This window comes from Puma concolor, chromosome B3 (genome assembly GCF_028749965.1).
Source record: "Puma concolor isolate L17-30 chromosome B3, mPumCon1.1.hap2, whole genome shotgun sequence".
Lineage (NCBI taxonomy): Eukaryota > Metazoa > Chordata > Mammalia > Carnivora > Felidae > Puma > Puma concolor.
In genome coordinates, this window is record NC_141672.1 from 34,106,927 (window position 1) to 35,139,303 (window position 1,032,377).

Consider the following 1,032,377-nt stretch of genomic DNA (forward strand, 5'->3'; position numbering starts at 1 on the left):
AGGTGTAGGAACCACCTGACAGGGAATGGTCCTGCAGCAAGAATGTGCATGGTCTATTCCAGGCACAGCAAGATCAGTCTGCTAGGTAAAACACTAAGCCCACTCTCTAAACATGGAGAGAACTGGCTCTTCTTGGTGGCTCACAAGGTTAATTCATCTTGCTGAGGAGGTCAAGGTCACAGGCACGGGATATATTTGTTTCCTAACAAAAGTCATTTTGCAAAAACAGAAGAGTAGGTCACAAGAGAGTATATTAATTATCACAACTCTGCCCTTCATCCTCATCTGGAGCCCAATACCGCTGCTGTTTGCACTTAGACAAATCACACTATTTGAGTTTCAATTTTCCTTTCTGCAAAGTAGGGGATAACATTTAATAACACCCACTCCAAGAGATTGGGTTAATATATTGTATAAAGCATTTTGTAAACTGTGACGTGCTGTAGCAATTGTTTGTTGTTGTTATTTTTATACCATAACAGCAACTCAGGGTCTATGCCCAACTGAGGTTGGGTCTGTAAAGCCATTTTCATAGGCAAAGATAACTTCTTAGTTCTATTTCCTGGGTTGCAAAAGTATTTTTACTTAGGTATTACAGTAATCTTTCCATTTGGGGGTGGGAAAAGATTTCTTGAGGCTCTCACCATCCCCTCTGAACTTTGGCTGGATCTGTTAGACCATTTCCCAAACCTGAGTTAATCCTACGATCCCCACCCTTACCCCCTCACCACTTTGGCTTCGGTCTCCTAGCTTTGTGGAGACTTGTGTGTCTGTGCCTATGGTCTCTATCACTAAATCCCACGGTGTGACCGCGACTGGGCTCTCAGTGTTGCCAAACCATTTTCATCCTTCGGTTAAGCCCTTGTTTGCTTCCTGCGGTGAGAGTTTAGAATCCTAGTCCCCAACCCCACGGCCCCTCCCCTCACTCTGGGCAGATGGCCGGCCTGCAGCTGCAGGATGAGGTTCAAGTTCAATAACACGGGCTCCTCCCTGCCTGGGCATTCCTTACCAGACCTCAGTCTCCCCTTTACTCCACCCATCTTCTCTAGATCCAGAGCCAACACCATCTTCCTGTAGAGGGGATGATTTCTTCTTGTGCTGATGGCTCTATCACAGTTTCTATAGAAATAATTAGAACTTAGGAACAAGGAAGCTGATTGCTATATTATTTACTATAAAAACTGAGAAGCAACTCTTTGTCCAACAAATGGGGATTGATTAAACTGATAATGGGTACAGCCATGAGATGGCAAGGAAAACTGTAAACGGTATGTCTCAATTTTGCTAAAAGCCAAATAAAACTGGCAACAATAAACACAAATTACACGTGCATATGGAAAAAAAAAAGACTGGAGGGAAATATACAAAAATATAAACAATGATTATCTTCAGGCAATGAAATTATGAGTGATTTTTACTTTTAGTATTTTACTATATTCTGAAATGTCTACTGTAAGCACGCAGTATTTTTATAATTAGAACGGAAAGCAAAAATATTATTAACACCTCTCTGTAAAAGCTGTGGGTGATTTAGTTCTTTTCCCTTTAAATGGAGACTTTCCCGGGTGGGGTCTGGTTGACAGCTGTACAGTAACTCTCGTTACATGTAAGGCCTAGAAGAAAACCATAACCAATTAACATTACAGCGGGAGCTGAGGCATGCAGAATGGAAATGCCTCAATGGAAATGTGTTATTACTAATTTTTTTCCCCATTGTTGGACAGGTGTTTAGAGGAATGTGTTAAATTATCTTCAGATAATTTATTTTTTAAATGCTATGGTTATTCCGTTTTTCTGCCTCTGTTGTCATGGGAACCTTTGATATGGGGAAGGATTCAGTGTGGATATTTCATTGTAAGTCTGTTTAATCTATTTACCTGAGGCCCTACTGTGTGCCGTCACTGGTGATACAAGGGGTGATCTGCAAGTGCCTTACACCAGGGGCTTTGGAAACATTTGGGGGTGATTAGGATCATCCAGATGATTGGAGGAAAGTGCTACTGATTTAGTGGGTGAGGGCCAGGATTGCTAAACATTCTACACTATCTGGGACAGTTGTACGTAACCAAGAATGGACCTTCGTCTCATGCCACCACCCTGGGGGAGAAACACTGAACTGAAAAGTTGAGGCAGGCAATGCCTGGAAGGGCCAGAGAGAAAGGAGGGCATGGCTGATTCTCAGCCTTGTCATGCTAGTATTCAGGGTGACCAGATCTCCCAGGTTTTCCAGTGGAGCCAGAAATGTAGATGATGATGTAAAATCTCCCGATTTTTAAAAAACACTGCATGGGCCAAACAAAACACATCTGTGGGCCAGATTTGGTCCTCTGGTTGCCAATTTGCAACCATGTCTTAGGGGGAAAGACACAGTCCCTGTCTTCGTGAGAGTATAAGGGAGCCTGTAGAAGATCAAGTTCAAGTTCTAGAATGGACCAACCTAGGTTCAAATCACAGCTCTGTCATTCACTGCATAGACGATGATTTCAGGCAAGTGAACATCCTCTGAACCTTACTGTCTTCCATGAAATGGAACTAATGGGAACACTCACTGGTTTGTTACGAAGATGAATCCAGGTGGGAGAAGTCCCCAGTAACCTACACATTCGCTTAATAAAGTAGAGCCATTATCATTGTTAAGGCCATCACAGTCTAGTATAAGAACTTACTGTGTACGCTACACTGTGCTAGGTGCTGAGGGCTTATAAATAAGTGTGAGAGAAAGCCCTTGACCTGGACGTGTTTTCCTTCTGGGAAAAGAGATAAACCTGGGACATAAATATTGTTAAGCGCATCTGGTATATGAATGTGGCTCACATCAGACCATTACAGGAGACCAGAGGCAGGTACGTCTTATGAAGGTGGTGGCGGCTGGGGGCGTTGGAGTCCACCCAGAATGAGAGGGAGGGGAGAAGTGGCCTAGGCAAAAGACAGATTATAGAATCATAGTAAGAACTGAGTGCTTACCACATGCCCAGTACTCTCTAAGCACTCTGCCAGGTGGTAAGTGTGCTCCTTTGGCCTCATACGTATGAGGGATAAGGCATGTGCCTGGGAAGGTCCCCCGGAGCCAGGGCATGGGGGTGCTGACTACCGGGCCAGAGCCTGGCAGAGTATTTAATTTGTTGGCAGGGGAGCAGAAGCAGAGAAGTGACAGGCAGGACCAGTAATCTGGGGTGGAGCACAGGATGGCATGGAAGTGGAGGTGAGATAGCAGACTTGTGCCGAGGCCACGCGTGGGGGACTTCTCCCACCTGGATTCATCTTCGTAACAAACCAGTGAGTGTTCCCATTAGTTCCATTTCATGGAGGACAGTAAGGTTCAGAGGATGTTCACTTGCCTGAAATCATCGTCTATGTAGTGAATGACAGAGCTGTGATTTGAACCCAGGGGATGGGTGGGGAGCCCTGTGAAGGTTTCTTTACCAGGTCTGGCGGGTGGTGGGGGATGCTGTCAAAAATGATTGCCTGGGAGATAACGGGAATTTTATAAAGACAATTTTAAACTCCGGTCTTGAGCCACCTCCATGCTCTCCTGCCTCTCTTTCCTCACCCTCCACCAGCTTGTCAGTGTTCTCTACTGGCCAGTCCTCATGGTTATAAATACTTTCTCCTTAACTATTTTTGAAAATTTTGGAAGCAACTCCTTCCCTCACCAATGTGCTGTTATTTTCAAATCTCCCCAGAAAGCCTGTACCGACCCCCACCCTCCCACCCTTGCCTCTCTAGAAAACAGATCACTGCTGGGGTTGATGGATTGGGTACAGCAAAGCTTTCAGACTTCTGACCCACCAGGGATGGCTGATATAAAATCCCATGCTGCATGTGAAGGAAGAGTGTGTTTAGTAAATTCTGTAGAACAGTTGTTTTTTTTTTTTTCTTTTTTTTTTTTCAGGGGGGAATTGTGAATCCACTAAAAAACAAACGGTTTCCAAGTACTCCAACCATTTGCATTTCAACAGGCAAAATGGTGTTTAAACTCAAGGCCCATCTTTTTTTCAAAGTAGACCAAGCCATACCTCTCTAGGGAAGACTATTTTAGCTGTGATTCTGATTTGTTCTATAGGATGGAGAGCAGTAAGATCATTTTGTTGGGGATGTTTGATGCCTGAGCTTCTTTAAACCATAACCAAAATCAGTCCAAAACGGTGCAGTTTGGCTACAAGGCATTTTTAGCACAAACAGCTTGCACCAGTAAAGAACTATGACACAACAGAGCGGACCAGTGTTTTCATAGACTGACTTATAGAGGCAAGTTTCCTGTCTCTGGAGGTGACCAAACATCATGCGATAGCACTAGGATTGTGCCATGGTGTCCCCCCAGGAATCAGTAACAAAGAAATACCTAGCAGACTTTTTTCTTTCTTTCTTCTAGAGCCTTCTATACAAGTATATCCAGCGCCTGGCCTAAGCACCAGATGTGAGCTAACAATCCTGTGGTTACCTGGCCCTGTGATTTGGCACAAATCACTTCTCATCAGGTTAGACTCAAAGAAATCTGAGCAGGCTCCTGGGTTCAAACATTCTATGACTTATAGACAGAGACACAAAAACCAAGACCTTTCCAAGTCCAACTCAGAGCCTTGGAATTAGGATTGTCCTGCTGAGGAGTGCGAACAGACAGCTGGAAGCATATCTAGTGGCTTTTGCAGAACCTGACATGGCCCTGGGCTCAAGACTCTCAGCTCCCACTGATTCGTGGTGCTGGAAATTGTCAGCCTCAAGTCTCGCCCTAGGGATTTGAATCTCCAACCCAGTTCAGGGGTCCTGTAATCAAATGCAAATTATGCCTTTAAGCCCCGAAGGGATGGGAGGAGGGATTAGCTGACAACCCTGGGAGCTGCTGCCTAAGGCCCTTGGGAGTGACAGCCCCCCACAGGGGGAGGTCAGGAGGGAAAGAACGGAAAAGGGAGAGAGCTCAGGAGGGGTCAGGGGCCTCTGGCAGCCCCCACTTCATCCTCAGTGTGCCCCCGAACACACGGCCCTGGGTGGGGGTCTAATCTCCAGGCAGCCCGCCCTCGGCATTGTCTTGCCAGGGTCAGGACCCCCACCCCATGAGTCACTGGCCTCACTCTGGCCCCTCAGCCTCCATGCTCTCAGTGCTAACCCGCAATTCTCCAGGCCAAGGGCCCAGATACATCCGATCTATCCTACTCCTCTCTAGGCTCAGAGAAATCGGGACTGAACACAAAGAGGGGGGGGGGCGCCCTGATGGGGCCACAGCTTGGTGAAGAGGGGTGCACAGAGAGTGGCAGAGCCAGCTTGGAACCAGCTCTCCAAGAGTAAACCAAATTGCTCTCCTCCCTGACCCACAACGCTTTCCAATCAGGGAGTCTAAAATTACCATATTTACAGCATCTGCAGCCAAGCCGAGCACTAAACAAGATGAATAGCTGTGACGCACGATCTGAGTGGAAGTATGCAGCAGGGCTGGGCTGGGCTGGGTTGGGCAGCAGGGTGCGTGCCCCAGAGGGGAGAACAGGCGGTCCCTGGCTGGGGGACAGGATTCACCCAGCACCAAACCCAAAAGAAGGTGGGAGATAGAGCGATTGACAGAGAGACAGAGAGAATTTGAGGACATGATGCTGACTTTACAAATCTCCTTTTCCTCCTTCTGCCTCTCAAAGACAGGATCGCTGGGGTCTTGCTTACAGTGGGACAGCCATGTCTGTGAGTCCTCTTCCCAAGCAGCCTTTTCCAGGGAATCTGTGGTCAACCCACATAGATTAAATGACTCCATTCATAGAGAAGGCCCAAGAACCTGGGCCATGCAGCTCTGGTAGAGACCAAGGTGGGAACGGTGGGAACATGTTCTGTGTAGTGGTGTTCCAACACTCTGCACCAGCCTGGCCTGTTCTTTCCCTGGAAGGGAAAATGCCCAGGAAAAGAGAGTGACTCATGACCTGCAGACGCTCTCTCCAGACCCAAATACAACAGAGACCTGGGAAGACATGGGAAGACAACAGAGACCTGGGAAGACTTTCAGATCAGTGTGGATTCTCCTGCATCAGAGACTCACCGCAGATCCCCTGGAATGCTGGGACTCTGAGTGACAGGATTGCTAGACCCCTACATTCTTCCCTTTAGCTAGAGCATATCCTCTTTGGTCTGTTTTGTGTCCTGGGCTTCTCTTTACATTCTCATTTCATTTCTGCAACATTTTCAGAGCCTAAAATAAGTGTGGAAATCACTGGTTTGTGCTAGAGGGCAGGAAGTAGAAGGTAGTAGTACATAGGTGGCATGAAAAAAGGGAAAATGAGGTGTCTGTAGAAACAGTTTTGGATGTGTCAGGGAATGCTAAGAAAAAGAGGTTAGGATTGAGGGAAGGTTAAGATCAGCACTAACATGTGAACCAGCTCCCAGAGGAAAGCCTCTTCCTTGAGAAATCTGGAACCAGCTGCCATTTGCAATAACCCTGCTGGAACCTGAACCCAGACCCACAGTGGGGGCCATTTGTTAAGCAACTGCCTAGTCCTTATGAGCCATTTTTGGTAGGAGGTGATAAGAGGAAGGGTTTGCCAGTGTTTGAGTTGTGGCTGCCCACTCAAAAAATGTTTCCAAGCTGATAACATTCTCAAATAGGCACACCACTCAGCACATGACTAAATCTGGCCCCACCCCCAGGGTCTCTTAGATGGTGAAAATCCTGGTAAACTGCACAGATGTGTTTCTGTTCTCAGTGGCCCAGAATTTCTAAGAGCTTCCCTTTACCACTGACATGGTAAGGAAGGGGCAATATTAGTCACCCAGGATGGCAGCTCCCATTTTCATTGCTCTGACCTAGATGGGGCTGGTCTTTCTCAACAGTGGCCAGAAGTCCCCCTCTCTTCTCCTCCTACTTCTTGGACCTCCCCTTCTGTCTTTCCCATGGCTTCTTTTTCATATTCTCCCATTAAATTGTGTTTCCTCCAGGTTTGGACTTCTGTTGTCTCTTCGAACTCTGTTCTCCTTGAGTGACCTTACTCTTTGCTGACTTCATTTATTACCAAAAACCTGTGACCTCAGCCCCAGCCATCTCCTGAATTGCTCACATATATTTCTGACTGCAACATCTCCAGTTGGACATTCTACAGTTGTCTCAAATCGCACATGTCCAAAACTGATCTCATTATCTACGCCCTCCTGCTTCCCATGACAAGCCCCTCCTCGGGTTCCTCCCCTATCCTTTCTCTCTCAATGGTATCACCAGCCACTCAGACATCCCAATGGAAACCTTAGAGGCCCCTCTGACCCTTCCCTCTCCCTCATCCAGGTCTGTCAGTGTTAACTCTGATGAGTCCTTTAAATCTTTCCCCCTTCCATCTATGCCATCAGTGCCCCAGATTAGGTTCCCAGCATCTCTTTGTCACTACAATCCTTACAGGATCACCTGGCCTCAGATGCCCTCCACTCTACAAATAGGAGACAATCCTCTGAATACAGATCTGATTTGGTAAATATTTCTGATATTTGGTAAATTGTGCCCAGGACCGGGCATACAACGGTAAGTATGACCAGTAGGATCTCTGTCCTCATGGGACACATGTCCCAGTTGGGGAGCCAGACAGGAAACAAGCAGAAACCAGACAAGTGAATAAAATACTTCTAAATTGTAGTAAGTGCTATGAGACAAACAAATCAGGGCCTGAGGTTGGAAATAATGGGGTGGGGTGGAAATCTGTGCCACCACCCACACAAAGACCTTCAAAGGCTCCTCATTGCGTACAGAACAAGGTTCAGACTCAGCGTGGCACGCAAGGCCCTTGCCAATCTGGCCCAATCTGTTTTTCAGCTCCACTTTTATTCCCCCTCCCCTCTAACCCATGCCTCGTGTCCTATTCATCTTTGAATTCCCAGCCCCTTGTTCCTGGCAGATAATAAGCAGGTAATAAATGGGGAATCAATGTGTGGAAGAATGAGTGATGGACAGAGTTCCCTTCATAGTCATGCCCTCTCCCCTTTCTCACGTCCGCTCTTTGGTGAAGCTGCTTTACAAGGGTTCCTTCCCCTGAGTCTCCATCGTGTTTCTCAGCCTATTTCTGCCCCAGGTACCTAGACTACTTGATGGTCTCTCCGGGTAGACTGTTAAGGCAAGAGGGCAAGGACAATCTTGTTCCATTCTGAAAAAAAGGCCTGGCACACAGCAGATGCCTGAAACATGCCAGGTGAGTTGATATGAAGAACATGAAGAAAAGGGAAGTGACTGGTGTCCTTCTTAGACTGTTTTCTGCTAAAATAACTCCAGTGGCCAAAATAGTTGGGTGGAAAGAAGTAGTATGAAGATATCATTGCCAAGTGGACAGCCAAAGGTACACACTTCCTCTTGCTCAAGGAACAGCCTCAAAGAGCCCAACTTTGTCACTATGCCTTTGCTTTGAAAATATTTTTGCACAATCAAAGCAGGGAACAATGAAGCAAATGCATGCCCATGGCACTCAGAAGATCTGCCTGTATCCATGAGAACAGAAACTCCCCTGATTGAGAGTTGGTTCTAGGGCTCAGCTTATCCTTTCACAGGATCTGTTAAGAACTAGCTCCATTTCTATCTTAGCAACCTAGGGTACTTGCTTCTTTCCAAGGACCTTAAATGAAACCTAACTTCTCTGCTGTTCCCACATCCTGTTCTTGGAACTCCTTAAACATTATTCCCTAAGGCCAGAATAATTGAACATAGGGGTCTGTTGGTCTTTGGCAAATACATTTGGCAGGATAGGGAGAAAGTGGACAGGGAACCAACCATAAAAATTTTCAATAAAAAAATCTAAATAAAGGTAAGAATAAAAATGAGAGGTAGATTTTGTGAATTATTTTAGGCTTAGTGCCTGCTCTCAGAAAGGTACTGGGCATGTGCCAATCTGCCTGGCTTTCTCAAATCACCGTTGATTCGTTTGAATTTCACACATGGTCACCTTGTCCTCCTTTCTTTTTTTTTTTTTTTTTCAATCTCTCCAGAAAGCACCTCACTCCTGACCTGAGCATTTCATTAGTCCTATCTCCTTAGAGACCATTTCAGATTTTTCTTCACAGCCTTATTTTATTCACTCTGGCTCAATGTCACCAACCCAACTGTCCTCAGCCAAGCCTCCAAAGGAAATATGATCCACTTGCTGCGTCAGATCATTTGGAAATAGATACGATTGGCTTGGAGTCATTCCATGCAGGGCTGTAAAATTGCTCTCTCTCCCTCTAAGTGGGTTGGGTCAAGCCCAAACTGAGGCAAGAAGTTTCCAAGGAATACAGAGCAGAGGACTATAGTAAGTGGTGGTGATTCAGTCAGTGGTCCTCTTGCTTCTGAGTCAGTATTAACCTTCCACTAGTGGCAAGTATGTACAGACTACCTTCACAGTCAAACAAAATAGTAAGGTCTTTACACTGGGGTTCGTGAAACACTTTACAAGAGCAGCAGAATTGCAAGCTTGGTGTGAATCTCTTCATTCAAGCCAAGTTATAGTCTAAATTTTTGTGTTTCCAAGATAAATGAAGGTAGTTAAATTGATTGTGAGATTTATGTATCTTGTGCAAAGTTGGCAAGACGTCTATATTTTTATTGGGCCAACTCTACAAACTACCATTGAAATTCTCACATACAATGTCCCAAGTTCTCTTTGGGATTTCAGATGGGATCAGTTTCTTCTTTGAACTAATTTTGCACGGTGCTATTTTGTTGTAACTACTTAAGGAGCTGCCTGGTATAATGAAAGAGTCTAGGTTGGAATCAGAACACCAGGGTCAAAGTCCCAGCTATATCATTCTTTGGGTAAGTTATTTAACATGCCCCAGTTTCCTCATCTACAAAATGGGAATTATGCCACTTGTTTTGTAAACCATAAAACAACATATAAATACACGGAGGTTTTGGCCTTACCAGTGGCTGTGTGGTTGAAAATATAGTGATCCTCCAGATTCTATTGAAGCTGTGGGCAAAAACAATGTGATAAGAACATGAACGTGGGTGGTCAGGTGAGCAGGACACTGATTGCCCTGATAGAAAGCCTAGTTTTAATGCAAGCCAAATCCTTTAATCTCATTAATTAGGATTTTTATATAATCTTTTACTTAAGATAAGACATAGAAGTAAGCCATTCAATCTTGTATCCAATGGAAGAATTTTTCTCCATTTTTCCACCAAGAATATCATGATAATTCTTGATAATCAATAATATGCCTTTACTGGTGGTTTCTAGGTCTCAGACTTCTAGCTTCTAGGGAATAGGAATAAGTCTTTGACTTGCAAGGGATTTAGTCCTTTGAGGGAGATGTGCTTTTAAAACAGACAATCATGGGGAAAAAAGCTACAAGTAGGACAAGCTTTTGAGGGCAGGGGTTGGTAAACTACAGCTCTAGGGCCAAATGCAGTCCACCACCTATTTTTATAAAGACAGTTTTGTTGGAACACAGCCACATTCGTTTCCATATGTATTGTCTATGGCTACTTTTGTACTACAATAGCAAAATTGAGTAGCTGTGACAGAAACAGTATGGCCTGCAAAACTTAAAGTATTTTCTATCTGGCCTTTTATAGAAAAAATTTGCTGACCTCTGGTCTAAGGGTATCAGGTCTTTTAAAGATTTAACTTGGGTCCTCAAAGTTGAGGAGGAGTTAGCCAAGCAGAGAACAGGAGAAAGGCATTTGGTTGGCTATAAAAGTAAGTACAAAGGAATGGAGTTATGAAAGTATATTTCATGTTTAAGAAGCAAGGAAAGTCTCAATAGTACATGACAGAGAACAATGGGAGATGAGGCTGGGAAGATGGACTGAGGTTAGACCGAGAAAGGCCCTTTCCATCAATGCTATTGTGTTTGAAATTAATCCTGTAGACTTTTGGTTTCCAAATGGGATGCACACCCCAGAGTTACACAAGACAATCCATTAGGATTCAGGCAGAAATTATCAGAATTTTAACTTTATTTTTATCTAAGAAATAAGAAATTCGGCTTTATAACATTTAATATATACGTTGACATTCCATCCATGGCTATGGCTACTGGTCACGGATGGTTCATGAGATAAAGCATCCTATGGTAAGATTAGGCTTTGCACAGTACAGAGAGCTCAACAGTGGTGTCCTCAGTCCTCATTCTTCTCCAGGCTTTTAACAAAATATAAGCCACTACAGTTTATATGTTATGATTTATGGATATTATCTAGTTCATCCTAATATATGCAAAATGGACAAGGGGACTAAAAATATTCCTGCAAAGAAACAACAGATCAAAGATAGTATAAGCATAGGTAAATAATAAGAGTAGCATTTATACTTCCCTTCGAACGAGTTGTCTTCAGTCATATTCTAGCTGAAAAGAATGACCAAATGTTCAGATGCAACAAGAAAGAGAGCCAACCTCAATTAGAAAATTCCAAGAGAACTATCAGACGTATGGATTTACATCCTCTATCACTTATGATAAACTTTGCCTGACACATTGATCACGTTTTGTGGTACTGGCTAATGACAGTACAATGAAGCCATCATGATTAGCAAGATATTTTAGGCTATTGCTTATTTCAACTTTATTTCAGCCTTCTAAAATTTAATTGTGTGCATGTTTTATAATACATGATGTATTAGTAAAGAAATACATGTGTATAATGTAAAAATAAATATACATTGGGTGTACATATTCAAGATTCATTTAATTTTAGAGGGTTCAATCAAAAAAGTGTGGGGACTATTTCTGTAGACAATAGAGAACCAATGGAGGTCTCAGTAAAGGAAGAGTCAGGATTTGGTATGTTTTCGAAAAAGATGCTACAGGCTGCCAAGAGGAAAACAGATTGGAAAAGAAAAGACATGTTGGAGAGTGGCCACTTCAAATCATTTTTAAGTGCCTGAAGATCTCAGACAAAATGTATAAATACTAAGAGCTTTTATTACAAATTCCACTCTTCCAGCTCTCTCTTTCTGAAATGAATGGTGTTAGGTCCAAGCAAGGCCGCAAAGGTTTGCGCTGACAATATAGCCTTGTGATGAGCAAAGTTAGTTGGATGACATAAAAGCACAAGAATAGGTTCCAGAGATGCGAAAACATACCCTACAAACACTGCATGCCACTCGGACTCCACTTTCCCCTCTGACCTACATGGGTTTCCAAGGCAAAGGATTCTTCAAGCATGAGGGTCGTAGCCACTGTTTCAGCCAGAGAGGCCATTCCCAGTGTTGACAGGCATGATTAATTGATTCTGACGGGAAGATATGTTCTATCAAGGCTGTGCATATAGGATGTGGCTTCTGGGAAGGACTATGGCATTTCTCCTGGGAAAGGGGCCAGGTAGGCCATTAACCTATCACAGCCAGTCCCCCTTAGCCATTTATTCCTTGGTACAAAGAACCTAGTTGCCAGATTTGAAGAACTGAACTCAGGTCCTTTCAAAGTCTGCAAGAAAAGAAGAGGCTACACTAAATTGGGAAGGGTGAGGGTCTGTGGGAGGAGGTGGCCTGGGCAGTCCTTGAGAAGGAGCCGGCAAAGGTCTCAAACCTAAACCTAAAAGCCCTGAAAAAAAAAAACCAAAGGGAGTTTCCTTCTCTGCGCTCCAAGAAGAAGGGCAGGCCCTCTGCCTTTCTGTCTTTTCTCTTTAAAGTGCTGGGCAGGAGGGAGCAGGGGGCAGGGATAAGAGTAAAAACAAAATGAAAGTGACAACAAGCACTTTTTATGGACAAAGATGGACTTAGGAAGAAAAAACGCACGCTCTGGCTTTCGCAGCTCTGCACCATCTGGCCATACTCCTCACGTGGATTCTTCATTTCAGTAACGTCTGTCTGTTTCCTCCTCTCAAACACACCGTCCAGTTCCACTCTTTGCTCTGGTTGAAACTGTATTCAAACTTGGAGCCCTTGCAAGCTTCCATTGGCTTCATCAATCTTCCCTCACCGCTCCAAAATGCAAACTCCAAATCTCTCTTTCGTCTTCTGGTTAGCCAGTTTTGCCTTCAGTTAGGGCCCCCTTGTGCATTTCTCTAATCGTTCTGGGTCTCCCCAGCTGACTTTCTTGCAGGGGGATGTGTCCTTATGTATTTCCACAGCACCTAGATCTTGAGCTTCAAAATGAGTGCTAGGAACTCAGAATTCTTTGTCTATGTTTGACCTGAGCAGATTGTTTTAATTCACTAGGTCTTGTATTTAAAACAAAACAAAAGAAGGAACAAGATGGGATTCACTCATGACCTGGAAGCACTTGGAAGGGGCTGGGAACAGATAGATCTGTCCGGTGGATTCTCTCCGTCCTTGTTAGTTTGAGACAGCTGCTGGGGACAGATGCCAGCACAGACATGCTCCTAGGAAGACACATCCTGCCAGGATTACAGGGCCTAAAGGAAACACGGACACAGAACACAAGCCTAACACCCTTTCTTACTGCATCCATAGAAAACAGCAAACCCGGGAGGCTTAGCCAACAGCAGCCTGGAGGATGTGGGGCCTTGGTGAAGGCCATAGTTTAGCATCCTTTCACCCAGATGAGGGAAAAAGTCCCTTCTTTTCTCACCCCTTCCCCAAAATTAAAACAATGAAAATCAGTTCTCATTATCCCAATAATTAAGTCCCATTCAGCCAGCTGACAGCAGCCAAAGAATGATTTTTCTGTGCTGCGCTGTGTGGCTGCCCTCCATGGCCCCATTCATGGGCCACTGTGTGCATTTAATCACCCTGAGCGGGCTGAGCTAATGAAATGCTGGGGCCTTGCCCTGCCCTGACCCCGCTGCTATTTCTATCTGAGCTCAGCACGTCCTTTGCTTGACAGTTGCAACCGAACAAGCAGATTTTTCTCTCCCATCTATGGAGTGTAAAGAGCCTATTTTGGCAGCCTGTGGGGCTGGGGACCCCGCTGGAAAACCAGTGAATGCCCCTGGAGGTTAACTTGCAAAGCTGTTTTCCAGACTGAGAGGCGGGGTGGAGGAGAGGCAGCGTGCTGGAGACCCGAAGGCACCCAGGCCTGTGGCCCTGGTGCACGGGACAGGAAGGGCAGGGGCCCTTCTGGGGCAGAAAGGGAAGACGAACCTGGAAAAAGTAAGGGGCCACGAAATGGGGCAAGCTGATTTATCCAACGCAAACCTGAACAAAAGCTCTTTGTCAGTTATCAGAAATCTCCCTCCCTCGCCAGGGTCCAAGTGAGAAAATCCATTCCGTTTGGTTTCCAGTTCGCAGGGCTTGCTGAAAGGGGGATCCCTGCCGAGAGATTGCTCTCTTAACATTCCTAGCTGTTGTTTTAACGATTCCCTAAGATTCAGAAGTCAGGGAATAAGATGCCAAAATTATATGCATTTATCCATACAGAAGTTTAGGGAATTACACTTAGCTCATGAAAAAGTAAAACCGTTCTCTCTGAGGGAAGTTGGAGAGAAGAGGCCAAAAATGCATTAAATGTGTCAGCATGGTGGCTTTCCGTAGAAAAGACATATCTAATGAAGGACTTAAATCAGAGGTGACAAACTCAAATGCCCCCAGGGGCCAGAGAGGTCACCAGGCTGATGGAAGGGAGGTAGGTGGGAACTGTAGCAAATGCCAAGAGCTCTGCCCCATCTAGAGCAGGCAGTTGCTACACAGGCTCCGGCCCCTTTCTGCCATATAGGTAGGCGGGCCTGGAATGACATGATTTTCTGTGTTTTGTTCAAAAGAGAAACCTTAAATCTCTATTCTTATATGAAATCTCCCAAATGTTAATGTTGGAAACTAATTCAAGATGTAAAAAAAAAAAAAAAAAAAAAAGTCCCAAAACACAGCATTTCTAGCCAAACAAAATATGTTGGCATACTATAAGCCCACTACTCATATTTGCAGGGCCTGGGGCAAGGGTACAAATGGAGGCCACGTATCAGATGTCTAAATATTGAAAAGGTATAAATCAAGCTCACTAACTGTGAAAGAAAATATGCTCTGTCTGCCTACAGAGAAAAAATATGCTTTCCTAAGGCCCTGGTAGCCAGGTGTGAATTCAGAATTCTGGGACCCTGTGGATATCCTCACAGAAATTGGGCAACATGGGAGAGCTGGCTTTTGGCTCCCAGTCCTTCTTTCCCACCCCCATCTCCATCCTGCATTACTAGGGTCTTGGACACTCATGTGGACACTCCAGCCCATAAGCCCAAGCTCTGGCTATCCCCTTACACCCCAAATGGCTGCCCCTTGGCTGCCACTCTGGCTTAGCGGTGCCTCTATCAAAGGCATAGTCTGCCCTTGGGATGGCAGACCCAAATGAGCTTGGGGAGATGTGACAGTGAACTCCAGAGTTCTGGGATTCAGGGTGTGGTCTAGGAGGAGGAGGAACATCTGAGCGGTCACATCTCTCTGGCCAGAGTAAGGCCCTTTAAAGAGTGGGGTCTAAGGCCCCAAGTGAAGTACTGGCATCCATTTTCTTTCTTTATTTTTTTTTAACATTTATTTATTTATTTTGAGAGAGAGAGAGTGTGTGTGTGAAGGGGTGGGGGCAGGCAGAGAGAGGGAGAAGAGAGAGAGAATCCCAACCAGGCTCCGCACCATAAGTGATGAACCCAATGTGGGGCTTGAACTTACGAAACTGTGAGATCATGACCTGACCTAAAATCAAGAGTTGGAGGTTTAACTGACTGAGCCACCCAGGCACCCCTGGCATCAATCCTAGATCCCTGACTTAAATAATTATATGCCCAGAAGTGAAGACATCCTGATTCTTGGCCTGATTTTATGATTAACTAGCTATGTGACCTTGAGTAGATCATAATCTTTTGATGAATCAGTTTCTACGTGAATCAAATGGGGACAAAATAACTCTTGCAACCAACTCACTTGGGAAATAAAATGAGATTATTCAGTGAAAATACAAGTGATAATTAAATAGAATTTTTTTTTACAGATTAAGAAAATAGTAGCTGCAATAGACACAAATTTTATCAAACAGAACATATCTGAAAGGTCTCACTCAAACGATCTCATTAAAAACATATTTTATGCCAATATGTGGGCTAAGTCTAGAAGAACTGAAATGATAGTACTTTTCATTGAGAGTCTTCTCTCTTTTCCAACAATCCCTCAAGATGGGTGTCCCATCATGCTGATCTTAAAGGATATTGCAGAGATAAACAAAACAAAAACGAAATAGATTTGCAGTGATTTATGACTCCTTTCCAAAAACATAGCAACCCCATTTAATCCATATTAGAGCAAGATCTCTCTTTAGGGACACATGTGCTGTTATTGTGATAGCCATTATCATAGGGGCAGAGAGAGAAGGAGACACAGAATCTGAAGCAGGCTCCAGGCTCTGAGCTGTCAGCACAGAGCCCAATGAGGGGCTCAAACTGGCAAACCGTGAGACAGTGACCTGAGCCAAAGTTGGACACCTAAATGACTGAGCCACCCAAGTGCCCGTGGGTCCCAGTTTTTAATGAAAGAAAACCAATGGGGAAAGTGGCAAAATAAAAAAAGGAAGAAAATATTAAAAATTTCCATTACAATTTAAATCAATAAGAATTCAAGAATTTTATTTTTAATGATAAGAAAAAAGAACTTCAAACCACAGAGGGAGACAAGTTGTACACAAGGCAACTTGGTATACCAGGAAATATTCATGTGACAGTAAATTAAAGAGTTCCTTCCAAATAAATATTGTTTGATACTGATAATAATGTTTAAGCATGCCTGGTTTGCTTTTAAAAGATACCTTTCTCTTCAGACCAAGTCAAGACGGACTCTGAAAATACAGCAGAGAGTAGCTAAGGTTATGTGTCTTCCTAAACATCCATGGAAGAGCTAGGAATTGTGAGCATTTGTTGTGTTAGAATGCCTCACACCCATTTCCTCTTATTAACACCACCCTGTTTTCCTTTTGGGAGATAATCTCTTCCCCTTAGGACGGGTCTGTGGACAGAGCTGGATAGGAGGTTTGTGACCCAAGTTAGGCCAATCAGATGTTCCCCCATGGAATGTGGGTTTTGAGCAGAGGGACAAAGAGAACGGAAACATCAGGAAAGTCATAGCATCCAACTTGAGTATCTTGACCAGACTTTTGGAACCCTTACTGAGGTTCTTACTTCGTAGCTTCTGGAGCTTGATTGCTTCTTGCCCATTTCTGAGACTGGTTCCCCAGTCTGTCCTGAATCCTATAGGCTCCCTATATCCTTCTTCTACACCCTCTTTTGTTTATGTAAGCCAGAGGTGCTTCCATTTCATGCAGCTAAAGAACTTTAATGGATAAAATAGCACCAATGCACTGTGGGTACTAACCTTCAGTCTGATTTACCAAGTGCTTATGGAGACTTTCCATGTGCCCTGACCCCAGGGAGCATATGTCTCACTGTGGGATATGATGCAGGGGCCCTAATGCAGAAACAGTGGCACTATCCCGAGCTTCTTCTATCCAGTTACCCAGCTACACATACTCATTTTCTTTCTTGGTTTCCCTGAAGTGTTGGAATGTTCATTTCGTTTTTTACTTTATAGTGTGCGCTGTTCATAAAATGGCCAGCAGAATCTCAGCACTTCAAAGGGTGCTTCCAGAATGAGTAGGTAGCTGGAATCAGTATGACAGTGAGTCAGCCTGGTGATCCTCAGGCCTGCAGTAAGATCGATGTGTCAATATCACATGCTCAGAGATTAGGTTCCAATGTGCCTGACTGTCCTTGAAAAAAGTTCGTGGAAAAGGCTGAGGGTTTGCCAGGGGAAACTAAAAATAACAAATAAGGGAGATACACAGTGGGTAAAGATATGGAGGAAAGAACTGGAAACTGAGAGCAGAAAGTGACTGGTTCACAGTGACAGATGACCAAGAGTATGTGACATTAGGGGCAGCAAATGCCCTATACTAGTTTTGAGACTAGCTTTTGAAATCAGTAATAATAGTTATCATTTAATATTTAACCTCATTGCTCTTTGGTCATTTACCATCACCTGGGTTCTTAGCTTGACATTGCTCTGTGTGTTCACCAACCATAAGGAGATGGGGTAATCTGGAGGTTCAGTATATAGGGGCTCCAGAGCCAACCTACAACTCGAGTGCGTTTGAACTTCAAGTCTATCACTTGCTAGTTCCATGGCCTAAGGCGAATTATTTAGCTTCTCTGTGCTTCAATGGTGCTATCTATAAAATGGGGTGGTAATAATAATACATATAAAACACTTAGCAGCATCCTGGCACATTAGTGTTCAGTAAATATTAGCTACTGTTATTTATTCAACAATGGGGCATCTGGGTGGCTCAGTCAGTTAAGCCTCCAGCTTCAGCTCAGGTCATGATCTCGAGTTTCTTTCGTTTCAGCCCCACATACATCTCTGTGCTGACAGCTCCAAGTCAGGAGCCTGCTTCAGATTCTGTCTCTCTCTCTGCCCCTCCCCTGCTTGTGCTCACTCTCTCTTTCTCTCAAAAATAAATAATAAACTTAAAAAAAACCCCACATATATTTACTGAGCATCTAGGATTTCCAGGCACTTTTCTAGTCCTTGAGATATATCTGTGAACAAAATAGACAAAGATGCCTACCCTCATGGAGTTTACATGCTAGTGGGGGAGGAGGTGGGGAAGAGACAATAAACAATGCCGGTGCTGTTATTAATATCTGACCCAATTATTATTATCTGACTCAATATCCACCGTCTCCCCCAAACTTTCTGGAACTCCTTTAAATCCTTATCCTCTTCTTTAAACATTCTGTTCATCTTGGTGCCTTCACTGAAACCTGGTTGGCCCTAATATGTGATTTTCACCATTGCACTCAAAAGTGGGGTCTGCTTTTTTTTCTCACTGTCCACATATCCCAGAGGCTGACAACGGGGAAGTTGGCTTCCTTGCTTCCCATTGCTACTTCTATGCCTTTTCTCCTCATTATCCTATAAAACCCACAGGTCTTGGGGTACTCATTTCTTCAGACCGTATAACCTATCTCCATTTTTTTTTTTCTGTCATCAATAACCTCTCCATTGCTCATTTATTTATTTAGCACTGGAGAACCTGGTTCACCCTCCTCCCATTCAGCCCTGTTTCTGTCATCATCCTTGGTGACTTTAACATGGTTTCTGAGTTCCTTGACCTCCTCACTTCCAATGATCTGTTGTTTCACCTTCCTCAGATACTTTTACATGGTCATAGCCTAGACCTTGCCATCACCCCTTTCAAGTCTAGATTTTAATTGTCATATGATCCAACCACCAGTTTTATCTTTCCAGCCAACTTTCTCTAGTGTGCCTCCTCCTATCAAGTAAGCTCACCTGCATGTTTATTTTTGTTTTGTTTTGTTTTGCTCTGTTTTGTTCTATCTAGGCCAAACTTGCCTAGTACAACCCCAAGCTGGTCAAACCCAACTATTGGCTTAGGCCGTAATAGCTCGGAGGCAATTGAAGATGAATGGAGAAAATAATACCTCGAGTTGAATGATCACATTTTAAATCCATGACTACTGCCGTTCTCAAATGAGTACTCAATATTGTCCAGAAGTCCTGCATTATTTCTCTAGCAAGTTCATTTCACAAGATCACTATTTGTGTGTCTTCTCCCCCTCAAACCTCTAACCATCACCCCCTTTCAGCTGATGATATCAAATCACATCTCACTGAGAAACAGAAATAATCAGACCGAAACGCTCTCATTTCCCCATCACGACAGCTGCAAAAGTACTGGTGTAGTATCTGTTTTCACTCCCATCACAACAGAAGTGTCCCTCTTCCTATTAAAGCCAAGCCCCTCTACTTGTGTTTTGGATTCCACCTTCTCTGTATGTCTCAGGGACTTTGTTTCTGAGGTCAGCCCCATCCCTCTTCTGCACAATCAGCTTCTTCTACTCTACTGAATCACTCTATCAGCATCAGCAACAAAATGCCCAGCTAGCTTTCATCTTTCAAAATCCTCTCTTGAGGGGTGCCCGGGTGACTTAGCCGGCTATGTGTCTGACTCTTGATTTCGGCTCAGGTCATGATCTCATTGTTTGTGAGTTGAGCCCCATGTCAGGCTCTGCCCTGACAGAGTGGAGTGTGCTTGGGATTCTCTCTCTCCCTCTCTCTCTGTCCCTCCCCTGCTCTCTCTCTCTCTCTCTCTCTCTTTCAAAATAAATAAACTTAAAAAAAAATCCTCCCTTGATACCACATTCTCCTCCAGCTACCTTCCTATTCTCTGTCTCCCTTCGAATTGGTTTTATGTAGTATATAGGGAATGCTGTTGACCATTTTAAAAAATAGATTATTTTTTAGAGCAGTTTTAGGTTCACAGCAAAATTGATCCGAAGGTGCAGACAGACTCCCCCGCCTCCACACATGCACAGCCTCTCCCATTATCAACATCCCCCACCCGTGCTGTTCATTGTTACAACTTAGGAGCCCACATCCACCCATTACCCAAGTCCATAGTTTGCTCTTGGTGTTGTGCATTCTATGGGTTTGGACAAATGTATAACAACATATATGCATCATTATAGTATCATACAGAATAGTTTCACTGCTTTAAAAATCCTGTGCTCTGCCTATTCATCTTTCTTTTCCCTCATCCTCTGGCAATTTCTATATTGATGTTATATTCAGCAAACTCTCTGAACTCCCTTTTTTTTTCTAACCATTTTCCTACAGTATGGATTTTCTTTAAACAATCTTACTGTCTTTAAAGGAAGATGGCTTGTCTTTTCTCTTTCCAATTCTTTAATTTTACTGTCTTTCCTCATTGCACTGATGGGCTGATAATAGGTATTATCATATCCTTCCCCCCCCCCGATTTTAATAAGAATACAGCTAACGTTTTACCTTTGAGTGTAATGTTTACAAAGATATTTGTTATTGTATACATTCCTTATGAAATGAAAGAAGTTCACTCCTATTCTTAGTTTGCTGAGTTTATATAATGAAGAACTTTGGATTCTATCAAATGACTTTTCTGCATCTATAAGAGAATCATAAACCTTTACTATTTTAATCTGTTATAAGTGGTATATTATATTAGCATCATCTGATGTTGGGTCATCCTTGCATTTCTTAGATAAATTCCTCCAGAAGGTTTTTTTTTTTTTTTTTTTAAATACATGCATACACCCATCATCATCTCTGGTAATATTTTATTTAGGAATTTTTCATCTATGTTTGTAACAACTAGTCTATCATTGTATAGTCTTGGATTTTATATCAAGTTTATACCAGCCTCATAAATTGAGTAGTTTTCCTTCTTTTTCTACACTCAAAACCAGTTTGTATAACACAGAGGTTAGCTGTTCCTTGATGGGTTGGTAAAACATTCCTGTAAGATCACCTAGGCCCAACATCATTTGAATGGAAGATTTTGGATAGTGATTCAGTTCCTTCATGGGCTATTGGTTGATTTAAAGTTTCCGATTAATCATCCTTGATTCAATTTTGAAAAATTATCAATTTCATCCATTGACATTAAGTTATTCATAGAGTTGTTCATAAAGTTGTTCATCCTAGTTTATGATTTTCTTCATCCCAACTTTATCTGTAGTTATGAGTCATTGTCTCTTTTTTTCTTAATATTACTACCTACTGGGTTTTTTTTTTTTTTTTTTTTTGTTTCTTGAGCAGTCTTTTTTTTTTAACATTTATTTATTTTGGGGAGAGTGCAAGTGGGGGAGGGGCAGACAGAGTGGACAGAGGCTGAAGCAGGCTTTGCACTGACAACCTGACAGCAGCCAGCCCCACGTGGGACTTGAACTCACAAACCATGAGATGACCTGAGCTGAAGTCAGAGGGTCAACTGACTGAGCCACCCAGGTGCCCCTCTTGAGCAGTCTTGAAGAAATTTTTGTATTTTACCAGTCAGTTCAATAATAACTTCTGGATTTGTTGATTACAAGTTTTGTTATTGTTGTTTCTTTGTTTGTTGTCCATGAAGTTCTGATCTTTATTATTCTGTTATCTGCTTTTTTTGGACTTAATCTGTTATTTTTCTTGGTTGTAGATTTAAACACATAACTCCTCATATTCACTTAATTTTATTTAATTAAAAAATTATTTATTTATTTACTTAATGCTTACCTATTTATTTATTTAATGTTTACTTATTTTTGAGAGAGAGAGTGAGCGAGCGAGCAAGAGACAGCCCAAGAAGGGGAGGGGCAGAGAGAGACACACACAGAATCTGAAGCAGGCTCCAGGCTCTGAGCTGTCAGCACAGAACCCACAGATCTCATCAACTGTGAGATCAAGACCTGAGTGGAAGTGGGACACAACCCACTGAGCCACCCAGGCGCGTCCACCTAATTTTCTTTAATGAATTTTAAGATTGTGAGTTTCTCTCTTAAGTACTTTGGCTGTGTCTTCAAGCTTTGATATATAGCTACATTTTTTTTCTTTTTTAAATACAAATTACTTATGAGATTAGTTTTTCTTATTTAGTTTCACTGTGGCCAGAGAATATGTCTTTATGGTATCAATTCTTAAAAATTCATTGAGACCCCTTTTGTGGCCTGTAATGTCAATTTATGTAAATGTTCAATGTGTTCTTAGGAAAGAATATGTGTCCTTTATTGTTGAATTTTGAGTAAAGTGTATAATAGTTTGTGGTTGGGGCGCCTGGGTGGCGCAGTCGGTTAAGCGTCTGACTTCAGCCAGGTCACGATCTCGCGGTCTGTGAGTTCGAGCCCCGCATCGGGCTCTGGGCTGATGGCTCAGAGCCTGGAGCCTGTTTCCGATTCTGTGTCTCCCTCTCTCTCTGCCCCTCGCCCGTTCATGCTCTGTCTCTCTCTGTCCCAAAAATAAATAAACGTTGAAAAAAAAAATTAAAAAAAAAAATAGTTTGTGGTTATATCTTTTAAGTTCTTAATAAGTGCCTTTGTAAAAATGAGTTTAAGTCTGCTACCATAATTGTACATTTGTATTTCTCTCAGTTTTTATTTTTATATATTTCAAGGTTTCAAGATTGTGTTTTTAGAGGCATACAGATTCATGATTGTTATGTCTTCTTGATGGAGGGTTCCTTTATAATAATGTTTTTCTCTTTATCCGTATTAATATATATTGCTCTAAATTCTATTTGACTGCTATTTATACTCTGACACCACCTTTCTTTGGGTATTTCCTAGTATTGCTTTTGCCATCTCTTTATTCCTAAAGTTCTGTGTGGATTGGCCTAGGTATGTGCTTTGAAAATAGCCAAAGCAGGATACTTTAAAAAATTCTAATCTGATAATCTCTGGTTTTTAGTAGGTACATTTAATCCACTTATTGTAGTTACTGTTATTTTTTACTTACTTCTTCCATTTTACTTAGGCTTTTCTATTTATCTTCTTTGCTTCTTCATTTCTTTATTTTTTCTTGCCTACTATTAGATTGATAAGGTGTTCTATGTTCTATATTTTTCTCTTTGTTGATTTGGAAGCTACAGATTGAAGTTCTTTTCAGCTCATGATCACCCTAAAGTTTTATCATACACATTTAATTGTGAATATTTCAAGGAATAAAGATTTTTAATATCTTATCCTCTTGACCAGGAAGGAGTGTTAGCACATTTTAACTATCTAATTAACACTCCCTCTCCCATCAGATTGTCCCAATATTTTGACTTAAACTTTATTTTAAACTCCAGATTTAGTTATTTTTATAATCAGTTGAAGTGCAGTTTAATCAATTTATTTCTATGCCCACTATAGTTTCATGATTCAGATAGTTTACTCAGTTTTTTTTTCCCCTGTTATAATACATCCTTTAATGGTACTTTTAGTGAAGATCCAAGACTGACAAACTTCATTCCTTTTTATTTCTAAAAATTCTTTTATTTGTAACTCTTTTAAGGCTAGTTCAACTAAATATAAAACTTTAGATTAACAGTTCTTTTTTTTTCCTCCTCAGATCTTTGAAGATACCCCACCACTGTCTTCTGGAATATCTTGTTGCTACTGAGATGTCTATTATCAATGCAAACGTTATTTCTTTTTTTTTTTTTTTATTTTTTTTATTTAAAAAAAATTTTTTTTTTCAACGTTTATTTATTTTTGGGACAGAGAGAGACAGAGCATGAACGGGCGAGGGGCAGAGAGAAGGAGACACAGAATCGGAAACAGGCTCCAGGCTCTGAGCCATCAGCCCAGAGCCCGACGCGGGGCCGAAACTCACGGACCATGAGATCGTGACCTGGTTGAAGTCGGACGCTTAACCGACTGCACCACCCAGGCGCCCCGCAAACGTTATTTCTGTATAAGTAACCTCTCTTTCCTTTCTGATAATTTCCAATATTGTCTTTTTTTTATCCTTGAAGTTCTATAGTTTCACTACAAAGTTTTAAATGTGGATTTACTTTTATTTATCCTACTCAGTATTCAAAGTGCTTTTTTCAATTAAAATCTTTCCAACTGTGGATTCTTTACTATTCCCTCAATGCTTTCTTGCAGAACTCCTAATAGACATAAATTGGAACTTTTCGATCTGCCTTCCACTCTCTTAACTTTGACTCTGGGCTGCATTTTGAGTGACTTCTTCCATACTCCCTTCCCATTCACTGATCCCTCTTCAACTATGTCTTTTTTTTTTTTTTTTTTAATTTTTTTTTTCAACATTTATTTATTTTTGGGACAGAGAGAGACAGAGCATGAACGGGGGAGGGGCAGAGAGAGAGGGAGACACAGAATCGGAAACAGGCTCCAGGCTCTGAGCCATCAGCCCAGAGCCTGACGCGGGGCTCGAACTCACGGACCGCGAGATCGTGACCTGGCTGAAGTTGGACGCTTAACCGACTGCGTCACCCAGGCGCCCCCAACTATGTCTTATCTAGAGTTTATCCTATCTACAGATTTTACCTTTCTAATTGGTTCTTTTTCATGTTTACCAATTCTTATTTCATTTATGCCTGCTTTATTTTACAATTTCCTTTTAAAAATAGGTGTTATTCCTCTTTATTTAAATACACTTAGAGTCTTTGCCAGATGATTCTTTTAATTTCTTTTGTACAAACTAACATCTAACAAATGTTAATTTTGTTTTTCTTAGTGTTGGCTATCTTTGTTTGGATGCTAATTGGAGTGTGTATATGTGTGGGTGTCTTGTCTTTTCTCTTTTCTTTTCTTTCTCCTTATCGATCATGCATAACCATGGAATTAGTGATATCTCCCGGAGTAGGTGAAACATCCTGGTTTCTGTTGCTGGGCTCTGACTACTTCCTCCTGCCTCCAAAGGCCTATAGTTTCATAGAAGCAGTCCCATGTAGTGTCATTAGTGTCTTTTTTTTCAACATGCTTTCCCTAGTAAGAAAGTTCCATCTCAGTGTTTTAGTTCCAGCAGTGAGCCTCACTCTAGTCAGCTACCATGCTTAGAGCAATTTAGTCCCTGTTACTCCATGGGACCCTCTTGTCCAGCTTTTGGATTTGGAACTCAGATAACTGTAGTTTGAGCCATGTTCACTGTTTCAACATTAATCCACCTAGAAAAAGGAAATCAACTGCATTTCCTGAAGCACAATAGAGGTGGGACTTATTTAGAGTTGGACAGACCAGAGTGTCAACCAGAGGCTCATCACTTACTAGCTGGGAGGTTGAGGGAAATTTATCTAACTTTCTTGAGCCACAGTTTTCCCATTAGCCAATTAGAAATGATACAATCTATGTCACAAGATTGATGGAATAAAGTTTAAAACAGCATCTGGCACCCAGTAGCTGCTCACAGCACATATTAGAATGCTTATTAAATAATCATTTTAAAAGGTAAATATTTTGTTTCAACCAAATCCATATTTGCAGTCAGAATTTTTTTTCTCATTAAATATGGGACCTTGACTCATCATGCTCTTCATCCCTCCTTCTTGGAACTTACTGGTCAAGATGTTTAGCAATATGAATTTTAACAGACTGATAATGGGTTCTTACAAGAGAATAGGTAAAGTTTCATTTGTTTTTTGTACTTTATGATTTATATCCAACTCTCAAAGTATTCTTAAGATAGTTTACAAGAAAAGACATGTGTACAATAAATTGGATGAATAAGAGAAAGAAATTTAAACCATGGATGAGGAAGAGAAAATAATTATGCCAAAAACCTGAGCTAACCATTACTGTAATTGAGCATTAAATTTGTTCAAGGCTTCTTGGCAGCTAAAGGCAAGAAAGAGGAAATGTGATGGGTGACATGATTCTCAATGGCTAAAGTTTTTCTCTTAAGTAGTTTAGCAAGGCTATGGTGGGGTAGAAACCATTTGGTGGTTAAACTCCATTGGGGCCACATAATGTGGAAGAAGGTATTCTTTACAGTGGATGGTAGAGTCTATCCCCAGCTCTTTAGCAACAGATTGGACAACTCTGGCTTTGGATGGCTTAGTGCAAATCTGACTAGAGCCAGGAAACTGAGATTGATGAGTTTTTAAAAGTAAAATTTCAGATAATAAAAAATACAAATCATAGTGATAACAATGGTGCTTGGCCAGGACAGTGGTGAGAGTTTTCAGATGGTCATCAGGAAAATGTGGAGGTGACCATTGTGATTTTCAATGCCCAGATCATGGGACCTGGGGATGTTGTCATCTTTTGCATTGCAGCTATCTACCAGGGTCTGAATCAGTTTTCTATTGCTGCTGTAACAAATTACCACCAATGTAGTGGCTTAAGGCAATACAAATTTATGAGAGTATTAGCAGGCAAGGAGCAGAGAAAGAGAGGGACAGAGGATCCAGAACTGGCTCCACACTGACAGCAGCAAGCCTGATGTGGGGCTCAAACTCATGAACCACAAGATCATGACCTGATCCGAAGTCAGACGCTCAGCTGACTGAGCCACCCAGATGCCCCTGTATCCAGAATATTTTTAAGTCATGTGTTCCAGATTTGTTAGGCACACTTAATATAAAATCAGCCTGACATGTGGGCATACTTAACCTATCTATCTACCAGGGAAGTTAAGTGTAGTACTTGTAATGTACTTATATTTCTTGGTCTTGAAACACCTCCTTCAGGAATGTACAGGAGTCAGGCCTGTAATTCCAACACTCTAGTGAGCCACACACTGAGGGAATCTATACACTATCTGTATCCATACACTTTTAGTCTGTCCAGCCTGAAAAAGTTGGATTTTTAAATTTTAAGCATCTTGTTATGTAGATTTCAAACTTTTCGGTGCTTCTGAACCACTCTGGGATCATGACAGTGGCTTTCTCTGTTGGTCCGTTATAAGTAGTGCTGATTCTGTGTGTGTTCTTGGGCAGCTTATGTGGCCACTCCTTATCCCAGTTACCTCATATGCAACCTGGAGGGCTGGAGTCAGGTGTAAATGAGGGAACCATGCAAAGCCTTTAGAGCATTGCATGGAACTTGGTAAAGCTGTGATACATTTGTGTCTTATAATTATTAAAAGATAATAACACATGAACCTGTTCTCTTACAGTCACAGAACTGGCCATTTTGTTGTCTCCAGACATTGATATTCACCCCATCTTGAGGGCAGCAGACACATTGCTAAGCAAAGTGTCCTTCTGCTTTGCTCTATAGGAATAATATTCCCATAAAGGCTGTTGCTTATAGTTAAGGCGAGACATCAAGGCCCACTATCAAGGCAGTGGAGACAGGCAGACAGAGCTGAGAGTACTTATCCCATGGCCAAGAGAAATGCTCCTCTTCTCAGCTTGGGGGAAGGGCATGAAGAATCTGGCAGAGTGAATTCTCCTGGGGCTCTTTGGTGCCACATTTTACTCTCATCTAAACTCAAAAGGGAGCCTCCTAGGTTCGTGTCATGTTGTCCTAATAGTCAACCCAGGCATATTAATTCAAAAGGCCACATAAACAATCCTTGTCGTGAACGGGTCTCCGCCAAGACAATTCTACCCTGGCGTCACACCTCCATACCACAGCTCTACTTCCATCCCTGTACTTTATGGCACAATGCCGAATGTCGCAAAACCGTCCTTGGGTTCTGTAAAGAAGCATGAGCCCTAAGGCTTCCACCCCACCCTGGGGCTGCTTGCTGACCTCTGACCTCTTGCTTGGTATTCTGCTTTCCACTCTCACAGCAGTGGTTAACCAGCCTGCCTCCAAATGGCCAGATGCCACCACTAAGCCCAGAAGAGTTTCAGGGCTGGAGAAGCTTAACTCCAAGTGGCACACAGGCCACATAAATTCCTCAAATATGCACCCCAAAAAAAGGGTCCCTGGGGATTCAGTTTATCTTACCAAGTTTCAGCTGAGGGAAAAACATTCTAATGGCATGTAAGGAAAGCTGTCAGAGAACTGTTTTGCTCAACATCAAATGCATTCCAGGCCTTATCTAATCAGGGAGTCTTCTTCACAGCTGATGCAGAGGCTGTTCCTGAGCCAGGAGAGAGGCCTTGATTTTAAGTACAAAATGATGGTTCTTTTGGCATAGGCAAAATTGGTCGGCAGCTGGAGGTTTGGAGTGACCCCTGACCCTCTCCCACAGTTCCTCCTGAGTCCTGCTGCACAAAACTAAGCCATGCTCAAATCCCAGGCTCTAATTGGCTCTGGTTTGTTTTGCTTTTCTATTCTATCCAGAGCTTCAAAAGGCGTTTCCATAATTGTTTGAGGCATGAAAAAGGCAGGTTTCAGCTTTCCTAACTGGAATTGGAGGTAATTACTGTCTTGCACACACGAGCCGGTACATGCTTCAAATCAGATGGCTCTGAGTTGTTTTATAAAGTGTAGCTGGGCCTCTGAGCCAGGAGAGGAAGGATTATGGAACCTTCCAAAGGCTTTGTTCCAAAGAAAGAAAAACTCGGACATCTCAGGGAGGCATCCATATTCTTCTGTGATTACTTTAAGCTCTGCCCAAGAGGTTTGGCCTGAAAAGATTGTGTCTTCCACCTCATCTTTTATAGGATAAGGAGGCATTTTTTTGGTCCTCTCTTTCAAGAGACAGAACATGACACCCCACATAACTCTCATCTTGTTTGTAATCAGCAACTGTGGGCTTGCCCTGGGCAACCTCAGACTAGGGCAAACGGAGTCAGGCAGTTAAGAGTCACCTCAGAGCACCAGATCAGGCATTTACTTCTGTATTCTGAGAAGAATAAACACAAACATGGGCAGTCTCCAGTTTATAGCCCACTCCACCATCCTGAGTGTGGACTGGGAAGCAAGACGCTCTTTTAAATCTCAGCCTACTAGCTGTGTATCCATAGTCAGCTGATTCACATTACTATCCTCCATGGCCTCACCTACAGAACAAGAATAGTGACTGGTCCAACTCATAGGGTTGCTGTGACATCCAAATGAGGTCAACCTGTGTCAAATGCTTAGTATAGCATCTGCACATAGTGAATGCCCAATAATAGCATGGTCATGAGGGCCAAGGGTCCACTCTGAAAATGGTGGAGGTTTTCAAGACTCTGGAGACTCAGAAGTAGAGGAAGAAAAGCTGGGGATTATAGAAGGAAGGTGGAGGAGGAGCAGAGTGACAGTCCCTACCTCAAAGTGTCTTCCCTCCCAAGGGCATCACCTTAAGCATATTAGGTAGCCCGAAATTCCACAGATTAGAGATTTAGTTCTGCCTTTTTTCAATAATATATCTCAGTGAGAAATAGCTGGTTAAACTGCATTCACACATCAGCGTAAACTGGCTTATTTGCTTTCTTTCTAATACCTACACACTCAGCAGCTTGGGGGTTAAGGAGGTTGGGGCCAAGGAAGGAAGAAATAGTAATAATTTAGCATCATGAGGCACTGCCTGGGACAAGACCAATCCAAATCCTGAAAGCTCCAGTTCACTTCATTCACTGGCCCACAAAGAGCCTGCCTGGCACATGGGAAAAGAGGAGGTGGGGGTCAGATGTGTGTGGGGGGCCCTGAATTGCCTTTCTGGTTTTTGTACTTGCATATGGACAGTCCCCAAACACACTCTTCCAATGGTTTCCAGGACTGTCTCCTCTCTGGGAGCTCCTCCTCCTCTGCCAGAGACAGAGCTCGCATATGGCAGCCCAGGGTGCAGGGCTCAGACCTTGGTTCTCCTTTCACTCATCACCCCTAAATGATCTCATCCAGGCCCTCTCATAAGAGCTTGAGTCTGCCTCTGTGTTGCTCACTCCCAAACCAACTTCTCTCTTAATATGGATATTTAGTTGCCTCTCGACATCTCCCTTTCAAGTGTCCCAAACTCCCAACAACCCCTTACCCCCATCCTACGCCACCAGAAATGATAAAAACAAACACACAAAAAACCCATCAATAAGGTCTCCATATAAATGTTCTCATTGCAGATGATCTTTCAACACTGTTGACCTTCCTCTTTGTACCATGTACTTCCCTTTCTCAGCACTTAAGACAATGTACAATCACATATTTATTTTTTATAATTATTTGTATAATATCTGTCTCCCAGTAGACTATAAACTTCATGAAGACAAGATGAGGTCTATCTGCCTCCTGTTCTTCACCTAGCCCAGTGTGTGACACAGAGTCAGTCCCCACTATACATTTGCTGAATGAATGAATGATTTCAAAGCAGACATGGGTCCTCTGATAAGAAAGAGAGTTTCTAGATACAAAAAAGGCTATGAAACCTGGCAAAAAATACTTGAGATCACATCTTGTTTTCCCAGAGTGGGGCTCTTTTCTGCTTCCCCCTCCCATTTGACAAAGTCTTATGTTTAATAAAAGCCCTGAATAGTTACAGCAAGCATACAGGACTGGATCATGAACTTGATGAACTGCCGCAAGCCTAAATGTCTGATATGGGGAATACCTACATTATGTTCACAAACATGGCCGGCTTTCAATTATCCATTCCAGTGGATAATCTAATAGCCAATAATCTAATAGTTTATAATTCAATAGCTTATAATTTTAAAAGTTTTACATGTGGCTTTTGTGAATTTGCATCAATATATAAGGAGATCTGATGGTTTAGGAATTCAAAATATTTTGGGCTCAGGTGTCTAATGTCACTATCGCCAGTTGCCTATTAAGGACTTCCTTGGCTCCAACCTCATGTGGAAAAAATACTGCATTGTGTTTGGGAGGAAAGCACATTAGGGTTTTTTGTTTGTTTGTTTGTTTAATTTGTTTGTTTGTTTTTTTTGTCATAAGAATTGGGGTCCAAACTCCAGCTCTGCCACTTACCAGCTCTGTTTTCATGTTACCTGGCCTGGTCTTTGTTTTCTCATCAATACCTACCTCCCAGGACTATGATAAAAATTTTTAGGAAGAATTAATGTGAACCACTTGTTCAGGTAAATGCAAAACAAATCAAAAGTAGGGTTGGGCCTCTACAAACTTTCTGTTTCACAGCTGAGGAAAGAAAGATTTCTCTTTTTTCTTTCTGCCTTAAAGGACTTTCTTTTCCAGGCTCAGTAGGATAAAGTAAACAGGGTCCTTGCTTTACAAATCACATTTGATTGTGAAAGCTTCTGCTAATGCCTGTACAAATCTGAAAGAAAAATGCTGTCTTGAGCAATCTAATATGAAAAACTGACCATGGGTCCTCCCTAGGCTCCACCAACCCTATCAACAATACAAATGACGGTGCATATGTCTGGGTCTTTGCCCATGTCATCTCGGGTCCAAGTCTCAGGGTTTGAAAGTAGAAATATCCTAAGATCCAAGGCAGAACCAATTGTCTGTTGGGGGTGGGGGCTAGAACCCCAGAGTTCCCACCTCCTTTTCCTGTCATGAAGTTTATATCTCCAGGGAAAACAGCTGTCCGTTCTCAGGCCAACTGGGACTGAAGCCAGCTGTTGCTTCCAGATGCCAAGAGCCAGATGTACACCCACTTTTCCCTCCCACTCCTTACGCCTAAAGTCTTAAACTTTACTGAATTTATTAATAACCTTCACAACTTGCTAAAAATGCATTTCCTCAGGATCCCCCTCCAAAGAATCTGATCCAGTTAGTTCAGGTTGGCCAAGAAATCTACATCTTCAACAACAACACTTCCACCCCCATCTTCTCTTTTCCCTAGGAAATTCCAATATAGTTGATCTGAAAATCGTACTTTGAGCAACAGTCTCTATAGTAGAGGCACTGACATGCTGGTAAAAGCTTAACAACCAGTTTTGGGGAAGAGAAAGCCTGGTTTGTAGTTTGCTGATTTCTGTGATATAAATATTCCCACCATGGTCAGTTCAAGCTACCAACATGACATCATGATTTCGAAGTTGGGAAAAGGAACATGCAATCAATCCTCACAAGCTCAGAGGATCTGGCTCTGGCCCACCACTGAGTAGAAGCCTCTGGATGCCTTCAAATGGTATTTCCTGGGCTTTGGCACAGAAGGGCCACTGTTCAGCCCATGATGTCACATCCCTGAGTATTTTTTTCCCCTAAATCCTTAGCTCTTTGAATGGTTTGTTTTGGTGACTGGTTCCCAGAGACCTCTAGGGGTTCCAAACCAGAAAGAGAGGAAAGAGAGAAAGAGTTCCAGGAAAGAAAATGCAATTAGTGTGGGATGTTGGCCTCAGCCATACTGTCAACCTTGTTCGACCCAGCTTTCAGCAGGGAGGAGCTTTGCAAACACCTGCTTCTGCCTTCATTTGATAAGCTTTCTGGTCAACTCACATAAACCTGATCCTGCTGACTTGGAGAATGATGAAAAGGCTGAGTCTTGGGGACCTGAGGGGATGAAAGGGGATGGGAGAGGACCATGGGGTGGTCATATGACCTGGGGTCGCTCAGCGGCTTATGGCTTCCCCTTTGTCTCCCTGCTCTGGCCCCATGTTGGAAGGTTTTGGTGATTTCCTCCCGCCCCCGACCAGGCCAACAGATGTGGAAAGGTCTCCAGTTCCCAGGGCTCCGGACACAACTGCCTGTTGTTTCCCACTAACAGACGGGGTCTGTGATCACAGACAGAACAGCTATACAATCACTCACCAAAGAGCTGAGCCTGGTCAGGTGTGGGGTTCAAACCTACTCAGATTTTTCTGCAGCAAAAAAGAAATGTGTAAGCAAAACTGAATGAGTGTGAAAAATAACCATTCCTCTTTCTGTGTTCTCTAAGTGTGCTTTGTGGGGATGCTGAGGGCTCCAGGAGAGGCATTGTCTTTAGCTACTTCCACAGCGGTAAAATTCTTGTGGATGCCACGATCATTTGAAGATATGCTGCCTTTGGGGCCTGCTGCTTATCTCGTGGATGTGAGTTAGACCTCTGCCCACTTTAAGCTTGAAGCTTGAAGGACCCTGTTCCCCCGAAAAGGATGTCTTCTGCAGTCCACTGAGCTTTCACTGCTTATCGGGTGAAAAGGAAGGGGCGCAGGTGTTAACCTCCTCATGCACCTTAATTTTTCAATGCAGACAGTCTGAGAAATTTCTCAGTGAAATTTCTCAGTGCCAAGTTTCCTACCGCCATCCATACACCTTTGACAAGTGGGGCAAACAGAAGCATGAAAACACACTAACCTCCCTTAAATAAACAAATAGTCTCATATCAAGCCCATCCACAAGAATAAGCTGATGTCTAGTGATATATTTTCTCGCTTATGACACAACGGTGGCCATTACAATTTGACACAAAGACCTGGCGCACGTACGTCTTAGCATGTAGCTCATTCACCTATAAATGCCGCAAGGGATCGAATGGCAGGCACCCTTTTCGCTAAAGAAATGGTTCTCAGGAGTAAGATCTGTGGACCTCTGTGGTCCCTGAGACCCTGAGACCCTATGAGGGTGTCTGCAAGGTCAAAATTATTTTTATTTTAATACCAAGATGTCATTTGCCTTCTTCACTGTGTTGGCATCTGGGTAAAATTGCTGGCACCAGATACCGTACTGGCCGTCGTGATACTCTACATTGCCCAAATGTCACAGGACAAAACGAGCAAACAAACGAAAATAAAAGAGAGAAAGAAACCAGTTTTGACCTAAGATGTCTGAGATGAAGCAGTAAAAATTATTAATTTTATGAACTCTTGACCAAAGTGCACATCTTTTTACTATTCTGTGTGGCAAACGGGAAGGTAAGCGTCCTGAAGCGCAGAGCTTGTTTGGAGGAAAGGCACATGTGAGAGGAGGGAGTGAGGACCGGCACTAGCCCTTCCACGAAACACCGTGTTTGCTCAAGAGGACCAAATAACCATGGCTATTCAGACTTGGTTCTTGGACGGACACTTTCTCCCAAACGAACAGAGTTTGTCACTTCAAGAAAGATTATTGACAGCATTTGTGGCCAAAGGAAAAGCTTTCAAGCAAAAGTCAGAATTTTTGACAACTTGTATTTGCCCCAGTGAGCTGAACACCCTCCCAATACTTAAGGAAGTTTCTGCTAAGACAAAGTGCTATTATTAGCAAATGTGAATTTTTAGTTTTCATCATGAAATAGATCCAATTCTGAAGATCTGCATAACTTAGTAAAGTAATATTTTCCAAATGACCCACGCATAGGATTATAAAATCATGCATGGGCAAAAGATCCACGCAAAGTGCAAGGCAGACCAAATGGTTTTTAATATAATTGAGCACATAAAGTTCATTGATATAGTTTCTTTTTAAAAATGTTTTAAAATGTTTATTATTTATTTTTTGAGACAGAGAGAGAGAAAGACAGAGTTCGAATGTGGGAGGGCAGAGAGAGAGGGAGACACAGAATCCGAAGCAGGCTCTAGGCTCCAACCTGTCAGCACAGAGCCCGTCGAGGGGCTCGAACTCACAAACCATGAGATCATGACCTGAGCCAAAGTCAGATGCTTCACCAACTGAGCGACCCAGGTGCCCCCATTGATATAGTTTCTGATGCTATACTGCAACTAACAAAAACTACCATTTGTTGAGTTTTGGTAGAGTGTCAAAGAAGAATACAGGCTACCCCCACTATCCAAAAGTAGAGTGTTCCTATGAAATCTTTTGCAGGCTAAAAAGGTGTAAAGAGGCAATTACCTTTAATGTCCATGGAAACATTTTCGAGCGTTCTCAGACCCCAAAATCCTTCTCTTAGGCTTTTCTCATACCTTAGGACACATCTTGCTAATGAAGGCACCTCAGAGACACAGTTCAAAGCTACGGCAGCTTGATGCTAAGTAGTTCCCAGGGAACTAGTTCCCAGAGTGGTGCCCTTCTCATTGGTTGGGGTGCATGCTGCCTCGGTAAGTTCTCCCTGCAAAGCAAATGTTGAGTGAACAGTATTTTCACTTTTTGCCTTTTCTCAAAAAAGTGAAAATCCTCTTAGGATTTCTTTTGATTAATGAAAACAGGCACTAATGTAGGTCTTTCATAGAAGCAAAATGGTGTATCTCAGACTTTTGAAAAGCATGGATACCCGTAACCACAATTATCTGAAAAAAGCTATTAAAATAGTCGTCCCTTTTCCAGCTACATATCTGTGTGAGGCTGGGTTTCCTTCATATACTTCAATCAAAACAACATTATCACAGCTGATTGAATGCAGAAGTAGATCTGAGCATCCAGCTGTCTTCCATTAAGCTAGACATTAAAGAGATTTGCAAAAAATGTAAAATACTGTCACTCTTCTCACTGTTTTGTTCTGTTTTGTTTTGGAAAACACAATTATTTTTACAATAACATTATGTTATTTTTGACTTTTTAACAAATAAGAAAATTTACGAATTTTAATGAAGTAATAAATATGACTTAATAATAAATATGACTACAGTATTCATAAATGAATACTATATGGATTAACAAATAAATATTAAATAGTCTTCTGTTTTAATTTTTAATATGGTAGATGATTTAATTATCTGTTACTGCACAGCAAGATACTCCAGAACCAAATGGCTTAAAACAACAATCATCATTTGTTAGCCCTCATGGTTGCTGTGGATCAGGAATCAGAAGTGCCTTGACTGAAATTCTGGCTCAGAGGTTTCTTATGACATTATAGTCATCTGAAAGTTTGACTGGGGCTGGAGGATCTGCTTTCAAAGTGGCTCACTCACAAGCCTGGCCAGTTGTTACTGACTGTTAAGAGGGAACCTCAGTTCCTTTTCATGTAGGTCTTTCCCAGGGTACTCAAAACGTGGCGACTGGCTTTCTTCAGGGCAAACAACAGAAGAGACCAGGTAGAAACCTGGAGTCCCTCTTATGATCTAGCTTCTTAAGTCATACACTCTCACTTCTGCCATTTTCTATCGGTCTCATAGCCCAAGCCTGATTCGCTATGGAGGAGAATACACGCGGCATAATTGCTAGAAGATAAGGATCATTGGGTCTATCATTTGGGGGCCTTCAACAGATTTAGAGTATTAAGGAGTCCTTAAGAACAAAACATTTGAGAGCTGCTAGCCTAAGGGAATTGATCTACATCTTAAAAAGGTCTTTACCTCTTCTCCTCCTCCTTTGTCTTTTTCTTCTTGCTTTTTATTTATTTATTTATTTTTGGTCTTGTGGCTTATAGTTAAACCATCACTTAGGCAGTTTCTTGCTCCACAAGCTTCAGAATAGTTCCTTCTAGCTCTGTCTTCTGAACTTCAACTTACTGAGGACTCCCTTATGAGTTTAATACTTCCTGTAACCCTGGCTTATTGGGTCTTTTGCCTGGCAATGCTTGGGGGGTCACTTTAGCTCTATTCATTCTCAGATCAGGCTCCCTGAACAGCCATTGTCTCCAAGAGGGGGTCAACGGCAGGCAAACCTGGGTCACTATGGGCAGAGACAAGCAGCTCTGAGCCAAGGGCCAGAGGGCAGTGGAGAGAGCTGTGAGCTAAACAGACCAGAGCCCCTGCTCTCTCATTCACTGTTCCGGAGTTTTCTGTAAAACCCCAGTTGCATTTACTCTCCCGGGTCTCAGACACACCTCCCTAGGAGCAGAGGTTCTGATGGCTTGTACAGACCTTCTACTAGCTATTTTGTAGAAGACAGTAAAGAAAATAACTCGCTGTGTGCAATTTTATTTAAAAGAGTGCAAGAATGTTCTTGAGCTTCTCAGTCCTTTTTTTCCCCGTAGCCTTTCTTATCATCGGAAATGAAAGAAAACAGCCAGAGGAGATAGGATCTCAGGTCGAGAAATCCTAGCAGGTAATTTTGGAGTTGAAAACAAATCTCCCTTGAAATGAATTAAGCAGGTGAAGGGGATTCCAGCTCCTACTCTTAAACCACACCTTATCCTGGCCTGGCAAATGACTTCCTTCCAGCCCCAGGCAAATCCCAACTTCCACCCACTAAATGCCTGCAGTTAATAAACGTTCAACAACAAAACCCCAAAGTGGAAAAAGGAGGACTGATTGGAAGCCAAGATACCAGAAAGACTGTTTGAGAACCTTCCCTGTGAGCTGCATCCACGAAGAAATATTTAGGCAAGGAAGCAAGGCCTGGGCAGGGGGACCCAAGACATAAGCTAGGTAAATATCTGACTTGATTTAAAATGACTATTTTTCTTGATCAGACTTGCCCACTTGTTTTCATTGGAACTTTGTACCACGACCCACATTCAAACCCTTCAAGATGGCTAAAATCTCCAGAATCTATTACTGAGCCACGATGTAAGTCATGCCTCCTGCTAAGTATGCCAGGACTAGAAATCCCAAACTCAGGTCTAGATAAGTCTTCTGAGGGTTGGTGAGGAGGTTCTCATAGATCCAGGGAGAACTGAGAAAAATAAAGTTATGCTCTGAGGAATTCACTCAGCATTACTTATTATTCCCATTTTACAGACGAGAAAATGGAGGCTTGGAGAAGTTGAGTGCCTGGCCCCATAGCTAGGCAGCAGCAGAGCCAGGACAGAGATTCATATGATAAATCATAATGGCTATCATTTTCTGAGCACATTTCATGAGACAGGCAAAGCATCTTGTGCTTTGTGCATGTTAACTTTTTAATTTCTCATGGATTGTTTCCTTTTTAAAGGAGTAAAACTGTCCAATAGCACTTCCTGCCATGTTGGAAATGCTCTATACTTGCACTCTCCAGTACCATGATAGTCACTGGCCCCCATGTGGCTATTGAGCACCTGAAGTGTGCCAAGTGGGACTGAGGAACTGAATTTTTTATTTTATTTTATTTTAGTTGATTTAGAATTTAAACAGCCACACATGGCTAGTGGCTACTGCATTGGACAATGCAGTTCTAGGAGGTTCAGTAGCTTTTCAAAAAGCTTTTGAAAGCTTGTTAAGTGGTAAGGCAAGAGTTACATCCCAGGCTGAGTGAACCCAAAGCCTATGCCTTTCCCTTCTCCCCTCTGCTCTCCAGTGAGGTAGCCTGCATTTTGCAAAATGAAAGGACCTGAGAAGGAAACTGACAAGAGAGTCAGCCAAAAATACATCCAGACCACCTAAAGGCCAGGTCTGTATTTGAGTTTGATTTTTCTGAGTATGTCTAGAGGCCCCAACAAGAGTCCAAATACCCCAGTCAGAAGCTTGAGTCCCTGCACCAGCACCTTCCCAGAGCTTACCAATAGTGGCCCAGTTGATTGAAGGTTCTATGACTCACAGGTCCCAAACCTGCTATTTAAACATCAGCATTTCCTTTTTTTGGGCTTAAGACTAATTGGTATAGAGGTAGTGAGCTCCCAGGCCTAGCCCCACCCTGTTGAAACATGTAGCCCTCAAAGGTTTCCACTTCAGGCACCACCCGTGAGGTACAGCTACCATCTGCCACATGTCTGAGTGCAAACATTTAACCCATGCTGGGCCATCATGCTTTCCTCAGCTTCTTGACAGCCTTCCAGTGTGCATCTCTGCCACATCACTCCCCTGCCCCAAGGCCTCCAAAGACACCCCATGATGCTCGGAACAAAAGCCAAAGTCTTCCTTCCCTGAGCTGCCCCCCTCTCCCCAATTTCTCTTTCTATTCCATGTCATCCCCATCATTCACTCTGCTCTGGTCCCTGATCTTCTAGCTGTTCTCCAACACATCAAACTTGTCCCTGTCCCAGGCCTTTGCACTTAGGGTTCCTTCTACCTGAAATGCTCTTTGCCGGGATCAAATATGGCTTACTCTTTCTTCATTCAACCTCTTCCCTAATGTCACCTTTCCAGAAAAGTCTTCCTGACTCCACTGTGTGTAAAATAGTGCACCCCTCACCCCTATCTCTCTACCCTGCGTTACTTTTTTTCAAGGCTCTTATCACCGGTTGATATATGTAGATGTATACATATATGTATACATATGCATATATATATTTGTTGTTGGTGGTGGATGGTTAGTTTGCTGCTTATTGTCTGTCACCCCCACTAAGATGTAAACAGGGTAAGGAGGGACATTGTCTTTTTTTACTCTGTATCTCCAGTGTCTAGAATAGAGTCTGGCACATAGGTGCTTATTGAATATTTGTTGAATGAATGAATGCATGCATGACTTCTTACTGTGAGTGCAAGGAGGTGGGGAGGGGTGGGGAGGCTCAGGCTTGGCTCACTCTACACAGATCAGTGCTTCCATGACTTGGATACTGAACCATGAGAAACAAAGAGATTTGTTGGTTTAATTTCTTTTGCCCTGGGAAAATTAAAGATCACAGATAATCCAAAACTCAGTGCCAAGTTCTCTATTTATAATCGAGGAATTATTCACACAGAGGTAAACAAGAGCAAAGGACTGACAAGTGAACTGGAGGAGGAGAATGATGGGAAACAGACTGAGGGACCCGTACATCTGCATGCCTTCAACAGGCCTGGGTTCTCACCAGCACTCACTCAACCTTGGATCCAGAGAACCCTTGATGTTTTCCAGTCCCAGAATCCTCTGGGACAGGCTGCCCAGATGGCTGTTGGGAGTGAGCTGGCGATCTTAAGCAGAGGCAGCCTAGGTAAGTCCCATCTCTATGTGACAATGATATCATTTGGCCATCTGAAAGGTATACTCAGGACAACAGGTGTTTCTTTAGTATGCCCAGGCTCAACATTTTCCTAAAACCTGGATTGGGGTGGGGGGGGGGGGGGGTGGGGCGGGATTTCCTTTCCTTCTTTAATGTATTTCACAGAATTGTATCTCTTTCATTTCATCTCTAAAAACTTCAAAGAAACAAAATTAGCAGTGTCTGGAAGTGTCTGACACATAAGAGGTAATCAGTAAGTACTGAATGAGTGAATGAAAACGTTAAGGCAAAGTGGAATGTAGCCTGGTGAAGAGTGGTGTAGTTGAGCAAACCCGGATTGCTGGAAACCATAGGCTGGACCCTGTACTCCAGCTCTAAGGCCTCGGTTTCCCTGTCTGTAACACTGGCCTGGGGGAACTGGACTTGAATTGCCCTCCCAGTTCTGACACTCTCTAAACCTCTGAAAAACTGCATTACAGCTTTATTGTGGATTAGGTCTAACTGGTGTCCTACTGAGAGCAAGGCCTGCTGCTCTGGAGACCATCCATTGTTTTTAAGCACCAGAGGTTATTTAATAGCAACTCTCCCAAAATATTTTTCATGTCCTTCATGAAAGAAGGTTCTGGAAGGTAGCCATCATCAAAATAGGAAATAAAGCCAGGCTGGCGTTCCACTGATCAGATAACACAGACTCAAAGTTCCTGTCACCCCATATGGTGATTCTGGGAGCTTGACCAGATTTCAGAAGTTTTATTCAGAGCAGTAAGAAATCATCTTTGTGGCTTGCGGGATTTAGTACCTATTTCCCTCCTTTCTGCAGCTCAGGGCCCTGGGTGCCAAGATAGTCTCCAGAGACTCTTCTCCCCTCAGGGCCTCAGTCTAGAGTCTGAGGAGAGCTCCCCCCATTGACACCATCAGGACCTCCAGCACTGGCTTAAGTGGCTTCCCTGTCCACTGCAGCATTTGATTTCAAGCTACATGTAAGTTTGCCATTTCCTTCTACTCTTAGAAGTGTCCTAAAGCACCAGTCCGGTGGAATTCAGACTCCTTCACTAGCTTTCTGACTCTGTTCACTGCCTTGATGCACCAGGAGGATAAGGAACACCCGATCGAGTCTGAGAGAAGAGACCTGACTGGCTTCAGCTGGGGCATCTCCCCAAGCCTCAGTTTCCTCAGATGTGGGGTCAGAACTGGATGCTGGCTGGTTGCCTGGTCTCTTCCAGCCTCGTGATATGCCCCACCTCCAATTCCCCCAGGCCCAGAGGCAGAGCTGGCCCGTCCCATGAGGGAGTCATAGCTTGTATGTTATGTAACTTCCATAAAGGCAGGGGCTCTTCTTTTTCTTTTCTTTTTAATGTTTTTAGGTACTCTAGGAAGAGAGAAACATTTTTATGATCCCAGTAACCAAACAACATAATGAAAATCATGGCAACCATCAGCCTAATAAAACCCATGGCAAAAGCCTCCACATTCTCAAACAAGACCCTGGGAATTCAAAGCTCTCTGAAGCCGTAAGTGGCCAGGGCCTTGCTGAAGGCCTTGGGACGCAGGCTGATGGTTGATGAAAGGATTTTAACGCGCCACTGAAATTCTCTTTTCCAAAATAACCACTTTGAAACCTGTTAATTACAGACACACAACCAGCCCCAGCCCCCCAACAGGACCTGGGGCTTTCACCAGGGAGAGCCCAGCTCCAAGGCTGGCTGCTTCCATGACGCTACACATGCTTTGTATTGGGTGAATTAGCTTCAGGAAGAGAATCCAAATTAATTAAAACCACATGGCCACTCCCCTCACCCCCAGCCTCCTACCCCACCTCCCTCCCCTGGAGACAGAGTCCAGTTCAGTCTAATTTGGTCCAGTGTTTTTGTTTCCTAAAATCTGTCTTGGGCTCTGGGCCATTAATAGGTTGCAGCTGATTTTAATCTACATGAATCAGAGACCTTGCTTCTTTGGTTTTAAGGAGATTACAAATTGTGTGTCCCACAAACTGGATGGAGGGGAAAGGCCCTGGGGAGGGCGGGGGAAGGGGACAGATCCTGGAAGTCACAAAAACTCTGCTCTCCATTAAGTGGGTGGGTTTGCACGAGCCTGTGATCTCTCAGAGCTGGAGGAGGGGAGTGAAGTAAGAGGTGAGGGCTTTGTGGCTGTGACCCCATGGTGGGAACACAGAATCTGGGCCTGTGTAAACAGAATTAGAATCAAGGATCTGGATGAGCACAGAGGTCTCTACTCACCTATCGACAACACACCAATTTCCCAAGTTTATCCTGAGCACCTATCCCGAGCTAGAATAGGGGTTGGGAAACCATGGCCCATGGGCCAAATTTTGTAAATAAAAGTTTTATTGCAACTCAGTCATGTCCATTCGTTTATATATGGTCTATGACTGCTTTAGTAGTTGTGACAGAGACCCTATGGCCCACAAAGCTGACAATATATACTCTGTGTCCCTTGCTGCAAAAGTTTGATGACCCCTTTGCTGGAGAAGTACTGGGGAGGTGTACTGTCATGACAACAAAGGACAGACTTAGGATCTGTTCCCACATCCCACATCCCACATTTGAGGTCTAGTTCCTTCTAAACATAGCTCTTCAGGAAAGTGGCTCTATGTCATTTAAACAATGGCCGTAAAGAACAATACCAACAATCATGCCACTCAGTTAAGTGTCCAAAGTATTTGTCCTGACAATTCTGTACTTCCATTTCACAGGTGAAAAAACAGAGTCATTGAGAGAAAGCAACTCACTGAAGGTCACGTGGGAAACAGCACAGATAGGAAGAACCAGGCCTCCGAGTCACAGAAAGATCTTCCATTCATCAGATGATGGTAATGAAGGGAGCTGGGGGGCTTTAATATAACACCACTCCTTATATATGTTGTACTGGTCATTTTATAAAGTTTTTTCATGTATGGCTCTACAAATGATCCATTGAGAGGCTCAGAGAACTACAATTTCATATTTTAGATTAAAGGAATGTAGCATTGAGTATCAGTGGATGGGGAGGAGACTCAGGCCAGACCCCTTGAAAAGCACCTTTATCTAAAGCCCAATGGCTAGTGAGTGTTGGGGTACTCAGTGCAGGCCTTCTGGGCCCTAGATGACCCTCATTCAATAAGGACCCCAGGCTGCCCGCCACTCACCAGTGTGCCTAGAAGACAGCCCTCAGGGTCATCCAGGCTAGCAGGGGAAGACACAAGGAAGGGGTGGATTATGATCCTATTACAGGCACAGTGATGGAGGGGTATGAGGGGTTCCTGGGGAGGACAGAGGAGAGGAACCCCACCCTTCCCTGAAAGCAAACCCCTCTGTAAGGAAACCTGAGTGAAGAGCTCCTGATGCAAATGCTGCTGTCTGGAAATGCAATCAGGCCCCCTTCCAAGGCTGTTAGGGGGGCAAGTAATTGCTGGGGTTATTGCGGGGACAGGCAGGGAAACCTGAAAAATCAGCATCCCCCCCAGGGACTAGTCTTGGCAGGCAAACGGATGACACCCAGAAAGCTGCTGCCTTGGAGCAGGAGGGGCAAGTGCAGATCTCTTCCCACAGGAGCCTGTTTCCTTCAGGGCCAGGCCCGGCTCCAGGTGGAGGCACTTCCAGCCAAGAAAGGACATCTCCTAGGCTGCGACCACAGTTGCCTGAAACACTCTGGAAGGGGGCTGTGTTGGGCCTTAAATGGAATCACAGATCAACAGAGTGCTACACTAGCTTGCATAGAGTGTTAACTCTATGTAAAGTTCCCCAGCCGAGAGGTCCTATGAAGGATAATGCTCTGTACCTTACTGTCTCCATCTCCACTGCTGTCTCAAGGCCTTTTTCCTTGGCAAGCTTCTCCCTGAACTTTAGGCATGGCTTCAAAAGAGATTCAGAACTCACTGAGGAGTCATGGGTCCCAATCTCTAGAGTCCTGCTATTGTTCGGAGGTTTCTTAGTGATGAGATATTGTGAATTGCCTGAAGGTGATGAAGGATGCCAACAGAGCAGGGATGGAGTAAAAAGCAAACTCTATCACCGTAAACAACTGAAGTCCTGCATTGGACCAGGGAAAAGCCTGGGAAATGACCCCATTAGCATCTTTGGGTCCCCCCACCATAGGAGCTCTGTGCTCAGAAACAGCCTCAAGCAGGGCTTAGACCTTGGCCTGAGAGAGGACAAGGTATGGCTCCTCTGGCTTCTGCCTCCCAATAAGGCTCCCTAACATAACCCCTGATTGGCACTCTTTGCTTCCACCAGCAAAGAGTGGGTGTGATCTTCGAAGCTCTGTTTTGTCTAGACTTGGTTTCCTGATAGGATCGGGCTTTCTGCCTTACAGAACCCCAAACCCAGATTTTAACACTCCTTCCTTGAGTCTAGACTGGAGCAAGAGCGGAGAGAGGCTCATGACTCTCACACGGGTGCATCAGAGTCCCACGTGTGTTCAGGACACTTGATCCAACAAAGTCCTGCTCTGTGCTGAAGAGCAATGTTGGCTCTGTTGACCCTGATAATGGCTTCATGGCCCTTGATTAGAATAGAATGCACCATGGTTAATTAGCAGACCCTGAGCATTTATTATGAGCTGAGTGTCACATGGATGAATATACTGGCAAGATAACTCTGAGCAGGTCGCATGCCAAGGAGTTTGTTTGTAGAATGCGGTTTCTCCCCATATTGAGGTGTTCAAAAATGTCTGCTCATATGCTTGCCATGGTGGTGTTGGGTCAAACTGTCCAACTTCACTGTGGATGCCAGCCTGAGGACCCCATATGATCTGGGGCCCTCAAACAAAGAACAGAGTGCTTAAGTCAAGCTTTACCCTTCTGTGCCATCAAACCAAAGCAAGTCAGAGGAAAGCACAGTGAAAAAACTCATAAACACTTCCTGGGGCCAGGCTCACAAACTAAAGCTCAGAGTGGAACAAGCCAGACAAGTTTAAAAACACATAAACACACAAGAATGTCCAGCTGCTATTGGATGAGCAGACTGGGCGCTAAAATGGCTTCAGAGCAATGAAGGACAGAATTTTAAAATTAGATCTCTACCTTCTCTCTCTCTCCAAAGCATATAAGGGTGGGAATTATGGATTGATATTGAAAATTGGTTTCATTGGTCCTTCAAAAGACACAGGGCAGTGACCGCCCCCCTTCCACTCTGCTTCCCCACCCTCTTGAAACACACTGTCCCTCAATTCACCTCTGATACCTGGAGTTTTTTGTTCTAAATCGTATTTTGTGTCCTGTATAAACAAGGCCTGGTAACTAGTACAGGAAATAAACTTCACAAGCACTGAATGTGTACCAACCTGTGGTATGGGGAGTTGCCAGATATTCTTCTAACTGAGAATTTTTACAGACTCTCGAAACTTTCTTTCAGCTTCCCCTTTGCACACTTGAATGCATGCACACATGCCATGCATATGTATACACCCAAACACAAAATTTCCCCTGTTTCCCCCAACGCACATGAGCAGAGGTCTGTGCTCATACACAGACACTCTCCCAATCTGAAAACTTTCCCTTAGTTCCCCACTAGCCCCCTCTATAAATTTGAGCATCTAGGTGTGTGGGTGCTCCCTGAAACCCTCTGACACACACATAACTTTTTGCCCCCTCAGCCTACCCCAGCACACAGGAACTCAGAGCCATATTTATAGTCTGAAATGTGCACATGTGCATGTGCATACACACACACACACACACACACACACACACACACACACACATTCCAATTGTCTCAGTCATAGCCATGACAGGCCCGGGTCTGCTTGCCATTGTTTCTCTTGTGTCTCTGACGGGGTGTTCATAAAAGAGAGTTCTGCCATCCCTTTTGTAGCATTTACCCCAAGTCTGCGTGTTCGGAAGGCAGCTTTTACAGGTATGTGTGGACAGCAGAGTGAAAAGCAGGGACAAAGGCATCCCTTCCAGGCTCCTGCCTGAGTCTCACATGCTAATGAGCACTGTTCTAGAATGCTTGGGGCATTTCTTTATTTTTTGCTCTGAAACCAGGCTAAGAAGATAGAGGCTCAGTTGAAGAATTTCCAGAAGTCCTCTCTCAGGGTTCTGCTTTGCCACCTCTTATTGGCCCAAGGTACCTGAGGGCAAGCCATGTGGTCCAAAGGCCTGGGTGGGAGGCACGAGCCTAATGAACAAGAATTCAGGGATGAAAATAGGCCCAAGTGACCACTACCCCACTGGGAACTTTGACACACAAGAAGAGCTGGTATGTAGGGGGTTTCCCTTCCCTCCCTGGACAGTGGTAAATGGCACATTACATGAGGAAAAGGGACACTTTTTGCATTGGCAATAGGACTGGCTAAAGTGCAACTTCATCTTTTATGTCCAAGAGTCAGATGGACTTAATGCATCTAACAAACTAACCAACCTGAGGCGCTTCCTCGGTGGGTCTGGACAGAGGGAATGGCTTCCCTTGCACCATTTACACACCACAATTTACTCATGGTAGGCCCATGCAGGGCTGTGACAGAGTTCTCACTGCTCCCCTGGACACTAGCAAGTGGCAAGCTAGAGGTACATGTATTTTGTCCTCAGCCACTGCCTGTAAACTCCACCCCACTGTATTCCCCAGCAGAGTCCTTTTTTCAAATAAAATCTTACCAGAAAGGCCAGTGTGCAAAAGTTATAAAAGCAGAGATGCTCTGGTTGCAAGGGGAGGGGATGAGTTAGTTGTGTGTTGGAGGGTGGGGTGGGGGTGGTCCCATCTGCTCAGGCTCCATCCTGATCCTTCCCCCAGCTCTATTTCAGGGACTCTCTGAGGGGATCCTTGGACCCCAGTTTGAACACCATTACCATAACGCAGGCCCTTTCTTATAATAATTGTTGAACTTTAGTACCCAAGAATACACATAATGACAAAGAGCTGCTAGACATTGACAACTCTTTCAAATTAGGTTTTTACATACTATTGATTTGGGATGCAGCCCATATTTGGCATGGTGCACAGAGTTACACGTTCCTGAAACTCCATGCCCCTGCCCATAGGTCTACAGCCCAGAAATTGAGAATCACTGCACAGAGGTTAGAAGAGGAACAGGAAGTAAGATTGGGGTCCCAGATGGAGTCATACTATGAAAGGGCTTCAGGGTCTAGTGAAGAAATTTGTTTAGCGGTGGTGAGCCATTAAAAAGCCATGTGCAATTATTATTATTATATTATTAAAGCCAAGAAATGAGATGGCCCAGGCCTCTGTGACTGTTAGCACCCATTGACGAACACAATGAACACGTGCCTAAATTGAAGAATGAGCATGTGGGTGAACAAAGGGGGAATCTATACTGTATGCAGGCCAAAGTGAGCTCTAATTCCTCAGCTCTGCCCCCCTTATTCCTAGACCGTTGAGCCACTCAAACCTCCCCAAAAAACTTGGTTTTATTTGCTGAGTCAGGAAACAGCTGGAGGTAGCATCCGACACAGGTTTGAAGAATGCGGCCATGTTCTGTTTGCCTCGGGGAGAAGTGCTAAAGCTTTCGGTACCCAAATCCATCCATGCCTAAAATGAGGGGTACTGTTAACATGCATGTGCCTACCAACTTCAGAAAGGGCCATGGGGACAAAGATGTAATTAGAGCCTGTGAATGCTTTGTGCTTCCTGGATGAAAGACAACACTCTGAAGTTTTATAATCTACCTACTCTGCTTTTTTATTGTTCCAGTTCCCTTCTGTTTTTCCTTTTGGGGGTCTGTGTAAACTTTATTAGGTATTAATTTCACAAAAGACCTCCTTGCACCTCAGAGCAGGATTTTATTTGGTGCCTCAGAGAATTTCTTTCCATAACCCGGACCCTCAAAAGGATTCCTCTCAGTCAGGTCGAAAGAGGCCAGCGAGTGTTCGGCTGCTCAGTTCCATTCAACCTAACGAAGAGTTGCCTGAGCCTCTGCTCAGGCAGGCCTGGGAAGAGCAGGGAAAGGTTATGAACTCTGGAGCCAGGCCACCTGAGGACTGAGTTCCAGCCTGGCAGTTCCATGTGCCCTTCGGAAAGCCTTGGTTAATTCTTCGAATCTCTGTTTTGTCACCTGTAAAATGGAGATGATCCCATCTATCGCTCGGGGCAAAGTAATACAAAGATATAAATCTCACAGTGAGTAGTGGGTGGCCGGTCAGCCATTCCTGGCTGCCCACCCCCCTCTTTAGGATCTGGCCTCTCGAGGAGGGGGAGAGGAAATGCCTCTCCCCTCATTTCTGTTTTTCTCCTCCCTGAGGCCCTCTGTCTAGTCCTTGCTCACCCATATCTTGGAAAGAATGCCAGCTGGTTAAACCAGCAGTTCTGGAACTTTCTCATCTCGGTTTCCCCCAGTGCTCCTGGGCAACCCATTTCCTCCATACATTCCCTCTCTACATAAATACCTCTCAGGCCTCCACATTAGTATCCCCCTCCACCCTCCCTTCAAATCCTTTCCCAGGAAGGAGAAGAAAAGAACTTTCCCATCCTTTTGAGAAGGAGAGCACAGTGGAAATGGCTTTGCTTTGTTGCAGCCTCTTCGTGGGCTCCATGAAGTGCCCGTCCACAGAAGGTGAGCTCCAGGCAGGAGGGAAGGGGCACGAGGCCAGCAGGGTGGGCTGAGGCTGTCCAGTCCAGGCAGGACCAACACCGCATTCAAGGCAGAGCCTTTTCATCAATTCCCTCATGCCCCGGGTCCAGGGTGGAAGATGACACTAGAATGTTCCCTGGCAGATAGCACTGTCCAGTCTGAGAGAAGTGCACTAAGGGCATCCCCACAGGACCCTGTTGTGCCCTGAATGAGGCTTCTTGTTGTTTCTCAGGTTGCCAGGGAGGAGAGTGGATGTTAGGAGACCCTGAATAGCACCGAGAGGCCAACACACTTCAAATTAAGCTTCCGATGCTTATGAGGGGCCGGGCGTCCCACAAATCCCTCTGTGCACAGAGCTTTGAGGCAGCCTGTTCAGTCTGTTTGTTCTTTCAGAAGTGCGCCTGGGAAGCCAGGAGTTATTGTTTCCCCAAAAGGTAGGCGCTCATCAGGTGGGTGGTCTTAGCATTTTCCATGTGCTTTGATTCCCTCCCTCTTCTTTTCAGGACCACTGAGGGGGTTATTTCCCCTGTCCCAGCAGCTCTGGGGGGGTTGGCTACAGTGCATCTGTGCCGGGTTTTCCCACAGGCCCCCCGAAAGGGCCGCCCGGTTGCCTTCAGAAAGCCTTGGGCGGCCCGTGGGGGGAGCAGGGCTGCAGCTGCGGGCCCCTCCCTCTGCAGCAGGCTTTGATCAGTTTTTGTGGGGGCTGGGTGCAGCCTGACCTCCCACCTCCAGCGCCTCTCAGGTGGAAAGTTCTGTTCAGCCTGTCTGTGGCTTCAAAGGCTCTCCCTCCTTCAGGCTGGGACGAGACTGATAATGGTTCTCATTTTGTTGTCGTGTGATCTCCCAGCAGCCCCCATCTTTCAATTGACAGGCTTCTGCTTGTTTGCTTGGGCTGCTTCGGCCGAACTCAAACCACCTTTCTGGTTGAGGAAGCACATTGACATCCTCCCCCATTGAGGTGCCTTTGATGGCTCAGACGTGGCCTCCAGCCCAGACAAAGGTGACCAGGCACCTGGTGAATCAGACTCAGGGCGTCATTGGGGAGAAGCAAAGGGCTCCCCGAGCCTGCAGTCTTCGGGAGGAACCCTCAGCTCCACCCTTCCCGCCTCAAGGAAGCTGGTGCTTTCTGCTCCAGTTCCCTGCAGGAATCCAGCCTTGGGGGCTGAGGTGCGTACCACCTGTGCCCAAGCCCAGACTTGGCTCCGGGTAGGAAAGGCTATGAGTCCTGAAGATACCACCTTCCCAAGAACCTGAGCTATTCGCTGTCTTGAGCCATAGGCACCAGGCCAGCCAGATTCGGGAATTCCTTTTCTGGCCTGTGATTTCCAACGGCTGTGGCCTAATGGCCTCAGTTCTCAGCCCAAGGGGTAAACAACAGCTGAGCAGCCACTCCAGGGCCCACTTCCAGCGCCCTCCCCACACTGCCGCTGACCCTGAGCCAGGGCCTCCCGGCCCCCTGCCCAGGGCGAAAGGACAAGGCCAGGGTAACCCAGGTGGCTGTCAGCAAGTATGGACAGGATTGCTGCCTCACCAGAGGTCCAGGGGGCCTCGGAGTGGCTGGCTGAGCCTCACATGCGGCTGGGGTTAGGCTGCAATTTGCCCTTCGGTTTCCTCATATTTAAAACGAGGGTGGCCAAGGGCAACAGGAGCGGTCAGGAGAGCATCCTTCTTCCCCAGCCTGATAGCACAGTGCTCTTCCTTCCTTTTGATCATACTCAAAACAACTGCTGCAATAGAACAATGAGCCCTGGAGGAGGCCGGAGGGGATTTATTATGCTGTTGTCCTGTGGCACAGCCTCTCCTGACTTTATCTTGCGCAGAGGTCTGCGTGGGAGGAAATCTGGCAGGCCCTCGGGTCGCCTCCCTGCTCCTGCACTCACTCCGACTCAGAATGCTGGAAGGACAGGGAAGCTGCCCCATTAGCCACACCCCAGCCTAAGCGGCTGCAAGAAGGAGGTCAATTCAGATCTCTCCCAAACTCTGTGACTCTGTGAAAGGCACAGGGACTCCAGGTGTAGGGCCTGCCTGAGACCATCCTGACGAAGAGAGGGCCCCAGTGTCAGTCCGCCCAGGACAGGGCTTTATCAGAACCTTTCTCTCCAGCCAGCTTCCTCCCTTCTCCTGGCTGGGGAAGAGAGTTATACCTGATGGATTCTGTTTGTGGACTGTCCAGGTTCTCACATGGGAGAGACCACTTGATTAGGGGTTTCATCTCTTCCCCCCACCCCCCCCCCCCCCCACAGCATGGCTGAGGGGGGAGGAAGGCTCAGAGCCGTGGGGCCAAGAGGATCTTGATCAGTATCAATTATGTCTAGATTTTCCTGGACTGTGGATGTTTTGCCATCCAGCTGCTGTTGGCAGGGTCTAACCAGATCCTCGCCCAAACTGTAGTGTCATTGGTGCTAATATTTAGAAAATAAACAGACCTTTCTCATCAGCCAGCAGGGCACTATGGGATGCTGTGGGGGTGCTGCATCAACTGTCTTTGTGAGGCTTGAATCTTCTGTAATGCTATGGATTCAGCACAGGTCTGGTGCCACCATCATTCCCCGAATGGCCTTGAACAGGCTATGTCACCTCTCAGAGCCTCGGTTTATGCATCTGTAAGATGGGGATGAGAATACTACCCTCGTAGAATTGTTCTGAGGACCAAATGAGATAATGTATGTAAATTACGTACCATGTGTTAAATGTTCTATAGAATGTGGTCATTACTATTACCGCCATTTTGAACTTGTGTGAGGGTCTGACCCAACCTCTTCCAATCCTGAGTAGCACCCTCAAGTAAGTTATGGGTCCTCCTCTCAGCCATGAAAAGCAAACACAGGAGGAAACACAGGAGGAAACTTACCTGTAACACAAAGTTGACAAAATTTGCCTCGGATATGAGCAGCAAATCCAGGCACTGAACTTGGTTTTCTAGATTCTCTCTCTCCCTTGTCATATCGTCTTTCTATACAACCCCATTGTATTAGTTTCCTAAGGTGGCTGCAACAAACTGTCACAAATGTGGTGTCTTAAAACAACAGAAATTTATGCCACCTCAGTTCTGGAAGCCAGAAGCCCAAATCAAGATGTCGGCAGGGCCATGATCCCCCTGAAGTCTTTTGAGGAGAACACGTCCCTGCTTCTTCCTGCTTCTGGAGGCTCCAGGCATTCCTTGACTTGGGGCTGCGTAACTCCAGACTCTGCCTCTGTGCTCAAACGGCCTCCTCTTTTTCACGTGTCTCTCCTTTGCATGTGTCTTATAAGGATACTTGTCACTGGATTAGAGGCCACCTGGGTAACCCAGAGGATCTTATCTCAAGATCCTTAACTTAATTACATCTGCAAAGACCCTATTCCAAAGAAGGTTGCATTCACAGGTTCCAGGGGTTAGGATGTGGACATATCTTCTGGGGAGCCACCATTTAGCCCACTACATCCATTTGCCCTACAAAATGTCCTGTTGGATTATGATTAAAAAGTCAAGACAAAAGCTCTCACTTGTGGCTGGTGAGGACAATCACTCATTTCCATGTTGACATCACTGGTTCTCCACTTGTCCCCAAGAAAGGGGCATGGTCCATTTTCAAGAGATAATCTGGTTGTTCATTCTCTTATTTATTGGAAGAATGTGAAGACAACCTCCTCTTACCCTGTGAAAAACTGAGATGTCCTTGTGTTCAATGGCAGGGCTCAAATCAGAATTACATCTCAAGGCTTCCTATTCTCAGCCAGATACATTGGTATTTCAAAGCCCCTTGTGCCCCCAAAGGCTTATGAGTGAGCTGCAAAGACCTACTTCCAAATGGTGTGTTGATCCTCCTTCCTGCCAAGCCCACTGGAAGCATTAATTCTCCCAGTGCTCACGCCCTTCCCCTTCTCTTCTCCTTGTTATCCTCCCAAAGCTTCACATTCACAGAAAATGACCAGGAGACCCTACTCTCTTTTCTTAAAAGCCTTCTCTGGTCGTGCTCCCTTCTCAGGGCCATGCTCCCACTCCCCGAGCACCCCCTTCTCGACTTCCTCTTTTAGCCCATGTTCAGCCATAAAGATCCATGGTTAACAGAAAGGACATTGTCCTAGGGATTCGTAGGCCTCTCTCTCGGGGAAGGCCTTCCTTCCAAATTGCTGATGCTTTCAGCCACCAGACTGTGAGGGAAGAAAGCCCTAACTCAGTGGGGTTCTGTTGATGATCTTGTCTTTCTCCTGCACAGTTACGATGAATAACTTTGCTTTTGCAGCTTTCTCTTTAAAGGTGTTCCTCCCATTTCTGGCTCCCAGATGGTAATGGGTGGCATGTGTCAAGTTCAACTTTCACAAAAATGGGAGCTCTAAACACTGGATCACGTACTAAGAGAATCCCACATGGTTACTGAAATCTGGCTAAAGGTGGACAGTCAGTATGACCCTAAGGCTTGAGAACAGGGTAGTTGTGAAAACTAACTGGAAGGAAGTGAAGAGATGATAGACAGTAAATAGCCCGTTCCTTGCTTAGCTAAGGATAGCATGGCAAGGAGACAGGTAAAGTCCACTGTTTCTCTCAACATCCCTCAACTTGTCTACTGAGGGCTCCACCTTCTCCTTTACCCCTGTGCAAAATTTCTATCTCCACTTATAGAGTATGTGTGCACACAACACAGCCATTGAGCTCTTGAGGCTACTTTAGAATGTAACTCCCATAAGGATAAACTCTTACCTGTGCTTGTACATAGCTGGTGGGAATGTAAAATGATTTAGCTACTGAGGAAAACAGTATGGTAAGTCCTAAAGAGTTAAACCTAGATTTACTCTATGATCCAGCAATTCTACCCCTATGTATATACCCGAAAGAACAGAAAACAGTTACTCAAATAAATACATGTACACACAAGTTCATAGCAACACTATTCACAGTAGCCAAAAGGTGCAAACAGCCCAAATAGCCACCGTTGGTGATTGGATAAGCAAAATGCAATATATTCGTACAACAGAATAGTACTCAGCCAGTGAAAGGGTGAAGTACTGAACTGTGCTACACTATGGGCGAACCACGTAAATACACTAGTGAAAGAAGCCAGACTCAAAAGGTCACATACTGTATGATTTTACTTACGTGAAATATCCAGAATAGGTAAATCCATAGAGGCAGAGCACAGACTGGTAGTTTCTAAGAGCTGAGGGGAGGGGGGATTGGGGAGTATTGACTAATGGGTATAGGGTTTCCTTTAGGGGTGGTAAAAATGTTAGATATCAGTGGTGGTTGCACAATACCGTGAATGTACTCATTGCCTCTGAATTATTTACTTTTTTTTTTAATCACATTTAAAAAAATTTTTTATGTTTATTTTTTTTTGAGAGAGAGAGAGCAAGCCAGGGAGGGGCAGAGAGAGAATCCCAAGCAGGCTCTATGTTGTCAGCCCAGAGCCCAGCGTGGGGCTCAAACTCACCAACTGTGAAATCATGACCTGAGTTGAAACCAAGAGTCAGACGCTTAACTGACTGAGCTACCCAGGCTCCCATGCATTGTTTACTTCAATATGTTTTATGTTATGTGAATTTCACCTTGATAAAAATTACACATGTAAAAACAAACAAACAAACAAACAAACATAAAAGAAAATTTGACCTTTGTGCTGCATGCACACAACCCAGCCCTTGGCCTCGCTCTCACTTCTCATGTCCTTCCTGGGCAGACTTGGGTGCCCATTCTCAGTGCCAGGGCACCAAATGGGCTTACGGTGCAGATTACTGTCAAGCTTGCTCTTGATCCCACTTCTGAGGCACATCCTCTAAAATTCCATGACTAAAGCTGAGTCTACACAGCAACAACCAAATGTTTTAGCAGAGAACAATGGGTGTGGGTGAGAACACCTTAATAGCCAGACTGTTGTTTCCCAATATTTTGTTTCTGTGGCGGTAAAGTGGATTTTCTAAGCAAGATTAATAGGTTTGTACATTTTCCTGTCTTTAAGGATTTCTACAGGCTGCAAGAAGACAAAGAACACAAGTGACAAGACACCTAGAAAAAGATGTTCAAGACCTACATGAAGCCCACCCAGGGTTCTCTTTGAAACTATTGTTTGTTGAAGTTATGGGGAATAAAGTTTACACTCCCATTATATTTGTTCCAACTTCATTTGAGGAATGTGAAGAAGAGACCTTTCAGTGTTGTGCTTCCAGAAGAGAGAAGATTTGGAGCTTAGAGGAGGAAAATGCCCCTATAAAAGGCACTGGGGCCATGGGGACTTCCCCATTTAACTTGGAAAGAAAGTTGGAAGTCTGATAGCTGAGTTGTCATTCATTTGGGCACCCACTCATTCACTCACTCAACTGGCAACTCCATTGCCAGTAGGCAATGGGCCAGGTCACTGGCTGGAGGAGCCACAGGGGACCAGTGTTTGTCCCTATAGCATCTGCAGCCCCGTGTGGAAGTGGGGTGGGCACACTGCAGGCGTCATGGCAATAGTGCAAGTGCTCAGATGAGGGCTGAGGGCCGTGGAGCTCCAGGAATCAGTGCCTCAGGCGATAGGAAGAGCCCCCCAGGTTAGTGACATCTGAGCCCAGAGTGGAAGGAAGAGTGAGACAGGGGACTAGCATCGCAGGCCAGTAAAGCACAGCAGCCACATTGGGCTAAAGGCATGAAAAAGGAGTGGTGTATCTGGGGAATGTGGCACGTGATTATCACAAAGAGGGCTGCACACATACCCCTGGAACATGTAGGAAAGGCTTGGAGTGACTGAGAGGTTGTTGCTGGAGAGGTGGGGTAGAGGAGGGTTCAGGGAGGACCCCCGAGGCTTTAACGTCATTGGTAACATTTCTCTCTCTCTCTCTCAAATTAATCTTTTTTTAAATTTTAGAGAGGGAGCAGAGAGGGGCAGAGGAAGAGGGGAGAGAGAGAGAGAGAGAGAGAGAGAGAGAGAGAGAATTAAGTAGGCTCCACGCTGAGCTCCGAGACTAAATTGGGTCTTGATCTCACAACGCTAGGATCATGACCTGAGCTGAAATCAAGAGTCAGATGTGCTCAACCAACTGAGCCACCCAGGCACCTCTGCATTGGTAACATCTCATTTCTTAAGCTGGGTGCTGGTGCAAGGGTGCTCTTTATGCCTTTTGTACGTGTGGAATTTTCCTAATGACTTTTCAATCTCTGTGGGAAAGCTCATGGTGCGTGGAGGCTGAGGAGCTTCTTAGCTTCCTTCCCATTGTCATGGCTTGTAAGTTGCTTTTTTTTTTATTCCCTTTGCCAAGGTCTCAGAGGCAACACCTCTACAGAAAAAGCAGGACAGAGAGCTTGACTCTCCCAGCCCTTGGGCGTGTGGTTACTGGAACCGAATGCTTCCCAACCAGGGAGGTGTGAGGAAAGAGGAATGAGTCTAAGCCCCATTTTGTGTCCTCAGGGACAGCTTACATGCCCCCTGATGGACACTGCCCCAAGTTCTTTTTCAAGTGAATTTCCCTTCAGCTACACTGTTTGCTTTTCCTGCCAGAGCATCCTGCCCCCTCCAGTGCAGCCCTGAGGAGACCCAGCCCCTGCCTTCCTGGTGTGCAGAGCTTAAAACAAGAGCCCTCTGCCCATCGGACATCCTTACCATTTCCAGCTATTGAGTGTAATCAGGTGTGCCAGGATCTGATTTCAAAGCCCAAATCCAAGGGGCTCAGAGGAATCCTTTCTCCCTGTTGCTCCAGTGGGAGACAAAGGGGATTGAACAAACAGGATATGCTGAGAGCTGCATGGACACAGCCCCGGCAAGACAGGCAGGCGGGCGGGCCGTAGGAACAGGCAGCCCGTGAGCTGGGGCGTTGGCATGTGTGGTTAATCATGCCCAAGAGAAATAAGAAGCAGGACAAAAAGAACAGACACAGCCATCTATCTGACTGCCTTTCTGGATGATGGTTCCTTATAGATAGTCACACTCTTGCAGGGTCTGGAGAGTTATAGAATCCCTACTCTACTAGAAGGTCCTGACTCTGGCCATTTACCTTGCAGTTTTTCTAGAAATTGTGGGGCAGGAGAGAAGTAGAACTCAGGGATCTACAAGCAAGTCAGGACTGATGTGGGGTGCAGTTGAGAGAAGACACCCTGGCTGCAGCCCAATGTTTGGGTCCTGGTGATTCTATTTGTTTCTGTCCCTGTTTCTATCTCTTTTATCCCAGACTCTAATTGCTGGGCTTGGGAACTTCCATCAAGTAAACTCTCTCAATCATTAACTTGAAAAAGAGTCCAAAGTCATTCCAGAGAACAGAACCCTCCTTACGAGGATATTTCCTCCTCTCCTTCCTGCCCAGTTTTATATGGAAGAAATCAGAGATTAAAATAATATTTAGCAAGACCAGATTTGAAAGCAAACATAGGTCATTGAAGGCAACAAGAGTAGGAAGCAATGTGCACTGGAACCGGAGAAGCCCTGGGGATGGGCACACCCCCTCATCAGTGGCAGAACTTAATGGTATCTGCTCCCAGTTCACCATCTTTGCGAGATACTGTCACTGGTGCTTCCAATTAGAGGTACTTGGAATATTGCCTACAGGCACTTCTGGTTCTTACAGGCACCTCACATTCTGTGAATGAGGCAGGAAGCACAAATGTCCTCCAGTACACAGGGAAGTCCCACACAACTGGAGAACGATGCCAGCCTTTTACTAATAGAGCATTGGTGGAATTGGTCATTTCAGATATTCAACTCAACCTTGAGCTTCTCCGACCCAGAGTCTTTGAACATAAAACCTACGGAAAGAGGATCTGAGAGGGAGTAGCAGATTCTAAAGGACACTGTTGGTTCTAGATGAAATAAAAAGCACCTGGAAAATGAAAACCTGCATGACATCTATAGTTAATCATTGTCTCCACAGGCAACTCTGAAACGAACTCAAAAGCTTCCAAGAGAGATTTTAATCTGGCATTACACATCAGATTTATGGAGATGCTTTCTCCTGGGGCTAAAGTTCTGGGTGCTGGAGACTCAGAGGCTGCTTCTCAGATAAAATAGTTCTGGGGATATACAAAGTTGCTTTGCCCCTATATGGTATAAGTAGCTGGCATGCTAAGAATGGCTAAGAAAGAAAATCAGAGCTAAGAGTGGATATGTGGAAGGCTCAATGAACATGCTGGTTATAAATGATTTCTGTTTATGTAATGAGACAACATGATTAGAGCTTTTCCTTAGTTAAGTGACCAGAGTGGAAACTGAGTGGGGGTCCTTGGGGGGAATTCTAGCTACATTAAATGAACTAACTAGGGCCAGTTTGGGAAGGGGCAGGGGGACACCAGAAGACACCATCCAGATGTCTCTTAAAGGGAGAGAGTTGATGAATCCATCATTCTACTCATAAGCAAATGACCTTCACAAAGAATTTGAATTCTAGGGAGATTGTAAGCAGAAAATTGCAATGTCTTTCAGAACTCCATTTGTAATTCAAGATGAACCACTGTTAACTCTGAGGTTACCCAGCCAGGGAGGGTGGGAAAGGCAGGCCCATTAATCAAAAGGTGGCAGGAGACCCCTCCAGGTGAGCTAACTGAAAGAAGGGAGGAGATGTGCCCAGGTGGAGGAGAGAAAGCCACAAAGAAAACAAATGCCCCTTCCCTCATTTTCTGGTGTGGCCAGGAGACAGATCTGCTTGAGGGAAGCAGATGGTCTAACCCGAATTCCCTCTCAGAACCAGAGTGATTGGAGCTTGTCTGAGTAGAACTGAAATCCTTGCTCTGACATGCACTAGTCTAATGCACATGTCTAATGTTTTATGACATTAAACAAGCTAGTTAAACCTGAAATTTGGTCCCTCACTTATAAGATGGTGTTAATGGTACCTGCCTCAGAGGGTTGTTGAGGAAATAACTGATCATTTATGGATCATCCTTATTTGTGCCAGGCCTGGGATCAGAGGCTGGAGAGACAAGGGTGAAAGGGCAGACAGTTTCAGGAGATGGCTTATGGAGTGAACTGAGTACAGACACTGCCTAACATATAGTAGCTGCTCAACAAAGTCCTTACAAATTATTTCCAGCCCCGGGGTGCCTGGGTGGCTCAGTCAGTTAAGTGTCTGATTCTTGATTTTGACTCAGGTCATGATCTCATGGTTTGTGGGATGGAGCCCCACGTCAGACTCGGTGCTGACAGGGCACACAGCCTGCTTGGGATTTTCCCTCTCCTCTCTCTGCCCCCCACCCCCTTTCAAAATAAATAAATAACTAAACATTAAATTTTTTTTTCCAGCCTAAAATTACTAGTCATGCTGTGCAGAATGAAGAGAGGGTAGATGGGCAAGGCTTTGCTGAGTGGTGATGGTGCAGCTGAGACCTGAGTAACAGCAAGGATCCAGTCCTGGGGTCTGTACCCTGCCCCCTACCAACAGGGCACCTGCTGTGCACAAAGAGTTTGAGCCTGACATTACACCGCACTTTCTAGCTTCAAAAGTGACTCTACGTATTAGAACAAATGTCAGCAGTTTTCAAATTTGTTCATTGGAGCAAGAGCTATTCCATGGAGAGCCTGCAGGGATGTGAGGAGAGATTTTGAGCTCATATTCTCTTCAACTAGAGTAGTCCTTCTTTAGTTGGTTTTATATCCTGGACCTCTAAGAAAGATCCAACCTATTTATTGAGTGTCCTTAATGTGCTTGACACTACTCTGGTGCCTGGGGCATTCGGTGAACAAATCAAAGATGCCTGGCCTCCAGAGCTCATCTTGTAGCAGAGAAGACACACCGTGAATGGTAAAAAAAAAAAAAAAAAGAGTTATTTATTATGTTGCATGGTGATGAGTGCTTTGGGAAAGGAAAAGTGGAACAGGATGGGGGTAAGGAGAGTAGGCTGCAATTTACACAGATTAGGTCTCATGGACAGGTGACATTTTGGCAAAAAGTTAGAGAGGTAAGGGAGGTATGCCAATATCCGGGAAAGGAGATGAGGACATCAGCTATGGGACTGTCTGGGGAATATGATTCTCTCAAAGAGTTCAAAGTCCAAAGTCAGTGAGGTAAAGAGTGCTTGGTGACAGGAGGAATAACATGGAGAATGGGGTGGCCATAGCAGGTGAGCAGGGGAAGTAACAAGAGATAACATGGCAGGTGCTGGTGGGCACACTGAGCTCTAAGGGACAGGGGATAGACTTTGCTTTCAGTCCGAGTGAAAAGGGAGTCACTTCAGAGTTTTGAATGGAGGAATAGCATGATCTAATTTAGGTCTTATAACTGGAGAATGGGTCATTGCATTAACCCAAGATCAGACCCCTGGTGAAGGTTGGAAAACCATCCACATGCATCACATGGTCATCCCCATGGCCCCCTGGGGTGAAAACTGGGCAGATTACTTCTATGCCCATTTTACACATTGGGAAATTATGACTCAGGGAGGTCACTGGGGTTCTTTGAGGGCACACACTAGAATGTGGTGGGCTGGGGAATGAAGACCTACAGCCTCCCATGACTTGGTCTCTGATGGGTTGCTGGACATCAGGGGCTGGCTGTCCACTCCACAGTGTCCAGCTGAGTTCCTTGTGTCCTTGAGAACTGTTTTAGTGCAGACAAAAGACCACCTGGGTTTATTTGGTTTTTCAAAATTAGTATTTTATTTATTTTTTTTTTTTATTTATTTTTTTTTTTAATTTTTTTTTTTTTTCAACATTTATTTATTTTTGGACAGAGAGAGACAGAGCATGAACGGGGGAGGGGCAGAGAGAGAGGGAGACACAGAATCGGAAACAGGCTCCAGGCTCCGAGCCATCAGCCCAGAGCCTGACGCGGGGCTCGAACTCCCGGACCGCGAGATCGTGACCTGGCTGAAGTCGGACGCTTAACCGACTGCGCCACCCAGGCGCCCCAGTATTTTATTTATTAAAGTTACACATTTAAAAAGCTCAGTTGTCCCTTAGGCCCTAAAGTTCACCTTACAAATTTTATTCTACTCTGTTTATAAATCATGGATTCTCAAGAAAAGCTTGTAATGTCCTCACATTTCAAAAGCTCCTTCCTTGCCCTATGCCTTAACAATGAACCCAATACATTCTACTTGGTACATCCCACATCATGTATTCCACAGTAAATCATGCCAGAAAGGAAGACAGAGCACTGCTGGGGGGCTGGGGTGCAGGAGGAACTGGGCCAGACATGACTAGACCCCAGGCCTGCAGGGTGGGGCAGACTTCCTGCCAGGCACCCTGTTGCTGGGCAGGACACTAGCGCAGAAGATTCAAGAGGCACCTGGATGAAGGAAGAAAAGGAAATGCTTTCTCTTCTTCCGTTCCCTGTCTCCTTTTTTACCTTTCCTCTGGAGAAAACTTTGTGAAGGCAAAGTTGCAGGTTGATGAGCAGAGGCTCAAGGGACAGATTTGCAGCATAGACCCTCCAAGCCCATCTCCCCTTCCCTCCACTATCCACCCCCCAAGTCCACCACCCACCCACCCCCACCCCTGTCCCCCGCCCCAGTGTATCTCTGCTTTTCTAACTCCTCTGCCCTCCCTTTGCTTCTCAGGACTCCAGTCTTTCCCTATCACTCTCCCTCCCGCTGTCTTCCTCCTCTCCCCTCCCTTCTTTGGGCCTTGGGAGCTCTCTGCCCTCCCCCATCCTAACGCGTCCTTCCAAACCCACACTCTTTGTTGCTGAATTCAAGGTTCTCAATACAATAAAGCTTTGATGATTGGCCCCGATTGAGAAGGAATGTCAGCTTAAATTAATGAAGGGTCTGAATAATAGAATTTTAAAGCAAAGTTTAGTTGCTTTCACATAGTAAGACATCCTTTCCAGGGAGAAAACTGTGCATTCAAATGCAGTAAAAGCTAATGCTGAGCAATGGGGCAATATGTCTTAGATTCTTTTAAATGCTTTAACAGAAAGGGCCGTCTATAATTGGCATATACTTTCTTTGTATCTGAGTGTTTTTGCTCCTAAAACCTTTCATTTTTAGCGACCAACATTTATTTTTATCACTGAGATTTTACCGGGTTTCTCACCGATCTACCAGTTTCAACTCCTGAATTCTTTATGACAGGAGACATTTCCACATGGAAACTCTCTAAAATTTTTTGCTTTTCAATTTCGTGAGCAATACATGAACACATTCTTGTTTACAAAAAAAAATAAAACCTTAGAAATAATAATAATAAATGAAAGTCTTATAAATAATAAAAGGATTTGTGTCCCAGTTTACATCACTTTAAGGCGGTAACAGTGTGTGATCTATAAGAAATTATCCTGCACAAAAATCCCTTTTCAGGGGTCCTATCCAAAAGGGAACCATCTATATCTAACTGGGTCTTGCTTTCTTGCAACAATATGGCATCCATCCCTGAGGCGGGGAAAGCCCTGAGCTCTCCCATTTGGTACCACTATGCCTCATTCCATTCCCTTTCGGTACTGCCACATCCCACCCCTGAAAGGAACACTCACCAAGATGAAACGAACACAGCAAATGTTAACAATGATTGAATCTAGATAAGGGTACTTGAGTGTTTATTATGCTATTTTCTCTGCTTTTATGAATGTTTAAAAATTCACAATAAAAAAAAAAAAAGAAAGAAAAACTCACCAAATGCTAAGAATAGCAAAATAGCCAAATAATCCTTGGAAGAAAAAAAAAAAAAAAGGACTGGTTCTAGTTAATGCTATCCTCTTCTTTATAGGGATCCCAGCCTGGCATTGAGCAAGACTGAGCCTCACTTATAGGTACAGTTACAAAAGAAGTACATGGTGAATTTCTTAGCAACGTGCACACGTTTGTAAGCCCATCATACATATTCTCTTTTCCCCTGGGGGATAGGTTGTCCCCATTTTACAAATGAGGAAACCAAAAGGTTTGGTGTCACTACCTAATAATGCTGGCTCAGTTTCTGTTTTCTTACGAGGCAGCAGGAATTGTTCTAGGCACCTATATGTATTAACTAATTTTATTGTTATGACAACTCGGAGTTACGTGTGTAACTTGCTCAAGATTGTAAAGCTAGTAAGAAGTGGGCTGAAATTTGAACCCAAGCAGTGTACTCATGAGCCCGAGCTCTTAAATACCTACATCCTCATGTGATGACATTACAGATGTCTTTCCAGTAGTCCGAGAGTGGAAATCTGGCAGCCTCCAGGGTTCACTCAGACTGCAAATGTGCCGATTTGGCCCACACAGCATTTTACAATTTTTGAATTAATTGCCATAATTTAAAGATTTATTTAAAGAAAGACTTCATCTGAAAATCCAGATTTCTTGTTCCCTTGAAAAATCAGGCATGCTGGCAACTTTAGGCTGGCATCCCACGAGGTAATACTTGGCTGGATGGAACTGAGTATATACTGCCCCTTTAGGTAGGGCACACTCTTTCCAGTTTGTCACATTCCCCACTACTCCCTGTTATTGCACCTGGCCTCTTTTTGCAGCTCTGTTACCTGTCTAACATGAGCATTTGAGTTTGTAACCACTGCGCTGTAAAAATCTACAACCCCAAGGAAGTAGAATGCAATGTCCACCCTGGTGGCATCAACATACTACCTAAGTCATATATTCACCCATCTGTCTATCCACCCAGCCATCTCTTAATGTTTCCAAATGTCCATCTTTTGGCTCTGCCTGTCTTAGACACCCTCCCTACCTAGCTTAGCCATTCTCAAACTCACTGTACAGAGTCACATCTGCCATTTCTTGGTCAATATCTACTCTTCTCCCACTCAGAAGGGCAGCGTCAGAGGATGGGAGATGATCTGCTGAGGAAAAGTTATGGCGGCTGTAATGGACTGAACTGTGTCCAACCCCCCACCCCATACCACCAAATTCGTATGTTCAAGTCCTAACTCCCAATATGAATGTGCCTGGAGATGGGCCTTTAAAGGGAGGTAATTAGGGTTAAATGAGGTCATAAGAACAGAATCCTAATCCAAGAAAGCTGGTGTCATAAGAAGAGGAAGAGACACTAGGAGTGCACACATATGAAGGACCACGTGAAGACAAAGTGAGAAAGGGCCTCTGCAAATCCAAGAGAGAGAGGTCTCAGGAGAAACCAAACTGACTGTCACCTTGATCTTAGACTTCCAGTCTCCAGAACTATGAGAAAATACATTTCTGTTCTTTAAACTATTCTGTGGTATTCTGTGATGGCAGCCTTAGGAGACAAATACAGCAGGAAACTATTTTTCACGTGTCCTCCGCTTACCCTTCCACCTACCAAGCCCCCATCTTTTTTTCCCCCTACATAATTACCTGACACCCAAAGCCATTTGGGTTAGTTACTAAGAGAAGTTGTCAGCAATCCCAGTTAAGAAGGTCTATTATTCCTCCACTGGTGTAAACACAACCATCAGAATGGGCTGGGAGCATGGGGAAAGTGCTGGGAAGATGCCACTAAAGAATTCTGTCAGTGAGATGCAGTCAGGACATTTCACTAAATCTCATGTACCTGAAATAGGGAGATATTGCCTGAAGTGCAAGCATAAGGAGACTCTGGAGCGGTGATGTAGACATGGAAAGTACTAGTAAAACCTAAAGTGGCTTAAGGAACATTGAGAGCTAGTTGGCTGGTTTTAGCAAGCTGGTTTTTTTTCTGGACAGTCTGAGTCCAGTTTAAACAGTGATGGTCAGAACAATTACTGTAAAATTGGCTTCATCTTAAGCCTTCCTATGGGTTTCCTCCAGGTGTTCTAGTTAGAGAGACTTCTGTTATTAACACAAAGATAGGTGGTTGCTGATTAACCCCAGAAGGGCCCAGAGGACTGGGAGAAAGCCAAACTGGCTTATGCTCCACATTTGCATCAGCTTTCAAGCTGTTGGACTGGTAATGACTGTGCAGTTGGACGGTGGTATTGGAGAGAGAGGCTGGACAAACCCCAGATGGGTTTTCAGATCCCAGGGGACAGACAATGGCAATAGATTTCAACCTCAGATTCTAAATGGAATGAACAGAGATCTGGAAGTAATCCAGAGGAACTGGCTCTAGAATCCGACAGCAGCAGGTTTAGAAACATCATCAGAACTACCTTCCTCACCAGCATAGGCTCCTAGAAACACTGCAATTTTAGTCAGTAGATAAGAATTTGAACAAGGTTTGATGAATGATTTGATCCAAACTGGCATACCCAGAGCTCAGTAAAGGGCAGGGAAATACAGGGTTGTTTAGACTTGCCTCTAATTCACTTCTAGCCTCACTTCCACTGAAAAGAATACAGAGATACTGAAATTTGAATGTAGATGTTTGGGGTTGGCCTTTTAACCCTCTGATGAAGCATAAAGGCAATGGTCTCTAAGGAATAAAAGGCATAATTCAATTTTCCTCCTAGTCCTGTCCTTGATGTGTGAATTCAGACAAAGCATAATTGCTCTGACTCACTTAAACCAGGGCAACACCACACAAGACCAAGCCTCTAAAAATATCACGTAGGTTTGTGAAAAATGCCACCACTGAAGAGCTTTGGAGATCTTGGGAGAACACAATCGGCAAAGACCTTATCTACACAGACTCCACCCCTTGTGTTCTAAAACTTAGTTTGAAAGTAAATTGCTTGGGACTTGAGATTCAAGAATCTGGGACCAGGGCTCCATGAAGCCTGAGGGCGGGGGCCTAGGGAAATGCACGCGTCTGGGATGGGAACTAAGGATGCTTGCAGGGGTCAGAAAAAAGCTCTTCAAGATTAGCACGGCTAGACTGTCTTCCTGCTCTGCTCCATCGGGGTCCCTCCATGGAAGTTTCTCATGTTTCTACTGATGTTTGATTTTGGGAAAAGGGAAATTGTTCCAAAGATCAGAAGAAAGTTACTTTGGTTCCACGATGGGAACAGGTTTTTCTTTAGCTAAGTAAGAAAGGGTTTTATTTTCATTCCTCCTTCCACACCTTCCACAGTCTTCCATATATTCTCAAATACATTTTAAGAGATCTTTCTTCCCACTCACTAGTCCTACACCTCTGTGATTGGGCACTTCAACAGGCTGAGAAGCTGGATACTGGATCAGGTGTTGGGGGATGAGAAGCAATGGGGGCTTAGGCTGTGACTGGAGATTAGGTCTACAGTGATGAAACCAGGGACCGGGGGGCAGGGTGGGGGGAAGGAAGAAGCGAGAGAGAATGAGTATCCTTGCAGCACTCCTGTTAAGGGCTCAACAAGCACACTAGGGCCCATCCAGTCCTCGCCCCCTCACAGATCCTCTAAAGGAAGCTGCCATGCCCCCACCTTCTGCTATTAGGTAGCTATATTTATAGCTCTTCCCTCAGCCCACAGCTGACTGGCTGGCTAACAACCAATGATGTTATCTGGGACAGAACAGTAAGGCAAGCCTGAGCCAATGAGATTGTCTCTTAGGAATTTCAACTAGAAATACCAAGGTAAAAAGCCAATGGGAACTGAAGTTGAAAGGCTGAGGTATATATGGGGGAGCTTAAGAGCCCAGGATGAGCCACATGCAAGTTGAAGTCTTTCCTAAGCAGAACTACAGTCTGTAGAGTATGTCTGCTGAGAGAGGGTACCTCAGGCAGAAATACAGAGGGAAGCAGAGACTCTGAGCTAATAAGTCGCCAGGGCTGCTTCTGCTCCTAAAGGCTTTCCAATCCCAGGCCATCTATACCCTTAAAAATACCTTTTCCTTTTTAACTGAGGTAACTGAGACTCTTCGCAATGAAGAGAGCCCAACTATAACAGTTTGTATGAGTTCCATGTAGGTAAGCTGAAACTGAATTACCTGAAGACTTTTGCTTTGGGGAGAATGAGTAGTCTGGTTCCCTTAGCAAACATGGCTACTGCCATTCCTTATTTGGAAGCATCTTGTGTACTTGAGATGAGGTTTTAGGCAGGCAGGAAATAGTATGTCCTAAATTCTCCCTTTGTTCTTATGATGTCGGGGTAGGCCAAGACTATGTTTGAATCCTGAAGAAAGGAGGTCTTGCCATCTACAAAAAGTGGGCTTGTCTGGGAAAGTTAAGTCCTTGTAAAGTTACTAAGATCCAAGCCTACAAATCTCTTAGAAGGAAGCTTTAAAACCATGACTTTTTACCTACTTAAAAGGAGCAAAGAGGTGTCCAGCCATGTTGGTTCACTAGTGAGATCTCGTGAATCATTTCTCATCTCCAATTTCAGGGCTTAGGAGGGCTAAACTGGAAGGAAAGCTGAGAGCAGCCCTTGTCAATATGAAACCCCATCTATTATGTCCACAGCCTGTTGGAAATGTCCCCCGGCAAGGCTGCCATCAGCACTTGACTGAAAACACATGGAAACAGCCCACTCAGAGCAGGAATTCATTATTGGAAGAATAATAAGGGAAAGTTTTTTTTTTTCTTCTCCTCTCTCTCTCTCTCTCTGCTGGGAGAGCTGCTTTCTGGAAAAGTCACAGGGCTTAGAGGGAATTTGAATCATGTCTGGTAATAAGAGGAGGAATGGAAGAGAAAGGGCACATTTCCAGAAGGTTCTTTCATATGAAGCATGATGGTTCTGGGCAACTCAAAATTAGTTGTTCCATCTTAGATGTATTACTGAAATCAGGCCATGACTCTCTTTAACCCCTTAGCCTTTCCTGGAGTTATTAGTGTCTGATAGCTCCATGGGGAAAGTACCTAGAGTTAACTGGTTTTCTGTGGCTACACCTCTTTCAAAAGGGTTGCCTGTAGACAAAAATGCCTGTAGACTAGAAAACTATTTGGTTTTCTTTCCTCAACACTAACCCATAAGTCTTCAATATGTGCTGGGTGATCTAAAGGAAAGGTATATACAAGGCATGAGTGTGAAAGAAGGAGATAAGTGCCAGCTCGCTGGCTATAGCATTATGTGGCAGGCATTATAAGTGTTCACTAATATCTAGTCCTCCTTCTCTTCCAAATACAGAGGAGTTCTGTACTTCCCACCTTCTTGCAGCTGGGCTTGGATGCATGACTGCTTGGCCATGAGAGCAGAAGTGATGGGTGCCATTTCTTGGGGGAAACACTTAATTGCTAGGGCACAACCCTTCTCTCTCTTCCCCTACTGTGGCAATTGTGGAAGTACATGTTGACACTGAGATGGGATACTGAGTCATCACATGGAGGACAGCGTCCTGGGAGAGTCTCTCAGACATGCAGACTTTAAGTCACTAAGATTTCGGGGTGTTGTTTGTTTAGGCAGCAAAACCAAGTCTGTCCTGATTTATGCCCACTATTTACTGGTCTACTCCCTTCCCAGATCTGTTTGGAGCTCTGGAGAACCTGTGCTCCTTCTGAACACTGTCCTCACCAAAATTCAGAGAGGTAGGCAATGTACTTTCTCTCACACTTAGGATATTCTTTTGGGGAATGTGATGGGATCCTTCCCTCCATTTGAGCAAAAGAGGCCTCTGTTGAATTCTGTAATAGAACAAAGAAAGTCTTTTCATAGCCAAAGGACAAAAGTGATGGCGACAATATTGAAACCAAAGGAAAAATGAAAAATTTCAGAAAAAATTTCAGAAAAAAATGACACTCTCAAGTGGCTCTAAGACCACACTTTTAAGGTCTGAATCTGATCTTTTGTACTTCCTCTTGCCTTCATTCCCCTTTTACCCATTACCTAATCCTCATTCCCCATCTCCAGAATTCTCATTTGGCAATCCAGGTTTTGCCAGATAATCTTTTAAATCCTATCCCTGAGTGGCAACTTTGCTCACAACATATAACATAGAAGCCCTATGCGTAGAGTTCAGAACTTCTGGGCTAATCCAGAAATGTTCACTCTGTGGGCTGATAGGGACCATTTCACTGGGACTGCTGCCCATTAACAGAGTACCTAGGAGGCTAGCACAATTATGGGAACAAAGTTGACCTTTGACATATAAATGCATATGTACACACACACATAGAAAAGAAATCAGTGAGTAGGTTCAATACAAGTTACCTCACTAGCACTCATGGGAGGTACCAGGTTTGGCAGCTTCTCAGCTCATGAATACCACCTGTGTCTTCTTTCTTGCAAACATTTCCTGGGGCAACTTTCCTGAGCCTGTCTCCTAATCTTTCATCATGGTCGAAAGAAAAGGAGGTAGCTATGGAGCCTCTACTAAACTCTCAGCACCGCTGCCCAGGCTTTCTGCAGTCACTCCTCCTGGTGGAAGATCAAACCACTATTATTGCTCCTGGTGATTCTTTTATTTGGAAAATATTCATGGAGTTCTTACTATGTGCATAGTATTGTGCTGAGTATTTTAGTGAATTGAGGATGACTGGAAGAAGCCGTAACACACATGAACAGAAATACTAGACAGGTGAGGGGTGAGAGAGGAAGAAGCAGGACCAAGTGGGTTCAAATCCACATTCCATCACTTTTTAGCAAGAGACTGAACTTTTCTTGCCTCATTGCTCATCTGCACAGGAGGAATGATGCAAAGTCCTACTTTGTGAGACTGTTAGGATTAGGTAAGCTTTTGCATGTATAGTGTGTGTCAGACCTGCAGCAACACTTAATAAATATTGGCACAATGCAAAAATGGCACATAGGTCTGTCCTGGCAATGTGGTTTGCGGTGAAAAGCTCTGTTGGAACTTGGACCAGGAGAGTGTGGGGATTGATTTGTCAGTCACTGGGTGTAGAGCCCTGTCTTAGGGATTCCTGGTGTCGAAAAAATAGGCTCAAGGAGGAAGACGTTTATTCCTTGACATTTGGAATTGGGAGGTGTCTGCCTTGTACCTTTCTCAGACACTTTTGAGTGCCCTGTTTTAATGTGTGAACTATCCAGCTTTTCTTTCTTGGCGGGCAATAAAAGTGCAAAGAAACCAAATTAATAGTTACAGAGAATAAAATATCTTTCCCAACTTCTCAAATAGTCCTTTGATGTTTGAAATTAGCCAATTCACATAATAGGAACTCACAGGAAATGTACATTTAATCAGCTGCAAAAACTCAGCTTGCTTTTCACAAATGTTCTATTGAAGACCACAAGTTCTCAAAATGCATCTCACTCAAAGGGAGACAAATGACCACAGTCTGGAAAATCTGCCTCCATGACCTCTTCCAGGTCTACCCAAATCCTTATTGCCTTCCTATGCCCAGCACATTGTTTGCTCTCCAGGAACACCTTCCCTGACTCACTCCAGCTGGATCAAACGTTCCCACTCTTGCCCTTGTAGCATGTGGCTTGGATATACATCTATCATGTCATTTCATTTTATTCTGTTTTATAGTATATGAGTTAGTAGGATATGAGTCTTTTCCATACCTTACAATATAGTTCTCGAGGACGAGACACACATCCTGCTCTTGTGAGCTTCACCCTAGCACTTGGTATGTACTCAACAAATACTAAGTTGTTCAAAGACAGTCATTCAGTTATCCTTCACTGATCTCTACCTACTTGGTGCACAGCATTCTGGTGGGCACTGACAGGAAACATGAGATAGGATGACTTGACTGTAGACTCCAAAGCATTTAAAAACCTCTGGAGGGGGAGCAGGTACAAAATGATTCTATAGAGGACAGCTTGGGGGGTCACTAACAACTTGGGTAAGAGAGGTCCCTATGCTGGGGCACGTGGGTGGCTCAGTCAGTTAAGTGTCTGACTTCGGCTGAGGTCATGAGTTAGTGGTTCGTGAGTTCGAGCCCCGTGTTGGGCTCTGTGCTGACAGCTCAGAGCCTGGAGACTGCTTCAGATTCTGTGTCTCCCTCTCTCTCTGTCCCTCCCTGGCTCATGCTGTCTCTTTCTCTCTCTCTCTCTCAAAAATAAATAAACAATAATAAAAAGAGAGAGAGAGAGAGAGAGAGAGAGAGAGAGAGAGATACCCATGCCAAAGGCGGGAAGATTTGATGCCTGTCTTTGAAGGAGTCGTAGCCTCAAGGCCTTGTACTGAACCTAGCCTTGAAGCTTTGGTTGGAAACTTCATGACAGTAGGAGGGCTTAGGCTGGGTGTTCTGCTGGAAACAACTAAATTATCCTATGGGTCACCAATTGGTTTATTTGCTAATTGACTGGCCCAGCTTTGGGCTTTAAATCCAAAGAACTCATTTCATCCTTTATTAAATACTGCATGAATCTCACTCTTTGTTCTGCAAGGCTATACACAATATACTAGTGAAACGTGAATTTACACCACAATGGTTGTGCCACTAATGACCTTCCAAATGCCACTAATACCATACATGTTCCGCTTCTCAGTTGGATCCGAACCTGTCAGTGAATTCTGAGCCCATTGACCTCCCTCTGACACAAGAGCAGACCCCCACCCCCATGCCCGCCCCCAGCCTCCCCATCTTTCCATGATTTCACTTCTGAATCAGTTACTCTTTGGAGACCCCAATTCCTTTACACCCACTCTTTTTACATGGTGGACAATACTTTATTCGGAAATGTTCCCTCCTGTAATTACAAATCCTGTTAGTCATCCTCCTCCTCTCCCCAGGGGGATTGTGGGCTTTAATTAATTAACGTGGCTAAACCGCTTTGAGGTGCCTGGTTGAAAGGTGCTATATAAGTGCAAATTATTATTATTACGGCTGTTGACATCCCATGGCGCAAAGCCTTCAGCCCTATGCATCTAGAGACCTGAACAAAGGCTTCTTCATCCTCACCTTCCCTGCTAGGTCTGAGATGGCTGGCTCAAGGGTATGGGGGCAAATCTGTTACCGTATCAACATCAATCAACTAATTAATCCCCATTATGCTGGCTTCCTGTCCTTCTTCCAAGCAGCACCATCCTGTTTCATTTCACAAATCGTGCCCCCATCAGCTCTAGACAAAGGTCATAGTGTCCCTTATGGCCTCTGTTGGCCTATAGGAGAAAAAAAAAAAAAAAAAAAGAGAGAGGGAGAGAAAGTCAGTTTGAAAAAAACAAAACAAAACAAAACTGTGTTGTCATGAAATGCGCTAACTTCTCACTAGTAGTCTAAACAAAACTTTCCTTCCAGCTGTATTCCTCTTACATACATACCTGTCTATTACCTAGAGAGCCAACAGCCTCACAAACCAGGGATACCCAGAAACACAGCATCGGTGTGGGGTAAGGTCCCGCAGCCCTGGCTTGACTGCTGATGGCTACAGACAAAAGCCCTCTCTGGGCTGGGTGGAAAGAGGTCATCCAGAGAAGTGGGAGCCCCTCTTCAGCTTCTTCCACTCACTCTCAAGTTTCCCCTGAGAAAGCCAGTTGCCATCAGTAGCCAGGAAGCCCTCACAAAGACAGGGGACCATGATTTAGATGTTTTGTGCTGCACCTAGCAAACCTCAGCCCTTAACAAATGCCCAGTGCTTCCACTGTGATGGTAGCCATTGAAAGCAGCCCTGTGGGGGAGATGTGGCCTCTCGAAGGGACGCTGCTGACCAAAATGCTCCTTACAAGGTTGTGCCTCAGACCCTTTGTTAGCGTGGACGTGGGTGCGCCTCAGGGGGTCATGTCTTCATCTGCCTCCATTTATCCTCCCTATTGAAGGGCTCCTTCAGGACATCGGTCAGTCTCTGTGGGAAGTGATTTGGAGGGCAACAAAAGAACTTGGGCCCTTTGGGGGGCCTTCAGAATTCAGTAAACATCTGGACACGGAAGGCCACGTTCTCAAGCAGTCTAGCTGGGGAGATGTCAAAAGAGAGAAAAAGCTGTGTGTGCAAGGCAAGCTCTTAGTTCTGTGGTGACATTTGTTGTAGAAAAATACAGCCGCCCCAGTAGGTAGATGGGAAGATTTTTCAAAAGCTCCTCTATTTGTCAGTTTTTGTGAGTGCAATGTACTGTTTGTCAGTTCTTGTGGCATGTGTGAGGAAGTAGAAGTTTCGCATGGCTGGGGAGCGGCATGTGATGGATGTTCCGATTCTGTATGGGCGATGAATAACCCACGATTGCACAAGCCTGTCCTGGGAGTTGTTGTTAAGCATTTCTGTTCTCCTTGAGGTTTGTAAAGTACTTTCTAGTCAAGGTGACTTGTTAGATTCTCATCATGAGCACATTTTAATTGACCAAAAAATGAAGTACTGAAGCTAAGGGAGTTACATTTCATCACATGGTGAAATTCAGGATCTGAACTCTTGACTCTCAACATTCCCTTTATTATTGAATCAATCCATTTAGAGCACATTAGTCAGCATGATTCAACATTAGTCACATGGCACTAATCAGCATTCCCCAGGGTCCCCAGATCTATCCTCAAACAGCAAAAGAAACTGGCCTCTATTAAAAGACAATGGAAAGCCATTTTCATCAGTATTCACAGGATGATGTCCAGTTCAACTCTCAGGAACCCTACTCTCCTACCCTCAGGAACCTTCCTCAGTCATCCTATTTGAAATGATTCTATCTCCTTTTTTTTTTTTTAATGTCTATGTTTTTTTTTTTGAGAGAGAGATAGTGCAAGTAGGGGCAGGGCAGAGAGAGAGGAGGACAGGGGATCTGAAGCAGGCTCTGTGCTGACATCAGAGAGTCCTATGTGGGGCTTGAACTCACAAACCGTGAGATTATGACCTGAGCCCAAGTTGGATGCTTAACTGACTGAGCCATGCAGCAGGCACCCCAATTCTATTTCTTTTAAACATATCACATTGTTAGAACCTCGATAATAGGTGCCACAGTTTGCCTTTGATTAAACTTACTTTGTTTTTGAGCTAACTAGATTTTGAGCTACTAAAAGAGAGGGAGCATTTTCCCCCTAGTCTTAATCCTCTGAGCACCATGGTTTACAAACAATAGATACCTCAACAAATACCTGCTGAACTGAACTCACTAAAATGGAGCTTAAGTCATATTCCAGAAAGAACACCAAGTCCTTTTGGAAGAAGTTTTCAAAGAAAATCAACAACCTGAATTGATTTAACATCTTTTGGTATTATTACCTGGGCATTTTCACAAATGCAAATTGTTAGCTATGCAAAGATAGCCAAATAGCTTCCAGGTTCTAAAAGAGGAGTGTGGATCCAGGCTAACTATAGTCCAGGCCTTGAAATAAAGTTTTTTAATATAACCTTATTCCAACTGACATTTTGTTCCATGTTTTAAAAAATGTGGAGACAGGAAAAAACATTTTTGGGGAAAAAATGTGTTTAGTCTATGACTTTGGACCCAAATTCATACCCTGCTTTGTGCTATAAGCACAAGTAGCTCTTGTTCAAGTATCTTTCTTGCAGAGTGCATACTAGCACATACTAAAGTTTCTGCTTGAGAGAGATTTTGTTTTGGGTGGAGGACCAAAATTTTTGGTGCTGATCCTTGGTGGCATTACTAATTGTGATACCCTACTTCTCTGTTCTAGACTCTACCAAAGAGGGTACTATTAGTATTTTTAATATATAACATTTACAATACAATATTTATGCTGCATTTCAACATTATGCTACAAGCCCAGCTCTAGGGTCTGTACTATTGTACCCTGTGGTCTAATCTCTGCAACTGGGCTCCTCTGAAAAGGATGTGTCACTGAATATTCATCTCCCCTTCTCTCTCAAGGTAAAAGAACTCCCAAAATTTAGCTAGGCACATGGTCCGCAGATAAACAACTATAATTTTCCAGTCTTTCTTCTCATATATTTACAGATTGGCCAACATGATATAAGCAGGAATAATGTGTGTAACTTCTGGTTAATATCCTTAAAAGAAGGAGGATACCCTTTCCTTTCATCATCATTTTCTACCTCATACAAATTCTGCTACCTGGTTGGAGGTAATGATGCTGAGCCATTGTAGACCATGACAACCATGAAGGCAACATCCTAGGTGTGATGGGGCAACAAGCTAAGAGCCTGGGTCCCTGCACAAATACATGGAATGAGCTGCTATACTAGTTCTGGACTGTTTTCCTCTGCAATGCTATGTGAGAAAGCAGTAAACCTCTACTTTTGATTTATATTAAGTGGACACTGTTAATTTGTATTATGATTCCACCCAGCCAAACTTATAACCCAACTCAGGAACTTTCTTGAGGGATTGCTTACAATACAGTGACTGATCCATCTTAGCTTAGGATTTCAAGATTCAAGGTTCAGGACAGGAGTGGAATATTCCAACAGAGGCTCATGAAGCCTGAAAGATAAGTTGCCAGAAGGGCTGCCATGATGGAAGATGAGAGGCTCCACCCCATTTCTGATTTTATAAAATCTTAGGAGCTCTGAGTACTTGTGAAGGGCTACAAACCCAATTCTGAGGTAGTGAACCCTACTTTGCCTTTCTGGAACTCAGTCTGCTGTCCTGAAAATAAGGGCAGTGGATGAGACTAAAATCTCTCATTCTTGAAAGCGTATATTATAGTTATAGCTTTGGGAGGAATTAAAGTAATTTTTGTCAACTAATCATCTAAGTATATGCATAAAGCACATATGTTGTGCAGAAGATACCTCTAGAGACTATGGAAAGATAATACCCCAATGGCAGAGATAAAAGAGGTATCCACAGAGAATACATGAGAAGACTGCCCATGCAAACATGACAACCAACTTATAATTACACACAGCTGTGTAGCAATTGGTTCGCTACCTCCAGAGGAAGTTTAAATTGGTAAATGTCCTTGGAAAGCAACTTGGGAATATATAGTAAAGATTAAAGTGTGCATACCCTCTGACCAGTCGTTTCACTTTTTATGTATACCTAGAGAAACCCTCACACCAGCACACAAAGAAGCACATGTAACCGAATTCACTTAGTTAACAAATAATTGAGATTTCCATCAATAGGGGAATGGATAATGTGGCATATTCAGACAATGAATACGGATACCTCATTAAAGTAAAAGAACATGATCCATGTGTATCAATGTGGAAAAATTGTAAAAACAAGACATTAAGTGACAAAAGCAAATTGTGGAATGATGTGTCCAGTAAACCATTTATGCAGACTTGGAATGCACTCAAGACAAATCATCGTATCATATTTGGATTCACATACATGTAGAAAAGTTCTTCAGAACAAGGGAAAGGATATGTATCAAACCCTGGAGAGTTTCTACTTCTGTGAAAGAGTGTGAGGGAGGGATAGGAACAAGGGGTTTTTAATTTTGTCAAGTTTTATCCCTATAATTAAAAAAAAAACTGGAACAAATATGACAAAATTTTAACATTTGCTAAGTCTGGGTGTTAAAGTCATGGGTTTTATTATTTTCTGTCCTGTTCCATATTTAAAATATTTTATTTTGGAAATATTTTCCAAAAAAATATTTTTTTGGAAAATAAAATCTCTCTTTGAAGCTAATAGCCAGAGTTAAAAAAGTAAACAAAGCAGAGGGTTGGTGGGAGAAGTTGCCATGGAAGCAGGGAATGTGAAGTAAATGTTGAAAAAGAGGAGAGAACTGGCAGAGGGTCATGCTTCCTCATTTTCCCCGGGGACGTTCCTCCCTGAGAGGCAAGTGGGAGTCATGAAGGACAATGCCTTGGCCTGCACAAGCTTTTTGAGGCTGCAGTGGCACCTGGCAGCCCAGAGACAATGTGACAGACCTGCTCTGCCCTCTTCTCTGTGACCTCTGAGAGAGAAGTTCACTCTCTCTGCTCCATTGAATCCCAGGGCTCTCTGCCCAGGCTCCCACAAGAATGCCAGGCTGTGCCAGGTGTGTGGGTTCTATTTACCAAGCAGACACCTCCATACCTGGATGGAAATAGATTGAGAATCTTCTGGGTCACTTTGAGTCCACTAGGCAGAAAACATTTAGATGTGTTACTAATTCAAACTGAAATCTGATGAATGTAGATGGTGGTATTTGGGGGAAAAGAATTTTTTAATAAATCACCCAGTTGGCCCAGGGTCTAAGAAAATGGGGTGGAAGAATCCAACCCAATTTTGTGACAAGGGAACAAATAGGGGAGATTAATGCCTCTCCCAATAAGCTTCAAAAGGCGATCAAACAAACATTCTTGATTTTACAAGAAAGATGAGGTACATAGCTATCCAGCCCTTAAGAAAAATCATTGTTTCATTGTTTTCTGATTTCTTCTGAGTCCCTAAGTAGGTGGTTGGAAAAACAGGAAACTAGCTTCATTTGCAGAATTGTCTCTGGACCCATCTCAGGGTGCCCTGGGCTCCCCTAAGATTCCTTAGCCCCATCCCAAGGTTTATGCTGCTCATTCAGAACTAAACTAGCAGAAGATAGCACCAGAATCCAAATTCAACCTGTCATACCTCATTTTAATTTTTTAAAAAACAACATAAAAACCACAATTCTGCCCTACTGAGAAACTAAGGCATTATTTTCTGTCCCTAACAACTTGGCACTTGATTTTCAAATGCTCGCTAGATTCCTGAGGAAATGGAGAGAGTAGGGCAAAGGAAGAGTGAATAAGGAGCCCCTCTTCATTCTCCCAGGCCAGCCCGGCTTCCTTACTAAGTCGGCAGGCCTCCACTGCCCTGAGCCTCACAAAGGCCAAGGAGGCTCTGGGAGAGACCAGCCTTGGGTTTTTCCTAGGCCTCCCACAGCATCAGCAACACAGTCTGGCTGTTTTCAATTACAGGATCTTAATCTTTAGTCCTGGCCTGACACAGAGGCCCAGGGGTCCCAGCTGTGATCTGCAGGGCACAACATTTGGGGCTTGTTGGGGAAACAAAGAACATGACCAGAGCAGAATATGGGTCAGGTTGGAGTTCACTGCAAATGCCCCTTTCCCTTCAGCAGCCAGGCGGTTCTGTGGGTCCACTCCATTAAGGCTGATTTCCAAAGCCAGCTCCTGCTTTCCTTTCTCCATTAGGCCCTGGCACCCTTAGCCTTACTCTGAGCCAGCCAAAACTCTAAGCTCTTCCCCCCAGTGGGTGCTGGGCATTTCATGTTGAACTCAGGGCAAGAGGAGAAAAGCATTAATGGGAGTCACCCCCACACCCTCCACCTTTCCCACTTAAGTTGCACAAAAGGGCTGACTCTCCCTCTGCTGGGACCTGCCCCTCTCAGAGTCTGAACCATCAGGAAGCTGGTGGCTGCGAGCTCCCTCTCCTTTGAAGCCAACTATTTCCAGGGTCTTGAGCCCAACCATGAGGCCAGGATCTCCACAAGTGCAGGACAGACAAAGAAGATGCAAACAGCTCAGTATTACCATGGTAATGGCCTGAGCCAGGCAGCCTCCTGAAGATGCTGGGAGGGTGGGTTTTCTTTTACTTTTTCTTTTCTTTCTTTTTTTTTCTTTTTCTTTTCTTTCTTTCTTTTTTTCTTTTTGCAAAAGGAGAATAGTTCCGCTTTGTATTTTACTACAACAATAGCACAGACTGGCTCCTTCAAGTATTTCAAAAAGCAGCCTGAGAAATCTCTAACCAGGCCCCTCAGTCTCTCCAGCCTGCCGATTTATTGTTCCTCCCATCCCAGGGAACAAAAAGGCAGGAAGGGTATAAGGCCCCCAGTTGCCGGCTGTTCTTAGCATCCTAATCCTTGGGAACTGGTAAGGGGAATGGCCTGTGGAGCCAGTAAATCGAATTCTGGCCTCACCTTTTATTCCCTCCCTCTGCTCATGCACACAGGAGCTCTCCAGGTATTATAAAACCTCCTGGTTAGCAGGCTGGTAGGAATCTTGGACTTGCTAATGGGTTAAAAGGCAGTGAGGGATCATTCCCACATTCACTGACAGCCCCCTCCACCTGAAAAAGGGCAGCCTGTATGGACTGTTCCTTCCCACCACTCCAGGCTGCCTCTGTATAACAAATACTGAACGTCCAGCCCCAAGTGCCTTTTTTAGTTGGTACCATAGGAGCTGCCCTCACTCTTCCAGCCTTTCCCCCTCTCCGTCTCTGTGTCTCTCAGACATGGATTGTATTGCCCCTCAAATCCCCTGCACTAGGTACCAACCAACCTCCATGCCAACCTGGGGCTAGCATGCCAGAGCAACCTCTCACACGAGGAAAGCTTCTCGACCTTGGCTGCAGGTATCTTTCCAAGGTTACCACCCAGGAATCAAAAGTTGCTTTGCCTTAAACCTGGGGAATTATGGAGGTGCCTTTTTTTTTTTTTTTTTTTAGTTCAGTCATCTGGTAAGAGTAGGGGGAAAAATAAGCTTTCATGTTCTGGTGTATGGAGATCTCAAGGTACAACTCTACTGAGCTAAGGGATGATAGGTACACCATCACCGAGGAGAATCAGATAAGCTGAAGGGTTAAGGCCTGTGGAGATCACCCAGGCCGATGACTACAGTCCAAGGAAGAAAAATATTTTGCACTGCAACCTCCATACACAAACTCATTATGCACACACACAGTCACCCAAGAAATATGCCATGAAACAATGCAATATGTGTGATATAATCTGTGATTTTTAAAATTCTCCTCTATTTCATTTTTAAAAATTCTGGTTGTGACTCATTAATTTCATTTCACGACCCACCAATGGGTTGCAACACAGTTTGCAAAGTGCTGAATCAAGGTCAACATTGTCATTTTTAAGCGGACAAAACTGGGGTGCCAGAGATTTTCTCAAGATTACACCAGAGATAGAACAGAAATCCAAGGGGGTCTCTCCACTAGAGGAGGGATCTGCATTCTTTTCTCAGGACCAGAGCTCTTTCTTGTGTTCCCAAAGCCTTGGGAGCACATAGCTATTGGGGAGGGAGACCCCAGAGGTCTGTATTCAGTGGCATTACTGCTAAGGGCAGAAGGGTTCTGCTGCCTCAGAAAAGCTCAGAGAGGGAGACATAGCTGGGGCAGGGGATGGAGAAAAATCTTTAAAAGCAACCAGTGGAGGCACTGAAGTCTCCCAGACATTTGTATTTATTGGTTGGGGTTCCTACATCATCGTACTCTTCCCTTAATTTTTCTCTCTCTGGGACACATAGCTATAGGTCAGCCTCCTTTCTCCTTTGTTTTCCAACTTTTTCTAATAGTCTTTTTTTGCCAATTTTCAACCTCTACCAATTCATTTCTAGCCTCTCTCTGAACAACTTTCTATTTCCTGTCAAAATCATGATCTTAGCAATGAGGCTCAGAAGCAACTCTGTGAATCTTGTTCTCACAAATATTATCCTAAAAATTATCCAAATTAGGTCAGGCTTAGAGATGCTGTTTACCAAACTGCCCAGTGATCAAGATATAGGCACGATATCAAGGCTCTGAATACAAGCCATCTGGGCAACACTGCCTCTTTTCCTCCTGACATTGCCTTGTAATCTTCCATAGAACGTCTTAAAATCTTCATTTAAATTTGCTATTTAGTTGATTTCTAATCTTTTAAGAAAGCCTCTAAAAACGAAGAGCCAAAAGCCACACTGTGTACTGGGTAAATAAGAGTTCAGCTTTCTGATTGCTTATTAGTTATACACCCTTAGAGAGTACGTAACAAAGGGGCCTGCTGTTTGCTTTGCTTAATCTGGTCTTAAAATCTCTGCTTCTTTGTCAGAAAACAATATTTGCAATTGTAAAAAAAATATTTACCAAGGAACTTGGATACCATAAGTCAAAGGCTAAGAGCCAAAGGTCAATAGTTCTTACCCCAAATTTCCCTGGACCCGAGTCCCTGCTGTGGAGCTCAGCTGCACCAAACAAACAAGCTGCTTTCCGGGTCCATTAAGAAGCGGACGTTTTAGAAGGGGAAGGAAAGGGGAGGCTGCAGCCTGCTCCTTGGTCCAAAAGCATGAGCCCTCCAGCCCGCCCCACAAAATTCCTGCTAGATCTTTGCTATGCAATGTGTCTCCATGGGAATATTCTAAGGACTCACCCTGTTTCATCAACCTGGGGAAAGTACTCGACTTACAAAATCCTAAAGGGTGGATATTCCTCCTACAGACAGCAATGACAGTATGTTCCACTGGGCTTTGGCATAGATGTTCACCTATGCATTCTGTGGACCTGCCTCCTGCCTGGCAGTGGGGGGCAGATGTGTGTCCTCAGTCTTCGGTGGAGACCGTTCTCAATCTACAAAGCAGCTTTGGACAACTGGCCCTGTGGGCTAAGTTCAACAGTGTTTGAGTTTGCCTCTCATGTTCATTATTTTCTGGACAGACCTGCAATCACCAGAAGACCCAGCGTCTGGGAACCACCACTGTACATCAGTGAGCTCCAGGCTGTGGCCTTGGGGCGCTCCATTGTGAGCCAGAACTCAGCTCCTTCTAAGTCCTAGGCCCGGGTCACATGGTACAGGTCAGCAAGGCCTGGTCCCCAGTCGGGACTTGAGTAAAGGGAACAGAAATGGAGTAACCAGAAAGGGGCCGAGAAAGTAGTGGCCAAGGAGCCATGACAAAGTGTCTCCCAGGCTGCCAGACCAGACGGTTTTTCAGTTTGGTAAGCAAGAGGGCTCTGAGGCAATGCTGGGTCCTCCACACTCTCATCAGAGGCTTATTGTCTGGTTCCTCACTCCACAGGGTCTGCAAAGAGCACCAGCTTTTGGCAGTTCCTAGATTAGTGCTTTAACTCTCATTCTTTGCCTCACTCTATTAGGAAATTCTCTAGTTTTCCCTCAGCCTCACCTCCACCTTCTGTTATGTTCTTGCCACAATTATCAATCTCTTTTGATCTCATCAGGATAAATATCATTGGTGAATTCATCTTGGCCTTTGATTCTGCCCTGAAGCAGCTTCTATCAGGAGCATGGCAGTAATTATCACCAGTGGTAGGCAGCAGTGAGCATAATCAGCTTAAAGAAACGGCTTAATCAAGGATCTTACCTTGAAGAACCAGGCCTTCCTTCTGGATGGTATAAGCAAATGAGGTGAAGGGAGCCAGAGGGGACTTGGCAATGAGAATCTGCACATAAAGCATATTTTCCCAGAGTTAGTCAAAGGGGTATCATATCAGAGATGAACCTCTGTTCACTCCCCTTCCCACTTTGAGACAAAGCGGTAACATGTGACTACAAGCCATAAAGTTTATTTAAAAAAATTATTTTAGAACCAAATCAGTGTTATTCCTTCAATGAGCTGATCACTTTGGAAGGCTGTACATTTATCCCAACTATTCTGCCCCTGAATGCCATATTCTTGACCAGTTCCTTTAGAAATGTTTCCTTATTTTATGCCTCATGCTTTAACAGCTACCTTTTTGCCCAAAGATAAACCTAGACTGATTCTCTAATCTTATTCATAAATTTAGCTATTTTTCTAAAAAGAAATTCAAAGCTACCCTTAAAAGATAAAGATTTACTATCATTATAAATATTCACAATAACTTGGTAAAAGCAAAGCCATGATAATTTGCTTTATTGGCCCCAGCTCTTTACCAATTCTGTATTCATGCCATTTGCCCTGTAACTACATTTCCTCTTGCTTAAGGTGTAGGTATTTCCCTGGACTGAGGATTTGCCCATATGACTTGCTTTGGCTAACAGGTTTTTTGCCTAGGCTTCGAGAAGCCTCACATATCTCCCCTTGCTCTCTTATGCTTCTGCTACTGTGAGAGAAAAATACGTCCAAGCTAACCGGCTATCTCAGAAGGAGGTTGAGAGACACCTGGTGCAGTGCTGGCCAGCCACACCCAGTCCACATTGCTGACCCCCAAGAGAACCACATACACATTAGTTAAGTGCTTATTACTCTATGCCTCTGAGATTTTGGTGGTGTTGTCATGAAGCATCACTGCAGCAAGAGTTGAATGATATACCAGCCAACACAAAATATCAACAAATATTTTGAGCAATGGCTTTCTCCTAACAAAATACCTACTTTAAAAGGGATAGTCATGGGGTGCCTGTGTGGCTCAGTGAGTCAAGTGTCTCAGATCATGATCTCGGCTCAGGTCATGATCTCATCATTTGTGGGATCGAGCTCTATGTCAGGCCCTGTGCTGACATGTAGAGCCTCCTTGGGATTCTGTCTCCCTCTCTCTTGGCCCCCTCCCCTGCTTGCACACTCTTTCTCTCTCAAAATAAATAAATAAAGTTAAAAAAAATAAAAATAATAAAAAATAAAAGGGATAGTCATTTGGTCATTAAAAAAGTATTATCATTAACACCTATTCTCATACTTCATAGGGTTCCACTGAACTTCTATGACATTTCTCTTGAAGGAAGATGAAGACCAGTTTCCTGCTTTACAAATTAACATCATCAAAGATAGGGATAGTGTGACACAGAGCCACTTAGGTAATCAGGGAGGCAAGAGAGAAGGAAGAAGTAATTTCAAATCACCAAAAGGCTTAAATGTAATATCTCAATTTATCTCAATACAGCAAACATTTACTGATTGTCAACTCTGGTGGTATAATGTGGTGGAAAGATCATAGGTTGTAGTCATAGAGTTTGAATCTAGGCTCTTCCCCTAATCAGCATGGTGCCTATTATAAGACCTCCAATTTTCCCCTAATAGCCACCCCCTCTTCTTCTGTTTAGTTAACAACTCCCCAGGTTTCAACACTTCTCTGCCACTTTTGCAACTGGGGGGTGACCATGTGATCAAGCTTTGACTAACAGTCTGTGAGTACAAGTGACAGGTAACACTTCCAATGTTTTGAAAACTAATGTTTTCATTAAATCATTGTGTGCTCTCCACTTTCCCTTTCCCTGTTCCCAAGGGCAGGAACTGGCTTCAACTACATGGAGGTGGACATCCTGGGAGATGATGAAGCAACTTGGGAGCAGGAAGCTGAGTGACCTCACAAAGCATCAGTGCTTCCCACCTGGGATCACCTGTCCATCTCAGGACAGAGCCACTTGTCTGAACCACTGAGTTTCCAAATGTCTTTGTTACTATGGTGTTTGTAGCCTGAATTCTAACCAATACCGTGGTTCTGCAACACCTAACCTTTTTGATTCTCAGTTTCCTCACATGTAAAATGGGGATAATAACACCCACCTAAGTGGGATTATTGTGAAGATCAAATTAAGTATATTAAAATTCCTGTCACTGAGCCAAACTAAGAAAAACATTTCCAATCAACCTGTCCCATATGCTTCCCAAGTACTCCTTACTTTTCACTCATCAAAAATCAAAATACTTTACTTTTTTTTTTAAATGTTTATTCATTTTTGAGAGACAAGGAGAGACAGAGCATGAGAGGGAAGGGGCAGAGAGATAGGGAGACACAGAATCTGAAGCAGGCTCTAGGCTCTGAGCTGTCAGCACAGAGCCCGACGCGGAGCTCAAACTCACGAACTGCAAGATCATGACCTGAGCCGAAGTTGGACGCTCAACCGACTGAGCCACCCAGACACTCCTAAAATACTTTACTTTTACCAGAAGGATTCAACTCAAGTTAAATCTCAGTAATTTACTACTGCTTTATTACTGCTCTAGAGTTATGTAAATAAATTTGCTCATCATTCTTAGACCCAATGAGTAGGTCGTATAGGTGGGCATTAGCATCTTCATGTCAACACACCTCACCTGAAAATTAGGTGGAACCTTTCTGACAGAGTTAGTTTAGGGATGGTTCAATGTGAAGTTTATGGATGCCCAATGGCAGGAGAAGGGCATGACAGAAAAGAAGATAGTACTTCTCAAACTTCAATGTACGTATGAGTCACCTACAGGTTTTGTTGACATGCAATTTCTCATTCAGTAGGGCCTGATAATCTGCATTTCTAGCAAGCTCCTAGGAGATGCTGATGCTGTGGTCCATAGACCGCATTTTGAACAGCTGGGTTCCAGGAAATTAGCCCGACTGAAGAATCTAAGATGAAGAAGCAAGAGACAGGAGTCCTGGAGCCAATTAGAAAGCTATTGTGATAATTCAGGGCTGAGATGACAAGGCCCTCAACCACAGTTGTGTCAGAAAGAATGGGAAAAAAAGGAAATGGAGAGAAGAAATATAAATCCTTTAGATCAAAGAGCAATAGAAATAAATTAAACATATCCCAAACCTCAGATCTTTCTTGTCTGCATAATTGCACATGAAACCAAAAGGGTATAAATAAATAGTAATCAATAAAGTATCATACTATATTTTTGAAAATCATATTAACCATTTTTACTTTATAGACTAAAAATCTGACACTAAGGGAAAAAAAATAAGATATTCCAATGCAGCACAACAAACAGGATCTAAAGCTATGGGTCAGTGGGTCAGTGGTGTCACCTCCATCATTTGAACACTTCCACTCCTAGGGAGCACATGCCCACTGTGAATAAGCCAAGAGACATTCGCCTGGAGGGACCTCACACCTGGAAAGACCTCCCTTCCAGGGAATCATGGACTTTGGACAGGTCATTGATAAACGCCCTGTCCTTCCTGAGCAGGGTTTAAAATCGGTCATCAAAAGGGTGATTTGTATGCAGTTAGAAAGAGGAAGCGATCAGTTGTGTCAGATGAATCGCACTTCCTTTTTTTTGGAAAGAACTTCCAGATTGATAGATCTGAGGGCTACCACCAACATGAAATATCTGATTTTCTGCAAAAAAATGTAACAAATTCTCAATATCCTTCTGGGATAGAGTAAAGACAAGTTGGGCTGGATGCCAATACCATTAAGTGGGTTTGTAAGTGACACGAAGATCAATAGCAACCTCTAGTAGAATGCATTGGATTCTAGCCTTGGTCTTGTCCATGTTCAGCATTCTCACTGACCTGGACAAGGACACTGATGTCCTCAACCCCATCCATACAACAAATATGGGATCCACCATGGAACAGAACTGCCCCAAATTGCCACCCCAATGGAGTTTATATTCTAAAGGACGAAAAAGATAATAAATAAAATGAGTAGAATATATGGTATATTAAATGATTATGCATGCAATGGAGGGAAAAAAGGCAGAGAAAGAGTATAGGAAGTGTATTGGAACTGAGGAGAGGGTCAATTTTAAATAGAGTATTAAGAGAAGACCTTACTAAAAAGGTGACATTTGGACTTGTGGATCATGTAATTAAACCTATTGATGGGATGCTGAGTGTGGTAACAGAAGACAAAAAATGCAAAGAGTCGTTATATTGGATTAGACAATCATAATAACAAAACAAATCTCAGTTTGACTAGAAGGTTGGGACAAATCCTACAAATCTTTCAGAATGAAATTTTATTAAAATGTATGTAAGGCCCTGTCCTTGAATACAACGGACCAACTACTGGTTACAGAATGGCTTACAGAATAGCATTCAGAAAATGGATTAGGAGTGTTAGTTAACTATAGTTCAATACAAGTTGGTTGTGAAATGTGGTTCACAAAAATCTAGCATGGTCTCAGGTTGTATTAGTAGAGACACAGTATCTGGAACAAGAGAAGTGATGGTCTTCTTCTCATTCAACAAATCATACTGGGTGCGATGTGTTTGGATTGGAGCCTAAATTCCAAAAGAGAAACTGACAAACAGAAGAACAACTGGAAGTGAAGGGTGAAGTGGGGTGAAGGTGTGTTTGCTTTTAATAGTTTTCTTTCTTCTTTTCCTTCCTTTCATTCTTCCTTTTTTCTTTTCTTTCTTTCCCTCTCTCTTCCTTCCTTCCTCCATACTTCTCTCCCTCTCTTCTTCCCTCCCTCCTTTCTTTCTTTCTTTTTCTTTCTTTCTTTCTTTCTTTCTTTCTTTCTTTCTTTCTTTCTTTCTTTCTTTCTTTCTTTCTTTCTTTCTTTCTTTCAATATGAGTTTTCTGATCTGAAGATTCTTTAGTGTTACATATTAGAGAGGAGAAGAGTAAATTCATTTTCTAGCCCAACAGATTTCAGGAAAAAAGTGATGCTTGCCATGTATCTTTGTGAATACATAGAGAGTCTTCCCTTTTTAAGACTTGAGTGAATACCCCACGTTCTTGTGCCTTTCTACCTTTCAAACTAGAAATTATCCTTTTCTAATGCAAACAAACCTCCCTAGTAGATGATTTGGGCTATTTTGTTTCAGATGTTCAGTCACCTCCTACATTTGGTGTGTTCTAATCGTTGTCTGACTTGTGCTGTTGTCAAATGTCATTCTACCTTCTGCAATACATCATGACCTGCAGGGAGGGCCTGGCTGCTTAATAAAATTCCAAGATGCTAGATGAACATTTTTTTTAAATCATACTTAACCTTGCATGCAATGTGTGAGGTTGGCTTTGGAATCCTCTGAGGGTTCACAGATATGTAGGTGGGCAAGAATGAGTGCAGACACTTTGGCTCAGAAAGCCAAAGTGTCTTAGGCCAAAGCCTAAGGCCACACAGGGCAGGTGTGTGGTGTTGTGAGCTGTTATCCCACCTGCAAATAGCTAGGTTGTTGTTGTTGTTTTTTTTTTTTAATGTTTCCTTTATATCAGACTAGCTTGACTTAATACTCTAATGAATATACTTTTTCCTCTCTTCACCTATTCTTGCAAGGAAAGTGATCATCAATATATTAAAATTCTTTTGAAGAACATTTAAGGTATAGATGTGTTGGGTTCCAAATCCCACTACTATCTGGACATAATTTCCATTACTTGTACCCCCTACCCACTATCCACGTACTTATCCACATACTTATTCAATCCACAAATACTATCCAAGTACTTATTCAAGTACTACAAATAGTATCCAAGTACTATCCATGTACTCATTCAATCCACAAATATTTACTGGGCACTTTCCTTTGTGCTAGGCACTGTTCTGGATGCAGGGGAGATAGCAGGGGATGAGACAGACAAGGTCCTTGCTTTCATGGAGCTGACATTCTGGTGGCAGAAGACAGACAATACAGGGAGGTCTTTAGGCCTTTGGGTTTTTTTTCCCATTGACATTCTACTATGCGTTTCTTTTTCCTGGGCACTCACTCATTCATTCATTCAATCCATTCATCAACAAACATTTATTGAATACCTACTGTGGACCAGGCAGATGAATCTGCACTGTGTGAATTCGCACTTTTTAAAGGACTGCTATCTATTTCTACCTCAATTTATTTCTTATGTGTATGTCCTGAATTTTCGATGGGATTGCAAAGATCAGAGCACTTTCTTTGATCCCACATCCATCCCTTTTATAGGGCCCAACCCAGTGCTTTGCACAAAGTGGGCTCTGAAAATGACCAGTGAGTATTTTCCTCACTGTTCTTCACTTTATCCCTATTTTTCACACTTTATGTGTGAAGTTTTCTCCCAATTTACAAGTGAACACACAGAGGCCTAGGTATTCTAAATAAAATGTGGAAAGAGAAGTCAGCCTTTGGGGCTCACTGGCCTCCCCTTACAGACCCTATTCTCCTTCTTTTGTGTCCCCTCAGGTGCCTATTTGGCTTTGAGCAAATACATTGTCAGCTGATTCTCTTTAGCTTTAAAGTGGCAGCTGATTTAAACCTTCTAGGGTTACCCTTTCTGGTGTTTGCATTTTAAATATAAGACTCTCAAAGGAGATTAATGGATCTAAAATAGTGGAAAGTCCTACAGGATCAGGATGGGTGAGGGAGCCTTCCGGGGTTCCCACAGTGATGACGATAATGATGAAGGAGAAAACAACAACACTTTGAGGTAGGTGGCTTATAAGTGCTGAAGTCGGGATTCCAGCCCAAGCCAGATGGTTCTATAGTCTGTTTTTGAACCACCATGATGGTAGCCCCCAATGTGTCATGCACAGATGAATCTACTTTTCTGGGATAATACATCAAATGAGGCAAGATGTATAACAGACAATAAGGGCATTTTTTTTCTGCAGCCTGGATATTGCACAAGTCAAGACAAAGAAGGGAGTTGGATAAGACATCCATGCAAGCTGCCTTGGAGGTTGGAAGTTCACAAGCATCCACACTGGCAGTCTTGTTTCTGCCCTTCATTTCTGAATGTCCAAATCTTACCTACTCCTTGAATCCCATACAACTGCCACCTCTCCCAGAAAGCCCATGCCATTGCTCCAGCCTGAGGTAATCTTTCTCTAATCCCCTCACACTCCATCTATACCTCTCTAATGGTGCCTACTGCTTTCTCCACTGTTTCACAGTGAATGTTACCTGGACCTACTACCACGTATTTGAAGGTAGAGACCATCATTGCTGCTTCTCCTAGTCCCACCAACCTCCAGTATGGTGCCAAATACATAACAGAAGGTGAATTATAAAACCAAAAAAATGAAGCAGTGAATAAATGCACAAATTGTTGACCATCAGAAGCCCTGACTCATACCCACTTTGAAGACTTAGCTGGCACCCCTCCCCAAAGTTGGGAGACTTAGAAGATGCCATAGAAAAGAGCAGCTTGCCCAGTCAATCACTGCCAAGATTCTCAGCTTGGGCAGGTCCAAAGTCAAGTCTTTGGTTTCAGCTTGCTATAGCATCACATGTTTTTCCTGGCCTGATCCCACTTCTAAGAGGCTCAGAAAGTGGAAAAGGAGCCATAGAACAGAAAGTGCTGGCCATAGGAACCTCAGGCCTTCTCCAGTATGGTGACACCTTCTAGGGATAGTGCCTGTGTCATTCTAAAGTGTAGGTGTGACCCTCATCTGGAGCAACCCAGACCAGGCCTTCTCCTCCATGGGTGGTCAGAAAAGCCAGTGTGGAGCAGACACACAAAGATGTCAGGAACCTTGGGTATAGGCCTTCCTGGAGGCTGCTTTTATAGAGTTCTGGTCCTGGCAGTTTACCTGAGTTTCTGCAATACAGCCTCAAATTTAGGAAAAAGTGAGTTTTGCCTTTATGGCCCAGGAAAGGAGACATGAATAAGCAGCCATGTGCTGAGGGTAATCTGGCACCAATTCTTCCACTTTTTCTTCTCTAATTCTTGTGCCAGGAAGGCTTCCCTTAACACTGCTAATGAATCCTTCCTCTCTTCTATTTCCTTCTCCTTCGCAATCACTACCCCAAATCTCACATTGGTTGGGGGCGAAAGGCAGAGTAAAACCAGCTGGCAGAGGAAAAGAATAAGCAGAAGAATTTCTTTTTGTAAGGGGCAGGTGGTAAACCTGGCTTTCTTTCTATCTCTGCTCTCTGCTACAAAATTTAGAGTCCAAAGACAATGTAACATGTTCAGCCAAGAAAACTGGGGTGGGAAGCAATTGAGACAGCTGAGAAATGTGACTTCATATCCATCCACAATTATTTAATTAACCCTGCTTCAGCCTCCTCTGTGATCGACAAATTATGTGGTGGTTGATGAATTCGGCAGTGATGTCCTTGTTGAATACATCTAATACTTTCATCTGCATGCAGAGGTCCTTCTGAGAAGCAAGGGAGGAAACCTACTGACTCTGAAATGTCCTTCAACAGGGACCCTATTTTCTCACTTCAACTGGATGTCTAGGCTAATAAAACCCATTGCTAAGCTAAACAAACCTTTCCTCTAGCTGTACCAAGTGTCTGTGACAGAAATTCTTCATGCCAGGGATTTTCCTCCTTGTCCAAGACTTAGAAAAAGGTTGTTTTCTCAGCTGCTTTGAAGCCCAGGAAGACAGCCAGGGAGGCAAACAAGGCAGTCAGTCTTGCATCAGATAATTCAACAGGCTTTTGATAACCTCAAGTCTTCTGTCTCTTCCCCAGGTTGAGCTGAATTCTCCAAGCCTAGGGACAGAAAGCCGGAAACGCTCCAGACAGGAAGATCTCTGTGGCTGGAAAGAGGCCACAGGACCTGGGGGGGTGGGCAGGGGGGCTTGAAGTGTACCCAGTGATCCTCAAAGGAATTCCCTAGTCATTGTGTTAAGAGAGCTGGAGGGAAAGGTGGCAGAGGTCCAGCTCCCAGTCCTTATCTGGATCGTATACTGATTGGAATCTGCTTCATCACTTGGAAAATCACTCTCTGTGAAACACTGAAGTGTCAGTACCGACAGCTTTGCAAGATTATGAGAGGAGAGTGGAGAATGAATTTAATGGCATCTAAACTGCCTTCTCCAAATAGGGGAGTAAGATCTGCAGAAGTCATAAAGTACTGGAAAATGACAGGGTGGAAAAATGAACCATATTTGAGCAGGCATGAACTTATTAATTTATCTACATGTGGTCTACTTTACAACTTTCCCTACAGAAATTAGGGGCAGAAATTAAGTTGATTTGAATTCCAAATGAAATATAATTCTAGACTCAGAAGATTCTTTTACAAAGTTTGGTCCTGAGGTTACAAGACCTTATTCCCCCATAGAGTATCACTATACTCTTTTATAACATCTCTCTGGTGATTATTTAAAAATGTTTATCTATAATATACCGGGTTCCCAAAGCATATAAACTAAAAGAGCTAGCTCCCTAAAGAAAACGTTAAGTTCCTCAGACCAATAAGATATTAACTTTGTAAATTATGATAGTAATAGTTCAGGGTCAGAGTGGCATTTTGAGTTTATTTTTTCCCCAACATTTTATTATGAAAATTCTCAAACATACAGCAAAGTTGAAAGAATTTTTTAGTGGGTACCCATAAACTTATCAAGTAGATTATACCTTAGCATTTTATTATACTTGTTTTTAGCATATATCTACCCATCCATCAACCCATGTTATATTCTGTTGTCGTTGCATTTCAAAGTCAATTGCAAACATCAGTGCACTTTCCCCTAAATACTTTAGCATGCTTATAGTTATCTATAAGCTTAGTATTTGTCCATATATTTTTAAAACCATGTTCGGGTTTTTTTTTTCAGTGAATTTTACATGAAGTTTGAAAGGGTTAGTGATTTTCCCCAAATTATACTAACAACAGAGAGAATTTAGTGACTACACATATATAGATAGCCTATAAATGTATATAGTCAAAGAATATGGGTCATTCTTTCTATATTAAATGTCAATTTTACTGAAGTATTACTTCTATGCAATAAAATTCTTTTTTAATATAGGCAGTTAAGCTATAAATTTCCCTTTAAGCACTGATTTAGCTGCATCATATAAGTTTTGGTGTGTTGTAGTTTTGTTTCTGCTTTCTCAAAGTATTTTCTAATTTTCCTTGTTATCTTTTCTTTGATTTATTGCTTATTTAGGAGTGAGTGTGTGTTCAACTTGCACACATTTGAGAATTTCCCAAATTTTCTTCTATTATTGACTACTAATTTTATTCTATGTGACTAGAGATGTTTACATGATTTCCTTCTTCATTTATTGAGACTCATTTTGTGGTTTAACATATGGTCTGTTCAGGAGAATGTTCCATGTACGCTTGAGAAAAATGTGTATCTGCTATTGTCAAGTGGAATGTGCTACAAATGCTTATCAGATTGGTTTATAGTGTTGCTCAGGTCTTCTATTTCCTTGCTGACCTTCTGCCTAGTTGTTCTATTATTGAAAGTGGGTATTAAATCTCCAAGTATTATTATTGATTTGTCTATTACTCCCCTTCAATTTTCAGCTTTTGCTTCATGTATTTTGGGGTTCATTTGTTGGGTGCATATAAGTTTATTCTTCTTATGTCTTCCTGATGGACTCACCTTTTTATTCTTTTAATCTTTTTTGTTTCTAGTAATAATTTTTGTCTTAAAGTCTGTTTTGTCTGATATTAGTAACCAGCTCTCATTTGGTCACTGTAAAGGGGTTACTGAACCCAATTGCAGTGTGTGTGTATGTGGAGGCTTTCCCACACCACAATGTTATTCTTGGATACCAACAGGGCATCCAAGAATTCAACTTAACTCTGACACTATCTACTTGGAGCTAGAATCAGATTCTATAGGCAAAGTGCTTAGTCCCACAAGACTGCCTCCACTTCAGATGCCAGTAACAAGCTCATGTTGTTACCTGTGCTTCTGACAAACTGGCCACATTTTGGAGGTTCCAATGGCCCTCTCCACCTCAGGATGCCAATCACAAGACCAGGTTGCTACCTGTACTTCTGACTGACTGGCTATAAGTCAGAGATTCCCATGCCCCCTCCTTGGGTTCCATTAATTTGCTAGGAAGGCTCGCAGAAAAACCCACTTACTGATTACAAAGTATATTAAAGAATAGTAATCAACATCCAAATGAAGAGATGTATAGGGTAAGTTCCTGAACAATGGAGCTTCTGTCCTTATGGAGCTTGGGGCTCAGGATGGTGGCATGTGGAAGCATTCAGGATCCCCAACGTGGGCCTATCCAAACCGCCTCCTTTTGGATTTTGTGGAGGCTTCATTAACTCATTACCCATTAATGATCCACTTAAACTTTAGTCCCTTTCCCTTCCCTGGAAATCAGGGTGTGAAATTAAAAGTTCAAACCCCTTATTTATGGTTGGTTTTCCTGGTAACCAGATCACATCCTTAGGTGCTTTGCAAAAATCACCTTCATTGCCATAAATCCATTCATTTGTGGTGGAAAGGGCTTGTCATGAATAATAAAACAACCATTTCACAATGCTCTGAAGCATTTTCAGGAACTGAAAACAAAAGACTAAATATTATAACAAAAGATGCTCTGTTGCTCTTATTGCTCCGAAATCTAAAAGTTTTGGAATCTGTGAGCTAGGAACTGTAGAAAATATGTTTGGGTCATCTAAATCACAATATTGCTATTTGCATGGTATGTATTTGTCCATTCTTTTACTTTCAACCAATTGTGTCTTTGACTCTAAAGTGTATCTCTTGTAGACAGGATTTGGTTGGATCATATTATATTTTTGTTTGTTTGTTTGTTTGTTTGTTTTACCTATTCTGCCAATCTCTGCTTTTGATTGGAGTATTTAGTTCATTTACTTTTAATATAATTATTGACTAGGTAGGATATGTCTGCCATTTTGCTATTTGTTTTTCTGTGTATCTTACAGTTTTTTTTCCTATATTTTTCCATTACTGACTTCTTTATGTTAGATATTTTTCTAGAATACCATTTTAATTCTCTTATTTCTCTTACTACATATTTTTGAGCTATTTTCTTATAGGTTTCCCTGGGAATTGTTATTAAAATTTTAAATTTAAAAAAATTATTTCAGATCAACACTTTAATTTCCATTAATTATAAAAATTTTGCTCCAATATGGCTCCATTATCCTATTTTCCTTTGTACTACTGTTATATAAATTACATCTTTATACATTTCAGGTCCATCAACAGTTTTATATTTATTGCTTTATGCAGTTGTTTTTTAAATCAGATAGGGGAAGAAAAAAAATTATCAAAAAAATACATTCATCCTGTCTTTTGTATTTACCTATGTATTTATCTTTACCAATTCTCTTTGTTTTCACATGTGGATTTGACTTACCTTCTAGTGTCTTTTCACTTTAGCCTGAAGAACTCCTTTTAGTATTTCTTATAGGTCAGGTATATTAGTGACAAAATCTCAGATTTTCTATTTCTCAGAATGTCTTAATTTATCCTTCATTCTTGAAAGATAGTTTTGCTATATATACAATCCTTGGTTGACAGTCTTTGTTTCAGCAATTTGAATATGTCATTCCACTGTCTTCTGGCCTCTATGGTTTCTGATGAGATGTCAGCCAACTATTTTTATTGAGGATCCTTTGTACATGAAATCACCTAGTGACTAATAACTAAATAGCTAATGATCGAAAATATTCCCTAAATGCCTTGAGCCAGTAAGTCTCCCTACCTTTGCCAAGGGTCTCTGTGTGTGTTGGGGCATGCCTTCAGCACTCCAGCAAGTAGTTTAAAACTCTGTCTTAACCTTTATTTCCTACTTACACAGAGCCTTAAGGTCAGCCAGAAGTGAGAGCTTAGGGTCTTCTTAGGTCCTTCCTGGGCATGAGCAAAGCCCTGTGCATGTGTATAGACTTCTAGGTTCCCTGGTATATGTGGGACATTTACAAAGGTCCCTGAGGACATCTCATCCCCCAGTTATTTTCTTTACAATTTTTTTTTTTGGAGGGGGTCAGCCTCTTGTTATCCCTACTTGGTAATGGGGCAGTCATAATGGTAAGTAATTGCCACTGACTGTTTTCAACAAATTCCCTGTTGAGTAGGGCTGTTCACATAGACCAAGCTCGAGGCAGGGCAAAAGAGACAAGCCCTGAGAATAGAGTTTTCAGTGAGCTGCCAAACAGGTCACATGTTGACAATTCTCTTGGATCGGGCTTTTGGGGAGCTCGAAACCTGTTCTGCTTCCTCCAGCGGCTGCTAGGCTGCTGGTTTACAATGTTACTGTAATTGAAAGATGGTTGGCTTTCAAGATTACTGCAGAGCTGGGGAGGAGGAGGATGGGATTAGGGAAAGTTAAAATGCCACAAATGTTGCTGTTCTTACCAAGATTCTTCTGCTTTTCTTGAGTAAACACTCTTCAAATTGTTGCAAGCCTGTCGTTAATTTCCAGAGTTCTGAAAGGTTGATTTTTGGCAGTTTTTGTCAATGTTCCTCTTGCTTTGTGGAAGCACTGACTTTCTGAGGGCCATACTCTACCATTGTCTACATCGAGTCTCCCAAGCCAAATTCTGATTCAATACACATCTTTATTATCTCCCCCATTCAACCCTGCCACCTTCTTTTTCTGTTTTAAATCTGTTTGTGGTTTTAGATGATTGTTCTTATTTTGTTTTTAATGAACTTAATGCTTACACATAATTTGAAATAGCAAATAATATCACTTGGTATTATCTCCCATCCTTTTAACTGAAGGTATGTTGGCTAGCATAAAGTTTTTAATTTCCAGGATCTCTTTCTTGTCTTCTATTTCTAATTCAGCACATCCTATTCTTGTCCTTATATCATCTTTAATTCTCTGAGATTATTCTTTTTTCTAAATTTTGCATTAGCTCTAACTCCTCATGGCTCTTTTTTTCTGTTTGTTTTATTTCCTCTTTGATGTGGGAGGCATCTTCCAAAGTCTGGTGATCCTTGTCTGTTCAGTCATATTTAAATTATATAACACAAAATATATTTTATTCTAAAAATAAAATTAGAAATACTATGTATATGGACAACATTTGTAAACTGGTGGGGTTCACTGGAAAGTGACCAATGTCAAAACACAGAGATAACTTCTTAGAGGTGGATTGGTATTTACAGAAATGAGTTCTCCAATCTCTTGTCTAGTTTCCACGTTCTAAGAGCAGGGCAGAGAAAGATCACCATTTGGCAGGTGTAATCCCTTGTTTTAGCCACAGGATTCCCCGTATCTTCTGCTTTGTTTGGAGTCCTAAGCCTAAAATTTTTCTAATTCATTGTCTCCAAAGCTAATTAAAAAAATTTTTTTTAATGTTTATTTTTGAGAGAGAGAGAGAGAGAGAGAGAGAGAGAGAGAGAGCTAGCAGGGGAGGGGCAGAGAGAGAGGGAGACACAGAATCTGAAACAGGCTCCAGGCTCTGAGCTGTCAACACAGAGCCCAACGCAGGGCTCGAACTCACAAACCGTGAGACCATGACCTGAGCTGAAGTCAGTCACCTAACGGACTGAGCCACCCAGGTGCCCCTCCAAAGCTAATTTTTGCCTTCAGTCTGGGCTGTAGATTTATCAGCTGGCTGTCCAGCGTGACAAAGGGGGTCCAAATATTTCATATACAATTTTCAACAAATCTGTTGTCATCTCCTCTACCTTCTGTGATATCTAGTGCTTCTGAGTCCTGAGAAAACCTGTGCTCTACTGTTACACTACATTGAAGGCACTTTGATTTGCAGTTTCCTCTGTCATGCCCTGTCAATCTTCTATCACTTCCTGTCTTCTAATACTTGGTTGAAATCTGCCGATGTCTCAAAGTGATTCGCAATGTCTTAGCCCTTTTGGATTAATATTTTATTATTATTATTAAACTGAAACCATTTCAGATGGGTCATGAGAAAGAGTGGAGATAAACATAAGCAATTGAACCTCCACATTAAAGAGGAGGCATCTTTTCCAGCTTTAGTTCTATCTCCAATCAGGTAGTGATTTGGTGTCATTATCATAACAATAGCTTTGAGGGTCAGCTACACACACACACACACACACACACACACACACACACACCATACACATAAGTATTATATAAACCAAAAAGCTCCTTTCAAGGGTGCTCAATATAATTTGTGACTATCCTCCAATTATTCTTATAGGGGGCTAAAAAAATATGGCCAAGTATGATCATCATTACAAAATGTAAAATGCTTTCAATTTAGTCAATCATGGCTTCACATCGTGGCTGTATGATTTTGGGCACCCCAACTTCTCCAAGCCTCGCTTTCCACATCTCTAAAGGAGCACAATAATACCACCCTCATGGGTTTATTGCAGAGATTAATGAGATGAAGGAAATTAATGAAAAATGTGGTACTTCATAGGTACCTAAGAAATGTTAGCTTTTTTCCACTATGGTGGAGGAGGGGGTGAAAAATATGCAGGAAAGTCAGTGACTTCCCCTGTTCTGAACGATAGATAGTCAGTTCAGTGATCTATTTGCCTTTGCCGCTCATGTGAGAATGTCTCTGTGTGTAAGGCTAATGTAAAATTTCACATCCTGCTCATTAAGGCTTCAAATGAGATTTCTTACCATTACTGAAACTGTTAATGTTACCATTAGTATTACCATTGGGTTTTGCTAAAGGAAGAAGTAAGAACTGTTTGTATCACTAGCAAGTTCACGGACATCAAATACCATATTTAAACTTTATTTTTAACTTAAAAAAAATGGAAAGTTAGGGGAGTCTGGGTGGGTCAGTCAGTTAAGCGTTGGACTTCGGCTCAGGTCGTGATATCCCAGTTTGTGAGTTCCTGAGTCCCGGCTGACAGCTCAGACAGAGCCTGGAGCCTGCTTCAGATTCTGTGCCTCCCCCTCTCTCTCTGCCTCACTCTCTCAAGAGTAAATAAACATTAAAAAAAATCAAAAGTTAATGGAAGTGTCATGTCACTCATACTTAGGTAGCAATGAGCTGGTTTCATTGTTATCTGGATTCGGACGTTTCAATCTAGCTCCTACTGAAGCAACTAAATACTCTTAAAAAAAAATTTTTTTTTTAATGTTTAAATTTTGAGACAGAGAGAGACAGAGTGCGAGTGGGGGAGGGCAGTGAGAGAGAGGGAGACACAGAATCTGAAGCAGGCTCCAAGCTCTGAGCTGTCAGCACAGACCCGATGCAGAGCTTGAACTCATAACCGTGAGATTATGAGTTGGACACTTAACTGCCTGAGCCACTCACCCTGTGCCCCCAACCAAATAGTCTTATAGGCAATTTCAAGTGACAAAGACCTGTTGCCTTTCTGTACACTAAATCAGAAGTATAAAAATGACCAGGAAAAAAAAAATGCACAAGAAGCCTGCCCTGATCTAAATGCTAAGCTCTCTGAACATGCAGCAAGGCAGGCCTGACTTCCCAGCCCCGTCCACAGGACCGTAGGAAGCAGAGCTGGATCTTCCTGTCCAGGCCCGCTCAGAAATACAGCCAAGGTAAGGCAGCTCTGGCCTGCAAAGGTCACAGAAGCAAGACTGTGGCTGTGTGATTATTATGGTAAAAAGATGCCAGGAACTGCGAGGGTGTGTCGAATTCTGAAGCACACATCCCTGTTACATCATGCTTGGGCCACACGGGATTTTCTCTCGTCTCACAGGAATTGATTCGAGGAAGGCAACATGTTTCTATGTAAAGAGGCCGAACTCTGGGCTTGACATATCCAAAAACAGCTGGTCAAGTGGGACTGGTTTGTGTAATGTACCACATCCCTGGCTCTGCTCTGATGGGTGGAGAGACTATTGCTAGTGGGAAATCAACACACTCTTTCTTCAGAGCACGGTCAAATTAATTCCCTCTGTTACTGCAGCATTCTTACTATTTCCCTAAAGCCCTCCTCCAGTGAAAAAAAGGGCAGGGGACAAGGAGGAAACACAAGACAGGATTGCCAATGAGTTTAAGAGTGTAACAGAGAGACAGTGGAATATCATTCCCATCCTTTCCTTTAGGGCTTTGACTAAATCTAGTTTGAACTGGTTCTTGCAACGAGCTCATTAAGATGGAAGAGAGCTGGAACTTTATTCACTAACTCTCTTTGGTGTTGTCAGGGCAGAACTGGGGAACAGTCAGTTTAGTCTTTGCATTTTCATTATTTTTACTGTGACTGTGTCTAAATTTTACACTATCTATAAATAGAGTGACTCAGTTTTTGAGTATTGTTGAAGAATTAAGGTATCTTTAGCTCACAGAAATAGGCTCATAGACTGAAATAATTCAAAAAATAGGGATTTGCAGGAGAAGAACTTGAGAAAGAGCTTGGTAAGAAGGGCTTGATAGAAACCAGATTGTTTGTAAGTTAGAGTTTAAAAACTGCCCTATTTCTTTGGGAACCCACCAGGTTTCCATTTGGGGCTTACTTCAAACATCAGAACTCGTGGTGGGCTTGGAGTTATAACAGTGATAAGAGTTAACAATTATTAATTAAGCTCTTGCTATGTGCCGGGCACTGTTGTAAGACATGCAATTCTCATACTAACCTTATGAGGTAAATACTACTATTATGCCCATTTAACCAATGAGAAAACTGAGGTATAGGTCAAGCATTAATTTGATTAATATAGGGGAGTGTCTGGCTGCCCATACCTAGAACTTTTATGTATAGAAGCCCAAGAACAAGGGAGCCACCAGGCAGCCATATATGGGGCCTGATTAGAGGGTGACAGAAGGTCCCTAGTCAAAATCTTCCTCCCTTCATTGACTTGTTAGGATCTGAAATTCTTTTTTTTTCTTCTTAGTTTCTTTCTTTCTTTCTTTTAGTTTTTTTTTTAACTTTATTTATTTATTTATTTATTTATTTTTTTTTAAATTTTTTTTTTCAACGTTTATTTATTTTTGGGACAGAGAGAGACAGAGCATGAACGGGGGAGGGGCAGAGAGAGAGGGAGACACAGAATCGGAAACAGGCTCCAGGCTCCGAGCCATCAGCCCAGAGCCCGACGCGGGGCTCGAACTCACGGACCGCGAGATCGTGACCTGGCTGAAGTCGGACGCTTAACCGACTGCGCCACCCAGGCGCCCCTAACTTTATTTATTTTTGAGAGAGAGACAGAGAAAGTGAGCAGGGGAGGGGCAGAGAGAGAGAGAGAGAGAGAGAGAGAGAGAGGGAGAATGTCAAGCAGGCTCCATGCTGTCAGCACAGATCCCAATGCAGAGCTCAAACTCACAAACCATGAGATCATGACCTGAGCAGAAACCAAGAGTCAGACACTTAATCAACTGAGCCACCCAGGCACCCCAAGTTCCTTTATTTCTTTTGAAAGAGCCAGAGAGAGTGCAAGTGGGAGAAGGACAGAGAAAGAGGGAGAATCTCAAGCAGGTTCCACGCTGTCAGCACAGAGCCCATGTGGGGCTCCAACTCAGAAAAGTGAGAGATCATGACCTGAGCCAAAATCAAGAGTTAGACGCTTAACCGAATGAGCCACCCAAGTGCCCCTCAGGTCTGAAATTCTTAATAGAACCATATACTTGGACTAAATTGTATCTCCAGAAAGCCTCCCCAGTTAATGCACAAATGTACTATCAGGCAGACCACATTCTCTAGAATGAGTCAGAAGATAATCTTACCTCAAAGGCCAGACCTTGAAGCTGGGAATACAGAAGAATATTTACCTGGAAAGAGGTCAGAAAGCTGTCCAACATAAGATGTTCACTGGGGTGGGAAGTCTGGACAAGGCCCTTTGTAGGGTCCAGTATGGTCTGACACTGAGCCCCCAAAGGAAGGAGGTGGGGGGGGGGCTTGTTAAAGTCTTCCCTTTTTTTGTCACCATACTAAGGATTAGTCCTGCTCAGAATTTTTAGGGGCCTTTTAAAGTATCATAATCCCACTAGCGCTTTTTATTCTTAATGTTGACCTTACTGCACTATGGGACCATTTGCCAGTTCCACTAAACAACTGACTTTCTCTTTCTTTACCCCTGCCCACACTATGAATATAGTTTTATTTTTTCCGATTATATAAATAACACATGTTCCCTATAAATAATTCAAGCAATATAGAGTTATGTGGAATAAAGCAAACCAGCCCCTTCCCAGTAATTCTGGGTGAGGGAAACTCTTTATGTCGGGAACTACAGAGCGGAGTGTGGGGGTCTAAGCTCTCTTCCTCCTCCAGGGCCCTTTAGAGGTGGGACAGAAGGCAAGTTCAGAAGATCTGGCCTTAAAAAGTCCTGAATTCTGGTCCCATGCCTTCCAACGTCAGCTTCAATCTGTCACCCCTGTGCTCCTGTCCTCCCACCAGGCAGGGAACTGCTTTCTGGAATGACACACAGCAACCTTGGCTTGGCCCAATTAGGAGACACAACAATGTGAAAAGCCTCTCCTTTGTTCCCTCAGGGTACCCATCTTAAATAACAGCCCTCTATTTTTCCCCCTCCTTCCCAAGGATTTAATCATGTTTTAGAAGTAAACTAGAGCTCTGCCTAATGATTACAGGACAAAAGCTTTTTTCACAGAGACAAGAGCCCACACACTGAAGAGTTTTCTTAGCGCTCAGGGCAGAGTTCTAACACAGCAAAGAAGAACCAATTAGAGGTAACCACTCTAATGACACTGCAGATTCCTGAACACACTGGCAGGCAGATCCATCCTTAGGAGGAAGCCAGCCAAGACTCTACAAAAACTGGAAGAAAGGTGGCAAAAGAGAATGAAAGCAAAAAACGGAAACAAAAGCCAGGTTCAGCAACACAAGAGCCAGGAGACCTCAGTCCTCTGGTGCACAGCTACAGAATCTCAGACTCAGAAGTCCCATGATGAGAGAGTGTGATCTCAGGGATGGCTTGGGGGATGGGCCTGAAGGAATCTCACTGTTCTGAGCTTAGATTATTTGGTGAGACCCGAGAGGTTTTCTGGGCCATCTTCCCCTTTAAAATCAGGATCAAGAGAGAAGACCAATTAAGGTGGGCCCTAATAAAAGACATTTTAAAACAACATATATTTAAAGATCCATTAAGTCCAGACCAGTACAGAACAACTTTTATGGAGTATTTGTACAATGTTTACTATGCTCTTTGGGATTCCCAGGTAGAAGGGGTTAGACGAGGTTAAAATGAAGCAAAGCATGCCTACAATAATAATGGACTTAAATCAATTATTTCTGAAGTGAAGCTGCAGATTGCTATTTTTTTAGTTTAGATCAGTTATTTGTTTCTTTAAATAATTAAAAACAAAAATACATAAAGTATGTGGAGTTTAAGAAACATAGTATTTCATTCGTTTTAGTGTCATCATCCTCTTGACTGCATTTCTGTTATATCCACACCATAGAATACTATGCTGCTAGGAAAAAAAAGATCAGTAACTATACTTACATGGCAAGATTATCCATGAGGTAAGGATGGTTTAGAAAGCAGATTAGAGAACATTAGGTATTGTGAGCACACACATATTTTCATATGCATAGAGACAGTCTAGAAGATTATACACCTCTGGAAGATTTTCCCTCCTCCTCTGTATTACTCTATATTGCTTGGTTATTTTTCCACAAATATGTATTACTTGTATGTTTCCTGTTTCAGAATTAAAAAACAACATACAGGTAGGAAACATACAGGTAGGATCAATCAAGTTAAAGAGAGGGTGAATGTTGTGTCACACTCAGGAGCAATCGAGCCAGGATATGCAATTCACTGTCGCCAAAAGCTTTCTGTTGAGCAGGCACAGACTTTAGCTGAATGCCACTGAAAGCAGATCATGCCAGAATGAAAATACAGGACCTAAAAAGGGCAGACACACTGTGTAATTACATAAAGCCAGTGTATTTACAATAAGTATAAGCAATGGTTACTTAGAGCTGAATGAATTATTTAATGTTATACTAATTCAACAAATATTTACTGAGAACCTCCTATGTCCCAGGTACTGAGTTAGACAGTAGGGAAAACAAAGATGTATATGATGAGGGCCCTGCTCCTAAGAAACTAAATGGACAGCTTTGAAGTAACCCAGAAGGCCTCAGGAATCCAGAAGAGGACATATGCTGAAAAATACTTGCTTCCCAGCTCCTTGCTTTAGGGTGAACAACGGCCCAAGGCTTTTGTGGTTTAAATGCCTGTGCTTCTAGCTTTCCCAGATCAGTGGTATCCTGGTAGAGTATATAGCTCATATAGCTCCATAATCTTAAACTGAATTTTCTCTCTCCATCAGACAAGCAAGACTCCTGTATATAACCCAAAAGTCCTACCACATTCATAACCTCCTGAAATCCATGCTTAGCTCCCTAGTGTCTATTTTTCAAACGCTTTTGTGGCTCCTTCCCAACCTGGGCCAACTCACTGCTCCAGTCTCTCCTCTCCCCTCTCCCTCCTGATCATTCAACCTGATTCTGCTGATTAAAACATGGCAGGCACACCTTAACATTTTAGGGACTGTTCTCTCTTCCCTGAATGAACTCTGTTAAAGCCCACCTCAAATGTCAACTCCTCTATGTAAAGTCACCCCTCTCTTTGCCTCCATTATGAGGCCTTGATTATCAAATGACTCCAGGCTTACTCAACCCATTCCAGTTGTTAAAATACTGAAATACTGCCATACCATTTGCCAAATAGCTGCTGTTCCTAAGGTCCCCAAGGGCCCCCTTGCTTCGCCAGTGTAGGACCCTCCTACAGCATCCAGAAACTAAGGCTTTAACTGCTTGGCACAGGGGGAGGGGGTAGTTCCAGAACCCACTTCCCCCAAACCTGGCATCTGTTCTGCCTAGTTCCTTCCTACGTAGAACTAGTTGTGAAATGTTTTTACTATCTTCCTGCCCATCACACTACATTATGGTCAGTGGTTCCTAGGCCTGCCGGTCCAGCTAGATTTTGAAAACTATGTTTTATTCTCCTTTGCTTTTTCCAGAGCCTAGTCCAGTACATGGTACATGTTCAGTAAATGCCAGCTTGCTAAATGACCACACTTCCAAAATTATTACTAATGTCATCTTAGTTACTTATTTGATGCCACTTTTGAACTGGAAAGAATATTTTATAGCCCATCATTAATGATTAAGTGAGACTAAACCAGAAAAGGTTGTACTTTTGCCATGGAAGAAATGACATCAAGGACTTTCATAAAGCTTAATATGTGGCAAATAAGACACAGCTAACTAAAACCCAAAAATGATTTTTTAATTGCTTTTAAGTCACTTTTTATCTGAAACTTTTCAAAGAGCCTTATAAACCAGTAAAGCTGTTTAATACAAGTTTCATGCTTTTTTTCTCTCTACAGTAGTGGAGGTGAATAATGAAAAGGCCATAAGAAAATGAAGGAGGAAAAGAGCAAACATAAAGGGAGGAAGAGAAAAAGCCAAGGATGGAATCACTGAGAAAGGAGGAAGATGAACCTGAATAATCATAACTGGTCTTGGGGTACCTGGGTGGCTCAGTCATTTGAGCATCCAACTCTTGATTTCAGCTCAGGTCATGATTTTGAGGTTCATGATATCGAACCCAGTGTTGGGCTCCTCACTTACAGCACAGAGCCTGCTTGGGATTCTCTCTCCCTACCTCTTTCTCTGCCCCTCCCCTGCTCATATGCACGTGTTTTCCCTCTCTCTCTCAAAATAAATAAACATTAAAAAACTTAATCATAACTGGTCTCTACCTAATAGGAGGATATAAACACCAATTTAATAATAAAGTTTCTCATCATTAAAATTTTCTGGCTTCACATTTGTACATAACTATGAGCATCCAATGTGTATGCTATTCGGTGCTCTTTCTGTTGTAAGGCACAGCAATGCAACTGAGACTAAACAAAAAAGGAAACTTACTGGCTTACGTAATTGGAATGTTCAGGGGTAATTGACCTGAGGCACAGTTGGATCCAGGGCCTCAAATGATGACTTCAGAACTTACCCTTCTTCCCCATGGAACATTTTCTCAATCTCTTGGTTTTGTTTCCCTCTGGGTTGACTTCACTGACATTCTCAAGTGTGTTCCCTTTGTACAGTATCCAAAATGGCCACCAGGAGCTCCAGGCTTATATTCTACCAATTTAGCAACTCCATCTGTTCCAGCAAAGTCCTGGGTTTACTCTAATCGACTTAGCTTGAGTTAACTGATTACTGCAAACCAATCTCCATAGAAATGGTATGTGATTCTTCCTTTGGTCAGACCTCTAGACAGTGAGTACAATCAGTCCTATCTAGATAATCCAGGCTTAAAATTGAAGAGGTGCATTTTCTTATAAGAAAATCAGGGTGCAGGTATTAAAAGAAGGGGTAAGAGATCAAGGGCAAACAAAAATACCAGATGTCTACCATGACCTTTATGAAGCTAAACAATCTAGCGGTTAAAAGTCACTTTAGAGTTGAACAGACCTGAGTTTGACTTCTTTTTCTATCATTTATTAAGTGTTTTAAGCTTCAGAACATTTTTTAACTTCTCTGAGCCTATTTTCCTATCTGTAAGATCAGGGTAATCATGCCCACTTCATGGTGTTATTGTAAAAACCCACCTCCAAGTATATTGTAAAGAAAATCTTTGTGTAGCTCTCTTCATGTGCTGGTCACAAAAAATGGCAGCTGTTAATGTTACTACCAGCATTCCCTGGGGCAGTTGTAGAAAGAGCAAAGGCTCTTTCCTACAGAAATAGGTAGAAAAGAGGGTGCATAGCCATAGCCTAGATGCAAACCATGGTGCTGAGTCTTGTCTCAGGCTCTCTGGAGTCCATTGGCTTGATCTTGATGGCTTGATCCCCACCTCCAATTTCTTACCCCCCCCCCCCCCCGCCTCCAATTTCTTATATTCTTCTCAACCCAATACCACATGGCTTTCTCTCTACTGTGCAAATTTAGTAGGATGGGTGATCACTTGTTGACCAAATTTATCACTTTCTTTATACCTATTCATGACTTTGGAAAAGTCTTAATTATAGATTTTCCAATATAAGAATAATATGACTTGAAAATGGCCAAAACCTAGTTACAATTTAAGGTGAGTCCACAATTAAGAATGCTAAGTATACTAAAGCCAGTAATTTTATGATCTGTGGCCCAGTGATACAGACGGAGGAAGTAAGGATTCAGGAAAGCCAGTTGATTTTAAGATATATCTGCAGAGGTATACCTTAACCTTGTGAATAATAATTAGGAACAACAACAACTAACAATTACTTAACCTCTTTGTGCCTTAGTTCCCTCACCTGTAAAATGGGAATAATAGTAGCTGCCTTACAGAAGTGTGATAATTAAATGGATAATTGCATATATAATGGTAAATGTTTAAGCACTTGATAGATGTGCTTAGAGCCGTGTGAAGCTCAGAACCTTATGAAGCTGGGAAGACAAGTCAGCAGTCTCTTTCCCTGACTTGTCCCTTTGTTGTAAGCCTGTGGGCCAGCTCTGTAGCCTACAAGCAGAGTGTGAATGTGGGAGGACATCCTGTAGTTCTAGTTTGCTGTTGGCTTTAGGCTCCATAATGAGGGTCTCTGCCTACCTCTGGACCTCATAAACACAGACTTGAGAGGAAAAATTTGCCAAAGTTCAATTGCATATCAAAGAAAACCACAGAGCCAGAGAGAGCTCCCTGAGGACCCACACAGCCGCTTTGTCTACTGCCAAGCCATGGCCCCAATGCATGGATACGCCTGTAAGCCAAGAGCCAAAGCCACAAAGTTCCACCAGTTCATTTAGCCTTGGCATTTCAACGTACTGAGGGATCTGTTATTTGGGTTGTTGTCTCATTGTTAAGGGGTAAAAACAGAAACATCCCCGTCATCGGAAAACTGGTTTACTAAATTCACCACCACTACCCCAACCCCACCCCAAACCCTACCGTGAGAATAGTTCCACTGCCTTATGTGACGAAATGGAGCAAATGCCAGCTTTTCCCCACTGGTGAACCCTGATCTCCCTGTGGTGATTCTTTCCCACGGGCTGACTTGGATGGGCCAGTTTCTGATCTTAGGGTAGGTGCAACCCTGTAGCCAATGCCACCAATGCTCAATATGGGCATGGGGTCTATCCATCTCAATCCCTGCCTCTCTAAAATGAAACACTCTTGATAGTTTAATTTCTATTCCAATAGCTTTTCAAATCTTCCCTAACATTTCCCTCCACTAAAATGTACAAACAAAAAGATTCATAACTCCTTCCACGCCTGGAATTTGCTTGTTTCTTCAAACAATGCCCCAAAATGCAGTGACTATAACTTTTCTCCTTGGCTGCTATGATGCTTTGACTTCCAAAACATGTCTCCAGATGGAAAGCTACATAGAGGACTTATACAGGAGAATTCTGAAGTCACAAATAGTAGCTTGTCTTTGGAGACGTTTCTTTCCTTTAGGTTGACAAATACATGTTGGGCATCTGCTCTCTGCTGGGATTTTTAGGAGTGAGTCAGCCCTGCCTTCTAATTCAGCTGAACACCTAACATAGAGGGAAATGGCAGCAGGTAATTGCACTTACAATCCTGTACAAAGGAAACCCAGAGAGCCACTTTTTCATGGTGGTTGAGAAGAATGTAAAAAAAAAAAAAAAAAAAAAATGATATCATCAAGGCCAGGCCACGCAGAAAAAGTAGGGTTTCTTCAAGTGAAGGATATTCCAGGCAGGTATAGCATGAACAAAGGAAGTCAGGCTGGAAGGTTCTAGGCATTACCACACAGTACAAAATCTTACTGGAAACATCTCAATGATAAGTAAATACTAAATTATGAGTAAAGAAAAGGTACTTAGCACTAGGAATACTTATCTGTGCATTCTATTTGAATGTTCAAAATTCATCTTTTACTAGAAGAGCTTTTATTATTTGAAGGACACAGCTTTTTTTTTTTTTTTAAATAACTTTGCATTTTTGGAAAATGTGGTCCTTGAGAAAAGACTTATGTAAGGCGGGCAAAGGTCAGTGTCTTAAATTCTGCAGTGGCCAGGATGGAGGCAGACTTCAGAATTCCCATTTTCTGAATTACCATCAGACCACCCCATCATCTAATCAAACTAGCCCCATGTCTTAGTTTTGAACATTTGAAGATGGAAAGAAACGTGACAGAGCAAAATCTCAGATTCCTTGGCTTTCTCATTCCTTGCAAAATCTACACAAGGCTCACATATCACTCTCCTCTCATTTGGTCAGCATCTGAATTTGTTTGGTTGTCGTGTGAGTGATGAAAACGTAAAAGCTATGTTGATATGTACAGCATGTGGACAACCACTCCCAGGTTCTCTCTGCCCTGAGAATGCCAGAGGTACATGTACACATTCTTATACACCCAAACAGACTCTCGGTCCACTTGTGCTCCACTCAACATCACTAGACACTCGTTTAAAAAATGCAGCATACTGTGCACCGACTTGATGGGAAGCCACAGGCTGAGTTCTCAGACACTGGCCAAGAAGAGATGGGATCCAACCCATCCCCAGACCACAGGAAAAATACTTTCAACCGCAGAGCTGGCTGCAAAATATTCTTTTTGTAGGAAACAAAATGTTTCCAGCCCTAGGAGTTTTTTTCTTTTTTTTGGTCCTTTCACTGTTATTGAATAGGAAAAGCAAATGCTTAAGCAAGAGGCCAAGTAAACATCTAAGGAAACCAAAACCAGCCTCCTCTGCTGGGAGAGTGGAACATAGGGTGAATGAGCGGCATGCCGGACAAGCCCTGGGCCTTTAGAAGCTTTGGGGCAAAGGAACCCAGGCGATTCTTCACATGTTTATGACCTCAGTTTAATCCCACTCCACTACAGCTCCACTTATTAACTAAATAGTCTTGGACAAGTTACTTCACTTTTCCAAGCCTCAGTTCCTTAAGTGTCAAGTATGAATGATAGTATGGATATCATAGGTTACAGAATAAATGAAACACATGTAGAAGTTAAACAATGCCCAGCACATAGTAGGCTTTCAAGAGATAGGATTTGGTGGGGCACCTAGGTGGCTCAGTCGGTTAAGTCTCTCTCTGACTTTGGCTCAGGTCATGATCTCACAGCTCGAGCTGTTAGCTCAGACCCTGGAGCCTGCTTCAGATTCTGCATCTCCCTCTCTCTCTGCCCCTCCCTCAAGCATGCTCACTTGCTCTCTCTCTCTCAAAATAAATAAACATTAAAAACTTTTTTTTTAAAAAAAAGGAATAGTATTTGGTAAGGTAGGTTCAGTAACTCTTACAGGTCACTGTTTATTTATTTTGAGAGAGAGAGAGAGATAGAGTGCAAGTGGGGGAGGGGCAGAGAGAAAGGGAGACAGAGAATCCCAAGCAGGTTCTGAGCCATCAGCACAGAACCCGACTCAGGGCTCAAACTCACAAAACTGTGAGATCATGACCCGAGCTGAAATCAAGAGCTGGAGACTCAACTGACTGAGCCACCCAGGTACCCTCAAACTATTTTCATGGATTGTTAGAACTCAAGAATTCTAGCTCCCACATTTTATAAATAAGGAAACAGTCCTAGAGAGATGAAAAGGTGTAACCAAATTAGCCAGTAGTAGGCCCAGAGCTAAGACCCAGACTGCAAACTAAATGCAGACGGCAAGCAGAGTTAAGGCAACCCACATCACAGAGTACACATATGTTGTTGGTTGGCAGTGGATCTCAGACTCTAGTGTTGCCCAAGAATCACCTGGAAAATGTGTAAAGATGCAGATTCCTAGGTCTACCCCTGGCACTACCAATTTAGTCTGGGAAGGCCAAGGAATCTGAGTTTTTAACAAGCTCTGCAGGAGAATTCCAAGAGGTATTCCTCTGTCCTCTGGTCAGAAAGCATTACAGGAGGAAGTCATTGGCCAAATAAATACCTGAGCCAAGTGCTAGGGTTGCATCCTATAGTTAGCACAAACAAATGATGTGGCAAGCCCTACCATAAACAGTGAAGAATATTTTCATTGTACAAAATAGTAAATGAAGTATAACATGACGTTGTTTCTTCTTCTGGATCATTAACTATTTTGTAGAAGAGACACCTACAACTCATAGTTGTTTGCCTAAGATCACATATCTAATTAGAGACAAAGTTAGAACTTAATTCTAAAATATCATTATCTTTTTTCACAGTGGAGAATCTCTTCTTTCTAGCTACTTGGAGGTGAATACTGTAGGCTTATGTATGTATGATATGTATGTTATATGCCAGAATCCATGAGTTAATTTTAATCTCTGACATGATAAAAAAATCATCTTAGCTTTTTGAGGTGTTCAGATGAACAAGTCCTCTCATATTATTTCTGGGGCTATAATTTATTCCATCGGCTCCCTTGTAGGCTAATGGAAGAAACTTAGTTAGGAGGAAGAGTAACAATGCCATACAATGCTGGACATTTCAGAAACACCAGAAACTATTCACACTGGTGCACACCACCTGCTCCCCTTTCATTACATTCCTACTCTTCTACATAAAACATGTATCTGACCCCAAGGTATATGAAGTTTTGTGCATCATCAGATAACCACATAAGTGTCCTTGTTACTGGTTCCTGTGCTAAAAAAAATTGGGGTGACTTCCTAGACACAGCCCAAATAAATCAATATGTGATTAGATTCGGAGTCATTCTCCAAAGGATGGAGTTTCTGTTGTTCCCTGGAGTGATGGAGCATGTAAGAGTCTCTTAGCAATTTCTGGGGTTTTGCCCCCAAAGACTAGAAATGATGGTTACTTTTTTTACTTCTTGGTTCAATACTGAAGGATCTGACAAGGTACACAAGTACAGCCCCTTCACTTCTACTTTTCTCTGATGAATGCTTTAAGACAACAATTATCTTCATTTCTCAAGAGACCCTTCCGAAAGTTGTTATGAAATGCGGTCAATATAGCAAAGTGAAGCCACGGCCTGTTTGAAGAAAATCAGTAATGTACTCTGCAGTTGGATAATGCCTATTGTCTCAGAATCTCAGAATGCTCAAACTGGAACATTACTTAATTGGTAATAGTGGCCTTAGAAAAGATTTATTATGATTTAGACCAATCTTACAACTATTGTTGGCCAAAGAATTCTCCTCATAGAATCTGAGGTGAATTGGAATTGGAATCCAAATACACAGCTAACCATTGAGCATCCTTGCCCTCCTGGAGAGAATTCTGGCCTTTGGAGCTACTCCTCTGCTCCATGTCATCATTGCATTCAGAAGTTGCCAAATTCTCTGCTACCATGTGAACTCATTAAAGGATGGGAGTCTGCCATACTTTCAACAAGGGAGGCCCAGGGTCTTGATGTGTATGTACAGACCCCGGAACATTTCAACACACCTCTTATAGAGGAGATTCTGTTGATTTCAAACCCCCCCCCCCTTCCAAGCATATTTCCAGCCATTAAAATGTTTCCTGAGCTTAGATACAAGTGGAAAGTTTTGGAAAATCCCACAGGAAGGAGACTGGGCCAAGAGAGCTCCTTTTCTCATGCCATTCAGGAAGCACTGAACAAAATGTTTGCCCTCCAAGACAACTCGGCCCAGGAACCCGACTCTCGGGGCTGGAGAATCATGGTAGGCAGAAGAGCTCTTTGGGGAACAGGAGCAATAGAAAGTATTTGGGTTCTTATATTAACCATGTGCCAACCACAGAGCTTACATAGAGTGTACCAAAGTCCATCAGACAAACAGGACTCATCCCATGTAGTTTAAGAGAGAGAATTTAATGTTGGAAACTAGTTACAAATGTGTTGGAAGAGCCGAAAGGAAAACAGGGGCAGTGAGGCAACCCAGACACTAGCAGCAGTAGGAAGCCACCACCATCTTTAGAGCTGGAGGAGCAAGGGAAGAGGTGCTGTTACTAGAGCTCAGAGAATGAAGCTGCCCAACTCCAGCTCTTTGTGGAGCTGGAACCACACAAAGATAACTAGTGTTACTGCCTGAGACACCGCTGGAAGCAGAGAGAGGGAGGCAGAAATACATGGCTTCTCCCATACTTCTGCCCTCTACCCTCTCTCCAGGGCCCCAAACTAAGCAAAATCAATAGAAAGGGAGCCTGGGAAATACAGATTGCAGGATCAGTTCCCTGTGGTACCAAGCAGAGCAGGGGAAAGGCAGGGAGGGGATCTGAGCAAAGAAGCAATTGACTGGCATGGCCCACTAAGGAATAGATTCCTGATTCCCAATTTGTAAATGGGGATTTTTTTAGAAAACCTTGAAGCGTAAACTGGTGGTCCTCCAAATTAGTTAGTGGTTCCACATGCTTGGACTTTAAATTTTCCAGAATTCACTGGAGACGAAGACACAGTTATCCATAGGGCCTTCTCCTCTCTGAGCTCAGGGGCTTCATGCAAATAGTTTATACCTTTCTCTTTCCCCTGCAGGTGTTTCCAAACTTCATTTTTCACACATTCTGATGACCATTGTCTTTTTGTAGAAGTCAGGTTCTAAAAGAAGGAAATAGTGCTGAGGGTGGAGAAGAGAATGATGGGCTGGAAGCAATGGTGGGGGCGTGTATAGGGAAGGAGAAAATTTTGACTCAAGATTCTGCACAATTATAAGAAATCTCTTCTGATCTCCAAGCTAATCGCTGATAGCACTCATCGAGGTCTAGGAGGAAGAGTGGAAGCAGCCACACTATCACATAAAGCAAGGCCAGCTCTTCTCTCCCTCCCAGGCCTGCTCATTCTCCTGCACTAGCCCATTCAGTGGGTGATAACCTCATCTACTCACATCAGAAACAACCCCACCTTCCAGATCCTCTCTCTCTGTGCTTAAGTGCTACTGACCCTGTCTCCTGACCATCTCATATCTCTTCCTTCTTCTCCATCTCAGTGGCCACTGCTTTGGTTCAGGTCCTCATTTCCTTGCATCCTATTTCAAACCCATATGGTAAACTTCTGCCTGAGAGAGCATTGTAACACACAGACCTGATGTCATAGCTCGGCTGAGAGTCTCTCAATGGGACTTCTGAGAGCCTTCAGGGTCAAGTCTAATTTCTCCTACCTTTCTTTGCTTTGCCTTTATATACAGACTCCATTTCTCCACACCTACCCATTGTACAGACACTCATAACCCTCCTCAGTAGCACTAAAGAAGGACCATTTACAGTTCCCACCCCAAAGCCTTTGTTCATATTGTTTTATCAGCCTCCTTACCCATCTTCTGGTAAATACTGATACACTGTCCAAGTGTTACTTCAAACATTATAATCTCCTCTGAATCCTTCCCTGATCAGGCTTTCCCTGCTAAGAATGCTGACCATCCTAACTAATAGTGATGCCCACACTATACTCTGTCACAATTCCCTCAAAACCTTCCTGTATGTATTTATATGTCTTTCTCTCTCAAATATGTATTCTCCTTCTGCTATGGTTCTTCAAAGCAGGAAACTGGGCTTTGTCCTCATATTCCCAGAATTTGGCACACCTATCTACCCAGAAAAGATTTGAAGGTAGAAAAAGAGGAGGGAAGGATGGAAGGAAAAGGGAGTGGCCAATACAAAGAAAACTTAATGCTCTAGTCTAGATGAAAATACAAGAGTTAAAAGAGGATCTATGTCTATGGTTAGAGCATACACAAAGGACTATTACTATAATTACAGTTCTTAGAAGATTTATTGCTAAAGATTTTAAGCTGTAACATATACCATCTCTTAATTGAGGAAAAATATTAGATTTTTTGAAGATGAAAAAAGTGACCAAGACTTCACAGATGCTGTAGCAGTCACTTAGCCAACTTATTTCAGTGGGTTTTCTTTGAAAATACTTGGCCTTTGGACAAAATTACACAACATGTAATGAGACCCCCTATGCACGGGGGTCCCAGAGACAACAAAAGATTTTGGTAGAAATGCCTGCTGTTTAATTTAAACTGAGATTAGTGGTGGTTCCTGAGCCAGACTGGCCTTCTCAAGCCAACAGGATCAAATGCTAATAGATTCTGAGCAAAGCCAATCACAGGGATCTTGGAGCAAAGTCTAAATGAGAAAAGGGAAGAGGGAGGTATAAAAAGGTAAGGCTAGTGCCAGGATGGGGTCATAAGTAGGAAATGGAGATCAGTCACAAAGAAGAGCCTAATACTCCAGTGCATGGTCAGTATAGCAGAGTATGTCTGGAGAGAATACTCTATAAATAGCTACAAATAAGGGAGAGCAGCTTGATATATGGAGGCTATTGAAAGGTTAGATGCTTACAACCCTGTTAGAGAACATAGAACTGCCAGAGTTTCCCATTCCAAGGGACACTGACTGAATCTTCATTAGGGTGCTGGGATAATACTCTCAAAGAAGAACACAAAACTTTGAAAAAAATTTAAAGGTAAACCATGAAATTGATTACTACGTGGGGAAAGGGACTTTGCAAGGAGAGAATAAAGGTATAAATATCATTTATATGTCATTCTGCATCATCCATGAGGAAGAGATATCTCTACAGGGTGCACCATGGTACCTCCAGGGCCCTGCAGGTTCTCACTCGAGGAGACCAGGAATGGGTAGGCACAGGTCTGTCCCCACTGTGGGCAAGACTCCACAGAGACCTTTTCTTTCTGCTTTGATAATAAATATCAGACATTGAAGCCAAACCCAGAACATGGAAAAGATGCTGGCTGGAAAGGCCAGAACTTGGAACTTGAGAGAGGAAGGACCAATATTTCCCCTGACTAAATGGGAAGATTCAGAGGACCATGTCCCATGTAGCTCATTCTTCCTCAGGGGTGTTCTGTTGTCACACAGAACAACGTTGTTACAGGAAATAACTGACGATTACTTAACAGAGATAGAAAAAGCTCTCTCAAGGCAATGACTCATTGCACTCTTTGAGAGAAGCATTCCACCTAGTGCAACCACTGAAGGTGGCCACACCACAGTGGTTAAATGGAGAAAATTTCTGCAAGTAATTCCAAGCAGCAGGCATTAATAACCTTACTTTAACGTGGGACTCAGTATATGGTAAGAGTTAAGAACCCAGGAATGCAGGGGAGGGAGTGTATGTATGTTCATAGGGGATAGGGGATCCTTAGAAGTCATGTGATTCAGAGCAATTTTTTTGAAGTTTATAAACTTCAATGTACTCATCTATGAAGGATGCCTAGAAATATATGGCTCATAGGGTAGTTGTGAGGCTTGAACAAGAAAATGCCCAGAATGCACTTAGCAGAGTAGTCGGCACAAAGGAAACTCTCAGTAAATGGTTAGGTAGACAGAGCAGAGAAATGAGAAATCCAGGGCTATAGGGGCTTTGGGTGATATGTTCTTAATCCTTCCCAGATATACCAGGTGCCTCTGTTCTAACTTTTTAAGGTTGATAACAATGAACCTCGTTCTAGAGGTTTGACATTCAGAGAATTCTGTTACTTAGAGTCACGGATCATAATCCCAGCTCAATCTCTCCTTGCCAATTCTGAGTTAAGGATTCAGCAAGTAGGCGGTGGGGTACAGCCACTGTAGCTTGGCTCTCTAAAGGTGTTCTCAAAATCATAGTCCCTTTGGTAACAATAAAACAAGGGTCCAAGACTCAAGCACACATGCTCTTTGTCCTAGATGCCAGAATTCTTAAGCTCTGCCAAGTCAAGAAGGGAAACTTTCAGAAAGATACCTCTGTGGAAAATGTCTGCTTCAAACATTTGAACTCAAAGGCAGTTGCCAGGGGCCATTGATTTAAAAATCCATGGAAGGTTATGGGGTGGGAGGCAGGGAGAAAGTGTGGAGGGAAGAGCAACAGGGCAAGAGGAAGGTTGAGGGAAGGAAAGACTGAATACGTCAGTCAATTCTATGGTAACTGAAAATTCCAAATTATTTACAGCAGCAGAAATTAGGAAAGCTCAATCATTTATATGGCAGTTGACAACCAATCATGCATTAGATAATGTTTAACATATCATAAAATGTTATGATAACATAATCAGACTTACCAAAATTCAAACAATTCTAGAGGTATATTTGATTTGTTTTTCCTCACACCTCCATCGTGTAAATCCTTTGTCTGCTTCCCATCCCCCTACACCTAATTTTGTAAGCCATTACAATTTTGGAAGGATCTGAAGCCCCACCGCACCTACTGCCCCAATCAGGTTGAAACACAAACCAGCATTGTACCATGTTATGACCCTCTTAGCCACAGCGGACCCTGGGGAGAAGCAGAGACCACAGGCCCGGGCAGTGCACCGCTTGAGCGAGCATACTCCCCTGGCAACAGCAACCACATGACGAATTCTCCAAGCTGGATCTGCTTCAGCCACATGTGTGACAAGCTGTGCTATTCAAATCACACACACAGACAGGGCAAGGAGCAGTTCTGAATCACAGTCACATGCCAGGAGGATTTCTCAGCCAAATAATGGCAAGAGCAAGAGGAAAGAAAGCAAGAAGCAGCTCATCATCGCCTTCCTAATGTCCCTGGCCCCAGGGTGGGAGGTGCTGTTCTAGTATGTAATTCAGTAAGCTTTGGAGGTAAGCTAAATGACATTCTAGATCCAGTCATCCTTGGGGAAAAATTGGCGAGGAAGATAATAAGGACCATTCATTGCAAGCCAGAAGAATCATCACTAAGGCAAGGCCTCACTTTCCAGCACTTCATTTGATTCCTAAATTAAAAAAAAGAAAAAGTGCCTACATCTCAGAGGACATGGTATAGCAAAAAGACTTAGGCCTGGAAGTTAAACAGACTTGGTTTCAAATCTTGATACTACCACTGAATACAAGTTATTTATCCTCTTTGCTCAGTTTCTCTATTTGTAAAAAGGAGACTATACCATCTATGTTAAAGGCTTGTTGGGTCAGCGCAAATAATGCATGTAAAAAGATCAAACATGATGCCTGCAACCATCAGTAAGCAATAAAGACTAACCCCCTTCCCTTCTGAGACAATGAAAAGGGCTTTACATTAGTGTTGCCTGGAGCACTGGGTCTGAGCAAGGATGCTCTTCACTACCAAACTGCGGGACCCTGAGATGGCAGGAAACAGGTCTCCACATGGCTGCCTCCTTCCCTCTGTTCCACTTTGACTTTTGTAAAATAAAGATGAAAAGGTTAAAAAATATGATAATCACAAAGCTTCTCTCATGCCAAGAAGACCAGGCAAACAAAAGACCAGAAAACTCCAAGCTTCCCAAGCCATCATATGCCTTTAGCCGATGAGATAGGCAACATGAAGCTCAAGACTAAGGGTGACCCTCCATGAGCACAAGTGACCATTTGTGGGAGAGGGGCAGAGAAGACAGCCTTGTTTGCAGGATGTTGTCTATAGTCATTCAGCTGGGAAGTCCACACTCACTGTGAAGTCCAACTCAGAAAAAGTCAAGTATTCACATGTCTGGACCAAAGAGCTTAAAATGCTGACTTTCATCTGGTAATTCATCGCAATGTGGGGTGGGATGATGCCATATATATATATATATATATATATATATATATATATATATATATATAATTTTTTTTTTTTTTTGCAGAATTCTGTAGGACCTCTTTATAAGCCACTGAAAGTTTTAGAGGATATAAATACCACTTTGCCTGCAAACCCAGTCATTTGATTGGGCTAGGGGACATTTTTGCCCAAAGTTTTCCTATTAAAAGTCAGCACAGTAAAGTGAAAATAGCAACAGATTAGGAATTAGGAGAATTTAATTCCAGTTCCATTTCTGCCACTTATTACTTGTGTAACCCTGAATAAATCACTTAACCTCAAATTGCTTACCCCCATCTGTAAAATGAAATGGCCAGAATACAGTGTGGTTCTGAGGACCACCCTTGTGAGAATCACCGGAAGTGCTTGCTCTTGCTGAAGGGTCACTGGGGCAGGGCCTAGGAAGCATCATTAACAAACACCTGTGATTCTTAAGCTTGCTGTAGTTGAACATCACTGGATAAGATCATCTCTAGGAGGCAATCTCAGATGGAACATTGTTGTATCCTAAATGCCTTTGTTCTAAGTGAAAGCACTGGTTCATTTGTAAATCAGTTCATAGTTTATGTAGCTCTTAAATTCTTCTCTCCCCTTTGCTTTTCCTAACCAAAGATGTTGCCCCATTTTCTTCTCAGTCATAGCTAACCAAAGCCAAAATACAACATCCTGTCCAACCTTCATTCTCAAATGAGCCAAATGCATTTCAGTGTCCTTGACTCCCAGGTCACTGCCTTGTCCAAGAGATCTCATAGCTATTTCCTATGTTGTTTCCCAACTGAAAACACTTCTCTTCCCTAGCCGACAACAAGGTCTTCAGTTTGGTTCCAAAGCCCTGTGTCTCTTTCACTTCCTGCAACAGCTGAGATTTCTCTGGAAATCTCTCATTCACATATTTGCCCTGGTTTACTTACTTAGGGAGTTAGAGCTGGAAGGGTCACTGCATAAGGGGATTTGGTACCAGACAGTGTGTAAAAATAAAACTAGTCAGAGCTAGAGGAGAATGACAGAGGTGATAAAATACTGGTAAGATGAGTGGCTCAGTAAAGGGAAAGACGCCTAAACACTCTGCGAGTGGATCAGTCACTCAGCCCCTGATGGTCAGAGATGGTGATCCTCAAAGAGAAGGACATGTGGTAATTCCTCCATGAAAGCAAATATATTTGATTTACAGTACTATTCTTTATTCATAGATAATGTCTTTTCTATTTTTTTGGTGTGCAAGTAGCTTTTCCTTTTTGAAATGATGATAACACTTAATTTTGTAACTCCACTTGCTAAAAAATGACATTAAAAACCCCATGATGGTCTCCCTCCTTGTTTTGTTTTGATTTTGATTTTAATTTTTCTTGACTCCATGTGGCTCAAAATCTCCTAGGAAAAACTGACTTTGCCCCTCAGCAAAGGTACATTGTCTATCATGGCCAAGGGAAACCCCCATCAGAAACATGGCAGCAACTGTATTAATGAATTTTTAACTGTCAATTTCCAATGGAACCCCTTCAAGGGAAAGTTTTATCTACTTGAGCCCATTCAGAGGTAGTGTTATTTTTGAGTACGTTGAGTTTTTCCAGAGGGAGTCCAATGAAGTTTGGTTTCTTTTGTAGGTGGTGGGAGAGGCATTGATATTCCTATCTTAAATGTGGAGACAGAACCAGGAAGTGTCCCCTTGGGTGTCTATGTTGTCCTTTCTCAGATGGAGCTTGTCTTTATGCTCTGAGTCTTAGCTCACTGCATTCATTTGCTGTTACTGCATAATTTCAGGTAGGATTTCCTCAGATTTTAATATATTTGCCCGGTGACCTGAAAAAAAAGAGTCCTTTTAAAAGTCACCATTTTGGGTTCTGCTTTTGTATATTTTCCCAATCTGTTCAATACCTGTTAGAGCACTTCTGATGGAAGAGTGTGGGCAGGGGTTAGATTTCACACTTGAGCAGCTCTGAAAAGGGATGTAACATTTATACCCAAGGCAATGTACCTGGCTGGGATTCTATGTTCCTTTTGCTATTTCTGCAGACATTTATGCTTAAAAAGAAATTTCTCCCATCCTTGCAGCCAAACCTCTCCTCTGGTTGGATACACACACACACACACACACACACACACACACACACACACACACGTCTCCTGCCCTCCATGTCCTCCTTGCCTAAAAACAGCAGACAGGCTGAGATAGAAATAGAACAAACACAATGACCTGGAACCATTTTACAAAGAGAAATGAATAACCATTTCACTCATTTTTGAGTGAGGGCAACTAAGCCTGAGTTCCTCTGGAGGAATCTGCAAGTAGTGAGACATAAAACTGATTCCATGAGGTAAAACAGCCTCTTCAATGTCTTTCTTTGGGTGAATATGATTGTATGCGTGACATTCTTGCCCCAAACCTACACTTCAGCTTATCTGGGAGAAAAGATTTCTCATCTCTTTAGTTAGTCAGCGCTCCAATAAGCCTATCCAAGCACAGATAGCAGAACTCATGACTTGTGGAAGATGGCAACAAAGATTTCTTATCCTTTCCCTCAGCCAAAGACCCCTTGCTGCCTGTTCCCTTAAAGCAGCTGTGGAGCCCCTCTCCCTCACTCAGTCTGGGTCCGTGTTTAGGGCTCTGGTTTGCTTACACAGTGGAATATTCCAACTAGGATTTCAAAGGAAGCCTGGCTACCACTCTCCCAGAGCCCCCAGCAGGCTGGTTCCACAAAAAGATATTCCTATATTCAGTCTTTGTACAGCACTTCTTTATAAGTATCTGCTATAATCGTCAAGGTCTAATGCCAACCTTTTTAACTGACAATCACTGGCACTTTAAGGGAACTATTAAGCTGCGTAATTCAATTCTTATGGGGAAGAGTGATTCCAAATAAGCTATATGGCTTTCTTCCTTAAGACCGGGTTCATGCATAGATAGGAGTTTCTCTCTCTTTCTGATTTTCAAAATAAATGTATTGAATGTATAAGTGTCAAGCATTGTTCTGCCTCTGAGGGTACACAAATAAGATTCAGTCACAGTGCTCAAGGGGTTGGCAATCTGGGTTTCACTCACGCAAGAACAGAGACAAGTACTAAGTGCATCTGTGGGCAAAACTGAGGGAAAGGGGGCTGATTAAGTCTGGGTGTCAGGAAGTCTTCACAGTGATGGTGTTTGAGTCTTTTAAAACACAAAATGGATACTGAGAGAAGAATTATATCACCAGGAAGGGGACACTAAATACTTCCAAAATGCAAAACAACCTGGGACCTTGAGGAAAACCTAAGGATTCCAGTAGGGATCAGGAGCCTGAGTAGTATTATTGGTCTTGTCAACAATTTACTGGGTACTTTAGGCTCTTCCCCCAAGTGTTCTTCTTTATTTTTTTTTTAAGTTTACTTATTTTGAGAGAGAGAAAGCATGAGCAGAGGAAGGGCAGAGAGAGAGAGAGAGAGAGAGAGAGAGAGAGAGAGAGAGAATCCCAAGCAGGCTCCACACTGTCAGTATAGAGGGCTCCAACTCATGAAACCATGAGATCATGACCTGAGGGGAAACTGAGAGTCGGACATTTAACTGACTGAGCCATCCAGGTGCCCCTTCCTCAAGTGTTCTTTAACTTCCAGGTGACTGCTATATAAAGGATGAAAATATTATTATAAAATCCTTTTAAATAAGCCTCCTATATGAATAAGTCACCTCTTCCCCGTTCGTTGAAATGAGAGAGTCATAATATTTCATCAAGAGGATGTGAGGCTGTAGTTGGGATTAATTTACTTCATTACTTCTTCCAGGGCACTGAAAAATTTGTATAATCCCCATATGTGGTTTGTAGGAATGGACTTCATGAAGATTTGATGAGAAATAGTATGAATATTTCATCAAATTTTTCATCTTCTTTTCAAGTATTAGCACCCTTACTTCAGCTTTTCCAGCCCCTCATGGCAGCCCGTATGGTCACTGCAAGTGCCTCCTGAAGGAAGGTCTCAGCCCATCCGTTGTGCATGCTGTGGCCTCAACAACCCCCACAGAACCTTCTCTGCAGTGGGGTCTGCCCTCTCCTCCAAGCTCACTGAACTCATCATGCCCTGCGGCATGTACCATTCACACGGTCACCTCTTTCCCCAGTAGACTGTGAACAACTTCAGGGCATCAACTTACTCCTATTTTGAATCTCTGGCATCTTACATGGTGACTAGTGAATGAGGTGTCAAGTGAATGAGGGCACAGACCCTCTGCTCTTGTGACAGGGCCAAACCCAACCTGTGCCTTCTGAATGTGTGATTTGCCTTCTTTTGCTGTTCCTCTTTACCCCAAATCTTCCCTTTCTTTTCTCTGTAACAGACATTTATCTATTTAAGGCACCGGTTTTCAGCCTTGGCTGCACAGTAGAATCCACTTGAGAGAGCTTTACAAATAAATAGTTGTGCCCAGCCTCATCGGCACAGATTTTGATTTAATTGGTCAGGGTGGGGTTCTGGTGTTGGTATTTTGTAAATGCTCCTGTGATGAGTCTAAAGTGCAGCCAGGCTTGAGAAATACTGATTTAAAGTGATACTCAAGCCCCACCACCTTCTAAAAAGACTAATGTGCCTCTGATGAGTTTACCTTGCTCTGGATTCAAAGCAGGTACCATTTTCACCACTTATTAGGTAACAAATCAAACACTGCCTTGTGACAGTACTTCGATATTAGTTTGTTCTTGAACTCCTGCACTTCGTTTTGATTGTTTATGAGTGTGCACACATGTATCAGCTCTCATACGAGACCAGAAGGACCTTGAAGGCAGGAACTGTGTCTTCTCCTTCTTTGCATCCCCATGCCATGTACATGGTGGACCAGAAACATATTTTTGATTATTAAAAAAAAACCAAAACAACTCAAAATACTAAAAGAGAAAAAAAACCTAGTAGAAGCCACTTTAATTCTACTTTAAAAATATGTCTTTGGAAAGAATAAAAATGTTGCAAAAAGGGTGGGGCAGGATTGAAGCAGACTCGAAAAAGAATAAATAAAAGTCAAATGGAAAAAAAACTAAATTAGTCCAAAAGAAAATGTTTCCCAGTTTCTTAAGAGGGTTTTTGCAAACACTGAAGCAGAATAAACAAGAGAATTAACTCGGCTTGTGCCCTGATAAGGAGATTTCTTTTTTGGTTATATAATTTTACAAAGTTTCCAGGGTGTAAAGAAAATAATCAGCCAGGGAGGACTCCTTCCCTTGGACTTTACAATTCAGCTCTTGGTTTAATCGGCTCGAAGAGCTGCTCAGTTTGACCTGACCTCCTTCCAGCCCTGTGATCTCAGACTAAGCCTCACATTCAAGAGCCCTGGTGTAGAGCTCAATGTCATAGAAATGGGATAAAACATAATCCTCATTCCGTGTCCTTGATCCCTTGGTGTAGTGGCCTCTGTGCATTGGTGGGGGTTGGGAGAGCTATGCCTGGTATCTTCTCCTAGTGGTTGGTGTTCCATAGATCTGCCAACGCTAGAATGATCTAAGCATGTTCCCCTACTAAGTAGTGTTTTAAGGAAGTACTATTTGGAACAATTGCCTTAAAGACTAGTTTAAGCCACTGTTTTGTGCACAGATCCCAGAAAAGGTTTATCTTCATATGGCTTCTCTACTTTGTCATGAAGTAAGACTACAGGAAAGGCTCAGTGTCTCATAATGCACACCTTCTACTAATGCAATATAAGTTCATCAGAGAGAGAGATGTTTTCTATATCAAATTTTATCCTAGTTATTAGGCCACAAATTGAAGGACTGGTCCCCAAAGGCATGCACATTTCTAGAGATTGATTAAGTATAAGTTCTCTTGCCTGGGTTGGCCATTTTAATGCTGGTCATATTTTACTTTGCTACAGCATTTTATTATATTTTACTGTTTTATGTACATATTTTACTAATTTGTGTGTGAAAACATCATTCAAAAGCATTTAACTCTGCTCTTGATTGATTAGCAATGAAAGTAACATGTTGTTCTTTGTAGATTAAGATAACACCACTGACTCATTTGATAGGATATGAGTTGATAGACTGTCACTGATCCATCCATGCTGTGCTCCTCGTTCTTGTGACTAGTAGCTTGTATTTGACCTCAAGAGCCAAGAACCGAGGGCCACCAAAACCCTGCAGTTACTAAAGAGACATAAAATAATAGCATTTGTCCTACCAGCCACTTCCTGTTGACATTAAAAACATGGAAATGACTGGTTAATTTATTAAAACAAAAGGAAAAGAAAAATATGGATCTAGCTTCTTTATTTACTAATAAATGCTAGCTAGAATTGGTAAAAACAGGATCTGGGAGCCTGGAATCCATGATTCCACATACAATAGACTACATCACAAAATCAATGTATGCCATCTAAAACCTAAAAGAGAGATAAACTACACATTGTCAAGGAGAGGAGTTAAAGATCCATGAAAATGAATGGATTTAACACTGATTCACAAGGACTTTTGCTTCCTCAAATAAGAATGCAGGTAGTAGTGCTTGACAATCTTTAATGATATCCCTGATAGCTGCAAACGGGGTCTATTTAACATAATTTATAACATAGGGTACAAACCAAAGGTCATTAGGTTCCACAGGAACATCCTTGGATATGTTCCACTGAAAAGAGAAGTAATGGATTCAGAACCCAGGATACTTGAATCATCGGGGAAAAGGTATCACTGAGGTAATGAGCACGCCAGGGCCTGAAAACTTAAGAATGTTTCCCTAAATGAAAACAAGCAGCTCCATCTTCTCAGAACATGGCTGACTCAATCATCAAGCTGGAATGTTATTTACACAGTCCCAAGCAAACCAAGAAGAATCCTCTGGTCTGTAACCGAGGGCACTTGGAAAGTTAGGTCTGGAACAGGCAAAGGCTCAGGTCTGTTTCTGATGATTCCTGACTCCTTGAAAGACAGCCAATTTACCTAATGCAGGTAAAGGGCAACAACTCCCTGCCACCTCCCCCAGAAAGGACGACCAGCGTGATATTTCATGTCTCTTTAGTTAATAACTTGGGTTGTAATATAATCAGCAAGATGGGCAAATCTGGGTTCTGAATTTTGCCCCATCCAGCAAATCATAACAATCACCCTGTCTTCTTCCTCCTCCTGCTTGTGGGAGAGGTCATGCTAGAACCTGGTCTACACAATAGAGTAAAGCTGCTGTTAGACACTGGGAAAAATAAGTTCCCTAATTATGAAATATTTGAGCAAAGGGGTCAGACTGTGGTGTCACTTCCTTCAGAGTAAAAGAGAAGATTAAGAACCGAGTAGAAAGTAACCTTTCTGGATGGAAGGTGGGGAAATCTTACTTGAGGCCAGGATAGAAACCCTACATAGGGAGCTCTGAGAGAGCTATCATCCTTTTGGGGGTCTCTCTAGCATCCTTCAGTACTGGAACCTACTGGTTTAGGAGTTAATGCACAAACAACCAGGGTCTGGGGAATGGTTTAATCATGTGGCAGAATCTGTCTGGCCTACAGTTTTCAAACATACTAACCTCAAGAAAAAGCACCATCACTATTTAATTTGTACACAAATTATCTAGTCCTCAACAAACACCAGCTAAGTAAAATGATCATTCACCTTTTAGAGATGGAGAGTTTGAGACCCCTAGAGGGGTGGACCTTGGTCACTTACAAGCCACTGGCAAATATCAGGAGGCATGTTAACTCAATGGGCCCTGTTTTTAGACATGGTTTCCTGTGAGTGGCTTCTTTCCCACTTCATTGTAACTGCTATCTTTACCTACCCCTCACAGTGTTGGCCCAGGACAGACAACGTGGCCAGTGCTTTCAGAAGATGAACACTCATATTGCTAAGTACATCTTGTTGTCTGACCTTGACAGTCAGAATACATTGCCAAAGCACTCACCTGTCTTCTCTCTGAACCAAGGTACTGGAAAATCAGCCGGGTGTTCACACTGTGACTCCAGGTGTTTCCTAGGGCAGCCGTCACACAGCTGGATCCAGAAGGGCCTGAAATGAAACAGGGCAAAGCCATGACTATGAATGCCCTTTCTTGTAATGGTGTTTCACATAAACAAAAGTCCAGTCATTGCTCATTGCTTAGAGACGACTGGGGGGCTCAGTTCATTACCACAAAAGTTGACAAATTAGAGAAGGAGAGGGGTTAAGGGACATGAGACTAAAAATAAAAACCAGCATGAATTTCCTTCAGCCTCAGTGAAAGCGACCACCACTGGGCTAAAAGATAACAGAGTTATATATCAGTAAGAGATTGCATGCAAGGCAGCTTGGAGCCATTGCTAGTAATAAATCGAGCCACTCAACATCCACAGTAAAAAGGCATAATGCTACTACATAGAATAAGAGCCAGTTATGAAATAGTCTTAGTTTAACAGAGTTGTAAGACTTTTTTAGCTTGACAAGAGTCTTAACTCAATTTTCCTAATCAATGTAGAAATGGTGGAATATATGTATAAAATTCCTTTGCCCTTCCAACCCCTGCACACACACACACCCAGAAGAGAACTCTGGAAGATCTAACCATTTCATGTCTCATCTGTTTTAGACATCCTTATCCCCAGAGAAACATTTTTTCACCTTCTAAGACTTTCCTATAAAGGAGAGGAGCTGAAGTATTCATCTGAGTTTCTAGTCTACTCCAGGTTGAGCTTCAGCTACCTTACATCTCCAGAGCTTTGTGGATCTCTCTTGATGTCACCAGAAACTATTCCTGCTCTCCTCCTCTTGTTCCTCCTTAGAGGCAGGCTCATGAGTCCCACCACTTAGAAGCCAGGCCCCCATCATATCTGGCACATCTTGAGGTCTCCTCTGAATTCCTGTGCCCACTTTGGCCCTGGGCCATGGGAGGAATCTTAGCCCTAGGGGGGCAAAGTGAGACATTCAGTTTGCCTTATATCCACAAGATGCCATATCTTTTAAATGAGGAGACTAAGAACAAAGAGGCTGAAGTCCACTGAATTAGCTAAATCCACACGAAGTCTTGACCTTCTCATTCATTGCCTGCTTATTGTATCATTTGATTTTCACCTCTCAGTCTGGAGTAGGAATTGGTCTTCTTTTCTGGACCAGTCATCTTTCAGGGTGGTTTTATCAACTTTGCATGGCCTAACACTCCTGAGCCCAAATATTATGGCAGATGAAGGTGGGTCTGTGGTTCTAGGCTGGAGGTGATTTTGTTGGCAATATCTAAGTGGAAGAGCTACTGGCATCTAGAGGGCAGAGGCTGGCGATGTTGCCAAACACCCTGTAAGACAGAGGACAGGCCCCCATAACAGAGAGTTATCCATCCCCAAACATAATAGTGCTGAGATTGAAAGCCCCTGGGTTAGATAACACCAACCATACATTTTCTCTGGTTCAAGCAGGCACAGGAATGAATTAGATAGAAATCAACGACTGGGACCTCAACAAGCCTGGGAGTTTCAGAATGAAGAATTTAGCATAGGAAAGAACAAAGTTCAGGGTGACCTTGCTTCATTATGCACATAATTTAAAACATATACAAATTTACTTGGAAAACACACGATCTAGACTGTGCTCATGTGATCACATCACTCCCTTACCTAAACTCCAGCAGCAGCCCGCTGTACTGAGGAGAAATACTAACTCCTGAACAATGCATCCAGGGCACTTTGTCATCTGCGTCTGTGTCTCTCTCTGGCCCCATTTCTCTAAGCATTCTCACTGGGTGGTCTCCTGTAACCTCCTGACTTCTCTGTCCCCATTATCCTTGACCTCTTGTCAGCAGTTGATAAAGCTTCCCCCTCCTTTGGCATACTGCTTCTACTGGACCAAGTGGAGTATTCTTTTCCTTCTCTGCTACTCTTCTCTCTCTCTTCCTAGTTGTGGGTGGACCTCAGGGGATGGGCCATGACAAATTTTTCTCCTACCACCTAAGTGCCTTCAGTGGCTAGGAAGGTAATGTCTATTAATAAAGAGGCCAGGTGTTTGCATCTTAAAATACAGGAATTCTTTACTACCACAAAGTGATACACTCTCTCTTCCATTCTTCTTGAAATACACAATCCTCTCGTGTTTCATTTTCCCCAGTTTGACAGAGGCGTATTAACAGAGAAATACTTTCTCTTATAAGAAAACCAACCCTGCAAAGGCAATAGCAACTGATTGTTCTTTTCTTTTTTGCATTTTTGTAAAACAGCTTTTTTGAGATAATTCACACATCATGCAATCCACCCAAAGTGTACAGTTCAATGATTTTTACTATATTCGCAGTTGTTCAAGCATCACTACAACCCACTTTAGAACACTTCATTGCCTCAAAAAGAAACCCCATACCCCTTAACTATATAAGCCTCAAGCCCCTGTTTGCTGTCCCTCAGCCCTAGGTGACCATTACTCTGCTTTGTGCTTAATATTAAGTATCAGGAGATGATGGGGAGTAGAGGAGACTGTGGTGAATGAGACAATCCATCCATGACCTCAAGGCTGCAGACCCTGTCTCGCTCTAGCTATTATTATCATGTGACAATATGAGTTCATAGTCAGCCACATCTTTTGACTTTTAAAAGAGAAGCCAGAAGTCCATGTTTTAAGTATAATCTACAGATTTTAAAATGTTAGTTTAATTAAAAAAATTTTTAAACATACAAATGAACATAATTATGAGCCATATAGGACTCATTCCCACCAAGCTTGCAATGTCTGCTCCATATGGATGTCCTCACTGTTGACAAGGATGTGACCCCAATGTGATGATTTTGTAGCCTTTGTCTCAATCTGTGACCGGCTTCAGCACCTGTCCTCCATTTTTAACAAGAACTACAAGCCTGACATAATGAATAGCAGCACTATTAATTCAGCATCTTCAAATCAAGCTCACTTTTTCCATTATAACTTATTCTTCCCTCTTTCTTTGGCCTTCTAGTTAATCTGGTTCAGAACCTCAGTTCCATTTTTAAATTTCTCCTTCTCCCATGCTTCTCAGTTCCAATAAATTGTGATGTCCTATTGATTTAGCTGTAAAATCTCACCTATATCCATTCCCTATCCTCCATTCCTCCTACTCCAACCTTAGATCAGGTCCACATTAGCTCTCACCTGAGGGTGGCTCCTAGAGCTTTCTAACTGATGTCCATACTGCTGTCAGTTCCTCAAAGCCCATCCTCTCTTCTGCCTGATTAACCTCCCCAAGTCACATCTAAGCACACTTCCCTGCTGCTTCTCAGCATGCTCAAAAACTTTCAATGGCTCCCAAGTGCCTCCAAAGAGTTCTACATTCCCCAGATTGGCATTCAAAGCTCTTCCAGCCTGTGCCTGATCTGTCTTTCCACACCACTTCCCTCCATTCCACTTCAAAGAGACTTTGTTCCAATTCAATCACTTCTTCCCCACATCCCCTCCACACCTGAAATGCCTCTGAGTCCACATGTTGTCTTTGATACTACTTCCTGCGTGCCACTTCCTTGGTCATCACAGACGTAACGTCTTCCTCCTCTAAACTCCTGTAATACTTTATTTCACTCTCTCACGCTATGCCATCTCTTTCTATCCTGTGGTATATTACTTGTGGTGTGCTTCTCTTATCACTCCTAATACATACTTTAAGAGGCCCAAATCCATGTCTGATTCATGCTAGCATGCCTGAATCACTTAACTTATGCCTCATTCTGTGTCACTGACACATGGAAGATAATAAATACTGATTCAATAGTCAATAAGTTATTCCTACCAAACTTGGAACCATGTTACTATATATTCAGTTTAGCAGCAGATTTACATTCTTAATTTTATCTTGCTTAAGCTAAACTTAATGGCATTTTTGCATTTTTCAAGCAAATTGTAGAAGCTTGTTGCGTACGTGCCTGCTAAGTGATAGGATGAAGTAAGGCTGAACTTCCAAGTTTGCCACGAGAAAGCTACATGTGAAAAATTAGGAGTTGTTAATTAGTTAAGCACTCAAAAAAAATTTTTTTTCAGCAATAAAATGATCGGCACTTCCCAGGTTCTGGAAGATGTTTTCAGGGGTCAGAGCCACATTTGGCCAGTGGTGACTATTTAAAGAATGCCATGGGGGCACCTGGGTGGCTCAGTTAAGCATCCGACTTCAGCTCAGGTCATGATCTCGCGGTCCGTGAGTTCGAGCTCCGCACTGGGCTCTGTGCTGACAGCTCAAGCCTGGAGCCTGCTTTGGATTCTGTGCCTCCCTCTCTCTCTCCATTCCTCCCCTGCTCATGCTCTGTCTCTATCTGTCTCTCAAAAATAAATAAATGTTAAAAACATAAAATAAAGAATGCCATGCCCCGAAGCTAATGAAAACAGTATAAGAAAGTATCGATATACTTTCCATACACTGGCTGCTTTCTGGACAGGTAAGCTCAAGTCCCAACTAAAGGCAACAAGTGCAAATGACCACGGAAAAGTTCCTAATGGAAACCCTGACTGAGTGGCTTGAAAAGATCTAAAAGATTCAGGAGTGCGTACAAACATTACGCCACCACAAGAGCAATCACAGAAGGCCTTGAAAGTTAATAATAAGAAAAGACAATATTTTTAAAGTACTATAAGGGAGCACTAGGTGAGCCCTATATGTGAGGAGAGCTTACATCTTGTTTGAGCTTCATATCTTAGTTACATCTCTCTTGATCCCACAACCACCTATGAGGTAAGTAATATCATCACCCCTATTGACCAACGAAGGCTGTGAGAGATTAAGTAATGCTCCCAAGGTCACGTGGTTGGTTAATGACAGAGCTGGGGCACAAACCAGGCAGACTATCTTCACTGCTACCCTAATCGGCCTTCTCCAGGATTATGTCAATTAGCCTGCAACTCTGCCAGCCCGGTGGGCCTTGGGAAGGGCTTGGAGAGCCTGAAGGCCCATCTCTAGGAAGACACTGATGGAGGCGTAGTGTGAGCATTCCATCACTCATCTGACTCTGTGTGTCACTCAGACTCCACAATCAGCTTCCTCTGTTCTGATGTTCAGTGATAACCCAGGGCAAGGGGTTTCCAGAAAGATCATGCATGCCCTGGCTTGGCAAGTTATTTGACCTCCATCAACTGGCCCAGCACCTGATTCATGTAAATCAGGTAGTCTGAAACTGACCCTTTCTGGTTGGAGGCTTAAAAATCTGGTCGGCGTTGTAAAGTTATTTCACTTAATAGGACCTCAAATATGGGAAAACGACTGAAGGGTGGTTACAGGTGCTAGGATTATTTGAGACAGAAGTGGGAGAAAAGGAGGTGGGACACTGTCAGTTACTATAAATTTGTAACTTTATTTTCATCTAGAAAATTCAGTGGCCTCATGTCTTTGGACTTTCAAACATTTCTATGAGAGGGCTGGCATAAATAATCATTAATGCTGTTTATGGGAAATTAAAGGTAGAAGGCATCTGCTTACTGGCCTTTCAAAAAAGGTGATTTCCTGCCCAATGACCTAATTGGTCAGGAAATAGATAAGTGAATCTTTTCTATGCTCACTTTAAGCGGAAGTTCTAAAAATTAGGGCGCTCTTTCCCTCTCTCCTTTTTGATGACTCTGACATTTAGACCTGCCAAGGCAGTATGATTTCATTGTACTGGAATTTGGTTGGTTTCAATACAAATAGAAAACTCAAATAAGTGAACTAGGTTTTGAAAATATTTTCATTATTGGGGATTTTTTCAGCATCACAGGATTGAGCTTGTAGAAGTATTCGAGTAAGCTACATGGAGAAAATCTGTTTACAGTGAAGTCAGGTCTCTCTAAAACAGACTGTGGGAACATTTGTTATCCACTCTCTGAGACTCTTTTAGGTAAGTCAAAGCATGTTTTCTTTCTCTGTGACTGCCTACCCATCTGCAAAATGTGAATAATAATTCCTGCCTCCAGGCAACCAAAGGTTCTTGGTGACTCTTAGATGAAGATATTTGATATGTATAAATGACAGGAACAATGATGATCAAACCCTGATGATGAAATTCTAGGGAGAAAGAAAGCTTAATTATCATCTTATACATTTTTTAATTTTTCTAATAATGAGGCAAGCTAGGAAAGCTCAGGAATGAAATGGTTAAAACGGCAGGACTTGGATTCTGGAATATCCTTCATGAACACTATCTTTTGGATCCAGTTCCCCACTCCTTTGGAGGGGGAGTTGGTTATGAAGATACATTTCTCACAAGGCCAGGGGCTGTCTCTGTTCTGCACACAGGGCATAGTCCTTGTGCAATCAGCCTGGAGGAGGATAATCAGGTTGCTATGTAGCCTTGATTTCCAAAAAGGTAATGGGCCTCTGGTACCAACCGGTGTCAGTATGTAGAAGAGGCCTGTTGGGGGCCTTCAATGAGGAAGCTCCTTCTCTGAAAACATTTCAATTTATGACTCCTGTGCTAAGCATTTCTGGGAGGTCAACTGAATCTCCAGTACATATCATAAAAGTGTCTGTCCTGTAGCAAAAGGATCAACTTTAAAAGAATAGACTTTTCCATGTTAAAAATATTACAAGTATAAACAAAGCACTGATTCCAGAACAGGGGGAAGGAAAAATTCAGGGCGTAAGAGGGCTGGATATTCTGAACATTGGTCCCTCCTGTCCCTTTAGATAAAAGGCAACTTATTGAGACTAGAAAGAGGAGGAAAGAAAGAAAGAAAGAAAGAAAGAAAGAAAGAAAGAAAGAAAGAAAGAAAGAGAAAGGAAGAAAGAAAGAAAGAAAGAAAGAAAGAAAGAAAGAAAGAAAGAGAAACAAACAAACATAAATCTTTTCAGAACTGAAATGAGTTCAGGAAAGAGATGGCATGTTAGCATCGGAATTAACAGTCTCTTTCTTATCTTTGTCCTCACATCCTAAAGCATGTTCTGTATAATGCATGACAACATATGGTCAGCTGCTGGCTACAAGGCAGGACCCTGGAGTTCTATTTCTGAATTAGCTGTGGGCTTTTAATGAGACCAGGTGGGAGCAGGAGAGTGATGTAACAAAGAACATCAGGGTAGACCTTGGTAATGAGCAGTCACTTCAACTCTCTGAGCCTCAGTTTTCTCACCCATAACAAGGGGTTGTTGGAAATTATCTCAAAAGTTCCTGCCTATACTAAGAACTTTGAATCTATGGCATTTTGATGACAAGAAATTAGTTCCTCATTCTGGACTTCACTTTTTCCAGAAAGTTTGAAAATGTTCTACTCCATGGGCTATCTTTGAATGGCTGTACCCTACCTAGTACCTATTTAAGCCTGAAGAGAGTTTTACAGACATGTGGTCCTTTTTCTAAGAGTAGATTTCCCTCCAGACTAGGGGTTTTCTTAGTCTATCTTACCTTCTAAAACCTTATGATGGGTAAACATGTGATGGCCAGTGGCCAAGTCCCAGCAAACACGACTTTATAATAACAAAGCTTAAAGATGGGAGTCTGAGTGAGAGAGTAGGGATTAAAAGGGGATTATCATCCATTAAATTCAGTTTCTCCTGTTTAAAACCAAGCCCATGGAAGTTGCTGAACTACAGCATATATTTTTCTGTTGGGTCATTCATTTGAACTGGGGAAGTGACTGAGAATCTTGGTTAGCCCCAATAGAAAGATGAAGTAGGGAAATATTTAGATCTGCTTTTTCCTAAATTTCTCAGAGTAGCCTAAGTTACCTCTGTTGGTGGATCATCAGCTCCTGTTTTATTTGATGCAGAAAGCCATAATTTCAGCAAGCAATGTTGAAGAGGATGAATGGGGTATAAAAGGGAAGAAGACTGCCTAGGATAGGCTATTTCTGAAATAAGGATTCAAGATGACCTACGAGCTCCAGGAGGCCACAGTGCAAAGGTATCATATAAAAGAGATTGGGACAGGCTCAGACATCTATCCTCCAGCAAAATTAATTTCCTTGGGGGTTTGTGGTTCATTAACTGAACCTGTGAACCAGCTGTATTTAGTGTGCACTCTACTTCCTCAGGTCTTTAAAATTGACAATGGTCTGTAGGTCAAGTTCCAACGGAAGTGATATTTCTGACCTAACTCTATAAATAGAGCACTGGAAAAAACCCATCAGCTGCAAATGGCCCAGGGAACACACGCTATCTATTAAGTAAGTAACCGCAGTATCTGTGCTGCCATTTTAGATGAGAAAAAAATATCTTTTGTTATTTATAATCTTCTGAGCTTTGAGATTCTCAAAATACTTTAAAGCTATTAGTCTTCTTTCAGATTTACAAATAAAGGATCTGAGGCATAAAACCACACAATAACTGCCTCAATATCATCTGTGCACTGAGGAAGGCATTTGGCGTGGTATAAAATAAGGCTGCTTCACTTCAGTAAAGCAGAATATGTCATCTCCGATGTCCCTTGGCTAGATGTGAATGCAGTCCAGAGTCTTTACTTGCACAATACACTTAGGATCCACTTTCTGATAAAACTCGTTAGTAAGGAAGGTTAGAAATGTGAAGAAGACCAGAAAAGGTGGGGCAATCAGAACCTTTGGAATGCAAGGGTTAGGGATGGGTTAATCCTCCATTGCAGAAGGAAGAAACAGAGTTAGCTAATCACCAGGATAAAGACTGGTATGCACTAGCACAAACCACTCAAACAACTCCATTGGCTTTGTGTGGGGAGAACAAACTTGGAGTTTCCCAGAGTCTTAGTATGGTTATGTAAGTTATCATCCAAACAGGACACTTCTGAAAGTGAAATGGGGACATTTTAATAACTATATGGGGATAACAAAGTCAGGACTGTTCTGGGCAAACCAGGATGCGTGTAGGAAATCTCTAGAACAGGCTGAGGGTACTCACCCTTCAAGAAAATGGTCAGTCTAGAACTCATCTAATTTACCAACCAAAAGTTCTATAGGGATATTGCACAGGATTTTTCTGCTATGTTTGCGGTGGCAATCATGAAAGTCCTCAAAGACAGCTATGACAACAATAACAGGCACGAGAAGAACAGAACGAGGGTGTCTGCATAGAAAGAATTAATCTCCTCTGACCCAGCTCAGGTTCCAACATACCCCAGGAGGCCATGCCCCTGAACCCTTTCTCCAATATAGCTTTCTTCCTGCTACCTCCTATTTAAGTGTATGTGTTGGGGGCGGAGGGAATCCTGAATGGGGACCTGTAGCTAGGTCTCCTGACCCTTTGAAAAGAACTCTTTATTTTTTTTTATTAATTTTTTAAAAAATATTTATTTCTTTTTTGAGAGACAGACAGAGAGAGTGACAGAGCATGAGCAGGGGAGGGACAGAGAAAGACACAGAATCTGAAGCAAGCTCCAGGCTCCGAGCTGTCAGCACAGAGCCCAACGTGGGGCTTGAACCCATAAACCATGAGATCATAACCTGAGCTGAAGTCGGATGCTTAACCAACTGAGCCACGCAGGCACCCCTGAAAAGAACTCTTTAATTAAAAATAAACTCATTCACTAAAGAAAAATTCATACTATTCTTAAGTGAATACTAGCAAATAAAACAAAGAAAGCAAAAACCCAGCCATACATGAAAATCTGAGGCATTTTCTTTCTGAATTTAGGCTTAACTGAACATCCACCAGGAAGATGCTTAGGTGAAATGGGTTTTCTTCCATAGCAATGTTCTCTAGATGCTTACTGTAGATAAGAGAATTCTTCAAATCATGTGAATCAGCCATCTTAGTAGGACCTTTGCTTTTCTATTCATCATAGAATCTGAGCCAGCAGGAAGGTGCCAGAGCTGGATTCTAGTAAGTCTTGGTATCATGCATGGTCATTCATTTTTTCACTGTTTGATATTTTTTTCAGGTCACTTTTTTTTCTGGCTGCAACAGAACTATAGTCACTTATTCTGATTTCAAATTATTTATAGTACTGGCTGCTGGGAGGGGGTAGGGAATTACCCTCAGAGGTATGCATTCAGCCAACTGCCTTTGGAGAAATCTAGGAAGGGCAAAAAGTGTCATATCCTTTATCAGTCACTCTTCCTGGGGAGATTAAACTATGGTGAAGTAATATATGGTCACTTTACAAATCCAGGGAACTAGTCTGGACTACGAGTAAGCCAGGTGACAACGTACCTGACTGAAGAGCGAAGGGGACACACTAATAGTCATGGGGTTTGCCTTTGGGAAATCAGCTCACAAGGCAAACCCAGGACCAGGAGATAGGGTCCTTTCCCAAGGCCTTAACTGATACAGAATTGGGCCCAGGTAAGTCTGCTGTTGCTCAGGCTGGCACTGTATCACTGGCTTTTTGCAATCAATAAGGACAAAGGGAAAAAGAAATGCTGTTGTTTATCAGAAAATAGGTTCTTGAAGAAAAATATTTCTGTGAAAACATCAGTGGCTTAAAAAATCATTAACACAAAAAGACATTTCAACTTAACGTCTAATCCTGGACTGGATCTTGGATCAGAAAAAAAAAATGCCATAAAGGCCATAATTGGGACACCTCACAAAGTCTGACTATGACTGGTATATTAGATAATAGTATTATATTAGTGCTAATTTCCTGGGTGAGATCATTGTAGTGTGGTTATGTAAGAGAAGCTCTTCTTCTTCCGAGATAAATGCTGTAGTATTTGGAGATGAAGGGTCATGATATCTACAGTTATTCTCAAAGGGTTTTGCAAAGCTAACAACAATAAATTCGTATCATAAGAAATAAATTACTAATAATAATATGAGAAAGATTTAAAAAACCAGGCAAAATGTTAGAAGTCTAGGTGAAGCATCTATGGGAGTTTATTGTACTTTCCTTGGAACTTTTCTGTAGGTTTGAACTCTTACACTTAAAAAAAAATACAACTGGGTGCCTGGGTGGTTCAGTCAGTTAAGCGTCTGACTTCGGCTCAGGTTATGATCTTGCGGTTCACAAGTTCACACTTGATCTTAGCCAAAAGGCTGAGAAGTGATTGCAGTTCACGAGTTCAAGCCACACGTCGGGCTCTGTGCTGGTGGCTCAGAGTGTGGGACCTGCTTGGGATTCTGTGTCTCCCTCTCTCTTTCTACCCCCCCACCAACTCATATTTGGTTTCTCTCTCTCAAAAATAAATAAAACATTAAAAACTTAAAAAAAATACAACTGTTTGGGGTATCTGGGTGGCTTAGTCGGTTAAGCATCCAACTTTAGCTCAGGTCATGATCTTGCGGTCTGTGGGTTCGAGCCCCCTGTCAGGCTCTATGCTGACAGCTCAGAGCCTGGAGCCTGCTTTGGAGTCTCCTTCTCTTTCTGCCCCTCCCCTGCTTACACTCTATTTCTCTCTCTCTCTCTCTCTCTCTCTCTCTCTCTCTCAAAAATAAATAAACATTAATTTTTTTAAATAAATAAATAAATAAATAAATAAATAAATAAAATACAACTGTGAAAACGTAGGTTGGCCTACCCTAAGAGTTAGTTGACTTGGGTCACTGATATAAAATCAGGACATACGGAGCGCCTGGGTGGCGCAGTCGGTTAAGCGTCCGACTTCAGCCAGGTCACGATCTCGCGGTCCGTGAGTTCGAGCCCCGCGTCAGGCTCTGGGCTGATGGCTCGGAGCCTGGAGCCTGTTTCCGATTCTGTGTCTCCCTCTCTCTCTGCCCGTCCCCCGTTCAAGCTCTGTCTCTCTCTGTCCCAAAAATAAATAAAAAACGTTGAAAAAAAATTAAAAAAAAAAAATCAGGACATAGGACTGGATTTCTGGAGAAACTTTAGGGCATTGTTCCATATGCACGTTTATACATCAGAATAACCTAAACCAGGTAAACCACTTTTTAAAATGTAGAAGCCCTGTCCCCATCCCAAACCTAAGGAAACAGAATTTCTGAGTGGTGATTCCCAAGAGTCTGCATTTTCAAAAGTCTCTCCCAGATGATCTTATTTATGTTAAAGTTTGAAAAAATCACGTATCAGGCATTTGCTATTTTGCTTGCAATGATATAGGCTTCTCAGACCCCACGGACATTCCATGTACTGTTACAGATGCATTTGCATTAAAAAAAATCCCCACCTCATATCTTGTCATGTAGCCCTACATCCTTTTCATCAACGGAAGACACCGGTCTGGTGAATGCCCTTTGGCCCAGTTTTTAAGACTCCTATCTGCTGACTTTATTCCCCACCCTACTTCCCAAGGGGGAATGGAGAAGAGATGTAAACTGTTTAGAAATGCCATAACTCATCTGGTTGGAGTTGTTGTCAGGGGAGCAACCCAAAACCCTAACTCAGAAAGTGGAGGAGGGGCAGCTGACGGGCCCGTGGCATGAAACAGGACGGGGCTAGTGATGGGGCCCAGGTCCCCACTCAGGCAGGGCCCCTCCTTAAAGTCCCCTGTCAGGCTCCTTGACCTGCATTTCTTCCAGACACCAAACACAGCTCAGCTTTCAGAGTTTGAGCTTCCCTTTGTTTCTTCAGTGAGAACAGGAGCAGAGTGCAAGCAAGTGAGGGAGTGAGAGAACCAAGTGGGGCAGGAGCTAGGAGCCCTGAGGTGCTCTGAAAACTCTAGAGTACATTAATGCATCTGACAAATTCAACTTCAGGTACATTAATACGCTGCTTCCCTCGATCCCACAACTTCAGTAGAATCACCATTCTCCTTTCATAGACTAAGAAGTGATTTTACTGAAACCCACCTAGTCTGAGGCAGAGCTGGAGCCCGAGCCCAGGCATGCTAGGACTTTCTGCTGACCAGCTGCCTCCCTTTCGGCATTAGAGAGAGCACATTGCTGTGGAGAATGCTTTTAATTATCACCTTGCCTGGAGTGCGAAGATTTATTGTTATGCTTTCTTCCCGCCCCATCTCAAGCACCCCTTTGGGAAGTAGCATGATCATGATAGGAATCAGTATATTTTCATGCATGGGAGGGAATGGAATGGCGTCACACATGTTTGTTGCCCCTGAAGGCTGTGAGAAGGGGGTGGGAGGTAAGAAACAGAATGGTGAGTAGTTTGATGAGGCAATCCCTGGGTCTTCAGCACCCTGAGTTTTAGACAAGAACCTAAAGGGACTTTCGGTGTCTTTTCCCACAATGGTAAATTCAGCTGGGCTGTCAGGTTCCTTTAGTTCAGCTCGTGTTTCCTTGACATCTGGAGTTGGGCTTCCTGTGTCAAGGCTAGGAGAAACTGCTGCACTTCTCCCTTTCTGGGGTGTGCACACAGACACACGCCCTCCTCCATGCCAGTCATGCCAAACATAAGGCTCACAACAAATTGGGGCCATGAAGAGGGGGAAATTCCGTTTTTGACTGGAATCCACAGTGGCCTCTGGATCACAAGCTGCAAGGTCCCCACCATGTGTGGATTGCCGAGGTGTGGGGGAATTTTAGGCAATGGAGACGACATTGCTTTAACTGCCTCAAGTATTCCCTCACAAGACTGCCCCAATCCCTGGCAGTCCAGTCAAGTATTTTTAGGCAAGAGCCTCATAGCAGGAGAGGGAACTGATGAACAAAATGTGCTGATGCTATTTTAATTGGGGGGAACTGGTTTTGGTGGCAGCAGGCGGTCAGCACACATCTGTGAAATCTGAGTTCTTAAGCAAAGCAATTTCCTTTTCCCTTGAAGGCCACTGTTTATCTAGAAAGTGGACAGAACTATGGGTTTGCTGAAAATGACCAGATTCAACAAGGTGATCAAGACCACCAACTTGGTATAACGTGTCCCATATCTCAGACATCGCTTGTTATGAGACGTTACAGTAAAGAATTATAAGGTAACATTTTGGAATAATTAGTATGTTCCAGACATGAGGCTCAATTACCATACACACATTATCTCTATGAGGGAGATGTCATTACCATCCCAATTTTCTAAGGAAGGAAGCTGAGCTGCAGAGAGAGTAAGTGCCCAAGGTCACCCTGCAAGTGGCAGAGCAAGGATTTGAACCCAGCAGCTTGACCAGTCACTTGTTTCAGTGTTTCTTTCGGCCATTTAGAAAGTATTTAAAGAATAACCATTCACCTCCCTCTCTGGAGGAGAAAACTCACCCCATTTTCCAGATATCCCACTCATTTTCCTTTCCTCATTAAGTTGTAATATTCAATTTCTTATCCAGAGTCATCTGTGCCTGTCTAGAAAAGCATAAATTAATAATGTTCTCTCCCTATTGTTGGGAAACTTTGTCATATGATAGGTTTCTAGAAATCGATACCAAAGAAAAACAAATCTCCAGGTTCTGTAGATTTCCAACTGAAAATATGTAAAATAACTTTAGTTGCCAAAATCATGATTGGCTTTCCTTCCATGACTATAATCTCCACATCTGGTTCACCTTCTTTGCCAGAAGGACATGATTATACATCTTTTTTATATCTTAGGATGTTTCTGTATTTTATGACATTTCTAAGTAGAATTGCTGTGTTAATCATCATCGCAATCCCATTGATAATTACATTATGTCTTTTATCAATGTTAACTCTGCAATGAAAAATAAAGCAGAAGGTAAATGTGATAGAATCAGAAAAGCCCCACAGGAAGCCAATTAGCCCATTTTCTCATCTGTAATATGGTTGTGGGATGGAAAGGGGTCAATAATCACAGTTAACATTTTCAGAAACAGTTTCCAGTGCTTTACATGATAAAATCTTTGAGTCATCCCAATAACATAAGCTGGATCCTATTATTGCCCTTATTTTACAGATGACAAAAATTTACCCACATTTGTGTAGCTAGTAAGTGGTGGGCAGAGGATTCAAACACTGATAGTCAGGCTCTTGAGCCTGTGTTCCAGGCTTGCCCATGACTCTGACGAGCAGCTAGGGCTGGGAGTCCTTGCTCTCCCTGACTTCTCACATCAGCAGCTGAGTATGACCCCAGTGGTGGATTATTATGGCATCCTTAGCCAAGGATGGCCCATAATGTTTCCATGACATTACCATAGACTCATTGTGTTTATGAAACAGAGTGAGAGTACACACAGAAAAGTCACACAGTAAGCATTTTTTTAGTAGGAGATTTTATCATCCTTGTTCTTAGGGAAAGTGACATGCCTAAGGTCACATACTTAGTCACGGGTCAGTACTGGTACAAACGCCCCTCCTCGGACACTCCTTGAACTTCAGGATCTATTGCCTCACTTAGAGGACACCATGGCCTCCCCGCCTGATCACTCTTCTCCAACCTCATACAGCTCAGTGCAAGACCAAGGGGATCACGTACCCACTTTCTAGCAGCCCCAGCTCTAAATGAAAAACAGCACAACAGCAACAGTATAGTAGCAACAGCAAAATAATAATAAACTGCATGGCAGAAAGACCTTTCGGGTGCAACAATTTCCTTAAACCGATCATCTAGGGAAGGAAAGGGAGGATTCCTTCTTTTAAGACGCAAGTGCTGGCCAGCAGGAACCTAAAATGCATTATTATTCTGCATTTTCTTTTTGCACGACTGAAAAGTTTTTCTATCCTCCCCCTCCCATCCTTACCAAAAGAATACCCCCAAGACAATCACAAACTTTAAAAGTAGCAAACCCTCCCTTCAGAAAAATTTAAAAATAAAAACTCAAAAACCCCACAGTGGTTGCAAAACAGCTTTGTGTGGAAGAAGGGCAAGTTTTCTCTTAAGAGAGGCTAATTTCATAGGGTTGGGAAAGAGAGAGATGAGGGGGAATGGGAGGGAGCACAGAAGAAGAGGAGGCGGGAGAGGAGGGGATAAAGGAGGAAGAATCGCTGGCTTTAAAAAGCAACATTGTCCAGAGAGGTGAAAGGGAACAGATGGCCGTGGAGAATGTGGCCCTCAAAGCCCAGAAGAAAGGGGCGATGCTGACAGATCTTGCTGTTTCCCATTGACGCCTGAATGTTCTAGTGTGGGGAGCCGAGGCCAGTGCAGGGGACAGACCTCTGTTCCCAGCGGCTCACTGGGGCACTGGCGCTGAGGCTCACTGAGAAAAAGAGCAGGGGAGGGGAGTGGGGAGGGCAAGCAGCTGTGGCCACAGAGGGAGGGACAGTGGGGGGCGTGCGGGCTTCCACAGCCTTCTCTTCTGGCCTGCCTGGGAAGGTCAGCCCAGCGCCGGTCTGTGCCCTGGCAGAGGTGAAGGAAAGGGCAGCAGCTGGGGCCCAAAGACTCGGTGTCCTTCCCCAAAAACACACTGGGGGAGGCATGTCTGGGACAAAATAGATACCTTGAGAGAGGGAAATGAAGAAAATATTCCAAATGCTTTTGGAGGATTGAGACATTCAAACTACAATAAACAAGAAACTTGGGTCTTTGAAGGAGGTCAGAGAATCCTGCCAAGTAAATCCCGTATTATTTCATGGAGTCTCAGGGCAGAGAAGGGATTTGGAGAGGAAACACAAAAGTGAGTCGGTGGCTGACCCGGGAAGGAAGGAATCCAGGAGTTGGTTTAGAGGTCTGAGTCAGCCCCCAAAGAGGTACAGGGTTCACAGTGGGGCTGTGCAGGACACAGCAGGATGACAGGAGGGGCAGAGGGGGCTCCAGTGTCCAGGGTGTGCTCACGTGTATACACGTGTGTGTGTGTGGGACCGGCATCTGGAGGGACTGCTTATGTACCCGTCGCTTGTAGTTGCACCACTGGAAGATGTTACTGGAAACTCACAAGTCACCGCAGAGTGACACTAGTGCAGGCACTTCTAGCCTCCTGGGAAGGGAAAGCCTGACAGGCAGCCCCTGCAGACGGAGGCCTGGAGAATGGGTGAAGCGTGGCGGCGGGGGAGGGAGAAGGGTTTGCGAAGCAACCATCACAAAGAGGCCCATAAACTTCAGGGGACAAAGATGCAATTGGTATAAGTTCTAAGTTCCTTAATATAACTTTGATCAGGAAAATTATTGTTCCAAACGACCTCTTGACCTCTCCCTACACCCTCCAGAATATGATGATAAAATTTAGCCCCTGCTCCTGCCCACTAAGGAGGGAGACACATTCTTCCTGGCCCATTGTCCAGTCGGCCCACAGAGAGCTGCCCGACCTCAAAACGCTTCTCTGGTTTTGATTTTCTTCTATCTGTTTCCCCGACCCTGAAAATGAAAGAGACCTGAATTCGGGGCTGAGGGTCTTCAAACAGTGAAGTATGAGTGTGGAGAAACAGATCCTTCATCAGAATGATCATTTGGAAATTTTCCCAACATGTCTCAGGTCCCCATAAACATCTTTCATCAAACCTTTGGTGGCGGAGGGGAAATTAAAAGGTGGCTCTAATTAGATACAGTGACCTGCCCAGTTCACTTTTACTTGGGCTAGATCTCTATTTTCATGAGCAAGAGGACGCCACAATGGCCATCAAGCCCTGCGTTTTGCACTGTACGTTCAACTGAGTTCCTGAGAAAATTCCCACGGAGCAGAGTAGTAAAAAAAAGATCAACCCCATGATGAAGACCTTGCCTTTTATTTCTCTGCTTCATCCAAATTGCTCCCCAGGCACTTTTAGATTTAGAAGCTCCACTAATCAACCTTATAAACAGCAGTCCAGCCACTGCATAGAAATTACTTTGTATAGCTTCTAAATGAAATTACCCCGGGGGATAGAAGATGCCCAGGGCTTTAACAATCACAACATAACACAGCCTCAGTATGAGAATAGAAGACAAGTACACTTTGACATCCCAATTGAAACTCCAGGCTGAATCCGACATAGAAGAATGTAATTACCTTTCCTAGTCTGACGGTACGCTAAAGAAATTGGAGAAGTGGAATACCTATTAGGTCCCCACTAATCCTCCTCCTAAATTCAAAGCAAGGCTAGTCCCTGGAATTCATTTCTGAGTATTCTTACTCTCCACTATTGTTAAACAGCTCAATTGATAAGTGCTTGCAGCTAATAATGCTTTCTACTGAACTCACCCTCCTCTTTCCCAGAGGCTCAAAGCACTTTACAAATATCACCTCATTATTCTTTATAACACTCAAGTGAGCCTGATAGGTGGAAAGGTTCATTATCTTCTCTTTACCAATAGGGGAAATAGACAAAGGAAGAAGTGACTCGTTTAAGCCAACAAAGCAGAGGCAGAACTGGAACGAAAACTCAAGCCGTCCTCCTGACTCCGAATGTGCACATGTCCTATGTCAGCTGGTAAAGATATTCTGCTGACAGGGCAAGACTTTCTAGCTGTGGGCTGTGTTGGAATCAACAGGTTTGCAGAACTGGGGCACTGGCTGGAGGAGAAAGGGCAGAAGTTGAGATGGAGAAGCCCCTCTTGAACAGTCTTAACTAGTTTGGGCAAGTCACTTCACCTCTGATCTCAATGTCCTCCTTAGGAGAACGAGGGGTTTTGATTAGAGGAACTTGAAGGTCCTTTTCAGTTCTTAGATAACTAGTAAAGTGAGGGTTTCAAAAGAGGGGTTCTAGTTTTCACCAGCCCCTTGTGATGTCGGGGCTTCATTCGTCTTGTAAGCCTGAAATACGGTCCTTGTCTCTTCACATAGTGCTCTCTGTAATCCATTGTTCACACAAATGAGAGTGGGGATCGAATCAGTTGGTGCAAGGTGGGAAATGGAAAAGGTAGTCCTGGGGGATCAAAGCCAAGGGCTAAAGAGAGATGGAGACAGGCAGGGTGCAGTACCAAGACTGGAAGGGGTGTAAAAAGAATCCCAAACATTTTGAACTGTGCCTGGGGCCTACCTAGGGGCACTCCCTACATTCCAGGGGACCTATGACAAGTCCTCCAAAGCTAAGAAGGCCCCAAAATGAGGGAGGTTTGCTTTGCTTTTTCTAAATACAAGATTCACTTGACAACCCCCAAACCCATGTGAACAATGCCCCAATGTACCGTCTTGGTAGTTTTCCATTTAAACACAATTTCATTTTAATGAAAAACACCAATGTGCCTTCAAGTTAATTAAAACTGGATTTCACAAGTGGCTTCATGGTTCATAATCTGTGTTGTTTGAGGCAGATATGCCTGAGCCTTTAGAAGACCTGCAGTATTTTATCTCTCTGATCTTTTATACTTTTTTTCCTAAGTGATGCTTTGATACTCTTCATTTGCCCCAAAGAAAGTTGGACAGAGATGACATTTAGTAAAACCAACATTTGTTTGCAGGAGAAGCAGCCCCCGCAACCAGAATAATGACCCTGGAAAGAGTTTGGGTGACGAGCCGATTATAGTGACTGGGTAGAAAGGACTGACTGAGCCGCCGCCAGAAAGAAACACATTTTTGTAATATCTCAGTTGTTTCTATTGGCTGGGCCTCCCTTGCATTCACCATGGGAACTGAGTCAACACATTTTCTTGCTTTTTTTTCAGTGATTGCAATGTGTTCTCCCTGCCCCACCCTCCCCCCATATACAGGGAAAAAGAAGTAAGGAACAGGTATCTCCTGAGAAGCAAAAGCTTGATGATTCCCCAAAATGGGTATAGTTCTATTGATCCCCACGTCCTGCTGTAGAAGTGACTAGCTGCAAGCTCTATTCCATCTGCTGTCTCTGAGGACCTCAGCTTGACCTTGTGGAACCTTCTTTCTGGGAAGTTAAGGAATTTCCAGGATTAGCTCAAGTCCTGAGGCTGCCAACTGTGACAATCTACAAAGCTCTCTTAGGTAATGATTCAGACCCCACTTCTGCTCAAGGCCAAGATAGTCCCCAAAGAGTTGGAAATATTCTCATTGCCTGGACTCAGATTATAAGGGGAGTTGACCTCGGAAGAATTTCAGAAGGGCAAGCTCTGCATTTGCACATACTGAAGACTCAGCAACTGATATACCTATGACCACAGAAATGTAATTGAACTTGAAAAGTGAAGATTAAGAGGTTGTCAGAAACAAGTTTTAAAAAGAATACCATAGAAAGGGAAGGAAGCGGGAAAGGAAGGAGGAAGGAAGGAAAGAGGGAAGGAAAGAGGGAAGGAAAGGAAAGGAAGGAAAGAAGGAAGGAAGGAAAGAGGTTTCTAATGCCAATCAGGTAAAATGCCAAATTTCTCGGGGCGCCTGGGTGGCGCAGTCGGTTAAGTGCCCGACTCCAGCCAGGTCACGATCTCGCAGCCCGTGAGTTCGAGCCCCGCGTCAGGCTCTGGGCTGATGGCTCAGAGCCTGGAGCCTGTTTCCGATTCTGTGTCTCCCTCTCTCTCTGCCCCTCCCCCGTTCATGCTCTGTCTCTCTCTGTCCCAAAAATAAATAAACGTTGAAAAAAAAATTAAAAAAAAAAAAAGCCAAATTTCTCTCACAATCTCAAGATGAGGAGAGAGGAAAGATGAATCAATAGTCTTCTGTGGGGTGACCCAGAGAAGAGTAAGGCTTTACATGTTACCAGAGATTGCACTAGTTTAATGGAATCTAGATATCCCTAATTGCTCCTTAGACACTGTTTTCCTTATACATCATAAAGAGTAAGTACAGACATCTGACTACGTGATGGAATATCAAAGTAAGCTTCCAACTCCATTCTGTGACCTCCTTAAGCCTCAGTTTCCCCATCTGAAAAATTAGCGAGTAGGAGCAGAGGTCTCTAATGCCTCTCCCATCTCCAAGACACCCTACTGCTATTGTATCTCTGCATACACTGGCTCCAGCCAATGTATGTATAGCCAATGTATGTACTAGTACAGCCATAGTACATTTTCTCTTTTAAGCTTCATCCAGTGGTGGTCCCAGGGTGTCCCTGACAATGTCTGAAGAGTGTCAGGTCAAGAATTTTTTACTGGCCAACAGGGATATTTATTTGTCTTCACTCCTGCAGGGGAAAGTTAATGTCAGAATACTAGTGTTCCAGCAGACCTCACTCAGGAAAACCCACTGGCATATGCCAATAGATACAATCCAAAATAAGAAGGATAAAACCCAAGTGGGAAGATTTAGTGTGGAAACCAAAACTACAACAGGCTAAGCTCTTAGTGTTAACATCTAGGAAATAAATGGGTAGCTTTTAAAATAAATGACTGGAACCTCAAGGCATCGATGTTTCCACTACTCAAGCTTTGCAGTCTAGTTGTGACCCTGTTCAACAACTATATCCATGACAATGGATTTCCACAATGTCAGTTGAGGAAATTTTACGAACAGTCAGCAACTCAAAGGAACTTTTCATTTAAGGACTCCAAAATGTTATATAAGTATTACTTCTTATGATCTCAAACAGATGTGGTGATGAGACTCTCCATTTGAGAAATAAGGAACATATTACAAACTTATCTCAAGTTAAAGAATAAGCTAGGACTTGAACAGAGACTCCAACAAGGCATTCAGAAAATTATCCATGTTCCTAATGTGTTACATATTATCAGAATACCTGGGTTTAAAACAGTAGAGAGAAATTCAAAAGATTCATTAAGAAACCAGAAGCCCAGGGGCGCCAGGGTGGCTCAGTCAGTTAAGTGTCCAACTTGGGCTCAGGTTCATGGGTTCAAGCCCCACATTGGGCTCTGTGCTGACAGCTCCGAGCCTAGAGCCTGCTTTGGATTCTGTGTCTCCCTCTCTCTCTGCCCCTTTCCTGCTCACACTCTGTCTCTGTTCGTCACTCAAAGATAAATAAACAATGGGGCCCCTGGGTGGCTCAGTCGGTTGAGCATCCGACTTCAGCTCAGGTCATGATCTCACGGTTCATGAGTTTGAACCCTGCCTGCTTCGGATTCTGCATCTTCCTCCCTCTCTGCCCCTTCCCTGCTCATGCTCTGTCTCTATATAGTCAATAATAAATAAATGTTAAAAAAATAAACAAATAAACATAAAAAAAAACCGAGAAGCCCAACTCTATCTTGAGTATCTCAGTGGTCAACCTGGCAACTTGGTGGTCCACTTGCTTATTACCTTTATTCAGAAGTCTCCTGGAAACCCACTCAGGATGGACCAAATCTAGAGATATCAAATGACTAATGTAGATGCTAATGTATGTTCTTGTTTTTTTTTTTTAATTTTTTTTTAACGTTTATTTATTTTTGAGACAGAGAGAGACAGAGCATGAATGGGGGAGGGGCAGAGAGAGAGGGAGACACAGAATCGGAAGCAGGCTCCAGGCTCTGAGCCATCAGCCCAGAGCCCGACGCGGGACCGTGAGATCGTGACCTGAGCTGAAGTCGGACGCTTAACCGACTGCGCCACCCAGGTGCCCCCTGTTTTTTTTTAAATAAATTTCCACTTTAAAAAAAATTTGTTTTTCTTTAAAGATTTCATTCTTAAGAAATCTGCACACCCAACGTGGGGCTCAAACTTACAACCCCGAGATCAAGAGTCGCATACTCTACTGACTGAGCCAGCCAGGTGCCTCTGTTTTATTTTATTTTTTAAAGATTTTATTTGTAAGTAATCTGCACACTCAACATGGGACTCGAACTTACAACACTGAGATCAAGAGTCACACACTCCACCAACTGAACCAGCCAGGTGCTCCAAGTTTCTACTTTTTAAGTTATATTCAGGTATATGTTTTTGCCAGAGGCTTCCTTACACATATTGTCAGGAAGTCAAAAGAAACAACTATTTTTTGGGTGGGGAGAAATATCTCAAATTGTACTTTTCATTTGTACAATTGTTTCCCCTTTTGTGTGGTGGTGATCACAAGGAGGAAACGACAAGATCTCCATAGCTCCATCCCTGAGAAAGGGGTTCTGGAACCTGGCTCCACAAAAGCAGGACAAGAAACACAAATTTACGTCATTGAAAGGTTCTGACTCATTACGGTCAGCACCCTTCACCGCTCCCTTGACAACACTGAATTAATGGGGACTCTGAAAACCCACGTTCCCATCTTGCTTAGGCTTTCAGTCTGAGGGTTGATCAGCCGGGATCAGATGCAGACACACTGGGTGGTGCACTTCCTGAACTGAGCTTACATTCGCTAAAAAAAACTAAAAATGCTCAGTCCTCTAGAAGAAATGCTCTGGGAAGGCTGAGAATGTTTATCTCCGGTGCCTAATCAAGACCTGGCATAGGGTGCCTGGATGGCTCAGTCAGCTAAGCATCAGACTCTTGATTTCGGCTCAGGTCACTATCTCTTGCAATTCCTGAGTTTGAAACCTGCATCGGGCTCTGTGCTGACACTATGGAGTCTGCTTGGGACTCTCTCTTTCTCTGCTCCTCCCCTGCTTGCGCGCGCGCGCGCGCGCGCGCGCGCGCGCGCACACACACACACACACACACACACACACACACACACAGTCTCTCTCTCTCTCTCTCTCTCACAAAATAACTAACTAACTAACTAACTAACTAACTAACTAACTAACTAACTACCCTGGCATAGAATAGTATATAAATCCATTTTCAAAAAGAAGATGCTGTTACAGCTCAAGCAGGAGTCACCATGAATGGTAAAGGGAAGGAAAAAGGACAGAGTAAGATGACACATACTTGATTGGTGGTACAGGTTTCTCCTGCCATCTGAAAGTAGACTGTTCCTATGAAATGGTTTATAAACTGAAATGACCTGAAGTGAAGAAGCAAATACCATTAATTTAAGTGGAAAGAGTTCTGAGCATTCCCAGACCCCCCAGAATAACCTCTCTTGGGCTTTTTCTGATTCCCGAGGACACATCTTGCTAATGGATACCAAAAAGAAATCACGATAAGGCACAGATGCTCACAGCCACAGTTCAAAGCTCTGGTGACTTGATGCTGAGACGTTGCGTGCAGTTCCCGGGGAAGGAGCTGGGGGGCGCCACGCTCACTGTTTGGGGTGTGCTGCCTCTGAGGGCTCGCTGCAGAAGCAACACTGAATCAACCTTATTTTCACTTTTTGCCTTTTTTCATAAAAACGAAAATCCTTTGGATTTCTCTCGGGTAGTGAGAACAGGTATTGATGTAGGTACGTCTTTCACAAAAGCAAGGTGGCATAAAACAAACTTTGGGAAAGTGGGGGATACCCATAGATCTCTGATCGCCCTTTCAGTAATCCTCAAGCAAGCAACGTCAGGCTAACTAAGGCACGGAGAGGTTTGTGTTGTTCTAGATATTTGGTAAAACCATTCAGAACAGCACTGTCCAATGGAAATATAGCCCACAAATGCAATTTAAAATTTTTTAGTAGCCACATGAAAAAAAATTAAAAAGGTGAAATAAATATTAATTATATATTGCATTTAGCACAACATATCTGACACATTGTCACTCAACATGTAATCAATATGAAAATTAGGATGCTTCACATTATTTTTATTGATACTGTCTTTATAGCCCCTGTGTGTTTTACACCTACAGCACATTTCAAGTGTTTAACAGCCACATGTATCTAGTGGCTACTGTATCAACAGTGCAGATCTAGGACATCCATTTGGCGGAAATTCTTTCAGAAAAGATGAACAGGGTGTGTGTGTGTGTGTGTGTGTAAGAAAGCTTGGCGGGGAGGGGGGGAACAAAGAGACTAACTTGATGTATTTAATACTAGTCTCATCTATCCCTGAAGTCAGCTTCATCCCACTCCTTAGTTCCTATAGATACACCAGTATCCTTATGATAATTTCCACTTTTGCTGACACTACTTTGAGTACGGTTTCCGTCACCTGCAAGAAAAAGAGTCCTAACTAACAGAGATAAATATAGAGAAAACATGTCCTGTAGGTGCATCCTGCTTTAGGGGCACAATGCCTGTTAAATAGTTGACACTAAATCAGCATTATTGAATTTATAAATCAAGAAATAAAGTTATTAACAGAAATTCTATTCTGAAGGTTTTTCTGTCACTGGCTAGAGGCTGCACAATAAATTTGTACATCACTTTTGAGAACCAATGAACCAAAGTCTAGTTCCAACTTGAAATATTCCAGGTGCATTTTGGCAGTAAATTCTGAATCAAAACAGGAGTTTAATAAGGTGCAGGCGCTACAAGTTACCTGGATACTATCCATCCAAGACTTCTGCAATGTAAAAGAAATGAAAATAACAGCCTTTCTATCAGCCAACATACATCCTGCTTCATCTCAGGGTTTGTCTTCCTGACAACACATTTCCGTGTGTCTTCAGTTAAACAAGGAACTGGAGTTTGAAGAGAATGGGTCAGTGGTTTAACTTTGCTCAGAAAAAAGCGGCAAGCAACCCTCCCTGATACTGTGGCCCAAATGGTTTTATCACTGAAATGCCATAAATAAGTTTGGTATTTCAGTATTGCTTTTCATTCTACTCTGTTAGGTCCAGACCTGCATGATAGAGGTGAATGAACATACAAGTTTCATCTCGATTCTGATTTTCCCACGTCACAAACCAGTCTTTGGGCATCCTAAGTTTTATATGCTTTCCCCGTTCCTAGAATATCAATGCAGGCAACTTAGTGCCAGTAAGATAGAAAGGCAAGACTAAATGAGAGGCAGAAACAATCGCCTTGTCACTGCTCCATGAGAAACCCCTCCTGAGACAGGCAAGAGAGAGAATTCTGTAAAGAGGAGTTCTGGATCAGCTTTCAAAACCACAATGGTAAAGACACATGCCATCCAGGGAGACTGGAGGAGTTAGGAAGGGTCAGTGGGTCCTGGGCAGTATCGAGGCAGAGATAGTCAGAAAGGACCAAAAAGAGCAAGCTCTCCGTCATCTCCTGCTGATAAAATCCCTGGACAAATTCCACATGAATTGATTGTGGGAGGAAATTTGCAGAATTAGCTGTGACTCCTGCCATCCAGAAAGGTAAGATATTTAGTGGGTGCCTTACAGCAAGGAGAGGAATGGGAAGTGGTATGTTATTGCTACATCTGTATGAGTCACAGGCTTGTAAATGCTTTATATCCTGCATAGATTATTCAACGTTTAAGTTGGGAACTTAACCCAATTGTCTATGGAGCTGTTCTTGATTTGCTCTGGTTGCAAGGGTTAAGCAGGTCACAGAATACTTAACCTCTAATATTTGAATTTTCTGCTCATCATAATTATGAGTGGGAGAGACGCTTAACAGATGGAGTCCCCAGCAGGAAAGCAGGATGCCTGGGTTCTGCCACTAGCTTGTGTGTGGCCTTATGTAAGTCCCTGCTTTTATCTCAAAATTTCTATTTGTACAAAGGGGGCAACAATAACTTCCAAAGGAGAAGTTGGCCTAAATGTTGATGAGATCACATCTAAAGAACCTGAAAACTTTGGAAATAGTGCTGAGGAAATAGAGCAGATGGAGCGATTAAGGGACCACCTTAAGTGACCACAGTAAGTGGCTAAAAGCAGACTCTGGAGCCAAGCTCTGGGTTTCAATTCTGGCTTTGTAACTTACTGGCTGTTTGCCTTTGAATACACTGCTTAACCTCTCAGTGCCTCAGTTTCCTCATCTATAAATCAGGGCTAGTAATAGTACCTACATCATATGAACTCAAGTGAGCTCAAACATGTTAACTGCTTAGAGTGGTGGCTGGCATATACGTACATACATATAAGCAAATTTTGCTATTAATAAGTGCAGCATAATTTCCTTTTATAGCTGGAAAAGATTTCACAAAACATCTAGTCCTTCTCAGAAAACACCCTTTCACAGGTGAGAAAATCAAGGGCCAGAGAGGTCAAAATAAGTCCACAAAAATGATTTCCATATTTTAGCCAGCTCGTCAGCAGAGACAGTGACATTCCTGAACAAGTACTCCCAGAAAGTACCGTAAGTGTCATTGTTGGATACTCTTAATGCTACACTAGGACCAGTAGTAAGACATGTCCTCCTGGGGGAGACAGTCCTGGGGGACAAATTAGGCCTCGTTTTCTTAACTGCCCAATGGGTTCTTCTGAGAGACACAGAAAGCACAGAGGAGCGTTTGGTTGGTTGTACAGTGACCTCCAACTTCCAAGATAGTCAGTCTGTGAAACTGCCTATTGCCTGGAGGGGGTGGTAGGAGGGGAGGGGGTGCTAGGGACGAAAGGCCAAAACCTATCACATTGACTAGAAGAGTCTTTGGAAGAGTGAGCTAAGTCTGGAGGCTTACATTTCTGTTGTGGGGGCTGGGAAGCCTCAGCTCCGTGTGATGTAACTGGGAAGGGTGGCAGACCTGGCACGCTGCCTGATGTAGAGTGGCCGTGGCCCAGCTGACAGGAGAGTCAGGCTGAGCCGTCCTACTGTTCCCTTGAGATCTGGATCAAGCCCATAGCCAGGGGAAGTGGGGATTAACACAATGTGGCGTCCGAGCTAATGAGTTAGCAAAACAGAGACAGATGGCAATTGTAGTAACTTAACTCGCCCGTCTCTGTTTGCAGTGCACTCCCACAAGCTTCTCCTCTGTCTTCATGCTGTCTAACCCTGCCCAGTCCTCTCCATCCATCCCAGAAGGCCAAGGTAACAGGGAAATCATCCCACATGAAGAGGGGCTGTATGCTACTTTCTAGACACAACTGACACTCACAATCGGGGTGTAGTAGTGATGAGATCTTTCAGACAGCTTTGGAGAGATACCGACCCCTGGTTCCAAAGGAAATGCAAAGTTACTTTTATTGAGTTCTCGTTATTTTATGCTTATGATATAATTCTTCAGAACAATTGCTTAAAAGGTAAACAGTTGCATATAAGAATGCTAAAAAGGGGTATGACTTGCAACCTAAGGACGAAAATAAGGAGAGAACTTTTATTCTGACCCCAAAACAAGTTTCCTTTAGTCAGATCAATAGACTGGGGAACAGTTTCCTTCATAGGTGTTTACAGCATGTGATAAGTGATGTTAATGCACACTTAGACCAGACATGCCCACCTTGCCATGTTGGGAGACAAACAACTGCTTTACATGTTATATAGCAACCTGTTCCTCTTTTAAGGTCCCTCCACTTCTTTCACAGTGGTTATTGTTTGCAGGTGTCACTAGGGTGCCAGTGGCTTGGAGACTCCCTTGGTATGAAGACTACCTGAGGGGCACCTGGGTGGCTCAGTTGGTTAAGAGTCCAACTGCAGCTCAGGTCATGACCTCACAGTTCGTGAGTTGGAGCCCCGCATAGGGCTTTGTGCGGACAGCTCAGAGACTGGAGCCTGCCTTAGATTCTGTGTCTCCCTCTCTCTCTGTTCCTCCCCTGCTCGCACTCTGTCTCTCTCTCAAAAATAATAAATAAACATTAAAAAAAAAAAAAAAAAAGAAAAAGACCACCCGGGACAGAATCATACTGGACAATCCTGCCTCCTAACTTTGAGAATTGGTTCATTTTTTATACTAACATCTTTAATAATAAAATTCCACCATGTAAAAAACAGAAGACTTTCAGGAAGAAAAATAAGTTTAAAAAATCCTTGATTTTATAGGGGTACCTGGGTGGCTCAGTTGGTTAAGCGTTCAACTTTGGCTCAGGTCATGATTTCACAGCTTGTGGGTTCGAGTCCTGCATCAGGCTCTGTGCTGACAGCTCAGAGCCTGGAGCCTGCTTCAGATTCTGTGTCTCCGTCTCTTTCTGCCCCATCCCCATTCACACTCTGTTTCTCTCTCTCTCTCTCAAAAATAAATAAACATTTAAAAAAATCCTTGGGGTGCCTGGGTGGCAGTCAGTTAAGTGTGCGACTTCAGCTCAGGTCATGATCTCAACTTCCCGTGGGTTCGAGCCCCGCATTGGGCTCTGTGTTGACAGCATGGAGTCTGGAGCCTGCCTCAGAGTCTGTCTCTGTCTCTCTGCCCCTTCCCTGCTCTCTCTCTCTCTCTCTCTCTCTCTCTGTTGCAAATATAAAATATAACAAATTTTAAAAAATCCTTGATTTATGCATTTTGGTAAAATTTTTTCCTCCCTATTCTTAGTTACTTCATTCAATAAGGTAATAAGACACTTAAAAAAAAAAAAAAGCTAAATTTCATTGACAGAAATGAGTTTTACTTTTGCAAAATGAAAAGCTAACTCATGAGAAGAAATTTAAGTGGTCAATGAATAGACTATATACCTAAATAGGGATATTGCAAAAGAAGCTTGTAAGCAGAAAGTACTCCTACCCACAATCCCAAACTTCCCACCCAGTGACCCTCTCAGGGGCTACCTCCCCACCTCTGCCATCTTAGAACGGACCTTAGGACTTAACAGAGAGTACAAGTGATCATTTGTAAGAATCTGCAGCTTACCAGCTGGTAGGGTCAACTTTAGATGAAACGATGTCTGGGGAAATACTGATATTCTATCCCCAATCATATGCCTGATAATAAGGGCAGCAAAATATACTGGTGGAGACCTTAAACAGTGGGTGCAGAGAGTAACATTCTGAGGAAACTAACTATGACCTTCTTGGAAGTAGAATTTCACTGTGGAACACACTTTCCAAACCTAAGGGTCAGCTGTCTTCCATGGGAAGTAACGAGGCACAACCTCCTTGTTAAAAGAGGAGAATATCCTGAAGAAGTGAAACTGATAAATGATCAGCATCTAGTTCAGTTACATTTACTCTGTGTATATCTGTATTATACACCACAGGGTTTTTTCGGCCTAGGCACTGTTGACATTTTGGGTTGGATAAGTCTCGATTGTGGGAATTGTCTTGTGCATCGTAGGATGTTTAGCAGTATCCCTGGGTGGACCCATTAGGATTTCCTTCCAGTTGTGACAGCCAAAATGACTTCAGAAGTTGCCAGATGTCCCCTGGGGGGCAATATCATCCTGGGTTGAGAACAACTGGTATACTAGTCCACATGGTTAGACTAAAAATTCTGAAAAAGCATGAATGAGAATGTTATAGTCTTATGGTTGATACTTTGAAAAGTTAAATAATTAGCTCAGAAAATGTATTTTTATCTTGTTTAATAAGACTCCAACTCACAAGTATCCAGAGAGATTAAAATGCTGAAGGTGAATTACTACCAAATGACAAGAGGCATTGGTTGCCTCCAGTGACAGGAAATTTAAGAGCAAATTAAAAATCAATTGATTTTTTCCAGTTGTGGTTTCTTATCTAAAAAGAGGAATCAGAGAAAACTAAAAGAATAAATAAATATAAAGAAGGCCATCTGGTATCAGAAAATACAGTGGTGTGAGTCTAGAGACCAACAGAGCTGGGCCCAGTTGGGCCAAAAAAGAAGCCATGTGACACTGTGCTAATGATTTAACAAGAGGGTTGTTTTTTTTCACTTGTCTCCAGGAGTCCTTTCAGCTTTTAACATGCTACCTTCATATCCCAGGAAGCTATCAGCATACTGTCACTAGAATATGTTGTTGAAGTGTGTGTGTGTGCATGTTTTTTTTTTTAACGTTTATTTATTTTTGAGACAGAGAGAGACAGAGCATGAACAGGGGAGGGGCAGAGAGAGAGGGAGACACAGAATCTGAAACAGTCTCCAAGCTGTCAGCACAGAGCCCGACGCAGGACTCGAACTCACGAACTGTGAGATCATGACCTGAGCTGAAGTCGGACGCTTCACCGACTGAGCCACCCAGGCGCCCCATGCGTGTTTTAATTAAAGTATGGTTGACGTACAACACTACAGTAGTTTCAGGTGTACAGCATGGTGATTCAACTGCTCTACACCAACTCTACACATTATGGTCTGCTCACAAGTGTGGCTACCATCTGTCACCATGAAATACTATTACAATACCATTGATAATACCATGTTCCCTATGCTGTACCTTTCATCTCTCTGACCTATTCAGTCCATGACTGGAAGCTCATACTCCCAATCCCCTTCACCCATTTTGCCCATCTGCCAACCTCTCCCCTCTGGTAACTCTCAGTTTGTTCTCTGTACTTATAGGTGTGTTTCTGCTTTTTTTGTTCATTTGTTTGGTTTTGTGGTTTAGATTTCACATATAAGTGAAATCATATGATAATTCTCTTTCTCTGTCTGACTTATTTCACTTAGCATAACACCCTTTAGGTCCATCCATGATGTCACACATGACAAGACCTTATTCTTTTTTTTTTAATGTTTATTTATTTTTGAGAGAGAGAGAGAGAGAGAGAGAGAGAAGACGAGAGGTGGGGGCAGAGAGAGAAGGAGACACAGAATCTGAAAGAGGCTCCATGCTCTGAGCTGTCAGCACAGAGCCCAACATGGGGCTTGAACTCACAGACTGCGAGATCATGACCTGAGCCGAAGTCAGGCACTCAACTGACTGAGCCACCCAGGTGCCCCAGATCTCATTCTTTTTTATGGCCAAATAATATTCCATTGTAAACATATACTGCATCCTCTTTATCCCTTCATCTATTAATGGATTGTTAGGTTGCTTCCATATCTCGGCTATTGTAAATAATGCTGCAATAAACATAGGGGTGCATGTATCGTCTTGAATTAGTGTTTTCATTTTCTTTGGATAAATGCCCAGAAATGGAATTAATGGATTGTATGGTATTTATATTTTTAATTTTTTGAGGAACTCTAGTGGTTTTTAGAGTAACCAGGATATTTTTGCACGGGTCCAATCAGTGAGACGGCTGGTCCAAGTTAAAGTGAGATAAGGGAATATAACCTCAAAATCTTAATTTCACTAGCATTTGGTGAGTAAGTCAATTATACTGAGTAGAACTTAATACTCTTTAAGTATTCTCTGTGGGAAGGTTCTGTGCTTTCATCCAGAATTAGCAGGTGCCTGACGTAGTGTCCTCTGCAATAGCTATTCTTTCAGTGAATGGATGAAGAATGGTTTTAGAACCTAATTAGAGGAAAATTCTACTATATGGCTCTTAAACAGAAATTTATCAGATCAATGTAGGGGAATTAGGAAAGAAATCAGTCTTGCTTTCGAGTGAGGCTCACATTAGTAAAATTCTTCTAAGAAAAGGGTAAAAATCTATTTCCCAAAGATGACTACCTGGTAAAGTGGAAGGACTGGAATTCTGGTGATCCTGATTCCAACTAGCTAACTAGCTGTGCAATTCTGAAAAGTCACTTGCTGTCAGTGCCACTTGGTTTCTTCATCTAAAGTAAGAGATCGATGCTAGCAGCTAAATCTGGCAACTGATGGGATGAAGAAAAGAGAATATATAGGGAAATTGGGAAAAGTGAGGATTTCAGAATAAACAAAACAATGATTTCATCGTTTAGATTCTGCTCCTTTAGTTTAGAAGCCTATCAATAAGTGCCAATTAAACTCCCCCTAGTGATCAGCTCTAACTTAAAGTGATGGAAATGCTCAGCTCATTTATTTGACAAGACTGAAGCCACTACTCTTTCAACCTGAAGGTTGCCTTACGTGGGTTTACACAAAGCACGGCCTTGATGGAGGGAGAATTAGAACAGTTTTCTTCCTGCAATTTAAGTATTGTAACCCAGAGCTGAGAAGCCTCAGATGGCAACAAAAGATCTGGGATAACATTTTCACTGAAGTGACCCTGGAGTGGGAGGGGGTGCCAGCCTGACTCCTGACTGAGTTATGGCACAGACACAGCTCAGAGACATGGCTTTTCTCTGTTGGTTTTTCAACGGCTGACTCTCACTGAGACTGTAAAAGCCAATGATCCTTGCTCCATACCCCACCCCATCTCTCCATGGGGAATTATAATATGATTAAATACTCTTAATTACACACACACACTGACATCCTGAGGAAACTGATGAAAACTACCTGGCAGAAAGCATAGGTGTATGTTAACTCCAACCATCTGGGTTCTGCGGGGCACTAACCACAATCCCTGGCTTTTGCTCCCCAAGTGAGATGTCATTCTGAGACCATGTGTGTGGTCAGTTAATCATGTGTGTTTCAGTTTGGCTGAGTGAATGTGCGCTGCAATTTCACTTTGGTCCCCTCACATTCTCAGCTTTTCGAGATGACTGAAAACCCCTGTCAGAGAGGAATAATTGAGAGGGAAGGTAGCTTCCTCGTTGGCCAAGTGGAGCCAGACAATGCTCCATGGTTTCCAGAGGCTGCTTAGAAGCCCACTTTAAGCAAAGAATGTCTCCAGAACCCTGGGGCTTTGAGAAAAGAGGCAATTTAAGAGAATGACAGCAAAATAAAAGCCTGGAATTTCAGGAAGTGGTTCCAGGGACAACGAGTGTATAAAAATGAAGTGGAATCACTTTTTCCAGGCAATCCACTTTCGTAGACAATGCAATCATACGACAATAACTAGCATTTATGAGTATGTGAGTACACACTATATGTTTATAGATACCACAGCAGTGACCAAGAGCGGAAAGGGGTGAGTGGATCCCTTTGTGACCAGCAGCCTCTCTCTTCACTGGTATAACTTCACCACACCCGTGGGAGCCCAGCTCACCAGCCCAGCAAGAGTGGTCTTGATTAAAAATGTGATGTCCCTGGTCACTAATAGTTCTCTTGGGACATAAAGGAAAAGTAGCCAAACCACACTATGGGAGAAGCAGGCAAAACATCTCTTCCCTTCCCATTTAGACATATCCTCACCACAGAAACGGTCCTCCCACCAGCTCTTCTGCCCTCCATTCTAACCTTCCGGCTTGGTTACATTTATCTGCCTTTCCACTTATGTTTCACACACCTTCCGCATTTCTCTCCTCTCCCTATGGTGATGGTGAGTATTTCAGTTACCTCCGGGCAGACCAAGTGACACCATCTCCCATTTCTGAGGCCTAGGAAATGGATCAGAGACAGGATGGTAAATAAAGCCAGAAAGGGGATTTTCTCTGCTGGCCTCCCTGTTCTCCCTTAAAGTACTTAGCAGGTTTGGAGCAAATCCTGTTGACTTCAAGCTTGAAAAAATGTTGGCAAAAATGTGTGCAGCAAAAACTATCTCTGATGTATAAATTTTTATCAGAAGAAAAATTTTTTTTTAGATTTATTCATTCAGTCACTCTCATCCAATAAATATTTATTGAGTAACTTCTGTGTACCAGGAACTGAGCTGGGTGAGACTGGCTTTAGGTCTTTTGGTAAACAATGGCATGTGACTGCTGTCAGGCTGAGCAAGCCTGGCAATGTCAGTCTGTCCTTGAGTGAGAAGCTCCACTTATGATTTCCTAGAACAAATAACAGTGGAACAACACAAGATGGCAAGTAGCTACCCAATATATATTTGTTGCGTTATTGGATGAAGACGCATTGTTGGAAAGAACACATAAACCGAGTCAGGAGACACAAGGCACCCCTCTGAGTCTGAGTGTCCTCATCTGTGAAATGGGCATCAAGCTACCTGCTTCACTGATCCCACAAGACCACAGTGAGAATCACAAGAGATAATGGATATGAAAGTGGAATGCAGACATACACTACTGTGGTGACTCCTCAGTCTTGAGGTTACTGACAAGAGTAGCTCAGCCCTTAATTTCAACCAACACAGAAGAAGCCTTTGTAGAGGAAGGTGGGTTCAATGAGATCAGTCACCAGTAAATTAAACCATCCTGGTCTTAAAGCAGAAGATAAGTAGCTATTGGCAGAAATGTGCTCTGTATAAATTCATACATAGTGATTGAAAACAGGGAATATTTCCATTATGGAAACAAAAGAAGTCCATACGCTAACAGACGTCAACATATTGGGGTGGTCCCAAACGAATTAGGGTCAAGCAGGATGAGGATAAGAAAGTTAAAGTGAATATTTTGTCCCATCTTTATATCCAGTTTATGAGCATATGGCAACACTCCAGTGTTTCTCAAACTAGAGTGATATATGGACTCCTCTGGAAGGGGAAAAATTATTTGAGACATCCAAAACACATTTAAAAACCTCCAGGAGAACTTAGCACCTAGGCAACCTTAGACCAGGTTTCAGAATCAACTTAAGAAACTTAAGATTCACTTTTTGAAAATGTCTTTTAATCGGTAAGTACTGTCTTTATGGTATCTTTCAAGTAAAAACATAAAGAATGTAAAATCCCATAGAATATGCAGACCCCAAATACCCACAGCCCCTACTTTGAGAAATATTGACTTTTGTCTCACCCTCTCTTTTTATGGATGAAGGAACTCAGGGCCTCTGAAGACAAAGTGACTCTCCTAAGCCACTCGTACGGCTATTAGCAAAAGCGAGCTATAAGCCCAGGTCGTCTGATTTCTACAGCAGAGCTCTTTCCATCTTTAGACAAGGCCTCCTCTGTTTGTGGCAGAGCTCACCCTATCTGCTCCAGACAGATACTGGTATTGTGTTAGCCCGGAGACAGGGAAGCAGATGGAGGTGAAGGTTTGAAGGGGAGGTGATGTGGGTGTGGCCAATGTAGGACATCACTGCAGCTGGGTGAGACAGTTTGTAAGAGAGGTATTTCCACGGCTGGATTCTTTTGCTCACCATTAAAACAAAGAAACTCTGGGTGGAAAACACAAGCAGTTTTAATAGTGGTAGAATTTCTGCCTAACAAGTTCGGGCAAAAAAATAGGAAGAATATCGTCTCAAGCTAAAAACCGGAGAGGAACTGCAGAAGGTATGAGGTTATAATTCAGGGTGGCCAATTTAATCAGCTCATATTCATTAAACACCCACATACACATGATGCTTTACAACAAACCCCTTTCCTCACTCTGAAGCATCCACAGGCCTGTTTTAAACGGGCCACCCTGTACATGTTGGGAATCTGGCCAAGGTGTTAAGGCAACTGCTTCCCTTCCTAAGAAAAATAGGGTAGATTTTTAGACAACCACAAGTAAAGGTTACAGCCTCTAGTTTTGCATCCTATCTGAAAGCTGGGAAAGACTTGGGGTATCTGTTTTCCAGGAATCTGTTTTTAGAACTCGATAATATATTAAACCCTCCCATTTTAGACCAGTAATATCTATACTATCTACCTTCTCAGACTTTACCCTGCAATTTCCCTGGATGCCTTCTCTCTCCTAATTGGAGCTGGACTCTTATGCTTTATTAATGTTGCCACATAATGACTCTTATGAAGCGTTATGGCCCTTGGGTTATGTCTAATCAGCCAATCAATGATTTTGGTCACTTCTGGCCTTTGGATAATGAACTCATTGAAACTACAGAAGGCATGTTCTTACCTCTGCCTATTTAAACTGCCAAGAATATCTTCAGCTTTACTGATTTATCAAGCAACTCTTGATTACAATCTGATGAGAGGGCTGACTGGGCCTGCTCCCTTGACATTCCTCTGGAGTTGGGCCTAGCAAGCTCCCGGTATCAGGTGGTCTCTGAACGCCAAGTAGCGATACGGCACAAGTCACCCCAGTTGGGCCCCTGCCCAACTGTATTGGCAAGTGCTGTGACTTTTCCAAGGTATCTCTGATACTTCCAAAGATTGTGAGCCACACAGGAGGGTACCAGATCATTAGGAGAGAATAAAAATTTGCCCTGACATCAGATCATTCTCTGATCAATTTCTCATCCCTACGTGACCATAGCCACTAGAAGTCCCCAGGGAGCTCAGGACCAGACTCAAGACCTTCTAATTACAGCTTATAACACAAAGCACACAGAGGGTGGGTATTCAAGTAACCATTGCTGAGTGATTGGCTGTTTTTGTTTATTTGTTTTTAATATGAGTTAGTTTCAACAGGTGGTTTAGGAAAGTGAAATGGGTTCAAGAAATAGTAGATACAAAAGGAGGGACAAGATAGCTTGTTTTCAGTGGCTCTGCATGTCTTCAAAGAGGCAAACAGGAAAAAATAGGTATCTTTCAAGGCAGTTAGGCAAACAGCCATAGAACTATATCATCATAAGGCCACCTCAATAACACCATCACTTTTTATAAAATCCTTACATGGCCCTTTGGCCTTTGCCTTGGGTATGGATGGAATAAACAGCAGGTGACTTATTTGGCACGTCCCTCTAGTTCATGAGTAGGTTTGGGGCCCCTGGATCCCTAGGAATCCTCTGGCTTAAGAAAAAGAACATTGTCAATATTCTGAAAGCCCCTTGTATAATCCCTCCCCGCTGGCATTATCTTTTCTCCCAACAAGTGTTAACCTTCGTTCTAAACTTGGTGATTTTCATTCAAGCTATTGTCAACAGTTCAAAAATCACATCAAATTTACACAGGATAGGGCTTTCCAAGCTAATACAAGGGATATTTTTTAAAACATTTTTTCACTGGAATTAAATCAACTGATTCATTAATTCATTCAGCAAATGTTTCTCAAGTACCCACCGTGTGTCAAGCAAAGACTTAGTCACTGGAGAGATAGTCGTGTAGAAGGCATGCTCTGAACAAGATGGGTGTGGTCCCTGTCCTCACAGAGTTCACAGCCCAGACAAGCGAACAGTTACACAAATCCATTAGTTGTAATTGTGCAAAGAGCTCTGTGGGTAAGCTCAAGGGTACTCTGTGAGGTATATCTGGAGTGGTCACCAGGTAGGGGAAGGCGTCCCTGAGAGAGCACCATAGGTGGAGATCAGAGGCAGAAGATCCAGCAATAGTGACACTAGGTGTCAACAAGAACACTGAATACTTACTGAACCATTACAGTGTGTTTACTAGGCCCAAACCTTCAAAATGTGGGCCCGTAAAGAGAAATACAGTAAACAGTGAAGGGTTTGGAAGCCACTGCTCCAGAGTGACCCACTAGCCACAGAAGTGGGATGGGAGAAAGAGCGTGTTAGGAAAATTCAACTTTACCACCACATACAAGAAGATTAAAGAAAACCCTTCTCACCACGGCTCCTGAAGTGCCGTTTCCTGAGATCAAGCAGCAGAGTGGTCCCAGGTCTAAGTAGGGTGGTGCCGTTTCGGTCGTGGAAGCAGTTCCTTCTCCACTAACCTTTACAAACCATGACTGTGTCAGTTTTTCCAGGCAGGAGAAATGGGTGGAAAGCCAGGCCGCATCTTAATAGGGCCCGGGTGAGCTAATGGCTGTGATTATTTCATTGTCTCGGATTCACGCCAGCCCAGGCTCATCAGATACAGGCACAATCCAGGAGAAACATGACCTCACTTTCGACATGGGACTGTGCACTCAGATGCCAATAGGAATTTAGCGATCCCTCAGTGCAGGTAAAACTGAGCTCTTTACGGTTCCAGCTAATGAGAAGCATACCAAAGTTACCTAAAACAGTAAAGCTAATATTGACATTAACATACTAGATACTGTTAGGGTAGGGGAGGCCAGGAAAAACTTCTGAGACCATCTGTGTTAAGTGTGTCACATCCATAATAAGGTGCGTATTTAAGATAAATTGCCATCCCTTTAAATGATTAAGTACCAGATTTATAGAAAGCTATAACCCCACCGGGACTGCAGGGTTGTTAAGTAGTTAGGGCAATAAAGGTGAGAATCTCAAGACTTCAGTTGTGTCACAAATTGTCCACTGACTTGCAAAAGTCTTTGCCAAAGTAACTTTTGTGCCTCGGTTTTCCCAAAAATATAAAAGCAATTCCATTGCTGAGATTGCACAGCTGTGAGAAGAGCAGGGGTTCTGAAATCAGAAACATACATGCTTTCACCAATTCATTTCCAGAACCTTCTCACTGCATCATGCCAACAGCCATTAGAATACTCTAGGAAGCACAGCACAAGGCTCGGTGCATTTTAATTGCAGCTTACAGCATGTTCAATCCTTATCCATGCATTAAATTTTTCTTGGGCACCTACTATGTGCCACAGTCAGATGTTCTACCAGACATTAGGGATAATAGTGATTAAAAACAGACTCTCTCCCTGCTCCAATAGAGCTTAGATTTGCTAAGGGAAGCACTGGGATTGACTCTTAACTCCTTTGCGAGCTGTGACACTGGGCAACTCAATTTCTCTGTTAAGTTTCATTTTCTCACGTGTAAAATGAGGACAACATAACATGTCTGGTATGTGAGTGTGACTAAGATTATATCTGACATATATAAGGTGTCCAATAAATGTTGGTTCTTTCCTTCCTTTCTCCAAAACACAAAGAAGATAGTAATATTTATAGGTTCAATAAATGATGTTTTGCAAATACAAATAACCAAGCCATTATTATCACTGTCTATATGATGGGCAATGTGGTGTAGTGGAAAGCTCTCTGGGTTTGGAAACAGAGAGACCAGAGTTAAATTCTTCACTCTCCCACTCACTGGGTATGTGGCTTTGAATAGGCTATTTAAACCTTTCTGGGCCTCTAACCTCATCTGTGAAACGGCAATGAGAAAGCAGTTCTGAGGATTGAATAAGATGATAAATACAACGTACCTAGGGTAATCAATAAGCAGTGGCAAGTAACTAGGTGATTTGTCAGTAATGAGGAAACATATACACAGAACTCATCCCAAAGAAACTGGTTTGATTTAAATACTATTAAATAATAGTACTAAATAGTTCTTTTTGTACATACTTTTTTTTCATTTACTTTATTTATTAAGAGACATAAAAATACATATCAAAAGAAAGTATCATTGCCCTAAGAATGGTGTACATCACAGCAGCATCCCTGGGGAGAAAGAGTGAAAAGGGCCATGAAAATGTAATGTCACCACCTTAAAGAGGGAAGAAAGGTCTGTTTGGTTCTCATGTTGTCATTCTTTCAGGGCTACAGAAGTAAAAGAGATATCTCCTTTAATTTCACTATTTCTTCTTAATCATCCACAAGCCCAGCTTTTTTACTTTCTAGTTATCAGAACACCAAGCAAGGATCTTTGAATATTAGGATTCCAATTAACCCCTGTGTACAGATAGCATTTAAACAGAATTCAAATATCTTCCAGGGAGCATAATAAATACCATCTGGGAAGTCCTCTAGTCAATATACTCTTTCCCTAAGCACCTACTGTTGGGTCTGTAGTACATGCAGATATGAGACTCGAGAGTTCTTTCACAAATATGAAAGAGGCATAACATCAATGTAGAGTGAGGATTTACTTAGTTTGTTAGGTAAACATCTCTAAGCAACTTAGTGAGGGACAGAATGAGTTGGGTCAGCCCCGGACAGCTGGAGAATATGCCTCAAGCCTCATGACTTTAGCCAAGTGGGGCATCTTGGATGGAGGCAAGGGCTCTGATGATAGCCTCCCCCTCCACTGAGAGTCCTCAGAGGAGGTTCATTTGACATAGCCACCAATATTTTATCCCTTTTTATATAGCCCACTTCCCCTAGCTCACAGAGTTGGCAGCCACCTAGGGGTCCTATTTCTTCTGAACTCTCTCTCTCTGTTGAATAAATTACCAAGTCTAGATTTGGGATCTATTTTCTCATGAAATCACGAAGGAATCAAAGGCAATGGTGGCAAAGTAAAAAGATTGTCTGACTATTCCATCAAATATTCTCCAGTTTCCAACATTTCCTTTTCCTTTCTTCACTTTCCACTGACCATCTCATGTCTTATTTCACTGAGAAAAGTGAGACCATCAGAAGAAAACGACCTCAACCTCACATCACCAAGTCTATTAACCTGCTTGCATTTATACTCATGTAGTCTTCCTTCTTTTCCGCTCCAATGGATAAGCAGTCATGCTTCAACCTAAGGCCAGTCCATCCACTTGGACTTGGAACCCATCCCTTCCTATATCCTTCAGGTCTTTGTAGTAGTGGTAACCTTTTTTCTCTCCAGCATTATCACATTTTCCCCTTCGACTAATTATGTTCATCACTACAAAAATATAAAATAAAAACACCTTTGACTTCTCCAGCTACCTCTCCATTTCCCTGTTTCTACTCATAGTAAAACACCTTTAAAAAGATGTCCATGCCCTCTGTTTTCACTTCCTCACCTCTGATTCTTTCTTCAGCCTACTCCAGTCATGCTCATATCCCCAACACTTCACTAGCACCACTCTTTCAAGGTCATCATTGACTATATCCTGCCAGATCCAAGGCTCAACTCTCAGTCCTCACCTTATTTGACCTCTCAGTAGCATTAGGTCTGGCTCCTTTCTTTTCTTTCTTTTTTTTTTTAATGTTTATTTATTTTTGAAGCAGAGACAGAGACAGAGCGTGAAAAGGGGAGGGGCAGAGAGAGAGGGAAACACAGAATCTGAAACAGGCTCCAGGCTCTGAGCTGTCAGCACAGAGCCCAACGCGGGGCTCGAACCCACGAACTGTGAGATCATGACCTGAGCCAAAGTCAGACACTTAACCGACTGAACTACCCCGGCGCCCCTGGCTCCTTTCTTTTTGAAAGACTTGCTTCATTTGGCTTCCAGAAAAATCATAGGCTCATGATTTCCTCCCACTTCACCATCTCTTCCTTCCCAGTCTCCTTAAAGATTTCCCCTCTTTTCTGCTTCTAAGTGTTGCTGTACCCTCAAGAACTGTCCCTAGCCCTTTCCCCAGCTTCAGTTCAGTCCACTCCCCTGGGCTCCAGACTCATATAGTCTGCCTACATCTCTACTTGCATGTTTAACAGACATTTCAAATTCAGTTTTTCTAAGATAGAAATCTCTCCCCACTCTCTTCCATCCATTCTGCTCTTCTCCTCAATGTGGCTAGGTTTTTGGGTTTTTTGTTTGTTTGTTTTTTGTTTTTTCCTAAATAGCTCCATGGAACTTCATAGAAAAAAAAAATACAACTATTCCCAGAGTCATCTAGGTTCCGAAATCTAGAGACAATTCTTGATTTTTAAAAAATATTTACACCTTATATTCAATCTATATGTAGGTCTTCTAAGCAGTTTCTTCAAAATTGATCAGAATCTAAAGCACTTCTCACCCCTGCCACCACAGTCTAAGCCACCATCATCTCTCAACTGGATTAGTGTTGTATTTCCTGACTGGTCCCCTGCTTCCACTCTGGTCCCTGTATAGTCTATATTCCCATACAGCAAGATGAATGATCTTTCTAAAATGTATATCATGTCATGTCCATCCTTTAAAACTTTGAAGCAGCTTAAAACTTTACATCAAGCTTAGAATAAAGTCTAAACTCCTTCCTTTGCTTCACATTCCGTAGCCCATGCTTACCACCTAGCTCCATCCAACTCACCAACTTCCTCAGGTTGTTCTGAGTATAAAACTAGATATAAAAAGGAACTTAAAAATTATTAGGTGCCATAAGCAAATGATGTTGCCATGGTTATTATTGGATTGGTTGCCCTGTGGTAAAGAGCTTAAATATGTCTTCTAAACATAAACTCTAATTCCTGCCAATAGCTGTATATTATTACAAGTGGGTTGTGTAACAGGCAAATCCTTTCTTCCTCATTAATAGGTTCAGACATTACCCTCTTGCTATATATTTAACTTTGTCTTTTTCCCCTTCTGGATGTGGGATGTCCCTTGCAGGAAACAGCAGCTGTGTCATTAACCCTGGATATGGTCCAAGGCCATTTCCATATCCTGTGGGAGAAGCATCCCCTCAAAGTTTGTTTTTGCAGCACAAAGTAGAAGAAAGATCATTTTTAAAAATATACATTGTATACAGCAGTTTTTGTCCAGAAGTGACTTCTGTATGACCCAGAGAGATGACTAGGTCTCCAATTTTGCAACTTGTACCGAGCTAGTCATTACAATTATAATTACTCCATCCATTACCTGGATAAAATAGGCTCTGGAATGGACTCTCGCAGTCAGAAATAATGTATAATGACTTGGGAGGGAAAATGAAGGATGTGCCACCCATTTTAAAGAACAGGAGTTCTGAGGTTCCTGGGTGGCTCAGTTGGTTAAGCGTCCAACTTCAACTCAGGTCATGGTCTCATGGATCATGGGTTCGAGCCCCACATTGGGCTCTGTGCTGACAGCTCAGAGCCTTGAGCCTGCTTTGGATTCTCTGTCTCCCTCTCTCTCTGCTCCTCCCCCTGCTCATGTTCCCCCCACCTCAAAATAAGCATTAAAATTTTTTTAAAAAAGAAAGAAAGAACAGGAGTTTAAAGGGTAAAGTCATTGCCTGAGTTCCCCAAAGCTCCAAAGCCAAGCAGCTAACACTTTTTCCTTGAAAAGGGTAGCATGCCAGTTTCACATCTTACCCAAGAAGGAACAGCGGTATGACCAGAAGAGACCCTTAGAAAATATAGTAGTACTTTGTGGATCACCAATACTACTTCCTGAGTTCTGACTTTCTTGGGGAGGTTTTCCATAATTCAACTCAGGGGCCTCAATCTGTGCAAGAGCTCGTGTGCTGAAGCGTAACATGCTGAATCTGATACAATGCCAAGAAAATCCTGATGGTGGTTTTCTAAATGAGTTTCTAAATTTCACAAATAGCCAAAACCATTGGCACTACGCTATTTGCCTTAAGTGACTTTTATTTTTAGACGAAAAGTCAACAAACACACCAACAATCTGGGGATTCAAGCAATGAGCCCAATGGGTGATATCAATATGGAGCCATGTCTCAGGTCCCAAGAGGGATGAATCACCGGCCTCCTCAGGACAAGTCAGGGCCGACTGCAGGGAGGAGAGCTGGGTACTGGCTAAACTGTACAGCCAAGGGATGCAGGAGGCTGTTGCTTTTTGTGGTTACCATCTCCTTGCACATAGAGGGGAAAAAAATACAATAAAACTAAAAAAAGAAAAGAACAGATTCCAGCAGCTACCCTGAAAATGAGCCACAAAATCACAACGTGATTCTGCAGTCCCACTTCAGATGTTTGTAATCTATTTCATTTAGCCTCCTCCTTAAGGTTTTCCCTTCTAATTCGTAGACTGCAAATCTCTCTTATAAATTCACTGCTCTTTTTTCTTTCTTTACTTAGCGGCAGAATGCTCCCTACTTTGGGAAAGAGGCATGGCCTTCTTGTCTTAGGACTTCAAATGATTTATCTCACTCACCAGTTTGGGGGTGAAGCAAGGTAGCAGTCTTGATGACAGATACGCAGCACACGTACCACCACCCCGTCACCACAGAGCCCAGGGGAGCTGCTGCCAGGCAGTTACAATTCAGCAGGCCCAGGGGCCACTACAGATCACTTGGAGTTGAATAGAAGGTGGAACGTATTTGCCACTTCTGGCGAGAGGCACCCAGGTATTGCAGGAAGAAGGCAGAGGAGGAGAAGGAGGAGAATGAAACATATCTTCTTTATAGGGAGAAAACATGATCAGTGACAAAACCAAAACAAATACGAGAGAACTCAAATGTCTGTCTTTTCTCTTGTAGGTGGACATAAGCCTGAATACTTAGCTATGATGGGCAAGGGTTTGCATGACAGGGAGGACATGGGCTTTGCCTTGTGCTGGCTGCACTAGAATTCTGAGGAATTGATTTAACTTCTCTGAGGCTGTTTACTCACTTGTGACTATGCAGGTAAAACAGCGGCCTTGAAGGTTTCTATAAACATTGTAAGAAAAAAAATGAAAATAAATACTTGGGTCACGATGAAAGTTAGCTCCTTTTCTGATATAGCTTTCTGGTGGTCTAGTTCTTAGAAGCAACTCTACCCAGCTTTAGTAATGTTTCCTTAGTCAAAAAATAGCACCTTTATATTGATTTGGCAATTAATAAATAGCAAAATCTTACAAACTCTTTTTGGTATCAAGATAGATCTACAACCATTAAGATAGGAATCAATTCTAGAATGTTCCCCTATGAGCTCTTCTTTTCTATGTGGTTGCCAGAGGTCTTGGAATGTTCATACCCTTAAAGATACATTTCAAAACCATGTATTTTTCAGAAATTTTCCTTTGTTTCCCCTTTTCTACTCACGTTGTGAGCCCAAGTTGCCTCCACCACGAAAAATCCCACTTCCTCAGGACCCAACAGAAACACCTGTTGATCCCTCTCCTCCAAGAGAAGATGACAGTTTTAGCCTGCATCTTTTTACCTGGGCCAAACTGATCACAAACTTAGTCTTTGTGAATAACCTTTTTCAATCCTGAATCCTCTGCCTGGAATACTCTTCTCTGTTTTTCTGCCTTGTAGATTCACCTCTTGTCACCTCCATTAGCCTCCTTTCTACCTCCATGTTCCTAAGAACTGATGGCTCCTTTCTCATGCATTCCTTCAATCCTTATGAGCCTGTATTTCAAATACCTGTTCATGGGTCTTACTCTATGCTTTTCTTTATTCTCAAGTCCGGTATTATAATAGGTATTAAATAAATATTGAGTAAACAAATTAATGAATAAACTAATTCGTAAAATTTCCCAGCTTTTCATCTGGCCCCTTACAACTGAGTAACATGCATATACATCTGTGGTGAGTCTTGGGGTCCTCCCCAACAACTGTAGGGAATAGGAAGGTGGTGAGCTTCCCAGTTTGTCGATACATCTAATCTAGTCTAGATAATAAAATCATGACTAAGGAAATGAATATCAAGTGATTTGAAAAATATTATTGGCACCATCGTTTGGCTCCAACAATACATCCCACGAGTGGTTTTCTTAAGTGGACATTTTGTAAAGGCTTCTAGGTTGCTCATCACACCGGACCATACACAATTACAAGGATTCCATAGCAGTCTACAGTCCATTCCTGCGTTTTATGAAAAGCCCTTCAAAATGCTCTGGAAAAAAATCAGTTTTTAGGTCCGCAAGCTCCTGAGAGTGAAATGTTACAGTTGGAAGCTGCCTGAAGCTCATTTATACACTGAAGTTATTAATCCCCTTCTTATATGTTTGATATAAGCCCTAGGGCACTTGAGTGATCCAATTACCCAATTCAGAGAATTGCCCTTTTCTTTCAACCAAGTTCAGAGCCCTGAAATTTTGTTCCACCAATGACTTTTTGTTTCAGTCAAAGAAGGTCACAGAAGAGGCCAATATCTGCCAAGGCCAACAGGGGTTTCATTTACATGCCCACTAATGCGAGCAACATAAGAACCTCTTGAGAACATTCAACTAGGGTGTGGGACAACAGCCTGTTATTTACTCACTAGCTCCCAAGGCTACCACAGGCAGTTGCTTGCTATTCAACATTTTTGGTTACCATTTTGGACTTAATCAAGCTCATCTTCCATGCCTCTGCAAGATGCAGTGGAATTTGCCAGTAGGCAGGAAACCCTTAGGGAGACCTTCAGATGAGCCCTGAGGGAAGGCTGCTTAACCAGGCTCAATCTGCATTTCCTTAGAGTAGAACATTTCCAAAGATGGCCCGTCCATGACTATAGATCAGCAGTTTTCTTTTGCCATTCGTCACCTGTCACAGACCTATATTAATGATTTTTATTTGTTTATTGTTGTTGTTTTCTTTACACTAAATATTAAAACATGGGTCAGTCGACTTTAGCTAAGATTGGAACACTTCCATCATGGCCACAGAGAAGATGGTCTGGCCAATGTCCTATCACTGTCAGAGACACAGGCTATCTGTTGGAATTGGCTGTGGTGTGTTTGTTATTGGAAGCTAATGAACAGTTGAGAATAAGCATTTAAGAGATGGTCCAGAGAAAAAAGACAATATGTCAATCCATTACCAAAACTTCCAGGACTCCCACCTTAGAATTTGTGAACAATTAAAATGACACTAAGGTTGTTAGGAGAAAAGTTAATCTTAGGAATGTTTATTCAATTCAAGGATAACTAGTTATCAAAACAATATGTTTCTTCAATTTACCAAACAGTGATACCAGTCTTTGAACTGTTCTGTGTTTGCAATAGAGCAATCAACAGAAACATCTGGAAAACTCTCCTTCCTGCCTGAATATTTCACAAATGTATTAAAATTATCACTGGAAAAAAGTCAGGAAATGAAAAAGGGAAGGGAAAAAATATTATCTTCTTCCCAGTGATCCAATCATAAAGCCAATGGTTTTTGCATCTGATAGGTCAAAGAGGTGCAAAATTTCATAAACAGTTGGATATGACTTATAAAAAGCAAGGGAAGAAAAGATGGCTTACAAACAGAATTTAGACAGCCATACAGTTTCTGATACATACTGCTCAGATAAGAGAATATCTTGTTTTTGTTTTTGTTTTTGGAACAAGAGGAAAGAATTCATACATCACACTTATAAGCTAATGATCTGGTGGATGAAAGGCCCTGGGTTTTAATCTCAAGCCTTGAAATGCATTACGTGGTTTGGGAAAGGCTTATCACTCTGTCACCTAACCTCAGTTTCTCCAGATGAAATATCTACATTGTATGATACAGCGTGATTCACCAAATAGAAAGCCTTTGTAAAGAATAATGCCTGCCCATACAAGCACTGAGGTCACCCTCCCTTCAGCAGCCCGAAGACCTAAAATCCTGGACAGCCTAAGACAAATAGGCCAGTTCTGTGCTTTCCAGCAGTGCCGTCAGGGTGTACGTAGACATAATCTCACATCTCTCCTCGTCAAACAGCGAAATTGGGCACAGAACCTGACTCTCTTTATTCCATATTTCGTACACAGGCCTTCTCCTTTCCTCATAGTCCTCTGAAGCTCTGGCATTAAAGCCCGTGGTCTGTTCTGAGGCAACCCACAATGTACTCTTTCCTCCCACCTCACTTTCACTTGGCTGTGAATTTCAGCCCTGGATATCCAGTCTCAAGCACGTTCTTTGGGCCTAGGATAGGATGAGAAATGTGCCGGACTTCTAAATCCCTGGAGCGCTCACGCCACAGCTGAGGGAAGTCAGATGCCAGCATGGAGACACAGGCATCTCTCTGCCCCAACACCTGCCAATTCCTGCCTAAAACTATCCAAAGAACGCTGGGGTCTAGGGAGCGTGAGTGGGAAAAGGGTAACTGGCAGAAGGGAAAACATGATCCTGGTCTCAAAACAGCAATAAAAATAAAATTAAACCCTCCCCCACACACATAAGATTCTTTATGTCTTCAATTGAAGTTGCCTGAGCACTTCACACTGGAACTACGCGCAAAAGGATTTTCTGCAAAAACAAACCACACACACAACAGACCTTACTGCTCCCTTGAAGGGGCTTATTTAAGGCAAAACAAGGCCTCCCATCATTCCTGGGAGAGATCATTGTCCCCCTTGTTGCCACAGCGCCCTGTGAGGCTGTGGGAAACAAATGACCTCAGAGGCACTGCAGTGTGTGTCACTGCAGAAGAAAAGAGAAGCGAGGGGGCCGGGGGAGGGAGGGGGGGCCGCTGGTGAGCGGAGCCCTCCATGGTGCGGCTGTCCTCCAATGGTCTCCCTCCAGGCACAGCAGGAATGAGGCTTGCAGGCCCCAGGAGTCTCCATCCAGCCAGTGACGGGATTAAGCTCCCATTCCCCAGAAGCAAAGCGTCTTTCGGGATGTCCTGCTGCTCGTCCTGATCAATCTGGCCTCTAATTGGCCTCCCTCACAAAGTGCCCGATGACTGCTAGTGTCTCACTTTGTTTAATGGGTGTCTTGAGTCAAGACAGGACTCTTTGGAGGCCCGTGCGGAGTGAGTGGTGGCAGAGGGAGGGGAGAGGAGGGAGCAATGCGGGGGAGTGGGCTAGCTGGGGAGGGGGCAAGGGACAAACAAACGGGAGCAGTCCAGAGAGAGGGCAGATGGGAGGAGAAAGAGCCGGGAGCACGGGATGGTGACGCAGAGCTGGAACAAACACCCAGCGGACATTTACTCTGCCATTTACTCGGCACGTTTACTGTGCCGGCTCTGGGGAAGGAAGCCCACTGTATCCTTGCTCTCACTCAGGGCATGTGCATAAAAAAAGCAGGCAGCCCTGGCACAGTGGGCCTTTCCACAGCAGATCTCACCCTAACACATCATCGATTTTACCTCTTCTTCGAGGATCTCTGTCAGTGGATGTGATTTCCATCTTACAGGCATGCAGAAGCATGACAGTGAAGGGTACGCACTGAGTCTTCCTCAGGTAGCACCTCTACCTTCTACACCCACAGAGACAACACCCACCACCACCACCACCCGTCTCCCTTTCCAGTGCTCCCTGGTAGGTTACAAGGATACTCGAAACATTGAGGTACAGCATCACATTTGACATTCAGGGAGGACACTGGCTCTGGCCCTCTGCTCCTAACCCTCCCACTTGAACCACAGGGCCATGTTAACCACAAGGTGATGGGCCGAGAGCGGGTGCAGGTGAGCAGAGCACAGCATGCTGGAGTGGGGAGGCGGGCCCGATTCAGAGCCTGCACACCTGAAGGTGCTCCATCTTCACGTAGAGATGTAGAAAATGCAGAGACGCAGAAAGAATTAAAATATTATATGTATTATATGCTGAGGTGCCTGGGAGGCTCAGTTGGTTAAGCATCCGACTTCAGCTCAGGTCATGATCTCACGGTTTGTGGGTTCGAGCCCCGTGTTGGGCTCTTCACTGACAGCTCAAAGCCTGGAGCCTGCTTCGGGTTCTGCATCTCCCTCTCTCTCTGCCCCTCCCCTGCTCACACTCTGTATGTCTCTCTCTCTCAAAAAATAAACATTAAAAAAATAAATAAAATAAAATAAAAATTATATATTAACACATATACACATATAACTGCACCATGAAGTTTACATACGAAATTTCTTGTATATATGCATGCATTTCCTATGCAAATACGTAGAGTATGGCTGTATACATTTCTTTTTACTGACTATTTAATCACCTATGTTCATTCACCAAATATTTACTTGGTGCACAGTACCATTTTTTTTAAAGTTTATTCATCTATTTTGAGAGAGACAGAGACAGCGCGAGTTGGGGAGAGGTAGAGGCAGAGAGAGAATTCTAAGCAGGCACCATACTGCCAGCTCAGAGCCCAACATGGGGCTTGAACTCATGAAACCATGAGATCATGGTTTCCATGAGTGGAAACCAAGAGTCGTATGCTTAACCAACTGAGCCAGCCAGGCAACCCCACAGTACCCATTTTTGAAAAAGAACTGCAAATATTGTGTTCATCTCTAGGATTTGTTTTGGCCTTTATAAAGAGGGAGGCATGCATGGTGTTTTGCAGTCTCAAGGGGAACAAGAGTGGTAAGTTAGCTGAATACGAGAAACAATTTTGTGCCGAAAACCTTTCCTTACCAAACAGCCTCAGCTGTGGTAATACGGGTTGTTGCAGCAGGCTGGCAACTGGGAAATACTGGTTTGGAAGAACTGGGTTTGATGCACAGAGGTCCTGCCCATGTTGAGCTGCTTCCCAGGAATGCCGGCTTCCCTGGGTTGCCCTCCCTCCTCTCGGTGGTGTCTGGGACTGTACAAGGACACAGCAACAGGGCCTTTCACAGACACACTCGAGTCCCGGGAAAATAAAAATTAGAGATAAGAATGAGAAGGATTTGGTGTATTCCTTTACTATTAGGCTTCCAGTAGGCCTTGGGCTTACTATGTTTCAGTGTGGGGATGATTTATGAAAGAGTACAGGCCAGGACCAGAAACTGGACCCCAAGCTCCCCAAATTAACCTCCCTGTTGTCTCCACCTCCCTACCTGTGAGACGAGGCTGGGGTGGTACCCACATCATCAGATTGTTGTGAGAATTATAATTATGTTATGAGAATATGAGTCAATACATGAACAATCCTTATCACAGTGCTTGCCATATAGTAATTAAATATTAGCTGTACTAATTTTAATATTAATGAATGTATTTCCCCTAGTCTCACCCTCTTTTAGGAATTTTAGTATCCCATTCAAGGATTAATAAAAATAATGACAAGAGCTAATATTTACCTTTTTGGGAATTTACTACATACCAGGCACTAGTGGTCATTTTTATGTATTATACGTATTTAATTCTTACAACAATTCCATGAGGGAAGTTTGCAGGCTTCTCCTTCAGGCCTCTGACAGAGGTGCTCTATTAGCTTGACCCATATGATAGGACTGATCTTCAACTGTTCTGGATCTATAAAAACAGTGACTTCATTTAATTTAGCCTAATTATCTTTGGGGTGCCTAAATGAGATCAGGGAAATAAGGGCTAGTTCAAGGAAAAGTAGGTATGTGAGACAAGGAGGCTATACTTTGTTCCATCCCCAGCCCTAGAGCTAAAACATGATGAGAGGGTATGATTCTTAGACAGAAAACAGGAGACAGGATGATATCAGGAATAGAAGAAGAAAAACTAAGGGCCTAGGGAACCCAGTTAAAGGACCAGGTGTAAAAGCCATGGCCTTGACATTCCCAGAAAGATTTCCCCAGGCTCAGAAAACAATCTCTGGACCTTTCATTCATCAACAGATATTTACTGAGCATCTAATAAGAGGCCATGAGATAGAGTGGAAATGAGTAAGATCTGGATTCCAACTTTGGTCCAGTCATTTGTCAACTAGAGGATGATCTTGGCAGAGTTTCTTAACTCCTAAGCCTCAATTTCCTCATCTATAAACTGGAGATGATACCATCTATGATGTAGGGTAATTGGGAGGATTAGGGATGATACATGTGAGAAACACATGGGGCAGTGTCTAGCATGTGGCGCATGCCCAAAACGTATCACTATTATTCCCATCACTACTGCTGCTATTAATACCAATACCACTGCTGCCACCAGTGACACAGGCTTTGTGTTAGACATTCCAGGTTGCTCCCTGCTTTCAAGGATGTCAGCCATGGAAGGAAGGCTCAGTGCATTTAGGGCAGCCTTATAAGACAGAAGACTCCCCCCGGCCACCCCACCCCTAGCCAAGGGTGGAGAGGAAGCATTCCAGGAAAGGCGAAGTAGAGAAGCCCAAAAGGCCACTCTGCGGCCCTGCTGCCCTGCGGCCCTGCGAGCTGGGAAGCAGCAGAGTTGAGGAGTGGGTTTGGGGGAGGAGTGAAGAACAGTAAGACAAGGCCTGGAAGGGTGGCTGGGCCACTGGATGGAGGAGAAGGAGGAAAAGCATTTTCTCCTCCACCTTCATCAAGAGTTGAAGAACACGTAGGCTAGACAAGTTTTAGGAGGTTCTTCTTTTAACTGCCAGAGAATTTGGGGAGGGGGGATTGTTTGAGTGTTTGTTGTTCGAGACGGAGGAGTCCAGGCCAGGCTGACCAGGGTTCTCCTACAGCCTGCAAACACAGAGAAAGGTCAAAAGTAAACAAGTAAAAAGTATCCAGAGAGTTGTGTTTTTTTCCCTCCTTTTTCCTTCTCCCAGTCTCTGAAAGGACTGGTCTCTAAAGTCTATTTCAAACAAAAAGAACAGACAGTTCCAGCTTCTAAATACTGGCAGAGATGAACAACCACTCTTTTTAGAGAAATAAAAAACACACCACCCACCACCCACAACTTTCAGCAACATTTTTGCCAGCAGCATTCAAAATGATTCCTTTGAGTTAGCCAAGAGGAGCCCTCAAAAGGTGAAAAAACGCACAGATATGCATGGCTTCCGAGGGAGGTAATTGCTGGGCCCTGCTGAAAGGCGGCTGCCCGCCGCTGCCCAGCCCCCATGTGTTTTCAGGCAGCAGCTGTTGTGTTTACCACTCACCACCTTGAAGCCAGGAGAGAGGGGGCTTCGTTTTCATTCACCCCCAGTGATTGCCATTCTCCTCCCCCACCCCACCCCCAGCTCCCTCGGAGCCCTTTCCCAAAACAACAAAACATGCTGCCTTCCCATGAGCTAAAGGAATCCAATCACCCAGAAAGGGAGACTTTATGAGCTTTCTGGGGACTCTGGGCGGATGGAAGGGATTAAAGCGAGGTGTGCTTTATGTCTTTTCTAGTTTACTCTCCCACTGCCCCACGGGGTAACCGGTTCCCCACTCTCGGACAGATCTGCTTGTTCCTGTTGGTGGGTTCTGTTTTTCTTTTCTACCCCTATGGTCTTTCGTGGGTTGGAGAGAGGATGCAGTAAAACTTCATTTCAGATGCATCATAAAACTCAAGAGAGGCTGGCCTATGCAGCTTCAGGCAGGTGGGGTACTCTTGGCTGCTGCAGCGGTTCCTCTACCGAGAGCTTTCCAAGAATGCTAGGGCCGCAGCAGAGGGGCACAGCCCAGGGACACCTTCTCCAGAATTGGTGTCTATCCCTCTTTTGTGAAGGATTCTCAAATGTCATGGTATAGTAAATCATAGAATATTCTTAAAATAGCTTTCTAATGGCTTTACAAAATTTCTTTACCATAGGCTTTCATATCATGCAATCTAACTGAAGAATAATTTATGGTCCAGATCCTGCATCCCACGGACCAACCAGACCATGATACTCCCCGAGCTTTCAAACTGCACTAAACAAGTAAGTCACAATAGGCAAAATACAAACAGGCAATATACATACAAAAGATGCTCAACCTCTCTAGCAATCAAAGGAAAACAAATGCAATCAACTATAAGATATCATTTTCATATAAGAGGTTCACAAAGATTGAAAACACATGTAACCCCCAGGGTAGGCATGCAAATTGATACCTTCCTGACAGGTAGTTTGGCAATACATATAGAAACAGAAACATGCATATGACCCATCAATATCACCTCAGGAATGTATCCTAAGGAGACAGACATGTTTGGAAATCTGCATGTAAAAAGATACTCATTACAATGTTTTTTTATGATAGTAAAGACAGAAAAAACCCCAAATAACCAACAATTGGGAAATACACAGCTGTTTAATGGAAAATCATAGGTGGCCACTCTAATTGATAAGGGTATTCTTTATATGAACACTCAGCTGACTTTGGAGATTAGTAAGAATTGTTCTAACATTTTCTTTATGTAGTACAAAGAGGCAAACAAAAAAAGCTGTGTTTCCAAAAAACAGGCAAAATAAGAAGTGGGATGTAAAAACATATTTGCACTGGTATCACCAAAACAGGAGTGCGTCTCCGCTTTTCCAGAGCAGGGTCCATTCAGTGGCTGCCTGCACCCTTCCAGTGATGAGAGAGTCCTCTTCGCCGTGCATCACAGGCCCCCCCCCCCCCCCCCCCCCGCAACAGATGGAGAGCTCACACCCTTCACCGGAATTTTTCCCAAATGCTGAAAGCTATTCAGCTACTACTCTCATACTGGGATCACGTTCTCCTTATACAGAAAAGGAAACTGGGTCACTCTGAGACCAAGAGGCTTACGCAAAGGCATTTCAGACCTCAGAGCCTGAAATGGGGCTTTGAATTCAAAATTCAGTCCTGAGTTCACCACTGAGTGAGGTTAGCCTGCAGCTTCCCAAGGATTGATACACAACATTCCCCACCAGACAGCATAAGGTCTGGGGCTGTTAAGCTTCTGAGTACCCAGGAGCAACAACTTCATTTTTCTAGTTTAAACCATTATTAGAATATGCAAAAGACCTAATAATAGGCACACTACCCACATGGTACCAAAATAGTAGTGACTATGGCTCCTTTTTCTAAGTTCTTCACTACAAGTAATCTCTTTGTTAAGAAAACATTACCATTATAGTCAACGCTTCTAAGTAGTTTTTTTGTTTCATGGACGTGGTGATGAGAAAGGATCATATATTTGTTAGTTTGTATAACATCACAGGTGGTTCTCATACTGTGTACACATGATTTGAGTACATCCCTTAGAGACCTGTGGGCTTGGGTTACCCCACATGGTTATGCCAGTGGGGTGGCCCGAGGTTCCCAGAAACCTATTATTAGAAACACAGTTATGTGGACACAGGGAAAGTCTTCCTGAACCATTCTCCCAAAGTGGCAACTTCTCACACAAATTTTCAGTGAAATGTTGACAGTTCTGCACTCTGCTCCCCTTGCTGCCACAACCAGACAACAGTGGCCCAGGGCCATGGCCTTCAACACACCATTCTTTGTTCTGTTATAACCTGGCTCCACCTCTGCTTCCAAATTTTTATCCTCTGCTGTTGGCCCTATGGCTGCCTGGAAACCCACCCTTCTCTTCCCTGCTCTTTGATCTCATCTTGCCCAAGTGCCAAGGAAGCCCCTGAGGTTCACGTGATTGCACTAGAATGGGATCCTTCCAATCTTTTGTGACTCCACCACTACCATCAATGTATCACTTTATCTTTCTCCCTGGTAAGGGAGACCATAATTGATCTCCTATATTTGTAAAGAAAGGAGGTGCTCCTGGCAATTATGCCAAGACACTAGCCATAAACCAGGGCAGGCCTCAGAAATTGGGATATGTGTTCATCCTAGGCCTCAAGAAAACAATTCAAAATAAGGAGAGGCTAGGGAAGAGGCCAGAGGGAATTCTGCTCTCCACCTGCTTTCTGATATTGCTAGTAATAAAAAACCTTAGAAACTTCCAAAGAGTTGTGTGTGCTTGCTTTAGGAACTAGAAAGATGAGAAAAGTTTTATGACAATAATTTGTAGGCTAAGCATGGGGAAAGACACAGCGCCATCTCCACCCTCCCCTTTATATCTCTCCTCCTGACCCCATCAGATTCCTACCTGCTGACAGTACAAGCAAGGCACACAGAAGCAGGACAATTCTTGGAGTCCTCAGAAAGGATACAAAGGGGTGAATGGGTTCAAATGCAGATCTAGAACCTAGAAGAGTCTTCGAGAGCTTGCACTGGTAGGGGTTCTCAGAAACCCCTGGAACTCCCTCTCTGAAGCCAGCAGGCCCCTCCCAATGACAACAAGGTAGGCAATCCTGTCTCTCATGTCTGGTGAGGGGGATGGGCGGAGAATGGAGAAGGGTTCCCAGGCCCACGCCCAAGGCAGCAGTGAGGGGAAGCTGTGCTGGTAACCCAATGTATTATTGAACATAATGTCTCTTAGAAAGGGCCCTGATCAGTTGGGGTCAATCAGGGACTCTGGTGGCATCAGCCTAGGAACCTACGTGCTTCTTTGGGGAACAGTGTTTTATAATCCAAATGACCATCTTCAGTGTGAACTCTTAGAGCCCACCCACCTGTAAGTTATAAGGTTTTAGGAGAGGTGTTTCCATGTGGACAAGGGAATGATCTGATCACTTCCCAAGTATTTGTTAGCTTTCAAAATATGTCCATATGAGGCATGAGAAATAGCTGTGGGACAAATAATTTGCTTTGGCGTCCTCACAACAATAATGAATAGTTACAGAAATACAGCATCATACTGCTCTCTTCTTATTCTATGTTCTTTCCTCACCCAGTCTCATCCACTGACTTATTCTATCACTCATTCGTTCACCTGACATTTATTCATCCACACTCATGGTTGGATTACCATCTACAGGGAGATAACTCTCAAATGTGTATCTCCAGCCAACCCCTATATCTTCCTGGTATATCTTTTTAGTGTCAAAATCACTGTGTCCAATGCCATGCTCATAATCAGCCCTCAAATTCATTCCCTTCACTTCATCCCCACCACCATTACCCCAGTGCATACAACCAGAATATATGCCACCTGGAAGATCTCATCTGCCTCCCAGTGGGACTTCCTGCCCCTCTCTCTATGCCTCTAATTCTTTACATTGCAGAGTGACCTTTCCAAAAAGCAAATCTTATCACTTCAACCCACTCCTTGCTTGAAACAAGTCAATGGCTTCCCTTTGCTCCTAGAATAAGGACAAATTCCCCACCCTGGTGTGCTCCCTGACTCTCCAGGCAGCCTCACCTAAGACAGCACATAGCCTCACCCTCATGGTGTCTTAGACAGGTGGTGTGCACTCTGACCTGTTTTCATGCAATGCTCTGTAACCAATGCCTACTCGCCCTTCTCGCTGCAGGATATCTCCCTGAAAACTATGTAGAATTCTCCTGTAATGTTCTCTCTTAGCCAATGCACACTGTCGTTTGAGGTAAGGATCACAACTGTCACCTGTCGTGTACATTGGGCTGTCTCCTCCTTTAGACTGTCAGCTTCGTATGGGCAGTGGCCGTGTCTATTTGGTTTACCACAGGCGATCATTAAATAATTATTGAATAAAGAAAAGAGGGAAGGAAGCAAGCAGGGGGAGGGTGGATTTCAATGCTCCTTGAACACAATTCTGAACTTTTCTACTTTGGGAATTTCATTTATGCTATTATCACAGTCTAGCAGATTCTTCTTCCTCCTGTTGGTCAAATCCCTAATTCTCACTCAAAGCCTAGTTTAAATGTCACTGTTCAGTTCCTTCCCTTCATTTCTGGCATTCTTTGAGTCTGGACTTGATTAGGGTGATTTATATACACAGTCACCTTTTGAGATGGTCCATGTTTTCTTTGTCTAAATCAGGGTTAGACAATCCCACCTCCACCCTCTCCCACCACCACCACCAACTTCTGGGCTTAAGACAGTGCCTTCCTTCCACAGGTTTACTGGAAAGAACTGAATTCAGCTAAGGCTGAATGAGGCTGTTAATAAGCTTTGAGCCATGGAGGGAAGATTTCTTTTCTAAAACTGGGAGGTGCCACAGTGTACAGGCACACCACTGCCCAGTGCCATCCTACTTAAGACTTTCTTGAAATTATGCGGGCAGTTCTACTAGATTTTTTTTTAAATAAGTCGAATGGGTGCAATTTCAATCTTCTAGTATCCCACTCTCTAAAATGGAGGATCATAATAAGCCAAATTCTTAAATGTCAGCAGTAGAGTAAGTGTGTTTAGCAGGTTTGATGAATGGAGGCAGAGGGAGTTAGATACCCTGGGGCAACCATCACCTCCCCTTCACTCCATCAGGGAAACTGTCTATCTTCACTTAATTCTATTTACTTAACATGAGCCTAAAGAAAACTTGTTTTACTCTACCCATCTGTCTCATGGTTGCCACAATATAATTTTCAAATGAAATTTCTAAATGCAGACCACACACGCTATTTCAGTGGACCTAACCCTGATTTATGCTAAGACTGGGGGAAGGGAGACACTCTGAAGAAAGATGCTTCGCCAGCAGTTCTGACTGCCAGCCGTTGCTTGCTCCGCTATAGCAGCATGCAGATGTCGTTTAGTGTCTCAGTTACTTCTGGATTTGGCCCATCCAAGAGTTCTATCATCTACGCTGTCCCAAGTAGGCATGAGAATCAAATCTGTGATTCCTAAGACAACCATGGTGATAGAAAATAAATTAAAAGGCCCTTGCTTGCTCAGCCTTCATCTGAAAACATCAGAATGCAATTTGTTGGACAGATTCTATAATCTGCAGATGAAGGCAGTTATAGGGCTCAAGTTTATCCAGCGTTAACAAGCCCTAATAGTCTAGTTCAGCTCAGACATAACAAACGGAAATGGCTTTAAATTATCCTTCCCTAGAGACATGATTTCATAAGAGAACAAACTCTATATGCGCACAGAGAGATTTCCAATGTAAACATGTGGTGGAAGCTAAAAGCTGCAGCAGGGTTTCAAGCCTGGATATGCCAATGGGAGGGTATTTGATTTCAAAGACACCGATTTCCTCCCAGTGCAATAGCATGCATGCTCTTTTTTTTTTTTTTTTTTTTTTTTTGCTGACTACACTTTGAACTGCAGAATACACACAAGCTTGCATATATGTGTAATTTTATAGTTTTCTTTCTAGCTAGGATATTAATAGATTTTAGCCTTTTCCATGCATAAGTATAGCTGGGATACAGATGCTTAGGGATAGAGTTCCTCATGGAAAACACAAGGCTCACTCATCACCTGGGCTGTCTGAAATGTAGACTGGCCTCTGAGGCTTTGGGAAATGCAAGGTGAGCAACTGGGCACTACTTGCATGTTCAAGCAAGACATCCACCCAGCCCCCTCTGAATATGAAAAAGTGAGGAAAGGAGAATTCCCTTGCACTCTACAGAGGGCAGAACACCCTAGCTTGTTCCCTTCAGGCTAGTCAGGTCTAAAAAGCCCAAGACCAAGATTTTGTAGTGACAATCATCCAATGTCCTGCCTGTGGGCCAAACGAAGCCTGTCTCCTGTTTTTGAAATGGCCCATGAGCTAAGAAGTTTTCACAGTTTTAAATAATAGTTGGGGGGAAAAAGAGACCAAAAAAAAATTGTGACATGAAAATTATATGAAATTCAACTTTCATGTTCATAAAGTTTTATTGGACACAGCCATGCTTATTTGTTCTTCTGTTGTCTATGGCTGCTTTCACACTACAATGGCAGACGAGCTGCAGCCAATACCACATGACCTGCAATGTGAAACCTAAAATATTTATTATCTGGCCCTTTACAGAAAGGTTTGTCGATCCCAGATCTAATCCATGAAACAAAGGCAAGATTAATCTTCATTTTTCTTGGTCTGTTTTTAAAAAAACCTCTGCTTTATGCCTAGGAACTCACAAATTAGTTAAATATTCTTTGTGTTTATATGAGAATCCACTTATCCAAAGTTGAAAGCCTTTGTACAGTTTTCCCCAAACCACTAAGTCATGTGTGAATCATTTAGACCTGAGATCACAAAGTCAAATGGATTTAAGAGCCAGGCAGAAACCACAAGTAAGAAATCTTAATTCTTATTAAAAATTTCCTGAATTCGAAAATGTTGTATGACTGTGATCCAGTGGGCACTGAGCTGCAATCCCGGATTTAGACCATGAGCATAGCTTGGACTCTTCATTTTTCAGCCATTATAAACTGTAAGAAAATGGTGCTTTGCAGACTATTTCATACTTTTCATGTAATTAAAAAAATAAAAGCAGTCTACATTTGTCATCAGAACCTATCATCTAAGGCATATTTGTTCCAGTGACATTAATAACTATGGACTGTAAACTCTCCAAGGAATGTCCTTTTCTCTGCTCTTCTGCAGCATGGGCCATGCAATAGTCACTTAGTAAATACTTGCTGACTCTGTCAACAATTATTGCTTTTTAACATCTCTCTTGCCCTGTTGGTTTTCAAAGCCTGGATGGAATATTGAGCTAATTCAGTGATTTTGTCTCTTCCCCGGGGAGATGAATAGTTAAACTACTCCAGAAAGATGAGGCTCTCTAAAGCTTTAAAATCCTCTCTCAATACACACAGATATCCTCTGCTTGGGCTCCCATGCAATCCTTCTGTGTGGGTGTTTATAAGATAAAGACCAATAGTGACCAACAGCCCTCTCAACTCTACAAGGAACAGAGGCTGCTAACATCAGCAGCTGAAATTACTATAAAGCAGAGCCTGCTCCTGTTCACAAGTCTGCGTCTTAAAGCTGCATCTTTGCAATGCAAGGCTCCCTAACCATTGTATGGGAGTAGTTAATTTTGTATCCTCAAAGTTGTAGGAAACAAGGCAATACTGCTAACAAAAATTCCCACACTGCTATTCGCTCACACATGTAAACATGTATTTAGTCAAGAAACATCTATGGGATGTTGCTCAAGGGTCAGGCAAAATGTTATGTGTCAGAGACAACCGAAGAGGCATGATTTGGACTTAGTGCCCGGGACCTTTCGGTCTACTGGAGGCAAGAATAGTGTCATCAACAATTCATGGAAAAAAAGAAATGTGTTCAGGACAACAAGGCACAGAAGTAGACACAAAGAAGAGACAGCTTGATTCTTCCTAAGGGTGAGCTGTCAAAAAGGCTTCAGAGATGAGATGCACTTTGGTTGAGTCTTGAAAGCAGAGTCAGTTTTGGGGGCAAGGGGAGGCTGGAACAGGCAAATTATAGGCAGAAGAGCAGCAATGGAACCCAAAAATGCGAAGTAGCCTGGCCCCTAAGAGGTACTCTGAGTACTTCACAATAGCTCCAGTGTATGTGTTTTGTGGGGGGGGGGGGGGGGGTGGTAGAGAAATGAGGCCAAGAGAAAAACCATTCAGAGAGATGCCTGGAGAACTCGGCAGCTGCCAGACCCTTGAGGTCCCTGTATGTATGCTAAGGAGTTTGGACTAACTCCTAGAGGCAGTAAAAAGACACAGAGGGATTTCAAACACAACAGTAACACAATCATGCTGTTGCACTGGAAAGAACACTTTGGCCACAGTACAGAATAGGGAATGAAAACTACAAAGCTGGGGGGCTGGATTGGTCCAGGCAAGAGCAACTTCAAGGCGTGAACTTAGACACTGGATGTATGGCAGGATATGAGAGGTACTGAGGAGGGAAATCTTGATCATGGAATAGATGTTGGGGCAGAAGAGGCAGCAGAGAGGAAAGGAAATCTACGTTGATTCCTAGGATTGGGGTTTGGTAATGGGGTAACCAATGAAGCTGTTTACCATAAGAAGGGATAGAGGATGAGGAATCAGATATTTTTTTTGCTTAAAAACAACAATAAAAGGAATCAGTTACTTCCTGATTATAATCTAGGCTAAGAAACCATATCAAATGAAGTTGTGCTTCAGGGTGTCTTGAAAAATTCTTTTTCTGTCTTTGTGGCTTTTGAATGTCATGGATTAGATTACCATGTTGAACATGAAGCCATCTTAAATCTCTTTTGGAAAAAGATGGAATATAAATAAATAATATATAAAATCCCAAGAGATTTAGTTTTTATATCCATTCTCTGCACATATTCAAAGACAAACAATAGGATCTTTCTAAACATTTTTATGAAGATTGAGGGGAACATTAAATTCTATACCTTTCCCACCTGGATTCTGAACCCATCGAAAGAAATAGAGGAAGTAGAGGATGTGGCTTCGGGGCATAGCAACAGTAGGCTTCTCCCAAACTATATTGGGCAGTGGTCCAATCTAGGCCCTCTGTGGCTGGTAGAACACAATACCTGAATGTGAAAAGTTCTTTCCTTACCCCAGACTTACCAGTCAGATGCACCATTCCACATTCCCTGAGAAGGAATGAGGAGGAGGCAGAAAAGCCAAGAGTTGCTCAGGGAAAACCCTTCCTCATGGAGAATAAGGACTTTCCCTCTAATGTTCTTGTCTAGTGAACTTTTACAAATTATTCTTTTCCTACTGTAAGCAGTGCATATGATAGAATCCAATTCCATTCAATAAGCATCAACTGGCTTCTGTGTCCCAGGCAGCAGACTAGGCACTGGAGATAGAGATAAAAGACAAAGTTCTGCCTTCAAATGCTCACACCCTATTTCAGGAAGCTAGATCTGTAGAAGGAGGATAACCAAGTGACACAGCAGAGAGGTAAGCAAAATGTTTGAAAGCAAAGAGGAAGTAACAATTAGTTGTATTTCTGGGGACTAGAGAGAATATTTAAAAACACTTTGAATTTTTTTTCTTACACTATTTGAAGCTGTCATTTCTTTTCCATTAGTGAAGGTTTGGGGTTGTTTGTTTGTTTGTTTGTTTGTTTTTGCCAAGGATGTGAAAGTACCTGGCATGCACTTGTGTAATGTATGGGTGGACAGCTGTTCTTTCTACCAACACAACACCCCATCCCTCTTTTCTGGTAACGAAAGCCTTCCCTTCCTTTGGAGAACTGCCCCAGCCCCATCTTTGGCACTCTTGTCTTTCTGCCACAGGGGTAGGCAAGTAATCCAGTGGGTCAGTTGGAAAGGACCCCATGTCTTTTGAGACCCTAAGTGATGAGGGCCAGGGAAGCCCCTTTGTCACCATGTGACAAAACCTGCTGAGATTAAAATCAACAGGAGGAAAGCAGAGCAGAGACATGGAAATAGCACTAGAAACAATGATACATTGTTGGAAGCCCAGTTACAGCCACCCCTTAGACTTCTCAATTACCTTAGTCAATAAATTCCCCTGGATCTGTTACCTGCACTGAAGACCCCAGATAATATAATATTTATCATGAGCTTACAAACTACTTGAAAACATTACTTTTAGATTGCTTATATTGTACCTTTGACCTAAAACATTCAATTTGAGACTTCCATAAAACTATGAAGACGTTTCCTGCTTTAATGCTCTAAGATATGTCCTAGGAATTGACAAATTAGTCTATAAATGATAGGGTCATTTATTGAAGCTACTCTGATACAGTATCATTTATCAAATAACACTTCTAGTCTTTACTTTTCCAATGATATCATAGCTCAACCTTCACTAATACATGTTTCTATGATTAATTTTAATCCATCATGCTGGGGTTTTGTTTGTTGTTGTTGTTGTTGTTGTTGTTGTTGTTGTTTTGCATTACAGCTTACCGAAATATAGTCACCGTGGTTCTTGTTGCCCTTTAAAGAGACAAAATTCATTTTCAATTCTACTTTAGTCATTAAGAGTGTGCTTTACATTAACATTCTCTCTGCCCAGTTCATCTTACTAGCATCTGTAAGATTAAGACACCACCCATAAGTGGAAATTGTTGTTTTTCCACCTTCCCTGAAGGTGAAAATACCAGCAAATTTAGAATTTTAAATTGCAGGAATGACTGGCCCTCTAACTGTTTACGAAGTGGTAAAATAAAGACAGTGAACCCTATTTTCCTTTTCTTACCCTATAAAAATGAAATGGGACAAGTTAGAACACGTAGAGACCTCTGAACACCAAAAGTGGCAGTGTTACCCACTGCTTTTGTATTTTACTTCCCCTACCAAATTCTGATCTCTTAGAGAGTCAAGTATCATGGATGTCTTTGGCTAGGCCAGATATGCAAGATGGTGGCAAGGTGATATAGAGAACAAAGAATAAAAGCTTATCTACTTTCCTTGGTAACTCATTCTAATGTTTCAAACCACCTGAAAGTTATTTCTAATAAATACTTCTACGTAAACACTATTGGGAAAATACCATTAAATACTAACCTTGTGCCAGCCACTGTTATATTTCTCCTAAAGCATTTCCTCTTTTTTTAACCCTTATGTAGACAAAGATAAAGCAGAAGACTTTTTTGTAAAAATCATTATAAAGTCACATCTCAGCATTGTCTGTGATAAACCACCTCAATTCCTTTAAACATTCTTTATATTGACAATTAAAATTACATGCATCTTAGATTATGTGTAATTCAGCTGCTATCTTACTCTACCACTTTTCAAGTTTTACTACTTGGGAGAAGCAGATTTGCCAAGGCTCTAATTTTCTCAACATTTAAACTTATGTATATTTATAAGAGGGAGAACTAGACACAGAGTACAGTATATTTGGTGTTTGGCTTAGTGGCAAGGTTAAATCATCCTAATATATGTAAATTGTTGCTTCTTGCTTTCCTTAAATGTGAAAATTTAGGGAATGAGGCTAAAATCAGAAATAAAGTTATTTGGTATAGATGTCAGGGTAGGATAGAGAATGAGACTATAGCAAGTATAGAGAAATACTTTGAGACATTTGAACATCCTCCAATCTGAACTCACTCACACATGGGTGGGCCCTTGGCAGCCATGTTTGAACAATGCTATCTGATTGGTGTAAGGGCAGACAGACGCATCACCTATGCTAAGCCAACCAGATTTTCTTGCAGAAGAAGAAGATTGAGAGACGCCAGTCAGCCTGGACTGGCCAACTGAACTGAGGGTCCATGAACTTGGGTACTGAGAAGGTACCATGTTTGGCCAAGTGCTCACTAAGCAGTAAAAATGATCAGTAGAGAAAGTAGATATATGGAGAGAGGCAGAAGTCTGAGTCCACAAGGTTCTGAAAGGAGATAGGCAGACAGAGGGATATATATGTGGAGAATGGGGACTGGCTGCCTGAGTCCTGGTCAGTGCTCCATTTCCAAGCTTGGGTCTCTTATGAAGTCCAGATGGATTTCATGCCCTTTGGTTTTACAAGATTCTCTTGCTTCTTTATGGTAAATTTCTCTCTTTTGTTATGACAATTTGAGTGGGTTTCAATCATTTACAAACAAAAGATTTCCAACTTAGGTAATAAAACAGTGCTTCTCAATTGTGGGTGAGCATCAGAATGCCTCCTGAGGTTTTCAAAAGCACAAACCCCTGTCCTGCCTTGAGGGATTCTGACTCAGCAGGATTGGGACAAAACCTAGGCAGGTTAAATTTTTAAAAACTCAACCTGAGATCTATGGCTCAAGGAATGACAACTATGGAATAACTGCAGAAAGCTAGGCATCAAAAGAAAAAGGACATGATGAGCCAAGATAACAATGGCATAAAGGGAAGAAATAACCATAGGATGTAAGAGTACATACCACTTCCACAAAGCTGAATACCGTAAATCACTAATCTTAGCATTTGCTACCACACTGAACAAACTGTGGTCAATTTCAGTAATCTGTCATGAAAAAGCCTTAAATTTCCAAGGGTTCAAAGTATTTCAGGTTTGATTTACATATCAATAAACTATCCACTGCAACTTTAAATCTGAATCATTTCGGTACCTGAAAGCAACAAATCTTAAAAACAAAAAAAACAAAAAACAAACACCCTTTAGCTGTACAATTATAGGTTTGCAATGGGCTAGGCTAGGCACAAATGAAAATAAGATGTGGGTGTGTACAAGAGAGGCAATTAAGTGGGAATTTGGTATAGAAATTCTTTCCTGAACAGGAAGAAATTGAGTCCAAAAGTTGATTGTATTCATCTGACAGCAAGATTAACACCTAAATTATGGAATAAATTAGTAAGTAAAACTGCAAGTGAAATCACCCTCTTATTACTTTGACAAAGGCATTTATCTCAGGTTTAGACAGTAGATCTTTTCTAGGGTAGATGAAAAAGTTTAATGTAATATTTATAAAAAAATTTTTTTCAACAACCATGAAAAGGAAATTTATAATATTCTACTGTATAGAAATCCATCTTTTAGAACTACCTTATTTGGGTAGAAGGTACTGGGAACAAATAAAGATATGGTTACCTCTCTTGCAAACCCTGGGAATGAATTCTCTACCAGTGGGTGGGTTGATGTCTGAAAGTCACATCAGGATTAATACACAGCAGCAGAAGTTTCAATAAATTGATACAGGGAAAGAGAATCTAATTTATGAGTTAGAAACCTCCTCCATATAATAGATATAAATTTGGCATCAAGTAGAACTTTGTCATCATCTTTCGGGGCACTTCTATCAGAATGACTACAGGAGTTCGGGGGTATTTCCTACTTGAAAAACTTAAAGAACTTGCTAGAAGTTGATTGATGTCATGATATCCATTGACATCATGGTAACAATCTGGGTATTGGACAGTAAGACCCCTGACTGGAAGAGTTGCCTACTATGGTCAACTTCATTGCTTAGAGCCCTAAGTGTAGCCCCATGTGTCCCAAGAGGGAAAAATAAATGTTGGATGAAATATAATGAAAGGAAACTATAACCACCATCACACATTTACAGCAGCATTCTGGACAAATAAATAATCTTACTTTTTAAAATTCTGCTTTCTTAACTGCAAAACTGAGACTTATTCAAGTCAAATACAAAGGAAGATACTAATGACAGCTTTGAGAGATAGGTATGTGGTTTACGGCAAAAGATGGCAGAACCATAATTAAATATTCAGTTTCCTCAATAGTCTGTTCTACAAACCATGTAATAATAATAGCTAACATTTGTTGAACACATATACCAGACTCCATAAGCACTATGTAAGCATAGTACGTTATTAACTCTTTTAACTCTCATTATGGCCCCTGAAATAGGTTATCTTATCTTGTTTTTTAATTTTTTTAATGTCTATTCATTTTTTGAGAGAGAGACACACAGCACGTGAGCAGGGGAGGGGCAGAGAGAGAGGGAGACACAGAAGCAGGCTCCAGGCTCTGAGCTGTCAGCACAGCTCACAAACTCACAAACCAGGAGATCATGACCTGAGCCGAAGTCGGACGCTTAACCAACTGAGCCACCCAGGTGCCCCAAATAGATTATATTATTATTCTCACATTTAGAGTGGCACAGAGAGGTTAATATCAGCCAAGGTAAAATAGCTGGAAGTGGAAGAGCCAGGATACACACCAGGAAAGTGTGACTTCTGATAAACCGCTTAACCTCAATATCATACTGCTTCACAGAATGCAGTGACCACACAGACTTCTCACTTCCCTCCTACTCTCTCAAAGTATTACAGGTCCTCATGGCCATTTCCATACTACAAGCCTGTGGTCAGTGCCTGGTTGTCCACAGTGAAGGCTCTGTAGAATTTTCATTAATTCCCGTAAGTCAATGCTTTTGTTACTGGAAAATCAGCAGTCACACATTCTGGTCCCTACTCTAGTTAGCAGGTGAATTTAAGCAAGCCTCTCAAGGCCCCGGTTTCCTCATTTAAATAAAATAATTCTATTAGATGAAGGCATTGAGGCCTGATGAGGCCTCAGGCAATTGAGATGAATTGCCTGAGGCAATTTTCCTGCTCTCTGAAACGCTAGGGAAAAAAGGGAAGGATTCCAGGCCTCTTCTATAATTCCCTGCATTGTTGGGTCTTATCGACACCACCTTCCCTGAGCTTGTAACCAGCTCCAGGCAGGTAAACGAGTGGTAGTGAAACCTGCTGGTATCATAAAGGAAAGCCCATGTGCTTTGGGACTGGAAAGATGCAAATCAGAAAGTGACCGCAGGACTAAAGTATGCTGACTGTACCAGTCAGAGGCATGGATGACCATCTTCTTTTTTAACTTAGGAAAAAATGTTAAATACAGAGAAAACTATATCAAACCCTATTTCTACATTTTCTTCAGTTTTGTTTACCTTTTGTCTTGTACGTTAAAAAATATATCCAGTTGAAATACCACAAACGCATTCCCTTCTCCTGGTGACAACCATTGTCAAGAATCTGGTATTCATCCTTCTAAGTCTTTTTTAAATTTTTTTTTTTTTCAACGTTTATTTATTTTTGGGACAGAGAGAGACAGAGCCTGAACGGGGGAGGGGCAGAGAGAGAGGGAGACACAGAATCGGAAACAGGCTCCAGGCTCTGAGCCATCAGCCCAGAGCCCGACGCGGGGCTTGAACTCACAGACCACGAGATCGTGACCTGGCTGAAGTCGGACGCTTAACCGACTGCGCCACCCAGGCGCCCCAAGTCTTTTTTAATAAATTTAAATATGAGATTTTTTTTGTACATAATCTTATCTTTGAAGCATAGAGTACCTCTAAGGCACGCAGCTAGAACTGTGTTTACTGGATTGCAATGTTTGTGTATTTTTATGTCTAACTAGATGCTACCAGATTATTTTTCAAAGTGACTATACCAATGTACTCTTTCATTAGCGAGATGAGTTCTTGTTTCCTCACATGTTTACTGACATTTAGGAGTTTTTAATTTGGTTTTGGTTTTGGTTTCGGTTTTGGTATGTATTTGTTCATCTTGGTCAAATTGATGGGTAAGAGAGGTATCTCATTTTGTATTAATATTTCCTTAATGACTTGTAAAGTTGAAGACTCAAGTTTCTTCTAAAAACTAACAGTTCATAGCCTTTGCCCAATTTTCTATTGGGTTGTCATTTTCTTATTTATTCATAAAATATGAATATGCCTAACTTCTTGAGACTAGAGGGTCAGAGGTTACAGACTAGTTTGGGAGACCCTGGTTGGCCCTGATTGGGTCAAGGGGCTACCTAATTGGCTGGCAGGCTTGTAACAGAGCCTATATTCAACAGTAGAAAGAGTAAGGCCATTCTTACTCACTCACTGGGTGGGCAGGTTGTGGACAGGGCTCTTGAGTTCTTTTTCATTTGCCCAGCCACTTTGTCCTCGCCACTCTGCTACCCTATATGTCTATGACCTAGTCATTTGGAAGGAGGCATGCACCCCAGTCTTTCATGGGATTATCTCTCATGGGATGAAGCTCTCTTGAGCTTTCTAAAGAAAGTTTTCACATAGATAAGATGAATTGAAAATGTTTCTTCTCAGCTTACAAAGCATTTAAGAAAAGAGCAGATGAAACTAACTGTGGTGGAATAGGAAAAAGGTATTTAGCTGCATTTCTCTGCACCTGAGTTTTTTCTTCCAAGAAATGGGGGGAAATAATTGTTTTCTTTGCCCTGGGGCTAACTACAGACACTCTTTTTACATCTGCTGTATTCAACAGTTGTTCGGAATACAACAGACTAAAATCTTCTCTTTCTGTGAGGTGAGAGAATATGTGGCATGAGCTTTCTCCCCAAAAGAACTTGGGTCTTTTAACTTGGAGGCCACGAGGCTGCTCCATGGCACTGTCCCTAACTTTCTCAGTGGAGAAGAGCCATGCACCCTACGGAGGTTTAGAAAGAAAACAATACTATGAAAGGAAGCTTAGTCTCTTTAGGTTTTCATGAAATAATGATCTCGTGTCAAGCCCTGACCGTTAAAATGAATTGTATTTTGATTAATGACCTTTATTCTGTTAAAATAATAAATGACCAAAGTGTGTGTTTATATATGCAGAGATGTATATTATACATATGTGTGTGTGTGTGTATCTCCTTTGTGTCTGTGTGTGTATACCAGGAGTGAAAGAGCCAGCTGTTCTAGCCATTTATGTTTGGGGGATGGGTGGGTAATACAGTAAGTTCTGTTGAAAGGAAATTATGGGAGAGAATCTGATACCCTGAAACTTTCAACGAGACAGAGGTCGGAGGGCAAGTGTGGAAATAAACTTAGAAACTACCTTCTTGTGTCTAAATCAGTTTTTACAAAGTAAACATATAACGTGCACTCTTTTTGGAGGCTAGATTCTTGTTGTTTAGAGGTTTGCTTTGTTTGCTTATTTGGTATTGTTTCTCAAGTTGATTTTTCTTGCACAATTCAATTGGGACAGGAGTTTCAGTGGGGTATTGCCAAGGTCCCTTTGTATCAAAATCACTATCTTCAGCAAACTCTTCTCCTAATACTTTCAACAACTGGTTTGCAGACCTGCTATTCTTCCCTTTTCCCAGTCACTCCCTGTATCTTGAAAAGGACAGCTCTAGAAATTATCCTTTGAATTTATTTAGGATAACTGATCGAGAAGTCAGCCAACCTCAGCTTATTAGCAGATTCACTTAAAGGTCGGAAAGCCTCCTGGGTAAATTACTTGTAAGTGACCATGTGGGCTCCATGAAGGGGAAACGACTGCTGGCGTGTAATGTATGGAAACTGCAGCATCTAAGCAATGTGGCCAAGGAAATTGCAGAACCCAATTGTGGAGCTAATTAGTAGATGTGGGGATGCATGAAAACTACAGCCAGAGGAGCTCATGCTTGTACAAAGCAGCCTGTGTCACCACATAGTAGAACTTGATATAATGGCCCAAGTAATATAGAAGAAAGTAGAGCAACATGTGGTCTTTAATTTTTTTTAAACCTTAACTTTTAAACCAGTCTGGATCCATCAAAGCAGTAATAATGCCAAAGCTATTGTTCTTTAGAATAGCTTTTCCATGTATAAAACTAGAATTGTTTCCCTAAGTAAAATCCATTTTCCTGAGTCTTGGTTTGAAGTCTCTGGATCCCAAATTAGTCTGGTCAAATTAGAGTAGGCAATAAGCCAGATACTTACCAGAGTCAACATTAAATGCTCTTGACTCAATGGAACCCATAAACTTAATTCTACCTCTCCAAAAATACTGACACGAATGCCAGTATTCGTGCAGTTTATTAACTATCACATTATTTGTCTCATTTATATAGTTAATGCAGAAACTAACTATGATTTTCTGCCTAACAGTAGCAAACGAAGGAGCAGAAAATAGAAGTCCTAGGTTTTATCATTACTTTACTAATACATTTTTTGTTTCTCTGATGCTGTGGTCCGTACACAATATTTGCTTCTTCACAGGCACATTATGAGTGTTGGAAGTAACTTCTGGGCAGAACCATACCTAAACCAAACCAGTTAGTGTTTGTTCATCTTACAGCTTAAAATATGTAGCAGGTGGTTTCAAAATTCTTTTGATAAGCAAATCCACAATCTAATAAACAGAATCTTAGTGAAGAGGAATCTTAAAGGTCACCTAGCCCAACCCTCACCCAGTACAAGAATCCTGTGTGTTTGAAAAAAAAAAAAAGAAGAAGAAAGAAAGAAAAGAAAATCCTTCTTTTGCTCAAATGAAATGTCTAGGGCAATTTTTTCTCAATATACTCAGTGGAGGAGGAAAACATCTGCCACCTTTTTCTTTATAAGAACTCTTCCTCTACTTAAATACCATTTATTTTCTCCCTTCAATCTTCTTTTCTTTAGGTTAAATAGCCCACTTTCATCGTTCTTCAGAGATCTGATTTTCCTTGCTTTTAATCATTTGAATTGCTTTCCACATCCTCTCCAAGAACAGAAGCCCAAGCTGGGCATAATGGCTGAATGAGAGCTTTGCTACTAATGTCTCATTAATGCTAAATATGATGATTCAGTTTTTCATGCCAGGCTCCTGTTACCATAGCCTATGTTAGATTTTAAAGTGTGCTTGAAACACACACACACACACACACACACACACACACACACACACACACACACACTTCTTTGACCTCTTTATGTTATCAAAAAATATTTTAAACATTAATTTGTTTAAAATTGAAAAATCCTCAAATCATTTAGAATGTTTTCCCCCGCAAAGGTAAAACCCAGACGGCACAGGGTTTTAACATATTTAATCACAGATGTCACACATAGCTGGTAATACACCTTGTTACCAGTCCCAAGTCTCCTGGAATTCCCAAATTCCGTATGTGTGGTGTGTCAGCATGCTTTCTAGAACCAAAGACAAGGAAAAATACTCTGTAGTTCTCTATGATTTGTGGCTCAAGCTGACCATAGTATCTTTGCAGTAGTTTGTGGCCTCCATGGGGCTGCAGGTTCCAGAGAGAGGGTTGGATTCTCAGATGTGTAGATACTTTACTCAAGAGTCCAGGTTATAAGTGACAGAGTGCCAGTTCAAGTTGGTGAAATAAAAGTAGGACCTATTAAGAGGGCACATTACCAAGGTGGCTGGACCCAAGTGTTCAAATGATGATGGTATCTATCACATTACAGTTCAGCTCTACTTTCAGTGTGTTGGCAATCTTATGCAGGCTCCCCCCAAGTAGTGACAACAGGCTTACATTCTACCAGTTTAGTGACCCTAGCAAACAGAGGGGGTTCCTCTTTCCTGGTAGTTCCAGCCAAACTCTTGAGGTGGATTCTCACGTCCTTAGCTTGGTTCATATATTTATTCCTACACCAATCACTGAAACTCTGCTTGGTCTGATTCAGGTTCAGAGCCAACCTCTAGAGCTAGACAGGGGGAAACATAGCAGTCCTCTACTCCTAGGCCCTCAGTGTCTCCTCACAGCTTTCAGGGAGTCCACAAATGGCATGGCCTATACACACAGTATGGGATCAATAAAGGCTTAACAAATGAATCCACTCACTAGCAGCCCAACCCATCATCAGCACAAGACCTCAAACACTTAAGGACAACAGAAGCATTGCCTAGCAATGTACAAAAGAAAAAGTTGCTGGGTTGGGATGGGGGTGGGGAGTAAAGGGAAATGGTCTGAGAAGATACAGTCCTTTCTGTATAATTTCAGAAAGGACAACCCAAGAATTAGAGAAATCTCTCCCATGGATCTAAGAAGCAGCATATACTTAAAGCCTATAATGAGAATTCCCTTCATATTTCCTAGATCCCCAATTCAGTGAAGTTCTGATCAACATTTTGCAGCGACATTAGGGCAGCTCAGTAAACTAGGATGACCACAGATATAAGGCTTGATTAAGATATATGAGGTGGGGGGCGCCTGGGTGGCTCAGTCGGTTATGTGACCGACTTGGTTTCTATTCAGGTCATGATCTTATGGTTCGTAAGTTTGAGCCCCATGTCAGGCTCTGCATTGACAGTGTGGAGCTTGTTTGGGATTATCTGTCTCCCCCTCCTTCTGCCTCTCCCCTGCTCTCTCTCTCTCTCTCTCTCAAAATAAAAAAATAAACATTAAAAAAAAGTCCATACACTGTATGTTAGCTAACTTGAGAATAAAAAAAAAGGGGGGGGGTGGAGGCACTTAGGGTGAAATTGTCCTTTTGACCATTAAAACAAACAAACAAACAAACAAACTTAAAAGAAAAAAAAAAGGAGTCTGTTTCCTGGTTTACCTCTCTTTAAAAAAAAAAAAAGATATATATGAGGTGTATGGAAGAGAGGAGGGGACAAAGGGCTCCATAGAGAAGTGGGACACTTCTCTGGGGAACTGGGCAGAGGTAGGATAGCTATTCTAGGGAATTACCTACCTTTTGAAAATGATTTAAGGCGTTTTGTGCTGAATATCACAGTAAGATGAATGCACATTTTGAATAACGAGAAGAGCCTGCACTGTGACTTCCAGACACTGTGATGAAAGAGGCCATAATCGTGTTTCCTATGGCGTGGTGATTAACTTTTCAATTCCAGTTTATTTGGCCTTTCTGTAGTCACCGATCTTCCTTGGCAATTATGACTCGATATTTAATTTATGACTATTTTGTACTGTGTTTTAATCATACCTCCTCAAAGATTAATATCCACTCATAGTGGTTAGAACTTGAAAGAATTAGAACCTGTTTACCTTTGGTTCCTTGTTGAGTCTTAAGTTAATTATAAAAATATTTGTAAGTAATAAAAATAGCCTTGTTGGGTAATATGGGCCTTGGTATGAAAAGCTAAAGGGAACCAGGAAGTTTCACTGGGTTCCCAAAGGAGTCTTTGGCTAAGAACGGTCTGGGAAGCACCATGCTAGAAGTCTCCAAATGTAATACACTCTTGGCCTAAGCACAGAAGGAGAAAGCAGTGAAGAGGAAAAGAGGAAGGGAAGTGAAACAACTCTCTTTGTAAAAAGAAGACTATCTGAAGAATAGCATTTTTATTCTCTGTGCACTCTGGAAGAAAACAGGCTAATTTATACACAACTCTCCTCCCACAACCCCCATCCCCCATGGGCTAAACTAATAAGACACCAAGAAAAATAACTGAGATCATCAAATTGATGGTGTAGTAACTACAGCAGAAATATATCATAACCTATTAAAAACTTAGCTTGCCAAAACAGATAAAATTGAAATACACACCCTCACCTCTACCATCAAACATGAAACCATGTTTGTTGGGTAAATGCGGGTCACTCCAGATTTACTCTCCATCCTTCTCCACCCTGCTGTCTGCTTTGGAACCTGACCTGCATGGACCACATCAACAGGGTTTCCTGGGTTTGGCCACTGGGGAGTGCCAGCGGGGGGCTGGAGGGGGTACAGTGGCCTTGGGCTGTGGGTGCCCTGTGCCTCTTGGTGGAAGGTCTCAGATCCTGCCTATCAATCCTCCCTGTTTTCAGAGCCTAGCCCATCCTCATGCCCTTTCAGTCTTGGGGTACTAATGGAGCCAATGATTATTAGCCCCAGAATACTGCACAAGTCCTTGTGGTCCCCCGCACCCCATCCACTCCACTACAAGTACTCCCTTTATTATTCAGGTCTTCTGAATGATGCTAATTAAAGTGCCATCTCTTTCCTGATGGAATCCTGGCTGATACAATATGTAATGTACTCAGTTGAAGAAAAAGTTGTAGAAAAAGTTCTAATGAGTAACCTGTATCTCCTTTTATTTCTAGTCCTAATATTTACTATTATTTTTATTAGAGTTGAATACAGGCCAAGCCTAGGCATAAGGAGGTTTATGACCAGAAAAGCCTTCCGTCCTGTACTCATGATCTAGACATAGATACAGAACGGGCTGGAACGAGGGTTGCTTGGCTTTCATCACATTGACACAAACCTGCTGCTTCCTCCCCACTGTCCTCAAAAATCCTGATCTCATTCTGATAACCTGGCACCCTTTCTTTCTCTTGGGTAGTGGTCAGGCAAAGAGCACTGTGGTGATAGTGTCCAGGACAGGACTAATACACAGTAAGTATAATTGGGGAGCTAAACCTTACTTATTAATGAGTAATAAAATTACTCAATTAGTGATTAATAAAAGATGACAAGAAATTGCTTTAACCCTGAGCACCTCAACAGCAGGAGCCGTGTCTTAGTCACGTTTCTGGTCGCAGAGCTAACACAGCACCTGGCACATGTAGGGGCCCATGAAAACAAGGGATGAGACAGAGTGTTGAATTCTGAGGGGCAGTGGGATGGGAAGTGGTGTGGGTGGTCACACTTGTGTATCCGGGGTGTACATTTCTACCACGCACACAGCTCCTCTCAGCCACCCTAACATAATATCATCAATGGCTCCCTCAGTGGTGCTTAACCTATTGTGGGCAATGGATGTCCCCCTTTGAGAATCTGACACACCCAACAGACATAGGTCAAAGACAAAAAGTAAAATGAATAAATAAATAAGATAAAAATACATAAATACAAAATACTCTTAGTAAAGATGCTCTACATAGTCCTGAAGCAGATATATTCCTTTTGTAGGAAAAGGGCAAGACACAAGGTACTCCATGAGGAATCCGAGATACGTTTTTCACAAGACTTGACAAGACTGTAACCCAGAGCAACTTTCTTTACCCAGACTCCAACTTCTGATAATGCATATCTATAATTGGTGGTGACGACAGCTGTCCCTATGGGCCCCGGTGCTGTGCAAAGTGTTGCACACATCTTAACTCATTGGGCCTCACAGCACGTTTATTATGTGGTTGCTACTATTATCCTCATCTTAAAGATGAAGAAGTTGAGACACAGGGAGGTTTAGGCAGATCAAAGCCATAAAAGTGGTTAGTGAGGACGCCAGGATTAGAACCCAGGTAGTCCCACCAAATGCTTGAACATTTGCTCATGTCTGCTATTGCTCCCTAATGAGATGATACCTGCTCCCAGCTACATCACCTCCTAACTAACCGCAACTAATGGGATGTTATTAGTACATGTTTGTTGAGCATCTACTGAAGGGTAACTTACTGCACCAGTTGCTGTGGGGGAGGAGTGATGTGTGTAACAGTTTCACCTGGAGAAGGCGGAAATGCTAGGCAAGGGGGCAGGTTTAACATCCTCTTTACATTAATAATGCGGTATGGCACAGGGGCTAACTGGGACAGGGCATAAGCACAAGTGAGGTGAAGCACCGAGTAGACAGGTCGAAAGCAGCGTAAAAGGTGATATAAACTTTAAGGGAAAAGGAAACGTGGACAATTTGAAAAAATTATTGGTAGGAATGACAATGTGAAACTGGTAAAAAAGAGTCACACCCTAGAAGGAGAGAGTATGTCCAACATTAATCTATAACATGAGGGCACCTGGGTGGTTCAGTCCTTAACTATCTGACTTCAGCTCAGGTCATGATCTCACAGTTTGTGAGTTCAAGTCCCACATTGGGTGAGCTCATGCCCTGCTTTGGGTAAAACGTGAGTCCCCAGTGAGCCCTGCTTCTCACTCTCTCTCCCTCTCTTTCTCTCTCTCTGCCCCTCATGGGATTCTCCCTCTTTCTGTCTGCCCCTTGCTCACTTGCACCCTCTCTCTCTCTCTCAAAAAATCTATAGCATGAAACACAGAAGTCTGTATCTTAAATATATTATTTACACGATACACAAGGAAAAAAGTTTAAAGAGTCTTTTACATCATTAGGAGATACCACTTCCAAGCAGGAAAGTGCAGAAGGGAGCGTGTGCAAAGTGAGCCCAGGGTCAGCTTGGGAATGTGGGAGACCAGCACCTCCAAAACGGACAGTCCTGGTTCTGGGGCTTGCTGTGTGCTAGGCTCTGTGCCAAGCACTAGAGATGAACAGAGTAGGATACCTACCCTGAAGAAGCACATAATATATTGGGAAAGACAAACTGCTTTGCAATTTACTACAAAAACTCTGTGATGCCCCTGATAACAGGGGATGAACAGAGAGTCTGGAAGATGAGGCCTGAAAATTTCATCAAGAGTATTCCCTGCCCAGATATGTAGATTGGGAGCAGATAGTTTATTCCATCTACCTGGGTTCAGAGGGTCCATTCTACCACTCTCTGAGTAGACTTTAGAACATAAAACGAGATTATTTGAGACCCACCAAAATGGCACTGTAAGTAAACTACATACAATTTGCTGATATGTTGGGCACTTATAAAATGAGTTCTCCTATGCACAATAGTGGGTGTGGTTTTATTTATGATCCTCTAGGAGGTTGGTAAACTCTTCTGGCCACTGGTGATTGCAGGTGCCTGTGCTAGCTCCTTCTCTCAGCTTCTTTTCCTACCGCTCCTGACTGTCTCTGCAGGTTCTGAGGCCTCGCTATGGCAAGTCCCGGTCAGCACAGTCTAAACTCCTGCATGTTCTCCCAGTATCTGAATGTCATGGTTGAAGAGGTCAAGCTCGGACTCTTAGAAAAACGTCTCTTCTCCTGCTTCCTCTCTCTGAGTGCATGGCATTTGTGCATCACTTCCTCTGATGCAGGGCTAGCTTTCTCCAGGGATTTTTGCTTTTCTTCTCTCTCGCAGGCCTCCCAGTACTCTAAGGAACGCCACCCTTGGCTGCCAAGGCCTCAGACTCCAGGCCCAGTGAGGTCACAAGTCGGGGCTTAGCCCAGTATCTGGCACATAATAACACTCAGTAAAGGGTTGCTGCAGAATGAAGACACAAATGAATGAGTGTCCACCTCTTCGGGCCTCTAGGGGACCCTGCCCTTGGCTGCACAGGCAGTAACGCTCAGCCATCACAGACTGACTGACTGACTGACTGACTGACTGGCCAACCCCTCAGAAAGTGCCAGTCTCACTGAACATTTCACCCTCCCGTCTGCTCCCACTCCCAGATCCTATGGTATCCCTGGGTATTCCAGTCTTTGGGTCAGGAAGGCTGACTCATCTTGTCCCTGGGCTCTCCTTGGAGGAAGAACAGCCTCTGGGCAGAGCGATGCTAGGAACACTAACCCTGAGACACAAGAGATGGTCTTCCTCTCTGTGTTCTTACTTCCCCTTCTGAAATCCACACAGTCAAGGTTACTGGTCAAGGTTACTAAAACCATATATCTCCAAACATCAAACACTACCCATGAGCGGGGGAAAAAAACACTTAGTAAAGACAGTAATTCACTATCTTTGCCAACTGTATCTCTAACATGTGAGAGTGACATGGGCACGTGGGTTTGTGTAAATAGATTAATAAAAGTTATGTGTGCACATACATACCACTGTGCGGGAGGGGCAGAATTTACTTTTCAAAACAGTTTTTCCCACATAATTTTATTTATCCACCCATCAAAAATTGCCTAGGATATGAATAACAGCACACCCCTGCCTCATTTTAAAGAGTGCCACTAATGGATATGCCAGTTGCTCTGTCTTGCTTCACCCTGTGCCCCTTTCTGTGGTGCTCCTCTGCTTTTTCCGACTCTGTGTTTAGTCTTTTACTCACCAGGCCTGCAAAGTTGGAACATTTTCAGGGGCAGCCCTTTGTATAATAAAAAGTATATTTTAACTGTCCCTTTTTAACCCTTCCTCAAGGTGCTAGTTAAAAGAGTTCTTGGGGACGCCTGGGTGGCTAAGTCAGTTAAGCGTCCAGCTCTTGATTTTGGCTCAGGTCACGATCTCACTGTTCGTGGGTTTGAGCCCTGTGTCAGGCTATGTACTGACAGCATGGAGCCTGCTTGGGGTTCTCTCTCTCCCTCTCTCTCTGCCCCTCCCCTGCTCATGCTCTCTCTCTCTCTTTCAAAATAAATAAAAAATAAACATTAAAAAAAATAAAAATTTAATAAAAGTGTTCCTGGTAATTGTGCAAAGCTGATGGCTTCAGCCTTCTGCCTGCAGCCTTCTACCTCCTTTCAGCCACATTGGAATCCCAACACAGGACTAACCCCCCCAACCCACACACACCCTAAATTTCACAGTGGCTTTGTGTGCCCAGGCCTGTACTAGCGGTTGCCATCAACCTAACACAAAGCAGAGAGACATTGGGCTTTCAAAAGAACACATACATGAGGCCTAGAGACAAGATTCTATTAGGGTCCGCTTTGCTCTAGGCCAACAATTTCCCAGTTTGCAAAAGCTCAAGTGACCCAATCAAAACACATTGATAGAGTTTCAGTTATGCATAAGACATGAAGAATAATACACAACTGTCATAAATGTGCCCCTCACCCTCCAAAAGAAGCTTATGACTGAGGAGAGAAAAAAGGCTTTGCACCTAAGTGGATACCCAGTAACACTTGGGCCATACACACTGACAGCCAATATGAGGTGAAGGTAGCAAGGTGAGGTGAAGGTAGCAAGGGCAAGTGTATGCAGGGGAGGGGAGGAGAGGGAAAGGAAATCTGAATGAGTTGGAATGGGAAATAAACAGTCTGGCCAAAACACAGGTGAGAAGAAGCGTACTAAGACCAGACTGTCAAAGTCCTTGAGTGAAACTATGGAATGTGCTATCATGCAGTCCTTGTAAACTGCCACTTGGATTTATTCTGGAACTTTAAGGTGTCATACAGAAGTTGAATATAGTTATTTAAGCATGGATTAAAAGAAGGACATTATGATTTTTTTTGCTTCATTATATTTACTTATTTAATATAATGTTTACTATATGCTAAGGACTATTCTAAGTGATTTATAAATTTTAACTCATTGAATCCTCAAAGCAATGCTATAAAGTCAGAATGATTATTCTGCCCTTTTCACAGATGGAGAAACACAAATACAGAGTTTAAGTGATGTGTTCAAGGTCTACACCTGTGCTGCCTCTCTTGCTCCCAAGAAAGAACAGATTATGGACCAAATGCTTCTGTTTGCTGAGGTTCTCAGAGGCAATGAAATACCAAGGGCAGAGACTAATCAATAATGTCTTCCCAGGGTCTCTTCTGAGATCTTCTAAGACTATCACTTACTGAATTGTTCCTGAAAGTCCTGTTGGCACCAGCATTTATATCACCCAAAAGGAGGGAGATAAAAAATTTACAAGTTTACCAAGTATATGTATTGACTAAGTTAGACAAGAAGTGGGGAGAGGGATTCCAAAAGGGCAGAGGAATGTGACAAGGGGGTTGTGGCTGGGGCTATCATCCTCTCGGAGAAGAGAACAAGATTATTTTTCTTGACGTGTAGGGCTGAGGAAGATTCTAACATTATGCCCCCACCTCCACCGTTTTCCTAGTTTACCATTTTTTAATTTTAAATTTCCTTTTAGAACTAGAATGACTTGATTTTCAAAACTTTGAGGAGTGGGTGGTGAAAGGAAACAAGAATTAGGAGAAACATAGCATGATGGGGACGTGGAGCCAGATGAAGAGAGAGCAGAGGACAAGAAAGGAGAAGACCTATTATACAATGACAGGGGGAAGGAAGAGAAGAGGCGTGTTGGAAGTCAGAAAAGAGAGGGTGGGATAACATTTCACCAGAGGCAGTGTTCTGGTGTGACCCTATGAAAGAAATTCTTCCAGACCCTTGGGTCCAACACACACAATTTGAGAAATGCCATTGGGATGTTTGGTAGACCACACCCATGGAGATATTTTACACTGAACAACTGTGGCCACAGCAGATGATGGGAAGGGAATGGCTAACTTCATGAACTTTCACAGCTGGAACAAGTAAAACTTTTTACTTGATGAGCACAAAACGCTGACAAATCATTTTGTATAAGGAGTGGACCAGCAGGAGCAAGTGTTGGTTCAAAAGGAAAATGGTGACAGGTAGTATATTTTTGCTACTACTTTACCAAGAGGAAACTCGGGAGGGGTGGATCTGGTGGGGAAAAAGGGTCTCTGCCTTTGTCACAACAGTTGGCTGGGTGCTACAGCAGCACTGCAGAATTTAGACAGATGACCATTTTGGAGCAATCATGTGATTCCTATGTAAGCTCATCTTGGAGCTGTTAGCTATTTCCAGTCTAATGCTTGAAAGTCTCTTCAGGCTCTTTAAAGATATTAAAATGATGACACATTTTTAAATGTTGTAATAAAGTTCATGGGCTTTTTTCCCCCCATTGGTTTAATCATTTTCATATAAAATAGGAAACATCCAGAGTTAACATCTCCCTGTGCCCAAATTTCTGTTGTCTATTGCAATGCTGCATGACACACATGAACAAAGATTACTTAGGGCCAATTTCAGATGGAAAGTTCTCTATCAGTTCCAGCTCATAAGGAATAAGCAGAGAAAGGGATGACCAAAACCAAGTCAAACTGGGGGGTTGGGAGGGAGTGGAAGAGTGGGGATCGAAGGGTATCACATGTGGTAGCACAGAGATGTAGCAAAGGAGTCAGAGAGAATTGAATGCCAACCCCAAGCCCTTTCCATGGCTCTGTGAACTGTAGCATGTTACCTAATCTCTTTGGGCCTTCATTTCTTCATTTGTAACAGTACCTGTCTCATAGGGTTGTTAGGCAACATGAACTCCTATAGGTAATGAAGGCAAAGCAGTGTATGTATTAGGCACTCAGTAAATGATGGCTATTCTTATTCTCGGACACATGCCAAGTCAGAGCCCACTTCACTAGGCCAGATAGTAATTTTAGAGAAGCAAGAATTCAAGAGGGTCCAAAGCTACCCTGAGGAGGTCAAGTATTTCACATTTAAAAGGGAGCCCCAGTTCTGACCTAATCATCTGAATTAGAGCCAGAACAAAGAAGTCATCCAGGTGGTTTACAAAGTATGCCTTTGAACTACAGTAGAGCTAGGAGGGTCACTCCCAACAGAAAGGGATCCTTAGGGCTAGCCACACATAGACAAAGAAATGGGAAAAGACCCCCTTCACCTTTGTCTGACTGATCTGATTCTATTTTCAGTTTTATCTCATAGATTGTTCTGTTTGGGTTCAAAACTGATAGTGACCTTCAATCATCCTAAAAACTCCCAGGCTTCTTGGTTAGTCTTTTTTATTATAGAAGTAAGTTAGAGTCGTCGGGCAGCCTTTTTTATTTAGAAGTAAGTTAGGGTCCCCAGATTTGGTAACTAAAACTACAGGATGCCCAGTTAAATTTAAATTTCTGATAAATAATGAATCTTTTTTTAGTGTAAATTGGTCCCAGTACAATATGCACAATATACTTATACTAAAAAATTATTTGTTGTTTATTCAAAATGCAAATTTAACTGACCATCCTACATTTTATCTGGCAACCTTCATCAGCGGCCAAGAAGCTACCCTTTCTAACCTGCAGAGTAGCAAAGCAAAGTCATCTCCCATTCGTAATTAGTACTGCACTGGAAAATACCAGAAAAGAAAAAAAAGTCCCACAGTTTATAGGGCTTTTTACTTCTCAGCAAATACAGTATTACATTTATAGTATATATATGTATAATATATAATACAGCATATATATATATATATATATATATATATATATATATATATATATAAAATATCATTTCCCCACTCAGGGATTTTTTTTTTAAATATCTCAGTCTAGAGCAAAACAATAACAATGGGAGGGGACTTCCCCTCTGATGGCATGTAAGCAATTGTTGGTAGACAGACGTTTGAGACATGACGCTTGTAAGAACACTGACCTCTTGCTTTTTAAGCTTGTCTAGCAAGGCCAATAAGATTACGTGATGTCCTTCCAAAAATCTCTCCTCTTTATTCTTTATGAAAAAAAAATACACGTACAGAAATTATATTTCCCCAAATGAAGCAGCTTTTGTGGCAGGTTCAATGCCACAAACTACTATGAAATTAACCTTTGGGGCCTAAAGGGCAAAGCCCAGCAGTGCTGGCCATTGTCTCTAGCCACAGCTGCAGACTGGCTATTCACAGTGACCTCAGAGAGAGAGAGGTTGGCCATGTTGTGAACAAGGCCACACAGTAGGTGGACCGCCCATGCAAACAAACAAATGCAAAACTCCCTCTTCCTTGGTTATATCAAAACCAAGTGAGTTCTTTCCTTCCTGATTGAACGCCAACAATATTCCTTACTTTCCAAAATATCCCCAAACAACCCCAGGTTCAAGGTCCTTAGCAACCTAAATTTAGAGATAGGTTTACCCTGTGGAGTCCTGGGAATTTTAAGCAAATGGTACCACTCTTTTTCTTCTCAAACCTCCAATCCACTTCCTGAGTCTACTCAGGTACAGCAATTACCCCTTCAAAGGTTAGCAGCCAATGTTTCAAGGAGTTGTTTTTTTAATCATCTTGAAAGTATTATATTAAACTTCTGAGCCAGGGTACAACAGGCCTTTGGCCAGGTTGACCTGGTCAAATAAATGAAACTGTTTCCAGCTCAACAACCTGGCACAAAAAATGTGCTGGTCAAGGAAGTACTTTTTAAGTCATAGGGAACCAGTAGTGAAAATCCATTGGTGCTTTGATGGCGGCCCAGTGGGTGGTGGCTTCATGGTGAATCATAAAAGAAGAAACTGAAGAAGGAAACTAATCATATCATCTTGGCATAACGTGCACATAAGGGACAGAGTGAAATGAACTGCTTCTCTGGGAAGCCTTCCTTGATACCGTCAAGGGAAGTCAGAGTTTGTGATTCACTTGATCTCCCGGTTTTGACATAGACACACAGAAATAGTTTATACCATGTGACATGTGTATCAATCCATCTTGGATTACTCACTGTTCTCAGAACACATCCCAAGCTTTCCCGTCCCTGAGCCTTTCTTTGCTCACATCTTTCTTCTGAACCACTTCCCAAAGGTTGGCCTTGACTGCTGAAATCCTGCCTATTTGTCAAAGTTCAGCTTTTGAGCTTTTTGAGCTTTGGAAGTAGACTGGGGGCTACTTCTTCTAAAAAGACTCCTTGAAATGGGTCTCTCTTTTGCTTCCAAAGTCCTGGTGTATTTTTCTTTTTCTTCTTGTATGCAGTTACTACATATAATTGGAAGTAACGAAGACTAGATACCCCCACCAATTTCAAAAGCCCGTTGCAGGCAGGGACCAGATCTCATAGAATCTCGTTCAAATGGAGCAAAGGACAGGTACTCAATCTGTGTCAGCAGGATTGACGCAATTATTAACCATGTCTTTGATTTCTTAGTAACATCTAGAGACAGAAAATCTTTGCTTTGATGACCTTTCTTATACTACACAGTACTTCTATCACAGAACTTATGACATCATATTGAAACTATCATATTACCTGGGAGCCACTGGACTCTAAACTCTCAAGGCAGGGCCCTTGTTTCACTCATCTGTGTGTCTGCAGTGCCTAATATAATATCTGAAAATGAGAGGCCATGTAAATAAATCTTTGATGAGATGTTCAAAGCGGGCTATAAGCTCTTTGAGGGAAGGATCCACACATTCCCATCTTCTGCACCTTCTCTTTATAATCAAGAAGGACTCATTGATGTTGATATAAGGTAGGTTCTAGAGCAAACAGTTTCTCTGTTCATTCAAATAAGTCATACTATTCGATGAGCAAAAATATGGAAAATCTTCCTAAATACAAATGCTATTCTCAAGTCTTCATGTACTTTGAGAAACTCAAGACTTCATTGTTTCAAAGGACTTGTTGGGTGGCCCTCTTCCCTAGCCAAAGAGAGCCTCAAAAATTTATTTTGCACTTGAGCATGACCTGCATTCCAATTATGATTATTTTGTATTTTCAAACTAAGTCCAGCTAAAGTTGTAAAAACTGGAATATGGTGATGGTGATCTAGCTCTCTAAATTGACTAAAAATCATCAACTGAATTCACAGTAAGTGGATGTATATTATGTAAATCACACCCCAACACATCTGTAAAAAAATTAACTTCAATGACTCAACAACAGGGAAAACATCTTATTTTTCATTTTGCCCTCCAGGGTCTACCCTACTAACAGCGTGGCTGTTCTTTGTTAGCCAGGAGGTGCATCCACACTGGCCGAAGTGGCCAGTCAGGTCACCAAATGTAAACAGCTCTGCAGAGGTCACCACAAAGGCGCTGTTGTTCTATCTCATAGCCGAGAAGGAAAGGAGAGTCGCCATGGAATATCTACTCTCTCTTGCATCCCTAATTAGAAACATGTGGAAGAGGGCCCACCCACGGGTCAAATCAGCTAGAAAGGCCTCCTTTTCTTCTGCCTAATGTTGCATGTTGGCTGAAGTCAGACCTCTCCAAGGGCCTGCCATAGGAATGGTTTCAAATTATAGACGTATCTACAAAGGCCACCATCAAAGCACCAATGGATTTTCACTAGTGGCTCCCCATGATCTGAAAAACACTTTCTTGACCAGCACATAATTAGTGCCAGGTTGGTACATATGACATATGGTAATTTGTCCAGTCCAACCTGACCATGGGCTTGTTGCATCCTGGCCCGAATCATACACCGCTCAGACCCCCATGGGTAGGTGAAATGCAGAACTCACAAAACACACAAGCTCTAGGCAGCACCTTGGCAATAAAGATCAAACAAATGTCTGCATTCTTTCTTGTAAGGCATTTATATTTTGGTTCTTTTCATTTTACAATTGCACCAGTATCTAAGCTGTCTCAGTGAGATAGAAAGAAAGTGAATGAGAAATTATATAAACTCTATTCATTAATGCCCTAAAGAAAATGTCCTATTAGTTGAAGATGTTATTTATTGTAGTGTTCTCCAAAGAGCAATGCTGCTGTTCTCATTCAGAAAAGTCCCAGTAAATATTCACTTTTCTTCAAACTCCAGGAGACAGTGACTTGTTTTAGTAGGAGAAAATTGATATAAAGTCTGTATAAATAAAACCAAAGTTTTACTTTGGGTCTAAAGAGCTATAAAAGCAGACAGACCAAATTATTTAAACACACTAAAATGGTCTTTAAAACACACACACACACACACACACACACACACACACACACACACACACACACGGGGCGCCTGGGTAGCTCAGTCGGTTGAGCGACTGACTTCGGCTCAGGTCATGATCTCATGGTTTGTGGGTTCGAGCCCCGTGTCGGGCTCTGTGCTGACAGCTCAGAGCCTGGAGCTTGCTTCAGATTCTGTGTCTCCCTCTCTCTCTGAACCACCCCCCCCCGCCACACACACACACTCTGTCTCTCTCTCCTTCAAAAATAAACATTAAAACACACACACACACACACACACACACACACACACACACACACACGAAGCAATGCTTGTAGAGACTGTGGTGCTGGCCCAACTTGGGGCCTTTTGCAAAGATCAGATAGTCTAAGAGGCTCGCTTTGATCTGACCAAAGATGGGTATTTAATCTCCTATGTGGAAGATAGCTATAGTTTTTAGATTAATTACCTGACCACAGATCTGCTGCCAAGCTGCTCCAAGTTTCTCTTCCTAATGTGAAATAAAATGGCCATGTACTTTACACCACGTGGTAGAGCCAGCTTGTGTCATAGAATATGCATTTCTTCTGCACTCATTTACCAAGACATAAAAGGTCAGCGCATCATTCACGTGCATTGAGAGCAATGATCGGTCTATACTCCATTGTCTCTTCTGAGTTTTGCCAGACAGAGGACAATTCATGGGAAGAAAGTGTGAAAACCAGAGACAGTTAATTTTGCATATCAAGAGTTATCTTCTTGGTTGAGATGCACACCTAAAATGAGACAAAGATTAAAAGGCCTTCTGGGGCAACACAAAGTGTCTTTAGCTGGTGTTCTACAGAAAACCAAGTGGGTCTGGCAGCTGGATGGTGGTGCTAATAGGTGGGGAAAGGGAGCCATATTTAGAACCTATGGTTCCAGTTACAATGGTTGTGTGCTCTACAGGAAAGCGATCACCATCGCCTGTCATAGAGACCAAAAGATCAAAACTGGGACACACTGGCTGATCCTGAATGAATTTTCAACCCTTCCTGTGTCTCTGCTGCCTCAACCATTAAAACATAAATAAATATACCCACCCACTTTGGTGTGAAGTGAGGTTGCATCACCTTTTTGGCTCCATAATCAAGACATGTCTTGTTAATATTACACTGCTCTGTAGAATCAAGCATGTGGAAGCTTTGGGCTTCCAATATATGAATGAATGCCAGTAACCATGTGGTCAGCAGCCAAATGTGAAATCAGATTCTCTGAAAAGAGGCAAGCATTTTAGGTCTGCCTTTCAAGAAGCTGCAGCCACACCCAACTACTAAGGTCTAAACGGAAGTGACTTAACACCATTTGGCCGCATTTTCTTTGGCTGGCCAGTGCCTCTATGACCACCTCCAAGAGAGGTCTGAACAGGGCGAGGGGTCTGAAGGAGTACACAGGGGTCAGAGGGCTGGGGTGGGGATAAGAGAGGACACAGTGGAGTAGCAGTAAATGGGGCAGTGAAATGTCCTTTGAGCAAATGTTTCTTTTTTTCTAGGCTGAATGATTACAGGGAACTTGCTGTCAGCACTCTTGGACTAATCTTTCCAGACACTTCTCTGAAGAGTGAATGACTCCGATCAAACCCTCCCCAAATCAGCAGTTGAGGATGTGGAGGAGGAATTTTAGAAGCTTGTGATTCACTCCTCTGGCACACAGCACTTGTTAGCCCCTAAGCTTAAGCTGCCTGGCATGGAGAGGCTACAGTAATCAGAGACCACAAGGGTCTTTATGCTTCTTGCTCCCTGACTTCAAAATAGCCAACAGAAAAAGGAGGAAGCCAGTAGCTATGAATCCTGGTCCTAAACAGTCCTAGCTATTGTCACATGTATGCCTTCTATCAGCAAAACCATTTACATCACTCCAGACCTATCCCCACCTGACAATCTCCTTGACTGTCACTCAACCTATGATGGTTCTAGGGGAATTGTAGGCCAAAAGTGAAGGATTCCTTTGTTCCCATCTCTATGATAGGACGACATGTGGTCCTGAGTGCCAAGGTACTAAGATAAGAGGGGTGCTCAAAATGCCCAGATGGCTGGAGAATAAAAACCCGGAGAACAGAGCCAAGTTTGCACAGCAGACAAGGGCCACTGTGGCCAGGGCTGGAAGCACAGTGCTTGTCGTCCACAGGCAGCAGCGGAACTAAAGGGAAGCAATCCCCCAACTCAGCTGGTGGGAGTTGGGCAACTTCCCAGCTGGAAGGAACTCTCAAACACATCCCTGTAAGCTACCCACGAAAGACAGAGATGCTGTTAAAAACAACAAACAAAAGGAGCCGCTAATCAAGAGGAACTTCAGACTTAAGAATGGGATTCAGTCATCCTTCCAGAAAGATGCATGTCTGGACCAAGGCCCAAGAGCATGACATTCAGCTGCTGTACCCCTCTTTGGGGCCCAAGTTTGGAGGCACTGAAAGAAGAAGACACTCACAAAGGAGGCAGATGGGAAAGCCCCATACACATGCAGTGTGGTTCCCATACAGAAGATTAGAATTCACCAGGTATAAGCAATCACAATTGTAATAGGCTGCTTAGAGCTGAAGTCATGTTTTGAATAAGAAACCAGCAAAGACCTCAAAACTTCTATCATTCCCTTTCCCTCTAAACTTTGAAACAGAGCCGTTTGGCGACTGATACACACCACCGGAAATCAGCAACACTGAGTTGGAACCACCCCAGGTTCTGACTCCTCAAGACACCCCAAGCAAGGACTTTTTTCTGTGGTTAGCAAAACAAAGGTATTTTGCATAGATAACCCAAATGGCTTAATCCTTCTCTTCCAAGCTTAATATTTATAACTAGGCTGATTTGTTAATAATGGCCCCTGCCTCCATTTCTTTCCTAATATTTTCACTACTATCCAAATTCTTCTTAGCAATATTTTATCTTCCACTGATTCTTCAGATAGAAAAGCTCTGACATTGCCAAGTGAATCAAACAGAGTAAGACAGTGAAAGAAACCGTAAAAGCTTGAGGATTCTGCTGGCAAAATCTTTACATCATGGAAAGAACTGGAAGGAATGGATAGCCACGCTGTTAGTAGGGTAGACCCAAGAGGGCAAAATGAAAAAGATAAGATGTTTTCCCTGTTGTTGAGTCATCGACGTTAATTTTTTTTTATAGACGTACTGGGGTATAACTTACATAATATAAATTCACTCACTGTAAGTATCTGACTCAATGATTTTTAGTCCACTGAGAGAGCTATTGAGCTTTGAGAACTATTGAAGTGGTTTCTAGGGTTGAGCTGTTTCTTCCTTTTTTTTTTTTTTTTTTTTCCTGAAAGTCCAACTCCTTAGTTCAGGAGAAAAAGAGGTGTACCTGTTAACCCAGCCACTGTCAGATGACAACAGGTTTAAGACTGAAGGGTCTGCATTGTCTCTGAAAACTTAACTTTCCCATCAACTTTGCCTTGATGGCTGGATGGGACAAAGGTAAAGCAAGAGTCTTCATTAGACTTTAGTTTGCAATGTGTTTTAAACTGGAAGACAGCAGAAAAGCAGAATGATGGATTGGTTCTACATTCTGCTTTAAACTTGCGGGGCTACCAAGCAACTTAGAAGCTCCAGGGAACTGCATTCTGCCCTTCCCACTCATTTCGGTAGTGCCAGTACCGACTAAGTGACTCAGTCTTCCTGATCAGAAGGAGCTGCTCTGTGTATACCTTACCCTTGGGTACAACACCGTTCACCAGCGCTTGTGTTTTTTTAAACACATTTCTCCTCTATGGGGCTACTGTCTATATGGAGTGGGGCTTTTGTGGATGAACAGCACTCAGTTAACCCCACAAATGGACAAAATAATATTTGATTGACACAACACAAGTTAAAATAACAGCTGAGTTTCAATGGGTTGCTTTGCTGAATTCTGATATGTTTGGGGCCAATATCTATTTCCTTCTTTTTTCATCCTACCCTTGCACCCCTGTCCCCATGACATCAGCGACTATGTGTAGAGTCTTCTAAACAGCCCTGGTGCTATTTTAAGTATGGTTACAGAGGGGGGTAAGATGATCTTGAGCTCTGAGATAGCATGAGGATTGCAATAGGAACAGGATACCCTTTGAAAAGAGAATGCAAGCTCTTCATCAGAGCAAAAATTCAGGATGTCCTAGGTCACTGTTGGTGGCATTGTCATTTATTACTGGCTACAGAACACAGTGGCCAGATTTCCTGGAAATAAAAAAGGCTTTTTTTCCTGAATTTTCTCTGGACGTAAACAATTATCTATTTGCAAGAGATGAGGGGGAAAAGGCATACACATGTATCAGAACTTTGAGCCTTTAAAAACAGTCATTAGGGCGCCTGGGTGGCTCAGTCGGTTGAGCATCTGACTCTTGATTTCGGCTCAGGTCACAATCTCACAGTTCATGAGACTGAGCCTCTTGTAGGGCTCCCGCACTGATAGCACAGAGCTTGCTTGGGATTCTCTCTTTCCCTCTCTTTCTGCCCCTCCCTCACTCATGCTCTCTTGCTCTTTCTCTCTCAAAATAAATAAACTTTATAAATAAATAAACAAACAAACAAACAAATAAATAGGGGCACCTGGGTGGCTCAGTCAGTTGGGCATCCAACTTCAACTCAGGTCATGATCTCGTGGTCCATGAGTTCGAGCCCCGCATTGGGCTCTGTGCTGACAGCTCGAAGCCTGGAGTCTGCTTCAGATTCTGTGTCTCCCTCTCTCTCTCTGCCCCTCCCCTGCTCATGCTCTGTCTCTCTCTCTCTCTCTCTCTCTCTCTCTCTCTCAAAAATAAACAAACATTTTAAAAATGAAAAAAATAATAATTAATTAAATTAAACAGTCATTGTCTGCTTCCCAAATGTCCTACTTAAGTCTCATTTTTTTGGTAATTATTTCCTCTTCAGACAAAGCTGCCTAGGGGTAGTCTGTTAAAATTGGTTTTGTTGACCTTGTCATGTCTTTCCTTTTCTACTAGATTATGTCTTGGGCTGCAGTTAACAAAGTGGACATGTCACCACACTCCCCGCTGCGTTCCTCCACACACAGAAGCCTTCTGGAGGGAATGAGTGTCATGCATACCAAGATGAGGTGTACAGGGCTGGACAAATGGGAGATGAGGAGGCACAAGGGACTGGAAGAAATGTACCACTAGTGGGGTACATCTCCAATACAGTGATGATAGACAGGAGCTCCCAGCTGGGGGAACAACATGGCCCAAACTTTCTCCACAGAAGAGGCTGCACCATGACTGCAATGTCTTGGAAAAGTCTGTGAGAGGAAAGTGAAATGGCTCACAAAGGTGTTAGATGGGAAAAGGCAAAAGAAAAGGCTGAACCTGGTTCACAGAAGCAAGGCTGCTTACCACTTTACAGTTTCTTTTGTTCTAGCCAAAGTAGCTTTCCTTAGAGAGGAAAGCCATCATCTACTTGCTCATTTAAATTTTTTTTTTTTCAACGTTTATTTATTTTTGGGACAGAGAGAGACAGAGCATGAACGGGGGAGGGGCAGAGAGAGAGGGAGACACAGAATCGGAAACAGGCTCCAGGCTCTGAGCCATCAGCCCAGAGCCTGACGCGGGGCTCGAACTCACGCACCGCGAGATCGTGACCTGGCTGAAGTCGGACGCTTAACCGACTGCGCCACCCAGGCGCCCCTCTACTTGCTCATTTAAAAGACTGCCCTCTTCCCCCTCACATTCAGCCCGACTGGGCTTACCTCAAGCACTCAGACCTGTAATAGTTCTGACAATAGCGTGGAGTTGTCCAATATGTTGTGTTCTGATGTTTTATGTAATTTACAGGCTTTGTGACTTCATAAAAAGCACAAGCACAGAGGATGAAAATGTAAAACATGTAAAAATTCATCAGGTGATAAGAGGAAATCATTTTTGGATGCCCGAGGGGAAAACAGCCCACAATGTTATGATGTAATCCTTTCCATCCTAGAGTGATCAGGATGTCTGATCTTCCTTGTGCCCAACTGAAGATGCCAGAGGAAGAAGACATTTACACAGGACAGATGTGGGCAACCTCATGAGGTTCACAAATCTCCCCAGCGCCTCTGTGAGGCAACCAGCTGATTCAAAACTAATTAAGTTTTAAAGCCTTGAATTCTAGAAAACAGGAATATAAATGAGAGATGTCCATGCCTGACAATGGTGTCAAACTAACACAAAATATAGCAGAATAAAATAACACCTGACAGGAGCACCTGAGTAGCTCAGTCGGCTGAGTGTCTGACTCTTGGTTTCGGGTCATGGTTCATGGGATCAAGCCCCGTGTCAGCCTCTGCATTGACAGCACAGAGCCTGCTTGGGATTCTCTCTCTCTCTCTCTCTCTCTCTCTCTCTCTCTGCCCCTCTTCGGCTCGTGCTCTTTCTCTCTCTCTCAAAACAAACAAACAAATAAATAAAATAAATAAAATAACACCTTACCAAAAAAAATAATATTAATCCAATTATGTTTCCCATGATAGCCAGTCCAGTTGATTTCATACAATATCCTGGCATGTCTAAGAATATTCCTTATATAATGTCATCACATTCTATTCAATTTCCCTGAGCATCACATCTAGAATAACCATTTCCCATGATTATTCCTTTCTTTGGTTAGAGCAACTGTTTAGTGCCCAACACCAGAGGCTCTGTGTCAGTTCCCTCACAAAAACTTGGGCAGGGATCCTGACTCTACCACAAGTTGCAACATTTTACATTGCATTCTTTAGGGAGATTTAATAAAAGTCATTACAATCTTTATTATTATTATTGTTAGGAAAATACTGTGGAAGATTCTAAGTGCAGACATAGAAATCCACGCCCCTAGCATGGAGTGCCCTGCAGTGCTATTCTCCAGGTACCTTCCTCTACCCTCTGATTTTCATCTCCAAATACAATGAAAGCTAAATCTAGCAGGCACTATTTGGCTCCTGGAAGATGCAGTGTTGTTTAGTGTCTGGCTTGCTTGGTCTTTGCCTTTTACCTCTTTCTACCTCTCTGTGATTCTCCTTTCTCCTGACTAAAAAACAATGGCTCTTTCCCCTTGGGCCTGCTATTTTCTAATGCATGGCCCTCTGCATCATGAAGCCGGTGATGAGTGATGACCTCACTGTGCTCATTTCTCTGCCAGGCCAGTGCCACTGAGTCGGCTTCTACTTTAATAACTGGAAAGTGGGCAGCAGAAACCCACATGTGATGAGGCTGCTCTGTCTCAAACGCTCCCCATCAGACAGATGAAACAGAGCTGTCTTTCTTGGTGGAGAACACGAGCTATCTTTTATGTCCTCTTAGTTAATGAAGGGTCTTGCTGTAAGAATAGCTTTCCCAGTCCATTAGCAAGATAATTCTCTAAAGAATCTGTGAACACTTCCAAGAACTAAATATGGAACACCAATCTTCAAGTGGCAGGAACGAAATAAAATCGAACGATGCAGCATCAGAGATATGTTCAGAGGCCTGGGAGGGAGATAACTGGGGTTATGATACAACAGCAAGGATTTTTCCCTCTGTTTTATAAGCACCCTCTCAGGATTGTCTATGAGCTGAGATCAATAGCAGCTTTTCCAATAGAAAGTGCATTTGGTTTCAATTCACTTTCATAACAACAGAGACTAATGCTTAGCAAGATGGAGAACATTAAACCCTATTGTTCAGGCTGAGGAATGACTGGCTTGGGTGGCAGGAAGCAGAACAGCCTCTTCTCTGGACAAGAAAATGCCTGTGGGTAACAAACCTCATTCCCAAACAGTCTTCTTCTTCTTCTTTAATGACAGTGAAAGAAAATCAAAGAATCATCTCAAATCATAGAAGTGGAAGGGATCTCAAAAAAAAAAAAAAAAAATCATCATCTAGAGGAGGACTTAGCCTCCTCTAGAATGTTTTTGTTTCTCAAATAATTATATAAACCCCAAGGCATTGTGATTTAATAAGGTCTAAGGGTCTAGCAAAGTATTTTATAAATTATTTTCCTAAGCCCCTTGTGGAGCCTTTTATTATCTTAAATAACGAGAAAATGAATGGGATTCTTTAAGATTTGCAGCTTTAAGATTTTAGAGGTTGTGAAGTGGAAAAGGTGGGAATTGGATCCAAGTTGTATTCTTTTGGCAAAAGAAAAGACCCACGCCATTGGTTCATGTCTCACATGACCAGCAACTCATTCTCTATCACTGTAATTATTCAAAAATATCCCGCAAGTTACATTCCCTTTTCTCTCACTGATGGAAAGAAAGGCATATTGGATAAGCTAATACAATGGAAGAATGCTGACGTACAAAATGTCCTAATGAAGGGTTCTTCAGGAAAAACAAAAACAAAAACAAAAACAAAAACAAAAACACCCCAAAAAACCAACCACCCAAATGGGGAATTATGTAATTTTATCCTTGTATTATTCAGAAAATGGCAAGGGGAAAAATGCCATCCACTGTGTGTTCCTTGAGAACTTCCAATCAAGGGCTCTAGCCATTTAAAAACATGTTTCCTGGCCTCAGACTGGCTATAAATAAATTTAATAAGGATGAAAAAAAAATCATCGCATCATTTACAGTTCTCTCTCAACTCCAGCTGACAAAAATCCACTCCAGATGTTTGTTTTGCAAGAACAACAGCAAGAGGGTGAACTTCAATCGTGAGGATGAAAGTCCCAGAAGAAGGGGGTGTGTTTGAAGAGAAAGGGACAGCCAGGTTGGCAGAGAGGGTGTGGACAAACCTGGTTTGATACTGATTTAACAGAAACACGGTAATTAATTTATTTTGTGTGTAAGAAATCCAGTTTATTAGCCTTTCCCCTGTCTCATCACCCCTTTCAAAGCCACAGGGGCTTGGCTGGTGAAGCCTGAAATGGTTGTTTCATAACCTTTGCTTTTAAATTAAACAAATGACCTCAGATTTTGGAGCAGTTGTTGACTCAGGGGAAAGTATGCCATTAAAAGTGTGCCAGAAACAGATTTAATTGGTACAAGTCCCAAAAAGTGCTCGAAAGAGAACAGGCTTCCCGCATATAGATTTCAGGGAAATTACTCAAAGGCCGCACAGCTTTGTCAGAATTTGAGATGTGAAACAAGGCAGCTGTAAGACTCCATATCAAAAGGGTAAATTCAATTCAGGAGATATTAATCTGATTACCTAAGCAAGGCCGCGAATCGGATATGCTCCATTGTGCGCTCTTGTTCAACCTGGACAGCTGGAGGAGCCAATAGCTTCCTTTTCCCTGACATATAATTAAGTTTTAAGAGATGATCGAGTTACGGATACAAAGTTTTAAGAAATATTTCATTCAGGAGTGGTATTTACAGTGCTAGCCTGTTGCAAGAGACATTGTTCACTTTATTTCCTTGAGCCACACTGGAGAGTGTGTGGATCAGGGCCTAGGGGCTTGGTGTTTGTGTTTCAGGCTACAATAAACGCCCTCTGTGCACCTGCCTGGAGGAAAAACCAGTCCAGCCGCCTCCCAAGACAAAAGGCCCCTGTATTAAGTGCTGAAAACCCAGACGTGAACTGACCCTGTCAAATTCCAGCTAGAAAAAAAAATCAATATTTTTTTCCAACCCCAAAGAAGTTGTCATGTAGGTTTTTGGCTTTCCTTTCTCATCCTCATGGAGTCTGAACAACAGTGATCTGTCAGCAGAAGTCACTTTCTTTCTCACGAGTCTCCTCACCTTTCTAGATTCCTTTCCTGATGGCGCAATCCATTGCCTGGCATACTGTAAGCTGTCCTCCAGTGATCAACATATACTCCCACTCTTTCTCCACCAGGCCCTTCCCCTGGAACTTCACCTCTAAGGATGTATGTCTTTCCAAAGAGATAGCGTTACTAACTTACATGTTTTCAAAGATTTCACAAACACCTGCTCATCACCAATTGCATATACACTTAGAACTGCAGGAGTGTTTATCAGTAGGGCAGAATATCAAGATGACACTGAGCCATGCCCATCGTGGTTCCCAATGCTAGTTGGGCAAAGACCTTAGTGGGTCATGCATACTAATTGCAGAGGACTCCTCCAGAGAGCTGTTCGGCTTGGACTCGTTCTAGAATTAGTCATGCTAGTCTCGGCTGATCTGTGCACTCTCATGAAGAAAAGGGATTTCTCATGAACTTGGGAACCCAACTACATGAGGTTTCATTTGTGAAATTTCACTGGTGGCATGGGTACCTTTACCCCCATACACAGATGAATAAACTAAGAAGTGCAAGGTGGTTCCCTCAACTTGAGAATGCAACTTGGTTACAAAACCAGAAAAGGATCCATTAATTGCAATCTCCTACTTCTCTAAGCCAGCCCTGAATAGAGGACAAAATTAATGAAATCATGATTTTGATAATTATTGAAAACTGCCATACATGGTAAGGCTTTGGCTGCAAACCGTTTTTGAATATATTTGCTGATGAACAGCTAAACCCCCTTTAAGGGTTAACAGCTTTCTCAAGGTTGCCTCAACAGCATCTCCAAACTCTGACCCTGAGGGACAGGAAAACCAGATGATCAGCACAGGAAAGCCAGGTTCCCTAACATGACTATTCCAGCAGGATGTGCTTAATTGTTTGTGTCTGGAGTGAGCATAGGAACCAAGTGCAGTTTATCTGATGTGGTGCTCATGAAACAGCTGGCCAAAAAAAACAGTCACCCACCACAGGTGCTAAGCTGCACAGAGCTACCTTGGCCATCCGGGCCAGTTCTCAGTGAAACATGGGGCTGATTTACAGCCTGTAGTTTTATGAGTGATGGAGGCTGTCTGTTGGCTGATATAGGGCCCTGCATACCTTGTGACTCAGGACAGAATGGTCAGGGAGTCCATCTTCATGGTGTCCTAATACCCTAAGATGGTGGCCCAAGACACCCAAAGGTCCTGATGGTCTCTCCTCTCCATGAGTGCCCCACACATCTACAATCTGCCTCTCACATCCTGGTACCTCACCAAGTGCTATGCTCAGTGTGATTTTCACTGTGTGTGGACCTCTTTGCTGGGCTTTCCTATCTTTTCCTGTCCTAGCCATTGTAGCACAATACATACAACCTGTTTAGATGTAAGGTTTGGCTCCATTACTGTATGCAGGAATTCTAGGATTCCAAGATAAGGCTGACAAAAATTAGAATTAACCTTTATGTTCTAGAGGGTAGAGGCCAACCCTGATCTTATTCTTGTTATCCCCTGAACACCTAGCAAGTTTTTATATTATAGATGCTTCATATGTGAATGAATGAACAACTGAAAGAATGGAGCCAATGCTCAAGTTTTAGGTTGATTCTCATTCTTTTGGGGACAGTAAGGAGCTTTGCAATGAAAAGGAGGGGATACATTTGAACTGTCCCCATGACATCAGTGGCAGGCATATAGATGATAACTCATTGCGATGTGGGAAGAAAATGTTTGAATCTATTTCATTTTTTAAAACCTCTATTTCTGGTGTGTTTTATATAATAGTATAGTAGTTCTACATTTTAGAGATAGCAGTTTTACATATTTTGGGGTCGTGTGCCTAAAAACCATGAGTTGTGGACTCAAAAAAAAATGTGAAGATTGCTGTTCTACATAACCAATATAATAGTGATAGTGACAAAGAGATGTGCTAAAATGCTCATAGAGGGTTTGGTCCAGCCTGGGGTTTGCTTTGTTCATCTTTATTTTTTTTTTTTAATTTTTTTTGTTTTTTTTTTTTAATATAATTTATTGTCAAATTGGTTTCCATACTACACCCAGTGCTCATCCCAACAAATGCCCTCCTCAATGCCCATCACCCACTTTCCCCTCTCCCCCAGCCCCCATCAACCCTCAGTCCATTCTGCTTTGTTCATCTTTAAAGGAGAAACAGAGAAGTTTGTCTGAAACTTGAAAAAGAAGTATCAATTTGCCCCTCAAAGAAGGAAACTTCACAAAGGCATCACCTAATGCAATATGTGGCCGAGGGAACAGAGGCCCAGAGAAGTTAAGTGACTTGCTCAAAATAACACAGGTGGTTTGTGGCAGAGCTGGTTGCTGAACACAGGTCTCCTAATTTGAAATGCAGTGCCTTATCTACTGTTAAAAACACCTCTGCTCTAAGGTCTGTCTGTAAACAGATTTCAGGGAGCCTACAAAGAAGTGGCCACAATTATCATATCACTTAGCATGGGACACTCAACTCTGACAATGGCAGGCAGAAATACATGATCATACACTCAGCAGGGTAGTTGTATTAGCATCTTGTAGAACTGAGTATAATATACTGGTCAAGAGAACAGACTCTGGAGCCAGACTCTTGGGTTTGAATCCATGCTAATCACTAGTTAGCTAACCATCAGCAGCTTATGTAAATGCTCCAAGCTTCAGTGTCTTTGTTGCTAAAATGGAGGCAATAATGGAACCCCACAAATTGGCTGAGATTTCTCATGCTTAGTTTGGTACATATTAAACACTCAATATTATTATCACTAGCAAAAAGAGCAGAAAACATTGATTAATTCCCACAGTGCCATTTAAATAATTTACTATTTTCTCTTACCACCTAACAAAGAATTACAGATAAGCCATTTCTTTTTTTTTTTTTTTTTTCAACGTTTATTTATTTTTGGGACAGAGAGAGACAGAGCATGAACGGGCGAGGGGCAGACAGAGAGGGAGACACAGAATCGGAAACAGGCTCCAGGCTCTGAGCCATCAGCCCAGAGCCCGACGCGGGGCTCGAACTCACGGACCGCAACATTGTGACCTGGCTGAAGTCGGACGCTTAACCGACTGTGCCACCCAGGCGCCCCCAGATAAGCCATTTCTAATTATAAAATGCCTCGATAAATGGAAGACTCACCTGATGCTACTCAGAAGCCTGATGCACCAAAGAAATCTCTCCCAGGTTGATGAGGTGAGAAATCAAAACCAGATCTGGCCACCCAGACTTTAGAATGGTTAAAGTTAATTGCAAAGTTTCCATTCCCACCCAAAAGTGATTCCCCTCAAAGAGATCAAAATCCAAGCTCTCTAGTTTCATCCCCATTCCCTGTAACCTGTACATTGCTCCCTGAGAAATCTCTTTGAACCACAAAATAATCCTGCCTCTTCCTTGTTTCAATGGCTCCCCATCACCCTCAGGAAAGAATGCAAAGTGACTAGTGTGATGGGTAACACTTTTCACAACCTGGCCACTGCCAATCGCGACAGACAGACCTCATGCCACTCTCTTCTGTGCCAGTCACAGCACCCCTCCCATAGGTCCCCTATGGCACCTGCCTCTAGTCCATTACATGGGCTTTTCTCTAGGCCAGGAGCCCCCTTCCCAACCTCTTTCTCCTCTTGGGAACTGCTACTGATCCTTCAAGATCCATCTCAAGTGTCTCCTCACTGGAAAGCTCTCCCAGAGAGCTTCCATCCCCAAACCAGGACTCATGCATGCTTTCCACAGTGATATCCTACACCTACAGCCATCATAGCACACTTCACTTACTCATCCATCACACTTGCCCCCTCCTGACTATGAGCTTTGTAAAGAGCTTTTGTCTCTGTAAAGAGCTCTTTAGCCCTTAGCATCTGCCTAGCACAGGACCTAGTAGACAGTAGGTCCCTAATAAACATCCTTTTTGTATATCAGACTAAACTACTTCAGTCCACTCTGATGTCAATGTGGGAGAGTTCCCCTTCAAAAACAGAGTTATTAAGCTCCCATTCTTTCCCTTCTGACACTTTCCCTGCATTGCCTAATGTTATTTATCACACATATTCAGTGCAGGTACATAAAGTTGAACACACTTTAGAGGAATTTTAAAGCATATATGTATGTCCAGTGAGAAAAATCACAATAGCAGTTTCATGCTTCTTTAAGGTAAGTACACATCTAAAGCTTCAGCTAATTCTTTGATTGCCCCTACTTTGCAGCCGTAGGTGCCTCATTGATTCATCAAATATTTATTGAGGAACTACTATTACCAGGCACTATCGTAGGCTGTGATGATCCAGTAGCGAACAAAAGAGGCAAAGATTCCCACCTTCAAGGAGTTTACCTTCTAAAAAAGATTTTTTAACATTTACTATTGAGAGACAGAGAGAGACAGAGCATGAGCATGGGAGGGGCAGAGAGAGGAGGAGACACAGAATCTGAAGCAGGCTCCAGGCTCTGAGCTGTCAGCACAGAGATTGATGCGGGGCTCAAACTCACAAACTGCGAGATCATGACCTGAGCCGAAGTCCAATGCTTAACTGACTGAGCCACCCAAGGGTCCCAAAGAGTTTACCTTCTAATGACCACAAGACAAGATTTTTTTCTTTTTCTTTTTTCTGATTACCTGAGTTTTGTATCATCTTGTGAAAGTACAAGCTATTTTCCTTGGTTGCAGTTTGATCCCTGAAAGGTCAAGGTGGGTCTTTCTGGTTGGGCCTTGGATCTACCCCTTAAGCTCCATCAACCACTTATTCACTGAGGTTTGTTTCCTGGGCTCTACTTTTAAATATTTCAATTATTCTATCTCGGGGGGGCATGTTCTTTTGTCACTTAGAAGCACTTAAGTTATTTTGCTTCTAGCCTCATTCATCTATATATTGTATTTAAAAACAAAACGAAATTTGTCCCCTTAATCCCTAGCCCGCTGGGCTATCATCCATCCTCTATGGCTGAAAGTAATACTTCCAAAAAAAACTTAGATTCTCTTAGATGTTTGTGTGGGTCTATTAGTTTAGAAAACATGGTTAAGAAAATCAACATCACAATCTAGAAAGACCTCACTGTCTTCCATTGAAACACAGAATCCCCTCCCTAGCACATGCACACATACACACACGCACACATCTGCATTTAACCCATCAAACTCAGACCGTCTCCTGAAGGTAGGGAGTAATTTTGTTCCAGCATATCATAAATTGTGGAAAGGACTGAACTTACAGAATTCTCCAGTACACATATTTCAGTTATCTAGCTGCCGTCTTGGCTTCTCTGGTTTATCTTGTCTTAAGCAGTGGTAAATGATGGCTGACCATGGGCTATAGCTTGTGCTAAGTGCTGGTCACATGTCCCTGAATAGGAGGTGACTTAAATATAAGTAAGCTTAGGCCTCACGTCTCACTGGATTATAATTATTTAGAATAGGTAGTAGATTCCAGATAAATAGAAGAGATCTATCGCATCCCTGAAGAGAAACTCTAGGGTTGACTGTAGATATAAAAAAAATTTAAGAGGAATCAGATGGTTATTTGAGACTGGAAAAAAATGTTTTTAAATGTTGTTGTTGTTGTTTTTTAAACAATGTATTGGCTCAAAAGCACAGACTAGCAATAGGTAAGTAATAGCAATGAGTTGATAAAGAAGAAGGAGAAGATGCTGAGAATGGATGTGACTGATGGGATTGACAGAGGTACACACACCTGTTTTTAGAAGCAAACTTATAATGATATCTGCTCAGTCAGACAAAGTTCTTTAACTAGTCTCCTTGGGAGCTCAGATGGAGACACATTCATCTTGGTATTCTTGGTGCCTAACACAGATAAGAAACTCACTGAATAAAGAATTGTTCTCAAAGTATGGTCCCTAGACCAGCAGTATCAACAACGCATGAGAATCTGTTAGAAATGCAAATTATCTGGCCCCTCTCCTGACTGAATGAAGCCCTGGGAGTGGGGGCCCAGCAATGTATACATTAATACCCACCCCACCCTCACCCCTGGTGATTCTAATGCATGCTGAAGTTTGAGAACCACTGGAATAGAGGTTCTGGTATGGAAACACAACCACTCTATATCCTTGACTAAAGAACAGCACTACTCTATCTGGAAAGATCGTCCATCTTCTTTGATTGAGCATGTGGCTTTGGAAGGGATGCACATGGAACTGTAAGGGAGGAAAGAGAAACATTCTCAGCCACTCAAATAAGCCTCATCAATCATGTTGATCGAGGAAATGACGTGTTGCCAATGGATTATCTTCACATTCTTCTCACAGGGGCTTTGGGAAAAGTCACAAACTCCCTAATGTGGCATGCCAGATGTCCACGATCCACACTGCCTACTTCTCAAGTCTCATCCCTTGCATTTCTCCTACATCCACCCCCCTCCCCCATACTCCCAGTCATAAGGAATTATTTCACCTCTTCACATGACCATGCTCTTCCCATCATATCTTTGGTAATGATATGCCCTCTATCTAGAATGTCATTTTTCCATCTCTGTATTCTCAGCACTAAGTATAGTTGCTGGTACACAATGGATGCTCCACTTCCCTAGATATTCAATGAGTTCATTGTCTCCCTACTTCCAATCTCCCTATCCCTAACCATCCTACACATCTCATCCAGATAACCTTGAGAGTGCATAGTTATGATCATTTTAGCATAAAATCTAAATTCAGTCTGGCATTCAAAGTCTGGCCCCAACCCATTTCTAGATTTATTACAAATGACCACCACAGGCAAATGAGGCTCCTTTGCCCTCTTCCCAGCATATCCTGCATTTTCTTACAACACAGATCCCAGATTTACTGAGTACTCTCCAGGAACTACAGAATACAGGAGTGATCAAGACAAAGTCCTGCCCTTGAGGCGATTATATGAAAGCAAAGGAGGCAGGCAGTAAACCCATAGGTTAATTTATAATATGAGGTCAGGTAGTGATAAGGACAATGAAGAAAATTAAAGCAGGCTTGGAAGAAAGAAGAAGATGGGATGGGGCTAGGGGCTCCATCTTAGATAGAGAGGTGAAGAAAAACTTCTCTGAGAAGAGGACCCTTGAGCAACACTGAATGTAGTGAAAAAGGAGGCCAAGGAGGGGATATGGACAAGTGCTCCAGTCGGTGGGAATAGCAAATGCAAAAGCGCAGAGGCAGAAACACTTTGGTGAATGTGAGAAACAAGAGTGTGGGCTATGAGGCTAGAATGGATAGGGGGGAGAGTAACAGGAGATACGGGCAGGACATGGCCCATTTTGAACTTAATGCCTTAGTTCATAGCATTTCCTGATCTTTACTCGTCTTTGCCTGTTGAAATCCTTTCTATCCCTCAAGTGCTATCTCCTATATTTTCCTCCCTGGACCCTTCAGATTCCCCTCTGCTGAAAGAGATGTGTTCTTCTTCCTAAATCCTGGAAGCTTTGGTGCACACCGTCTTGTCTGAAAGCACCACACACATTCTACCTAATAATGTTCTCCTTTAGAACTATTCTCAAACTACACTGTAAATATCTTGTGGGCAAGGACCATATCTTGCTCATTTCTGAATTTCCTATAACATTAACATAGTGCATATAGCAGGGGCTCTACAACTCACAAAATCATCAGGTTGGAAGGCACTTGAAAGTCTCTTCATTGAGCCAAAAAAGTTGTTTTTGGAGGGGCCATAGCTCTAAAACTATGCTAATATATGCAGGAATTCAGCTATTGCATAGGAAATGTCAGTATGACCAAATGAAATGCAGCTTAATCCAACCAGTATTTATTGAGTGGCTTATCTGAAAAATGGAGAAAAGCAAAGCCCTCAGAGAGAACTGAACCTAGGTCAGAGATCAGCTGGACCATCCTTGGGCTAGACCACCTTGCTAGACCCTGTTATAATCCTCCCCACATCCTAGCAAAGATCACAAATGCATTCTGGGTTTTTCATGCCACATTACGATGCAAACTAAGTTATCCTCTGGGCACCACTCCTAGAAACCAGCCATTCTTCCCTTCTTTATGATCTCTGACCTAGAGGCTTCTCATATTTGGTATAGAATTCTCTTTGATGATGGTAAACACAAATCTGACCTCAGAAAATCCTTCCAATTTGAACCCCTCTGGGATCACACCCCCCCAACTCCCCAGCATCTCATTCTTGGGCTTTTGGCCCCATCATCTCTGTAGTTGAAGCAATTGACAAGACTGGCTTTGGTGTTCTTGTCCCTTCTGCCTTCATGACACTGAGATGGTAACAGGAACATGTGCAGATCTGGGAAATTAGCCAGTAAATCCTAAGTAGTGAAGAAGTCTGTGGATAAGAGTAAAATATTTTCAAAATATCTAGCTCAGCCTTCCCATGAACCACCTCAAAGACCGTCCCCCAAGAAAGCTCTCTGACGTTCATCTAATTTGATCGTAACGTACCTCATGCTTCCAATGTGTCTCTCTTTGGCAAACTATTGCTAGCAAAACAGAGCTCCTGACCAAGAAGCACTTCCTGGTGACTCACTTCAGTGTTCCCTTCCTCCTACTGATCCCTCTTCCTTGGTCCTGTCACTCCCTGGTCTCCCTGCTGCACATCTTTAACAAGCTCCTGTCCCTTTTGAGATTTACAGCTGGTCAGACCTTTGCATGCTGTGTCCATCCTCTCTCAACTCTAGCTGCCCCTACCTCACATAATAATAAGTAGGCTTTCTTTAGCTAAACACCACAGGGTTTTAGTGCTTTTAATCTTTTTCTATAAATTAGGCCTTTCGTGGCATCTGAACAGCTGTTGGAAGTAATATACATTCAGCTAAGTGCCATGGATACCAGGGAGGATGGGACATGGGTAGGTGTGGTGTGTCCCTTGTGAATGGAAGTATGTGAGGTTGTATGTGTTGATATATGTCCTGTGGCTTGGGGATAAAAGGTCAAAAGGTCACTAGGACCCTTAACCATTTTTATCCAAAACGCACTCCTAAGAGGCAACAGTATCCAAATCCAGGCTTTCATGGGAGGGGCTCTAACTTCTGTTCCTGGCACCAGCACCACCACCACTTGCTTATTGTGTGGCCTTTGAGTAATTCCCTTCTCTCCTTCATGCTTCAGTTGCTTGAGGTGGTTTAAGTGATTCATCATTTTAGGACATTTTAAAATGCTACATAGATATGTTAATGTTAACAATGCTGATCACAGTTGTTAATGTTAACCTCATAGGCACACGGTGACACTTTACGTTTTCAAAGCAATAATTACAGCCAACCTGCACCATACCCCTGAGAAGTGGATTTTTAAGGCTGCTCCACTCAGACTCATTTGTACATGGTCCTACCCCAACCAGTGCACATTCTTAGTCTGGGATTGGGCTGTGGAGGGCCTTGGAGCTAAAGTATGGAGAGAGTTCTGCTAACTTGACCAACCAACCCCAAAGTCTGTGGTTAATGGATTACAAATTTGGGTAATGCTGGACAATAAATTACAACTATAATAATAAAGCTGAAAGTACACACAATTTAAGCAGAAACACCAGTGTTTTTTATCGGAAATGAAAGAAACCATTGATCATAGCAACTGTCTGAGATTAGCAGGGAGCCACATTTTCAAACATCCTGCAGTAAATCCAGAGCAGATCCAGCTGGAAAGCAAGAGTGGAAATAAAACTTGAAAATTCATACCATGCTTTGAAGTTTGCTTCTTTCACAACCATAAGTCCCTGATTCGCCCCAACCATTCTGAGCTGCTCTTGCTTGTTGAATTTATTTTAAAAGAGACACAAGCCATGCACTTGCATATAATCTTTCAAAGGGACTCCAGCTTTTTGCAGGGATGGTTGCTTGAGGAGTATGAATCCCAAAATACTTTCTCTTGCACATGAAATCAGCCATCAATTCAACTGGAATAGAAAGGCTTCCAATACTAAAACTAGAAACCACTCTTGGTTGTAGTAAGTACCACTTTTTCTCTTAAGTTCTTTCCTTTACCCATCCATGCACTTTTAATTTTTAGTTTTCGAGTGCTATTATCTGTCAAAAACTATTAATGCTGATAAGAGGATACTAACATGCCAGACGCTGGAAATGCCAGGATGGCAGCCTAATCATGTCTTCCTTTCCATGAAGCTGTCTGGGACTCCTGAAATGGGCTGTGTCACCACACTGAAGTTACTGCTATCCCATTAAGTCCTCAGAGGAGAGAAAGCCAATGGTGCAGGTTGAACAGAGCTTCAATCTTGCACAGGAGCCACTGTCACCATACGTCAACCTCACCTACCAACTGTGCTTGTGTGGCAGGAGCCCAGTCCTTCTGCCCAAATCCCAGATGACTTTAGAATAGCGCATGGAGTCTTGGGCCAGCTGGACGGTTAGATCCTTTCTCTGCTGATCAGTATGGGGAAAAGGGATATTCCCTATGACTGAGATCCAGTCACTCTTATTATTTTCGATGACCACCAGGAAGAATTGGCAAGGGCATCTAAGAAACATGTCCTTGGCCACAGAACAGTCACAATAACCTAGTCAATAACCAGTCACTCGACTTCGTAATAATCTAGTTGCCTGAGTTTCTGTCAACAAAACAAAAAACTAAAATGGAAAATACTTTGATTCACAGAGCCTGGTTGAGAACAATGTAGATTATAAAACCAGAAATCTGGATTTCCACCCTTAGGTTCATAGGGCGGTGATTTTTGGTCAATTTGCATAAGTCTTGAAGGTTCCATTCTCCCCACAGAATGAAATAATGCTTGTGAAAGGCAGGCTGAAAATTGACAAGCACACTGTACCTATGAGAAGTTATTCTAAAAAAATAGGGAAAATTCAATTTGTCCTCTCTTTCCTTCTCCAGGCACAATGCTATGGGGCAGGAGCAATGCAGAGAAAGTCCTTGACCTCTGGGGTCCACTTCTCTCTTCTTGGGCTCTCCCACCTGGGAACTGGATAATTCAAGAGTGGAAGAAACCCCAATGAAGGGAATCATACCATGGACCCAAGCAGTGAACATGGTTCCATCAACATGATCCAAGCAACAAGCCAGCCACAAACTTAGTAAGGGGGGGGAAAAAAGCTAGCAACACAAAAACAAAGAACTCTCAACTTTACAAACACTGGGAGGGCAACAGCTGGTCAGCTGAGATTAAAGGAGCGTGAGAGAGCACCTCCCCATCTCCTGACTTCTCCTCCCCCATAGAGGTCCTTGCAGCCAGTCAGGGCTTGCTTTTACAGCTCTGTGAAGATGACCTTGTTCCAGCTAAGATAGGGGCTCTTTTGATCTCAGCAGGGGGATGCTCTGGGCCTGCAGCTGGCAGATATTAATAGTACAGGATCCGCTGGGGTGGAAGAGATCTCTCAGTTGGGCCAGGTCACTTATATTCATTCCCTGCTCTGCATCAGAGCAGAAGGGACTTCATTTCCCTGAATTGGCCCCTGCTGGGTATTTCCCTTAGGTCAACTCAGATCATTTTATCGCTGGCTGCTCTTGGCCGCTTGTTCTCACCCTACAACCGTTTTCAAGGGAGCACTGTTTAAGCCGTGCCCTCTGCTCTGCAGCTGAAATCTATTACAGGGCAGGGTGGACCCTGAGCTCACCCCATTGGTGTGTTTCTCACTCTCACAAGTTTGCACACACATCTTCTTGTGTATAGGTCTGTGTGGGGGAGAGGCAGAGAGGGCAAGAGACAGACAAGACAGGAATTGTTTAGAGTCAGGAGAGAGCAATGTGGGGAGAGGAGGCTCTTACAAGTATGCCAAAGTATCAATGCTAAGATTCCTGAAGATCCTTTCTATTATGCTTAATCTAGGAAAATACAAGGCCATTCTTCCCACACCATAAATCAGAATTTTAAAACCCCATCAACAAGTGAATACTCCTGATCTTCAGACCCACATCATGATCTCACAACGGTAGAGCTAGAAAAGACTTCAGCAATGTTGTATTTATCCAGCCTGTCCTTTAATAGAAAAAAACCCAAGTTATCAAAAGACCTGCCCAAGATCACAGAGCTAATAACACAATGTCAAAGCTGATACACGGCATGCTGGAGACAACAAAATAATTTATACCTATTAATCATAGTGGCATTAACAACCATTGCAATGTATTTGAATAGGTAGGTATAAATGTTCTAGGAAAATGTTCTAGGAAAATTGTCCATTTTAGTTTACTGGTAAGGAACTTCATTATAGACTTCAGGAAAAAATATTTCTATAGCCTCTTTACCTGCTCAGCTATACAAAGGAAAGCTCTAGAAAAATCAATTATTTCCATTGCCCCTAGGATTTCGTAATTTTAAAAAGTTGTCAAAGGATGAGCGGGTAAGTCTCCCCTTGCCCTGAACACACCTTTACCATTTTCTGGAAGCAGTTACACCGGAGCCCCAAAACAATTTCCGTTGTATCTGTTTTGTTCCTCTTCTTCTTTTTTTTTTTTTTTTTAATTTTTTTTTTCAACGTTTATTTATTTTTGGGACAGAGAGAGACAGAGCATGAACGGGGGAGGGGCAGAGAGAGAGGGAGACACAGAATCGGAAACAGGCTCCAGGCTCTGAACCATCAGCCCAGAGCCCGACGCGGGGCTCGAACTCACGGACCGCGAGATCGTGACCTGGCTGAAGTCGGACGCTTAACCGACTGCGCCACCCAGGCGCCCCATCCTCTTCTTTGCTTAAGATAAGAAAGCCAAGACAAAGCAAAGTACTATTACTTATTGTTTTTTTTAAGTTTATTTCTTTTGAGAGAGAGAAAGAGAGAGAGAGAGAATCCCAAGCCTACTCTGCACCATCAGTATGGAGCCTGAAATGGGGCTCAAACTCATGAACTGTGAGATCACAACCTGAGCCAAAATCAAGAGTCCAACACTTAACTGACAGAGCCACCTAGCCCCGCCACCCCACCCCCCACTGCTGGTTTTTAAATAAGGAAACAAAAATTTTTTTTTCTCCTCAAGGCTGACTAAATGAGTGTGTGTGTGTGTGTGTGTGTGTGTGTGTGTGTGTGTGTGTGTGAAATAAATCACAATTTTTAATCAGGTGCTTTGTGTGAGTCTCATGGTTACTGTTTACAAAGTATTTACTTTGGTATCCATTCAGCATTTATTTACTGCCTACTATAAGCCTAGAACTTTTCTAGTCACTTAGGCACAACCATAGATGCAAAAAGAATACAAGATAGCCGGTGCCCTTAAAAAAATCTTCCAATCTAGGGGCACCTGGGTGGTTCAATCAGTTGAGCATCAGACTTCAGCTCAGGTCATGAGATCACAGTTAGTGGGTTTGAGCCCCGTGTCGGGCTCTGTGCTGACAGCTCGGAGCCTGGAACCTGCTTCGGATTCTCTATCTCCTTCTCTCTCTGCCCCTCCCCTGCTCTGTGCTGGGTCTCTCTCTCTCTCTCTCTCTCTCTCTCAAAACTAAACATTAAAAAAAAGTCTTTTTTTTTTTTAATCTTCCAATCTAGTCAGGAAAACATGAAAAGTTAAATTAGTTTTCCTAGACCTTTTCTTTAGAAAGCAGAACAGGTAGAAGGGTCACAGAGGAGGAAGAAGGAGTGAGACCAGTGCAGACTGGAACAAACAAGGGGATTTTGTGAAAGTGGTGGCCTTTAAATAAATCTTGAAGGGGTCAGGGAATTTGGGAAGAAAGGAAGCAGTAGAAGTGAAAAAGGGAAATGCTATTCTAGATGGAACATGCTGTCTCTGCAGTGGCATGGAGACAGGAGTGGGGAGTGGTGGGCAGAAAGTCAACATGGTTGGCATAGGAGTTCACCCAGGACACTGGCAAGAACCAAGGGGAACAGGAAGAAAAGGGCAGACTGTGAGGGGTAAGGAAGCATTAACTGTCTCTAGTGGTATTTTGGAAACTGATCCACACAAAAGAGAAGAAAAGCAAAAAAATCCTGATTTTTAGCATGTGCTGATTCCCATGGTGTAAATCCTTCCACCCTGGCTGATTTCAAGCTAACAAACCACAAATTCCTGAATATTTTAAAAGTGACTTCTTGATTTAAGCCCATTCTCAGGAAATGAGCTAAAACAACTCCAAGATTTCTGAGTAGGAAAGTGACACAGTAAAAGGAAGCCAGATTCGGAGAGTTTAATTTGGTGGTGGCAGAATGGAAATGGCAGTGAGGCTAGAGTTGGGAGGCCGTTTTGGGATCTATAAAAATAATCTAACTGTGAGTTTAATAAGTCAGCTGATCACAATACAAATTACAAAGAAGAGGTGACTGGCTGGCTCAGTCAGTAGAGCATGCAACTCTTGATCTCAGGGTCATGAGTTCAAGCCCCACACTGGGCATGGAGCCTACTTAAAAAAAATGTATACTATCCATAAACATTTTTTAAAAAATTTACAAAGAACAGGGGACAGAGGAAAAAATATTATCTGGAAAGAAGAGCCAAGAAGACTGGATGACAGGAGTGCAGGGAGGGAAAAAGAGTAAACGATTCGGGTTTTCGGTCCAGGTGATGGGGGAGAGATGAAACATCACTGAATGTGGAAATAGGGGATGCAGGGCATTTTACAACTTTAAAAAATAAGTAATTAGGGTTTTTTTTTTAAATGTTTATTTATTTATTTTGAGAGAGAGAGAGAGTGTGTGTGTGTGAGTGGAGGGAGGGAGAGAGAGAGAGTAAGACAGAGAATCCCAAGCAGGCTCCTCACAGACGAGCCCCACTCGGAGCTTGATCTCATGAACCATGATATCATGACCTGAGCCGAGATCAAGAGTCAGACGCTTAACTGACTGAGCCACCCAGCTGCCCCCAAGTAATTAGTTTTCACTCTGAAAAACACCGAGAAGCAAGGGCTGTGGTCCTTCCAATTCTTGAGATGGTAAACTGCGGCCAATCCATGCAAGACCACCTGGCAGTCAGGAGCCTCACCAGGCCTGCAAGTCCCATCTGCTCCCTCATGAAGACTTCGCAGAAAATGGAAGAGCAAAGGGATCTGTCACAGCTAATGCACATTTATCCAGCCCACAACCAGCAGAGCTCCGAAATGTCACATAAGAACTTTCAATAAAACTAGAAACCACCCACTGGCTCAGTGGTGTAATTCCCCTTGCTACGTAAACCATAGCCAGCCTGACCTTTGCTAGCATGGGAGGGTGGAGAAAAGTTTGCAGATTTACCGACGTGGAGAGTTTTTCTTAATCTTTATGTAAAGCTGGTTGGGAATGCCCCATCTCTAGCACATGATGCCGGTATACACTTTCAGCCAGTCCCAAAGCACCCAGCACCAGCAAAAGGCTACATTGCCATGGGACCACCAGGAAAGCCAACCTGTGAGCATCAATCTCAAGAACCAAGCCACTCAGCAGTTTGCCAGCCCTCGTACTAAGGACCCAAAGCAACCTACGGAGCTGTGACAAGGCTCAAGGTAGAGGTGATGGATGTCTATGAGGGTGCTTCACTCAGATGAAAAGGGGAGCTCGCCTCTGGAGACAGGGCAAGAGACTCTCCAAATAGAAGGGATTGGATGCCAGGAAAGTTGGCTAAGCTAAACCTCCAGGCTCTGGCTGGGTTCACTGGTCAGGGCCTGTTAGCCCAATCTCCCCGCGCAACATGGGGCAGAGAGGAGAGGCCGTGGGACTGTACGTCAGTGTCAGATTTCAGCCCCTCTAGGACAGATCCCTTACCTTCAGACAGGGACAAATCATCAGCTGGAGACACCAGGTCTGCCTGGGAAGCTAGGGCTCCACTTAGATGCGTTGTAATTTGATTCGTCAAGATAACCTGTGAACAGACAGGGAGAAGGTGGGGGAAGAGAGAAGAAAGAGAGCAAATTAATTATTAGAGCTCTCAAAAGACAGACTGGTTCAGGGGAGGACTGATAAGCACACAGGTAGGAAAACCCCAGCTCCGACTTTCATCAGTTTTATCTTTAGGCCAGAATATCTAGCAAAACCTATAGGTCACTGAAAACACAGAAAACGGGAAACACGCTTCTTTTAGAGCTTAAACCACCAATCAGTTCTTTCTCAATGCTGAGTAAATTGGGACTGAGAGGTGCTGTCATATTAGCTAAGTAACAGAAGTCTACCCAGAGAGAATTAAGATGCATAGGAACACATTTTGTCAAACTTCAATTTTTAGGATTATATCCACAACCCAAGACATTGCTAGTGCTAAATAAAAGCGGTAATTTAAAATTTGAATGCCTACAGCGTCTTCCTTATTAACTCAAGGTCAGAGTTTTAGTTCCAAATTTGTGAAACTGTAATAAGATTCATCTGTAAAGGAACAACACTGTTCTTCTAAATTCGTTGAACGCCAACAAAAAACTTCCAATCTCACTATGTATTTAAAACACAAATTAATATAATCCTACCTATGCAAAATAAGGCTCATGACATTTCAAATCCATATGATCCACTGCCACACAGTGGCACTTGATTCAGCCAAGAAACCATTCTTTTCCTGAAAAATCTTCACTTATAAAGTTTACTATATTGTTTAGAACCCTGAAGGAAGAATACACTACAGATTCTCTCCTGGAACATTACAACATGACTCACGCCACAATCATTTCTCAAGATTTTGTTCCCATGATGCATAAACACTGTGAGCATCTTGGTCACTCAGAGGAAACCTCCCTTCTGAAAAGGGTACTAGGCATTTAGTATCTGGAATAAGCATCTCGTTGGACTGTCTTGGTCTGTCCCGAGGGTCAGCTATGATTTTGCTGCCACCCTAATTTGAACAGAAATGGAAACTGTCTCTATTCTTTATTGTCCAGCTTCTCAGCCACACCTCTGTCACTGTCTCTTGAAGGAACCAGGGCCACATTATAAATCCTATACCAATGGCAGTTTAATTGAGGGCTGAGAGGTGGAGCATGATGGCAAGGTCAGGCAAAGAAACGAAGTACTCTATTAGCAAAGATGACCTTTCCAAGGTCTTTGTTGTGTCAGCTAGGCTTGTGGGTCTCTAGCTATGCTGTAGTGATGATCAGACAGTGCAGCCTTCTGCTGAGTATTTGCTAACCTTGCCTTCATATTCTTCTGTATTGCCTCTTTTCATCTGGACTGGTGAGAATCACATACTATATGCCTTCAATTACAATGGCTTTATACAGTCAAATCACAGCCTGCTCTTTCAAGAACAAATGTTCATTTTTAGGAGTATGAATAAAAATGAAGTCCATTTCTCTCTTTATAATATAAGGCATATGCTCTGGAGTTTAATAAAACTGGGTTCAAATTCTGACTCTGACACTGTGCATCTTGGGAAAGTTACTTAAACTTTTGAGCTTCATTTATTCATAGGTAAAAATCACACCTATCTTATAGAATTTTTACCAGAATTAAGTGAGATAATCAATGTGAGGTACCTAACATAATGTCTGGCACATAGTAAATATTCAATAAATGGAAGCCATATATTGTTACCATATATAGGTTAATAAGTTAGTAAATGCCACGTGCTTCAGACGACTGGATCTAATGTGAGAACACTGAATTACAATTTTTCTACATTAGGATATACTTCAGTACTTGATCATTTCTACCAATCCTTAGTCCTTCTTAAGTTTTATTCAACTGCTAAGAATTTATGTTAAAATACCAGTAAGAAAAATAACAGTTATTTAAAGGCAGGTCAATAAGATACTGAAAATACCATGTGTTTTATTTACCAATAAGCAAAACACTGTTATCTGTCTGCCCTAGTTTTTTAAAATGTGAAGCTTCTGAGAGATCAAAATAGGTAAGCTCTACTTTTTTAGAGGATTCTTCTATAAGATGGCTTGGTGAAAATGAAATAACTCTAATGATATGGCAATAGTAATATGAAAAAATATATATATTGAATACTTACCTTCCAAGGCAGGTTACCATATACACAGGAGAAAATAAAGAGGTAAAGGCACCATATGTCTTCTCTAGAAACTTGTAAGTTAAAAGACAAGCCATTTACCAAAATATTCAGTTCGTTTTTCCCCTCAATTTCATTACCATTCCACTATAATGGAAACTTGTCCTGAGATGATGGTTTTGTTATACCCAACTATTAAGTTCTATTCTGCGGAACCAAAAACCAAACTGCAGACGTCCCTCAGAAGGCACTCACTCCAATTTACACTCCCAATGGAAGACTAGATGGAAGAGAAAACATTTCACTCTCCAATGGCAAGAGAATCAGCTCCTAGGGGGTTTTGCTAATAATCCTCTTTTTTTTTTTTTTTTAATTGTGCATCAGAAAGCGAAATCACTGAAAGGATACATAGCAACCAAACTCAGGGGTTTGCTAATCACACCATCTTACTAAATTGTTGTGGTTTTCTAAACCCGTGTTCAGTAAAATGATAGAATGGAAACATTTTCAAATAGCATCAATTACAAATAATCACGATTTGGGCAGAAGCCTATAGACATGCTGTCCTCTGAGGCAATCTGGAGACTTGAAAACTACACTCTTAAAATAACTTATAAAATACTACTACAGTTTATAAACAGAGTCTTAACACTATCTGGTTTCTGAAAATTTGTTCTGACACTTCAGAAGGGCTTTCCTGCTGCTTTGCTCCATTGGAAAGCTTGGGGCTTCTGATGCTTGGTACTATATTTGTGTGGCTGCAGTTTGCACAGTAGTAGGGTTAGCACTTGAGAGTCAGACCGGAGTTCAGACCCTGGGTTCTACCACTTACTAGCCGTATGACATTGGACAAGTCTCATAACCTCTCTGGTATGATAATTCTGAACTCACAGGGTTTCATTACACTGGATAATGCATATAAGGTCCCCAGCATTAGTGCCTGACCAAAGGTAAATGGTTAAATGTTAGTCCTCATGATTGTCTTTAGTTATCTTTTAATAACTGGTACCTTCCTTTTTATTTATATTTTTAATGTTTTATTTCATCCTTACACCCTCCTCACACCCCCTGCTCCTGGTCCAGAATACATTCTACCTTAGGGGCCACTGTGTGTCTAGTCTGATCCACCTGACAGTGAACTATTAGAAGTATTTCTGCTGGGGACTCCAGGAGTCGCCATTTAGTATATTCTAGCCCATGGTGAGTACTGGAAAATGGGGGACAGAAGAGAAAATAAGACAGCCCTGGAAAAATCAGGGTGAAGAACTGTCAGATCCAAAGGCCAAAAGAAGCTCCTTTTATTTGACTCTCGGAAGGTGACGAAAAATGGATTTATGGTCAGTTGGGGATAGAATAGCAGAAGAAAGGCTCATTTTCAACAAAACAGTAACTCAGTATTTACAAGTCAGATTCTTTTAAAGAGCTAAGTATATGGCACATGCCCTCATTCAACTTTCTGTGGGGGCAGGTGAGAGGCAAAATTTGTAATCCCCACTTTCTACAAGGTGAACTAGAGTCACCTGCCTGAGATCAATAGCATAGGTAAGAGGGGTGTGCAGGCCTCCTGCCACTCTCCCTCCTAAGGCAGCAGCATGCAGAGGAGAGGAGAGAGAACGCTCAGCTCAGACCCGAGGACAGGTGACTTCTTCAGACCTTAGGTTCCTTTGTTCATTATTTTTAGTGTCCAGAAATTACAAGATTATCAGTCCTACACTGTAACAAGCCCAATCTTGTGACAAGAGTCCTTTTGGATTCGAATGCTATGAAATAACCCTAAGTGAAGTAGGTAAATAACTTCAGCTTCTACCAAAGTGTCAAGCATTTGAGGTGATCTGAGCGGAATTCTGCCTCTCTTCTTCATGATTTTCAGTGGCCCCAGATGCATGTGGCTGTCATTTCTGAGGCCCACAGAAGGCCTGGAATCTAAAGCTCTTCATGAAACCCAGGTCTGTGTGCAGGAGTTTAAGGGGGAGACTGGTCTGGAGGAATCATGAGGCACCTCTGGGGCATTTCTATGCCCATAAAAACACCCACTTCTTCCTCCCACCCACTCTCTGGCAGAAACCTGCTACAATCTAACACAGAGATTCAGACAAGTTTCAAAATCACTTTAATTGGGCCTGTGGGGCTAGGTGCAGTGATTGTCCTGATATTCCTGTTTCTCTAGGCAAACAGGCAGTGCACCAGATACCCTGGCCAGCCAGAGAAAGGGCATCATCCAAGCAACAGACAGAGGCCGTGGGCTGGCTGTGCTCACAAACTGCCTACCTGTCGCCAAACCTAGCACTCTCAAAATGACAGAGCTCTGCTTTTCAGAGGTTCTGAAGGCATGGTTTAAGTTTTTCTTCTGTTTGCATTGAAAATGGTCTATCTGCCCAAGGTACACTTTCTTAAACTGTTATTTTTGGTATCTAAAATGATCCTAATTGCCAGATAGGACAGTGCTCGAGCCTTTCTACCTAAACTATAGGTCTTGGATAAGTCAGAAAAATTCTGGGTTTTAATCCTGGCTCTGTTTAAGGGTCGCTGAATGTCCTGCTTTTAAGAAGACAGAGGCCGGAATTTTCCTGTGAGAAATTGTTAAGGTTCATTGAGTCCTTTCATCACCAAGGCTTGAGAGAAAGGCCCCTGGAGTGGTTTTCACCAAACTCTCCTCTTGCTTCCCAACCATGACAGTGTCTGCCCCAACCCATCTGCTGCCTAGAAGCAGGGAGTGAGAGGGAAATGGGGTGGGGGTAGGAAAGTGGGGGAGGACAGGAGGGGTGGTGGGGAGCTCTGGGTGCAGTGCAGGGACAGGGTAAGCGCCCACAAGGGCACGCCTAGAGGCCCACACTCACAGACTCATGCTTCTTCCCTGACAGCTCCCCATCCCAACTCCTTCCTGTCGCTTCCAGCATTGAAAAGAGATACCCGTATTTGTTGTGAGGAAAAGTCAGACCAAATACCGTTGGAGTTTGAGCATCACAGATCTGGTTTTACTATTCCCTGGCTTAATTTTGCCAAGCTCTGGGAAATTAGCAATCATTCCACTATGAAAAAATAATCATTTTTTTCTTTAGCTTCAGCCCAGAAAATAAATATCAACTGTCAGTTCTAGAATAAAGAACTGATAAGGTTTTAGTATTCCAGCCTGCTTGAAGGTCTGCATGACAACTGTTTTCTGGGAAAATCTGAAAGGCTGTGGGGGATTTTCCTTTCAAAATATTTGTGGCAAAAGGACCAAACTTCAATTTGACTTGAAGAAAACACTGTTGTGGGAGTCAGGCAGCCTGCCTTTTATTTCTGGCTGTGTCACTAGTCTGCTGTGCAATTCTGGAAAATGCTCCTAACCTCTCTATACCTAAAAAGAGTTGGGTCCATAATAGATGTCAAGAAAAAAATGTATAATGAATAGCTTTAAATGTAGCAGGCTGCTATGAAAAATGTCATACATTTCTTAAATTTATTTTTTTAAGTTTTATTTATTTATTTATTTTGGGGGGGGGAGAGAGAGAGAACACACATGAGTAAGGGAGGAGCAGAGAGAGAGGGAGAGAAAGAGAATACCAGGTAGGCTCTGTGCCATCAGCACAGAGACCTACAAGCTCAAATTCATGAACCGCAAGATCGTGACCTGAACCGAAATCCAGAGTCAGACGCTTAACCAACTGAGCCATCCGGTGCCCCCAAAATGTTATACATTTCAATTTGCGTTAGGATGAGTGTTATACTTAAAATTCCACCTTATCATTGTTTCTCATCATCTACCCTTAAGAAATCTGTTTTACACAGAACCAATTGGCAGTGGCTGAGGAAGAGAGGAGGAAAAAAAAAAATGAGGGACATAACTTCAAATAATTTTGCATTTATGGTGAGAATACTTTCAAATCTCGATAAAAATTCAAACCTCTTACTATGGACTTGGAGGAAAATCTGTTGTAGGTTTCACTGTGGAATTCACAGGCGATGCTCAAGAAACACTGTTTAGTAGGAGAGTCCCTGATGAAGATATTGGCTCAGTATGAGGCCACATAGATGAAGAGAAATGAATCTCCACAGCTTTGCACAAACACACACTCAATCATACAGAGATTGATAATAATACTGTTTCTGTCTCATGTTAGCCATCGTCTAGACCACTGAGTTCAGAGGAAACGCACTGAAGTAAAACTGTGCCTGCCATTTGGTCAAAATAAACATCCAAGAAAACTGTAGCACTGTAGGGTGGCTTTCTCTTTGGCCTACTTCTCCAGGGGTACACATGTGAGGGGATGCAGTGGAAACTGAGCTGGTGGCTACTGTGTAGGCGTGAAAAGCTATGGTTCCACTGTCAACATGCTGTTCCACTGGCTCTGATGGGGCTGAGGTTAACACATGCTGGTTCCGGGTCTCAAATGGGGTGACAGTTGTAATGAGGCCACAAACAGCAGCCTGGTGTGCTGTTTCCACCTGCAGCCCAACCTTGGCGACATCCTGTCAGTGATCTCAGGGTTGTTGCAGGAAATAACATGCACCATTGGTGAACTGCGACAGTGTGTGGCAGTTCTAAAGGTGCACTCGCCAACTGTATGCAATTTTGCCATTAGCATGGGACCAAATAGGCCTCTGGCCAGCTGGGGTTTGGAAATGGACAAGACCAATTGCTGGATGACTCTGAGGTTCACAGATGTGGAAGAAACCTTCCTACCAGCCTTCACTGCACCATGTATTTCTTGTGGCCAAGTCGCTTTTGCGTGGTTTGTTTGGTTGTCCTCGCCCACTCCATTACTGCCCACTGAGCACCACAGAAAGGCAGGGGAGGTGAATTTCCAACAGCCCCCTGAGTTTCTGCTGACCTTTTTAGGTGTTTTTGTTACTTGATGGTGCTTTCTATTCACGTGTACGCCTGGGCTCTGGGGATTCCCCTCTTTTTATTTGCAAGGAGGGTTAGAAAGACACAGCTTCATGATCAGTCCATCACAGGCGGCTGCTATTGACTGATTTCCCCTCCTGAGACTCATTTGAGATCAAGAAAATAGTTGTGTTGAGTCACTTGCTCCCAGGGGTCTGAAAATACAGCTCTTGGGGGAGTCCAGTCTGATAAACACCAACTCTGCTATACTCCAGCCCCAGCCATTCTTATAGTGGCTTAAGTAGGGAGGAGCTGAAGCCCAGAGGGGCCACTGACTTCCACTCCACCTCTGAGAAGCCTCCAAAGGAGGATGAGCCAACACTAATCTGACTTCTGTATTTCTAGGCCACTAAGGCAAATGGCATTCCAAGAGCTCTCCAAACTCAGTAACTGGGTGCATTGCATTCAGGTATTGGAGATGTATTCTATCTCCAAAGTGAATCTGTAGCATAAAATGAGAGCAAAGGTCATTCACAACCTGTTCAAAAGGAGGTCAAAACATCTGCCTAGGAACAAATATCCAAGATAGCAGCCTCATCAGATACGCCTTTGAACAAAAACTATTTGATATCCTCATAGAAGGGATATTGTGTAAGGCGTGTTTTTTATAAGGGGGGCAGGGAGTTGGGAGCTGAAGCTATCCGTTTGTGTCCATACTTAAATAAATGACATCAACATACACAAACAATAATAACCTACAATTAAACAGAGTCAACATAAGAGAGACAGAAGAAGAATGGCCAGAACAAATACATTAAAATGGCTAAATATTTACATAATGAATGAGGACGGGCCTCCCTCCATGGCAATGCCCTTGGAGTGGAGATCTTTGATCACAGTCACTAACAAGCCAGCTCCCAATCATGTGCTACAGGCCCATAAAATGATGTCCTGGCCAAGGGCAAATCATACTCAAGGCACAAGCCCCAATGCCAGATGACAAATAGCCTTTTAGAATCTCCAGTGTGTACCCTGGTGGCTTGGGAATGGCCCCCCAGAGTGCTGTCCTAAGAGGAAGTGTGAGGTTTTGTCAGGCCTCTGAGTTGCTAGAGGGGATGGTGAGGGACATGAGCTGCTAAATATAACTGCAGAGAAGTGCTATCCTATAATTTTTTCCTTCCTCATTTTGCGTTGCCTATCTTGATGTTCACTTCTCATCTAATGTCATTAACAAGAATAATGACAGCATTTCATGTGTGTGTGATGCTTTATTTCTCTTAGATTTTTAAAAAACTGTTTATTTGGAGAGAGAGAGAGAGAGAGAGAGAGAGAGAGCAGAGGAGGGGCAGAGAGAGAGAGAGAGAGAGAGAGAGAGAATCTCAAGCAGGCTCCACACTGCCAGTGAACAGCCCAATGTGGGGTGTGAACTCAGGAACCGCAAGATCATGACCTGAGCTGAAATCAAGAGTGTGACGCTTAACCTACTGAGCCATGCTGGCACCCCTGATGCTTTATATTTTTCAGAGGATGTTCACAGAATGGTCTCAGTTGATCCTCACTACCTCATGAGGGAAGCTGGGCAGTAACTGAAGCTGCTGTTGTATGTTAGGAGGGTGGGCTCTTGAACCAGACCTCCTGGGGCCTCTGTCTCAACTCCACCACCACCCAGCTGTATCATTTCAGGTAGATAACTTCATCTCTCTGTGCCTCACTTTCTTCAACGGTGTAATGAGAGGACAATTGTACCTGTTGTGAGAATAAATGAGTTAGCACAGAAAGCACTTAAGACAGTGCCTAATACCTAGCAGGTGCCTAACAACTATTAGCTTTTTACTTATTATATCTACCCACGCCAGTTTTTCCAGTGGGAACACTGAGGTTTATGACATCCTCACTCTATCTCTCTGTTTCTCGTGGTTCACTCACTCCAGCTCTCATCCCCATGCCAAGTGCCCCAGGCTGAAATGTCCTTCTTCACTCTTCTTCACGCTTCCATCTTTGCAGAGCCAGTTCAAATCCCACCTCTTCCATGAAGTCTTTCCCAACCATGCTCTCTGCAACTAACTGATCTCTCAGTTCCTAATGCTCCCATTTTAGAATCGGTACCAAGTAATTCGGTACAAGGATTTTTTTCTCTATGTCACATGTTATTCTTACCTCTCTACCTACAGTGTAAATGCTCTGAGATTTCACGTGTTTTTGCCTTCCTGTCCCCATTCTAAAAGCGGGAAGGGAGAAGGGAGGAAACTAATGTCTACTTCCTGTGGATACAACCCTGTACCAAGTGCTTTACATACATTAGCTCATTTCATCCTCACACCTCAATGAGGCAAACATTATTATCATAATTTTGAAGACGAGGAAACTGAGGTTCAGAGACATTGAGCAATTTTCTGAGACTACGTAGCTAGCACACAGAAGAGCCAGATTCACACTAGGTCTGTCTGGACCTCTAGTGCATGCTGGTTCTTCCACACAAAATGTTCTTGACAGGAAAATTCACAGCCTCATGGACATTTGTTGATCCATTTCTTCAGTGCATGGCATTTGCTGGTATCAGACTGACCAAGTGCCATGTTATTTAATGCAAAATCACATTAAAGGAAAACTGTACCAAATGTTTAAGAGTAAGACAAACTTTCAGCAGCCAGCTGTTAGAATGCCGTTTGGTAGAGCTGGAAACACTGAGTCTTCAGTCCAGGGAGGAACCATGCTCCAGCAGGTATGGCAAAAGAAAAGACACAGGCTCCTGGATTCTATTTCTGTCTTGGCCATGAACCTTCTGCTAATATTTTCACTTCTGCTAAAATGTGATGACAAGAGTTTCAGAAGAAAGGTTGCCACATGAGAGCAGAACGAGAACAGGCAGCTAGCTGGTTAAATGAGGTAGAGCCACAAACAACACTGGGATCTGGGCAAGGAGCTCACAGCTGGGACAAATTCCATTCGGGCAGTTATCTTTTCAGCTCCGCTTCAACTCACAGAGAACAGCACTGGGTATGCTGCAATCCTTAAATATTAATGATAATGGTATCTGTGTTTTTAAATACCCTAAAAGGGCTATCTTTAGTTTACTTAGGATCCATGCGACCACTCAAAAAGTGTGTTCTTGCTTTCCAACTTGCAGTGTTTGCATTTCTTTGCAGACTGGCTACACCACACGATGGTGAATCAATTGCTTCTTCACATGGTTGGTAATTGATTCACAAAAGGTATTAGTGCTGGTGCACTGTGGTGGAGGCCCTGGTCTTACGGTGAAGACCCAGCAGGGATGGAGGTAGTTGGGGCAGAGGTTTATTCTTGGTTCTTGACATCATCCAGCCAAGAGGCCAGGCCTGGAAGGACTGGTGACCCGGGTAGGTTTGCAGCCATGCCTGCAGTCATTTAAGGGGCATCACCATGATCCCCTTTGAAAAAAAGGAACGTGGGACCTGTGGGTGGTGGCTTTCCATTTCTGCATATCTGAAGTCCCACTGAATTCAGAATCCTGGAGCTGTGGACAAGTCTTGTGGAAGACTTCTTGATCCCATCCAGGCCTGGAAAGGGATAGCCACTGCAAAACGAATGCCCAGCTGCTTTGGAACAGGAGAACAAGGAAGCTCTTCTCTGTCTGGTTATTTACAGCACAGCCTTCCTGCTCATGGACTCCTCCTGCCCTCCCCAGGACCACACTGAAATGACTAAATCTGCCTGTTACTCCAGTGAATCCAGTCAAATAAATAAGTCAATTCTCTTTAAGTTTGTGGTCTCAACTCCTTGTTGGTTTATTGCAAAATTAAAGGGCACACAGAGTAGAACCATCAATCAGTAACCAGCAGAGGAATAAGCTCTTTGTGGAATGTACTGAGAAGCAGGAAAGAAGAAGAAAAAAAAAATGAAAGGAAACCTCATGAAATGGTCATTTGTTAGGAGAACAGAGAGGGAAAAAAAATCCACATTTCACATGCAGCATCATTTAGGAAAAGTCTTATTAAAGGTTTCCTATCTCACCAGGGGACCAAGCATAGGAACGCAAACAAAAATCCCTCAAAATGATCTGCCATTTATTAGTGCTGGTTTCTTGTGGGCTTTGCTGTATTCCATGGCACAGCCAGAGATCATGGGGCTAAGGGGCTGCAACAGTGACTCAGCAGGCTCAGAACCAGGGCAAGGAGGTGAGATACCACTATTGTTAGTTTAGAAACAAACATAACTGTCTCCCTCTGCCCTTCATCCCAACCTGACGGTCCCTTAGCACCCTAAGATTAAAGTACCTATGTAGTACCATGCCTTATTTGGAACTTTTAATAAATGTGATTTGATCAAGTTAAAATCTGTAGAGCCAAATGTAGCCCAAGGGAAGAAAACTAATACTTACTGAGTACCCAGCGGGTGCCAAACAGTATGCCCAATGCCTTATTTACATAGCCTCCTTTCATCCTTATTGCAACCTTAGGCAGTAGGTGACATTATTCTTCTACTTTCGGGATAAAGTTATTCTGTAACTTGCATAGCTTGCAGCTAGCAGCCACATCTATGTGATTCCAAAATCACTTCTTTCAACCAGACACACCACGTTCAAGCACAGCATCTGGAAAACTACTGTGGTATTCTAAATGCTGCTGGAAGAAATGAAGTAGGTAGTAGTGGAGACAGCGTCATGGTAACTCACCAGTCCTATAGAGTCTGCCTTGCACATTTTCTACCTCAAATAACTTCCTTCTCTGGACATCTGATATTCTTGACCATTTCACAAGAGACAAAAGCAAGGTGCCAAGAGGTGGAGGGAACTGCTCACACTAGTAAGCAGAAGAGCCATTAGACCACAACATGGCTCCGATTCTCACCCATAGCAAGATGTAGCTTTTGAAATAACTTGGTAATAGGGAAGCATTCCCTATGTTGCTTCAGAAAAATGAAGGGGCTATATACACACACATATACAAATACAAAATCTCATCTGAACCTCCTTATCATCTAGTGGAAAGGTAGGTATTACACCTCTTTCCACATCAGAGAGGAAAAGTGAGTAGCCTAAAGTTTACTATGGCACATAAATGGACCCAAACTCAGGTCTACTGACTCCAGATCCCATGCTCTTTATAGTCTTAGATCCTGAAGGAGAGTGCACCTCCCACAGGGAGGCAGACTGATGGTAAAGGAATAACTTCCATGAGAAAGCTGGGTCTCAATGTCTTTCTGAATCAAGGAGAAGACGCTTGCGAAGCTGTGATGCCCAAAACAGTGGGATCTTGGTTTTATTTCCTCTCTCTACAGAGGTAACTATCAGTAGTGTTAGAATCTCTATGCTCTCCCTGAAGGTGGTCCTCTGTCACTAATGTGAAGCTATTCAAGTGCTGGTTGTGTTTATTAGAAGTTAAGTAGAAGTCCCCATTTATTATTTCAGCCAAGTAGTTCCTAAGAGAGGACAGTGGAAGCAAGAAGTGAGAAAAAGCTGTATCTGGGACTGGTAGGTTTGGGCAAGACTGCAAGGGATTAAAGAGTAAAGTGTATATTTATGGCTTCCCTCCCCAACCCTCACCATCTTCTTTCTAATGAGCACCCCCATGAGTTTTGTACACTCATCCTTCCCAACACAGCTATAGAGTGGAATCCCTCCTGGACCTCTTTTCCCCAGCCAGCACCATGATGAAGGGCTGTGAGAGCCCAAGACTCCATCCCTGTACCATCCACTGCTACTCATAAATCCACACAGTCTTTTCTCCCCTTCCTTCTTTCTAATGAGCTAGATCTTAAATTGTCTTACCTGACTTTTGCTACAGATCTTCAGACTACCAGGGAGGGCACCCGGTAACATAGCAACTACTCTAAAGCAGTGACTCTGGAGTGATTGAGATGGGTGTTGAATCTAGTCTTCTGACTCCAAATTCCAGGTTAATTCCTCTACGCATTTTTTTCCTCCCTCTTCTGAAATAGAATATCTGGCCCTACATCTGACTGACAGAGTCCCCTGTAGATATTTGAAGCATAACTGAAATAGAAGCTGGATATCTGACAAAATAAAATACTCAAGTCATTTTATTCAATTTTTACAATTTAAAATGCTGATAAAATATTTATTACATACTAGTCATGGTCAAAACAAAACAAAGACAAGACTGATATTTTTCTGTTAAAAGGGAGAAGCAACATGAGTATGGAAACAAACTATAATGAAAGGGAGCAAACAATCCTTGTCATAGGATGAAAAGAGGGAGCCACTGGAGTCTAGAAGATGGGAAGAGATGGCTTCTCACTGGGGGACCCAGGGAAAGTGTCATTTGATCTGGGCCTTGAAAGAAGGGTGCAATTTAGTCATTGAAAGTTATGTGGAAGGTTTTTATAAATGGCAGAAGAGGCCCCGATATTATGAGAATTTGAACTACAGAGTATTTTAGAGGAGGACTTAAATTCTGGAATACTGGAAGGCACTACAAAGGTAACCAACCTGTATCAATAACAGACCAGGCATTTACACCAGGAATTCATTTTAATCCAAACAGGTCTTTAAAAAGCAAGGAAAAATGCTCCCCAGCCAAGAGACACTAGGGCCTTGCAAGAAGGAGATGGAAGGTGCCTCCATAGTTCCATCCTGCCACTGAATTTGGCTCCTACAGGGCAGGTCCTTGCAGGAAAAAAAAAAAAAAAAAAAATAAATAAATAAATAAATAAATAAATAAATAAATAATAATAATGTCAATTGAGAGAATCGTGAGTGTGTGCATGCATGTATGTATGTTTCAAATTGTATTTAGAAGCTAAATTCTGCTAAAATGCATCAAAGGGCACCAGTCCCGATACAGAGGAAAGGAAAAGCCCTAATTCATATGCAGCAGGGTTTAGGGAAAATCTTTATGAAAGACTTCTTAGCAATTAGGGGAGTGAAAACTAAAACACAGCAGCAACCAAAAAGTCCTCAAATGACTGTGTGTTCTATGTCCATTCTGGTAGCTTCCCTCCAATTCTTTCACAGGCAAAGAAGACCCCTTTAGACTGCACAGTTTTCCCACCCTGGAGAAAGAAGGCATTAGAAACTAAAGCAGAATTTTCTAATTTGTTCCACTTCTTAAAAAAATTTTTTTCTCTGCCAGTTACTTTTCAACATGACTGACAAGAAAGCTTTCCACTTTTCTGTTTCTGTTTTCTAAGCCAAAAGCAAAGCTCAACTAGAGGTTCACATAAAAACATTAATCAATATAACACACCAGCATATTACTTTCATGTAAATTCAGTCAGCTATTTGGTAGTACTTAGAGTTAAACTGGAGTCAAACTAGGTAATCAGCACTTACTGGCTCAGAACTGAATTGCACAATGAAAGGACAGAATATGTACCCCATAAAATGATGGATCTGGGTAATGAGCATCAATGGATTAGGTGAAAAGTTGACAAGGAACTTGGCAACAGAATGATCAGATGCCATCATCTGAACCCACTAATCAATTTAATCACCATTAAAGGTGGTACAACAGACATTGTCTTGTGACATGATAAAATAGGAAGTAAACAGCACCACCTATAGAATATTTTTACTTAAAAAATCTAAGCCCTAATCCAATAACCACTCATTTATAGGATACAGAAGAACAATTTAAACAACACTATGAGGAAACCATCTACCAAATCTAGAATGTGTAGCACTCTACATCCAATTTCTCCAACAAATCAATGTCACAAACAAAAGAGGGGTAGAGGGGGTGCTATTATAGAACAAAAGAATATTAGGGAATATAACAACCAAGTATAATTTGTGAGCTTTATTTAGGTCCTTATTCAAATTAACCAACTGTAAAAGGACATCTTTGAGACAATCAGGGAAATTTGAATAGAGGCTAGGTATTGGATGATATCAATCACTTGTTAATTTTGTTAGGTGTGGTGAAGGTACGGCAGTTAAGGTTTCAAATGCCCTTATTAATTTAAAGATGGAGAATAGGCGGAGAAGTATGTCCCAAAGGGAAATTAAAAAATAGAAGGAAGGAAGAAAGGAAAGGTGGGGGGGGGGGGGGATGAAGGAAGGAGAAAGAAAGGAGGTAACATAATCATGGTACATTTTGTAGCTCTCCATGAATACTTACATTGGCACAACATAAACGTTAAATATGGTTTTAACTAAATATTAAGATAAGACCACACTGGAAAGAAGCGAAAAGTGAAACTGAAAGGGAGGATGGGGATTCAATGGTCATCTTTCATAGAATCATCTTCAATAAAAACATCAAGAAATAGCAATTCAAGCACATCATTTAGAAATAGGGAGGTAGGGGTGCCTGGGTGGCTCAGTCAGTTAAGCACCTGACTTTGGCTCAGGTCATGATCTCCCAGCTCATGGGTTTGAGCCCTGCGTCAGACTCTGTGCTGACAGCTTGGAGCCTGCTTCAGATTCTGCGTCTCCCTTTCTCTCTGCCCCTTCCCTGCTCACACGCTGTCTCTTTCTCTCTCAAAAGTAAAATAAAACATTAAAAAAAAAAGAAAGAAATGGGGAGGTAACTAGCAGAATCAACAACTCAGCAATTTGAAAATGGCTGCTCCCAGAGAGTAGGAATCAAAGGGTTCGAGAAGCAGATTTGGGGCAGGGAAATGCTGTTTTTTGGTTTAAGTATCATTAGATTATATAACAATATACATGCCTTACTTTGATGAAAAATAAAATTTACATTAAGAAAACGCACCAGAAACATGTGAGGAGGAAGTTAGCCAAAAAACTAATATATATAAAGGATACCCAGAGAGGCAAATGATGGCTGTGTGGATTCAAAACCTGACTAGGTCTGTCAGGGGGCCCTGTGTGACTCAGGTGAGCACATGAACCACCTGGCAGGTAGATCTGGGCCACGGAGATAGAGGCAGCAGGCTAATGGACACCCACCGTCAACATCCAAATCACGTAGCTCCCATATTATTGACTCCATACTTACCCAAGTAACCTCCCGATAATTTGCTTCCACATGTAACTTGCTTTGAAAGGGAAATGTGCTAGTTAGACCAGCGTGCCTACCCAGTGCACAGAACAGCTTTCTCATTGTCAAATTAACAATTTATAGCTCAGTCTGCTCTGGGAGCTTTGGGACCATGAACAGGGGCAGGTCCACCTGAATGTGATAAGCTCTGGGCTGAAATTTGGCTCAGGCCAGATCACCAGTTAAAATTCACCTTGTGAGACCTTCCTGACTGGGTGGCAGCTCCCTCCCAAGGGGCTGCCCTGACCTCAGGGTCTTCCCCACGCTGCTCTGAGCACCTCACAACAACCCTGTTGATCCCTATCATCTCCCTCCTTGCACGAACTGAGAGGCACTGCATTTGATCACCTCTTTAAGACACAGTGGACACCTGGTGGCTCTTTTCAAGCAAAGATATTCTTCACCACATGCTTTCGAGACCCCAACAGAAGCTGGAGTTCCTGAGCTTTCAAAATATAGAAAGTGTTCATAAACTTAAAATATTACAGTACCGGATTATTTTATTTTTTTAGTAAATGACATAATAATAAACATCACTGAGTACTTTTAAAGTACTCTTTACATGTAATAGCTCATTCAATCCTCACAAAACCCTGTAGTGTAGGACCATTCCTTTTTTTATTTGTCTGTCTATCTACCTACCTACCTACCTACCTACCTACCTACCTACCTATTTACAAAGGTGGAGAATAAGGTACAGTGAAGTTGAGTAACTTGGCCAGGGCACAACAAGACAGAACATGGATTCATACCTGGGCCATACAGTTAGAAGGTCTGATTGAGGTGAAATGTCTTGCTGAGACTCACACAGCAAATGAGCAGAAGGGGGAAGAAGCATCTCTCACAGAAGGAAGTGGAAGCCAATGGAAACCCTGAGATATCACAATCTCCCCAAACCACAGCTTCTAGAGCCAACTTCATTAGTTCTGAACAAGCTGACTAAACACCCAAGTTACATAAAGTCCTCCTAATGATCACCTGGTGGGACAGAGCCCCTGTGGCAACTCAGTCCTCCAAAATTCAAAAATAACCCCTGAAATCATAACAGAACTGTCTTATTTTGGAACAAAGGAAGGAGTATGGCACATAAACATTGTTCATCATTCCATTTTCAAGGTGAAACAAATATCTCACAGAGATAACAGGTATTTGCTTTACCTCCCCTGGAGAAGAGAGAATTCGAGAAAAACGGTGACATTAATTTAGGAGGTTCCCAAAGTCCTAATATTGTTCTTTTTTCAAACATACCATTTATTAAGCAGTTACTCTGTATGAGCAATGAGTCTAACTTCAAAATTATCATCACTGTTCCCAGAAGAGTCCAAATTAATTGACCCCTTACTACGAGCTGGTTCGTCTGCTAAGCCCTACTTGTGGATTACCTCTCTTTAATTCTGACCACTGTCCTATTTTTCAGGGCATAGTATTATACCCATTTTACAGGCAAAGAAAGTGAGTTTACAGAGTTCACAAACACAGCAAAAGGTCATGGAAGAACCAGAACTTGAAGCTAAAGCCCAGACCCCAGATTTACTGGAATGCAAAGTCTTGCCTCTTGGTCACCATGCTATGCTATCTCTTTTGATAGCATACAACACACCAGCAAGATCAGTGCTATAATCCCTATTTTACAGATGAGAAAACTGAGGCTCAGAGAGGTTAATTCACTTTCTTAAAAAAATTTTAATGTTTATTTTTGAGAGAGAGAGAAAGACAGAGTGTAAGTGGGGGAGGGGTAGAGAAAGAGGGAAACAGAATCTGAAGTAGGCTCCAGGCTCTGAGCTGTCAGCACAGAGCCTGACACGGGGCTTCAACTCACAAACCATGAGATCATGACCTGAGCTGAAGTCCAATCCTCAACTGACTGAGCCAACCAGGTGCCCCGAGGTTAATTCACTTTCTAAAGACATACAGCTGCTAAGTGGCAAAGCTGAGATTTAAATCCAGGATCATTTGACTCCAAAGCCCAAGTTTTTTATCACCACACTATATTAGTTCTCCTGTCACTGGGATGTTGGCTCATTTATTCAAGGAATATTTACCAAAGGTTTAATTATGCACCAGGCACTGTTCTAGGCACTTAGGCATACAATGCAAATAAAAGAGCAAGAAATCCTCGCCCTGTGGAGTCTGTATTCTACCAGGGGAAGGCAATGAATACAAAATGTGGTAAGTTACATGGTATGTCAAAAGTGATCATTTCTACAGGAAACAGAGTAAAGGGATTTGGTATAATGTGTGGGAACAGGTTGCCATTTTAAAATTTTTTTTTTTTTCAACGTTTATTTATTTTTGGGACAGAGAGAAACAGAGCATGAATGGGGGAGGGGGCAGAGAGAGAGGGAGACACAGAATCGGAAACAGGCTCCAGGCTCTGAGCCATCAGCCCAGAGCCTGACGCGGGGCTCGAACTCACAGACCGCGAGATCGTGACCTGGCTGAAGTCGGACGCTTAACCGACTGCGCCACCCAGGCGCCCCACAGGTTGCCATTTTAAACAGAGTGGGCAAGAGAGGCGTCATGGAAAAGGAGAAATAGGAATATAGACTTGAAACTGAGGACAGCAGGCATGTGGCTATCAGTCAGTCTGTATCTCCTCATCAGAAATCTTGAAAGAGAAATCCTCTAACCTTTTAATATTCTATCTCATGTGGAAATACCAAGAAAGCAGAAAAGTTAAAAAGCCAAGGGCCTTTGCTTTGCTCTTTAATTTGCCAAAAATGTATACTGCAAGGTGATAAGAAAATATGCACATAGCTCATCCACCAATACAGATGGAAATGGTAGATGGAATGGTGCCTGTGCCCAGGCAAGGGTGGGGGAAGTGCTGAATATTTTATTTACCAAGAATTAGCTCCCAAGATACACGGTCTTTCCCAGCAGTCAAGCTCTCAGTCTACAGATGTTAGCATTATACAACTATTCCCATAAAACTGCTCTGCGTGACAACCAAAGACTGGCTGAACCCCTGTAACCCAAATGTGATATCTCCAGAAAAACCAACAAGGCAAGCTATGTTGCACTTTCCATGAGTACACAAGGCCTAGGCCATCCTGCTCATTATACTGCGAGGGTCATCCAGGAGTTCAGCCTCTGACTGTGGGAAGTTACAGAGATAATCTCTCAAAATCCAAATAAAAATAGAATTCCTTTCTCAGGAAAATCCTGAGAACTCATCTTTCTAGTCCAGACTTTCTGATAAGAAATGGCTAAAGCTACGCACTTGATTTTGGTACTCGGCCTCCTCCATAAATGGTCCCTGGGTGAACCATCTTCCTCTTTCTCTTCACAAGCACATTTCTCTGGCCATATCTGAAGGCTCAGCAATATATAGAGCTTACATGGCTTCTCTCATATTGAGCTAGATTGCAGGGTGCCTCACAGGGTAAAGGAACTGAGGAAGCCATTCAGTAATGGAAGGCTGAAAGGGTTGAAAGGTATTAGCAGAGTGAATGTTAGAAAAGCATTACAGATTATTTGAAATTTCTCTGATTTACTTACTGACCAACAGGAAGAGAGAGTGGTTCTATAACAGCTGTTTCAAACTGGCAGTTATGTGAGACCGGAAGCTTTGGATCAATTGATGCAAAAAAAAAAAACCTTCCATGCTGTTCTGCCATCTTGGCCCCTCCCTCAGCTCTGGATCAAGTGAACAGGTAAAAGACAGGGCTCTGACCCAAGGCCTGTGGTCCAGCATTAGGTCACCCTGCTTTTCATGATGCAGGTTCTGCAAAATAAATGAGAGAGAAACAGAGACAGAGAGAAGGAAAAGCTGAGAGAGGTAAATAATGTCAGATTCCATCCCTCACCGAGTCCACATGTTATGTTTATTGAGCAGCCACTGGGTGACAGGCACTGCTCTAAGTTCCGGAATAACAAAGAACAGGACAAATAAAGCCTGTGTGTGCACTGTGGAGTGAGTGTACACGCTACTCAGAGTCCAATGCTATACAAGGAAACCAGGAGATGAGCCAGCCAATTTCAGATTATGATGAGTAACATGAGGAAATAAAATATTGTGTGTGGGGTTACTGATAGGATGGTCAGGGAAGTCTTGTCTGAGAGAGGACATCTGGGCTGAGATCTGAGCAACAACTCTAGGGTAACACAGAGTTCAGGGCACACACTGAGGCAGAAGAGTCTAGTTTTAAGGTCCTGAGGGAGAAACAAGCTTTAAGAACCCAAAGAAGACCAGGCTGGCTGGAGGTTAGTGAGTGAGGAGAGGGGTCAGAGAGGTGGGCCAGGCTGAGTCAGGCAGCATCTTGGAGGCCCAGCACAAAGGCTTTGGGTTTGGTTCTAAGCATGGTGGGAGACCCCTGGTGATCCTCAAGTAGGAGACTAACGTGGTCTGGTTTGTTTTAAAATCTGCTTATTCTGAGGAATTAAAACTCCAACATTTAGTCCCCCTTGTGAAGGTAAAGATTTTGTGTTCTGTGAAACACTTAAAATATTCATGAGAGTTAGGAGCACTCGGGTGGCTCAGTGGGTTGAGCAGTTGAGCATGTGACTTCGGCTCAGGTCATGATCCCATAGCTCGTAGGTTCAAGCCCCACATCGGGCTCTGTATTGGCAGCTCAGAATCTAGAGCCTACTCCAGATTCTGTCTCCATCTCTCTCTCTCTCTGCCCCTCCCCTGCTAGCAGACTCTCTCTCTCATATAAATTTTAAAAACATTCATGAGAGTTCAGTCTGTCTTGGCAAAAGAAGGGTGGAGAAAACAGAGGGAGGGAGAGGGGGAAGGTCAGACAGAGAGAAAGGGGCAGAGAGAGAAACAGGAAGGAAGGAAGGGAGAGAAAAAGAAAGAGAGGAAGAAAGGGAGGGAATATCTACTAAGGCTCTACTTCACCAGACTGCTAAGAGTTGGAAGCAATGTAGACACTAAAACACAAGGCCCCAGAAACACTGCTCAGTAGAAGGCTACCCATGAAAGGTCTAGACTGGAGCCAGGGAGTGTGCTCACAGCTCCATTTTCTAGGGGACCAGAGGGTGAGACCCAAGGGAAGAAGGTATCTGATGACACCGCTCCAGCTGAATCTTAACAATAGCGACAGTACTGAAGAAGAGTATTTCTGAGTGGAAATACTCTGAAATAGAATTCCAGTTCATCCAAAGCAGGATGTGGGCCCACTGCATCCATCAGCAAGTACTTATTACATCTCTACTGAATGCAGAGTAGGAACAGAAAAGAGGACAAAGTGAATACTGTGTAAATTACAGATGCAGTGTGTCTTTGAGGATTTGAGAGTCTCATAGGGAAGCTAGGAGAGAGGAGGAAAATTCTCTGTAGTGGTAGACAGAGCTGTCTTTACACATATGTAGATATTTAGAGGTAGAGCTCAAACCCAGGTCTTTGGATTCCTCATTCATCACCGTCTTAGGCAAACGAACTCACAAAGCCAACAGTTTATGATTCTAATTCTGATTCTAATGTCTGATGGGATCAGACATTCCGCCTGCTATTACCCCCAAGAAGACAAAGGTCATCCGTAAACAGCCACTTGGCTGAATCCACTTCAGCAAATTCAATCTCTTCCAACCCACCATCAGTTTCGCTTCCCTATGGGGAAGCTCCAAAATGTACATGGGAGGAAGTGAGAGTGACCAGCTGGTGATCATTTGTGTTTTTTGAAAATGTGCAATTTACACATGACATGTATGCATACACAGAGACAAATGGCAGCTTGGGATGTGTGTATGTGCACGCGCACATTGGCATATATATATATGAACTCTAACAGTTCATCTAAGAAAAATACACACAACCTGAATGTGTCAGGCATGTCTATAGAGTATCTAAAGTGGTATCTCCCAGAGAGGGAAGATAAAATTGGCCTGGTTTTTCTGACTAGCAGGGAATGCAATTCTCTTCTTGCTGCCCAGAGAAAAATGTTAGCTTGATCAGAGGACTTGTTTTATACATTAGTCTCTGCTCTCCACTCAAAACAATTTTCAATAAACATGGCATTTAGTTCACTGGTTTAAAGCAACAGTGATTTATAACAGTAGTTGATAGACCGCATGGAAGCCTCTGGCATATTACGTGACATCTGAAAAGTTTGTTTTTATCTGTGTAAAATGGGAACCATAAAGCTGACGTAGCTCAGAGTCAAGGCGGTAGGAGCTTGAGCGTGGAATAAATTGTTTGATTTGTTATGATAAAGCACTGTGTAAGCTGCAGCCACTGTGAACACTTTTATTATATTATATTCATACCCAAAGTGATATATATGATTAATCTGATGTTAACTCAGCTATATCAGCTGGAGAAACAGGAGTCTGACTTTTGGGTCCATACGTCAACTATTTCAAAGATAACTTCCTTTATAACCATGGGGGGACTCTCCTTCAAGGTCTGTCGAGGGCACCAAGGAAGTGCTGGCATGAAACTGCTCTGTGAAATGGCTCCTATCTCGGTGTGCCTTCCTTTTGATTAACATTAATATTTGCCAAACAATCCATCAAATTCTAAACACCTAATGTTCATCTATTATCTCTTTGGATTTTTATAGGAACCTTCTGAGGTGTATAGAAAAGTTGTTATCATCCTCATTAATATTATAAAACCAAAGCCCAGAGAAAATGCTAAAACTGCACTTTCTACGGGCACCTGTCTGGCTAGGTCAGTTAAGCGTCCAACTTCTCAGATCATGATCTCATCGTTAGTGGGATCGAGCCCCGCCTCAGGCTCTGTGCTGACAGTGTGGAGCCTGCTTCGGATTCTCTGTCTCCCTCTTTCTCTGCCCCTTCCCCACTTGCACTGTCTCTCTCTCAAAAGTAAATTTTTTTAAAATTAAAAAAATAAAATTGCACTTTCTAAAGGTATAAGGTTTCTAATCCTAAATTTTGATGATGTCCAACTATCATTATTTCTGTTAATAAGTAAATTAAAATTACACTTTAGCAAAACTACAGCAAATCAGAAAGCAAATCAGTGTTTTCCTGGAGCTAGAGGAGGGGAGGGATTGACTGCAAGGGAACATTCAGGAACTTTTTGGGGTGATGAAAATAGGGTTATTAGTACACACATTTGCCAAAACTCCTCAAACTATATACTTTATGTAAATTTAAAAATTGTAATTTTGATGTTAATGGAACCTCCCGATTTTGCTTTACATAAGAGAAATTATTGATTTTCATGACTCTCCTTCTACTGCCTTTGTACAGAAGACTAATCATTTCACTGAAATCTTTTAGTGGCAAACACGTCCTCTTTGTCGTCATCTCTTTGATGTTGAATGCAATGACCTTAAATTATGTTTCTAGGGTTGCATAAGGGAATTTTTTTCTTATGATACCATACGTATTTCCCTTACCTTGGTTGCCTAAATTGAGGTATGTTTTTAATATTTGTGCTTGTCACAGTGTTTCTATTATTAGGGTTATTCTGGGGATCAGAATCAGCTGGATCCTTCACATTCATAGCTCAAAACCAAAAGAGCAAATATTTCCAAAGAGGAAAAAAGAGTAATGTCCTTCCTGAAAGCCCAGTATTCTACCCCTTTTTCAAATGTCCTCTTACCTAGCAGAAGAGTATACCAGGTCCATGGAGGCAATGGAGTAGACCCACAAGTCTACTTTTCAGGTTAAGAGCACCTGGTGAGAACTTAAGGCTTCATTCTCCTACTATGGAGCTGATACAGAATCCAGATTCTGTTTTCCTAGAAGATGGGTCCTCTCTCTCTATGACTCTACATATTACATAGAACTATATAAATAAATGGTTTGCTGAAGTTTTTGATAGAATAATAACATTTACATATTTTCACAGCACTTGACACAGTGCCTTCACATTCATTAGTGCCCTTGACGCAACAATCTTGTGAGGTTGGCACTGTTAATTCTATTTCATAGATGTATCAAAATCACCATGAATATATGCAACTTGTCAAAAGACACTCGCCTTTTAGGTGGTAGAAATAAGAACCTTGTCTCATACCCTATCCTTTCCTCATTCATACCACACTGCCTCTAACAACTCCATGTAGATCAAAATGCCATCCTCCTTCCAGAGGTGGATGTATCTAAAGCCTATTTCCAATAATGCAAACACTATTGCTAGACAAGGACTTCCTTACAAGTAGGGAAAGAAAGAACAAACATGTTGAGATCATCCATCTACCACCTATAAGCCCAATACACATACTTTATCCAATTTGGTGGCCCTACATCTTACTAACTACATTTCCAACTATATTTAAAATTCATATTTTGTTGATAATATTCATCCCTCAAAACACTAGCCATCTACTCCCTCATCTATGAGATCTTTCAGAGCAAACTGTTTTCTTCCTCTGTGCTACTTGATTCATACCAATACAATAGCACTTGCTATCTTATATAGCAAAGCGAATTATTTTCATACCAGTATGTCCCACTGATCTGGGAGCACCTTATAAACAAGGCCCATGTGGGGCAGTGACTGGCTTGGTCGGTGGAACCTATGACTCTTGATCTTGGGGTTGTGAGTTCAAGCCTCATGTTGGGTGTAGAGCTTACTTTAAAAAATAAATACAATGTTTCTTTAAGAACTAAACAAAAAACAAGGTCCATGTGTCATTCACCTTTGTGCCATTGGCACAGCACCTGATACATAGCAGATCCCAAGGAAATTATTGCTAAAAACTCACTATGGAACCTAAGAAGTATGTGTGACATTCTTAGCCATAAATAAGTGATAAATCTTAAGAGACCAAACTTTACTATGGTCTAATCACTGTCCCAAAGACATAGTAATTCTGCTATTAAAATCCTACCTCCAAATCTAGTTTAAGAATTGTATTTTGGGATGCCTAGGTGGCTTGGTTGGTTAAGCATCTGACTTCGGCTCAGGTTATGATATCACAATTGGTGAGTTAGAGCCTCACATCAGGCTTTGTGCTGACAGCTCAGAGCTTGGAGCCTGCTTTAGATTCTGTGTCTCCCTCCCTTCTCTCTCTGTCCCTCTCCCACCTGATTCTGTCTCTCTCTGTCTCTCAAAAATAAAGAAACATTAAAAAAAAGTTTTTAAAGGGGTGCCTGGGTGGCTCAGTTGGTTAAATGTCCTACTTCATCTCAGGTCATGAACTCACGGTTCATGAGTTCAAACCCTGCGTCAGGCTCTGTGCTGACAGCTCAGATCCTGGAGCCTAATTTGGATTCTGTGTCCCCCTCTCTTCTCTTTGCCCCTCCCCTACTCACACTCTGTCTCTGTCTCTCTCTCTCTCTCAAAAATAAGTAAACATTAAAATTTTTTTTAATTAAAAAAAGAATTGTGTTTTAGCCACTGATGAAAATTATTACAGATCTCTAGGTCATTAAGCGTCCATGCACTCCAGATATCAGGGTAATAGGAGGTCCTATCAGTTAAGTGAACTGGATACAGGATAGGATGCTGAAATCCAAGACTATCCCACTCATTTGGCCAGTATTCCAAATCCACTGGGCCTAGATTATCCCATTTATTTCACACCAAACCTTGTGGTAAGCATTATATGCCATTGCAGAAGTACAGTTCAGAGAGATAAAGTTCTTCAGACACTATATCCCATGTTATTCCTACTACTGTGCAGCCTCTCTCTATACATATACCTTCAACTTGAGTTTAGTAATATCCAGACAAGGCAGATGAGAAGGTTAAAGGTTGAAGGAGGTTAAAACAATGCAAATCCCTCTCTCTCTCTCACTTCCTGCCATCCATGTTCCTTGGATCCCGGAAGCTTCTGACATCCTATTCAGTACTCTTCAATCCCCCTAAACTAGTCTAACCTCTTTTCTGATTGAACTAATTCCCAGCCTCAACCTCTTGTGTTGTAACTATGTCAGGACTCTGTAAAAGTTCCAAAAACTAACTTGTGTAGTTTTCCCTTTCTTCTCTTTCTTAGCCTCTTAAAAGGTAAATACCCTGTAAGATGCCTCCTGCACCTCTATGGTTAAGTTCTCTGATACTCCACACTATCTCTTACTGATTCATCTAAAATCTTCTCACAAATCCCTGGCCATCCAAAATACTGCTATCTACTCAGAAAACTTTCTCTTCTTTTCCACTCTGGTAAATTCCACCACTAAGCTTATAAACCCCGGATAATATGGCAGAAGTCTGGTTCCATCCTTGCCTGGAAATCATCCTCAGTCACAGAATTCCTAGAAAACTAAGAGCTTTTAAGGCATTCAGATTTCCCTTAAGATATTCCCAAATGGACTCTGCATGTTGACCAATATGGCAACCCCACCTCTGATTACCAGAAGACAGCTAGTCTAAATTGTCCTACTAATTTAAGAGCCATATCTTGGATGGACACAATCCTCACCCCAACTCTAAGCAACATACCCTAAGCTCTACCTGTTGTTTTCAGTGAATTCTGATGCAGTGGCAAGAAAGGTCATGAATTGGAAGGTATGTTTGCTGAGCCATCATCTCAAAGGCTTGACAAAATGGGACAAGTGCCTACCCCTGTGTTTTGGAGGACTTGGCTGTTCCCAGAAGAGAAGTGTAGGTCAATTAGAAGACAAGCACCCAAAACATGAAATTTACGTGTGAAATAAATTTGCTGCTGACTTCTCTTTGCACATTGCTTTTTGGCAACCCTTTTACCTACTATATACGTTGTTTATGATTTTTGTGTTCTGGTTTCTGATGATCAAGGCTGCCATTAATGCTCATTTAAACCAGATGTTTTCCACAAGAAAATGTCAGATGAGGGGAAGGGCTAGGCCTGTTATGAAAGAACGTAGGTCTTACAACTTTCCTCCTCCAGAAGACTTTGCAGATTTGACTCAGGTTTCCGAATTGAAAGCCTGACATACTGTTTTGCTTACAGTAAAATGTAGTTTTGTGTGTTCAAATAAGAACTAGTGTCAAAAGAAAAAAAAAGCACTGTGAAATACATTAATCTTTACTGTATACGTAACCAATATTAAATAAATCTACAAAGTAAAATTAGATTAAGTATTCATAATGAATGTTGTTATAAAATAAGATTGAAGTTCAAACACCTTACTTAAATTTTGGCTGGAAATATGTCATTAACATAACTGGACTGTCTGCCCTGTGAGTCCCCATTCTGCCCCAACCCTTCTACATGGCTATTTGCATCTTAGCTTCCTTCCCACTTAGGTATTTCCTGGCTTCTGTGAAACCCGAAATTCTGCTTTGTGTGTAAGCTGGTTAGATTTGGGTTTTTATCACTTGCAACAAGGAATCTTGACTTAAATGTCGTATTTATGCATTAGAATGTTTTGTGCTCAAACTCTTGGTAGGGCAGTTTGTTTGATAAGCAATCTGCAAACACTGGGGAGAGTGCTTGAAGATATCCTGTTACCTTCAACCCTCCCAACACACCAACGAGGTAGGTACCACCTCCTGGATGCAGATGAGAAAATCAAGGTTCAGAGACTAGCTTAAAAACGAATGGCTAGGACAGCACCGAGGCCAGGCGGAGGACACTCCAAATTCCATCAGCCTTCTCATGGAGCTCGGTGAGGGAGCAGGTAAAACTCACACAGCAGCAGTCTGTGAATACAAATTCAACTGCACTTAATAAAAAGCCTAACTGGTGTGCGCAGATAGGTTGTTCACATTTCTTCCTTATGAGATCTAAAAGTTTTCTGCATTTGATTAAACAGATTCTGTCTTGGGAGTGGGGCTGGGGTGGGAAAGGGGGCAGGGAGGGCAGCCAGGGAGGGGGCTGCCAGGTGCACACGAGTTTGACCTTTACTCTGCTCCACCCCCAGTGTCTCAGGTTCCCCCCCACGCCGCCCCATCTAATACCACAGCCACAGAATAAAAGGCAGAATTTGCTCCTAAAATTGCAGACCCTAGATCCTCATGCCTCCCTGGCTCTTCTTTCCTGCACCATTGCTTCTCCCTCCTACTCAGTCTACACTGTCACAAACACACACACACACACACACACACACACACACACACACACACACACACGCACGCATGCAGCATTCACAGGGAACAATGCACAAGTAAGCATTATCACAAGGTGAAGGGATTCTAGGGAAAAGAGGTACTATCCACCCAGCAGGGGTTACTCCCCTTGGCCAGGATGGCTGGAGCCCTGCACTCACTGGAGGAAAACTTCTCATGGGCAGAACTATCCATCAGCCCCCTTCCCTGCCTGGTCTGGGAATCCCCAGCCTCAGATTGCCTCATTCCTCTCTCTTTTCTGTGGAATATCACAAGTTTCTTTGGCTTCATCCCTTTCCCACACATAAAGCCCATTACCAACCCTATACCTGTTTCTGGTGTTGAAGGTATGACTCCCAGGGATGCCCACTCCTATGCTCTGGTATAACCAGCAATTTAAAAATATTTAACACAGAGGGTCACATTTTACATCAGGATTGCATTCTAAAGCTGGCCTGTTAGGCAAAATTTACATATTCAAAATCACCCTGGAAAATCCCTTAAGCCTCCCAGTAAAAAATGTATGGTTTTGTAGTTACAACACTGCACAGTAATATGTGTATACGGTAATATGCATAGCATATAATTAAAATTAGAAGCGCAAGAGGCAATTCTGCAGTATCTTTAATTATAAACAAGAAAGAGCACGCGTAGCTGAACTCGAATAAATTAAATGGGGCGCGGATGCTACTCCTCGGTGTCTTTTCCCCAACCCCCACGGGCTCTCGCACACATCTAAATAGGCTTAAGGGCTCTATTTACATGAAAAGACAGACAGCTCCGAGAACCTCTGAGGCCTTCTCTTAAGATACACAATCACCACAAAAGGAAAAGGGAGAGCATTCTTTCACACAGATCTCTTTTCCTGTTTTTGCCTTGTGGTGGGAACAAAAGATTTCTGAAAGAGAAAGCCCATAAGAACTGCAGGCAATCACTTCTACACTATGCTGTGAAAGATGCCCAGGTTCAGGCTTCCTTGAGCTGCAACAGCCCTGAGATGCAAGTCTGCCCCATGGATTGACTTAAGGCCTCTGAAGGATGAGGAAATCAGTGCTAAGGAACCATGCAGAACTGAATTAGAAAGGCGCATCCTGGCCGAAGTCTGGGGTAAAATGAAGATTTCATTAGGCTTAATGGAAGATTAATAATTTTTGCAAATGTGCTTGCCATTTTTTAAGAACTCATTCTCCAAGTATATCTTTTTTTTAAGTTTATTTATTTATTTTGAGAGAGAGAGAATGGGGAGGGAGGGAAGAAGGGACAGAGAGAGAGAGAGAGAGAGAGAGAGAGAGAGAGAGAGAGAAAATATCCCTGGCTAAAGTCTGGGGTAAAACAAAAGTTTCGTTAGGCACTTAAGGATTAATGGAAGATTAATAATTTTTGCAAAAGTGCTTGCTGTTTTTTAAGAAAGCATTCTCCAAGTATATCTTTTTTTTTTAAGTTTATTTATTTATTTTGAGAGAGAAAGAATGGGGGAGGGACAGAGAGAGAGAGAGAGAGAGAGGAAAGAGAGAGAGTCCCAAGCAGGCTCCCTGCTGTCAGTGCAGAGCCCCATGCAGGACTCGAACCCATGAACCTGAGATAGTGACCGGAGCTGAAACCAAGAGTTGGCTGTTTAACTGACTGAGCCCAGGTGCCCCCAAGTATGTCTTCAAATACAATATCAGGGATTGTTTATGTTAGCAGTTGAATGTTCTTGTGAATGTAAGGAAAAAAGTTTCTGTCACTACCCCACTATCCTTCCCTCCTCCCAGCTTCACCACCTCCCCACTACACACACACACACACACACACACACACACACACACACACACAATTTCAGTCATGCTGGCCACCTTTCAGTTGGAGAATTCTCCAAGGTGGCTTCCTATCCCAGGTCCTCAGCACCACCTATTTCCATCTATCTCAAATGTTCTCCTTGCTTCTCCCCCTGACTGGATCCTTCTCATTCTTTAAGTCTTAGCTCAAACCATCTCCTCAGGGAGGCCTTCTCTAACCAACCATTTCCTAGTCTCTCCACCATTACCCACCCATCTCCCTGTTATCACCTGCCTTGGTTTTAATTCCCTTGTCACATTTATCACCATCTAAAAATACCACAAATGTTTGGTTTTTTGCTTCTTGTCTGATTCCCTCCACTAGAATGTGAGCTCCTTGAAGACAGGACCTCTGTTTTGTTCACCACTCTCTCCTCAATGTCTAGTATGCAACTGGCTCAGAGGTAGGTGCCCAATAAATATCTGATAAGAGACTAGATAATAGGCTAAATAGTCATAAAGCTGTGGGCCATATAGCCTTAGCCCTCCTGCTTGAATCACAGCATCACGACCAAGGCACCACGCCTAACTGGTGCCTGCTACCTTAAGCACTAGGTAGAGGTCAGGAAGGAAAATGAAGCTTTAAGACATCAACTTGCAAGCCTCAAGTTATAGAGAGCCAAGAATTATCACAGAATTGATTGGTTTGACATTTCTAAATATACCATTTTCCCTTTCTGACTACTGAAAAGAGGAGACAGATATCAGAGACGCAGAACTATATCAGCCATCAGGAATAACAGGTACATCACCATCTAAGATCTCCAACAGAACCAGCTCCCCATGCCATTAATGAAAACCTAAGCTCCTTCTATCTGCCCCAGCCAGACTCAGTAAGAACACAGGGTTCTAATCTTGGGTATTACGGGGGGGAAGCAAGCATGGTTATGGCATAACCATTAGACCCACGGTGCTTTCTTACTTCGCTAAAAAAATACACCCTCCTTCTTCTCGGGTACCTATTGAAATTCAATTCAACAGAACTTTACTAAGTGTATCGTAGATCAGACACTACACAAAGTGCTACAGAGGACACTGAGATGAGGAAGAATCAGCGGGCTCAGCACCAATGACTTAACTGGGGGAGGCATAACACAAAACATATAAATACACAAGGCTAACAGAAGTACCAGAAGAGGCCCAGAGGGTGCTCACTTCAGGAATCACTTATGACTATAATGAATAATCTACTCAGAACCTAATATACAGAAGGCTGATAGATGCAATAATAAATTTATGTGTCCCTATAATCTGAGCTATGAAAGACACTGGAACAGCCAGAGAATCAAGGCTACAGTAGCATGATAGTAACATGCCATGATGAACAGGGGAACAAACAAATATTTCCCCAAGTACCTTCCAATGTGTCAGGTATCATCCTTGTTACCTCCACAAGGATTATTTAATTTTTATAATAACCATGTAAGGTAGAAATTCTTTTTTTGTCCTTGTGTTTACACATAAGAAACGCAGAGCTCAGAAAGCTGTGATAAAGGACATGAAGGGGACATATCAGGATCAGACCCAACCTTGACACTCAGTATCCAGTCCCCTTTTCATTTCCCTACAACCATTTCCTTCATCAAGATATCACATAACCCATCTGTGTGAGACAGAAAACCACACATCAAATGAATTTTCCAAATCCAGCTTTTTTGCTGATAACTACATAAACTTCCAAATTAGAAACAAACAACAACAACAAAAAAGAAGGCAATTTCTACTCCAGACAGCATAGAAATAATGATACTAATTTTGAGCTATATCATTTGTTTTTTCAGAAAAATTTTTGGTACAGAAAAATTTTTGGTACAAATATCCACTGGAAAATATCTAATTGGAAACAAAAAAAGACTAAAATAAATGTAATCACTGGCCGCTTACCAAAATTTTCTAGGATGACTAAGAGAATTTATTTTATAAAATGTGTTGCCAGCTTCTTCTTTGAATTGACCTGAGAGCTAATGTAAAAAACAAATACATTGGTGCCCTGTGCGTGTATCCACCACAGACCTGTGCTAATCCCTGGGTCTGCTATCCATCGTACTTGGAATCATATGAAAATATGGCCATTTATAACCATATTGTCAGATTACAATTGGAGTTGCATTCTTAACTTTGTCTGATTCTTCAGTCCCTAAAATAAGGCAAGTGCCTTCTTGCTAAATCACATGTGCTGAGCCTAGCAAAGGCCTTTTAAGCATTCTATTTGTGCTCTGAGTTTTTACATCATCCTCCTTTTCTTTGCATTTTGTTTAGTTTTTTGTTTTTTGTTTTTTGTTTTTTTTTCAAATGAGAAAAAGAGCAGATAGGCCTCATGGAATAAAGGTTGAGTGGGGAAAGACCAACATGCTGAAGGCACTGTATTTCCACAACTTCCTGAAATCCCCACGCTTCCACTAACTGTGTTTTCCAACATTTAAAAATTCATTCATATGCGTCTAAAAATTAACATTTAGATTTCCTTAAGAAAATCAAGAATTTTGGGAGGGCATCATAATCATACAATTTCTAGGAGTGGCAGATATAAAAGAGAAGGAAAAATCCCAAACTTTGAAAGAATGACTTGTCTTCATTGATTACAGCTCAAGAGGATGCCTGTTTAGCACTCCCTCCCCTTTCTTTGAAAAGAGACTCTCCTGTGATTCAATTCATGTCATTCAACCAATATTTATAATGCACCTTCTATGTGACAGGCTCTGTTTTAGGGGTTGAGATTATAGCAGTCAAAACACAGTCCCTGCCCTCGTGGAGCTTCTATCATAGCAGGGCACACTGTGTTGGTGTGTTGGCTGGAGGAATGACAAGTAGTCAAGTACAGCTATAATCAAGAGAGAAATCCTACGAGAAAGATGGGAGATCACGTAAAATCCTGGAGGCCATGGTGAGGATTTTGGATTGTATTCTGAGAAAGATGAGAAGCCACTAGAGGGCTTTCAGCAGAGGAGTGATAGGACATGATTAATATTTTAGAAAGACCACACTTGCTGCTATACAAGGAATAGATTTAAGAGGACAAAAGTAGAAACAGGAAAGCCAAGCTATTATAATTGTTTCAATTACAAATGATGGTGACTTGGGTTAGAGTGGTGGAGGGGGTGAGGCTATAGTTTAGAAATTGACATTTCAATCCAATGGATACAAAAATGGTGATTCGAATGGTACACACATCCCAATGTTTATAGCAGCACTATCAACAAGAGCCAAATTATGGAAAGAGCCCAAATGTACATCGACTGATGAAAAGATAATATTATATACATAATATGAAATCTTGCCATTTGCAACAACATGGTTGGAACTAAAGTGTATTATGCTAAGTGAAATAAGTCAGAGAAAAATATACAATTTTACTCATATGTGGAATTTAAGAAATAAAATGAATGGAGGGGAAGAGAAGGAAAAATAAATTAAGAAAAACAGAGAGGGAGGTGAACCATAAGAGACTCCTAAATACAGACAACAAACTGAAGGTTGCCAGAGGGGAGGTGGGTGGGGGGATGGACTAAATGGGTGATGGTCATTAAGGAGGGCACTTGTTATATGTAAGTGATGAAATCACTAAATTCTACTCCTGAATCCAATACTACACTATCTGTTAACTAACTTGAATTTAGATTAAAAATAATAATAAAAAAAATTTTTTAATAAAGAAATTGCCATTTCATTGGTCTGATTTCCTCTAGTTTAGGTTTTATATTTTTTTCTACCTCTAATGGGAACCTCTTACCTCTGAGTGACTCAGAGTCTAAACATGGGTCTAAGTATCTGTACTTTATTAAAAACAAATCTAAAATGCCTGAATAAGTAACAATAATGTTTCATGTTTCTATACTAGACACTTTGATCTTGGCCTGCCACAAGCATGTCTCCTTAGGGAGACCACTTATCTATAGTCCCTTCTACCAGTGTTGGTTCAAGGCCCAACTTCCCTCTCTCTCACATTCTTTGATATAGACAAATAAAATTTTCTGTAAATGTTTCTGAAAATACAGCATCAAGAGGCATCCTTCTTCCCTCCCACCATTGCTGTTGCTGCTTCCATGCCCCACTATGGAAAATTCTAGAGCGTCTATTGTCAGTGGCTTTGGGTAGTCTTTTTTCAGACCATGGTTACCCATTCCTAGTCAAAGTTGACTAGACCAGTGTTAAGCAACCGAGTCAAGGGCAAGAAGTGAGGGGAAAATTTGACAGTGGGTGGGGTCCAGGAGAAACTGCTCAGACTCTAATGGAGACATGTCAGTGAATGAGGCTCCCTTGTTCCTGCTGCTAAAGTCAACATTCCGGTATGAACCTCCCTGATGCTCCACCTATCATGGCTTCTGTTCTTGACTTTCCAGGAGACTCTTCCTCCTTTGCAGTCAGTAAACCTTCTTTTCATTTGAGCTAGTTTCAGTGGGTCTTTATTCCTCACAACCACAAAAGTCTAATTCAAACAGTATCTGTGTGTGAAAGACAAAACAATACTCTCCAGTAAGTAAACTGTCTCATGGGGATGGTCATGAACTGCCCTCAAACAGGCAACCTGTGGGAAAGCCTTGAGTTGGAATACGGTGGGAAAGGTACATTCACTGTTTGACATCACACAAACACACACACATACACAATCTAACAGGACGGTCTACATTGTGGATGACTTAGTTTTATAAAATAAATTATATTTTGAAGGGACTATAGAAATCATCATTGGTAATAAACACACATATACCCACACATTATTTTATTAGTCAGTGAACCAAAAGACTAAATTTTATTAAGATGTAAAGTCCATGGGAACTTTCCAGGGTCACAGTAATTTTATTACTGACTAAAGAAATATGCTTCTGGAGTAAGAAAAAAACAAAGAACCAAACCAACAACTGGTTTCAAATCTTACTAACCATGTGTTATCCCACAACTCCTATTTCTGAATCTCAGACACCTCATCGTTAAAACGTAGGTAGTAATAACTTTTTGGGTTTTACAAATATTTATATGAAACAAACTACTAAATATTTAGCATCATGTCTTGCACATGTAAGTATTCAAAATGCATCCTTTAGTTTGAATGTCTTTACTTTCCTTATAATTAATACATCTATCCATTAATCAAAAGCATTAACTATCTACTGTGCAATTCTCCACCATTTTGTGTTTGTATTTTTTTACAGACTGATTATAAACCTCCAGACTCCCAGTGAGGACTCTTGATGCATATTAAGTGTTCACCTTATAAATCAAGAGATTATTTAATTGCTCTTTGATATTCTGCTTTTCCAGGTGACAGAGAAGACATGACTTTTTAAAAACATATGTACCCCCAAAATAATGCATATATTCTTAGAGAAGAACAAATCTTTCTTTCTCCCAAAGTTAAACTGCATTACATTTGTTGGTAATTCTTGATTACTAAATATTTCTTTGGAGAGATAATATCTGTTCTTTTTTTACTATCGATTACCTTTTTTTTAAACCTTTATTCATTTTTGAGAGACAGAGCATGAGAAGGGGAGGAGCACAGAGAGAGAAGGAGACACAGGATCTAAAGCAGGCTCCCGTCTCTGAGCTGTCAGCACAGAGCCCGACCAGGGCTCTAACTCAGGAACTATAAGATCATGACCTGAGCTGAAGTCAAATGCTTAACCGACTGAGCAACCCAGGCACCCCATTATTTATTACTTTTTTAAAGGAGGTTTTTTTTCTTTTCTCTTCTTCACTTTTTGATCCCATTACCCCACCCACCTCTGGCAACCACCAAACTGTTGTTCTCTGGATCTACGAGTTTGTTGATGTGTTACTGCTGTTGTTGTTTAATTCCATATATAAGAGAGATCATATGGTATTTGTCTTTCTCTGTCTGGCTTATTTAACTTAGCATAATACCCTCAAGGTCCATTCATGTTGTTGTAATTAGCAAGATTTCATGTGTTTTTATGTATACATATATACATATAATGGAATATTACTGATATATATTTATTATGCATATAATACAGTATAATGTAATATTATATATACATTATAGTTACACATAATGTAATATATATACATTATATATTACAGTATATATATAATATACATATATATAATATACATATATACATATAATATATATACTATATATATATATATATATATATATATATATATATATAAAATAATATACCTCATCTTTATTTATCCATCGATGGACACTTGGGTTATTTCCATGTCTTAGCTATTGTAAATAATGCTGCAGTGAACATGGTGTTACAGGTGTCTCTTCAAAATCACGATTTCATTTCTTTGGACAAATGTCCAGAAGTAGAATTGCTGGATCATGTGATGGTTCTATTTTTAATTTTTTGAGGAGCCTCCAAACTGTTTTCTATAGTGGCTGCAGCAATTTACTCTCTTAAAAACATGGGGTATGGAAGAAATAAAAAACACAGACTATTTTCACAGTGCTTGACAATTAAGTTAGGAGACCAAAAATCATTACAGAAAACATATTAAGCTCTTTATATATGTATGTGTATATATATATATATACACACACACACATACATACATACATAAAATTTAGGGTTTATAATATCTATAACAGAAATATTTCAAAAAATTTACCAATCCCATAACCTTAACAATCAACTGTTAACATTTATCCATGTTCCCTTCTCATCTTGATTCAAATATACACATTTTTATGATTTTGTATTCTGCTTGTATAGCTTACTACTCTACAAAAATTCTTATCAATGCATAGTCTTCAAAAGTTATCACTTAATTTTGTTTTATTTTTTTAATGTTTTTTAAATTTATTTTTTGAAGGAGAGAGAGAGACAGAGCATGAGTAGGGGAGGAACAGAGAGAGAGCGAGACACAGAATTCGAAGCACCTCCAGGCTCTATGCTCTCAGCACAGAGCCGATGTGGGGCTCGAACCCACAAACCGTGAGATCATGACCTGAGCCGAAGTCAGATGCTCGACTGACTGAGCCACCCAGGCGCCCCCATCACTTAATTTTAAATTGTTATCAATAAATGCATAGTGTATTCAGTGTGTATATTATAGTCAAACCTAGTCACTTTGCCATTGTTAGACACTGAAGGCATTTTTCCCTTTGTAATTAACACTACAATTAATTTGATTAGTGCATTGATCATTTTATAATTTCTTTCAGATTTTACTTTCCCCTGAATCCTATATCCCAAGCAATGAAATGTTATGTATAAACTTTGTCCTGAGAAATATCAATTACTTACAATCTCTGTAATATGTAGCTTACGTGAGGAAAACCAGAATTTACATTGATAACTTTAGTATTTATTGTAATCTATTAGATTGCTTCCCACGCTAAAGTTTATCTTTCTGTACCAACTGTTAGATCTGTGGAAGTGTAGTGGCAAGAGGGATTGGTGAAAGATTAAGACAATAGGAAAGGCTCATGAAGGAGGTGGGATTTAACCCATGCCTTGGAAATACAGTAGGGTGATGAACTGACCACAGAGAAAAGGGACACTACAGATAAGGAAAAGAGCTTGGGAGAAATATCAATGTATAATGACTGAGCAGTGTGCTTCACAGGGCTATTTCCCTGGAAGCGGTAGAGGTATCTGGGGAACAGCTACAACAAGCCTGACTCAGAGGAGAAGAAACAGATCATGCGAGGACCTGAAAGGCAGACGTAAAAAACTGAGATGTCTTCAAGTGAAGTAAATCCAGAGTCACAGTCATCAAATCAGATGAAACATTTCATGGACCGTTCGAAAATGTGACTTCAGATACCCAAATCTATCTGGCAGAATGTAGAGAGACCCCTTACTCCTCCCCACAGAGAACACTTAGCAGACATCAGATGTTGAAGGGCATGACAGAAATGGCCAGGGAAATGGCCACCAACATTGGCCAGGACAGTTTACAAAGATGGTGTGACTTCAGTTATAAGGGCTACAATTCCACGTACCAGCCCACAAATTCAATGCCCAAATAGGGTAAATCTGTAGCCATTTGTCAAATTCAGTGTATCACATGACCAAATCTAGTCAGAGATAGGGTGCAGCACATATTTTTTTGGTTGACCACAGTATAATGTCCTGGATCCAGATGAACTTTCTTTGCACAGTATTTATTATTCTAATAAACCAAATGGAATGTTTAGAGATGACTGGAGCAATCTGATTGGCAAACTTACAGGCATTAATTCTTCCAAGGTGACTGGTGCATAAAAAGTGAAACTATAGCACTCATGTAAACAATCCACCTGCCTCATTTCCCTCCCCCAGGCACCTCTAATTTTCAGCTTATGTTAGCTGTAAGACGAGCTAATGTTTTTAGTGTAGAAAAAATGGCATTATCCCAGACCTAGAACTTACTTTAAGAAAAAGAAGACAGATTCTATAGCAGATTCTATACAGATTGTATCAGTAGGTATCCATGACCAATGACTAAGATGAACTGCTATTACATTTCAGCAGATAGGTGAAACCACAGCATGAGCATTTCAGAAACTAAAGCCTAACTTATTCAGGCATCAGAAGTTCCACTTTCGGTGAAAAAACCTGTGATAACTTTTGCCCATAAATATGTATACTTTGGAACCAATTCCAAAGAAATGACTGCAACTCAATAAGACAGTCTAATTGTCTAATTCTTTTAAAACAGGTCCTTCCATGTGGGTACTGTGAAAATTAAGAGTGAATGGTTGTCTTATGAGGCAAGCAGTTTATAAAAGGAGCTGGGTAAGTCAGATATGGAAGCAGGCCTTGAAACAATGGGGCCAGGCCGAGGTACACATGCTCTTTCCTGGGGCCAGACAAGTAACAAGGTAGGTGCCCTCTAAGGTCAATTCTTAATTACCTCCAGGTAATTACCTTACATTTATCTTTGACAGATCTTGCTTTCAACTTTTGGTTGATATTATTAACCCTTTTTATCAATCCTTTTGTTTACCCCTGGTCCTAAATTCATTCTTAGACCCCAAAGAGGAAACATTGTTTGAAAATAGCTGAAACACAAACTCCTTGATATATTAATGTTTTCAGAGAGTGTACAGCAAGAAAAGGAGAGGGGTCCCTGGGTGGCTCACTGGGTTAAGTGCCCGACCTTGGCTCAGGTCATGATCTCACAGTTGGTGGGTTTGAGCCCCGCAAAGAGCTCTGAGCTGTAAGCTCAGCATGCTTCAGATTCTGTGTCTCCCTCTCTCTCTGCCCCTCCCCTGTTCATGCTCTCTCGCTCTCTTTCTCAAAAATAAATAAACATTAGGGGTGCCTGGGTGGCTCAGTCGGTTAAGCGGCTGACTTTGGCACAGGTCATGATCTCGCGGTCCGTGAGTTCGAGCCCCACGTCAGGCTCTGTGCTGACAGCTCAGAGCCTGGAGCCTGTTTCAGATTCTGTGTCTCCCTCTCTCTATCCCTCCCCCGTTCATGCTTTGTCTCTCTCTGTCTCAAAAATAAATAAACGTTAAAAAAATTTTTTTAAATAATAAATAAACATTAAAAAAAAAAAGAAAAGGAGAAAAAGCAAAGTGAAAGAGGAAGAGGATGAGAGAGAAACGAACAAGACAGTAGGAAGAAAGAGAGGTACTAAGTGAAAGTGGGGGGGGGGGGAGTAGGAAAGGGGAAGGAGAAAGAAGAGAATAAGCAGTTCTATTTAGGATGATAAAGAGAACTCTTCCAGACATGAAAGGATGAAGGCAAGAGAGAGGGATATGCTGGACTGTTTTCAGCCCTTCCCAAATCACCTCTTGATCACTCAGTACCTAATGAGTATTTATAAAGCCCAATGGGATACCTTGCATTCAAATAGAGAAAGGCTCTTCATACTGTTTATGCCATGAATCCCTTTGGTGGACTGATGAAGCCTGTGGACCTCTTCTCAAAAAGTGTGTTTCTAAGTGCATAAAATACATAGGACTACAAAGAAAATCAGTTTTATAGAAACCCAGTTTTGAAAATAATTTTTGAATATGTAAAATGTTAGTAAATACACTTCTTAATCCATTACACAGCAAAATCCAATAGTGGGTCTAATACGAATACTATAATGTCAAAGTAGTGATAAGCATAAAAATATTTCAAAAGATCTCAAACAACTAAAATGTAATATTAAATATCTGTAGTTTAAAATCATGGGTACTGCTAATACTACCATAGTTTGTTGTCTACATTTAAAACCCAAGGAAATGGTCAATTTCAGTTACAAAGGTTAGTGAAAATGGAGATATAATTGTTTTCTTATCTAAGTTCATGGATATCCTGAATTCAGAAGTGGGAAGAGCAAGTTCATTGAGCCTAGGATAAGAGTCGCTTATCCTATTCTTTCTTTTATCCTAATCTTTCTTGTTTTGTGAACCTTTTAATCTCAGACAACATGAGATTCCACAAAATTATGCAGACCAAAGTTGCTGGAGAAACCAAGAGCTCTGAAGAAATGTAACTGAAGAAACAACTGAGATGAAATGGCACTAATTATAAAGACTTCTTAGAAAAGGTGAGTCCTTTCCAAATTCCTAAAGAGGTGCTAACATATTGGTGACACTGACTAACTGAAAAAATTTAATCTGAGCCCCACCTCATACCACACATCAAGGTGAGAGCCAGAAAAATTAGGATGAAGTATAATTAAAACTACTTAAAACACTAGGAGGAGATCTGGGTATTTTACTTCTTCTTTGTTTTTAGTGATTGTTGAGACAGAGTAGGATTTAGTACAGTATTGAGGCTTAACAAATGTACCAGTAAAACACAGGGCAATAAAAGAAGTGAGGAAGAGTGTGGGTTCACCAACCAGACTGCTTGGGTTTATGCCACTTCTATTTATATGACTCTCTCTGCCTTAATTTCCTTATCAGTGAAACAGAGATAACATTACCTACCTCACAGATACGTTATAAACTGTAAATATATATAAATTTACATCGATAAGAGTTGACATGGTAGCTAAGTTCCCAAAAATGTGTCTATTATTATTATTATTACTACTACTACCTCTTTTAAAATCCTTTTAAGCCTAAACAAAAGAAACTATAAAGGAAAATACTAACATATTTGATTATATAAAAATTTAAGATTTGTATATATCAATGTTTCCATAAACAAAATTAAAAGACAAAGGAAAACTAAGGAAAATAATTGAAACAAATAAGAGAGACAAAAGGTTAATAGTCTCACTATATGAAGAGTTCTTATAAATCAATATAAAAACACACATTAACATTCCAGTAGGAAAATGAACAAAGGACATAAACAGACAACTCACAGCAGACAAAACATAACATGTAGACAAGTTGTTCAAAAAAAGATTTAAGGATGTGAGAAAATACCTAAAGTAAAATGTTAAATAGAAAAATATAGGACCAAAACTAAATACGGTGTATTAGTTTTGTAAATACTTGCACAAATACGTTGAAAAAAGCATGGAAGGAAACTCATGAGAATGTTAAAGATATCTCTAGTTACAGAATTATGAGTAAGTGATTTTTATTTTCTTCTTCATATTTTTCTACCTTTGTGAATGGAGAATTTGACCAAATTTACAATGAGGAATGTTCCTTTTCAATTAAAAAAAAAAAAAGAACATAACACGCAGCACTGCTTGAAATAGTGAAAGATTAGGCATCATCAAACTGCCCATCAATAACAAATGGGTTAAAAATACACATAATATGTATGTATGTATTCAATATGACTTCATAGGAAGCTGTTAAAAAAGAATACAGTATCGGGGGCGCCTGGGTGGCGCAGTCGGTTGAGCGTCCGACTTCAGCCAGGTCACGATCTCGCACTCTGTGAGTTCGAGCCCCGCGTCGGGCTCTGGGCTGATGGCTCAGAGCCTGGAGCCTGTTTCAGATTCTGTGTCTCCCTCTCTCTCTGCCCCTCCCCCGTTCATGCTCTGTCTCTCTCTGTCCCAAAAATAAATAAACGTTGAAAAAAAAAATTAAAAAAAAAAAAAAAAGAATACAGTATATTTCTTTCTGCAATGTTTTTACATAAAAAGAAACAACTTGCAAAACAGTTTATTTAAGCATGACCCAATTAACAATACTGTGTCTATTTGTCCATTATTCGGCAAAAATATGTGTGTGTGCAACACACGTACATGCATGCACGCAGGGAAGAATGGGTAGTGAAGGAGAAGTAGGAAAATAGATTAGGGCCTGGGGGAGTGTATTGAATTTCCAGAATCTAAGACAGGACCATATTCACATGTAAATTCAAAAATACATTCCAAGGTAGATTTATATTATTTTTAGATGGCTCCTATTTCTCCATCCCTGCATTCAATTTCTCAAGACCTACATTTGAGACCTGTATTTCCTACAAAGACGATTTCCAGGAAAACCAGAACCTAATCATGCTCTAAGCTCAAAATGTCCACAGCTGAAATACAATTAAATGTGTGTGTGCGTGCGTGTGTGTGTGTGTGTGTGTGTGTGTGTGTGTGTGTGTTTAAATTGTTTTGCTATTTTTAAGTTTTAGCTGCCTGGCTATAGGTATACTCAATTCCTTCAGGCTGTAGGATTAAAAGAGGAATTTGAGCTCTTTCTCTTTTGTAGAAGCTGCAAAAGACCCTTTAGAATTAAGGGACTCAAAAATGAAAGGCTATTGGCTGTGAAAGACACTCCTTTTAAATTCTCAATAAAAATCAGTTCCTTCCTGTGCCTCACAGGTTACAAAGCCTTCCCCAAATGGCAGACAGGTCAATCTTTATGTGCATGGCTGAGTGAGAACTGTGTTCAGGCATAACAGACACTGGTGTTTTCAATAGTGAGAAAGAACAGTGTTATTTAAAGATGTTATGCTAACACATTTATGTAAAAATTCTTTCAGATGTTATGGGAAACACACCAGTGTCTGTTATGACTGAACCAGGGCTGTGGGATCGAGCCTCCCATCAGGCTCTGTGCTACGTGTGGAGACTGCTTGAGATTCTCTCTCTCTCTCTCTCTCTCTCTCTCTCTCTCTCTCTCTCTCTCTCTCTTTCCCTCTCCCTCTTCTCTCTCTCTCTTCCTCTGCCCCTCTCCCCTGCTCACACACACTCTCCCTCTAAAAAATAATTTAAAAAAAGTGATCCTCAAATCTTTAAAAAGAAAAAAAAAAGAAAACCACAACAGCATTTCACATTTTCATAAGGGTTGAGCTGGAAAGGACAGCACTAAAGTCTGAAAACAATCATCATGGCAATGAGCAAAGATGCTGGGCCCAGCAGACACCGAGGCCACTTCAGGTGGCTTGTGCACACAGAGGAATAGATGGGATGTTTGTAGAACACTTCAGAGAACAGAAGCCCATCATGGGAAAGTCTCTTTTCTTAAAATTATTTCCTTTATTCTGTTCTCCTAAACATGAGAGTCAAGTGACTACTCCTCCACATTCCTTCAAAAAGTTTCCACAGGCTTCAAGCTATTTACCGGCATTTAAAAGAGAAAAGGATTGGGACCTCTTCCCTTCTGTGGCTACACTCCCCTCTAAAAAAACAACACATGCCTGGCTCTTTCACCTTATGCTTTTAAGAAGGAATTTTAATGGGATGGCGCTCCTCGAGGTGCACACACTTAGTGGGGGAGGAGCACAATAGTAAATTATAGAGAGTCTGAACCCACTGGCCACGGCCAGTGACGTTAAGTCCATAAACAAAATCTGTCTGAAAGAAAAAAAAAATTCCTCCTTGAAAGGTGCAAGAGAAGAAGATGAATCACTTCTTTTTCTTTGGGTCTGTCATACAAGAGCCAAGGACTTGTCAGTGACTCCAAACAGCAGGACCTTAACAACTGGTCAAAGACGAAGTTGTTTTGTCCAGCATCTCTTTTCTCTGGAAGCATTTTCCTCCCAATTAATGTAAGTTATGAGGCTGCACTGGAGAGCTCAATAAACTGCGACTCGGGAACACTAGCTGGCTCTTTAACGCTGAAAACCATAGTAAACGGGTGTCTATAGCTTGTGTCCATGAGGGTGCAGGAACCAGAACTTTTGGTCACACTGTGCTCACAACTCTGCCACTGCACTGCGGCTGAGCATCCAGTTTACCTCTGTCATCCTGTTTTGCCAACATTCTCTCCTCTCCTAGGGATGCCCACTATCCCTCACCTCTACTCTCCTATTTTCTTAGAGTTAGACCCCAGCCCCTCAGGTCTCTGGTTTTGAGATGTCATTTAGATGTAGGTATAAGGCCCTCAGTGAATTAATGCTGATTATCCTAAGGCTATGTGCAGGTCTGGGTAACACCTAAAGAGCCTAGTCTCAGAGAATGTTGCCCATTTTGGATGTTTTTTCCCCCTACAGATAAAAATAATAAAACCACTACCACCGTGTTGTTCATTTTGGAAATACAAACCCAGAGAATGCTGCAATATATGAAAAGTATCTATTTAAAGAAGTTGTTTAAATTTGAGTTCCCTTAAAAGTAAACTACACAGCTCTATACCTTGAAAACTATAATGAGAAAATTAAGCTTCTTGACTCAGAAACAAATATAGAAGCAAGCCGTGACTCATTTTTGCCATTGTTCTATTCCAGAAACTTAAAAGCATGGCCTGCATAGTGAAGATCCACATAAAAATGCACAGACACATTTGCTGTGGTCCTAAGAGCAGAAGATACCAATTAATTGGAGGGTGTGAAAATAAAGACAGAACAAATGGTGGGGGGGGGGGGGGCGGTGGCAGTGAGGAGGAAGGAGTGACAAACAACAGCAAAAATATCATAAGTAATTCAGAATGGATGCTAAACACAAAAGTGGGAACAAAGCCAGGCTATAGTTCAGAGACTGCATCTAGGGTATTTTGTGCAACACATTGATTCACTAAAGCACCAAAGCAGCTATTAGAGGAAACAATAAAGAGGTCCCCTCCCCCTGGAAATTTGAACCCTGCTCTGGAATTTTTATGACATTTCATTCTTAACAAACAAGAAAGTCTCACAATCTTCTAGCTTCAAAGCATCACTATGGTGGTGGCCTGTGATTGATATGCTTGGTCTGATTTATAGGTGTTGTTTCAGGTATTCTCAAGAGTCATACAGTTTATTCTTTATGAAAGAGTAGCAGCCTTGGCAGGCAAACTAATAAACAAAGCCCCCCCTCCCCCAATCAACAGGCTAATCCTGATCCCCGGACACTCACCTGCATCACCTCAGCAAGCCCTTCAAGTCACCAGTGCCTTCTCTGCAAAAGTAGGGTAATCCCAGCACCCCCAACTACAAACTAAAGCTACCCTGAGATTCCCAGTTGGAAAGTAGCAGAGAGTGTGGGATGAGTACGTCTGTAAAACTACAGTCCAGTTAGTCTTTGTTTTATGCGACAAGCGGGTCCTGAAAAGTCAAGGTTTAAATACTTATTTTTTTCATGTTTGTAAATGGAACCATTTACAATTCACATCAGGAACTTGCTATTTAATGAAACCCAATTGTGGTTCCAGTTGTAAAGTACAGAATGCTTCCATAATTAAAATAAAATCCTTATGATCAATTTTATACATTCAGACTTGATTTCACTGGAGTTCCTTTATGTAGTGTCTACTTGGTGTTATCATGAGTTGTACGTATGTAGTTTTGTTTTAATGCTACTCTTTTCTTTTTCAGCAAAAACTCAAGGAAGTATTTCTGTGCCCCAAGTTCCTGTGCTTCCCAACACGGCAGGACAAAACTGGTGCCTCAGCTTGATGTAGCCTTGTGCTCCCTGTGGCATGTGAAGTGCCCAGGGTAACAGACCCTCGGAGTGTGCTGAGACACCAGCGCATGGTTAGAAAACAAAAACTGGGGGCAGTGTTCCCCAGACCATGCAGCCCTATTTCCACAGGAGAAAAGAGCCGAACCACCATCAGGCTGTTCTCTAAAAACGAAAACCTGCTTTGTACACCTGAGTTGGTGAAGGCAGCATCTTCAAGCTGACCCAGCCGGGCCACTGCTGCCCCTCAGCCAGAGCGACGGACACCACTCAGGGCAAGGGCTCAGGCGCCTCTCCCCCAGACCCTCGATGAGCCACTGGCACACAGGGCTGGAGTGCCAGCGCCACTGGGTGCATCCACCCCAATCTGCCATTTCAAAGCAGCTGCCTGCAGGCCCTGTCTGCCCTCTGCTACATGAATGCAATGGGGCAGAAAAATTTAAAATGCTGGGGAGCTGGGGGAAAAAAGAAAGAAAGAGGGAAACCTTAAAGGCAGTATCTTGGAAGCATATGTTTTAGAATCACTGCAGCCAGTTCCCTGTCAAGAAAATATTGGCCAGGTTGTCTGGTCAGATCTCATGCGGCCACAGATGGTTTATGCCTCACTATTCAGGTCCCAGCACCTAGAGTAGCAAGAAACAAAAGATACCCTACTTTCTGGTGTAGTCATTCTGCCACCTAGTGTTGTACGCGAAACAAGCAAATGACCGCTTGTGTTAAAAGTGGCGGTGGGGGGGTGGGATTAAGAACATTGCTAATTGCATTTTTTTTCCTTTTTAAAAAAGAACCTCCTTCATTTATGCTGGCACCCTGAGGAGGCATCACCAACAATTACAATAGTCCTTTTCTCGTTTGAATGGAAAGCCAGAAAGCATTAGGTCTGCAGTTAGGATGTGAGGGAGAAAGGGGTAGAACCTCAAAAACCCATTTTAAGGATTTTTAAAAGACCTACTCCTCCATGCAAGGAGGAATATAAGGTAAGGCAAATACTTCCATGAAGGTAAATACCATGGGTACAATAATACAAACCAGGAAGTGAAATCACCTAGGACTGGGCGTGGACAGTGTAGCCACTTACACTTTCTGCCCTGAAGAAGAGAGGAAAAAAAAGAGAAAACAAGGATTTCTATATAAGGTTGTTACCCTTCTATAGCGAAGGTCTAAGGAGGTAATGAAATTAGTTGTAGCCTGGAGAGAAAGCCTGGGTTTGAGTCCCCAGTCGGTAGCTTCCCAGCTAGGCTGTGTACGTGGCTCAGTGTCTCTGAGCTGTGATCTGGTTTACTAGAAAACAGCACCTAGGTCTGTTCTTCCAACTTTCACAAAACTGTCCTAGAGGGTCGCTTAGATAATGTGTGTGAAGGCATTCTGTCAACTATAAAGTACCATGAGGACCATCTCCTCACACTATTATTCCCTTCTCTGGTTTATGGCTCTCACTGATGTGTATGTGGCCCCCTGTGTAAAGGGCTTGTGCAACCAGCTTGTCTTAGAGTGCTAGTGTTCATTCTCAAATAAAGTGCTTTTATGGTTAAAAGAAAATGTTCAAATATTCACGCAACATGAAAAGATCCCCCTGCTAGACTAGTGAAGGTTAGCATTGCAGTCTAAAATCAGGTTACTCCAAGTGTTTCTCCTTAAAATTGTGTTCCCTTGAGAATGATAAGGTTATCTTGATTAGCTGTTTCTACTAAGGTTGATATATTCCTCCAAGTTCTTAAAGTTACAGAGAACCTGAACTGAACTTTCCTTCTCATGGGCATAGCCCACAGGGTGATGATAAACCAGGCATCAGGAAACTGGAGTTTTTTGTTTCTGTTCCCATATGAACCAAGTCGGGTAACTGCAGGCAAGTCACTTAACTGCTCTCAATTTCAGTTTCCAAATGTGCAAAAAGTAAGGGGTAAACTAACCTCTCCTTCCAGTTCTATATTGAAAAGTTGTTCTTCCACTTTTGATAGTGAAATTCAAAGAAAATTCAAAGCTCGAGGTAGACTAGCTATACCATAATTCTTCAGAAAAGTCCTAAAAGTTTATATAAATTTCCAGTCACAGGAGGAAAGGACAGCCTCAAGAGAGATGGCCGTCGCAGTAGTGGTGTTTTTGTGTCCTCTATCAGAGAATCTCTTAAAACTCCTCAGAAACCACCGTGGGCTAAAACAAACAGGCTGCAGGAAAGTGCTTACCCAGCCACCTACCTAGGCTTTCAAAATTCCAAAGAAAGATTTTGCTTCCATTTAGCCCTGAAAACACTTTTTGCTCTTTTTAGTAATATTTCTAACAATGCCAAGAAAAGAGTTGTATTTATCCAGATTTACTCCCTCCCCACAAATGTCAACATTACTTGGGAGTACAGCGCAAATAGTCTGGAGTTTTCATGATGTGAACGTCAGACCAAAGTCACACTGCAGAGGGATCAAACTTGGAACATGATTGCCAATAAAAGATACCACTCAGCCCTAGAAAAAGCCAGCCATTGAGTTCTCTTTCAGAAATCACAACCACACTGGGTTTACAAGCTCTTCTTGCCATATGGAAGCCGCCTTATTTTAAATGTCCCAGATTCGCTCTCCCTTAGGGTGATGGCGGTGCCTAGCCTTGTAAAAAATGCTCAGCTCATTCACCCGGCTGCTATGTTTGTATACATCATGGCACATTTGGGCCAGGAAGATTTAGTCCCTTCCCTTCCCCCCATCTACTGGAACTCCCCCCACCCATATCAAAAGGATTTTTTCAGGCCTTGCCAATAATCTGCTGGAGGCCATGGAAACAAACTTAATCAGGGTTCTCATCAATCTTTCTCTGCTGGCCAAACAGAGCCAGCAGGCTAAATGGAAAGGTGGGGCCGGATTCTTTCTTCTCCCTTAGGACACACTTCCGTCCGTGGAGTTAGGCCCACTGTGGGTTCCTGGGAGCTAACACTTTTCTGAGGAAAGTTCTGGGATTTCACATTTGCCCCAAACCAAATACACATGAAACTTTAAGTCTAAATTCCATACAGCCTTTTAAAAGGAGGGGCCTTGCCTCTCCTTGGCTTACAAAAACCCTGAAGGCTTGTTGTAGCTCATCCATTTTGGCAGTTTTCCAGGACAGCTGACAAACTAAAGTAAGCACGCTGCACTCCCCTCCTCTACTATCCATACCACCTTCCCCCGTTCCCTGAAAACCCACACTCCTCTCTTGCACACATGCACCCAACAAGTCAGGTGCACTCTCAAAATAATGTGTAGGTGAACACCACCTCTGCCTCACTGCTTAGAGTTTAATAGTGATCTTGAACGTCCCTGGTTTGAGATCACAAATGTAAGCCATCATTGGTTTAAATCAGACTGTGGGATTAATATCCTGCTCAGTATGTGAGAGCAGGAATTCACCTTCTGGGGATAGGTGCCTGAGGTCAAAAAACCTTCTTGGAGACAGGCCTACCTCCCAAATGCCTCTGTGTTTCTGTCCTTTTTGATAAAGCAACAGGAAAAGATATACAGGATAACTTTTGTTGTGCAATTTGAAACAAATATTTGAGGCAGGCCACCCCATGCTTGGGAACCCCTGCTGGAAAGCTGATTTGGGGGAAGGACGTAAGCCTCATCACACACTAGCAAATCCCACCAATGCCATACAATCTGAATGATGGGCTCCAAGGAGGCAACAGCCACGTACTAGTGACACATTATGAATCTGATCAACCGTAGCTGGAAGTCTACTTGACTCAAACTTAGCAGCAGGGCTAGTTCCCCAAATCAGAGGAGGGAGACAGGCATCCAGTTTGTAAAGCCTTCCAGAAAGAACCACTCTCTTAGAAGTATTAAATTCATAGCCACCCCAGTTTGCTGGACCTCAGCCTGACTGGGGGTCCTCTAAATCACAATATAAGTGGAATTAAGACCCCTAGGATCAGGACAAGGCCTGACTGGCCTAGAGAGGCTGGAGGAGACAGTGAAGATGCAAGACATAGTTTTGTCTAGGTGTTTTCACCTTGGTATCAGTCAACACATCTCAACTCTTTTGTGTCAGGATATTCTCTGACACCTCCTTCGAAGGGAAAGATCATAAGCCTTTCATACCACCCTCATTCAACTACCCAAATGTTAGGAGATTATTTTCTTTATGAAGTATGCTGATTAATTGCCAAGGCAACACCTGTGCATCCCACCCCCCCCCCCCTTTTTTTTTTTTGCTATGGGAAGCATTCTAGGAAATTCATGTACAAGACTGTCCAGAGATCACCCACCCATTGGCTTGGAATGCAGTGTGACCAAAGGCATTTCCAGAGAGCTCACAGGGCACAATGGCCATGCATGGGTGGATTTGCTGGATGGATTAGACAAACCAACCGCAACCTCTCCATCTTTTGTTTCGATTCCTTCCAGTAGATTGGCCTTGTTACCAATACTGATGCCAAGACTAGCAATTTCTTGCAACAAAGAATTGTTGTTAACCCCTACCCCCTGCTTCATTCACCCTAATTATTCTCCAACAATACAATGGCTTCAAAAAGCCTCCAACTGTCCAGCCAACACTATGGGCCAGAGGAATCACTGAACACAAGCAGCCTATCAATAAAAGACAATACTGAAGCAGCTTCTGTCTGGGTATTTGCCCCATCTTCCCTGAGACAATGGGAGAGAGAGCTCAGGGAATAAAAAGGAAGTCCTACCCTACAGATCTTTTGTTTGTCTGCCAATACCGTATCTGTTCCAAGTTCTTGGGCATATCTTTTACCACTCCCAAATACAGGAAAAAGCCTCAATTTCCTAGGAAATGCAGCTTCTATGTTTTTGATGAATTCTTATTATAGCCAAATCAGACTTCAGTGAGGATTCTGGTTAAGATTTTTTTTTCCCCTTCAGGTCAAGTCCATCTTATATAGCAGAGATTTATGGGCCATTGAGATAATTCATAGCGAGCAGTAACAACATAAATAGTTCGTTCCATAACATTTCAGATGACAGCACAGAGCCCACCAACATATCAGCATTTTTGTCTTGTTTTTTTTGCTTTTTGAAACAAATAACATGGGTGGACAGAGTAGATGAATACATAAATAATGGACTGGAAGCAGGCCAATGTGAAAGGAAACCTGTTTAAGAAATTGAAATTGATATAATAATTCTGGAGGTTTCCAAACAGGGAGAAAATTAAGTCAGCAGAAAATTAAATGAGAGGAAGCTTCTGTTGATTACAAATCAACACATAATTAGATTGTGATGCACCCATGGTGATGAAATGCCAGTAGAAATAAAAGGTCAGTTGTTTCCAATAGTCTATGCTGTCAGTCCCATGTTTAAGGAGAACAGACCAACACAATGAGCCAGAATCTCAAAGATATCCCAGAAGAAAGGGGATTCATTATAGTCTATGTGAGTCATCAAGTGGTGTATGTCCACATGTAAATGGAACATGGGACCTGGAATGTGTATAGTATGTCAATTACTATAGAGCAATTGAAGCAATAAAAACCAAGTCTCCAAACCATGCCCACAGTAAAACTATAAATAAGTTAACAAAGGGAAACTGAATTCCCCAAGGAAGGAAAAGCCTGGATCCAAAAAAAAAAAATCAGCAAGCTCTAGACCTCAGAAAATACAAATAACACCAACTATGACAACTTATAGTTATGTTACTCATTAATTTTTACATGCCAATGACCTAACCAAAAAGATAAACTATTAAAAATATGAAATCATATGCAGAAGGTTGCTTTCAGACTAAAAAATTGTATAAGTAAATTTACAACAGAAAAAAATTGAACAATACTTTATACAAGAAAAAAAAGAAACTTCTATTTACTGGAACTTGTAAAGGCTAAAAACAAGTAATCATCTTGAGGCACCTGGGTGGCTCAGTCAGTTAAGTGTCCAATTCTTGATCTCGGCTCAGGTCATGATCTCATGGTTCGTGAGATCGAGTCCTGTGCTGGGGTCCAGACTGACAACACAGAGCCTGCTTGGGATTCTCTCTCTCCCTTTCTCTATGCCCCTCCCTGTTCTTGCTCTCTTTCTCTTGCTCTCTCTCCCTCTCTCTCAAAATAAATAAATAAACCAACATTTTTTCTTAAATGCAATCACCTTGAAGATATGTCACTAGGCATGATAATTCTAGGTAAGTTTTTGGTGCATTTCCAAAAATTATAATACCAGATCTTATGGCTACAAAAAAAAAAAAGCTGAAAGAAATGTCATTGATTATCATATGTGAATCAAAGCAATGATTGTTAAAGGTAACAAATTTGCTTTAAAATTTCTGGTATCTAGTCCCAGATTTTAGATATAAATTAATTCTGAAGACCACATCTTAAAAACAGTGATAATGATGCTTAACGTACATACAACTTATGGTGTCATTAACTGGCAGAAATTAAAGTGCACTGCCCAAAGGCCCCTTCAAGGAAAGACTTGCCATACAGCCATGGGGCCAATGTCAGCAGACAGCCTCAATATCAGCTCCTTTACTGCCAGCCTCAGTTTTAGAGGACCACCTTGCCCAAGGTCATACCCTTGTAGGAGTAGATCACATCCTTTAACTGAGAGGCACAGTGGGGGAGGGCGTGGGTATAAAGGCCACAGCAAGTTCTAGAGTAAACCTGATTTTAAACTATAATGCTAGCTTTTTATTAGTCTAGTGGGTGGGGGGGAGTACTTTATTTTTAGGCACTATAGAACTTGCCACAGGATTGGCTGAAACTCTGTTGGATCTGTATCACAGCTTAGTTCCTCCTTCTGGCTCAATCCTGCTCCTTTCCCTTCCTTTCACAAGTGTTGATCCCTGCAACATCTTGCACCCAAAGTCTACCCCATATCCTCTTTTTGCAGAACGCAACCTGAAACAGTTATCTGCTCCAAACTTCATTCATTCACTCAACATATGACTAATATTTATTAAACACCTATTATGTGCCAGGCCCTGTTCTCAATACTGGGAATTCAGTGCTGAGTAAATCCCTGCCACCGCTGGGCTTCAATTCCAGCAGGGAAAACAGACAGTACATGTACAAGCAAGTATATGTGCTCAATTCACACAGTGATAAATCGCCAGAAAAAAATAAAACAGGGCAATCAGGGTAGAGAGTGTATGGGAGAGGTGGGAAAGAAGAGTGCTACTTTAGCTGGGAAGTTCAGGGAAATCTCTAGAAGATGACTTTCTAGTCAAGGTGACGAGACATGCCAGCTGTGAAGATCAGGGTTGAGAACATTCCAGGTAAGAATGGACTACTGCAATGCCAGGGTCCTGAGGCAGGAATGAGTCTGGCATGCTGAAGGGACAGTGGGAAGGCCAGGTGACTGAAGTACGGTGTTCCAAGATGAAGTCAGAGAAGATGTAGACCAGCTCGCATATCTTCACTACTGGACACCCCATAACTCAAAAGCCAGAACTATATCTTATTTATCTGGTTAAGAGCACAAATTTGTGGGGCAGACAACCTGGGTTCAAATCCTGGCTCTCCCACTGACTAGAGCTGGGCGAACGTGAACAAGTTACTGACTTCTCTGACCTATTGCTTACATGACAATACACTGACAATATCTTCCTCATAAGGTTGTCGTGAGTATTCAGTAAGAAATTGTGAAACTTACTTAGCATGGTGTCTAGCACCTAGAAAGCCCTCAGTAAATAGTAGCTATAATTCTTATTTTTAATGCCAGCAATTAGCACCGTTTCTAACATTTAGGAGGTACTCAGAAAGTGTGTGTTGATGAATGGTGACAAAGAGAGCTTTATTATTTATCTGTTCAATATTCATTAAACACTGACATGTAAGAAAAAGTAGATTTCCCGTTTTCATGGGGCTTACAGTCTAGAAGGGGAAATGAGGTGTGTTATTATCTTCATTTTCCAGGAGACAAGTACCATCTAGCACACTATCCAGGAGTTCAGAGACTGGAGGTCACTTCTGTTCTCTAAGCTAGTGATGGGCGATGTGATTTTTGATGAGCAAATATGAGAAAAGAAAGTCACCCAGGGCAAACGGGATGGACTAAGCCAAGTGTAATGTGTAGAAGGCAAATTCATCTTTAGGGAATGATGACTAGGCCAGGCCAGCTGGAGGATGGGCGTTTATGCTGGGGAGTAGTGAGAGGCAGGTTTGGAAGAGTATGGCAGACTGGCCTGGAAGGACCTCAGAGCCAAGGCACAGGAGGTAGGACCCGAGGAGCTTCAGAGGCAAGGCACGGCCAGGCTGAGACAAACTGATCTGTTAGCTGTGCAGGGTAGACCCAAGCAGGGGGAATCGGGAGATGGGACTGACACTACCAGGTCATTTAATCCTGATAATAGCCCAACGAGTGTTCTTCAGTAGGGAAACTGAGGCAGTGTGTGCCCAAGATTCACACAGTGCAGAAGTGATGGGGGTGGAATATGAATTCTGAACCCAGAATTCATGAAGAGAGAGACAAGATGGGGTAGGGGAACCATGTGACAGTCTTTGACCAGTGAGGAAATACACATGGGCTTGGCTGCCTCAGGTCGGGTGGGAAGGAGGTGGGCAGAAACAAATTTTTAAAAAATAAGAGACTCAAAAGAATTTAAATTTACATAGAACCTATATTTATTAGACTTAGTCAAAATGGTGAAACTGAATATTTTCTTTATGACATTATGATTGACAATTTTAAAAGAGCAAAAATATGTTTTTGTCATAACAAAGGAAGAATAAAAAGAGAGAGAAAGAAACGAAGAGAGGAAAAGAAAGTCCATGCTGGGTCCCAACACCAAATAGCAGCTTACAAGAGGCAAGAACATGCCGTTTGGGTTTGTCAATGTACTTGAGCCCCATTTATTTATTTATTTTCCCCCCAAGTTTATTTATTTATTTTTTTCAATATATGTAATTTATTGTCAAATTGGTTTCCATACAACATCCAGTGCTCATCCCAAAAGGTGCCCTCCTCAATACCCATCACCCACCCTTCCCTCCCTCCCACCCCCCATCAACCCTCAGTTTGTTCTCAGTTTTTAAGAGTCTCTTATGCTTTACTTGAGCCCCATTTAAAGGGAAAGACACAAAGATGTCATAGAAAGGGCCCTGGTGGATCTCTGAGGTTAAAACCATGATCCCATATGAACAGCTACAGGTTAACAGAACACATGATAAACGTGCAAAGATGGCAAGCTCACTGGAATCGCTTTTCTTAGCAGACATGGTACCTAGGAATTAGGTTTCATTTTAGTTTAACATGTAAAGTGACCAACACAGTGCCTGAGACAAAGCAAATGCTAGTTCCTTTGCTTTTCCTTCTCAGCTTCTTACCATCCTATCCAACACAAAGGTAAGATCAATAAGCTTTCTCTGATAGTTTCAGTTAGAAAAACATAAAACAGTTCTAGGAATCTACAGAAAGAAAAACATCAAGGCAAGTGTTCATGGGGTAAAGTCCTTGAGTTCTGGCATTACCTATGAGTGAGTTGGGATAACTATGAGAATACAGTCTGTTTCCTTGAGAAGTAAATGAACACAGGGATGTGAGAAAATATTAGGCCACATGAAAACAAGAGGCCTTTTGTACTCTGGACACTTTGTCTTTATTCTATTAGTGACTCACCATAAAGAGCAAGTTCCCGTGCCAGTTGAAACCTCTAATTTCTTCTGTATTTAGAGAAATAATCATCCTTTATGACCATTTTACCTTCTAGCAGTTGATGAGTAAAGCACTTGCAATGAGGTATTAGGTAAGCATATGTATTGATCATACATATGTATTGATTATACATATGTTGTAGAAAAAGGACACTAGACCCTCACATGAGTTTGAAGTCATAGTGGCCTGAGAGAAAAAGGCTTATCCTGCTAGTGCACACCATCTTCTTTTTCTCTCCATTCTCCCTGAGCAGACAGTCACCAGAAGGTCCTGTTTATTGTCTGTCCATCCTTAAGTGGTTGTGTAAGAAGTGTGGAGTTGAAGCTGTTAAAGGTTTCCAGATCCTGGGGTGAAAGGTGCTGTTTTAAGTCATCCCACTCATTACAGACAGAATAGGCATGGGCTGTGGCTCTAAATATATACAACAAGGCCTGTTCTGAGATGAAGGAAACTAAAGATCCGAGGCAGTCTTTATTATCGCAGATATAACACCCAGGGTATGAAGGGTGCCCTATAAAAACCACTGCTGCTGATAAAGAGGGGCTGGGGGTTCCTGCACAATTTCAGTGTCACACTTAGCCAAAAGGTCTTTCTGCTCCAGATGCCTCCATGGATGCTCTCATGGTCAGACTGTGGCCTGGCAGACTGCGTAAAAATAAGAAGTATAGCGGGCCAGAACAATGTGGCGAATGTAGCTTTTGCACATGCAACCTGAGACCTTCTGTTTTTTTTTTTTATTCAGATATTGAATTATACTTGGGGAGGCCAAAATTTCTCAACTACAAACCTTGTCAGTAAAGTATATTTAAGGGGAACATGGAACTGAACATTTGAAATGAGATCGTTGAAATATCTGAGGATTATATCAGATTCTGCTGAACAAAGGGGCCACAGGGGATTCTTCTGTCTGGTGATGATATCAAAGAAATCTCCAGAAGGGCACCTGGGTGGCTCAGTCAGTTAACCATCTGACTTTGGCTCAGGTCATGATCTCGCGGTTCATGAGTTCGAGTCCTACATCAGTCTCTGTGCTGACAGCTCAGAGCCTGGAGCCTACTTCAGATTCTGTGTCTCCCTCTCTCTCTCCCCTCCCTCACTCATGCTCTGTCTCTCTGTCTGTCTGTCTCTCTCTAAAAAATAAAAATAAACATTAAAAAAAGAAAAGAGATCTCCAGAGTCTCAGACCTGAATCAGTTCTCCTGGGTGGGGCTGCCGGGATAGGTAGGCAGAAATGAGAAAGAGTGGAAGAAGACAGAGAGCAGTGGACAAAAGAAGAGAGTAGTGAGATGAAGAAAATATATCAACATTGGATATGAGAGTGGGGTCCTGGAGCTCAGTGAAAGAAAAAGGAAAAAAAGGACTATGGAGAACTACGGTTTTTTGGGCAGAAGTAGAACCTAAGTCTGGAGCAGGACAACTGCCTCGTTCCTTGGAGGTCAGTGTCTTGGTCTGCCCGGACTGCTGTCACAAAGTACAGTTAACTGGGTAGCTTATGAACAATAGAAATGTATTTCTCACAGTTCTGGATGCTGGGAAGTCCAAGACCAGGGTTCTAGCATGGGTGAGTTCTGATTCTTTTCCAGGCTTCAGACTGCCTTCTTCTCATTGTAACCTCACATGGCAGAGAGAGCCACAGAGCTCCCTGGGGGCTCCTTTATAAGGGCACTAATCCCATTCATGAGGGCTCCATAGACCACAGCCCAGGGTATACTGCATCACTTGATGTGGTCTGACTATAAGAGTTGAGACCAGGGGCGCCTGGGTGGCTCAATCGGTTAAGCATCCGACTCTTGGTTTCGGCTCAGGTCATGATCTCATGATTTCGTGAGTTCAAGACCCACATCGGGCTCTGTGCTGGCAGCACAGAGCCTGTTTGGGATTCTCTCTCTCTCTCCCTTTCTCTCTGCCCCTCCCCTACTCAGGCTGTCTCTGTCTCTCTCAAAATAAATAAATAAACTTAAAAAAAAAAAGAGTTGAAACCAAGCTGAAAGTTCCAGTGATAAGTAAGGTTAGCATAATCTATCAGCAACATTTCCTTCTAAAAAGTAAAGAATTTTATTTTATTAAACACACACACACATACACTTAAATCAAATCCACAATGAAATGTAATTCACAACAACTATCACAGCTACAACACTGACAATAAAAAGTGCTGGTGAGGATGTGGAAAAACTGGAACCCTCATACATTGATGATGGAAATGTTAAAATGGTACAGCCACTTTGGAAAGCAATTTGGCCGTTCCTCAAAATGCTAAAAGATAGAGTTAACATAAGACCCAACATTGCCACTTTTCCCAAGGGAAATGAAAACATATGTCTTTGCAAAAACTTGAATAAAAATGTTGATAGCAGCATATTTATAATAAATAAAAAGTAGAAACAACCCAGCTCCATCGATAGAGAAATTGTATCAGTCTTTGCCTAGGGGTAGGGTAGAGGGTGGGGGTGGGGGAAAAGGAAATAACTGCTAATGGGTACTGGATTTCTTTTTGGGGTGAAAATTTTTAAAAATGCAATAGTGGCAATAGTTTCACAACTTTGAATAAATAAAAAAATAATGAATTTTACACTTCACCTGGGTGACTTTTACGGTATACAAATTATTATCTCAATTATATCTCAATGAAGACAGTAAATTTTAAAAACATCATCCTAATTTTTAAGAGTTCTAAATAATTTTGCTAGTAGAGCCTACAAAGAAAAGTCTACAGAGGCAAGACATGAAACATAAGCGAGGTGGGTCAAGTGTAAGAAAAGTAGGGAGTGGTGAGGGCTTTGGCAAATGGGGAGGCATGCCCACTCTAAAGGGCAACATAGCCCAATGTTGTAGGTCTTCCGATTTTCAGAAATCAAAAACCTGGATTTTTATATAAGTCTCCATTTTTTAATACTGACACTGAATTCATATATTATTTTTTCTAACATTTATTAATTTTTGATAGAGACAGAGTGCAAGTGGGGGGAGATAGAGAGGAAGACACAGAATCCGAAGCAGGCTCGAGGCTCTGAGCTGTCAGCACAGAGCCTGACACAGGGCCTGAACCCATGAACCGTGAGATCATGTCCTGAGCCGAAGTTGGACGCTTAACCAACTGAGCCACCCACGTGCCCCTGAATTCATATTTTGTTAAAGACATCATCGAGACATCAAAGTAAAATATGTCTGTGGGCCAGTGGATGCCATGATTGCCAGCTTGTGACCTTGAATCAATACATGCACCTTTTCTTTGCCGTTAGTAAAGTTGATCACATTCAAGGAGCTCAGAGGCCTTCATATTCTAACAACTTGGAAAATCTAACCAGTTGACAAATATTTATCATCAGCCTCTTAGGTGTAAGGCACTAGAAGTTAGGGGCAATGCGAAACAAGAGAAAAAGTCATGGTAAGTCAATTATCATTGCAAATGGGAAGTATGGCACTTGGGAGGGAGGTGGATCCAGCAGCCTGCATTAAGACAGTGATACATATGGCATCACAACCGGGCTCCTAAGTTCCAGCACACTGCTGGGCCCCCTCTTATGATACTTAAGACGGGCTGTGGACTATCTGAATTCACTTATTTTGCATTGCTGCAGTGAACAGCAGGAGGAAATAGGCCCATAGTTCCTAAATGTGCTTATGAGCTTCAGTTCAAGATGCAACTCATTCTTCCCGAGTCAAGAGGGAACAGACACTTGACTCCAGGTGCTCTGCAGGCTGGAAGAGATTTAAATCCCTGAGTTGGCTCAAAAACAGAAATACTTTTTTCAATAATTCTCTTCTGAAGAAATTACCCAGAACAGGGAGTTTTTGCAGCAGATACATCACTGCTCACATAATTGAAATAGCAGGTGAATAAAGTGGGGAGGGGACAGCTGATTTGACGAAGGGTCATACAGGTGTCCTTGAAAAAGAACAAGTACTGTAGAACCAATTTGTGTGCTTTCTCAGAGACTTCAGGAACAGGCTGTTACAATTAGTTAAGGGGCTGCATACAAATGACACTCCTTTTGTGTAGACGCCTGCAAATCTCCAGAGGGCCCGCAGTTGTTTGGAATCCAGGTCAGCCAGGGAAAGCGGAGTGGGAACATGTGTTTCTGGGTCCCTAAGAACAATTCTCCAACCCCTCCCCAAAACAGCACATACAGAGAACAGCCTACAGGGGGTCGGTATCCTGCTAGCCTTTGACTGAGTCTGCCAACCTCATTAAAAAAGTTATTAGTCATGTGTAAAAAATAACAGAAACCAAAGTGTGTCTTGCAATAGGAACAACAAACCTGGTTGTGAAACACCCAATTAGTGATTCCTAAAACTCTGTACACAGCATGAATAGGTTCCTGACCCACAATCTGAACAGAATATACTCTCTACTGGCCCCCTTTCTCTTCTGCTTCATTGACCTAATCAGCTTTCCACACTTCAGGTGCCTTTCAGCTGTTCTCTTTCTTGACCCATGCTATGATAGCCCAATGGACCTCTCTATGTCAAGGTCTCATCTCATTAGCACCTGAATTTCAACTCTACATGTCACAAAGTGACCTCATCACTCCCCAAGGCTGCTTTACCTCCAAATTTCTCAATGAAAGTGACATGATCCATCCAGAGACGTCAAATCCCTTGCCTGGGTCATCATCTAAACCTCAAGCCCTGTATCTAACCAGTCATTCATTACAGTCTGCCCTTTTGACTTTTGAGATGCATCTCAATTCCATCCCCTTACTTTTGCTCCTCCAACTCCCACTGCCCCTTCTAGACTATGCAACAGCTTTCTAGCCAGTCCCTTGCTTACCCTCTTCTCCCACTCCACACTGCTATCAGAATTTCCTTCCTGAAAACATAATCAAATCAAGTGACTCTTTCTTTAAAGCCTCCACTAGCCCCTCCAGGGCTTATAGGATACGCCTTGGTATGCTATACAAGGTGCATCACAAGCATACCCTAACTTGCCCTGTTTCATCTTTTTTTTTTTTTTGGCCACAGCCCCATCTTTAAAAAAATGCCTTATTCTATCCTAAACATGCTATGCTCTTCATAGCTCTTTGCATTTACACACGCTGTTCCCTCAGTTGAGGATATTCCTCTCCCCTTTGTCCATCTGGACAATTTCTATATATTCTTGAAGCTCTCAAGTGTTTCCTTTGTATAAATATTTGTTGCTTCCTCTGTGCTTTCCCAAGTATTTTGCTCATACCAATCACAAAGCACTAACACAATGTATAACTTCACGTCAGGGTGATGTCTCAGTGACCAGAACACTTGGGTACTTAATACATGTCTGTGAATTGAACAAATAAACCAGGAAATTAAAACACTACAAAAGCAAGAGAAGTGGACTTTCCAATATAATTTAAAAATATAATCGTGAATTTAAAAATAAACATTTCAGGGTGAATGGGTGGCTCAGTTGGTTACGTATCTGACTTCGGCTCAGGTCACAGTCTCACCATTGGTGAGTTGGAGCCCAGTGTCAGGCTCTGTGCTGACAGCTCAGAGCCTGGAGCCCACTTCAGATTCCATCTCCTTCTCTCTCTGCCCCTCTCCTGCTCACACTCTGTGTGTGTGTCTCTCTCTCTAAAATAAACAAACATTAAAATTTTTTTAATAAAAATAAAATAAATGAAATAAACATTTCTTCTAAAATAAATTTCATGATGAGGAATATTAGCCAGGTGAAATAATGTAATCAATATATATGGTCTTGGCTTAGACAACAAGAACTGACCTTTCAGTCCTGTGACTATAGTCTCTTAAGGAAAACAATTAGTAAAGTACCTGACAAATAATAAGCACTACATGTTTGCTGTTATTAATATTAGGGGGTTCTGATCTGACCCATAGTTCATCTAAGTAAATATAAAAATAAGCTGCCATAATGGAATTTTCCTGGCTGAGTGGCCCACGATACTTAACCTTACATTAAGAACTACAATACCCACACATACCCAGGTTTACCAGCATACATGAAACCATCCTGCTTCAAACACATGATTAAGCCAATGGCCTTCGGCCTTAGCCCACATACTAGCATCTGAGGACAGTTAAATGTTTTGCTTAAATGTTCTGGCAATATCTTCTAGGTTTTTCTATAGACTAACAAGCCAATTTATCTGACCTCCTTGATCTACACAGCCCATCCAGTACCTACAGCTATGTTCTAGAGGCCTGAATGAGTCAGAAGAAAAAAATGATTAATCAACTTGGAGAGATTTGAAAGCTGGAAGAGAGCCATCCTGTGAGTAAAACTTCAGAACTATGGGATCACAGCCATTGGAAAGTTAGGGGATTTCCATGGTTGAAAACATGTGGCCAGCGTGCTGGAGTCCTCTGACCTTGCAATAAAGACAAAACAATCTGGGCTGGGTGATTTACCTCTGACAATATCCTATGTCTGCTGCCTTTGGCTTTTCACTCTGACTTGACAAAACCAAGTTATTCCCCCTTGGTGTTATGACTTTGGAACTGGCTCAGAAAATTCCCTCTGCTTTTTTCCTCCCAATGGATATCATTCTCCGTCTTTGGCTTCACTTTTATGTATAGTGAGGCTTAAATTAGAAGTGCATATAAAGCACCTAGCACAGTTCTTGGCAAACAGCAGGTAGGTCTGCTCTTTTTTAGGCCAGGTTGATCCGCCAACACTCAAAGTATATAGTACCATCTTGCTTTCCTTTTTTGACGATTGTTAAACTGGTAGTACCATTTAAAATCTGCTCAAGATTTGTACCACTTACCACTGTTCTTCATTTCATCTATTAGAATTCTTCCATTTCCTTTTATCAATGACTTGATCTTTGAAATTAGCTTTTTTAAAAATACTACTCTAATATTGTCTGGCTTTTACTTTTCCAAAGTATTATAGACACTGCATCTGAGGAGTATAATTGCATATTCCCTGTTTCATGTTTAACATGTAATGTTGTATTAATGCAAGGACAGCTTCTGAAATTTCTGATTGATTTGTTTCCACCAGCATATCTCCATTTCCATCTTTTTGCTCTTTCACATATGTACACAGCACTCTTTCTCCTTTCTTTCACTTAAACATATGAATCACTTGGATTTTATTACCATTTATTGCCATCTCTTTCCTGGTTCTGCTTTCTGTTATATCACTGCATCCATAATACATTCTTTGTGTCTGCTGTCAATAATGTGTCAGCAGGAAATACTAATGCCTAATTGTTTACTGGTCTCCAGTCCTAGTTTCTCTCTTTAATATAATCTATTTTCCTTATGCAACTTCTTAGGATCTTGTCCATTAACTTAGTACAGAAATAAATTCAGGGAAAGGTTTTCTGCTTAACTCTCTTCCTTGCCAGAAAAAAAATCCAAGTATCTCTCCATTGAGCAAACTGGTTGCTCGAATGCTGTCACACATCTCATATATACATACAAAACATATCTATGTAAACTTTCACCAGCAGGATTCTTACCCATTGATTCATGGATCACAGGGCACTTGTTGAGCAATGAGAGCTGCTGGTTTGCACAGCACTGGCCTGGAGACAAGACCCTTGGGGATTGTGCCTTTTGGGCCACAGGTCAATAAAAACACCTTGGAGATTAACAGTGAAGAGATAAAAACTTGGGAGTAGGGCACTAGGATGTTGATTTGGATGAGGAGAAAAAAAAGGAATTTCAGGAAAAGGAACAGAAGTTATGGACTACAAGACCAAATAAGGAAAAGAAAGGGAGAGATGAAATAGGGTTAGAGACAAGAAGATTTAGAGAGAAAACACAAGATTAGAGTAGAGTAGAGCGGTTCAGGAAAAGAAAGAAATCAGGAACAGAAGCAAAGAGACAAGAAAAAGGTGGCGGCAGCTGGTCGTCCACTTGAGAAAGAAAGCATGAAGGAATATATTTAGGAATAAGTAAATACAGATGAGAAAACATTCCAACTCAATGTGTCATCCTTATTTTAAAATCCCCTTTGTTATTATAATCTACTACCCACAATATGGCTTCTTGTTATAAATCCCTTGGCCTATAGAAGCAGAAATATCTGTCTTGCTGATTTGTTTGAAGTCAGTCACTCTCATCAAAGCCAAGGGGTAGGCTTATAACCCAAGCCAGCCAATCAGACACTCTCCTGGGGATCTGAATAATTAGCTAAACAATAAAGATCAGAAAATGTCTGGAGTGGATTCATCCCAGAAGTGGTACTATGATGTGACTGTCTATTAGTTTCTGTTTCTTGTATTTCTAGAGCTGTCCTAGTTGAAATTTGTTTGCTTTACGTTTCCTTCAATTCTATGACCTACTCCATATCTACTCAAACATTGCTGTTTTTTTTCCTTTAAGTTAGCCAGAGTTAGTTTCTGTTGCTTGTAATCAAAAAGTCTCAGTAAATACAATCCACATTATGCTGAATCAAAAAGTCACCTGTGTAAGACTGTCCCACAATTCAATGCCTTTTGTAAAAACCTCTCAACTGGATACAGGCCCATTCTTTATGCCTTCTTAGCCCTGGTATCCAGTTGAAAAAGCTTAACCTATTCTGAAGAGCAGGGGTAGAATGCAGTGCTGCGCTAGAAATGATATGTGTTGTTTCAACCTAGTCAAAGTTGAAATTTTAGTGCAAGATGAGGATGTGGTCTGGCCTGTGATGGCACCAGAAAGCGGTCACAACCATTCTATCAAATCCTAAGCCATTAATCTATCGGTGAGGCAATCTAAAGAGCTGGTTGGGACACACAGATACAACTGATCTACAACACAGATCTGATCCTGGCCCTGAATTAAAGGAAAGGCATATTGCAAGCCCTGCACTGGAACTGGGATACTTGCCCTATTGGTTACAGTTTTCAGGGTCAGTCTCTCTGTCTGGAGACGGGGTGACTGACCAACTACACAGGAAACACTGTTCAGCATATGCCAATGGCCTTGCCGGAAGATAGCTGAGCCTAGGACTAGAGACTGGGGCCTAGTTACTCCCAACAATCCGGAGAGGGCTCTACTCTGAAATGAACTGTGAGCAGATTAACCCAGATTTTATTGTAGATACCTATTCCATGGGGTCACTTCTTTCTCATCCCACAGCATAGGAGACCTTGAAAATGACAATTCCTGTCACTGTGGAGATGAGTAAGCCAGAGGCATCTTATACAATGCTACTTCTTACCTACACTGAGAAATATCCAGAAGTCTCAAATATTATTTCATCACCTTGGTTCTTATCATATACCATTCTAAAGTGCAATGTATTGCACATCTTATCCATAAAGCCCCTCCCAGAAAGTTTTAGAAGAATGCCTAACGGCCAAGAATCCCATAGGTAAGCCAAGAATACAACAATTAGGCCAATAGTGACTAGCTTCTCCAGCTCCTGGCCATTAAAACATGTTAGCTTGGCCAGCATGATAACCATAAGTCAATATAAAAGATTTAAATATAACAACTCAATGTAAGAAAGAATAATTACTTCTCAGCTGTCCATAGATGTTTGTGTACACTTTCGATTTATAAATTTTCAAAAATATAAAGCTATGTCTCCATCAACTTAGCCCATCAGCAAAAGATGATATTAGCTGTGGCAGGGATAGTACCCTTTTGGGCTTAGAAGCAAGTAGTCTTTTGGAACCTATCTGTAAGTTTAGAATTTCTGTAGTATTTTTAGAATACATTAAGGCTTCCCAAATTTGTAAGTTTCTAGGGTTCGGATAAGTCACTGAGCTAATCATACTTTATGCCCACATTCATAGTCTATAGAAAGCTACAAAAGTTGACACCTGGAAGGGAACTTAGCAATCACTTAGATTAAATTCCATCATCTTGCAAAGGTCAAACTGCATGTGAGGGCCAATCAAGAAATAGTTACTTGATATAAGTCACACAGCAGCCAGACTAAATCTAGAGCACAGATTATCTGACTCATCTCCAGACCTTATTTTATTATATCAAGTGCTTTGAAAGAAAGCTACTTAAATCTCATTGATTCATTCCATTACACACAAATTTATGAAACATGTCTGATATGCTAGGAGCTGCTACAGGGAGACACAAAATGATAAACAGAAATAATTTCCTTTAAAAAAAAAATCAAAGAGAGTTGGTTTCTAAAAATAACACCTCTCAGTGCTTTAATGCATTTTCACACTGTGGCAAAGGCAAGAGAATTGAGACAAAACAGGAAGTAAAGTTGTACATTCCTAGTAAGAAAAATGGTTCAATATCAGTTAAGCAGTAGGTTAATTGTTTTGCCAGCAATAAGGAACATTTCTAGATAAGGCCTAGAAACCATTCCCAGTAAAGTCAAGAAGCCATTACGACCTAACCTATTCCTAGCCCAGAGGTAAGACCTCTAGTCTTACCACAGATGGTAAAAAGGGAGCTAAGGTAAAAAAAAAAAAAAAAAAAAGATCACAGGCATTGGACTTTCGAACTAGAGAGACCTGGATTTAAATTTTGATTCTGCCATTTCCTAGCTCACGACCTTGGACAAGTTACTTTCCCTCCCTTGGTCTCCACTTTTTGCATCTCTAAAATGGGATGAGACCATTTCCTTTACATGGTTATTATAAAAATTAGATATAATACATGCAAATCATTTAGCTCAGCTGACACAGAGGAGGCTCCTAATACATATCTACCATTACTGTCACCAATAATAATTAATGGCATAATCATACAACCTGAACAATTCTATAGGAACAGAACTAAATACATAATTCCCAGCAGACATGTTACAAAGCCTTTACCTAAAGGTGTCTACCATACTTAAAAGAAAGTTTTTCCAAATAAACATTAGAGATTTGAACTTAGGTTGGTCAGACTATAGAATCTGAACACATAAGCAATCTGTTTACCATCCCCAAACAAATACACCCTAGTAGACTAACCTTCAGGAAGAAAAGCACAGGTTAAATGACAGGACCTACGAGGTGTCTGGTCTCCTCAGAACTAGGTTGAAGAGACCATTGCTAAGGAGATGAGAGTAGTGTTGCTGTCTGGGAAATGAAAAGTGCTAAAACTAATTGAGTGGTAACACTTACTGCTTTCTTGGTAATAATCATAGTCTCACTGGAATTGTTTCACTTAATCCTTACAACACCTTCTGAGGTAGATATCGGTATTTTTATCTCCATTTCACAGAAGTTTTAAATAACTTATCTGAGGTCAACAGTTGGTGATTGGCAGAGTAGGGATTCAAATCCATGGAGACTAAAAGATTGTCTACAGACTTGGGCCCCAGGGCAGGGAGGGGGTACAGTCCTGGGGCTCCAGAATCTGGTCTTAGGAGTTGGGAAAGTTCCACTTATGTCTCAGTCACATTGGGGTCCATATCAGAGGTCTGGGAGGAGAGAGAAAAAGGAGAAGGGGCTGTCTGGAGAAAGGAAGGAAAAATTTATGAAGCCTTGGAGGACATACACCCTTTCCTCTTGTTACTCTGCCTCTGACCACAGACTTGGGACAAGAGAGGCATTATTACACCATTAAAGGTATCTACATGCCTGGAAAAATCCAAAAGGCTCTTTCACTATCTGAAACACTTTTTCTTTGAATTAAAAATCCTTGAAGACTCCAACAAAGTTCCTTTTTTAAAAGTTTATTTATTTGTTTTGAGAGAGAGAGAGAAAGCGTGTGCACAAGTAGAAGAGGGGCAAGGAGAGAAGGAGAGGAAGAATCCCAAGCAGGCTCCATGCTGTCAGTGCAGAGCCTGATGTGGGGCTCCATCTCATGTGAGATCATGACCTGAGCCAAAATCAAGAGTTGGACATTTAACCAACTGAGCCACCCAGGCACTCCCAAAGTTCCACTTTTTTGAGAAGCACCCAGCACAGTGCCATATTAATAGGGCACAATAAACATTTCTGCAAAGAAGAAAAGGGAAGTGAAGGTTAAAAAAAAAACGTAGTAAAGAATCTCAAATACTATATCAGAACATGATTATCAAAGGCCCAGGTCAGTGAAAGAGTACTGACCTGGCAGTCAAAAGATTTAGGGTCTACCCAGCTCTGAGAGCAGCTGTATAAACTGGTAAGTCACTTAGTTTCTCTGGCCTTCTGTGCGATCATCTGTAAAATGGGTTGGATAGGATGATCTAGAAATGAGATAATTTGTAAAGGGGTTTTGCTCAATGGCTGGCCCAGAGAAGGCTCTTAACCTATGTTTACTAAATGTGATGTTTCCCATCTTTTAAACTCCATTCTAAGTCATTTAGCTGGGTTCCCTCATTTTACAGATGAGAAAACTCAAGCACAGAGGAGTTAAGTGATAAACACAAAATCACCCAATTAATTACCACACACCCAAGACAACAATGAAGCTCCCTGAATTCTCAGCCTGGTGCTCTTTCTTCTATCACTTCCTGACTTGACTGGTCTACTTGCTTCTCTCCTGCGGCCCATAAGGAGCTCTTAAAAATAAAAACACCACATGACTGATGGGATTCTGGGAAGCCATCAAATCAATGCCATTGTCATCGAGCAAGACTCATCTCAAAACACCCACAGAGAATAGAGTATATAGTTTTTAATCCTCAGAGATGGAAATTCTATATTGCTCAGTAGTCTACTCTAGTTTTGCTTGCTACTAGATACTTCCTTATGTCCCAAATCCTTCAAGCTATAGTTTAAGCCTCTTGTGTTGTCCTCAGGTGAGATGGAAAACACTATGTTCTGCTAAGGATCTTCATGTATGCAAAGATTGCTATTAAATTGTCTTTTATCCTCCCTTCCTCCCAAGCTGACTAATCCCAGTTTCTCTAAATTCCCTCCTAGTTCTTCATTCCCAATGCTTTAATCACCTTTGTGGCTAAACTCTCAGCCACCTCTCAACTCAACCCCTCCCTGTTGATTACAAGTCACAGAACCAAGCATGATTTCCAACTACGGTCCTGAATGTTGACCAGTGAATGAATTGTGTCACGGTTCCTATGGGATGGTTACCTCAGTTAGCATTCCATGACCATGCTTTGGTTTGTAAAACTATAGGCCACCCAATTTAGGCTGGAAGTAGATGTTTTGCAGCTTTTCTGCAGCAAACTTAAATGTGAACTGGCTATCTCCTACCTCCTGGCATATTTCTAACTACTAACTTTAATGAGGAGTTATTAATAAGGGAGAACGAACTGCAATAAGAACCCAGGTAAAACGTAAGAAAAATAAATTAGCTGAAAAGGAATCCTAAAATGTGTATTAAATATGAACACAGGTAGGGTTAGGTTTTGTGCATCCTTCTTCCTGCATTTGTATAGGTAAGTCAGTGGTATCTAGAAGCAATGAATTGCCAAAGCACAATTTAGTTACCGTGTATCATCACTATATTGTTTTCTATTTCTTTGTACAGTCCTTCTAAATGTACAATATTTTAGGAAAAAAATTTTTTTTCTAAATTGCACAACAGTGTGTCTAAATTTTTTTTCTTTAACAAATGTACCTTTCTCCTGTGTTTTCTGCATATGCTATTAAGGCTTTTAAAACTATCGCTTTTTAAAACGTTTTTATTGTTTACATAAAAAACCAAGATTGTGATAGTATAAAATTAGCAATCTCCTGAGCCATATATTAACATCAACTTAATGAATATGCATTAAGTGTATGCACCTTCTATGCATACACTACGTACCCAGAAGACAGGACAGAATATGAAAAAAGCATAGTATGAACCTGAAAGACTTTTCACAGTAGGTGACATTTAAGTTGGACATTGAAGAAGGAGTAGGATTTTGGCAGACACTCAAGCTGAAGGAACATATACCAGGCAGAAGCAGTGTTGAGCCAAGAAAGGCAGAACAGCATCAATTACACAGCTAATGAGACATTGGCCTAGAGAGTGATTGGGAAAGAACAAAACTGGATTCTGGAGAGATGCTATTTTTGCAATAGTTTTTCCAACTAAAAGCTGTCCTTGAGAAGTCATCTAAGTACTGTTAACAGAGTCACGCCATTTCAGTACAATCTCAGGATAAGAAAATAACTAATTAACACAACAGGCTTCGTGCAGGATGGAGACTGCATCAAAGGAGGCACTTAAAAGGCCAAGCAATCCAGGGAAACAGAGTCATTTGCTTTTTATGGTTTAAATCATTTCACCCACTACAGTTCCACAAGTTTTTTTCATTCCACACAAGGACAGTTTGGTCCCACTTGGCAAACATGGGACTTCTTTGCCTGTGCATGTGTGTTTCTCAGCAAGAAGAAGAACAACAACAAAAAATGTGTCCAAGGTTGATTAGTAATTTTTCACTGTGGCTTTGAATCACGTATGGTGTCAACACAGCTACAGAAATTGGGTTTGTCAGCTAAGCCTCCTTCCCTGCCAGCCAAGCAGCAGAGCATGAAACATAAACCATAAAGAAACAATGGCAGGACTTGGGGGCTATTCATTATTGTTCTCCAAATACATCCTAGTGACAGAATGGAAAATGGTCAACTGGGAGTCCAAACTATATTCTCATCAAGGCCAGAATAATTTCTTAGGGTAGAGTTTTTTCTCTTTTTCCATTATTATTATTATTAATTATCATTATTATTATTTTTAGTTTTTGAAAATTTGTTAACAAAGGAGAAGGAAAATGGTTGAGCAATGTCTGCGAATGGTTTGGCAGCATGGAGTATGTGGCTTAACTGGCCAGAAGGAATTTTGAGTTATCATGGCAGAATTCTCAATCCACATGCCCAGAACAATGACATATGCCTGCAGGCCTGCATAACCTAAGACTCTCACCCATCAAATGAGGGAGTTGGGGAACTGGACAGGAGGTGGTGAACTTGAAGGATTAGTGTGAACACTACACGTATGTACTCACACACATACACATTTGTGAGTGTGTGTCCTTTCAATAAAAAATGAAAAGCTATAGAAAAAAATGCCTATTCATTAGACATTCATTGAAAACATGGGTATCTTGGAGTACCTGGGTGGCTCAGTCAGTTAAGCATCTGACTCAGGTCATGATCTCATGGCTTGTGAGATCGAGGCCTACATCAGGCTCTGCACTGACAGCATGGAGCCTGCTTGGGATTCTCTCCCTCTCCCTCTTTCTTTGCTCCTCCCCAGCTCACATGCGTACTCTCTCTCTCAAAATAAATAAATAAACTTTAAAAACATTAAAACAAAAACAAAAACATAAAACATGGGTATCTTGGATCAGGCCTTGGGCTAGGCAAGGATAATCAGCAATGAGAAAGGAACTCCATCTTGGAGGGGATCCTGAACCAGAAGGAAAAAAAGGAATGTAAACATCCTTGGTTGGATGTGAGTGGGAAGGTCCCAAATTGTGATGTAGGCAACTACGTAGATAATTTTTCCCACTGACCAAGAGAGGAAAAATGCGAGTGATGGTAATTTTGGAAAGAAAGGCTAACAGTTCAGATTTGGGCATTGGAGCTGCTGTCAGCAACACAACATGTAGTGAGTAAGACATCTGCAGCAAACACTTGGACACATGGGCCTGGAGCTTCAGAGAGAAATCTGGGCCGGCGGCAGAGATGTGAGACTGGTCAGGGTAAGACTGGATTCCACAGACATAAATAGGAGATCACCCAGGGAGAATGGACAGTGAGAAAAGAACCGAGGATGGTTCTAGAATGCTGTGATAGACAGCAATTCAGCAAACACCTCTTGGATAGCCACTCTGTGGAGTCATTTTATGAGGTAGTTCCAGGCATAGTGAGGTGCAAAGAATGGAGTTCTAGCCTTCACAGATATGACAACTCATATGGGTATTTGAGAAAGACAAACATTTCTTTCTTGATATCAGTGGTACTTTCTCTAAACTTAGCCCCCAAATTTACTAAAATGACATAGAAAATATTGTTTTATATTTTCTATGCCTTCTCAGTACGTTTTCCTAAGTTTTTGATTTTGTTCTTAAAATTTAGGATTATTGATTTTCATTTTTGTCTCTGCTATTAGAATACTAAGCTCCTTGAGGTCAAGGGCCACTATAATATCAAGACTCTACATGAGAATAATACCTATCACTTACTGAGCACATAACATATGCCAGGCATTCTTTCTAAGTGCTTTACAAAAGTTATTCCATTTAAACACCATGAAAACCCTACAAGGTTGGTATTACTCCTCCATTTCACAGATGCAACAGTCAGGGTACAACTGCTGGCAGATGGCACAGCCAAGCCACAGACTCAAATTTGTCTTGTGATCATAGGGGTAAATCAAGCTCTTTTAAATGATTCTGTGTGTCTGCTCCTCATGAAGACAGAACAAATGATCACCATCAGTGACAGGAAGGAGGTTTTGTAATAACTGAGGATCTGCCATCAAACACCCTTGCCCACCCCCACCCGGGACCACTGTAGGAAGCCAGCTAGCATGCTTTGACAAGTATTGTTCTCTAAGACTATTAGTGAATGTCCAAACTTGGGAGGAATGAAACCCTGATGAATGAAAGGGGGTTGTCATATTCATCACATAATGAAACATATCTATTCAAAAAAATGGAACAAGTCATGTTCTAGGCAGATTTGCAAGCTGGCTTTGGATCTTTTCTTCCATGTATAACTAATACTGCATTAGGCAGTACAAGTGGGGACTCAACAGGATCTTAATAAACTAAAAAATCAAAAATTAAAAAGTTAAATGAGGTTCAAAAACTCAAATTTGACAGAATGTCCCTGAAGGAGGAACAGAATGGATTATTTGGCCCTAATGTACTAAGTTTAACAAGCAAGCAAGAATAAACAAAATATGGTCGTCCATACAATGGAATATTATTCAGCCATAAAAAGGAATGAAGTCCCGACTTATGCTACAACATGAATGAATCTTGAAAACATTAAAAGGAAAAAAGCCAGACTCAAAAGAAACATGTACTGCCTGATTCCATTTACATGAAGTGTCCAGAATTTGCAAATCAATAGACACAGGAAATAGATCAGTGGTTGCCAGAAATTGGGAGGGGAGAGTGATTGTTAACAGGCACCAAGTTTCCTTTCTGGGGCAATGAAAACATTCTAAAATTAGATCATAGCAATGGTTATACACCTAGTGAATATACTAAAAAAAAACCCCACCAAATTGTGCACTTTAAATGGGTTTATGAATCACAGCTCAATTAAAAATTACAAGTTAAAAAAATCAAGCAAGACAATGAGATTCATAAGAAAAAGTACTTAGGAATCACAAAACAATCTTCTTTTTATTAAAGAATTAGTCAGACCCTATGGACGACAGCCTCAAGCTCTGGGATACAGATGGCTTCTAGGAGAGGCGCAAAGCTGATTAGACTTGGAAAATAAGACATATAGAATACTAAAGAGATAGCAATGATTCTATCTAAAAACCCAAAGTCAGAGGGGGTGATTTAATCAGTTTCTTCAAGTATACAAGGATTCTTAAGCAAAGAATAGCAACCAGCTCCTTTCCATCCCTTGTGAAGATAGAGCAGAAAGAAGAGGGCCCAAAAGATAATACAAAGGATTTAAGACAGACACAAAAAAAGTATATCTTTACAGTCAGACAGAGTTTAACTAAGGGCAAGGTTACTAAAGGAGGCCGTGGGCTCTCCACCACCTCTGAAGATCTACAAAAAAAGGGCAGAGGCTTTGGGACTTTTGAGAATGTTTTCAAAGCCCCATTTGTGAATGTGTCACCACGCTCCTCTAGAGGACACCCTTTCTATCATAAGGTAACTGAGTGGGATAAAGGGAAAGACATCCTGTGGACCAGATGAAGTCTAATCGGGTTTAGGTTAGAGCAAATTTCTTTAGAATAATTCCAGTTTCCTACAATTCTCCTTCATAAAGCATTCTCATGGGTAAAAAAAAAAACAAAAACAAAAACAAAAAAACAAATTCTTCTGCTCCCAAATGAACTTAGAAGATTTGATACAGAAGATTCGGGGGCTCTGTCAAAACAACACTCCCATGCTAGGTGCTTTAGCTACTCAGAAGTTCCTTTTCTCCTTACTAATCTTTTCAGAATTTTGTAGTTTTTCTCTAATTCTGAAAGTATCTCTGCTGTCGGCCTCGCATCCACCTACCTAGTCTGTCAGAACGTAGGGATTTCCCACCGCCCTGTCACCAGACTTTGCGCTTTATTGAACCACGAGTGCTCCCCTGCCACTGGCCACAACAACATCTACATTCGACTGCGTAATCCCCCCGTGTCTAGCAGTGCCAAGTGGGAATACCATACCTTGATTCTATCCATACACCCTACTGTCTAACACATTGTATCTTTACGCTGAAAATTCTACAAATCCAAGCTTTTAGCTATGCCTATTTTTTCAATATAGAAATATGAATTTTCTGATTTAAATAGGGACATTTTTCACAGTTCTGATGTGTTTGTCCTCTCTAAACAAAGACCAGTATACTGATGTCACAATTATACATTTGAAATTTCTGCCTCTTAATTAAATAGACATAAGTCAATGTCAATGCCATACCACCAGCACTCTTGTCCATAAAAAAATTAAGTCATCACTTACAAACTGGCATGCTTTCTAACGAGCACATATTTGTCGGGTGCCCATCCTCAGAGTGTCACAAATATTACCGGCAGCCACATAAACTGCTATGAAATGCACTGCCAACTGCCAAGAATACTTAACAAAAAATAGACATCTTACCTTACCGAAGCCAGAATCAAAGAGCAGAAATGAATCAGGCAAAATTACAATCTTTTTCCTAACCCCTCGTACTAATTTGGAAGCGAGACGGTGGTGGAGGAACAACATCAAATACCCTTTACAAGTCAGAACAGAACAGGTCTTAAAATTGTTTTTGGCTCCACTGCCCCTGGGTCAGCTCCTGAAACAGAAGTCAAGCTGTGACTTATAGGCTTATATTAATTTTCCTTATGCTGCTTAATTTTAGTAGCATAGTTTCCACATACTCTAATTTCTTGTTTTTGGTGTTGTATGACATGTCTTGTAAATAGTGTGAAGTTGGTTTAACTATACAACATTAAAGTTATATCCCCATTAGGTCTATAATCTAAAGACCTGCTACTTCTAGATAAGGAACAGTTCTGACCTCTGGGAACTACTGAGAATTATGGAGAAATCCAACAAGGCCCTCTTACTTGCTTGAGACTAACCTTAAACAAGAGGGCCCTGCTAATTTATACAAAGTTGTCCTTTCAAAATTAGGTAGACAAACACTTCATATTCCAGACCCTGAGTCTTCCATGACTTCCACAGTTTTAGAAAAATATTCTTCTACATGAGTGTCCCACTCTCTGCACCACATTGTTCAGGTCCCACTCCTCCCCAAAGACTATGAAAATGAGGTTGATGTATTTGGCTTGGCCCATACTGCATAGTCCCACCAAGTAAAAAATCTTGTGACTATCAGGGTAGGGCAAGGATTGTATATGTTCAATGTTTGGAGCAGATCTTAGTAGCACGCTTCAGACGAGGTGTCCATCTACTAACACAGCAGTCCTTGTACTCTGAGTGGACTAAGGTTCCAACTGCCAGTCAGCCCAATGGAAGAACCTACTTCCCCTGTCCTACACACCCTCGTCATAGAACACTGACTGAATGAGAAAGCAGTTATGTTCTTGATCAAGGGACCTTTGCAAAGGATCTTAATCAACCACCAATGACACATCTTTATATTGTGCAGGATTAAGCTCTCTGATATCTCCATATTACTGACAGCGTGAGATTCAAAGCTAGGAATGAGGGATGAAGAACGATCTGAAAGCAGCAACTAGGAAAAGGATGACACCCACCCAGCATCCCAGCCTAGTGGCAGGAGATGGTAGAAAACAAAACTGCCACCACCATGGGGACAATATGCTCAGGAGAGAGACATATTTCTGTTGGAGTTAGAACATGAAAGGAATGTTCCAAGACGAGGTTGGGAATATAGAAGATTCTGCTGATGCTGCATTCTGAATTCTAGGGGACACGGGACTTGGGAAGGAGTGGCAAAGAGGTAGAAGAGAAAAATCAGAGTTTGGGAGATAAAGGGTTTCCTATGAGCTGGGTTTCTTGTGGTGACATCTAAATAGTGGTCAAGAATATGGAGATCAGAGCTTTATTATTGGAGGCAGATATTGGGGATGAGGCTGAGAGTGGGGTCAGAGAGGGATGACTGTCTGGCCCCCTTTTGACCCTGTTGGTGGAGGAGAGGAAGGCCAGGGAAATGGGATCTTATCCCTCTCTTAATCCCTGATGATGGAGGAGGTAATCCAAACAACAGAGGAATATCATACATTAAATTTCTATGAAATTCTAGATTTAATTTTATAACAACAAATAAAAAGGTGAAGGAACAGCCAGAATAATGGAACTTAGATGGGATTCTTTACGCTTCAACAGCTTTATCTGGGAAAACTTTTAGGGAAAGTTAGGGATATTTCATGGCTTCTGGGAAACTGAAATAGGAATGTTTGACTTGATGCCCTCTTAAACATTTACAAGGCACTAAAGTGGAGTTTACATTGGGAAAGTTATAAAATCTTGAGATTCAGTTTCCTTATCTGTCAAGTGGTTCAAAGTGGGATAATACCTAATAATACCTACCTCCTAAGGCTTTCACGAAGATTAATGCTGTAATTAATGATGTAAATGCATACACACCACCTACTATATACTACAGGCCCAGTAAACATATTTTTTTTAAATTGGAGTATAGTTGACACATAATGTTACATTGGTTTCAGGTGTACCCAAAGCAATCAACAGATTCAATGCAATCCCTAACAAAATACTAACAGCATTTTTCATAAAAACTAGAAAAAATAACACTAAAATTTGTATGGCACCACAAAAGATACTGAATAGCCAAAGCAATCTTGAGAAAGAAGAACAAAGCTGGAAGTATCACAATTCCAGATTTCAAGATATACTACAAAGCCATAGTCATCAAAACAGTATGGCACTGGCACAAAAATAGACACAGAGATCAACAGAACAGGATAGAGAGCCCAGAAACAAATCCACAATTATATGGTCAATTAATCTATTGCAAAGGAAGCAAGATTATACAATGGGGAAAACAATCATTTCAATAAATGGTGCTGGGAAAACTGACCAGCTATATGTAAAAGAATGAAGCCAGACTACCTTTAAACACCATACACAAAAATAAACTCAAAATGAATTAAAGACCTAAATGTGAGACCTGAAACCACAGAAGTCCTTAGAAGAGAGCAAAGGCAGTAATTGCTCTGACATCAGCCATAGCAACATTTTTCTAGATATGTCTCCTAACGTAAGGGAAACAAAAGCAAAAATAAACTATTGGATTATATCAAAATAAACGCTTTTGCACAGCAACGGAAACCAACAACAAAATAAAAAGACAACCTACTGAATGGGAGAAGATATTTGCAAATGATAAATCCAATAAGGGGTTAATATCCAAAATACATAAAGAACGTATATAACCCAATACCAAAAAACAAACAATCTGATTAAAAAATAGGCAGAGGACCTGAATAGACATTTTTGCAAAGAAGATATACAAATGGCCAACAGACATATGAAAAGATGTTCAACATCACTAAATGTCAGGGAAATGCAATCAAAACCACAATGAAATTTCACTTTACACCTGTTAGAATGGCTAAAAAACCCAATCAACATTAAATTACCCTTTCCATTTGTTCTTTATAACAAACCCATGAGTCAAATGTTATTTCCATTTTAAAATGCAGACACAGATTTTTAGTGAGATTCAGTAACTTATTTAAGCTACCTCCTTTAGGAAGAGGCTGAGCTGGGATTTTTAACTCTGCTTGGACTGATGCCAAAGGTTGGTCTGAGCTCTTTCTGCTGAACCTCATTGCCTCTCCTGTTTGTTTTTCTGCTACAGTTAATACCGGAACTTACTTCCCAAAAACGGACTAAGAAACATACTGCCTCTATAAATTCCAAGCACAGTAAAATAGGCGTACCTGGCACAGGCTCGCATGTGAATCACTATCAGCCAAGAACCACCTGCATTAACTAATAGCAGTGGTGGTGAAGAATAAACAGAATATGAAGAGAACATTAGGCACTTAAAAATCTCACAATCGCCTAGGATTCTTTAAGGTTCTGAGTGAGTTCCTCTGGGTTATAAGGGTATGGTTTGGCTCTGTTTTCATTTGTTTCCTCTTTATGTACTGAAAAGAACCAATTGTTAATGAAAACCAGTGAAACAGCTGCAGTGTACAGTAGAAAATGTGCTAAACAGTCTAAAGACACAGATTCTGACCCTGTCTAGGCCACTGGGCAGCCAGATGGCCCTGGCAGGTTCATAACCTCGCTGGTAGTAATAATGTATTGATGGAGAACATGGATTTCAAAATCAAAAAGTTCTGGCTTTGATTCTGGTTCTTCTACTTCTACTTCTACACTACTGTGTGACCTTGGTCAAGTTATGCTCTTGAGCCACAGCTTCCCCATCCCCAAATGAAGAAATTAACACCTAACTCCAGAACTATTATTACAAGGATTAAATAAACTATTGTAGATAGTTGGCACAGATTTGGTGTTCAAAAACCATCTGTTATAATTGTTACCACCACCACTCTCTGAGTTTCGTATTCTTGGTTTCTCACAATATTACCTGTCTACTCTGTTCTATCTTCCAAACAGGATTACTTGAGATGATTATTGTGTGTAAAATAGGATTTTGTAAAATTTAAAACACCACAGAAGAATAAAGAGTTATTATGAGAATAACTCAGAAAAGAGTTGAATGCACTATCGCTGCCATTTGAGGTGACAGGAATGATTAATCTTGAAATTTGGGGAAAATGATAACCCAGTCCTAAAGGTCCTAAATATCTAGCTGAGGAAAACAAAATGTCCTTCAGGTTCTCAGAACTCCCAAGTTCTTTTTTTCCATAACATAATTGGAACCCCTAAGGGTCCATTTAATTCACAGTATAAACGTAAAACAACAACAACAACAAAGTTGAAATAAAGGAAAAGATGGTTTCACAGATTGCCCACAAAACTGGGAAATTGTTTACTACAGCACAATGCAATAAAGAGGCTTACAAATTGAGTCCTGGGGGAAGAACACAAGCTATATTTGTTGCATGTGGATATCAGAGGCCAGAAGTTGGCTTCTTCTATTCTGTGAAGTGCCTTGTGCATAAATTTGTAGACTGTCATTCCCTTTAACTCAAAACACTGGTGAACAAACAGCTGGAGCAAAGCCACCTCCAGAATATGACCAGCCATAATTCTCAGAACACTGACCATCTCTCGTTGCTCAAACTCAGGCCTTAAATCATTGACTTGCTTAACTCAGAGTTGTTGTTCATCAATGCAAGTCTTCACTGATCTCAGAGAATCCTAGGGAGGGGGACTTTGTAAGTCATCTGGACTCCCCAGAGCCCTCAATGCTAGAAGAGTCTTTTTCACACAATTCCCTACAGAGGCAGGGCATTTCAGAGACAAGAGTGCCCCACTGGCTTGGTTGCCCCCACTGGAGTTACAGTTGACAAGTACCAGGGCTAACACAATTCCCCTGCCCTAAGGCTTCCATGAGGGGCCTCCTGCTACAGAACATTCTAGTCATGGGGCGCCTGGGTGGCTCAGTCAATTAAGTGTCCAACTTCAGCTCAGGCCATGATCTCACAGTTCATGAGTTCAAACCCCATGTCAGGCTCTGTGCTGACAGCTCAGAGCCTGGAGCCTGTTTGGGATTCTCTCTGTCCCTCCCCCTCCCCTGCTCACATTCTGTCTCTCTCTGTCTCTCAAAAATAAATAAATGTGAAGGAGGAGGAGGAGGAGGAGGAGGAGGAGGAGGAGGAGGAGAGCATTCTGGCCCTTTTTGCAGTCCTCACCAAGAATTCCAAGAAGAACTTCTGTGCAGACATGAATTAGGCTCCATTCTCTCTCACTCAGAGTACAGAACTCATTGCTGTTTTCTTGAAGCAAGTGCATGACAATATTGGCCCATGTTGTATTTCCCATCAACAAACATCCCTAAAACTTTCCCCCATTACTTGATATCAAACCGAACTCCCACCTGCCTTTTTTGGACTTAATGTAGTATTTTCTTAGCCTAAGTGTAGGACTTTACATTGACCTCTGTAAAATTCTGACTCACGGGCTCTGGTAGCATAGTATAGTGGTTAAGAACATGGGCTCCAGGGGCGCCTGGGTGGCTCAGTCGGTTGAGTGCCTGACTTCGGCTCAGGTCATGATCTTGCAGTCTGTGAGTTCGAGCCCCGAGTCAGGGTCTGTGCTGACAGCTCAGAGCCTGGAGCCTGCTTCGGATTCTGTGTCTCCCTCTCTCTCTGCCCCTCCCCCACTCATGCGCGCTCTCTCTCTCTCTCTCTCTCTCTCTCTCTCTCTGTCAAAAATAAACATTAAAAAAATTAAAAAAAAAAAAAAAGAACATGGGCTCCAGTGTTAAACAACTGGTTTCTGTCCCAGCTATGCCTCTTATTGACTGTAGGACTTGGGCAAGTAACTTAACATCTCTGTGCCTCCATATATCTACCTATCAAATAGAATATTAATAGTATAGACCTCAGAGGGTCATAGGAGGAGTCAACGAGGGAATCTACACAATACATTTGGCATTCTACCCGAACACAGTAAGCCTTCAATAAGTGTTATCTGTGGTTGTTATTAGCAAACCCATCCCATCAAACTACACATATCTTTTTTAAATCTTGTGTCTCTTATTAGATGTGTTAGCCATCTCTTCCAACTTTGAGTGACCTATATGTAACACAGTCATATCTTCAGTGCTTTCATCAAAATTTTTGAGTAAACTGGACTGGACAGAACAGCATCAGCAAACGGACTCCTGAGTCTGTCCAGATGGACATCAATCCATCAATCAGCTCAAAACCATTTGGTTACATTTGTTAAACCAGTATGAAATTAAGTATGAATCTACTTAATTAATCACAACTAGACAACAAGAATAAAAATCACTGCCAGATTCCTCCCAGAAATAAAAATCTACTCTATGACACTCTATAACCAATCAGATGAACTGTGGAAGGATAAAAGGATTTAGAAATAGGAATGTTTTACTTTTTCTTTTTCTTTTTTTAGCTCATATTGGCTCTCAGTAATGATCACAAGGTGTCATTTGCCTTGGTGGTGGTGGTGATGATGGTAGCAGCTATGTGTAAGGCACTGAGTCAAGCACTTTACATGGATTATCTAATTTAATCCTTAAAACAACCCTTTAAGATTGGTGTTGTGATCATCCCTCTCCTTTTTACAAAGAAGGAAACAGGCTTAGGTCATACAGTTTGAAAAGGGCAGACCTAGCATTCAAACCCACATCGATTAATTTCTGGAGCCCAAACTTCTATCCAAGTGTTATATTACTTCCCTTTTGTACAAATGCCACCTAATGGCTATATGAACTATACAGCTAGGTTACAGTTCCAGCCTTGAAGACCCCAAACCTTGACACTGTCAGTATCCCAGAGTTGACTAGACATAGTCATGTTGCCTCACCCTGACAAAACTCACAATGAAGTGGTGTAGCAAACCAGAATGTCAATTTATTGATTGACAACAGTAATGTATCTCTCACACAGACCCTAACGGTCATTGTCTGACCACAGCATTTCCCTCTTCAGACAGTTCTATTTACAGAGGCAAATTGTAGTCACAAGGTGTCAGAAGGAGAAGTTTCTGTAGGACTGAAATGTAAAAATTGAATCTCTTGCAAAGGAGGACTTATATGTTGAACTGAAACTTTGAAGGTTGCTGACAATCCCATTCCTGAGGATAGTTACCGGGAGCCTGGGGCACAGTGTTCACTTTTAGGTGTTCCCATTCAGACACATTTGTGCTTCACTTATGTTTACGCCAGTCTTTGGCTTAGAGATAATCACTGTCTTTAGGTGACTGTCCACAACTCTGCTCTGATCCATTCTCTGATGGCTATATATATTAATTTACTTCCCAACCAAGTTCTAGAATAACCCCATATCTTAGTCTATCCTCTATATTATACTTAGCTCTTCCCTAAGGCCTTTGACTCACTTAAGACAGCTAGGAGCTCTCCTACTATCTTTTCTATTTTTCTTTTAAACCTCTTAAAAATATATCTACCATATTCAGTTTGGTGAACATAGTACAAAAATAGGATTAGATACATTTCTGTTAACATTTTTTATCTTCACCAAACACTGGTTTCAATGGGGAAAGGGGGTAGAGGGTGGGTAATGTGGTCAGAGAGATGAAAAAGACAAAGGATTAACTTATTCTTCATATAGTTCTGCATTATTTTATGATAAAATACGTGTGTCACTTTTATGGCTAAAAATTCTAATAAAGTTGAAAAAAAATAAAAGTTACCTAGTCCAATAATATAAATCCTCTCTACAGTATACCTTCACTGGTTGTCCCGTTTACTCTTAAACACCTCTAGAAATGGAAACTCGGGCTCTGGAGGCAGTTCATTACATTTCTTAACAACTCTTTTAGAATAATCTTCGTATTATTAAGTCAAAGTTTGTTTCTGTGTACCTCCTACCCATGGCCTTAATTCTACCCCTTGGAACTCCCCCCTCAGACATTTAGAGAGTAAATGCAGCATAAACCTACTACTTGGCTTTTCTTCTAGGCTAAATATTTTCTAGGGTTTTTGAGAAGGATGCTGAAAGATGACAGAAATATATGCTATGCATCTTTTCAAGATTATGATTCCTGAGACTGAGCTAGAACACCTTGGCTCCTTATGAGTCTGCTTTGGAAGGGCTCACCACTTTGTTACAGCTCTCACTTATAGAAGGAAGCAGGTAGCCAGACACTAATAAGGGTGCCAAACTACAGTACATGGAAAGTGGGGCTCTGGGCATGGGGAGTCAGGCTCTTGACCTAGAAGTGGAAGTAGCCCTATACACAAACAAATCAGAGCCACTAGGCAATGGGCGGGGAGGGCAGGGGCACAGGTCCTAGAGAATGTTCTGGGCTGGGCCACTTGTTGATTTTAGACATTCCTACCTAGGAAATGCACCATGAGCAATGCTCTTATTCTGACCACAGTGCATTAGTCAGATAAACAGACTTCTGAGAGAAAAAATCAAGGAAGACAATGCAAATGTTTAAGTGTGGGAATGTCATGGACACCGAACCAAAGCTTGAGAAAGTGAAAGTGACTGGAAATGAAGTGAAACGGTTTTGCTGGTCAAGGATGGAATGTGAAAGAGAACCAAAGATCTTAAATGGAGCACACTTCTCATGACCCCTCACTTTGCTCAGTGACTCAGACTGGGAGTTTCTGCAACACATACAAAATTCTGCTTGGTAAAGTGACCTCCCGACTCTTTTCTGACAACCTTATCATGACTATCTGGGGAATAACTCACTCCGCGTCATTGTGATAATGATCACAAGCACATTTCCCTGCTCTTGCTGGGCGCTACAGAGATTATGAAGCACTTTTCCAAGTATTTTCTCATTTGACCCTCACACAAAGTCCGTGAGGCTGAGACTGCTGTCTGTCTGTTACAGGTAAGGCAACTGCTTTAAGTTCAAGGAGTTTTTCTTTTTCCATGATACCACAGCAGTGGGGTCTGCAACTCCTTCCCTGAAGGCAACCAAAACACACACAATGATCCCTCTCCCACCCTTAATTAGCCTGGAGCCTAGTCATCCAGACAAGCCCAGCTTCGATTTGTGCACACTTACACCACACCACGCCGCTTTATCAGCTCTAACATCTTGAGAATAAAACACACATGCACAAGAATGTTTTCAAGGTGGGCCTACATATCTGGCCCTGCTATATTTGAATAGTGCCACGGAAATACTGACTGCCTTAATGGGCTTCCCGCATGGCATGTAAAACCTGGTTCCATCGTTACCTGGTCTCAATTTTTCCAACTACAGAACTATTCTAAAGATATTCCTAGAGTGTGTTTCACTCAGATTAACACAGCCTGGTGAAATTTCAGTGCCAAATAAGGGAAAAGATCATGTGCTACGTTCCCTGGAGGTCTATTACAGCCTGGCAAGCAGCTTCCTGCAATACCCATTTAAAAAGATTAGCAGGAGGAAGAAAACCAAGGTTACAATCAAAGAATTATCACTAAAAGTTCTCAGTATAATTCCTTTCTTTGAAGCCTAAACACAGTGTCTTCTCACGTGACGGTAGCCAAGGTATGCGAATCGAAGGGGCAGTGGATCCCTGAGAGTACAGAATATTTTAAAAATCATCTTCTCAAAAGTAGATGTAAAGGGGACTTTTTTTTTACATTTTCCAGGCCTAAATATTCTTCTTCCTTGTCCTCGCTTCAGCTCTTTCAAATGTTGCCGAAAACCGAAGTAAATAAGACAACAAAGAAAATCTTAAAATTCTCTTGGAAAAACCTCATCTTTTTGAAGGGAATATTAGTAGGAGGGACAACTTGTTCTAAGGAAGAATCAGGGAATCTGTGAAAACACAAGGCCCTGGGAGCCAGAGAGGTCACCCAGCAAAGGCCACAGCAGGGATGGTCAGCAATGGTGGCTATGCACACTGTCACTGCCCTGAACCTAGGAGGGAGGGCAGTGGTCCTCAATGCTCTTGCTATTCCTAGCATGGCATCTGTCTCACACAGAGTTCTGTAAATATTTGCTGACTGAAATGAGATGAAATGGAAACAGCCTCCCAAACGTCCCTAAGTGTGCGTTAGACACTAGCATACTAGAGTAGAATTATTCATTACTGGCAGAAAGGAGAAAGAAATACGATTTTGAATCTAATGTCTTTAAGTCTTGCCATGTGAAGGATGAGAAAAATCCTGATGCATCAGAGTCTCCAAACTGGATCACCTATCATGACAAAGGAAAGGGCTTCCATAATGTGCTACAGCCTGCAGCATATGTTCAACCACTCAACAAAACGTCCTCTCAGGACGAGCCTCTCCCAGATCTCCACAGATCCCATTCAACTCAGAAAAGACTTTACTTTCAGGTCACCCACGGGATTTGCTTGTGGCTGCTGGTTACCCAACTGCCGCTTAACATGGTACAGCTCTCTGATGGCACTGCCTGTCATCACACAGATTTGGCACACACAGTCTAGAGTGTAACGTATCGACCCAAAGAGGTTTTGCTCTTGAGAAGAGATGCTATAATGTATGATACCCAGCTGCAGACCTGGGTGGAGGGTCAGTTGGCCTGAGTTCAAGCTCTAGTATTTTCTAGCTGTGGGAAGATGGACACATTATTTCACCTGTCTGAGCCTTGGTATTTTCATCTGGAATGTGAGAGGCTTAAAGTGGTTCACTTTGAAGATCCTTTCTAGCTTCTAGCACTTCTAACACTCCATGACCCTGGGAAGAAAAGCAACTAAAGTTAAACCCTTTGTTGCTTACATGCTGCACAGGAAACAGGTTGATGCATCCACAGGTCACAGAGACATGGATCCTATTAGCAAAAGCTCGGCCTGTTCTGTGGCTGCAAGGAATGAGAAGAATATTTTGGCTTTTGGAGTGGGCAAAGATTTGGTTTGGACTTCTCTCTAAAAAGACAGCATGTCTCAGCACTTACAAATGATGCCAGTAGCCACAGGCTGGGTCACTGCTTTAAGTGAGGGAGGCCCAGCATACACAACACAAATTCCTTAATTACCATTACTATAACCTTTACCACACCTTGTTTTTCTTGGGGGCTCTCCTGGTCAGGTAATCTGAGTTAGATTCAACCCAATTTATAAAATTTGAAACTTTTCCCACTGTAGGTAAGATTACATGCTATTTTAAGAAATCTCTTGGGGGATGAGGAAATATGTTGTTTTTCTTTTAAATATTATACTGTATATCGATTCCAAATGCTAACCGAGCTTTTAAAGAAAAACATGAGTTCCCTAAAAATAGCCTGTCTACAATGCCTCTTAGATTTGGGCACTTTATACACAAAGCATAACTTGGCTTAGCATGTAATGAGAAACAAAATAATATTTGGTGAACATATCTAAAAAGTTTTAAAAAAAACACCTAAATATAAGTGTCAAATATTAATTAACGGGCGCTGCATTGCTACTTCAAAGTTGTACTCTCCAAAACTCACAAGTGAGCCCCTACATCCAGTTTTTAAAATATCTGGTAACCAAATGTCAAATCCAAAGGCCTACTCTGGGTCTACAGTTTTCTCTGACTACCTGCAGTATTTGCTAAAAACCTTTCTAGTCTTGACCTTCATGACTCTACATAGTACTGGCTCTCCTCCTACTTTTTTGATTTCATTCTCTACATCTCCTTCCTGAGCTATTCTTATTTGTCTCCTCTGTGTCCTACGATAACTTCTTCATGTATCTCAAAATTCAGTGGCCATACTATCTCCTTTCTCTGTTAGCTTATTGCTCTTATAGTCTTGCCTTTGGATTTGGCAAACTCTAGTTGTGTTCACCTCTAACTCTGTGTGAATAACACCCTAACCTGAATCATTAAATTTGACCATCTTTGTGAGTTTCAATTTTCTATCTCCCCTACTGCATGCTACATCTTTTACTATTTTGCTTATCATTATTCCAAATGTGGAAGCTATATAAAACTGGGTTGAGCAAGAAAGAACCCTGTGGGAATGGACTGAAACTGGAGGTTATCAGAGTGATTTCACAATTTCTAAAATATGTATGTGCGTATGTGTATACATATGTACACATAAACATTTGTTTGTTTCTTTGTTTATTTGTTTCCCAGCTCTGTCAGTTGAAAAGGCCAAGAAGCACAGAGCACACCTCCTCCCAGAACTTGGTCCCTGCTACCATTTCCGCTAAGAAAGAAGTGGGGATTCTTGGAGAAATGGGTGATTTAAGGACTGGGGAAGGATAGGCACAAGATGAACCTGGGAAGTGCTGAAGAAAAGAAAAAAGAAAAGAAAGAGAAGAGAAGGCAAGAAAAGAGAGTAAAGAAAAAAAGAAAAGGAAAAAAAGCAAGGCAAGAAAAAAGAAGAAAAGAGAAGAGAAGAGAAGAGAAGAGAAGAGAAGAGAAGAAAAGAAAAGAAAAGAAAGGAAAGGAAAGGAAAGGAAAGGAAAGGAAAGGAAAGGAAAGGAAAAGAAAAAATAGGGTCACTTGGGTGGCTCAGTTGGTTAAGCACTGACTTCAGCTCACGACATGATCTCCCGGTTCATGAGTTCAAGCCCTGCATCAGGCTCTGTGCTGACAGTTTAGAGCCTGGAGCCCGTTTCAGTCTGTGCCACCACCACCCCCCACCCCCGCTCCTTCCCCATTCGTGATCTGTCTCTCTCTTTCTCTCTCTTAAAAATAAAATAAACATTAAAAAAAATGTTTTAGAAAAGAGAAAAATAATGGGGGGGGGGGGGGGTGGATATGACACCAGAACACATTGACTAAATCTGGGACAATTTGAGCATCAAAATAATTCAGTACAATATTAACCACTAAAAAGAATAGGAATTCAGCAGTTCAAAACTGGTAAGGGATGGATGGATGGATGGATGGATGAGGAAAAAAGAGAGCTCTCTTGCTTATAGGAAAATGTTTGGTGATAACCGGTAAATGCAGAAGGAATGCTAGAGTTGGAAACTTTTGCAGCTATCTTCTGCAGCTTGGATTATACAAGAACTACCAAGGAATACTAAATCTGAGTGGATGATGAAAATCAAGAGATTTACTTCTCAGTGAATGCTTAGTGCTTACAAGGGAAAAAGAGTAGATAACATATAGAGAGTAAATAATATATATTTTTCCTATATAGAGGAAAAATTAGATTATATCCTGACCTAGTGATCAAAATTTACATCACCAATGAAGGGCAGATGGATATTACATTATACTTCCAGGTAACCTGAGAAGGGGAAAACATCACCTGGCTGACAAGGTGAATCTAATTATAAGGAAACATCAGACAAATTCAAAAAAAGCATGTAATAGAGGAAACTGTGATCTTCAATAATGTCAGTCATAAAAAATAAAGGCTGTGAATACGTTCCAGATTAAAGGAGACTAAAGAGGGGTGCCTGGGTGGCTCAGTCAGTTAAGCCTCTGACTTCGGCTCAGGTCATGATCTCACAGTTGGTGATTTCGAGCCCCGCATAGGGTTCTGTGCTGACAGCTCAGAGCCTGGAGTCTGCTTCGGATTCTGTGTCTCACTCGCTCTCTGCTTTTCCCCAACTCATGCTCTGTCTCTCTCTGTCTCTCAAAAATAAATTAAAATGTTAAAAAATAAAAAAAATAAAAATAAAGGAGACTAAAGAGACATGACAACTAATTGCAATACCTAATCTAGACAGGATCCTACGCTAAAGGAGGAAAAAATGTCATCAAGGACACCACTGCATCACCAGGTCAATTGACAAAACTGGAATATGAATGATAGATTAGATGGAAGTATTTAATCAAATTTACTGAAGGGGATAACTCTCTAAAGGTTATAAGAGAATATCCTGTTTCTTGGAAATAAAAAAATGAAGTATTCAGGAGGAAAAGGATTAAGATGAATGTAATTTACCCTCAAAAAAATCAGAAAACTGTTATGTATATGTATATGCATATGTAGTTATTTAGTGGGTAGGTAGGTAGGTAGACAGAATAAATTATGAAGCAAATGTAAAATATTAGCAACAGATGATTTTAGTAAATTCATCGCCAAGGGTAGCTACCATCTGTCCTGTGACATCACTATGACAGTATCATTGACCGTATTCTTTAGGCTATGTCTTTTGAGTGTGTTATTTAAAAAAAATTTTTTTTATGTTTATTTATTTTTGAGAGCTAGAGAGACAGAGCATTAGCAGGGGAGGGGCACAGGGCCCGACGCAGGACTCAAACTCATGGACCTCGAGATCATAACCTGAGCCAAAGTCGGCTGCTTAACCGACTGAGCCACCCGGGTGCCCTTTGAATGTGCTATTTTTATTCTTGTAACTTTTCTATACTTCCAAATAAAAAAAAAAAACCCAGAAAACAAAAAACAGCAAACAAAAACTAAACCTGGATTGAAGCAATTTATCCCAGCTTCCAAGCAAGCTGTCTCTACCTCCTATTGATTTTATTCTTCCAGGCAAGCGAGAAATATTACACTTGTCCCCAGGACTCTCCCCTCTCTCACTTTTCAGAGTCATTCCACAATATATTGTCTATTCACCCTTCATAATGTTTCACACCTTGCCTTTCTTTTGAATGCCTACAAACACCACACTATTTCAAATGTCTATCGTTTTACAATAAACTATTGCTATGACCTGTAGATTCATCTCTCCAATATGAGGCTCTCTCTGCCCTAAAACATCTTACATTTATTTACACATTTGTCTTGCAACAGTATTATTTTCATCCTGTCACTTTTCTTCTCTGATTTTCACATTGGACTCTGCATTGCCTAAAATAAATGAATAAGTCAATCAACAAATAAGTGCCTAACTTCTTACCCTCATGTAAAAAAAAAAATTTAATTGCAAAATAGCGCATTCTCATGACAGAAGAAAGTTGAAAATATCAGCACTTAAAGAAGAAAATCGATATAACTCATGCTCTCAAAAACTATATATAACCACTGCTAACAGCTTGTCCTTTGTCCTCCCTGATTTTTTTTCTCATAATAAATATATTTTACAAAATTGGTATTATACTGTACATTCTATTTTATAACCTATATTTTTCACTCCTCCCCATACCATGAGTATTTCCCCACTTGAATAAAGATTTTTATACAACACGATTTTTAATAGCTAGAGAGCATTCCACTGTATACATGTAATCTAACTTAATCAGTTCACAGAGTTTGAGGGTCTTTTCTGTCAATTTTTCATTCAAAAACATTTGTACATACATAGTTTTACTCATCTCTTAATGATTTCCTTAGAATAAATGGTAGTTTTTCATGAATAGACACTTCTCTAAAGAAGGCATTGGATGGCCAACAGGCACATGAAAAGATGCTCAACGTTGCTCCTCATCAGGGAAATACAAATCAAAACCACACTCAGATATCACCTCACGCCAGTCAGAGTGGCCAAAATGAACAAATCAGGAGACTATAGATGCTGGAGAGGATGTGGAGAAACGGGAACCCTCTTGCACTGTTGGTGGGAACGCAAATTGGTGCAGCCACTCTGGAAAACAGTGTGGAGGTTCCTCAGAAAATTAAAAATAGACCCACCCTATGACCCAGCAATAGCACTGCTAGGAATTTACCTAAGGGATACAGGAGTACTGATGCATAGGGGCACTTGTACCCCAATGTTTATAGCAGCACTCTCAACAATAGGCAAATTATGGAAAGAGCCGAAATGTCCATCAACTGATGAATGGATAAAGAAATTGTGGTTTATATACACAATGGAGTACTACGTGGCAATGAGAAAGAATGAAATAATATGGCCCTTTGTAGCAACGTGGATGGAACTGGAGAGTGTGATGCTAAGTGAAATAAGCCATACAGAGAAAGACAGATACCATATGTTTTCACTCTTATGTGGATCCTGAGAAACTTAACAGAAACCCATGGGGGAGGGGAAGGAAAAAAAAAAAAAGAGGTTAGAGTGGGAGAGAGCCAAAGCATAAGAGACTGTTAAAAACTGAGAACAAACTGAGGGTTGATGGGGGGTGGGAGGGAGGGGAGGGTGGGTGATGGGTATTGAGGAGGGCACCTTTTGGGATGAGCACTGGGTGTTGTATGGAAACCAATTTGACAATAAATTTCATATATTAAAAAAAAAAGAATAAATGGCAGTTTTTAAAAATCTTAAACTGAATCCCATCTTCTACAAATCAATCTTCTATTATTTAATGTATACAAAACACACCATGACTTTTTCACTCCTGTGCTTTTATTGCCTTTCTCATGTTGCCTTCATGCCTCCTCTATGTCAATCCAAACCAGAAGCAGGCAACATATCTTAAATGTCTTTGTATCACAAGTCCTCAAAAAATGGTCTTTGAGTGATTAGCATCTTCTGCGTTCTTCCAGGCCTCACCCAAGTCTCCCTCCTTTCATATAGACTTCCCTATAAACCTCTACAGGCCACAGTTATCCCTCCTTTCTGCTTACCACTGACATAAGAGACTGAAATATTTTCTCTCATTGACAAGGAGGTGAAAAGTACCTATGTGTCCTCCACTTGGCAGGCGGGAGAAACATGACATGGAAAGGTGACTTACTCGCTGATGTTCTGGTTCTGAGTCTCTGAGTAGGTGTTAGAGCCTGTGCCCAAAGAGAAGCCACAAGAAGTGTGTTCCCTGGGAAATTTTTTGTGATACTCGACTTGTCTCTGTTAGGCCCTCTATGTCTGATGTAAGCGCATTTGACCAGGTTAGCTTAACGCTAAAACCAGATGGTTTTAAAATTAATTACATGCCTAAGTACTTCAGGTTAATGAATTCTCTTTCCAAAAATATCAGTAAGATTCAGGTAGATATGTTTATCAAGAGCAATGCTAAAACACCTAACTTAGAAGGGGATTTACAGAGCTGCTTTAATAAATAGATGCAAATAATTTATATTTATAAGCTCGATAAGTAATATATGAAAGTGCTTGAGAAGATTTTTCAATATGAGACTTCCTAATATGCTTGCACTGAGGAATCAGAATTGCAATGGAGCTCCAGTATTTCAGCAAAGCAGTCAGGACTACTTTGGACTTTGGGGGAGAAATCTTACTACCACAGCCTCTGGGGGATCCAGCTGCTGCCTCAATACATTTATGGAGAAAAAGCACTATTTTATTTTACCGAGTTCCTCTAAGTCAAATTTTAAGCATGAATTAACTAAGTCATGGGCAAAGCCATCACTGAAGCTACCTCTGAGGTTCATGAAAGGAAGGGTCTCTGTGGATTAAGTTAGAAAACACATTTGCAGAAGTTCATTCCTCAGCAATTTTTGCTCTATTTGGGAATTTTCTGTAGTAGAGTTTTCTGCCCATTTTTTACAATTTTAATGCAAAATTTTAATGAGAAGCACTTTAGATAAAAGCAATGACATGGCACTGTGCACTGCCCTTTCCAAGATGGACAAGTTCCATCTTGTCAAAGGGCATTTCGAAGGGGCAGCTAATATCGCTGTAGTAATCCCCAAATCAAAGCCTCCTTGAGGATGGCCTATGTTCTCAGGCTCCCTCATGCCGGACACTGAGATTGGTTTCAGGGACAAGGAAGGTGCCACAAAAGAAATGATTAAAAACAACTAGAGGACGATTACTCCTTTGTGACTCCTGCTTGAGAGCCTGAAATCTGAGCAGAATTCATCTCAGTTTCTCTAATGAATTCCTCTGCTGCTGTCATGCGGTTAATTCTCCACATTTTCTACTACTCTGATTATTAAAAAAAGAAGTAAAAAGGAAAAGGAGCCAGCCAATATAAACATCAAAGGGTACTCCCACTTCTGTGGCCTTCAGATATTTTCCAGAGCTGGATTGTGGGGACAAAAGAGATTGGGGAGGGGGTGGGGGGAGGGGGAGGCTTGATTTCTGTTTCCTCTGGGAGACACTGGGAAAATCTGCCCCACAAGGCTACAGTGCAAGTAGGTGGCATGTTTCGTATCACTAGGCAGCAAGGGTTTTCTCAGTGGAGCTAGATGTTCCCTTGGCTTAGCCAGAGAGCCCCCAGCTATTACTGAATGGCGGCATGTGGAGGATGAGAGCTGGGCCCTCCCTCCAGACAGTCTAGCTGCAGACACCCTCCACGGGGCCTCAGACCAAAACACTGAAGGGAGCTGGGGGACGAAGTGGAGGAGGGAGGCGGGAGGCAACTTGAGAAATTTAAAACCAGCATAACTTTTCATTTCCTGAACTTAAAGCAAATAACTGTTTGTGGTATTCACTGGAGTTTGAGTTTTTTTTCTTTTGCCAAGCCTGTAGACTCCACAAAACATCGGTCTGAAGTTAACAAGAGGAGACTGAATGGGAATAAATGTAAAAACCTATTACATGGATATAAGAAAGTTCGGGATGGGAGAGTGACCAGGCTGAACAAGAGTTCATGTGAAAAAGATCTAGGGGTTTTAGTTGACTCTGAACAGGATATGAGCCCAACAGTGAGACTTGGCTGCTGAAAAATCCAATGCAATTAATTTAAGGCCAGATTAGCAGAAGTATGGTGCTCAGAATAAGGGGGGAAAATAGCCCCCTATGCTCCACAATGGTCCAGACACAGTTGGAGTCCTGCCTCCATTCTTGGTGCCAAGTTTTAAAGAATACACAGAAAAACTGGAGCGTGTCAAGAGTGTCGCGGGAAGAAAAAGGGGGTGGAAAGCATGTCACATGAGGAATAACTGGAGAAACTAGGATTGCTTCAACTGGGAAAAAAGAACTTCTTGGGTGGGTTAACTATCTGCAAATAGCTGGGGAGTCATTCTGTGGGAGACAGAGCAAACTTCTCTCTGTATCTCCAAAGTGCAGACAAATGGGCAGAAAAATAACCCAAATTAAAAAAAAATTTTTCTAACAATTCAAATTGCTCCAAAATGGAATCGGCTGTTCTGTGTAATAGTTCCTTTTCCAGCATTGGAAGAGTTCAAAGTCTAAACCTGCCAGGGATGTTATGAGTATTCCAGCATTAAGTGGGAGGCTGGGCTCAATGGCTCCTTAGATTCTGAACCTGAGAACTACACAATGAAACAGCAATAACATTAAAAATGAAAGGCACCTACCTAGCATTTGCTTACCTCCTTCTCTATATGTAAGTGGGAAATGTACTCAATCATTCAACAATACCACTATGTTCTTTCAGTTTGTATTAAGAGTAAACAAGGAAAGTCTTCCTTCCTTCCAAAACAAAGGAAGCATTGTTTGTAGGAAATCCAGCATTCTAACACCCTTTCTACTATATTTATTAACCTGTTATGCTTTTTAGATATCTTTTTTTTTAAGTTTATTTATTTATTTTGAGAGAGGGAGAGGGAGAGAGAGAGAGAGAGAGAGAGAGAGAGAGAGGGAGAGAGAGAGTCCTAAGCAGACTCCGTGCTATCTGCAGGGACCCCAAGGTGTGGCTCAATCTCATGTACTGTGAGATCATGACCTGAACCAAAATCAAGAGTTGGATACTTAACAGAGCCACCCAAGCGCCCCTAGACATCAGATCTTCAGAAACACTACATGCCAAAAAAGTTGAACTTGTTTTTCAAGCACAGAGCTTGACACAAAGTAGGTGCTCAAAGAGATTTGCTAACTGTGCTAGGATTGTGCTAGATGCTGTGAATACAGCAAAAACAAAACAGACCTGGTCTTACCTATCTTGGAACTTACAATCTAGTGGGAGCCATCAGTCTTCAACAAAAAGTCATAAAAAGAAACACATAAATATAAAATTATAATAAATACAAAGAATAAAAGTAAAGAGAAGAATGAGGGGTTCTAAGGGAAATCTAACTTTGTTAAGGGAGTAATCTTTACAGAGTCAAGAAGGAAAATGGGAGTTGGCCAGGTGAAAGCTGGAGAAAGGAAGACTAGTCCATGGAGAAGAAAGAATCTGTCTACAGGTGTTGAGAGGTGGAATAAAGTGAAGTGGAAACAGAGGTAGGACCACGCAGGACCTCGCAGGCCAAGCTATCATTCCCAGATTTAATCCTAAATGCAACTGGAAGCCAAAGAAAGATTTTAAGCAGGGAAATGATAGAAACCATCCCTCTGACAGCTGCACTGAAAAAGACTGGAACAAACAACAAGCGCTGGCAGGGACGTGGAGAAAAAGGAACTCTCATGCACTGTCAATGGGAATGCAAACCGGTGCAGCCCCTGTGGAAAACAGTATGGAAGTACCTTAAAAATTAAAAATAGAACTACCACATACAAATCCAGTAATTCCACTACTGGATATTTACCCAAAGAATATAAAAACACTAATTTGCAAAGGTATATACACCCTATGTTTATTGCAGCATTATTTATAATAGCTAAGATATGGAAGCAACTCAAGTGTTCATCAATAGATGAATAGATAAAGAAGATGGGGTATGTATGTGTATATATATATATATATACACACACACACACACACACACACACACACATACATACACACACCCACACACACACATACACACACACACATACATACACACCCAGTGGAATATTACTCATAAAAAAAAAAAGAATGACACCTTGCCTTTTGCAACAACATGGGTACATCCAGAGGGTATAATGCTAAGTGAAACAACTCAGTGCAAGAAAGACAAATACCATATGATCTCACTCATATGTGGAATTTAAGAAACAAAACAAAGAAAACAGAGAGACAAACAAAAAAACAAACTCTCAGCTGTAGAGAATAAACTGGCGGTTGCCAGAGGGGAGGCTGGGGGGAGGGGAGGATGGAGGAAATAGGTGAAGGGGATTAAGAGTACACTAATCATGAGCACTGAGTAAGGTATAGTATTGTTGAATCGCTACATTGTACACCTAAAACTAATATAATACAGTATGCTAATTATATTGGAATGAATGGAAGGAGGGAAGGAAGGAAGGAAGGAAGGAAGGAAGGAAGGAAGGAAGGAAGGAAGGAAGGAAAGGAAGGAAAGGATTGGAACAGTGTATTTCAGTGCAGTAGTGTGTCACAAAATAAATTTAGTTGATCATGCCGAGGATGAAAAAATTAGAGTTTTTAAAAATACCAAACTGCATCCTACAGAGTAAAGGTAGGTATTACTTCATGAACCTTTTGTTTCAGATTTACTTAGAGATACATGTATGTATGTATACTGGGGGTATCATGAATGTATTTTTATTGTGAGTCACAGTGAAAAAAGTTTGAAAGCCACTAATTAGAGGGAATCAGGAGTGAAAACTGGGAGACCGGTTAAGAGGTGAATGGAATAATCAGGATGATAAATGTGTTGAGAAGTGGATGGATCCAACACATAACCTGGAGACGGACATTTGAAAGGACCTGATGAATGTTTGTATTTCGAGGTTTCTGGCACCTTTACTAGAAAAATGAATGGATGTATGAACAAATGAGAAAATGATGATGGCACAGTAAATCTAGCTAAAATTGTAATTTTCTTCATATTTAACTATAAAACATAATCTAGCTTATTTAAAACAGTAAAAACTGCTTCTCCCTCCTTGGTTTCTTCAGTGCTCACAAGAGCTTTTTAGATACGGTCCATATCTTCTTCAACCAGAGAGTCCCAGGCACAGTCACAGCAACTGCCATGTAGTACGTGCTCAGGAATTACGTGTTCAATGGGTTAATGAGTGGAGTAAAATAAAAGTGAAAAAGTAGTTAGTCTTAACAAGAACATGACATGTCCTAGATTTCTTACAGTCAAGGAAGAGCAAATCAACTTGGGATAGATTTGCATTATAAAGCTCCACTTATTAATTAAAAGTCTCAGCTAGTTAAGTGACTGACTCTTGATTTCGGCTCAGGTCATGATCTCGCGGTTTGTGAGATGGAGCTCGGTGTGGGGCTCTGCGCTGACAGCATGGAGCCTGCTTGGGATTCTCTTTCTACCTGCTTCTTCTCTCTGCCCCTCCCCCACGTGCACATGCTCTCTCTCTCTCTCTCTCTCTTTCTCTCAAAATAATAGTTCCTGGCCTTCCAGTTTGTTGGCAGCCCTGTGGCACTTTGGTGACACTCTCCCTAACATCATTCTTTGTTGACCCTGGTATATATGAGCCTTCTTCTATTAAACTTCCACTCCCTCAGGGGCAGACACTGTGTCTTCTACTTTTACTGTACTGTCCATGATGCTTAGCAGTCCTGAGCACACTAGACCTTAATATTTCTTGACTGGACTGCCAGTAAGAATAACATGGAGATTTGCTGATTTAGAGGCTGTTGAACTAGACTCTGCTCCCTTCGTCAAGCTGTGTTGGTCTTGCATGCAAGTTTTATCTCCAGCCGTCTCCGTCTTCCATTACAAAATAGCAACTGCCTCTTTCCAAAATGAAAAACATTTTCCATTGTAAATTATACTTGCAGCTGTGATGTTGAAATGTTCCTCAAGCAAAGATTTTTATCTGTGCTGCAAAGGGGAAAGTGTAGCTCATAAGCTTAATTCTTTAAACAAATCCAGTAACTCTGTTCCTTTGGTCCCAGACAGGCCTCTTAGCTTGTTTGTTTGTTTTCATGTCCCATGCTGTTCACTGCACCCCCCTCCCCCTGCCCCACCCGAGGTTCCTGGTAATAAATTATTCACTGCGTGTGATCACACTAAGACAGACTATCACTGGTGTGATGCGTATGATCTCTACTATCTCTTACAGCCAACACGCCATCCCACACAAAAAGAACACTGAAAGGGTAGGTGTAAGCAGAGAGGAGGCCCAGGGTTAAGAACTTTGAAGGAGGCCTGAACAAACACATTCAGTCAGAAATGCACTTGGTCAAACAGACTAGAGGCAGAGATCACCTTTTATTCTGGCCAACTATCTCTCTTGAGTTCTGGGTATCAGAAAAATGCAAATGATGGGTTACATCACCCATGTGTCACTGAAAACTTGAGGTATTCATTTGGCAGACAGTATTGACTATTTTAAAGAGCACATTTTGAGTTTTACCAAGTGTTTTGCTATCAGTCTCTTAGCTGTTGTCTCGCATCAGTTCTGAGAACACTAAATAGCCCCATTTCCAGATATTGCTGAGAAAACAGCAAATGCATGCAACTTTGCACCGGCCGATCATCTGGATGCTGCTTACAGATATGCTCCTAGTTCTCAAAGTTTGCCTCTCATAAAGGAGGGAAATGTACCAAAATCAATTAAAACATAAGGTAGAGTGAACCAAGTGCTCCAATTATAGGTCAAAGAGAGCAGTACAAGGGAGCAGCCTTCAAGTCCAACTGGAAAGCAGGGGCAAAATTCAATGATGGCAGAAGCGTCTGAGCCTTGCCTTGAGAGATGCCAAGCGTTGCAGGAAATGAGAGAAGAACACCAAGCTGAGGTAAGAGCATAGTTCAAGCCACACAGATGTGTAAAAGCATGCTGTATTCAGGGAGCCACATGAAATCTAAATGGTTGGAGCAAAAGACTCGCCAAGAGATCATCAAATGAAGAGTAAAAGTTCACCTGAGTGAAATCCACGAAAAAGCTATCAGTAAAAAGGAAATGCAATTTGAAAGTCTGGAAACATTTTTGAGTGCCTCAAAGAAAAGCAGCTGTCCCAGTTTTAGTGTTACAAACCCAGGGCAGGATGAAACTGACGAATCAACAAATCTGAACACATAACTTATTACTATATTCTTAGGTTTAAAAAAATCCATTTGGGGGCGCCTGGGTGGCGCAGTCGGTTAGGCGTCCGACTTCAGCCAGGTCACGATCTCGCGGTCCGTGAGTTCGAGCCCCGCGTCAGGCTCTGGGCTGATGGCTCAGAGCCTGGAGCCTGTTTCCGATTCTGTGTCTCCCTCTCTCTCTGCCCCTCCCCTGTTCATGCTCTGTCTCTCTCTGTTCCAAAAATAGATAAACGTTGAAAAAAAAAAATTAAAAAAAATAAAAATAAAATAAAAATAAAAAAATCCATTTGTATAAGCAATCTATTCCAAAATTAGTTCATAAAATGATTCTATCCAAATTCCTGGATCTGACTCCCCCTTCCAACAAGGGTAAATCACAAGATGTATTCTCACAAAATAAGGTAAGGATATAAATAAAAGCAAACAAAAAGAGAGAAAGACAGAGACTGACGTTTAAAGTCGCATCCATCAGGTTGGTGGAGGGCAGGAAAAAGAGCTCTCTGGTGACATCTAGGCTGTTTACATTACCAATAGTGGAAACATATGGTTAAAAACAGACACTCTGAATTCTGGATAGCAAAATCTGTTTTCAGAGAGACAATATATAACATTTGGTGGCTGACATTTAAGAACTAATCATGTTTGGGGCCAACTGAAAGAAATTGTCTGGAGAGCACTGGCCTACTGTTTCTGTTGTCATTAGCTGAAACATAAAGATTACAATTTGATCATTTCAATTTGGAATAGAAATATCTGTTTTCAGAGAGGTCAATATATAATATTCAATAACTTTTGCAAGTCAACACGAAGTCCTCTTCTTTTCACAATGAAAGGGGGAGAGCATCCAAAAGGAAGACCTCATGAAAGGCTCCTTTCAAACAGTGGCCCTTGCTGTGTCCTCTTGATTAAGGGCTCATAAATAAAAGGACACAACAGCTGCAACTTATGATTAACCATGGTATAGTATTTCAAATAGTGAATAACATTATAGTTATTGCAACTAACAAAACTCCTTACATTGGTTCAACACATGACCTTGGTTTTGTCTGGCCTGTAGGTGACCTGAATTGAAGAGAGATGTCTGGGTTGAAATTTAACTCGGTGTCTGAAAAGCTATGTCACATGGCTGGAAAGTCAGTAATGTTGCAGTTTTGGGAACCCTTGCTCCTCTCAATGCAATTGGATGGTATAAAGATAAATCTGAGAAGAGCAGTGAAAAATAAACCTAATTGGTCAGTCTAGGGCAGCTCTTGAATAATGTCCAAACATTTGCAAACCCTCTGAGTAAACCACTCAGGTTATTCTTAAACAACTAAGGTAACTTTACTGCCTGCCATGGGCAAGGGCCCTTTAGATTAACATGGTAAACAATTCTCGAGTGATTAATGACATACACTATTTCTCTGCCCTCTACTGAGGGCAGAACTCTCTTAAGGAGAGCAGGAAAAGGCTTTACCTCTTGATTTATAGGCTCAGACCAAAGCAATCTGAGTTTTCTCTGAGTATGGGAAGCTATTCCTGAGGAAGATATGGGCTCTCAAAAGAGAGACCACTGAAGACAAGGAAGAAAGGATCTTCCATTATCCCTTTGCTCCGTTAACTATCCTCTGAGAAGCTGCCAGTGTCCCTCCAGTCTTAGTTAATTAGATGGGTTCAGGACCTAATTCTAAAAACTACTTTCCCCATGACCATAATAGATGAAAACCAAAGGAAGAGCCTGACTTTTCTCACTTCAATTGGTAAGTAATCATATCACTTAATACCCAGTTTCTTACGATAGAACCTCCCATACCTTTTATTGGGTTGTCCTATTAACTGGCCTGATCAGGTAATGGTTTCAAGCTGTTACACAAAAACTCAAGTTTCCATAAAGCAGATCCATGACCAAAGCACATATGATTAATTTTTCTCTGTTTGTCGCTAGTCCATATCTTAACACAATGTAAGATGTAAGCAATCACATTTCTAGTCCCAACTCTGCCAACAAACCACTCAATTCCTCCAAAAATGAACAATAACATTTAACATAAATACATTCTTTGTGAATTTACAATAACAATTTGAAAAAGGATATTGTTTCTTTAAAAGCCCTGCAGTGATACAGCATTAACTATAAGTATTTAGACAATTAATATTGGGAACTAGGAAGATACATGTTTCCCAGGAAAAAGGAGTTTCCTTAGATCTTCCATTTCATTATTACTAATGAAACGTATAACATTAACCACACAAAGAACTGAAAATTCATTAGTCACTATTTAAATCAATGGGATGAATTGCTAGCTTCTAGAGAGATTTTGATTACGATCTTGAACAGTACTGAGCACAGAATAAATCCTAAATGGGTACTCATTAACTTGAGCCAATGAACCACAGAGAATAAAAAATAATTTCTTAAGAACAGAGAGCAGAGATAAAATTTTAATCTGAACTTGTCATCCTTGTATCCCCAGAGTATGGAGTGCCTTGTACATAATTGGCATCAACAATGACTGATTATGTGAATGAATGAGCTGATTAATTAATTAATAGAATAAGGGCAGTAGTATAAGAATACTAAGACAGGCAGAGAAAGGATAAGGCCATCTAGGTCACTAAGGATAGTGAAAAAAGCAGGTCCATTTGGTGCTATATATTGCCTATTTCTTTTTTTTTTTTTTTTTCAACGTTTATTTATTTTTGGGACAGAGAGAGACAGAGCATGAACGGGGGAGGGGCAGAGAGAGGGAGACACAGAATCGGAAACAGGCTCCAGGCTCTGAGCCATCAGCCCAGAGCCTGACGCGGGGCTCGAACTCACGGACCGCGAGATCGTGACCTGGCTGAAGTCGGACGCCCAACCGACTGCGCCACCCAGGCGCCCCATATATATTGCCTATTTCTATATATACCTTTCAAAAAAAGAGTTAATCTGTTTTCCCATCTGCAACAGAGTTAATGTTTTTCTCATAGAAAAATTATGAAATCTGAATGAGCTTAGGTAAAAATGTAAATAAAAGTATAAAATAAACTGTTATATAAATTTACAAAAAAAAAAGTTTAAAATCTGAATTAGAGCAAGGTACTGATATTTCAGCCTGGATTTTCTAGCACAGAGAAGGTAACTAGACCAGCCTCATTTTAAATAGGGAAGTTTGTTTATTTCCTTGGAGAGCCTAATGTAAATTAAAGGGATTGATTTCAGGATCATCTTTCAAGGAAGACTACTAAACCCTTTTGTTAAATCAAATTACTCTAAGTTTTCTGATATCTAGCTTTAAAAAAATGCATAAATACCATTTCCTTTAGTATGTCAGCAACTCTTAATGGGAGAAGTAATTTTGAAATTAAATGTCATTCCAATTCTTAAGCAACTTAAACCTAGATTTAGGAATTTAAGGGAGGGATTTGTTGCTTTTTTTTTCTATTAGGAACAAATTGTAAGAAAAAGGCAGTTTGATCTTAACTACATCTCTTTTCTGTCTACTTCAAGTCTTAAGATTTATAGTTTCTTTTTTTTTTTAAGATTTATAGTTTCTCATATAACTTTATCAAATGGGTAGAAAAATGGATGAAACTTGTTTTTATTCATAGATCCATAATCGCCCCTGAGGAAATCAATAATAATTCAGGCTGTATCTCTTTTAGGGTTAATAGCAAGGAGGTGAACAAATACAACTGGTTCCACACTCCTACAAGAAACAAACTTTAATGCCCCTTTCCCATAAAGGAATCGACACTAGACAGACTGAGGAAATTATTGTGGTCGCTCATTCATTCAGGCACTACTAAGTATCTCTGGAGCCATAAGAATGAATAAAATATGATTCCAAAACTCTGAAAGCTCACAGTCCAGGTACAAATTCAGACATGGCAAATTCATCAACTGTATACTTAAGATTTGTGCACTTTATTGTGTATAAATTATGCCACGATAAAAAAAATTAAAAGGGTGAAGACACATAAGACAAATTATACTATAGCATCTGAACCATCATAATAGAGAAGCAGAGAAGAGGAAAAGGCGGTTCCTTTCTTTGTCTAGGGAGTCTAGCAAAACCGGACCAAAGAGCTAATGAACATGAAAGCCTCACCTAGCAAAGAGGCTAGCAAACAGTAACCCAGTAGAGGGTAAATCAATGCAAAAACACAAAGGTGAGGAACAGCAAGAAATACAACGTGTCTGAAGCACATGTACATGGGATGGGATGCTGGGAGTTGAGGCTAGAGAGATGGACCAAGAAAATCCCACATACCAAGATAATGAATTTAAATTCTCTCTCTAGTGACTAGATTAGGTTTGTTTCTAGGTAAATAACTCACTCATTCCTTCTTTCCAGAGCAAAGCAACATCACCTCTAAATTCAGTTAGTTTTCACAAGCTCATTGCTGGAAAGAATGACAGGGTGGAAAAAAAATTGCTTTCCTGAAATCATTACTTCAGGATTCACACTATTAATACAACGATCACAAGTAATAGATTGGCCAATATGGCCAAACCTAAAAATCTCTTGCTTAAAGGAAAACAACAACAAAAGTCGCCCTCCAGCTCCCTTCTTTATTAACTTTGTAAGGTATTTACCATCCAAATCAGGGTCTAAGGGGTTCTGAAGGAATCTAAGAAAAGAAAACTGGTATCAAAATCCTCCTGTAAAATATGTCCAAGATGTAATATGAGAAAATTGTGCGAAACTGTATATGGCATAGAAACACATTTTTGTTAGGACAATGAATAGTAAACATGTTCATATATGTATGGAAAAATTTTGAAGAAATATAAAAAAAGAACCATGCTATCAGTAGTTAAGTCTAAGATTATGGGAGGCTTTTTCTTTTTCTCCATAACATATCTCTTAAAGGTCTAAATTTTATAAGTATGTATTACTTTTACAGACAGAAAAATGCATGAAAGATCAATTTAATTTAAATAAAACCTTTCGGTGGTGGCCTATAATCACAAAAGTTGAGGGAAGCCTGATAAGTGAACTAAGAGTTTCCATGTGAGATTCACCACCAACAAGCAGGTTCATCACATTTCTATGTGGTCAGCATGACATACCAATAGGAGAGTCTTCAGGTTAGCGGGCAGGCAATTGTCATCTATCTGCCTTCTTCTATTCTGTCTCCTCAGGTTATTCAAGAACATGGTGTAATTCCTTGCTAACATAATTTTTTCTCTGTGGACTTTAAAATGATGATGTGAGGGGCACCTGGGTGGCTTAGTCAGTCAAGTGTCTGACTTCAGCTCAGGTCATGATCTCATGGTTCATGGGTGTGAGCCCCACATCAGGCTCTGTGCTGATAGCTCAGAGCCTGGAGCCTGCTTGGGATTCTGTGTCTCCTTCTCTCTCTGTCCCTCCCCCATTCGTGCTCTGTCTGTGTCTCTCTCTCTCTCTCTCTCTCAAAAATAAACAAACACTTAAAAAACTTTTTTTAATTAAATGATGATCTGAAGGCTGATTAATTTATGGTCAGTCTATACCAGCCACAAATAATCTTCCATTTTTGTCTTTGTGAGAACAAATATGCATTTTGGGCCTGTGGAATTTCCTCCTCTTGGAGGAGCAGCAAACCCAAATGGTGAATTCAAGAGATTCAGGATTTCTGCGTGCATTTCTACTGCCCCTACACAGAAACTCTAAATTTTTTAAGGCTAAATCTACCCTGCTGGCAATAACCTGCCAGCATTACCTTATTAGTTATTATTCATTTTTCAAAGTACACTCTTCTACATTGTTTCATGTGATTCTCATAATAACTTTGTGAGGTAGTTGGGGCTGGTAACAATCTCCATCTTTTTTGCTCTTCATGAGTTTTACATCTTAAGAGATACTGGGCTTGGGAGGGGAAGTAAATACAAAATGAACACATTGCCACTGCATAAAATTTGGAGGAAAATAAAAAACAGAAAAAATAGAAAACCAAACCAAGCCAAAAAATATTCATAATCTCACCACCAGAGATAACATTGCTCTTTGGTTGTATAAGTTTCCAATATTTCTTCTCTGTATTCCATTAAGCCCATTAGAAGATGAGAAAATTTTCAGGGTGCCTGTGTGGCTCAGTCAGTTGAGTCTCCAACTTCAGCTCAGGATCTCACCGTTTGTGAGTTTGAGCCCCGTGTCAGGCTCTGTGCTGACAGCTCAGAGCCTGGAGCCTGCTTCGGATTCTTTGTCTCACTCTCTCTCTGCATCTCCCCCACTCACATTCTGTTTCTCACAAATAAATAAGCATTAAAAAAATAAAGAATAAAAAATTAAAAAAAAGAAAATTTTCACATGGCTAATGAGAGTCAAAGCAAGGGCTAACATCCATGAACACTTTTCATCATACCTTCCTTCTTACTAACCTCTTCCTCTTTCAAAATGTCCAAGCATTATATCGGGGCGCCTGGGTGGCGCAATCGGTTAAGCGTCCGACTTCAGCCAGGTCACGATCTCGCGGTCCGTGAGTTCGAGCCCCACGTCGGGCTCTGGGCTGATGGCTCAGAGCCTGGAGCCTGTTTCCGATTCTGTGTCTCCCTCTCTCTCTGCCCCTCGCCCGTTCATGCTCTGTCTCTCTCTGTCCCAAAAATAAATAAACGTTGAAAAAAAAAATTTTCAAAATGTCCAAGCATTATAAAGAAGAAAGCCTTAGAAACACAGATTTTGATATATTCATGTTTTGTTTAGATGTACTAAGTGAGCTTACCAATGGTCTTTGGAAATTAGTACCTCTAGTATAAAAACCACTGTCAAACTCAGTGATCTCTAAAATGTTCTAACTCCAATCTTCTCTGAATGAAAAATGGCCAGAAGACAGGGTCAAGAATCTGAGTCAAAAGGCTATCAGATGAGGGCAAGTTAAGTAAATCAAAATCTCATAAAAAAGGAGTTAGCCAAACTAGAATTAAAATCACAAATCAATATGTCATACATTGGAACAAGGGTCAGTCAAAGAAAGAAAAGAAATGTAAGTCTGGAAGGATGACATTTGTCAGAGATTGCTGGCTGATCACTAAACCTATTTCCTCTTCTTCTTGGACACACAGCTAGCTATTTTCTAGCTATCCCTGCAGTTCAGTATGGCCATGTAAGTCCTAGTCAATGGAATATCAATGAGAATGATCTGAGACACTTTCAGACTTGGCCCCTAAAAACCTCCCGATTCATAATCCCTCACGCTTTCTTCTTACAGGGTGACTCTGGAAGTCATGAATCTGTTGAAAATGGTAAAGCCACAAGATAGAAGGAACCACATGATGGAAAACAATTCTGCTTGCAGAAGAGCTTCTGATCAATCAAGAACATCTGATTAAACTTGATGTAAGGAAAAAATAAATTTGTACTTATTACATCATTGAAATTTGGGGGTTTATGTATTACAGTAATTAGTGTTACAGTCTTCCTGACAGGTGATGAATCAACCAGGCCATGTGGGCAAGGCCAGACTCCAACATAGTCATGGATTGCCTATCTTCCTCAGTCTAGGGCCATACCTGCTGACCAGGCTTTGATATGCAAATTCAGCATGCTGAATTACTTTCTGTCAGTGAACTCTTATTCTGAATTTCACATAGGCTAAGAAAATCAAATGACAGATGGAATCATACATGTGTTAAAGGCAAATCATGAAAAGATTCAACAAAATCCAAACGTCCATTCAAGTTTTGAGAACACTTTGATAATGTTTTATAGAGAAAAAAACACAAAACAAATTAGAGCATATAGATTTTCCAAATCAGATATGCAAAAGGGAGAGGCATGTTATGAATTAAATGTGTTATCCCCCAAATTCACAATTTGAAGCCCTAATCCCCAATGTAATGGTATTCAAAGATGGGGCCTTTGCAAGGTAATTAAGTCATGAGGGTGGAGCGTTCGTGATTTGATTAGTACCTTATAGGGAGAGACACAAAAGAGCTTTCTTCTTTCCCTACTCTTAGCCAAGTGAGGATACAATCAGGTGACTCTAGATGCTGAAGAGGATGTGGATAAACAGGAACCCTCTTGCACTGTTGGTGGGAATGCAAACTGGTACAGCCACCTTGGGAAACAGTGTGGAGATTCCTCAAAAAATTAAAAATAGATCTACCCTGGGGTGCCTGGGTGGCTCAGTCAGTTGGGCGTCCAACTTCAGCTCAGGTCATGATCTCACGATTTGTGAGTTCAAGCCCCACGTCGGGCTCTTTGCTGACAGCTCAGAGCCTGGAGCCTGCTTCAGATTCTGTGTCTCCTCCTCTCTCTGCCCCTCCCATGATTGTGCTCTGTCTCTCAATAACAAATAAATGTTAAAAAAAATAAATAAAAAAAAATAGATCTCCCCTATGACCCAGGAATAGCACTGCTAGGAATTTACCAAAGGGATACAGGAGTGCTGATGCATAGGGGCACTTGTACCCCAATGTTTATAGCAGCACTTTCAACAATAGCCAAATTATGGAAAGAGCCTAAATGTCCATCAACTGACAAATGGATAAAGAAGATGTGGTTTATATATACAATGGGATACTACTTGGCAATGAGAAAGAATGAAATCTGGCCATTTGTAGCAATGTGGATGGAACTGGAGGGTATTATGCTAAGTGAAATAAGTCAGGCAGAGAAAAAAAGATACCATATGTTTTCACTCATATATGGATCCTGAGAAACTTAACAGAAGACCATGGGGGAAGGAAAGGGGGAGGGGAAGTTACAGAGAGGGAGGGAGGCAAACCATAAGAGACTCTTAAATACTGAGAACAAACAGAGTTGATGGGGGGTGGGGGAGAGGGAAAAGTGGGTGACGGGCATTGAGGAGAGCACCTGATGGGATGAGCACTGGGTAATGTATGCAAACCAATTTGACAATAAATTATGCTTAATATAAAAAAAAAAAAACCAATCAGGTGGTTAAGACAGAGGGAAAGTAAAACTAATATTTATTCAAAGTCTATATCCTAGAAACTTCATATATATATTCTTAGTTAGTCCTCACGACAAATCCATGTGATAGTTATTACTATCCTCATTTTTTCTTTTTTTTAATGTTTATTTTTGAGAGAGACAGAGACAGAATGCGAGTGGGTTGGGGCAGAGAGAGGGAGACACAGAACCTGAAGCAGGCTCCAGGCTCCAAGGTGTCAGCACAGAGCCTGACACGGGGCTCGAACTCACGAGCTGTGAGATCATAGCCTGAGCCGAAGTCAGATGCTCAACCAACTGAGCCACCCAGGCACCCCAATCCTCACTTTTTCAAAGGAGAAAACTGAGGGTCATGCCAATTAAGTCATCAATCTAAGCTTACACATCTAGAAAGTGGTGGGGCCAACATTAAGCCCTAGTTTGTCTTACTGCAAAGCTCATGTTCATTTCACTACAGCCTTGTTATTGATATTTACACACATTTCAAAAGATTTGCAAAAGCTTCCTTGACCGTAATATACTTATTGGATGGCCCCAAAGGTGACTGTCCTGTATCTCACCTCTCTAGGTAACAGTCCCAGAGAGTCAATGCCCCTTAATTTTCTAAGAAGTGAAGAGACAGATGCCTCAAATTTTTCCCTGGGAGGTGACTTCTTAGAACATGCTTAGGGAAGGTGCCTTAGAACTCCTCTCTGCAGTGGATGTTTGTTCCAGCTTCTGGCAGGTGGTGAGAAGATTGACAACTCTGACTCTCCTTTACTATATGAACACCATGTGCATGTGCACATGTGCACACACACACACAATTTAACCATCTGAATTTCAAGTCATCTGACCTTCAAGTCAGGTCACCCATGATCAGAAACTGGCATATATCAAGAGGACATATGAAAAGGAATCTAGGGATGCCCGGGTGTCTCAGTTGGTTAAGCGACCAACTTAGGCTCAGGTCATGATCCCACCATTCATGGATTCAAGCTCCACATCGAGCTCTGGGCTGACATCTCAGAGCCTGGAGACTGCTTTAGAGTGTATGTCTCCCTCGCTCTCTACTCCCCTACTTGTGCATTCTCTCTCTCTCTCTCTCTCTCTCTCTCTCCTCTCTCTCTCTCTCAGAAATAAACATTAAAAAATAAGAAGAAAAGAAAAAGAGCCCAAATTGAAGGGAACATTAAAACATTTACAGAACTTACATATTTCCTGTTCAAGCAAATTCTACTGCCCTCAACCCTGCAAACACATTAGTCTATATTATGTTAAATCATTACATTGGAGATAAAGTTAAAACCAGTATGTTGATCTGAACTAGTGGGCAACAGACTGAAATGCTTACAGCAGTCAAATTGGAAAAAAGTAAATCACAGACTTACCCAGTGCACCTCATAGCTGTTAATTTAGCTTTGGAAAAATCTCTCTTAAAGGAGAACTTTTAAATGGAAGCCACAAGACGGCCTGAATAATGGCAGTGGTTTTTTAAGGGAGGCCGATATGCCTTGGAAGCATAGGGACCACACAACAGACATGAGGGCTTCTCAGGCACCTTTTCACCTCACCCACTTTATCATCAGGGCAAAATAGCTCATAATGCTCTAGAGCTTGAAAATCTTAATCTATAATGCACACATAATTATATTCTTTAAGATAGTATTGGATCTAAACAAAAAAAAATAAATGCACTATTTAAAGCCAATTGTACTTATTAGCCATGTAAGATTGGAGAACAGGATGCCTGACTTTTACTCAGAGTTTTTCCAGTGACTCACTGTGTAATTCTGAGGACACAGTGCTTTGATCTTTAGTTCCTTAGCCCATAACCAGAGAGTTTTAAATTGTGCACCCCCCTCAATCTTTTTGGAGGGCACCCTCTCTAGCTTCTTTTGCCCTCAGATGAAAGGATCTATAGATGTGGAAAATTGTCGTTTGGTGATTTCCTACATCCCCCTTTCTAGTATTTCAGCCATTCTCCTTTTACATCTGAGGGACACTGCAGAGAAATCACTGCTGTGCACAATTGAAGCCACAGGCTTAAAATTTCACTGTTGGAGGGGCAGGCTGAGAAGGAACAAGTCTGGCTTTAACACCACAAATATCTCCAATTACCAAATGTGGGCAGAAAGAATACAAAAAACAAGAAAAGATAGAAAGATCCTTGGTATTCTTCAAAGCTTCCCTTTTGGGATGAAAGTTCTTTTTTGAGGCTTCCAAGGCAGAAAGCCTGGGCAGCCTGCACACCTGGAGTGCATTAGTGGGCCCTGGACTCAAGGTGAAACAGGCTGAATTTCATCTAGATGCTTCCCACAATCCATTCTCATAAAAGCTCACAGTAATTTACCAGCTTAAGAACACGGCATGGTATTCATGGAGCACTGAACCCTGGGATTACCTTCCAGAGTCACTGGATAAATCCCACTGCTCATCTATGTAAACACACTTTCATCTCCATTACCTTTAGCTCAAGGAGAGTTTCATTTTGTTTACTGTGGCATAGGGTCAAGACCAAAACCCACCCTCAAATCACTCCTATAGCTCTGTCAAAGAGCATCCAAACGTTGATGTAACTAATGAGTGACTTTTCGCATTAGGCCATGTCCTCATCTAACCACAAAATACCAATGCCTCTACTGTATGTTTCCCTTTCTTCACCTGCCTCAAGTAGGTGATGCCAGCCTGTCTTTCCAGTTCCCGGTTTTAGTGCCCCCAACCTGTAAAGAAGGAAGTCTTGCTGCAGTTGCCAGGCAGGCTCCAACATGGCTTGCCATGGCAGCCAGTATGGCTGCTTCCACCCACAGAAACTGTTTTCACACATTCCCCCATCTCTTTTCTGTACCTCTTCAAGTATAATTCAGAATAGGGCTCACCCAGCCACTAGGACCACTGTATTCCATGAATCTGCTCCCTAAGGTGCTTTTCCCCATCCCTACTTAGAGGAGAAGTAAAGCAAGGCCACAGGCTCTGGAGCCAGACATTCTAGCTTTGCATTCTGGCTCTGCAATGTATTACTCATATCACCTTGGAAAAGTTACTGAGCCTCTTTGCCTCAGTTTCCTTATTCATAAAATGGGGATAATGATAGTAGTCACCTCATACATAGAGATGTTGTAAGGATTCACTATATGATCTTGGAATAGTGCCTGAAATGTTGGAAAGCATAATCATCATCATGCTGATATCTTCCATATCAAGGTCAAGTACTTTCTTTACAAAGAATACTCCTCCAGCTGGCCCTTGCTCACAGTACAACTCTCTCCTGCTGCAGGATAAACAAGTCTGGGCAAAATACCACACAAGGCCAAAAGAAAGATGAAGAAGATGGAGCTCTCAAACATTCAGTACTCCATCAAACTAAATGTTCTAAAACTGTAGGCTATGCTCCCGAATCCACCCAAAGTTGGGGTATCTCAAGGTGGCAAGTAATAAAACTTCTCTCCTTGACTGTTGGGATGAGTACTTGAGTTAGGCAATGCTCTGGCCCACAGATGTTCTTCAGAACTGAGAAGCTGTTGTTGCCACAGACCAACTCTAGTCACAGAGTACCAGGTAGGAATAAGGGTGGAGTATAAAGCACACCCCACCCTCAGCATATGCATACATGTACCTTGTACCATTTGTACAAGAACCAATTGTCTGGAAATACTTTAAGATGTGAACTGGCTGGAATCCTAGTGTTTGTGTCTCCTTCTAAGCCATTCGAATCTCCAGCATCATAGTAGGCATGATACTCCTACACTGTCTGTTTACTAGCACAGACTAGCAGTCGAACCCATGAGCTCTGTGGCAGCATTACTCTCAACAGATACATTGTAGCATAACATTTTTCAAGATTTACAACTTTCTACATTATGTTATTACTAGAGATGTTCCTCAAAAAGACCTATTCCGTGTGCCATATAAGTAGTATCAATTTCTAGCGTCCTATAACATAAGAAAAATTGTAAAGCATTGCTCTAGACTACTATCAGAAAGAAACTTACTGTTCAATACATTCCAAACGTTTACTGAGAACCTAATAAGTATAAATCATGTGATACTATGCCTTTAATAATCTGTACTTTGATTTCTTATCTGTAGGTCAAAAATAAATAAATTTGTCTCAGAGGATTGACCTGAGAGCAATAATGGCCATAAGTGCTTTGAACTTTTTAGATAAAGGGAAAAAAATGAATTTAAATATTTATTTTTAATTTGCCTCATGAAATGTGTCTTATCCCCTAACAGGTTCTTGCCAAAAAAGAAAAAAGAAAAGATAATAGAGCTTCATCCTAAAAACAAAGCCTGAAATCCAGGGCTTATATATGAAGAGTATCTACCACATTCTAGTGTAACAAAGAAATCACATACCACTAAACAGTAATTTAACTGTGAAAGGAATGCTAACACATACTAAAGGCAGCTCCTTTATCTTCAAAGGAAAAATATTAATGAAGGAAGAAGGGGTTTTAGAGTACTTTGCAGAAAGGTGGCATTGATCTCACCTGCCTCTGTGTCAAAATGCCAATAGAGAAACACACTCCCACACTCCAACTTCTACAAGCAAGCATCTGGTGATTCAGACCACAGCAACACTTTTATCTACACATCTCCTCCAAAGTGGTTCTTATTTCAGCTTCTTCAACAAAACCAAATACTTTGCTCTAGTTCTGACCTCAATCCTGTCTTCAGTCTGCCCAAAAAAGTGGGGCAAAATGATTTTTTTTTACAACCCAAACATCATCAGTTGCCAGCCATACAAAATTGGGGCAATGAAATGGGTATGCTGGGGAGGGGGGGAGTGGAATTTTTGTGGTGCTTTACTGAGATCTCCCTCCTCTCCTGACCGTACATTCTGCCAATTTCCAATATGCCGGCTATGGGCCAGAACTAGGAAGAAGTCACAACTCTCCAGATGCAGCCTGAAAACTCCTTTGTTGACTTGAAGAAGATAAAATTAAAACTTCAAACTTTTAACAAGAAGGATTTGTGCAGGATTGGGATTAAACAGGCCCAATTACTTGGATGATGGAAATCTTAATCCACTCTCCACTGCCAACTCCTCATGTGGTTACGGTCAAGTAGCTAACCCCATTTCTTCATAAGACTAGAAAGTAGAGGCAGAGGGGACAGTGACAAAAAAGAAAAAAGAAAATATGCTAAGCTCAGCACACTGCAAAATGGAAAGTGATATACAACTAAAATGAGAAAGCATATAAAACAATACCAGCCTTTCTCTTTTGGCTTCAGAAAAAAAAATATTTCAATTAATTGGGTCACCAGGAAACACACTCATATAGAATTTTGATAAATGGGTCCAAAGGTTTAAAAAGCTACTTATCAATGAATTCATTCCAGTCTTTGTTCTGCAAAGAAATACAGGTTTCAATTTATACTTACTATTGTCAAAAGAGCCTCAGGGCAGGAAACAAGGGTGAGAAAGGAAGAAGACCCTGATTATTACAAAATAAAAAAGGCAGCATGGTCACAGGCTTGGCTCGGTGTTAGAAAAAGAACATTATGAATGAGGGCAGTGCTGAGATGACCTGGTATTCTACCTGCTTGAACGAGCTGCCTCCTTTTGGGTCATGCCAAGGTCACGTACTCAGCTATTAAAGATACCTGAGTAGGGAAATATTTTCCAGCAAAGTAACTTTCTTTAAAGTGTGCTCAGCACCTGGTCATCTGTTCATCTCAGAGTGCTCAATGATCAATAGACAAGATAGGGTAAAAGGTCAGAAGGTTTGAACCTCTTAGCTGGAGAAAAAAATTCTTTTAACCCTTGAAAGACTTTCTTAAAGTAAATTTATTTATATATGTTGCCAGAGCTTCATCTGGCTTGTTTTTTAAGCTTAATTGCTTTTTATTTCCATTTCTTCATTCTTTTCTCTCCTCTTCCTCCCCTTTCTCCCCTTCCCACTTCTTCCTCCTCCTCCTTTTATTCTCTTTCTCTCTCTCTCTCACATCAATCTAGAAGTTTTTGGAGAAGTTTTAGCGATAATGGATAATGTTTCCAAAATGGAAACATTTTTATATATTTTCTCCTTATGAATGGAATTGAGTTCTATCCTAGTGAGAGGAAAGATAACCATAGGTGATTGAGTGTGTGTTTTTAAGGAAAAGTCCATTGAGAAAACCTAGTTAAACTTGAAAATGGATTTTGGTACATGAGAATCAGTAAAGCACACATAATTAGATCATTCTGGTACTGGCCAGCAAAAGGATCATTCTAAAACAAAACAAAACAAACAAACAAACAAAAAAACAACTACAACAAAACACCTTGGTGCTTTTATGTGCATGTGTACACACACACACACACACACACACACACACACACACACACACACACTTGCAGAGGCACCTCCTGGTAGGCTGATTGTCTTTCTGGCACCCAGGAAAAGGCAGTACTTCTAAAAGTTCCCAGGAGAGACATCACTAAGTATATTTGTGTACAGAATTGCATGCTGTTTGCCCTGGGGAGTAGGTGTGGCAATGTACACTCAGTAGTAGTCTGGAGTCTGGAAGGAAAACCTTTCCCAGAAACATGTCTTAATCCTCAATGTTATCTTTCTTGGCTTATTCTGGGAGTTATACTCTGGGACAAAAGCTTCTTTGCTCCTTTTGTACGTGTCCCATTTGCGGATGGCACACTTGATGACAATATTATGAACAAAGTGATTTAGAACAGATCTCTAGTAAAAAACAGAACTCAATCTTGGCATAGTGCAGTTGATTAATATGCTCTGGGCCCACAAAATACATACTCTTGCTGCTAACTGAAACAATCCAGAAGCCTTCTCTGGGAGTCAGCTAGGTGATATTGTTCCATTACTCTACCCTCTTTTGGCACTGCTATAACTATTTCAAGATCGGTTACCGTTTAATTCCCAGAATCAGGATATTCATGGTCCAAAGTTTACCTTTTTTTGCATTTAAAATGAATGTGCTCAGAAGTCTTCAACATGAAATATTAACACTAGAAATTCATGCAATGCTCATCCTCTCTGGAGACCAAAGGGCTTTACTGATGCTATTATGTTTTATTTTTTAATGCTTATTCTACCCCTGAGCGACAGACATCATGATCCTCATTTTCTTCATGGAGAAATCATCCAAGGATGATTGAGTTGCCTGAGGTGAAGTCAGTAGTGAAGCTCAAAAGTGAAATCTGAATTTCCTGATTCAACATTGCAGCACTAGATTTTATTATCTTATTTTTAGATATGATGAAGGATTTGAGAGCTAACTCTTTGAGATCAGCCTATCAATTAAGAATCTAGGCTTTGGAATTACGTGGACCTTGCTTTGAATACTAGTTTCACTATTTACTGTTGTGGATCCTGAATAAGTGACTTAACCTCTTGTGCTTCACTTTCTACCCAGCCATGCAAAGCCCCAGAAAAGTAGATAGGTGTGAGGTGGTATGTTTCCCAAGATGTATACCTAAGGGAGAAAATCTGCCTCCTCCTCAACTCCTAAAGATGTTTTAAGGATTAGATAATTGGCAAATCATCCCATACTCTGAGATCCCAGCTAATAGAACACAGTACCCAAACTGAGTCTGGGCTCAGTGGGAGGACCCAGCCTATCAGAACACACACCTGGAGATTTTGTAATGCTTGCCGTAGGTAGGCTGCTGTATCAGTTACCATGATACAAGAGCAAGGAGGAAGGGGGTAGGGGGACAGGAAATACTTGGATGACAGATATTGCAAATTCTTTGCAACTATTCTAAAAAATGAACATGTAATTAAGAAATGTGAAGCCATTGTCTTGAAACTATCCAATTTTACAAAGAAGTGGAGGTCCAGAGAGTTTCATTCAACAGAATTCACACAATAAGGTAGTAGAAAGATTCGAATCCAGATCAGACTGACCCATACATTTTCTACCAATACTCTTAATTTACTAGGAGATGATAATCCAATGTGTAAATGTTAACTGAGACTTTATCTCAGCCACTTGGAATTTAAACAGACACCATAATTCCAAAATTGGAATTTGGTTTGAGAACCATAGAAAAGCCTTGGTCCTTCTGGTGAGGCACTGCACAGTTAATCACATCCCAGCACTGATTTAGACAGAAAAGAATCACAGACTGAGTCAGTAGTAGTTCACCTTATACAACCCCAAATAGGTGTTTCTTAGTCGACATAGAGACCATCTCCTGTCAGCTATGTTTGTGAAGTATGATGAGCTCATCCCAAACACGGGTGGGAGGGCCATAGGCAAGTACACCTACCAAGTCTTTATAAGCCATGCCTACAATGAATAAAGTGGAAATAATCAGCCTGACGCATTTAATACTTAAATTACCCTGCATTACTGATGAAACTCAACTACTATGCCTCTCTGGTATGCTTTATTTCTATTTAAACACACCAAGTATCTTTAAGTTCAGCAAATGTACCCTGCTTCTTTCCTTCCTCACTGACATCAAAAAGATGGAAAAAGCGATCTGAAGTTGCAAATTTCCATTGAGAAAAAAAAAGTAACCATGGGGAAGAAACAAATGGAATGACAAAATGTGCTATATCAGTATAAACAAAGATCATGTATGCCAACTCTATCAATATCACTCTATTTAACTTTTAATCTTTCAGGGAAATCCTGAAGACAAGAATTCAGAGTATAGCTAGAAAAAGGAGAACATTCTGTTCCTTTCTCGTGAGTAAATATTATTAATATTTACACTAACCGAATACCATTATTTGCAAGGAGCATTAAAATAAAAACCAAGATGTGGAACACCACTGAGCTCACCATCTATTGCATTACATTTTCTTGTGTTATGCAGGAATAATCAACATGAAGTTTCAATTAACTCATTCAAATCATTGCAAGTTTAAATAGGTGGGTCAGCATAGATTTGTAGGTCTCATTGAGAAGATGACATTTAAGCGAAGACTTGAAGGGAGTGAGGAAGTTAGTTATGTGTATATCAGGGAGAGGAGCATTTTAGTCCACCCAATGCCCCTGGTCTTGGCCCCCTGGATAGTCTCGCCACATGCTCTTGGCTTTACTCCAGCATTGTTCTGTATTCTCAGTGTATCCTGCCCTATGTCCATATGCTTTATTTTAAAACAGCTTTCATTAAAGGGTTCAAAACACTAAGTCTAAGCTGCTCTTGTCTTAGCCTGGGGTCACTGAGGCCCATCAAGATTATATCCTCGTCTTAGTCAAACTGATGTTCTCTTTCTCTGTTCTTTATTCCTTGACTACCCTGGACTCTAAAATCTACACGCAGAACTTACTAGTGCCTCCATCAGTGTCTAAACATGCAAAGTAAAAACTAGTGTTATGTGTAGAGAGTAAGAACATACAGCAATATATGCTAGGGTCATCAGAATGATAAGGGGGAGAGGCACCTGGGTGGCTGAGTAGGCTAAGCACCCGACTTCAGTTCAGGTCATGATCTCACAGTTTGTGAGTACAAGCCCTGCATCAGGCTCTGTGCTGACAGCTAAGAGCCTGCAGCCTACTTCAAGTTCTGTGTCTCCCTCTTTCTCTGTCCCTCACTCTCTCTCTCAAAAATAAATAAACATCAAAAAAAGAATGATAAGGGGAAGGGAGTATGAATTAATAGGAAGCTGCTAATCACTGATATAGTCAATGCTATACTGAAAATATCATGATGAAATAACCTAAGACTTGGGCTAGTCAGTGCCATAATTACAAAGATGGCCTAAAGAGTAAGTTGCTAGTGGCTGAGGTTTCAGTGGCTAGAACTTTTCCCTTCATGGACCAATATGTGGCCACAGATGTCAATATAATGACTTATGTAGGAGTATTTTGTGTATCTTACCCATCTTAAGACTTCACTCTTTCAATGCTAAGCATTCTTCCTTGAGTAAATATTTATCTATGAAGTCTAGTGGTTACAGCCCAAGGAAAGAAGCCAAGAAACATGGATGTTACCCCATACTCTGCCTCTGCTCTTCAATATGACCATGCAAAAGTCATTTCTTTTCTAAGTTCCCACTACTGAGAAACTGAGACAGTCGATGCCCCAGCACCAAGTCCTAGAGACCTTTATACAAAATCACGCATATTCCATGGGATTCATATTTCACAGAAGGTGCCCAGACCCTGGAATCTAAATCAATGAGTAATCACTCTATTCCTGTCACCTCTAAGATCCTGATGAGGACTTCCTGTTCACAGAAGAAAAATCTGTAGCCCAAAGGTGATCTCCTGGTTAGGTCTCACTGAACCTACTGACTGCTGTGTTTCTGAGGTTAGGTTTCTCCAGCTCTTTCCAGAGAATATAATACTGATAAGTCTGAGCTAGGCTTCAGTGGCAACAGATCAAACACAAAAATTTATTAACTACAAATGACTCAAGTCAGTCCTACCTGGATTTATAAGTAAAAAACAAAAATATGCCTCAATGAGTTAGACACCGAACTAAGTATATAAGAGTGTACACCCATTTGAATTCTGCCACTGACTTGTTGTGGAGCTTTTGGCAAGTCAAAACTTCCCTAAGTTCAACAGCCTCATTTGGTAAAAAAAAAAAAAAAAGAAAGAAAGAAAGAAAGAAAGAAAAAAAAATTAATGATATTTTACTAACTAGGTTTTCACAAGCAATAAACTTTAAAAATGCCTTTGAAACATGCAAATGCCTGGAGCTGTATAATCAGTCACGTCATCGTCAGAATAAAACAAAGGCCCAACTCCCTGTGATCCAGGTGTCCCTACACTCAATAATAAGAGACCTTGGAGACTTGGCTCAGAAGTGAGTAAACAGACTACATACAGGAAGGGCAAGCTACTGGGAAAGGAGGCCAATGCAGGTTAATGATTCACAGGATTAAGTGTCTTATTTCTCTTTCATAACATAGGCTTGACTAGCATACCCAGCCAAGCACAAAAAGCCATCAGTGGTTAAAAGGAAATAATTGAATGGGAAAGGAACCATGGTTCAGGTCACATAATTTTAATTCTGTTAAGTTCTTCCTCTAAGGGTCTTTCTTCGCTTGAAATTTGGAAGATACCAGTGCAACTTGGATACATGGAGATTAAATTATTTTTCTTAACCTATGCAACCACTTATATACTGTAAAACTGAGCCTGGAAGCTTATGAATTCTTGTGGAATAGTTTGGCAGGGGTTCTTACTCTTGTTCTTAGCTTCTTGCTATGTGACTTAGAAAAGTCTCTAAATCTAGCTAAACTTCTTTTTCTCCAAGTTAGAAAACAGAAATTATGAACTGGGCTTTGGCTAATGAAAAAAGACCATTAGTGCCTGGCTCTCCTTTCCTTAAGTAATATGTTTGTACTTTGCAATATGATCAGGTCAAGTCAGTTAGGACCACACAAATGTACATGTAATAGGTTAAGAATGCAATGATTGGAAAATATACAGGATCCACATCCTCTTCTCTACAACAGATGAAGCACTTCCTTACACCTTCCAAATGAGAACTGGACAGTATTAAGGAAAAGGGAAGGTATAAAGTGAAATTGGGGGAGATACTGTTCAACCGAAGACCAAACAGAATACAACATTAAGAAGTACATTAAAATCGGGGCTAGGATACAGAGGTGTTAAAGTTCTAAATATTTTCATCAGCCTCAAATAAGAATATAAAATATGATGAACCAGATGAAAGGTAATCACTGTCTAAAACTACATTTAATTTTTTTCTCTCAAAAAAAATAAAGGGGTGCCTGGGTGGCTCCGTTGGCCAAGCCTCTGACTCTTGATTTCAGCTCAGGTCATGATGTTACAGTTTGTGGTATCGAGCCCCACACTGGGCTCTGCGCCAACAGCATGGAGCCTGCTTGGAATTCTCATATTCCCTCCCTCCCCCCCCCAAAATAAATAAATAAACATTTAAAAATAATATTAATAAATATTTCTAGTGAAAAGACTGCAGCCTTTAATCCTTTTCTCCAGAGAAGATGCTTCAAGAAAAAGAGAACTTCTTATATAATAAATGCACAAACTCAGTCAGGCTGAGACCCTGTCCACGTGTTCACACAGAAGAGTGGGAGACTGCTCCACTTGCTGGGCTGCTGAGGTGGGGCTAATCTGCATTTTGACCTCAAAATTCTCCCTGAGAAGGTGGGTCTTGCCCTTTTAGTGACTCCTGATGAAAATTTACTTTGCTCCACCCAAAGGCTAAATAAAACCAAGACACAAAGCTTTTATTTTCGGAAACTTTGGTCTAAAACTCAATGAAGGCATTACTCTCTGCATGTTTCTTTCTCTTAACATAAAACTTTTATGCTCAGAAATGACAATAAAAGGTCTCACAGCCTTTCTAAAATGCAACTTGCTATTCACAATTGTGAAAAATAGACACAAGCTAAAATGTCCAACACTAGAAGAATGGCTATGGAAATTATGTTATAATCATGAGGTAAGTTATTATGCTGCCATTAGAACTGTGTTTACAAAAATGTTCTTAATGGGATGAGAAAATGTTCACGATAAAAAGGTAAATGAAAAACACTATATAGAAACTGTACACAAAGTATGAGCCAAACTATGAAACATTTTAGATTTATGTAAAGTGAGACTAGAAGGAAATACAGGAAATATAACAAAATGCCATTAATTAGTAGACATTTCAGGATTGAGTTTTAGATGATTAACTTTTTGTATAACAGCTTTCTTGAGATATAGTTCACATACCATCCAAATTCACCCATTAAAAAACTTCAGTGGTTCTTAATCTATCCACTGAGTTGTATGACCATTACACCACAGTCAATTTTAGAACATTTTTATCACTTCCAAAAAAAATCCTGTACCCTTTAGCTACTACCCACAAGTCCCCTATCCCCACCCCTAAGCAAACACTAATATAATTTCTGTCTCTATAGATTTCCCTGCTCTGGACATTTTATATGAATGAATCATATAATGTGTGGTGTTTTGTGAATGGCTTCTTTCACTTAGCACAATGTTTTCAAGATTCATCTACATTGTAATATGTGTCAGTACTTCATTTCTTTTTATTGTCAAATAATATTCCATTGTATGGACATGCCATGTTTTATTCATTCATTCATTCATTGATGAATATTTGTTTCTACTTTTAGATATTATGAATAATGCTATGAACATTCGTGTAACAACCTATTTTCAGTTATCTTAAGCATATAGCCAGGAGCAGCTGGGTGATTTTTAAAACATTGCTGGGCTCCCAAATTTTCCACAAGCCATATATAATACTTTTATTATTTAAGAAAAAAAGTAACATAAACAGATATCCTTTTGATTTTAATTCTCTTGTGTGCCAGTGCTTTCCCTGCCCAATCTCTTATTCTCTCCTAAACCAAAGCCAGACGTTTTGTAGTTAATTAACTAAAATGTTTTTAATGAATACTTGCTCTGAATTGGACCTTATACTAGGCAAATTAGAGGATATGAAATAGGAAATGAGGGTTTTGCTTTCAAGAAAGAGATGCTGCTTAACTCTAGAGAAAATGCTTGGGAGGGAAAACCACCAACATTAACCTAGCCATTAGGAGGAAACAAGCATATTCAAGTGGGGTGGGTTCCATGCACTGGAGAGTGAACCATTCCGTTACTCAACATAAAACCAAAGAGTTCTCTCATATGCCTATGCTCTCACAAGAAGTCAGAAAACTGAACTTCATAAGCATTATAACCTTCTGTAAGAAAGTCATGTTCCTAATGAAGATCCCATTGCTGAGGGATGGTTATAAGGTTCTTTCTAACATAGCGACAGGCCTATAGACTAGTTTGATCTGTTATTTTCTTTGTGCATGCACACATACATGCAAACAAAACTTGTTTCCATTTAAGGCTGTGTTGTCAGGGCAGTATAAGCAAGTGGGAAAATGGTGACATTTCTGGAAGGTGAGTGAGGAGTCCATTGAGGACCTCTGGTTCAAAATGAACCTTTCAGGTCAATGCACACATCATGACTAACTTGCAAGAACAACCCGCCTTCCTATGAATGTGTACTGCTAACTGCCTCTCAGACCACCTGGGCCAAGGACAATTCAAGCCATGAGGGACTCAGCAATGTCCACAGACACAGTTGTTTGTGGTACAAGAAATTGCATGGAGGAGGGGAATTAACTTTTTAAAATGTAACTTACTATTTAAGCTATATTTAAAAGCTCTGAAGAGGGGCGCCTGGGTGGCTCAGTCGGTTAAGCGTCTGACTTCAGCTCAGGTCACGATCTTGCGGTCTGTGAGTTCGAGCCCCACGTCGGGTTCTGAGCTGATGGCTCAGAGCCTGGAGCCTGCTTCCGATTCTGTGTCTCCCTCTCTCTCTGCCCCTCCCCCGTTCATGCTCTGTCTCTCTCTGTGTCAAAAATAAATGTTAAAAAAATTTTTTTTAAATAAAAAAATAAAAGTTCTGAAGAATAATGTAATACTCACATGCTCAACTTATGATATAAAACATCAGTGAGGTATATTGTAAGGAACAGATGAATGGAAAAATCAAATTATGCAAAGTTAGTGATCAATAATAGAATTAAAAGGTTATAACCATCAGCAAGAGGTCTAAGACTAGGATAAAATGCTTTGGGAGCAGAAAATTTGAATCAGGCACTACACAACAACAAAAAATAAATAAAACCAGACTGCTTTAGGATAATGTAACTTGTCCCAAATAGGACTCTTGCCTGGGCACTCCCTTGCCCTCCTACACTGCAGTCTCCTTTGAAATCATGCTTCTCCCGGGATACCAGATGAATCATTTGTTAGAAAAATGGAGAAAACAGCCTCAGTTTAAAAAGAAGAGAGACTGAGATTCATTGAGGTTCCTATGCATGCTGAAGTCTTTAGGGAACAGGGCCTACATAGACTGCTGTTTTAGTGATTGGGAAAACAACAACAGCTAGAATAAACCACCCCCACGCACTGCAAACTGAAATAGGAGAGTGCTGGGAGTGAAATGCTTTAGTGGAGGTATGCCCACATCCCAGCACTGGAATAAAAGCGGGTTTTAAAGGGCAAGTCTGAAATGTACTCACTGCACATGACCTGCCTTGCTAAGCCTGGTTCTTGTCATGGCTATTATGCCCTCAATTTCATGAACATCGTGTTCACTTGGAAAGAAAAAAAAAACAAAAACTTGTTTTAGTAGTAATTGCACATCAATACGAGAGTCCTATTATTTCTATTAAGTTAATTAACCTATTTTTGAAAAGTATACAAAATAGGTCACTTAAGTGGGTGTGACCTTACCCAGTGAACTATGCTTTTAAACTGTCTCCAACTATTAAGATTTATAGATGCCTTTATCAACATCTTAGTTTGAAAAGGCTGGCTGAGGGAAAGGCATGCAGCACCAGGCAAAAACAGCTTTGGTCCCTATCAATCAGCCTATTAGAACTTAATGATATTTAGATGATGTGATTAGATTTTCGAATTGAATGCTGCTTAATCTAAATTCCAGAGTGCTTGTGTAATCATGCCGTATTTTTAAGGCTTGGGCAAACAGTCTGAGGGAGAGAACTTGTATCTGAGGCCTATAAAAAAGAACGTTCTTCCTAGGCTGCTCAGAAAGAAAACCGTCTTACTATAGTACACATACGTGGGCAAAACATGTTTCTAAATTATCACTACCATCATCATCAAAAGCATAAAAGGCCTTTGCAGAACGGAGCAAGGTACTAGGCAACAAACATTTCGTCTCTCATTTTGCTCCCGATTAAATGGCATAAAAATCCTAGGAGTCCATTTCTATGACATTTAGTAAAACTGCATTTACAAAGTTTTAAGGTCCTTTCAAGCCTCTTCTCATCTGAGGGTCTCTGGCTCCATGGCCATGCGGCCCACCTGCAGGAGTGCTGTAACTGATAACATCTAGAAGATGGGAGACGTCTGTGAGCTCTCACATTAGAACAAGACGGTTTCACTATCAGAGAGGTGCAGATCACAAAAAAGAACATCAAGGCTCCCAAGCATGATAACCCTCTGAGGATCTGTAAGCTCCAGCATTATGCATATGAAATACTTTGGGTGTGGAGACCCCAACAGAAACACAGTCAATTGTGTCAAAGTCACAGAGAAGCATCCCAACTCAATTCATGCGTGACCCCCTGCTAGTAATCTACCATGCACTCAGAAGCTGTCTTCATAATTTAATGAACTAGTATGAGGAAGCTGGCTCCTTGGCACCTCCAGAAGAAAGTCCAGGCTTCTTAGTCTTCTCTTTGAAGCTGCAGTCTCTGTTACCACCTTTATTTTGCTCCTAACTCAGTTCTTCATGTGTGCTTCACTCTAGGTAAGGTGAATTATTGGTTATTTCCCATTCACTCTGGTTTGCCTCCAACTTCATGTCTTTGGTTGTATTATTCTTGCACAGAAAGGTTTCCTCACCCTCCACAGTGTTCGAATCTTACCCACACTCTTAGTTTGGTTGTGTGTCCTGCACATGTTTCAGAGGATTTATTCTCTGGAAAAGTGTACCTAAACAGATTTTGGACTCAAAGAAAAAAAGCAGAGCTGGGAATGTACTGAACCAAACTGAACCAAACTGGGAGGTTAATAAAAGTCTATGTATGGGGAGAGCAAGATCCCAATCTATAGCCTCTTTCCTTCCCTCAGCCCCCTAAACTCGGATGACCATCTGCTTCACCCCCAAAAAGAAAATTGGAAGGTTCCTCTCTACACATAGAGATGAGCTATAAAGAAAAGACATACAGATGAGGGTATGTGGAGCTCCACCTACAAAATACTGGGATCCGTGCCCACAACCCTCTAATGAAGACACCAATCAACATAACTGCCCATATACCTAGAATTACCAGTGTGTTTGTTTGTGTGTGTGTATGTGTGTGTGTGTGTGTGTGTGTGTGTGTGTGTGTGTGTCTGCATGTGCTTGTACCTCTTGTTCTCCAATATGAATGGATTGCCAAAGATCAGCAGACTTTTAAAGAAAGCCTCCCACATGAAAGACAAAGAACAGATCTTAACCCCACCAGTGTTACCTGTGTCATAAAAATAGCTTGTGTTTCCCAATGAAACAATTATATTAAAGATTTTTAAAGAACTCTTATGGGATATCAAGTATATGATTCTAATATTCAGCATCTTGTACTTTGATAAGATCTAGATGATTATCAATATAATGATGATAGAAACTTTCTACACACCTTTTATTAAGGTTAAGTTAAAATGTAGTTTTTGCCAGATGAATACAGGGGAAGGGGGAAAAAAAGGGAGGGAAGCAAAACATAAGAGACTCTTAACCATAGAGAACAAACTGAGGGTTAATGGAGGGAGGTGGGCTAAATGGGTGATGGGTATTAAGGAAGGCACTTGTGTTGAGCACAAGGTTTTATATGTGACAAATCACTAAATTCTATCCTGAAACCAATATTACACTACATGTTAACCAACTAGAATTCAAATAAAAATTTGAAGAACAAAATGTAGTTTTCACAAAGAAGTGGTGAATGAAGAAATATGAATTTTGTACATTTATATTAAGATAGTGTCCATCCTAGGCCCATTGTCACATCTCACCAAAGTCTAACTTCCCTAGGCTTGCCCCAGCCTCCAAAACTATGCTCCATCTTCTCTCTGTAATCGGTTTCTCTTTTCTAATATAGAATTTACAACTCTCATTTCCTCAGAATTCTCCTCTTGGTGAGTGGCATGGAGCAAGTGATTTGTGTGACTAAAATACACTAAGGTATTTAACTGTTAATACATTTGTGTCTCCTTCTAAGGTAAGAGCCTGAGGAAAAGAGGATGCTGGAATCAATGAACCTAGGCTCAAGCCGTAGCTCCACCATGTCAATGGAATGACCTTAGATTGGTGAATTACCTTGAAGTTGTATTTCTTTATCTCTAATGCATATATGATAAAAATCTTCATAAGGTTGTTTTCAAAATTAAATAAGATAACATTTGTTCATGGAAGTACTTTGTAACTATAAAGTTATAAGAGGGCAAGAAATATAAATGGAATATCAGAACCTTAACAAATGAGTCTTCATGGTGAAATTTCAGACTATCCATAAAATCTTTGGGTAGGTGGAGGGGCTACAAGGACATTCTTGTTGCCCCCTCAATCATATGAATAGTAAATAAAAACCTAGTACTCCTATCAAATCTTAATCTGGGTACTTCAAAAAAAATTTTTTTAATGTTTATTTTTGAGAGAGAGACAGAGTGTGAGCAGGAGAGGGACAGAGAGAGAGGGAGGGACAGAGAGAGAGGGAGACACAGAATCCGAAGCAGGCTCCAGGCTCCGAGCTGTCAGCACAGAGCCCGACACAGGACTCGAACCCACAAACAGTGAGCTCATGACCTGAGCCAAAGTCGGATGCTTAAACAACTAAGCCACCCTGGTGCCCCCTTAATCTGGGTACTTTTTAAGGCCATTTCTATTCAATACTGAAAAGGGAGTGGGATTTGAACAGGTAGATATGGTCATAAGGTTTTACTTCATCCATCCATTCAATCTATCAACTGAGTCCTACCTCTGTGCCAACTACTGAACTAAACATGGAAATACAAAGATGAACAAGATACAGTCCTTCAAGTAGTCAAGTAGGCAGAGGAGAACAAAATAAGTGCCGTAGGTTTCACAGGAGCCATGTAAGTAATATGCTCAGGATATGATGGGATACCAGGAAGGAGTAACCAATTCCATTGGAGTCACAAGAGATGTCATGCTTGAATCGGGATTTAAAAATAAATAGGTATTTGCCAGTCAAAGAAGTGGATGGGAAGAGTGTAGAGTGTTCAACAATGTGGATGTTTAGGAACCCATAAACTGTCAATGTGGCTGAGGCATAGGTTACAAGAGGATTCGAAGCCAGAAACGAGGCAAAGATCACTAAGACCTCAATAATCAATATAAGTTTAGATCTTGTCCTATAGGACACAAGAAACCACTAACCTTTTTTAAGTGACAAAGTAACACTTTATGATTTGCATTTGGGGAAGGTTAATCTGGAAATGGTATGAGAATAGACAGCAATCGGATAAATCTAGTTGCAGGAAGACAACTGCAGCCAACCAGTGACAGACAGCAAGAGTTCAATTAAGGTAGTAACAGGGCGATGGAGAGAAGGGGCATAAAATACTGAGAGCCAAATCCATAGACTTTGAGGGGAAGGGATGAGAGTTTTGTGGCTTGAGAGAAGGGTGCTTCCATTAACAGAGTGAGGAAATTCAGGAACATTATATTAACTTAAGTTTTGTATGTACTGAGCTAGAAATTATCATAGGCCATCCAGATAGAGAGGTTGTATACTTACTTGAAATTTATGGGTCTAGAACTTTTTCTTATTCAGGAAAAAGATCTACGGAAGAAATACAGATTTGAGAATCATTAACAGATTGGGGCTAACTGGAATTACGAATTCGGCAACACTTTCCAAACACTTTCTTTGCTGCTACTTTACTTAGCCTGTGCCACCAGATAAGTATTCCCAGATCATTTAAAACCAAGGACACGTTGAAGACGTGACTTAGTTTATAGCTAAAAATATAATATTTAATTGAAGTGTTGGTACAGATAACAAAACAATTTCTAAAAGTCATGCCATGGATTTTACTATACTCAGGGTCTAATTAAAAGAGAAAAAAAAACCATTAAATATGGCAAATGATTGTTACATGCAAGACTAGTAAATATTAACACAGAAAAATTTTACTCCAAAGGCTTACTCTTCTGAACTGGATAAATATTTTCTACCCCTTGGTTATAGCACTTTTTATCCATTTAGGCTATAAGAACTTTATACTTTCTCTCCTCAGTTTTAACAACTTGCCTGTCAGGTGGGGAAATGGACAAAGACTTGTATCTTCATGGCATGGCTGGAGAAACTAAAACCAAAAGAGTAGAAGTAATGTGCCTGTGCTCTCCCAGCAGGTCATTAAAGTGAAGCTGGAAACTGAATACAGATATCCAGACTCTTGGTTTTCACTCAACACTGTCACCATCATCAGTCACCTTTAGGATGGTACTGCCAGGAACCTGGCACTATATTCATGGCACCATGCCAGCCATTCTCATAGAATAAGATATTAATACAAAGATCATTGGAGGGGCAGGGCTGGAGGTGCAGGGTGGGAATTTTCTCTAAGGCCTTTCAGCTATTTCTTTTATGTACTATCTTTACCAAATTAAGTGGATTACTACATATTATGCAAAACTAAAAAGAATTTTATAAAGTACTTGCAACTTCAAGTATAATGCCAATGCAAAAGATACTCTATCTTGGTAAAGAGAGTTGTTTTGATCATTACTAAAAAAAGAAAGTTTAATGAGGTGGACAAGATGATACTGAGAGCTGGCATGAGACTTGGAGCCCTATATCATACCACCTGGTCATCGTGCACATCTAGTTGAGCCTTGGTATAACTGGAAGTTACTTTGAGATAATAGTGTCTTTCTGGCTAGTGTGAAATAACTGATCCGTTTCATGCCACTTCTCACAAGTCAAGAATCTACATCACAAAATAAATAGTACTTGTGACCTTAATAGGACTCTCTGCCCAAGGGAAAAAATCTGGATGAATAAAGTCTGAATTTCCACCTAACTACTCCTCTCTCCACTGTAAAAGCTGACCTTTTTCTCACTGCTCCATCCAAATCAATAACCTCTGAATGGCTGTTATCTCTGTCTGGCAAGGCTTGCACGCCACTGTGCAGTCTTACTTTCCTTCTGAGATGAATCACAGAGGTTTCCAGGTTTATATACAATGTTAACTGGTGCAAAGTTCCCAATGTGTTATTAATGGGACAAAAGAAATTTCATTTTAGAGTGATTTTCAAATCTCCCTACAGAAGGACATCTGAAAGTACTTAAGAAACACACTGTATTCCTAGTGGTTGAGAGGGAGGAAAAAAAACCCTGTCTTGCTCCATAAAGGTTATTGAAAATACCATGCGATTAATGCTATTTATATGGCGTTGAGCTAAACTCGAAAGGTAACACTTAACCACTCTGTTTACCAAGTTAATCTACCAGATTTGTTTACTTTGTCTGATTTACGAAGACAAATACGTTGAGTGTCTGAAATGTTTTATCTGGCCCTGGGAAAGGAAAACTGAAGGAGTGTTGTGCTTTTATTAATAGATAAGTGCAAACAGGCCCTATCCTATCAAATGAACAGCTAGGACCTTTGGCCACTGTTTACTGAAAATAAAATTAGCCTTGGCTGGCAGGTACTTATCAGATCTGAGAATAATTAACTACTCACATCTGGTACATGTTACTGAAAATGCTAGTGGGAGCCATTAACTTTGGTAAGGGTTATTTTTCCTGAACAGCTAACATCCCCCTAACATTCCATCGGAATGCACTCTTTCTTCCCAAACACACTCATGGCAGCACCAAAAGCAGTTCCACAAGCTCTTTCTCCACTTCAACCCAACAGAAAAACAGTTCTAGAAATCCAAAAGAAATTACTGTGACACGGCTGGTTCCCACCACACTCCACAATGCTCCCTAATGGGAGCACCTGTCCCAGAAAGCACTGGGAGCTTTGCAAACAAACAAGGGTCATTTAAGTTAATCAATAATAACAGTTTGCACTTCAAGTTCCCCCCCCCCCCCACCTCAAAGAGCTTCAAGGAACATCACCAAGACAGAATAAAATGAGTACAGTTTTCACAATTCAAAAGGAGAGCCTAGGAAACAACATCCCCCATTACCAGTCAGTTGAAAAGGCAGTAATCAAATGCAGGTACATTGTGCCTAGTTCATTTCTTTTCTATTCTAACAATTTCTTTACTAGGTAATAATTTTCATGATTTTATTAAAGGAAAGGAAATGCTCCAAGGCATTCATATCAATAAGCAATGCAAAATAAATAATTTTATATTTATGTCACGGGAGCTAAGATACAGGAAACTCAAGGGCTCTGCAATTAGCTTGCTGTGAAATTCTAAACAGGTCAAATGACTTGTTTAGTCAAGTGACTTCTCATCTCTCTGCTCTATAAAACAGGGAATACCAACTTACATAACAAAGCTATGGGGAGGAGTAAACTTCAGACAGCACCAGGAAAATGCTCATAAATAGAAAAGAAATTCCAAATCTCTAAGAACATTTCTTCTCAAGAAAAATAGTAGGCCTGCATAATAATAAATTATAACATTTTACCCAGCACCATTTATCAAAGTATTTTTCTGACATTTTTTTGCAGACAAATATTATTGCCTATCTTAATGTGACAAAAGACTTTGCATTTTAGTGGTTAGGACCTTGGGTGGTTTGAAGATCAGAAGCTGCCTGCCTTATTTCCAAGGAAACTACAAACTAGTTTATTAACAACAAATAGATGGCCTCCAAGTACACACATACCTTACTAGAATATGTGTAGTGGGTAGACAACAGACACCTTAGGAGATGAGGTCATGAACTAAGAAACGCTAAGTCTCAGGACAGGGAGCCAGTAAATAAAGTTTGGGAAACAGAAGGAAGCAGGAGTAACACATGAGGGAAAAAAGATAATACAGGGGAGGGAAGAGAGGCCCCAAGAGAGGGCAGAAGAACAGAAGAAATAGAAAACCAGTGCGTATTTCCTGGATTAGGCAGCTCGGTCAGGTGAGGGAGTGAAGCCAAGCCAGTGGGGATGGGCGTGAGCTGAAGGAACCTCAAGTGATTAAGAGAGATGATGGGAGGAGGGTTTTCCATGTGAGATATCAAAGCAAATAGGAATTATCTGGTTGAAATCAGAGAAAATGTTGTTGATCTGGGTTGGGTCTGATTAGGTTGAAAAGAACCTGAGAGAGGAATGGATTCCATGGATGTAGTCATGAGGTTTTTGGAACATAACACTGAAAAACTATTTGTGGAAAACTGGCAAAATCGGAAAATGCTAAACCCCCAATCTTCCAACTCCAATAATAAATTTGATTTTGATGAACTGCGGAAGATTTCTTATGTGAATGCAATGTGTAGGATCCCCCTAAACATTGGGTTATTCTACTGGAACACTGTCTGTGGTGAACTATAGAAACATAACTTTCCTAGGATAATTCAGATTTGCACCATTCAGAACTCCCTTGTAGTCTCAAGGAAGTGGACAGTTCGATCCATTTTAATATCATTAAACATGAAGGTTGATTTCTCTGAAGTGTCAAACCCTCAAACTAGCAGCTATAACACATTACATGCACTCTTCTGCCTTCGTTATTCTTTTACAAAGCACTTGCTCATAGAAAGAAATTAAATCTCTTATTAAATTAAACCTCTTATTTAATCATTAAATTTCTTATTATCATCAGCAATTTAAAAAATGCTTTGCCTGAAAGTTCTAAAAATATGTCCCCTGGTATAGAATCTTCTATTTGAAATCTTTAAAAGGCTTCCAAGACAAACTTATAGATTTGTTTTAAAAGTATTCAGTATTTGATTTAAAATATCCCTAGATCTATATTTTGAGGAAAATTTATATGGCTTTGGAATGAAAAAAATTATGCCTGTGAAGTTAGCTAAAGCCTGCATAAAACGGTTTTTTTAAAGGCACATATGTGCTATTTCAATTTACCCATTAAGTAAGAGAATGCAGTATTCTAAAATTGGCTGCTATGAAAATAAAGCAGTTTCCCTTAATTGAGAAGTTACTTAATTGTACCTAGATATTTGAATTATTTCAGTCTTGCTCTTCATTACATCTTTCTTTCAAAAGTTATGTTAATAGTAATAGCCTAGAAATGAAAACTGTAAAGCAGATTCAAATTTCAGCTCTGTTGACATTCTAGACTGGGTAACTCTGTTGTGGGGGTTGTCTTGTGACTGCAGGATGGTCTCTACTCACAACACCCCTCAAACCACCCTGCACTGTTCTGACAACCAAAAATGTCTCCAGACTTTGTCAAATTTCCTCTGGCAGCAAAATCACACCCTGATGGAAAAGTGCTATAGAAAAATGGCAACCATCACAGTTTCCTGGAGAAACGTAAGGAGAAGGAGTGTGGTATTCCAGGGAGACAACAAGGTGTGGGGAAAAGAGGATAGAAATTAGAGTTAGGCAGATCTGGGTCAAAATTAGGACTTAATCACTCAGCTGTGTAGCCTTGTGGAAATTTAGTTAATTAAGCCTCAACTTCCTCATTTACAAAAATATTTTTTAAATGTTTATTTATTTTTGAGAGAGAGAACAAACGAGCACAAGCAATGGAGGGGCAGAGAAAGAGGGAGACACAGAATCCAAAGCAGGCTCCAAGCTGTCAGCACAGAGCCCAATGTGGGGTTCAAACCCACAGATAGTGGGATCATGCCCTGAGCCGAAGTCAGACACTCAACCGACTAAGCCACCCAGGCGTCTCAAGCCTCAACTTCCTCATTAGTGAAATGCGAATAAGATCCTAATAGACATTTGTCTTTGCCATCCAGCATCCCTTTTGGGGGTAAGCCGTTAAGAAGTTCCCTCTTCCTGTAAGGGAAAGGGCTTTGCTGCTCTCAAACCACTACTCTGAGATTGAGCATTGAACCAGACTTAGCCAATGAAATACCTGCATCCCCCGAGCTTTAATTAGTGATTCAGGGATAGGCATGTGATCCATGCTGGGCCAATTATAACCAATTCTGAGGCTTTTGCTGGAGCAATGAGGAAAAATTTATTCCCTTTCTGAAGTTACTAAACTTGTAGAGAGTAAGCCTGAGGCTTCTGTGTGTGGAAAAGCCAACTCTTCAGAGAAAAGATTGGAAAGATGTAGAGACCAAACCCTTATGAAATGTGTTAATATGTGAAGTCAGATCTACCCATTAGATTTTCATTTGTTGGCTGCAAATTCCCTTTTATTTTAACTTAAGTCAATATGAGTTCTGTTTTATCATCTGGAACCAAAATAGTCCTATCCAATAAGTTACCTATCTTAAACAGCTGTTGAGAAGACCAAGTAAAATAATGAACACAATAGGCCTATAAAGAGCTTCCTTCCCTGATTCTTAATTTATAGAAATCAAAACAAACATAATTACATAAGGGCTCAAAACACAATACAGAGAAGGATCAGAAAATTGAACCCATGACTTGGTTTTGAGCTCTTTTCAATAACCTAGGAGACATTCTAAGACAGCTTAAACTCATAGAGCCAAAAATTACTATGTTTTAAGTTACCTTCAATCAAGTCAATGAATAGCACATGCAAATTCTGGTTTGTCTTCTTTGTTACCATCATTTTTAGGTGGCTAACAGAAAGGGCTTGCTTTGAGTATAAATGTTCCATAGCTTGATTTTTTTTTCTTTTTTTATTGCCAGAAGGCTGAAAGAAGGGATTTATAGAGTTAAGGGGTTAAATAAAAATAGCAGGGCTGGGGCTAGGGTGAATCAAGTGAGGCACCAACCTCAGCTGCAAAATTTTAGAGGTTGGTAAAACCCAGTAATCAAGATAAAATAGTATTTTAATGCAATTTTTTAGAAATCAAAATTAATGCCAAAAACCCATAATGCAGAAAATATCAGAATTTTAGACAGGATCAGTATCACTGAATTTTCATCTTGCCTTAAGCTTCAATATGGTTCAGCATGGTGTTGCCAAGTAGAGTAAAATTTCTAAACTGTAAGAAGCAGAGACATTTCTGGTGTTCACAAATAACATCAAGGATCTAAACACATTTGAGAGGCAACCCAGCTGAGAACTCTGAATTGAAAGCTAAGAGACTCAAGTTCAAGTTCTAGTTCTGCCAATACTAAGGTATGTAACTGAGCAAGTTATCTGGCCTTTTCAAATCTTTAGTTCTTTCAAACATAAACTGAAAGGGCTATACCAGATGATCATTAAGATCTTTCTTAACTCTAAAGTTCTATGATTACATTCTAAATTTGATTTCCTTGGATGCCTAAAAACAAATGATACCAAATATGTTGTATTTTGAATTCAGCATTTGTGTTATCTAGGAACTTATGAAATGACAAGCGTTAACCATTCAAGTCTACCAGTGAAAGTAACCCAGGTTGAGGGTGATTTTGTTTGCTCAATATGAGTGCTTTCACATATTTCAAATGCTATTCGACTATAAGATCCTGCAATGGGGAGGTCAGCAGCTTTCTGTCATGAGTATAGGGCAGCATGGTTGATCTGTGTCTCTAAAAGTTGACATAATTCACAGGCCACCCACTGACAAGTCCACTGAAGCATAAAATAATCGAGTTAATAAGTGACTGCTTATAATTCCCAACAATTTCCAGAAATAGGAAAATGAAAATCTAAAATCGATGATGACAAAGAGGTGACAAGTGTCTAGAACAGGCATAAGAAAAAAAATCTATTAATTCTTTTAAAATAGCATATTAAGTTAAAAGTTCCAAAAGCAGCGAGTGGTTTAGAAAGCACTGTAAATAGAATGTAAAAATTGAATATGAAAAACTAAAATGTCAATGCTCACAGGTTCATACATATATTTTTCAATTTTTTTTTCCTTTTTGCTGAACCTAAGAAATAAAGAATTCTCCATGCCTCAGAGACAGAGGGGCTCAGTAGCTTTTTAAAAGGCCTTTGTAAGAAAAGGGAGATGACCCAAATAGATAAAATCATGAATGAAAATGGAATGATTACAACCAATCCCTCAGAGATACAAACAATTATCAGGGAATACTATGAAAAATTATATGCCAACAAATTGGACAACCTGGAAGAAATGGACAAATTCCTGAACACCCACACTCTTCCAAAACTCAATCAGGAGGAAATAGAAAGCTTGAACAGACCCATAACCAGCGAAGAAATTGAATCGGTTATCAAAAATCTCCCAACAAATAAGAGTCCAGGACCAGATGGCTTCCCAGGGGAGTTCTACCAGACATTTAAAGCAGAGATAATACCTATCCTTCTCAAGCTATTCCAAGAAATAGAAAGGGAAGGAAAACTTCCAGACTCATTCTATGAAGCCAGTATTACTTTGATTCCTAAACCAGACAGAGACCCAGTAAAAAAAGAGAACTACAGGCCAATATCCCTGATGAATATGGATGCCAAAATTCTCAATAAGATACTAGCAAATCGAATTCAACGGCATATAAAAAGAATTATTCACCATGATCAAGTGGGATTCATTCCTGGGATGCAGGGCTGGTTCAACATTCGCAAATCAATCAACGTGATACATCACATTAACAAAAAAAAAGAGAAGAACCATATGATCCTGTCAATCGATGCAGAAAAGGCCTTTGACAAAATCCAGCACCCTTTCTTAATAAAAACTCTTGAGAAAGTCGGGATAGAAGGAACATACTTAAAGATCATAAAAGCCATTTATGAAAAGCCCACAGCTAACATCATCCTCAACGGGGAAAAACTGAGAGCTTTTTCCCTGAGATCAGGAACACGACAGGGATGCCCACTCTCACCGCTGTTGTTTAACATAGTGCTGGAAGTTCTAGCATCAGCAATCAGACAACAGAAGGAAATCAAAGGCGTCAAAATTGGCAAAGATGAAGTCAAGCTTTCGCTCTTTGCAGATGACATGATATTATACATGGAAAATCCGATAGACTCCACCAAAAGTCTGCTAGAACTGATCCATGAATTCAGCAAAGTTGCAGGATACAAAATCAATGTACAGAAATCAGTTGCATTCTTATACACTAACAATGAAGCAACAGAAAGACAAATAAAGAAACTGATCCCATTCACAATTGCACCAAGAAGCATAAAATACCTAGGAATCAATCTAACCAAAGATGTAAAGGATCTGTATGCTGAAAACTATAGAAAGCTTATGAAGGTAATTGAAGAAGATTTAAAGAAATGGAAAGACATTCCCTGCTCATGGATTGGAAGAATAAATATTGTCAAAATGTCAATACTACCCAAAGCTATCTACACATTCAATGCAATCCCAATCAAAATTGCACCAGCATTCTTCTCGAAACTAGAACAAGCAATCCTAAAATTCATATGGAACCACAAAAGGCCCCGAATAGCCAAAGTAATTTTGAAGAAGAAGACCAAAGCAGGAGGCATCACAATCCCAGACTTTAGCCTCTACTACAAAGCTGTCATCATCAAGACAGCATGGTATTGGCACCAAAACAGACACATAGACCAATGGAATAGAATAGAAACCCCAGAACTAGACCCACAAACGTACGGCCAACTCATCTTTGACAAAGCAGGAAAGAACATCCAATGGAAAAAAGACAGTCTCTTTAACAAATGGTGCTGGGAGAACTGGACAGCAACATGCAGAAGGTTGAAACTAGACCACTTTCTCACACCATTCACAAAAATAAACTCAAAATGGATAAAGGACCTGAATGTGAGACAGGAAACCATCAAAACCTTAGAGGAGAAAGCAGGAAAAGACCTCTCTGACCTCAGCCGTAGCAATCTCTTACTCGACACATCCCCAAAGGCAAGGGAATTAAAAGCAAAAGTGAATTCCTGGGACCTTATGAAGATAAAAAGCTTCTGCACAGCAAAGGAAACAACCAACAAAACTAAAAGGCAACCAACGGAATGGGAAAAGATATTTGCAAATGACATATCGGACAAAGGGCTAGTATCCAAAATCTATAAAGAGCTCACCAAACTCCACACCCGAAAAGCAAATAACCCAGTGAAGAAATGGGCAGAAAACATGAATAGACACTTCTCTAAAGAAGACATCCGGATGGCCAACAGGCACATGAAAAGATGTTCAGCGTCGCTCCTTATCAGGGAAATACAAATCAAAACCACACTCAGATATCACCTCACGCCAGTCAGAGTGGCCAAAATGAACAAATCAGGAGACTATAGATGCTGGAGAGGATGTGGAGAAACGGGAACCCTCTTGCACTGTTGGTGGGAATGCAAATTGGTGCAGCCGCTCTGGAAAGCAGTGTGGAGGTTCCTCAGAAAATTAAAAATAGACCTACCCTATGACCCAGCAATAGCACTGCTAGGAATTTATCCAAGGGACACAGGAGTACTGATGCATAGGGGCACTTGTACCCCAATGTTCATAGCAGCACTCTCAACAATAGCCAAATTATGGAAAGAGCCTAAATGTCCATCAACTGATGAATGGATAAAGAAATTGTGGTTTATATACACAATGGAGTACTACGTGGCAATGAGAAAAAATGAAATATGGCCTTTTGTAGCAACGTGGATGGAACTGGAGAGTGTGATGCTAAGTGAAATAAGCCATACAGAGAAAGACAGATACCATATGGTTTCACTCTTATGTGGATCCTGAGAAACTTAAGAGAAACCCATGGGGGAGGGGAACAAAAAAAAAAAAAAAAAAAAAAGAGGTTAGAGTGGGAGAGAGCCAAAGCATAAGAGACTGTTGAGAACTGAGAACAAACTAAGGGTTGATGGGGGGTGGGAGGGAGGAGAGGGTGGGTGATGGGTACTGAGGAGGGCACCTTTTGGGATGAGCACTGGGTGTTGTATGGAAACCAATTTGACAATAAATTTCATATATAAATAAAAAAAAAAAAAAAAAAAAAAAAATAAAAGGCCTTTGTAAATAAAAACAGGTACTATTATCTTTTTTAGACTTTTTATTATGTAAGATTTGAAACATATACAAGGTATACAAGATAGTATAATGATCCCCCATATACTCATTAACTGCTTCAATAATTATCAACTCATGGCCAATGTTACTACATCTATAATCCCACTAATTTCCCCCAATTCTCATAAAGGGTTTTCACTTTAGGCCCAAAAGTAAACAAATCTTTCGGGGCTTTAATTTCCTTGTTTGTAAAATACAGGGAATTATAACAAATCTCCTTACCTACAAATAAGAGTTATGAGGGGCGCCTGGGTGGCTCAGTTGGTTGAGCGACCGACTTCGGCTTAGGTCATGATCTCGCAGTTTGTGAGTTCGAGCCCCGCATCAGGCTCTGTGCTGACTGCTCAGAGCCTGGAGCCTACTTCAGATTCTATGTCTCCCCCTCTCTCTACCCCTCCCCGCTCACGCTCTGTGTCTCTCAATAATAAATAAACGTTTAAAAAAATTTTTTAAATAAAAATTTTAAAAAAAGGGTTATGAAAAATAGCCAAACCTTTCAAGCCTCTTCTAACACTTACTGTGGTATCTGAACATAAGAAATAACAAGATAGCAAAAGAAACTTTTATTTTTAAAGTTTTTCTTTTAAGCAGTTCAAAGTGCTTTGGAGAATTTATCTTTCATTCTCCCAGCACCTCTATGTGGTGAATGGAAGTATTATTATTCACCTTTAGCAGATACAAAAATTAGAGAAAAAGGAAATGATTCAAGCCAGATCAAATGAAAAATTAATAGGGCAAAAATCCATATTTTCTGACCCCCCATGCTCTGTCATTACCATATGCCACTTCTATCATTATTATAACATATGTGAGTGAAAATGATTTTCTCTAAATAAAATGGACTTTCACTCTATTAAGGAGTTTGTACTTTTAAAAGTGCTCTATAATATGTAGGCATTCAAATATATTGACTGACTTTAAAGCTCACCTTGTAGATTCATACAAGAGCACAATCTTTATTTAGTTGGTTCAGCCTACCTAAAAAAGACAGCGAGAAGTAAAGGAAGGAAATTAAATACACCTGTGGTTCACTGGAATTGAACAATTATAGCTTGCCATTTCACAGGTTTGAAATTTAAACTATTTACTTGGCAGATGCAAAAATTACTTCAGTATTACACTGGAGAATTACACCGTTTGGGCCCAGTCCATAGTGCCACAGGCATGGATGATGCAATTTCTAACTCAGTTGCAGAATATTTTTATAGCACTTACCAAGTCATTATAACTTCATATATTTAAGACACTTTCCTTCCGATTCATACAATGGTTCCTGTTCATTGCATTTAGTCAAGGCGAGTTTAAATGGTGTGGGGGAAGGAGAAAAAGGGCCATGGAAAGAGTGTGGTGAGAATAGTCTCCATCAACTAGGTTTCCCTAAATGTTGCCTGTTATTCATTTCATGGGATACATCAGGGCAAAGCCTCTTTCCCTTTCTATGGCCTCAAAAATAATAAGCTGTGGCCTGAGCAATGTCTTCTAGGACCATCATAGCAGAGAGTACAACTACCTACACATTTAAATGCATAGTTTAAAAGCTTATCTAAGGGGATTCTTTTAGAATTACTTTTCTCCAATTTTGAAAATAATAGGTGAGGCCATGACCTATCTAATACCTGGCTTCCTAAGGCCCTTTGACAAACCAAACAGAAACCAACCAACAATCAACCAAGAGGTGTAAACTATATTTTTAAACATAATAGTTTGTTATTGCTAGTATTATTGTTCGTATTCAGGATGTAAAGCTCGTGTGGATTGCTGCTTCTAAAGTAAGGCAGGAAACAGAATTAGGATACAGTAGAAAGAGTGAACTGGCAGTTAAACAACCTAGGTTCTCTTCTGTCTGCATTAATGGGCTCTCTTGGGCAAGGCTGATATGCTTCAGGGCAACAGTTTTCTCGACTGCCAGATGAAATTAATGGTCCAAGTGGTTTTGAAAATTATTTTTAGTTCTAAAATTCTTAGACTACTTAATCCTTTACCTTTTATTGTATTACTCTATGTAATGTCCCCACGTTTCATGCCACTCCTTTCATATAACATGCTTAAGAATGTTGTGTATTGATTAGCTTATAGAAAAAGAGTTTAAATCTAAAGCAGAGGAAGAAAAAGAAGCACTCACGTTAAATGAGTTTTTAATAGCACTCTTTTATAAGTATAGGTTAAAAAAAATATATTTTCTAGTTCTTCTCTAAATCCCACCTAATCATGAGGGCCATTTTCATAGATTCAGAAATGGCAGTTTATAAAAGGATAACATACAGATGTCTAGCCTAGCCCCTGGCACATAATAGAAGCTAGATAAATATTTGGGTACTTCATACTCCCTCCTCCCCCGATTCCCACCTCCCCAACACCACCACCTCCACCTACCACAAATAAGTCCTTTATAAACTGCAACAACTTCTTTCAACCAGAGGTGCTATGGAGACAGGTTAAGGACTTAATTCTGAACAAGAGTTCATACTTTACATAAAAGAGTTCAAAAATCTTACCAGGAAAAAAAAAAGTATCAACGTTTCTGTTTTCAAACTGTCAAAAGCAGCCTTGGGTGACTTACTAATAAAAGGAAATTTGTTAATAAATGTAAATCACCATAATTCATTATAGCTCAACTATATTTTATATTTTCCTCAATACTTCCTGAATGTCACCTGGTATGCAATGACCCTATTATAGTGAAATTAAATATGAATAAATATAGAACATATACCACTACTACTAATAATAATAACCCTAAGCCTTCTGGGCATACTGCATCTACTATTTAGCAGAGCAAGATATGCTATTGCAAGTTTCATAAATGCCAAGAGGAATGGTTTTTCTAACGTGTTTTCTTGACTTACAAGAGGGACCCACCTAAAGGCTGAAAATTAGATACAGGGGAGACCAGTCTTCCCCCACAAAGGGGCATAAAAAAACTAAGAATACCAATATAATAGAAAAATATTCTGGAATTTTTAAACTTGAAATACAAAGCTTTTGTCTGGGGAGATGAACTCCTTCCATTCTCCAGGGCTCTGTCAACATCACCAACCTCAAACACTTGGCTCAAAAAAAAATGTGATGACGCAGGAAATTGTCTGGAAACAAACAAACAAACAAAAAGGCATTCTGTCTCCCTGGAACCAGAGCTGCCCCAACAGAGCAGGCAAGCAGCCAGCATGTCAGGGCTTCATTTTAAAGTCTGTTTTAATTGTTCCCTTCCAATTCAATAGTCCAAGCCCCTCTTCCAAGAAGTACAAGACAGAAAAAAAAAAAAAAGATCTTATAAGAGATTATCTAGCTTTTTCTTCACTGGCTCCTATTGAGGAAACTCTAAGTGCTAATTAACCACATAAACTGGGCAGATGAACTCCAGGTCTTTGTGTGTTGCTAGTCAAACTTAGAAGGGCCTCTATCTACTCTGAGGACTTAGTCAATTTGAAACTCACACTTCTACTAGATTCACAGTTGCATTCTACTAACGCTGTTTTTCACTGAACTTTTCTACTTTTTAAACTATCTATAAAAGGAGAAAGCAGTTGCAACAACTACCTTATCACATTCCAGCTGGATTTTTGCAAGCATTTATTGACTTGGCTGACATTATAGGGGCTGTAAGAACAGGAAGGAGATAATCACATTTCTTTAACTTTCTGATATTTTTTCCCTGCTTCTTTTCTTGCCAAAGATCACTTGGGCTTCCCAGTGAAGCACAAAAAAAGAAAAAAAAAAAAAAGCAAAACAAGCAAAAACAAAAATATCACAACTATTTACTGGTATCAAGAAACTGGGGTCCCGGGGTGGCTCAGTCAGTTGAGTGTCCAACTTCAGCTCAGGTCATGATCTCACGGTTTGTGGGTTTGAGCTCCGTGTCAGGCTTTGTGCTGACAGCTCAGAGGCTGCTTTGGATTCTCTGTCTCCCTCTCTGCCCTTCCTGGCTTCCCCCTCTCTCTCTCCTCAAAAATGAATATTTTAAAAAATGTTTAAAAAGAAATTAAAATACTGTACAATGATACCAACTTGGTTCCCTTTGCACCATTTCCTTTTTACATAATAGATTCTATGAAACTTAAAACTCTAGTGACTTTTGTACATCTTTTCCTTCCAGATTCAATAATCTACCCATCAATGTGGTCAATAATGTATGAAAGGAATTTCATTAGGGAGGTATCTGTGAAGGATCTGAGTAGAAGGAAGAATAGATAAAGGGTAATTCTGAGATTAATTCTCCTTCCAAACTTTCAATTTATGATGAAACATCATGGATATTTCACTTAGAGACTCCCTGTTTTGCTATCGGTCATTGCTAAAACCACCTTTGAAAACTTAAAAGAAGCCCTTTTGTTTCTGACCAAGATGGAGTAAAAGAGACCAAATTTACCCTATCACCGAAAACAACCAAAAAGCTTTTTAAAAGACAAAACATATGAGACAAACTTTTTTTTAAAAAACACTGAACATCAAGCACTAAAGGACAGTGATCCCTGAGAGATGGAAAACAAACAAGGAGAGCTCTCCACCGACTGCCCCAGTTTGCTGCCTTGAAAGAATTTCCAGGGCATGGTGCAGGGAGAGGGAACCCAAGTAAAGTCCAGACTCCCTGAAGTAAGGAGATGAAGCTGAGGATCTGGAAAAAACAAGGCACCAGAGTTCACAAGAGAGGTTGTGGAGAGTCTCCCTCAAATATTCAGCAGAGTGCTGATTAGTGCAGACATGTGAGGAAACCACTTGAGGCAAGGGAGAGAATGATCTCAAAGGAGTATAGAGAAGAGTATCTGGCATTCACACAGGGCTATTCCCATGAACCAGCTGAGAAAACTTTATAATTCAGGAAGCACTGGGAACAGTACCCACAAGGGTCTTGCCTTAACAGTGGAGAATAATTAGTTTCAAACTAAATGGTTCTGGTGTTACCAAAACAGTTCTTAAAAGCAAGATTCAAAAGGATCAAACTGTTTCCAACTGATTTAACTGCATCTCAAAACAAAGCTCAAGATTTGTAGGAAGACAAAAATATATAGCACCCAAGAAGGTAAAATTCACAATGTCTGGTATCCAATCAGATAACCGGGCACGCAAAGAAGCAGGAAAGTAAGACCGTAATGAGGAGAAAAGTCCATAGAAATGGACTCAGAACTGACAAAGATGCTAGAATGGGCAGACAGGGACATTAAAATAATTATTATAACTATACACCATGTGTTTTAAAAGTTAAGTACAGATACTAAAACAAAACAAAACAAAATCAAACTTCTAGAGATAAAAAAATACAATGTATGACATAACAAATACACTGGATGGAATTTGATTATACAATGAAGAACGAGAAAACACAATAGGAACTAGGAGCAACAGATATAAATAATAACTATTAGTGAATTTGAAGGAATAACAATAGAGAATATCCAAAATGAAACACAGAAAAAAAATTTAACAAAAACGAAAAGAGCATCAGTGAGCTATAGGACAACTTCAAGTGACTTAATATATATATAACAGGAGTCCCCAAGGAAGAGGGGGTAAAGAGAGAAGAAAAAAATATTTGAAAAAATAACAGCCAGGATTTTTACAAATTTGATGAAAACTATAAATCCACCTACCAAAAAAGCTCAACAAACCCCAAGCATAAAAAAACATGAAAAAAATCACATGAAGGTACATGATAATTAAGCTGTTCAAAACCAATGAAAAGAGAAAAAACTGAAAGGAACATGAGAAAGGAAAACGTGTTATGTACAGAGAAACACAAATAAAGAAGAGTGCAGTTTCTAGTTGGAAACAACAAAAGAAAAATTTAGTGGAGCAACAACTTTAAAAAACTGAAAAAGAAAACTGTCAACCCAGAATTCTATTCTCAGAAAAACTATCTTCCAAAAACAGAAGTAAAATAAAAACCTCTTCAGACACTCAAAGCTGAAATAATTTATCACCAGAAATCATTCTCAGAAAAACTATCTTTCAAAAACAAAAGTAAAATAAAAACCTCTTCACACACTCAAAGCTGACCTAACGCACAATAAAAGATAAAATAAGTCTTTCAGGCAAAAGTTAAATAACACCAGATGGAAATTGTAGATGGCATCTACACAAAGGAATAAAGAACAATGGAAATGGTAGTTACTGGTAAATATATACATGATATCTTTCTTATTATTTAAATATATTGTAAGATAATTGATTAAACAAAACTGTATTGTAGGATTTATAATTAATGTGTAACTTATATGTAAGTAAAATGTATGACAACTACAGTAAGGCCACTCTAAGTTTCACACAGACTGTGGTAAGTTAAAGATAAGTCCTAAAGAAATCAGAAAAGTAACTAAACAAAGAATTATAGCTAATGAGGCAACAAAGGAGGTAAAATGAAATTATAAAAAAATAGTCAATCCAAAAGAAGACAGGCTATAAAGTTAATGTACAAAAGTCCATTGTTTCCTTACATACCAGTGATGAACAACTGGAATCTGAAATTTAAAATGCAACATTTTAGGGTGCTTGGGTGGCTCAGTCAGTTAAGCATCCGACTTCAGCTCAGGTCATGACCTCATGGTCCATGGGTTCAAACCCCACCTTGGGCTCTGTGCTGACAGCTCAGAGCCTGGAGCTTGCTTTGGATTCTGTGTCTCCCACTCTCTTTGCCTCTCCCCTGCTTGTGCTATGTCTCTCACTCTCAAAAATAAATACAACACTAAAAAAATTTTTTTAATAAAATGCAACATTTTACACTGGCATCAAAAGAAGTGAGGGGGGTGGGGGCACCTGGGTGGCTCAGTCAGTTAAGTATCCAGCTTTTGATTTTGGCTCAGGTCATGATTTCACTGTTGGTGAAATCGCTGCTTGGGATTCTCTCTCTCTCTCTCTCTCTCTCTCTCTCTCTCTCTCCCTCTCTCTCTCTCACTCTCTCCCTCTCTCTCTCAAAATAAATAAATAAGCTTATAAAAGAGAGAGAGAGAAACACTTAGGTAATGAACAAGATCACTGTACAGAGTGTATACAAGATCTATATGAGGAAACTCTGATGAAAAAATTCAAAGGAGATCTAAATAAATGGAGAGATATTCCATGGCAACAGATAGGAAGACTCACTATTGTCAAGATGTTGATTCTTCACAATTTGATCTAGATCCAATCAAATTCCCAGCAAGTTACTTTATGAATATACACAAATCGATTCTAAAGTTTAGGGGCGCCTGGGTGGCGCAGTCGGTTAAGCGTCCGACTTCAGCCAGGTCACGATCTCGCGGTCCGTGAGTTCGAGCCCCGCGTCGGGCTCTGGGCTGATGGCTCAGAACCTGGAGCCTGTTTCCGATTCTGTGTCTCCCTCTCTCTCTGCCCCTCCCCCATTCATGCTCTGTCTCTCTCTGTCCCAAAAATAAATAAATGTTGAAAAAAAATTTAAAAAAAAATAAAGTTTATATGGAAAGGCAGAAAGACCCATAATGCCAACATAATATTGAATAAGAAAAACAAAGCTGGAGGACTGAAACTATCAGGCTTCAAGACAATATAAAGCTACAGTAATACGACAGTGTGGTATCAGTGACAGAATAGATAATTTCACCAGTGAAACAGAATAGAGAGCCCAGAAATAGACTCACATAAATATAGTTAACTGGATTTTGACAAAAGAGCACAGGCAATTTCATGTAGGATAGACTTTTCAACAAATGGTACTGGAACAAACTAGACATTCACATGAAAAAAAAAATGAATCTAGACACAGACTTTACACCCTTCACAATATTAACTCAAGATGAATGATAGACTAAATATAAAACACAAAACTATAAAACTTCTAAAATATAACATAGGAGAAGATCTAGGTGACTTTGGGCTTGGCAATGAGTTTTTTGATATAACACCAAAAGCACTATCCATGAAAGAAAAAATTGTTATCATTATAGTTAAAAACTTCTCTGCAAAAGACACTTATTAAAAGAAAGAAAAGACACACCACAATCTGGGAAAGAATATCTGCGAAACACATATTGGATAAAGGACTTGTATCTAAAATAGTCAAGGGACTCTTAAAACTCAACAGTATGAAAACAATATGATTTAAAAATAGGTAAAAGATCTGAATAGACACCTCACAAAAGCAGATATACAGAGGACAGATAAATATATGAAAAGATGTTTAACTTCATGTCATTAGGGAACTGCAAATTAAACAATGAGATACCACTATACAGTGGGAATGCAAAATGATACGGTCACTTTGGAAGACAGTTTGGCAGTTTCTTACAAAGCTAAACACACACTATCCTATGATCTAGCCATTCTACTTCCGGTTATTTACTCATAAGAAAAGAAAGCATACCTACATTCAACTATTTGTAGTCAAATGTTCATAGTGACTTTATTTGTAATTGCCATAAACTGGAAAGATCCCAAAATGTCCATCAATAGGTGAGCAGATAAGCAAATTGTGGTATATGCATACAGTGGAATACTATTTAACAATAAAAAGGAATGAAGTATTGATACATGTAACACCATGGATGAATCTCAAAATAATTACACTAAGTGAAAAAGCCAGATCCAAAAGAGTTTATACCATATGATTTCATTTGTGTATGACTCTAGAAAATGCAAACAAATCTTGATTGACAAAACAGATCAGTGCAAGAGGAGATAAAGGTGGAGAGGGCTGGGAGAAATGGATTACAATAGCCATGTGGCAACTTTTGGGGATAATGGATATGTTCATTATCTTGATTGTGCTGATGATTTCCTGTGTGTATACATATATTAAAACTTATCAAATTGTGCTAAATATGCACTGTTTATTGGATGTTAATTATGACTCAACAAAGCTATTAAAAATATTTTTAAAGCTCCCAATTTTGGTCTCATGTTTGACTCTTCAGTCACAGTTCCTTCCTGCTGTGTTGTAAGTCTCTCTCCATAATATTTAAAATATAAAGAACTGGGGTGCCTGGGTGGCTCAGTCAGTTGGGCATCTGACTCTTGATTTTGGCTCAGGTAATGTCTCATGGTTTATGAAATTGAGCCCTGCACTGAGCTCTGGTGAGAGCATGGAGCCTGCTTGGGATTCTCTCCCTCTCCCTCTCTCTCTGCCCCTTCCCCACTCGTGTGCATTCTCTCTCTCTGTCTCTGTCTCTCTCTGTCTCTCTCTCTCTCAGAATAAATAATAAAAATAAACATTTAAAAAAATATAAAGAACACTTTTTCATTCTCATTAAGTACAAAATACTTAATGAAAACCTAATGTGTGTAAGTCAGTGGACTGGGCAAGCACTTGAAGGGGATACGACTGGATGATACAGGGATAGACATCAGATTACAAGGAATAAGAAAGACTGAGGATGATAAGGTGTACTGGCAGGTGTAATTCACTTTACTAGAGTATAAAAAGGCTCAGAGAATGATTAAACAGGAAGGCAAATGTCAGGCCATGGAGAAGCCTTGCCAGAAAGCTTTAAAAAATGGCAAGGTTGGGGGAGCCTGGGTGGCGCAGTCGGTTAAGCGTCAGACTTCAGCCAGGTCACGATCTCGTGGGCCGTGAGTTCGAGCCCCGCGTCAGGCTCTGGGCTGATGGCTCGGAGCCTGGAGCCTGTTTCCCATTCTGTGTCTCCCTCTCTCTCTGCCCCTCCCCCGTTCATGCTCTGTCTCTCTCTGTCCCAAAAATAAATAAAAAAACGTTGAAAAAAAAAATTAAAAAAAAAAATGGCAAGGTTGAATGAGGTTCAAAGCACCCCAAAACAATTCTAATAGTAGTATCAAAGATCATTGATCACAGATCACTGTAACAAAGATAATAATGAGAAAGTTTAAAATATTGTGAGAATTACCAAAATATGAGAGTCACAAAGTGAGAAAATGCTGCTGGGAAAATGGTGCCAATAGACTTGCTTGACGTGGGGTTGTTACAAACCTTCCAATTTGTAAAACATGTAATATCTGCAAAGCACAATAAAACAAGTTATTCCTATAAAAGTGGCATATATAATGTCAGAATTTCCTATAAAAATGGCATACATAATATGTCAGAATATCAAGAAGAACAGAGAAGATGCCAAACACAAGCTATTAGTGTAATATTCTTTTATAATCTTATTTATTAAACTGTAGTATGTTAAATCTCGATGGGTGGACATGAGATTAGGGAAGAGCAAATTATGAAGACACATTTACTCACAGTATTTCTTCTGTCTGAAAACTATGGGAATACATAGCCCCGGTGTCATCTAATTGAACTATTTCTCCTGAATTTATAGACTTCAGTTGATCGTTCTAAAATTTATCAACTTTGGCACTCTCCCCTCAAGAGCCAGGAATCTTTGGCTGTTATGCCTCAAGTGGAATAAGACTCCTGGAGAAATTCTTTTGCTACCACAACTATTCCAGTGTGGTTCTAAGTGGTGAGTCCCAATGCTTGCCAAATTCCTCTGGTTTGATCCCATCTGGATGAACCCATAATATAGCAAAATAGCACCTTCTACTTCCTGGCCATACTTGATTGTCCAATATCCTTTCAAAATCATGCATACTTTTTATCTGTAAGAAACTACTGGACCAAGGCTCTTAATCTAATGCAGGACATTAGGTACGAACAGGCACAAGGAACAAACGTTTGATCCTTAACCACTGCTACATTCTCTTTCACTTTCATCTTACTGAAAAAGTAATCAAGGAAACTCTAAGAGTGTGTACACCTTTTGCATGTCTAATCATAGTTATGGACCAAATTATATGAGTTTGAAAGTCCCTTGGCAATCAAGGGTTCCAGAAGGAGGACCCCACCATGTGCAAAGCACATAGTGTTTCTTTCTAGTTGCACTTAATATCTGTCTAAAATTGAAGCCAAAACTCCTTCTCCGGAGCCCTCTCTTTATTAGGGAGGTAAAATTCATTCTATCTAGTTTCTTAAAACCCTTCCATACACTTCAGTCTTAAGTGAATTCCAGTCAGCCAACGACATTTATGCAATCTGAGAAGCCCTCAACTGAAATTCTCCTGAATCACTAATTCTGAAGCTTCCAAACATTCTTTTGCTGCTTCTGGCCTTTGCTAATTCAATCTTAGGTTTTGTTTTCTAACTCGCTCCTTGTCTCCATACTACTGGGTTCGGACAGCGTAGTTCTGCTTCCTTCTAACAAAGCAATCTTGGGCCCCTTTGTGTTGAGCGTGATAACTTCTACCTATACTCCAAACAGGTACATATAATTTTATATTGAAGCCATTCATTACATAATTCAATGAGTTTCAGAATAACACTAAAGACCTCAAACTTCTCAAAAATATGAATATAACCTTCTATATAAATTATATTTTAGATTTATATCCTAGTGTTTAGCTAAAAAAAAAAAAAAGCAGGGGATAAACCCAAGTACACTCCAGATGTCTTCTTTGGGTGAGTTCAAACTTGTACAAAAATTTTTGGACAAGATACACTGCAGCCAAGTACAGATGAAAGCCATAGAGAAAAGGGAAATGCATGAATCACAGTCATGGTATAAATAACTTGCAGGAATTCATTTCCAGACAACTCATTTCATTCATACTTCAATGCTGAGTTTAGGGGAATACTATTGAATAAGAGAGGGTCAGAGTAGCCAGTTATAAAATACCTATTTTAAATTATTTCTGCATATAACATTTCCCTATGATCAGCTTTTTGTAACTAATTTATTAAACATATGTATGATGGGTACTTTATACAGATTATACAATCCAATACTTACAATAACCTGAATGTATTATTGTTATTATTCCCATATTAAGAAGGATGAAAGAATCCCCACAAGTTTTAGTTACTTGCCCAATTTACCCTGCCAGTAGAGGGTAGCACAAGATATCCAAACCCAAATGTGGCTCCAAAACCTGTGCCCTTTCCAGTAGCATGCACTCACTAGCTGTTGAAGTAGTTATTACTAGTCTAGTGCTTTGGAAAATTCCTGACATGTGGAGCCTGAGGTAGTATAGTAAAAAAACACTTGTGAGCCTAGGCTCTAGCAGGTATATGACCTTGGCCTAAAAATGTCCCTTTTGCAGGCTTACTTTTTGTCATCTATAAAATGAAGAGCTTGGATGGTCAAAATCTGAGGGCCCTTCCAGTCACAATGCAAAAATACATGGACTGGGGGGAAAGGATGAGTGACAGAGGATCACTTGGGTATTAGGAACAACACAGGCAAACAAGTCCACGACTGAGGAAAATAGGCAGAAATGAAAGATAAATGTAGTAGTATTGTATCCCCAATATAAATAAACAGACTTTATATGGTATGTACAAAGTTAAACAAGATCCTATCACCAAAAATTTTGACAAGACTCACCTGTTTGAATTTAATACCAATTAACATGTAAATTATACGAAATAAAATACACACAGACATGAGAAACCATCAGACAAACCCACATACAGGGCACACTTTGAGTTTTGTTTTTTTCACAAGGCTCTGAAGACTATGTGGGGTTCCTCTTACATAAAAAGAGGTATGGGGGCGCCTGGGTGGCTCAGTCGGTTGAGCGTCCGTCTTTGGCTTAGGTCACGATCTCACAGCTCATAAGCTCGAGGCCCGATTCAGGCTCTGAGCTGTCAGCACAGCTGATAGGGAGCCTGCTTCGGATTCTGTGTCTCCCTCTCTCTCTGCCCCTAACCCACTTGCATTCTGTCTCTGTCTCTCTCAAAAATAAGCATTAAAAAAAAAAAAAAGAGGTATGAACTGGCACAACCAGGCATAGGGCAAGAGAGTTGATGGAGTTTCTAGAAAGAGTGGCAGAGAAGAACAACCCATTGTGTCTAAAAGAGCTCTATTCATGAACAAAAGGGAAATGCTCAAAAGATAATGACTGTGTAGGATTTTTGTTTTGTTTTCCTTCTAACATTCAGGCCAGCAAAGTCAGTCTGTGCACAGTGCGACAATTTAAAACCTTCCTAATACATGGCTTCTCCTTATATTCAGACAAGATTCTTCAATAAGATTCACTGATTCTTCCTGGTTTTCTAAAAGGATGAGAACCAAGGGCCTCTTTGCTCAGCTGCCATCACAGAAGCCAACAGGAGGTGTATGCAAGAAATCTCCGTGGGAACGTGGCACAGGCCAGAGGTGAAAGGGTTCTAGAGCCAGCTCTCCACCAGCTGTGGCCTGACAGGCAGCGAATGGCCAAGAGCTCTCTGGGCCTTGGAAGACCTAATGGTTTGGGATACACTGTCAGAGACGAGAAGGGATCCAACTTCTAGTCTTGTGAGAGAGTACAGAGGCTCTGGTTGTCCATCTTTAGCTCTCTCAATAGATAAATATGTTTTATGTGGAAAAAAGAAAAAAAATAAATAAAAGACGATGAGCAGTCTGGCAAAAGAACCTAAGACAAACCAAATCTTCCACAGGATGTTCGCAGACAAAAAGGCTGAGGAATGTGGAAGGGGGATAAACCTCCCCAAAGAGCAAGGGAAGGGGAAAAAAATTAAAGCCATCAGTTCTGACATTTGCCAAGGAAGGAGAGTGAGAACACTGTTGGAAATGTCCATAAACCAGGTAAAAGTGACTTAGTTCTGACTGACTACACACCCTAACGACACCCCCCCACCAAGGCCACCACCCCTGTGCCCCCACTGAAGACTGCAGCTGCTTCTCAAGCCCCGGAGAGCAACAGGCTGAATATAGTGACAGCTGGAAGGAAGGGGATTAGGCAAGAACTTGGCATACATTGAAGTATAGCCAAAAGGCACAAATATGAAGAGAGAGAGAGAGAGAGACAATTTTCCTGTGTGGTTTGTGTATGTGGTATGGTGGGGGGGGGAGGGGGTGGCGCTCAAAATAAGAGCTAGCCAAAGTTCTGGCCTTGATTGCCTGAAGGATTTGGCAGGCTCAGCCTTTCTCATGGCAGGCGGGCCAGGATATGAAGCTTTCAGCTGTCTGCTTCAATGTTTTCCTCACTGTCACCATTTTCATGTTTGGCCCCTGGCTCGTTTGTATTTTCTTCTTCTTTGGGGATTAGCACATAAGTGCAGACAAAATCCATTTTGGTTATTCAAAACTGTGTCATTTCCTCCCACACCGTATTTGTCAACTAGGGACTTCAAGAACATGAAATTCTGACAGAGTACAAAACAAATCGTAGAATTAGATGATCTGAAAGGGACCTTAGAGGCCATCTAATCCAGCCTCATTTTACAGCTAGGAAACTAATAGCAGCTAAGAGAAGTAAGGTGATCTGCTGAAATCACACTGATATTTAGAGTAGTGAAGTCAAAAGAAACATCCAGCTCTCCCATTCCCATCCTGCCAGTGCCTTGTTCACAAAAAGCAGTATTCCTTTAGGAGTCCATCTCACACAACATGCTAATCTCCCCTTGCCAATCCCTTTTTTAATGGGGACTTAATAAGAATTGTGATGCTTTTTCCCCTCCCTCTCTCTCCCTTGCCCTCTCTGTTTTCTGATCAAAAATTCGAACATGGGTTTGGTAAGTCATTATCCAAGATGTTAGGTCTCAAGAAAAAGAAACTTGGAGATTTATATAATTAATAGTACTCTGAGAAGATGCTACCTAAAACCAAGCAGAATGCAGGTCATTAAAAACTAGCTTCATAAACTTAGATCTTAACTTTCACATGTCCTATATAATGGCCATTATTATTAAATCATAAAAATAATGCTGCTACCCAAATAAACTGTGGCCTCAGTATATCCTGCTATGTTCATTTACAAAGTAGCAGATTAATTTCAGGTCTTGGAGATGAAGCAAATTAAGCAGATATTTTAAAAAGCAGTATTTCTAGCTCAAGAAAAAAATCTTAAAATCAGAAGATAATATTTTCACTTGAAAGAAAAAACTATAAAAAAATCATGAAATTAAAAAAAAAATTTTTTTTAATGTTTATTTATTTTTGAGACAGAGAGAGACAAAGCATGAACAGGGGAGGGTCAGAGAGAGAGGGAGACACAGAATCTGAAGCAGGCTCCAGGCTCCGAGCTGTCAGCACAGAGTCCGACGCGGGGCTCGAACTCACGGACTGTGAGGTCATGACCTGAGCCGAAGTCGGACGCTTAACAGACTGAGCCACCTAGGCGCCCCATGCAATGTTTTTTTATGACACAGTTGAACCTATATACAAAAATTATTTCATAATTTTTCCCTTTTTGCTAATGGAATTAATTTCTAATATTGAGAAAAATCACATTCTCAGAAATGGGTGAAAATTTTAAATTCCAGTATAGTTGACAGTATTATATTAGTTTTAGCTGTATAATATAGTAATTCAACAATTCTCTCCATTGCTCAGACCTCATCTTGGTAAGTGTACTCTTAATCCTGTTCAAGAAATAGGTGACCTTTAAAGACTTAAAAGATTTGGACTCTACAAAGAAGTTTGTAAGTGTGGAGAGGCAGGTGGATATATATTGGTTTACATGTAAGGTCATAAGTAAGGATTCGATCTTGTATCAAATTATGGCTTCTACTAAAAGTGTTTTTCAGTACTACGGAAACCATGGTCTATGACGTTTTTTAAAAAGCTTCACCTCTCTTTGCTGCATCTGCTGCGAGAATGGACACTATTCTCAACAATCAGACTGTCGACATATTCCAGAAAATGGCAACATCACTCTGAAGAGACACACAGTTATTGTGAAGGGCCCCAGGGGAACCCTATGGGGGACCTGCAGTCACATCAATATAGAACTCATTCTCCTTGGAAAGAAGAAACACCTGCAGGGTATCTTAAATCCAGAAAGATGAGTTAATTCTTGAAGGAAACAACAGTCAGCTGCTTTGATACAGCAAGCCATGATAGTTAAAAAAGAGTATCAAAAAATTGGGGGATGCTAACTATGTCTTTGAAAAAGAAATAGCATCAACAGGCTGATGAATAAGATCTAAAAGTTGTACGCTACAGAAACAAGATGCTGGGTAATGAAAAATGGCATCATAATTGTGTCAAAATAAGATTATTTAATAAAGAGTACTAGAACACATTACATAGCAAAAGACAAAGACTTAAAACAAACCAAACAATAATGTTAATGTAACACCCAGATATAAGAGAATCTGGTAAATTTCAGAGTTCTGGGAGCTTTGTCTTCATGTTTACACAGAGCACTAACAACATGCAAGGCATCTTGCTAGGTGTTGTAGTAGATGCAACAATGAATAAACTGGTCTCTCTCATCAGGAAATTTATCATCTCACTGTATCTGCATGTTCCTTCCAGGGAATGAGAAAGGTCTAGGGCAGCATTTCTAAAACCTTTTTGCTCTTGGGACCTATTCACACTCTTAAATACCATTAAAGATTCACAGTTTTTATTTATAGGGGATATGTTTACCATCTTAGAAATGAAAACTGATGAATTTTTAAAGCATTTATTTGTTAATTCATTTAAAAATAACACTAATAAACCCATGACATCTTAGCATAAATAATGATTTAATGAAGAATAACTATTTTCTAAAACAATATAATTTGGTGAGAAGAATGGCATTGTACATTCTTACAAATCCCTTTAATGTCTGGCTTCGTAGATGACAGCTGGAGTCTGATATCTGGTTCTTCATTCAAGTTGTTATAATATCATACTTTAGAGGCCCTCTAGACAACTCCACTGTATGCTTGTGAGAAAATGAGAATGAAAAAGGTAAATATAATGTGTTAATATTATGATGAAAACAGTTGACCCCACAGATTCCTTGAAAGATCTCCTGGGATCTCAGACTTCATTCTAAGAGCCACTAGTCAATAGTAATAAAAAGTATGTTCAAAACTGTTCAAAACTGGGTAAATTAAGAGTGAATTCAAGCTTACTTTACTTGAGGTTTTAACTTAGGGACATCTTACAGTAACAGAGTTCATTACTTAGCCTACTAATTCTAAGACTAGACTTGTTTTCTTGTGAGACAGTCCACACTGCATGACGAGTCTTCTTTCTCTGGCATTGTCAAGATTGCCTCCTCAAAAGGCTTGGGCTACGTGTGCATTGGCACAATGATGAGGGGACCATGTGCCCCCTTTGCCTGAGGCAGTCCCAGTCTAGTTCTATTGCTCCAGAGTAATCATTAGTACAATCCTTCACTCTCAAAAGTATTCTAGTTTGGATGATAATTATATAGTCACCCTGACAATGCCTCGCAAAAGGAATACAAGCATTCTGCTTCTTCCCACTGTGTGGACAGGTCTAAAAGAAGCCATGCTGCGTTTGTTACATGGTAATATCCCACCAGCCTCTTCTCTTAAAAGACAGCCAATTGAGGGAGAAAATTCCTTATGATCTTTTGGTTCTGTGTCTTCTTTGCTTTCTTATACTGTTGACAGTAACCATTCTGGACAGTTCTGTATGACAGCATGTGCCGTTTGTTCTTTTGCCATGCACCTCGTTCAGAGTTTGAACTATAGGATGTCACTCTTGCCCAACTGCTTCAAATTGGTTGGAATATAACCTATAGATTAAGGGCTACAAATTAACCAGACTAGGTTAACCACTAGGCTAATAAAACACTGGGCAAAACCTAGCACATAGATTCACCCCATAACCAGAAATTCAGGCAACTCAGTAAGACAAGAGACTTCTTTGAAAAAGTATTAAATTTACCAGGCCAAACTCCATGAGCATGGCAGGGGGGATGAAGAGGACTGGAAAAGAAGTGCTGTAAATTTTGATTAGTGAACCTTGAAACTGACACAAATTTGGCTTTGTGTCCTCAAGTGGCAGAGAAACTTCAGCAGTTATCCAGTGCTTTTAGAGAGTAGGGTAAAATTATAAGAACATTTTTATGAGTTGTGGCTGGCAAGCCCTGGCCTGTTAAAACTCTTTAAAAACCAATGCCTTGGTGGAGGTAACATTTACTATTTACTGTAGCTCTGGTTGTTAGGGGTTATTGCTAAGGTCCCTGTTTTCCATGACATCAGCAGCATTCCAAGGGAAGTGTGTGTCAGTGACTTTCAGTAATGACTCCTTTTTCCAAATGTTCACAGCTTCTGCCAAGCTGCCCTACACCTGCACACCAGCTGAGTTGGAGGAAAAGGAAAAGCACGATGGATTAAGTGGGATTTTTGTCTGGGTTCCTTAATGAGACTAAAGGCTTTTCTTCCTTCAGTGTTTGGTTTTGTGTAATAAATTGATGCCGATCCGTTTAGGAGTGACATGACTCATCCTTAACATTTCATAAACCAATCTGATTATCTGTCATGACCTCCAGCTGTCACATTCTGGACTAGCCTTTCGGGAGTTTTCTTCTGGGTTTACCAAGATGATCAGCATGGCATGCCAAACACTGGGAGAGGGTTTTGAGGGAGGCATCTGCTGTGCCCCCCCCCCACACCCAATTAGCAGGAAACAGCAGCAATGAGGAGATGTTCCTGTGTAGCTGCTGTAAGGATCACCTGGCCTTCAACATTTCAAACCAGACATATACTTTCGAGGCAGCAGTGGACTCACTCCAGAATCTGTCCTCACCACAATAGAGATATGGTTCATCTCATCCAAGAGTGCCTACTGACCAGTCAAGAAATCTGTCACTGGTAGTGGGACCAATACTAACCACGTGCTTACAAAAGACCTTTTTTTTTTAATTTTTTAAAATTTATTTTATTTTTTTATTTAAAAAAAATTTTTTTAAGTTTATTTATTTTTGACACAGAGAGAGAGCAAGCATGAGCTAGGCAGGGGCAGAGAGAGAGGGAGACACAGAATCCGAAGCAGGCTCCAGGCTCTGAGCTGTCAGCACAGAGCCTGACGCAGGGCTTGAACTCAGGAACTGCGAGATCATGACCTGGGCCGACGTCGGACGCCTAACCAACTGAGCCACCCAGGCGCCCCTTTTCTTTTATTTTTTAAGACCTCGCCTCCAAAAGGCTACAAGCACTTTATCAACATTAAACTCATGAGTATTCATGATAATCCTCTGGGAGGTGGCAAATATTAGTTCAAGTGGTAGAAACTGGGAGATGACATGAAGGAGAATGAAGTCCTTTTGCAGGAGTGAGGCAGGAGAGCACATGGAGCCCCAACCCCACACCTTCACCTGTTAGATAACTGACCCCTATCCAGTTCTGCCTAGGCTAGACTAACCTGCTCTCCTGTCCCAATCAAATGATTGTAAAAAACAAGCACTGTTGTTAATGAGGCAAAGTACGAAGCTATCAAAGGAAAACAAGAACAACTTTACGTAAAGGTGCAGAGAAATGTCCTCTTAAAGATTTTGACAAGAATGATTTATGCTTCCAATATCTGGTTCTATGCACAGCATAAGGCTGGAGATGTCATGTTTCTGTATCTTAGTTTCCTCATCTATTAAAGCTAAAAAAATGTTAATATCTCCAAGATGTTTTGAAATTTTAATTTTTTGAACTGCATAGATAACTTTGAGTGAGGATCTCGGAAGTGCTAAAAAGTATCCTTTTTTACAGTAGATAACACAGTTCTAGAGGAAATTCTTGTAATTACTGATATATTTGTTCTTTGGAAACAGGAATAAATTCATGTGCTTTCCAGTGATTTTTAAAATAAAAAAGCCTCTATAATGATAAAAAAATAATCATCTTCATCTTGAAGAAATTACAAGGAATCTTTTTAAAAAACCATAGGAGTGGTATCATCTGCAGTTTATGATAGCCACGGATAATATACTAACAAAAATGGCTCTGTTTCCCAATTTCTCTTAGACTTCATCAAAAAAGATTCAAACATGAAAAAGTACGAAAGGAATCATTCACATTCAACCACAGATTGCCTATGAAGACTGGAAAACACAGCTCTTGAGTTCAATTCCTGAATTAAACTACAAAAGCCTGTCCAGTATAATCTCACATTAAATCCTGAGCCTCCGTTTCCCTGAATAATTTTTAAAGGGGGAGTTTTACAATTATGGGTTGATAGCAAAAAATTGAGCAGTTACTACCAATTATAAAACAAGATCTCAATAAAATTTCTGGTACACTGAATTAACAAAGTTATCTGAGACTAACTTTCACAAATCATTTTCATAAATAAATAAATATATAAATTAGGAAGCAGGGGAGGGAGGAGTGGTTTATCCAAAGTGCTTCAATCCTAAGAAAAAAGAATTGGAAAAAAAAAAATTCTTTTCTTCTTGAAGATAAAAGATTTAATGAGTTACTAATCCCCTCAGTAAAGTTCCTTTGGTAATTGCCCCTATTCTAAGCCACACTAATTTTGCTAGGAGCTTTTGCTGTTAAAAGATGTTGTTTTATTATGTTAAACTACACACAAAAGCAATGTAACAAAACAGCAAAATATGCTTCTGATTTTGTTATGCTACCAACCTATACTTATCCAGAAATTTTAACTGCCAAGTGTCTTTTATCTAATGCAGACTTCATCTTTCACCACCCACCCTTCACCACATAAAGTAACAACGTCATTAGGAGTGGAAAACTCTGTGGGAATAAAAACCTGAGCCCTGGAAAAAAATACTAAATGGGAATCTGCCTCCAGCTCTGCAGATTTTCAAGCTTATCCTGGCCTCTTGGGTCTGGAAGCTAGACTTTTGTGCCCAGAATATGGCTGGATGAGGAAGGCAGTCTCAAATTGTACCCTGAGGGCTAGGAACAGAACACACAGCCTATAGTCCTCCAAAGAGGTTTCAGGGCTCCCGCTACAGAGGATCCTTTCTCATTGGCCATTGGTGATGTCATGCCCATATCTCCAGGGCCCAGGAAATGCACCATGACTAATGGAGTGCCTCGTTTGTGAATACACATTCCATCTCCGAGGAGCAGCAACAGGCAGAGTTTCAAGGCAAGGAAGGCCCAGAGACTGCCAGTCAGCCAAGCACAGAGGGCCTTCAGTAGTCCTGAAATAGACTGCTCTTGTTCACCTCCTCAGAAAACCCTTCAGCAACTGCCTGTATGCCTGTGGCCTGTACTGCTGGAGGACAATAACCCTAACACTGGTTTGTTTTAAAAATTCGCCTCTTTAAGGAAAGAAAAGTGGTCACTGTAATAAGGCACACATCCTTCCAGATTTCTAACATATTAAGGCAGGGGTTAGCAAACTTTTTCTGTAAAGGACAAGATAACACAAATTTTAGGCTTTGTGAGCCATATGGTCTCTATTAAAACTATTCATTTCTGCCTTGCTGTGTAAAAGCAGCAATAGGCAAGACCTAAATGAGTAAGGATGGCTGCGTTACAGTAACACTTGACTGACAAAAACAGGCAGCAGGCCGGCTTTGGCCCATGGGCTGGAGTCTGCTGACTTCTGTATTAAAGGGTGAGTCACCCCTTCCTCTGCCACATACCCAGGCCAAAGGACTCTCAAGTAGGAGTGCAGTGACAGGAAAGGATGTGAAGAAGTTTTCACGCTATACCTGTGATGGTTAGCCCATGTAGAGAGTTCACAGAGGCAGTCTAACCCATGGTTTCAGACTGTGGTAGCTGAAGTCAATTGGCTAGGTATAAATTCTGACTCTGCCGCCTCTGAATTGAAGGATTTGGACAAGTTACTTTAGTCTTCTGATCCTTGGTTCCTTCATCTGCAAAAGGAGGTCCCAGATTATTCTTACTTGGGTTCATATGAAACTTCAGGGAGATAATATCTGAACAAAGCCTATTAGTATAATGTGTAGTACTCAGTAATTACTGAGTAGATTCAAAATCTACTCAGATGACCACACATCACAGATGACCACAAAATCACAGATGACCACAAATGTAGGACACTGTGACTTTCTTTCCAATTCTATTAATATCTATTGATACTATCATCATCTTTAGTAGCTGCATAGAATTCCACATGGAATGCACCAAAATTCCTAGCGTTCAACATTTGTTTACTATCTCTAGACATTATAAACAATAGTATGATAAATATCCTTAAACATACACACTTGAACACCTATTCAATTTTGTTCCTTGGGGCAAAAGGGTATGCACATTTTAAAGAACCTGTAACTATTCTGCCAATGGGCTCACCAGAAAGGTTGTACCAGTTTCTATTTGAACCAGCACTGAGAGGATCTGTTTTCTAACATTCCTGGCAATACTGCAAATACTTTGTTTTAGCATTGGAAAAACTAAGACCCAGAGAGGTTAAATCACTTGCTCAATTTTAATAAGAAATGCTTCCTCTCTCCTTTGGCCTACAAATTTATATAAAACATTTTACAATTATTTTGATAACACCAATCTTTCCAGAACCCATGATTGGCAATTATTATTAATAATTCCATTGGATGATTAAGAAAACTGGAGCCCAGAAGTTTACTTAAGATAGCCAAAGTTCTTCAGATAAGGCAACGAATACAGAGGAACATGAATCAAGCTAGAAATAAATTTCTTACTAATATTGGGCCATGCAAGGTTCACCATAATTTAATTTTAAAACAGCAGAGAAATATACTAACTTCTCAGGAACTGGTTTAAATTTTCTTTCTTTTGGCAATTAGCTAATCCAAACACAGTCCTTTTTTTTTTTTTTTCTGTGAACTAAGTAAGCCTATAAACCAAATGTCCTCTCCCAGCAGAAAAAACTCAAAACCCTGAGCTTTTGACAAGAAAGTCACAGATCTAGCCATTTGTTAAAATTTACTTCATTCACTCTATCCTGTTCTCTTGCCTTATTTTCTTCTCAAGGTTTATCACAATTTGAAATATATTACTTATTTCTTTGTAACAACAAAGTTCTATGAGGACAGGGGCTTAGTCTTGTTTACTATCTTTTCAGTACCTAGAACAGTACCTGGCACAGAGCATGTGGTTTATAAATATTTATTAAATGGATGGATCCTCCCAGATACCATCTATGTATTTCCCTAGCTGTACAATCTCCAAGACAGGCAGTTTTTGGCAGGCATTTTCTATTAATAAGGGTTGCCATTCCCTATTTACAACATTGCATAACACACCAGCTTCCTAATGGAGAAGAGCAGACTGTTTCTCTCCATTAGAGTTCCTAGCCCAAACCTCCATTATAAGTTGAACCATAGCATATGCTGGCACATGATGGCATATCATGATTTCCCACCTTACCCCTTCAACTAGAATATTCTGCCACCGTTAGCCCTTGTAAGCATGTGTACTGGTTTTATGTATTTGGTTTGTTGGACTCCAAAAGAACCTCCCAAGTGGGTCAGTAATTGAATTGAGGTTCCAAAGACAAATACATCACCTGTTCACTGTTTTATAAAAGATATTTTATTAAAGATGTAATGAACACGGTAGTTAGTCAACTACCTAGCATTCATTGTGCTCAAATGACTGATCTGGTTGTATGTGGCCAAATGTGGTATCCACTGGCCATATATGATCATTTAAATTTAAATTAATTCCAAAAACTCAGCTCTGTAATTGCACTAGGCACATTTCAAGTGCTCAAGAATTGCCACATGTGGCTAACAGCTACTGTATTGGAAGCACAGATACAGAACTTTTCCATCACTAAAGAAAGTCCTATTGGACGCTATGGGATCTAGTTAAACATGGTAGGTTATCTGACTCACTTTGCCTTCAACTGATTTTTAAATGGGCATGTAACAGAATTCTGTCAATAAAACCAGGAAGTCTGTCAAATGGCTTTTGGGAAAGGCTTCCTTATTCCTAAAAAACAAAGCCTCACAAGAGATGGTCTTTCTTCTGTCTTTCCATAATATTGGTTTAGAATGTGACGGAAATACTGCAGCCCTCTTGTGAACCTGAGGGAGCCAGTCTAAGAGCAAAGATGGCACAGGAGAGCAATGAAAGGAATATGAGTTCTTAATGAAATCACTAACCTAGTATTAAACTGTTACTGACTTAGTATCCTCATTATGTGAAATAACCAGATAACAAATGTCCTTACTGTTAAAGTCATTTGAAGTTCTTTAAGTTTTTGTAACTTACATCCAGATGCAACCTAACTTACATCCAGAGCTTTATTTATATTTTAGTATTGCTCTTCAATAAAAAGGTTCTAGTCATTCAATGTATTGCTAAAAATCTGCAAGGACTGTAGGTCTCAAATTTGGCTACAACAATGTAGCCTCTCATAGATCTGAACATCTTAAAAATAACAAAGGGAGAAAGAAACTTTTTACCATATCACTTTTTCAACTGAAAACTCTTAGTTTAAAATGCAATATGAAAAATATGAAATAATGCAATATGAAAATATGAAAAAAATGCAATATGAAAAATATGAAAAATATTTTACATTTGCAAAAAAAATTTCAACAGTGAAACCTCTATTTCTGATAGATAGCACTCAGAATTTTAGGGTAGGATTAGAAAATTCAGAGTTCTCAGAATTGGAAGATCCTCAAAGATTGTTTAGTTCAGCTCTTTCATTTAAAACTGAAGAAACTGAGGTCCACAGAAATAAAGTAACTGTGGTAGACAGAACGGTGGCCCTCCAGAGATGCCCATGTCCTAATCCTTAGGACCTATGCATATGTTATCTTACATGGCAAAAGGGATTTTGCATATGTGTTTAAATTAAGGATTTTGAGATGGGGAAACTATCTTGAATTATCTGGTGAGCCCACTGTAGTTACAAGGACCTTATAAAAGAGCACCAAGGATAAAAGAAAGGAAAAGAAGATGTAACAAAGGAACCAGTGATTAGAGTGATGTACTTTGAAGGTGCTAGAAGGGACAATGAGCCAATGAATGCAGGCGACCTCCAGAAGGTGGAAAAGGCAAAGAAACGGATTCTCCCCTGAAGCTTCCAGAAGGCAGCCCTGCCAACACCTAGACTTTAAACTTCTCACCTCCAAAAATGTAAGAGAATAAATTGGTGTTTTATGCCACTAAATTTGTGGTAATTTCTGATAGTAGCAATAGGAAATATAGTTACCTCCCCAAAGTTACCAAGCTTATACTGGCAATGCCAGAACTCAAATCTTCTGACTCAAGGTCCAATTTTCCTCCTACCAAAAACTTCCATATAGTATTTCCTTTTCCATGCTGCTTTCTCAATTATGGGAAGATCTCAGTTCAATGCCTTTGTAGTGTTTTGTGGAAAAGCACTTGATTAACCACAATATGGGACCATTGTGTAGTGGTTAAGAGCATAGCCTCAAAGAGCCAGATAGACTGATTTTTTAATCCTGCCTGGCTCTGCTACTTATCAACTAACTTTGGGGCTTTGGGGTGTAATAGCCATTCTGTGCCTCAGTTCTACCATCTATATACAATGAGGCTAATAATATTATCTATTTTTTAGGTTTATTATGATAAGTTAGTTAATATTTGTGAAGAACATAAGACATGCCCAGTACAGAGAAAATAGTATGTGTTTGTTACATTATAAACTTTTAGAAATCCTGCTGACCTGTCTGCAAACTATCACACGCAAACCTATTCACAACAACAACAAAAATTTAAAGTCTATTAGATAACAAAGAATTTAACTCAAAATTAAATTTTCACCTCAGGATGTTTCTTAACTAACTTTGATTTCTAACTAACATAGTTTAGATTGTATTTTAGAATTTTCCGTATGTTTGGGCAAGTTACATTTCAGCCCGACTACAAATAGTTCAGCCAATTTACAGATAGGGAAAGTGCCTAATTTATACCATAAAACCAACATGGAATCAGTTTTTATAAATAATATAAGACCAATATTTTGAAAAACATGGACTATGCATATGGTATTTGATTAACTAGTTAATTCAAATGGCTGGGCTTCATTCTATAGAATAAGGTGAATGGAAGCCTTTGAGATCTCATATTTAGAAGACTCAATCACTCTTAAGGTAACTTACGGCTCTGCCAAAAATTTCCCCAGTTGGCAAGAAAGTAGCTAAATATGAGGATTTTCCTCCTCATAACATATTCTCATGTGCATGCTTGTAAGTATTACTTGTTTGGCTTGGTTTTCATTTTAATGGAATGCAGCCACTCCCAAAGCATTAAAACCATTCACTGAGATTTGGACACGCTGCATTTTGGACGAATGAGAAAGATTCTTTAACAGGAGATAGGAAATGAGGATATTTAATTGAATCAGTGAAATATTCACAGGCAGCATAAGTCTATAATGATAAGACAAGAATGAAAATGTAAACTCCATGAAGCCAGCACCTATGCCTATCCTGTCCCCATTATAACCCCGAACTTATTATCCTGTTACACTGGTAGGTGTGCAGTATTTGTGCAACGAACAAATGGACTGCCAAAGGAGAAGCAAAAGGCTAAATGTGTATAAACAAAGCAACATGGAATGTTCCTGCACTTTCTGGGATGTGCAGGATTGTGCAGAGACGAAAATGTTAGTAATATTAGTGTTGTAAGGTATCTTTATCTGCAAGAGTCCATGGTACAAGTAGAACCTGTAATGAAATCTTGCTGAATCTCAGAATGAAGCTACCTCCTTAAAAGAGCTGAATTTTTCTTCATTAATTAAAACACTGCTGAAGAGGAGAATTGGTACTAGAATAGAGCCAAACACACAGGCATTCCACTATTCTTCAACACTGCATACCGCATGATTTTATTCATTTTAAATGTAACCAAGTCTGAGCTGAGGAGGAAGAGGTAATTTGGCAATTTAAAATTCTTTAGATCAATCATAAATATATAAAAAGAGAATCATCTTCATCACAATTTCAAACTTGTGCTCTGCAAAAAAACATGGTTTTTTGTTTGTTTGTTTTTTGCAGATTTAAAAAACCAATTGACAATCTGGGAGAAAATATTTGTAAACCACATACCCAACAATGGATTCATATCTAGGCTATGAAGAGAACTCTCAAAACTCAACATTAAAAAAATGAAAAATCCAATTAGAAAATGAACACAAAGATATGCATGGACACTTCACCAAAGGAGACACACAGACAGCAAGCAAGCACATCAAAAGATGTTCGCTATCATTAGCCATTAGAGAAATGTAAATTAAAATAAAAATGAAATATCACTACACAGCTATCAAAAAGGGTAAAATGAAAATTAGTGTAACACCAAATACTAGAGAATGCAAAAATTAGATCACTCATACACTACTGGTGGAAATGTACAATGGAATAGCCACTATGAAAACAGTTTGACAGTACCTTTTAAAACCAAAAAAAATCCATCACACAAGCCAGAATTGCACTCTTAGACACATATACGATAGAAATGAAAACTTATTTTCATTTAGAAACTTGTACAGGAATGTCACAGCAGCTTTTTCATAATAGCCCCAAACTGGAAACCACCAAATATCCTTAAAAGGGTATGGTAGGTACATCCATACCACAGAATAATACTCAGCATTAAAAAGGATGAATTCTATATCCACACAACAATTTGGATGAACCTTAAGGAAATTATGCTGAATAATTTGAATAATACTCCCTAGACATTTCTTTGTACCTTCCTGTGAATCTATAATTATTTCAAACTAAAAGTTTTTTTTAATCCTCTTAAAACAAATCATTCAGATTTGAGTGTTCTATCCTTTTGAAGGTAATCTATGTGATTTTAAGTCCTTAGTTCCTTTTTTTTTTTTTTTTTAAAGTATGTATGACCTCTCCCACAGTGGACATTTTTTTTTTTTTAACTTTATTTATTTTTTGAGAGGGGAGTGGGGAAGGAGCATGAGCAGGGGAGGGGCAGAGAGAGAGGGAGAGAGAAAATCCCAAGCAGCCTCCATGCCGTCAATGCAGATCATGACCTGAGCTGATATCAAGAGTTGGACGCTTAACCCACCAAGCCAACCAGATGCCCCTGGACATTGACTTTTAAATAAAAAAATATTTTCTTCCTTTCTCAAACTCAAAAATATATGTGTGTAAATATCCCCTGGTTTCCAACCGGAGTAATCCGTGAGCTGAAATACACAGGAAAAAGAAAATGTCAAATATAACTGAAAACCAGTATGTGACTGCCTTACCTAGAAGGCAGGTAGAATCTTTGCATCTCCAAGTTGGGAAGAACTTAGGGGTCTTCCAGTTGAAATTCCCACCAACATGAAAATCCTTTCTGTAATATCTCTGACTAATCTAACCTTTGAACACATATAGTGACAAAGTAATGGACATTAATTGTTTTGCCCATCCACCACATTCCCCTCTGACAAACACATCCCTCTTTTTCTGTGAACTGCTTTTCTCAACTGTGGTTCTACCAAGAGCCAACTTTTCCCCATACCCTAGTTTAGTTCAGAGAAGGCACCTGAGTCAAACAGTGTCCTGACCCATAGCCTTGGTTGGTTTGTCCAGAGTTGGACACCTGATCCAAACTGGACCAGAGCCTTTCCCAAGATTTTTCTCACTAAATGTGATAAAGAGAGTTTCTCTGCAGTGTTGTGAGATAAGAAAAGCAGGCACTCTTAGCAAACATGTTTCATGTCATGTACATGACAAAGAGTCTACAGAGAGAGAAAATAAAGCCAATATACAGAAGAGGAGTTGAGAGAAAGAGAAATAGGGCCAGCTGCGTTTAGGTCTCTGGTTCTAATTGTTTCTGGGGCCCGGTGGGATGTCTGCCCTTCCCACAGTTTAGCTGGTCAATCCTTTCTTTGTTCACATGAAATACTCCTAGTATTTTTCTAATCATTTTCTCTTTTTACCAAGCTAGTGCAAGTCAAATTTCTGCCACATGCAACCAAAAGAATTCTCATAAAAATGGGAGGTCCATAACCTCACAATGAAGCTGGTTCACAGCTCTAATTGTTTACAATGTTCTTCCTCAAGTTGAAAGACAGTAAGCTCCCCTTTGCATTCTACCCACTGCCATACATCCATATCAAGTCTCACCTCTTTTCCAAAGATGAAAAGATCGTGATCACATAACCTGTTGTAAACATCCACTACTTTTTGGCTGTACAACATGCATTCCCCTACTATTTTAAAACCACCACCCCAATTCTGTGGGGAAAATCACCTTAACCCTATTGAACATAGCCTGGCAGGACTGTGAGGCAAGGTGTCTTACCTTCCACTAACCAAAGAGTGAGCATATGGTCCAAGTCAGACTCTCTAGTCTTGAATCTTGACAAAAATGCTGGAAGTTGCTGAAGCATGATCACTCTGGCAGTGAAGCCATGAAGAATATGACCACCAGGGTTACTGAAACCTCTTGAGCTGCTCTGGCCCCTATCCTTCCTAAGCTTGATTCTTCAACCTTCTCTTGATGACTCTTTAAGCTGCTTTGATACTCTTCTAATCAGATATGTTATTTGTTTCACTAGTTTATGCAGAGGGTCCTAAATTAAACATACCCCAAAAGTTCTTTTTCAGACTAATTCCAGTTTGTTGAACTGTACTAATTCATGTGACTTGACTTGCAGTCTCTAATCTGATTGATCCCTCCTAAGTAATTTCATTTATCAAAATCTTTCTGAATAGTCAAACAAAAGGTGGTCTGAGCAGAACAGAGATAAAAATAATATGGGCATGTGCTTATGTTAACACAGCTACAAAGCCCATATCACAGTGTATGAAAATGAGGGCCAATTTTGAGTTTGTAGGCAACTACAATTCGAAGTCTTCTTCATGTTAACTTCTATAAAATTAAATATTTCCTGCCCTACAATATATAGATGACTTTTCAAAATCTACATAACATTTCAGTGTGTTGGATTTATGTTGTTCATTTCAGTTTAGTCTACAAAGATTTACTATAAAATAACTAGTGTTCTGATTATGGCTGTCACTGACTTTAGGAATGAACTGAAATAGAGACTGAGTTTTATTCTCTGACGATGTGAGACTATCCTGATCTGACAAAGGAATGAACTAAGAATAATCCTGATTACCAATCTTTATTAAAGGAATTTAAGAATTCTATATTTGGATATTTGGGTTATATAAAAAAAAATCATCTAATTAAATTTGTATAAAAGGACCTCCAGGCCATTGATACGCAAACAAATAAAGCCAGACCTTTCTTAGGGGATGAAGAAACAAAATTAGGTAAATAGAAGTAAAACACACACATACACAATCAGGCATACAGACCAGTTATTGAAGACCAATAGATCACAAAGCCTTATTTGTTAACCCTTAACCATTTGTAACTGCAATGCACTCCTCCTTGATGACCACAGGAATTCCTTTAGGAAGAGAAGTGTAGCTGCCACTGTGTCACCCTTTCTATCCACTTCAGGTCAGAAACTCATCTCAAGGCTTTAGTAAGAGAATCAATTCCCACACAAAGAGAGTTTGGGGAGATATTGGCTAAGGAAAAATCATTGGACATTTTGTTTGAATTTCTGGGAACTTTTCTATTTTAATTCTAATTGTGGTTGTTAATCTGGGATATGCTCATAAGGAGAAGTTTGAGGAACAAGTACTGCTGTAAAGTAATAGAGGGGATGATGCCTAGGAGGGCAGGCTGGCTGCCAGTCTGTCCCCAACAGTGGTTTTCATTTTGGTGAGTTTTTCTTCACCCATAATCTGAATCACAGCAAATCAATCTCAAAACTGGATCTATTAAAGTCAGCAAGACTGGGACCATATACTAAAAGGAGATCCACATTAACCAAGGTCACAGGAGCTGAGGTATATAATCAAAATACTGATCTACTAATCTTCCAAGAGAAATTCAATTACCACATAGACCAGGAACACTTGGGTCAGCCAGACTACCATGTTTTCTCCCTTCAAGGCAGTCACTATGGACCTGAGGGTGACCTCCAGGAGCTAAGAGCAGTCCCCAACTCTTGCTAGCATTAATAGCAAGAGAACAGGATTTCAGTCCTATAGCTGCAAGGGAATGAATTCTGCCAATAACAGGAATGAAAAAAGACCCTGAGCTCCAGATGAGAATTTTGCCAGCCAACACCTTCATTTCAGTTTAAACAGAGAACTCAGCCAGGCTGTCGTGGATTTCTGGCCTACAGAACTGTGAGCTAATAGACATGTTATTTTAGGCTGCCAAATTTGTTAACAGTTCATTAATTTGTTATACAGCAATAGAAAACAAATATACCGATAGACCAGTGATTCTCAAAATGTAGTTCCCCAACCAGCATCAGTATTATCCAAGAACTTGTTAGAAATGTAATTTCTTGGGCCACAAGACTTTGGAGGGGTAGAGCCTACCAATCTGTATTTTAACAAGCCTTCCAGTGGAAGCACACTACAATTTGAGAATTACTGAAGTACAGGATGCTTAAGTAGGCACAGGCAACTTTCACCTTGTGATTTGACCTTGTCTATGCTTCATTAGCTTACCAGCATATTTTCTAACTGATATACTCTTTCTTTGGGATGGAATTCATGCTGTCTAGTTCTCCAGTCATCTTTTTTGCTTTGGCATTATACTCTAAGACAATTGTGTAAATACCCACAGTGATCCAGTACTTGATTCCTAGTTTAACACTCTAAGGAAAAGCCTTACTTCCCTCACTAAATAAGGCATCTCATTATTGTTCCCCTATGGTGTCTACACTGTACCTAATGTCTAACTCTCTAGTAAAGAATAATGTAATGTACTTAAGCCTTTAATGTTGCCTGTGTGTTGCTACCCAAAACGCTCAATTCATACAAGTCTGATAGTCATTTTCAGACTAGAAGTAAGCATCTTTGCTCACTGGATAAAGAAAATGCATAAGGCATAGTAGAAAGAATCTTGGGCAAGCTGTCAAAAGACTGAGATTCCAGTTTAGGCTCTACCATGGAGCAGCTGTATAATCTTAAGCAAGTCAGCTAAAATCTCAAAGCCTCTTTCCTCATCTGTAAAATGAAGAACTTAAAATGAATGATCTGTAACGTCTCCAGCAGCTAAATCATTGTGTGGCTGTCTCATTCATAGTGCGCTCCTTCTAGATTCAAGACTAATGCCCTGGATGATAAAAGAAAAGATATAAAGTAGCAAATGACGTTGCAAGTGGCCTGGTTTATAGAGTATCTCAGAAGAAGTAGAAAATATTAGATACATTTCCATCTTTAGGAAGTTATCTTTGGGATTAAAGAAAAATTAATTTCAATGACATATTAATTTTCAAAATTAGAGGGTAACCAAAACTAAGTTGAAGGTTTAAATTAAAATTACTCAATGCCACTTTATGAGTAAGGGAACAGGGGTGCCTGGGTGGCTCAGCTGGTTAAGCATCCAGCTCTTGATTTCGGCTCAGGTCATGATGTCATCGTTCATGAGATCGGGCCCCATGTCAGGCTCTGTGCAGACAGAGTAGAGCCTGCTTGGGATTCTCTCTCTGCCCCTCCCCTGCTCACACTCTCTCTTTCTCTCTCAAAATAAATAAACATTTTTAGATCAAAAAAATTCTTTTTTTTTTTTTTTAATTTTTTTTTTCAACGTTTATTTATTTTTGGGACAGAGAGAGACAGAGCATGAACGGGGGAGGGGCAGAGAGAGAGGGAGACACAGAATCGGAAACAGGCTCCAGGCTCTGAGCCATCAGCCAAGAGCCTGACGCGGGGCTCGAACTCACAGACCGCGAGATCGTGACCTGGCTGAAGTCGGACGCTTAACCGACTGCGCCACCCAGGCGCCCCAAAAAAATTCTTTTAAAGAGTAAGGGAATAACTTACTAAGAGCTGTATATTTAATATCAGGTTCATTTCATGTGAGAATAGAGATATAGAGCAGGATCTATAAGCCCTTTATTAACGAAACCTGTACGTCTGCCATATTCAATCTGGAAATTACAGAAAATTTGATTTCTGAAAAACTTGACTCTTGTGATCTAATTATATTTCCTCAGATTACCTTTTCTAAAAGTTTATTTCTCTGAGTAAGAATCTAAAACAGAGAGAGGGAAACAAATAGGATTAAACTTCTAATAGAATTACGTTTAATCTTCTAAAGGAAGAATCTGGGAACAACCAATACCAGGCCCATATTCTAACCTGCAAATAAAACCATTTTTGCAAGGTTTCAACATTTCTCTTAATAGTCTTTGGTCCTAGTGATTCTAACAAGTGATTTACCAGCAGTAAAAAGAATTTTCACTTTAAAGTTAAGATAAAGAATTTGTTTAGGTTTTTTTTTTAATTGAGTCATACATTCATTTTTACATTCAGTTCAATAGATATTCGTTGATCATCTACCATACTCTCCAAGCTTTATGCTAGCAACCTGGGAATAAGCAGCCTGGTACCTACACTCAAGGAGCTTATATGCCTGGGATAGCCAGACTAATTAATAGGCAATTCTATCAATAGATACAATGAAAGCTCAAAAATTCAAATCTAAATATGATTATAGATCAAAGGAAAGGACAACAATCAGTTCTATTTAACCTTGTAACAGATGATAAATCACCATCTCTAGGTGTTAAAGTAATAGTTGAAAGCAATGTATTCTTCCTGTCATGATGATATGAACGTAAGCAGAATACTTCTTTGGTACTTATGGTTCTCCAAGGATGAAAAGCACTAAGGCATGTATATGTGTTGTAATGTGCAATTGTCATTTATGCCTCCTATTATTATGCAGTGCAACTAACCTTAGAAAACGGGCCCCCTTTTTTTCTCCTGTTCATACAACTCAAGGCCACCGTTCCCTGTATAAGTTCAATATTCATTCAGTAGAAATGTATGAATACTCTCTGTGTCCCAGAATTATGGTAGGCCCTGAGGAAATACAGATGGAGGGCAAGTCATGTCTCCATGGAATCTGCATGGAGAAATCTGCATCTAATAGTAGAAACAACTATAACAACAAGTCATTGGGATAATGTGTAAATAATCCTAGCAGAGATGAGGAAGTGAAAAGACCTTCTTATTGGAAGAAAGTAGGTGGACTGAGGTATGTGCTTGATCTATGGCTACATTCAAGGGAGAGGGTGCAAAAAGGAATAAGACAAAATCTCTACCTTAACTTCAGAGGTAGATGTGGAGAGAAGTGAACAAATATTTCAGAGGCAGATTGAGATTTATGATAAGTGCTTTTATGGAAGTGGAAAGTGCTTTGAAAGAGCAGAGCAGGGAAGACTTTTCTTTGCACAAGGCATTGAAGAAGGCTTCACAAAGAAGGTGGTATTTGAGGTGGCTCATTGGCTTATACTCTGGAAGGTTCTATTTATACCAGCAGACATAAATGATTTCAGTTCTGAAGAGGTGCTTTTAGACTTTCTCTTCCTTTAAAGCCTTGATAGAGAAACTGCAATAAGCAAATATATTTGAATCCACCCAAACACCTTGACATTCTCATTCCACACATTTCACACATGGTATCTTTTATGTCTGGGAAAGTAGACTAGGAAATGGTTCAAATACCCCAGGGCCTCAAAACATATACGTTGGAAAGTGTACCTAATTTCCAAAAAAGGTCGAGTTGCAAAAGAATCCATTTTGATTGGAAAACAAGCTGTTCACTTCTGGGTATGGAGCAGCTGCTGCAGCAGAGGCACAAGGGAAGTAAAAGGCACCTCTGCTGTCAGGAAAGGCCTTGTGCAGCCTCTTGTTCAGACCAGCAGCAATCTCATACTGACCAGAGTGGCACATGTAAAACCCATTTGTGGGGTGGAGAGGTAGGTCGAGTTTGATACAGTTGTTCAAAGGAGTGGAACACTCCTGACTGCTGCTTCTAATCTTTGCTGACAGTGATTTGGGACTGGAAGACTTGAATACAGAATAATCCATAAAGAAGGAAAGGAATTTTGCAACTGCTCAGTGTGAGTTGCTTTCTGGCACACATAAGATTTAAATGGCTGCCCCAGAAAAATTATATGCACAACAATAGAACCAAAGTAGTGAAAGTGGTCAAGAAATTAGGCCATGCTAACTAAAAGCTAAGTATGAATATTTAAAAGCTGATAGAAAGAATGATGATCTGGGGGCTACTACAGGAAAATAACAGTATTATCATCAGCCCAAAGAAACTGCATCACTCAAAGACATAGATGTATGAATTCAATCTCCATTACAGTTATGCAGCCAAGTTATTTACATCAGATCTAGCACCTGAGAAGCCACGGGGGAACACCACGTTGAATGAGATAGAGTGTGCGTCAACATAAATACTGATAGTCATTATGAAGATCAGATATGGGCGTGTCTTGCTTTGACTTCACAGGTATTATTTCAGTAACTTTTATAGACTCTTTACATATGATCCTAGAGTATCATGGTGGCTTATTCTATTTATTACACTTGTAAATGACACCAAAGAATGGGCTTTGATGGAACCACAGTTCTAAGAACAGAGACTACCATCAAATTTCATGGCAGATTATGTGATATTTAAGATCGACTGTCTCATCATCCAAAAAGAGGTTAACCTTTAAAAATAAATCCCTCAAATATCTAAATGGTTCCAACCTCTCCAGAAGTGAGGCATTTTTTACTTTCCCCAGGCATATCCGATCCTCTTAGTAATCAAGTTGACTAAATCCAAACTGTACAGATTATCCCTACAGACCTGGGTGTGTGCCCTTTAACCAAAGTGCACCGCCACTGCTCACATTTTTGCTCAGCCTGCATGCCCTGTGACTTGTATTCATGAAGGCCCAGTTCTAAGAGTTATCAGACTCAGTCCACATTTAGCGGAACAGAGGGCACTGAGAATCACACAGTCAGCTACCGACCAACGACTGCATGTGCTTTTTCCATTGCATCTTTTCTTCCAGCTCTCATGGAAACAAGCATTGCCACAGCCTCTGGATGAGCCAGCAGAGCCCAGTCATCTGGCAACCATGACTGGTCTCTGGCATCTGAGAAGAACATCAACGAAAGAAAACGAGAGGATAAAAAAAAGAAGTGAACACAGACAGTTCATTTCTCCCCTTCTTAAATTCTGCAGTTCCACTTGCCTGACTCGACATTAATTTTGTTTTGAATGCTATATAAATTAATGTTGGAGCCCTATCCAGTTTTCAGACCTCTTTGCTGTATGCCTAGAATAGGGCTCAGTAATGTTACTGCTGGCATGAGGGCTCCATAAGCTGACAGCTCACTGACATAATATTTTAAATAAGGATATAATTCTCATCCAAAATGACATTCTGTGGGAAAATTTTGCTTTGTCGCCTGTTTGTCATGAGAACTTGAGAAAGTTACATAATCTCTTTCAATTGTACCTTTATCTCAGCATTAAAATGAGAGCAAGAAAACCTGTCTTCTTTTTTATTAACTGCAAGGGCTATTGATTATTTAAGATGAACAAAAACTATTTGCAAACTAATGGACATCAAGGAGCTAGTCCACTGTTTTACCTTAGGAAACACTCTTATAAGGCCTCAAAGAACAGAAATGTCACAGTTGTGTGACCTCTGAGTTCTCTGCTAGTTGTCTTAATGACCTTATGGCAATGCATTTGGTGTTCCCTATTAAGCAAGATGTTGGTCTTATATATATACGTGTGTGTGTGTGTGTGTGTGTGTGTGTGTGTGTGTGTGTGTAAAAGTATCCTTACATGAAAAACAATACAGTGTAGTAGGTAAAAGCACAGGCTGGAATGAAATTCTTCTACAGACAAACTGTGTTGTCTTGATTAAATAAATTACTTAACCTCCTTGCTTTGGAAGACAATGTTATTGCCTCATAAGGCTTTGGGAAGAATTACACCCAATTAGAACTCACAAAGTGCTTAGAACAGTGCCTAGAATATAGTTAGCATTCACAGTACAGGTGCTTGTGAATACTGCCAGTCCAGGGACCTCACCAAACCAGTACTTGTTCACATCAATTTTTAATTGACAGGTTTTTAGGCCATATAAATGGTTTAAATGTCTAGCCCTAAACCCACATTGGGCAAGTTTTGTATAGAAATTCTCACGAGGGCAGAGATTTTTGTTGCCCAGTGTCTAGAATGGTGCCTAGTAAAGAATAGGCACTCGATAAATATTTGTTGAATGAATGTATGAATGGGAGACCCCCCTCCACACCCACACCCACACCCACACACCTCTTCCCCCAATCCATCCAGAGCCATAGCTAAGAAGAGCAGGTCTCCTACTTAAGGGGCACTTTTCCCTAGTTTGCCCATTTTGGTCATCGCCCTTTGGAGTCTCAGCTATAAGCAGGAGGCTCCCATTTACTCTTTTATCCTGCTCACACTCCAGCTTTATCTTCTATCCCCTTAACTCGGAGTGTGCCATGGGCCCATCAGAACCCTGACTCCAGTTCACCAAGGACCGGAAGCTGCTCTCAGGGGAAAATCCTTCCAAATATTTTTCTTCTGAGAAATGTTGTTTTTTCAGTGATTTCTGGCCAACACTTACTTTTCTTACTTTATCTCCAGATGAACCATGCTTCAAAAAGACAGATTTTACATTTTAACCAGAATTTTTAGGTATAATGTACTCATCTTCTATCAGATTGCTAGAAGTAGAATTCTCTATAACCATTTCTTTAAAATGGAAAGAATAGGTTATAAGAAAGTTAAGGCCTCTGAGTTTTGACATTATGTCTTTAACCCTTGGAAGTTAGAGAGTTTTTTCTTTTGTGTTCCAGATTAGAACACATTATTATCTCATAGATTAACAACACTAGCTATAAGTTATTTATTGAGTACTCCTGTGCACCAGGTATTACACATATATTATCTCTAGTCATTACAGTAACTTTGCAGGTACTCTTTATTAGCTTTATTTTAAAAGTGAAGAAACTGAAAGCCAGAGCATTTATGAAACTTTTCTAATAATTCAAAGTAGTAAGAAGTTGTAGCAGACAAGTATTATGGCACATGCCTACCCATATTCCTCTAAGAGATGTTATTTTACCCTGTTAAGGGGTAGCAGCCATGGTTTATATCATATGATCCTACCACCATGTCCCTATCAACTGGATGAAAGGTACTGAATCGACCTAAGAATACACAATTTATAGGTTAGGTAGTGCCCTCTGACAAACCTCAACATTGATCTGGGCCAATCCCCCTTTTTCATAAGAACTTTGCTAGTGGTGGATTATCTCAGTCAAAATTTCCTTTAAAAAGTTAAGTGTTAGGAAAAACAAAAAGTTACAAAGTTCTAAATGGTCAGAGTCTTGAGAACAAGTGACAAAGGGCTTTTTTTTTCAGCCTTCTGACACATTTATCTTTGTAAATTCTGTGTTTCCTATTTAAATAAGAAAAATGGGGCACCTGGGTGTCTCAGTCAGTTAAGCACAGGACTTCAGCTCAGGTCATGATCTTGCGGTCTGTGGGTTCAAGCCCTGCTTCAGGCTCTGTGCTGATAGTTCAGAGCCTGGAATCTGCTTCAGATTCTGTGTCTCCCTCTCTCTCTCTCTGCCCCTTTCCCACTCACTCACTCACTCTCTCTGTCTCTCTCTCAAAATGAATAAACATTAAAAAAAATTTTTTTTAATAAGAGGGGCACCTGGGTGGCTCAGTCAGTTGGGCATCCAACTTCGGCTCAGGTCATGACCTCGTGGTTCGTGGGTTCGAGCCCCACATCGGGCTCTGTGCTGACAGCTCGGAGCCTGGAGCCTGCTTTGGATTCTGTGTCTCCCTCTCTCTGTGTGTTCCTCCCCTGCTCGTGATCTGCCTCTCTCCCTCAAAAATAAATAAACATTAAAAAAAATTTTAATAAGAAAAATAACCTAATTGGAAGTGCTGTAAGGAACAACACAATAACTTCTATTATAAAATTATTCCACTTCTTTCTTAAATCTCAAGTATTTATGAGGGAAGGGGAAAAAAGAGCCACAATTTTTAAAAATTTCCTTCCCTGTTTGGAACTGGTTAACTTTAAAGCACTTGTAGTTTTGACACAGTCCCTTATTGTACTAGAAGGAGCTCAAGTCAATTGTAGCACTGAAAAAAATGTGTTCATTGCTTTAATAATACTAATCCATCCACTTATATACATTTGGTGAGCACCTATTGTGCTCTTAGAATTGTGCTGGGAGCTAGGAAATACAATGGTGAACAAAGCAGACTTGGTTCTTGCCTTCATAGTATTTATGTTCTAACAGGGAAAAGACATCAAACAAATTGCAGAAATAATTACAGTAGCAAACAGTGCTAAAAAAAAAGGGAAATAAGATATCTAATAGAAGGACTAGATAATGAAGAACTAGCACAAAAATATGAATATTACAGATATATCTCACTCATTATAGATACAAAATTTTAGGGGCGCCTGGGTGGCTCAGTCGGTTAAGCATCCGACTTCAGCTCAGGTCATGATCTCGCGGTCCGTGAGTTTGAGCCCCGCGTCGGGCTCTGGGCTGACGGCTCAGAGCCTGGAGCCTGCTTCCGATTCTGTGTCTCCCTTTCTCTCTGCCCCACCCCCGTTCATGCTCTGTCTCTCTCTGTCTCAAAAATAAATAAACGTTAAAAAAAAAATTTTTTTTTAATTTTAAATAAAATTAGGAAAAAGAATCCACCTTGTAGCACCTTGAAAGAATAATCACCATGACCAAATGGGGTTCATATAGGAATATAAGGATAATTCAATATTAAGAAATCTGATAATTCAAAATTAAGAAATCATATTAGAACATCAAAAGAGGCAAATTATATATATATAAAAGAGGTAATCTATATTACATATATCACGTATAATAGACATGATAGAAGGCATTTTATAAAATTCACCAAATTCTTGACTAAAATTCTTAATTCAATAAGAGTATGTATTTTTATTAACTGCTTACTACATTCCAGGCAGTTTTCTAAGCACTTTAATGAGTTTTAACTCATCTAATACTTCCAAAAACCCTACAGGCAATATTATGGCCAAATCATACAAGGCCTCAGAGGCCTTGCTGAAGATTTTGGATGGTTTCATAAGGACAATGGGAAGCCACTGAAAGGGTGAAGCAGAAGAAGGATGTAATCAGATTTGCATTTTACAAAAGATCACACTACCTACAATAGAGAGTACAAGAGCAGATATGCAGCAACCAAGTAGAAAGCTATTAGAGTAGTCCTACTGATTAACAGAAACATTGGACCTGCCAAGTTAAAAACCTGGGAAACTATTAAAAATTTAACTGGGGAGAGCTACTAAGAGTTATTGAACAGTGAGATAATACATGTACAGATGTAATTTAGGTGAGTTGGAAGGGGGAAGAGAGAAGTAATGAGAACAGTTAGGAAATGACTGCAATGTAGATAAGGCAGTCATTCTGGGTAATGAGACTCTGAACTAAGGTGATGGCAGAACAAATGGAAGGTAGATAGAGATACAAGAGACTGTCAGCACCGGGAAAAAACTCCCTGAGCTCCATATACACCTGCACCATGCTTATGGATAGTTTTGTTGTTTTCATGCACTTTGAGCTCCTTTGTGCCTAAGCATATCTTACTCTTCTTTTTATTGCAGCAATCAGCACAAATTAGGCACATGGTAGGGTCACAACAAGTCAAATAAATGAAAGAATAAACAAGACAGAATAAAAAAGATAAGAAATAACAAATGTTGGTGAGGACACAGAGAAAAGAAGTGCCCTCTTGCACTACTGGTGGGAATGTAAATTGGTGCATGCACTGTGGAAAACAGGGAGGAAGTTCCTCAAAAAATTAAAAATAGAAATACTATATGATCCAGTAATTCCACTACTGGGTATTTACCTAAAGAATACAAAAGCACTAATTCTAAAAGATATATGCATCCCCATGTTTACTGCAGCATTATTTACAATAACCAACCCAGTGGAAGCAACCCAGTGTCCATCCACAAATGAATGGATAAAAAAGATGTGGTATGTATGTGTGTGTGTGCGCGCACGCACACACACACACACACACACACACACACACACACACACACACAATGGAATATTACTCAGCCATAAAAGGAGTGGGATCTTGCCATTTGCAACAACATGGATGAATTTAAAGGGTAAAATGCTAAGGGAAATAAGTCAGACAAATATCTTATGATTTTACTTATATGTGGAACCTTTTAAAAACCAAACGAAAACAAAGGAAATGAACAAAGAAACAAAACAAACAGACTCATAAATACAGAGAACTGGTGGATGTCAGAGGGGAAGTGGGGGGGGAGGATGGGAAAAATAGATAAAGGAAATTAAGGGGTACAAATGTCCAGTATTCAAATAAAGTCATGGAGATAAGAAGTACAGCATAGGGACAACAATATTTTAATAATGTTGTATGGGGAAAGGTGGTGACTACACAACTCAGTGAGAACTGAGTAGTGTATAGACTTGCTGCATCAATATGTTGTATACCTGAAACTAATATAAAGCTATATGTTAATTATACTCCAATTAAAAAAACCCTCAAATACAGGAAAAAAAACAAACCCCAAATACATAGACAAGTAATTTGAACAAAGTGGTGTTCCGTCAACTCTTCTACTGTATTATAGACTATAAAATAAAGCTAGGGGGAAAAAAAAGAATGGGCAAGACAATGACAACATGGATATTTTGGGAATCACATTCAGAGTCTATTGCTCTTTCCTTTTTTTTTTTTTTGCAAGGGTGGGGAGGGAGTTGGGATGTGGTCCTTTTTTTTTAAATGTCCTCATTGGGAACTGTCACAAATTGGGAGAGACCAAGGACACACGACAACTAAATGAAGTAGTGTGGGATCCTGGATTGCATCCTAAAGCACAAAAAATATTAGTAGGGAAAACTAGAAAAATTTAAATAATGTCCGTAGGTTAACAAATATTGATGTTGATATTGATCTTGATAACTGTACTGTGTATCTAACTGTACTAACTTTAGATGTTTGCATTAAGAGAAGCTGGGTGAAGGATATACAGTAACTCTCTGTACTATTTTTACCACTCTTTTTTTAAGTGTAAATTATTTCAAAATAAGAAGTTAAAAAATAAATACCTTTGTTGGTGGCAAATCTTTCTTTTCTTTTTTTTTTTTTAAAGTATAGAACGGATCGACAACAAAAGAAAAATTTAGTGCAGAACAAAGGCTGGTGAAAAGGTCAGTAATCTTTCTGGGTAATAAGTTTCTTTGCAAGAGGAGGAGCTGATTAAAAAAACATGGTATGACTTTAAGTAAATATGAGACTGTTTTCCCTTACAGTTCATAAATGGCCTCTAAAGGCAATTCAAAAGGACAAATCCTAAAAATATTTTTTGCAATGACAGCATTGTTGGATTAGTATAAAGAATGGCTACATTGAAGAACAGCAGTTTGGTATATTTATTTTCAAAAAATCACTCTTCATTACCTTCTGGTCACACCTCAGGGTGTTTTAGCAGTTTCTGTGCACTCAGTAAGTAAAAGTTAATTGAATGCAATAATTTATCATGTCTCCTTCTGCTTTCTAATGTAGTAGCCACATCATTTTTTAAACCTCTTCTGTTATGGAAGATCTTGTTTTACCTTTTTGAGGTTGTGAGCAAATTTATTACTCTTTAGCAGAAATTTGCTATTCTTTGCTGGGGGGGGGGTGGTGGTGAGGAAAGTACAAAGAGAAACAGAGTGACCGAGAGAGCAGCCAACAGGCAGTGTGTAGCCAACAAGGTCAGCTCTCCCAGTCACACCTCTATTGGTCTCATTGTGTATTCTCTCTCCATCAATGCTGAGCATCCACTGGAAATATTCACCAATCTGTTGGTCGTGACTTATGCAGTATTTTATGAAGAATTTAAAACTCCGGACCTATCCATGCGTTAATAAGCTCAGATATTCATTCATTAGAATTTGTGTTGGAAGGTCTTTAAGCCACATAACCAAAAAATAAAAGAAAATCATATATAAAATTACATAAACAATTATGCAAACAGGCACTATATCAAGTCTGTAACAAAACAGAAGCATTTTATTTATTTCCCTGATGAACCAATGTGGTAGAGGCTATAGGCCCACACCTTAGAATCAACGTCTTAATTTTTGTCACTCTTCTTTTGCCACTTAATTTGCCTACATTTTGCCCGTCTTGCTTATAAAACAGATGTAATAACATTGTTACCTTCCAGGGAACTTATGTAAATCAATGAATATGGCTATAAAACATTTTGCAAACATGAAGTGCTACGTACTTACTAATTCCTTGACTGTGCTCATTATATTGCCCACTTTGAACCTTAATATTTGCTTATAACTCTACACTTCAGATTTCCCCAAGGAAGAAATTCCAACTTTACTTGCCTGTGGCTTTATAGACATTTCTTTATATAAGCAAAGTCCCAATTCAATAGGACGCAGAACCATGAACAAACACTACTAACCGAAAACCAAGCGGTATTCACAGATGCTCTCAGCCTGTGAATGTACAAAATGCACCTTAGTAATAGTTAAGCACATTCATTCAACATTTCCAGTTGGGGATTGTAACAGAAATGTAATGACTTACAGAGTTAGATAGTAAAAATTAAAAGTTCACAACATAATCTAATGAATCTCAAATTCTCTGCTTAAACAGAAGACCATATTTTCTCACTATTCAAAGGGCAGAATCCTATGAAGACCAGAAGAAAATTTTACATCTGAACAAGATTTGAGTAATTTAGCCTGTTGCTCTAGTTTTACACATTTCCTCAATGAATCACTTTACTGCTACTCATGCTCTGTCTTAACCCATCTGATACTATCAACTTGAAAACACAGTGTCATACTAAAATTACTAAGAGACAGTACATGAAATATCCTGCCCGGTATGTTATATACAGTAAGCACTCAATACATAGTACTTATAAAAAAATTACATGTAAATAATAATTAACTCTGACAAATCAGTTGATGTCCAATGAAAATAAGAATTATGGAAGACTTCAAGGAACACCAATATTTTTACTTGTACTTTAAATCCATGACAAAGAAACACAGTTTGATAAATACATAGCCTATATTTTGATAATAAAAAACTCATCACAAAATGAAAGATGGTAGCTATAGTTGTGGTGAATCCCTATGTTGTATACCTGATGCTGTGTGTCAACTATGCTCCAAAAAAGAATTGTTTAAAAACCTCATCACATTGAGAGTAACAAGATTAAGAAAACAAATACCTTTGATGTAATAATTTTTATATGTTGATACATTATAAACTATAAGACAGAAACCATCATATATTACTACATAAATTTAATGGCAAAATGCTGTGTATAGCCCACAAAAGCTTCAATTGAAAGAGTGACTCTCACACTAAGATGGAAAATAAGAAAAGTAACTGTTTTGTGATTGTAATTACACTCAGATTGCATAAATGAAGAATGAATATTATAGTAAGTCAGTATGCAATCTGTATATGTGGGTCAATGTGAAACAAATGGTTTTCTAATATTGTAACTTGGAACAATTCCTATTATTAACAGAAAATAGTTCAATTCCACCTTAACAGATTCAGATAGAAGACAAAATTATTTTGTCTTCTATATGAATATATATATATATATATATATATATATATATATATATATGATTCAGTGCAACACATGTTGTTCAGTGAGGCTAAAGGGTTTACTAGGACTTGAGATTGGACAGCTGTCACTAATAATGATCACAAGTATGTAGGATAAAATAGGAAACAACCATAAGTGCCACAACTCCTAGGGCATCAATGAGTTCACACAAAATAAAAACTGTACATGTGCTGAATGTGGAAAAACTCACGGAAAGTTTAAGACTCCTTTCATATCAGAAAATTCATACTGGAGAGAAATTATGTCTGTACTCAATGTTGGCAGGCCTTCAGAAGTCAGAGTTGATTACTCATCAGAAGAATTAATATTGCAGAGAAACCTCACGGAAATAGTATCCTTGGGAAATCTTTTGCTATGGAATCACATCTTCAAGTGCATCAGTTAATTTATGCAGCAGAAAAACCTCTATATGAACTAATTATCGGGAGGTCTTCACTAACAGGTCAAATATGAAAAAACCTCTGAATACTCATATTTAGAAGTCTATCAATGTAGTGACTGTGCTAAGGGCTCCATCCAGTCACATCGACAGCCAGATATCAGTCCTAGTGTAATCAATGAGAGAAAACCATTTGCTTTTTGAAAGTGATAAAGCTTTCTCACAGGAACCAGATCTAATTTTAAAATCCATGCTGCAGAGATCCACATGAATGTGTTAGATGCAAGCAGTTGTTCATATGTACGAGTGTGCACTCACTTCCAAGAGAAACTCCAACAATACCCAGCTGAAGGAACCTTTTCTTATTTATACTAGTCTCAGTATCAATCACACCTTTCTATTAACAGCTTAATGCATTAGGAAGAGCCTTCCTGTAGAATGTACTAAAATTTGCATTTCTTTAAGTAGTATCAAGGTTATCACTGGCAAACTGTAGTTCTTCATCTATGAACTACTTGTTCAAAAACACACACCTATTTTTCTTACGGGTTTTAATTGATTTGTACAATTCTTAAATGTTTCTTAATGATTTGTACAGTTCCTAACATGTAATGGATAGTACTCACCCATTGTTATGCACTGCATACATTTGATTCCAGCTTTCATTATGGTATCATTTACAATAGGGACAATGTTGATTAATTTAACTTACAAATAATAGATTTCCTCCAACAACATTAAAAGTAGCTAATGCAAATTCTAGTGAAATTAAACCAGCTGACTATATTTTAAACATAAGTATGCTATTCTACCCAATAGAATCTATAAAATATTTTCAAGCAAAACTTAGATATCATAGATCAAAAATCTTATGAGAATTTAGAGAACTTTAAAACAACCAAATTTAAAAGCATGTCTTTGTAATTTAGGTAAAATACTGCCTAATTATATAAGGTAAATATGCTTTCTGTGCAGTGGGCTTACTGAATTTGTAAAGGGAAAGCGGTGATGACATACCCACTAAACATGAACTATATTCTTAATACCTTCCTACTGAAGTCTCACTTCCTGAGTGTTAATTGAACTGGCTTCAAAAGCATCTGGCAGGTATTGCTGTGGACGACCAAAGAAGACCATCTCCTGGAGCGGGGAAGCCCAGAGAGCTGCCACCACTTTTCCCTCTGCACACAGCTCAACAGACCCAGCCGGGACACAGCTGCAGCCCAGCTGTCAGCTTTGATTTCCTGTGGCTACACTAAAAACAATCACCCCAGCTTGACCACCTGAAAATTAGATCTGAATTACTATAGCTAAGATTCACAATGTTAAAAATTAAAACTTGCCAGCAATTCAGAAAGACTATCTAAAGAAAGAATTTTATTTGTGGCTGTCCATCATGTACCGCTATGTACATTTCATTATCTCATCTGGGATCAGGTGGACAAAAGAGCTGATCATAGTTTGTGCAGGAGATAAATATTACGTTTTATTTGGCCAAATGAAGAAGGAGAGAAATAGATTATTAAGGCCATTATTGACATAAATGACATTAACAGTGAGTAATCATATCAACACTCAGAAAAACACTTCTTCAGCACAGCTCACCGGACCATAAGTTCTCAAGAGCAGAGAGTAGAGACGACCAATTTTTCTAACATCAGCCCTAGCACAGTGCCTAACACGCAACAGGTACTCAATAAATGTGTTCTGAACGAATGAGAAAGGAAGCTGGGGCAGAATATGTAAGGTAAGTTATACAATAGTTAAATTTCCTCTAGGTGACAATTCGACAAGTCTGACAATTTAATTCTTTATGTGATGCAGAGAAAATAAGAGGTAGAATATTCCTGATTTCCATAGACTCTGTCCCTTCTGGCCATGACTCTCACAGAATGAGTGCACAACAACTTCCTGATTATAAAGAGGAATACTGTTGGTATCTACCCTGGAGCATAACCAGGAGGAAAAGGAAGGAAACATTCAGAGTTAACCAGAAGTACTTCTAGGACTTGGAAGCAAATATTCTCACCAGCAAAAATCCCTGGTAAGTTCAGGCCTACTTTTAACAATGACATGTGCTTCAGTAAATGTCTTTCGAAAGAGGGGAAACTTGCTGGGTTCCTCTGACCTGGGGCATGCCCCACTTACTTTGTTGAAGTTGTACTGAGTGTAGGAATTGTAACATGATTACTGGAAGGCCAGAAACTCATTTATATAGATTATATATAAATTATATCAGAGAAGTAGGGAAAATAATCAAGACACACTTACTTTGCCAGCACTTTTTTCCTGATCAGAGAAAATGCTGGGTCTAAATTAGGGAGGATTGGCACTTTAACCTTTTATTATTATTCCCAAACGTGATTTTATAGATGGGGAACTATAGGATCCCTAGGATGTTCCTGTGATTCAGTTTGAAAATATGTCCATGTGCTTGGCTGGAGACACTGGAGATGATGCCATATACTAGTCTCTTGGAGAGTTGGGTACAGAACTCAGGAATACTGATAGGATCTACCCTGCGACAAGGTAGGTAGACAAGGAGGGTGGGCTACAGATGAGCACACTATGAATCATGTGATTCCTTAATCTTAGCCAAAGGAGAGGATGTGGATCTATATTCTGCATTAGAGAAAAAGAAAGAAGGTACTGAGAAGATAGCAAGTGAGATCTCAAAGGAAAGCAGTTGAGATTGGGCCTCAGTGAGTTATGGAAGACCACTAGTAAGCGGGGCTGAAAATGTAAAAATTCAATGGAAGGGGAGGCTCCAGAGACTAAGACTTTATGAGTACAACATTATACTAGGATTCCTAACTTCGAATGCTAACTGAATTTCCTGTATGGGGTTATGCTGTGGATAGGTTACACTTCCAGAGTAAAACCCCAAAAGGCTTAGAAAAAAAATTCCTTGAAAGGCAATTCCACATGCAATACTGTATCTGCCACTGGAGACCAACAGAGATCCTACTATGTGCTGGCAGAAAGGTTGAAGATAACAGAGTGAAGCTAGCAGTTCAGCAGTAGCAGGGCTTGGGGGTAACATACAAAAACACATGCCCAAACAATGAGCAATGGGGTCTTGGGAGCAAGGAAGAGGATCACACAGGTAACATAACTTGAGTGCCTGGAAGGCAGAGTCACAAATACAGTCACAAATCCAAGACTTAATAACGTCCTGATACCGATCACCACAGGTGACCATCTGCCTGCAGTCTGTTGTGGGATGTAATTGCTCCCTTCTTGCTAGCAGCCATTTCAGAAGACCCCAGTGGCACCTCTGGGAACCTGCCCAAGGTGGTCCTTCCTCTTTCGCATTCTGGCAGGAACAGGGAGATAGTGGGGCAAAGGAAGTGGTTTGGTGAACATGACTGGATTTGTAGTTTAACCAAAACCAAAGTACTTAGAATGGCATTGTAGTGGGATTGTGCTGTATTTATTTCTCAGAAAAGAATGAACTGCCATACATTTGATATGGGAAAAGAAGCCCTGAAAGCAGACACCTACACACCGAGAGCAAATAACAATTTAAGATGGATGAACTAAAAAGACATGCAACAGCACAACCACATGAGAGCCTTTGTGTATGTAAATTTGCTTGCTTTTTAAACCACTGATATCCTGTTTCTGAAAACTTATTCCTAGCCCCTATTCTCCTCTAATAGAACCCAGTTTCTGACAGCTCTTTCCCAAACAGCTGTCTTTCATTTAATTTCATTTAGTGTGCAAACCGTTTCAAGTTGCACGCACAAGCACACTGTGAAGAATTCATTTTCTCTAGTTTCCTGGCGACAATAAAAGAATTTAATAATAAAAAAAAAAGTTGAACTTTGGCCTGAAATGTTGCTGTCCTGCCGAAATGGTGAATTATACAAGTGGAAGTGATCCAAAGGTTATTTGGTCTACCCCCTACCATGCAAAAGAGCCTAAACAGATCCTTTCATGTAATTATCTTACTTGTCCTTTTAAAATCTTGTAAGAAAAATTCTACATTCTCACTAAATAAATTTGGTCCAGACCTTGATAATTTGAAGAATGAACTTCCCCAGGGATAAGTGCAGGAGGGGAAAAGGGATATACGATTCACAAACTAGAATAAGTCAAAACATAGAATTAAACAAAAACAAGTATGATCCTAGATTACGTTTACAGGAAAATATCAGGGAGGATTTTTGTTTAAAAAGCCAAGTTCCTGAAGGAGAGAAACGCAATAGCGCACAATAGGTTAGAGCACAGACTTCAGTTTCATGCCCACAGATTCAAATTCTACAAATGCTACTCTAAGACCCAGTTCTCTTGTCTCCAAAATGGGGGTTAACCACAACATTTATTGAGCTCCTACTACCTTTTGGGCAGTATTCTAAGTTTTATGTGTATTATTTACAAAGAAATGCTATTACAGTATTGTATAGATTAAATAAAACAATATAGAGTGCTTACTTAGTACAATTCTTGTGTTCAGTAAATGGGAACAATCATTATTAAAACTTTTGTCCATGAAAACCTAAACTGTCCATCAACGAGACTTTGGCATTCAAAGACCTAAAAAAAGAACTCAAACAAGTAATAGCACTTTGCTCCCTCCTTACTTCCCTTCTAGCCAGTGTAGGAACAATTTGAGATAGGTGTGAGAAAAGGAAGGAAATTCAGTTTTGTCCTTATACCTAAGTAATTATGGTAAGAAGAAGTGATTGTGGAAACCTTCCAATTTCTTCCCACCCAGTTAAAAATCTCCTCAGCCTTGGTGCACCTGGGTGACTCAGTCGGTTAAGCATCTGACTCTTGATTTCAGTTTAGGTCATGATCTCATGGTTTGTGAGTTCAAGCCCTGCATCGGGCTCTGTGCTGATAGCATGGAGCCTGCTTGGGATTCTCTCTCCCTCTCTCTCTGCCCCTCCCCTGCTCACTCGCTCTCTCTCTTTCTCTCTCTTTCTCTCTCTCTCTCAAAATAAATAAATAAGTAAATAAATAAATAAATAAACATTTTTAAAAATTAAAAAAAAAAAAAGAATCTCCTCATCCTCCACTTTTCACCCCATTCATGCATGCTCCTTGTAACATTCTTGAGTTCCTAACCCACCAGGATCTTTAATGCCACAGGGTACTCCAAAGTACCTTTCACAGAAGACATGCTAAGCTTAACTTTTCCAGTTTCTCAGTAGTTCCTGAATGTAACAGCCCTTGGAAATGGCAGACATGTAGTTACGGACTTCGGCAGAATTTGGTAATCTATTAATAGTACCTCAATCTCAGCATCTCTCCAGGTAATAAAATCAGACTCCTCTGTTCAGTTTAAGCACAACCTGAATTCAAGGGAGATACAATTCAAGGGTGACTATGAAGTCACTTGTCCAAGAGACTTTTCTGTATTTGAGAGAGAAATATTTAGTGGAGAGAAGAATGACTTGCCTCTGATTGAGAATGAATATATATAACATCTACCTAAAGAAAAGGGAGAAATAAATGGGAAAACTGAATTAACCGTGCTTAAGGAAATAATTTTTTAAAATGTAAAGCATAATTGGGGCGCCTGGGTGGCTCAGTGAATTGAGCGCCCGACTTCAGCTCAGGTCATGATCTCACGGTCTGTGAGTTCGAGCTCCACGTCGGGCTCTGTGCTGACAACTCAGAGCCTGGAGCCTGCTTCAGATTCTGGGTCTCCCTCTCTCTCTGCCCCTCCTCTGCTCATGCTCTGTCTCTCTTTCTCTCTCTCTCTCTCAAAAATAAATAAACATTAAAAAAATTAAAATGTAAAGCATAATTTCAATGACAGTGAAAACTGGTAAACTTTGGTGTGAACTAAGAAGTTTTTAAAATTACTTAAGATTGTTATTTTCTTAGGATGTTTTTAGCTAAAGTATTATGTTAGAGGAAGAAGGTGGATGATATCTCAAGATTCCATTTAATTTCAAGATGCTGTGATAATTCAAATGTTTTTCTAGCATAAAACTATTTTTTTTTTTAGAAATTCAAGTGAACAAATGGGTATTATTTAATGTACCCACTCCTGCTACCTTTAAAAGCTGAATAATCCATTCTATCTTAAGTAAAATATATAGATAGATATAGATATAGATATAGATATAGATATAGATATGCCATCTCCCCAGGGAGATGCTGAAAGCAACAACTGTAAGGTTAGGCAGGGATTAAAAGGAGCTAATTTTAGAGCTTCTATCACTTGAATTTGGCAGAAAGACTAAGAGGCAAAGAAGGAAGGTTGCCAGTGAGTAGGACCAATGCATAAAAGAGGTGATTAAAATGAACAATTCAAATGTGGCTAGAACTGAAGCCATGTTATAGAATTCTCTCCATGTATGCCAATACGTGGCAGGCAACAGCTACAGGGAGACTTAACATTCAATTTGACAAGAGGCTAAAACATAACCGATTTTAAAAGGGAAGACCAGCAATGAAATTGGGGACGCCAATGTCTTGTGTTATTGAGCACCGCCACCCACTCTTTTCTGTCCAGCCCAGAGTACCATCACTAGCAAGTACGCCTGGGCCAGACACCACACTCAGAACCATGGCTCCTTGCTGTCTACACTCCAGGCCCCAAATAACTGGTTTCTTTATCCAATCACCCTGAATAAGAGGGAATATTGTCTAGCAACTACAGCAGAGGATCCCCAGGCACTCCCTGGGGAAATGCAGTGGGACTATCAGTGGAAAAGAACTGTCCCCCAGCAAAGACTATCTACTCATTCTCCCAAGCTCATTATTTCTCTCAGGAAACTTTGCTCCCTCTTATATAATGCTGTGGGTAGGACAGTCAACTTCTCTCTAGCACCATGCCAGAACATTCAAGAAATAAAACCTACTTCAATTCCATGTTTACAAAAAAGAGGATATGTATGAATTCATACCATAAGCTGGGCTCACAACCACATTTTAAAAATCATATTCAACCTGCCTGCATTTTATCAAACCATGAATCATTTCTACACTGCCCCCCCCCCCCCCAAGATTCTTATGCTCTGGCCAGGGAGCATTTCAAGTGTGTGGCCATCAAGTGCCATGAATAACAAAGAATGCAGGAAAAGCAGTTTCTAAATCAAATCCGTACTCTTGAAAATAAACACATTTCCAAATGATGTAATTGCAACAATATGCCACTTTTGGTTTGAAAATTAATATAACATTAAGGTTTTTTTTTAAAGACCCAAGAAAGACGTGTAAACAAAAATGACATCATATTGTTCTCTATCAATTTTTGCCTGTATGTATGTAATAAGACTAGCTGGTGGAAAGTAACGCAATAGAGAGATATATAAAAATAAAGATTAAAGGTCCTCATGGGTAATAAAAGGCTACATGACATTGTACTCATATTGAAATAACTCGAACACAAACAGATAAACCAAGTTGAATCTAGACCCTCCAAAGCCAAAGTAACAGATTTTTAAATAGATGTAACAGTTTGAGATATAACTCACATACCATAAAATTTGCCCTGTTAAAGTAAAAAATTCAGTATTTTCTAGTACACTCATAGAGTTATATAAACCATTATCAGTACCTAAGTCCAGAAGATTTTTATTACCCCAGAAAGAAACTGTGTACTCATTAGAAGTCACTCCCCATTCTTTCTCTCCAGACCCGGACAACACTAATCTATTTTGTGTCTCCGTAGAGTTTCCTATTCTGCACATTTCACACAAGTGGAATAATACAATATGCAGCTATCTGTGCCTCTTTCACTTAACATAATGTTCGTCTATGTTACCACATGTATCACTACCTTATTCTTTTTCAACATTCTTTTTAAAAAAAATTTTTTTTAAACGTTTATTTATTTTTGAGACAAAGAGAGACAGAGCATGAACGGGGGAGGGTCACAGAGAGAGGGAGACACAGAATCTGAAACAGGCTCCAGGCTCTGAGCTGTCAGCACAGAGCCCGACGCGGGGCTCGAACTCACGGACTGCGAGATCATGACCTGAGCCGAAGTCGGATGCTCAACTGACCAAGCCACCCAGGCGCCCCTTTTTCAACGTTCTTAATACAACTATTCTGTTGTATTAATATACCTCATTTATTTATGTATTCATCAGTTGATAGATAACATTAGTTGATAAGACATTTGGGCTGTTTCCATTTTTTGGTTATCATGAATAAGGCTGCTATGACTATTCATGTGCAAGTTTTTGTGTGAACAGGTTTCCAATTACTTGGGCATATACCTAGGTGCAGAATTGCTGGGTCATATAGTAACTCTACATTTAACTTTTTGAGGAATGCCAAACTGTTTTCCAAAGTAGTTACAACATTTTACATTCCTGCTAGCAATGTGTGAAGGGTCTGATGTCCCCACATCTAACCAGCACTTGCTATTGTCTGTCTTTTTTTGTTATAGCCATCCTAGTGGTGTGACGTGGTACCTCATCCTTGTCTGGATGTGTATTTCACAAATGACTGTCGAGCATCTTTTCACGTGCTTACTGTTCATCAGTATACCTCCTTGGAAAAATGTCTATTCAAATCTTTCATCTGTTTTTAATTGGGCTGTTTATCTTTTTATTGTTGTGTTTCAAGGGTTTTTTGTATTTTCTGGAAACTAGACCTTTATCAGATACAAGATTTGCAATTACATTCTTCCATTCTTTAGGATGTCATTTTACTTTCTCAATGATATACTTTGAAGCACAAAAGTTTTTAATTTTGACAAAGTCCAATTTATTTTTACTTTGGCTTTTTGTGCTTTTGGTGTCCTACCTAAGAAACCAGTGCCTAATCCAAGTTGTACAGCTTTACAGCTTAATTTAGGTGTCTGATCCATTTGATACATGGTATGAAGTAGGGGTTCAATTTTATTCTTTTGCATGTGGCTGTCCAGTTGCCAGAGCCATTTATCGAAGAGATTATTCTTTCCTCCGTTGAATTATCTTAGAATCCTTATATAAATTCAATTGACCATAGGTGAAGAGTTTATTCTTATACTCTCAATTCTAATCCAGTGATGTGTATTTCTAGCCTACAACAGCACCACACTATCTGGATTACTGTAGCTTTGTCATAAATTTTGAAATTGGAAAGTCTGAGTCCTCCAATTTTGTTGTTCTTTTTAAGATTGTTTTGGCTGTTTTGGGTTCCAGTGAACTTTAGGGTCAGCTGGGATTTTGATAGGGATTGTGCTGAAACTGTGCATCAATTTGGGGAGTATTTCCATCTTAACAATATCGAGTCTTCTGATCCATGAACATGAGATATCTTTGCATTTATTCAGTCTTCTTTAATTTCAACAATGCTTTGTAGTTTTCAAATCCTACCTGGTTGTTTTTTTTTTAATTTGGTTAAACTATTCCTAAATATTATATTCTTTTTGATGCTCAAAGTATTAGGTTTTAGTGTCACTTCTAGCTTTCTTGAAGCATCAAGGTAAAAAATAATTCTATCTGTAGTCAAGCATGTTCAGACCAATCCTGGATGTTTATAAACATCTTTAATGAAGAAGGAAATAGTATTGATCTATCCTGAGGCAGTAGAATGGAGTAGAATAGAGACTGGAATCAAGTTAAGATAGGTTGAAACTAAAACTTGGGTCACTTATAGGTGATAGAATACTGGAAAATTTGTTTTCCTTCTCTAGCCTCAGCTGACTCATTTATAAAATTAAGACAATATCTACCTTGTATTTTATGTAGATTAGAAACAATATATCAAACGTCTTAAGGGCTTTGTCTTATTCACTCACCATTATATCTTTAGACCCTAGATCAATGCCTGGGGTATAGAAAGTACTCAAATATTTGCTAAATTAATTAACAAAATGTCTGACCTGACGTAGCATCTAGCAAAAATAAGAACTTAATAAATGACAGCAATAACTATTATCATCACTTAATAAATGACAGCAATAACTATTATAATCACTGATATCAACATTAGCATAAATAACCTAACACTCCAATGAAATAAGTAAACCAAATTATACCAGTACCATAACCTGAATAAAGTGGAAGGACAAATAAATTTAGCCAGAGGTAATGCAAATCTGATAATAACAAAGGAAACTTTAACAATGCCAAAGTGGCAGATCATCTTTAAATTAACTTTTTGCTTACTTCCTATTCTTGAATATGGGAAAGGCTAGAAAGCACTGTTCCAGTTAGGGGAAAAATATGTCAGAGTAACTGAAAATAAAAATACATACCATGTCTATATTACACTGATTATAATAATAAAAATACACTAGCAGTGCTATGAAGATACTGATTTTTCTGTTAAGGTACTCTGATATTCTGTAAAGTTCGTTGTTTCAAAAAGAAAGAAGGAAAAGTAGAAAAGTTAAAAAGATGAAGAAGCCTACAAATATGCAAACTAGAAAACTCTAGTTTGGGGGTTCTTATAGTTTCTCAAAACTTCATAAAAACATCTGTAAAAATAGGACAAAGAACAAAAATTAATGAACGCTTAAACCAAAATTCAAGTCCAGGTGCCATATGCAGCCTTTAAAAAATGCCTTCTGAAAGAGGATCTCTTTTGCATTGTTGGTGGGAATGCAAGCTGGTGCAGCCACTCTGGAAAACAGTATAGAGCTTCCTCAAAAAACTAAAAATAGAACTACCCTATGACCCAGCAATCGTACTACTAGGTATTTATCCAAGGGATACAGGTGTGCTGTTTCAAAGGGACACATGCACCCTAATGTTTATAGCAGCACTATCAACAATAACCAAAATACGGAAAGAGTCCAAATGTCCATCGATGGATGAATGGATAAAGAAGATGTGGTATGTATATATAATGGGGGTATTACTCGGCAATCAAAAAGAATGAAATCTTGCCATTTGCAACTACGTGGATGGAACTGGAGGGTATCATGCTAAGCAAAATTAGTCAGAGAAAGACAAATATCATATGACTTCACTCATATGAGGACTTTAAGAGACAAAACAGATGAACATAAGGGAAGGGAAATAAAAATAATATAAAAACAGGGAGGGGGGACAAAACAGAAGAGACTCATAAATACAGAGAACAAACAGAGGGTTACTGAAGGAAGCTAACTAATTTGAATGTAAATTCAAAAAAATAAAACTAAAAAAATAATGAAAATAAATAAATAAATAAATAAGCCTTCTGATGTTTCAACAGACTGCTTTTTCATTCTTGTAGTTCCATCTTCTAAGAAGAGAGAACTATTGTTCTGTATTTAAGACATGGCATTAAGACTCTACACTCTAACCTTGGCACTAGTTGGTTTGAAACCAATTTTTTCCACTTCTGTTTCATTCCCATAGCCGCAAATCGAAGGAAGATGATTCTACAAACAATCACACAGATAGGTTAAAGAAATAAGATCTTTTACAGTGTCAAATACATAAAAACTATATAATCTTGTCATTAGCATTGCTAAACCTTGCTTCTACGCTTTTATTTTATTTTTTTTTAACATTTATTTATTTTTGAGAGATAGAAAGTGAGCAGGGGAGGGGCAGAGAGAGAGGGAGATACGGAATCTGAAGCAGGCTTCAGGTTCTGAGCTGTCAGCACAGAGCCCAGCCCAACGCAGGGCTCCAACCAATGAACCGCGAGCTCATGACCTGAGCCACAGTCGTACACCCAACCAATTGAGCCACCCATAGAAGCCCAGCTTCTACGCTTTTAAAGGCTGCTTGTTTCATCAAACAAAAGTAGCTGCGTTCACTAATTGACAGGATTTAAAAGACCTTGCTTACTATAATAAGAGCAAAAACCTACTTATAATTTCAAACAATATGTTAAAGCTACACAAAATATTTGGAAACTGAAATTAAATTCCAAATATTGTTATCCTGGTACACATTCTATAATGATTTCAAAGTCTTCCTTTTGCCCTTTAAAAAAAAACAATAAAGCCGATTTATTTTTTTTAATTTTTTTAACGTTTATTTATTTTTGAGACAGAGAGAGACAGAGCGAGACAGAGCATGAACAGGGGAGGGTCAGAGAGAGAGGGAGACATGGAATCCAAAACAGGCTCCAGGCTCTCTGAGCTGTCAGCACAGAGCCCGATGTGGGGCTCAAACTCACAGACCGTGACATCATGACCCGAGCCAAGGTTGGACGTTCAACCGACTGAGCTACCGAGGCACCCCAATTTTTTTTTAATTTTTAAATAATGCATGGACTTAGTAAAAAAAAAAAATTAGCAAATAAAAGTATAAGATGAATGTAAAATTCTCCCTCTCCATAGACCCATAGTCCTACTCCCCCAAAGAAACCACCATTAACTGTTTCTTATTAACAACCTGACATTTTCCATGCATAGGCAAATAAAACCAATCATACATACAAGAAAGAAATTTCATTTCTATTATCAATGACCATAGACCTCCTTTAATACAAAATAAAATCATGCACATATCTAAATATTTTATTATCAGTGTATGACTATAATACAGTAATTAGAGAACTTAAGCGCTTGAACCAACTTTGGTGAGCATTCACCAATCTCCCTGTTTTATAGTTCAGGAAATTGAAACTCAGTTAATTAAGTAACTTGTCCAAAGTTAGTTACTACCAGAGCTATTCCTAACTGACCACTCAGAAGTTCTGGTATTTTGTTCACTGCATGATTTTAAAGATACTACTATCCCCTAATAGACCTTAGAACATCCTTCTTGAATGGAAAAAAAAAAAAAAAGTCCTGAAGTTTAGTTTAAAGTGAAGAAGGTACAAACTTAGTCTCTCCCTCAGTTTGAATCTCTCACTCTGCCGCCAGGGGGGATTTCACTTAGTTTCATCCAAAACAACAGTTCTGCCTCCTGGACAGACTCAACAGCCCTATTCACATCTGTAGTCTTAAGTAAACAAGTAAAAATTAAGGGTAAACCTTATGAATTTAGCTAACTCCTGTGCAAGCGAAGTAAAATGATGGATTTTGTGTTCTCGGGTGAATGCTGAAGTATTCAGAGACCTAACAGTCTCTAACCTGCATCCCATATAAAAAAAAAAAACAAAGCTATCTCATTAAAAAGCTCAAGAGGGAAAGTTCTGGGTTTCATCAGAAGTGAATCAGATATATGATGGATTCCTTGTAACCCACTTAGAAAAAAGCTTGTGGGCCCATATTCACCCAATTGGTATATGAGCAGAGACAAAATGTCAATGATGAGGTTTTGGAGTGGCGCAGGGGGAGGTTCAGAGCTGATGGCCAAGAAAGAATTCTTGACGATGTCTTTGGTGCAAAAAGGTGATTTTATTAAAGCACAGGGACAGGACCCGTGGAAGAAAGAGCTGCCCTAGGATCATGAGGAGAAATTGATTATATACTTGGAGTTGGGGGAGAAAAGTCAAGGGGAAGGTTCCAAAGGGATTTTCACATGCTAAAGCAGACTCCCAGGATACTGGAGGCCTATGCTATCGTCAAGCTAAGGTTGTTTTCCCTCTAGCAAAGCATGAAGACAGTAGGGAGTTCCTGGAGAAACATTTTATTCTGCCAGCCTCAAGTATTTGTCAATGGACTGCAGGTAATAAAGAAATTTCATTTTACTTGCCATTTCCTTCTTGCCTTTGTTCCCCACATCACTATGAAAGGGAGGGTGATGTTGGGGCCCTAGGAAACTGAATCTATAGGTTTCTGGAGATTAGATAAGATTACCTTTTTCTTATAATTTACAAAGATATTTGTAAACTGATGGAGACTCATGTCCTACATGACTGTGATCTCTATCAGTTAACCATTTGTTTTCTTTCCTTCCCTTTATTCTTGGGCAGCTAGGGGTGCCTGAGGAATATCACATATATCCCACCTGGGAGGGGAGTTGGGGGGTAAGGGGGATGGAGTGGAGGGCAAGGAGGGGGAAGGAGGGGTACTAGCTTGTACTTTGCCTTCAGCTTGCCTTATGCTCCCTCATCATCAACAGAGTATAGAGATTACCTTGTTCCAAAGCCACTGTGTTTATAGCAAAAGACTCTGCAGTGAGTGATGAAAAGTACTTTAACCGAATGACTGCAAGCTGAATAGCAATAAAGTGGATAGATTAGATAATTGTGTTTTGGTCACACTATGTGACCACAGACCTATCTTCAAAGTGCTTTGTTTCTCAGTTTATCTGCTTTTTTCATTGGTCACAAAAGTATTTAGTACGGGTTTGGGGAGATGGGTGGGTTTCAGAGACTTTGGGCAAACAAAGGTCTTGCTCAATGAACCATAGAACTTACTGTGCTTTTTGACTTCTTTTAATGAAAAAACAACACCCAAAAAGTCTAGAAGCGGATGTTGCCCTCCCTCACGTCTTTGCAAGTTTCTACAGAAGACAGATCTCTGTCCTCTATTATATAATATTCTTGCTGACTTTTTAAACCCTTCAGAATCACACCAAAATAGAAACTGCCCCTTAAGCCTGACCTGGCACTAAATACTAAAACTTCTGTATCTTGTTAGCAATAAAACTGCCAAAGAAAAAGCTCCCGGATATACTCTCTCATTCTGTGTACGTTGTTACCTTGAGTTTCTGGGATTTGTCTCCAACATAAACAGTCCTATTGTCATACTGAAGGAGGTTACCTCAGCCCTTCTGAAAACTGTGACTGGATGAGTTCTATTCCCTAAAACAAAGACAAAAGGAGGATGGGCCAGACAAGCCACAACGAGTACCCACAACTAGCACTGCCACCTAGTACTGACAACCAATACCAACAAATGCCAACTATCACTTCTAATAGGGTACAAAATGTACTGAACCTGCGAAATTCCCTATATTTTTACAGGAGTAATTCACTCCATTTTTCAACCACAAAGCACCTTTCTTTTGAGGAGTTATTTGATACTAATGCCTTTATTTAATTGATTTAAAAAAAAAAAAAGATGTGTTTGCTCCCTGTCTGAAGTGGTTTGTCAGAAGAAGTCAATAACATATTTTCCTCTCCTTTATCCTAGTTGGGGCAAGAACACTTCCTTATTCAGTGTAACCTCTAAGGACACCTAGAAAAGCTTCCCTTCCTCAACTGGTAGTAATATTTTAAAAGGCGAAAGATTTATGCGATCTGAAGAGAAACCAGAGCATTGGTAGTAATATTTTAAATTAACTTTGCACACGGAGGAAAGTAGAATTACTACAGGTTGGGGATGCAGACATAAAACATTGTAATAGTAGTCACAGAAACCACACTATATTCATAAGAGGAATAATTTAGAATCAGCGATTGGCATCTGATAACCAAATACCTTTGCTTTTGTTTTTCACCTCCTACTGCCAAACTTGGGGCTACTTCATTTTATTTTTTTAATACCATCTTCTCCACAGCAGGAAGAAAAACACTACAAATTGAAACCCAATGTGGTAGTTTACTTCCTAGTTGCTTTCATAAAAAGTTTGATGGGAAAAAGAAATTGAAACTATCATGGGGGCTCATATGAGGTTCTGAATTATACAGGAATTCATTTAATTACTTTACTAATTATTCTTCATAAGTCAATAAAATAAGATGCTGTAGTTCTCTCCATTGCATATAATACTGAACCCTAAGCAGCTCAAAAAACATGCATTAATATAGGAAGAAAGAATGCTGACCATCAGGATTTGGGTGGAGTCCCTGTGCATCTATTTACTAGATGAATGCCCCTAAGCAAGCCACTGATCATTTCTGCCACTCCTTGCAAAGTGGCAGGGGTGGGCCAAATGATCTCTAAAGCTCTGTAGAAGTTTATAAAAAATAATAAATTATTTTTGGCTAACTAAATATCCATAGTCCCTTTGAGGTAGCTCATGCTCACATTAAAATTATTACTAAGTAAGGCACACTGGAGGGGTGAGAGGCCAGGGTCTACACTCAGTAAATAGAAGAGCTAAGTACCACAGTAGTTTACCAATCTTGGAACAGGGGCCATAAATTTGTCATGAAGAAACTATAGACTTCCAACTGTAAACCTTTTGTATAACAAGCCAGAGTTTTCACATGTCCCGGAGGCAAATAAGCACCCAATACGATTTGTAAGATAGTTTTTAAAGCCATTTTTTTCTAATAAGAAACCCTGAATTTGATAATTTTCCCTCTGCAGTTGAGATCGTTGGAAAACACTTCTATCTCCTTCCTTTCCTATCAAACTCACACATGTTTACAAGGGCCGGCTCTAATCCAAGCATGAATGAGGTCATGAGACAAGAGTCTGATCAGGAAGAAAGTCGGCGAGAACTTCCCCCGCCATTTGAAATTTTAACTCCTGTCCAGGCACTCCCTTTCACCCCATACTCCTCTCATAAAACATGGTATTTATTTATCTTTGATTCTCCTCAAAGGTGCCTAGAGAAGCCTGTAGAGTGAACTGCCACCTTCCAGATTTAATCGGTTTCCCTGAGTTGTTGGGCGGCTCTAAAGGCAGAAACCAAAAACTCTTCCGCCTGATCAGGTTTTCTCAATACAAGAGCTGGCATAGCCTCACACAAATTTCATCTAAGCGGAACAATAACAATATTAAGTTCCCTCCTATCACAATGGCCCTAGTGTTATTTGGTTGGGTTGTCACTCCACCTGTCAGCTGCCACCCAGAGGACAACAAATTTGCAAATTGACACAGTTTTCTTAGGAAAGTTCTTTCTCTTTTTTTCTCGTTGGACCCCACATTTCTGTAGCTCCTATTCTTCAAGGGCATGGGACTTTTTTAAACATAGATTTTTACAACTTAACTGGAAGGGTGCCCTGCTTACAAATGGGAAACTGTCGCAGAGCATACTCAATTTATGCAGTAAGCAGGTGACAGAGCAAGAAACAGCAGCCAAAGTTATGATTTCTCATTGTACTGAGGCAAAAGGGTCTAAGAAGGTTTATGCAGGGTTGCAGGCTGGATTAGGGGTCTGGAAAAAGAAAACAGTAGTATCTATATCCAGTTACTGTAAGGGACTTTTATATACATCCACAACTTGGGTCAACTCAAAGACATGAAAACCTAAGGCACTTTCATACATCCCTGACGACCATGACTAAATATGGAGAGGATGGAGATTTGTCCCCTAATCAGTATCGTACTGTGTTCGGAGCCTCTAAACAATAAAAATCTATGGGTTCTTGTCTCAGAGAAAAGAGTAGGAAGTTAGGGAGAACAAAGGGACTCTCCCATGTTGGGATGTTTCAATTTCAGAAAATCAAACAATTAAAGAAAGGTATGATATAAAATATTGAAACAGAACAGACTTCACAGTTAATAAACAATGCTAATGTTTAACAGTCTTGTTCATTGCTGGCTTCTAAACAGGGCCTGGTACATAACAGGTGTTCAGGAATGTTATTCTCTCTGCCCAGAACCACCTGAGCCCCCGACACCACCACCATGGTCACATCACATCATTCAGGTCTCTGCTCAAAATTTCCCTCTTTAGACACACCTAGCTTGACCATATACTCTAGGATCTCCTTATCCTTGTCCATTTTCCTTATTACACAACACTGAATATCTATGTGCTTGCTTTTTAATTGTCTGGTAGGTACTGCTTTTGTTCACTGCAGTATCCCTAGCCTTCTAAACAGTATCTGGCATATAGTAAGTACTCAATAAATAGTTATTGAATGAATAAATGATCAGACTGGAATACAACCTATAGACTTATTCCATTCCATATTCAGTGAGCCAGCCAATAAATAATTATTGGCTATTCACTAAATATTGGACACTATCTAGGAGAACCAGTATTAAGAGAGGCTCCCTATATAAGGAAGTCATGGTAACAGTTTAATAGGGGACATGTCATGACACTGTGCATAAAGGGACATGAGAGCAAGGAAAAAATGCATCTAACTCAGACTGACAGAGTCGATCAAGTTCTCGCAGTGGTGCTTCAGTTAGGATCTGCAAAATGAATACCATGTGGGAGGAAATGGAGTATGCAGCCACAAGATGAAACTACATGGTCAGTAGAGAGAAACAACAGGAGGGAAACCAGTAAGATGCAGGGGACTTAGTATGAAGTGCCTAAACTAAACTTAATCCTGAAAGCTAGAAGGAGACATCGAAGGTTTTAAGCAGAGGAGTGACAGGATCTAACTTGCATTTTAGGAATATCATTCTGACAACATTAGAAGGAGCCAGAAGAGAGGCAGGAAGTCCAGACAGAAGTAATGAAACTAAGAATATCCACCCCTACATTCATCATTTAGTTCTTCAAGAATTTGAGTATCTGCTTAGGCAAGGCTATGTGCAAGGCTCTCAGAAAAGGAAATAACAATGGGAATGGAAAACACCCAGCTTTAAAGCAGTGAAGTAGGGGGGTGCCTGGGTGGCTCTATCAGCTGAGTGACCAACTCTTGATTTTGGCTGAAGTCATGATCCCAGGGAGCCCTGTGTCAGGCTCCATGCTGAGTGTAGGGCTTGCTTGGGATTCTCTCTCTCTCTCTCTCTCTGTCTCTGCCTTTCTCCTCTGCTCATGTGAGTGCTCTCTCTCTCTCTCTCTCTCTCTCAAATAAAAATTGGGGGGGGGGGCGCCTGGGTGGATCAGTCGGTTAAGCATCTGACTTCAGCTCAGGTCATGGTCTCACAGCTCATGAGTTCAAGCCCTGTGTCAGGCTCTGTGCTAAAGCTCAGAGCCTGGAGCCTGCTTCAGATTCTGCGTCTCCCTCTCTCTCTGCACACACCCCCTCTCGCCCTGTTTTTGCTCTGTCTCTCTCCCAAAAATAAATAAACATTTTTAAAAAAATTTTTAATAAAATAAAATTTAAAAAATTTTAAATACTTTTTAAAAAGCTGTGAAGTAGGTAAAACATAAAGAACTGTGTGACATATTAGAGGCATCTAATATGATGGACATGTATGTGGTTCAGGTGAGTAGGTGCAGAGCAGTACCATTCATCAAAATAAGAAATGGAGTGAGAAACGGGATAAGGAAAGGGTACAGATAACTTTATGGGGGGGGGGGCAATTATATGTGAAGTTTCAGACAATTTGAAGTGCCATCCAAAGTACCATTTGAACATCCAATTAGAGATGGCCATGAGGCAACAGATAGGGAATTCATTAATTTTATGAGAACAAGCTGAAAATATCATTCTATTCTATATAAATACTCAAAAACTTCTATAATGGCACCCTTCTAAGACTACAAATTTCCCTACTCTTATCCTCATGAAAGCAATCAAGTTAGTGAAAATTCAATGTTTTCATAAAAATTAAATTTACACCTTTACTAAAAATTGAACCTGGAGAAATATACATGAAAAGACTAATTTTTCAGAAAAATAACTCTTTATGTTCATACTCAACAATAAAAAGGACCACTGAAATTCTACTAATCTGTTCTTTGAGAGAGAAATCAATAATAAACAACAGAAAATTAGGAGAAGATGAAAGAAAGGAGGAAAGCAAATGAAGAAGATGGATGTGTGTACATGGAACTCCTAGCAGGAAGGTGAATTAACCATCAAGTCAGGAAAGCTTCAGTTGACCTTACACATGTTATTTGTACATTTATATTCATCACCAGTGAAGGGATATGTCACAGTTTATGAAAATGCATTCAATGCAAAAAAATTTTAATTAAAAAACATGAGATCAAAGAGGAACCCAGACAGGAAAATAATGCTAGGATTAAGATCAGCACACAAATATATATTGCTTATTCCTCCACGGGTATTAGAGATGGTCTGCAAATTTGGCTCTAACCTTCCTAGTAACCGAAATAAAGAAGAAAGTACAATCAAGTATAAGATTCATAATAGCCACGAGATTTTTTAGAAAACGAGTCAGGGTTTCCAAATCCTGAGATCTGAAAAGAATGCCATTCCAGGTCCTCCCAAAGATGATGTGGTATAGTACAGTAAGTGGCCTTCTCATTAAAAACTCACAGACAGAATAGTGAATTTCATCCAGCTATTTGCTATAACATCCATCATTGAAGCCAGTGACTTAACACCACTATTCTATAAATAACATTTCTCAGAAGTAGGCTTTTGAGCAACTGGACAACACAGAGTTCAAAAATCTCATCTCAAAAAGGAACCTGAACACGGATATTTTGTGTGCTTAAAAGCACCACATCCTTTAAGCAATAGCTGGAGCAGAGAGTAGGAATAAAGTCCCCTTAAAAAATTAAGGAGTCTAATGAAGACATCACACTCTACACAAATATGGCTTTTGTAGAATGTAGCCCGTGAAAAACACAGTGTAGTCAGAAAGGGAAAAAGATGAGCTTTGGAGTTAGGTTTGGCTTCTAATCCTGGGGCTGTATGACCATAGAAAAATCACTTAACCTTTTGGAGTCTGTTTCCTTTATCTATAATGTGCAGGTTGTAGGGGCACCGAGGTGGCTCAATTGGTTAAGTGCCGACTTCGGCTCAAGTCATGATCTCGTGGTTCGAGAGTTCGAGCCCCACATCAGTTTCAGAGCCTGCTTCGGATTCTGTGTCTCCCTCTCTCTCTGCCCCTCCCCCACTCATTCGTGTATGTGCGCACACTCTCTCTCACTCTCAAAAATGAATAGACATTTAAAAAATGTATAATGGGGCGCCTGGGTGGCGCAGTCGGTTAAGCGTCCGACTTCAGCCAGGTCACGATCTCGCGGTCCGTGAGTTCGAGCCCCGCGTCAGGCTCTGGGCTGATGGCTCAGAGCCTGGAGCCTGTTTCCGATTCTGTGTCTCCCTCTCTCTCTGCCCCTCCCCTGTTCATGCTCTGTCTCTCTCTGTCCCAAAAATAAATAAACGTTGAAAAAAAAAATGTATAATATACAGGTTGTAATAAGGAATGAATGAAATTATAAAGTGTTGAGCATGTGGACATAAGATAAGTGAACGGGCGTGAGGCAGAATACCAACAGAACTAATATAGCAAAAAACAGTGTACATGAAAGTGAGGGGAAGGAAATCTGTATCTGGCACAGGAAGACTCCTTTACCCTGTAAGTAATTGAGTTTGCAGCCCAGAGAGTGCCACTTCTACTAATGGGAGTGTATCATCTCCTCAAGAGTGTTGGTAGGTTGACAGTAAGTTGAGAACACAGTTCTAGACCAAGATCTTTTTTGCTCCCTTCAGTTGCATATAATGAGTCAATGTTCAATGTCTGTTATAAACAGGAAGAACCTACCATCAAATGACAGAGGCCAGTAAAATAACTCATCCATCTAATTTCTAAGTAACCACCCACATATCACTTTTGTTTATCATCAAGTTTAAGATGTAGCCTAAAGAACATATGATAAATGACTTAATTACAAACCTATACTTGCCGGGAAGAGAATTTTAATTTAACAAGCAACATAAAAGATAACCAGAGCCTGTTCTCAGTAGTAGCTACTCTTTTTGTCTTATGGCAGGTGTACACATGCACTTGAAAAGAAACATCTGCTTTCCTTATTTAGACATCTTCACCTAAGGGAAAAAAAGAGAAATTACTATTTTTCCCACAAAAGCTTCAAAAACCAAAAGGGCACAACCAGATGTAGTATTTAGGGGCATTTTTCTTCCTTACAGGCCTCTTGCTTATGAATCATAACACTTAAAATATTTTATTTCTGTTTTCCTTCATTTGACCATTTTTTTGGCTGTCGCCGAACCTATTTTCCGGTCACCTCTCCCAAATTATATGCACCTCATGTCCAGACTACTGGGTTAAACACACTTCCCAGCCCAGAGTATACTATTACTATCAGTCTGTGGAAGGCCCTTCTCCTGGGTTTATGTGTTTTTATTGATTTTCCCCTTTATGTCCAATCCCCATAGTCTCCTATTCCTACATAAGCAATCACTTAATTATCTGACATCTGTCTTATTTATTTGAAAAATGAAGTACTGTTTTATGCATATATATGTTTTAAACTTTTCATAAATGGCAATGTACTGTACATAGCCTTCTTTCATTTTCATTAAGTCCTCTTTTCAAACAGCATCCATGATACAGCATGGCCTTTTAGTCCATACTAAACTCTTACATTGTACTCCAAATAATGAATCTGTTACCTCAAACAACACTAATATATCCAAAGGCAACCTCTAGGTAAACTGAAACATTTGTTTTAGGTTTGTTTATTTATTTTGAGAGAGAGAGAGAGAGAGAGAGAGAGCACACGCGAGTTGGCGAGAGGGGCAGATGCAGATGGGTGGGGGGCGGGGAGAGAGAGAGAGAGAGAGAGAGAGAGAATCTTAAGCACATTCCATGCTCAGCATGGAGCCTGACATGAGCCTTGATGTGGGGCTCAATTCCAAAACCCTGGGATCATGACCTAAGCTGAAATCAAGAGTCAGTCACTCAACCAACTGAGCCACCCAGGCACTCCAAATGCTTTAAAGGAAGGTTTGATAGACATTGTTTATGTTAGTGTCACGCTCAATTCCTGAATTCATACACACATGTGGATCCGGAGTCAGAGACAGTTCTCCAGATGTCTGGGCTTTAAATATGAAAATAATTTGATCACTTGGGAAAATTAGGAAAAACAACTTGAATTATAAATATGCAACTCAGTTGTTTTTTTTATAGCATCTCTACTTTTCATGGACTTTCCCAAATATTAGATATAAATCTGAAATGATACCACTTGGGGCATAAAAGCCCACAAATATCTGCTGCCTACATCTCTCATAAGAAACTACTGTCCTGAAGTGTGCTTTAAATACATTGGTTCTGGGATGTCTGGGTGGTTCAGTCGATTAAGCATCTGACTTCACCTTGGGTCTTATCTGGAGGTTTGTGAGTTCAAGCCCCACTTTGGGTGAGTTTGATGCCCGCATCAGGCTCCGTCCAACAGTGCAGAGCCTGCCTGGGATTCTTTCTCTCTCCCTCTCTCTCTACTTTTCCCACATACTCTCTCTCAAAATAAACAAATAAAAACTGAAAAATAAATAAATAAATATAATGGCCCTTGCCCAAAGCTTGCTTTTTCACACACACAGAAACATTTACCTGATACAAAGGATACCAAAAGAACTACATTCAGAGAAGGGAAAAAAGCTGGTTCTTGGCAAGGATGGCAACTTGAGAGGCTCAAACAGATTGGAATGTATGGCTTTGTTCCATCCAGAGGTTGTTTGAAGCACAGTATTTTTATGGTAAGGTATTGAGTTCTGAGATCTCTGATATACCTCAGGGAACCAGCAAAAGCTACTCTCGCACTGTGCCAGCCCCCTGTCAGCTCACTAATGAAGGTGAAGGGCTGTGAGTGCACCCAAATAAAACACAGGAAAAAGTGAAAAAGGACGCTGAGATGGGTCCATTCTTTTTATTCCAGAAGCAACCTTTTCTGCACTTAGGGACTAATGAGTCATGAACAGGCAGTGGGAACAAATCCCACGGTGCGTTACCAGGAGGGACAACACCGCCAGCCTTTGTGTTCAGAAGCTGGTTCAGTCTTCAGAGCATTTCCCAGCAAAGACCAAAAGCAACTAGAACAAAGGAAATGGAGCAGATACTTGAACTGTCTCCATTAATACTCCAGGGAATCGGGTGCTTCAGTGTTGAAATGATGGTACAGGTGGGGAGGAGGATATAGGTAAAGGGGCTCAGGGAATAAAATAAAGATGACTTAACCTGAAAAGTTCATAAAACCTTTTTTTTCTTCTGAGTTGTTATTTTGAATAGTTAGGCCCATAGAGTACCTAAACCAGAGACAAACAGGTCTCTGAAGATACTTGGAAAAACACCAGCACAATTATCCTAGACACCACCCTTCCTCTTCTGCCCCCACTCTTTCCCCAGCTCTTCCCCTCTCTTTCTCTCTCTCTCACACACACATCCCACAGCATTTCTGGTGTGTAAGAAGCTTTCCTGGCGTGACTGACAGCACCAAATGCTGCAACAATGAGAAAGTTTCCAATAATCTGAAGCAAAGGAAGAAGGGGGAAAAGAAGTTATTAAACAGAAGAAAAAAGGATTGAAGAGGCTAACTCTGTAAAACCATAACATGTTCTAGCTAAGATACACTAATGGAAAATAACAGGGATCCAATAAAATTTGTTTCCATATACTTTAAAAATTGAGAATTTTACCTCTTTATTTACTATAATGATATGTAGGCCAATAAAAGTTGTTTTTAGTTGGCCCAGGATTATTGCAAAATTTCTGAGACTACCAAAATTTATACCAAGGACATCACCATTAATCTCTCTTAGACCCATGATAAAAAAGAAAAGTTTACTTATTCATTTTGAGAGAGAGAGAGAGAGAGAGAGAGAGAGAGAGAATGTGTTTGCACACGCAGGGGAAGGGCACAGAGAGAGGGAGAAAGAGAATCCCAAGCAGGCTCCATGCTGGGAGTGCAGAGCCTGACATGGGGCTCGAGCCTATGAGCCATAAGATTATGACCTGAGCCGAAATCAAAGGTCAGATGCTCAACCAACTGAGCCACCCAGGTGCCCCTTGATTTGGTACTCTAACAATTAATTCAGAGTATGCTCACTAAGGGTCTTCTAATAGTAAATAATAAATTATTTTTATATAATTAAAAATAATATCAGCTCCTATTTATTAGTATCAACAATGTGCTGGCATATATGCAAGACCTCTAATCTTTGTGACTGTGATGCAAATTAGACATTACCAGGTATTCCCATGACGATATTAAAGAATAAATGACATGCTCAAGGCCACAGAGGGTCAGTCTGTAATGGAGTGATGGAATCAGGATTTGAATCTAGTTTTTTTCTGGCTCCAAAGACTATCCTCTATCAAGCCACAGAAGAACTTGAACTATAATCAACCTTTTAACATTTGAACGGTAAAATTTAAGCTTAACAGTATGATAACACAGAGTTTTCTACAATCAACAATCCATCATATAGATTAGTAATAATGAAGAGTCATAATGAGAATGGCATATTTGCTCATTAAAATATGGGATCTAGGTGATCTCCAGGTTGTACTTCAACACCTGGCTAAGTTTCCTGAGGGTCTCAAAATACCCTGCTGCTCTGATTATTTAGACAAGAATTGGACCCCAAATCCTAACCTAATCCATAGGTTCAGAATCCAATTCTAGTATATGCCTGCTACTGAAAATAAAGACAAATAATCAAATGGATCCAACCTCTGGGGATCAATGGACCCCAGGGAATTCAGAAATGGTATGGATTTTGCCAGAGGTCTCTTAATGTTTCTGTCACTCTGAACCATTAGGAAGCCCCAGAAGTATAATTCCTGAAAGACTCCCAAGACTGGAAGCTAATCCCAGTAGAATATGGACCTTCTCTATCACTAACAATATCCCTCCAGTTTGAAGGGTACCCTACCCCTATCTAAGAGCAGTCCTTCTCCCTGTGTTCTGGACTCATCCCATCTCAAGTTGCTCCTATCTACATGTTCTCCTCTCCTATACCAACCTCTCTGTCTCCACTGTCTCCTTCCTACCAGCATTTAAACATGTTCAAACCCTCGTGCCCTCCCGCAGCCCATACCTCCGTCAATACTATTTTCAGTCTCTTTTCTTCTTTATAGCCAAAATACATCAAAGCATGACCTGCACCTGTCATTCCATCCACTCAACTCCCACTTAGTATTTAACCAAATTTACTGAACTCTTTCAATCATCAGTCTACTGAAAAAGGTTCTCAAAAAGTCATGAACACGTTTTAGTTGCAAAATCCAATGTCATTTTATCAGTCTTCATCTTACTTGACTTTTTAATTGAATTCAAAACCAGTAAACACTCCCTTCTTTTTAAAATTCTCTCTTCCCTTGTCTTCAAACACTCCTGATTTTCCTCAGACTTCTGCAGCCCCTCCTCTTCAGTTCCTTGAATATACCTCCCAAAATGTTGCAATGCTAGGTTTTCTTCTTTCTATAGGAACTCTCCCTAGACACTTTGATGTGCTTCCTTCGTTTCAATCAAACCAACTATTCCCTGAAAAATACCAAATCTATACATCCAGTCTAAACCTGTTTCCATCCCTAGAAAGGTAGACACCATCTGAAGAATGGGATACAACAAGGAACAAAACAGATAGGATCCTTGCAATTCCCAAGTTCATTGTCTAGCTCATCCTCTTGGATATCTCAAAGGCTACCTCCAAAGAAAAGTGTTAAAAACGGAAATCAGTATCTGCTCCCCCTTCAAAAAGAATCCTGTTCTTCCCACTCTGCTCGTCTTCATGAATGCTACCACTCTTCACTCTTTTAACTAAGCCAGAAACTTGGGAATTAGTCTTGACTTCTCTCTTGCTCCAATCAGTTACCAAATCCTAATGTTTTTAGCTCCTAAATATCAAGGAAATCTCTTCTCATCATGCCACTGTCACTACCTAAATCCAGGCAACCATCATTTTTCACCTATATTACACCCAACAGCTTCTTCACAGGTCTACCTACGGGCTTACTTCCCGCCAACCCACTACATACAGCCACATGAACCACACAGCAACACACGTGTCCCAACACTAAGACTGGCCTATAGCAAGAGCTCAATATATTTTTATTAAATGAATGAATCTATCAATTGATTAATCAACCAACCAATTAAGAGTTCAATGATTCTTCAAGAATCTTCCCCAAATTGAGTGGTGGCCTTTTAAAAAAATACTGCCCCCTCAAAAATAAAGAAAAAAATTGCCCCCAAATTTGTACCTTTGTGTTGCTCTGCTGTTCCAGATCACAAATACTGGTGGAGTGCATCAGACTGTTGAATACTGTGTGAGATCCACACTGAAACCTGCTGTGGGGAATCACCGCCTATGTCTATAGTAGTGATTTTCAGTTGAGAGCATTTTTGTGCCTCTGAAGGTATTGCTACTGGCATCTAAGGGGGTAGAAGCCAGGGATGCTGTTAAATACACTAGAATGGCAGAATAGCCCCTCACAACCAGGAATTATCCAGTCGAAAATGTTAATAGTGCGTAGGTCTACGGTTACAAAATCAAAGTACTACCACAGTAACATTAACACTATTTCCAAATGCCACAAGATCAGGAAGTCACAAGATGATAAACCTGAGTATTTCCTCTATAAAATGAGATATGACACATTCTAGAGTAAAAGTTAACGGGTTTGTCCAATTTTTTAAAAAAGGAGGGGGGCGCCTGGGTGGCTCAGTCGGTTCAGCGTCTGACTTCGGTTCAGGTCATGATCCTGCAGTTGTGAGTTCGAGCCAGCATCAGGCTCTGTGCTGACAGCTCAGAGCCTGGAGCCTGCTTTGGATTCTGTGTCTCCCTTGCTCTCTGTGCCCCTCCCCCACTCATGCTCTGTCTCTCTTTCCCTCAAAATAAATAAACATTTTAAAAAATGGAGACAGGGGCGCCTGGGTGGCTCGGTCGGTTGAGTGTCTGGCTTCGGCTCAGGTCATGATCTCGTGGTTTGTGAATTCAAGCCCTGCGTCGGGCTCTGTGCTGACAGCTCAGAACCTGGAGCCTGCTTCGAATTCTGTGTCTCCCCCTCTCTTTGCTCCTCCCCTGCTCATGCTCTCTCTCTCTCTCTCCTTCAAAAATAAAAACACTAAAAAAAAATTTTTTTTTAATAAAAAAATAAAAAATAAATGGAGACAAAATTTAAATAATGAAAAAAATTAAATAATGATTTAGCATTCCCACTCTGAGAATAAAAATATATATATTTGAAACAAGTTCTAATAAGATTTATTCATTTCTTAACAGTATGGAGATTCCTCAAAAAGCTAAAAATAGACCTACCCTATGATCCAATGATACCTTGCACTACTAGGTATTTACTCAAAGAATACAAAAGTACAAATCCAAAGGGATACGTGCACCCTGATGTTTACAGCAGCATTAGCAACAATAGCCAAATTATGGAAGCAGCCAAATGTCCATCTGTTGATGAATGGATAAAGAAGATGTAGTGTATATATATAATGGAATATTACTCAGCCATAAAAGGAATGAAATCTTGCCATTTGCAATGACATGGATGGAGCTAGAGAGTATTATGCTAAGATAAACACCACAGGATTTCACTCTATGTGGAATTTAAGAAACAAAACAAACTTGGAGTGGCGGTGGGGGGTAAAAAGAGAGGAAAACCAAGAAACAGACCCTTAACTATAGAGAACAAACTGATGACTACCAGAGGGGAGGTGGGTAGGGGAATGGATTAAACAGGTGATGGGGATTAAGGAGGGCACTTGTTATCATGAGCACTGGTGTTGTATGTAAGTGTTGAATTACTAACATTATACTGTAGTTAGTACTACTAATGTTACACTGTATGTTGACTAACTGGAATTTAAATAAAAACTTAAAAAAAGATTTATTCATTTCTTTATGAAGAGTCCTTTCTCTACTCAGAATAAAAATGAACACAATAACAAAACACCCCCGTATGCATACAATGTTTTATTATTCCTGCTCATGGCTTTGAGAAACAAAAAGATTATTTCTCTCTCATTCTCACCTCTGTCTTCTCCACTTATGTAACCATCTGTTGTACTAGTTGATATGCTTCCTATTCCTAAGATAAAAAATAAATAAGTAGAATTCTTTATATTTCTCTCAGAGAACAAAGACAACAACAAAAATCTAAATCAGGATGCTTCATTTACATGAATGGAAACATATTTTTTGACAATCCAGAAATAAGAAATATTCTCCATTTCTATCTTAATCAAATAGCCATCGAACCAATGTCAATATAAAACAATTCTAATGGCTTTTTTTCCCTATTAACTGTCTTTCATAGGTACGACATTTTCTTTAAATTTTTTTTAAGGTTTATTCATTTTTGAGAGACAGAGAGCGAGTGGGGGAGGGGCAGAGAGAGAGGGAGACGCAGAATCTGAAGCAGGTTCAAGGCTCCGAGCTGTTAGCATAGAGCTCGGTGCAGGGCTCAAACTCACTGATGATGAGATCATGACCTGAGCCGAAGTCAGACACTTAACCAACTGAGCCACCCAGGTGCCCCTTATATACTACACATCTAAGTAATGGTGTTTTCTACACAAAATCAGAGTAAGCTAAGAGACCAGGAGTTATAATTCATTGAGTGAAAACTTTAAGGGAAATGAATACTCCAGTGATTGAATATGAAAACTTCCCCATTGTTTGCTATGACAATATTCTTTTTTGTGTGCTTCATATGACTCAATAAAGATCTAGCATAACCTACCACAGGTCAACAAACATGCTCAATAATTTTGTTTTATAATTACTATATCTGATTACTATCTTAAAAGTTTTTGATCATCAAATGTACAGCTATGACCTGAAGAGAGTTATATGATGTAGGCTGAAATTATATATGGAGACCTTGAAAGCAAAGAGTAAATTTGGTTTGATTATCTATACTCATCTTACCCTAAGAGCTTAGATGTTCTTAACCCTACTTTAACAATGATGCAGTTCTCATTAACCATAACCAACTATGACTATCTCTTCTAACTGAAACATAGTATATATCATAGTAATCAAAGTCACAGGTTAGTAATTGTAACTCTTTAGTTTGCCAATAGGAGCTATGACCCAGCACTTATACAACATAAGGATCCCAACAAATAAATTTTACTTTAGCTGAGTATCCTGAGGAAAGAGACTAGAATTAGGTTAGCAGTGGGTACATGATGTCTATATACAAACACCTCAGATGTGTCAGAATATATAGCTCTCCATTCATAGTACTAATATCCAGGCCCTGACAAAAGCAGGAAATGAATTTGAAAATGAAAAATAAGCAGTAAGCAACATTAATCATCATTAATGAAAATAAAAGATTGGCAACAACCTAAATGTTCATTAGTAAGGATCTAGTTAAAAAAAAAAAAAAAATGGTGATCCACCATATGACCCAGACAATATACACCATAAGACCACAATAACAAGGAAGTTTGTTATGTACCAACATAGCATGATTTTCAAGTTACATTGTTAAATGAAAATAAGATATACAATACTAATTAAGTGGTAGTAACTTAGCATTTGTGTGAAAAGGAAAATTATTGTTTATATATGTTTATATTATATATACACACATACGTGTGCATATATCATCTATATGCATAATATGTTGATGGAAAGAAACAAAAGAAGCTAGTAGCAGGAACTGGGTTTCAAGGAGGCTAATGTGGTGGTTTGGGGAAAAAGTGAGGGAAAGACTTCTTTCTACATACTGCTCTGTGCCTCTGGAATTTTGAACCAGGTGAATGTATTTCCTCTTGAAAAATAAATGAAATTGAAAATAAAAAAAATATTCTCATTTGTCAAAATATTCCATAATGGTTCTTTAGGGGGAAAAATTACTTATCACTCTAAATCAGTAACTTCTGTTAATGTGTAGGTCAAGCTGTGTGTGCCTCAATGTCCCATTAGCATGGCCCTGGTAAGAGCTCCTAACAAAACAGTAATTAACTTAAAAAACAAAACAAGGGGCGCCTGGGTGGCGCAGTCGGTTAAGCGTCCGACTTCAGCCAGGTCACGATCTCGCGGTCCGTGAGTTCGAGCCCCGCGTCGGGCTCTGGGCTGATGGCTCAGAGCCTGGAGCCTGTTTCCGATTCTGTGTCTCCCTCTCTCTCTGTGTCTCCCTCTCTCTCTCTGCCCCTCCCCTGTTCATGCTCTGTCTCTCTCTGTCCCAAAAATAAAAAAAAAAAAAAAAGTTGAAAAAATTAAAAAAAAAAAAACAAAAAAAATCATAGTGTTTTGCCATAAAGGCAAATTTCTCCTCATTAACTTTCTCTGCAAATTAGTATGGTACTTGCAATAAAAAAGAGGCAGCATTAACGTTTAACGAATGATTCTTGCTAAGACGTATTTTCCTTAATTCTGAATTAAGGGGGAAAATTAGGTGCTGTGTCTAATTTATTTGTCTACCATGAGGAAATACATATAAATACAGAACTAAGTTTTGAGACAGGTGGTTCCAACTTTAAATGCCAGAAAATAAGATTCTGCCCTAGCTCCTCTCTTTTTCTAAATAACACCTGTATCATTTAATGATGTGGCTGTGTGACCTGAACACACGTCCTGAGGCCACAGCTAAAAAGAAACTTAAGGATGCTCTTCCAAGCTAGGACCACAGCTCTGCCCACACATTCTAGGAGCAGGCTCAAGACGCATTTGAATCTTTGGCCACCTTCTGACGGAACAGAAAAAATAAAATAAAAAGCCTCAAAACCAGTTATGCCAACTCAAACCTATGATCTCTGGAACACCCTCTTTAGAACTCAAACAGTACTAAACAATGACATCCTTTAACATCTCATTATAGGACAAAAATTTCTAAGTTCTCCAAGAGCCATGTTAAAGTAACAGAGACTTCAACTGTTAATTCCTGACTTGAAAAGCTACCAGGACAAGGTAAATTTTTAAGGTCATGTTAATACTAAAGACCTTTGGGCTTCCACTAAGTATTTATTCTCACTGAAGTTCATAAAGCAGATCAGGTCCAGGTTTTTTGCACAGCCTTAAAAGTGGTTAAGCATTACTATGGCTCTGACCTTCAGCAAAATTCTATCAATGAATAGTTTGTGTCTAAGTTTCAATGTCTTTTTTTCTTAAGTTGACATTTAAATATTAATAGCTTATCTGTAATTAATGATGACACCAGATATTGACTACTGAACTATATTACTTTTCTCAGTCAGTATCAGACAGACGAGGCAGATATATGTCAGGTATTAGGGCAAAACATCTAATCTTCAGCTGAGAAATTAGACTTTTCAGTTAATGCACTTAAAGAGACCACCAAATTCAACATTTAGTGATGGCATTATTTCACAAATGATCATTTAGATTAAAAGAAAAGAAGGTATCTGAGCAGACCAGAGACAGCATTTAAAAAAAAAAAAAAAAAAAAAAAAAAAAAGGCTAGAACACTCACCTTGAAACTACCTGCACTTCAGATTGGGGACACCCCTCTTGGTATACCCTTCAATGGTCTGGGGCCTAGGTTTTGATAGACACTCAAAAACAAATGCAGCTATTCAAACATTTGTCCATATCTGATAAGTATCTTGAGTATTCAAGTGCATTATGGAATGTGATTAACATGCTTTGATTTTGAAAAATCCCAGGAAAGGAAAAGAATGTAAATAAAAGAGGGGCACCTGGGTCGCTCAGTGGGTTAAGTGGCCAACTTGAGCTCAGGTCATGATCTCAAGGTTCGTGAGTTCAAACCCTGCATCTGGCTCTGTGCTGACAACTCAGAGCCTGGAGCCTGCTTCAGATTCTGTGTCTCCCTCTCTCTCTGCCCCTCCCCTGTTCATGCTCTGTCTCTCTCTTGCAAAAATAAACATTAAAAAAAGAATTAAAAAAAAAAGAATGTAAATAAAAGAATGGAATACATACACACAAAATTGGACATTATGGAATCAGAACTATGGAAAGAAAATATACAAATAAGATTGAGTTAATACATCTGGGGAAGGAAACGCTAACCTACTCATAAATTCTCTATGAAGTATATGGGAAGCAACAATTTCTATTCTCATTTTGCAAATAGGAAAATCAAAGCATGAAGCAGGAAAATAACAGTGGGGGGTGGGGAAGATTACAGGTTTACAAAAGTATGATTAAGAACACTAAGGCTAATCTCCTGATGTCAGAGTCAAATGTTCTAATCTTTTCTTATCACAGAAGGACCTCATTTGTTCTTCCTACCTGTTCTTCAGGAAATTTGTGAACTACCTAATAACCACCATAATATATAATTATCATTTTCACGCATACAGAATATAATTTTATTTTTTTTTTCAACGTTTATTTATTTTTGGGACAGAGAGAGACAGAGCATGAACGGGGGAGGGGCAGAGAGAGAGGGAGACACAGAATCGGAAACAGGCTCCAGGCTCTGAGCCATCAGCCCAGAGCCTGACGCGGGGCTCGAACTCACGGACCGCGAGATCGTGACCTGGCTGAAGTCGGACGCTTAACCGACTGCGCCACCCAGGCGCCCCCAGAATATAATTTTAGACAGGTGTGAAGGAAGGGGGCGAAAAGGGAAAAAGACATGGTCTTTGATTTGTAAGAGATGTGTGTGTGTCTGTGTGTGTGTGTGTGTGTGTGTGTGTGTGTGTGAGAGAGAGAGAGAGAGAGAGAGAGAGAGAGAGAGAGAGAGAGGAGAGGGTATGAGGGAGGGAACATACTAGAAATCTTTTTGGAAACAGATAGGAATGGATAAAATTTGTTTTAAAACAGTTGGCATAGAGGCAGCCAATGTCTTATAGAGTGAGGAAAAAAAAATACAATACACACTTTTAAAAATGTTTGTCTTTTGCCTTTTATGTTTCTTAATGCACTTTGACTAATATTCACATGACACGGGGCGCAGCAGCAATGAAATAAAAATCAACTAAAATATTTGGATTTCTTTGAGATAGGCAGGTTCATTCTAATTCTAAAATATTAGCTTCCACTGCTAGTAATATCATATGCTATAACTAACAATGTAGAGAAACTAATAGTATGATATCCTCTGCTTGCTCAAACATACCAGTTTAGGCAGAAGAAAATGCTCTTAGGCAGAAGAATATTGCTCTTAAGTAGAGCTTAAGATCTCTGTGGGATTGATGTACATTTTTTAAAGGCCATAAATATTATGAAAAATCAATGGAACCATAAGTTTCTAAGCAGACTGTGACTACAATTTAAGCATAATTTGTGAAGACAACTTGAAACTTCAAAAGTTGGGTGAGTAATAATTTGCCTGCAGAAGTTTTGATTGAACATACACCTTAAATACTGAAATCATACTGGCAAAGTGGAAAGTTAATATGTGAACAATGGAAAATAACTGAACACTAGACTCTAAAAAAGAAAATTATTATTTTGGAAAAAATAAGCTCTGAGAAATATCCATAGCAAAGTCAGTTAGGTTCTAAGACCACAGAAGCGCCAAAAACAAGAAGGTATATAGCATGTTAACTCCTTTCTAGCATTAAAACTTAGATAGCCATTTAAAACAAACCCAGGGGGCACCTGGGTGGCTCAATCAGTTAAGTGGCACACTCTTGATTTTGGCTCAGGTCATGATCTCACAGTTTGTGAGACTGAGCTTCATGTCACACTCTACGCTGACAGCACGGAGCCTGTTTGGGATTCTCTCTCTCCCTCACTCTCTACCCCTCCCTCGTGTGTTCTCTCTCTCTCTCTCAAAAAAATAAATAAGCTTTAAAAATTCAGGATTTTCAACAGACCAAGTTATAGTTAAATATACCAATGACCGATTCAAATGGAAATCAAGTATCTCTATATCATAGCTAAAGTTGGTCTCTTAGAAAACATCCAAACAATATGCTAAGTCAGCTACTAATTATCTTTATAAGGTTTTAATATGACATTCCACTTAGACAAACACAGACAGAAAATAATAAAATATTCTTAGCTATTCAGTTAATGTGTGTGTGTGTGTATATATATGTGTGTGGGGGTGTGTACATATATATATATATATATATTTCGAATAATGAAAGATTAGAATATACATATTACTTAATATAAGATCTGCACATCATGTGTATGTTATATATGTGACATACCTAGCATACTGGGTAGCTCACAGACACTTAAAACATTTGTTATCTTCAGGGATCCTGGGTGGCTGAGTCGGTTTAGTGTCTGACTTCAGCTTAGGTTATAATCTCACAGTTTGTGGGTTTGAGCCCCACATCGGGGTCTGCGCTGACAGCTCAGAGCCTGGAGACTGTTTCAGATTCTGTGTCTCCCTCTCTCTCTCTGCCCCTTCCCTGCTCGAGCTCTGTCTCTCTCTCTCTCTCTCAAAAATAAACATTAAAAAAAATTTAATGTTATATTCCACCTTATGTACATATAAAAATAAGCACACATTTTAATGTGATATATTCCCAGCAATGTAAGACATACAACTCATTATCTTTGTTTGGGGAGGAAGGATTGGGCATTTTGCTTGTTTGGGGAACTTGAGCTTATGACAGTCTTTTAGCATTGACCTGTACAAATATTACATGTGTGGACATTTAGAAAAAGCAAATGTCTTTAATATACAACTGAGAAATGTTCTCAAGTTTATATGGAGCCTCTACATAATTAGTAGGTTAGTCCTCCCAAAGTGAAATTCACACAAGATAACCAATTAAACAATGAACAGTCTAATGGACAAAGTGATTGTAAGTACCCAGAGGTCAGGGACCATATATTATATTTTACATTCTGCCTATCATCTATCATGGCACCTTGCATATAATAGTTACATAATAAATATCGGTTGTCCAAAACAGACTCAAACAGCCGAAATCCTGGCTGACATTTTTGAAAATGTAATATTTTGGGGGGTGTCTAGCTAGTCTGTGACTTACTCTATCTCCCCTCTTAGAGCTATGGACCACTATCCAGAGGAGAAAGCCTAGGCCTGCCACCATTTTAATCTTACTTCTATTATATGACCCTTTCTTCTTGTCTATAGCTGATTGGATCAAGGGTAGACTCATGACTCAAAACAAGGCAATCAGAGCATCTCATATGAAAATTCCAAATTAAAGGCACATAAGCTGGTATTTGGAAACTAACCATGTCAGTGAGGCAGAGTATTAAAACAAAGGTGCAGTTGAGTTCCTCACAGCTATCTTAGTTCTTTTTCCTGAGCCTAGCTGTACAACTATGCCTTGAATTCTGAGAGGTCCCTTATATTCTTAAAGGAAAATTTCACGTTTGGGTAGGAACTAATAGAAATGAACTAAGGTTTGTTTAAGCAAGAGTCTGAGGCAAGCCACTTCTCTTCATAGGCATTATGACACATGAAAAATATTAGATGTAGTCTTCAAATAAGCAAGGCCCCCTTAGTTCAGACTTTCTCTCAATCAGGAATTCCTTTGACAATCCCTAAGAAGTAGCTGGTGCTAACTACTTTTGAACAGAAGAAACCAGCTCTTATTGCCAGGTCTCTTTTTAGAAGACCTAAAAATCCACCTTCCTACAACTTTGATCCATTGGTCCTAGTACTGTCTTCTACAGAAATTGACATAAGTTTATTCTGCTTTCCACGTGCCTTTCACCTTTTTGAAGAGAGATGCCCTATTAACCCCTTATATTCACTCTCCTCCAGGTTAAACTTCCCCAGGTCTTTCAATTCTTACCTGTACTTGATAAGACACCTGATAACATACTTATCAAGATAAGATACTTGATTTCTGTCCCTGGCTACTGAGATGTGACTAATAAAGGAACTGTGCATTCAGCTCCCCCACCTGTAAAGAAAAGGCATGGGGAAAGTGCCTCTACGCCCAGAGAATACCTCTTGTATGGAGAAGTAATATTATCCCAGCTAAAAACAAGAAAATGATACACAGCAGCCCAATCTCAAACAGGCAGTAGCAAAGTTTGATATTCTCTTCAACATTCCCTTCCACATCCCCAGGTCTACCCAGTGTGTCATGCATGCTGTCATGCTTTCCCCAAAGAGTTATTTTTTTTAATTTATTTTTTATTCCATTTTTTTTTCAATATATGAAGTTTATTGCCAAATTGGTTTCCATACAACACCCAGTGCTCATCCCAAAAGGTGCCCTCCTCAATACCCATCACCCACCCTCCTCTCCCTCCCACCCCCCATCAACCCTCAGTTTGTTCTCAGTTTTTAAGAGTCTCTTATGCTTTGGCTCTCCACAGAGTTATTTTTATTGGCCTGTGGAAAGTGCCCCTAAATGCACTGAGGCATTTGTATGTTCTGTTCCAGTTTCGAAGGCATAGACAGCTCTATGACCAAGGAATAACAGGTTGCACTCCTGCTCAGAAGCATTTAAAAAAATGGTCTTAAAAAGGCACACCAGCATCTGGCACCAACCCACCTCATGGCACACAAACAGAGTATTCAGGAGAAGCAATTCCAGAATGGCAGTGCAAGGATCTTTAAAAAGATCTTAGAAAAAAATCTTGTTGCTCATTCATAAAAGCAACAAGAATACTGGCAAATGTGAAGAATCAAGTCTTCCAGAACTTTGGAAATTAACCAAAGGCTTGCAACAATTGAGAACTTACTATATGATCCAGCTCTTCCACACCTAGGTTAAACCCGAGAGAACTGAAAACATGCCTATATAAAAACTTGCACACATATTCATAGCACCATTATTCACAACAGCTAAATGGTGGAAACAACCCAAATGCCTATCAGCTGATGAATGAATAAATAAAATGTGGTATATCCATACAGGATAATGTTTGGCAATGAAAAGAAATAAAGTAGTGATGAATACTAAAACGTGGATGAACGTCATGCTAAGTGAAAGAGGCTACTCAGAAAAGGTCACATGTTATAGGATTCCATTTATATGAAATGTCCAGAATAAGCAAATCCATACAGACAGAAAATAGATTCATGGTTGCCAGAATCTGGAGAGGAAGAAAAATGGGGACTGACTACTAATAGGTAACAGGGTTTCTTTTGGGGGTGATGAAAATGTTCTAAAATGTTCCAAAATTAGATTATTGGTGGCAGTTATACAACTCTGTAAATATATTAAAACCACTAGACTATAAAGTGTTATAAAAAGTTGTTATTTTAAAAAGTTTTCATTGATCTAGAAGCTGCTCCCATATTTTCTCATCCCATGTTTGTTTGACTATGTCTTTCCTCTGCCTGGAATGCATTCCCTTGTACTTCTAAAGACTGAAATCAGACTCACTCTCTAAGAGCCCATCTGAATGTCACCCTTTCCACAATCTTTTCTCATCCTCCCAGAGTGACTTTTTACCTCCAGACTTCCAGAATACTTTATCATGCTTTACATCATCTTAAATGCATTAACTTAACAATTCTTTATGAACATCTTTTATCTTCCCTACTAAATACGAAGATCCCTGGTGTCAAGGATCATGCCTTCTTTGTGCAGATATAACGTGAGTGTACAGTAGTTTGCTCCTAACCTAGAAGGTATTCTCACAATGTCCGGTGAATGAGTATGCTTTGCTACATGAGTAAACAAAATATACCTTTACACAAAAAATACTTTTTCCATTTTTTCTTATTTCTTTTTAGGAATATGCAATACACTGCTTGAAGAAGTAATCATCCAAAAATTCTACTGTCATGTTTCACAGCAAATGTGATCTCTACTATGTTTGTTTTTCAATGTTTTTCCCTTCATTAAAATACGATATAGGGGCGCCTGGGTGGCTCAGTTGGTTAAGTGTCCAAATCTTGGTTTCAGTTCAGGTCATGATCTCACTGTTTGTGAGTTTGAGCCCCATGTTAAGCTCTGCACTGACAGTGCGGAGCCTACTTGGGATTCTCTCTCTCCCACTCATGCTCTTATGCTCTCCTTCCTCGCTCTCTCTCTCTTTCTGAAAATAAACTTAAAAAAAATCACTCACAATTTCTTTCTTAAAAAGAAAAATCACTCACAATTTGTATATGTCTTTTGAATCTTCTCTTTTCTCCCAAATACATGAAGTCATGTTTTATGCAGGTTATCTTCCTGTCTTAATTACCATTATAACATAAGCATTTAAAACTTTATTAAAATTTTTGCAAACATTTTAATGACTTCATAATACTATACTGTATAAGTACACAATTTTATATTTAATCACCGAGGAATATTTGGATTGTTTTCTATTTTTTATTTTATTTTTATTTTTATTGATTTTGAATAATACTGCAGGAAATATCTTTACATATAAATATTTATATACATGTACAATTATTTAAGATAGATTTTTTAAAATTTATTTTGACAGAGAGTGAATGCAAGCAGGAGAGGGGCAGAGGGAGAGGGAGAGAGAGAATCCCAAGCAAGGTCCTCACTGTCAGTGCAAAGCCCAACACAGGGCTTCAAGTCACCAACTGTGAGATCATGACCTGAGCTGAAATCAAGAGTCTGACGCTTAACCAACTGAGCCACCCAGGCACCCGTTTTGTTTCTTTAAAAAATGTTTATTTAGAGAGAGAGCGCACACGCAAGAGCAAGCACAAGTGGGGAAGCTGCAGAGAGAGAATCTGAGGGCTGACTCCAAGATCAACCGACTGAGCCACCCAAGCACCCCTAAAATAGATTTTCTTATAACAGAATCCTGAGGTCCAAAAAAATGCTGTGGGTAATTTCAATATTCCTGATATTATGATACCAAGTTACATTCCAGGAAAGTTGTAACATTTATACTCCCAGAGATTTATGAACATGATCATATCATACACAGCATGAGGCATTATCTTTAAACAAAACTAAAGAACTAAAAATTTTTAGTGTGCCATTTAAATCTATGATTTTATTATTTTTGTATTTAAATATATTGTGTATATTAACTTATTAACACATAAATCTATTAATCTTTTATTTTTTCCATTGTCCTTTTTTTTTTTGGAAGTTCTTCTCTATTGAGGATCACATCAATACTTACTGATATTTTCTCCTAGACTTTTTTAAGCACTGTGTTACTTGGGAAATACCCAATTGAAATATAGTATCTATTTCTTTTTAAGTTTTTATTTAAATTCCAATTAGTTAACATATAGTGTAATATTAGTTTCAGGTGTACAATTCAGTGATTCAACACTTCCATATGACACCCAGTGCTCATCACAAGTGCCTTGCATAATCACCATCACCTGTTTAACACATCCTCCCCACCCACCTCCCTTCTGGTAACCATCAGTCTATTCTCTATACTTAAGAGTCTGTTTCTTGGTTTGCTCCTATTTTTCCCTTTGCTTGTTTGTTTTGTTTCTTAAATTCTACATATAAGTGAAATCATATGGTATTTGTCTTTCTCTGACTGACTTATTTCACTTAGCATAATACTCTCTAGCTCCATCCACATTGCAAATGGCAAGATCTCCTTTTTGATGGCTGAGTAATATTTCATTATGTGCGTGCGTGTGTGTGTGTGTGTGTGTGTGTACACACACCACAACTTCTTTATCCATTCATCAGATGATGCACACTTAGGCTGTTTCCATAATTTGGTTATTGTAGATAATGTTGCTATAAACATCAGGGTGCATGTATCCCTTTGAATTAGTATTTTTGTATTCTTTGGGTAAATACATACCTAGTTAGTGCAATTGCTGGATCAGAGGTGATTCCATTTTTAACTTTTTGAGAAACCTCCACACTGTTTTCCAGAGAAGCTACACCAGTTTGCATTCCCACCAACAGTGCAAAAGGGTTCCCCTTTCTCCACATCCTCACCAACACTTGTTTCTTGTATTGTTGATTTTAGCCATTCTAACAGGTGTGAGGTGATACCTCATTGTGGTTTTGATTTGTATTTCCCTGATAATCAGTGATATTGAGCCTCTTTTCACATGTCTATTGGACATCGGTATATTCTCTTTGGAAAAATGTTCATATCATCTGCCCATTTTTAATTGGACTATTCATTTCCTGGGTGTTGAGTTTTATAAGGAAAAAATACAATGTCTATTTCAAAAAAAAATGTATGTGCTCAGAAATAACAAAATTAGAGCCAAAGTTGGAAAGAAATTTGAAGAAATTTCATATGCTTCTGCTGCTGCCATATCAAACTAAAGCAAAATCAAGTGTCACTTTACTTGCAATACTGTAGACAAAGAGAAATTTCATTGAAGAGGGAAAATGCAAACTCTGAAGATTAAAAAGGAAAGGAGAAAAGAAAGAGGAATAAAGGAAAAGCTTTTATAATGTTAAAATGTTCAAGATAATTAAAATGACCTTCATTTTCAACAAACTTGAAACACAGACTTTCAATTTTATAAAACAGACAATAAAGGAAACTAATTTTTAAAAAGTATTTGAGGTCTAGAATGTAAGGAATATAATATCCTGGTTGTTGAGAGGATATCATATCAGATAGTGTTATCTACTGGCAAAGGATAATACAGTAACCCAATTCAAGTAGACATTAAAAATATCCAGAAAGTATCTGTGTGATATTTTACCTTATTCTTTTATAACAATGTAAGATAAAGATCTTCTATTTGTAAATATTCAGTATGATTTCTACATCTAGCATTGCTTATTGATCCTTTGCTACCATTACCACATGATTGGTCTCCACCTCACATGGTAGGATTTACCATGAAGTCATCTAGTCTTGGACTCATTTTTGTTGGGAGATTTTTGGTTACAGAATCAACCTCCTTACTAGGAATCAGTATGTTCAGATTTTCTATTTTCTCATGATTCAATCTTGGTAGGTTGTATGTTTCTAGGAATTAATCCATTTCTTCTAGTTTCCAATATATTGATGTTTTAATCTTTTTTCAGAACAACTATTGGGGGTAATTTTTGCCTCTGATGACATAGAATTTCTCTTAATATACATAGTAAAAAATATAAACTAATATTTCTTATCTGCAGATCATCAGAGTTCTTGGATACTCATATTATATATAACTACATTAGTAAATTGTAACCATTCATCCCCCAAGGAACTTATTAAGGGGGTGGGGAGATCACTTCCAAAATCATCTTATGAGACTAGCTTTACCTTGTTACCAAAATAAGAGAAGGACACTACAAGAGTAACATTGCAGGACAATATCCTTAATGAACTAGATGTAAAAATCCTCAATGAAATACTAGCAAACCAAATTAAGCAATACATTAAAAGGATCATTATCCCATGATCAAGTGAGATTTACTCTAGGAATGCCAGGATGATTCAACATCTGTGTATCCATCAATGTGATAAACCACATTAACAAAATGAAGGATAAAAATCATATGATCCCATCTCATTCCTATGATGCAGAAAAAGCATTTGACAAAATTCAACATCCATTCATGATAAAAACTCTCAACAAAGTAGATATAGAGGGAATGTACCTCTACATAATAAAGGCCATATAAGACAAGTCCACAGCTAATAGCATACTCAGTAGTGAAAAACTGAATTAGCTGTATTGGGTTTTTCTTTTTGTTTTTAATACTCAAGGTGTAAAGGACGTTAGACATCACCTAGACTAATGCTTTCATTTTTATAGAGAAGGAAACTAAGACCTCAAATCATTAAATATCTACATAAGCATTTTTCACTTGTTAAAAATGTTAATTTATTACCAAACTATGGAGTTTGGGGAGATGATTACAATATACGATTACCACCAAGACCCAACTGGCTCTCCAAACTAATTACAACTGAAAGAGAAAAAAGTTTACTCAGTACAATTAAACATTGGTTCAAAATGTCATCTTATGATATACTGACATACATAATTAATTGAGTATCCTGCAGTTGAAAAAAGAATGAAGAAAATCTTAATGAACTTATACAGAATGGTTTATGAATATAGTATTAAGAAAAAAAAGTACAGAAGAGTATCTATAGTATGCTACATTTGTGTAAGAGAGAGGAAAAAATTTTTAAATATGTGTATCTGTTCAAATAAGAAATATATATATCTGCAAAAAGAAAAACAGCAAGAATGAGTAGGAAATGAGAAAGATTATTAGACGGTTATAGGAAGTGGGTGAAAAAGGGAGATGGGTATGACATAGAAGGAATAGGAGGTGATTCTGTTCTGAGCATATTTTTTGGTACAGCACCGACTTTTGGAAACACTGCATGTTTTACACACACACACACACACACACACACACTCTCTGTCTCTCTCTCAGTAAGAATGAGAGAAAACTCTAAAGTGAAATATAAACAGAAACAAATGAACTGGACTCATATTTCAAATGAGTAACACAACCACGCTGGATGGAGGGGTGCAAGGGGATGAAGAATGGAAACTAACCCAAGTAACTTGCAAACATAGTATTTGCAGTATCGTAAGTGCAACCATATTTATTAGGCTAAAAACAAAACAACACTCTAAACAAATATTGAATACTAGCTAGTAGGGTTTCTTTTTACAGATGAATGGGCTAGCAATTCTCAAAATACTTTCTTTGCATCCTAGAATTAAGTAAATAAGTAAGTATATTGGAGCTGGTTTCTCACTGTCAAAGACGGGAGCTAAAAATATGGGAAGGAAGCAAAATAGAATGAACCCTATGTGCTGAACTGGGATTGGAGTTATCGGTATGAACTCATAGTTTCTCACAGGAATAGATAAAGACAAAATATCACTTCTGTGGAATTACTGCTCAAAATGCACAACTTGAATCTAATCATAAGGAATCATTAGACAACCCAAAATGTACCTCTTTTTATAAAACATGCCCATACTCATCAAATGGGTCAATGCTGTAAAAGACAAAGAATGACTAATCAACTGTTCCAGAGTAAAGGAGATTGAGAGGCATGGCAACTGAACGCAACATATAATCAGGGATTTAAATTTGCTATAATGCCTATTATTGAAACAACTGGAAGAATCATCAATGTTAACTCCTTGATTTTAATAATTGCATCATGGGTAATAAGAGATTGTCCTTGTTTTTAGGAAACATACATGGAAGCATGTAAGGGTAAAAGGACATCATGTCTTCAGTTCCAAAATTGTTCAGGAAAAAAGTGTGTGCATCTGTGTACACGTGTGTGTAAACCAACTGTGGTGAAAACTAACATCTGGAGAATTTAAGTGAAGGATATTATACTAGAATTCTTTGTACTATTTTTCCAACTTTACTGTAGTATGTCAAAATAAAAGGTTTAAAAGCTGGTCCTGCTCACTGCCACATCCTCAATGCCTAGACCCTGGCAGAGTGCTGGCAATCAATTAATATTTACTCAACAGATAAAACCTCACTATTAAGTTATAAAACTCTAAATTCAAGTTAGAAAGAAGGAACAGAGCTTGGAACCTCATTAGGAATCAAATTTCCACCTCCTTTCCCCATGATTGCAGATACATCAGATAGCCAAAAGAGTGGACCACTAAGAAGGAGAAATATAGTTTCCACTCTACAAAAACCACTTTTCTCCCCTTTGGTATGTGTATTTGTGAACAGTCTATCAGCCTAAATGCTGATATTACCCACTGCACATATACATCAGCCTGATCGCAGAGTAAAGTGAAATCAACACTTAACAAGAGAATTTTTTTTTAATTTATTCTCAAGTTAGTTAACATACAGTGTAGTCTTGACTTCAGGAGTAGAATCCAGTGATATAACATCCAGTGCTCAACCCAGCAAGTGTTCTCCTTAATGCCCATCACCCATTTTCCCTATTCCCATGAGTCCTCAGTTTGTTCTCTGTATTTGAGTCTCTTGTGGTTTGCCCCTCCCTCTGTTTTTATCTTATTTTTCCTTCCCTTCCCCTATGATCATGTTAAGTATCTCAAATTCCATATATGAGTGAAATCATGTGGTATCTGTCTTTCTCTGACTTATTTTGCTTAGAATAATACCCTCCAGTTCCATTCATGTTGTTATGAATGGCAAAATTTTATTCGTTTTCATCACCAAGTAGTATTCCACTGTATATATATACACCACATCTTCTTAATCCATTCATCAGTTAATGGGCATTACCAAGAGAATTATATTAGGGTATTTGTCAGATACAGTTAACTCTTGAAGGAGACTACGCATTTAAAATAATCTGAGAGATCCAAGGACCCTAATTTCAGTTATTCAAGATAATACATTCAGGTATTCTTAGGAAAATTAGGAATAAAAGGTGCTTTATCAAGAATCCACAAGGTTCCTTCTTCTTGACCAGAAGCATCTGACTTCAACATACAAGGACTACTGATGGAACAGCTGCAGATTAAATAATCCTTAGCTGGAGGGGAGCAATCACTTCTAGAAAAACCATTTTATCTTCTCATTCTCTATAATTAATAATTCATTCATTCATTCATTCATTCATTCAATTATTTACCTAGGCAATTTATATTTATTGAGCACTTACCATATGCTAGGTCCTAGTGACCCAAAAACATAGAAGTCAGCGATACGTATAAGAGATACCTCAAAAAGACAGGTTCTGCTTGATTCATACATTCTTTTGTCCCAAAGAATAAAGCTAGGGCAGGTGGATAGCTTATTCAAATCGAAGACTGGCCTGGGCATTCCTAATAAATTGTTCCATACTTCTAAGTTTCCAAAATAAATTTCAAGAGTCCAACACAATCTTTCAGAACCGTGCAGGGGGAAACAGACTTTTTTTTCCCAAAAAAACTATACTATGAAAGTAAAAGCAGTCCTCCAGCTTCCCAGTTCTGAAAGGACTGTTCTAATGGAGAATGAATCAGTATTTAAATGGCAGAGCCCACAGCTTAAACATCAAAATAAATAAACATTCTTTCCAACTGAAAGGGCAATAGATCTACTCCCTTTTTCTATGGATGAAGATCAATCCTAGGTAGGTTAAATATAAATATGGCTACCTGTAAAACTAATGAGTGATAAGACAGAATGGAAAGGGCAGAAAAAAGCACAGTTTGGTGTCCATATGACAGGGACACATGGAAGACAATGAAAGGAAGACACCAAAATGATAAGGACAAAAGGGATCTAGAAATGACTATAGATGATGAAGCAGGAGTTAGGAGTAAGGAAAGAAAAGGCTGAATGGAAGGAGTGTTTATAGTTAGTGGCAATAAGGCCAACTGCAGGGGTCTGTCCTCTTACTCAATGGCAAGTTAGTTCACTGCACCTAAGGGTAAAAAAAAAAAAAAAAACTTCTTATATTGGTAAAAAAAAAAAAAAAAAAAAACTATTTAAATTCCACCTCAGATACACTGCACAGTATTTGGCACATAGTATATTTTGGATAGATTAAATGTCAATTATCACTGTTATTGCTAATTAATTAGTCACAGCAGCTGAAGAAGTAGGCCTTGATGATGTTACCCAAGCTGGACTTAAGAAGAAAATTAAGTGATTTCTGGTATAGAATTCTCTAGATTTCACAGTGCTGCTTTGAAATTATTTCTCCAACACAGCAGTCAATGTCCTAGTTGCCCTAGGGGCTGAAGACGACTGAAATGCAGAGAAACCAGATCTTTCTGTCGTGTTCAACAAAGTAGTTTGTTCACTGTAATTTGCCTACCTGTTTGTGCACCATTTACAATTTACAATTCAAAATGCCTTAAACCTCAAGAGAGTTTTCTTATTACTTTCAAAAGCTAGTGAGTTGACCCTGTCATGCTTCTCCTAAAAACTGAGTCATCGAAACAAAAATATATGTGCCAAATAGAAATGTTGAATAAATGTGAAAAAAATGTTCAGTCTTTTTAGTAAACAAAGATTCCCCTGGGAATGAGATTAGCAGTCTATTGTTAAGAGCACAATCATGTACATTCTTGTGACAAAGGCCTTAAAAATGTGAAAATTCACCTAGTGATTTCACTGCTAGGTTTTATTTTATAGAAATAGCCAAGGTTGTACACAAGAATTTATCCATAAGGATGTTTCCTATGGCATATTTATAATAGCAAAAAAATATTGGAAACAAGGAACAACCTTACATTTCAAAAAATAGGCTAGTTAAGACAATATAGCTATTAAAATCATGTTCTAGAACAGCAGAGAAAACACATTCAACATTTTTTTAATTTAAAATTTAAAAAGTAGCTCATATTTTTAATAAACTTATTGGTTATTTCCAAACACTAGTTTTTCTCTCTCTTTTTTTTTTAATGTTTATTTATTTTTGAAAGGGAGAGAGAAAAAGAGAGACAGAGCAGGGGCAGAGAGAGAGGGAGACACAGAATCTGAAGCAGGCTCCAGGCTCTGAGCTGTCAGCACAGAGCCTGATATGGGGCGCAACCCATGAATTGTGAGATCATGACCTGAGCTGAAGTTGGAGGCTTAACCGACTGAGTCATCCAGGCGTCCCAAACACTAGTTTTTTATGTATAAACTTGAACATTATTTTATCCATTTTTTAAGAAAATCAGGATTCTAGGGGCGCCTGGGTGGCTCAGTCAGTTAAGCGGCGGACTTCGGCTCAGGTCACGATCTCTCGGTCCGTGAGTTCAAGCCCCGCATTGGGCTCTGTGCTGACTGCTCAGAGTCTGGAGCCTGTTTCAGATTCTGTGTCTCCCTCTCTCTGTGACCCTCCCCTGTTCATGCTCTGTCTCTCTCTGTCTCAAAAATAAATAAACGTTAAAAAAAAAAAAAAAAAGAAAATCAGGATTCTAGAAATCTGGTAACTTTTGCTTTTAATTTATCCTTAAGGATTTTAAAGACTGTTAACGCTGCTGTAAATGGAACAATTATTCTTTTTTTTTAAGCTAGTTATTTAACAGTACAGAGAAAAGCTATTGAAATAAATATATATATAGTATCTGATCAGATTTTGTTCCCTTATTAATTTAAATCACTTGTTAATTTTTCTTCTCAACTTAAATGTAAAGCAATTAATGTAAAGCAATTAATTTAAATCACTTGTTAATATTTCTTCTCGACTTGAATGTAAAGCAACTAATTCTCATGGAAGTATTTTCTTAATGTTTAGTAAAGGAAAAAGATTCAAATAACTGTATGTAATATGATCCCTTTTTGGCAACACATACAAATGTCATTATATATGATGTATTTGCATATTATTAAATGAACCTTCCTTCTCTTTTGTAGAAGATAAACTTTCTTCTACAAAAAAATCACTCATTTTTAAAAAGATATTCATGAAAAGCAGCATGACACTTGTGTTCATGTGTGTACGAATAGAGATGCCTAACAAGACAGTAACCAAAATGTTCACTTCATATGGGGACAAAATTTCAAGTACTTTTTATTTCTTTATTTTTTATGTAGGCTTCACAAATGCTTTACATGAAAATATACGATATTATATAAGAAAAAATAAGTTCTTTTCAATATGTATACCAAAATATGGTACATACTTGAGCATGCTGATACATGGATAAAGCTTTCAAAAGGAATAGAAGAGGAATTTGATGCAAGAGAGTGAAGATCATTCATAAGGTCCAGTGCTTTTGGACAGGAAACTATCAAGGACAGGAAATGGGGACAAAGCTGGAGAAGGGAAAAAAGAATATTAAGTTTTTGAAGGGTACCTGCTATATGATTATAATGAAGAAAAAGGAAGAAGACAAAATTCACTCAATCTTCATCATGGTTTCATTGATGAATAAGTTATATTATAATCTAGTTGGGGAAAAAATAATTTCTATAATGACATTAATTCCATCTACATGATATGGTGTATAAGAGAAGTAGAGAGAAAGGAAAGCCCTAGAGAACTCAATTAGGAAACACATAATAGAAGAAATAGAACTTGAGGATATGAATACATTAAAAATAGAAGAAAGGATTTTCTAGGCCTGTGAAAAAATATGATCAATGGTATACAGGTTGAAATGCACACCAGTGGACTACAAAGGAAGCTTCATGTGGGAATAGGAAATAAAAGTATGCAGGTGGGGATGGCCTGATGAGAGAAAGCCTCAAAGGATAAACTGAGAAATTCAGGGTTGATGCTCAAGGCATTCTTGAGCAGAGGAATGACAGGAGAGGTATGTTTTAGAAAGATAAATCCAGAGATGGTATGTAAGAGGGTGAGCCGTCAGGGAAGAATCAAGGTAGGAGGCTGTTGGGAGTAATGAAGACCTGAATTCCTATCTTGACTATGGTGATAGATACACAGGGCAAACCCAAGAGATACTCTGAAAGTCTATTTAGAAATTTCTGCTATAAAAACTCAAAGTCTTAAGAATAATTCCAAGGAGACCTTGAGCTCTGTGAGACACAGATCATCAGCACCTGGGAAATCTGGAGTTGTTTATAATCTAGAAGGTAAAGGAAAGGTCAAGGAATGACTCTAAGAAGGGAAAATGAAGAAGCCTTGTTAGCAGAGGAGCAAGGGCACTGAGTTGGATAGGTTTTCTGGGACAAGCATGAGTGCCATCTGTGTCCTCTGAGGTGTCCTGGCACCTTACAGGAAGTGCTGGCTTGCCTTACGCTGCAAGTAGCATCTCTAACAGCTAACAAAAAGTCCAGATTACTGATTCCTTGATTCAGTTCTATCATATAAGCTCTACCTAGGAAGATCCTATTCTCCTATTAAATGCATAAAGAATGTTTTGATTACTATGTAGTTATCTAAATACTGTAAAATTCAGTTACTCCCTTGTACATTTTATCTGGGTATTAGAAGAGTGAACACCCAACAAATATGTCCATATCATTTTCAAAGAAGTCTTTCTTCTGATAAGACTTCTTCACAGTTTAGAACTTGTTGACATACTAAATACCACAGATAAGGTTTCGGTTAAAAATATTTCATTCTTTAAAGAGGACAGGTTCTTTTTCCTTCCCTCTCAAATAAAACCTCAGGGTGAGTGAGTGAGTGAGTGAGTGAGAGAGCAAGCAAGAGAAAGAGTGAATGAGAGAAAGAGCAAGAGAAAGAGAAAGCAAAAGAGAAAACAAAAGAAAAAGAAAGAAGAGAGAGAAAAGAGAATGAGAAAGATTGAAAAAGAAAGAGAATGAGAAAAATTGAAAGAGAAAGGGAGACACAAGGAACAAAAGAAAAGCACAGTGTGAAAAATGTCTAGCTTTCCTTCCTGTCGTATGCATTTCCTCTACACAGTGGAGCCCACTTAAAGAAACAGACTCATTTATATACATTCGCTGAATCATAAGCTCAAGGGACAATAATATCTACCCTCATGGTATCAATAAGAGGAGATAATATTTGTAAAATGCTTAACATAGTGCCTGGCACACTAATTACTCAGAATGAGAACACAAAATCATGATCAACAAAAACAATAGCAAGTCAAGACACTGTTTTATACAGCATAATTTTAATTACATGAAATTACATGGAAAAACATCAGAAATACCTTAAAAAGTTAAGAGTTCTCAGCAAAACAAATGATGAACAAAATGCAAAGGCATCTACCAAATGGAAGAAAATATTTGCAAACCACATAGCTGATAAGGGGTTAATATCCAAAATATATAAAGAACTCATACACTCAATAGCAAAAAACCCCAAATAATCCAATTAAAAATGGGCAAAAGACCTGCACAGACATTTTTCCAAAGAAGATATTCAAATGCCAACAGGTACATGAAAAGGTGCTCAACATCACTGACCATCAGGGAAGTGCAAATTAAAACAACAATGAAATATCACCTTACACCTATTACAATGGATATCCTCAAAAAGACAAGAGATAACAAGTGCTAGCGAGGATGTGGGAAAAAGGGAACCCGTGTGCACTATGGGAGGGATTGTAAATTGATACAGCTACTATGGAAAACAGTATGGAGTTTCCTTAAAAACAGAACATCAAAATAGAACTATCATATAATCCAGCAATTCCACCTCTGGGTATATATCTGAGGGACATAAAATCACTATCTCAAACAGATAGCTGCACTCCCATTTTCAGTGCAGCATTATTCACAAGAGCTAAGACCTAAGCATCCGTCAATGGATGGATGAATGTGATATCTGTCTGTCTATCTATCCATCCATCCATCCATAGGAATATTACTCAGCTATAAAAAAAGAAGGAAATCCATCCATCCATCCATCCATCCATCCATCCATCCATCCATCTATATGAATATTACTCAGCTATAAAAAAAAAGAAGGAAATCCTGACATTTGCTACAGCACAGATGGACCCTGAGGTCCATCCACTTATGCTAAGTGAAATAAAAACAAATATTATGTGAGCTCACTTATATGTGGAATCTATAAAAAGCTGAACTCATAGAAATAGAGAGCTGGCTGGTGGCTGCCAAGGGCTTAGGGAGTGAGGAAGTAAACATAGTTAAAGGTACCAGCTTGTAGTTTTAAGATGAGTAAGTTCTGGGGATCTAATGTACAGCATGGTGACTATAGGTTATACTGTATTATATATTTGAAAGCTGCTAAGAGAATAGATCTTATAAGTTCTCACCACACATACACACACACATACACACAAAACACTTATAATAATATTATATATTATATATTGTTAAATATAATATATAATAAATGTTATATATTTATTATATATAATGTTATATGTTATATATTATATAATAACTTATAATAATAAGGTTATAATAAACATGTAGGCATATGATGTGATGTGACTTTTTAATATGGTAGAAACATTGGAAATGTTACAATTTTTTAAATCCTGAAGAATTCCCTTATCCTATTTTAACTTTTTAAAAACGACACATTGGGGCACCAGGGGTGGCTCAGTCAGTTGAGCATCCAACTTCAGCTCAGGTCATGATCTCGCAGTGGTGAGTTCAAGCCCCATACCAGGCTCTCTGCTGTCAGTGCAAAGCCCGCTTCAGATCCTCTGTCCCCTTCTCTCTGCCCCTCGCCCCGCTTGCACTCTCTCAAAAATAAAAATAAACATTAAAAAAATAAAAACAAATAAAAACAACAGATTATAAACACTATACTAGAATGGAAGATCTTTCATCCAATGAGCTTAAACTGGACCATAACATAATTCTATCTGATTTGTAGAGAAATATCAATTATTAATAACTGAAAAGCACAAAGTTTGTAGATGGCTCTAAAGTTTTTTAGAAGCAATGTTTCCAAAGGCTACAAGATCAGCAAGCTATTCCACAGAGCCTTTTTCTCTACAATGAGATACCATGTTCTACTATTTCCATAGGAGAAAGCCAGGGTTTCTGGTGATGCTGCTGTTAAATCTAAGGGGGAAAGGGGTGGTGGTGGAAACTGAGAAGTGTTGAGGAAAGCCTCTGTGTCCAGAATCGAAGAAAGAATTAAAATATTTATACTTCTAAACACTAATTATTCCAAGCCCTTAAATCTATTAGACTTTTCTTTTAAAGCAGTTTAACCCTCATCCATGAGGGCTTGCCTATCTTGCTATTATGGGCTGAATGTACCCCCCGAAAAGTCATATAGCCCTAACCCCCAATGTGATTGTATAGGGAAGTGGGACCTTTGGGAGGTAATTATTCATGGATTAGGTCACAAAGGTGGGATCCTCATGATGGGATTAGTGCCCTTATAACAAGAGGAACACAGAGATCTTGCTTTCTCCATGCAATGTGAATACAGACCATGAACAGCATATCTATAAGACAGGAAAAGAGCTAACTAACACCTACTAGAGGACAGTAATAAACAAAGATCTAATTGTTTTTTACAATTGTTTCACAAATGTACTCATGAAAATACTTTGCTCCTTGATGTTAATTTCAAATGCTGAACATTTTATGCTTCTCAAAAAAAAAAAAAAAAAAAAAAAAAAAAAACTTAATAAAAACTAAACTATCCTCATTGATTTTTGTTTACTGTAAGACAAATGGATTTTGGGCACAAAATGTTGTTCACCATTCCTGGATTACATATTAAAGTACAGAATTAAATATCGTCCCTCATACACAAAAATTAGCTGAATTAGAATCAGTGACAATTTTTCACTCAGCCTCTACTGTGTAAAAGCACTATGGGAGATAAAAAGTATGAAACAAGAGCTTCCCTCAAAATGTTTACCTATATTTGCTATTATCCAAACCTAAGGTATACCCTCAACAATCCAATAAATCACTTCAATTTTCTTAAAAGTAATACTATCAGATTCATGAGATCCATCCTTTCCTATTAACTTCACACAAATCATGCCTGCTGGAACAGACTACAGTGGCAAAAAGTAAAATGTCACAATGTTCCTAGTGGTCATTGATAAGCACTCACTAATTAGTTTATTACCAGTAAGAAAGGGAAGGAGGGAAGGAAAAAGCAAAGAAGAAGGGCAGAGAAACAGAAAAGGAAAAAAAAAGGTTATGCTAACGAAGTTGTCTGTTTTAAGATAACCAGGACCAAGGTTTAAGAAGATAAACATGACTTTTTTTCTTACTCTGAAAGAAACACTTAGAATTACTTTAAGAAATACATGGAAATTGGCCTAAATAAAACACTTTAGACCTACACTAGTGTGGATCTCTATAGGTCACCTAATACTCTCACCAGCTTAACCAGTGCCAGGACTCAGAACAGCTCTTCATGCTTCTTTAGCATTTTAAACGGTTTAAATAACATGAGGATTAAGGGAATAAAGAAAACCACCAACACTAGCCCAATGATATGCTTATAACCTCCTGGGCCCACCATTTGAAGTGAAGAAGAGTCTACTACATTACTCTGTCTTCACACTGGTTTGCAGAATTCAGGATTAGAATTTCCCAGCAGTTCCTACCAGTTGGTTTCAAAATAATTTGAATGTGAAGACATCCATGTCAGTTTGTTTAAAATGTGTTTTCCTTCTGCTGAATGCTTATTTCACTGTTGTTTTCTCAAGGAGACAGTGAGAAGTCATTCAAGTGCTCATTCACTGCTTTCTCCAGGCCAATTACAAAAGATAAGAAGCTGACAGTACACAAGAAGAAACCTGCTTTTATCTTCATGCTTTGTTGCAACCCGATGAGCAATAAGAAGTTCAGGGCAATATTTAGCCATATCCTTTCCCTGTTCTGTAAAAAAATTATAGCTTAGTCCTCATTTGTATAGTCTCAGCATGCTTCCTTCTTTTACAACCTTTTCTACAGACTGTAATGGAAAAGCTACCTCATGGCACCTTATATAACATAAGTCGTCTCTGGGGTTTTGCCATGGCTGGTAATTTGTCTTTGGAACCAAAAATCTGCCCTATGCCTCCTTGGGCTGTTTTTTGTATTTTTTTTTTTTTTTAATTCCAACTTATTTCTCCAGAAGAGGGTTGTTCTCTCTACTTACTTGTTGAAAACCTTTTTTCTAACATTAATTTTCAAATTAACTGTTGGCCCAAGGTTGCAGATCAGCTCTGCAACTTTTCTAAAGATTTGCATATCAAGCCAGAGAAGTAGGGTCTGGTTTGCTTTTGTGGAAAAAGTGATACAGACAGAATTGGAAACTACCACTTAAAAATTCCAAGTTCCAAATCTCACTGAAAATATTTGGGGCTTGAATTCCATTTTTATCCCCATCTAAGAAAAATCTGGTACCAGAAAACTGTTTGTAAAGTTCCTAATATTCCTCAGTCATCAAATATCTTTTCCAAAACAGCATTCTGATCGGTATAATTCAAATGAATCACCAATAACACAATTAAATTCCACCCAAAATATTCCTGTACTAAAATTCAAAGGAAAGTGCTTGGCAAAATGCATCTTAGACCTGCCAAACCCCAAAAATTTGAAAACAAATAATAACTCCAGGATGCTTTGCCAAGCCCCCAAAAGCCAATGGCTGCCACTCTTTGAGAATGCATGTTTCTGAACATCCTCTACTTAAACTTCATAGTCTAAGCTCTTAAGTGTCAAAGGTCAAGAACCACCAACCAAAGAACTAATAAGACTGAAGCTCTAGGTAAATAAACTTAAAACTCCAAAGCTCTAGCAGGTAAATTCTCACACAGTTCATCTGTTGATTTTTTTTTTTTTTTTCATTCAAGGAGCATTTTAGCCTTGGGATTACCTTTCACTCAACAAGGATCACCTACATTCTAACTCTTGTGGTTATTACAGCAAATCATGGGGTGTTGAGAACTTGGCTTCCTCCATCTTAATAAAACAGTTGAAGTCCTAGAGGCAGTTAATCCCTGGAAGGCTTTGTGATCCCATCCCCTGACATGTTTGATAAATATGGAAATTGTAAAATGTTCAGACTTGTTAAAATTTTTTCAGCCTGCTTAACGTGCTCTTTGGCCTTAACATGCACAAAATGCTGACTTGGCATGCCCAGGGGCTCCCATCACCTCCTCTGTTGTGTATACACTGACAACCCCTAAAGCATAAATAAGTCACACATCACAAAGAAATGTTTATTCTATACTCTAAGAGGGACTCTCCTTTTCTCAAGGAAACAAAAGTATGGCAAAGGGGAGGGAAGAAGGGTGTGTACAAAAAAATGTGGCAGAAAGGAGCGGGGGAGGGAGGACCTCAATTCTAAATTATTTGAAAGCTGGAGACCATTAAAAAAATCTGGGTTGGGACAGGTGTGTCTACAGTTGGCTGAAAGACTCTAAACAAATCTTTCAGAGTCTGAAATTACTATGGTAAGAAACAACTATTCCTCTTTGTTTTTCACTTTACAGAATGTAATGAATAATATCGTTTTCTTCCAGGACCTTTTGTAATTCTAATGAGTCAACTCCCCTTTAGCACTATTCAAAGTCAAGAAAATGAAATACTATTATGGCCTGTGTATCTGGCCATCAGTGAGCAAGAAGGCAAGCTCTATTGTTATAAGTAGGCCCAACTTCTACTCATCTCAAATAACTAGTCATCTTGGAGATCGAATAAACAACTACATAAATACCAGAAAGAGGGCCTGTGACAATACAACCTGGGTGTGGTGTCTAGAAATCCTGCAGACTCCTCCAGGCATAGTATTCACAGAGAAATTCTATGAAGAAACCACAAAAACAATATGCTGATGAAATGCCCATGATGCATTGGAATACTTCAGAATTTATAGCCAGCCATACTGACCAGTCACAGCAATTCCTGATACTCCCAGATTTAACCAACAAATTCCCAACACTTTGACCATTTCCAGAAGATTGTCTTTATGATGTCTCCTGAGCTGTTGCTTGTGTCAAACTTAGAACTGTGAGAGCAAGACACATGGCAGAATGGAAACAGGCCTCACCGATGCGGGGGTAGGCACACGGTAGTGCAGAGAAAAGGAAGCAATAAAGAGCTGAGTAGCAGAAAGCCAGAGGGAGAAGGAAAGAAGCTAGGAGTCAGGATGGTATACATACTATTAAAACCATTCAAAAATAATTGAAAATTAGTTGTAGCTCTGCAGACAGTTCTGAGGGCCTACGTAGGTTTATGGTAGGTGGCAAACAGGCCACCAGATCATTCCAAAGGGCAAGAACTTGGCCAGGGAAGGAAACAAGAGTGAAAATGTTGGTATTTCAGCCAAGTCTTGTTACCCCAATTAAAGAAAGAAGGAAAGCGGACAAAAGCTGGCTTTAGGAGAGAAAATAACCAAAATGATGGAGAATATTATCTCCTGCCTTCCCATCAATACCATGTTTCTTAAAAATAGCTGTACCTCAAAGTAGCAGGACATGTACCCAGGCACCTGGGTGGCTCAGTCAGTTAAGCATCTGACTTCGGCTCAGGTCATGATCTCACGGTCTGTGAGTTCGATCCCCACATCAGGTTCTGTGCTGACAGCTGGGAGCCTGGAGCCTGCTTTGGATTCTGTGTCTCCCTTTCTCTCTGTGCCCCTCCCCCACTCGTGCTCTGTCTCTCAAAAAAAAAAAATGAATAACGTTAAAAAAAAATAAAAAAAAAAAAAGCAGCAGGAGGACATGAAGAAAATAACGCTGCAGAGAGAAAAGGAGACCAGCCAAATCAATGACTGAGTCATCCAGCTCTGAGAGGCAGAATGCTCTGGAGTCTAGGTCAAGACTTCTCAAACCTTAAGGTGCATGAGAATCACCTGGAACTTGTTAAAATGCAGAGTTTGATTACTTAGGTCTAAAGTAGGGCCAGAGCTTTTGCAGTTCCAACAAGCTCCCAGGTGATGCTAATACTGCTGGTCCACAAACCACGCTGTGAGTAGCAAAGGTTAGTATGGATCTTGGTCAGGTAAATTCTGGCTTGCCCATGACCCTGGGCAAGTTACTTCCTAATTTCTCAGTTTCCTCATTTATTAAACGAAGATAGCAATGCCTACTTCATAAAACTGACATGAGAAATAAATAAAACTATTTAGCCTAATGCCTACCTATTACCACTACTAACATATTTCCCAAAGTGTACACATACCATTGGTATTACAAGGGCAAAATTTTAAAAGTTGTAATTTGTAGGCAATATTTTCATAAGCATCAAAGAAAAAAATTACTGTTACCTTAAACTCAAGACTTCATGGGTATTATCACTTAAGATGAAGCTAAGTTTAAAAGAAAAAGTCACTCTAAAAAATTACTAAGTAAATTAAGGTACAAGAGGTACATGGATATGACAAAAATGATGAGGGTGATACTCAACTGACTGAAGTTTGGAAAACATCAATGAACACAGTTACAAAGTTTCTGAAGGTAGGGGCTTGACCCGATTATCCCATTATAAGGAGCATGTATTTCAGAATCCCGAATCCCGAATGTATTTCAAAACCTTCTGGTCACTCAGGGCTTAGAAACCACACTTTAACCAAATGAGAGCCTCACCCACACTTACTTGTGTATATTGTATACCTATGCTATCCTAAAGGCTAGGGAAAACAATTCCATGGAATAAAGCCATTTTCCCCTTAGATATGTAAATTAACCAATCTAAATTACCTCCCAAAAGTGGGCTAAATAATAGAATTATGCCTCCAAGGAAGGAAAGCTATGATTTCATAAATCCAGTATTATGATGTTTCCTCTTTTCCCACAAACATTTTGTAACACCATCCTAAGGTAATTTGTGGTCAAAGAGATGGATGTGGATGACTGAACACTTTGCAAACGAATTTGTCATACCCTTTAACAACAACCTTTAGAGCTAAGACAGGAAGTCTGAAGTCATATATGAGTTGGAAAAGAGGCAGCATGTTTGCGAGTAGTGTGGTTTTCAAAAGAGAACTATAAAAGGATTACTGATGTATTTCGCATCTGATGTCTGGTATACTCAGAGTAATTTACCATTCTTACAATTGTGCTGTAGCTAGTTGGTGGTTCTATTCAAGTTAATGAGTAAAAAGAAAGTGAACACAGACATGTCAGAACTTCACTCATTCATTTGTCCATGATGCAAACCACTTCTTTGCTGAACTGGATAAGAGTTTCAAATATTGGAAGAGTATTTTCTCAAGTTTTCTATGCCATGCATAATACTAATGGCGGTCGAGTTGACACACTTCAAGTTTAATCTGGATTACTAAAAGTTTCTCCATCACTTTCTTAAGTCTAGACAATTAACAAAACAACAAATCAAGTCCTGATTTGGGTTTGCCGATTTCCACAGTCTACTGTGGCTGATTTCAAGTTGCCCACAGGACCTCAGTAAACATGGAGTTGGAAGAGATGTGCGGTAATATCACACCACTACATAGTTATTTTCAATACAGATGCAAGAGACACAAATAATTTCAAATATATAAATAATAGTAAAATGTAGTAAAAAGAATTATGAGGTAATAAGTTTTGAGCATTTTTTTTTCTTTTGGGGGCATTTTTTTCAATATCATTTAATTATAAGTTTATATCATTTAATTTGTAATGATAACCAACTGACAAAATTTCTGAAAATGTAATAATTGGCTCTTGGGAGCTTGCAGGGGCTGGATCTAGCACATCACTCACCAAGAACCTCGTCCTACACATTGCTGCTAATACCACCAGATTTACTACAAATTTTGAGTTTTCTAAGTTAAAAACCTCTTAGAAAATATGGTAAACCTTGTGTATTAGAGACAACAACAATAAAAATAAACCTACAAATATTACAGTTCGAATTTTTTATGTAACCAAGTTTGCAGTTAACAATAGAAAACTAATGGCGGGGGGGGAGGGGGGGGGCGGCGCCTGGATGGCTCAGTCGGTTAAGCGTCTGAGTTCGGCTCAGGTCTGGATCTCATGGTTCGTGAGTTCAAGCCCCACGTCGGGCTGTCTGACATCTCAGAGCCTGGAGCCTGCTTTGGGTTCTGTGTCTACCTGTCTCTGCCCCTTCCTGACTCACACTCTGTCTCTATTTCTCTCTCTCTCAAAAATAAACACAACATTAAAAAAAAAAAAAAGAGGGCCGCCTAGGTGGCTCCATTGGTTAAGCATTCGACTCTTGATTTTGGCTCAGGTCATGATCTCATTCATGGTTCATAATTTCAAGCCCCGCATGATAGTGCAGAGACTACCTGGAATTCTCTCTCTCTGCCCCTCCTCTGCTCATGCACACACTCTCTCTCTCTCTCTCTCTCTCTCTCTCAGAATAAACTTAAAAAGGAAAAGAATAAAGAAAACTTATGAAATAGGCCCCAAAGCGTTTAGAAAAGCAACTGATAAAAGCACCTTTGCCTCTTGGGGGAAAGAAATGGAGGCAACAGATATTTATTTGGGTAAAAAAGGACATCAAGCTAAGAATAAAGATATTTGCGTCAACTTTTGCAAATAAAACTGGTCAGAAAGACTTGATTTCCTAGGCGAACCAAAAATAAAATAAATAACTGCTTATGAATGAATCATAAATATTCTTTCTATAGACAACCACCAAATATGAATACTTTACATATCATTACATGATAATGTCAACTTTTTAATTTGTAAATAATAAAAGAGGAAATTATTAGGAAATCCAAAGCTATTTCATTAATCCCTCTAGCCAAAATAAACTGCTCAGGGAATGAGAGAACTTACTCCACAAAATGGTCATTTATGATGTTAACTAGTACTTTTAAAGACTTTCAAAAGCAGGTCTGCATTGTTTTGGTAAATCTTTGAAAAACTAAAAGCAGTTAAGTTGCTCTCAGTCCCTTAGAAAAAAGTTCAATTAACCAGCTAATATTAAAAGGGTGAAAATTCAGCTACCTTCCCTTTCATGGAGGACATGCTTGTGTGAATGACTTTCCAAAACCGACTATAATATCCTATGGAATTGTTTCTTTCAAAAGTAAGCCTTCAAAGCTGAGGGAAATGTACAGCACACACGTTGTTTATCTCTACAAGATGGAGCATATGGGAAAATTTATAACTGTCAAGTCTTATTATGCTGCAAAACAAACATGTGGACGTATACAACAGGGATAAATATAGTGAGATTCGTTCACAAATTGGAGATGCTGGAAGCACATGGAAAAGTTTACAAAAATTGCAATGTTTAAGAGATCAGGAGGACAGTGGTGCTGGCCTGGCTTTACAAAAGATCGTATGCAATAGATTCCACTGCTCCTTCTGAATTATAACACAGGTTTGGGCATGCAGGTTAATTTGAGAAGCAGCCCTTACAGAAAAGGAAAGAAGAAAAACAACTCCTGTCTTGTGTTAAAAATTCCAAAACAACATTATGGATACTCAAAAAACAAAACAAAACAAAACAAAAAAACAAAACTAAAACAGGAGTAAAACAATTAAAATCATAAACTGAAAACCACTGAGTGATAAATATTCTAAAGAAAATAGACTTGAAAAATTATTTTAACAGAATATTTGTTATAAAGCAAACAATTTAGTTTTCTTAAGAACTTTAATGAGTAGCAATATGTACTGCTGAATCAGGCAATTTTAAAATATAAGTCATTTTTGCCATGACTTTCAGGTAAAAAAGAAAAAAGGAAAAAAAGGCACCAAATCTACATTTTAAAATGTAGAATTTTTCAGTCTCTCCCTAGTTATTTCAGTGTGGTCTAATATTGTAATATACATTATCTCATAAGTCTAATTTTCACATATAAAGCTTTAATGAAAAAAACAAACCCTCCCCCCAAATTTCTCAAGATCAGCCATGCCCTGAAGAAAAACTCTTCCTAAGTGGAGTATAACAACAGAGAAGTACTCCCAAGGAAATAAAAGTATTCTCTGTCTGAAGCGCCCATTTACTAAGTGCACAGTCTGGAATAAGGCTTGGTTGTTCTATTTTCTTCAGTTCTCAAGTTATTACTTTAACAGGCAAAGAATAACTACACAGCAAAACTCTTTGACGGAAGCACATACTTTCCACACACTCTAAGTGTCACAGGCCTGTTTAGAGAAAGGCCAAACAATCTATGGTATCTTAGTCAGAGGGCCAGAATTAGATGTTTCTGACTAACGAGACTATTTCTGCCTCTACCAGGGCCCGATTTTGTAAGGTTACTGAAGAGATTTATCTGTTCCTCACTTGGCTTTAAAAATAAAGATTGAGCCACGTAACCTCTGCTTCGCTTCCTAGAATATTGTGGGGCTACAATAAATAATGCCCATAAAAGCTTTGATCTCTTCAGGGGGAAAAAATGAATTCTGACAGAAGCAAGAAAGGTTTTAGAGGTTCCTGAGAGACTAATGCTAGGTCAAGGTGGAACACAAGGAACAGATAAACCACTGATCGTTGGAAAATGTCTGTTAACCTTTCTTATTTATTTTCCAGGTAAAAATGGTCTTTGAAACTAAGCCCATAAACTGTCATCTAGATCATATCCAATTTCTAGTTCTATTGTATCCACTTATGCCATCACTACAAATTATAACATCAGAGCAGGTAAGAGACAACTAGAGTAAGTAGACTCACGATTGGAAAACCAGAGGAAAATTTAGGGTGCTTGGTTTCTAGGCCTGGTTTCTCCCGACATGAAAAAAAAAATGAGGAATTAGAAAGTATTTTTAAAAAATAGATCTCAGGATCCTTTATAGTCCCATCTGCCTCTCTCATGAGAAGTCATAGATATGGCTGCCAAGATTTCTTGGTGGGAAAATTATTTTGTAAGATGAAACAATTGCACTTAATTGAACCTTAGTTTCTGGATATGTGCCAGAATTTGCATTTAAGTTATTAAGGACTGGGGTACAATGGTTTCAATTGAATCTTCTCTCTAAAGGCTCTCATGTCTGTAATCCACATAATTTATATATTTTCAACTATTGTGTATATAATGACGGCACCAGTTTACTTTTTTTTCTCTAGAAGTTTGATTTACAATAGCCACACATTTCAAATACCATATACTTACTAACATACTATATGACAACAGAGCATCATTTAGAGATTTAAAATGTGACATGAAATCACACAGAGCAAAAAAAGGAGAAAATAATAGAGTATATAAACAATCTTAGCAAAATTTCTACATCTTGACATAATCTGTGTTTGTTCCATTGACCACAATCTTAATCCTTAGGGTTTGAAATCTACCATACAACCAATCTTTAATCATTACCATCTTCTAGGAAAGAATCCTATGTCACTTGTAATTTCCAGCTTTAACTAATCCTGATATTTTTTTTGTTTTGCAAAGATACCTGAATGTGGTATTGTTATAAATCTTAGTCTATATCATTAATAAGTTGGTATCAAGGTCAATAACAAGAAGGTAATAATAATAATAGACCTCTGATGACTGTGCCCACCTTTTTATACTCCAAAATAAGGAGGCACAGCTCTCCCAGAGGGATGAGATCATGAACATAAAATACCACATTTTTTCTAACTTTCACTTTCAAATTCATTTAATCTCTCTGAGCATATCCATTATACCCTGGGGCCTCTCATCAGGGTATAGTATTTTCCATTCTCCCAGAGGAAGACATGGCCCTCTCAGTGTCCACAATATCAGTGGCAGCTCTTGCTGCCCCAACCATTCCTAATACAGTCAAGCAAAAGGAAGTGGGGAGATAAGGAAGCTGCTCTGATTGTTTTTTCCTATCCAACTCTAGAAGTACTTTTTCCTTTAGAAATAGAGTTAATTTTTTAAATGGCAACTGGAATCCACCTTCTGAGGTGTTGGGAGTTGTAAAATAGTAACAAGGTAAGATTTCCTTGTATATTAGTACTCAACAAGGGGAAGTTAATGTTATATTTTCTTCCTTACATATCCCACCCAAGAATATAACTCAGAATCGTAAGTTGGTGAGAAAGTAAGTCTTCACTTTTTAGAGATGTTTTCCTTGTATTAGTTCATGTTTTTACAGAGTATCTGAGCATGTGTATAAAGCAAAAACAGCTCATTCTGAATACTTTAAAACTGACATCCTGCCAACCTTCCTAATAAACAAATACCTTAAGTTTTTATCTTTAAAAATAAGAGGGAAAAAAAAGAAAACAAAAGTCAGACCCTGGAAATAAAAGATAAAAGGATGAAATCCATGAATATAAACTCCCAAGCAGTTTTATTTATGTGAGAGGAAATAGGTAAATTAAATTATCAGAATCCAAAAGAATCAGAAATCTTATTGCAACTGGGAAGCAAACCTATCCCCACCACAAATTTAGGATGTATTTAACTTTGGAAGCCTAAATTCTTACTTCTGCTTGAAATCCAAGGTACATGATGGTAAATTTACCTAATTTGCAACATTAGTAACACCAGGCTCTTCAGATGAGCTCCCCACCACCCCACCCCCCCCAATTCTCTGGGTAAACTGCCAGAGAAAAACTTGAAAAAAAATTATATGGCTACTCTTGTTCCCCAAAGGGCTTTTGTGTAACTGTCTAGCATAGCCTTTACTCTGGGGGACTTTAAAATGACAGATTTACCTTTTTGGCCGCAAGTGGTATGTGGGTCTGCCTGCATATGTGCACAAGGGACATCCATTATTTAACTAACTCTAGATGATGATAATTTTGCATCACATGGAATTATATAAATAATTATCTTCCTGACTTCTTGTTATAGACCTGAGGAGGCAAATAACCTTTCACCTGGGTGGTTCAGCAGATGAAGCGTCTGGCTCTTGATTTCAGTTCAGTTCATGATTTCACAGTTCATGAGATTAAGCCCCACATAGGGCTCTGTGCTGACAGGGTGGAGCCTGCTTGGGATTCTCCCTCTCCCTCACTCTCTGGCCCTCCCTTGCTCACTCTCTCTTTCTCAAAGTAAATAAACGTTTTTTAAATAAAATAAAAATAAAAACAAAAGTCTAATCTGTTCTGGGTCAAAAAGAGTTCTGACAAATTCTATCTTCCAGTGGTATATAAAAGGGTCAGTAATTGCAAGATTAGGAATAGTTCCCTGTAAAATTTTTCTAATTATGTTTTTGACTCAAGCAAGATGCACTAAAAAAATAAACAAAAGCTCCCTCAAACTACACTATCAAATAGTCAAAACAGTGGTCATATCGGTAAGTCAAGGAAAATTAATGTATACGATCCAATTTTATCTCAGATTTAGAAAGAAAGAAAGAAAGAAAGAAAGAAAGAAAGAAAGAAAGAAAGAAAGAAAGAAAGAAAGGAAAGAGGTCTTTCTTAGGAACAACAGGATCAAACACAATCTTTATCAACTACTTTCCATAATGAAGCTTTCATAAATAAACTTGATGAAAATGCTTCATAGCTAGCAGGTTACATTCAGCCAGAATATGAATGCTTTCCGGAGCATTCATTTTTCCCCGTCAGGGATGATTCAGCTCCATTGCCTCCTTCAGCCTAGCAGAGACTGAAAAGGAGAGGATCATTAATCCATCAACAGGCTCCCTGAAGCAATCTTCCTATGTGCAGTTGCCTGTGGGGAGGGCTATGAAGGGACCAAAAAAGTCTAAACCATAGCCTTCTGCCCTCCTGGTGCTTTCTATTTAGCCTGAAGAACAAGACAATTCAATGGGCTTTGTTATCTTTTAGGATACACCAAATTGAAGACTGCATGATTTAAATACAACTTCTACTTGAAAAACTTCACAAAATTATCCGTGGAAATGTCATCCAAATAAAGCTGGAAGACTGAATGAAAGTTGGCAGAAGTGCTGATGTTAAGTGGCATTTTACACTCAAAAGCATCCAAATGGGGGGGAAAATGTGGTGTTTGTAGTACAGAATGAAAACAAACATTAAGAGATTTTAAAATAAGGAAATGTGTGAGGAGAGAAAAATAAGAGCATGTGTTGAAAAGCAGTCTTACTCTTTCTACATTTACTTATGTTTAAAGAAATATTCAAAGCTAAATACAGGAATACCATATGTAGCTCTAAACCCTCACAAATGTTCTGGTAAAGGATGGTTTTTCTCCTCCTGTTGTTAATTAACAACAACATTTCACAAAATGTTACTGAGTGTCTACTATAGACCAGGCACTACACTAGGGAATACATTGATGAACAAAAAGAACATGGCTCCTGCCTTCAGGGATCTTGAGAAGAGACAAGGAACACTGCGTTGATAGAGTAATATGGGACAGAACAGAGGACACCAACCCTACAGGAAGGCCCATTTGAGGAAGTAAAGTTTTGGTTGAGACCAAAGACTAAGCAAGAATTAGACAAGGAGGGATGATGAAAGAGGGAGAGAAACAGAATGTGAAATAGCCCAGAGGCAAGAGGGAGAAAAACAAAATGGAAAGAAATTAAATTCAATAGGGAGAGGGACTTAGATAAGGAGAACAATGCTGCAAGATAATGCTGAAGAGAAACAAGTAGGTCCTTGTTCAAGAAGGCTCCTAAGGGCAATAAGAAGTCACTGGAATGTTTAGAAAATGTTTAAAAAATAACATTATCAGGTTTGCATTTTTTAGAAGATCATTCTAGAGGCGCCTGGGTGGCTCAGTCAGTTGAGCATCCAACTCTTGATTTCAGCTGAGGTCATGATCCTAGGGTCATGGGATTGAGTCCAATGTTGGGCTCTGCACTGAGCATGGAGTCTGCTTAAGATTCTCTCTCTCTCCCTCTGCTCCTCTCCCCTGTTCGTGTGTGCACTCTCTTTCTCCCTCCCTAAAAAATAATTTTTAAGAAAGATCATTCCATTTACAGTGTGGATATGGAATAGTGTGGTGAGGGGTGAATGGTACAAGGCTACTGGCACAATTCTGTGAGAGATGATAGTTCCTTGGACTGGAATGGTGACATCCAAAAGAGAGAGAGAGAGAGAGAGAGAGAAAGAAAGAGAGGGAGATGTGGATTAAAAAAAAAGGGAGAGAGAGAGATGTGGAAAACTTCAGGAAATAATTAGGAGATAGTATTATCAGAATTCTACTTGGTGATGGAATGTAGAGAGAAAAGAACAAAGAAACAAGGGTATTTTCCATGTCTCTGACTTGAACCACTGGAAGATGAAGTCACTGAAAGTAGGTCAGATGGGAAAGGAATGAGATTAGGATTGGAAATAAAACGTAAAATGCTTGGGAAGCCAGAAACTAAATTAAGTTGCAAAATGAGTAGAAGGTAAAAAGTTGAGAATATGATAGGGAAGGGACAGATACAGTGCTAAATGTGGTTGAAGTAGAACAATTTTTAAAGATAAATTTAATAAACTTAGGAGCCAGGAGAAAGGGAGGTCATAATAATACAAAGACCTTTGTTCTGAGTGCTTACTTTGTACCAGCCACAGAGCTTAGCATTTTAAGAATATTCTCTCTTTTAATCTTCACAACCACCCTAAGACATAGGTATTATTATTCCCAACTAACACATGAGGAAACCAAGGCTGAGAGATATTATATAATTTGCCTAAAACTTCATAACAGTAGACCCCAAATTGGAGTCCAAGTATGTCTGATTACAAGGCCCATGCTCATAACCACTAGGCTACAAACAGAATTTGGGAGATGGGATTTGAGAAAAATCAAGATCCCTCTAAGGTGGAAAAGAATGGAATCCAGACTTTAGGAAATAAAGGAAAACTTTTTTTCCTAATGGAAGGGACAGAGGAAAATAACCACATGAGAAGGTTTATACATTAGACAGCAGTTGAGGAAGGAGTTTTCCATTTGAAGGTTCTATCTTTCCTACTGACTTGGAAGTAGTCATTTGCTGTGTACCAAGACAGAATTAATGAGTAAGATGTTTGAGAAGAGTAGAAAATGACTAAAATTGTCATTCATTCACAGAACAAAGTTTTTTGAGTGCCTACTCTGTATTGGGTACTATCGTAGGCCCTGGGGTTACAGTAGTGAAAAAAAAAAAAAGGATAATGTTCCCTGTGCATATGATCTTTACATTCTTGTAGGGAACACATCAAATAAACGAGTAAATAAATATGGTAATTTCACACTGTGATATGATAATGAAGGAAATTAAGCCAGGTAATGGGACTGAGAGTGTTTAGGCAGAGCTGTTTACATGAGATGCTCAGGGGAAGGTCTGTGTGAGGCAGTGGACAGGAGATGAGACTGGAAGGAGAAGCCCCAGCTGAAGCATATTGTCCTGGCAAATGAAGGAAAGAGTTCTTTAGGAAATAAAACAAGATCTCTGGGTAATGCTGAAAGGACAAATGAGGTGGATGCCCATGTGTTTATAGTTACATGAAGCTGCCTCGCTCTATATTCTTCTCCAAATAAACTCAGCAACTCAGGAGAAAGTGTAGAAAAAGCTCCAGAGTCACCCACATTTGGGAATTTACCAGGCAGATCTGACTGATAATGGGGCATAGGAGTTTAGTAAGTTGACAAGAGACAAGTTAGATTTAAGGTCCACGGAACCTGAAGTGAAGAGAAAGGATGGTGAGGAACTTGTCCAATATAAGCGCAAGTCCCCACAAGGCTGAAGATTTGGTGATAAGCTGGAAAGATAAAGAAATTATGGCCAGAGGGGAAAACACTTGAATTTTATAAAAGAGGTGAAAGGTGGGTAGAAAAGTGGCATGGAAGAAAAGGGTATCAAAGATGCATTTTTTAAAAGAAATGGGGAGAAAAGAGCATTGGAAGAAGAATAACAGCCAAAATGGAGGTACACATACAAGACTTACAAGATGACAGGTGAAGTGGAGGGGAGGGGGGACAATGACAGCTAAACCAACTATTTCTTTTCTGTGTTAAGTAGCAAAGGCATCCTCAGTGAAGCAGAGTATTTTATAGCAGGTGAAGAATGGTGGCCTACAAGTAGTAGGGGGGACTTTAAAGGACAGTGGCTGGGCATACAACAGTGGAGGTGTGGGAAAATGTAAGCATCCTCTCAGAAGGGCTGGAGGGGAAATAGTACTTCAGGGGAGAGCCAGACCTCAAGTAAGGAGACCTACCTAAGAGTGGCTTACCAATGCTGAAATTTCAGACATGCCTGTCATCATTGGCATCCGATCCTTGTGTGAAGGAACCATTTCTCAGGGTGTGATGTTCTCCATCTACAATTCTCTTTTGCCCCGATTCCTCTAATATGACATTAACATAGTAAGGAAGAAATCCAAGAGAACCACGAGTCTGGAATAAACATCCTTTTAGACAAATAAAAAAAAAAATATGCTTTGGAAAATAAAGAAAAACCCAGAGCTGCCATGTTGACATCAGAACAGTAAAGCAGTTTATTTAGAGAGTCATTTGAACAAGGCAGACACAGTTTAAGTACCCAGGGGGGTTTTCAGTTTCCACCATCTGGTTATTTCCCCAAGTCTTCTGCCATGCATCACAAAGCTCTCTGTGAATCCACTTAAAAAGGAAAGAGCTAACATTCCTCTTTATTTGCTTTAACACTGCCCTCAATAAAAAGTGGTACATCCAAAGGATAAATATTCAGCCACAAAAATCACATTGCAAAAATATATTTATTTATGTGGGAAGGTGTTCTCTTTTTATTGTTAAGAATTAATAGCAAGTTATAAATTAAGATGTTGAATATGATCTCATTTTTGTAACTAATGTTTTTTATTGTGATAAAGTATACATAAAGCTTACCATTTTGACTATTTTCAAGTATACAGTTCAGTGACATTAAATGTATTCACACTGTTATGCAACTATCACCACCATCCCTCTTCAGAAATTTTTTATCTTCTCAAACTTAAACTTTGTACCCATTACACACACACAAAAATGAATGTTTACATAGGAGCATAGAAAAAGTCTAAACAAATATATACCAAAATGTTAATGGCAGATAATGCAATTATAAGTGGTTTTTCTTTTCTACCTTTTAGTCCTCAATATTTTCTGATTTTTTTCTAAAAGAACTGCATTTCTAGTATAATTTTTTAAAGTAAATTTAAGTAATTTTTTAAAAAGACATTGACAAAAGAAAAGTTCAAAAGAAAAGAAAAACAAGATTAGGGGCCATGTTCATCACTTTCTTTAAATATGGACTAGTTACTAAAATATATTCAAAAAAATAAATAAAATAAAATATATTCCATAAATGATCTAAACCAACTCAAATTTTCTATGTATTTTTTAGAGTATATATAAAAGCCAATTAATTATCAATTGTCTAATAAACACTGTAATGCTTGAAAATAAAAATGATTACTATAGCATAGATAGCTAATTGTCCCCCATTGCCCATTTCCCCCTTTTTCCTAGTAATAAGAACCCCAATTCTTGGCTGGGTACACTGATGCCCAACCCAAAGACAATTATTTCCTAGTTTTCCCTCTTATAGTTAGTTGTGGCCACATGACTAAATTTTAGCCAAAGAGAAACTGCTATGTGCAACTTCCCAAAAGTGCCCTTAAAGGAAAGGAGCACACTCTTGTTCTCTCCTCACTAGCTGTATCACTGATGTAATGGCTCAAGCTCTAGCAGCCATCTTGGGCCACAAGGCAATGCTAGGGATAAGGAAGCAGTAAGACATCTTTTTGTCATATGTGGTCAACCTAATCTTAACTGAAACAATTACTTTCTTTTTTTTTTTTAATTTTTTTTTTCAACGTTTATTTATTTTTGGGACAGAGAGAGACAGAGCATGAACAGGGGAGGGGCAGAGAGAGAGGGAGACACAGAATCGGAAACAGGCTCCAGGCTCTGAGCCATCAGCCCAGAGCCTGACGCGAGGCTCGAACTCACGGACCGTGAGATCGTGACCTGGCTGAAGTCGGACGCTTAACCGACGGCGCCACCTAGGCGCCCCTTTAATTTTTTTTTTTAATGTTCATTTATTTTTGAGAGAGAGAGAGAGACAGAGCATGAACGGGGGAGGGTCTGAGAGAGAGGGAGACACAGAATCTGAAGCAGGCTCCAGACTCTGAGCTGTCTGCACAGAGCCCTACGCGGGGCTCGAACTCACAGACCATGAGATCATGACCTGAGCCGAAGTCGGACACTTAACCAACTGAGCCACCCAGGCGCCCTGAAACAATTACTTTCTAAATTGTTTTCCTTCCAGCATATCTGATATTCAGTCCTATACCTTTGTCAACCATAATCATAAAAGGAATACTGGTAAATAATAAAGATGACCAATTCTTAACCTTCTTTCTACTTGAATTCTATATAGAATCCACCACTGTCAACCAGGCCAACTTTCTGAAACTTTTCTTCAATGAAATAATACTTTGTAGATTTTGGTTCCATCTCTTTAATTTATTCTTCTTCTGTTCCCTTACAGGGCTCCTTTACAATCTGGCTCAATTTCTCTAAACTGTTTGGACTCTGATTAATTTTTTCATATGTGTTTAATCGCTGTTACAGTGATCAAAATGTCCCTGAAGCAGTCTGCTATGGAGGGACTTCATCGTGTCCCTTCAAAACTTCTATGTTGAAGCCCTAAATCTCAGTGAGATGGTATTTGGAGATGGGGCCTTTGAGAGGTAATCAGATTTAGTGAAGTCATGAGGGTGTGGCCCTCAGGATGAAATTAGTGCTTATATGAGAAGAAACACCAAAGAACTTGCTGCTTTTTCTTTCTCTCCCTCCAGCCATTTGAGGACACAGTGAAAAGGTAAGCCAGGAAAAGTCACCGAGTTGACTGGCATTTAATCTTGGACTTCCAAGCCTCCAAAACTGTGAGAAAATAAACTTCTCTTGTTTAAGTACCCAGTCTATAGTATTTAATTAAAACAGCCTAGGCAAACTAATATATAGTCATTCATTCAATTATTAGTGAATACCTAATAACTAATCAGTTATTGAATGCTTACTATATGCCAAGAACATTACATGTTTTATCTCTAACCCTCTCAGTAACCCTGAAAGCTCTAGGTAATTATATTCATTTCAGAAATAAGAGGCCTGAGGCCCAAAGAACAATTACCCGAGTTCCCGTAGCTGGCAAGTAGAAGAGTCAGACTTTGAGTTCAGGCTTACTTACTCTAAAGTTCACTAAACATTATACCCCATGGGTATAATGAACAGAACACAAGTTTCTGCCTCAAAGAGTTTACGGTATTTTAGAGAGGCAATCCAGAGAAATACAAAGCTGAATAATTCAAAAGGTTAATAACAGTACATGTCAAAAACAAAAAATAGTAAGAAATACTAGGAGTTCCTAGAGGGAGAGATCACTGAGTTTAAGAGATCATGAAATGCTTCCATTTCTCCCCCATATAGAGAATTATTTTTAAACCAAATCCTTGTTAAAGCTCATCCAAACCAAGTAAATAAAGTGATGAGACATTTCAACATTGGAATAAAGGTAAGACCTTAGTAGAACTTGCTTTGACATTTAAATTAGTACCTTTAAAAGTCACCAAAAAGGCACTTGCTTCTACAAGGTATGCCACAGGTGATTTGTTTCATTATATCTTAGTCTTTATAAGAAAAAAATTACAAAGAAACTTGGCTTTTTTAAATTGTCCACTAAAATGAACCAGTTATTAAGTAAAAAGGGACAGGAAAAGTAGTTGAAACTATTTTCTGAAAGGTTGTGAAATTATATTGTCTGCTTGTTTTTGAAGATACAGGTATCTCCTGCTTTTCAAAAGTTTACATTATTACCCCCACTTCAATTTTATAGAAGACCTTCATTAGTACGTGTGCTCTCTCACCGGGGAAAACAAACAAACAAACAAACAAAGCTCAAGAGAATTTTTGCTTTTACAAAAAGACAAAAAGCAAAACCAGCATTTAGCATTTGTTTTGTAGGGAGTACCCCAGCAGAGAGAGGCCCTGCCCAGCTCCTTGGGAGGGAACCACACTCAGCAGCATCTCAGCATCAAGCCCCCAAAGCTTTGAACTTTGTCTGTTGAACATCTGTGCTTTATCTCAATTTATTTTGTGTATCCGTTAGCAAGATGTGTCCTAAGGTATGAGAAAAGCCTACAAGAGGTTTATTTGGAAATCTAGGAATCCTCACATTTTTTTCTTTTTTTTTTTTTCTGATCTTAAGAGATTTACTTATTATTTTTTTCAATATATGAAATTTATTGTCAAATTGGTTTCCATACAACACCCAGTGTTCATCCCAAAAGGTGCCCTCCTCAATACCCATCCTCACATTTTTTCAATATAAATTAATGGTAATTGCTTCTTCACTTTATACCAGCTCTGCCTACAAAAGATTTCATAGGAATGCTCTACTTTTGGATAGTGGGGGAAACCTGTAATCTTAAAATATCTGAGAAATTCCTTTATTAAAGTAAGAAGTGCTATATACGGTCAAGTAAAATTTTAACAAGTCATAGATTAGACAGGAATGTGAGACACACAGGACCCGCCTCAATTTTGGAACAATATATCTTAAATTTTCTTTATGTAGCTGATTAGCTACCAAGCAGTTTTTCAATAGATAATTCTGGGGGCACTTGGGTGGCTCAGTCGGTTAAGCGTCTGACTCCTAATTTCAGCTCAGGTCATGATCTCAGGGTCACGGGATAGAGTCCCACTTTGGGCTCCATGGTGAGCATAGAGGCTGCTTAAGATTCTTTCCCCTGCCCCTCTCCCCTGCTCACTCTCTCTCTCATAGATAGATAGATAGATAGATAGATAGATAGATAGATAGATAGATACATTGATTCCGGAGTTAAAAGAAAATTGTAATGTGGGATACTTTTATAAAAATTTAAAATTTCCCATGGAAATCTATGATAATCTGCACATAAAATCTAGGAGAAAAAACAAATGCAGTATTGATCTATAAGAAGCAAATTCAATTTCTATGTTCTATTGGTTGTGAGAATAAAATCATTTCTAACACAAAAATGATCTACTTTGATAATGCCTTTTAATTCAACAAAAAATTAGAGTTATTAATTAGAATCTGGTTTTGTGACAAAATATTATACTTTCATTATAAATATAAAATCTCCTCCTGACTGGAAACTTGGAAAATAAAGAAAAGGATACAGAAAAGAACACAGCCACGTCCTTACCAACTCCAAACACTAACATTTCCTTCTACTTAGGATATTTTTATATTTGTTAAACATTTTGATCATTCTATATAAATTAAATAGCATTCTTTCCTGCTTTCTTGCTTTTTTGATTCACTTAAACATATGGTATTTTTCCCATGTTGTTATAAAACCTTCAGAGAAGTCACTTTTAATTCCAGGAAACATTCCAGTGAAATTTACTTAACTACAATTCACTTTAAACAACTAGGCTGCTTTTTGTTATGTTAATAATGTGCTGAACTGTATTCTGCTTTTTCCAATTCACAGATTAATTTCCTTAGCATAGATTCTAGCGGTGAAATTACTAGCCAGAGTCATACAATCACTAAATGGCAAGACCTGGGTAAAGAGACATGGTAGAGTCAACTTGTACTGATTCATGAGTGCTGACTGTTAGATTTTCAGAAATTTTCTAAACCAGTTGTTAAATATAGATAGCAATATAAATTAAATTTTGTAAATGTACAATTAAATAGATTTTATTAAAGCAAATATGGTAGACACTTAAACTCACCATTTATTAATTCTGTTGCTACAGTTTACCATTATCTGTGCTGGAAGTTATTTACATCTACTGTATCTATATGGTGAGAATACTACTATATAATCCTATCTATTGAGCATCTCTCCCAATGCCACATTCAGTGATGTCATATTGGTAACATGAAATTGGCCATAGTGGGAGCATTCATATCATGGAAATTGGAAAATGCTACAAATTAGGGCTTTTACTCCCCTAAAGAATCCACAAAATTAACCTGATTATTCAATGGTGAGCTATCCATGTATCTTGTTTTATCCTGAAACCGCCTATTTTTCTACCTATCAGCGCCTTTAAAAAGCCCTCAAAAAGGTGGGAGCAGACACTGACAACTAAGTACGTTAATCAGTTTTCCTACTTGAGTCATTCAGTAAATGTTTAGAAAGTATTTCTGAAGAGTACTATGTTGACTGGCTGTAATACAGAAATGCTTAAGTCTTCAAGTAAGGAAGATAAGATCTGCACAAATAATGATTTAACAAGATAAAAAAAATGATAAATACCATAAGATAAAATGATACAGGAATGCAAAGAAAAAAAAGAGATTATGTCCTGCTGAAGAATTTTAAAAGGTCCACTGAAGATACAGCATTTTTAGATGAATAAATAATGTCAGAGAAAAGTGAAATGGTTGCTTAAGACTACCAAAACCTGCTTCTTTTCAGAGCACTTTTACATACCTGCTTTATAACCTATCACTCCCCCATCCTATGCTGCAATGACTATTACTCTTTATACCTCTGCCCCACCACACTACTCATACCTTCCAGAGCAAAGCTTTATCTTTATATCCCCACCATAACAGATGTTCAATAAATGTGTCTTTCATGAATGAGGACCTTGCCACTCTCCATCAAAAAGTGGAGTCTAGGGGTGCCTGGCTGGCTCAGTCGGTAGAACATGTGACTCTTTTTTTTTTTTTTTTAATTTTTTTTTCAACGTTTATTTATTTTTGGGACAGAGAGAGACAGAGCATGAACGGGGGAGGGGCAGAGAGAGAGGGAGACACAGAATCGGAAGCAGGCTCCAGGCTCTGGCCATCAGCCCAGAGCCTGACGCGGGGCTCGAACTCACGGACCGCGAGATCGTGACCTGAGCTGAAGTCGGACGCTTAACCGACTGCGCCACCCAGGCGCCCCGAGCGTGTGACTCTTGATCCAGGGCTGTGAGTTCAAGCCCCGCACTGAGTGAGGAGCCTACTTTAAAAAAATAATATAAATAAAAAATATATATAGCTTAAAGTGGAGTCTATTTTTCTCCCCTTGAACTTAGATGGACTTGTGACTGTTCTGAGCAACAGAGCAGGAAAGAAATGATGTTCTATGATTTCCAAGACTGTGTCATAGAGAGGATACAGCTTCTGCCTGGCTCTCTCACTTTTTGGAATGCATGCTCTGGGGAACCCAGACAGCCCACTTAAGGAAACCCAAACTCATCCATTTGGAGAGATCACAAGGAGAGATACACGTGGAAAGGAACGGGAGCCTTCCCAGCCAACAGCCAACAACCACTGCCAGACATATGAATGAATGAGCCTTCAGATGATTCCAGTTCCCAGCGTCTGAGTTTTCCAGCTTCAGACCTTGTGGAACAAAGAGAAGTCATCCCTGCTGTGCCCTGTCCAGACTCCTGATCCACAGAATCTGTGAGCATAATAACTGATTGTTCTACATCACTAAATTTGGGGTAATTTGTTACACAACCTTGGGAACAGGAACAATACAACTGCCACACTTAAGATCTGCATTTCAACTAAATTGAAAAAGATTTTCAACTGGCTTACAAAATTAAATATAATGCAAATAGGGCAAAGATAAAACAGAAGTAGAAACTCATAAAACAAAGTAGAAACAAATGTCATGCATACAATATATTATTATAACAATAACAACAGCTAATAGCTAATGCTTCCATGCATAAGACACTACAAAGAGCATTGATTTAACCCTCCTAACAGCCCCACAAGGATACTGGTGCTATCTCTATTTTATATATCACACACAAATCAGAAATAAAATACCTCAAGGCTAAAACTATGAAAAACATATTTTTATCTTGCTTTATTGATTCAGATGGCACGTTTTGGATTCTTGTAATGGATCATCATCGTAACTATTCCTAATATAGACCAGAGGTTGGCAAATATTTTCTTTAAGGGCCAGATAACAAAAACTTCAGTCTTTGAAGGCTACATACAGTCTTCGTTGCATACCCTTCCTTGTTATCAATTTGTTTGTTTGTTTGTTACAACCCTCTAAAAGTGTAAAACCATTCTTAGCTTATGGGCACTACAAAAATGTGTTGTGGGCTGGACACTGGGTCATAGTTTGCCCAAAAGACTACTACAGGGAAATGCTGCATACTACAAGAATAATAAACCCACTTTTATTATAATACTTATAATAGCCTTTACAGTTATGCTAAATTAAGAAAGCATCATTTCTGGCTTCAGCCTATTATTCCCACTAAAACCACAAGCTTCCCTGAACTGTTGATAAATGAAAATGTAGACCTAAACATCCATACTTTCTATTACAATAAACGTCTATTCATAATTGACATCTACATACTTTGAAAAGGTCTAGAAGACTGTCTGAAAGAAATTATCTCTCTAGGGTCCAACCGCTTCTCTAGGCATCTACATAGATAACTCTATGTTTGTTTATTGAGATTCGTGACAGCCCAGTGTGACTGATAAAACACTTCTAACCTTTAGTGTTGCTCCTTTGCAAGAAAATGTTTATTATTCTTGGCAGGGAATGATGGAAACTGGTAAGAAATAGCCAGACTACCTTCATATGTAAGTGAACTGGAATTTTTAGGGAACAGTTCCCCCTAGTAAATTTGTCTACATACTGCTTAATCAACCAAATTTACAGCTGTTAACAGGTTGTGCCTCTGTATTCCCGAATATATAAATATACTTAATCAGAAAGAAAACGGGTTTGGAGTCCAGTTGTTTAAACTGGAATTGGTTCAGCCAGTACCTAACTGTAGTTAAAGCGACTCTCAAGGAGAATCACTATCTTAGTAGAAAAGTTGTTTTCCAGTTTTCTCAAAGCTATGGATATGCTGCTCGGCAAACACTTCTGTGATCATCTATAGCCACGATTACACAATCTCATTTAAAACACAATGCCCAATCTAATGCCAAATCAAACACACAAGTTTTCAAATTGAAGATCCAAATTAGGAAGAAGCTAATTACTTAAATTCAGTTGGAGGAGGAAAGATTTTTGAGAGCCTATAAATCAGAAGGCCCTTAGAAATTGGAATTTGGAAACTGGAGTACTAAAGTGAGGAAATGAAGTCATAGGTATTAAAAATGTTTTTCATTTTGCTTAGAAATGCAAAAGTAAATAAAGTTTAAGTAAAAAATAATAAGTATGTTTATAGACAGCTCTCTTTACAGACTAAGAATAGATAGGAGTTGATTACTAGTAGCTAAGGTGTTGGCCATGTCATGTTCATAGAAATGATTTGCCTTGCTGAATTAGTTAAAATAATCATGGAGAAAAATAACCAATCCAATCACTAAAAAGACACAGCTAGCCAATTTACATCCTCCATTTTTAAAAATCCCTGGAAAATTTGAAGTATTATTTCAAGACATCTGATATTTTTATTATGTATGTATGATTCGCTACATTTCTTTCATCCAAAAAATCATGCAAAAGACAAAGAAATAAAAATGTATTTGTGATCGGTACAAAATAGAGCAGCTAACAATACAGAAAAATCTAACATTGTAAAAATAGCAATTTTGAACCTATATTACTACATATTTGACAAACTCTATTTATTACAAGTTGAGCTTAAACAATGCCATACCCTGTATGAAACCTAAATCTTTATGATACTCAAATGGCATAATATCTGCCAAATTCTCCTTTCCTCAAATTACTCCAGCATGACTTCAAACTAAGTGTCCACAGTAAAAGCTGTTCAGAAGAAACAGCTCAGGTATATAAATTTTCTAAGTACTGGGAAGGGATCCAATAACATTTAAAATAATGACATTTAAGCAAAAGTATCTATTTATAAGCATCTGAATTTTTCTGACACAGGAAATATTTTTATATTGGCAAAACAGAGCCCACTACTCTAAAACCTTATATATTTGTAGTAGAAAGACAGAGGAAGATTTGGGCTGAAAAAATAAAAATGAATAAATCATATAGGACACCAAACAACTATCAGTTTCTCCAATGAAGCTATACATCTGATTACCCAAGATTTAAATGATTTTTTTTCTCTCAACTTATGTAGCATCTGTGGACTAATCACATGGTCAAGCAGTTGATTATATATCTGTATTGTTTTCAAGTGACTTCTTATGTTACTTTACGTCTTTAAAATCTTTTGACTCTCATAGTCATCTAAACACATCAATAAGCAATTCTTATGAACTACTCACTTCTTTAAAACTCTCCTTAGTGCTGTGGAAAGATAGGTTCCGGTTTACATATAAAGAGCTTTGAATATCACTTAAGGATTTGCACTTAATTTAGTGGGTCATGGCAAGCCACTGAAAAGGAGTGAAATGGTAATAGGAATATTTGAAGAGAGTATTCTAGACATCTTATGCAGGTTGGATTAGGAGACTGGAGGAAAAACAAAACAAACTTAAGAAACTATTCAATTGTCCACAAATAGGTGGCCAGTGCCTGAACTAGAGTGGTAGGAGGGGAAGGAGAAATGCGCATTAAAGCAAATCAATAGATTGAGGGAGGCGAAAATCAATAGGGAGAAAGTGGTAATTTATTAAGTATGAGAATAAGAGAATGGTCAAAGATGATTAATTTCAGTTCAGCAAACATTTATGAAAACTCTACTTTGTGTAAGGCACTCAAAAATACAAAAATAGATCATCTCTCAAGGTGCTCAAAAACAAGGCAGACAGACAATATCTTCAAAAATGATAAAGTTTGACCTTAATGCATATAATAATATAGTTGAAAACAACATGTTACTGTAGTCCAGAGGATGACACAATCAATCCTGAGTAGAATTGGGAAGACTAACGTTTTAAGCCTGAGCGACTACTGGAATAATGGTACTCTTGCCAAATAATGTGTGTTCTTTCTTCAAAATCCATCTCCCTTAAATCTCTTTCTACAAACAAAGTCCAAGCACAGGTCCTAAGTAGAGCAAATCAAGTTAATTAACAAAGTATTAGTCAACTGCTTTCATCATGCTACTACTCTCTTACTATTCTGAGGGGCAGGAGAGGACTTTGGTGACTTCCAGTGAGTTTGAGGACCAACCTGTTGTTTTCAAAAAGGTCACTTCTCTCACGCCTTTCATCCTACCTTCCATCTGAGTTCTTATTTTAGTCAGAAGACTTTTACATTCCTTTTTATCCTGGTGAAAGAAATATATCCTTTCTGTAAAGGTGATTTAAGGAGCACTTGACTCATGAGTCAGAAATCTGAGACTGCACAGTGGCTCTGCCACCTCCTGGTTATGTGATATTGAGCAAGTTGGTCTGTGCTCTTACTTCTGTATCTGAGGAAATAAAGTCAACCTGTGGAGATATTTTGAGGGTTTGTGTGAAATTTTTATAAAGTAGGAAGAGTCAGGATATAAACTTCTGTAAATATGAAGATGATTAGAGATCCATATCAGCTAAAATCAATTCTTTACCTAATGAGTGATCAGTCTACATAGTTCAGGGCCTAGATCAAGGACTGGCCATCCCAAGTTTCTTAGTCCATTTGTTTTGGCATGCCAGGCTAATGGGGGTGGTTTTTAATCTATATCATTGGAGTGATTTCCCAAGACCCCAGAAGCTTTTGGCTTTGTATCCCTATCCAAGACAAATAAACTGAAGTTTTCATCTATAAAGAAAAACAAAACCCTAACTGGCCTTTTTGAAAAGCTTAATTAGATTAGAATTTCCAATAACTGCTCCCAGTCTGTTTTTTAAAGCATTTGTAGTTTGGGAAACTTAAAACTCTTTTTAATTCACTATTCTCCTCCTCTATGAAAATGTTTTGCTAGAATCCTCTATCTAGTCACGTGTTAACATTCTGCAATAAATGCTGTCCAACAGAACTTTCTGAAATGATGGTTATGTTCCATATCACTGGCGGCTTCTAGCGATTGAGCATCTAATAATGCAGCTAGTGCATCTAAAGAAATATTTTTTTACTTTAATCTTAATTAAATTTAAATGGTCACAGGTATCTATTGGCTACCATTTTGGACAGCTCAGGTCTATTCCATGTGTGCCAAAGACATACCCACTAAAATATAAAATCTACTGACAAGGTTGGCAGCCAGAGTGTCCATACCACCCTAGTTATAAAAATTCTGCTAGGTAACCGGCAGAATAGGAGAAGATATTTGCAAATGACATATCGGGCAAAGGGTCAGCATCCAAAATCTATAAAGAACTTATAAAACTCAACACCCAAAGAATAAATAATCCAGTGAAGAAACGGACAAAAGACATGAACAGACACTTTTCCAAAGAAGACATCCAGATGGCTAACGGACACAAAAACTGTTCAACATCACTCATCATCAGAGAAATACAAATCAAAATCACAATGAGATACCACCTCACACCAGTCAGAATGGCTAAAATTAACAACTCAGACAACAACAGATGTTGGTGCGGATGCGGAGAAAGAGGAACCTGTTTGCACTTCAGAAATGCAAACTGGTGCAGCCATTCTGGAAAAAAGTATGGAGGTTCCTCAGAAAATTAAAAATAGAACTACCTTACGACCCAGAAATTGCACTACTAAGTATTTATCCAAAGGATACAGGTGGGCTGTTTCAAAGGGGCACATTCACCCCAATGTTTATAGCGGCACTACTGACAGTAACCAAAGTATGGAAAGAGCCCAAATATCCACCAACAGATGAATGAATAATATACATTATGAATGAATATATATACATACACAAACACAGACAGTGGAGTATTACTCGGTGATCAAAAAGAATGAAATCTTGCCATTTGCAACAATGTGGATGGAACTAGAGTGTATTATGCTAAGTGAAATTAGTCATAGAAAGACAAATACCATATAACTTCACTCATATGAGGAATTTAAGATACAAAACAGATGAACATAAGGAAAGGGAAGCGAAAATGATATAAAAACAGGGAGGGGGACAAAACATGAAAGACTTAAATATAGAGAACAAGCTGAGGGTTGCTGGAAGGTTTGTGGGTGGGGAGTGGCCTAAATGGGCAAGGGGCATTAAGGAGGACACTGGTTGGGATGAGCACTGGGTGTTACATGTAGGGATGAATCACTGGATTCTACTACTGAAATCATTATTGCAGTATATGCTAACTAACTTGGATGTAAATTAAAAAGTAAAAATTCCACTGAAGCTCTTCAGAGTTGGGAGCTAGCTCCCACAAGTGCACCGGCACAACCATGACTCATGTCATTCTTCATAGTGTTCCCTATGCTCTGTGTGCCCTTCCCCCTATTGTGTGTCAAGAAAACTCCTATTCATCTTTCAAGGTCAATTCAAATGTCACTTTACCCCTACCTATGATCCTCCTTTGAGATTTTTTAAAGCAGCACAGTAGAGTGAAAAGAGCTGTATTTAAGAATAAGGCAGATTAAAGTTTAAATCCTGGAAATAGTCCCTACTAGCCAGAATTTACTAAATCTTGAACAGATGTTGAGCCTCAATTTTCTCACTTGTAAAATAATATTTAAAAAAATACCAATTTTGCAAATTTGTTGTAAGATTAAAAATTCTGAGCCATATCATAGTATATGGCTAACATTTATTAGGTATCTACTTGTATCAGTCATTGTGGAAGTAAAACACATGAATTTGTTCATTTCATTTTCACAGCAACCTCAAAAGTAATATTCCTTTACCTATTTACCCATATATTCAACAGTTTTACTCATTTATTCATTCAACAAACATTTGACAGCCTAATGTGCCTCATAAGAAACTGAGGATAAGAGAGTGAACAAACAAAAAAAATTAAAAAAAAAAAAAGAGAGTGAACAAAGTCCTGGCACTGATAGATCTTAGACTCTAGTGAAAAAGACAGGAGTAAGCAAGAAAACAGATAGATACATAATATAATATCAGTACTGTTAAGTGTTATGGAGAAAAATAAAGCAGGATAAAATAGAGAAAAATAAAGAATGCTATTTAATAGAAGAGGTTGCCTAGCAAGGCCTCTCTATTGAGATGATAATTGAGAAGTGAACTAAATAAAGTTGGAGGATGAGTTCTGTACAAATACATAGGAAAAATGCTCCAGAAGAAACACATTGGGAACTATTATGTAGCAGACCCTATTCTACATGCTAGAAATATATGAGTAAGCCAGAGAGAGTGATTGTCTGCTAGGATTTTACATTATTGTGAATAAATGAATAAAACCATTTAATCTCAGAAGCAAAAAGTTCAATGAAGAAAAGGGAAAAATATAAGGAAATAGAGAGTGATGGAAGAAAGCACTATTATTTCTACTCACAGATGAGAATACTGTGGTTATACTGTTAAAAAACAAGTAAGTTGTAGAATAGCTCATTCTTTTAATTACTATGCCATTGTCTCCATCACCACTACTACCACCGCCACCCTACCCCTCACCCACACTATAAAATCTCCACTGGGAATCAGAGAAAGGCAAGGATCATAGTCTATTCTTTGTTACACCCCTACTATCAGTGCAATGGCACACAGGAGATGCAAAATGAGGTCGAATTACCTCAGATTTCCACTCTAGACATAACATGAAAACTCCACTATAATTAAAGAGACCATGAACCTAAGACTAGGAAGATGGCTCTGCTTATTAAGGAAATCCTATTTAAAAACTTACAACAAGAAATAAAATATAACATTTAAAGGAAAAAGTGATAGGTTTTGGAAGGGGGTCAGAGTGAGAGTGAGCTACTCAAATGGCCCTAGTGCATATTACATTACTCTAACACTGAACTAATTACATGAGCTTGGTGAAGGGCGGCATGGGAGACTAACAAATGGGGGAGGAATAACAAAGTTATCATTACACAAATGTTAACCCAACTGGTGACAAGTCAGCAGTACATATCAGGACTTATTGACACTATTTGCCCAAGTATTTTCTTCATTGTAAATCCTTAAGATTTAAATACTTCAAGTTTCAAAGCTGCTTCCTATCACTTAGCAAACTAGTTTACAACTGTCAGCACTCATAAACCAAAGGAAGAAAACCCCAAGGCCATATGGAAAAAATTCTCACCATGCCATAATAATCTCTTTAATCTGTGTGAAAACATCTTACTCATAAATATTGTACTTTTTTTCCTAATTAAAAGGCAACACATTTATTTGTGGAAATCTGGAAAATTCAGAACTATATAAAGGAGAAAATATAAACTTTAATTCAATCACCTAAAGACAAAACACTGTCAATATGACGATGTATTTCTTTTTCTATATGTATGTTTGTGCATGTTTGTTGGTTGTTGTGTGAATGATCGTTGTTTTTTATAGAACCGTTATCAACTTTTTACATAGCTTTGTATCTTGCAATTTTTCATTAACATTAATTAACATTAACATTATATGAAGAGAAACTTTTCCAAATTTTAAAATATGAATTTTAATAATGGTAAAATATTCTACTGTATGCAACTAACCATCTCTGTATTGTTGATTCCAAATTTATGCCTTTATGCCATTAAAAATGCTGAAATGAACATATTGTACTTAATCCATATTAAAAACAATGATCTTCTCAGAATAAATTCCAAAAAGTAAAACTACTGGTTTAAATTACATAAACATAATTTTATAAGTGCTGTCAAATGTAATGCCAGTTTACACTTCCCCTATTGAGTTATCTTAGGAGTTTCACTCCATACTCACCCACAAAAGGCATCATATTTTTCTAAAGTATGCAAGGCAAAAAAATAACATGACTCTATTTTAATTTGCATTTATTTCATTAATGAAGGTAAATATTTTTCTTTTCTCTATTAGCCACTTGTACTTCTGTGAATTTTTTTAAGTTTATTTTATTTAGAGAAAGGGAGAGTGTGCGCAAGCGTGCATGCAAGCAGGGAAGGGGCAAAGAGAGAGGGAGCGCGTGAATCCCAAGCAGGCTCTGTGCTATCAGGGCAAAGCCCAACACAGGGCTTGATCCCATGAACCATGAGATCACGACTAGAGCCAATATCATGCCCTGAGTCAAGATCAAGAGTTGGACACTTAACTCACTGAGCCACTCAGGTGCCCCTCTTCGGTGAATTCTTATTTTATTATTTGGCCATTTTTCTATTATAGGTTACCATTTTCCCCTTCTCATTGATTTAAAAGAATACTTCACATAGAAAGATATTTGCCCTTAAAAAAAAAATAAATAAATAATTGCACTTTACCAACATATATTTAGGAGTATTTCTACCTCTTTATTGTTGGCTTTTAAAGTTCTTCTAATGTAAAGACATTTAAAATTTTCATTTAGTCATATTTATCAGCACTTTGTTATTAATTTGCTCCGTTGCATTTATACCTTTGCTTAATACCTTTCTCCTATAATTGGGTTGAAGCTACCAAAAACTATTTATAGTTAGAAAATCTACTGGTGAATTTCCAGTAATTTGGGGAAATGATCTAACCTAGATCTCTCTAACCATACACATATACAGTCACTTCTCTTCTTTCTAAACATATAGAAATATTAGATAAGATATACATAGATTTTTATTTTGTAAACATAGATGAGCTTCAAATTAATTTTAAAAATCCCCAAATACCAGGGGTGAGAAATAGAAATCAGAAGAGAACAGTATCTCACTTCTTTGTTTAAATTTATTCCTATTTTATTGGTTTTTTCTATTGTAAATGGAATTATTTTCTTAATTTCATTTTCACATTTTCATTGATGGCATATAGAAATACAAGTCATTTGGTTTATTCATCTTGAATCTTTCAAACTTGCAGAACTCATTTATTTTCTCTAATTATTTTTTTTTCTTTTTGGGAATTCTTTTGGGGTTTCCATATATAAAAGATCAGGTAAGGGGCTCCTGGGTGGCGCAGTCGGTTAAGCGTCAGACTTCAGCCAGGTCACGATCTCGCGGTCCGTGAGTTCGAGCCCCGCGTCAGGCTCTGGGCTGATGGCTCAGAGCCTGGAGCCTGTTTCCGATTCTGTGTCTCCCTCTCTCTCTGCCCCTCCCCCATTCATGCTCTGTCTCTCTCTGTCCCAAAAATAAATAAACGTTGAAAAAAAAAAAAAAAAGATCAGGTAATCTGCAAACAAAGACAATTTTACCTTTTCCTTTCCAAACTATTGCCTTTTATTTCTTTTTCTTACCTAAGTGCCCTGGCTAGAACCTCTGCACAATGTTTAATAAAAGTGACAAAAGCCATTATTAAAATAATTTTTAAAAGACCTTAAAAAAAAAAAAAGGAAAGACATCCCATGTTTCATGGATTTGAATGCTTAATATGGTTAAGATGGCAATACTCCTCATTTGGTCTAAGATTAACACAAATTCTTATCAGAATTCCAGTTGCCTTTTTTTTTTTATAGAAATGGACAAACTAATTCTAAAAACCACATGAAAATGCAAAGGAGTCAGAATAGCCAACAATCTTGGAAAAGAACAAAAGTGGAGGACTCGCTTCCCAATTTCAAAAGTTACTAAAAAGTTACAATTATCAAGACAGTGTAGTAGTGACATAAGGACAGGTAGATCAATGGAATAGATTTATGAGTTCAGAAATAAACCCATACATACATCTACAGCCAGCTGATTTTCAACAAGCATGCCAAGATCATTCAATGAGGAAAAAATAGTCTTTTCAAAAAAATTCTGAGACAAGTGGATATTCACATGCAAAAGAATGAAGTTGCACCCTTACCTGATACTATATGCAAAAATTATCTCAAAAGGGAATAAAGACCTACATGTAAAAGCTACAACCATAAACATAGAGTGTATCTTTGTGACTTCAGGTACATTTGGAAATAAACTCTTAAATATGATACCAGAAGCACAAGCAACAAAAAAAAACACAAATAAATTGGAATTCATTAAAATGTTTTAAATTTTGCTTCAAAAGACCCTATCAAGAAAGTGAAAAGACAACACACAGAATGAAAGAAAATAACCAAATCATGTACCTGATAGGGGTCTAATATCCAGACTATGTAAAGAACTCATACAACTCAATAATATAAAGATAAATTACCTATTAAAATAAGGAAGCAAAAACTCTGAATAGACCTTTCACTAAAGAAGACATATAAATAGCCAATAAGCACATGAAAAGATGTTCAATATTATTAGTCATTAGGAAAATGCAATTCAAAACCATGAGATACATCTTCATAATCATTTTGGACAGCAGCCATAAATTTAAAAAAAAAATAAAAGAGTAAGTGTTAACAAAGATGTGGAGAAATTGGAACCCTTACATATTGCTGGTGGGAATGTAAAATGGTGCAGCTGATAACAGTTTGATAGTTCCTCAAATAGTTAAACATGGAATTACTGTATAACCCAGAAATTCCACTCCTGGGTATAGACTGAAGAAAACTGAAACCATATGTCCACACAAAAATCTGCACACAAACATTCATAGGAGGATTATTCATAATAGCCAACAAGTAGGAACAAGCCAAATGTCCATCAACTAAAATATGGTATACCCATACAATGGAATATTATTTAGCCATAAAAGGAATTAAGCACTAACACATTGCTACAATATGGATGAAATTTTAATAAAACATTATACTAAGGAAAAGAAGCCAGACACAAAAGACCACATTTTGTGTGATTTCATTTATATAAAATGTCCACAGTGGGCAAATATAGACAGAAAGTAGATTTGTGGTTGCCAGGGGCCAGTGGAAGGCAGAAGACTGCTAATAGGTACAGTGTTTCATTTTGGGATGATGAAAACGTTCTGGAATTAGATAGTGGTAATGGTTGCACAACTCTGAATATGCTAAAAAAAAAAAAAAAAAACCACTGAATTGAACCCCTAATAATGGTGAATTTTATTGTATATAAATTGTATCTCAATATTTTAAAGATTTTAAAAATTAAAAGCAGAACAATAAACATAAAAGTTAATATTGTACCAGCCCAGGTATTTATGAGACCAGAAATTCCACTTTATAAATTTATTATCATTGTAGCTAGGTTTGTTATAGCAAAAGACTGAAAATGATTTAAATGCCCATTAATATGGGACTGGGTAATAACTTACCACATAACATTATTAGATACTCTGAAGCTATTTTTAAAAATTAGCAGCTCTCTATATATTGAAAAGCAAAAATTTCCAAGAAATATCGTTAAGAAAACAAAGTACAAAACAGTATATAAAGCATGCTACCAGTTATGTTAAAAATACACACACATACTCATCTATGGTTGTATATGCTATATTTATTTCTATTTATTTTTAATGTTTATTTATTTTCGACAAAGAGAGAGACAGAGCATGAGCGGGGGAGGGTCAGAGAGAGAGGGAGACACAGAATCCGAAGCAGGCTCCAGACTCTGAGCTGTCGGCACAGAGCCTGATGTGGGACTCAAACTCACGAACCATGAGATCATGACCTGAGCTGAAGTACGATGCCCAACTAAGCCACCCAGGCACCCCTATGCAATATTTAAAGAGATAGTGACTAATAATTTTCTAGAATAATTGAAACAACTTTATATCAACAGATTTAAAAACAGATAAATCAACCTGCCATAAAAATTAAAATGGTCTCAAAAAGAAACAGAAAACTTGAATAACTATTAGAAAATTTAAAAGCTAATATAAAATCTACCCATAAAAGAAACTGTTTGCAGTACATATATCCAACAAACGATTGGTATCTGTAATGTATAAAGAACTTCTACATGTCAATGAGAAAAAAGGAGACAATCCAAATGGGCAAAAACTCGAATAGGTACTTTACCAAAAAGACTATCCAAATGGCCAATAAGTATATGAAAAAGGTGATAATGTATTTAACCATTAAGAAAAGGCAAATTAACAGCATACTATGATAGTCAACATCACTAAAATGGCTAAAATAAATAAATACCAAGTCCCAATAAGAATGTGGAACAAGGGGCGCCTGGGTGGCTCAGTTGGTTAAGCATCCAATTTTGGCTCAGGTCATGATCTCACAGTTCACGAGTTCTAGCCCTGTGTCAGGCTGGGCTCTGTGCTGACAGCTCAGAGCCTAGAGCCCACTTTGGATTCTATGTCTCCTTCTCTCTCTGCCCCTCCCCCCCTTGTGTTCTCTCTCTCTCTCTCTCTCTCTCTCTCTCTCTCTCTCCCTATCCCTCCTTCCCTCCCTCCCTCTCTCCCGTTCTCTCTCTCTCTCTCAAACATAAATGAACATTAAAAAATATTTTAAAAGGGGGCACCTGGGTGGCTCAGTTGGTTGAGCGTCCGACTTTGGGTCAGGTCATGATCTTGTGGTCTGTAAATTCGAGCCCGTGTTGGGCTCTGTGCCGACAGCTCAGAGTCTGGAGCCTGCTTTGGATTCTGTGTCTCCCTCTCTCTCTGACCCTCCCCCGCTCATGCTCTGTCTCTCTCTTTGTCAAAAATAAATAAACATTAAAAAAATTAAAAAAACAAAGTGGAACAATCAGAACTCAAACACTGCTGGTAAAAATGAAAATTAGTTAAACAACTTAATTGGCAACCACTAAACCTCTAAAGCTGAACACAGGCAAAAGCAATGACCCAGTAATTCAACTCCTAGGTTAAAGGGGCATGTAAATATGTTCACCAAAAAGCATACAGAAAAATGTTCATAAAAGCCCTATTCACATTAGCCAGACATGGAAAAGTACCCCAACATGCATTAATAGGATAACGGGTAAATAAATGTAGTATATTCTATTGCATGATTATTCTAGTAATGGAATACTACATGGCAAATAAAATGAATAAACTCCAATTACACAAAACATGATGAATCTCACAAATATATTGTTGAGTGAAAGGAGTCATATGCAACAGAATTCATTCCATATGACTGCACTTATATATAATTCAAAACCAACCAACCAACCAAACAAACAAACACACCCAATCTATGGTTTAGAAATTGGAGTAGTGGTCACAACTGGAGAGCAGCAGTGGCTGAAAGGGCACACAATGAAGACTTCTAGGGTGTTAGTAATGTTTAGTTTCTTTTTTTTTTTTAATGTTTATTTATTTTTGAGAGAGAGAGAAAGAGCATGAGCAGGGGAGGGGCAGAGAGAGGGAGACACAGAACCTGAAGCAGGCTCCAGGCTCTGAGCTGTCAGCACAGACCCCAACGCGGGGCTCGAACTCAAGAACCATGAGATCATGACCTGAGCCGAAGTTGGTCGCTCAACCCAGTGAGCCAACTAGGTGCCCCAGTAATGTTTAGTTTCTTGATCTGGATTATGGTTACATGGATTTGTTCAGTTTGTGAAAATTCATTGAACTGTACATTTATGATTTATGCACTTTTCCATATGTATGTGATACTTTATTTTAATCTACAAAAACAAGCAAAAACAACATCCTACCTAAAAACTTCACTAGGTACACAGGGTATAAAATAAGTGTTACCATATCCTTAGGGAATATATCCTATATTAGACAAATTTTTCCAGATATTAGAAAATTAGGAAAAGCTACCAAGCTTATTCTATGATCAAAAAGGTATAATACTAGAAAGAAAAGTCACAGGGCATTCCTAAACAAAATATTAACAAAAGAAATCTAGCAATGTATTATTTTCAAGTAACTAAATAGAGTTTGGGAATACAAGAACTGTTTAACACTGGAAAATCCATTAACAAATTTTATTACATTAACAGAAGAAAGAAAATTCATATGATTTATCTCAGTAGGTACACAAAAACCATTTAAAATTCACTACTTTATTAAAATTTGTTTAAATGTTTTTATTTGTTTTTGAGAGAGAGACAGAGAGACAGAGAGACAGAGAGACAGAGAGACAGACCATGAGCAGGTGAGGAGCAGAGAGAGAGGGAGACCCAGAATCTGAAGCAGGCTCCAGGCTCTGAGTTGTCAGCACAGAGTCCGACATGGGGCTCAAACTCACAAACCATGAGATCATGACCTGAGTCAAAGTCTCATGCTCAACCAACAGAGCCACCCAGGAACCCCTTGAATCACTACTTTAAAAAATGCCCACCAATCCAGCAACAAAGAAAATTTCTAACATGAAAAATGATATGTTAGAAGGAGTCTCTTTAAGTCAGGAACAAACCAAGGTCCCACTATCACCACTTCTATTCAAGAATTGAGTAGTGTAAGATTTGGAAAGGAAAAGAAACACTGCCACTGCATATAATCTGATTCTTTCCCTGGAAAATCTAAGAAAATGTACAAACCATTTTAATAAACATATAAAGCAAATTTGCTGGCCTTAAAATCTATATATAAAAATCAATTTTCTGAGGCAACAACCAATTTGTTTAACAAAAAATAACTCCCATTTTTAAAACTATTAAAAGCTCATTAATAAATCTAATAAGGGTGTGCTTCAATTCTGTGTCTCTCTCTCTGCCCCTCCCCTGCTTGTACTCTGTCTCTCTCTCAAAAAAAAAAAAAAAAAATGAATAAACATTTAAAAAAATTTTTTTAAGGAAAGGTTTCTCCCTCTCTCCCCCCCCCCTTGTTCACACTCTATCTCTCTCTCTCTCAAAAATAAATAAACATTAAAAATTTTTTTCAAATCAATAGATCTAATACATAGTGTATAAGATCTTTAAAGATAAAACTCTATAATTATTAAAGAAGGCCTAAATAAACCATATTCATGAATGACAAAATTCAATATTATAAATATGTAAATTCTCCTCAATTTAATTTATGAACTCAATGTAATTCTCACACAAACACAAGAGGATTTTTTTGTGTGAGAACATATCACAGAGGAGAGGGACAGACTTATCAGTGATTGGTATCAGAGAGAGAGGCAAAGGACTTTTTAAAACCTTAAAATCCAGATTTCAAGGGTGATGTCTGAGTTTTGTTTTTGTCCATTTCTGGTCTTATCATTTTCAGGGGTAACAGCTCTCTCCATGAGGCTCATTTTTTCTAAAATATTCCAGAACTTCACAAATCAAAGAAAACAATAATCGAATAAATACCTTAAGGTCAGATAAAAGTTACCCACTGGAGAAAGGAAGCAAACTCAATCCAGGAAGCCACCTGATTCTTAATAAACAGTATACAAAATAGTAATTTAAAACAAAAACACAAACAAAATCTCATTACAACCAATCTTAACCTCAAAGAAATAAAACACTTAAGTTTAGAATTCTCTACCAAAAGAAAGGGAGAATATATTATTTATATATTTTACTAAATCTTGACAGCAATCCTACTAAATGTGAATATAGAAAGACATAGAAGAGTCTAAGAAATGTCTTTTCAGTACTTTCACATTCTCAATCACTTAGAAAACCTGGGGAATTAATTTTTATAGGACAAGAAAGATAAAAATGGAAGTAACCCAAGGAAACAGATAGCAGAAAAACAATTCAGCACTCTTAGAAACTTGGGAACATGCTCTAGAGTTTAATATTAATGAAATGATCAGCTTAGAATATCAACTTAAAGTAGTTTTGAATAGTGGTTAGGAAAATATCAGCCCACAGGAATTTTCCACAGGCCTTCCCAGATTTATTAGTCATGGCAGTAAATAGGAATGGCCTAAGGAAGTATACTTTTACTATGGGTTAGATTTTCTGTTTGTTCTCTTTTTTTCTTTATTTTTACTTTCCTACTACTAGGATTTTTTTTTTTTTAAGATCCATACTGCTTAAGGCTCTGGACTATGCTAACTTTCATAAGTATATTTACAGACTTCCCTACCTTTTACACCTTTGAGCCCTTGCTCATTCAGTTCCTTTAAAGTAGAATGTCCTTGGAACCCATCTAACATATATCAAAATCCTACTCTGCATTCAAGGCACAATTTAAATGTCATTTCCTCCCTGACGATTTAAACAGTAATAATTAACTGCTTCTCTGTCCTATGTTAATTTTAAGGGGAAAGGAGCTGACAGTGAGCCTCTACTACATGCCAAGTATTCTATAAAAGAATTTTATTTCAATCTTCTCAACAGTCCTACAAGTATTTTCTCCATTTTGCAGAATAAGAAACCAAGGTGATGAGAGGTTACACAACAACACAATAATAAGTCATGGAGTTGAGATTCAAATGAAGCCCATTGATTTCAAAGTCCAGGATCTTCATATAATTTCAGGTTGCTCTATTATAGCCTTTATCATAGGCTGCCATAATGAGTTGTTTATGTCAGTCTTCTCTCATAGGTTATGAGATCTTTGAAGTCAAAACCCTATCATAGTTAGGTTTGAAGCCTCCTGTCCTAGCATAGTGCCTAATATGCAGAACATATAACACTCTAGTAGTGCCATAAGTAATGTGAAGAAACTAATATGCTGTTCATTTTCCTCACAGAATTAGCTCTCATGAGGGGCACCTGGATGGCTCAGTTGGTTGACAGTCCAACTCCTGGTTTCAGCTCGGGTCGTGATCTCACAGTTCCATGGGTTCAAGTCCTGCATCAGGTCCTTCACTGGTGGTGTGGAGCCTGCTTGGGATTCTCCCCCTCATTCTGCCCCTTCCCTGCTTGTGCTCTCTTTGTCTCTCTCAAAATAAATAAATATACTTTAAAGAGACAGAGAGAGAGAGAAGTAGCTCTCACGTGATCTCCTGACCATAAAAAATAAGTACCTGAAGCCATAACAGAACAATTGGGACCAGAGCTGTCCTCCTGCTATAAACAGTGAGAAAACTAAACAAAATATATAAAGGAACTACTGTCACACATTGGACAAAAGTCAGTGGAGGACTGAGATCCCTAAGTGCTGGGAAATGAACAAGGTAAGTCGCTAAAATATCCCCAAAATGTCTGTCAGGAAGCACTTTCTGGAATGCAACATAGGGAGTGCTAACCTAAGCAGAGTATAAATACCTTGTTGAATTGGGGTGACTGAGTTCAGAGATTAAAGAGGAGGAAAGGGATGGAATCTGTAGAACAGAGAACTCAAAAGAAGGGAGCTATGCAGAGAAGAGCTCAAGAAGTCTGCACAGGGGTCTTCTTGAGACTATGGGTGAAAATTAACCTGTGCAAGTACAGAATAAATGTCACAAAGCCAATTAAAGTATCATAAGTGGTAATCTGAATAATATCTAGAACTCATACAATGCTGTATGACATTTTCACCAGCTAAAGTAGAGACCTGGATAAATATCTAGAGCATAGAAACTCCAGAAGGGTCACAAACTAGTAGCAAAGCTAAACTAGCTCTACAGTACTGATTCTTAAAAGTTAGAGTGCATCAGAATAACCTGGAAGGTTTGTTAAAACACAGATTGTTAAGCATCACCCCACCCCCACCCCCACCCCCAGTTTTTTATTCAGTTATTATGGCACAAAGTTCTAGAATTTACATTTGTAACAAGTTCCCAGGTAATAATGATGCTGTTGGTCCAGGTTCCACACTTTGAGGACCACTGCCCTAAAGTAAAGACAACTCTAGACACACTAAAAAACACTTCAAAAGAATTGAACTGATCCACAATTAACTTACTACTTGTTATAACTAAGCCTAACAGTCTTAACAGAAAGATAGTAAATTCTGCACTCAACAACAGAACATTCACAATATCCATCATCTAATCCAAAATTATCAGACATGCAAAGAATCAAGAAAATGAGACCCATATAGAAAACATTAGAAAATAAAACAGACATGTAAATAACAAAAATAAATAGCAGATAAAGACTATAAAAGAACTACATTTATGCTCATAGATGTAAAGGAAAACATGAAAATAAGTAGAGATATAAAAGACTAAAACAAACAACAAAACAAAAACCCAGAGCTTCTAGAAATGAAAAACACAATATATGAAGTGAAAAATTCATTCATGTAATTCATCACAGATTAGACACAAGAAAAGATCACTGAACTTGAAGCACAACAATAGAAATTATCCAAACTGAGGCACAGACAGGAAAAGACAAAAACAGGCTCACCATCTGTGGAACAGTATCAGTTGAATTTAACGTGTTAAAAGGAAAAAACACAAAACATTGTCAACCTAGAATTCTATATCTAGCAAAAATATCCTTCAAAAATTTTTGATATTTTTTCAGGAAAACAAAGACTCAGAATTTATTGCATGCATGTCTGCACTATAAGAAATGTTAAAGAGGGGCACCTGGGTGGCCGAGTTGGTTAAGTATCCAACTTTGGCTCAGGTCATGATCTTATGGTTCATGAGTTCAAGCCCCACATTGGGCTCTGTGCTGACAGCTTAGAGCCTGGAGCCTGCTTCAGATTCTGTGTGTGTCTCTCTCTCTGCCCCACCCTTGCTTGTGCTCTGTCTCTCTCTGTGTCTCAAAAAGGAATAAACGCTAAGAATAAAATAAAACAAAAAATAAAAAAAAAGAAATGTTAAAGAACATTCTTCAGGATGATGCTAAACACTGCCAGATGAAAACTTGGATCTATGCAAAGTAATGAAGAATACCAGAAATAATAAATATGTGGCATTTAATATTAATATTTGGTGGGGCGCCTGGGTGGCTCAGTCGGTTAAGCATCCGACTTCAGCTCAGGTCACGATCTCGCGGTCCGTGAGTTCGAGCCCCGCGTCGGGCTCTGGGCTGATGGCTCAGAGCCTGGAGCCTGCTTCCGATTCTGTGTCTCTCTCTCTCTCTGCCCCTCCCCCGTTCATGCTCTGTCTCTCTCTGTCTCAAAAATAAATAAACGTTAAAAAAATATTTAAAAAAATATTAATATTTGGTTTTAATACTTAATATTTGTTAATAAATATTAAATATATATTTATAAATTGTTTGCATTTAAATTTAATACTGTTTTATATATTATTTATAAACTTTTAATTTAAGTCAATAAATGTATTAAATAAATTTATTTTTAACATTTAATATTAAAATAAGTATATAAAAGACTTTCCTCCTCATTTACTTAATTCCTTCAAACATAATTGACTGTTTAAAGCAAAAAAAAAAAAAAATCCCCTTTTAACAAGTCTTTGTTCAGTACTACCAGGTGTCACACATTATGCCAAAGTCTGGGGATAGAGAGATAAATTAGGAATAATATTTGCCCTCATGAAGTTTATGAGGGAGACAGAAAATAAGTACTACAATAATATGTTATTGAGGGTTTTAAGAAGAGCATGTTACTGGCTAAAATTGGGGCAAGGAAGGAAGCAGTCAATTCTGCTTAGAGGTGAGTGCTAAGAAAACCCTTTACCCAAATGCAATGCCTGAGTTAAGATTTGAAAGATACATAGGTTTTTGATAAGTGAATTTGGAGATGGATGAGTATAGGAAAACACAATGTATTCCAGAAAGAAGAGGCATGAGATAGTATGAGAGTCAGAAAGGGATGAGATGAGACTAGAGAAATAGAGATGGTAGATCATAAAAATCTGTATCTTGAAAAGGAGCATAGATTCCATAGACAACTGGGAGTACCTGATAACATTTTAATTATAGAATAACATTTTCTTTTGTGTTTTTGTGTCTTTGTGGGTTTGTTTGTTTTAAAGAATATTTTGATAAAAGAACAGAAAAGGATGGGGTATATGGATGGGTTTGGAGAGGGAATAAGAGATAGAGTATACTATATAACTTAAGAAATAACTATGAAGATCTAAACTAAGGCAATGATGAATCACTCTCTCCTTATACACTTCCTTCACTTGCCTTCTAGGGCACCGCACCTGATTTCTTCCTTATCTCACTGGTTGCTTCTTCTTAGTGTCCTTAGTCAACTTCTTTTTTTCCTCCTCCACCCTGCTCCAGTGTAGCTATATTAGTGTTGAAGTGCCTTGTGCTCAGTTCTTGTCCCTTTTCTCTACCTACTAATTCTAGTCTTTTGTTTTAAATACCATATATTTGCTTATGCTAAGCAAAATAAGTCAGTTAGAGAAAGACAAATACCATAGGATTTCACTCATATGTGGAATTTAAGAAACAACAAATGAACACAGAGGGGAAAAAGAGAGGCAAACCAGAAAACAGACTCTCAACTACAGAGAACAAACTGAGGGTTGCTCTTGGAGGGAGGTGGGGGGGGAGGGTGTTTAAATGGGTGATGGATATTTAGGAATGCACTTATTGTGATGGGTATTGTATGTAAGTGATGAATCACTAGATTCTATAGATGAAACTGTTACACTGTATGTTAACTAACTAATTTAAATAACAACTTGAAGGAAAAAGAAAAAAGAAAACGAAATACCATATATTTGCATATGACTCCCAAATTTATTTCCACTGGAATTCTAAACTCACATATCTGTCTATTCCATACATCCACTTGGATATGAAATAGGCACCTCAAAGTTAACAAGTCCAATAATTCAACACCTCCCCTCTAAACTTGTTCTACCATCAGCCTTCCCATCTCAATTGATGGGAAATCCTATTACTTGGGACAAAAAGATTTATCTTGACTCTCTTATGCTTGATGTCTAATCTATTAGAAACTCCCATCAGTTCTCTCTTCAAAATATATTGAATCCAACCTCATTTCACCACCTGTACTACCATCAACCACTCCATCCAACCCATCTTCATTTCTTGATTTAAACATTCCAACTTCTATCTGGTCTCTGTTTCAGCCCTTGCCCATACAACTTATTCTCAACCCAGCAGCCAAAGTGACTCATTTAAAGTACAAATCAGGTATTTCTCCTCTGCTCAACACTTCCTTCATCCAAATGCCCCACAAAGGCCCTACATGAGCTGACCACTGTTACCTCTATGACCTCATTTCCCATGACTCTTCCCTTTGCTCTCTCTACTCCAGATGTACTGGCTTCCTTGGTGTTCCATGAACTCACCAGAAATGCTCTCATCTTACAGCCTTTGTGCTGGCTATTCCCTCTGTGTGGAAAGCTTTTCCCCAGATATTCTCATGGCTCATTCCCTAACCTTTTTCAGGTTTTTGCAGAAATTTCATCTTCTCAGTGAGGTCTATACAGACCACTATATTTTTAATTGCAACTCTCTCCCACCATATGCACATCCAAACCCCCTTTCCTATCCTACTTTTTCTCTTTTCATGGCATTAACACCTTCTAAAATATTATACAATTTACTTGACACTTAGATATATTCTTTATTATCTGTCTTCCCTGCATGTTTCATGGGAGTGGGGACCTATTTTTGTTCACTGCTACAGCCCAATCAACCAAAACCAAGCCTGGCACTTTGTAGCTGCTAACAAAGTATTCCTTGAATGAATAAATTGTACCACTGATGCAGAGAAGGCAGATATGAGAAAGGTGAAGAATATATTATTAGTAGAACTTGGCCATCAATAGTATTTGGAGCATAAAGGAAAAAAAGAAGTGTGGGTTGACACACATATGTCTAACTTGGGACAGAGGGAGCAAGAAAAAATTTGTGGGGTAAAAAATCCCAAGTTCAGTTTTGGGCATGTGGAGTAAATGACTGAGTTACATCCTTTGTGAGTTTGTCTTACAGCTCAAATCCTGAAGGTCAAAGCCAAAAAACTTTAATCTGGTAACCAGTCAGTTTTGATAGAGGCTACTTTTTTAGTTTTTATTTTTGTTATTTTTCATTTCTCTGAAATGTTTTAAATATTTTTAATGTAAAGGGGATGTTTTTTGTTTAGCTAACCTTTTGAAATATTTTTGAAAGTTCTTTTTTTAATTGTGGTAAAATACATATTAAATTTTTTTACCATCATCATTTGTAAGTACATAGTTCAATAGTGTTAGGTATATTCACATTGTTGTGCAACCAATCTCCAGAACTTTTTCATCTTGCAAAACTAAAACACTACACCCATTAAACAACATCTCATTTGCCCCTTCTCCCTTCCCTACCAACCATCATTCTACTTTCTGTCTCTATGAATTTGACCACTCTAGATCCTTCATATAAGTGGAATCATATACTATTTGTCTTTTTTGACTATTTGACTTGCTTATTTCACTCATCATAATGTCCTGAAGGTTCACACATGTTGTAGCATAGATCAGAATTCCTTCCAAGACTGACTAATATTCCACTGTATGTGTATACCATCTTTTGTTTATCCATTCATCCACTGATGGACATTTGAGTTGATTCACTTTTTGACTACTGTGAATAATGCTGCTATAAACATGAGCATACAAATATCTCTTCCATTCTCTACAATGTTGAGATGATTACGGGAAATGTCAGAGAAGATCATAACCTGGGGATGGAAAGACTGATGGGCAAGAACTAATATTTTGCCAAAGAATCCAGGGAAACTTCAAAGACAATCTGGCAGAAGCAACAGTCTTAGACATGCATAGATGACTTAAAAATCAACCAGAGGGGACCCCTCCCTGCCTCGAATCTTGCTTAGCTATAGTTACACAGAGAAGCACCAGCTTCTCATTTTACATTTCTTTTTTTTTTTTTTTTTTTTATTGTTGGGACAGAGAGAGACAGAGCATGAACGGGGGAGGGGCAGAGAGAGAGGGAGACACAGAATCGGAAACAAGCTCCGAGCCATCAGCCCAGACCTGGCGCGGGGCTCGAACTCACGGACCGCGAGATCGTGACCTGGCTGAAGTCGGACACTTAACCGACTGCGCCACCCAGGCGCCCCTCATTTTACATTTCTAACTGCAAAACTAGACACTACTACTCTACCCTACCTGGGTGTGATAATAATTTATAAGTTAATGTTAATAGGTATATTTTTAAGATGAAAGACAGAGAGTAACCTTCCTATATTAAAATAAATTAAAGATAAAACTTGGCAGCACAGTCAGCGAATGTATTCAACTATTAACTTATCCTTCAGGCAATGCCTTTGTTGGCTTAATATATCAAAAGCTTTCTTTTTTCAAGATCATTCTTGTCTACTTAGCAATAATACACATTGAAATTAAAACTGGCTAAAAACATTTAGCCAAGAGAGCAAGGAAGGCATTTTCCCTCAAAAAAGAGTGGTTAGTATGTATTTTTAAAACCCTTATACAATATTTTATTTTTCCTTTCAAAGAACAACATGGAAATTAACAATCCAAAAGGAAAGAAAGAAAGAAAGAAAGAAAGAAAGAAAGAAAGAAAGAAAGAAAGAAAGAAAGAAAGAAAAAGAAAAAGAAAAAGAAAAAAATACACATAACTCTGACACTATAAAACTCTGAAAAACCAAGTTCTACCTCAGAATTCAGTTTCAAAGCAATGTTAATACTGATGATGTATATAAATATGTGACTTCCTATGAATACACATAATAGTTAACATACAGTTAAACACAGGATTTTTCAGCATTTCTTTTATACTTTGTAGTTGACCTCATAAAAAAATAAAAAATAAGGAGTGATACTTGTTTATTATTTTAGTAAATGTGTTTCTTAGCAACTTATAAGACACAGAGTCTATAACAGACTTTTCATGAGAGAATTTATACTATATACAAACTTCCTAACACCTAACAGTGCTCAGCTCTTACCAAGTAGTCAAAAATATTTATAAATGAAATGAGTAAAAGAACAAATGAGTGAACAAACCCAATGAACTGGTTATTCTGATGTGGCTATGTGTTTATTGGTTTCATAGCACTATCTTTTTTTTTTTTAATATGAAATGTATTATCAAATTGGTTTCCACACAACACCCAGTGCTCCTCCCATCAGGTGCCCTCTTCAGTGCCCATCACCCATCCTCCCCTCCCTCCCACTTACCATCAACCCTCAGTTTACTCTCAGTTTTCAAGAGTCTCTTATGGTTTGGCTCTCTCCCTCTCTAACTAAGAGCTGCCATGTCATCATCTTGGTTTTGGTGCTAATCAAAATGAATCAAATCATAAACAATGTTTCCTGGAAAGAATATATTTCCCCTTCTAACCTCCTATGTTAAGTCCTTTTAATTTCAGGAAGATATTTTAGGAATGAGTAGAAAAGAATAAAGCTCCTTGCAGAAGCAACAGGCATGTTTTGATACTCACATAAATAGATGATTCCTGCTTCTCAATTTATGGTCAAAGACACTCTCTGCTTCTTTGCCAAATGACAAGGAGTAAGGTTGGTTGTAAACAAACAGGGAGTACACCACCAAAAACAGTCAGACTGCATCTTAGAAATCAATTAGTTTAAAAAAAAAAAATTTTTAAAAAAAAAAAAAAAGAAAAGAAAAGGGGTGCCTGGGTGGCGCAGTCGGTTAAGTGTCCGACTTCAGCCAGGTCACGATCTCACGGTCCTGGAGTTCGAGCCCCGCGTCAGGCTCCGGGCTGATGGCTCAGAGCCTGGAGCCTGTTTCCGATTCTGTGTCTCCCTCTCTCTCTGCCCCTCCCCCGTTCATGCTCTGTCTCTCTCTGTCCCAAAATAAATAAACGTTGGAAAAAAAAAAATTAAAAAAAAAAAAGAAATCAACTAGTTTTAGTCCCTGTCTGATGAATACATTTCTTCTATTGCCACAGGCCCAGAAGCTAATTTGGGAGCACCCTGGAAAATTCACTATTTAATTCCTAATTCAGTCCATTCCACTTTTATGGACATCTCTAAGGACCAGAGAACTCTTCTTTATATGGAGCCAAAATCTATCTCCATAAAACAGCTTATATTCTGGAGCCTCACAGTCTCATTCTAAACCACTCTTATATAGGATTGCCCACCAAATATTAGGAGATAGCTATTATGACCCTTCTTTCTTTAGGTTGTTTGCATGAGAAATCCTCTTATCATTTTAAGCCATTATCTTCTGGATGTGCTTGAAGCTTGTCACTCTTTTTATTTTTTAAGTTTATTTATTTATTAATTTCGGCGAGGGGTACAAGCGGGGGAGGGGCAGAGAGAGGGAGAGAGAGAATCCCAAGCAGGTTCCGTGCTGTCAGTGCAGAGCCTCATGCGGGGTCCAATCTCACAAACCGAGAGATCATGACCTGACCTGAAATCAAAGTCAGATACCTAACTGACTGAGCCACCCAGGCACCTGAAGCTTGTCACTCTAAAGTATAATAATCTAGTAAAGAATAGTCTGATGCACATAGAATAAAGCAGGACTATCACTAACCCTACTCCAGACATTCTATTAGCATAGCCTAAGATCATACTGTGTTTTTTCAAAAGGAACATACAGTTGTTCATACTGAGTTTTAACTTAAAGATGTTAAGTCTTTTTTTTCTACCCCTACATCTAAGTCACTTCTCCCCCATTCTGTAATACACAGTATTGTATATTACAGTAGAAACTTGTTCTCAGTAAATTTTATCTTCATAACCAAGCCCATCATCCCACTATGTTTGGACTTTTTTGACTTCTGTCTCTATTGCCTAATAATTTTAGCCCCCCTTCCCCAGCTGGGTATTACCTGCAAATCTGATCAGTGTGCCAACTATATTTTCCTTTAATTCTTTGTTTATATATTATATAACATGAAGCTGGTGACAGAATCCTATAGTATCCCAGAGTCTTCATTCTAAGTTAACACTCTTTCCATTAAATAACATTCTCTCAGATGGTTGTTCAATCAGTTGCCTATCAACATGACTGTGTTATCATATCACTCTCATCCACAATGATATCAAGATGGGCCATGTTAAAAAGGTGCATGAAATTCAGACACTTGTATCTTGTGATTAGTGGCCTAAGAACCCTTCCAAAGAAGAATAAAGTTAGGTTAACCTACCATAACATTTTTTTCAGAAACTCAGGCTGGCTCCTAGAGACCAACATTTTTCCCTTTGAGTACTGAACAACCACCTGCTAAATCATCTAACCTGGAATCTTACTGAGGATTCCCTTCAGATTTGCCAAATGTAGGGAACAGAAAGAGAGACAACATACAGATGCCTTAGGCTCAGTGATTTTTTCCCTCTCTTTCCCCCCCTGCTAAAGCTCCATCCCAAGGGATCCTGACCAAGCTGCAGACAGAAGCACAGGGAAAAAAAATAGCAACAATGAGTTTTCCAAATTTAAATGCCCACCCAGCTCCTGTTCCCAACTGCCCTTCCCATGTTCTTTATACTAATAAAGAGGAGCAGTCATTATCTACCATTTTTGACTTGTCTGCACTACTCTTCTTCTCCATTAGTATATGCTATGGAGTTAACTACCTTGAAATGGTTCATATTAAGGTTTCACTTTTCACCCTCTCTGAAAAGAAACAAATGCTAAAATGTTAACACAGCTATAGTCTGTGAGCAAAGAAGAGAATAGCTTCAGATGCAGCTGTATAGCCATTCCTTTTTGGGTTTGCTTTTCACTCTATCACCTACTTACCACAAATTATACACATTTATAGGTTTTTAGCTTTAAAATATACCAAAGTACTAATAGGTAAAAGCTACTATGATTCTTCAGTTAAAAAACCCAAAGTATCAATGCTTGGTTCTTAGGCAGTAATCATACCCAGTAATTGTTCATGACAGATCAGAATTTAAAGTAATGAATTTTACAGTTAAAAATGAAGAAAAATATACTACAAAGATAATTCTAACATTTGTTAAAAAAATTCATAACTTCGGGCATTCATTAATCTTTTAAATCTTTAAGTTTAATGAAATGTTTCTGAAATTGCAATTCACTTAAATATTTATTGAGTTTCTACTATAGACCTATTACTATGCATGTTTCTAGGGGGTCCTGGCTGTAGTTAGGGACAGTTAGGGACAGAAGACAGCACGTAAAGAACTGATCATATGGAAAAGAGAAGCCAATTCAGAATAAAAACACATGAAATACTACACTCCCTACTGATATTCTCTAAATAGCCACTGGACTTGAAAGATTTTGTTTATCCATTTTTGCTTTTGCTTTTACTTGATTGTCCTATTAGGAACGCTGACAAAATTAATTAAATGGTGTTAAAAGTCAAATCACTATACCTGGCTACCATTTGAAAAAAAAGAATCATTTAGTAATTTCCTCTGGAAAATTAGAATCAGGTTCAAACTTAAGGATGTTTTATAGGTGAGGCATATAACAGCCTACACTGGGAAAAATGCAGGGGTAGGCATGTAAATGCAAGCACAGCAGGCAATTTCAAAGAAAGAAATTATATCCTCCAGGCTAAGGTAATGGCATAACACAGGAAATTCCAAATGCAAGTTCTGTCTACAATTGTGGCCTTATAGCGGGGTTGCCCATCAACCTGCCACCCTCTACCCTAGCAAAAATTAAAAGTCATGTAGCTGTGGTTGTGGTTGTTATTTTAAGTATCTCATTTCCATATCAAAATGCAAGACCAGGGGCGCCTGGGTGGCGCAGTCGGTTAAGCGTCCGACTTCAGCCAGGTCACGATCTCGCGGTCCGTGAGTTCGAGCCCCGCGTCGGGCTCTGGGCTGATGGCTCAGAGCCTGGAGCCTGTTTCCGATTCTGTGTCTCCCTCTCTCTCTGCCCCTCCCCCGTTCATGCTCTGTCTCTCTCTGTCCCAAAAATAAATAAATGTTGAAAAAAAAAAAAATTTTTTAAATGCAAGACCAAAAACCATTAACTCACGCAATATTTTAAAAATATCTTTCTTTTAGAAAATGTGTCAGGAATTTCTAATGTATTCTGCATTGCATCTATCATAGACATCATAAAAGAGTAGAATCACAGAATTTCAGAGTTGAAACCTGGATATCATCTAGTCTACAGGTTTCATTTTTCAAAGGTCTGGAGAACTTAAATGATTTGCCTGAAGTCAAGCAGCCAGTTAGTGGATACATCAAAAATAATAATCACACATAATTTTGTTACCTGGACACTGTTGGACACTGTGTCCAACAGAGCCCACTGATAATCCTTATTTCATAGGAATCATACTTTGCCTGACAAATATTTACTTTTTAAGCATCTGCTGATTCAGAAATCTAAGTTTTCATTTAAATAAAGCTAAAACATCTCTCAGCAAATTCATAACTAAAGAAAAATGGATAAAGATATTGTATAGTATAAACATTTTACCAACCACATTATAATAGTCTAAGTGTATAATAATCAAATAGCATCACATATAATTAAAATTTCAACGTGTCAAAATAGAAGATTAAAGTACTTTGAATACATAGGGGCCATCTCTATTTATTTATTTATTTAATTTTTTTAGGGGCCATCACTTTCAATGGCTGGTTCCTTGACCTTGCCTTTAATTTACACAGTTCAATGAATCATAGTGCTTCTTCCTGCTGTAATAGAAATATGCCTCAAAAAAACTATTTTTTAAAAAGATTGGCAAACATGAAATATTCCCAAGTCATTAGTGCATCATCAGTTTTCTATTAAGCCTGATCCTGGAAAAAATATATCTGATGGTGTTTTTCATTTTCTAAATCAGATTCTGATGGAAGCATACATTTTTGAATTACAAGGAAAAGTTCTTGGCTTCATACTGTGGCAAGAAAGCAGATCATCTGAACTACCTGATATTTCCTGTTTGCTGGTTGTTGTTGGATTTTGTTTGTTTGCTTTGTATTATTGTTTTCAATGTTTTCCAAGGCAATGGAACACTAGCTACTACCTGAGCAATTCAGTAAGAAAGGACTGAGGATGAGTATCTCTCAGCATTATACAAAAAACTCTCATTTCAGCTATTTCATTCCTCTAAACTTTGGCTGAACCACACTGACTGTTATTTTGCCGAGGAAGCAACTGCCAAGTTATCCACAGGCACATACACACAGACAAACCACAATATGGAGAATGTCAGCCGTTACTCCTAAGAATATCTTCACTAAAGTATGTGCTGAGTAATGAGGAGTTATTCAGTTAAGTTCAGATACATGTACAGTTAGAATGGGCCTTCAGAGATAAAGAATCAACTGATATAATAATTGACCCAGACAAGAGTTAAGAAAGTCAATACTAAGTATATTACATGTTCTTCATCAAAACTAGAGAAAACAATGTTCTGGGAGTTCCATAAAGCCTACTGATTTAAAAATCCTAAATAATCCTAGATAACAAATTCAAGCTTACTATGAACCTTTACAAATAAGTAAAGGGCTTCGGGGAAATCAGAACCTCTAAAAGGCTGTAATACATCTTTCAGATGCTGGCTTCAAAATGGAAAACTTACAACTTGTGCCTGCTCTTAAAACTTAGGGTGAGCCACTTTCTTAAAACTTTGCTTAGTTGATAAAGAAAGGATAATTAAGGATAATAAAAGATCTTTTTTCCTGACAACCTTAAACATTTCCAGTCTTGAGAAACATATTTTTAAAAGTCCAAGATCTTTCATGGTAATTTCACTGCCCACTGAAATACCAGGTCAGATGCAAATGATATTTTGGAACACTGTATATGGAAAAGAGGTCAAACATTATTATAAAGGGCTTCCTCAGAGGAACAATGAAAAGAAATAACACATGTCAATTAGTACAGGATTCACAGTGTTCTGTGCATGCCCCATATTATATTACACTCTATAGTAGCCAATTTCCTTCAAGATTCAATAAAATAAAACAATACTTCCATTGTTACCATGGTATTCTTTGACCTCCTAATAATTACTAAGAGTTAATTAATCTGATATATCCTTCTCTGTATGTTTTAAAGCATCCTTTTAATCTATAGAATATGCAAGAACTTTTGACTTATGAATATATTTAATTTTTATTATAGGCCAACTATTATTATAAGTGCTTAGAAGTGTGAAGAACAAAAATTAAGAGGATGAATCATCTCTGTCTCCAAGAAACTTACAATGTAGTTTGGGAAAAAGGACTCACATATAAGCACACAGCACATGTGTGCCCACACAGAAAGAATTAAACTACAACAAAGGAAAAACATCAAGGTACAGTGGAAACAGTTATGCAAACTCAAATGAGACTTTCTACAAAAGTAGAAAAAAACCTATACTCTTTAAGTGTGAATGCTATGAAAGACAAAACCTAAAAACTGCTCTAGTAAAGAAAACTAAAGATACATGCCAAAAAATTTCCTAGCACCTAATCCTAGGATTGGGGGGAAAGTAGCTATAAAATTCGTACTGGAAAATAGGAAAAATCTGAATATGGACCAATAAGTAAATAATAATATAGCACTGAGTTTGATGAATATACTATAGTCATGTAAAAGAGTATCTTTGTTCTTAAAAGAAACATGCTACGGGCACCTGGGTGGCCTAGTCAGTTAGGTGTTCAACTTTGGTCAAGATCTCACGGTTTATGAGTTCAAGCCCCGCATCAGGCTCACTGCTGTCAGCACAGAGCATGCTTGGGATCCTCTGTCTGCCTCTCACTCTGCCCCCCCTCCACTCATTCACTATCTCTCTCTCAAAATTAAATAAACATTTAAAAAAATTTAAATAAAGAAAAAAACAGGCTGAAGTATTTAGGGTGAATGGTCACAACCTTTGCAATTTACTAGCAAATGATTCTGAACAAAAGCATAATAATATGTATGTATATGTATATTTAAGAGAGAAAGGAAATGTGGCACAGTGGGTAAAACTAAGTGAATGGCATATGGGAGTTAATTACACTACACTTGTAACTTTTCTGTGTGCTTGAAATATTTTTTTAATAAATTTTTTAATTCAATGAACATTTAAGCTAAAAAAGACCTTAGAAATTATCTAATTCAATCTTAAATCTAACTTTACAAAGAAGAAAAAGACCTGACAATTTGGGATATATGATTAATAGCATAGATCAGTAGTCTCCCAACTCTTTAGTGTGTGCCTCATTAGGAAAGCATTTGGGCAGGCACCCTGTCAATATATGTATTTTAATTATCTTATTACTTCAATTTGGGGATTAATTGGTTTTGTACATTATACAACTTGGCACATATTTTCATCTCATCCTAGTTAATTTTTATTTTTTTATGTGTAAAGTTCTAATATTTTCTTTGTGCACCACGGTAGAGCATCCTTGCATCCTCTATCCCTACCCCTACCTTGGTGACCACAGGCATAGACAACTCTAATCACAAAAGAGGCATATATAATATGTATAGATAGAATGCCACAAAAGGTCTGACTAATGTGGCATCTGAAGTATTGTAGGGCTTAAAAGGCAGAGGGGCCAAAATGAATAAAGACACACAAAAGGCGAAGTGTAAAAAAAAAAAAAAAAAATACAGCAGTTTTGGCAATTCATACAGAAGAGCAGTGACACAAAATGTTAATGGTCAGATTGATGATAGACTGTGAAAGGAGAAAGGACATACATAGGTAATGAGAAACTTATAAAGTTTAGATTAAGAGATGTCTTGAAATCACCAATGTTTACAATTAATACCTGGCAGTGTCTTGCAAAATTAGTTCAGAAAGATACATAAATTATTACTAGATTATTCATCAGGAATTGCCAGAACTTCTAAGAATCAAAGTAAATCTTAAATGAAAACTTCATTCTGCCTAATTTTTTTAGTTGCCTAAATTACAGCTAACTCTTAAATAATACGGGTTTGAAATTCGTGGGTCCCCCTACATGTAGACTTTTTTCAATAAATACAAGACAGTACTATAAATGTATTTTCTCTTCCTTATGATGTTCTTAATAACAGTTTCTTTACTCTAGCTTACTTTATAGTAAGAATACAGTATGTAATACATACAATATATAAAATATATGTTAACTGACTGTTTATGTTATATGTAAGGCTTCTGGTCAACAGTAAGCTATCAGTAGTTAAGTTTTGGAGAAGTCAAAGGTTATGTGCAGAATTTTGATTGTGCAGGGGTCAGTACCCCTAAACTCCACATTGTTTAAGGGTCAACTGTGGATCACTATAGACCTAGGTTGTTTTCATTCCACCAAGGTGATTTTCCATCAAGAGATAATACCTAACGATTTTCAGCACAGACCACTTGTTTTGTCATTGCTATTTCTAATCCAAACTGCCAGCTGGTCACACTTTTTCCTCCAAAATATAAAAAAAAACAAATAGCTGATATGATATGCTTATTACTATAATTGAGAACTTTTGTAAAGTATTTATTTATTTTTGAGACAGGGCAAGTGGGGGAGAGGCAAAGAAATTGGGGATAAAGGATCTGAAGTGAGCTTTGCACTGACAGCAGCCAGAGCACTGTGGGGCTCAAACTCATGAACCGCGAGATCATGACCTGAGCTGAAGTTGGACACTCAACCAACTGAGCCACCCAGGTCCTCTATAATTGAGAACATTTTAAAAAACTAAGGACTATAGCTCTGTGGGCTCATCTTAAATCATTGCAGAAACTTAAAATCAAGTTTAAGTATCTCTTAAACATCATTATATATAGAAAGTAAAATTCATCCCTATTGTCAGCTACCTCATAATTTAGGTGGTAGTTTGCAGTAGGAAAATACTGACAAATTTGTATTTATTTTGTGCATTGATACATGTTAGTGCAGAGCTGTCCAAGTGGTGTCATTGAACCTTAGTATAAACTCATTATTTTTTTTTATTCACAATGATGTCAACATAAGGTGGCCTATGCAGAATTCTTTTTTTTTTTTTAATAAACAGACCAGTGAGATCTGAACCTATTTTCATAATGGATAAATTAAGTATAATATATGAACTACAAAGATAATCCTATCATTCTACTTGGCTTAGATTCTTACTTTAACCACTATATTGCTTGATTCTCGTTCCTCACTGATAATAAAACACAATATTTAACTTCCCCAAGTTATTTTGGAAATTAGTTGCTTAACCAATACCATGTAATAGTAATACATAGTTTCAATGGATTCATTCGTATTTTAGTAATAATTTGGTTTAAGAGAACACACTGAGAAGAATCAACAATATAGAGGCTTTATCAAGGAAGTGGAAAAAAGGAAAACAATAGATAAAGATTGAGATGGTCTACTAGAACTTGCTGTTCCTTTTTTTATCGTTATCATTGTAGCTGTATAGATCCTCTATGCAGAGTGAAAGATGGCTGCTAGATGCTCAGGGTGTAATAATTTCCTTTATAAAATGATCTCCTTTGATACCATTCCAGCAACTCTATAAAACCAAAGATAACAGGTGACATGTCGGTCTCTTCAATAATATATGTTGTTATATTTATGTTTATATTTATACTATAGCAACATATATATATTAAATGATACTGCTTTTGCTGCTGAACTGTACCCCTAACACCTCTTTACAATATTTGTTTCCTTTTTTAGTTGAGATACAATTTTATTGAGCTATGAAAAACTGCAAGTATTTTTAAAGTATAATTTGATTACCTTTGAATTATACATACACCTGCAAAATGATCACCACAATTAAGATAATGAAAATATCAATTACCCCCAATGGTTTCTTTCTGTCTCTGTTTAAAAAAAAAATTTTTTTTAACGTTTATCTATTATTGAGAGACAGAGAGAGACAGAGCATGAGTATGGGATGGGCAGAGAGAGGTGGAGACACAGAATCCAAAGCAGGCTCCAGGCTCTGAGCTGTCAGCACAGAGCCTGACACGGGGCTCGAACTCACAAACCACAAGACCGTGACCTGAGCCGAAGTTGGACGCCCAACCAACTGAGCCACCCAGGCGCCCCTCTTTCTGTCTCTGTTTAATCCCTTCCTCTTCCCCTACTCTCATCCCTAGACACCAGTGATCCGCTATCACTATACGGTAGTTTTCAGTTTCTAGAATTTTAAACAAATGAAATTATACAGTATGTACTCTTGTTTTTTGTCTGTCTTCTTTCATTCAGCCTAATTATTTTAAAAGCTGTCCATGTTGTTGCATGTGCCAATACTTAGTATTTTTTCATTGTCAAGTAGTATTCCCTTGTATTGATACACTACAGTTTGTTTATCCATTCACTTGTTGATGGGCACTTGCATGATTTCCAGTTTGAAACTATTACAAAATAAGACTGCTATTATATTCATGTGTAAGTCTTATATGAAAATTTGCTTTTAATTCTCTTGGGTAAAAAGCTAAGTAGAATGGCTGGACCATATGGTAGGTATATTTTTAACATTTAAGAAACTGCCAGAGAGTAGAGTGGTAGTTATCAGGAACAGAGGGTAGGGGAAATGGAGAGATATTAGTCAAAAGGTTCAAACTTCTGCTTAAAAGGTTAGCAAGTTCTGGGGATTTAATACACACCATAATGATAACAGCTAATAATACTGTATTATATACTTAACACTTGCTAAGAGAGTAGATCTTAATGTTCTCACTACAAAAAAGAAATGCTAATTATGCAATGTGATGTACATTAGTTAATGCTATGGTGGCAATCCTTTTGCAATATATAAAAGTATCAACTCAATACTTTGTATGCCTTGCTTTCACATGTTATATGCCAATTATATCTCAATGAATTTGGAAAAAAGAAAAATAACTGCAAAACTGCTTTTGAAAGTGGTTGTACTATTTTATGTTCCCACCAGCCGGGCATGAGAGTTCTAGATCCTCCACATCCTTGCCAACACTTGGTACGTCAATCTTTTTTTTTTTTTTTTAAGTTTATTTAGAGAGAAAGAGAGACCACAAGCAGGGGAGGGGCAGAGAGAAGGAGAGACAGAAGCCCAAGCAGGTCCACACCATCAGTGCAGAACCCAATGCAGGGCTCGAACTCATGAACTGTGAAATCATAACCTGAGCCAAAATCGAGAGTCAGATGCCCAACCAACTGCACCAGCCAGGAACCCCTATATAGTCAGTCTTTTTAACTATAGTCATACCAATAAGTGTGGTATCTCATTTTAATTTGCACTCATTTTAATTTGCATTTCCCTAATTAATGATGTTGAGCTTCTTTTCATGTGCTCATTTGTCATCCATATATCTTCTTTGGTAAAAGAGCTGTTCAAATCCTTTCTCTGTCTATCTTTTGTTGGGTTGTCTAGTTTCTTATTATTTAGTTTTCAGAGTTCTTTATATATTCTGAGTATAAGTCCTTTATCATATGTAGGTCTTGTAAATATTAACTCATACTCTGTGGCTTGTATTTTTATTACCTTTTAAAGAGTAGAAATCTCTAACTTTGAAGAAGTTCAATTTGTCAATTTGTTCTTTTACAAATCATGCTTTTGGAGTTATAGACAAGAAATATCCATCTAACCCAAGGGAACAAATATTTTTCTCTTTAAGCTTTCCTTTAGGAGTTTATTTTTTCAAATTTATTCATTTTTGAGAGAGAAAGAGTGCACACAGGGGACAGGCAGAGAGAGAGGGAGGGAGAGAGAGAATCCCAAGCTGGCTCTGCACTGACAGCGCAGAGCCTGATGCAGGGTTCGATCTCATGAACTTTGAGATCAGACCTGAGCCAAGATCAAGAGTCAGATGCTTAACCAACTGAGCCACCCAGGTGCCCCTGTGGCTCAGTCAGTGAAGCGACTGACTTCGGCTCAGGTCATGGTCTCACAGCTCATGAGTTTGAGCCCTGCGTCAGGCTCTGTGCTGACAGCTCAGAGCCTGGAGCCTGCTTCAGATTCTGTGTCTCCCCCTCTCTCTCTGCACCCCTCCTGCTCACACCCGTGTGTGTGTGTGTGTGTGTGTGTGTGTGAGTGCATCTCAAAGATAAACATTTAAAAAAAAATTTTTTTAAAGATAAAACCATCAATTCTAAAAGCCAAGCAATATATATATATATCTTTATATATATCTTATATGTCTTTATATATATGTATCTTTATAAATATATTATATATATTATATTATATTATATTATATTATATTATATATAAAGATATATATATATATAAAGATATATTATATATATCCTTAAAGAAGACAAAGTATAGACTTCAGTAGGATTTATTTTATAGTCTCTAGTACATAGTAAGCATTGTGCAGGCACCATCACTCAGTTCTTTCATTTAATAATTTATATATTTTAAACAAATAGCCATAATTTTTAATTTAATAACCTGCAGTAACAGAACATATATTTAATGTCCATTATTTGCTCAGAAGTATATAAGACTCCAATCAAAAGAAATAGAAGATAGTATTTCTATCACACTGATATCCACTTGGAAAGGAAATTATTCAGCAATAAAAAAAAGTCTTCAATAAGTCAGCATAAATATAATATAGTAGAAGCTTGGTTGAAAAGTAAAAACAGGGCCAGATGGGATTATCATGAAGATTCCTTCAAGAAAATTATATATCAGGTTTTGAGAGAAATATTGGTGAGATTAGGATAAATGAGATCAATTGATAAGAAAGGGCATAATGTTATTTAAGAAAGATTATCCCATGGCACCAGGTAGGACAGGTTAAAAAGGAAAATGACTAATGCTAGAGAGATCAAGCAGAAGACTTGCTATAATCCAGGCATAAGTATTGGGGGCCCAGACCAGACAGTGGCTATTGGAATAAATGCCTTGCGATACATAAACAACCTGAAAGCAAAAGTATTTAGTTTTGGGTGTTTTTTTTTTTTTATTTTTTTAACGTTTTTTATTTATTTTTGAGACAGGGAGAGACAGAGCATGAACAGGGGAGGATCAGAGACAGGGAGACACAGAATCCGAAACAGGCTCCAGGCTCTGAGCTGTCAGCACAGAGCCCGACGCGGGGCTCGAACCCACGTACCATGAGATCATGACCTGAGCCAAAGTCGGACACCTAACCGACTGAGCCACCCAGGCGCCCCAAAAGTATGTAGTTATTTAAAATGTTCAAATCTGTTAGATATCAGAGTTTAATAGTATATTTTAACTGCATTTAAATATTTGGAACCATACAAAACTCACAATTGCATTTTTAACTATTTTTTTGTAGGGAAAAAAAACATCTCTCCACTCTTGTCTTGAAGAGTAGTGAGGCTCAGGCCTACAGAGCTGTTTACAGTGAATTCTGAGAGGTTGCCATTGCCAAGCCTGCCCACATTGTAGCTTCATGTTTATATGACAGCAAGTCAATAGAGTACATTCTTCTTTTTTTCTCCAGCAAAATGAGTACACTAGCTTTTAGCATATGGAAGCACTTTCATATTGCAAGTTCTGGTGGGAGGGGGAGGAGGAGAATTTGCAAATGCCATCAAGTGAAATGTGCACTTTCAAATGAGGCTGATTAGACAAGGTTTCATGTGGCAAAAGTTGTATCCAATAAGTCTTTTCTTTCTCCAGGAAGAGAATGTTCAATTTTGTATAAAATGCAGTGGTGACCAAAAAAGATGGAAACTAAGCAAAAACTATGACATTTGGTCTTCAGAACATCTTTGGAGATATTCAGAAAAGCACTTTTATTTGAGTACTGAGGACTGAAATTCAAATGAATTTGTTTAATTCTTATTTTCAACTTCTTTAGAAATATAGAAGTGGTGGCAGCAGGAATACGGCAGAATAGGGTAGCAGTTGGTTAGAAAAAGCAGTTGCGTCCTTTGAGGACCATGCTCAAACTCTTCTGATCTGGTTTCATGCCTACCTCTGCCCCATCCTCACTCTCTCTCCCCTCCTAATTCTCTGCCTCGTTTACCTTTAAACACAGCTGAGGTTTCCCCCTGGAAAAGGAAGTGGAGTAAATGTGGAGACGTATGGGATGCGTAAAGAAGAAAACTAAAAGATATGATAGAGCTAATATCAATGGACTGGCTTTCATGAGAAGGCCCTGATGAGTGCAGGAGGTCTGGAGGAAGGAATGCAGGGGCAGGATGTATGAACTGAGGTATCCTTTATCTTCTCCAGGAAACATATCCAAAAGTCATTAGCTATGAGGATAAAAGGCAAGAATCAAGAGCTTTAACCTTTTCAACTTCCTTAATTTCTCTAATTCAAATATTCCAGTGCTAAAGAGAGGAATCTTGGCTGAAACACCTACATGAACAAATAACAAAGGAAAAAAAAAAAAAACTTTTTTGTATAAATACCAGTAATTTAGCTACAGGGAAACCTAAAATGTGCAAATAATAACCTAAATCACAGACTTGACATTATAAATAATCCTGAAATACAAACCTAGAAAGAATTTGAGCCAGCTGTAACAAAAATTTGCTCCTCTTCTTTTCTCACCATCACCAAACCCTACTTATAGCTTTAGAGGGAAAATAACGAAGAGGAACAGAAAGGTAGAGAACAAAAAAATAATAATAATAATAACAGGATACAAAGGAATAGTGGTAGAAATGAAAAATGTGAATGGATTTCTATCTTAGCAAAAGCCCAGAAGTAAACTTAAAGTTACCAAAAGAACTGAGGCTGACTCTCAGACCCCATTCTCCAAGGCTGATACAAAATTACACAAAGAATATTATGGAATACAATTAGCACCAACATTATTTTTATCCTGTATGTGTACTTATATTTTGATTAATATTATTACCTGACTTTAACTTTTCTAGGTGAATGAAAAGATGCTGACAGAAAGTTTCAATGATTGCCCTTTCTTTGTGAATCAAACCCAAGAAACCTGGGGGTAGGGGGAGGAAGGGAGGGAGGGAGAGAGAGAGAGACAGAGAGGGGAGAGAGAGAGAAGATAAAAGTAAATTCTTGTTCTACTTATCTATGCCAAAGGGCTTGGCCAGGCCCATAGATGAAGCAGGCCAGGGATCAGAGACCTTGAATTGCTTGCTACTTAATACCTGTTCTGCTCCAGGGGACTCTGAAGTGTTTGCTTTGATAGTGCAAGGCTAACCACCAGTTTTGAGAGTTGGCCTCAGGGAACATTTTTTTAAATTAGTCACTTCATACAGCAACACTTCTTCAGGAAAATGATGAAATAGTTCCAAACTGTCCTGAAGTCCCAGCTCATCCTCATTTCTGGCTCTGGGAGTTCAAATCATTCAGCAGCACCACAAAGGAGTTTATTTTTTTTTTAAGTTTATTTATTTTAAGAGAGACAAAGAAAGCACGAGCAGGGAAGGTGCAGAGAGAGAGGGAGAGAGAGAATTCCAATTCCATACCATGAGCGTGGAGCCCAATGCAGGGCTCAAATGCATGAACCGTGAGATCATCACCTGAGCCAAAACCAAGAGTCAGATGGTCAACTGACTGATCTACCTGGACAACCCTCACAGAGGTTTTTTTTACAACTAAATCAAGTTTTCTAGTTTTTAGTCAATCAACCAACGTGTATTAGAGAGCACAGTGCAACAGAGATGCAAGAAGTAAAAGGATTTGGCTTTTACAGAACTGGAAATCTAGGTGGGCAGGGAAGTTAACTGAATAAACTAAAGATAAATAAATACACTGTTTCGTATTGGCACTAATATAACAGGAATTCAAAGATTAAAACCTACAGTGTACCAGAGAAGTCTAAAGTGGCTTCATGAAAAAGGTAGAAGGGACATAATGAGTTCTGAGCTAAGAAATAATCAGTAAGGGGGCAAATAAATAAATAAATAAACAAACAAACCTAAAGAAAAAAGAAAGAATCAGTAAAATATAAAAATGGGGCACCTGGTTGGCTCAGTCGGTTGAGCATCCGACTTCGGCTCAGGTCATGATCTCACGGTTCGTGAGTTCGAGCCCCGCGTTGGGCTCTGTGCTGACAGCTCAGAGCCTGGAGCCTGTTTCAGATTCTGTGTCTCCCTCTCTCTCTGCCCCTTCTCCACTCATGCTCTGTCTCTGTCTCTCTCTCTCCCTGTCAATAATAAACATTAAAAAATTTAATATATATATTAATATATATATAATCAATGATGAAGAACAAAAACAAAAAGTAAAACTGAACATAGTATAAGGAATGAGGGTGGTGCCTGGTATGAGGTATAAATAAGCAGTTAAGTAAAGTAGGTATTTGTTAAGAAACATGGTTGAATAAATAGGATGAGGCTGGTTTAGGGAACTTTTTGCATGCCAAAAAGACTAATATACACTTAAAGATTAGGCTTTAAAGATCTTAAAGATCAGAAGTGATTATTAATCAGAGAAGCAGAAGCATGAATTTCTTTAGAAAGGCTGGTTTAACAGCAGCATGAAGGTAAAGACTGGAAGCCAGAACAGAAGTTGGTGGAGTCATTTAGGTGTGAAGTGATGAGAACCTCAACTAGCATAATAGCATCCATTTGTGAAGATTCAACAATATTTATTGAATGCCTGGATGTTTATCATGTGCATGTGGTATTACTAGCCCACAGAAACTGTGAGATGATAAATGTTCATTGTTTTAAGCTGTTAAATTTTAGAGTGATTTTTTTAAGTAATCTCCACACCCAATGTGGGGTTCAAACTCACAACCTCAAGATCATGAGTCACATGTTCCACCTGCTGAGCCAGCCAGGCTCCCCAGGATAATTTGTTATAGCAATAGATAACTAATGCAGAAGTGAAGCCAGCAAAGATGACACCAAGTAAGGTTAGAAAGGCAGGAGGGGAACCAGAAAATATACTGCCACTAAAAGACCAGGGCGGGGGAGAGTGGGGAAGGGCGGGGGAGGAATGTTTCAAGTAGAAGATAAGTAGATAGGGTCAGACATAAAAGAGGAATATAGCTTTAAAAAAAGTTATTGAATTTGGTGTAGTTCACAACTAATTAAAATGAGATAATATACAAGCAAGTGCTTAGAATAAATGGTGATCAAATTGTTACTTTCTTCTTTAAGAATAGAATGGTAGGGAAGTAGTATAGGCAACTGATAGACACTATAAATTTAATCAATTTATATTCCTAAGTCTATATAGGTCAACCTATATAGATTAATTGGCTGTAATTATGTAATATATGTAATCATATGTAATATATGATTAATTGGCTGTAAGTCTCATGTATAGTAGTATTTTGTAAAAAAAAACACTTGCTTTGATCTAATGTCCTAACTTAAGTCCTGTACTCTCCCCATAACAAAATAAGCTTTTAATTTATTCAAACCTCTGTATCATCACCTACCACACCGTGCTATAAGTTAGTTACATGTTTGCCATCCCTACTACACATAAGTTCCTCCAAAGCAGGAACCTATAGCTTATTCATCTTTGAAGTGTCAGTACCTAGAACAATACCTAATCCACTGCAGGTTTTCAGTGGCCAATTGAAAATTACTCCAACTCATCTTCAATTTCCTTTACCAAAAAAGACTGCCTATCTCAAGATGGCAAAGAAGTTTCATCTCAAGTACCAAATCCAATTGATTGGTAATGATGTCTTAAGTCCTGGGGAAGAAACATGAGGCTCAGTATAGGCCCTGTGAAAACAGTGTGATGCTCATCATGATGCCTCATAGTCATAAGTGAGAAGTTTGAGAAGAGTATATTAATAGTTTGTCATCTCCAAATTATTTAAATGTAAAGACTTTTCAAAAATTTTAATAAAACATGATCTGATTTTTTTTAAAAAAGAAAGAAAATACTGAATATAGTTTAAGAAATATCTTTCCAAACATATTCATAGATCACAGATCATTTTTGAGGAGTTAAGATTTTTCTTCCATTTCTGTCTCTGTTGGATAGTATCTCTTCACTGTAATTGCCTGCTTAGTATTGTCCCACTTGCCCACCTTAGAAAACTAGCTGAGGCTCTTCTATCATGTATGTTTGCTACTGTATTTTTCTTTTTCAATGTTTATTTATTTTTGAGAGAGAGAGAGAACACAGCAGGGGAGAGACAAAGATCCTCCTTACAGAGGATCTGAAGCGTGCTCTGTGCTGACAGCAGCGAGCCTGATGTGGGGCTTGAACTCACGAACCATGAGATCATGACCTGAGCCAAAGTTGGACGCTCAACCCACTGAGCCACCCAGTCGCCCTGCTTCTGCATTTTTCTACTGATTGTACAGATTTTACCTCTGATATTAAAAAGACATTTGAGTGTCCTTTTCCTATCCAACTTAGTGATACTCAGTGAATTAAACTGAGTATGTTGCTCAAAAGATAAATCCCCAGACAATAAAAGTGGGCAAGTTAGCATCAATTGTTAGACACCATCCATTTAAGTGGTTCCTGTGTCAAATTTTGCATGAGTCTCTTGAGTTTCAATGTCTTCATTTCTGTAAATGCAACTGCATTTGAGACTCAGTCTTAACTCATTTCTAACTAAAAGTTCCATCTCAATTATACTGAACCAATCAACCCTGAATCTATATTCTCTTGTGTCTTTCTTTCCAGATCATTCCAAATGTTGCGTTAGAATGACAAAATATTTATTTGAGTATATCAGAATCTAAAATTCTGTATGCCCTTCCCTTCAAATTGATAACTGTCTGAATGACTTAAGTAATGAAGTAATTAAGATGCTATTTTTAGGAGAAATTTAAGTAGAAACTTAAGAAATAAGAAAACGGGGTAAATTTATATAAAAATTAACATTTAAAAAACATTAGATGTTCAAAGGTCTATGTAAAAAATAAACCAATTAAATTTTTAACTTTTAAAGTGGTCCTGATACACCAAATTAATAGATTAACTTTGTTCCTTAAAATAGAAATAGGCTACTATCAATCTTAAGAAGTTATAATCTGGACAAATCTTAGACTGAAAATGTTTATGGGCATTCACACAGAACAGCTGCCACCCAGGATGACTAAAATAACACAAATTAGATGTAATTGAGTTAAAAGACCACACCAGGTTTGTAATTCAATTTGTCCTATGTGGTTTGGGTTTTGTGTTTTTTTTTCCCCCTCCAGCAAACCACAGTTTGAAAACTTCATCAAATGAGAAGTACAAAGGAATAGGAATATATAATGAAAATATTTAGCATGAACAATTTACATAAAATTTACTTTAACAGTTTAAACAATCGTTTTTAAGGTCTGAGTGCAACAATCACTTATTTAAGCTTTCTTTGAGGGTCCTATTCACTAAAACTTCTTACTGCCAATTTCTCACTCTATTGTAATAGCCTACCTGTAAAGTGAGTTTTGTTTTGATGTAGCTTTCCAACCTAGAAGTACACAATAGATTCCAGGTTAGATTCAAGGCCACTTATGGAGTTCACTCCAAAATCCTTAGGGTCATTAATGAGAGTCAAAAGTAGAGCCAGAATTTTTACCACAGTGGACCTTTCAGCAGCCTTAGATATGGTTGATTATACACTGCTGATAGATGTGGCTAATTACATTGTCATCACCATGCTGATAATTTTGATATTTATAGGACTAGCCAGTATAGACCTTTTCCTAGAAGACGGTTTAAATAAGATGTCCTGAAACTAACCAATCTCAAACCCTTGTTGGGATCTATTCATACAGGGCAATTTGGTCAGAGATTTTTAAGGAAAGCGGGTTTAGAAATCTAGTGTTGCCTCTCACCGTGCCTTTTCCATTAGAAGTCATGGATTTGAAACAAAGTTTGAGGTGAAGGATTTTTCCAAATGAATAGGTTACACAATCAGCTCTCAGTTCATGCCATGCTAATAACTCTACATAAAGCCAAAGGGTCTGATGTAATTAGCCGGCTTCACTTCAGAAAATTCTCCTTAACAAGATTTCTCTGATAATTACAGTTTAAGCAGAACACAGCAACAGGAGTGTGTATCAACTTGATAACCACTCAGAAAACAAACCTGCCTTTTTTTTGATATTGATTACATATAATCTGGACTCTTACAGGTATTAAAAAGTCATCTTGCTCTGGGAAGAAAATATATTTTTCCTGAGACACTCTTGTTCCTTTGATTTTTGGCTCCGGCAAATACAACAGACGTGAAAGGCACCTGGCCTAATAATTCCTCCTTGCATAACACTCCAGAACACATCACGAGCCTATCCTCTCTAAAGCCCAGGTTCTTCCAGCTTTCCTAAGGCTCCAAAACCACATACAAGAAGCTTAAACTTCTTAGGTTTTTCAGAAAGTAAGGTTATTAATCATGTCAAATGATGAGAGAAGATGATTTTTTAAATCATATTTTAATAATACTGGTATCAGGGAGGCAATTTTTTTTAATTACGAGAGTTAGCTATTCAGTATTCTGCCTGCTGTCTGACACCACCTGAAGTATACTATAAATCTTTGTGAAAGACAAGGCCGAGAAGTACTACTGGCTAATTATAGGGGTCTCATGTATAAACCAGATGCTGAATACAAGATGGCTAAGATTATTGCCAGCTAAAACATGCATAAGGCACTCAAACTATCTTGGGAGCCCAATCATTATTTTTATGCAAAAAAAAAAAAAAGTGTGGTTCCATTCTTAAAGGCAGAAGAATGCACTAATGTTGCAATGCTATCTTCTATCTTAAATTCATTCACAGTGAAAGTCATCTCTACAACTTTAAAATGTCTGCCTCCACTGAATTAAATAAATCTCAAATTATCTAGCCATATGCACGTATAACATACTAGTCACACAGAACAAAAATATGCCCAAGAGGCGGTCTGGAATATATTAAGAACCATGTATTCTTCAAGACCCAGTTCAAATCCTATATGTTACAGTTCATTCCCCTCTCTCCATTTTCCAAATTTTCTATAACACTATCAAACTGCCTTCATTTTAATAACAATTTTTTAGAATACAAAGCTGCAATTCAGTTGAAGTTTGCAAGCAAAGAGAGGAAAAACAACAGATTAAAGTATGTCAGTGGTATCCTCTCCAATTGCCCTGCTTGGTCACTTGACTGACTTGAATTCTAAACTTCAAGAGGAATCAAAAAGCAGTCTTGTTTTACCTGCAAAGCTATACTCCAAGACCAACTACTAAGTCTACAGATAGAAAGAAAACATGTTCTACTCGCATAAGAAGTAAACAAACTTAAATGTGGGACTAACTCAATACCAGCCATCTTTCAAAACTCATATGAAACTGCTGAATAAGAAAACAGATCCATCTTTACAACATAGTTCAAAATGTCTTGTTTCAGCTGAGACTGGTTTGAAGCATTCCAGAGTAGTTTACCTACTGAGATATAAACATAACCATTCTGTTTCAGCATAGGTTATACAAGATTCATATGTGTTTATAAATACTTTGATTGTGAAATATATACTTTAAAAATTGTAATCTTAATTTTTCAAATCATAACAGAATAGTCTCCAGATGCAGAAAACACACAGCAAACACTGCTGGGCTTTATGCGATCAAGGGTCAGTTTTGTTCACCAGTTGGACATTAAACTTTGAAAAAATTCTCACATCCCCTCGGGGTGACATCAATTTGGAAAGAAGTACAATGAGAAAGAATGTATTTCTTTAAACTCTTCCTCAAATAAATATCTCCTTTCATCTACAATTGTTTTTTCCTTAAGAGAGTTTACTGGTGTTTTGCATCAACCAAAAGAACAACAGGTCTTTTGCAAGGAGGTTAAGAGTCCCTTCATGTTTTTGTAACAAGAAGCAATCAATCACAAGGTGAAAAGTAGAATTCAGAAAGAGAACCTGACACAGTAACTCCACAGAAAGGGTTAGAATTCAAATAAAGTGGCAAATTTTACATATGATTTTCTATTCCAAGATTGTCTAAGTGCAGAACTCATGGAGTATATTTGAACAACATAAAAATACAAATATACCCCTGCTCCCCCCACAAAAAAAACAAATATGGGTTACTAACTTTGTAAAACGCAGCAAATGACTCAGAATACTAGAGTTGGAAAGAGCTATGTATGTAAAAACATCTTGGATTTACTCCTACAATGTTATACACTTTTACTTTTATGTTAGTAAAAGTACTAACTTTTACTAAAGTACTAAAGAAAAGTACTAAAGTACTTTAGTGCTAAAGTGCTAAAGTACTAAAGTACTTTAGCGCTAAAGTACTAAAGTACTTTAGTGCTAAAGTACTAAAGAAAAGTGCTTTTCTCACTTTCAAGAACTTTCTTAAATAATGCAAACACCACCCTACTGCTATTAATTTATATAGAATCTTTTACCAAGCAGCACAAAATAACTGGCAGTGGTTATCTTTATTATTTCAGAAAACATCCCTGGGTAAGTTAAGACTCAGAAATAATCTATTACATGTTACAGATGGGGAAATTTAAGAGCAAGGAGTGACCTGCCATCACAAAGTGAGTCAGTGATGGGCTGGGACTGATTCCCCAATTCCTGACTCCTAACCCTTTGCTCCTGGTAGATGATGGTACGTCTTAAATATTTAAACGCTCAAAAATGTATAATAAGTGCAAACATCTCACAAGTACTTTCTCAGAACTTCCCCTTCACTTTGACTCAGTCCTACATTTTTGGTGGTAACATTAATACTTGACAGTTATGAAGTCCTTTGAATGGCTTACTTTGAACATTAAAGGAAACATTCAAGGGAAGAGTGACAAATAAGTAGCACAAGTTTCATCTATTTCAATGTTATTAAATTATCTATACTCATAATGAACCACAATCTACATCAAGCACAGAAAAGTTTCAGTTTATCAGAATGTATTCTCTAAAATTGTCTAAAACTTTAAAAAATCCCTAAAAGATCACCTAACACCTTCATTTTACAGATTCCAAATTTGCTCCCTGAATTAATTTGGGAATTTAAATTAAGTGCTAAACAGAAGCAATTGAGGAGAGAGGACTTAGGCATATAGAAAAGGGAAAACCAGATGTATACATACCACAAACAGCCCTGGTTATATTTAATTTCCAGCAATGCCAGTAATTGGGGGTAGGAGAGGAAAAAGGGAGGGGGTAAAGTGTTAACGTCAGTGATGTCCTTTGAACTGGGTCCAACAATGTTTCTAAGACAGTCTAATTTTTAAGGAAAACATTCTTCCCCCAGCCAGCAACTGCAAGCTCCTTCCTTATTTAATTGGCAGCAGGATCAATACTTGCTTGTTGTAATTTTTTTCTCTATTACCTACTAATCATCCATATGAGATTATCATGAGAAGAGGAAAAGGACAAGCTAGTCCAGAGATGACACTATGTGGTAGAAGGTGAAAAAACGTGATAAATCATCTGTATGTACTAATATGAAAAGATCTCCAAGATACATTATAGATTCTAAAAAGGAAGTATACCGAATTAGAGGCAGTATATGATACCACTTCTGTGGGGCGAAAAGACACCCAAACACACATCCAGAGCAATACTATATGTTTTTCATAACCTATCTACCTACCTGCATGTCTACCTCTAAGTCAGTGCATAGAAAAAGGTCTGAAGGAGAGACCCCAGACTGAAAATAGTCATTTTCTGATGTCTGTGGGGAGATGATTAGGATTGGGATGATGGGATTGGGATAGGAATGTCAAAGTAGCCTCCACAATCTCAATGCTCTGAAGATGTGAATATATTACTTACATAATAAAAAAGAACTTGTAAAAAAGAATCAGACAAGTACAAAAGGACAAAAGTTAATCAGGAATATGCAAAGGTCAGGCAGAAGCAGGCCTAGGCACACAAGCATGAGAAAGCCTCTGCTTCCTTATGAACTCAAGGTCAAGAGCCACTATTTTCCTTCATTCAGTTTACTCCTTAAACGTGCCATCTCTGGCTCTGTCCTGTTGACTCTTAACAATGCATCAGTGTGAAGGCTCTTAGTGAGTTCTTACCTATTCTTTACTCCCTTGTTAAGTGAAATAAGTCAGGAGTAGTAGGTAGATGGGGGTAATTCTTAATTCGTGAACTATACCAGGAATCTACTATGGCTTTTTTCTCCTATCCTCGACCTATAAAAATAGGAGCTGGCTCTTGGCTATCTATAGTAATCAGAAGGAGGCACTCCTCTAATACTGTTACAAACTAGCTCATCACTGCTCTGGCTCCAGTACCTTCTGGAATTAAGTCCTTTCTCCTGGCTGGCCTCAGGTAGAAGTAGTCTACAGCTCTTAATCTGACCTCTGCTCTAATGGTTGTTCCTAATGCTTGGTTCTGTACACATGACTTGTTTCTTTTGTCCTATTTTGTCAAGAGTATTCTTTGTAAAGTCTTGGTTTCCTCAGTTGTTCCATACAAGCAGTATTCTTGTGTATGGAGTAAGAGTATTCTGTGTGTATGGAGCAAGAAACGGTATGATCAAAAGCACAGAAGAGAGCAAGCTCAGGGAACTACAAGGAAACAGGTAGGACAGAGTGAATGTACATGTGTGCTTGGCAGCAGAGAGTCAGGATGGGGAGTAGGGGCAGGGATTGGGGCAGAAAATAAAGTGAGAATAAACAGACTGGGGGCCACATTATGAAACACTTGCATGACAACCTAAGGAGGTAGACTTTATCCCTTCAATGTAATAGGGACCCATCATGGGTTTTTAAGCCAGAGAAAGATATGATTAGATCTGTCTTTAAAGAAATTTGACAGCATTATGGAGGATGGCTTGGAAAAGGAAAGCCTAAAATAGATAAGCAGCTCTCCTAAGAACTGAAATGAAAGGTGAAAAGGGCCTGTTCAGGGCAATGGCTATGAGAAGGGAGAAAAGGAAACAAACATATTCAAAAGCAATTTTGGAGACAGAAGAGATAGGACTTGTTGATAGATTGGTTGTGGAGACTAAGAAAACATAAGGACTCAAGATGTATGTGAGGTTTCCAGCTGAGAGGATGGGGAGGCCATTAAAGAAGAGAGAGAATAGGGGAAGGGGGGTTTGTTTAGAGAGTGTGTGGAAAACTGAGTTTGGAAATTGTTGAGCTACATGCTGGCATATCAACTCTTAGTAAGCTCCAAAAGGATAATGATCTTGTTTGCTAATTTTCTCTGTGCTGCACCTAGTGTAAAGCCATGTGCATTTAAGTCAAGTTTGTGAGGATGCTAATAATGCTAACCCATTCCAGGATAATTGAGACTTGACAATATTTAAGGTACCTCTTCAAAGTCCCTACGTGGAAAGGAAATATGAGACAAGGAGGTTTGTTTTACTTTTCTGTCAAATTTTTTTTAGTAGTTTCCAAAATAAATTTCCAATAATAATAGGGCTTTTAACAAGAAGGTCTATTACCAAGAGCAGCCTGCGGCAGACCATAATACCTCTCACAAGTCTGCATTCTACACATTCCAATAATCAAGTCACATCACCTTTAATTCTCTTTCTTGTTCAGGAACCTGTACTACCACTTAAGATTCTAAAACCTGCCACTCCTAATAGTCAAACATAATCAGAGCCATTTAAACAATCTGAAAACAAAATAACAAAAAACACTGCTGTGTTTTATTTGAAAACTCTTAAGAGGGGGAATATAGAAAAAAAAAGAGCACCATTTGTTCTGGTTGATGTTGTTGTGCAATGTTTTCTGGGGTTTGCCTTGTAGACATGTTGAAATCATAACTGAATAAATCAGCTCCGGCAACACAAAGAAACAATGTTCCCCTCCCCCTTGGACGCCTGAAGGAAAAATGGCATCTTCTCCATGATGTGCACACTTTGGAGCTGCTTTGTTTTTAATCCTCTGCCAAGTCAAGTTTTAGTCTTATTTTAATCTCAGAAACCACAGTAAATTCCAAATCTTTGACAAGTAAATGCTTTCTTCCTTGCCAGAATCCCACTCACTTTCCTTTCTAACTCTTAGAACTTAAGAGTTCAATAATGCCTGCACTGCTGATCTCTTTTTATAAGGAAGAAAATAAATACACTATAAATTATATTTCCTGATATTTACAAGTTAGTCTACATGTGAAATAGGTTAAGATAAAGTTGTTATCTTTCCTGCCCATCATTTTTAAAAATATATATTCACATGTACTGTGGGAGAAGGAACAGATTGGAAGTCAGGATCAGGGCTCAAGCCTCATTCATTTTAGTTGGCTGGGCAATGTTAGTCGAGCAACTTAAACTTGGTTCCTTATATGAAAAAGTTAGGGAAATAGGCTGGATGGTTTTTAAAGGCCCTTCCCTTGTACTTTAAAATATTGATTTTTAAAGATCATAGCTATTACCTGATTTCTCTTTTTTTTTTTAACACATGGAAAGCAGTCACTCAAGAAAATACTCCTAAGAAAAAAACTAGTTTTTGTGGTAAATGGAATAACCTCAGAAATTACCTAATCCATGGAGCTTTGAAACTATATTCTAAGAGTTATATACTGTTTTGTTTATTGGAAAGATTCTACAGTTTAAAGAAAAAGATTGCAAACTACTAATCTAATCCAACTCTGTCATTACAGATGAAAAAAACAAAGATCAGGATCAGAGGAAGAAATATATCAAAGCCATAAAATACCATGCAGCTATTAAACATGATGGCAAGAGAAAAGAAAGGTCATGATAAATGTAAAAAGAAGTGAGGATATTAAACTGTGTATTTAAAAAAACTGTGTATAAGTATAAATCTATTGTTTCAGGGTAATATATTCATTATATCACTTTCATCAAAATGCATATCATAACACAATGTTCAAATAACACAAAATATACAGTGAAAACTGCAACAAATGATCCAAAACCTCAACATCAAGAAACATTCAGGATTAACAATTAGTGAATATCACCCAACACAGGTAGTCACAGGGACAGATGATGGATGAACAGGAATAAATTTATCATTTCTGGGATGAGAATACACTAACTTTAAAAATATATATATTAGTTTAATTTTACTTGAACTTAATAGAAACTAAAACTGAAGAATTTTAAACCTTAGATAAATGCTTCTTCACTCAGAAAGCAGTAACTGAGAAAAATAAAAATCCCTCAAAGTTAAGAAAAATGATTAAAAAAACCTTAAACAGTAGATCAATATTATTAAACAGTAGATTAATATTACTCTTTTAACTTTTAGATTGTATTGACGGATTTGTTGCTATGAAAGATAAAGAGATTAACAATTACCAATTCCCTCCCACCTACCTCCCAACCTTTGCTTTACTTCGCCATGTTGTGTAACGTTTACATTCTGTTCTCTTACCAGTTTCCATTGTTGCTAAATCTTACATTTATATCTAAATGTATTTAATAATCACAATCAGTTTTTATTTTGAGCCATATCTTGGTTGACTCCATTTTAACAAGTACATTTTTCAGAAAGATCTCACAGATGCTATATTCTCTAGATTCTTTCATATTTGAGGATTTATATGCCTATTGCCTTTATTCCTCAGAAACAACATGGCTAGCTAGATACAATGCTCTTGGGTCATACTTTGAGTCATACCTTCTTTTATCAGAACTTTGTTGGGGCATCTGGATGGCTCAGTCAGTTGAGCATCCAACTCTTGATTTCAGCTCAGTTCTTGATCTCATAGTTGTGAGATCTAGCCCCACACTGGGCTCTGTGCTGGCGTTGACCATGGAGCCTGCTTAAGATTCTCTCCTCCTCCCTCTCCCTCTGTCCCTCCCCTGCTCCTGCATGCTCTCTCTCAAGAAATAAAAAAACAAGAAAAGAAAAAAGAAAGAAAGAGAAAACCCTTTGTTGATACTGTTCTTCCAGTGTTGCACTTTGTTGTGGAGAAATCTGAGAACAGTCTAGTTTTCTCCTTTGGAGATGACTTTTGCTTTTGCATGAATGACTGAAGGAGTCTTTCTTCAGTAACAATCAGAATATAAGTTGATACTGATTCTTTTTTTTTACTAATGTCAGTATTCAAAGTAACTTTTTGATCTGCAAATTTAGTTTTTCACTTCAGTGAAGTTTCACTCTATCAATTTTCTAAATACTTTTTTAGTCCCATTTGTAGGGTTCTCTTCCTCACAGACACCAGTAATCTTTTTCTTGACTCTTCTTTGTATCTAATCTATCATTGTTAACCAATTTGCTTTAACCTTTCTTTTACCCCTCTGTGTTTATGGTGAGTATTTCCAGCTTCTGCTCCAAGCCATTAAATTTTCAGCCACCTCTCTTCTATTCCTTACTGGTTCTGTATCACTTATTAGTTCTTCAACAGTGCTGTTCTAGTCCTTAATTTGTTTCCTTAGCTCTATAATCTCATTTTTTATCAATATGAACTTTTAAAAATTTATTTCTATCTGTATATTGTGTGTGATTTTATTTGTGTGTGTATAATATACATGTACTATAAAAGCCCAAAAGGCGGTACACCAAAATTTTAATAGCTCTCTGTAGTAGTGATTTTTTTTTTAACTTTTCCCCTATCTAGATTTCCTAAATTTTTTCCACAGTGAACATATCTATTACTTGTACACTGATATTGATAGACACATACACATATATGTAAATATCATATATGTATTTTTAGGGAAAAACTGTATTTCTAGAAAAAGATACTGGAAAATAATAGGTGAAATAATTTGTCTAAGCAAGTTATTGGTAGGATTGTATCCTTTAATTCTGCTGTGCTCTTTCCAAGATGTTTGCTTCTGACAAGATAGCTGTAGAACTGAAATAACCAGCCACAGCTTAACCATCTTTATCTCAATGATCCAAAATGTATAACTTTCCAAGAATAACATTCTTCCTCAAGTTAATGTGTAGTTATAGTGTTTGAAAGATAGGAAAGTAAACTGTGTGAGCTATCAGATGACCAGCATATAATCTATATCGTAGACAGAGATGCACAGTGGATATGAGTGAAAACCACTCCTACTTTCTTTCTGACTGATTTTGTTCTGTTTCAGAGGTTAAGCAAGTATAGACCTCAGATGACTTTTCCATCAAAACTCTATCTAGAAAAGAAATTCCGCTCAGAGTCTGGAAAGCTATTGATTAATATGTCTAGGCTCTATCCACTGTTTTTGAAAATATATTTCTCTTAAATTTATTTCTTCTTTGCTATATCGTGGGTATATTGCTATACTTACATTAACTCTGATACCATCAAATTCCTAAAATTTTGGGACAGGGTCCTGGAACAAAAGCAATTTTTTTAAACAAAAGATAAAAATTATAGAATCTTCTGAAACATTGAGCTGAAAAAATAAGAACCTTCATTGATAGTTAAAAAAATGTAATTTATAAAAAAGAATCACAAAAGATCTGAATTTTTTAGGAAGAAATAAAATGATATCATAAAAAGGCCTAGTGAAATGGAATCAAGCTATTCCCGAATTTGAGTCTCAGCTCCTACCAATCATTTAACTTCTCTGAACTTGATTCTTCATATTCATCTACTCAATGGATGAACAGTATTTATTTCTGTCAAGTAATATACTTATATGCTTATTAAAAAGTATTAACTTCATATTTGCACTTTTATATAAAATTTATAAAGTAATTTTACAAAGATGGTCTCATTCTCGGTAGGAATGGACAAATACATAATTGGTAAAAAATGTTAACTGTCAAAAAAAATATATATACACACATACATACTAGAAAGAAGATACAGCATGATAATTCTTTACTGCTTTATAAACTAAGCATTAACTATCTAATAACACTTAGAGATGTATTTATCCCTGGGCTATCTTTATTTTTCAAAGCCAAATTTAAAAAAATAAATAAATAAAGTACTGACCAAAGAAACCCAGGAGAATAAAACAGGAACATCATGGAAGTTGAAAACTCATAATCTAAATTTCAGAACTGATAACATTGGCAACTGATTGCTATTTTACACATGTAAACCTTAATAGGTTATAGAATAAAGCATAAAAATGAAGAATCTAGAAATCAAGTATACAAGAAATGTCATTTATAATAGGTCAATTTAAAAAAAGTGACTTGAGGGGTGCCTGGGTGACTCTGTCGGTTAAGCAGCTGACTTCAGCTCAGGTCATGATCTCAGAGCTCCTGATTGCGAATCCCAAGTCAGGCTCAGTGCTGACAGCTCAGAGCCTAGAGCCTGCTTCAAATTCTGTGTCTCCCTCTCTCTCTGCCCCTCCCCAGCTCACACTCTCTCTCTGTCTCTTTCAAAAATAAATAAACATTAAAAAAAATTTTTTTAAAGTGACTTGAAAACTGACTACAATAAAAGACATAGCAAGTAACCTCTGAAGCTTCCTTGAAATATAATAGAAAAAGTCATGATAAATTTAAAGAAAGACCAGAAAAAGCAAGGTAAGGGGCAAAAGACAGGTTTTCAAGAAAATATTAAAAACCCCCCTTATCAGTCTGGAAAATTCTAACAAAGAAAACTAGATGTCATAACTGTGTTCACATAATAACTTTGGATGCCCAAAGTCATTTTACAATTTACAAATTGCATTTAAAAATTTTACAATTTAGCAATGCAAGTGAAAATAGATGAACATTTTGAAAGAGGATACATTAGTAAAACTTGTTTTTACTAAAATAAGAGCTGGAGCATCTTCAAAAAGTATTGAGACCTTATTCACTTTGCTCCAGCTCTATTTCATCAAATTTGCATTCAGTCCTCCAACACTATTCCAGAAGCCTGTCCCAAGTAAGTATAGGGATAAAAATAAAAAGGAATACTTTTTCACTATAGCTTTTATCCAAATTTCCTGTTTACTGTATTCAGTCTTGATTTCACATGAAGTTTATTTGACAAGCACTTGGTGGTAAAACTAGACACCAAATTTTTCCTTCATGAAAACCAACGTGGGTGGCTTCTCTGTATTTTTCATCTTTTTACAAGAGGGTACCTCTTTGTGGTGGCATAAGACCTCATATAGTTGTGTGAGACATTCTGCTGCCCAGAATGACTAGGCATTCAGTTAATTTCACCTCTCTTGTGTTCTACTGCATGAATAGTTATCAGAAGGTTTGGCCAATCTAAAGAAAGGGAAGGGAAGAAATGCATAAAGAAAATCATCATCATCAAATAAAAATAAAGCTTAATGTACAGAGCTCTTTGCTAAGCATTATGCTAAATAAACAGATATGATCCCTGCCTTCCAGAAGCCTCCATGTTAGAGCAGATGATGGCGACACCGAGATGTAAACAGACTTTCACAATGTAGAACAGAGACTTGACGACTGCCAGTAGAGCAGAAATAAATCAACAACAGCTAAATATTTACAAAATGTGAGAGATTTATTATGTGTAATGTACTCTGTACAATACACAGAATAATCTCTGGAATTAGTGAGCGCTGAGTAAAGATACGTTTCTTTTGTGTCCTGATCCTACTCTCTCTCTGACTGCTTGTGTAACCTTAGGTTTTAAACTACAGTGACTATCTGCTGTTGCCCTATAAAAATGGAACAATGAAATCCTCCAGGTTGCATTCGCTGTAAGTGCAGAGGCTCATGAAAATATAGCACAGAAAATTAGATGATAATTTCTAATGAATTGAATCAGGATAGAAATTCAATTTTTAAATCCCTTATAAAAAATATCCTTGCATAATATACTTGATGATACCAACTTAACCATTTGGAACATGAACTTTTGAAACAGCTGATCTGAAATTTTGACTAGAGATAGGGAATGTGTTACACAAATGGTATTGTTATTCCCCAGCAAATGTTACCTGTTTTATTTCTCTGAAATTTCCTCTAACCATTCTCATTTCCTTTTTCCTTTTCTCCAATTTCCCTTCTTTTCACCTTTTCTTGTCCTCCTCTAACTGTGGGATCTACAAATACAAGCTCTCTAAATAGTGAGAAGGACCAGGAAACCTTTTCCCTTCAGATTCAAAATAGAAGGGAGACTGTTGTTTAAATATTTTAACTACATCATTAAAACACTCCAAATTAAAAGACCTTACAGACTCTCTGGGCTCTAGTCACAGGGAACATCTTTCAGTACCTCAAATGTGTGTGTCATGTTTTTTTATACCAAAGTGCTTTCCAGTGCTTGGATCATCCTTTCACGCACTCTCTCCAACTTTAACCAACACCTACTCACCTTTTCCTAAAAATAAACCTTCGGTTTTGCTTCTGTACTTTATATATGTTCACAGCCTCCTGGATTTCTCCTCCTAGAGTGGCACTTTCAACATCCTATTTTATTCACCAATTAACTTATATCTACCTCCACAAGACTGAGAGAGCCACGTAGGCAGGAGCTAGGACTTCTCATTATCACCTGGAATTAGCACAACACCTGGAACATGGTAGACACTTAATAAAGTTTTGTTGAAGAAATGAAATGACCAAGGCAATAACCTGACCAAAATCAATTAAAATATGTTCTACACCTCCAGAGCAGCATCACCCAACAGTTTTCTGCAATAATGAAAATATTCAAATATCTGTGTTGTTCAATACGATAGCCATTGGTGTGGCTATTGAGTGCTTGAAATGTAAACAGTGTAACTAAATTTTTAATTGTATTTAATTTTCATTCATTTTTAAAGCCACATGTGGCTATCACTAACATATTACAGCTCTAGAATCTCAATGAGAATATAAACTATTATGCATGATTTGATTTGCTTATACCATTTAACACATTGAACTTTCAGTTAAAATTGTTCTGCTCAAACGATTAAAATTTCCAAAGTGAAATTTCTCTTAACAGAGTATGTACTTTTTGAGGTTAGGAATTTTATCTTGTTCATCATCTTCTTATATACAGTAGGTATTTTAAAAACAATGTTCAGTTTAACTGAATGATGATACCAGTTGGTCAAATTTAGAGACATTGGTGTCTCTTTTTCTTCTTTCCAGTTTAAAAATAGCAGGTAAAACTAAAAAACAGACAACTACCATTAAAGAAAACAGAACAAAAAAAGAAGTTATGTGTGTTATCTGAACTGATTGTCCTCTCTAGTATCAAGCAGCTACCTGAAGTCTTTACTTTCAGAAAAGGAATTAACGAAAGTCGCTTCCTAAATATGTACCACATCTCCACATCTTCACCTCTGCTCCAACTTTGCTCACGCTATTTTCTTTGCCAAAAGCCTAACTCTTACCCCAATGCCATCATAATCTGTCCAAAATCTACATGTACTACAATGTCTAGCTCACATGCCCCTCCTTCATGAAGCATTCACCTTTACAAAAAAGAATGGGATCTCTCTTATCTACACAGTCCTCTCAGATGATTCAAGTCTGCTTTGTTCTATAGATGTTTGTCAAGTTCATTAAATACAATTAGTGTTAGCCACATAGAATTTAATGCCTCACTTTTCTTAACTATCAGCAATATCTATATATAATGTTTTACTTTTATAATAACAAATTCTGAAAATTATAAATCTTCTTGGATTGAGTCAAACATCTTTTACATATTAGCCTGTTTCTTGATTTGGTGTATTTCCAAACCTAGAAAAATATCTTTCCTATGAAACAGAAGAAATCAGAAACAAGAGGAGGCAGACACTGTGTCATGCAAAACCAGCCACTGAGTGACAGAAAAGATATGTGTGGCAAAATTCCAAGCTACATTCCTAGAACAAACTCTTAGTCCCCAAAGAGATTCTGTTTTCTTATACTATTTGAAAGTACCTTCTTCAAGTCCTAAGTGTATATTGTTTTTTTTGTGATCCAGGCATAAGCAATAACAGTACCATCATCATTTATATTTCTAGATCCAAGATATGTGCATCAGTATTAACTAGCTGACAACAAAATTCTTCACATTTCTGAGTACAGACTTTCATGGAATTTTCTTCTGTCCTTTTAAGCAAAAGGAGGAGGAGGACGACGAGGAGGATGAGGAGGATGAGGAGGACGAGGAGGACGAGGAGGGGAAGAATTATTATTTTACTAGAGAAAGGCAAAAATAAAATTAACTATCCTCAATTGTGTCTTCACTGTAACTCATCTCCTTTTAACTACTTCTCACTACAACTACCCCTCCATCTTTTCTCCTCCCTCTTTCTCCTCAGTCCTAGCAAATGGCCTTACTTTTCTTAATGAGATGTCTGAGGTCATGTGGAATATCCTCTCTCAGCATCTGTCCTCTCTAGCAGGAAGCTCCCCTGTACCTTTACCCATCTTTTGTCCTCCTTTACCTCTGATCTCTAAATATTCCGTCCCAATGTCAATACCTCAACCTATATACTTGATCTCCTTGCTTCCAGACTCCAGGATCTGTCACTCAGTGATCGACTCTCTATCCCCAGTACCTTCTCTCTCCTTCTCTAAAGGCTCCTCTCCTTTACCTCTGCCTACAAAGATGTTTATTTTCCCATTAAAACAAAAACAAAAACAAAAGCAAAAACAAAAAAAGATGAAGAAGGAAACAAGCCTTCCTTTCACCTTAGTCCTTCTATGACTAACATTTCATTTCTCTACTCCCATACATCTCCTAAACCTTGAAAGAGTAGTTTACAATAGTTAAATTCATTTTTATAAGGTCTTTAACTTCCTGGATTTTTCCACCCATATCACTGTACTATCTTCTCAAAGGCCATCTGTAATCTCAAAACCACCAAACCCAGGGGTCTTTTTTAATCCTCATTCATTTCCTCCTCTGTGGAGTGTACGACACTTCAGACTAAACTTTCACTAAAATTTTTTCACCTCTTGTTTCCAAATAACATGCTGGTACAGAGAGCAAACATGACAGCCTGCACCTACACCAACAAAATGCCTATGATCATTTCCCTCACTCATGAGACACAGGAAAAGAAGCAACAGACTCACTGGGTCCATCCCAAGTGGGAAAATTAGCCCAAAGAATCTCACCTATTCGATGAGCTCAGGAATGACACTATAACCTTGGCACTAAGACTGCAAGCCGCTGATTCCTCATACCATTCTGTTGATTATCAGTCATAACGGCTTCTGTGATGTTTAAATAGAACAATGGAGTTAACTCAAGTTAGAGAGCTATTGTAACTGATTTCCCAAAAATTCGGGGTTGGGGTTGGGTGACGGCACAGTTCTTTGGCAAAAAGGCCATTCACTATAAGTGGAAAGGCTTTGGGGGAGGACAGTAGAGACTGCAAGGACAGTTACTGCAGCCTCAGTAACACAGGGTGACACAGCATAAGAGAGACCTCTTGATAGATCTCTTTCCTTTTTGACCACTCTTGCTAACTTCTTTTCTTCTATTCAAACCTCAAAAGGTATGTATTCCTTAAGGTTTCCTCTTTAATCTTCTCTTCCTGTTTCTTTCTCCTCCTTTACCATTTTTGTAAAAGAAAACAAAATGCCCCATATACATTCATCTCAAGCACTTATTAATCTTTGTTAATTCCCCAAGTCAGCTCCTCCTCCTCCTCTTCCTGTTTTTGTTAATGGTATCACCACTGCCCTAGTTACCCAGATGAAAATCTTCCCTCAAATTCTCTTTTCCTTTTTTGCTCACATCCAATCATTGCTCAGTTCTGCTGATTCTGCCTACCAATTGTTTCTCCTTTCTCTTCCATTTCCACTCCCATACCTTACTTACGTCAGGCCCTTATTATATGTAATCTGGGTCTCTGCAATGGCCTCTTAATTTCACTTCTTAGTTCTAGTTTCTCCCTACTCTGTTGTATTCTTCCAGTTAATCAAGTTAAAGCACAGCTATTGGCTCCTATCCTGTTGCTGCTTAAAAGCCTCATGGAGTCTCCACTGCCTAGAAAATAAAGTTCAAAATCTCCAGTTAATTTTTTTAAGTTTATTTTTATTTATTTTGAGAGAGACAGAGAGCAAGCAGGGGAGAGACAGAAAGAGGGAGACAGTATCCCAAGCAGGCTCCATGCCATCAGTGCAGAGCCCAATGTGAGGCTTGAACTCATAAACCGTGAGATCAAGACCTGAGCAGAAATCAAGAGTTGGACACTTAACCAACCGAGCCACCCAGGTGCCCCTCTTCAGTTAACTTTTAAAACCTTCCATGACCTGGCTCCAGGCTTCACTTCCCATTTTATCTCCCACCACTCTCTTCCATAAAATCTATACTTCATCCTACCTCAGCTACTCCTTGTTCCTAAATAACTCCACATCTCCACCTCTGCTCCATCTTTGCTCACATTTTTATCTTTGCCAAAAGCCTAACTCTTACCCCAACCCCATCTTAATCTGTCCAAATCCTACATGTACTACAGCGTCCAGTTCATAAGCCCTCTTTCACGAAGCATTCATCTTAGTAAGAGGATGAGATCTGGCTTGTCCACAGAGTCCTTTCAGATGGTTCTTCCTGCTTTGTTCTGTAGATGTTTGTATATTTATGCTCTCTCCCTCACTAAATAGTAAGTTCTCTGAGGACAGAAACAAAATCTTAATCATTTTTCTCCTTCTGCAATGCTTAGCATGGTGTCCTACAGTAGATAGGACTAGAATATGTGCTGAATTAATGAAGTCTCACAAAATAGTTGGTGTAATTATGGACACTCAAGGGGCGCCTGGGTGGCGCAGTCGGTTAAGCGTCCGACTTCAACCAGGTCACGATCTCGCGGTCCGTGAGTTCGAGCCCCGCGTCAGGCTCTGGGCTGATGGCTCAGAGCCTGGAGCCTGTTTCCGATTCTGTGTCTCCCTCTCTCTCTGCCCCTCCCCCGTTCATGCTCTGTCTCTCTCTGTCCCAAAAATAAATAAACGTTGAAAAAAAAAAATTTAAAAAAAAAATTATGGACACTCAGTTGAAAATGCCCAAAAACATCTCATTCAAAAATAGTTCCATGCTAAAAAACAAAACAAAACAACAACAACAAAAATTTTTGCTTTTAGAATCCTCAGAGAGCTCTGAAGTTGCATTTTCCCCAAAATCTCATTGCATGCAGTGTTGCTGAAAACTTACAAAGTTTGAACATTTTTAAAATTCCAGTTATCATTTTCTTTATGAATGAAGCCAGGGAGAATTTTCTACCTTTGGTTTGGGCAGCATTTGATTATCTGAGGAGATGATCTTTTGTAATGATACCGTTATTTTAGGATCAACAAAACTTACAGTAGCAACAAAAATTAAAGGAATTCTGGAATTAAAACACTGGAAAGAGTGACTAATACTTTATTCATTCTGGTCGTCATTTATCCTGATGAAGATTTATTTATCTGATTTATCTGATGAAGAACTTATTTTAAATACCTGTATACTAGTTTGACCATTCTAATAGCCTTTGGAAACATCTACTGCTTTTACCAACATTTGTAAATCACATGGGGTTATTTGCTCAAAAGAACATGAGGGGCAGAAATGTTTCCATATGCTAGAAAATGGTTTCATCATTTTAATAGGATGGGGGGAAATGTGGTTTATTTTGCAAATAAACACTAAGCTATAGAAGGTGTCCTTATGAGAATAAGTTATCTTCAGGTCTAACCATAAACAACTTTGCAGCCACAAGAGATCACCTCACAAAAGAATAGAAAAGTATAAAGTCAATTACGGTTTACGTAAGTTAAAAAATGCTACTATGGTTGAAATATAATTTAATATCTAAATTTGCCTTGATAAAGAGACCCATTCTTTTGTGACACTTGTGATCATATGATCAAGAGGAGACAGGTTTCAACTTCCCAATTTCAACTTTAACCATTCTTACTCCACTCTGCCCAAGACTTTTAAACCAAGAGGACAATAAGCCTTGGGAAAAAAAATGGATTCTCCCTTAAATGCTAAAGGTAGTTGCCTCATTTTAGCTAACAATTTAATTTACATTTCTATTCTTCTGAAAATGTTCATAACAATTTCACTTGATAATAGCACACTACCAGAGAAGAAAGAAAAAGACCAAAAGCCCTTTGACATCCGGATGATACTGTTATTACAAACCTCATCCAGCTCTAGACCAAATGAGTGATACTATATTTCAATGGACAAACCACAGGCTACCAACTGCATATTCTGTTAGCAAATTTGCCATAAAAGCAAACATACTGTACCACTGCATGTTGAGCAGCATCTATCTCCAGACCCCAATTCCTACTGCAAGAGATCTATACTACATCTACTCTGTTCCAGAAGATGTCCAGAGTTCACTGTGTCTTGTAAGAAATAAGGAGATAACATTTCTATGAACAAAGAAGTTCAAAATGTCCCCTAATCTAAACTCAACCTAGGATGATTCTAGAACTAACCACGCTTCATGAGACTCCATTTTTCAAAAAGGGTCCTAACTGCTAAGTTCCTGTAGATTATAATAAATTATAATGTATATCTGGACTCTGGTATGCAATAGGAATAGTAACCAAATGTCCAATTAACTACTTATTCTAGATATAACTCCAAAAGTCAGAGAGCTTTTCCTTAACAGATAGGACAGCTATTTACTTAATTTTGTCACAGTGGCCATATTTATTTACGATCAGTATTCATTTCTGAAAAATTTCATGTTTCCTATAGTTGTAAATGTTTTGCTGGAGTATGTCAAGTTCTCGAAAGTAAGAGAGTAAAGAGTGTTTTTTAAAAAATATCTTACTGAAGACATTGTTTTTTAGGCAGATTTTTCCATTATCATAAATACCTTAATACACAAGGTAATTTAAGTGTTAAATGTTAGTGACTGCCTGATATATTATACAAATTAAGATAAAGTTTTTTGTTTTAAGACCAAATATTTGCCTTTCTACAAAAAACATCTTACACCTGAATGTTCTTAAGTTGAATTGAGTCTTATCTCCCAAGTAATCTCCCAAATAAAAACTCTTGGTCTTTATTGCCTTATCAATTACATTACCTTCCTATATCACAGGGGCTTGGATTATTTGGGAAAACAACAGGGGCTTGGGATCATATTTGGGAAAATAACAGAGTGAAACATTTTGAAGAAAATCAACTAACAGAAAAATGTTAAATGTCCCAAGAAGAAAGGGGTACTTGGCCATTTAAGGTTATCACTGGCCTGGTTATATACCAAAAGATTTCACCAAAATGGTACAACTGAAGCCATCTAGAAGTTATCATGGTCTTACTGTGCACAAACCACATTATTTTATCAGACTCCCATTACTGAATGACACTTTCTTTCTTGCTTTAGACATTTTAATACCATTTAATCAATGGAAAATTTTGACATTCATATACTCATATTTTCCTTACTCTTCCTGATTCTTATCTGGAAGACAGTTTAGCTTGTGTTGTTTTTTATTGTTGATTTTATGATTTAACTGTTAAGGGTTACACAAAGGAAGTCTTGCTTTACCCTTGACTACTATGAGAACACCTAAATAAATATTTTAATATAGTAAGACATTCAAGCTAGGTATGATTCTATCTTTCTCTTTGGTGAAAAGCTACCTGGTCTATCCAACAATCACAATGACTCTGAAATACATCTTTGAATCTTCATGATCTACTCCCAGTCCTTTAGATTTCAAAGGGACTCTATCAAGTATCTTATAATCTATAAGGTTCGTAAGAGCTGTGTCTGTTCGGTTTTGGCCACTATACCATGCCTAGTGCTTAGCCTGACTGGCACATAGTAGGTGTTCACAAATACAACTTTATTGCACTGATGAAATTCTTGAACCAGTTACTAGTTCACCCACTAAGGATGTTACTAAACATCTCTGAGACAGTTTATTTATTAAAAAAAAGAAGAAGAAGAATCCTCATAGAGTTATTCCTATGATTAAATAATTTTTAATTATTAAATATACAGTTTAGTAGTAACAAAGTACAGTACTATAATTATCTTTTAATGTAAAACTATATTTTAAGGCATACTAGAATAAATATAGCTGATTTTTTTAATATGACTACATTATAAATTGGTGTGATTCAAATTAATTTCACAACTACATTTTTATAAAATAATAATAATAATAATAATAATAATAATAAAGGGCCAAAAATACAATGAGGAGCAGAAATATTAAATACAGAGACAAAGAAGGAAAAAAATCCTCATAAATAAGGCAATGTTTTGAAAGAAAATAACTTCCTTATATATATGTGGCTTAAAACAAAACTAATACTTTCCAAGTGACAAACCTGGCACAAAATAGCAACTGGGAGATTTATTTTTGCTAAAATTATCATCCAACTCTGTCCAAAAAAAAAATCTTTACTTCTTAGAGGCACGTACTCTAAGATGAAATTGTCTTGGTAGTGAAGGGGAAAAAATCCCATTAAAATGTGCTTTATATTTTCTTTTTCTTTCTAGTACTTGTTTCTTTAAAAATTAAGTCTAAAGCGCCATCTACTGTGTCTGTTAGGATCACATCACCTTTGTTGGTTTAACAGAGTACTGAAGAAACAAAATGAAGCAAATTTAGAATCTATTACCTTAAAGTCCTATTCCAAGGAAATAAAAGAGCGTGTAATTTTTTCCCGTTACATATTTTTATACAATATACTTAAATGTAAATACTTAAGACACATACATTATAGTGCCTCAGCAATCATTTTCCTTGCTTTCTTTTTACTTCCTTCTTAGATACTTCACTTCCTTCTTCCTTCCTTTGCTTTTGGTAAGAAAAACATCACAATACGGAGTAAAATACTTCTATACAGTAGACAAACAAATACTAATAATAGCAAAGTTTTGAGCTCTTACTGCGTGCCAAATAGTGTTTTAAGTGGTTTTTACTCAATATCTCATGCAATCCTCACAAAAATCCATTGAGATGAATGTCATTAGTATTATCTCCATTTTACAGGTAAGGAAATTGAAGCAGAGAGAAATTATTAAACATTTTACCCAAGGTAACATGGCTAGTAAGCGACCAAAGTATGATTTGAATCTAGACATTCTGGCTCCAGAACCCATCTCTTAACCATGATACCAAGCTTTCTATTACTATTAATGGGTTCAAATAATTATCAACGATACTCTGTCACCGGAACTGCATAGGATAGGGACACATGGCTGACTCAGTTGATAGAGCATGCAACTCTTGATCTCAGGGTTGTGAGTTCAAGCCCTACGGTGCATATAGAGATTACATAAAAATAAAATCTTTTAAAAAAAAAAAAAAAAGGAGAAGAACCACATAGGACAAACACTACGTCATGCTTTACTTCAATACATTCTAACATTATTCTATCTTTAGGCTTTTTGCATATATATCTATTTTTAGGAGATATTATTTTATGTAGAGAACTTGTTAAAATACCTGGATCCTACTATGGAGATTCTGATTTGATATGTCTGAGCTACAATTTGAAAGCGCTGTTTTTAACAAGTTCCCCCCAGTGACTCTGACAGGGCACACTGGAGCCCTGCAGTTAGAACTATTGAGCTTTAAGACATATTTTATTTTTGGGCTATCCATCTGCTCTTAAATTATAGTTCTACTGACTTTTCTCTTACTTTAAGAGTTTAAACACAGAGAACTATGAAGGCAAACTGTCATAAATTTAAATATGTGGGGGATTTGTGTCTATACTGACTTTTAAAATAGGGAAGCAAAGGATTGGTAACCAGAAATTTTAAATTCTGTTTTAATAACTGCAGAAGAATAAAGAAGAAATGAAGTTAGCCTCCCTAGCTACTCCATATGCCAAATCTTTTCTGACTCTCCAGAAAACATATTCTCTGTACCAGTGGTTTTCAAAAGTTACACCAGGGATTCTTGTGGAGAAGGAGAAGAGAAGGCAAGGATTCAGCAGCATCCCTATCCCACCCTCACTTAATCAAAATAAAATTTCCACGGATAATGTTTGAAATCATTGACTTACTCCACTAACACTGGTGCAATTAACTGCTGTTTGTTTCACATGTACACATCACCAAGCAAATAAAACCAAGGATCTCAAGGTAAGGGCCTGTCACTCATGGCTTTTTTGAAGGATGGATGAATGGATGGATATAGATATACTAGGTGGTCAGCCCGCAGCTTGTGACAGTGGCTATCTTCTTTATTAACCCATAGGGTCTTTTTCATTACGTAGATGTAGGCTTTACTGAGAAAATATCAATGCATTAAAAAAATCTCAGGTCACTTATAAACATGGTGTATCTATAATGTAATGAAATGGGTATTTTCACAAGTATCTATAACTTACATATCTAAATGACATGCAAGTTATACATAGATGATACACACATGAAATGTAAGCTATATATAAGTGATATAGTAAGTGAAATGATGTTTGTGAAATAAATCAACCAAATTTATTCTAAAGGAAATCCTGCCATTTGCAACAACATGGATGAAACTGAGGGACTTTATATTAAGTGAAATGAGCCAGACAGAGAAATACAAATACTGTATGATCTCACTTATATGTGGAATCTAAAAAAGTCAAACTCATAGAAACAGAAAGTAGAATGCAATTAGCAGGGGCTGGGGTGGAAAAAATGGAGAAATGCTGGTCAAAGGTATAAGCCTTTGGTTATAAGATGAATAAGTTCTAAGGATCTAATGTATAGCATGATAACTATATCTAATAATACTGTACTGTGTATTTGAAATTTACTGAAAGTAAATTTAGAATGTTCTCAAGACACACACAAAAGTAGTAACCATGTGACATGATGTGTGTGTTACTTAACTTGGCTGTGGTAATCATTTCACAATGTGTACCTATACCAAATCATCACATTCCACATCTTAAATATATGCAATTTCGTCAACTATACCTCAATAAACCTGGGAGGGAAAGCAAAGCAGTTCACCTAAAGATTTTTTTTAAAAAAAGCTTATTCTAAACTACTATTACACAAATATTTTTGCAATTTTTCATTAATTCAGAAATCACAGAAGCAATAAAAGAAAACTAGTTCTAGTACTTTATATTTAATTTACATTTAAAATGTACTTAGTTTGCTCATTCACCTTATTCATCATGCTTGATTCTAAATGGCAGTTAGTTATATCAAAAATCAAAAATAACCCACAAAATGAAGACCTGCTACCATAGAAAATAGTCAAAAGAATGTTCTAGGAGCTATCCCCCCCCCCCAAAAAAAAGAAGAAGAAACATGAATAAAATGAGTATATAATCTTACATGACCATTTTAAGGGAAATAGCATTTATTTGGATGCACTACTGCTGGCATTAAAAAAAAGAAAAAGAAACTCAAACACCATATTTTTAAATCACTATACTTTATAATTACAACTATTGCTACAGAGGTGTGTGTGTGTGTGTATACATATATACGTATACATACATACATACATATATATATATATATCCTTTGCCCTAAGTCTTCCTTTCATGGGAGGAATCAAAGCCAAGTCCATTACTGGGATTTCACAGTCTTCCTCTTGGAAAACTTGGCAGGCTTGTAACTTCAATATATTGATGTTATTCCTGCTACTTTATGTAAACCTTCACTTCAAGTTTGGTGTGTCTGACACCACATTGCCCAATTCTTCCACTATTCCAAATACTCTGAAGAAGCTTCCCAGAAATCCCTGTTTGGATCAGCAAAAGCAATTTGGTGTCATCAGCAGATTTCACCATTTCCTTTTGGAGTCATTAAAACATTAAACAAGCATGATCTTGGTATCAACCGTTGGAGTTCCTACTATTAACCTCTCTCCAGCTGAAGTCAAGCCATTCTCTGCTATGTTGTGATTCCCATCATAAAATCAGGATGTGTTTATTTGCTAAAAGTTTAAACTTTGATGGATATTTTTTTAACCGAAAGTTGCAAAATGCATTACGAAAGTAAAGAGAAAAAAAATTCCCAAAGGAAAGGCCAAATAAACCAGCAAAGAGAAACAGCCCCTACTTGAGTTGCCTTATCCCAGTACTCAAACCACCTCATATTCAACTGATTCTAAAACCTCCACAGAATTTTGACCTTTGCCCTCCAATTATTTACTTCTTTTATAATTGTATGAGAAACCTTATTAGGCACATTTGAAAATTCTATATGAATTATAACCAGCAGGTTCCAACCACTTTATTAGCTTTTTCCCCTCTTCATTACATTTGAAGGAAAAAAAGCAAACAGTCCTTACGGAGAAAGTGAAAAAGCAAATAGCTTTCTCCTCAAACTGGTCTGTACTCTGAACAAGAGAAATCACTCTTTCTTTTATTCAAGTGCAAATCTGTTTGAAGCTTTCATTCTGCTTTCCCAGCCTGCTCTCTGCAGCTGCATAAAAGATGAGACGTGGGAATGAAAGAAAACTAGATTGGGGCCAAAAAGCAGTACTGTCCATATGCAAACTGGCTCAAAGAGCAGCAAGGCTTCTGTAGGTCCCTTCCCCCATTTGCCAACCTAGCAGACCCCCAGCCAAAAGGAGAGGGTGCTGTGCTAGCCCATGTCCAATCTTGTCTAAATAACAACTTCTCCCATGTAATTAGGGGAAAGATAAGGTTACTAGACACCCTCCACCACCCTTGCCCCAGTCCTGACACAGTGCCTGAGGTGTTCTCAGGACCAACTTTTTAGCTCTAAGTTAGATGGAATGAGGCAGAGTCAGGGACTGATGGAAAGACCCTCACAGATCTCTTTTAAGCTGCTTGTGAAGCAGGAGACTGGCCGAGGCAGAGCAGCAATAAGCAGAATTTATTTTACTTATCTTACCCCGTGCAAAATCAAGGCAAAATCTTACTCCCAAAAAGCCAAATCTGCTGTAGACTTTCAGAAAGTCTGGCAGCCCATTAGCCTACATGCAAGAGTGTTAGGTAACCTTATAATCCCAGTGATCTACTCGGGCCAAACAGTGAACTACACAATTGAGAAAGTTCACCATCAAAATCAAACTCTGCTGGGATGAGAAGAGTATTCTCAAGGGTTTTTACTCAGATGTCATTATAACTCTATGTTATTTTTAATACTGTTCTTTGGATTTTGCCCCACACAGAATTCCCAAGTTACAGGGGGACCACGAACAATGTCCAGATGTATAAAAAGCAAAAATACTTCCCTCCTACTTGTGGATTCCAAGATAAACACCACAAGAAGCACGTGTGACTAAACTCAGAGCTCATTCCAAATTAAATACTGCATCATGTGCACAGTGTAGGACTTAAAAAACAAAACTGCACAAATATTCTACACGGTTCAGAAGCCAGACTTGGGTGAGCACATGACCATGTTATAAGAAGGAAACATGAATTGGAGAGTAGGGGTAAAGGGTGAGAAAAGTCTTAGTCATGACCTTTCCCAGAAAATTGGTGCTATTTTCAGAGAACACTTGTATAATATGGGACATAGATGAAAGATGAAATCGTATTTTTCTTTGTTTTTTTTTTCTACTGATGACCCTCAATTCAAAAACCACCTAGCAAATAGAAAACCCTACAAAGATTTCAAATTCCCTATCTAAGCCATGCACAAACATCATTAAATACACACACACACACACACACACACACACACACACACACACATAATGAATACTTAAATGTCTGGCTAGCCAGCCCAGACAGAATGCTTTTGACCTATAAACTGGGTTCTGAACAGAGCACATGGAACTTTAGGGGGCAGGGTAACAGGACATTCAGGTCATGTGAAAAGACTTCCACATTATTTTTATTGTGTTTCAAAAATTAAAGTATAAAATGGATGGATGGATGAATAGATTAGGCAGACAGAGGAGGAGTTTGGCTAACTAAGTGAGTTTAATTTTTCTCCCTCAACTTATCCTAAGTAAAAGCTTATAATAAATTAAGATTTGGAAATGTTTACTGAAATATCTTGTTTTCTAAAAATTAGGTAATAATGATAGATACAAAAGAATATATATACTTATGTAGGTTATGATGCATAATGATAAAAATACATACCTATAAACCCATCATCCAATTTATGAATTAGAATATTCCCAGTCCCAATCAAGCTACACATGGCCCTTCCTGAATCCTATCTTCCTGCTTCTCTCCCAAATGTCATCACTATTCTGAATTGTGCATTTATTTTATTCTCGAGTTTTAAAAAATAGTTTTTACTGCAGTTGATGGCATATTCAAATGTATTTGGTAATCCCCCTTTGTGCATGCTTCCATAATGGGGAGATAAAAAAGTAAAGTCCTTACCTCAATGTATGGAAAAAAGTATCTGCCTGTATGTCTATCTTCCCCTACATGTAAGTACCTTAAGATCAGGAATTATGTCTTATTTGCTCTAACTTCCCAGTACCTAGCAGAGTAATAGGCACAGAATATGTCAAATAATTATTTTTCAACTAATCTTTCAAATTAGAGCCCAAATGTCTTAAATGTTTCACAATCAGAGCTGACCAACAACATCAAATATTGCTCTTTTGAACATTACTTTTCTTCTATGATAGATCTCCTATCCCCGGGCCCCAGGGCCCAAGTTTATCTCCCTAGACTGCAAATCAACATAACAGTCACTCATTACCTCATCACACACTAGATAAAATCTTAGATGGCACTGAAACTGTCAAATAGACTGTTTTCCTCAAGGGTCATAGAGTGCTCGCTTCTTAGTCTGGTAGAAAACATTACCACATGAAAGTTGAACTTAGTAGTATTTGAGCTATACTTAACCACAGATAGCAATGAGACATGGAGGCGTCAATTGTTTTCTACTTAAGGACAGCATCACCTACATAGCAAACTATATACAAAATGAGAGAGATGTCCCTGCTATTTGACAGCAAAGAGTTTCATAACTACCTTAAAATATCTTTACATTATGTACTGAACACAAGTCTCTCAGGGGCTGTGTTCTAAAGGATAAGCCTACACCCTCAATTATGTCACCATTATGCAATATACTCATGATCACAAACAAATTTGTCCTTCAGCCTGGAAGAGCAAAACCGACAGTCAATGTGGCTTCAGATACAAGATTATGTTGTGAGACCTCCCCCAAAAGTATTAGTATTCGAAAATTTCTCTGACTCATCTCTTCATTCTGATCAAAGCACAAGATTAAGATTAAGATTATCCAAAATATCTTTCTGAGTGTGGAGAGGAGTCAGGAGAGATGTTCCTGAAGAACTTAAGCAGTCATAAGACCTCAATCTAAAAGATCTTTCTTAAGAGACAACTGCAATGTTACCACAAAAGGTTTAACGGTTATACTTTAGGAAGCAAAGTTTAGGGAACTGTCACATAGCTATCTGTAGTCCAGAATTAGTTCTTATATTGTAAAAAATGAAAATTAAAAAAATGTTAAAACACTACAGCACAGGCCAGTCTACAAAACCCACAGCTTTTCACAAATACAGCTGAGAAATTTTAGTCAGGAATCTGTATTGATCTTGATAGCATTCCAGGGAAAAACCTTGAGGAGATGAACATCTTTCTCACAAGGCTTTTAGTGCTCTATTTCAAACACTTAATGCAAAAAAAAGAAAAAGGAAAAAAGAAAACAAAATCACTCATCTGTGCCTATCATTTACCAGATATGACCATTTCCTAATTTATCTCAGCCAACTTTAAGATGTCTTCACTATTACCACTGCATTTTGGTATCAAGATAAAGATGTGATAAGAGAACTAAGAATACTTTCAAATGGACTACTGGGAGAGACTGGTCAAAAAGATGGGCAAATGACTGCAAAAATCATCTCAGTGTGCCACTCCACGTTCAACAAAGCAGTTCACCTGCTCAATTACTAATGGTGAAACATCTCCACTTAGACTGAGACAAAGACACACTCCATTTTCTCCACCTATCTGCCAGCCTCCATCTAAATATGAGTTTTATAACCAAAGAGTTACTCTCACTATACAAGTCAAAGAAAAACAACAGCTTGTAACACTATGATGTCAGTCAATTGTGAGGGCATTTATTTGATGGTGACTTTCTACAAAAGTAGAACTACTATCATTCCCGCTGGAACCAGTTGGCCCTTTTTTTTTTTTTTTTTTTTTTTTTTGGTTATATTTCTGAGAGTATATCTTGCCTGAGTCACAAAAGAAGGAAACAACTATTCTGTTCTCACCATCTCAACCTCTAGCATTTCTTTTTTTTTTTTTTGATATTTATTTATTTTTGAGAGAGAGAGACACAGAGTGCAAGTGGGGGAGGGGCAGAGAGAGAAGGAGACACAGAATGCAAAGCAAGCTCCAGCTCTGAGCTGTCAGCATAGAGCCCAAGGCGGGGCTCAAACCCACAAACCGTGAGATCATGACCTGAGCCGAATTCAGACACTCAACCCACTGAGCCACCCAGGCGCCCCTCAACCCCTAGCATTTCTATACTGGTTTGTAACTAGGATAACATAAAGACAGTAAGAAGGGGGCACCTGAATGGCTCAGTTAGTTAAGCATCCGACTTCAGCTCAGGTCATTATCTCACGGGTCATGAGATCAAGCCCCATGTTGGGCTCTGTGCTGACAGCTCAGAGCCTAGAGCCTGTTTCAGATTCTGTGTCTTACTCTCTCTCTGCCCTCCCCTGCTTGCACGGTCTCTCTCTCTCTCTCAAAAATAAACATTAAACGTTAAAAAAAAAAGACAGTAGGAAACAGGTGTGATATATGCTAGAGGACATTATATTTTGCTCTTAGTAGCTTGTTCTTTTTTGGCTTCCTATAATTGTATTCCATACTGATTGATGGAACAGCTTTGAATATTAGTAAAGACAACTGCTGGAATCCTTGTTCATCCCCTTAATGACAAGCTACCTAATATAACCAAACACACACAATGCATTAATCCAAACCACCTTATTTCATATTATAAATACTGCATTTATATGTATATAAATATATCTGTGCTTCAAAGAAGCAAGAAATGAAAAGACAGAATGGGAGAAAATACTTGAAAATCAAATATCTGATAAGGGACTTAGAGTCAGAATATAGAATGAGCCTTAACTATTCAATAATAAAAAGACAAACCATCCAATTTAAAATGTGCAAAGGAGGGGCGCCGGTGTGGCTCAGTTGGTTGAGCATCCGACTTTGGCTCAGGTCATAATCTCATGGTTCGTGAGTTCAAGCCCTGCGTTGGGCTCTGTGCTGACTGCTCAGAGCCTGGAGCCTGCTTCAGATTCTGTGTCTCCCTCTCTCTCTGCCCCTCCCCTACTCATACTCTGTCTCTCTCTCTCTCCATCAAAAATAAGAAATAAAAACATTAAAATATGCAAAGGAAAAAAAACGGGGTGCCTGGGAGGCTCGGTCAGTTAAGCGTTCAATTTTGGCTCAGGTCATAATCTCATGGTTCATGGGTTTGAGCCCCCCACTTCAGGCTCTGTGCTGATACCTCAAGAGCTTGGAGCCTGCTTCGGATTCTGTGTCTCCCTCTCTCTCTGCCCCTTCCCGCTTGTGCTCTGTCTCTCTCTGTCTCAAAAATAAAAGAACATTAAAAAAAATAAAAAATAGGGGCGCCTGGGTGGCGCAGTCAGTTAAGCGTCCGACTTCAGCCAGGTCACGATCTCGCGGTCCGTGAGTTCGAGCCCCGCGTCGGGCTCTGGGCTGATGGCTCGGAGCCTGGAGCCTGTTTACGATTCTGTGTCTCCCTCTCTCTCTGCCCCTCCCCCGTTCATGCTCTGTCTCTCTCTGTCCCAAAAATAAATAAACGTTGAAAAAAAAATTTTTTTTTTTAAAAAATAAAATAAAATAAAAAATAAATAAATAAAATGTGCAAAGGATTTCAATAGACATTTCTCCAAAGAAGACATATGAAGGTTAATGGGCACATGAAAAGACTGTCAACATCTTTAGTCATTAGGGAAATACAAGTCAAAACCACAAAGAGGGGCGCCTGGGTGGCTCCGTTGGTTAAGTGTCTGTCTCTTGATTTAGACTCAGTCATGGCCTCATAGTCATAGGATTGAGCCGCACTCTGGGCTCTGCACTGAGCATCGAGCCTGCTTGGGAATCTCGCTCTCCCTCTCTCTCCCTCTGCCCCTACCCCACTCCTGCGCAAGTGCATATGCACAGGCTCTCTCTCAAAATAAATAAATAAACATTTTTAAAAAACACAAGGAGATACCACTTCATACCTATTACTATGATGGTCATAATTAAAATAAAATTTTAAAAAGACAAGTGTTGGCGAGGGTATGGAAAAATTAGAACTCTCAATCATTGCTGATGAGATTGGAAAATGGTAAGCCCACTTTGGAAAACAGCTTGGCAGCTCCTCAAAATGTTAAACACCGAGCTACTATATGACTCAGCAATTCTACTCCTAGGTATATAATCAAGAGAAATGAAAACATCTGTACGCACAAAAACTTGAACATGCATGGTGATAACTGCACTATTCATAATAGCCAAAAAGTATAAACAAACCAAATATCCATCAACTGATGAATGAGGCATATCCATACAATGGCAGATTACTTGGCAATGAAAAGGAATGAAGTACTGATAAGTATTGATAACATGCTACAATATGAATAAACTTTGAAAACATTATGCCAAGTGAAAAGAAGCCAGTCATCAATGCCACATATTGTGTGACTGCATTTTAACAAAATTTCCAGCCTAGGCAAATCCATAGAGACAAAAAAGAAAAAAATAGTAGTTGCCAGGAGCTGGGAGGATGTGGAAATGGAGAGTGACTGATTAGGTATGAAGTTTCTTTTTGGGGTGATGAAAAGGTGTGGTAGAGTTGCACAAATCTGTGAATATGCTTTAAAAAAAACACTAAATTACATACCTTAAAAGGATGAATTGTATGGTATGTGAATTATACCTCAAAAAAGGTATTTAAAAAACATTTCTGTTATTTGAAGGCTTTTTGTTCTTTTAAAAAAAATTTTTTTAATGTTTCTTGAGAGACAGAAAGACACAGAGAGTGAGAAGGGGAGGGGTAGAGAGAGGTAGAATCCGAAGCAGGCTCCAGGCTCTGAGCTGTCAGCACAGAGCCCAATGCGGGGCTTGAACTTGCAAACTGTGAGATCATGACCTGAGCCAAAGTCGGTCACCCAACCTACTCAGCCACCCAGGCGCCCCGGCTTTTTGTTCTTTTTAACATAGCAAGCGTTATGAGGTCTATAATGGTATATCTATTTTCTAATACATATTCTTGAATATGAAAGTTCTGGCATTCAACAAATAGATGATCTACTGACACTAACCTCTGACGTAGAATTCACCTGCAGTGAAATTCCCCTCTCTTCCTATCTTTTATTCCTTTACTCAACCTTGACTTAGTTCCTACACTCATTATAACATAAAGTGCTCAGCAAGCCCTAGAGCCTGAAGTAGTAAATAATAGATGTCATCAGTCCCTATCATTTTTGAAATAGAGAAAATTGGGCTATTTATCCAGGCAAAGCAAAAGAATTCACATTAAAATTTAAGAGTTGTATTTACAGAATTGGTATTACATACATCCCTATCTTATGACTGGTATATCTTCTGGTTATCTTTGAAAGTGCACTATATCTTAAACTTCAAAGTAATTGTCCACACACTCTTTTATGTGTGAAAAGCATTAAGGGAAAGTCTTTCTGGTATATCCAAAAATTAACTCTCTCAGAAAGGATTCCAGTATAAACCTATCTTACACCAAGTGCACTACAACTAAGATTTATTCATTTTTTCAACCGAAAATTTTTGAGCACTCACACCTGCCAAATGCTGGGATTACATAAATGAATTAAATTAGACACAGACTCTACCATAAAACAATTCACCATTATGGAGAAACACAGAATGCCCTAAACAGGCAATGACAATGGTGTGCTCCAGGGGAGGAGTGTGTATGGTGCTGTCAGGAAAGTGTTCAAACTCAGAAACGTGAATACTACAAAGGGCAAGGAAGTTTTAAACTCTAATCAGGAGACAGATTACTGAGGTCCCCATCTGATCCTACTATTCATTCAACACATTTAAGGACCCCCATCCCATTAATAAGAGACGAGTAATGAACTGTATGCTCTAGATGCCTGAATTACTAGCCCCTAAGTAGCTAATTTTCAAATACATCATTAAGGGTACCTTTTTTTTTTTTTTTTTTTTTTTTTACTTCCAGGAAAGGTTCACGAGGATATGAAAGAAACAAAACTAAAATTAAAAAATATTCATTTCCATGTTATTTAACATATACTCTACAAAGAAGGGGTCAAGATTTTAAATTCAGATATTTTAAGCTCCCTTTACCTATAGGGGCACCTGGCTGGTTCAGTCAGTAGAGCATGCAACTCTTGATTTCAGTATTGGGAGTTCAAGCCCCATAATGGGTTTAGAGCTTACATTAAAAAAAAAAAAAAAAAAAAAAGGCTAAGCTCCCTTTACCTATAACTCTCAGAAAGTAGGAAAAACATCTTCTTAACCATGGTATCCTAAGCTAGATTCTTTGACTCTCATTAAATACATGTCAAATAAATGAATAATCAAAAAAAGAAATCAGCAACATGCCATTTTACTTATTCCTTAACAATATGCCTGTTTCCTTTCTTCTTTTCCCTTTTCTTGCCCTTCTACTTCTTTTCTCTTTTATCTTCATCTGTTCTTTCCTTCTTTCCTCTTTTACTTTAAACCTATGTCTTCAGAAGGCCACCAGCTGCTCTGAATGGCCATTGTTTTGCTAGATTGAGCCCGGTGTTAGCAATAGAGCATTTGCATTTTCTAATTATAAAGCTCCACCTAGTGGTCTAAGCTCCTTTTATTTATTTATTTATTTATTTGTTTGTTTGTTTGTTTGTTTATGATCATTATTTGTTTTTTTATTATATGAAATTTATTGTCAAATTAGTTTCCATACAACACCCAGTGCTCATCCCAAAAGATACCCTCTTCAATTAAGCTCCTTTTATCTAGAAGGTATCAGATAATGAAACTGGAAAACCTGAAGTTAACCAAGAAACATCAGTGAATTCCAGTTCTTCTGTTAGTCTTCTGGCAGTTATCAGATACACTGAATTGTCTTTTCATATCTACAACCAAGTTGTCAGGAACTACCGATGTTGATACTCTACAAAGATTCATAGTCATACATATATTTACTTTTTTTCCTTCCCTAAAGCAAACAAATTATGTTACTTTAATTCTGGAAGAATTAGCAAAGATACAATCTATTGAGATATTTTATTTAAATTATACTTTAAAAACTATAAAACACAAATCTGATATTTTCCTCTACTTGTGATAATGTTTCCTAAACTTACCTGATCATAATTTACAAGATATTAAGTGACATTGTCCTAGTGTCCCAGAATCAGTGACAAAGGCCCACAGGTGAGAGCCAGAGGCAGTTAATGCCCAATCTGAGGGAAAGCACTAAAAATTATGTCCATTTAGCTCCCCCTGGGGTTTGCTAAGAAGTAACAAAACTGGCTGGTGCATCCAATCAACCTTCCCAGGGCAGAACTAAGGCAAAGCAAAGGAGAGCCTGGCAGTTTGACCTCATAGGGGTATCACTAAAAAGTGGGTACTTCGAGAGAATGGTGATAGAGGTTGGGAGATGAAGATGTCTGCAAGAAGGAGAAACTGTCAGCATGGTCCCAGGTTGGCTGCTTCTGAGCTGCGGGACCTATATGCACCTACACATAGAGATACATGTAGTTAACCGTCTGAAGTTTCTGAAACAAGAGGGCTAGCTAGATTAGTCCATGCCCAAAGCCAAAACCCCAAAACAGAATGGTAGAGTATTTGGCTTACCTTCTAAGAAAAGGACTGGGGCCCTCAGCAGGCACATAAGAGGGCTTTATCAGTTCCAATGTTCCCAAGTGCAGAAGCATGACGTAAAAGAAAGATGGGGAAAGAAGGAGCCCGGGGGTACTGTGAAGAATGGACCACCACCAGGGACCAGTGGGAGAAGCCATGATTACACTTCTCATTGACAGAAGGGATCCAGATGAACTTGGCCACTACTTAAAGAAACAATCATCTATGCTAAGAGGCCACCACTATCTGGCAGAACTAGATTTAGAACACTGCTCTCTACTAACCACTCTGAAGACCCCTTCTCCCCTATTCCCGTACTCTCTTGCCAACATGGAAGGCCTGGATTTTGAAAAGGAGAATGAACGCACTACCTCTGAGCTAGACCACAAGCAGCCTGAGTCACAGCTCTAGCCTGCACTGGGAGGATATACTTCCCAAAGTTTTATGCTGGTGTAGACTATTTTAATAACAACATGCATATTTATATATATATTTATATACATACTCCTATACAAACACACATATACAAACACATGAAAGTTTTTGCTTGAAGTCTTCAAGTTCTTGCTTGAAGTCTCACACAGAAAATTTGAAAACAATACTTATATCCTAATAAATTGAACTTGCTCAATAAATCGGTTACCGTAATGAACTACCAGAGCACTTGTTAAAAACACAGATTCCCGGCCCTCCTCTGAGGATTCAGATTTTCCAGGCCTGGGGTGAAGTTTACGAATTTATTTTTTGTTTGTTTGATACTTAACCCTTGTGTGATACTTATGATCACACAAATTTGAGAAACACTGTTCTAGGAGGAACCAATTAAACTCCTGAGCATTGCACACCTGCTTTATGAAAGGGCTCTCATGCTTTCCCAGTCTTTCATCTTACTCTACACTACAAACAGAAATGTTGCTATTTCCGCAAGTAGTATTACATCTTCACCTCTCTTCCTCTTAATACCTACTTTTCTTAAGATGACCTTTTCTCTTTATGTATGTGGCTAAATATCATGTAGAGCACTTTTAACCTTCTATTTTATCACATTTACTTGTTTATATGTCAAACTTCTTTGAGACTAAGAATTATTAGAGGGCAAGAGTGACACCCTAACTTGTCCTGTATTCCCAGGACATAGCACAGAGCCTAACATATGGCAGGTGCCCTATCAATGTTTGTTGAGTGGATTAACTAATGTGCCCAGACCCCTAGATGACCATATATTATAGGAACTCAACTACCATAAAATCTTACACAATAGTAAAACTTCAAAGTAATAATCCTCATTTAGATTATCTTTTTCTCTCCTTGCAGTTTTTCCTTTATGTACCCACTCTATTTATCTATTAACAGACCAAATGAGAAAGCAGATGAGATATAAACATGGCTCCATATTTATATGAGAGAGATACAAACGGACACAAAACTGCCATATTTTATGTTACAGCCAAAGTATACAAAAGAAAAAATGCAAAGTTTATATCAAATAGGTTTATAATTAATTAGGCCACATTCTTCAAATAGTAAAATTTGAATTTGCTTTTAATCAATCTCCAACTGCAAAATAACTTCATAGCAAAGAATTCCATAAGAAAAAGAAAAGATTATTGGGAGAACATATGTCATCTGAGAAATGTAAAAGAAATGATTATATAAAACATTTGGTTCCAGGGCCTCTGGGTGGCTCAGTCAGTTAAGCGTCCAACTTCAGCTCAGGTCATGATCTCTCAATTCGTGGGTTCGAGCCCCATGTCAGGCTCTGTGCTGACAGTTTAGAGCCTGGAGCCTGCTTCGGATTCTGTGTCTCCCTCTCTCTCTGCCCCTCCCCCACTCATGCTCTCTCTTTCTCTTCCTCCCTCCCCCCCCCCGCCTCTCTCTCAGAAATAAGTAAACATTAAAAAAATTTTTTTGTGGTTGCTTTTTATACCTAAAATTAACAACTGAAAGTTTTTTCCTTCACACTACTACTACACAGCCATGTTAAAAACAAGATATTCTTATAAATATGATAGTGCCATACATAGAAAAAATAAAAACAGTTAAGTGCTGATAAATGTATACATAAATTTTAAGTTCTTTCAACTAAAAATAAACAACGGTTTTCCCCTGTCCATCCTCTGAAAAAGAAAAAGATAAAACAAATTAAGCTTTCTTTTCTAGTGTTGCAGGGACTATTCTTAGGCCAACCCAAAAGTCAGTACCAAGCTCTTGGTTTGCCAGTTCAATTACAGATGTTTAAGGAGTTAAATATTACACTTCTAAGCCTCTATTCTAACTATGAGTGGTCTAGGAAGAGAGTAATAAACTTTACAAACCTATTTACTTGTGTGTACCCCTTACTACAGTGTAAGTTCCTTTAAGTTTAGAAGAGTCTTAGTCCCTAAATCTCTGAAAGAACTATGAAACTCTTTCCGAATGGTCAAACATGTCATGTATCAGTTCAATTTGTTTCTTAGTGCCCTCTTCCCTGGATCTTATCTCCCCCTGCTCCAATCTGTACTGGTCATCTCTAAACCCGCTGTCAGCTGACATCCTGAACATTCTTTTACCATCATCCTAGGATTTCGTTTATCTCTCTCCAATACTATATCCCTGCTTTGCTTGGATTTCATGTCTTCTTTTTTCTTTCATGTCTCTTTCAAGTCTTACCTCTCTTGTCGATCATTCAGTTGCTTCCTGAGAAAGGATGTATAGGAGATACATTTTTTGAGACCGTGCATGTTGGAAGATAACTTTATTCTACCCTCGTAATCAGTGTGTGTTAGTGGTACAGCGGTGAGCGTAGCTGCCTTCCATCCTCATAACCAACTGTATAGATAAAGAAATAGATGTTTGTGATAATTTTCCCTCAGAACTTTGAAGGCACTACTCCAGTGTTTATTAGCTTCCAGTACTACTTTTGAAAAGACTCCCTGTTCCTTTCTTTGTGACTTGTTTTTACTCTCTGGTGCTCTGAAATGTCCAGATAGTATCTTTTTTTCCCCATTCATAGTGTTGAGCACTTTCAATCCACAAATTTATGACCTTCAGTTCTGGAAAATTTTCTTCTATCATTTCACTGATAATTTCTTTCCTTCCATTTGCTTTGGCCTCTCTCTTCGAATGTCCTACTAAAAAAAGTTAGACCTCCTACATGAATTTGCTGTATTTTTAACATTTGTCTAATATTTGTGCATCTCTTTGACTTTTATTTTCTAGGAGATTTCCTCAATCTCCTGATTTATTATTTTTTTAAGTTCTTCTGTTATATTCTATGAGCTCCTTTTCTCTGAATATCCCTTTTGCAACCTGTTATTCTTGTTTCATGTAAGAATATATTCTCTACCTCACAGAGATAATTATGTCAGGTACTATACTAAATGGTTTCTATTCACCATATTTAAATATCTCAAATTCAATTTATACAGGACTGCACTCCTGATCTTCCCCCTAAAACATGCTCTACCCGTCTTCCTCTTGTCAGTTGATAGCAATTCTAAACATCCAGTTCCTCAGACCAAAAGTCTAGGCTCCTCTCTTTGTTTCAAACAACATATCCCAACCCATCAGAAAATCTTGTTGGCTGAACCTCCAAAATCTATACAGAATTCAACCACTCATCATCTTCAGTGCTACTCCACTGATTAAGTCACCATCATCTCTCACCTAGGTTACTATGAAAGCCTCGGAACAATTTTCTCTGCCTTTATCCTTAGCCCCCTACAGTCTGTTCTCAAGACAGCAACCAGAGGGAGCCTTTTCAAGCCTCATTCAAGTCTTTGCTCAAATGTCACCTTCTCAATGATGCCAACCCTAACAACCCCTAATTCTGCACCTGCTCTCTTCCTTAATTCATTTCTCCCTGACCCTGCTCTACTTGTTCTTTTCTTACAGCAGTTAGTATCTTTAGCATACAGTTTCTGATTATTGCTTCTTCCCCCACTAGAATGCAGGCTGCACAAAAGAAGGGATCTTCATTGTTTTGTTCACTGATGTATCCCTAACACATTGAAGAATGACTAATAATAAATATTTGTTGAATGAATAACTTATTTATATATATGAGAGTAGTGAGGCCTACAGAGATTAACTTGTCAAGGAGACACATCCAAAACATGAAAAACCTGGTTAGAACCCATGCTGGCCTGCTACCAAAGTCTACATGTTTAATTTAGAATGTTCCTTGATATATCTGTGATTAAAATGAGGTAAATCCTCCATAGACTTCCAAGTCTGAAGGCGTTTTTTCTTATATTTCTAACAAAGGGAAAAATGCATTCCTTTGTATAAATTCAGAGGGAAAATGTTTATGCAAATGTGTCAGGCTGTAGAATGTGATGGCATTTAACTCAACACAAAAGCCAGCAGATGAAGGAAGACTGGAAACTTCTTTGAGCTCCTCAACTACCTAGATGGGAACAAGGTTGCCAGAGAAACTTCTAAGTAAGAATCTCTGACCCCCTGGTAGGATATGTACTGCTTCCTCCCACTTCTACTTAGCAAGGCATGCCTTTGAGGTACACAGTATATTTACTTTTTCCAGCATTTTCCAATCTTTCTTCCAAAGATTTACTTTAAACACATGCTATTATGTATTTTAACTGGACTATTGAAAAGGTTTTGGCTACTTTCTCTATTCCTATTGAAATCTCTAAATTACATATTCTCCTTAAGTAAGAACTAAGAAGGAAAAAAGCTTCAGGCTCCAAAAGGAAATATTACTTTTTTTGCATTGGCAAGCTTAGAAAGTAAGGATAGAGAATTTACATGTTGTAACTTTAGACAATACTAACAAAGAGAATCAAACTCCTGTGGTAGAAGTATATAATTTGATAAATATTCTATGTGTTATGTAAGAATGACACATTCCACCCCCTAAAGTCAAGAGGAAAGTTGGGGTAAGGCTTTTATGTGTCTTTGGCAGTAGTCTGGTAGGCAGGACCTAAAGTGCAGGAAAATAAGACCCTTATGCTTATTTTCCTTCACACTATTTGCCTGATGTCATTTCCCTCCAGCAAGGATGATAGAAGCCAATAAAACTAAAGGAAACAGTTCTGGAAAAAATAGTACGCTATTGCTAAAGTAGGAGAGACAGCAAGTAGTAAGGAGTCTATTCCTAAAAAATTCATTCAGGTCCTTTCCTTTCTCTAAAGTACCACAATTTTTCCATTCATTATTAAACTCAAATCTATCCAGTAAACCTGACTCAGGTATTGCAACAGACAGTTGCAGCTTTTGCTTGACTAGCATCTGATCCCCACTTCTAATAAATATACCCTATTTCTTCTGGAAAACCCCAGATTCTCAGACCATGTGTTGTGGGAGGGGTTATATCCCCAAGAGTAGGGGTGGAGTGTGCCACCCAGGTCCAGCAGGGGCACCAGATCCTCCCAGCCACAGCAGGCATATGACCAAGCTAGTCTGATCAAAACAAACCCCAAGAACTTGTATAGGAGCTACAAAGAGGAGACAACATAGGTCTAAAGCTGTTTTGCCAAAAGCAGACCCTAAGAATGAGGTTAATACTGAAGGAAGTAGAAACAAAAGATCAAGAGAAAGAAAACTAAGTCCTGATGAAATTATTTGATTTCTCTGGATTAAATTTCACTTGAAGCTATACTACACCCAGACTAGGAAATGGGAAAAATGTGTGTGTGTGTGTGTGTGTGTACATATATACATATTTTAATAGAAGGCATTCTAATAGGAGGCATTTGATAAACATATACTATTGCTGCAGTAAGCACTGAAAATCATACTTGATTTCTGGAAAAACTAGAATTGCAGAAATGAGACAAAGATCAATTCTCAGGGTTATTAGAATAATGTAAGTAACTATTTTATTTACTCAGGCTGCTAGCAAAAGCCAGAAAGATAGTAGAGGCAGAGTGGATACAGTATTTCTAGAATTATTTCTACTGCTTATTCTGCAAACAGATATTGAGTCTTTGACTAACCAAATGAATAATGAAATATGGTATCATTAAGAATAGCATCCTCTTGGGGTGCCTGGGGGACTCAGTTAAGCGTCCAACTCTTGATTTCAGCTGAGATCATGATCTCAAAACTTGTGAGATCTAGCCCTGCATCGGGCTCTGTGCTGTCAGTGTGGAGCCTGTTTGGGATTCTCTCTCTCTCCCTCTCTCTGCCCCTCCCCTGCTCGCTTCCATGCACTGGCTCTCTCTCAAAATAAATAAATAAACATTTAAAAAAACTGCATCCTCTTCCCCAATGAGCAGTTTTTCTGATTATTCCAAAGCCTTTTCCTTTCTTACTTGCTTCCTACCTCTGTTCCTTTCAACTTCATTTCCTTTCTCTATTCAGACATCAAGATCTTGCCAGCACCATGAGAAATTACTCTCACAGTCTTACTATATTAAAATTAAAGCATCATCCACTAATTTTATGTAAATAATATATACTTTAGTCCTAAAGCCAACATCTTACTTAACAATGAAATGCTAGGACATATCTACTAAAATCAGATGCAGGGTAAGGATGCTCACTATCTCCACTACTGTTCAACACTGAACTGAAAGTATTAGCCAGTGAAATAGGCAAGAGGCTTATAAATTGGGGGGGGGGGGGAAGTAAAATAACCTTTATTTTCAGATAATGTAATAGGGTTACATCGAAAACCCTCGAGAATCAATAATATAAACTAACTGAAAACAATAAAAGAATTCAACAATAGCCTTCATGTATAAGCATATTGAACAGCTAAAGGATAAAGTGGAAGAACAAATTCTACTAAATATAACAACAAATAATAAAGTATTCTTAGGGATAAATTAACAAGAAATGTGCAAAACCTATATGAGAGAAACTTTAAGACACTCTTGAAAGATACAAAAGTAGATGTGAACAGATAAAAAGATATCTGGTATTCTTGGCTAGGATGATTCAACATCATAAAATTATCAGTTCACCTTGAATTACCTTATAAATTTAATGCAATTCTAATAAAAACACCAATAACCTTTTGTAGGGGAGCTGGACAACCTGAGACTAAAATTCAAATGGAAAAATAAACAGGCAAAAATAGCCAGGAAAACACAGAAAGAGAAAAACTATGAAAGGCAACCACCCTACCAAACATTAGAATATAATATAAAACCTCTATAATTAAAACATGTAGTATTAGTACATAAATAGACAGACCATGAAGTAGAATAGAGTCCAAAGCCAGACCGAAATGCATATAAAACTCAGTAATCTCAAGTTGGTGGCATCTCAGTGGAACAAAGATGGATTTTTAAAATAAATAAATAAACAGTGATGGGACAACTGTTTAGTCATTTGGGAAAACATAAAACTAGATCCATACATCAAATCATTCACACAAATAAACCCCAAAAGGATCAGAGATTGAAAGGTAAAATATAAAACTAGAGTCAATTTTATTATTCACATCAGTTATGTTCTACAAAGTCTCCACAAACACTGAATTAGCAAATACTGAATCCTTTTCCTAGGGAAAATACAGAATTAGGTTCCCCAAGCCTCTGGTCATAATATTTTCATCAACCAACCAATACATACCTTGCTTTATGTGTGCTTCTGTTTAAAGACATCATATTTAATATATGCTGTTGACTCATTAACACTGAACTGTCAGCAAAACTATGTAACTCATGCCTAAAATAAGCTTATCTATTATAATACTTGATGAGGCCCATAACAACCTGCTTGTGCTTAGGAACGCTGGAGAGCACTGCAAAGGGGCCATTTTAAACAGCAAAATCACCAACAAAAAGCACAAAACTATGAAAACAACACTTGTTTACAATATGAGAGCTGAGAGAAGGCTGAGCATCACATTTTCAACCTCAGGTGTAACTGTGGGCAATGGATGATTCAAATTTTTCTCCACTCTGCATATATCTGCACCTGACTACAAAAACACCAAGAGTATTAATTTGGGAGTTACAAATAAACTTTAGTGAGGTGACAAACTCACAAATACAGAATCTACAAACAATAAAGATGAACTATATGTGCATACTTGAAGAAAACATGGGTGGCTTCCCCTTTAACTTCAGTATTAGGAAAGGCTTTCTATGACTCAAAACCCAGATATACTTAGAAGAAAATATGGATACATTCGACTACTAAAAAATTTATGTATGGTGGGGCGTCTGGGTGGCTCAGTTGGTTGAGCGTCCAAGTCTTGATTTAGCTCAGGTCATGATCCCAAGATCATGGGATTGAGCCGCGTATCAAGCTCCGTACTGATCATGGAGCCTGCCTGAGATTCTTTCTCTCTCATTCTCTCCCTCTGCCTCTCTCCCTGATTCGCATCCTCTCTCCCTCTAAAATTAAAAAAAAAAAAAATATGTATGGCAAAAAAAAAATGTACAAAGGTCAAAAGAAAGCTAACAGAGAAAATATTTATAAAATACATCATAAAGGGCTAATATCACTAATGAATTTTTAAATCCTTAAAAATTATGGGAAAGACAAGAGATGGGTTAAATGGGTGATGGGTATTAAGAAGGGCACAAGTTGTGATGAGCACTACGGATTATATGTGTGATGAATCACTAAATTCTATTCCTAAAACCAACATTACACTATATCTTAACTAACTAGAATTTAAATAAAAACTTATAAAAAATTGAGGGAAAGAAAACCATAAACCTAAAAGAAAAATGTACTAAAAAATTAACAATTTACACAAAAAGATACAAAAATGGCCTTTAAACATAACAAGAGATGTTCAATCTTACTCATAATAAGAGAAATGAACTCAGATACCATTTCTTAGTCATCAGCTAGGCAAAATTAACAAGTATACTTGTTAATTAACACACTATTTTGACACTCTTATGCATGGCTGGTAGGAATGCAAATTAGTACAACCCTTATGGAAAATTTGGCAATTAATAACAAACTACATGTGACTTTACCTTTTGACTAAGCAATCCCACTTCTAGAAATTTACCATGAAGATAAACTTGCAGCAATACTGACATGCATATGCACAAGGTCATTCGTTTGCAGCATTTCTGCCACATACTAGAAAATAACCTAAATGTCCATATATAGGAAAGTGGTTGAATAAACTAATAAACTATAGCGTATCCACACAAGAGAAAGTTATAAAAAAGAATGAGAAAGATGTCTATGGACTGACAGAATTATTTTCAGGTTAGATTGCATGATTCCATTTATACAAAATATCCAGATAGGCAAATTCATAGAGACCGATCCCAAATTTGTTATAGACAGATAATAAATTACCAGAGACTAGGAAGAGAGGGGAGGAGAAAATGACTGCTAATGGGCATGGAGTTTCTTTTTGGGGTGATGAAAATGTTCTAGAATAAGAAGTGGTGGTGGTTGAAAAGGATAACTATTATTGCATGTTAATCATATCTCAATAAAACTTTTTGAAAAAAGAGTATATCATGCTGCTTTGTGTATAAAGAAATAACATCTGCATGTATATGCTTTTGTGCCAAAAGAAACACTAGAAACATATGAGATTGGTTATCTATTGGAGATAGGTAGGACACAATGGAATGATGAACAGCTAGAAATAGGAGAGAAGGAATGGGGGATGGGAGTGACTTTTCTTTAAGTGTATCTTTTGGTATACTTCGAACTTTTAGAACTATGGTAAATATAAATACATAAATAAAATCAATCAGGGTGAGTAAAATTCTAAAATGATATACTAACAAAACTATATTCCAAATGTATAACACAGTCACACTGGGATGGGAGGGGTAGAGAAGAAACCAAAGTAACTTTTAAACACAGCATTTGAATTATATTCCCTCAGACTAAAGATTTTTTTAACTTCAGATGAATTGTAAATTCTAAATAGTAGGAGGCTTCCCCCAAAAGCTTTAGGTCAGCATTTGTAAAACTACTTTCTGTGTATTCTATGTGTGAGTAAACAAGTAAATATACTGTACTTTGAACAATGAGACATGAACTATGAACATCAGAGAAGGGAGTTACAAATGTAGAAAAGTGGAAGAAGAGAATGAATCCTGTGATGGTGGATTAGAATTAGAAGTACCAGAACGGATTCATAATTTTATATAGACAGAAACAGGTAAAGATATAGACATAAATGTAGAAAGAGATACATATGCATGTATACACACACACACACATGCTTTCCCCCTAGGTCTGTCTGCTATGAGGATCTAGAATCAGGGAGCACACCATATGCCCAGATTTTGGTTTCTAAATACTACATTAAAAAGAATAAGGACTACTTCTACAGGTAGGGCTAGGAAAGCACAAGAAGAGCATAAAACATGGTTTTATGTTAGAAAGTAAGAAAGTGTTTAAAGAATGATGAGTATATGTCAAAAGAACATAGAAACCAGCTTGAAGGTATTCCCACTGACCTAATCTGGGATAATTTCAGCATCAAAATAAAGGATAGTAATGATTTACAGCCCACTGAATTTTTAAAAACCATCATGAGTCCATACTTATAAAAATAAATACATAAATAAATGGAGAAAAAGGAAACTTATACTAGAAAGCCAATTAACAAATACAGGTAAAATGGGCGCATTACAAAATCACCAGATGATAACCATCGTAGTAATAACTGATTCATGAAAGAAGCATCAATAAATGCTAAAAATACAGTGAAAGTTTGAAGACTAACAGGAAATTCCTGACTCTCAACTACCTCTTCACAAGATACTTATTAATTCCAAAGGGGAAAATAGAAATTTTACAGTGGAAAACTTGACACACACTTCCTAAGCAAAGTGATTAAAGTTAATATCATCAGTAATGGGACAAATCAATATCATGTGTCTTCTGATATGATACACTGAAAAGGCCACAAGTCACTTCTGTGGTATTCCTGCCACAAAAAGCATATCCTACAACTAATCATAAGAAGACTCAAATTAAAAGACATTCTACTGTTTAGGTGCATATTTAGATAAAGGGGCATGCAAAGTTAGGTAAAGGAACAAAACATCCATAACCACATTTAACCTTACATTTAACACTCATCCATTGATGATTACTGCCTAACTCGTAATTTTTCATAAAGGTTACAAAATTATAATCTTCTATTTCTATCATTCCTTCCATATTTCGTAGCTGGAATTCTTCTGTAAAGGGTTCTTTGATTTCCCAAAAGTATAATTAATACAGAAAATAGAGTAAATGCTGAATTCTTCCCTTTAAATTGCCAATTTTCACACTAAGGAATTAGTGCCCTACGTTCTTCAACGGTTTCCTGTGAGATGTTGGGTATTTTTCTTTTTATTATAATGATATATATGATATGTATACATTAAATGTGTTTCAACCGTGTGCTTGGTTGGTTTTTTGTTTGTTGGCTTTTTGTTTGTTTTTGAGGCCCAAATTTTCTCATTATGACCAATGGAGCCCTTTGAAGTTCAGTTTCAGACATAATGAATTTGAAGAGCCCATGGAACATATAAGAAGATAGACCAAACAGACAATTGAAAAGGTTCTGGGGGCGCCTGGGTGGCTCACTCCATTAAGTGTCTGACTCTCAGTTTTGGCTCAAGTCACAATCTCACTATTCAAGGAATTGAGCCCTGTGTTGGGCTCTGCACTGACAGCATGGAGCCTGCTTGGGATTCTCTCTCTCCCTCTCCCTCTGCCCCTCTCTCTCTGCCTTTCTCACCCTCTCTCTCTCTCTCTTTCTCAAAATAAATAAATAAACATTTTTTAAAAATAGAAATAAAAGGGCTCTGAAAAAAGAGAGCAAAAAAAAAAATCTATATAGAAGTGCACAGGAGGATTTTGTAATATGTATGTTAAAATTAATACATTCAATGAACATTAGCTTCATCTGTCCCTGTTTGGTTTTTTCTCCTTTCCTTCTATTTATATTATGATGGTTACTATGTCCCAGATTATTAGACAAAGATCCTACCTTCAATGAGCTTAACAGGAAAGATACCATAATTACCATAACTGTCCATTCTACATGCCACATGACAAATACAGGTCAGGACAAACATATCACAGAATAAAATCAGTGTTAAAGAAATCAAAATAAGGGATTATATCCATCTAAAGTAATCCTAACAGAAGTAGTATCTGAGTCAACCAAAGGTTGATTTTCGTAAATAATAAGAAGGAAAGCGAGCCAGGGAAATGAAGGAAAGAAGGGCAGTATGGTGAGGAGACCCAGTACAGGGAGGGACACTTCAGGAGTACTGAAGAGGGAGGAAAATGCAAAATGATTTGGATAGAAGGTGAAGAGAGTGGACTATTTATAAAAAAAAAAAAAAAATAGTGGGATCTAAAAGAACTTTCTACAATGTGGACATTTTCTGTATCTGTGCCATCCTATACAGCAGCCACTTTCACATGTGCCTATTAAACACTTAAACATAGCCACTGAGACTAAAGAACCTAATGTTTAGTTTTATTTAAGTTCATTTAATTTTGGCACAAAAACAGACACATAGACCAATGGAATAGAATAGAAACCCCAGAACTAGACCCACAAGCATATGGCCAACTAATCTTTGACAAAGCAGGAAAGAATATCCAATGGAAAAAAGACAGTCTCTTTAACAAATGGTGCTGGGAGAACTGGACAGCAACATGCAGAAGATTGAAACTAGACCACTTTCTCACACCATTCACAAAAATAAACTCAAAATGGATAAAGGACCTGAATGTGAGACAGGAAACCATCAAAACCCTAGAGGAGAAAGCAGGAAAAGACCTCTCTGACCTCAGCCATAGCAATTTCTTACTGGACACATCCCCAAAGGCAAGGGAATTAAAAGCAAAAATCAACTACTGGGACCTTATGAAGATGAAAAGCTTCTGCACAGCAAAGGAAACAACAAAACTGAAAGGCAACCAACGGAATGGGAAAAGATATTTGCAAATATGACATATCAGACAAAGGGCTAGTATCCAAAATCTATAAAGAGCTCACCAAACTCCACACCCGAAAAACAAATAACCCAGTGAAGAAATGGGCAGAAAACATGAATAGACACTTCTCTAAAGAAGACATCCGGATGGCCAATAGGCACGTGAAAAGATGCTCAATGTCGCTCCTCATCAGGGAAATACAAATCAAAACCACACTCAGATATCACCTCACGCCAGTCAGAGTGGCCAAAATGAACAAATCAGGAGACTATAGATGCTGGAGAGGATGTGGAGAAACGGGAACCCTCTTGCACTGTTGGTGGGAACGCAAATTGGTGCAGCCAGTCTGGAAAACAGTGTGGAGGTTCCTCAAAAAATTAAAAATAGACCTACCCTATGACCCAGCAATAGCACTGCTAGGAATTTACCCAAGGGATACAGGAGTACTGATGCACAGGGGCACTTGTACCCCAATGTTTATAGCAGCACTCTCAACAATAGCCAAATTATGGAAAGAGCCCAAATGTCCATCAACTGATGAATGGATAAAGAAATTGTGGTTTATATACACAATGGAGTACTACATGGCAATGAGAAAGAATGAAATATGGCCCTTTGTAGCAACGTGGATGGAACTGGAGAGTGTGATGCTAAGTGAAATAAGCCATACAGAGAAAGACAGATACCATATGGTTTCACTCTTATGTGGATCCTGAGAAACTTAACAGAAACCCATGGGGGAGGGAAGGAAAAAAAAAAAAAGAGGTTAGAGTGGAAGAGAGCCAAAGCATAAGAGACTCTTAAAAACTGAGAACAAACTGAGGGTTGATGGGGGGTGAGAGGGAGGGGAGGGTGGGTGATGGGTATTGAGGAGGGCACCTTTTGGGATGAGCACTGGGTGTTGTATGGAAACCAATTTGACAATAAATTTCATATACTGAAAAAATAAATAAATAAAAATGAATCTGACTGTATTGACACTAAAAAAAAAGTTCATTTAATTTAAAGTGAATAGCTACAGATCGGCATTGAGGACGGCACTTGTTGGGATGGGCACTAGGTGTTGTATGGAAACCAATTTGACAATAAATTATATTTTAAAATAAATAAATAAATAAATAAATAAATAAATAAATAAATAAATAAAACGAATAGCTACCTATGGCTAATGGCTACCATATCAGACAGCACAGTATTAGAATAAAAACTCAGTGAAGACAGGTATTTTTGTCTGTTGAATGAATAAATGAACGAATGCACACTCAAATAATCAAAAAGGTATATCTTAGAGAAATGTACAACACATGGTTAGAAAAGTATATTAGAGATAGTTTATATGGCTTTGAATACAAGCAGCTTAAACTTTGCTACCTAATAAAGAACCACTGACATTTTCTTTTTTATTATTATTATTTTATTTACTTTGAGAGAGAGAGCATAAGCAGGGAAGGAACAGAGAGAGAGGGAGAGAGAGAGAATCCCAAGCAGGGTCTGCACTGTTAGCACAGAGCCTGACACCAGGCTCAAACCCACGAACAGTGAGATTATGACCTGAGCAGAAATCAAGAGTGGACGCTTAACCGACTGAGCCACACAGGTGCCCCATGAACCACTGATATTTTATTAATAAAAGAAGCATAATAATTGTTTTAGGATAAATAATCTGGCAGCAGTGAGCAGGTACTGACAGGACAAAGTGTGGAAAAAAAGAGAAATGGGTAGCTAATTATAGTTGCTTAGGTTAGAGATTCTCAAACTTGACTACATCAGCCAAGACCCTATCTCCAAATAAGGGCACAAGCCCAGAGACCAGGGATTAGGACTTAAACATATCTTTTTGGGGAACACTCAACCCACTACAGACCTCTTCACAGTCTTAAAAAAGTACTGAGGTTCCCAAAGAGCTTTCTTAAATGTGGGTGACATTCATCCATATTTACCATATTATAAATTAAAACTAAGCACTTAAGCACTTATCTATTCATTTATTTCAAAATAACAATAATAAACTCACTGCATGTTGACATAAACAACATGCTTTTATGAAAAATAACTATTCCCCCCCCCCAAAAAAAACCTCATGAAAAGAGTGTCAATGGTTTGTTTGGTTTTTTTTTTTAAGTTTATTTACTCATTTTGAGAGAGAGGTACATGAGGTACGTACAAGCAGGGGAGGGACAGAGAGAGACGGAGACAGAATCCCAAGCAGGCTCCATCCATGCTGTCAGTGCAGAGCCCAGTGCAAAGTTCGATCTCGCAAACCATGAGATCATGACCTGAGCCAAAATCAAGAGTCAGATGTTGATCTGACTGAGCCACCCAGTCACCCCAAGAGCGGCACTGCTTTATGTGTTTGCAAATCACGATAGAAGACGGCTAGATTCTCATATCTACTTCTACAATCTATTGCAATGTAGAGTTTTGGTTGAAGTATCTGAAGATAATCTGGCCTCACACAGATATGTAGTTTAAAAAAAAATGAAGTGTTTCAATGACTTTTTCAGATAACAATAGACGTTATTCCTTGACAGTACACCAATACTCAACAAGTGGTCATTTTTTTAAAGATCTCCTACAACATGAACTCTGAAACTGTATCAATGATCTTTTTGTGCTGTTACATTAAAATCCATTTCTTTACTTTGCATTTTGAGTGGATATTTACCCAGGCATGATTCTATAATACCATGCATTGGTCACGTGAAATATGTTCATTCTGTAGATCTTCCCAATGTTAACACATTTCAAATACGATCAATCTCATCAGAAAAGTCATTAAGTATTGGGAGGTTTTCCACATTTTTGTTTTTGCTTGAAATTTTTGTCATTGCTAATGACAAAATTCTGTTTGTTCATTTTGGGGAAAATTTCTACCAAATACCAAATTCTGAACAACTACATAGTTTGTCTACCAGTCATTTTTTTTTCCCTAGTAAAAATGGTGTCCCATGAGGGGGAGGGGGGACAGCTAGCTCAGCCCCCAACTCAAACAGCTGCAAAAGTGTTATTCATTGAGACAACCATAAAAACTTCAGAATGCAGGAGTGCCTTATGAGTATTTACCACATTGTCAAAAGAGTAATAATAAAACATGTACTTAAGGGGCAAGACCTAATGAAATTAAGACTCATTCTTAAGTAAAACTAGACTTTTTTTCACAAGCATGTGGCAGTGAAGAATGCATGGATTCCTAATACAGTTTGTACCATGGTCTTAATTTGTGCTAAGGCAACTACAAGTGTACCCATCACTGTTTTTTCACCATCAGTGCAAATGTCTACACAGTGAAAAAGGCAAATGACGATTTAGTATAAATATGAAAACAATGACTTTGCACACTCCTGAAGAGCCCCAGAGACTACCTCCCCAGGAGTCTCCAGATCAAATTTTGAGGACAACTGCCATAGATAAGTGTTCTTCAACTTTGATGTGCATCAGAATCACCTATGACCTCAAACTAATGAATTAAATATCTTCATATGTTGACAAAGCACCATTACAGTTATCTTAGGTGCACCAAAGGTTGATAACTCTTGACCTAGATGGTATATGATAGATAAAACTAGGCTTATAGCAGTGGGAATAAACAGCAGGAGATAGTTAGCAAAAACTAAAAGTCTTTACAGATGAATGAAGTGTGAGAATATGAAGAAAATTTAAAACACCAAAAGCTTTGAGTCTCGATTACTGAAAAAAATGGCGATACCATTAAGAGAATGAGAGAAGTCCTGAGGAGACTATAAGGAACTAGAGAAATAGGAAGGAAGATGTATTATTTGTTCCTAAATCTTCCTCAACAGAATTAATCCCCTCTTGCTCTATGCTTTCACTAATTGTTGTTTTTATCTCCATTTTTAAACTTACTTCACTTAAAATTTTACTTCATCCTGCATTATATTACAGAGAGCTGTTTATATGTCAATCTCCCACTCAGTAGAAATTAAACTCCCCGAGTGCCTGAGTGTGCCTGGGAGTGCCAGTCCTGGGCTCAAACAGTATGATCTTGGAAGTGTTACTTAATCTCTCTAGACTCAGTTTTATCATGTCTAAAATAGGGATAAATGATCTACTTTTTAGGGTAACTGTAAGGATCAGAGATAAATTTTCATAGGAATTAGCATAATGCCTAGCACATAGTAAAACTCCATAAGTAACAATAATAAAATCAATCAGCATAGTTGCATTTCCCTTAAAAGTACTCCTTTTACAGCTAAGACTTTTTTGAGTGAATACAGACCTTCAGTAATTCTCACTGTAAAGCAAACACATTAACAGGTCATTCACAATTAATTATAGAAACGATACCACAATTTGTGAACTGAATCATCCAACTTATCCTTTAGAAAAATGGGCAACAAGAAGTACAAGTGTATAACAGGTTTTGTTTTTTTGGAATGCCACATCTCATGCTGCATAAAAAGTAGAAGAAAAAAATCTCAAAATAAAATTCCTAGATTGCTAGTGGATTTAACTTACTCCTGCTATCCTTAAACCTCATATATACAGATAATTTATAATTTATGGCAGAGGAATGAAATTCTTTTCCCTATTTATGTAACTGAAACACACATCTGGTCTAAAAGACAGCAGTTTGCAAGAGTCATTTCATAGAACAGAATAGAAGGTCAGTACAAAACTCCATTTAGATGAAATAGAAACAGAGCTGAGGAGAGAATGGGAAGGGGTAATCCTAAGGGAGGTAAAATGCAACTCTCACAGCTGGCTTTCAGCCAGCCTGGCTAAGCTTACATCTCCTGACTTGCCAAAAATAACATTAGGGTCTTTTTGACCACAAGCAGTTAGGGCTATAGCTTTAGGTTTCAACTAAAAATAACTATAAAAAACTCTCCAAAAATATATCCAAGTGTGATGAGAATTTTTAAAACTCTATCATGATCCAATAAATGTTGTTTCTATTACAATCAGAAATGATGTGCATCCTACCCCCTTATTTCTATATGGCATGCATGAAGAAGGTTGTAACTCTAGAGAAAAAAATCTGGAGTGTCTTATCAGGATGCTTTCAGTTACAAGTTAATAAAAATCCAATTCAAAGTGGCTTAAAATAACACTTCTCCAGCTTCTGTACACATATCAATCATCTAGACATCCTATTAAAATGGAGATTGCGATTCAGTAGTACTAGAGTAGGGACTGAAATTCTTCCTTCCCAAGAAGCTCACAGGTGATGCTCACACTACCAGTCCATAGACCACAACTTCACTACCAAGGACTTAAACCATAAGGAAATACATCGACTAACATATCTGGAAACCCAGGGGTAAGACTGTTCAAAGATGTTATCAGGGCCCCAAGGCTTTTCTATCTCTCTGCTCTATCACCCAAATTGTCAGCTTCATCCTAAGGTTGAATATTTTCCTCCCTCACTCCACCAATGCTATCATTTGATTCTGAATCCACTGCATCAACTTTTCCTGCTTTTTGGAATCCTGTTATATTGGCACATCTTTAAAATCTTGACTGCATTCTGTAAAATGACTTTCTAAGCTCCTTCATCTACTAGAATTCATACTAGAGTAAAACGATAAAAAATAATTTCAAAATACTTTATCAAAATAAAATGACAAAGAAGTTTATTATTTCAAAATATATAAAATTATAGCATAATAAGAATAAGAATAGCAACAGGATATATAGTAGTAACCTAATAGTAAAGTAAGAAACAAATTCATATTGTGGGATATACAAATGAATAAATAAATGGTTAAAGAAATATGGCCTTTGGTCTTGAATCTATCAATGTTTCCAAGAAAGCAAAACTTGTCCCAGGTCAATTTCATGGTACGTAAATTATACCTGAACAAAACTGTTAAAAAACAAAAACAGGGGCGCCTGGGTGGCGCAGTCGGTTAAGCGTCCGACTTCAGCCAGGTCACGATCTCGCGGTCCGTGAGTTCGAGCCCCGCGTCAGGCGCTGGGCTGATGGCTCAGAGCCTGGAGCCTGTTTCCGATTCTGTGTCTCCCTCTCTCTCTGCCCCTTCCCTGTTCATGCTCTGTCTCTCTCTATCCCAAAAATAAATAAACGTTGAAAAAAAAATTTTTTTTAAATAAAAAAAAAAACAAAAACAAAAAAACCTTCCCTCTACTAATACAGAGCAACAACTTGTGAAGAAAAATGTCTATGAAAGATGTAGCCACATGTCACAAATGCCAAACATCTACTATTCAGTTTAAACAAAAATCAGTGTCACATAAATATAAAAAGCAATACCAAAAATGTGGACTGCCTGCTCTGATCTAATGTTGCTCTACGTCACAGAACTCCTGGACTCAGGAAATGTAATGTTCTCTGTAAGAGGTACTCTTTGCTAGTAAACAGAAAGTAAAAGCTGGAGTCAACTATCTGGGCTCAAAACTTGCACAACAGTTGTTCCTAGGAAATGCCTGGCAAACATCTCAGTCATAATTCACTAACAGATGAGACATTTTTAAAAACTATTAATACTTGAGAAATTTGATCATTTTACAGATTGGGCTCACTATTTCATAGGGATCTCATCTTTCATTTAGCACTAACATTGCAAAGGAAGAACTATTGTTTCAAAATCAGATCTATGATACCCAATATAAATCATTATACAAGACCATCTTCAGATATAGGTCTATGCTTTTCAACTTGAATTCTAATTGGTACCTAATCCAAGTCACTGCATAAACCTAGCACTACATAAATCTAGTGAAATGTAACAAATTAAACAGTATTATTACTCAAAATAGCCAAGCTACAGAAACAATCTAAGGCTCTGTCAACTGATGCACGGATAAAGAAGATGTGGACAAAAGAAGATGTGTGCATGCGCACACGTACCAGAATAGTCTGTCATCTGTGACAATGTGGAAGAGCCTAAAGGACATTATGTTAAGTGAAATAAGTGAAATAGAGAGAGAAAGACAGATACTATATGATCTCACTTATATGCGGAATCTTAAAAAAAAAAAAAAGGCTGGATTCATAAAAATTGAAAGTAGAATGGTGGTTAGCAGAAGCTGGAGTGGAGGAAATGTGGAAATGTTGGTCAAGAGCAGAAGTCTTCAATTATAAGATGAATAAGTTCTAGGGATCTAACTTCCAACAAAATGAAAAAGAAATCTCTCTCTGGCCTCCAGGAATCTGCTTATTCTGGTTATTACTTCTCCTTCAACCTAATAGGTATTTATTTGCCTCACAGAAGTAAAACTCTGGAAGCAGAGTCCAGAGCTGACATCCAGTGATATCAACATCCTTAGCACATTAGTTTATTACATCATGGGCACAAGATAGTTAGTTGCTGCTCCTTCAAGGCAAAAAGGGATAAGCAATGAAGGAACATGCCAGAACATCATTTCCCTTTTATCTGGAAAGTAAAAGCTTTCTTGGAAGCTTCCCTCTCCCCACTAATAAGCCTTCCCTTAAACGTTGTGGCAAACTGTATTTTCCAAAGAGGCCACGCCAACATATCCCATCCCACATGTTCTTTTTATGGTGTGACAGACATCTCTAAGTGAGAGGTCATGTCCTCTCCCTCTGAATCTGGGAGGGGACTTGTGACAGTGTCAACCAACAGAGTACAGCAGAAGTGATGCTATGTGACTTCTGAGGCAGGGTCATAAAAAGAATGCAGCTTCCATCTGGGGCTCTCTCCCTCAAGAAGCTCTCAGAACCCAGAGAACATGTTGAGACCACGTATGACTGTTCCAGCTGGGCCCCTAGCAGACACAAGCATTAACTGCCAAGCAGCATGAACAAGACTTCAAAGGATTCCAGCCCCTAGTCTTTGAGTCTTCTAACTGAGGCCTCAGACATCATGGAGTAGAAACAAGCTGTTTCGATTAGCCTTATCTGAATTCCTAACCCATATGAGAAACAATAAATGATAATCACTGTTTTAAGTCACTACTTTGGAATAATTTATTAAGTAGCAATAAAGAACTAAAACAGATATCATTGACCAGAACTGGGTCACATGCCTACCCTCTACTGCCAAAGAACCCAGGAAATCAGAGAACCTGATTGCCATGAACTTTTAGCTAAGTTGGGCACACTGCCAGTGAAACACAACCAGGGTTCTATTCACAAGGGAAAGATAGAAATGAGTATTGGGTAGGCAACTAACAGTACCTACCACAACCACTCACTTAAAATTTATTATCTCCTACCTTATATCATGTTGATCTTTCCTTAACTATATGTCTTATAACCAATAATAGCAAAGACTATTTCATTATAAAATCCTTTCAATGGTGGTTACTCTACAACTCTATTTAACTTCTGAAGGGAAATATTTAGGTTACACTATAGAAAGAATTCTAGATCCTAGAAACTGTGAGGTTCTGTGCATTTATTTCAAAATGCACAGGAAAGGTTTTATAACTTTTTTCTATAGTTTTGTTTTCAGAATAATTTCTCTGGAAAAATGCTGGAGCAACTGAAAAAATGAATAAGCTTTGAAGATCCCTTTTGGTATACAGACAAATACCAACTGACCCCAGAGTTAGAATGAGTCAGCACAATGGTGTCTGGAAATCCTGCCCAGAGCTGGCCAATATAGGCACTGCCCCAAACCTTTATGTAGAGATAAACATTGGTGCAGGCTAATTAACAATTGCAGAGTACTTTGTGGGGCTCCTGGGTGGCTCAGTCAGTTGCGAGTCCAACTTTGGCTCAGGTCATGATCTCACTTTTGTAGGTTCAAGCTCCACATCAGGCTCTGTGCTGACAGCTCATGACCTGGAGCCTACTTCAGATTCTGTGTCTCCCTCTCTCTCTCTCCCTTCCCCACTCATGCTCTCTCGGTCTCAAAAATAAATAAATGTTAAAAAAATGTAATTTAAAAAATTGCAGGGTACTTTGTAAACATAAAATGTTAAATATTTATTTAAAAAAAAATTTTTTTTTTCAACGTTTATTTCTTTTTGGGACAGAGAGAGACAGAGCATGAACGGGGGAGGGGCAGAGAGAGAGGGAGACACAGAATCAGAAACAGGCTCCAGGCTCTGAGCCGTCAGCCCAGAGCCCGACGCGGGGCTCGAACTCACGGACCGCGAGATTGTGACCTGGCTGAAGTCGGACGCTCAACCGACTGCGCCACCCAGGCGCCCCAAATATTTATTTTTAAATAGTCACATCGATTTAAGACTAAATGATAACTTACTCGTAGTAGAGCAGGAACCTCACTATAAATCCCAAAATGTACTAATTCCTAAGTACTCCAGATCACTCATGATTTTTACTGAGTCACTGCCTCTATTTCTTTCAGTAATAAGAATAAAAATATAGAAACCAGACGTTATTGCAATTATAAAATAAATCTTAACATTAGTCAGAAGACATTCCAAAATTTCTATTTTAGCTTATCAGAAGTTAAATGCATTATCTGAATTTTGAAAACCCTGATTCATCATTCAAAAAACTGAAGCTGGTAAGAGTCACTAATTCATGTTCAGGTGGTTATAAAAATATCAACTAATATTCACATAGTACTTCAGAATTTACAAAGTCCTTTCATAGATATAGATATAAATACAGATATAGATATAGATATAGTCCTATATAATTATTACACACAAAAGTGCTTTGTAAACTGTAAAAACCTCTATAAAGGTTAGTAATCTAGCAATATATATTTATTATTATTTATTAACATTATTAGTAATAATAATATTAAGCCTTATGAAGCAAGAGCTTTTATCCCCTTTCTACAAATAAGGATACTAAGGCTCAGAAAGGAAAATTGACGGATCTATAATCACAAAGCTAGTTGAAATGCATTTGGTTCTTAAAATCACATTTTCTGACTTGAAGTTCTAGGTACTTTCTACTGCATCACACTGTTTCTACAAGATGTTTACTTTTCAAAGCTTGGTTGCAGAGACTGGAAAAAAAGGTAAAAGGAGAGGTCTATTGTTGGACAGAGAATTGTCATGTCCAAAGCTGTGGGGCAGGCCAAGCTCATGCTCCTGGACAACCAAACAAAAACAAACAAACAAACAAAAAGAGGTTCATTCAATAATAGTCTACGAATGAAACCAATTTTAGTAAATTTAAGGTAAGAGCATTAAAAAAACTTTTCAGGGACACCTGGGTGGCTCAGTCGGTTAATCGGCCAACTTCAGCTCAGGTCAGGTCATGATCTCATTGTTCATGAGTTCGAGGTCTGCATCGGGCTCTGTGCTGACAGCTCAGAGCCTGGAGCCTGCTTCAGATTCTGTGTCTCCCTCTCTCTCTGCCCCTCCCCCACTTGCACTCTGTCTCTCTCTCTCAAAATTTAAAAAAAAAAATTTTTTTAGGGGCACCTGGGTGGCTCAGTCGATTGACTGTCTGACTTCGGCTCAGGTCATGATATCACAGTTCATGAGTTCGAGCCCCGTGTCAGGCTCTGTGCTGACAGCTCAGAGCCTGGAGCCTGCTTCAGATTCTGTGTCTCCCTCTCTCTCTGCTCCTCCCCTGTTCACGCGTTGTCTCTCTCTCTCAAAAATTAATAAAGATTAGAAAAAAAATTTTTAATTAAAAAAGCATTTTTAATTAAAAAAAATTTTTAATAAAAAAAATTTTAAAACTTTTCACATTACAACATTTTCAGCATTTCTTTAAAATACTGCACTTTGGTCCTCATCACTACAAGCATTGCTTTATTCCAGTTCAGGCCAGAGCTGTTCCTCCCTTAAACATATACACTAAAGGTCCTTTGAGTCATGATGCTTATAAAAACTACCTCAAGTTGTAAGTTCCTAGGAACTTTAAATTAAACTCGTGAACAGCCAGTTTTACTGGACACATCTGGCCATGAAACTAAAATGTCTCCTGTCTAGTCACAGCACACATTGAGTTTTCATGAAATATCTCAAAGCAGAATCTTAGGAGGTTGTCTGAACTTCAGATGTTCCCCAAGAGAGGTCCAAAATACAATTACTTAGGAATTATTTTCCTAAAACAGCATACTTATCCCAGGACTAATGCTACAAGTTTGCCAATTCCAGCTTGAGAATACAGAAACCCAACACGTCTTTAGCATATTCACTGGCAGATAAAAGGCATTAATGATACTCTTAATATACACGTATGATTTATACGTAGGCAAAAAAGCAATCAAAGCTGAAAAAGCAATCAAATACTTGTAAGTCTACAAGTATTTCTCTTACTTGAGATACTGATACCACTAACATAGAGGTACCTCCACAGTTACACTTCCACACAGCAATCAAAAAAGCATAAAGCAAAGTGTGAGACTTTCCATTGAAAAAGGCTTGGAAGAAATCATTCTGAGTATTGAACAGCTTTTAGTATAACAAAAAGCAACAAAGCAGAATACTTTTCACTCCTGCATTTTAAGAAGTAGTGTTCCATTGTGAATAAGAACACATATGTTAGAATTAGACAGATCTGAGTTCAAACCCTACCCCTTCCACTTACTAGCCTTTGTGATTCTGGGAAAGTTAGTTAATCCTTATATAAGCCTTAAACTGTAAAACAGAAATAATACAACCTACCTTACAAAGTTACTTAAAATGTTAAATCAAAAATGTTTGAAATGCACTCACTACAACACCTGAAACAAAAGTAAATATTCAATAAGGTATAGTTATTTATTATTAACAGTCTTTCAAGACTAGAACAATTTCAACAACTACTTACTTTTGCCAGTAAACCAATTAACACAAACTCTGAGATACTAAATAAGGTCCCTGATCTTGAAAGGGATGTCAAAAACCAAACATTTAGGATCAAAATTTAATTTTAGGGGCACCTTGGTGGCTCAGTGCCCAACTCTTGATTTTGGCTCAAGTCATGATCTCACGGTTCATGAGATTGAGCCCAAAGTTGGGCTCTGTGCTGACAGCACAGAGCCTGCTTAGGATTCTCTCTCTCTCCCTCTCTACCCCTCCCCTGCTCTCCCTCTAAAAAAATAAATAAATACTTTAATTTTTTTTTATTTAATTTTAAAAGAAGCTTAGGTTTTCAAACTGTTAATGGTAAGAACAAGGGCCCTGCTGTCTTTTTAATCCTAAACACTTTTCTCTCCTATGACCATCAAAATAGGATTGAAGAGCAATCATTTGATTTAAATGTTTTCTTTTAATAAAACATTTCCCAGCAGAGACTGAATCAACATTAAGAGAATCAAAACAAATAGAAGAATGTGAATTTGATAAGGTTATATCTTCTTCAATATCAAGGATATAAACAAAAGGCAAAAAATGGGCAGGGAACAAATTGTTCAAATGAGAAATATCTAACTTTTAATATCTTCTATTTTAAATTATCTTATTTGTATTGGAAGACAAAACCTTTAAACCACAGATGTTACATATTTACATAGACTCTTCAATGCATGGAAAATTTTTTAAATCTTACAAAGTTAATTAAGTGCCCACTTAAATTTTTGCACTCAATAAAGGAAAACATTCTAACTAGGGTAAAGTTGTTTTCTGTTTTAAAACTAAAACTTTGCCTAAGATGTCAAACTCTATTAAAAATTATGAACTATCAGAGGAATAAATTTACTAACTTAATAAACTTGTAACAGGAAGAAACTTAGCACGTCTAACTCCATATTGCTTCTATTTCCCTTGCTGCTGTGACCTACAGCTTAGGAACTTCTGATTAGCACTGTACATAAGTATGTTAATCATTGAAGGAATTTTGCTTATGGCAAAAACTGCTTTTTTACCCAAAACCTATCTCACTTGAGGAGATAAGGAAGTATGTACAGAAATGACTATGCTATGCTTAAGATTTACAGGAACACATGACCAGATTCCTATACTGAAAGATCAACTGACCAAAGATAAAGAAGTTACATGACCATCCTCCAATGTCTACAGATGTCAGTCACATTTTGACTCCAACCCCCAATGCTTCTGAACCGAGCAGGATGTGATCAAAGATATACTTTGAGAAAAATTTATAGCAGTGGTATGTACCTATACAGAAAAGAGATGAGCAGACCAGTGCAGGGCCACCTAGGTGGCTCAGTCAGTTGAGCATCTAACTCTTCATTTCAGCTCAGGTTATGACCCAGGATTGTGGGATTGAGCCCCACATAGGGCTATATGCTGGGTGTGGAGCCTGCTTAAGATTCTCTCTCCCTCCCTCTCCCTCTCTCTCTCTCTCTCTCTCTCTCTCTCTCGCCCTCTGCTCCTCTCCCCCGCTTGCTCTCTCTCTCTCTCTCTCCTTCCCTCTCAAATAAAAATAAAATAAAAATTGTTTAAAAAAGACCTTAATTGTTTTTAAAAAAGTAATAATATGAGAAAGATGTAGCAAGTGATATTATTCAATCACGCAAATGATTTCTTGAGGGGTCTTAGACAAATGACCTCATTTGTCTGCATCCCTGCTCTCACTTGAAAATTGAAGTTTGCCACTCAGCCACAACCTTAAGATTCTCAATGGGAAAATTCTACAAACACATCAAGGCACTGTGTTAACAGATATAAAATAACACTAAAGACTATGACCTACAACTTGCTTTCATTTCTAGCTTTTTCTTAGCAACATAACTTTGGAATTATGCTTATGCCTCATCAGTTTAACCACTATCTATCTGTCTCCAAAAAAAAGCAATCCCTTTCTGAATAAGAATGTACCGAAAGGGAAAGGGTCAAGATTAGACATGATAGGGGCACCTAGTTGGTTCAGTTGGTGGAGTGTATGACTCTTGATCTCAGGGTTTTGAGTTTGAGCCCTATGTTGGGTATAGAGATTACTTAAAAATAAAATCTTTACAAAAAAAAAAAAAAAAAAAAGATGAGACATGACAGAGTTTTAATAGAGCCTATGAAGGTCTAACTACCTGCCTTTATTTCTCTCTTTGTAATCTATAGTCCCAAGTAAAGGACAGAGAAGGGGTACAAAGCTCCTTACATAACTGTTAGCAACAAAAAGAGAACAGTGGACAAGATACAGGTCTCCCCCATTATCCAAAAGCATTCCTATGAAACCCTTCATAATGCAAAAAGGCATAAAGTGGAGAAGCAATTACTATTAATGTATATGGAAAAAGTTTTGAGCATTCCCAGATCCAAAAAATCACCTGTCTTAGGTTTTCTGATACCTTAGGACAGACACATCTTGCTAACAGATGCACAAAATAAATTGAGATACAGCACAGATGCTCAAAGACACAGTTCAAAGCTCTGGCAGCTTAATACTGAGATGCTGAGTGTAGTTCTCGGGGAAGGAGTTGGGCAGCGCCACTCTCCCTGGTCAGGTGCATGCTGCCTCTATTATAAGGGCTCGCTGTAAAACAAATGTGGAATGCTATTTCTGCTTTTCATCTTTTTTCATAAAAGTTAACATCCTCTTCAGATTTCTTTCAGTTACTTATAGAAGGCTTAAGGACAGGGGCGCCTGGGTGGCGCAGTCGGTTAAGCGTCCGACTTCAGCCAGGTCACGATCTCGCGGTCCGTGAGTTCGAGCCCCGCGTCAAGCTCTGGGCTGATGGCTCAGAGCCTGGAGCCTGTTTCCGATTCTGTGTCTCCCTCTCTCTCTGCCCCTCCCCCATTCATGCTCTGTCTCTCTATGTCCCAAAAATAAATAAACGTTGAAAAAAAAAAATTTAATAAAAAGAAGGCTTAAGGACAATGTACAGTGCCTAGCAAAGAGTTTTGCTCACAATTGCTGAAGATGGAATTAAAAAGAAAAAGAAGACAGTATGAGATACAAAGAATAAGTGAGTTAAGCAGGCATTAAGAGGGTGCAGGCAGTAATAGCATCCATCAGCAAAACAGCTAGGATACAACAGTAAAACATGATTTTTCTGTCTGAGGAACTTACAGCTTTGTGAAGAAGAAAATTTGGAGGAAAGAGATAATATACACCATGCATCTGGAATGACGTAATACTCAATAAGTAATGGCTACCTTTTACTGAATGTGTCAAACACGGTGCAAAGAACATTACAGATATTATCTCATTTAATCCTCACACCCCCATGAGTCAGATATTATTATCCCTGCTTTTCATATGGGAAACTAAGACCTGGAGCTAGGATAAATAACTTACTCAGGGTCATAAAATCAGCAAATAGTGGGGCTATGATTCAAACCAACATCTAAGGCCAAAGCCACTCTTAACCACCAGGAACCAGGCTGATGATACTGAAGGTAATGGGAAGTAAGCAGGTACTGAATAGATTTTGAAATGTAGCCAGCTAGATTTGCTGAAAGATGAAGAGCAGGGTATAATTGAAAAGGTGTTAGGTAATATCTATAGAACCAGATGACTATATCAATGAGATGCAATGCCTTATCAAAAGACAATCCCTTTCTGGCCCCTACTTTCCTTCTCTAGATACAACCAATGGGCATTTCTTTGAGCTGTGAGAGCCAGTTCATAAAGCATATAAAAGCACCCCAACCTGGGGCGCCTGGGTGGCGCAGTCGGTTAAGCGTCCGACTTCAGCCAGGTCACGATCTCGCGGTCCGTGAGTTCGAGCCCCGCGTCAGGCTCTGGGCTGATGGCTCGGAGCCTGGAGCCTGTTTCCCATTCTGTGTCTCCCTCTCTCTCTGCCCCTCCCCCGTTCATGCTCTGTCTCTCTCTGTCCCAAAAAAAAAAAACGTTGAAAAAAAAAGCACCCCAACCTACTCTCCTTTTTAACTTTCTATTTTGAAATAATCTTAGACTCACCAAACAGTTGCTAAAAGGGTAGAGTTCCTATATACCCTTCAACTAGCTTCAGCTAATGTCAACATCTTGTGTAACCATAGTACAACTATCAAAACCAATAAATTACAAGTGATGCAATACTAGTAACTAAATTTTGCCAGTTGTGAGTAATTGCAAATAAAGTTTCCATAAATATTCTTGCACACATCTAGTGATGCCCTATGTCTCAGGGGTCCCCAGGACCATGCTCTGGGAGATGATTCACTGAAAGGACTCACAGGTCTCAGAAAAGCTGTTACCTTCAGTTATAGCTTTTTAGAGCAAAAGGATACAGACTGAAATAAGCAAAGAGAAAAGGAATATGAGCAAAGTCCAGTAGAAACCAGGCACAAGCTTCCAGGTGTCATCCCACAGTGGAGTTGCATGGACATGCTTAATTTCCCCAGCGATGATGTGTGACAACACGTGTGAAGTGTTATCAACCAGAAAAGCATGCCCAAGCCCTGATATCCAGAGATTTTACTGGGAGTCAGTCACAAGGCATCTAGGACCTGCATGACTAACCACAGCTTTCAGATTCCAGTCCCCATAGGTGTTCACCATAAATCAAATTGTTTGCATAAACTATCTGATCCAACTGGTACTGTGTGGTCCAAGGCCTCCAGCATATGAAAACACTCTTCTAGAAAGAATATTCCAAGGGCACCGAATTTGTCTCAGAGACAAGAGCCAATCTTTAAGATACGCCTTTCTCGGGAATGTGCTGGGTTTGGGCAATTCACACCAGTTAATTCTTTCCTACACAACCTATGAGTGCATTTCTGAGCTATCTCATTCATTTTAACAATGGCATGATATTGTATTCTCTGGATGCACCACCACTAATTTAGCCTACTTATTAACCTTTAAGCTGTTTCTAGCTTTTGGCTTCTCTCAACACTAAAAACAAAGTTTTAGAAGTTATAAAGAGCTACACAAAAGAAAATACAACTTTCTGGAATTATTGTCAGTAATGATACACAAAGGTTTAGTCTAGTATGAGTTTTAGTCACTTGAATGAATAAAAGGGTAGCTTTCAGAGTAACTTGATTTCAATTGTGAATGAACAAACAGAAGGCACTTATGGAAAACAAAAAAAGTTGTAAAGGACATTTCTCATCGCATAGAAGTCCTATAGTGTTTGCTTTCGGCAGTTATAAGAAGTAATCAAAGTAAACCAAAAATCAGGGGCACCCTGGGTGGCTCAGTCGGTTAAGCATCTGACCTCAGCTCTGGTCATGACCTCAGTTCATGTGTTTTAGCCCCGCATCAGGCTCTGGGCTGACAGCTCAGAGTCTGGGGCCTGCTTTGGACTCTGTGTCTCCCTCTCTCTCTGCCCTATCTGTGCTAGTACTCTGTCTCTCTCTGTATCACTCAAAAATAAATAAACATTAAAAAAATTTTTTTAAGTAAACCAAAAATCACATGACCATACAATAACATTACACAATAACAAACTATAGCTCTAGAGTTTCGATAACTTTTATATATGTATCTAGAGTCTAGGATTCTTATTTTACAATCAGAATGCTTCATTAGGCTTTCACAATAAATGCCAAGTACTGAGTTTTTATGTTAATAAGAATAAATGTCAAAATTAGGGGTACATACACTCTCCCCTATCCTGTAAGTCATAAACATAATACTCTAATTTTGTAACTAATAAAGCCTTAATTATTTTAAATGTATGGGCCTAGATGCCTATTTTTTTTAATTTTTTTAAGTCTGTATTTAAATTCCAGTTAGTTAACTTACAATGTAATATTCGTTTCAGGTGTACAATTTAATGATTCATCACTTCCATACAACATATTTTTTTCATTTTTAATGCTTATTAATAGCTAAGATATAACCCTACAAGATTAAACTTACTTTGCATGATGGGACAGCTAAAGGTAGAAAAGAAGTCCTGGGCACCTGGGTGGCTTGGTCGGTTAAGCATCCGATTGTTGATTTTGGCTCAGATCACAATCTCACAGTTGGTGAGATCGAGCCCTATGTCAGGCTCTGTGCTGACAGTGTGGAGCTTGCTTGGGATTCTCTCTCTCCCTCTCTCTCTGCCCCTCCCTTGCTCATGCTCTCTAGAAAGGAAGGAATGAAGTCCTGGCCCATGTGAAGTTTACCAATAAACTGAGAAAAAAAGAATGTATTTTTATGCTTTTGTCAAATAATAACAAAATGCTTAACCTTACAATATGTGCCTCACAAAAAGAGAGACAAATAATTTCCACTAGTTAATGATTTAAAACACTTACGTCTTTAAAATAAGAAATACACATATTTTAATTCATTTTTCTGCAAACAGCTTTAAACATTTAAAAAACATTAATATTTTGAAAAAAACTTTGTTATGCAATAAATTAGAGTAATGCATATTCTTAAAAGGCATATAATCAAGAACAACAATCAAGATGACAACAACAGGAAAATTGGTTATAATCACATCTCAGTAAAATAGTTTGTATTTTAACAACAACTTTCAATGAAAATAAGACATTTTCTTCTTAGATTGTTTAAATAGTATATCCAAATTTTTCTTGATATACCACTTTTCTAAGTTCACTTATTCCCATATACTAGTCCCATATATATGGTCCCATATACTAGTCCCATAGACATATATGTCACTAGTTCCCATATACTAGAAAATATTTATACCATATCAAGAAATAAAGATAGAACAAGATAGAAGGGAAAGAGAAAAGAACTTTCAATGCTATTCATATACTAACAATTGAAATTAACTTTGTTGAATTCTCAGAGTACCTGGGTGGCTCAGTCAATTAAGTGGCTGACTTCAGCTCAGGTCATGATCTCACAGTTTGCAGGTTCAGGCTCCGCCTCAGGCTCTATGCTGACAGCTCAGAGCCTGGAGCCTGCTTTGAATTCTGTGTCTCCCTCTATGTCCCTCTCCCGCTCGTGCTCTGTCTCTCTCAAAAATAAACAAACATTAAAAAAAAAAAAAACTTTGTTGAATTTTCTGAAACACTAAAAATTTAGACCTTGGCACTTTGTGCATTTTTTGCATCTGGGTTGGCTTGTTCAAAATACAATTTGAAGCATTTTTGAAGAAGCATCTTGAAACTTAAAAAGTTAAACTCCTTTTATCAATGTATTTTTATTCCCCTTTATTCAAATAGCTTATAAAACTCTAAGATGGAAAACAAGACAAATTAACAACATGGCTAGCATGGCATATTATAAAGGTTAGTATAAAAAACAAGGCGGGAATGTCAGCAGTAAGCATAAAAAAATCAAATTATGTTCAAAAAAATAAAGAAAAATATTCAAATGGATGTAAATATTATATATATATGGTAAGTATATTTTTATAAGCCTCAATTATAAATTTTTTTAAACTTTTCAGGTCTCTTCACAAAACTCTTAAAATTAGTTCCCTCCTCCGTAAACAATAGGTGCATTACCAGTAACCCATACTAAAAATCATCATTTAATAAATTACTTTCCTTATTCAGCTCAAGAGATAAAACTTTACTTTCAGTTCTTCTTTGCAGATGTTGAAGTTAGTATACAACTCTGTGATATTATTTCAGGGTCCCATATATACTCTTTTAAAAATTAAGATATAACTGACATCTCACATTATATTAGTATCAGGTATACAATATGATTTCATAATTGTAATTTTATTAGCTGTTATTTCCTAAATATTACTTGTCCATAGTATGAGGCCCTGGAAATCAGAGAAATAGAAGACATAATCCTGTCTTTAAGAAGTCGACAGTTCAGGGGCGCCTGAGTGGCTCAGTCGGTTGGGCGTCCAACTTCAGCTCAAGTCATGATCTCACAGTTGGTGAGTTCGTGCCCCACATCGGGCTCTGTGCTGTCAGCTCAGAGGCTCTGTGCTGTCAGCTCAGAGCCTGGAGCCTGGAGCCTGCTTTGGATTCTATGTCTCCCTCTCCCTTTGCCCCTCCCCCACTGGCACTCTCTGTCTCTCAAAAATAAATAAAAACGTTAAAAAAAAAAAAGTTTATGTTCATTATTATTCTGTAAGTCTCAGAGAAAAAGATAACCCCACTACAGAAAAAAGTACCAAAACTGGCATCCAAAAGATCTTGCATTCTACCCATTAATTGCCCTCTCCTATGCTAAGTATCCTTGAACAAGTCAGGTCACGCTCAGCCTGTGTCATCTGTAAAATGAAGGAGTTAATCTAAGTGACCTTTAAGACCCTTTTGGCAAGAAAAGCCTATTATTTTAATCTGATACATAATTTACAATATGTGTAATAACTATTCTGTGTATGGTAATTAGAAGTCTGTGATAACAAGGCAACATAAATAACCATAACCACAATTTATTTTATGCGAGCAATATTTAAATTCTTCTCTTATGTTATTTTCAACCAGTATCTACAAACAGTTTTAGAGTGTTCTGGTTTTTTTCCAATACTAGGATGGACACACTTTTAAAGACAAAGATTCTGCATCATACATCCCAATAGCAGAATGTCCCTTACACCTCAGCCCCATAAACTACAGGAAACAGGATTCTGCAAGACTTATAGAACTGCATTCTCAAAACATAGTCTGTAAATATGTTCAATGGTCTGTAAATTCTGAGAATTTTTAACTTTTATGTCATTTCAGTGATGGCCTCAAAATATTAGTATAGACACTTTATAAATGAAAACTGCAACATGATGTCAGTGTCTGTTTTCAATCAAGTGATGCCAAGTCATATCACACTAATTGTCAGGGACTAATGAGAAAAGAGTAATGGCAGACTTTAAATGTATATGCATTCACACCCAGGTGACGGCCAAATGATGTCACCCTTCCCAAACAGAAGAAGGTTCTGTAGAGAGAAAAGAGGTGGGAAAGTTGAGTCACCATATGACCTACAGGAGAATATGTATATGTATACATAACAGAAGAATATGTATATGTATATACACATACATATATGTATACATATACATATTCTCTCTCCCTCTGTATTATATACATATATATATAATCCAAAAGAACCTGTGCCATAAATTAATTTATTTACGTTGCAAGCAATAATTTGATTTAGCAAATCATCATTAACAGCACAGTAATTAATTTGAATGGTACTGTATTGTTTGTAAATGCAACCCACATTTATGGTTTCATGCTGTGATTTGATACAAAAAGTCATTAGCTTATTTCATTAATTCTTTATGTTTCTGTAATATTAAAATAAAACCGAAGTCAACACTGGGGGTTCATGAAAATATTACTTGCATTTAAAATTAGATCAATACCTGGGTGGCTCAGTCAGTTAAGCATCCAACTTGGGCTCAGGTCATGATCTCACGGTTCATGAGTTCGAGCCCGAGTCGGGCTCTGTGCTGGCAGCTCAGAGCCTGGAGCCTTCTTCAGGATTCTGTGTCTCCCTCTCTCTCTGCCTCACCCCATTCTCACACTCTGTCTCTGTCTCTCTCAAAAATAAATAAACATTAAAAAAATTTTTAAATAAATAAAATAAAACTAGGTCAATGCCTTAAACTAGTTGGAGGAAATACTGCTTTTATGAGCAGACTGCTCTATTCCCTTCCTCCTAATTCTATAAACTTGTGGACTTGTGGTAGCACTAGCCCTGGGTGCTTAGCCTAGAGAGAAGGGAGAAGGGAGATGGGTGCGGAACTGAGGCTGAAAACTATGACCCGTGGATCAAATCTGGCCCTCCATCTGTTTTTGTAATCAAAGTTTTATTGAACCACAACTATACCCATTTGTTTGCAAATTGTTTACAGTTATTTTCAAGCTATAATGGCAGAGTTTAGTAGTTGCCACAGAGACAGCATAGCCCACAAAGCCTAAAATATTACTATCCGGCCCTTTACAGAAAAAGTATGCCGACATATGGCCCAGATGAGCTAATAGGGCAAAATGAGAATAGACCACTAGCATTTGAAAGTCCTGAAGCAAGCAAGCAAGCTATTTCTGGAAGAGAGATAAGACAGTAAGATTCTCTCATGGGTAAAATGAAGGTGTTAAATATTAGTTATAAACTTACAGCTTTCTTCAACTACTCATTTGTTAAGCTGTATGTGAGGCTCTGTGCTAAGTATATTTAATTCAAAAGAACAACTAGTTTCTACTATCAGAGGAATGCTTTTAAGTACCCTCCTCTAACTTTTCTAAGGATCTATTGAAGACTGAGCACTATACCACTGTTTTAAAGTTGGGCAAGTCCCATATTTACATATTAGAAAACTGAAAGATGGCAAAGTTATTAAGTTACAGTTATACGGTTAATAAATGGAGGAGTCTGAATTCTAACCCAGATCCATTTGACTCCAGAGCCCATGCTAAAAACTAGTGTAAACTGTAATTCTTCTAATACTATGGAAGTCTGTGAGGAGAAAAAATCTTCTCACCCAAAACCCTCCAGCAAGTAAAGACTCCTTGAGGTTAAGTTTCGGCATAATTTGATTTTTCAGAGACAGAAAGCCTCCAGAGACATTTTTAAAAAGGCAATAAAAACTCTAAGAGTGTGTGTGTGTGTGTGTGTGTGTGTGTGTGTGTCCTCTACTGCTTACCTGAAATTCTGTGAACCAGAGCACTATTGATCTCACACATCGAAACAAAATTTACCCCTAATGTGTCTTTATTAAGGTACACAGAAGTCTACTGTTCTAATGCTTTATATGCATTTAAAAACATACATAAAATAGAGGTTTTAGAAGTACAAGGTAAAAAGTAAATATGGATGTTTCCAATGTTTTATTCTAACACCTCAATGTATCATCTTACGTCCACCATATGAACAGTCTGCTTTGGAGATTAATGATGAAGAAGACAATGCTTTACCTTCAGCAAGTAGGGATAAGATCTAAAACGCAAATGAACCAGAGACCTAAGATGTTGATGAAAATAAATTTGGTGAAATGGTGTACATGATTTGTTTCTTGTTAGAGGAAAAGGGCTAGAACCACAGTGGTTATTCTACTGCATATTCTCTGAGCAACTGTTTATATCTCTCATAATAGTATCAATGAATTAGGTACACTAGGCTTATGGACAGTATGTATTTTTTTCATATTGAGCCTCCTAGGCTGCCATACTATAAAATAAATCCTTCTTAATTTGAATACACTTAGCATAGTACAAGTTTACCCCCTTCACAAGGCTGTAAGACTTTACCCATATTGAAGTAAACAGCTGTCTTCTGTAGACAATGAAATAAGTGATCTAGTCAAATACATCTAACATGTACGCAGGGATTTGATATCCCAGAAATATCAAAGGGATGAACATAAATGTTATTCTCTATTACCTAAACTTTTATTTTTTTTTCAATATATGAAGTTTATTGTCAAATTGGTTTCCATACAACACCCAGTGCTCATCCCAAAAGGTGCCCTCCTCAATACCCATCACCCACCCTCCCCTCCCTCCCACCCCCCATCAACCCTCAGTTTGTTCTCAGTTTTTAAGAGTCTCTTATGCTTTGGCTCTCTTCCACTCTAACCTCTTTTTTTTTTCCTTCTCTCCCCCATGGGTTTCTGTTAAGTTTCTCAGGATCCACATAAGAGTGAAACCATATGGTATCTGTCTTTCTCTGTATGGCTTATTTCACTTAGCATAACACTCTCCAGCTCCATCCATGTTGCTACAAAGGGCCATATTTCGTTCTTTCTCATTGCCACGTAGTACTCCATTGTGTATATAAACCACAATTTTTTTTTAAACCACAATTTTTTTATCCACTCATCAGTTGATGGACATTTAGGCTCTTTCCATAATTTGGCTATTGATGAGAGTGCTGCTATAAACATTGGGGTACAAGTGCCCCTATGCATCAGTACTCCTGTATCCCTTTTACCTAAACTTTTAGAGGAATCATGTCCATGAAGTCCCAAGAAATTAAATAATTATGGAAACATTTCAATTAAGTAGTAAAAATAGACCATGTGTCAATTGAAAACTTGTATCTGCTACCATTTTGTTTTAAGACAGGAACATGAACTAAAGCTTAAAATATAATGATATACTTTATCATGGTGAAAAATAATGTGTGTCAAATATGGTGAAAATCAATCAGATATTTCACAAATGTCATAAAAGAGAAAGCTATAGAAGTCCCTAGTGTGATCAATCACAAAAGCTTTAAAAAAGATGTTAGTATAACAAAATGTCAGAGGGAGAAATGGCCCTGCCTTTGTCTCCTGCAGCTTACACATGCTCTGGATATTCTCCTCCTGAGTTACTACCTGAAAATCTCAAAACTTTGAAAGAGGATTCAAGTCACTCATGGCCACCAAATCTCAGAACTGTAACATCTTTGGGGGCCCTAAAAGTCCCTAAAATGTATAATTTTATGTGCTACATACTACTCCTTCTTCACTCCATGAAAAAAAGTTAGTGAGGAGTATTCCCTATATAAACTACTCCAAAGAGCTTCTTTTTGTGACTCTCCACAAAACTAATAAAATAAAATACCTAGATCTAAATCTTGACTGAGATCATAACATCTTGTTATACAACACTAATAAAAAAAGAACAAAATAAGGCCTTGAGAGATCAGTTTTTCTTCAAACTTGAGGGAGGATATTTCTTCTCACATGCTTCTAAATAAACAACTCATCTCCAGAAAGAAGGCATGAATTTAAAATACAAGTTACTGGGGTGCCTGGGTGGCTCAGTCAGTTAAGTGTCCAACTTCAGCTCAGGTCATGATCTCAAGGTTCTTGAGTTCAAGCCCTGCGTTGGGCTCTGGGCTGACAGCTCAGAGCCTGGAGCCTGCTTCAGATTCTGTGTCTCCCTCTCTCTCTGCCCCTTCCTTGCTCACACTGTCTGTCTGTCTGTCTCTCTCTCTCTCTCTCAAAAATAAATAAACCTTGGGGTGCCTGGGTAGTTCAGTCAGTCAAGCATCCGACTTTGGCTCAGGTCATGATCTTGCAGTTCATGGGTTCAAGCCCTGCATCAGGCTCTATGCTGACAGCTCAGAACCTGGAGCCTGCTTCGGATTCTGTGTCTCCCTCTCTCTCTCTGCCCCTCCCCCACTCATGCTCACGCGCGCTCTCTCTCTCTCTCTCTCAGAAATAAACATTAAAAAAAATTTTTTTAATAAATAAATAAACCTTTAAAAAAATGTTAAAATACAAGTTATTGAATTAACTTTTGAGGTTAAAACTTTCTGAACCCAAACTGAGACATTTCAGCTTTTTAAAAATTTGCCTCCACATTTTCATTATTATTTATATTAATATTTATGTTCATTCACATTTTCAGCGGTCATTAACATGCTGGTAGTGTTCATAAACTATCCAAATAAAATTAATTCTATAGACAAAAAAAATTAGTTGAAAATAAAAAAGGAAACACATTTCAGAAAGAGGAATTAGCAAGAGGCTAAGGATCAGTTAGGTTATGTTTCTTACCTTTAAGTCTTAAGCAACTTGCCTTTATAACTCAACTGGATAAAAACTACAAAACTGATTTTGAGGCTACTATAATGCAACATGAAATAAAACTTTAGGAATTTGACATTGACAAATTCTGAAGACAACAGCAATTTTTTAAAAAAAGACTGTTAGGCCAAAGCTTGAACTGTTAAAAATAAAGTTTACTGATTAAACATACTTGGTAATTCTCTTTTCCTTGAGGTAACAGAAAGTTAAGACCAGAAAAGAAAGAATCATAAAAGATCCTCTAGCATAAGTGTTTCACTTGCTTTTTGTTGTTGTTTCTTAAGGAAAAATTAATGCATAATTAAAAAAACACACTCTGTTTGGGTATACAGTTCTGAGTTTTGACAAACTCACACACTCATGTAGCCACACTACAATCAAGATATTGGCCATTCCCGGGGCGCCTGGGTGGCGCAGTCGGTTAAGCGTCCGACTTCAGCCAGGTCACGATCTCGCGGGCTGTGAGTTCGAGCCCCGCGTCGGGCTCTGGGCTGATGGCTCAGAGCCTGGAGCCTGTTTCCGATTCTGTGTCTCCTTCTCTCTCTGCCCCTCCCCCGTTCATGCTCTGTCTCTCTCTGTCCCAAAAATAAATAAACGTTGAAAAAAAAAATTAAAAAAAAAAAAAAAAAAGATATTGGCCATTCCCATCATGCCAACAAATTTCCTCATATCCGTTTGTTTTATTTTAATGTTTACTTTTTGAGTGACAGAGAGACAAAGCACAAGTTTGGGAGGGGCAAAGAGAGAGGGGGACACAGAATCTGAAGCCGGGTCCAGGCTCTAAACTGTCAGCACAAAGCCTGACAAAGGGCTCAAACTCTCAAACCACAAGATCACAACCTGAGCTGAAGTCAGAGGCTCAACAGACTGAGCCACCCAGGCGTCCCTCCTCATATCCATTTGTAATCAATCTCCTCACTTTCCCGCCCTGGGCCCCTGAAACCACTGACCTGATTCTCACTTTCATAGTTCTGCCCTTGGCAGAATATCATAAAACAAATCATATAAAATGTAGCCACTTGAGTCTGGCTTCTTTCATTTAACACAGTGTTTTTGAGACTCATCAATGTTTATATCAGTAGTTCATTCCTTTTTATTGTTGAGTGGTATTCTGTTATATGAATGTTCCATTATTTGAGTATGAATTTCTTTATCCATTCACCAGCTGATACACATTCATGTCATTTCTGGTGTTTGGTGACTGTGAATAAAACTACTAAAAATATTTTCATACAGATTTTTGCAGGGATATATATAATTTCTTTGCATATAAAAAGGTACCTAGGAGAAAGGTTGCTGAGTCACATAGTTAAAATGTTTAACTTTACAAAAAATTGCCAAAAGTGTTTTCCAGGGTGGCTACACCATTTAGCATTTCCATCAGCATGGATGAGAGTTCCAGCTGCTCCACACTTTGATCCGTATTTGGTATAGTCAGGGTTTTGGTTTTTGGTTTTTGAGTCATTCTAATAGGTGTGTAGCTTCAGTGTGATTTTAATTTACATCTCCCTAATGACTGAGCATCTTTTCATGTGCTTATTTGCCATTTGTAGATCTTCATTAAAGTGTTTATTCACATCTTTTGCCCATTTAAAAAATTACACTGACAGTGAGTTTTCATATTTCTATCTCTAGTTACCAGTCCTTTAACATGTAAGTCATATAAGCATTCATTATCTGCCAGACTGTGGCTTGTCTCTTCATTTTCTTAAAAGTGTCTTCAAAGAGTAGAAGTATTAATGCTTTTTATGGCTCATGTTTTTTGCATCATCTAAGAAATCTTTGCCTCGTTCAAAATGACAAAGACTTTCTCCTGTGTTTTCTTCTAGAAGTTTTATAGTTTTAGATTTTATGTTACAGTGGGTGATCCATTTGGAATTAGGTTTGTGTAATGGTACAAGGAATTGGTCAAGGGTTGCTTGTTTTTTACAGATATCCAATTGTTCTAGCACCATTTGTTGAAAAACTACCCCTTTTCTATTGAATTACCATAACTTCTTTGTTCAAAATTAACTGACCATCAATCTATTTTCTGGACTCTGTTCTGTTCCACTGATCCGGGAATCTACCCTATCATCAATACAATGCTGTCTTAATTACTGTGGCTTTATAGTAAGTCTTGAAATCAGAGAGTGAAAGTCCTCTATACTCTCTTTTTTATAAACTGTATTGCCTATTCTCAGTCTTCTGCTTTTCCACATAAATTTCACAGTCGCCTTCTTGATTTCTACCAAAAAACCTACTAGGATTTTGATTAGGATTGTGTGTTAAATACATAGATCCATTTGAAATGAAATGACATCTTGACAGTATTGAGTCTTCAGTCCATAAGCATGATATGTTTCCATTTATCCGGATCTTCTTTGATTTGTCTCATCAATATTCTGTAGTTTTCAACATAAAAATATTACATATATTTTATTGTATTTACCACTAAGTATTTCATGTTCTTGGTGCTCTTATAAAAGTCTATTTCAATTTCCAATTGTTCATATCTAGTAGCTTTTGGTTTTTGTGTTAAATCTTTGGGTTTTCTATTAAAAATATATCATCTAAGGTGCACCTGGGTGGCTCAGTCAGTTAAGCGTCTGACTTCAGCTCAGGTCATGATCTTGCAGTTCATGGGTTTGAGCCCCGCATCAAGCTCTGTGCTGAGAGCTTGGAGCCTGAAGCCTCCTTCAGATTCTGTGTTTCCCTCTCTCTCTCTGCCCCTCCCCAATTCCTGCTCTGTCTCTCTCTCTCAAAATTAAATAAACATTAAATACACACACACACACACACACAGAATCTATGAATGAAGGCAGTCTTATTTCTTCATTTCTAATCTGAATGCACTTAAATTCTTTTTCTTGCCATATTATAGTGGCTAGGATCTACAGTACATTGCTGATCAGAAATGGTACGAGTGGGCTATCTTCCTTTCTGACCGTGATGACCTGCCCACAAGAACATGGCCCTTGGCAAAGGACCTCCTGCACCCATCCCTGGAAGAGAAGAGGAAGCACAAAAAGAAACACCTGGTGCAGAGCACCAATTCCTACCTCATGGGTGTGAAGTGCCCAGGGTACTACAAAATCACCACCGCCTTTAGCCATGCACAAAGGGTGGTTTTGTGTGGGAGGTGCTCCACTGTCCTATGCCAGCCAACAGAAGGAAAAGCAAGACTTAACAGGAGGATGATCCTTCAGACAGAAGCAGCACTAAAAGCAACCTGAACCAACATGAGTGGGAAACAATCCAATCAACAGATTTGGGATTTAAAAAAAAAAAGAGTGGGCTTTCTTATCCTTGCTCCCAGTCTTAGGAAGATTGTACTTTACCATTAAGTGTAAGTTAAGTATGATGTTAGCTTAAGGTTTTTGTAGATACCCTTTATCAAGTTGGGAAAGTTCCCTTCAACTCCTGCTTTGCTGAGAATTTTCATCATGAATAGTTCTGATGAGTTTTGTTGACTGTTTTTCTTTCCTGCATCTACTGAGATGATCTTTTTTTAATACACTGATGTGATCAGTTTTATATTTTAATGTTGCATTTAAAATCTACCTTGCATTACTGAAATAAGCTCCACTTGGTCCCTTCTTATTTATTGCTGAATTTAATCTGTTAATATTTTGTTAAGGATTTGTGTGTTTATGTTTATAATGGACACTGGTGTATAGTTTTCTTGTACGCTTTCTGGAAGATTTGTAGAATTGACATTTCTCCCTTAAATGTTTGGTAGATATTACCAGTAACACCATTTGTACCTAGACTTTTCTCTGCGAGATATTTAACTACAAATTCAATTTTTTAAACAGATATAGGATTATTTTCATTATTTCTTCCTCAAAGTTTGCATCTTTCAAAGCATTTGTCCATTTCATCTCAGTTATCAAACTTAGTGGAATAAAGCTACTCATAACATTCTCTTACCATTTAATACCTATAGTATCTATAATGATTTACCTCTTTCATTCCTGATACTACTAATTTGTTTCTTTCTCTTTTAGTTTCAGTAAAGCTTTATCAATTTTATTGATCTTTTCAAGGTACTAGCTTTCTATTTCATTGATTTTTTTCTCTATTGTTTTTCTGTTTTCAGTTTCATTGATTTCTACCCTTATCTTTATTATTTCCTTCCTACTACTTATTTTGAATTTAATTTGTTCCTTTTCTATTTCTTAGAAGCTTAGATCATTGATTTGTAATCTTCTTTCTAGGATAAATTTCCCTATAGGTACTGATTTAACTGTATTTCACAAATTTGGTATGTTGTATTTTCCTTTTGATTTACTTCAAAACATGTTCTAAGTTTTCATGATTTGCTCTTTACACATGGGTTATTTAGAAGTGTTTTACTTAATTACCAAATATTTGGGGACTTTCCAGATATGTTTATATTAGCGATTTCTTTCTTTTATTTTTTAATGTTTATTTATTTATTTGGGGAAGGTGTGGAGAGAGAGGGAGAGAGAATCCCAAGCAGGCTCTGCACTATCAGTGCAAAGCCCAACTTGGTGCTCAATCTCATGAACTGTGAGATCATGACCTGAGTTGAAACCAAGAGATGGACATTCAACTGATGTAGCCACCCAGCATCCCTGTATTAGCGATTTCTAATTTAATTCTTCTTGTGGGTCAAAAACATACCTCGTACCATTGCAGTCTTTTAAATCTGTTGAGTTTTATTTTACGGCCCAGAATATAGTTTATCTTGGTGAATATCTCATGTGAACTTGAAAGAAATGCATTTTCTGCAGACAGTGAGCAGAATGTTTTGTAAATGTCAATCAGATCAAGTTGGTTATGTTATTCAGGTCTTCTGTCCTGGATTTAATTGGCTAATATTTTGTCTATTCTATCAGTTACTGAGAAGATTGCAATCTTCATGCATACAGGAATGCTGGCATACAAACATACATACGTATACAAACATATACAATGTGACAACCAAAATTAAATACAGATTATAGTTTTAAGCTTTTCTCCACATATTAAAAGTACTGCATGTTCACCAAAGAGAAATTTTAAAATTCAATAAAGTACTCATCCCACCACCCAGGTTGGTTTTACTCTTTACTCTTATTTAAATGAAATGATATCTAGAGTGTCAAAGTACCAGGCATGGTCCTGGCTCTATTCAGCATCTCAGACCCACAGCCAGAGGGCAGGCTGGAATGCTTGGCTTCCCGCCCACTCCTCAGAGGCCATCAGACATTCATAGTTCTACTAAACTGAAATAAAATCTTTTCTACTTCCAAGATTAAGAATTTTAAGAATTCTTTTTCTTCCTGTAAGATGCCAGTATAACTAAGTATAGCTCCTATCTGATAAGACATTCTGCTAATATTATATCTTAAGACTCTTAGAAGTAACAAACAATATTAAATATAGGATCCAAATAAGGTTAAAAGCAAATATTAAAATTTAAGTGGAGTACCAATATATATAAAATTCAAGTCCAAAGAGAAAAGCAGTATCTGCAATTCATACATTCAAAAATATTTACTGAGTGCCTACTGTGTGTTAGGCATTGTTCCTGCTCCTAAGAATAAAGCACTGAACAAAGTAGACAGTTCCTAGGACCATTCTGTGGGGTGGAGGAGACACACACAGTCAACATAAATATATAACATCCTGGATGGTGAAAATTATAATGAAGAAACATAAAGCATAATAAAGGAAATGGGGAGGCAGGGAGTGTGGTTAATACTTACATGGTCAGGAAAGTCCTCATTAATAAGATGACAGGACAGAAGAAATCATACAGATATTTAGAGGAGAAATATTTCAGACTGAGGAATAACAAACACTTCTTGAGGAGGGAGTGTTTGCTGGAATGTTTGAGGAACTATAATGAGGCATACCGTCTGCAATTTTGAAAGGGATAATAAATTAGCAACATATTGTTTTAAGCTAGTTAGTTCTGTGTAGAGCCACCTATTCAAAGTACAGTACAAAAACTTAAAAGTTCATGATTTTTCATTTAAATGAGGAAATAAGGCTAGGAAAATCCTGACACTTCCTAAAGGAAATATTTTTCAAAATCCTTCTAAAACCAATACTAACTCATCACAAAAACCAATACCATCCTGTTTTACAGAAGTACATACCCTATTTATATATTTATCTCTATAGAGAAAAACAAAGGCAAAGACAGAGAGGCATGGGAATGATAAGTACTTATTCTTTCAGAGGGTGCTATTAAAAACAAAAAAAAGTAGAGCCCTTTTCTCACTCAGGAAAATAAATTTCCTCAGAAAAGAATTGAAAAACATTAACCTACAATTACCATTTAAAAGCAAACAAATACAACTTTTAAAAAGTAAATTTTCATATTTTACATAAGATTAAGTCAAGCAACCAGCATGAATTAATAAAATAAGTACATATACTTAACTTTTCCATTCAATCAAGTAACTTTACAAAATATTTTTAAAATTCCCTTGGCCAGGGAAAACATGGATTTGAATTTATCATTTTAACCTACTACAATAAAATTTAAAAGATGAGCGTCATCCAGGATAAACTTTACAGCTCTGGACTTTACCAGGAATTACATCATATAATCCAAAATATGAATTAGAAAGCCGTTAAGAAATGTAGACCTTTTTGTATGCCACATGTTCTCCTTTGATTTCTTGCCTGGGTTTATAAATCTCCAAGGCTGCGTGGTAGTTTACAGTCTTAGTACATATTACAAAGATAGATCCAAGCTTTTAATTTTCCAAACACAAATCTAAAAATTATAATATCATAACCAAATTTTATATCAGTTTAAGGAATTTTCTTATTTTCTGTCAAGATGATGTCTGGCTAAAACTGAAAAGCCTGACAATACTAAATGCTGGTGGGGCTGCGGAACAAGCAGAACTCTCCCATGGGCTGCTAATGGGAAAGCCATCGGTACACACTTACATCTGGTGGCTTACCAACCACAAACCCTTGCAAAATGCCCACATTTTCAGATTTCCTCATCACAATTCCCACTGTGGAAAGTGGTGTCAACAGCCATCTCTCAAGGTTTCCTTACTGACACTTTCATTACTGTCACTCCCAACACTCCAAAACGTCATAGTCAACTTCTGGTAATTTGGAACCAACCAAATCTTACAGTGTACAAGACAGCACTGAACACAATATCTCAAACTAAAATATTTCTAAAGCTGACAAATATGCCATAAAAGAAACTATAGAAATAAACACAGGTAATTCCATGTAATTCTAATAGTTAATATTTACCTCAGTGTGACAAAGTAATACAAAACACACAGGGAGTCAACAATGAGGTGTAAGAAAAGGATTGACCTTGGGAACTTTTACAAACAACATTCAAATCTGCCCCAGACTCCAACTGTGAAAAAGATAAAGTAATCTCAACAGATGAACAAATTTAAGATGCTGATATTTACTATAGTAATTAGTACTATTAACATGTCATCTGTTCTATATTTTCTTCTAATTATATTACTTGATATTGTAAGTCAGCAAATTTAATATAAAAGAAAAAAAAAGGAAAGAAAAAAAGAGAGAAAGAAAAAACTTACTGGGATTGAAAATTCCTCAGCCAAATACTTCAAGGTGGCAGCTTCTCTGGCCAAGAACTTATTTCTTTCTCTCATGTTGCCCTGAAGTTGTGCATCAAACTCCTTTCTTACCACGGAAGCAACAGAGTCAATAATTACAAGTTTAACTCTCTTTGAAATAATTTCTTCTTCCAAAGATTCAATTCTGTAAAAGTAGAATTTGTAAAACAGTGGATAAATTTAAAATATAATATAAAATAGGGTATTTCAAAGATTAACCAACTTAAAAACAATGACAACAAATTTTTCCTCCCTCATTTACAGTAATGATTACAAGTATTCAATGATCATAACTTCATAACTTATTTCCAGCTCTTCTATACATATTGCACTCTTTTGAAAATGGACCAAAATGTTTTCATCTAGTTTAATTCTCTGGTTCTCCTATGATACTGCTAATTTTAGGGTAAAACTGCTTGTCACAGCAAATCTCCAAAATGGCCCCCATTTATTCCCACCTTGTAATGACAGCCTTGCGCAGACCCCTCCCATATTTACCAGGATTGGTCTGTAAGACCAATAGCATATGACATAATGATGGCATGTCACTTCTGAGAGTAAGTTATAAAAGACTACAGCTGCCATTTTGGGCTCTCTTTCACTTGCCACTCTCTCAAATCACTTTCTCGGGGGAAGCAACTTGCCATGTTGTTAACAGTCCTATGGAGAGACCCACCTGGTGAGGAACAGAGGTCTATGGCCAACAGCCAGCAAGGAAGGGAGGCCTTCCAGAAACTATATGAGTAACCTTGGAATTATCCAAGATTCTCCAGCTCCAACTGAGCCCTGAGATAACCACAGCGCTGGCCAACAGCTTGACTACAACCTCTGGTGCAACCCTGAGCCAGAAACGCTCAGCTAAGCCACTCCCAGATACCTAACCCTCTGATACTAGGTGAGACAAGACACGTTTGCTCTTCTAAGTTGATGAATTTGGGGGTAACCTTTCAATGAAACAAAAGTAATCAATATACTACTTAATTAACTAAATCTAAAACATTTCACTCATTTAATGTTTTCTTTTTAAAGAAACATTTCATCCAATAGGCTGTAGCAAATAAAGAACACTGAAATAATTTATTTCCCATAACCCTAATACATATGTAGAGACTTTTTTCACTCAGAAGCTGAAAGCATAAAAAACAAGAAATATATCTTCAAAGTATTACTAAACTACCAAAATCTAAAGCAGCAAACCTTTGTAGAACTTCATCGCAGCTGAGTTCCCGATAAAGATGAACCTTACTGCTTGTCAAAAGTAATTTTTCTTCAGTGTTAAAATATCTGGGAAAACGAGATTCTGCTATCTCAACCAGTCTGTGGGGAGGAAAAATAGCGCAAGTGAAAATAGTTAATGACATTCAAGGCCACAGTGCTGAACATCTAATGAATTTTACTTAGGAAATTCATAAGCCACAAGTAACACTAGAACAAAAATAGAGCAGGTATAAGCAAAATGCTTTAATATAGAATTTTAAAATGTAAGCCATCCCCAGGCGCCTGGGTGGCTCAGTCAGTTAAACATCCGGCTTTGGCTCAGGTCATGATCTCACGGTCCGTGGGTTCGAGCCCTGCATCGGGCTCTGTGCTGACAGCTCAAAGTCAGGAGCCTGCTTCAGATTCTGTGCATCCCTCTCTCTCTGCCCCTCCCCTGCTCACACTCTGTCTCTCTCTCTCTCTCTCAAAAATAAATAAACATTAACAATTTTTTTAATGTAAGCCATCCTTTATGAGCACTAAGAGAGGTTAGCAGTGAGAGCATTGTTTTTTAATAATTGATCACTTGACTAACAGCTGTAAGACATGTTTAGTAAATAAGAAAAATGATTTCATTATCATGAATAAAAGAAATATACTTGAACAAATATATAATATTATCATTCTAACAATCAATTATCAGTTAGTCTCCAGGTCTCAGAACAGAAAAATATACTTTCTCAATTAAAACTTAATACATACAAAATACATCGTATCCAATAACTCCTTGGTAAACAGGAAATTATTTTCTAAACAAATGGATGTTGTCCAATATTTCCTGAATAAACAAAACATGATTTTCTACCTATTGAATTCTGAACTCAAAGCTAGATCTGATGCATGAAGTAGGCCAAGTGCAGGAGAGTGACAAGGCAAAACAGATGTAAATATCATCAGTAATAGTGTGAGACGTGGAGCTCAGTACTAGAAATTTGAAGTGTTTCTGGCTAAAAATATAAAAATAAAAGTGTAAATCTTTGAGTGTAACTGTCTCCTATTTTAAATGATACTTTATCAGTCTGGTACTTAACCACCCAAGGATATCTGAGAGGAAGGACTATAAACACAAAAATCACTCTATACTTTATGCTCCATTTAAAGACACAAAAGTACAAAGAACAAGTGTTTTCACTTCTAGTTAATGAGTCCCAAGAAGAGGCTGAGAACTTTAAAGACAGAAACAAAATAAGTTCCTCACATATATTATAATCAGAAATGAAAAAAGAAAAATCTAAAACAGAGAAATAAAAGAAAACTGGTCAAAAATATTTTTTAAAAGTGCATTTTGAACAATTTGAAAAGAAAAGCATCATTGGGTTGAATAGGAAGAGGAAAAATTACTTTACCAATAGATGTGTGAAGGGCAAGAACAAATGGATCAAATGAGCACTCAGGAGAAGGGCACAAGAGAGAGACAGGCGGGGTGGAATAAAGGAGGAAACAAGATAAGCAACAAAAGCGAGAAGAAATGAGATGACACTGGCAAAGGCAGGACAGGAAAATTTTAAGGGTTTGGGGAAAATGTGTAAACTTCTTGATTAGGGTAACTATTTGCTGAATTCAGAGCTGGTCAGAGAAGTCAACTAAAAGCTCTGACACTTGGAAGCCACTGATTTTTAATAGGATAGCTATGGCAACGTCTGCCAGAAACATAGAAGTTTTCCAAAACTGGATGTCCAGTGGATTAAGTACTGAGTACTTCTCTCAGTCAATGAGAGAACTGAACAGCTGACAGACAAATAATTTTCTGGCTTCAACCCTAGGCTGAATTTCAACTGGCGGCTTGAGTGTTAAAAGGCTCTGGAAGTCATTACTGCTCTCTCCTTCCATTAAGGCCCCTCAGAAGGAAGATGGTCAATGTATGGACACAAACTGACTTTACTCAGTTACCGTGCTAAATAACTGTACCAAATGGTTATTCACATACCAATATGCTATAATTTTCTACGATCAGTTTCTCCAAGTGTTTTTAATTTTAGAAAAGTTCTCTAAAAAATATATAAATCAAAACCTAAATACAAATGTAGTATCTATATGCCTCACACTAATCATAGTGATCTCTTGTGACACTCTTCATCACAAAGATCTTTTCTGATTAGAGTAACAGAAAAGATCCTATCTTTTGCTCCCAGACATTAATTACATAAAGTTTGAAACTAATGCCATCTAGTGGACCTCTATTTTACCGAAAGTATTCCTTTCAAGTATGTACTTAAGATTCATTCATTTGACACGTATTTATTGAGCATCTACTATATGCCAGGCACCATTCTAGATGCTAAGGATGTGACAGTGAACAAAAAAACAAATAAACAAAACACAACTTCCCTCATGGAACCTACAGTCCACTGAGAGAGACAAACAAATTAAATATATATTATACATCAGGTAATAAGTGCTCTAAACAAAATGAACCAGGATGAGGAAACAGATTGTTACCTATGGAAGCAAGTGCTATTTTATGTAAAGTGGCCTGGGAAAGCCTCTTTAATAAGGTGAATTTGAGCAACGGTTTAAGGGAAATGAACCATTGGATATCCAGTGAAGCGGTGCATAGGAAAAGAGAATTATATATAACAAGTGCAAAAACCCATATGTAAGTAGATGCCTAAGGTTACTGAGGAATAACAAGGAGGCTAATGTAGTTGAAACACAGGAAACAAGAGGGAGAATAAAAGGAAATAAGGTCAGAGGAAATAAGACAGGGGCCAAGATCACACAAGATCCTTAGGTCTGTGGTATTTTGTTTAGATATTTAGTAAAATAGGAAACCTAGAAGTAGAATTGACATGATCTGACTTCTTTTTGCTTTAAAGAGTCACTCTACCAAATGGAAAAGAGGCTGTACACAGTGAAAGCAAGACCAGCTAATACTGGTGACTTGACCTGGAGAATAGCTCAGCTAATTAGAAGTAAGTGAACTCAAGGTGTAGTTCAAAAAAGGAGCTGGGGACACCTGGGTGGCTCAGTTGGTTGAGCATCTGACTTCAGCTCAGGTCATGATCTCACAGTTCGTGGGTTCAAGCCCGGCATCGAGCTCTGTGCTGACATCTCAGAGCCTGGAGCCTGCTTCAAATTCTGTATCTCCCTCTCTCTCCGTCCCTCCCCTGCTTGCACTCTGTCTCTCAAAAACGAATAAACATTAAAAAAAAAAATAGGAGCTGAAGGGAATTCTTGGCTAATTGGATGAGCATCTGGAGGAATGGAATTACCATTCATTGAAGTGGAGAAGACTGGATTCGTTCCAGGTTTTTGTTATTAGTTCCCCCTGTTACTTCACAGCTCTTGTATAAAAGCAAAGTTAAAAGCTTTACATTAGTGACCACATGCCAACTTGAAACAAAACACATGCTCAATGTAAAAAAAAAAAAGTTTTCCAAAGTTCTAGTTGAAATATAACATTATAAATGTGCTGAAATATAAGTTTATGGTTTCTCAAAGCTTCTCATACATGTGTAATATTTTCCTGTTCATTTATTCAGTATGTATTTGTTCAGCACTGTGATACAAATATAACAATGTGAATCTATTAGTCCCTTACAGATTCCAGAAAATTCCAAAGCTTTATTTTAGTACTAAGTACTTATTTCTAATTTCATTTTCTAACATAGAGCCTCTTCAAGATCTCCCTCCTCACTAATTCACCTAGATTCACCAATGATAAGGCAGCTGAAATTAGACTAAGGAAAACCTACCCAGTCTCATGAAATCATCTCAAAAAATGGGAAGAGGGAACTGATCTCCCCTATTGTTTGCCCCCTAGGTCAAAGATCCTGGATTCATGCCAACAAGCAAAAGAAAATGGTCCTAAGACCACACTGATAATTGCCTTCATACTGAGTTAAAGTCATGGCTGGCCACTACCACTACATGCCTCCCTCCTGATACACTGAAATTCAGAAGGAGTGACACTCTAAATAGTCTAGTAGGAATTGGAGGGCATTGGCTGTGGGGTGCTTGGCACCTTGAGAGGTGCCATGCAGCTCTTCAGGTCTAAGCTTGGCCACTGCTCCCACACAGTACCAATACAACACACACCTCTCCTTTGTACAGTTAGTGTTAATAGTTACAGTTTCACGTTTGTGATTATTTGATTAATGTCTTCCTCCCCTGTTGAACCAAATATTTCTTCCTAGTTTTCAAAGCTTTTCTGATTTCATGACAACTCAGGACTACCCACTTTTACCTCCTAAATTTCCAATCCTGTATTCCACCTCCCCAGGCTCACACCTTCCAGAGTCCTGGGCCCCATCTCTTGTTTCAATCCCTCAGTTTTCCTGATACACAAATCCATTTGTATTTCTAAGACCCAGTTTTATCTTCCTTTATCCATTTTATTTCTCCCAGAATTGTATTTTGAAAACCTCTATTACTATTTACCATCCATATCACCCTCTGTTTTTATTCTTAACTTTTGGTTTCATCTTTTCCTAATTATCTCCAATAGGGATAATACAGTATTCACTCGATTCACATATACTAGAATTCTCATGGTTGCCAAAATTTCTGTACAGTTCACTAGATTAACCTACTTATCTATATTCTCAAAGTATATATAAGCAGAGCATGTCTAAGACTATATCAGATCTTAAGCATAAGTCCAACAAATAAAAAGACTTTTCTGAATCAGTCAGAAAGGGGGACCCAGAACTCTGCCTGCTTAACATTCTCCTCCCCTCAAGGCAGTCCCCAGATACCTGAGGGTTTAGTACCAGACTCTACTATTATATAATTATTAATCAGTCTGGAAATATAATTTCAGTCTATGGTAAACAAATATGCTTAACACACTATTTTAGATTATCTTCTCAAAGACATGTAAAAATAAGCTAGTGTATTGCTTTAAAAAATAGAACTAATCTTTCCAAAGTGCTTTTAAGTACATTACCTGCAAGGTTTTCTCTTTTTGTTTTTAAATGCATTTTAAACTTAAGTAATTTTTATTCACCCCTCTGTTTTCTCCCTCCTTCTCGGTAAAAAGGCTATCTAGCAATTTATTAACCAAAATTATTTTCCACTTTTTATCACTCATCCTAAATTTTCTGTATGTAAATCCCCCCCTTTTTTTTTTTTTTGAAAGAGACAGAGAGAGAGTGTATGTGTGAGCAGGGGAGGGGGTAGACGGAGAGAGTCTTAAGCAGGCTGCACACTCAGCACAGAGCGGAACACAGGGCTCAATTTCCACAACCATAAGATATGACCTGAGCCTAAATCAAGAGTCGGAAGCTTAACTGACTGAGCCACCCAGACAGCTTGCTTATAAGCACAAAATGAAGACACTGCTACATGCAGAGACATATAGAAAGCTAAAACATATTCCTTTTTGGGTCTCTTATTTTCACGCTTTTACTTCTTCTCTAAGTCCAGAAACTATCCCATGATGGCAGACACTATTAATTACCCACCAATATCCATTTCCACTTCTTCCTTGCTATGAGAACCCAATTTTATTCAGGCAGCAATGCTAACCAGACCGGGAAACTCAACACGCTTATTATGTATATCAATCTTTTTCCCCTCATTCCCCATCCTCCCTTGCCTATGGGGGTGGCCCGGTGCGAAATGTGCAGGATGATTCTGGAGGATGAAAAGGAAATCAGCAGAGGGGAAGGGGCAGCTGTTCTGGGAAAAAACAAATTTTCCTGATAAAACATATAGCTAGCCCTTTCCCTTCCCACTGCCTGTATGGGATGCCTAAAAACATAGAAGCCCTAGGTCTCTCTGTCATCACTGCGCGACAGAACCAGCGCCTGCAACCACCTACTCACTGTTGGCTGGGTATTCGGTTACTTGCAGCAGAAAGCTTTCCTAACTGATTAACTAACTCTCCCCAATAAATCCAAAGAGGGGTCAAGCAGTCCTATAACAGCACAAATGAAGTGTGACCAGGCAGTACAGAGCCAGCTCCATCCTCTGACCTGCCATGACAAACTCCAGAAGGCAGTTTGTTAAAAGAGGACTGGTACTTTTGATTCCACCTGAACCTATCACCACACCTCAGAAGGCAATCCAGGTGGCAGCCAGGTGACCACACTCTTCAGGCCTTGTGGAGAATAGACTAGAAAAGTAAAAAACATAAATTTCAACCCCTATCCTCAAATGACCTTCATAAAGGCTCCTTTACAATTACAAAACATAAGTCCAATAAAGGGACTAAAATTTTACCTCATTGCCAGCTTGCCTTTAGCTTGTTAGTTGAAGGTTAGTCACTGACATTTTAAAAAATACCTTTCCTTTGGACAACCTGAGTTAACCAATGTCTTTCTTTACCAGTGTTAGCATCAAATACATTTCAGTGTTCAGATTTCCAGTGGCCCCATATGTGTGTATGTTTCTGTTTTTTGTTTTGTTTTGTTTTTTTACTGTTTATTTGCTTAAGATTCAAATAACTCCATCACATTACAACTGACCAATACATCTTTTATCCTCAGCTTAATTGAAATATAACTGGCATAATATATTGTTTGTGTAAGTTTAAGGTGTACAATATGACAAGAGCAATATATCTTGCAAATCTCTTTTAATCCAAAGAATGCTCCTCTTTTTTTTTTTAATCTTAATTAAAAAACGAGGTTGTTTGTTCTATCATTTCCCACAGTTTTCATTTTGCTGACTACATCCCTCTGGTGTTGATTTAACACGTTCCTCTCTTCTCTGTATATGTTGCAAACTGGTAGCTGGATCTGAAAGTTTGATCACATTCAGGCTTGACTATTCTTCCATCAGGAGGAATAACTAGTTTTCTTTTGTGATGCTACTTAGTAGCCTTTTATGTTTATGAACTGTTTTCACTCACAACACTTCTGACACCAAATGTTTAGGTTTTCCACACCAAACAATTCTTCAATTCCCTGTGGACACCAAGTGGATGTCTGACACTTAACTACCAGGAGTTAGCTCAGACCTCACAGTTTAAGGGCTCAGACCCACAAGACTGCCCTCCCCCAACTTGAGAGACTAATCGCAAGTCCCAGGCCTCTGGTACTTCTGACCAACTGAGCAACTACAAATCAGGAGTTCTGACACCCCTCCTCCTCAACTTTGATGATTTGCTAGAATGGCACACAGAATTCAAGAAGGTACTTTACTTACTATTACCAAGTTACCACAAAGAATGAAAGACACAACTCATGAAAAGATTGGGGAGGACCACATGGCACACCACCCTCCCAGCACGTTGTGTTCACCAACCCAGAAGCTCTCCAAACTCTACCATTGAGAGATTTTTGTAGAGATCCCATTACATAGGCAGTGTTGATTAAAGCATTGGCCATAGGCAATTAATCAGTTACCAGCCTCTTTCTCTTCCTCAGAGTTTGGGGGGATGGGTGGGGCTGAAAGTTCCAACACTATAATTACATGATTGGCAACCAGCTCCCATGTGAAACTATACAGATGCCCACCAAGAGTCACTTCATTAGCATAAACTCAGGTTTTCCAAAGGTTTTAGAAGGTCTTTGGACAAGAACCAGGACAAATATGGATTTCTTATTATACCACAATATTCAATGCCTAGAACCATTAAATTGTTGGGGTGTGTAATGTGGTGACATTCTATCATTCCTTCTTCATTTATTACTGGAATACTCCTATAAAAAGACCTGTTTGGGGGTGTCTGGGTGGTTCAGTTGGTTGAGCATCTGACTTGGGCTTAGGTCATGATCCCATGGTTCATGAGTTTGAGTCCCACATTGGGGTCTCTGCTGTCAGCACAGAGCCCTCTTCAGATCCTCCGTCCCCCTCTCTCTCTGCCACTCTCCCATGCACATGCGCTTGCTCTCTCTCTCAAAAACAAACATACATTTTAAAAAAGACCTATTTGCTACTCAGCAACACAGTTCATAAATCAGAAAAAGAACAGATGTTTGATTTCCTTTTTTAAAACTCATTTCAAAATAATGATTTGCTTCTCCAGAATTCTCCGACACTGATCTATTAGTTGCTTTTCATTTCATAATAGTATAAACTCATGAATTTAAACATATTTCATAGGTTTTAATCTACTGTCATCATTATTCTTATTGGTGGTCAATTTGTCTCATCTTTAGCCAGCAGGAGCCTCTTCAGGTTGATTCCTGAGTCCTTCTGACACTCCCCTAAGTAGTCTTTGATGGCTCTCTTGTTACCTGATATGAGGTTTCAGACTCAACTTAAAAATTTCCTAAGCCAGTGCTAGTATCAACCATTTCCCCCAAGGAACCCTCATTCCTTTTAGTAGGCAACGGTGTCTGGATTCCACAATATGAGAGTAATACCTGTCAGTTCATTCATTTATCAAACATTTTGTGAGCAGTTAATATGTGTCAGTCACTAGATTTGGCTTTGAAGATACAAAGATATAACACAAGCTCATAGAACTGACAAATGAGTGGCATATACTTCGAATAGATAACCAAGAGATGTAGAAGACAGCAAATAAGCTCCAGGCAAAATAATCCACTTAGAACTTCTCTGGCCAGGGAATACACTTCTCTCTAACTAGTATCCCTAGAAGTGAGAGAGAGATGTGATTCATAATGACATAATTACACATAATGACACAGTTACAGAAAGACTCAAAGAACTATACCTTGACTAAAAGAACAGAACTGAATCAGTCTCCAGACCTATAAGTACTCCTGCTCATGAATGTCAATCAGAGCAGGGTCAGAGGGAGACCAGACTTATTTTCAAGTGTACAGAATTACACAAATAACCAAATACTCTCATAGAATGTTAAAGGTCCTTGCCAAAGTAAGGAAATCTTTTCTTTCCAAGCATAAATACACTATCAGTGTGTTTTTTATATCTAATACAATACTATTACAAAGATTAAAGTGAAATACTTCTCAATCAAAAAATATTTTGAAGGGTGCCTGGGTGACTCAGTCAGTTAAGTGTCTGACTCTTGATTTCAGCTCAGGTCATGATCTTGTGGTTCATGGGTTTGAGTCCCATATCGGGTTCCATGCCAAGGGTGGAATAGCCTGCTTGGGATTTTCTGTCTCCCTCTCTCTCTGCCCCTCCTCTGCTCTCTCTCTCTCTCTCTCTCTCTCAAAATAAATAAACATTATAAAATGTTTTTTTTTTTTAATTTCCAACTTTTCCATTCACTAACTGCCAACTAGAATTACTAACAAAGCAGCTTACCTTTTGTCTTTTTTATGAATTTTCCCTCTTCCCCATTTCCACTTACATCCCTCCCTGTTTCTTAAACTTTCCTCCTGACTTTCTGCAAAACACAGCTTATCCAGGAACCCCACTTAAACCAATGACAAAGGGATAGAAAAGACAAAAAGAAACTGCTTCCTGGGTTAATTTTAAGAGGAAAATTCATTTAAGACTGTATCTAGCATTTTGAGTTCTCACAGAGAAAAGGTAAATGTTAACCCATTTGAAAATGTTAGGTGCTATAAATAAATTACAAATTTAAGCATTATAATGGAAAATAATAAAATCTCCCACCTTTCAGCACTAAATGCTGACTCTGTGTCGATGTATACAACACCTCCTTCTAATCCTCCCATGTTGGTGGGTAATGTGGCCAAAATGCTCATCATCATACAAAACTGAGTTTTTCCACAACCTGGTGGGCCTGTAATCTAAAAAAAAAAAAAAAAAGTTCTTTGAATAAACATCACAAGCTAGTCAAAGCAAAATTCTTGTAAGAACTTGCCATATGCACAGCCCCACTAACCTGGGTTCTCATAAAGAACATTTTAATACATCTATTGTATGTAAGGAATTAACTTCTCCCCTGTGTATCTGGATTGGTACTAGTTATGTAGTATCTTTGGGAAAAATGAGAAAACAGTCACTTCAAATCATGTTCTGTGTTCTGTAACTCAGATGAAAAACTTTGGTTGAGAGATGCTGGAGGGTACATTTATACATTCAGAACCAAGAGTTCTATATCTTTTCCTCATTAAGACATTTATGGAAGGAAATTGAAAATATTTAAGAGGCTTTAATATTTGGTTTAGCATTCCTCATGAATTAGCCTTTTAGAACAATTTTGTACTAGTCCCCTAAAAAGCTACTTTGATCTTTATTCTGCAGAGTAAAGAAGTTAGGAGTAGAGTGCTGATGTATACAATTTATTTTCAAATGCTTTAGCATAAAAAAAAGGCATGCACGCACACACGTGTGTGTGTGTGTGCATGTGCGTACAAAGGGAGATAAAACAAATGTAACAAAATTCAACAATTGTTGAACCTAGGTGACTCATACTTGGAAGTGTGTGTTTTGAAATTTTACTTTGTGGAAAGTTTTCTGCAATTATAAAATGTGAAATCAGGAGAATAGACATGGAAAAAAAAGTGGAAAATTCATATACATGCATATTCAAGTCAACTAGAAGTAGTTAACAAAAATTAATTTGAAAATGTTAAAAATATCCCCTTTAAACATACACTATTTGTCACATTGGCTATGGCATACAAACTTTAAGAACCAAAACACTATCCCTTTTGTGAAAATAACACTGTTTTTAACACAATCTTTCACAAAGGAAGGGAAAAGAACAGGAGAGGGGGAGAGAAAACAATCTCAGGGAGACAGGAAAAAGTCTAAGCTAAGACTAAGACAGACTACAAATATGAATAAACTGTCCCAGATACATCATGAAGTAGGAAGAAGTAAGAAGGGATGACCCATGAGTCTACACCATTTGTGCCAGTGGTTCTCAAATTTAAGTGAGCATTGGAATTGCCTACCAAGCTTATTAACAGGAATCTCTGGTTCAGTAGGTCTGGGATGTGGCCTGGGAATTTACACTTCTAATAAATTCCCAAGTGTTGCGTATGCTGTTATACACTTTTGAGAACTACTGTTTTAAAATTTAGACTAGGGGATCTTGGGTGGCCCAGTTGGTTGAGCGTCCAACTCTTGATTTCAACTCAGGTCATGATCTTGTGGTTCGTGGGATGGAGCCCTGCGTCAGGCTCCATGTGGATTGTGCGGAGCCTGCTTGGCATTCTCTCTCCCTCTCTCTCTGCCCCTCCCCTGCTCATGTTCTCTGTCTCTCTCAAGAAGAAAATAAACATTTTTTAAAAAATAAAAATAAAAATAGTTACATATCTTATTTCTTAGTTATACAAATCTTTTCATTCTCATAAAAACTTAACACTTTTAGTGATGCAATTATAATAATGAAAATAACAAATGGAATTATATTATTCTTTAATTATTTTGTAATTCAGTGCTTGAAATGTCAAGTCCTAAGTTCCACTCATTTCAGTACTTCAATGCCATGGCTGTATAGTTGAGAAAGGAACAATTGCAAACATGCAAGGGCTAAAATTTTTAAAATACATTACTTGTTGTACTTGCTATTTTCATTTTCCAGTAACTTCCATCAAATAGCAAAAATTTTTGTAGAACTTTGGCTAATAAATTTCCGTCTTTCCTCATGTCAATCAATTGTTCTTACAACAGAATCAAAAGATACTACATTTTGAGATTTTTAACAATTGGTTCAAAAATAAAAACTCTTTATTTGGAAGATTTTTCAACAGTATAGAAAATACTGTTACAATTTTTTAAGTGTGCAGATAACAAAGTTTTCATAAGACACACATATCTTTGACAACAAAAATAACATCATAAAAGAAATATTTCTAAGCAATGATTTTAAAAACACTCTGCATTTTAATCTGCCTTCAAAAAGGCAATTACAGTAAAAGCTTGGATTGTGAGTAATTTGTTCTGCGAGTATTCTGCAAGACAAGCAAATATTTCTAATAAACTTTAACTTAATAAATGAGCAATGTCTTGCAATACGAGTAGTATATGACGCCGAACATCACGTGATCATAACTGGGCCAATGGTTCTTGAAATTCACTTTGATATTCAGGTGCTTTGGATTAAAAGCATGTTCCCGGAACAAACTATGCTTGCAAACCAAAGTTTTCCTTGTATTTTCTTACTCATTGTTAAAACATTACTTTTACTTTGAAGGGATGTCTTAAGAGTGTACCACTGGTTGGTTGGTTGATTTTTAATCTGCTATGAAGCATATTGCCTAGCCACCTGTCATTTCAAAAAGGTCAGAAAATTTGACATATCTTGTCTTTTTATTTTAAAAAATGCTTCACCCATCCTTAAATTCAACAACTCTTTTACACTCCTTGTTGTGAGATCACCAAAGAAGGCATTGTGATTCAAATGATTTTTATGGTCAGTCCCCATCTCATTACAGAGTGCTATAGAGATTCCACACTTAACCAGTCAGGTTTTTGTAAAAATCAACAACACTGATCATTGTTATCAACTTGAAGTTGAAGTTGAAGAATCAACCTCTGTGTTGCTACAGATTGCCTAAGGATGATGCAACAGAAAAGTTTAAAGAATCTTACTTAGATACCATTTTTACTATTACTATGACTAGACTAGACTAATCTATCCATCAATCCATCCCTCCATCCATCCACTCATGAATCCATCTCAGATTTTGTTGGGTTTTTTTTTATTATTTTCTTTTAAGATTTTAAGTAATCTCTACACCCAACATGGAGCTCAAATTTACAGTCCCAAGATCAAGAGTCACATGCTCCACCAACTGAGCCAGCCAGGCATCCCTCCATCGCAGGTATTTTCCATGCATTTTAAAGCAAGTCAGAGACATCAATATACTTTCCCCTAACAATTCAGCATATATATCATTAACATGAGTTTAATATGTATGATTCTTTTTTTCTTGTAAGGTAAATTTTACATACAGTAAAATGCATACTCTTAAGTTTACCATTTGATGAGTTCCAACAAATGTATACACATATGTAATCTAAACCCCTGAGTCAGAACATTAGCATTACCCCAGGCAATTCTCCCATAAACATTGTTTTATGTTCTAAGAAATCATTTATATTCAAGAAGTCATATAAACATTGTATGTTCAGGAGGTTTATTTGAGGGAATATATCTTCTCTGATCCATCTTTAGTTTAATGGCACACACAAAAAATTTAGTTCTTCCTGTATTTCATTACTGAAACAAAATCTAGCTAGTATGATAATCTGGGTCATGGTAGAAACCTCTGTACTTACATAGCATCTTCCCACATTGGAAAATCTGTTTTAATCCTTAATGCTTCAAACCATCTCTAATGATTTCTATATTACTTCTGACAGTATTTGTTCACAAAAGGATCCATTTAAATTGTTGCCATATTGTTTCCTATGTTTTATTTCATTGATTTTACTATAAGGAAGGACACTGTGTTCCTAATGTTATTAATAATGTATGACATTTGGTCTTTTACTATTAAGAAAACACAAAAGAGGCTTTTAAATGTCTATTATTAATTTTAGTGAAGTTTTTCTAGATATTGACTTAAGTATCATATGACTTTATTTTTTTTTTATTTTAGAGAGAGAGAGAGGTTGGGGGAGAGGGGGAGAGAGAGAGAGAGAGAGAGAGAGAGAGAGAGAGAGAGAATCTTAAGCAGGCTCCACACTCAAGAGTGGAGCCCCACATAGGGCTCAATCCCAAGACCCTGGAATCATGACCTGAGCCAAAATCAAGAGTCAGATACTCAACCAACTGAGCCACCCAGGTGCCCTTGTATCACATGACTTTAAATGTCACTGAAAAACTTACAGAAGTTTGTCTTCCTATCCTGTGTGTTTCTTAATTATGATGCCTTCCTACTATCATTACTCAGTATTTCAAGGGACAAAATAATAGTTTTGTAATAATGAAAGTTTCATTATTAATGATAATGGATATAATTCCATATATCAAATTGTCTTCAGAATTTCAATTTTTTTTTTTGGATGTCTTCTCAGATGGAATTAGACTGTCACTAACTTTCACTTTATCAGTCATGGGATGATCATCAGCTCTGATGTGTCTATGCATGTGGTTCACTTTTAGCCCATTATAGTATGGTCTTCAATCTATAGTTTCTTTGCAGGGTTCTTTTTATGTCATTTGTCTGTTTTGTGAGATTTGGCTTAGTTAAATCCAAAATCCACCTAACTAGGTATATGTAGAACTACAATTCATCCCAGTATGTTGAAAATAAAGCTACAGCAAAGTGCCCCTGTCAACCTTCTGTATCATTTCCTCATGGACTATACCTGACACATGACAGTGTGACAGACCAAGTAAGGATGCCACTATCAATCTATGTATTAAATACTAATGAAAGTTTATTTCATTCTTTAGGCTGAAATACCAATAAAAAGTCAAAAGTTTTTTCCCACAACCTAATGAACCATCTTACATATTCTGCTTTGGAAACTGCTAGTTTTAAAGAGCCCCAAACACTCTTCATGGACCTTTTAGCATTATCAAAGACAGCATGGATCAAGTTAATCGTCAGATAACAGAGGAAAGGTAACTTGTCAGCAAAAGTTGAATATGGATCTAGACAATGAAAAATGGTTACTCTTCAGAGTGCTAACTAACGAAAGAATACAGCACTGCCTTTCTTCACATACATCTACATGCCAGGTTTTAGATTATGTTCTAAGATTTAATGAGCTTAAACCCATTAAATGCTTTGTGATTTTTAGTGGAAAGGTAAAAAAGTCACCATTTAAATTAAAATGATACATATGAAAACATTCAGTTAACATATCAAGTCCCATGAAAATGTAAGGTATTCTCTTATTATTCCATTTTTAAAGAAAACATGTAAAAAAAATCTGAAAAGTTAAACAAATATAACTGGCATTTTTTCTACTTCATTATTTTCAGGTACTATTCAGTATAGTCTTGGGAAAGGTAAAATGTTATGGGAATAACATTATAAGATTTCTGGGTTGGTTTGTTTTGTTTTGTTTTTACTTTGCATTCAAAGTTGGATAACTACATTTACTTTAAGCTATAACTTCATTAGAATATTCTAATTCTTTAGCAATCTCAAATCCTTTTCATATATTTTTTATTCTCTTCCTAGACTCAAAAAAATTTATGTTGTATGCAATTCTGATGGGTTGACTGGAGTTAAATTTCATTATTTTTTCAGGTTTACTTAGTGGGTTAAAACATTTCAACATTAATAATTTTTAGCTTCAGATAGTTTAGTTCTGAATTCTACCAGCCAAACCACAAAATTTCAAGTTGTATTCAGTTCCCAGGTTCAGCTCCAATGGTGGTTAGAAAGAGAGAACATGCCAAACCAGAATAGTCTCAGTTATTTGCTTCTTGGAAACTCGAAGCGAATACCACATTTACACACAGAAGACACCAGTAAAGTACAATCAGCTTCATATCAAGTCTGAGTTGCAACTCTGCCTGAGAAATGTAAAAGAACTGAAAGAAGATGAAGTGGTAAAGATCACCCAAATATGAACAAGGAAGCAAATATTAATAATCAGTTTAAAGGAGAAAGAGAATTATTCACAAGAAAAGAAAGTCTAATTGTACTAAAGTAGAAATGAAGCCTACTTATCTTACTCTTAAGTTAGACTGAACGGTTGAGATGAATGTGAAACCTGGACCTGTTAGGACCTAAAACCAAGTTAACTCTCCTGACACTGAAGATGGGGGCAACAGGATGGGGGATCTGCCAAGCCAATACTTCACTAGAGAAAATTTAAGGACTGCCTGGTTCTGATCTGAGAAAGAGCTTATGGAAAATTCATATCATTTTTTTTAATGACACCCTTCACCCATCATTTGTCTCCATTTGCTCTATAATTATGTAGAAATATAATTAGGTCTTCAGACCTACCGAATTCATTTAAAAAAATAAATAATTCTCCAAATCCTAAAACAAACAAACAAACAAACAAACAAAAGCAAACAATCTCAGAAAGGTCAGGTAACACTTTACCTTGTGAAAAAAAACTTGATCTTAAATTACTTTACATCAACATATGGAAGATTTTATCCCTTGGATTCTCTCCACCACTCCCTCTTATTTTATATTAACAACTGCTGTTTTTCAAGTACGTGGGAAGGGAGGGAAAAAGAGAAAGGAGGGGGCCAGAGCAGAAAAACACAGGAGGACATGAAAATGACAAGTACCCTAAGTTTTACAGTTAAAAAAAAAAACATCAAATAGTATCAAGGGACATAATCGTTCATTTAACAACCATATAACCTGTGCCATATAAAAGACTCCATGAAACCTTTATGGAGACCAAAGTTTATTTCTAAATCAGGAAATGAGTAAAGAATTAGGAACAATGATCCAATCAATCACATCTGCTAAACTCCTGTATTAGGACACGGGCCTGGTTATCTTGCCTTTGAAAACACTGGGCAGGATAAACAAATCATGTCTGTGGATTATATTCAAGGAACACCAATTAGAAATTTCTCCCTGGTAATCCTGCTGCTGTTGTTACACATGGAGCAGACGTTAACCTGACAATATTTTGAAGGAGATGAGACCCATGTTGGCCAACCTACAGACCCATGAGCAAGAAAAATAAATGTCTGCTACTGTTGCAAGCAGTGTAAGCAGCCAAAATTGACTAATCAAGTATTTATGTCTTGTACTTCACTGTTTATGCATCTCTATTACATGCCCAGCCCTTGTAGGCATTTAAGTTTACAACCCTACCTTATTAGCTCCTGTGATCTTGTAGGCCACAGCTAACCTTGCCAATAAGAAAGAAAAAGAATTGTATATTTAACTGTTCTGAGGAAAACTCGGGATGTCAAAATAGGACTCTGGCATCCTGTTCCTACCTTTCTGGGATAGAATAGTCACTTTCAAACAAAACTGCCCCACTCAAGGAGGACACTTGGTCTCCTTAAATCATGAACAAAGCATAGAAATGAGTCAGGAAATACCAATAATGTAAAAATGTGTTACATCCTTTCTTAGTATTTAGAGCAAGGATCTGGGGATAATCATCCCTCTTAAATGTTGTAAAGATTTGGCAGTGCTTCACAGGTTTACTCTTCCAAGGGTACTCTTGAACGAAGACACGCAGATGTTACAGCTCTTTTTGTTGACGTGAGTTTGGATCAGTTCTCAGGATTACAATATGAAAACACTTTTTTTGGTGATCCCTTTAAATACAACCTTAATTTTACTGAATCACATTAGCATCTTTATTATGCATTCTCAGCAGGGGTCATCTTGACCCCAAGGGTGAAACCTAGCTTTGATGGGGGGGGGGGGGGGGGAGATTTTATGCTTTTAATGTGTAAAACACAGACATACACAGTATGTATAAACAGGTAGACAGTATATCTGTGGCATTAAAATCTCATGGGGAAGGAAGACTTCATTAGAAAAAGGCAGTGTCTAAAAAGCTCCTTAGGGGAGAAAATGAAAACAAGATTGAGAAACACTGATTTAATCTACATTATCCCCTATGAGAAAGCTCCATGTGGTTTGACCTCCACATAATGTAAACTTTTAATCTTAAATTTCAAACATATCTTTACTACCAACAGTCAGTAATAACAGATGCAGAATTGTCTGCTTATAAACTCCACAAGTAAGGAGTTTGATGTTCTCAGGGAATGGGACAAAGCCCTGTAGTTCAGTTCCATCCATGATTCAGCAGTGTTGGTTTCTCTTTGATTTGTCTTCTGTGGCTTCTGCTTTTGGCATAAGTAGTGCTTCTCTAGTACCACTTTTGATCTTGGTGCTATAACTGCATATACACAGATTCAGTGAAGTTCACAGAAATCAAAATTGGGGATAAAGAAATCAGGGAATTCTGAAGTTAGAGTCAGGAAAGAGCAGCTATAAAAATGCCAGCAGAACGTTTCCAGACTTATTCGTACTCTCTCAATTGTCTCCAGGCCTCATCTAAGTTTATTCTACCAGTTACCTTACCTCTGTCTCACCTCCACCAGATCTACCTTCTACCTAATGTCCACAACTCTAGGTTTGACCTTTTCAGCAAAAACAAAGATTGTGCAATGCAATTAGACACCTCCATAGATACCACATTAGTGCTCTTTTGCTATGTAACAAATTACCACAAACTTCACAGCCTAAAAACAACAGTGGTTTCTTATCTCACACTTCTGTAGGTTAGCAGTCAGTCCAGACGGGCCTGACTGGGCTCTCTGCTCAGTCTCACAGAGCCAAAATCAAGGTGTCAGCTGAGCGAAATCCACTACACTGCAGCCTGCTTCCTTGCTGGCTGTCATCTGAGGGCTACTCACCGCTTCTAGAGGCCACCTACATCCCTTCTCACATGGCCCCTTCTACTTTCATGTTTTGAATATTTCTGGTTTCTCCTTCTTCTTTAGTCAGAGAAAGCTCAGTTTTCAAGGGCCCATGGAAGTAGATCATGATAATCTCCCTCTCTTAAAGTCAACTGTGTCATATAACATACCATAATAATGGGAATAATAGCTCATCATATTCACAGGTTCCAGGGATTATGACAGAGCATCTTTGGAAGGCCATTTTAGAAATTCTGCCTATCACAAAATCTATGAGAACGGAGTGGTAATAATTTTAAGTTTTTTAAAACTTACACATACACACACACACACACACACACACACACACACAAATACATACATATATAAACACACATAAATAGTGATAGCCAGGCCCTAAGAAAGATTCAGAGATCTCACTCTGGTATTCACGCCCTTCTAGTCCCCTCCCACACTACAACAGGCATATCTGTGTAAGAGAATACAGGAGAAGTAATGCTATGTAACTTCCAAAGCTAGGTCATAAAGACATTGCCATTTCTACTTTGTTCTCTAAGATCACTTACTCTAGGGAAAGTCAGCTGCCATGTCACGAAGAGAGTCAAGCAGTCCTGTGGAGAGGTCCAGGTGGCCAGTAACTGAGCCTTCCTGCCAACAGACAGGACCAACTTACTAGCCACACAAGTGAGCCATCTTGGAAGCATCTCCTCCAACTCCAGTCAGGTTTTCTGATGACTGCAGCCTTGTCAATACCTTGACCGTAATCTCATGAGACCATAACCAGAAAACTAGCTAATATGCTCCTGAAATCCTGACTCACAGAAACTGAGAGATAATAAATATTTCCTGTTGTTTCTAGCCACTATACTTTGGAATGATTTCTTAAACAGCGATATATAACAAATTTTTAAGTATACAATACAGATATACAGATATTAGAGATATATAACTTTAAAAATACAGAAGAAAAAAAACTCCTAAAATGAAAGAATCACTTATGTTCATTAATAAAAGATCAATTAAGTAGAAATATCATATTCTTTAAATTACTATTTTGATAATTTTTTAATGGGACACAAATGAAAATAAATACTGCACCTTAGAATAGCAATAACATTAAAAATTCCTAAAGTTTGGCTTATTCCAAGATTCAAGGAGAGAGTATAAAAGAAATAGGAAGGGTTCCTAGGCAGCTCAGTCAATTAAGTGTCTGACTCTTGATTTTGGCTCAGGTCATGATCTCAGTCATAAGATCAAGCAGCACGGGGCTTGCTTGAGATTCTCTCTCTCTCCCTCTGGCCTCCCCCACTCACGCTCACTCTCTCAAAAAAAAAACAAAAAAAACAAAAAAAACAAAAAACAAAAAGGGTGTCAAAAAAAAAAGACAGAGATACCAGGAACTAAAGCATTATTGTACAAAAGCACTGTATGAGAGTTAAAAAATAAATAACTGAAAATAAATTCATTCTCTCAACTAATATTTATTAAGAATCTTCTACATATACTAATATTGTGAATGTAACAATAAAAATAAAAAGACATAATCCCTGCCCACTTGGAATGTATTCTCCAATGAGGAAGACATGTACTAACTAATCATACACATACTACAACCGTAACAGTGACAAGTGCCACATAGAAGAACCATAGTACATGACCCAGTTCTCTAGAAACATGACAATTCTAAATGTGTTATGTTAAACATAATAAAATAGATTCAAAATACAGTAAGTAAAAAAAAATAGAACTACAGGTAAATTTGTCAATGCAACAATATAATAGACTATTTTAACAACCTTCTGTAAATTACTATTAGGTCAGGCTGAGAAAAAAAAAAATCAGTAAAGATAAAGATTTAAACAACCCAAATAACAAGCTTAATTTAATGCTCATATGCAGAGCATTGAATTTTAGAGAATAATAATTCTTCTCGATCACACCTAGAACATATATAAAAACTGATTCTACATTAAACCTTAAAGCAAGTTTCAGAAAACTTCAGAGAATAGGGGCATCTGGGTGGCTCAACTGGTTAAGCATGTGACTTTTGTTCAGGTCATGATCTCACAGTTTGTAGGTTCAAGCCCCACATCAGGCTCTGTGTGACAGCTCAGAGCCTGGAGCCCACTTCAGATCCTCTCTCTCTCTCAAAATAAATAAACATTTAAAAACAAAAACATTTTTTTAAAAGATAATTTTTTTAATAATTTAGGTATTTAAAAATTCCAAATAATTCATGAAAGAAGCAATCATAATGGAAATTTTAAAAAACCATTAGAACTAGGGACACCCAGGTAGTTCAGCAGGTTCAGCATCTGACTCTTGATTTTGGCTCAGGTCACAATCTCATAGTTCTTGACTTTGAGCCTTGCATCAGGCTCTGTGCTGACAATGCGGAGCCTGCTTGGGATTCTGTCTCCCTCTCTCTCTGACCACCCCCCCCCCACCGCTGCTCTCTCATAAATAAATAAATAAATAAATAAATAAATAAATAAATAAATAAATAAATAAAATTATTAGAACTAAATAAAAATGAAAATACTTTATATTAAAAAAATGAAGCACTGGATATTCATAGACTACAAGCTCAGAGTAAAATAAAGAAAAACTGAAAATTAATGGGTTAAATGGGCAAGAAGTTGGGGAGGTTGAAATAATCCCAGAAAAAATGCAATTAGAAAAGAGATAATAAAATAACAGAAATCATTGAAGTAGAAGACAAAAAAAAAGAGAGGACAAGAGGACCAACAAAGAACAAAAAGCACAGTCCTTTGAAAAGACTATAAAAATATTCAAAACTTTGACCAGACTTTTCAAAAAGAAAGGGAGAAAGAAGACAAAGTAAGTAATATTAGGAATGAAAAGGGGAATAAAATTACAAATAAAACCAGATTTAAAGACAGGGAGAATATAGTGATTAACTTTATAACAATAAATTTAAAAAATTTAAGAAAATGGGCATATTCCTGAAAATATTCACCAAAACTACTCAGGGAGAATAGTCCTATATATCATTAAAGGAATTTATTTCATTTTTAAATCTTCCCACAAGGAAAATACCAAGATCAGACAATTTTTCAGGCAAGTTTTATCAAATTTTCAAGAAACAAAAATTCTAATTTATACAAACTATTATAAAATATTAAAAAGAAATATTACACAATTAATTCCACCAAGTAACTCAAAATCACACAAAAATTAACTCAAACTAGATCATAAACTAAATGTAAAACCTAAAACTACAAAACTTTAGAAGAAACCACAGCAAAAATCTCTATGTCCTTGGCTGGACAAAGAATTTGTAGAAATGACATCAAAAGCACAATCTATAAAAGAAAAAAATTGAGAAACAGGACTACAGCAAAACTAAAACCTCCAAAAGCTACCATGAACAGACCAATGAACAGAGAAACCACAGACTGGAAGACAATAACTGCAAATCATGCATCTGATAAAGGACTTGTATCCAGAATATATAAAGAGTGCTTACAACTCAATAACAAGAAAACAACCAACCAATTAAAAACTAGGCAAAAGATGTGAATAGACATTTCACTTAAGAAATTTACAAATGAACATATGAATAGGTGTTCAATATCACTAGTCATTAGGGAAATGCAATTAAAACTACAATGAGGGGCGCCTGGGTGGTTCAGTAGGTTGGGCATGCGACTTCAGCTCAGGTCAAGATCTCACAGCTTGTGGGTTCAAGCTCCGCATCGGGCTCTGTGCTGACAGCCCAGAGCCTGGAACCTCCTTTGGATTCTGTGTCCCCCTCTCCCTCTGCTCCTCTCCCTCTCACGCTCTGTCTCTCTCTCCTTCAAAAACAAATAAACTTTAAAAAAAAAAAAAAAAAACTACAATGAAATTGGCAACTCTGAAGCAGGCCTGGCTGCTTCAGTGGGGATAGGGCTCCCTGTGGCCCCCAAGTGGATAGAAAAATAACTACAATGAAATACCACTACACACTCACGAGAATAGCTATAATCAAGAAGATAAACAATACTAGGTGTTAGTGAGGATGTGGAGAAACAAACCATCATGCATTGCTAGTGAGAATGTGAAATGGTACAGCCACTTTGGAAAGCAGTCTGGCAGTTTTCATTAAAAAGTTAAACATACACCTTTCATATGATCTAGCCACTCCACTTCTAGGAATCTACCCAAAAGAAACAAAAACCTATGTCCACACAAAGACATATCCATGAACATTCATAGCAGCATTATTCCTGAGAGATGAATATGGAAACAATCCCAGTGTCCATCAACTGATGAATGGATAAACAAAATGTGCTATAGCCATATAATGGAATACAACTCAACAATTTAAAGGAACAAACTACTAATATATCCTATAACGTGGATGAACCTCAAAAATATCATGCTAGCAGAGCCTGGGTGACTCAGTCAGTTAAGCATCCAACTTCAGCTCAGGTAATGATCTCACGGTTCGTTGAGCCCCACACAGGGCTCTTGGCTGTCAGTGCAGATCTGCCTTGGGATCCTCTGTCTCCCTCTCTCTGCTCCTCCCCAGCTTGTACTTTCTCTTTCTCATTCTCTCCCTCTCTCCCTCTCTCTCTCTCTCTCTCTCAAAATTAAAAAATTTTAAAAAAGGGGGCGCCAGAGTGGCTCAGTCGGTTGAGCATCCAACTTCAGCTCAGGTCATGATCTCATGGTTCATGAGTTCAAGCCCCGCGTCAGGCTCTGTGCTGACAGCTCAGAGCCTGGAACCTGCTTTGGATTCTGTATCTCCCTCTCTCTCTGCCCCTCCCCTGCTCACACTCTGTCTCTGTCTCTTTCAAAAATAAATGACCATTAAAAAAAAATTAAAGAAAAAAAATTAAAAAAAAAAAACATCATGCTATGTGAAAGAAACCAAACACAAAAGACTACATATGATTCCACTTGTATGAAATGTTTAGAAAAGGCAAATATATAGAGATAGAAAATTGATCAGTGGGTGCCCAGGACTGAGAATGGAAGCAGGAATTAACCTATACATATGCATGAGGGAAATTTTTACAATGACAGAAATGTTCTAATGATATTGTGGTGATGATTTATTATGAAGTTAGCAAATTAGTTGAATTATACAATTTAAAATGGTTGAATTTTTATAGCATTTAAATTGTGCCTTAATAAAATTGTTCTTTAAAATAATCAAATGAGGGGTGCCTGACTGGCTCCTTCAGTGGAGCATGAGATTCTTCACCTTGGGGTTGTAAGTTCAAGCCCCACATTGGGTATAGAGATTACTTGTTAAAAATCTTGAAAAAATAAAATACCGTAACCAAACGATTTATGAAAATATATTCAGGGCGCCTGGGTGACTCAGTCAGTGAAGCGTCCAACTCTTGGTTTCAGCTCAGGTCATGATCTCAGTTTCATGAGTTCGAGCCCCACGTTGGGCTCTATGCTAGCAACACAGAGCCTGCTTGGGATCCTCTCTCTCCCTCTCTCTGTCCCTCCCCAACTAGTGCTGTCTCTGTCTCTCTCAAAATAAATAAATAAACTTAAAACAAAAAAGATATTCAAGCTCATTAGTAATCAGGAAAATGAAAACTAAGATCACAGATGCCAAAGATGGGCATGAGTTTTAAAGTCTGATAATACCAAGGCAAGAAGATATGGAGCAAGAAGAATTCCTACACATCACTGGTAGGAATATATCTGTTTAGGTACAACCACTCTGGAAAACAATTTGTCCTGATTCTGCGAAGTTACATTATGCACATACCCTATTACCAGAAAATCACTCCAACATAGATACCCTAGACAGGGGCTTGATATTAAAAATTTTAGGCTTTGCTGGGGCGCCTGGGTGGCGCAGTCGGTTAAGCGTCTGACTTCAGCCAGGTCACGATCTCGCGGTCCGTGAGTTCGAGCCCCACGTCGGGCTCTGGGCTGATGGCTCAGAGCCTGGAGCCTGTTTCCGATTCTGTGTCTCCCTCTCTCTCTGCCCCTCCCCCGTTCATGCTCTGTCTCTCTCTGTCCCAAAAATAAATAAATGTTGAAAAAAAAAAATTAAAAAAAAAAAATTTTAGGCTTTGCAGACCATCAGACCTTTGCCACACCTAATGCAACTCTGCTTTCTATCAAGCAAACAGCCACAGACAAAACATAAACAAATGAGCATAGCTGTATTACAATAAAACTTTATTTATAAAAACAGACATCAAGCTAGATTTGATCACTGAGCAGTAGTTTACCACTTCCTGCCCTAGAGAAATACCTGTACATGCAATCCAGGAGACATGTACAACAATTTTCATAGGACTTGTTTCTATTAGCACCAAACTGTAAACAACCCAAATGTTCACTAACAGGAAAAAAGATAACTACATTGGGGCCTATTTTCAAAATGGAATATAACACAGCAGTGAAAATGAATTATACTCTTGCTACCTGAAACAACATGGATAAATCTTAGAAAACACCATTAAATGAAAAAAGTAATTCATAGAATATGATAGGATTTAATCACAGATATATGATTTAATAGAGCTCAAAAATAAAACTAAATAAACTGTTTTTATATCTCGTATTTAAGTGCACATCCAGTAAAAGAAAACTATAAGGAAAAAATTATTGGAATGGTAAAAACTCAAGATAAAGATTACGTGTCAATAGAAGGCCAAAGATAGGATCAGGGAGAAGCCCACAGTTAGCTTCAATAGTGTCAGTATTGTTCTGGTTCTTATTAAGTCATAGGGTCATAAGGCTTCATAACTTACACATGCAGGATATAGTTCCTCCTATATACATAAAATACACATTAAAATTTTGTTAATAAAAGGTAAACAGAAATACTCTGTACTCAGTGAAAAAAAAATCCCAAAATAACAGAAGAGGCTACCTGTAACTGAAACAGAAAATATAGAACTTGCCCCTAATAAGCAGTCTGAGTATTTATGCTCCAAGTCAGCCAAGCAGATCATGACAAAATGGTTTTTAACTACCCCTTGGATTCAGAAAGAATTGACAAAAGCCAAATGAAAATGCATTAAAAATTATTCTAAAACTTAAAAAAGATAAAGTATCTGTGGGTTAATCTTTCTTAAGCTCAGTTTTTGCTATTTAGTATGTTTATAACTGTAGAATACTGTTGTTATAAACTCATTTGAGCAGAGGTCCAGCTAGAGTGCATAAAGATTAGGTACAATAGTAGGATTATGGCACCATCTGGTGGCAGGACCCTACAACAGCAGGTTCTTGTTTTCTCTCTCTTTTTTTTTTTAATATGAAATTTATTGTCAAATTGGTTTCCATACAACACCCAGTGCTCAACCCAACAGGTGCCCTCCTCAATGCCCATCACCCCCCTCCCCTCCCTTCCACCCCCCATCAACCCTCAGTTTATTCTCAGTTTTTAAGAGTTTCTTATGGTTTGCTTCCCTCCCTCTCTTTTTTTTCCTTCCCCTCCACCATGGTCTTAAGTTTCTCAGGATACACATAAAAGTGAAAACATATGGTATCTGTCCTTCTCTGTATGACTTATTTTACTTAGCATAACATTCTCCAGTTCCATCCACATTGCTACAAAAGGCCATATTTCATTCTTTCTCATTGCCAAGTAGTATTCCATTGTGTTTATAAACCACAATTTCTTTATCCATTCATCAGTTGATGGACATTTAGGCTCTTTCCAGAATATGGCTACTGTTGAAAGTGCTGCTATAAACATTGGGATACAAGTGCCCCTATGCATCAGCACTCCTGTATCCCTTGGGTAAATTCCTAGCAGTGCTATTGCTGGGTCATAGGGTAGATCTATTTTTAATTTTTTGAAGAAACTCCACACTGTTTTCCAGAGTGGCTGTACCAGTTTGCATTCCCACCAACAGTGCAAGAGGGTCCATTCACCAATTATCTAATAGGCACCTACCAAGTATAGCACACACACATTTTTAAATCTTTCTCAGAATACAGGGCATAAAATAAGGTATAGTATCTAAAACAGAGTCCCCATCTTCAAATATATATATATACAGTTAAATTTATGACTATCAGAATGTTAAGAGTCTGCTCTTGCTTAGAAGTTTGTGTAAAGTATCTGTGCCCCTAGAACTCTTAAGCAAGAAGTTCCTCCAGAGCATCCTGGTAAGTCCATCAACTCACCACACCAATGCAGCTTGCAAGTAAAAGAACTGTGGTGGTTTGGGAAAGTCTCCAATCTCACTATGGAAAATATAGAGGTTCCTCAAAAAATTAAAACTAGATCCACATACAACTCAGCAATTCCACTTCTGGATATATACCCAAAAGAAATGAAAACAGTATTTCATCAAGATATCTGCACTCCAATGTTTATCACAGCAGAATTCTCAATAGCCAAGATACAGAAACAATCTAAATGCCCGTTAACAGATGAATGGATTTAAAAGTGCGGCATATATACACAATGGAATATTATTCAGCCACAGGGAAGGAAGATATCCTCCCATTTGCAACAACATGGATGGACACTGAGTACATTATATCAAGCAAGGTAAGTCAGAGAAAGAAACATACTATATATCAGTTACATGTGGAATCTAAAAAAGTTAAACTTGTAAAAAAAAAAAAACAGAGTAAAATGGTGGTTAACAGGGGGAGGCAGTGGGAAGATAAGAGTGATGGTGTTTAAGGGCACAAACTTGTAACGAGTAGTAAATAACCCATAGAGATCTAATGCACAGTATAACGAATATAGACAATAACATTGTACTATAATTATGTAATGTTGTAAATACTGCTGTATCAGCAATATTATAATATATAAATGTATTAAAGTAATACGATGAAAACCTCAAACTTACACAATGTTACATGTCACACTTATTCAATTAAAAAAAAAGTCCTCAAATTCTTGACACTTCTTTCAAAAGGTAGAGTCAAATTTCTCTTTCCTTGAACATGAGTTGTATTTAATGATTTGCTTCTAAGGAAGAGAATGTGGCAGAAGTTTATGATGTGTAACTGCCACAGCTAAATCATCAAAAGCATGACCACTTCCACCTTGCCTTCTTTTGGATTACTCACCCTAGCGGAAGTCAGCCATCATGGAATGAGGAACTCAAGCAGCCTGTGGAGACACCACTTGTAGAGGAACTGTGACCTGCCAACAACCGCCATCAACTTCCCAGTCACGTGAGTGAGCTCCCTTGAAAATATTCTCCAGCCCCACCAAGACTTCAACATACCGCATCCCTCACCGATATCTATGAGCTAAGCCACTCCCAAATCAACAGAAATAATAAAGGTTAATTATTGTTTTAAGTCACTTAGTTTTGAAGTAATTTGTTGTGCAACAAGACATAACTAACACAACAACCTATCACAGAACCAAAATGTATCTACGGTGGAAACTAAAAATAGCTCACTTCAGTTGAATATTCATCATTTTCTAAGTTGAAGAAACAGCAACCTAAGGAGACTTCAGGTGGTCAGCAAGGAATGTTTCAAACGTTATATTTTTGCAAAGCAACTGTACTAGGTACTGAGTGGAGAACCATGCCCTTGAGGTACAAAATAATTTATGTTTTTCAACTAAACTTTTTCCCCTGGCTCTGAAGGTTATAGGTCTATGGGAGGTTTGGAAAGTTTCTCCTTTACCTCTGTGAGGGATCCACAAGCCACTCCACCATGCAGGGCTTCATCCAACGCAGAAAGAGTTGTAGCTAAGAACACTGGTGAGACAGAGGCAGATGTTTGCATCTTTAACCCATAAGCCTACACAAGAAAAAGAAAATGATCTTTTCAATATCCCTGTTTATTCAAAAACAGAAACCAAATCCAAACTTCAATTTCTAGCAGCTGGAACCCAAACCCATCTCTTTTTTCCTCAAACTTTTATTTGTTAAACAAATATTCAATCCATGCCCAGAGACAGTGCTAGACAATGGGGCTATGATAGAATAGACAGAACCCCTGCCCTCACAGTATGTATAGTCACCCAGCAATTGAAACCAGGACTGGAAACCAGACAGTCACCATACAATTATTAGAGATATTGTGACAGAGAAAGTGGAAACACAGGAACAGTAGACCTGATCTAGATTTTGTGATCTAGGAAGACTTCATGCAAAAGCTAGATGTCTGAGCTAAAATGTGAAATAGCTGTTAAGCAAAGGAAATGTGCATGTTCCTGCCAAAGAGACAGAATATACAAAGAAAGGGAAAAAATGGGAACTAATAAAAACCACAAAAAATAAAGAGTTCATTCAGAATGGTTGAAAGATGGGTGTGTGATCACAGTGGGGCAAGTGATGAGGCTGGATAAATAAGCAAGAGACAAATCATGAAAGAGCCTTGTTGAAGTCTGGAGTCTACACTGAGAGCAACAAGGAATGACATGCTCAAGTTTTCATTTCAAACCAAGGTTAGTCTGTGAAGAATAGTTGAAGATAGCTATGGTAGGCTGAGATGTGGTGCCCCAAAAGATATCCACATCAAATCCCTGGAAACTGTGAATGTTACCTTATTTTGAAAAAGGGCCTTTACAGATGTGATTAATGTGACTTCATACCCAGCAATGTTTAAGAATGTTTGCCTCTGCAATTTATAACGTTAAAAATTACTAGTATTTTATTAAATTGCCCAAATAAACTGTGGTCAAGCCATAGAACTATTCATTCAACATAGAACCATTCATTCATTCATTCATTCCACAGATACTGAGTACCTACTGTATACCATATACTATGATAAACTCTGGGAATATAATAGTACCAAACAGATAGTTTCTAACAACTTAAAGTTTACAGTTTAATAAATCTATATATCAAATTCAAGGCTCTTCTGCTTCTGTGAGGAGGTATGAAGACCAGCATATTAAATATATTAATATTTATGAGTTATAAATGTGATGACTCCTGTGTAATCTCACCCATTAAATTCTTAGATCAGTTAAACCTTGGGTTATCACATTTTTCTAAGGCTACATTCAGCTACATTAAAAAAAAAAAAAACAGAAAAGCTACAGAACAAAGTCATGTGGTATGCATCTGATTTAGAAATGCCTCAATATTGTCTACAATCTATCATCAGGCAACATCAGTGGGCCTGGGGACACTTTATCAAACATGTAAAGGCAGCCCAATCTGTCAAAATTAAAGTATTTCCTTTGCAACGGTTAAATGCACTAATCACAATAGATTTAGTGACACAAAGACTAAAATGAACAAACAGAATAAGACTTCAGAAATTATAGTATGTACATAAATGAGACAAAAAGGAGTATCTTATTATGATACTCCACCAGTTTTTCTTCTACTTTGGTGGCTGCTTCTTCTTAGACTCATCATTATCTAATCTGATCTTAAAATGCAGACTTCACTCAGGACTTGGTCTTGGATATGCTTATCTCATTACCATATTTACACTGATGACTCCCAAATGCATACTTTTACTACAGACGTCTCCTTCACACTCCAGGCCCATATATTTAACTGCCTGTTTGCATCTCCAATTGATGTTTCACAAGCACCTCACATTCAACAAGTAGTAAATTATGCCTCCCTCAAGCCTGACACTCTTACAGCATTCCTTATCTCAGGAAGTGGTACTACCCAGTTTCCTAAAGCAAAAATCAAGGAATCATCTGTCACTTTCCTGTACCTCATCACCACCCACAGCCAAACAATCACCAGTCCTCTTCACTGTACCTCCTAAATTATCTTTCATCATAACTGACATTATGCCATCTGGGTTAACACCATACTAACAATCCATGTCACGATCACTTTCTGTTTAGAATACAGGAATAGATACCTAGATGGTCTTCATCAATATTTCCCTGCTCCTTTTCAATCACTTGTCTACGTTCAAGACTGACTTTTTAAATATACATATTAGATTATACCCTTTTATGACTTCTCATTGCACGCAGAATAAAGTCTGAAATCCTTTACATGGTCTGCAGGCCCCATGATCTGACTCCTGCTCACTTCTCTGACTTCACCTCTGAGGCCACTCTGTTCCTCACTGCTATGTTCCATCCACACCAGCCTGATTTTACTGCCATGAAAGCATATGCTCCTTCTCTTCACAGGGCCTTTGCATTTCCTGCTTCCACTGCCTGCAAACTCCTCTCTGCTCACATCCCTTCTCAACTTGGCCTAATTCTCCCCTATCCATCCTTCAGGTTTTAGCTGAAGTGTTGCTTCCTTGGAGGAGACCTTCCTGACCCCTAAACTAAGTAATGTTCCTTGTTATTAAGTTTCAGAGCTTTTTATAATTTTCCTTCATAGGACTTATCATTACTACAACTAATCATTTATGTAATTATGTGTTTAATGTCTGACTTCTCCCACTAGACTGTAAGCTGCATGAGGAACATTACCATGCTCACTCTAATATCTCCAGGACCTGACAGAGTACCTGCCACATGACTGGCACTCAATAAATACTAATTCAAGTAATATATAACTGAACAAAAGACTCTTCCCTGGAAAAATGAACTAAGGCTAAGCCAATGTTTAACACAAGACTCAAATCTAAAGAATCCTACAAGAGTGAATGCACAACAAAGGGAAAAGATGGCTTCTTGAGCTCACATTTGGAATGGTATTGACACTGCATTCCAAATGCGAGCTCAAGAAGCCATCTTTTTGGTGGCTTTGGTGGTATTGATACCACAGCTGAAGTGGTGGTGCAAGTGGAGCCCAGAAGTGAATTTCCTCCCCATGCTCTCTTATTTAATTCTCTAACTAGAAACATGACGTAGGTATTGACCAAACACATAGAATGACATACCTCAAATTAAAACACTTTGTTGGTGCTTTACAACCTTCAAAATAGTAACAAGTTAATTTAAACCTCATCACAGAATCATCACTATCTTAGTTCTCTTACTTCTCCCATAAAATAAAGTGAGCTATTCAAAGCTCCAAGGTCAATGACAAAGCTAAGACAGTGCCAATTCCTAACTCTGATTTGAATTCTCCTTCTGACTATTCTGGCTTTGAAGTATTTTCTTAGATCACAAGCTAAATCTGAACAAAAGGAAATATTTTTATCTATTCATTAATTTCAGAAGTTTCAAATGACACTAACATCCCTTCCTTCCTACTTCACAGAATTGAACTCCACTTTATTGCTCAGTGGTTACCAAATTTCAATATAAGATAGTAAGGTAAGTAATCTACAATCCACCTAAATAAATACATTTGCAAAGCACTGAAGTGCACTGACTTCTAGGCACTCTTATTCTGGGAAAACAAGATCTTTTCTACCACGCACCAAACCTACATTTTGAAAAGCTAACATTATGACACAGAAAGTATGAAATAATCGTACTTGATGAGAATTTGTTATAAAAGACTTTTAACTTTCTCAAGAGAGAGAAAAGTTTTAAAGTATTATTTATTCAATCAATGAGCAGTGTAAATCCACTATGTGTGCTTTATAATGTAGACTGATGATAATAAAAGTTGGTATTACAGAGACAAGGGCATTCTAAAATTATGAGTGTATTATAATTTAACCATGAAATACACAAATCCTATGCAAACAAATAAAAGACAAAGATGACCTTTTGAAATATCAATATTGGCTACAGAAAAAAAAAAAAAACTTCCTGTTGCTTCCTCATTCCATTTTTAGGAACTGTCTCCCATGAGCTTACAAACTACATAAATTTTTCACATATATTCTCATTTAAGGACCAGTCCTATGGTGTAAGAGTCAATATTTTTTTTAATGTTTATTCCTCCATTTTTGAGAGAAAGAGAAAGAGAGAGAGAGAGAGAGAGAAAGAGAGGCAGAGACAGAAGGAGACACAGAATCCCAACCAGGCTTCCTGGTATCAGTGCCCACAAGCTGTGAGATCATGACCTGAGCCGAAATCAGAAGTTGGACATTTAACCAACTGAGCCACCCAGGCACCCCAAGAGTCAATATGTTTTTTAATTTTTTTTAACATTTATTTATTTTTGAGACAGAGAGAAACAGAGCATGAGTGGGGGAGGGACAGAGAGAGAAGAGAGACACAGAATCCAAAGCAGGCTCCAGGCTCTGAGCTGTCAGCACAGAGCCCATTGCCGGGCTCACACCCATGAACTGTGAGATCATGACCTGAGCTGAAGTTGGACACTCAACCAACTGAGCCATCCATGTGCCCCAAGAATCAATATTTTTGAGATGTTCATATCTATTTTTAATTTTGCCTCATCTCCAAAAAAATATTTTAAATGAGATAAAGGATCATCTCAAAATAAGTCATAATCAAAACATAATATATATAAATATATATGTATATATGTATATGTACCGTTTGCATCTGTGGGGCACAGGCTCTACTGACCATACACAGAAGTTCATGGACACCTCGATAACTAAGGCCAGTCATCTTCATAAGTTCCAGTGGGGAAAGACATAAAAAGTCCTAGAGAGACATAAAAAGAATATTTTAAAATATATGTGCAACAAAGATACTGGAATTAAAAGGAAACTTTCAATGGACACTGCCCATAATTTACTGCAGATTGAATATTTATATATTCCTTATAGTATTTCCCCCATGTATGACTTAACTAAAAGATATGACGATATAATCTTATCTTCTAATTCTCTAATTCAGTTAGCATATACCAGAGGTCACACCAAGTAACTTCACATAGCAGCAGCCTCCAACCTAGGTGTATATAAACACTGCCCTGTGCTGCAGTTTAGGCACAAGTACCCAGAAAGTGTCAGGTTGAAATGAGTTTCTTACTGAGCTATGACAGCATTCAGGAAAAGTATTTAATAGAGACAATAAAACAGACTATGGAATGAAATGTTAAATCTCATACTTTTAAGAGTGTTTCCAAGTACGAACATGAGGATTTTTTTTTTTTAATTTTTATTTATTTTTTTGAGACAGAGAGAGACAGAGCATGAACGGGGGAGGGTCAGAGAGAGAGGGAGACACAGGATCCGAAACAGGCTCCAGGCTCTGAGCTGTCGGCACAGAGCCCGACGTGGGGCTTAAACTCACAGACTGTGAGATCATCACCTGAGCCGAAGTCGGACACTCAACCGACTGAGCCACCCAGGCGCCCTGAGGATTATTAAATGTATAATAGAGGAACCAAAAATACCATTAATACACAAAGCAGTTTTTTTTAAATTGTAGTATGCTCTGAAAATCTGTCTCATTAAGGATTAAATCCTAATATAAAACATTAAGTCTAGGGGCACCTGGGTGGCTCAGTCAGTTAAGCATCTGGCTTCGACCCATGATCTTATGGCTTGTGAGTTCAAGCCCCACATCGGGATCTCTGCTGTCAGCACAGAACCTACTTCGGATCATCTGTCCCCCTCTCTCTCTGCCCCTCCCCCCTTCTCTCTCTTTCAAAAATAAACAAACATTAAAAACAAAACAAACAAACAAACAAAAAATGTTAAAACTTATTTAACCTCCTAAGAGGGAGCTGCTTCACTACTGTGCCTAAAATGCAACATCTGCTTTATACATTTCTCTCATTACATTGATAAGGATTCTATTAATTTCTCTTGCTTGCAAGAGACATTACCCATTTTGAATACTGTCTCTTCATTTGAGTCTTATTTCTCATATAACTGCAAAATCTCTTTCAATTCGACGAAACTTCTCTAGAATCCCAAATAAATAGCACGAGTATACTTCACATTATGCCATAAGCATTCTCCCCTGACCCAAGCAAAAGTATAGGAATTTAGGTAAATGAAATCACATTTGATACAACCTAAGTGGCCTGTTATTTTATTTTATTTTTGAGAGAGAGAGCACAAGCGGCAGAAGGGCAGAGAGACACAGAGACAGAAAGAGAGAGAGAATCTTAACCAGGCTTCACATCCAGCACCAAGCCCCACAGGAGCCTAATGAGGGGCTCATTCTTAAGACTCTGAAATCATGATCTGAACCAAAATCAAGAGTTGTAACCGACTGAGCCACCCAGGCATCCCAAGTAGCCTGTTATTTTAAAATAGCCTATGGAGAAGCACCATCATTCATTTTTTTTTAGAAAGTTAAATTTTCATATTTCAGGTTTAAGAGTTATTAAGGTATATTTAATATTAATTTGTACTCTGGGAATGCAAGCTGGTGCAGCCACTCTGTTAAACAGTATGGAAGTTCCTCAAAAAACTAAAAATAGAACTACCCTACGACCCAGCAATTGCACTACTAGGCATTTATCCATGGGATACAGGTGTGCTATTTCGAAGGGACACATGCACCCCCATGTTTATAGCAGCACTATCAACAATAGCCAAAGTATGGAAAGAGCCCAAATGTCCAATGATGGATGAATGGATAAAGAAGATGTGGTATGTACACACACACACACACACACACACACACACACACACACACACACACACACAATGGAGTATTACTCAGCAATCAAAAAGAATGAAATCTTGCCATTTGCAACTACGTGGATGGAACTGGAGGGTATAATGCTAAGTGAAATTAGTCAGTCAGAGAAAGACAAAAATCATATGGCTTCACTCATATGAGGACTTTAAGAGACCAAACAGATGAACATAAAGGAAGGGAAACAAAAATAATATAAAAACAGGGAGGGGGACAAAACAGAAGAGACTCATAAATATGGAGAACAAACTGAGGGTTAATGGAGGGGGGAATGGGCTAAATGGGTCAGAGGCACTAAGGAACCTACTCCTGAAATTATTGTTGTACTATATGCTAACTAATTTGGATGCAAATTTTAAAAAATAAATAATAAAATTTAAAAAAATTTTTGCACTCAAAATTTCTTAGTGAGAAAGTAAATAAATTTTACCTGACAGGTAACAATTTGATGTCTGTTCAGACGGTCACACAGCTCTTGTGATAAGCCCACTCTTCTGAGCTTCTTGCTACCCATGCTTTCAGATGCAGCAGAAAAAGAACCCTGAAAAGCATTAGAAAATACCGTAAGCAATAGTAGATAGGCTACCAAAACGCACTACAAAATAAAAAATTCTTCAAGCTTCTTCATGTGTGAAATGAAATGTATGGTATTCAAAATATTACTGATAAAATAAAAGCTGTAGAATCTTTCTATGTCTGCCAAACATGCACACAAACAAGACAACATAAGAATGTGCATTTCACACAATTCTTTTATATTTATTACATGAATATAAAGATATCACTTCACATTTGCATAACATCTTAAGATTTTCAATGTATTTATAAATTTTATTTGGATGTATAATTAACTTTCAAGGAATATTTCCAAGCAGCACTCCTTAGAAAGTCTTTACTGTCAGGGCACCTGGGTGGCTCAGTCAGTTAAGCATCTGACCCTTGATTTTGACTCAGGTCATGATCTCACGATTCAGGAGATGGAGCCTCGTTGGGCTCTGCACTGTCAACATGGAGTATGCTTAGGATTCTCTCTCTCTCTCTCTCTCTCTCTCTCTCTCTCTCTCTCTCCCCCGGCCCCTCCCCTGCTCATGTGCTCTCTCTCAAAATAAATAAACTTTAAAAAAAAAAGTCTTTACTTTCATTGCACTGTAACAATAAATTTACTGAGCACCTACTATGTACAGGAGGCACTGTTCCAAAGCTTTATATAAATTATAACATTTAATCTTCTCAATAGCCCTATAAGGAAGGTTGATTATTGACCCAATTTTTACCTATGAGAACACTAAACCCTAGATGTTAGCTATTCCATTGTCACCAGAAAAAGTAAATGGTGGATTCAGAATTTCAACTCAGGAAGTGACCCTAAGGTTTATCCTCTTAACCACTATACCCCTACTACAAGTCCATAATCATATTTAACCTCTCCTTTTTCTATGAGCCAGAACAAACCTCCGAATCAAACGAGATATTATTATTTCAGGTCTTAATTACAAACTGAAATGTGTTTTGTTTTTTTTTTTTTTTTGTATTAGCTGCTCACATTCTCACATGCAAGAAATTTCACTCTTACTGCTGAACCTAAGACTAAATGAGACTCATGAAATATGTGCCTTCAGTGAGCTAGAACACAATCACAGTGATTCCTTTCATAACACATGCAGAGAAGAGGCTGTGCATCTCGCTGAGATGACAAGATACCCTCCGGATAGAATAGAAACAGCAACTCCATTGTTCCAGGAGATAAAGCAATATTGTTAACAGAAAAGGAGTAACATTTTGGAACAAAATACATAGTACTGAAAATGTAGATAACCTGTTTATGCCCAAATTTCTACATAAAATCTAAATTCTCTGCATCAAATTAATTCTCTCCTTCCCTCTCTCCCACTTTCTCTCACATTCATGAGCCTATGCATACGCGCATACACACACACACACACACACACACACACACACACACACACTTCTCATAAGCACAAAATACATCCCTCTCATTTCCCTCAGTGGGAATTGTACCGATTCGTTTCCTAAATAGTTTACCAAGTGATATCTGCTGTATCATTTCTTAGTGTCTTTATAGATCAGGTAGTTCTGAGCAATAACACCATATAGGCTGATACATTCAATCAAAAAGAAAAACCCAAACTACCCAGACTTGTTTAACAATAACCAACTCTGCTATCTCAGCCTTCTTAGGGCCACTCCCATCATTTGCCTGCACTATTGCATGCTGCCTCTTGTTATTTCCTGCACCATCAAAAAAAATTTTTTTTTTTTGCTCCTTCAGGAGACCCTTCTTAATCACACACTCTGCTGAGCTGCTGGGCTCTGGTGTAAAGAATCATTTAAACATACTGCTTTCCCTTTGGGAACTCACAGTAAAAGATGAAAAGAGATGTATACACAAATTATCACAGTCACACGGTAAGTATCATCATTTGTATTTAAATGTGCCAGGAAGAAGCACCAAACTGGTCTGGGAAAGTTAGGTCAGTGCTCCAATCCTGCCAGAGGTAGCTACCTAAAACTTTGCTCCAATCCTGTCACTTTCATCCTTTAAAACTACCCATGGGACCATTAGGGCACGGGATAAATTCCACACTTCTTAAGATCACATAAAGACCCTTCATAAACTGGTCTCTCATTTCCCTCTCATCCATACATCTGATGGCAAGGCCCAGATCCTGCCTTCCTGGCAGCTACTTCCCCTCCTGGGGTCTTCAATTCCTCATCTGTAAAACAAAGGTCATTCAAATATCTACCCCAAAGGAATGTAGTGAAGGTTAGAAGATTTGGATGGTGCCTCACACACAGAGCTCAAGGTTAACAGCCATTACCAGGTCAATTCTGTCAGCAAAACATCATTTGTTGCCTCACTTCATCCGCTCTCCAGCCACAATACTGTACATTGGTAGGTTACACAAGCGCCATCCTGACTCCGACTTTCCTGCACAAACCTTGTCCCCAAGTCAATCTCTTCCAACCCAGTGTTTTCATCATACTTTATACATATTTGTTGCATAATCTTATTAACGTATTATTACGGCTTGTTTCTTCCACCAGAGACTGTTAAATTCCTGCTCTGTGTATGTGCGCACACATATAATCAGGGGTGAGGGAAGATATTCCATCCTGAAGGCTGAAACCTTTCCTCCTCAACAAAGTAAAAATCCTCATGAAAGATGTTCAGTGAAAACTGTTTGTAAGTAACGATAATAGCTAATATTTATTGGACCCTTATTACGTGCCAGGTACTGTTCCAAGAGCTTCCAATGTTTGACCCCTTTTACAGACTAATACTGAGGCACTGAGTTGAAAAACGCGTGAAGTCTATCAGCTAGCAAATGGTGGAGTCCGCATTCGAATCTAGACAAAGAACTCCAGATTCCACGCTTTAACTACTCTTCTTCAACACCACAGGCGAGCGGACCCCAATGTTCCCTTAAGGACCGGCTCCCCCGCCGAGACTCCCAACAGCCGGCAAATGGGAGGGCGGAGGTGGGCATCAAGAGGCGAAAACGTCACTCTAGAATCCCCTAAAAAGAACTTTTTTCCATCAAGGAGCACAGTTCCAGCATCCCCCACAAAAGAAGGCCAAGAGCCCCCATATTTGCGGCGGAGTTCCCGTTATCATGCCTCAGGCCTAAGGGGGGAGTGTACTGGACCAAAGAGGTTTTCTCCGCTACCCCGAAAGTAATAACACAGAAAGGGGCCCAGAGAGGGGGCAGGAAATAATGAGCGCACCCCATTACCCCCCCGAATGTCCCCCCACACGAATCTTTGCAGTACCGGGTCTGTAGCATCCAACTTTCAAAGTTTCCCCCACCCCTCACAGTTCCCCGCGGAAAGCGCCGCAAAGCAACAACCCAAATGCCGATTGGGCTGTCACTCGAAAGAAATATCCAATCAGAGGTAGGAAGAGTCCCAGGTTGATTCCACTGCTTGCTGGGAATTGTAGTTCACACCAGAATCCGTCACTGAATCCCAGTTTCTCAATATAATGATTATCAAAATCAGGTAAAGAAACATCTGCAAGGAGAAAATTAAGCCAGGAAAAACCTTGCTTGGAATTGTCTCTTTTATTTTTTTTGTCACTACATTTAAAAAATGCATAATGGACCAGAAAGACATGTTAGTTTTCAGAGAATAGTTAAGAATTCACCTATGGTAGAAGAGGTTTGGAAGAGAGCTGGGATTGGTTTGGGTTTGCTTTTTTCACCACACTTTGGAGGTGAAATAGTTTGGAAATACTTAATGAAATTGCTCAAGCTGAAAACACACAATGGGGAAACGTTAAGAGCCTGTAGTTTAAGACCATGAGGGGAACCACCTAAGTTTCGGTGTAAAAGGGAACTGTTACTTTAAGACTGGGTTTCAGATTACAGTTCTGTATTTCCGAAAAAGTTTTTGCTCGTCCTTTGCTCTCAGCTCTTCAGCGCATACTTCCATCTTATAATTTAGCCTACTGTATTCTAATTACTTACCTGCACTTGTTATTAGACTGTGAACTCGAGGACAGGGTCTGCAACTTATTCAGCCTGAAAAGTAGGGCCTAGGACACCGTTCAATTAACGATTGTCGGGTAAGTGAGCAAATAAATCAATGGAGTTAGGCAGAAAATGGGAATTCAGAACGCAGGATTCTGCGATTATAACAGAACCCAAGTGGATAAAATAGCAATGGAGGAGCATCCAGGTCTTCTTCCTCTGGAAGAAGGCCTGGCAAAACACTGTCACCGGCGGGCGCTTAGTAAAAGCTGACTTCAAACGCTATGGAGTAAAAGAGACATGAAAAAAATTAACGAACACTGATATTTCTGCCACCCGCCCCGCTGAACGCAGAACTGAAGGTATCGAGCAGAGGAGTGGTCAAAACTGAAAGGAACGATCCTCAGCCAGGTAGCTAGTTGACTCCGCATGTCCTAGCTTTCTCCAGTCCGAAGAGGTGGCGTCACGTGACCCAAACAAATATGGCGCCTTATTCGTATCGTCCCTCCATTGACCAATAGGAGTAGCCGCTGTCAGTCGTCCCACCCCACCCCTCCCTCCGGCAACCTCCCGAATGGGATCTATCACCTGACTGGGCTCAAACATGGCTGCGCTGGAAGCTCTATTGCTTTGGGTACCAGGAGCAGGTGAGTGTAAGGCGCCCCAGAGAAGGTGGGGGCGTTCACCACGACCCCTGTAGGGAGCGTCCCTGCGCTCCAATCTCCACCGTCCTCCAGCTCTGACACACACTCATCTGATGATCTTCACTCCTCCGCCTTAAGAGAGGGCTCAAACTAGGGAGGTTCCTGCTGCATTTCTCATACTTAGGGAGGCGACCACCTGGGGATTTGGAGCCGGACTGGGTCTAAAGTTAAGTGGGGAATATGAAAGAAGATTTGTGGGTCTGCGCCCCGAGCTAATACGACTATTAAGTTTAATTAAATATTGGATGTGTGTAGAGAGATGGGATCCACCCCTCGGGGAAAGGTGGAACTTCTCAAAAAAAGATAGTAGCACGTCAAATCAAACATAAAACGATAATTAGGGAAGTAAGTCCCGCTTTTCCCAGCCAGTCTAGTAGTTACTAGTTTGTCTAAATGTAGTGCGTTCCGTTTCTCCTCAATGTGTGTATTGTTTCCAGGAGGCGCTCCACGAATGAGAAAATTGACAATGTGTTCTGCGTAATTCATCTCTTTCTATCTCCCTGCACTCTGTGCTGGGAAAATGCATCATCCATTTGGAAAAGAGGAAATTGCTTCTCAGAAGCAGCTTTTTGGGTTTTTCTGTGAGTGCCTTCGCAGAGGAGAATGGGAGCTGGCACAGGCATGTGTACCTCAGCTACACGAGGCGCAAGGGGATATCCCAAAGAAGGTGGAAGATATACTTCAGGCGCTCGTGGTGTGTCCAGATCAGCTGAGGTAAGGGATGTCTCTTCTTCCCAGGAAGTTACAGGGCGGGAGACACAAGGTCAATATTTGGGCTCTGGTCACCTACTCTCACCTCCTCTCTGAAGAATTAGCAGAGGCAGAGTGTATTTCACATGCTCTGAAAATTTACCTGTATGATACATGTTTATTAATCGGTGTTGGCTTTGAATTATCATCTGAACCAGCATTTAATCCTGGACAGCAAAGTGTGCCTGAAACCACCGTTTCTTGATTATTATCATAAAAGTAGATGGTGGAACTGAATTGAAAAGCATTTTCTTTGCCTCCAGAAAAGCAAACGCTGCTCTTTTCTTGCTTATGATGTTGTAGTTGTAACAAAAGACTAGAAGTTAATTTACTTAAGGTTTTTATTTTGAAATAATTATATAAATATCAAAAATTATATAAATAAGGTTTACATTCACAAAATGTGCAAAAAAATACAGAGTAACCTTCCCCAGCTTCCCCCAATTGCAATATCTCATATACCTATTGTACAATGTCAAAATCAGGAAATTGACATTGGTGTATTACTGTTAAGTAGATTACAGACCTTATTCAGTTTTCACCATTTTTTTAATGTGCATTTGTTTTTATGTGTGTAGTTCTGTGCAATTTTATCCATGCACAGACTCATGTAATACCAATAAAAATCAAGCTGCAGAACTCTTGCATCACCACAAAAGAATTCCCGTACTTCCTGGGAATACCTCTTTGTATTTTGAACCCTCCTTTTACCCTGGCAACCACTGTTCTCTATCTAAATTTTTAATGAAGCTCTTCCTGGCAGTGCTATTAACAGCTAGTGGTATAATAGTTAAGTGTGCTATTTAGTCTTTCCCTCACTCTTCCTTACTTTGGCAGCTATATTATATTGTATTAGTATGTAGAGAGTAGAAACTTAGGTGATTTTTTTCCCTTAAATTTGGGTTCTAGCCAGGTTCTATCTAAATTACTAACTTTGAAAAAACCCTTATGAATTCCTGTAACCCTGTTTTTAGCCTAGAGTTAATAAATTTTTATGAAATTCCTTATTTTCTTTAAGACTACTTGACTCAGTTTCTGTTTTCAACAATATACTTTAAAGAGTTTTGCTTTTTATGGTTTTCTATGTAATGTTTAAAAATAATAAAAATAAAAAGCGCCTGGGTGGCTCAGTCTGTTGGGCATCCGACTTTGGCTCAAGTCATGATCTCCCGGTCCATGAGTTCGAGCCCTGCGTCAGATTCTGTGCTGACAGCCCAGAGCCTGGAGCCTACTTCAAATTCTGTGTCTCCCTCTCACTCTGCCCCTCTCCTGCTCACGCTCTGTCTCTCTCTCTCTCTCTCTCTCTCTCTCTCTCTCTGTCTCAAAAATAAATAAAAACAATAAAAAATTAAAATAATAATAATAAAGACTAGATAGGGAGGTAGAGGCAGGGGTGAGACTTTTTTCCTTTTTTTTTTTTTTTAATGAAATCTAGCGCTGTTCTGGTTCTAGTTTTATTGATCTATCATATACATTTGAAAATTTCTCATTAGTACAATGTCATGCCTGTTTAGGTTTAAAACAGACTGAGCAGTGAAATCCCAATCTTGGATCACAAAAGAGAAAAGGTCAGTAGAAAATCTTTGTTCAGAAATTCTTTCTTTTTACATTTTTCAGATGTGGACAGGACATCAACCCTCAAAGATTAGCCTGGATCTGGTTTCTTGTATTGGAAAAATGGTTCTCCCAGGAAAAGGTAAGCAGGTTTATATTCAAAGTTTTTCTGAGGCCAACACTGAGAAGAACTTGGAAGTAGCTTTAAGATTTCCTTTTTATCTGTTACTTCCTTTATTATGAGGCTTGTCATATTCCCCTCTCAGTATTGAAAGTGAGAATGGCTTGAGTTTTTATTGCTGTTTCCTTACCTAAATTTATTCATTAATCCACCAACATACATTGGTGATATGATTTTGTTAGATACCACTGTGAGTCTTGTACCTGAACAGAACTTTGCAAACCTCAGTGAAAGTGACAACATAACAAATAAAGTATGAACCTCATAATACTCAAGTAATAGAGAATAGGCTGAGCCAAAACCTGGTTGTTCTTCCAAAAGGTTCATTTTAACTAGTCCGGTGCAGTGAAAGCTTACAGATTTAAGCCTCATTAATTAATAATTTAATAATCCACATGAATTAAACTAAAAGTTACCAAATATAAAAACACAGTGTGCAGATTTAGTGAAAGAAACCTTATAACGAAGCGCTTTTTTAAAAAAAAAGAAAGATTGCCATTAAAAGCCTATTTAGAAGTATATGATAATTATCAGAAATTGCTATCCATTGGAGGAATTCCTCTGAGACAATTTTGTATTAAGCCCCAGAATTTAAGATTTTTATTTTTAAAATTTTTTTAAGATTATTACTTTGAGGGAGCAAGAGAGACAGTGAGTGGGAGAGAGAGAGAGAGAGAGAGAGAGAATCCCAAGCAGGCTCTGCACTGTCAGTACAGGGTTTAAACTCACCAACCAGGAGATCATAACCTGAGCCGAAGTCAGACACTTAATCAACTGAGCCACCCAGGTGCCTGTAGACTTTAGGATTTTAAAGTGAGGAACTTCTGACCCAGAAGAGAAATGAAGAAATGACTGGCCCAGGGTCACACCATAAAGTTAGTTGGCAAAACTAAGGCTGGAACCAAGATCTTCTGACTTTGAATCCCCAGCCTACTGGTTTTTCCTGCTGAACATTATTTTTAGCCTTATGGACTTAAAAGCCAGAAACCATAAATTCTGTTTTGTAAATGTAAGTCAGCCTAATTTTCTTCTTTACTCCCCTCTATCATTAGAATTAATTTTGCTTTTAGTTCCAGTTTTGCCTAACACTTCTCTTTCTCCACATTGCTATCAAAAAATACAAGAAATTACTAATCTAAATGTATTTTTTGTCCAGGCTTTTCCAAGTCTAAAAAAAGAAAAAAAAAATGACAAAAAGACTAGCCAGGAGAGGGAAAAAAAAGAAGCAAAATTAAAAAATAAGCCCAGAATGATTAAGTTAGCTATCATTGCAGATCTAAAAGGGAAAACTTGAGTTAAAATATTCAGAGTGTCTTCAGAGAGAAAAAGAAAAAATGTCTGTTGTTATTGACTAAAGATCGTTCTAGTCCAAGTATGGAATTTGTTAAACCAAGTGAACTTTCTCCTCACTGAAGGGCATTTACCTACTTTATGGCTACTTTGTTGCTTATTTTCTGTACAGTTGCTCAACCAGGTGGTTGATTTCACTTCCATGGCTCCTTAGCACAGAGTAAGAATAGTTCTTGTTTTTCCAAACATCAAGATCATTTGGTCTTAAAGCTTCAGTGCCTCAGTTATTTAAACAGTTGTGGGAATGGTTTAAACTTTAAGCAAGGACCTCAGTCTTACCTCTTTTACAAGGACTAAGATTGCAAATGGGTTCTTAAGAATAGTTCCACAAGACCAGTTGCTGTCCCAGAGTGGCCTTTATCTTTTAGGGGACTTGCTGGCTGCCTCTCCTTTTCCAGTCTCCCACCTTCTGTCAAAAGCTTACTTTTTAAATGTTTATTTATTTTTGAGAGAGCACAAGCAGGGGAGGGACAGATAGAGGGGGACTCTGCACTGACAGCAGCAAGCCCCGATGCAGGGCTCAAACTCACAAACCAGGAGATGGGGACCTGAGCCAAAGTGGACACTCAACAGACAAAGCCACCCTGGTGTCTGAAGCTTCCTTTTTAATTATTACTTGAAACAGTGGTTCCATTTTCCCTTTTCTTCATCCACTTTTGCCTTCTGCCTTTGTATCTTGCGGTGATTTATCTCTACATGTGGAAGCATGTTTGCAAAGATTTAACTGCAGAGATGTTCACTGCATGCTGCTTCTAATAGAGGAAAACTGGAAACAACTCCGATGTCCACAGTATAGGATTGGTTAATCTGTTTGTAAAATATCATGCCACTATTAAAATTATGTGGTAAATGAACTTTCAGTGACATGGAAGGATGTTCATACTGTACTATGTGAAAAAAATTTTTAGAAAACTATACATTTGAGATGTGTGCATAGAAATGGTCTGGATGCCCTTAGACCACAGTATTAATAGAAGCTCTCTTTCAGTGGGAAGATTTGGAGCATGTATATGTGTGTTTTCACTTGCCTATTTCCATATTTTAATTTTTCTGCATTGAACACACCTTGCTTTGATAGTAAGATCCATGCTTAGAAACATGGAGCAAATTCTTCCCTGTTTTAGAAATGTTAGTCATTTATGACCCTGCATGTGCATAAAGTATTTTCACCAGTAAAATAATTAAAAGCTAATGAGTCTTTAGGATTCTAGATTAAAGTCCTAATATCTTAACCAGGTTTTTTTTTTTTTCAAAGGCCTGCTGTCTGGACATCTTATCTATTCCTTTCTTTTAGTCCTCAATAGAAGAATTTAACCTTTAGCTTTCCAGCATGAATTTTCTTCACCAACTTCAATCACTAGCATTATATAAGCATTCAGATGGCATAGGTGCATGAGAGAAGGATGCGGTAAGAAGAAATAGGGTTTTACACCACAAACACACCAGATCATGTTAGCCTGTGACATGATGAATGGCACTTGAGTAGAGTATGATCTTGTGTTCTAAACCCACTCCCCTCCCCCCACACACAAACGATCTTGCAGGTGCTTCTTGCTTGAGATAGAAGACTTTACCGTAAAATATGACTCCCGGAGGGGTGCCTGGGTGGCTCAGTTGGTTAAGTGTCCAACCTTGGCTCAGGTCATGATCTTGCAGTTTGTGAGTTCGAGCCCCACATCGGGCTCTGTGCTGACAGCTCGGAGTCTGGAGCCTGCTTTGGATTCTGTGTCTCTCTCTCTCTCTGCCTCTCCCCTGCTCACACTCTGTCTCTCTCTCTCTCTCAAAACTAAATAAACATTTTTTAAAAATTAATTTAAAAAATATGACTCCTGGAACCTTTAATCAGCCATGTGATTTATAGGTGTCTTTAAAGCAGTGTTTGTCAGGATTAGTCCTAGATTTTACTCTTATTTGTATTTGTGTCTGGAGAAAGGGAAACTATAATTTTAGTTTTATGAACCAGGTAAAGCAAGTTACTGTGAAACAAGCAGGTCCAGGAAGAGTCAGCGGCTCTTTCTTTCATACATCAGTCTTCTCTGGTGGCATGTCTCATTAACAAATATTTGATGGGATCACTTTTGCATACTTGAAATAATTAGAAAATACTTCCTAACCATTTCATCTTTAGTAAAGGTTGTTTTTAGGGGCACCTGAGTGGCTCATTCGGTTAAGCACACAACTTTGGCCCAGATCATGATCTCACAGTTTGTGAGTTCAAGCCTTGCATCAGGCTCTGTCCTGACAGCTTGGAGCGTGGAGCCTGCTTCAGATACTGTCTGTCTGTCTGTCTCTCTCTCTCTCTTTTTCTCTCTCTCTGCCCCTTACTCGCTCATGCTGCATCTGTCTCTCAAAAATAAATAAACATTAAAAAAAATTTCTTTAATAGAGACTTGGGGCACCTGAGTGGTTAAGTAGGTTAAATGGCTGACACCCGGTTTCAGCTCAGGTCATGATCCCACAGTTCATGAGATCAAGCCCTACATTGGACTCTGCACTGACAGCACAGAGCCTGCATGGGATTCTCTCTCTCTCTCTCTCTCTCTCTCTCTCTCTCTCTCTCTCTCTCCCCTCCCCGCATCTTTCCCTCTCTCTGCTCCTCCCCTGCTCACGCTCTATTTCTCTCTCTCAAAATAAATAAATAAACTTAAAAAAAATAAGATATATATATATTTAAGCCATAGGTTTGTTTGATTTAGAGATTAACTAAATTTTTTTTTTTAATTTGTAAAAATATGACCGGGTGCCTGGGTGGCTCTGTCAGTTGAGCGTCCAACTTTGGCTCAGGTCATGATCTCACGGGTATGAGTTCAAGCCTGGCGTCGGGCTCTGTACTGACAGCTCAGAGCCTGGTGCCTGTTTCAGATTCTGTGTCTCCCTCTCTCCCTGCCCCTCCCCCACTCATCCTCTGTCTCTCTCTGTCTCAGAAATAAACATTAAAAAAATGTATGACACACAGTACCTGACATATAATAAGTGTTTAATAAACATTAGATCTCTTCCTCTTTCCTATTGTTTTCCACCTTATAATGAATATCAAAAATGGGTTTGGACCAAAAGAGGATCATGTGGGCCATACTTTCCCAAGCTTACTCATGACTGGGTGTTTGGACACCACAAGGACATTTCTTTGAAAAAGACCTCATATGACAGAAAAGTCACATGAAATGAGCAAAGCTTGGAATTTGAGGCTAATCAGAGTAGGAGTTAAATGTTAGTATTTAAGAGGGATATGCATCCAAATTTAGCTGTTTTATTTAGAGAAAAAAAAAAGCATCTCAAACATATCCAAGAATTTAGTGGTTAAAAGTGCTTTATCTTAGAGAAGCAGCAGAAATAAGACTAACTGAAGAGAAATATTATTTGTTAACAAAGAATATGCCTAATCTCTATGCTTCCTTCTTATGATTCTTCTAGAAATTACTCCCAAGTGTTTTCCGGAGAAAGCTTGAGTTTCTTTTATTATCAGAAGAGCTCCAAAGTGACATTCCTGAGGACATCCTCAAGGTAAGAGAGTGCTGGGGAGCTATCTGCCTAGGGTTACTATCACTCGATAAGCTCAGCTCCCAAGGATCTAGCAGAGATAGGTCCCAAGGAGGTTGGCTATACTCTGTTCTCAGGCAAGACCAAGCTAGGTAGATGTCCCTTTCAAGAGAGCTCAGAATTGGAATAAACTTACCTGATTTTAGAATTCTTAGAGTTGGATTGTCCACAAATACTAAGTATAACTGGGGATTAAAGGTGTTGGTTTTTTTTTTTCTTTTCATGGGAAAGGAATACATAACTTGGATTTAAACTGGATGTTTGAGGGGCGCCTAGGTGGCGCAGTCGGTTAAGCGTCTGACTTCAGCCAGGTCACGATCTCGCGGTCCGTGAGTTCGAGCCCCGCGTCAGGCTCTGGGCTGATGGCTCGGAGCCTGGAGCCTGTTTCCGATGCTGTGTCTCCCTCTCTCTCTGCCCCTCCCCCGTTCATGCTCTGTTTCTCTCTGTCCCAAAAATAAATAAAAAAACGTTGAAAAAAAAAAATTAAAAAAAAAAATAAATAAATAAACTGGATGTTTGAATTTTTCACCAGTGTATCATAGGGAATATAAAGGGAGGAAGGAATTAGTGTTTGTTGAATACCTCTTCTATAACAGGTGCATTGAATGTGGTAATCCTCACAACAAATTTCTGGGGGCAGATCAAACTAAATCTTAACTATATCTAAGGTGCCTAAGGTATGCTCTGATGCTCAGTACTGATTTTCTTCATGACCTGGCCACCAGCTAATTAAATACATATTAGCAGTAGGATTTAAGGTAGGGACTTACACTTGTATTAGGTCAAAGACCCATGACCCTGTGACCATCTTGGAAGCAGTTAATGAAGAAGCATCCCTCAGTACTGTCCATAGGCATGGTGCTAACGCGTGAGAAATCACCTACTGCTCCGTCCTCTTTTCTGCCTCTACCCTAACCCTGCAAACAGAATAGAGACTGTAGAGGTTCTTGCCTTAAAAAAAAATTTTTTTAATGTTTGTTTTTGAGAGGGAGAGAGAGACACACACAGAGCATGAGAAAGGAAGGGGCAGAGAGAGAGAGGAAGACATAGAACTCAAAGCGGGCTCCAGGTTCTGCGCTGTCAGCACAAAAGCTGGCACAGGGCTCAAACTCATGAACTGTGAGATCATGACCTGAGCCAAGGTCAGACGCTCAACCAACTGAGCCACCCAGGCGTCCCGTAGAGGTGCTTACCTTTAAAGGCTTACCATCTAGTCAGGGAGAAAGACTAATACACACATGCCACAATTGTGGACTAAACCAGATGGCACTAATTTTGAGTACTTTGAAAGCCCAATAAAGAGGGAGAGTTGTGTGAGTTGGAGGAACGGGGAAGATTTGTTTGTTTGTTTGTTTCAAGTTTATTTATTTATTATTTTTTTAAGAGACAGAACACATGTGCATATGCAGGGGAGGGATAGAGAGAGAGGGGGACAGAGGATCTGAAGTGTGCTCTACACTGAACAGCAGAAAGCCCAATGTGGGGCTCAAACCCATGAATCGTGAGATCATCACCTGAGCCAAAATTGGATGCTCAACCAACTGAGCCACCCAGGCACCCCTTGGGGAAGACTTTAAAGGATGAGGAATGGGGTATACCTCAAAGGATGGCTAGGATTTAGAGCAGAAGTTAAAAACTGGTATATAATGTTCTTTTAAAAGTTGAATTTAAATGCCATGAGAGTGGGCATCATGTCTCATGCCCATTTGTTACCAGCGTGGTCTATCAATTTGCAGCCCTTGATTTAGATCTACAGTGCACATTTTGGAGGTGGTGAGGGGGGACTAGCTTGAGAATGGAGGCCTTGGGAGATTGAGTTATCTCTTTGCCTCAATCTTTTTTGCCTCAATCTCTTCATTTGTAAAATGATGATAATAGTAGTGTCTTGCTCTTGTAAGGGTTAATTTGATTTTTCTATGTAAAGGGCCTGGCAGGAAGTAACTACTACAGAAGTGTTTGCTACTGCTACTATTATATACACGTGCATATTTCTACCGAAAAGGGGAAAGCTTCAAGGCTTATAAATGGTAACATTCTAGACATGCCTCCCATGGATCCTCTCTTCATCCTCTATTTAGGAGCTATATGAGGCCCTAGCACAAGATTCAGGAGGCCCTGTGCTTGATGGAAATCAGAGGCGGGATAGCTGGACCCCTCGGCTCAGCTCAGAAGCCGTCTCTGTGCTCTGGGATCTTCTGAGGCAGTCTCCCCAGCCAGCACAGGCCCTGCTGGAGCTCCTGCTTAGAGAAGACGATGGCACTGGCCTCTGTGGCTGGCCCCTGCAGAAGGCACTGGTGGACTTCATTCGAAGGGCGCTTCAGGGTGTGCAGGGCTCCGCCACTGGGCCCCCTGGTGAAGTAGATGCTATCTATGGAGCCCTGCGGACTCTGCATTGCCCTGCAGAGCCTCTCGAAGTTGAGCTGCATCTCCTTTGTGAGGAACTACTGGAGGCCTGCAGGGCTGAGGGGAACCCCCTGCAGGAGGAGCGGGTGCTCAGCTGCCTGCTCCACAAGGCAGGACGGAGCCTGCTATCCCTGTATGGCCATACTTATGCAGAGAAGGCCGCAGAAAAGCCAGCGAGGACCATACCCTCGGGAAAAGGTGTGTTCCCTTTGCTGCTTCTCCTTGTGTCTTGGTAATTCTGCTGTACCTCTGAAGTTCCTCTAGGCTAGTGCCTTCCAAGTTGCTCAGGAAATCTAGGAAAAATGATAAGGTGTTCTTTTGTAAAAGTACAGATTTTGTAGTCCAAGATGGAATGGTGAAAAAAAATAACAAAGTAATAACAATAGCAGGAAAGAGCTTTTCAGAAGCTACTGAGAGAAGTTAAAGAGTCTTTAAGATAGAAGCACAGAAAGCCTGGCTTAAGTTTTTAAAAGCGTGAATTCTCACGTCTGGTGGTTTTTCAAATGGGCTTTAGCTTAGGAAAGAAGAGCTTCCTGTTCCCTGGTAACCCTGTCTGGTTTGATTTTTAGTCTCCCCCGATCATCTAGATCCTGAGCAGGCAATGCTGGCCCTGTTCTCCAATCCTGACCCAGCCCAGGCTTGGAAATCAGCCTATTTCTACTGCTTGAGCAACAGCAAGCACTTCCTCGAGCAGATCCTGGTAAGTCAAACGTATTCATTCTCCATCACAGAAGTACCGAGGGATTCTCTATAGACCTTTTCGTTTCTCCTTTCTCTCCCACTCATTTATCTAACACAAAGCAGTCTAATTAGTGATGTGTCATTGGGTGTGTCCATCCCACAGTCCCAGGGGAAAGAAGGCTCTGAGAACCAGTATCATTGTTAATTAGAACTGCAGTCATTTTATATCCGCTCTTTGGTGGGGACTAAGATGTTGGGTATGTATAAGCTTTCTGGAAGGTGTGAGGAAGAAAAGACTGTGGCAGCAATATGTTGCCTAGCTGACGGGAATTTAATCCGTCTAACCTTCTCCTTCCAGACCGCAGCCAAGCTTTAGTTGAACTCAACAGGTATTTATTAACCTCATCCTGTGTGCCAGGCACTGTGCTAGGACCTGGGGTTACAACAGAAGTCAGTCTCTGCCTTCTGAGAGCTTACAGTGTGAATGTTTTGTCTTCAACTGGCCACTTTTTTCATTGTCCGGCATCTCCCTGCTCAACTAAAGCTTTCTACCCTGAGTGGCAGGTCCACAAAACTCCTTACAGCAGCCTCCGTCGGCTTACAGGTGACGGCACTCACGCTGCTGAAAGAGGAAGACTTCCCAAGTCTTGGCTGCCTACTCGACAGAGAATTCAGGCCTCTCAGTCGACTGCTCGTGCTCCTGGGCTGGACACACTGCCAGAGCCTAGCATCAGCCAAGAGTCTGCTCCAGACACTCCACAGGACCCAGGTAACTCTCATACTGCAGTGTGAGCTACTCCAGAAGTGAGTGATACCAGGCTTTGAGGTGAGGCAGAATGCAGGAGCCTGAGGTCGGTCACAGTCCCTGACCCCAGGTTCCTGAGTCAGCATCTCTTCCTTCTCCATGTCAATGCAGGACCAGGGCTGTGACAAGCTCCTCAGGGATGCCTGTGATGGGCTGTGGACTCACCTAGAGGTCCTGGAGTGGTGTGTACAGCAGAGCAGGTACAGTCCTGTGCGGCCAGCCCCCTTCCCACCATTGGGCACACTTGATCCCATGCTCCACACATGTGGCCATTTCAGGCCACCTTCTACATTGACGTTTGAGTTGACAGCATTGACCAGCAACTAATAATCGTTCCAGCTATTAAGCCAGGAAAGAAACATAGGTAATGATTATCTTTACCATAGCGATGAGACTAAAACTAGAGGAAACTTTGAGGATGACGGTGATAAAAGGAACAAAAGCACACATTTCCTGAGTACTTACTATATGCCAGACATTGCTCTGAGCCTTTTCAGTGGATGATTTCACTGAAGCCTCACAATAGTTCTGTGAGGCAGATGCCAATATTGCCCTCCTTTTAAAGGTGGAACAACTTAAGCCTAGAGGTGTTGAATATCATGCCTAAAGTGACACAGCTAGTAAATGTGGTCCACGTCCTTAGGCATGTGTTATCCTGGATCACAAGTTTATTATTCTCAACAGCTGCATATTGAACTATGTGCAAAGCTGTACTTCCCTGGTAACTTAGCCTTAGATCTTCCCATGATCCAGGTTCATGTTTTGTTCTTCACACACATGACCAACACTTCCTAAAGTAGAGTAGGCAGAAGAGGAAGTGGCCTTACTCAAAGCAAAGCAGAGAAGCTTGGGTCAGCTCTTAGCTACGAAGAGTATGGAAATTGGGAAGCCTAATCTATAGGCTCTTTCTAGATCCTACTGACCAAAAAGGCCCTTTCTAGGTCCTTTCTGGATAAGTACAGCTGACTCGGTGGATGTACTTTCCTAACAGTAAATAAATGCTCTGCTGTATCCCAGACCAACTAGAATTTAGTGTTAAGGGAAATGAACCTATGCTGTATTGGGCCAGAGAGAAAGAACGAGAGGGAATAGAGATGGTCTTTCTTAGAGCAATTCTTTAAACTGACTCTCTTCCATCCTCTCAATTTTGCCCTTCAGCAACCCCATACCAAAGAGAGATCTCTTATGTCATTTACATGGTGGAGACAGCCACTCTGTGCTGTACTCTCTCCATCACCTTACCAACCTTCCAGCTCTCAGGGAGGAAGATGTTCTCAAGCTCTTACAGATGGTGCCAGCCAAGGACCCCCAGCAAGAGCATGGTGAGTTGGCGATGGAGTGACTTGGTCAAGCTTCCCTCTTAAGACAGTCCTACACCAGTTTCTTTTAACACAGGATTTATCTAGATGTGATCTGTCAAGGTGGGTGGTCCAGCAGACACCTGCTAAATTGTCCGTATTTGCCCCAATCAGATTATGAGATGTTGGGTGCATACCTCTCCTTTCTCAGTGAGGTATAGGGAATTCTACGAGAACAGTCCCATAGAAACCTTTGTACTTGTGGAACCATCGCAGGAACCACTCATATACCTTCATCCCAGTGAAGCGGAATTAGGACCTGCTCTCTGAGTTTGTCATTCACACTGTCATTGACAATATTTATGCAAGTTCTTGGTGAATCTTTCCGTGCTTTATAAGCTTTCTCCTAGCAGGTTCTATGCTTCCTTTCCCTCTCGTCTCTTCTTCATAATGTACTAAACACATGAAGTTTAGAAGAAAGACTTGCCTAAAGCAATAATAAAGCCTTGTTTTAGCCTTGGATCTCTGCTTAAAACTCAATTCTTTTTGCTTCCAAAAATCACTTTATAACATAGAACACAGGCTAGAGACACTTAGCTTTCAGAAAAACTAATGTTTTCATGTGTCAATAGATGTTTCTCAACCTATATGTTGCTTTGATTTACTTTTTAAAAGGACCTGCCACTAATTGGAAAACCAGTGTTACTACATTCTATATTTTTTTCTGGAAAAGTAGGCAATTTGTTTACCAGATTTCCTAAAGGAACTAGAACTGTTTTCGACATACACGTGCAAAAGGCTTCCAGAGAAGTATTTTAAATCAGATTCCTGGTGACCCACCAGGACACATGTAGAACTTGAACTTGGAAAAGGCAAAAGAAGACATTAATAGAACTGGGATTAAGCTGAGGCAAGAGAGGCATCTGGGGTACAAAATATAAGGAGTTACTCACTCTCAGGGTCATGCAAGTACTTGCAAGTCCTGGCCCTGATCAGTAATGCCATATTGAGGCCAGGGGCATAGAACAGTATCGGTCTTATTCTTCATATCACCCTGATCTTGGTGAAGCTGAGGTTACTTCCTGGAAGAAGTAATCACTAGGAAGTATATACATAAACGGGTTTGTTGCAACATCATAGTAGCAAAGCATCCCTAAGTACTGTATGCCCTGCCCAAGAAGAATCCCTAGGGAAGGGATTCATTCAGTGGAACTCTGCAACCATCAGAAATTTAGTCCATGAAGGAATATAATCAAATGCTTGTACTATAATATTTAAGAAGTAGGAAAATTAAATAGTGCATAAAATATCATTACAGTCAATTTAAATACATATCCACAGGGCGCCTGGGTGGCGCAGTCGGTTGGGCGTCCGACTTCAGCCAGGTCACGATCTTGCGGTCCGTGAGTTCGAGCCCCGCGTCGGGCTCTGGGCTGATGGCTCAGAGCCTGGAGCCTGTTTCCGATTCTGTGTCTCCCTCTCTCTCTGCCCCTCCCCCGTTCATGCTCTGTCTCTCTCTGTCCCAAAAATAAATAAACGTTGAAAAAAAAATTTAAAAAAAAAAAAAAAAAAAATAAATACATATCCACATATGTATGCAAAACTGTTAAAGGCCTTACACCAGAACGTAACAATGGTTATATTTAGCTGGTAGGATCATGGGTAATATTTCTTTTCTTCTTTTTTGCTTTACTACATTTAATGCTTTTCTTTTTTTGAGCAGGTTGTATGTTTTTCTTTTAATGCAACAGATTTCTATATATTAATTTTGTATCCTGCAACTTTACTGAATTAATTTATCAGTTCTAATAGCTTTTTGGTGAAGTCTTATGGTTTTTTTATATATAGTATTATCATGTCATCTGCAAATAGTGAAAATTTTACTTTTTCCTTACCAGTTTGGATGACTTTTTTTTTTCTTGTGTGATTGCTGTGGCTAGGACTTCCAGTACTATGTTAAATAAAAGTGGTGAGAGTGGACCTCCTTGTCTTGTTCCTAATCTTAGAGGAAAAGCTTTCAGTTTTTTACCGTTGAATATGATGTTAGTTGTGGGTTTTTCATATATGGTCTTAATTATTATGTTGAGGTGTGCTCTTTATAAACCTACTTTGTAGAGAGTTTTTATCATGAATGGATGTTGTGCTTTCTTAAATGCTTTTTCTACGTCTGTTGAGATGATCCTATGGTTTTTATTCTTTTCTTTTGTCAATGTGATATATCACGTTGATCGATGTGTGAGTATTGAATCACGCTTATATCCCTGCTGGAGTTAAATCCCTCTTGATCATAGTGAATACATTTTTTCTAATGTATTATTGGATTCAATTTTCTATTTTGTTGAGGATTTTTGCATCTATGTTCATCAGAAATACTGGCCTGTAATTTTCTTTTCTTGGGATATCTTTATCTGGTTTTGATATCAGGATAATTCTGGACTTATAGAATGAATTTAGAAGCTTTCCTTCCTTTTCTGGTTTTTGTAATAGTTTGAGAAGAATAGGTATTATTAACTCTTCTTTAAATGTTTGCTGGAATTCACCTGTGAAGCCATCTGGTCCAGGATCTGGGAGTTTTACAATTACTAATGAAGTTTTATTGCTAGTCTGTTCAAATTTTCTGTTTCTTCCTGATTTAGTTTTGGAAGGTTATATGTTTGTAGGAATTTGTCGATTTCTTCAGGGTTTGCCAATTTGTGGGCATGTAATTTTTCATAATATTCTCTCATATTCAACATAAACGACTATGGTATCAGTTGTTTCTTCTCCTTTGTTTCTGATTTTATTTATTTGAATGCTGTCTAGCTCGCTCTCTCTCTCTCTCCTTTTTTTTTTTTTTTTTTATGAGTGTGGCTAAAGGTGTATCAATTTTGTTCATTTTTTTGAAGAACCAGCTCCTGGTTTCATTGGTATATTTGTTCCATTGTTTCTTTAGTCTCTATTTCATTTATTTCTTCTTTAATCTTTATTATTTCCTTACTTCTACTGACTTTGGGCTTTGTTCTTCTTTTTCTAGCCCCTATAAGTGTAAAGTTGGTTGTTTATTTAAGATTTTTCTTATTTCTTGAACTAGGTCTGTATTGCTATGACCTTCCCTCTTGAAACAGGTTTTTCTATATCCAATTTGGGACCATTGTGTTTTCATTTTCATTTGTCTCCATGTTTTATTTCCTCTTTGATTTCTTGGTGGTTCTTTCATTGTTTAGCAGCACATTACTTAAGCCTCCATGTATTTGTGTTCTTTCCAGATTTTTTCTTGTGGTTGACTTCTAGTTTCATACCATTGTGGTCAGAAAAGATGCAGGAGGGGCGCCTGGGTGGCGCAGTCGGTTAAGCGTCCGACTTCAGCCAGGTCACGATCTCGCGGTCCGTGAGTTCGAGCCCCGCGTCAGGCTCTGGGCTGATGGCTCAGAGCCTGGAGCCTGTTTCCGATTCTGTGTCTCCCTATCTCTCTGCCCCTCTCCCGTTCATGCTCTGTCTCTCTCTGTCCCAAAAATAAATAAAAACGTTGAAAAAAAATTAAAAAAAAAAGAAAAAATGCAGGAAATGATTTCATTGTTTTTTGATTTTACTGAGACTTATTTTGTGGCATAACATGTGATTTATTCTGGAGAGTTTTCCATGTACACTTGAAAAGAATGTGTATTCTGCTGTTTTGGGATGGAATGTTCTGAATGTATCTGTTAGATCCATGTGGTCCAATGTGTCATTCAGAGCCGCTGTTTCCTTGTTGATTTTCTGTCTGGTGATCTGTCCATTGATGTAAGCGAAGTGTTAAAGGCCCCTACTGTTAGTGTATCATTGTCAGTTTCTTCCTTTATGTCTATTAATAGTTGCTTTATGTTTTTAGGTGCTCCAGTGTTGGGTGCATAAATATTTACAGTTATTGTATTCTCTTGTTGGATTGTTCCCTGTATCATTATGTAATGCCCTTCTTTGTCTCTGGTTACAGTCTTTGTTTTAAAGTCTATTTTGTCTAATATAAGTATTGCTACCCCAGCTTTCTTTTCACTTCTGTTTGCATGGTAAATGGTTTTCCATCCCCTCACTTTCTTTTTTTTTTTAATTTTTTTTTTAATGTTTTTATTTATTTTTGAGACAGAGAGAGACAGAGCGTAAGCAGGGCAGGGACACAGAGAGAGGGAGACACAGAATATGAAGCAGGCTCCAGGCTCCGAGCTGTCAGCACAGAGCCTGATGTGGGGCTCAAACTCACAGACTGTGAGATCTTGACCTGAGCTGAAGTCAGACGCTTAACCAACTGAGCCACCCAGGCACCCCGCCATCCCCTCACTTTCAATCTGCAGGTGTCTTTAGGTCTGAAGTGAGTCTCTTGTAGGCAACATATAGATGGTTTGAGCAGGTTGTATTTTTGCTATGGAAAGAATTAGGGACAGATTAAAATGTCAGAAACCCACACTGTCAGCTCAGAGCCCTCACAAACATGAGATCGTGACCTGAGTTGAAGTCGGACGCTTAACTGTGCCCCTAAAAAAAAAATATTTTAAGGAGAAATTAGAGAATTAGAGTACAAAGAATTTCAACAGTTTGTGATTTCTTGATTTCTGCTTTAGTAGTTTCTTAAAAATGTCAAATATTTGTTTCTAATTTTTTGTTGCCTTTACTCTCATTACTCAGTCTAAATGCATTTTAAGCCTATCTCTTGTATAATGTGACACTAGGTAGACTAAATATTAATTTGACATTTTAATTTTTTTAAAAAAGAAAACAGGTATTTTAAGAAATATAAGGGAAAGATTTGTTAAATGGCCATGAAGGCTACAGTGAACAGCCATGTAGAAGGGAAGCTGCTGGGAAAAGGAAACAGAGGGACTGCGCGTTGATATTGATTGGAGGAAAGGGCCCAGAAAGGGCGCAAGTCAAACTGACAGCAAGAAGAGAGGATGAGAACACTGAGCCTGAAGTGCAGTGTGTCTTTGCTTCAGCCACACTTGCAGCTCCTGCCTGAGACACCCTACTGTGATGTTCTGCCTGTTTCTCTACAATTCAGATTCAGCCGATGCCCCAGTCCCTGAGCACCTGAGCCGGTGTCAGAACCTGACCCTGTACCAGAGCTTCTGTGCCATGAAGTATGCCATCTATGCCCTCTGTGTGAACTCACACCAGCACTCCCAGTGCCAGGAATGCAGAGAGAGCCCTTCTGAGGACCTGGCCTTGGCTGCAGAGCCAGCAAATGATTCTGTCTCCTCCCCAGGTACAGCACTTCTCCCCCGAACCCCATCACTCACATAAGCTGGTAACAGCCTGTCCCAGTGAGTTCTTCGTGGGATTGGGAGGTGGCCTTGGTTTTATTATGCCCAGGAATAATTTCATCCATTTATCAGCCCGAGTGAATCAAAAGGACATGGAGAAAACAAGTGATTTGCTGAGTTCTAACGGAGTCTGTTCACATAGTATATTATTTTCCGAATGCTTCTTTTTTTAACTACAACCCACAGTGAAAATAGCATCTTACATCACATTCCTGTTTGCACTTAGGTATATAGTTTACATGATATATATGTATATATATATATATATATGTGTATATATATATATATATATATATATATATATATATATATATAAGAGATATATATGCTAAGTTTTAGGAAATAATACCCTTCCAAGTGGAGCACAGTCTTGATATATTTTTGTTCTTTCTTTTTTTTTTTTTTTTTTTTTTTTTAACGTTTATTTATTTTTGGGACAGAGAGAGACAGAGCATGAACGGGGGAGGGGCAGAGAGAGAGGGAGACACAGAATCAGAAACAGGCTCCAGGCTCTGAGCCATCAGCCCAGAGCCCGACGCGGGGCTCGAACTCACGGACCGTGAGATCGTGACCTGGCTGAAGTCGGACGCTTAACCGACTGCGCCACCCAGGCGCCCCTCTTTCTTTTTTTTTTTAATGTAGCTCTCTGAGTCAATATCATGGGTCACAACCTACATTATGACAGAACCTCATGTTTTATCCTGTTTCGTTTTTCTTAATAACTTATAATTCTTTAACTTGCCCTCTGTGACTAGGGGTCAGTTTTCTCTCCCATGCAGCTTTGGAATAGACTTGCACTTCTGAGAATGGTATTTCTTAAGAGATCTGGGTAGCTCGTGATCACCTTTAGTGTAAGACTGAATGCAAGTAGAATTGAGGGATGAGGAGTCTCCGTGCTACCTTCATTCCGAGAACTGAAATACAAAGTGCTTGTCAGAGATGAGGAATCATATGTATATTTTTTTTTATTTTAGAGAGAGAGGGCACATGAGAGAGGGAGAGGGACAGAGGGAGAGACAAAGAGAATCTTAAGCAGGCTCCATGCCCAGAGCAGAGCTTGACACAGGGCTTGATCTCACGACTCTGAGATCAGGACTTGAGCCGAGATGACCTGTTCCGAAATCAAGAGTCTGACGCTTAACCAACTGAGCCACCCAGGCACTCCAGGAATAATATTTAAAGAACAGAAACAAAATGATGAGTGTTCACTAAGCTGTACTTTTAATTAAGGTAGCAAAATCTTTCCACAAATCATGAAAAGACAGGGCTGACTAGCCTCATATTTTTCTGACTATAACTGCTTCCCTTAGTCATCAAAAAATGAAAGAGTTAAAGTTGTGAGAATGGTTGAGTCTGGCAAGTAATGTTTCTAATATTTGCATTTTCTCTCTTTCTCTGGCCTCTTCTCTCACACATGCTTCTTTAGGTGCTTCAGATCTCTTCTCAGCATACCTGGCCAGATGTCAACAGTATCTGTGCAGTATTCCTGACTCTTTGTGCCTGGAACTTCTAGAAAACATCTTCTCATTGCTCCTCATCACCTCTGCCGATCTTCACCCAGAGCCTCACCTGCCTGAGGACTATGCTGAGGATGATGACGTTGGGAGGAAGGGCCTGATAGATTTGAGGTCACCATCAGAGAGCCCTCAGCACATAGCACAACCTGAGAAGAAGTCAGAACGGGGTGGCCAGGGAGTCCCCAGGAGCCTTGCTTCTATAATCCCAAGCTGTCTGAAGACAGAGCCAAAAGACAGTTCCCCAGAGCCCCATGGGCACAGCTTTTTGGACCTAAAGCACTTTACTAGTGGTATCAGTGGGTTCCTGGCTGATGAATTTGCAATAGGGGCCTTCCTCAGGCTTCTCCAGGAGCAGCTGGATAAACTCAGTAGCCACAACCCCCCTGAGAAGCCAAAGCTGCCAGAAGGCCAGAGCTGCTCTGGAAGCAGAGACGGACTGCAGAGCCGCTTGCACCGGTTTTCCAAGGTTCTTTCTGAGGCCCAGTGGAGATACAAGGTGGTATCAAGCAACCAGGGCTCAGGTGAGAGCAGATGGAGAGCCAGTGGGTCCTGAAAGTGAGGAAGGAAAAATATCCCAGGAATGTGGGAGAGAGCAAGGAGTATGTGGGAGTCACACCTTAACTCAGGGCGTATTACCGTAGCAACCAGTGTTAGAAACCTGTCTCAGAGCCTATCCAGATCTTCTCCTACCAGTGACCCCAGGAGATGGGTCAAATCAAAATTGAACACTCTCCCTGTGACCTGTTGTTTGCCATTTCAGAGGAACAACCTTCCCGAAGATACCGGCTCATTGCCACACGGCACCCAAGTCTCCGCCGGGGGCGTCGGACTAGAAGGAGCCGGCCAGGTAATCTGAAGAGCTTTCCCCACGCCTCATTCCGATGCACCAGGCAAGTGGGATGCTCCACTTGTCTAGTATTCTTTAAAATAAAGCACATGATCCAAACAAACACAAGGGATCTAAGATTATCCTAGACCCACTCCCCCAAGGTAACCTTGCTAATAGTTTCCTTCCAGAAATTTCCCATGCAATATAAGCATATCCCACATTTTATATATACAGATGCGTCATACTGTATTTACCGTTACATACTGAAAGCCTTGATTGTATTTTTCACTTACATGCTTTTAAATACACAGATGTATCATACTATGTATTGAGACCTTTTCTCCCCTTGTAATTTAAAGACTGCTTAGCATTCCATGGTTATATATACCCTTTGTGGACATTTAAATTTTTTCCTGTTTTTTACTCTTAAAAATAATGCTGTAGTAAATAACCCTGTATATATGTCTGTTCATACATACATGTCTGTGTGACTATATCTATAGGATAAGTCCCTAGCAGTAGAATAGCAAGGTCAAAGATATATGGATATAAAATATGGATATTAAAAAATTGCCTTAAAAAAAGGTGGACCAATTTATATTCCCACCAACTATACATGAGTGCCTATTTGCACATGCATTCATCCAAAATGAGTAGTATCAATTTGAAAAAAAATCTTTGCCAGTATTATTAATATGATAGTGGTTTTTATGTTTTATGTTTAGTATTTTAATATTAATTTTTAGCTTGAAATTGAATGTTTTTTCATGTATATATTGGCCATTTATATTTTTCTTTGGGCTGCCTGTTCATCTCTAAGGTCCATATTTTTGATTGGTTTGCTTTCTTACTGAATTGTAAGAAACTTTTTACACGTTAAGAAAAAATTCTGTCATGTGCTACAGTTTTTTCTCTATTTTGTCTTTAGGCTTCGATTATGAGTTTTTCTTAAGGAGTTTAAACAGGATCATTATTCAGTAGTATTACATTTTTAGATATTCAATTTTCCATTATGGTTTTTGGTGCTGGCTTTTAAATAATTAAGGGAAAGGACACCTGGCTGGTTCAGTCGATGGAACATGCAACTCTTGATCTCAGGGTTGTAAGTTCAAGCCCCAAATTGGGTGTAGAGATTACTTAAAAAGAAAAAGTCTTGGGGCACCTAGGTGGCTCAGTCAGCTAAGCATCTGACTCTTGATCTCCGCTCAGGTCGTGATCTCACAATTCGTGAGATCAAGCCCCATGTCAGCTTCTGTGTTGATAGTGTGGAGCCTGCTTGGGCTCTCCCCCTGTCTCTCAGACCCTCCCTGCACATGCCGTGCATGCTGTCTCTCAAAATAAATAAATAAATAAATAAACTCTAAAAACCTTAAAAAGCTTTAAAAATTAAGTTAAATATAAATAAGTTAATAAGTAAATAAGTAAATAAACAACAAAGTATTCATAAGAGCTTCCTATGTGCTGAACAATGCTAGGTAGCTTGAGGGTTGTGAATGAGCCATGAACCAGGACTTTGCCTTCAAAGAATTTGTAAATTACCTGTATTGACAGTATATATGAAAAACTTAAGCTGTACTGAGGAATGGCCCGAAGAAGGAATCTCTTAGAAGAGATCAGCATAGTCTACAATTTAGGGAAGGGTTAGAGAGAGAAGTTTCAGAAGAGTTGACTCTTGCACTGAGCTCAGAAGAATGAGTAGGCTCTAGCTAAGCAGCAATGAAAAAAGTGAACATACCAAGTAGGGTGGAGGATACCACACGAGAAACCTTCAAACTTCAAGACTGAGTTGTTAAGACCCTTAAGCTGCCCAGCTAATGGGTTTGAGTCAAAATAGTTTGCATCCACTTGACCCATCCAGCCCAAGAACGCACAATTTATCTTCTCTTTCCTACCACTGTCTGTTCCTTTCCAAACAGAGAACCAAGGAGCCTCCTATGCATGGTGCTGATAGCACCCTCCCATGACCACACTAAACAATAGCAAGCCTCCATTCACAAGCCCTAGCACTTTGGAAAGCAGGTGTTGAGAAGAAGCTTTCCTCCAGGGCTTTAAATATCATGGCCTTTGGCAGACTGGGTCTTATACTTGGTTACCTACCTTTTCAAGGATACCTTTTTCTATGTCAGAAAATTTTGTGGCCCTCCTTTGCACCCTACCACTTCCTGGTATTAATAGTTGTGCTTCTATTTTCTCAGAATATTGACAGTGCTTACTAGCAGATTGGGGATGCTGGCCCCTAGAAGTAACTTGTGGCTCTAAGACCCACAGGTTGGAAGCCACTGGTATAAGCTACAACCCATATGAACACGAGGGCCATATTAAGCCCACCCTTCACCTTTGGTCTGTATAAACTTGTGTTTGCTGTAGAAAGAGCACAGATGTAATAGTTACCCATCACCCTCTCACTCTTACTACCCAGACCTTGGCTTCAAGCTGACCTCTCACTTTCCACACTATAAGGAACTGATGGTTGATTCTTTCTCTTCCTAATACCTCTAGATGGCCGGGACAAAGGTTCCAATCCATCCCTGGAAAGTACAAGTAGTGAGCTGAGCACAAGTACTTCAGGTATGAGGGTCCCAAGCAGTTACCAACTTCAAGCGGCTTTGCCCTGATACAGAGTTGCCCTACACCGTGGTGTAAAATCCTGCACTGAACAGTTCATGCCTGTGTTCAAGAAGGATGGTTCTAAGAGATGCAAGCTTCCAGTTACAAGATGAATAAGTCCTGGGGATGTAATACACTGCATGGTATTAGAGTTACCAGTACCGTATTCTATATTTGAAGTGGCCAAAAGAGTACATGTTAAAAATTTTATCACAAGAAAAAAGCTTACAACTAGGTATAATGATGGATGTTAACTTATTTTGGTGATCATTTCACAATATATACATATATAAAGTCATTATGTTTTACACCTAAAACTAATACAGTGTTATCTGTCAACTATATCTCAATTCATTTAAAAAAAGAAGAAAAAAGTTAGTTCTGCAGAAGGCCAAACAGATTTCAGCGGGGAAGAGGGGAAAGACTGTTTTACCATCAGTTGAGTCACCCATCAGCAGAAACAGAGGTGAATAACCCAAGAATGGTCCTTAAGTCTTATATTCAAAGATGATAGCATAGGTTTGCCCTTCAATTGTGGAAAAACTAAGCCCCATTTACAGAACTTTTAGAGAAGGACCTTGAAGATATAAGAGCCTGGTGGGAAGTGTCGGCACTATAGTTTTCCCTCAATTTCTAGTGCTTCCTTGGCACCCACATTCTTGTGTCCCAACAGAAGGAAGTCTGAACACTGTGTCTGGAAGGAATGAGCTGGATGGCCGATTGCAGCCTCAGTCTCAAAGTTCAGTCATCCCCATGATGTTCTCTCCACCTGAGTCACTGCTGGCATCCTGCATCCTCCGGGGGAACTTTGCAGAAGCCCACCAGGTAAGGGGAGTACACGTGTGGCAGGTATTAGCTGCCCAGGCTATACCTCATCCTAGTAAAGAATACTAAGGCAGCCTGTAGCTGTCCAGGGCCCGTGGGGTTTCAGGTAAAGCTAGATGTGTGTGCAACCAGAGCCTCTGGGAGCACCTGCGGGGGTATCCATGTATCAAGACCCAGTCCTCACCGTTGTGGATTTCAAGATTCATCCTGGAGATTTAAGCTCTTGAACCATTGGGGTTTTCTCTTAAACAGTGTTTTAATAAGATAAAAGAAAATATTTAGCCACAATTCCATCACTTCAAAACATTTTTTTTGTTTCTTTCCTTGAACACCTTCAGTGAACACATATGTATTTTCATATAGTGAAAAATCATAATACAGACAATTTTTTTTAATTTTTTTAATGTTTTTATTTATTTTTGACACAGAGAGAGAGAGAGAGAGAGAGAGAGAGAGAGAGAGAGAGAATGAGTGGGGGAGGGGCAGAGAGAGAGGGAGACACAGAATTTGAAGCAGGCTCCAGGCTCCAGGCTCCAAGCTGTCAGCACAGAGCCTGACGCGGGGCTCAAACTCACGGACTGCAAGATCATGACCTGAGCCGAAGTCAGATGCTCAATCAACTGAGCCACCCAGGCGCCCCTACAGACAATTTTTAATAACTAGAATGCCAATTCACTATACAAGAAGTAGAGGGGGTACCAAACTAGGATGTTCATGTTATATAGGGAAAAGTACAGGTAGAGGTCAGAAAGACTCTTACCCTGTCTGAAATTTGATATCCTCATTGGAAAATTGGAGTGAAATATACTACCTGCTTGTCCTACCTCATGGGAATGTTAAGAGGATTATGTACAAGCTCTGAGAAATGCAAGAATCCTCTACAAAAAATTGCTTAAATTTAATAGCAAAAAAATCTATTCTGGTTTTTAAAACTCTCTTGGTATATTTATCACACTTGGGCTGGTCCCTTAATACATAGTTCAGAATTTTTCTTTCACATGAGTTCAGTTGTTGAGGAATAAATTGAGGAGAAATCTAGGTGGTGGGAGAATCTTGGTTTAACTTCCTCTGATCATTTTAGATCCCATACTTGAATAATCGTGATAATTCTGACCCTCTGGGGGAGAACAGGACCCTTGCTAACCTTTCTTACACCCAAATCCAGAGAGGAAATCAGCCAGGACACCCCACCTTCCCACCTCCAAGAGGCTTTACTCCTAAATGTTCTCACCTCCTCTTCCTTTCCTGGGGCCTTGACCTTCTTTTCTTTTCTTTTTTTTTTTTTTAAATAAAATTTCTATTTTCTTAAGCTGGTTACAGAGTAAGTCATGAATATTGTAAGAAACTACCAAAAAATATTAATAGGTATTAACCCTGTTGTCCAGAATTACCAATTTTAAAGGTAAAGTGTATTTTTCCAAGTTATGCATGACTTTTCTATAGCCAAGATTATTGTGAGTCTAAAACTTTACATAGAGCCTTTTTTATGTTTGCCTTATAACTGATTATAGTGACCTCACAGTAGTCTGATCAAGTAGCTGCATTTGACCATTTTCCTGTTACTCAACATTAGATTCTTTTCAACCATGGAATAGTTGTAATAAATAGTGACAAGATTATCACCTTTAGACATTAAGTCTTTTGAATTATTTCCTTAAGAGTTTCTGATAAAAATTACTAAGTCAAAGACTATACACATTTTTAAAACTTTATAGATTGTCAAATTGCTTTTCAAAAAAGATTATGACAGTTCATTCTACCACCACTCCATGAGGGTTTATTTTTACAGTTTGTCATTGTGATAGAAGCAACACGGTATTAATGTTTCTTAAATTCCCTGGATTACTGGTAAGGGAAAATATTTTTCATCTGTATAGGAGTCATATGTATTTTTTCTTTGAAATTATCTACATCTTTTGCCTATTTTCTTTTTTTTTTTTTTTTTTTTTTTTTTTGACAGTCACAGCAAAGTTTATTGCAATGAGAGGCAAGGCCGACCGATCGGGACAGACATTCTTGATCAGAGTGCGCTCTTTTGCCTATTTTCTACTGGGGCTCTAGTGGCTTTCTTGCTGACATTTATGAGTTATTTCTATATTTGATCCAATCTTCTAATATTCGGTTCTCTCACAAGCCTACAAAGCAGATGTCTTGGGGCCATAGTCTAATATTGGGCAAGATCTCATATTTCTAGAGTCCCCAACTGCGGCACCAGCACAACCCATGCTTGCTGTCCTGTGGCAGGTGGTGTTCATGTTCAACCTGAAGTCCTCGCCCAGCTCAGGGGAACTGATGTTTGTGGAACGCTACCAGGAGGTGATCCAGGAACTGGCCCGGGTAGAGCATAAGATTGAAAACCAGAACTCAGATGGCGGGAGCAACACCATTCGGAGAACAGGCAGCGGCCGCTCGACTCTACAAGCCATCGGCAGCGCAGCAGCAGCAGGTGCCACAAGGGCGGTGAGGGCGCTGGAAGAGGGTGGGTACCAGGGGAAAAGCCACCAAATCACAGGCTCCTCATAAAGGTGAGCAGAAATCCAGAGCAGGACACTTGCCTTGAAGCATAGCAGTCCTGACACACACAGAGTCGGTCTCTAGCTGTGCCCAAATTCCCTAAGCTGGGTGGTCACATACCTGCCCCTTCAGCTACTCCGTTAAGCTCTTCCTGTGGGATTTAAATGGAAGAGTGTGAACGCCATTTCCCCCATGTGTTTTTGATGGCCACTAGCTTGGGCTCCGGGCAATGGTTAGGAATTTGTTTCCTTCCTATCTAGTTATTCAGAGAGAAAGCGTGTTACTTTACTTTTCCATAAAGCAAAGAAGCTGTGTATCATGCCAACAGCCTGGGCTTCACAGGCCTCAATGCCCAGCATTGGCAGCAGTGCAGAAGCTCATCCTTTCGATATTTCTTGAGGGCAGAACCCTACCCCACATTTCCATGCCTCTTCCTGACCTAGGTTCCACATATCAAGTACCATCACACATAGCTGCTCTACATTCTCCCAGAAATTCTCTGTACCTAGTCAAAAGAATGTATGCACATCCTTTTTGTTTTTAATATAAATGGGCTTTTAAGAATAAGTACTGTTTTCTACCTTTTGGTTTTTTTTTTTTTTTTAGCAATGCGTTTTAGAGATCTTTTCTGATTAGCACACACAGAGTCACCTCGTTACTTCTCAGCTCCCTTCTTTAGCTCCCATTGGGAAGAAGCCCCCAATCATCTCTACCATTTTGAGTTTCTCTGGGTCTTCCTTTATGTAACATTGTTTTCATGCCATAAGACCAGGCTGTAATGATGGTACTAATATGCATAAAAGATAATGCCATGCAGAAGGATGTCAAACATTTTTTTTTTTAATTTTAAGTTTATTTATTTTGAGAGCGCAGAGGAGGGGCAGAGAGAGAGGGGGAGAGAGCGAATGCCAGGCAGGCTCTGTGCTGTCAGCGTGGAGCCCAGTGTGCAGGGCTCGAACTCACCAACTGTGAGATCATGACCTGAACTGAAACCAAGAGTTGGACACCTAACCAACTGAGCCACCCATGCACCCCTCAAACATTTTTTTTTAAATAACTACTTTTCAAAATACAAGTGGTAGTAAGAATCATCTTAACCTCTTGCTTTTTACTCCACTGCTGGGTGTCCAGGAATGGTATTTTACTCCATCTCTGATGTGACTGACAAGCTACTCAGCACTGCTGGAGAACCCATCCCCACCCTCCAGGAGGACTTTTGGATAAGCAACACCCTGGTGGAGCCCACTGCTCCCCTGAGAGAGGTTCTGGAAGACCTCAGTCCCCCTGCCATGGCTGCATTTGACCTAGCTTGCTCTCAGTGCCAGCTCTGGAAAACCTGCAAGCAGCTCTTAGAAACAGCTGAACGACGTCTAAACATTAACCTCGAGAGCCGGGGTGAGTGTGCTTCTTTAGCTGTATTCCTTAATTCTCAAATGGGGGGATGGGTTTCTGAGATGCTTGATAAATTGGATTAGAAGAAAATGCTTTTTGGGGTAGGAGAGATAGGGAAAAAGGATTATTAGTTAATTTCCTCATGTCCAATTTGGTGGCTTAAATATAGTCTGAGAGTTTTGTCTTCTTAATAGACTTGGCAGTCTGCAGTAATTTAGGGAAATTCTTTTCTGGTTTATAGATAAATTCAAGGAAGAAATATATATTCAAAAATGATGTAAGTGGAATTTGTGCCTTCAGACTGCATGCCTCCTGAAGAATGAACCCCACTTAATCTAAAACCTAGAACAGTCTTGAGTTCGTAAACCAGGTGTAAGGGAATATTTCATGGATCACAGTTAGAGGGAGGATTGTACCTTGGGTTAATAATGTCCCAGAACGTGTATATTGAATTCTTGGAGGAATTTGGTATATGAACGTAGAGGGATGTGAAGAATTAGGCAAAGTTCCACTCTCCACCCATCTGTGATACACCAAACGTTGGACAAAGCACCTCTCTCTCAGTAGTAAGGAGAGATGAAAGGTGAATAGGTCATGATATAAGAGCCACTCCTAGGTTCAGTGACTCATTAGGAGAAGTTAAAAAACTCAGCATGTAGTCATACTCTTGGCTAAGATTTATTGCAGCAAAAAGATACGCAGCAAAATCAGCAAAGGGAAAAGGCTCATGGGATAAAGTCCGGAGGAAGCCAGGCATAGCTTCCAGGAGTCTTCTCCCTGTGGACTCACACAGGATGTGCTTAATTCCTCTAGCAATGAGCTGTGACAAGTGTATCCAAGGAAGCTCAGAGACTCAATGCCCAACATTTTGTTGTGTTTTGTTTTGTTTGGGGGGGGGGGGGGGAGCGCATCTCTGCCCCGCATGTACCAAAATTCTAGATTCTCAAAAGGAAACAGGTGTTCAGCATAAACCACATTGTACAAACAGTGTAGGCACAGCTGGCCACTCTTATCATCTAGGGCAAGCTCTATATCAGTGTCAGAAACCATTATTTAGTCAAGTTTGTAGATGCCAGCCAGTGGCAACCTTGCAGGCAGGCCTTCTAAGGATAGCAGCCCCAGGCCTGTTGTGGTACCTCTTTTCTGCATGCCTCTACAAATCCTTTCTGAGCTGTTGTTAAAATGTCCTTTAATGTTCACATAGACCTTCTAAGAAAGTATACTGTGGCATATGCAATGCTGTTCTTATTGAACAATTTCCCTCCCCTTTTTCTAGTACTCATCCAAAAATGAAAGGAGATATTATCCAAACTGTTAATAGCTGAAATGGTTTCATGTCAATCAATAGTATCTAGTCTTATTTCCAGATTATCCAAAGTGTAGGGGGTACGAGAGATACAAGGAATAATCTCTGTCCATTAAGTTGTTTATAGTCTAGTCAGGGTGTCAAGATGCCCCTTTAGGCAAAGAGAGAAGACAGATGTGATCCCAGCTCAAGTTCTCAGCTGAGGACTGTACCAAGGCAAATCCACACAAGTGTTTGGCTTGGGACAGGAGTTTCATAGAGTGCCAGAGACCGGGTGCCCGCTGCTGTTTGCAGCTGAGGCATCAGGCTGGAGGTAGCCCTGGAACCTCAGACATTGAATAAACCAGGTAAGCTGGCTGTCACCAAAATGGCACAGCATTTATTTCCTCTTTAATGTTGGGGAAAACAAAACTGTACAAGTAAGTACAAGACTGTGTTATCAGTCTCTGAAAGTGCCTTATTTTTTCTGCATTCCCTCTTCCTTCAATCCATTTCCAGGTCGGCGGCTAGACCAGGTACTCCTCAATGCTGATGGCATTCGAGGTTTTCCTGTTGTTCTTCAGCAAATCAGTAAGATTCTCAATTATCCACTTATATCAGCTGGACAAACTAAATCGGGTGAGCTGCTTTTCTCCCTTTTTTTTGTTTGTTTGTTTTGTTTTCTCCTAAACTTGGAGCGTTAGGTCAGCATCAGCATTCACTTTTTCTCATTTGCTTTCCACAGAGAGTGTAGAAGAAAAAGGAGGGGGCCCTCCGCGGTGCAGCATAGCTGAGCTGCTTCAGATGTGTTGGCCCAGCCTAACCGAGGACTGTGTCGCCGGCCACACCACCCTGTCCCAGCAGCTGGAACAAGTCCTCCAGGCGCTGAGAGAGGCTCTACAGCTGCCAGGTATGGCCCAACTTCGCAGCAGCAGATGAGGGCTGAGCTGGGGAGAGGGGATAGCCGAGAGTGAAGGAACACTTTGGGGCAGAGGCTTAGGACTCTGGAACTGGGCTCATGAAGCCCCTTCTTAGCCAGGGCATGTCTCACAGCTAATTCCACCTGTTTTCCCAGCCCCTCAAGTGAAGGGATGCTTAATGCTCCCTTAGCTGATACATTTTTCACATTCTTTTTTTTTTTTTTTTTTGACTTAAACATTTTTCTCATTCTTAATGAGAAATACACCCAGAAGGTACTCAGTAAATATTTATCAACCTTCCCTAAACGATTGCTGTGCTCTTCATCAAGCCATTCCACCCCAGAGACACTGGGGTGAAAACAGGACTATCCACCCTGATTTCTGCACACTCAAAGCTCTTACTGGCTGAGAATCACTCGTAAGGGCAACCAATTTAGGACTTTATAGCTGCCTTGTAAGCATAGCACCCGAGCTATAGGATGCCCCATTGACCCAGAGCTGGAAGCAGAGACTAAGGCCTCCATCCCTTCTCTTGCCATAACTCCTCCCAGAGTCCAGGAGTACTCCACTCTCCTCACTGGTGGAGCAGGCGGCCCAGAAAGCTCCAGAGGCAGAGGCCCACCCTGTGCACATCCAGACTCAGCTCCTCCAGAAGAATTTGGGCAGACAGACCCTAGCAGGCAACAGACAGACTGACTACCTAGGCACCTTCTTCAGTTACTGCAGCACCATGGCCGCGGTTCTCCTTCGGAGTTTGAGTTCTGAGCCCGGTAAGTAGCAAGAAAGAGGAAAGGGAGTTGTGACTGGCCTGCAAGTGTTTAAGGTAGGGAAGAGGAAAGGTGCTCAATTAAGAGGTTCTGGGTACAGCAGTAGCCAAGAACGCTAGATTTATAGGGTCCCCTCTTATTCATCCCTGTGTTTTATTCATCCCTGCTTGCTCACTGTTGGGTACAGCTGTACAGCACATGGGAGTACCGAATAAATTTTGACTGCATTAATGGCAAAAACACCTCTCTCAGACCATTGTGGATTTGACGACCCAGAGACGAATCATGTCTATGATCTGAGGGCCAGGTTCTTGCTTGAATCCACAGAGAGAGTACTGCGTGCACTTCAGTCCTATTTAAGAGAGCAGGATGAGCTGTTTGGGGCCAAACCTACCCACTAAAGTTTGTCTGTGGTTGGAAGTCTTTAGAGCAGTGGTAAGGTGTCAACTTGTGGTCAGCGTCATGTTGAGAATACCTTTACGTAGAAAATATCAAGTATTTTCTGACTATAGTCAGAAAGTATTACTGACTATATCAGTATAGTCTTCATTTTGATACTGCACTTCTTTATTAATTCTGGGAAACAGGGCTCTGAGCTATTGCAGTCATTGGTGAAAACCAAGGTCACTTTGTTTCTCTTTGCAGATCACATGGAAGTCAAGGTAGGAAATCCATTTGTTCTCCTGCAACAGAGCTCTTCCCAACTTGTGTCACACCTCCTGCTTGAGCGACAAGTTCCCCCAGACAGGTAGGAACTACTCTGTGGGAGTTAAGCATGGATGGGCCTTCCTAATGGTTTCATTAAGGAGTGCTCAGTGGGGTGGTGCTTGAATTCAGTACAGAGAGTAGGGATTTCTTCCAGATTTTTCCCTTAATTTGCACTTACTCTTACACAGCTACATTAAAGTTCAATTTCAGTTGTTTCTCTCTCACCACCTCTCGCAACATTTATGTTGCAAGCATAAAATTAAGGGGTGAATCTTCATTCATGAATAGGCAAAAATCCAAAAATTTGATAGCTCATGAGTTGACTACACCATAGGAAAACAAGCATTCTTATGGATTGCTGGTGGGATATAAATTGGTACAGCCCCTGTGGGAAGACATTTGTCTATATTTATTACAAAAAACAAATTTATATATCCTTTGATCTAGCAATCACATTGGGGAATTTATCCTGTGGCTTTACTGACATGTAAAAAATGGTGTTTATCCAAAGTCATTTTATTACAGCCTTATATGTAGTAGCAACAGATCAGAAAAATCCACTGTCCACTAATAAAAGACTGGTTAAATTATGGTTCCACCTATAATGGAATATTGTATAGCTGTAAATAGGAATGAGGTGGTCTCTCTGTAGGGGGATATGGACAGTTCTCCCAGATATGTAATCAAACGAAAAAGCAAGGGCAGAGCAGTGGCTCTAATAGGCTACCTTTGGTCTGGGGTGGGGGGTGGGGGGGAGGCAGGGGGGAGAGGGAGAGAGTAAGAATAACAAAGAGCCTGCATTTACATTAGATTGTATAAGCATAAAAAAATTCTGAACTTGGGTGATATACCTGTGCACTCAGGTCTTACATGCCCTCTGCTTCTCTCCGTCCAGGCTGGCAGTCCTTCTGGCCCGAGAGGGGCTCAACCTGAGTGTGCCGAAGGTCATTGTTAACTGCTGCTGTGAGCATCTTGCCCTTTGCTCTTCCCAGCAAAGTCAGCAGACATCATCCCTTGTGACCCAGCTGGGCGTCATGGTCCAGCTGCACACCTCCCACTGCCTGGATGACCTCCCACTTTCTACACTGAGCTCCCCGAAGCCAACTGGGAATCCCACATTGGAGAGAAAGCCCCGCTCCTCCCCAAGGGATTCATCACTCCCAGCCCTTACCTCTTCTGCCTTGGCCTTCCTTAAGTCCCGCTCAAAGCTGCTGGCCACAGTGGCCTGTCTAGGAGCTTCCCAGGGGTCAAAGCTCACCAAGCCCAGCTTGTCATGGAAGGAGCTTCGTGGCCGCAGGGAAGTGCCTCTGAGCGCAGAGCAGGTAGCCCAGGAGTGTGAACGCCTCCTGGAACAGTTCCCTATGCTTAAGGCCTCCCTCGTGGCTGCCTGGGAGCCCCTACGACGGTCCACTGAGCAGGGGCAGAGCCTGGCAGTGAGTCTCTGTGGTCGGGCCAGTCTGTCTACCGTCCTCCTCGGCCTGCACTCTCCCAGTGCTCTAGACGTGCTTACTGAGGCCTTCAAGGAAGCCCTGGTGGCCAGAGATTGGCCCCAAGCCCTTCAGCTCACAGAAGTGTACGGGCGAGATGTGGATGACTTGAGCAACATAAAGGATGCGGTCCTGAGCTGTGCCGCGGCATGTGGTGAGCAGAAAGCTATGCCTCCCCTTCCCTGGTGGTAATAACATTGAGCATTCAGTGAGTGTATCATTGCATTGGATCTTCATAGTAACTCTAGAGAAAGGTGCCACTGTATCTCATGATACCAAGAGGAGACTGAGGCTCAGAAGGTAGAAAACTTGCCCAGGATAGGAGCAGAGCTTACCTTTAGAATGGGCATCTACCTTCCCATCTACCTTTAGAATGGGCACTCATAACCAACTTTCTCAACACTGCATATCACAATCCCTGGAAATTCTATAAATTACATATATCTGAGCACAACCCCCAGAAGCCCAGGATGGGATTCAAACAAATGTTTACTTTAAAACAGGGATCAGCAAACTTTTTCTGTAAAGGGCTTTGTAGGCCATACAGCCTTGGTTGCAGCGACTGGACTCTGCCATTATAGCATGAAAGCATCCATACGTGATACGTAAACAAATTACCATAAGTACATTCTACTAAAATTTTATTCATAAAAACAGAATGTGGGGGCGCCTGGTTGGCTTAGTCAGTGGTACATGTATAAAAGCTCCCAAGGAACTTTTAAGGGCTTTGAGAGCAATGACCTAGAACACTCCACTGGGGGAGCAAGGGTTAGGCATGCTGTAGGGAATGGCTTCTCAATCCAGGGCTTGACTGCCCTGCAGAAAGGAGAAAATCCTTCCTAGAGAAGGTGGAGAAATCCCCTGATGGGCTGTGCAGTCTTAATTGCTTAGAAATTAATTGTTTTCAGATCTGTGAAATGGGTGTGGGAAAGATCTACTAAATAATAATGATAGAGGGTATGGAGGGAGTGAAACTAGTTTACCTGAAATAACTTTCAAGCAGTTATATATTTGAATTTCACAGAGTGGAAATTGCAGGGAAAACCAGAGGTTCCACCTACAAGCCGAGTCTGAAATGGTGCTATCTGTGCAGCCTGCCAAAATATGGAGATGTCTCTGTATTTCAAAATACGTCTGCTCTTCTATCTTTTATTCCTTACTCCTTCCTCTCTTCCTTTTTCTTCCTTTCTCCTTCTCTCTCTCTCTGTTCAGAAAAATCTCATGACTGTGATTAAGTTAGCATAAAGAGAAACATAAGGGTATATGGCATTTCTGCTTGTTACATAATGGTTCCAAGTATAAACATTAATTAAGGTCAGATGGGTCTTAAGGATCCTCCAAGCTCCTGTTTTATGAAATTGAGCAAAGCCCTTTTCTTAAGAAGTAAACTGGATTCTTGAGCTCTTCCAGTGCCAGACTTACTATCTTTGGGTATCTTCTCATCCTATAGACAAAGACGGTTGGCAGTTCCTGTTTCCTGTGAAGGATGCATCTCTGAGAAGTCAGCTAACCCTACAGTTTATGGACAGGTGGCCCCTGGAGTGGTGCCTGGAGATCCTGGCATACTGCATCTCAGACACAACTGTCCAAGATGCACTGAAGTGTGAGCTACAGAGAAAGCTAGCAGAGCTGCGGGTGTATCAGAAGGTATGGGTCCTAGCATCGAGAGGAAGGAAATAGGCTTCCTGCTATATTACCAGCTCCATCCTATTTTCATGTGATGGTGGATTTTAAGAAACAGACAATCTGGGCCTGGCTTTTCTTCTGTATCTGTTTTTAGACCTGGCTTCTGTTTTTAGGTAAACAATGAGGAGACCATGTATCTATTTCCTTTTATAATTTTAAATATGAATGCATCAAACAGGGTAATAATAACAGTCCACAAAGCCTCTTTCACATGTGTATTTGAGGGTTTTTTTTTTTTTTTTTAATTTTTTTTTTTCCAACGTTTATTTATTTCTGGGACAGAGAGAGACAGAGCATGAACGGGGGAGGGGCAGAGAGAGAGGGAGACACAGAATCGGAAACAGGCTCCAGGCTCTGAGCCATCAGCCCAGAGCCCGACGCGGGGCTCGAACTCACGGACCGCGAGATCGTGACCTGGCTGAAGTCGGACGCTTAACCGACTGCGCCACCCAGGCACCCCGTGTATTTGAGTTTTGTGCATGTTTTATGTCTGTTATGTCTTCTTTGTTGTTGTTCAAGCATTTTTATAGAGCTTAATCTCAATTATATCTTTTTTAAAGATTGTTTTAAATTTCAGCTAAATTTCAACAGCCATTTTGAAAGGCTGCATGAAAGTGACAGTTTCCAAATGAACAATTATTTGCAGATGAGTGTTATATTCAAGATCAAGAGGCCCAAGGAGACAGATTTAGGTGATATGGCTACATAGCAAGTATAAAATCTATGCTGATTTTTCCATGTGTACTTGCAACCAGAGTCCAGAGCCCCATCAGAGAAAGTGAAAATGGCAGGTGAAAGAGATTTTCTTTCCACTCTTCCTCAGCACTTCTCATGCAGAGCTTAAATGCTGCATGAAAGACGATCCCACGGAACATTCAAGCTGGGAGAATATCTTGGGTAGAGTTTTGAGATGGAGGAGCATGGGACAAATGACCCCAGAAGGCTGCACAAGTTGTGAAACACAGAAGCCTCTGATTGCCCTGTTAAGTGAAAGGCTCCAATCCTGACCTCCCTGCCCAGCCTTTGCTCCCTGAGTATGCTTCTCAGATACATTCACTCACTTTTCCAAACAGTCTTTGCCTCATTTGCTTTAATTTCTCCTCTCTCCTGGAAAGTTTTGACAGCCTGACTTTGGGACACAAACTTAGGGGTGGCCCATCCCTGGAAACTCCAGTGACTTGTTTGTGGAAGGGGAAGCTGCAGTGTGGTTTGAGAGTTCTTTCTATTTCCCCTTAGATTCTAGGTTTGCAAGCTACCGTGGTATGGTGTGACTGGCAGACCCTGAGGAACTGTTGCCTTGAGGACCCATCAACTGTCATGAACATGATTCTAGAAGCAAAGGTACTATTTTCCTGAGTGGTAGTTCCCTTTCTCCTCTTCTCAGAGTTCAAACTCCTTACCTGGTTGTGTAGACCCCTTTCCATGTATCAATGTCCACATTTTCTTTTTTTTTTCCCCATTTTTTTTTTTAGATTTATTAAGTAATTATATATTTTTTTATTTTTTATATTGGTAATCTACATCCAAGTTAGTTAACATATAATGCAATAATGATATACCCATTTAGCCCATCCCCCTCCCACAACCCCTCCAGTAGCCCTCTGTCTGTTCTCCATACTTGAGAGTCTCTTATGTTTTATCCCCCTCCCTGTTTTTATATTATTTTTGCTTCCTTTCCCTTGTGTTCATCTGTTCCCTGTCTTAAAGTCCTCATATGAGTGAAATCATATGTTATTTGTCTTTCTCTGACTGACTAATTTCGCTTAGCATAAAACACTCTAGTTCCATCCATGTAGTCGCAAATGGCAAGATTTCATTCTCTATTTTTTTTTTTTAATTTTTTTTCAACGTTTATTTATTTTTGGGACAGAGAGAGACAGAGCATGAACGGGGGAGGGGCAGAGAGAGAGGGAGACACAGAATTGGAAACAGGCTCCAGGTTCCGAGCCATCAGCCCAGAGCCTGACGCGGGGCTCGAACCCACGTACCGCGAGATCGTGACCTGGCTGAAGTCGGACGCTTAACCGACTGCGCCACCCAGGCGCCCCAGATTTCATTCTCTTTTGATTGTCGAGTAATACTCCATTGTACCCCATCTTCTTTATCCATTCATCCATCGATGGACATTTGGGCTCTTTCCATACTTTGGCTATTGTTGATAGTGCTGCTATAAACATGGGGGTGCATGTGTCCCTTTGAAACAGCACACCTGTATCCCTTGGATAAATACCTAGTAGTGCACTTGCTGGGTTGTAGGGTAGTTCTATGTTTAATTTTTTGAGGAACCTCCATACTGTTTTCCAGAGTGGCTGCACCAATTTGCAATCCTACCAGCAGTGCAAAAGAGATCCTCTTTCTCTGCATCCTCCCCAACATCTGTTGTTGCCTGAGTTGTTAATGTTAGCCATTCTGACAGGTGTGATGTGGTTATCTTATTGTGGTTTTGATTTGTATTTCCCTGATGATGAGCGATGTTGAGCATTTTTTCATGTGTTGGCTGGCTATCTGGATGTCTTCTTTGGAGAAGTGTCTATTCATGTCTTTTGCCCATTTCTTCACTGGATTATTTGTTTTTTGGGTGTCGAGTTTGATAAGTTCTTTATAGATTCTGGATACTAACCCTATATCTGATATATCGTTTGCAAATATCTTCTCCCATTCCATCGGTTGCCTTTTAGTTTTGCTGATTATTTCCTTCACTGTGCAGAAGCTTCTTATTTTGATAAGGTCCCAGTAGTATTTTTGTTTTTGTTTCCCTTGCCTCTGGAGAGGTGTTGAGTAAGAAGTTGCTGCGGGCAAGATCAAAGAGGATTTTGCCTGCTTTCTCCTCGAGGATTTTGATGGCTTCCTGTCTTACATTTAGGTCTTTTCATCCATTTTGAGTTTATTTTTTTGTATGGTGTAAGAAAGTGGTCCAGGTTCATTTTTGTGCATGTTGCTGTCCAGTTTTCCCATCACCACTTGCTGAAGAGACCGTCTTTATTCCATTGGTTATTCTTTCCTGCTTTGTCAAAGATTAGTTGGCCATATGTTTGTGGGTCCATTTCTGGGTTCTCTATTCCATTGATCTGAGTGTCTGTTTTTGTGCCAGTACTATACTGTCTTGATGATTACAGCTTTTTAATAAGCTTGAAGTCCGGGATTGTGATGCCTCCTGGTTTGGTTTTCTTTTTCAAGATTGCTTTGGCTATTCGCGGTTTTTTCTGGTTCCATACAAATTTTAAGATTGTTTGTTCTAGCTCTGTGAAGAATCCTGGTGTTGTTTGGATAGTGATTGCAATGTCCACATTTTCTTGGTAACTACATCACATTCTTTTCTCTTTTTGTGTGTGAAATTTACCAACGTACAGAAAAGTGTAGAGAATAATACAATTGATGCTTTTATACTGTCACCCCACACTGTACACCCTAAGTACAGAATGTAGCACTAGTGGTGAAATTGCTGAATCGTCAGGCATGAGCATCCTCACCTTTACCGAGATGTTAGAAATTGCTTTTCAGACCAGTTGTCCACTTGCAGTTCCTATTGCTCCACATTCTTACAGCATTCAGTATTGTCCAGCTTTTCCCTTTGTGCCTATGAGATCTCATTACTGTTGGAATTTACGTTTCCATGGTTACTAATGACCTTGAATATCTTTTCAAATGTTTATTGAACATTTGAGTGCTAAATAGAATTTCATTTTTTTTTTTAATTTTTTTTTTTCAACGTTTATTTTTGGGACAGAGAGACAGAGCATGAACGGGGGAGGGGCAGAGAGAGAGGGAGACACAGAATCGGAAACAGGCTCCAGGCTCCGAGCCATCAGCCCAGAGCCCGACGCGGGGCTCGAACTCCCGGACCGCGAGATCGTGACCTGGCTGAAGTCGGACGCTTAACCGACTGCGCCACCCAGGCGCCCCTAGAATTTCATTTTTTAAGGAGCTAAATATACCATAGTTCAAAATGTGAATGTACTCATTCAGATGTTCATTCATTCATTGAGGAAACTTTTATTGCTCATCTGTAATTTGCCACTCTACTTCGTGGTGGTGAGACAAGACAGTTAAGCTTAGCCCTTGACCTTGTGCAGCTCACATTTGGGGAAGGGTGGTGATGTGAGGCACATCCCTGTAGATGACTGCGATATATCAAGTGACAGATTGTGGAGGGAGCACAGGCAGGGCACCTAATGGGACCTGCGAAACCAAGAAGCACTCCAAACGAGGTGGCAGAGTTGTGGGGAGGACGTTCCAGATGGCACCACATTAAAATACTCGGACGTTCTCTGAAACTTTAATCCAACGTTCACAAATTCGGAGTGGGGGCTAGCAAATGGGGACACAGATGGAATCCGATGCCCAGCATGTTTGTTTGGCCTATGCAGTATTGGTCTGCCAAATTTTAATTTTTCGTATTGTGATCTCTTCCCAACATTTTGAAATATGGAAAAAATTTTTTTTAATTTTTTAATGTTTATTTATTTTTGAGAGACAGAGACAGAGCGCAAGTGGAGAAGGGGCAGAGAGAGGGAGACACAGAATCCGAAGCAGGCTATAGCTCTGAGCTGTCAGCACAGAGCCCGACATGGGGCTCGAACCCATGAACTGCAAGATCATAATCTGAGCCGAAGTCAGACGCTCAACTGAGCCACCCAGGCGCCCCTTGAAATATGGAAATTTTTTGATTGAAGAAAATTTTTTTTAATTTTTGAAGTCTGGCAACACTGGGCCTTGCATATATGGTAACAGTCAGAGTTGAGTAGACACTGTCTCCTTTGTGTTTTGTTTTGTTCTTTTGTTTATGTATTTTAATTCAAATATAATTAATATATAGTGTTATATTAGTTTCAGCATACAATGTAGTAATTCAGCAATTCCATACATTACTCGGCACTGTCTTCTTTGGACAGTCTTCTCAGTATTCCCCATTTCCTTACTGTCTCCCCAGGGTTGACACCAAATGTCAGTCACTAGATGTCCTCTTTTTCTTTTTTATACTAGATCACAGAAGAAAGTGATATTAATCATCAGCCTACTTTGATCGTTCTCATGACTCCCTTGCCACTGTAGTCCTTTGAGTTTATGAACCCACTTTAATCCAATAATGAACTTCCCATCAACACTTACCAGACTTTCCTGGGGACTCCAGCAGACTCAAGACTGCTGAGAAAAATCTGGCAAAAGCTGGATGTGTGACAAGGCCGGTGATTTAAAGAGATTCAAGCCGTCTGTGTTTCCTTCCAGGAGTATGGACTGTGTGAAGAGTGGGGCTGCCTCTACCCCATTCCAAGAGAGCATTTAATCAGCCTACATCAAAAGCATCTTCTCCACCTTCTAGAAAAAGGAGATCATGAAAAGGCTCTGCAAGTAAGCCTCCATCATTTGCCATTTTTCTTTTGGGATAATACAAAAAGTTTAGTCAATTCAGATGACTTTGTTCATGCTGAATCCCATGCAAAGCATTTGCAGTCTCATTTCTGCCCCTTCATGTCCTTAAGGAGTCCTTTGTGTCCTCAAGATGATTGTAGTCATCTTCAGCAGACGGTGCGTAGCCTTGCCTTTTATACCAAATGGTCAGCTGAGTCCAGGATTCTGCTAAACTCTGGTCAAAGCCATCATTTGTGAAGCTACAGAGATGGCAGAAAAAAAGAGTACAGAGAAGGGATTAATCCAAAATGAATAAACCTAAATGTTCATTCTCAAAACAGGGCTGGACTGAGTTCTTTATGGTCCTCACCTTTCTCCTCTACGCTTCTCCTACAACAGCTCCTACGAAGAATTCCTGACCCTACCATGTGCCTTGAGGTCACAGAGCAATCCCTTGACCAGCACCCTAGCTTAGCCGCTTCTCACTTCCTGGCCAACTACCTCACCACCCACTTCTACGGAGAACTGTCTGCTGTCCGACACCGTGAAATCCAGGCGCTATACATAGGATCCAAGGTCAGGAAGAAAATGGGGTGGTGGGAAGCCATCCGTGGGGGAGAGACTGCCGGCCTAGTTCCCACTTCAGAACTTATGCTTTCAATGGCTCTTCTCCCAGGCACCTGCCATTCTTGGTCTGTGCTGTATAAAACCTTTACCGTAACAGCACACCATATCCTAGTTGAGTCCCTTAGGAGTAGTCATTCTCATCTTGCCTTGCCTCCAAAGTGAATTCTGGTGGTCCTCCTGACTTTTCTTCATGGTTTCCCTGGTGTCTGCTGTATCAGTGCTTCCCAATGCTGACTATATGGTAGAATCACTTGGACTTAGAAAAAAAAAAAAAAAAAAAAACAATCATTGACCTTTACCCCAGATCAATTAAAACTGAATCTCTTGGGACAGGGCTTAGCTATCTTCCAAAGGGATTCTCATGTGAGGATTTCAAACCACTGCTTGATAACCTAGTCTGGGCTAAAGAAAAAAGAGTTAGCTGTCTAGGTAATGAGGCCTTTATGTTTGATATGTAACCTTAGAGACACTAACAGAAGAAATTATAAACTAGAAAAAGTAATCTAGTGAAGGAGGGTCTGAGGAGAAATGGACCCATCTGACACTGTTCTAATGATTCCAATTGGCAGTCATATCTACCATGCCGTGAGTATGGACCTCACCCCACAAGTACAAGTGCCGTGAATATGACCACTGCTCACTTGCTAAGAGTTCAACTACATAAAATGTTCCTTAGGAAAATGCACTCTTTTTTTTTTAATGCACTGTACCTAAATGGGTGAATGAATCCTTGAAAATTGGCAATGAGCAGACCCAGTGAACATATTTCATATCTAGTGATAACAACATCTAGGAGTTTAGAGACATAATTTACCTATAGGACCCTAGAAGTGCTTAACTTAGCCTCCTGTTGCTCATTCTACTAATGCCTTATTCTACTATTATATTGCTCATTCTACTAATGCCTCGAATAGACAGAATGTTGGCTTTAAGGATCAGGCAGAGCTCAACTATGCCTAGAGGTGCCACCTGTGGGCCAAATCCAGTTCTCAGCCGGCTTTTGTAAATCAGGTTTTTATGGAACACAGTCCATACATTCCTTTATGTATGGATTATGGCTGTTGTCACACTATATTGGCAGAGTTGAGTAGTTGCCACAGAGACTTTATGACCCATAAAGCCTAAAATACATACTACCTGACCCCTTACAGAGAAAGTTAGCCAACCCCTCATCTAGGTAAAGGTACTTAAAGTACTTCTTGATTGCCACCTGAAAGATTTAAATAGAGGAGTTCAGCCTTGCTTCCTAAAAGACTGCTAGCCAATTCTAATAGTTGGCCATGTGCCTTTGGTCCCTGATCCTCTGTCCGCCCCCCCACCCCCTGCCCGCAATAAGAACCTTGACTTTCTTCTGAAATGCTAGTGTACTGTTTTCTTTATTGTGTGAATCTATCCTACAAACAGGTTCTACTGACCTTACCTGAGCCACACCGGGCCAACTACTCCCATTTGTCTTCTAACCCCCTCCTCATGCTGGAACAGCTACTCATGAACATGAAAGTGGACTGGGCCACTGTGGCTGTGCAGACTCTGCAGCAGCTGCTAACTGGGCAGGAGATTGGCTTTACCATGGATGAGGTTGACTCACTGCTTTCCAGATATGCAGGAAAAGCCTTGGATTTCCCGTACTCTCTGAGGGAGAAACGATCAGGTAACTGCCAACATACTAATGGGTGCTCCACCTGGAGGAAGACACACCATACTACATCCTTAGTTTTAATTTCTCTTCTTCTGTTGAGTTGATCAAGAGTGAAAGGAATACATGTCAGGAGAGAGAGCTCTTTGTTATATAGGAGAGCTCTTGGCCCTGGAGGAAGTAGCAGGCTAACCAAAATTAAGGGATGGTAGATTAGAACTGTGCAGACAATAAAGGTTTGGGAAACAAAACATGCTGGGAGTGGTCTCTGTCTGGCCTCAGTGCAGTGGACTCTAAAGTACCATCATTCTGTATTGATGGTATGCTTTATTCCCAAGGTCACCTCAGATACCACTACTATGCGAGCTGAGCCTCTTCTAGAATGAGTAAAATGGAATGTCAGCTGATGTTCCCAGACAGCTTTTTTTTTTCTTACTCACTACCCTCCAGGGCTATCATTTAATTGTCTTCTATTTCCCTCTGGGCATTTTTTTGTAAAAAAAAAATGTATATATATGTATACATAATACATATGTATGTGTATTATATATATATTAAAAAAAAATACATATATATATATAAAATAAAATCCTAGCAGGTGCTTCCTTATCTCCTTTGCTTTTTGAGGAGTTTAAGAAGCATGAAAGTACCTCTGGCATACTTTTTATACCTAGTAGAATCATGTGATAACATTCAGCAAACAACAAGGCTTTAAATTAAATGCCTAGCATGGTGAGGAAAGATGCTTATGGTAGAATATATCTTGTCAGCATTTTCCCTCTCTACAGATTCTGTGATTCATCTCCAGGAAGTTGGGCAGGCTTCAGACCTTGAGACCTTGTCTAGATCTCCATCAGCAGAGTTCTCTTCTGCTGCTGCTCCTGGTAAGAACAGGTTCTGAGGGTTACCCATTGGTTAGTTCAATCTTGCCTTATTTCCAATTCTTTTGCTTCTTTTTTCATTTCCAGTTACAACATTCTTTTTTTTTTTTTTTTTAAGTTCATTTATTTATTGGGTGGGGATGTGGAAAGGCAGAGAGAGAGGAAGAGAGAGAATCCCAAGCTGGCCCTACACTATGAGCACAGAGCCCAATGTGGGGCTCGATCTCACAAACCACGGGATCATGACCTGAGCCAAAATCAAGAGCCTGACGCTCAACCAACTGAGCCACCCAGGTGCCCCCTTCAGTTACAGCATTCTTATTCATTGTTTTCCTTTGTCCATTCCAGCTATATCCCAGAAAATTTAACAGTTGATTTTTTTTACTTACAGTAGTATTTCTAGAAGATCTCTGCAAACCCTGAATTAGCAAATACTAGACCATTGCTCCTAGGGAAAGTGTATGTATGTGTGTGTGTGTCACTTAGATTATAATCTTAAATTGAAAACCATTCATCCTAGTAGATTTTATTTTCTTTATTTTACCAAAGAGAAAAAGAGGTCTAGAAGTGTTAGAGTGACTCACCTGAGGCATGCCCACTAATGAGTGCCTAATGAGTGTTTGGGATTCAGACCCTGTCCCACTAGCCCAAGAGCCAGAGATTCTGGCACTACACCACACTGTCCCCTACCATCTCCATCCTCTGGTCACCTCTGTATGAGAGCTGAAATAAGAAAGCAGAATGTCACCTTGTTCAACCTCAGATGGAAACCGGCATGTCAGGTGACTCACATCATTCGCCACTCTGCCCGTGTCTACAAAGGCACTGCAAATACTGATTTTGAGGTTACAGATAAATTTTGGTGACTGGCAAAATGGACAAATACAGACATCACTAATGGGGATGATAGACTGTATTTAGTCCTATGCTGCAGTTTGTCATTTATGTCTCCTACACAGGATGCAGTCTCCTTGAAGGCCTCAGCCATGTCTGATGACCCCTTTTCACCACGCCTCCTTTCCCACAGTTTCTGGCCCCTTGCTCAATGGCCTGCCCTCCTCAGAAGAAGTTCAGCAAGTGTTTGTTTTGCCAACGATTAAGGGAGTGGGATTCCAGGGAGAGATTTTTGGGCACTGCCGAGAGTCACTGTATTTTTCAGTTCTCTTTTTCCGTGACCTGCCAACATTGCTCTGCTAGGGACAAGAAGTTTCCTTGAATACCATAGAGCAAAGACTGTGGCATTTCATGGCCATACTTTAAAAATTAGCCATGCTGTACAGTAACCAGCAGACCTGAGGGAAAGGCGCAGACTTACAGTTTTATGAACAGCCTCATGCATCTGCGTATGGCAGCCTGAGCAGCTTTGGTTTACCCTTTTTTTTTAGTTTTTTATTGTGGACATTTTCCAAAACTCTAAAGTAGAATAATGTAATGAAGTCTCACATACCTATGGCCCAACTACAATAATTATCATCTCATGATGGTCACTCTTGTTCCATTATACCCTTGACCCTCTACTGGATTATTTTGAAGCAAATCCTAGATATCATATGATTATGTTTATGAATATATCAGTATATGTCTCTAAAAGGTAAGGATATTTATAAAGCAAAACCATAAGATCGTTATCATGCCTAAAAACAAATTAATGATTTCTTGTTATTATCATTTTCCCAGTTGTCTCAATGTTTTTTTTAGAATTGATTTTTCTAGAATTAAGATCTAAATAATGTCCATATATGGTATTTAGCTAAAATACCTCTTAAATCTCTTTTCATCAATTGGTTTCCCTGCCTCTTTTTTATTTGTGGAGGAAACTAGGTCATTTGTCCTGTAGAGCTTCTCACATGTTAGGTTTTGCTGATTGCCACCCTGCAGTCTGGGTCTCCGTCCCCTGTATTTCCAGTACACTCGTAGGTAGATATAGAAGCTTGATTTCATTTAGGCTTAATATTTTCTGATAAGTGTATTTGATAGGTATTTTTATGCCTGCCATCAGGAGACACTCAATGCCTGGTATCTCTCTATGACACAGTCAGCCACTGATGACCATTGGCTGGATATATAACTTCAGTAGGGGTTTGAAACATGGAGAAATTATAATTTTCTAATTCCTCCTTCCTTTATTAGCTGGACTATTGATCACCTTTTACTCTGACTTTCGTTCTGACTCCCAGGTGTCTCCACTGTACGTTCCCCCAGTCCAAGGGAGAGGAGCTTCCCAGAGAATCAGCCCCCCCCAGAGTTTGTCCCCCCAGCAACACCCCCTGGCAGGCATCAGTGGGTGCCCGACGAGAGTGCAAGCGTCTGCATGGTCTGCTGCAGGGAGCGCTTCACCATGGTAAGCAGCGTTGGTCTCCAGCTTTACCAGCAGGGGAACTGAAAGGACACCACCAGTTCGTGAGCCTGGAGTTTATAGTCACCTCCTGTCCCTAAGAGGATATTGGTATTTTTAATTTTTTTAATGTTTTTATTATTTTAATTTTTGAGGGGGGGAAAGAGAGAGAGACAGAGTGCAAGCAGGGGAGGGGCAGAGAGAGAGGGAAACAGAGAATCTGAAGCAGGCTCCAGGCTCAAGCTGTCAGCACAGAGCCCGACCCAGGACTCCAACCCCTGAACGATGAGATTATGACCTGAGCCAAAGTCAGACATGTAACTGACTGAGCCACCCAGGCGCCCCTTGATATTGGTATTTTTAGAAGAACTACCAAATCTAAGACTTTGGGTTTATCTTTGACCCAACCAGAAATATTTTCTATATTCAGACAGGTGGTAGACACCTTCAAGGAGCCTTAAATTTTAAAATCTTTTTTTCTCCATTCTAATAAAAGAATAAACAGAGGCAGAGTGGTATAGCAGGAGGAGTCACCAAACACCAAGCAATCTTCTTTCTAGCTCCCCTTTCACAGTAAGACAGGTGGCTAGTAGTGGTTTTATGTGCTAGCTCTGGAGACAGAGGACATAGGTTCTAATCCCAGCTCTGCCTCTTAATAGCAGTGTGACTTTTTCAGTCTCAGATGCTCACTTGTAAGCTAGGGATGATATATTTGTTGGCCCATGGAACTGTAAGGACTGGGTATGATAACAAATGGTACCACACTTACCACAGTACTGACTGGCTTATTAGCTCAGGGCTGATGAGAACGATGATAATGTGATCTCTCTGTGATTCTTTTCCCCTCGTCTGTGAAAGAAGTATATCTATCAGCCTCTTACAGTGGAATAAGACAGTACTAGTAAAAGCATTTTGAAAAAAAAAAAAAAGATACTTTCTCCTTATCATCAGTGTCGTGAAGAAATGTGATATGTGTTGATTGAGAAAGTCCCTTCTTCCCCACTGCGTTTTGCTGTGTCTTCACACGTTGCCTCCACAGACAGGTAGAACTTGTCAGGAACTATTGCAAAACTAACTGTTCTATTACTTGGTCACCTTTGCCCACCATCTGAGAGATAACGTTTAAATGTCAGCTTCTTAAAGGCAAGGACTAAGTGTTCTTTCTCAGTAGAAGCCTGAGCACCTGGTATTCTAGGTGTGTCACAGGTGGCTAATACCAAAAGTAAATGGGTTGACAGATGTACTCACCGTATCTGCAATCTCACCTTCTCCTCTTGCCTCTTCTCTTCCCAATGACACTCCTCAGTTCAACAGGCGTCATCATTGTCGCCGCTGTGGCCGGCTAGTGTGCAGTGCCTGCTCCACTAAGAAAATGCAGGTGGAAGGCTGCAGAGAGAGCCCTACTCGCGTGTGTGACCAGTGCTATAGTTACTACAACAAAGAGTGAGTGTCCTGCAGTGGGGCCGTTACATCCATTGACCTCTGCACCACAACCCCCCCCCCACCCCCCTGTCCTTACACTCCTTAAAGTCTCATTGTGGAGAGCATCTGAAATCTGGAACAGTTACAGCAAGTTTTAATTTAGCATTCATGCTGAAATGTCATTAACTCTACAGTGAAATGTTTGACTTTGGTCCGAGAAACTTCTAAGAGAGGAAGTAGGGGTGAGAGGAAGCAGAACTCAAGACTCTTACATGATGTTCTTCCTGATATCAGGACACATGGTTCCTGTCTGAGGCCAGTAGCCTCACCAATTTTTCAACCACTCTTGCTTCCGTTGGTTTCAGCTGGACTCAAAGGCACATATTCACACCTGTTGAATGTTTGGGCATCACTTCCATCATTTCTAATCCAGCTAGTCAACCTGGCTTATTACCCACAACTAGGACAGCCCCCACACCTCCCTACACACAGTTTACCTAATGACAGAAACTGCTTATACCTCTGACAAGACAGATTGAGACTGTTTGCTGGCTTACTGTTGCTCAGTTTTTTTCACTTCTTCTAGCAGCAAAGGAGGGTGAAACTAAGACTCCTAGGCCATCTGGGAATATGAGCCAAAGAAACTCCTCAAAAGCAAGTTACTCATGTTTTGCTTACGCACTTAAATTGATTTTATATTCTGCTCAACAGAATTATTGCGTTTAAGATGAACACTTTTTGTCATCATTTACCATGATGATTACTGGTCTCCTAGGAAGGAAGACATACCATGCTTATATTGCCAGTTCTGTGATCCTGACATACCACTTGCCTCCCTCGGAGTAGAGGACAAGACAAATATCCATATACCATATTGCTGAGATTAGAAATGAGCAGTAAATTGATGGGGATTCTCTCACTCAACAATTACTCAGCAATAATCACTGTGTCCTCAAGGGGGCCCCATGTTAGTGGGGAGACCTTAACAAACAGACCACAAGGTCATTGGATGAGTGTAGTGGTAGAGACACACAGCTTAGCCTGATGGTGAGAAGATTTCTTAAAGGTATAGCACCTGATCTGAGCCTCTGAGTATGAGAAATTGGTAGCTAAAGAAGCCAAAACGGCATGCCCAGAAGTGGGAGTGACAACCGCAAAGGTAGCAACAGGAGAATATGTGGATTGTTTGAGGAAGTATAAATAGGCTCGAGCAGTGGCTCCTCGTACAGGTGATAGACTTGACCTCTGACTTGTGGCATCAGGACTTAGTGCTTGGTGATGCTAACTGAAATTGACCAGAGCCAGTGGCAGAGTGGAGAGGACTTTTATGGGTTGAGCACAAGTCGTGGGTGGCAGGAGTTGGTCTTAAGAGATAACCAGGCTAGGTCATAAGGACTGAAACTGCAAATGTGGAATACTTTTACCCTGAAGAGCTATGGAAGAATTTTAAGCACAAGCATAACATGACCAGATTTGCATTTTTGAAAGCTTGCTGTAGCTGCAAAATAGAGAGTAGGTTGACAGAGTCAAGGACACCAACTGGGAAGCCATTGGAAAGGTTCTGGCAATAAATGCTGAGGGCCCTTTCTGAGGCAGGGATGGAGGGAGAGATGGGGACATTTAAAGAGGTATTTAAGAGATGGAAGGGACAGAAAATGATGAGTGAGTGGCTGTGACAGGTGAGGGACAGAAAGGAGTTTGGTTGGTTCCCTGATATATTTTACTTGGATAATGGTGTAAATGTCAATGCTCTATACCAAGTTCAAAACCGAAGAGGAGAAGGAATTCAGGCATTTCATTTTTCTGTTTCCAGTGTGCCAGAGGAGAATCCAGAACAACCAGAAGGTAAGGTTGAATCATATTCCTGTGACTCCTTGTTTATATGTTCAAGCTGGCTCTTTCTTCTTTCTTCAGTGTTTCAACTGCAACTGATACCCTTAATGGCAACTCAATACAACTTGTTGGCCAAGGAATAAAGAAAATTATTGGCATTTCTATCAAGCTGTTTCCCTTAAAATTTACCATCATATTAACCTACCATATTTGGCCATTAGCTTCCAGCACTCAGAAGGCCAGCACCCAAAGAATTTGATCCCTAACTTTGAATAGGTTATTTCTTTTTTTTTCTCCTGGATTTCCCCTTCACCACCATCCTACCTCTGAATGCTACCTCCTTCCCCCAATGCAATCACTATTAATAGTTTGGTTTATATCCTTCCACAGAAGTTAGTTTTTAGGGTAGCCAATGATTCAGCCCTCCATTTGAGAAGGATACACATTTCAGAGTTTCTTGTGTGAAGCAATGGGTTGTATGACAAACACTGTAACACTCATCCGGGATCTTCCCTGGGGAAGAAAGTTTGAGATACCTAGTAAGATCTTCTAAAGAAAATAAAGGGGACCAAGGAGAGACAGAGACCCTCAGATAGGCAGGGATCTGCATGTAGCTCATGCCAGTTTTCTGGCTGGGGCTACCCTGCACTGCTGGTCAGTTACTGACACACAGATGGTACTTCTCTTCTCAGCACCACCCAGCTCCAAGAGTGAAAGCCCTCCATACTCAGCTGTGGTGAGAGTCCCCAAAGCAGCTGAGGTGGAATGGATTTTGGATCTGAATGAGGAGGAAAATGAGCTGATGCGGAGTGAATTCTACTATGAGCAGGTAATGGCAATAAATGTGATGGTCATTTGAGTTTTTTTCTAACATATAATTATGGCAAGAAATGCCAGAGATAGGTGAACATGACCTGGCCGTCACTTACAGCATAATAATATGGGAGCTAAGACAAGTAAACCAACTGAGGCAGAAAATGGAGAGCATCTTGGAAACGAGAGATCAGTAAAGGCTTCATGGAAGACGTAGCATTTAAGATGATCCTTAGAAGAGTAGTAGGAGTGTGACGAGCAGAAATTTGGGCGTTTTAAGGAGAGTGAGGTTAGGGGAAGGGCAAAGAGTGCAAAACTAGAACATCTGAGCAAAGGCACAATGTCAAAAATTGCAGGGCGTGGTTAGGGGACTGGAAATGGTTTAATTGGAAAGAACATAGGGCAGTAATAGAGAGGTAGTAAAAGGCAGGATTGAAAAGAGCTATTTATGGATAAGGCCTTGAGTTCTGCAGTAGGGAATATGTACCTGGTAGGCACCAGGGACCGTGCAAGGTTTTGGAGTGTGCTTTTGGAATATTAATTCAGCAACAATGGGTCTATGCTTGAAACAGAGACTTCTCCAGCAAGGCGACTTCCATAGTCCTTGCCAGTAATAAGGAAGATCTGCACTAGTGAGAAAATGGAGGGAATGTGTGGACATCCCCAAGAAGTAGGTAACACATGAACACAGTGTTCCCGGTATGGGAACGAAACCTAGCAGCCAGAGCTTTAGCAATGCCACTTAGAACACCTGCAATTTGTTGAGTTTCATTCCTACTTTGCTGTGGAAGTTGGCTCCTTCCTCCAGTGTAGTTCAAGCCTGGCGAAATAGGAAGAATAATTCCTGCCATCCAGCTACCTTTGAAGAATGCTTTGGTCCCAAAGCTCACTATGTGTTTCTCTCTTCTCCCACCCTGGCCAGTCCCCCAGTGCCTCCTTGTGCATTGCCATCTTGAATCTGCACCGGGACAGCACTGCGTGTGGCCACCAGCTAATTGAGCACTGCTGCAAGCTGTCCCAGGGCCTCACCAACCCAGAGGTGGATGCAGGGCTACTCACAGACATCATGAAGCAGCTTCTTTTCAGCGCCAAGATGATGTTCGTCAAGGCTGGCCGGAGCCAGGACCTCGCTCTCTGTGACAGGTAAATGGGAATGAGTCTCTGTTCTTTTACGTGGGTATCATTTCTATCTGGTGGCTTTTTCTGGCCCCACTCTGAGTTCTCACCTCACCTTCCTCTCTCGTAAGACCCACTAAAATGTTTTGCTTCTCAGTTTGATATTGGTGAAATGCTTCTACCAGATCACAAGTGATCTTCCCTACCCTTCTTTTTCCCTGGGTGGATCCTCAAAGCAGAGTGTTCTGTAGCACTACCCCATCAGAAAGAAAGTAAACGCTTTGGTTAATCTGTAATTAAAATCAATTTGGGGAAGCACCTTTAGTTTCTGTGGGACTGTCTGGCTTTAAAAGAAAATGTGCCCTCCCTAAATGTCCAATGCTTAGCCTTGGCCAGAACTCTACCCTAGTCTTGACCAAATCCAGACTATTGCCTCAGAATTTCTGGGTAACAGATCTATAAAGCACACTGGGGGCTAGTCTATCCCTGTGTTACAGGTAGGAATCTACATCATAAAGTAGAAATATCTATAGAAAAGGTAAGACTAGGCCCCAGATCCCTATACAACCTGCTCTGCCTCCATTCATTAACTTGACAGTGAAAACTCCCAGTTCCCAGCTTATCTGAGATGTGTGACTCATGTTGTGTGTTCCCAACACTCAGTCCTAGCCAAATATGGGAGCAGAGAGCATAATTTTCTTTGAAGTATAAGTGCCTCAGGCCCTTACTCAGTTTTCACCTGCAAATTCCCAAGATGGAGAGCCAGTGCAGTGAATCTCATCTCTACTACTTCCTAGCTCTGTAACCTTGGAGAAGTCTGTTAACTGCTCTGAGTCTCAGTTTCCTCTTCTATAATATGGGGGGTGTTAATAATACTTACAGGGCAGTTATGAAGATAGAATGAGAGTATCCAGGTGAAGGGCTAAGAATAGAGCCTTTGTACTCCAAAAATGCTAGTTTTATTATTTTCATTAACAAAACCAGGGGACATGTGGGTGGCTCAGTTGGTTAAGCATCCAACTCTTGATTTTGGCTCAGGTCATGATTTCACGGTTCATGACTTCAAGCCCCACTGTCGAACTCTATGCTGACAGTGCAGAGCTTGTGTGGGATTCTCTCTCTCCCTCTCTCTCTGCCTCTCCCTTGCTCACGTACATCCGCACAGGCAGTCATGCGCACGCACACATTGTCCTGTGCTCTCTCTCTCAAAATCAATAAAGAAACTTTAAAAAAAAACTTATAAAGGAGGGCCTGGGTGGCTCAGTTTGTTAAGCATCTGACTTCGGCTCAGGTCATGATCCCAGTTTGTGAGTTCAAGCCCTGCTACGGGCTCTGTGCTGACAGCTCAGAGCCTAGATCCTGCTTCAGATTCTGTGTGTGTGTGTGTGTGTGTCTCTCTCTCTCACTCACACTCTGTCTCTCTGTCTCTCAAGAATAAATAAAACATTAAAAAAAATTTTTTTTCAAATAACAGAAGATTGAGAAAGACGGGAGGAGGTGTAACAGAAAGTGGAAGGAAGTATAAAGGAGTTAATTTCACTGTTTCATACTAAGAGACAATAGAGTCTATATCATTTTTCAAGTTAATAAATGAAGAAATAAGTATATGTTAAGTAAAGTTTTTTTTTTTTTTTTTTTTTTTTAAATTTTTTTTTTTTTTTTTCAACGTTTATTTATTTTTGGGACAGAGAGAGACAGAGCATGAACGGGGGAGGGGCAGAGAGAGAGGGAGACACAGAACCGGAAACAGGCTCCAGGCTCTGAGCCATCAGCCCAGAGCCCGACGCGGGGCTCGAACTCACGGACCGCGAGATCGTGACCTGGTTGAAGTCGGACGCTTAACCGACTGCGCCACCCAGGCGCCCCAAGTAAAGTTTTTTAAATAACCATGAAAAGAACCAAAAATCTACCCATTTACCAGAAATAGAGAAGTGAAAAGAACAAAAACCACTCCATATAGCAGAAAGTAGAAGTTAAGGCAAAAATAAAAATATATCTAAATATACGTCAAATGTCAGTAATGGAAATGAAATAAAATCTTATTAAAAGAAAAAAGTATTCAGATTGGGGGGAAAAAACAAATTTAACATCAAGTCCTATACTTCTTTCAAAATCTAATATAAGTGGAGGAAATATTCACTTTAGGCTATAGACAGCAGAAATTAAGAAGGTGCTAAAAAAAAAGAGGGGGGCGTTGGGAGGAGCGCCAGGGTGGCTCAGTCAGTTAAATGTCCAACTGAGATCAAGCCTTGAGTCAGGCTTTACACTGACAGCTCAGAGCCTGCTTGGGATTCTCTCTCTCACCCTCTCTGTGCCCCTCCCCCACTTGTGCTTGCTCTCTCTCGCTCTCTTTAAAAATACATAAACCTAAAAAAAAAAAAAAAAGCAGGGCACCTGGGTGACTCAGTCAGGTGAGCATCCAACTCTTGATTTCAGCTTAGGTCATGATCCCAGGGTCACACTGAGCATGGAGCCTGCTTAAGATTCTCTCTCTCTCTCTCTCTCTCTCTCTCTCTCTCTCTCACCCTCTCACCTCCTCTGCCCCTCCCTTGCTGAAGTGCATGCACACAAGCACTCGCTCGCTCTCTTTCTCTCTCTAAAATAAAAAAATTAAATTTAAAAAAGGAAGTGTTTCCTTCAGTAAGATTCTCAACCCCAGATGCTGTGTGCTTCTCTTTACGATGTACAACAATTGCTTTACATTATACGTTTGTAATTTATAGATTCAGACATGCCCATTCTAGATGATTTCTTCCTTCCTGCAGTTTTCATCTCTCATGTGTATTTAGAACTCCTGGTTTGCACAGTATTTTTCCACTGTTTTTAACTCATACCTCCTTCTGAGAGACATTTAAATAAATAAATAAATGTTTAAATACAAAACTCACATTACCTGTTACTACACGTTTGTTTTTTAAATTTTTTTTACACATTTTTTTAAATTTTGTTTTTAAGTTTATTCATTTTTGAGAGATAGAGACAGAGCGTGAGGAGGGGAGGGGCAGAGAGAGAGGGAAACACAGAATCAGAAGCAGGCTGTAGGATCCACGCTGTCAGCACAGAGTCCGACACGGGGCTCGAACTCATGAACTATAAGATTATGACCTGAGCCGAAGTCGGAGGCTTAACCAACTGAGCCATCCAGGCGCCCCTTACCTGTTATGACAAATGTACAATACATTATGATACCAATTTTGTTTTTACACCATGTACTCTCCCTTACCCCATTCCCACTAAGTTGAGAATGAATGATGTCCTGAATCCCTTTCCAGGGAAATTGATGGACAAGTAAGGATCCATGGAACTTTTTTCTAGACTTCTAAACAATTACATATAATTGTATATAACATATGTTACATAATATATATATATATATATATACATATATATATAGTGTAATATATATTGCATAATATATACAATTATATTCAAGAACTTTGAGTGTAGGACTGTTTCAGGAGCACTGTACAAAATGACCCAGTTCTCTGGGCTCTCTGTCACCATAAGGTTTTCACAATCACCAGGTATCAGGAGTAAGATCAAAGATGGCAGTGCTAATGGGCTGTAGCACGGGGTCATCCTGTACTGCACTGACCAGTGGCTTCTGTACTGACCAGAAATACAGGCCAGGCCATTGATAGTCTCTGTGCTTTCTTCCTAGCACGCAGTTCTAAAGAACCAAAAAGCAAGTGGGCAATTTATGAATCTCCTAGTTGTAAACATCCCTACTCTGAGTATTAATATCTGGTATTTAATGATTACCTTCAAAATTCTAGACTCAATGCTAAGCCCTTTTACTTGGGCTATTTCATTCTATTCTTAAAATTATATCCATTTTACAAATGAGTAAACTGAGGTAGAGAAGAGTTAACTGACTTGCCCAAGGTCATAGAGCTGCTAAGTGATAGAGTTGAGATTCAGAGAGTCTGACTCCAGAGCCTTCTCTCATAGTGTCTGTGTACCTCTCAATTCTCATTACCACATTTCGCACTGGAATTGAAATAGAAAACATTAAAGCAGCAACTATTCTTAGTAAGACTCGGTAGAGCCTCATTGCCTTGCCTCTTTCCTCCCTGTAGCTACATCAGCAAGGTAGATGTGCTGAATATCTTAGTTGCTGCTTCATATCGCCACGTGCCATCTCTGGATCAGATCTTGCAGCCGGCTGCAGTAACCAGGCTAAGGAACCAGCTTTTGGAAGCTGAGTACTACCAACTGGGTGTTGAGGTGAGGCCAAGACAAAACTTACCTCTACCCAATTGTAATGACTTGCCTTTGCCTGGCCTTGCAAACAGGTATTGTCATCTCTCAGTTGTCCTTGGCCATAGGGAAGTATCTAGAGCATGACAAGTTTGCCAGTTGGGAGTAATGGCAGGTGGGATGATGGGGAAGGAAGATGATTGGCAACAATGGGAAAGAATTGGTCTTTGGGACTTTCGCTGGATTTAGGTGCCTCTCACTAAAAGGAGCAGTTTTTCCTCCAGATCTCCACAAAGACTGGCCTTGATCCCACTGGAGCGTGGCATGCTTGGGGCATGGCCTGCCTCAAAGCCGGGAACCTCACTGCTGCACGGGAGAAGTTCAGTCGCTGTCTGAAGCCCCCTTTTGACCTCAATCAGCTGAGTCATGGCTCAAGACTGGTACAAGATGTGGTTGAGTACCTGGAGTCCACAGTGAGGCCACTCCTGTCCTTGGTAAGAAGACAGCAGATGGAGAGTCGGTTCAGGGAGGAAAGCTCAGGAGCAGTAATGACCTGGGGAAAGAATCAGTGTCCACTCAGCTTATAGTGGCAGTCCCGGCTCAGAGCTGCCAGATTTAGATTTTATTCTTTCCATTTTACATAATTAGGTAAGTAACTCTATATGGTTAGATAAGTAATGCAAAGTCCATTTAAAAAAAAGCAAACTACAGAAAAGTATTTTTTAAATGATAAAAATTATACATAATCCCCTACCCAGACTTAAGTAATATCTAGATTTTGGTGAATTTTCTGTGTTATGTTTTTGAATGAAATTGGTGTTATAAACACAGTGTTATAGTATGATGGAGAATTGTAAAACTGTATTGTAAGGTTGTTTCCACATTACTAAATACTCTTTGAAAGCAATATTTTCAGAGGCTGCTGAGAATTTACTGAGTTTTATTTTTCTTTTGCACTCTCCTTTCCTGTCAGCAAGATGATGATTATTTTGCTACCTTGAAAGAACTGGAAACTACCCTTCGGACCCAGAGCCTCTCTCTCGAGGTGATTCCTGAAGGGAAAATCATGAACAACACCTACTACCAAGAATGCCTCTTCTACCTGCATAACTATAGCACCAACCTGGCCATCATCAGCTTCTACATGAGGCACAGCTGCCTACGGGAAGCGTTACTCCACCTCCTCAACAAGGTGGGACTCACAAACCCAGCTCTCAAAGAGCAGTGCCCACTCTGCCCACCTGGGTTGGCCCACTCAGCTTTAAGGGGAGTGATAACCCACCTGAAACTTAACCCAGTGCTGAGCTATAAGATCATCTCTGGCAGAGTCAGGTAAAAATGGAAAGTTCTATCCATTTAGATTATGATTTGATACATGTGCAACAAGTCTTAACCTGGATCCTGGATTACCCCTGTGATTGGCAATGACAAATTTCATTCCTTCTCCCAAAGCATACAGCAGAATCAAATAGTAGTTGACAGCATGGTCTCTAGAATGAGATAGTTGGTATAAGTGGTGTGACCTTGAGCAAACTTGTCTACCTCTCTGTTTCCACACACCTCCCACCTGCCGTGGGACTATGTCCCACTGCTAACTCAGCTGCTGGTCTAGTCAGAGTTGTTACAAGGGCCAGGAAACACCCATGATCCTATATTTGGGCCCCAAATATCTAATGGGAGAAGAGTGTGCTCTCCTTTTTTCCCTCTGACATCCTCTGTCCTCCTCCCACAAGAGGTGAGGGCACCACCGAAGTGCATTATTTCTTTGGAGCCATTGTTAAGCAAAGTCAGAACTCTGTTTCCCCTGACCCTTTGGTATTCACTTTTTTACAAGAATGTTCCAAGAATATTTTCAGAGGACTTGGCTGATTTGGACCAAATTTCATAGGAAAATATAGGAGTTCAATACTTCAGTTTCAATCTGCCACCCTAATTCAAAATGGCAGCCAGAGAAAGTTTACAAATGGACACATCTTCTAGGGTTGCTCCAGGTGAAGTCTACTGTTCACAGTCATGGTGACCATACCCCTACAGGACAGTGAAAGGGAAATGTTTTCACTACTGCCTTAGCTACTATTTCTTAGCTACTAACCAAGTTTCAGGAATAAAGTAAGAATTATTTTATTTAGGGTTTAATTGCTAAATTTTTCCTTTTCCTCAGTTTCCAAATGAGTTTTGAGATAAAGCTACTTTTCCTAAACACAAATTGAGAGTGGAAATCAACCAGTTCTGTTTCTTCTAACTGTTGACTAGTTCAGAGAGTTAATCTGCTTACTTACTTATCTTGGTATAAGCTGACAACAGCATTACCCTGCTTTACATTTGTCAGAGCTAGGAAAGAGCCTTCTTTTTATCTCCTATAATCATATTTACCCTTGAACCAAAATATCTTAATTCTCAAGCAGATAGGGAACAACAGAAAAACACATTGTGAAAACTACAGCTGACTGACTAGAGCTGGAAGGTGTTCTGTTGCTGGTCTCGTTCCCTGCCCTTTTCACCCTTTTACCTACCGCACTGCCCAAGAGTGAGCTTTCTAAATCGGAATACATGCTATTTATGTTATTCATAGTTCATGTTATTCGCCTCTCTGAAAGGCCCTCAGAAGATCCCTGTGGCCATAAGATGAAGTCCAAATTCCTTGGCATGCATACAGGACCCACCCAGATCAGGCCCCCTGATTTCTCCAGTTTGTTTTCACAAGTTCTAGATATGCCCTACATTCCAGGCTTATGAAATTATTTACCTTACACTTTCTTACCTCCGTGAATCTGCATGTGCTGTACCCCTTGCCTAGAATAGAATACCCTGCGCCTCTTTGTTTTCTTGGAAAACTCCTGTTTATCCTATCAGACCCTCTCTGTTGAGCCTCCATAGAACACACAAGCAACGTCAGTCCCCACTTCCTACACACCACCACTGTATCTAGAGTACAGCTCTGTTACTGTGTTGATCCCACCGCACTGCAGCTGCTTCTTTACAACTGTGTCATCCCTTCTGGATCATGGAAGCTTAGGTTTTACCTCTCTGTGTCTTCAGATGCCTGGCCTAGTGCCAGTTATGAATGAATGAGTAGATGAGTAGATTAAATAGAAGCTCTTAAGGTATTGCTCTTCTGAGAAATTCCCATTCCTATGGAGCTGATCCCCCTGCTTTTTAAAGTCCGTCCTAAAACTTTTAAATTAGGTCTGGGTTTCTCAGTTAGGAACAGCCAGAATCAGAAAAGAAGTCCTCACCCACTGTGGATGTCCTCAAAGCTCAGAACTCTTCCAGTTCTAAATAGCTTGTACCCAGTGCTGCAAGGCCGACATGGTTATACTACTGTGAGTTTATAGCCATTCTTTACTCTCCATTAGTTATTCACAGTTTAAAGTCTAAATGCCCAGATGATTTTTTTTTCTATGACTATAGAATGCGGATTTATGACACAGGGTCTCTGAACCACAGATGAGCTTCAGAAGGGAAGGGATTAGTATATGTGTGCACTTTCCTGAGGAGTTGATCCATAATGTTTATCTTTTATTCTTTCATCCAAGAAATATTTATTAAATAGCCAAGGACTATTCTGGGCATTGTGGGAAAAAAACAGACAAAAATATCTACCCTCATAAAACTTACATTATAGCAGTGAGATGGACAATAAACAAGGTAAATAAAATCTGTAGTATAGGTGATGAGTAAAAAGAAAAATAAAGCAGGGCAGGGGCAGGGATGGGTGGGGCAGTTTTAGAAAGGATGCCCAGGGAGGGTGACACTCAGTAAAGTCCCAAAGGAGGTGGGGAGTGAGCCGTGCAGATTATGGAGAAAGCGTAGTCTAGGCAGAGTGAGTAGCAAATGCAAGGGCCAGGGTGGCTCGAGCAGAGTGAGCTGGGGAAAGCATAGGAGCAGATAAGGTCAGAAAGGCAACAAGGGCCCAGTCATACAGGGACCATATATGGCCTTGTGGACATTGTGAGGGTTTGGGCTTTGTCCTGAGTGAGGAAAACCACTGGAAGATTTTGAGCAGAGGAGTAACATGATGTGACTTATGTTTTAACAAAACCATTCAGGTTGATTGGTTGGCATTAGACAAAAAAGAGGCAGGAGCAGAAAGTGATAGACCAGGGAGGAAGCTATTTCAATAATCCAGGCAAGTGATAATGATGCCTTGGCCAGGGTGGTCAGATAGAGGCAGATTCTGTATGTATTTTGATGGTAGATTCAGTAGAATTTGCTAGTGAATTTTATACTGGGGAGGGGAGAGAAGATCTGACTGAATTTTAATCTGAACATCTAGAAGAATAAAACTGCCATCGGAGAAAGGGAAAACTACAGAAAGAAGAGATTTGGAAGAAACAACCAGGAGTGAAGTTCTAGATGTATTAAGTCTACTAGATACCTGAGAAGACATTTTGAGTAGGCAATTGGATATTTTAGACATACACTTCTGGAGTTCAGGAGGAATGAACAGGATGGAAATAGGGATGCAGGCAATCACCAAATAGTTTTAAAGCCATGAGACTGTATGAAATCACCAAAAGAGTGAGTATAGAAAGAAAAGAGAATAGCTTCCTCCTAAGCCCTGAGGAAATTAAGAGGAATCAGCAAAGGAGATTGAGAAGAAGTAGCCAGAGAAGTAGAAACAAAACCTGGAGAAGGTAATGTCTTAGAAGCCAAATAACGAAAATCTGGCCAAAAAAAGAAAAGGAGGAGGAAGCCATCAGCTATATCAAAAGCCATCAGCTATCCACCTGATAGATCAGGTGGAAAACAAGGGCACAGAATTTTAGATTTAACAATTTAGAGACCATTGGTGACCTCGGGGGCAGTTTTAGTGAGGTGATGGGTGCAAAAGCTTGATAAGAATGGGTTGAAGAGACAATCACAGGAGAGAAATTGGAGACTGAGAGCGTAGATGACTTTGTCAGGGAGCTTTCTGTTCAGGAAAGGAGAGAAGGGGAGCAGTCATCAGAGTGGGGTTCTCAAAGGAATCTGTGACTCGTAAAATGTTAAGAAGCACCACTGTAGAAGGAAGCTGAAGGTGTGTGAGTGGAAGGAAATCCAGAGTGGATCCCAGAGAGTGCCAGAACCAGGCTCAATACTTGACTTTTTGCCTTGCCCTGCTGCAGGAGAGTCCTCCAGAAGTCTTCATAGAAGGCATTTTCCAGCCAAGTTATAAAAGTGGGAAGCTACACACTTTGGAGAACTTGTTAGAATCCATTGATCCAACCTTAGAGAGCTGGGGAAAGTACTTGATAGCTGCCTGCCAACATTTACAGAAGAAGAACTACTACCACATTCTATATGAGCTACAGCAGTTTATGAAGGTAATAGCCCCTTCCTGCCCTCTACATCTGTTGATGACAACCTGCCAATGGAGAGACTGTGCAAGATGAGGGAGCAAGACTGTCATCTGGTCCCTGACTTCACTATTTGACCAACCCTAGAGCAAATCCATGTTGCTCTCTAGCATTGTTGAATAATGTTGGGATTTCCATTCTCATCCCAAAGAGACAAATCGTAACCTTGTCAGTAATGGCATTCTTTAGAGTTCAAGGAATGTGAAGGTTAAAAAAGAGGTCTGTGACAATTTCGAAATAAGCATGAGGCATGAATGCAGAATTCATAAGGAATAATAAATGTTTTTAGAGAAGGTGCATGAAGGGAGAGGTAACAAGGTTCTCCCAATCTGTCCCAGGGTTGCAAACACTAAATCACAGAGAAATTGAACCATTCAAAGCCAAAGGGAGACCAAAGCCAAGCTGAATGGAAAAGCAAAAGTATCCTTTTTGAAGATCTCTTCTGTGGTGGAATAAAATCCTTCCCAGGAGCCCAGCCAGTCAGTTCACTTTAGAATCCCTTGGGCTTAGGAGTAACTGATACAAAATAGTTGTTCAACCCATGCTGGCGACTAGGCTTTATGGATGGGAATCAAGTCAGAATTTTCCTAACAGCCCCACCTTCCAATATCCCTGATCTCACTTGATCTGAATATTCATTTCCCTCTTATAGGACCAAGTCCGGGCCGCCATGACCTGTATCCGGTTCTTCAGTCACAAAGCAAAGACTTACACAGAACTGGGAGAGAAACTCTCGTGGTTGCTTAAGGCCAAGGACCACCTGAAGATCTACCTCCAAGACACCTCTCGCAGCACCAGAAGGAAGAAAACCACCTTCTTCCAAAAGAAGATGACTGCAGCTGATGTGTCCAGGTAGACCATGGCTCAGGGAACAATTAGGGTGGGCAGAACGGCTAGAAAGGAGTGTCTGTTGGCAATGAAGCCGCTCTTGTCCATTCCTAAACCCTTGAAAGAGAACCACTCATCTAAAGGGGATCATTCCTGAGTGACAGTGTGCAGTACAAGCACGCAAAGCCTACAGAGGAGCTCATAGAAGAGAGTGAGGGAAGTACTGGGATGAGACTACATGCCAAATGCCTTCCAGTAGGCAGGCAGAAGAGGTCCTCAAGGTGTTGGCCTGTCCCATCTCCATCTTCCTCGCACACTCCTCCCTTCTCTCTTGCTGAGTGACAGACACACTGGCCTCCTGGGGGCTCCTTCGCACACCAAGCCCTTCCCTCCTCTCAGTCTTTATACTTGCTTACCCATTACACTCCCTCTGCTTACAACACAACATCCAAAGTAAATGCTGCTCCCTGCCTTCATTGCCTTCATAGGCCCAGTCACTAGATATTTTGTGTGTTTGTTCATTATTCATCTCTCCTCTTGCCTATGAAGTCTGTGAGGGCAGGGTTCATGTCTCTCTTGAGCTCTGTTGTTATCAGTGGCACATGGTGCTTCCTAAATACTTACTGATGCAGGGACTGGACTTTGTCCAGTTCCACGGAGCAGCAGTTAGTCTGTACAGGGCACCAGACCACCCTATCTTGTCTTGTTGTAACTGATCAGGGGGTATTTTGGATTTCTTCTCTCTCCATATCATTTCTTTCACCTTTTCCATTGCCATCTTATCATGATTTCTCAGTCACCCGGCCCTAGTCCCTCCTGAAGCCCTCGTGAGGCTATACTATGTGTCTCCTGTCACCATAGGCACATGAACACACTTCAGCTGCAGATGGAAGTGACCAGGTTCTTACATCGGTGTGAAAGTGCTGGGACCTCTCAAATCACCACCTTGCCTCTGCCAACCCTCTTTGGAAATAACCACATGAAAATGGATGTTGCCTGCAAGGTACCTATGAATGTTTCAGACCTCTCACAGACTATTCTCTTTCAGAAGCTTATCACAATTGTCATCATCTAGTTGTATTTCAGTTGTTTGTTTGATGGCTGCCTTCCCACTAAGACATGAGCCACAGAAGGCTGGAGATCAAATCCATTCTGATTACTCTTGTATCCCTAGTGCCTGGTGCTTGGTAGAGTCTCAACAAATATTTGTTGAATAAATGAGGCCCCTTTTTCTTGATAGAGGGGCTACTCCAGTAATTATTGCTTCTTTATACACATTTCCCTCTCCTTTTCAGGTCATGCTAGGAGGGAAAAATGTGGAAGATGGTTTTGGAATTGCATTCCGTGTTCTGCAGGTATGTCTTGAATCACTCAAGACTTATTCTGAGAGCAGTCAGCACCTAACCACAGTTCCATGAGAGATTGTTCTTCAGAAAACTTTTATCCCAAAATAAAGCAGATTTACATATACGTCATGAATGTAGTCGAGGTGGTTACCACAGAGCAGAGTCACATTCAGGATTCTAGGACACGTTGCCAAAAGCCAAGTAACCAAGGACAGATTCATCAAAAGCTATCAGGTCTAGAACAGCTCCTCACAGCTGTTCCCCTGCGCAGCCCCAGCTTGTGCTCTGAAGGGAGCATGGCTGAAGGATGTGGCAGGTGGGGGGAGATGGTCCTGTGCAACAGGAAGAGCCGCAGACAGCAAGGACTGCCCCTCCACACTCCATCTGCCCAGGTGCTGGCTCAAGGAGTACCTTTCCTGTTGTTTGTGGTGAGAAGACACAGGTGCAGCTGCGGCGCTCGAGAGAGTCTGGGGCAGGCACTGAAACCACAGGGGCAGAGTTTCTACAGACCACCCCCACCACACAGTTCCATGCAGACACCCTAAGGACCGTCACTCTCTGGGGTGGGAAGAACACACTGTGTGTCTCAAGGATCAGTGGCTTCGTGAACGATCGGACTGGTTCCTTTCTTTTCCACATATTTCAGTGTTGGAAAAGTCTCTGCACATGCAGCTACCCCTGGCGGGCAGGCAGGGCTGCGGCTCCTCCCAGACTCTGGTGAGGATTGTCCTAGACCACGACCTGACTTAAAGGGTTTATCTGGTAGTTTCCAGCAAATCAGTCCTTTGGTGAACTGGTCTGTTTCCAAACACTGAGGCATCTCTCGATAGAGCACCAAGTGTCCATGGCAGCAAATACTAACCCCCAACATCCCTTTCCTAAGAGAAAGGTGGCTCATTAGAGAAAGAACGAACTGGGAAATTGGATTAGAATGTTTTCAGAAAATGGCAGGCAGCAAGTTAAATATACTATTTTAGATACCAAGGTTATGATTTTTATAGTTGTTTCTAAATGTCTGCCTAATTCCAAAGAGGAACTTTTTGCTTGTTTTTGTTTGTTTGTTTGTTACGTGATTTTTTTTTTTGTCATGACTACAATCAGTATGGCTTTCTACACCAAGCATAGTGGGAGCTTTTTAAATATTGCCTTCCTTCCCCTTGCTGATGTCCTCTGCTACCCTAAGGCCATCATTCCGTGTTCTGTTCTAGGACTTCCAGCTGGATGCTGCAGCAACCTACTGCAGAGCTGCCCGGCAGCTGGTGGAGAGGGAGAAATACAGTGAAATCCAACAGCTGCTCAAGTGTGTCAGTGAGTCAGGCATGGCGGCCAAAAGTGATGGGGACACCATCCTCCTCAACTGCTTGGAAGCATTCAAGAGAATTCCACCCCAGGTGAGCTCGCTTCTATACCTCTTTGCCCCTCTATCTGTTTCAGTGTCTTCATATCCCTTTCTTTATTTTTCTGTTCCCCATAATGTACTCATAATGTACTGAAACTCTGTAAGATCCCTTCATGTTTCTGACTCCTCTGTAATCATGGCCTCACCCTAATCAGCCCTTCCCTGGAATAGTGGCCTCACCCTAATCAGCCTTTCCCTGAAAAGAAAATTCTTGATAATCTCTATACCTGGAAGGTGTCCCTCAATATCTATTGTCTAATATTTGCAACACCTGGAAATGTCTGTGGACGACCAATTTGAGCTTCTCCCTGTGATTGTAGAGGAGGTCAGGGTGAGTCTATAGATGGCCTTTGAAGCATGTTGCCTATGAAATTGCCCCCCTCTCGCTTCTTTGTGGAGTTAATGAAGCCACATCCATTCATGAAGGCCAAGAACAGGCCTTTTGGGAGCTGTTCTTTCTCCTCAAATTCCCCAGCTTAGTGTTATCCCTAGCTTTCCTTTGGTGCCCTAATAGCAGAAGTTGAGTTTAAGGGATGCCTGGCTGCCTCAGCCAGTGGAGCACGCGACTCTTGATCTTGAGGATGTAAGAAGTTCAAGCCTTACATTGGGTGTAGAGATTACTTACAAAATGAAATCTTCAAAAAAAAAAAAAAAAGAAGAAGAAGAAGAAGAAGAAGTAGTAGAGTTTAACAAGAGTCAGAATGACCAGGCTAAGACTGGATTGGGCCTCAGCTCCCATGCTGGGGACTCTTCTTCCTCTCACAACTGCTATTTCTGTTCTGCACAGGAGCTGGAGGTCCTGATCCAGGCAATACACAGTGATGACAACAAGGTGAGCAGAATTTTCTCCAAACCTGGTGTTGCTCCTGAATAGCACCTTTTCACCTTTGTCCCTTGCTCCCCACAAAACCTGTACCTCAGCTTCTTTGTTATCCAGAAATGGAGCTGGGGCCCAGATGGAGGTGCAGAAGGGAGAAAACTGAGGGAGACTGCACATTGACTCTGTGAGCCTTTCCTTCCCATTTCTTTATCCCCAAGACAAACATGTCCTAGGCTACTGTTGAATCTCCATTTTATATGCAGAGCTTTTCTGAGAGAGTCCTAGGAAATCCTTCATATCAGTCTTCAGGTTAACTGAATGAGGTTCTCAAAGTGGGCAGACATTTATTTATCCTGGAGGGAAAAGGGTACCCTGTACAGTAAGAAGGACACCCCACCCAACCCTTGACCAACAGATATCCATTAGTGTCTCCTTCTCCAGAACAGGCCATTTCCCTGAGGTCAGTGATCTCTTCCCTGTTGAGTAGGAAATCAGTGCTTTTGCAAGGAGTGCCAACCAGCATAGAAGTGTTCCCAACTACTCCTATTTGTGCCTAACTACAGGCTAATTGTCTGCCATCCAGAGGAAGTCCCACAGGCCAGGAGAGGCCTAGGAAAACCAAGCCAGACTGCCCTGGCCACTAGCAGTGGGAAAATCTGGCAGCTGAGTCCCTTGTGAAGAAAACTAGTATCAGGCACATGGCTTTTTTTTTCCTTTAATTTTTTTAAATGTTTATTTTTGAGAGAGAGAGAGAGCGAGACAAAGTATGAGTGGGGGAGGGGCAGAGACAGAGACACAGAATCCTAAGCAGGCTAAAACACATGGCTCAAACTCACTAGTCATGAGACCTCAGCTGAATGTCCAACCGACTGAGCCACCCATGCACCCCTCAGGCACATGGCTTCTTATACAACCACAGAACTGCTTCCCATGGCAGTTTTGCTAATCCCTGTACTGAATTTACCAGGCCTTCTTCAGCTGAGGGATTAGGAAGACTATGTTCTTAGCATTTCTTCATTTATGCATGCAACATCCAGATGACCTCATATAGGATAGGATTCTGATATTCTGAATTGTGGAGAATTACTATTTCAGAATCATAATGAGAATCCAGCAGCCAGGCCAGATACCCCGGTTCCCTGATCCCCAGACTGCAGACCTTTTCCAAGCCTTCAGTGAGCCTCCCCCTCAGCAGGACAGAGGCTTTGCCCTGGGAAAGACATGCATTAAAATCTAGGCAGTTGTTCTTTTTCAGGGTTTTTTTTTTTTCTTAGCACTTATTCTAATGCACTTAAGTGATCTTAGGCCAAGGTCTTGCCAAAAACCAGCCTTATTCAGTTCCTATTCCAGACTGTCTGGCAAAAATGCCCTCTTCCTATAGGTATGAATGTTGCCTGACAACTTATGATACTGTGTTTAACATACATAGGTGCTAAGTAGAGCCAAAGGCCTGGGTGAGAGTGAACATCATGGGGTAGCAGGTAGATACCCAAACAGCAGGACTTGATCATGATCACTTGTGAGCCTAGAGAATATTGGACATCTTCTAGCTTTAGCAAATTATCTGTAGCTGAGCTTCAGATAGAAAGATAGAAAGACTTCAGTGACCAAGACAAAAAAGATGGAAGATGAAATATGAAGAGAGAAGAGTCCCCTCCAACCACTAAGAGGGACTGTCACAGCAAAGTCAGCTGTTAGTAAAAGCTGAGGCAACTCATTAGGGCCTTGCTATTGGCTGGCATAGCACACTGGCAAACCAGGGATGTGCTGGTGAGCTCGGGGGCCCGGGAAGGTGTGGGCTCTAGTCTCCATTAAGCTGGGGATTTGTGAGATGGAAGGTCTCCAGAGTGCAGGAGAGACCACCCCTCACACCTGAAATTGAGACGCTTCTGATCCAAACAGCAAAAGTCAAGTCAGTGTGAGATTATCCCTTAATTAGCCGTTTTCTAACTCTGTGTGTGTGTGTGTGTGTGTGTGTGTGTGTGTGTGTGTGTGTGTATACGTGTTCATCCCTGAACTTCCTATTACAAGATTTTAAATTCAGCAGGTTGAAACCAAAAAATAGTGAAGGAAGAATCTGTGCCCATCGTAAGGGAGAGATATGATGGCTCATTCATTCATTCATTCAATCATTCATTTAATGCATGTTTATTGAACACCTGCCAATGCCAGGCCATGTGCTAGGCACCAGGAGTACAAGAAGTAGAAAAACCAGACACTATTCCTGGCCTCATGGGGCTTACAATCTAGTCAAGGAAACAGACATCAGATAATCACCCAAACAACTATCAAATCATAACTTGTCAATGACAGTGCTGACCCAGTGCTGACCCTGAAGCTAGCAGGAAGCTGGAGAGCCCAGGATAGTGAGGAGGAGGGCCTCAGAAGGAAGAGACAGAGACCAGATTCTGCCTGCCTGCCTGCTTTTCTTCTTTTTGAAATTTTTAGGTTACTTGTAATAATTATAAAATAACAGTGTAATAGGTTAACATCCGGAATATTTGAAGAGTTGCTACGATGTAATGAAAGACAAGAACCCAATCTTTAATTTGGTAGGTGAGAAGTGCTCTCGTCTGCCAAGCTCTCTGACACAGCTGTGTGTGTGTCGCTTCAGCATTGGTGATGGTTTCCTCTTGGCTGTCTCTTATGCCCAATTGCCAGGTTCAGGCCTACCTGACATGTTGCAAACTGCGTTCTGCCTACTTGGTTGCCGTGAAGCAAGAACACTCACGGGCTGCAGCCCTTGTCCAGCAGGTGCAGCAGGCTGCCAGGAGCAGTGGGGATGCAGTAGTGCAAGACATCTGCACCCAGTGGCTTCTGACGAGCCACAACCGGAGCACCCACAGCTCAGGCTCCAGAAAGTGACCATGTGCAGCGAGGCCTGACTACTATAGAATAGGAGAGATGGAGATGATCTCTACCTCTCCCCTCCTGTGCAGTGGGACTTCCCCGGCTCTGCCCCAGGTCGGAAAGAGCTGGATCGGACCCTACTTGCCACCTTGGGCAAGGATAGGACCTTTCACGCCACGCAAGTGCCATGTTTCTGTCAAACTGTGGGATCTACGTGTCGTCCGGAGATGGCCAGTTCTTTCTACCTCAGCGTGAGTAAGTGTGTGTGCACACTTCTGTGCACTCATGTTTACGCCTAAGCATTTCTGAACAAACAAAACTCTCCCCCACCAAAAAGAGGCACTTTACTTTAGACTTCTGCCAGTCTGCACACCTTCCCTGCGTTTTGGTTCTTAACCCGGGTCATCCTCTTTGTACACAGTTCCCTCCGTGTGGAGATGCTCAATGGCTCCTCAGAACTAGAAGGGTTTTACAGAGAATTATAGAGCAGCACCAAAAGGATTGCCTCTTTTCTTCCTTCTCTGCCCAAAATTCAGAGATGGCGAGGGGCAAGTGCTACCTGTGGAATAAAACTTCCGAGTGTGCCCTCTCACAAGCACAAGGAGTAACCATGAGTCTCTGGAAGGTAGTCTGAACAGAAGCGTCCTCAGGTGCTGGCGTCTGAAAGCTGTGGGTGCAGACAGTGAGGGGGCCAGAGCCCCACTCACCAGCAGAGGGGCACCATTGCATTCATGCTGTGGGGAAAGAAAGGGGAACCTCTCCAAAAAGAATGCAGGGGGCTTGCTTACAAGCACAGAGCTGGCTTTTGTGAATATCCCTGCAGGAAAGAGAGAATGTGGCTCCCTCTTAGAGAGTCTGGGAAGAGAAATGGTAGCCAAGATCCTAGCCCTAAAATGTCTAGACTACCTGTTTGAGTTAACAGCCTGTTTGTGCTCCTTAAAATGGTCAGGAATCCACTTCCTCTTCTGTCCTGCTTCTCTACAGTCTCATCAGGACCACAGGGTGAATACACAGAGGCCTAGGGTCATTGAGAAGGCAGTACACTTCTCTGTCTTCACAGAGGGAATCAGGGTTTGGGCCTGCAGACAAGAGTCAGAACAAGGGGATGATGAAATGGTCCTGTCCAGTTGATGGAAAACCAGGTGAAGTACTCCTTTAATATGCACTGGCTTGTGTTCCCACACCAGATATGATTTTTTTTTAATGTTTTATTTTATTTTTGAGAGAGAAGAGAGGGAGAGAGAGAGAGAGAGAGAGCGCGCGCGCGCACGCACACACACACACACACACACACACACGCATGAGTGGGGGAGGGCAGAGAGAGAGGAAGACAGAGAATCCGAAGCAGGCTCCAGGCTCCGAGCTGTCAGCACAGAGCCCAACCCAGGGCTCCAGCTTTCAGACCGTGAGATCATAACCTGAGCCGAAGTCGGACACTCAACCAACTGAGCCACCCAGGCACCCCCAGACGTGATTTTAAAAGGGTCTGTTGTACTCAATGACTTGGATTTGCAAGTGAGGGCCCTAAGAAAAAGCTGCAGCTCTGAGCCTCCCACCATCCAGAGCTCAGTCTGTTGATCTCACATCTGCTGCTGAAACAAACAGGAACTGGAAGCCAAAGTCAGTATCTCTGGTGCTTAGACCCTGTGGATTTCTTTCTGAACCAGGTTTTTTGGTAGTAAAAAAATAACCATCATGGGCATCTGTCAGATTCAAAGTTTTGGTCCTGTAGAGAAGAGAAGCTTCAAAGAAAATATTAGATCTCTTTTGGGGGAGGTTTAACAAGTCAAGTGGCTTTTCCTTCTTCGAGTCATACAATGCATCTGTCTTCCAGGAAACATCATTCCCTGGCATCCGCTTGTCCTTCTAAGTCTGCCCTCTTTGCACTGAACATAAGCACTTTATATGAATGGGTTGCAAATCTTGCAGCCCTTAATTTGGGATGTTAACACCAGATTTTTCTGACTTTTTCCTCTGATTAGTTGAACTATAAAATAGGTAACCATTGACTAGACTGACATAAGATGACGCTAAAGGCCTTTGAGCATCACACTGTGGTCTCCAGGAAAAAAAAAGTACATGTTGAAGGGTTGAATGTTTTACTACAAGCAAGCCACAATAAAGTGTCTGTCCTACCAGTTTCTTGCCTTCATGACTGTTTTGTGATGTCTCGCTCTTACCCTTCCCTTCCTTTTTGCTTTGTGTTCTGTGTGAAAAGAAAACGTGGGTGGGGAAGCTCAGATGGCCTTCAATTCTTGAACTTTCTCAAAATGATTCCCATCATAACTAATGACTCTTTGGTTAGAATTTATCTCAAGTTTCCAATGTGTTCAAAACTGTGAGTGTACTCTCTACCACCAGAAAACTTTTTTCCTTCAGTTGGGTTTGTAGGTAGAAATAGGTTATACATTCATCAGGTGTAAATGGTAAGTGAAAAGTCCCTCCCATTCCTGGCCCCTCAGCCCAGTGCCTTCCCAGAGGCCATCATTGTTACCGGTTTCTAATGTATAGTTCCAGAGCTATTTTATTGCATAAACAAACAGCAATGACTAAAGTATTCCATGGCCGTATAAAGATATGCCATAATTATTTAACCATTGTCTGTTGGGTATTTTAGGTCATTGCCATATTTCACCACCACAAATTATGCTGCAGTGAATTATCTCGTCCAGAATACCCTGGGTCAGGGGTGCCTGGGTGGCTCAGTCACTTAAGCATCTGACCTCAGCTTAGGTCATGATCTCATGGCTTTTGAGTTTGAGCCCCACGTTGGGCTCTGTACTGACAGCTCAGAGCCTGGAGCCTGTTTCTGATTCTGTATCTCCTTGTCTCTCTGCCCCTCTCCCACTCACGCTCTGTCTCTCTCTCTCTCTCTCTCTCTCTCTCAAAAATAAATAAACATTTTAAAATATCTAAAAAAGAAAAAGAATAGCCTAGGTCAGAGGATATGTGCATTTGGCAGATATTGCCGGCTGTCTTCCAAAGAGATCATATACCAATTAAACTCTCCCACCAGCAGTATATAGGACAGAGCCTGCTTTCTCACACCCTTGTCTCAGTAGATCCCAAACTTTGTAGCTCTTTGCCAGTCTGGTAAATGAAAAATTTGGTACTCTGAAAAGTTTTTTAAAGCTATTCGTCATTTTTCAAATTGTGTGTGTCTTTTTAATGTCAACCAAATTATGAATCTTCAAAACCAAGCATAGGGTCTTTGCAGAAAGTAGAACTCAAATTTAGCTTGTTTTCTTGCCATCCTCTTAGAGCGTGTGTTTGCAGTATAATGCTTGAGCCATGGACTTTAACGTTGCTGCCGTTATCTCCTTTCTCCAGAAACTTATCTCCTTGAATTTCTCTTTTTTTTTTTTTTTTTTTTTTTTTTAATTTTTTTTTCAACGTTTTTTATTTATTTTTGGGACAGAGAGAGACAGAGCATGAACGGGGGAGGGGCAGAGAGAGAGGGAGACACAGAATCGGAAACAGGCTCCAGGCTCTGAGCCATCAGCCCAGAGCCCGACGCGGGGCTCGGACTCACAGACCGCGAGATCGTGACCTGGCTGAAGTCGGACGCTTAACCGACTGCGCCACCCAGGCGCCCCTCGAATTTCTCTTTAAAGAAAAACAACAACAGCAACTTCAGAAACAAACACAACAAATAAAAACTGATGAAAGTGGACCTGAAAACTATCTGTTATGGACATGGCACAAAGATGTGTCACAACACAGATAATTAGAACACCCAATCTAAATCTAGGATATGGGACCACGGACTATGTTTAGAAACCTGAGACACTCCAGAGTTACCAGATATCTTTGGCTGGAGCTTAAACAAAGCAGGTCAAATGCTATTAGACTCTCTTCATACCCAAGCAACCAAATATCAATAGTCACATAACCCAAAGGTTATGGCCTTTTCTTGGTCATCATCCTCTCTTCTACAGTAATAATGTTGACTGATCCATTAAAACTTCCAGTTCTTTTAAAACAAGTTCATTCCACATGTGATTACCAAAAGGCTTCTCCAGTGGAATCCTTTCCTGTTCCATTTCTTCATGTTGTTATTTCTTTCACCACCTACCAGTCTCTGGTCTGCCATTATCAAAACCCTTTCTTCAGGCTCATTTTAAGTGCCATTTCCTCTACAAATTACTTGCTTCTCGGGCTATACTTCCTCTTCATGCCACTCAAAGGCTAAAATTCTTCAAAGTTCTATCCATTCTCTCTTGACATTTAATACTCTCCCATACCATCCCATAACTTCAGCAGTCATCTTGGTTGGCTGAGTTCTAAACCAAATTTGTCCCTCTTAACTCCTTTCCACATCACACCTGCCTTTTGATTGCTTCTTGAAGTCACCCACGTGGCTAACCTGTAACTAAAAATATCAAGTCCAAAATGGAACACATTCTATTCCACCTACAAACCTGATCTTCCTCCTTTGATGAATATTGGTATTACTGTTATTACCGTTATGCATGCTGCCGGGGTTAGCAACCTCAGGGTTTCTCTGTATTGACTATTCACCCTCCTCATTCAAACATTTAGATACTTACCTCAAAAATAAATACCTCAAATACCTCAAAAACAAGTAAATAAACATTAAAAATATATATAAATAAATGAATGATCTGATGGTGGCCTAAGGAAATCTATGATCTAAGAGGCAGACAAAGGAGGAGCAACTGGGCAAGAGATCCCAGAGGGAGGAGGAAAACCAGGAGAATGGAGGTTATAGAAGTCAAGGAAGTAAGTGTTGACTTCCAGTTTCCACATGGCTCTTTTTACTCTTGAAAACCACCTCCAAAGAGCCAAGGAGAAACAAACTGTAAACAAACATACTTCCAAACAGAAACTCTATCTTTGATAAACTAGGAGACAACTGTTAAGAAAAATTCACAGGTCGCCTGGGTGGCTCAGTTGACTGAGTCTGATTTTAGCTCAGGTCATGATCCCAGGGTCATGAGATCAAACCCCACATCGGGCACCATGCTGAGCGTGGAGCCTGCTTAAGAGTCTCTCTCTCTCCCTCTCTCTCTCTCTGCTCCTCCTCTGCTTGCTCGAATGCTCTTTGCTCTCAAATAAATTTTTTTAAAAATCACAATATGAAGATTTTTAAATGGATGGAGAGACACCTCTTCTGCTGTAGAAGGTGGAAAGGAAAAAAATATGAGTGGGATACAGATAAGTTTGCTGGTTTGGTAGCAGAAGGAGGGAGTTTCTGACTAATGGCTTCCATGTTCTCTATGAAGTCAGAGGAAAAATCACCTGTTAAGAGCTCAGGTTTGCTGGTGGGTTGAGTAACTTGAGAAGACATGAACTATGTGTGTGTTGTGAGCTCAGAGGCAGTATACTGTGACGTTTTTGAAGCTTATGTGGGCCTCTGTGAGTAAAGGAGTCACAGAGAGTTGCATTGTGGGCTGGGGGTAGAGGGACAGGTTTCTGTTAGCATTTTTATGCGAGTATTGCTAGTAAATTGCCTAAAGAGATCTCAGAGGACCTTAAATTCCCATGGCTCATGGTTTGGGTTTGTTGGGGGTTTTTTCCCTTTTTTTCTCATTCTAAATCAACATCCATTTTTGTACCAAATTTTGTGTCTGTAATTTTGTATTCTCTTCTTAAAGGTGGTCCCACAAGTTGTCTAAGCTTCCATGGATCCATCCTTTACTGTGGGGGAACAAGTGATCAGGTAGCACTGAAGTCAGCTGGCACTGATGACCAGCAATTGATGATCTGGTGGTCCTGCCAGGTTGAGTGATGTCCTCCAGTAGCATATAGAAATTGGAGACTTGGATTCTTCCAGGCTTGGCTTTTGCCAGATCGGTGTGATAATGGGACAGGGGAATTGGCAAGGGGAGCTGGAGAAGGAAGTTGTGGTTGGGATGTTGGAAGGTAACCTATCAGAGGAGCGGCAAGTTCATGTGTTGACAAGGTGTCCAGGTGTGGTCCTTGTCATGGGAAAGGGAGACTAAAGAGGAGTGGAGAAGATCAGAGCTGAGGAAGTCAAGAAACTGAGTCTGCTTGGACATACAGCACACTTTGAAACACTGGTGCTTTGGGCAACCCATAGGCACCCACGATTATCACCCTCCTACAGTATCATGATGCTATCTGAGTTAGTTACGTCCTGTCTGATCACACTCTCTCAAACACTTTATGAGGCAAACGTCTCATATGTTCAGTAAACACTCGATCTTTCTTTCATGCCAGATTGAAATTAAACCTCTATGGTAGACAGGGGCCCTGGCATATGAAAGGGGCCTCTTTTTTGAGAATTCCCAGAGCTGGACTGCCAGTGCCCATCTCAGAGCTATGTGAACAGTAGTGCCCTTAGACCCCAGTAAGAAGGGCTTCTTCTCAGTCACGCACTTTTAAAAGCCCTACATTTCACAAAAACGCACATAAAAGCAGTAAGTTTATGGGGCGCCTGGGTGGCTCAGTCAGTTAAGCGTTCAGGTCTTAATCTCGCGGTTCATGAGTTGAAGCCCCTCGTCAGGCTCTGTGCTGACAGCTCAGAGCCTGGAACCTGCTTCGGATTCTGTGTCTCCCTCTCTCTCTGCTCCTTCCCCACTTGTGCTGTCTCTCTCTGTCTCTCAAAAATAAATAAACATTAAAAAAATAATAAAATTTTTAAAAAGCAGTAAATTTATTTCCGAATGTATGGACATCTCTGTTACTTGGGCTCTGGTGCTTAGTTCAGACTTAACACAACTTGACACCCTCAAGATAAGCTCTCGTGCTGAACAGTATAAAAGCCCCCAGGGAAACAAGTCATGGCTGCTTCAGAGTTCGGGAGGGATTTGAACAGAGGAAGCAACTGGGGACAATAAAGGCCAATTGGGCACATTGTTTTTCAGCATGAGTATTAGAGATGCTTGCATTAAAATGGGTATTGGGGCGCCTGGGTGGCTCAGTTGGTTAAGCATCCAACTTCGGCTTTGGCTTAGGTCATGATCTCACAGTTTGTGAGTTCAAGCCCAGGTCTGGGTCTGCGCTGACAGCATGGAGTTTGCTTTGAGCTCTGTGTCTCCATCTCTGTCTGCCCCTCCCCCACTCTCTCTCTTTCTGTCTCTCTTCCTCTCTCTTTCCAAAATGAATAAACGTTTAAAAAATGGGTATCATTTTCAGTAGTGCTGAGTGTATTTTTTCTTATCTCTTCATATTCCAATGTGTGTATGTTTGCAACACTTGTATCTGGAAGCTAAATAATAAACAATTCATTTTACCTTTAAATTGATAGATGTGTGGGTGTAGAGGAAACAAGAATGAAGTATAATATCCATTGTTTACACTGGCAACAAAATGGACATTGAATAGTGTTTTGTTTTCTTTTAGTTTGTTTTGAGAGAGAGGGAATGAGCAGGAAAGAGGTGGAGTGAGAGGGGGACAGAGGATCTAAAGTGGGCCCTGTGCTGACAGCAGAGAGCCCAATGCAGGGCTCCATCTTATGAATTGTGAGATCATAATCTGAGCCAAAGTTGGACGCTTACTCCACTGAACCAGGTGCCCCAGAATCCTGAATAGTTTTATTTTTATAAAAATTCATAGAATTAAATTTTCTTTAAAAAAAATTTTTTTTAACGTTTATTTATTTTTGAGAAAGAGACAGAGTGAGAATGGGGAAGGGACAGAGAGGGAGACAAAGAATCCGAAGCATAGAATTAAATTTTCAAAAGCTTAAAGATTTAGCTTTACTTAAATAAACTTTATTTAAAATGTTGATATTCATAGCTATACTGTATTTTGCCCTTTAATTTTGGTATATAATTTAAATATTCTAGAAGAAAATAACGTAAGACATTTAAAGTAATTTTTATTTTTGCATTTCTTTAATTTACATTTTTATGAAAGCATATTTAAATTGCATTGATTTTAAATAGAATTACATTTTGTATTTTTTAAATTCTTTAGGTAACTAATAATAACTTCCACTAGAGCATAAAATATTGGATGATTACAACAACATAATTAGTGATTTTATTGAGATGAAAGCCACGTGGAGCAGAGCCACCCCTCACTTTCACCCCATTGGACTGTGAAATGAGTAAGAAATAAGTTTTTATTGTATTAATCCAGTAAAGATTAGCATTGTTTGTTACAGCAGTTAATCTACTCCTCCTATCAGAACAAGTTGTACGTCGTGTTCTTTGATCTTCTCAGCTGATTGTTTTGGTTAAGAGATATCGTATATCCATATGTAGAAAAAATAGATTATACACAAACTAAAACTTGGATAAACACCTGTGAAAGTATTATAGTCACAACTACTGAGACTCTGTACTAGGATGTTAGATTAATTAAACTTGTTGAGACTGAAGTTAGTGAAAAATGACAGATCTGTGGAGTGGAGAAAAATATACTGAAAGCAGAGTCAAAATGTCACTTTACCGGTAAGGAAATTGGAGGCGATGAAAGTAGGTCAGGAAGACATCTGCCTTAGGTCAGGAGTAATGATGGGGGGAATAGATGTAAAAAATGACAGAATTTGGGGCACCTTGATGAGCTCAACCATCTAAGCATCCAACCCTTGATCTCAGCTCAGGTCTCGATCTCAGGGTTGTGAGCTCAAGCCCCACACTGGGCTCCACACTGGGCACAAAGCCTTCTAAAAAAAAAAAGGAAAAACTGGCAGAACATTAGCATTTTTATATGGCCCAACACAATAATGTTGTATCAGGACATAGATTTCAACAATAAAGACCATTTGTTGTGTCCTATAACAATAAGTCACAAGGGAGGATAGTTCCAGACTTGGTTAATTCCGTGACTCACTAATTTATCATCAGCACCCCAGGTCCTTTCCACCTTTCCCTCTACCATTCTTAGCATGTGAGCTTAGTCTTTGGACCACCTCAGCTCCACTCGTGACTCAACATAATTGCAGTGGGTTCAGATATCATATTCAGCCATGACAACATCCAATAGAAGAAGACAAAAAATTTCTTCCTGTGTCTCACTTTTTGGTCAATGTGGAAGCCTCTACCAGAAGTTACCAATAAGTATCCTTCCATATCCCATGGGCCATGATTGAGTCACATGATTTTCCATAACTAATTACTTCCAAAGGAATTGTGATCACCATGATTGCCTTGGACCAGCAGTCCAAGGACCTTTGCCCAAGAATACAACAATTAAATATGAATCTCTGAGGTAAGACCTAGGCATTGGCATTTTATGTTTTAAAATACACCTAGGGTTGGGCACCTAGCCTGGGTGACCTCAGTAGGTTGAGTGTCCAACTTTGGCTCAGGTCATGATCTCACCATCTGTGGGTTCGAGCCCCGCCTCGGGCTCTGTGCTGACAGCTCAGAGCCTGGAGCCTGCTTCAGATTCTGTGTCTCCCTCTTTCTCTGCCCCTCCCCCACTTGCTCTCTGTCTCTCTGTCTGTCTTTCAAAAATAAACATTAAAAAAATAATTAAAAAAAAATTTTAAATACACCTAGGGTTGAGAACACCACAATGAGTTAATCAGTCAACACCAGTCACAGACACAGTGGCAGCCCACAGTGTCTACTGAAAGTATTAATTTTTACTCATTAGTGTATAGTTGACGTGTAATATTATTTTCAAGTGTACAACAGTGATTCAACATTTATATACATTAAGAAGTGGTCACGGTGATAAGGATAGCTACCATCTGCCACCATACAAAGTTGTTACATATTATTGACTATATTCCCTATGCTGTACGTTAAATCCTCATTGTTTATTTGTTTTATAACTGGAAGTTTTTGCCTTTTATCTCTTTCACCTATTTCACTCATCTTCCCCCCCACCTGCCCACCTCCTTCTGGTAACCACTAGATAGTTCTCTGTACCTGAGTCTGTTTCTTTTTTTTTCTTTTTTTTTTTAATTTTTTTATGTCTATTTTTGAGAGAGAAAGAGAGAGCACAAGCAAGGGAGGGACAGAGAGAGGGGGAGGGACAGAAAGAGAGGGAGACAGAATCCGAAGCAGGGTCCAGGCTCTGAGCTGTCAGCACAGAGCCTGACACGGGGCTCGAACCCACAAACTGTGAGATCATGACCTGAGCTGAAATTGGACGTTTAACTGATTGAGCCACCCAGGCGCCCCATCTGAGTCTGTTTCTGTTTTGTTAGTTTATTTATTTTGTTTTTTAGTTTGCACATACAAGCAAAATCATACGGTATTTATCTTTCTCTGACTTATTTTACTTAGCATAATATACTCCAGGTCTGTCAGCGTTGTCACAGATGGCAACATTTCATTCTTTTTATAGCTGAGTAATAGTCCACTATGTATGTATACACCACCTCTTTATTCATTCATCTATCTGTGGACACTTGGGTTGCTTCCGTGTCTTGGCTATTGTAAATAATCTTGCAATGAACATAGGGGTGCATATACCATTTTGAATGAGTGTTTCTGTTTTCACATAAATACTCAGAAGTAGAATTGCTGGATTATATAGCAGTTCATTTTGTTTTGTTTTTTGGTAGTTCTATTTTTAAGTTTTTCAGGAACTCCATACTCTGCTGCACTAATTTGCATTCCCACCAGCAGGAAATCATTAATTTCTAATTTCCAAGTAAAATATTCTGGGTTTTTTTTTTAAATGAAATGTATGTTCTATCAATCCTTCCCAGGGGCAACCTCTTTTGTATTCATTAGACATGATTTTAGACCTTTTTCTGTGCTTTTACTAACTTACGTATGCACCCACAGAAAATATATGGTATCATGTTATATGTGTGTAATCTTTAAATATAAATCTTATCACCTGCACACATTCATCATTCTCCTATTCACCAATGTAGCCAATAACTCATGTCTGTATGTATATATGTGTGTGTATAATTTTTAATATAATTATTTTTGGAGTAGTTACCCCAAAAGCAAGTATACTAATACTCCATTGTATGATTATATCAAAGATTAATTTTCCCCAATTGGACACTTAGATTGTTTCCAACTTTTTGCTAGTACAAAAAAATGCCGCTTTGCATATATACACTAATGTTACTATAGATACTAAGAAGCAGAATTTTCTGAGTAGAAATGGCTTCACCATTTCTTCCACTCATATCAGCAGATATAAAAATACCTATTTCCTAGACTTTTATCAACATTTGCTAAGCTCTGTCCTTTTTGACAATCTATTGAAAAATGATACTGTTATTGTTTTAATTTGTAGTTCCCTGATAACTACTAAGATACATTGGCCATTTTTATTTCTTTTTTTTTAATTTCTTTTTTTAACATTTATTCATTTTTGAGAGACAGAGACAGACAGAGCACGAGCAGGGCAGGGCAGAGAGAGAGAGATGAGACACAATCTGAAGCAGACTCCAGGCTCTGAGCTGTCAGCACAGACTGTGAGATCTCACAGACTGTGAGAACCCACAAACTGTGAGATCATGACCTGAGCCAAAGGCAGATGCTTAACCAACTGAGCCACCCAAGCTCCCCTGGCCATTTTTATTTCTTCTGTGAATTTCCTGCTTCTATCTTTTTTTTTTTAATTTTTTTTTTTTACATTTATTTATTTTTGAGAGACAGAGAGAGACCGAGCACAAGTGGGGGAGGGGCAGAGAGAGAAGGAGACACAGAATCCGAAGCAGGCTCCAGGCTCTGAACTGTCAGCATAGAGCCTGACACCGGGCTCAAACTCACAAACTGTGAGATCATGACCTGAGCCAAAGTTGGACGCTTAACCGATTGAGCCACCCAGGGTGCCCCTTGCTTATATCTTTTTTTAAATGCATTTCTTTTATTTTTTTTTTTTTTAAGTAATCTCTATGCCAAATGTGGGCTTGAACTCATGACGTCAACATCAAGAGTCATACGCTCTACTGACTGAACAGCCAGGTGCCCCCCTCCTGTTTATATCTTTTGAAAGTACTCTGTCAGGTATTCTATCTTGTTCTTATTGAGAAGTAAAAGTTCTTTATATAATATGGCTGCCACTTTTGTATCTGATATACATCTGTCACTGCAGCAGATGCCGTGGCATGCCAACCAGATTCCCCGCTTCAGAAATGAAACACCTATACCCCAGATGCTGAGAGTGTTGGCAGCTAACAGCTCTCAGCTGAGTCTCTCTCTCTCTAGAACTTACCCTCATCAGAAAGAGGCACCTTGCCCAGGTTATGTCCCCTCCCTGGAAGCTGTCCACATCCAGTAACTGGGCAGTGTGGGTCTATAAAGGCCACCCTTCTTTCCTCAATCCAAGATAACTCAGTTCCAGAGCCCCCTGTGGGTTTAGGATCGTCTAAGCCTTTGTTGTGACTGCACCACTGTTCCACTCCACCCTCTGCCCAACCCTGTTTCCATTACACCCCATGGTTATTGTTCCCAAGAATACTCCCAGCAAGCTCCCTGTGTGCTAATGTCCATCTCAAAGCCTATTTCCCAGTATACCTGGCCTGCATTACACATGTTTACCAATATCACTTGAGTTTTAACGTTATTTCTGGTGTGTTATTTTTTTATTATCTATTTATTTTAAATGTTTATTTTTGAGAGAGAGCGAGCATAAGCCAGGGAGAGGCAGAGAGAGAGGGACACAGAGGATCGGAAGCGGTGCTCTGTGCTGACAGCAGAGAGCCCAATGTGGGGCTCAAACTCATAAACCATGAGATCATGACCTGAGCTGAAGTCGATGCCTAACAGACTGAGACACCCAGGCACCGCATCTGGTGTGTGTTTTAGATGTATCCCTCCTTTCCCATATGCATTTTGCTTTTCATGTCTTAAAAAGGCCTTCCCTATTCTAAGAGCTTAAAGATATTCTCCTACATTTTCTTCTAATATTTTTGCTTTTTTTGCGTGAAATAGAGAATCTAACCTTATGTTTTCATTTAGATAGTTATTTGTCTAACATTATAGTCCATGTTTTTCTCATTGATGTGAAATGCCACCTCTACATTTGTCACATCCTTACATTACTCTTCCCCCTTACCATAGCTAAATACTATGTGTGAGCATCTGACCCCTGCCAAACGTGAGGTTCTTTTAATACGAAATATAGAAAATTGCTGCAGTGTCTCTTTAATGATGGACTCCACAAGGTGTGAGGCTTGACAGTTTTCAACAGTCAAGCTTCTTGCCACTTAACTCTGAAGTGAAGTCCACATCCAAAGAAAAGCAAATATTGTAGAGAAGGAGGCATGGTGATGCTTGATGCTTGAGTTCTGGTTATTTCTGAGATTCATCCCTGCCCTTTCCCACTATTCATATCCAACCCTTCCTTGAATTTATGAGCAAACTATTCTGCTTTTTGGCTTAAGCTTGCTCAAAATGGACGTCTAGCTTGTAACCAAAATAGGCCAAATACACACGGTGTGTCTGCCAAGGCTCAGAGGCATAGCAACACGGAGTACAGAGCTGAGTTGGACAAGGGCTAGGTGTCAGCCAAAATCTGTGACAGCTAGTCATCACTTAGGTCACCTGTGCCCTAGAACTGTTTGCTTCTTGACTTTTATGTTTCTTCGGTTTCCTTTTCCTCTAGTTACCCAGACAAGTTTCATCTTTACGAAATTTAGGCCAGCCTCAGTTGAGTCAAAGGGAAAAATTTTCCACACCTGGGCTAGGCTAGGTAAGGGTTTCCAAGCATAACAGAAGCCAGGATCATGAAGGCAGTGGGCCTGGAGCAGCTAGAGAAGCACCTCAGGGCAGAGAAGTCCGGGATGACTGTAATCCCTGAGTCCTCCTCCACAGGATCTTGTGTCCCGTATCCTGAGGGGCACTCTGCCAGGCAGGAAGGCGTATCCATAGCATGAGTAAAGTGGAAGGAAAATGGCCTCTGTGGTCATGGGAGAAACTGAGAAGTGGAGGTTGAATGATGATAACCCGTCCACTCCCAGTGTTGTTTGTGCTGGGCCAGGGCCTTTCCCTTGCTTGGTTGGTAACTTGGGACAAGTCTTTCTAAAAAGATGACAGGAGGCCAGGGCTGGCACTTGTTCCTTGTCCAGGTTGAACAGACTAGACAAAGCTTCTGGTGTTGAGCAGGAACCTATACGGAGGCACGATGAAGTCTGAGCACATGGCAGTTACAGAGAAGTAGGGCTGAGAGAGGTTGTGTCTCACAGGAGCACCTGAAGGCCACGAGAAATGGTTGAGTCTGGATCCGAACAAGGGGAACAACTATTGTTTTATATTATGAAAATACCAACAACATGTAAATCAATATACACACCTAATTTTTTCCCTCATTTTTAGCATTCTTTGCTGTTCAGTTCTCATATTTTTGGTGTTAGGCACAAATGCATCCAACTATCTGAAATAGGATAGAAAACTTCAGATTGAAAATATTTTCCCTGACCAAATAACACTTCACAGGTTTCTTTAAGTGAGAGGCAGTGTAGTATTGTGGTTAGGAGCAACTGCCCTCAGCCCTCTGCCACTTTGAGCTGGCTGAGAGCTGTGCCGCATGCCAAGGATGGCAGGAAATAATGCACATTTCAAGTAGAGTCATTCTTCAGGAAGGAAGGGATAGTATGGAGGTTATAATTAGGGAAGTTGCATTGGAGCAATTTCCATGTTTTCCAGAGACCAGGGTTAGATAACAATGCAGGGAATGCCCCCCCTTGCCCCCCAAGTCCAAAAGTTAAGAGGAAGAATTTCTCCACCAGACACTATGACCTTAAGGTCAGCCCTCAGCCCCCAAAGTTCCTAAGGCCATTAGGCTCGAGGGGAGCAAAGTCCTTTCCTTTTGGGTGCCAGATTCTCATGCAAAAATTCTCATTGCTTTCATCTGTCTCCCCAGCTCACCCAGGTTCCTCCTAGCATTAGACCCTGGGATCTTATATTCAAGCTGCCTGTCTTGCCCTGAGTTCTAGGTTCTGCTCCCTTGCTGTTAGAGTACCAATACCCAACCTCTGTACTCCAGATTGAGGCTAAAAGCCCCCTTGCCCCCCACAATTGGCCCCATGGTCTCTGAGTATCTTAGAAAATGTACAAAGAGGTTTTTCAGATTTCAGATATTTGACACAAATCAAGAGTAGTATAACCTTCATCAAGCCAATCATACTAGCAAGTAACCTGGCAAACATGAAAAGTTTATAAAATGTAATAGCCCAAAGGATTCCAAACACACATAATGTAAAGATTCCGCGTATTTTTAGGAATAATCTTTTGAATGTGATAGCATTGTCTCTCTGAAAAAGATGTCCTACAGATAGAAGACTCCAGTTTAATAAAAATGGCTATACTTGAATGAGTGATAGTGGAGGAACCCAGCCTTGGGAGCGGGTTTACTCGCGAACCGTGTACCACCAATACCAGTGTTGCCTAGATGTGGTAATTGGAACCAACTCTTTGTAGCTCATACCTGGTTTTGTTTCTTCTACCTACAGCCAGCCCCCTCTGAAGTGCATGTGTCCCACCCCAAGCCCACCCCTCTTGCTTCAATGTGCCAATGCTTATTAGTGCTTAAACTAGCACACAGGTGGGAGTCCTTGCTCTCATACCCATTGTCTGCTTGTTCTCCTTACTGTGCAGAGAGCAGCTCTGCACGCTTGCCTTCCACAGCCCACACTCCTGCTTTTTGGTTTATGCTTGTTCCTGCAGCCCAGAAGAGACATCCAGGATCATCCATGCCCTGCAATGCTCTTCACCAGCCTTGCCTCCTACCCTTGCGTGACCTTTGGCTGTTTTGTTTTTTTTCCTCTCTTTTTTCCCCTCCAGTCTTCACCAGGCTTTTCATCAGACCCAACAGCCTATGAGCACAGACTGTAGGTCCCAATAGCAAGCATATATTGGTTGCTTCCCTAGTACTATCCCCCCACCCACCCCTTTGCCCCTTCATGTTCCCAGATTTTTCCTTGGAATTTTTTGCTTCCCCCACCGTGGGAAGCAATACAGCGTAGCAATTAAGAGAGCAGATCCTGGAGTCAGACTATGGGGGGTCCATTCCACCAATTATCAGCTGTATGAACTTTGGCCAACTACTTAACTTCTCTGTGCTTCATCAGTAAAATGGAGATAAAAATAGAGAGTTCGTGTGAGGGCAGCTAATCCTAATTAATGTAAGTGCTGTATGTTAGCTACTATTCTTCCCCACTGGGTGGAGGTGGTGGGATGGCCCCCAGCTCAGGTGTGGATAATGACTGACTTAAGCCAATTAACATAGCCCATCTGTAGTATCCATTCAGGCCAATGAGGCACAAGGAGATTTGCTGGGGCTTCAGGAAAGAAAAGCTTCCTCTTTTTTTCAGGACCGTTTCTCTTTCCCTGATTTGCACAAACCAACTGTAAGAAGACATTTGTGAGACAACGAGGGAAACTTGAACTCCAAGAATTAACTTATATTCAAAAATTATTAATGTTCTCAGGAGTGAAAACGGCATTGTGGTTTTGTAAAAAACAAAGGTTCTTATTTGGATATGCACATTATTTATGGGCGAATGTACAATGTCTGGAATGTGCTTGAGAATATTCCATGTCACCTCCAGGAAAAAATGTCATGGAGGAAATAGACAAAAAAAGATTGGCAAAAGTTACTGGATGATGGGTAGGTACATGGGGATTCATACTACTTGTTACATTTTTATCTACTTGAAAATCTAAGGAATAAAAAGGTTTTTTGAAAAGTCTCCTTGCTATGGAAGGAAAGGGTATTTTTGTCATCCAGAGGCCCTTTGGATGCTTTAAAACTAGAACCAATAACATGATTTCCTGTGTCAATTAGCTGACAGATGGGGCACATCTGCACCTGCCTCTTCTTGGTGAACTTTAGCACTTGAGAGAAGCAGCAGGGGGCCCGGAAACACAACAGAAGAGAGCAAGGGAGGCCAGGAGAGACATCAGCTGCAATTTTTGGTCAAGGGTTTATGAGGGCTTGGTTTTTCTAAATCTATGTATCAAACTAAAAGAAATCCTATATTACCTCTGACCTTAATCTGTAGGGGATATCAGCATCTGTGTGATTTAAATCCCTTCTGTTACATGTTCTGTGATAAAATCGGAGAGCTGGAAGAAACTGGAGAAAATACCCAACTGAACCATCTTATTTTGCACTCAGATGTGATATTAGAAGATTATGGTTGGTTGGGTGAGATACTACTCACTAAACTAGAAGACTGGCTTCCCCACTTTGTTGCATTTCTCCCTTGCTACCCTGACAAAATAAATAAGGCAATAAGATGAATGCACAGACTTTATTTTCTCTACAAATTTAGGTAAAGGCAACTTTGTAGAAGGAAACTATCTACATGTTCAAAAATGAGAAAGCCCAAACTTACTCAGTATTATATGTTAATTATATCTTAATAAACCTAGCAAAAAAAAATTTTTTTAACTTCTTAAAAAGAACCAGAAAGAGAAAATGGGAGGGTCCAGCTTCATGCAGTGGCTCCAGGATGATCAGAGAAAGAAACTAAAGTTGGCCAAGGATTAGCCATGATTTTCCTGAGTTGGTCCAGACTCCAGAGTTGTGACTAGTATCTCAAAGAGAGATTAGTCCAGAGTTTGGGTCTATAGTCCCTGGAAATACAGTGTATAACGCTGACGCTCCTGTCACCTCAGCTGAGCATGCTTGCTGGCATTTCTGGTATTGGTGAGGAAACTGACCTAATTTTTCAGGCTCTTCTGCCATCCTTGTGCCCAGCCTGGCATCTGTGCAGCCCTCCTGCCTGGAGAGGGCAGCTGACTCTGCAAGCCTTGGAGAAGAATTCTCTATAGGTGTGCACATCTTGTGTCATGGAACAGCCTCACAAGAGAGTTGGGTGTGCAAAGTTTTCCAGAAGAGACAGGAGAATCGGAGCAGGACAGGATCCTCAACAGCAGCCAACCAGGAGGACAACCCTTCAGAACTGGCCTTTTCCTTGGTCCCGTTTCAGTATGATGTGGACGAAGCCTGATAAAGCTGTGGCTCTTCCATCAGCACTACTCCCACTGGATTCCTAGAAGCTCACAGCTGACATTCCACAAGCGCTCAGCTGTTTCATTATCTCGGGCCCTTGGAGACACCCAGGTCCTCTTGCAGTCACTGGAGGGCAGAGAAACAGCATGAACGTCCAGGAGTGGAAGTGGACAGTCTGGAAAAGGTTTTGGCCTCTTTATCAGAATATATTTCTTTTTTGCTTTAAAAATGTTTTTTTTTTTTTTATTTTATTTTAGAGAGGGACAGAGAGAACAAGCAGGGTAGAGAGGCAGAGAAAGAGAGAGAGAGAGAGAGAGAGAGAGAGAGAGAGAGAATCCTAGGCAGATTCCATGCTGAGTGCAGAGCCTGAGTAGGGCTTGATCCCATGACACTGGGATTATGACCTGAGCCAAAATCAAGAGCTGGATGCTCAACCGACTGAGCCACCCAGGCGCCCCCAGAATATATTTCTAAATGTATAAAATATTTGGATGAAAAGGAACAAATTGTATTGAAATTCAGTTTTGAAATATTTTAAAAACAGGGGCGCCTGGGTGGCTCAGTCAGTTAAGCGTACGACTTCAGCTCAGGTCATGATCTCCCGGTTGGTGGGTTCAAGCCCCACATCGGGCTCTGTGCTGACAGCTCAGAGCCTGGAGCCTGCTTTGGTTTCTGTGTCTCCCTCTCTCTCTGCCCCTCCCCTGCTTACACTCTGTCTCTCTCTGTCTCTTGAAAATAAATAAATGTTAAAAATAATTAAAAAATAAATGAAATGAAATGAAATGAAATGAAATGAAATGAAATGAAATGAAATAAAATAAAATGAAATAAAATATTTTAAAAACAGCTTCGTGGTAAAGTGATCCACAGGCTCCTTTGTTAATGTGCTCTGTAACAAGAGCTAGTGCTGGGGCCGACAGCCACCTGCTTGTAAAGTGGCAGTGAGCAGAAGTGACATCGTGAGACACCTGCAACAACTGCCAGGGGATGTGAAAATACTTAGTTTTATTGGTGACAAAGTCACAGGTATCCCTGCTACTCTAGAAGGTGATGGCCGACATTGGTTATCAAAGTGAAATGTCAAATTTCAGATGGAGATTAGTGAAAATGAAGATGCAATTGCCTTCCTGTCCAACTTCACAGACCCCTTGAATTCTATCCATGGACCCACTTGTGCCCCATGAGCCCCAGACTAAGTACCCTGTTCTCTTTTGGAGGGAGCAGGAGACTGGAAGCTAGACACATTGGGAGGTGGGGGCAGAACACAGTGTTCATGGTGTTTTTCTTCAAATAGTATTTTGTTTTGGGGGTGCCTGGGTGGCTCAGACAGTTGACCATTCAACTCTTGATTTTGGCTCAGGTTATGATCCAAGACTTTGGGTTCAAGCCCTGTGGGGATTCTCTCTCTCCCTCTTTCTCTACCCCTTCCCCTGCTTATGCTCTCTAAATAAATAAGTAAATAAATAAATAAATAAACTTAAAAAAAAAAAAGATTCTCTTTCTTTCTCTCCCTCTGACCCTCTCCCCCACTCGTGTGCACACACTCTCTCTCTCAAACAAAAAAAAAAGAGTACCAAACACTTTCAAGAGCTTAAGCAACATTAGCTATTATTTATCCATTCTTCTGCTGTTGGGCACTGAGGTCATTGCCAGTGCTTCATTTAATAAATGGTGTACCAATCAGCAGCTTTCAGCAAACAGGAAAGAATAGCAGACTGGGATGGTTCAAGCCATGGAATGGGAAGGAGACTGAATCTTGCCCTTCCTTTTATTCCCAACATCTGAATTCCCATTGAGTTTGTGGCAAGACTCAACAGTGAAATGTCTATTTCTGTTATTCCAACAGATAGTACCACTCTTGGCAGCATTGGGGGACAATGGGGAGAGGTGACCTTGCCCCAGCGCTTTGTGCTAAGTTGTATTAAAGAATTTATTAAAGAAGTCATCCAAAAGCTTCAAGGAGGAGAAAAAGGATCCAGAGGAAGCCCTCTGGATGTTCTTTCCAAAGCATAACCAACAAGGACAGTCTGATGGCCCTCAGAAAGCCACAAAACTTACTGAAAATGTGTCACACAGTTATAAAACAGAACCATAAAAGCAGCTCTTTTCAAGTTTCTAATGTAAGCTCCCTTGGAAAAGTAACAGCATTTGGTGTGCAGGCCCAACCTAAACCTGGATTCCATTATCACGCACAAACTTGGCCACTAGGTCAGGGTGCAGAGCCCAGGGAGCCCTGTGCCTTACCGCATACAAACTGGTGGAGAAAACCCGTGCCGCCTCCACACACCTGAAGTACTTGCCACTCAACGGCTCCAGGCCCTCAGCCAGGGCACAGTGCAGGCTGGTCTGCGCCCCCTCCCGTGCCGACTTGACGAAGGGGGAGAAGATCCGCCAGAGCAGACACAGCAGAAAGGAGTGCCGGATCAGCTCAGAGCTGACCACGCCTGGGTGCACAGCGTAGGTTGTGACCCCTGTGCCTGGGGCAAAGAAAGCACAGTTAGCCCAGGGACACATCAGAGCCCAAAGAAACAGCTCATCTCCTGTGGAAAAAAATGCACAAATGAGAAGGGACTCAGAGAACAAAACCCCGGGTTCAGAAGGTACCTCTCCCAGCCAAGTAGAATCTATCTCTTCCAGAAACATCTATAGCCTTCTCAGCCTTCTATGTTCCACAAGAAGTTCTTGATTGCAGATTCTTCCGTTTGAATGCCACTTTTACTCTGTGGCTTAAGTATTAATAGTAGAAACAACCACATGTAGTAGTAGGAAGAGTAGTAGGAGTAGTAGTATCAATTATGGATAGTAGTATCTTTGAAATTTCTATAGAAGGAGCTTAGGGGAAGCGACTTGTTGGGAGGTAGGAGGCTGGAAACTTGTTATGAGCTGTAATTGTTGAGCAAGCACATTTTATGGGGGGGGGTACTTTGAGGGGTATTGATAGAGATAATGGAGGTTAACATGGTCCCAAGAAACCACTGGTACCTCTACTATCTTTAGTACTTATTATGTGCAAAGGCTATGCTGCCTGCTTTACATATATTATTTCATGTAATTCTCCATGAGTCTTGTAAGGTGCCCATTTACAGTTGACGTAACTGACCTCTTGTCACAAAGAAGTTGAGTAAATTGCCCACGGTCATACCTAATAGGCTGCAGGGCCAAGGTCTGAACTCTGAGGAAGAATAAAGAGCATAGACTCTAGAGCTAGACTATCTGCATTTGAATCCTGGCTCAGCTAGGAAACTTTCTTGGTCAAGTTTCTTAATATATCTATAGTGAGATATATCTATCTCTTCATTTGTGGAGTGGGGGAAAATAATAACACCTACTTCATAGGTATGTTGTATTAAATGAGTTTAGACCTGTATAATATATGGCACACACAAAACTCTCAATTATTATTGTCATTATTATTATTTCTTCTAATAATTACCCTATTCTTCTACCTTCTGTATTCTGATAGTAAATACCATTGTTCCCAAACTCTGGCTTATTCCCTGTGGCAAATGGTCCCCCAGGTTTGCAGATGTCAAAGCCAGCAACTCAGCAAAAACTTCAGGGGAGCACAGAATCATAGGATTAAGTGAAGCCTCACCTCATTTTACAGCTGAGGGAATGAAGTCAGGGGAAATTAAAGGGACATGCACATATACACAGGTGGATCATATGTGGTACACCAAGAGCTCAGACCCAGGGGGCCAAAATCCAATTTGGTCTCTCTGACTCTAGGTAGAGGCAGCCCTGTAGCTTAGCTCACCATGTGAACCTCAAGGCAAATAGCACACACAGAAGGAAGCACCCTGGATTTAAAGCAGAGTACCCATATTCCAGTCCTGACTCCTCCACTTGCCATGTAACCTTGGGCTAGCCACTTCTTGAAACCTCAGCTTGGATCCATAAAATAGTAATAAGAGTACCTGCCCTGCCTATTATAAGAGGTTGCTGTGAAAAGTCAAATAAGATGGTAAATAGGAGAAAAGATGTGACATAAATGAAAGGTAACTTTATAGATTCCTAACCCCTGTTCAATTTTAAGTTTCCCAGGAACAAGAATTATTTTTAGTCTGTTTATGACCTTGTTCTCCTTAGTGTGTAAAGCTATCATTGAAATGCTCATGTTTGATATCTTGACTTCACAAGTTTCTGTGAACCTCTAATCTAAACAGAACCTCTAATCTAAACGGAAGACCATTTGCTATCTTAACCCTGGCCCTTTCTCCAGACTTACCTTGGAGCCTCCTGGCCAGCTCACGAGTAAAAAGCACATTAGCCAGCTTGCTGTGGCAATAAGCGAAACCTCGGCTATAGCGCTTCTCACCCTGGAGGTCATGGAAGCGAATCTTGCCAGCATGGTGGACTACCGATGACAGGTTCACCACCCGTGAAGGAGTGGACTCTTTCAGCCGCTCCAGGAGCAAGTGGGTAAGAAGAAAGTGGCCTGTAAGGAGAGCCAGCAGGGGAGATTGAAGAGTGGGGTGACAGCTCAGGCTTAGGGGTGGGAGCTGATGATAGGACTTCAGCATTAACTCCCTATCTTCTGGGCATGAACAAATTTAGATGCTGTGATAACTCAGTGCAAATCATCAGTCAGAGTGAGTGGATTCCTCAAGGCAAGGGCCAGAGCTAGACTATAGGCAAGGCAATATAGACTTGATCTGTATTTATTTGTCCCTCTGCCCTGTCCCAGTCAGGAGAAATGCCTCCTGATGGCTTCCAACCACCCTCTGGCCATGATCACACAACTGAGGGCCCAAATACATTTATGTACAGAAGGAAGGATGGAATAGTAAGGTTAAAGTAGTTTGCCTAGGACCAGAGAACATGTTCCATGAACTCCTCACTAGAGCCATGAACCCTGAACCCCAGCCTTATTCATACCTCAGACCCTCAAGATCTGTCTCCTCTGTAGCCTAGCCCTTGACTTGCTTGGTCCTTAGTTATAAATGTGACCCCCTCCAGCCAAACACAGATTCCTGCACCCTGCATGCCTGGTCCTGCATGGGAAGGCTTGCACTACCACGGCCCCATCCAAGAATGACATTCTTCTTCCTTGTGTCTCCAAGTTTTGGGGCTTCTTAATGGTATGAGTAGGAGGATCTCACTTTTTGTACTGGTCAGGAGAAGGATAGTAAACAAAACCCCCAACTCTATGAAGCTCACTAGAGATTCTCAGTACTGGTATAGGGTCATCTCCCTACAGAAAACAAGATGGGGTTTTCTTGCTTTCCAGTCACTCAAAAATACTTACCTAGGTGGTTGACTCCCAGGTGGGTTTCAAAGCCATCAGCTGTCTTAGAATATGGACACATCATCACCCCTGCATTGTTGATCAGAATATGGAGCTGCTTTTCCTCTATAAAGTATAGCCAAGGAGACCCTGAAGTTAGCAAGGAGCCCACTAGCTGCCTGTTGTAATCCTGAGTATTTGCTTCTTTCCCTTCAACCTATCTCAGTGATATTCAATAACCACGGTCATTGGATTTCTAAATTTAGTTATTGATATCTGCCTGGACATTCATTCATTCATTCATTTAGCAAATGTGTACTAAGTACTAACTCTGGGCCAGGCTCACTCAGCTATGCGCTGGACACCCAGTCATAAAACAAGACAGACATAGTCCCTGTCTTGCATGGATTTCATAGTCCTTGGTAAAAGCTAGTCATTTTCCAAGAGACAGAAAAATGTTGGCAGCAGCACAACTTCATTTAGTGCCTGTGGCACAGAAGGTTGATTCTCAGGATGAGAAAAGAGAGTGGCATCAGGGCCACACCTTGATGCCAAGGTGCAAGCCCAGACAGAGAGCCCAGCATCCCCATTGCTGAGGAAAAAGATGATAAGGATCCTGCCCAGCTTGTCCACCACCAATTCCTTGCCCTGCTGGTTCATGTGGCAGAACCTGTCCAGTGAGATCCATGGTGGTTCTGATGTAAAGGTCACAGATGATACAGGGTGGAGCAATCAGTCCCACACCCAGTTTCCTGCTTTTCTGTCTACTCACAGGGGACTTACCTGCTAGAAAGCCCTCAGCAAAGGCTCGGATGGATTTGGTATCAGATAGGTCCAGTTTCCGCACCAGCACCTGGGAGTTCTTTGTATCAGCTCGGATTTCACTGGCTGCAGACTCTCCCTTCAGTACATCTCTGCAGGCAATATATACTCTGGCTCCTGGGGCCAAAACAAAGACAGGGCAACATGTTCAAACCCTAGGCTGAAAAAGAGGACGTGGGCTTGAGACCGGTGGACAGAACATTCTCCTAGCCATCCCTAAACAGTGAGTGGCTATATTGCCATCTCAGGGTTCTCACAAGTGAACTATTCAGACCCTTTGCTGTCAGCTTAACCCTAGGCTGGGAACCCTGGCTTTTACACTCTGGTATTTAATGTGGCTTGGTATCTACCTTTAGAATAGCTGATTTGAGCAATATTTACATGGACATCATTATTTCCCTTATACAATAGGGAAGGAGAAGGGAAGAAGGTTTGTTTAAGGGTACAGAGTAAGTTGGTGCCAGAGCTGGACTTGAATCCCAGGTTCCTTGAATTTCTGACCAGAACCTCCAAGCCCAGGAGGAAAGACAAGGAAATGTGGACAGAATCCCCAGTGATAAAGGCAGGAGGCACGGTCCTATGAACACAGAAGGGGAAGGACTTGCCTCTGCGAGCGAGTTCTCTGGCCGTCTCCTTGCCAATGCCTGTGTTGGCGCCAGTGATCACCACTACCTTCCCAGGAAGTTGCACGTTTGATCTACAAACCCCACCAGCAAAGAACTTCCTATAGGCAAGGGAAACAAAAGGAAACCAAAAGCATTCATGCATTATCCTTCCCAATTCCAGACTGAGATCAACATAAAATCCATCCATCCTCAAAGAGAAATTTCTTTAAGTTGTCAGGAGACCCAAAAAAGTGAATCTTCAGGGGACACTCTTTTCCCACTAGGTATCCTGCTCATTGGCTCAGGTTGTAAGATCATGTGCCCAGAAACTACAAATGATCATTTGGACAAAGTGAATAAGTGCTCTTGAGCCAGGGCCAATGGAGACCTTCCTTGTTAGATAACACAGATACCTAGCTTTTATCTCTAGAGGTTCCCAGAGGTCAGCTTCCTCCTCTAACCTGCATTCAAAACATATGCATGATGAGCATTAGTAGAATCAATGGTCCTGAGCCCTAGGTCTTCAATAAGCATCAACAGTGAGTAATTGATTAACAGCACTTCAAGAGTTCCCATATACATATATGGCTCTTGGGCTGCTTTCCAGTTTTAGAGAGCTGACATCTTCAGAGGCTTTCTGCCATCCTACTAGAAATTCCATTCTAGCCATCAACACACAGACAGAAACCTCTTTTGTTCAGACATCTGTACAGAGAGCATCCTTTCACATAAAGTTGACTTGACAAGTTCTGAAAAAGAGGGTGGGAAAAGGGGAGAAGTAACATTTCCTAAGCATCATCTGACTGGCACTAGGCACTAGGCTAGGCACTTTCCATAGAGAACTTATTTTAATCCTCTCATTCTGTTAGTATTCCCCTTTTACAGAGGAGAAGACGAGGGTCAAAGGAGTTCAAGTCATTTGCTAATGGTGGCAAAATTAGAACTTAAACCTTGTTTCTATGCCAGGACCTAGAGCAACACTCTGTTTCTGATGTGTTCATTTATCTTCTTTATTGTCGGCATTTTTTTTAATGTTTATTTATCTTTGAGAGAGAGACAGAGCACAAGTGGGGGAGGGGCAGAGAGAAAGAGAGAGATAGAGAGAGAGAGAGACAGAATCTGAAGCAGGCTCCAGGCTCTGAGCTGTCAACACAGAGCCCGACAAGGGGCTTGAACCGTGGATCATGAGCTGAGCCGAAGTCAGATGCTTAACCAGCTGAGCCACCCAGGTGCCCCTATTGTCAGCAATTTTTATTTATTTTTTATTTTTTTATTTTTATTTTTTTTTTCAACATTTATTTATTTTTGGGACAGAGAGAGACAGAGCATGAACGGGGGAGGGGCAGAGAGAGAGGGAGACACAGAATTGGAAACAGGCTCCAGGCTCTGAGCCATCAGCCCAGAGCCTGACGCGGGGCTCGAACTCACGGACCGCGAGATCGTGACCTGGCTGAAGTCGGACGCTTAACCGACTGCGCCACCCAGGCGCCCCTGTCAGCAATTTTTAAAATTTTCACTCAGAACACACATTTCTTTGACACCTCCAGAAATCCCACAGCAGAAAAGCCATCCCAAATCATTAGTCGAGGGTAGTCTCAAAGGTAAGAGAGTTTGTTTCCTTTGAAAAATTTCTGGTACTTAACAATGAATCTTTCAGCAATGACCTCCCATGGTAACCCAGCAGGGCAACCTTGAGTAGGAGCAGTGAAGAAAGGACATAGGGACCTTCAGAGAAACCCAAGGGAATAAAGTGATAGAGCAAGCACTCCTACCTTGATTGTCTGTCATAGAGTCAGCTATCCACTAGCATCAGAATTTAAACCAGCCCCTTCTCTCCCAGCCCCAGGTACTTCCTTCTCAGTTTCATAACTACCTCCTTCCTGCTTTCTCTGCCCTGACTTTATTTCCCTCAGCCTCCATCCCTTTCTCTTCTTTCAGCAGCTGAGAACTCATCTACTTACAAGCTCTGTGGCTCCCAATCCAGGACTTTGCAAAATATTCCATGAGTTACTGAATTAAAACAAACCTGATGGATGGAGCTATCACATACAGGAAAGAAAGGAAGGAGGTGAGCAGTCCCAAGACAACCAGCATCTTTTCAACTTCTTTAGTTGCTGCCGCTTTAGCAAAAGCACCTTAGACTCCAGGTCTGGCTCAAGCTCCTGGTCTAACTCCAACTCCTGTCTGCTTCACGCTGCCTCTCCTCCTCTAGTTCCTCTCACTCCTGGGCACTCAGCAGCAGCAAGGCTCTATCTGAGCTTAGCCCAGAATCCTATTTAAATCTGAGCTGTCAGAGCACAGCCTGCTGGGAGATGTAGTTCTCGGGGAAGAAGATGGAGGAAAGAGCAGTACTTCAAACTTACTGGCAAAGGGAATGGGGGAAAACTAGAGCAACTACCGGCTAACTCCCCACCCTCGGTTATTTCTCTTATTTAGGGAATGTGTTCTCCCAACCACGCCCACCTCTACTCCTGCAAGACAGAATATTTTTAACTTTAGCAACAGACCCCATGACACTTGGAATACAAGTGTGATTAAAATAGAAAAGAAGGGGGGGCGCCTGGGTGACTGAGTCAGATGAGCATCCAACTCTTGATTTCAACTCAGGTCATGATCCCAGGGTCATGGGGTCATGCTCTACATTGGGCTCTGAGCTGACAGTGCAGAGCCTGCTTGGGATTCTCTTTCTCCCCTTCTCTGCCCCTTCCCCACTCACTCTCTCTCTTTCAAAATAAATAAATAAATAAACGTTTTTTAAAAATAGAAAGAGAAGGTAGAACCCCCCCAGAAGAATAGTGAAAGAAGTCAGGAGAGTAGTCTCCTTTGGTGGGAAAGGGATAGAGACTGGGAGGGGGCATGTTGGGAACCTCTGTGGGGATAAGTGTTCTGTTTTTTGAGGTGGGTACTGGTTACAGAAGTGTGCTCATTTTGTGAAAATTCATTGAGTCAAATGCTTGATTTGTGCACTATTCTGTGTTTTATGTTATGTATCAATAAAGTTAACACATACGTGTACATGCCAAGGAAAGAGTTTCAGTGCATGGGCTCTAGAGTGGACTTCCTGGTTCAGATCCCAGCTGATCTCCTTACAAGCTCCATGGCCCTGGGTAAGTTATTCAGTTTCCTCACTGTGCAATGGGCATGGTAAAAAAAAAAAAAAAATATATATATATATATATATATATATATATATATATATATATATATATACCTATTTGTTTTAAGTATTAATTAAAGAGATAGAAATTTTGAGACAGAAACTTGCATATAGGAAACACTGTAAAAGAGTTGGCTGTTTTGATTAACTGTATTGATTCCTGGCTCCTTTGCTATCCCACTTGCTTTACTCATGGGGTGAAGGGCAAAAAGGGAGAGGTTGTGAATGGGAGTAACATTTCAGTTGGATGCTATTAAAGATGAGGGAAAACACAAGACAAAAAGCTAGCAGATATTCTCAGAGCTCTCTGGAAATGTGTGAGAGGGTGGGAGGAGGGTTCACATCCCTTGCTCACTCAATATCCCTCTCCTGGATGGTACAACAGGCAAGGAGTCAGAACGATACCCAAGAGTCATATCCTGGTTCTGCTCCTTCCTTTGAAGCCAGAGGAGGCTCCATGAGGATGCACGTGATGAAGAAGTATCCTGTGGCAGGCAGGTGTTCACTCCCTCATTCATTTATTTAACATATACTTACCTCTTGGTGTCAGGCATTGTGCCCAGTATCCTGAAGACACAGTTCCTGCTCCTTGGGAATCTCATGGGCCTGATGAACAGAACAGATCGTTCCAAGGAGGGATCTCTCTTGACTCCCATGTTGCCTCTCTCCTTTCCTTCCACGTCTCCTGCTCTGGCTCCAGTTCACTGCATCCACGTCAGCTGCAGAGCCCTCAAAGTCCAAGAAGCCCCTGAGGAGATCTGCCCACTGGCACTCTCCAGGGCCCCTCTCATAGAAGTTGATGCCCACTGAGCCAGCAGGTCCAACTGATTGGGCAGTCTTTTTGACACACCCAGGGACACTGGGTCTGCAACACCTCACAGATTTTATGTGAAAACAAGATCTGTTGGTGTTTTATGCTTACAGTCCTTCCTTCCCTATGAAATCAGGGCCAGGATCAGCCAGAGAAACAGACCCAATGCCATACTACACAAGGGAAAGTACATCTAATGATCTCAAATCTGGATACCTTTGAACTAATGTTTTCTGGTTCCCCAGTGCTACTGAATCAAACCCAAGATCTTCTGCATTTGTGGAGATGATATTCAATTTATATAGAATTATGGAAATACACAGTTTGCTAAACACACACACATTAAATATTATAATCCTAAGACCACCTTTCAGGGATTGATTAGTCCCACCAAATGTTAAACTGTGTTACAAAGCAATAATAATTCAAATAGTGTGGTACAAGTGGGTGAATAGTCAGACAACTCAACGGAACAAAATGGAAAGCCAAAAAACAGATCGAAATACATGTGGAAATTTAGATATGATAAAAGCACTATTTCAAATCAGTGTGTGGGGCAGGAGCGAGATAGATTATGTAATAAAGTATTACACTACCTAGGTATCCAGCTGGGGAAAAGTAAACTTGATACTTACCTTACTCTTTACATCAAAATTTCAAATAGACCAAAGATGAAACTACAAAACATGGAACCATTAATGTATTAATAAGAACCATTGGACAAATTTTAAAATAATTTTAGAGTTGTAAGACCCTTCTAATAGGATAGGAAACCCAGATATTAAAAAAAGAAAACAAAAAAAATCTTCATGACAAAAACTGCCATATATTAGGCGAGACAAAAGAGAAACTGGTGGAGGGGGTGGAATATCACAACACATATTGCAGACAAGAGTTGAATTTATTTAGTATTTAAAGAACTCATACAGATCACTAAGAAAAAGAATAAACAACCCCACTGAAATAACAGTTTGAAGAAAAGGAAATACAAGTGGCTGTCCAACCTCACTCAGAACAAGAGAGATGCAAATTAAAATTACACTGGAGCTACTTCTCACTTAACAGATTGGCAAAGACCAAAAAAATTATAACATGGCCCATTGATGACAGCATGAAAAAATAATGATGGACTGCTAGTGGGAGAGTTGATTGTTACAGCCTCCAGAGAGAAGTGTGATAACATCTAATAAAGGAAAGCATGCACCTGTTGACCTGGACATTTCACATCCATTTATTTATAAGGCTGTTATTGCAGCAATACGTATATATAGCAAGAGCTGGGAAACCTAACTGTCCACCAGAGTACAGCCATACAATGGCTTTTTATAGCTATAAGAAAAGAATAAACACTTTTTAAACATATGGATAATGGAACAATCTTTGAGACAAGTTAGGTAAACAATCAGGGAGGACGACAGTGTTTATAATATCCCACCATTTGCTTAAAAAATGGAGGGAATATATGGGCGTATTTGTTTGTATATGCATAGACTATCTCAGAAAAGATAACAAGAAATAATAGATAATGATAGTCACTTCTAAAAGGACAGGGGGACTGGAGGAAGAAGCTTTTCACCAAATGTACCCTTTTGTACCTTGTGAACTTATAACCTATGGCTTATTAAAAATTAAATTAAGTTTTTGAGCAAAAAGATCCAGATGACTTTGAAACACCTTACTGGTTTAATTTTATTAATCATTGCAATACCACAAAACAAAGCTATTTCTCAAACCAGCATGGAGACATTCTTAAACATGTGTTGCCACATAAGCAAAGCCATTATTATGAACTTCATCACTGTAATCAACATTGTAATGATTACTTCATCATTGTAATCAACACCAAAGGACCATGGAGCAGTACCTGGTTTTTAGGAACTTTCAGTCTGAAATAGACATAGATATAAACCAGAGAGAGAAAACAGGATGAAAATACCAGAAGACCCAGTACAGAGCAGATCTGAAGTTCAGGGATGAAAAAGCACTCATCAGTTGCAACACCACTGAGAAGGGCCCTCTTCCTACCCCTGGCAAATCACAAGTCAGAAGATAACACCATCTTCCATGGCATGCTATGAAGCTGGGAAGCTGCTCCATGATTTGACCTTTGGTCCGAATTTAAGTGGAGTCACTGCACTGGCTACCTGGTTATCCCTGTGCTGATTACTCTAGAAAGGAGCCTGTTATGAATTAGAGTGGGAGAGGGGCAGCTGGGTGACTCAGTCGGTTAAGCTTCTGACTCTTGACGTTAGCTCAGGTCACAGTCTCAGAGTTCATGAGTTTAAGCCCCACGTGGGAATCTGTGCTGACAGCTCAGAGCCTACTTGGGATTCTCCCTCTCTCTGCCCCTCCCCTGCTCGCTCGATCTCTCTCTCTCTCTCTCTCTCTCTCTCTCTCTGTCTCAAAAAAAAAAAAAAAAAAAAGCATTAAAAAATAATCAGAGCAGGAGAAAGAACTCTTTCTCTTGTTCCCCTCCACTAGTCTTAAAATCACAGATTCTGGAAGGTAGGCAAGTAAAAGGTCACAAATCCATTCCTACTGCAAATCATCCCCCACTTTCCTGAAAGGGCTCATGCAGTGCCACATAGATATTTCCATTTCCAGTCATAAGGAGCTTGCTGCCTCCTCCCATGTCCCTACCCCAAACTTCACCAAAATGGAAGCACATATTTGTATTTGTTTTATCCAATAATAATGATTGTTCCTTTTTCTCGATTTTAAAAGGTGAAATAAACACACTATCTTTCCAAAAAAGAAAGGAAAGATGGAAAGGAAAGACGGAAAGGAAAGGAAAGGAAAGGAAAGGAAAGGAAAGGAAAGGAAAGGAAAGGAAAGGAAAGGAAAGGAAAGGAAAGGAAAGGAAAGGAAAGGAAAGGAAAGGAAAGGAAAAAAGTTTGCTGCTAATATGTAAGTTCTATTGATTTTCCCCCCATGGGTCAGTGATTCTTACCTATAGCAGGCAGTGTTGACATTCCAGACCAGATAATTCTTTCTCATGAGGCTGTCCTGTATATTGGAGGATCTGTGGCATTCAATAGTAGATACCAATAGTACTACTACTGCCATGTGAGAACTAAAATGTCTCCAGACATTGCCAACTATCCCCTGGGGGACAAAATCCACTGCCTTCCAGGATGGGCCTTCACTATAACAGTATGATAAAACTTGGATTAGAGCACAGTAATGCCTTTGACTCAGCTGGAATCTAACCAAGCTAACCTGCTAATCTGGGCAGTCAGTATGTTAACTCTTCAGGGCCTAGGGCCGCTGCCCATCTCCAAATTCTTTTGTCCTTCAAAACTTCATCTTCTCCCAGCTTAGTTCTGTCTACCTCTTTTTTTTTTTTAAGTTATTTATTTTTTTAGGTTTATTCATTTTTCAGAGACAGAGCGTGAGCAGGGGAGGGGCAGAGACAGAGGGAGACACAGAATCTGAAACAGGTCTCAGGCTCTGAGCTGTAAGCACAGAGCCCTATGTGGGGCCCGAACCCACGGACGCTGAGATCATGACCTGAACTGAAGTTGGACACTTAACCAACTGAGCCACTCAAGCGCCCCCCCCGCCTTTTGTTTTAATTTTTGTTTGAGAGAGAGAGTGCAAGCAGGGGAAAGGGGCAGAGGGAGAGAGAGAAAGAGACAGAGAGGGAGAGAGAATCCCAGGAAAGCTACATGCTCAGTGCGGAGCCCAACATGGAGCTCAATCTCACCACTCTGGGATCATGACCTGAGCCAAAACCAAGAGGTGGACGCTCACCTGACTGAGCCATCTTAGGTATCCCTGAACACGAATGTTTATAGTGATTTCATTATCGTCAGATGAGTCAGCAACTTCCTGGACTGTGGGTCCCTTGACCTCCCCATTTCCAAGAACCTCCTCCCCTCCCTCATCCCGGACCTTCAGTCTGTCCACACCAGGAACCATCCACCTCTAACATACTACATTCAGACCCCCCACCATTCTACAGCATCTCCTACTCACTTAGCTCTCTTGTGGCATGAATCCCAACACTGTGGTTTTTTAGCACCAGGAGTACCCCCAGACCACTATAGCCCGTCCTGTCATCACTTCCTTAAATTTTCCAATCGAGATTTCACTCTTCACTTCAGTCATTCTCTTGCCAATATCCTTGGCCTCCTGGCCCTCTTGTCTTTCTGTCCCAAGAGCCTAATAAAACCTCAGTTCTGGATGAACCATCCATCTGTCTGCTGTGTGCAGCTGGCTGATGAGAGCTGCTCGAAAAAAATCACATCACCTTCCATGTTGGTGCCATTATAAGTACATAGCCGCCAACACGGCCCAGGGCCTCCAACTAAACCGTCAATCCTTTTTTTATTTCCCTAAACCCCACTAACCTAATCTCCACAGTGATTATTTCACATGTGCTCTCCTCTTCTTAAACTTCTTGCCTACCCCCCTCAATTTCAGCATGTGTCCTGGCCTCTACACACACATATACACATATACATACATATATACATACATACATACACATATACACAATTAGGACCATCAGAAAGAAAATTCTTTTATTTTATTTAATTTATTTTTTTTCAACGTTTATTTATTTTTGGGACAGAGAGAGACAGAGCATGAACGGGGGAGGGGCAGAGAGAGAGGGAGACACAGAATCGGAAACAGGCTCCAGGCTCTGAGCCATCAGCCCAGAGCCTGACGCGGGGCTCGAACTCACGGACTGCGAGATCGTGACCTGGTTGAAGTCGGACGCGGACGCTTAACCGACTGCGCCACCCAGGCGCCCCCCACCTCCCCCTTCTGATAGGAACCTCTTCTCTCCTTCCCAGCTTGATAGAGTTGTCAATACTTTCTTACTTTCTACTCAGCCCTCAACCTATTCCAATCAGGGTCCCACCGACCACTTCTCTGAAACTGTACTCCACAACGTCACCAATGATGACTATGATGCTACATCTAGTGGACACATTTTAGCTCTTATCTTGCTTAACTTTTCAGTACTATGGCACATTTGAATACTTTCTATTTTTAACAGCTTTATTAAGGTGTAATTGACGTGCAATAATCTGCACATGTTTAAATTATACACTTCAATGAGTTTTGACATTTGTGTACACTCATGAAACTCTCACCACAGTCAAAACGATGAATCTGTCCATCACCCCCAAAAGCTTCCTCAGTTTCTTTGGTATAACCTTCCCATCCCTCTCCACTTCCCCCATCCCCAGGAAGCCACTGAGCTGTTTTCCTTCACCACAATCTATGATCCACATTTTGCACTTAATAGAATTTTATATAAATGGAATCATACAATATTCACTCTTTGTTGTCTGACTTCTCTCATTCAACATAATTATTTGGAGATTCATTCAGGCTGTTGTGTGTGTTGGAAGGCTATTCCTTCTTATATCTGAGTAATACTTATTTCATTATGTGGGTATAGCATCATTTGTTTATCCATTCAACCTGTTGATGGGACATTTGGGTTGTTTCTTGGTTTTGGTTATTGCAAATAAATCTTTTATGATCATTCACACACAAGTCTTTGTATGAATAAACTTTCATTTCTCTTGGGAAATTACTGAGGAGTCCTATGATAGGTGTATGTTTAAATTGTATTTAATTTTGGAGAATGCCTGGGTGGCTCAGTCGGTTGATCATCCGACTTTTGATTTCAATTCAGGTCATGATCTCATGGTTCGTGAGTTTGAGCCCCATGTTAGGTACTGCGCTGGCAGTGCGAAGCCTGCTTGAGATTCTCTCTCTCTCTCTCTCTCTCTCTCTCTCTCTCTGCCCCTCCCTATGCACTCTCTCTGTCTCTCTCAAAATAAGTAAACTTTAAAAAATTATATTTAACTTTAGGGGCGCCTGGGTGGCGCAGTTGGTTAAGCGTCTGACTTCAGCCAGGTCACGATCTCGCGGTCCGTGAGTTCGAGCCCCGCGTCGGGCTCTGGGCTGATGGCTCAGAGCCTGGAGCCTGTTTCCGATTCTGTGTCTCCCTCTCTCTCTGACCCTCCCCGTTCATTCTCTGTCTCTCTCTGTCCCCAAAATAAATAAACGTTGAAAAAAAAATTAAAAAAAATTATATTTAACTTTAAAGAAAATTGACAAGCTATTTTCCAAAATGGTTGTACCATTTTATATTCTCAAAAGCAGTGTATGAGGGGTACCTGGGTGGCTCAGTTGGTTACAAGTGTCCGACTTCGGCTCAGGTCATGATCTCAGAGTTCGTGGGTTCAAGCCCCGCGTTGGGCTCTGTGCTGACAGCTCAGAGCCTGGAGCCTGCTTCGATTCTGTGTCCCCCTCTCTCTCTGCCCCTCCCCTGCTCATACTCTGTCTCTCTGTCAAAAATAAATAAACATAAAAAATTAAAAAAAAAAAAGCAGTGTATGAGAATCCCACTTGTTCCACATTCTCATCAATACCTGGTCTGGTCAGTCTTTTTTATTTTAGCCACTATAGTAGATGCATGGTAGTATTCTAGTGTGGTTTTCATCTGCTTATCCCTAATGACTAATGATATTGAGCATTTTGGGGTGTGCTCATTTGCCATCTGCATATCTTCTTTGGTGATGTATCTGTTCAAATCACTTGACAACTTTAAAGATTGAGTTATTTTCTTAATCCTGAATTTGGAGACTAAAAAAAAAAAACATTCTGACTACAAATACTTTATCAGATATGTGATTTGCAAGTATTTTCTCCCCATATTTGGTTTCTTTTCATTATCTTCCAAAGAGCAGAAGTTCTTAATTTTGATGAAGTCTAACTTATCAATTTGTTCTTCTTTGGATCATGCTTTTGGTGCTGTTAAGTGATATGTCTTGAAATAACTTTTTAATGCATTCCATTACACCACATTCCCCAGATTCCTTCCCGTGCCAGTTACCAATTTATAGCCTCTCAGCTCCAATTCATCCTGATTGCCTGCTCTGTGAAAGTGGAAATGGACACTTGAAATAGGTTTTTCTTTGCTATCTGGCATAATGTTAAACTTTGTCAATAGATGGCACTGGTGAGACATTGCAGGAGGAAAGGGGTTTGCTTCTTCTTTCTGCTAGCTGCACAGGCTTCTGCAGCAAGCTGGGCTCCTGCAACACGAGGCTCTTGCGGTGCACACACCTTCTCTCTCCGCACTCAGTGGCCAGCAGCTTCCTTTTCAGGGTTTTGGAACAGAGCTCCTTCAGTGAGACACCTCCCTGTAGACAGATTTCCCTGGCACTGTACACATTGAATTTCCAGCAAATTCCACAGGTGTAGCACCACAGCAACTTCTCTTGCATTCAGAATTCAGTGCACTGTGCCTGTCCTTCTCCAGCAAGGTCTGGGAGTGAAGGCGTCTCTTCCTTGGGGGCGCTATTTCAGCCCCAAGTGGTGGCTATTTTATATGATATTGTATTATTTCTATTACATCTGCTATTAAAATTTTAAATTATTATATTTTATTGCTCTTTTTTAAATGTTTTTTTACTTTTGAGAGAGACAGAGAGAGACAGAGCATGTGTGGGGGAGGGGCAGAGAGGGAGACACAGAATCTGAAGCAGTTTTTTTTTTTTAATTTTTTTTTTCAACGTTTTTATTTATTTTTGGGACAGAGAGAGACAGAGCGAGACAGAGCATGAACGGGGGAGGGGCAGAGAGAGGGAGACACAGAATCAGAAACAGGCTCCAGGCTCTGAGCCATCAGCCCAGAGCCCGACGCGGGGCTCGAACTCACGGAGCGCGAGATCGTGACCTGGCTGAAGTCGGACGCTTAACCGACTGCGCCACCCAGGCGCCCCTGAAGCAGTATTTTTGTTGTTCTTCTAATCTTTAGAGTTCTCTTTACTTCTTCCTAGCCCACAGGTTGGCAAACCACGGGCTAAATACAACCCACTGCTTGTTTTTGTAAATAAGTTCTATTGGAACATGCTCACTCATCTACATATCATTTAGGGTTGCTTTTACGCTGCAACAGAGCGTAGCTCTGAGTAGCTGCAACAGAGACCATAGGCTCCCAAAGCCTAAAATATTTATTTTTCTTTACAGAAAAAGTTTAATAACCCCCATATTTGCCAGTTCCTCATTACTCCAATCTCCTGTTATGGTTCATAATTCTTTATATTAAACTTTCCCTGTTCAAATTACTGTGTGGTTTCTCTAATCTCATTGGACCCAGTCTAATACCTTATCAACCTCTCTGTCCATTTTCCACGATCCATTTTCAGGCTCATCTTCCTCTACCTATTCCATAATGTTAGTGCTGCCCCAGACCCTCCTCTCTACTTTCTGTCATCGCTTCTCTAAGCCACTCATTTGCTTACCCATCTTCCATTATTGGGTTTAACCAATGGTTTTTAATCTGGGTTCTGAGAATGAAATTTCATGCAAATTTTGTATGGATGTGCAAACGCACATACATATGGGGAGGAGGTCTCCAGCCTCATCTTTGGGCAACATGGCTTAGTAGTTAAGGGCACAGACCCTGGATACACCTTTCTTAAGTCTGAATCCCAGTTCTGTCACTATGGCCTGGGATAATTTATTTAACCTTGCTATTGCCTCAATATCCTGGTTTGTAAAATAGAAAAAAATGTAGTCCTACCTCATAGAGTTATTGTGGGAATTAAGGTAGTTAATTTATAGAAAGCACTTGGATAGGGCCTGGCACATAATAATTACTATTGAAGCATTGGCTATTATTACTATTTCTAGCACTCCCTCTGGCCCCTGTGCCCCAGCTAGACCAATGCTTTCCATTGCTCTGGTGCCCCTGCTTTCTCAGACTCTAAGCTCTCCAGTGGGCTTTTCCCTCTGCCCAGAGCACTCTTGCCTATATATTGTTTGCCCACTAGTTCCTGACCTTCCCTCAGGCCTCAGCTCAAATGTTATTTCCTCAAAGAAGCTTTTCCTGATCTCCAGACTAGGAGAGGCTTCATGCTATGATCCTTGTTGTTTCCTTCATGAGATCATGTTGTTTCCTTGCTTGAGTTCATGTTTCCCATGAGTTCATGTTGCTTCATGTTGTTTCCTTGTTGAGATCCTTCATGCTATTATGCTTTCCTTGTTTTCCCTCATAACCCTCATCATAATTTATTCAAGGTGATCCTGAATCAAGAAGTTCCTCCCTGATAGCCCATAAGCTCTGAGAGGGCAGAGGTCATTTCTGCTTGGCTCCCTGCTGTACCTCAGCATAATGCCTAGTACACTGTAGGAATACCATAAACATTCATCAAATGAATGGATGGAATGAATAAGGAACAAAATACATGAAAGTCTTTTAATAAAGGTATAAAAACCTGTATACATATTAGGTATCACAATAATGAGCATATGACAAAATCTGATGATTATTAGATAAACTAATGTTAAATCAGTAAAAAATTGTATTGTGTGAAGGAAACCTCCTCTTCAAGTTCTATAAAACACTCATTTAAATTGATCTTGGAACATGTCTTTCAGTCAAATGGAAATGAATTATCCCAATTATTGACTTGTCAAAACATCCTCTGCCTCTACCTCCTGGAAGCCAGATATAGGCCTCAGATGGTAGAGCTGAAAGGAATAATTGAACAGGGAACCTGTTTGTTCTCAGAGAATTTTCATGGCCTTAATTCAAGACAGGATTATGTATTTTCACGAGTAAGCAAAACCAACTGTGCTAATCTGAGAAATTCATTGCTACCCTGGGAGTTAATATATCTAATCCAAGTCACCAGGAAAACTATGTTCTATTATCAATTCACAAACAGGAGGAAAATAATAGCATTATAATTCAAAATAGACACAATAAAGTGATTCTCTTGTGAATGTCTTCAGGGACGGGTTGCTTACACTCCATTGGATGAAGGAATCCCTAAGGCGAAAGGATTCCTACCTTCCCATTTCCCTACCAACTGTCAGACCTCAACCGATCCTCCGCTGTCTAAATGGCCTTAGAACACTCCCCAGACGCCAATCTTTGATCTCCAGGAGAAACAATGCGGTAACTGCCTCACTGTGGGGAAAACTGAACCACGGTCTGGACTTGGGAACCGGGAGATAGAGGACTGGGGAGATTTCGCGAGAACGCTGGTGGCCAGAGGGCTGTGGGAGAGCTGGACGATCCTAGAGGTCCTAGAGGCTAGATGATTGAGGACTTTTTGCGTGTCAGAGCAAGGGTCAGCTTCTCTGAGCAGCTGGAAGCACTAAGCTTAGGACCAAGCTGTGGACTACATTTCCCAGACGGCTTTGCTCCCTGGGCTGTCGTACTGAGACTAGGGCGTGTCTGGGAGGAGCAGCCACAGTCCGGCAAGGCTTGCTGGGGCATCTCTCTCCGCTTGTGCAGCCGCAGCAGCCATCCCGCAAGATGATCGGGGTCCTGCTCCTGCTCCTCCTTCTCCCCTTTTTCCTGTACATCGCTGCACCCAAAATCAGGTCTGTGCAAATATATTGCCTTCTCTTGAGAAGAATTCAGGGTGGCGTTAGTCCTCACCGAAGCTCTGTTCTCCAAAAGAAGGAAAAGGAAAACTCCCTGGGGGGCCCCAGTAGGTCGAGGCCCGGAGTTCGGTTGGTCGGAGGAGGTCCAGCTGTCCTGGATGCGGGGGGACGAGAACAGGAGACTTCGGGCGGTGGGAGGGGGCTGCATGCCGCAGCACCCCACTTTGTTTCTCCGATCCCTTTTTTCGTCTCCGCAGCCTTTGCTTCCCGCTCCAGAGAACCCCGTGTGCAAGGCTACCTCCAACACTTAAGTTTCCAGCATTGGGGGGTTTTAGAACCTAAAATGGAGTGAGGACCTCAACACTGTTTTCCCCTTAGCTCCCACGCCTTGGACTAGTCCTATCTGGCTTCTTGCTTCCAGCCTTTGAAGTACAATGGAGCGATTCGACTTTTTGCTTTCTGAAACTGTTCCTCGATGGGAATCGTGGTATCCGCAGACCCATTGCTTGATCTCTTGTTGCTGTTAGATTCGCTTTTTTTGTAAAGGAAAGAAATGAAAGGGTTTCGTCATGAGCAGTATCCTGCCTTCAGAGCACGACTCATAACCTGGGGTTTGGGGGTGAGACAGAGAGTTTGAGGGGTAATGCTTTCTGGACCTGGTGACACAGTAGCCAATGGCTGGCTGAGTGACACAGAAAATCGGCAGAGTTGCACAAAGGCGCCTGCTGATTAGTTCTGAGTAAATCACCAGTAGTGACGGTGGACCAGTGACTGATGAGACACAACCCTTCCTGGGTGGGGGAGGCGGGAGGGCGTGGTCACCACCCACCGTCTTGCTCCTCTTCTAGTTCTTCCTCCCTTCTGAACACCTCGTGCTCCCACTCAGATGAAAACGCTTTTTATCTCTTTAAAAAATTTTTTTTTAATGTTTAATTTATTTTTGAGAAAGAGAGCATGAGCAGAGGAGGGGCAGAGAGAGAGAAGGAGACAAAGAATCTGAAGCAGGCTCCAGGCTCAACGCTGTCAGCATAGAGCCCGACGTGGGGCTCAAACTCACCAACCGTGGGATCATGACCTGAGCCCAAGTCAGATGCTTAACCAACTGAGCCAGCCCGGCGCCCCGCTTTTTATCATTTTACACCACAAGATTCTCTTACCCAAATAGAATCTCAATGAAAAGTTGAACCTGAACTGAAAATACTGCTCACGTCTCTGTGAGAGATTTCTGGGGAAGATTATGCTGCAAGGGTCATATCTGCAAACGCCTGGCTAGGTCATGGAAGCTGGCCCAGAGCTAGACTTTTCATAGTTGATTGTCCCTTTCATTCCTGTTGGTAAGGAGAAGAAAGAGTTCAGTGGAGGTCCTGATAGTTGTTGCTCCTGGAGCTAAAACTGAAAGGATGTGAGAAACTGAGCAAGGAGGCTTTTCTCTGAGAAGGAAGATAGCCTTAGGTGAGTTAGTTTGCTCGCTATCGGCCTGTGTCCACTAACCAGGTAGCGTTTGTGGCTAGGAGTGTGTGCTTTGCAGTTCTCAAGTCCAATGAAAAATACTGAAATGCTCTTTAAAATTGTATCTCCTGGTCAAGAGATTCTTTTTACTTGAGTCTTGAGATTTGCAGAGAAGAAAGAGAACAATTTGAGACCTGTTAATCCCTGTTTGTGCATTCATTTCTTTGGAAAAGAAGGATAGCACAGTGCTTAGGAACAAGAACACTCAACCAGCTCCACTTTGTACTGATTTATGTCTTTTCTTGAATAATTTAAAAAATTTTTTTAATGTTTATTTTTTATTTTTGAGAGAGAGAGAGAGAGTGCGCGCGCGAGTGGGGAAGGGGCAGAGAAAGAGGGAGACACAGAATTTGAGGCAGGCTCCAGGCTCCAAGCTGTCAGCACAGAGCCGGACATGGGGCTGGAACTCACGAACTGTGAGATCATGACCTGAGCAGAAGTCAGACGCTTAACTGACTGAGCCACCCAGGCGCCCCTAATTTATGTCTTTTCTTTGTCTTAATTTTAATTGTGTGTGTGCATGCGTGTTTCTGTTTCTGTGTTTCACCCCAGGTTGACAAGCTTTCATAATTTTAACTTTTTTGTTGAATTATGTATCTCTAGGCCATAAAGTGCCTGTTGTGGGCAGATTGACATTAAGTGGACCAGTTCTTGCTTGTAGGCTGAGTCTTGTGATTCCCCAAGCCTGTCGAGCTCAAACTGAAGCCAGGTGCCTGGACAATCAAATATTTATCTAGTTGTTATACTGTAAGGGGCAGCTCTAAGGTTTGCCATTACAATAAAATCAATTTTGTTCTTGAGCAAGAGCAGAAAATTTTTCTTCAAACTTACTTAAATCTGTAAAGGGACAGTACTAGAAAGAACCAAAATAAACCTTAGCCTTGGGATTAGAAGACATGGGGGTTGCAGGAACCTCTGGCCAGGGCAAGGAGAATGAAGAACTGATGAGCTCTCCCTCCCTCTCTACAGGAAAATGCTGTCTAGTGGGGTGTGTACATCAACTGTCCAGCTTCCTGGGAAGGTGGCTGTGGTCACTGGAGCCAACACGGGCATCGGAAAGGAGACAGCCAAAGAGCTGGCTCAAAGAGGCAAGATCATCTGCTTCTAATTCCCTCCTGCTACTGCCATTTTATCCCTCACAAGGATGACCATGCTCACTATTTCCTTCTAATCTTGGAATTCAAGAACCTTCCAAGTGTCCCACAGATTCACTGGTCTCAACCTAGTATAATGCTCTGCATATAATGGATACTTAATGAATATTATTTGTTTTTCCTTTTTGATTTGCTCACCAGATACCTCTGTCGTGAAGTAGGGGTAAAATTCCGATTAAAAAAAAAAAAAAAAACAGTAGAAAATTACATTCATAAGTCTATAGGTCTGTAATGTCCACTCCAAAGCAGAGCTGACAGTTTGTCTCTTTTATATGTTGATTGACAGGAGCCCGCGTGTATTTAGCATGCCGGGATATCCAAAAGGGGGAATTGGTGGCCAGAGAGATCCAGACCATGACAGGGAACCAACAGGTGTTGGTGCGGGAATTGGACTTGGCTGATACTAAATCTATTCGAGCCTTTGCTAAAGATTTCTTAGCAGGTAAGTGTTGAACCAGAGATTATGTTTTTGGTCTTGCAATCAACATAGCAGACTTAGCTAAAGGAAAAGGTCCTTCTCCCTCTTTAATACGTAGAAATACTAGATCGTTTATAATCAAAAACTTTCATTCATAGCTGACTCCTTAGTAACAAAGGGGAATCCTCAAGAGGCAGAAATTTAAAAAAATGAATTTAAAAAGTCATAGCATGCAAGGCACCTGGGTGGCTCAGTCAGTTAAGCGTCCGACTCTGGATTTCAGCTCTGGTCATGATCTTGTAGTTCATGGGATTGAGCCCCGCATTAGGTTCTGCACTGACAGCATGGAACCTGCTTGGGATTCTCTGTCTCTGCTCCTTCCCATTCTCTCTTTGTCTCTCTCAAAATAAATAGGTAAACATTAAAAAAAAAAAAAAGGTCCCAGTAATGCATAAGAACTAAAGCCAAAAATCTCATGGAAGTATCTGAACTCAATATGAGCTTTGGGGTCTGGAGTCTAAACACTCATACAGGAACAGAAGAAGATAAGGCCCCAGGGCCTGAGAGCTGGGGAGCTGTATCTCAGGCTTCACATAAGGTTGGGACTCACAAAAAGCCATCTTGTCCATGATAAAGAGGCATAAAAAAACCCTCGCCACCAGCTCTAAGGCATGACAAAAAAAGCTCATCTTCTCTTCAGGACATAGATGGTTAGAGAGTCATCTGTAAGATATTAGAACCTCAAGTTGGCATCATCTATGGGGGAGAATTTATTACATCACCAAATGATGTAAGAATCTTGAGCTGAGGAATTAACATAAAATCCTATAGAATCACATCAAAATCAAATCCGAGAGTAGTCTGTAGGCATATCCCCTCATAATACAGGGATCTTGGCCTCCCTAAGTAAACAGCTTCTGCTGATATGAGCTTATAGTTAGAAATTAAAAACCACATGAGAAAATAAACCAGGAGAAAGAGTTGTCATATGTAACAAAGAGGTGAAACCAGTATTTCTTTTGGTGCCTTTTGGAGTTCTCCAGTATCAGGGGTACATACAGAACATCCTTTTTTCTCCTGCTTGGATTCTTCCCATTCAGCCCGGGAAGTCTTTCTATTAGGAAAGCTGGGCAGAACACTTTTTCGAAAGCAATGAGTAAGTAGCTCCTTAATTGGAAAGATCGTAAAGGCCACTTGGTTGTATAAGATGGAATTTTGCTCTGTGCTAAAAGTATGTAGGATTCAACTACAGTCTTAAATAATGAAAAACAATACAAAATACATCTGAAGGGGAAATGGAGGAAAGATTGAAGCCGTGGGTCCCCATTTCTAAGTCAGACTTCTTAGGTGTCACCGCTGTGGCTGGCTGCTTCCACACTACATCTCTTCCCTGCAGAGGAAAAGCATCTTCACATTTTGATCAACAATGCAGGAGTGATGATGTGTCCCTACTCTAAGACAGCAGATGGCTTTGAGATGCACATGGGAGTCAACCACTTGGGTAAGAAATCTGGCCTCATCACAAAACTGGAGGAAACCTAAAGTTCTCCTTGGCAAACTTAGGGGTCAGATTGAGCTGTCCTTGTGATGCAATTGGACACTGGGCCCTAAAAGACCATAAGTGAATAGCGAATATTATGGTCCTGCCTGAAAGCCCAGGGATAAACTTGAGGCCCACTTGAGGCTACACCAACTTTTTAATCTGTGATTTGGATTCAATTTACTTTGGGGCATTTTTAACAGCCTAATTGGACTGAGGACTGTGTTGCTTTCTTTGTAGTGATCCTCAGGGCGAACATTAGGTAGAGGCTGCCTGCTCTTAAAGAGTGATATTAATCAAAGTTGGAAGAAGACAGAACTTCATATTCACATGTTCCAGATCCCCCTCATGGATGGATGGCTGTCCTATTTTCCTAAACCCTCACTGAGCTTGTTCTGTAGTTGATAATGAATTAATGAGGCAAAAAGCCTTATTCCTGAATTCTCTGCAGAGCTCGCCACAACTCCCTTAACCCTGACATTGGCCTTGAACTGTATTAATTCTAGTTTTTCTTGTAGGTCACTTCCTCCTGACCCATCTGTTGCTAGAGAAGCTGAAGGAATCAGCCCCATCAAGGGTAGTGAATGTGTCTTCCCTAGCGCATCACCTGGGGAGGATCCACTTCCATAACCTGCAGGGTGAGAAATTCTATAATGCAGGTCTGGCCTACTGTCACAGCAAGTTAGCCAACATTCTCTTCACCCAGGAACTGGCCCGGAGGCTCAAAGGTAGGCTTAGAAGAAATGAATATAGAGATATAAGTCAATGGGAAGTAGTAAAAAGCCACAGGAATACATTCTGTTTTCGGGAGCCTATCCCCTGGATAAAACCTGCTTTCATGACTATAACTGGGTATTATTTTAGTAAGTAGCCCAAAACTGAATATTGGAGGTGGCTGGCAGGAGATGGGGAAATTCTGACTTTGAGTCATAAGGCTTAGCTTTAGTACTTATCAGCCGTGTGACCTGTAGCAAGCTACTTAACTTTAAGGACTTATTTCCTCATAAGTAAAATGGGATTATTTTATAGGTTATTGTCCTTATTAAGTCAGGTCTCATGAGCAAGCAAGGTTTTTTACTCATAATGAGACTAGATAGAAGGGAGGGACCTGAACTGGCACTAGATACAACCATTAGGATAAAACAGGTGCTAGGACAATGGTGGGGGGGGGGGGGGGGGGGAATGTTGCCCCCTAACAGCAAAAGGTTAAGTAAGAGAAATGCATGCTTGAAGAGGGAATTCTCCAATCACAAATACACAGAGGTCCTTAGCACTGTCCATTCTGAATTTTCAAGAAAAAGAAAGGTAATCCAGGGTGGACAGCTGGAGTTACTTAGGAGTTGAGGCAGGCAGAATTCTGGCTCGAGAAGTCAGACATAGAAGCCCCATTGTTGGGACAGGATCATCAAATTATGTGGACAGCAATGTGGGGGAAGGAAGCTGTGGTCAGCTCACTTCATATGCCCAGTCTATGCCCAGGACGTGACATTGTTTATCAGCTCAGGATGGATCAGAGTAACTGGATGGTGAAAACTATCCAAAGGGTTGGTAGGGGAGCTAGGGTGCCCTTGAGGTGGAGAGATAGGCCCAGCCATGAGGATCCGATAAAAGCAGAGGATACACAAGTGAGGAAGCCTGAGAGATGTGAGGATTAGGTGGGAGACAGCTGTGGTGCAATGAAGGCAACCTGGGCATAACAGAGGAGTCATTCATTCATCCATTCAGCAGTCAAGTATTCAGTATCCATGCTCTTCTATGCACTGATTCAGGGCTTGGCGATGGAGTGGTGCCTGATACACGTACAGTCCCTTCTTTGATTTGGTTTAGATCCACTGGGGGAGGGAGATAATAAACAAGTATTTATACATTATCACATGTAAAATCAGTCTAGGAATACATGAATAATTCTCTTTGTAATAAGTTCCAATAATATAGAGCTAAAAGTGAAAAAAACCCTTTACTTAATCCCCACTTTCTCCCTTCTCCTTTCTCCCCTCAAGGAACCACTGTCAACAACTTGATGTGCACCTGTCAATCATTTTTTATACATTTATATATGTGTACATCATATATAAGGAACTGAAATTCCAACACAATATTTTGGAGATCTTTCCATGTTGTACATACAGATTTACCCCATTCCTTTTGTGGGCTGCATTATATTTCACCGGATAGATGAGCCTCCATTTATTTATTAATTTCCTTAACAACATCTGGAATGTTTCCTTTTTGTTGTTGTTTAATTATAATTGTAAATACTATGAAAGGGGAAGTATAAGGACCTATAATGGATTGGGGTGGGTGCTTATTCAGTCTAAGGGATCAGGGATTTCTCTAAAGAAATGAGTTGCAAGCTAAGCCTTTATATAAGATGATTAGAAATTAAATGGGTTACAGAGCAGGTGGAATGAGGCATCTGAGGAGGTTGAGGAACATTCCAGGCAGAAGAAAGAGAATGCACAAAAGTCTTGGCTCAGTTTGAGAAATTGAGAGGCTGCTGTGGTTAAAATGAAGAAAGCAAGAGGAAGAGAAGTCTGACCTGAGACTGGTGAGGTCGACAGGGGCAAAATCCTTAGAGGCTATGGTAAAGATTTTGGTGTAAGAGCAGTGGAAACCCTTTAAAATGGGGGCAGGGCTGTGTACAGCAAGTGATTTCTATAGTCTAGGTGATTGATGACAGTAGCTTGGACTACAGTGGTAGAGATGGAGGGTAGTGGACACTCCTAAGAGATATCTAGGATGGGAAAACCCTAAAGCTTGTTGAGCATGGTAATGTGGGGAATCGTCAAGAACTGCTGCTCTGTGGGCCTGCCTGGTCGGGAGTTAGGAAACACTGCGAGATCCAGGTTTGGCCTTAAAAAGTATGAAGTTAATTGAAGACCTATGTGTCTGCATTACTATGGGTCATCTAGAGTAGATGTCAAGTTGGAAATAATATATATCCACAGTCCTTCGTCTGCAATTATGAAATCCACAAAGACATGAAAATTCCATTTTTTCAGAAGCTTGACACCAAAGCTCATTTGGCAACAAAATCTCACGTGTACCAGGGAGATTAGGTAATAAGCAGTATATGTATAGGTGTTCATATTATCTTTCTAAAATCAATAAAAATTTGGAAACCTCTTTGACATAGCCATACACAAGTGTCATTTAGCACTTACCATGCACCAGATACTGTTCTAGCCTCTTGTACATATGAACTCATTTAATCCTCAGAACAACCTTGTGAGGTACAGGTATTAGGATTATCCCCATTTTAAGAGGAAACTGAGTCACAACATCAGGAGCTTGCTCAAGGTCACCCAGCTAATGAGTGGTAAAGCTAGGATTTGAAACTGGGCGGTCTGCCCACAAAGTTCATGCCCTGAACCACTACATTACACTGCCTCTCGTAGTCAGTTAAGAGTTCAAAGGAGTATAATGTACCAAAAAATGTGCATACCATAAAGTTATAGAGAGAGATTTTAGCAAGCCATGAGAACTCCAACATTTGAAGTTTGAGTAGAAGATGATGAACTGGCCCAGGAAACTAAGAGGAAGCAGCGAGAAAGGATAGGAAAATCAGGAGTGTGGGGTCATGGAAGCCAATAAAAAGGCAGCTTTGAGAAAGTAGTCAGTAGTGTCAAGTGCTACTAATAGGTTGAGTCCTGGCTCTACTGTTTGCTAACAGTTAGTAACCTCTTTGAGCTTAAATCTTAACCTGTGAGATGGGGAGATATAAATTACTGTGAGGAATGCTTGTAATACTGTTGGGGGAAGGGAGTCTTCATGGGGTCAAATGTTTATTCGTATCCTCCGCTCTCTTCGGCCATGTGGCAATATCAAGTCCTGTCTTCCTCTCTCCAAACGGCACCCCCCATTAGGCTCTGGCGTTACGACGTATTCTGTACACCCTGGCACAGTCAACTCTGAATTGGTTCGGCACTCACCTTTCATGAAGTGGATGTGGTGGCTTTTCTCCTTCTTCATCAAGACCCCTAAACAGGGAGCCCAGACCAGCCTGTACTGTGCCATAACGGAAGGTCTTGAGATTCTAAATGGGCATCATTTCAGGTATGAATATATCTGTTTTTGAAGACGGGGTTTCATTGCTCAAAGGAAATAATTTGGATTTGTACTCTTCTTATAAAGTACATTGTGCAACATAGCTTTTTTTGTTGTTGTTTTTTAAACAACATCTTTTGCATTTTTTTTTAAGTTTATTTATTTATTTTTTTGAGAGAGCTAGAAAGAGAGATAGAGATCAAGTGGAGGAGAGGCAGGGGGGTGGGGAGGCAGAGAATCCCAAGCAGGCTCCATACTGTCAGCGCAGAGCCCAATGTGGGGCTCAAACTCACAAACCATGAGATCATGACCTGAGCTAAAACCAAGAGTCAGATGCTTAACCAACTGAGCCACCCAGGCACCCCTCTCTTCTTTTTTTAATGTTTATTTTTGAGAGAGAGAAAGAGTACACAAGCAGGGGAGGTGCAGAGAGAGAGGGGGACAGAGGATCCAAAGTGGGCTCTGTGCTGATAACAAATAGCCTGATGCAGGGCTTGAACTCACGAACCATGAGATCATGACCTGAGCCAAAGTCGGACGCTTAACTAACTGAGCCACCCAGGTGCCCCAGCTTTTGTCTTTTGACTAGGGTTGTTACCTTTAAGAGGGGGACTGACTCATTCACATTTTTCGTGGTACTTGTAGGTTTGATTTTCTCCATGCCGTCTTTTTTTTTTTTTTTTTTTTTTTTAATTTTTTTTTTTCTACGTTTATTTATTTTTGGGACAGAGAGAGACAGAGCATGAACAGGGGAGGGGCAGAGAGAGAGAGGGAGACACAGAATCGGAAACAGGGTCCAGGCTCTGAGCCATCAGCCCAGAGCCCGACGCGGGGCTCGAACCCACGGACCGCGAGATCGTGACCTGGCTGAAGTCGGACACTTAACCGACTGCGCCACCCAGGCGCCCCAACCATGCCGTCTTTTATTAATATGGTTGTTTCTTTTCTTCCTACTTTTTCTTATGTCCATCCAGTTTTCTTTGTTCCTTTTTGGACTCCTTGTTTTGTTTTGTTTTGTTTACATTAAAAAGAATTTGTATTTTTCTATTGTCTTCAGGACTAAAATAGTATCAATGGACTCTGTTCTTGAATAAGTGAAGACTTTTAAAACTTTTTATTGTAGAGGGTTTTGAACATACACAGTCGTAGGTAAAATAGCATGTTGAATCCCACAGTACAGCCTCAACAACCATTAAGCCATAGCTAGTATTCTCCCATCCCATCCACCAGCCCTTCACATATTTTTTTCCTCTCATGTTATTATTATTTTTTTAATGTTTATTTATTTTTGAGAGAGAGACAGAGCACAAGCAGGGGAGCGTCAGAGAGAGAGGGAGACACAGAATCTGAAGCAGGCTCTAGGCTCTGAGCTGTTGGCACAGAGCCTGGCACAGGGCTCAGACCCACAGACCGTGAGACTGTGACCTGACTTTAAGTCGGATACTTAACCGAATGAGCTACCCAGGCACCCCTCCTCTCACGTTATTTTGAAACTTGTCTCAGACATCACATAAGATTGAAATTTTAGCATGTTTTTACCTCCTCTTCAAGATTATGTGGAAATAACTTGCACTTTAGAGAAATGGCTGCAAATAAATTAAAATTGGAAAGAAAGGTAGATAGATCATGAAAGGCCCATAATGCCAGACCTGGAGAGGAGCCACAGAAGTTGTTTCAGTAGAAAGAGAAATAATCTGCTCTGTGCTTCAGAGAAACATCCCTGCTGACTTTGTTTAATGAATGGATAAATAACCCAAGTGAGAGATAATGAGTTCCTGATTTAGGGTAATGACAGTTGGAATGCAAAGAATGATTAAGAGAGAGAGGCCCTGAAGAGGCAGAATCTTTACCACTTGATGAATAATTGAATGAGAGGTCGGGGAGGAGTTGGTGACCTGGGGGTCAAGCCTGACTTACTATGAGGTTGATGATGACATTAACTGAGACAGCAGAAATGGAAATATAATGTGTATAGCTTAGGGTTCTCTGATTGCAAAGCAGTGGAAACAGACTCAAGCTAACTTAAGCAAGAAGGGAATTTATTAGAATATGGGGGTTCTCCTAGGTCCAAAGAGCAGACTGAAGAGCCAGGCTTAGAACACACACAGTGGCCAGTCAACTGACCAGGGCACTGTTGCTAGAACAAGTATATGCCAACTATCTTTAGTCTTTGTTTTGTTGCTCACCATCCGCTCTCTAGCAAGGAAGCACTAGGTCTTCCATCCTCACATCCTCACTCCCTTGGTTAGGGGAAGACCAGCACTTGATTAATGGGCTCTCCAAACTGTGGGAAAGAGGTAATTTTACAGAAAGGAATCAGATTGCTGTTGCCAAAAGAATATGGAATGGATCAGTTGCCCTCTATAATACACCTGGCCTTATACATGTTGAGTGTATATCCATAAGTCATGGAGTAGAAATGTATAGCAGATAGTTGGAAATGTGTGTCTGAAAGTCAGGAAGATAAATTTATATGGTTTTATACACTAGAATGATTTTCCATGAATGACTGGATTCTTCCCCGGAAATTTTAAGGTTTTGACTGAGTAATCTAAAGAAAGCCGGCCTCAAATTCATGACTTAGTAAATATTTAACTGGCTTTTGAAGAGCCTTTCCAGTGCCAAGGATTCTCAATTGTAAGCATTTTGAAGATCCAACAGCAGCTGTGTTGACCACTATCAAGAAATGAACTTAAGTCTGTCTTGACTGAAACATTAGAAACTTTGCACTAGTTTTTCTTCCTGACTGAAACCACAAACCTACTTTTGTCTCTATGGATTTGCCTGTACTGGATGTTTCATATAAATAGAATCATATAATATGTGGCCTTTTGTGACTGGCTTCTCACTTTGCAAAATGTGTTCAAGGTCATCCATGCCAAAGCATGTATCAGTACATCATTCCTATTTATTGCCAAATAATATTTCATTTTGTGGATGTTCCACATTTTATTTATCCCTTCATTAGTTGGTGGGCATTTGGGTTGTCACTTTTTTTAATTGAATAATGATGCTATGAATATTCATGTCCAGATTTTTGTATGGACATTTTTCTTGGTTTATATACCTAGAAATGGAATCCCACTGGAATATGGGTCATGTTAACTCCATGTTTAACTGTTGAGGAATTGTCAGGGTGTTTTCCAAAGTGGCTGCAGCATTTCGTGTTGCCATCAGTAGTGTATGAGGGTTCCAGTTTCTCCCTCATACACTGCCCTTGCAGTGAGAGAGTGAGACAGAGTGTGAGTGGGGGAGGGCAGAGAGAGATGGAGACACAGAATCTGAAGCAGGCTCCAGGCTAACTGTCAGCACAAAGCCCAACGCAGGGCCCAAACTCATGAACCATGAGATCATGACCCAAGCCAAAGTCAGACACTTAATTAACCAACTGAGCCACCCAAGCGCCCCTCTGTCCTTTGTTTTAGCCATTATAATAAATATGAAGTAATTTTTCTATTTATGTTCTTCTAGTTTTTCTCATTATGGTTTTCATTTGCATTTTCTTGCTAGTGATGTTAAGCATCTTTTCGTGTGCTCATATTTGTTTATCTTTGTTGGAGAAATGTCTATTCATATCCTTTGCCCAATTTCAAAATGGATTATTGTCTTTTTATTGTTTAATTGTAATGATTCTTTATATAGTCTGGATGCAAGTCCCTTGTCAGATGTGTGATTTACCAATATTTTCTTCCACTCTTTGGTTTGTCTTTTTACTTTCTTTATGGTGTCTTTTGAAGAAGAGGAGTTTTTGAGGAAGTCTAATTTATTGACTTTTTTCTTTCGTCACTTGTGCTTTTGGTGTCCTAAGAAACCATTGCCTAACTGAGGGGCACAAAGAGTTATTACTATGTTTTCTTCTAACAGTTTTATAATTTGAGCATTACATTTCAGTCTATGATTCATTTAATTTTTATATATGGCATGGGGGTAGGGTCCTGTTTCATTTTGAATGTGGATATCCGGTTTTCCAAGAACTGTTTGTTGAAAAGATTATTCTTTTCCCATTGAATTTTCTTGGTAGCTATATTCAAATTCCTTGGGCTGCAATAGCAGAATACCAGAAATACAGTTCTAGAGGAAAACAGTTTTCTTACAGTTCAAGATCAAGGTGCCAACAAGATTGATTTCTGGTTTCTTCCTGGCTTGCACCGGGCTGCCTTCTTGATGTGTCCTCACATGGTTTTTACTCTGTGTGTGCACACTCCTGGTGTCTCCTCTTATAAGGACACTAGTCCTATTGAATTGGAGCCCTACCTTTTTGACTCTATTTAACCTTAATTATCTCCTTAAAAGGCCTTCCTCCAAATAGTCACCTTGGGGATTTAGGGATTCAACATGGATTTGGGGGGACATAATTCAGTCCGTAACAGATTTATCAAAAATCAGTTGACCATAAATGTAAGAGTACTTCTATACTTTTTTATTTTTTCTATTCATTTCTTAAAAAATTTTTTAACGTTTATTCATTTTTTGAGAAACAGAGACAGCATGAGTGGGGGAGGAGCAGAGAGAGAGGGAGACACAGAATCTGAAGCAAGCTCCAGTCTCTGAACTGACAGCACAGAGCCCGATGCAGGGCCCGAACTCACAAATTGTGAGATCATGACCTGAGCCGAAGTAGGATGCTTAACCGACTGAGCCACCCACGTGCCCCTTTTCTATTCATTTCTATGTCTGTCCTTATGCCAGTAGCATAGTCTTTGTATTAAGTTTTGATATAGGTCTTTTTACATATACTGGTTGATACTACCCAAAATCCTACTGGAAATATCAGCACCATGACCATGCTGATGCATAACCACACTTAAGTAGTTTTTTTTTTTTTTTAATTTTTTAAATGTTTATTCACCCTTGAGAGACAGAGAGAAAGAGTGTGAGCAGGGGAGAGGCAGAGAGAGAGAGGGGGGAAGACACAGAATCTAAAGCAGGCTCCAGGCTCTGCACTGGCAGGAAGAGCCCCACATGGGGCTTGAACCCACGAACCATAAGATCATGACCTGAGCTGAAGTCGGACGCTTAACGGACTAAGCCACCCAGGTGCCCCAACACTTAAGTAGCTTTTACTGTGGTATTTGAATACATTTTAGAGCATGTCATAGCTTATGACACACAGCACTTTCCATTGTGTCCATTGCGTGTGTCTTTTGCTCTTCATTGTAACCTTGCAGAGAACATCAGGTATACATAGAGGCTACAGAGGCTTACAGAGGCCAACTGAGAGAGTCATACAAAGCCTTTAGGTTCTCGGTGATGGTCTTTTTACTCAGCAGTGACAGGTTGTACTGGTCATGCTGGTGAGTTCCCTTAAACAGAAGTACTAAGAAGCCTTGTTTTGTAAATTCGAAGATACCTTTAAGTGGTGTTTCTCAAAATTCTATGTGTTTTGGAGGAAGTGGCTGAAAACAGATAACTGGGCCTCAACCCTGTTCTGATTCAGCAGGTTTGGATGGGGCCGGACAATTGGCATTGCTAACAAGCTTCCAGATGATGGCTCCTGCTAGTCCATAACCCACTCTTTGATTAGCAGTGTCTTAATGGACGTAGTGTTAGGAGTTTGCTTCATGTACTTATTTCAGACTTGCCAAGTTTCCTTTTCATCTTCAGAATTTGCTTAGAATGTCCTGGAAGCAGTTTTCTTAAAATAGTATTTTAAAAATTGCTTCTTATGTACCTTAAAAGATTGCAGTTCATTTACTCAATCACTTTATTGAATGCCTGCTGTGTACTAGATGCAGCAAATATAAAAATAAGTAAAAGGGGGCACCTGGATAGCTCAGCTGGTTAAGCGTCCAACTTCACCGGAGGTCATGGTGTCCTGGTGCGGGTCTGAGCCCTGCATTAGACTCTGTGCCGACAGCTCAGAGCCTGGAGCCTGCTTCAGATTCTGTGTCTCCCTCTCTCTCCGCCCCTCCCCCCACTTGTGCTCTGTCTCTCTCTCTCTCTCTCAAAAAATAAATAAACGTTAAAAAAAATTTTTTAAGGGGCACATGGGTGGCTCAGTTGGTTAAGCATCCGACTTTGGCTCAGGTCATGATCTCATGGCTCGTAGGTTCGAGCCCTGCGTCAGGCTCTGTGCTGACAGCTCGGAGCCTGGAGCCTGCTTCGAATTCTGTCTGTGTCTGTCTCCCTCTCCCCCACTCATGCTCTGCCTCTCTGTCAAAAAGAAATAAACATTAACAAATTAAAAAAAATTTTTTTAAATGAGTAAAAGTCTTTGAGAAAATTTCTGATAAGTGCAGAGTTTGAATACCCCTCCTGCATTTGTTTTTTTACATGTTTATTTATTTTGAGAGAGAGTGCAAGTGGGTGAGAGGGGCAGAGAGAGGGAGAGAGAATCTTAAGCAGGTTCCATGCTCAGTGTGGAGCCCAATGTGGGGCTCAATCCCACAACTGTGAGATCATGACCTGAGCCAATATCAAGAGTCAGATGCTTAACCCACTGAGCCACCCAGGCACCCTGTCTCTCTCCTGTATTTAATGGGGACTTAAAATAATTGGGATTACAGCAATGAAGAGAAGGTATATGAAACACTTATTACCTTATTGTTACATTTCTTTTATGCTATCATCTTCTGTCTTCATTGTTTATGAAGCCAGCTTGACTTGTTATTTAAAAACTGTTATAAGGGGCGCCTGGGTGGCGCAGTCGGTTGGGCGTCCGACTTCAGCCAGGTCACGATCTCGCAGTCTGTGAGTTCGAGCCCCGCGTCGGGCTCTGGGCTGATGGCTCAGAGCCTGGAGCCTGTTTCCGATTCTGTGTCTCCCTCTCTCTCTGCCCCTCCCCCGTTCATGCTCTGTCTCAGAGTCTCTGTCCCAAAAATAAATAAACATTGAAAAAAAAAAAAAATTAAAAAAAAAAAAATAAAAATAAAAACTGTTATAATTGCTGGTAGACCAGAAATCATAAGTTTTGGGGGTGTTTTTTTCCCCCACTCCAAGCATCTGTATGTAACCAATGTAATCTCAGCAACATGACACTATACAAGGTCCTGTGTGAACAAGCTAGACATACACAGATATCAGGCAGACACAGATATTATAGTTAAATATATACATATAGGGGCACCTGGGTGGTTCAGTTGGTTGAACATCTGGCTCTTGATTTCAGCTCAGGTCATGATCTCACAGTTCATGGGTTCAAGTCCTGCATTGGGCTCTGTGCTGGTGATGTGGAGTCTGATTGGGATTCTCTCTCTCTCTCTCTCTTCTCACCTCCCCTGCTCTCTCTCTCAAAATAAATAAACATTTACACACACACACACACAGAGCAGAATATAAAGACTTACTGCTATGCATTACATATCAAACAGAGCATTCTCATCAGGGGTAGTATAGTGAGGAGATCTAAATGGTAATTACATTTTTCCTGGGGTAAGAATTGGAGAATGAAGAGGCAAGACAAAGACTGGCCCTATGAAGTGTATAGAGGGCATGTCATCCCTGGGTTGTTTTTCTGTCACATTCCTTGTTCCAGGCAGAGAACAGATTCCATTCTTAAACTCTGTGTTTTAAGCCTCTCTCTTTCATTTCCAGTGACTGCAGTGTGGCATGGGTCTCTGCCCAGGCTCGGAATGAGACAATAGCAAGACGGCTATGGGATGTCAGTTGTGACCTGCTGGGCATCCCCATGGACTGACAGGTGGTAGCAGTTGGACTCAAGAGAAACCTATAGCAGACTACTCAGTACTCCCTGCCAAAATGATTCTCCTTCATGGTGACCAAAATCGTCAGTACAAAGAAAACAAATCTTCCAGCCTTTCCTGCTTGATGTCTGACAAAAGCACAGTGTACATTGCCAGATTCATCAAAACACCTTGCATTTACTCCAGATTTAGTTTGCCCTTATTACTGTCAGTTGCAAGAGATATCAGACGATAAGATCCTCAGATGACCTGCGACCTGATATCTGCCGTCTGAAACCTACTACCTAGGAGAATCTTAGCTATGGCAAGGTCAATTTATGGTAGTTTGGATTAGTTTCTACCCTCTTTGTTCACAATATAGTTCCTCCCAACCACCATCCAACCTTCATTTCAAGAGGGCCACACTGCAGCCTCAGCCGAACTCTGAGTCACAGTGGCTTGACTCAAGAGCAGGACTCATCCCTCAACTGTTAAGAAAACCATCATATGCTAACATCTGAATTATTTCCAGAAACTCTTAACTGAATCTGGATTATGGCATGGCTTTATCTCTTGACAACCTAAAGCCACTGCTATTAAAACACTTTCCAACATCTAGACCACAGAGAAGAGCTTCCTTTTCTAAGAAGTTTGTGGGGTTTGGAGGATGGCAGAAATAAAATCAAGCTTAAACTATCATTTTCTTACTGTTTCTCAGACCAGCAAGTGGGTAAAGAAAGGGGCAGTATGGGAAGATAGATCATCTACCTGACTTTAGTTAGTGACCCCAGACCGATGGAGGCCTTTTTGTGTCTTAGTTTCTCTTAGAAAACCAGAAGAAGGAAAAGGCTATTTGGTGATTGTCACTGAGTTTATCTTTGTGTTCTTCTGTAGTCATACAGTGGGGCTTATTTTCACAGAATTCAAAATAACTACAAAGGAAGAGTATTAAACTGGACCCTGGTGGAGGCAAATGTTCAAAGATGGAGCAAACAGTGTCATCCAGTCTTTGATACAAATGAGTAGACCAGCAAAGGGAAGTCAACTCTGTATATATGGTTAACTACTTACCCAGAAGCACATGGGTAGCAGGGAAGAAGTCTAAAACAGAAAAATCCTGGAAGATAATGCATGCAGTAAAGGGACTAGTTAAGGACTTAAAAAAAAAAAAACTAAAGATGGTAATATGTAACTGGAAGAATTGAGGGCGAGCACCTGAGTGACCAAGACTGACACTGTACTGTCTTCATAAGCACCAATCAACCAATGTGGCAGAAAAAGTCCCAAAATAACACCCCCCCCCCAATTCTTTATTCAGCAAAATTATCTTAAGGACGGATATTGGTAATTTACAGTCACTATAGTAATCTTTCATGGCATTTCCTTACATTATCTTAACATGATTAAAATGTCTATTTGCTAAAAATCTACATTTAATTTGGAGAGCTTTTATCAAAAGTAATGCTGCCAAAGGAAATTGGAGGAATAATAATGTTCTTATCACTTGTTTAGACATATGTTATATGTCTAAATAGAATAACATATGTTATTCTAATAGACTTTGATTTTCTTGGACTGACAATTACATATTCACTTTGGTGGGGTAAAGAGTTATGGGACCACAGTCTTCTCATATTTGTAAATGGATATTCTTTTTGTTGAACGTGTTTTGACCATCAAGCTATATATTTTAAAATGGTCATTTTATGGAAAAATTGGAAATTTTTAATAGTTAAGTAGCATAACTAATATTTTACTTAATTTATGTTGAACTATCAATGACAAATAAAAAATTTTTATTATTTGTAATGTTTTTACTTACCTAAATAAAAGCTGTAAGAATTAGAGTCAATGAAAGAAAACAATTAAATGAAAGTTTAGCTATAAGAAGAAAATGCTTTTCATTATTATGGTTATACAGTCATTTCTCATTTTTAAGGATAATTTGTCTCAGAGTAACCACAGTATAGTCTCCATTGAAATGCCATTAACTTTGGTTGTGTGATAATTTGATTATTCATTCACCCATTTTCTGCTTTTGTGATGCTTTTCAAACATTTTTTTCCATCTCAGGCTATTATGTCCCCCTTTTGCACCTGTCCTTTCTAGAACAGAGTTGTGGGACTTAATCACATTACACTTCCACTAACAACCTCAGATTTTGCTATCTCTATATTCAATGAACATTAAGAGCTCAATGCATTTGTTGAATCAGTGGTCATGAATCAGTCTGATAAAAATAAAGTTCCAGGAGATATATGAATCATCAAATTACTTAACAGTCATACATCGTTTAATATGTTTGGGAAGTTTTATATATTGGGCTGCCAAGCAAACATTTCAGAAAGGGCTTTGATAGGAAAATCATGAAATAAGTTGAAAACAGAAATTCCCTGCCATGGAACCATGAAAACCCACGTTGCAGAATAGGACTTTGTCACTGTTAACACATTACAGGTAGTGGGAAAGAGACCTGATGAAGCAGAGTCCGCCTTGCTCACCACGTTATGAAATAACCAAGCACAGAGAGTGAATTTTTTATTCACCAACATATGCCCAGATACGGCATAATGACATGCTGAACATTAACAAATACCTGCTGAGGGGCACTTGGGTGGCTCAGTCAGTTAAGCCTCTGACTTTTACTCAGGTCGTGATCTCCTCGTCCGTGAGTTCCAGCCCCGCATTGGGCTCTGTGCTCACAGCTCGGAGCCTGGAGCCTGCTTGGGTTTCTGTGTCTCTCTCTGGCCCTCCGCCACTCACGCTCTATGTCTCTCTCTCTCAAAAATAAACATTAAAAAATACCTGCTGAGTGAATGAATGCACCAGGCGAGCACAGAGACTAGAGGCTGCGAGCGTATTTGGGGAGTCACTGCCTAGGAACTATTTCTGAAAGCATATGGCTCTGGGCGTTTGACCTCTCCAATAAAAGATTCTTTTTGTTTTGTTTTTTACCGCTGCAGGGCAAGCAAGGAACCTGCCCCAGCTCTCTCTCGAGGGCTGAAAGCTAATGTTTAGTCAGGACGCGAACTGAGGAAATGAGAGCCGCCAGACGGGGAGATGATAGCGAAGATGATTTCCAAACGCTTACGGATACCAAACTACTGCTTGTCAGCACCACCCACTGGGCCTGTAGTGTTGACAGAACCACCGCCCCCGCCAGCGCGTGACTTCGGAGTCCGAGTGGCTTCCACGCCGAACTACAGTCCCCGGCATGCACTGCAGCGACCGCCCCCCACCGGAAGGCGGGGCCCTGGAGACAGGCGGTCGCGCTGCCCGTCCCGCGGGTCCCCCACAGTCCCTTCCGTTGTGGCGCTCTCCCCAACCCCGAACTGGGTATTTCCGGGGCTTCAGGACTCCGCTCGCTCCGATGCACCACCACCCTCCCGGGAATCGCCCAGGCGGGCAGCCCACCAGACTTCCCATCAGGCTTTCGCGCCCGCCGCTCCCTCAGTGACGGTATGAAGGGGGTGGGCGTTCCGGCTCGGGAGGACCCCGCCGCGTCCCCGGAAGCGCCTCGTCCCCGGCGGTGGTGGCGGCGGTCGCCGTGATGCCTGCGGGACTGGGTGGCTGACCGCCGGGATAGGAGCGGGGCCAGTGCCCAAAATCTCGGTGGCCGCTGCTCGAGTGCGGCCTGCGCCATGGCCACCTCCGCTGCCTCTTCGGAGCATTTCGAGAAACTTCACGAGATCTTCCGCGGCCTCCATGAAGACCTGCGAGGGGTGCCGGAGCGGCTCCTGGGGACAGCGGGGACAGGTGAGACGAGGGTGGGACGCGCCGTGGGGAACTCGGCCCCTTGCGCGCTCTGGGAATACGAGCTCCCTACCCCCTTCTCAGATCGGGTCCCTCTTCCCTCCGCTGCGCATCCTCAGACACGCCCCCTAGGGTTGGCTGGGTCTCGGCGCCCAGCATTTCCCTGCTGCTCCTTGAGGGTGCTCAGGGTTGGACCTCGGAGTGTCGTCTCTTTGGGATTCTCTTACTACTGTAGCCGTCAGAATTTTCTTGTGTCATTTTCACCGTGGAAGAAGATCATAGGAGACCTTAAGTCTGTGTCCATGTATTTCAGTAAAATTGGTTTCTTTTGTAGCTGTCTGTGTATTTTGCTTTATGAATTTTAGAGCATTATTCTCAAGAGAAATCCATAGTTTTCACCAGACTGACAAAGGATCCGTAGCACCAAAAAGGCCAAGAAGCCAAAGGAAACATAATTTTGGAGTTGGTAAATGATCAGATTTTGTGGGGGAAGTGGTCTTTAAAAATCAGGATTGTGGGTTTAGGTGTGGTCCCCTTCCGAACTTTCTGTCATTTGACTTCAAAATTCAGGTTGCTGCAAGCTTTGCTTGGAGGAGTTAGTTTTCCAGTACAATCTCTAGGAAGACCTGTCACAGCTCTTTGCCACTCAGAACAAATACGTCTTGATGGCAAGACTTGATAAGACTTTATTTTGTAGTTTTTACTAAGGGTCAGAGCTTGAGTGTTTGCTCTGTGAGTTTCCTGAGGTCATATGAATTGAATAACTCTGGTCAGAATGCCAGAGAATGTTAAACATATTTATTGGGAGAGGCTGCTGTGTGCCAGGCACTCCCCTAAATGCTGGTAGTATTGCAGATTATTGCAGTGAGGAGACTTAAAATCTTTGTTCTAGTGGGTCCCTGGTAATATATAAATATTAAGAGAAGAGTTATGCAGGGCAAAGGAATGGAGAACTCTAATAGTAAACAGGGTGGCTGTGAAAGTCTTCTTTGAGAAGGTGCCATTTGAGCAGAGACTTGAATGAAGGGAGTCCAGCATGTGAAAATTTGGGAGAAGTGAGTGTGAGGAGAAAAGAATAGTATTCCGAAGTTTCCTTAAGCACAATGAGCTTGGTAAGCGTTGCAAAGGTTCTTAAACAGAAATGAGCTCTTCTAGGAAGAGCAAGAAGGCCAGCATTTGCCAGTGAAATGAGCAAAGGAGACAGTGGTAGCAGATGAGGGTAAAAAGAGTTACGCAGGGCCAGGTCACGTGTGGCCTTGTAGAGCACAGTGAAAGATTTGCACCTTTTTCTAAATCTGATGGGATGCACTTACAGAGTATTGAGCAAAAGAGTGATGGGATCTGATTTACATGGTTGAAAAATAGACCATTTTTTGCAGCCCAGTGCTGAATTAAATTTTGCAGTGGTGGTTTCTGGAAGCGTAAATAGTGCAAAAGGGCATTCCATTTTGAAAAATAGAAAACTGAGTTCTATTTGCCTTTATCATCTACCTAACTTTCTCATTGCTGCAAAGATAATCAAAAAGGTGTGAATACCTAACCAAGCACAAAATACTCTTTTTTTTTTAAATATTTATTTATTTTTGAGAGACAGAGACAGAGAGCACGAGTGGGGGTGGGGCAGAGAGAGAGGGAGACACAGAATCTTAAGCAGGCTCCAGGCTCTGAAGCAGGCTCCAGAGAATCTGAAGCAGGCTCCAGGCCATCAGCACAGAGCCCGATGCGGGGCTCAAACTCACGAACCATGAGATCATGACCTGAGCTGAAGTCGGACAGTCAACCGACTGAGCCACCCAGGCTCCCCACAAAATACTCTTAATACAAGTTGCTGGTAGCGGACTTAGTTGTTTAATGGGTAAGTAAATACAGTGTACACGTATCTATAGGTTATAATACGAATTTCAACAATTTTCCATCTCTGTTCGCTACTTTACTCATACTGCTCAATAAATATTTGTTGAATAAATAGAATTTAGTTGGGCAAACACACTGTGTCTTATCTCTGAATCCTTTTTTCCTAGTTCTGAGATTACTTCATGAGCTTTCCAGAGCTTTAATTTCCATCATAAATTATTAGGTTCTGAATAATGTACATAACAGCTCTTGAATTTAGCTTATGCTCTGTAATTGAACTTAATCAGTTTTTAATAACTCTTTCAGAATTACTGTGTATCAGTCACTGTCTTGGACCCTAGGAGTTTCAAGAGCTCTTGCCTTAATGGGACTAAATTTACAACAAAGTGTGTGATTGGTCCTAAGACAGTTTTGAGACCATAAAGAAAAAGTTGACTTGTGTGTTAGGGGAGGGAAGCAGAAAGGAGAACTAAGTATTAAGGGGTTGAGTGGGAGTTTGCCAGAGGGAGATGGGAAGAGGCAATAACAGAACAGAAAATCAAATACTTAGAACCATGAATGGAGCTTAGGGTATGTGTGGGAGATTAATAGTAGATCAGGAAAGTGAGACACAGCCAGATTGTGAAGGGACTTTATATCACATTAAGACATTTGGGCTTGATATGAAGAATCGGTGAAGGATTTTAAGCAGCTGGCTAATATGGTCAGATTTTACTTTAGAAGGAGAATGCTGGTGGCTGAGTGGAGGATGAAAGAGAAACAAGAATCTGGATATAGGGGACCATACTAGGAGCCTTTGTGGCAATTATCTGGGTAACATGGGAATCTAGAGAGTCCTAAATCCAATTTCTGAGGCAGAAATTAAGATCGGACATGGGGAGTGAGAGACAGATTCAAGGGTGTCTGCATTTTCTCACTTGGTTATTTGGGTGAATGATGAACTTAAATAAGAAATATAAAAGTAGGTTGTAGATGAAAGAAAGCATCAAGTGTGCTTATGGAATAGAGATGATAATGTATGTCCAGTCTAGCCTGACAAGATATTTCTTCTCCTGCCACTAAAAATAACATTAATGGGGTGCCTGGGTGGCTCAGTTGGTTAAGCTCAGGTCATGGTCTCACAGTTCATGGGTTTGAGCATAGTACTGTGCTGAGAGCTTGGAGCCTGGAGCCTACTTCGGCTCCTCCCCTGCTCGCTCCCATGCGCGCATTCTCTCTCTCTCTTTCTTTCTCTCTCTCTCAAATAAAAATAAACATTAAAGAAAAAGAAATAACATTAATGAAGAAGATCTGTGAATTGGGAAGCAGTATGCTATAATATTTAACAGCAATGATTCTAGAGCCAGACTGCCTGGGCTCACATCCAGGATCCATCTCTTAGTAGCTGTGTGACCTTGGACAACTTACTTCAACCTAACTAGTTTCTCCCTGCAAAATGGGGTAAATCGTCGTATTTACTTCATAGGGGTCTTGTTGGATTAAATTAGTTAATATATGTAAAGCCCATAGAATGAATATTGCCTGGCATGAGCCATTCACCATTGTTACTATTATATAGGAAATGGGAGTTTTATTTAAATAAAACATAAGAATACCAGCTCTGTATGCAGCTGTTGTTTTGCCCTACTTTCTCTTTTTTCCCAGAGCACTTATCATCTTTTTTTTTAAATTTTTTTTAATGTTTATTTATTTTAGAGAGAGGGAGGGAGGGAGAGAGGGAGGGAGGGAGTGGAGGAGGGGCAGAGAGAAAGGGAGACAAAGAATCCAAAGCAGGCTCCAGGTTCTGAGCTGTCAGCACAGAGCCCGACACAGGGCTCAAACTTATGAACTATGAGACGATGACTCGAGCTGAGGTCGAATGCTCAACCGACTGAGCCACCCAGATGCTCCAGCACTTATCTTCTTCTTTTTTTTTTTTTTAATGTTTTTATTTATTTTTGAGACAGAGAGACACAGAGCATGAATGGGGGAGGGGCAGAGAGAGAGGGAGACACAGAATCCGAAGCAGGCTCCAGGCTCTGAGCCATCAGCCCAGAGCCCGACACGGGGCTCGAACTCACGGACCACACGATCGTGACCTGAGCTGAAGTTGGACGCTTAACCGACTGAGCCACCCAGGCGCCCCTCCAGCACTTATCTTCTAATGTACTAGACACTTAATGTATTTCTGATGTTTATAGTATAGTATTTGTCTTCCTTTCACTAGAACAGTGGTTTTCATAGTTTGGTCCCTGAACTGCCAGTGTCAGCATCATCTGGGAATTTATTAGAAATGCAAATTATTGGGCTCTACCCAAGATTTACGGAATTATTAACTGTCTTAACAGCCTGTTTTAACAGCCATCCAGGGGATTTCTGATGCATGGCAAGTTTAAAAGCACCTGAGCCAAAAATAAGTTCTATATTTTCTCCACATCTTTGTCAGTGGGTGTTATTTCTTGTCTTTTGATTATAGCCTTTCCAACAGGTGTGAGGTAATATCTCATGGTGATTTGCTTTGCATTTCCCTGATTAGTGATGTTGAGTACCTTTTCATATACCTGTTGGCCATCTGTATGTCTTCTTTGGAAAAATGCCTGTCCAGATCTTTTGCCCATTTTTTTTTATCAGATTGTTTGGGTTTTTTGCTCCTGAGTTGTATGAGTTCTTTATCTATTTTGGGTATTAATCCCTTATCAGATACATGATTTGCAAATATTTTCTCCCATTTGGTAAATTGCCTTTTCATTTTGTTGATGGTTTTCTCTGCTGTGCAAAAACTTTTTAGTTTAATGTAGTCCCATTTGTTTATTTTTACTTTTGTTACCTTTACTTTTGGTATCAAATCCAAAAACTCATCACCGATACTGATGTCAAGGAACTCTGTGTTTTTTTCTAGGAGTTTTATGGTTTCAGGTCTTACATTCAAGTCTTTGATCCATTTTGAGTTAATTTTTGTATATGGTGTAAGATACTGGTTAATTTCCATTCTCTTGCATTTTTCTGTCAAGTTTTCCCAAAACCATTTATTGAAGGGATCATCATTTCCTATGAGGTAATGGAAGAGTGTGTGTGTGTGTGTGTGTGTGTGTGTGTGTGTGTGTGTGTGTGTATGTATGTATCTCCTCCTGGTTCCTGACACACAGCTCCCAAAATCCTTGTAATTCCCTAAGTGATAAGAACACTAGGAGCATCTTTTGTTCTAATGAGGTGACTCTGGGTGGGCTCCTGGGTGGGGACTGGTCACCAGAAAGACCAACCTGTGATTAGAAGCTTGGATTTTCAGCCCTATCTTTTGTCCTCCAGAGAGGAAAGAAGAGCTGAAAATGGAAGTTAATAATTGATCATGCCCGTATGAAGTAGCCTCCATAAAATCCCAATAGTATATGGGGTTTAGAGAGCTTCCAGGAGGGTGAAAATATCCATACCTGGAGTGTGATGCACCCCAGCTCCACAGGGACAGAAGCTCCTGTGTTCAGAACTCCCCCAGACCTCACCCTGTGTATCTCTTCATCTGGCTCTTCACCTGTATTCTTTATCATAATCCTTAATAAATTGGTAAATGTAAGTAAGCGTTTACCTGAATTCTGTGAGCCACTCTAACAAGTTAATTGAACCTGAGGAGGGGGTCATAAGAACCTTCAATTTGTAGCCAAATTGGACAGAAGTTGTGGCTAACCTGAGGACCTATTACTTGTGATTGACTTTTAAAGGGGGAGGGGTGGTCTTGTGAGACTGAGCTCTTAATCTGTGGAATCTGATGCTGTCTCCATGTAGATAGTGTCAGAATTGAGTTGAACTGTGAACATCCAGCTGGTATTGCAGAGAAATGTTTGGTGTGGAGAAAAACCTCCACACGTTTGGTTGACCAGAAGTGTTCTGAGTAGTAAAGGAGATACACAAGAAACACAGGAGGGACTGAGTTTTTCTCTATACAGGAGACAAAGACATAGGAGGGGGAAGGACTTGGTTTTCTAATGTAGTTCCCATTGTATATTCTTGACTCTTATTGTAAGTTAATTGATCATGTACGTGTATATTTATTTCTGGGCTCTCTATTCTGTTCCACTGATTTTTGCATTTTTTTTTTTATGCTAGTACTGTAGCTTTGTAATATCAGGAGGCATGATACTTCCAACTTTGTTCTAATTGGGGTCTTTTTTGGTTCCATACAAATTTTTGGATTGATTATTTCTGTGAAAATTACCATTGGAATTTTGATAAGGATTGCAGAGTCTGTAGATTGCTTTGGGTATTATGGACCTTTTAACAGTACTAATTTTTCCAATCCATGTGCATGGAATATCTTTTCATTTATTTGTGTCTTCAGTTTCTTTCATCAGTGTTTTGTGTTTTTAGTGTACATATCTTTAACCTCCTTGGTTAGGCTTAGTGTTTTATTCTTTTTGTTGCAATTGTAAATGGCATTACTTTCTTAATTTCTCCTGATAGTTCATTGTTAGTATATAGAAATGCAGTCGGTTTTTGTATATTGATTTTGTATACTGCAACTTACTGAATTTATTTATTAAATCTAACAGTTTTTTCAGTGGAGTCTGTAGGGTTTTCTGTGTAAAATATGCCATCTGCGAATAGTGACAGAATTTACTTCTTCCTTTCCAATTTTGAATGCCTTTCATTTCTTTTTCATGCCTAATTGCTCTGGCTTCCAATACTGTGTTGTATAAAAATGGTGAGAGTAGGCATCCTTATTTGTGATCTTAGAGGAAAAGATTTGAGCTTTCCACCAGTGACTATAATGTTAGCTGTGGGCTTGTCACATATGACCTTTACTTTGTTGAAGTATGTTCTCTCTAGATATATCCAGTTTGTTGAGATTTTATATCATAAATGGATGTTGAATTTTGTCAGATACTTTTTCTGCATCTCTTGAGCTGATCATATGATTTTTGCCCTTCATTTTGTTAATGTGGTATATCATGTTGATTTGTAGATACATTCTTGCATCCCTGGAGTAAATCCCACTTGATCAAGGTGTATGATCCTTTAACGTGTCATTGAATTCAGTTTGCTAATAACTTTGTTGAGGATTTTTGCATCTATGTTCATCAGGGATATTGTTTTTTTGTTTGTTTTGAGAGAGGGCACAAGTGAGTGAGGGGCAGAGAGATAGAGAGAATCCCTTGAGGGACAGAGAGAGAGAGAGAGAGGGAAGGAAAGAGAGAGAGAAGCAGGACTTACCTGAAGTGGGGCTTGTGCTCACCCAAAGTGGGGCACGAGCTCACCTGAAGTGGGGCTGAAGCTCACCCGATGTGGGACTCGAACTCATAACCTGAGTCAAAATCAGATGCTTAACGACTGAGCCACCCAGGCACCCAGAGATATTCTTAATTTTCTTTCTTGTGGTGCCTTTGTCTGGTTTTGGTATCATTGTAATGCTGGCCTCATAAAAGTTTGGAGGTGTTCCTTCTTCTATTATAAGCTCTATATTTTGTCTGTTTTGTTTATTATGTATCCTAAGCACCTAGAACAGTGCCTTGTATATACTAGGTGCTCCACAACTATTTGTTGAGTGATTGTAGAAGTACTGTGAATTGTGGAGAAACTTACAATAATATATGGTTGCCTATTAAAACTGGGTGTAACTTTATTTTTATTGTACCACATTTTCCACATTTTCATCATTTGTAAAATGGATATCTATACCTATCAAAACAAAGGATGGGATAACAGACAAAATATGTCCCTTTTTAGGAAGATTGTATGGCAGTGATAATCTGTTAGCGTATGTGATAATTATTAATCGATTTTATATAGTATTAAGTATGTACATAATTTTAATGCATATTACTTAATATATAATTACTTAATAATATTAAGTATGCCATAATGTCTAGTCTTAGTTTGTAGCATCTGAAGAGGTCTCTCCAAATACCTCAGAATGCTGTAAATTATTATTAGATAATACTGTGCCTGTAGTCATGTTCTAGTTTGGGTTTTGTAGGACCTGAAGGTAGCTCCAAGTGTATTAATGAGTGTTATAGAATTATTGAAAAGTTTCCATTTTAACTCACTCAAATTTTAGCGTGTGTCTTTGAGACCTCGTTATTCTGGAAACCAGCAAAAATAGTCACTATAAAGAGAATATAGAATCATATGCAACTGGTTGGTAAACAATTAACTTATTGACTGCAGAATTTTAATTTTTCTAACACTCTTCATATTCTTTGGTGAATTTTGTTTTTACTCTTAGTTCTTTCTACCTAAGGATTTAATTTTTTTTTTTTAATTTTTTTTTTCAACATTTATTTATTTTTGGGACAGAGAGAGATAGAGCATGAACGGGGCAGGGTCAGAGAGAGGGAGACACAGAATCGGAAACAGGCTCCAGGCTCTGAGCCATCATCCCAGAGCCTGACGCGGGGCTCGAACTCACAGACCGTGAGATCGTGACCTGGCTGAAGTCGGACGCTTAACCGACTGCGCCACCCAGGCGCCCCAAGGATTTAATTTTAAAAACAATGGTAGTGGAGCACCTGGGTGACTCAGTCCATAAAGCATCTGACTCTTGATTTTGGTTTGGGTCATGATCTCATAGTTCATGAGTTCAAGCCCCACATAGGGCTCTGTGCTGACAGTGCAGAGCCTGCTTGGGATTGTCTCTCTCTCTCCCTCCCTCTCCCTCTCCCTCTCCCTCTCCCCCTCCCTCTCCCCCTCCCCCTCCCTCTCCCCCCTCCCCCTCCCCCTCCCCCTCTCCCTGCCTCTTTCTCTGTCCTTCCCATGCGCACATGCACATGCTCTTTCTCTCAAAATAAACTTCAAAAAATGGTAGTTGCTATTTATGAAACTCTCAATATGCCGAGCATTTGCTAAGTGCTTATTATGTGTATTATCTCTTTTAACCCTTTCAGACAACCTTATGAGGTCGGTACTGTTATATTTCTTATTTTCAGATAAGGAAACAGGCTTAGAGGGATCTAACACAGGCATATCTTGTTTTATTGCGCTTTATTGCACTTCACTTTATTGTGCTTTTCAAATACCGCATTTTTTACAAATTGAAGATTTGTGGCATCCCACAATTTGTGTTGAACAAATTTATTAACACCATTTTCCAACATTTGCTCAACTTAATGTCTGTCACATTCTCATGAAACTTCAGACTGAAATTAGGCCAGTTAATAACCCTATAATCGCCTTTTAGTATTCAAGTGAAAGGAAGAGTTGCATGTCTCTCACTTTAAATCAGAAGCTTCAAATGATTAAGCTTAGCGAGAAAGGTATGTCAAAAGCTGAGATAGGACAAAACCTAGGCCTCTTGACCAAAGAGTTAGCCAAATCGTGAATGTAATGGAAAAGGTTTTGAAGGAAGTTAAATGTGCTGTTCCAGTGAACATAAGAATGATAAACAAGCAAAACAGCCTTATTGTTGATACGGAGAAGGTTTTAGTGGCCTGGATAGAAGATTAAACTAGCCACAATGTTTGTTTATTTATTTATTTATTTATTTTAATGTTTATTTATTTTTGAGAGACATGGAGACAGAATGCGAGTGGGTTAGGGGCAGAGAGAGAGGGAGACACAGAATCCAGAGCAGGATCCAGGCTCCGAGCTGTCAGCACAGAGCCCGATGCGGGGCTTGAACCCACAAGCTGTGAGATCGTGACCTGAGCCGAAGTTGGATGCTCAACTGACTGAGCCACCCAGGCGCCCCATAAACTAGCCACGATGTTATCTTAAGCCAAAGCCTAATCCAGAGTAAGGCCCTAACTCTTCAATTCAAAGCTGGGAGAGATGAGGAAGCTGCTTCAGAAGAAAAGTTTGAAGCTAGTAGAGGTTGGTTCATGAGGTTTAAGGAAAGAAGCCATCTCCCTAACATAAAAGTGCAAGGTGAAGGAATCCCCAAGTGCTGATGGAAAAGCTGCAGCAGGTTATCCAGAAAATGTAGCAAAGATAAGTAATGAAGGAGACTGCACTAAACAACAGATTTTTGATGTAGACGAAACAGCCATCTAGGATTTTCTTAACTAGAGAGAAGTCAATGCCTGGCTTCAAAGCCTCAAAGCACAGGCTGACTCTCTTATTAGGAGCTAATGCAGCTTGTGACTTTGCGTTGAAGCCAGTGCTTCTAGACCATTCCAATAATCCTGGGGCCCTTAAGAATTATGCTAAATCTACTCTGCTTATGCTCTATAAATGGACCAACAAAGCCTAGGTAACAGTACATCTGTTTACAGCATGGTTTATTGAATATTTTAAGCCCACTGTTGAGACCTACTGCTCCAAAAAAAGGAATCCTCTCAAAATACTACTGCTCATTGATGGTGTATGTGGTCAGCCAGGTGCTCTCTCATGGAGATGTACAATAAGTTTCATGCCTGCTAACACAACATCTATTCTGCAGTCCATGGATCAAGGAGTAATTTTGACTTTTAAGTCTTATTATTTAAGAAATACATTCCAAAAAAAAAAAAAAAGAAAGAAAGAAAGAAAAGAAATACATTCCATAAGGCTCTAGCTGCCAAAGGTAATGATTCCTCTGACAGTTCTGGGTATAGTAAATTGAAAACCTTCTGGAAAGGTTTCACCATTCTGGATGCCATTAAAAGCATTGATAATTCAAGGAAGAGGTCAAAATAATGACTTTCATGGGAGTTTTGAAGAAATTGATTCCAGCCCTCATGGATGACTTTGAGGGCTTCAAGACTTCAGTGGAGGAAATCACTGCAGATGTAGTAGAAATAGCAAGAGAACTAGAATTAAAAGTGGAGCCTGAAGATGTGACTGAATTGTTGTAATCTCAGGATAAAAACTTTAACTGATGAGGAGTTGCTTCTTATGGATGAACAAAGAAAGTGGTTTCTTGAGATGGAAGCTACTGCTGGTGAGGATGCTGTGAAGATTGTTGAAATGACAACAAAGGATTTAGAATATTACATAAACTTAGTTGATAAAGCAGTTCAGGATTTGAGAGGATTGACTTCAGTTTTTAAATAAATTCTGAATAAAATGCTATCAAACAGTTTTCATGCTACAGAGAAATTGTTCATGAAAGGAAAATTCCATCAATGCAGCAAACTTCATTGTTGTGTTATGTTAAGAAATTGCCACAGCCACCATAACCTTCAGCAACCACCACCCTGATCAGTCAGCAGCTATCAACATCAAGACGAGACCCTCTACCAGCAAAAAGATTATGACTCACTCAACTTCAGATGATAGTTAGCATTTTTCACAGTAAAACATTTACTTTCAGTAAAGTATTTTTAAATTGTGTACACTTTTTAGACATAATGCTATCATACACTTTAATAGACTACAGTATAATGTGAGCATAACTTTTGTATGCACAGAGAAACCAAAAATTCATTTGACTTGCTTTATTGCATTCTTCATTGTGGTGGTCTGGAACCAAACCTGCAATATCTCCAAGGCATGCCTGTACTTTTACCTCCTATATGGTGTGAGATCAGATAAACTATCATAGGCTACAAACAGAGGGTGTAGTTCCTAGAAATGCCACGGTGGGGCACCAAAAGCAAATTCGCCACCTGATCCTGGTGAAACAAGTTATTTCCACAGCTTTAATGGGTCAAGGTAGTCTTTCTTGGGTTGGTAAATCAAATCACCTATAAGGAAGACAGGCTGTCGCCTTAGTTGAACATTGAGGTACACTTTCTTTAGTCTTTCAGAGCTGGCTCTTTTGTGGTGTGTCATCCACCCAGTTTACCAGTCACTTACATGTGACTAGTTTGGGAAGGCATGTGGGGTGGGGGATAGTGTTTGGAATGGCTCACTCTTGGTTTTGGTGCCCATTTTACCTAGTATGCAGTCCTGCAATTTTGTAGTTAATTGTAGTGTTAGCTCTAATTCCCTAAAAAATTAAGTCTCAACAAGTTTTACCTGTTGCTGAAGTCTATACCCAGGGAGCATAAAAATGCCCCTCAGTGCTATAATGTACAAAAGCCTTGGATTGGGAGTCAGGAGACTTGCATTCTAGAACTAGTGTTGCCACACATTTGCTCCTCTTATGACCTTGGGGAAGGCAGTTTCTGCAGGCTCTAGTTTCCTCAACTGTAAAATGAGAAGGTTAGACTAGATGATCTCTGAGGTCCATTTACACTCTAACATTCATTGGTTTCACAATTCTGAGACTAAAGCATACAGAAGCACCTACTGATACCTCTCAGTTGGGTTCAGCCTCTTTTGAACCTTTAAATATCTCCCTCCTTGGCTTCATCATCAGAAGGGAGAATTTCAAAGGCTTTTTTTTTTTTTTTAACCTTAGGATTCCATAAAGGATCTCACAATGTGAAAGTCTTAAAATTGTTTTCAAAAAGAGCGTATTTCTTTTAAAAGTATATAGGCTGTAGAGAACTCCTAGGAGAAAGTATGTCATGATTTTAGGTAAAGAGTGGGAGTATCCCAATTCCAAAAAGACTGAGCATAACAGAATCATGAAGAGAAAGAAGTTAGTGAAAGGATCAGTATTCTGTGAGCTACCTCTTTGCCTCCTACTCTTATTTATGTAACCATTTTCTTTGAATCATTCTAGAGTTTGCCTCTTAAAAATGCAGATTTTCAGGGGGCCTGGGTGGCTCAGTTGGTTAAGCGTCTGACTTCAGCTCAGGTCATGATCTCATGGTTCACTGGTTCAAGCCCTGCATCTGGCTCTGTGCTGACTTCAGCTCAGAGCCTGAGGTCTGCTTCAGATTCAGTGTCTCTGTCTCTCCGCCCTCATGCTCTGTCTCGCTCTCTCTCTCTCTCAAAAATAAACAAACATTAAAAAATTTGTTTAAAGATGCAGATTTTCATATCTTTAATAAAGGAGGAAACTTTATGACTAACAGTTGTAGAAAAATCAGAGCGAGGAAGGGGGAATGCACTTATATGTGGAATAGTTCTTCATACTGTGTGCCTTGGATCAGAAGTGAGTGTGCTCAAGTTTGGAGATGTGCCTATTCAGAGGAGTGGTGACACTAAGCAACAGCTTATTACAAAGTAATATGATATTTCTCCATGGAAGTAGCCATTCTTGACTGCAGATAATATTTCACTGCTGGTGGCTGAAAACATAGCCTATTCAGGGATAGTGACAGCTGCTTTTGTGCTTACTTCAGTCACATCGTGGATGGTCAAGGTGCAGACCATTTGCCATGGCTGAACTTCTTACTATTTAAAACAGCAACAAAGCCTCATTTGTGAGCGGTGTAGAGTCAGAAATGGTTCACCTGGAGTATCTTGTATATATTAAGGGAATGTCAACGTAAAGGAGGCATAGTAAAAAGTACATTGTCATTTACTCCTGTAGGTAGTAGTAACATCCAAGGAGCACACTACTAGGTTTACAGTTCTAGAAGCTATGGGGCTTAAAAAGAAAAAGTAAATTTCCCTGTTCTGGAGGAACTGGATTTCCAATTGAGAATATAGAATGTACACATCCAGAATGGTTTATGATCACTTAAAAAGCAGCAGACGACTGACATGCTAGATGCTATTGTGATTATCAAAATGTAAATCCATATAAGGCATTACTGTGGCATTATATTTTACATGGGATTGGGTTCGAATGTGAAGGCTTAGGATGAAAACCAGAGTAAAGAAAATTACGCCAGAAAATCTGAGGATAGCATATTGAATACCCACATGCCATCCCTCCATAAGCCCAACTCAGCTGTTTTCTTTGGCATTGGAAAAAATTGTCCTTCCTTCAATCGATGAAGTGCTGGCTTGTATTTAGGAGTCACAGTGAATGAAAAATAATATAACTTTAAAAGACCTTGTCCCCATACACATGCTGCAACATGAATGAACTTTGAGGACCTTATGGTAAGTGAAATAAGCTGGGCACAAAAGGACAAATATTTTATGATTCCTTTTGTAGGAGATACCTAGCCTAGTCAAATTCACAGATACAGAAGTAAAATGGTGGTTACCAGAGTCTGGGGGGATAGGAGGTGGAGAATTAGTGTTCATTGGGTATGAGTTTCAGTTTGGGGTAGTGGAAAGGTTCTGGAGATGGGGTAGTGGTGATGATTGCACAACAATGTGAATGTACTTACTGCCCCTTAGCTAGCTGTATACTTATAAAAGGTCAAGGGGTGACTGGGTGGTTCAGTTGGTTAAGTGTCCAACTCTTGATTTTGGCTCAGGTCATGATCTCACAGTTTGCTGACAGTGCAAAGCCTGCTTGGGATTCTCCCTCTCCTGCTGTCTGTCTGCCCCTCCCTGGCTCGTGTGCACATGCTGTCTCTCTCAAAATAAATATTAAGCTAAAAAAATTTTTTTTAAAAAAGGTCAAAATGATAACTTGTATGTAAATTTTACCAAAATTGAAAAAAAAAAAAGACTGTATCCCCAGATTGTGAAGATAATTTCAAAAGATGAGCTCAAAAAAAATAATGTAAGCAGTGGTAACTTTGTGGAATAGGTAGATTATGTGTAGATTTTCAGGGAGAACATTCATTTGGACACATTTTCAGAAATCAAGCTGCTCATAAGTAGGGATAATTTTTGCTTGTTACATATGAAGAGATAAGCTACCTACTTGTTTTATAGCTAAGGAAGGAGGTCTGGTCCCAAAGAGATGAAGAATTATTACCCATATTAGATGGGGTTTTTTTTGTTTTTTTTGTTTTTTTTTTTAATTTTTTTTTTTCAACGTTTATTTATTTTTGGGACAGAGAGAGACAGAGCATGAACAGGGGAGGGGCAGAGAGAGGGAGACACAGAATCGGAAACAGGCTCCAGGCTCTGAGCCATCAGCCCAGAGCCCGACGCGGGGCTCGAACTCACGGACCGCGAGATCGTGACCTGGCTGAAGTCGGACGCTTAACCGACTGCGCCACCCAGGCGCCCCACCATATTAGATGTTGAGTCAACTCCAAGGAAAGGACCAGAATCTAACTCCTTTTCTTACCAGTGGTTCCCTCTTTCACAAATGTTTTACCAGGTGATATTATGCCGGTCCAAGTACCATTTTTACTGTTACTTAATCATTTGTATATCAACTTATTTCTTACAACATATATTTAATACATACAGTTATTTTAAAAGGAAATTTTATATTACCATTTAAATAATCTATTTATTTATTTATTTATTTATTTATTTAATGTTTACTTGTTTTTGAGAGAGAGAGACAGAGCATGAATGGGGGAGGGACAGAGAGAGAGAGAGACACACACACACACACAAAATCCAGGCTCCACTCTCTGAGCTGTCAGCACAGAGCCCAACATGGGGCTTGAATTCACAAGCCGTGAGATCACGACCTGAGCCGAAGTTGGATACTAAATTGACTGAGCCACCCAGGTGCCTCGAAAATCTTTTTTTTTTAGTTTGAAGTATTTGATTGTTTATTTTACGTAAATTTCAATTCTCCAGCTATTAATACTTACCTTAATTTTTTTAAATTTATTTTTATATTGACTTTTTTTAGGTATAATTAACGTACGGTGTTATATTAGTTTCAAGTGTACAATATAACAATTCAACAGTTTAATACATTATGTAGTGCTCATCAAGAGAAGCGTACTTCTTAATCCCCTTTATCTATTTCACCCATCCTCACATCCACTTCCCCTCTGGCAGCCATCAGTTTGTTCTCTGTATTTAAGAATCTGTTTTTTTTCAGGGCACCTGACTGGCTCAGTTGGTTAAGTGTCTGACTCTTGATTTCAGCTCAGGTCATGAACTTACAGTTGGTGGGATCAAGCCCCACATCAGGCTCTGCACTGATAGCACAGAGAGGCAGAGTGCCCTCTGCCCTCTCTGCCTTGTGTGCACACATACATACTCTCTCCCAAACTAAATAAACGTTTAGAAAAAAAGAATCTTTTTTTGTTTCTTTTTAATTTTGTTCATTTGTTTTGTTTCTTAAATTGCAAAAAATGAGTGAAATTGTGTGGTATTTGCCTTTTGTTTTCTGACTTATTTCACTTAACATTATACCCTCTAGATCTATCCTTCTTGTTGCAAATGGTAAGATCTCATTTTTTTTATGGACGAATAATAATATTCCATTTTATTTTTTTATTTAAAAAAATTTTTTTGAATATTTATTTTTGAGAGAGAGAGAGGGACAGAGCATGAGCAGGGGAGGGGCAGAGAGAGAGGGAGACACAGAATCTGAAGCAGGCTCCAGGCTCCGAGCTGTCAGCGCAGAGCCTGACGTGGGTCTCGAACTCATGAGCTGTGAGATCATGACCTGAGCCCAAGTCAGACGCTCAATCGCCTGAGCCACCCAGGGCCCCAATAATATTCCATTTTATACACACCACACACACACGCATGCGCACACACACACACACCCTCCACATCTTCTTAATGCATTTATCTGTGGATGGACACTTGGGTTGTTGCTTCCATATCTTAGTTTTCTTAAATAATGCTGCAGTAAACATAGAGGTGCATATATCTTTTCAAATTAGTGTTTTTGTTTCCTTTGGGTAAATACCCCATAGTGGAATTACTGGATCATATCATATGGTGATTCTATTTTTAATTTTTTGAGGAACCTCCATAGTGTTTTCCTTGGTGTAGCTGCACCAGTTTACATTCCCAACAACAGTTCATGAGTGTTCTTTTTACTCCACATCCTCACCAACACATGTTATTTCTTGTGTTTTTTGTTTTAGCCATTCTGACCGTGTAAGGTGATCTCTCATTGTGGTTTTGATTTGCATTTCCCTGCTGGTCAGTGATGTTGACAATCTTTTCATGTGTCTGTTGGGCATTTGTATGTCTTCTTTGGAAAAATGATTGTTCAGGTCCTCTGCCCATTTTTAATTGGATTATTTGGGTTTTCTTGTGTTTAGTTTGGATATTATCCCCTTATTGGATATACTATATCCAAACATCTTTTCCCATTCAATAGGTTGCCTTTTTGTTTTGTGGATGGTTTACTTCGCTGTGCAAAGCTTTTTATTTTGGTGTAGTCCCAGTAATTTCATTTTGTTTTTGTTTCCCTTGCCTGAAGAAGCATATCTAGAAAAGTATTTATGTGGCTGATGTAAAAGAAATTACTGCTTATGTTTTCTTCTAGGAGTTTTACAGTTCCAAGTTTCACATTTAGGTCTTTAATCCATTATTTTTGTGTATGGTGTAAGGAAATGGTCAGTGTCATTCTTTTACATATAGCTGTCCAGTTTGTCCAGCACCATTTGTTGAAGAGACTTTTTCCCATTATTTATTCTTGCCTCCTTTGTCTTAGATGAATTGATCAGATAAGTGTGGGTTTATTTCTGTGTTCTCTGTTCTGTTCCATTGATCTATGTGTCTGTTTTTGTGCCAGTATCATACTATTTGATTACAACAGCTTTGTAGTATGTCTTGAAATCTGGGATTGTGATACCACTAGCTTTGTTCTTTTTCAAGATTGCTTTGGCTACTCAGGGTCTTTAGTGGTTCCATACAGATTTTAATATCATTTGTTCAAGTTCTATGATAAATGCTGTTGGTGTTTTGATAGGAATTGCATTGAATATATTTTCATTTATTTGCATCATATTCAATTTGTTTTTATTAGTGTTTTATAGTTTCAGAATACAGGTCCTAATCTCATTGGTTAAGTTTAGTCCTACGTGATTTGTTAGTTTTGGTGTGATTGTGAATGGGATTGTTTTCTTAATTTCTCTTTCTGCTACTTCATCATTAGTGTATAGAAATGCAACAGATTTCTGTATATTAATTTTGAAATTTTTTAAAAATGTTTTTATTTATTTTTGAGACAGAGACAGAGCATGAGCAGGGGAGGGGCAGAGAGAGAGGGAGACACAGAATCCAAAGCAGGCTCCAGGCTCCGAGCTGTCAGCACAGAGCCCAAAACGGGGCTCGAACCCACGGACTGCGAGATCACAACCTGAGCTGAAGTCAGGCGCTTAACTGGCTGAGCCTCCCAGGCGCCCCACTGTATATTAATTTTGTAAGTTATGACTTTACTGAATTCACTTATTCACTTATTCTGGTAGTTTTTTGGTGGGGTCTTTAGGGTTTTCTGTATATAGAATCATGTCATCTGAGGGGCACCTGGGTGGCTCAGTTGGTTGAGCATCCGACTCTTGGTTTTGGCTCTGGTCATGATCCCAGGGTTATGGGACCAAGCCCCGTGTCAGGCTCCATGCTCAGTGTGTAGCCTGTTTAAGATTCTCTCTATTCGGGGCGCCTGGGTGGCTCAGTCGGTTAGGCGTCCGACTTCAGCTCAGGTCATGATCTCACAGTCCGTGAGTTCGAGCCCCGCGTCGGGCTCTGGGCTGATGGCTCAGAGCCTGGAGCCTGCTTCAGATTCTGTGTCTCCCTCTCTCTCTGACCCTCCCCCGTTCATGCTCTGTCTCTCTGTGTCTCAAAAATAAATAAAAACATTAAAAAAAAAAAAAAGATTCTCTCTATTCCTCTGCCTCTCTCCTCTGCTCATGTGCACAGTCTCTCTAAAAGAAGAAGAAAAAGAAAATAGGGGTGCCTGGGTGGCTCAGTGGGTTAAGCATCCTACTCTTGTTTTTGGTTCAGTTCATGATCTCACAGTTCTTGGGAACAAGCCCTGCTTTGGGCTCTGCACTGACAGCACGGAGACTGCTTGGGATTCTTTCTTTCCCTTTTTCTCTCCGTCCCTCCCACATGCACGCACACTCTTTCTTTCACTCTCAAAAATAAAACATTAAAAGAAATTGTGAGAGTGGGCATCTTTGTCTTGTTCCCAATCTTAGAGGAAAAGCTCTCAATTTTTCACCATTGAGTATGATGTTAGCTGTGGGTTTTTCACATATGGCCTTTATTATGTTGAGGTATGTTCTCTCTAAACCTACTTTGTTGAAAGTGTTTATCATGAATGGATGTTGTACTTAGTCAAATGCTTTTTCTGCATCTACCAAGTTCATCATATGGTTTTTATTCTTTCTCTTATTGATGTGATGTATCACGATTCATTTCCAAATATTGAATCATCCTTGTATCCCTGGAATAAACCCTCTTGATTGTGGTGAATGACTTTTTTAATGTATTGTTGGATTTGGGTTGCTAGTATTTTGTTGAGTATTTTTATATCTATGTTAAAATATGTTAACATAATATCTATGTTATATCTAGATACTGGCCTGTAGTTCTCATTTTTTGTCGTGTCTTTATCTGGTTTTGATATCAGGTTAATGCTGGCCTCATAGAATGGATTTTGGAAGATTTCCTTCCTTTTCTATTTTTTTGAATAGTTTGAGAAGAATAGGTATTAACTGTTCTTTAAATGTTAGGTAGAATTCACCTGGGAAGCTATCTGATCTTGGACTTTGTTGAGAGTTTATTGATTACAGATTCAGTTTCTTTTCTGGTAATCAGTCTGTTCAAATTTTCTGTCTTCCTGTTTCAGTTTTGGTAATTTATGTTTCTCAGACTTTATCCACTTATTCTAGGTTTTCCAGTTTGTTGGCATATAGTTTTTTTTTTAATTTTTTTTTACGTTTATTTATTTTTGATAGAGACAGAGCACCAGTGGGGAGGGGCAGAGAGAGGAAACACAGAATCTGAAGCAGGCTCTGGGCTCTGAGCTGTCAGCACAGAGCCTGATGCAGGGCTCGAACCCACAAACCACGAGATCATGACCTGAGCCAAAGTCGGATGCTTAACTGACTGAGCCACCCAGGAGCCCCTTTTTTTATTTTTGAGAAAGAGAGAGAGCATGCACACATGTGCATACGAGCAGGGGAGGGGCAGAGAGAGAGGAAAAGAGAGAATCCCAAGCAGGGTCCACGCTCAGAAGTGAGCCTGATGCAGGGCTTGATCCCACAACTGTGTGATCATGACCTGAGCCAAAATCAAGAGTCAGATGCTCAACCGACTGAGCTACCCAGGTGCCCCAGCATGTAGTTTCTCATAATATTCTCATAATTGTATTTCTGTGGTGTTGTTATATCTCCTCTCTCATTTGTGATTTTATTTATTTGAGTACTCTTTTTTTCTCTTGATAAGTCTGGCTAGAGGTTTATCAGTTTTATTGATTTTTTTTCAAAGAATGAGCTCCTAGTTTCATTGATCAGTTCTTTTGGTTTTTGTTTCTTTATCATTTATTTCTGCTCTAATCTTTATTATTTCCTTTAGGTTTTGTTTGTTCTTTTTCTAGCTCCTTTAGGTGTAAGGCACTCTGTTGTTTTAGGGGTTTTGCTTTTATTTGCCTGTATTTAATTTATTTCTGTGCTAATCTTTATTATTTCCTTTCTTCTACTGGCTTTGGGCTTTGTTCTTTTCCTGGCTCCTTTAGGTGTAATATTAGGTTATTTCTTTGAGAATTTGTTTGTTGATAGGTCTGTATTGCTGTAAACTTCCCTCTTTGAACAGCTTTTGCTGCATCCCAACAGTTTTAGACTATTGAGTTTTATTTGTTTCCATGTATTTTTTTTTTAATCCCAGTGTAATTAACATACAGTGTTATATTAGTTTCAGGTGCACAGTATACTGATTCAGTAATTGTATACACTACTCAGTGCTCATCATGATGTGTACTCTTATAATCTCCTTCATCTATTTTACCTAATCTCCCTCCTGCCTCCCCTCTGGAAATCACCAGGTTGTTCTCTATATTTAGCATCTGTTTTTGTTTCTTTTTTTCTGTTTTGTTTGTTTCTTAAATTCCACATATGAGTGAAATCATATGGTATTTATCTTTCTCTAACTGACTTATTTCATAGCATTATACCATCTAGATCCATCTATGTCATTGCAAAAGCAAGATTTCATTCGTTTTTTTTTTTTTTTTAATGTTTATTTTAGAGAGAAAAGAGAGAGCGCACGTGTGAGCGGGAGAAGGGGAGGGGCAGAGAGAGAGAAGGAGACACAGAATCTGAAATAGGCTCCGGGCTCTGAGCTGTCAGCACATAGCCCAGTGTGGGGCTTGAACCCACAAACTGCAAGATCATGACCTGAGCTGAAGTTGGACGCTTAACCAACTGATCCACCCAGGCGCCCCTCATTCTTTTTTGTGGCATTTGTGTGTGTGTGTGTGTGTGTGTGTGTGTGTGTGTGTGTGTGTGTGTCTCACATCATCTTATCCATTCATCTGTGGGTGGACACTTGGGTTGCTTCCATGTTTCTTGGCTAGTGTAAATAATGCTACAGTAAACATACAGGTGCATAGATCTGTTTGAATTAGTGCTTCTGTTTTCTTTGGGCCAATACCCAGTAGTGGATTTACTGGATTGTAGGGGAGTTCTATTTTTATCTTTTTGAGGAAACTCTGTATGATTTTCTACAGTGGCTGCACCAGTTTGCATTCCCACCAACAGTACATGAGGGTTCCTTTTTCTCTACATCCTTGCCAACACTAGTGGTGTCTCCAAGTATTTTTTGATATCCTTTTTGATTTCTTGGTTGACCCATTCGTTGTTCAGTAGCATGTTATTTACCCTCTCTATATATTTATGTTCTTTCCAAATTTATTCTGTGGTTGATTTCTGGTTTTGTACCATTGTGGATGGAAAAGATGCATGATATAATTTTGGTCTTTTTAAAAAATTTATTGAGACTTATTTTGTGGCCTAATAACATCCTAGAAAATATTCCATGTACACCTGAAAAGAATGTGTAGTGCACTGGTTTTGTTTTTTTGTTTTTTTGAGAGGGGGTGCAAATGAGTGAAGGGCAGAGAGAGAGGGAGAGAGAGATAAGCAGGGCTCACCCGAAGTGGGGCTCAAGTTCACCCAATGCAGGGTTCAAACTGTGAGATCATGACGTGAGCTGAAGTCAGATGCTTAACTGAGTGAGCCACCCAGGTGCCCTTATATTGCACTGTTTTGTGATGGAATGATAGATCTCTTAAGTGGAAACTCTTGGAGACCTATCTAAATGATCTGAAAAATACAGTCCAGGCAAAACAATGCTGTTTTAGTTAAATGTTACTGGTTGGAAGCTGAAGCCTATTCTATTTTTGTTAAAAGAGATTAGTAATTTTTAGGTATTAAAGACATACTAGCACTGAAATGACCTAATGCAAAAGATTGAAAGAGAATTGCAAAGGGAATGATTTTCTCACTGTGTGAGTCCGTGGTATTTGCATCATTTTACATATCACCGCCAATGGATACGGCTGAGAAATATGTACCATACCATGCAGTCTCCCCAGCAAGCAGAATACGTGAGTCTTGAATTTGTTTTGCAGAAAAGCAGTGGATGAGGGTTAATACAGAGAAATGTTTCACAGTGGAGGTGAACGTGGGAACAAGAATTTAGAACATCAGTATTGTTAAACATTCTTGTTGATGGTGTGCCTGATCCCTCTTGGGAAAAATAGATTGACAGTAATTAACTTAGACCTATAGTGTTTCATAGTAGAATAATCTTGACCTTTGGGGCCAGATAATTCAGGAGTGTCCCAAGCATGGATATTTTTGTTCCCTGGACCCTAAATGCCATTCGTAATACCCACTTCCTTCACTCCCCCATCGTTGTGATAACAAGTTCCTGTACATGTCTAAATGCTTTTTAGAGGTGATTAAGTACTGTTACCCCATCAGGAGAGAGGGTTGGGGAATTTACTGTAAGCAGAGAGAATGACCTCCACAAATATATGGAAGGCAGGCCTGAACTCTTGAAACTTGTTTACCTTTTCCAGAAGAGAAGAAAAAACTGATCAGAGATTTTGATGAAAAGCAACAGGAAGCAAATGAAACGGTAAGAACAGGGAGCAAGTCCTTATTTCTTCTACCTGGAGTTAGTCTTTTCCAGAATTATTACCCGACCACAGATTAAATGTTCCTGTGTATTGATCTTGATTTGGATTATTTCTTACTAAGTGAGGCCAGTTGATGGGGTGAGTGATGAGAGGATTTGACAAACACAAATGGGTAAAGCTTACTCTCTTAAAATTAGTATTTGATATAATACATTCCTGATGTGAGTAGTAAGGGCATTCTCAAACCTTTACCTGGGTGGTCTTTTAATGTTTGTTTATTTTTTTTTTTTTATTTAAAAAAAAAATTTTTTTTTCAACGTTTTTTATTTATTTTTGGGACAGAGAGAGACAGAGCATGAACGGGGGAGGGGCAGAGAGAGAGGGAGACACAGAATCGGAAACAGGCTCCAGGCTCCGAGCCATCAGCCCAGGGCCTGACGCGGGGCTCGAACTCACGGACCGCGAGATCATGACCTGGCTGAAGTCGGACGCTTAACCGACTGCGCCACCCAGGCGCCCCGTAATGTTTGTTTATTTTTGAGAGAGAGACAGACAGACAGAGCACGAGTTGGGGAGGAGCAGAGAGGGAGACACAGATCCAAAACAGGCTCCAGGCTCTGAACTGTCAGCACAGAGACCAATGCGGGGCTCAAACTCATGAACCGCAAGATCATTACCTGAGCTGAAGTTGGGTTCTTAACCGAGTGAGCCACCTGGTTGCCCCTACCTGGGTGGTCTTTTAAAATGAAATTTTAAAAGCTGGCCATTAAGATGAGTTATTCTTCTTTGTTAAAATTATTATCACAAAAAATGTACCTCAGAAGTGGTTGTACTTCCCTTCTGCTGTTTTAAAAGACAACCTAGTGAGGGGCGCCTGGGTGGCGCAGTCGGTTAAGCGTCCGACTTCAGCCAGGTCACGATCTCGCGGTCCGGGAGTTCGAGCCCCGCGTCGGGCTCTGGGCTGATGGCTCAGAGCCTGGAGCCTGTTTCCGATTCTGTGTCTCCCTCTCTCTCTGTCCCTCCCCCGTTCATGCTCTGTCTCTCTCTGTCCCAAAAAAAAAAAAAAAAGTTGGAAAAAAAAAAGACAACATAGTGAATATGATTGATCTTGACAAACACGTTGAAGACTGTTAAAGGAATCCCCTGATATTAGAGGGGGAGATTTCTGGTTTTTAATATAAAATATGTTCTCTTTAATTTCATTTACCTAACTTTATTAGATATTGCAACATCCCAGTTTTGATGGAACCTGTCTGTATATTGACATTTCTCCCCTAAGTCATCATAAAGAACCACTTGTCTGGTATATGGTCAGATCAAATGCAAGAACCAAGCAGTTGCCTTGAGTTTAGTTTTATTAATAAAAGCTGAAATAATAAAAATAAATTAATTAAATGAGAGAAAGAGAAAGCAAACAAACAAGCATAGTGGCTGGATTTGGTTCCTTGGGCAGGGCATGCATGGACTGGACAGGTTTCCAGTCAGGACCCAAAGTGGGCTGGTCAAATGTTGGTCCAGGCTGCCGAGCAATTTAACAACTGCTTCTCTCTTAATCTATAGCTTTTCTTTAAAAACAAAACAAAACCTTATTTTTTAGAAGTAGTGTCCCTCTCTCTCCATATCCTTATCCTCTAGCTTCATCAAACCCTTTCAGGAATTTGGGGGTAAAATCCAGGTTCCAATAGCCAAAGTATGGAAAGAGCCCAAATGTCCACCGATGGATGAATGGATAAAGTCAGGCCACCAGATTGTGGAAACGGTGGAAACTATCTCCTTCACAGTGGACATACTAGAAACTCTTCTTAATTCCTGTGTAAATCTGGGCATCTGCAGGATACCAGTTATAGAATCAGTCTTCTTTTTTTGGTTAATATCTTTGTAGAATGTTAAACATCTTTCAGCTAATACCAATTTATTTGTTTGGTGCTTAGATACTTTTCTCTGAACTTAGTAAAATTAACCAATCCAACTTTGGCCATCCCAGGCAGATGAAAATAATTTATGGCTCTTGTGAACATGTCTGAGTGTTATATTTTACTTACCCAATAAAATGGAGATCTCATGTGGACCCCTGGTTATATAGGACATGGAGACAAACAATTGATTTTCCAAAAGAAGAGGAAGGAAGAAACCTCATGCCAGACCCCTATCATTTTTAGTACAGTAGACTTCAAAGTGTTTCATGAGAGTACTTGAACTATAACAGCTTAAGAATTTGGTATACTGGAAAGGCAATTTGAAGATTTTGAATCCTGACTTCCCTTATTGTGTTATCTTGAGTACATTTCTTCAATTCTTACATATGAAATAGAAGTAGTATTTACTACCTTATTGAGGACAGGGAAGATTAAATGAGATAATACATATAAAAATGTTTAGTCAGATATAAGGGGCTTGTTAGTTTTTTTCACTCATTCATCACATATTTCTTGAATGCCTGTTCTATGCATGCTAGGCACTGTGCCAGGCACTCAGAATAATGAGGTGAACAGATCACATGTGGTCCCTGCCCTCATGGAACATATGGTTGAATACTTATTTGCAGTTGTCTGTGGTTTGATTAGTCCATACTAGGCATGTGCCCAGATGAGAGAGAAAAGAACCAGGCTGTCTACTCACTTTCTGCCTTCCTAGCTGGCAGAGATGGAAGAGGAACTACGTTATGCACCTCTGTCTTTCCGTAACCCTATGATGTCTAAGCTTCGAACCTACCGGAAGGACCTTGCTAAACTCCATCGGGAAGTGAGAAGCACACCTTTGACAGCCACACCTGGGGGCCGAGGAGACATGAAATATGGCACATACACTGTAGAGAATGAGCATATGGTAAGCCTTAGCTGTGTTTTTTTTTTTTTTTTTTTTATCTCAAGGGCCTGTGGCACAATGTCGTCGAGTACAGTTTATGTTATCAGTGTTTATTGAACTCTTATTCTTCCCACCTTATCCTCTTTCCTGCATCCAGTTCCCCTCCCGCCTTGGGGTAACCATCTCTCCTGTATTTTTTTGTTGTTGTTAAATTTTTTTTTTTAACATTTATTCATTTTTGATAGTGAGAGAGACAGAGCATGAGCAGGGAGGGGCAGAGAGAGAGGGAGACACAGAATCCGAAGCAGGCTCCAGGCTGAGCTGTCAGCACAGGGCCCGACGCAGGGCTTGAACTCACAGACTGTGAGATCATGACCTGAGCTGAAGTCGGATGCTTAACCAACTGAGCCACCCAGGCGCCCCTCACCTGTCTTGTTATTTAAGGCAGATCTTTACCAACCATGCTTAGATTTCTTTGTATCTTTAATAAAACAGTGCTTGATATATAGTGGAGGAATACAAGAGTTCCCTTTTCTTATTGTATCTGGACTTTGTATTCTGACCCATAAATCCAGTTTTTTCAGATATGCTCAAAAAATTCAGTTAGGTTTTTATCAGGATAGCCCACGCTTTCAGGAAGGGGCTCACAGCTTACTTAGTTGTAATAGAAAGTAAGCCAGACTGCCTCTCTAGACCCCAGTATTCTGATTTATCAAATTAGACTGACAGAGTTGAAAATCTATATTCTGAAACTATCTAGAGAAGTTAAAGGAGTAAAAGTTTACAAAGACTAAATGTAATGTGTTGCATTTGGAATTATATTCCACTGTGCAAAGTAGAAATGGCCTGGCAGGTGGCCTGGCCAGGAGCATGGGAAAGAAATGGCGGGGCCTGTAAGTGCAGATTACATGTGTGTAGAAAGAATCCTGTTTGATGATGCGTCCTGACTATAGTTGAAGAGTTCAGACGATACTGGCCTGACATTTACTGGTGTCAAACTGGAGTATTTGAAAATGATATAAACGGGGGCGCCTGGGTGGCTCAGTCGGTTAAGCGGCCGACTTCGGCTCAGGTCACGATCTCACACTCCGTGAGTTCGAGCCCCGCGTCGGGCTCTGTGCTGACCGCTCAGAGCCTGGAGCCTGTTTCAGATTCTGTGTCTCCCTCTCTCTGACCCTCCCCCATTCATGCTCTGTCTCTCTCTGTCTCAAAAATAAATAAACGTTAAAAAAAATTTAAAAAAAAAAAAAAAAAATGATATAAACGTTTCAAAATTCACTTGTAAAGGGAGACTGGGAAAAGGCAGATAGGTGAAGCTTGTTAAAGTGAAATGAGAGGTATAAAGTGATTTTGGTCATTTGTTACCAAAAATAAACCAACAAAAAAAAAGGGGGGGGGGAGATAAAGCCAAACAATAATTTGCTTTAAAATTACTAGTTTCAGAGTCATAAAAACAATTTAAATATACATACCACCTTCATTGGAATTACTGTTCCAGACCTCGAGTTGATTTATGTGATCTTACTGTCTTTTCCTTCTCTTCAATCTAATCAGTTAAAAATATCCATCTTTCATTTAAAAAAAAAAAAAAGCCTTATTCCTTATTCCTACTTCTTTTGAGCTGAATTAACTGGGATTAGTTTCAGTGACATTCAGTGGTTCCATCATCCACTGGCCTGTATGCCACATATGAAAACTTCTCATCTAGAAACCCAATATTTTGGCTGCCTGATGGTGGCATCAGTAATAGGCCCTGTGAACCGGCCCCTTTCTGAGTGGTGCATGTATAAGTGCTTTAATAGCTAAGAACTTAACTGTTCCTATTTGTCGGTGGTTAATTCTGGCTGACAATGGCTACTTCTGTCATCATGCCTTCAGTGCTTGGGATTATAGGTGGAGTAAAACTTTGGCAGAGATTTAGGAAATTAGGGCACTAGGGAAATTAGGGCAGCTTACTTGGCCCCAGATAACTCCTTCTCTGAGAGTAGTCACCAGTGTGGCAACTTAAGAGTTTATGTTTTGTATGGCTGAGGTGAAATTCTTTTGGGGCTTACCAGGATTGTAACCAGTTAAATGTTTTCCAAAATGTAGTAGTGTCACAAATCATTTTGAAGTCTGAATGTACTAAAAATGAATAGCTTATTCATGGTGCATTAATCCTCAGTACCAGTCAGGTGGGAATCTTCAGTGAATTAATCTATTTCTAAGGCTATGGAATTTAGTTGGTTTGTTGTCCTGTCAAAAGTTACAGGCTATACGCATATTCAGATAGCTCCTGCACCCCACATCTGGGCCACTGCCTCTCATAAATTGTTAGTCCAGAAAGTACATGAAATCATTGCAACCTCATCACAAACACAGGGAAAATGCTCTGTTTTTAACCTCCTTTTCTTGCATCACAAGTATAAAACCAGTGGAGTGAAAGGTATGTCATCTTGTATTGGATTCCAGGTGCTTTCATCTGACCTTGAATATAATCTTATAGTTGATTAGCATCTTTGTTTGTCTTAAAAGTAATGAGGGGCACCCGGGTCGCTCAAGTCTTTATTTAAAAAGATATTTTTTAATGTTTATTTTTTGAGAGAGAGGCAGACTGCAGGCGGGGAAGGGCAGAGAGAGAGGGAGAGACAGAATCGGAAGCAGGCTCCAAGCTTTGAGCTGTCAGCACAGAGCTTCACACGGGGCTTGAACCCATGAACCGTGAGATCAGGACCTGAGCCGAAGTTGGACACAACTGACTGAGCCACCCAGGCACCCTTAGTGTCCAACTCTTGATTTCGGCTCAGGTCATGATCTCATCGTTCCTGGGATCAAGCCAGCCCCGCTTTGGGCTCTGCAGTGACAGCATGGAGTTTGCTTGAGATTCTCTCCCCAACTCTCTCTCCGCCCCTCCCCCACACACTGTCTCTCAAAATAAGTAAACATTGCACACACTATATCCCTTCTTACATCAGAAGGGTCATAAGGAATGTGCTGGCAATGAATTTATGATGGGAGATGTTTAATATTTCCGTTCCATTTTCTGGTCAGAATCGGCTACAGTCTCAAAGGGCATTGCTTCTGCAAGGCACTGACAGCCTGAACCGGGCCACCCAGAGTATTGAGCGTTCTCATCGGATTGCCACAGAGACTGACCAGATTGGCTCAGAAATCATAGAAGAGCTGGGTGAGCAACGTGATCAATTGGAGCGTACTAAGAGTAGGGTAAGTCTGAGTGGATGGGGCAAAGTAGGTGGGCCCTTTATATCCTGATGCCTTACCACTGCCGGAAGTTACAGCAGTTCTGAATTCAGGGTCAGGACCTTTTAAGCACTTCAGCTTTTCTCAATTTTTAATTTTCTTGGTTGAGAGAGTTCTCTTGAAAGTTTTTTACCCCTCAGATGTAGAGGTCATTGGAGGGGCCAGGGTGGAGACGGAAGAAACACAATTTCTGTATTTATGGAAGATTGTCAACTAAATCTAAGACTGTAGCCACTCCATCCTTTTATTAATTCCTGTATTACCAACCTGAGATTTTTCTCATACATCGAGTAGGATATTATCCCGTTCTTATGAAAGCGTCATCTACTTAAAAGATCCTAGGGTTTTGGGTTTTTTTTCTCATTTAGAGCCAAGGCTGTTTTCCACATGTCATAAAATAGTACCACTAACAATTTATAGAGGGGGTCAGTCCTAGACTATGACTCTTTCCTGTTACCCAAGGTAAGCTGGATCATTGTGGGAAGAAAACAGAAACAACTTAGACCAAATGCCTATATCAATGGAGTCTCTATCACTCTTAAGAGGTTCTGAAAAACTCATTTCTCCCTTTCCATATACCTGCACAGAAATTTAAAAAATAGTGCAGCTTGCCAGTAGAATGTTATATCCTTAACGTTAAAAGGCACATCCAAATTGAATAGATACTGTGGGCAAGGCTTGGATGGAAAGTATTAGCTCAGTGTGGGGATTGGAGAGGATTTTCTCATATCCTAATAGCTGCAATTATCCCCATTTTTAAAGTAAATCAGAATAATGCCTTTCCATCCTCAGTGAAAATTCACAACTACTGATTTCAAGGTAAACTGTGGAGAAGACAACTTGCTTACATATTGTATGGTTTTTGACTTTTGAAAAAAGCAGGTGGATTGGTTGAATTTAAAAGCTGTGGAATGAGCTGAGATCAACTTACCATGGCCACTGGGGAATGGGAACAGATGGTAGGTGGCATCTGTTAAAATATCCCCCAGCTATCTTGATTATCAACAGGCAACCAAAGGGAAATGATTTTTTTAAAGGCTTTTAAAAGATTAATTCCTTTCACAATTCAGTGCATCTGTAAAAGTGGTAAAGAAAAAATGAATCAGATCCCAAAAGTGGTAATTGACCAGCCTACAAAAACAAATACTAACTCAAGAGGCCCTCCTGGAGTTTGGTTGATGAAATTCAAATCTTAAGTTGCTTCACAGTTACTGGTGAGGCACACCTGAAGCTTTTTTCTGTCTTGAGTAGCCAAGGTGAAGGATTAGCTTGGCCCCAGGAGTCCCCCACAGTAACCTTGGGACATAATAATTCCTAAGCCTGCTTGTTGAGTACTAAAGTATCTTATCCTTGCCAGTTTCTTCTACTTGTACTCAGAGGCCATCATTCAGATTGGTTTGATGGGGTTTTTCAGCACACACCCTTTAATGCCCACTGTCAGTTTAGGAATGTTCAGGTTCTACGGTATCTACTTTTAAAAGGGGGAAATAATTGCTATTTTCTCTTCTCAGCTGGTAAACACAAGTGAAAACTTGAGCAAAAGTCGAAAGATTCTCCGTTCAATGTCCAGAAAGTAAGTTTTAAAAAGTCACAAAATTTCTCCTACCTCTAAGACATTAAACAGTGACTTGCAAAGGTCCTGATAAAGCAGAAAGAATAAAGTATTATCTTGTATAAATATCCCAGGACAAAATTCTTTGTTAAAATTATATGCTGCTCTGACTTGGAGCAGTCAAAAATTTGTCCACTTTTAATCCCAGTTTACATTCTTCAGAGCACATGGGAGTAATAGAGCTTCATGTTCCTTGAAATATAGTTGTATAAACTTGGTGAGAAAACTGTTTTTACAGCTACTGCTTAGTAGTTGCTTTTGGCTCTGCTTGTCCTTCATGGAAGTAAGCCCCTTATCAGGGAGTTCTGTCCTGTTAGCAAGAAGTTGACTTAAAAAAAAAAAACCCTAGTGCACTAAACAAAACTACAACCTAGCCAGGGAACTAGTAGAGTGAGATTTTCCTAAACAGTGGTAAATGTCTTGTCAAACCAGAGGAAAGCTTCAGTTAGAGTTGCCTTGAAGAACCAGAGATTGCATTCTTTGTGTTAACAAAAGGTAATATAACAGCTTCAAAAAGTTTACTGCTTTTATAAAGTATCCTTTTGGGTTAATGGAGGAAGAGAGTAGTTAGATAGTGGTATTATATTTCTGCTATTTTGAAATATTCAACCTGATTTCAGAAATAATTTTTCAGGGTGACTGGCTGGCTCAGTTGGTAGAGCATCTGACGCTTGATCTCAGGGTCATGAGTTCAAGCCCCATATTGGACATTGAGCCTACTCAAAAAAAAAAAGACCTCTTTCATATTTAATAAACACTAGCTCTCCTAGAAAAGCCTTTAGGGGCGCCTGGGTGGCACAGTCGGTTAAGCGTCCGACTTCAGCCAGGTCACGATCTCGCGGTCCGTGAGTTCGAGCCCCGCATCGGCCTCTGGGCAGATGGCTCAGAGCCTGGAGCCTGGTTCCGATTCTGTGTCTCCCTCTCTCTCTGCCCCTCTCCTGTTCATGCTCGGTCTCTCTCTGTCCCAAAAGTGAATAAACGTTGAAAAAAAAAAATTAAAAAAAAAAAAAAAGCCTTTAAAGTTTTATTTAAGTAGTCTCTATACCCAACATGGGGCTTGAACTCAAAACCCCAAGATCAAGAGTCACATCTTTTTCCTACTGAGCCAGCCAGATGCCTCTAGGAAAGCTATTCTTAAAGTGAGAAAGTAACTATTTGAAAACATTTTAGAATCAAGAAACCATTTTTATGCTTTGGTATCTGTTGTCACAATTTTCAACATTTCCGTGAGGTAGTGTTATCCCTAAATTACAGTTGAAAAAAGCTTTCAAGATGTCACTTGAAGGAACCTTATATATACACTAACTTCAGTGGCTATGTGATCAAACAAAATTTCAATCTGTCTCACAGTATCTAGCCTCAGCCTGAGGGTCAAACTCCTCAGTATTACAAATGGACAGAAATAAGGACATCCAGGCTTCTGACTGTTCCCTGCTTTGCTTCTCTTTGTAGAGTGACAACCAACAAGCTGCTACTTTCCATCGTCATCTTACTGGAGCTGGCCATCCTAGGGGGTCTGGTTTATTACAAATTCTTTCACAAGCATTGAACTTCCTAGAGGGAAGGGTTTGCGGACCAGAACTTTGACCCTGTGAATGAATGGTGTTAGGGATGGGGAATAAGCGGAGTGCTGCTGTAAGGTAATGGTTCAAGGATGCACTGTGTAGCTAGACTGGGAGAAGGGAGGGAAGATGGAAAACCACTTTACTGTGAAGGAACAGCAACAAGACCAGTATGATATACCAAGGTAATAAATGCTGTTTATGACTCCTTTAAATTTACATAGTACTCCAACATATTAATAGCCTGTGAACTGCAAAAACAAACAAAAAAACCCCCACAAATTTACAGTAGTATTGGTCACCAAAATGGAGAGGGAAAGGAAACTTTACAATTGTGAGAATGTGCAAATGTTCTCATTAAGGCAATATTGACCCAGACAACCATTTAGTATATGTGTCCTCAAATGCCTCATAATTCTGGAATGCCCATCATGACAAACGTGTCAGCACACAAAGTTCCTAAATTCTCACACGTTCTTCACTTTCTGATTCATCTGGTGAACTGGGAGTAGGAAGTTGGTCATAGACAATGTGCCCTCCCTCCCTTGTCTGACCAAAACTGGAAGCAATCACATCCACTGCCAGGCCTGCAGTAGCCTTGGCCTCTTCCTCTGAAGCAGCCAGCTGAGGATTGACTTCAACAAGATCCAGTGCTGACAGCAATCCTGAAAGAACAAAGCATGACAAAACCTTAGAAGATTCCCTAGCTGCTCTTTTCAGTGAGGGTCGTCCTACTAGATAGAACAGGCCAAGGTAAAAAGTAATTTTCTACTATTAAAATTACCTACGGTCAAGGAACCCCTTATACCTACCTCATCTTCTTGGGCATGAAGTTCAAACACTGTATACTAGAGTAAGATTAAAATCAATCATCCCTCTTCAACTAACAGAATAGGCATAGCTGTCAGGTTTTCTGTATGAGATGAGGAAAGAGCCTGTGGGGAGGAGGTAGGATTTTTCAGCCTACTTGTTGGGAAAATATGTGCCATGTCCAGTATTACTAGGAACCTTCCAGATGTCTGTGTGTAGTTGTATGAAGAGATCTTTTGAGCTGTTCCCCCCTTTTGAACTCTGACGTTTTATCTCTTAAGGCACCACATGCCCTGAAGCATAGTTATTAGGGCAGATCTTAGTCTCACCCCTGCAGGTTAAGGGCAGGTATCATGTCTGACAAGATGTTTAGGTCTCCCATGGTACTGACCCAGTATCTTGCGCTTAGTCAAGGGAAGACTTGGCCATACTTTAATCTGGACTTGTTACCTTCTGTGAGGGCTGAAGAACTTGTACTAAAGGGTTTGAGAAGGGAAGAGTAAACCCGAAGAACCTACCCAGACATGCCTTCTACTCCCCATCCCCAACACACAGGCCCCACTTCTTTGAGGTAAACTTTTTTGTTGTTATTCTGGGTGAAGTTAATCTACCTCTTCAAGTCATTTGAACAGACTAGTATTGGAGAATACAAGTATCAGTATACTTAGGCCACTTAGGGTGGCCATGAAGCCTGGAAACATGGGTGTATATACCTACTGCTTTATTGATACTATAGTATAGTACATGACCTGCTCGGTGCCATTACATTTGTTCAGCGTACAATCCTTTATTAGCAATGTGTAGTTCAATGCAAAACTGAAATGAGCAGGCATGTTACTGCAGCATTTCCACCAGTTCCTGTGCAAGCATCTGGGTCTCTGATGATTTGTGTGTCTGATTTCCACTGACTAAACCGGAAACTTTGTAGCCCAGAAGTAATCCAGAGGGTTTGAGCAATTAGAAATAGGGGGATCTGGGTGGCTCAGTTGAGCCTCCAAGTCTTGATTTTGGCTCAGGCTGTGATCTCACACTTTGTGAGATTGAGCCCCACATCAGGTTCTGCACTGACAGTGTGGAGCCTGCTTGGTATTCTCTCTCTCCACCCCTCCCTCCCTCCCTCTCTCAAATAATTAAACTTTAAAACATAAATAGGGGCACCTGGGTGGCTTAGTAGGTTAAGTGTCCGACTCTTGGTTTCTGCTCAGGTCATGAGCCCTGTGTTGGCTCTGTGCTGGCAGTGCAGAGCCTGCTTGGGATTCTCTCTCCTCTCTCTGTCCATCCCTCACTTGAGCTGTCTTGATCGCTCTCAAAATAAATAAGCTTTAAAAAAAAATTTTTAAAGGGGCGCCTGGGTGGCTCAGTCAGTTAAGCGTCCGACTTCGGCTCAGGTCATGATCTCGCGGTCCGTGAGTTCGAGCTCCGCATTGGGCTCTGTGCTGACAGCTCAGAGCCTGGAGCCTGTTTCAGATTCTGTGTCTCCCTCTCTCTGACCCTCCCCCGTTCATGCTCTGTCTCTCTCTGTCTCAAAAATCAATAAACGTTAAAAAGAAAAAAAAATTTTTTTTTAAAAGTTTAAAAAATAAACTATCAAGCTCTAGTATAAGGCTTATCCTATATGAAAGGACCCAAGATATTGTCCATCTTTAAACTACCTTCCAGAAGGTTTAACTCTACCTTCTTTTTAAAAAAAATTTTTTTTTCAACGTTTATTTATTTTTGGGACAGAGAGAGACAGAGCATGAACGGGGGAGGGGCAGAGAGAGAGGGAGACACAGAATCGGAAACAGGCTCCAGGCTCTGAGCCATCAGCCCAGAGCCCGACGCGGGGCTCGAACTCACGGACCGCGAGATCGGGACCTGGCTGAAGTCGGACGCTTAACTGACTGCGCCACCCAGGCGCCCCTTTACCTTCTTAATTCCAAGTGAACTAACTTTTAATGTCAGGGTAAAAATTATAGCTACTTGGCCTTGCTTTTTAATCTTAGCCTTTAGACAATTCAGATGCAAAGGACTATATCAGTTTGGCAGGTTATTCAGTATTACCTTCGCATATTTTGCTATGATCCAAGTCAAAATATGCCTATAAATGACCATCCCTTATTAGCCTGACCAATTGACTTTCAGTTATAAAAGTTTAAGAAATATCGTATCTGTAATGGCATGGAATAGAAGAAAATCTTTTGGCATGTTAGAGGTCAGCATATTTCCATAGTTAACAGGATGATCACTTCTTACCTGTATTGTGTATTTCTTCAGTAATGTACATGCCTTCTCGATAGGTCAGTCCTCCTACAACAGGGGTTCCTGTGGCTGGAGCCAGTGTAGGGTCAAATGCATCAATATCAAAACTCAGATGGATTGGCCTTTGTCTTCTTGAGAGGAAGAGGATAAGAGAATAGTCATTTGGGTGTACTTGGACATTGATCCTTCCTACAGTCTTAGTTCCTTGATTTTGTTGCTGTTAGTCCTGGTACTTTGCTAATACAGCAGATTTCCAGGTTTCCTATTCTGGATGTTACTGTGTATTACTATATTAGCTTTCTACACGCCACGTCATAATTTTGCCATTTGTGTGCCTCAGACAGATTAACTGCAGTTTATACTTATGACTTAACCTAGGCATTAGAGCCATTCACATTAACAACTGTCAATAGAGGGAATTCTTCACTTTTCCTAGATTGATCTAGGTTACAGTTGCTCAGTCTCTCCATATAATAGCAGCTGAACTTAATTGATTTGAGGTCTATAATCTTATCACCCAATTCTAATTTCAGTTTCACCCTGGTTTCCAAGAGTAGAAACTAGCATACAACACATATATGCTAGATAACTAAATTTCTTAACAGCTTAAGAAATGTAATTGCTACCTGATAGTATGCCATTAATCACCTGGAAATAAAGACTCCACACTGAGGAAATGCCCTTATAATTAGCATCTATTGGCATTCATCTGCCATCTTTCTAGCTATACTGTCAAGATTTGCTCAATATAAAACTTTCAGATGAAGCAATTGTGAGCTTAGGAAAGAATGGAACAGTTGAACAAACACTTCTCATCTCAAAAGATAAGACTTAAAAATGGACTTAAAAAAAACTTCATGAGAGACAGAGGAGCTGGGCAATGACTTCAAGGAAACCCCCTCCCAATCCCAGAGGAAGAATATGACCTATGTTTCATATTCTGCCTTTCCAAATTATTTGAATTTTTTTGTATGTGTACATATTTTGCTTTTATTTTAAAAAAAGCTGCTATCCTCAAGACATGGGCTAAAGTGTGTTGTTCATTGGGAGTCTTCCCTATTCCCTTTGGGACTTTTCCCTTTGGAAGTAGACATCCACTGTAGTTACTTACTTGCCAATTAGCAGATCAAATGTCTGTTCCATAACCTTCTGGATACCAAGTCGATCTATGTCTCTCATGGAAAAATACTGGATATCATAATTCTTTAAAATAAAACTGGATGAGATATAAAGGAAGGAGTCCTTAGTTTAAAGAGCATTTTTAATCAAATCCTTGTTGGGGTGGGATTGGGGGTGAGTCTGTCTCTATAGTGACCTACAACAGGTTAAGGCAAGGAACAACCTATCAAAAGGAACATAAATATCTGAGACAGGCCCAAAGCTTAACCCCAATGTATCAACTTACTGTTCAGGAGGGTCCACATCTCTCAGACCAATATACACGATACTTGGCGAAGAGATACAAGGTTTGATCCAAGAAAATCCTGGGAGTTGTGGTACCTGTCAAAAGAGGAATGGACAAGACTCATCAAGGATTCTTGGTCTGACCAAGATAATTACTGTGTGCTTCTCAATGTATGCAGGCTGCTTTCTCCTCCTACCTACAAGATATGCTTAAAGCAGCACAAGACACACATGCACTGGGAAAGAACTGATAGAAGTAGAAATGATTCAGAAGGCAGGCAGCTGAAGAACACAAATTTCCTGGAATAAAAAAAAAAATTCTAAGGTAGCCACGGTTTCTCATTAACTTACCTAAATAACAGGAACACTGCTGATTAGCCCTTTTTCACCCCTTTGTACATTACTGAATTGTTTACAGAATGGTTCTTGAAACAAAACCCAGTTGCCATCTTATGTTGCCTACAGCCAAAACAGGAATTCTGCCTAATGAATAACTTTTGTACTATCCTGCTTTAACTTGGTCCCTCACTGAGGGGAAGGATACACAGATTCTAGTCTATACCTAATATAGACTCCCATGTTTTCTAAACCACCTAGGAAAATATTACCTAGAGGTAATCATAATTTTACTTTCCTCTGGACCAGTGGATCTGAGAGTGAAGCAGGACTGGGGACCTCTAACCAAGAAGTCCTCGTGCTATAGGTATATCAATCACTAGAGTTATGCCACTTTCCTTTCTTGCAAGATTATGACACACACACACCCTCCCTCAGAGCAGGGACCATATCCTGGTCCTCTTTATATCCCTAGCATCTAGTAGACTGCCTAGCCCGTAATAATTTTGATGAACAAATGAAGGAATACTAAACATTTCTACCACCACCATCAGCCCATCCTTCACAGAAATCGTATTGAACTAGTTCCTCAAAGCCCCAGCATAATCCATGCAAGCAATTCAATTTTCTTTTTCATTTCAGCCCACTAACCTTGTCCTGTAGTTCTCTGAGGAGAAATGAAACTGGCTGTCCATGGAGATTTCCAGATGAAGTGGTGAGGGGTGTATTGATGTCAGCATGGGCATCAACCCAGATCACACAAAGGTCTGGGCAATGTCGGGCGTGGCCACTAATGGTACCAATTGCCAGGCTACAAGAAACAAACATGATAATCGAGGCCCTCTGCTTGGCAAACATCACCAGTAACAAATATCCTCATGTCAGTGCAGTTCACACTTTGTCCTCAGGGCAAAGTCAGGGCCCCAGACTGCGGCTGGATTTGGATGATCAACAGTCCTCGGCCTATAGTTCCCAAAGATTAACCTTGAGTGAGTTAAGGAGAAGTGGAAGGTTCCAAAGATTCAAAATTTGTTGACTGCTTATCATTCTAGTTTGACAGAGATCATTGCTTTCCCTAAAATTTGATATTAGTCCTGGCCCAGAAAAGGACCTTACATATTTGTTCAATGAATGAAATCCAGTTAAGTGGTATGTTCTATATGTAACAACTCACAAATATTTCTTAATACTTAAGGAAGACCAGGGAGATCTAATTATTACTTTCAAAGAATCAGTTAAAGAAAAAAAAGGGGCACCTGGGTGGCGCAGTCGGTTAAGCGTCCGACTTCAGCCAGGTCACGATCTTGCGGTCAGTGAGTTCGAGCCCCGCGTCAGGCTCTGGGCTGATGGCTCAGAGCCTGGAGCCTGTTTCCGATTCTGTGTCTCCCTCTCTCTCTGCCCCTCCCCCGTTCATGCTCTGTCTCTCTCTGTCCCAAAAATAAAATAAACGTTGAAAAAAAAAATTTTAAAAAAAGAGAAAGAAAAAAAAAGACAGTTCTATTAACTTTTTAAGGATAAAAATTAGCATTATAGCTTTGTAGAAAGATTATGTGCTACTTCCTCAAAGGAAAAGTCAAAATTGCTAAAGACATTAACAGGGGAACCCAATTAAAGATCTCATTTATCAGATCACTAAATAAACATTTATTTGCATGTTATCTTCTATCTATTAGCATGACATTCAAGTATCAGTGTTTTTTGCCTTTCCTTGTCCTGGGACTCTGTGTACATGGGCTAATTGTCCTGTTTCCATTGTAGGAATACAGCTGATGAAATCGTGGTTGGAAAGCTGCCCAGCTTCCCAGTAACCAAAGAATTTGACATAGATGGGAAGTGCAGCTTATGCATTTTAGGAACTAAGTACAGCTATCCTTCTTGGTCAGTATAGCATGAGACAACATTTTAAGCTCCATGCCCCACAAAGGGACTTTTTGCGCGATAGCATGGTCTAGTGTGAAAAGTGGTGGGCTTTACTGTTTGTTTGTTTGTTTGTTTGTTTTCCAGAAAGCTGTGATCTAGCACAGGTTATCTAGTTTTTCTAGACAGTTTCCTTTTCTGAAAGGGATAATAATCTTGGCTTAAGTCAGAGATAGTTTGATGTCTAAGACCATAGTTTATATCGTGTAAATGGAACAGGGTGACCTAAAGATGCCTCCTTCCTTTAAAATGTTCAGTAGCTGTTCAATATGTACACTCCTCCCTTCCTTTCTAGAATCTTCCAGATAGCCTTAGTTTTAGCACTGAACAGAAAAATCAGGAACAGTGAAAAGGGCTGCAATGTAGATAACTACAGAAAAAAGAAAAGCCAAACATTATGATGATCACCTTGATAAGCAGTTCCCAAATAGACAACCAAAAGAAAGTCAATATAAATGAACTTCAAGAGATAACACTGAGCTAAAAGGAAGAAGGCCCACCCTCTGGTTGATTTAACTGGATCACTGTAGAAAACCTAGCTACTGTCTTATTCTACCTGAGATTTTATTCCTAATGAGATCTACCTGCATTTCCAGTTGTAACAAAGATTCAACTTCTGTTAAGAGATCTGAAAAGCTCTGTGTGCACCTCAGGGGAAGTTGCTAGATTGACTCTCAAAAGAAAAGCTAATTGCCTTCAGAATTTGCCCTCTGAATTTGAATCTCACCTCTGCTACTTCCTGGCTCTAGAAGTTGGATAAATTATCTGACCTCTGTCCCTCAGTGTTCCTAACAGATTAGGTAAAACTGTATCTGCTTCATGGCGTTATCATGAAGATTAATCATGAGATCTATATGAAGTGCTCAGTACTCATAGTACTTTAATGCCTTTTTTCTTTCTGCCAAAAACCTTCATCACTTAGCTCAAATAGGACTGCTCTGGCCCAGAAGGATCTCTTCTTTCTCTCAAATTCTGTATAATTCAATATTTTATTTTAATCCCATGTTTATTTTATTTCATCTAGTCTTAATAAATCACAATTCCCACAGTCCCTAGCACTACTTGAGAAGACATCAAGCAGTGCTCAATAAAGTACATGCTGATTCACTAAGAGAAGGATCCTAGAGTCCATACTCTGAAGGTAGAAAACATACTCACATGGCAAGTGGAGAACCTGAACATATTTGCAAAACTGCTTAAAACAATTGAGCCTACTAATGTATCCTTCCAATTCTCTCGAATAGCCAAATGAAAGTCATAAGACAGTTCAAGAGAGAAGCATGTTTCTAAAAACTTTGATTGTCTATCTCTGAACTTGTCCTCATACTACACAATGTGTCCTACAGTGAAAGCCATAAGATACTATTATGCACGTCATAGCTTCAAAATTCTGAAGGGTATTTTACTTTTAAGTGAGGAAGTAGACAAGCTAACTCATTAGACCACAAACACCATACTATCCAGCTCCTCCACCACCCTGGATCCCAGCTTACCTGTGGTCTCCTCCCACTGTGACACAGCTGTAGCCACCTGACACAGCTCTACTAACCACCTCAGCCAATTCCTGGTTGGCAAGGCCCACTGAGCGAGGATTCACAATCAGGTTGTTGTAGAGATCATCTTTAGGGACTGGAGTAAAACTCAAATCTCCAAAATCTTTCAGGCGGCAGCCTGGGAACAAATTGGGGATGACAAGATTAATTGTATACATTATTCCAACTTTTACTGGCCTGGGCCACAAATAAGAACTTGTGACAAAGTGCACACATCACACTCATTTTGCCACAGTAAAACTCAAAATGTCACATGACTGTGGCAGGACTGTCACATGATTATCTCAGTCCTCCCAGCAATCCTGTGGGGTAAATCCTATTAGGAACACCATTTTGCAGACAAAAAAAGCTGGGTTATGGAAAATGAAGCCCAGAAATGTTCACTGACTTAACCTAACAATCACAAAATTAGTAGCAATTAAACCTCATATCCCAGAGTTATAAAGTGAAAGTAAAATACCAATATGAACCAATAGAATTTAAAGAAAATTAAGTACTATTAATTTAGAGCAAAAATACATACATAGTAATTTTCATACTATAAACTTTTTTTTTTTTAATAAAAGGCCAATCTGAGGACCTAAAGCATCCTAAAAGAGAAAGGTCTTTGTTACCAACATCCTAGGCAACGTTTTAATTGCTTGACAAAAATTCTTAAACTCATAACTATCCTATTAGACCACTAAAATCATGCTGTTCTATAGATGAAAAAATGGAAGGTCCCAAAATCACAGAGCTGCTGAGTGGCAGAAGCAGGACCCAAATTCAGGCCACCTACCCCTAAAACATATATTCTTGACTACGGTTTCCCAAAGAATCCCTTTTGATCCCTTCTCTTTAAGAACTGAGCACCTGGGTGGCTCAATCCGTTGAGTGTCTGACTTTGACTCAGGTCATGATCTCACAGTTCATGAGTTCAAGCCCCACATCAAGCTCGCTGCTGTCAGCCTGTCAGTGGGGGCCCTGCTTCAGATCCTCTGCTCGCACACTCTCAAAAAACAAATGTTAAAAACACTAGTGAGACTTTTTGTAAAAAACACAGGTTGGTGGAAATGGAGGAGCAGCAAACGTCTCACAGGTTTACCTGCTACAGCATACACCTAGACCAGCTGCTGGACACATCCTCCGAGCAGCTGACTCGGTGACAGCAGTGGAAGCAGCATTTGCTCCCAGTGTCCCTGCAGAGACAACCAGGAGGCACCGCCCACAGACAAGCCAGAGATGGTGAATACACACACCTGCTGGATAGCAACGTCCCACGCAAGATGGCGGGCATCTACAACAGCAAGGCCTTCCCCAGGTGGATATCAAGCCCAAGATGATCAGCCATCACCTGTGGGAGTTCTCCCCTACCTACAAGCCCATGAACGTGGGGCCCCAGCATCCGGGCCACCCACTCCTCTGGCTTAATCCCCCTCAAGTAGCCTCTTTGACCAATAAAAGCACAGACTTATCTTAAAAATGTTTTGGGGGGGAGAGCACCTGGCTGGCTCAGTCAGAGCGGCATGCCAGTCTTGATCTTGGAGTTGTGGGTTTGAGCCCCACGTTGGGTGCAGAGATTAAAAATTAAATCCTTGGGGCGCCTGGGTGGCGCAGTCGGTTAAGCGTCCGACTTTAGCCAGGTCACGATCTCGCGGTCCGTGAGTTCGAGCCCCGCGTCGGGCTCTGGGCTGATGGCTCGAGCCTGGAGCCTGTTTCCGATTCTGTGTCTCCCTCTGTCTCTGCTCCTCCCCCGTTCATGTTCTGTCTCTGTCTGTCCCATAAATAAATAAAAAAAAAGTTGAAAAAAAAATTAAAAAAAAAAAATTAAATCCTTAAAAAAATTTTTTTTTCCATTTTGAAATAGTGGTATATTCTGACAATATACTATAATATTTTTGCTCTTAGATTCCACATTTTCCAAAGAATTATGACACCAGTCATTATATGTTAATTTTTACGTTATGGTAAGTACCAGTCTTGCCATGTAACCACTTAATAAACTGGTTGGATGCCATAAAGGCTTAGGACTAAGTAATCCAACTCTATCATGAACAGATCTGAACTATCAGAGAACATAATGTTACCATAGATTGTATTCTTAAGGCCCTGCTTCTCAAACTGGAGACTAGGTAAGGGCGGTGAAGGGGAAATGGTCACAGGATAGTAATTCTGGAAGAGATTGGTGTTAAAGATTTGGATTAGACCAGCACGGACCCATCTTGAATTTAAACTGTACAGTTTTGAGCTTTACTTTTTGAGCCCATTCTCTATTGAAAGCAAACAACTGAGAAAATGTAAAAATTTGAGAACCAACAGCCTGTAACATAAGGCCAACCAGAGGATCACTACTAAAAGGGATATTGGAAGCAAAATAGAAAACTTTACCCTATTTCCAAAATTATGATACACCTACAGCTGCAGAATTCTGTATGTATCTTTTGTTCATTGCACTTTAATCCTATAAAAACACCCAGAGAAGATCTGGAAAACTTAAAGAGAAAATACTAAAGGCAGAAGAATATGATAAGCCAAAGCCATTGGGATACAAGATAAAAAATATGACCATATAAAACATCTATAAAAATCTTTTAAAAAGAAAAAGCCGTTAGGGATAAGCACTTTATAAGATTTCAGTATAGGAGCACAGTTTAGATTTAATAGAAGCTTTGACTAACTTTTAAGTCAGTATCAAGTCTTGCTATTGGCAACAGTCTTGGGCTGGACAGATTTTGAATGTCCGTGCCTATACTTGCTATATCCGTGTTTATATCTGCACCCCCTCTGCCACTTCTAGGATTTAAGTTCTTAATAGGTATAAGACATCAGGGCATGTCTGGTGTTTTATAATATTAGGTATACAATTAGAAAAGGTTTACTATCTACTTAAATAATATTAATATTAACCAACTTTTGAAGACTACTTTAACTCACTTACTATTCACAGGACAAATAAATACATAGGAATCAACCCAGTGGATAAGTGACAACTTGGGGAACATACAAGTCCAGTCAAGGAACTTGTAGACTCATAAGTATGACAATACAGAACTCAGCTCGTTGTTACTGACTTAGGAGAAAAAAGCTGCAGAAAGCCTATAGAGGAACCTTAAGAGAATTTGGCAGTCTTAAAGAATACTCTCCAAGGAAGACAGACTCAATTTCATAAAAGGATTTTGCTTATTAAGTATGCAACTCCATGATGCGGATCACCAGATTAATTCACAGCCCAGAGAGTGGGTTCTTCTAAGATTATCCAACTCCCATTTGCTCTCCCTTACTCACCAAACAGCCTGCTCTGGTTATTCACTTAGTTTCCCTGTTGCCCTCATACCAGCAAGAGGGCCTCCTAACAGTGGATATTGGAGGGACTGTTGCTCATCATAATTTTGATTGGGCATTTTGGTTTATACATCATGGTTAACAGGGGTCTCTGGGTTGGAAAGCCTGATAAACTCCACACATATCTAGATTTCTGTTCCTAACCAATTTGAAAAGACACATGCACTCCTATGTTCACCACAGCATTTTTACAATAGCCAAGACAACCTAAGTGTCCATTCACAGATGAACGGGTAAAGATGAGGTGCATATATATACACATACAATGACATGCTAGCCATAAAAAATGAAACCTTGCCCTTTGCAACAACATGGACAGACTTAATGAGCATTATGCTAAATGAAATGTCAGATCATATCATATGACTTCACTTGTATATGGAATCTAAAACACAGAAGCAGACTCAAATAGAGAACAAACTGATAGTTGCCAGAGGGAGGGGGTGGAGGGATGAACAAAGTAGGTGAAGGGAAATAAGGGGTACAAACTTCGTTATAAAATAAGCCATAGAGATTAAAAGTACAGCATAGGGAAAACAGTCAATAATACATTAATGTTTGCTGCCCAGTGGGAACTATGCTTATCACAGATGTACAGTGGATGTACAGAATTGTCAAATCACTATGTTGTGTACCTGAAATTAATATTGTGTGTCACTATACTTCAATAATAAAATTTAAGCAAAACGAACTCTCCTATTCCTGGGTCCACAAAGCTGAGGACCAGACCCCCTGAAGGGATTAATATCCTGAAAGGCCCTGCCTGAGTTCTGCTCTTTATGTTCCAAAAGTGCCAGGCAAGGACTAAGGACAAGAACTGTTAAGGGAATGAAAGGAAATTCAGCAGGGACTGGGGGGGGGACAAGGGTCAAGGAACTATTCCCACATCAAGTAAAATCTGTACCAGCACTGTGTTGCTGTTTTCATTGTTTTCTTTCCTTACTGGTAATAGAAAATTTTTATAAAATTTATAAGGGAAGTGTCCAATGGTGAAAGTCCCCACCCCACTTCCCAGGCTTGACTACTCCATCTTTGCTTGACCTTTGTGCATAAACATAATTCATACTTTTTGTTTTTAAGTAGGCTTCTGCCCAGTGTGGAGCCCAATGTGGGGCTTGAACTCACGACCCTGAGATCAAGACCTGAGCTGAGACGGAGTCAGACGCTCAACTAAGCCACCAATGCACCCCCATACTATTCTTTTAAATAAGGTTGTTGGAGTAGGCTTAACTGCTGTAACTAACCTTCCCCCAAACAATGGCTCAAACACAGTAAATTGGTTTCTTGTTCCTTTAACATCCAGGGTGGATATTGTAGGTCAGCAGGAGGCTTTCCTTCGTGCAACGATTCAGAGACCAAGCTCCTGGCTTGTGGCTCTGCCATAATTAGGGCTTTGCCATTTGTATGGCTGAGGTTGGGTCTCCCCAGGATCAAGGCAGCAAGAGAGGAAGAAAGCCCTGAGAAGGCAAATGTCTACTTTTAAAGGCCTTGGCCCACAAGTGGTACATCATACCTGCTCACATGGTACTGGTCAGCAAATCAGATCTAACTTCTGTCCAGAAGAGGAGAAAGGATTTTGGTGGACAGCTAGCAATCTCTGCTGCAAGTAGTACCTTTAAATTCTGCTGCCATAACTTTTAAGTGATTAAGAATTCAAGATTCGGGGCGCCTGGGCGGCGCAGTCAGTTAAGCGTCTGACTTCAGCCAGGTCACGATCTCGCGGTCCGGGAGTTCGAGCCCCGCGTCAGGCTCTGGGCTGATGGCTCAGAGCCTGGAGCCTGTTTCTGATTCTGTGTCTCCCTCTCTCTCTGCCCCTCCCCCGTTCATGCTCTGTCTCTCTCTGTCGCAAAAATAAATAAACGTTGGAAAAAAAAAAAAAAAAGAATTCAAGATTCTTGGGGAGCCTCGGTGGCTCAGTCGGTTGAGCATCCAACTTTGGCTCAGGTCAGGATCTCACAGTTTTGTGAGTTCAAGCCCCACATCAGGCTCTATGCTGACCATGTGGAGCTGGGAGCCTGCTTCGGATTCTGTGTCTCCCTCTCACTCTGCCCCTTCCTGGCTCGTGCCAGGAAGAGCGAGAGCTCTCTCAAAAATAAATAAACTTAAAAAAAAAAAAAAAAAAACTCAAAATGCTAAAGCTTATGTGATCCTTACAATTGGCAATCCTAACTATCCTATTTCATTATAGAGCCGAATCAGCAAATGTACTATGCCATCCTGATATAGTCTCTCGGGGCCTTTCTCCTCTAATGCCTGCTATACTGATAGCATTGGAGCAAAGGACTAGTGGAGAAGAGTCCAGGATTGGTTTCTAAACAGTGAACAAGATTCTGAAAGAAGAAATGCACAAGCCAGGTTTGAAAACAGTAGAGCAATTTAACAGAAATGAGAAGTTCGCATATTGGAGCAGTAATGCAAAGGAGGCTGAAGAGAACATGAATTGTAACCCAAGGGCCAGCATTTTTGAGGAGTGGGGAGGCTGAAGGGAGGTTAATTTTCTATAAGAACAGGATGAACAGATGAAGCTATTACTTTATCTGAGTGCTATGGCAAATTCTTCCTGTTCAAAAGGCACAAAAGAGTGGTCTCACTAAATTTTAGAGAACTTTAGAGTCCTAGTGAAGAGCAAATAGAATATGGAAAGAGCATCTGCCTGTCATGCTTGAGGCAGCTGTCCCTTTGTCGGACTGTTTGTGCTTCAGGTCAACTCATCTGCAAGTCTTCGTCAGATGAGACATCAGGTTTCATTGCTACACTTCCTTCTAAGAAGGCATTGTAGGACAGAATAAACCTAAGACTTCAAAAAAGCTCTCGTGATAAACAGATTTAGAACCAACTTGAAAGGGCTCTCATTTTTCACTTGCAGTGGGGAAGCAAACCTCTGTAGATACTGGCACAGGCTCACTGCTTCTCCAGTGCTGATAATAAAAATACACCGAATACTACTCTGATCTTTTAAGCCCAAATGTTACCTTTGGCCTTGATAAACCTCTCTAGGCTCCATCAGAGTGGAACGAGAACACAAGTGCATCAACAGAATGATGTAACCAACTGGTGGGGAAGAAATCAAAACAGCCCTTAGCAGTATCTGTGGACAGCACTTCTGTCTCAGAGCCCTGATCACTAAGGAATCCCTGAAGGAAGCCAGTGACAGGAAAGGAGGAAAGGAACAAAATTGTCTCCATACACCACACCGTGCTAGATGCACTACAGATAGCTGCTAATCCTCACGTCCTCCTGTTGCTGTCATCCACACACTTCAGAGGAAGAAATCCAGCAAAATTAATAGTTCTGTGTAGGACAAGCCTGAATTACCCTTTGCTCAGAGGTTCACAGAAGACAACGTTAGCACGAAGGTAACATTTCAACAGCATGAAGGTTCCCCATTCTGCCACTGCTGACTTTTTTCTTTTTTTTTAATGTTTATTTTTGAGAGAGAGAGAGACGGAATGTGAGTGGGTTGGGGCAGAGGGAGAGAGAGAGAGACACAGAATCCGAAGCAGGCTCCAGGCTCTGAGCTGTCAGCACAGAGCCCGACGCAGGGCTTGAACTCACGAGCTGCGAGATCATGACCTGAGCTGGAGTCGGATGCTCAACTGACCGAGCCACCCAGGCGCCCCCTGCCACTGCTGACTTCTACTCACAAGGAGTTCTGACCTTCCAAGCTCCCAGCAAGTCAAGAGAAATGGGTTCAAAAGGGGGCTAACACCCGGGAGAGTCTACTGCACCACAGGTAGCCCACTGGCAGAACAACAGAGTTTGAGAAAAGCTAAGGACCTATTACTGTGCCGTTTTTCAAACTGTCCCTGAATAGGATGGCATGTTTATCATGACTTGTCAGGAATAACAAGTCAGTGAAATGTGGAGAAATACAAAGACTCAGAGATCTCATTTAATGCTGGGAGGATACTAATACTGGTGGCTTTAAAGCTATAGACTCAAATATCATACGTGACAGATATAGCCCCACCCAAAGGGAAGTCCTGGCATTATAAAGGGATGTAACTGCTGATCCTTAGAACCTTAAAAGGGTACTAGAGAACCAGCTTATTGAAAACAGTTGCAGTGTTGCCTGAAGTCTACATTAGGAAAAGAAGGCCAGTTACTTCAGGCCACTTGACGTAAGAATTTCTGTTACCTCTAAACTGTGATTTGGGTAATAACCTTCGAAGAGACTTATTTAAGGTAAACTCATTTTTTATTTAGTGCCATTTAACTGCCAGAGGTTATACAACCTCCAGAATCATGTGTCCTGGAGGCCTGTAAAAATCTGCTCTTCTTAGACTCAGTATCAAGTTGAGTGCATTAGGGCAAGAAATCCTACCACACAGAGAACACGTATTTGTTGTAGTTCACATCTTCTGAGTCTGAGGAGGCTGCTTCAGTCAGGGCTCCCAACACCTCCTTCCTCCCCACCCAGTTCTCTGAGGCAGTGAGGAGCACAGCTGACTGAGACCAGGGCAGGGAAAGTGGCATTGGCTTGAGGACAGAAGGTGAGCCAGCCAGGCCAGTCATTTCAGACATGTCCATCTGACATGTACCAGAGTTAACCTCAAGATCAAAAGATACAAACATGGTGTCAATAGATGCCTTTGCATGAATGTGATTCTTGAGTAAAAAAATCTAAATACAGAACTCAAAACTTTAGGGGCACCTGGGTGGCTCAGTCGGTTAAAGGTCCGACTTCAGCTCAGGTCATGATCTCACCATTCATGAGTGCGAGCCCTACATCGGGCTCTGTGTTGACAGCTCAGAGGCTGGAGCCTGCTTCGGTCTGCTGTGTCTCCCTCACTTTCTGCCCCTCCCCTGCTCGTGCTGGCTCTCTCTCTCTCTCTCTCTCTCAAAAATAAACATTAAAAAAAAATTTGAGAGGGGAAGGGAGGGGAAAAAATGTTAAAATTTAGTTCGAGACATGTAACCAAGATGACTTGCAGCACCAGTGTAACTTCCTTGCTAGTTGGTGTTCTAGCTATGTCCGTCCTCTCCTAAGGAAAACAGTATCACTGTCTGAAGATAAGCTTAGTAATGTATGCCCTCTGAACCAAGCTCACATCAGCCCTCTACATGCCTCTAGATCACGGTGAACCGGCTCAGGCCTTCTCAGATGGACCGCTGGCTGACGGCACCCTAACAGCCCAGTTCCAGCACAGGCAGGATCGAGGGAAGAGGAGGGTTCCTCCGGCTTCACAAGACACAGCAGTATAACCATTTTCCCTCATTCAGAACAAGACTGTTGAGCTTATCTGGAAAAGAGATCTGCCATTGTCAACATGCTAACAAATTCAGCCTGCTCCACTGTATAACCTCAGGAAGAGACAGTGACAATCCCTGGGGATAAAATACTGCTCTTCAGAATACGTGATCTTTTTTAGGTTCTTGATATTCTACCTTGTTCCAGAAAGGATTTAAAGGGCAACACATCAGGCTAGTGACTACAGCATTGCCAGTTAACAACGGTTCTGATGTCCAGCTCCCTGCCCCAGACCCTGGGCTGGTTTCCTGGTGAGTGTTCCCAGGGAACCTCAAACCAGACAGACTGCATTCCAGACCACTCTGGGCTGAAAGTATAGCGCACACAAGATGGCCACAGGAAGTCAAGTGCCACAGTAGATGCAAAAGGAAGAATCCTTGCCCTCCAGCCCCTAACTTCCTAAGAGTCAAGATCTGCAACCAAGTTCATTTCCTGAGCTTGTCCTATCTCATGTGCTTTCCAGGAGTATTAAATGAGATAACAAGGAAAAGCCTACACATGCTAAGGATTACGTATTAGTTCAGTTGGGTGAAGCACCTTTGTGGTTTGTCTCCCCACCCTACCCTTTTCCTTGAAACTGATGGTGTAACCTAAGACTTCCCAAAACCTGTTTGTAATAGGACTATGTCATTTTGATAAAATCAGTTTCTGGTGAGAAGTAGCAAACACACATAGGTCCACTGATTTCTCATTGAAATGGCTCCTAGAGAGTCCGGTTCTCACTCACAGCTTGAATCGTTCACATCTCCTATAAAAGAATATAAAGGCAAAGCCAGTTAATCTTGGAACACCAATTCTCTGAAGCCCTAACCACAATGCCACACACCCTGCTGTGACTCAATTCTTGGGTCACACAGGAAGTAGTTTTCTACTTCTATTTCTATTCAGTAATTCTGGTCTCTTGGCAGGGGGTAGGGAGCCAGGAAGATTTGGTCTGTCTTCTCCCAATCTCAGCATTACTCACATCTATTATATTAATACACCCTCACTACCAAGAGTCTGGTCATTAAGAGAGAGAGAGGGGCACGCCTGGGTGTCTCAGTCAGTTGAGCATCTGACTTTGGCTCAGGTCAGTATCTAGTGGTTTGTGGGTTCAAATACCATGTCAGGCTCTGTGCTAACAGCTTGGAGCCTGCTTTGGAATCCGTTTCCCTCTCTCTGCCCCTCCCCCACTCACGCTTGAGCACACTCTCACTCTCAAAAATAATCATTAAAAAAATTTTTTTAACAAAAAGAAAAAAATTAATTCAAAGACTAAATTATTTAAACCAACCACAGTAATCCCTTAGGTTCCAGGACTCTGAACTGTGCTATGTTGGATGTTGAAATAAATAATGCAACAGCTCTCTAAAGTAACTAGAGGCCAGCCTGACTTGAAGAAGCAGTCACCATCAGCGACTCAGGTCCTGATGAAGAAACATAGGTTTCGAAGAGGGGACAACAACTGGCTGTTATCACCTACTTTTACATTTATCTTAAATAAATTCATCAACTAGTAGCCTAATACCTTGTAAGAGTTAAACAATTTGATATATGCCAGTTACTCTGAGTCATACATTCTCAAAAATCAGGAGATCAGCTGGCTTCTGAGGAGCCAATCATTTTTTTTTTTTTTTAGGAGCCAATCATTTTGAGAGAAAGGAAACAGTGATCTGGGAAAATCCCATGGGGCATGATTTGAATGAAGTTACAGGAGAAGGCCAGGATGCTTGTCCCGTCTTCCTTCAGCACAGGCGGACTATGTGCTTCCTGTGTGCCAGGCTCTCTAGTAAGTCCTGGGGATGTGGAGATGAGATATGGCCACAGATTTCAACGAGCTCCCAGCCTGGTGAGAGGACAGTCCAGTGCTTACTGCTATGAGGCAGCCGGGCACAGTGTGTGAAGGGAACAGAGGAAAGTGCTGACTCAGACCCAGGAAGAGCCAGGAGGACTTATCAGGGGCAATAGCTGAATCTTGAAGGTATTAGCCAGGAATAAAAGGGGAAGGGGAAAAGGCTTACCAAGCAGAAGAGGCATATAATACCTTCAGCCCTAGAGAACAATTCACAATTCCCCTGAGCCCAGGGTTCCTGGGAGTATTGTGGAAGGAAAAGGCAGGAGGAGGCAGAAGAGGGGGCAGGGCCCAGAACCCAAGCAGTAGGGTCAGGAAGTGAGAAATCAAAATCTACACTGCAGATCCAGAGTACTGAGGCCCTGAGGGAAATGGACTGGCCCAGAGAAGAGCAGCTCCACAAGGGGACTGTAAAGATAAAGCAGTAGATTCCAGCAATACTTAGAGGGGGTGTGGAAATAAAGGGCCTGCCCTGCAGCTTTCTGGCTCTACTTCTAAAGATGAGAAAGACACCAGGGGAAGGGAGTGGAGATGATGAGGTCAGGTCTGGATAGATGGCCTTGAGATGTTAGAGACTGTCCTGTTGAAAACACACGGAAACAAGTACAAGGATCAATTCTACACAATGTTCAATGATGAATAACATCACTTCTGATGGAAGTATATATACTGCCACCAACTTTGCAGAACTGCCAGGGGGAAAAAAAAAGCCTGAATCTGACCAAGGATCTAGATCCAATTATCAGTTTACAGGAAACACAAAAGAACACATCACAGGACACCACAGGGATGTAATCTGCAAAATTCAAACAGAGATTATTACACAGACAAATGACCTAGTTTCCTCGACAAATACACCACAAGGAAGAAGAAGAAAAAAAAGATAAAGATCCCAAGTCAAACAAACTGTAAATAAACATCGCAAAAAACTTAAGTCTGTCAAACAATGTCGACATTAACTGGTTTAAGGGCAGAGACAAAGGAAAAATAGACTTAATTTTCCCTGTTTATAAGGGGAAGACTCCTGGCTCCCTTTTGTTTCAGAATTTCCTTCTCTGTCCTTTTCAAATGCATGTAAATGTTTATAACATTAAATAAGCCTCTTGTCAGTCTCCTACCCCAGGAATGTTTCCCTCAACGACTGGAAATTCAGAGGCTCACTTCTGTGGGCACAGGGGGTGGGCAGCCTGCCCCAATTTGCTAAAATACCTCCTGTCTTAGGATATGAGAAGTTTGTTTTCCTCTGGTGGTTGTTCAAATTTCTATGATAAAGTTAGGATGAGCTCTGACAAATGTTACTGTCAAATCCTCTAACCAGAGAACTAGTTATTATTTATCTTGAAAACATGTAATGGGCTGCACCCGGAAGATTTCTTTATCTTTGCAATCTCTTAGCAGATTTCCTGATTGAATGCTTATTCAATAACTGCTTTCTCTACTACCTTTATGGAAAGGTTCTCTTGGTTGGGAGGAGATTTTTTATTATTATTATTATTGTTATTATTATTATTATTATTATTATTATATTTATCCAACACTGGGCATTTGATATTCTTTTAGGTATGATAATAGTATTATGGTTAAATTTTAAAGAATTCTTATATTTTGAAGATATCTAATGAAGTATTTGCAGATAAAACAATAGGGTGTCTGTGATTTGCTGTGAAAGGCATGGAGTAGGGTGATTGCCCTGTATTGATGATTGATGCCTTGGCAACAGACACGACAAATGCACTATGTCACTGTATCTACTTTTGTTATGTTTGTACACTTCCATAATAAGAAAGTTAAAAAGAATATACACATGGAAGCCAGCTGGGATACAGGTTTGGAGCTGAGAGCAGAAACAAGTGTTGGAAATAAAGCTTTGGAGGCATCAGCATACAGGTGACAGAAAAGCCATGGGAATGGACAAACTGCCAATTGAGACAACATTAAACCAAGAGGATCAAGGGCAGAGAACCCATGAGGAACACTAGCATGTAAAGGGTGGGTAGCAGAAGATCTAGCAAAGCAACCAGAGAGCTAAAACCAGAAGAGAATGGTGTCTGTTTCAATAAAGGTGTGGCAGACAGTGTCGAATAAGGTGAATGTTGCAGTGTCTACTGTGTTGGGAAGTAGGAGGTCTGAGACCTCGGCAAAACCAGTTTCTTTGCAATGATGGCTCAAGACATCAAATTATAGCAAATTGCAGTGTGAAAGGGCAGCAGAGAAGCCAGGATGGTGGCTCGGAAGAGAAACAACTGGACAACAGCTGGAAGGCTACATAAAGACCAAGGAGGATGGCAGGACGGTAAGATTTGCAGAACAAAGGGAGGGAAGGGATAATTGTTAGAACAAAAACACTCAAAGGTCAGGAGAGATGGGATCTAGAACCCAGGGAAGTGGTATGACTGTTAACTTGTCCAAGATCTGTCCTTCACTTCTTCTGCAGAGACAGAACTTTAGTTGGGAGCATGACCTCTTAGAATGGAGACTAAACTCGACATCTTCCCTTGTTCCTTGGTGTGGCCATGTGGCCCTTTGGGTCCAAAACGATAAGCAGAAACATCCTGCAACTTCTTGGGAACTTCCCTTAAGGGAAAGCACAGAGTTCTCCCTTTGCCCACTTCTGTCCATTCTTGCACCCTGCTGCCAGAAACGAGGCCACTGGGACCACTAGACAGAGGCCTTGCTGGTAACACAGCAAGGTAAGAATCTAGGTCTGAACTTACAGAGCGGCCAAACCAGCTCTAGACTTCTCTCCAGATTCTGTTTACTGGAGAGTGAAACTATTTTTCTTAAGCCATTGTTATTTTGTGCTCTTTTCACACGCATCTCCCTAATACTGTTAGGACTGGATCCCTCATCCTCTGAGAGTGGGTCGATACAACTAATTGGGGGATGACAGGGAGAAGAACTGTAAAGGAGTCCATGCCTTAGTTGGAAAGATAGGGCCATGAGGATTATGGGTAAAGACTTGAAGTATCTGTCATGGGAAATGAGAGAAGGAATACACTAGGAACACACAGGACTTTAAGAAATAGGAGACCACCCACTTATGATGGTGCCATGGAGTTTCTTTGGCTACCGCAAGAGCTAAGAAGGCAGCTGACTGCACCAATCCAGCCATCAGGTCATATACAGCAAGAAATGAGATTCTCAACTACTTCTGCTGACTGTAGGGCCTTGGGAAAGTTTCTCGAAGTCTTCAGGACATACTTTACTTTTTTTGTTTGTTCATTCTCAGCTTTTATTTATAGAGCAAAACAGTGTGCTAAGAAGCCAAAAAAATTCAAGCACGTAGCATTTTTATGTCTTAAGAGAAGCTACAACCTTGTTCTTAAAAAATAAGTTAGAGGGGCGCCTGGGTGGCGCAGTCGGTTAAGCGTCCGACTTCAGCCAGGTCACGATCTCGCGGTCCGTGAGTTCGAGCCCCGCGTCGGGCTCTGGGCTGATGGCTCAGAGCCTGGAGCCTGTTTCCGATTCTGTGTCTCCCTCTCTCTCTGCCCCTCCCCCGTTCATGCTCTGTCTCTCTCTGTCCCAAAAATAAATAAACGTTGAAAAAAAAATTAAAAAAAAAAAAGTTAGAATAGAATATGAATTAAGGTTTCCTTTAAATTGTGGTAAAATACACATAAAAATATCCATTTTGGGGGGTGGCTCCATAGGTTAGGCGTCTGACTCTTGGTTTTGGCTCAGGTCATCATCTCACAGTTCGTGGGTTTGAGCTGCATCAGGCTTTGTGCTGACAATGTGGAGCTTGCTTGGAATTCTCTCTCTCCCTCTCTCTTTGCCCCCCCCCCACTCTGTCTCTCTCTCTCAAATACATAAAAACTTTAAAACTCTATTTTAAAAATAACCATAATTTTTTTTTTAATGTTTTATTTATTTTTGAGAGAGAGAGAGACAGAGACAGAGTAAAAGCCAGGTAGGGGCAGAGAGGGAGACACAGAATCTGAAGCAGGCTCCAGGCTCCGAGCTGTCAGCACAGAGCCCGATGCGGGACTCAAACCCCCAAACCACGAGATCTGACCTGAGCCAAAGTCAGACGCTTAACTGACTGAGCCACACAGGTGCCCCTAAAAATAACCATTTAAAAAAAATTTTTTTTAATGCTCACTTATTTTTGAGAGAGACAAACAGAACTCAAGCAGGGGAGGGGCAGAAAGAGGAGACACAGAATATGAAACAGGCTCCAGGCTCTGAGCTGTCAGCACAGAGCCTGACACAGGGCTCAAACTCACAAACCATGAGATCATGACCTGAAGTCAGACACTTAACCAACTAAGCCACGCAGGCGCCCCTAAAAACCATTTTTTTTTTAATTTTTTTTTCAACGTTTTTATTTATTTTTGGGACAGAGAGAGACAGAGCATGAACGGGGGAGGGGCAGAGAGAGAGGGAGACACAGAATCGGAAATAGGCTCCAGGCTCCGAGCCATCAGCCCAGAGCCTGACGCAGGGCTCGAACTCACGGACCGTGAGATCGTGACCTGGCTGAAGCCGGACGCTTAACCGACTGTGCCACCCAGGCGCCCCACCTAAAAACCATTTTTAAGTGGTATTAAGTACATTCATATTTTTATATAACCGTTTTAACTACCATCCACCTCTAGGATTCTTTTCATCTTGCAAAACTGAAATTCTGTACCCATTAAACAATATTTCTTCATTCTCCCTTTCCCCAGTCGCTGGCAACCACCATTCTGTTTTCTGTCTCTATGAATTTGATTTCTCTAGGTACCTCATAAGTGGAATCATACAGCATTTGTCTTTTTGTGACTTCTTTCACTTAGCATAATGTTCTCAAGTTTCACCCATGTTACAACATATGTCAGAATTTCCTTCCTTTTTTAAGGCTAATATTCCGTTGTATGAATACCTTTTTGTTATTGTGTATAATGCTATGAACATGGGTCTATAAATAGCTCTTAAAGACCTTGCTTTCAATTCTTTGGGGTATATGCCTGAAGTGAAATTGCTGGGTCACATGTTAACTTTATTTTTAATTTTCCAAGGAACCACTATATTGTGTTTGACAGCAGCTAAGTTATTTTACATTCCCACCAACAGTGCACAAGGGTTTCTAATATCTCCACATCCTCACCAATGCTTGTTAGTTTCTGGGTTTTTTGATGCTGGCCATTCTAACAGGTATCATTTGTTCTTAACAAATTAAGAATGACACTATAGCAAGAGCGTAGCACAATGTCTAGAACATGACAAATGGATCAAACAACTTTGAAATAAAACGTGTAAGTTAAATTCTTTGCTGCCTTTATAAGACTGGTTATAAGGATATTTGCCAAATCCCAATGTCTTTAAGAGATTTGCCTTTATTCACGTACACCAGTGATATATGCTCTTGCCACAGCATATTGCTAAGCAAATTACTAATTACACAACAGCTTCATCACCCTCCAGAAAGAAACCAGTGCCCACTGCCAGCCACTCCCCATTGCCTTCTCTCCACTAGTCCCTGAACTAGTCTACTTTCTGTCTCTATGGATTTGCCTATTCTGGACAATTCATATAAATGGAATCATGCAATGTGGCCTTTGTGCCTGCTTTCTTTTACTTAGTATAATGCTTTCAACATTTACCCATACTGTAGCATGAATTAGCAATTCATTCCTTTTTATGGTTCAATAATACTCCATTGTATGGATATAGATTTCTTAAAACAATGCAGATTAGGGGCGCCTGGATGGCTCAGTCCGTTGAGCGTCCGACTTCGGCTCAGGTAATGATCTCACGGTTCGTGAGTTTGAGCCCCACGTCAGGCTCTGTGCTGACAGCTCGGAGCCTGGAGCCTGTTTCAGATTCTGTGTCTCCCTCTTTCTCTTACCCTCCCCCATTCATGCTCTGTCTCTCTCTGTCTCAAAAATAAATTAACGTTAAAAAATAAAATAAAATAAAAAACAATGCAGATCTACCATAAAAATCCATATTTCTGGCTTTTCTTGAAAAATTGGAGAGAAGCATAGAAAGCCCTCCCCCCCTTCCCATGCAGCAATCACTGGCTAGAGCTCAGTAGTGGCTTTTGTTCCCTGAACATTCCAGACACCTTTCGGTCTCTGAGTCTTACTGTTTCATCTGCCTGAAATGCTTCCAGATATGCACCTCGTTCCTTTCTTCACCTGCCAAAGGTCTGCTCACATGACTCCCTCTGAGTGAGGCCTCTCCATCTACATATGCAATGTTTACTTAGTATTCCCCACTCCTTGCTTCATTTATTCCACAGTACCCATTACCATCTGACATACTGTAGATTTTACTTATGTCTGTTTCCAACCACTCTTCATTAGAATGAGCTCTAAGATAACAAGGATTTGTTCTGTTCACTATTATATTCCCAGTATCTAAGCCTTAGCAGTACTCAAATTTTTTGAATATAAAAGTTAGTGAATGGGGGCGCCTGGGTGGCGCAGTCGGTTAAGCGTCCGACTTCAGCCAGGTCACGATCTCGCGGTCTGTGAGTTCGAGCCCCGCGTTGGGCTCTGGGCTGATGGCTCAGAGCCTGGAGCCTGTTTCTGATTCTGTGTCTCCCTCCCTCTCTCTCTGCCCCTCCCCCGTTCATGCTCTGTCTCTCTCTGTCCCAAAAAAATAAATAAACGTTAAAAGTTAGTGAATGAACTTGTTAGTTTGTAGGGACTAAAAGCTGTTGTTGTTGTTTTTTTTAATGTTTACTTATTTTTGAGACAGAGGGCAACATAGCACGAGTGGGGGGAGGGGCAGAGAGAGAGGGAGACACAGAATCTGAAACCCGCTGCAGGCTCTGAGCTGTCAGCACAGAGCCCAATGCAGGGCTCGAACCCATGAACCTTGAGATCATGACCTGAGCCAAAGTCGGACGCTTAACCGACTAAGCCACCCAGGCGCCCCTAAAAGCTGTTCTTGAGAAATAAACCTGAGAGGTGCCTGGCTGGCTCATTCAGCTAAGCATCCAACTTTGGCTCAGGTCATGATCTCACAGTTTGTGGGTTTGAGCCCCACAGAGCTGCATCAGGCTTTCCACTGTCAGCAGAAGCCTGCTTCAGATCATCTGTCTCCCTCACTCTCTGCCCCTCCCCCACTCAAACGTGCTCTCTCTCAAAAATAAACATTAAAAAAATTAAAAAAAAAAATTTTTTTTTAACGTTTATTTATTTTTGAGACAGAGAGAGACAGAGCATGAACGGGGGAGGGGCAGAGAGAGAGGGAGACAGAATCGGAAGCAGGCTCCAGGCTCTGAGCCATCAGCCCAGAGCCCGACGCGGGGCTCGAACTCACGGACCGCGAGATGGTGACCCGGGCTGAAGTCGGACGCTTAACCGACTGAGCCACCCGGGCGCCCCTAAAAAAAATTTTTTTTAAAGAAACCTGAAAGTGATGTTTGAAAAGCTTTGATGCATACTCTATATTACTCACATTTTAAGTTCGAGTTTTAGCAAATGTGTACAATCTTGTAACCCTCTTTAGATATATACTTAAGATCTAGAATATTAAAAATGATTTGTAGGGGTGCCTGGGTGGCTCAGTCGGTTAAGCGTCCGACTTCAGCTCAGGTCATGATCTCACCGTTTGCGAGTTCAAGCCCTGTGTTGGGCTCTGTGTTGACAGCTCAGAGCCTGGAGCCTGCTTCAGATTCTGTGTCTCCCTCTCCCTCGCCTCATCCCTCCCACCCCCTACTTGTGCTCTCTCTCTCTCTCAAAAAAAAATAAATAAAATGTAAAAAATAAATTGTTTAAAAATAATTTTTAAGTCACAGTAACACATTACTATAGTCAGGCATGCCTGGAACTTGGAAATATCTTTAAAACTTGAGGCTCTTTTCCCAAGTCACATTAAGGAACATGATGGTTCAGAAATCAAAGCACCAAGAGAACAGGGAGTTGCTAAAATCCAAAAAGATAAAGATACAGTCCTAAATTAACTTACGGCCAAAGAAACTGTAACCTAATGAGTTATATTAACTTACAAAAAGACTGTGTCAAGTACTAGGGAAAAAGCAACCAAAAGAACAAGAATTTATCATCAAGGGCCTAGAAAGAGGGAGGATTTTGAATATTGCAGTCCACGTGGCAATTTTTTCCTAACTAGAATATGTAAACTAGGTTATCAATCAGGATCTCTAAGCTGCAAGCAACAGAAACCTATTCTGGCTAATTACAGCAGAAAAGCAATTTATTCAATTTGGGCAACTCCCAGAGTCTTTAAGAGGGCCAATATCTGCTTTAAAGGCCATATTACCAGGAATAAAGCCTCCAAAAGTCATACTGCTGGATGGTCCAGGAAAGAGCCTATTGCTACGGTCACCTCCACTACTGGGAAGACGAACCACACGCAGCTGGCATGGCTGACCCCACCAAGACTGGACAGAAGCCACTGCTAGCATTGCTACCACCCCTGCCCATCACAAAATTAACTCTTTGCTGCCCTTTCTTCTTGAATCTCAAGTCAAAGTTTAAGATGGGTGCTTATGTTGGTGGAGCCTAGGTCAAGTGCCCACAACTCTAGCTACAATGAAAATAAGGCAGAATGTGGGTGGAGAGAAGGCTGAGGTAGATTAGGGTCAAATTATGCGGAAGCTGTCCTTTTGGTTGACACGTGAAACACATAGCACTAGGGGCTGAAGCACAGATACCAAAATGTAAAACTATTAAATGAGAGTGTATTAGAAAACTGTATCTAGTACAAGCCTGAGATTTCACCGTTTATTATAGGGTCAGGCTACATTTTAAACATATGAGGATTTAAGTCCAATTTAAAGAAAAACACCAAAATGAAAAATATGGCAAATTAGCAAAGATAGTATATGAATGACAAGACTGAGAAGCATGGATGCATGTAAAACTAAGCCAAGGAGAAACAGTCTTAGCTCACTCTGGTGGCAGCAAAGAATGTGAACCAAGGAAGGCAAGAATGGGACAAAAGATATCATTGGAAAGTTATAGTCAGGTGTCAGGAGGACACAAGTACAGCAGTACCATTATGCTGAAGGACTTTAATCATTTAGGAGGAAAAAAAAACAAACAAGACTTTGTGATCAACATGTAAAGCACAAAACGGAAGAAGCAAAAGATTGTGATGGTCTTAGAGTTGGACTTGAGTAAACTGGATAACGAGTGATAGCGTGAAACAGACAGTGGAAAGACAGCAGGAGAAGTGGATTTGAGGGAGAAGATAATGAATTTTGTTTTAAACAAGTTGAGTTTGAGACACCTGTGAGAGGGCGGGGAGGCTTAGAACAAAATTGGAGGAACACTGGAGTCAATATTTGAGGGTTGGGAAGGAGGGGAGGATCCCACAGAGGAGTCCAGGAGTCAATGGAGAGAAGAGACTCAAAAGGGAATAGTGTCTGCTAACAGAGTATTTCCAGAATACAGTGGTCAGTTGCACAGTAGAGAGGTCCAGCAAAATAAAGGCTGACAAATCCGTGGGCTTGCTCAAGGTAGTTTCAGTGGAACAGCAGGGTGGAAGCCAGGCTCAAGTAGCAGTATTATACAACTAGACCCATGAATGCGGATTTTCTCTACCAACCACTGAAAGCAAATACACGCCCCTGAACTCACATACCAATCTGTACCAAATGAACAGCTCTCATACTTCAGATCTTCACGTGAAGCAGCTACCTCGGGCCCTCTCTCGTTCTTCCTGAAGCAGACCAGATTCTTGGGTCTCGACCAAAGAGATTTCTGTTCTATCTGATAGAGCACCAAATGGAACAGGAAGAACAAAGGTCTCTAGCCTAGTTGAGGGTAATCAGAGTAGCTCCCACATGGCTTCCTGAATAAACTCCGGGACTCTTGGCTTGGTCACAGTGGCAGTTAATTTAGATGGTTGTTTCAGTGGCTGGAACCTCCTTTCAGTACCACAGCTGAGTCAAATTACCTAATTACAATGATAAAGGCCGAAAACTGTTCATCTCAGTTTACAGCTATCTTCCCCCCACAGAACACTCCTTTAACCTCTGAAGAAAGAAGGGGCAAATTACCATGGCTGTCAGAGCTAACCAGAATCAGGAGCAGAGGTACCGCATCTGAGCCTTGCCAGAGCAATTGCCTCTTCATCTCTCTCAGGCTCTCCTTATATACTAAAATAAGTGGTTACCTGACAGAGGAACCATTATTGGTGTCCTTACCAAATCCAGGAAAAGGGAAAACCAAAAGCAGACACTAAGTCAAATACATTCATTTAAGAAAACAGGAAGTTTGACCAATGCTATGACAACACCAGCAGCCTGTGACAGCAGACTTGAAAGCAAGGAACAAAGGGATTTGTGAATGTTACCTTTCCATGAGTCTTCTGTCCCCTCAAATTTGACCCATGCTGCTTCTTCGAAAGTACTACTTTAGTACTGTTTCACAATATAGCTGGAAACTTCTCATGGTACCTTTCTCCAACATATTTTTGGAGATTAGCCAAAACCACATGATGGAAATCTGCTGAGTGCCACAATCATATTAATATGCAATGAGATTCTATTTTGGGCTGCTGTTGATACTGGCCTTCCAGTCTGCTACAGGGTAAGGATATAAATTGTAAAACTGAAAATATCTGAAAAAATTAAAGGGAAGACCAAATAAACCAAAGCTTCACCATCACTGTAGGTTGAGCGTTTACAGAGGAGTTATTTGAGGGAGTAGTACTTGAGGGAGAATGGCCTTTCCCAGGTTGGAGTGGGAAAATTCCATGAGCTAGGACAGGAAAGGTCTACAAAGCATGAGTAAGGGAAGTTGCTATAAATGTGCCCTTCCCCCGTCAATCAGCAGCCTCAGCTGAATATTATAAATGTGTCCTGTGTCAGAGGCTGAAATGGATTCATCAGTCTCTTAAGGTAGAACTGAGCACTGAGCAGGCAATTCGAGCAAGGCCGGGCCCAGTTCATCAGATGGGCTGCAGAGGTTTATCCAGTATTAAAAACCAGCGATCACCAGAAATTGTTGTCTTTAGTGTAAAACGATGCCTTTAAAAAGGGTTTTGGGGCACCTGGGTAGCTCAGTCATTTGAGCGTCTGACTCTTGATTTCGGCTCAGGTCACAATCCCAGGGTCCCAGGATACAGCCCCACACACATCAGGCTCTGTGCTGACAGCATGGAGCCTGCCTGGCATTCTCTCACTCTCCCTCTCTCTGTCCCTCTCCCACTCACTCTCTCTCTCTCTCAAAATAAATAAACTTAAAAAGGGATTTAAAGGGACAGTATCCTCATTTATAAACAGGAATAGAAACTTCTTTATGACATTAAAACTAAATCTCAATTTATCTTTAATCTTCACTGATGAACCTGGAGAGTTATTAAAATGATCAAGAAAGAGGGGCACCTGAGTGGCTCAGTTGGTTGAGCATCTGACTCTTGGTTTCAGCTCAGGTCACGATCTCACGATCTCAGGTCATGAGTTCAAGCCCCATGTCAGGCTCTGTGCTGACAGAATGGAGTCTGCTTGGGATTCTCCCTCCCTCCCTCTCTCTCTGCCCCTTCCTGGAGGGCACGCATATATGCTCACTAGCACTTTCTCTCATTCTCTCAAAATAAATAAACTTTTTAAAAAAAATCGGGGCGCCTGGGTGGCTCAGTCGGTTAAGCATCCGACTTCGGCTCAGGTCATGATCTCGCGGTCCGTGAGTTCGAGCCCCGCGTCAGGCTCTGTGCTGACAGCTCAGAGCCTGGAACCTGTTTCAGACTCAGTGTCTCCCTCTCTCTCTGCCCCTCCCCCATTCATGCTCTGTCTCTCCCTGTCTCAAAAATAAATAAATGTTAAAAAAATGATTAAGAGACCCTATTGAAGGAACTTTAATTATTTAACAGAGAAGAGTTTTGAGTATTCAACCAAAGACTCCATATCTAGACGTAGCCAGAGGTATATGAAGTACACCTCAACTCAAGGTGATTTTGGTGACTTCATTATTCCTCTGTTTTAGGAGATGATCCACCCTAATGAACTCAATGATCAGCAGAGGAGATTTCAAAGCAAGAGTAGGGAAAGGAGTTGTAGTTCACCTAGATTCCACATGATTATCTTCAGGACCTACAGCTCCCTGTTGCCATGCGTTTTGCATTTACAGCTTCAGAAAAGATCTGTGAATGGTCCTAATGTGAATGGAGGAAATGACCTTAAAAAGCAGCTAGAAACGTCCAGGTAAAATAAAAGAACGTTCCTCCCATTCAAGTTGGAATTTGGTGCCTTCTTACCAAAAGAAGTGTTCTCTTACTATATAAATAGCATTTATCTGTGGGTCAGCTTCAATAAGTTTAGAGTACTATCCTAATCACACAACTGCAACTTTACTGCGGATTACCTGGGCACTTGTGAAAATGCACATGTCTGGATCCCACCAGAGCCAATAAACCAGACTATTCCATGGAGGAGCCTAGGACCCTGTATTTTTTTTTTTTAATTTTTTTTTCAACGTTTATTTATTTTTGGGACAGAGAGAGACAGAGCATGAACGGGGGAGGGGCAGAGAGAGAGGGAGACACAGAATCGGAAACAGGCTCCAGGCTCTGAGCCATCAGCCCAGAGCCCGACGCGGGGCTCGAACTCACGGACCGCGAGATCGTGACCTGGCTGAAGTCGGACGCTTAACCGACTGCGCCACCCAGGCGCCCCAGGACCCTGTATTTTTAACAAGTAACCCAATCTGTTTCTCTCTCACTCAAAAATAAAAACAAACAACAAAACAAGTAACCCAAGTGATTTTCATAATCAGGGAAAAGTTTGAGAAATACTGATCTAAGGCTCTGCTTACAGTAATATAAGGCTATTCATCCTGGGGAGGAAACAAATGACATGGAGAAAGGAAACTGGCTAGACTGATGAATCAGAAGCGCCTCATGACAGAGTTAAGAGAACTAAAATTTGAGGGGGAAAAGCTGAGCGGTTAAAGCTGGAGCAAGCATTCTTAGCACTGCTCGGTAGCCACTAAGCTTGCTCCAGGTCCTGCGTCACTCCACCTCCTTGTCTTCCACACACAGTTACTCTCTTTATTGCAACAAGACTGCCTGAAGACTCCCGGATAGATCTTGAACTGCAGATGGAATCCAAGGGAGGATGAGAGATGCTTCCCCAGTACACAGCGGATACTGGGCAGTCCCTGGATATAAGGGGAGACTGAACTGGTCCGTTACCGGCCATCACAGACATCTCAAATCCAGCTACTTACCTAAACTGGAGAGTCTTTTCATCAAGCCAGCTTCTCGGACGGCAGCAGGACCACGTTCCACTCCTTTTCTTTTCTGTCACACAAATTACACATTTAGATCTGAGGTTAGAGGATTGGAAATAAGACCACTTTATTTCACAAAAATACAGAAATTTGCTAATTCTATACTTAGTTCCCAACAGATCCCTCTGAAAACCTGTGACAGCATTAGCCCTTCATTTTATTTTCACCTGAGGACTGCTCATTTCAAACACTTGCAGGGAAGGAGGGGAAAACAACTATTACTGGAATCCCATCAACCTTCCAAACCCCAGACTGTGGGAAGAACAAGCAGAGGCCAAGACAGGGTAAGGGGCTGAGCCAGGCCAGGATCCGGCGGCCGGGGGGTGTGTGAGTGTGGCTGGCAAAGGCCTGAGCCCGGACTTCTAGAGCGGTGAGCTCTCCACGACCGCAGGTTTCCTTCATTGATCAAAACAGCCCCTCCCGGCCTCCCGCCGCTAGAGCCGGCAGCGCCAATTTCCCCGCCAGTGAACGCTTTCTGAGAATAGACCCTGAAGCCTTAAATCCTCGGTCGCTCTCTTCAACCTCTTCTCCCTCGATTTTCCACCGGGTATTCTGGCCGGTTTCTCCCCCTCCAGCCCCTCCATGAAATCCTGTCCCTCCTCCCCTCCCCCCCAACACCCCAAGCGGGTCCCATCACTTTCTCGCTTCTCCAGGGGAGGCCGCAGAAACCCGCCAGCCCGCGGCCCCCCTCCCGCAGCGCAAACAGGATGCCCTCCATCTCCTTCCTCCCTCCCCATCTTCTACCAGGGAAAACCCCACGTGCTCTCCCAGTGCCCAATAGCGGGAACCCACCACCTCGTGCCCCTCCGTCTCTCCCCATCTTCTCCTCGCCTCCCCGTCCCTCACCCCACCCCGGCTTTCTCCAGGTTCTGCCCCACGGTGCCAGGTCCCAGTTCTCACCTGTCCCTGTGAGAACGGGGCTCCGATCACAGCCACCGAGTGAACCGACTTCTTCAGGACGGAATGCACTCGCGTCCGGAGGAGACGCGAGAGGCTGCTTCTCAGGGACATGACCGGCAGCGCGGGACACAGATGACCTAGAAGCTACTTCGTGCGGCTAGCCGTTTTAAGTGAGCGCAGCCGCCAGGCGCCGGGCTTACCTACCCGGGCGCCAGTTGCACCGCCCCGCCCCGTGACGTTACCACCGCCCGGCCACGCCCCCACGCCCCCTACCAGCCCCCCTCACACCTTCCCACCGACCCCGCCCACTGTTCCTCAGGGCCTAGACACGCCTTTGATGACGTCATCCAGCCCTGGCTGGGACTTTCCCTCCAGGGACGAGCCCCTACAGCTGACGCTATGAGGCTTGCGTCGGTGTCTGGCCAATAAGAGCGCGGTCACGGGCAGGTGTGTTCCTTGGCGGGAAGCGACCAGCACCCTCGAAGTTGGCGAACTTGCTAAACACAGGAACCAATTCGAAAGCTCGCAGATCGGGACTCTCTTCACACAAATGCGTGCCGCGCAGATGTCAACTCTAGGGAAGGGCTGCCTGGTCTGGGTCTGGCTGGGCTGGTCTGAACCCACTTGAGTGCTCTGCCAAAACGAAGCTACCATCCATCTCCTCTGTTCCATCTCAACTCTGGGTCCAAAAAACAAACTTACCCATCTTTGGGCGTTGAAGGTTAGGAAATCAAATATAGACTGGAGCTCTCTGGGTCAGGCATGTTAATAACCAACTAAGGGACTATTGGTTAATAACCAATAAGGGACTATTTTAAAGACGAGAATACAACATCAGATCACTTTCCCAAAGTCACATAGCTTGTAAGTGCCAGAGCTGTGTGACTCCAGATTCTAAGTTCTTAACCGTGGCATTAGGGCTTGCCGAAATTTGCACGTTAGTCCTACCAAAATACATTTTTACACAAACAACAGAAAATTATCTCACCTGGTATCAACTTACATGCTGCTTTCCAAAATATTTAAGAAGTCTCCATGGCAACATCATAACTCCAAGGAGCTTTAGTATTATAAGGCAGTTTATTTTTAGAAGATACATTTTATACCTGTCTCCCCCTGCTGGTTTAACAAAGACATGTCTGAAGCTTTAGCAAAATAAGCAGGATATAACCGTAAGGTAATAGTTCTGAAAGTGTGGTCGCTGGGCTGGCAGCATCAACCTTCGCATACATGTCAAGTGGAAATCATTAGGTTCTACCCCTAAATTTACTAACTCAGTAACTCTAGGGGTGGAGCACCAGCAACCTAAATTTTCAGTCTCTCCAGGGTCAGGGGCTGTAGGGAGCAGTAGGGGTGTAGTCAGGGATTCACAGTCACTGATACTGTCACACTTGTTCAGATCCTTGGAATTATCTTGGTACCTTCTTCTTGCCCTTCACCACATCCAGTTTCTTCTCCTTGACTATGTTTTCTGAAATTAATACTGGCACAGTTCACTTCAGGCTCTCCTGGACTCCTGTGAAGGCTATTTCTTAAATACTTACTGTGGGTCACCAGATTGACCTTTCTAAAGTACTACATTAATCCTGCATGTTTTTTCACTGGTTTTCCATTACCTACAGTTTAGTCAGAGGTGAATTACCAGTGCCACATTATTATGCTCCAGGAGAGTGAACAGTAGATTGTCATATTACTATTACCCTTTAAAATTCTAATGATTATTACTTCTATATATCTGAAATATTTTATGACTCATTTTTAAAACCCTGAAAAATAACTGGTCTTTTATTTTGAAAACATGCATTTATTTTCAAAATAAGTTATTAAAGGTAATATCCTAAAGTTATAAAAGTCATAGAAGAATGAGCTAAGTTTTAGAAATTTACTTTATATTTTTTAATGTTTATTTTTGAGAGAGAAAGAGAGAGGCAGAGCATGAGTGGGGAAGGGGCAGAGAGGGAAACACAGAATTCAAAGCAGGCTCCACGCTCTGAACTGTCAGCACAGAGCCCGTCGTGGGGCTCATACTCACAGCCCGCAAGATCATGACCTGCGCTGACACTTAACCACCCAGGCGCCCCTAGAAATTTACTTTAAAACTTGTACTGTTATACCATAGGTCTAGGACCCTTCTTCCTGAGACCCAAAACAAGTTGTGCTGCCTTTCTCCTTCCTTTATTGGAGAACATAGATACTCTGCCTCTTTATTTCAGCGCCTGCCAACACACACTCTATCCTTAATAGGCTGCTAGCAGAGCGTGTGGGGGGAGTGGGGTAGGGGACAGGGTGGTGAGTAGGGAAGACCTGATTATGGTGTTTGCTGAGTTCCATGGTGTGTATACTCCCAAGCTACCATTGTGATGTCACTGATGATGGAGTTGGGAAAAGGTGCTCATCATACAGTATTTCCACCATACAAATATCAACATAAATAACGTCAAGAGCATAAATAATGGCAAGATATAGTAAAATAATTAGGCAATGACAAGTTTTGAATGTATGTTATCTTTGTTCCTAATATAATTTACTTGTAAGTTTATATAATTTGATTTTTTAATAATAACATTTAACAACTTGCTCAGACATTCTTGAAAATTTAGCGATAGGGTATTGCAGGTGGCTAAAAGCAGTCTCCAGCATACCATTGTTTACTGAAAATCCAAGGAAACTCAGAAAAGTCTAAACAAAATTCTCAAAGGCAGGGACCATAACCCTCTCTGCTCATCACTTCATCCCTTCCTGAATACAGTGCTTGGCACATAGCAGGAGTTTGGCAAATAATAAACCTTCCAGATTCTTACGAAATCCTTACTCATGAACCTTGGTCTACGGCTCTGATATGGAATGGAATGGAAGTCCCCAGGGGCATCTGGGTGGCTCAGTCCTTAAGTATCTGACTTTGGCTCAGGTCATGATCTCACAGTTCATGAGTTTGAGTCCCATGTCAGTGAACTTGAGCCCCGCTTCTGGTAAAATATGAGCCTCAGGTGAGCCCTGCTTCTCTCTCTCTCTCTCTCTTCTCCCTTGTGGGATTCTCTCTTTCTCTCTCTCTGCCCCTCACTCACTTGCACGCTCTCTCTCTCTAAAAAAAAAAAAAAAAATTAGGGGTGCCTGGGTGGCTCAGCGTCTGACTCTTGACTTGGGCTCAGGTTATGATCTCATAGTCCATGAGTTTGAGTTTGATGCAGGGCTCTGCGCTGACAGCATAGAGCCTGCTTGGGATTCTCTCTCTCCCTCTCTCTCTCTCTGCCCCTGCCCCACTTGTTCTCTATCTCTCTCAAAATAAATAAAAATAAGCTTTAAAAAAATGGAGTGGAAGTCCCCGAAGATTTCGTTCCAGACTTCTACTTTTACACGCTAAAGAGCTGAGTTGAGCTCACCAACCACACCTTTATTTTTTTTATTTTTTATTTTTTTAATAGAGGCATCCTGATCTTTATTGGCTACTTTTTTTTTTTCAATATATGAAATTTATTGTCAAATTGGTTTCCATACAACACCCAGTGCTCATCCCAAAAGGTGCCCTCCTCAATACCCATCACCCACCCTCCCCTTCCTCCCACCCCCCATCAACCCTCAGTTTGTTCTCAGTTTTTAAGAGTGTCTTATGCTTTGGCTCTCTCCCCCTCTAACCTCTTTTTTTTTTTTCCTTCCCCTCCCCCATGGGTTTCTGTTAAGTTTCCAACCACACCTTTAGACTCTAAAATTTAGAGGCTCTCTTTCATTTAAAAAATTCGTTCATTCATTCATTCATTTAGTGAACACTTTACTGAGCACTTAGTGTGTGCAAAGCATTGTTCTATGCACTGTGCATAGAGATGAAGACAGATAATAGCTCATGACTCCCAGTGCTTACATTCTAGTGGGGAAACCAGTCAAGCAGTTAAATAATCTCACATAGTAGTAAATGCTATGGAGAAAATAAAACAAGGTAATGGGACAGGAGGTCATGTTTTAGCAAGGGGTATCAGGGAAGGCCTCTCCAAACTGACATTTCAGCCAGACACCTAAATGATGAGAAGGAGCTGGTCATAACAAGTTCTCTCTGGTCATAACAACTACTCTCAAGGGAGTAGAGCCTTCTAGGCTTACAGGAACAGAAAGATCCAAAGCCATAAAGTTGAAACATGCTTGTGGGTCAGAAGAAGAGCAAGAATGCCTGTGTAGCCCAAATGTGCAGAGCAAAGGGGGCTGTAGGTGTTGAGTCAGAATGACAGGCAGAGAACAGATCTCAGAGGCAGCCATGAAGAGCATGAACTTCAGAGGAAGAATTTTTTACACAAAAGCAGAGGGTTAAATGTTCTGAATCTGCATTAAGGAGTTGGGAAAATGTGGTTCCTTCTTTCTTGCTTTGCTCTTCTATCTGGGGGCTGGGAGAATTAACATAATAACCCTAAGATACAGTTAAGGCAACAAAGCAGAGGCTACATTCTATGGGGGTAAAATATAGAGTCTGTCTACCACCCAGTGGGGACTCCCAGGTTCATAGAAAGGCTGAATAGAGAGGAATAAAGGAAGGGATGTAACTGTAAGTGCCTGGTTTAATAGCCTGCACACCCCACAGCCCGGTGTGGAGGCAGCCACCCGAGCCCCTTACATACTCCTCGCACACCCCCATCACCGCCACAAGACAGGGGGGTTTTCAGTATGAGCCTTGATCAGTGACAGGGACACAAAAGCAGCCATATGGCCACCATCAAGGTACAAATGAAACTTAGTGTGAAATCTGTCTTGGCACCAGTGGAAGACCAAGGCTACAAAGGACACCTGAACACTTTGTTCTTTCTTCAGGTTCCATTCTTAAGCCTCTACCCGACTATTCTTCTGTTTGGGACATTTTGTAACCAGACTACCCTGAGTTCTCTCCTTGGTGAGTTACAGAGACTGCAGGAGGTGGAGGAAACTTTATTTGTGGCAAATGAGATCCTGGGGAATAACTTTCAAGGCCAGGACCCCTGAGTGGAGGTGAATGGGTTTCTTTTTTTTTTTTTTTAATTTTTTTTTTCAATGTTTATTTATTTTTGCGACAGAGAGAGACAGAGCATGAACGGGCGAGGGGCAGAGAGAGAGGGAGACACAGAATCGGAAACAGGCTCCAGGCTCTGAGCCATCAGCCCAGAGCCTGACGCGGGGCTCGAACTCCCGGACCGCGAGATCGTGACCTGGCTGAAGTCGGACGCTTAACCGACTGCGCCACCCAGGTGCCCCTGAATGGGTTTCTTTTATTTAGGGTTAGGATGCATATTCGGAAAGGGGAGTTTTGTCATCGCGTGTTAAGGTGGGCGTAAGGCTGCACAGCATATTTAGAAGTCATGCCTCTACTTGTATCCCATGTTAATGAAGCTTGTGCTCCTCCTTGGGCTGAGATGTTAACAGTATAATGAAGTAGAGGAAACTGTCAGGTACTCTGTGGTCCATCTACTGTGGTGTGAGTCAGTGGCCAATCTCAAACTGGTCTAGGCTAGCAAGCTCTTGCTATTGTTTGCCTCTAAAAGATAAGGTTAACATTCCTGTGAAGAAGTGGGAGGGGGTTGTCTTCCCAGCGACAATTTTAACCTCATTAACCCTATGAGGCACAGTTTCCCTTTCTCCCCTCTCCCTTCCTCCTTTCCTTCACTTAATTTCTTGTCATCCTTAAGGTTTCGGTGTCAAAGTCCCTTCTTTGAAGAAGCCTTTCCAGACCTCTCGAGTTGAATTAGACATAATAACAGTATTTGCTGAGTCTGCTGAATGATTATTATGTGCTTTATATGTGTTATTATATGCTTTACAAGTATTATTTAATTCTTCTCACAAGGCAATGACATAGACACTATTATCTGCATTTAAGAAACGGTAACCGAGGTGGTGCATGTATGGCTCAGGTCATGATCTCATGGTTCATGGGATGGAGCCCCACATCGGGATCACTGCTGTCAGTGCAGATCCCTCTTCAGATCCTCTGTCCCCCTCTCTCTGTGCCCCTCCCCTGCTCGCTCTGTTTCTCTCAAAAATAAACATTTATTTTTTAAATATATATATTTTCTTAATGTTTAAGTTTTTTTATTTTTGAGAAAGAGAGAGAGACAGAGTGTGAGCAGGGGAGGAGCAGAGAGAGAGGGAGACACAGAATCTGAAGCAGGCTCCAAGCTCCAAGCTGTTAGCACAGAGCCCAACGTGGGGCTCAAACCCACAGACTGCGAGATCATGACCTGAGCCGAAGTCAGACTTTCAACTGACTGAGCCATCCAGGCACCCCCGAAATAAATAAACATTTAAAAATAAATAAAGGACTCTTTTTCCTTGGAAGCAGCTCCTGTGAGAGCAGGAATGGTGTCTTACTGTCATTTAACACAGTTCCTGACACAAGAGGTGTTCAATAATTTTTTATTGAATGCCTGGATATTAAATGGCACGTGAAAGTGTCTTTTCAAAGAAGTCCTATCTCTTTATGCTAGGAAAATTCCAAGGATGTAATTCCCATTCTTATATGGGAACAGAAGATTTCATGGAATTAGCATTCAAGCTGAGCCTTAAGGATTTTCCAGGAAGAATCTGGTGGGTGCGTGGGGAATCGTGAGAATACTGATATCAGCTAAGAGACATGAACTTGAGTGATGAAAGTAGAAGGAGAGAACCAATAAATATTTGAGAGCCCACTTGTCAGGCAATATTCTAAGAGCTAGGGATACAGTGATAAAGAGTCCAACTTCCCCTGGAGAGAGAGAATTATAGGCACTAATGCGTGTGAAAAAAATAAAATAAGATGATGTGGTTGAGGGTATGTATGAGAACTGGGTTAATTAGTACAGTCAGGGGAATAAGGAATAGATGTTAAAAGTACTCTGCTGGTGGGGGACCTGGGTGGCTCAGTCGGTTGAGCGTCTGACTTCGGCTCAGGTCATGATCTCACAGTCTGTGAGTTCGAGCCCCACGTCGGGTTCTGTGCTGACAGCTCAGAGCCTGAGCCTGCTTCAGATTCTGTGTTTCCCTCTCTCTGTCCCTCTCCCGCTCATGCTCTGTCTCTCTCTGTCAAAAATAAATAAACATTAAAAAAAAAAAGTACTGTGCTGGTACAGTAAATCGCACTTAGCTACAAATTAGGGATGGAACCAGAAAAGGGAGAGGTGTTAAACCTGGATGAGGAAGAACATTATGGAATTGGAGTAAGAGTTCTGAAGGGGTTAATAGTCTACCAAAGTAGTATGAAAATTACTTGAAACAGAAAATATCTGATCAGCAGCTGAAGAAATAAATAATAAAGCAAGAAATGTAAGCAGAGCCTCCCAAATACAGCTGCCATGTTTCCCTATATCTTACCCCAATGAGGGAATCTCCTGATTGGAAAAGACTGACCATCATAAAAAGTGTGAATTCAGCTGCTCATTAGCTTCAAAAAGCCCAACAGAACTTTCCACAATTTTAAGTATGAAGCCCTAATCCCCCTTTTTTAGGTGCTAGTTATAACTTTATCTCTGGCTATCTAGTTACCCATTACTGAACAATTCTCCTTTCTCTGGGTAATACATCTATTGTTCAGATAATTTGCAGGTAACTCACATTCTACTACATGAATCTGAGATGGTAGAGGAAAAGATTTCCTCCCAACACTACTCAACCCTGGCAGCCGTTAAAAATAAACTAGGCAGCTTCCAAAAATGCTCATGCCCATACCCTCCTGCCCCCCCCCCCATTTTTATTCAATTATCTGGGATGGACCCAAGTAGCAGAGTTTTTAAAAACTCTTCAGGTGCTTCTAATACACAGTCAGGTTAGAGAATCCAGTATTAAGTGTTATATCTTTCAGTGCTTCTCAACTTTTTTTTTAATGTTTATTTATTTTTGAGAGAGAGACAGAGCACAAGCAGGGAAGGGGCCGAGAGAGACAGAGACACAGAATCCAAAGCAGGCACAGAGCCCGATTCAATGTGGGGCTCAAACCGACAAACCGCGAGATCATGACCTTAGCCGAAGTTGGATGCCTAACCGACTGAGCCACGCAGGCGCCCCAGTGCTTCTCAACTTTTAATGTGCAAGCAAATCACCTGAGGATCTTGTTGAAACTCAGATTCTGTCTCTGTAAGTCTGGGGTGAGAACCAAGAAGCTGCATTTCAAATGAGCTCCTAGGTGATGCCAATGCTGCTGGTCTACTTACTACACTTGGAATAGCAAGGCTTTCTTCACCCAAGGTCTATTCACCTTTCCTTCTCAATCTTCAGAAACATTTCGCCTGAGGGTAACTTATTACCTAGGCTACACAGTTGTGGCTTGATCGAAACCACTTAAAGAAGTTGTTGCTATTGACCACATGAAATTGAGTTGAGACTGTAGTGGTCTGATCAAACCTGTTTGTCAAACCTACACCCATCAAACTAGATCACTGTTTTATTTTATTTTATTTTTAATTTTTTTTTTTTTTTTAGTGTTTATTTATTCTTGAGAGAGAGACACAGAGCGTGAGTGGGGGAGGAGCAGAGAGAGAGGGAGACACAGAATCTGAAGCAGGCTCCAGGCTCCGAGCTGTCAGCACAGAGCCCGACATGGAGCTCTAACCCACGAACCGTGAGATCATGACCTGAGCCGAAGTCGGACACTTAACTGACTGAGCCACCCAGGTGCCCCACTAGATCACTGTTTTAACTAAGCTTTCCCACAAGCTTGTTTTATTCCACTAAAAAAACCTTTAGTGTACAACGACACAAGGTGTCTTGATGTTAAAAGGGGAGAGAAACCTTCCACATAAAAGCCAGGTGTTCCTCGACTTGAAAATATTAAGCGCTACTATCTTAGAATGCCACAAGATGGGGATATGACTCTATGAAAAGCAAAACAAAACAAATTCTGCTTTATCTGTTTCAATAGGCTTCTTTTTATATGCCAATTTTTTTTCTACTGTTGTTCTGCCTTACTTGAAATAATTACTCGCCATTTTCAGCGGATAGGAAAACAACAGTGTGATAATAAATAAATTATAGTAGAATAACATGATGGAATGCTATGTAACTATTTTAAATGGTATTTGTTTTAAAAAAATCTGTAGAAAGGGGCACTTTGTGTGGCTTTGACTCAGGTCATGGTATCGTGGTTTGTGAGTTCGGGCCCCACATTGGGCTCTGCTGTCAGCACAGAGCCTACTTTGGATCCTCTGTCCCTCTCTCTCTCAGCCCCTCCCCCCTCTCTCTTTCTCTCAAAAATAAATTTAAAAAACTTCAAAATCCGTAGAAATATGGAAAATGTTTGCCAAACATTAATTTTTAATTACTGTTAAATTAATTAAACAAAGGAGCCATCAGGGTGTTTCTAATAGGTTAGCTGCCTCCCTAAGCAAACCAAAGCCTAAACCTGTCAATGCCTCAAGGTTAAGAAATCCAAACCTAGGCACAACTAATCACAGACAACAAGGCCACCTTAAGCTATAGCCAATCACATAATTCCCTGCTTTCCTTCCACCTCTTCTCTATAAGTCTTGCCCCTACCTCCCACCAAGTGGAGAGCTCCTAACTACTTCCCTTTTGACATTGCCTTATTCAAGTAGATTTTTGCTCAAACTTAAAATCTTAAATATGCCGGTTTATATTTTATCAGTACACACTTATGTTCACACTAGGACTACAATAATTTTTAAAAGTGTAATAACTAAGAGATGGAATGAGAGAGCAACATGTAACACTGAAAGGCTATCAGGATTGTGTGTAATATTTTTATTTCATTCAAAAATGTTTTGTATTATATCATCTTTTCAACAATATAAACATTAAAACAAGAGGATCTAAATGGTTGGGAAAATGAAGATTTACTTGTTAAGGTGGCAGGATTATGGATGTATTTTCTTTTATATAATTTTAACTTGATGTTGGGAAAATAATAAACATATCTTATTAAAAATGGACAGGTTGGGGGCGTCTGGGTGGCTCAGTCAGTTAAGTGTCTGAGGCTGACTCTTGATTGCGGCTCAGGTCGCAGTTGGTGGGTTTGAGCCCTGCATGGGGCTGCCCCTCCTCCGCTTGTGTTCTCTCTCTCTCTCTCAAAAATAAATAAAACATTAAAAAATTAAAAAAAAAAAAAAAGAGCAGCCTATCTTGACAAATACAGAGTCCAGATTTCTCAAGCTTCCTTTCTCTGCTTTCGCAATTCATTAGGGTATTAGTTGTGGTCCTGCAAAAAGATGTTAAACTTTCTCAGAGCAACTTGCCAATTGCTAAGTCGAAGTTCTTTTTGTCAGCTGCCCTTCCTTGCTGATGAGGCTAATGAATATTGTGAAGTCCAACATTTAGAGCTAAAACAATCACTCCTTGCTGTTTTTCTTTTTAAAGATTTTCTTTCTTTCCTTCCTTCCTTTTCTTTCTTTCTTTCTTTCTTTCTTTCTTTCTTTCTTTCTTTCATGTCCCAGGTGGCATCTAACCAAATGGCAAATACTATACAGAGGTTTCAATTTCTACTGCGGTGTCAAATTGCATGACAGTTAAGATGACACTGATCTGACAGAGCAAGGAGTTATAAAGATTTTGGGGGGCACCTGGGTGGCTCAGTTGGTTAACTGTTCAACTTCAGCTCAGGTTATGATCTCATGGTTTTTGAGTTTGGGCTGCCCTGCGTCGGGCTCCGTGGTGACAGCTCAGAGCCTGGAGCCAGCTTGGGATTCTGTGTCTCCCTTGCTCTCTGCCCCTCCTCCATTCACGCTCTGTCTCTGCCTCTCAAAAATAAATTTAAAATGTTAAAAAAATTTTTTTTTAAGATTTTGGAGTTATATTATCACAATATTTATCCCTAATTAATTTAATATTCAAAAAAGTACACTAGGTACCTTTTTTTCTATGACTCTACAGTTGTGAACATTCTGAACCTGCACAGGTTCTTTTTAAATGTTTTTTTTTTAATGTTTATTTATTCTTTTTTAAAAATTTTTATTATTATTATTTTTTAATGTTTATTTATTCTTGAGGGAGAGAGACAGAGTGTGAGTGGGGCAGGGGCAGAGAGAGAGGGAGACACAGAATCCAAAGCAGGCTCCAGGCTCTGAGCTGTCAGCACAGAGCCCCACGCAGGGCTCAAGTTCAGGAGCCTTGAGATAATGACCTGAGCTGAAGTCAGCCGCTTAACCAGCTGAGCCACCCAGGCGCCCCTGAACCTACAAAGGTTCTTTTAACCTTTTTTTGTGCCACATCACAATGTTTTAAAATGAATACAATATATAGGATTTTTTTACAAAACAATTAAACAAACTGAATTAAAATACAGTCATCAAAAATTTTATTTATTTTGAGAGAGAGAGAGAGAGAGAGAGAGAGAGAGAGAGAGAGAACAAGCAGGGGAGGGGTAGAGAGAGAGGGAAAGAGAAAGAGAATCACAAGCAGGCTCTGCACTATCAGTACGAGATTATGACCTGAGCCGAAATCAAGAGTTGGACGCTTAACCCACTGAGCCGCCCAGCCACCTCAAAATATTTTTAAAATGTGTAAATAGTTGTATGTGTCTCTACTGACAGATCAAATAATAAGATCTAGAAGTGGATCCCATAATTACTGCAATTTTGAAGTAATATTGGAGTATTTGAGTAATTGAGGAGTGGAAATGACATTTTGAGATAATTATTGTGAAATAAAAGTATTTGTGGTTTCTATGAGAGTGACAAAAATCACAAGTATTGTTAATACTAATTGCATTCATAACCAAAAGAAAAAAAAGTTAAATTTCAATCAGAAGTTAATGAAACCAACGATAAACCTCTGATTGTATCCATGGAGTTCAGGTTAAGAACTCTAGGACTGAAGGTTTCCCCAAAATATCGACAGTGTTTCTCTCAGTGGTGTAAATAATGGGTGGCTTTAGTTTTTCTTCTTTTCTGTATTTTTCCAAATTTCCACAATACGCAAAGTTCACTTTTATAATTATAAAAGACATGCACATGTTATTTACAAAAATGAGAGGGGTGTATTGCTTGGTAAGATTTAGAGTATAGAAATAAAATTGGAAAAACAAAGCAATACTTGAAGAATATCCTTTAGAGAAAAAAAATATAAACAAAATCCTGGATGAAGACAGAAAAACGGAACCTGACTATCATGAGACTTAAACCTGGTGAGACTGTTATGGCATTTATCTTTACAGACAAAGGGATCATCAATTCTTTAATACATGATGCTGCCTCAGGGCTGAAGCACCATAATTGTTTTAACAGGCCACAAGCCACTCTTGAGCCACATCCGGGGGAAAAAAAAAAAAAAAAAAAAAAGAAGAAGAAAAAGAAAGAACCCACAGGCCGCTGTTACTCATGAGTTTAGTAATTTTATTATCCATACCTTCTACATCTTTCTTTCTTGCTACGGAGTCCCAGCCAAGCCTCATTTGTCTACTCTATGCCCCCCACTCAGTGGTTCGGAAGAGAGAAGACCCTCTTGGACCTGAGCCCTGCCTCTACCTCCCCAACATTTCTCCATGTGGCAGCCTCTTGATTCTTCCAATAAGTCAACCTTGTTCCAGCCTCAGGGATTTTGCCTTTCCTGGTCCTCCAACCTGGCAAATTCCTCCTCCAGAGTTCTCCCAGACCAGTCCGGATCCTCATCTTGGCAGCTCCAGGGTCTTTCCTCTGAGAGATTTTCCTGACTGTCCTATTGCACGTCCCCAAGCCACCTCTGCCGGTCATATTACTTTCAGCAGCACTCTTTGAAATTATTTACGTACTGTTTCTCTTACTAGGAAGGAAGGTACTTGAAGGCAGAGACCTTCAATATTCACCGCTGTACCCTTGGCGCCTAAAACTACCTGGCTCAGGAATGAATGAATGAGTGTATACCTGTGGATCGATTCCTTAGAGCGTACTCTAGCTTAGAAATAGAAATCAGTTTGCCGAGAGAAAGCGCATTAACAGCGGCTTTAATCGGCAGGCTGAGTTGGCCCAATGCAGTCTCTGCAGTAGACAATCACAAAACCCCGGCCCAACCTACAGGCGAATTACAAGCTCTGGATCTGCGCCACACCGCTCGTCCCGGAACCGCGGCTGCGCCGAGCGTGAGACGCGGCCGAACGGGGCGGGGCCGAAAGCCGCTCTCCGGAAGTGGGTCCAGAGCCGGCGAGAGTTACGCTGGCGGGCGGTCTAGAGCGGCGCGTCCCGGCCGGGAGGGAGCGAGCGAGAGATGGAAGATGAGCAGAGCTTCTCGGATATCTGTGGCGGCCGCCTGGCCCTGCAGCGCCGCTACTACTCCCCGTCCTGCCGAGAGTTCTGCATCAGCTGCCCTCGGCTGTCGTTGCGCTCGCTCACCGCTGTCACCTGCACGGTGTGGCTAGCGGCCTACGGACTCTTCACCCTCTGCGAGGTAATGGCCTGTCGGCCCCTTCCCGAGGTCGGAGTCGGGGGCTCGGGTTTGGAAGGGTCTTTGGGGTCTTAGGGTCGAGCCTGGCCCTCCCGCCAGACCCTCCTGCTGTTGTAGGGTCGGAGGGCGGGAACTCACTGGTTCCGCTGCTGCACAGCTATTTTCTTTACGTTTAGTGGTTTGTACTCCTGTACTTTAGCCCTCTCACGGGTCGTGCTCCGCTCTGCGGTTCCACCTAGCATACAAGTAGTCCTTGCACGACAGTCTAAAAGTTTAACTTTCATGTGCTGTACGTAGTACATGCTCGCAGTAATTCAGTTCCAAGAGTTGAGAGAACTATTAAGTGGATCGTCCTCATCCATCATTTCCACTCCTAGAGGAATCACTGTTAATAATACCTTAGGTCTTAGGGAAACTTGTCTTTGCCTCCACAATATGTATGTGTGAACACACACACACACACACACACACACACACACACACACACACACACGTTGAGAGCTTGATAATTCTTCCTAATTTCTGCTTTTTAAGGCAATCTAACACCTCCCCCCCAGTCCCTTCCTCCAACTTCGAGTATTTTCTAAAGAATTACGAAGTTTCAGAGAGGAGTTGTTTCTGTGCTCACTTTCCAGACTCATTCCTACTTTCTGAGCCTCAGTTTTCACATGTCTAACATGGAATTGCTGTCTGTCATTCTAGCTTCACCGTATTGTGAGGGTCACATGCAGTAGCTTTGTGACAGCCCTCAAATAAAAGGAGTCACCTTAATTGCCCTTTTCAGGATGAGTTTAGTTTTAATTTCATATGTAGTGCCCTGAATTGAATATTTTATTCTAGGAGTGATTGACCAGAGCTAGGACTATTTATTTCTGTAATTTGGATATTTTCATTACTGCATTCATTGGCTTTTTTGCCACCAGAGTGTGGTAATTTGTCACAGGTATATGCAAAATTACGTTTGCTGTAATTTGTACCAAACTGTATCTAAAAGTTGGTTCTTAAGTCAGTTGAATTGGTTAAGTTGCGAGGACAGTCCTCCCTCCCCCTAAAAAGATTTAATTTATAATGTAGTTGAATTTTAATACTAGCCTGAATTCTGGCCATGTGCCCATGTGAGGTGAAGGGAACAGATATTTATCAAATGCCCACTGATTGCCAGCTGCTTTCCTGAATGCCTAGTTTTAACCTTAGAAGAAAACCAAGGCTCAGAAAGAATAATAACTTACCCAAAGTCACAGAGCTAGCAAACAGCATACCTGGGGTTCAAACCCAGGGCTGACTCTGAAACCGTTTCTTTTTCACTATACTGTCTCCTCCGTGGAGAGGGCTTGCTTAAGCAAAATTTTTAAATAGAAGTCTTTTTTATGCCAACTCCTTTTTGTACTCTCATCCTGGTGTGTCCCACTTACCTCCATCACGTGCCCGGGGCTCAGTAATCTTATCTTCCTTTAAACTCTACTGCAACACTTCTTAAGGGCTCTGTGTACCAAAGTTTCTTAACCTTTCCTTGTGTTCAAAACTGTTTGTCAGAGTAATGAATCTCAGGGGTGAGAAGAAGCCTGATGAAAGAATTCATAAAAACATGAGGCTTAATTTCAGCCCAAATAAATACTGAGTTGTTAGAATTTCAGACAGAAAAATGAAGTATAAAGAATGCAGGTAGTAATGAAGTTTTGAGCAGGGATTACCTTATTAAAAAACTGATACGGATTAAATCCTCTAACATTTATTGTTCTTCATCCCTTCTTTCCTTCTTGTTTTTGAATTCACAATTCTATTAAAATTGTAGGTTATTACCTTATTCCAACCGGGAATACTTTTTCCCCTTCCTTTCCTCAACCAAATATATCTGTCAGTAACCATCACCTCTCTGCACCAATGAAATCCTTCCTTGGAGATCTTCATGGGATATCCTTGTGTGCTTTGATGTCTCTCTCTCACTCTCTTTTAATCCTTTCTTTGGCACAGTTTTCATAGTATTCTCCAAAAATATTTTATATGTATTAATTTTGCCTCTAATACATCTGTAAGGGCCAGGACTGAATTTTACTTCTCTGTATTCATCCATAATGCTTATTCAGTTAAGACTGTGAACCAGACATTGTACTAGATACTAGACATTTAATTAACTCAAAATAGATATTTCTGGATCACCAGAGACCCTGCACATAGATTTTTCTACCCTCCATTCATTAGTCAACAAGTAATTATTAGTACAGAGGTCGGCAAACTATCTTTAAAAGGCCAAATAGAGGGGCTTCTGGGTGGCTCAGTCAGTTAAGTGTCCAACTTCGGCTCAGGTCATGATCTTACGGTCCACTGTCCATGGGTTCAAGCCCTGCATCAGGCTCTGCGCTCATGGCTTGGAGCCTGGAGCCTGCTTCAGATTCTGTGTCTCCCTCTCTCTCTGCCGCTCCCCTGCTCACACTCTCTCTCTCAAAATAATAAGTAAATATTTTTTTAAAAAAAGGCCAAATAGAAAATATTTTAGACTTTACAGGTCTCTGTCTCATAGTCATCTGTTTCTTTAACAGTTCTTTTAAAAGTGTAAAAATCATGCTTAGCTCAGGGTGGACCAAACAAAAATAGATCATGGGCCCAAACAGACTCTTGATCCAACACTTAACTATGTGTTAGGTAGAACGAAGTAGAAAAGTATTTTCAGAGAAAACCAAAGGCAGCCAGTAGTTAAAGCAATAAAAACATATTTTATTCACTATTGCAGTAGGAGAAAAGAGATCTCAGTGTAGAATTGGGCTCAGTTCTGAATACAGCAAGGACAAGTGGGAATTTATAGCCAAGGAGCACAGTGGGGGTCAATGGATGGAAAATGGCTAAAGAGAAATATCAAAGGTGAAGGGAGATTCTGACTAAATTGACATGATTCTTGCTAAAGGCAGGTGAGGGTCATCAGATTCTTGGTACAGCCTGTTGGGTAGTGCAGGCCCAATAAGGATGGACACCGAGGTTGAGGGTTTAGAAGAGCTTGACTAGAGTTAGGTCAAAGAAGGCATCATGTCAGTCATAAAGAATAAGATACTTCGCCTTCCGTCGGTTAAGTGTCTGACTTTGGTTCAGGTCATGATCTCCTGGTTTGTGAGTTCAAGCTCCACATTGGGCGCTGTGCTGACAACAGGGAGCCTGCTTGGAATTCTTGCTCTCTTCTCTTTCTCTGCTCCTCCTGTGCTCATGCTTTCTTTCTCTCTCAAAATAAACTTAAAAAAAAAAAAAAGGATAAGATACTTCTTGCCTTCAAGGAATGACAGTAAATTACTGAATCTCTTTTGAGAGATCAGTCAGTGATTTTTTTTCTCTGTGCCATCCTCCTAAATAATAGCTTTTTTGGGGAAAAAAATAATGGCACATGAAAAAACATACATCAATTGAAAAACACATTCAACTTCAAAAGGCTGTAAATATGTTTTTTTTTTTAATTTATTTTTTTTTAACGTTTATTTTTGAGACAGAGAGAGACAGAGCATGAACGGGGGAGGATCAGAGAGACAGGGAGACACAGAATCTGAAACAGGCTCCAGGCTCTGAGCTGTCAGCACAGAGCCCGACGCAGGGCTCGAACTCACGGACCACGAGATCATGACCTGAGCCGAAGTCGGACGCTTAACCGACTGAGCCACCCAGGCGCCCCTGTAAATGTGTTTTAGAATCAAAGGAATAAATACCATTTTTGAGCCCGTAACACATAAGTTAGTCATTTCAGCTACTCAGTCACAACCCAAAAGAACTAAAAGAGTCCTAAATGATATAATCTTTATTATTTAACAAAACAAGAAGTCAGGAGGTAGGAGGGCTCTAGAAGGCATAAGAGGCTTAGTTGATTTTGATTCTTTTCATATTCCTGCTCTTCCACCCTTGGTCTACTCTACTTGTCCTCAGCCTGGCTTTCTACATTTGTCTACAGTCTGGCAGAGTAGTAGTAGCCCCATAGTAGTTCCAGGCATCAAAACTTTTAAGAGGAAGGGACCTTCTCTTCCTTAGATCTCTTTTTAAGACGGACTTCATTTTCCAGAAGCCTCTCCAGCAGACTAGCCAGAGTTGTGTCATGTGTTCATTTCTAATGCAGTCATTGGCAGAACAAATAGGAACCAATCACGATTCACCCCCAAGTTCTATTAGGAAGGAGGAGGGGGGCTGTTGAGTACATCTGCTACCCTGTGCTAAGCATCTTACTATGAACTGTCTGGTTTTGCACTGTATATTCTGCTGATGGAGCATGAGAGAAAATGGTCTGAATCCTTAAGTTTCCGTTTTGGAGAAAAATCTCTGAGAGTGGTGTGATGGTAGATACTGTTTTGATGGAGGTTCTCCTCCAAGACCTATCCATTTACTGCCTGGATATATTTCATCATCTGCTTTCCCAGCACACAGCACTACAGAGCTGAAATAAAAGTGATTTCCTCTTCCTCCATGCATGTTCTTCTCATCTGTTCAACTCACAGCAGAATACAGACTTTTTTTGGCATTGCCTAGAGGGGACCTGTTAAACAGCAGAGATCTGTGCGGGAGGATCACTTGGTAATCTTATCGCCTGTGTCTGGCTCTCTCTTCAGAACAGCATAATCCTCTCTGCTGCCATCTTCATCACCCTCTTAGGCCTGCTTGGTTACCTGCATTTTGTCAAGATTGATCAGGAGACCCTGTTAATCATAGATTCCCTTGGTATCCAGATGACCTCATCTTATGCTTCAGGCAAAGAAAGCACTACCTTCATTGAGATGGGCAAGGTGAAGGATGTTATCATCAATGAAGGTATTTACATGGTAAGTAGTTGAGTAGTATTACAGGTTTCTTCCATGGCCTTTGCCTGGATCTAAATGAGTCTTAATACCTAAAGTGTTTGATGTCACAGAATTAAACTTGAAGACTCTGGGGGCGCCTGGGTGGCTCAGTTGGTTGGGCGGCCGACTTCGGCTCAGGTCATGATCTCGCGGTCCGTGAGTTCGAGCCCTGCGTCGGGCTCCGTGCTGACAGCTCAGAGCCTGGAGCCTGTTTCAGATTCTGTGTCTCCCTCTCTCTGACCCTCCCCCATTCATGCTCTGTCTCTCTCTGTCTCAAAAATAAACGTTAAAAAAAAAAAACAAAAAACTTGAAGACTCTGTTCCAGTATTGTAGTGTTTCCTTTATGGCTAGCATGTCTATAAACCTTGAAAGTGAAATTTATACTGAAAAGGTACATTCCTTTATTTTTAGAGATATAATAAGTTTTCATAGATAGGGAGTCAGCATTTCAAGTTTATTTTTTAGCCTGATTTCAAAATCATCTCTGGTTGTTGTTGCTGCTGTTGTTTTGTCATTTTCATCTAAAGAATGAGAATATACTCCCTCACTTGAGAAGTGATCAAGTGTTCTACTACGTAGAGATAACCATTTATAAAAAAGTTTTTAGCCTTCCCTTGAAGAAAAAGAAAACAAAATGAGTTTCACTTAGATTTCTGCTATTTGGTTTATTTTCTTGCAGCAGAAGGTGATTTACTACCTCTGCATTTTATTGAAGGATCCAGTGGAACCACATGGGATATCCCAAGTAGTACCTGTCTTCCAGGTGAGCACAGAACACTTGTCTAAAGTTTCTTCAAAAAATCCGTTACCTTTCCCTGCTCTCTGCATATCCATTGCTACTTATATTCGGTAGGAATGTCAACTTTTGTTGTCAAGAACGTTTGAGGACACTTGACAGCTACTTTTAGTGAGAGTTAGGATTTTAGTTATTTCAAAAGTTTCTTTCTGAAGCAGATATAGGCTTTCAGAAATACTATGAATTTATACAAATTTTAGAGAAAATATATAGCAATTTCTGCCCACAAATCACCATTCATCTACTCTGTTAGGCTGCCAATATATGCTTTTACATAGATGTCATTGATCTACACATACTGCTGTATACTTTTTGTGTCTTGCTTTTTAAATCTAATATACATATTTTCATGCATCTACAGAGGCCATTATACTTACTATTTTAAATGGTTATATTATCATGTTGACTAAGTTTATTTAGCCACCCTACTGCAAGGTTTTGAAATCATCTCCAGGTTATTTTTTGTCTTGCTCTTACAAAATTTTCTCATACAAACATGATTATAGTAAATTACTTTGTAAGTATACAAAATATTTATGTATATAGTTAACTGTCTTACTGCCCTTTTTCACAAAAAATTTAAGGCTGCTAAGTGAAAATTCTTTTGCGTTACAGTTCAGAATTATCTTGTTAAAGCTTATGAACAGTATCATAGATTTTTACGTTTGAGATTTGGCTCCAGAGATTGGACAACTTTACCATACTTTGAGAATTTGTACTTGTTTTTCATGGTCTTGGCTAACAGTGGATTTAGTTACTTGTTTACTTTAGTATGTAGGTAAAGGAATTTAAAGTTACTAAATTGCTCTTTAAATGACAAAGATACTTTTCATATTTCCTTGTATTACCTATCAGTATTTCCTCTTATTTAAAACTATCCATCTCCTCTATTAATCAAGTAGAATCTAGATATTGATTATGCATTTGTAACAATTTATATATTTTGGGTAACAAATTTTCATTAAATATGCTTTCCACGTATATTTTTCCCATTCTGTGACTTTTCTGTTAATTTTGCTTGTATTGCATTTCACTGTACAAAATATTTTAATATTTACATATTAAATTGCCTTTCTTGCCCTTGAGGACTGTTTAACAGCTGTGAATTTCCCAAGAGGGTCTGTCCTTGTTATTCCTTTTGCTTTCTTAGCCAGTAGGGTACCATCTGGCCTGAGCTTCTGCTTCTCTGGGCTCACACCTGAGCCCTTTAGACCCCTGATGTGCTGAGAGATTGAGGTTGCACATGGATGCAGCACCAGTACGCGCTCTCTTACGTTCATCTTGACTCTGCATTTCTCCCCTTTGGAATTCAGAGTGCCAAGCCCCGCCTGGACTGCTTGATTGAAGTGTACAGGAGCTGCCAGGAGGTCCTGGCGCACCAGAAAGCCACATCAGCAAGTCCATGAGTCCCAGCATTCAGAAGGCCAGTATTGTCTTCCATGGGAGATGACTCCTAAGCCATAGTGGCTGGTTTATTTTCTGTATTCTAAACCATCGGGTGGACACAGTCCTAGGAACCAGTATGGATGCAGTGGATCTCAGAGCCATAGAACAGGTGACTGGAAACCTAACTCATTGTGTGATGTTGAGCAAAGTCCTTCTGTGTGTTGTAGTGATCTGCTTGTAAGGTTTTGCCTACTTTACCAACTAGGGGGAGACCTTAAGAAAAGACATGTCAAAAGTAATGTTAACAAAGAGCACTTTGTGAAATTCCTAAACACATTCAGGTTTACTTTTTGTAGATTTCTGGAGCAAGACCATGGGAAACTGACATCAGCTATCTTAAGAAACATAATTTCCAACTACATAGTACCCCTGTATAAAAGTTAAGAAAAAAAAAAGTCAAGCCGTTCGGGTACTGGTGAGTAGGAAGAAATGTCCTACAAAAGACTAGTCTCTGTTCACCTAGCTCCTTTGTTCTGTACAGGGTTAATTTATGATGACTCTCTTAATAAACCTGTCTCCTTCCAAAACATACACAATAATTGCCTGGTTCACAGACCGTTGCTTTTTATTGACATTGAACACGGCATTTCAGTCTTGGATGTCAAGCACATTAATACTCTTGTTACTCAGCATTGTCTATGGTTTCAAACACTTCTTCTGCCAAGAGGGATGGGACAAAAGACCAGACAGAAATTCGACTTTGGTTTCCAGACAGGTTAAAGAAGGATAAACACACACACTGCAGAAACTTTTGATTATAAGGCAGTATCTTCTGTACTTAATACACTATGGGAGGATTCCTGAAAGGCTGGGAAGGAGCTAGGGTGGGGGAAACAGCTTGACCCCCAAGTTCAGTGTGAACGCAGCTCCATTCTTGCTTTTTCCTTAGGATCCTTTTTTTTTTTTTTTTTTAAATTCCCAGGTAGATAATATTATCCTCATGGGCATTAGAGATACTCAGGATATTATAAAACTAGAGCTGTAATTCCTTTTCAGTCAGCTCAGGAGGGGTTATTCAGGAGACTATGGTACATGTGATGTTTGAGTTGTTCGAGGTAGAAATGTCTCAGCTAGATCTCATCCTGGGGGAAAGGCAGCAACAGAAACGGGAGACGGCTGTAAATTGCCAGCCTTGCAAAGTCAAGTTTAAAAGACAGATGCTCTAATGTGCTTTTTTTTTTTTTTTTAATGTTTGTCAGTTTAAAGGGTGAGAGGGGGGAAGCTTATAGCAGCTGAGGTGTTCAGATGAACTAGTTCCAACCTTGAAGGTTTTGCAGTGTGCAACACACACACACTTTGTGGAAGTCAAAGGCTTGGTTCCTGGATGCTCCTGCTCAAGCCACACAGTTTTCAGCCCTTGATTGATAAACGGTGAGACTGCCTTAGAGCTATGAAATAAAGCTCAGCTTCTCCAATGGCAGAGAATCAGAGTATAAATGAACTCTTTCGTCTTTCTGTTTTCTGTTAGGGGAGGGTGGAGGCAAAGATCGTCTCCTCTGCACTCAACAGGCGGCCTCAGTTGCAGATGGGGAGATATAAATATCACCAGGGTGCTCTCAGGCTAGGACAGGTATCACCTGTGTACCTTCTGCCCTTGGACTAATTCCCAGCAGAAGTTTGCCATTGAGTCCTGAGGAGCAAATTCAGGCCCATGAGCCTGGATTCTGTTTCTGACTCATCTATGATGGCCTCACAAAACAGCAAAAAACAGAGTGCATTTGCTTGGGTTTTTCAAAGAGCAAGGAAACCACTGGTGACCACCCTATCCTACAGCAGGAAACCTAGCCTTTGCTGAGCCCTGGCCAGTCATTAAAATGAGACAGGGAGAGGTCAGATTGGACTTAACTCCCTGACCTTGCTTGCACGCAGTTGGGCTCACAGTCCAGTGTGAGGGAGAACAGCTTGAATCTCAGCAGGGATAGTGCCTTTTCCTTGTCCTGCAAAGATAGGAACTCTTGCCCCAGAGGGGCACTGCAAATGCCTACTCATTTGCAGTGGGGAAGGGGAAAGGTGAGTCTATTCCTTTTCCTCCAGCCCTGCCAATACCCTTCCCATCTGGAAAGGGAAGTCCAGTTTTAGTGAGTTCTAGGCTTTTGTCACAGTTAGGTGAATTGGAAATTTTAGTCCTGTCTTGTTCAGGGATGTTGGGAAAACTTCAAGTATAAATCCCCACATAAGGACCATATACAATATAAAAGATACCATCCTTCCTAAGAGTATCAGTGCAGAAAGCTCTGACTTAAGGCACTGACGCCCTCAGTAACTAGAAACATGGACCATCCCAGTCTTGTATCTAGAATCGGGCAGCATCCAGAGCTCAGTATTCTTGTGGAAAAAAAGTGGTTTTTATACTGGGTCTGGATTTTTAAAAGTTGGGCCCTGAAACATGATAAGGCACCTAGAGAATGAAGGCTTCGTGGAAAGTGAAATAACACATTTTGCAGAACAAGCTGGGGGAGGGCTGTTAGACCCCATCACAGTAGTATCACACCCCAGGACACCAATCTCTAATCACAGAGGCACCAGGTTGTTGGAGGGGGAAAGGGGTAGGAGAAATATTCACAGCAACGTTGGCCCTCTGGCAGCACATGGAACAGAAGCAAAAAGCTGCTGTCTGTCCAGTTCCCGTAGCTGGCGGGCAGCAGGTGGGTTCGTAGGTGGGTTCACAGTTGGAGAGTAATGGTTCATGTAGCTGGCCATGATGAAGGTAGCCTCTGCAATCTAAGGAGACAGCAGAAACAAAGGAATTGAACTAGCCTTGGCCTGAATCCTGACTTTCTCCCTAGCTGTTATACTAAGTGTATAACCTTCCTGGGCTTCAGTTTCTTACCTCTTAAAATATCTGGGAGGTTCAGAGGCTCAGTGACACAGTACCTGTTAGTCTGAAGGGCCACTGGCGCACAGTACCCTCCTGAGAACAGGAGGAGCAATATTCTCTGCTTACCTCCGAGTGGGGAAGTGGTCCTTCCTGGAGGAAGGTGTCTGTATAGCTTCTCCTATGGCAGGGGTGGTATTAAAGAGAGGAGGAGGTTTGGGATACTCCAGTTTTACGATTAAAACAACAGCATCTCCAGTGACTTTCAGAATGGAATCAGGAACTATTAATCAGAACTTAGGTTTTGGAGCCTTTTTAATTTGTTATTTTTGCTAGTCAGTATTTCCTGTACTGAGTAGGAACAAAGCTCTTAAAGCAGTAGAGGTCTTTGGGACTGTCTTAAAGACCACAAGGGGGGGGGGGGGCGGCGCGCGTGTACAGACTGTCGCACTTTGTGACTAGTGTTGGCAGAGCCCAGGAGAAGGTGACAGCACACTGAGGAGGATGCTGCCCTGGCCCCTGGATCAGCTGCATGAAGAGCAAGTGGGCCCCACCTCAAGCCTGCGTGATGCTGGGCTGCAAGGGCTGAGAGGCCCATGTGGAGAGCATGGACGTAGCCGGACCAGAGTGCGGGCCCTCCCGGCCAACCCCTCACTGATCAGCTCACCAGTGACTATTGAGATGCCACGCTACCTGAACGCTTGGAGGACTGACTACAGACAAGGCCAAAAGTCGTACCTGGGACACGGCCCTTCTAGAGTATGGTCATAATAACCCCAGCATCCTTTCCTAACTGCAAGCCCACCTCATCATACTAGGTAGATCTGAGTAACATGTTTTAGCAGCTGTCAGACCCACCTTGGGAGCAGCCATCCGGAAGAGCAACTTTTCAGTGTGGCCTTTTCCAGAGCTCTGGTCCAGAATGGATCTGATCACAAGCATGAAGTCATCCCGGCAGCCACCGAAGGTCATTACTGAAGAGTAGGGGTAAGTGACGTGCACATGCTGTGAGAAGAAGCCCGTTAGTTCTAGGGAAATTTTCCACCTGCCTCCTGAACTAAACCAGCATCCCCTGTCTATTGTGGGCACTGGTAGCCTTAACCAGAAAGGGAGAATTCTGAAGTGGTCATAATTTGGAGATTCATGTCTTGAATGTCAAGCTGTATCTAGACTAGAGGACAGCAAGGCTGGGGCAAGGCCTCACTTAGCTCAGGCCTTTGAGTGCAGAGAGAAGAAAAGATGCTGTTCAGGAGAAGGAGGGGTCAGAAGGCCAGCCCTCATCTTTCCATACCATAGTGCTGTGGTCCAGGATGCTGACCCCATCCTCATTCACAGCAATCCACACCAGAGCATTCTCCTTGGAAGACAGCTGTGCAGGCTGGGGAAACAGGAAAATCTCATCACACATGTCCACAGCTAGGGAAGCTGAACTGACAAGAGCTTTCTGAGGAAGAAGGCACATCCAGGGATCTGCTAGGCAGTGATTTCCAGCCTTTTTCACATCTTGGAAAACATGAAAGATGGTACTTGCACAGCCTGCCAAAGTAAATAGCCTTGGGGCTCTAGCTATCTAATTACCTACCGTCCCAAGAGGAGAGGGGTACCTATAGCCCATCCTGCCATAGTACACTCATTGGGAGGCTCTGTGCTGCACAATAAAGGCCAGCCCTGGCCGCTCTCATGAGCATGGGGACTGGGCTGTTTTCTAGTTCACACAAACTGACAGCATTCTACCCAGTCTCTCCCAGCTGAAGTGCATCTTGCTTCAGCCAATTTCCTAGGGGCTGCAAATGAAACAGGAAAGCAAGCAATCTGAGGGGCTTTAGGCACTACCAGTGAGAAAAGTAACTCTCTGTTGAACAATTCTTAAAATGACTTTCACTGCCAGGACTGCAGTAGAGCAATCTGGATTTCCTATCTCTCTTACCCAAAAGGATGGGAAAAAGGAAGGACATGTCCTCCTTTTCAGCTTTTCCCAACCCCCCAGACAGAGGGTCCCAGGGTCCCCATTATATGCCTTTATAACACCCCTATACGCCTTCAGAACACTTATTACAGCTTACAAAATAACGTATGTATTTAGAGAGAGAATATATATGATTATCTGATTAATGTGTACCTCCTTACTAGATGGGAAGCCCCACAAAGGCCAGGACTGTGTCTGATTCGCTCATCTTTTGTAATCTTAGGCAGTGCCTGAGACCTAGCAGGAGCTTAACAATTCTTTATTGAATAAATGAGTGAATGTCCACTGTCTAATCTGTACTGTTAGTGAACAGGATCATGATCCAGCTTTGAGGATCCTCTGAGTATGAATAAATTTTATGCATACCAGACACCTGGAGAAGAAAAGTTCCAGTTGAAATTAATATGGGTCACCTGGCCTTTCATGCAGTGAAATTAACTGTTGCCTGAGTAATTTAAGAGTCTCCTTTGGCCATGCTAAGTCAGTAGAGATGTATTCATTTAGGTTATATATTGTTCTATCTTTTGCACTTTTAAAAATGTTTATTTTTGAGAGAGGGAGAGATAGTGTGAGCAGGGGAGGGGCAGAGAGAGAGGAAGACTGGATCTGAAGCAGGCTCTGCACTGACACCAGACAGCCCGATGCAGGGTTTGAACTCCTGAACCATGAGATCATGACCAAAGCCGAAATTGGATGCTTAACCTACTGAGCCACCCAGGCGCCCTCTTTTACACTTTTTAAAAAATGAAAGCATTCTTGAGGGTGTTATGTCAAGTTTGAATCCTTATGTGTGAATTAGTCCTTCCCCCACCCCGCCCAGGGGTAGCATTGTAAAAGAAATTTAAAAAAAAAAAAAAAAAAAAGGGAGGCACTTGGGTGGCTCAGTTGGTTGAGCATCCAACTCTTGATTTCGGCTCAGGTCATGATCTAATGGTCCTGGGATTGAACCCTGTGTTGGGCTCTGAGTTGGGCATGGAGCCTGCTTGTGATCTTCTCTCTCTCTCTCTCTGTCTGTCTCTCTCTCTCTCTATGTCCCTCCCCTGCTCTTAGTCTCAAAAAAAAAAAAAAAAGAAAAAGAAAAAGCAGTCAAAAAAGGAAAGATGAACATCACCCAGAAATAATCCTGGCCCCAAAGCAGTGATCACAACTCTGCTCTGGACCCTGGAAATCTGAGAGAAAGCCAGAAATGGGTGGAGAAACAGCGACCTCTGGTGGTTGCTAGTGTGCAGGTGGGCCCTGGAGCCTGGACTGACTCAAACGTGACCAGATGTGGGCAGTAGCTTGAGAAATTCAGGGCATGTTCCTGAGGGTGTGGTAATCACTCCTTCCCCTGGACACCACCCACACTTACCTGAGCAGCAAAAAGCTTAGCACCAAAGAAAGGCCATTTCCGGGCCACTGTCAGGTAGATGCGGATGCACTCAGGAGGGGAGCAGCCTTGCAGTGCGGTCCACTTTGTGGTCAGCAGATCTGCCAGGTGCCTGGTTTGGATGGATGGAAAGAGATGGTGGCCGTGAAGTGCCAACATGTTTTCATTGCAACTGGAGGTCTAACCCGGCTCCACAGTCCATGCCTCCCCACAGCAACCCCCTCCAAGACCTTGCAGCCTACCTCAGCTGTTCAGGGGGTGCCCCGTGTCTGTAGCGCCTTGGGTAGAACCTGTCTAGGACTTGTTGGAGGTGATGCTGAAGCTTGGCAGGGGGTGTGCTCCCAGGGCCTGGTGGGGTGGGCCTCTCTAAGTCTCCATATTCTACCTGTGTTGGAAGCACATGGAGTGAGCAGTCAAGAATCCAGAGGTGGATGGGGTGGGGGTGGGGCTGGGGCTGCTGGAGAGGTGAAATAAACCATTACTTCATTACTTTATTGGTGGGGTGTGAATGGATGCGAAAACACTTCTTGTGAACAGACCCTGTGTCTCAAGTTTCACACACACTAGAGAAACCACCTTATGGTCCTAGATGATTATTTACATCCACTTGCCTTTGGCAGCTGAGGTTAAGTGCCTTATCCAAAGACACAATTAGTGGCAAAGGAAAACTATGGATATTCTGGCTTCTAATCCAAAAATATGAGATCCAGAACTGAAGATGCTATAGCTCCTAGAATATTGCAGTGTTCCAAGCCTTTGAATCAGACACCTCACTCAAATCCCAGCTCTGCCATCTGCCAGCTTTGTAACTTTGAGCAAGCTGCTTAAACTCTCTGGGCTTCAATTTCTTCATCTATTAAGTGGAATTAAGAACAGAGATAATACATATAAACTGTTCAGCAGAGGACCCTCTATAGAGTATTGGGTAAATGCTTATTATTATAAAGATCAACTGTTATTATTGCTCCTTCCTCTCCACCATGTAGATTCAGACCCTTTCTCATGGGAACCAGGAGGGCATCCCAGATACCTTTGGCCAGATAGCCTCCTCAAGGTAATAAGGAGACGGGTCGAAGTCTGAATGCGTGTTCCCCTTCCTAATTCTACTTACAATGCTTTACAGTTGTAAGTACAAATTTTGCCACATCCATTATGTGATATACATCGTTTCAGTAGCATACTGAAGGAAATGCAATGACGCATTTTTGTTTACACAGACAAGGAAACTAAAGCACAGACCACTGCAGTGACCTGGCCAAAATCTCACAGTGGGAAGGCGGGTAGCACTCAAAGGCAAATCTTTGGATTCCACGTCCAGTGTTCTGTCCGTAACCTGTATCTGCAGCGAAGGGCTCTGCTGGGTAAGGAGTCAGCTTCCCTCCACAGCCAGGGACAGCGAGGCCACCCTCCCCTCAGGCACCACAGGGTCTGCAGTCTCCTGTTTTAGGCTGTGTGGTACGTTCCTCGTGTGAGTTCATACACGGTACCCTGATCCTGCCAATTCCTGAACTGCCTTACCTGGGCCATCAGGGCAGCCATCTCGAGAGCCAGCTCCTTGTTGACAGGAAACCTCCCTGCCACTATCTCCCCGCTAGTCTGGGAGGCAAGCAGCAGCCGCTCCCGCTCCGTCTCCCCTTTGACTTGACTCCGAAAGTACAGCCTACAGGGAAGACAGAAGAAGCCAAGACTCAGTTGGGATCCTGAATGGATGAGGTTGTCTTGGCCTCTGTTTATCTTGATTTCCAAAGAAAGAAACTACTCTCTTTATACCATCTGTGAGCCTATTTTCTATTGCCTCCAGAAAAAACTAAACATGACACAGGGCAGATACAGGGCCATTAGATCTCAGCAACAGTGGCACATGTTACACCTGAATACACCACCACGCTACTGGATCAGGGGAGGGGATCTGCTCCCTGGAACCAGAGCCTATTAGGGAACTGGATGAGTTAAAGATTCCAAGAGACTAATGGAAATTATTTGCCTAGAGACATACCTGGGATGGGATTTTCTTATTCAGATGGATAAAAAAAAAAAATCCTGGTATCTACTTCTGTATTTCCTGGAATTGTTATAGGAGCTATTTATCCTTTAGCCTTAAATAGTGCTCATACAAAGTTTCACTCGCCTAATGTAACACATGCAGCCATCCCACAAGGTTGGTCTGTTTCCTTGGCAGGAGTATGCGCGCGTGCGCACGTGTGTGTACATACGTGCGGTACAGGGACTGAGAGCCTGAGCTGTCCAGGTTCTCCAAGAGGATCAGCAGAGCCTCATTAGTTGGGGCCCCAACTAATGACCACTACACAGTGTTCCATCTGTGGATCCACTGCCTGTCCGGCACAGGCCATCCAGCTGGGGGAGTGGCAAGTGGCGCCCCAGTGGCAGCCCTCAGTCTCGGCCCCACCCTCAGGTGGTGTTCAGGACCTGTTCTTGTACATCAGCTTCACCACACGTGTGCCACCCTCAGCCTTTCCAGAGTGCAGCTCCTTCAGGGCCTGTTCCCACTTGGAGATGGCATCACAGATCTTAAAAGAGGCAAGAGAGGAAAGTCAGAAAAGCCCCTGATGAAGAGAACAAGGACCAATCTGGGGCAGGACCCAGGCAGGGCGGCAGGGCAGCAGGGCAGCATCGAGTGACTGTCCTCCATTAGGAGGCTGACTTGCAGGCCTCACGTGCCTGAGACCAGAGGGGTCTATAACAATCTCACAGACAGAGGTAGGGCCCTGGGCATGGCGTGAGCAGCAAAGCATGGAAGGCTGCCCCCACTGGCCTTAACACCTGAGGGGGCTTTCCCAGAGGCCAGGCAGGCGTCAGTCAAAAACCATGGCCTCATATTACCAGCTCTGTTTCCATTCCACCGACTGCTATTCTCTTGAAGTATACCCAGAGGCCTACCGTGTAACAAAGCCAAACAGACCCCCTGACATTTATAAACAAGATATGTGGCATAGTTTTTCCAGGCAATGGTAAATAAAAGACTATAGAAGCCTTTGTCCTATTGCCATAAAAAGAGCAGACACAGAACCAAAACACTCCTACTCATCAATGCTACAATACGTTCCCACAAACACTTCACATCTTGTCTGCTAATCCCAGACAAGATAGGTCTGAAATCCCATTCAAGGGTCCTTTACTTGTAGAGGTACCATATAGATCTACCTGCTTACAATTTGCTTGAACCAGTAAGTGCAGGCCCTGGCAGATGGAAAGATTGAGGGGCCAGGGAACAGCACCACATCCAGTGGACCTAGGTGTACAGCTACCCACCTCCGTGTGTGGATTGTGTGACTGGCAGCAGCCCCGGTTGGAGCTGCTGCTGACAAGTGCCTCCCTATTCTTCCTACACCACGCTGAGAAGCAGCTTTTCCTCTGGACACTGCACAGCCCTTCAAGGGCGGGAGCAGTGTGGAGACAAGGGCACAAACAACTTCTCTCTGCCTGTACGGGTATGTTTTAGGATGCCACAAAAATGCTGGCTTGGGGGAGCACCTTGGACTCCAGACCCAACAGGCTGGGGGACAGTAAGGCACCAGCCAGGGGGTTCTCTCCCCATCACCAAAACCCAGAAACCTGGAGGTCTCCCAGGAGGGGCTCATTTGGCTTACGGGGAGACCATCATCACCTTGATGCTCCCCTGCAGGCAGTGTTCCAGGTCCCTGCCAGAAGGGTCATCTGTGAAGAGGGCAAAGCCAGAGTGGGATGACTTCCTCATGCCCGTCTCTTGGTTCAGACGCTGGAGGAACTCATCAACTGTGGAGGAGCCGTCAAAACCAACCACCTGCACGAGAGAGGTGTTAGTCCCAGAGGAAATTTCCCGAGAGGAACTCATTCCGGCTAGTGTCGGACGTGTGTCTCTGGGAGGTGGAAAGGCTTGGCTGAGAGGAGCAAGGGCAAATGCAAAAGCTAAAGGAAGCTGGTTTCCATAGTCACACACAGAGGGTGAGTGCTTCAGAGACAAGCGGCCCGCTATAAGCTGGAGGCAGACAGAAGCTCTGCTGCTCCTTGACTGCTGCTCTTTTGCAGGTCTTTTGTTCTGCCCCTTTCTTGGTCAATGTCTCGGCTTCCCCGTTCGTGCAGTGGTTTCTAAAGATCTACTTCCCAGGTGCCAAACAGCAGAGCACTTTTGGAGTTCAAGCTCCTTTCCCCCTCCACACAGGCAGTAACGGTCCCACCCCCACCTCCACACCCCAGGCCCATCCTGCTGGTTTGCCTATTATTAAGAGTCTGCCAAGCCTAAGGAGGTTTAACACCCACCTGGCCCAAAGACAGTCTCTGGGCCAGTGATATGAGAAGACTCAGGAGAGGGATCCCGTGCGGCCTCCTCACCTGGTAAGTCCCATTGGCGAAGTGCACGGGGATGCTGAAGGGCAAGGAGTGGTGGAAGGGGTTGCGCAGCAGGATGGACACCACTTCCATGCGTGACGGCCTGGCCTCCCGCTCCCCCACCTGTAGAGTCCGCTCCACTGCCCGCTGGCAGTAGGTGGCATACTGGCCAGTTTCATTTCTAAAAAGACAGGGAAGAAAGAAGAGAATCCCAGGGAATTCATTCACCCCTGCCGTCTTGACACCTTGGCTGCCTACCCTGACCTAGCCGAGGCCGAATCCGCAGCTGGGCAGGCTGTGAAAAACGTGACGCTCTGGTCTGGGGTGTTAATTTGTCATTCAGGGCCTATATGCTGCAAATTGCTGGCAGAGATATTTCCTCTGGAAGCCAGAAAAACATGGCAACAGACCACGAAAATGTGGGGATGACTTGGGGACACCAGAGCTTCACGTGAGCACATCCACAAAACACACATACACAGACTGGTGTGCAGAGCGGCCCAGGCCTCCACATGCCCATCTGTGCACACAGCACTGAGGTCTCCGTGTCTCCATAACCCCTGTGCAAACCACAGGGGCAGGGTGATTTGACCCATCTTGGTCCCCCCGTCCCTCTTCGCCATGCCACCGTCAGCAGTGCTAGAGTGGCATAGGAAAGGACCCTCACTCACGTGGGATCTGCATGGCGCTGGAGCTGCTGTTTGATGTACCAGAGGAAGTGGTGCTGAGGCAGGAAAAGTGGGGCACACAGAGCCAGGAGCTGCCAGCACTGCCAGGGAACAAGCAGCATGGGGTGAGTGCTGGGTCTGCGGCAATGCCCACCCTCACAGTCCTGAGCTACCAAGGCTTCAGTGCTCTCCAAACCAGGGCCCCCCACCTTCTGTGGACGGCAGGATGGCCCATCCTGGTCAGGCTTTGTCCAGAACGGCAGTCACCCAATCTGACTATGCACAGACATCCAGAAGGGGCACAGAGAAGGCAGGTGTACTGAGGCAGCTTTGAGCACTGAGGCTGCCCGTTGGCCACCAGGCCTAGAGGGTACCTGCTCCATTCCCTCCTTCCTCCTTCCCCCTTCCCGGCTCCTGAGAAGTCCCTGCCAATGGCCCCGTCAGCTGTTTTGCCCCAGGATGCCCACCTGCATGAGGGAGTACTTCTGAGGTGGGCGGCAGCTGGTCTGCTTCATCAGTTGGCAGTAGATCTCACTCTGCAGCTCGGGGTGAACCAGGCAGACCTGTAGTGCCGTCTGGGCCAGGGACACGTGATAGTCTACGGAGGCCGCTTCCACAGGCACGTTGATGAAAAGCTGGCAGGACTGGCACGAAAATGGTGGTGGGCCCGGGCAGACCAACAGCCCCTTGACTAGCATCCGCGGTGACAGTGGGCAGATTGGGCCGTCCCCCCCAAGGGCTCCAGGCAGGCTCCAGTTCACTGTAGGAAGCCCTTTCTAAGAGGGAGCACTGTCACCGCTTGAGAGCATGTCTGCCTGCTGAGAAGGCTACTCTGGGATAGAATCTATCCTTCTTCAAATGTGTCCGTTACATAAGCAAGACATTCTTTTTTTTTTTTAAAGAGAACATTCAGATGGACACAAAGAACACTGTAAAATAGGTCAGAATCTCTGAGGTCCAGAAGCAACATAAACCTGGCCTTTCCTGCTGTTCACTATAAGAGAAAGGGAGTTCCTCCAGGGGGAGTTTCACCGGCACTTCCCAAGGAAGCCGGGAATGCCTCCCCACCATAACTGACTGTGCGGGGGGCAGCGGGGCGGTGGGGGGGGGGGGAGCTGTGGGACTCTTTCCCTTCCATTCAGATCTTTCTGTGAACTCCCCCTAACCACATGGGTCTCTTCTACCTGAGCACCACCAAGGTGGGCAAACTGCTCTGGGAGAGTCTGGGTACGTGGCGAGGGCGCCACCTGTTGGTGCACCTGGGTTCCATTCCCGCTTTACCTTGAAGAGCTTGAGAGCCTCGGTCTGCAGGGCCTCCGAGGGCAGGGTGGTGAGGGAGGTGTATAGCCCGTCTTTGCTGTAACACAGCATGGGGTGCCTCCAGAGAGGGGAATCTGCCCAAAGCACAGCACCAGGGGTGAGGGAACTTGCCTCCCACCTCCACTCCCACTCTGATTTGTGAAGAAAACAAGGGTTAACTGGAACACACGGACTGCACCGGATTTATCCGCAGAGTGGGGGGTATGCAGTTGTACACTGCATCTAGCACGCTCACAAGCACGGCTTACAGGAAGGTGGCTACTGCCTTCTTCGTGGGGCTGCAGTGGGGGTGAGTGTGTGGGGCCGTGGGTACCTGTGTGCAAGCATGTGTGTGCGGGAGAGGCCCCGCCCTGCAGTGTCAGGTATGGATGGACAGTGCCTGTCAGCGGGGAACACACAAGGAGCAGTGAAGGGGTGTGCGGCGTGTGCCATTAGTTCCTCAGGGTCCTGAGAATCGGTAGCAAAATAAAGACCCTGTGATACCCCAGGCTTAGGTTAGTCTAATCCCAGTTTAGGCTTCATTCATTGATTAACAAACTTTTAACCAGCTTCCTTCCTTCCTCAACTCTCTGCTCGGCCAGCAAAGCTGCAGTGAACAATGTAAAACACTGACCCACTGGAAAGTCTGCTTCCCAAATAAACTCCCCCAGATACAGAGCGGTCACCTCAGAATCTCACCAGAAACAGGGGCTCTGGAGCGTGGATGGGAATGCCCTTTTGTGGCTTAGATGGTTTTACAACAGCTTCAGAAACGCTGCTATAAATGCTAACAGAAATGCTTTCTTTGGGTTTCTGACCAACCGTTACCCAGCTGCCACCCTCCAACCCAAGCAGTGACGGCCACCGTTGCCTTACCTGGGTCTCCCTCCCCATCCATCAGTTTCCCAATGAGCTGCTCATAGGCAGTGCCAACCCGGGCACTGCTGCCACCTGCAGCCACCGTGAGGTGGTAAAGCCACGTGTCCTGGAAGGGGATGGAAAGCCATCTGATGAGACTGGAGTGGGAAGAATGGAGGCAAGAGCTCCAGAGAAGCTTCCTTGAAAGGGTCAAGCTCAGGGTAAAGTTAGGCTAGTTTGGCTGACACAAGTCAAGGCCAACAGTCTCTAAGAGGGAAGACCTGGGATCAGGTGAACATGAACCCAAGTTTCTATGCCTGAGGTGCTATCTCATGGCCCCAGTGGAGAGATGCTGGTCACTGAGAGTGAATTCAGTATAAGGAATAGTTCAACCAGGGAATGAATGCTAGTTGCCAAAATGTCCAGAAGGAAAGAAACTTGAATTTGGGGAGGTTGAGAAAGGAAAAGGGGAAGACAAGAATCACAGGACCAAGCTTGGCCATGGAGGCCCAGCCCCCTCCCTTACCTTTTCATGCTTGGTGCCAATGAGGAGGTAGGTAGGGCTGTGCTCTCGGGGGTGAATCACCAGGGTGCAGTGGGAGGAAAGCAACTGCCTGGTTCCGCCAGCCTCATAGTCTTCGTCTGAGTCACAGGATCGATCTACTTCCTCTATGCGTGCATCCCGCACAGGCAGATGGCCCAGGGGTCGCTGCGAACATGAGCCTTCCATGAATGGGAGAGCCAGCAGGGAATGGGGGAGTGTCTTCTTTCTGAACCCTCAGTCCCTGCTGGGCTGGGCATCATAGATGTGGCCTGGTCACGGGATGAGGGAGTTAACTACAGCTCCCTGGCTGAGGCTTGCCTGGTGAAGCACAGATAGACCCCCCAGGTGGAATTTGTGGGCCATTCAGTCTAGAGGGATCCAACCAGCTGGCTTCGTGCTTGTGGTGGAATTAGATGGGATAGAGGGAGAAACTGGGGTCTTGCATTAGGAATGTGGTCTGGAGAAAGCAGAGAGTGGGTGCTATCAGGAAGCCAGGGAGTACCTTGTCCTCATGGCTCCGATAGTAGTAGAAGGTTCTCCCAACAAGAGCACACCAGACCAGCTTGGAGTGGCCATGTTTTACCTAGAAGACAGAAATTAAGACAGCATTGTGAGAACCAGGTAATCCCAGAAGTAAATCCAGGACTGGCAAAGAGAAGCCACAGGGAGGCGGATCTCAAAACCCCTGGTCAACTCAGGTCCTTAGTGGAGATGCCACCCAGACGCCCTACTAACAGAACCAGCCCTTTCACAGCACAGGTCCGTGGTGGGTACCCTGTAACACCCCACTCACCCTTGCACTACATGCCGTTAAAAGATTAACCAGGCCAATCAGATGTCCTGTTCCAAGCATATGGACACAGGAAGAACTTGCTAGTCAGCTCTATGGATGTTGAGAGGGAGGGCAAGGCCACCCAGGGCAGGCATGGGATGCTAACACCCCTGGTGCTAACACATAAATCACTAGGGAACAGCAAGTGCACAACAGACAGAGGAGAGTGACAGGAGCACAGAATGAAAGGGGAAGCAGACGCAGAGACAGAGCCAAGACTGTTGAGCTTGCTCATACGAGGGGCTTTGCTTCCTGATGGCGTTCTCATCTAGTTAATGTGCTTCCTTGTTAACTTCCATTTTCTGGGGGTTAATAGGAACTCTGCTTCTCATAGCCAGAAAAGCCCTACCTCAAACACCTTTAGGGCAGGTCTGGGATGTTCTGTCTTTGAAGGGCCACACCTACCTCGCCTACATCACACCCTCCCACTATTCATACTGAGGCACGGTAGATGCAGGCAGGGATGGGCAGCAACTCCTAATAACCTTGAAATAGGTACAAGACATTCCTTTCCCTCCTGTCCCGATGATAACTGTTGTGCTAACAACTCTGGTCTCTGTTTTCATTCACCGACACTTTGTGAGGCCAACCAGCTGATCCCTGTGAGCAAACTCCTGCAGACAGGAGCTGTAAGGAGGGCAAGACCCAGGCTCCTGGCCCCCTGGCTGTCGGGGCCCACGTTCCACCCCACCAGCTCCTCCCATACCTTAGTCAGCCAGCCCTTCACGGTGGGCTTGATGCCACCCTGCGGCAGGGCCAGAGGCCCAATGGCCTGGACCTTCAGCAGGCTCTGCAGTACTCGGATCCACTCCTCCAGCAGGCTGGGTGAGTCAGCCGTCAGGTAATAGGTTTTCTTCTCAGAGATAAGCTGTGGAGGGCAGAGTGGGGGCCAGCGGCAGGGAGACGGGAGGATGGAATGCCAGGGATCTGGCTCTGAGGTGGCACAAATCCCTGAAACCACTGGGCCTTCCTTCTTCCCACCTTGGGACTCCCTCCCTTCTTTTCCTTATTGTTTTCTCCCGGTCTCTCTTACCTTCACTCTGTCTCTTCTTCCTTCCCAGTACTCACAAATTAGGATCACATCCAAATGTGGATGTGATGTCTTTCACACATGCTCATTTTGCCTCATCTTTGTCTCTATCATAGTCATAGCCAAACTTAGCACCTCTTGTGTCTAAAATCCTAGCTGCTAGCAACGCCCACCTGGAATGTCTGTGCACCCTCCCCTCGAACAATTTGGCAACGGGAATTCAGTTCCACTTGACCTTGAGGTTTCCGGATGACATCACTCTGTAAGACAGGAATGGGGAGGAAAATGGTATGAGTCTTCTCAGAGCACATCATTCTCCTTTCAGATCTTACTCCAGGCCACAGGCAGAGGGGAAAGTGATTCCTAAGCTTTCCTGCGCTGTGGTATGATGGGTAACTTGTTCTGGATCCCAGTTCTAGCTAAATGGAGCAATGATTAGAGACATGGATCCTAACCCAGGCCTCAAAAAGCATAGATTGAGCCTTTAAAACTGGGTCAGAAGCCACCAGGTTATTACAGAGCTATAGAACCTTTAAATTCTATCACAGCCTTTAAACCAAGTGTGGAAATAAGTGGCAAATATATCCCCATTACCCTTCCCAGTGTGCCTGCACACCTTACTAATCAGTCACAGCATAACTACTCATTGAGTGATACAGGCCCAGTATCCTCAACATGGTGTTCAGACAGCCACGGACAATCAGCTGGAGTTGCACAAGAGACACTGTCCTTTTGCCTTCCTGAAAACATTACTGTTGGTTCCCCAGGGATGTCTTGTCAAACTGGAGCCCAACATCCAAGGCTTCCTAATTCCAAACTGTACAGGAAGGAGGTGGAAGAGGTAATGCATTCTGTTAGGACAACCCAGATGATGTGAGGGCAGCCTGCGAACAGTTTCTTTTACAGGACCAGGCATTAGGAGAAATCAGTTTCTGAAGTAAGAAGGAATCACCCAGCCAACTCATCTAGAACTGCCTTTGTTCCGTGCCTGATTTGACTCCAAGAACCAGTAACCAGCCTCATGGCCCCATGTAAGGCTCAAAGCCTTGGATGCCCAGCCAGGTCGCCTCTCCCCACCTGCCAGACCTAGCCCTCTGGCCGTGGGCTATACCACCCCTCTTCCAGCCCATCACAGTTCTGAGTTTGGGGTGGGGTCCTTTTGACTACCGTTCTGGGGAAGGAGGGTCTCACCGGGGACTTGTAGTACATAATCTGTCCCTGTCTCAGGACAAACCAGCGCCTCTTCCACGTCTTCACCCGACTCCCCATTTTTAGCAGGTAGCCCGACTTCTCCAGGGACTCCTATGGGGGTGGGAGGGTATAGGGGGAAGAGGGGGAGACAGAAAAAGGGAATCACTTGGGTTTGTAGATGTCATACAGGACAAAATGGCCCAGTTGAGTCACTGCTTTGTCATCAATTAAAAACCAATTCTTGAGTACCTACTATATATATTTTCAGGGTACCATGCCCTACTAAGGGTTCAAACAGAACTAGCCTAAAGCAAAGGTAGTCCCGCTGTGGAAGGGTCCTGCTGGCTGGGGAAGACAACACCTGACTGTGAGAAGGTGGCAGACCAGGAGCTGCATGAGGGAGAGAATGGCCAGGAAGGGCTTTGGGAAGAGCCAAATCTGGACCGGCCCCGGAAGGAAAAGTCAGCTTTCCTTCAAAGACAAGCCAAGAGGAGGAAAAGGCTATTGCAGGCAGCAGGAAGGGAGAGCGAGGTTTGGGGAACAAGGGGCACATCAGCCAGGCTGGGGCAGAGGGGAGATGAAGACACAGTGGCACGGTGGTGTGGGACAAGCACTGGGGAGTGAGTGATGTGGGTCTGTGGCACGGCTCTGAGCCTCAGTCTTCTTATCTGTAAAATGGGGTTAACAGCTCTGAGAGGATGGTGAGGACACACGAGACCGGGCACGAAGAACACTGAGCATGGTGCCTGGCACACTGTAAGAACTCAGCTCTCAGCGTTCCAGGGCCAGCATGGGGTTAAAACGAAGTAACTCAGTGAGCCACAGTGTGCTTTCCCACTGGCCAGCCCTGGTTTGCTAAGGAGATCACCAGGCTCCTTCTCCTTCCTCACAGGGTCTGTGTGTACTTGATTTCATAGCTGCACACCCCCCTGCCCGGTCCACTCCTCGGGGCCTCACATCTGTCGCAGCCCTCTGCCCCAGCCCTCACCATTCCCCTGGGAGCCCTCATCTCACAGGGATCTGCTCCCACGCTGCCCGGACTCAGCCACACTTCCAGCTTACCCCGCCCAGGCCCAGCCCCTCGGTGGAGTAGGACGAGGTGCGCTGTAGTTTGTGCTCAGGCTCTGAGTAGTCACTGTCCAGCGAGCAGGCGTCTGGGGGGATGGCGTAGTCTCCCTCGGAGCTCAGCGAGGACATGGAGACACCTGCTGAAGAAGGAGTCGTCAAGGCCTGGATCCCAAACCTCTCCCAGCTTCCACAGTCCGGGAGCTGCAGAGCCTTCCTCACCGACCCAGGACCTTTGAGTCTGGAGTTCAGGGTCATGGGCAGAGGTCAAGCAGGGACTCCCAGATACACCCACCCAGGGGAGGAGGTCAGGGTCTGCTTGCTATACCCCGCACCTTTCTGCTCCCCCCTCTGTACCTCTCTTGATGGCCCGAGGGCTGCCCAGTCCACTGGTCTTCCTGGACTCAGAGCAGGGGACCGAAGTTCGGAAACTCGCCTGAGAGCTGCAGTCATCGTCAGACCCAGAGGACTCGTCCACAAAGGGTACAGTGCTGATCTGCGTGGCTCTCTGCAAGACAGGCCCCTCCCCCACTGCAGCTCCCCTTGCAAAACAAGCCCCTTCCCATGGGCACTTGTACTCCGGCTCCATGTGCCCAGGGTGTGGCCAGCACAGCTCCGACCTTACTCTCCTCACCTCCATGCTTCCCCTGGGCCTTCGGCCCCCCCACACCAGCCTCTGGCGTCCCCAAAGGAGCTGCCCCATCTAGGCTGAACACCTGGCAGTGTGACCCTTGCTCCCACCACTAGGGGTCCAGAATGCCACTCCATGGGCCAAGTGTGAGACAGGAGATTTAAAAACGTGTGGGGATAAGGAAGTAAGAGGCCATCTCAGTGGGCAAACATTTAAAAAGACCATTTCAATGTTGGTGAAAGTGTGGGGGAAAAGATATTCCGTAGTGTGATAGAACCTCTCAGAAGGTAATTTGGTACAACCTGCCAAAATTTAAAATATGCATATCATTTGCCCATAAATTTCACCTCTAAAATTCTGTCCTATGGAAGTACGTATACATTATATGTAAGTGCACGGAGATATATCTGCACATTGATGTTCATTGCAACACTGATTTTAGAGAAAAACAGAAGACCTAAACTGTCAATCAGTGGAGGACAGGTTAAGGTGGCTATGGGGCATCTATACCAAGGGGTACCAGATAGCCCTAAAAGAGGAAGCAGAGCTGTGCATGGAGGTATAGCAGGAAGATGGGAGTGTGAACAAGCAAAGGGTAGGACGTGTGTAATATGATCCCCGCTGCGTGCAAGCATGCGTGTGACAGAGACACAGACACAGAAGATATTTGCAGATGCATCAGAAGGCCTCACAGAATAAACATTAATGATAGCTGCCTCTGGAGTGAAGAATTAGGGAGAAGCAATGTGAAAGAAGATTTCACTTTTGGCTTTCTTTTTTTTTAATGTTCATTTTTGAGAGAGACAGAGCACAAGTGGGGGAGGGAAGAAAGAGAGGGAGACACAGAATCTGAAGCAGACTCCAGGCTATCAGCACAGAGCCCGATGTGGGGCTTGAACCCACAAACCATGAGATCATGACCTGAGCCGAAGTGGAAAGCTTAACCAACTGAGCCACCCAGGTGCCTCAGCTTTCTGATTCTTCTATAAAAAGTTTTACAAAGTATTACTATCTTGATCTCAAAAACCAATAACAAAAGGAGACAAAAATGTGTATGAAAACATTATGTTGCAGTTAAACTTGATTTTTGTTAAAAAAAATACATAGATATGAAATTAATGTAATATTGTGTGCCAACTATACTCAAAGAAAAATATATAGAGATGTTATGAGTGTACACATAGGAATATATGTTTGAACACATACGAGAAGTTCTGGAAGAAATCCTCCCGGGACAGACGTGTGAAAAGATGGGTAGGAGAGGTGGAGCAGGCATAGGCCTCACTTTAACCTTCCACTTTGCCCATGATCATATGGATTCAAGTTTTTGTAAACATACAAGTTTTATAATTAAGATCTAATAAATAATAAAATTACACATATATGGGTGCTGAGCTCCCTGCCCAGAGTCACGTGTGTGCAGAAGCCTGACCCTAGAGCCCCACTGAATGAATGGGGCCTCCCAGATGGCACACCCCCTCCTCGGATAGCAGCTTCTTACCCCCTTCAGGGCTGTGTAGACAGGCACGGTGACATTCTTGTAGACAAGGCCAGAGAAAGGCCCAGGGGACGCAAGGGCAGGAGGGCTTGAAGCTGGAGGGGGTGGAAAAGAAGGATGAGTTTAACTCAGATGCCATAACTCACTCAGGAGCCTGCGGTAGCAGAGACCTGGGCAGACTGAGGAGGAGATCCATGGAGAGAGTTCTTTGAAAGAGCACTCCAGGTGACAGGTAGGGTGGCAATCCTCAGCATGGGGCTGAGAATTTCTTCAGTCCCACTCATGTGAAGGTGAGTTACCAACCATGAGACTACGGAGCCCTCACATCACTGTGGGGATTCAGTGGCTGGCTAGTGACTCAGGAGCCAGAGGGCGGGGATGCGGTTCCTTCAGGGGGCTCATCTAAATCAAGGCACAGGGGAGATGTCCCGCCCCCTCCCAGTCCTGGGTGCTACAGAGGGGAAGCCAGTGCAGGTGGGAGGCTGGGCTGGAGGATCCCGCCTCTAACGTCTCCTCCAGCTCTGTAATTGGTGTTCAAGGCCACACCCACTCGGCATGTAATGAGCAACTCCTGTCTGCACAGCTTCCTTTTCCCTTAGCCCTGGCTGTGATTTCACTGAACCTCACCTGTTGGGGGAGGGAACAGGGTGCCTGGATGGAGCACCAGGTGGCCCTCAGAGTCTTCTCCCTGCACGCCCACCCTGTCTACCATTTGGGGCTCACTTGGGACTCACCGCAACAGGTGGCAATAGTTCTAGGAGATGCGTCTGAGAGCCGCATGCCAGCCATAGCCACTGCATAGATCCGGCTCTCCTGGAATGGAAGACCCCAGAGGGTCAGAGTCCAGCTCTGTGCCCAGCCCAGCACCTCCTGGGTGTGGAGGTAAAAGGATGGCTGTGGACCTAGGTCCACATCCACGTTTGGCCAATTACAGCTGGGGTAATCCTAGGCAAGTTATATTTGAGCTTCCTTTTCCTCAGCTCTGAAGTGGAGATAATACTCACCTGTCAGGCTGTTACAAAAATCAAATAAAATCATTAATGGAAACATCTAACACCTGGAATATAATCAGCGTCCAACAGATACTCAGTTCTTCTCTTGTCTCCACACAAGAAGTTCAAGAGGAGAGGGTCAGTGACCTGTTTCTCTGCATCTTACCCATTTTAGAGGTCTTGGGTCTCTGGCTCTCACCCCTGGAAGCTGGAGTGTTGATAATGAGGAAGTCAGAGCCCCATGCAAAGGCATGCCCTTTTGTAAGCCAGTTGTTTGGCAGCTAGGACACAATTTTTTCCAACACTAACAACGTTACGTTCATGGTTAGGCCCAACCTGCAAAGCTTGTCTAAGCTCACCTGGACCCTGAATCCCGCTGTAGAAGACACATCGATGAGAACCCTCACCCTCAAGTTCTCCTTTACCCCTTGGCGTTCCTGGGTCTGAAAGAGGCCCACAGGCCTAAGGAGCTTTCCTAACGGTTTTGATCAAACAACCCAGAGGCTCTGCCTGTGCTTTTCCAGATCTCTTTTCTCCACTCAAGGCAAAGAGAAACAAAGACCTTCTCAGGTGACAGAAAAGCCACAAGGACTAGGGAAGGTGGGCCTGGCTGGCTCAGGGAGGCAGCGGGACTGGGGCTGGAAGGGCCATGAGGTGCTAGTGGGATGTCCCCCAGAGAGGAGCAGCAGCTCTGGGGCACGTGGGGGAGAGAGGGCTGGGTGGGACCTCCCCTGAGCTGAGCAGAGGGATGGGAAGGTAAGAGACAGGGTGGTGAGAAAGGGGATCCCAGGAAGAGACTGGTCCTGCCAGTCCTGGTCATGGAATTCCTTTAACTTCACAGACAGAATGTAAGCAAAGCTTGAGGGATTTGGGTAAAACAGACTTGGGAGTGTTTCACAAAAGTTATCGACTGACTGCCTAACTCACAAGGTTGTTTTGAGAATCAACAGAAAAATGGCTCTGCATGCTTGAATTGGTGAATCAGTACATTTGCCTCCTTCCCCTGAGAAATGACCTCTCGATTTCCAATTTCTAGTCTTGATTTCCTCTCAGATGGTCACTGCCCAGGTGGTCCCACCTGAGAAGAGAGGGTAGGCACCTATCTTGTGTTTCTTGGGAGCAAGTTACAATGAGGGCTGTGAACAGGAGACAGCTCCTCTGTAGGCTGGTATGGCCAACTGCTGGGTCCCCAGGACCCAGCTGAGAGCAGGGAGGGCCTGTGGGAACACCTGATACCCCTTCAAACCTTCATCCCCAGAGCTTCCCTGATGTTCACACGGGGAAAATGTTGTCCAGAGCATCTTATATTCACTCCCTTTTCCTCTTGTGTCACTCTCCTCCTCCCCCCAACACCCTCTTAACCTGTACAGGCAGAACACAAGAACTGCTCTGAGCCATCACGGTGGACGGCTATATTTTGGCAAAAATGGCAAAAGTGAGCAGCATGTTTTTCTGGTAACACCTGCTAAGCCCTCTTGTCACATCCCTTGCCCGAATGCTCCCTCACTGCCTGCCTCTGCTTTTGGATTCTAGCGCATTTGTAGTTACCAGACAATAATGAAAAAGAGGAGGGATGGTCTGCGGTGGTCCAGCCTGGCCTGGCCCTGCCCTCCTTTCCAACATCCTCTCCACTGTTACCCTGCCCACCCCTTTGCTCCTTCTCTGCCCACTCCTTCTTCTCCCCTCTACCTCACCCTTCCTCTTGGGGAGGTGCCTTGTGTGATGTTCCCATGATCCTGGAGCTTCAGGGACAGGTCAGCAGCATATGGCCTGAAGACTGTCCTAGCCCTCCCCAGAGGCCCCACTCCCAGGCATGGCTGTGTCTGCAGCTATCAGGCCCCCTTGCAGTGATCAGTGCTGGCCAGCAAGCACTGCTAAGGATGTGACCCATATGCCTGGGGTGCTGAGGCTCCCCGGACCACCAGCATTTCAAAAGGAGACCCCGGAAGATGCTGCTGAAAAGGCAGTTCTCCAAACAGTGGTGTAAGGTGGTATCGCCCTGAAGTACCCAACCGCTACCCCCGTACCCTGCTCCCTGTGCTGCCAGGAGCCTGACACTCAGACGTCTCCTACCACCTGCCTCACACGCATCCAGGGGTCCAAGCATGAGTAAGAAGCTGACATCTGCACTGTGATGTCCCCTAAGAGGCAGTACAGCTGGAAGGTGAGAGCTGGGCTCTGGAGGCAGCGGGGCCCACATTTAAAGCCTGGCTCCTCACTGACTGCTACATGACCTTGGGCAAGTAACTAAGTCTGTGGGGACAGCAGTTTCCCATCTGTAAGAGGAACAGCACCCGACTCCTCACACAGGGTCCTGCACACGTGCTGGGCCCTGAGCTACACACTCGACACCCAGTATCTCAACTCATCCTCCACACTCCCTATACAAGCTCATTCATGTCCACCCACCGCCCCCCATTTTTATTTTAACTGTTTATCGTGGAAAATGCCAAACAGACACAAAAGTGGAATGAAGAGAATAAAGAATGACCTCATGTAGCCATCACCCAGCTCTGTAAAGATTAATGCACAGCTGGTCTTGTCTCCTCGGTGTTCCCCACGCCAGATCATCGATTCTGAGGCAATGCCCCCAGACATCACCTTCTCTTATCCAGTGTTACAAGTAAGGAAGCTAAGGCTCGGAAATAACAATCATGGCCAACACTTACTGTGAACCACCACCGCAGGCACCTGCTAGCACATTCAACCCTCACCACAGCCTGGTAAGGGAAGTACTATTATCCCCCCGTTACAGATAGGGAAACCGAGGTGCACAGGTTTAGTAACTAGCTCAGGTGACGCGGTTAGCACTTCAACCCTAGTGGTTTGATTCCGGCACCTGTGCTCTTCACCACGGCACTGTACCACCTCAAAGGGTCGCGGAGATTAAATGAGAAAATGTGCACAAAGCGCCCGGTTTGGTGCGTGGCACAGGCTCCTAAATGACAGCCAGCCACCACCCAGTCACTCCTGGCCCCACCCCCTGCCGGTTGGCCGTGAGGATGAGAGCCTCATCTCACACTTGGCGTGAAGGCATGAGGCTGTGCTTCATGAGCAGCTCTGCCGCTCTGCCCAGCTCCCAGGTTGTGCCTCTTACCCAGGATGGAAACCGGTGCAGAGGGGGTGTGGGAGGTTTGTTGCCCAAATCCACTTCCTCCGGCTCAGCTCTGGGGGCCTTCGGGCTCTTTCTTTCCTCCTTCTTCCCGGCTGGGGGTTGCTCCTCCATCTCCATGTTTTCTGGTTCCTCCCGGAGCTCAGCTCGGGCCTCCACCTCAGGAAGGCTGGAGGGGTGGAGGGCTGAGAGGGTCCCAACCTCAATGCTCACCACGTGGTTGAAGGGCCCAGGGCCCACCTGGGGCTGGCTGTGGTGCCGCTTGGCCAGCTGGATGCTGTCCCGGGGGTTGCTGGGGGCCCGCACCTTCGGGAGAGTCAGGCTGCAGCCCGGACCACCTTCCCTGGCAGAGTTCTTTGTCCCAGGGAGTGTCCCACCCTGAGCAATGACCAGGCCCTCACCCCAGGAAGCTGAACCATGTCTGTGGGTGCGAGACTTCACACACAGCCGGCGGGGAGAGCCCTCTCTTCCCAGACGAGGTGGAAAGGTCTTGGCCTCTGATATTTCTCCAGGATGGACCATGATGGAACTCGAATCCTCCAAGGAAATTCCTGCTTTAGGAACACAGTCCTTGCTCTGCAGAGCACCTGTAGAAGGTGCAGGCATAGCTGCCTTCAGGGCACCCTGGGCCTGAGGACCACGGTCCTGCCCTGTCGGCTGGGTCCCTGGCCCCGAAGAGCCAGAATCCTGCTCTGGGGTTTCCTGGGGGGCCACCAACAACTTTCCCGAAGGTGCCATCTGAAGAGCTGTGGTTGGGGTGAAAAACAGGCATATTGAGAGCTCCCTCGGGTTCGGCCCACGCCCTAACACACACATGTGCGCGCATGCACGCACGTACATACACACACAAAGCCCGGCCTACTGACCTTCTAGAGCATCTTGAAGAGCTCCCACCTGCTCTACCAACTGCTGATTACTACTCCTCAGGTGCTGATTCTCCAACTCAAGCTGCCCAAAAAGAAAAATAAAGATTTAGAATACTCAACCTACAGGTTCAGGCATAGAATTCAAAATAAGATTAAAAATCCTTTTTTAAGATCAAATCTTTGAAAAAAGAACACTTGGTGCCCCAGTAATCCAGGGCTGACCCTCCCAGGGAGCCCTGACCTACCCCCTTCCTCTGTGCTAACCAGTTTGGGTTGAGACAGAAGTCTATTTGGCAGCCCCTGCACCTTTTCTAGATATTTTAACCTCTTTAAAAAAAAAAAAATGTGAAATGTAATACACAGAAAACTACATATCACATCAATGAACAGCTTAACAAATGACTGTGAAGTGACTACTCATGTGATCACCACACAGGTCAAGAAACAGGAATCTGCCAGCACTGTCAACAACAAATTACCCCTTCCTGGCCATGTGTTTCTCCCTTCCTACAAAGGCAACCGCTCTTCTAGGTATATGAGACTCACTTCCTTGCTTTCCGGGTTTCATCATCGAAGTATGCACCCTCCACACATTGGCTTAGTGGTGCCCATTTTTGTCTAAAAGGAATTACACAGTATGTGCTTCTGGGTCTGGCTTTTTTTTATTTTTTTATTTTTTTTAATATTTATTTTATTTTTGAAAGAGAGAGAGAGAGACAGAGTGTGAGCGGGGGAGGGCCAGAGAGAGAGGGAGACACAGAATCTGACGCAGGTTCCAGGCTCCGAGCAGTCAGCACGGAGCCCGACACAGGGCTCGAATTCACAAACCGTGAGATAATGACCTGAGCCAAAGTTGGACACTTAACCGACTGAGCCACCCGGCACCCCTGGGTCTGGTTTCTTTTACTAAACTTATTATCTATGAGACCCATCTCATGGCTGCTACATGTTCTTCTGAATAAAACCCAACCCACTTTTTGGAGCACCTTTTAGCAAATATGGAGGCAAACCAGGTATCAGTTCTGTTCCCAAGCACTTGTCGTCTAGCAGGTGACCTGAGATGTGCATCCACAGCAGGACACGGGAGGCAAAAAGAGCCAATACCTCCTGCACGTATGAATCACTTGTGTCAGGACAGAGGAAGAAAAGTTGATGTTTGTCCTCTTCCAAACTTCAAATCCCTTCCCTTTTGTTTTGCTTTTTGTTTTCTGTTGCGAGTATCACTGTAGCTTCCAGCCCCAAGTTTTCCTAAATTAAGCTGCAGCAAGTGATGAACTACAGAAATGAACGGCTAGAGGTGGAAAAAGCAGGACTGGGACTATCAGGGGGCACCTGGATGGTTCAGTTGGTTGGGCATCTGACTTCAGCTCAGGTCATGATCTCACAGTTCATGAGTTTGAGCCCTGTGTCAGGCTCTGTGCTGACAGCTCAGAGCCTGGACCCTGCTTCAGATTCTCTCTCTCTCTCTGTCTCTCTGCCCTTCCCCTGCTCATGCTCTATCTCTCTCTCTCTCAAAAATAAACAAACATTAAAAAAAATTTAAAAAAAAGGCACTGGGGTGGTCAGGGACTGGGGGATGAGAGAATAGAGGACCTAGGGTCTAATGGATACACAGGTGCTGTTTAGGGGTAATGAGAGTTTTGGAAATAGACAGTAGTAATGGTTACACAGCATTGTGAATGTACTTAATGCCACTAAATTGCATACTAAAAATGGTGAAAATGGTAAATTTTATGTATATTTTACCACCACCACAAAAACCACTTGAAAAGAATGGAAAGGACAGAGGAGGAAGTGGGGAGGGTAGACGTAAGGGTGTGTGTGCTTTCAGGAAGAAAATGGCATGACACCTCAGAAGTGAGACTCACTCCTCCCCAAACACAAAGCTAATCACGAGCTCTAGGGAAGCCCAAGCACCACAGGAGGAAGGGAAAGGTGAAAATGCCAAGTCTCAGGGTTTAAGCTAAATGGAGGACACATGGTTAACACAACGGAGGTCAGTCAAGGCCCCACAAACAGGAGGCAGAAAAATGCTGGGATGGAGGGACCCCACTCGCATTGCATGTGCTTTCCAGGCTTCCCGAGATGAGTTTTCAACTAACCTCTGCTAACTTCAGGGTCACCCATTCTTTGATCTTTGCAGCTTTTTCTTGGACAACTTTTGCTTCTTCAGCTCTCATTTGCTTCTGCAAGAAACAGAGGGCCTTTCATTAGTCATAGCAGCCACCGGTTTAGTGAACAACTGGAGGTGGGAAGCCCCAAGAAGGAATATCAAGCAATTAGAGGGGGGTGATCTGATGGAAAAACAATAAATCCATTTATGAATTTTAAAAATACTCTTTTTTTTTAACATTTATTTATTTTTGAGACAGAGCATGAACGGGGGAGGGGCAGAGAGAGAGAGGGAGACACAGAATCGGAAGCAGGCTCCAGGCTCTGAGCCATCAGCCCAGAGCCTGATGCGGGGCTTGAACTCACAGACCTCGAGATTGTGACCTGAGCTGAAGTCGGACGCTCAACTGACTGAGCCACCCAGGCGCCCCTTTTTTTTTTTTTTAAAGCTTATTCATTTTGAGAGAGAAAGAGAGAGGGCGAGAGTGCAAGTGGATAAGGGGCAGAGAGAGAGGGAGAGAGAATCCCAAGCAGGCTCCGCACTGTCAGCGCGGAGCCTGATGCAGGGCTCGAACTCACGAACTGCGAGATCATGACCTGAGCCAAAGTTGGATGCTTAACTGACTGAGCCACCCAGGCCCCCCTAAAAATATTCTTAAAGTGTGAAAAGGCTTCCTAGGCATGATACATACCCCAAAAAACATGAAGAAAAAGACTAATAAAGTCTATACTATCACTGTAAATTACTACATGACAAAAAAAAAAGTTTCCTTAAACAAAATCAAAAGACCAATTGAGGGATGATTTACAACACAAATGACTTACATACAGAGGGCTAACTTGAAATGAACAAACAAATAAATACACGCAAAAAGAATATTAACAGGAAGTCAACAGAAAGAGAAATAAAGGGAAAGAAAACCATGAAAGGCTGTTCAACCTCAATCATAATTTTAAAAATGCACATAAAAGACATTTTCCTCTATCAGACTAACACAATTTAAAAGTCTGAAATATCCTATATTGTCAAGGATGTTGGAAAACAATCCCTCTTATACAAATTGGCAAGGTCTTCTGGGGCAGCAATTTGATAGTATCTGTCAAGTTAAAATTTTTTTTAATGTTTATTTATTTTTGAGAGAGAGAGAGAGAGACAGAGCATGAGTAGAGGAGGAGCAGAGAGAAAGGGGGACACAGAATCCAAAGCAGGCTCCAGGCTCCAAGCTGTCAGCACAGAGCTCGATGGAGGGCTCGAACTCACGAACTACGACATCATGACCTAAGCTGAAATCAGACGTTTAACTGACTGAACCACCCAGGCACCCCTGTTAAGTTTTAAATGTATACACTGCTGACTTAACAAACCCACAGCTTAGGAATCATTAGTTGCATTATTATTTAAGCAACAAAAACAAAAAAACTCTGAACTGGCTAATAACCTAAGTGTTAGGGCTTGCATAAAAAATGAAAATGAAAATGGAATGCTGTCCTTTGATACACAAGAAACATTCACAATGAACATTGGAAGGACCTTAAGGTTATCCAGTTTAAGAGGTTTGCAAACTGGCCACAGTCCAGGCCTCCACCTGGTCCACGCCCCCTGCCCTGCCTATTTTTATAAATACTGTACTGGAACACAGCTGTGCCTATTCATTTACGAATTGTCTACTTTGAATTGTCTACTTTCGTGATACAACAGTAGAGCTGAAGAGTTGCAACAGAGACCAGAGAGTACTTACTATCTGGCCCTTTAAAGGACTAGTCTGCCAACCCCTGACCTAGTTTGATACCCTCTTTATAGGGCTGCAGCAACTGAGGCCCAGAGGGTGAAGTGACTTGCCTCTGTCAGTTTGGGCAGCACAGCCAGAACTAAACCCAGGTCTACGGACTTGTAGAACAGCATTCTTTCTATTCTGACCTTTTATTATTGTAAAATGATTTTTTTCTGATCTAAGCTTCAGCAGGAATCATTTTGCCCACTAATCCCCAGATGCTGCCACTTCTGTGAACCACTCAAAAAAGGAGGTAAGGTATCTTTAAAGTCAATGAATGACTGGCTAAAGATTGCATGTGTCCACATTCTATTTTTCCATGATTTTTCAGGAACACATGCTAGGGTGCCCCAGAACATACAAAGGCACATCGCACAATGGGTATGTTCAGTGAATGCTGATGAATGATTACAAATTTGCCTGGGATGGTGGGAAAATACTTCTGGGACTAGCTGGGACCTTCATGGAAGAATACTCATGTAGAAAATTTTTTTTTTTTTTCAACGTTTATTTATTTTTGGGACAGAGAGAGACAGAGCATGAATGGGGGAGGGGCAGAGAGAGAGGGAGACACAGAATCGGAAACAGGCTCCAGGCTCTGAGCCATCAGCCCAGAGCCCGACGCGGGGCTCGAACTCACGGACCGCGAGATCGTGACCTGGCTGAAGTCGGACGCTTAACCGACTGCGCCACCCAGGCGCCCCTCATGTGGAAAATTAAAAGTCATCTGGTCACACTGTAAGGGTGTTTGTTGGAAATAATGGCACTCTGGCACCAGGGGATAACCAGTAGGTAAGGCCAAGGACAGAAGGAAGGCACAGCATCGGATGAAGTTAACTGAACTGTAAAGGGGAGGAGGCTAGATACAGGGAATTGGCGGACTGATGTTTCTCAGATACCCTTTCTGGAGCAAAGGGGCTAACTGTAGCTGGAATGCTGGGCAGTGGCCTCTCCTGGGCACCCATGTGCTCAGGACAAGAGGCCTTGCCTGCCTCAGAGGAGGCAGCAACTTTGGCCTCTGCCTGCTCAAGTTCAGTGAGAAACTTTGGCCAACCAGGTGACCAATGCTGACTGCCCAGCTGTGAGCTGCTCTGATAACCACAGGTGTCATGTCAAGGCCAGGGTGGAGAAAGACAGGCTCTCCTTACCAAACACCAACTTCATGTCTGATACCTGAGTTCACTCTCTGGACAGCCCTATGGCGTATTATAACCCCCACCTTACAGATGTGTAAAATGTGAATCAATGACTTATTTGCCCACAGAGAGCAGCAGGTGCTAGCGAGGGGATCCAAACCCAGATCAATTTGCCTCCAAGGTTCTTTCCCCACTATATCCATCCCCTGCCTGGCTCCCAATGTACCTTCTAATAGTTAAATCTCCATGCAAAAGAACAGTCTCAGGAGGGAGTGAGCTCCCCACCAACGGAGGGCTCAAGCAGAGGGGGTCTGTTCATGAAGGTGTGGCCAATGGCAATGGATGCTGCAGAGGGCATTGGTGCCGCTCTGCAGTCAGCGCTTACCTGCTTCTCCAGCTGTGCCTCCAGCTGGCTGATAAGCTCATCTTTGCTCTGCATGGCTTTCAGCAATTCCTGGTACTTCCGGTGCAGGCTGCCGGCTGAGTCCACATTCTTCAGATTGGACAGTTTCACCTTCTCCTCCATCACACCCACCTTAAAAGTACCATCATCACACAGGGTTGGGATGTGTGTGTGAAACAGCTGCTCACATGCCCTGGGATACTTCCTGACACCCCAGCCCATGGTTCACAGGCAGAGCCCTCACCCAGAGCAGTTGGGGCCAATTAAGTCAATAACCATTTATTAAAATAGCCTCATCTGGGCAAACTAAGGAATTGACAACAAAGAAATGGCTGGGTATCAGGCCATCTAACTCTGGGGACCCCAACAGGGACAAGCTGGGCAGGACAAACAGCCCAGAGAGAAACTGCTTAAATCTCACTGTGGCAGAGATATTTGCTGTTCACTGAATGGCCCTGTGCTTTCAATATTTCCCAGCCCTCTTATAGTCAGATGGCCATGGAATTCACTCCCGCCAGTGGGTCTGAATGGAGTGACTCAGCATTTTTAGGCTGAAGTATTTAAGAGCTCTCTTCCTGCCATGGCAACCAAGGAGGCTGCATGTTTCAGAGGGTCCAGGTGGAAGCTGGAGAGAGCTCCAGCAGCCTCAACCCCCAAGTCCCTATGGGAGGCAGAATCCCCAGCTAACCCACAATGGGGAGATACCATGACTAAGAAATAAATGTGAGAAGGTGCTAAGATGTCAGACCTGTTACCTCAGCATAACGTGGCCTGTGAGGACTAATCCAGCCACCCACTCATGCACTAACCCTTACCCAAAGACTCCTTCATGCCCAAAGAGAGCTCCATGAACCTTAATTTGTTCAGGAGAACTATCACATGACTGCTGGTTTTCCTTGTCCCCATAAGGAGCTTGTCAGGGTGACGAGTATGTCTGTGTGTGTCCATGAAAAGGATCAGGAAAGGCCAACGGCCATTTCTGCTGCACAGTCCCACCAATCCCCTGCCCCGGTTACCTGGGTCTCCGCATTCTCTGCTCTCTGCTCTGCCTCCAGCAGCCTCTGCTCCAGCTCCTGCATCTGCTCAACCAGAGAGGAAGGACTAATGTAGGTGGGTGTCTCTACTCCAACCATGGCATCAGGGCAACGTGAGTAAATTGTGTGGACACTCCACACAGGCTTAAATTGAGCTTAAATTGCTCATTTCAATTTAAGTGGCTCAAGGGTATCAAGACAAAGATTTTCATGGCAACCCTCTGCTCCTTTATCCTGAATTTATGAGGCAGGTAAAGAGCTTAGAGTTGCTGTCCTCTCTGCTGAACGAGTAAAAGCCTAGTTCTTTCTCCTGTGTGTGGGGTACCTACGTGGGGCAGCCGTGTCCCACCATCGTTCTTCAGGAAGCAGTGCTGCCCTCAGCCCTCAGTCTCCTCAGCGCCAGGTCCCAGGCAGTACCGGCTTGCCACATGCCTGGCATGGAACGTACTCCCACGTGAGACCCCACCATGTCAGCAGTAAGAGAATGTTCCTTTCCAGCCAAGGATAGCTCACTGGCTGGGGAAAAATATTTATCCCTTATCAAGGACACCTTGGAATATAAATGGCATTTATAGGTATCACTTTATTTGACTTCTTTAGTCTTCTTTTTTTTTTAATTTTTTTTTTCAACGTTTATTTATTTTTGGGACAGAGAGAGACAGAGCATGAACGGGGGAGGGGCAGAGAGAGAGGGAGACACAGAATTGGAAACAGGCTCCAGGCTCCGAGACATCAGCCCAGAGCCTGACGCGGGGCTCGAACTCACGGACCGTGAGATCGTGACCTGGCTGAAGTCGGACGCTCAACCGACTGCGCCACCCAGGCGCCCCAACTTCTTTAGTCTTAAACAGAGAAACTCAAGACACATTTTTAAAAATTCTATCTTACTACCAGGAGAGGCATGCCATTCAGGTCCGAGGACCTCAGCAGTTCTGGAATCTTATGCCAACTGGCCCAAGCAAAGGGACCTCTGTATGTAGGCTCATCAGGGACCAGCTGTAAGCTGAAGGCTAAGGAGATGCTAACAAGCCCACATCATCTCTGCAGCTTCACAAGCTCATGGTAAGTGGAGCATGGGCTGGAATTCAGCTCCCATCCTTCCCTGGTCAGGGCTCCGCTGTGCACTGGACCATGTACACCATCACACAAAGGCTCTGCAGAAGCGTCACACATCCAACTCACCCTATCAGGAGCCACCTGCTGCCATGTGCTGTGGCCCAGTAAAGTCACCTGCTTCCTTCTCCACCCTGCCTTGCCCCCAGGCAACATGTATGCATTAAACATACACTAGAGACTTAACAGACCAGCCCTGTCCTCCGGGAGGCTGTACAGACCTCATCTTCCAAGCTCCCGGCCAGCCCTTGCCCACCTCATCTCTGCAGATCTAGCCTTTTCTCCAGCTACTCAACCTTCTCTCTTTGGCCTTGACCCTGGCTTGATATTTACCAGCAAACTGAGCAATTAATCCCTTCTCTCTTTCCCAATCTCTTGTCTGCTCAAGAGAAATTCTGCCTTCCATTCTTGATTAAAGGATGGAAGAGAAGGAGCCCCCCCGGTTGGTGCTGGGCAGTGAAAGGAAAGTTCCCTGGCAGTGGTTCATGTTTGAGAACCTGGGGCACCTCTTTTCACAGGGCAGCCTTTCCTCATCCATTTTTTCCTTTTTCTTGAGATTGGGGTGATAGAGATGCTTTCAGAAAGGATCTGAGTATCCCAAGTACAACTCAAGATTTACAACCCATGGGACAAAAATGCCCCTTGGACTTCCAATGGACAGGACCCCCTCTGATAGGCATTCATGTGCTCAGGCCAAGGATGCCTACATCTCTTCTTTCCTTCCTCTCCTGGGCTTAATAATCATGAACAAGGGGTGCCTGGGTGACTCAGTTAGTTGAGGGTCTAACTCTTGATTTTGGCTCAGGTCATAATCCCAGGGTCACGGGATTGAGCCCTGTGTTGGGATCCATGCTGAGCATGGAGACTGCTTAAGATTCTTCCTCTCCCTCTTCCCCTCTCCCCTACTTGCACTCTCTCTCTCTCTTAAAAAAAAAAAAAAAAAAATCAAGCCTCTTGACTCAAGCCTGAAAGAGTGGACTGGTTCTTGCCAGATGCAGGCATCAGTCAGAGTCAGGTGGCCTTTGCAAAATCAAACAGGGGCACCTGGGTGGCTCAGTCAGTTGAGTGCCCAACTTCAGCTCAGGTCATGATCTCACAGTTCATGAGTGTGAACCCCACATCAGGCTTGCTGATGTCAGTGCAGAGCCCACTTTGGATCCTATCTCTGTCTCTCTCTGCCCTTCCCCCACTCACACTCTCTAAATAAATAAACATTCAAAATCAAATAGTCCCTAGAGCCTGTGTTACAAGAATCCCTTGACCTTCAAACGTTTCTTTGCAATTACAGAGAAGATAACAGCATAGCATAAACTGATATTATGGTTATAGGGGTGGTTGCCCCCAGAGCAACAAGAATTCTATTTGGTCAGGGAAGTGTACAATGACACACAGCAGTGGCCCCCAGTGACCAGGTTAGTACTATATATCCCATCCCTCTTTGGCACCAGACCTGACTAGGCCAGATTCTCTGTCCCTAGGAATCTGACATCTGGGATTGAGGAACCAGAAAAAAGAGGCAGGGGCTGCACAAGAGATTGTGCACAAACTTCATTAAGTCATGATTGTTAGGTAATTCTTTTAGTTCTGTGAGCTGTCCCAGGATCCCCCAAATAAATTCCATTTGCTGAAGCTATCCAGAGTTGAAGTTTTGGCCCACCTTAGAAGCAACTCTAATATAGTTGCTGGGAGCATTTAATTTTTTAAAGAATATAATGAAGGGCACCTGACTGGCTCAGTAAGTAGAGCATGGGACTCTTGATCTTGGGGTCATGAGTTCGAGTCCACATTGGATATACAGATTACTTAATAAAATAAAATAAAAAACGGGGCACCTGGGTGGCTCAGCTGGTTAAGTGTCCAACTCTTGGTTTGGGCTCAGGTCATGATTTCATGGTTTGTGAGTTCGAGTCCTGCATCAGGCTCTGCACTGATAGTGCAAAGCCTGCTAGGGATTCTCGTTCTCTGTCCCTTTCTCCCTCCCTCCCTCTCTTTTTCAAAATAAACAAACTGAAAAAAAAAAATATATAATAAAATAAAATAAAAATACAATGAAATATTGAATGGGAAGGCTTTGGATTCTTGACAAGTTTCCTAGATTAATCTTCAGCTGGACCATTCTGATCTAACATCTGCTTTGTAGCTCAGAACACATAGGATTTCCATAGGAAATGATCTCTCATATCCATAACCTTCTCTAACAACTGTCTGATATTTTCAAATTTCATTCAAGAGAAAAACCTGTCTTCCTATTTTATAGATGGAGAAACCAAGGTAGAGTGAAGAACAGAATTGTACTGGAGTCCTACCTCCCAGCTGGGCATTTCCATTTGGGTCAAGAGTGGTCAATGACACTGGTCAGAGCCAGAAATCACTCTGTTATTGACAACGAGGTGAGCATTTTTCCCCTCAAGATTTTACTACTAGACATCCCCTTAAAGTATGCTATCGCTGAAGCAAATGGAAAGGAAGGCACCTTGCAGAGCCTGGGGTCTCCTCCCATTCTCGGGCTGGCTGCCACAGGGTCCCCATATTGCTACAGACTCTCAGCTGTTCTTACCTTCCTGGCTGGGACACTCAAAACTCAAAGCATTTGGTATTCATCTTTATGCTGGAGCATTTTTTTTTCTTCTAAAACTAATGTTTGAACATTGAAAACATTTTGAACATCTGGAACTTTTTAAAGAGTATAGTATAACGATCCATGTATCTATCACTATGCTCCAACAATTACCAACAACCTGCCATCCTTGTTTGAAAAGAATGTTTTTTAAAATTTTTAACATTTGTTTATTTTTGAGAGAGACAGAGAGAGAGCGAGAGAGTGAGCATGTGTGCAAATGGGAGAAGGGCATAGAGAGAGGGAGACAGAGGATCTGAAGCAAGCTCTGTGTTATCAGTGCAGAGCCTGATGTGGGGCTTGAACTCATGAACCCATGAGATCATGACCTGAGCTGAAATCAAGAGTTGGCCATTTAACCAACTGAGCCACCCAGGCATCCCAAAAAGAATATTTTTAACATTATGTTTCCCTGTTTTTAAGAAAGCATATTCTCTCCACTGCCACAGGAATACTCCAGGTGTGTCTATGCTGGAACGTCATTCTTAGAGTATTCAAACTTCATTTAATGCCAGCATCAATACTTTTCACAATGGCAGACTGTTCTTTAAGCTTGCATATGGGGCCACCACTTATTTAGGTTCTATTTCTCCTATCAGAGGGTTCCCCAGGACCGTGTCCTCAGCTGTCCTTTTAGTCTGTGGGCCTGGGGTGATCCACCAGCCAAGTAGGTGTCAGGTTTGGGCGGCTGACTTTTAGTGCTTTTTAGGCGGATCCACTTTCACCAGCTGTGACTGGCACATGAGACTCATAAATAAGCTGCTCTGATACTGGCTGCAGCAACCCGATGAAATGCACTTGGCAGCAACCTGGTACTTAATCCCCGTGTCCACAGCTCCTTGTTATACTCATGGTGCTGTGAAATGGCAGCCCCATGGCAGTGAGACCAGTAGGCACTCGCATGAGCTCCCAACACAATCCTGAGCTGTGGCCTGAGCCAAGAGCTGGGCCATGCTGGTGCTCAGCTATCCCTTTGAAAAGGGGGTTCAACCTTCTTACCGCTGCTTTGCACCCACTAGAGAGATTGGGACGGGGCTAGCACGAAGGCTTGAACCTGACTGGCTCTGCCATGGTGTGTCTTTAGGTAAGTTCCTTAACAGCTCTGTGCCTCAGTTTCCTCACCAGGAAAAAAAAAGAGTAATGACTCTCCACCTCCTAGGGTTGTTGGGAATATTACACAAGATGCCTCATTTAAAGCTCACGTGCACAACTTGGCACTTACTGAGCAGTTTATAGTTAGCTATTTGTTGGTTTTTTGTACACAGAGAAGACACTTAGAATCAGGGAGACCAGTTTGCCTGGGACAGTCTGGTGTTCACCTGTTGTCCCAGAATAATTAGTAGCAGAGCCTTCTTTTCTGTCTCCAAAGCATCTTGGGTTAGATGATAAATTATATGGCTCTCCTACTTATGATCCATCTTTAATGGCTTTAAACCAGAGGTTGCTAACTACTAGCCTACAGGGTGTTTTGCCTACAGTGTTAGGAGCATTTAGCTGACACGGATATAACTAAAGAAAGCCACTTGCTGTGTGTCTGGCACTGGTTTAAGCACTTTACATGTATCAACTCATTTAATCTTCTTCACAATAGGCAGGAGCAGGCACACCTATTATCACTGTTGTATAGATAAGGAAACTGATGCACAAGGGTTGGGTAACTCAGCTGACAGGTCCCATGGCTAAGAGGGAGAGCCAGGATTCAAACTCAGGAGGGTTGGCTCCACAATCTGTTGTACTGTTGGCCACTGTACCTCTCACATACAAATCTCATGTCAGGTGAAAACTGAGATTGCACAATACAATCCCTGGCTTCCAGCTTCCCTTGAAAACTCAGCTCTGACATGCTAGGGTTACATTTTCTTACAGCAATAAGTGGCTTCTTCCTCCAGCTCTAGCATGTTCCCTTGAATTCTCCCTAGAACCCATCTGGCTCACATAAGTTGCCTGCAAGCACGTGAGTAGCAACCCCCAGTTTTAGCTATTAATTGTTATCTGTAATCAAACACAATGGCTTTCAACTGTACTTTTTTTATTAGATCTTTCCTTCAGTGAAAATCATATGCTTAGTCCCCAAAATATAAAATATAGGACCATGGGGCTGTCCTGGTGTCTGACTATAGAAAAGGCAGGAGAGGGGCGCCTGGGTGGCTCAGTTAAGCATCTGATTTCAGCTCAGGTCATGATCTCAGGGTTTGTGAGTTTGAGCACCGCCTCAGGCTCTGGGCTGACACCTCAGAGCCTGGAGCCTGCATCCAATTCTGTGTTTCCGTCTTTCTCTGCCCCTCCCCTGCTTGAGCTCTGTGTGTCCCTCTCTCTCAAAAATAAACATTAAAAAAAGAAGGAAGGAAGGAAGGAAGGAAGGAAGGAAGGAAGGAAGGAAGGAAGGAAGGAAGGAAGGAAGGAAGGAAGGAAGGAAGAGAAAGAAAGAAAGAAAGAAAGAAAGAAAGAAAGAAAGAAAGAAAGAAAGAAAGAAAGAAAGAAAGAAAGAAAGAAAGAGAGAGAGAAAGGGCAATGAGTCTTCTCTGTCAGTTCCACTGCTCCTTTGGGGCACATCGGGCTCAAGGTGTCCACTAGAAGGACAGCTGAATGAGGTCGAGGCAAAGCTGTGGCAAGAGTTCATGGCTGTAGATCTCAGACTTTCAGGGGGGTCAGGACACACATGGAGCTTACTCTAAGCAGATTCCTAGGCCTTGCCCACAGAGATTTTTAGTTGGGTAGCCTGAGATTTTCTTTCTGAGCACATTCCTGGGTCCATGCCCCAGAAATCTCAGCTGATACTCATGCAGGTGGCGTACAGACCACACTCTGAAAAAACACTAGACTGGCCACAGACGGCAAAGCAAAGCTGATCCTTCAGGGATACATCTGGGGCCAAGTCCCCATCAGCACAGGGCTTCTCAAATGGCTTTACAGAGGAGTACAGAGCTCTATCAATATATGGCTCCAGAAAAAATACTACAGTGGACCCTATTAAAAATGGGTGGTTAGGAGAATAAAAAGCCTCTCTCTCTCTTTACTCAGATACACACACGCATATGAGCTCATATACAGTGAATAAAAGTTCTAGAAGGTATCTGCTCCCAAAGCAAATTGGATCTGTCAGCTAAGGCCAATGCTGTGATGGCTTTATGCAGACTTCAACAAATTTCCTGACAGCACTACAGGTACCCTCCTTTTACAGTACCTGGGCTTTTTGTAAATTCTGAGGTATTTAAAGATTATGTTTTTCTGGGCTCTGTGTTCTATCCATACATTGGGAAGCTGATGCCTACACAGAGTTGCCACCTCTGTATAATCCATGGTCTGAGGGGGGAGGAGCAACAGTCATTGTTCTTTTGTTTCAGAGGACTGAACTGAACCATTTGTATGTTCAAAAAAAGGTCCTGAACTAAATTTGTGGTATATAAATGTAAAACTCAGTTAGTGCATTTCAAAATCTTGGTTGTAGTAGGGGATTCTAAAAAATAGGAAGTGCACAGGATCCCACTGGAATGGGTCTTGGGAAAAGTTGCTTCAGTTAAAAATATTCAAGCTAAGAGGCGCCAGAGTGGCTCATGGCTCAGTCTGTTAAGCATCTGATTCTTCATTTTGTCTCAGGTCATGATCTCACTGGGGGACAAGCCTGGGGATGGGCTCTGTGCTGACAGTGGGAGCCTGCTTGGGATTCTCTCTCGGCCCCTCCCCCATCACACTTGCCCTCTCTCAAAATAAATAAATAAATAAATATTAAAAAATACATATTCAAGCTAAAAAATGAGAGATGTTTCATTACATTACTTCTTTTCAATAAATCCACTGAAATCCCTTTTGGAAGTAGACAGAGTAAATTAAAAGTTTAAAACCTGTGTTAGTTCTAATACTGATGCCATGTTTTTTCATAGTAATTACTACTGTGGCTAGCTTGTCTGAGGACAGTTATTACATTCCCACGTTTGTGATGGAATAACTGAAGCACAAGTTTAAGCAAGGATGAAAAAAAAATTTAAGAGGCTTTCATATCCATCTATAAAGCCTCCTAGAACAGTATCAAAAGTTTTAAATTTATCTGAACAGCCTTTATGACTTCTTCAACATACCAAGGAAGAGAGCAAGGCAGCGGGGGGAATGGCTCCCAGGGAACAGAGCATGATGTGAACTCCAAGACATCAGCCATTCCCTCAACTCCTATACTGGACAGGAAATGAACCCACAATTCACCTGGCTCCAGAATGCCTGGCCCTGGCAGTCTGGGTGTCCATGGCAATGGCAAACCAGACCTGGTGAAGCGTTAATAGCAGAAATAAGGTCTGATACTGTTTCTTCTTCCCACCCTCCATTTCCTCTCTCACCCTCAGGTGAGGGATTATGTGGTAGTCTTGACATCTTTTCTTTAAAATTTTTTTTTGCTTTTTAACACAGATCATTCCATGTCCAGAATGGCAATTCTGCAAGAGGGAGGCAGGTGTGAGCAGGCTGTGGGGTGGGGAAAGAGGAAGGGCATGTTTCCAAGCCTTAGCAGCCAGTGGGCAGTATCTGATCCCAGGAAGGGACCCCTGGACCCCTGGGAAGCACCCAGGTTTGGCTTGCCCTGCACGACCAGCAGTGAGCAATTGCACAGCCAGTGGTCATCCAGGCAGGGCAAGCCCCATGGGCGGGTGAGTTGCGCATAGAGGTGGAGGGGGCGGGTGAGTGAGAGGGCTGGTCAGAGGGACCCAGCTGACCTCGCTCACCCTGTGTAGGTGGGTACTGGTGATGATTAACTAGTAAGCTCTAAGAGCAGTGACAGAGATAGGACCGAGATCAGGGCTTGGCCCCAGCACCAGCTCTCCTGAGAAGCCTGAGTCTTCTCTTCCTGATCTGAAACTTACCTTGATGTACTGGGGAAAATCTCTAAGTGAACTGTTGAACCTGTCCTGTTGGTTTGGAGATGAATGTAGGTGACAGGCACAGCCCCAGCATTGAGCAACATGGTGTTTATGGCTTTAAGGTTTCCTGCCAAAAGGTCTGGTGTCAGGCTAATGTCTCAGTACTCTTCTGTACTTAATTCTTCCAGCCTGTGATCCCTAGTCAAGATTTCTTTCTCTCTCTTCCCCCCATACCTCAGTCTCTTCTGCCCTGTGTCTGCATGCTTCCCCTTTCTTTACCCAAGTCACACTCTGAGCTCCCAACCTTTTATGGGAGGGCATTCTGGCTGCATGACAATCAAAGGCAGCCTGGAAGAGAAGATGGGGCCAATCTTATGATCTTATGAAAGTTCAACCTACCCAGACCCAAGGGGCTGTGGAGAGAGGTGTATCTGGATATATTTAAGGACCCTGGGGAATAGAGGAGGAAGGCACTTTAACACATTTTTTATCATGTAATAGTTCAGGAAACACATAGAGAATAACATTTTAAAATATGTATCCACCATTCAGCTTTATCAAATCTTAATTTGTCATATATGCTTCTGATGTCTTTAAGAAACGGGCCCCTACAGAGTGGTACATAAAGCTCCCGTCTGCTTTTCCCAGATTTCACTCCTCCCCTTCTAGCATCTACCCCACACTTGGTTGTATTTAGATTTTACCTCATTTGATATACCCCTAAACAACAAGCTTTAGGTTTTAAAACTTTATATAAACCATATTATTCTATATACATTCTCCTGATCTTTTCTGTTCAGTGTTGGTTTTTGAGATTGGTTAATCTTACATATGTAGCTCACTTGACTCATTTTTATTATTTTAATTTTTTTTTGAGAGACAGAGATAGAGAGAGGGAGAATCTTAGAAACAAATTTTTTTTAACATTTATTCATTCCTGAGAGACAGAGAGAGACAGAGCATGAGCAGGAGAGGGGCAGAGAGAGAGGGAGACAGAATCCAAAGCAGACACCAGGCTCCGAGCTGTCAGCACAGGGTCTGACACGAGACTTGAACTCACAAACCGTGAGATCATGACCTGAGCCGAAGTCGGCCACTCAACCAACTGAGCCACCCAGGCACCCCAAGAGAGAGAGAATCTTAAGGAGGCTCCACACTCAGCATGGAATCTGATGCAGGGCTCAATCCCAAGATCCCAAGACCCTGGAATCATGACCCAAACTGAAATCAAGAGTCAGATGCTCAAGCGACTGAGCCACCCAGGCGTCCCTCACTTGATTCATTTTTAACAGCAATGTCATATTCCATTGTACAAATACACTCAATATACTTAAACACCTCCCTGTTGAAAGACATTTAGGATATTCCCAATTTTTCATATAGCAATGCTAAATTCTTGTATATAAAAAGATTTCTTTTTTTTTAAATTTTTTTTAATGTTTATTTATTTTTGACAGAGAGACAGAGCATGAGCAGGGGAGGGGCAGAGAGAGCAGGCTGCAGGCTCTGAACTGACAGCACAGAGCCCGATGCGGGGCTTGAACTCACAGACCGTGAGATCATGACCTGAGCTGAAGTCGGACACTCAACTGACTGAGCCACCCAGGTGCCCCAAAAGATTTCTTATATATGTCTCCTTATGACTGATACATTTGGATTTATTTCTACCATTGCATTTTGTGCTATTTACTCCATTTTTTTTAAATACTCTTTTCATTTTCTTCCCAGACTGGATTTAATAGACTTTATTACATTTCCCTACTCTACTGATAAGTTATATACTCTATTTCTACTTATTACCATTATTATAGACTTAAATTTCAGACTTACAGACTGCTACATGTTCCCCAGTACCTGTTCTCCTCTCTCTCTCATACAAATAACAGCCTCCAACTTTCAACAGAGCACGTAGTTCTCCAGAATAAAGACTACACTTTCCAATCTTCCCTGCTGCTGGGTACAACCATGTGAATGAGTTTTGATCAATGGGATATGAGGAGAAGCAATGAATGGAACCTTCGGGTCACCACTAAAAGGGACGGGTTTGGAATATGGACATCATGGTGAACCCTCCTCTTCAAACCTACAGCAGACGTCACCCTAGAATTATACGGCTCATGTCTGGAATGTTACACAAGAGGGAAATAAATATCTGTCGGGTTTAAGCCATTGTGACCTTGGGTTCTTTCTTACAGCAGCTGAATTATAATCTAGCTAATACAGTAAGCACGGATTTTTTAAAAAATTTATACTGCTTAGACTCATTCTGCTTCCCAAATTGGAGGCTTCACATCTTTCAACAAGTTTGTGAGTTTTTAGAGGCGCCTGGGTGGCCCAGTTGGTTGAGCATCCAATTCTTGATTTCAGCTCAGGTCCTCATCTCACAGTCAAGGGATCAAGCCCCCACAGTGGGTTCCATGCTGACAGTGCAGAGCCTGCTTGGGATTCTCTTACTCTTCATCTCTCTCTCAGCCCCTAACCCACTTGTGCACACATTCATTCTCTCTCTCAAAATAAATATATATTTTTTTAAGTTTGGGAATTTTTAAACCATTATCTCTTTGAGTAATGTTCTCCTTCATTCTCTTTTCCATCTCTGGAACTTTATAGGATCTTGTCATTCTAGCATCCGTGTCTCAGTCTCCGTGCCTTTATCTCTCTGGGCTCCATTCTGGATGACTTTCTCAGGTCCACCTTTCCATTCATTAAGCTTGTCTCAGTGGTGCCTAATCTGACATTTAATTTATCTATTGAACATTTAGTTATACAATGAAAACATTTTTTGCTTCTAGCAGTTCTATTTCGTTCTTTTTCAAGTCTACCTAATCTTTTTGAATAGCGTCTTATTCTTGCCTTGTGTGTTCAATCACTTCATTACATCTTCAATAATTTGAAGGAATTCAATTATATTCAATAATATTGAAGGAACTTGCCAACAGTTCCTTATTTGAAGTTCTTGAGGGACCTAGTCTACTTGTTTGTTGTGTATGGGGACTCTAACTCAGTAAAAATTATTCTCTCAAGTATTTAGTCATTTTGGATCATATATTCATCTTTATCATGGCTTTTTTGCCTGTGAGGATCCTGTATAATCTGGGTTGAGGTTTTGTTTCTCCAGAGAGGTTCTGTGTCTGTATCTAGGGTCCTAGGGGTATCACTGGCCCAGAACTTAAGGTTCCTAATCCACACAAATAATACAAATTCTAATATTAAACCAATACCATCATCAGGTTCTCAGGGCGTACTTTCCTTTTGCTTTTTGTTTTTTGTGCCCAGAGCCTTGGCTTAGTCTGAGAAACTGTTCTGTCATCTCCCTGTCTTGGTAGATGATTTTCTTTTCCTTATCTTTTTATATTACTTTGACAGTCCTGACTTTATTTTTTTTTAAGTTTACTTATTTATTTTGAGAGAGAGAGACAGAGCGAGAATGTCAGCTTGGGAGGGGCTGAGAGAGAGAGAGAGAGAGAGAGAGAGAGAGAGAGAGAGAATCCCAAGCAGGCTCCGTGCTATCAGCACAGAGCCTGACTCACAGCTGATCCCACGAACCATGAGATCATGACTAAGCTGAAGTCAAGAGTCAGATGCTTAACCAACTGAGCCACCCAGGTGCCCCGACAGTACTGACTTTACATGAAAGTTTCAGTTTCAGCTCCAGCTTCCAACTGACCAGACCTCATCTCTGTCTCCACAGATGCTAAAACTCAAACCTCAAACCTTTCATTACTACAGGGAGGCCAGCCACACAGCCCGTCCCACTCAGCTGTCAGAGTTGAATACCACTTGGGTTCTACTTCTTCATTTGGCCGGCTGAGGATTCCTCCTACTCTTCTCAGTGCATGGCTCTGCACTGAGAAAAATATTTTAAATATTTAATCCAGTATTTCTAGGTGTTTCATAGCAGTCTTTCTTAAAGGTTATTTTGTGGTCCCTATCACTAGAAACAGAAGTCTCTTCCCTCTGAGATGTGTTTTAGACCAGCTGGAGGATCCTTACTTATCTTTTCCTTCCCTCCTACCCCTCCCCAGTCTCATATCCTAAGGCAATGTTCTCAGACTGTACAGTGTACAAAACTAATTTCTGGGAGCTTGTTAAACATGCAGATTATGGGGCGCCTGGGTGGCGCAGTCGGTTAAGCGTCCGACTTCAGCCAGGTCACGATCTCGTGGTCCGTGAGTTCGAGCCCCGCGTCAGGCTCTGGGCTGATGGCTCAGAGCCTGGAGCCTGTTTCCGATTCTGTGTCTCCCTCTCTCTCTGCCCCTCCCCCGTTCATGCTCTGTCTCTCTCTGTCCCAAAAATAAATAAAAACGTTGGAAAAAAAAATTAAAAAAAAAAACATGCAGATTATGAGCAGCATCCCCAGGATACCTGGATCAGGAGGACTGGAGTGGGGCCCAGGAATGCACACGCTTAGTAAGTGCTCCAGATTTCTGGCCTGGATAGTCCCACGACCACCCTTTGAGAACTACTATCTAAAGCCCATTTCCCTTTACCTGAGATGGCTGAATTCTACCCTTTCTCTTAGCAGTATCTGAACCATATCCATAGGAACCCTGCTGGTCTCTGTTTCGCAAAGCCTGAACTAGTAGACAGCAATGCCAACAGACCCAAAGTTCACAAGTTCTAGACCAGGGAAGTCGAGGGCCATTACCCTCAGCAGTGGAAATGCAGGGGAAATGCCAATAACTTGTCTTCCTGGACTCCAGGTTGTGGGGCTATCATAAAACAGGCCTTTTACCCAGGCTTTACTAATAAAGACCTCGACATTACTTGGAGAGAGGTGGACTGATTTTTACTTTTGTACTATGAAGGAAGGGTTGGCTCAGGAGATGGATAATGTAAGCAAAACTAGAAAGAAAAGAGTTTATTCAACTAAGATAGATAGATAGATAGATAGATAGATAGATAGATAGATAGATATTTTTTTTTTTTTAGTACAGGACTCTACTCTCCAGACAGGTTATGCTCCAAAATGCCTCTGAAAGTCAGGTGTTTAGACTGTCTCTTCCCACAGAAACATTACAAATGGTGGTCAGTTTCCCAGACCAGCCCATCCACACCTGTAAAGATAATAATCATTCCCATTTAGGACCTATCCCATGCCAGAACCTTTATATGTGTGACCTGATACAATTCTCAAAATAACTGTGAAAGGCAGACATTTGTGTCCCTGCCTTAGAGGTGAAGGGACTTGCTCAGGGTCACACAGCATAGCTAGTAAGTGGCAGAGCCAGGTGGGTCTGGCTCCAAAATCTGTGTCCTTGTCACTAGAAAATCAGGCTGCCTTTCATAGCTCGTCTGCTTAATACAGGGTGAACAGTAAAACATCGTCCCTTCTTCCCCACACTGACAAAGAAATATTAAGGGAATAACAGAACTTCCACTACAGCCAGTTGACGACTCAAGAGGTAATGGAGGACCAAGATGTCTATCATTTCTCTGGAGCAGGAGAGAATGCATGATGATAGCTTAGTAAATTGCTTTGATTTGGGCTTAAAAAAGAAATAACTATCTTAGATTTCATTCTGCATGTGTGGAGGACATCTTATTAAAAGTTCACCTTCTTGCAATGAGTAGTAAATAGGCCCTAGGGATCTAATGCACAGTATAGTGAATACAGACAAGAGTACTGTATTATAATCATCAAACTTGCTAGGAAACTGGAACTTCATTATTCTAACCCCTAAAAAGAAATGGCAATTACATAATGTGATAAAAGTGCTAATTACCACTACAAAGACAGCCACATTGCAAAATATAAATGTATCAGATTAACATGTGGTGTACCTTAAATTATATAATGTTATATGTCAAATATACTTCAATTAAAAATTAATTAATTAAGGGGCACCTGGGTGGCTCAGTAGGTTAAGCATCTGACTTCGGCTCAGGTCATGATCTCACAGTTCATGAGTTCGAGCCCGGTGTCAGGCTTTGTGCTGACAGCTCAGAGCCTGGAGCCTGCTTTGGATCCTGTGTCTCCGTGTCTCTCTGCCCCTCCCCTGTTTGTGCGCTCTCTCTCTCTCTCTCTCAAAAATAAATAAAAATATTTTTAAAAATTAAAACAAAATTAATTAATACCTAGAAAAAACAAAGTTTACCTTCTCTAACTCTCCCTAACTCCTGCCCTAGCGGACACAGACCTCTGAGATGAGGTTAGGTCTCCAGGACTCACCTTGTCAGCCAGCAGCTCCCTGATCTTGCTGGCCTGCAGGCGGAACCGGAAGAGCTGGGTTTCCAAGGCCAGGCAGCGCTTCTGCCAGTCTACGCTGGCTCGGGTCTCCACCTTGAGTTCTGCCATGATGGAATCCACTTCTGGCTACTCCAGGGAGCCCTGAGAACCAGCACACAGCAAGAGGAGAAGATCAAGAAGTGTGTGAGGAGGAGGGTAGAGAATACAGGGCTACGGGCTGTGAGTTAGTCATTGCTCTCCCTGTGTCCCATTGTCACCTTTCTTAGCTCAATGTGTCCTGTTCCAAAGTAAGTTAGCTGGGCAAACTCAAGAAATCATGAAATGTGAGAAACTGTAAGGAGAATTGGGCCTCATCTGTGTTTCATTCAATTATCCATTTAACAAATATGTATCCATTCAATAGACATTTACATGCCAGACACCCTTCTAGGCACTGGAGATGCAAAGGTAAATAAAAGAGGCCCCCTTATCTTTGAGTTTTCCAGGGAACTCAGGAAAATCTAAGAGAGAATGTAGTCACAATTGCTAATCAATATGCAGATAAATGGGAACAGGGAAATGGGGTAGACTATGGGAGAGGGATAAAGAGGGGACGATGTTTAGGGAAGGATTAAAGTGAGTGACATTCATTTGAGATCATATAGCTAACTGGAGGCAGAACGCTGATTTCCAGTTTATTACTGATTCTACTACATCTATATAATGTTATTTATTTATGTATTTATTTACTTTTAACAAATCGTAATTCTGCATTCCTTCCTTCCTTGGATCCATCTATTCATTCTTTCTTTCAAGTAGGTTCCACACCCAGTGTGGGGCTTGAACTCACAACCCATAGATCAAGAGTTGCATGCTTCACCGACTGAACCAGCCAGGCACCCCCACTCAGAGATTTTTGATGAGAAAAAAAGGAATGAAAATCCAAAGCTTTGCATGTCCTTGACAATTTCCTATTTAGTTGGGATTCTGTCAGTTGTCATTGAATCATCCTCCTCTAAAACAGATTCTCACTCTAAGTTCTAAAATATAAACCAAAAAAAAATTGGTAGACATTTTGCTGTAACCTCTGGAGAATGCCACAAGTCCTTGGGAAACAATGATACAAATTCAGACACCTATAATATCGCCAGTCAGGGGAATTTATCCAGATGTCTCTTGGATAAATTTTAGAGAAGACAACTGGTTGGGGATGAGAAAATGAAGCAGCATGTATGAGTATGCACGAGAGAAGACACAAGCAGAGTGAACACAGGGGAGAGATGGGCTGGAAAACATACCTGCCATCAGAACTTTTAAAATCCTCCCTGCTACTAATAATTACACTTGGCCACCAGCATAAATTTGGTCTGTCCCAAACCATGACACATGATTACTCCAGTATTAGATGATTTTTAAGGAATGACTTATTTTTTTAGGTTGATAATATTTTTAAAATGTGATCTGTCAGAGATACATAAGACTTACAGGTGAAATTATATAATGTCTGGGGGTTAGCAGTGGTCTAGGAAGGAAATACATGAAATCAGATTTATCAAAATATTTCCAAGTTTTGAAGCTGGGTAATAGGTACATGGGAGTTCTTTATACTGGCCTTTTTACTTGAATATATGCCTAGAATTTTCTGTAACAAAACTTTATTTTTTTAAATCCGTTTTCCTTTCTTTTTAAAAAAAATTTTTTTTTAACGTTTATTTATTTTTGAGACAGAGAGAGACAGAGCATGAACAGGGGAGGGGCAGAGAGAGAGGGAGACACAGAATCCGAAACAGGCTCCAGGATCTGAGCTGTCAGCACAGAGCCCGACGCGGGGCTCGAACCCACAGACCGTGAGATCATGACCTGAGCCGAAGTCGGACGCTCAACCGACCAAGCCACCCAGGCGCCCCCCTTTTCCTTTCTTTAGGAGCCACATGCCTCAGAAAACCCAGTCACCTCCTGCCCTGTTGCCAAATACCGTCTTGGTGACCAGTGAGTCTGTCTTTAATGTGTTAACCACCAATACTGCTTCCCACCTCACATTTGACTTTTACATGGATCTTTCTCATACCACAAATAGCTATCATTTACTGGGTTCTCAGTGTATGCCAGGCAAGTGTGGCCTCTTTAATCCTCATGACAACACATAAGACAAGGTGTGGGCACTACTGTCTACACTCTCACATGAGGACACTGAGGAACTGAGAGGCTAAATAAATTATACAAAGAGTTCTAGAGCTAGTAAGTAGTGGGGCTGGAGTTCTCGTCCCAAAGTTCCTGCTCTTAGCAACTCTGCTGTTTACACATCCAGAAACTTGAAAGAATTCTGATCTCACAAAGAGTGAGCTGGATTGTTAAGAATGAGAGAAATATTTTACAGGACCTTTTAGGATCCTTGGCAGGATCCTTGGTAGGATATTAGGGTGAACCTGTATTCAAGAGTTTCCAGGGCATCCTGGTCTCAAACCATAACCTGACACCATAACCTTCATAAGCACAGACATTTATCCTATATCCAGACTTTTCATTTAAAAAACAGCGTCAGTAGACCTGCAGAGAAAGGCCCAACAATTAAACACTGATGAGTCTAGTGTCTGCATCTTTCGGTTCTGGGCTGCTCAGAACACTGAACGCATGACCTCAGCCCTGCTCTCCCGGAACTGTCATCCCAAACAATCCCAACATTGTGACCTCCCAGCAATCCCCACCTCAAAAGACTGGGACCGACTGGAACGGGGAGGAAGACAAAAGGCAAAAACAAAACATGACCTTCTCTGAGCTAAGATCACAGCTGAAAAGACAAAACAACCTTGTGGGGCCTCCAGAGAAGGCCAGAGGCTTCATGTTTGATTTGCTTTGTCCTTTAAGGGGGTGGGGGGGGGGGTGGCTTTTCCTCGTATAAATAAAAAAAGTGGTAGATCTGAACATAGGACCTGAGTGTCTTGCAACCTAGCTTGGGGCTAAGCATTAGCAGTAAAAACACACAAGTAAAACCTAGGGAGAGGAGAAACTTAATTCTTTTGTGGCACCCTCTTATTGACTGTCAAACTACAGCTCAGATTCCAAGAGGACAGTGGAAAACCAATCATCAAAATCTCCAGGAGCTTGGAAATAAAACATATCATTGGCCTCTGCCTGGTCCTGATATCTGAAATTATCTCTAGACTGCAGGGAGTGCTTTCCCAATCAAGCATCTTATGACATCACACTTTCGAATAGATCAAGTGCTCTGCTTAAACCTCTCCCTGCCCTGGGCACGCTAATGTCAGGGGCGGGGTGGGGGGGTGGGGGTGGCGCGGAAAGAGTTGCGCTGGGCTTGTCTTAGCATGTGAGGAGAGCTACGGGGTTTCGAAAGGGAACTGGAGCAAGGTGCCTGCTGCCAAGCGCGTGGCCCAGAGGCTCTTCCGACAGAAGCAGGTGGTTGCCGCGGCAGCTAGAAAACATGAGGCAAAACATAAAAGCAAAATACCAGTACAGTGAACTTCACCTGCTTGGTCACCTTGTACATGTACCTCCCATAAAGACTTGCAAAGATGAGCAGAAATTAACTTAAAGAACAGTTTTTAACTTTCCAAAGCACTGTATAGGAGTTATTTCTCTCCTTATCCTCTCAATATCCCTGAGATGTAGGACAAGTGATACTATTCACAATGAACAGATAGATGAGAAAACGCAGTGCATCCGTGCCTTGAGACATAGAGCTAAGCAGTGTCAAAGCTGGGCCAAGAATGATCTCCCAGCATACAGAACATCCTCTTTCCGTGAAGATGCTTCAGTAGTGGTGGTGGAGTCTCATGCTACCCGGCTAGCCTAACACAGATAGAACATTAATGGCAAAATAGGTGGGGAAATGAGAGAAGGGACAAAACCCAGCTCAACTGTTCTCTTTGTTTTTTAGTCTGGAAAGCTTCAACTATACACAAGAAGTAGGGAGAACAGTACAATAAATCCCCATGCACCCTCCCCCGAACTACAATGGTTGACTCACGGCCACTCTTGTGAAATCCACTTCTCTTGATTCCTATTAGTGCCCAGCAGGCTACACTGCCCAGCAAGTGACCACACAGCCTTGACTCCTGCTTTGGAACTCCCTAAGTCCTCCAGCATCCTGGGCTGACACAGCCACAAGGCTGGAGCAGCATGCCTCAGAGGCAGGGGCCGCGTGCAGGATGGGTGATGAAAAGGGGGCACAGGGAGTCCTTAGGTGACCTCAGACTTTGAGCCTGTATCAGAGAAAACACAGACTTGACCTGGGATGGCTCTGGAAGGTTTAGGGATTTGACCAGAAATTGACAAAATGCTGAGATTAAATTTAATTCAACCAACTTTTGTGAAGTGATTTCTACGTGCAAGGTTGGGGACATAAAGATGAATTAAAGATCCCATGGCTTGTAGGGCTCAGGTCTACAGTCTGAATATCCTGGAACTTCCCTACAAAGAGGACCAGTCAATACAAGAACCTAAAGGAAAGAGGGCAGAGGCCACTGCAGGAGGCTTCAGAAGGTAACAGGAACTCTGTTCTGGGTACAATTTCCACTGGGCTCTCCTGTGTCACCTCACTATGGTTCACTCTGAATGTGAGCACCTTTTGTGATTTCCACTTGCTAGTGGTAGGCTACCATCATCTTCTACAAGTGCTAGACTAGACTGACTACCTGCCCAACTATGGGAAAGGAAGAGCTTTGTGCCCCTTTTCTGGGGACGGAGCTGGGGGAGGGTGAGTGCATACAGGGGCATAGCTCCCTCTGACCGCACCATGTCATCTGATCAAGCCAACAATTTGTGTTTTACTCTTGGGTGCTGAGGCAGCACATTTCACAATGTTGGAAGAGACAGGAAAAGGTGAGCATGTTCCAGCCTTCGGGGATCTAAATACCAGAAAGGACTAGGACAATCACGAATAGCATCCTTTGAGAACAAAACCAGTAAAGGGAAACAGCAGAGTGTAGTACTTCCGATCCCCTCTCCTGGTGCCAAACAAGCCTGGGTTTGAGTACTGGCTCAGGCACTAATTAATCATGTGACCTTAAACCATTTGCCTAACTCTCTGAGCCTCAGCTCCATTTTGAAATTGAGAGCAGTAATATTTGAAAAGGAGGGAAATAATATTAGGTTGAATCATGGAATTATCAACTTTTAACCATTTTTTGACCTTCAAAAAATGGCAATTTCATAGGCACACTAGGTCATATTTTTTTGAGAATTAAAGGAGATATCTCGAAAGCCTGGCACACAGCACTCCATATTGATAGCTACTATCAACAAAGAAAAGGCAAACCAACAGTGCCTCGGTGTACTAGGAGATGTGGCTCATACATGTGCTCACTACCAGATCTACCTCAGAGAGGTGAGGGGATTTTTAAAGATTATTTTACCACTTTTTTTTTTAAGTTTATGTATTGATCTTGAGAGAGATAGAGCATGAGTGGGGGTGAGGGAGGAACAGTGAGAGTGAGACAAAGAGAGAGAGAGAGAGAATGAATCTCAAACAGGCTCCACACTCAGCACGGAGCCTGAGTCAGGGCTCAATCCCATGACCATGAGATCACGACTTGAGCCAAAATCAAGAGTTGGGTGCTTAACTGACTAAGCCACCCAGGTGCCCCTTTATCTCTTTATTTTTGAGTACTGAACAAAAGTGTATATGGTACAAAGTAAGGCTTCTTCCCACCTTGTCCCTCAGCCACAGTGTTATGGGGTTTTGTGTCTTCCAGAAATATCCAGTGTAGACACAAGCATTCTTATACATGTTGCATACACATACACAAACACAAATGGTAGCACACTCTACACGCTGTCCTTAACCTATAACTTAGAGATCTTCCTGTATCAACATATATACCCGCTCCGTCTTCCCTCCATTCTCTTTAACAGCTTTATTGTTTTCTACTGTGTAGCTATTACATGACTTAAGAGTCCCTTATTTTTTTTTATAAAGCTTTTTATAACTTTAAAAAATTATTTACTTATTTTGAGAGAGAGAACATGCACGAGAGCAGGGGAAGGGCAGAGAGAGAGAGGGAGAGAGAGAATCCCAACAGGCTCCACACCATGAGTGTGGGGTTCGATCTCATGAACTGTGAGATCATAACCTGAGCCGAAATCAAGAGTTAGACGCTTAACTGACTGAGCCACCCAGGTGCCCCAAGAGTCCCTTACTAACACACATTTGGGTTGTTTGAAAACTTTTGCTAAAATAAACAATGCTGCAACAAATATATGTCATTTCATATACATAAGAGTATATCTGAAGGATAAAATCCCAGAAATGGAATTGTAGCGTTAAGTGAGAACACGTTTTTAAATGGCCAAATTGTCCAGATTGCCTTTTCAGAGACTATTCTAATTCATACTCCAGCCAGCAATAAGTGCCTGTTTTCCCACGGAGGAGGTCAGTTTCGAATTCATTTTTGACAGAAGGGAGAGACGGCTCAACTGGGCTATCCAGAGAAGACTCAGCTGGGCTATCCAGAGAATGCCGGATGGTGGCTCAGCAGCCAGCCTGCTGTGAACTCACCCAGATCAGGACTGAGAAAATCCTCGCACCTTAACCTCAGCATGTACAGCATCTATACAACACTCTTCAAACCAAAAGGGGCACAGAGTTCCCCACATGGAAACACAGCCTCACAGAGAGAAGGGAATAGTAAAGAGGAGTGCACAATGGGGGAGCAGAGTAGGAGGTACATGTTTCTTCCGGGGAGCTGGTGACTTCTGAGGAGGGCAGAAGGGGCCCCACATTTTCTCAACTCAGTTGTTAGTCTCAATGAGTCTGAGACCACAGGGGGTAGGTACCCTGTCATAACCCAGCTCTGAGCAGGCCTCCAAAGCAGTCTATGAGAGGGAAGGTAGCTGATAATGGATTACACCCCACCTTAGGAATTTAGGAGGCTTGGGTTTGAGTTTTGCCTTTTCCACTTTTTAGCTATATAACCTTGGGCAGATCACAATTTTTCTGAGACTGTTTCCTTCTTTATAAAATGGGGATAACAGTATGCAGAAACACTAGGGAACTGATGTTAGTTAAGTGACGTTACCACATGTAGAGTCTGGAACACAGAAGACAGTCCAAAAAGCCTGAGGAAAGAATCCACGACTTTTCCATTGAAATTGTTATTAAAATGATCTTTCAAGTGGAAACTGTGCCAGGAACTAAGGTTCTGTCCAAAAGCGTTTATGAGAAGGACTCACAGTAAAAGCTTACGGAGATGTCCTGGCAGGGAGGAAACCCACACGGGGCGGATTCTACTTCCAGGTGAGGGTCTTCACTGCCTCTGCTACCCCCATTAAGGCTTCCTGGTCCCTGGTGATAAAGTCACTACGGCTCCTAGGACACAAAGCTACTGCTGTCACTCGGTGCCCAACTTGTTTTCTTTTCTGCTTGGCTGACCTGCCTCTAGGAGTCTAGCCGGACCAACAGAATCCCTAAGAGAACTACCGAGAAACCACAGAGGAGATTACCTGAGACGAGGCGGGGAGGAGGGCGGGAGGCGGAAAGCGAGAGGGCAAGAGAGCGCTCGGCAACGCAGTGGGACGCCTGCAAGTGCGCCCGAGGGCCCTTCCCGGGGGCAACCGGCTCGAGCCGGTCCCAAACTCCCGCTCCTCCCGGGAAAGGCGACTCCTCGCCGCTTGGTGCGAGTCCCCCGAGTCCGACCACGGCTGCCAGCGCCCTCAGCGCTAGGCGGGGAGGCACCTGCTCTGGAATCGCCCTCCGGCAGGAGGGAGCCCTTCCTCTCCGCTCCGCCAAACACCTCCCCGCCAGCGCACACCGCCAAGCCCGTCCCTGCCTGCGAGGCGCGCGCGGCCGCTCACCTCCCGCCAGCTCGCGGACGCTCCCGCCGCCCACCCGGCACACGGGCGCCCTCCGCGCGCGTCCACCGCTGACCTTGCGTCCTTCTAGCCCGAGTCCGCGGCGACCGCCGGGTCTCCGCTCCGCGGCAGCAGGGGTCGCGGTGGGCGGGGCGGGGGCCGGGCGGGGTGCCCGCGGGCTGGCCGCACAAAGCCAAGCCCGGCCTCGCGGCGCCCCATTCAGAGCCGCGCCGCGCCCCCTCCTCCCGGGCCGCTCCTTAAAGGCCGAGCGCCGGCGCGGCTCCTCGGGCGGCTCGCGGAGAGGCACAGGAAATGACCTCAGCAGGCTCCAGCCTCCCACCTCTCCGCGCCGCCCGGCTCGTCCCTGGGGCGGCGGGGTCTCCCGGCCCCCCTCCGAGCTCTCCGCGGGGATCGCACCAGCCGCGGAGGGCGGCTGGGAGCCCCGGGAGCTGCTCAGCGCCCGGCCAGCTTGGGACCTTCGCAGGATGGGGCGCAAGACCAGACCTCACCCCCCAAAGGAGGTTCCAGCATTTGCTGGCAATCTGTGAGAACTGTAACGCCCGGATATTTAGAGCATAAGTCCTTATTTCCAACAGGCTGTCCCACTGCCAGACCCAGGTTATGATTTGTAATTTGGGAAAAAAAAAAAAGCCACCGTGGCCCCGAGTGTACTTTGCTTGCTTATGTACGTTTGTCTATGCATTATTTATGTTAAAGGAGCAGGCCGAGGAGCCAGAAAGGCAAACCGGACGCTGCCTGCTGGGCAGCTAGAGCAGTCTTCATACCCTCGTTCTACAAGGGCTTGCAGTCCCTTAGCGCACCGGTACAGTCCTACACTCAGAGTGGATTGGCACACTCGACTTTTTTGGTTAGGCGGGTTTGGGGTAAAGAAGATGAATACGGAGACTATATAGGAGGAAAGGAGCCACGTTTCAAACGGCTTTCTTGGCCAGTCCTGCAGGCTCTCTGTCCAGGCCTGAACCGAGGCAATCACCACCAGGACCCACTTCTGCAAAGGGGCTTGGAAAACTCACTCCGGGCCTTGACGAAGGATCCTCTGGCTCCACCCCAAGTTTGAATTTGAATCTCTGGAGGTGAGGCTGTCAGATTACCCAGCTAACAACTTCCCCAGGCAATTCTCCTGCACAACTTTGAGAGCCCAGATACTATAGAAAGCTGGTCCCAGTAGTAGTAGTTTAGGAGGCCAAGGGCAAAAGTTCAACTGGGCCAATGGGACTCCAGGGCTGAACTTGCAAATGGATTCATAGCTCCTGGGGATTGAGATAGGTCAACCCCAGACTGTGGGACACTGGCCTCTGCTATCCCTTCAACACTCAGGAAGATGCCTAAGGAAGCTCAAAAGCAAGTCTTCTGGAGTTTGTTAAGGATAATTCATTGGTTCATTCATGCTTTCATTCACCTTCATGAACATTAGATTTCAAATAATATAAAAGGGCTAACAATGAAAAATGTCTACCTCCCACCCTGCCCTGTCCCCCAGATCACTCCTCCCCAAACACAGAATTTCCTTTCAAGATATTTTATCTATAAAGCATTCATAAATACATATGCATTCATATGTTTGTATATATATATATACAGTTGACCCTTGAACAGCATTGATATGAACTGCACAGGTCCACTTATACATGGATCTTATTCAATAAATATATTGTAAATGTTTTTTGGAAATTTGCAACAATTTCAAAAAACTTGCAGATGAGCCACATGCCTAGAAATACCAAAAAAAAAAAAAAAAGTATTATTGGAAGAATATGGTATTTAATACATATAATGTACAAACTATGTGTTAATCAACTGTTTTTGTTATCGGTAAGGTTTCCAGTCAACAGTGGGCTACTAATTAAGTTTTTGGGGAGTCAAAAGTTATACTCAGATTTTCTTTTTAATTTTTTAAGTTTATTCATTTATTTTGAGAGGAAGAGAAAGAGAATATGTGTGAGCGAGCAGGGGAGGGGCAGAGAGAGAGGGAGAGACAGAATCCTAAGCAGGCTCTGCAGAGTCAGCACAGAGCCCTGTGGGGGGCTTGAACTCATGAACTGTGAGATCATGATCTGAGCTGAAACCGAGAGTCGGACGGACACTCAACCAACTGAGCCAGCCAGTATAGGCAACCCTATATTCAGATTTTTTACTGCATAGAGGTTGGTGCTCCTAATCCTGGCATTGTTCAAGGGTCAACTATATATATGTTCATATATATGTATTCATATCCCCTTTCAACACTAAGGAAACATCCCTTGCTTTTTTTCCCTCTTGACATTACCATTTCTTGACTCTTGTTGACTCATCAGCACACTTAGAGATGCTTTATTTTTTAGGGGTCCCCTAGTGTTCCTAATGATGGATATTTAGGATGTTTCCAATCTTTGGAAATGCTTTGCTACAGTGAATATCTATGTGCATACTTCTTGGTCCACATTTATGACTATCTTTATGGTTTAATATTTAGAAGTGGAATTGCTGGCTCTACACACAAATATGAATTTTAAATTTCATTAGATGCAACCAAATCACCCTCAAAGGAGGCTGCACCACCAACCTATACTTCTTTCAGTGTGTTTTGAGTGCCCCTTTGTTCCCTCCCACCACACCAGTCAAGTGATTTATCACGAACTACAAAGCTTTTAAAAAGGGAGGATTAAATGAGTTCATATGCATGGATGATTTTAAAACACTGCTAGCACACAGGAAGGTTCAAGAAAGTGTTAGCCTTTGGTCTCCCAACCACACTCCTCCCTGTGACCTCTTCTTTCCTTTGGGCTCTGTTTCAATACCAGCTCTGTAAACTTGAGCAAGTTCCTTAGCCTCTCTGGGACTCGGTTTCCTTTTCTCTAATATGCATGATCTCTCTCTCTGGAGTTGGTTTGAGGATTAAATCAGATAATAGAGTTACATACATTTTGGAATACAATCATTGTTCAATAAGTGATAGCTATCCTTCCCTCAAACTTTCCCCCCAGCTTTTATTTTGAAAATTTCAAACTGACAGAAGTTGCAAAAAATAGTGCATCAAACATCCATATACTTTTTGCCATGTTTACTTTCTGTCTTTACACATATATAATATATATTATAATATATTACATTATATATTGGTGCTATTTAAGTTATATATTATATATATTATATATTTCATATTTCTAATATATATTACATATATTATAATATATAATTTTTCCCCTAAACCATTTGAGAGTTGTGCACATCATGACCTTTTACCCCTGAATATTTCAACATGTACCTTCCCAAGAACAAGGATGTTCTCCTCCTAATATTAATACACTTAGGAAACTTATTAATACAATACTATCATCTACCATACAGACCATATTAAAATTTCCCCAATTGTCCCAACAATGTCCTTTATAGCTGAGTTTTATAGCTCTTCTATTTATTATTATTAGTCCCTACCTAATACCAGAAAGAATGGATGCCTAGAGAATAATTTCATCCCCTCCTCTGTCCCAGGGAGAATGTGACTCCCACAATTCTAGAGCCTAGTATTCCTCAGCGGCTTCAGGTAATCAATAACCACGCTAGCAGGGAAAGTCACAGGCAGGGCAGAGTTTCCCATCTAATGCTAGGGATTGTCCCACCAGCCGTCTTGGCTGATGTCACCTCCTCTGCTTGGCTCCAGCCGCCCGATGCTGGCAGCCCAGGAAGATTCTGTCCACCTCCCCTCCAAACCCTGGCTGGGCTTCTGGTGTCTCCTCCACGTCCCCCATTGGCCTCCAATCAGCAGAGGCAGCTGTGAAAGCTTCAGTGAGGGAAACCTGGCTCCTCTGTCACCCTCAACCGCAGCCCTCCCCATGCCACCCCATCCCTAGATGAATTTCTATGAACCTCCAGGCTGGCCTACCCCTAACTTAACCCTGGAATTAAGGGTTGAGATGTCAAGACACTATCTTTTCCCCACAATCGTTCTGTCTTTTTTTTTTAATGTTTATTTTTGAGGGGGAAGGGGGGATAGGCAGAGAGAGAGAGAGGGAGACAGAGGATCTGAAGCCAACTCTTCCCTGAGAATGGAGAGCTGAGAGCTGAGAGCCCAATGTGGGGCTGGAACTCACGAACTATGAGATCATGACTTGAGCCAAAGTTGGTCGCTTAACCAACTGAGCCACCCAGGCGCCCCAACAATCTTTCTGTCTTAAGTCACCTTTTACTTAGCCTTCCATGGATCTGAGACTAACAGTCAAACTGGCCACTGATCACATCCAGACAGTAACATCAGCTGATGCTGATATTCTTCTCTCCCCCCCCCTCCTTCCCATTCATTTGTTCATTCATTCATGATAACTGACTTTTAGGTTGTTCCAGGTACTCTATTAGATGCCCAACTATTAACTTGGATAAACCATTTCCTTGCTTCCTGCCTCAGTACGTCCTGTTGTAAACTGGGGAGGAAAATGCAGGATTATGAGAGAATCATTACAGCAGAGGGGAATTTGCAAAACTGAAGTAAGGAAAAGCCATCTTGGGCACCATATTTGGTGTTGTAGTGGGAAGTAGAGGAGAACAGGAAGGCTGGTGGGAGCCTGCCTGAAAGTCTCCAAGGCCCCAGATCCCTCTACGGGTCCATGCAGAAGCGGCACTCATGACACTTAAAGCTCATTCCTGTTTGATATTAGTTTGTTATTATAGTGGCCTGACAGCAGACAGAGGAAGAAAGCCATCGTGTGCCCTGAGTGGAAGGCTCACTTGGGCCATTGAAGCTGAGGATCTCCTTTTACTTTTCTGAGAAGAGGATGAGGCCTTGGTGGCCACTCACTGTGAACATGTCTGAACCAATTTGGTCCTCTGGCAATTGACAGGATCCTATACTCACGGCCCCTGGAGATGAGAGGTGACTGGAGACCATTCATCTCCTCTTCTATAACCTCTTACAGGTGGGATAGTAAAAATGGCCAAAATTCTGTCAATTATACAGACATCAGCAAGCAGGCACAAAAATTTCTACAACTTGCTTCAAGGGAGTCAGGGAGTTGGCCTGGTCTGGTTTTTACACATTATTCATGTGAGGCCCATATCCTCTTTCTGGCTAACTCCTTACTTTGGAAACCTCTAGCATACCTCAAGCACATTCAGCCTACTGGTGTAGGCTTTGATGCCATTTGAAGTGCTTATGTAATCACCCTCTAGACTACAGATTCCTGATTAGAATACTTTCGATGCTAACTAACCACTCCAGGGGTTAGAGGAGATCAGTGTATATACAGACACACCATGTGGTTTGACATCATCAGTTTAAGTCCCATCTTTACCACATCTGTGCTGATGTAACCTTGCGGCAGATGCTTAATTCCTCATTGGTAAAGTGGTATAACATCTCTTGCCCCATAGGGTTGTTGGAAGGGTTAAATGAGATAGTATTGTGTCTGGCATGTAGCAAATTCTGTATAGAAGGTAGCTTTTGTTATTCATTCTTTGAACAAATATTTGCTAGAGGTATAATGTTTATGAGATACTCTCCCAGGTTGCTAATATGTACTGTACTAGGTCAAGAGGTGGTGATATCTCAAGGAGTTCTCTTTGTTGCAAGATTGCAATAGATAAGAAACATGGTTTGAGAGAAGGAATAACTCTAGGAGAACTAGCAAAATGTTTGACAATTCATCTTCCCATGTCCTGGGCTTTCTAGAGATCCCACTTCTCAACACCACTTGTTTTCTCTGAGTGGGGATCTGGACTCCAAAGAAGCCCTACCTGCTTCACTGAAATTCTCCCAAATCAACCACCCTGTCTTCTGCCTTCAGGGCCTTGTTCTCGGTTGTTTTTGGTAGGAGACTAAAGGGGAAAAGGGAGGGAGAGGAGAAGGGGGAGGGACCTCAGAGTCCCAGGATCCCGGGGGCTGGTCCTTGTCCAACCTTTTACCTCAGGAGCCAGGGGCAGAGGTTGGCAGCTCTTGGGCTACAAAGAAGTCAGGAGGTGATCCTACTGCTGAATCTCTGGGAGCAGCTAGAGCAACCAGGGGCTGGGTCAGAAAGGCTCAGGGTCATTGTCCAATTCAGGTAGGAGAGCAGTGATCAGACATGCAGAGAGATGCAGGATAGGAAGGAAATGAGAGTCCAGAGGCAGAATTCTGTATTCTGTGTGTGTGTGTGTGTGTGTGTGTGTGTGTGTGTGTATGTATGTGTATGTTGGATGGTGGGAGTGTCCTAACTTTGGGCATGGACTCTTCTTTCATTTATTCATTCAGTTACTCAAGAACAAATATTTACGGAGTAGTTACCATTTTTCAGGCACTGTGTGAGGAAACAAAGTGTGGCAAATGTGACCAATGAACTCAGGGCACAGACTTCAAAACCAGACATGCCTGTCATTGAATCCTGGGTCTTCCCAGTGGGGAGCATGGCAAATGATTTATCCAGTCCAGCTGTGGGCTCCAGAGCCAGACACAGCCAGACAGAGCCAGGCAGAGAGCAGGGAAGAAAGAGGTTCTTCATTTGTAAACAGGAATCAGTATTCTTTCCTTAGAGGGTAGTTGGAAAGATGGAGATAGGGTCTGCCCCAGTATCTGGCATATGCACCCAGTAAGTGTTACTGAATGGAGGTATAAAGGACTAGCAAGATGCCCAAAGAGTAGGGACTTGGAAGCTCTCAAAGAGCAATGGGTGGAAGGAAGGCCTGGTCAAGAAGGACTCCAATGAGAAGGAAGGCAGCGATTCCCCACCTGACCTTATATCAAAAAGCCCTGGGGCCACTAATTAAAAACATGGAACGAAGCCCTGAGCATTGAGATCAGCAAGCTCAGGGGTCTGTATTTTCATGATCCTTAGACCAATACAGTGCCTGGAATTGACTGGTTTGTCATACACCATGTTCCAACACTCCAGTGATCTTCTCAGACAGCAACAACAGTCCCAGAGGGGAAGGCAGGGTAGAACTGATGTCATGACAACACATATCAATGCAAAAGGATCTGTCCAGCACAGCTGTGAGCTCACCAAGTGAGAGAGAGCCAGGCAGAGAGGGACTCAGTAGGATGAGGGTGGAGAGGGAAAAGAGGAGGTGGCAGGGAGGGGGAAAGGGAAGCTGAGTTGGGAGCTGATAGAGCTCAGGGAATGAGAACTGGGTAAATCCAGTCATCTATGTGGGATTCTAGATCATTTTAGAACTTACATCATTAAGGTTTTAAACCAACCGTCTTATTTCTCCATGGGGGTAGAAGGGGATGGGCAGGGACCTTCAAGTAAGTGGCATTTCTCCAGAAGTCTAAGGAGTCCATGTGGGAAGAGACTCTAGGGTTCTAAGAAGCCGGAGGAACTCAGGCCAGTCAGGGAGCCTGTTGTAGCACCTTGGCCCCTTTTCTGCAGTATGTGTGTGGCAACTCTAGACATTTGAGTTCTCAAGGTGACATTGTGTTGGCTCTAGGGGATTCTACTTCCAGAGTTCAAATTCCAGCTCTGGCACTTAACTGAATACTGGCATATAGTAAGTACTCAGCAGATGCTGGCCATTATTATTATCCCTTCAGCTGATGACAGACCATGGGAGAGGTGTGGTGAGCTAGGGTTCTGCTTTCATCCATTCAGTACCTGCGTGGTGAGTGTCCACTGTGGACCAGGAAGTAGGGGAGGGAGAGCATGGTGGAACAGGTGACTCAGTCTGGGCAAACTGGACTGTGGAGGGCCTCTTTGTGCCCCTTGACCTCCCCTCTGCTGACTGGCTGCTTCACTTGACTGGAAGAGGCTTGCAGTGTAGGGTGGAGAGCTATCTATGGCTGGGAGTTGGAGTCCTCTGCTTCAGAGACACATGCATTTCCCTGCAGGGCACCTTCCAGGCAGAGCGGTTGCTATAAGAGCATGCCAATAAATGCCCCAGAATTCACAGAGATGGCAAGATGCAAAATACCTGAACAGAATGAGAAGACCTAACCATTTCAGCTCTTCCTCCTTCCTTCCCCCAAAGATTTAGTGTGAAACCAATTGGTGTGTTATCTGCTTTGATCAATCAAGCCTTCATCTGTGGTGCTCATGATCATTGTGCTCAGGCTCAGGGATTTTACGAGTGTCAGGTCTCATATCCTATTGGAAACCTTCTTTGCCAGCTCCTCTTTATGAAAGGGGGTTAGTCCAGATGATATAACCTGTCTTCCCTCACAAAGTTCCCAATGTGACCCCCCACTAGCCAGGACAGGGAGGCTATCTCTCAGCACCATCTAGTGGTCAGGATGGCTTGTTTTCTTAAACAACCCTGAGCACCAGCATTCCTACTCCCAGCCATGCCGATGGCCAGATCTGTTCCCTTCCAGTCTGACCAGTGCATGCTTTGGCCACCCTGAAAGGTGGTGGTTAATGGGGCTTTAACTACCTTTTTTTAAAATGTTTTAATTTATTTTTGAGAGAGCACAAGTGGGGTTGGGGCAGAGAGAGAGATGGAGACAGAGGATCTGAAGCAGGCTCTGCACCAACAGCAGTGAACGGGTCATGGGGCTTGAACTCACCAACCAGGAGATCATGACCTAAGCCGAATGCTCAACCGAATGAGCCACCCAGGTGCCCCATTATGGGGCTTTAACTTCTGTCTAAAGTGGAGACTTTAAACCTTAAACTCTGAATACTTTGTTCCTGTTCAATTTTGCATAGTTTCAGGGAAGGGGATTAGAAAACTTAGTGGTACTAAAAGATGAAGGTAAAGGAGAGAAAGATGGAAGGAACATTCTCCCATTCCCAGCTCTGAACACTTGGCTTCAGCAGTGCATAGACCATCAACTTGGCACTTGTTCCAGGTATCTCTCACCTAGAGCCACAAGAGCAGGGGACAGGAAGAGTGGCTTCTGCAAAGGTCCAAGCTGCAGGTTAAGGATCATCTTTGCTCCACCACAGATAAAGTGATGAGACAGGGAGCTGGGACCAGACTGCTCAGAGTACCAAGGGAATGCACATACTGGGAGATTTGCTCATGGAAAAGTGAGTTTTGGAGATTCCATAGAAGTGACAGGACAGTGCCCTTTTCCAAAAAGGAGTTTCCACTTTTCCAGGTTCTGAATTTCCTGGTCCAGGTCTAGAAGACAGAATGCTAGTCCTTTCCCTATTGCAGTGTGGGCCCCACCCAAAGGAATCAGATAGAGCTGACAGGCTTCAGACACATGAAGGGAGGTCGGTGATGGAGCAGAGCATACAGATTCCTAGGATTAGAAGCAACAGGCATTGCTCTAGGGGTGACACATGACTGTTGCTCCTTCCAAATACTACATGTTGCTCCACTGGCTACTGGGGGAAACTCTCAGATGGCTTTGGAATGGTCTGATCCTGACAGCAGGAATTTTCCTACAGGGTATAGGGGATTGTTCTTGTGTGGACTCAGGATCTCTCAGGGGTAGGAGAGTGGGGTAGGAAGCACTCTTGGGAATAGCATGGTTCTTTGGGAAGCAAATTTTAGTGTTGAAATAAATCCATTGGAATATTCAGAATAAGAAAATTTCCTAAGTATCCTTGCTATTCAAGCCAGTGGAAGATAATATACATATATAGTAATGCACATAAGATTAGAAGCTATTTATAAGGTAAAGATCACTAAAATTTTTCTAGAACCTTTTCCTCAACTCCAAATCTCTGCTTTCCCTGACATAGTTTTATGATTCTTGTGTCCTTTCTTGAGCTATACCACTCAAAACTTCTTACAATTTGTGTTAGGAGAAGGATGCTTAGAAGGACTGTATTGTTCCTCATATTTATAGCAACAATAATAACAGAATAAAGAGGGAGAGGAGCCAAGATGGTGGAACAGCATGGAAGTTTTTTTGTGTGTCTCACGTCCATGAAATATAGCCAGACCAACACTACCTACACACCTAGAAACCATCCTACACACCTAGAAAACTGATCTGAGGATTAACACAACAATTTGCACAACCTGAACCACAGAATTCAGCAGGTACATGGCACAGAGAGGTGAACTGGGGGAGAAAGAAGCTGCGGAGGGCAGGGAGCTGCTTTTGCATGGGGAGAGAGGATGAAGATGGGGGGCAGAATATGAGAAAAGCACCCCCTCCCAAAAGCAGCTGGAGACAAACTAGAAAAGTGGAAACAGCCACAGGGACTGAACTAAAAAGGGAGAAAGGAGAAAGGAGAGGGTTTAAATTCCATTAAGACCATAAACAGAGGGGGTGGGGGAGCGCAAAGTCTGCAACTCCACAACTCAATACCTGGTAGTGCTCTGGTGGGAAGGGTGAATCCCCAGGAGCAGAGTGGAGTCTGCGGTTCTTCAGGCCACACGGGGATAGGCAGTTCCCCTGTTGGGAGGACATCTGGTAGAGGCTATGTTGGTCCCCCAAAGGCAAAGCCCCAGTGGACTCGGGAGAACAACCACATTCCCTGGTTCTGGAAAAAGGTCATTAAGGGTGAAGCCTGGTGCTATATGTGTGTTGTGATTTTCCATAATCCCTGAAATGCTGCTGCTACACTATCTGGCGAACTTTTTCTGGTGTGGCTGGCACCCAACCACAGTCTCTGGGCATCGGCAGCAGCACGGTCCTGCAAATGTTCCTGGGTGCGGCCAGCACCTGGCCATTGCTTGGTGAGACCCTCCTGCAGAGGGGCAGAACAGGTCAAAGCTGCAGTCCCTCAGAACTAAGGGGTTGGGAAAAACAGCCACATCTAAGACAAAACTCAGGAGGAAAGTGCTGCCTGGGGTTTGGTCACGGACTGTGTAAAAGCGGGGAGTGGACGGAGGCTGAGGACAAAGGATGGGTGCGTGATTGCTGATCAGGGAGAACAGAATTCCGATACTAGAGACTGAGTTGCAGGGTGACACCATTTTCACCGCTCCCACGCATGTGCCTATGCGCCTACAAGCGCCACAACAATCCACCCCAGCAAGCTAAGCAGTGCCATCTAGTGGAGAACGGAGCTGTTACACTAAGCCCTGCCCAACTGGGCCAACCTCGCTCTTCAGGAACACAAGTCTCTCCACCTGCTTAGTTTATGGACTATAAAGCGCTTCATAGTTTGACTTCTAGGGGAAAACAAAGTAATTACAGTTGTATTTCAGTCTGTTCGCCAGTCCATCTATTCAATTTTCTTTCTTTTTTTTCCTCTTTTTTGTTTATTTTCTTTTTCTTGACTACAGAAAGAGAAAAAATGCATTTTTATTTTTAATTTTTATTAAAAATATTTTTCTTTATTTTTTCTACTATATTTTCTACCTTTGTGTAAATTTTTTCAAATTCTGTTTTACTTCTATCATTTCATTTTAGTCTACTTCAGTGTATTCATTTTTTCAAATTTTCAAATGATTTCTTTTTTTGCTTTATTTTTTCTTTTCCCGTTTTTCTCTAATCTATCAAGCCCCTTTCAACACTCAGACCAAAGCACACCTAGGATCTAGCATCATTTATTCAATTTTGTGTGTGTCTGTTTGTTTTTAATTTTTTAATTTTAATATTTTTTAATTTTAATTTTTTTAATTAAAAAATTTTTTTTACCTCATTAATTCCTTTTATCCCTTCAAATTGATGAAACGAAGAAATTGACCCCAAAAGAAAGAGCAGAAAGAAACGACAGCCAGGGACTTAACCAACACAGATACAAGCAAGATGTCGGAACCAGAATTTAGAATCACAATAATAAGAATACTAGCTGGAGACGAAAATAGATTAGGATCTCGTTCTATGGAGATAAAAGAAGTAAAAGCTAGTCAGGATGAAATAAAAAATGTTATAACTGAGCTGCAATCTCAAATGGGTGCCACGGTGGCAAGGATGGATGAGGCAGAACACAGAATCAGCGATATAGAGGACAAACTTATGGAGAATAATGAAGCAGAAAAAAAGAGGGAGATTAAGGCAAAAGAGCACAATTTAAGAATCAGAGAAATCAGTGACTCATTAAAAAGGAACAATATCGGAATCATAGAGGTCCCAGAAGAGGAAGAGAGAGAAATAGGGGTAGAAGAGTTATGTGAGCAAATCATAGCAGAAAACTTTCCTAATCTGAGGAAAGACACAGACATCAAAATCCAGGAAGCACAGAGGACTCCCAATAGAGTGAACAAAAACCAGCCATCAACAAGGCATATCATACACAAATTCACAAAATACTCAGGCAAGGAGAGAATCATGAAAGCAGCAAGGGAAAAAAAGTCCTTAACCTACAAGGGAAGACAGATCAGGTTTGCAGCAGACCTATCCACAGAAACTTGGCAGGCCAGAAAGGAGTGGCAGGATATATTCAATGTGCTGAATCAGAAAAATATGCAGCCAAGAATTCTTTATCCAGCAAGTCTGTCATTCAAAATAGAAGGAGAGATTAAAAGTTTCCCAGATAAACAAAAATTAAAGGACTTTGTGACCACTAAACCAGCCCTGCAAGAAATTTTAAGGGGGACTCTCTGAGGGGAGAAAAGATGAAAACAACAACAACAACAACAACTAATAAATAAAGACCAAAGGAAACAAAGACTAGAAAGGACCAGAGAACACCACCAGAAACTCCAACTCTACAAGCAACATGATGGCAATAAATTCATATCCTTCAGTACTCACTCTAAATGTCAATGAACCCAATGCTCCAATAAAAAGACATAGGGTATCAGAATGGATAATAAAACAAGATCCATCTATATGCTGTTTACAAGAGACCCACTTTAGACCTAAAGACACCTTCAGATTGAAAGTAAGGGGATGGAGAACCATCTATCATGCTAATGGTCAACAAAAGAAAGCCAGAGTAGCCATACTTATATCAGACAATCTAGACTTTAAAATAAAGACTGTATCAAGAGATGAGGAAGGACATTATATCATAAGGGGTCTATCCACCAAGAAGACCTAACAATTGTAAACATTTGTGCACCAAATGTGGAAGCACCCAAATATATAAATCATTTAATCACAAACATAAACTCATTGATAGTAATACCATAATAGTAGGGAACTTCAACTCCCCACTCACAGCAATGGACAGATCATCTAATCAAAAAATCAACAAGGAAACAATGGTTTTGAATGACACACTGGACCAGATGGACTTAACAGATATATTCAGAACATTTCATCCTAAAGCAGCGGAATATACATTCTTCTCCAGTGCGCATGGAACGTTCTCCAGAATAGACCACATACCGGGACACAAATCAGCCCTCAACAAGTACAAAAAGATTGAGATCATACTGTGCATGTTTTCAGACCACAACGCTATAAAACTCAAAATCAACCACAAGAAAAAATTTGGAAAGGTAACAAATACTTGGAGACTAAAGAACATCCTACTAAAGAATGAATGGGCTAACCAAGAAGTTGAGGAGGAAATTAAAAAGTTCATGGAAGCCAATAAAAATGATAACACCACAACCCAAAACCTCTGGGACACAGCAAAGGCGGGCATAAGAGGAAAGTATATAGCAATCCAGTCCTTTCTAAAGAAGGAAGAAAGATCTCAGATACACAACCTAACCTTACGCCTTAAAGAGCTGGAAAAAGAACAGCAAATACAACCCAAAACCAGCAGAAGACAGGAAATAATAAAGATTAGAGCAGAAATTAATGCTATCGAAACTAAAAAACAGTGGAACAGATCAATGAAACCAGAAGCTGGTTCTTTGAAATAATTAAAAAAATTGATAAACCACTAGCCAGTTTGATCAAAAAGAAAAAGGAAAGGACCCAAATAAATAAAATCAAGAATGAAAGAGGAGAGATCACAACCAACACAGCAGAAATGCAAACAATAATAAGTGAATATTATGAGCAATTATATGCCAATAAAATGGGCAATCTGGAAGAAATGGACAAATTCCTAGACACGTATACACTACCAAAACTGAAACAGGAAGAAATAGAAAATTTGAACAGACCCATAACCAGTAAAGAAGTCGAATTAGTAATCAAAAATCTTCCAAAAAACAAGAGTCCAGGGCCAGATGGCTTTCCAGGGGAATTCTACCAAACATTTAAGGAAGAGTTAACACCTATTCTCCTGAAGCTCTTCCCAAAAACAGAAATGGAAGGAAAACTTCCAAACTCTTTCTATGAAGCCAGTATTACCTTGATTCCAAAACCAGACAAAAACCCCACTAAAAAGGAGAACTATAGACCAATTTCCCTGATGAACATGGATGCAAAAATCCTCAACAAGATATTAGCCAACCAGATCCAACAATACATTAAAAAAATCATTCACCACGACTAAGTGGGATTTATACCTGGGATGCAGGGCTGGTTTAATACTTGCAAAACAATCAATGTGATTCGTCACATCAATAAAAGAAAGGACAAGAACCATATGATCCTCTCAATAGATGCAGAGAAAGCATTTGACAAAATACAGCATGCTTTCTTGATAAAAATCCTCAAGAAAGTAGGGATAGAAGGATCATACCTCAAGATCATAAAAGCCATATATGGAAGACCCAACACTAATATCATCCTCAGTGGGGAAAAACTGCGAGCTTTCCCCCTAAGGTCAGGAACAAGACAGGGATGTCCACTCTCACCACTGTTATTCAACATAGTATTGGAAGTCTTAGCCTCAGCAATCAGAAAACACAAAGAAATAAAAGGCATCCAAATCAGCCAGGAAGAGGTCAAACTTTCACTCGATGCAGATGACATGATACTCTATACGGAAAACCCAAAAGATTCCACCAAAAAACTGCTAGAACTGATTGATGAATTCAGCAAAGTGGCAGGATATAAAATCAATGCACAGAAATTCGTTGCATTCCTATACACCAACAATGAAGCAACAGAAAGAGAAATCAAAGAATCGATCCCATTTACAGTTGCACCAAAAACCATAAAATACCTAGGAATAAATCTAACCAAAGAGGTGAAAAATCTATACACTGAAAACGACAGAAAGCTTATGAAAGAAATTGAAGACAACACAAAAAAATGGAAAACGATTCCATGCTCCTGGATAGGAAGAAAAAAAATTGTTAAAATGTTGATACTACCCAAAGCAATCTACATATTCAACACAATCCCTATCAAAATAACGCCAGCATTCTTCACAAAGCTAGAACAAATAATCCTAAAATTTGTATGGAACCAGAAAAGACCCCAAATAGCCAAAGCAATCTTGAAAAAGAAAACCAAAGCAGGAGTCATCACAATCCCGGACTTCAAGCTATACTACAAAGCTGTAATCATCAAGACAGTATGGTACTGGCACAAAAACAAACACTCAGATCAATGGAACAGGATAGAGAACCCAGAAATGGACCCACAAATGTATGGCTAACTAATCTTTGACAAAGCAGGAAAGACTATCCAATGGAATAAAGACAGTATCTTCAGCAAATGGTGCTGGGAAAACTGGACAGTGACATGCAGAAGAAAGAACCTGGACCACTTTCTTACACCACACACAAAAATAAACTCAAAATGGATGAAAGACCTCAATGTAAGACAGGAAGCCCTCAAAATCCCTGAGGAGAAAGCAGGCAAAAACCTCTTTGACGTTGGCCACAGCAACTTCTTACTCAACACATCTCTGGAGGCAAGGGAAACAAAGGCAAAAGTGAACTATTGGGACCTCATCAAAATAAAAAGCTTCTGTACAGCGAAGGAAACAATCAGCAAAACTAAAAGGCAACCGACAGAATGGGAGAAGATATTTGCAAACGACATATCAGATAAAGGGTTAGTATCCAAAATCTACAAAGAACTTACCAAACTCAACACCCAAAAAACAAATAATCCAGTGAAGAAATGGGCAAAAGATGTGAATAGATACTTCTCCAAAGAAGACATCCAGATGGCCAACCAACACATGAAAAAAATGCTCAACATCACTCATCATCAGGGAAATACAAATCAAAACCACAATGAGATATCACCTCACCCCTGTCAGAATGGCTAACATTAACAACTCAGGCAACAACAGATGTTGGGGAGGATGCAGAGAAAGAGGATCTCTTGCATTGCTGGTGGGAATGCAAGCTGGTGCAGCCACTCTGGAAAACAGTATGGTGGTTTCTCAAAAAATTAAAAATAGAACTACCCTACGACCCAGCAATTGCACTACTAGGTATTTATCCAAGTGATACAGGTGTGCTGTTTCGAAGGGACATATGCACCCTCATGTTTATAGCAGCAGTATCAACAATAGCCAAAGTATGGAAAGATCCCAAATGTCCATAGATGGATGAATGGATAAAGAAGATGTGGTATGTATATACAATGGAGTATTACTCGACAATCAAAAAGAATGAAATCTTGCCATTTGCGACTATGTGGATGGAACTAGAGGGTATTATGCTAAGGGAAATTAGTCAGTCAGAGAAAGATAAATATCATATGACTTCACTCATATGAGGACTTTAAGACACAGAAAAGATGAACATAAGGGAAGGGAAGCAAAAATAATATAAAAACAGAGAGGGGGACAAAACATAAGAGACTTAAATATGGAGAACAAACAGAGGGTTACTGCAGGGGTTGTGGGAAGGGGGGATGGGCTAAATGGGGTAAGGGGCATGAAGGAATCTACTCTGAAATCATTGTTGCACTATATGCTAACTAATTTGGATGTAAATTAAAAAAATAAAATAACAGAAAAAAGAAAGATACAACCTAAATATCCATCATTTCTGACCTACTAGTTATTATTATGATTTATCTAGAAAATCAAGTATGCAGACATTAAAATTTGTTGGAGGATTATGTTTCCTGACATGGAAAGATAGTCATTTCTTAATGTCGAGTGAAATAATTTCTAGAAAAGTGTATATAATATGAAGGATTTTATGTAAAACTGTACATATACATAACTACATATATATGTACATAAACGTGAGTGGAAGATGTTTTTCCCAAACATTAACAGTGATTATCTTTGGATGTAGAAATTTGGTGTAATGGTTTTAGTCTCTGCCTTGTTATTTTCCATACTATGTGAATGTTTTACAAGGAGTATGAATCATTTTTCTAATAAAGCTTTTAAAATGTTTTTAAAGTATTGATCTCATCAGTAATGCAGAAAGCTGAGATTCAGGGAAGTTGACAACTAACTCAATAAAGCCACAGTCTGCCAGTCAATGAGCCAGAATGTGTCCTCATATCTTCCCATCTCTCAAGTTTTATACCAACCCCTTGAGTCACTGCCTTGAACTGGTAAAAGCCCTGAGGGAATATATAGCAAGTGGACACCTGGAGAATTGGGGATCAATGCTCAGATCAGAGGGGACTCACATGCTTTTGATGTTGCCTGGATCCCCATTACCTCTTCAGAGCAATTAAGCTATGACCACAATAGCATTACTGGATTCCTATTACACACTATGTTCTCGTGGTCTGGCAGTCATCCAGGTCTTCAAGGAGCAGACACAAGTCTGGGTACAGAGTTAACTTGGACCTAGTTCTAATCCAAGCCCATTTACATCCTGCAAGGGAAATGATGTATTTAAGCCATGTTCTCCACTTGAGGAAAGAAAGGACATGTGGCTAGTTGGAAGTCATCCAGAGGACTAACTTCATGAGGTTCTGGGTGGGAGCAACATGGTGAATGATTTCAAGGAGAAAGTCCCTCTTCCTTCTCTCCACCACTTCTTACTCTTCCACACTTACCCATGTTCATCCACACTCCTTAACTGCAGTACCAGAGACCCTCAGACCCTTCCTTTGACCTTCTTTGATTTCTGGGACATCATCCAACTCCATTTAGCCTGGTGGTCAAGTAGTAGTTATGCCAGGGAGTGGGACCCACCAGGCACAGTGTCTTCCTAGAACAAGAATTTGGATTTAAATAGTAAAAGCTCAGAGATAGGCTACAGTATTAATTTCCCATCATACGAGCACCCATAAAGTCATGTACTGGGTTAAGATAAGGCCTCTGAGCAACTAGTTCCCTTCTCAGCCTACGTGTTCTTTTTTTTTTTTAATGTTTGTTTATTTTTGAGACAGAGAGAGACAGAGCATGAAGGGGGGGCGGTCAGAGAGAGGGAGACACAGAATCTGAAGCAGGCTCCAGGCTCTGAGCTGTCAGCACAGAGCCCGATGCGGGGCTCGAACTCACGGACTGCGAGATCATGACCTGAGCCGAAGTCTGATGCCTAACTGACTGAACCACCCAGGCACCCCTCAGCCTATGTGTTCTGATTGCGGACATGCAGTTCCAGACAAAGCACTCAGCAATTCTGTATTCTTCCTTTTTTTCATTGGAAACCCCACTCTTCTTCCCTCCCTGTCCCTAGACCCTACTATTGTATTCCCTGGGGGGCGGTCACAACCCTAGATATCTGACATAACTTCCCACAGATATGAAAAAAAGTCCACCAAAGATGGCATTGCTTCCTTCCCAGATATGTACTTTGCTGAAGGACATAAGAGCAAGCAAATCTTGACCTAAGCTGTGGGCAAGAAAGAGGGGCAAAGAGTCTTCTGACAGAGAGAAGTGTGTAAATTCGCAAATATCAGACAATTTTGAGCCAAAGTCAGAGTTTCCTTTACAGAGTGTGGTAGAGATAAAGGCAGGTTATGGAAACAGCTCCATCATGGAACACAAATAAGCAGAGCCTCCACATCATGGGAGGCACAGAATTTAAAGCTAGGAGCATGGGATAGTGCTTTGTTATAGACCATTCTATATTGTTCTCATACCCATATGCATAGGTGTCAGTCTTTTTACCTGTATGACCCTAATCCTTAGCACAGTGCGTGGTACATTAATGGTTGTTGAATTTGAATAACAAGTTCCTTGAAGCCAGGTTCAGTCCTCACAACGGCACTGTTGTGGAAAGAGAAAACACTAAATACATACTTATTAATTAATTAGCATCTGAGACTAAGAGGATGCCTAATTGAACTAATTCCCCAGACAACTTCGAGTCCCTGGGATCATCAGCCTCTCAGGCTTACACCGCCTTTCCTGAAGATGGCAGAGTCCTCCTAGAAGGGCCAACACAAGAAGGGTAAAAAGAATTGAAACAGGTTTTATCTGACCCTTGGTGGTGCAATCTGCGCACCCCACCCCCACCTTCGCCCCACCTCCAAGCTGGGCTGCCTCACAGCCAGCTCCTAAGGCAGAACCTTTTGCCTCAGATCTACAAAAAGAAAATTTTTCCCACTCTAACCCATCCCAGGACCTAGTGGGGCCCAGAATTGGGACTTGGATGACATGTTGTGATAGAAATTCTTAGCCTATTAGTGTTGCCAAGTCCCAAGATATCCTTCTGCAATCACTGTGTCTGGCTGAAGTTTCTCTTTGAACTGATACAGTGATCGGGACAGGCACACAGTATCCACCCGTGCCCCCGCCCTGGCAGAATGGCTTAGATAGCAGCATAAAAGCTTTTAGTTGCAAAGCCTTCTCATAAGCAGGCTCCCCTTAACAATACCCCTTTGTCCCTCCTCAGACGACTAAGCTCCTTGTATCCTGGCAAAGGGAGGCACGAGGGGAGGTGACCAGCTTGGCGTTTGGTTTCTAATCTCTAGGGCAGAAATTCTTTCCAATTTGCCCAGCACCTGGGCTGACTGCTGAGTCGGAAATGAGAGCAGCTGGGGAGTGGGGGTGGCTCTCTCCGTGATTCCAAAGTTTCATAATGAACTCTATCTCACCCCTGCTCCCCCCACCACCCTGCTGCCCCCACCACCAAATTTACAACCTTCACAGTTAAACTCACCACTTAGAAGTATGAAGTAATGTAGTTTCAATGTATGTTCATATTTTCACTTTGATTTCTTTTAGCATTGGCCTTTTCCCCCCTAATTTACTGCTAATCTCATGAAACTGCACTAATTTTCAGGGCTGTCTTAGTGCACACACATTAATGTCTTAATGCTTTATGGATGAATTCACATTATCATAGAATGGTGAGTTCTTCATTTTCAGGCTCAAGGTGTTCATGAATACTGCATAGTCCTTATCTATTGCATTTTCTTTTTGATGAGTAAAAAAGGAGAGGACACGACTTTTAAATATCCCCAAAGTAAGAATACACCCGTTATTTTGAGAGCTCTGTGAAAGTTCATACCCCTTTCCCACACAGACACATGGATAGCAAAACTTCTGATAAACCTGCAGTCAATTTGACCATTTCCCTGGGGTTTAATGCCTCTTCCCCTTGCTACTGGTACCCCTTTCCCCCCTTCAGAGGCATTTTGTAAACATTCAAGGACACCCATAACAACCTTTTGCACTTGCTTCCCTTATCACAGTTTACCCACTCCTGAGCAGAGCTCAGAGTTGGGCAAATCCATAAAACACCTGCCTGTTTCCACCTCTATACCAACCCCAGCATGGGCAAGGATTTTATTCAGTAACATATGCCTTCCTGTCCTGGTACTTTCAGAGCTTCCTGCTACTTTCTTGGGGCTGACGTGTTTCTCTCTTCACCTTCTTTCACAGCCAAGAACCCTACAGGGACACTGAGTCAGGTGTAAATTCCTTGTGCTTCCCCCATGGCATGGACATTTACTGTACGGGGCTGCACAGCAGCCTTTCTCCTCCTCTGGAGAACAGCACTGTGATTTCTCTCTCACTGCTTACCTCTCAGTCATGATGTGGGGTGCTGTTAGAGCTATGTCAGAGTATCCTGCTGGCCCACCCCTGGCCAAGAGGTGGATGCATGACTCAACTTAGGTAAGTGTGGCTCTAACACTTGAGCAGAAGTGATTTAAAAAAAGTGAAGTCCAGTGTTTAGGGGCAGAACCCTGAGAAGATTCTCAATTACTTCCTATTACCTGGGCTCCCAAAGCTGTTCTGATTCGAGCCTGTTCTGAGTCTATTTTGCCAGCATTCCCTTCAAATCTGTGTATCATCTGAGCATATCCTTCCAAGAAATTGCTTTTAGACTTAAGATAGCTAAAGTCGGTTTCTGTTGCTTGCAGCCAAAGAATCCTAAATGATGCAGGTTCCCACTCTTTAGTCTCTTTATGACTCTTCCCTTCCTACTTCCAGAAGGGACTGTTACAAAGAGACTCCCCTGTTATCAACCCCCAGATGTCTGTTTTGACCTCCTCTCTTATGCCAAGACTGTATTTTCTGAGATGAGAACTTTTCTGAAAGACTTCTGTATGCTTGTTAGGGAGGATTGATGGCCTCAGTTTCCTCCAGTTGTCTCTCACCCAGCTTGCTTTCCTGTAAAGCTGGTCCAAATAATTCCAAACTTGAAATTGCTTTTGACTTTGATGCTTCCTCTGCTCCTACTTCACTTATCTTTTTCTTATCCCAGCCTCTGGGATGGATTGGCCTCCAATTTCTACACTAGGCTCCCTCCCAGGTCCTTCCTGATCTGGCTGTGGGCCCAGTCCCCCAACTGAAATCACCCTCTTGAGCCACATCTCTCCTGACTTGTGGTCAGAGGGCATCCCCCAGGGAACCAAGTCTCTCTAACAAGTATGCAGGAGTCTTTCTGGTTCCCCTTGAAAGTCATCAAGGAAATTACTTATAGTGGACAAGAGCAACCACTTTATGGATGGTTTGCTTAGTAGAAGGGCAGAGAAGTTTTTGTCTTTCAGAAAAGATGACTGAGAACCTAACATTATCAAGGCACTTTAGAGACTACAAAGACACTTGAAAGACTCTCTTTTTCCCTACTTCATGGTCAGAGAGAGATGTGCAGAGAATTACTATTAGCTGCCTACTGTGGCAGAGACTTTTAACTATGTATATGTGCCTGACGCTATGCTAAATACCTGAATTATCTTACTTAAGCTTACAACAGCCATGGGTTTGGGTAATATTGCCATTTCTATTTTGTAGATGGCTATTTTATAGCTTCAGAAAAGGTTAAATAAGTAGACTTAAGATATCTGCCTAGGATGTGGAGCCCGGACTCCAATCCAGCTTGCTTTGATAAGACAAGAAGGCAAAGGAGAGGCTGGCATCCTTTGCCGTGTGTTAGTGCAGCAGGGTTTGCTGTGTCCCATGGCTCTCCACCGTGAACCTGTACTTGAATCACTAGAATTACTATTACTGTGCCCACCTTCACCTGGGGGTCACTCCCCATTCATTCCCACAACACTATGTATGCTTGTATGTCTCAGCATTCTTGAGTGAAAAACCAGGGGACCCACTCATTGCCACAGATGCTATTTTTAGGTCTGCTTCCAGAGCTGATTGCTCTGCCCTGTATGTACCTCATTTTATTTGACATTTTCTAGGTGCAGACGTATGAGACCCTGGATGGAGTGTCAGAAGACCTGAGTTTGACCTGCATTCTGCCTTTACTAGCAATATGGCCTTGACCAAACCATACAATCTCTTTGAGCCTTGGTTTCCTCATTTATAAAATGGGGGTTAAAATAGCTGCCTTACCCAAAGAAAAAGATATGTTAACTGTAAGGCATTATATGAATTTTTGTTAGGAAGCAATGATTCCTAATTTAGGAATGAGGAAAACCCAGATCATTCAGTTAAATCCATGGGAGAGCTGGATAAAGCAGAGACTGGCTAATGCCAAGTCTTGTGCCTTAGTTCCTTTCCCTCCCTTCTTTTTGATTCTGTAACTGGACTGTGGCTTCTGTATACTATGGCTTCCACACTAAAAATTAAAATATTGATATTATATATGAAAGCATTTTCTTTGATCTCAAAGTTTATTTTTTGTCCCTGATTTTAAAAGAAATGTAAACATTTTTGTGAGCCCTAAAACATTATGGGCACAAGGCACTGCACATACTGTGCTAAATGGGTAAGTCACCCGGAATTCAGATCTTCTGCCTTAACAGCCCATCATGCTTTCTTGTGCAATGCTGCCTCCCAGAGTCAGGGAGGGAACCGAGTCAACTACCAGACACAGACTGAGAAGCAGAGCGGGAGAACTAGGCTTCGGAGGCAAGAAGGCACAGGGAAGGTCCCTCTTCAGTAGGTAAGCTTTGCTGTCAGACTAACTGAAGCTACTTCTTGCCAAGGTGTTCCTGAGAGGGGGCTGTCTCTTGCCTCTCTGATAGTGTTCCAGGGACAGCCTACATGGCTTGCTGTAGCCCTGATCCCTTCTCCCCACTCCCTGCCTTACCCCCTCCCCGCTTCAGAAAACACTTTCCTGTTATCAAAGGTCCACTGCATACTGAGGACAGTACATGCACTATCTCACTGGGTCATCACAACATACTTAGGAAGGAGGAAACTAACTTTGGGAAGTCAAGAGCTCTTGCTACTGGCAACACATGGCTTGAGAAATCCAATATAACTCTTTCTGCCTCATCGAACCCCAGTGCTTTCCTTCTGCAAAGAATGACTCAGCCAACCCAAGAACTAGGTGTGTATGGGATGGCCTTAGAACTCCTTGTCCAAACTGCCCAACCCTAGTTGGACGCACCTTTGTTGATCTTTGAATATCCTGGCCAGGGACAGGAAGTTGGTGGAGCAATGGCCTCACTAGGCAATTAGGAGAATAGGATCAGATTAAGTTCAGATAGTAGGAAAGCAGCCCAGCTTCTCACCCAGGATGTGGCAAGTCCACTGGATGCGCCTCAGTTTCCTTTTCTTTCAAGACTCATTGCTGCCCTGGGCCTGGGAGAACTCTTGTCACTGTGGCAGGTGGGAAAACAGGGTTAGGAGGGCTAGGAGAAATCAGGCCTAGGCACACCTAAGGTCTGTGTGAGTATGAGAAAAAGACACTGGCCCCCTTAGGATAGACTGTTTACAAAAGGACAGCTCCAGGGGGCATTACCTATAAATTTTTTTAAATGTCCTTTCCTCTTGGCTGCCATACCCAGTGCCAGAACTGAGGCTTGGAGTTGGCATAGGGGTTCAATTACATTCCTACTCCTGCTCAGTCTTTCTGCGGGACCTGGGACCTGTCTGAAGGGCCTGTCTCACATCAGGGCCCTCTCACCCACTTCCCAAGATCCATATCCAGAATCTCCAGGCTTTCCAGATGACATCCATTATTTTCCACCGTCCAAGAGAAGAATCTAGAGTGACCTCAGAAAGAACATCCTGTGTTTAATCTTTTCAGTATAGATCAAATTGTGGGTCTTGGAGCTTCCGGCCCTGCCTTAGGCAAATTCCTTAATTTCCACAGGCCTCAGTTTCTTCATCTTGAGAATGGGGATGATAAAAATGACCTTGCAGGGCTGATTCAACGAATGGATAGCGCGTAGCACAATGCCAACACAGAGTAGGTCTGCAACACCACGTGGTCCGTGGCGCTCAGGTGGCCAAGACCTGCAGGATCCCCACAGGGGGTGTCGCACGCGCCGTCCCCACAACTCCTACAGGCTAGGAGGTGAGGGTCCCGAGTTAGTCCTCTCCGCCGGGCTCCTGTGGACACCTCGGATGCAGGCGGGGTGGCAGGGGCCGGGAGGGCCGAGCAGCTCCGCACTGCAGCCACCTGCGCCACGGCCTCGGCCGATGGCGCGCTTCCAGGCGCCCAGGGTGCGGCCGACTCCTGGCTGCGGGAGGCGGCGGGGTCGGCGGGGCAGCGGACCCAGCGGGCTAGCAGGCGAGCAAGGAGTTAAGCGGGGCCGGAGGCAGCGCGCCTGTCAGACGCGAGCATGTGCAGTTTGCACAGCATCCGTACTATGGGTGAGTGCCACCGCCGCCGCCGCCGCCGCCGCCGCCGCCGCCGGGGGCTCGGTTCGGCCCAGGCAGCGGCGGCTGCAGCCCCCCGGGCCCCGCGCCCCTACGGCGGGCGCCGGCATACAATGCGGGAGTAGGCGCGGCGCGGGAGGGCCGGCGGCGTGGGGGAGGCACCGCCGGCAACTCGACGCGGGGGGAGCCCGAGCTCCGGGCGTGGGGGCGGGGAGCGGCGGCGCAGGAGAGCGCCCCGAGTCCCGGCGCGGGAGGAGGAGCGGGAGCGAGCCCGGGAGACGGCGCTCCTGGCCGCACCTGCACCCGGCGGGCGGCCGGCCCTGCCCTGCCCTTGCCCGCAGCTTCGGCCCCGCACCGGTAGGTGCCCCCGAAGCCCGCGGAGAGGCCTTTCTGCCGCCCGTTGAGGTGGCCGCGCGGGGCTCCAGCGCCGAGTGCGGGGGGCCCGGGGATGGTGCGGTGATGGGAAGACCGGGCGACCGGGCTGGGGGTGCTGCCGGATCCTGCTTCCTCTTTGCTTTCGGTTTCGAAGCGTCTGCCCCGGCTCGAGAGCGAGCCGCAGATCGGAAGGTGCGCCCGGGCTTGGATTCCCTGCGGGGGATGGGCGCACAAGGGGGCGTGTTGGGGAAGGGGTGCACGTTGGCAACTTTCCCCGCCTGAAACAAAGGGGTATCGGGGAGGTGCGAGGGGAAGGAGGCAGCCGGGGATGTCTGGCCCCGGAAGGTTGATATCCCCCTTCCTCCGGGAGGAGAGCACCTCCGAGGCCGCCTCGGGAGTGCAGAGGGGGCGCCAGTTTGAGTGGAAGCTAGGAAGCCAGGGCATGGGAGTGGGAAACACCGACCCTCCTGAATCTGAGGCTAAGGACTTTGCTGAAAGGGATGGAACCGTGCCTAGATAACCCTGCCGCCTTCTCCCGAGGGTGAATGGAAAAACTGGGTGATGGTGGACTGCATACCTAGGTGTCCTCCCTTCTCCGAGTCAGTGCCCTGGGGCCCCCAGCCCAGCCCCCTGGCCGCCAGCTCTCTGTTTGCCCTTTCTGATTTCCAGTCCTTGGTGGGAAATGCAGGATTGAGATGGGGACCATTACAGCCCTGTTCATGGCAAGGGCAGGGAGACATTGGCCTCTTTCCCAGGTGTCTTCTTTTCCCTCTTTCTGTGCCCAGTCAGAAGCTGACCCCCTTTCCTTCCTTCCTGGGACTTTTCCCGAGGTTTCCTCGGAGATATGTGTGGTTGCCTCAGGTACAGAGTGTAGGGTGGCAGGTTGTTCTGATACCGCTTCAAACCCTCCCTGGAGAGAGAGAACAGGGCCCCAGAGAGCAGTGCCAATGTAACCTTGGGGGCTCTGCTCGCCAATTCTCATGTGTTTTGAGCACCTACTAACAAATGAGCTGTTAACAATGGTCTTCAGACTTTGATCATCAGGAGGCCTGGGTTTCCCTCTTTGCTATAACCAGGAAGAGGGGTGAAGGTGAGGGCTGAATGGCTTCCCCTGAGGGTGGTATACTGTGTTTCTCTCTGTAGAACAAATGGGCCAGGATCCAGATCCCTGGTCCCTGACCTTGTGTCTCAAGGAATGAGGTGTCTCCAGCCCCATGCTGGTTTGCATATGACCACTGGCTTCCATGTGTGACAGGACTGCCCCTTGCCTTTCTTCGTCTTAGAAAGGACAGACCTTTGAGAGTCGAGTTTTCCCCCTGGTTGCAAGGCAGTGCTACATCTGCTTGCCTGTGGAGACAGAAGGCACTGGGGGTGGGGGTGGGGGCTGGACTGTTGGGTGACTCTTGCTTGCTCCTGTAAATGGGCTAATGATACAAGTATTTGGGTCAGGGTGGGCCGTGTTACTCTAGAGACATGGAGGGGCGGGCTGGGATGAGGCTTGGCCTTCCACCCCAAGGCTTGGTATTTGGGGAGAGAGATGGGTAACTGGGAGACAACAGGTCCTTGGAGGCCAGATGACGAGCTGATTTAGTGTTGACTTTGGCCACTCAAAGGCACTGGAGTAAGGGAGGTTCCAAGACCAGTAAGGGGTAGCAGGAGAAAATGGAGTCCTCTGAACCATAGATCTGTGGCCCTGGAAGTTATGGCTGAAGTCAGGTGCAGGTGCTAGACCAGAGACCACCACCGGCCCACTTGTAGGGACCTTTCTCCTCTAAATGGGCAGGGTTGATTATTGCTTAGCCCCGCACTGGGTTTATTCCAAGCTATTTATTCAGAGCTGAGAGTAATGATATGGAGGCCTGACCTCCCCACCCCCAGTGGTGAGAGAAGGGCTATTCCATGGTGTTCCTCAGATGTACTGACAGTAAGATGGGAAAATGATACTCCCCTGACTCCCTCTCTTAAGGCGATGAGGCATGAAGTTTTACAATTTGTAAAGTGATTTAAGAGCCTTGGGTCCTTGAAAGATGTTAAATGAATTAGGGAAACTTGTACTGTGTTTATTTCATTTGTATCAGACTTATATATTGTTTCTAAAGGGAAAGGTGTCATTTTGCAGGAAAGGGCTAAATTACAGCTTTTGTGATGGACAAAGCTCAGCGTTGGTTTTAAAAGTGTAGTTTTTAATCAGAAGCACACAGGCCGCAAGTGTTTTTCTGTCTGTCTCTGCTTTCCAGGTATCTTCGAGCTCCTTCCTAGTAGGATTTTTCCTGGTTAGACAGTGTCTAGCCTGGACGTCAGTGGAAGTCCCCTTCCAAGCTCTGAGAAGGGTCTCCAATGATGTTGGGGACTCTGATGTTATAAGTTGAGACCCGGGTATGGGCGGTAAGGCGAAGCCGGTTTGGTCTTATCAGAGACCGTATCAGATCTGGCTGTCCTTGAGGGAAGGGAAATCTAACCCTTGCACAGCCTGGCTATTTTCAAATTTATATCCTTTTACTTTCCTCCTAGCTCCTCCCCTCACTCCCAATTTATAGATAAGGGCGGTTTGGGTTTTCTTTTTCTTTTCTTTCTTTCTGTTTTTTTCTTTCATTGCAAGCACATTCCTTTTAAGGTGTGGTGATTTCTGACTTGGCAAACTCTCAGCTCCCTTTGTGGTAACACCTGGCTAAGGAGGGAATGTCAGAAGGGATTCTGCTGTTCCGAACAGGAAGAAATACAGCCTTTCTGGCCAGGCCTTCTCCACCACCACCTCTCAGAAACCAGAGACGTTGTATTTTAAAAGTAAAGTGGGAGCGGATTTCTGGGAAAGGGCTAGGAGGCAACACTTTTGGTTATGGTTTCCCTTGAGGAAAACTGAGTCACACTGAGAGCACAGTGGCTGTGTGTGAATGTCTGTGTTGGGCGAGTTTTCCTTTCCTGGGATCTAATGGTGTTTTAGGCTCAGGTACTAGAGGAGACCCTAATAACTTTATATTTTTTCATTATGAGATGAAGATGAAGTTTGGGTGCCCATGTGTTTGTTTTAGATGTACATGTGCTTCAGACTTTGCACTGTGGGATGCTCCATGCTGCTGTGATTTAAGGAAAAGGAAGTGGCTTTTACCCCTGCAACTCACATCCGTAGATAGAGCTGAAGCTGAATAAGTAATGTCTCATCCCCAGATGAAAAGGAGGGCCTGCTCCCTTCCCTGTGCTCACACCCCTCCTGCAGGTGTGGGCTCCCACTCTCCTCCACCCTAAGGCTGTCCTCAATGTTCATTTTAACATCAATCCTCCTATATATAAATTTCGTGGGGTTGAGGTCACAGAGTGGTATTGGTCCCCTGCTCCTTCAAAGGATGGCTCTGAAAGGTAGCTTTCTACCCTCCTCTGATGTTGGTGCTTCTATCTTTGGGGTCAGTCACAGTCCTGTCTGGCAATCTGAGGAGTAACCAAAGCTATTGCCAATTTCTGAACATCCAGCTCCCTATTATCCTTTACTCTGCTGGCTCCCCAACAGAGGGTTTGATATCCTTTCAGGGCTCTTGGCTCTAGTGTGACTGGTATTGTAGAAGGGACAGCATCCTTGAAATTAGGGCCAACAGTCTACATGGACAAGACTTGGGTCTCAGAATGCTCCTTTCTGCTGCTCCATCCTTTAGAAGTACAACAGTTTAAAAAAATAAGACTCGCATTGTCAAATCCTTACCTAATGTAGGGAGATCTAATAGATCAGGAGGCATAATCTGAGAGCACTTGCTGCCATTCCTTTCTACTTTGGGAGCCCTGCATTCAGAACACACTGGATTAGCCATTTCTGACTGCTTCCGCAGTTGGACTTGAATGATGAATGCTTTCTAGCTGGTTTGTTCATTCATTGTTTCTTTTCAGTTTTTAAGAGGCAACCCGTCACATGAGTTTCTGGAATGGTCTGTTTCCATCAGAAAGGTCACTCACCCTGAATTTTCATAAGGCCTTGATACCAGCCCTGAGGATCTAGGGATGCCAGCCAAGAAGGAGATTGAAGAGCCACAAAGAGAGGATTCTTTTCTGGACTTCTGAAGGGTGATTCATGCTTCAAGATAAAATGTGCTTCCTGGGCCCCATGGTTTCAGTGCTTGCATGGTCAATGGAGGGACAGGCCCTGGTGCAGCAAGAAGCCCACCTTAGAGACAATAATCACTGTTCTTTGGAGCAATGGCAGGGACCTATTTTTAGCTTATTGTCGACCCCTATCTTCCTTTTTTATAGCTTGCGTTGGCCAGACCCCATTCTAGTCTGTAGGTTCCCCCTTCCTCTCATTCCCAAAGAGGCCTTTCCAAAGCCAGGGGTAAGGTATCCAGGGCATTGGTCTTACTTTCAACTACCCTCTTAAACATGGACGAGAAATATTGTCGGCACTGGGTAACACCAGGAGCAGCTTCAGATTTTTGTGTTGTAATTGTGTTTTTACCTGTTACAAACAAGGAGATGGCTTTCTTACGCTGACCTGTAGATGCCTTGAGGCTTTCATAGAGCCTGATCCGTTTTCTAGCACATGGTGAGTGCTTGTTAAATCATCAGCTGTGGTACTTGGATGTGATCAGATACTCAGATTTCTAGGTCATTGGGCAATGATGTCGTTTGTGCAGGAGCTGATGATTGGCAAAGGCTTCCAGAATCAGGGAATTTTGGATCCCTCCCTGGCTCACTTGTGTGACCTTGGACAGCCAATTGCAGCCCTCTGAGCCTTAATTCCACAAATGGAGCTTCAGCTGGCTTCAGTGATCACAAGAACGATAACAGTGTCAGCCACCATACTTACTGTATGCTAGGCCTTGGGCTAAGCACTTGACATAAGTTCTCTTTTTCTCACAGCATTGAGATAGCTACTATTAATTATCTTCATTTTACAGCTGGAAAAACTGTGGCTCTGAAAGATAAAGTGATTGCACGTGTCACACAGCTAGCAAGTGTCCAAACTGGGATTTGAACCGAGATCAGTCTGATTCTATTGCATTCTATAACTTTGGATCAAAGGATGGAACAAATGTTGAGGAGAAGGTGAATGTGGAGATAGTGTTAGACATAAGAAGGAGAGCTGATGTGGAGTAAACACAGCTAGTTAAAAGGAGATGGAAGTAGATTCTTATTTGAAAAACAACATCCCAGTGAATGTTCAGGAAGGAGAGAGATGTTGGTACCCTGCACTGAGGAAGTAGACCAGATGGCCTGGGAGTTACTATAAGGGGAACAGACTTTCTGCTTGGCATAAGAATATATCTCATAAACCCCATTTCATTTTGATGCCAAAATTGTTCTCTCGCTTAACAGACTCTCTGGGCAGCATTTTCTGTCACCCTACTGCCACTAGTCATAATAGCTTACCTTCGCAGATGCTCGACTCCAGATCGCATCCTCCAACCTGGTTTCTGGACCTTCCTCTGCTCATCATTATATTCCAGCTGTGGAGACCTGATAATGACTCTGAGGTCCCAGGTATACTCTTCAAAGCGTACCAAGCATTGGACTATCCTGTTCTTCCGAAAAAGTATTTGTGGCCACTGATTACTCTCTTCAAAGTGACCAGCTAGTTCATTGAGGTGGTTCTCCTCATTTTCATCCTTGTTTGTTCTAGGCAAGTTAATTTTTTTAAGTTTATGTATTTATTTTTGAAAACGAGAGAGAGAGTTGGGGAGGGGTGGAGAGAGAGGGAAGAAAGAGAATCCCAAGCATGCACCACACGGTCAGCGTGGAGCCCAGTGCAGCGCTTGATCTCACAAACTGTGAGATCATGACCTGAGCCAAAATCAAAAGTCAGATGCTTAACTGATTGAGCCACCCAGGCAGCGCCCCCCTCCCCACCCTCCCGCCCATGCAAGTTAATTCGAACTCTTCTATCATTTTGAGGTGTTTGTGGAAGAGGAATGAAGGTTGAGATGGTGGCCCATGGAGGTAAGCTTACCTCTCTTTGAAAGTTAGCATGATGGTGTATAATGGAGCAGGCATTTGGGTTCTCTCAGCTCAGTGACTCTGGGCACATGGTGTGAGTGCTTTGGCTTTTAGTTTCCTTATATGTAAAATGAGAATGTTGGAAGAGAGGTTCTATAATATGTCCTCCAGCAATAAAGCTGGCTGATCCAGTAGAGTCTGGATAATTTGGTCCTTTCTTCGGAAATAACTTAGCTGGTCTGGAATTGTAGGAAGTCAGAGCTGGGAGAACAGAGGTGGAGTTGAAGGAGAAAGAAGCCAATTTGGAAATTAAGGGACAAAGTCAGTGCAGGAGCAAGTCCCGTCTTGTAAAGCGGGACTGGGTCAGGTCATTCCTCCTTTGACCATTTAAGTCAGGCAGCTAAGAGGTGGCATCTTTTTACCCTGTATACACCATCCCCTAAACTGAGGGGAGCATCCCTTTTATCTTGTCTTAAAACTTAAACTTCACACTCCCCTCATCCTCCAATTGTTCCCAAGTGAAGGCAGCAGGGAAGTTGTGTATTGGTGTATGTTTCACATTCTGCACTTGGATTTGGCAGACTCCAGGGCCTGTTTCAACCCAGGACCCCCCCTAAGCCTCCAGGACCTGGGGACTTTGGCTGATGCTTTCCAGGTGACTCAGTGTTAGTGAGAACATGCTTCCTCTTGCTGCCTTCACTCTGCCTGGAAACCCAGCTTAGGAACTCAGGGAGTCACAGCTTTTTTCTTCATGGAATTGGGCCATCTTGATTTCCCATTGAACAATGCCATTTGTCCAAGGATCCTTGGATTCTGCTATCCATTGGTACAACATTTATTTTCATTTAATCGTATTCAAGGTTGAAGAGCAAATGAGTTCCCACTGAACCTACCAAACCAGTGGTAGGTTCTGCCTCTGCCTGCCTTGCTTTCCCCCTTAACTCCTTACTGCCCTTATACCAGTTATTTCCAGTGGTGGTTACCATACCACTGGGAATGTGAGAGATGTTAGAAACTAATTAGAAACTGATGTTTCAGTTGATACAGGGACAAAACATTTCATTTTAATAGCTATGTTTCTCATGAGTGTAAAGAAACAAGACTCATCGGGGGTGTTCTTACAAAGTGACTTTATTTTGTCTTCCACTGTCCTTTTATGCTTATTCAGTGGGATTCATTCTTTCCCGGCCTTGGGATGAAAACTCAGTCAGACCCCATAACTTTTTGGGTCATTCTTGGGCGGTAGAAGGTCCTGTGGTCACTTTAAGTCACAAAACGTAGTCTCAGATCAGTAGTTAATATGTCCAGTCCTTTGTCACTGGACTGGGAGGGACAGGAAAGGGCTCACTTGGCCAGGCCTGTGGTCTGCTGGCTTCCAGCTTCCTGGGCAGAGCAGGTATGTAGTGCTGATTCTCCTTTATGGCCACATTCATGGGTTTCTCAGAGATTCCTCCCCCACCACTTGCTAGGATCAGTCACTTCCAGTTGTCTTGAAAAGAGCAAATTTTCCTTTCTATTCTAGATGATTGTTTTTTCCTCAGCTCCTAAAACCCAGTGATTTGCCTCCAGCCTCTTCCAGCTAAGGTCCTGCAGTCTGTCCACCTGGCCCTCTTGGACAAGACCTGCTCTGGTCTCGTGCCAGCCTTCTCTTGCATGTGGCCCCATTAGCCAGAAGAAGAAATCGTGTGGCCTTTGGTGCAGTGAAGCTGGGAATGCAGGCTGAACCCCCAGCTCAGCCGTCTGCCTTGGCTCCTCTGATAGCAAATGGCCAGTCTGTGTCTCTCACCTTATGTGCCTCAGGTGGTGATTAGATGCTGGTCCTGTGCCAGGCAGATGCCCTCCTAGTTGCAGGGTCAGACATCAAGCTTCCTGAGTCGTCCTGTTGAAGCCCCTCTCACAGGCTTGAAAGTGTCAGACCTGCTATCCTCAGTGCCTTAATTAGGACTTTAGATTCAACCTCCTGATATATGTGTGTCATCAAAACCATAACTGTCATGAGAAGCCCGTGACTTCATGGCTACTATTGCTCAGGATACAGCTGCAGTACATATTAAACTAAAAATTTAACTTAAATAAAAATAGTTAACAACAGCTAACACTTAACTGAGTACTCCTAATGCAGGGTACTGTTTTCAGTACCATAAACATGCTCTTTCATTTAACCCTCATGGGAGAGACACTTATATTATTTCTATCCTACAAATGAGTAAACTGAACAAAGAGAGGTCTAACAGCTTGTCCAAGGTCACACAGTTGGCATCAGAGCCAGGATTCAGATGGAAAGAATCTGAGCCCAGAGCATGCTCTTTTAAACCACTCCACTCTGTCTGCCCACAAGGGTGGTGGGCAGTCATGGCAAGTCATGAGGTGGAAAGCAAACGGTTGGCAAATGCTGCCTTAGGGGCATCAGCGTAGGTTCTTCATTCCGGCATTCAAGGTCTCCATGCACTGCCTTTCCCTTTCCCTTTCCCAATATCTCCTTCTATGTCCTTTACAGGAGGCTCATACTCTTGCATGGCTACCCTGCCCATATATTGTTTCCCTGCCCAGAGGGCCCTCTGCTTTTCTGCCTCCCCAAATCAAAGTCCTTTTTCAAAGTCAGACCTCATCTTTGCTGCAAAGGTATATTGGACCCAAACCACTTCAGCTGGGATCTTATACTCCTCTTGGAATTTCATCACTAAATTGGCAGTTTATTATGTGCTTTTCGGCAAAGAGCAGTGGAGGGCAGTTAGCAAACCCAGATTCTGATCTGTGCCATGAAATGCCTGTTGCTAACTTTGCTAACTTATGCGAGACCTGAGACCTCTCTGAACCTTGGTTTCAACATTTTTTTTCTCCAAGTTTTTGTTTAAATTCCACTTAGTTAACATAGGGTGAAACATTAGTTTTAGGTGTGGAATTTATTTTGTTATTATTTTTTAATTTTATTTTTTATTCTTTAAAAAATTTACATCCAAATTAGTTAGCATATAGTGCAACAGTGATTTCAGGAGTAGATTCCTTAATGCCCCTTACCCATTTAGCCCATCCCCTCTCCCACAACCCCTCCAGTAACCCTCAGTTTGTTCTCCATATTTATGAATCTCTTCTGAAGTGTGGAATTTAGTGACTCATCATTTAATACAACACCCAGTGCTCATCACAAGTGCTCTCCTTAGTACCCATCACCCATTTAACCCATCCCCCCTCCCACCCACTAATGGTTTCGACATTTTTAAACTGTGGGTGTGGATTAACTCCCTTCAGTTTTCAGTGTATCATGATTTATGTTTACCTTCTTGTCCCCACTAATCTTTCAAGCTCTTGAGGGCTGGAACTGTGTCTTGTATGTCTTTTTATCTCCCAGGATTCTGCCCAGGGTTTTACACACAAAATGGATTTACTATCAGTTGGTTGACTGATGGGAAATGCTGCTGTAAGTCTGCTCTGAGTTTGACTGACTTTTAGAAATCACCTTCTTCTGGGTGATCACCAGTGAGGACTTTGCAGTGTTCTATTCTGCACAAGTTTTAACAAAGGGTTGGGTCCAATCTGCTGCCTTTTATCTTTGAGAGACCTAATGTAATGCCATTAAGGCCCACACTCCTTTATCTGAAGTTTGAAAATCCAAAACATTCAAAAACCAAAAGCTTTTCTTTAACTCCTGTAATGGCAAAACCTGATCTGACTTATCTGCTGTGCAGAGTGTGACTATTCATAGATGTGGCCACAAAAATGTTTATGTGTTTACTTGAGGGTGCTGCCCCAGACCCTGCTGTGGGGATTACGTAATGCATGGGTTGTGTTCTATACTACTTCTTAGAAAATCTAAAAGATTCTGAATTCTGAATTTGGAAAATGGATTGTAATGCTGTTTGGTGTTAGTCCACAGAGGTGCTATTGGCATTCTGGGTGGGACTGGCCTTTGTTATGCAAGACTCTTCTGACATCAGAGAACCTCACGTTACCTTTGCCTCTGGCCTTGCCCTAATCCCAGCCCTGATTCCAACATGACAGCCAGTGCCTTCGTTTACCAATTTGATTTTTTAAAAATATTGCATTATGAGATCATTCATCTTGATTTGTAAGTGTTGTTGGCACCACATTGAAGTTTGTGTCTGAGGCAAGGGCCTTTCTTGCCTCACTTGCCTCACTTAGACACCCTGCATGACTCCTGAACCAAGAATGCTTTCCTCTTCCCCCTTCCCTGACTCTGGCATGAACTGGTGTGTCCTCAAAGTGGGAGCTACCTACTGGGTGTTTGCAGCTCATTTCAACATCTGATGCCCTGTCGGCTGAATCAGCTCTCAGAGACCCATGTAAACTGGTTCCTGGATGCACTTCCTACATCTGGATGTTTCTTTGGAGTCCAAGTGAGCCTGGTCCCTCTACTTCCTTCTAGGAAGTGATACACCTTCTCATGTGAGAGTCAAAATGCTTGTAAATCCCTACATCTGCTTTGACCTGACATTAAAAAAAAAAAATATATATATATATATATATATATGTATACATATGTATATATGTATACATATATATATGTGTGTGTGTGTGTGTGTGTGTGTGTATACACACACACACACACACACACACACACACACACACACTCCTGGAATAGCCTGAAAACAATAGAAAGATGTACAATGATGGAATCTAAAGTGTTCCATTGTGGTTTTTTTTTAAAGTAATGTCTGTCCCCAGTGTGGGACTTGAACTCAGGACCCCAAGATCAACAGTCACATGCCCTACTGATTGAGCCAGCCAGGTGCCACTCCATTGTGTTTTATTCTTTTTTTTTTTTTCTCTCTCTCTTTTTTTTGATGAGGAAACTGAGAAGTGATGGAGTTGGGAGTGTTTGTAGAAGAGTCAGGCTCAGAAAGCCTTGCTTCTGGACCTTCCCTTGGCACTTCAAGCTGGCAGGCTGCTCCCTTCCTTTCTTCCCAGGCCCTGGGTGTCCTCAGAATGGGGACGACTCATGAATCAGTTAGGTATCCCCTCTTGATTGAAAGACATCTTTTTTTTTTAAGCCCTTTGTCCCTATTTGACAGCGATGGGCATGCTTATGGGAATTTAGACCACATCCTCCCCTCCCCCCCCCCCATTAAATAACCATCCCTCTCAGAATCTGAGCCCTAAATATTTCTGGTCTGCCTTTTAACCTATTGGAGGTCCTCTGAGATCATTTCTCTATCCCTATTCCTGTCCATGATTCCTCACAATGTAGCATTTTCCATAAATATCCTTAAGCATCCTCTTATATACTGTTTACTCATTTTCTCATCCATTAAGAAGATATTCCCCAGACCAAGCCTGGCACCTGTTTCTTTGACTTCTTCTAAATACATCTTTGCCTCCAGACATTAAACCATTTATCATTTCCCTGGCCCCTATGGGTGACTTGTGGTCTTTTACCTATTGTCACTATGCAGGAAAATGCTGAGATATAGTATAATTTAAATTAAATATGGAGATGAAATTTCCCAAAGGTGCCCAATTGAATACTTTTCTTCTTATGCCCCATCAGTTGACCACATTGTCTATATACCCATCATTCAGGATCCTCATGTCAATATCTGTAAGAGACCATTGAGTTTCTTCTGTGGGTTTTATCTTTTGAAACCACCCTAATTCTGTTTCCCCCTTGATTCCCCTTGGCACTATAGTTTCTCTTGCTTCTAAGGGCACATGATCTGGAATGGTGCCCCCTTTTTATCTAGCAAATATTTACAATGCCTTCTGATCACCCTAAATAAAATTCCTAAATAATATGACCCACATATATACATGTTTTTTAAACAAATCAATATAATGCCCTAACTGTAATATAACAAAGAAATAAAGGAAAAGTTAGTTATAATACAGTGTCATGTATTCTAGTATGTAATTGCTCAGGCACAACTACACAGAAAACAGAAGGAAGAAGTCAGATGCTGGAACCTGTGCAGAGAATCACTGAGAATGTAACAGCCACAAATACCCACAGGATCCAGGTGTGTTGTGTGGGTGACTCAGATACCAGGAGAGGTGCTGCTTAGGTTGACGTGATTTTCCCAGATGGTCAGCCGCTCTTGGTGACATTTCAAAGAATACAAAGTATAGTATCCCCTCTAACTGCACTGTGATGGCACTCCCAGACAATTCAGTATATGTTAAAACCATGCGAAAAAGTCACCTGTCAGTCCTGCTTTCTTAATAGCTCTTGAGTTTTAACTAATTTGAGTTGGCTGCTTGACCCTTGTTGGCATTCAGGATTGCAACCTCTACTTACTGTTTGGGCTGGAATAAGACCTTTAGAGGCCCTTAGCACTCATGGGCTTATGGTCCTATAAATAATTACACATAAATCAGTATAGAGTCATCATATAGAGTCATGTTTTTAGAAACAGCAAAATCTATCGGTGCACCAAAGTCACAATAACTTCTCTTTGACTCTCTCGTTTTCTGTCCTTTCAAATAGTTTTCTTCACCACCCCATCATGGCTGGCACCCTAAGCACATGTGTACAGGCCAATTGGGCAATTCAGGGCCATGTAGAATGGCAGCTTCCTGTGGCCCGGGTTGGGCCTTTACCTCTGTGGCCTTTGCCTGCCCCTGGTGGCACAACACAGATCCTGAGTGATTGTTTAATGAATGTGTGAATGAATGCATAAATAATGAGATGAACTTGAAGGGGCTCATTTAAGTAAAAAGCACTGTAGGAGTGTAATTTACTATTATTACTAGTTTTCTGGTGTTTGGTGTTGGTAGAATTTCCAAGATTGTATATTTCCAATGTTTTAAAAACTACTGGCCCCACTCTGGTGTTTCAGCTTTCATACTCCAACCTACATAGCAGTGAGGAGTCTGCCCATAAAAGATGCATATCAGATCATATTAATTTCTGAATTAATAAATGAATTTGTACAATGTGATGGTTTGCTTGATTCCCTGTAGCCTGCAGTGAGCCTGCTTAAAGAGACTGGGTCAGCTGTCTGGCTGTGTTAAAGGTGACCACACCCAGCTATGACAGGGCACCTGGGGAGGGAGGCTGTGTGTGTGTGTGTGTGTGTGTGTGTGTGTGAGCAAAGTCTACTCTGGAGTCCAGTGGTGGTGATGGTGGTGGGGTGTGGGAAATGGGACATGCACCCCAGAAAGCCAGCACAAGATCTCCAAAGGGAGGAATATGGCCTAAGGGCCTAAGGCCAGGCAGTCTGAATAGGACTAGCTACAAAATTTGGTGGTGATGGGGCAGGGGGAATGAAATATCGTGAAACACCTAGAAGGCTGTGGTTTAACAAATACAACCTGACTCATTATGGTGGGCTTGTGGACAGAAGTGATGTCAAAACATCTCCAGAAAATATTAACCATATGTAATAAAAATAGTCCCAAAAGGTTATATTTGTGCCCAGTGCAGACATGTGATGACCGATGTTCTCCCTGGATTTACTCTCTATGTCTTCTCCACTCCTACCCCACACCCTGTCTAGTGGAAGGGGCTCTTTTGTTGTTTTTTTTCTCCAAACTGTTTATTTGGAAGTAATTTCAAAGTCACAGAAAAGTTGCCAGAATAGTACAAAACACCCAAATACTCTATCCAGATTCACTTTTTTAAACATTTGCCTCATTTTTTTTTTATCATTTATGTTCCTTCTCTGTCTAAATTTTTTTTTGGAATTTAAGATTAAGTTGCCTAAATGAGGGACCTTTATTTGTAAACATTTCAGTGTGGGTTTTCTAAGAATAAAGATATTGTTTTATATAACCTTCAGCAAATTGAACATTGATACAATGCTTTATCTAATCTGCTGGCAGTATTCCAGTTTTGTCAACTGACCCAACAGTGTCCTTTATAGCATTTTCCCCTCTTCAGTACAGGGTCTACTCTGGAATCTCATATTGCATTTAGTCCCCTTGCCTCTAGAATAGTTCCTTAGTCTTTCTTTGTCTTTCATGACATTGACTTAAAAAAATTTTTTTTTAAGTTTATTTATTTTTGAGAGAGAGGGAGAGAGAGAATCCCAAGCAGGCCCCATGCTGTCAGTGCAGAGCCCAATGCAGGGCTCAAGCTCAAGAACTGTGAGATCATGACATGAGCCAAAATCAAGAGTTGGATGCTTAACCGACTGAGTCAACCAGGCGCCCCCGTGACATTGACATTTTTGAAGAATATAGCCTCCCCTCCCCATTTTTAAAAAAATAGAATATTTTTCTCCTTGGATTTTGTCTGATGTTGCCTCATGTTTAGACTCTGGGTTATACACTCCTGACTGGGATTTACATGAGTGATGTTGCGTCTTTTTCAATGTCTTACATCTAGGGGCATTGGCTGGCCATTTGCCCCTTATGATGTGGTGTTAAGTTAGAGCTCTTGGTTAAGGTGTTGTCCAATTTCTTCACTGTGCACTTACTAATTTTCCCTCACTACTAGTAAGCAACCTGTGGGGAGATATAAATATCTTGCTCATCAACATTTTGACCTTGGACTTACCAATCATACCCTCTGGGTTTACAGGTATTTCTGGATCCTAGGCAAGGCATAGGAGTTCAAAGCTGTCTGGAACGAAACCTGGTGGCCCATTTGGGGCACCCCACCTATGTGCCATGCTGGGCCCTACCCTGTTGAGTAACCAAATCTGCACAATAGTTTGCCACTTCTACTCCCACCAGGAAGAGCAATTCATTCGTCATTCACTCAACTGACATGTAAGCATGTTCTTGTGAAAGCTTCTCAGCTTCTCTTGGGCACAGGGGGATATAAAAAGAAGGCTCATGCCTCTTGGTGTCTTTAAGAAGCCTACAGTAGAGTTGGGAGAACAGACTTGGACTCACTGAAAGGTAAAGGGCAGGTAAGTTGTCAGCACTATGACCCCATTGGGCAGCTCGACCAGACCTGTCCCATGACCCTGGAGAATTAGGTGCCCTTAGGAGTTTGGGTTGAGGGGGATTCAGGGACCTTTTGTTAATGCAAGTAATCTTTGAGTGGGCCTTGAAGAAAAGGCAAATATAGGTAAATGGGGAGGAGAGATAAAGGCACTCTGGGAGGGCAGCTATGTGCACAGAGACTGGGAGTTTGGGGGTGTGGATTGTGTGACTGGGGAGCAGTGAATCATGGGTCGTCCTGGATAGGGCTAAGGGTTGACATGGGGGCAGGGTCTACCAAATCTTACTGAGCGCCCACCTCACACCAGACATTTTAAAAAGTAACTTTTCCAGTACTCAAAGGGATATATATTCAGTATAGGAAGTTTAGAAAAATAGAAATACATAAAGAAAAATTTTAATGAGGTTACTCTATTCTTTCATCCCCAGATAATGGGTTAGCCATGGTGTATTTCCTTCACTTGTAAGATCTTTATCATTCTTCTGGTGTCAGTCTTATTTTGGTTCATGGATTCAGTAGCCCTTCCCATCCCTCAGGGGATGTTCATTGTGCTTTAAAAACGTTTCATTCTGTCAACTTTATTTTGCTTTCTTTATAACTTCTGTTCTCAAATTTGGTGCTTTTCTGGCAGTTTTGGTTTCTGTCAAATGTTTGGTGAGTCTTTGTTATGTGTTCCTCTCTTTGTATTGTGAGATTTTTCAGTCACCACTCTGTGAACCCTAGTTCCATGCCAATCACTGGTTGTGAACAGGGGGTGGGATGTGTCTGCTAGGGACTGGTGTCTAGGTGTCCCTTGCCCCCCTGCCCCAAGTTCCAGGACACAAACATGGGTGGAGAGGTGGGATAGGGGCCCAGCTGCTCCAAATCCAATCACCCATCACTCAGGGCTTCTCATGAGCCCCCAGTGTGCTGGCTCCAAACTTGGAGCCCCCAGAGCTGCTCCTCTGACTGAGCACAAAACCCTTCGCCTCACCTCACCAGCACTTATTAGTACCATGACTTTGAGAAAGCTGTGTAACTCTGAGTCTTATTCATAAAGTGAGGATGGTAATAGTTTTTATCTCAAAGGATTATTGTGAATATTAAATGAAGTAATACAAAGTTCTAAGAATAGTGTCTGTCATATTTATATGCTGTGTGAGTGTCAGTTACTATTAATATTGTTATTTTTTTCATGGTTTTATTTTGGGGGTTGTGGTTTCTCCATCAGTTTATTCCCATTTGCCTTCCATCTTCAGGGACCCCATATCACTCCTTGTTTTCTGGTGCTGTAATGGATTTACTCTTCCTAGAAAATGTCTCTTCTGCCATTTTCTGGGGCCTTGGGGGTGGCAGGTATATTCCCCTGGTCCTGCAATAGTGATATAGTCATGCATTTCCTTCAAGTCTTTATTCTCTGAATATGTGTGGGTGTTACTTTTTATCTGTAACACATACGTTGGGGCATCCAGGCCTCAGCCAGGACTCATCACCAGGTCTGTGTTACCTGATGCTGACTCTGTCCTGTGCAGAGGTGGGAGGTGATGAGTTCTCTTCTCAGCCTTCCTCAGGCTAGTTTGAGGTTGTCCTAATGAATGTAATGGGCCCTCTGTTTCCTTTGTCAAAAGGAATGTTAATTATTTTCAGCAGTCTAATTATGTGGCTAATGAGAGACTGACTGCGATAACATCCCTTTAATTACTCTTGCCTAAGTGCTGTTTGGAGCCATATTTTGAACATGCTGCAAGGCTCAGTGCTTTCACAGTAGATGGAGCTGTCCAGCGAGAGGCTGAGTGGAGGGCCAGGGCTGCAGGGCTTACGCTCATGGTGGAAGTGCCTGGCTGCAGTCAGGACCCAGCCAGGTGTATGCTGTCCTTTCCTCTGGGCCATTACTTAAATGAAGGGGATGGACATTCAGATTGGGTCACATGTAGAGCAGACAGCAACTGTCACAGCTCCTTCAGTACATCTCATTCCTGTGTTTCCCCCAGTGCATCTGCTGTTCAGTCTTGTCTTGGCCGGGCCTCCTCCCTCACTCATGGAGTACCTGCGCCTTGCCTTTTTCCTCATTCTGCACTTGGATGTTGAGTCCCTACTATATGTTGAGTTTTTACCCAGGACATGGGGAGGCAAAGGTAAGGAACTCATGGTTCATATAGCTTTCTGTAACAAAATTTTCTCATGCCCCTCCCTTCTTTGCCCAGGAGAAATGCCACATGTCTGTGTTCCGACCCCTACCACCTTCTCAGGTTTGTCTTCTGTATTGTGGCCTTCCTGTGGTTTCAATGTGGTGTCTTTCAATAACTGGGCCTTCATGGGCAGACCCTTGGAGGCAGCTCTCCCAAGGCCCTGGTGGACTTGAATATGCTGGGAGGGGCAGCTGACATGAGAACCCACTGTCAACTGTTGGTGGCCCATTGCTGTGGGTACATGAAGTCCCCTATTTCCTGTCCATACATCTCCATCTCTCCTGAGTGGTGTAAGAGAAAAAAGTGCTAGTAAAAAGACCCTCCCTTTAACTTCTTTGAGTTCCCAACCCCTCCTGAGTAAATCTGAGTTAATGCCTCCATCCCAGACTTGTGAGGGGTTCTGTGTGGAAGCTTCCTGGCACACAGGAGGTGCCCAATAAACACTCTGGACTTTTTAAACACTCCAGGCAGCACCCCTAGACTGAGTTATAGCCAGAGACGCAGGGGCTGACCTCATTCAGCAAGAGCCCTCTCCTGGTTCTTGGATATAAGTCACAGTGGACAGAGACTTTCATAAAACAATGGTTCACCCTCCCCCCACCCCCCCATCTTAACAATGGTTAACTAGGTTAACAATGGTTAACTAGGCCTGAGCCTGAGGAAGAGAGGGGTATCTATTCACAAGAAAAGCTTTTCCAAGAGCAAGAAAATGTAGCTGAGTTTTAGGTCTGTATGTTTGGCAGCCTTCTGGTCACCCTGGATAAGCTCCAGAGCAGTGCAGCTCAATACAACTTTGTGTGATGATGGAAATGTTCTATATCTGCACTGTCCAATATGGTGGACACTAGCCACATGTAGCTGTTGAACACTGGAAATGTGGCTAGTACAATGGAGGGATGCAATTTTTAATTTTATTCATTTTTAGTAAATTTAAATTTAAATAGCCACATGTAGCTATCAAATTGGACAATGCTGTTCTAGAGCTTATAGAAAAACAATCTAGTTGTGCACTACTTGTTCTTGCACTATTAGTTTTCCCATATCCAGTTTGTGGAAGAGAGTCAAGGCACGCTAGGTTGCTGGCAAGGGTCATGTGTGGTGAAAGGGGAAATGACAAAGTCTGGGCAGCACCCAGAAGGGAGGTTTGGAGCCCCCAAAACTATAGACATCCTGCTGAGAGGGACGCAGCTAGCTAGGCATCTGACCTTATTCTCAGTTCTCCTAACTGTGTGCAAGGGCAGAGCCACTGGTCTGCATGGCGGCAGAGGTGGGCAGGTGGTGCTCAGATACGTGATTCTCATGCCAAAAAGGTATGTTCCAGGTGGGGGAAGATTACTTGTGTTAGTCAGGATTTTCTTGATTTCAGATGACAGAAAACTTAACAAACTAGGTGGAGTTAAAAAGGAACATTTAGGGGCGCCTGGGTGGCGCAGTCGGTTAAGCGTCCGACTTCAGCCAGGTCACGATCTCGCGGTCCGTGAGTTTGAGCCCCGCGTCAGGCTCTGGGCTGATGGCTCGGAGCCTGGAGCCTGTTTCCGATTCTGTGTCTCCCTCTCTCTCTGCCCCTCCCCTGTTCATGCTCTGTCTCTCTCTGTCCCAAAAATAAATAAAAAATGTTGAAAAAAAATTTAAAAAAAAAAAAAAAGGAACATTTACTTTCTTGTTAAAGTGAAATAATCAGGTTAGAGAAGGCCTAGTAAATTTACTTAAATTCTTTTGATGGGAAACAGGTGGAAAATCCAGGCCATCAGTCAACAAAAGATTTAACTTTACTTTTATTTGTTAATAAATATATTGCCAAAGCTGACTGGGACCTGCACCTTCCAGCCCCTGCCCACAAGGCAATTGTGCTGGGCATGTCCCCTTGGCAACTGGGGCTTTGCCATGGCCCAGCTGGCACTGTAGGGACCACCAGATGACTTTTGCAATGAGGGGCAGGGAACGTTTGACCCCTTAATTACACTTTTTAATTGCTCTGGCCTTGCTGTTTCTCAAACTTGTTTTTTAGCTTGCTCCTCCCTCAGGGTCTTTTCACTTACTATTCCCTGTGCCTGGAATGCTTTTCCCAAAGCTTTGAAAGCCTTCTTTGCAGAGAGCCTGGGTAGCTTAGTCAATTGGGTGTCTGACCCTTGATTTCAGCTCAAGTCGTGATCTCATGGTGGTGGGGTCGAGCCCCACGTTGGACTTCATGCTGAGTGTGGAGCCTGCTTGGAATTCTCTCTCTCTCTCTCTCTCTCTCTCTCTCTGCTGCTGCTGCTTCCCTGAGCTCTCTCTCTCAAAATAAATAAATAAACATTCAAACACACACACAAATCACTTTAAAAAGAAAGAAAGAAAGAAAGAAAGAAAGAAAGAAAGAAAGAAAGAAAGAAAGAAAGAAAGGCTTCTTTGCATCTTTCTCATCTATGCCCAAATGCTACCTCCTTAGAGAAGTTTAAGACGTGCTCTCCACATCCAGTTTCTCTGTCCTCACCAGGCATCTCCCCTTCTTTGTGGCATATTATCAGACATTACGGCATGTCAGCTAGCCTAATCATTGTCTCCCCACAGAGATGTGAGCTTCAAGGGGGCAGGAGCATTGTCTTATTCACACTCAGTTCAGTGCCTGGCCTTCAGCAGGTGCTTGATAAATATTTGTTGACCACTGGAATACAACACCTTGAATAAACATGTTAGCCTCCACGGGACTTCTTGGACTAAGTCTCTGGTTGTTTAGAAATCTCTGGGGGTGGCTTGGCTATAGAAAGCTGTGAAAAGCAGGCCACTGGGTGTCATGCTGTTCAGAGGGCTCACGCTTATCCTCCAAAAGGCTCACTGGGCATCTTTCTGCCTCTACTGGTGAGGCAACTAAGGGGCAGGGCAGGGTTCCCATTGCTCCAAAGGTATGGAGGTGGTGGGGTAACCTATGGGATACCCTAAGGACATGGGCAGTAATAGGGAGAACCTTGATAAATAAATTCCTGGTCACTTAGTGATGCTGTTAGGCTACTGACTGTCCTTTTCCAGATGACAGGAGAAGCCTTGCTGGTCTCACGTGACCAGGATTCCAGGGCCCCTCAGCTGCTGCCTGATGGGATCTGCATAGGGGATTATTGATGAAGGGGAGGTGAGGCAGCTCTTTACTGTAACACATGCCTTGCTCTGGGACGGCAGCCAGGCAGCTAATTAGAGAGTCCAGCAGCTGTCCAGCCTTTCAGGCAGCAGGCAGCAGCTACCCAGGGCCAGGGGGTGGGGTGGGAAGGAAAGAGGAGGGGCACAGGGCCAGAGACCACCTTCCAAGGTGTAGGGGATGGGTGGTCAGGGTTTGTTTAGAAGGGGACATGGAGAAAGGCACGCAAGGCAGGAGGGGCTGGTTGGGGAGAAGGAAGGAAGGAGAGGAGGGTGACAGGACAGAGTAGCCTGCAAGTGAGGAAGAAGACAGATTGGTGAGATGTCCGGCAGGCAGAGAAACCTAGACTCTAAGCCCTAAACGAGGGGGCATGGAGTGGAAGGACAGGGTCAAATGGAGCGTGTGGACAGCCTGTTTCCCAGGTACACCAACCTCTTCCATGGCAGTCAGGCCCAAGGGCTTGGGTCTTCCCCTGAGGGAGCTGAGTAGACACAGGTGCATTTGCACTTTCACATAGTCTCTCACTGACTCCAGAAGTTGCCAAATCTGCTTGTGTTCTGAGCTGGTCTTACTACAGGACAAGTGAAAGCAATTCTGCATCCCGTGGGAAGAACCAGGACACTGAGTAAGCAGAGGGCTCCCCCAGTGGGTTTTGGGGGGCATTTACTCTTTACTTTGTAGGCACCTAGGGTTGAGGGGAGATCTGGGGACGAGGAGATTGAGAGGGACAAAGGGATGTATTTGCCTGCCACTTCCTGGCTCCAGTCTTAGGTTCTGGGCCATGGAGAGAGGGTGGAGAGTGGGGGGAGGTTTGGTTTTTAGGTTCCGGTCAGGGAAGTAGAGCTTCAATCCTGCAAGTCCAGCTTACCCTAAATAGTTATAGTGGAGGGGAGAGAATGATGCAGAGGGACTTTCCTGCCAGCAGCTGCTGGTTAAACCTCTTTGGGAAATGAATGCTATGTGCATGAAAACTGGATGTGCCTTTTGAGAGTGCCAGCACATTGTAGAAATAACAGAATAGGCATTGTTATTCTCTGACCTGAGCCTCAGCTTGGACCCTTGCCCACATAGGAGCCTGCAGTTTCTCCTGGGATGCCTGGGACATTTTGTTCCTTCCCTAGCCTTCCTTGTGTGACATGTCTTCTCTGTTGTCCCTACCCAAGGCATCCACTCGTCTGTCCTGACCCCTCTGTCCAGGTGATGGCTCTTGGAGGTGGGAGGAGAGTGAACATCATCCTTTATTCCCTCATTTGCAAAGATAGCCCTGGCTGCTATAAACCAATATTTATGGTGCTTTGTGGGAGAGAGCCCTTCCATGATGAGGTGGCCTAAAAATTAGGGAAGAACACTAGACATCACTGTTTGGTTGATAACACTGGATGGTGCAATCACCCAAGCATTTAGCTGGGCCCTTCTCAGCCTTGCTTGTCCATCCATCCAAAAGAAATTCCATGGCCTCGAGGAATTCATCATGTGGAGGGGGAAACAGACAATAATAACTTTAAGATGGGACATTATGTTTCAATGGAAGGATGTTCAAAGTCCTGTGGGAACATCAGTGATGGAATAGCTGGGGGCTTAGGAGGGTTCACAAAGGAATGAGGAGGGAGCAGGTCTCAGAGGAGCGCCTGGGCATGTTGATGAAGCTGGACAGACAGACTCGGGCTGTATGCTTACAAATAAGCGGCTTACAGAACAGACTAAGTAGATTATAGTGAATGAGGGACAGGTGCATGCAGACGTATGGGAAGCAGCTTGAAGTCATGATGTATGGGGAGAGGGGTGATTCTGGAGCCTAAAGACCAGGGTTTGAGTCAAATGTGTAGATTTGGCCTAATCTCTTAATGTCTTGAGATTCAGAGTTTTCGTCTCTGAAATGGGGTTGGGGGTGGGAGTGGAGTAGGGTGGGTGGTGATAACTCCTGCCCTCCCTGCAGGAGTCTTGGGAGAATCATGAGGGATGATGTACTGGAAAAAGAGTTTTAAGTTCTGCCCACATTAGTTGCTATAAGGGCTCTTCACACATTCACATGCTCCAAAAACTTCTAGTTCACGCCCTGTGGTCCACAAAGGAGCCTCATGCCACCTACACCAGGGACCTGCTCTGAGGGGCCAGGGAGTGTCAGCGGGGGCTGGGGACAACATGTGTACTTGGAGGCAGGGGTGGGACCCCTGCTAGACTGTTGCCTCCTTGTCCAGCCCCCAGCAGCTCCCTGGTGGAAGAGCCTCAGACCAGGAAGCAGGAGGTGTCCGGTGCCAGGCCAGCCTCGGAAAGGAGCCTCTTCTGACTGCAGCGGCTTCATCTGCCAGGGCGGCATCTCAGCCAGCAGTGGCGGGCTCCCAGGGCTGACTGCAGCGACCAGCAGGCTGTGCTGCCAGGATGTGGGCTTTGGTTTCTGTTTCTGTTTTGTCTCGTGCTTGTTGATGTGGCCTGCTTAGTTCCCCTGGGAAGGGGAAGTGCCGGTGGGTGGGATTGAACTCCCAGGCACGGGTCATGGTGGTACTGGGGTTAGAGGGGGTATCGGACATGCCCCATGAAAGCCCTTTCCTTGAGGTAATGGGTATGTGCCAGGCTGGCTGGGAAAAGGGAGGAGGATCGACAGGTGGGGCAGGTTGAGGCTTCTGTATGTAGAGCAGCTGGGGAGGAGCCAGGGAGCACAGCAGCCCACTGCATTTTGCTCTCCGTCCTTCACTTGTCTCAGTGCAGGAAGAGGGGGGTGCAGCGGCTGGTGACCCAGGGGTGCACAGCCTTCTGGGCCACAAGCACCTGTGCATGCAGTGAATTCTGCCCTTTCACTTCTCCTCGGCTCCCATGCTGCCTTGCAAGTTGCCAGCTCAGGGAGCTCAGAGAGCCTGGGAGGTATGGGCAGGGAGGAAGCTGGCTGTGGGCACCAGCTCGGGTGGCGCCTCTGTGGAGGCCTGTTTGGCCATCCGTGGGGGGAATGGTCCCGGCTTCCACCCCTGTCCTGCTATAGAGCCACGCTGCACCTGACTTCTGTCCTTAGTCTCGTGCAGATGGTGCTGCACTCAAGGGGTTTTCAGAGAAGCTTCAGGACTTTCATATAAAGCCGGAATATCTATCAAATGTTCAGATCTTAGGTATATATTAAAAAGATGTATGTGGCCAAGGGCCAGATTTGTATCAGCATGTAGTCTGTTTTTTTTTTTTAATTTTTTAATGTGGGGTTTTTTTTTTTAGTTCGTTTTTGAGAGACAGAGACAGAATGCTAGTGGGGGAGGGGCAGAGAGCGAGGGAGACACAGAATCTGAAGCAGGCTCAAGGCTCTGAGCTGTCAGCACATAGCCAGATGTGGGGCTAGAACCCACAAACCGTGAGATCATGACCTGAGCTGAAGTCGGATTCTTAACCGACTGAGCCACCCAGGCACCCTTATGTTATTGATGTTAATAGGAAGGGCCTCAACAATCACAGTGATATAATAGAATGAAATAAATATTAGGGTGGTGGGATTATTGCAGGGAGAGGGTCTAGCACACATTTTGTTGGTGTGCTTGTTTTTCTGTGTAGTTGTGCTTGACTCCCCAAATGCCCTACTTGTCTGGGGTTCTTGACCGCCCTTGAGAAAGATGTAGCCACTGCAGGGTGAAGGTGAGAGTGTAATTCGAAGCTAAATGAGAATGGCACTGGATTCTAAAATTATACCCCCTCTCAGATTTACAAATGTGCACACATTTACTCATGGTGCAAGAAGCCCTAAGTCCTAGCCCCGAGTGTGAATTGCCTGGGATCCATCCCAGGCTGTCATTGCTGGATTAACCAGACCTGAGCAAGCAGGATGGCACAGAGGAGGTAATAGGTTCCAGGACAGGGGCCCAGTGGCCTGGATGGGCTGACTGCCTGGTACTGAACCCGGAGCCCAGGCAATTGTAGCGTTCACCTTGAGGCTGCCCCTCCGACTAGCCTGGTGGGTTGGAGCTGGGGCAGTTGAAGCTAATGAACGCCTCCTCTTTTATTCCCAGGGACACATGGAAGCCACCCATCCACTAGCCAAGGATCAGCTGAGCCCTGGGGCTGATGCTTGCCCACACTGCTGAGAATGGCACGGAGGCCCAGCCAGGCAGCAGGAGAAAGGTTAACCTGGGACACTCCTGGACAGTGATCCTGATGTCTGTTCTGAGTTGTGCACTCAAGGGTGTGATAAGTGAGTATGTTACAGGATCCCCGGGGATCACCAGCCCTCCCTGCCTCGGCAGCATGGTCACATCACAGGTCTGGAGGTTCTCATTATGAGCCTGTGTTCTGTCCAAGGGCCTGTCACAGGGCTATAGTTGTGGAATAGGAGGGGAATGTCCAGCAGTTTCAGGCCGTTTCATGTGTTGGAGCCATCTTATAGCCACATGGCCTCTAAAAACTGTGCCAGACCCAGATTGGCTGACACAAATGATGTCAGACACCCAGCACATAGGAGATGACATCTTCCCAAATTCTCTCTCTTATCTGTAGGCTCGTGGATGCTTTGGGCCCTGGGCTTTACCTCTCTGCAATGAGAACTGTACCTCATCTGGGATTCCAGATTCTGCTCCGATGCTATGAACAGTTCACAAGGCCTTGGGTAGAGCACCCAGGGCACTGGGAGGTGAGGGATTGGTGGTGCCTTAGCTGCCATAAAAGTGGCCACCAAGGGGTCAAGAGGAGCAAGTTCTCTGCTGCTTTTGGCCTGTTAGGAGGAAGTTTTCCTCCTCCCAAGTCCAGACAACTGCATGGAGAGCAGGGGACCCCCAACTGTGGAGTCTCACCTGTCCTCATATGGGCTTTCTTTCCAGCCTTAACCTCTGGCTTTTCCTCTGTGGTGCCTTAGAAAATGACGATTGGTTGGGGCTTCTGGGTGTCTCGGTTGAGCATCTGACTTTGGCTCAGGTCATGATCTCATGGTTCGTGGGTTTGAGCCCCATGCCAGGCTCTGTGCTGATGGCTCAGAGCCTAGAACCTGCTTCTTGGATTCTGGGTCTCCCTCTCTCTCTGCCCCTTTCCCGCTCATGCTCTGTCTCTTTCTCTCTCTCAAAAGTAAATAAACTTAAAAATTAAAAAAAAAAAAAAAAAAAAGACAATTGGCTGCTTTCCCAAGCCCCAAAGGCCTGTCTGGCCTAAAGGCTATTGTCTGCATAGGGCAAACAGTCCCAGTGAGGGATCAGGGACCAGCAGGCAGGGAAGTCCCCTGGAAGACAGGGCAGGGAGAGCCAGTGCTTTTACACTCCTGACTGGATGGGCTATTGGGAGCTGCTGGACTGGCATATAAGAACCGGGAGGCTTAGCTTCCACACAGGAGCATGCAGGGAGGGCAAAGGGTAACTAGGTATTTCTCAGCTGTAGGTAGATGTGGACTCTGGTGCCGGTGGGAGTTTAAAACTCAGGGCTAGCATTTATTTTTCACTCAGCCTGGGCTTGCAAAATCAGTTTATGGTTGGAGGCTCTTTCAGGAAGTTGATTTGTAGCTAGGGTAGTGCAAGCCTGAACTGTGGGTGTGGGGTGGGTGCACAGAGATGGCCACAGAGGCCACTGTGGGAGCACGGTGACTCAGACCAGAGACCTATTCCCCACATAACACAGAGTTCCCCAGGACAATCTACACCATCATCCCTAAGACTGTTGTACCCTTTGGTCCAGTGATCCCATTTCTGGAGTTATTAAGAAATCTTTCTTTAAGGTACACCTGGGTGACTCAGTCAGTCAAGTGTCCAACTCTTGATCTTAGCTCAGGTCTTTATTATTATTATTTTTTATTAATTATTTATCTTTTTTTTCCTTCCAAGATTGTATTTAAATTCAAGTTAGTTAACATATAGTTTAGCATTGGTTTCAGGAGTAGAATTTAGTGATTCATCACTTACATATAATACCCAGTGCTCATCACAAGTACCCACCTTAATAGCCATCTCCCATCTAGCCCATCCCCCACCTGCCTACTTCCATCAACCCTCAGTTTGTTTTCGATAGTTAAGAGTCTCTTATGGTTTGCCTTCCTCTCTGTTTTTAGCTGATTTGTCCTTCCCTTCCTCTATGTTCATCTGTTTTGTTTCTTAAATTCCACATATGAGTGAAATCACGTGGTATTTGTCTTTCTCTGACTTATTTTGCCTAGCATAATACACTCCAGTTTCATCCACATCATTGCAAATGGCAAGATTTCATTCTTTTTGATGGCTGAGTAATATTCCATTGTATATTTATACCACATCTTCTTTATCCATTCATCAGTTGATGGACATTTGGTCAGCTCAAGTCTTTATCTCAGGGTTGTGAGTTCAAGCCCTGTGTTAGGCTCTACACCCAGCATGGAGCCTACTTAAGAAAAAAAAAAGAAATCTTTCTTTAGGATATATTCCTAGAGAAGGAAAAGGCTGAATTCTTTTGTTACAGGTGTCATTGTAATAGTGAGAGTGGGAAACAATTGTTCTCTCTCCCTTTTCTGAACACCTAAGTTAAGTAACTTATAGTTTTCCACCTGGTGGAATATCACATAGCCATTATAATAATGAGAACAAAAGCAATATAACAACTGGGGGAAATGATTATTTTATAATAAGTGAAAATGTCAGGTTACAGAATAAGTACATTAAAGCAACTTGTAAAATAAACACATGAGAAAAAATTGCAAGGGAGAAGTGATAATGGCTGCTAGTTTGGTGGAATTATGAATTCCTTTTCTTTCTATGATACATGGATTTGCTTCTTTTAAAGCTAAATGTAATCCAGGTGAATATACAACACACCATTAACAGTGACTTTCTCTAAGATGTGGGGTGATGGAAGATTTTTACTTTCTAGGTCATTCCTTTCCATAATGTTTAAATTTCAGGTGTGAGCACATGTTACTTTTATAATCAGGAAAAATAATAAAGATATTTTAAAATGTTAGCATTGAAAAATTTTAAAGGCTATATCTGCCAAGAAAGGGGAGAAGAGAAAGGCTGAGCTGCTAGCTGTTTACACCTGCCCTTATCAGTATTTAAGAGCCTGTGCCTGTGTGGGCCCATTCATTCATTCATTCATTCATCCATGCCAGAAGTATTAGTGGGTCTTATCACCAGGCACTGTTGTAGGCACTGGGAACCCAGCAGTGAACAAGACAGAGCCCCTGCCCTCATGGAGCATTCATTCTAGTTGGAGGAGACAGACAACAAACAAGTAGCAAAATAGTAGAAAGTGAAAATGCTGGAGGAATGAAATATGATGATGTCAGTGATGGGAAGGCTGTTTTGGATTCGAGACCAGAGAAGGTCTCAGGGGTGACAGTTGAGCTGAGATCTGAGTAACAATACAGAAGCAGCCAAGTGAGGTCTGGAAAGAGCCTTGCAGACAACATTCAGGATGCCCAGCCTCAGGGCCCCAACTGCTAGGTGCCCTTTACTGCCTGAGCCCTGGCGAACCTCTGTGCCAGGCTGTGTTCCCCAGGCCCACTTGTCCTCCTGTGTCTGCCAGCTGGGATTTGCTTAGCATCTGAGGCCTTCTAAAATCCTCTTTGGCCTGCTGCTTTGTGTGGAATGGTTGCTCCTGACACTCTCCCTGGTGCTGCTCCAGGCACCAGGCTTCTCTGGGCAGTGTGATGCTGGTCACTGCTCTTGGCTGAATGTCCATGGCAGGGCTGGGCCATCTGAGATTCCCAGCCAATATGAGGGTGGGCTGGCAGTCAGGGTGGCCTGACGGGGACCAGTGTGTGTCTTGGTGAAAGGTCTTTGAATGACACACACCTTGAGGCCCTCAGGGGTGGCTGCTACCATGGTCCTGTGAGGGTCCGCTATGACCCTGGAGGATCATTGTGTGGATCTTGCCAGAACTTGGCCTTAGAACAGAACTTGGCCTCTCAGAATAGGACGAGAGCCTGCAATGGCTCTGACACCTGTTCTGGGCTTCATTGATGATCTACCTAGAGGTTCATGTTGCTCTTGCTTCTTGTTTCCTCTCCATATACCATCCTAGTCTTCCAAAAGCAGAAACTCAGAAAGTGGTGGTGCCTATAGAGGAGCCTGTAGTCAGCTTCAAGGGCAGTGCAGTGTGCTGATTGGGAATGAAGGCTCTGGAGCCAGACTTGCTGGGTTTGAATCCTAGCTCTGGCTTTTATAGCTGTAATTCTTAAGACTTATTAAGACTTCCCCTTCCTCAATTGCCCCATCTATAAAATAGGCTTGAATATTATCTGAGTTAATACCTGGTAAGTGCTGAGAAGAGTGGCTGATGACTACTGTGACTTGGGAGGTAGCAGGAAGACCATCCCAAAGAGTTTTCTGGGGGATGCCCATAGCAAGAAAGGGTGGAACTCTATGGTGTCTGGGCTAACCAGTGACCACAGGTATTTAGATCTGCTTGTTTCCTTTCTGGCCCTGAAGCAAGCCCATATGTTCCTCCCACCCTCACCCCTCCCAACTTGATTACCACAGTGCAAGGTGAGGATGGTTTCAGACCTTGCATCTTTCACCCAGATGTTAGGACACCTGCCCACCCCTCATAGATTCCACTCACTTCCAGCACAGAGCCTATCAGGGGGCTGGACTCAGAGTCCCCCCCCCCCCCCGCCCCCCGCCTCCACTGCCTTGCTCCCAGGGGCCCCCTATAAGGGCTGTGTCTCTCCCCAGCACATGGAACTGTAGCGATATTGGTGCCTAGGAATGGGGAAGTAAATGAGGTGAAAGAGGCCTAGTAATGAGGCAAAGCCCCGCCCAGCCTGGTTGCATGTAAGAGGAATCCCGATTTTCTATCAAGATGCTCCTCTGGACAGAAATTCCCAGGGTCATTGTGTTGTGGCACCTTAGCTTCCTGGAACAAGATGAGAGTTTTGAGTAAAACCAAAGGCAGTTGCCTTATCTGGTTTTGCCTCCAGCCTGTCTCAGACTTGTGGCATTCTCTTCGCCCCTCTCAACTTGCTGTGCTCTCTGCGTAGGGAATAACTCAGCAGGTTCTGGAAGCTGGTGAGATACTCCTAGGGAGCAAGATTCTGACCCCCTCCCCACAAAGTCATCTATCACCTGTCCCCTTGGGGGGGGGGCGGTGCCCTGCTCTGCCAAGTCACCCTGAGTTCTGGCCCTTGGCTGGAACTCCGTATTCCCAGGCCCTTTTATCAACAAGTATGAAGGCTCTTGTACATGAGTGTTGTTCTCCATATCCTGCATGTGAAACCGTCCACAGCTCTTTTCTCCTTCTTGTTTTCATCCTTGCCCACGCTCTCCTCCTCACTTCACCTTGAGTTTTCTTTCCTGGGCCATCCTGTCTTTGTGTCATCGTTCTCAGGACGGTTGTGTTTGTCACCAGGAGAAAGAGGCCAATGTCCAGTGAGCTACTGGTTCTTCCTGATGCAGGCCTTCCCAGGTCTCTGATCTCAGTGCTGAGCAAGGAGGTACTGGAAGAATGTGGGTAAAGGGCTCGGGTGGGGGGAGGCCTGGGCAGGGATACGGGTCTGTTGGGCCAGCAGAGGGTCAGGGAGCCTGTCCCAGCTCAAAGTTTAAGCATGGCTCCCATGAGTATTAGCATTGGGTTTGGGGAGTGGAGTTTTGCAAATCTACCCAAGCCAATGCCGCTTCTAATGTTAGTGTCTGTTCCACCACAGTGTGAGCTGCCATCCCAGCTGATAACACTGTCTCACATCCCCTTTCTCTGTCTTTCCCCCTCATCTCCTGTCTCCAGCCAGGACGTCCAGTTTCTCCTTTTTGTCTCACATGGACTAGGCATGTTCTTCTGGCAAAACCCCACAGATGCAGCCTGACCTGGCCTAGGTATGCTTCCCCTCTGCCTACCCATGTTCTTCCAGGTAGGGAAGGTTCCAGAAATGGAATCCAAGCCTTGGACTCACCCTGTTCTCTCTTCTCCATCCTCTCTTCTGTTCAACATCTTGCCCTCCTTCCACTGTTTAATGGCTATTCCTTTGTTCTTGCTTGCTTCTGCTCTAAGGTTTGGAGGTCCAGCTCTTTAAAGTCACCTGATTCCAGGGGGTGTGACTGGACCCCACGAGCTGTTACTGACTGGGAAACCTTGGCCATCTCTAAAGATGAGCCCAAGGGGCAAAGAGAGCAGGGTTTTAAAGTCAACATTAAGGTGGGGTGCTGACCCGAGGACTCCATTAGTTATGTCAGGATGCTGCATAGGATGAACAGGATCCTGTGGGCCAGAGGGGCCAGAGGTGCCAGTGCAGGTCAGGTGGACAGACCTAAGTTCAGAGGGGCCTGAGTTGGGTGGGAGACAAAGTGGTTTCCAGGCCACCACACCCCTGCCTGCCTGGGGTCATGGGCCCCTCCTCATTCTCAGTGAGTTTCCCTGGAGCTTCAATCTGTTCTCTCCCACTCCAGGGGTCTAAAAGCCTGTTGGGGGTTCAGGATAGAATGAGGGTGTGAGAAGCTTGCCAGGAATGCTGGCCCTTTCATTCCACCCTGCTTTTCAAGCCTGGATCTCAGAGGGCTAGTTCTGAGTGCTGCACCCCCCCCCCTTTTCATTAAACCTCCCCAGCCACACAGAGGCTGGAAGCTGGCCAAGCCCTCCTCTACGCAACCTTTGTTTCCTCAGGGGCTGCGTGTGTGGTTATTGGTTTCACAGGGTTGCTTGGCTGCTGGGCTGTGCTCTGGGTGGAGGTGAAAACCTGACCTGCTTGGCAAGGAAGGCTGCCCAACCGCTAGTGAGGACAGGGGCAGAATGTCCCGCCTTGGGTACGAGGTGGCACTCAAAGTGGGAGAAGCTCACCAGGAAGCCCATCTCTGTGCCAGAAGTGACAGCCACACTTTCTTGAGCATTTGCTGTAAGTTCAGTAGCGTCTATTAGCTCATTCATCCTTAGAGTCATCCTCGGAAGTAGTTACTCTTGTTATTTTCCCTTTATCTATAAGGAAACTGAGGAAAAAAGGAAACCGTTTTATAGAAAGGTCTGGTAACGTGCCCTGGAGCCCACAGGTGAAGGGTACCAGCCCGTTTGAATCAGAAAGTTAGAGTCTAGAGCCCCTGGGCTTAACCACTTTATGTTATTCAAACCTGTGAGGCATGGTTTGTTGTTGGTGATGATGGCTCAGGAGGGAACAGCCTACATTAATTTTTCAGGACTTCAGGTGTCCTAAGGTTCATTTGTCTGCCAAGTTTGTTGAATATCTTCTCTATACAAGGCACAAAGATGATTAATACATATTCATACAACAAACAATTTTAAGTTAAATTTTATTTTTGTAAAAGTTTATACATATTTGGTAGAAAAAATTTTTAGACTATACGAGAAGTTTAAAAAAGGAAATAAAAATCACTTGTGATGTCACCCTCCAGAGATGATTATGGCTAATTTTTTGTACGTTTACATATATGTAGGCTTTTGCAAAATCAAAATCATATTAATTATTTAGTTTTGAATCCTGCTTTTTTTTCCTCTTAACATTATAATAAACGTTCATCAAGGGGCCACTGGTGCATAGCAAAGCATAGTGCTAACTGTTGTCACAGAAGTGAACTGGGTGCAGAGGTGGACAAACAGGGCAGCAGATAGCTCTGGAATTGGAGGTGTTTAGGAAAATCTTCACAGAGAAGCTGGACCTTGAAGATTATGGGCTCATGGGCCATGGGTTGGGGGTGGTGGTGGCCGTAGCAGTTGGGAAAGGCACCCCAGGTAGCAAAAGCAGTAATGAAAAGATCCAGAGGACAAGATCTGAGGCAGAGGTGGCTCATAAAGGGCTTTGCCAGCCATCCCTAGGGGTTTGAGCCTTATTGCATAGATGGTAAAGATCCACTAATAGGCCCACATGGGGAGAAATATCAAATTCGCGTTTGAGAAAGATTGCTGTTTTTACATACTCTTTAAAAAAATTTTTTTGTAACGTTTATTTGAGAGACAGAGACAGAGCACCAGTGGAGGAGGGGCAGAGAGAGAGGGAGACACAGATCTGAAGCAGGCTCCAGGCTCTGAGCTGTCAGCACAGAGCTGGACGTGGGACTCAAACCCACAAACTGTGAGATCACGACCTGCGCTGAAGTCAGATGCTTACCCAACCGAGCCACCCCGGCGCCCTCTACATGCTCTTAGTGTGATGAGTGGATTGGAAAGGAATAGGCACCTTCCAGGCACCCCCTGGAAGACACCTGGGGGCATCTGGGTGAGAGATGGTGACAGCTTAAAGCAGAGCAGCAGCAATGAGAAAGAGGAGTGAAGAGGAAGAGATGATTTCAAAGATATTTAAGTGGCGGAAAGGACAGGAGGTAATGGCTGACTTGGTGGCCTTGCCATGTGACTTGTTTTGATCAAGAAGATGTTAGTGGGCATGAGTTAACCAGAGTCTTGAAAAGCATGGGTGCAGCAGGGCTTGCTCGTTCATGTGCTTCTGCCCTTGCCATGAGAAAGCGTGCCTGGGATGTGAGATAAGTAGATAAGAGCCACCCCAGCCAAGGATAGGACAGAACCCCCAAATGACCAGCAGTCTCATGATCAAGGCCACCCAAGATCCCCTAACCCACAGACACACAAGTAGTAGTAACAAATGAGAGTTGATTGAAGCCACTGAGTTTTGGAATGACTTACGTAGCAATTATAAACTATTAATAAATGTCTTTTTTTTTTTTCATTGAATGCTGTGTGCCAGACACTATTGTAGGCAGTGGGGATGCAGTACTGAACCAGATGGACAAGGTCCTTATTCTCAGGGAGCTCATGTTCGAGTGGAGACGCAGCAGAGGAAGTTAGCATGACACTAGAGCCTCTGGCTGCTAACTGGGTGCTTGGTGGTTCCTTTAATCAGAGTGGGGTCACAGGAGGAAGACAAGTTTTGGGGAAAAGATAATGAATCTGATTTAGGAAAGGATTTGAGGTGCCTATAGGACATTTAGGTGGAAGTGTTCAGGAAGGAGTGGGATACAGAGGCGCAGAACACAGGAAAAACATCTGGATGGGGACTGAATGTTATCAACATAATAAAACAGGAAATCATCTGGGCCAAAGAGAGATAGAGTGAGTGCTATGGCTATTCAGTGGGGGGAGGGGAGGACTGTGGCGGGGAGGATGAAAAAGATTTTGTTCTGAAGGTAACCTGGAAGCTGGGTTTGTGCTTGTGGAGGTGAGAGGAAAGGCCACAGGAAATACACGGATAGAATCTACAAGGAGGGGAGGGAAGACCGGGAGAGCTGGCCTGTGAGAATAAGGCTGAAAAAGTAGGCTGGCATGAGATCCTAGTGAGTCTTGAATGCCAGGCCAAGGATGCTGTGGCATTTCATTAGGAAATGGGGGGTCACTGAATGTTTTTGAGGAGGGGAGTACCATCAGGCGCACATGTCTAGATGGGCAGTGGTGTGCAGGGGGATGGGTGCTGAAGCAGAAACCAGGAGATGTGGATCCTAGTGTTAGTCTTTCCATCTACTGGCCCTGGGATATGGGGCAAATGACCTCTCTCTGAGCCCCAACTGCCTCTCTTAAAAAACAGGAGTTAAACTACCTGTCATTCATATGAATCTTAATTTTGTAAAAACCAATGACAAAATGTAAATGGAAGTGCTTGGAAGACCACAAAGCAATCCACAAGGGAGGGTATTGAGGTGGGTTATTAATTGTGACTAGGTCTGTGTTAGTTGAAAGATGAGGCTGGGATTCCCAGACAGGCATGCAGACTACAAATGCATCTTGTTAACCTCTGTCCCCTCTCCCACCTTGACAGAAGTGTCAAGCCTGGTGTCCACTGGCAGCTGGCAGAGCTGGGATGCATGTTTTCATCATCTGCCTTTCCATTCCTGATGCAGCCCTGAACTGGTCCCCTCACCCCCCTCACACACACACCCAAACATGCATCGTTTAGAGACTGCCTGCTCTGGAGACACCTGTGCCAAGGCTGCAGAACAGAGGACTGGAAAATAGTCCCTTCCCTCAAGGAATACACAGCTAGCTAGCTGTGTACTAGCTAGCTGGATCAGAGGGCATATGCCTTATAACAGCAAACAGGGTGGCACTGGAGAAAGAGGCAATTGAGTCATCCAGACAGTCACTGATGGAGGGCAAGGAGAAAGCTGAGAGATCTGGGGGCCAGCCTTCAGGGAAGCAGGATGGAGCCTTAAAGACTGGTGGGGTTGAGAAGAGAGGAGAGGAAGGCAATAAGAAGTAAGAGAGGACTGTCAGCCCACTGGTTTCCTTTCAACATTGAAACTAACACCAAAACCTGCTTAATGGAGCAGTGAAAGACAAATGTGACCACAACGAGCTTCCACTTTCAACCCATTAGGATGACCATCATCAAAAAACCAGAAAATAACAAGTGCTGGCAAGGATGTGGAGAAATTGGAATCCTTGAGTACTGTTGGTGGGAACGTAAAATGGTATGGCTGCTGTGGAAAACAGCAAGGCTATTCCTCAGAAAATAAACACAGAATCACCATATGATTCAGCAATTCTACTCTTGGATATAAATCCAAAAGAATTGAAAGCAGAGACTAGAACAGATATCTGTATACCCATGTTCATAGCAGCAGTGTTCACAATAGCCAAAAGGTGGAGGCAACCCATTCATGGACAAATGGATAAATAAAAGGTGACATAGGGGGTGCCTGGGCGGCTCAGTGGATTAAGCGTCTGACTTCAGCTCAGGTCATCATCTCACATCTCGTGAGTTTGAGCCCTGCATCAAGCCCTACACATCAAGCTCTGTGCTGACAGCTCAGAGCCTGGAGCCTGCTTCAGATTCTGTGTCTCCCTCTCTCTCTCTCTCTCTCTCTCTCTCTCTCTCTCTCTGCCCCTCCCCTACTCATGCTCTGTCTCTCTCTTAAAAATAAACATTAAAAAATGTTTTTTAATGTGACATATCTAGATAGCTATCTAGATCACAGTGGAATGAATATTATTCAGCCTTAAAAAGTGAAGGACATTCTGACACATGCTTACAACATGGATGAACCTTGCAGACACGATGCTCAGTGAAATAAGCCAGTCTTAAAAGGGCAATTACAATATGATGCCACTGAAAAGAGGTAACTAGAGTAGTAAAATTCATAGAGACAGAAGGTGGAATGATGGTTGCCAGGGCGGGGGGGAGGGGGTGGGAAGCGAGTGTTTGATGAGTATGGAATTTCAGTTTGGGATAATGAAAAAATTTTGGAGATGGATGGTGGTGACGGTTGCACAACAGTGTGACTGTACTTAATGTCACTGAACTGTACACCTGAAAATGGCTAACGCAGTACATGTTATGTATATGTTAACTAACACACACGCACAAGATAAATGTGATAGGTTGCTTAGAAAGATCCCAGAAATATGAGTGATGTGGAGTTGTTTGAAAAGAAGTGCAGGAAGAGATGAATCAGCTAGTAGCCTAGAAATGGGGGTGACTGGCAGGCCAGGACAGCCAGCTCTTCCACTGACCACAGATAATCCAAACAAAGTTTAGGGAGTGTAGGATATACCTCCTTCCAATAGTATTTGAGTAGGGCTGGTCAGAGGAAGCCAGTGGAACTTTTCATTTTCTTCCTTTCATTTCTCATGCCCACCTGGCTAAGGTGAGGAATAGGGAATAAAGTAATGAACATGAAATAGCGTCAAGAATATGACTGGTAACCAAAGAGAAAGTTAGAGGCAGGTTTGGAATCCCCTCCAGCCTGGTCATGGCAGAGACCTGAGCTGCACGAGGGAAGGCAGGAGGAGGGCTCCGTCCCTCCTTCCCTCACCTGTCTCCTTTGTGTCCCAGCAGCCAGCCCCACTCGGCGCCATGGCATCTGCCGAGCCCCTGACAGCGCTGTCCCGCTGGTACCTGTATGCCATCCACGGCTACTTCTGCGAGGTGATGTTCACGGCGGCCTGGGAGTTCGTGGTGAACTTTAACTGGAAGTTCCCTGGGGTTACGAGCGTGTGGGCTCTCTTCATCTACGGCACCTCCATCCTCATCGTGGAGCGCATGTACCTGCGCCTGCGTGGCCGCTGCCCACTGCTGGTGCGCTGCCTCATCTACACGCTCTGGACCTACCTGTGGGAGTTCACCACCGGCTTCATCCTGCGCCAGTTCAACGCCTGTCCCTGGGACTATTCCCAGTTCGACTTTGACTTCATGGGCCTCATCACCCTGGAGTACGCCGTGCCCTGGTTCTGCGGGTCCCTCATCATGGAGCAGTTCATCATCCGCAACACCCTCCGCCTCCGCTTTGACAAGGACGCTGAGCCCGGGGAGCCCAGTGGCCCCCTGGCGATGGCCAACGGCCACGTCAAGACAGACTGAATGGGACTGGTGGGTGGGGCCCGGGGCTCTCTCATGGACCCGGTGGACAGAGGTACCAAGCTGGTGGGGTTACGTCTTCTGAACAGCACAAGCCCTGGCCCGGGTCTGGCCTCAGCCCCTTAGGGCACACACCCTCGCCGTCCACCGGGGGCGGGACCGGGGGCGGGGCCAGGTGTGGGGGGCGGGTGTCGAGGTAGCCCGGGGACTCTGGGAAGGGTCTGTGGATCCCTGCCCAGCTCAGAGGCTGGCGGCCAGAGGCCTATGGCTAAGCAGCGACTTGACCACCTGGGTGACTTTGGAAGCAGCAGGCCCTGTCCTGGCTAAGGGACTCTGAGAATGGGGCAGAAGATGAGAAGCCTGAGGAGGCCTGAGGAGGCTTTGGGCTGCTGCGAGGCCTCCTCTCTCCTCTCACGTGGTTTAAGTTGGGCTTTGGCTGGTTCCATTAGGCAATATTCAGGTGCTTGCTTGCAACCAATACCTCCCCGGGGGCCTGCTGAGCTGCAGCCTAAGGACAGACTGGGCGGCCAGGAGGCTGCTTGGCAGTAGTGCTGGTCTGCCAGGGCTGGAGGCCTTCCCTTGGCTCCTCTCCCCTCCCCCAGGGCTCCGACGCTCCCTTGGCCTTCTGGGGACCCCCCCCACCCCCACCCTGGTGCTGGATTCCCACCAACCTTGGGCTTTTGGAGGTTTCAACCCCTGTGTGTTCGGTGGCGTTTCCCCCCTTTCTCTTTTATTTTCAAGGCTTTTACCACTAGCAGCCCCTTTATCCATGTCTGTCATCCCCACCGGCCCCCCTCCCCAACTCCCTGATCAACACAGCAGCTGCCAGAGATAGAACCCTGAGACAGACCCTGCCCACCCTATTGCTGCCTTCCCTCCACTATTTCTGCTGGCCTGATGACTGGGAAGTTCCCCTTTTACACCTCCCCACCTGTCTGGTGGGCTGTGGCAATGCCCCGGTGCTCTTCTCTGTGCCCCCTCCCCTCAGTGGCCCAGCAAAAATTGAATGATATACCCTCCCCCAACACACAGGCCAAGATGGGCCACCCCAGATCCACAATGGGGACCTAGAGACAAATCAGTTTAGGGGAGGAGGGTTGTGATAAAGGCATCTGGTTTCTTTTCAAGCCAGTCAGGGGGAATCGAGCTTTCTAGGGGATGGAGGAGCAGGAATCCGGTGTTGGGAGACCCATGGAGAATAAGTGAGGGAAAAAAAGAAGACAGCCTTTCAGCTTTGAGAGGGTCTTTGGAGCATCCTTAGTGGGAGGGGGTCAGTTGGTTCTGCCATAGCCCCAGCCCTGCAGCAAAATCTGGTCAGCGCTACCCCCTTCCCACCCCTCCCAGCAAGGCTGACCCTTTGAGCTTACTCCTTAAGCAGTATTAGCCCTGCCATGCTCATGGGCTTTGTCATCTTGGTTGCCAGCACCCCCCCCTTCCTCTGTGACAGGTCCATTGCTGGCAGTGGACAGGTGAAGTCCTCACTCCAGCCCACTTCTGGCTCTGTCCCCACTCCCTGAAGGGAGAGGTCCATCAGAATGCAGCCAATGCTGTGGCATGTGGTCTCTTGACGCACTAGGAGTCTTAGATAGAAATTTGCCTTTCCCTTTTTATGGATCATTATAAAACGATAATACTGCCTGTGGAGAGAATCTGCTCTTCCTTGCTGTGCTGCTCTACCTAGACTGTGCAGACAGCACTAGTCAGGGTGTGAGCCAGGGCTGGTGGGCTGGGGATGGGCAGGAGTGGTATCCCAGATGGGGAGAAAGGCTGGTTGTTTTCTGCGGTTAACCCTGTCCAGGACAGGATGAAGGGCACCTTCCAGCCTCTGTGTCCCTGCCAGGCTCCTCAAATCCAGGCATGAACTACATTCTGCAAGGGCCAGACCTACCTTTGATTTTGCTGTGGCCCCAATTCCAGGGCTTTGGGGCATCCAGAGATTCAGGTTTCTATCTACAGGTGGAAGGGATTCTAGAGGGAAAATATCATCTGGCTTCCCTGTTCCCTCTGGGAAATTATTTCCTTGGCCTTCTCCCTTAATTCTGTGATATCCCAGTTTTCTGGACCCCAACACCCTTCCAGGCCCCCCACGTGGGCCCTTAGACCACACCACCCACCTTTGCCCTCCCCTGCCACGACCGAATCTGTGGTCAGCTTGTTGATGTCTGCCAGCATAGGGCCTCCATGATTCTCAGTCAGAGCAAGCCCTTGGATGGCCCATTGGGTCTGTCCACTCCAGATGTTGCCTCATGGGCATTCCCTGGCACCGTCTTTTCTCTGGGTCCTACAAACTCCCAAGTACAGGAGGCCCCACAGTAAACCTGCCTGCCTGACATGTACAGAGCACTGTTTTTCTGCTTCATCCAGGTGCCCTGTGGCTCTTATTGTCCCTCATAGGGCACAGAGCCCAGCAAAGGCGGGCAATGATCCAGGGCATGAGTTCAGGGTCTGAAGGCTCAGAAATCACCAGGAGTAGCTCTGATTTCAACTCTTGCTTTTTTTTTTTTTTTTTTTTGTATCTTCAGGGCCCTAATCCCTTAGTGCCCAGGCACCCCAGCTCTGTCAGTGGGGGTGCTGGCAGGAAGAGTCTGCTTGCTGTTTGTGAACCTCTGGTGTCCTGGGTCTCTCTCCACTGGACATGGCAGCACTTCTGAGGTATAGACCGCCATGTGCTGCCCTGCATGGTTGAACCGCTTCTGATGTCTGCTAGGCATCCTGTCCCTTATGCCCTGTCCCCTCTGATGCCAGTGAGTCACAATGGCCTATGCTTATTTACAGCAATAATACATAGGGAGTGCCCATGAAATCCTCTTGTCCTAGTCCCTCACTCTCTGCATGGGTCTCCTTAGGGAGGCAGCACTGAATGGGTCAGTTCCTGAGAACCTATATTTATGAAGCTCTGGGCTGTGCAGACATCATCACAGGGAATTCAGAAAGGAAAGAGGTCCAGCCCTTGAGCTATGGTGAAGGCAGGGAGAGTACCTTCCACCCTGAAGCCACCCCAGACATGGAGGAGCTGCAGGTCCCGGCTCTCCCACCTTCGAAGTGGGTGGGACTGTCTCCCAACTGCGGCAGCTCTTCAGAAGGACACACGACTGGTTTGTGCGCCCATTGCCTGCTCTGTCTTCATTGGTCTCTTCGTCTCTTCCTTTTCACATTTGTGCACATCAAATATACTGGTGTTTGTGTTCCAGAACTGGCTCTGATCCATCTCTGTTTCTTCTGTTTTGGAGCCCCTTTCCTAGGGGCTGCTGGAGGCCAAACCCTTCATACCATGTCATGACACTGTCTTAAGCCAAGAGGGCTGCTGGTGGAGCCACCCTGTAGGGAGGGCAGGTGGCACCCCCTGACAGTCATTTTCACTATCTCTGCTCTGACCCTCCTGATAACCTGAATTCTCTGCCCAACCCTCCACCCCTCACCAGGAACATAATATGATCCATAATCTGGCCATTCTTTGGTCCTAGGTTGCAAAGCAGATGGGGAGCCCTGGGCAGTATTCAGGTTGGCTACAAGTTGACTGCATTTGCCCAGGAGATGAGCTCCTCTTAAAACACACCAGCCATGACCTGGAGTGTCATGAGCCAGAAGGGGCCAAGGAAGGAGGCTGAGGGTACTCCAAAGAGCTGAGCCACCAGAGCTCCTTACTTTCCATTACACCAAAGTCATGCTTTGAAGAAACAGAGCTCTGCACTCCTCCCTGGCAACTCTTCTTTCCCTGAGAGGCACATTTGGAGGGAATAATCCCTCCCTACTTTGTGTACTTCTGCTCTGTCTTGTGTCCCTTGTCCTCTTCTCCCCTACCATGCTCCTGCCCACTTTCCACAGGAAAAGAATGTAGCATTCAGAAATTGTTCAGTCAGTTCAACTAAACTCAGATGGCTTGGTCCCCCCCTGCCACAGCCACTGATTTTCTGGATGCAGTAGGCAGTGTGTTTTCTGAGTCATTGGGGAGGCCCCTGTTTCCTGCATTCACTTCAATGTATTAATTTCTTTGACTGAAAGCGTTTCCCCTTATAAAAATGAGTAAGCATAAAGCCCCAATGGCCATTTACATGTTTGTATAAACAAATATATAAGGCTATTCCCTTAGAGCAGGTTTTTATAGAAAGAGGCAAGCATAATGAAACAGGGTCTACCTTATGGAGCTTCAGAGAAAAGGCAAGAGGCAGGGCTCAAAACAAGAAGTCTGAGGGGACCCAAGACTCTTCTTAACTGGCCAGCCCCTTCTGTACTCTACTCAAGGGATGCCTTTCTTTCTTGATACTTTCCTTAACCTCCTCTGCCCCACTGTCATTCAATCCAAAAGGACCTTCTGTCAATACTGCATTGAGACAAGGAGAGCTAATGCCAAGGACCTTGGCTACATCTTCTGACATCTGCCCAGCCTTCACAAGAGTCTAATATTCAATTAACAACAACGAATGAATGACCATAATCTTGCCTTTCCTTCTGGGGTGCCCATCTCAGAAAAGTGCTTTGTCCATACTGCCCCCTGGTACAACCAAGGATATCTGGACTGCCTGTGTTTGGTGGGCAGGGAAACAGGTATAGGAAAAGGGAGCAACTGACTGATCATACCACAAGTTATAGGAATTTGTCTCAATAATTTTACAGTAGCTGCAGTTCTTACCACAGTTAACACTGAGACTTCAAGTATTGGGACTGCAACTTGGGCACAGCGATGAGTGTTCATGCACAATCTCAAATTTTCTCCCATTTGAGGTGGGTACTGTTACATCCCTTTTTTATAGAGGAAATGTGGTGGCAACAAGTCTGTAACCGATTTACCCTATTTCTCTGCAAATCACTTTTTTGTTTCAGTGTAAGCAGAAGACCCTTTGGGGAGGATTTGTGGTGTGTCAGGTGCCCTTTCCTATTTTGATGAGATTCTGGATTTCATTAGAGTCCAGCCATCCAAATGCTATTCACAAAGAGAAATGACTCTTTAGGAGGGGGAGAGCTGAGGTGGGGGGGATTAGGTTATGAGGAAGGAGCTATAGGATGCCATCTTAGTCAAAACCTAAAAAAAAAACGGGCACAAGGATTCCTCTTGTGGACGGAGGGTTGTAAAATTGTGGCCTTTGGCAGCTGTGGGTTTAGGATTGACATCTCTTCCCCTCCCACACATGGCCTTATTTTTGCCCTTGGCCTTTTACCTTTGATTCTACTTATTTCTCTTAAGATTAAGCCTGAGCCTCTAGCTGTTGGCACTCTCAGAGGGTTTGAAACTACCAGGTGAAATATTTCTCCTTCTGAAAACTCAGATGCACCTGAGAATTGACCTGTTTTATTCAACTCCTATGGGACACCTGCAGTGAGCCAGAGTAGTCATCGGGGTGGGGGTGCTTACAGTTAGCTGGTGAGAAAGACACTGATTGGACACTCACACAGATAGTTAAGTCATTGCAATGTTGCTTAGCTCTGCAAAAGAGAAATTTCTAACAGGAACCTGGCTTATCTACAGGGATACGTAAGGATTCCCTAGGACACACACACACACACACACACATACACACACACACACACACACACACACACACACACACACACACACACTGTAGACCTTCAGGTTGAGTACTGGTGCTTTTCAGAGGTGGGCTGGCTGCTGGCTGTGCAGAAATATAGATGTTGACTATGCCTTAGGAGGTGCCTAGATGGGTACAGTGCAGAACAAAACCAGCACACAGTGGGTACTTCAAGGAATGCTCAATGAGTGAAGTCTTAAAGTAAGTTGGTCCCAGTAAGCCCACCCTGAATGTTCCAGAGCACCACAGTCCCCTTTGGGAACCTGAAGCTACAAATACCATCTGAACAATGACCATTTCTGCCATATCTGTGCCCACCACCATAGAGCAACTCACTGTCCTACTGATTTTACCAAACCATTAGTCTCCACAGAGCCCTGCCAGCTTCTCTCTCAGCGTCTTTGGAGCTTGGCCCAAGACCCAGCTCCATTGATTTGTCTATTGCTTCATTCTGGTGATACATTTCTTGGTGTGGACAAAGGTGTCCTTTCAGTGCCAAGAACTATAGAGAAGGATACACTGACAGTCTGGTCTGGCTCCATGCTTCTATTACAAGCCTACCTTCCAAACAGAAAGGAAGATTTCCAAGTTTATAGGGGTCCACCAATGGTGAAGGGCCCCTGAGGCTGCATCTTAGTTTGAGTATGGAGTTATGTTAGTTTCCTAGGGTTGCTGTAACAGATTACCACAAACTGGGTGGCTTAAAGCAACACAGATTTATTCTCTCACAGTTCAGAAGTCAGAAATCTAAAATTAAGGTATCAACAGGGGTTTCCCTCTGGAAACTAGGGGAGAATCTTTCTATGCCCCTTCCAACTTCTGGTGGCTGTTGGCATGTCTTGGCTTCCTAGGCTTGTGGCTGCTCCATTCCAGTTTCTGGTCACATGGCTTCCTCCTCTTCTATCTGGGTCTTCTTTTCTGCTTCTTCTAAGGACACCTGTCTTTGGATTTAGGGCCCATCTCAGTAATCCAGGATGATCTCATCTCAAGATCCTTAACTTAATTATTTTTCCAAATAAGGTCACATTCACCAGGTTCTGGGATTTAAATGTGGCTAAATATTTGGGCGGCAGAGGTGGGGGGGAGCACTACTGAACCTACTACAAGGATTAAGGAGGGAGATTTCTACCGAAGCCTTTGCATCTTGTACTGATTAAGAGCAAGAGCTAGAAGTTAGTGCAAGGTGCCCTGGGACAGATCTCAAGGATTTAGGTTGAGGATGAAGCTCTCCATCCCAAAACACATCCAACTGCTGTGGTTTTTCCGTTTAGATGCAGATCTGACCATTTCACTCCCTATTCCAGACTTGTTTAATGATCTCCCATTATCTTTAGTATCAAGCTCTCTGCCTCCTCCAGACTTATATAGCCCTCTGTGGTTTGGCCTCATTCCTCACCTCCCCCTCAGTCCTGTGCAATCTGGAGGGAACAGCATGTAACTTCCCTGCAGCCCCTGCTCCCTGTCCCTGTGCTCCTCTCATTGGAACAGTCTTACTCCTTGCCTTTTGCCAGCAGCATGGTCTTCATCTATCCTCAGCTCTCAGGTTAGTTCAGGCACACTCAGGTGGGAGCTGTCTCCCTGGAAACTCTCAGTGTGACAGCCTGCCAGCCACAATGGCTGAGTTCTTCCAGTGCTGTCGATGCAGCAGATTTCATTTGTCCATCTACCCTACTGTGCACCAGGTCCTGTGCTAGGCCCGCAGCACAACAGTGAACAGGGAACACTCATCTCTGCCCTCCCTGTGTGATGCCTTTACCTGAATTACGGGGCACCGAGAACCCTGTTGGGCTGATGTAGGGGAGAAGGAATTAACTAGGTTTAGGGGTCAGGAAATATTTCTCTGTCTGATACAACCTGGAGAGTGGGAGGTGGGGCAAAGGGGGAGGTGGGGCAAAGATCAGCCTCCAGGTAGAAAGGACCCCACGTGCAAGGCAGGGAACCCAGAGCAGGGTCTCTGTGGGTCTGCATGAGCTCCCAGGGGTGAACAATGGAGCTCACAGGAAGCCCAGCCTAGATCATGAAATGTCTTGTAAACCAAGGCAGGAGGGACAGATGATAAACAAGAAAATAACAGGTTGTAATACATTAAAACAGATGGGTATGCAAATGAACAGGGAGCTCCTTTAGATTGAGTGGCCCTGAAAGGTCTTGGGAAGAGATGATATTTGGCTTGAAATCTGGATAATGAAGGATCAGCCTGTGAAGATGGGGATGATGTCATGCAGAGGAAACTGTTAGTAGAAAGGCCCAAAGCTGGGAGTAAGTTCGGATAGTTCGAGGAACATCTCAAAGGCCACTGTGGCTGATGCTTGGTGAGGCAGTGGGTAAGGAGAAGTACGGGATGGGGTCAGGGGTCAGAGTGTGGAAGTCGCTGGAGACCTTGTCAGGGGGAGGGGATAGGGAAGAGAGATGGAGAGAGGTCTTAAGGATGGAAAACTGTGAGGTTCCTCCTGAGGGAACAGGACCAGGCAGGGGAGGACTGCAGGCAGAGCCTGGGGTCCCTTGTACCCTTAGCATGTCCTCCTAGAGGCTGGGTCATGGATGGGGTTAGCATAACTGAAGGGTGGGTCTGTTTGGTTTCTGCAAACCCTTCTCTTTACATAAGCATTCCCAACCTGGAGAAGATTGCATGCAGGGTCCTGCAGAGCTCTACAAATGAAACCTCTCTCCTTCTCTCTCTCCTTCTCTCTCTCTTGCACGCACGTGCACACACGTGCGCGCGCGCACACACACACACACACACACACACACCTCACCTCACCTCATATGCTCTAGCCTTTGTGAGATGGGCCTTCAGAGGCCCTCCTGAAGCTACCGGGAAGCTCAGACCCCCATCCCACCCACAGACCTTGGGGTCTCCAGGGACTGGTAGTATTAGGACACCCCAGAGGAGGGCAATGGTGGGGGCACGGCACAGGTATTGAATCAGACTTAAGTCTAACCTTGGCTTTGCCACTTACTATCTGTATAACTTTTTTTTTAAGTTTATTTTTATATATTTTGAGAGAGAGAGCACAAGCGGGGGGAAGAGTAGAGAGAGAGAGGGACAGAGAGAATCCCAAGCAGGCTCCACACTGTCAGCACAGAGCCTAATGTGGGGCTCAAACTCATGAGCCGTGAGGTCATGACCTGAGCCGAAATCAAGCTGGACACCAAGTGAGCCACCAAGGCAGCCCAACTATCTATATGACTCTTGACAAGTTGCTGAGCTCCTCTGAGATTTAGCTTGGTGGATGTAGTTCAAATTTAGTCAGCTTAGTTTAATTCACTGGGAGCACATTCTAGCCTCCCCTCTAAGACTGAATGTAAGAGTGACTGCATCAAAGGCTTGGACCAACAAGAAGGGCATTAGATTCTGGTTCAGTGCAGAAAATATTGTAAAATGGAATAGACATTTATGTTATTAAAAGTTTTGTGAACATTGCCCATGAGGAATTTTCTCTGGTCAACTCTGGCCCACTACCCTGCTGGTTGTAGGATGACCAGTCACCCTGGTCTGCCTGGGACCTTAAAGGCCTTTCCTAGGATGTGGGACTTCCTGTGCCAAAGCTGGGAAAGTCTTGGGTAGACCAGGGCACATTGGTAACCCTAGTTGGTGAGAGTTTAAAACATCCCACCATTTGGGTTTTTTTTTCTAAGCGTGTCCTTTGGCCTTTCCTTTGACTCCTTGAGGTGCCCCTCAGCATTTTCCAATTAACTCCTTTTTGGTTTATGTTAGTTGACTCTGTTGCTTATAACCAACCCCATCCCCTGCTCTCTGCACAGTAGTAAGAATCTTCTGTAGGTTGACAATCCAGATCCCTGCTATATACCTGACTTTTAAACATCTGACTGTTAGCTGCGATCGGACCTTAGCCCTCACACGCCCCCTTCCTAACCTTTATGAGATGCTGCTCAGGCCTTGAATTAAACCTCCCATCTAGTTCCTGCTCCATCTCCAGGAGACCTTGCCAGTTATGGTGTATGCTTGGCACCCCTGCACCTGTTTTTGAGTCTTAGGTTGATTGCTGAAAGCTAGAGGAAGCTCTGACATGGGAGCACCCAGACCTAAGCCCTTCTTTCATAAACTATAAAGCACCCAGAAGTATAGATCAGGACCTTTCAAATTTTGCATATATCCCAGGATTCAACTCTAATCCAATTGGGATTAATCTGATTTAGGGCCTATTCTTTTCTGTAGTAGGGTCCCCAAGAGTCCTTTAAAGATAGGCAGTCTGCCAGCCACCTCTGGGTGAACAGTCAAGGACATCTACTAGTGCCTACTACACCTCCCTGGCTTGCCCGCAGGCAGCTCCCTGAGACAGTCCCTCCTGCTGAACCAAAGCCAAAGGTCAAGGCAGGGGACAGAACTTTGTCTAGACCTCTTTGATACCAAAAACCAAACCTCTTCCTTGGATAACTTTAGAAACGAAAATGAAATGACATTAGGTGTTATTTTGCTGACTTTCACTCAGTCTGTTACCCCAAGGTCTTGGGCCTGCTGACCAGCAGGACCAGATGGTGCCTTTTACAGGAATATCTCATCATTTCTGCTTTTGTGTAGGCCCTGAACATTCTAAGAAACAACATGTTTTCTCCTTCTGATTGACATATCTGTGCATCAGATATATTTTCATATATTTTTCCTATGACTCTGCTGAAAGCACTTGGCACCCAAGCCTAGTTTACATTTCGTGTCCTCGAGATGAGAGCTGACCTCGTTGAACAGAAGGGAAGGGACGGGAAGGGACGGGACGGGACGGGACGGGACGGGACGGGACGGGAAGGGAAGGGAAGGGAAGGGAAGGGAAGGGAAGGGAAGGGAAGGGAAGGGAAGGGGAAGGATTAGATGGTTCCACATTCATGACTCTATTTTGCAACAGCCGTTTTTTGGTCTCCGGAATGTGACCATCTACACTCCACATTGCCCTAAGAACTTCCTGGCTGCCTCATGAAAGATGCAACATCTCTGACTTTGAAGTCTTTAGACCTGAGTTTGAATCCCAGGTCCCTGACTTACTTGGGCATGTTATATAACCTATCTAAGCCTCCGTTTTGGCTGATACTAGGCCAAATCTCCCAGAGATGTGGAGATCAGATGAGACAACGCTTGACAAGTGGTTGGCATGCACTCAGTGTCAGATATTAGGAGAAATATTCTCGTAGTCTCACAAGTCAAATGCAAGCAGATGTCACTCCAGCAAGCATTTTTGGGCTCCTGTTGACATGCTCATCATGGCCAAAACCATGCGCTTTGAATGCTTCTGATCTGAACTGGCCCACTTATTAATTGGGAGGCAAATTAATCTCTATACACACAAGTTTTCTCATCTGTAAAATGGGAATGATAAAACCTACTCTGTAGGATTATTGTGAAGGTTAAGTTAAATAAAACGATATGTCTAACATGCTTAGTACAGATCCATGATTCCTTAACTCAAAACCCATGGGGTTTTGCAAAGCTTTTTGGATTTCAGAAAGATAATAACATTTATATGCTGTATATTTTGTAGTTTCTGGACCAGGTGTGAATAGGACCTCACAGTCCAACACATTATTACTTCTACATGGAAATCTATAAATATCATATTAAGTGGGGGTGGGGGGGTAAATAAAAACTCGAAATGGCCTTACATCCTACCTTGTGAGACAGGACAAGTGTAAAATTCACACTTGACAAATAACAAACTAAAGATCAGGATAGTGGATGGTTCAAGATCACATGGTCCAGAATTGACAACATGAGGGTCCCTGGGCCATCTAAGTCCAAGGGACTCTCCCCCTTACACCACACAGTGTGACAGATTCGACCCTACCTACAACCATCCTCTTGGCTTAATGAACTTTTCCCCCTCCATATACACACAAAGTGCCTACTAAACAGTTAAGTTTTCTTCTCATCTTTTGAAGTGTATGTATGTATACTTCTGTGTTCTTTGCAGATTCTGCTTTTCTTTACTTTGGTACCTGGTACACATTTCTCTGTGTGGCATTTTAAGATCACTTTTAAAAACTAAAGAGTCTTCCAGAATCATAATATAACCTTAATATAGCTTAGTTATTCCCCTATCACTGAGTATTTGCATGTTTCCAATTTTACGCTGTTCTAAAATAATGCTCAGTCACTCACTTTAAACTTTGCCTTGGAGATGAACAAGCACATCCATCAGAAAACACCTGTCCCTTGAGCCCCTAGCTGGCTGGCAGCCTTTGGGAGATTGTATTTCCAGGCACTTCAACTATATATTTGTTGTTCTCAATCAAGTAATCAATTAGGGTTTATTGATTACCTGCATGGGGAACAGGGTGCTCTTTGGTGCGGAAGGAAGCACAGAAGCACAAGCATAGAAGAGTAAGATTCTGAGTATTATGAAGTGTACATGTAACCAAGCAGGTGTTTCAACTCCAAACCAAGTTGGGTTTGCGTCCAGCCAGTGAGGTCTTCTAAGAAAAACTGATCAGGGTGGGCACCAAAGTGTGACATTAGGGGTGAATGGCAAGAACTTCAAATAGGTTTCTGATCTACCTTTTTGCCTGTCAAGGGTGTTGGTTCTATTCAGGACTAAGGCACTAAAAATGAAATAATGAATAGGGAAAATAAGGTCAGGGGTTCCATGAAGCCTTCCCTAATTTGTCAAGTTTTACTTTCCGACTCTAATGGTAAGGGTGAACCATTAAAAATCAATATAGTACCACTTCCCTGACTCCCCTTGGTGGGGGCTCAGCAAAAGGATAAACAAGACCCGGTTGCTGGTTTTATCTTGCTTCCCCTTAAGCAAATTAACTAACCTTTTTTCCCCATCCATCAAATGGTAACAACAGTAATGCTCTCATGGGACTCACAGGATTGTAACAAGGATTGCTTAAGATCCTGACGACTTTTTTAGAAAGAACGAAATGTTGCCCAGGTGACCTGAGGGAGGTCAAGGACCATATCTCATTCACTGCCACATCACAGGCAACCAGCACAGTGTGGGTCTGCACAAAGTAGGAGCTCAATAAACATTTGTTGAATGAACAAGGGAATTGGCAGGTGTTATCATGAACCCATAAAGGGCAGAGAACTGCCCATCATTTCATCAACTCTGAGCCTGAGGGAGAGGCTCCCTCCACTCCAGCTGCACCCCCATGTCCATCCTCCCTAGAGCAGTCCCCACACTGACTCTGTTACCCATGTATCTACTATAAGGAGTCCCATGTTCAGGGCAGTAAAGATTCACAGCCTAACATTCACCCCCAGTGGGGAAGCGTCGGCAAGCACTGACTTCAAGCCATCTCCTCAGGTTTCAAGGCTGCAGGACTCACTGTCACAAGGGACTGGCCAGCTCAGCCCTCACTTCCCGCTCCTGGCTGCTGAGGCAGGGGTACGTCAGGCCATTGTGTCAGCAGCAATTAGTAGCTCTCTGGCCAGCGGAAGACACCTGGCAACAGACAACAGCTGTGCCTTATCTACCTCCATCTGGGGCCTCAGGTGTCCCATCACCTCCTAGCCCAGCCAGCCTGCTGCTCCTGAGCATTTGGTGCCAACAACAGAGACCCACCCCCCCATACACAGCCCCCCTGCAAGCCTGCACTAGGGAGCCAGTTCCAGGTGGCTCAAGTCCGGCCCACTGGCTGGACTTTTCTAAGGCGCTCTCCTGGATTTCCTGAGTCATTCATGCTTCTCCTTGAGATATCCTAGAGAACAGGATGAGCTGTGAAGGTCGGCAGCTGTGGGGTTATAACAGCTGGTCACTTTCTAAAGCCTGATTTCTTTCCTCATGCCTTTGTCACTTTATGCCTTTGTCTCTTTATTTTATCTTCTCCACCGGACACACGGTCCAGAGAGCACGGCGCATTGCTAACTCACTGCTTTCTCATCCCAGTGCTGAGAACTGTGACCACCCCCAAAGAGGTGCTTCATTAATATTTGTGAATGAGTGAACAAATGAACTTTTTGCAATGCTTATTACATATAATAAATGATAGTTATTATAAATAAGTGATTATGATAAGTACCTTTAAAAGGAAGCAGAAATTTCCAGTCTTTCAGGATTAACATACACATTGTCCCGCCTTATTCAGTGATTATGTATTCATTCAGTTATTCATTTAACCTTGTGTTTGATCTGTAAGAGATGAGAATTAAACAGTTGTATAACGTAGTCAGGGCTACAAAATAGGGGTGCAAATTTTTAGGAGTGTGTCTGATGGGGAGATTTAACCTAGTCAGAGAGGTCAGGGGAAACTACCTGGAGGAAGTCCCATTTGAACCCAGATCTAAACAAAGTCATTAACTGGGAGCCAAAGAATACTGCTGGGAGAGGGGATGCCCTGTGAAAGGCCTAGTGGCAGGAGGGAATGTGCAAGGAGCAGAAACTGAGGGTCAGCTGGGGAGTAGGACTGAGTCAGCCACCTTGGAGAGGACAGCACAGCAGATGGCCAGCAGTGTCCACAGGTGCTCAACAGGTGCCCTGGGCCAGGGCATGGTGCCCTTTAGGAGATGTCACCTCTTCTAGGAGACTGTTCCCAATCCCCCCTTCCCCTCCTTGGTTAGAGTCCCTCCTTTGTGTTCCCATGGGACTCAGGGCTTCCACTCATTGTTTAACCTATACAAGTCTACTTTAATGATCTGTTTTCTCACTTTTTGACCTCCTCATCTCTTGACTTGTGAGTTCTGTAAGTGCAGGGAACTTGGCTATTCATCTTATGCCACCAGTGCCTAACACAGTGCCTAGGACATGATGGGGACCCCATTAGTGTTTGATGAATGAATGAACAGACAGCGTTCCAATCATGGAGCGAACTGGACAGGTATTTGGATTTCTGCACACTCAGGAAGCCCCCGCTGAGCCCAGTGCTGCAAACAGGAGAGAGTGGACAGTGATCTATGCTGACTTCTGGAGACGAAGAGAGCCAGAAGGCTGGGGGAAAAACAGTCAGGGGATACTGTGCAATTAGTGACACATGAAGGAAAGGACTTACAGTGCAATCCTTAATAGGAAGGAGAGATGACAGTTTCAAGGAGGATATGTTTACCAGATGCGGAAAAGAAATTTCAACAGGTAAAATTGCATGAGTTTACATGGATGAAAAAGAACATCAGCTGGTATTTAACAGATTCTAGTGTATTATGTGCCAAACGCTGTTCTAAGTGTTTTTCAAGTACTAAACCATTTAAATTCTCATAACAATTGCATGAAGCATTTGTCTGTGTCTATTTTGTCAGTGAGGAAACTGAAGAGCCGAGTACTCCTCCCCAGCCCCCCACCGTACCTCCAGGTCCAAGCAGCCAGAAAGTGACAGAACCAGGGTCTGAGCCCAAGCACTTTGATCTGGAAGCCAGGCTCTAACCCCCACCCCATCCTGCTCGCAAGCCAGCCCTTGCTCTGCAGCTGGTATACCTGAGGATTTGGTATCTTTTCAAAGATCCTCCTGAGAGGGAGGTATGATTCTTCCTTATTTGGCAGATAAGAAAATTGAGGCTCAAAGACATTAGTTTGCCAGAGATCAGCCAGCTGGTAAGTGGCAGAGCCAGGGTCAAGGATGACAGCCACCCTTACTACCTTTCTTATTCTCTCAATGCTCTCAGCTGAGCTCTAAACCTGGGTCATCTTCTGTGCCACTCCTTTGGCAGCTTAGGAACCACAGCCCCGGCCTGGCAGATGGCCGTACCTTGCACACATTTCTGACTCAGCAGCCCCTTATCTATTCCCTGGCTTCCTATCCCAACTCTGAGCCTCTAAACCGCATGACAGAGACGGGGACATCACCCCGACCTGGCATGGGATTAGGAACAGCCAAATCCATCAGCAACTTTTGGGGGAAAAAATAGGTACAGTTGAAATCTATTTATACTACCCTGATGGGCAGGAAGGCGACAGCCTGATCTAGGGAAGGTGGTTGAGGATTCAGCATCCCAGGGATCTGTGAGGCCAAGGTGAAGCATTCTGGGCAGGGCTTGGAGCCTCAAGCAGACCTGCTGTCTCACCATTTGGGTGCCAGGGTGCTTTTCCTAGTGCTGCTGTATCTTTGCTCTCTCCTGCTCCACCCCTCAGGGGTTCCCTCGTCCAATGGCTAGCAGGCTCATGGTGACCTGAAACCAGGGCAAAGGGCAATTGGACCCAATCTAGCCTCTTTACACTGAGTCCTAGGGCCAAGTTGATAGCTCAGGCCTTTATTCTGTATCTTGTGGTTACTTTTCACTTCAATAACCTGACTCAAAAGCCATCTGATGCAGGTTTCACTACTCAATTCCCCTTCCTGAAGGTGACATGTTGTTGTGACAGTCTGTGCCTCAGTTTCCCCATGTGTGAGAACAGAAACTTCTCAAGCTTCTAGCACATACAAGCTTGACCAAGGGAGCCCTCCCTGAGAAAATAACTGAAAAGATTTCCTTTTATGGGCTGAGAGAGGCAGCCTGGTGAGGGTAAGGGGCAAGAGACACTTGGCTTTCAGGATCAAACAGATCTGGGTTCAAGTCCTGGATTTGCCTCTTCCTATCTATGTGATCTCTGAGCCTTGGAAATCACAACCAGTCCAATCCTCAAAACAGCCTCTGAAGTAGATGCTATAATTGAGAAACGGGTAGAGAGGTAAGTTAGCTTGCCCACAGTCACAGAGCTGGTAGGTAGCAGAATCAGGTGGCCGAGCTCTGGCCTCTGCTCCTAACCACCACCCTACACTGCCCTGCTTCCTATAAGACCTTGAAGAGCAGAATTCTGATCCTGGCCCGGCCAGTAGCTTAAGTTGCATTGTCGCTTGGGCCTCATCTATAAAACGAGGGAAGAAGACCCCTGATTCTACACAATGTAGCACTATCTTAGTCTTTAAGTTGTTTCTGGGAGTGTGTTGTTTCTGCCCCTCAGACCACAAGGTCCTGGGACAGTTGTTGGGAGATCTCTCCTCCTTGCCCCCCACATCACTATGCCTTGCCTCCTAGCCTTGGCTTCAAGGATCAGCAACCAGGGCTGTGAAAGAGCCTGTTCCCAGGGTCTCCTGGGTGTCCACAGCAGCCCTCTTCCAGGGCTCCAGTGTGCTGTGAGGAAGGAGGCTGTCTCTGGACAGCGTGGACCATGATGTGCCGATAGCTTGCATCAAAGTTCACTTGGCCTTTTGGTCACATCAAAGTTCACTTGGCCTTTTGGTCACACTGGGTGACCAATTTAAAGTAATTCTGAGAATCTTAGTATTAGAGGGGAATGGGCAACCAGGACAGGAATGCAGGAGTGTCATCTTCAGCGGCTCTGACCCACCTGGCTGGTGTGGCCTCATAACAGCCATCTCAGCCTAACCTAGGACTCAAGTTAGGGCTTAAAGAGTCTGAGCCCCTCCTAGCTGGTCCAAATAGAAAGTTCTTCCTCGAGTTGTGCTGCAGTGTGACTTTCCTGTCATGTTCATCACCTTCTGGGGCGAGTGTGGCCCTTTGGAGAATGGCAGGGTCCCTCTCATGGGATAGTCCTTTATCAACTTGAAGAGAGTCCCTGTGTCCCTGCCAACTCCTCCATTTCCTAGATTAAATGTTCACATTTCCTTTAATTCTACATCTTGGGTCAGAGTTCTTTGAGGCTTTTTCCTCACCACCCTACTCTCTCTTCTTTCCAATCTGTCCTAATGGATTTTCCAGGAATCCCAACTCAGGATCTCTTTAAAGATACTATTCTCAGAGGGGTGCCTGAGTGATTCAATTGGTTAAGTGTTGACTCTTGATTTTAACTCAAGTCTTGATCTCTGTGTCATGGGTTCGAGCTGTGTGTTGGGCTCTGTGCTGGGGATGGTGCCTACTTAAAAAAAAACAAAAAAAAAACCACTATTCTCAGAGCATAACACTCCAATGCTTGGTAGGCCAGGACTATTGTCTATTGTCTCCCTTTGCCATTTCTTCCCTCCACCCCCTCCAACTCTCCAGGCTTTCTTCTGGAAACTGCACCCCCCAAAACTCCACCACGTGGTCCTTGTAGGGATTGCCTTGCCCAGCTATGATTCTGTCCCCAAGGATAGCTGATTGGCTAAGAGGTTGGTACTATATTTAAGCTGCTCCAATCAATTAATTTCTTGGGATTTGGGGACTTGAGTGCCTCTCTGGTGGCTACAACTGTGAGATACAAAAACTCAGCAGCTATTGGCAGCTATATTGATCAGGACAGAGTAGGCTATGCCGTGGAAATGAATCAATCCCGAGATGTTAGTGGCTTATTCCAATGAAAATATATTTCCTTTCCATGTAAAGTTTGATGGGGGTTGGGTACTTCTCCTCGGAAGCTCTTCTCCAAGTGGTGATTTAGGGATCCAAGATCTTTCCACCCTAAGGTTCCATCCTCTTAAAAGTCTTTCACTTCCAGGGGCAACTGGGTGGCTCAGTCAGTTGAGTGTCTGACTTTGGCTCGGGTCACAGTCTCACGGTTTGTGAGTTCGAGCCCTGTATGAGGCTCACTGCTGTCAGCACAGAGCCTGTTCCAGATCCTCTGTCCCCCTCTCTCCTTGCCCCTCCCCCACTCACAACCACTCTCTCAAAAATAAACATTAAAAAACAAAGTCCTTCACTTCCAGCTGCACAGATGGGGGTGAAGGAATGGAGGGGGTGGGGGGAGGACATAGAGAAATCCTGTCTGCTTTGAACAGCTTCTACCTTAAAGGATGCACATCACTTCTACTCACATTCCCCAGTCAGGCTGCAGTCTAAAGCCTCACTTAACTAACTGCAGGGTGGAGACTGGGAGAGGTCATCCTTCTTTGTGCTGAGGGAGAAGAGAAAAAACAGAGATCTGTGAAAATTATCAAACTTGGGATAGGAAACTTGCTGTTGCCATGTTATGTGCAGAAAGCTGGTCTGTACTGAGAGAAGCAGGCATAGGCAGGAGAGGTGAGAGATGGGGAGAAAGTTCCTGACTAGATGGCTCCTGAGGTTCACCACCTTCTCTAGGGCTTCTTTTCTGTGAGATACCACGGCATACCTCCAGTACATTTCTCCTGTGGTAATTCTGTATTACTTTTGGTCACCTACATCTAAAGGAGACTTATTGAAAACATACCTTGTCTTCACATTATAATGCTACTCATGCAGACTAAATGATCTTTTTTTTTTTTTTTTTTTTAACCTTTTCACTCAAGCTGTTATAAATTCAAATCTCTGCATCAGGACTTGTCTATTTCATGTGACCTCTGCTAGCAAATATTTTAGACATTGTAGACCATACGATCCCTGTACAACTACTCAATTCTGTTGCTGTAGTGTGACAGCAGCCACAGATAGTATATAAACAATTGAACGTGGCTGTGTTCCAATAAAATCTAATTTTACAAAAACGGCTGCAGGCTGGATTTGGCACACAGGCTGTGGTTTGACAACCCCTGATCTAGGTGGTCTTTTTTAGATCTGAGATTGAGATTCTCATATCTCCCTATAAAATATAATCTTGTTAACTTCGACCCATCTTTCATGTCAGCAGACATATTTTTGGATCCTGACTCTACCATTAGCATAGCATATTCCCCTCCCAGCCCCTGCTCTGTGTCATGTGCATATCAAATGAGATTTCAGTGTCTTAACGGTTTGTCTAGACTAGCAGGCCCTTGAAAATGTAATAGGTGGTGACTGTGCTGCCCCTCCTGAGAAAGGACACACTGGGAAGCCAGGACCCAAAGATAAGATGTGTGACAGGACACCCTCCTAATCATTCCATGCCCGGCCTCTGCTGACCTGGGCCTAACACCCTATCTATCTGTTTCTCTGATTTCATGGAGGGCATCTGGCTCAGGGGTGGGGCGGGAGTAATTTGGGGATGTTTGCTTCCCTGAAGAATTCCTTTACTCAACATTAATTGTGATTCAATGTGATAAGCCCCATAGGGACTTATTCCTTAACTGTGTCCTCCAGCAATCTCTGGGGCATCCTCCATAGGTTAGAGGCATGGATGGCAATCTTAGGGCTGGGTGGAATTTAGCAATCATCAAGTCCAGTACCCCTCATTATGTAGATGAGAAATCATGAAGGTGGAGATGTGAACAACTTGTGCAAAGGCAAGGAGGGCATCTGTGGAAGAGGCAAGCTGGAACCTGGTGTCCTGCTTCCTCCTTCCACATCCTTCCAAAAGGAACTGCTTCCAGTGAGCTTCAAGGCCATGAAGCCCCAGGAACCCTGGGTACTCAGTGCCTCTATGTGGGCTTTCCAGCTTAGCATCAAAATGAACAGAAGATCTAATTTTTCCTGGGGAAAAAACTGGTTTTGTGGACTCTCATTGCCTTGGCTGTAAAGCCAAAAGGACTTTGAATTAGTCATAAGAAAACTGTGAAGTCCATGAGCTGCTTTGTAAATTGTCTTCCTTAAACCAAGGTGATGATGTTTCCTTATGAATTGTGATTTCTATGTGCATGTTTTTTTTTTTCTGACTCCCATGAGTGTTTTTTCCCAACACCAAATATGTGTTGTTTTCTCCATCAATTCTCCATCACCAACTAGGTGTCTAGCAATTCAATTCAATTCAATTCAATCCTGACACAATCTACCTGGAGTTAGCATCAGATCCCACAAGCTTTAGGACTCAGTCCCAAAGACTCTCCCCACTTTAAATACCAGCAAGTGGAATCCCCAGATGACACTTAACTTTTACCTGACCCATTCAGAGGTTTCCACAATTTCCCCCAAACCAGGTCTGATAATTCACTGAAATGACTCACAGAACTAAAGAAAGTCCTCTACTTATGATTACCATTTCATTATAAAGGATACAACTCAGGAAGAGACAAATAGTAGAGATACATAGAGCAAAGAATGAGGCTAGAGGGGAGAGTGGAACTTCTATTCCCTTTCAGGGCACATTACTCACTGAACACTTTGATGTGTTCACCAACCTGGAAGTTCTCTGAATCTCATTGTTTCAGAGTTTATATAACTCAATCTCCAGCCCCCTCCCCCACCCCCAAGAGTTTGAGAGCTGGGGCTGAACATTTCCACCCTCTAATCGTGTTTGGTCTTTCTGGTGATCAGCTCCCCATCCTGAAGCTAGCTGGAGACTCTACCCTGAGTCACCTCCTTAGCATAAACTACTGTGTGTTCAAAAGGACTCAGTATGAATATCAAAAGACATTCCTATTAGGGAATTCCAAGGTTTTGAGGAGTTTTGTGCCAGGAACCCAGGATAAAGAACCAAAAAGTGCATATATTTTTATTATACCATATTATACTATACAGCTCCTAAATCAGCTAGGATATTTATAGCTGGATCCCTAGAAACACACTCTGGACACACAGTTTACCACACTTATCACTAAGAGGCCACCCACGTACCACAAAAGGCAAGGATACTCCTTGTCTTACTTAGTACCTGTTTCCTCATTTGGGATATGAGGCTTGACTGGGGCCATGCCAGTGTTATACTCCTGTTTCTTACTTGACAGCATTACCGCCATTCCCAGAACCTGGCCCTCCTCCCCTTTGCCTGTGCCAAGCCATCTCCTTGGAATGCTCTTCTTTCCCTTCTTTTCCTGTCAGATTGCAGGTGAGTAAAAAGACCTCAGGACACAGAATAGTTTGTGATAGTGGTAGGTCTTCTATGACAGGATGCTCTTAATTTGCATTTCTTTCATTTTTCCCTTTGGCTAGAAGAAAGTTTTACACTGTCAGTTTTACACTGTCACAGAACAAACACTTGCACTTTTTGGCTCACAACTTACAGAGCTCATTTAATGCAATTTTGTTGCTTGTCACATTTCTGACTATCACAAACAAATCCTTCCCTATGGGGGTTGGAAGGACACATGCCCATCCTCCCCTTTTCCCTGAGGCTACATTTGTGGTCAAAATCATATTCATCTTCACAAGCCCTCCTCTAGTGCTTCCTCCTCTGTGAAGCCTTCAGGGTTCATCCAGGTAGAATTAAAACGGATCTTTGCATAGCACTGTACACCCTGGGCTCTAACATCTTGTTTATGAGGCTGTTGCCTGCAAAGGCTGCATTTGTTGTTTATCTTTGCCCTGAGGAGTATCTGACACATAATGTGGGCTTACTAAATATTTAGTCCTGATCTATAGGAGAGAGAAGTCAACCTAATTAGACAAGAACCAGGACAGGACACAGAGGAAAACTGGTGGTGGGGGCAGGGAAGGTGCTCCTTGATAGCCATCCTCTTTTCAGAGGAGAGGCTATTACTCATCTATGCCTGGTTCTGGTTTACTCTGCTTTTGGCACTGCTGGACCCACCTCCCACTAGACACACACATAGTTCTATTAATAGATATAACTCAAAGACAACAACTCCAAAAATAATCTCTTCTTCAAGGTCAATGCAAGGCCACAGAAACACCATGCTGGTCAACCCATGGAACCAATGGGTGGACATTGGGTCCTAGGCAAAAAGACTCCCAACCCTCAAGGATGGGGCACTGTGGAGTGTTAGAAGGGCCACATTATGACTTTCATGGGACTTAGGCACTTGCGCCTTTATGGGCTCATCCCTCCATAAAAATATACGTAAAATTATATTTTACAATTACGTTGGCATAAAGACAAATATAATCCAGTCTTGACTCATTTTTATATGTCTATTATTATTACATTCATCTCCTGATTTTAAAAGAAATTAAAATTAAAACATTTTCATGGGTCCCTAAAAGTATCGTGGGCCTGTATTTGCCTGGGTTCTCCAGAAAAATAGAACCAATAGGAGATACATAGATTATGTACACATATTATAGATATATATTATAGATGTGTACTATAAGGAATTGGCTCATGCAGTATTGGAGGCTGAGAAGTCCCACAGTCTGCAGTTAGCAAGCTACAGACCCAGGAAAGCCGATGGTGTAAATTCCAGTCCAAGTCTGAGATCAAAGGCAGGAGAAAAATCAATGTGCCAGCTCAAAGACAATCAGGCAGAGAAAGTGAATTCTCCCTTACTCTGCCTTTTTTGTTCTATTCAGGCTTCCAACAGATTGGATGAGGCCTACCCATGTTGGGGAGGACAATCTGCTTTACTTGATCTATGGATTCAAATGTTAATCTCATCCAGAAACGCCCTCACAGACATACCCTGAATAATGCTTAACCAAACATCTGGGCACCTAATAGCCCAGTCAAGTTGACCCATAAAATTAACCATCACAAGCTCACCCTTCATCAACTAGGCATCCATACACATCTTCTTAAACCATACTTATTCTCCAAATACAGACAATAAAAAAGGCCATACATCTGCCTAACATGATACAACAATCTTGCATACAACCAAAAATGCACTCCTTCCCCAGAAGTGATAAACTCCTTTAATGATGTTTACTCTTCTTTCTGATATCATAGAACTTAAATACTATGATATAAAATTAACAAATCTTTAAAACTATTATAGAAGGACAATATATCTTATGTTACATGATAAGGGAATGGGGGGAGGGAAGAAAAAAGATATTTGCATACCAGTATATTCATAAAAAAATAAAGAGGAAACATTCTTTACAATTATAGCCCTCATTTCTGTAACTGGTCATGTGGTCATAGCCTGTATTTATTTATTTTTAATAATAATGTAATTTTAAAAAATTTAATTTTTTTAAATGTTTATTTATTTTTGAGACAGAGAGAGACAGAGCATGAATGGGGAAGGGTCAGAGAGAGAGGGAGACACAGAATCCGAAGCAGGCTCCAGGCTCTGATCTGTCAGCACGGAGCCCGACGTGGGGCTGGAACTCACAGACTGTGAGATCATGGCCTGAGCTGAAGTCAGATGCTCAACCGAAAATTTAATTTTTTTTTAGAGAGAGAGAAAGAGAGCACGCACATGAGCAAGGCAGAGGGGCAGACAGAGGGAGACAGAGAATCTCAAGAAGGCTCCACGCTCAGTGCAGAGCAAGACATGGGGCTCTATCCCATGACCCTGGGATCATGACCTGAGCCAAAATCAAGAGTCAAATGCTCAACCAACTGAGCCACCCAGGTGCCGGCATAGTTGGTATTTAGAACGATTTTCTTCCATTAACCACTCTGTATTCCTTTTGCCTTCAGCAAGCACCTCAAGTAGTCATGGTTCTTTACCTGGTGGGGTGACCCAAACCTTCATTCCTGTAGGATCTGGGCCATTTAGAAGCCGTGCCTGGATTGAGTTGTTGCAGTTTTTCACTGACCTTACTCACAGGTCATGGTAATACCAAGAGACATCATGAGAGAGCTCCTACATTCCAGACATACTCTCCTTTACCTCAGTGTGCATTCACAGTCCAATTTCCCCTTGTTAGTGAAGACCAATCATCCCCTTTAGTGGGATAACTTGGTCTTCTTTGCCTGTTGATTCAGGGGCGTGGGGAGTCCAAACTGGCTGGGCTGTAGTCCTAACTTCCAGTTCAATAGAATAATTGTTGTGTCTCCAGGTGAAAACATTCCTCCCTTTGGAGCTAAGGCCTCTAGGCCAGCAGAGCATAAGGTCATGGGAACAGGAAGCAAAAATATTTCTAGTGAGTAAGTAGGGGTAATAGTGAGCAGTGCCACTCCCGTTTCTATCTCTTGATTCCTCGGTCTGTGAATGCTGGCTATGGGGGAAACAGCACCATATTTTGACACTAATTCAGAGCTTATACAGCCTTCTGGAGAACTTTATCCCAGTCCTGCAAGGTATTGCCACCTAGCTGGCACTATAAATGAGTCTTCAAAAGATCACTCCACACTTCTATCAAACCGTATCGAGCCAGAATGGTGGGGAACATGGTAAGACTAGTGAATTCCACAATCATGGACCTATCGTTGCACTTCTTTTGCTGTGAAGTAAGTTCCCTGATCAGAAGCAATGTTGGGTGGAATTCCATGATGGCGTATCAGGCATTCTGTAAGTCCCTGGATGGTAGTTTTAGCAGAAGCATTGCACTATAGGTAAGGCAATTCTGTATCCAGGGTATCTATTCTAGTAAGAACAAAATGCTGCCCCTTCCACAACAGAAGTGGTTCAATGTAATCAACCTACCCCAGGTAAGTGGACTGAGCACCCTGGAAAGTTGTGCCGTATCAGGGGCTCAGTGTTTGCCTCTGCTGCCAGTAGTTTGGACACTCATCAGTGGCCAGCTAGGTTAGCTTTGGTGAATAGAAGTCCATGTTGCTGAGCCCTATATAACCACCACCCCTGCCACGATGGCCACTTGGTTCATGAGCCTGTTGGGTGATGGTGGGGTGGGTGGGGAAAGAGGCTGACTGGTATCCACAGAACAGGTCATCTGATTCATTTGAATATTAAAATTCTCCTCTGCTGAGGTCACCCTTTGGTAAGAATTCACACGGGACACAAATATCTTCATGTTTTCCCCTGCTCCATTCAGAGAGGTTTATCCACATAACTCTTCCTCAAATTTCCTTATCACCAATTTTCCAATCATGTTCGTCCCAGATCCCTGGCCATCCAAACCATTGGCCATAGCCCAATGGATCAATGTATAATCACATGTCTGGTATTTCTTCTTCCACACAAAGTGAAAAACCCAGTGCATCCTCCCAAGAGTTCTGCCCACTGGGAGGATTTCCCTTCACCACTGCCTTCAGGGATGTCTCAGAGAGGGGCAGCAGTGCTGTAGCTGTCCACAGTCAGATGTGCCTGCATGCCATGCAGAACCATCTGCAACCCAGGCCTGGGTCTTCTCTTCTCCTGTCAACTGATCATAGGGAACTCCCCATGAGGCTGTATGTGCAGGCTGGGAGAGAGAAGGCAGTGGAGCAGGGGTGGGGACCATGAGCATTTGGGTAACTTACTTTTGCCTTCAGGGTCTGCTCAAGCAGGATCATGTATATATTATTCCCATTTGATGATGGAATACATGCTGGACTTCATGGTTTGGTAGGTCAGATAACATCTGGTTCACGACAGGGAGCTCAGGTTGCCTGATAACTTGGTTAAGTGTTCAGTCTCTGCTGAGGCCCAGTAGCAGACAAAGAGTTGTTTCTCAAAAGGAGAGTACTTAACTTCAGAGGATGGGAGGGCTTTGCTGCAAAATCCTAAGGTCCTGGTGCTGTGATTCACCTACAAGGGCCTGTCAAGGACTCTGAACAGCATGTCTATCTGCTGCTGACACTACAAGCATCATTGGGTCTACTGGATCATATGCCTAAGTGGCAGAATAGCTGTGTGGCAGCCTGGATCTGTGGCAGAGCCTCTCCTTTTCTGACCCCACTGAAAACTAGCAACTTTTTGGGTCCCTTAGTAAATGGGCTGGATAACACACCCAATGAGGAATATGTCACCTCTAAAACCTAGAGGCACTACAAAGCATTGTGTTTCTTTCTTGGTTGTAGGAGGAGCCAGATGCAACTAATCCTTCACGTTTCAAGGGCTATCTTGACATGTTTCACACTACTGGACACGTAGAAATTTCACTGAGGTAAAGAGCCCCTGGATTTTTGTGGGATTAATAAATCCTACCCTCCGACATGCAAATGTCTTACCGATGACTCTAGAGTCATTGCTTTTTGTTCTGTAGGTCAGTTAGCTAATGTAATCAATGTAATGGACCAGTGTGACATCTTGTGGAAGAAAAAAGTGATCAAGATCCCTGTGAACTAAATGATGACATAGGGCCTGAGGGTTGATATACCCCCAAGGGAGGACAGTGCAGATACATTGCTGGCCTTGCCCGCTGAAAGCAAAAAGCTTCTGGTGAAATTCTGTTGTCAAGAAAAAAGCATTTGCCAGACCAATTGCTGCATGTGAGGTATCACGGACATGCTAGTTTGGCACTAATTCCCAGTCCCTCCAGGAATGTGGTATTGCTTTTGTTTCCTTTTTTTTTTTTCTAGATAGATGCTTCTAGTGGACTTTCCCACCATAATAATCCTCACTCCACAGGTCAGGGAACCCATGTGGGGATTATACCAGCTGCTGAGTAGATCTATTCCAATCATGAATTTTGGAACTAGGGAAATAACCACAGGATGGGTTTGAGGACTGCTAGGGTCTGAATGTTTGTTTTAAAATTCATATGTTAAAATCCTAACCCCTAAAGGTGATGGTGTTAGTAGGTGGGGCCTTTGGGATGTGATTAGGTCATGAAGGTGGAGACCTCATGAACAGGAATAGTGCTCTTGTGAAAAAGATCCCACAGGGCTCCCTAGCTCCCTCCACCATGTGAGGATACAATAGGAAGTCTGCAGCTCAGAAGACAGCCCTCACCCAACCATGTTGGCACCCTGATCTTAGACTTCTAGCTTTTGGAATTGTGAGCAACAAATTTCTGAGCCACCCAGTCTGTGGCATTTTGTTATAGCAGCCTGAATGGACTAAGACAGGGACCCATTGGGAAATGAATCAGAGTAGTCCCTGAATGGCCTTATTATTTCCCAATTCACAATTAAAAGTAAAAAGTTAAAGTTTTTTATTTTATTTTTTAAAGTTTATTATTGTGTGTGTGTGTGTGTGTGTGTGTGTGTGTGTGTGTGTGTGAGAGAGAGAGAGAGAGAGAGAGAGAGAGAACAGACTTGGGTTGGGGAGGGGCAGAAAGAGAGGGAGAGAGAGAATCCCAAACAGGCTCCGCACTGTCAGTACAGAGTCCAAAACCTGCTTGGGATTCTCTCTCCCTCCCTCCCTCTCCCTCTCTCAAAATAAATAAATAAATATTTAAAACAATTAAAAAGTATACGTAAAAGGCTGTAGGTCTCTTTGGGAAAGGCCAGGAGAAAAATTCACAGTATAAATTCTGGCAGTGTACTGGGGTTCTTCATTAAGGGAAACTGACTTCTCCTTCATTCCCGGGGTTCTGGGTCTATAAACCTGCTCACATTCGGGAGTTGACTGAGGGAGCATGACTTTTTTTTATGATTCAGGTTAAACTTTTGTTCATTTGACCCAGAACTTGTCTGCTTATACAGATCAAGTAAGAATTTAATAGGCTCCCTATCTATTTCACTTCTAGGTACACCATGATCAACTAGCTAACACCATAGATCTATGGGAGTCAGACTATTCTGATTGCTGCTTTGGCTCTGCTGTCCTTTACCATAACCATGCCCACTTTGATTCTGGTAGTTGAGCACTGACATTTGACCCCTACCATACCAGGATCCAATTACTCCCATTGCATTTAGGTTTCCCGATTCAGTGACTGTGGTCCTTACTATAAGGTCTGGCCTACAGATAAGAGTGATCCCAGAGATTTTCAAGGATTCCTGGGCTCGTTTCACAGATTTATTTCTCACAGTAGTGGTGAAGGGTGGGTATTCCAGTGTGGGTGAGTAAATCTTAAATGATTAATCCACTCTAAAATTCCAACCCCCTTAACCTTTGACTCTCTTCCTCTACATTAAACTAAGGCTGGCATGGCATTTGTAATTCACCCACTGTGGGTCACCTTTTGATCCATATTTTAGCCAACCAGACAAACTGTTAGAGCCCTTCACGATGCCCTCAGCTGAAACATTAAATGCAGAATTTCTGCTTAGTGAACCCATGTCAATAAATTTGGCCTGATCCAACTTTACGTTCTTTCCACCATCATCCTACACTCCCAAGCTTCATTTGCACAAACATTACCCAAATTTCTGTCTGTATAAATCAGAAAACTCAAATAGTTCTTTTGGAGTGCAGCACACCTCCTCATGGGTCCTACTTTGTAGCTCATCTTTAGGGACTTGAGTCTGGCTGTAGGTCTAGGAGCAGAGAGGTGATGGAGGTGGGTCCTGAGGAGAATCAGCATCGTCTTGCACAGCAAATGCCTCAGGGGAAGACATTATGGTTTCTTCAGGTTGTGCAGGGTTAGTGCCCTCAGATGAGAGGGAAAAGTTACTACTGGAGGTGGGGAGGCTGCTTCCTCTGGCAAAGAAGCCTCTTCAGAATTTAGGGCCTTACCGTCCCCAGCTTCATCAGGGTCTTCTTACCTATCCCCACTCCAATTTATAGGATCCCATTCTTTCTCAGTCAATGCCTTCACTTTAACAGTAGACACCTCGCAAGAGAGGGAGCTCAATTTGTATTGTAACTCAGCTAGTGGCACTTTTTTATTTTAAAAATGTCATCCAAGGGGTGCTTGGGTGGCTCAGTGGGTTAAGCAATCAATTCTTGATTTTGGCTCAGGTCATGATCTCACCATTTGTGAGATGGACTCCCACATCAGGCTCTGCGCTGACAGCATGGAGCTTGCTTGGGATTTTTACTCTTCCTGCCCCCTCCCCTGCTTACCCTCTCTCTCTTACAAAATAAATAAACTTAAAAAAATTATTGCATTAATTGCATATAATTATTGCATTATTGCATATAATCCAAATTTTGCATTATACTCCATACTTATTTATTCTTCCCCTAAATATTTGCATAAAAGATGATGCTCCATTTTTATCCTGTAGCTCCACAAGTCCTGGAATACAGGTCCCCTACTTGAAGAAAAATGGATTAGAGAGAAAGGCCAGCTCTGAGGCTCTTTGTCAGAGACTAATGACACTACAAAAGTTAGGATCAATATTCTGCTGTCTTTCCTGCCTTCTCTTCCATCTTCCCATTTTCCAGATGGGGAAAGTAAGGCCTAGAGAAGGGTGCCTATTTGTTTAGTGTGTCAAGGCAGGGGATGAGACAGAATCAGAGCAGCAACACAGCAAACCAGGAGATTTTCTGGGTGTGTCTTCCATATCCTAGGCATCATCCAGAGAAAGACAAATCCTACCTACCTATGTATTCAAATAGACCACACTCCATGTACCTAAGGCCCATTTAATATAACTTCACATCCATATCAAGGAAGTTCAATCTTTGAGAAAATAAACATTGACCCAGCTTCAAATCAGTGAGACCTTCTGCTGTTTATTTTTAGTTCTCTGGATGTGTGATCATCACTAATGCAATAAAGAAAATGCAGATGCTTCCCATAATTACCCAGATAATAAATCATGGTTGAAAGGCTGCTAGGGACAGTGTGTTCTGATGGCCTTGGCTAAGGAGGTAGCTCTGTCCCTGAGGAATAAGTGAGATGCATTGGATGGGGAATGGATTAGACACTCCTGGTTGGTGTGTCCTGAGAGAAGGCTTGAGTGGGTATGCAATGTATCAAAGAATGGATCTTAAGGGGTCTACATAGAATGAGTGTGGTGTGGTGTGTGTATGTGTGGTGTGTGTGACATGGTGTGTGTGTGTGTTGGCATGTTTATGTGGTATATGTGTGGTCTGTTTATGTGGTATATGTTTTTGTATGTGTGGTGTGTGTATGTGTGGTGTGGGGTGGGTGTAGGTATTGTGTAGTATGTGTGGTGTATGTGTAGTGTGGTATGTGTGAATGTGTGTGGTGTGTATATGTGTGTGGTATGTATGTGTGTGCAGTGTATGTGTGGTATATATGCAGTATGGTATGTTTGTATGTGTGTGGTATGTGTGTAAATGTGTGATGTGTGGTGTATGGCATGGTTTGCATGTGTATGGTTTGTACAGTTTGTATGTAGTGTGTGTGTGGTGTGTGTGGTGTAGTGTGTGGTGTGTATGTGTGCAGTGTGCATGTGGTGTGTGTATATGTGTATTGTAAGTATGGTGCATGTATGTGGATGTAGTATATGTACGTTTGGTGTGTGTATGTATGTGTGGATTGTGTATGTGTGTGGTATGTGTGTGGCGTGTGTTGAATGGTGTATATGTTTGTGTGGTGAATGTTCGTATCTTGTATACGGGGTATCTGTGTCTGCTTGTGTGGTATGTGTGTGTGTGCTACATACGTGAGTAGTATATGGTATGGTATGTGTAGTGTGGTATGTATGCGAGTGTAGTGTGTGTAGTGTGTGTATGTAGTGTGATGCATATGTGTGGTATGTGTATTGTGCAGTATGTATGTGGTATGTGTATGGTGTGGTGTCTATGTGGTGTATGTATGTGTGGGGTGTGTGTGGTATGGGTGTGGTATGGTGTATGTATGTGTGTGATGTGTATATAATATGTGGTGTATATGTGGAATGTGTGGTGTGTGTGGTGTGGTATGTGTGTGTATGTGTGTGGTGTGTGCATGTGTGGTATGTGTGGTGTTTATGTGGTATACGTTTGTGTATGTGGCATGTGTATGGTGTGGTGTATCCATGGTGTGTGTACATGCATGAAGTGTTTGTGTGGCATGTGTGTGGTATGTGTATGTGTGGCATGTGTGTGGTGTGTGTATGTGTTTATGGTGTGTGTGTATGTGTGGTGTGTGTATGTGTTTATGGTGTGTGTGTATGTGTGGTGTGTGGTATGTGTGGTGTGGTGCACGTATGTGCATGTAGTGTGTGTTTTTGTGCTGTGTATGTGCATGTATTATGTTTGTTTGGTGCTGTGTATGTGTGTGGGGTGTGTGTGTGTGTGTGTGTGATGTGCTATGTGTGTATGTGTGTATGTATTTGTGGCATGTTGTGTGGTGTGTGTAGTATGGTGCGTATGTGCACGTAGTGTGTGTTTGTGTGGTGCATGTGTATGTGTGGTATGTATGTGTGTTGTGTGTGGTATGTGTGTATGTGTGTGGTGTGTAAGTATGGTATGTGTGTGGTGTGTGTGTGGTGTGATATGTATGTGCATGTAGTAGGTGTTTGCATGGTGTGTGTGTGTGTGTATATGTGGTGTGTGGGGTATATGTATGTGTGTGGTGTGTACGTGTGGTATGTGTGGTGTGGTACATGGATGTATGTAGTGTGTGGGTGATGGGTGGGTGGTGTATGTATGTGGGGTGTGGTATGTGTGGTGTGGTGTGTATGTGGTGTAGTGTATGTTTGTGTGGTATGTGTGGGGTGTGTGTGTGCACTGGAAGGGATGGGGGTGGGAAATGAAATGACTGGGGGAGCCAGCTGATGGGTTTTGAACCACAGGGGGGAGGCTGGTGGCAATGGTATCTACTTCCAGGTGTCTAATGAGCATCCAAAGTGTTTTCCTGCCAAGACCCTATTTCTCTTTCTGGTTGAAATTCTTGAATTTCCCTTTTGCCAAAGACAGTTTGAGTTTAGTTTCAGCCACTGTCAAGCGAAAGAGCCCTAGGCAGCCATGGAAGAGTCCTGTGAAAAGAGCATTAGGCTGAAAGTCATGAGCAGAGGCTCTGTCATAAACTGCACTTATGACCTAGACTTAGTTTCTCCATTTGTAAAAAGATGAGTCATTCCAGATTTTGGATTTCATGGGCCAGTTAATATCATTGCAAATAACCATGTCACCTACAACTATCACTAACATTTTATAGAGAGAGAATATTTTAATATTGAAAGTGTGAAGGACAACATCTCAAAATTAAAAAACAGAATTAAGCTGGATTTTAAGAAAAACCCACCATATCATTTGTATTTTTTCTCCATATTGCCCTAGACTGGAGAAAACATCATTGTGCACTGGTACTGCTCTGGTGCCTGGGGTTTGGAGACTTTTATATTTCATGAACTCTCGGGTCCATCTTCAAGCTCCAATATGGTAGCATTAATCTTCCAGCTCTGCACCTTCTTTCAAAATTGTCAGTCTGTGACTTGTCACTAGCCTAGCCCTTAGTGATTCTTTCCTCCTTCTGCAGCTGAGAAAACAGAAGTGTCTACTCTAATAAGGAGACATTTCCTCCTCAAGCACACACACTGATGAAAACCTACTGCTACTGCTGCTACTACTACTAAAATATGGCTAAGAGCCTATTCCTGACACAATTCTAAATGCTTTACTTGTTTCATGTGTAAAAAGCTAACTCACTTCCATTTCACAACAACCTTATGAGATAGGTGTGATTGTTATCTTCATTTTGCAGATAAGGACACAGGCACAGAGACCCAGGGGAGGGCACTGGAAAAGGCCTTCTGAGAAAAGGAGGAAGGCTCAAGGGGAGATTAGGGATGGGACAAAATATCTTGGGGCCAGAGCATCCTACCCTGGGAGCTTTGCCAAGATGGGTCAAAGTGGCCTTGGGGAGATCTCTGGGAGAGGGCTCCATAGCTGGGCTGGGGAAGGGTGTTAGACTGGATGCAGAACACAGATGGCAGATGGACTCTTTGGTGTTATCTCAGCCCAAACCCTTGACTCATTGGGCTTAACCTGTAAAATTGGGTTAACAGGCCTTACTTGAGGCTGGGAAGGAAGATGAGATAATAACTTCCTTGACTTTGGAGTCAGGGCAGGTCTGAAGACATTGTCCTGTTCTCGCTCCCCACTCCTTGTCCCCCTGGCCCCTACCAACCTTCCCCACCTTGGTAAATGGCACCACCCAGCACTGGGCTGCTCAAGCTGGAAGTCAGAGATTCAGCCTGACTCCTCCCCATCACCTACTCCAGCCCAGCAGCACGTCCTCTGGGTCCAACCTTCCAAACACGTCTCCAAATCCCCACCTCTCTCTCAACTCCACCAACAATTCCAAGCAGCATCCTCTTTCACTTGGACACTGCAGGGGTTCCTAAATGTTCTTCTTTCTCCCACTACTGCCCCTAAAGCCTGTTCCCAGACCTGCAGCCACAGTGATGCTTGAAAATGTAAGCCACAAAGGGTCCCTTGCTTAAAGACTTCCAACGATTTTCTGTTCTCCTCAGACAAAAATAAAAATCCCTAAACTTAGTCTGATTGGTCTGGTCCCTGTCCACCCCTCCAACCATCTCAGGCCACAGGTCTTGCCTTCACTCACTGAACCCCAACTCCAATGAGACTGCAGTTCCTAGACCAGACCAAGCTCTTTTCTACTGAAGGACCTTTGCACCTGCTGGTATCTCAGCCTTGTGCTATTCCCTGTCAACTGCTTCTATCACCCAGACTCAGAGAGGCCTTCCCTGACCATCTTATTGGAAGCAGAATTTTACTTTATTTTCTATCACGGTACCTGTTTATTTCCTTTGAGCCCTCAGTATAATATAAACATGTCATTCCCTGACTTTGCCTATTTTTTGCCTTGAGTTCACTGGACTGTAATGTCCATGAAGGCAAGGTCATGTCTGTCTTTTCATGGTTGTAGCTTCCTTGTGCAGCATTTGCCACACAGTAGGCACTCAATAAATACTTTTGGATAAAAGATGAAAGATCTATTCCACAGGTCACAATAGGATCCCATCCCAGTGTCTCTTCTTGCCCCCCACCCTGCCCGCTTCTGCCCCTCTGCTCTCTTCCTCCAGAGGGTAGGTCACCACACAGGAGGCTGGGAAAGTGCTGAATCCACTCTCAGAGCTGGTTTCTGACCTCATGAGGAGGGCTTACACAAGGTCTGAAGGTGGCAGCGAGGTTATGGGGTGGCAGATGGAGGCTGGGAGGAGTGACAGCTCCCAAGCACCTACTCTGACATCCTGAGAGAACTCTTTCCCCAGCCTGATCTCCCTTAGAGAAAAGGCGCCCCCTCTGCTGGACTGTGCGAAGCTGCTAAAGACCGGGTACCACCCAGGGGTGCCTGGGTGCCTCAGTCAGTTGAGCGTCTGACTTCGGCTCAGGTCATGATCTCACTGTTCAGGAGTTCAAGCCCCTGGAGCCTGCTTTGGATTCTATGTCTTTGTCTGTCTCTGCCCCTTCCCTGCTTGTACTCTGTCTCTCTCTCAAAAAAAAAAAAAAAAAAAAAAATTAAAACAATTTAAAGAATGGGTACCACCCAGGGGAGAAGTGGTCAGGTATCCAGGAAGAGGTGGTGAAACTTGGTATTTCAGGGCCAGGGAACCGATGTGCTGGTTTGAGAGGAAGAGTTTAGATTCTCCCCCAGGGCTGCAGGACATCAAGAATGAAATCTGGGGTATGTTGTTGCCTTGCTGCCCCCCTCTCCCCCAGCTACTCTGTGGTACAAAGTAGACTCTCCCTTCCTACATAGATGCCCACTGGCCTGGCATCCTGGGCATTTGCCCAGCCTTCACAGGGGAGGCTGGCCAACCTTGACTGGAAAGTAGTATCTTGTGACATCCACAGATCCTGGCAAGAAGCCCCAAGGCTTCAGGCAAGAATGGATCTGTAGGTTCCAGGAAAGAGGCTTCTGTGGGAAGCAGAGCCACAGTGGCATTTCTGCACCTCAGGGATCAGCCCACAGGAAAGTAAGAATCGTCTGGGAGCCAGAGAAGTTCAGAATCGCATTTGCAACACTCCCCATCTCCTCTGTTTATCCTGAAAAGTCAATACTTAACAGTCTCCACCATGCTGCCTTCTGATCTCTCCCCCTGCTCTCAATTTGGTGCAAAAATGGGTGATCAGAAAAATGTCCTGATGCGCTCATCCCACACAGCAAGATCCAACACGAGACATGACCAAGGGTATAGCGGGATGACACTTATGAGATGCCAGGCCTTGGATCAAATCCAAGGCAGAAAAGACCCGTTATCACCCAGGATCTGGGGGCCCAAGGGAGGAAAAGGACAGGGGGTGACATCCAGGCAAGGATGCTTTGAGACGGGGACCCTAAAGATCTGGTATTCCAGGGGTGCCTGGGTGGCTCAGTCAAGCAACCGACTCTTGATTTCAGCTCAGGTCATGATATCATGGTTCATGAGTTCGAACCTGGCATTGGGGTCTGCACTGTGTGGAGCCTGCTTGGGATATTCATATTCTCATTCTCATTCTCTCTCTCTCTCTCTCTCCCCCTCTCTCCCCCTCCTTGGCATGCGCACGTGTGTGTATGCGTGTGTGTGCACGTGAGCACTCTCTCTCAAAATAAGCTCAAAAAAAAAAAAAAAAAAAGGAAAATAGTTAAAAAAAAAAATCCAGTGTTCTGTTAACTCTTCATGTGACCCTCCTAGGAGTTTGACAAATACCTGAAAACTTGTATTACCACGATGGAGTTTAAAAACAATTTATAGAACAAAATACAACATGATGAGCACCCAGTGAGTGCTCTATTACTCTGTCCTGTTGTGGCCACTTCTCTGTGGGCATCTCACACACGTGCATTTGCTGCCCACAGAGCTGGGTATTCTCTCTGCAGTCCTCATAATTTATTCCCTTTTCATTTCTGCGCATGCACAGGGGCTGTTGCTTCAAACACAGTTTGGTCCTCCAAATGCCCCCCTGCACTGTGGTTGGCTTACAGTATAGTGGCTCTCACATCAGCGCAATTATGAGTCATCTAGCCTGCCTGATAAAATGAATATTCCTAGGCCCCCTTCAGATTATGATTTACGAGGTCTGAAGTGTGACCCAAGAACCTGTCTTTCTACACCATCCCAGGGGATTCTGGTTAGAGGGTCATAAGACGCCCCTGCCCCACCCTTTGAAAGGTACTGACTTAGAAGTCATTGTGCAAATAGTTGGTTTCTAATGTTTTCCTATTTAAATAATACTGCAATGAAAACTTTGTAGAAATGATTTTTTTCTTTTACATTATTTTTTTTTATTTATATATGAAATTTATTGTCAAATTGGTTTCCATACAACACCCAGTGCTCATCCCAAAAGGTGCCCTCCTCAATACCCATCACCCACCCTCTCCTCCCTCCCACCCCCCTACATTATTTTCTTTAAACATTTTCTTATAAGAAGTATTATGGAATCAAAGGATAGGAATTACTTTGTAGTTTTTGCCAAATTAGTCTCCAGGGAATTTGAATAATTGAACATTAAGTTTTAGCATTTAAATTGATTTTTATAACAATATACAAGTTGCTAAAACTGCAAGTTCAAGATTTATAGTGGGCTGCACATTTTTCTATGTAGAGGTTGGTGTGTAAATGATGTGCTCACTTCCTTTACTTATCAAAAAAGGAACAGGATACTGGCCTTTTATAGTTATATCAATTCCTTAGCTATTTTGGATAAAAAGCTTTATTTGCCACATAGAATTCTCCTCTTTCTGTGGCTTTCATTTTTGTGTTTGCTTTATTACATTCAGTGGCACAAAAGGCTCTTAAAAACACATTTGGATCCATCTACCCTGTCTGTGATATCTCTTTCATCAATAGTCAAAATGGTTTCTCCTCTTCATGGTTGAAACACATTTGCTTTTCCATTGTCTTCTCTGGCTTTTTATGACCCATTTGAAATGTACTGTAGTGCACGAGGTGAAAAATATGAATATAAGCTCATTCTGATTCATGCGGACGTCTCACTATTTAGATGATATTTATTCAATAATGATTCTTATAGCATTGTGTTGATGCTTATTCATCTTACATAAAGTTCTTAAATACCTTCAATCTATTTTTTCAGTATATTTCCCTCGTCAGTTTTTCTTGTCTTTACCCTGATAGATTGTAGTGATAGCTATCTGGTTATTTTAAGTTCCCTAAAACATTTTTTTTTTCTAAATATTTTGCCCATTCATACTCCAGATGAGTTTTACTATTTATTTGTTAAGCCCTGCAATGCAGCTCATTGTGTCTTTATATTCTATTGTAATCTTAACTTTATTTAGATTTCACAATCAAGATCAAGGTGCAGCTCTTCAGGGGCACCTCAGTGGCTCAGTCAGTTAAGCGTCTGACTTTGGCTCAGGTCATGATTTCATGGCTTGTGAGCTGGAGCCCCACATCAGGCTCTGCACTGACAGCATGGAGCCCACTTGGGATTCTCTCTCTCTCTCCCCCAATAAACAAGCAAACAAACTAAAAAAAAAAAGTATAGCTCTTCATTCACTCATGTTTTCCTTTACACCTTAACATTTTCTTTGAAAAAAAATCATTTATTCCAAGTTAAATTAATTCCCAGCTATTTACTTTTTGTTGGTTTGCTTTTTGTTGTTTTTTCAATGCAGAAAAGGAACCTACATTGTGTGTTAAGGTTTGATTAGCTGTTATCTCCTCTTTATCTGCCTAGGACTTGGCCCCAGCTATTTACTGTTGCGGGGGGCAGGAGGAGATTATTCTTGTGACTAAGCCAGCTCTCTCCTTTCTTCTCTCCACCTCACTCCTATTCTCATTCTCATGTTCACTAAAACACAAGCATTTTGACCCAAAAGCCTTGCAATAAAATGATACACTGTCCCCCCAAGCCCAGCCCAACCCAGCTCATGCTATTTCTTGGTTTCAGCCAGCAGTAATCTGTACGCTCCTCTGAGGAGTCGTCCATTTATCTTTCTCTCCTTTCCTTTCCCTCCCTTAAGATGGGCAGAATTGTCCTGCCTCCAGGACTCAGCATATTCCATTTATTAAATAAAACAGGAAGACACAGTATACTAGGTTGAATAAGCATCCTCTCAAAACTCATGTCCACAAAGGACCTCAGAATGTGAACTTACTTGGAAATATGGTCTTTGTGGATATAGTTAGTTAAGATGAGGTCATGCCTGGATTAGAATGGGCCCTAAATCCAATGACTGATGTCTTGATAAAAGGGATAACAGAGACACAGGCAAAAACAGGCGGATAGACAGACAAACAGGCAGACACACACACACACACACACACACACACACACACACACGGGCGAAGGCTATGAGACAACAGAGGCAAAGATTGGACCAAGGAATCCCAAGGATATCTGACAAGCACCAGAAGCCAGGAGAGGCCTGGAGACCTGAAACAGATTCTCCCTCTGAGCCTCCAGAAAGAACCAACACTACCAATACCTTCTAGACTTCTAGCCTCCAGAGCAGAGAGAAGCTTCTGTTGATTTAAGCCACCCAGTCTGTGGTACTTTGTTATGGTGGCCCTAGAAAACCAGTCCACACAGGATCCTTGGTCTCACCTGAAAGCACCCCAATGATTTTAATTGTAGAATTCTCTAAAACACAGGGAAGTGTCTTTGTAAATCTGCCCCAAAGCAGAGAATGAACAGTTCACTCTGGAATGTAAATACTTAAGAAATGATGAGGTTTTTCCTGTTTCCTGACCAACTAAAAGTCTCTCTCTGTAGAAGGCAAACTATTTATGGCATATTCCAAATTCTAAAAACCCAAGACTCTTTCACTAAGGGAGGTAGTGTGGTGTATTTCAAAAGGTTCAGAAGGTGGTCTCAGATGACCAGGGTCTTAATCTTGGCTCTGCCATTTACTAGAAGCCTAGGTGAGCAAGTTATAATCTCTTTGAGCTAGGCTCCCAATTTGTAAAAGGAGACAATAAAAACTTATGTCTAACATATTTTAGGAAGCTGTTGCTGGAATCTGATGAGATAATTTCTGGGAAATTATTGTTTAAAACTGTAAAGTGTCAGGCGGATGTTACCAATCAATAGTGGTTGCCTGTGAGGTTGGAGGAACAGGGTAAAAGGGTGTGAGGGAAACTTACTTCTCACTGTATCCTCTTTTGTTCCATGTAGTAATGGAAATAATATGTTAAAGAATATTTAATGTGCACCCACAAACATATGGCCAACTAATCTTTGACAAAGCAGGAAAGACTATCCAATGGAATAAAGACAGTATCTTCAGCAAGTGGTGCTGGGAAAACTGGACAGCGACATGCAGAAGAAAGAACCTGAACCACTTTCTTACACCACACACAAAAATAAACTCAAAATGGATGAAAGACCTAAATGTAAGACAGGAAGCCATCAAAATCCCTGAGGAGAAAGCAGGCAAAAACCTCTTTGACCTTGGCCGCAGCAACTTCTTACTCAACACATCTCTGGAAGCAAGGGAAACAAAAGCAAAAATGAACTACTAGGACCTCATCAAAATAAAAAGCTTCTGCACAGCGAAGGAAAACAATCAGCAAAACTAAAAGGCAACCGACAGAATGGGAGAAGATATTTGCAAACAACATATCAGATAAAGGGTTAGTATCCAAAATCTATAAAGAACTTATCAAACTCAACACCCCAAAAACAAATAACCCAGTGAAGAAATGGGCAAAAGACATGAATACACACTTTTCCAAAGAAGACATCCAGATGGTCAACCAACATATGAAAAAATGCTCAACATCACTCATCATCAGGGAAATAAAAATCAAAACCACAATGAGATGCCACCTCACACCTGTCAGAATGACTAACATTGACAACTCAGGCAACAACAGATGTTGGGGAGGATGCAGAGAAAGAAGATCTCTTTTGCATTGCTGCTGGGAATGCAAGCTGGTGCAGCCACTATAGAAAAGAGTGTGGAGGTTCGTCAAAAAAATAAAAATAGAACTACCCTACAACCCAGCAATTGCACTACTAGGTATTTATCCAAGGGATACGGTATGCAATGTTTCAAAGGGACACATGTACCACAATGTTTATAGCAGCACTATCAACAACAGCCAAAGTTTGGAAAGAGCCCAAATGTCCATCAATGGACGAATGGATAAAGAAGATGTGGTATATATATACAATGGAGTATTACTCGGCAATCAAAAAGAATGAAATCTTGCCATTTGCAACTATGTGGATGGAACTAGAGGGTATTATTCTAAGGGAAATTAGTCAGAGAAAGACAAATATCATATGACTTCACTCATATGAGGGATTTAAGATACAAAACAGATGAACTTAAGGGAAGGGAAGCAAAAATAATATAAAAACAGGGAGAGGGACAAAACATAAAACACTCTTAAATATGGAGAACAAACAGAGGGATGCTGGAGGGGTTGTGGGAGAGGGGATGTTTAAATGGGTAAGGGTCATTAAGGAATCTACCCCTGAAATCATTGTTGCACTGTATGATAACTAACTTGAATGTAAATTTAAAAAATAAAATGAGATAAAATAAATAATAATTAAAAACAGACAGACCTGGGTTCAATTCCAGCCCTATAGCTTAAAGACCATATGATCTTGAGCAAGTTATTTAGTCTCTTGGAATTGGTTTCTCATTTGAAAAATACAGAACAGAGCTAGGCTACAGGAACATTGAGTTAAACAAGATAATGCACTTATGGGGTTTAGTGTTGGCACCCAGCGTGTAGTAAGTGTTGCATAAATGTTAGACATTGTTGTTAGCAGAATAATCTGGTTGTTTGGTTTCTAGTCATGGCTTTAGCCCACTTGAGTTTTGTGAACTTGAATGAAGTATTTCACCCCTGCAGGCACTTATTTCATATAAAAAGAGAGGATAGGTCTTGAACCTTAATATTCCTCTGACTCTAGGATTCTATGATCCCTTTAGTCCTAATGGGATAATTCCACTTGCCATGAGAACCAACATCAGGATAATCACATGAGGTAGCTGCGTAAAGGGCAAGATAAGAGAGGTTGCCAAAGTTCACCTGGCTTCTGCAGACCAAAGCCCATCTCTGTCTCCTGTCCTAGATCCCAGGCAGCAGTAGGGAGGCGCTGTGGGGAGCTGGTCTGTGGAGCATCCTGGCAAATAACTAACACTGAAGGAAGGAAGGAAGGAAGGAAGGAATGCCAGGCCCTTAGGCCTACCTGAAAAACAGATTCAGAGGTCTGCAGGAAGGGGAAGTACTGGGCAGGGCAAGAGTCTGCCCCAGACTGAGTGCCAGTGAGAAAGGAGGCTGTGAGGAGGCTGAAATTGCAGTTTCTGGAGCTGTCTGAAGAGGCATTGTGTGCACTGGTTAAAAACCTAGCTGCGGAGCCAGATTGCCTGGGTTTGAATCTTGCCTCTTCCATTTATCAGCTGTATGATCATGGTCAAAGTACTTAACATCTCTGGGCCTCAAATCCTCCATTTGTGAAACAGGAGTAAGGATGATAGTTCCCCCTACTGGGTTGTTGTGGAGAATAGTGTATATAAGAACTTAGCAAAGTGCCAGGCATATGATAAGTGCTACACAAGTGCCGGCTGTGAATATTTTTATGATATTGGGGAGCAAGATATCATTTTGGCCTTGGAACACTTGAGAATACATGTATAGGTAGGTGGGCGGGGGAGTCGTCCCTCTGTTGTTTCATTAGAAACAGTCGGAAGCATCCCCCCATGCTGACTGGAGGCCTGGGACACGAGTGGAGCTCCTATAAGATACCTTCTGGAGACTCCCAGAAATGTGCAAGAGACTTTGTGAGTGGTCCCGTAACAGTAGCAGAACATGCCAGAAAAATATATTCCTTATAATTACTATAGCCCCTCCATACAGGCGCTTGAGGAAACTAAGTTTATACCATCACTGTTAAGGTTCAAATCCCCTCAAGTAAGAGTATTTTTGGAAGTGCTAAATAGCAAATTATCTGGGCACCTGGGTGACTCAGTGGGTTAAGTGTCCAACTCTTGATTTTTGGCCCAGTTCGTGATCTCATGGTTTGTGGGTTCAAGCCCCACATTGGGCTCTGCACTGACAGCAAAGAACCTGCTTGGGATTCTCTCTCTCCACCTCTCTCTGCTCCTCACGTGCTCTCTCCCTCTTAAAAATAAACATTTAAAGAAAGAAAAAAGTAAATAGTAAATTGTCTTCAGCCACGCAGTGCAAATGAGTTTCTCAGATGGGCCAATATTTTAGTAGAACCTGAGGGAATAAGAACTGGAACTGGTTGGGGCAGGTCAGTCCTGCCATGAGCTGTGTGTGAGACAGAAGGTGGGTGGGGTCCTGGGTGGCAGACAAGAAGTTCTAAGTGTGCTTTGGGTGAGATACGAGGATGCTAGAGAGTAAGGAGAGGGGCATTGACAAAGGTGGCCTGCTTAAGTTTGGCCTTGGAGCCCCTGGGCCTTGGGTTGGCTGAATTTCCATGGCCACAGCCCATGAGGGCTGTTCCTCTGGCCCTCCTCGCCAGGTGGACCTTCCTTGCCAGGGATATCTCAACTGCATGGGACTTGGCTGCCTCCTAGTGGCCACTGGGCAGACGTTCTCTTAAAATGGGCAGAGACAACAGGAAGATTTTCCAAAAGCCATTTGGATAGTGCTTCACAGTTATAAGGCACTGTCACAAAAATGACAGTGTAGCTTTTCTGCTTGAATATGCCCCCTGTCTTCCCATAGTCTTCAGCCACCTCAAGCATATTATCTACGCCAACCCTTCCCCAGCCACCTCCAACACTCCACCTTTCAGTTTCCCTTGACTCATCTAATTTCTCCTAATAGGTGGAGAGGGTCCTGGAGCTTGGAGAAGCAAGGGAAGACTGGTGAGCTGACTCCTCCAGGGCCTTGGGTCCTTGCTCTAGCCAGAGATTAGAGAGTGTGGCTGGAAAATGACAGTCCCCTTCACTCAGCTTGTGCACACTCTCCCCTCTTCACATGGTGGTCCTGGTTCCCTGGACACGCCTCAGGACTAGAACTGCCCTGAGCTGCCTTCGCTTCCAAGCCACAAACCCCAGGAGTCCTTAGACTTTAAGTTCCTCTTAAAACCAGACTATCCACCACCACTCCCTTCCCCAAATCAGCACAAAGTCTGCCCTTTCTCTGATGCTATGGAAGGTACTCACACTTGGCCATTTGAGAGGCTTACCAATTGTCCCTATAGTGAAGGTGGCAGCAGGCAATGAAACATCCATCACAGCAAGATACATAGGGTCCCACACTTTCAAAGGACTCAGTCATGGTCCCCAGTTTTTGGTTCCTAACTTTGCTGAGATCACTGAAAACCCCAAGGGTGAGGCTGACATCCTCCTCCCTGGGTAGCTCAGCCGAGATGCTATCAGACCCAACAATACGCTCCCTTGTGTGCAGAGTATCCTAGTGACCATTGTTCTGATTGTCTTTCCACAGGAAAAGGTAATCTGAGAGTCATACTGAATATTTTAAATGTTGGATGTTGAGTGTGTTTTGGTTTCTGATGTGTTATCTTGAGAAACCACTTAGAGATGTTTTATTTGGGGCAGCACAAAGCAGCCATTAAAATGGTTTCATTTGCGGTATTAAACTTTGTTTCTCCAGGCACAATACAGCAGTTGAGCCTGTTGGGATGATGTCCCTCCTTTCCAAGTAGGACTTGAGAAGAATTAAGGCAGAGAAAGGCGAGGATGCAGTAGAGGGGGCCTCGGACTTCTCTGATGGACAAGAGCTGAGCTAGGACCATGTGGAACCAACTTCTAGGCACAAAGTAGGGTCACAGCAGAGGGTCCTTTCTGGTCCAATGGCACCCCAAGAGCCAACCCAACCCTGTCAGATTCACCCCTCCATGGAAGCCTTAGTAGGGACCCTGTTCAGGCAGGTCACGACCTAAGAGAGAATGCCAGATGTTGAGCATGGAAACGAGGGGGAAAATGGGGGTGGGGGGTGGGATCAGTGGTTTTACTTCCTTCTCTCTTAACAACCCTCAATATTTTAGCTTCTCTCCCCTGCCTGCTATTGGTATTCAATTCCACAGGACCATAATAGGTGAGAATGGAGAAGAGGATTTCAATTCCTTTCATCGCTCCAAATACTGCAGGAGCCAGTAGAAATACCAAGGACTCATTTGCACTTGAATGCTTCTGAGGAGAGGGACAGCCATATACTTGCCCTCTCTGGAAGGAAACGACACCCACTGAGATGGAAGAAAACCTCAGGACATATAGGAAGCTGGATTGGCACAAACCCTTGGGTCTACACCCTTCCCTTTTTTTTTTTTTTTTTTTACAGCTCCTTACCAACTGTGCCAGTAATCACCACAGCTCTCCCCCTTCTCCTCTCAGACTCACTACTTCCTGTTTCCTGTGCTATGAGCACCCTGATGCCCACTTTCCCTCTGAGTTCCCCAGTTCTGGCAATGGACACAGCCCATATCCCCACTTCAGACCTTCCCGGCCTCTCTCACTCTTGGTTTCCCCCTTCTGCAAGCACCATGGCTGCCTGGGGACTGTGCTAGAGGCTGATGAAGGGCATTTCCAAAATAGCCTCTGTTAGGAAAAAGCTGGTTGGGGAGGTTACTGGGGAGGGGTGCTCATAGATAAAGAATTAACTGCAAAACCATATTGTTAAGTACTATCCTAGAGGCTCGTACAGATGGTCATTTTATTCTTTAAATTCATCTTGCAAACAAACACCCTCCCAATCCCTTCTTGTCCCTTTCCTTCCTGCTTGAGACAGTGTTTTGAGAGAATGATGTTTGTTGCTGTGGCAACAAATGCATGAATGAGGACAGGGCAGGAAGTTGGGAAAAGCCTGATTTGTGATGGCAGCATTGAGCCATTGGGTCAACTCTGATGTCACCTACCTCCAGGCTCCTTGTTAAGTAGATAAACACATCTCCCTAGGGTTTAAGCCATTGTTGGTGGACTTTTGGTTACTTGGAACCCAAAGCATTGTAACTGATTTTCTTCTAGGTATGAATGAAGGAGTTAAGAGTGACTTAGGGACAGACTCATCACAGTTCTGGTGATCAGTCTGGGCAGTCAACTTCTTTGTGGAAAGGGACAGAAAGCCCCATGGTGGATGGACCCACTTAACCTGCATTCACTGAACTTATTCAGCCCTTATTTATGGAATGGTGCCTATGTGGTAGGCATCATGAGGAGTTGCTGTGGCTAAAATCAAGAGTAAAACCACACATAGTCCTAGTTTTCATGAAGCTTAGAATCCAATGAGGGAATAAGACATTAATCAAATAATAACAACAATTAAAAGATGAGCTAAGCACATGGAGGAAAGAAGATGCCGTAAGAACATGCAACATGATACATGTGAGAACATGCAACACGATACATATTAAATAAAGCCTGGGAGCCAGAAAGATATCCTTGAGAAAGTAATCTTTAAACTGGACCTGAAAGAGGAAGAGGAGGGGTGTGCCAAGCAGAGGCTAGTGAGGCTTGGAGTACAGGGAGCTGTGCATGCAAAGGCCATGGGGCATGAGAGAACCAGGCTGGCATGAGAGCCCTGAGAGGAACAGACTGAGTTTAGGTGGGTTGAAAGTTTACCTTCAGTGCCTCCCCAAAATCTGGCCTACTAATACTCCTTGCCATGTCCCCTGCTTCTTCACTCATCCCACATTGCACCCCCCCCCCCCCCCGCGAACCCTGTGTCTTCAAGGCTCTTTGACTAAAGTGCCATGCTGGGGTTCCACCCAGTTCTGCCCTTCCCTCTACTCTACCTTGCAAATGACTCTCCCCTCTATCAAAATCTCCTTTTCCTCTCCATAAATCAAGCTATTAAAGAATCTCTTCTACACTTTGTTGAGAGAGAGAAAGAACCATTGGTGGAATTCAGACAGCAAGCAAAGAATTTCAGGCAGGAGGAAGGCCTTGGACATCATATGTCCCGCTCAGCGGTCTCCTGGCCTCCTCCATAAGACACTTGTGGGCTGGGGTGCAGGTCAGTCTGTGCGGGTGAACTGGCCACTCCCCTCCTTTCCTGGATAGGCCAGTAACTTCCCCTCAGTGGCTGAACTCAGAAGTCTCCCTACCCTAGTTTTTTTAAAACTTTTTTTTTTTCAACGTTTTTTATTTATTTTTGGGACAGAGAGAGACAGAGCATGAACGGGGGAGGGGCAGAGAGAGACACAGAATCGGAAACAGGCTCCAGGCTCTGAGCCATCAGCCCAGAGCCTGACGCGGGGCTCGAACCCACGGACCGCGAGATCATGACCTGGCTGAAGTCGGACGCTTAACCGACTGCGCCACCCAGGCGCCCCTCCCTACCCTAGTTTTTTACTGCAGCAGCACCCAGGGCTTTGTGGGAGGGCTGGGCCACCCTCTGATGAATGGACTTCAAAGCGCCTAAAGAGACGCAGTGGGAGGAGCCTCGCTTTGGAACCAGAGCAGGAGCCACACAGTTCTGGGGATGAGGCTGATCCCCAGTGTGCTGCGTGAGCTCAGGCTGTCTCTTAGCTCTCTGGGCCTCAGTTGCCTCATCTGCAAAAATAAAGATGATCTTTACAGAGTTGCTGGGAGGATTAGAAATAAAAATGTATAGGAGAGCCTGGGTGGCTCAGTCGGTTAAGCATCCAACTTCAGCTCAGGTCACGATCTCGCGGTCTGCGAGTTCGAGCCCCGCGTCGGGCTCTGAGCTGATGGCTCAGAGCCTGGAGCCTGCTTCCGATTCTGTGTCTCCCTCTCTCTCTGCCCCTCCCCCGTTCATGCTGTGTCTCTCTCTGTCTCAAAAATAAATAAATGTTAAAAAAAAATTTAATAAAAAAGAAAAATGTATAAAAGGGGGACAAAGATGAGGTTTTAAATCTGAGCTCAAGCACAGATGTAGCATAGAGATTAACAGTCCAGTCCCAATTCCAAATAGATTGCCCTATACATCTACTCCGACCTATCAGGCCCTGGGTCCTGAGTTTTTATTGGAAAACATGACGATCCCTAGATCTGCATTGTCTGATTTGCTAGCCACTGGTCACAGGTGGCTGTATAAATTCTAATTAAAATGAAATAAAATTTAAACTTCAGTTCTTTACACTAGTCTCATTTTAAGTGGCTCAATAGCCTTTCGTGGTGTCGGACAGAGCAGATAGAACATTTCCATCAGCAAAGAAAGTTCTATTGGACAATAGGAACTTAGAGAAAGGAGCCACTTGTAAAGAGGAGGTATGTTTATTTTACTTGTCATCTCACTCCTGGACCAAGACACTGATTGGGACAAACTGGCAGTTAGAGAATCAATGGGAGTTTGGCACACATGAGTGCACGTATGTGTGTGTGTGTGTGTGTGTGTGTGTGTGTGTGTGTGTGTGTGTGTGTGTGTGTGTGTGTGTGCCTGCACGTGCATAAGTGTATGGGTAGCAGACAGGCCATGGGTCCAGCCTTCAGGCCTTCCAGATGATCTCATTGACAGTCACCACTTACAGGGCTCGACCTGGTGAGTAAAGTCACAGAATGAAAACCCACCACAGAGATCTCAAACTTGCCCCACCTGTGAGACCCAGGGCTGGGGACAGGGAAGAGGTCCACAATCCTGGAATCTAGTCCTGACTCAGGACCCCAGGAGGAAAGGATCTCCTGGTGTTGCTTCTAAGGCAGAAGGAGAAGACAACACAGAGCTACAAGATACAAGTGTGCCGCCCTTAGGACAGAGGGACATGCAACCCTGATTGCTACCTTGATTCAAGGGCTAAGACAAGGACTTGGCAGATAAAACAAATGGGTTCCCCAGGGAGTCTGCTCTACAAAAGATACATAAGGAGGGGACTGGGTCATTCCAGAGCCTACAGTAGGTCTGCCTCCGTGGGTTTCTTACTCACAAGTATGGCAGTCTCTCAAGCTGTTCCTGGTCATGAGACACAACGTGGACTGTTTTCCCAGCAGGCCTACTTCCCAGAGACCTTGGCATCATAGGTGACAGACTTCCTAGCTGACTCCACTTCCAAGAGCCACAAATGTCCTGAGCGGGCCACAGCCACAAAGAGAAATGCCCAGGGAACCCCAAAGCATTTCAGTGCTGTAGACTCAGCTCCCTGGAATTGTGCTGCAGGGATGCCTGCCCTCCCAAACACCTCCCTCCTCTGCACTCACTCATGAGTTTCACTCAGAAGTCATTGGAGCCCCAGGCCTCTGGTCTGCATCTTGAGAGATTGTCTCCATAGTATATGATATTCAGTAAACCTTTTGAGTTAAGAGCCCAAAATTTGGAGTCAGCTCTGTACAAGCTTGGCAAGTTACTTCCATTTCATCATCTGCAAATGCAAATAACAGCATCTACTTCTTTGGGCTGTTGGCATTAATGGATGACTTAGCACAGTGGCCCAAATATGGCAGCTATTACTATTATTAGTTCTACCAAGATGCAGTGACATACAAGGCTGAGCCCCAACTCTGGGGGGTAGCTGGAGAGAGCTTCAGAAGAGGGGCCACAGAGATGGGTCTGAGAGAGAAGCAGGATCCTGCTAGAGAGGGAAGTGGGGAAGACCATTCTTGGAGGACAGTTGTCTTGCTCAGCCCTTAGGTCTACCTGACTGGGCGGACACCTGAGGCTCACCTTCTTCCTTCCTAAGCAATCATGAGACACCTGGAGGGGTAAGAGGGAGAGAGGGAAGGAAGAGGTAGCCATGGTCTGTGCCCTGGTTTGGGGTAGACACAAATCTGAGGGCTGGATAACTCACTATCCCATCTTCACATTGCTGGCTACAGTGTATCCCCATGTCTGGAAAGTGCAATTAGGGGTCAAGAGCAAAGCGCTGTCTTCAATAGAAGCTGTCTTGAGAGCGGCCTCTAGAAAGAGAAGGCACTACTGTTACCATGAAATGGCTTCCCCTGATTTATAATAGGAAGTGAAGAGCTGGTCTTGTTCTCAGAATGGCCTCAGAAATTCACTGTCAATTTTCCTGTCCTAATAGTGACGACTAAAATAGTAATAATGGCAATAATTCTTAAAACCTGCAATTTTTCTATTATCAATTTCCTTATTGTTACAGTTATAACTCATTCATCCAGAATTCAATATTTGGCAACCTCACTCATGCAAAACAAAGCACAGAATCAGAAATCAGGTGAAAAAGCAAAAGCCTGGAGAAGCTTTGGAGAAGCACATATCATGTGACGAGAGCACTCAGACACCATTTATCCTTATTTTCTGCACAGTTCTAATACCTTGGGTTATGTTTCTAAATTTAATCTGATTGTAAGCAATTTATAGAGTAGCTGCTGGAGATGGGCACCCTGACAGCAGTAGGTGACAATAAGGGAGGAGGCAAAGAAACTTTGAAGGGCAGACCAAGAACCGCAAAGCACAGCAACTGGATCTGTTTAAGAGTCAGTGGTTGAGGGCACCTGTGCCATTCCCACAGGATTCTAGGTTCTTACCAAGGAGCTCAGGACATACATCCCAAAAGTCCAACAGGTGTGTGATCCAATGATTTGGACTGTGTTCCTGCAGGGACAACCGGCACCCATCTAGTCTCAACTCCCCTCAGCATTTCTGAGATGCTAGGTTACCTTCCTGCTGCCTGTCCCCCACCCCCACCTCCACCCCCACCCTCCCACACACATACTGAATACAGCCCAGGAGGAAAAGCCCTGGCATAGAGGTCTGAGTTCTGAGTGTGACCTCACAAGTTGTCCCTCTGACCTATCATTTATTCTTTGAACTCTTCCCAGGAAGCTCAATTTCCTCCCCCGTAAAAGGAATGTTGGACTACATAAGGTCTGACAGTCCATGTGTTCAGGGAGAGGCTGTCTGGGGCTGAGGGATAATGATCACCGACATGATCAAGGATATGCACAGGTGATATCTAAGTGCTTGTACGGGCTAACCTTTAATCCTCTCAACAACCCTGTGAGGCTCCAACAGTGGCATAGGGCCCCACGACTGTTTTAACAGTCTGCTGCTGATACCTTGAAATTCTTAAGTTTTGAAACTGGAGCCTACCTTTTCATTCTGTATTGGAACCTGCAAATTGTGCAGCCAGTCCTGAGTTCGAGGTCTCCTCTTTACAGGAGCTAAGTAACTCCTGTGGTTCCTGACCAAGGACAGTAGCATCATCTGGTGACTAGTTACAAGTGCAAAGTCCCAGGCCCAGCATAGCTCTCTAGAGTCGGATCTGCACTTTAAGGAGATCAAATGCAGAGTCTGCCATCTTAGCCACTGTTTGTCTGCTATTTTCTTCCATGTCTGCACTTACTGGAAACGTATCCTTAATTGAACAGGAAAGATCTCAATTTCTGATCTTCAAGTGAGAGGAGATTCACCTTGCTCGTGGGAGGTGGGCTTCTACATGGGCGGGCAGCCCCAAAAGCTGTGGAGGAGCCAGGTAATTCAGAAGTTGCACCCGCTGTGGTCAGGACTCAAGCTGGGACTGGGGCGAGACTAGCAGGAGAAACAGCACAAAATTTAAGGAGACACGCGCTTTCAGGGGTGGACCTTGCACCTCCACACTCCGAGAGCCTCCTTAAACTCTTCGTCCAAGGCTCCCGCTCGCCAGGTGTTGGTGGGAAGTCTGCCTCGGCCTCCACAGCTGACCTCTGCGCGGCGCCTGCCCCGCCCAGCCCACGTGGTTCCGCGTTTGGAATGCGGTGAAGCGTCAGCCTCCAGTCCTGGGAAGTTCTGGCCCGAGCTTCCCCCTCACTGGAAACTCCCAAAAGGGGTGTGAGTGATTGCTACTTTGAGAATTCAGTCTTCACGCCATCTCTTAGCATTTTTAACCTCACGAAGCCCGCAGCAACCCCCTACTCCTCACTTTGTCTAGGTTCAGAGCTCTGTGTTGGGGACTGTTGGGGCAGGCTTCGCCCTCTTCTAATCTCCCGAGCAGACCGCCCCACCTAGCAACTGATAGCCTCTCCCGAGGGCGGAGCTGGGTGCGTGGGGGCTGGGGACGCTTTTATGCCGCCCGGCCTGAATGCAGGTGGGAGACCAGCCTGGAGACTGACTTGCACACCCGAATTCAGCTCGAGCCACATCACCTGGGGGACGCACAGGATTTCCCTCCTCCTGCCCCCGTCGTAGTCAGCAATGGGGCTGGTCTTCAGTCGGCACCCACGTTTGAATTCAGAGGGCCCTTCCCCCTAAGAGGGCTGAGAAGCTCAGGGGGTTTTCAGGACTAAGGTTCCCAGAGCTGACCCACCTCCTCACCAGGACAGGTTTCTTAAATGAGGCTTCTCCAATCCACAAATCAGAATCTGCTGGGGATGGGCATGGTCCCTGCTACTTTGTATGAAATAGAAGAAGGTGCCTTCTCTGGGCAGAAGCAGTCTTGCTAGGATGTGACTTGGCAAGTGGACAGAGACTTTAGGTTAAGAAAAATCCCCCCTCCCTTTAGAGAATGCAGCCCTGAGTTGAGGGCATGTGTGGACTGTGGAGCATAGCTTGCACTTTGGCTTCCATTTGCCCTCTTTATGCAGTACACAACCTGCCTTGTTATGAGTGGAGGCCCTGAGTGGGGCTGGTTAAAAGCCCTGCAGGTGATTCTGATGATTGGCCAGGTGGGAGCCTCCGAGGCCGGAGAACAAATATGACCAGATGTGATAGTGATACACGGTGGCCAGCACATGGCACCTTAGCCAGCCCCTTCCTGCTGGGGTTCCTCAGACATTCCCAGGCCAAGGTTCTACCACCCCCTCCCCTTTAAAAAATGTATTTATTTATTTTGGGAGAGGGAGAGAGAGAGAATCCTAACTAAGCAGGCTCTGTGCTGTCAGTGTGGACCCTGATGCCGGACTCCATCAGGAACTGTGAGATCACGACATGAGTTAAAATCAAGAGTCAGATGGTTAACCGACTGGGCCACCCAGGCGCCCTGCTCCCCCACGTTGCCCCCCCCCCTTTTTTTTACACACACAAAATAAGCCAAAAGAAAGCCTAACCTCCAGGAATGACATTTAGAGAAGGGGGGAAGGGGGGAGAGAAGGAGGGGAGGGCCCTTATCTATATTAAACAGGTCCAGTTCTCCCTGAACAGACAGCTGAGTCATGAGATGCATCCTGCTCCACCCCCTGCCCTTCCTGTCCAGGAGACAGCTGCCACAAGCATCTCTCCTAAAAGGCTGGGTTCTGAGGGACAGGCAGGATGGAGGGCACTGGTGGGGAAGCAGGGAGTCTGGGCTGTCCCCGACCAAAGGCTGGCTGAACACCCTGGAGAGACTGACAGCTCTCTCAAGGTGTTTCAGCTTTGCCAGTGGAACAGGGAGGTGAGTTTCAGGGTGTTCATGAGAGGGCACTCCACCCGTCCATGTTAGGTGTTCCAAGCTGCACAGTCCTGGCATTGCCCAGTAGCGTCCTTCAGGATCGGGGACGCAGCTGAGGTGGAGAGCTGTGGGTATCAATGAACTTTCACCAGTTACACCGTGGTAGCAAACAACCCTCCCCCAACCTCAGTGTCTACAACAACAAAGGCTTACTTCTTACTCAACGTTGGCTGTAGTTCTTTTCCCAAGTTGTGTGCACTCCTGGACCCAAGTTGTGGAAGCAGCCCTGATTTGGGCCATGCCGGGCTTGTGGAAAGAGCAAGGGTGGAACCAGGTGATGGCACTTAAATCTTCCACTGGGATGTGCAGGTGATGTTCTGTGGGTCAAAGCAAGTTACAAGACCCACCCTGAGTCAAAGGGTCAGGGAAGCCTACCACAGGCAGTGAATAATTGGGAACAAGAATGCAACTTACCACAGTAACCCTCTGACTTAGGCCAATGGGATTCCTTCTCCAAAGAGAGAACATCCTTTAGCCAAAGGAGACAGTATGAAGTAGTGGAAAGAACAAGGCTTGGAATCAGGTCTAGATTTTAACCTGGACTGAGCCATATACTAGCTTTGTGATGTTGGCCAAGTTATTTAACTTCTCTGAATCTTCATTTCCATCTACAGAATGGGTATAATCCCCAATTCACAGGGAATTTTTGAGGATTAGATAAAATAGTATATGCTAAGTCTGGCACATAATAGGAACACAGTAAACATAAACTCTCTGCTCTTCTACCCCCTTCCCAGCTTTGGTATTTTATCCATAACTGTGGGGTACTTACAACCAATACTCCTACTAACTTCACAAGGTTGGGATCAAATGGAATTGAGGGAATTTATTGTGTCCTACTGTGTGCCAGGCATTGGCACTACACAATTTACTTTCATATTCTCATTTATTTTGCCCAATAACCCCGTGAGACAGGCACTTTCTTACCCCATTTTATGGATGAGGAAAATAAGGATCAGAGAGGATAAGTAATTTGCCAAAGGTCATGTAATGGCTGAAATAAGATGTGAAGTTTCCAGAACTCACACTCGAAGTGTGGTTTATTTTATGAGTGGTCTGTTTGGTACTGCTCTGTGATAAGCTAAGAACAGAAATGGAGAGTGTTTGGAAACTTTTATGGCAGCTGGGCATTGCCACGACATTCAAGTGCATGATGGATGGTTTTATTTCATTGAACAGAATATAGATGAGTTTGGTTGATGCAGAAGTCTCTGGTAAGTTGCCTGTGGTGGAGGCTATGTTCTAGTCATGCACACTAGGACCACACAATAGTCCACGACTCAGGGGAAATCAAAAGCACTGGTCTTCAGCACAGATGGTGTGGGTAGCACTGTTCTGGAACACCACTTTTTGTGTTGGTGGGCCTGCCCTGCCACCTGTGGCAGACCAGGGGGATATTCATGGTTAATCAAAGTGGTACTTTGTCTACACTGATGTGTAAGGCCTGGGGCCAGGGTCTGTGTATTCCTCCTGGCAAGTGGTTTGTGCTTTGTACGTGGAACATATTCAATATGAGTCTCCACCTTGGTGAATGAATGAATGAAATGATGAATGAATGAATACGTTTCTGGCTGTAAGAGAGCAACTTGGGATGGCTTTGAGCAAAACCATGAATTGGGCAAAATTTCTCTACTGGCTCTCTCTGCTGCCTTCACTTCTAGCTCCCTTCTCCTTCCTCTTTTTTCTGCCCAGTGCCTTCAGGGTGCTTTCCCGGCTGCCCAAGACCCCACATGCCCCCCTTTTCCTGTGAGTGGTGCTCTACACTGCATCTCTTCGCTGCCCTCTTTCCTGGCCACTTCCCAGTTCCGAGTCTCTTCCAGGGGGATCTCCCCCAGCTAGCCATCCCCTGATAAAGACAACACAGAGCCTATACATCTAGGAAGGGGCTCTGCTCCTCCCAATAAAATCAGCAAAGATTTCTAAAAATACTACAGGTAATACTGGTGTAGACACCCGAGACTGCCATTATCATATGCTGCTGGTAAAGGCATCTCGTGGTATGTTTCTAAAAGGCAGTTTGGAGATGTGTATCAAGAATTTTCAAAATACACCTTTTAACCTAAAAGCATGCTTTCAACATTTATCCAAAAATAATCAGGGATGTGGCAGAATGTTTATGTACTGAGGTATTTATCATAACATCATTTACACAGTAAAATAGGGAATTCAACCTAAATGAAAATGATGAAATACATTATGATATAGGCAGGATGAAATGTTATTCAACCATTAAAATTATGTTTTTGAATTATTTTTTTTAAATTTTTTTTAACGTTTATTCATTTTTGAGACAGAGAGAGACAGAGCATGAACAGGGGAGGGTCAGAGAGAGGGAGACACAGAATCTGAAACAGGCTCCAGGCTCTGAGCTGTCAGCACAGAGCCCGACGTGGGGCTCGAACTCACGGACCGTGAGATCATGACCTGAGCCGAAGTCGGACGCTTAACCGACCAAGCCACCCAGGCGCCCCTTGAATTATTTTTAATGATCTGCTAAGATGCTTATTAGCTATTATAAATGAAAAAAAGACAAGGTTCAAGAATGTTTAAATAAAAATATAGGTGAATGTAAAAATATTATCTGCCTGGATGATGGGATTTGTGTGGTGTTATCTTTTTTTTTTTTTTGTAATTTCTAAACTTTCTATAATGAGCACAAAAATTATTTATGGTCAGAAAAAACATGGAAGACATTGTTTAAAGTCTTTTCTGGCTTTGCAGACAGAACTCTTTCCAGTGTATGTAGTTATACCCTCAAGGCAGTCCTGTTCTGATGCAGGACACTGCTAGGGAAAGTGCCCTTGGTGTTTGCTGAGAGCTAGCCTTGAAGTACTTGAAGTACCCTGAAGTACTGTTAGCCTGTTTCCTGGTCTTGCATTGCCACTAACTGGCTGTTGGGCCTTGGACAAGTCATTTTATTTCTCTGGGCTTTGGGAGTCTTCATTTATAAAATTCTGATTACATTCTGATTCTGGATTCTGATACACTCATTAAGTCAATGTATTCATTGTGAGTAAGGATTCATGATTTACCGTTCTCTACTGTGAGTATCTTAAACAGTGGATCCTTATCTATAGCTAGAGGAATGACTCTCTAATGATGGAATTTCACATTGGAATTTCACATGAATCACCTACAAGCAAACACTGACCATATAGCTCTCTACAACTCACACATTCTAGATATTATCTGACCTTCTGAGAGAGTCAAGGATCCTTCCACATCAGCCTAAGTCTTGAGAGGGAGAGGAGAGTTGTCTGCCTGGAAGAGTAAGATAAGCTCTTGTGTTCTGAGCTTCCTTACCTTTCCCTCTCCTTTCTCCAAGTCTCAGCTGTTCACCACAGTCTGCTTCCTCTGTCTTCATCCTCTTCCCCATGGTTCAGTTGGGCTTATGTCAGCGTGGTTCCCTGGTGGGCTGGTGGCTCAGCCACTACAGCTGGGTGAGGAAAGAGTGTGACTCATGCCATGGGTCCAGTGAGTCAGACGGGGTGGGCTGGACCAGGGGCTTCCCCAGGACAGGAAGCAGGTTCTAAGTATGCAGAGGCCTTAGTTTCCTCCTGGTAGGGGGCACTTCCAGGAGAGAGGACCAGTATTGTTCCCTTTTCCATCTCTGTGAACTCATTCAGGAACACTTCTTGTCAAATGTATTGCCACCTCTTCCAAGTCTTAGTAGGCTGTGTTAGTCTGTGCCAATCCCCTGCTTTCCTGGATTTGAGAGGAAGAAGGAGATGAGCAGGCCACAGCCAGAGCAAAAGAGGATAAGAATTTCCCATTCTATCTTCCCATGTCCTAGGTTTGAGCCCAGCAAGATTTCAGAGCTCATGTGATTCTTTACTCCTCCTTCTAGCTCAAGAACTGAGAAGTAAGTGTAGTGTCCACACTGCCCTGGAGTTAAAATCCTACGTTGTGTGACCTTGGGCAAGTTATTTAACTATTTTGAGTTTCAGTTTCCTTTGCTGGGAAAAAACAAAGGGATAATAAACTCACCTAATGGGATTGTTGTACATTAAATAAAACCTTGCACCACTACAGACCTGGCTTCAGAAGGTACTGAGTCTATGTGCGTTTTGAAATGGAGTGGAAGATACATTCATTACTTTTGGATTCACGGGGAGATCTGAAATCAGTCAGTGAGAAGGCATTTCCGGGGCATTGGCACCGGTTGGGAATTGTGCACCAGGCTGGTTCTGAAAGGCAACCTGGGGTACTTTGTTCTGACAGAAACTTTTCTTCTCTTCTAAGCGGCTAGGGCCTTTCCGCTTCCTGGTGAACAATCCTTAGGGGGCCCTTCACACCCAGTGCAAACAATGAACAAGCTGAATGTGTCCTAAGGATTACTAGAAAGAATCAGTATTGCTATGTTTCCTTTTGTTGCAGGCTCCCATATGGTCTGGTAGGACATGACTGACCCCGTCCTCATTTAAATTTTTGTAATTTTGTTCATCTGGGAATTTTTTTTTTTTTGCATTATTTTTGATTTTCAAAAATACTGCATTAAAATATAATTTATCTAGATTACTGAGTTCCTCGACATGCCCTTAAATTTTGCACCTAATGAAGTAATCCCCAGCTGTAGCTTTTTTGGGGGTGGGTGGGTATATTCTGGAGGCAGAGGGCTCCTGCAATCTGCGCCTGCTTCTTTAAACCTGTGACCGTTTTTTTTTTTTTTTTTTTTTTTTTGTCAACGGGAACTTTGCCCTGCGCCCACCAGGGGCCAGGATAAAGTTCCCAGCTGGTTCCACTCTATCCATTCTCCC

The 1,032,377-nt window shown here is 41.3% G+C and overlaps 9 protein-coding genes, 8 long non-coding RNA genes and 1 pseudogene across 47 annotated transcripts; 11 read left to right on the forward strand and 7 right to left on the reverse strand.

The window, feature by feature from the left end:
- Nucleotides 1–1,154: 1,154 nt before the first annotated feature.
- On the reverse strand, nucleotides 1,155–648,836 carry RAD51B (RAD51 paralog B). Of its 8 annotated transcripts, XM_086709448.1 has the most exons (13): nucleotides 648,736–648,836; nucleotides 645,374–645,484; nucleotides 642,907–642,987; nucleotides 638,217–638,333; nucleotides 619,997–620,133; nucleotides 610,493–610,612; nucleotides 609,257–609,440; nucleotides 232,971–233,067; nucleotides 123,396–123,499; nucleotides 110,519–110,600; nucleotides 80,391–80,469; nucleotides 9,842–9,890; nucleotides 1,155–1,613 (listed from the first exon to the last, which is right to left on the reverse strand). In XM_086709448.1, exons 2-13 carry the CDS (start codon nucleotides 645,455–645,457, stop codon nucleotides 1,500–1,502), a joined length of 1,248 nt encoding a protein of 415 aa, XP_086565574.1. In that variant the 5' UTR covers nucleotides 645,458–645,484; nucleotides 648,736–648,836; the 3' UTR covers nucleotides 1,155–1,499. The 8 variants fall into 8 exon arrangements, with proteins under 8 accessions (XP_086565574.1, XP_086565576.1, XP_086565577.1 ...); XM_086709450.1 differs by lacking the exon at nucleotides 9,842–9,890 and having other exon boundaries at nucleotides 642,874–642,987; nucleotides 648,736–648,835; XM_086709451.1 differs by lacking the exon at nucleotides 110,519–110,600 and having other exon boundaries at nucleotides 642,874–642,987; nucleotides 648,736–648,834.
- LOC147579877 (uncharacterized) lies at nucleotides 39,143–54,097 on the forward strand. Of its 2 annotated transcripts, XR_015252257.1 has the most exons (4): nucleotides 39,143–39,482; nucleotides 40,312–40,471; nucleotides 42,205–42,321; nucleotides 53,951–54,097. It is a non-coding gene; the product is annotated as an uncharacterized LOC147579877 (long non-coding RNA). The 2 variants fall into 2 exon arrangements; XR_015252256.1 differs by lacking the exon at nucleotides 40,312–40,471 and having other exon boundaries at nucleotides 39,156–39,482.
- Nucleotides 91,895–102,905, forward strand: LOC147579878 (uncharacterized). The gene is made up of 3 exons (XR_015252260.1): nucleotides 91,895–91,995; nucleotides 96,692–96,783; nucleotides 102,548–102,905. It is a non-coding gene; the product is annotated as an uncharacterized LOC147579878 (long non-coding RNA).
- LOC147579879 (uncharacterized) lies at nucleotides 330,874–337,062 on the forward strand. Its single transcript, XR_015252255.1, has 2 exons — nucleotides 330,874–331,478; nucleotides 336,895–337,062. It is a non-coding gene; the product is annotated as an uncharacterized LOC147579879 (long non-coding RNA).
- Nucleotides 600,467–604,934, forward strand: LOC112855044 (small ribosomal subunit protein eS27-like pseudogene; annotated as a pseudogene).
- Nucleotides 648,837–649,971: 1,135 nt separating the features above from the next.
- On the forward strand, nucleotides 649,972–741,134 carry ZFYVE26 (zinc finger FYVE-type containing 26). Of its 5 annotated transcripts, none has more exons than XR_015252249.1 (43): nucleotides 649,972–650,080; nucleotides 650,575–650,851; nucleotides 652,505–652,583; nucleotides 657,387–657,476; nucleotides 659,591–660,113; nucleotides 660,485–660,615; nucleotides 661,201–661,365; nucleotides 661,513–661,601; nucleotides 662,560–662,723; nucleotides 667,708–667,911; nucleotides 669,396–670,007; nucleotides 670,247–670,333; nucleotides 672,815–672,883; nucleotides 673,596–673,747; nucleotides 675,992–676,193; nucleotides 677,393–677,656; nucleotides 679,458–679,577; nucleotides 679,684–679,848; nucleotides 680,410–680,628; nucleotides 681,271–681,373; nucleotides 682,229–682,974; nucleotides 684,271–684,467; nucleotides 685,743–685,847; nucleotides 689,733–689,855; nucleotides 690,255–690,431; nucleotides 691,887–692,133; nucleotides 692,889–693,002; nucleotides 695,177–695,340; nucleotides 696,641–696,777; nucleotides 698,570–698,601; nucleotides 699,282–699,418; nucleotides 700,325–700,545; nucleotides 704,598–704,745; nucleotides 705,003–705,212; nucleotides 705,692–705,910; nucleotides 709,827–710,024; nucleotides 710,710–710,909; nucleotides 711,747–711,888; nucleotides 712,181–712,240; nucleotides 713,440–713,622; nucleotides 714,418–714,462; nucleotides 717,112–717,555; nucleotides 739,340–741,134. XR_015252249.1 is itself a non-coding variant. In XM_086709447.1 (42 exons), exons 2-42 carry the CDS (start codon nucleotides 650,658–650,660, stop codon nucleotides 717,313–717,315), a joined length of 7,641 nt encoding a protein of 2,546 aa, XP_086565573.1. In that variant the 5' UTR covers nucleotides 649,972–650,080; nucleotides 650,575–650,657; the 3' UTR covers nucleotides 717,316–717,895. The 5 variants fall into 5 exon arrangements, 2 of the variants coding, with proteins under 2 accessions (XP_086565573.1, XP_025775590.2); XR_015252251.1 differs by lacking the exon at nucleotides 739,340–741,134 and adding an exon at nucleotides 732,611–733,849; XR_015252250.1 differs by lacking the exon at nucleotides 739,340–741,134 and adding an exon at nucleotides 717,837–717,895.
- On the reverse strand, nucleotides 686,561–700,763 carry LOC147579880 (uncharacterized). Of its 2 annotated transcripts, none has more exons than XR_015252259.1 (4): nucleotides 700,462–700,763; nucleotides 697,029–697,147; nucleotides 696,600–696,698; nucleotides 686,561–690,115 (listed from the first exon to the last, which is right to left on the reverse strand). It is a non-coding gene; the product is annotated as an uncharacterized LOC147579880 (long non-coding RNA). The 2 variants fall into 2 exon arrangements; XR_015252258.1 differs by having other exon boundaries at nucleotides 696,583–696,698.
- Nucleotides 734,400–744,023, reverse strand: RDH12 (retinol dehydrogenase 12). Of its 3 annotated transcripts, none has more exons than XM_086709459.1 (7): nucleotides 743,822–744,023; nucleotides 741,772–741,890; nucleotides 741,128–741,283; nucleotides 740,366–740,470; nucleotides 739,346–739,555; nucleotides 737,405–737,594; nucleotides 734,400–735,243 (listed from the first exon to the last, which is right to left on the reverse strand). In XM_086709459.1, the coding sequence occupies exons 1-7, from the start codon at nucleotides 743,863–743,865 to the stop codon at nucleotides 735,141–735,143; spliced, it is 927 nt and encodes a 308-aa protein (XP_086565585.1). In that variant the 5' UTR covers nucleotides 743,866–744,023; the 3' UTR covers nucleotides 734,400–735,140. The 3 variants fall into 3 exon arrangements, with proteins under 3 accessions (XP_086565585.1, XP_025774869.1, XP_086565586.1); XM_025919084.2 differs by having other exon boundaries at nucleotides 743,798–744,022; XM_086709460.1 differs by having other exon boundaries at nucleotides 735,139–735,243; nucleotides 737,362–737,594; nucleotides 743,798–744,023.
- An 11,929-nt stretch (nucleotides 744,024–755,952) lies between these two features.
- On the forward strand, nucleotides 755,953–775,554 carry RDH11 (retinol dehydrogenase 11). Of its 3 annotated transcripts, none has more exons than XM_086709457.1 (7): nucleotides 755,953–756,107; nucleotides 758,589–758,707; nucleotides 759,060–759,215; nucleotides 760,588–760,692; nucleotides 761,250–761,459; nucleotides 764,598–764,787; nucleotides 775,364–775,554. In XM_086709457.1, the coding sequence occupies exons 1-7, from the start codon at nucleotides 756,040–756,042 to the stop codon at nucleotides 775,416–775,418; spliced, it is 903 nt and encodes a 300-aa protein (XP_086565583.1). In that variant the 5' UTR covers nucleotides 755,953–756,039; the 3' UTR covers nucleotides 775,419–775,554. The 3 variants fall into 3 exon arrangements, with proteins under 3 accessions (XP_086565583.1, XP_025774621.1, XP_086565584.1); XM_025918836.2 differs by lacking the exon at nucleotides 775,364–775,554 and adding an exon at nucleotides 772,312–773,577; XM_086709458.1 differs by lacking the exon at nucleotides 775,364–775,554 and adding an exon at nucleotides 767,314–767,604.
- Nucleotides 775,555–775,739: 185 nt separating this feature from the next.
- On the forward strand, nucleotides 775,740–808,035 carry VTI1B (vesicle transport through interaction with t-SNAREs 1B). Of its 2 annotated transcripts, XM_025918493.2 has the most exons (6): nucleotides 775,740–776,156; nucleotides 798,538–798,596; nucleotides 801,232–801,423; nucleotides 804,433–804,606; nucleotides 806,154–806,215; nucleotides 807,707–808,035. In XM_025918493.2, the coding sequence occupies exons 1-6, from the start codon at nucleotides 776,042–776,044 to the stop codon at nucleotides 807,801–807,803; spliced, it is 699 nt and encodes a 232-aa protein (XP_025774278.1). In that variant the 5' UTR covers nucleotides 775,740–776,041; the 3' UTR covers nucleotides 807,804–808,035. The 2 variants fall into 2 exon arrangements, with proteins under 2 accessions (XP_025774278.1, XP_086565587.1); XM_086709461.1 differs by lacking the exons at nucleotides 806,154–806,215; nucleotides 807,707–808,035 and adding an exon at nucleotides 805,522–806,115.
- ARG2 (arginase 2) lies at nucleotides 807,995–840,803 on the reverse strand. Of its 2 annotated transcripts, none has more exons than XM_086709456.1 (8): nucleotides 840,571–840,803; nucleotides 839,608–839,680; nucleotides 816,018–816,195; nucleotides 813,259–813,418; nucleotides 812,273–812,367; nucleotides 811,979–812,083; nucleotides 810,862–810,995; nucleotides 807,995–808,481 (listed from the first exon to the last, which is right to left on the reverse strand). In XM_086709456.1, exons 1-8 carry the CDS (start codon nucleotides 840,679–840,681, stop codon nucleotides 808,276–808,278), a joined length of 1,062 nt encoding a protein of 353 aa, XP_086565582.1. In that variant the 5' UTR covers nucleotides 840,682–840,803; the 3' UTR covers nucleotides 807,995–808,275. The 2 variants fall into 2 exon arrangements, with proteins under 2 accessions (XP_086565582.1, XP_086565581.1); XM_086709455.1 differs by having other exon boundaries at nucleotides 810,862–810,998; nucleotides 840,571–840,799.
- Nucleotides 830,595–832,295, reverse strand: LOC147579881 (uncharacterized). Its single transcript, XR_015252261.1, has 2 exons — nucleotides 831,004–832,295; nucleotides 830,595–830,765 (listed from the first exon to the last, which is right to left on the reverse strand). It is a non-coding gene; the product is annotated as an uncharacterized LOC147579881 (long non-coding RNA).
- A 12,785-nt stretch (nucleotides 840,804–853,588) lies between the features above and the next one.
- PIGH (phosphatidylinositol glycan anchor biosynthesis class H) lies at nucleotides 853,589–865,966 on the forward strand. 2 transcript variants are annotated; one of them, XM_086709469.1, is made up of 4 exons: nucleotides 853,589–853,863; nucleotides 858,432–858,641; nucleotides 859,340–859,423; nucleotides 860,607–865,966. In XM_086709469.1, exons 1-4 carry the CDS (start codon nucleotides 853,684–853,686, stop codon nucleotides 860,628–860,630), a joined length of 498 nt encoding a protein of 165 aa, XP_086565595.1. In that variant the 5' UTR covers nucleotides 853,589–853,683; the 3' UTR covers nucleotides 860,631–865,966. The 2 variants fall into 2 exon arrangements, with proteins under 2 accessions (XP_086565595.1, XP_025775294.1); XM_025919509.2 differs by having other exon boundaries at nucleotides 853,590–853,863; nucleotides 860,770–865,966.
- PLEKHH1 (pleckstrin homology, MyTH4 and FERM domain containing H1) lies at nucleotides 861,450–915,249 on the reverse strand. Of its 6 annotated transcripts, XM_086709468.1 has the most exons (30): nucleotides 914,974–915,248; nucleotides 907,168–907,326; nucleotides 892,404–892,466; nucleotides 891,370–891,519; nucleotides 888,067–888,150; nucleotides 885,965–886,046; nucleotides 885,500–885,844; nucleotides 885,084–885,283; nucleotides 881,729–881,807; nucleotides 880,998–881,089; nucleotides 879,223–879,373; nucleotides 878,863–879,008; nucleotides 877,801–877,911; nucleotides 876,783–876,869; nucleotides 876,286–876,447; nucleotides 875,250–875,330; nucleotides 874,730–874,912; nucleotides 874,222–874,330; nucleotides 873,328–873,440; nucleotides 872,514–872,690; nucleotides 872,050–872,147; nucleotides 871,382–871,559; nucleotides 870,678–870,833; nucleotides 869,480–869,580; nucleotides 868,571–868,712; nucleotides 867,295–867,437; nucleotides 867,035–867,164; nucleotides 865,009–865,095; nucleotides 864,576–864,722; nucleotides 861,450–863,623 (listed from the first exon to the last, which is right to left on the reverse strand). In XM_086709468.1, the coding sequence occupies exons 2-30, from the start codon at nucleotides 907,291–907,293 to the stop codon at nucleotides 863,462–863,464; spliced, it is 3,885 nt and encodes a 1,294-aa protein (XP_086565594.1). In that variant the 5' UTR covers nucleotides 907,294–907,326; nucleotides 914,974–915,248; the 3' UTR covers nucleotides 861,450–863,461. The 6 variants fall into 6 exon arrangements, with proteins under 6 accessions (XP_086565594.1, XP_086565590.1, XP_086565589.1 ...); XM_086709464.1 differs by having other exon boundaries at nucleotides 885,084–885,844; nucleotides 915,047–915,249; XM_086709463.1 differs by having other exon boundaries at nucleotides 885,084–885,844; nucleotides 914,974–915,249.
- Nucleotides 867,473–868,826, forward strand: LOC147579882 (uncharacterized). Its single transcript, XR_015252263.1, has 2 exons — nucleotides 867,473–868,177; nucleotides 868,270–868,826. It is a non-coding gene; the product is annotated as an uncharacterized LOC147579882 (long non-coding RNA).
- On the forward strand, nucleotides 900,220–903,160 carry LOC147579883 (uncharacterized). Its single transcript, XR_015252262.1, has 2 exons — nucleotides 900,220–900,435; nucleotides 902,899–903,160. It is a non-coding gene; the product is annotated as an uncharacterized LOC147579883 (long non-coding RNA).
- A 39,094-nt stretch (nucleotides 915,250–954,343) lies between the features above and the next one.
- TMEM229B (transmembrane protein 229B) lies at nucleotides 954,344–979,172 on the forward strand. 6 transcript variants are annotated; one of them, XM_086709475.1, is made up of 3 exons: nucleotides 954,344–954,511; nucleotides 963,804–963,985; nucleotides 975,465–979,172. In XM_086709475.1, the coding sequence occupies exons 2-3, from the start codon at nucleotides 963,859–963,861 to the stop codon at nucleotides 975,980–975,982; spliced, it is 645 nt and encodes a 214-aa protein (XP_086565601.1). In that variant the 5' UTR covers nucleotides 954,344–954,511; nucleotides 963,804–963,858; the 3' UTR covers nucleotides 975,983–979,172. The 6 variants fall into 6 exon arrangements, with proteins under 6 accessions (XP_086565601.1, XP_086565597.1, XP_086565598.1 ...); XM_086709470.1 differs by lacking the exon at nucleotides 954,344–954,511 and adding an exon at nucleotides 969,088–969,172 and having other exon boundaries at nucleotides 963,869–963,985; nucleotides 975,461–979,172; XM_086709471.1 differs by lacking the exon at nucleotides 954,344–954,511 and having other exon boundaries at nucleotides 963,847–963,985; nucleotides 975,461–979,172.
- A 42,955-nt stretch (nucleotides 979,173–1,022,127) lies between these two features.
- LOC147579884 (uncharacterized) lies at nucleotides 1,022,128–1,026,116 on the reverse strand. Its single transcript, XR_015252266.1, has 3 exons — nucleotides 1,025,310–1,026,116; nucleotides 1,024,745–1,024,811; nucleotides 1,022,128–1,022,801 (listed from the first exon to the last, which is right to left on the reverse strand). It is a non-coding gene; the product is annotated as an uncharacterized LOC147579884 (long non-coding RNA).
- Nucleotides 1,026,117–1,032,377: the final 6,261 nt, after the last annotated feature.

Excerpts from the sequence above, each read along its gene's own strand:
- VTI1B (XM_025918493.2), top strand. The coding sequence starts at position 776,042 with ATGGCCACCTCCGCTGCCTCTTCGGAGCATTTCGAGAAACTTCACGAG. Across the intron at positions 776,157-798,537 it reads CCTGGGGACAGCGGGGACAG|AAGAGAAGAAAAAACTGATC; the intron begins GTGAGACGAGGG and ends TACCTTTTCCAG. Across the intron at positions 806,216-807,706 it reads CTCCGTTCAATGTCCAGAAA|AGTGACAACCAACAAGCTGC; the intron begins GTAAGTTTTAAA and ends TTCTCTTTGTAG.
- RAD51B (XM_086709448.1), bottom strand. The coding sequence starts at position 645,457 with ATGGGTAGCAAGAAGCTCAGAAGAGTGGGCTTATCACAAGAGCTGTGT. Across the intron at positions 123,500-232,970 it reads TGATTTGTCCCTGTCTGAAG|GCCCTTCTGGATCCAGCTGT; the intron begins GTAAGGGATCTG and ends GTTTCATTTCAG. Across the intron at positions 1,614-9,841 it reads TTTCAACCACACAGCCACTG|GCCTTACATGTAACGAGAGT; the intron begins GTAAGGCCAAAA and ends GTTTTCTTCTAG.
- RDH12 (XM_025919084.2), bottom strand. The coding sequence starts at position 743,865 with ATGCTGGTTGTCTTGGGACTGCTCACCTCCTTCCTTTCTTTCCTGTAT. Across the intron at positions 741,891-743,797 it reads GTGATAGCTCCATCCATCAG|GAAGTTCTTTGCTGGTGGGG; the intron begins GTTTGTTTTAAT and ends CCTTGCCTATAG. Across the intron at positions 737,595-739,345 it reads GCTGGCCAGGAGGCTCCAAG|GCACAGGGGTCACAACCTAC; the intron begins GTAAGTCTGGAG and ends TCTTTGCCCCAG.
- PLEKHH1 (XM_086709464.1), bottom strand. The coding sequence starts at position 907,293 with ATGGCAGAACTCAAGGTGGAGACCCGAGCCAGCGTAGACTGGCAGAAG. Across the intron at positions 876,448-876,782 it reads AGGGTGCACAGACATTCCAG|CTTATCTCTGAGAAGAAAAC; the intron begins GTGGGCGTTGCT and ends TGCCCTCCACAG. Across the intron at positions 865,096-867,034 it reads CTAAGCTTTTTGCTGCTCAG|CCTGCACAGCTGTCTTCCAA; the intron begins GTAAGTGTGGGT and ends CTGTTTCCCCAG.
- ZFYVE26 (XM_086709447.1), top strand. The coding sequence starts at position 650,658 with ATGCATCATCCATTTGGAAAAGAGGAAATTGCTTCTCAGAAGCAGCTT. Across the intron at positions 684,468-685,742 it reads AGCTGCGGGTGTATCAGAAG|ATTCTAGGTTTGCAAGCTAC; the intron begins GTATGGGTCCTA and ends ATTTCCCCTTAG. Across the intron at positions 710,025-710,709 it reads AGCTACAGCAGTTTATGAAG|GACCAAGTCCGGGCCGCCAT; the intron begins GTAATAGCCCCT and ends TCCCTCTTATAG.
- TMEM229B (XM_086709475.1), top strand. The coding sequence starts at position 963,859 with ATGCTTGCCCACACTGCTGAGAATGGCACGGAGGCCCAGCCAGGCAGC. Across the intron at positions 963,986-975,464 it reads TGCACTCAAGGGTGTGATAA|CCCCACTCGGCGCCATGGCA; the intron begins GTGAGTATGTTA and ends CCCAGCAGCCAG.
- ARG2 (XM_086709455.1), bottom strand. The coding sequence starts at position 840,681 with ATGTCCCTGAGAAGCAGCCTCTCGCGTCTCCTCCGGACGCGAGTGCAT. Across the intron at positions 813,419-816,017 it reads ACAGTGGGAGGAGACCACAG|CCTGGCAATTGGTACCATTA; the intron begins GTAAGCTGGGAT and ends TGTTTCTTGTAG. Across the intron at positions 812,368-813,258 it reads TCAGAGAACTACAGGACAAG|GTACCACAACTCCCAGGATT; the intron begins GTTAGTGGGCTG and ends CTCTTTTGACAG.
- PIGH (XM_025919509.2), top strand. The coding sequence starts at position 853,684 with ATGGAAGATGAGCAGAGCTTCTCGGATATCTGTGGCGGCCGCCTGGCC. Across the intron at positions 858,642-859,339 it reads TCAATGAAGGTATTTACATG|CAGAAGGTGATTTACTACCT; the intron begins GTAAGTAGTTGA and ends ATTTTCTTGCAG. Across the intron at positions 859,424-860,769 it reads AAGTAGTACCTGTCTTCCAG|AGTGCCAAGCCCCGCCTGGA; the intron begins GTGAGCACAGAA and ends TTTGGAATTCAG.
- RDH11 (XM_025918836.2), top strand. The coding sequence starts at position 756,040 with ATGATCGGGGTCCTGCTCCTGCTCCTCCTTCTCCCCTTTTTCCTGTAC. Across the intron at positions 756,108-758,588 it reads ATCGCTGCACCCAAAATCAG|GAAAATGCTGTCTAGTGGGG; the intron begins GTCTGTGCAAAT and ends CCCTCTCTACAG. Across the intron at positions 759,216-760,587 it reads TGCTAAAGATTTCTTAGCAG|AGGAAAAGCATCTTCACATT; the intron begins GTAAGTGTTGAA and ends TCTTCCCTGCAG.